Here is a 908633-nt window from a genome sequence, read left to right as displayed (position 1 = left end):
AGACTCTAAGTAACGAAATGGACAGATGATCAGGAGTGCCTGTACTTTTGATATATCAAAAGGATGAACAAACCAGAGGGTGATAAAGACTGTATGCTAGACAAGTTGTCTAACAGTCTGATGGAAAGTGTTACTTGTTTTGAGTTATTGAGTCTCATTCTAGCTAGTGTTTTTGGCGTATTTTTACTTTTCCTCTTACTGGCAATTTTCCCTCTGTTTCTTGTAAAACATGAGGGTTTTTGAGTTCTTAACAGCTACCTTTGGCATCTGATAAAGGTTAGGGAAAACAAATGTAAAGTATCCTTATGTATTACAACTCTTTTGCCAATGCTTTCCTCTTTTTAGTATACTTAGGTAACATTTTGACCTACAGATAATTTTTGAGCACCTCAGAATATAAGGGGTTGTGCTGTGTGTGTGAGAGAGATACAAAAATGTTCTAGGGATGGCTTCTTACAGTTTATAGCCTGGTTCAGGAGACAGGAAAACAATAAACTTAGTTATATCGTGAGTTACTAAATACCAAATGAGTGATACAGATGTTGAGTGGTTTAACAATTCTGAGAAGAGAGAATTGTGAACTGGTTAGCCCATGCTGTGGTCACAGGGGACCATGAAGGACATGTGAAATTGGGTTTAAACAGAAAGAACTCCAAGGTAAAAGAAGTGTTGAAAAAAACACATGAAGACAGCAAAGCAGAAGTTTGAATCAGAACTTTTATATGCGTGTGAAGATGCTAAAGTAGATAGGGATTGGACTCTGGAGAGCATTAAATGCCTGGTTAGGTGTACCTGGGTGGCTCAGTTGTTAAGCGGCTGCTTTCCGAGTAGGTTGTGATCCCAGGAAGCCTGCTTCTCACTCTCCTACTACCCCTGCTTGTGTTCCCTTTCTCCCCGTGTCTTTCTCTATCAAATAAATAAATACAGTCTTTAAAAAATGAATGAATGAATGAATGAATGAATGCCTGGCTTATGATTTGGACTTTATATTGTCAGTGGAAGCCACCAAAGATTTTTGAGAATAGAAGGAAAAATTAGGAAAATAATAATCTGGCATTTTTTTTGGATAAATTGTGACTTAATAAGGGGAGAGAATGGAAAGAGGCATTAGGAGCCAATATATGAAGCAACAAAAGCTGTAACTAAGGTCATAGCACTGCAATTACAAAGACATAGATAGATAGATAGAGAAAGAACTCACAGAACTAGGTGACTGACTGACTGACTTAGTGGACAAGAAAGAAGGTAGAATTAAAAAGGACTGAAATTACCAGATTGGAAGAGATCAGAAAGTTTGACAGAACACAGGGCTATGCTTGGTTTGGGCAAATGGGAACTTTCATGAACAAATGGTGAGAGAAATCTGCATGTCTTTGGAAGAAGTCTGGCCATAAATGTACAAAAATGGAAACATCATGTGTGTTTTGGCTGAAATTTTTATAGATATTATTTACAACTGCATATACAAACATATATGCTTATTGTAGCCTTATTTGTAATGGCAAGAGTAGAAACAACGTGCCTGCATATCAAAAGGCACTGGTTAAAAAACAAAATCACATATCTATAATTAAGGTTTTCTAAAAAAAGTTTTTATTATTTATTTATTTGACAGAGAGAGAGAGAAGGAGCACAAGCAGGGAGAGCCACAGGCAGAGGGAGAGGGAGAAGCAGGCCCCCCACTGAGCAGGGCACCCAATACAGGGCTCAATCCCAGGACCCTGGGATCATGACCTGACCCAAAGGCAGCCACTTAACTGACTGAACCACCCAGATGCCCCTAATTAAGTTTTTTGAAGCCATTCAAAATCTGAAAAAAAAAAAAAAAAAAAAAAAAAAACAAACCTCTCTATATTGATGTGGAATAGGTCCCAAGATCTACTTACTGAATGAGAAAAGCTAGGCATTGTGTTTATGGTATTCTTACTTTTATGTAAAATGGAATGTGGATAAAATGCTTGAACACAGAATTTTTCTGAGGGATATTTCAAAAACTGTTAGCTGTATTTGCCTTTAGGAAGTCCTTGACAATCTTGGGTAGAAAGGAGACCATTTCCAATGTGTATACACTTTTATATTCTAAATACTTTTCTGTGTATGCATTACTTTTCCAACAAAATTAAATCTGTTCAGATTTTTTAGACTTTCAATCTAGGTGATAGGAAGAATGACAGTATCTTTAATAAAAACACCCAAATGAAGAAAATGGAAACAGATCTTACTTAGATTTTTTTTTTAATAGCCCAGGCTAAGTTTCGGAATGCCGACCTTTTTACACACAGTTCTCAAGAAATGACCACCTCATTCTCAGCCACAGCTGCACTTGACCCACATTAACCAATCCATGTAAACTGGCCAGCAGCAACCTGTGACCTGGTGTACGAACACTACCGTGGCGAATTAGTTCTCCCTGTTCAGAATCTAAACTTAGAAACCTAGGGAGAATAAGTCATTAAACAGCAAGGGCAGAAGCTGAATGACATGGGATGCAATTAGGTAGGGCAGGCCTTGTAAGAATAGAAATTATACAGAATCTGGTTAGTCACAAAAGGAACATTAAGCAAGCATGTAGAGATAGGTAGAGATGTCACGATATGACCCTTGTGGCCCTGAGAGAGATGGGGCAATTCTCTGGGACAACTTGACTCACGAGGACTTTTCAGGACAGGTTTGGTTGGCATTTATTCCATAAGTAAATTCTGCTTTTCCTGAAACAGAATAGGGCAAGAATAAAGAGCCTGGGCCCTGAAGTGAGAGAGAGGAAGTTTCAAACGCCCACTCCATTTCTTGCCCGGTGTGTCACTTCAGCTCAAGCCTTGGTTTCGTCTTCCAGGAAAGTGTGTTGCAGAATTAGTGTAGCAGACATCGCCCTTGCTCCCAGAAAACACAAAATAAGAACCAGTTAAACAAACAAGCAATGAATGCTTTCTGGACCTTTTACTTTTTTTACTTCCTTTCTCTTCTTCTTTAGGCTCTTGCCCTACTCACTAGCCACCTTCACTCTGGGTAACGATCTGAGGGATGAAAAGAAAGCCAAAATACCAGTTTCAAAATTTATCTTCTTAGTACGTTTGTGAGGGTTGGAGTGAGAGTTTGAAACCAATAATTCAGAACGGGTTTCAGAATTATCTACCTGTTTAATATTCACGGTATCCCTTTCCCCTCTTACTCAGGTAAAAGTAATGCTTTATGTCTGTGTAGAAATTCTAACTTTTAAAGTATTTTTACAACTATTTTCTCATGAAAACTACCTTTGTTATGACTTGTGTGGCATTACAGCTCTTTGTGAGTTCTGTTTTGTTCTTTTTAACAACTCGGGGAGGTAATTTGGCATCATTGTCCTCATTAATAGATGAAAAACTAAATAAAACACGGGAGTGAACATGACTAGCTCAGTTGAAAAAAAAAAAGTCAGACACATATCCAGAACCCACAGGTCCTGAGTTTCCGGCTTATTGCATAAACCACTGAGTCACAATGCTTCAATACCTGGTGTCATTTAAGTGAAACTACAGATGAGGATTCACATCATTCCTGAGATTCTCCCAAAGTGGCACTTCTAATATTAAGTTGTCATTAGAAACATCCCTCAGTCATCTGTACTAAAGGACTCCTAACTAGGAAGTTATGGGAGAGTAAATAAGAAAGAAGGGAGGGAAATTCTTCTTTAATTTATTCTTAGAGTCCCTTACTCCCTCATTCCTAGACCTGTTCACAGCAAAAAAGCTGTTGACCATTTTTAGTCTGTGAGTTTATTTTTGAGGTATGTAGTCCCATAGATAGGGAACCAGGGAAAGTAACAGTATAACTTTTTAGTCTAGTGTGGCATAACAGTTTTAGAAGACATAAAAATGGAAAGAAGTTTGAAAAGGATGATATTTCTTTAATATTTAATATGTATTCCTAAAACTAATATTTCAGAGCTTTTTGACATAACCCTCCCCATTTATTCTCATAACTCTGTCCTAAAGTAGGTAAGTCAAGTATGATTATCTCCTTCTTTCTTTATGCATTAGAATGCTACTGGGAATAATAATGCCAAGCTTAAAAGAATTAAATGATCTGCCCAAGGTCATATAGATGGCAGAACTGGAACCAAAATCCAAGTGACTCTCTACTCAATGAAAAATTTCCAGTGTTATATAACAAAGGTCAAATAATGTCATAATAAATACTAATTGCAGGTGAATGCAGTAATTAAATCTACCCTCTTTTTTATCTCATATTTCTTACATGGTTTCATTTAACATTCAAAGAAAAAATTTTATAAAAAATTTCAAAGTCAAGAAGTATCTTAGCATCTAACTAGTGATCCTTCAACGTGATGACATTTACTTTCTATATTCAGGAATGGATCATTAACAAGGGCTGTGAAAATTGATTGTACCATATAAAGTCCATCCAGTGTATGGATTGGACTAAGACCCAATTATCAACAGAAAGCCCCAAAACAAAACAAGCAAAAATCCCTTTCGTTCAGTGATTGCTAATATTTTAGATTAAAGATAAATTGTAGACAGAGACAAATACTGAACGGTCTCACTTATATGTAGACTTTAAAAAAGAAAAAAAGAAACCAAACCCGTACAAAAAGGGATCAGAGTTTTGGTTACTAGAGGCAGATGGTGGGGGAGAGAGGGATTTGGATGAGGATGATCAAAGAGTACAAACTTCCACTTAATAAGATTAAATAAGTACTAGGGATGTGATATGCAACATGATAATTATAGTTAAACTGCTGTATAATATATAGGAAAGTTAAGAGCGTAAATCCTGGGAGTTCATTTCCCAAGGAGAAAGCTTTTATTTTTCTTATCTTACATGAGGTAATGGAGGTTAGTCGAACTGATTGTGGTAATCATTTCACAATATATATAAATCAGCTCATCATGATGTATGCATTAAACTTATATAGTGATGTATGCCAATTATTTCTCAGTAAAATTAGAAAAAACATAAATTGTGATTCCATTTATGTAAGGTAATTGAAACATTCAAATTCATAGAAATATTAAGTGGATTGGTGATTACTAGGGACTGAAGGAAGGGGTAATAGGGCAGCTGTGGTTTTTTTGTTTTTTTAATTCCACTATAGTTAACGTACAGTGTTATATTAGTTTCACATGTACACTATAGTGATGCAACAATTCTGTACATTATTCAGGGCTTATCATGAAAAGTGTATTCTTAATCCCCTTCACCTATTTCCCGTATTGCCCTACCCACCTCCTCTCTGGTAACCATCGCTTTGTTCTCTATAGTTAAGAGTATGTTTTTTGGTTTCCCCAGGTTTTTTTTTCCCTAAGATTCTATTTATTTATTTGACACAGAGAGAGATCACAAGTAGGCAGTGAGGCAGGCAGAAAGAGAGGGGGAAGCAGGCTACCTGCTGAGCAGAGAGCCTGATGTGGGGCTCGGTCCCAGGACCCTGAGATCACGACCTGGGCAGCAGGCGCCCCTCCCTTGTTTTTTTAATTTGATTGTTTTCTTTCTTAAAATCCACATATGAGTGAAATCATTTGGCATTTGTTTTTCTCTGACTGACTTATATGGCAAGATTTCATTCTTTTTAGTGGCTGAGTAATATATACATATACACCTATTTATATATATATATATATATATGTCATTTTTTGCCATTTTTTTCTTTATCCATTCATCAGTCGACGAACACTAGGGCTGCTTCCATAATTTGGCTATTGCAAATAATGCTGCTATGAACATAGGGGTGCATACCTTTTCAAACTAGTGTTTTCGTATTCTTTGGGTATTCTCAGTGTGGAGTTAGTGCATCATATGGTAATTCTATTTTTAATTTTTAAAAAGATTTTATTAATTTATTTGAGAGAGAGAATGATTGAGAGAGAGAGAGAGAGAACGAGTAGGGGCAGGAGCAGAGGGAAGAGCAGATTCCCTGCTGAACAGAGCCCGACATGGGGCACAATCCCAGGACCCTGGGATCATGACCTGAGCCTAAGACAGACTCTTAACTGACTGAACCACCCAGGTGTCCCTATTTTTAGTTTTTTGAGAAACCTCCATACTGTTTTTCTTAGAGTTGCATCAGTTTGCATTCCCACCAACAGTGCACAAGGGCTCTTTGCTCTCCACATCCTTACCCACACTTGTTTCTTGTGTATTTGATTTTAGCCATTCTGACTGGTGTGAGGTGATATCTCATTGTGGGTTTGATTTGTATTTCCCTGATCATGAGTGATGTTGAGCATTGTTTCAAGTGTCTGTTGGCCATCTGTATGTCTTCTTTGGAGAAATGTCTGTTCATATCTTCTAACCATTTTTTAATTGGATTATTTGGGTTTTTTTGGTTGTTGAGTTGTATCATTTCTTTATATGTTTTGGATACTAGCTCTTAACTGGATATGTTATGTGCAAATTTTTCCTCCATTCAGTAGGTTGTCTTTTAGTTTTGTTCATTATTTCCTTTGCTGTGAAGACACTTTTTATTTTGATGTAGTCCCAAAACTTTATTTTTGTTTTTGTTTCCCTTGCTGCAGGAGCCATATCTAGAAAGATGTTGCTATTGCTGATGTGAGAGAAGTTACTGTCCATGCTCTTTTCTAAAAGTTTTGTGGTTTCACATCCCACAATTAGGGTCCTTGATCCAGTTTGAGTTTATTTTTGTGTATGGTGTAGGAAAGTGGTCCAGTTTCATCCTTAAGCATATAGCTGTCCCTTTTTCCCAGCACCATTTTTGAAGAGACTGTCTTTTTCCAGTTGCATATCCTTACCTCCTTGGTAAAGGTTAATTGACCATATCATCATGGGTTTGTTTCTGGATTTTTCTATCCTGTTCTATTGATCCATGTGTCTTTTTGTGCCAGTACCATACATTTTGATTACTACAGCTGTAATATAACTTGAAATCTGGAATCATGATGCCTCCAGCTTTTCTTTTCTTTTTCAAGATTGCTTCTGTTATTCAGGGTCTTTTGTGGTTCCATACAGATTTTAGGATTATTTGTTCTAGTTATGGGAAAAAAATCCTATTGGTTTTCTTTTTAAGATTTTATTTATTTATTTACTTGAGAGAGGGGGATAGAGAGAAGGAGGGAGAGAGAGAGAGTGCTCGAGTTGGGCAGGGGCAGAGGGAGAAGAAGAGAATTTTGAGCAGACTCTGCACTGAGCCTGGAGCCTGACACAGGGCTTAATCCCATGATGCTGAGATCATGACCTGAGCCAAAATCCAGAGTTGGACACCTAACAATTGAGCGCCCAGGTGCCCTGCTGTTGGTTTTTTTATAGGAATTGCACAATTTTTGATAGTACTTTGGAGTGTAGACATTTTAGCAATATTTGTTGTTCCAATCCCTTAGCATGGAATATCTTTCCATTTCTTTGTGTCATCTTCAATTTCTTTTATCATTGTTTTATAGTTTTCAGAGTACAGGTCTTTCTGTGGTTAGGTTTATTCCTAGGTATCTTATTATTTTTGGTGCAATTATAAATTGTGATCCCAACTGTAAATGAGATTGTTTTCTTAATTTCTCTCTGTGCTGCTTCATTATTGCTGTATAGAAATACAACAGATTTCTGTAGATTGAATTTGTATCCTGCAAAATGATTTCCATGTTTTTTGGTGTAATCTATTGGGCTTTCTATGTAGAGTATCATGTCATCTGCAAATAGTGAAAATTTTACTTCTTCCTTACCAGTTTGGATGCTTTTTATTTCTTTTTCTTGTCTGATTGCTGTGGCTAGGAATTCCAGTACTATGTTAGTAAAAATGGTGAGAGTGCACATCCTTGTCTCGTTCCTGACCTTAGGGGAAAGGCTTTCAGCTTTTCACCATTGAAGGTGATGTTACCTGTGGGTTTTTCATATATGGCCTTTATCATGGTAAGGTATATTCCCTCTAAACCTACTTTGTTGAGAATTTTTATCATGAATGGATGTTGTACTTTGTCCAGTGCTTTTTCTGCATCTGTTGAAATGATCATTTGGTTCTTATCCTTTCTCTCATTGATGTCATGTACCACATTGATTTATTTGTGAATATTGAGTCATTTTTGCAACCCAGGAATAAATCCCACTTTATTGTGACAAATCCCACTTGAATTTTTTAAAGAAGTTTATTTTTTTTAATTTTTTTTTTTTGACAGATAGATCACAAGCAGGCAGAGAGGCAGGCAGAGAGAGAGGAGGAAGCAGGCTCCCTGCTGAGCAGAGAGCCCGATGCGGGGCTCGATCCCAGGACTCTGAGATCATGATCTGAGCCGAAGGCAGTGGCTTAACCCACTGAGCCACCCAGGTGCCCCGAAATTTTATTTTTCTTAAGTACGTTCCACACCCATGTTGGAGCCTAATGTAGTAAGGCTTAAACTCAAAACCCTGAGGTTAAGACCTGAGCTGAGATGAGTAGTTGGATGCTCAACCAGCTAAGCCACCCAGGTGCCCCTACTTATTTATTAAGTAATCTCTACACCCAACATGGGGCTCAAACCCAGACCCCAAGATCAAGAATTGCATGCTTCCCTGACTGAGCCAGCAAAGTACTCCGTGAATGATTATTTTAAAGTATTGTTGGATTGGATTTTCTAGTATTTTGTTAAGGATTTTTGTATCTGGGGTGCCTGGATGGCTCAGTGTGTTAAAGCCTCTGCCTTCGGCTCAGGTCATGGTCTCAGGGTCCTGGGATCGAGCCCCAAATTGGGCTTTCTGCTAGGCAGGGAGCCTGCTTCCTCCTCTCTCTCTCTCTCTGCCTGCCTCTCTGCCTAGTTGTGATCTCTGTCTGTCAAATAAACAAATAAAATCTTAAAAAAAAAAAGGATTTTTTTTTAAGATTTTATTTATTTGATAGAGATTACAAGTAGTCAGAGAGGCAGGCAGAGAGAGAGAGAGGAGGAAGCAGGCTCCCCGCTGAGCAGAGAGCCCGACGCGGGGCTCGATCCCAGGACCCTGAGATCATGACCTGAGCTGAAGGCAGAGGCTTTAACCCACTGAGCCACCCAGGTGCCCCCCAAAAAAGGATTTTTGCATCTACATTCATTAGAGATATTGGCCTGTATTCCTCTCTCTCTCTCTCTCTCTCTCTCTCCCTCTCTCCCTCCCTCTCTCTTTGTAGCGTCTATCTGGTTTTGGTATCAGAGTAATGCTGGTCTCATAGAATGAATCTGGAAGTTTTCCTTCCTTTTCTATTTTTTTGGAAGAGCTTCAGAAGAATAGGCATTAACTCTTCCTTACAGGCAGTTCTCTTACTCATTCTTGGTACTCCCGTGGTTCCACAAGCCCTTCACCCTGCTTCCTCGTTCCTAGACAAAAATAGGAGTTACCAAGTTTGAATCTACTCACTCTCTCTGCTCTCCAAGTAAAATTTAGCGATCATAAATTTACTCTGTACTTACTTGTTTCTCTCCATTATTACAGTTCTTGGTCCTTTCCATGGCTAATCTCTTTCCCTGTCAAACCTTCTCTGCCCTCTTTTATCTCTTTCTAGTTCTGCTGTACAAAGTTCTCCTCTCCTTTATCTGTGTTCAGCCTTTTCTTCTCTATAGACTCCCTTTATTCTACGAAATGCTCAAGACTCCCATGAGCCCTGGCCCATCTATCATGATCTGTTAACAGTCTGACTACTGGCACGCTTCTCCTAAATGGACTTCCTACTTGCCAGATGAATGATCTCGTAGTTTATACCCTGCTCAACTCATGTGAAGCATCTGACCCTTATCAACAAATATCCTTCCTTCCTTTCTTGAATTTCTCCCCTTACTTAGTTTTATTTTTAGTGTGAGGTGACTTTATTTTAGTGTGAGGTTCATTTTAAAGTGAACAAGTCAATGGCATTTAGTACATAAGTTTAGTAACTACGACCTCTATTTTTCTAAACTACTTTCATGACCTAAAAGGAAACCCTATATCCATTAAGCAATTACTTCCTACCCCTCCATTTCCCCACAACTCCTGACAGCCACCAGTCTGTGCTTTTTCTCTGTGGATTTACTTATTCTGGATATTTCATATAAGTGGAATCCTACAATAGTGACCCCTTGTACCTGGTTTCTTTCATTTAATGGAATTTTAAAGTTTTTTTTTTAATCTCAAATTCTAATATCTTACCATATTTGCCTCAGATTTTATTTAGATAACAAAACATTACTGATAGAATTGAGATGCCTTTGTAGTCCTTCCCTTTCCTCCCTCCCCTATTATCTTGGATTTAGAATTTTTATTGCTGCAATGTCCAGTGTTACATTGAGTGGTGTCTTGCCTTGTTAAAAAAAAAAAAAAAAAAGACTGTGGTTAAAAAAAAAAAATTTGACATAAAATTTACTATCTAAGGTCCCTGAGTGGCTCATTCAGTTGGGTATTTGACTTCAGCTCAGGTCGGGATCTCAGGGTCCTTAGATGAGGCCACAAGTTAGGCTCGGTCTCAGCAGGTAATCTGCTTCTCCTTCTGCCTCTCCCCCTACTTTCGTACGCATACACGCTCTCTCAAATAAATCATCTTTTTAAAAAATTTACTATCTTAACTCTTTAAAAATGTGCAGTTCAGTGGTGTTGAGTATATTCGCCTTTTTGTGAAACAGATCTCCAGAACCTTTTCATCTTTCAAAACTGTATTAATAACAACAGTCGTATTTGCCTTATTCATGGCCCCAGATAGTCACCATTCTACTTTCTGTATGTATGCATTTGCTTACTTTAGATACCTCAAATAAGTGGAATCCTACCGTATTTGTCTTTTTTCTGACTGACTTATTTCCCTTAGCATAATATCCTCAAGGTTTATCCATGTTGTAGCATGTGAGAGATTTTCTTTCCTGTTTAAGGCTGAATAATATTCCATTTCATGTATAAACCACATTTTGTTTATCTGTTCATTGATGGACATTGTTTCTATCTTTCCACTTTGTGAATAGTGCTACTGTGAACATATATGTACATGTATTTCGAGCACTATCACTAGGTTGTATGGTAATTCTGTGTTTAACTTTGTAAGGAAGCACCACACTATTTTGCCCAGTGGTTGCACCATTTTACATTTTTTTTTAAGATTTTATTTATTTATTTGACAGACAGAGATCACAGGTAGGCAGAGAGCCAGGCAGAGAGAGGAAGGGAAGCAGGCTCCCTGCTGAGCAGAGAGCCCGATGCGAGGCTCGATCCCAGGACCCTGGGATCATGACCTGAGCCGAAGGCAGAGGCTTTAACCCACTGAGCCACCCAGGCGCCCCAACCATTTTACATTCTTAATAGCAATGCACAGTGTCCTAATTTCTCCATATCCTTGCCAACACTTGTTATTTTCCTTAAAAAAATGGTTTTTTTTTTAATCTTTAGCCATCCTTGTGGGTTTGAATTGCATTTTGGTTTTGAATTCATTTTCCCAATGATTACGATGTTGAGCATTGTTCTGTATGCTTGTTGGCCATTTCTGTATCTTTATTGGAGTATTGTCTATTCAAGTTCTTTGCCAATTTTTTAGCTAGATTCTTTGTCTTTTTATTGTTGAGCTGTAAGAGTTCTTTATATATTTGGGATAACTAAACCCTTACCAGTTATATGATTTGTAGATATTTTTTCCCATTCTATAGGCTGTCTCCTTTTGGGTTTTCTCTGCTCTTTTTCTCCTATCACTCTTTCAGACATTAACTTTATTCACTAGGATAGTTTCTGATCTCTCAGTATATTGTTAGTCACTGTTTCAGGTACTGGCAGTAAAAATACAAATATTATTTACTATCTGACACCTTTTTATTTCTTTTGTTGTTTTCTGTATGCCTGAATATGATTATTTTCCAGAGTTAGGTTGCCTTCTCTATGGAGCCTTCCCACCTTCTTTTTGTTTGAGGAAAAGCCCGTTTAATCTTCAGGGCCCAGTCTGAACATTAGTCCTCTGGGAAGATTCTGGGATTTCACCAACCAGTCACTCTTCCTTTGCTCGTATAGCACTTTATACATTTAGCACAATATCATAAACCTTACATTGCTTTATAACTGTTTGTTTATATATCTAGGATATGAGCTCCTTAATGTGTGTTATCTTCATAGCTAATAAATCTTTCCCAAGTGCTGAGTAAAAGTTTGGCCCAAGTATTGAGTGAATTATCAGGCCCTGGATTTTTAAAACTTATTATTATGAAAAATTGTAAATTTATACAGAAGTAAAGAGAATAGTGAAGTGAATCACCATTCTTCATTAATTAGCTTTGACAATTATCAATATAGGGCTAGTATTCTTTCATCCAAATCCCTTCAATTCTCTCTCCCCACAGGATTATTTTGAAGTAAACCTAAGAAATTATTTCATTCATAAATACTTTCTTTACATTTTCATAGGAAAAATTTGGACATTAAATATAAAACTTTAGTGTACCTGGGGTCAGCCAAACTGAACCTTTAAGTAATTGTTCTTCAGTTTTAAGAGAACAAGACAAATTATAAGAGAAGACCTGCGATCTCAGAGCTTAAAATACTCAACTTTGTAGGTTCTAGTCTTTAAACAATTGCAGCACAATCTACTAAATTACTACACTTAGAAAACCTCAGACAGTAAACTGATATTCATTACATTGAACTTAAAGTATCAAAGAAATACCCAAAATAAAATGTTTTACTTAAGAAAGTAATATTCTTTTTGGAACACCTGGGTGGCTCAGTTGGTTAAGCGTCTGCCTTTGACTCAGGTCATGATCCCAGGGTCCTGGGATCCAGCCCTGCATTGGGCTCCTGGCTCAGTGGGGAGCCTGCTTCTCCTTCTGCCTGCCACTCCCCCTGCTTGTGTACTCGAGCTCTCTTTCTCTCTGACAAATACATAGAATCTTTTATAAAAATTATACTCTTTGGGACGCCTGGGTGGCTCAGTGGGTTAAGCCGCTGCCTTTGGCTCAGGTCATGATCCTAGGGTCCTGGGATGGAGTCCCGTATCAGGCTCCTTGCTCAGCAGGGAGCCTGCCTCTCTCTCCACCTCTGCCTGCCTCTCTGCCTGCTTGTGTGCTTTCTCTCTCTCTCTTTCTGACAAATCAATCAATCAATCAATCAATCAATCTTTAAAAAAAATTATACTCTTTTTTGTGGCAGAGTTTTTTTAAAAAACATTTTTGTTGAATCTCATTTTACCAGAAAATAATGCTTCAATTTATTTATTTGTCTCCATGCCCAGTGTGGAGCCCAGGGAGGGGCTTGGACTCACAACCCTGAGGTAAAGACTTGAGCTGAGATCAAGAGTTGTCAGTGGCCTAACCGACTGAGCCATCCAGGTGCCCCACTTCATTATATTTAGATATAAAATGGCGTAGCTAAAACCCCAAGATATTTTTTTAATTGCATCACATTGTGAAGTAGTTTTATAGGAGTATTGTTAAGAATATTGAAAATTACTACTCTTTACTTCGTTTAATCTAATAAACATTTTTTGAGTTCTGTTTCCCATCTCCCATTTTGGTGCTCTGTTTGAAACTTATGACTGTTTTTTATGATACATCTTATATTTCCACTTTGCTTCTACCTTTGGCCAAGCCACTCTCTTCTCTCACCTGCCTTTTTTTTTTTTTTAAAGATTTTATTTATTTATTTGGCAGACAGAGATCACAAGTAGGCTGAGAGGCAGGCAGAGAGAGAGAGGAAGGGAAGCAGGCTCCCCGATGAGCAGAGAGCCCGATGCGGGCTGGGTTCCAGGATCCTGGGATCGTGACCTGAGCCGAAGACAGCGGCTTAACCCACTGAGCCACCCAGGCGCCCTCTCACCTGCCTTTTATGATCTTTCCCTGCCTCTGCCCAAAAGGTTAGAACAGTCCTTTTCAGACATTTCAGGTTACATCCCTCCTCCGCTCAAAACTTATAGTGGCTTCCTATCTCACTAAGAGACAGCAGGTAATATTCTCAATGGGACTGATATTGTTCATTATGGTGTATTTTGGAAATCTTTGACAAACATTTCTGGACATAGCGTGGATTGACTAACATTTAGTGTATGGGGGCCTGGGCTGCTGGCCCATCCTGCAGATTCTCTCACTTGAAAGAATTCTCTCTCGTCCTGCATGACATTTTTAAAAATCAATTTAAAAACTGAGCACCAACTGAGATACAGTTTATAAGTATAATTTTTGAGGGTTAGTGCAGTAAAATAAAATATGCCATTTTAAGTGTACACTTTGATGCATTTTGAAAAATGTACACATACAGGTAACCACCGCAGTAATCAAGATAAAAAACATTCCCCTCAGCACAAAAAGTTCCCTCGTGTGTCTTCTGCATAACTTTTGGGTATCCTTTGGACATTTCTGGAGGTGGAGAACCTGTTTATAATGATCTGGGCCTGGAACCTAACTCCATTTATGTATAAATACAAAATATGTTTTGCATGGTTTTAGTGTACACTTGCTTTTCCAGAAACACAGCTATCATGTAAATTGAGGGGAGATGATACGCCATTCAGAATTTTACCAGAGGTTTGCCATTTTGGAAAATCATGTCAGATACTGCATGAGCATCACCATTTGTGGCATTTGAGTTTCCAAGAATACATTCCTCTCTCAGCCTGTACTTGTAGCTGTCACATTTATAGTGATTCTACATAAGGTGACATATTTCATTATGTCGTTTGTAGAGTTCATGTCTGAACATTGACATATTGCGATACAAATTTTTTTATTATGAATTAGTTTCATATATTACTCATTTATGTTATATGTTCTTTCATTTATTTCTCATTTGTTTGGTTCTTTTGAAGTTCAGTGTTTAGGTAGGTTGTATTATCTGTGAGGTCAATTTCAGGATAGTAGAGGAGGAATACAAAATATTTGTTCTAGAAAGAGAATACTGGGCCTGTAAGATTAGAGAAGCACTGCCCTTTGTATTCCCCTGTCCCTTCCCTCCCCTAGATTACCTCTGATCAAATCTCTCAACTGTTTTCTGCGCTCTCTTGTTGTAATCACATTGGCCACTGGCTTCCCTGCTGTTCCATGACAGCTCCAGGCTTATAGCCTCCTCTGGACCTCTGTCTGCATTTGCTGCTTATTTCCTCTGCTGGAATTCTCTTCTGTGGCTATCCACATGACTCATTCCCTCTTCTTTACCTTTAGCTCTTTGCTTAAATGCCACCTTTTCAGTGAGGCTTTCCCTGACCACTCTATTTAAAATTGTACCTCTACCCTCCCGCACTCCTCATGTTTTTTCCCTGCCTTATTTCTCTTGTAGAACTTAGTAGTCTCTGGGCAGACTTTATATTTTACTTGTTTACTTGTTTATTTTTTTGTCTGCCTCCCTCACAACCACACTAAAATGTAAACTTCATTAGGACAGCTGCAAAATGTGGGTTGGTGCCAGTGAAAAAAATTATTCAGTTCCCCAGCAAAGTGGCATTTGTTTTGACATGTTACATAATCAGCCCTAGGCTCCCTTCTTATCTTGTAGCCTGGTATATTGTACTGGCTTCCCCCATCCCTTAGTCTCATTTTACAAAGGCAGGAGTATTCCTGGAGTTTAGAGAGGTATCCAGCACATACTAGGTGCTCAATAAATTTTTCCTGAATGAATGTCTTTAGAACTCCAAGAGAAATGTTTTTGTGTGATTTTATCTGAAAGTTTGAAGACTGAAAATATTTTTACTTTTATGTTAATATACTTTTCTAGAGAGAAATACAAAGTATATTACCTGGAGAAGTGCCATTTACGCTCCCTTATGCTGTAAAAGTTGGTTGATGCATAATTGGTTCTTTAAAGGTCCTATTGTATTCTTTTCCTCATTAAGAGGATTGACAGCTCTAACCTAGTGTTATTTATAAGCTATACCCATAGGCACACATATGTAATTATACATATGGTATAATTAACCTGAGTCATAAATTGCTTATCAATCATTTGCCCCTAGGTGTCAGAGGCAATATATGGTGTCTTAAGAATAAAACTGGGGAAACATTGTTAATACAAACATACCTCATTGATTTGAGCCCCTGCCATTTCAGAAATCGAGTTAATTTGCTTGACCTGAGCTAACATTTTTAACCCTTGCCTGACTCATGAACAAAAGCAAATGAGTGGTGTGAAGAGAATTACAGAAAAATGATCATCCTATTTAAGGAGAAAAACCTATTTGTAAGTAATCATTTGAAGTAATCATTAATTTATTCATTCAGCCAGTATTTATTAAGTGGTCACACATTACAATTACGGCACCAAGCACGAGTCTGGAAATATAAGGACCAATTAGGTAGAGGCCCAGCCTTTAAGGAACAACATTATATAGATGGGAATACAAGCAAGTAAACAAAGAGGAACAATAAAATGCCACGACTGCCGAGATAGCAGTCTTACAGAGGACAGAAAGGGGTAGAGTTCACATCTAACTGCAGGCCTGGGAATGAGGCAGAAAAGTCTTCAAAAGGAAAACAACACTTGAACTGACTCTCTGGAGTTAAGAATGTGGTTGGATGGGCTGAATGGATGAGATGAAGACATTCTAGGCAGAAAGAGCAGCATGATCTAGAGGTTTGCAGCAATCTACCTGGTTAGCAGAATTGTTGGGCAGATTGAGAGCATATGCTACTACCACTGATGGTGTCAAGTGAGATCAGGCTGGAGTGGTGGTTGGGGGTCAGGGCATGGATGGTCTGGTTCCATGGACTAAAAGAATTTGAACTTTACCTCGTGGGCAGTGGAGAACCAGTAAAGTCGTTTCGGCAGGATAATAACATCAGCTTACTTTGCTGATGGGTCAGCAATGGATTAGACAGGTGGAGCTAGGGGAGGCTAAACTGTTAAAGACAGTCCAGATGAGCAATGATTGAGATCCCAAGGTAGTAATATAGCAATCAAGAGGAAGGGGAGGGAGACAGATTGGAGAAATGCTAGAATCTATAGGACTTGCTGATTGATTGCAGTAAAGGGATGGCAAGAGGAAGGATTTAGGACAAGAGTTACAATCTCAGATGCCTGGAGAGCCAGACAGATGACACAGATGAAGAAGAGGAGCCTCAGCTTCCATGGTGGCCGTTACAACTACTGTATGACCTAAGAGCTTATCTGAGTCTACATGGACATCTGTTACTCAGCCGTAGCTGATTGTTCCATCCAGATAGGACCCGATGTTGCCTCATCTTCTGATTTCTGAAGAGACGTTAAATCTGTCTTTCTATGGGAAATGTCCCAAGTCTGAAATGTTGGCACAAAGTTTTCTAAAGTTCTCTCTGAACCAGACAAAAACAACTTCAACGAGTAAGCAGAGAAGTTGCAGCCTGTCTTTTAGGATGACTCCTGTTTTCTAGTTTGAATGAGTAGGAAAGTATGGCGCCATTCAATAAGATAGGAAAGGGAGGAGGAGAAGCAGGTTGGGAGGTGACGTGGGGAAAGCTGATGATGACGTTCTGGACATGTTGAGTGTGAGATGCCTTTGTTGAATGCAGGTCGGAAACACAAAGAAAAGCCTGAACTGGAAAATAAAGACCTGGGAATTGTCAGTAAGTAGATGGTAGATGAAACTACTGAGGTAAAAGGGTCTGCTTGTGGAAAACAATGTATGAGTTGAAATGAGAGCCAGGAACAGAATCTTAGAGAACACTATCATTTAAGAGGCAGGCAGAGAAAGAGCGGCTAGCAAAAGACAAAAATTGTCACAAAAGTAGGAGAACTAGAGATCAATTATGTCCTTCAAGTCCAGAGAAATGAATATATTTTAAAAATGTCAGATTTCTTAAGTCAAATAAGGTAGACTAAAAGAAGAGAAAGTGTGGAGGGGTATGTTTGTGAGAGAGATTACAGTTGATGGGTCAGGCTTCAATTTTGACCACTTGCTGAGGATGATAGGCAAACAGGCAGGGTTGCACTGTTTCTGAGAATACAGTGCCAACTGAGATTCCATTGGTCCTATTTTGTTTTCAGCGAATTTTAGCCTTTGCTCCTCTCTCCAGTAGAAAGCTGAGAAGTTATTCTCATGTTTCTAAAGAAAACTGTCATAGGCAGTTAGCAGGAAAACTTACCCAGCTTTCTATAAGGTGAACTCCTGATAGAATCATAGATGTCTGAATTAGCAATAAGGCCTGGAATTGGCAGAAGCCATTGGGTCTTGACCCTAGTTACATATTAGAATCATCTGAGGGGCTTTTAAAACTACTGTTGCTCCTTCGGGCGCCTGGGTGGCTCAGTGGATTAAGCCGCTGCCTTCGGCTCAGGTCATGATCTCAGGGTCCTGGGATCGAGTCCCGCATCGGGCTCTCTGCTCAGCAGGGTGCCTGCTTCCCTCTCTCTCTCTCTCTCTCTGCCTGCCTCTCCGTCTACTTGTGATCTCTCTCTGTCAAATAAATAAATAAAATCTTAAAAAAAAAAAAAAAAAACTACTGTTGCTCCAGCTCTGCTCCAGATCAATTAATTCAGTTGCTCTGTGGGTCGGTATTTTCTTAAAACTTCCCAGTTGACGGGTACCTGATGGCTTAGTCGGTTAAGCATCTGACTTGGACTCAGGTCATGATCTTGGGTTTAGAGTTTGGAGTTTTGGGTTTAGAGTTCAGACTTTTGGTCATTACTGCGTTGTTTTCTGTTGAGCATGAGAGAGGGTGGATCCCAGGATGCTCGTCTTTGGCTTCATTTGCTCACGTAAACGTGCATGCCAATTGTAGCTAATATTTATCTGCTCATTAAAACATTTCTGACAGGGGACGCCTGGGTGGCTCAGTGGGTTGGGGCCTCTGCCTTCGGCTCGGGTCATCATGGTCTCAGGGTCCTGGGATCGAGCCCCACATCGGGCTCTCTGCTCAGCAGGGAGCCTGCTTCCTCCTCTCTCTCTGCCTGCCTCTCTGCCTACTTGTAATCTGTCTGTCAGGTAAATAAATGGAATCTTAAAAAATAAAAAATAAAACATTTCTGACAGGCAGTTCCACTCTGTGCACTTGAACATTTTAAAACTTCAGTTGGAAAATACTATCTCCTACAATTTCGTTTAGTTAAGCTGCCACATAGAATAATTGAAAAGCAGAATGGATGCTTATAGACAAGATAACAAAAAGTTTGTTTTCCCACACTAACAAGGTAGGAGGATTAAAACTGTCACCTCACAGGGGGAATCTTGTCCACAGATATGCTTTGTTTGGTGTAGGTTTTTTTGTGGGATTTTGTTTGTTTGTTGTTATTGTTGTTCTTAATTTGAATACCTTTAAAAAGGCATACATCCTCCAGTTTCCTGTCTCCCAGGCCCACCTCTTCATACTGGGTTTGACTGGACTAATCAGATAGTTAGGTTTCCTACCTACCCCTGCAGACATTTGAGTTTATTTATTTATTTATTTATTTGCTTCAACACTGGGGAGTTACTGGACAATATTTTACAGCAGAGATAACATGAATGCATTTGCTCTTTTAGAGAAGACCATTTTGGCTTACTGTGGAGGATGAATGGTGAGGCATCACATGGGAAGGGGAGACATGTAGTACAAGATGAAGAAACTTACTCAAGGGGCACCTGGGTGGCTCAGTGGGTTAAGCCTCTGCCTTCAGCTCAGGTCATGATCTCAGGGTCCTGGGATTGAGCCCCACATAGGGCTTTCTGCTCAGCAGGGAGCCTGCTTCACTCTCTCTCTCTGCCTGCCTCTCTGCCTACTTGTGATCTCTCTCCCTGTCAAATAAATAAATAAAATCTTTAAAAAAAGAAAGAAAGAAAGAAAGAAAGTAAGGAAGAAAGAAACTTACTCAAGTAGCCAGGGGCAAGGAAAGTCATGATTCCCAGGTTCCCGCTGAATGAACTGCATGGTGCCATTCACTGGAAATGGAGGTTTTGCTCTATACATTATACAAAGTCATAATGCTTAGGAGGTATTCTGGAACATTTGCAAAGACTCCACAAAATGGATATCAGAGATACCTTGATGAAATTTACCAGGAGACTTTTTAGAAGTATCTTAAATGTACCTATAGATATGGTGACATATTTATGTCACAAATCTGGATACATGTTGGACATGTTGGAGTGTACCAATAGTAACAATGAGATGTGCTATCTAAAATGGGAACTGTTCTGAAAAATCTGGAGTATGTGATCACTGAACATAAGAATTAAATTTTGGGGGGCGTCTGAGTAGCTAAGTCAGTTGGGCGTCTGCCTTTGGCTCAGGTCATGATCTCAGGGTCCTAGGATTGAGCCCCACTTTGGGCTTTCTGCTCGACAGGGAGCCTGCTTCTGCCTCTCTCTGCCTGCCCCTCTGCCTACTTGTGATTTCTCTCTCTGTGTCAAATAAATAAATAAAATCTTTAAAAAAAAAGAATTAATTTTTTGTCTCATTTGGGCTTCCTCTAATCGAAGTTCTCTCTGAATGAAAATATCGACTACCATTAGAATGTACATGTTTAAATGGACACGTCTCAGGTACAGCTAGTCAGTCTGTAGCTACAGTTGTGCCCCTCCTCCATCTGTGGTTTCAGTTACCCATGGGAGACTACAACCCAGAAGCAGATGATCCTGTTGTCAGAAGGTCATGAGCAGCGTAACACTACTTCACAATGCCTGCCTCATTCACCTCACTTCATCTCATCTGGAGGCATTTTTTAAGAAATTTATTTATTTGAGAGAGAGTGAGGAGAGTATGAGAGGGGAAAAGTCAGAGGGAGAAACAGACTCCCCACTGAGCGGGGAGCCTGATGCAGGACTCGATCCCAGGACTCCAGGATCATGACCTGAGCCAAAGGCAGTTGCTTAACCAACTGAGCCACCCAGTCATCCTCATCAGGGAGGCATTTTATCATCTCATCATCACAAGAAAAAGGGCAAATACAGAACAAGAAGATATTTTGAGAGACCACATTCACGTAACTTTTATTACAGTATATTTTTATAATTGTTCTATTATTATTATTATTGTTGCCAATCTCTTTCTGTGCCTAATTTACAGATTAGACCTTATCATAGGTATGTATGTATAGGAAAACCAGTATACATGGGTTCAGTACTACCCACACTTTCAGGCATTCATTAGAGGTCTTTGGCCCTGCAGATAAGGAAGAGCTGTATTTCCTTAGTCTCATCTCAAATAATAATTCAGATAATAATTTCAAACTCCTTTCTACCCTACTTTTCCCCAGAGCTGTAAGTGAGTAGCCCATCAGCTGACCTGACTTTCTTTCCTCTCTTTCTCTCCAGCTCATGTTCAGTGGAGACATTAATGAGAAATAAGTCTAAAAGACAGGAAGCAGAAGAGACATGGGTAAATCTTCAACCTGGATTCTCAGGTACTAAGTAATCTTAAATCCGCACAAATCTCTTCTGTAATCTATAAAGTATCTAGTTCTCAAAATACAAGGTAGATATAAAAAGGAAAACTACATTGTAGCAATGTCTCCCTGTTACTTTTTATACATATTAGTATATTATAATTTTAAAACTACTTGTAAACCTCATTTTACATTAGAAATAATGTCACAAACTTTCTCAAAACTTTATTTTTTTTTTAGAAGATTTTATTTACTTACTTGACAGAGAGAGAGAGAGAGAGATCACAAGTAGGCAGAGCAGCAGGCAGAGATAGAGGGGGAAGCAGGCTCCCCGCTGAGCAGAGAGCCCTATGCGGGGCTTGATCCCAGGACCCTGAGATCATGACCTGAGCTGAAGGCAAAGGCTTAACCCACTGAGCGACCCAGGTGCCCCTCTCAAAACTTTAGAAACACAATTAACATAACAAAAATACTGAGTGAGATACTATACAGAATGTAAGGATGTATGACATGATTTCTTCTAGGAGTTCAATAGTTAATAGAGGAAATAAGAGGCATTTATGAAAAAATAATAACAAGCTACTATATGGTATCAAATAAACAGTTCTAATGATAAGTACACACTTTACAAATAGCATGATAAATAGTACAAATGATAAGGAAGTAATATTTTGTTTTGTTTTGTTTTTTTTATTTATTTGACAGACAAAGATCACAAGTAGGCAGAGAAGCAGGCAGAGAGAGAGGAGGAAGTAGGCTCCCTGCTGAGCAGAGATCCAGACTCGGGCCTCTATCCCAGGACCCTGGGATCACGACCTGAGCTGAAGGCAGAGGTTTTAACCCACTGAGCCACCCAGGTGCCCCAGGAAGTAATATGTTTTTTAATCAAAGGGGCCCAAACAGTGTTTGTCAATAACGTGGACTTAGGCTTTTTACAGGGAATGCATGCTAATACTCAGGAATGCTTTGCTCGTCAGTGTAATAATGTGTTCATGATATTCACGTAATGACAGTGTAAGGCAGTCTCATTTTTAAAAATAAATCAAATATTGTATTACCAAATTCTAGATCAAAAAGTAATCAGTTCATAAGAAAGTCAAATATTGCTCACATTTAAGTCTTTTCTAAATTATGGATAATAGAGTTTAAAGATAGCAAGGAAATTATTGTTTCTAGCATTACAACTTTGATAATAACTTGTATTTTTTTCTTATTCCAAAAGTAATACATGTTCATGCATAAAATTTATGTATAAATAAGGAAAAGTTTTAACATTATAAATGCCCTATTAATGGTAGACTACGTTATTTATATCTTCCTTCTAAAAATCACTAAAAATGCTAGAAAAAATGGGCACCTGGATGGCTTAGCCATAAGCGTCTGCCTTCGGCTGAGGTCATGATCCTAGGGTCCTGTCTGCTTCTCCCTCTCCCACTCCCCCTGCTTGTGTTCCTGGTCTCTCTGTCTCTCTGTCTCTCTCTGTCAAATAAATAAAATTTTAGAAAAAAAAGAAAAAAAATATAAAGAAAGAGTTTAAAAACATCGAAAATACGGGAAAACTGAAACTCAGAGAGGTTAGAGCACAGAATCCATTTGCTAAAAACACCTGCTGATCCCTAGCAAACTTTCGACTTTAATTTTGATAGCCGTATGGAGCCAAGGGCACAAAGTGCTTGGGCCACACATCAAGGAGTCTATAGGCAATACGGACTCACACAGTTTGTTGAAACTCAGAAAGAATACACCTTTGTGGTAAAGGTAAACTGGAGATAAACCAGTGCTCAGCACACCAGCTTGGGAGACCTCTGTCCTAGTGTTTCAACTTACACAGTACAGATTTCTAATGTTCTTCCATTTGCACAAAGGTAATTAGTTCTGGCACTTGTCAATTTATACACTGTAAGGAAGTGAAAACAACCTTAGACAGTGAAAAGAGAACTGATCATTAGATCCCTGTGTCTAGGGATAACTTCAGCTGTGAGTCAAAGACCCCAGTTACAGGAGCTTAAAGAAGATAACCTTTTGCTTCGTTCTCCCATAAAAGCCTGGAGGTAAGGTGGTCCACAGCTGTTGTAGCTCCATTCCCAAGATCACTTCATGTTCCACCTGACTACCACAGCCATCACAACCATATTCCAGTCTGTCTGGAGAAGGAAAAGAAGAATCAAGGATAAAGGATACATGCTAGCTATCTTTTAAAGAAGATTTCAGTGCCATACTTTGCTTACCTAGAAGAAAGAGAAAAGCAGTCCCTGACGTCCTAGAACTACTCTGGTGCTCATAGGGCTTGGTATTCTGTTAAGCACATGCAATTTCAAAGAACACCAACATCAGACAAGGCCATAAAAACAAGATTACTCCATAATTATGCCTGAACACAAACAAAAATAATGAACATTGTCAAAACCACAAAGTGACCAGACATCTCCCTATTCTGCCTAATAGGAACGACTGCTACTTTGTTACCAATTACAGCTTTGGTTGTGTTTCATTCCTCCTGATAATATTTCAAGATACCTAATTATAGAATTGCCCCTGCTTCCTGACAGCATGCAATCCAAAGTAAAGCTCTGCTTCTTCAACACGTCCTAAAATGGCCCGATACAAGCCAGATTCTATACTAAAAAGTCTTTCTAACACCCTCTTACTGAGATACCGTGGTTTCCTAGGATGTGCATTACCCCTCCTGACAACAAACAGTGAACCCAACTTGTTCAACTACTGGCTTTTTCCTGTCTTTGGATGAAGGTCATGGACACCGGTTATTGGCAATGAATTAGTGGTAAGACCACATTCAGTTGTGGGGTTGCTAAGAAGTGCCATCCTTCCTTTGGACCACCATGTGCTCAGTGAAAAGTGGGATCTCTATTGCCATAGGAAAGAGAGAGAATAGATATAGGGACCAAGAAACCATCTTTTACACAGTCTCTAAACTTAAAAACCCTAAAGAATTTTCTAATGTCGCTGTCCATAATAAAGGAGTGCTAAGAAGCAAGAAGATGCCTTCAGGAAACAGACCATGTAATTGGCTTGAGTCGAAGAAGCCAAGTTGTAGGCTCAGTCTCTTTCAAAAAAGGGAAGGATGTCTCAGGTGAGAAAAACAGACTCCACGAAGGTGGGCAGGCCAGGTACAAAACAGAAATCAGTTGGACCAAAATCAAATTCAAAGAGTACACTGCAGAATAAGACATCCTTTGTGAGCTCCATTTGGACAGGAAAAACAAAGTAATAAAAAATGATGATTGTTGATGATAAATGCTGGCTACTGCTAACTCCAGTGTGCTATGTAAGCAAAAACAGAAAGGGCTTGGTTCTGTCTGGAAAACAGGAGAAATCTCAGTGCCAGCCTCACAGAGGAGCTGTGCTTTAAAGAGTGGGGAGGAGTCTGGTCATAATACAAGTTTTAGGGAAACAATAATAAATAAATGAATGGATTTTTCTGCACTGGATATAATATGGGTCATCATTTGTGGGGGGGAAAGCATGCTTCCAGTGTGATGAGGTTTTAAAATTAGAGTAAGGAAGATGGTATTAATGTTGTCTAGATTTTACTGTTGAGGGGGCGCCTTGCTGGCTTATGGAGTAGACCACGTGACTCTTGATCTCAGGGTCATGAGTTCAAGCCCCACATTGATCATAGAGCTTACTTTTTAAAAAACAAACAATAAAAAAATGAGCAGCTTAAAAAAAGGAAAAGATTTTCCTTTTGAGAAGTTGCTTATGATGTCCTTTAGACAGCTCTTTGTGTTTCTGTTTGCTATAGTTAGTGTATTGGATTTTTTTCCAAAAAGCAGCTAAACAAATATTTCTGAGCTCATTGCTTAAAGAAAGAAAAATTCATGGTAATAAAGTGAGCTTCATAGATGTTTCTTCAAAGATCCATGTTAAAGTCCCTTCAAAGTAAGGATCCTAGGGCACCTGGGTGGCTCAGTCAGTTAAGCATCCAACTCTTCTTTGTCTCAGTTCATGGTCTTGGGGTCCTGAGATCCAGCCCCGTGTATGGTTCCCCACTCAGTGGGGAAACTTCTTCCCTCTCTTTCTCTCTCTCTCTCTCCCTGTGCTGCTCATGTACTCTTTGTCTGTCTCTCTCTCTAAAATAAATAAATACATTTTTAGGTTTTTAAAAATATTTTATTTATTTATTTCACAGACAGCAGAAGCAGGGGGAGCTGCAGAGGGAGAGGGAGAGGTAGGCTCTCCGCTTCAGGGAGCCTGATGTGGGGCTCCATCCCAAGACCCTGGGATCATGCCCTGGGCCAAAGGCAGATGCTTAACCGACCAGGCCACGCAAGCACCCCTAAATAAATAAATTTAAGGAAGGGAGGGAAGGAAGGAGGGGAGGAAGGATCCATCCCATGGCCCAATGAAGGTATTCCTCACCTTCATTTCTTGCAGACAAAATAAGGCAGCGACAATGACAAAGTAGGAAGAGAACATTGCCTCTTCCACAGTGTTGGTCTACCACTAAATCCAATGTTAGATGATTAATTTCTGTAGCCTTATGTATAATAATAGTGGTTTACATTTTTTGATCCTTTATGCACTATTGCATCTAGGCCTCCAAACAACTCTATGAACTAGTTATCTTTTATTTTGATTTTACAGATGCTCAGAGTTACATAGCATTTAATTGGCAGAGTTGACACTTGAGCACAGACATTTACATTTTAGATTCTGAACTCTTTTTTAATTTTTTTAAAAGATTTTATTTATTTATTTGACAGAGAGAGCGAGCACAAACAGGGGGAGCAGCAGGCAGAGGGAGAGGAAGAAGCAGGCTCCTTGCTGAGTGGGACACGGGGCTTGATCCCAGGACCCTGAGATCATGACCTGAGCTGAAAGGAGCTGCTTAACCAACTGACCCACCCAGGCACCCCTAGAATCTGAACTCTTAATCATAAGTCCATGATGCCTCCAATTATAGCATATAATAAATAATACACTGGCATATTATTTGAAAGTAAGCAAAAGGTTGAGTAAATATGGTATTTAAGGACAATAAAAAGAAAGAAATCAACTGTTTTAAGCAACTTCCATATGCCAGGCCCTTATTTAATCCTCATAAACCTACTGTGAAGTACATAATATTTTTTTATTTTCCATTTTATAGATCAGGAAACTGAGGTTCAAAGAGCTTAAATAACTTATATAAAGTAACTTTAGTTCTATTCGAAAGGAAAGTTCAGGCTCTTAATTACCTGAAAGTGTTGGCTATATATTCATGGTTGTGTTAAAACAGTGTGGAAGATGTTTGCTATTTTTGGTAGGAATGTTCTGTCAAGTCACTTTTAGCTTTCTACATTTTTTATTTTATTTAAAACATATTTTCAGTTGCTGATCAGATTCATCATATTGCCCACATATGTCATTTAGAGAATTGGACAAGAATTTTAGCATTGGAATAAAAGACAGTAAAAATAATTATCATATTTGCTTTAAAATTATCACATACTATAAGATATTATCAATCTACATATAAATGATTTTTTAAAGATTTTGTTTATTTATTTGACAGAGAGAAAGATCACAAGTAGGCAGAGAGGCAGAGAGAGAGAGGAGGAAGCAGTCTCCCCGCCGAGCAGAGAGCCCGATCGAGCAGGGCTCGATCCCAGGACCCTGAGACCATGACCTGAGCTGAAGGCAGAGGCTTTAACCCACTGAGGCACCCAGGTGCCCCTATAAATGATTCTTAATTGTATGCTTTTTTGTGTGGTTCACTATATTGTTTCAATTAATGAAGTTGTAAAATTCACAGAATTTTAAAAATTCAGAATTTATTACCTAAATTGTATTCAAAAGTCAGTGGATAACTATGACCCAGTAATTGTCTTTCTCATTTGAGTTTTGAATGTCGCAAAATGTCAGGGGTGCCTGGATGGCTCAATTGGTTAAACATCTGACTCTTGATTTTGGCTCAGGTCATGATCTCAGAGTTGTGAGATTGAGCCCTACACTCTACACTGGGCATGGAGCCTGCCTAAAATTCTGTTCTCTCTCTCTCTCTATTCCTCAGTGCCCCCCACCCAAAGATGTCACAAAATGTCAGAATTACAGAATCCAAAAGTTGGACCAGACTTTTTAAACTATGTGGTCCAACCTTCTCATTTTCCAGATGAGGACACTAACGTGTTGAGGGGTTAAAATGATTTGCCCAATGGGACAAAACAAGTTATGCCAAGGAATGGCTAGAGGGCTTGCTAATACTAGGTGCCCTTTCTCCTGGCCACCTGAATTGAACCATCTAAATAGAAATGTGTTTACTACGCTACAAAATTTGAAGACCCTAAAATCTATTGGAATTCCCCAGATCACCTTGATTTACTTAAAAACTGTGTTTCTATACACTCATGAATCAAATTGCTACCCTTGTATCTCTTTCTTCTGTATGAATTCTGGAGTCGTCAGTGTGTTAAAGCCACAGTTCCTCTGACTTCAAGTACAGTTCCTTTCCTTATGGTGTTATTACTGAATCCACTCACAATGTACATACAGTAATACTTACGTTGCACTTACTCTGGCCAGGGACCCTGTTACGTGCTTTATGTATTACATGCTTTATGTATACTGACTTACTTGATCTTTCCATGGACCGTATGATATTCCCATTTTGTAGATGACAGGACGGACACAGAGAAACAGGGAAGTCAAGATCCTGCAAATTTTAAGTGACAAAGCCAGTGATTCAAATGCAGGCAGTCTGCATCCACACACTGTGCTCCTAACCGCTATACAAAGAACTTCACACAACGTAACTTTCATAGGTCTCCAGAAAATTTTTAAATATCCAGCCTCAGAATTTTTTACATATATATATATTCCTTTGATTCAGAATTAACTCTTTTGTTTTAGGCAAAATTCTTCTTTATTAGTGCTTTTAACCTCACCCTAGGATTATGCCAGCAGTTACACACTCTCTATAAAAATTTTCAATTAGGGGCGCCTGGGTGGCTCAGTGGGTTGGGCCTTGGCCTTCGGCTCGGGTCATGGTCTCAGGGTCCTGGGGTCGAGTCCCGCATCGGGCTCTCTGCTCTGTAGGGAGCCTGCTTCCTCCGCTCTCTCTCTCTCTGCTTGCCTCTCTGCCCACTTGTGATCTCTCTCTGTCAAATGGATAGAATCTTTAAAAAAAAAATTTTTTTTTCAATTAACAAAATAGCTAAAGTAAAATATACTCATTTTAAAATAACAATGTAAAATATGTAGAGTGAACATCTCTCCCAGCCTCCCCTTCAGTTCTGTTCTAATTCAATTTTTCCAGATACTTCTCAATCTATTTTTGAAGATACATTTATGTGTTATATACATATATATGCATTTATATGTATGTGTGTATATCTATATGTGTACATGTGGTATAGATACTTATATATGCACACATCTGTGTGTATAAGTATATGAAACTCCTACAGCTTAAAATTTTCAACATACATAAATCTACATCTTTTTAAAAAGAATTTTAAATTTAATCAGCAAATACCTGCATGGCATTTGAAATCAAATAGTAGGGAGTTTTCAAATAGTTACCTCTAAAACCACTCAGCATGCTTAGAATGCTATTTCTTAGTTTTTCAATTTAAGGCTTTGTATTAGTTATCTATTGCTGTGTGACAAATTACCCCAAAATTTGAAGGCTTAAGACAATACACCTTTATTATCTCACAGTTTCTGTGGGTTACTTCAAGCATGGCAAAACTGGATGATTTTGGGTCAAGGTCTCGTAAGGGTGCAAGTAAGCTCTCAGCCTGGTCTGCAGGCTTGACCACCTAGGGGAGGCGGGGGGCCTCAAGATGGCTCATGGGCTGAGTCACTGGTTCCCTCTCTTCTATCATCTTTAGATACTCGTTAAAATGTCTTGGTCCCACTTCTGATTTTCTGTTGTCTTTGTCATTATGGGTTTATATGCTATTTTTTCCTTTGCTATCATTTAAATGAGACTTAGAGTAATCAGTGCATCATTGTTGACTGAAAGACCACCTCATACCACTTAAAGTCTAAACAGTATTTCACAATATGGATGTACCGTAACTGGTTTAATCATATGGAAAGACATTTGGATCTTGCCTTCTTTCACTTAGATCATCCTTGTTTATAGATCTTTGCATATATATAAAAGTGTTTCTGTGGATAAGTATCTATAATTTGTTATCATAAAGGATTTGTATGTATATTTTTTAAAGTTACCGCTAAGAGGTGTCTGGCTGGCTTGGGTGGTAAAGGATGCAACTCTTGACCTAAGGGTCATGAGTTTGAGCCCCATATTGGGTATGGCACCTACACCTACTCAAAAAAAATTTGGCGGAGAGGGCCGCCCAGGTGGCTCAGACAGTTAAGTGTCTGCATTCTGTTCTGGTCATGATCCCAGAGTTCTGAGATCTAGCTCAGCAGGGAGTCTGCTTTTCCCTCTGCCCCTCCCCCTGCTCATGCTCTCCATCTTTCACTCTCTCTTTCTCAAATAAATAAAATATTTTAAAAAATGTTTTTTAGTTAAACATACCACTAAATTATCTTTCACAAAGCTATACCAATTTATCCTGAAATTTAATTTTTGTCGTAGTTCATATATAAACATTCAGATATCCTAGGACTGAACAAGAATTCCTCCATGTTATATCCTGTTCATGAAAGAGCGGGAGGAAAAGAATATATAAGGTGTTTCCACAGCATAATGACAATTCCATCTTTAGCCTATAAACAGGAAGTAGAACCAGGATAAAAACATGATTTCCTCCATTTTCAATGAGAAAAGCATAACAAACACCCTCTGCTCCCAGCATTCCCCCCCACAAAGAATCAAGCAGCTAAATAAACAGGCTGCCACATATAGATAGCCACGTTCACAAGTAAAATTAAGTTGACATTTTAACCAGATGAAAGGAGCTCCAAACGAAAATGGAATCTGTATATATAAGGACCTATGCCACCAAGGCCACCTAAATTTATACAATAACTGTGTAAAATGAGTTTTTTAAGTGGAACAATACGTTATATTTACAGAGTTCAGTTCTTAAATGAACTTTATGGCAAATCAATCTTAAATGTATTTTTTCATTCTGTAAACATATTTTCTCATATGAATTCCGAATATGATGCCCTAATTAGAGTAATTGAGGCCTTCTTTTGTTTAATTAGCAATTTGATTTAAACAACATTTTAAGAAACTATTGTTTCTCTGTTCTTGCTCACTGAAAACGGCTGTTAGAGATCCCTCTCCCAGCCCTTTTAGAAACCCTCTACAGGGGGCGCCTGGGTGGCTCAGTGGGTTAAGCCGCTGCCTTCGGCTCAGGTCATGATCCCAGGTCCTGGGTTCGAGCCCCACATCGGGCTTTCTGCTCAGCAGGGAGCCTGCTTCCTCCTCTCTCTCTGCCTGCCTCTCTGCCTACTTGTGATTTCTCTCTGTTAAATAAATACATAAAATCTTTAAAAAAAAAAAAAAAAAAAAGAAACCCTCTACAGTAACTGGCACTGTCAAGGGCTTCAGAAAAATCCACTTTCTGACACAGACAAGGATTTTTCTCTTAGTTTCTGAACCACTGTCCTTATCCCAATGTCTTCTAGCTTTGTGTGTTTCTGAGCAGGAATTTCTCTTTTTTTTTCTTTCTTTTTAAAAAAATTTTTTAAATTAAATTTCAATTTAATTAACATATAGTATATTACTAGTTTCAGAGGTAGAATTTAGTGATCATCAGTTGCATATAACACACAGTGCTCATTCCATCAAGTGTCTTCCTTGATGCCCAGCACCCAGTTACCCCATCCCCCCCACCCCACTCCCCTCCTGCAACCCTCAGTTTGTTTACAGTTCTACATCTCGTATGGTTTGCCTCTTTCAGTTTTCATCTTATTTTATTTTTCCTTCCCTTCCCCTATGGTCATCTGTTTTGTTTCTCAAATTCCACATATGAGTGAAATCATATGTATTTATCTTTCTCCTTAGCTTAGTACCCTCTGGTTCCATCCAGGTCATTGCAAATAGCAAGATTTCATTCTTTTTGAAGGCTGAGTTATATTCCCTTGTATATATACACATACTACATCTTTTTTATCCATTCCTCTGTTGATGGACATCTGGGCTCTTTCCATATTTTGGCTGTTGCGGACCTTGCTGAGCAGGAGTTTTTCTGTCTTTGAAGGTACCAGAACTGAGTTGGGGTGGGCTTTCTGACAGAAGATAAAAGTCGAAATGTCTCCAAAGGGCACTGTTCTTATAATATTACAAGATTGTAAGTTCTTAGGAGGTAGGGAAATCTTCTGCCTTGTTCAGGATTCTCCATTAGCAGCTGATTTTCCATGCTAATACTCAGAAATATAAATTGAGTCAAACAAAATGGGTGTTTATTCTGAGTTTTTATGCCACATGAAGGTAAATTGGGTTCACAAGGTTATCTCAGTAGTTTGCTCATATTGCATGTAGCCTGTAGGTCACTTGCACCTCTGTTAGCCTTCTGGTAGGCTTCATGTGACTCCTCATTTTGTACCTGGGGTGAAGAAGCATTCCCTTTTTGACAAATTCCCTTCTCATGTCAGAAAAGGGAATTTTCGTGGCTGGTGGGAACACAATGTCTTTTAAAGCTTCTGCTCAGACATGATGTATATCCTATCTGCTCACGTTCTTTTGGCCAGACCCATCATCTGTAAGTAGGGATACATAATCCTCTTCAAGGAAGCCTGTGCTTGCAGTCTCCTCTAGAAGGTGGCCATATTTCTTTATGATGTGGGTGTGATGAGGAGATGAGGAGAAAGTGGTACAATTGAGATCTTATTCTTGGGATAGGAAAGGAAAAGTGCTTAGAAATAATTATATCTCTGTGCAGAAGAGTAGAGGCTTTACTTGTATTGACATCTTGAAAGAAAGAGCCAGATTACAGTGGAGTGAGTCTGCCGTCAGATCTCATGGTGGATTGCTAACGGCATGGAGTTTCTGTATGGGGTGATAAAAATGTCCTAAAATTAGACAGTGATAATACTTCCACAAATTTGTGAAAATATGAAAAGCCACTGAAAGATAAACTTGTTTTTTAAAGATTTTATTTATTTATTTGACAGGCAGAGATCACAAGTAGACAGAGAGGCAGGCAGAGAGAGGAGGAAGCAGGCTCCCTGCTGAGGAGAGAGCCCGATGAGGAGCTTGATCCCAGGACCCTGGGATCATGACCCGAGCCGAAGGCAGAGGCTTTAACCCACTGAACCACCCAGGTGCCCCTGAAAGATATACTTTAAAAAGCTGCATTTTAGGGGCGCCTGGGTGGCTCAGTGGGTTGGGCCGCTGCCTTCGGCTCAGGTCATGATCTCAGGGTCCTGGGATCGAGTTCCGCATCGGACTCTCTGCTCGGTAGGGAGCCTGCTTCCCTTTTTCTCTCTGCCTGCCTCTCTGTCTACTTATGATCTCTCTCTGTCAAATAAATAAATAAATAAATAAATAAATAAATAAATAAAATCTTTAAAAAAAAGCTGCATTTTATGTTATGTGAATTATATTTCAATAAAACAGATAAACACTTGCATGCTAGAACTGTAAAAATAATGCCTTTGATGATCTAAGGAACTTTGTATTTTTCTTGGGTAATATTTAAAAATAATATTCGAAGAGGGGCACCTGGGTGACACAGTCAGTTAAGTATCTGACTCTTGGCTTCAGCTCAAGTCGTGATCTCAGCCTTGTGAGATAGAGCCCTGAATCGGGCTCTGTGCTCAGAGGGAAGTCTGCTTAAGTTTCTCTTTCCCTCTTCCCCTCTCTCTCAAGTAAATCTTAAAAAAAATCTTTAAAGAAGTATTAGATGATATTTTTAAAACTCAGGTTTGCCACATTTTACATAAATCTAATAGGACCTATGAAGTCTTTAAACTTTTTATTATGGAAAGTTTTGAACATATAATAATATCCCAGTATTAAAAAGCCCATGTGACCATCTCCCAGTTTTGACAGTTATCAATTCACCAATTTCGTTTTCTACTCAAATTACTTGAAGTCCTAAGTATCGTATTTTATAAATATTTGTATATACTTATTACACATATCTAAAAATAAGGACTCCATCATTTAAACATAATCACAAAATTATTATTATTTTTTTAAAGATTTTATTTATTTATTTGACAGAGAGAAATCACAAGTAAGCAGAGAGGCAGGCAGAGAGAGGGGAGGAAGCTCTCTCAGCAGAGAGCCCGATGCGGGGCTCGAACCCAGTACCTAGGATCATGACCTGAGCCGAAGGCAGCGGCTTAACCCACTGAGCCACCCAGGCGCCCCATAATCACAAAATTATTATAGACTCAAAAACAATCGTAACTTTTTAGTATCATCAGTTTATCCAGTTAGTATTCTTATTTTCCTGATTGTCCTATAAATAATATTTTTGTGAAGGCTCTTTTTTTACTTGAAAGAAAATCTAATACTATAAATTATTTTTAAAGAATTACACTATTCAGAGCAAGATAGTAAAATTCTTTTTTTAAAGATTTTATTTATTTATTTGACAGACAGAGATCACAAGTAGGCAGAGAAGCAGGCAGAGAGAGAGGAGGAAGCAGGCTCCCTGCTGAGGAGAGACCCCCCCGCCGAACTGGAGCTCGATCCCAGGACCCTGGGATCATGACCCGAGCCAAAGGCAGAGGCTTTAACCCACTGAGCCACCCAGGCGCCCCAAGATAGTAAAATTCTTTAAAAATACATCTAAACTATTTCCCAGAAAATGCTAAGTATCAGGAAGGGAACTTCTTTCTTCAGTCTTGATGACATATATTTACCCTGATATTAAAATATATGTATGTATCTGCAGGTACTTACCTTTGAGGAAAGGAATTGGCGGTGAGGAGGGAGACTTTTCTTTTTTTAAGTAAGCTCCACACCCAGTGTGGGGCTTGAACTCATGACACTGAGACCAGAAGTCACATGCTCTACTGACTGAGCCAGCCAGGTACCCCTTGACATTTTTAACTTATTCTCTATACTGTTTGAATTCTCTAACTTTGATTATGTATTTTCTTTTTAAATAAATATCAAGAGGAGTTCTCTAGATATTCCATTTTTGCTATGTCCTTTTTTATTTCCTCTATTAATGTATAATATATGTTACTTTTCATGTAAAGCGAGAATGAAGGGTGAGGCAAAAGACAAGATAACTGTCAGATGCAGGCAAGGGGGCACGTATACCACTGAGCCCTAGATAGTTGCTAAGAATGGGCTACAGACTTGTCTTTAGACTTTATACTGACCAAGAAGAGAATAAGCTGATGAGACACACAAGATACCATAGGAGAAAAAAGTGAACCAACCACGTGCATAGGCCTTTTAATAGAAGCAGAAGAAAATCTCTCCTAATTGTCCTCACAGATGATTCCACTTTGTGAAGAACATGTGATCCATGCTCTTAACTATAGCCAAATACAGAGTTTCTAAGGCTGTTTTATAGCATCCCTAAATGTAGGCTGGTGATAGCCAACAAAATTAAAATCAGTAAAAGCCATACAGACACTAGAATGGCAGTACACCATACAATCCTAGCATCCCGTTCTCTGCTGGTCCTCACTGGTCGTAGAATATTTGTAGGCATAGCAAAGGCAGTTGTGTGTGGACCGTGACCACCTGGAGAGCCCCTGCCCTAATGAAAAGGAACGGCTGCCATGTCTCAGCTCCGGCAGATGTTGCCATGTGGGGACACCCATGCGGTGTTGCCCATCCGTCTGTATTTGAAATCTCAGAATTTTTCAGTGTCAGCTCAGATTTTTCAAGATCCTACATGGGCCCAATAAAGTATTTCTGTGGGCTAAATTGACCTCATTTTGTGACTGACTATCTAGAGGAATGAATTGATTTCATATCCCTCAGATCATCTCTGTGACTGTGCTTCTTTCAGCACATACACTTGGTCTAGTTTTTTTCTGGGTTGGAGTAATGACCAACTTCCTCTTGCAAGAGTAAGAATTGCTTCTTGTTACCCAGCAGCCAAAAATGACCTCAGGGCAGCACCCAGGAGGCACTTCCTCCTCATTTTTGTCCTTCTGTTTGTACTTCCTGCCACTGATAGTAGAGCTTGCTGTTCTCTTACTTGTAGGTAGCCAATTCAGAGTTCATAGATAATGGTGACTGGAAGAAGGTTTGACCAGTAATGTTAACAGAACCAAAGAGTACTATTGAAATGTCAGCATGATTCGTGGGTGTCAGTTCTCACATAGTGACTTTCACAGTCCAGCCCTTCTGATGCATGCATACCACTAAGGCTAAGTCAAGGAGAATGCTCTAATGCAGCGATCGCCATTAGCCTCTCCTCTAGGACAAATATAAAATGTGCATAACTCCTGGACTGGCAAGGTTTCCATTTCAAGATGACCTCCAATACTCAGCTAATCAAAGTCAAAGGGAATAAAAACTTTGACCACATCTGGAAATATATCAGGCTTGTTTCTTTTTGGACTATAAATCCAGGGAATGACTGAAAATTTTTAAATGAATATGGAGAGCCGTATGATTTATACTGTTAATTAAAGGAAGTGTTTAGGGATGCCTGGGTGGCTCAGTTGGTTCAGCGGCTACCTTCAGCATCCTGAGATCAAGTCCCACATCCGGCTCCTTGCTTGACAGTGAGCCTGCTTCTCCCTCTGCCTCTGCCTGACACTCTGCCTGCCTGTGCTCATTCTCTCTCTCTCTCTCTGACAAATAAATAAATGAAATCTTTTAAATAAATAAATGAAGGAAGGAGGTTTTTAGAGCATTTGGAGTACATGGCATTACATTAATAATGTTGTATATCCATCTGGAACTGTTTGACATGTTTGGAGGTAACCATATCTACTATGCTACAGGGTGTCAGTAGATTACAAAAAATAAACACACATTCCTAGCATTTGGCTCTTGTGGTAGATATTATTTATCAAGAGTCAGATTTAGGCTTTAAAATTATATACCTAGCCATAATGTTAGCTTCAATCAAAATAATTGCTAAATTAAGAAAAAAAATATATTTCATTTGACAGTGTAAAAGTATTTGTATTCCTTCTAAAAAGATTTGAAGTAGCTGATAATAAAGTGCAGAGACATTTAAAAAAACACGAGGAAAAAATAGAAGTCAGTTTTCAAACAGGTTGTTGGGTGTGAAAGGTGTAGGGATAGTGGATCATTAGTCTGGAAAGAATGAGTAGATGTTTAAATTGAGTAGAAAACTTAACTCTGGACTTCCTGGTAAAAAGGGAAGTATAAGGCATGCCTGGGGGGCTCAGCCTGTTAAGCCTCTGCCTCTGGCTTGGGTCATGATCTCAAGGTCCTGGGATCCAGCACCCTGCTGAGCCCCAGGTCAGGTTCTCTGCTCAGTTGAAAGTCTGCTTATCCTTCTGCCTCTAACCATCCATGCCCACTCATGCCCTCTCTCTCACCCTCTCTCTCTCAAATAAATAAAAAAAATCTTTTTTAAAAAAGGAGGATATTCAAGTTGCATAGTTCTTACTAACAACTAAGATGATACATGCCAGTTGGTGAAAAGAAACAAATATTGCCAAGCATTAAATTCAAAGACAAACTTACCACACAGATCTCATTATAGAGGGTAAACAAAAGTGTCATCAAATTACAACTTTCTGAAAGATGCCAAAATAGTCCTTCTGTGGTTGTGTCAGCATAGGCTTTTGGCAGAAGTTCAAGAACATAATGTTAAATAGATTTATATGAAAGCTGAAGAAATACAGATTAATTTTGTAATTTTGGGGGTGACTGTAACATGAACAAGTATAGACTCAATGATTGCTATGCCTCTTAGAATGTCCACTTAGTTTACAGTGAAAAAAAATATTGAACACAACAGGTTTCAAGACAAAACCCTTCTGAGATCTTTTAATTTGAGTTAATTTGAATTAATTTGAGTTAACTTGCAGGCATTTATTGATGTCACTACATATATGTTTTTTCTGTATGTGTTCTAGAATGTTCATGAATATCTCATCATTGAATGGTCCCTAAGTATTTTTTTATGATGTGTACATCCACTTGATTCTTTTTTTTTTTTTAAGATTTTTTATTTATTTATTTGTCAGAGAGAGCGAGGGAGAGAGAGCGAGCACAGGCAGACAGAATGGCAGGCAGAGGCAGAGGGAGAAGCAGGTTCCCTGACGAGCAAGGAGCCCGATGCGGGACTCGATCCCAGGACACTGGGATCATGACCCGAGCCGAAGGCAGCTGCTTAACCAACTGAGCCACCCAGGCGTCCCCATCCACTTGATTCTAAGAGAAAGTTGTTCTTACTGTCAGCTCACTCTCTGAGATACATACGTATTAGATTCTATATTCAACTATTGTTTTCTTGAAATCTATAGATGATTAAGTTTCATCTACAGTAAAGTGATGGTATGCACCTAAATGGGGAAAAAATTAAAACATTCCATGGATCTAGTTTGGATAGAACATTTAAAATTATTAGTACAATTAAAATAATAAGAGGCAAGGGATTATAAATAACCAGAAAAAGTTCCAGACCTTCAAACTTTTGTCTGGCTCTTTGATCTAGCCATTTGTATTTCTGATAAAATCAAGTGTTCCTGGTCAAGTTCTCATATATGCATTTATTTTGAGCCTTGGCTTTGAGAACACAGCTAATATACATGCCAGATGAATTTAATCGTAATGAGTGATAAAGGAAGAAAGATAAAATATTGTAATTCAAAGCCTGTGTCAAACTCCAAAGTATAAACCTAACAATTTTCTCTACTTCTGTCCTTTGTTTTCATGGGAAATTATATGTGACATTAGTTTGAAATGGCTGAGGAATCTCTCCAAAGATAGCAGGAGGCTCTCACAGGAGAGACAGTTATAAGGCATTATGCTAGACAATTTTTATAGGTATCATATGTTCTCAGGTCCTGTCCATGGCATCTCATATAAGAAGGAACAGACTTGGGTTAAGTAATGTAACCAACAGAGTGCACGCGAAGTGGGGATTGTAATGCTGGCAATAATGTGAGGAGGCTTGCTCCAAGGGAGGATAGGTAACATGCCCAAAGTCCCACACTACGTACTGGACCAGTTTAATTCTTTGCCCAATATATCATGAGCAGATTTTTAAAAAAGATTTATTTTATTATTATTATTTTTAAAGATTTTATTTATTTATTTGGCAGACAGAGATCAGAAGTAGGCAGAGAGGCAGGCAGAGAGAGAGGAGGAAGCAGGCTCCCTGCCAAGCAGAGAGCCCAATGCAGGGCTCGATCCCAGGACCCTGGGATCATGACCTGAACCAAAGGCAGAGGCTTTAACCCACTGAGCCACCCAGGCGCCCCTAAAAATATTTATTTTATTTTATTTTATTTTTTTAATTATTTATTTGACAGAGATCACAAGTAGTTAGAGAGGCAGGCAGAGAGAGAGGGAGAGGGAAGCAGGCTCCCCGCTGAGCCAAGAGCCCGACGTGGGACTCGATCCCAGGACCCTGAGATCATGACCTGAGCCGAAGGCAGCGGCCCAACCCACTGAGCCACCCAGGCGCCCCTAAAAAGATTTATTTTAGAGAGAGGGATCACCTGTGCATTATGCAGGTGAGCAGGGGGAGGGGCAAAGGGAGAGAATCTCAAGCAGACTACCCCTGAGCACAGAGCCCAACATGGGACTGGATTTCAAGATCTGGAGATCATGACCTGAGCCGAAATCATGAGTCAGACACTCAACCAACTGAGCCACCCAGGCGCCCTGGCACTCACATTTTAATAAGTAAACAAGAGGACACTGTGATAATTGTTAACTTTTTGTGGAGAGAAGGATGTTGTTGGCAGTAGAGCAAACATCAGTGAACTAAGTGAACAAAATCCAGTGCTTGAATTTTTGTGGTCCCCACCCATTCCTCCCCTTGCTTACCTCCTGTTTTCCTGTCACATGCTTATAAATTTGGGAGAATGTAGGAGTTTAGAGAGATCATAAGAGTATATTTTAGGTGTATAAAATTCCCCCAAATTGGCTTACCCTTTACCAATTTCTAATTAGAAGTACTTATGTTATCTAAAAAAATTAGGAGATGGGGAGCCTGGGTGACTCATTCAGTTAAGTGTCTGCCTTCGGCTCAAGTCATGATCCCAGGTCCTGGAATCGAGCCCCACATCAGGCTCCCTGCTTGATGAGAAGTCTGCTTCTCCCTCTCCCACTCCCTCTGCTTATGTTCTCTCTCCCGCTATGTCTCTCTCTGCCAAATAAATAAATAAAATCTTCTAAAAAATAAATAAATAAAAATGTAAAAATTAGGAGGGGTTTATAAAAAGAAAAGTCAGCTCTGAAAACCTGAACTATAAGGTTCTCCAGATGGCCTACTAGATTTCTTGCAGAATAAGAAAAATTTTGTAATGTGGTAAGTATCTCTTTTTGCTTTGGACAGAAATGAATATTCATGCCATTTCATTTGTAAAAACAGCAACTCCTGTGTCTCATTTATAGCAAAGCTTTGTCCTCTGTCCATATCCCCGGTCATGTCTAGTCAGGTGTACATGGTCCCAAGAGCATCTCTCCGTTAGAGAACTTTTTCCCGTGATATATCTACTTTTTCTGGGATGGAGATTCCACAGACTCTCTCTCTGGGTAGCTGGTTCTAGTGCTTACCCATCCTTGTAAACAGGAAGTTCATCTTTGCATCTACCATATATGATCCCTATTGCATTTTGTCTGACTCCGCCTGCTGGGATGGTAGGAGCGAGCTGGAGAGAAATTTACTCACCCGGGAGCCTTCCCAAACTCTTAAGCAGAGAGTGCATGAGGGCGTGGTTGTTGGCTGGTGAGGTGCAGAACAAATTACAACATGTCCACCATGCCTTGTAAGTGCCAGTAGTTCTACTCTGGAAGCTCAGCTCAAACTGGCTGTCCCATTAAATCTCAAGACCCCCAAATTATTCTATTCCTCTTCCTCCCCCCTTCAGAACAGCTACTTACTAGGTATTGAGTGGAGCAGAGTGATTACCTGATGAAATGTTTTTCATTTAGATATGAATGATTGAAAAGCCTTTTTTCTCCAGCATTATTTATTTTTTAAAGCAAGCACCTATTGATTAAGAAATAAAATGCTTATCAGTGAAAGCCATTAGAAGTTGGAGCTAATATTCCTTTTTCCAGGACTGCGTGAAGTTTAGAAATAATAATGATAAAGTGCTTAGTAGATTATAGCCATAAAGCAAATAGTATCTACTACTATTAGATCCTGGAGTCCAAGTAATCTTTGATCCTATAAATAATATTTCTATGGCCTTATCTGAAGAATTTGGTGCTTTAATACAGTCTATATTAATAGTTTTGAAACAGAGAGTCAACTAATAAGCTCAGTTTCTTAAATTTGTCCTTATAGGTCTGATTATATTCATTTAAAAGTTTTGGATATTTTTCCTCAGAATCTTTAATTTATAATATATCTATAACATTTGTTTTTCCAGGGCGCCTGGGTGGCTCAGTGGGTTAAGCCGCTGCCTTCGGCTCAGGTCATGATCTCAGGGTCCTGGGATCGAGTCCCGCATCGGGCTCTCTGCTCAGCAGGGAGCCTGCTTCCCTTCCTCTCTCTCTGCCTGCCTCTCTGTCTACTTGTGATCTCTCTCTCTGTCAAATAAATAAATAAAATCTTTTAAAAAAAATTTGTTTTTCCAGTATTTCTATAAGATGCCTACATTCTAAAATGTGAACAGCCTAGGGACATCTGAGTGGCACAGTCGGCTAAGCATCTGGTGATTTGGGCTCGGGTCATGATTTTATGGCTCCTGAGACTGAGCGCCATGTCAGGCTCTGTAAGTGTGGGAGTCTGCTTGAGATTCTCTCCCTCTGCCATCCCCCCACTCTCTTTATCTAGACATAGTTTATTTTTAAGTAATCTCTACAAACCAACTTGGGGTTTGAACTTAGAACCCCAAGATCAAGAGTGACTGAGCCAGCCAGGCACCCTTATTTTTCTTTCCTAGAGTAATGTGCTACCGGTATCCTACAAAGCATTTTCTGTTCTTATCCATCTGTTTTCCTTTCTTGTTAGAAATTCTAGTTTTATTACAGTTTTCCTGTAGCCACTCCAGCCACTATGGAATTACTCTTTAATTATCCTCATTTAAATTATTAATGGAAATGCAAAATGTCAGAGGGTTCAGGACTGATCTCTAAAACAGTCTTCAGTGCCCAAGTCCTTATTATTTGTGGTATACTGGAAATAAGGAAACATCGAAAAGGTGGAGAAATATTTGGAAAGAAAAGAGGCCAGAATGAGAGAGAGAGAGATCTAGAGATCCAAATAGTCAGAAAGAAAGATATACATGAGTAATAAGGTTAGATGGGAGAACATGAAAAAAGAAAAAAGTCTGTAACAGAGAGACATATGATAAAGTTCAATAAGTAAGTAAGCAAAATTTAATATTACACCAAGTCTTACTTAAAGCTGGTATACTAGCTGTCCATTATTTCCAGTGCCTATTTTAAAATATATTCTTAAGATAATTTTTTAAATTTGCCATTACAATTTTTAAAATTCTCCTCAAAAGATAATCTTTTTATATGGTGAAAAATTAATAATACTTATATTTGTTTTGGGCTGACATATAGAAATAGATTTTTTTCATTTAAAAGAATTGCAGTGTGGGGCGCCTGAGTGGCTCAGTAGGTTAGGCCTCTGCCTTCTGCTTGGGTCATGATCTCAGGGTCCTGGGATCAAGCCCCACGTTGGGCTCTCTGCTCAGCGGGGAACCTGCTTCCCCCTCTCTCTCTGCCTGCCTCTCTGCCTACTTGTGATCTCTCTCTCTCTGTCAAATAAATAAATAAATAAAATCTTAAAAAAAAAAAAAAGAATTGCAGTGTGATATCCTCAAAAAAGTAGGGGTTTGAGATCCAGGTAGATTTGAATTCAAATATTGTCTTTTGTTAACCCCCCAAAAATCACTAAATTCTCTGGCCTCAAGTTCCTCCTTTGCAAAATGGAGCTGGAATTTCAGGCCTGTCATAAAGCTTAGAAATCATCTACATAAAATGTTTTTACAGAGAGAATGCATAAAATAATTCAAAGCTATTTTTATCAGAACATACAGTCAAATTAGTTGTTAATATAAGTAATATTTCTTGCCTTGTTCCTTGACATTTCATTTAATAGCAGAACCTGTATCTTTTCTTATTTTGTGTGGCTGGTATTTTGTCATTAAATAGGAAATTTTAATATTCAAAAAATAACCCACACAAAGTAACTCTAAAATGTCATCTAGGGGCGCCTGGGTGGCTCAGTGGGTTAAAGCCTCTGCCTTCGGCTCGGGTCATGATCCCAGCATCCTGGGATCGAGCCCTGCATCGGGCTCTCTGCTCAGCAGGGAGCCTGCTTCCCTTCCTCTCTCTCTGCCTGCCTCTCTGCCTACTTGTGATCTCTGTCTGTCAAATAAATAAATAAAAAATCTTTTAAAAAAATAATAAAAAAAATAAAATGTCATCTAATTATTTCTTTATTGCAACCAATGCTTTATCTTGTTTTGATAATGGGCACCACCTTAACCAAGTGACCAAGTTACATCACTAATGAGAGAAACGCTCTCTGTGTGCACCGAAGAAGACACAACATCACCACTCATTAAGCATTCTTGCCAGAAATACATATTTTGATCTACTAATGAAGAAACCTCCAAGAAATCCAAATTGAAGGATATTGTAAAAACAAATGGACTGTATCTTTTTTTAAAAAAAGTCAGTGTCGGGGCACCTGGGTGGTTCAGTTACACATTTGCCTTCAGCTCAGGTCATGATCCCAGGGTCCTGGAATCAAACCCTAAGTTGGGCTCCCTGCTCAGTGGGGAGTCTGCTTCTCCCTCTCCCTCTCCTCCCCGCCACTTGTGCACACTCCTTCTCTCTCTCAAATAAATAAATAAAATCTTAAGTAAAAAAGAAAAGGTTTATAGTCTAAACCTTTACCATCCTATTAAGATTTATTTACCATAATTGATGACTTATTCTCATGAGTGTGCTTTAAAGAAGTAATGAGGGCGGTGAATTCTCTGTCATCCTTTTAATACGTGGTTCCTCCAGGCAACTAGAATATCATGGGTAGATCTGCATGTAAAAGTTCCCATTATTAATGGGAATTGAATTGATGATTAACTAGAAAGCAGCAGTTTCAATGAACAGTTTTGAATTTCCGTATGTAAAAGTTGGACCGAACAAATAAAAATTAAACCTTTAGGAAAGATAGACCAAATTTAACACATTGATCTTCAGAGAAAATTGTTAATATATACATTTTAGAAATCATTTTAAATATTTTAATTTGTTTTCCCTGAGAATTTAAGTATCACCATATAGCTTTCTCTGAAATCTGGAAACAAAATTAAATCTTTTTTTAAAGATTTTATTTATTTATTTGACAGAGAGAGATCACAAGTAAGGCAGAGAGGCAGGCAGAGAGAGAGAAGCGGGCTCCCCGCTGAGCAGAGAGCCTGATGCAGGGATCAAACCCAGGACCCTGAGATCATGACCTGAGCCAACGGCAGAGGCTTAACCCACTGAGCCACCCAGGCGCCCCTGGAAACAAAATTAAAACTTACCTTTTAGTATTAAGAGAATAAAAGGGGGTCTCAAACATTTCACTTTTTCTCTGGAATGTAGAATTCTTTGTGAGGTAACAATCAAAATATGCTGTTTTCAGGGTGCCTGGGTGGCTCAGTTGATTAAGCATCTGCCTTCAGCTTAGGTCATGATCCCAGGGTCCTGGGATCAAGCCCTACATCAAGCTCCTTGCTCAGGGGGAGCCCACTTCTCCCTCTCCTCTCTGTTTGTGCTCTCTCTTGCTATTTCTTTTTTTTTTTTTTTAAGATTTTATTTATTTATTTGACAGAGAGAGATCACAAGTAGGCAGAAAGGCAGGCAGAGAGAGAGAGAGGGGAGAAGCAGGCTCCCCGCTGAGCCGAGAGCCCGATGCAGGGCTCGATCCCAGGACCCTGAGATCATGATCGGAGCCCAAGGCAGAGGCCCAACTCACTGAGCCACCCAGGCGCCCCTCTCTTGCTATTTCTTTCACTATCTTTCTCTCTCAAATAAATAAAATCTTTAAAAAATATGCTGTTTTCAACAGCATAAAAATGACGCTATTATTTGAAGTTGCATCATATCTGTATATTCAACTTTGTGTGCATGCATTCATTTTCGACTCCAATTTTGGATTCTGCTTCTATTTTTAAAAAATATGTAAATTTTCTTTATAAAGCTAGCAAAAAAACAAGTGCTTTTTATTTAATACATTCTCCAGTTGGGAATGGTCACAGAATCCAAGAGGCCACATGTTATGAAGTCATTGAAATCACGCGTTTGTTGTGGAGCTTAAGTGCTTTTGTGAGTGCCTGGGTAGTTTGACGGGATTTCCGGGTTGAGTGAGAACCACCTTTGATATCATGGGATGCCTTGCCCTGGTTGTGCAATGTAACCATTAAAACCAAGCAAACCTGTTCAACTACTTCAATCCTGTTTCTTCTGTATCCAGATCAGGTTATTCCCATGCACATGTGGTTCCATAGAATATTTACCACCTGACAAGAAGGATTGCAAAAATTTCTGTGGACTTACTGAATTAAAAAAAAAAAAAAAAACTAATTTGAAAATATGCCATGAGTCCACTGGAGCTTGGAAGACACTATGGGAAAAAAACAGGCTTTATTGTCTGGGTAAAATTCAGGTTCAGCCAAGAACAGGTGACATCAAATGCAATTGTTCTTGACAGGTGGCTCTGTCCCTTTCTTCTTTCTGCCCACCTGGGCACCTACAAACGCCTTTGTTCCTCATCCTAGACCTATACCACAGGTGTGGTAGGTGTGGCACTGCTTCCCACGCAGGCCCAGGCCCAGGTCAGTGGCATAGGAATGGGTGGATTTGTTCTTGCTCTGGGGCAGAAAGGAGGAGACAACACATTAAGTCCTAGTTTCAGTCATTTCAAATTTCTGTGGTTTTTACATGATGACCTTAAGGGTCAGTCATCTATTTCCTTTGAAGTAGATGATTCATTTTTTATGCATTTTATTCTGCCTTCCAAATTTATTTTGAGAAGCATGTGGATCAACTAAGTTTGAACTCGGTTTTAACTGATGCTTAATTTGCTAACTCTCAAGTATTTAGCCCTCAAAAATAAACAAACAAACAAACAAATAAATAAATAAAACAGTTACAATCCCAAAAAATGGACTGAAATTTTATTTTTAAAAAGAGGGAAAGAAATCGCTACCATTTCTTTGGGCAGTTCTGTGTTGTAACTTTCCACTTCAACATCTGAAACTTCTAGGGTTTCTGTTACAAAAACTGGTCCTGCATAAGGTTTTTCCTTCTTTGTTTTGTTTTATAACATTTTGAGCCTGCAGCTACTTTGCTGCATTATGAGGACATTTTGGGTTCTAAACCATGTAAAGATATGCAGATTATTAATTGTGTCTGTGTAGTGAACAAATGATTACTGAAGACCTACTATGTGCTAGTCACTGTGTGCCCAAGATACAGTCATGATGTTCCCAGTCCCATTGGGGAAATTTATACATATCTGAATAATCATGAAGTCATCAGAGAGTGGTTAAAAGAGATATTTACAAAGGACCACCACGACCAGACAATGCAATGACCTCTTGTGCCAGAGAGGCAAGAAATGTGGTAATATTTGACCAAGGTCTTGAAGGATGACTACAGATTCACTCAGTGGGTTTCCCCTGTGGGAGTAGGCATTCCAATCACAGGGAACATTGTTTGCAAAAGCACGGAGGCCTGAAATGCAAGATAAATCCTGAAAGTGGCCTGGAATCACTGGAATTTAGGGTACAAAGATTAAGCATAACTTTCTTTCACCAGTTGGCTGGCTCTCAGCTGCCTCTCACATTCTCCTCTGTTTTACTCCTGCTTTAGCCCCCAATACAACAGAGCTTTCTTTCTCACCCAGCATCTCTGGCTGTTGAGTAGGTGATTTCTCAGCTAGTTTATGAGCGTCAGACTCTTTTCATGAATGGGACACACCTTGTGCCTCTCCGTGTCTATTACTCTCTTTAATAAAACCAGTCTTGCCTAGGCTGATTACTCCTCCTATCAATTGGGGTTTATTACCAAAGACTTGTGACTGTTTTCAAGTCAAGTCTATCCTTGAGGAGTAAAGATTTGTCATCATTTGGGATGATTAAGGAATATGTTGCACATTCTGAAAATAATCCTGAGAAGTATTCCAAAAATGTTTTGAGAAGTGCTGGCATCACTTTATAGCCTTTTAAGGTGATTCTCAGAGAACACTCCTTTGGATATGCAAATTCTAGTATATTTTAAAATAGTCACATATTGTTCATTTTTAGGTGTGAAATGATATTGTGGTTATATCTCTTAAAAATCATATTTTAGAGATGCATACTGAAATACTAAGGTGAGATGTGCTTTAAAATAATCCAGTGGTGGGAGGAGAGGGCGGTGTGGGGAGTACAAATGAATTAGTGGGCAGCCATATGAGGTTCATTGTATTTTGTCCTGCACATCTTTTTTTTTTTTGCACATGTTCAAAACTTTGAATAATAAAAGGTTTTTAAAAAGTCACATTATAGTCACCCTTCATCTTGAACTTGTAGGTTGGTAAGGAATAATTGTTTTCACAAATATAAAGATGCACGTATACTTCAATGTCATCAGTTCATTATCCCCTCTGTAGGTTGAGAGAATCTTGAGTTTTTTATGAGGACCTCTAATACCTTTTGCTATAAAGATTTTAGTATATATTCCTATGCTGATAAACAGTCTTTTGGGAATTCTAAATATAACTATGTAGGCAACTAAATATATACTGTAAAACAACAAATTAATGTATACTAAAAATTCTACCTTTTACCCCAAAGAGTGCCTGACTTCTTATTTTAGCTCATCATTGTTTTTTATTTAAGTTTATTTTATTTTAAGGTTTTATTCATTTATTTGACAGAGAGCGAGACAGTGAGAGAGAAGGAACACAAGCAGGGGGCATGGGAGAGGGAGAAGCAGGCTCCCCACTGAGCAGGGAGCCCGACACACGGGGCTGATCCCAGGATTCTGGGATCATGACCCAAGTCAAAGGCAAACGCTTAACGACTGAGCCACCCAGGTGTCCCTGTTTTTTATTTTACAGTATTTCTGCACTATGAACACTAATGAATAAATATTATCAAATGTAAATATAGAGATATTTTTCTCTCGATTACAATGTATCAAGTTATAATGACTTATTTGTCCTCTTTATAGTGCCCTCCTCTACCTATTGAAAAAAAAAACTTTTAAGAACTCCAGGCATTCCTGGACAGTAAAGATCTTGTTGAAGTCAGGTCTCTCTGCCATTCAAACTGTTTAGTCTGCAGAGTAGCTTATAGAATGGGATGTCTTCAGAGCCTCTCCAACATACAAAATGCTTTGTTATAGAGATGATAAGGTGACTCAGTGGGTCCTCTTCTTCCCTGGGAGAGCCCACAGACTCCAGGGCACCGAGCGAACTCACCAGTCTGAGCTCACCTTCTGACCTCAGAGATCCACTGGAGATGAACAATTGGGGCAAGGTTGTGCTCTTCCTCCTATTCGAGTCAGTCCTGAACTCATAATACATGCATTTTGTAGTGGTCTCCTTGGTCCGAATTATGTTTAATTAACACTTTCCTTTCATAAATCACCTCTACAAATTTCAATTTATACGTTTTCCAGGACACTTTGCCTTTAGGTGAAAGTATCCCAAAGTGTGACTAAGGTTCATTTGCACACACATCATTTGGAATGCTTGGAGAGCCGCCCCTCACCACACACGTTCCAGAACAGATCACTAGAAGCATGGCCTGGGCACAAGGCTCTAGTACACAGTAACAACTCACAGCTAACCTTTAGAGTAAGTTTCCAATTGGCTATGGGATGGCAGGAAGAAGAACAATAAACCACCACTCCACTCCTGCCCACCACAGTCTTTAGAAGTCTATTTTCTCAAGTTGTAAGATACACTGTTGATTTAACAACAGCTTCTTGTACAAAAAGAAGTCCTACATTTTGGGCAAAATTTTAGAAATATTAAGTGCAAAACTATCTGTCAGTTCTTAGAACGATAACATTGCACTTATGTTTACTGGTTGTCATTTAATAGTAAGCTCTTTTAGAATACAGATTTAAATGGTTAGTCATTCTCATCCTTTTAAATTTTGTTTTTTTTTTTTGAAGTGTGAGGGGTTTTTTTGCCAACAAGGAGATACTAATTAGGCAAGTTGTTTTAGGGTAGCAGTCTTCAAATTTTACCTGTATCTACACTATCATGTAGGAAGACTTTACAGAGGATATAAAGGCCAAGGAGAGCTTTAAGGGAATCGAGGTTCTGAATATTCCATTTCCCTTAGCATTCCTTAAAATTGATCTGAAGAAATAACTTCTGGAGAGGGGACCAAGATGGTGACATAGGAGGCTCTTGAGCTCCCGTCTCCCATGGACTCACTGAGAGCACAGCTACATATGGAGCAGTTCTTACTGAAAGAGACCCAGAAACTAGCTAAGCAACTTCTACACATCAGATGAGTAAGAAAATACCCACATCAAAACAGGTAGGAAAGGCTGAGACACACTCTTGCCATAAACCTCCCCTCACTCTCTGCACTCCTAACTCCCAGTTTATCCGTGAAGAGTGAAGGGTTTGGACTCCACATTTAGTGCCCCAACTTGTAAGACTTCCACTTGGCTGGCCCCCAAAACACCCACCTTTGAAAGTCAATGGAGCTGGCATCCACAAGACCCACAAGACCATAGCAGAAAAGATAGTATCATCTATAAGTGATGCCGGGAACACTTGGCAGCCATGTGCAAAAGAATGAAACTAGACCCCTGTCTTACACCTTCCCCAAAACCAACTCAAATGGAGTTAGTGGATTAAAGACTCAGCTGTAAAGCCTGAAACTGTAAAACTCTTGGAAGAAAACCCATGGGGGGAAGCTCTTTCAAACTGATCTTGGCAATGATTTTTTTTTAAATTAGACAACAAAAGCAAAAATAAACAAGTGAGACTAATCAAACTAAAAGGTTCTGTACAGCATAGGAAACCATCCCCAAAATGAAAAGGCAACATAGGGAATGTGAGAAAAATATTTGTAAACCACATACCCAGTAAGGCGTTAATATCCAAAATAAATAAGGAATTCATATAACTTAATAGCAAGAATGGAAATAACCCAATTAGAAAATAGGCAAAGGATCTGAATACACACTTTTCCAAGGAAGAAATGCAGATGGCCACCAGGTACTATGAAAAGGTACCCAACATCACTAATTGTCAGGGAAAGGCAAATCAAAACCACAATGAGTTATCATCTCATACCTGTTAGAATGGCTGTCCTCTGAAAGAGAAGAGATGTCAAGTGTTGGTGAAGACGTGGAGAAAAGGGAAAACTTGTTCATTGTTAGTGGAAATGTAATCTGGTGTAGTCACTGTGGAAAACGATATGGAGGTTTCTCACAACATTAAAACTAGAACTACCATGTGGTCCAACAATTCCACTTCTGGGTACATATCCAAAGGAAAGTAAATAACTGTCTTGAACAGATAACTGGACTCCCATTTTTATTGCAGTGTTATTTACAATATCCAAGGTGGGAAAACAGTCTAAGTGTTCATTATTTGTGAATGGATCAAGAAAATGTGGTATATGTCTATGTATACAATGCAATATTATTCGGTCTTAAAAAAGAAGGAAATCCGGGACCCCTGGGTGGCTCAGTTGGTTAAGCCACTGCCTTCGGCTCAGGTTATGATCCCAGCGTCCTGGGATCGAGTCCCACATCGGACTCCTTGCTCAGCGGGAGCCTGCTTCTCCGTCTGCATCTGCGTACCTGTGCTCACTCTGACAAATAAATAAATAAAATCTTAAAAAAAAAAAAAAGAAGGAAATCCTGTCATTTGAAACAATCTATATGACTGGAGGGCATGATGGTAAGGAGATAAGCCAAATAGAGAAAGGCACATACTACATGGCATCCTGTACATGTGGGATAAAAAATAAACTCATAGAAATGGAGAGTAGGAAAGTAGTTTACAGTGTTTGGGAAGTGATGGAAATAGAGGGAGATTGGTAAAAGGGCACAAACTCCAGTTCTAAGATGAACAGGGTCTGTGGGTCTAATGCGTAATATGACAGTAGTTGATAACACTGCATCGTACAATTGAGATTTGCTTAGAACTAAATGTTCTCACACACACAAAGTGATGTGATGGATATATTAATTAACTCAGTGGAGTGAATCCTTTCACAATGTATAATATAGCAAATCATCACCTTGTACACTTTAAATATCTAATTATTTTATTTGTAAGTTACTCATCAATAAAGCTAAGAAGATAATTTTTAAAACCCTGAGGATATATTTCCAGCTCTGCTTCTGCACAGCCATTCCTCATTATCTCATATTTTAAAGAAGAGAAGCCCCCCCTTTTCACCCTAATCTTTCTATAGCATATTATCCTACAGTAGAAAAACCTCTGTACCCCACTGATATAATTAGAAATATGTTTCTAATATAGCATCGGTGTTGGTATCAGTGTTGAGAAAGGGAGTCATATTGATGAATGAATAACAAGTTCTTTTGTAGTTAGATGGTTTCCGACTTTGCTTTCAGTAAAATCGCAAGAATATCTATAATCAGTTGTCAACTGATAATTAAAAACAAAATTTGGTGCTAGGTTTCCCCATGATTTTTGGCGTATGACTGAAAGTGCAAGGAATTGAGGGCATTGTCGGGACAAAGCTCCTTCTATCCCCACCAACCTATTTACATAAACAGTTTTATTCTCAACATTTTCAAAACACAAAAAGGTGGGAGGATAAAACTGATGTTGAACCCTGTCTTAATTTAGCCACAAGTAGTAAGTAAGTATGGCTAAATTGATACCTGACCTAATTTTCACAAAAATTAGATACTTGACCTAATTTTTGCAAAACTAGCCAATTCCCATCCAGCTCATTAAGATGCATCTAAAATAAAAAAATGTGATTTTTCTGTCTAATTACTTAGCAAAAATTTTAATATAACCCATTTGTTTTCATCAGTAGTATGCTAATAGTAGTTGAGATAACTTGATCCGTAATTTTTAAATACAGCTTCATGGTCACCACAAATAAAAAAAATACAATTTCAACATACATGCCTTTTGTTGTGATAAGGTAATTGACCAAAGTCTTTAAAGAATAAAAATATGTCATATTAGGATGGAAGTTTTTGGTAGAAACAGAAGAGAAATATGAGTTCAAGGAGAGAAAGGAAAGATGCAAAATCTCTGATTATTAAAGAACAACTTGTTTGTGTATTTTTGAAAAAATAGATGATGTGGTCTTTAGATTCTATTCAGTATATCTTGTAAGTGGTGTTAGGTATGTTTATATTTTTTAATGATAATATTTACAGTGCACCGGAAGTTACATCCTTTGCAAGTATTTTAACTTGAGATGAAAAGTTTTGGATGTCAGCTTAATAATGTGCCAGAAGATACAAAGCTTTACATAATTATTTTGGAAGTGTTTGCAAGTAAAAAGTTTGAAGACCACTATTTTAGGAAACCCAGTCAGAGATCAGTGTGTATAATGGGGAGGAATGGAGAGAAATTGGGCAGGCCACCAGTTAGGAGACAATTGATTTTTTCCAGATGTAAGGAATTTGAACTGTATCAAGTTCATATTCATGGAAATGAAGAGAAGCAGACTGAAATCAAAAGCTACTAAGAAATAAGAATTATTAGTATCAGCCCTTGCTTCATTTCATCTTAAATTTTAAATATTGCCAAAACAGAATTTTCCAGTGTTTTCTACCTGTAGACTCTGCCTGGACCTGGTCTGGAGCTCCTTGCTACCCACTTTCTCTCCCTTCCTCCCTCACTCCCTCCTTCCTTCCCTCCTTCTCACCCTTCCTCCCTCCCTCTCTTTCCCTCCTATTCATCAGACACTCTGCTAAGTGCTGAGACTTCTGAAACAGTTAGTATCAGGTCCCTGGCCTCTGGTAGCTTCTGGTTTAGTAGAGAAGCTTATGGCTAAGTATGATGCCAAGAGAGATGTATGGTGCATACTACTCCACCTCTCTCCCCTTGTAACATGCTAGAGGACAGAGAGCTAAAGCTTCTATTTCCCAGACCTCCTCAGATTCCATATGTGGCCCAGCTTTTGCCAAAGCAGACATATGAAAGTTATATTTGGAAGGCAGAAGTGAGACAGAGGTGGCACCTTCTGCTGTTTCCACTAGCAAGCAGAGATAAGGAGACTCTGGTTTTTCTCTGGCAATGTGGGGGAGGCCCCAGAGTCTGGCACCTATTTCTGTGGGTGCCAGGGACATCCGTTTTGACGGGCATGGATCTGCCCTGAGGCAATGTGCCTGGAGCCGGGAGTTGAGGCTGCCATTTCCTTACTACTCAGCTTTCTGGTCATTCTCCAGTTCTCTGACCATTGCACAGGTGGGCACTTCTGGGGATTATTCCTGGAAGCTCATCTTGAAGCCTGTCTCTCCATGCTTTCTAACTGTTTTGTAAATATGTAGTTCTGTATATTAAATGCCTTTGAGTTTAAATTAGCTAGGATGGCTTCTTTTATTGGCAACCAAATCTTGACTAACACAGATGAGGCCCGTCATTCTTCCCAGCCTCCTACCAGCCTCCTGCTTTTCCCTACATCTCTTTCTTGTCAACCAGCTGTTATCATACGGGCCGGTGATAGCTCTGGAGTGGTACATTGCTACTTGAGTTGCTACTATTTCTCCTCTGTGTGCTTTACTTTTCAGAACTGGTCTCTGACAAGCTCTGACTGGTCCTGGTTCTGGTGAACTGGAGTCTCTCCTGCCTTACCCTGGTGAAGGCTATTCATAGACAGATCTAAATGGTGGCTTCAGAACAATTAAACCCTGACATACTGTCTACTCTTTCTGCCTCTATGTTCCACTCACCTGCTTCGGACTCTAGTCCCTCTTTCTGTGTCCTTTGGACAGGGTGTCTTACTCCCCTTGCTCCTCCTCCGCACTGTGACTTCCTGTAACTGGGTCATTTCCTTTAGAGCACTGATTCTGTTTATTTGGCCTAAGAAGTCCTCTGAGGAGCTCATTTAACATGCAGATTCCCCAACTCAACCCTGACAGAGTATGTCTGAGGTATTGCTGGAAGTCTACATTTTTAACACATTCAACAGGGCATTGTGACCCACTTGGGCCTTGTACTAGACCTTGACAATTCTGCGATGTTAGTGTGTAAACCACTTGACTGGTTAGGACAGAGATTAGGGTCTAACTCCTTCCCTTTTCCCTGTTCTGTGACGGATGAGAAAAGAGAGACAATAAAGGGAGCCCCTAGGTTGTAAATTTGGATGACTATGATTCTGATTGTAGCACTGGTTCAAAGAGGAAAATTAAGAAGGGAAACCAGTTTGTGGAGGAAATAATGAGTTCCACTTGAGACATGTCGGGTTTGACATCCAAACGAAGATGATATATTGTTGGCAGCTTGTAATGGATTGATGACTCATGTCTGAGGGTTGATTAGTGGGTTGGATTCTCTGTTGTGTGGATTTCAGAGAATCACTGCTGTAACTAAATTATTTCTGTAGTGTGGTACAACCATGATTGTCCTGAAGATGACATACATCTACTTGTGTCTTTCCAATATGACATGGAATCAAATATATTTTGTATTTTTTACCAAATTGGGTAAAAGAAAAGGTGAGAAGATTCATGGTAAGATAATCAGTGTTATAGGTCCCTAGGAGATGCCTAAGATCCAGCTCTTTCACTTAGAGCTCTCCTTTTCTCTCCTTCACTCCTTCCTTCCCTTTCCTCTACCCTGCCGACAAATATACATTAGGTATGTAAATTGGGGAAGGAAAAATTATGAGGATAAGTGTAAGAGAAGAGATTAAAACCCAGAACTACAGACATTACAGTAAATGTAAATGTTTCACAGGTCTTTGTGTAAAGGAGAACGCTATATTTTTTTCTTCCAAACCATTGTAAAAGTTCTGTTTCTTCTCTAGGACTTAAAGTCATTGTTTAGGAGTGGTTTTCAAGCTTTCTTTGAGTGAAATCTTTTTTTTTTAAGTTTTTATTTATTTATTGAGAGACAGAGAGCATGAGAAAGGTGAGGGTCAGAGGGAGAAGCAGACTCTGCGCCGGGCAGGGAGCCCAATGCGGACTTGATCTGGGGACTCCAGGATCATGACCTGAGCCGAAGGAAGTCGCTTAACCAACTGAGCCACCCAGGCGCCCCTCTTTGAGTGAAATCTTATGCAGAAAAAGTATTTCAGAAATGTAACTATACTTGATTGAAATCAAATATATACCATTTACTCATTCTAAACATGTTGCCTAGGTTCCATGAGAACAATGAGACTGTTTTGATGGAGATAAAAGTTTAAAGCTAGGATATAAGGACAATCGTTTTATGTGAGCAAACAAATTTCTTTCCAAGTCTGATAAAATCCTGATTCATTCAGAAGAGTAGTTACAAATGAACACTTAAAAACAAAAATGTGTTTTGCAATCTTGGCATACTGAAAGTAAACTGATATGGTACCAGAACCCTAATTCTGAAATCTACCCTATAATTATATAACTTTGTCAGGGGTCAGTCATAAATATTCATTGAACTCTTAGTATATTCTAGATACTGAGGTTGTATTAGAGAAAACAGACACATGGAATTTATGGCCTAGCAGGGAAGGTAGACACTAAAAAAAAAAGTTGTAAGTAATTTACAAGTGCATAAACTACAACTTGAAAAAAATCCTGAGTATGTTGGGAATGTATGACAGGAGACCTAACCTTATATAGGATGTTCTTCCTAAGGAAATGGTGTTTAAGTTGAGACATAAAAGGTGAATAGGCAAAGGGAAAGGCAAAAAATGTACTCCAGGTCAATGGGCCACAACATGTAAAGGCACAAAGGTAGGAGAGGGCCTGGGCTATTTGAGAAACTAAAAGTCAACATGGCTTTTCCCCAACAAAACTGGATAGAGTAGTGAGCTATTGATAGAAACTGAATTGTACAAGGCTTTCTAGCCAATGCACGGGAGTAATTTGTAAAGTTATTAATTGATGTGTTTTTAATGCCGGTATTATTATTAACTGTCAACCCTCCACCACTTGGGCTATAAGCCAAGATTATTCCCCCAAGAGGTGGAGGAAGTGCTGCAAAGAAAATTAATAACAGAAACTTTAAATATTTGGCTAAGTCTAAACCAAAAAATAAAATAAAATAATAAGCTGGACAGTAGAAAAATTGGGGCAGTATACTTAAACTGAGTGAGAGTAAAGTCAAGCGCCTGCCTAGGGTACCTGAGAAAAGGACCCTAGAAGATGAAGGTGATCCCCAGAGGGCTGTGGGGAGCAGCCCAGTATTTTCCAGTGTGACCATAAAGTGACACTAAAAGGTAGGCTGACCAGGAGGTTGCTTGTGAGGCAGCGCAAATACTGAGGGCAGCAAGTGTCTAGAGTGGGAAGGACAAGGGATCAGTACATTGGGGTGGGGTTGGAGGCCATCAGTTAATATTTCCTGTATCATCCTGACATATCTATGTTAAGTATTGGGCGTTAATCTGAAAGGTAGTAGAAAGCCACTAAGGGATTTTTTAAGATTTTATTTTATTTGAGGGAGCGAGTGAGCACAAGCAAGTGGAGCAGCAGAGGGAGAGGGAGAAGCAGACTCCCTGCTGATCAGGGAGCTCAATGTGGGGCTTGATCCCATGACCCTGGATCATGACTTGAGTGAAAGGCAGATGCTTAACAACTGACTGAACCACCCAGGCGTCCTGAGGGGTTTTTATTGTTGTTGTTGTTGTTGTTGTTTTTAAGATTTATTTATTTATGAGAGAGAGAGTAGGAGGAGCAGAGGTGAGGGGAGCACGGATCCTTGCTGAGCACGGATCCTGACAGATGCAGGGCTAGATCCCACGAACCCAAGATCACGACCTGAGCCAAAATCGAAAGCTGGATGCCCAATCAGCTGAGCTACTGAGGCACCCCACTACTGAGGGATTTTAAATAGAAACCTGTCTTGATGATATCTGTCTAACTGGGTACAGAGAATGGTTGGAAGTAGGTGGAACTGATCTCAAGGGGAAACTGCTAGAAGGATATTGCAGTAGTCTATCCAGGCAAGAGATGAAAATGGTCTGTACAAGGATGGTAGCAGGAAAGGATTTACAGATACCTGTCTTAGTCTGCTCAAGCTGCCATAATAAAATATATAATAAAGACTGGGGGGCTTAAACAAGAGAATTTTATTTTCTCACAGTTGTGGAGGCTAATCATCCCAGATTAAAAGGTCTACCAGGGTTGGTTTCTGGTGGAAAGCTCTAGTCCTAGCTTGCAGATGGCTTGCATTGTGTCCTCACATGACAGAGATCTCTTTATTTCTTTTTCTTATAAATGAACTCATTTAACTTTTGTTGCCTCCTAAAGCCCCTGTTTCCAGTTATAGTCACACTGGGGGTCAGGGGTTCAACAAAGGAGTTTAGGGAACACAATTCAATCCATGGCAATATATGATATCTTTAGGAATTAGTGCTTGATTGGATGTGGGGATGAGGTAGAAGAAGGTAGGGGAGTCAAGGATGAGCTTAGGTTACTGGCTTGAGTAGAAGTAATAGTACTATTTAGGGAGATTGGAATCCCTGTCAGTAGAGAATATTTAGGGGCAAAATATCTACCTAATGTTAAACTTACTTATTTTTAAAGTATCTATGAGATAGCAATAGGAAATATCAAGTGGGTAGTTGGTTCTATGGGCCTGGAGTTCAGAAAAACATCTGGGGCACAGATGTAGATGTAGGTCTCATCAGCCTATAGACGGTCATTAACCAACCACAGGAGGGAAGGAGAGTCCACTGGGCGGTGGTTCTCAAACAGAAATGTGCATCAGAATCACTTGGCTAGCTTGTTAAAACACAGATTACTTGGTCCCACCCCCAGAATTTCTGATACCACCGTATTTTTGGCCCCATATGAACGTTTTAGGGCTTTGGAAATATACTGGTAAATTACTTTCCAGAGAGCTCATAGCAATTTATATCTTTATCAGGTGAGTATGAGAAAGCCCATCTCACAGTTATCCTTTATTTCATTGAATGTTGTAATTTCTTAATCCCAAAGATTAAAAAAAGTGATCTCATTGCAATTTTACTTTGCACATCTGTGATTATCGGCGACGGTGAACATTTTTTCCTGTTTTAAAATGCTGTTTGCTGGTCCTTTGATTTTCATTAAAAACTTTTCTGTTTTTATGTATTTCTGTTTTAACACATATGTACACCATTGTATTTTGTGATCAGCATATTTGGGAGATAATTTGCACTGGTGATGTGTACCCTAATGCGTGTGAATTGAAAGAATTCGGCAGGTCTTTCATATTCATCTTTGTCAATATGATGAAAATACTCTGCTACTGATGCTTTCTCAAATTGAATAATATAAAAATGAGGCCTAAATGGTGCTAGAGATAGTTTCCATGTGGGTGTAGGGTCAGTAAAACCAAGACATTGTCATTCTGATTGACGCTAGCTTGTCCTGTGGCCTTTTAAGGGGGCAGAGACCCAGAAATTCTTCCTCTTCTCTAAATGTGGAACACACTTGACTGGCTCTGGCCAACTGGCCATGACCTAATGTTCCGTCTTACACCATCGCTCAGCATGTGAAAGCCAGCTCAACTGCTTAGCTAGATAGCCCCGAAACTACTAATGACAAAACCAGATCTGCCTGGGAGCTCAGCTGGCCCGTCTCTGTGGCTCTTTCAGTCAGAACCGTGTTACTTTTCAGACGGCCTGTTTCAGTCACTGATGTTAGATGACTTGAAAGTATACTTCAGCATATGCCTGAGACATCTTATGACTCTTTCCTAGCCTACAGTCTCCCCTGTTAATTTATAATAACATCTGCCTTGGCCCCCTGTCATCACTTGCTTTGGCACCTGCCAGTCTTGATGTGCTGAAACTGGGCCTAGGTCTGGTTTGTTGGCTGGGAAGCAAGTGTTCCCACAGTCATCATCAAATTGCATTTCGTAAACACCCACCCTAGAGTTAGTTCATCAAGGAGATACATTCTGGCTATTTGAAGTGAAAGAGAGCCAGCAGATTTTTCAGATAAAATACACAGAGGCATAATATGGTGTCGTAGCAAGGGCAACTCCCTTCATATCCACAGGACATGGGATTTTGCAATATATTTTTACTCTGTATGGGGATTCTGGGACCACACACCTCTTCCTAGGTTGGGAACAAAGGAGAGCATGATGGAGCGGACCTGAATTTTGAGTTGAAACAGACTGGTCTTCTGGCTGCGTGGCCTTGAGCAACTTTCTTCGTTTCTCAGAACTTCTTCCTTCATTTGTGAAGTGGGGTAATACATTTCTTACAGGGCTGTTGTGAGAATGCGGAAACATGTAAGACATTGCAGGTGTCCAAATGTCAGTTCCCTTCCCTTATCGACGAGGAGTAGCCGCCATTTTATGAAAGGACTTATCAGTGTGACTTCGATTCCGAAGGTAAGTGTGTCTTCTGGACAGCCTGCTGCTTGGATCACAATGGCTCAGCCACAAGGGCATGAGTAATTGTTTTATGGCTTTGAACTTCCTTTGGCACAGGGCCCCACCCAGCCCATGTGAAAATGAACACCACTGAGCTGCCAAGTGTTCCTCAATTGTTAGCACTCTCAACACAAATTTGTAAAAAGAATTTAAAGGCCAGAAATCAAATAACTCCAACTAAATATTGCTTAGGAAGACCAGGATTCCCAGCACATTCCCAGCACTCATTACATGTCATGTCCTTAGCATGACTGTCTCTTCCATTTTTTTCTGTATTTCGTGATAAGAGGAAGAAACAAGGAGGTAGAAAGAAGAGAATATACCTGTTTGGGGCTGCATCGAAAACCCCTGATGCAGTTTCTGGCCAGGCCTCCTCTTTCTCTTTGCTGAAGATTTTTCATGATTACAGGAACATCATCATTAAAACTTCTGAAAATCACAAAATCAGTAAAAGCTGGCTGGGCTTTGTAAGATTGTGTGGAACAACTCAGCTTAGGCTCCGCAGGTGCTGATCACCTCTCAGCTGTATCATATTAACACAGAATTTCTGATCTCTTTGAGCAAGACATGGTCAACTTTGATTTACACTGTTTTTACTCCAAAGAAAGAAATTCTTCTAAATTTAAAAAGCTTCATCCTTTTGACTAAGTCTCCCCATAACCGCCAAACTCATCTAGTTGAAATTTGACACATGTAATTAGTTGAATTTATTTTCCTTTAAGCACACTGAATACAGATAAGAAAATCAGAATTTAAATAAAATGTAGTATAATTTAGAGGATGGTTATTACCTTTATGAAAAAGATTTCCTTCTGTAGTTGGAAATTCTCTGGTTCAACTATGTCAGTGATAAGGTCATGGAAGAGACAGCAGGAATGCTTGAGGAGAGCTCTGGTCTACATTCTAGGGCCGTTATTGACCAGTTTTATCTCATTAGTTGTATCAAATAATCCTCTGGTGCTCAGTTCCTTAATATTAGGGAGTTAAGCAAGATAATCTCAGTGGTTCCTTCTGTAAATTCAAGTTACAGGAACTTACTGTGTAAACCAAGACCCAAAATCTTAGGGGGGGGAAAAAAAACAAGGCCCAAATTTTTGTCTTGGACATTCTGAGTCTCATATCATTGTTAGTGGAGTCAGAAATTTCCCAAACTCCATTTAGCAATAATTCTTTAGTACTACCATTAAGTGCCACTGGTAATAGAATTCTAAGTATTTTGTTATAACAACAGCAATTTAATATTATATTCAAGGGCATATGGAGAAAAAGTGGTTCTAATAAAAGCATACTAATATATTTCATATGATAATGAGCTTATTCAATAAGCTTGCAAAGTTTCTAACTAATGCAATATTATGTTTTACGACTTGTATCTATGAAGTCTGTTAAGCAGTGTCTTTTCCCTTTGATTCAAATTTATGTTGACATTAGCAATTACATTTTCCTTCAAATCATACCTATCATAGTACATGACTTGAGTCCTAAATTTAAACTCATATTGCATTACAATTCCCTTGCTGCCTTCTAATACATTTAAGATGAATTGATGGTATTACTCAACCACATTTTTGGACATTTAGGATAATTCATTATTTAAAACAAATTTGAGAACCGAAACTCCGCTAACCCTAAGAATGACTTTGAAACTGACTCACCCAATTTGGTAGTCAATCTATTTTTTTAAAAAATCAGGTTTGAATGGAAAATGGAGAAAGCAAAAGGCTATTAATAATGACAGGCAGTGGGTGTCTGAACAGGTGTAGTAGATTGTGGTGACAGACATGTGAAATTGGTGCTATTCTCAAGAACCACATCCCCATTTCTTTGTCACCTTCTCAGCAAATGGTGGTTTTATGATTCGGAAAAAGATGTACAGAAGGTTGAAACAAGACCATCAGGATCTTTTTTATTCAAGAGGATGAAACGGTTTTCACGTAAACCTTCAAGACTCAAAAATAAGAATGAATCTTAGGTGCTTTAATCTGAATTTTGCACCAGTGAAGGAGATCGAACGCTTTTACGAGCGTTTTTCATATCCGTGAACAGAAAGTCCTCCGTTTCGTACATCTGGGAAGTTTTCAGTTCTCATGGAACCTATGTCCTAAACATCATCAGTTGCAACCTCTTCCCCATGTCTTCACTGTGACTGCATAGGCTCACACCATTATCCTTACCTGACAACTGCACCAGCTCCCAGCTGCTCTTCCGGGTTTCAGTATTGATTCTCCAACCTGTCAACAAGCTGACCTTCTCAAACATGAGTCTGATCACCATCCTCCTCTTTTAACAAACCGTAAGTGAATTTCCATTGCCTTGAAAATAAAATGTAAACCCTTAGTGTGACTTAAAAGATCCATTGTGATCTGCCCCTCTGTTCAGCCTCACCTGCCAGCACTCTCTTCCGCCCTCCAGCTTCATTTCTTGGTCATGCTGAACCAAATTTTAGTTCCCTAAATTCATCTTGTTTCTCATTACTCTTCACTGCACATACTGCTCCTCTTGCTTGGAATGACTTTTCTTCTGTCTTTATCTGGGAAGCTCTTACTCATCCATTAAGATTCAGCCACCATCTCCTTTTTTCAACTTTAATCACTCTTTCAGGTTGGGTGTTACACCAGTGTGTTCCCGTGCATGCCCTATCGCATGACTCATTTTACTCTAAATTGCACTTCAAGGACGCCTGGGTGGCTCAGTCAGTTAAGCGTCTGCCTTCGACTCAGGTCATGATCTGAGGTCTTGGGATTGAGCCCTGTGTTGGGCTCCCTGCTCAACCGGGATTTTGCTTCTCTCTCTCTCTCTGCCCCTCCTCCCTATTGTGTGTGCACTCGCATGCTCTCTCTCTCTCACTCTCTCTCAAATAAGTAAAAAAAAAAAAATCTAAAAAAAAATTAAATTGCATATCATCATTGCATTTAGTGCCATTGTCAGTCTCCCTACACTGAGATTCTTGGAAGGGAAGGACTGTCTCTTTCGTCCTTTTCTCTCACCACTTAGCATAGTGCTTGGCACGGAGCAGGCATTCTGTAAATGTATGTTAAAATAACCAACATATAAATAATCCAGGAAAGTAAAGTTCAACATGGAACAACTATTTTTCTTTTAAGGTGGAACAACTTTAAAATGGGATTATTATGACACAGATTCACATATTTAATACTACCAAAGCTGCTATGATATACAACAGAAAGGTGACCCACAACAGTACAGATAACTCCGAATAATAAACATCACTTTCTCCTTGACTAGAAAGAACCACTAAAACAACAACCTTTCCTGATACTCTTTTATTTTACTTGAAAAGAAAAGGAAGCCTTCTCCCCCTCCCTCATAATTTCATGAGTTCATGATTTCCCCTTTCAAGCTATGGTTGCTACTGGAATTTGAATCTCTGAAACTTCGTGTGTTCCGGTTAAAACAGAAGAGAGAACTACTGAGTATGCCTCTTCAACTGCTTCTGTAAAATTATTAGAAACTTTTATTTATATATTCGCAATGTACAGAATGTAATTCTGTGAAAAATGCAGGCTGCCACAGTAGTCTTTCTTAGGGAGGAACAATAGGCAAAGCAAGGATGAATCTCCATAAACTTGGGCATCCAGGAAGTACTTCCTTATTTTTCTACTTGCCTGTCATTCTATGCACTTAATTTCTATCTATGCCCAGGTAGGAAGGCCAGAATGAGAGGGGACAGAATCTTAGCTCAGTTTGGACTTCTCTTTTTTTTCCTCCAAGTCCAGGGGCCCATTTAGTTCCGGGACCTCAGAGGGGCAGGGAGGAGAGGTGTTTGCTCTTTAGTCTTTTAACCGGCGACATCTCAACATGCACACAAACATGGTAAAATTATAGGCCGTACTCAGTTGACAATTACCTGAAATTGTCTATTGCAGACATCTGAGCTAGTGAAAAACAAAAGTGATAGCACACTGCTCTCTACCAGAGCGGAGTGGTAGATACCAACGAAGTTCTAAAGCATTTAATGTGCTCTCTGAGAAGCTTAAACCAAGTTCGGTGAAGTTAGAAATGTTATATAAGGTTAAGCATGTAATGAGTTCTATATCAAATAAAATATGTAAGGTTTGATGTATGTAATATATTGAACAATAAAGAGTTAGAAGTAGATGATTTCTATCAGTAGGAAATCATCATCATGAAACAAATCCCGTGGTTTTAAACACAAAGGAAAATCACAATGGCTTTGAAGTACACAAAAATACAAGCCCACTTGGAACTACGTATGGATCTGTGCAGCCTTGTATGTGAAAAAAATCAGAAAAATGCATCCTGAGGTATTAACATTATTTCAGGGTAGCAAGATCTCTGATGTCTAATTTTTCCTTTCATTTTAAAAATTTTTCTCTGATGGATAAGTAGTATTTTTATAATAAAAATTAAATTAATTAAATTAAATTAAATTAAATTTCTAAATATACTTAAAAAAAGATTTTATTTACTTATTTGACAGAGAGAGAGATCACAAGTAGGCAGAGAGGCAGGCAGTGAGAGGGGGGAAGCAGGCTCCCTGCTGAGCAGAGGGCCCCATGTGGGGCTCGATCCCAGGACCCTGGGATCATAACCTAAGCTGAAGGCAGAGGCTTTAACCCACTGAGCCACCCGGGCGCCCCTCTAAATATACTTTTGAGGGTATTGTTACTGAGACAGCAGGCATTGTGTGTGTGCTTACAATGTAAGTCTGAAGGTAGCATGAGCACCAACTGTATTCTACCACGGTAGAGAGAAGCTCAAGTGATGATGGAATTGGGGAGGGTGCACATGGGTGAAAAAAAGCAGGTAAAGTGAAAGGGCCAGGGCGCCTGGGTGGCTCAGTCGGTTAAGCCTCTGCCTTTGGCTCAGGTGGTGCATGATCCCAGAGTCCTGGGATCGAGTCCCACATTGGGCTCTTTGCTCTCCCTATACCTGTCCCTCCATCTGATTGTGCTTTCCCTCTCTTTGTCAAATTAATAAATAAAATCTATTTATTTAACCAGGAGAGACACAGTGAGAGAGGGAGCACAAGTGGGGGACTGGGAGAGGGAGAAGCAGACTTCCTGCTTGATGTGGGGCTCGATCCCAGTACCCTAAGATCATGACCTGAGTGAAGGAAGATGCTTAACGACTGAGCCACCCAGGTGCCCCTGAATAAAATCTTTTAAAAAAAAAATAAAGGGAAAGGGCAAGGGCAGCTAGGACTCATTGCCGACTGACTGCTACAAAAGGAGGTTATAGCTCACAGCAGTTTTTCATGAGAAGCCAGATATCTAGATTTTTATGTGAAAATTTTTAATGTTGAAAATAAGTTTTTTTTTTTTTTTTAAAGAAAGGCAGACTGCCACGTGCAGCGCCTCATTTGGATGTGTCTGGAGTCTTGGAAGCTTGACTACCCTACGTTCTCCTACAAATGGACCTTGAGAGCTTGTTTGGAGGTTCTAGCAGGGGAGCGCAGCTACTCGTATACCCTTGACCGAAGAACGGTCCTCTCCTCTATTGGGGAAGGTCGTCCTCTTCGACGGAGCGCGCAGCTTCGGGAGGGACGCACATGGAGCGGTGAGGGAGGAAGGGGACACCTGCCTAGCCAGCCAGATCAGCCAAATCAATCCTGGTGATCAATGGGGTGACAGATGTCGCAGCCAGATCGCCCTCACATCCAAAAAATAAGTTATTTTTTAATTGTCAGCACTGTCTCTGCCAAACCAAAGAGGTATGTAGGACAGATGTAGCTTCTGGGCAGCATATTTGGACTTTTGCTCAGATAGACCTATTGGTTCATAATTTCACAAATTAATTTACAGGGCTTCCCAACATATTTGACACCAAAGCACACATAAAAATATGATAACATTTAGAACACCTGGGTGGCTCAGTGGGTTAAGCCTCTGCCTTCGGCTCAGGTCATGATCCCCACATGGGGCTCTCTGCTCAGCAGGGAGCCTGCTCCACCCCCCCACCCTCTGCCTGCCTCTCTGCCTGCTTGTGATCTCTCTCTGTCAAATAAATAAATAAAATCTTTTTAAAAAATAAAAAAAAATTATAACATTTGGACAGCACACTGAAAGAAGCTTCTTGTTGCCTAGAGGTCTCTGTGGCCTCCTAAAGCTTAGGTCTCAACACCCCCCACTCACCCATCCTGAATTACTGAGGGGCTGAAGAACTAACTATCTCAGGCATCCCTGTAACTCACTGTAAGGCATTTGCATCACCCACTGTAGCTTGGCCCATTCTACATTAGAAAGCATGGAGAAAATGAAACGAACATAGCTTTTGGTAGTGGTAGAATAGGGAACAAGGGATTTGGGGAGAAATCTCAGGATTTAGGGAGCATTTTGTAGGAAGCAGGGAGGGTAACTGGGTGGGCTAGAACACCTGGGTGAAGATGCTGAATCTTGATCACCTTCCTTGAAGACCAAGAGTATAAAGGTCTTTGTATCCCTGGGGCCTGGCACAGAGCCTGACATAGAAAGTGCCTAAAATATGTTTGTTGAATAAATGAAATGCTGTCCAAGGGTGCTGATTCAGGAAGGAGAGAACCTTGCCTCAAGGTTCTCCCAGTTTTGGGGGGATGGAGGGTAGGTGCAGTCCCTGATCTACTCGGCCTCTGGACACCTACCACTCCTTCCTTCTCTCTCCACCCCCCAAATCCCTTTCCCTGAGGAATTTTCCTTAACTGTAGGGATCACACTGATTTTCCATACAACCCTCCCACAATTCTTGAGGACTTCTTTCTTTTCTTTCTTACCTCTCCCTCCCCCACCCCCGAAGAGGGCAGGACAAAGGAAAGGAAATGCTATTTAGCCTAAACCAACTGAGGGTGCACAAGATTTCTACAAGGCACAAGGGCCCAAAGATAGATTTACTGGATGGAATCCAGTCATTTCTAGATCTTCAGCTTCCTTCACTCCCCTTAAAACTGATCTGCCTGGAGATATACTTGAGGTGTGGTGCTTTCTCCTTTCTCACTGCCCCTTGCATAATCCCTTCTCCTCCACCTCCTACATTATGAAAGGGCCTCCCTCCCACTGGAAATTACAGCAGCACCTTGCCTTAGGGTGGGAGAACCTCTGAGTAGTCAGACAAGAAGACAATTCAAATTATTGGATGGGGAGAAGAGGGAGTAATTATAATAATCCTTTTGAAACTCAGGAGGATTTCAGTTCTTTACTTTCAACAGAATTAAAGGAGGAACTAATTGAGCGGTCAGCTGGTGATTCATTAAAAAATAATTTTTATGATTCATTACTATGTGATTTCAATTATATAACTCTGAAGGGGCTCAAGTAATTGTAGGTCATTGCTGTAATAAAACTTTCAGTCTCCTCTTCTATGCATGTGACTAAGTTCTTCAGCACTGCCATTAAAAAAGAGAGTTAAATGTAAGTCTAATTCTAGCATAATATTAACCCGCAGATACAAAGGCTAATTGGAAAAAGGCCCCATTACCTTATTAAAAGATATGCTTACAGTAATATGTTAGCCTGTATTTAACATTTATGTAAATGTAAATGTGTTTGATCGGTGATGTCATTTAATTACCGTGACAGTAGCTACAGAAAAAATAATAGCATGATAGAAGCAGAGACTATTTCAGTGTGCATCCATATTTTTATTGTAAGGATTTTGATAGAACGATCAATCAAGGATTTTTAAGCATCAAAATATGGCATATTCGGATACAATTTTGTGAGGAAAATGGAATGGAAATAGGAGTTCAAGAAGAAAATGTAATGTGAAATTTCTGACAATGTGTGTGTGTGTGTGTGTGTGTGTGTGTGTGTGTGTGTATAATATATATATATATTCTTTTACAGAGCTTGAGTGGGGGCCGAGGGGGAAAGAAGCATGGAACCTGACACAGGGCTTGATCTTACAACCCCGAGATCATGACCTGAGCCAAAATCAAGACAGACACGTAACCAACTGAGCCACCCAGGTGGCCCTCCAGTATATATTTTTTTAAGATGTGAGAATCAAATCTTTCTGATGTCTATATTCCTTGATTATATTTAAGAGTCACATAAAAGTTTAATTTTAAACATTTCAGTAATTAGAATACACCAGAAATCACGTCCTTTGCCACCATTTAAATTTATGATGAAAAAGTTTAGGTGCAAATTTAGAAATTGTGAGGGACTATAAAGTTTTTCAAAATTGTTTTAGGGAGCGTGCAATTAGAGTCTAAAGACCACTCGTTTAGGAGCCAGGGCCCAGATCCTAGGACTAAATCAAATCCTGTTTTTTTTCCAGTGGTAACATAGACTCCATGTTTAGAATTGTAATAATCAGTTTATTTACTTCTTCAGTGAAACAGATACTAAAGAACGCTGTACGAAAAGCTCAGTAATTAGCTGTTACGCAGTCCTAAGGAGAAAACTTCTAGAGTATTTAGCTTTAAATAACTTCTAACTGCCGATGATTCACAGACTTACAGTTCTAACCAGACCTCTCCTCTGAGTTCTAGATTTCCATTTCCAACTCCTCGTCCCAAATCCACATGGAATCTCCGGCTGGCATTTTCCCCATGCCAGGTCTACCATTCCAGTCCTGATACAGAACCTCACACTGGTTTCCCTTCTCAGTAAGTATCCTCTCCCTTAGACTTTTAGGGACCGAGGCCCCCTGCTCCCTGCACTGTGTTTACTTGGAGTGTGGGGCATGAAAGAAATAAGAAAAGGGTGAAGGGGGGAAAGATTAATTGTTTTATTTTTTCAGCATAACAGTATTCATTATTTTTGCACCACACCCAGTGCTCCATGCAATCCGTGCCCTCTACAATACCCACCACCTGGTGCCCCCAACCTCCCACCCCCCACCCCTTCAAAATTCTCAGATCGTTTTTCAGAGTCCATAGTCTCTCATGGTTCACCTCCCCTTCCAATTTCCCTCAATTCCCTTCTCCTCTCCATCTCCCCTTGTCCTCCATGCTATTTGTTATGCTCCACAAATAAGTGAAACCATATGATAATTGACTCTCTCTGCTTGACTTATTTCACTCAGCATAATCTCTTCCAGTCCCGTCCATGTTGCTACAAAACTTGGGGATTCATCCTTTCTTTCTTTTTTTTTTTTTTTTTTTTTACAGCTTTATAAACATATATTTTTATCCCCAGGGGTACAGGTCTGCGAATCGCCAGGTTTACACACTTCACAACACTCACCATAGCACATACCCTCCCCGATATCCATAACCCCACCCCCTCTCCCAACCCCCTCCCCCCATCAACCCTCAGTTTGTTTTGTGAGATTAAGAGTCACTTATGGTTTGTCTCCCTCCCAATCCCATCTTGTTTCATTTACTCTTCTCCTACCCCCTCGACCCCCCTATGTTGCATCTCCTCTCCCTCATATCAGGGAGATCATATGATAGTTGTCTTTCTCCGATTGACTTATTTCGCTAAGCATGATACCCTCTAGTTCCATCCACGTCGTTGCAAATGGCAAGATTTCATTTCTTTTGATGGCTGCATAGTATTCCATTGTGTATATATACCACATCTTCTTTATCCATTCGTCTGTAGATGGACATCTAGGTTCTTTCCATAGTTTGGCTATTGTAGACATTGCTGCTATAAACATTTGGGTGCACGTGCCCCTTCGGATCACTATGTTTGTATCTTTAGGGTAAATACCCAGCAGTGCAATTGCTGGGTCATAGGGTAGTTCTATTTTCAACATTTTGAGGAACCTCCATGCTGTTTTCCAGAGTGGTTGCACCAGCTTGCATTCCCACCAACAGTGTAGGAGGGTTCCCCTTTCTCCGCATCCTCGCCAGCATCTGTCATTTCCTGACTTGTTAATTTTAGCCATTCTGACTGGTGTGAGGTGATATCTCATGGTGGTTTTGATTTGTATTTCCCTGATGCCGAGTGATATGGAGCACTTTTTCATGTGTCTGTTGGCCATTTGGATGTCTTCTTTGCAGAAATGTCTGTTCATGTCCTCTGCCCATTTCTTGATTGGATTATTTGTTCTTTGGGTGTTGAGTTTGCTAAGTTCTTTATAGATTTTGGACACTAGCCCTTTATCTGATATGTCATTTGCAAATATCTTCTCCCATTCTGTCAGTTGTCTTTTGGTTTTGTTCACTGTTTCCTTTGCTGTGCAAAAGCTTTTGATCTTGATAAAATCCCAAAAGTTCATTTTTGCCCTTGCTTCCCTTGCCTTTGGTGATGTTCCTAGGAAGATGTTGCTGCGGCTGACGTCGAAGAGGTTGCTGCCTGTGTTTTCCTCGAGGATTTTGATGGATTCCTTTCTCACATTGAGATCCTTCATCCATTTTGAGTCTATTTTCGTGTGTGGTGTAAGGAAATGATCCAATTTCATTTTTCTGCATGTGGCTGTCCAATTTTCCCAACACCATTTATTGAAGAGGCTGTCTTTGTTCCATTGGACATTCTTTCCTGCTTTGTCGAAGATGAGTTGACCATAGAGTTGAGGGTCCATTTCTGGGCTCTCTATTCTGTTCCATTGATCTATGTGTCTGTTTTTGTGCCAGTACCATGCTGTCTTGATGATGACAGCTTTGTAATAGAGCTTGAAGTCCGGAATTGTGATGCCACCAACTTTGGCTTTCTTTTTCAATATTCCTTTGGCTATTCGAGGTCTTTTCTGGTTCCATATAAATTTGAGGATTATTTTTTCCATTTCTTTGAAAAAAATGGATGGTATTTTGATAGGAATTGCATTAAATGTGTAGATTGCTTTAGGTAGCATAGACATTTTCACAATATTTATTCTTCCAATCCAGGAGCATGGAACATTTTTCCATTTCTTTGTGTCTTCCTCAATTTCTTTCATGAGTACTTTATAGTTTTCTGAGTATAGATTCTTAGTCTCTTTGGTTAGGTTTATTCCTAGGTATCTTATAGTTTTGGGTGCAATTGTAAATGGGATGGACTCCTTAATTTCTCTTTCTTCTGTCTTGAGGTTGGTGTAGAGAAATGCAACTGATTTCTGTGCATTGATTTTATATCCTGACACTTTACTGAATTCCTGTACAAGTTCTAGCAGTTTTGGAGTGGAGTCTTTTGGGTTTTTGAAGGGGGGAAAGATTAAAAAAAACAAACACACACCCAGGTGATTTCTTCTGTTTCCTCTGAGCATTAGAAATCTCCATACTTGCTCTTTGGGATAAAACTAGAGCGTTCTTCTGGTGTTCTCGCTGTCTGGGCCTGGTTTCCACTTCTGGTTTTGGGCTCGCCTGAGTTCAGGCTAGGAGACGCTGGAGGAAAGAGAAAATGGGAGATTCCCGGTTGGTTCGGCAGGACCACAATTTTCGTCTTTCCCAGACTGCCTACTACCATTTCATTTTAGAGTCCTCAGTGTTCTGTCCATCTTCTGTCCACATTCAGTAGGAGGCACAGGATGGAGTCGCCTATGTGGACCTGGAACCTCTCTGTTCTGTATCTTATTGTTGTAGAATAAGCACTTTCTGTTTTTTTTAAATAGTTAACGGGTGCATACCACAGTTTCGGTTGGGGGTTTGTTTCCAGTTTTTCCCTGTTATAAATTGTGATGAGTTTGTAGTTAGAACTTGGGAGAATCTTCCTGTGGGGCCAGGGCCTTCCAAACACATTCCTATTATAGTGACTCTTTCTCCTTTTCACCATTAGACTGTCTCTTAAATTAGCTAGAGCTAGTAAATGTTAAGTTAAAAACAAGATTGAGCAAGTCTTTTAACAGTCCAGTTGTTCGAATTTAGGGGCAACTGTATTTCACCTGTAAGTCTTTTTTTTTTTTTTTTTTTTTTTAAGATTTTACTTATTTGACAGAGAGAAAAGGAGCAAAAGGCAGAGGGAGAGGAAAAAGCAGGCTCCCTGCTGAGCAAGGAGCCAGACATGGGTCTTGATCCCTGGACCCTGGGATCATGACGTGAGCCAAAGGCAGATGTTTAAGGCACCCCTGACCTGTAAGTCTTTTTTTTTTTTTAAGATTTTATCTCTTTATTTGACAGAGAGAGAAAGAGAGAGATAACAAGTAGGCAGAGAGGCAGGCAAAGAGAGAGGGGAAGCAGGCTCCCCGCTGAGCAGAGAGCCTAATGTGGGGCTCGATCCCAGGACCCCGAGATCATGACCTGAGCCGAAGGCAGAGGCTTTAACCCACTGAGCCACGCAGGCGCCCCAAGTCTTAATAGCAGTGTAGTTGAGGGTGCTTGGCTAAGCCAGGGAAGGCATGCATGACCATTATTGAAAAGATTTACAGGGGCACCTGGGTGGCTCAGTCGTTAAGTGGCTGCCTTTAGCTGAGGTCATGATCCCAGGATCCTGGGGTCGAGCCCTGCATTGGGCTCCCTGCTCTGCGGGAAGCTTGCTTCTTCCTCTCCCACTTCCTCTGCTTGTGTTCCCGCTCTTGCTGTGTCTCCCTCTGTCAAATAAATAAACAAAATCTTTTTAAAAAAGAAAAGAAAAGAAAAAAAAAAGATGCATAAATATTATCTCAAGAGTCCCAGAAATGTCAGAGCCCTCTGGCTCTCTGTCTCTCTCTCTAGGACAACCTGGCATAGTAGGATGTGGGTCAGTGTGATGTGTTACAGCTGCTGGAACCTGCAAAAAGCATTACTTTCCTCTCCTATGGGGATGAGGCAAACCCTGATCTTGGGAGACCCACAGGCTTTCAGATGCTCCCAGTTCTCTCCACTGCCAGTGCTCTGCCTCTTCCCTGGAGTGGTGAGTTAGAGCCCTTTCTCATCCTGGGGTAGGGACCCTCATCTTTCCCTCTCACTCAGCCTGTGGCAGGGAGGTGGTGGCACAAAGCTTGTTTTTCTTTCTATCATGTATCATACATCTGTATTCTTCATGTAAGGGCTCACTTGATTAGAGGAAAAAGAACCAGATTTTAGTTCCAACTTGGGTAGTAAGAAATTACTCTGATTTTCTTCTGCCAGGCTTAATCTGCCTAAATGGTTAGATTTCTCTCCAGAAAGATAGTACCAATTTGCTTTTCCGCTAAAAATATGTGAAAATGCCCATCTCACCACACCCTTACCAATAATTCTCATTTTTAGTATTTATTAATTTAACAGATAAAGGATGACAGTTTCTTATTTCAAATGTTATCTCTTTAATTGCCTGTGAAGTGGGACATTTTTTTCATGTTCACTGCCAGTTGAATTCCTTCTTTTGTGAATTGTCCTGGTTCATTACCCATCTATTTCCTCAAATGGTTTTAAGTGTTATATTTGTTAAAGACTTCACATTTTATATTTATCATTTAGAAAAACCAGTAGTGGAGATATAAAGAAGTATAACAAAACTCTATTTTCTAGTTCTGAAATCATTTTACTGTGTTGTTTATTCCAGGTCCACATAGGAGAAAGGAGGCCAATTTTGCATGAATACTGAAATCTAGAAAGACTCTAAAAACCAAAATAAGATAGTGTCCTAAGTTTCCTTCCGACTTTTTGAGCAAACCAGTTACCAATGCTCTTCATCCTGCCCTGCCTGCCCTCTGGTGGAGGTGTTAAAGAGCAGGCCAGGAGATCGAGCGAGCCATAAGGGAAATAGAAATCATGCAAAAGACCAGGGTAAGCCCAAATGACACCAGCCCCTGAGTAATTGAAGAGCCAATTACTGAAGAGTAATTGAAGAGTAATTGTTTGACTTAACAAGGCTCTGTTCCTTGGTTTTTCTAACATTTAATGGGGATGACAGAATTTACCATAAAACTACCACTCGCCCCCTCCCGGTACCTTTCCTTAGGTAGTGCTCTTCCATCTTTGGTCTTGCTGATCTGGATAATTCCTGCACAAGAAAAATATTCCCCAATTTCTGTATCTGGAAACGAACACTGGTTGACATAGCATAAAGAACTGTGGACTAGGAAGTTAGGGATCTGTTCCCAGCTCTGGCACTTGCTACATAGTTGAGTGCCTTTGGGTAAGTCCCTGAAGCTCAGTGAGTCTATGAATTAAGAACAATGATATTAATGGGTCTATTGTGAGGCTCACATGAGATAATGGCAGCGAAAGTGCTTTGTAAACAGTAAGCCACTGCAGGTCCAGGGTAATATTAACACAGTGTTGACAACTCTTTTCTCTCAATCAATATTGAACTTGACTTAGTTGCCTTTGTATTTTAAAATAAGAAATAATCAGTTTATCCCTTTAAATCTTTAGCAAATAAATGAAACCTTTGGTCTCATATCCATAGAAAAAGCAAATTACATGTCCCAGTGTGACCCAGGTCTGTGTGTGTACTCTCTGATCTCACTTTCATTTTTGTTTTAATTATAGCATTGAAAGAGTGGAAGGTTTAAAATTACACCGTTCAGAACTAGTCATTATTCAGTGACTCTATGTTTCAAAAATACTGCCCATGTCTTTAAAATAAATTATCAGTTTCTTTTATTGTTACCTTGGACTAAATATAAATTTATTGACATGGTGATGATAATGGTGTTTAGTGTTTTTTTTTAAACATTTCCTTGAAGCTATAATAATGTAGAAGATTCAAACATACTATTTAAACATATTAAATATTTACACAAAATTTAAGTATTTAAGTTGCTTACACATATTATTCTGGGTGGCTGAAGATAAATGTGAAAATGCCTAGATTTATATAACTAGAAGAGTTGAGAGATGTGTACTCCTTTCTCTGCTACATACAAAGTCTCCCACCCACTTTAGTATGATATATTGGAAGAATAAAAATGTAGCTATCTGAAGAGAGAGAAAACTGTCACAGGTACCGGATCCAAGTCACCATTATTCCTGCCTGGGATTTACAAGAGCCACCCATCTGCTTTTCCTACCTCAGTGTGTTCTTAAAATAGCAGCTAGAATGATTCTATTAAAATCCAAATGAGATAATGTCATTAATATCCTCAAAAACCTCCAATGGCCTCAAAAACCTATAAATAAGGAAGATTTGGAAAGTTACAGCTATAGAAGATAAAAAATTCAAACAGGGCACTTGGGTGGCTCAGTTGGTAAAGCATCTGCCTTCAGCTTGGGTCATGATCCCAAGGTCCTGGGATCAAGCCCCGCATTGGGCTTCCTCTCAGCCGGGAGTCTGCTTCTCCCTCTTCTTCTGCTGCTCCCCCTGATTATGTTCTCTTTCTCTCTGTGTCTCTCTCTCTCTCTCTGTGAAATAGATAAATAAATAAATAAATAAATAAAGCCTTTAGAAAATTTTTAAATCAACCATAATGGTCAATTCACAATTAATCATTAACACTTAGATATATCCTTTTGGTCCTTTATCTCTTTGCATATAAATATATTCAGGCTTTATTTCTATTTTTAAAATGATAGAGGGATCATTTATCCTTTGTTTAGTTGCACAGTGTATGCATTTGCTAAGTGTGTTGAATCCCTTATCTCCTAAAGTAGAATCTGCCTTCTCTATGTGATAAAAGTGCTCACTGCCCCCTTTCTTGACCTCTGTTAACATCTGGGAACTCAGGACTTGGTGCAGCCAAGCAGATGCATCCTCTCTAGACTTTGATTCAAGAGCTGGTGACTCAAAGCAGAGGGGATGACGCAGAATCTGTTCTGGCCAGGGCACAGCAGCAATGGCAGCTGCGTCCGGTTTCCAGTGGCAGGAGGGACAGCTGTTCTGTGGTAGGGTGCAGTGTCCAGTGTCCAAGGACTTGGCATTGCAAATCACGAGGTCTGTGCTTGGCAGCTGCGGTCATGAATTCACAGGACCAGTTTTTTTGGAGTGCTTTGTGTGTGGCTCTTGCCCAGTGGTTTGTCTTTCTACCTTTACTCCTTAAATTAGCTTAAAAGTTACCTTAATTTACTGGCAACAAATACTAATGATACTAACAACCACCAACTCTTAGTGCTTGTTGTATGCCAGGCAAATTTCAAAATATATTTATGTATGAAGTATGCTCCGTGTGTATTAATTCATTTCTTTTTTACAACTTATTGTGCATGTTCTGATGTTATCTTCATTTTGCAGATGTTGAAACTGAGTTACAGAGAAGTTAGGTTACTTGCTCAAGGTCCACACAACTTTAAACTCAAACCCGGTCAGCTGACCTAGTTCTTCAGAGCCCTGCCTGACACATGTTCTGTTTTATAACCTAATTTTTTCACATCACAAAAGTTCATGAGCACATCCATGTTATTAAATATTCATCTAAATACTTAAAGTAACTTCATAGTGTTCAGTTTTAAGGATGATTCCTGATTGGTTTAACCAATTTGCTGTTCTCAGACATTAGGAATATCTTGGTGGCTAAATTTTTTTTTTTAAATATCCAAGACTCTCTTTGGAGATAAAGTCCTAGAATGCTTAGTCAAAGGGCACTCTGATTGTCTTCCAGAAAGAGCATTCCAGTTTACATACACAGCAGTGCGTGGAGCTTCCTATTTCCCTGTGTCCTTAATAGCATTGAATATTATCATTAAAATTGTTTTTCTTTGTTAATTAAAAAAAGATTTAACAAAAAAATTGCTTTTCTTTGTGGTATTGAAAATGATAGAGTTTTCATTGAAGCCTGAAATTCCTTGGACATTAAAAATAAATTTTTGGGGGCGCCTGGGTGGCTCAGTGGGTTAAGCCTTTGCCTTCGGCTCAGGTCATGATCCCAGGGTCCTGGGATCGAGCCCCACATCGGGCTCTCTGCTCAGCGGGAAGCCTGCTTCCCCTCCTCTCTCTCTCCCTGCCTGCCTCTCTGCCTACTTGTGATCTCTCTCTCAGTCGAATAAATAAATAAAATCTTAAAAATAAATAAATAAATAAATAAATTTTGGGGGGGACGCCTGGGTGGCTCAGTGGGTTAAGCATCTGCCTTCGGCTCAGGTTATGATCCCGGGTCCCTGGGATTGAGCCCCGCATCGGGCTCTCTGGTCAGTGGGGAGCCTCTCCCTCTGCCAGCTGCTCCCCCTGCTTGTCGTATCTCTCTCTCACTCTCTCTGACAAATGAATAAATAAAATCTTTTTTAAAAAAATAAATAAATTTATTGGTCATTTGTTAGAAGTTCTTTTGTGAGTTGACTTCTCCATCACTTGTGGGATAAAGTTGAAACCTTAGAAGGCAGTTCAAGGCTCTTCTTACTCTGACCCTAACTTCTTTTCTAATTATCCTACACAAGTCCTCAGCCTTTACTCTACACATCCATGGAGATTTTGTTTTGTTTTGTTTTGTATGAGTTGGAACTATGTGAATGTGCTATTTTTTATAGGCCACAAAGGGTAGGCTATTGACATTTTCTTATGGTTAAACCGTATAAGTCTCCAAAATATTTGCTTTCCCACTAGAATGTTTTCACAAATGTCTTGTCTCTCCCTGCTTGGTGAAATCCTTCCCCTTCCTTATAAAGCCACGTTCACTGGTCATGTTCCCTACGCCCTTATTCCTTTGTCATCCCTCTCCTCTTCCCCTTCCTTCCCCAGTTTAGGTGTAAATCACTCCTTTTCACCATTTCATCATCTGCTTCTTTCCTATCATAGCTTCTTTCCTATCAGTCTGTCATAGAATGGATTGCCCCTGGATAATGTGTGTTTGCATCTGCCTGGCAGAGGTCAAGCCCTCTGTTGCTTTTTGCCAGCAGAGACTCCCTTATTTACTTTGGCAATTAACAAGTTTCCGGCTCACAGCAGTTACACAACAAATGTATGTTGAAGTGAATGACTAGTAACTTTAGGACCCAGGAAGTACCTTATTAACCAAATAATAATTGCGATTTCCTTCCATGTTAAATAAGGAAGAGCATGTGTAGTATCTTCTAATTTGGTTGGTTGGTATTTTGTTTGGCAATGGCTCTCCTTATTTCGAATCCTTCATCCTTCTATTTCATTTCTTCCTATATTTTCAGGTGTGGTAATTAAACTGCAATTCAAAGAAATTAATTTACTCCATGGCACAATTCTCAAGGGTGAAAGAACACGGTTCTCTAACTGGCTAAATAATAATCAGTGTACTTACCAAGAATAAATGTATTTTTTCCCTTTTAACTATATTCACCTTTTTTTTTCTTGGGTACATTTACAGGAACTTTTAGTGACTTCTAGGAAACACTAATGCTATGGCTAGAGTTATAATATTTCAGCAAGCTTCAAAACACATTAAAAGTAAAAGTTTTTTAATCAAAGTATAGTTGACATACAGTATTATATTAGTTTCAGGTGTACAAAAAGTAAAAATATTTTTTAAAAACATTAAGAACACTAAAACTAAATCTCATTAAGATATAAGCCTTCTATTTATAAAAGCAATACATTGCACAATCGATTTATTTATTTATTTATTTTTTAAAGATTTTTTTTTTAAATTTATTTATTTGACAGAGAGAAATCACAAGTAGGCAGAGAGGCAGGCAGAGAGAGAGAGGAGGAAGCAGGCTTCCTGCCGAGCAGAAAGCCCGATGTGGGGCTCGAACCCAGGACTTGGGATCATGACCTGAGCCGAAGGCAGCGGCTTAACCCACTGAGCCACCCAGGCGCCCCTGCACAATCGATTTAAATTGTGCTTACAAGAAGAAAGTCATAGAACTTTAAAGGTAGAGGAGATCCCCAGGGTTTTTAGTGTGTACTCTGGTGGAAAATTACCAAATGGGAATGGAGGAGAGAAGATAATAGTCTGAGTTTAGCAATGGCCCCATATTCCCCACTCCACTGAATTTTCAAGTGCAGTTCCAACCCTTGCTCAACTTCTCACACTTATGTGTCATGCCCTAGCCATGCCTCAGACAAGTTCAGGTAGAAGCAGTCTCAGTCCAGGTGCCTTTGTGTTTATACTCAGGATTGGGTGCCCTGGGTCCCCCATGACCTTTTCTTCTCTTTGTTCTTTAGGTATGTGTGTGCTCAGAATTTTGCCTTTTTTTAAAAAAAGATTTTATTTATTTGACAGAGAGAGAGAGATCACTAGCAGGCAGAGAGGCAGGCAGAGGAGGAGGGGGAAGCAGGCTCCGTGCTGAGCAGAGAATATGACTCGGGGCTCGATCCCAGGACCCTGAGATCATGACCTGAGCCGAAGGCAGTGGCTTAACCCACTGAGCCACCCAGACGCCCCTTGCCTTTTTTATTTTTTAAAGTAGACTCCATGCCCAACATGGAGCCCAGCGTGGAGCCCAGCGTGGGGCTTGAACTCACAACCCCGAGATCAAGACCAGAGTGCAGATCAAGAGTCAGACACTTAACAGACTGAGCCACCCAGGCACCCAAGAATTTTGCTTTTTGTAGCTGAGCTTCACTAACCAAGGAACTGTTTCAGTTGCCAGATCCAAAAATCTAGAACTTCTGTTTGAGATTTTTAAATAGGGAGTGGGATGGTATAATGACAAAGAGATAATAACAAGTAACTGCAAGAATGTGGAGAATTAGAGCCCTCATACACTGCTGATGGGAATGGAAAATGGTGCAGCCACTTAACAGTCTGGTAGTTCTTCAAATAGCTTAACATAGAGTTACCATATGATCCAGCAATTCCACTTGTAGGTGTACCTAAGAGAAATGAAAACATTTGTCTACACAAGAGCTTGTACATGAGTGTTCATGCAGTATTATTCACAAAAGCCAAAGAATAGAAACAACCTAAATGTCCATTAGCTGATGAATGGATAAATAAAATGTGGTAAATCCATTAAATGTAATATTATTCAGCAATTAAAGTATGACACGTGATACAACACGTGTGAATGTTGAAAACATGCTAAGTGAAAGAAACCAATCATAAAGGACCACATATTTATGATTCTGTTTACATGAAATTTCCAAATAGGCAAGTCCATACTGACAGAAAGTAGACTAGTGGTTGCCTAGAGTGAGGGCATGGGTTGGGGGGTGGGGTGAGGGGGTTCTCTTTGGGGTAATGAAAGTGTTCTAAAATTGATTGTGGTAATGGATGTACAAGTCTGTGAACATACTAAATGCCACTGGATTATATACTTGAAACGGGTAAATTATACAGTATGTGAATGTTATGTCAATAAAGCTGTAAAAAAAGAAAAAAGGGGTGTATGTGATTCATTTAATTTTGTCTCCTTGTACTTCTCTGGCTAGCTAGACATTCCCATGCCTAATTTCAGGCTGTCTTTGCCCTTTGATTCTGCTTGAAGTCCGGCCAATAGCTAATGTAGCAGGGTGGAAATTTAACTCACACTACAACTCAGACACAAAGAGAAAGTATAAGTTCTTTATTTAGTCTATAACCAGTCTGGTTTTTCTCCTGAAGGCCCAACTGATGGATACTGGTGAAGACGAATGGCATGTCTAGTCCTCCTCCCCGGGAGGCCTCTATGGCGGAAGGAATGGCTGGGACCGCTTTACCACTTTTACCACCCACTAGTATTGTTGCAACTAGATCCACTCGAATGACCAATGGACAGGACAGTGTGACGCGCCATATATATGATTCTGAATTCTTGTCTTGGTGCTTAATTCTGTGCCTGGCTTTGGCCTCTGTTTTCTGTATGATTCAAGACTTGCTTTGAACTCCTGCACATGTGTGCTTCATAACTCGCCATGGCTCTCGTGATGTCAGACTGGTGACTCTGTCTTAAGCACTGGTTCCCAGGTAATGCCGAGTCTCTGGGTTTGCTGTGTTCTGAATCAGACACTGTTGGGGGTGCGGGGGTGGAACTCTGCAACTGTGTTTGAGCTAGTCTTCTAGGTTGATTGGAGGCACATTAAAGTTGGAGAGTCACGGATTTAGTGCAATTCACTGAAAGGAGGCGTCAGAATACATGTTTGACTGATTCTCCTTTTCTCCTGGTCTCTTTCTCTCTTCTTCCCACAATTCCCTAGGATCGAGAAAGAATAAGCTTTCCTTTATTTCCCTAATAAGATGTCCTACTTCCATAAAGCATCCACTTTGGTATTGACCTCACTTAACAAAACAAGCAACTAACAAACTAAACCAACAAAATGGTGAGAATGGGCCCTTTGGGCTTCGTTGGAAAGTGGGGAGGGAATAGGTATTTGGAAAATAGCCTGGATTGCTGCATGATCCACTTTTGGATGCCAGAAACTGTTTTGCCTTTGCATTCCTTCTTTAAGATAGATGAATTTCCAGCCCGCTTTCCTGATGGATACCATGAACTCACTATGCCAAGGATCCTGTTCTCAGAGCAGTAAGGGAAGGGCACATTTTCCAAAGTATCAAATTACCCAGTTATACCTTTCACTTTTGCTAGGAGTCTACACTGAAATTTGACGAGAACGATGAAGAGGACTGACTGCCCACTCCTACGATGTGCCACAGAAAGAAATAGTACCGGGCAACAAAAACAGAGAAATGGTCCAGAATAGAGAATGTCTAATTCTGGCTCTGTTTCTATCCCAGCATCCTCAGTGAAGTGCATAGTTTCCCTTGATTATAAAACAGAGATAAATTCTAACTGCAACATTACATAAAAAGGCATTTATTTTTACTCCCTCCTCTGCATGGAGACAGTAATTTGTCTTCATCTCAATGTGAGTTACAATTTATCATGCCCAAACAAAAAAGACTTTGATTTTCATTCATTTAGCAATAGTATGTTTCCTTGGGAGAGAGTTGCCTAGTAAACAAAAAATGTGTGGGATCCTAGGTTTTTATAATCATTTAAAAGAAATGACTCTAACGATGTTCCATTAATATGGCTGTAAATTGGAAGTTGTCATTTTTGTGAATGGAGAATTTATGTAGAAAGAGAGTGATTCTTTCCTTCACTTAATCCATTCTCCACATGTCTGACCTTTTGAATAATCATTTTAAAAATATAAATTGCATCATTCCTCTCTTGTGGGGCTTCCGAATGCATTTAGAATAACCTTCGGTTGCTGCTGAGGCTCTAACGGGATCTGGCCCTGCATTCTTCCTTGGCGTCATCTCAAGGCTTTCACCCTTGCTCATCTTGGCTTTCTCTCCATTTCTGAAAGGAACCAAATTCTTTCATACCCCAGAGCTTTGGGGTGTGCCTTTTGCCAGGAATGTCCTTTCCCTGACCCTTCACACAGTTAATTCTCATTTGTTCTTTTTTTTTTTTTAAAGATTTTATTTATTCATTTTTTTTTAAAAAGAGATTTTATTTACTTATTTGACAGAGAGAGACAGATCACACGTAGGTAGAGAGGAAGGCAGAGAGAGAGGGGGGAAGCAGGCTCCCCACTGAGCAGAGAGCCCAATGCGGGACTCGATCCCAGGACCCTGAGATCATGACCTGAGCCAAAGGCAGCGGCTTAACCCACTGAGCCACCCAGGCACCCCTTATTTATTCATTTGACAGAGATCACAAGTAGGCAGAGAGCGAGGAAGAAGCAGGCTCCCCGCGGAGCAGAGAGCCCGATGTGGGGCTCAATCCCAGGACCCTGGGATCATGACCTCAGCCGAAGGCAGAGGCTTAACCCACTGAGCCACCCAGGCACCCCAATTCTCATTTATTCTTAATTGATCAGTGAAAGGTCTCTTCCTCAGGAAAGCCTACTGTGGCTTTAGGAGTCTGCTGACCCTTTCCCTTCGTAGCGATGATCAGTTTGTGGTTTTGTATTAATTTGGTGCTTCTTATTTCATTGTCTGAATTAGATAATAAACCCTGTCACGTCAGAGATCGTGTCCATTTTTTTCCCTCCCCCTAACCAGTGCCTAGCATGGTGCTTGGCACGTAGTAGGTGTTCAATAAATATTTCATGATTGGATTATAAAAGGTCTTAGACAGCAAAATAGACACTGTGGTTTGAAATATCAATGATAAATTATCCTGAAATTTTTAACACCATTACAATGTTTTTAATTTGATTGCTCACAAATGGGTTGGACTCCAGAATCTGCTTAACTGGTTATCTGACAGATAACATTTCTCTATAGAAAAGTCATCATTGTTGGTCTAGGCCTGGACCCGCTGAGAATAACAACTAGGGATCTGCCAGCTCACCTCCATCTGAATAAAGGTGACCTCGGTTTCCAAATCAGGATTCCTAGTTTTAGGCCTCCACATAATTTGTGAGGCCTTTGTTTTTGTGAAATCAAGATAGAGATGGTCCATTAAAAAGATGACTTATAGTTTCTTTTCTCTCAGGGCCCCTTTCATTCTCGGAACATTTGCATGAGGAGAGAGAAACATTGCTGTCAAGCTGCCCTCCGCACTACAGGTAGCCTTGAGAAGCTGGGAAAAAGAACATCTTCCAGAAGTAGTTTGGAAGGAGATTGGTCAGCAAACCATGACAGCTTCCACTGTAGACACAGGTTGTGTGTAAGTGGACTGGGCGTGGGGGAGGGGGCTCGTGAGGAGGAAGAGGGACATGTTCTACTTGAAGGAGGAGGGGTAACTCTGGAATCAGTCCCTTGTATGCTGGCGTGTTCCCTGCCGTTAGTCACAGTGGCAGCTGCAAGGCTCTGACTACTGTTGGAATGCGGGCCCTCAAAGACCTCCTCAGTGGCACCCAAGTGCCACCCACAGGTGCAGATGTATACTTACGGGCCCAATAGTAGTCAGTCATCAGAATAACTCACTGCATCTCTCTCTCCTTGAGGTCAGTTCAAATCAAATTCGGTTTTGCTTTCAAGTCCCTCTCAGACCTATAAAAGCATATTAGGCTCAGAAAGGCCTAAGTAGCTAAACATTTCCCTATCAGAACAGGAATTTCCACTACAGCAGTCCTGACAGGTGTCTCCAGCCTCTGAAGACTCACCTCCCTCACAGACAGCCGCTTCCTATCTGGACAGGTTTCATTGTTACATATTTGACTTCCTTACACTATAATGAAATATGCCTCCTTGGACTTTCACCTCCTTTGTCTTTGTTCTGGAGCTATGTGGAATATGTCTAATCCTTCTTCAACAGCATAGTTCTTCAGACATTCGAAGACAGCTGTTGGATCCTCTTCTGTAAATTCTCTCTTTGCCAGGTAGAACAGCCTCAGATCTCCCAACTGGACCTTTTATAAATAGTGTATTAATGTGGAAAATGTAGGAGCAACCATCCTAGGCAGACCTGGGTTATGTGGATTTGTTTATTCAGTTATTGATTCTTTTTTTGTGTTTATTCCCATTAGTAAGTAGAATAAGTACAATAAAATCTAATAAGAGATGCTTGGTTCAGTGAATGCATACACAAAAGAGAGATTTGACCAAGGCAGGGGAAGTTGGCTAAGGTTCTCATAGGAAGTCAGTGTTGAACTGAACAGATGGATGGCTAGTAGTTACCAAGGTGATGAGGAAAAGAATTGCTTTCTTAGAAGGAGCAGTATGTACAAAGGCCCTGTGGTGGATAGGGCACGTGATGGAGGTTTGATCTTTAATTTCCACATATATGCGGAGATGGATTATAGTGCCTTCTCCTTTATTAAAAGAACTACTTGAAAAAAAAAAAGAAAAGAAAAAGGGGAGATCTGGGTGGCTCAGTTGGTTAAGCATCCAACTCTTTTTTTTTTATCTATAAAGGAAAGGGTAATATTTTTAATTTTTAATTTTTAATTTAAATTCAATTACTTAACATATAATGTATTATTAGTTTCAGAGGTAGAGGTCAGTGGTCCATCAGTCTTACATAATACACAATGTTCAGGGTGCCCAGGTGACTCAGTTGGTTAAATGTCTGTCTTCGGTTTGGGTCATAATCCGGGGGTCCTGGGACCGAGCCCTGTGTCAGCCTCCTTGCTCAGTGAGAAGCCTGCTTCTCCCTCTTCCTCTGCCTGCTACTCACCCTGTTTGTGCTTGCTCTCTCTCTCTCTCTTTCAAATAAATAGATAAAATCTTAAAATACCCAGTGTTCATTACATCACATGCCCTCCTAATGTCCATCATCCGGTTACCCCATTCCCCTACCCTCTCCCCTCCAGCAACTCTCAGCTTTCTATGATTAAGAGTCTCTTATAGTTTGTCTCCCTCTCTCATTTTATTTTATTTTTTCCTCTCTTCCACATAATCCTCTCTTTTGTTTCTTAAATTCCACATATGAGTGAGATCCTATGATAATTCTCTTTCTCTGGTTGACTTATTTCAATTAGCATAATAAATATCCTCTAGTTCCATCCATGTTGTTGAGAATGGCAAGATTTCATTCTTTTTGATGGCTGACTAGTATTCCATTGTATATATATACCACATCTTCTTCATCCGTTCTTTTGGCAGTGGACATCTGGACTCTTCCCATAGTCTAGCTATTGTGGACATTGCTGCTATAAACACAAGGGGTACAGGTGCCATTTCAGATCACTACATTTGTATCTTTGGGGTAGATACCCAGTAGTGCGATTGTTGGATTGTAGCATAGTTCTGTTTTCAACTTTTTGAGGAAACTCCACACTGTTTTCCAGAGTGGCTGTACCAGCTTACATTCCTACCAACAGTATAAGAGAGTTCCCCTCTCTCAAGCCTCTGACTCTTGATTTGGCTCAGGTTGGGATCTCAGGGTCATGAGATCAAACCCCAGGCTCCGTGCTAAGTGTGGATCCTGCTTAAAATTCTTTCTTTCCCTCTACCCCTATAGTCCCCATCCCCCAACTTGTGCTCATTCACTCTCTCTCTCTCTCTCAGGAAAAAAAAAAAAAAAAGGAAGGACCCTTGAAATGTATATGAATGTGCTTTAAAGTGGTAAAGTCTTATGGTATTATTAATAATAAAACAGTCTACTAGTCTAGTCGGGCCTGTTCCCTCACTGTCCCATCAATAGGCATTCCCACATCTGTCTTTTTGCTTCTGTTCTTCCTTGTCTAGAAAGCCCTCTCCTGGATGCCTGGGTGGCTCCGTGAGTTAGGCATCTGTCTTTGGTGCAGGTCATGATCCCAGGGTCCTAGAATCGAGTCCCGCATGGGGCTCCTTGCTTATCCGGGGGTCGGCTTCTCCCTCTGCCCTTCCCCCTGCTCTTGCCCTCTCACTCTCTATCCCTCTCTCAAATAAATAAATTAAATCTTTAAAAAAAAAAAAGAAGTCCTCCTTTTCTGCTTATCCAATCCCTGCAATACTTATCGCCTATCTTATTCCTCTGGAAAGCTTCCCTGGACATGCAGGCTCAGGTCTGTTTCCGCAGTGTAATAATTCAATGCAGGGTGTTGTAGTCCTGGGTTTGAGTCCAGGTTCCATTCCTGACCACATTGTGGCATTAGACAAATTAATGTCTCTGACATCTAATTTCCTTATCTGTACAAGAGGTCATAATGGTAACTACTTCATTCAAATGTTTGTGACGATGAAGTGAGATATCTATGGATCTGTATCTATATATTTTCATCTCTACCTATGTATCTATCTATCTTTTTATCTGCATCTCTCTGTGTATGACAGAGCCCTTCCTAATGGTTCTTACTTCCTCGTCCTGCACCTCCGCATGGCTCAGTCATTCTTAGGGTGACTCTAAGGATAGGGGCATAGGGCAGAAGCCATTTGCTCTGCTTCTGAGTATTTGAAGTCTCTGCTCCCCTGGCCGTCGCTAGTGCCCAGCTGGCAGAAGTGCCCTTTGGTCAGCCCTCACGTGTGTGTGCACAGGACCTCTGGGCCACCCACTGGCCAAACCAGGTACCTTACAGCTCAGTATCACCGTGCTTGACCAGACCACCCCAGCAAAACTGCAGAAGGCAAGTTACACTCGTGCTTTAAGTGGCAAGTAAAATCTCTTTCCAGAATGTCATCTCGAAGGCTTTTCTGGACCAATAATTCTTTAGCAGAATTCTATTTCATAAGTACAGCTTGAAAATGTTTAATAACCAGAAAAACAAATTAGTTAATTCTTAAATAAACAGGTTTTTAAAGTACTAACATTCAAATGAGGTTAACTAGGTGAAAATTCTAGTATTACCTTCTAAAAGATCGCAACCTGTGTATCAAGACTGCAGGCAAGGGTGTTGGGGTGACAGGATATTGAATTCCCTTCTTGAAACAGACATGGCAATGTGCTAAATTGATTAAATCAATTGATTTAAGATTCTTTATGTTTACCTACTGCAGACAATGGTGGTTCAATATTGCAAGTAATTTTCTTCTCTGTAGAATTAAAAGAATCTGCATAATGGAAATTAAATGTGTTTATGCTTGAAAATACAACCCCTTATCAACACCACTCTGAATTTATTTAATACTTCAGATATTTCTCATGCTTTGCTTGGTCAGGGACTATAAAAGTGTGCCTAGTTCTTCGATCAATAAAGCTAATTTAAACTGTCCTCTAACAGGTGAGGTCAAAGATTAGCATTTAGGGCTGGGATTAACAAGTGAAAACAGGCCAATCTGTGATGTCTTCAGGGACACGTTCAGGGTTTTAAGGCTCAAAGAAAATCTGTTTTGAGAAAGACAGGAGTCAAATACTTCATTACAGACAGACTCGTATTGCACTAATGATGAAACCTTCCATCTTCAGTTCTGAAAGTGCCCTCCTTAACACTTTCCCCCACTGTTCTGTCAGCTGAATTTTTCTGCCCTTTCCTTTGTTTTTGAAGTGGAGCCTCCAGTCACATTTACCTTGATTACTGCTTTGACAGATATTAAAACCAAGATCAATGTGCCTGTTTTATGCCGCAGTCATTTTGCATAGTAAATATTCAAATAGCACGTAAAATCTCACTGAAGAACTTAGTTCAGAACCTGAAAATATGTATACAAAACATCACTACCATGATTCTGTAGAGTTCAAAATTGGCCATTTTGCTTTTCCGTATTATGAAATCGATCAAAATGAAAACGCCCATTTTGTTCTGTTCATTTGCTTTTCCCTATTCCCTTTAATTCAGCTTATATTTCCTTTGTTCTTTGTAGTCTTCCTCACCCCCATACTGATTTTCTTTCTGCAGATCCCTTCAGTGATGGATACTGACATCAGTGTCCATGGTTTCAACACTTGTTAAATCTAATATGTTTCATAAAATGCCAGGCACATCTTAGGGAATCAGGAGCTTACTAAATGTTCACTAACCTCATTTTATGGCCAAATCCCTCTTTTCCTGTTGCTCTAACATTTATTTTATCAATGGTTATTATCTTTTGATCAAACATCACAATAAGAAATACAATTGAGGGCACCTGGGTGTCTCAGTTGGTTGAGCGACTGCCTTCGGCTCAGGTCATGGTCCCGGAGTCCCGGGATCGAGTCCCACATTGGGCTCCTGGCTCCTCGGGAGTCTGCTTCTCCCTCTGACCTTCTCCCCTCTCATGCTCTCTCTCAAATAAATAAATAAAATCTTAAAAAAAAAAAAAGAAATAGAATTGAAGTCCCATTTTTTTCCTTCTCTACCCAACATCTTATTTTGATGAATTTCAAACATGCAGAAAGGTTGAGATAATTGTAGAGTGAATATCTGTATGCCCACACATATATATTCTACTATGAACATGTTATTATCTTTATCACCCAACTGTGCTTTTTTCCATTCTTCCATGCATCCGTCAATCCATCATAATTTTTTGATGCAACAAATTACAGATATCAATATACTTCATCTCTAAAGTTTCAGCATGCGTATCTTAACTAGTGTTCTAGATTGGTTTATAATTGTTTTTTTTTTTTCCTTTCAAGTGGTATGTACATCTATGACCTGTACAAATATTTAGCTTACCATTTGCTGAGTTTGGACAAATGTAGACGCCTGGGTAACCTCAACCACTTTTAAGACAGAGAACGTCACTATCACTCCAGAACCTTTCCTCGTGCTTCCGTCCAGTAGATCCTCATTCACCTTGCCCCTACCCCAGGCAAACAGTGTTCTCATTTTTTCCACCATAGGTTAGTTTTGCCTGTCTTAGAACTTCCTGTGGATGGGATTATTGCTTGCTTTATGGGCAAGACTTCATTCATTCAGCATAATGTCGAGATTCATCCATGTTGTATGCACCAATAATTAGTTCCTTTTTACCACTGCGTGGTATTCTGTTATATGACTATTCCACAGTTAGTTTCTCCATTTTTCCATTGATGAAATCTGAGGGTTTTCACGTTTGGGCCATGATAAATAAAGCTGCTGTGAGCATTTTTGTACAAGTGTTCTTGTGAACATTGTTTTCCCTTCCCTTGGGTGAGTATTTAGGAATGTAATTGCTGGGTCATGGGTAGGTGCATTCTTAATATTATAAGCAGGGGCACCTGAGTGGCTCAGTCAGTTAAGCATTGGACTCTTGGTTTCGAATCAGGTCGTGATCTCAGGGTTGAGGGATCGAACCCCCTGTTGGGCTCTGTTCTCACAGGGGAGTCGGCTTGAGATGCTCTCTCTCTTTCCCTCTTCCTCTGCTCTCTCTCTCTCTCTCTCTCTCTCTCTCTCTCTCAAATGGACAGAGGACCTTAATAGACATCTTTCTAAAACACACATACAGATGGCCCACAAACACATGAAAAGATGCTTAATGTCACTACATCATCAGGGAAACAGAAATCAAAACAACAAGGAGATATTACCTCACACCTATCAGAATGGCTAGTATCAAAAAGACAAGAAATAACATGTTGGTGAAGATGTGGAGAAAAGGAAACCCTCATGCACTGCTGGTGGGAATGCAAATTGATGGAACCACTGTGGAAAACAGTATGGAGGCTCCTCAAAAAATTAAAAATAGCAATACTGTATGATCCAGTAATTCCACTATTGGGTATTTACTCATGAAAACAAAAACACTAAATTGAAAAGATACAGGCACACCTATGTTTATTGCAGCTTAATTACAATAGCCAAGATATGGAAGCAACACAAGCGCCTACCCATAGATTAATGGATAAAGTGGTACATGTATTTACAGTGGAACATTATTCCACCATAAAGAAGAATGAGATCTTGCTGTTTGTGACAACATGGATGGACCCAGACAGTATCACACTAAGTGAAAAAAGTCAGAGAAAGACAAGTACCATAAGATTTCACTTATATTTGGAATCTAAAAGTCAAAACAAATGAACAAACAAAGAAACAAACAGACTGTTAAATACAAAGAAGAAACTGGTGGTTGCCAGAGGGGAGGTGGGTGGGGGGGATAGAGGAATAGATAAAGGGGATTAAGAGCTAAAAACTTCCAATGGTAGAATAAATAAGTTATAGAGATGAAAAAGACAGCAGAGGGAATATAGCCAATAATATTGTAATATTGTATGGTGACAGATGATGACTACTCTTATCATGGTGAGCACTGAGTAATGTGTAGAATTGTCTAATTAGTACATTATACACTTGAAACTAATATAACATTATATGTAAATTATACTTCAATAATAAAAGAAAGAAAACCAAATAACATTTCAATGTTACTTTATTCATAGTTATCTAGGGAAAAAAGTAGCTAGTGCTATCTATAGATGATGTGACGGTAATAATAAAGTTGATGACATTGCATATATGTGAACCAACATTTTTAAAAAAGTATTTCCACATTTTTTATCTTGAAAATCAGAAAATAAACTTTAGAGTTATTTTCATCTCTAAGAGAGAATACTCCAACTCATGTAAGTGTTGTAGCAAATTATGTTCAAGATCTTGTTCTTAAAACCAAGGTGTGAGTGAAAATCTTGGAGAGTTAAAGTGCTTTTGCATCATGCATCACTACATTCTAGTACGAAAGATTGGCAACAATGGGTCTCTCAGTTGTTAAGCATTTGCCTTTGGCTCAGGTGGTGATCCCGGGGTCCTGGGATCGAGCCCTGCCTCAGGTTCCCTGCTCGGTGGGAAGCCTGATTCTCCCCCTCCCACTCCTCCTGCTTGTGTTCTCTCTCGCTGTCTCTCTGTCTCTCTCTCTCTCTGTGTCAAATAAATAAAATCTTAAAAAAATAATTCAAATAAACTGTTTCAGCCATCCAGTAGAGTACTTCCCTTTCTCTACCTCCTACTGGATAAGTCACTTATATTGTTTTATGTTTTCCTTTGTGATTTCATAACCACTGGTTTCCCCCAATGAAAAGAACTTTGGGGACCTCTGGTTCTGTCTCCTCATTTTACAGAGGAAGAATAAAACAGATATTAAATATTATGCCTCAAACATTAGAAGTTAAAATTCTAGGAGTTACTCTTAGACATAGTTAGAGCTAGACATAGATCTCCTGATTGAATCATCTTTTAGTTTCATGGTTTTTCCTCTGTTGTCCAGCCCTGGGGATTTGTGCTTTAAGATGACACTTGCATTTACCCTTTCTTTCTTCTGTGTTTGCAATAGAATCTCTAATAAGACCTAAACTGGGTTGTCACTCAGGCCAATCTATTTCCCTCAGGTCCATCCTGCGCTCTTTTGTCTCACTGATTTTCCTAATCCAAACCTTTTGACGGGCACTCTTGTACTCCAGCAACTTCAGTGGTTGCTGTGAATCAGGTCCTAATTCTCAAGGATCTTCATACCTTCCTCCCACCCTGCCTGTTCATCCTTATTTCCCACTCTCCCCAACCTGCCCCTGCTCACCAGGGTGGTCTCCCTCTTCCCTGGCTGCACGTGAACTCCTGTTATGGTTCCTGTGTTAGTTCCTTATTCTGAGAACTCCTACTCCCACCTCTTCTCTCCATTCAGTCATTTACATACAGCTTATAGTTCAAGATCCAGTTCAAGTTCCACCTTCTCCATGAAACATTTTCTATTATTTCTCAGTTGCAATAATTTCTCACCCATTAATAGACACTGTACTATCCCGCTTATCAACTGACATGTGTACTAATCTCCAAAAGAGATAAAGCCACAAATCTCAGTGGCTTACCACCACAGAAGGTTACTTCTTGTTTAGTGATGATAGTGTGTGTTTGTATATTGCCGACTGTGCCTATTATGGCTATTTAGTTGCCCAGTGATGGAGGCTCAGCCATCTTTTTTTTTTTTTTTAAGATTTTATTTATTTAATTGAGAGAAAGAGAGAGAGAGAGAGAGCATGAGTTGGGGCAGGGAAGGGGCAGAGGGAGAGGGAGAGGGAGAAGTAGGCTTCTTCCTGAACAGAGAGCCCAACACAGGGCTCCATCCAGGACCTTGGGATCATGATTTGAGCTGAAAGCAGACACTTAACCCACTGAGCCACCCAGGTGTCCCTCTACCATCTTTAATACAAAGCCCCCAGAGTTGCTCAGGCATTGGAAATTAGAGGAAGAGGGGGAAGGCACGTACTCTTCTTGGCTGTTTTAGTCAAGGAAGAACATGTCTCAACACTTTCGCTGGTGGGAACTAGTCACAGGGCTCTCTATTTTGATGTGCCCCATGACTGGGCAGGTGGATCCCTGAACGACCCTTCACTATTGAGGGAAGCACAGATCTCTGGGAGGTGGCTAGCTAGCTTTGTTAACAATGTTGTTCTGTACTGATTTCTGATTGCTTGGTGTCCTCGTATCCTCATCTGAATTTTACACTGTAACTAAAATTCCACAAATATACATGGCAAAATGAGTTTGGCATTAGTGTAGGCTCAGTGAATGCTTGTTAAATAAGAGAATAATTTATAATTTATATAGTCTTTTTTTTTTTTAGTTTGTAATTCTTTTTTAAAAAAGATTTTATTTATTTATTTGACCGACAGAGATCACAAGTAGGCAGAGAGGCAAGCAGAGAGAGGGGGGAAGCAGGCTCCCCACTGAACAGAGAGCCCCATGCGGGGCTCAATTCCAGGACCCTGAGACCATGAACTGAGCGGAAGGCAGAGGCTTAACCCACTGAGCACCCAGGTGCCCTAGTTCTTAATTCTTAAATGAGAAACAGAAACAAAGAATAACAAATCCTTAACGTCTTCATCTTTTTTAAGAACACATTTGCAATGTATTCTTCACACACAGAAAGTGAAACTTACCTGAATTATTTTCAATTTAAGAATAATAAAATATTTATTTTATTATTATTATTATTATTAATATTAATAAAATAAAAATATTTTTAGTTGGTACAACTTGTTTTTCTTTTCCTAAATCTCTTCTGTTATAGGAAAACTGAAATATATACAAAAATAGAGTGAATATTTATAATGAAATCCCATGTACACATTGCCTGGCTTCAATAAGGACTGACTAATGACCACTTACGTTTCAGTGATATGCCCCACTCTCCCCCACACTAACTTTTTGAAACTAAACATAAATACCATATTATTTCATGTGTAAATATTTCCATTTGTATTGCTAATAGACAAGGCCTAAAAAAAAAAAAACCCACAATAGTATATCTCATTTAAATGATAACAATTATTTCTAGTTATCACTTAGATAATCCAGGTGGTAAACAAGTTCCTCCCATTTTAAAAAACAATTAGTTTGTTCAAATCAAGACCCAAATACTACATTTTAGACATACCTCTCGAATACTTTAAAAATTATAGTCCTCCCCCACTATTTTCTTGGAATTTATTTGTTGAAGACACCAAGTGATATACCCTATAATAAATTTTTACATTCTGGATTTGGCTGATTCCATCCATATGGTTCTTTTAAACGGTTTAGTATATCTCCGTCTCCAGCATTTCCTGTAAACTAGAGTTAGGTCTAGAATCTCAGTGGGGTTGAGATAGGGTTATATACCACCATCAGAGGACACATAATGTCTGGCAATCTCTTTTTATAGGATAACCTTTATTAGTGGGTTTAAGAGTTGTTACTCTGATCCATCCATTACAAAGTTCGTTGTCATGTGGTCTGGGCGATCACTGATGATTATCCCTTATTTCATTGTGCACCTCTTGTATCTTTTTATAATAAGATCTTCCAAAGTTTTGAAATATTTTATTATTCCTTTTCATCTTATATGATTAAATATATTTAAGACATTTAAACTCCTCCCCCCAGTCATAATAATGGTAATTAACATCTGTTTGACACTTAAAGTGTCCACTTAAAGTTATTTTCACACACACTGTTTCACAAATATTATCTGATCCTCTCAGATCACTTTAGAAGGAAGCTGGCTCTACCACCTTAGGCAAATGTTCTCATCTTACAGATGAAGAAAGTAGTAATAACCACCTCTAGGATTGCTGTGAAAATTGGACAAGTTAAATACGTGCAAACCAACTACTTACAACAGTGCTCATGCTACTCCAGTAAGAATGAAACAAATATTTGCTGCTGTTATGATTAATATTGTTACGTTGTTACCATCAAAATTTTTTCCATTTTAATCTGTTACATTGTGATTTTATTTTAACCAACGTATGTAAGACATATATAATGTAAACATATATATGTGTATATATGTATACACACATATATATTATATATAATATAACATTAGAGCCTAGATGTAGAGAAAACTGCCAGCTATCTTCCATTGGCATAGTATGCCTGGGAGCACCCATCTAGTCACACACAGTTCTACATGCAGCATAGAATGGCAAGGCAGGGTCTAGGTAATTTTTCACTTTTTGTATTTCTTTTACTTTTATTGTGGGAAATTTTAAATATACACAAATGTAGAGAGAATAGTGCAGTGAGTTCTTATGTACCCATCTCTCAGCCCCAATATCCATTAACCTAAGGCCAGTCCTATTGCATCCTTTCCCTTACTCATGCCCCCTTTTGTATTACTTTGAAGCAAATTACAGAGATCATATCATGTCTTCTTTTGTTATCTGAAGTATATTTCTCTAGAGAAAAAACACTTAAAATCACAAGATGAATCATCAAACCTAAAATCTTTTAATTTTTTAAGTGATTTTATTTATTTATTTGAGAGAGAGAGCACAAGCAGGGGGATCAGCAGAGAGAGAGGGAGAAGTAGACTCCTGCTGAGCAGGGAGCCTGATGTAGAACTTGATCCCTGATGTAGGACATGACCCTGGGGTCATGACCTGAGCCGAAGGCAGACGCTTAACCAGCTGAGCCACCCATGCGCCTCTAAAATTTTTTAAATAGGTAGTTAGTGTTCAACTTCCCTGTTGTTTAATAAACATCAACTTTTTCAGTTCCTTTTTTTGAATCGAGGCCTACTCCCCCACATTGTGATTATTTCTCCCTAATCTATATGTTACTTTTCTCTCTATTCATATTGAAGAAGACACATTTTCTGACCTGTAACTTTCCCCATAGTCTGGATTTTGCTGCTTACACGCCTGTAGTATAGATTCGAGGTGGCTTTAAATACTAAAGAAAGTGTACATGTATATTATCGTTAGATTTTGCCAAACGTGGTGGTGTTATTTTGGGCACTGATGGTAACAGCGAGAGGTCGTGGGAAGCCAGCATTGCTGGTGGATCCCAGCGGGCTGTGCGCGCTCTGTGACCAGCTGAGGGGTGCTTGTCACTAGGAGCAGCTGCTGTCAGGCTGAGAAAGCTTGTCTCCTGCTCCAGGCCTTTCCTAGTCTCTAATCTAATTTGGGCCTTTTGTTATATATACACTTTCAGTGTATGTATAACATCCTCTAGTTTTCCTTCCCAGCAAGTGTCACAATTTATAACTGTGGCGGACTTCCCTAACTTCTATTCAGAAAAGTTGGCAGTGCATGAATGTGACTTTGTGTATAGCTGAATTCTATTTTTTTTTAAAGATTTTATTGATTTATTTGCCCAAGAGGGGAGGGGGGCAGAGGGAGAAGCAGACTTCCTGCTGAGCAGAGAGCCCGATGCGGGGCTCGATCCCAGCTCCCTGGGATCATGACCTGAGCTGAAGGCAGACGCTTAACTAACTGAGCCACTCAGGTGCTCCTGTATAGCTGAATTCTAAAGAACACAAAAAGCCATGGTTTCCAGCTGGGAATGGGACAACTCGTACCTGACAGTTCACGATAATCATTTCCACATTGGAACTTTTTCTCTTGTGACTAAGCACCAAATTAAATTTAATTCTTTCTTCCTCTTCTCTTCTCCCTGGGGAGGACAGAGCTCCTGGGCCAGGGTTATCCCATATATATGCAGTTTTTTGTTTTTTTTATTCACTCCTCACCCATAACTGAGGTTGAAGCTATTTCTTCATTCTGCATTGGTCCTGATTTCACAGGTTTGTAAAAACCTTATGGTCAAGCTGTCCTCCAAACAGACAAGGAGAGGAGATTCCGAGGAGGCAGGAATAGACCACAGATGCCGATGGGTGCTGAGAAGAAGCACCTGGCACCCTGTCCCCATGGGGCAAAACCAAGGGAGGTAATTACAATACCCAGATTTACTTAGATGAATCCCAAGTTTGGAACAGCACCCAGCCAATAGGATGCCTGGGTAAAAAGGACTGAGTGAGCCCTAGCAGATGGGCTGAGGACAGCATTCTAGAACCCTGCACATGCCAGAGTGGTGTGGGGATATTACTGAGAGGTTTTAAGGCCCTGTAGGATTTGAGGGTGATGGCAAATTGCCAAGAGGCCCAGGGGACTAGGAGAGACTCTGTGTGGACCTTGAGGCTAGAAGCAGTGGCACAGAGCAGGGACACCAGCAATGGATACCAAATACCACTCTACAGAGTAAACTGCCAGGTAAGCTGTACCTTGGCAGAGGTGAGTATGTGACCTTCCCAGGACCACGTGGGCAAGCACACTACAGAAGTCCCTTGTGCCTGCTGCTGGAGGGTAGTTAAAGCTTCCTGGGGAAGTTGGCTAATCCTCAAGAAAAAGGGAAACAGAAGAAGGAAAACTCTGAATCAGAATGAATATTTACTAGTTTTAAATGGAAAGATACTGAGTTATCTTCAAGTGGCAAAACTGAGTGAATTTCCCTTCCATCAGCAGAAAGGGGACTCCAGAGCTAAGTTTGAATTCCATCAGAAAAAGATGAAGGCACATTCCAGCACATCTGGGTTGTGACTATAAATTTTAAACCCACAACACAAGCAACATTTATGTGTTTATTTTTAAATGTCTGTCTGCACTGTATTGTAAGTTTCACGAAGACACAGACCACTTCTTTTTTGTTCTGTATTCTTAGCCCCTAACCCAGCGCTTAGCCCCCAACAGACACTGAAGAAGAATTTGTTGAGTGAATATTGGATCCACACACCAGACCTATTTCTGCAGTACTTAATACAGAGGAAGCTCACAATAAATGATCTTTTCCCTTCATTCCTAGAGGAATATATATTTCTTTAGGTACTGATTTATCTTTCTGTTGAAATTCAATTCTGCTTTGGGAGGTTCTGAAGGTAAATCAGCTTTGTTGTTTTTATGGGAGCTACTTAAGAAACTGAAGACATATTGTTTGTCTTCTCTGACCTTATTCTATATCCGAAGGGTATATGGGACACAGCAGTAGCCATAGCCTGACCCTTTGATTCCAAAACTTTCTCTCCTTTGCCTTCCCAGTCTGGAATCCAGTCTGTTCTCATTCTCCTCTCCTCTGTGCTACCAGTCATCTGCTCTTGCCCACTGATACCCCAATCTCCACCTGTTTTCAGGTAGACAGGGGCCGTATGTCCTGGATGGCTCTTGTTTCAGGTAGAGTCATCTTCTTTGGAAAAACCAAAGATGGGGGTCGAGTGGTGGGAGGGGTGGCCCTGGGTGGCTCAGTTGGTTAAGCATCTACCTTCAGCAGATCCTGGGGTCCTGGGATCGAGTCCCACGTTGGGCTCCCTGCTCAGCAGTGGAGTCTGCTTCCCCTTCTCCCTCTGCCCCTGCTCATGTGCTATCTCTCTTGGTCACTCTCTCTCTTTCAAATAAATAAATGAAATCTTAAAAAAAAAAAAAAAGGAAAGAAAGAAAGAAAAGAAAAACCCGTAAGGAATTTTATTAAAATGGGTCAATATGCAGGGACATTTTGGTTGAGCATCAGACTCTTGATTCGGTTCCAGTCATGATCTCAGGGTCATGAGATTGAGCCCTGCATCAGGTTTGGAGCTCAGTGGGGAGTCTGCTTGAAGATTCTTTTGCTCTGCCCCTCTCCTCACTCCTGCCCACATGCTCGCTTGCTCTCTCTCTCTCAAATAAACAAATCTTTTAAAAAATGTCAATATATAATTTTATATCTATATCTTTAAACCATTAATTTGTATTCCACCTCATTTATAAAGTATTTGAGGTAAGTAAATAAGGGTATTTTGACTTGGAAAATAGGGACTCCATAGTATAGTATTTCCTGAATTTGCCTGTAAGAATTTGGTTGGATAGGCCTGATTGTTTTTTTTGTTTTTTTGTTTTCTAGGGCCTGAATTTTGCCTTTTTTTTTTTTTAATAACTTTAATAAAAACACTATTAACAGGGACAGGGGAGGATGAAGACACATGAGGAATAGGGACATAAGTTCATGGGGAGAAACAAATTTCCGAGTGAAAAGGAATTTGACCCAGCTCTCTTCTTCTATAAATAGTTTTTTGTTTGTTTTTAGTGAACTCTACCCGCAACGTAGGGCTTGAAATCGTGATCAAGAGTTATATGCTTTACAACTAAGCCAGCCAGGTAGCCCAGCACTTATTCTTTTCCCAGTATGAGTATATCTGTGTGAATGCTGAAAATCAAACAAACCGTGGCATTATGGAAAACTGAAAATACTGATGGTGGCAGATTATACTGAACTATCAAAGTTAAAAAGAAAAAAACTAAAAATGTTGGTCAAGCTGTGTCAAGTAGTACTAATTACAGTCTTTTCAACAATCTCCTTACTGTAGTATCTCATTATCTTGCAGCGTAATTAAGTATAACATCAAATATGCCCAATTAACTGAGCTGTGAGTTTTATTTGATTAGAACAGTAACTCGCCTCCCTCGGAATCCCTATTTCTATCTGTATATATGCCATCTTCATAGGTATTTGTATATGAGCATGCTACTCTCTCAATTTTTAAAAATATTTTATTTTTTATTTCTTAAACATAAAATATTTTTTAAAGATTTATTTATTTTTTTTAAAGATTTTATTTATTTATTTGACAGACAGAGAGATCACAAGTAGGCAGAGAGGCAGGCAGAGAGAGAGGAGGAAGCAGGCTCCCTGCTGAGTGAAGAGCCCAATGCGGGGCTCGATCCCAGGACCCTGGGATCATGACCTGAGCTAAAGGCAGAGGCTTTAACCCACTGAGCCACCCAGGTGCCCCAAAGATTTATTTATTTATTTTAGTGAGAGAGAGAGAGCGCAGGAGTGGGAGGGGCAGAGGGAGAGGGAGAGAGTCTCAAGCCAATGTGTTGCGCCCATTGAGGGCTTGATCCCAGGACCCCGAGATCATGACCTGAGCTGAAACCAAGAGTCAGAGACTTAACTAAACGCTCCACACAGGTGCCCCACCCCCTCAATTTAAAAATATTAGAAGGAATGCTGCATAGGTACAATCTTTATTTCTATTTTTTATTCCTTATTTGTTCTTTTATGTATTATTTATTTATACTTATTATCTATCTATATTTATTATTATTTATTTGTATGTTCTTCATTCTTATTTTCTGAAATTTCAGGCAAACACCTTTTTGAATAGTAAGTTACCCATTTTATAGTCTGTGTCTTTTGAGAATTTTGTTCCTTTCTGTCCCCTCCCCCTTGAACAGAATTCCATACTTCAGAAGTTACTCCACTTGGTAGAGAATAGCACTTACAGGAAGGGAAACCCCAGAGTTTTGTACTTCGTGATCTCCATCCTCTGAGGGTTCCATCACCCTTCATTCCCTACATCTTAGGCTTCCTGAGAGGGAGCTTCTGGGAAGGAGAGCTTCTGGGGAGGTTGGTGAAGGGTGGGGATCAGGAGATCAGGAGGGTTAGGATGGGTGGCTGCTGCTGGAAGACCTCAGATGCTAGGGGTATGTGAGGGCCTTGTGGAAGCTGACAGTCTGAGACTTTGAGGCCCTCTGCCTTATGATCCTATCATAGGGTCCATCACTTAAAAGGGTGGCTCAGGCGTTGAGTGTCTGCCTTCAGCTCACGTCATGATCTCAGGGCCCTGGGATTGAGACCCCATTGGGCTCCCTGCTCAATGGGAAGCCTGCTTCTCCCTCTCCCACTCCCCCTGCTTGCGTTCACTCTCACTCTCTCTCTGTCAAATAACTAAATAAAATCTTAAACAACAACAACAACTAGTAATAATTCCTAAAGGGCGCAATTTTTGTAGTAGGAATCTCTTCCTAACAAAACACAGCACCATGTGTAGTGCAGGGATTCAGGCTGTTGTACTCTCCACCCCACACAGTCTGTGGGTCCTGTTGCTGTTTCTTGTCAGCAGTCTGGCTTCTGGCCAGAGACAGCATATTTTCTAAGCCTGTTGCACTGAGACTATAGTCATTCAGAAAAATTCCCGGTTGCTTCGCACTTCCCAAATTTTGGGGACTTTTAGAGGTTTGTAGCCCTGCAATTATCTCTATGTGTTTAGATTTTATTTATTTATTTATTTATTTATTTATTTAAAGATTTTATTTATTTATTTGACAGACAGAGATCACAAGTAGGTAGAGAGGCAGGTAAAGAGAGAGAAGGAAGCAGGCTCTCCGCTGAGCAGAGAGCCCGATTCGGGGCTCGATCCCAGTACCCTGGGATCACAACTGGAGCCGAAGGCAGAGGCTTTAATCCACTGAGCCACCCAGATGCCCCTATCTCTACAGGTTTAATGTTACCATCCCTCTCCCAAACTCCCGCCTCCCCTTCTGCTTTTATGCAAATACCAGCATGTCCTGGCTGATCAGGTACTGATGGAATTCCACATGGACCTTGATCATATTATCAAGGAAGATTACATTTTGGCTTCCTCCCCTCATACGGCTGCTGCCCGTGATTACAGCGCTCATCCCTTCCTCTCTTCAGATGTCCCTACAGAGTTTGGGACATCACTGAAGAATGGGAAAACAATGTCTTCAGAGTTTCCCACAATACATTTTCATGAATCAAAGGAAAATGGCATTGCTAGGAGAGGCAGATTGTATTAGAATTATTTGGGCCCTTAACTGGATTTCCTTCCCTGCTGGATTTCACAGTCCCTTTCTTTGTGTTTGCCTATCCGTCTGTGAAGAAGGGATAATTACACCTGTTCCTCATTTGCGTTCAGAGTGATGTTACAAAGTTTCATTTAAAAAGTCTTTAAAGCGGGACGCCTGGGTGGCTCAGTTGGTTAAGCAGCTGCCTTCAGCTTGGGTCATGATCCCGGTATCCTGGGATTGAGTCCCACATCGGGCTCCTTGCTTGGCAGGGAGCCTGCTTCTCCCTCTGCCTCTGCCTGCCACTCTATCTGCCTGTGCTCACTCTCGCTCCTCTCTCTCTGACAAATAAATAAATAAAATCTTAAAAAAAAAACTTAAAAAAAAAAAGAAGTCTATAAAGCTTTTTGAGCGTGGTAAAGTATAATTACAAGAAAATATATTGTCACTGCAGTGGTCCTGACAAATATGAAGTAATTTCAGTCATCAATACAGAGATGAATATGCATTATTCACTCTCATTACATAAAAGTTGGTTCTCCATGCTCTGTGAGTTTTTCCCAAAGTACCTATGTCTAAGATGAGGGAGTTTGGAGAGATGACCAGCCACAAAGGTAGGTTTTAAATAATCCATTTTCTTTTAACTCACTGTGTTCAGGCTTGAAGTTAAAGGCGATGAGCCAAAAAAATAACATGAAGGAAACAGCAGTCCTCAGTGACAATGTGCAGGCTCTAATATTCTTCTCACTTATAATCAACAATGATCATCTGAGTCAGAAAAGATTCCTTCAGGTCAGAAATGTTTATTTCTGTTTTTTTTGTTTTGTTTTGTTTTTGTTTTTTTAAAGTTCCTGTGTAAATCTTAACAAATCACCTGGAAATTTTTAAATAAGTTTTTATTTTAATTCCAGTATAATTAACAATGGTTTTGGGTTTTGTTTAAAGGTTTTATTTATTTATTTATTTATTTATTAAGGGAGAGAGGGTGAGAGAGCATGAGCGAGAAGCAGACTCCCCACTGAGCAGGGAGTCCGATCCCTGGACTCGATCCCAGGACTTTGGGATCATGAGCAGAGCGGAAGGCAGATGCTCAACCGACTGAGACACCCAGGTGCCCCAAAAGACAATGTTATATTAGTTTCAGTGTACAATATAGTGGTTCACCAATTCTATACATTATTCAGTCTTCATCATGGTAAGTGTACTCTTAATTCACCTGGATCTTTTTATTTTTTATTTTTTTAAGATTTTATTTATTTGAGAGAGAGAGAGCAGGAGTGAAGGGAGAGGGGCAGAGAGAGAGCTGAGCAGAGAGTAGAGGGTGGCGCTGGATCCTGGAAACCCCAGAATCATGACCTCAGCCGAAGGCAGACGCTTAACTGACTGAGCCACCCAGGCACCCCTCACCTGGATCTTTTTATTTTTATTTTTTATTTTTTAAAGATTTTATTTATTTACTTGACAGAGACCACAAGTAGGCAGAGAGGCAGGCAGAGAGAGAGAGGAGGAAGCAGGCTCCCCACAGAGCAGAAAGCCCGATGTGGAGCTCCATCCCAGGACGCCGGGATCGTGACCCGAGCCGAAGGCAGAGACTTTAACCCACTGAGCCACCCAGGCGCCCTGACCTGGATTTTTTTTTTTTTTAAGATTTTATTTATTTATTTGACAGAGATCACAAGTAGCCAGAGAGGCAGGGAGAGAGAGAGGGGGAGGCAGGCTCCCCGCTGAGCGGAGAGCTCGATGCGGGGCTTGATCCCAGGACCCTGAGATCATGACCTGAGCCGAAGGCAGAGGCTTAACCCACTGAGCCATCCAGGTGCCCCTTTAAATGATAAGTTTTCCTAAAGATTTGATAGAAAGTCAAAAGTCAACTGACACATATACTTTAATTTTTTTTTTAAAAATCAATTGACATAACCCTAAAATGCCAACTGTCATTAATGTAAGAGGCGTGGCTATCACAGAAAAATAGCAAACACTATTTCTTCCAAAATATCATTTTACCTATTTTTAAATTTTCATTGTCTTTCAAGGAGGTGAGCAACAGCTGTTTCCTGATAATTGCTAAAATCGCATTAACGGTGCTGAAATTGCATTAATAGCGTGGGAAACAGTGTGAGGAAAAGTACAACAAATAAATATAAAACCCCCACATCTAGATGAAGTGATTCCTGTTTTTTCTGTTCCACAGCCCTCAGCCGTGATCTCCCATTGTGAAAATGAACAACAAATGTTTGTTAAATGACTCCTCTGCATGGGGATAGTGGTTCTCAAGTCTGGTTTCCTAGACTAGTGACATCAGCATCACCTAAGAGCTTGTTAGAAATTAAAATCAGAAACTTTGGGGCTGGAGCCCAGCAATCCATGTTTGAACAAGCCCTCCAGGAGATTCCCATACATATTAAAGGTGTGTTTTGGAACTGGAATTTCACAGGGTAACGGTGAGGTGGGGCTGGGCTGGGCGTCCTGTGGGCAGCCTGGGGGAGTGGCTGATCACAAGAAGCACAGAGCTCATCCCTCTGCCTCCTGGGGGGCTGTGCCCCTGCACCAGCACACCACTTGCCTTTTGGGAGGAGAATCATTTTTCTCTGGGAGTCCGATGTCATTCCAGATAAAATGCTCAAATGGGAGGTATTCTAGTCTGTGGTTAATACTGTGTATGCCATGAAAACAAAGCTGCTCTCTATTGCTCTCATAATATTCACTTACAGAGCTGGAGGAGGGACCTAAGATGGAGGGAAAAGGGACAAGAGGAGTGGAGAAGGATTTGGTCCCTGCTGTTACCATCTCTCGTCTCTACTACCCTGACCTGCAACTCTTTCCCCTTTGCCTCCTGACCTCCCTGTGGCTAGCATGCTCTCCCATGAATTTTGGGAGAGCTGAAACAGTGAAGGTGAGATGTGTGCTGGAGAGGGAAGATGCCCCAGGCTAGCCCCCATTTCCCCCATTAACCTGCAAGATTCTGATCCCAAGGGCGAGTTGCACCTTCACTAACCAGAGCTATACAGTATCCGACCCTACTTTCTTCTGCCTTTTTTTTTTTTTGGAAAGCAATTCCTGGAAATAGAACTTGTCTTTCACTTAAACAGGCTATAACTCTGATGTACACTCCAATTTCAGCAGTTGGTGACCCACCTCCTAATAGGAAGTCCAACCCATTCGACCCTAGTCCTTGCCGGTGAATGCCCAACCATGTCCCACCTTCCTGGGGTGCATGGAACATGTCAGTCCTCCACCCACAGTCTCAGCACTCAGATTTAGGGACCGATCATGCCTGGAATCAGTATTCCCTGCAAGAAGCCTTTCCTTTGGAAGCTTTTGATCTTTGCAACATCAAAGAGACTGGGAGAGAGCAGCCTTTAATTTCCACCTGTGGCTTAAAATTAATATGTAAATACATGAAAGAGAAAGAGGACACTGAGTGGACTCAGCCACCCAGACATCTGGGTATTTATTCCAATACGAATTTTTTTGCGAGATGATTATTCGGCTGCATTCATTGAGAGAGACTACTGACCCAAGGACAAAAGACAGAAGGGTTGGTTTACCTGGATTCCATGTAATCCATATGCAAGGAGATAGGATTTTTCTAATACTGAAAGAAACCTTGACTGGGCATTTTATATTTTTTTAAGATTTTATTTATTTATTTGACAGAGAGATCACAAGTAGGCAGAGAGACAGGCAGAGAGAGAGGGGGAAGCAGGCTCCCCGCTGAGCAGAGAGCCCGATGCAGGGCATGATCCCAGGACCCTGAGATCATGACCTGAGCTGAAGGCAGAGGCTTAACCCACTGAGCCACCCAGGCACCCCGGACTGAGGCATTTTAAAGCAAATATTAGCAACACTGATTGAATCTTAGATTAACTAGAAGGGTTCAGATACCCCCAAAGAGCTATGAGACATTTATCCAGTGGTCTGTGGATAAACCTACAATTTGCTTTTTGAGGGGGCTTTGGGAGTTAGCAGTAAACTGCTATGTTTTAAAAACTCCCTAATAGGGGTGCCTGGGTAGCTCAGTGGGTTAAAGCCTCTGCCTTCGGCTCAGGTCATGATCCCAGGGTCCTAGGATCCTGGGAACCCCCGCATCGTGCTCTCTGCTCAGCGGGGAGCCTGCTTCCTCCTCTCTCTCTGCCTGCCTCTCTGCCTACTTGTGATCTCTGTCTGTCAAATGAATAAATAAAATCTTCTAAAAAAATAAATAAAATTAAAACTCCCTAATATTCTTTAATCCTCAATTCCATCTTCCTAGCTTTCTTTGTACAGTGTATCTTATCCTGCAGTATTTAAGATATCTTTGTCAAAATTTTAGTGTTTTCTTTGCTTACCAAAGTTGTAATTTTTCCCCTAAGCCTCTCTTGACATAATGAACTTGGTGACAGGGATTGGAGAGTGGGTATTGTTTTTGGGTTATGTTATTGCTGGTATGGTTAAGAATCACAGAACTGTCTATAACTAAAAGGGACTTCAGAGATCATAGCCCAGCTTCTATTATTTTATTTTTTTTATTTTTTATTTTTTCCAGCTTCTATTATTTTACAAACAAGCTTAAACCAAGTCCAGAAAGTTTGAGTGACTTGCGCAAGGTCACAGAACCACCTGATGACAGGACTGTGACAGGAATTCAGACTTCTTTTTTTAAAAGATTGTATTCCCTTACTTGAGAGAGAGTGAGATCACGCTCGCACATGAGTTGGGGGGAGGGGCAGAAGGAGAAGCTGACTCCCCTCTGAGCAGGGGGCCCCACACAGGCCTTATCCTAGGACCCCGAGATCACGACCCCAGTCCAAGGCAGACACTTAACTGACTGAGCCACCCAGGTGCCATGCTCCCCCACCTTTTAAGTAAACTCTATGCCCAATGTGGGGTTTGAGCTCAACAACCCCAGGATAGAAAGTCCTGGGCTCAAAGGACTGAGCCAGCCAGGCACCCCAAGGTTTCGAGCTTCTTAACTATTAATTAAGAACTGAGTCCATCACTAGCTTTGCTAGTTTGTTTTTGTTTGTTTATTTTAATCTCTTGAGATTCCCTTGAGCATTTGGCCAACTCTGTGTAGATATCAGGCTTTTTCTTAAACAAAGAAGCATAAATTTGATACTGTCAGAGAACACCTACAAGGGGAACAGCTCCCACGGGTGGACGCAGATTAGATGGACATTTGGAAAGCTGGAGAGAAAGGCGACACATTACAGGCTTCAGGCTGCCTTTAGTACTAAACTTGCTGATAGTCTGGTAGAGAGGTCTTCCCTGTTGGTTCTGATTTGTCTCCCATTCTCTCTCTCAGTAGATCCAGAGACCAGGCTTAAATAAAATTACATAAATATCATGGATTTTTGGGAATGAAGAGGGTTTAACGTAAATATAGTTCAAAAAATTAAATGAACAGAAGGGGGAACGTTAATGGAATCCTCAATTAAACTTAAAAAAAAAATTACCCGTCATTTTAGCTATTAACCATTTGGATCCTCTTTTGAATGCGCTGGGCTAGTTTTTATTTCTCTGAAGTGGTCTTATTTATTAGCATGCACCCAGAGAAATGTGCAGACGTTCACTTTTTTTTTTTTTTTTTGGCATAGAAAAATCTTTTCCAAAAAGATTTTCTATGATACGGATTTTTTAAATATGTCAGGTCAAATCATGTTCCCTTTGTATATTGTGATTCACAGCAAAATAAATAAATAAACCACCAACTGAAATTTGAAAAGAAGCTACTTCAGGAAGATCTTTAAGTAGCTAATGAGTCAGTGTGTATTCATAGAACTTTGATCAATGCTTTGCAGGGACTATTTTGTGCTGAGAACAAAGACACCAAAGAGATAGGGCCACTCGGAGGAAACTGGAGGGAGCGAACAGGCTGCGGCTGGACACCGGAATCAGGAAATTCCCGGCCCCAACAACCAAAGCCAAGCGCAGGGGAGAGCAGCTGGGAAAAATTCAGAACCGCAAACAGGTGAAACATGCAGAAAATGCAATTCTTAGCAAGGAGAAACACCTTTTATTTTAGATTACCTACAACATATTTTCCGTGTACCATCTTGTCCAGGAGAAGAGGTTCATTTGATTCAACAGCTGAAGCACAGCCCGTCATTTCCCCTCCCCCAACAACTGACACTCGCTGGAGGAACAACACAATCCTCCCCTTGGGAGCGGTTCGTCTTACAACAAAATAGTTCATTTTAATCGAATGTATTTTCCTAGGAGCATTAAAAAGCACGGACCAACCCTCCGCTTTCCAGAAGGTAATTTATTTACGTAGTTTTGGTTTATTCAAGACCTCGATTGGCTGATGGGCTTCCTCCAGGAATTGCCCCTCCAAAGGCGGTGACAATAGGTCTTCTGTGGAGGGAATTACTGGGAGAGCGTTCAGCTTCAGTAAAGGCAGCTTTCAGGGAAAGCGGGAGCTGAGGGCCAGGCTGCCAAGATTTTAATGAGTTGCTTCAGATGTTCTCTCTCATGGCTTCCACTGTGTTCAGAAATCTGAAAGAAAAAAAAAATCTACATACAAAACACATGGCAGTTGGACATTAAAAATCTGCCGCACACACCAACATCTCTTCTGTTGCTTTTTAAATGGTTAAGTGCCGTTTAAAAATGTGTACATTTTTTAATGAAAGTTTTTCTATAATAGGTATTATTTGTTTAATCAGTTTCCCTATGAAATAAAGTCATATGATTGCTCAGGAAAAAAAAAAGTTTAATTTTAATAATTTTTTTTTTCCCCTGAGGCCAGTTAATGGAAGATTCCGATTAGGGAAAAAAGTCATTTAAGAGGTGAAAAAAAATGCAATTTTCTATCATGCTTCTGCTTTTATTTGACTATGGCTTATTTTCAGACAGTTTGGGAGAATTTACTTCTTAAAACAAAAGTTAATAAGTTCAGTAACTTTTCTTTAAATGCAATCTAAGGCCTTTACATCTTCTGATAATTCAATGTTTTATTTTATTTTTTTAAAATATTTTATTTATTTATTTGATTGAGAACAGGCACAAGCGATGGGAGGGACAGAGGAGCAGAGGGAGAAGCAGACTCCTGGCTGAGCAGGGAGCCCACTATGGGCTTGATCCCAGGACCATAAGATCATGACCTGAGCTGAAAGCAGATGTTAAACCAACTGAGCCACCCACGCACCCCTGATAATTCAGTGTTTTAAATCCAACCCACCCATGTCACTATTTAAAGTTTTCTCTTAACACAAAGTTAACGGTTCTCTCTATGGGGAAAAAAAATACTTTATGAGGCTTCTGAAGCACCAGTCATTCTGAAAACATTTTTGTTTTTAAAAATATTTGCATCCCGAAACAATCATAAACTTACAGAAAAGGTGGGAGTATCATATAAATAATTTTTTTCTGAATCACTTGAGAGTAATTGACGATCTGATGCCTTGACCCCCCAAAACTTTAGTATATATTTTCCACAAATGGGAGCATTCTCCTGCATAAGCTCAGTACAATAATCAAAATCAGGAAATTAACCTAGAAACATCACTACCACTTAATCTTCAGGCCCATTCAAGTTTACTCAGTTGACCCAATAATGAATTTTACAGCAAAAGTATCCAGGTCACGAACATGTGGAACACTTAGCTGTCATGTTTTTTTTTAGTCTCCTGTCTGAAACAGTTTGTCTTGCAGTGGCTTTCATGACCTTGACACTTTCCGAAGTATCTAGTCCAGTTCTTTTGTAGAATATTCTTCAGTTGGGTTTTTCTGATGTTTCCTCATGATTAGGTTAAGGTTATCTTTTTTTGGAAGTGATTGTATCCTGTAATTTCCATTTGTCCCATTACCGATGTTGTTTCCTTTGATCCCTGGATTTTAGGTGCTCTATTGCCAGGCTTAATAAGGAATTTGTGGGGTAGTACTTGGAATTTATCTCGATAGTCTGTTCCACATATCATTCTTATCATTCTCTCTCTTTCTCTTTCTATATATATATATATATATATATATATATATATATATATATAGTGTGTGTGTGTGTGTGTGTGTGTGCATGTATTATTATTATGGTTTTCTGTTTTATTTAACAGGTTTTTTTAAATTAATCAAACAAGGAAGTGGCTCTAATTGTCACAGTGACCTATCTAAGCAAACCAAAATCTAAGCCTATAAATGCCTCAGAGTTTTGAAATCCAAACCTAAGGGCCACCAATCACAAACAGGCATCCAAGCTTTAAACTGTAGCCAACCGATAATTTCCTTACTTTGCTTCCACCTTTTCTCTAAAAAATTTTTTCTCGAGCAGAGCACTTCTTTTTTTTTTTTTAAAGATTTAATTTATTTATTTGACAGAGAGAGATCACAAGTAGACAGAGAGGCAGGCAGAGAGAGAGAGGGAAGCAGGCTCCCTGCTGAGCAGAGAGCCCGATGCGGGACTCGATCCCAGGACCCTGAGATCATGACCTGAGCCGAAGGCAGCAGCTTAACCCACTGAGCCACCCAGGTGCCCCTCCAGCAGAGCACTTCTGACCATTTCCAGTTTGGTGCTGTCTGGTTTCAAATGGATTTTTGTTCAAATGAACTGTTAAATGTTAATATACCTCACTTTATCTTTTAACAGTTCATAATCCTCCATTGTAATTGTTTATTTTGATACTCACATGATCCCAGGCTTGGCCCTTCGAGAACCCCTTCACACTGGCTCCTGTGTCCTGACATGTTTTCCTCATACTTGGATAAAATTATGAGATGTTTCAGGCTCATTTTGTTCTTTGCTTGTGCCAGGCATGTTAATTGATATCAGAGGTATTACTGCTCCCAGGCTTTCAGTAGACAGAACTAGGGAATATATATGTCTGTCCATCTGTCTGTCTGTCTACCGTCATCTCTCTATCTAAGGGAAAGAATAAGTTTACGCTAGTACCTTCAATTCCAATCCAACACCGCAGAGTTTATTTTTGCTTTTTTTCCCTCTTCTCTTGCCTCACTCTTGCCTGACAGTGAGAAACATGATTTACATTATTCTTAATATATTTACTTAACTGATCAGTCCTCCTGTGTAGGTAGCCACACTGTCCTCTCAGCTGCCATTCCCGCCCTTCTGCAGATACCTTCCCAAGCCACTTGAAATCTGATACCCCACGTTTCACACCCCTCACCCCTCTCCGACCCACATGGATGGAGGCAATGATTGTACTCGCACTGGGTGACTCCTCCCACCCCACAAACACCCTCTTCACCCCTGCTGGGGCTCTGAAATCCAGATTTTGGCCAACACCCTGCCCTCAACCCCACCTGTGCAGATGCTTACCTTTCTTTGCCCCATCTGATGGTTTTAGGATGTAATTGTTTGGGAACAGAAGGGGGAAAGTGAACAACAGGGCTGGGGCAGAGGAGAGGGGATATAGGGAATAAGAGACACAAAAGAGGAAGGGAAATAAGGAAGGGGGAAAGAACAACATTAATGTTTAAATAAATCACAAGTGAGCGGATTGTTTTTGTTAATAAGATACGGTTTACATACAAAGAGAAGAATCTAAGAAGCCACTTAAAAATGGAGTGCTTTCTCACTGATTGTAGAATGTAACCAAATTTTCCCCCAGTCATTACAAGTAATATCAAAATCCATGTATTGCAGATGGCAACCCAACTTTCACACGATTATGTATTTTGTGGATGATTTTTTTCATATTTTGTATATCCATTGTTCTTCCTATTTGAAATACAGTCATCCCACCCAGTTAATAATATTTACTCCTTAGTAAACTTTAACAGGAACTTTGTGAAGCATTCTTGCTGCCAGAAATGTTTCGCACCCTTTCTGACTCTTACACCCTAATACTTCTGCAGTCCATGATTAACTCAGGTATAATCCCTTTCGAATGTATTCAGACCACTGTCTAGTCCATCTTGTTAAATGTCAGTCCTATATTCCTCTGCAAATCATAAGGCTATTTTTCTTTAGGACATTGCCCTAAATATTTATGTCTGTTTTCTTTTTAACAATTGTGGGGAGCGTGCTCTCATACTAACATTGCAAATAAATAAGCAGATTGAAACAGTTATTCTAGGGGCGCCTGGGTGGCTCAGTGGGTTAAGCCTCTGCCTCCGGCTCAGGTCATGATCCCAGGTCCTGGGATCGAGCCCCGCAACGGGCTCCCTGCTCAGCCAGGAGCCTGCTTCCTCCTCTCTTTCTGCCTGACTCTCTGCCTACTTGTGATCTCTGTCTGTCAAATAAATAAATAAAATCTTAAAAAAAAAAAAAAAAAGAAAGAAAGAAACAGTTATTCTATCCATCACGGACAAACACAGTGTCAGGTCTCTATGAAAACATATATAAACAACCTACCATGTCCCTTGGCATTCAGTCATCTCCACAACTACACAGGGCAAAAATGCACACAAATTGTCAGGAACATGGTCCCTTAAAGCTTGACCAATAACTTTATTATCAAAATCAGTGTGAAGATATAAACATATTTTTAACTAATGCCATTTTCAAAATCAAAAAATTAAAGGTTTTAAAAAAATTTGGTGGAGTTACATTTCCCAGAGATAACTATTGTTAACAGTTGAGACAGTCTTTAGAATTCCATTCGTAACTGGTAAGAAATGGGACTATCTCTTCAATTTTTAACCAAATCTAAGTATGATTCCTTTCTTAGATGAAGAAAGCGTGTAGGATGTTAATGTGCTTCATTTTCATTTTTAGGACAGAATTTTAAAATTCTAAAAAATGACTATAAAAACATCCTTACCATAACAGAATTTGGAATTGGTGACTTGGGGACATATGGATTTTTCCACCTTGAACATCTTGTATATTTTTAAAAAATTCTCTGGAAAGACGTCATGTTTTTCCATCTCCTAATGTGTAGATCTCTAATACTATTACTGGAGTCGCATTAAGTAAAACACTGAGAAGAGTGAGCTCAGGTAAAGAAGGTCTTGCCTTCAGATGCCCATTTATTTTATTAGTTGTGATGTGAACAGAGTGGGTTATTTCGGAGGACTCCTCTTACTCCTGCACCTTGGAGTGAGGCTTCTACTCTGCAGCCAACCAAAACAGGCTTGAAACTCATGAACTCGGTCACAAACAAACAGGAAAAGAAAGAAAACAATTCCTTTTTAAAGCATAGGGTCAGGCAACACTCTCAGGTCCCCTCCCTCCTCGGGAGCTTTGTGCTATCACTTTGCTATCGCTCAATAAACCTTGCTTGCCTGTCCACCAAAATAATAATAATAATAATAATAATAATAAATTAATTAAAATAAAGCATATGGTAGCTAGAACAGTACTTCTCAAACTTCAATCAGCACATGAATCATCCAGGAATTGTATTAAAATGCAGGCTGATTCACTGCTTTGCTTCATCTCTGGCTTGCCTCGTGCTTGTATCTCTCCTATAAAGAGCCAGCACGGTAAGTTTTGCCAGTCTCTGCTTTCTAGAAGTCCTGGGCTACCAGCCTTTTCCTTTTTCTAAAATGCCCTCCCCTCAGTTTCTGATTTTCTGTGGTCTGCTGCTAGAACTGGTGGTTCACGGCCTGGTTCCTATGTATGGAATCCGTATTCACCCCCATGTTGGACTTCTCTCCAGACTCTGGGGTATCTGGGACATCTCCAGATTTAGCCCATCCCAGCCTGTTCTCACCTGGCTGTCTTTGGGAGTGAAAGTCAAGTAGGAGTACACGGGTGGGAAGATACTTGCAATAACTAGCAGAGCTTGGCAGTCATTGTGTCTGTCCTCCATGGACCAAGAGTGGCAGCAGCACCTGGAAGCTTCTTACCATGTAGATCCTAGGCTGCTGAATCAGAATCTACAGTTTAACAAGATCAGGGGCGCCTGGGTGGCTCAGCTGGTTAAGCCGCTGCCTTCGGCTCGGGTCATGGTCCCAGGGTCCTGGGATCAAGTTCCACATCAGGCTCCTTGCTCGGTGGGGAGCCTGCTTCTCTCGCTGCCTCTGCCTGCCACTCTGCCTGCTTGTGTGTACTCTCTCTATCTCTTTGACAAATAAACAAAACCTTAAGGAAAAAAAAAAAACAAGATCGGTGATGTGTATGCTTATTAAAGTTTGAGAATCCTTGATTTGGGGTGTGGTTAACTGAAGTAACTGAAAATCGTATTCAAATGGCTTACATAGGAAAGGAAATCTATGGGCTCATGTAACCGAAAATTGTGCTGATAGAATGAGTTTCAAGTGTGATCGGAGCCAGAGGTTCTTAAGTTATTAGGGCTCTGGAGCTCTTTTTGCTTATCTGGGCTTTTTTCCCTCCAAGCCCCTCAACATTATTTCATTTATGTTGATAAGAACAATACAAAACTGTAGAACAGTGTATCCTAATAAATGTTAAAATAACTTGTTGGGACGCCTGGGTGGCTCAGTCAGTTAAACATCTCCCTTTGGCTCAGGTCACGATCTCAGGGTTCTGGGATGGAGTCCCACATCGGGCTCCTCGCTCAGCAGGGAGCCTGTTTCTCCCTCTGCCTGCTGCTCCCCCTGCTTGTGCTCTCTCTTTCTCTCTGTCAAATAAATAAAACCTTTAAAGAAAATTCATGAATTAAAAATAAATGAAAACGTGTCATGATCATAGAACTCTTTGGTGGAAGCTACCAAAAATTTGAAATGATTGTCCTTTAAAATTGAGCCCCTTGGCTGCAAGTAAAATAAAACCTGACTCAATCTTGTTAAACAGTAGGAAGTCTTTATCTTTAAGGCTAAAGGTAGGGCTGGTGCCAAGAATGACAGACCAGGACTCCCTTTCTCTGCAGTTCTCTGCAGTTCCATCTGTGGACTCCTTTCCATCTTCAGACTGGGGCAAGACTGAAGGTGAAGTTCCCGGAAGCATGTCCAGCCCTTCAAATATGTAAAGGCTGAAAAAGGTCTTTTTTTCCCCATGTCTCCTTTTTTGAGGAATAGATCAATCTTTCCCAGAAAGAAACATAGCTGAGGCTTCCTTACAGCCCCAGGATGCCTAGCATTAGGTTTCAGGTTCATGACAGAGACCTCGAGTTACTTCTGAATATCCCTTCTCTTCTCTTTCTTTAGTAATATTGTTCTGATTTTATCTGGACATATGGTTAGCCAGCTAAAAAACTGTATTTCCTTGCTTCCCTGGCATCTATATTCAGCCATATGACTAAGTTCTAGTCAATTAAATATAAGTAAAGATATTATGTAGAACAGGGAGTATCCTTAAAAGGGAGGCAGCAGCCTCTTCTACTGCTCTTCCATTCTCATTTCTGGAAAGCAAACAAAACGGTTGAAGCTTTCATGGTCATCTTGGATCCTGAGGATAAGGATGTACTCAAAGGGTTGGTGGAACAAAAAGCTGGAAGAAGCCCGGGTCCTTGATGACTTTAGGGAATTCCATTACAAGTAATGGACTGCCCACCTCCAGTTACATAGGAAAAGCTTGTGTCTTTAATTCCCTTTTAATTTGGGTTTTCATTAACCTCCGGTGAACTTAATCCCGACCCATGCACATGCCCATTCCTAAATCAATCGTTGGCCAGAGGAAATGTTACCACCTGACTGGGGGCAAATGGATTTGAGGGAGGCAAATAACCACCACAGTAAAAATTTATTTACTTAAATATGTTTAAATATTTCTATTAAAGATAAATTTCCAGGGGCGCCTAGGTGGCTCAGTTGGTTAAGCAACTGTCTTCAGCTCAGGTCATGATCTCAGGGACCTGGGATTGAACCGTGCATCAGGCTCCCTGCACAGTGGGGAGCCTGCTTCACTCTCTCCTTCTGCTGTTCTGCCTGCTTGTGCTCTCTCGCTCTGTCACATAAATAAATAAGATTAAAAAAAAAAAATTTCTATAGGGGGACCTGGATGGCGCAGTCGATTAAGCATCTGACTCTTGGTTTCGGCTCAGGTCATAAACTCAAGGTCGTGAGCTTGAGGTGGTGGGATCGAGCCCCACGTTGGGCTCTGTGCTCAGTGCAGAGTCCACTTCAGATTTTCTCTCCCTCTCCCTCCCACTCACTCTCTCTCAAATAAATAAATAAAATCTTAAAAAAAAATTAAATAGGGAGGCAACCTTCTGAATATCTACATATGAAGTCACCTTATTGCAAGTGCTGTAGCATCTTAGTTGCAAAACTTAATTGATTATTTCTTGTGACATGCAGAGGAAACTTACTTCCATTTAGATTCTAATGGGTATTCTGGTAACTTCTATTAACTTTCATGAAAAAATTCTCAGCTGTGCTCGCAAAGGATTAGCCTTATGCAAGATTTGGTTTTTAGTTGATATACTTTTACTTAATTTCAACACATATGAGTTTATTAATGAAAACATTCTTTTAGGGATGCCTGGGTGGCTCAGTTAGTTAAGGGTCTTCCTTCTTCGGCTCAGGTCATGATCCTACACTCTTGGGATCAAGTCCCGCATTGAGCTCCTTGCTCAGCAGGGAATCTGCTTCTCCCTCTACCTGCTTCTCCCTCTACCTGCCACTATTTTTCTCTCAGGCTAAGTAAATAAAATCTTTAAAACAAAACAACAAAAAAGCAAACCTTCTTTTAGCACGTTTACTATTCCACTGAATACAGATTTCAAACACATATCTTTAGTCCTTTGCAGTTTTAGACTTTTGGGTTCAATTTGTTAAATAGACCATTTTCTAATTCCTTCAACGCCAAGTTACGTAGCAACCTCTGGTCTTGGTTGGGAGAGTGGAGTAGAACTTTTCATTTTAACATCTCTCGTCAAGAAACTATTTTCCTTTATGAGTGATTCATAACCCACACTTCCACTCATTTTCATTTCCTTCAACTCTGAAACTCAAGATGAAATTACAAAGAGCCTAAGCTATCATGAGGAGACCATATGATCTATATGATCTAAGCTCTAAGATTTCCCACAATGGTCCCAGAGTCCCACCCAAGTCAGGGTGTGGTGTTTAGGAAACTAGAAATGCTCGGACCGTAAGGTAAGATTACTCTCATTCAGTTCAGTGGACATAATTAACACCACCACCAGACTTGTTCAGAGCCCAACTTTGTGCTTGACTAACTTTACTGCTTTAGGCCAGACACTTGTTTCACCTTTTTTTTTTTTTTTTTTAAAGATTTTATATATTTGTCAGAGAGGGAGAGAGAGCGAGCACAGGCGGACAGAATGGCAGGCAGAGGCAGAGGGAGAAGCAGGCTCCCCGCCAAGCAAGGAGCCCGATGTGGGACTCGATCCCAGGACGCTGGGATCATGACCTGAGCCGAAGGCAGCTGCTTAACCAACTGAGCCACCCATGGGTCCCTTGTTTCACCTTTTTGAGCATCAATACCATTCCTCAAATAAAGGCCTTGATTATAAGATCTTTGAGTCTCCAATTCTGTGCTGTGCTCCAATTTTAAGGAAGACGATGGTTTATTTCTAAAATCCCCAAGAAGGGCTTCTGGGTGGCTCAGTCGGTTAAGCGCCTGCCTTTGGCTTAGGTCGTGAGCTCAGGGTCCTGGGATCGAGCCCCACATCAGGCTCTCTGCTTAGCAGTGAGTCTGCTTCTCCCTCTATCCCTACCCCCTTGCTTGTGATCTCTCTCTCTCAAACTCTCTCTCTTCCAAATAAATAAATAAAATCTTTAAAAATAAATAACATAAAATCCCCAAGAAGCAGAAAAATTTCTTCTCTACCCAAAGCCAGTTCCAGTGCTTAATGAGTCTGTGAGGCAGTTTTCTTTTCTTGTTTCCAGCTTTATTGACATATAAATGGCAAGTGAAATTATACATATTTAACATGTACAACGTGATTTGATAAACATTGTGAAATGATCTCCACAATCAAGTTAACACCTCCATCTTTTGGATGGAGCTTTTTCAATAAAGAAGCTATGACTGTCTCCATCCTCTCTTCTCTAGAATTCAAGGATAATCCACCAGCACTCTTCTTCTATAACCCTTCACAAATTTTAAGCCAGTAAGTCACCATTCACCAGTCTTTTCCTTAGCGAATGATCTCCAAAGCTCAGCTATTCACATACTGCCTTCATGGTTTGGGCCTCCTCTTTCTGCTATCTTGGTCATTATGTTCTCTATGTTTCTCTCTACTTAACTTTGAAGAGAATTTTTATATAATCACGGCTTCATGAGGACTATATATGAGGACTGTATCAGTCTTGCTTGGCAAAAATAGAGGTTAACACTGGGGGGAAAAAGACCCAGAAACTTACTGATTTTTAAAATAGGCAAGTAAAAACTTCATGAATAAGGCAACAAGCCTCATTTGATGTGAAACATTTGTTGTAGTAACTCCCCATGACTTCCTCCTTTTTGTGCACCAGCAATATTAGTAGCCTCATGAAACAAGTCTACTAAATCTTCATGCACTTTACAGGTGGGAGGATTTTCCTCCGTAAAGGGTGGTGAGTAATGGAGTTCCACCTGAAATCATCCACTATCTCAATTGGAGAAACATGTCTCTAAGGCAAGATCAGTAGTTTCTTTTACCTTTCAAACCCTAGCAAGTCTAAGAAACATGTGATGCTCTGGCTAAAATGTTCGTTTCTGGGCCTTGCCCAGGTCTAGACCGGAGCCTGAGTCTGCATTGAAAAACAACTTCCCAGATGATTGCAACACTTGCAGCTTTTCAGATCCTAACTTTGAGAAGCATGTGAAAAGGCTTTCTTTAGTCTATTACTGTATTGACTCATTCTTCAATAACTTGAGCACTTTTCAGGTGCCCTTGGTAGGAGGCAAAAGGACACAGGGATATGCCAAGACTTGGATTTAATATTCATGTCTCCAGGCAGTATATGACTGTCAGATGAAACATACTTGCAATATCTCTCTAGGAGTTCAGGGTTGGGAAGTTTGCAGTGAGCTGAAGCTGTGGGAAGGCTTTGTGAATTCAGATTGGAAGGACCTGGTCTCTTTTTTTTTTTTTTTAAAGATTTTACTTATTTGATAGAGAGATCACAATTAGGCAGAGAGGCAGGCGGGGAGAGAGAGGCGGAAGCAGGCTCCCTGCTGAGCGGAGAGCCGGATGGATGCGGGGCTCGATCCCAGGACCCTGAGATCATGACCTGAGCCAAAGGCAGAGGCTTAACCCACTGAGCCACCCAGGCGCCCCCCCCCCCCCTTTTTTAAAGGAGGGTGGAATCAGAGGGTTTCTGGAAGTTAGCTCAGTCTGGAGCTGAAGTTCTAGGTGCAAAGGGGGTAAAGGTCAGTTAAAGTGTAGGCACTTTATCCTAGGGCAGTCAGCCGGTCTTCTGCATAGGAACAGGAGGATAGCTTTGTCTTGTGGGGGAGAACGTCTGGCGTTGATGTTCACGATGGATTGAATCTGGCACAACAATCTTTAAACTTACTGAGGGTACGTGCATGGGAATGGAAAGAAAGCTGAGCGGCGAAATTAAGAAAACACTGGATTTATCGGTAGGGGTGGGGATGAGAAGTGCCCAATGTGGAAGAATGAGAACATTTTTAAAAGACTAGACACAGCAGGAATCCTAAACAATTCAGCTTCGAAAAAGTCAGTTCCTAAAATCCTAAACAATTTCCTTCGTAAAAAGGGAACCTCTTGAACAGGCAGAGGATCTGTTTGTGCCAAGATTGTTAACCCTTTCCAATGTCTCCCTATCTCTCAAAATAGAACCGTCTTCACAGGCTTGCTCCCTGCTGCTGCCTAAATACTGCTAATTAAATATCTCCCTGAAGCTGGGTCCAATAGCCCAAGATGCTGCAGGCTTCTGCCCCTGCGATGAACTAGAACCTTCTCAGATGAACTAGCTAAAATACCTGTCTTGTCAAGTGGTTTCCAACTTTGCTGCACAGAGGAAGCACCCAAAGGTTTAAAAAAGAAGAAAAGTAAGCCTAGCGCCCACATCTAACGTGCAGCATAGCTTAGAAACCATTGTAGCTTAGAAACTACTTTTAGCGACATCTCCACGGGCCCCTTAACAGCAAATCCTTCTACTGCACTCCGCCGGAAGGACGCAGGTGGAAGGTTCGGGTCCTGGGCTCTGCGCCGCAGCCGTCTTCCCCCCTCCCCAGCCCGGCGTGCCCAGCTTGCAGCTGGCCTGGAGGAGGCGGCGCCCCGGGCTCCCCCGGGCCGGGCCGCAGCAGAACCGAAAGCGGCCGGCGCGGGGAGGCGGGGGAGAGGAAGGAGGGGCGAGCGCCGGGGGAGCAGGGCGAGGTGGCGCGCGGAGGGCCGGGAATGCCCGCGGCGCGGGGCCGGAGCCGCCCGGTGGCCGCGTCCGGGCGATGGCTCTCCGTCTGGTCTCCGACTTCGACCTGCGGAAGGACGTGCTCCCGCGGCTGCGGTCGCAGCGGGCGGCATCGGCGCCCGCCGGGGCCCGAGGCGGCGGCCCAGGTGCTGGAGGCGCGCGTCCGGTCGGGGTGGGGGCAGGTGGGAGCCGGCGAGGGGGTGGAGTCTGAGTCGTTCTCAGCTCGGGGGCTCCCAGGCCGGGCGGAGGTCGGGGGCATCGACCGGAGTGGGGGTCGCCCGCGGTCCCCTGCCAACCTGTGAAGGTTGGTGCGGAAGGGGTGAGCTTCTCTGTTTGGAGTCCGGGCTTTGCCTCCCTCACCGCGGCCACTGGGTGAAGGTCAGGGGCAGCCCGGGGCATGGTCGTGGCTGTACTGCGTTGCTTCTTCTAGCGAGTCCTCCAGCTTCTGGCTCATTTGTTGCCCAGCCAGCCACCTTTAACAGAAAGGCCGGGGACACTCGTGGTACCTCAGCATCATCTCGTCAGGGCAGGGCGTGGAAGAGCAGCTGCCAAGACCGCCTTCCTCTGGCCAAGGCTGCAAAGAGTCGGACAGGGTTTTCTCTATGCTTCACTCACATCTCAGCGGCCGGGGAGGATTCGCCACCCCTGTAGGGGCTCTACCAAGACTGGGGGCTCCTGAAAGTTGTTGCGTTGGGAGAAAAGATGAGTGATGGCCACGAAGAAAACCACCATAAAGATACCTAAGAGTTGCGCAGTCTGTCTTCACTTTTGTGAGATGCTTCTGTGTGAACACTGTCCACGATTTAGGGGACATGCCATTTCAGATGTGAGTGTGAGAGGGCAGGGGTCTGCTTTCAGGCTGTGAGCAGTGAACTGGAGCTGTTTTTCAAAGAGGCACCATGCCCATCGCCACTAACCCAGAGCATAACACCACCTGAGCCAGCTAGCAAAGAGGGGTGTGAGACAGCCATGGTCAGGTTTGCTGTCCAGCTTCCTCAGGGTCAATGAGAATACTTCCTTCACAGTTGAGGCTTTGCTTTTCATCGGTCTCAAAAATCCTTTGTTTTGGTTTTGGTGAGGGAGGCAAAAGTGACTTTTGAGCCTTTCCAGCACTGATCAATCAAAACTTTAAAGAAGGGGAACTCTGATTTCTCATATATATATATTTTTCTTTTTAAGAAGTTTGCTGTAAATAATGATTCATCCTCAAGGTTTAAATTTAGCTTCAAAGCTGTCATACCCTGGATCCCGTCTTGTACATAGGAGCTATCCACTTCAGAGTGTTTTTCCTTAAACACTGTAGACTGCTGGAGGGTGTTTTTAGAAGGCTTATCCTCATATCTACAGTTTCTTCCCCCTTAACTGTGATGAGAGTTTTCTCTCTCTACCTTATACCTTCACACTATCCTGTGGCTTTAGCCGAATTATGTGTAGGGTACCTTGTCTTGGCGCATTGGTTATTAGTTCCAAGTAAGGAGTCCCATTTGTGTAGATCAAGGCTTGACTTTGCTGAGGTGTCATTATTAGTAAAATTTTGCTTTTTTTTTTTGGAAAAAAATCCAAGTCTCCTGAAGAGGTCTTGAAGGTTTAACTTTTTAAAATACAATAAATAGGCAGCTCCACGCCTCCTTTCCACCACAGAGTAGTCCTTTCCCTGAGTTTTCCCACCGTAGAGCTAAATGGCAGGTGTCTGCAAATGAGAAGCTAGTGAAGTATGAAATGCCACAGTCTTATGTTTCGGCAATGTGTGTTGTGATTGAAAAAGCGGTGTGTGAACCAGCTAGCATTTAGCTTTCCTGTGCCTTTTTGTGAAGAGACATAAACTTATATTGACATTCCACTAAACCACAGGTGAACTTAGGTCCTCAAAAGGTAAACCTAGTAGAAATACCAGCTTTTTCTAATACTGGTAGTATTTTGCCCTTGCCGAACTCCTTGGCAAGATCATTAGCTCTGTTATGCTAAGAGGATTGTTAACTCCCTATGATCACCAGTGGGAGGTAGCCCAAAAAAACCCAGTTAATTCCTCTTCTCTAATTTGGAGCACTGGCAGGGGAATCTGGGATTCTATTTTATTTCTAGCATGGCTATTACTCCACACATTTGGCAAATTATTTTCCTTTCGAAGTCTCAGCTTTTCAAATGTAAATTATAAGTAATTATACCATTGTAATGTCTCTTCTCTGCACATATGCTATCTCGATTTGAAGCCGTAATATTTTTACATCAACAAATACAATTGGAGATTTCTTATTAGTGCAAAGTAATACTAAGTATGACATATTTCTGGCAAAATGACCATGAGGCTAAGTTAGCCATGGATATTCAGTGCCTGTGGGATAGTATTTTAGTCAACTAGGGGTTAAAGAGTAAGGATACCAGATTTGGTTACTAAATAATGTTCCTGGTTCTGGGTTGAACTTTTGGAAAATAATCTCTCTTGAAATAAGTGGAAAAAGTATTTCTTTTAAAGACTAAAACGATTATACCAAAGAATATTTTAACACACGTACCTTATAAATAACAAAAAACAAAACCACACACTCACTTTAAAAAAATAGAACAATATCAGGGGCACCTGGGTGGCTCAGTCGGTTGAGTGTCTGACTCTTGATTTCAGCTCAAGTCATGATCTCAGGGTCCTGATACCAAGCCTCCCGTTGGGCTTCATACTCAGTGCAGAGTCTCATTGAGCTCTTTCCCTCTGCCCCTCTCTCCACTTGTGCATACATACTCTCTCACTCTCAAAAAAATCTATTAAAAAAAAAAAAGAACAATTATCAAGACTTTTGAAGGCTCTTGTGTTTCTGGATTTGATCCTACTTCTCTATCCCTCCTCTCCTAGTGGTAACAATCATTTGTATTTTTATCTTCTTTGTAGTTTTAACCTGTATGTATAGCCCCTTATGCAAAATATCATTTCATTTTGCTTGTTTGTGAACTTTAAATGGAAGAATACTATATGCATTCTTTTTTTGCTTTTTTTCTTTTCAATATCCACATTGACTGCTATAGGTCACTGACCATCACTGATGTATCGTATTCCAAAGTGTGGAGATACATCACACATGGTGGTGGACATGCTTAGATCTTCTTTTCTTTTCTTTCTTTCTTTCTTTTTTTTTTTTTTAAAGATTTTATTTATTTGACAGAGAGAGAGAGAGAGAGAGAGATTGAGACAGTGAGAGAAGGAACACAAGCAGGGGAAGTGGGAGAGGGAGAAGCAGGCTTTCTGCGGAGCAGGGAACCGGATATGGGGCTCTATCCCAGGACACTGGGATTGTGACCTGAGCCAAAGGCAGACACCTATCGACTGAGCCACCCAGGCACCCCTAGATCTTCCTTTCAAGGAAGAGCTTGTCCCAAGTGCTGTGAGGGAGATAAGCTTCAGATGTCGTCCCCTTCAGGGATTGCCATCTATAGAGGACTTTCTCATCCGGAGTCAGGACATTTTGCATGTGGCCCACATTTAATTAGGGACTGAGGTGGGGTATCAAGGCCTGGCCATTTTGACTCAACATAGGACAATTTTGACAATCCATTTCAGTGTGAGAGCCTCTCCCCTGGGGGATTCCAAAGTTACCCGACATTGCTGTAGCTCAGCTTCTTCCCCTTCGTGGTCCTTCCTCCTTCCCCTTTGTCCTCCAAGTGTTAATCCCACTTCACTGAACCTTCCCTGGTAAATATCCTGGATACTCACCAATCTTAGGGTGCTTCCTAACTTTGCTTATCTTTTTCTGGTAGTGACATTTGGGGAGTTTCTGGGGTTGCTATTACAGTCTGTGGGTTTTTTCACTTTTTTTTTTTTTAAGATTTTATTTATTTGTCAGAGAGAGAGAGCACGCATAAGGAGGCAGAGTGGCAGGCAGAGGCAGAGTGGCAGGCAGAGGCAGAGAGAGAAGCAGGCTCCCCACTGAGGAAGGAGCCTGATGCAGGACTCGATTCCAGGGTCCTGGGATCATGACCTGAGCCGAAGGCAGCGGCCTAACCAACTGAGCTACCCAGGTGTCCCGGTTTTGCTCACTTTCTTATGCCTGTCTCCTGGGGCACACATGCACAAGTTTCTCCAGGATAGTTGTCTGACTAGAGTTGCTGAGTCACAGGCTGTGCACGTGTTCACTTTTCCTGAGCACTACCAAATGGTTTTCCAAGGCATTCGTACTTACTGACAATCCTGTTCATGGTATAGAAAAGTTTTTGTACTCTGTATCCTCACAAGCTCTTGATATTTCCAGATCTTTAATTTTTTTGTTGAACTGGAGAGTCTAAATGTTATTTCACTGTGGTCTGAGGTTTAGCATCTTTCTATATTTATCGACCTTTTAAGTTTCCCCTTTTACGAGATGTCTGTTCATCCTGTCCATTTTTCTATTGTGTGTTTTTTTTTTTTTTCATATTGACTTTTAAGGTTTCTTTGTTCTGGATTCTAATCCTTTGTTCATCATATGTGTTGCAAATATTTCCTCTCACCTTTTTTTTTTTCCAGTTTGTAGTGGGGGTGCCTTTGATAAAGGAGGGTGTTTAATTTTAATGTAGTCTAATTTAGGAGTCTTTTCCTTTCTGGTTTGTGCTTTTTTGGATATTTTAAAGAAATCCTCTCCTATTTAGGAGTCATGAAGACATTTTTAAATTAACTTCTAAAAGTTTTGGTCTTTCCATTTTGTTTTGTAATCCATCTGGTATTTGTTTCTGTATGTGATATGAGGTAGGAATCAGACGGGGTCACAAGAGCCTTCAAGGGTCTTCATAGTGTTCCATTTTTAAGCGTGGTGTTGGGTAAATGGTTTTGCTTCATTGTTATATGTAAGCGTACATGTGTTAAAATTCCTTTTGTAAATTCTATCGGTTTTCTATATTAATAGCTCTCGTATCAGTAACCAAGTAGCCCTACTTCTTCTCATTGACAGCAAAGCCACTTCCGTCACATATCAAGTTTCCACATATGTGTGGGTCCCCTTTCCTGGGTTCTTAATTTTGTTCCTTTTGTCAACTTAAAATGAAGACATTTTAATAACTGTCTTTATGATAAGTCTTAAAACTGATGGAGTAAGCCTCCTCACCTTAGCAGTGCCCAGGACTATCTCATCTATCCAATGCTCTTTCATCCTCAAATATGTATTTGGATTCTGCCTATCAGATTTCACCAAAAAGTCTATTGGAATTTTGAGTTGCAGTGGATCTATACATCAGCTTTGGGAGAATTGACATCTTTACAATATTAAATCTTACAACTGTGAACCAAGTATAATTTACTTTTAGCTAGATCTGCTTTATGACTCTTTTTTTTTCTCTTTATGACTCTAAGTCTTAGAATTTTCTTCATGAAAGTCCTGAACACTTTTTGCTAGACTTATCTTTAGATTGTTGTGATATTATGTTGCTTCTATAAATGGTATACTTAAAAAATTACATGTTCTAGCTGTTACTGCTATATAGCAATACAATGGATTTTATGTATTAATTTTTTAGCCAGTGCTTAATTCTCTACTGCCATGTATCACTTTCAAGAAACTAAGAAAAAGTCTGCAGTATGCAAATTTTCTAAGGTTTAAATGTCATATGTGTTTAAGACCAGAAAGAATGTAGGTTTTCTTGCCTGTATTTTCTTGTCTGCTCTGATTACTCTTGGACCTGTTATACACCAGATTGATTCATTTTTCAGATACTGTAATCATTCGTCTTTACCAGAGAAGTGATATATTTTACCAGGTGACTGATTTAAGAGTAATATTTTCTTATTGCCTCCTGTATATCCCACCCCACCACCCCGCAGACAGGTTTTGGGGGCCAGAGTTCTGGTTTTGACAGATTGTCTTTATAGTTAATATTCTCTACTTTACTTTCCCCTACCTTCCTAATCTCCTTTTCTAATTCTCATGCCTTTTTGTTGCTTAACTAATCACCCCATCCTTGCTTTTTTTCATTTTATTCAGAATATGGGTATAAATCACATAATGATGTTTATAAGTTTAGGAATTATAATATCTGGTCATATTGAGCCAAGGATTTATGTGAATTATTTGCAGAATAGACTTGTCATAAGTAGAATCCTATTTTAGCACCTCCTGATCTATACAATTTAATAGGAATCAATTCAAATTTTTGTATCAGGCTCTGAGATGCCTCCCCCCGCCTCTTTCTAGAATGGTCACTCGAAGACAAACACTTTTATCTGATTTTTGTCTCAAAGATGTTGGGAACAAAATTTACACATGTGGCTAACATCTTCCTATAAAGTGAAATCACTTGTGTTTAGCAAAGAGCTTGAAATGGACAAGAGTATCTGACCAACCAGCTTTAATTTTTTTTTTTCAACCAGCTTTAATTTGACATGAACTATGACTTGCCAGCACCTTTAGTATTGAGGTACTCTCCTTTTCTCTAATAGGTTTACTTATGCAAGTATCTACATTTTTTCTTCATGAGCTCTGAGGACACTGAACTGTAAAATTAAACCACATTTCCTCATTTGAGTTGCTAAACTTCCTCCTCTGGACTTGCCAGCAATGAACTACTAGGAGAAGAGTCAGAATGAATAAGCAAAGAGGTTATTGAATACTCCTTTCAAAAGGGTGTGTCTAAACCATGAGCAACTAATCCGGGGAGGAAGGGCTGATGGGTTAATAGCATGTGGTGAGACACTGGTCTCTGGATTTCCAACATTGCCAAATTTGTCTAATTCAAATGTTCTTGAGATGAGAACCAAGTACTTCATTACAGGATTATTTTAAGACTACAGTTATTACTACCTATCCACGTCGGTATTATTTTTGTTATTTATTTCAACTTTGTCTGTCATGTTTACATTATAACCTGGTCCTAGTTATGCTGTCTAATGGATATTGTTTAACAGATTGTACCAATACGTAGTTCAGTGGTTCTCAACCCTGGCTACACATTACAATTACATGGAGAATTTAAAAAAAAAAGACACTCACACAGAGACTGGGCTCCCTACCCAGCCTAGTAAAATCAGGATACTTTGGGTAGGTCTTGGGCATCTGTGTACTTTTAAAAGCTCCCCAAATCATTCTAACCCAAAGCCAGAGTTGAGAACCACTGGTTTAATGGAACAAGCATATATCATTTGTTGTAAACTGTACTTCGGGATTTTTTTCCTCTTAATTGTTTAATGTTTTGAAAATAGATGTGCTTTTGCAAGTAAATTGAATTTTCTTAGCAAGATTTCTTGTAAAGGAGTTTCTTATCTTAGCTGAAACCTTTTAAGTGTACTTTTGAGAGGTCTCTCCCAGCATCCTTATAATCTTGAAAGAAAAAATAACCCTCAAAATATTGACACGTTGCATTCCAGAAGTTTTGAGTCATGTGCAGGATGAAAAGTAACTCCCTGAAATTCTCTTTGGATGTCTACAAAATCTACCTTAGAGGGTTTTTCAGTAATTATCCCTTGTCCCATTGTAAGCATGATACAGAAAACTTAGTTCATTCTGCTCATGTTTTTTCTAGGCTTGAGATTAGTCTGTGCCACTTTCTTGATATGATATTGAACAAGTATCTGAACCTTACTGGAACTCAATTGTTCTCTTAGTACAGTGGGCCTATAATTCCTGACACGGTATGGGTGAGATAGAAAGAAATCTGTAAATTATTTAAGTGCTATTTAGCAATAAGCTATTGAATCATACTGTTCTCCTAAGAGACTAGGTGATTATCCTTATTTTTTCATTAGTGGAAAGTGTGTCTGACAGCTCAATAAACATTGAAAAGTGTATATGTGTACTAAAGTATGTTAAAGTATATTAAAAAAGTGTATTTTGGGGTGCCTGGGTGGCTCAGTGGGTTAAGCCTCTGCCTTCAGCTCAGGTCATGATTTCAGGGTCCTGGGATGGAGACCTGCATCAGGCTCTCTGCTCAGCGGGGAGCCTGCTTCCTCCTCTCTCTCTGCCTGCCTCTCTGCCTACTTGTGATCTCTCTCTGTCAAATAAATAAAATCTTTAGAAAAAAAAAAGTGTATTTTGTATTAAAAAAACAAAACAAAACCAAAAACAGCACTTCCCCACTCCCTTTGCCCCACCCCTGGAAGACCCAGGCAGCTTCTTCCTGGGAGGGGTGGGGAAGATGTCAGGATGATTCTTTAACTTTCTGTAAAATCTGCTCTTTGTCTTTTCAAATGTTTCCCACCCCCAACTCCAGTGCAAGGGTCTAGGTCACCAATTATCCTTGTTTTTTATCCTGTTTTTTTCTTTTTTTGGGGGGGGGAGGGAGGGGCAACAGAAGAGGGAAAGAGAACATCTTAAGCAGGTTCCATGCAACATGGAGCCTAATGCAGGGCTCGATCTTACCACCCTGAGATCATGACCTGAGCTGAAATCAAGAGTCATTTGCTCAGCTGACTGAGCCACCCAGGCATCCGCTGTTCTGTTCTTTTTTATTCAGGAATACAAACTGAAATTTGCCCTGAGTTGTAGAATACTTTGCGTATGTTTTGTCTGAATATTGAAACTTGTCATAATCGATATAATATTTTTTTATTTTTTTAAAAGATTTTATTATTTAATGAAAAGAGAGACAGCAAGAGAGGGAACACAAGCAGGGGGCGTGGGAAAGGGAGAAGTAGGCTTCTCGCTGTGCAGGGAGCCCATTGAGGGGCTTCATCCCAGGACCCTGGGATCATCAACTGAGCCAAAGGCAGACATGACTGAGCCACCCGGGCCCCCCTAACATAGTATTTTAACATCTAAAACACTATTCATGTGTAGGGAAAATGACTCAAGTTTAAGCAATTCGATTTTGAGGAAACTGGGGAAACGTATTTCTGTCTAATTGATGATAATTACCAAAGCTGTATCTACTAATGTTTAAATCCTTGAATTATAGAATTGAGAGGAATATACTAAAATTTTAGCTGAAACATGATGGTCAATTAACTTTCAAGTTAAATGTTTTGTGTAAAGAATCTTTCTCTCTTTGAATTAAAGTATGGCTTTCATACAGAAAAGTACACAAATCATAAACGCACAGCTTGGTTGATTTTCACAAAGTGAAACACACCCATGTAACTAGCACTCAGAGTGGGAAAGAGAACATTAATAGAACCGCAAAGTTCCCCTTCATGTTCCTTTCCAGCAATCATTCATCTAGCATCATAGATTCATTTCGCCTGGTTTTGAAACTTGTGCATAAATTAAATCATATAGTTTATACCTTTCTTAGGAGGGGGGAACTCACTGGGCTTTTTTGGCTATTATTTATATCGTATGTTACAGCGAGTTATTTATTATGATTGTTGTACAATCCATTGTTTGATATCCCACAATTTATTCATTCTTTTTACTTGATGAATATTTTGGATTTCCAGATTGGGCTACTATGAATCATAGTGCTATAGAAATTACATGTGTCATTTGCTGAAATATGTGTATATTTCCACTGCATATATGTTCAGCTTCAGTAGCTACGAGTTTTCCAATTTACATTCCTGTTAACAGTGTTTGAGAGTTTCAGTTCCTTCACATTTCTTGGCATCGTATAATATGAAAACGTAGCAAGTCAAGGAATTGTAATCTTTGGGGTGACTAATGAAAGAATAGAAAAGAATATATAACAGATAATAAGTAGGAGAATGAAGTAGTAGATTTTTTATTCATCCAGAAGAAGGCAAGGAAAGACTAAAACAATTGAGTCACATAAAAAATAAATTGTGGGGTGCCTGGGTGGCTCAGTGGGTTAAGCCTCTGCCTTCAGCTCAGGTCATGATCTCAGGGTCCTGGGATCGAGCCCCGCATCAGGCTCTCTGCTCTGCGGGGAGTCTGCTTCCTCCTCTCTCTGCCTGCCTCTCGCCTACTTGTGATTTCTATCTGTCAAATAAATAAATGAAAAATTTAAAAAAAATAAAAAATAAATTGTGATTTATTTTTTGTGTATACATTGTATACAATGTATTTTGTTACACATTGTATACAAATGTGTACACATTGGTTACAAATGTGATTGATCCAAATCCCAAATATCAGCGATTAAATGTAAGTGGACTACCTACCTACTCTAAAGGATATTGCTTGTAAGACTACATATCTGAGGTATAAGGACACAGGAAGAGTAATAATAAAAGGATAGAAAAAAAATTATGTAAATGCTAACCAAATGAAAGCTGATGTTGCTATACTGATAGCAGACAAAGTAAACGTAAAATCAAAAATATTAAAGATAAAGGACCTTTTATAGTAAATAAAAAGGTTAACTCGTCCAGCTCCTGGTTAAAAAGCATGCGTGATTTTTTTATGTGCAACCCTAAGCAACTGCAAAAGCTTTACGTGGCAGGCCTCCTGCGGGGGGGGGGTGGGGAAGCTGCCCTCCCCAAACCAGACTTGGTGCCTAGCCAGTGCGCTGCAGTTCCTGAAGGGAGTTATAGTTAAGACTCAGGCCCCCCTGGCTGGACGTCTTCATATCCAGAGCTGTATCCTCAGCCCAAGAACCTTCCTTCAGAGGCCTCATATCAGGAGCCATCAGTAGAGATCCTCCTTAGGTACCTCTGTTGATACTACCTCCATAGGAAAAGGAGGGGAACCTTGAAGATATCTTTTTCTCCACTTTCACTCAGTATTTTTCCACTCTTAGCTCTTCTCCCTCTCCCTGCCCCGAGCCACAGAGGCCACAACACTGTAGGAGTCTTTTGTTGAGGGCGTTTGTTCAGCAATGAGAGATTCCCCACCTCTCCGCCTGATCTACCTACCCCCGACTAGCATGTCGTTCCATGGGGAGAAGTGAACTGGGAAGTTGGTGCTTTCTCTGATATGGACTCTTGCTTATACTATCACAGCCGAGTGATAACAGGCTTGACTGTAACTTGTTTTTTCACCTTGTTGCTTTAATCGACTGCTGGGACACCAGGCAGTTCTCCTGAGTTCCTGATAGGTTAATCCACCAGGAAGCAATAACAGTTCTCAATTCTTATGCCTCTAACAACATAGCTTCAAAATACATATGGCAAAAACTAATAGATACTTTATTGAAGTGTAAGATATACACAGCAAAGTATGTAGGTTGAGAGTGTAAAGCTCATTTAGTTATTGCCAAATAAATGTATCAGTATACAACACATGCAGCATTAGCAGCTCCTTGGAAGGCCTCCCTACACATACCTCCCAATCACTAGTCCTCTCCTCTTCCCTAAAGGTCACAACTATTCTGACCTCTTACACAATAGATTAGTTTGCCTATTTTAGAACTCTGTATAATGGAATCATCAGTATGTGTTCTTTTTTACTTGGCTTTTACTTGTTAGATATGTTTTTTTAAACAGTCCCTGTTGGGGGCCCTGAGTGGCTCAGTCAATTAAGCATCTGACTTTGATTTTGGCTCAGGTCATGACCTCAGGTTCATGAGGTTGAGCCCTGGTTGGGCTCCGTGCTGGTTGTGGCTCCTGCTTGAGAATCCCTCTTTCCCTCACCCTCTGCCCCTCTTCCCTGCTCATGTGTGTGCTCACTCCCTTAAAAAAAAAAATTCCCTGTTAAATATTAACTTGCTGTTATTCCCTTATCATTTTAGGTGTTTTGGAAAATAATTATGAGAGCTTACGTATACTAAATGTTGAAAGAAATGGAAATATTATTTATACCTACAAGGTATGTCTATATTCTCTTTTTTGTTAGTTGTGGTAAGATATATGTAATGTAGAATTTACTATTTTAACTATTTATGGTCTTTTTTAAAATAGAATTTTATGCTATATCTTACTGAGGGGTAATGAATAAGATTGTTGGCATTTAATCTTTAATGCGACTTTTTTATTTTGTGAAATTAAATAAGGTGATTGGAATTCAGTCTTAACGGAATTTTTTTTTTTTTTAATAAAAATTGTGCACAATGTCTGACACAGACTTGGTGCTCAGATTTTTTTGAGTAAATGGACAGTTCCACTTTGTAGGAGAAAAAATGCCAAGTGAAAGACATTTAAACCTAATTAATATGTAAGATTTTATCTTTGAGAAAATATTAAATAGGATTACTCAACATCATCTGTTTAGACTCAACATCATCTGTTTTGAGGCATCATTGCTTAAAGTGTTTTCAATATTAAGTGTTCTAAGGAATAAAAATGTAACTTTACCAGTAACTTTACTGTGGTAGGGAAACATGAAAGAATAATTTCAGTAGCCAGCTTGCTTTGCACAGATGTACTACTGTATTTATTTATTAACTAATTTATTTGCTCAAATGTTATTTTAAGTTGGGGCATCTGGCTGGCCCAGTCAGTGGAGCGTGAGACTCTTGATCTTGGGGGTTGTGAGTTTGAGCCCCATGTTGGGTATAGAGATTACTTACATAAATAAAATCTTTTTAAAAAATTAGTTTAAACTGTCTTCTGCAAGTGTGCTGCATTTAAAGAATGGTATGATTCAAAAAGTTTTATTTACAGGAATATCGTGGACTTGTTTTAGCCACTCCCAATCTCTATCTTATATATTGCCTTGAAGAAATAAATGGAAGTACAAAAACATTCGCTCCTTTGCCATACTCTACTACCTCCTAGACAGTGTCCCCCAGATTCACAGAGCTGTATGCTCTGAATCCATTTCACTCTTTGGGCTCATATTACTAGCTGAAAAATGTTTAGTCCCTTTCTGACATGCTACCTTTAGAGTGCTTATTGCTAATATTGATTGAATTATTGCAGGTTTAAGAGTAACATCCTAACTTCCTTAACAATGATATATAATAAATATCTGGTTAATTTTTTAAAGGATGATAAGGGAAATGTCTTCTTTGGATTATATGACTGCCGAACCAGACAAAATGAGGTAAAAATCACCGTAAATCATAGATTATTCATTAGTTATTGCTTTTAGAGTTTTTTTCTTCTTTCTGCCTCCTTTTCCTTTTACAGATTCTCATTTCATTTTCAAAAATTTAGTTTTTATTTCTTTGTCTTCTTTCTCTCTTTTACCATCTCTTGGTGACATTATCTTTAAAAATAAATAAGTAAATGAAGTGCAAGGACTTCTGGACCAAAACATCATCAGAAGTTTCTTAGTCCTTGGAGATTTAAGCAAAATAGGCTCAAATCAGTTATCCGGTATTCTGTAGGAATGTAGGAAGTCCAGTAACTTCCTCAGATTTGCATGATCCCAGAAGTTTAGGGTCTCATAATGACCTCTGGCTCTGAGTTCTGTTTCTCCTTAAATTTCACTTCTCTTTCTTCTCAAAGATCCAGGTATAGAACCCAGCTTCCTTTCCTTAATTTTCCCCCACACCACACACATAAAACATTGGTTGATGAGACAGGTCTTATCTAATTCTTGGTGCAAATGTGAAGGATTCATTTTGTTCCTATGTACAAACAACTTACAGTAAGGGAGTAAGAAGTCTGTGAACATATACTGGCACAGAAGGTTCTCCAAAACATACTGTTAATGTGAAAACAAAACAAAACAAATTGCCAGAATAATACATTTCATTTATGTTTTTAAAAACTTGTGAGAAAACATAAATATATATTAAAAAGATCTGGAAGGCTACAGAGTCAATTACAAGCATGTTTCCTTTTGGAAGGGAGTTCATATGGAGGAGCATAGCAAAGAGCTTTGATTTTTTTATTTGGTGGTATTTGCATGTTTTAAACACTGAGACTATGTTTGTTATTTTATAATTAAAAGAGTAAAACACTAAAAGTTAAGTGTATACATTCATGATTCTTCTTACTTGCAGATTAGAATCTCTCAGAGCAAGAGTCAAGGGAAACCAAAATGTGTCTCACATGAATTGAGAGCCTCCTTATTCATTCGAAGTTCACTTTTTCTAATCAAGCATTTCGTGACAACATTTTTCATCAGCTTCTAGCCATAGGATTCTAGTGTGTCCTCAGTGCTTTTGCAAATCTGCAAGTATTAATTACCTTCCTAATACTCCTGCTGCATGTTGTTTCTCATAGCCTGGTCTCTACTGAGGTCTAAGACTCTGGATCTTTTCTTACCCTCTGAGGGTATTGTAAGGGAGTTTGCCTAATATAACTGCAATTGTCTTCATTTCCTCAATTTGCATATCATATCCTCCTGCATGACCATTTTCATTTTCTTTAATATTTAATAAGGAAATGGAATCTTGCAACATTTCAAACAGCAAGAAAATTTTTAAAAGAGTAAGTAAAAATAGAAGATTACTTTGCCAAGGCTCTGAATATTAGAGTCTTACAGTAGATGCACTTGTGATAGTCTCTTAGACATAGTTAAATGTTATCATAGTTAGGTAACTTGATTAAAACTTTACTTTCTCAATAATTATAATAGCTGACTTCTGAGGGCTTATTACGGGTGACAGGCATTGTATAAGTGCTTTGTATGGATTATCTCAGTCGATCCTTCTAAAGATTTCATGAAATAGGTATTGTGATTTTTATTTTACTTATGGAAGATTAGAAAGATTGAATAACTTGTCCAGGGGTGCCTGGGTGGCCCAGTCGGTTAAGCGTCTACCTTTGGCTGAGGTTGTGATCCCAGGGTCCTGAGATGGAGCCCCGTGTTAGACTCCCTGCTCAGTGGGGAGTCCGCTTCTCCCTCTCCCTCTGCCCCTCCACTTGCTTGTGGTCTCTCTTTCTCAAAAAAATAAATAAAATCTTAAAAAAGAAAAAAAGAACAACAACAACAACTTGTCCTTAGTCACACAGCCAGCAAGTAGCACAACCAGAAATTGATCCTACGTCCAGCCTGGCTCCAAGGTCTAGGCTTTTAACCTCTAAGCCACGTTGCCTCATGGTTAAGCTTCAGGGCCTCCTATGGCCTACAGTTGCAAACTTTTCTCTTAAAAAATAATCTGGAACTTCTCAGTATGGATAAACTGGTTAATAGATGGTTCTTTACTAAAATGTCTGGCCACCATGAAGCCACCATGATAACTGGGAATTTGAATTCTAAAATTGTTCTTTAATACAAAACTCCCAAATTTAAAAAATCATTTTGTTTTCACAGCATCTCTATACATTTGAGAAAGACTTGCACGTTGTCAGTTGCTCTGTCAACAGTGAGAGAACTTTGCTTGGTAAGTTGAACTCTTTTATTGCTACATGTCAAGAACTAAACTACATTTGTTGAGTTTGGACTTTTGCAATATTTGACTATTCTATGACAATGATTTTCCGGGAAAAGATGCTCTTGGGAGGTTAATTTTGAACTAAAAATCTGTGGAGTCTACTTACAAAAAAAAAGAATGCTTTCTGCGTTACCTTAATCATCCACTGACAGATCCTTTGAGCCCTCACTTACTTCAGGTATAAAGTGGTAGATTTTAACCAGCCACTGCGTGGATCATTTGCTAATGGATGATTTTTTTTTTCTTTTTCCACTAGCGGCAAGTTTAGTTCATTTTACTAAAGAAGGAAGAAAGAACGAGCTTCAACCAGGTATGACATTCTATTTTTTTAGTGCCTGTTGAAAGATGAAGATTTATTCACTACTAAGTCAAATTACAAACAACTTTACAAATAGCTTTATCTCAGAATGAAAAGGCAAAGGTCATGTCAAGCATGAAAATGTTCTGCAATTTTTTTCTCAAGTAAACAAGAGAATACAGAATATAATGTGACAGTGAATAGTAGAGGTATTAAAAAGGCAGTTAGCACCTGCAGACAAATAAACACTGAGAACATACTAGAACCCTGTGATCAGAAGGTGGTGTAAAAAGGGCTGGGAAGGGGTTCATATTCCTTCAAGAATATCATTTTTTTTTTTTAAATCTGATGAGCTGTTAACCCATACCTAATACACTGTGAATAGACCATCAATTCTAAATAAAAATTCTCATTTGCCAGGACCCACTCTGTAGTTTATTATCTATGTGATATTCCCTCCTTTTTAACATTTTGTGTCATCCATCTGTCCAGAGCTCAACAAGTGAGCGCCTGCAGTGGGTGAGGCACTCTGCAAACGAGAGAGGAGTAGCAGGTGCCCTCACGGTGAGCTCTGGAGACTCAGGGGTCGGTGGGGGTACGCCATGGAGCTTGGTCCCATCTTCAGAGGAGGGCTCTAACCCCAGGGGACCAGCTTTTCAATTTACCAAGGGAAGTATGAACTTTTGTGTAAAACTTTAATTTTTAAATGTTGGCTCAAATATTTTTAAGAAATTCTGCTCAGGCCTTTTTGGCCCTTATTTCTTTTAGCCTCAGGAAATCTTTATTTTGCTGGCAAACCCAGTGGAACCTATATTCTTTTTTTTTTTTTAAAGATTTTATTTATTTGACAGAGAGATCACAAGTAGGCAGAGAAGCAGGCAGAGAGAGAGGAGGAAGCAGGCTCCCCGCTGAGCAGAGAGCCTGATGCAGGGCTCGATCCCAGGACCCTGGGATTATGACCCGAGCCGAAGGCAGAGGCTTTAACCCGCTGAGCCACCCAGGTGCCCCGGAACCTATATTCTTTACATGATGTTTACCAGCTATGCCTGATTGTCATGCAGAACAGTGATGATTATGTACGTTATAAAAGGTATTCAGGGGCGCCTGCATGGCTCAGTCAGCTAAGCATCTGCCATCGGCTCACATCAAGGTCCCAGGGTTCTGGGATTGAGCCCTACATTAGGCTTGCTGCTCAGTGGGGAGTCTGCTTTTCCCTCTCCCAATGCCCCTCCCCTCACTCATGCTCTCTTTCTCTTGCAAATAAATAACATCTTTTAAAAAAAGTAAAATATGCTCTCAGATGAACTTCATTGTAAGTTTTATTAAATTAAATCCTATTCAGGGGGCACCTGGGTGGCTCAGTCATTTAAGCGTCTGACTCTTGGTTTTGGCTCAGGTTATGACCTCGGGATCATGAGCCCCATGTCGGGCTCCATGCTCAGCGGGAAGTCTGTTTGAGGTGCTCTCCCTCTCCCTCTACCCCTCTCTTCAGCTCTCTCTTTCTCTCTAAAATCATTAAATCTTAAAAAAAAATCCCTTTCAGGTCTGCTAACTCAGTCTTTAACGTTTGATGCCCCTCCAGTGAGATTATCTGATCACGTCTTTCAACATACTAGAAGGAATGTCTTTAGGTGTATTGTATTGGCTTCCTGATGCTTTCTATCTTGTCAGTTCACCTTTCAGGCCAGCTGCTGCAGTGAGAACCCACGCTGCCCAGACTGAATTTGACAGACAGCACCTTAACTCAGCTGCTCGGCCTACTTCTTGCTTTTTGCCCAGAGCCCGTGGGAAAATATTCACTATCTGTGCGTGTGCGGCCTGGAAGTGTGGCTGGGAAGGATTCCCAATAGGACAAGCCGTGACCAATGAGGGGGCAAGGCGAGCGGAAGGATAAATACTCCCCTTTCCACCCCGGAAGTGGATAATTCTGAGGTGTCCTCCATGCAGCTCAAGTCCCAAGGTGGTCACGAATTTGATAAGGTCCCGCTTGCTGGAGGGTTCTCCTTCCTGTTTCACGCTCCCCGCTCCCTCACACCATAGCCCTCTTGTCTTAGTTTGGGTTTTCCCTCTAAGTAGAGTCTGAGGCAAGCATCTGAATGCAGTTAGTTTATTTGAGGGATGATCCTAGGAAGCGCTGTTAGGAGAGTGTTTAAACAGATCTGAATGAAGGGAGGGAGCAAGCGCGCGCGGCTGTGGGGAAGGCACATTTCTGACACGGACAACACCAGCACAAAGGTCCTGGGGCCAGAGTGTACTTGGTGGACTTGCTGATAAGGATAGCGAGGAGGTCAATGAGGCTGAACGAAAACAGGGCAGAGTGGTAGGAACTGAGGCCAGAGGAAAACAGGGCTGAAGTATAGGCAGATCATAGAGACCCTACAAGGCCTTTGTTCAGTTAAGAGTTCAGAAATGATGTGACCAGAAAGCACTATAGACTTTATTATGGCGTTTTATCCTTTGAACAAATATTTTGGAAAGCCTAATTTTATCTGCCCATGAATGATCTGAAAAGCCATTCGATTATAAAGCGTAGTTTGCCTGGAGGTAATGTTTAACGCTCTGTTGCTTATAATGAGATTTTTCCTGTTGCAACTGAGACAAACTGTAACATCTTCCACATGAACAAGATAGGGTCCTTTGGTCCACAAACTTGGCAACACAGTTTTTATCCATAGTGCTTCTCTTCTTGGCTGTGGCAGATTAATGTTTAGTTTAGGAAGTAGTAAAAGAGGAGGTGCCTGGCTGGCTCAGTCAGTAGAACACGCAGCTTCTGATCTCAGGGTTGTGAGTTCAAGCCCCATGTTGGGCATAGAGCTTACTTAAAAGAAAAAAAGATAAAGGAAGAAGAACAGGACCTAGCTGCCTCCTTCACCCCCCCATGGAGTCGCATTTGCCTCAGGCACAGTGCCAGCCCGCTAGGCAGCTATGGGGGTGGCCACATGTGCTGGGCCCCACTCCCCCGAGACTCCTGAGGCCCCTGCGCCATTATAGTCAAGAGCAGCAGATGTTCCATGGAGCTGTGGTTTGGTTCAGGAGCTCCAGGAACCAGAGCTGCTTCCGATCCAGACCCTGCTAGACTCTTCCAACCTTGGCATCATGTGTCTTCACTTGCATCAGACCAGATTCTTTTGCCCACCCTCTACCCTCCCATGCCATGCCCATCCTTAGGCTTTTTTTTTTTTTTTATTTTTGTTCAATTTATTTAAACTAAAAAAACAAAGCAGTGCACTTGTTTCTTCCATTCTCCACCCCCACCTCTTGTAACTACCAGTTTGTTTTCTGTATCTATGAGCTTGGGGATTTCTTTCCTCTTTCTAGGAGCCCACACATTAGACAAATGATACAGTATTTGTCCTTCTCTGATTTCACTTAGTGACGTGCCCTCAAGATCCTTCCAAATTGTCACTTTTGCTCCTGCTGTCTCTAGTTTTTGTGATATCCACAGCCTATCTGGATCTGCCATACCCTATGCTGATGCCCTCCCAGGCTCCGCTGACATCTGGATTCTCGAACTTCCTAAGACTTTAAGCACTTCTTGGAATCATGGACTTTCATGACTGACAGTGGTTGTAGAAGTGATCTGATTTTCTAGTTTGTGTCTTTTTTAATAACAGGGCTCGGAAGCCTAGGAATACTTTGTCCTTTCTGAAAAGTGTCTGTTAGGTTAGCAGCAGAGTGTAAACTGGAACAGATGTCTCTAGAGTCCTAATCCAGAGTATGTCATATAACACCATGAAAGCACATGGTATGTTACTGAGAGAAATTCCTATTTGCATGATTACTCTTATTAGTTAGGTGTCTGGGCTGCCCCCCCAAAAGGGAAAAATCAGTGTAGGAAGATGGCTTCTGTTCTTGAAAATCCTCCCATTTTAAAGTCAAGTGAATTTAACTGATAGCTGGTTATCAAGTTCACTAGCAAAAAGTCTAAATTCTTTTACTCCTCCAAGGAGGTTCCCCTGCCTGTCCTGTAAAATTTTTTTTTTCCAAATTGGGATATATAAACTTTTAGGGGAAGACATTAAATAGCCAAATGTCAGCTTGTACTACTTAATATAGTAACTGGAATTATTAATTTAATTATTTACATAACGTAAAATAACAATAAGGAAAATTGCTTTTTTTCTCATTCTCACATTTCACAAAGCATTTCTGTTTTTCTTCTCAAGCATCTTTGACACTAATATATTTTTTTTTAAAAAGATTTTATTTATTTATTAGAGGGAGAGAGGACAAGCACCTGTGAGTGGGGAAAGCAGCAGAGGGGGAGGGTGAGGGTGGGGGAAGGAATCTCAAGCAGACTCCCTACTGAGTATGGAGCCCGATGCGGGGCTCAATCTCACGACCTCGAGACCCTGACCTGAGCCGAAATCAAGAGTCAGATGCTCGACCCACCAAGCCACCCAGGCACTCTGACACCAATGTCTTTCTTATTCCTAGAGAATTTTTTTTTTTGAGTTATCAAGTAGATTAACCAATGCTCCTCACCTTTACCTCTGTCCCAGTTATTGGAAGTATAGCCCTTTTGACCTCGCATCTGATCCTGTCACTGGGATTTTTATCCTAAGCTCTAAGTACCACTGACCAAACAATATTTGATTTTCACTTGTTCTGTCCTTGTATATGTGGGATCCCACATAGTAACTCACTGTCTTGGTTTTTCAATCATCTTTAAAAGGCATGTTTACAAAGCTATCCAGTGCTTGCCATCCTAAGACCACATCACAGGAATTGTTTTCAATTCTTTGCCTTTATTTGCTGTCAGGTTAGTTTCTTAAATAGTGAAAATCGGCATTGACTCAATTCCAGGCTGCTGTGCTGTCCTGAAATTGTACATTTTTATTCAAAAACCTTGAGAAAGCCCCTGAGAATATTGGTCTTTGTAAGAACTCAGCTCTCAGGCGACTCCTTGTCTGAGGTTTCATCTTGGGAAAGGGGGACTGTTGGCCTAAATGTGGATATCTGTGGCGATCCTGTTCTAGTCCATGTCCAAGGACTTCCTCCTCATTGTTATCTTTTATGACATTCACTGCAATGTGACACTGAGGAACTAAGTGGGTCTATATCAGCTAAGCTCCACCACCATCCCAGAGGGAAGCCAGGCCCCTGTCCTCTTCAGCTGCCAACTGGGTCCTGGTCATGCATCAGAAATATCTTTACGTTTTTACCCACAAGCGCTATTTGCCCTTGTGCTGCAGAATTGGGAGTGATGGTGAATGGAGTTGTGTTTGCTTAGACTTAGAAGCCCAGAGGGCCTGTGAGGCTGTGCTAGGTGGCTGAGGAATAGGCAGGAGCTTGGTCCTCTCTCTGTGTATATCAGTTTCTCCTCCATGAGGTTTTCTTCATCTTTTGTGGGTTTTAAGAACTATCAAAGTAAATTTTAAGAAAATTACTTTTCCCGTCAGAAGAGCTAGCACAATAGGTAATGTATTTACACTTTTAAAGTTCGGACTGCAGTGGAGAAGATGACGAACGATATTCTGATCTTCTGTTACTACAAGCTTCTTTTTCTTTCTAGGATCAAAGTGTTTAACTTTGTTGGTTGAAATCCACCCTGTAAACAACGTGAAGGTTCTAAAAGCCGTGGATAGCTACATTTGGGTGCAGGTAAGCACGGAGCACGTGGCTATCATTCATCACGTGGCTATCATTCATCACGTGGCTATCATTCATCTCGCTAATCAAAAGGTGTGAAACCTGGAGGCAATGGTGCTTACCGAGTGTTTTCACAGCCATTATCACATTTAATCCTCAAAGCAATCTGGTAGATGGGTCTGGCTGGAATTATCCACTCACCCTTTGCAAACACAGAAATCACACTCAACCTAGCTCCTCTGACTGTTTTATCATGGTTTGTCTGAGAGTCATGTAACGTGTTGACTTGGTAAAATGCTGACTCTCAACACACATCGAAAGTAAGTTTAAAAAATGTTTTATGTAATGTACTCCTGTAGTTCAGAGTAAATAGGAATAAATGGCTTAATCCCTGACTTTATCAACTCCGTGGAAGGACCCAGAAGCACCATGTGTCTGGGGCAGGTGGACCAAATATAGTCTGTTCATTACTCGCACGCTCTGAACCTGTGAGTTGTACTACTTACCACAGTCTATTTGTAACACCAAAGTCAGTACTCACGGCGCTTTTATACTTGTCCGCACACATGTGCGCAGTGGTGAAAAATTTGTCACCCAGCTGAGGCCGACCAAGGTGACACTCGGCTTCTTGGCTCACCTCTCTCCCTGTAAATGGGTGTCGTTTTCACGATCTTTTTAGTGCCATGATTTTCACATTTGGGGGCTTTTTGCTGGTGATTTCACTATTGAAACTGTTCCCCATGCAGAGCGCCCGAGAGCTGTGTTGGGTGCCTGAGAACAAGAAGGCTGAGCTGTGGTTTATAGAGAAGATATGTGGGTTAGATATGCTGCATTCAGGCATGAGATTATGGCGCTGTTGCCCATGGGTTCAATGCTAATGGATCAACAATGTCTATTAAATAAGAGCTCTTTAAAACAGAGCACACATGAAACAAGGTTATGTATTACTTGGTTGGCACATATCCTTGCATTTCCCGTGGGAGCCGCCATTAAGTATTTCACTCACGGTGGTGTTGGTGGCAATCCGTAGACTGTGCAGGGCTGGAGTGTGACTTCCTCGCGTAACCTGAACCACCGCTTCTCATCCCACCTACCTCCTCCCTGCCTCGAGCCTCTGGGTCTCCCTCTTGCAGTGGGTCAGGAGGGGGCTTCTCTCCCATCTGCCCCCTCATGTCATAACCAGCAGCTATGGCCTGCTTGCAGACAGGGCCTGGTGCCGAGCTCCTGGGCCACCTTACCCCTTACCCCAGGAAGCTGCTGTGCCTACACTGTCATCAGTACTGGGGTGACTTTGGGACAGACCATATTCCTTTTCTGGCCTGTTCTTTTGGCTTCCTTAGCATCTCCATCCGTGGCTGTGTCCGGCAATGGAGATGTTATTGAAGGGTGGAGGCAGCTAAAGGGAATCAGAGCCCTGGAAGGGCAAGAGATTTTATAAGTATGTGGTCGCACAGCAGTGCAAATGTATTAACAATTACTGAATTGTATATTTTAAAACAGTTAAAAAGGTGATTTTTCTGCTATGCAAATTTTATCTCAATTTAAAAGAAAAAATTAATAGTACATGACACATGACTGCTTCCTTAGGCCAAAGGGAAAGTCCCCGTCCAAATGAAGGAAAACCTGTCCTTCTTGGGGTGCCTGGGTGGCTCAGTCATTATGCATCTGCCTTTGGCTCAGGTCATGAGCCCAAGGTCCTGGGATCAAGCCCCCCATCAGGCTCCCTGCTCAGCAGAGAGCCTGCTTCTCCCTCTCCCACTCTCCCTGCTTGTGTTCCTCTTCTTGCTGTCTCTTTCTCTCTCTCTCTCTGACAAATAAATAAATAAATAAATAAAATCTTAAAACAAAACCCTATCCTTGTTTTGTGGACCCATCTCTGTTCCTAGCCCTTCTCAAACCTGCTCCTCATGCCTGTTCCTCTGAGGGGAGAAAAATTCCACAAACCTCCATCCAGGGCAAACCTCTAACCCCCTTGCCCCCTCCCTCTCCCCTTTACAGAAATGCCATTCACTGTCCACTGAGTTTGGCTTTGCCCTGCAACCTGTCTCCCTTTCCTTACCAGAACATTCATGGTGATTTCCAGTAGTGCATCCCCAAGTCTGTATGTACAGCCTCGACCTCCTTCAGAGAGACACTTTAGCAGGACAGGAGTGGGTGGGGCTTGGATCCCAATATGGTCGCTTCTGAGAATTGCCTACCAGCAGACCCTGCGTCTTCCAGATAGTTCCAGATAACATCTATAGTACATATCTACCAACTGGAATTAATCATCAGAGTCTAGTTCCATAGTGGTAAAGATGAATATTCCCCTAATATGATGTAATCTATACAGATTTCTGCTGAGACTGCAAAATCCAAACAAAACCTTGGATTTCTTTTTTTTTTTTTCTGAAGCCTGTCTGTCTGTAGTCTTACTTCCAGACTCTAGGGCTGCCTCGTCGTAGAAGGAAAACCTCCACCACCTAAATGGAACTTTTAAAATCATATTCTTACTGATGGCCACGCAAAGACCAGACAAAAGTTTACAACTTGTCAGCACCTTCCTTCAGGTGACAGTCCTAAGCAAGCATGCCTTGGCCACCTCTGTGGTCCCAAGGGAGGCTGAATTGTCTTCCATAGGACTGTCTCCTTGTCATGAGGCACTGAGTGTTTGCTCTTTCATTATCCGTATGGTGTCACTCAGCTTTGCTCCCTGACCCCAGTACACAGTTTCCTGTCTGATGTGCACAGTTTCACAAAATCAAGACATAATAGGTTCTACATTATTTTCTTTCCTTTTTTTTTTAAAGATTTTATTTATTTAACAGACAGAGATCACAAGTAAGCAGAGAGAGAGGAGGAAGCAGGCTCCCTGCTGAGCAGAGAGCCCAATGCGGGGCTTGATCCCAGGACCCTGGGGTCATGACCTGAGCTGAAGGCAGAGGCTTTAACCCATTGAGCCACCCAGGCACCCCTTTTCTACATTATTTTCATAGCTGAGTTCTGCATTGCTATCTATTGTATAATTTTGAATATTTTTGCTGTAGAGAAATGATGTATAGTTAATGTTTTGTTTCTCGATTCTAAAAAGGAAACTTGACAACGGACAATTTGAAAAATTTACCAGTTGTATTTCCATTTCGTCAGCATGAAAAGTTAGGGCACCAGGGAATATCTTTTGTCAAAATTTTTCCTAGTCTTTAGAGAGGCTGCCGACTATAAAGTAGGGACCTAAAAGGGTTATATTCTTTCATTGTGCTTTGAGGGTTGGAGGGAAAAACCAAAATCCACTGGCAGATCCTATATCGTAAGCTGTCTTTCATGTTACAAAATGAAACTGCTCATTTCTAGTTACCCTTTTGATGATGAAAGAATTAAGTCACTGGAGTCATCCCAGGACCCGTTTCCCTCATTATCACGGCTCGTAGCATCAGGCCTGTGTTTCTGGCTGGCCGCTTTGTCCTGGGGGCTGGCACATATGGGAGGGCACAGACAAGGAGGAATGGGGTGGATCAAGCCTTTTCTTCCTGGGGCAGTCATTCTATTATTTGAGGCTTGTAAATCTTCCACCGCATGCCACGCTGTGACTCACCATTCTTTCTTGGAAAGTCCCGCATTAGGTTGTGCTTTGTCTCTTGGATGGGGACTACTTTGGAAGTTGTCGGAGAGCTTGTGTTTACTGGGTTGTCAAATTAAATACGACGCTTAGTTGTGAAAGAGACGTATTGATCACTTTTTTTGTGCATGTGGAAAAGAACTTTCTGTACAGCTGTTACTTATATTGTTTCTGATTGGCTTCAGAATCACGTATTCCAAAATAGGGAGCCTCATCTCTAGAAATAGCTTCTACTTTAACCTTGTGGAAATGAATTATGTCGGACCTGCCGTCAATATCCCCCTGGAAACTGAGCTCCTGAAAGTGTTTCTTTTTCCTCTTTGCCTCTGTCTGTAATGTGTGTGTGTGTGTGTGTGTGTGTGTGTGTGTGTGTGTGTGTGTGATTTGCCTCAACTATTCTATTGTTCCCAGCACCTTCTGTGGTAAGTAGTAGTGCAGTGATCAGAAACTTTTGAAATATTTGTATAAGCAAGGTAGTTGCTGCTTATGACTTTGATTCATTTCCTTTTTACAGTTTCTCTACCCACATGTGGAAAGTCGCCCTCTTGCAGAGAACCATCTGTTACTGATTTCAGAAGAGAAATGTAAGTGTATCTTTTACCAGTATATATGAACACGAAGCGCACATCTCTTAGTCAAGTATGGGATTTGACTGAATCTTCTAGATGTACACTCCCTAGTCCTAAAGGTCCAACTGACCTTTGATGTCCATTTAAGACCTAGCACTCCTATGGGAGGGCTTTTCTTTCTGCCTCCACTTATTCCCTTGTCTCTGCTCTGTTTCCCTGTCCTGGGGATGATGGCCTCCTACATACATGGATTTCCATTTTTGTCACACGGTAGAGTGTAGGACAGTTATGGAGGTCATTTTTGCCTTCTTTAGTTCACCCTTCTTTAAGATGTCTGTTACCTCAGATTGAGAAAGGGGAAGGTATTAGAAGCCAGAAGAATTTGATGATAGAATTTGAAGACACATACTTGGTCAAATTCAGGTGGAGGCATATAAGAGTGGGATGTCCTTTAATGAAGTTTAATGAAGTTTATTTATAATTTTGGGTAGGAAAGGTGGCAGAGAAGGGACAAAATCCACTGGTGGATCTTATATAGTAAGCCATCTTTCATGATACAAAATGGGACTGCTGATTTGTAATGGGAAGGACAGGCCTGAGAGGCTTAGGTTATGTTCAGTGTCTATGCTCATGACCAATTATCTATCCCACCTTTTTGTAACTAGAATTGGCAGAAGGTTAAGTATGGCCAAACCTAGATTGCTTATTGAGAGAATGGGACCATTTGGGAAGTGCTTAGAGATAAACTTGGCCAAAGGAACCAGTGTTAGCTACAAATAAGACTGATGGTGCAGGGAAGGCCAACATTTGGGGGAATCCAGGAGAGGGGAAGGGCGAAATGCTTTATGTATTATTGATATTGAAGAGCAGAGTAAATGCTGGGTGAGCGATAGACAGTAGAGGGATTCTGGAGAAAGTTGGATTTTGTTTTGCACTTGTATCATGAAACTGCTGTTGTAATGATACTGTTTTTCCAACCGGCTGATTAATCTGCTTTGTCTTTATAAATCAAGGTTCACCACTGTTAGGGGTAAAAAAGTGCTCATGATTTTCATAAAGGTTCAACTGTCTTTCTCTTGTTTCTCTTTTTAAAGATATTGAAAAGTTTCATATCCAAGTCATCCAAGAAGATGGAAATAGAGTGGTAAATATTTGAAATCTCTTTTACTTTGAAGTTTTTTTCCCCACAGAGTGGCATTTCGAGACTGTTAAAGATATAGTAATGTTATAGACCCAGACTACTTTCTTTATTTCATGTCTTTCACATTATAGACTTGCTGTTGTAACATGTGGAATAATACAAGATGTATAAAGGAGTTAATTATCTCCTTTATCTTGACCTCACTCTCCAAACTCAGTCTCCTGAGATAGCTCAAGACAGCCTTGTGGGACTCTTTCCGCACCTTTACCTTGCTCATGAACACGTACACACAGTTGGGTGGACATGCGCGGATTCAGTTGTTTTTACCAAAATATAATCATAATAATTGGCCATTTTGGTTTTTGCTTTTGACTTAATATATCAGGGTTATTCCTGTAGGTTTTTAAATGGAGATAGAACACTTTTCCCCCTAATTTTTAGACATACATAGAATAAATGGGATCATAACTATATGTTTATATATATGTATATCTGTATATATATAAAAGAGGAGGTATATATAGTTTTATAGTTCAATTGTCTTCTTTTTTCTTTTTTTTATTGCTTGTATTCTACTTCTCCCTTGCCTTTTCACCTCTAACTTTTGTCTGTAACCTATTATGTTTCCTTTCATGCACTTCTCTGAACTTGTGTATTTGCCATCCCCACCCCTGACACACCCAGGGGTTTATCCTTCACTCCTTCCTCATTCAACTTTGTGGCATTATCTACAAGTCAACCAGAATAGGTCAATTCATTCTTTTTAGAAGTACGTAATAGTCCCTGGTATGGATGTACACAGTTTCAGTCATTCTTCCGTGGGTGGACACTCCCTAGATTGCCATTTTTTTGATGTTGTTATTCATCTGTTCGTGTTGCAAATCATCTCAAAATTTTTTTATAGCTTTACGTGTTTGGTACACATATTTCTTTGGGCTAAATCCTCAGGGATGGATAGTTGGGTTGACAGGTATATGCATTTAATATATTTCAACAGATTTTGCTAGCTTGCTTTCCAAAAAACCTTGTAACAATTCACAGTTGTACAAGCAATGGGTAAGAGTACCCCTTCCCTCTATCCATACCAGTCGTAGGTGCATTTGCCCTTTTTAAAAAATATTTCCAGTTTGTTGAGGGTTAAGTTGATAACATTATTATTTTAGTTGGTATTTCCATTAATATCACTGGCTGTGTGAATTTGTTTTTCTGAAAATTGCTTAGTTATATCCTCGTCTACTTTTCTATTGGGTTGTCTTTTTTCTTGACTATGAAAGATCATAGTATATTATTGATATTAAAAATTACTTCCTTCAATATTTAAATAGCTTGCATCAAAATAATCCTTCTCTGAAGATTTTAATTTTAAAGTTACATGAAGAACATGAAATGGAAAATGGTATTTATTCATTATATATCTCTGATTGAAAGCCTCAAATGAAGAGGCCTGGCTGGAAAATGACTAGAAAGTGTGTCACTGGAACCCTGGGCCACTAGGGGCATTGTGGCAGGCTACAGATGCCAGGCTTGGCCCAGGGTCAGAAAAGAGGCTAGAGAGGAAGACAAACCAAGGCAGAATCCCAAAACCAGCAATGCGAATTTAGAGGAGAGAGTCACGTAAACAATCCAGGGTCAGTGAAATAAATAAGACCAGGAATGGGGACAGACAGAGGGCTGGCTGCTTAGAAGAAGGGCTGGGAGCTGTGAAGCTATGGCAGAGTGAGGCCAGGGGACACCTGTCAGCGACCAACACAGTGTGGCCATAGTACACCATCATCCTTGCCTGCCCTCTTCTGAAGCATCGCTGCCCTCCTTCTTGTTCCTCTTTTTTTTTTTTTTTAAAGATTTATTCATTTATTTGAAAGAGAGAGCACACACATATATGGGGAAGGAGCAGAGCGAGAGAAAGTCTCAAGCAGACAACCCACTGAGCACAGAGCAGGCATGGGAGTTGATCCCAGGACCCTGAGATCACAACCTGAACTGAAACCAAAAGTCAGATGCCTAATTGACCGAGCCCCCAGGGGCCCCCACTGTCCTTATCCTTAAGGGCTTAGATGACAGCTTCTCAAGGCAGTGTGTGGTTCCATGCATTTATAACAACATCATGTGGCAGATAGGCAGTGGTATAATTATCCCCATGTTTACAGAGCAAGCAAGGCTCCCAGAGATGAGGGAACTCTAGAGAGGGACAAAATTGAGATGTGCATCTGGGTAACCACACTCTAATGATAATGTTCTTGTTAGTATATATATACCTTTATTGGGGGGTCCCCAAATCTGTTCTAATTGAACACATTTCAGAAGAATAGAAACAAGATGCCTTGCCCAAAGTTTAGAATCTTATTGAGAACAGAAGTTGAGAATATAAAGGTGTTGTAGGAGAGTGCATACTCATCGGGGTAGACTTATAGCATTAGTTCACTTTAACTGTAATAGAAGTATGCCAGAGTACCATAAGAATACAGAGGCAAGGAGCTTTGCCTTGGGAGGAGGTGAGGGAGGGCTTTGTACAGGAGGCCATGCCTAGGTTGGGTCTTGAAGGAGGGGCAGTATCACCATACTCACTGCAGAAGACATAAAAGTAGGAAGCATGACCAAAGACAAACGCATAGCTTATGGCCGATATGGGGGGCAATGCTCCCCACCCCCAGGCTTGAGTTCTTTCCTTGGCATCACAGCTGCTATCTTTGGTGGTAAAGCCCCTTTGTCTACATATTACCTGAGCAGGCTATGTACCGAATGGGAAACTTTGAATCTTCTGTTGGCCCCAGTGTTGATTTGTGGTAGGTGTGTCTTTGCCTTCAACAGCCTCAGCCTGTCTGGCTAACTAGGGACAAGAATAATATAGTTTGTTATAGAGTGTGTGGAAAGAGCTAGTAATTAAATCATGCCTTTAGTCTTTTCTGGAAAGACTTTCCGTGTGTATGCATTGGGGGTAGAGGAAGGCTAAAAATAAACTGTGGAAATATTTACCTGTATTATAAAGATAAAATATGCAAAATCATAAATCCAGAAATATTCTCCTTTAAAATAGTTGGTTATCTCTAAAATCTCTATGCCTCTTTAGGTACTTAAAGACTCTGGCCATCTCCCAAGAGAGAGGGTAGCTGAGGATTTCGTTTGGGCTCAATGGGATATGTCAGAGCAGAGATTATACTACATTGACCTGAAGGTAAAAACTAGTTCACTGGCTTCCTTTTTCCTGGAACAACCTAATTTGGACATTCTCATTATTCTAATTTATTAATCTCTGCATTTTCACTGATGGGGACAGTTAATGAAAGTTTACTAAATATATGAAATATTTTCATTACTGTTTACCTCTTGGTTGCTTCCTTTTCTCTCTCCTTTTCTCTTTTACTAATGTTTTTATTGATCTTTTATTTTTATTGTTTTTTAAAGGTTTTATTTGGGCACCTGGGTAGCTCAGTCGCTTAAGCGTCTGCCATTGGCTCAAGCCAAGATCTGAGGGTCCTGGGATCTAGTCCTACATCGGGCTCCATTCTCAGCAGGGAGCCTGCTTCTTCCTCTGCCCCTCCCCACCGCTTGTGCTCACTCACTCTCTCTGTCAAATAAATAAAATCTTTAAAAAAAAATATTTTATTTGTTTATTTAGAGAGAGAGACTACACATGCATGCACATCACCGAGGGGGCACAGAGAGAGAGAGGGAGAGAGAGCATCTCTAGCAGACTCTGCACTGAGCACAGAGCCCAACAAGGGGATCTATCTCACGACCCCGAGATCTTGACCTGAGCCAAAACCAAGAGTCAGATACCAACTGACTGAGCCACCCAGGCTCCCCTGTTGATCTTTTTTTTTTTTTTTTTTAAATTTGATTTTTTTAAAGTCATGTCTAAACCCAAGTGAGGTTCAAACTCAAAACCCCAAGATTGAGTTGCACACTCTACCACCTGAGCCAGTCAGGTGCCCTTTGTTGATTTTCTTCTTTTTTTGTAATTTGTCATTTATTCTCTTTTCTCTTTTAGATATCAAGGAGTGTCTTAAAATGCATCCAGTTTTCTGCTGATGGGAAGTTTAACTTAATGGTAAGTCCAAGAGAATGATGGGCAATAGGAAATTTTAGGACACATGGCCTCCTTTTAAAGAGAGCTGTTATCAGAAATAGCATTTTAGCATTCTTGTTGTGTTAATCACTTGCATGAGTGACAAATACAGTAAACACAGGTGATTCGAAGAGCACACAGGAAATTTCTGCTAATCGAATACCTCTTATTAAAGACACAAGCATATGAGTGAGGACGTGTAGAAGGTAGTAGGTATGGTCTATAGTAGATAGCTTTAAGTGGTTACAAGTCACTCAACCCAAAAAGACTTGTGAGGTTGGTGGATTTGAGAGAAGGGTAAAACATCAATGAGAGAGCATTGTCTAATTAGTAAAAATCTAGCCTCACTCCTGGCAAAGCCATTTGGAATGCTGGTCTTGTGGGGAGGAATCCTAAATATCTTTACCTGTGATGAAGAGAATGTTATTCTTCACTAGGATTAGTACTGGTGTCCTATATAAATTGATATCATAGCATTATAAGAATTTCATTTACTCCTCTTGCCCCCCCCCCTTTTTTTTTTAAACTCACTCATTCTTCTTCTAAAGGCATCCAGTCCTTCCCTCTGTGCATGGTCATCTGTGTCTTGTAAAAAGTCTACCCCTCCTGATTGGCATATTATATAACCCATTTATGATATTCAAAGCTGAGGCAAAGTTTGTCAAGTATTAGCCCTTTAAGAAATAAATATACACCAAGCCTCTGATTGCGTGTAAACTCTAGAATATTCCCAATGGACTCCCTGTGCTCTGAATTTGGGGGATAACATCTTAAGATAATGATGGTTAAAAGGGCTTTTCATCAGTAGGCAAGCACAGCATTGTCAGACTTGCTCTGGGTTTAGAGCTATTATTGCTAAATTAATGTCATTTTTTGGTTTGTTTTCTCATGATTTTTTGACAGTTCGAAGCACCCTTGGATATAACATTAAGTGACTCGGGATTTAAGTAAGTTACTCATTGATTACTGCTAATTTTTATAGACACTGTGGGCAGAATGATTATGTTTATACCTAATGTATGGTGTGCAGATATAAGGACAATTCAATATTCTCTGTGTGTGTGTTTGTGTGTGAGACCTTTGATATTTCTGTTCTCTATAGGCAATATAAACAACTTTATCAAGCACGAACACAGAGTTTTTCATGTAAAGTCAATCATATTGATTTTCATAGCCGTTTATTCCTGTAGGATGTTTCCATTTCTTTTGATCCATCAAAGTGCTCTTTCTGTGATTCAATGAAAGGATGTGAACAAACATCAAACCCCTTCTCTCGTTGCCATTGGAGAGCAGGTTGCAATCAATCAACGTGTGGCTCAGCTGTGTCTGTTGTGTTACCATTTTTCTGTTTTCCTTTTTACGCCTTTACAAAGGTGAGCTTTTCTTCCCCCAGACTAGTTTACATTGAGTGAAAACATGAACATTTTTGAAAAAATAGACACAAGCCCACTAGTTCACAGAAGACACGAAAGTCTTCTTGAATTAGAATCATGATAACCCTAAACTGTTCTGTGTTTCAGTAGCGTTTCTTTTTTTCATATATGAACACTTGGTTATACTTGTTTTGAAACCGTATATGCGGTTCTCTCTTTTAGAAAAAAGTTCTTAGTACTTTCAACTTCTGTTTTTCTTTTTTTTCTCTCTATTGCCAGGGCCATGCCATTTATGTATTTTTTGTTACTGTTTTTACACTGTATTAGTAGTTACTGTTTTACTTATACAAAAAAATAAGATATCAACTTAAATTTCTCAGGCACAAGTCTTTACTTCTGTGGGTATGTTATAGTGGTTACTACCCTTTATGAAGGAACTTTAATTTTTATTTATTTTTACTTAAAAAATTCTTATTAAAGTGTGGTTGACACACAATGTTATATTAGTTTCAAGCATATGACATATGGTGCAGTGCTCACTGCCTTAAGTGAAAGAAGGAACTAATTTTTAAATGCATTAAGTTTCTTATCCTTTATGTTCTTAGACTTGTAAACTTTGGATGTGATGATCTTCAAGACCAAAAGAACTTATCCAAACACCTGACCCTGTGCGTTTTTACCAACCATACAGGTAGACTCATGATTGTATTTATCAATTCATTCAGTTATACTGAGTTCTGTAAAAAATGTAGTCATTGTTTAGCCATAAGGGTCCTGAAAGTATACTTAAAATATACGATATTACATATGTGATCAGATGGATATTTATATACCAAATTATCTTCTCCACTGCAGTTTTATACATTTGCTGTTTGTATTAAAGAAGCCACGGTCAACAGTCAGCAGGGTTATTGTTCTAGTAATTATTTCTGGTTTTTAAAAGGGGGATAGATTCATATGTAATTGATCCACATTTTCACCTGCTCCATCTTTTAGCAAATGGCATCATATTATAGGGATGCTTTCTGCATCAGGCTTACTGATAAATTTGGGTTCTAAAGCTATGTATCTAGCTGCTCTAAGAATCATTCTATAACTTACTGAGCTAACAACCAAAGCTTGACATACAGTTATTAGTGTACTGTCATTGTCTAAACAGTCAACTCTAATAATGAAATCTAATAGCCTTTTTATTTTTTTTAATTATTTATTTATTTTTAAAAAGATTTTATTTATTTATTTGACAGAGATCACAAGTAGGCAGAGAGGCAGGCAGAGAGAGAGAGAGGAGGAAGCAGGCTCTCTGTGGGACAGAGAGCCTGATGTGGGGCTCGATCCCAGGACCCTGAGATCGTGACCTGAGCCAAAGGCAGAGGCTTTAACCCCCTGAGCCACCCAGGCGCCCCTAATAGCCTTTTTAAATACTCGAGCTCGAGTGGACAGTTACCACTGAGTTAAGCAGTACGTGGAGTAAAACTGTATTCCTTTAAAGCCAAATTATGTGGTATTCACAAAGCCAGTGTTTATGGAGACTTAATGTGTGCTAGGTATTGGAGATAACAATGATGAGCAAAACGGACCTAACTTTTATTAGTACAGAAGTTACTGTTTGGAATTTAGACATTATATAAGTACACACATAGTATTTCAATAGAATTGTGATAAATTGTAGGAATTAGGAAGTTATGAGAGTGTATAATGGAGGTTTAATGGAAGATGCTAGGGTCTTCAGATACGTTCTAGTTCAGCTCATCTATCCCTGTTGGTCTTACCCTCTAGGACATTGTGCTGCATTGTGTCTTAGTCCTGAAAATTGTCCCCTTTTCCACCTCACTCCATAATCCATCCCATTTTTTCCAGTTTCTCTCAGGCATGAAGTCCCTCCATAAACCAGTTTTGGGAGTTTAGGGAGGGAAGTGATATTTCATTTGAGACTCGGAGGGTGTATGTGAACTAAGAACCATGTAACTGAAGTAGAGTGAGCAAAAGGAGAGGCCCGTGGGGGAGAGCTGAAGAGTAGGCTTGAGCCAAGTGATACAGGGCCTTGAAGACTGTGAAAGATTTTATATTTTATTCTCAGAGTTCTAAGATCATTAAAGCCTTTTTAAAAAATTTTTAGAATGTTCAAGCATTACAGGAAAGTTCAAGAACAGAATGAACATTCATGTACATTTTACTTAATTTGTGTCACTTACAATATTTGCTTGATCATTCTCCCCATGCATGGGTCCCATATTCTCCCTTTTTTTTTTTTTTTAAAGATTTTATTTATTTATTTGACAGAGAGAGAGATCAGAAGTAGGTAGAGAGGCACACAGAGAGGGGGATGCAGGCTCCCTGTCGAGCAGAGAGCCCGATGTGGGGCTCGATCCCAGGACCCTGAGATCATGACCTTAGCCGAAGGCAGAGGCTTAACCCACTGAGCCACCCAGGTGTCCCCCATATTCTCCCTTTTGACTAAACCATTCAAAAGTAAGTTGCAGACATCCTGACACTTTACCACTAAATAATTTGGCTTGTATCTCCTTAGGTCAAGGATACTTCTTTACATGACCTCCATTCCATTATCACTGAGAAAAATTAATCACACTAATAATAATTATTTCATATTCAAATTTTCCATAATTATTTTTAAAAGTCCTATGTAAGTATAGATTTCTATATGTGTACATATATGCATTTGTGTTATATATGTGTGTATGCATACAAATGAATAAATGTGTACACATGTATAACTTTTAAAGTCAGGATGCCATTAAGACTCATATATTATTTCTGGTCATTATGTCTTTGTCATCTGTTTTAATGTAGATCACTTCCCTCCCCCTAAGCTCTACCCCCTTTGTTTTTCTTTCACAACATTGATATTTTGTTACATTTGTGAAATGTCCTACATTCTGGATTTGTCTCATTGTTTCCTTGTGGAAGTATTTAACTCCCGTCCTCTATCTTCCACATTCTCTGCAAATTGGAAGTTAGACTGAAAGGCACCATTACACATAAGTTAAAATTTTTTCATAAGAACACTTCGTGGGTGATATTATGAAATTTACTTACACCAGATTAGGAGGCACATAATGTCAGGATGTCCTACTATTTGTGATGCCAGGTTTGGTCATGCAGTTACATGGTAACCACAGTCGCTCTCCCTTAAAAAGGTCCATTTTAATCCTTGCATAAGTGATCTGTGAAGTATTTGGCACCGCAGGAGTGCCCCATTCCCCAACAACTTCTCACGCGGCATTCCTTGATGCTGCTTCATGGAAGTGTTTTCAGCAGGCACTGATGTGATTAGATATGTATTTTTGAAAGGTCACTGGCTGCCGTGTGAAGAATGGATTGGAGGAGGCAAGAGGAAAAGTGGACAATGAGCAGTTAGGTTGAGTTTGTAGTCCTCCATTTGGGTGGAGGACAGTTGAACTAGGATGAGGGGCAGAGATGATGACTAGATGGGTTTGAGATGTATTTGGAGATAGAACTGAGAAGACTGGCTATCAGCTGGAAAGGAATGGTTCTCAGGTTTCTGGCATAAACAGGTGGGTGAAAAAGAGGGCCATTTTCTGACGTGTGGTGGTTTTGGTGGGGCCTTGAAAGGGAGATGGTGAGGGTTGTTTTAGACATGTCAACCTAGAGATCTGGGACTCGGAAGAGAGGTCATCAGGGCGGGGCATGAACAAATGAGGCAGTTTTTTAAGACTGTAGTGGGCATTTGAAGCCTTAGAAGGATATAGGGTCAAAAAGGAAGAAGCTAAGGAATAAGATTTGAGAAGCAAATACGTAAAGGTGAGGTTGAATATTCAAATAAGAAGAAAAGAAGAGTGTCTGGAGAAAAGGGGAAAACCAAGCGCTTTGCTGTAGCAGGCAAAGGCGGAGGGAGTTTGACCAAGGGGAAGGTGGCTAAGCGTTAGTAGGTAGTGAAAGCTGGAGATCCGGGGTCTGGGAGCACAGAGGTTAACGTGAGCACGTTGTTTGGGTGCCTAAGGTGGAATTTTGGTGGTCCTGGGTCAAATGGCATGTGGGAGGTAAAAAAAAAAAATCACAACAGGTGTAGACATGAGAGACACAGCAGCTGGAAGGGGAAGAAAGATTTAGGGAATATTATTTTTAAAGATGGTAGAGACTCCAGTATATTTGAACGCTCATGAGGCCAGAAAGAAGACGACAGTACACAGCAGACAGGAAGAACGGGTCGAGGGCATTTGCTGAGCCAGTGGGAGCTAACGGGGTCCAGAGCTCAAGTGGGGGATGAGGGTCGGTTCTTCCCTAGGACTTCACTTTAAATCTGCTGACTACAAACAATCATTTTAGGCTTTCCTTCTTTGAAGCTATAATTCCTTTTCATTTTATTCCCATAGGAATTTCTCACGAACAGTAGCAGCTATAACTTATAAATGGGTGATCTGTGACATCAGATGTTAGGTTTATCGGCACGAGCGGTGGGAGAATCTGTTCTTCCCTTTCTCAGCGATGGCTAGGAAAGTCGAACAGGAGCCTTGCTCTTCACAGTCAGCTCTGAAATAGAAATAAGCCTGTTATTGGGATGCTTCTTTTTTTTTTTTTTTTTTTTAAAGATTTTATTTATTTATTTGTCAGGGAGAGAGAGAGAGCGAGAGCGAGAGTGAGTACAAGCAGATAGAGTGGCAGGCAGAGGCAGAGGGAGAAGCAGGCTCCCTGCCGAGCAAGGAGCCCGATGTGGGACTCGATCCCAGGATGCTGGGATCATGACCCGAGCCGAAGGCAGCGGCCCAACCCACTGAGCCACCCAGGCGTCCCTATTGGGATGCTTCTTGATTTAGGATGCAGACAGTCAGAGAAGCAACCTTTGGGTTTTTAACTGATAAACCGCCAGCTCATGTATTTCCCAAATGGCTTTTTAAAGATGATTTTTTTTTTTTTTTTCACCACTGTGGTTAAACAAATGAAAACCTACTTCGGTGAAGTAGGAATGGAGAAGGGAGCAAAGAGTCTCATCCCCACACAGATCCCTGAACTCTAGAGAGCCTCATTTCCTGCGGATGTGGAGATCAGAGAACAGGGTTCATGAAATGAATGCTGGCAGACTCAGGGTCTTAAACAGACGCAACGCTGTGTCTGTGATGATGCCGTCACAGTATTTGATGCTCATTTGTCCCATGTTGGTTGTTGGGAGCTACTTTGCCCTTTCAGCGTTACTTGTTACCTTCTTGAAAGCATCTTTGTCCTGAATTTTTCTGCCCTAAGTCACGAAATTCCCTACCTTCCAATTAAGGAGAGGTTAGTTAAATGGATGAGGGGTTTCTGATGATAGGCGATGGTGGGCAAAAGGGCTGCTTCTGTATAAAGATTGAGCTCATGCAGATTCTTTTTTTTTTTTTTTTAAAGATTTTATTTATTTATTTGACAGATCACAAGTAGGCAGAGGGGCAGGCAGAGAGAGGGGGAAGCAGGCTCCCTGCTGAGCAGAAAGCCCGATGTGGGGCTTGGTTCCAGGACCCCTGAGATCATGACCTGAGCCTAAGGCAGAGGCTTAACCCACTGAGCCACCCAGGCACCCCAATCTCATGTAGATTTTTAAAAATAATTTCTAGCAGGAGGGTAAATCAGAGATTCCCTAAAGCAGTGAAGGGAAGAAAATATTCTTTTTTTTTTTTTAAGATTTTATTTATTTATTTGAGAAAGAGCGAGAGATAGCACAAGCATGCAGAGGGGTAGAAGTAGAAGCAGAGTCCCCACTAAGCAGGGAGCCTGATGCAGGATTTGATCCCAGGACCCTGGGATCATGACCTGAGCCAAAGGCAGATGCTTAACTGTCTGAGCCACCCAGGCACCCAAGGAAAGAAAATATTCTTATTCCTGTCCCATTTAATAGTCAACTGTGCAGCTACAATTAAGCCAGTGGCTGTCATTCTTTCTTGGGCACCATCTACTGGGAGGTGGTAAGGGGTGAAAAGTGTACATTCTCTTTCCTGTTCATATAATTGCAAGAGTTACCCTCCACAAGTTCCCAGAATTAGTCCTGCATTTTAGCATTTTATAGAGCCTTTAACAATGAGATAATTTCCCTTGGAAAACTTTGTCCATAATAGCTTTCATTGTCCAAATAGTTTCCCAAAGCCTAGCCAACTTTAAGATTTTTTTCTTCATCATTGATGAATATTTATTAAGCATTTCTTTTTGGATACACCATTAAGAGCATGCTTTGTTTTTTCAAACTGTGATTTCCCCCAACTTGTAAATAGCTACTAAATCATTATGGAAGAAGAATAATCTAACCTTTATAGCCAGATATAACTTCTTCGGCACAGCTTTATACATACTATCTCATTTAATTCTTATGTTGGAACAATATGAAGTAGGTTCTATATTTTATTTATTTACAGATGAGGAAACTGAGTTTTAAAGAATTTAATTATGTTGCCCCAGCTACATTTTATTTATTTTTAAAGTTTATTTACTTATTTAAGTAATCTCTACACCCAACAGGGGGCTCGAACCCATGACCCTGAAATCAGGAGTCACACACTCCACCAACTGAACGAGCCAGGCACCCTGGCTTAGACACATTTTAAAAATATTGATGCCTGGGGTGCCTGGGTGGCTTGGTCAGTTGAGCATCCGACTCCTGATTTCAGCTCAGGTCATGATGTCAGGGTTGTGAGATAGAGTCCAGTGTCAGACTCTGTGCTGGACATGGAGCCTGGTTCGATTCTCTCTCCTTCTGCTCCTCCCAGAGTACCCTCTCCCCCTTAAAAAAAAAATACTGATGCCTGGCCTGGGTCTTACCTTCAGAGATTCTGGTTCAGTTAGTCTAATGGGAAACTTGAGAATCTGTGAGTTCCAGGTGAGTTTAATGTACTCTCAAGGTTGAGAACCAGTGCTCCATTGCTGGGTTGTCCAATATGGTAGCCACTAGCTATATGGGGCCCTTCACATTAATTAAACAGAAGTTTCTCAGTCACAGTAGCTACATTCTAAGTGCTCAGTAGTCACCTGTGGCTGGTGGCTACCAATCTGGACAGCACAGATATAATACATTCCTATTATCAAGGAAAACACTATGGATGGGAGAAGCTTTGTAGAATCTGTGCACATCCCATGTCACCTTGCTGTGTCTTTATGTTTTTCCCTACTTTGGGCTTGGGAAAGGGAATTAAACCACAACCCCGTAGGAAATATTTGCTTATGAGACCTAAAGATGGCTCTTGGTAAATGTAATTGGATACATTTATTCTACACCTCACTTTAACTTTCTTCAAAACAAGAAGACTGATGCCCTCCATTCTTTAAAGGTTGGAGCATGGAGAAATTTGCTAGAATAGGGGATATAATCTTTATATTGTTGACATTTCATGTTCATGCCTCAGGATAGATTCCTACAAGAAGAATTTGGGTCAACAGATATGAATATATTTAAATCTCTGCAAAACTATGTTTCAGAGAGGTTGTACCAGTTCCCTCCTCTGTTATTTGAGAATGTTCTTCTTACTCGTCCCTTGACAGAATTGATTACCATTTTAAAAACTGTGCTAATATGAAAGGAAAAATACGGTGCCTTTAAAATTTTTTATTTTGTTATTACCAGAGAGGCTAAAGTTTTAAATGTTTGCTAAATATTCTTTCTCCTTGTAATCATAAAACATAAAAGAACAGGATAAAGCAATAGCTTTTCGCTGGTAGTATGTTCATGAAAGTAGTCAAAGTGGTACATGGAACTTTTTAAACTGTTATAATTACTATTTTTGTTTATACTTTAGTATAGTGTTACTTTGATTCTTAGTGAGTCTGCTGTAATTTTAAAGAGAAGTTATTATTGTGTACTCAGTAACCATAACAGTAATTTTACATCTAACAGAATTGTTACTATTTGTACCTGATAAAATTTTTCTTTTTTTGTTATTTTGCAACTAAGATATTGGAATTAAATGTACTTCTAACAATATGATGTGGTTTTAGAGGTTGTTAAAAATGGTCACAAATGATAAACGTTGTAACAGAACGTTCATTAATGTTGTTAAATAGCCTTCTTAGAGAAAATTGGCTTTTTTTTTTCTCTTACCACCATGATTCTTTGATAAAGGACCTAGTGAAGTATAACAGAGGAAATGTTGCTATTCACTGAAGTAGAGTAATGATTAAATTTACACAGCTACTTAATTTTGGCGCTGGGACTAGAACCCAGCTTTCTAGACTCTGGTCAATTTCCTTTCCACCCTGGGAATCTTCCACTTCAGGTAATAACATAAATGTTAGCACTGGAAGTATCAGTTTCGGCATAGTGCCCTCCATGGTAGGTCTTTGATGAGCACATCTAGTCTATGTGTCTAGTAACAGCTGCTAGAGATGATGGACATATCCCACCCATGTTCTAGAGTGCGTGAAGGCCAAGAGTGTTCTGGAGCCATGGGCTAAGCGAAGGTGGTCAGGGCTCATCTGGAAAGATCGCTGTGCCAGGAGCTCTCTCCTTTGCGCTTGGGCCAAGGGTCTCAGTGACCCAAATATGGATGGGTATGGGCCAACACACACTTGCTTTTACTGCCCCAGTTTGCCTTCCAATTCCAGATAGAAAAAAAAAGACTGGGAAGTGTCTGTAAAGAGGAGACACATTTTGGTAAGCTGGGATCTACATTAGTAATAGCCAGAAGGCAAGCTAAATAAGAGAGCAGGGCAATATATGTATATGAGAACCATCTCCTGACTCCCATGATTTCATATACAGGCGTAGATGTCTATTCATTTTCCTATCCTTTCCTATCCTTCAGTAGCTCACCACAGTGCATTACATTACTTATTACAAAATTTTTAAATTACATTACACGCGCAGTGTGTGCTGAGTAATTGTTGAACTGAAATTTCTCAGCGGCTTGTTAATAAACCGTTTCTAGAATTTGGGAAAAATCTATGAGGTCGATTGAGTCAGAACATCTAAAGGAAGAGAAGAAAGGTTAAGTGGCTTAGAAAACTTTTGTCTCTGATTCTTTTCAGCTCCACTAAATAATACCTTCTTCCTTCTAGGGACTTTGTGTGTATGTTACAGTCCGAAGTTTGCCTCTTGGGAAAAAATCACGTATTCAGTGTTTTACTTTCATAAAGGTACATGTCATTTATTCTTAATTTTTTATTTTTATGTAATCACTTTTTCCAAATAGTAGCAAGTTAGGTAAATTTTAAAGTCTTACTACCTTGTAATAAATTTTATCAGTACATTCTATACCTATATAATGCATGTTTCCTGAAGAAATTCACTAACGATGAATACAGTTCACCCTTGAACCACATGGATTTGAGTTGCGTGGATCCACTTACATTCAGGGTTTTTTTGAAAAAAAAAATACAGTATAGTACTGTAAATGTACTTTCTCTTCCTTATGATTTTTCTTAATAACATTTTCTCTCTTTTTTCTTTTTAAAATTTTTTTTACTGTGAGAATACAGTATACAATACATATAACATATGAAATATCTGTTAGTGGACTGTTTATGTTATCAGAAAGGCTTCTGGTTAGCAGTCGGCTATTAGTAGTTAACTTTTGACTCCCCCAAAACTTATACATGGATTTTTGACTGCTCAGGGGTTGGCACCCCTAACCTCCATGTCGTTCAAGGGTCAATTGTATTGACTTAGCTAATGTTTTTGTATTTTTTTGATGACCTATGTATTTTTCTAGGCCTATAGGTAGACCAATCCTTATGGACATATTTGTCCAAAGTATGTTTATTATTACTAGTTGGAAAACATCAATATATTTAACCTACAAGGTTACGGAGAGCTCTAGTTAAAAGCATCCATCATCTCAGATTTCAACAGGTCTTAGACCTAAGATACGTTTATTATGATTCACAGTTCTGCGGCCCAGGAAACTAGTGTGTCAGCAGTCAGCCTCAGGAGAGGAGTAAATGCCCAAGCTTTTCTAGTTCTAGTTCTCTAGTTGGCCAGTGTACCCTTTAAAAGTTTTAGTCTGAACCATGGTAAGGCACATTTATTTTGCTTGTTTAGTCCCTTAAAATTAGAATTTATATAATACATATGGTGGGTGAAATTATATTTAAAAATTTTTAAATTACAAAACAAACAAACAAAACTATGCCAGACCACACCAGAGTTTATTCTGCAGGAATGCCTAACATTACTTTCAGAAGTTAGAAATGCGGGTAAGAAAAGTTTAATACCTCAATAATGAAGAAACTGAAAGCAACTTCAGTAGACAGGCTTTAATAGCATAAGTTGGATTTTTCTTTTGTGGGAAGTTTTCATACATTTTTCTAATGATTAATATAATGGTTAAAACCATAAATAAAACTTCTCTGAAAGTTTTATTAAGGGTTACTGATTCTGACGAAGAGTTAGAACAATGGAGCGTGAAGCCCAATACCCTGAGATTAGTTGATAGTCTACTAAGTGACTGAGAGAAGTCTCAGGGGGTCTTGATGACGGCAAGAATGTGCAGTAAACTGTGGGGGCCAGTGAGCCACCTGTCTCCTCCACCTTTTGAATCCTGTGATAGATTCCTTCAGATCCTTCTGTCCCAGCACAACCCACCTTATAAGGTCTAATATTATGCGATAAGCCCAGAACGACTACTGGATCCTGATTGCACTGTGATCTACCTTCTGTGTGGTCTTTGGAGAGTGGTGGAGAACCGTGAAACCTAGAAGTCAGAGACCCTTGCTTTGTCAGTTTCACAGCTCCTAAATGTTGAGTATTACATAGAGTAATAGCCTTGGGTAGAATTCTGGTTCTTTGTTTCTTACCATTCTTTCCTTGGCTTCCTGTTCTCTCTCTCCACAGGGCACAGCAAGACCTTCACTGCTGCTCTAGGGAGTGTAGACTCACATGTGACTAAGGGCCTTACTTTTCTCAACCTTGGTGAGTGAGAGAGAGATGCGTCTCTGTTCTGACCCTCATTTCTAGTACATGTGATACTCAACCTTTTATATCTCATTTTCTTATCTGTGCACTCCATTTTCTCCCGCCCCTTTAGGACTTGGATTGGAATGACAGCCACTGACCTTTTAGAGGCCTAGGAGGGGAAGGGTTTCTCTGGAAACCTTGGCACCCCTAACTTCTCTGTTGTTCAAGGGTCAACTGGATTAAGTTAGTTAATATTCTCATATTTTTTCCTGACCTATATCTTTTTCTAGGCCAATCCTAATGGACATATTTGTGTCCCCCATTCAGATCAGCCTTTGGGGAGGGGATGCATCTCCCTCTTTAAAGAATCTAGGCTGTGAGCTTTCCTATGTGTTTTAGTAGTATTCCAAAAAAGCCATTTGTTAGTATAAAAATGATGACGGCCACCTTGGTGGCTCAGTCAGTTAGGTGTCTACCTTTGGCTCAAGTCATGATCTCAGCAACTTGGGATGGAGCCCTGTGTCCTTCTCCCCCCCCCCCCCCCCCGCTCATGCTCGCTTGCTTTCTGTCTCTCAAATAAATAAATAAATCTTAAAAAAAATAATGACAGTGTATGGGATGTTCCCTAAAAGCCTATGAGAAAAAATACATCATGTTGTCCCTTGATTCTAGAGAGGACAAAGATCTTTGAGAAATTCTCCATTCCCTGTTGTTAATTGCTAAGAGCTTCCAAGTCCTATAAAGGACTTACAAATCAGCTTAAATGTGTTGATTTTCATTGAGTAAATATGGTAAGGGAACTTGAGTGTTAGGTTTGAACATATTAATGGAGTCTATAATGAAGAAAATCAAGAAAGGGTTTATTGTACCAACCTACCGAAAGCCGCTTTTCCATGTCAGTTGGGATGAGGGGCACAAACAGGTTAGCAGAAGACTAACAGAACTATTAATTGCCTACCTATGGGACACGGCACAATATTCAAATAAGAAAAGCTTCAGGTTTACAGCACATGATTCTTTAAAATGTTCTCCTATTCCTGTTCCCCAGTCTGCCTGCTATCATGACAAAAGCTTAAGAAGGTATAATGTGAGGGAGCTGGGCAAATGAGAACAAAAATGACAAAGTTGATGGGGCGCCTGGGTGGCTCAGTGGGTTAAAGCCTCTGCCTTCGGCTCAGGTCATGATCCCAGGGTCCTGGGATTGAGCTCCACATTGGGCTCTCTGCTCAGCGGGGAGCCTGCTTCCCCTTCTCTCTCTTTCTGCCTGCCTCTCTGCCTACTTGTGATCTCTGTCTGTCAAATAAATAAATAAAATCTTTTTAAAAAAATGACAAAGTTGATAAAAAAAGATTTTTCTTTTGAACAATACTATAGATGAGGTGAGACAGTGAATGTGGAGTGGGCCAGTACGTGGTAAATGTTAACATGAGCTTTGAACCTGTGGGAAATTGCCTTAGAGAGGCCTGAGTCTACTGCTTCCTGTGGTAAGAGAGATAAATATAAGATTTCCTGGGTCTGAGACTTGATTCTTATCAGAGAATGCTGCATCAACATCCCATTTCAAGAGTGATGTGGGAAACTTTTCACTAAAAAAAAAACTTAGCATTTTGTCAGGTCAAAGGTAGCCTTCTTTTTTTCCCCCCCTGAGAATGACTCTAGAAAAGGGCAGGCATGATTTAATCTATGGTCTTCAGACTGTGGAGCCGGCAGAAATCCTAGAGCTTTGTAAAAATAGGCTCTTACATAAGTTGTCTTTCCTTCTTATACACATTTAGTCTTCTTGGCACAGAATTATACCCAAGCTTAAAACTACTCCAGAGGTAATTTTTATGACAACAGTATTGCTTTTGAGTGATGCCTTTTTTCCTATTAATTACATACAACTGTTCTGAATTATCACCCTATTAAAGGGGACTTATTTTGAATATTTTAATTAAAATATTAAAGAATAGAGTTTTAATGTTGATATTAAAGAATAAAGTTTTCCATGAACCCAGACACCTCTATATAAGAAGGATATATTTGTAAATAAAAGCTACCATTTAAAAAATGAGTATTATATGCTAAGCATGTTATTTCCATTATCTTGATCCTTACAATTCTGCTCGGTGATGTTATCCTCATTTTCATGATAATGAAACTGAGCTCAGGAAGGCTGAGGTCTGTGCCCAGTCTCCTTTTAGTGTCTCTTATCAGGGACACTGTGTTATTTTCTTATTGCTGCTATGACAAATTATCACAAATTTAGGGCTTAAAACAACATGAATGTTGTCTTTTGGTTCTGGAGGTCAGAATTCTGAAATGAGTTTTGAGGGGCTAAAGTCAAGGTGTGGGTAGAAATGGTTCCTTTTGGAGATTCTGGGGAGGAATTAATCCTTGGACAACCCCAGCATCTCGAGGCCGGCATTTCTTGGCTTGCGACCCCATCACTCCCATCTCTTTCATCCTCGAGTGATCTTCTCCTCTGTAGTCCAGTCTCCTTCTGCCTCTCTCCTGTAAACATATTTATGGTTACCTTGGGTCCACTTGGATACTCCAGGATACCCTCCGCATCTCCAGGATCCTTGATCTCATCTGCAAGGTGCCTTCCGTCACTTCAGGTGACATATTCACAGGCTCTGAGATTAGCATATGAACATCTTAGGGGGTCATCATTTGACCTACTATGGGCCCTGTTGGCATTTTCGTTGAGACAGTACTTCTTGTGTGAGAGTGTCCTGCACATTGAGGGATTTAAGGACCTTCGCCAAACGGCAGGAGGACTCCCCCTTCCACTGCAGTGATTGTGACAACTCCAAACAATCCTCATTGCCTTCCAAATGCCTTCTCTCGCAGGGACGTAGTTACCACCCTAGTTAACTGGTTAAATGCTAGGCTAGGAATTAATTTAGGTCATTTGATGCCTAACCCTTTCCTACTGTACTCTACTATATCATTATTTGTGTGTTTCTACTTAAGTGTTGCCACAACAAGAATATTATTGCAACCATTTGTGCTACTCTCATTAACATCGCTTGATCCCCAGGGACCAAGAGGACGCTTACTTAAGTCAGTGGCTTCCTCTGAGTCAGTTTTACATCCTCTTTTCTTTCCTCTTCCCCTGAATGCCTTCTATGCAAATAATTAACATGTATTTCTTTGCTTCTTAGGAAAAAAGAATCCAGCTGCCTCACTTACAATTTAAATATGTCATCTGTAGGACATTCACTGTTCTCGTGTGAAAGATTATTGGCAAGGGTTACTTCCACCTTCCCATTCTCCAGAAACCTATTTTTACACCTTGTCTCAATCTGTGTACGAGTGTTCTTCATACAAAATTATCGAGCACAGGGACTGTGAAGGTGTGAATTCTTATCAGTACTTCACCAAGTGTTAGAATGCCTGCAGAGATTGTTTTGATGAATATCAATTTAAGGGTTCTCTAAACAAAATGATGATGATAGTGATGACGACAATGAGTGGGCAAACATAGGAAACAAAATTTTAGAGGGTCTCCCAGCTGGCAGAAATGAGGAGGGAAATTCCCATCATAAGCTATTCCCAGACTATCAGATAAATAAATAATTTATATTGCTTGGTATTTTTTTTTTCTAATTTGCTTTTAGAGGTCATTTAGGTTCAAATAAAGCCACAATTCACTTAGACTGAAAATTCCAGATATCAGTTAAGAAAACCATGGCCAAATGTATGAAGACAACTAGCCACAGATAGGAACAAGTGAGATCTGGCGGGAAGATGAAATGTGCTGACATCAAACAGTTTACACTGATCAAAACTTTTGTGTTTTAAGAGGTTCAAAGACAAATAGGGATACTGTCAAGTTCTGGGCTTTATCTTTGCCTGTGCAACTCTTGTCACATACAGATAGTTTTTATTTTTCTCTTCTACAGAATATTACATGGCTGTTTACTTACCTGGTCATTTCTTTCATTTACTTAACATTCAACATCCGGACCTGATCTGCCACAGTTTATTTCTGACAGGTATGGCTGTGGTTTTCCCCTCATGAATGTGGTCCATTTGGGTTTGTCTTGACAATGTTTATGTTTGGGTGAGAGGGGTTTCTTTTATTTGCTGATCTCTCTTTCTTTTTCTTTTTCTTTTTTTTTCTTTTCTGGCCAGGAAACAATGAAGTGGTTGATATGCTACCTCATAGCCCTTTACAGTCACTATCAGGGTCCCTGGTACTGGATTGGTGTTCTGGAAAGCTCTATAGGGCAGTCCTCAACCAGTCCTATTTATTACAGTTCCTATGGAACACTCAGCTAGACTGTGAGAAGATGGCCGTGTTGCACTGTGTCCTCTCCTGTGGCCGAGACCCCCAGTTCCTGGAAGCCAAGGTGGTTATGTAGCTTCAAGTTAAAAAGATTGGCAAATAGACAACGCCAGCCGTCTATGTTTGTGGTTGAAATGAACAGATGTCATTTTCATTTGACATTAATTAGTTGACATAATTAGTTGACATTTATGGTCTCCGTTCTGATTTGAACATATTCTCTTCTCATGCTTCTTTTTATGGACCCTGACCAGACCTCAGACTGTGAGCATGTCTGTTGACTTCTCTCTTTTCAATACTGTGCCTACATGTTAGCTATATCAGTAACAATCCAAGAAAGTGCTCCATAAATAGGAAATAGCTTCTCAAATACCTACTTTTTCTCCTGGTCTCTATTTGGTGTATAGCATTAAAAGAAATAAAATCTGGTGTCCTATATTTATTACATTTTAATAAAGATTATTTATATTTCACAATTGAATTTATGAAGCACTTTCACACATTTTGTCATTTAATTTTACAGTTGTCCTGTGAAGTTGGAGATAGCCCTCTGTTAGACTTGATTGGGACCAATGGGTGGTTGGGTAATTGAAGAAAAGATACTTTATCTTATTTTAACCTAAAACAACAAACAAAAGGTGCATTTATTCACCTATCTTTTGATGTAGTTTAAGACCCTTTCTTTGTATATTAGCTGGTTGGAGTTCAAAATCACTTTTCTTACATAAAACCACTAGTAATGTGCTGTCTCTGACTTTTCTTCTTCCTTTTGTTCCTTAACCTTACTGTCTTCTTTTCTTTAACCCAAGGAGAGCCATATTTTAAAGATCTTTTCAAAAACAATCTGTATTTTTTTTAATCTTTTAAATTTTTTCTAATCTTTTAGAATTTTTTCTAATCTTTTACAGTTGTCTCACACTTAGATTTTTAAGTGAGTGTTTTAGATATGCCTTTGAGTCTTTCCAAAGTGTTCAACTTTTATTGACCAAACAACACTCTTTTTGAGTCCATATTTCATTCATCTATGGTAATATTTTATAAAATTACCTAACTGTGAAGAGAAGTATAACCAGCATGAATAGGTTTAGAAATGAAAACAACTGTTTCTTGGGATGCCGGGGTGGCTCAGTTGGTTAAGCATCTGCCTATGGCTCAGGTCACGATCCCAGGGTTCTGGGATCAAGTCCCACATCGGGCTCCTTGCTCAGCAGGAGCCTGCGTCTCCCTCTGCTCCTGCTCTCCCTGCTTGTGGGCGTGCTCTCTCTCTCACTCTCTCTCTCTCACACACACACACACACACACACACACTCTCACAAATACACAAAGCTTAAAAAACAACCACTTATTTATTGGTAGGAGCAGACATGTGAGAGTGCTCTGTGGCTCGGCAAGCCTCATGGTATACTTCAGTTCTAAGGCTGGGAACAAGGAGTTTCAGTCCGCCAGCAGGTGAGGATGGTTGTGGACACTGAGAGAGGTGTCGTTACAACCTGTGCTTGGGAGGACCGAGGTGATGCTCACCAAGGTTAAATGGTGTGCCGATGTTCACACGGATGCCTGAGCTGGATTCAAACCCAGTCTGCTGCCTTCGAGCTCTGAGGTGTGATTGGGTTTAGTTTTCTCCTCTATCCCCCAGCTCTTCACACTGGTACTTTGCTGTAACATGACCCACTCTAGCAAAAACAGACATGGGGTCGAAGAAGGCTTATTTGGATTTCAGCCAAGGATATTTATTTTAAAAATATATGTAAAATAGACCTGATTTATAAGACTCCTTAAACCACAGTCTTGCGTTACACGCCTTGAAGGGAAGTGAGTGTATTCTATGACAGTTCCAAAATAGATACAGAGTTTTAAAAAGATTCACATACATTTTGTACTTCTTCAGTGGTGGGGGCAGGGTGCAGATGTACATACCAACAGAATTGTCTTCTTATTTTTTAAAGCTTATTCAGTGGATTTCTGAGAACGTCTCTGCCTGCCATTCATTTGACCTCATCCAGGAATTTATAATTGGTAGGTCTTGCTGATGGTGCATATTAAGTTGAATCCTTGACCCTTTTGCTGGAGGGAAGGCAACAAATTGATAATGTCTCAATCTGTCAAAATGTTGGTTAGAAGCACCTTTTTTTTTTTTTTAACTCTGTTTCAGTCAGCAGCTAATTAAATTTCATTCTCCCATGGTCTTGTGTGAAGCTGTGACAGTTCAGAGACTGATAAGATACGATAAAATCTTGATTCTCTAACCTTATTAGTGATTTTTTCCTCCCAGTAAGATGTAAAAACTTTCTTAGTTCAGTTTTGTGTCCGCCATTTCTGTGTGAAGTAGTATAATGTCATCAGAAGTGCCAAATAATTTTTTTTTTTTAATTATTCTCATAGTAAAGAACAGAACCTGAACGTTTTATAAAGGTAGACCCTAACGGTTAGCCTTTTGAAGATAAGGATAAGGCAGTAAAAACTTTTTGGGGGTTTGCTTGCTTTGGTGAATTAACGGTGTCTACTGCCTTATTCTTCTTATTAAATCATGTCTTTCACCCATTAAAAATTATGTTTTACCAAAAAAAAAAAAATAAATCATGTCTTTCTTTCTTTTCTTTTTTTTTCTTCTTTCAAAAATCTACTCAGCTTCTTCATATTGGAGCATATATCCAGAGACAAGTAACATGGATAAACTTTTGCCATATTCCTCGGTGTTTGCTTGGGATACAGTAAGTTAACACTCTGTATTCTTTGTGTGATTAAAATTAAAATTAAAACTGACCCAGTTGTGGGTCAGTTGTGGGATATCCCTGTCACATGGCTGTGATTTCATTTGTCTATTTTTGACTGATAAGGATCTGAGTTGGAGTCTCCTGGCAGGAGAATAATTGTGAATCCGCTGTTAGCCAAAGGTAGTGATATAAAACAGGAGAATTAAAGGAGAAGGTACAGGATATGTGTTACTCTCCCTACTACTAAGCAGAATGAACCCTCTATCATCTTCAAAGGGTGTTTTACATTTTTTTTTTAGCGACTAGAGTAGACTAAAATATTTCTCAGGTTTTTATAAATGTGAATGATTGGGCCATTGCTGTTATTGTAAGCTGTTCTGTTTCCTAAGCAGATTTAACCCTTTTCCCAGCCTCATAAAGAAAATTTGTAATAACTGTAAAGCCTCAAAATCAGCAAAATTTAGTGATCTTAAGCAAATTCACTCCCTTCGACCTTTTCTTCCCCCTGGCCCTTCTTCCCAATTTTTCAATTAGGAAGTGCTGAGCTAAAATTTTGTTTGTTTTCTCTAGAACATGGTGCAGTAAACTGAGATTTGTTGGATCAAAAAGCAAAAACCCTGAAATAGGTTTCAGGCTTTCCCTGGGAAAGATTTTTTCTTTCATACTTAGGTGTTAGAATAACATGCTTAGTCCCAAGGCAGAGGTTAGTATCAAAAAGGCATTTAGAAAAATAAATGGAATTTAGGTAACACAAACATAGGAAAATAAGTACTGGGATGAATCGTGACACTTGACCGTTTTGTATTTAGACTATCTAAATAGAGTCAGGTATGTGTGATTAATTTCTAAATGTTTGGTATACACAGCGGTAGTTATCCTAAAGGCCCTTCTGTCTTTGACTGTTAAGGATTGTTAAATGTTCTTGCCTTGCTGTCGAGTAACAAGGGAAAGACAGCTCGTCTGTCCGTTCTCCAAACCCTCACTGTTTGCTTTGAGAACTCTTGTGAACATACACACAGCGTCTATGGGGATGGGGCAGGAAGTCTGCAGGTTAAACCACGGGGAGTCAGGAAATGTACCTCTCTGTTTTCTTCCCTCACCACCCAGCCCTGTCATCCTCCATTTCCGTGTCTGGGAGGAGGGGACCAGGAACCCCTGTAGTTCCCAGGGTTGTGTTTAAAGATGGAGCATGTGTTAGCTGGATAGCATTCGAGGGGCTCTTTTGGGAGGCAGCTCCTTACTTTTGCATTTCTCATGACCATGGGGCCAAGGAGCTGTTGTAGACCTACAGAGTGAGGTCAGGAAGTCCTGTGAGAGTATAATCTAAAAAAACCCACAGTCCTAACCACCATCTACTGAGCTGCTTTTAGGGTTTACCATGTTGCTCTAAACTTCAGGGTGTTGGTTACCTTTAAAGGTCTCTTCTAATCCTGAAATTCTGAGTCCCTGCTTCTCTTTAGCAATGATGTCCACCATTTGCCTTTTCTTTTCCTAATCTACAAATCCTCTTATTTTTATCCTTTAATAAATCCTTGCTAGGATTAAAAAAATTAGTAATATCATACTTCTGTATGGAGACAGATTATTTCTGTAAATAATTGAATTGGATTTTTTAAGATACTAGAACATATGGTGCTCTTACATATAAATAACCCTGAATTATGCTTTGCAAACAATTAGCCTTGTTATTCTTATTTTAAGATGCCATCTATAACCTAAAGCTATAGTGAAATTTTAATGCTTTTTTGAAGTATCTTTTCTTACCAAGTAGTGGTGAGTGAAACACAAAATACATTCTTAACACAGGCTTTCAGTGGTCACAATGGACAACTCGGTTGCTTGAATATTCTGGAAATTTATTTCTGCATTTCTGTGGTGCCCCTTTCCACAGGAATATTGTATGTCAGTAAAAATCTAGTACATTTGAGTTCTAAACAAACACGAGATTTTATTTCTACAGAACACTTTCAAAGTTATTTCGTCTACCCTTTTTTTTAGAAAATAAAGGATAAATTCACTAGTTGAGAGGCTTATCTACACAGTTAATATAGAAACACACTTCCAAAATGAACGAATGAGGGGCCATTTTGGAAGTTTATATTTCTATTGAAATTTTTGTTTTAATGCTCACAGTGTTATAATTTGGATTTCCGGATACAGATTTTACACCTTTCATATTTGCCATGGTGATACCGCTGCATCAACTCTTTTTTTTTTTTTTTTTAAGATTTTATTTATTTATTTGTCAGAGAGAGAGAGAGCACAGGCAGACAGAGTGGCAGGAAGAGGCAGAGGGAGAAGCAGGCTCCCTGCTGAGCAAGGAGCCCGATGTGAGACTCGATCCCAGGACGCTGGGATCATGACCTGAGCTGAAGGAAGCTGCTTAACCAACTGAGCCACCCAGGCACCCCACCGCTGCATCACCTCTTTATGGGGATCTTTTATTTTTGAAATTATGGTAGAGGATGAGGTGAAGGAAAATTTTCCATTAAATTCAAAAAAGAACCCCACTAATCTTGGTTCCTTCTTGGGAGGCAGGGGCCAACTATAATATAATACATTTAAGCAAAAGAGAAGAAGTGGGAGAAAGGAGCAATAAACAGAGAAGGGACATGTCCCCCTTATTATTACATTTGATAATGCATGTGTAATTTGCCTCGTTTGTTCTTAATTGGAAATGTGTAAATAATATACTAGTTGCTCTGTATTCCTAATAGTCTTCTCCTTTCCTTCAGAGATTGGTCCTCTATTGTAATCATGACTTGAAAGAATAGTTCCCTTCTCAAGGCAAGAGATGGGTTGGTTCACTGCTATTTATAAACCATAAGGTTTATTTAAAGTAGAGATGAGCAAACTGGGAGCTGCCCTCAGCTTCTGTCTGTGCAGAAAACACTTCCTGAAGGCTCAAGCTTGTGGTGGTTGATACGTTTAGCAGTCCTGTGTGTGTGTTTTTCCCCACCATAGGAAATTCCTGGAATAACCCTTGTGACGGAAGAGATCCCATTGCCTTTCATGAAGGTAAGTCCTTCCAGGGAGAGACAAAAGCACACGGTGCCTGGCTTCCTTGCTGGCCTCCACACTCAACGAGAGCTCCAGCTCTCTGTGTCAAGGACTATGGTGGTTCCCAAAGGACTTGTAGACTGTCAGCGGGAGGATGGGAGCAAGGGGTAGGATTAGTTCTTGAGAAAATCCTTCCTAAGGGGTTGAGTCGTCTGTGAGGATAATATTAGGGCAATTCTTAGGAATATTCTTTGGAGAGGGAAGTTTTCTGAAGACAGAGAGTTATGGGGATCAACCTAAACCACACAGGACTCGTCTTTTCCACGGCGCCTCCAACCAGTCCACATTGGAGTTCTTACAGACTGTGCTTAGAGAACCCTCCGCACGCACACGCACAAACACGCACACACACACACAGCCTTAAACCCATTAAGTAACCTGGGCTGAGATTATCTAATTTCCTTCTGGTTCTAAGAACAGCTTTTCTGTTTCTCAAAAGTGACCTCCGCTGCCTCCAAAAGCGGTCTCTGTGAAGCTTCTGCACACCTCCTTCCTGCCGCTAAGGGGTAGCTATTAGTGTCTTTTTGTAATCTGGTGGTTTCAGAAGGGCTTCTGAGCACAATAGGGAGAACGGGGTGGGGTGGGTGAGTAGAAAAGAATGTGTGTGTAGTTAAAAACTGGAGAGTATTTTAGCTGTTTCCTTGAAGCTCCTTTGTTGTTTCTGGCATCGCCTCCTGTTAATTATAGCTTGGTGTGTAGTGGGAAATCTCAGCATTTGGTAGCAGGCAGCTTGCTGTGCTGCCGCTCTCTTATTTACATTTAATTCTTTTTGGATCCACGGAGGGCAGGCTGGGCCTGGGCAGCCTGGGGAAAGCAGAAAGCCGTGAGGTCTGAGGTCCCAGTGATGCACTGGGAGTGGGAGAGGGCCGACTGGGGCAGGTTTGATGGTTCTGGGTTTTGGTCCTAAGAAGGGTCCTTCAGGGAGACGGAAAGGTGATGGTTCTGGGCCACAGCCGGGACCACTGTGAAGCCCCCCAAAGGGAGAAAGAGGAAGGGGAAAGAAAGGTTTGATTAATAGCTGAAAATGTTCTTATTAAGAGCCTCCCTCCTTTCCTTGTACTGTTTCTGCTTTTATCATGAGTCCTACCAAACCCATAATGTGTGAAACCGGTGAAGAGAGTTTTATTTATTTATTTTTTAAAGGTTTTATTTATTTGACAGAGAGTGAGAGAGAGCACAAGCAGGGGAAATGGCAGGCAGAGGGAGAGAGAAGCAGGCTCCTCGCAGAGCAGGGGGAGCCCAATGTGGGGCTCAATCCAGGACCCTGGGATCATGCCCTGAGCCAAAGGCGGAAACTTAACCAAACTGAGCCACCTGGAGCCTAGTGAAGAGAATTTTAAGGAGAAAGTAGTGTCACCCATAATTCTCTACAGTTCCTAACGAATCAACTTTCAGTTTTACCCCCATTTCCTCTAGCCTTTGTCATAGGAAGGCATAGCAGTGACAGCCATCCAGAGAGATTTTTTTTTTTTTTTAAGATTTTATTTATTTATTTGACAGACACAGGGAGAGAGGGAACACAAGCAGGGGGAGTGGGAGAGGGAGAAGCAGGCTTTCTGCCACTGAGCAGGGAGCTGGACTCGGGGCTCAATCCCAGGACCCTGGGATCATGACCTGAGCTGAAGGCAGATGTTTAATGACTGAACCACCCAGGTGCCCCCATCCAGAGATACTTAACAAAGATTGCCAGTTACATCAGTTTTCATGCTGCTGTGTGAGCTTTGTAATTATGACCTCTAAAGGCTCCAGAGGATTCTGCTGGGTTGTTGTGTCCTAATGAATCATTTTTCTGTTTTGAGACATTTAGTTTGTCTCCAGCCCCCATTTTAAAAAAAATGCAATTAAAAATAATGTTACAGTGAATATTTTTATCTAGATGGTTTTTCTTTTGATTTATCCTCCAAGGTTAAATGTCCAGGAGTATTGCTGGGCGAAAGACTGTGACAGTTTTGAAAGCTTTTGATTCTTATTGCCAAATTGGATACTCAAAAACAAAACGAAACAAACAAAAAAAACGTTGTGATTAACTCACAAGGAATTTATGGGTTTATCAGTTTTACTACAACCTTATCACCATTGTATATTTTCATTTTATTTATTTTTTTAAGACTTTATTTATTTATTGAATAGAGAGAGAGAGATCACAAGTAGGCAGAGCAATTGGCAGAGAGGGGGAAGCAGGCTCCCTGCCGAGCAGAGAGCCCAATGCAGGGCTCGATCTTAGGACCCTGAGATCATGACTTGAGCTGAAGGCAGAGGCCTAACCCACTGAGCCACCCAGGTGCCCCATGTATTGTCATTTTAAAAATTAATATAAAAGACTGATGTGAAGATTTCCTTAATTTTTTACCCAGTGGCTTATTCTAAAATATGATTTGACTTCGCTTAGGAACAAAGTGGCTTATTTTTGCACCTTTTTTTCTTTTTTCCTATTTGTGTGTCTGTATATTTGTGTGTAAAATGATGCTTTTTTTATTATTCAAGTTTTTTTCTCTCCTAATATTCACTGTGCATCTCACTTTTTTTTTCCTTTCCCCTAATGACCTTTGACATCTGGCCCTGCAGACTGATGTTTCCCATCAACCATTCCCAGACATTCTTGGGAGCTCCTGTACTGCTCCCCCATGTGTCTGCATGCCAAGAGGAAGTGTTACACAGCACACATTTGAACTGTAGATCTCTTGACGACCTTGTCCACGCAGACGCAATCTGTCAGGGAAGGCAAAGATATGCTACTGGAATGGGCCTTGAACTCTGGAAGAGATGGTACTAGATTTGGTTTGTCCAGCTCCCCAATCCCTACCCCAGTCCCTCAGCATGGGAGACACAGGACACCTGGCTCTGATCTTTCTCATTTGTTTCCCCATTCCTCTTTGCACAATACTCCTCACTAGAAGCCGCTGCCTTTGACCTACTTCTTCTACCCCAAGTCCCAGCTTCATAATATTGTGATGGGCCTGTTTGCGGCGGGGGGGGGGGGGGGGGGGGCATGGGGGGCCCACCCCACCCTCAGCCCCTCCCTCCCTCCCCTCCCGCAGTTACAAGACTGCTCTCTCCGTGCTTACTCAGCTACAGGAGTTGGCTCTGAGTACCTCTGACCCGAATCACGAGTTACTTTTTGAATGAATGCACGTTTGCTGCCAGACTTTCCATGAGGCCCCAGGGATCCTTATTTACTCTCACCACACTCGCTTTGCTCCTTGGTAGATGACTGCCCTGATAAGAAGTCGGGAGAGGGAAAGGCAAAGCGAAGGTGGAAAAGCACCTTCTTCCTGCTCTCTCTGCAAAGAGTTCTCCCGTGGAGTACTTTACAAATGTTTAGTATAGGAATATGCAATTTAACTTGGCATACACCAGTTGAATTAGCACTTAATCACCTGAAAGACTAGTGGCTTCCTTACTTTATAAAATGGTTTCCAGAAGAATTTTAAACAGTGAAACAAGTAGTATACTGAAACAAGTTCCTTGCCTTCAAAGCAATGTTATCAAGAGTGTCCTTCCCAGGAATGATTTTAGCCCTTCATAAAACATGGATTTCTCTAGGGAAGTGGAAACTTTCTTCTTGAAAGCTTTAAAATTACCCTTGATTTTCTAGTGAGAAGAGAAACTATTTGGGGCGCCTGGGTGGCTCAGTGGGTTGAAGCCTCTGCCTTCAGCTCAGGTCATGATCCCAGGATCCTGGGATTGAGCCCCGGGTCAGGCTCTCTGCTCAGCAGGGAGCCTGCTTCCCTTCCTCTCTCTCTGCCTGCCTCTCTGCCTACTTGTGATCTCTGTCTGTTAAATAAATAAATTTTTTAAAAAACCACACAAAAAAACCTGACCGCAGGAAGCCCATGAAGATTAGGAAATACATGGAAACAATCACTTACTGGAATATAATGATAAAAGGTGAATGAGCATGCCCCCAATGGGGAAATGGGAGTATGTTCATGTGTTGTTTTTTTTTTTTAATTTTTTTATTTTTTCAGCATAACAGTATTCATTATTTTTGCACCACACCCAGTGCTCTACAATACCCACCACCTGGTGCCCCCAACCTCCCACCCCCCACCCCTTCAAAATTCTCAGATCGTTTTTCAGAGTCCATAGTCTCTCATGGTTCACCTCCCCTTCCAATTTCCCTCAACTCCCTTCTCCTCTCCATCTCCCCTTGTCCTCCATGCTATTTGTTATGCTCCACAAATAAGTGAAACCATATGATAATTGACTCTCTCTGCTTGACTTATTTCACTCAGCATAATCTCTTCCAGTCCCGTCCATGTTGCTACAAAACTTGGGTATTCATCCTTTCTTTTTTCTTTTTTCTTTTTTTTTACAGCTTTATAAACATATATTTTTATCCCCAGGGGTACAGGTCTGCGAATCGCCAGGTTTACACACTTCACAGCACTCACCATAGCACATACCCTCCCCAGTATCCATAACCCCACCCCCCTCTCCCAACCCCCTCCCCCCATCAACCCTCAGTTTGTTTTGTGAGATTAAGAGTCACTTATGGTTTGTCTCCCTCCCAATCCCATCCTGTTTCATTTACTCTTCTCCTACCCCCTCGACCCCCCATGTTGCATCTCCTCTCCCTCATATCAGGGAGATCATATGATAGTTGTCTTTCTCCGATTGACTTATTTCGCTAAGCATGATACCCTCTAGTTCCATCCACGTCGTCGCAAATGGCAAGATTTCATTTCTTTTGATGGCTGCATAGTATTCCATTGTGTATATATACCACATCTTCTTTATCCATTCGTCTGTAGATGGACATCTAGGTTCTTTCCATAGTTTGGCTATTGTAGACATTGCTGCTATAAACATTCGGGTGCACGTGCCCCTTCGGATCACTACGTTTGTATCTTTAGGGTAAATACCCAGCAGTGCAATTGCTGGGTGTTAGGGTAGTTCTATTTTCAACATTTTGAGGAACCTCCATGCTGTTTTCCAGAGTGGTTGCACCAGCTTGCATTCCCACCAACAGTGTAGGAGGGTTCCCCTTTCTCCGCATCCTCGCCAGCATCTGTCATTTCCTGACTTGTTAATTTTAGCCATTCTGACTGGTGTGAGGTGATATCTCATGGTGGTTTTGATTTGTATTTCCCTGATGCCGAGTGATATGGAGCACTTTTTCATGTGTCTGTTCACGTGTTTTTTAAGCCAGACATCTTTAGTTTCGTTTTATAAAGTAAGGAAACCTTTTAGTCATTTGTTTAGATTACTGTCTGACCCAGACACTGGGAAGGCTAGGGAGACTTAAGAGCCCTTCCCACTTACATCCCATCAGAAGTCACTGTGTTAAGTCAAGTGTCTATCAGGGGGTCTCAGTGCCCCTGAGCACTTGGGAATACAATCATTGGCACCTGGGCTCTTCTCCAGAGACTTGTTCATTTAATTATGCTTCTTCACTTACAAATTGTTTTAAGAATACAGTTTTAATTGGGCAGAGCATGAGTGTTATTGATTGCTTTGTGAAATAAAAAAGACTTTTTTCCTTGACCCTCCCAATACAGACATACAGACAACTACTGGCATTTAAATACAAGTTTTGTTACGGATCCAAAGTATCAACAAAATTACAATGCAATACCTTACAATTTTGTAAAAAAAAAAAAAAAAAAAAGGATTGTTGCTTTGATAACAATGTAGTACCAGAAATGTCCATTGGTGATGTGGGAAATACTGATTTTGCAAAGTGCAGTTGGTACATATGTGATACTATGATATAACTAGAAATGTACATTTGGTCTTCATCCATGACTCCTGGCACGGAGTTCCTAAAATCCTTGTAATTTCCTAAGTGATAAGAGCTACCGGGACATCTTTTGTTATATTCAGTGTTTGTTCCCAGTTCCTGAAATAGCACAAAGGTGAAAAGAATGTCTTTTGTAATTCATAGCAAGCCCCTTTCAGCTACACCTGAGTTATGTTAATAAGGTGATTTTTTGGAAAGCACCTAAAACTGGGGGCTAGTTGCCTAAAGAACCAAACCCGTGATTAGAAGGTTGGAACTTCCAGGCCACCCCCCAACCCCCCCCACCCCGCCACCCCCGGCTCTGGAGGTAAGGGAGAATGGCCAGGATTTGAGTTCAGTCACTGGTGGTCAGTGATTTAATCAATCCTGCCTAAGTCATGGAGCCTCCATAAAGAACTCTTACTGAAAGAGTTTGGAGAGCTTCTGAGATGCTAAGGTGTGGGAGGACAGTGTCCCTCAGGAGCCAGTGGAAACTCTGAGCCCTTTCCCACATGCCTGGTTCTGTCCATCTCTTCCATCTGGCAGTTTCCTCTGTTGTATCCTTTTACAATAAGCCAATGTATAATACGTGAACTGTTTTCTTGAGTTCTGTGAGCTACTCTAGTGAACTGTCAAACCCAAGGAGGGGGTCTTGGGAACCTCCAATTTATAGGCAGCTTATGGGATCCAATGCTGTCTCCAAGTAGGTAGTGTCCAAATTGAGTTAAATTGTAGCAGACCCAGCTTGGTGGTGGAGAATTGGTTGATGTATGTGGTGTTGGGGGGAACTTCCACACTTGGTGGCCAGAAATGACATCTTCTGGGAGTAGATTATTGTAGTAGAAAAACAAGTATTTCTCTACAATGTATTTTCTGGGACAGTGAGTTATGGCAAGTTCAGTTAATATTGTCAAACATAATTTTATGATGGTACAAAGAAATATTATTTCTTAGAAACAGAGCACCAGGCTGGTATAGTCATTCCTGTCATATCTACAGAGATGGGGGTTCCTTCAGTTAATATCTCAAATGATGAAATTGAGACCCAGCCACTAGCTTGTGCTGCTGTTCTTCACAGGTTTGGTTGGAGATGTACTGTTTAATGCTTAAGGTTGAAAGGAGAGAAATGTCTTCCCGTTGGCTTTCTTAGGGCATATGCTGGTTATGAGATGGACAGTTTAGAACCATTTTTAGTGGTTACATTAAAAATGCAGCCCATTAAAAATGGCTAAGAGAGGGTCTCTGGGGTGGCTCAGTCACTTAAGCACCTGACTTCAGATCAGGTCATGATCCCGGGGTCCTGGGATCAAGCCCCCCATCTGGGTTCCTGCTCAGCAGGGAGCCTGCTTCTCCCTCTTCACCTTCCCCTGCTTGTGCAGGCTCTCTCTCTCTTAAATAAAATCTTTTTTTTTTTTTTTTTTTTTTTTTTAAATGGGTAAGAGAACTACCCAGCTGGGCAAAGAGGAGAGATTGTATTTTTCTAGATATGGGGAAGAAAGAGGTGTTAATTTATGAATAGGAGAATTGGCACTTGCCACATGTGGTCACCTTTGGGTTCCAGTCACTGGTCCTCTGTATGGATCTGACAGTCTGCTCAGAGCATTTGGGCTTAGTAAATGGTGCTTTGCTAGTTTCATGGACACACAGGTGGCTGTATTTTATTCTGTCTGTGCTAGAGGTAGGGGGGTCACTGTGCTTTTCTGGGCTGCAAACAGAAGTTGATGTTGAGATGGAATCCACTGAACACCCAAACTGGATTGATGCTTTTATTTCTGCTAGTTGAGCCCTGGAGTCAAGAGTAAGGGTTTTCTCTGAGTTGGGCTTTTCTCCTCTAAGAAGTTGAGGGTTAATCAGATGTAGGACCAAGGCCAGAGGGCTTTTTAGAAATGAAAGGCAGATATTTTTTATCTCCTAAAATCAACTAGCAACCGAAATCAAAGATGGGGAACAATCCCTTAATATATAACCCTCTGGTCCTTCTGTTCAATTAATAGTTTTGATGGGTTTCATTCAGTAAATATTTCCTGTCCTCCTAAGAGGCAAAATGAGATTCTTTTTTTTTTTTTTTAAAGTAATCTCCACACGGAGATTACTTAAATCTTGAAACATGGGGCTTGAACTCACTACCCCGACATCAAGAGTCACGGCAACCCAATTGTTCAAGAAGAGACTTGGGATAATTTCCCTTCTTTCAAAATCAAACTTTAAAACTCCTCCTTGTAGGGCGCCTGGGTGGCTCAGTGGGTTAAGCCGCTGCCTTCGGCTCAGGTCATGATCTCAGGGTCCTGGGATCGAGTCCCACATCGGGCTCTCTGCTCAGCAAGAAGCCTGCTTCCCTCTCTCTCTCTCTCTCTGCCTGCCTCTCCGTCTACTTGTGATCTCTCTCTCTGTCAAATAAATAAATAAAAAATCTTTAAAAAAAAATAAAAATAAAACTCCTCCTTGTGCAGGAAAACACTTCTGGGGCTCCCTTGAGAGTCTGATGGCTTCTTACACCAGCATCTCCCAGAAGTAGCTACATTCATGAGTATTTTCTTATAAAATATTTTAAGGCTTATGCGCTCTCCTGAAGTAGACTGCAGTGTGCTTCTTGGGCTCTTACTTTATGTCGATGCCGTTGTCCCCGATGAGCCCAGTGTTCAGTTCACGAGTTCCGTAAGTACTAACTGACGATACAGGAGTGTTTTTTGTGCTCCCAGGTGGACTGTTCGGATGTGATTGTAATGCTTCCGCTCCCTCTTCCCCCCATTCTGTGTTCAAGCATCTACAATTCGATCTCGGAGCTTCTTTAATTCTCTGGGTGAATAAGCAGTCGGGTGTTACCTTGACATTTGCCATCCATCCTGGATTGGCTCTAACCTCCTCTTTAACCCCATCTCCTATTAATCAACAACACAATCACCCATTCTCAGGCAGCTGGTTCTTCATCAGCCTGTAAGCCAGAGGCACGAAGGCAAGGAAGACACGTGAGGGTGGGTGGGAGACAGTGATGACCTGGGTGGGCTCAAGCAGTGTTCTCTGCCCTGGCTGAGCCCTGGGGGTGCCCCGGGAACTTTGAAAACTCAGGAAGCTCAGGTTGCACCCCGCTGCAGTTTAGTATCTGGGGGGTGCCAGCCCCGTATTAGCTGAAGTCGGGAGTCACAGGCTAGAGACAGAGATCTTCACCACAGAGCATGAAGTGCTGTTGGTTGCTTTCTCTAATGCTCTGTCTCTGATCTAAACCCAGAGTGCACATTCTTGTCTCTCAGTCTTTGCTCACTCCCCAGAGTATCCCCTCCGGAACGTCTTCTCCTTGTCTTTCACTTACTCAAATCCATTTTCAAACTCTGGGTCTTATCTATTACTCAGGCTTCCAAATAGACCTTCCAATATACAGTGATCTCTGAGATTTTCATAACTTAAAAAATCCTATCACTTATTGGGCTGCCTGGGTGGCTCAGTCGGTTAAGCATCTGCCTTTGGCTCAGGTCATGATCCCAGGGTCCTGGGATCAAGCCCCTCATCTGGCTTCTTGCTCAGTGGGGAGCCTGCTTCACCGTCTGCCTACCACTCCTGCTTGTGCTCTCTCTCTCTCTCTCTCTCTGTGTCAAATAAGTAAATAAAACCTTAAAAATAATTATATCACTTACCTCATAGATACCATGTGGTGACATATGCCACTAATTATTTTCATCTATGTTGTAACATCCAGCCCGGTGACCTTCTTGAAAGACCTACAGGTTTATAGTAAAGTATTTCCGGGACTTTGCTGAACAGTGTTTCTAATTTAAATCTAAGTGGGTTTTGCTTGTTTATTTTTAAAACTCCATTCCTTTGCCTTCTAACTCAGGGGTTTTGAACTATTGTAGGTTATGGATCCCTTTGAACATCTGGGGCAAGCTGTAGGCCTTGTCCCCAGAGATGTGCTCCCACAACTCACTCTGTTCTGCATACTGTCATTGGATTCCTAAGCCCATTTGTAGCCCATCCATGGACTTGTTTTAACTGTTTTCAGCTAAGAAAAGGGATTATTTTAATGGTGGAAGGGGAAGGATCTTGAGATCCTTGGGAGAGATTTTTTAGGAGCTACAGTGTGTGTGTGAGGGGAGGAGATCCTCAGACGAGTGGGAGGGCTTCCGTGTTCCTCAGACATCGCCGGGACCACAGGGTGGGGCTGCTGCAGCAAAAGTGGGCAGAGCTAGTATCTTGACCAACCACTAGGTGTCACTACAACACCAGTTATTTGTGGGGCCTTGGCACTAGTGTGCTGGAACCCAGGAGTACAATGCAAGAAAGCTGCAGTGACTTCCTGTCAGGGACTAACTATAGCCAAATGTTGGCAGAATTTGCTTTCATTATTATTTTTTTCAATAGAAGGAAGACTAAAGGGTAGATAAGGGCACACTAATTGTAAATAAGTTGAAAGGGGAAGAAAAGGTGAGTGAGGTGGGTTTATCTGGGAGTGTGATGTGACACCGGGGTTCCAGTTTCCCCTAGAAATGACCTTTTCTTGGACATAGTTTTTCTTTCTTTCTTTCTTTCTTTTTTTTTTTTTAACATTTTATTTATTTATTTGAGAGAAAGACAGTGTGAGAGAGAGCATGAACGAGGAGAAGGTCAGAGGGAGAAGCAGACTCCCTGTGGAGCTGGGAGCCCGATGTGGGACTCCATCCCAGGACTCCAGGATCATGACCTGAGCTGAAGGCAGTTGCTTAAACAACTGAGCCATCTGGGTGCCCTTGGATGTAGTTTTTCTTGTCTCTCTGAGAAGGGATGTTGGCTGGATGGGCCTTTCAGGCTTCTAAACACCAAGTAAATATTATTATATAATTTACCAATACTCCAAAATTCATTTTGAACCAATAGTGACTGCCCTTTCAGTAAAAGTGTGGATAGTGTGCTATTATTTAATATAAGGGCATTTTTCTTGTTTGAGGCGTATTTTACTAAAATTCTCTCTTTTTTACTTGCAATATAGCCAAGGCTGTTACCACACTAAGCATTAGCTCACTTTGTTTTCTGGCTACATATTGCATTTTGGTCCTAGTCAAATCTTTTACAAACACGTGTATTTTGGCAAGGAAGTGTATCATAAATCTATCTTCATTGATTTAAGGAAACAGTGTGTGTTAGTATATCCTTTGATATCAGCCATAGAAACATTTTTCTAGATAATGTCTTCTTAGGCAAGGGAAATAAAAGTAAAAATAAACTACTGGGCCTACATCAAAATAAGCTTTTGCACAGCAAAGGAAACCATTAACAAAATGAAAAGGCAACCCATTGAATGAGAGAAGTTATTTGCAAATAATATATCCACTAAGAAGTTAATATCCAAAATATACAAATAACTTATATAATTAACACCCAATAAACAAATAATCCAATTAAAAAATGGGCAGAGGACCTGAGCAGACATTTCTCTGAAGAAGACATACAGATGGGCTACAAGATGCTCAACATTACTAATCATGAGGGAAATGCAAATCAAAACCACAATGAGATTTCACCTCACTCCTGTTCAGAGTGGCTAGAATCAAAAAGTCAAGAAATAACAAGTGTTGGTGAGGATGTAGAGAAAAAGGAGCCTTCATGCTCTGTTGGTGAGAATGCAAACTGGTGCAACCACTGTAGAAAACAGTATGGAGGTTCCTCAAAAAATTAAAACTAGAATTACCATATGATCCAATAATGCTACTACTGGGTATTTACTCAAAATGAAAATGCTAATTTGAAAAGATATACGCACCCCTATGTTTATTGCAGCATTATTTACAATAGCCAAGATATGGAAGCAGCCCAAATGTCCATCCATAGATGAATGGATAGAGAATTGGTATATGTATACAGTGGAATATTACTCGTAAAAAAGGAATAAGAGCTTGCCATTTGCAGCAACATGAATAGACCTATAGGTATAATGCTAAGTGAAATAAGTCAGAGAAAGGCAAATATCATATGATTTCACTTACATGTAAAAGTTAAACAAATAAATTTTAAAAAGACGTAAAACCAGACTCTTAATTACAGAGGCCTAACTAGTGGTTGCCAGAGGGTGATGGGGGTGGGGGAGATAGGTGAAATAGATAAAGGGGATAAAGATGTACAAACCCTAGTTATAAGTCTTAGAGAGGAACAGTACAGCAGAGGGAATCTAGTCAGTAAGATTGCAATAATATTTGGTGACAGATGGTGACTACACTTACTGTGGTGAGCGTAGTGAGTAGTGTATAGTATTCTTGAATCATGATATTGTACTGACTAGTGTATAGAATTCTTGAATCATGATATTGTACTCCTGAAAATAATCTAGCATTATATGTTCATTGTACTTAAATTTAAAATTTAAAAATTTAAAAACAGGGTCACCTGGGTGGCTCATTGGTTAAACTTCTGGCTCTTGGTTTCAGCTCAGGTAATGATCTCAGGGTCGTGGGATGAAGCTCCTCATCGGGCTTCACGCTCAGTGGGGAGTCTGCTCAAGGTTGTCTCTCTCTCTTCCCTCTGTCCCTCTGCCCACTCATGCATTCTTTGTCTTAAATAAATAAATCTTAAAAAATTAAAAAACATTTTGTGTCAATACATCCTTCAACATTAAAAACGTGTTAGTATTGCATTATATTTAAAAATGCATATAATGGATACATTATTGCTTCAATTACAGCAATATGTCAAAGACCTAAATAGGTTGCCAGCAAATTCTGTTTTGGAGTATTTGACAGCCAAATGTGAAACTAGTTCACCCCACCTTTCTGACGCCTAGGTTTTGAAAGACCTCTTTTGGAAGTAGATAAGCTTAGCAGGAAAGTAAGCCTCTTCCCTGTGCTATACGTCTTATGAACATTCTCTGAATACATCATTGTTAACACAACCTAAGTCAGCAAAGTGGGTGTCTGGAGAGGAAACGATCTGGTGTGTTTAATACAGGCTTCCCAACTTAGCCTGAACGCAGGCAACTCATACTAGTTTGGGGATGGGAGCAGTGGCTCTCTATAAAAGGGGCAGAAAAGGAAATGGGGGAAAGCAAGGCACTTTAAGTCTTACTATTTTAGAATTCCTGCAGGAGGGGGCGCCTGGGTGGCTCAGTGGGTTAGGCCTCTGCCTTTGACTCAGGTCATGATCTCAGGGTCCTGAGATGGAGCCCCGCTTCTGGCTCTCTGCTCAGCGGGGAGCCTGCTTCCCCCTCTCTCTCTGCCGGCCTCTCTGGCTACCTGTGATCTCTCTCTCTGGTAAATAAATAAAATCTTAGAATTCCTGCAGGAATTCTTTCGTGGGAAGAATTCAGTCAGAAACACTGCCCTCTAAGAGCTGAGGAAGTAAGCAAGCCTGGCTTTCCGAAAGGCTCGGATGGTCCTTGCTGGTTGGTCGGGGCCCAGGCCCTGCTTCTCAAGCTCACCAGTGCTTTTTGTCTCCTGCAGGTGCACAGCTTTAAGGGCTACTGGGAAAAACTGAACTCCAACCTAGAATACGTGAAGTACTCCAAGCCACGCCTGCTGTATGACAACAGCATGGTCCAGAAAGAATGGCATAGCCTGATCTCAGAAGAGGTTTGTGTGGATGCAGGAGAATAAAGCAAGAAGCAAAAGTATAGCATCCGATGAGGGGATGCCCTTTAGTCCCAAGGCTGGCTACAGTTTGCTGCACTTTCCCCAACAGCCAGGCCCTTTTTGCATTGTTGCAAGACCACGGTGCTTTTCTGATCTGTCTTCTCTTGAGGAGGAAAACCAAGTGCGCAGAGGTTAAGGGACACACGCAGCATGCTCATCGTGGAAGTGAGATTAATAGCTCGGTCTTACCTGTGTTCTTGCATTACTTGTATAGTTAAAAATTGATTTAAAAAAAACCTAGGTGTTCCAAAAATTTATGGCTGCTGAGGGTTAGGTTTAGTTGAAAGAAAAGTGGCTGGGACTGACTGCAAAACGGGCGGCCCAAGGGAGATCTGTGGGGGGATGGAACTGTTCTGTATCTTGACTGCGGCATGTGAATGTGCGTCCATGGTGAATTGACATAGGACTATACACTCATTCTAGCAATATCTGCCTCCTGATTTTGATAGTGTACTATAGTCCTTTATATCAGATATAAACATGGGGGGAGACTGGCTGAAGTGTACATGAGATCTCTCTAGAACCTCATGTAGTTGCAGTGTCATTGTATATAACACAACACTGTCTAGTTGATTTACAACTTCCAACACATCTATAATAATTTCAGAATAAGGTGCTTTTTTAACTCATTTTTAAGAACATAGGTATTTTGATTGCTTGGAAAGTATATTTCTTTTTTCCGAAATTCTTGCGCTATGTTGCACTATGTCCTTGGTGTGAAAAATGGCACCCACAAAACTTCAACCTTCCACACCTCTGACATGTTCTCCCTTCTAGAAAACCGGAAGAAGAAGGTCCATGGCGTACATGAGGAATATTCGTGAAAATGCAATGAAGTAAGTAAAATTAGGGATTAGTGTACCTAGAAGATGCGTATCTTTTGCGAGTACTTTTTTGGAGAACTTTCGTGGAAGGAGCTTCCTTTTGTTGAGTGTCCTCAACAAAACGATGCTGTGAGCTTAATGAATGCAGCCACCCGGGGTCCTATCTTGAGTTTGGTGCTAGAGTTTCTAGTGGGAAAATTGTATGTTAAATTGTATAATAAAATTGTATATTAAACCTTACAGACTGGCATCCTGAAGATAGATAATTATAAACGACAAGTAGTAGAGAAGGCCCTTACTAAGTGAGCACTTTAGGGGGATAGAGACAGTAGGTTCATTTAAAAAGTGTTAGTGGGCTGCTGAGCGGGCTCTTATTTTGAAAGCCCATTTTCTGGATAGATGAGTCATCTTGGAGTGCTACAAGAATAGGCCCGTTCCAACCCTGTTCTATTTTTTGTTCCCATTATTTCCAATAACCAAGAGCTGCAATTGTTCTAAATTATTGTCATCGTTTGCGCTAAAGGGTTTTGAGATTTTATAATCGCCTAATGTGGCTTTTGCCAAGTTGATTAAAGTGTTTGAGGTTTTCAGCCGCCTGAGAACAGTTTCTGCGATGGTTTTATGGAGGATATCTTTGTGGGGTATTGTGGCTTTTTTTTTTTTTAATCTTCCTATGTGAATAACGTTGGCTAATTTCTTTGTAGGGTGATTTCTAACCTAGAAGCAAGGAATTTGGGTAAGAAGAGAAGTGTAATAAAGTCCTCATTATTTGATTTCTGTCAGTGTTTGGTTTGTAATCCTGTCTTTCCTACCGGTGTGGGTTGGCAAGGAAATCACGCTCAGTTGTGTAATTAAGGCAGCACCCCTTTAATATCTTCCTGTTAGAGTGACCACCCAGCTCCTTCCATGTCTGTCTTGGCATCAGGACCTTTCGGGACAGCTGCTGAATGTGCTTTTGCTGGAAGAGTCCCTGAGTGTTGGCGTCTGGTTTTCATTATTTTTCTTCAGAACCTTGATCTAATTACCATGCCCTGTGGCTGTACCCACACGATGTACTTCGGGAGTTCCTCTGGCTTAGGGTTGCTTTCCTTCCAGCTTTTCAGCTGTCTGATCACACAGGGATCTTTGATTTTGGGTAACATTTGGGCACTCCCTGGGCTAGGTCATAGGAGTCCAAAGATAGGAGTCTCTGGGTAAGCTGTGTGGTTATAGAGGAAGAGCATAGGCCTGGAGCCAGACAGAACTTGGCTACAGTTCCAGGCCAGCCACATGCTAACAGTGTGCTCTTGGGCAAGCCATGTATTCGCTTCCTGCATTAACTTTTTCAGGACAGGGTGAGAGGAAAAACAAGAGTAAATGGGGTAATGTTTATAGCACCTCGTACAGCACTTGGTGCACGAGATACCTGAGGGCTGCTTTGTCATTGATGTGTGAGGAAGAAATGCTGATGGCGATGGGTGTTCTAGAACCACTGTGGGTGGGGGGAGGCATTGGATCAGGAGTGGGGATGGTTGGGGAACAGAGCGAGCTCACAAAAGTCTTTCCAGGAGTGACAGCTGAGGTAAGTCTTGATTAAACACCCTACAAGGTAAAACTGAGGGACGAGAATGCTAAATGTATCCAGGTACAAGCTTTTTTGTGGTTTTGTCTCTGGAACACTTTCATGTCTCCTAAAGGCCAGCCTCCATTTAAAAAGCTATTATTTTTATATCCCACTTATGTTCTATAGGCTTGGATGTTTAGGTGTATGCTGGGTGACCCTAACGGAAACGATTTTATACAGTGCATTGTGGGACATCCTGCAGCTGTGCACACAGGTCATGTGAACCATGACAGTGAACTTGTGATCCAGCCCAGGGTGACAGGGCCTTTGCTTAGGGAGCAGCTGGGAGGGAACCAGCCTCTGCTGTGTTACCAGGCCATCCATGCCCAAAGCCAGGGGTTCTCCCACTAGCACCAGGCAGCAGCAGCTGGCAGGAGTCCTGCCCAGCAGTGGGGACGTGAAGGTGCCTGGTTCAGGCTCATCCTTCTTGCCTGGCCAGGAATTTTGCCATGCGGGAAATGTTGCCGGTTGTCAAGGTTTTTGTGGTGTCTGTCACTCCTCTGCCCCCGTTAGAGCTCCTACTCCTGTACTTTCCGCCTGTTTACATCCTGTAACCATTCTCTCTGCGAGCACTTTGGGAACTTGTCCCTTCCTCTTATGTGCTTGGCTTGCCCTAGTGTCCTAGGAAGAATGTCATCACTAAAAGAAACAGGACAGTCTGGGTGAAACTCAGGGCGGCTGGCATCAAGTTTTGAATTGCTTCATCTGAATCAAAAAGCTCATTTGGGCTCCAGGTCGGATTTATCCCGAGGGGACAAGAGGCCCCTATGCCGTCCCACACAGGGTCATCAGCCCACTGACTGGGGCAGTTCTGCTCTCTTGACAGGTGCGTGCCTCAGTTGCCCCAGGAGAGGAGGAGCAGGGCACGAAGGTGCAGTTAGAGGAGTGTTAGGCACATCTTGCCACAAGACTGTGTTGTCTGCCCCTCCAGGCTGCTGGTATAGTGCAAATCACGGCAGAGGAAATGCCATCCCGTTGAACCTTCCGTGTCACTTCTCCATCTTGAGCTGGTTACTCTTTTAGTCAGATCACTTGTGTCAATTCGTATTATTTGCTTCAGTAATTGACAGGTCCCCTCAGTTCAATGACTCCCACAGTCACTAAACCATAGAGGGTCACGAGGAAAGCAGTCATGCGATCCTTTTCACCAAGTCCCCGTCTCTGAGTTTACGGCCCCCTTGGTGTTAAGAAACGGCCCACGTGTCTCTCACTCCAGTGAAGCAGAGGTCTTTAGACAGCAGTGAGTTTTCACATTGAAGTCAAAGCCAGAGCCTCTTGGTGTCGGGCAATGTGTTCCTTGTTTTCTTTCTTTCTTTCCTAGTCTTTGGGAGTAGAGCTGTCTCTGTATCACTTGGGTGACAAGTTCAGCTTGGAGGAATAGGTGGCGCATTTCATGAAAAATTTCATCCTATCAGCAAAATGGTCTGTGTTCCCAATAACTCAGAGAAGGGAAACCCAGGCTGATTTCTCTTCTAGTCGATTTCCCAAAAACCACCCTTCTTGACTATTATTTTGTTTAATTTCAGAGCCAAGATTAACACCTCTCTTCCAGGAGGAAGACAACCACCAGAGGCTGCTGATGGGGTTGGTAAGTTTTCTGTGGGCCTTTCGGGTGCTGAGAAACCACAGGATCCAAGAAAAGGGAAAGGGCTAGACTATGCTTCTCGTGGTGACCTTATTTTTCACTCATTCTTTTAACCCATTAGCTGTTACCAGCCACTGTAGGCCCTGTGTGCTCAGTGGTAGACAACACAGATATGATTTCTGCTCTTTTAGAATTTAGTGTAGTGGGGGAGACATACATAAATCAGTCACCGCCCAAAATATATAATTACAAAACATTATAAGGAAATGTACAGCACTGAGTGTTTAAAAAAAGGAAAGAACAATGTCGCCGTGGCATTTGTATTTGGGGTTTAAAATACAACAGAATAAAGTATCCTTTCTCAGGAAGTCCTACTACTAGGAAGACCAAAGACAGAGAAATCAAAATAAATGAATGGAAGAGCAGAATTGGTAAATAAATCCAAAATCTATTTTTTTTTAAACCGATTAAAGAGACATCTGGAAAGTCTAATAAAATATCTTTAATCCTGTGCAGGCTTAGGAATGGGATAATCTATTACCTTAACTATGGAAGGTTTTCAAATGTGAGAAAAACATGTGTAAATGCATATTTACACATTTGAAAATTCTAGTTAAAGTTTCCTTGATAAATAGAAATACCAAACTTGAGCCAAGAAGAAATAAAAATCCTTAACAACACAATAACCCTAAAATAATTTGAAAAAAATTGTCAGAGATTATCTCCAGGGGCGTCTGGGTGGCTCAGTCGGTTAAGTGTCCAACTCTTGATTTGGGTTCACGTCACGTTCTCAGTGTCCTGAGGTTAAGCCCCGTGTTGAGCTCCACACTGAGCACAAAGCCTGCTTAAGAGTCTCTCTCCCCCTCCCTCTTCTGACTCCCACATGCATGCACTCACTCTCTCTCTCTTAAAAAAAGAAAAAGGAAGAGATAATCTTCCAAAAAGGCACCAAATTATTTAATGAGTTAGTTCTTTCAAACTTATAAGGATCAGATCATACCCACGCTATGTAAATTATTTTTGAAAAAAGATGGGAAGTTTCTCAATCATTTTAAAAGGCTAGCATAACCCTAAAACCAAAAATCTAACAATGACTTTTACTTTCAGTTATGAACATAGATACCATAAGCTCAATTAAAATATTTTCCAGTGGTCCATTTGAAAAATATAACATGGCCAAGTGGCCTTTTTTTTTTTTTTTTTTAAAGAAGGCTTATCATTAGTCAATGTATTAATGTAGTTCATCATATCACTAGGTCAAAGAGGGGTAAAAAAAGATCATCTCTATAGGTGCTAAAAACTGATAAAAGTAAAATTCTACTTCTGGAATATACCAAATCAATAAGACAAAAAATATCCTAATATTGATAGCTGACATATTTTAAATCAAATGTTGGGGTCATTCCTATTAATATCAGAAAGAAGTGGGATGCCTGGGTGGCATAGTTGGTTGAGTGTCCAACTCTCGATTTCGGCTTGGGTCATGGGATTGAGCTCCCTGTCAGGCTCTGTGCTGTGCATGGAGCCTACTTAATATTCTCTTTCTCCCTCTCCCGCACCCCGGCCCCATCCAGGCTCTCTCTCTCTCTCTCAAAAAACAAAGAAAGAAATTATGGATTCTTGCTATTTTCACTAAAAATTTTCATTGTTCTGGAAATTCCATACAGTGCAATAAGAAACAAAAGTAAAAGAAGATGCTATGATTGTCTAATGCAACAAACAAAATAATCACCAGGGGAAATGGAAAATACTAAGGAACAAGTTAATAAGCTGGTGATTCTAAATATATTTTCTTTTTTTATTAGGATTAACCAGTTAGAAAAGTTAATGAAAAACATTATTCCATTTCCGAATCCTTAGCATCTAGGTTTAATAAAATTATAACCCAAAACTCTGACAGTTGACCAGGTGACTCACTTGACAAAAAGGAGTAGAACTGACACTACCAGATAGCTAAGTGTGTTATTGATCTACAATAATTGAAACAATATGGTGCTTGTACAAAATAGACAGGAGACTCTAGTTTAAATTTGAATTTTTAGTGTAGGATAGAATTAGGCATTTAAAAATCACTGGAAAGAAATACTTTTTAGTCTATCAATGGCTGCCTATCTGGAAAAGACAATTAGAGTCCTCCTATCCCAAATACCACCACCTTATACCATAAGCCAGCAGAAATACCAGATAGATTAAGGAATCTAATATAAAAAATTAATATGTGTGTGTGCTTGCCTATGCAATTGTCAAAGTTTAAAAATCGCACTAGCAAAGTTCAGCATATGGGGAATTGGGCAGCCTTATACAATGCAGTTGGAAACCAGTATTACCCATTAGCATATCCACTGCGAATTGTCTCAAACCTTTAGTACATGACCCAACAAGTTCCATTTCTAGGAATTTAGCTTAAGAAAATAATTGGGGTTATGGCAAACAAATCATGTATAAGGGATTTTTTTTAGTGGTATTCACAATAGTATAAGAAGTATCCCATATGTTTAAGAGGAGAATAAATAGTTCAATTCTAGTTGTTTCATAAAATTGAATACTGTGCAGCCATTACAACCAGCATGGTAAAGAATATTCAATGACATAAACTCTTACATGAAATAAAGGGCAAATTAGAAAACATTGGAATGAGTATACACACTGGAGAAAAGGAAAATAAAAAGTCCAAAATGTTAACACAGATGATAGGATTATGGGTGATTTAAACTTTCATTTTTATGGTTGTCATGGAAAAATGACATGGAAAAGCACAAAAAAGCATGCAATAATCTTTTTTAAAAATTTAAAAATTTTAAGCCTAGTTAATTAACAAATGGCCCAGAATGCCATGGGCTAAGTTTTGCTCAGGGTCTCATATATGTATGTATACATATAGCAGATATGTAAATCTGCTAACATAGCAGATATGTGCACGTATGATGTTAATTGTACAATTCTCATGGTGTTTATTGGTGCAAAGATCTCTAATGAGGAGGACCTCTGGCTGAGAAGAACATTTAGGCAAAAGAGAGGGAAAAAAAGGAGAAGGAGACATAAGAGCAAAAGAATGGGAGAGCTGGGATGCTACACTGCACTGATTGGTGAGCTCCAAGAAAGATGAGAATAGAGTAGATATACAAGTCTGTTTAGAGGTGATAGAATCAATAATTTCATTACTTTTGCATGTCAGGGGGCTGTGCTGAAAGTATAGAGGGAGGTGCCTGATGCATTTCGTTTTTACTCCTGCCTCTGTCCTTCCAAATGCCCCAAAGCATGTCACTCCCCACTACACCTCCCCAACACCCCACAGCCCCCCACCCCCACCCCGCATCAACACAGTCACTCCATGCTTGCAGTTGTTTCTGTAAGTTCTCCAGGTCTGGGACCAGTAGACTTCAACTCTTTCGTAGATCCCAGAGCCCTTGATGTCTAAGTTAGTGGCTTCCCTCAGCTTCTTTGGAGAATTCTCATCACAGCTGGGAATCTGACTCTTGGCTGCTCGCTAGGCTCTGGGTGACTTGTCATATCCCTGATTTATGCCCATTAAAGTAACACTGTGGGTTGTGCATTTCCGCCAGTGGGATCTTCTGGTCCAGGATTTTTTGTGTTGGTAAAGAGTGTTAATGATTGGATCTAGTTTCAACCAGTAGCAGGTGTGAGTGGGTAGGTTGTGACTTATCTAATCCATGTCCTGTTTTCAGATGGTGTCTGAGCTAAAAGACCATCTTTTGAGACACCTACAGGGTGTAGAAAAGAAGAAAATTGAACAGATGGTTCTGGACTACGTTTCAAAACTGGTTGGTTTTGCTTTTTCTCTTTCCTGCCACCCCCAGTCCCCCAGTATGTAGCTCCCGGTTTGTGGTTCAGGATATTTTTCCGATTAGACTTTTGCAGATTTTCTGTCCTCACACTGGTATATTTGGTATGCTATAGATTGAGAAAAGGGAAAAAAGAACAACAACAACAACAAAAACCAAGGAGGACTTGGTTATGAGAGTGGTTTATTATACTCGCTTCAAACAGGGTATCGAGGAGCTCAGTTTATGAATGTGGCTTTGCTCTTCCCCATGCTGGAATTAACTTGCTTCTTTGTCCTTTGATAGCCAAACTATTTAACATGTCTACCTATCATCTTTCTGTTGACCTTAAATTTCACCTTCCATAGTATTAAGGGTTTATGTTCAAGCAGCATTCTTCTGTGTACCTAATCACACAGAAATTTTAACATAGTCTGTGTTAACAACCGCTGGAACCAGTAGGACCAGAAGCAGAAGAGATGTAGCCTTAGAAAACTCAGTACCCTTTACTTTCTGACTCGACAGTCACGGACGGCAGCCAAACCTGCCTGCTCCTTCCCAGCAGCAAACAGCCGTGTCTCGCAGTCCCCTTAGCAGGGTGGCCGGTGGGGCTTTCTGAAATGAATGGAGGAAGTTGCTGCAGACCCGGACTGCATTGCTTCCAAGTCATCTTACCCGACTTCAGCCAAAGAGACACTGAGAATCTGTGTCATTGAGAATATACTGTTTTTATCTGTGCCCATTTGGAGATCCTTTCTGGTTGGTGCCCTGTCCTTAGCCTGCTCAGGCAGGGCATGGGGTTCAGGGCAGGCAACAGCCCCCTTGGAGACTGTTCTGTTGCTGACAGACTAGTCAAAGGTCTGACCTCGACTTGAGGTCTGTCATCCTCCACAGTCATCGCTCAGAGCCTCTGTCCTGCTCTGTGTCTCCGTTCTTCTCACTGTCAGCTGTTGGCCTTTGTTATGTAACAGGCCTAGAGTAAATCCAGTTGTGCTTGACCTTCACGGAGGGCAGAGGGCCTGTTACCCAGGGCTGGGGAAGCTCAGCAGGGGCACCGCCTGCATAGACAGAAGGGGCTCTGTTAGACTCTGGTGCACATTTTCACTCTTTCCATTTTGGATTCCAGTGCCTCAGCACTGACTGCAGAAAGGCTGGTTCTGTGTTTTGGCCGAGGCTAAACGCCAGCTCCCTGAACATGCCTGTCAGGCCTGCGGAGGGCTCCCTGTGGGGACCCCGAGGGTATGGACGAAGGGTAAGAGACTGTCTTTATCTTCCAGCTGGATCTCATTTGCCAAATCCTGGAAACCAGCTGGAGGAAACACCATCTTCACCCCCAGCTTCTCCACTGGTATGCATTTCCCCCTCTCTCTGATCGAGGTGTGTAAAGACAACTCTAATTGCTACCTGTTTTGGCAAAGCTTTTTTGGAACCTAACAATTGAAAGCACTTGTCAGCAGCCCTGATTCTGTCTGTCTTGGTTCTGCACTCAGCATTTAAAGGAATGGCCCTGTGGCTTCACCCACCCTCTTTCCCGGGGATATGGTTGATGAGGACCGAGGGGTGTGTGAGCTCAGGACTTCCAGGAAGGGGAATTGGAGTTAAAGCAACTGATTGTTTATGTGCCTGCTGTCTGGTTAGATTCTAGGCATGAGGCTTTCAACAGGGCCTAGCGGGAAGTCCGTCTCTCTGTGGTACTCAGAGCCACTGCTCAGACCAGTGGAGATTTAGGGATGAAGCCCTCGGCTCATGGCTGCTCTTTTGTTTTACCCAGCGGCAGGCGGGCCAGTGCTGCTGAATTTACAGTCTTTCACCTCATGACCAGGATTCTGGAAGCTACTAGGACTTTGTTTTTACCTCTGCCTCCTGGTAAGTCTTGGCTCTTTTGTCCTTTGTTGTAATACATTTGTTCTTTCTTCTTCACGTGGTCATTGGACTTTGGCACCTTACGCATTTAAGGATGAGACCTTCTGTGTCTGAGAACTTGTGTGTCTGGGGTCACTGTGAGAGAAGGGCCTGATGTTGGTTGGTCTCTGCAGACCAGATCTCCCCCACTTGTTAAATTCTACTGTGGCTCATCACTGACTTGAGGGAACTGGAGCTGGTCCCCACGCACTCGGTAGGACACTTTGAATCAGCAGAGCTGATGTAAGATCTTTCTCTGATGTCTTCAGGCTTAGTTTATCTGATTGAGAAAGTTAACACTCAGAAGGAAGTGGGTCTGGCTGGGTGTCAGAAAATGCTTGGAAGCTAAAGATCGCCCTTGAGATTTTGAAACAGGACCAAGTCAGGCCTCAAAACACCCTTGGCATGTGTGTACGTGGTCATGCATTTAATCGGTCATTTGTTCACTCAATAAACAACCATTTGTTGATTTTTTTTTAATTACATTCCATGCGCCATGCTAGAAATTAGAGCAGTTACAAAAATTAACAGATGTCTAATTGGGAACATGTATTCATTATAAGAAAGAAATAAGCTCCTATCTGCCGTGTGTTCATTACATATATGTTCTGGTGAGTGTTAAGCTTTATGATAGCTGTGTCTATATAATGTTTTTCAGCCAGTTTAATTTATTTATTCATATGCAGCAATCACATCATATATCAGTAATTCATTCCTTTACTCATTGGTTTTAAGCCAATAGGTGGACGGTTCCCATTTTGTACCAATAAGTACTTTACATAAATAAACACATTCAATTTTCCTAACAGTCCTAAATGATAGGAGCTTAAATTGAACCACATTAAATTGTCAATACCCAACCAGTTTTTGACCAAAAAAAAAAAAAAAGGCACTTTCATATGGTTCCACTTAATATTATTCCCATTTTATAGATGGTGAAACTGAGGCACAGAAAGTTACATAACTTGCCTGAAAGTTACATGGTGATTAAGTAACAGAACCAGTTTTCAAATCCAGGAAGTCTGGCTCCAAAATCTGTGCTTTTAACGACTGTTCTGTGCTGCCTCTTGAATTTTATATTCCATTTGAAATAGTTGGTGCCGAAACATTGACTATTTCTGGGCCCAGAAATCCCATAGCTCGTCTCTACTTGTCTGCATTTGTGATACGTCCAACTCAGTTTGGAGCCCTGCATGCTTTCTCTGTCCATATACCTTATCTTATAAGATGCACTGGTAGTGGAGTTTCAAGGAGTTTCTTTTGATTTTATCAGATTCTGACAGTGACCATTCACAAGGAGAATTGATGACTTTTAATTATCCCAATAGAATAGGAAATTCAAGTTGGCCTCTAGGAAGAGTGAAGGATTTCATGAAAACTATAGTAAGACTTTCTGGCTTCAACCATTAATTATTTGTCATTAACACAAAAGAGTTTGGTAGAGGATTAGACTGACACTTTCAGATTTGTTCACCATGGATACTCAAGCCAAATCTGTAAATAAATGAAGTGACTTACTGGGGGCAATTTTACACCCGGGAGATGGTAAAACTTTACTTTCTACGGAGCATCACACTCCTTCCCAGGGATGTGTAAGGAGGGAAAACGTGGAAAAATGTTATCCATAGTGATTGAGAATTATTATGAATAGACTTAATGGTTTGTTTCCATGAGTCAAGTATCTCTCTCCTTTTCTCTTAAATGTTGGTTTTCCTCATGTGACATGGAAAGTGACCCTGGGTCACGTGGGTGTGCACATGTGTGGGTAAATACAGGGTCTTTGCTCGTGTACTTGTGTATGTATGCTTGCTTTCCAAGCCTGCTGGGCTAGTGAGAACTGAGTTCCAAGTGTTGGAAACTTGTAACCCAATTGGTTAAAGAATAAAGGGTTGGAGGACCATGACAGGGAGTCATGGTTCGGAGCTGGAGCATTTGTAGTTTAAATGGGACCTGTGTTTCCCTCACTGGCTATTGGAGGCCAGGGGCTCTGGAGGATGAGGACTAGATTTGGCTGGAAAAGGTCTGTTTTGGAACTGATGCCTACTTTTAGTCAATTTGCTCTGTTGCCCAGAGCTGACACGCAGAGGAAGCCAAGAGTGGACTGTTGGATGTGGGGCTGTGCCCCAGGGACCGAGGAGGAAGGGTCATCAGGGATCTTCAGGACATGGATGCAGGCTGAAGGAGGAATCTCGAGTCCAGGAAATCTATAGGAACCTTCAGTAAACTTCTTCAGAATGAATTTCATAACTTTTTTTCATCTTGGGAAGAATGTCCAAATCCATTTGAAAAATCTCATGTTGTTGATGAGTGAGTAAAATCCATTTTTTGTTTTTTTGATTCAGGGAAGCCAGCAGAGTCATCTTGTCAGCCCCTTAACATCTGCTTGTGGGCAGAGTCTGCACTTTATCTGACCCTTGATGTGGCCAGGACTTAGGACTCAGTCCCTCACTGCTCATGATTCATGTGCTCAGGGAGAGAACACTCCATGACTTCTCTGAATTCAAGTTCCTGCTCTTCGGGCATCACTTCTTTGTCATGTCAGCTCCTAAGATGAGGCTGTGATCCTTTGTTTTCCCTACCCATGCCCCATCTGTTTCTGAGTGTGGACGTGTTGCCACGCACTTCTGAGCCCTTCCTTCCTCCTTCACCATCCGTGCCCTTGTTACCTCTGGTGCAGGTTCACACACTGACCTCCCAGCACGTACGTCTCACGTACCTCCCGTAGCGAACTGTTGGTACTGGTACTGGTACCCAGTCCATTCTTTGTTTGTTGCCATTTTAATATTCTGAGAGTAAAACTCAAATCCTTTTTCCATCTTGCTCAGAAACCTTCAGTGTCCCTCCCCAAAGTCTACTAAATAAGAAATTCCTTGCTGTCATTCAGCATTCAATCCCTGTCATGTGTGCTCAGAGCACTCTATGCTTTTGCCTTCATAGGAACTGGCCATTTTTTAAAAAAGATTTTATTTATTTTGAGAGACGGAGGGAGAGAGGGCAGGCATGCGCACATGAGCTGGGGGAGGGGTTGAGAGAGAGAGAGAGAATCTCAAACAGACTTTCCGGTGAGCCTGGAACCTGAGATGGGGCTTGATCCCACAAACCTGAGATCATGACCTGAGCCAAAACCAGGAGTCAGATGCTTAGCTGACTGAGCCACCCAGCCACCCCAAATGGGTCACATTTTTAATAATATGTATTTCTGTGATTATTTGATTGTCTTTCCATCAAACTGGAAGGTGGATGGGAGCAGCTTTGGGATCTGTTTTTTTCATTATTGTACACCCAGCTCCTTGTTGAGTGTCTGGAAGGGATTTGTTAAATAATTTCCAACCTTACCTCCTACCATTCCTCTCATACACTTGATTCCATCTCGCTGGGTCTTTCAGTACTTTCTGAACATGCCCCATACTTTCGCAGCTTTCAGCCTCTGTTCATCTTGCCCCATTGATCCAGCTACCAGTTCTTGGGGCAGGAAGTTGTCATGGGTAAGAGTGTTGGCTAAAGTCCCATAACCTGCATTCAAATATAGCTCTGCAACTTACTAATGATACGATCCTAGGCAACTTTCTTAGCTCCTGTGAATCCTGGTTTCCCCATTGATAAAATGGGAATTGAGTGGTTCCCACCTCTTGGTGTTGAATGAGGATTGAGTTGGCCGGTGCATAGATGGAAGTCCTCGGGATGAGTTTGTTACTGGTCATTGTTGTTCTCTCACATGCCAGGCTCTTCATAGACCTTGTGTTAGTTCTCCAGGCAGCCATGTGGGAAATGTGTACTAGTGGCTCCATTCCAGAGAGGAAGAAATGGAGTCTCACAAAGGCTACTTACCTGTAGTTAGTAAGCAACACAGCAGGACTCTGGTCCAGGTCTGCTCATGCAGGTGACTCTTTCTACTGTCTCCTCTTTATATATTCTCTGGCCTCATTTCCATGACCAGGAATTGCATTTACCCTTCCAAGCTCCCCTTATGTGTGCTCTCTTTTCCACGGTGGCTTTTCTGATTCTCTCCTAGACTGGTATCTTCTTCTCCCATGGATGTCATTTTTATTGCTTATTATTAATACTGTGTTCAGAACACTCCATTTCTGAGCATTTGAGTAGCCCTCCCCATGAGACTTGGGTTTGTGGAGAATTGCCTTCTCTGTTGAATTCCTATAGATTTGCTCTCTGACCATACTATTTAAAATTTTTTTTTTTTTTTAAATTTAGTTCAAGCAGACCTCAAGAGCCCTTCTTCAGGGCATACACAGAGGTCGGGCATACAGACTGTCCCCTACTGGTTCAAAATTTCTGTGTCAACAAGGTGGTCCCCATGTGTCAGCCTTCTAGCCTGGGCACCTGGAGTTTGAAGCTCTTCTGTTAATTGTTCTCTTTTGCCATCTTACTGCAGAATTGCAAGCCTATTAAGCTGTAAAATGGTTTTTCCTCACCCAGGCCTTGGACTCTTTTTGTCCTTTTGCCTAGGAAGGGACACACATGCTTGCTGGGAACTCATATCTACTCAGCACAATCCTTAGTCATGATAACACGAAGCAGGGGACTTGGACCTGTCTTCAGGCAGCATGTGTTAGACTCTAGGTGCCAAGGCACTGGGCTAAGGGCTTTATTAATGTCATTAAGTTCTCTCCCTCCAGAAGGCTGGAGATGCTGGCTGACCCTGTTTACCCTCCCGATCTCTCGTCTAGGTTTTCACACTCTGCATACGATGCTCGGCGTCCACTGCCTCCCTTTGCATAACCTGCTGCATTACTTCGATAATGGAGTGTTGCTTCTCACTGAAACAGCTGTCACGAGGCTCATGAAGGGTAAGAGGCTCCGAGTTCACCACAGAGCCCACCCTGCTCTGAGCCCCATGAGGGCTGGCTCCGTGGTGTGCCACCCGTGTGGTCACACAGGGCCCTGCTGTGTGCAGGGCCATCTGTGCTCGGTTTAATGCTCGACATTAAATCTTGAAATCCTCAATATTGAAACAAGGGGATCCTCATTTGCCTTTTGCAGTGGACTCCGCAAATGAGGCAGCTTGTCCTGCTGAGTACAGTTCATTTCCTGTAACCAGACTTTGGGCTAATTTAAAGTGCCTTAGGCCTTCAAGAGGCCCCAAAGGGCTTCTCATGCCCCACACGGCTATTACATTCCTTCTCTGTACACGAGGGCACTTGAGGATAGGAGACTCCGAAGCCTTCTCAAGAAAATGTCGTGAAATGGCTTACTTTCAGCTGATTAACTCTGTCATCTCAGACTTAGACTGAAGTACAAGGGAAATGGAGAGAGGCAGTGCTCATGGGAACCTGAACTTGAAAGTCTCTAGTGTAATCCCTTGCTGAAATTCTTCGTTGTGGTATTTTGGAGATGAGTTTTGTTAATATGTGTTCAAGTATTTGCTGTTTCCCACAAATTGTTTTGTGAGCAGCAACTCATTACAGAACCATGCTCCATGCCATATAGGAACTGCTTCATTAAGAGACAGCCCTTGTACTGAGAGACACAAACCAAAATTTTCAAGATATTGTTGGAATTGGCTTGAGAATCCAGGGTGGGGATGTGTGTGTTATCAGAATGAACCACTGAAGTATTATTCGCTTGCTCAGATGATTAAAATGGAGATTTGTTTTATTTGTCAATCTAACTTTTTTGTAGATCTGGACAATTCAGAGAAAAATGAAAAGCTAAAATTCAGCATCATTGTGCGGCTTCCCCCGGTAATCCTGATTTATGTTTTATTCTCTCCATAAGCCTTGGTATGAACCTCCTTCAGTTTCTTCCTGCAAAGGGAGCATTTACTTGTTTTGGGCTAAAGTCAATTGAACTGCTTCACTTTTCAGTCCTTTCCAAGAAATCCATCCCATCCTTCTCCACCCCTGCCGCACCGACAGGGTGCTTGTTCCTCTGGCTTTGTACTGCCTGGCACAGCCTGCCTGAAACATTTAGCCATTTTCTCCTCTTAGGAAACCACAGTAATATTTATATCTGTGAGTCTGAGGGGAGGGAGAGGGGAAACATGTGCTTTTGGCATTTAAACTGATAAGAAATTTAAATACAGGTGAGGTCAGAAGGTTCTGGAACTGCATTTCCTCTCACTGCCATTTCTACCACAGCAGGAAAACACTCCCAGGTTGAAGGAAGAACAAGAAACATGAGAGAAAGGGTTAGCCAGGCACTCCTTGTTTTTTACGGGGGATATTAGCTCTCAGAGTCAGAAATACTATGAAAATATGAAATTCCACAGCAAGGTCTTCAGAGCCTCCGACTCTGCAAACTTCATGACCCTGCGAGCCCAGGGCCAGCTCTCTGCTCTGTTTACATACCTTGAACACTTGTATCTCTGGCACAGTCCTCTCACGAAGGGATGTCCGCTGCCTTCTGGACCTAATCGTTTTCCTTTGTAACACTCTCTCCTCCTCACAGCTTACTGAAGCAAAGGCAAGGATAGAAAACAAAGCATATTTTCCATGACTAGATCTCTCTGGGGAAAGTCTCTGAACATTTAGTTTGGTCTCTACATTTGATTTTTTCTTTCATTCCTTTTTTTGCCTCAAACTCTTAGGGAATTAAAATTTTCTGGGCAAACAAAGGCGAGAACATGCCTCTTCCTGTCGAGACCTCACTTAGAGTTTGCAGGTACCCCGTTTTGAAGAGTGGCAGATGAACTCCATTTCAAAAAAATTTGGCAACATCAGTGAATAAACGACTCTCCTTGGGGTTGAATTTAAGGGAGTATTTATTCAAAATTCAGAGGCACATCTCATAGGAGAGGGCCTTTCTTCAAGGGTCATTAACCATAAAGGGCCTCTCCTGTAGACTAACTAGCTACTTGGAAGTAATCCTTCTTAAATTATAGGTAGCTATAAGGTACGTGTACTCGATAACAGTATAAGCTACATTCTCCTCTCTATATTTTTGCATTCTTTTATTGTTGTTATTGACTTAATTTCTTTAGAGTAGTTTTAAGTTCACAGGAAAATTAAGTGCAAGGTCCAGAGAGTCCCCATCCAGCCCCCTACCTCCACACGTGCAGAGCGTCCCCTATGACCAGCATCCCCCACCACCGTGGTCCCTGTATTCCCACTGATGAACTTGCACTTGCACTGACGCATCACCATTACCCTAAGTCCATAGTTAACATCAGGGTTTGCTTTTGGTGTTATTCATTTTGTGCATCTGGACAGACATATAATACAATACAGTCCATCATTACGGTATTGCACAGAGTAGTTTCAGTGCCCTAAAAATCCCACGCTACATATTTTTCGATTTGCCTAATAGCTTATTGGTCAGAAGATCTGTCGCCTTTGGGATCATCCTATGAGTTCTAACATTATTTCCCGGAACCACGTGAGGGCACTGCTGCTGAACTATAAGAAACAGGTGAGTGTGCGAGCGAGCATGGCCCCACTAAGTGTTGTTGGATTTCAGCGTGTTGGCAGAGACAGCAACTGTAGTTCTTTGCCCTCTTTTTTAAGTTCGTGCTTGTTTTGGAAAATCCGCTAATAGCAGACGTGGTTTCCCTTGTAGCCCCGGAGTTCTATGATTGACAAGTTGCCGGGCAGTGTGGAGTTCCTGCCCCTGAACTACTTCATTGAAATACTGGCAGATATAGAATCTTCCAATCGAGGTAACATCACTCACCTGCCCTCAGCTTTCCTGCTTTTTCTCTTGACATGGCTGTCGCAATTCACTTGTGTGGATCCCTTTCTTTCCGGACTACCCCTTGCTTCTAAGTAGTCCTGCTGCAGCTGGTTTTAAATACAATTTCATTCCCAGAGTAAATTACCAAAAGAATTTGGTTTTAAAAGTGTTTAAGAGGTTTCAAAACCCATTCAGTTGGTGCGAATGACCTTTCTTGGGGGCTGAGGTAGAATGAATTTTAAGAACACATTTTCAGAGTAATGTGTTTTACTAAAATATAAAATAATTACGATTTCAATGAGCCGCAGGCACAATGTGATTCTAGAAGCTCCATGGCTACGTAGTAACTCTTTCCCCCTTACTTTTCCAGCTCTGTTAGCTTTTGAAGGACATGACAATGTGGATGCAAAATTTGTGGAGGAAGCAGCTCTGAAACACACCACGATGCTCTTAGGCTTGTAAAAAAGAACGTGCAGTTGTATCCACTCCCAATGTTTCAGTCTTGCTCAATAGCTTGACTTCCATCAAGAGTCCTTTACCAATATTTACAATTGGTAACCCAAATCAGAATACATTGTTAAGCCATCTGAATTTCAGTCTGGTACTCGTTCAGACAGAATTAAACTACTATAACTCACCCTGGCTTTCAAAAGCAGACAAGCCGTCAAGTGGACAGGGGTGACAGAACGGTCTGAGAAGCATGACGTGTCCTCAGGGGTGACTTCGCAGCTTATCTTCCTAGTGGCTTATCTTAATGACTTCATAGGCCCAAAGCGACTTTGTACTCACTTTTGCACTCTGAAATAAAATATGCTTTAAAAAATGTAGAGGACAGTGCTTAGAAGAACAAAAACTAGATGTGTCATTGAAGATAGCATATGAGAAGCAGAAAAATTCATTACGGAAGGACTGTATTTGGAAAGAGGATACTTTTCAAAGAACTGAACTGGGAAATGGGGACTTGGACTGGGTCAAATCTGGCTATGTCCAGTAGTGGGTAATTTGTCCCATACAGCAGTATGTACATAACGGCCTGAAGAGTAGGATTTGTCTTTGTGAAGGTTCAGATGGAACTGTGCTGTAATATGTTAAAATTTTTTGTATTTATAAAAGTTTGATTTAGTAATATCTTGACATTAAAAAAAAAACAAACACTGAAGGTTTTGGCCTTTCATTTTTTGAACATAGCCCTTTTATTCCAGCCAGGAATCATGAGCCCGCGAGCATGTTCTGTCTCTGAGGAACCTAAGGACACCTAACTAGTTCTCCCCCTTTTCTTCTTTCTTCCCCCTCTCTTTTATAGTGCTTCATTCTGACCCATAACGGTGGTCGCTTGCCTGAGTCAGCCTGTGCCCTTTGCTTTTCTCTCTTCACAGTTTCTCACAGGGAACTTGCAGAATTGTCATGATTCTGAATATCACTAGGTAGTACAGTCATTCAACTTCTCTTCTAAAATCATACTTGTGTTCCCAAAATTGCCCTCTCCTACAGAATTTCCCTTTTTGGTCAAATATGTAGTCATCACAGAGGCTCAAAATATCAGAGCCCTGTCAGCATGTTAGACTCTCTTCTCTTGAGAAGATCATTATTTTTCACCCCCTACCCTTTCATACTTGCGTTGTTACGCTGTCTTTCTGAAGTCCCAGTCGTCCCACTTACATGGACACTGGTCCTGTCGCTCTTCTGCTCACAGCCATTCGTTACAGGATAAGACACAAACTCCTCCACATGCAGGGCTTCCTGAATCCCAGCCTGACATGGTTCCCCCAACACGAACATGATGTTCCAGCCAGGGCAGTTCGCTGGGCCTTGAACAGCTTTTGTCTTCTTACTTTCAAGCCTGGCTCAGGCTATTTTCCCCACCTGGAAGTCCCTCCCCACTTACTGAAATCTTATATATGTTTAAGGGCCAGATAAACTGGTCCATCAGTCTGTGACTCCCCACTGTTCCGGCACACGGTGGCCCCTTCTGTGTGCACCAGTAGCATGGGCTGTAATACTTAAACATTCATCCCTTTCTGTTAAAAAATTATATTTCCATTCTTACATCATTCCTATAGGTCTATTTTTTGGATCCCTGCAACCCAGGAGCTGTGTTAAAGTATGCAGTGTTTCTTTGTGTTAATCACACTGTTATTTATCACAGGCACTTCACTTTTTAATAACTTTATAAAACAACAACTTAGATTCAGGACTGACTTGGAGGCTGAGGATGAGATTAAATTTCCCTCCGTTCTGGCAGGATGGGGACTTGAGACAGATTTTGTTTCATTTAGAAAAAAAAAAAAAAAAAGATGGAGGAATGTGGTATTTCTCACTTCCAGAATTGTGACACAAAATCCATACCTGACCCCAATATGAAATATGGCTTGAACATATTGATGAGGTAAAATCAGTTTTCAAATCCACTTGGGTATTTTCATACATGAGAAAATACAAAAACAGAATTAGGAAAATATACTTAGGTAAAATGCAATAAAATCAGAGTAACAAAGTAAGTGGAACTGGCCTCATTTTCCAACTCTGCTATACGCAAAGCTGTAAATGTTTTCATTGAAATTTTTAAAAATCTGGAGTCAGAACTTAATCACAGGTTTATTTGTATATGACATTGTAAAAAAATCTAGATTTATAAGAAAGATAAATTAGAGTATAACTATTTTTGTGGCAAAAGGACTCTTTACTTATAAAAAGAATGACCATAATATTACTTTAAGAAGGACAAGCTTCCTTACTGCTTTTTACTTGATTTACATTTACCAACATGAACTTCAAATGCAACTATTTAACAAAGTAAATTATAACCTCTGTGATACTTGGGATATTTTACTTTTCAAACAATCATTCTATCTTTCTTTTTCAAGTGAGTGTATTGAACAGTATGTGCATTTTTCTTCTTTAATAAACAAAGACCACACTGCCAATTTCTGTACTGCATTGAAAATTTATTTTTCTTTTTTTAACTACATATTTCTGAAAGATGGTATATAAAGGGAAAAAAAGAAAAAAATACAGAAATATGCTTGGATATAACTGTAGGAAAATTCTATGTAACATCATGTAAAATGTAGTTGCTGATGAGTGTGAAAGGAAGCCATGTCGTTGTCCGTTGTTGGTCGATTGTGGACACTGTATTTGTAATTTAGAGCTGCTATACTGATACTTTCCAGCTGTGCATATGAGGAAGCCTGGTTAAAATGTCTCCTTTAGAAGCCCAGATTGGTTCACATGCTCAGATTTCAATTGGCTTTGTAACAGGTTTCCTTATGTGCCTCATATTGGCCCCCGGTCCACTGGGCTTGAAAGGAGCCAACGCGCCATATGGTTTGGGCAAAGGAAGAGTGGCCTCTGCCTCTGGGATGTAGGCATTTGGACGTGGCTCTGCAGTTGTGTAAACACCATTGGGCAGCTGGCGGTTATCTGTTATCAAGAACTCCTGCAAAGAATGATTTTTCCTTTTTAGTCTCCTGAAAATTATACTGAAGTCACTTCATACTTAGGGTCCAGCAGACACAGCTGGGGCTGAGCAGCCTTAGGCTGTGCTGGCTGATATTTTCCCAAAGGGATAGGAGGGTATGAGGGTGGAGTCACTAAACACACACACACACACATGCACACACACATACACACTCGTCTCCTGGGAATGACCCATGTGGCTCAAGCATCATTCTGTTCCTGGGGTTTAGCATTCATAAACTGGTTAGCGTGTCCTAAATTCCCTGTATTCCAGCTTCAATATCTTTCATCGAGTGCTAATTATTTCCATGTTTTTGAAAAATGCTGGAGTACTCATTGGTGAGCAAAGGTTACAAAGGAGCAACTAAGGAGTAAAGTAGAACCAGAGGAGAGATGTGGTCAGCAGTTTGCTTCGAACCTCAAGGTGCTCAGGATTCTGCCTGTGCTTCTGGAGAATAGAGGAAGTTCTTACAGTATTAAGAACTCTAAATAATGGAGACAGATAAATGACAGCTGGGACACCACAGGTAAAATCTGAATGCCCTAAAAAACAGTCTTGGGCACTGTGGGGATTACAAATCTGACGCTATTTTCGACACTCCTAGTACGTATTTGGAAGGCATGTGTTCCTGGGTTAGGGAGTGAATAATGATCCTTTGCGGGATATCTACTTGATAGTCTCTGAGTTGTAGGTCTCCAGGATATAGTCTTCTTAGAAAGATGCCCAATTCCATTGTAAAAATATTAAAAGGTCATAGGAGTAGGCAACACTTGGCACCCATCATGCAGGCACAGTCAGTGATAGACCTAGACTGAGGCCAGTGGCAGGAGAAGAAAGCTGTGATCTTGAGGCCTATGACACAGACCAAGGGGCAGAGTCTGCAGAAGGCTGTGGCACCCGGAAGATGCTGAAGGCCTTGCAGTGTGCTGTGGAGGCCCCTGGTAGCCAGATATGGAAGAATAAGGTATGGTCTGAGTAGGGATACAAGGACAGAGACTAAAGAAGTATGGATAAAACCAGTGCCAGCTGAGCCACCATCCTGCCAATGGCTGAATGCCACAGAAGCCATGTCATAAGACTGTGGGGTGGGCCTTGGTGCTCAATGAGGGCTTTCTGGAGAATATTATGGCACTCTGGATTATGATTTTGACTTGTCTACATCCTGTCTTAAGCAAAACTCCTTTCTAATGATTGTCAGAACTAGGTGTGTGGTAGAGTGGGAATTTTTCTTCTATTTCGGGAGGACTGAAATCCCTGAAAATGGCCCTTCCTGGCACTCTTTACCAATGCGACATGGAAGCAAAGCTTACCCGAGATTTTTCAGCGATGGCCAAGGCATACATTTCTTCATCTCGAAGTACCTTCAACCATTCTCTCTCAATGTCTTTATTGAGTGGCAGACCCTTTTCTATCCTGGAATTGCAAGAGAAGATGAAGTCTTTTTTCTCTCTGACTTCCTTTTGGAGTTCAATGGCCAGAGCTTGTTTCATGGACAGCTCAGCAACGAGAGCCATCATTTGTTCCGTAGCATCTTTGATCTTTTTCCGGTAGCCGTTCATCTAGAATGAAAGTGCCCAAGGCTTAGACTACATACCTTCTATGAAGAGTTAAGAAAATGGCGGGCTGAGGGCTGTCTAGGATGGTCGGGGGCATCCTTCCCTGAAGGAAGGAGAGTTTAAGGGGGAATGCAGAGAAAAATAAGAATTAGAGGAGATCTCGGAGATTGAGGCCAATACCTTGGCTGTGTAAATAAGGATAGGATGGAGAAGAAACAGCTCTGTTCATCTGGTTAATAGAGTTCCAAGTGCATAGCCCTGAGGGAAATAGTCCCTTTATTTTTAAGAGGTGTTAAGGAGAAGGGGACAGGGTATTCTTGATGTCTAAGTTTCTGGCCTAATTTTGCCATGTTTTTAATTTGTCACCCATCTAGCAGGAAAAAATCTGGTAGGATAAAAACTATATCTAAAAATTACTTGTTCCTTACAGAAGATAATCAGCAGTGGTCCTGCATCTGAAATTATTTTTAACGGAAAATATCATATCTCATTGTGGTTGCATTATTGATCATAATTCCTGGGATGTATCATTATTTGGTCATAAACAAACATGAGCTGAACCTGGGGAAAATCTGGCCAGTAATTTGAAGAGAAATGTTTCTTGTTCTGTGTGTATGTTTACGATTTCACACCAGATAGTTATCATCAAAGAATTGAAAGATAGGACTAAGTGGAACATAAGACACCAAGCACAATTAAAACAATGTTGAGTGAAGGAAATAATTAATTCTATTCTATTTTAATCCTCCAGGCCTTTGAACCAGGGTACACTGACATATGAGTTTCCAAAAACTACATCTGATTTTGAAACACTTTCTTCTCCTAGTAGAGCATACACTGGTCTATCTGTACGTTTGTGTAGAGAAATGTTGCTGCCAGTGATGTATCTTTCTCTGAAAATTTAAAGACTGATTATTATATATACATTGTCTCTTTAAAGGAATAAGGAAAATACATTTTAAAAACTGTTCTACACTGCAGTAATTTTTAGGAAACTAAAGCTTCAATGGTGAGTCATTATCTTAAATTACACTAATTCATCAGTTTTGGCACACTTGAATGTTGTGTGTATGTGGGTGTAACTAGCCAACCTCCTTTTCTTCTCCAAAGAAGGATGGTGTTACTCTGGGCTTCTGAGCTGCTCTGTCTTCCACTGGGATTTCCCCCCACCCCTTTTATTTAGAAGGAGAGGGGTGAGGGAGAAGGAGGGTATCTTAAACAGTCTCAGTGCCCAGCATGGAAATGGGGCTCGATCTCACAACCCTAAGATCATGACCTGAGCCAAAAATCAAGAGTTAGATGCTTAACCAACTTTTCCACCCAGGCACCCTGGGACTTCCCATTTTCTGTTCACTTGGGAGACCTGCAATAGGAGCCCTAAGCTTCCTAGGAAAGGTGAGGGACTTGAGATATGCATTCTTGTTGAGCTCCCACAAGGAATTAGGCCACTTCTCAACTATTGAATGCTTACAACTTAAACTGATATCACACCAATTTCACAGATTAGGAAACTTATTTTTTTTAAAGATTTTATTTATTTATTTGACAGACGGAGATCATAAGTAGGCAGAGAGGCAGGCAGAGAAAGAAGAGGAAGCAGGCTCCCTGCTGAGCAGAGAGCCCGATGCGGGGCTTGATCCCAAGACCCTGAGATCATGACCTGAGCCGAAGACAGAGGCTCAACCCTCTGAGCCACCCAGGTGCCCCGGAAACTTATTTTTAAGATGGTTTATGTATCCTCCTCAAGGTCATTCACTTGTATTGGTAAATGACAGACCTGGAATCTGAACCATTCTACCTTCTAGTTCTGCCTACTACAAAGTTTTAAATGGGGAGGGGGAAAAAAAAAAGCCAGGGAGAGAGCTGCAAAGGTGGGGAAAGGCAGGTGGGGTGGGGGAGATAAAGACAGGCTGACTCCTAGGAATGAACCCACACTCAGGCGGCAATCGCCACCATGTGCATTTCTCTAGCATTACAGTTGACTTCCAGACAGACTCTGCCAACAGCTTCCACAAGCCAGCCCTCCCTGAAAACAGACTTACCCTAAAGAAAGGGAAATTCATTTGCAAAAGGAAGGGAGGCAACATTTAAAGAAACATTGAGAATGCTAATTCAGGCAAAGTTCATGAGACTACATAAGTCTTAACATTTCTTATTTTCTGAAGTAAAGTTGTGAATTGCACACAAGCCCTGGGACTGAGGGACCAGCAGGCTGGCGGAAGTCCTCAGAGCAGTCCTGTAAAAGCCTAATAAAGACAGCAAAGGAGACCTGAGATTTACAGTGATTTTCTGGTTTAGTGCGCCAGAACTGTTTCTAGGATGGGACTGAATGTTCACTCATTTGATAAACACTTTTCTTCAGTTTAGTGCACACTAGGCACTGGGGAAATTAAGGAGAACGAGGAGCGAGGGATGCCTGAGTGGCTCAGTTGGGTAAGTGTCAGACTTCTGGTTTTGGCTCATGTGATCAAGCCCGGAGTGGGGCTCTGCACTCAGCAGGGGGTCTGCTTGAGATTCTCTCCCCTTCCCTCTGCCTCTCCCCTGTGCATGTGCGTGCACGCGCGCGCGCACACACACAAACACACTCTCTCTCTCTCTTTCTCAAATAAAATCTTTAAAAAAAGAAGAAAAAGAATGAGGAACGGTCGCTGCCGCCAGGAGCCCACCATCACGGGTGTGGGTGTTACCATGGTCTATTTTTTTACCTGTCTCCCGACACTAGGTGTGGACCATGTGTCCCTTCCTCTTTGCTTCTGCCCTCACAGCCTCATGTGCTCATGAGGGGAGCCCACAGCAGGTTCAGTAACTATTGCTGACCCAAATCCCTCTGCTGTCACAGCAGGAGGCTCCCGGGGGCCAGAAGGCCAGGTGAGCGGGAATTGGGGGGGTCCTCTCACTGCCCAGTGGTGCAAGACTGTGAGACCCTTCCTCCCCCCGATCATCAACCTCTTGCCTGCCAGCTGTACCTTCCAGGCCGCTCGAGCAGGCCTAGCCTGACCGGGAAGCTTTGATTTCAGCAGTTCTCATATTTTAAACATATGAAATTATGACTACTAGGCATGGGTGTCATGTGATTGCTGTTCTCTTGTATTCCCTGTCTGTTCCTGGGTCCTGGCTGAGTTCTGGATTGGGTGTTTTCATGTGGACTGCTGGATAAGTGAGGCCCTCTAAGTGCAAGGAACTAGAAACGCTTTAACTTGGCACATGAAATACAAGGGTAGTAACTTATTTTGAATAGGTGCCCTGTTAAGTGAAACTTGTAAACTGTCATTGAAAAGCTTAAGTTTGGGTGCCTGGGTGGCTCCGTGGGTTAAAGCCTCTGCCTTCGGCTCAGGTCATAATCTCAGGATCCTGGGATCGAGTCCTGCTTCGGGTTCTCTGCTCATTGGAGAGCCTGCTTCCTCCTCTCTCTCTCTCTGCCTGCCTCTCTGCCTTCTTGTGATCTCTGTCTGTCAAATAAACAAATAAAATCTTCAAAGAAAGAAAGAAAGAAAGAAAGAAAGAAAGAAAGAAAGAAAGAAAGAAAGAGAGAAAGAAAAAGCTTAAGTTTGGGGTGCCTGGGTGGCTCAGTCGTTAAGCATCTGCCTTCGGCTTGAGTCATGATCCCAGGGTCCTGGGATTGAGCCCTGCATTGGGCTCCCTGCTCAGCGGGCAGCCTGCTTCTCCCTTTCCCACTCTCTCTGCTTGTATTTCCTTTCTTGCTGTCTCTCTCTCTCTGTCAAATAAATAAATAAAATCTTTAAAAAAAAAAAAAAGAAAAGCTTAAGTTTGCCCAGTATAAAGTGAATATTCATTCAGGGAACAAGACTGAAAACTACTTTGGATAATTTTCTAAGATTCATCTTTACATCTTCAATTCTACATCTTTATGTATCTCTCCAGTGCTGCTCTGGAAAAATAACGACAGTCTGTGGGAAATGAAAGGCCTGTGGGCAGAAGGGACAAGGCAGGGTCTCAGGCAGACCTTCTTGGCTAAGAGCAGCGTGTCCTGCTTGTAGGCCTGAGTTTTGCTGCAGAGCCTGTCAGTGAGCCGGGACACCTGTTCATAGATGAAGTCCTTTTCCAGTAACTTCTCCTCCTTCTTGGCCAGCTGTAGTTCCAGCTAGAGTTGAAAACAAATTCAATAAAAGGACAAAAGAGTCATGCATGTCAAAAATCTTTCTTAATTAGAGCACTATTTTTTCCCCTTAATGAAGACACATTGCTTTTATACAATTGCAAGGTGGCTCTAGGAAAGTCTTTAGCACTGGGCTAAGTCAAGACTTTCCTCGCTCCAACCCCCTCCAGACAGCCCTGGGAAGGCTTCCTCTCCATGGCAGAGGGTGACCCTCTCAGCTCCACCCAGTTTCCATGTTGCCATTGCTCTGATACATCCCCATCGGGAAGACAAATTAATCCACTAAAGATGCCAAAATTGTTCCTTTGGGCTATGAGACAAAAGTGGGCATCTTGAAACCACTCAGGTTTTCTTTCTTTCTGGCAAGCATTAGAAACAAGCTTAGCTTTTGTTACTGGATTATGATGAAAGGACTGTATTAGTGGTTAGAAGAGCGAGGGATGGGGGATAAATCTATCAGCATCAGATGAAATAGTACCACAGACCACTGGGACACTGACCAACAAGGGACTAGTAGACACTATTATAAGAAAGAATGCTTACTGCATCTAATTTTTTGATCATTTCTTCTTGGGTCATATCTTTCCCTGGAATGAAGCGGATTCTGCTCTCATCCTCAGGATTTATGAATTTTTTCTCCAGGTCTTTTATTCTGTCTGTACACTGAGAAAACTGTTAAACAAAGAAGGAAACATTAACTTCAAAACTAACTGTATTGCTCAGTAAATTTTAAAACTACATAGCCCAGGGTCTTCAAAGTCTTTTGGAAGGATCCATCCAGGCAAAGGTGGAAGAGAACTCCTCTAACATCCCATCAGCCGGGAACTGGGTTGAACAGTAAGTCTGCTCACCCATGGTACCATGAGGGTGATGCCCTGTAACTGTTCTCTGAAGCAAGGCAGTGAGTTCTGAGTCATCAAAGGAAGAGCTGATGACAACCAGTCCTTTGTGTCATACCTATGGGATGCTGTGTGGTTGCACAGCTCAAACTATACAGAACTGACCTCTTCATTTTAGGTTGTTATAGAAGCCAAAGTAGACAATATACAAGGCAGACAACATACAAGACTCCAGCTTATAACCCTTTGTTGGCAATAGGTTTAATGGTTTCCCAAAGAATAAAGTTCTTAATTATTAGGTCAATACAGTGTATAGGTCTGTGAGGAAACAGCCTGAACTATTTTTACCTTTTTTGCTAACTGCCTTAATATAATGTTTCATATTTCAACAATACTTGTTGCTTTAACGAGACTTTGAAGTAGATGAAGAAATAAGGGAGCTCCCAAGTAGGAGAGGCAGTCACACTTAGTTTCATTTTATGGGGAGAGATGCAGAACACTGTGAAAACCAAAAGTCATCATTTTCTTTTTCTTTCTCTTTTTTAAGATTTTGTTTATTTATTTGACAGAGAGAGTGAGAGAGCACAAGCAGGGGGAGCAGCAGAGGGAGAGGGAGAAGCAAGCTCCCTGCTCAGCAGGGACCCGATCGGGACCCGATGCGGGACCCTGATGCGGGACCCAATCCCAGGACCCTGAGATCATGACCTGAGCCGAGGGCAGACACTTAACCACCTGAGCCACCCAGGCTCCCCCAAGATTCATCATTTTCAACTTTTCTACTGAAAACCTGTAGAATCTTAAGCAAATCACTTATCTTCTCTAAACCTTAGTTGCCTCAACTGTCAAATGGGAAGGTAAGGCCCAGTCCAATGGGGCTGACTCATTAACTGAGAGCACACATCTCATGTACTTCACAACATGTCCCAGAGTGATACGGGTAAAATTTAATCTTTAATTCATGTATTAGCCTTCTCCTCACAAAAAGAATTTAAAATAGTGACATAATTTATTTTTTTCCTTTTTCTCCCTCTCGACATTGCTTAATTGCCCTTAATATGGAGTTAAAGTATACATATATACATAAACAGGCATAAATATATAATTATTCCATTTATTATTAACAATGTTTAATGTTTATGTTTAATTAGGAAATTAAATAAGGAACAAAAATACAGTGCTTGCTTATCAAATTAGTACCTCGATTGCTCTTATTTCCCCATGGGTCTCTGAGGAAAAACTGTTTACTTTTTCTTTTTTTAAAGTTTTATTTAAATTACAGTTAGTTAACACACACTACAATATTGGTTTCAGGTGTAGAATTTGGTGACTCACACATACACCAGTGCTCATCACAAGTGCCCTCCTTAATCCCCATGTTTACTTGTTTTATACAAAACAGTGTGTCCTAAAATAGTTCACGTGACTTCCAAGATCCCTAAAAAGGAGCTATTATTGTAAGCACCGGGAAAATATGACTCATGATAATCCTTGGATTAGACTGTTAGACAATTAAAAACTGTTTCAAACAATTGAAAAATTACAAACCTTAAGGGAATTCTGGAAATGATGCAAAAAATGGGAAGACTTTGAAAAAACAAAAACAAAAACAAACCAATCACAAAACACTGCAGCTGTGACAAATAACAGGATATGACAGGGATCCACCAGGGCAAGGCAGGGTACAAAAATGATTTGCCTAAGGCTCGAAATTTTACATCATGTCCTTCAGAGAGCCCATGTAATTTGTGCTGAGTAGATAAATAATTAAGTGTACTTTGAAGACTAATGGGAAACTTTCTATTCAACATTCTTAAGCTTAGAATGAACTCTGGCAGGACAGGTAACTGATGATAACACATAACCCACATGTCTCAATTCATAGGCAGTCAGAATGGAAAAGGCTCCTATCAGGCATAAAAGTTTAAATAAATTTTCCTCTTAGGTCAACTGAATTTATATTTCACGTCAGATAACTGGTTCCGTATAATGAAATGCCAAGTGCATATATTTTAAGGACAATGAATTTTATCCACTGTGTGGAAGTACTGATTTGCAATTAACAAGGCTTACACAGTAGACAGAGAATTCTTCTGTTGTGGATCTTACTGAATTGAAAGTCCTTTTGTTCTGCTGGGCATCTCGATAGTTTGGTATGGTTGAAGATGGCCCTGAGGCTGTGTTTTGGTTGAAGATGGCCCTGAGGCTGTGTTTTGGGAAGGAGCTGGAAGGAGACAAATTATTCTGTAAAATCATGACAAGTGTGGAGTGCTTGGGGGACAGTCTTAGGAGGTGAGGCTGTGGAGAGGTGAAGGGGTTGAGAGGTGGAAAGACAGGTCAAGGGAATGGAGCTGGGCGAGGGTGCTGCACGGACTAACGCGCCTGTGGATGGTACCAGTGACGGGTGGTCCTGCAGATCTTTGCAAGGCATGGATGTCTGATACTGAATTTGCAGTTCCTCACATTTCTGTAATGTACACCTTCACGCTGTTGCCCCAAACCTTCAATCAGTTCGCAGACCAAGGTCTTGCCGGAATGGTTTTGTGTAGGTAGGCCAAGGAAGGAGCAAGTTCTGAATTCTGCACTGACCTGGCACAGAAGTGAGCCAGGCGGTGTGTGTGCTGATGAGGGGATCCCTCAAATGAGAGGCTCACTAGTCGCAGGAGTCAGAGCCACTGGAATCCTGCAGGGGATACCTTGGAGGCCTGAGGGACGCCTTGGGGTGTTCCAGTCAATCCATCTAACTGGCTACACTTAGGGAGGAAGTGAATAGGAGAACTTAAGGCTTAAAAAACAAACACTGGAATCAGAACCTTAGCACATTTGTGCACAATGAATGATCCTATCACTGATACAGCATTCACACGTTCAAATGGCCTAAAATATATGGTGGACCCATCATCCTGTTCCTCAAAGTCATGTGAATCCCCATGACATGATAAAACAGAAAATAACAACAACAAAACAAAACAGAACCCAAAACTGCTGCATGAGCTAATGAAAACCATTGATTTATAAACCTTGAAAAAGACTGGATGGATTGCTTCCAGATTTTTGATAATTTTAATAGTGATTATATCTTGGGAATAGAATTTTATTTTTTAAAAATTTTTGTGTTTTTTCACAACTTCATTAACCAAGCATATTTTAATTTCATCATCCAAAAAAACCTGAAAACAAACCTGACATTTTAGAAAACATGATAGGTTAAAATTTGTTCCTGCTACATTGAGGCAGTGGGGAAAAGTGTAAGCCACAAATTTTTTAGTTTTTTCTTCTATTTTCATTAAAAAAAATACAATTATTGCATGTGAAGAAGGTAGCTTTATATTCATTATTTAAGCATATACTACATATTTATCTATTCATGTTTAAATTGCTTGGTTTTATTCCACTTTTAAAAAGACCGTATCGGGGTGCCTGGGTGGCTCAGTCATCGAGCGTCTGCCTTCAGCTCAGGTGATGATCCCAGGGTCTTGGGATCGAGTCCCGCATCAGGCTCCCTGCTCAGCGGGAAGCCTGCTTCTCCCTCTCTCTCTGCAGCTCCCCCTGTTTGTGTTCCTTCTCTCGCTTTCTCTCTCTCTCTGCCAAATAAATAAATACAAATCTTTAAAAAAAATAATAAAAAAATTAAAAAACCGTATCAGAGACTAGGTTATTAAATGACAAGGAAACTACAGGGATTAAGAAGGAGTCTAATTATATGTGATTGCCAATTAACAAACAACAATCTCGGCTTCAGAGGGCAGGAGTTCCAAAAATGAGAGAGCAAGACGGTCTCCAAGATCTTTCAAGCAAGCATCAGAAACATAGTTATGCCAATGGCAGTGAAAGCCTGGATTCCTTAAATTTTGAGTTATGAGGAAGCTAGATTTGAGATGTGGGAGGGTCTGAATTCCAAGGAAGGGAGAAAATGCTTCATGGGGAAAAAAAAAATCTGTAGCCTGGATGCCTGAGGCATAAATTCCACCCTGGAGCAGTGAATTTTTTTATTATGTGTTTATTTATTAGAGAGAGGGAGTGGGTGGGGAGGGGCAGGGGGAGAGAGAGAATCTCAAGTAGACTTCCCACTGAATGTGGAGCTCCACATGGGCCTCAAGCTCACGACCTTGAAATCATGACTTGAGCTGAAATCAAGAGTCCAACATTCAACCGACTGAGCCACCCAGATGCCCCAGAGCAGTGGCATTTTTATTTTTATTTATTTTTTTTTTAGCAGTGGCCTCTTTTTTTTTTTTTAAGATTTTATTTATTTATTTGACAGAGAGGGAGGAAGCAGGCTCCCCACGGAGCGGAGAGCCCAATGCAGGGCTCGATCCCAGGACCCTGGGATCATGACCTGAGCTGAAGGCAGAGGCCTAACCCACTGAGCCACCCAGGCGCCCCAGCAGTGATCTTTTTAAAGAGGACATCTAACTCATGAGTTTGTACAGATACCAGGTGGGGCATGGCTTAATTTATATGTAAGGACTTAATACGATCTTCAAACCAATAAAGGAGAGGGGGAAAAAATAAAGCAAATGGTCCCAGGAAGCATCTGATGAAATGTTTTCCCCACCTGAATTTGGAGCACTGCTAAGTCGGCATCGAGGGCCCTCTTGGTTGGCAGTAATTTCTGGGTCACGTGAATCTGTCTTTGTTTCTCAGCAATCTTCAGTTTCAGGAACCGGATTTTTTCTTCCAGGACATGTATTTCAATTTCTCCATTTAGCTTCATCTTCTCTTGGATATTTATTTTTTCATAAAAGATGCATACTTCTTCTTCCCGTTCTATCAGCTGAACACCACTATGGCCAAAAGGAGAGGCAAAGGCTAAGAGGGTGTTGAGACCACTTTTTTTTACTAGTCACGGGGATTCTCTTTGGATCTGGGAACAAAATACACATCAACATTACATAATTCCAGAAGACAATAGAAATTTACTGTCGGCTTTCTAGTTAAACTCCACACTTTCCATTTTCCTGGGGATAGGACAGGGAGGGCTGGTTGGCATCTCGACTCTGAGCTGATGGTGCAGTTGGCTGGTCACAGTTATCTCTGCAAGTCTCAAAGGTTTTCCTAGGGTGGGAAAAAATGTCATTCCCCAGGCGTGAGCAAAGTGATCCCATAATCTGATTTTCTGCAGGCCCTTCTTTTGGGGCAGACTTGCCAACCGAGGTCTGGCCAGAAGTCCCCAGGCAGGGGGCCAGGGAATGTGTCTCTGCAGTGATTCTATGTAAATTGCCAGGCCCATTAGGTTCTTTTAAAGATGAATATTTTTGAAGCTAATTTCCCCATAAACAGGCAAAGTTCTGTCCTTTGTAATCATGCCAGGGGAAAGACCCCTCCATGTGAGGAAAATGTGGGAAAGAAACAAGAATTTTCCAATTCCAGCCCTTACAGGTCTGACCAGGGCCTGGGAACACACTGCATAAATAATTTGTTTTGTGCCAGGAGCCAAATAAGAGGACTTTTTTTTTTCTTTTTATCCTAGAGAAAACACCTGCCAGTAGTTTGAAGAAGTACTGTTCTTCACACCCTGAAGTTCTTCCCACACTCTGCATACCCATTATCCCAGAGTTCATCTTTAATTGCTTTTTATCTCTTTCTCTCTCTCCTCCCCTAAAACATGTGCACACACAGTTGCATTTGCTCACCCTTAACTCTGCATTTCATCTCATTTGCCGTTTATTGGCTCTTCTCATGATCCCCTCATTTCTCTTGATAACTGAAGCTAAGAGCCATGCTTTACCACCTTTTTTGTCCTTTCAGGGTCCAAAGCTTCACACACAGCTTTGGATGAAACAGCCCACAATCAAGGGGCGCCTGGGTGGCTTAGTGGGTTAAAGCCTCTGCCTTCAGCTCGGGTCATGATCCCAGGGTCCTGGGATCAAGCCCCGCATCGGGCTCTCTGCTGGGCAGGGAGCCTGCTTCCCTTCCTCTCTCTCTGCCTCTCTACCTACCTGTGATCTCTGTCAAATAAATTAAAAAAAAAAAAAAAAAGAAACAGCCCACAATCAAAACCACAATGAAGGGGCGCCTGGGTGGCTCAGTGGGTTAAAGCCTCTGCCTTCAACTCAGGTCATGATCCCAGGGTCCTGGGATCGAGCCCCACATCCTCCTCTCTCTCTGCCTGCCTCTCGGCCTACTTGTGATCTCTGTCTGTCAAATAAATAAATAAAATCTTTAAACAAAACAAAACAAAACAAAAACCACAAGGAAGAAACAGATCTGATACCAGAGGTTATTACTACAGGACCTTACAATTTCACATTCCAGGTTTCCCGGGCAAAAGCAGCTTGGGAAGACTGCTACAGCACTAATTGATTAATGACATAATTGTAGCCTGGAAGAAATAATGCTCTTCTGAGAGGTCCTATTTGCTGAGAAAATGAGCTGGGAGAATGGCTTAATAAATATCATACTAAGACCAAATCTGTCACAAAAGGGGATACAAAATCCAAAGACTTATTTATGTCAATTATACTGAAATAACTTGATGATAATGGAGGCAATCTGAATGGAAGCCTGGGAAAGAACTTTCATATTTAAAAGAGCAACAACTGAAACCCTATTCTTGCGTTTCTCTCTTAAAAGAACAGTATCTTATTTTCAGGTAAACACACCGCTCACTGCCCCCCACCCCAAACACGCCCCTGCAGAAGGCTAATGAAACCTGAATGTCAAATGCCCCTCGAGACCCACTGTCAAGCCTCGAGAAGGGACAACATTTCTAAATCGGGTCTCTGGGTGTTTTGTTTCTCACATTAGGTTCCTGGTTTTTTACCTTTCATTTCGATGCTGAACAGCTTTCTCGTATCTCTTACGCAGCTGCACCATCTCCTCTTCAATCATTGTGATCATATTGGCAAGTCTGTCAATGTTGTTTAACTGGATTTCCTTCTTCTCCTTCATTTCCTGAAGTTTTGCTACAATTTTGCACACATCGTTTTGCATGCTTTCTCGGATAGTAACATTGTTGGCATGTTTCAGCATGCAATTTTGTAACTTTCTTTAAAAATAATGGGGAAATAGGTAAGAATATCATTTTCTTCAGTTAGTGTAAAAATAACGAAGACTTCTGAAACTATGCAAGCAGCTCCCGCTTTAGGACGTCCCTTGAAATGACAATAGTAGGACAGTAGTCCCCTTATCCACCGTTCTGCAGCCTCAGGAGCACGCAGGCATCCATCCACCGGAAGCCAATGCTCCTCCTTCCGGCTCTTTGGAAGGTCAACAGCCACCTAATGCTACGTCACAAACGCGCTTGCATCCTTCACCTCACCTCAGCCGGCTGCGTAGGCATTTTGTCACCTCACGTCATCACAAGAAGGGTGAGTACAATACAATAAGATATACTGAGGGAGAGGGAGAGAGCCCACATTTACATAACTTTGATTACAGTATGGCGGGCCCTCGAACAACACACTTTTGAACTGCCCGGGTCCACTTAAACGTGATTTTATTTTATCTTTTTATAAATATAGCACAGTACTATAAATGTTTTTTTTTTTTTTTATGATTTTCTTAATGTTTTCTTTTCTCTAGCTTACCTTATTGTAAGAATACAGTGTAAAGGCCTGGTTGGCCAGAGGGAGTCATTTTGTGTTTATGCAGCAAACTTAGATTGACCCCATGCAGTGAACTTAGATTGACCCTGCCCCTCCCAGAGGAACTTACTTGCAAAGCCTAGATACAAGGGCGGGTCAGGTCAGATGAAGACATCCAATCAGTGGGGCGCGCATATATCTACTAGGGTAAATTGAAATTCAATTGGCCACCCGTGTGTTACCTAGCAGTTTTTTTTTTTTTTTCTGTGTGTGGCAGATTTAGCATGACTGTACAGTTTTCTCTGTCTATTGCAATCTCATTGGCCACCTGTGTATAGCCCGGCTAAACTACCTCTATAAAAGTTAGTCTGTGAGGCTGGGAGGGGTTGCCTCTTTGCAAGAGGCAGCCCTGCCTGGTCAGTTTGATTCTCGATGCTTGGCGTGAAATAAAGCTTTGCTTGACCTTCGCTTTCTATCAGTCTCGCTCCTTTGATTACGGACCCTAACAACAGTATACAATATGATAACGTAAAATATTGATTAATTGACTGTTTACATGATTGGTAAGGTGTCTGGTCAACAACAGGTTAGTAGTAGTTAAGTGCTGTGCAGGGATTGGCACCCATAACCCCTGCGCTGTTCCAGGGTCAACCGAATGTTGCTATAATCGTTCTATTTTATTAGTATTGTTAATCTCTGACTGTGCCTAATTTATAAATTAAACTTTATCATAGGTATGTAAGTATAGGGGAAAAAAACCTAGATTATACAGGGTTTGGTACTGTCTGCAGTTTCAAGCATCCACTGGGGGTCTTGGAAAATATCCCTCACAGATAAGGGGGACCGCTGCAGTAATACTGGTATTTGTCATATAATGCTCTTCAGGAGTTACTGTGATCTTCCCAGTTCTCAGATTCCCCACTCCCCTAGTTTAGGACACCTTTCCTTTTGTGCCCCAAGGCTTTGCTGCCCCTACTCTGTCAAATCAAGAGACCATAGTAATTCATTTACTGCTCTGTCGTCCCCATGAAGCTGCTGCCCTCTTTTGAGGGCATAGATGGTAATATCTGATAACGGCCATTGGACCTAAGGTGGTCCTGACTTAATACAGCATCACAAAAATAAATGCTGAATGAATGCGTGGCCTCTATAAATGATCTTTTACTTTCATGTAGGATGAGAATCTGATTAGGAAATTAGATTTTCCTACTCATACCAATCCCTTCCCCCTGACCCTGTCCCTCTGCTGCCTCACACACAAGAACCCATTTTGTATAGCTTATAAAAGGAAACTGGGCATGTGTTGTGATGAGCACTGAGTGTTTTACGCAACTAATGAATCATTGAACACTAACTACATCAAAAATTAATAATGTATTATATGTTGGCTAACTGAACATAATTAAAAAAAAAAAAAAGGAAGGGCACCTGGGTGGCTCAGTGGGTTAAGCCTCTGCCTTTGGCTCAGGTCATGATCTCAGGGTCCTGGGATCGAGTCCTGCATCGGGCTCTCTGCTTAGCGGAGAACCTGCTTCCTCCTCTATCTCTCTCTCTGCCTGCCTCTCTGCCTACTTGTGATCTCTCTCTGTGAAATAAATAAATAAAACCTTTAAAAAAAAAAAAAAAGGAAACTGGGCAATAATGGCCACCAGAAAAAGTTCAGGTTGTATGAACTCAATAGATCAGGGACTTTGTATAAGTGAAGGAGTCCAACATCTTTCCACATGGTAAACAATAAATTTAATAAATAATAATTTGCCAGATGTTTCTGAGTATGTTTTTATGGATTAATTCATCTCATGTAAAAAGTCCTATAAAATAAGGACTATTTTTTAAAAAATATTTTATTTCTTTGAAAGTGAGAGTGAGAGCACGAGCAGGGGAAGGGGCAGAGGGAGAGGAACAAGCAGACTCCCCACCAGACATGGAACATGGAGCCCCATTTAGGGCTCAGTCCCAGAACCCTGAGATCATAACCTGGGCTAAATTCAGACGTTTAACCAACTGAGCCACCCAAGTGCCTCAAATAAGGACTATTTTTATGGGTAAGAAAAGTGATCCCAGAAAAGTAAGGTAGCTTGCTCAAGGTCATGAAGCTAGTGCTGCAGGGCGGGGATCGGAGTCTAGAAAGCTAGCTCTTGTAACCACCACTATACTGCCTCCTACAAGCACATTAGATGCTTCAAATCTATAACCAGGGAATGCTGGTTAGTAAACATTTGATTGTCTTCTAACTTTAAAGGCAAATTATCAAACTTGTGCTTTTCTTTCTAACTCGGTAAAAAAAAAAAAATAGTATGTAAACATAGTTTTTTATTTACTTAAAAATAGAGCTGTCAGGGGCACCTGGGTGGTTCAGTGCATTAAGCCTCTGCCATCGGTTCGGGTCGTGATCCCAGCGTCCTGGGATCGAGCCCTGAATCGGGCTCTCTGCTCAGCAGGAAGCCTGCTTCCCCCCCACCTTCTCAGCCTGCCTCTCTGCCTACTTGTGATCTCTCTCTGTCAAATAAATAAATAAATAAAAGTAAAAAAATATATATCTAGCTGTCAAACAGTAGAAGCATATGGAATCACATTCAGATGCTTAGATTGTCATTTGTAAAGCATCTTTGAGCAAGGGCTCATCTAGCTTTGTAAGACCATCAGTTTCTTCTTTACTATTCCCAGGGTATTTTGGAGTTCAGTGAATCAGAAGAGGAACTTTTGAAAAGACGGTAGTATTACACTTACCTTTCTTGAGTAACTGCACTATTTCTTAAAATTTCTAGTTCATTTAACGACATTTTATGCCTTTCTTTTATTTCATTTACTTTCTGGTGAGCTTTGTGAAGTAAGTTAACAAATTTGTTTCTTTCATTTCGGATAGTGTCATACAGTTTAGCAAACTCTTTGAGTCTGTGAAAACACAAGTGTTTTTGAAACTTACGACATAAAACTCATTTCCCCCCGGACCTGTAACAAGATAAATCATCACGTAATTCTCTTACCTCCGATGAATTTCATGTTTTTTCTTCTTGTGTATTCTGATTTCCAGATCCTTTGCTTTGATCTCCTTAACAATGTTGGTATATTTTTGCTGAAATACGAAATTTAGGTGTGAAAATAAAAAAAAAAAAAAAGCCCATCTCCATCAACGTATGATACTCCCAGCTGTATCCTATCTCATTCCTGTGCTATCTTAGCCAGCTGAGTTGGCCAGTTGAGGAAGAACTGTAAGGGAGAGATCTGAAAATTGACTGGTTGGCTGAACTGAATTAAGGACAAGAAAGAATGAGAGAAAAGAGAAAGAAAACAGCCGGTACAGGTTGGATTTGAGGAAAATTTGGGGGATTTTGGGACAGCCTAAGAGTGAGTGTGGACAGAACAGATGGGCTGGGTAAGTGAGGAGTGTGTGGAGGGTAGCTGAGGGAAGAGGATTTGTAGTTAGGTTTGACAGATGTTACAGATGGAACCCTTTGTGGTATTTTGTGAGAGACTGAAGCCAGGATTTTAAGGTACTTTCCCAAGAAGAAATACTACCCCATGCAAATGCTTGCTCAGAACAAAGTTTGCCCTCAGAAACAGCCAACATCTGGGGCACCTGGGTGGCTCTGTTGGTGAATTGACCGACTTTCGATTTCGGCTCAGATCATGATCTCAGGGTTGTAGAATTGAGCCCCATATCAGGTTCTGTGTTCAGTGTTGTCTGCTTGTCTCTCTCCCTCTGCTCCTCCTCTCCCTCTCCCTCCCCCACAACACAAATAAAATCTTAAAAAAAAAAAACAAAAACAGCCAACATCTGGGTCACATGGTCAATCCCGGTATTCTTTTTTAATAATATGTCATATCATGTTCATTTTTAACGGGAAACCTCTGAATATAATCCTTTCATGGAATAAAATGATTTCAATGTTGGGGTTTTAGCTAGCATGACCACAGGGTCGTTTTTGCCATTGGTTTCATTGTTCTTTCAGTTTAGAACGTTGCCCTGGGTCAACTCTGGTACTTTATTGGGATCCCAGTAAAATCATGGATGGAGGAGTAACTAAGGGCATCCTAGCAGTGGTTTAAACAATGCCAGCTTGATGAACTTGGGAGAGAGGGTGGTCTAATGCTCTTGCTCTTGATTTGTTCTTGGACAAACCATAGTGGCACATGAGTTAGTGGGGGAATCCGAGAGACCTGCAGCCTGTACAGCTGTCAGCCCTGTTCCCAGGAGATACCTACCTTATTCTTACTGAAGTTGTCCTGTGCTCAAATCCTCTGCTCATTGTCATTGACCCGGGTCGTTTTTCCTCTAGATTGATGACTATTGTTAATTGAACCCGAAAACCATTTTTTCAGTATATGATTGAGTCTTGTTTGGGGAAGCAAGGTTTCTAACAGACACTGTGTAAAATTGAGGATCTCCTGAACTCTTAAAGTAATTAATGGATAGTTACAAAAATGCAGTTACCTGAGCTTTCAGGAAATCCTTGGATTTTTGCTCCTTCTCATCAATTTTGATTTGAGTCATACGGACAAGGTTGAAGACAAGCTCTCGCATGTTTTCTTGCTCCTTTAAAAGCTTGTTTTCTTCTGCAAGTTGTTGTTCCACTAACTTGGACTCAGCTTCTGACAGGATTTTCTTTCAAAAAACACAACATATTAAAACTTATTCATTTGAAGAAACACACTAGGGCCAGTATCTTAACAATTTTTATTTCCTATGTAGAATTTATTTTACTAGGATATAAAACAAAGTAACTTGACTGCCTTAGCTCCAAGTATTCTATCTTATAAGAGAATGTGCAAATATGATAACGTGTTTAATGGGATACAAGTTTTTCTTAATCAGACTATATTTTCAAGTAACTTTAAGAAAAAAAGAGACATAAAAGCATGTTTTTGACAGTGGCTTGAATAAACAAAATTTGAAAATTTAGAATTAGACATTGGTGAAATAAAGCATTTATTACTTATTTTTTAAATGATCATATAATCATTAGCCCTTTTATTTTAAAATCTCATGAATTCGTATAATTTTTGCTGGTTTAAACACATCCTTTTTTCCCAAATTAATGTGGGGTTTGAGTGGGCTCTGAGATGAAGAAACAGACCCACATTAAGTAGGATCATACTCTCCTATTGAGGTTTTGTGGAACACAGTTAAAAACACAAATTTGTATTAATCATTCTTAGATAAAAGCTTAAATGAGAGTTGACATTGACCTGTTGGGCCAGATTCCTCTTAGCCATTTCAACTTCCTTGTGGAGCTCTCTCCTTCTCTCGGATAATATAGAATCATCTTTAGGGATAGCTTCCATCTGGAAATAAAAATTGTAAAACTGGCACTTACACAAGAATGAAATCTTCAATGTCATGTAGTCAACCCCACTATGTGCCTTTTGCAAATGGTGGGCAAATTATGACTCTTAATCTTATATGAACTGCCTTTTATGCTGAATGTTCTTTATAAAATCATGGTAAACTAAAATATAAAAACCTGTCAAAAATCTATAATTCACCAATTGCAATTATTATATTTCTCCTTCATTTGGAAATAAATCTTACTAATAATAGTTGCTAACAATTATAGAGCATTGACAGTCAGGGAAGGTCCTAAGTGCTTATATGTATGGTCATATTTAATCTTCACAATAACCCTATGAGATAGGTAATGTTATAATCTCCAGTTACACAGATGAGGAGAAGTAGGAACAAAGACATTTAAGCAAATTGTCTCAGTGATACAGGTGCAAACTCAAGTGGTTAGATTCAGAGTCCGTGATCCTAACACTGTGTGTTACTGCTCATCTAACTCGTGCATGGTTGGAAGCATGCGTGTTTAAGTGATATTTATTACACTTATAAAATGTGAATTCTTTTATGAAATCCAATAGATTAAAAAATAGGATTTATTAACAACAGTAAGAATACTTGGCTACTCTTATGTAGCAGTTCGATGAGTAGCTGGAAAATTCTTACCCAAAAGGAAAGTCTCTTAATTGTTCGATACCTGAAATTCCACCATTGCATTTCTATTGTATTAGCTTGTGCTTTTGTCCTCTGCTAAAGTACTCCAGGAGAAAGTAATGTTTCGTTCTAACAGTCTCTGCTGCCTTATTAGGAATGAACTTGTCAGAGTCTTCATGATGGAGAAGAGAGCAGAGAGGCAGATGTGACAGCTTCTGAGCGAACACCATCCAAATACAGGGAGGGTTATCTTGGGGGTGCTGACAGCATAGTTGACTTAGAGTGAGTTTAGAGTTGGATCTTTATGCCAAAAGCACATGACTCCAACCTGATATGGTTTATTTCCTCCTGTGACAACACCAAGGTGGAATATTGGCTGAAATTTGTCTCAAGAGGGAAAGCTCATACTGTTTAGTGATGTAAAGGTCACCTAACAGACTCTTTCTGAGATTTATGTTGCTCTTTTAAAGTAGCTAAAATACGTCCCAACATCCAGGAGTCTGGGCATCTTCAGTAGCACCTTCTCTACCCTCGGATGCCCAAGATATCAGGTTTCCATCCTACCACGGAGACCTAGCTGTTGAGAAGTACACATTAGGATTAGGAAGATGAGACACAGTCTTGTGCAGTCTGTGTAACAATATACAGAATTTGTGGTTTTGATGAGCAGGTAAATGCTAGAGCAGCTGAGAGAAGGGACAGCTCAAAGTAGACTTGAATAATCAGGAAAGATTTTATGGAGGAGTTAAGAAGACAGCAAGAGAGAGTTTGATTTCTTCTTCTGGGAAGTGAAGTTAATTGTTCCAGAGCAAGTCTAACGAGCGTCCCAGTTCCTGTCTACCTCTCTGTCACAGGTGGCCAAGATGGGCTACTCCAAATGCTTTGCTCCCAAGTGTAGGCATGCTAACTGGGACCAGGGAAGCTTACAGGGTTTTACAGAAGATATGATGACGGCACACTCAACTAGCTACATGTCAATGAAAGACTCCTAACAAATTTTCCTCATTTCAGGTCTCAGTGTTTTGAATTACAAACAATACTGCAATGTATTGTATTTATTTCTGAATTCTGGCTAGCTACTTCTCTGATACCTTTCTTAATCCTCCATAAACCCAGTCCTCAAGTTTCAGATGGGAACTAAGGATGCTTGGTTTGTGGAAGAAGTAACAAGGTGGTAGCCAAGCCTACTGGTTGCCTAGCCAATACTCACACTCTACTCTGACTTTACTAAAACAAAACAAAACAAAACAAAACAAAAACAGTTTTGCTCATGGCTGTAATGTATCCAGGATTCTTCAGACTCTTTTCTAGCTGGGAGTGACCAGATGAGCCATGACAGGCCAGTGAAATGTAAATGGAAGTCTGCTGGATAAGACTCCTGGGGCAGTGACTGTTTTCCTGTTAAAAAGACAGAGTCAGGGCACCTGGGTGGCTCAGCTGTTACATGTCTGCTCAGGTCACCATCCCAGAGTCCTGGGATCGAGCCCCGCATTGGGCTCACTGCTAAGCAGGAAGCCTGTTTCTCCCTCTCCCACTCCTCCTTGTGTTCCCTCTCTTGCTGTCTCTCTTTCTATCAAATAAATAAAATCTTAAAAAAAAAAAAAAAGACAGAGTCAACCAAGTCATCTACCATATGCATTTTATTCTCTCCCTTCCCCACTTTCGTTTGATCTTATCCTAAAGATGGAAGGTCTTTTGACCTTTGAAACAAAATATACATGTTAAGGATGACAGAAAAAAGAGCTAAGAGGATCCTGGGCCTACTTCTGAACTTTTTATTATATGAATAGAACAATCCCCTAGTTAAGCCATAGTAATTGAATTTCTGTTACTTCTGGCCAAATTGAGTCTAATTATGTTCTAGTTATGTTCTAATACTGGGGTGACTTGAGATATTTATCATTACATTTCAGCCCCAAATTATATCTATCAGCAGGTTTTGTACACTTATTTATTTTAGTTCTTTGTTTGGGTTTTTACAGATTCACATTTCATACTTAGGAAAAAAATGTGTTTGTTGTAACCAAACCAAAAAAAAAAATGTATAAAGTAAGAAATTAAACATCTGCCCCTTAACTTTACTTCAAATACTACTCCCCAGGAGATACTGTTAATAGTCTAGTGTCTGTTCTTCCAGACAGTTTCAATGCATGAACAAACATCCATAAAAGTTAAGAAGTTAGACATGATTCTGTCACAGTAAACATCCCAATTACTTGATATCAAAAGAACCTCAGTTTCTTTAAGGCTTTGATACTTTCCTAAAATATTTCAAACTTTCATGAGGTTTGTGGCTTGAATTTCTGGAGTCTCTACAGTCAAAAGCCACGGGAGAATAAAAACAACTGTCTCTAGGGGGAAACGAAGTCTGAAAAGTAGTTGGAGGCCTTCATACTTACCTTTTATCTCTTTCCTTTTTGGACCGCATGCAAGGCTGAAATGTTCACTCATGCTGGGAGTGACTATTTTCAAGTACTGCCAGCCGGCATAGGACTGTGGCTGGGCTAATTATAAGCCACAAGGTCACAGAGGAAGATAATCTCTCACTGAAACAAACTGCACTGGGGCAAAAACAGATTTTTCGCGAAACCAATAAAAGAAGAGGACTTTAATATGTTTACAATGCTGTTAGTTTTCTGTTCAAGGGGTGCTATTTTGTGAAGTGCCCTAATATAAATAGCTACTATTTATTAAAATCTGAACAACTTGTGAACATTCTCCTACAATCTCCCGTTGGGTCAAGGCCATTCCTTATGTATTTGTGTCCAGCCAGGTCAATATATAGGGGCACGCCTCTCATCAGAAATAGCTCCCAACCGGCTTTATAGTTTCCCACTCTTCAATATAAGAAGATAGCCCCAGGGGCTGTCTTTGCCCCAAATTCCAATTTAACTATTGTAATGCGCTAAGATGGCATAGCTTATAGTAAATCAGTGGCTAAGATGGCATAGCTTATAGTAAACCAGTTCTCCTACAAAAATAGCTTGAAAAGTTGTATTAAAAAATATGTTTGAAGGCATAGGAGTTGCAAAGGTAAATAGAGTTAAAGTCTTCAAAGGTTCTAGCACTGTCTGGGAAGCAGTAAATGATTAATCTATACGGACTCCAATCAAAATCAAAGATAAACGTTGTCAACTTTAGGCTAACCACTTTAGGCTGAAGAATGGAAAGAGAATGCAAAACTAACTAAAGCAAACCTAAAATGTGGTAAATAGAACAACTGGAAATAGAAATAGGACAATTCATCTGTTTAATTCATCCAAACGAAGGAAATATAGGAGGGGAAAATGGAACATAAAAGCGATGGGACAAAGAGAAAGCAATAGTAATAGAGTAGACAAAACCCCAGGAAGATCTATAACCACATTAAATGTTTTTGGCCTAAATACAAGAACTAAAAGGTAGAAATTTTCAGACCAGATATTAAAAAGTATGTGCTGCATATAAAAGACATCTAAGTAGGGACACAGAAAGGGTGAAAGTAAATGGATGGAAAAGGAAATACCATGCAAAATCTAACCCAAAAAAGCTAGTATAACTTATATTGTCCTAATAGCAGACAAAGTAAGCTTTTAAGGCAAAAAGCATTTCAAAAGTTAAAGAGATTTCACAGTGATGCCAGAATTAATCTTCCTGCTGGAACTGTAATAAAAATACTAGAGGTATATGAGAACATAAAATAACTGTTTTGTTTGTTTTGCAAAAGTGTAAAGAGCACATTTTGCCCCACTGAGATTAAAAAAAAAAAAACAAACAGATTTGTGAGTACCATCTGACCACAGGACCAAGACCTAGCCATTTGTCACACTCCTAACCCTAACCAGTTTTGTCCACACCTTGCTGAAGATTGGTGTCCGAGAAGCTGGGTTATGCTACAGAAACAAACAATCCCCAGTCATCATAGCTCCAACCATGAAGGCTTAATTCTTGCTCTGCCAAGGCCTGTGGCTAGTCAAGGTAATGGTCCAAGACCACTACTGGCTGAGCATTTGGACTGCTTTCATTTTGTAGCACTTCCATATCCTCAGGTACTTCCACAACTGCATTAGGAGAGGAGAAAGAGCTAGAGGTCTCACACTGGCAATGAGATGACCTGTCACTTCTGTCCACAATCCACTGGCCAGAACTAGTCATGTCATTTTGCTCATCAGCAAAGATGCAAGACAGTAGACGCTTCCTATACACCTGGAAGGAGAGAACTAAGCATAGGTTAGGATTGGAAGTGTCTACCACAGTTGGAAACTCCTGTTTAAGTTTCTGAGATCATGAGCCTCCATAAGGTCACAGAGCATGACAGTACCGAAGAGAATGAGTATGGTTTTTATACACCCAGTGGCTTCATCTCAGAGACTGATCTCTTTTCCACCAAAGGATGCAGTCTTTTCAAGGATTTACTGCCTTCCAGCAGTGGTTGGTCAGTTAGCACAGGGAGTACCACCTGAGTGGGAGAGAGAGGACCAGAAAGGTAGTAGACAGAAGGGAAGAGCTATCTTGAGCATCCTCTGACTGGAGTATATCCCTGATACTGTACGGAATTAGCCAGGTAGTCTGGGGTCTAAGTGGCCCTTGGCTTGTTGCAGGTGTAGGCTAACCAACCATCTATATTTACCTAATTTGATCTAGTCCCTCTCTGTTACAGTCTGCAAATGACATCATTCTGGATATGATTCTTTCAACTGGTCAAGTCAGTAGTCCACTTGGTCTGACTCTGTAGTGAACCCTGGAGCTTGTCCAGAACCGATGGCCTCTGACTGCTTCCTCTGGCCAGACTGATGCCTGATCCAAACAAGTCATGTCTCTAACCTTGGGTTAGCAAAAAGATATTGAAAAACATTGCAAGACAGAGCCTCTATGATGGGCTTGATGCATTTTAAAATTAGCATCCTCTGATTTCCTTTTCTTTATTGATAGCAAAAACAACTTCTTAAAATATTTTGACTTCAAAGAGGTAGCACTGATCCTGAAAAGTCAAAAAGTGGTGTAGAGCACCCACCTCTAATAGAAGTCTTTGATGTAGTGCCTGAGTTTGAGTGAGGGCATCCCAGGACACTTTCAAGAGCAGCTCCGTCTTTTTTAAATTTCGAAAATCTCGTTCTTTTTCTCTTTGCTTACGAGAAAGTTCATCATGGTAGTTTTGCTTGTCAATGAGACAGTTTCGTAAATTGAGATCCAAGATCCCTCTGTTCCAGGTAAAGAGAGAAAATGAAAGAGATTTGTCATCAACTGCTTTTCATGTTTTTCAAGACCGCATGCTCAGCATATTCATACAGAAACTATCCTCATATGAGAATCAGATTTTAAATAATGCCAAAAGCAACTTTGTTTGGTGTCATTTAGAGTCCCACAGTCTTTTTTTTTTTTACATTAAAATACATCTTTAATGAATGTTCAATTTACAAAATCCTAATGTTAATGACCTTCTTAATGAGAGGATAGTTAAGCCTATAATGAGCACTATGTTTTCTATCACCCTTGCAAAGAAAAGTTATTTATAATATGTTGGGGGCATTTGAACATTTTATTTTATTTTTTTTTTCAGTTTTCCAAGATTCAATGAATCTTAGAGTCCCACAGTCTTATAAAAAACGCAAATGGAATAAAGCTCAGCAGATACAGAGGCTCAGAGGCTGAAATTTTATTTGAAAATAGGGATTAACACCTTCCCAGGTAACTGTACCAGGAAGTTATTTCCACTAGGAGAAAGTCATGGACACCTCAGAAATACCATTCATCTTTAGGAAAAATCCCCCAACTATAGCATCCTCCAATGATACACTTTTCAGAGGCACATTTCAAAAACTTACCAAAAAACAACACATAGTGTCCTTAAGGTTCAGTCATCAGAAATTGAGGAAAATGATGAGTAAAGGGTGAGAAAAATATTTGGAAATAGTTTATTTAATTTTTTTTATTAATGGTAAAAATCTATTTAAAAATTTATAAAATGTTTAACTGAATCAACATAAGTCTGTTTGAGATTATGTGTTGAATCCTCAGATATAAACTGAAGACAAGTTTGGGTGACAGATACACAGAAATATTACTAACCTTTCAGTTAGTGAAGTTGCTTCATTCTCTCTGGTTAATTCCAGGAGCTTGACCAACTGGTTATATTCTCGTTCTCTGATCTCAAGTAAGGCTCGTTTGCTCTCAACTTCCTTTATTACATCCTCCTTCTCTTCCATTATAGAGTTAATTTTGGTTTCAACTTTCTTTAGTGAGTCATTTAGCTCTTTGAGTTCATATTCTAAGACGATTTTTTTCTTTTCCATTTCTCTGTGGGGGATACATACATACATGTACAGATACATAGGTAAATGTGTACACGCCCATGCACACACATGTGAGCCCATGCTGTCTTTACCTACTTTACTTCCTGAAAAGGCAACAGAAGAGCTAGTGATGAATTTAGAGGTGGGGTGAAGATCATGGGCTGGTGGGTATCTCCGCTGAGTGCCAATGAGTGATTTGTCCCACCTCCTCCCTTTCTCCCCAGATCCCCACTGCAGCATCTGCTTGGATCTACTGACCAGCCTCCCTGAATCTTTCAACTTTGGTGGTGGTGATATGGTTTTTTGAACTGTTACTAATGCCTGCTTTTTTTTCCTCCTCACCAGAGCAATCATACTGTTTCTCCAGAATTTTCGTATCTTCACTTATCTATATCATTTTGGGTTCCTCTAAACCTTGAGAATTCCCTCCATGATTTCTGCCTCCAAATCTACTGTGAATGTTCAGGGGTGTTCCCCCATGTGAATAGTTGGCAAAGGAAAGTGTTGCTGTCATCTGGGCTTTAGTCTTCTGGCTGGCTCACACACTTCCAGAGCATGAAACTCAACACAGTTCAAATAACATCTCTTGCATAGCTCTGTTAAAGTCAGTTGGAGTTCTCCACGCAGATTCAATTTATAAGTTGGGAAAAGAATACGGTCCCCAAATTAAGACCTAAGTGTTATGAATGATAGTAATATGCTGCATTACTTTAATGAACTTGATAAACACAACCTAGACAGGGCCAAATGCAGATATTTCAAAGGTTATAATAGTAATTTGATGTGTTCAATGAGTAATACTCTTAGCATGCACACTAACTTGGGGGAGAGTGGGCTGGGAGGGCCTAAAAATAATATTAAATCATACACTTTTTTGCGTGTTGTTTTTTCTAACTCTTTTCCAATTTGTACAGGAACAGCTTGATGGTGGACCACTTCATCCTAGCAAAAAAATGGAACCATGTTAAATTATGTAGTCTTAGACCAGAGGTATTTAAGACAAGAAAATTAAACAGAAAAGAACTACAATGTACAGAATTCCTGTTGTCTGTCCTGCACTGTCCAGGTGCTTTAATTATTTCATTTAATACTCACAGTGACCTTATATAAGATAGTTGTGGTTGTTAGCAGTTTAAAGAGGAAGTAGCTGGGGATGCCTGGGTGGTTCAGTCAGTTAAGTATTTGCCTTTGGCTCTGGTCGTGATCCCAGGGTCTTGAGATCAAGCCCTGCATCGGGCTCCCTGCTCAGAGGGGAGCCTGCTTCTTCCTGTCCCTCTGCCCCTCACCCTCCCTTGTGCTCTTTCTCTCTCTCTCAAGTAAATAAAAAAAAAAAAAAAAAAAAAAAAAAAAAACTTAAAAAAAATAGGTAGCAGAATGTAAGAAGTGCTATTTGTTCCCTTTATGGCTGTCCGCCCATCTTCATGGTTCCAGGGTTTGGCTGCTAAGAGCCCATGCTTGTTCTGTCTGTAGGATTGCCCTGGTTGAGAAGAGCTGTCTCGTCAGGAGTAGAGGGAAGAAGGCAGCCCTCTGTGACCAATGACTAATGGATGTGGTGATGTAACAGCTCATCCCCTCTACCTCTGGATGGCATTCGTGGTCTAGAGTTCCTCCTAGGATTAGGTTGAGACTAGAGTTCTCCTGAAAACACATTTTGACGCAGCTCCTTCCCAGCTCTGTGCTACTTCCCTCCCTCTCCTATCAGATTCTCCTTGGTGCCTTCCCTCCACGAATACTTGTCTGAGTACTAGAAGCTCTGCTCCTAGGGAGCCCTAAGACTCATGCGGAGGGAATTCAAATAACGTTGCCAAAGTCACACAGCTAGTAAGCAGTAAGGCCGAGATCAGAAGGTAACATTGTCTAGAACCACTTTCTACTAGGCTCTGTGGCTTCACAGAAGGTTGAGTTTTAGCCTCAAGCACCTCATGTACACAGCAGGGTTCTGGAACAGCCCTTCCTGCCTGAGGATCGCACTGACTTCGGGGCCTGGGGTAGCACACACGCGTGGAAGTTGTACACTTCATGGCCATGTAGTGTATTTCTCCCTGGGATCTTGCTCAGTCCTTAAGTTATGTTAAGGCTGAGACTCTTAGGATTTGTTGGGGGGCTCTTTAAGAAAAAGTAAAAATTACAAATGCTAAATAGGCACAGGGCTTTGGAAGAGGTTCATGCAAGTGAGGGGCCTGAAGCTTTAGCTTTGCAGGGCACCTTGCAAATCTGTCTCTGCTCAGGTGCTGCGCTGCAGGGAGCAGCTGGTTCTGCCTTGTTTGACCGCTCTAAGACCCTTAAGGAAAAGGAGGTTAAAGTAATCATAATTGTCTTTTAAGCCATGAGTCTCAGCTGTTGTTGTTTTTAAAATAACTCTAGGTGGGGCGCCTGGGTGGCTCAGTGGGTTAAGCCGCTGCCTTCGGCTCAGGTCATGATCTCAGGGTCCTGGGATCGAGTCCCACATCGGGCTCTCTGCTCAGCAGGGAGCCTGCTTCCCTCTCTCTCTCTGCCTGCCTCTCTGTCTACTTGTGATCTCTGTCTGTCAAATAAATAAATTAAAAAATCTTTAAAAAAATAAATAAAATAACTCTAGGTTATTTAAATCATTTTTTGAGAGTTATATATATTTAAAAGTAAAATGAATTTTAATGATCTCCTAAAACATAAATGCATAAACAAAGTCTTCATCACTTTCATGGGGAGAAGGGAATAGAGTGGAATCAAATAGACAAGAATAAAGTTATACAAATATACATCTGGTTGCTCTTCAAAGAAGTGATTGTGTTTGTGACATTCTTTTTTTTTTAATGTTCAGTTAGCTAACATATAGCACATTATAAGTTTTTGAGGTAGTGTTCAATAATTCATTAGCTGCATGTAATTCCCAGTGCTCATCACAACACGTGCCCTCAATACCCATCACCTGGCTACCCTGCCCCCCCACCCCCGCCCCCTCTGTAACCTTAGTTTCCTGGAGTCCAGAGTCTCTCATGGTTTGTCTCCCTCTCTGATTTCTTCCCATTCAGCTTTCCCTCCCTCCCTATCTGGACCTCCACGCCATTCCTTATGTTCCACATATGAGTGAAACCATATTCAATTCTAATGCCAAAATGCTTGGTGAAGTCTAGAGAGATTTTTTTTTTAAAGATTTTATTTATTTGTTTGACAGAGAGATCCCAAGTAGACAGAGAGAGGCAGGCAGAGAGAGAGGGAGCAGAGAGCCCCACTCTCTGCTCTCTCCACTGAGCAGAGAGCCCAATACGGGGCTCAACCCTAGGACTCTGAGATCATGACCTGAGCAGAAGGCACAGGCTTAACCCATTGAGCCACCCAGGTGCCCCTAGAGAGATCTTTTCCCTGGGTCAAGGGCTCCACATTAGGGAAGGACTACCAAACACTCTCAGGTCTTCTGTGAATTCCTAGAGCCCAGGTGTAGTTGGATTGGATCAGTCACAACACCGAACGTTCCAGTTGGTGTGATGCTGCCCCTCTTTGTCAAACCTGTGGGCTTAGTCTTGATAACCATGCGTCTGGACATCCATGCAGGCACAATGCTTAAGCATTTATGAACTGTAAGTAGCATACCTTTAGGTTGACCTGATATTCCAATAGTTCTTCTAGTTCCTTCTGCTCCTTTAGTAATTGCTTTTGCTTAGATGCCAAATCTTCCCGTAAATTTTTGATCTCCAGTTTCTTCTGCATTATTTCCTTACGTAATTCCTCAGTGCTTTCTTTCAATAGTCTCATCTTCTTCTCCATTTCCTTTAAAAGTCATCAAAATTGGTTATATAGAGCCTGAGCAAGTATCTGTCTACCCAAAAATCAAATAAAAAATAATTTTATGCACCATTTTGATTATATCTGTTTTGAGCTTCATGAATGATTCTTTTTTTTTAACTTTTTAAAAAAAATTTATTTATTCATTTGACAGAGAGAGATCACAAGTAGGCAGAGAGGCAGGCAGAGAGAGAGAGAGAGAGAGAGAGGAGGAGGAAGCAGGCTCCCTGCCGAGCAGAGACCCAATGCGGGACTTAATCCCAGGACCCTGAGATCATGACCTGAGCCAAAAGCAGAGGCCTAACCCACTGAGCCACCCCCTCATGAATGATTCTTACAAGGTTACATACAAAAATGATTTCTGACAGTTGTATGTCATATATTAAACATTTAACATTAGAGTCATAGTTGTGTGTGTGTGTGTGTGTGTGTGTGTGTGTGTTTAACTAGTGCTCCTGTCTATCCTGCATTTTAAATGTGTCCTCTTTGAGGTAATTTTTATTTCATACCCAAAAACATTAGTGAAAATTTCCAGCCTATTTTCTAGCAGCCTTGTGATTTGACATTAGATGCAAATAATCTTTGACTATCAGGCTAATGGTTAACCTGAGTCCCATGTGAGAATTAAAGACTAGGGAGTTCATATATAGAAAACCCAACCCTTTGTGCTCCTTAATCCCCTACTTTCTTATTGGTATTACTTCTCTAACTCATTCTGCCCAGAGGCCCTCCACCCCAGACTCATAACACATCTTTATTCCCTTGGGGATTGTTTGACTTATTTATGGGAGAGAAGCCCTACACAGAAAATCTACACATTATTAATGACTGAGTGAATGGATCCATTAAACTTGCTCTGGGCTTTCTGCATCTCTCCCTCCTCTACTGCTGCTGGGAGAGGGTTAAATTAGTGATCCTATGATCTGGAACTAAAATTCAAAATGCTCTTTCCCATAAAATCTGTGTGGTAAATGATAGGTGTACTTTATAATAGTGTAAAATATATATTACACACTATTATATATATGATGTATTATGTATATATATGTATATATGTTTATATATAATATATTATGTGTATATATATACATATATGTACATACACACAAACACACCAATAAAAAGTAGTATTTTACTCTATGCTGAACAGGTTTTTGTGCCTTAGAATTAAAATACCAACAGCACACTTTGGAAATACAACTGTTCAGAAGAGGGCAACAGTGCAAAGTGCAATGACATTTCTTTTTACTTTGTGTGATAGAGCATGACAAAAGGACTCCAATTCCTGTTCCTGTGGGTATTTGTCATTCTTCTCATTACAAGGTAGAGCCTGTTTCTCTACCCCTAGAGTTTAGACTTAGCCTTGTGACTTGCTCTGGCCAATGAAATATTCCAAAAGCAGATGCCTGAAGTCTTGTGTGTTGGGATTTGCCATTACTTGAGGCTGTTTGTCTTTTTCTTGAGGCCAGAAACTCCCCCACCATTATGTGACTAACTGGTGACATGTCATCATAGACCAGCTAACCTGCCAACTGGCTGGCATGTGAGTGGAGCCATCCTAGACTACCCAGCCCCAAATGAACCAGCTCAGACCAGAACTCAGAACTGTGGGGGAAAAAAAAAAGGAATAAAAGAAATGTTGGCTGCTTTAAGCCACTAAGTTCTGGGGCAGTTTGTTATGTAGGAATAGATAAGTGAAACATTTCCTTCATGAAAATTTCTTATAATAAGCTTGAGATGTTCAGGAAGCTCTGAGAGTAACAGTTATGCAAAAAATAATGTTTTTATGTGCCAACCACAGAATCCTTTTTTCCCCCTAAAAACAAAGCAGATACTGTCCAACTAAACACAGCCTGAATTAGAGGTCAGATAGCAAAGTCTGTGGTAGGCGTCACTGTGTGCATTCCAGAAGTTATTCCTTTTAGTATTATCCATACTTAAGACTCTTGGATCTTTCAAATGTCTCAGAGCACGATTGTTGTGATAAACATTATTTATCAAAAGGGATGTTTGAAACCAGTTGTATTTAACAAACTGTAGACCATCTAAGACTCACTCCTGGCTTAGGAATCTTCTCAAATTCCTTTATTATGAGGTTCTTTTCTTCTGTTAAGCTGTAAAAAACAAACAAAACCCAACAAGTTTGACAATGTACAAAAGAGTAAGCTATTTCTGCAGTAATAACCTTCTGCTTTCTCATAGAGTGTGCTTTCCATGTTTGTTTGCCAGGTCACCTGGCGTCCATTCTCTATGATGGCTTCAGTGACTCCTGGTTAGGGGCCTCCCCCCACCCACCTTCTCCTCTCACAACACCGTGTACACCCACCCATTAGAACAGTTACCTCACCCCATCACAGCTACTCGCCAGCAGCACCTCTTCCCTGAACTCTGACCCCTTCCCAGGCTGGCCTTGGGCCTGCTTTTATACTATTTGCAATGAACCAGTGCCTGCTGGGATGGATTACTGCAGTGCCTTCCTCTGGCTCCATCAAATAAGGAGCTCTCGTTAGCCAGCAGGTCTGGGACCTTGGAGCTAAAGACGCATGCGCACCAGGTGTTATTTTTTTTAAGGAATTTTTATTAAATGCAATCATATAAACTAAGGTTAGCGTAATAAGTATGTGCCAATGGAATTTAATATAGGTCAGCTGTCTGGGCCACAGGCTGAAGTCGAACGGTCAGAGTTTTGAATACATATGCCTTTACTTTTAGAGCTTGCGTACAAATTGACGATACTCCACTTCCAACCGAGTGATCCTACACCTCACCCAGCCTGCCACCAGGGGGTGGTAGAGTGCTGCCATGTTTTGGTTGTAAAGACCGCCTTAATGTCCCTGAGTTCCAAAAATGATAACATGAAGCTCTCCCACAATAGAAGACTCTACAGCTTTTACTTGTAAATAAGTACAAAATGGTCTTTTCTTTAAACACACATAAGATGACTAATTCTTTAGGACATTTTAAACTAGTTACATTTCTATCATGTGTTTTTTATTAAGAAAAGCTGATTTTTTTCCTTAAAAGGATGCATATTTTCCTATTTAATAGAGAAATATATCATTCATAATCCCATCCCATTCACCACAGTTGACCATTTTTACTTTTCTTGTATCTTTTAATAATATTTACAAAATGTTTACATATGATTAAATCCATTTTTACCAAACATGTAATTAAAAATATCTTCACAATTAAAAATATCTGCAGACTTCATAATTAATAACTTAATAATTTCAAAGTTTCCTAGTGGGTAGATATTGCATAATAAATAATCCTAAATATCACCTGTCTTTCAGTAACTCTGTATCAGGTCATTTACACGCATCATTTCTAAACTTCAGAACTTACCAAGTAGGTATTGTTTTCTTCATTGTACAAATGAAGAAACAGGAGTTAAAGCACCTTTTCCAAAGTCACACAGTCAAGACTGAACTGACATTCAAGCCTAGAAACCTAGCTCTGACTCAATATCAAGCTGCCAGCCTCTGGCATACATTATTATTTAAATATCCATTATTTTTTTAGAATTTAGATTGCTTTCAGTTTTTCACTTTAAAAAAATGTAGGAAATATCCTCATACATTCTTTCTCTTTTTTTTTTCCTTTTAGATTCTCCTTTTTGCATGGCGTTACTGAAATAAAGAAAAACCACTTTTGTGCCTATTGATATATATTAAGTCTTAACCTTTTAAATTGACATTAAAATTTAAATCTGCCTGACACTTCCAGCTTTCCTGTAGACTCAGGGTTGCTGCAGGGTCAAAGCTCCTCCACACTCCTTTCTTTTCTGCAGCAAGAGTCCTGACTGAAACCATGTCATCAAAGGGTTTTGGTTTTAAGGACTCATGAGTGAAGAGACAATACAGGAAGCCCTGGATGTTGTCATGGGCAGGAGGCATCTTCCAGCCTGAATGGGTAGAAATCGCAGGAGGTAAATTTTTGAACCAGTACAGGCAATAAACATCTAAGAGTCAGCCAGTCCAAAGCCAGAAAGGGCTGAGATGGGCGGCTGTGCTCTCCCGTCAGGAGGTGCTGAAGCGTGGGCTGGTGGTCACTGACGGAAGATTCAGGTGACTCTAACATGTAGCCAGGGCTGAGAACCACTTCTGGGGCCAACAGCTGTTAAAGTTCGACATGTCTCAGAATCACAGAGGGAATTTGTCCAGGGTGGGGAGGCTTGGACAGAAATTGGAGTCACTAGTTTTAGGGTTGAAGCTACCTTTTATTTTTTTATTTTTTTAAGATTTTTTATTTATTTATTTGACAGAGAGAGATCACAAGTAGACAGAGAGGCAGGCAGAGAGAGAGAGAGAGAGGGAAGCAGGCTCCCTGCTGAGCAGAGAGCCCGATGCGGACCTTGATCCCAGGACCCTGAGATCATGACCTGAGCCGAAGGCAGCGGCTTAACCCACTGAGCCACCCAGGCGCCCTGAAGCTACCTTTTAAACAAGTTTGTCAGGGGATCCTCTTTGAGTTATGAAGACAACACCCTGCAAAACCTGTCCTAAGCTCATTCTGTTCTTGGTTTCTACGGGGAAAGCAGGAAACATTAAAAAAAAAAAAAAAAAAAAGTGTTTAGAGAGTGAAATCTGTTCCAGCTGTGGGTTTTTCCTTCCTACTAATCCTGATGACCTAGATGCCCCTCCGTCATAGCTAACATTCTGGAATTGCAGATGCATCGCCAAAATACTCCTTGTTCTTTCTTGCCGGATGTTTGTTTCTTGGTTCCAACTTTGCTGTTACTACTAGACTAAGAATGGAAAACAGCCACCCAGACCTGGATGACAGCACGGGGACGGTGGGAACCAGCTAGGAAGCATAAAGAGTCACCATGGCCAACATCGAGGGACAGTTGTGTGCACGGGCAGCACAGGTGTCCCCAGTCTCTACATCCCTACCCATGACAGACAGCGATCACTGACCATGGCTGAGACTTGTCAGAATGCCTCAGACTTAGCATGAAAGACACAATTTATTTGCTGTCCAGAACTGATGAATTACTAGAAAGCTGAGAAGCCCCAAAAGGTAACAAAACAAAGGCAAGGAAAAGGCTGAATAGAATATTGGAAAATCTTTTCAGAGACTGTGGTTAGAAAGATAGAGACTTCTGCTTGTTTCAAAAATAAGTTCTCAATAGTATTTATTTAATTACTCCATTATTTATTTATAATATTTAAATTACTTAAGAAGGTTATATAGTCTTTCCTAAACGGCATATTCAAGAGGTCAATGAGTATTAATCTCAAAACCAAAACTCTGGTGGCATTTAATTATTAACTGACCCTGTAATTATATCACCATCAGTATTTATTAAAGAGTTATATTGTGTGGAAACATGAGAAAATCAACCAAATTATAGAGTAAAATTTTTTTCTCTAGAGCATTTGAAAAATATATTATTTTTCATAGTTGCCAATGATTCAGAGGTTCCTAAAGATACTAGGGGTGGAGGGTGCTAATTAGGGCTTTTATTATTTAGACCCTGAATAAAATGAGTTTGTTGTGCTGATCTGAAAAGTATCATCTGTATATTTGGATGAATGGGTTTCTCTCACTGGCTTAGTTTCTTTATTTTTAGGTGGGGATGGAAATATCTACTTTTTTCCTGGGGAGGGAGTATTGAGTGAATTTGTTTCTGTATCATGTAATATAAAATATATTAAAGCCAATGAAATACAGCCTATAATTCTTTCCTGGTGATATTCCTTTTGGAATTACCATTGTTTCTATGAAACTAAGTTTGTTCATTCTTGAGCTGCTAATATTTGAGACTGTGAGGGAGTCTGCTCAAGCTAGAGTATTATGTGTTACAAATCCAAAAACAATACACACCAAACATTTCTGCAAATGTGCGTCCTGAATGTTCTCGTTCACTGTAGGTCACTGTGGATGGTCCCCTCCCCATCCCAAGTAACTCAGTGAACAATTTGCCTGTCTATACCTAAAAGTCAAGGGTTCTGGGTGTTGCTGGGGTTTTTTCCTTGGCAGGGACACTTGGAAATCTTAAACAATTTAAATATCAACTGACTTATGTTCCTCTTACCCTTTCGTGGAAATGTCAAGCATTCATATTTTCAATACTAATGAACAACCACCAATTGTTTTAATTTCATTATTTTCTCAACTGAAAGAGTGCTTACAGAGCACACAAATAGCTAGGGTTTCTTTTTATAGATCTCACTGTGAGCCTGAAACAAGTTTAGATTGAAAGACAAAAAAGAACTCAGATTTTTTTTTTGCCCCAAATATAATTCTCCTGAGTCAGCTAGCCTTCTTCATCCCCCCGTTGAAAAGACAGACCCCAACGAGAGGATTCAAAACTAAGGACTTACGGAGTCCTCAGAAAGTCACTCAAGTCATCTGCTCAGCTCTCAACAGGAGTGAGTTATATTCACTCCGTTGGAAATTTCTACCCACTCTTAAAAATACTCAGAGAAAGTTCTGCCACCTTAAAAGGTAACAAATTCCAGGAGTGATAATTTGGCTTTCTCTTCAGGACCCAGCACCCAGCACACCGGAGCACAAAACTTGGATTGTAGTTATTCTGAAACTTGATCTAGAGAGTGTGATTTGCTGAACAAAGTCTTCCACTGACTCACTTCTCTGCAGGAGGAATGTTGGAGATTTTGGAAGGAACATTTGCCTTCTAGCAATACATATCTACTTCAGTTCACTGAATGACATCCTCTAAATCTGGATGAGTAATTAATTGTGTCTTTCTGAAGGCTATTATTACTTTCTTTCTTGATCCTGAGGAATAGTTTAGGAGAATAAGGTTGAATATGTGGCCCATGTTGCTATGTTAGAAAAACAGAGGAAGCCACATGTGACCCTCAGCTCACAGGGATTTGCCTGTAGATGCTTGTAGGTGCCCACCATGCAGCCACATGGTCTGGCACTGTTGAAAGGACATGGAGCCACCATCAGGGTGAGAGAGGCTGAGAGCGTGTGCCCAGTCCTTGTTCTCTGCCTTGTGTTCTTTGGCTACAGTTTATGGCTTTCCTGACACAGGGAAAACAAAGCAGGGATCTCCTCCTGAGGGCGTCTCCCTGTCACCTGGGCTTTTTTCTAGAAGTTGGGTAACCTTCTTGTTCAGGAATGGCCTGTTCTAGGAAACCAAGGAGAGAGCTAGGCTTTAATCATCTGAACGTTGCCATCTCCCACTCACTGTGCCTAAAATTCCTTCCGAATTCAGTCTCATTTTTCTGACTTCGTTTATGTGGAAAGAGCTTGGCTCCACTCTGTCTTCAGTGTGTTTGATGAGAGAAGTGTGCACTTACCTATTTAATCTGTACTGATTGTGGAACTCTCTTTCTTTCACTGCATTATATTCATTTTGATACTTGAGAAGTTGTTCTCGCATTTTAGAGACCTCGGTGGTGAACGCCTCAGGAAAATCATCAGCTTGCTGCAGATGAAACTGCTGCTGCCGTATTTGCTCGGTGAAACGTTTGGCATCCTCTAGAAGTTGGACCTCTGACTCTTGCGTGCTGGGTTCCATGAAACAGAGATTCAAATGATGAGAAGGAGGTACTTTTAACACCCGTAGTAGCTCGCCTGGGGGTGTAGCAGGGAGAGGAAGGAACATGTCCATACTACTCCCGGTTCCTTTCATTCCCAGGTTCAGTTCAATTCAATGACATTTTTGTGCCAAGTATTGTACTGGGTACTGGAGGTGAGTGGAGCTCATAGTCTCACAAGGGGAATGGATGGACTAGGCACCTAAAGCACCAGGTGACAAGTACTACCACTAGTGTCTAGATCAAGACGGTGGGAGAGACAGAGCACTGAGTTGGATGGGAATGTGGTATTTGTACTTGACTCTGATGAATAATCATGACTTCCCAGACTGGCAGGCGGGTTGATGATAGGGACTAGAATGGGTCCTCCCTTCAAATGCCCCAGCACTGCTGGTTTTCTCTAATTCCTGAGTTCTCCTGACCCAATTGTAAGAAAATCGCTTCCTCCTTAGTGAACTAAGAAAGAGCAAAGTTTTCTAGTGACACTTTACTAGGAAACCAGGAACAAAAATTCTCCTATAAAATTGTGGACCTCAACTACCTTACAGAGTTCTGATCCTATCTTCAATGTCTGGCTAGAGCTGGACTTGAATGTCACAGTTGAGCGCGATTCCCTATCTGGGAGCTCTTGTCTCTGTCTAGGAAAAAAGGTTCAGTATCTGGCAAGAAGCAGATCTGAATGGACACAGAAACTAGACTTGGTGGAATCTTCTAAAACTCCCCCACCTCTGCTGCAAGCTGGAGGCAGCTGCAGCCTCATCAGCAGACTTGATTCATCTTTCTCAGAAACCCAGCTGCCTCATACTAGCTACCTCTCCTCTATGGAAGCAGGACTGGCGCCATTTCTTGTGTTAAAGCCAGCACTGCTCTTTGATGCACGCCCTACCAAGCTTCCTCACCAAGAGAAACCTTCAGGGGTCTCCTCACGTGCAGAGATGCCCAATGACTTGATCAAGGCTGTCTCGACTGAAGTCACCTGCTCCACCCATTTCCTCTGGCTTTAACATGTCATTTGTTCAATGGACATCCAGCGAAACATTTCCTGGGACATAATATGTTCCAGGCACTATGTTAGGTCCCAAATAGCAATAGTGGCGACCGTGATAACACGGATCATTTCTATTAATGAAAGCTGGAGTTATTTCTTACCATTCCATTTCCTTGCATGTCAGTCTAAAGTTGCCTGGTTACCTTAATCTGAGTCTTCACCTGTGGAGTCGTGAAGCATTGACTTGTGCCACAGTGTCTGATCTCCCCCAGAAAAACAGTGGACAAGGTGGCTAGGGTTCTAACCAGAACACAAATGCTAATTTACCCATGTGGATTTAAAACACAGTGTCAGCAGAAGAGAACTTAACTTCTATAACGTGGTTCCAATGCAAAACTCAGTGGGTTTCAGTTCAGCATTTGCAGTCTGTCCCTGCCGCGCTAAAACCTCAGCAGCAAGAGTGGAGAGTGTGTCCTCATGCCGTTCTCACCCAGCACGCAGGAGTGGGAGAGGGTGGTTGGTGTTCGTAATGACAAGAGAGGGAACTAAAGGGTCAAGAGGAGGTAAGATGTGGGTAGCAGAAGGGAAGTAAGGGTTTTGCAACACAACCTGGAAGTAGGAAGAAACAACACCATAGCCTTGGTCCTACACTGCTGTCCACCACTGCGGCCTAGGGAACTGAACTGTGGGCCAGGGAAGGAGGAAGCCAAATCAGCACCCCACAAAGTGTGCCCTGAGAACTGCATGGGTCCCTCTCCCCCGTTTATGTTGAAAAAGCTTACCCCAGCCTTCCCATCTAAATCTTCCAAGTTCCTGAATCTTGAGAACTATGTGTACACACTGGCAGTCAGCGCCAGTTGTGGGAAATGGAGTCTCCATGAGGGATGGGGGTGAGGAGTTACTGGAGGCTTGCATCGAGGAAGAGGAGGAGGAGCCAGAGCTGGATGGTTGTCAGGAACATGGGTGGAGCTGAGTAAGTAGGTGGTGGAGTGAGAATGAAGAGCTTGTAAGAATGTAGCCTTGCTCTCCTTCTGGTGCTTCACTCTTCCCCCCAGGCTCCCATCCTCAAAGTAGCCAAATGGACTCTGGGCAGAGAATGAAGTAGGGCTAATGTTTGAAGATGGGGGAGTGGATGGATGGGGAATGGCAGGATGGAGTTTCTATTCATTGCTGTCTCTTTTTGGCTTTGAGTGAGGACATCATACAAGGTTATGAGGCAGGAAGTTGTGGGGAAAATGAAGAAGGAGGCTGGTAGTAAGAAGTAGCAGCAGAACTAGATTTCCCTTCTTTCTTCATTCTCCTTCTCCTTGATTCCCAGTGGTTCATAGCAGGTGCTTAGAAAACTTTGTGGAATTATCCTGGGGAAGCCTATTCTCATCTGCTGCTGACTGTGATGAGGCTAAGGGGAGTAGACTAGGGTAGGTGGAAGGTGTGAGAAGACCAGCATCTCAGCAGATGTAAGCTGGGGTTGTGCTTGAACCTATACCTCTGAGTGGTAGAGAGAGATGGGGAGAGAGAATCCTACAAGAGTGTCCTATAACAGATAATGTCCGTGTCACACCAAATCCCACTCCCCACCTAGCCCACTCTGGGGTCATCTGTAGCTTTGGGGGACAGTTACCATACACACTGACAGCACCTGTGTTCCTCTGCCTGAGAGCTTTCTCTGGCCACAGGAACTTGCTTGGCTTCTCAGGGGGCATTGCTAGAAGTGCCAGGAGATCACCTCCCTAGGAACAATTGTTAATCAACAAGGGATGGAAAAACAATGGGCAAATAGCCCAGTTTCCTCACCCTTTGGTGGGAGAGTTTAGAGGTGTGTTCCACACCCTTAGAGAGTCCTCAGTGAGACAGTCGGCCCCAGGGCAAACCTACAGAGAAGCACACTCCTGGCTAGATTCCTCTCTTCCCCATCTCACTTCCCCATCCTCCCCTGAAAATTTCCGGTATCATTTCTCAAACCAGTTGAACTCAAACCTTAGCCTTGAGGCCTGCTTTTGGGTGAATAAAAAATAAGATAGATCCCATCACACACACACACACACACACACACACACACACACACACACAGAGAGAGAGAGAGAGAGAGAGAGAGAGAGAGAGAAATACAAATATGGTAAAAGATGTCACCACATGAATGAATAACATACCTTACCACGGTGTCATGCAGCAAGGTGTACTTGGCTTTTAACTCTGCCATTCTGGTTCCAGGAAGTTTTCCCATACTGTGTAACTGGCAAAGAGAATACAAGATAACTGTTAGCCATCACCCTTCTTATGCTTAAAGCAGAGACAAAATGGATATAGGGATATCTTATAAAATCTTCCCATCCAACATTAGAGAGGAAACATACCAGGCAATATGGTGCATTGCAAAGATGCTGGGTGTTTGGAGAAAATGGTTCTATTCTGCCTCTTGTAATCTCTATGCTCCTGATCAAGACTCTTACCTCTCTAGACTATAATTTCTTCATCTGTAAATTGAGGGAAGGAATTGAGCTAAATTCTTCCAATTCTAAAAAACATACTTCTAGATTTAGCAAGCAGCCTGAATAGTATAGATGACTAGAATGGCTGTCTGTAAGTTGAGAGAACTAATAATTACTGAGCAACTATTACGGGCAACTGTTGTACATCAAGTATTTCTTTGTCAGAAAGGTTTTGTGAAGTAGGGATTATGTCCATTTTAAACTGAAGTTGAGAAAGTTAAGTGATTTGTTTCAAAGTTACAGAGCTGGTTAAAGGCAGTATCAGAATGTAAACCCAAATGGTCCAGCTCCAAAAATCCATGATTGTTCCCCTGTCCCACTGTCTCTCTGCCTCTACAATCAAAGAAGCATGCAAGTTTATTTGGTACATAAAGTGATATTATTTTTTCCTTTTTCATTTCTGATAAAAGAACGTTTGATTTGCCCTCTGAGTTACAGGATAAATAGTAATAGACATCAGAGTACAACATGAAATGCTGACATTTTATTATAATGCGATGAGCATTTGTGTTAGGTTTGACTTTAAGTGAACTGCTACTGACATAGTATCAAAAAATGGAACTAAAGAAAAGATTTGTGTTTACCAATGCCATGTTCATTGTTCTTACCTCCAAAATATTTCTTGAGTCTCTCTGTTTTCATCTTCTTTTCCTGGCCCCACTCGTCCAAGTCCCATCCCATCTCAGCTAGACTACTGCAAAACTTCCCACTGTCCCCCTCCCTATCCCTACGTCCACTCAGGCCCCCATCTGTCTACATTCCAGGGAGATTTTTTGAAAAATCAAACAAGGTTTTGCTATGCTGAATTTTTAAGACTCAAGTGAAACAGAATTCAAGACCCTGGAGATGACCCCTGAGGTCCTGTATGACCCTGCTACCTCCCAGTCTCCTTTCAAAACCCACTCCTCAAGCTCTTAATGCTCCAGCCACACTGGTTTCCTTTTATTTCCGTAAATGCATGAATCTCTGTCCTTGCCCTGGGCCTCCATGTTGGCCATTCCTCACTTTTCTTTGACTCCAATTCTTTCTTCATAACTCAGTTTCTTTTTCTTTTAAGATCTTATTTATTTATTTTATAGAGGGAGCACATGCACAAGTAGGTAGAATGGCAGGCAGAGGGAGGGAGAAGCAGGCTCCTCACTGAGCAGAGAGCCCCATGTGGCTTGAAGCCAGGACCCTGGGATCATAACCTGAGCCAAAGCAGATGCTTAACTGACTGAGCCACCCAGGTGCCCCCAAACCTCAGTTTCAATATCAATCCACAATCCACAAAGGCCTTTTCTGACTTCTAAATTAAGATAGACACCCACATTGGGGCACTGGGTGGCTCAGTGGGTTAAGCCTCTGCCTTAGGCTCAGGTCATGATCTCAGGGTCTTGGGATCGAGCCCTGCATCGGGCTCTCTGCTCAGCAGGGAGCCTGCTCCCCTCTCTCTCTCTGCCTGCCTCTCTGCCTACTTGTGATCTCTCTCTCTCTCTCTCTGTGTCAAATAAATAAATAAATCTTAAAAAAAAAAAAGATAGACACCCACACACACCACTGACCCCAAAAGAATGCTGTACTTCATAACATATAACATATTACAATCTGTAGTAATAAATATATTTACGTGATTCCCCAACCACCTGTATAAGCACCACGAGGAAAGTGCCTGAGTCACCTGTTCTTCACGGTGTCCTCAGCCAGTAGAGACCCAGGACAGTGCAACTACGTGGCAAGCACATGCCATGCAAGCAAACTGATGAGATGGGAAGGTTGGTGTCTTCACAGTGGTCTTTCATGTCTCTCTACCCAAATCAGGGTAGAAAAAACATTATAATATGCACTGTGGAACCTTCTCTCTTTCGTGAAAATACTTGAGGTCTTTTGCAAGGGACTTACCAGATATGGGGCCCCATCCTCACAACCCTGATTTTCTATATATGGGTGACGTACGGTAAACAAAATTTCTCTTTTTTAGTTATTTGCGTTCTGGTCAGTTAACATACAGTGTAATATTAATTTCAGGTGTACAGTTTAGGGATTCAACACATAGAACACCCAGCGCTCATCGCACCAAGTGCCCCCTGCCCTCCTTAACCCCTGTAACCTATTTCACCCATGCCCCCACCCATCTCCCCTCTGGTGACCATCAGTTGTTCTCTGTACTGAAAACGCTATTTCTTGGCTGTCCTCTCTCTTCCCACCCCACCCTCCATGATCATTTGTTTTGTTTCTTAAATTCCACATACCAGTGAAATTATATTGTATATGTCTTTCTCTGACCAGCTTTTTTTGCTTAGCATAATACTCTCTAGTTCCATTCATGTTATGGCAAATGGCAAGATTTCATTCTTTTTTATGGTTGGGGAATATTCCATTGTATATACCCACCACATCTTTATTCATTCACTAGTTGGTAGACATTTGGGCTCCTTCGATAATTGGGCTGTTGTTGATAGTGCTGCTATAAGCATCAGGATGCATGTATCCCTTTGAATTAGTAATTTTGTATTCTTTGGGTAAATACCTAGTAGTGCAATTGCTGGATCTTGGGGTAGTTCTATTTTTAACTTTTTGAGATGCCTCCCCACTGGGTAAAGGAGATTTTTTAAGCCCTTTGAGGAGGTTCTACTTCTTCCTATATCAAATATTTTGAAATGTATTAATATGCCACCTTACATATAATTCACATGTAATTTCTTTTTTTTTAAAAAATATTTTATTTATTTGACAGAGAGATCACAAGTAGGCAGAGAGGCAGGCAGAGAGAGAGAGAGAGGGAAGCAGGCTCCCTGCCAAGCAGAGAGCCCAATGTGGGGCTCGATCCCAGGATCCTGGGATCATGACCTGAGCCGAAGGCAGAGGCTTTAACCCACTGAGCCACCCAGGTGCCCCACATGTAATTTCTTAAGTGCTGAGTTGCTATTGGTAGGTTGACCTCATGGTACATTTTATAGATATTTCATAAAACACATTAATTTTGTTTCTTCAGTTTTCTTTCTACATTTTTGAGTTAATATGTAATTTACTTCAGATCGCAAACATTTTCACTAGTTCCTAAAATCAGTGTAAGACATCAGCACTGCGCCTTTAAGGCCTAATATGTTAAAAAAAAAAAAAAAAAAAAGCTTTGCATATGGGCCCTCTTAAAGAAGAAAAATTACTGGGAAAAAATTATGAAAATGTAAGGGTGAGAATATGTTTATTCTCACACACATATGTTTATTCACATGTGTGTGCATGTAATATGAAGACCATGTGGGTACCGGCCTCATAATTAGGCAACAAGTTAACTACTCTAGGTAAACCATTGGATAAGGCAATTATGGACTCTTATGTTTAAAACCACATATTGTACTTATAATTTTGTTTTCAAGCTGAAATTACATTACCTCTCACCTACTGCCCTGCATAATGGAAGCAGAAGCAAATGTGACCTAGGTCCTCCCCCCAGGCACTCACTGTTTGAGAAGATAGACATAAAAGAAAGTACAGAACACTCACTCTCCACTCAGTAGTTTTATTGTTAGTAAATAACCATATGCCATTATTTTCTCTATATTGTAAGTGAAAGCAGATGAGTAAGATTATAAATTATAGACCACTTCCGGGGGTGGAACTTCCATTCGGTCATTTGAAGAGCTTGATGAATCTTCTCCCTCAAAGAAACATTGACTCAACCATCAAAAGTAACTAACACAACCATTTAATGGACCTAAGGACAGGTAAAATATAGAGATGTATCTATTTAACAAAATCCAAAACTCAGTAAGAACAGTAGCCAACCGTGGCATTTGAACCAGGAACTGCACCCATTACCCCATCCCCATGTGTGGAAGAGCTATTCTGGGCAGCCTTAGCAGCCAGTGAAGAGCTCATCTGCCCCACCTTCCTATTTATTGCTAAAGACCTCTTCAGGTGGGTGGGACAAAGTTCAAAATAAAAGAAAGAAGAAAATATCTACACAGAGACATCAGAGGCTGCACACTGTGGGGGAGACACACTTCACAGATTAGTCCAGCCAAGTCACTAAACAAATAAATGAACAACAGTAACACAAATCCAACAGCAATAAGAAGCCTTGGGAGAATCAGAAACCAGAGTTTTTAACAATATATTATCTAAAATGACCAATTATCAACAAAACAATTATGAGTCCTTCAAAGAAATAGGGGGAAAAAAGGGCAAAAACTCTTCTGGGAGGGGTGCAGATGTTGGAATTAATGAGGACTTCAAAGCAGCTATTATAAATATGTCCAAATAATGAAAGGAAACCATATTTAAAGAATTAAAGGAGAATATGATGGCAATTCATCAAATAGTGAATATTGATAAGGTATTGATCTAGAAAGCTAAGAACTAAGATGATAAAATTATGTTCTTTGGGTCAAAAGAATGTATGATTTTTATATTTTTATGTTTGCTTATCTGTATTTTCTAATTTTCTCCAAACCATGTATTGCTTTTAATAATAAAATGCTATTAAAATATGCTTGAAAACTATTGCTGTAAACAGTAGGGATTCAGAGCAGAATTTCAAACTGGAGAGGGCCGCGTTCAGATCCTACTGGCAGATACAACCAGATTCTAGCTCAGACTTAATGAAAACTCAGTTGTACTAAGTTGAATCTTTTCTAAAATACCAGTTATTTGCAACCCAATGGCAGGTGGGCCACGGGTACATGTTGGCAGGTTTTATGACTACAGAAAAAGCAGGAAGGCAGGAGAGACTTCCTTCCTATTTATTGTTTCTGTCACCCCAGTAGCCAAACTGCCTTTGATGCCTACAAACCAATGAAGAAAGCTGACGGGGGGGCGCCTGGGTGGCTCAGTGGGTTAAGCCGCTGCCTTCGGCTCAGGTCATGATCCCAGGTCCTGGGTTCAAGCCCCACATCGGGCTTTCCGCTCGGCGGGGAGCCTGCTTCCTCCTCTCTCTCTGCTTGCCTCTCTGCCTACTTGTGATTTCTCTCTGTCAAATAAGTAAATAAAATCTTAAAAAAAAAAAAAAAAAGAAAGCTGACGGGGCAAAACATCTGGTATACCTTTATAGTATCTACATAAATTGAAAAAATTTAAGTCATTGATGTTTAGAAAGAAGATTGATAAGCTATCTTTTATTTGGTCTACTCTTCTAAAAACAAGTCTGTCTTTAAAAGATCAGGGGTGGTTCAGTAAGTTAAGACGCTTAACTTCAGTAAGTTAAGCGTCTGCTCTCGTCTCACATCATGATCCCAGCGTCGCGGGACTGAGCCCTGCATCGGGCTCCCTGCTCAGCGCGAAGCCTGCTTCTCCCTCTCCCTCTGCCTGCTGCTCCCCCTGCTTGTGTGCTCTCTCAGTCAAATAAATAGATAAAATCTTTTTTAAAAAGAAAAGAAAAAGATCAAACTGTGAAGAATGGATTCTAGCCTTCTCAAAAATAAAATTCATAATCTGGATGTAATATAGATCTAACAGTGACTCTTCTGTGAAACTGTAAAATGTCTCCATAAGTGAGTCTACCTCTGGTTGGGAACTTCAGACTCAATTCTAGAGGATGAAATGCTTCACTTATCAACATGAACATGGAAAAAATGGCTGTTCTCACACTGCATGATACAAATGGGCACAGAAACCAAGTTTGTCATGTTTTAAAAATGCAGGATCTAAGGCATAGAGTGTAAGACTCAACTGAAATTGTCAAAGAGTATACATAAGGAAAGGTTAGAAATAATGTCATGAAGTTCATAAATATGATTTCACAATAGATAATTGTGTTACTGAATTGCCTTGGTGGTAACTGAGACTGGAAGGAAACATTTACTCTAGAGCTGAAAGTTTAACAAGGGTTCATGATTCATGGGCAACGTGTAATGATATGGAAAAAATTTCAAACATGGAAATTCTAGGACATTCCAAGGGAAGTAAGAACTTTCACCAAGTGAACTTAATGTGGAAGGGGGTCAGCATGAGGAAACAATTAGGTGTTTGTGTGGGTGTGCGCAGGGAACCACAGTGACCGTGGTTATTAACCTATTTGATTCTTGTTGCCTCTATGACACTACCTACTGGTTTGGTCTTATCCTGATAAATGGCCGTCTTTGGGGGCCAAAACTTGAAAGCATAAACCCTTGCCATCCTTGTCTCCTACACACACTTTCCCTTTCTCTGCTAGAAATAAACAACATGGCCGTTTGAAACAGTTTTCAAATGCAGCTGAGCTCTCAACAATGCTTTGTCACTCACTGTTGTCTGATTTTTTCCCCTTGGTTGTTATATTAAGCTTTAGCTTTCCCATATACCTAACTCATTCACCAAACAAAATTAAATCACCTGAACTCATCCTCTACGTCAACGGACCCATTTATCTGCAGTCACAACTACCCTTAACTTCTTTTCCGAAATCTCAAAAATGAAGTCCTCCTTTCCTCTTGGTTAGGGCAAACCTATCCACCTGTGTTTTCAAATATATTCTCTCCTAGCTTGTCCTAGATATTAAAGCATCGGCTATACCTTTCTTTCCTTTATAATCTCTATTTCTCCGTCTTAATTGGCTCAGCCTAATATTGTAGTCAGGTACATCACAAGTGGACTTCGATTTGTATTCCAGCCCTACTTTTTTTTTTTCAAATTCTAGTGTAATTAGTGTACAATGTTACATTAGTCTCAGGTGTACAGTATAGTGACTCGACAATCTTATACATTACTCACCACTTATCATGATAAGTGTACACTTAATCCCCTTCACCTATTTCCCCTATCTCCCCACCCACCTCCCTTCTGGTAACCACCAGTTTTCTATATTTGAGTCTGTATTTTCGTTTGTCTGTTTTTTCTTTGTTTTGTCCAGCTCTACTACTAATTCACTTTGTAACTTGGAGTCATATTTAATCAATCTGTGCCTCAGTTTCATCAGCTGTAAAAGACAAAAGTCAACCCAACTTCATAAGTCTGTAGTGAAAACTTAATGAAATATTATATGTAAGGTTTTGGTATAGTGTCAAGTACACAAATAAGAGCTTAATCAATGGCAGATATTTTATTATTATCATCATTGACATTATCCTCAATCTACAAATTTGCTCGTCTTTCTCGTTTAAAAAAACAAAATCCACCTTGGGTGCTATGCTCCTATCTCTGTCTCCTTCACTCTCATTTAAGCTTTTCTCAAAGGAGTCATCTCGGCTCTGTATCTCCACTCTCTTACCTTCCAGTCCCTCACCAGTCCATAGTCATTGGCCTGTTAGCCCTTGACCAAACTGATTAATTCACAGATGACTTTCTCATTTCTCTGGCTGATTTTGAGATTTTTCTCTTAACCCCTGTCTTCCAGTAATTTGTGTATGATTTATCTGGATATGGTTTGCTTCGGCCTGAGATCTGTCCACAATGTTGGATCTGTGAGTTCATAGTTTTCATCACATTTAGAAAAATTTCAAATGTTGGTTTTTCAAATATTTTTTCTGTCCCCCTCTCCTCTCCTTCTGCAACTAATTATTCATATGTTTGGCCACTTGATGTCCACAGATCACTGCTGTTCTCTTGATTTTTATTTTATACTCTTTTTTCTTTGTTTCATTTTGAATAGTATCTATCGTTACATCTTAAAAATCCACTAATCTCCTTTTCTTTATAGTGTTTAATCTGCTGTTAATCCCATCCAGTGAATTTTTTATCTCAGGTACTGGATTTTCATCTTTGGAAGTTTGATTTGTGCCTTTTTACAGCTTTCTCTTTTCTCATTATGTTTATGCTTCCTTCCACCTTTTTTCCAACATTCAAAATCTCTGTATCTGTTCTGATGTCCTTGTCTATTAATTCTATTTCTGTTCCACTTCATTGTTTGATTCTTCTCCTCCTTATAGTCATATTTTTCTGCCGCTTTGCATGCCAGACATTGCCAATTTTATACAGTTGGGAGATGGATTTTTTTTTAATATTCCTTTAAATATTTTGGGACATTGTGAGTCATAGTTAAGTTACTTGGAAACAGTTTGATCCTTCCAAGGCTTTGCTTGTGATCTTTGTTAAGGAAGTCCAGAATGATCTTTTGTCTAGGGCTAATTTGGCAGCACTACTGAGTCAATACCTTTGTACTCGGTGCCCACACATTAGTAGGTCTTTGTATTCTGATTGGTGGTAACGTGAACTATTAGCTCTGTGTGAGTTTCAGGTGTGGTTCCAACCCTTCCTCCCTGGGAGTCCTGTCTCCAGCCTCAGCAGTATCCTAACAAGCATGCACGGATCAGGATTCCTCTGCAGATCTCTGGAGCTTCTGCCCTCTGACACTCTTCCCTCTCCTCACCTATCTGTTTTAGCCAACTTGGCCTCCCTGAATCCCCAAACATGTCACCACAAATCAGCAAGACCACCTGGGTCTGTTTGGGTTCCCCTCCCTATGCTATCCCTTGAAAACTCTGAGTTGTTCGATGGCACAATTATAGATCTCCATTCACCATATACTCCCAGAGATTATTGTCCTGTGCAGTCTGTTGTCCAAAGTCTGAAAACCACTGTTTCATCTAATTTGATTTTAGTCGTTTAAGGTAGGAGGGTGTATCTGGGTCCTGTTACTTCATCTTAGTCAGAAGTGGAGTCCCAGTAATCTCTTATTATATTCAAATGACATTTCTCTGTCCTTAGGTTACTTGATAATTTTGTAACATTTATTACTATTGACCTATTATAGATCATCATTCCTGGTACTCTCTCCTCTTCCAGGTCCTGTAATACATAGTCTCACAGTTGTCTCTTACTTTTCTGTTTTCTTCTCTGGTCCTCCCTTTAAAAGCTGGTGCCATCCAGGATTTGGTCCTTATCTTTTCCCTTTTTATATTATTCACTTTCCCGAGGGCCTCTTATTCACTCCCAGAGTCTAAGATACCCCCTAACAGAGGGGTCTGCAGGCTGTTGGAACAGCTAGAACTTTTTTTGGTCAGGGAACTTGTAAGACTATGGGAGTTAGGGTTAGAGAGTAATAAACATTTTTGTCCAACGCCTGGAATACATGAAATTGTTTACTTAATACAGTATCAGTGTTCAGGTATTGTGATCATTTTTTTAGACAGAAACTTCTCATGTGGCATTTTATCCTTTAATAAACAAAATATGTAATTCTTTATGGAGCATGTGCAAGAGATAACTAACCACTTACCCCAACTTCAAGTCTTGTCTCCTTTGAATATGCCCCTCTGCGCTGCCAGCAAAACACAATTTTCACCTTGTTTAAGCCCTTCAAAGGATCCCATCATGTTCAGGAATAACTCTAGTTCCCTTAACATGGGCTTTCATTAGACAAGGGCTTTCATTATCTGGCACTACCACCCTCTCCAAAATGGTCTCCTCCCTTTCTAAACCTCCTATAACCATTTCAGTTCTGTGTCATGGCCTGCACTGGGCAGAATGATTCTCTTCCCTTTGACCCCAAAGATGTCACATCTTAATCCCCTGTGACATACCTAGTGATATGTTACTTTACATGGCAGAAGGGACTTTGCTGATGTGATTAAGAGTGTGGACCCTGAGATGCAGAGATCATTGTGGATTACCTGACTGGCCCCAAAATAGGAGTAGTTAAAACAGAGGACCTTTCCTGGTCAAGTTAGAGAGATGAAATAGAAGAAAGAGGAAAGATTGCAAGTGTGAGAACGACTTGGCCTACTAGAGGAAGTGGGTCATGGGATAAGGAATGTGTGTAGCCTCTAGAAGCTGGAAAAGGAAAAGAACCAGATACTCTGGTAGAGCCTCCAGAAAAGAATGCAGTCCTGTCTACACCTTGATTTTAGCTCAGTGGGAACCCTGTTGGACTTCCAACCTACAGAATTATAAGATCATAAATTTTTGCTGTTTAAGCCACCAAATTTGTGGTAATTGGTTAGGAGAGCAGTAGAGAATGAGACAGTTCCCAACCCTACCACACCTTCCCTGATCTTCAATTTATTTTCTCTCTTGTCTGCCTGGAGAACTCTTTTTTTTTTTTTTTTCTTTTTTAAAGATTTTATTTATTTATTGTGAGAGAGAAATCACAAGTAGGCAGAGAGGCAAGCAGAGAGAGAGGAGGAAGCAGGCTCCCTGCCAAGCAGAGAGCCCGATACGGGGCTCGATCCCAGGACCCTGGGATCATGACCTGAGCCGAAGGCAGAGGCTTTAACCCACTGAGCCACCCAGGTGCCCCCTGCCTGGAGAACTCTTATTTGCCCTTTAAAACATCTCAGTGGTCATCACCTGATACCTCCAGGCAGAATTGCTTCTTTTTCTCTATTTTTAGATGCATCTATTACGGTACACATTGTACACTACTATCAAAATATGTTTAAACATGTTTCTCCCTCTAGGTTGTGTATTCTTTGGTGATGGAAACACTACCTTACTCATCTTTTTGTTTTCCTTTTTTAAAAATTTTTTTATTTTTTTATAAACATATAATGTATTATTAGCCCTAGGGGTACAGTCTGTGAATCGCCAGGTTTACACACTTCACAGCACTCACCATAGCACATACTCTCCCCAATGTCCATAACCCCACCACCCTCTCCTGACCCCCCCCCCCAGCAACCTTCAGTTTCTTTTGTGAGATAAAGAGTCTCTTGTGCTTTGTCTTCCCCCCATCCCATCTTGTTTCATTTAGTCTTTTCCTACCCCCCAAACCCCCCACATTGCATCTCTACTTCCTCATATCAGGGAGATCATATGATAGTTGTCTTTCTCTGATTGACTTATTTCGCTAAGCATAATACCCTTTAGTTCCATCCACATTGTTGTAAATGGCAGGATTTCATTTCTTTTGATGGCTGCATAGTATTCTAATACATATATATATATATATATATATATATATATATATACCACATCTTCTTTATCCATTCATCTGTTGATGGACATCTGGGTTCTTTCCATAGTTTGGCTATTGTGGACATTGCTGCTATAAACATTTGGGTGCACATGCCCCTTTAGATCACTACGTTTGTATCTTTAGGGTAAATACCCAGTAGTGTAATTGCTAGGTCATAGGTAGCTCTATTTTCAGCTTTTTGAGGAACCTCCATGCTGTTTTCCAGAGTGGTTGCACCAGCTTGCATTCCCACCAACAGTGTGGGAGAGTTCCCCTTTCTCCGCATCCTCGCCAGCATCCGTCATTTCCTGACTTGTTAATTTTAGCCATTCTGACTCGTGTGAGGTGATATCTCATTGTGGTTTTGATTTGTATTTCCCTGATGCCAAGTGATGTGGAGCATTTTTTCATGTTTCTGTTGGCCATCTGGATGTCTTCTTTGCAGAAATGTCTGTTCATGTCCTCTGCCCATTTCTTGATTGGATTATTTGTTCTTTGGGTGTTGAGTTTGATAAGCTTTTTACAGATTTTGGATACTAGCCCTTTATCTGATATGCCATTTGCAAATATCTTCTCCCATTCTGTCAGTTGTCTTTTGGTTTTGTTAACTGTTTCCTTTGCTGTGTAAAAGCATTTGATCTTCATGAAATCCTAATAGTTCATTTTTGCCCTTGCTTCCCTTGCCTTTGGCGATGTTCCTAGGAAGAAGTTGCTGCGGCCACCTTACTCATCTTTGAGCCCCAGCACATGGCTTGGTATCTCGCAAGGGCTTGATAACGTTTGCTAACCTGTTTCTGATCTAATCTTATCTTAAAACAAATGATACAGTTGGAAAAACTCTTATTCATTCACTTACTTGTCAGAGAAGGTGGGTATAAAAGAGGAATTAGGGCAAGATAACTTGGCCTGAAGATAGATTTAAAAGAGCAGAGAATGTGATGTACAAAACCAGCTCCCTCTTCTCTTCTCTTCTCCCTTCTGTGTGGTTGGCAAGGAGCATAGGTTGAGCAGAGAGGTCTGGGACTGTTCCCCCACAGCTGTCTTATCCCTCCTCTGGTGGCTCACTCCAGGAATTCAAGGGAGAGACTCCAAGGGACAAACAGGACCTCCCAAGAGTTAAGGTATCAAGTGCAGTGGACATTGTGGATGAGTAATGTGATTGCTTAGTTATGTAAGACTTCAAAGTTAAGTTATACTAATTTTAAGATAAGATATGTAGCCAAATAAATAAAAAGCATGCCTGAGCATGTACAGGCTAGAGGGTAGCATTCCTTTAAAACATTCAGATTTGTCCCACTGAAGCTGCAATTGCTTGGAACTTTATCAATCATTTGTCCCTCATTTAAAATTTTGCCCCTCTCCTTCCAAAGATCATGAGGAGAAATGGTAGCAGATTGGAGCAGCGGTAAGCCTGGGAGACCGGAAATGAGCCAGATTGAAACCCACATGCTTCTTTAAGAGCTTCAGAGGGTGAACAGATGACAAAGAGCAAAGAACTTAACAGGGCCAAAGAAATGAGGGGCAGTCACATAAGGGTCAGAACAGAATCAGAGTCAGGAAACAGAACCAGGTTAAAACTCGTGAATGACTAACATCACAAAATAGAAGCCAGAAGAGTAGGGATCAGGGGCAGGGGTGGCATGGGCCCCAGAAAGCATTGTGTTGCCAGTGGACTCTGACCAATCAGCTTTCAGTCTTCCACATGCAGAGTCCCACCTCGAGTGCACCTTTAATGATCTTGAGTGGGTTTAGGCAGTGAGAACTCTGAAAAGCCGGGGTCCTTAAGGGCCAGGGCATTTCTCACGTAAGGATTGTGAATGTATGAAGGTCACGTCCACAGCTGACCATCGTTCATCTCACTTCATAGTTCACAGACCAAAGCCCCTGCCCTGACCCTGTCCTCCGGGGGCTGGCTCCCTGGACCCGGCTGATCTCTGCTGCTGAGCAGGTGTGGACGCCCACCATCAGGCCTCCTCTGGTGTGTCCACAGCACTGCTTCTCCCAGCTGGCTGCCAGGAGGTGATAGGGAAGGGATATAACTTCTCCCCACAACAAAGAAACTTGGGACTTCTGGAGTCCACCTTCCTGTTTTGAAGATGCTTCTGCCCACAGGGCTCTTGCCAGTATTCACAGCAGCACCCTCCACTTCCCCTTCTGGCAGGCAGATTGTGGGGGACAATAAAGTCTTTCACTGCTGATTGCAGAAGTATTCTTTAAAAAAGAACAAAAACCCAAAGTTGCAGCTTGAATTTCCCCATTGATACCATAAAATGGAAACTTGGGAGCAGAATATGGGGATGTTTGAGCTCCACTCTTGCTTTTTGCTTTTTTTTTTTTTTCAAGAACATTTTTTACTTGATCCTTACTTCAGAATATATGGTTCTAAAAGATATACATATAAAACATTTCATCCAAGAAAAATAGAATTACACATTTTCCTCAAGTACACATAGAAGAATCCCCTGGTTAAATCACATAAAAAGAGACATAAAATTTAAGAAGACTGATATCATAGCAAACATATTTTCCAACCACAATGGTACAAAACTAAAGATTAGCAATGAAACAAAGCTGGAAAGTCATATGAAATATTTAATATGTGAATATTAAACAACATACACACATTGCACAAGCAATGGGTCAAATAAGAAATCGAACAGCAAATCAAAATAGGTCTGTTTTGTTTTGTCTCAAAACAAAAGAGAGGGGCGCCTGGGTGGCTCAGTGGGTTAAGCCTCTGCCTTCGGCTCAGGTCATGATCTTAGGGTCCTGGGATCGAGCCCCGCATCAGGCTCTCTGCTCGGCAGCGAGCCTGCTTCCCACCCTCTCTCTTTGCCTGCCTCTCTGCCTACTTGTGATCTCTCTCTGTCAAATAAATAAATACAATCTTAAAAACAAAAAAAAACAAAAAAGAAAGAAAACACAATATTCTAAAAATATGGAATTCAGCAAAAATAGATGTTAGAGTAAAATTTATTCTATAAATATTTGTATTAAAAAGAGTTCAAATAAACAACATCATACCATAAGGAACCAGAAAAAGGAGAAACTTAGCTGAAATTTAGTAGAGGAAGGAAATAACAAAGAAAAATCAGAAATAAATAGAGACCAGAATAAACAGTAACAAAACATCAAAAGTGATGACCAGTTTTTCCAAAATAATATAATTGGCAATATTTTAGCTATATTAACTAGGAAAGGAAGAGAGAAGACTCAAAAACCAAAGGGAGAGATGAAGAGAAAACAGAACAACAGATACCATAGAAACACACAGTGTGATAACAGATGACTATAAACAATTCTATACCAACAAATCAGATAACTTAGAAAAAAAAACCAAGTAATTTCTAAAAACACACAAGTTATCAAGATTGAATTATGAATCTTGCTTGAATCCAAGAAATAGAATATCTTCTTAGACCAATAACAAGGATGAAAGTTGAGTTAGGAATCAAAATCTCTCAGCACAGAAAAGCCCAAGACCACAAGGTTTCACTGGTGAATTCTACCAAACATTAAAAAAAAAAAAATTAATGACAATCTTAATCAAAATGTTACAAACAGGGGAACAGAGGGAACTCATTCAAAATCATTCTGTGGGGCCAGTATTACCCTGATATCAAAGCAGGATAAAGACAATATGAGAACAAAAAAATCTAATTTGTCTGAGATAAGTATTACTACTTCAGCTTCCTTTTGACATACATTTGTGTTATAAATGTCTCCCTACCCCCACACCTCCCACTTTCAATCTGCAGGTGTCTTTTGGTCTAAAATGAGTCTCTTGTAAGTTCTACTCTTGTTAGTTCACTGGTAAGGGGGCTTTAAATCCTGGCAGTGTATTTGGGCCAGCCATTTCATTTTTGTTAAATTTATTCCAAGTATTTTATCTTTTTTGATTCCATTATAAATGGAATTGTTTTCAAAACAATTGTTTTCACAACAATTGTCAAAACAATTCCATTTTTAGATTGTTTATGGCTAGTGTGCAGAAGCCATTCAATGTTGTTCACTAAAATTATTAACCATGAAAATAGAGGACAACCCTCATCACCCTGCATTTTTATGTGTTCTATCAATGTTTAAATTAGGACAGAATATCTTTGACACTCTTGTTCATTTGATGACCATCTAGAATAGGCTGATACTAAAGTACAAACAAGTATTTAATGAATGAGGTCACTATATCTCATACATTCCTCAAAGTATACATCTTTTCAGGATTGAAGTCTTGCTCACATGTCTGTCTACCAGACAAAAAGCTCTCTGGAGGCAGGATCATTTTAGTGCCCCAAGCACCTGGCATAGTACATGGCACATGGCAGGTGCTCAGCACGTGTCTGAAGAACCTGAAAAGTCTCTAGCATGGTGGGGGTGTGACATGAAGGACTGAATATCTCACAAAAGGAAATTTCAACATATAGCTTTCCCTCTCACATACACGTGTGAATTGGGCCTAATGATCACCAAGGACATCCCCAAAAGAAAAGACGTCAGGCTAGGAGGGACACCAGCAGCCTGGGGGTTGTTTGTGTGTGTGTGCATGTGTGCACATGTGTACATGTAGGTAAGAGGACATAAACTTGATATTGATTATGGGAAATTTATGGATTGATTGACTACATGTGGAATATTCATTGTCTCTACAGTTGGGAATGAGATATTAGGTGCTTTTGAATAGAAAATTTGTTCAGACATTTTCTCCTGGCCCCTTGCCATCCAGGGGAAGTCTGCAACTCAACGTGATCTATCTCTGAGGATGCATTACTCAGCCTGTAGCTAATATTAATACCTTCAGTAGGTTGATGGGCTTAACTAAAGTACCAGAGAGATTCAAATCCATAATTAAAGTAGAAAACCCAATATTAGGGGCGCCTGGGTGGCTCAGTGGGTTAAGCCGCTGCCTTCGGCTCAGGTCATGATCTCAGGGTCCTGGGATCGAGCCCCGCATCGGGCTCTCTGCTCGGCAGGGAGCCTGCTTCCTCCTCTCTCTCTACCTGCCTCTCTGCCTGCTTGTGATCTCTCTCTGTCAAATAAATAAATAAAAAAATCTTAAAAAAAAAAAAAAAGAAAACCCAATATTAGAATATTTGAATCCTAAGAAGAACTCCTTAAAGGGAAAGATAATAGAATTTTTTATAACCAAATGAGTGTCATTAAGTGTTACATTTAAACATAAGGTTAGATCCTAAGCAACTTCTTAGTGTATCTACTAATATGAACCATTAAGTCACCTTATAAATTTCTTGAAATACTGCAATTGAATGGTAACAGATGGATAGCTATTACCCATGGCAATTATAAAACAAATTATCTTGGAATTTCCTCAGAAAAGGGTGGAATATTCGGAAATTAACAGTTTCCCAAGAAACCTGGCTTCTATGATATTTGGAGATGTATTTTGTTAGCTTGTCTTAGTTTTGGAAAAAGGAAAGAAAACCATGTAATACCACAAGTATAATTTTAACTTTTTTCACTTGATACCAACTTTGATACCAAGCAAAGTAAAAAGGGATGAAAAAAAAAGTTAAAAAAAAAAAGATTGTAGCAAATATTTCACCAAACACAGCTGTTTCTAGTTCACTAAGTCAACTATTACAAAATATTTTAATGTGCCTCTGGCAAACACAAATAGCCTCATTTCATAGAAATAACACATTTCCAGTTATTCCTGATAGTTTGTAACAGTTTGATATGCAACCATTTCTATAAATTTCTCCTTTCGTCCTCCCTCCCTCCCTTCCTTTCCTTCCTTTCTTCCTCTTTCTTTCTTTCTTTTTTCATTACTACAGATTTCTGTTTCAGTAAAAGAGGATAAGACACTACCTAATCTTTAAACACGTGTGAGATAGACCTTAGTCCGTGTCATAAGAGCATAGTTCACAACTGCAAACTAGTAGCTAATAGTATAAATACATTCTGCAGAGGGTTTTACTATGCACTACTTAAAAACAAAATTAGAAAATTACCTGGCAATATTTAAAAATTGGTAGATTTTACATAAAAATGGAATTTTCAGCTTCTCTTTAAAAATTACTAGATTTGATGACCCTGGATTCATACTACAACATTACAACAATCAATTGGCATTTAGCAGAGGCTGACTTTCAGAGATACTTAAAGAGGCTGACCCTTTTAAAAGGAGCACAGTCTGCCTCACCCATTCCATGTATGGCTCATGTCCTAACACCTTGGCTGTTTCACTTATTTATGTTGCTTTTATGGATATTTTAGGCATTTGAGATTAGGACTCTGTACATATTTTATGTTATATGTATATGACATATATTCCTAGAGATAGAAAATAATTAAGAGAATGGGTCCATTTATAAAACTCTTGCACAAACTTTTTGGAGTATCATATTCCTTGGGATTGTATATGTCTCTTTTGCCTATCTGTGTACCTCCCAGAGCACAAGGGTATATGACTGCATCATCTGAGTTTAAGAACTTGACTGATACGGGCGCCTGGGTGTCTCAGTTGGTTAAGTATCTCCCTTCGACGAGGTCATGATTTCAGTCTTGGGATCAGGCCCCCACATCAGGCTCCCTGCTTAACAGGAAGTCTGCTGCTGTCTCTGCTCCTCTCCTTGCTCCTACGCATGCTCCCTCTCTCTCCCAAATAAATAGAAGTTTTTTTTAAAAAAAGAACTAAACAGTTTAAAATTTGAGATGTTCTGTTTTTCCATTTTGTCTCCTGACAACTTTATCAAATAAACACGAATTTGATACTTTTTTTGACTAATTGACATATTTAAAAATTATTTAAACTTAAATATTTTATCATTTGGAGGCTGAAATGAATTTTCACTTCAATAAAACACCATGGAACAAAAAAATAAGCTAAAAAGATTATAAAGACACTATGAAAAATTGTCAGCTAAATTTTGTTGGGACTGAAAAACAGGAAACATTCTGTTAACACAAAGGACTTAAAAAAAAAAAAAACTACAAACATTATCCTTGTAGTTAACTATCCCTTTGGTTCTGTGCTTTATGAGATTTGACAAAACCAAACCAAACCAAACAAAGCCCTGTAATTTGTAAGTGGAGTGCAGATAAATTCTTAACAACTTACTCCAGTAGTTAACCTTTTAGTAGAGGTTTAGGCAAAATAGAAAGTGAGCATCCAGTAATGTAGTCAAATGAGAGAATTATTTCCAGGCAAGTCAGACACCAGCACACTGGGCATTCCAAGAGGGGAGTTAAAGGGACGAAAATAATTTATTTAGAAATAGCAAAATTCGGGGCACCTGGGTGGCTCAGTCGTTTGGGCATCTGACTCTTGGTTTCAGCTCAGGTCATGATCTCAGGGTTATGGGATCCATCCCCAAGTTGGTTCCATGCTCAGCAGGAAGTCTGCTTGAGATTCTCTCTCTTCCTCTGCCCTTCCCCCTGCTTGCACACTTTCTTTCAATAAATAAATAAATAAAATCTTTTTTAAAAAGTAGCAGCATAAATTATAACTTTCAGTAAGTTGCAAGACTGGAAGTTCCTTTAATGTATGCTCTCCCATCACTAAAGCCCAAGGTCTGCCCCATGTGGAGCTCACAAAGACTTAAGTGAAAGAAACAGTAAATGTGACTGCTTAGCAAATAGCAGCCTTTCAATAAATATTTACTAATAAATGAGCCATTCCTGAAATGAATTTATTCAATAAATATTTATCAAATGAATGAACAGAGTACAAGCTAGTCACTCTTCTTTTATCTCTTATTGAAAGTAATGCTTAACCTTTATTTATTCATCTATTGAGAGATCGCTATGTGTTATGTTTTATGTATATTATACCTCATTTAACCCTCACAGTCACCCTACAAATAAGTATTACAATCCAAAATTTCACCCAGGCGACCCATAAGATGTCTTTTAAAAAAATAATTCTTTTAGGGCACCTGGGTGGCTCAGTTGGTTAGGCGACTGCCTTCGGCTCAGGTCATGATCCTGGAGTCCCAGGATCAAGTCCCACATTGGGCTCCCTGCTCAGCAAGGAGTCTGCTTCTCCTGCTGACCTCTCTACTCTCATGCTCTCTCTCTCTCAAATAAATAAATAAAATATTCAAAAAAAATTCTTTTAAAAATTTAAACTCTAAGCCAGGCAACACAAACAATCATAGAAAGACATATGGGAAAAATTATAGATACAGATTAGTATATATTGGAGATATTGTCTGAATCCTTTTCTTGTACAACAAGGCATGTGAATACAGTACATTTGGGAACTCCCAATTATCTTGAAAGACCTAAAGGAACTGTATTGCTTTCTAAAATCTCAGAAGCATTATATTGGGAAAGTTTTAGTATGGGTAAATTATATTTTGGTGGCATTTTTCTATAGTCTAGCAACAAATTAAGAGTACTGTACAAGTCAATCCAGAATTAGCTAGAAAAGCTAGTCTGGAAATTGGAAGACCTGAGCAGTCTTGGTCAGAGTTGGACAGATCATTTAGCTTTTCCTAGATCTGTTCACTCATCTGTAAAATGAACGAATTGGTCTTGATCACATGAAACATCATTTCCTGAGGTTTTGTGGCACTGTGAAAAGCTTGCAAACTGTTTAACATTAAAGCTCCTTTAGTAAACTCTAAGCCCTATTTGTTCTGAATATTTTGTATTAATGACTGGAATACATGTTTAGTATATTCACCTTCCACCTGATAATGTTATTTTGCTATTTGCTCTAGTACTGGTTTTGAAAACATGAAAACTCAAGGGATTAGAAGGAATTAAGTTGTTAGGAAAGTGAATGTCTCCACAACAAAACTACTTTAAACATTTGGAAATTGGATATGCTGGCTAAAAATTCACACTGTTTGTAAAGTTAAGCTGTTTGGAACTTGTATGTCCTAAAAGTTTATTTAACTTTGCTGAAGGGCAATATGATAATATAATCTGAAGCAGCTAGAGACACAACTAAGGCCACTGTCAAAATGATGGAGAAGGCATTTATTTTTCATGCCCTGATGCTCTGATTCCAATCTTATCCTATAACTTTGTTCTTTCAGTATCCATTCCAGGAAAAAGAAAATCCTATAAAATTGGATTTACATATGGATTTACTACCGTCATTAAACAAAAGATCACGGTACAGCTCCTACCATGATTCAGTTTTGCTCTCTTTCTCCCCCTCTAGTCTTTTTTCTTCGTTTCTTTGTTTGTTGTCTTTATCTCTATCTCACAGGGCTCCACTTCATTCCACTATATTTCAATCTTCTATGTTTGGGTGGGAATGAGAGGGAAAAATTATAGAAGATGGGCACATAATAAGCAGCACATGTTAGCTATTTGTGGAGCAGTGAAGAAAAGCAACTTAAACGTGGCCTAGATTCTCCCAAGTCAAGGCAAGTTCCCCTTCTGGTGCCTGCCTTAGAAAGGAGAAAAGTAAAATCCCCCCACTCTATTTACTGCTTCTCCCTCCTGACCGCCACTTACACTACAGAAGCGAAGATATAAAAAGGAGGGGAAAAATAGGAAAGGAGCAAATGTAAAAAGAAGAAAGTTTTAATATATTTACTCTTGTGTTTTTATTCTGTGTATTCTGCAGAATTTAGAATTTACTGAATTGATGAAGCCTACACTCGTTAACTTTGAGGACTAGGGAAGCTACATAGGCCGTTTGTACGGGATTAGGTTTTCTTTTTAAAATCCCTTTTGTTCTAAACACTTTTTCTGCTTTGTAAATGAAGATCTTAGAGCGGTGGTCATCAGGGAGATGGGTTAAGAACCAAAGAAATAAGCCTCATAAAGGAGAGAAAGAGCAAGTTCTCTTCTCCACCCAGATAGCATATATTCCAAGTAGCACTGATTATTTACAGACACTGTACATCCTTTGTGGTCTAATTTGGAAAAAATGACTTGAAAAGTGACCATTTCAGGAGTAGCAAAAGAAGAGGCCAATGCCATGGCATAGTGGGAGGGAAATGAGGTACAGGAAAGTGCTGGTGTGGCCCTAGGCCAGACATGCTGCATCTGCCCAGGGCTGGTTCTGGCTTGGAACAGGTTCCGCTACAACTTAAAGCTCCACCAAGTGAGCAATGTGTCTGTTTTTTCACCCTTGATATCCCCAAGCCAGTACAGAGCACCGTTCAATAAATACAAAATAAGTATTCATTGACTGGATGAATAGCTAAAACAAAGTAGATCTCTATAGTTTTCCACTGGACTTAGTGATTTAATTAAAGGATAGTCTTTTTTTTTTTTTTTTTTTTTTTTTTTTTTTTTTTTTTTTTTTTTTACCTTTTGAGGCTTTGCTGTGCTCTCATATGGCTTCTAATGAATAACATTCAGAATCATAAACCGTTACAGCTGAAAGGAGACTTAGCAATCTCTAACTTGACCCTCTCATGTTACAGATATGGAAATTAAAGCTGACTTAAGTGGCAAGAAAGTGGACGTTTCCTCAGTAAGCACATGGGTTCCAAGACTACCATCCTAAGGTTCTTTTCACTGTTATCACATCATGTTATTTTTGAGACGATCCTAGTAATGAAAGAAGATTTAGTTTAAATTTATATTTACATGTGACTGACAAAACTGTTGTATCTGTCTCCTCTTCTTTTTGTGCAGCAACAGTGGTTGCAACTAAACTTTGTATCAGTTGTCAAAAGACATGCCAAACCATTGATACATGCAAACATAATCAAAATAACTTTGTATTAAATATACAAGCAGAGGAGAGCTTTGATAAATAATAGTGGATACTTAAAAATAAACAAAATAAGGAGCGGGCAGTTTTATATCTATTGATAATGATCATGAAGTAGTTTCCTCTACCCTGAGAGATTTTCACTGAAAAGAACAGGAAATGACTCAAATCATAGATATTATCAAATGAGAAACAGAAAAGAAATAAACTAAGTAAGATACTGCGGTCTCTCAGAATGTTACACTGTACATGCTTAAAAAGATTTCTTAAGAACTTGGAAGACCTAGCAGTGAATTGCAGCCTTTACTCTTTACAACATTTAACCCATTTCATAAATTTTCTTTACTTACCAGCACAGTGGGTATCACCTTTAAGTTAACCTTTACAGAGAGTTCACATGCTGTCATTTGTATTTCATAAAACAAACTTGAGTCTTTTAAAAACGAGTCTCAGAGTAAAGACAGATTTAAAAGACATGAATTCAGCATGAAATTATCCAGTTAGCATGGAATTAGTTTAATATTTTCATTTTTCCATAATAATTTAATTCTTTAAGATGCACACTATTCTGATGAATTAATTAAAATATTAAAATAAATCCTTTGCTAAATTGTATGTTAACTTACATTTATAGACATTCTAACATATATGACATATAGGATACATTATATAGCTTATAATGTATATCCACCTAATATGTTATACATAATATACATTTGTATATATATATAAAATTTTTAAATGGCAAATAAACCAATACCCCCAAGGAATGCAAGTGCTGAAGCTGGTAGAACCAAATTAACGATCTCAGCTTAGAATGAACAGACATTTCCAAGAATTTAAATCTATGGATTTTGTAACAACATATATTCAGTCCTCATTATTCATGGATTATGTGTTTATAAATTTACCTACTCATTAAAATTTGTTTGTAACCTCAAGATAATACTCAAAGATAATACTTTGGGGATCATTTGTAGACATCCCTAGAATGGTGAACATTTTGAGTTGTCCAACGCGCAGCTGAGCTCAAAGGCGACACTCTGCTGTCTTGCTTCAGTTCTCATACTGTAAACAAGTATCCTTTCTGTGGTCTAAGGGCCACGTTTTCCACAGTTTTGTGCTTTTTGTTGGTGATTTCACTGTTGAAAGGGGTCTCTGAGCTTAGTGTTAAAGGGCTGCCTAGTGTTCCTAAGTACAAGAAAGTTGTGATGCACCTTATGGAGACAATACTTGTGTTAGATAAGATCCCTTTGACCTTTGACCATGAATTATATCTGTAGGTCATGAGTTCTATGTAAATGAGTCAACAATATAAAATAAGATGTTTTTAAACAGAAACACTTTTAAAACAAGGTCATATATTGATCGGTTGACAAAAATACTATGACCGAAGGCTCACAGAAACCTAACCCACTATGTCCTTTGGAAGCAACGGTTCAGTATTTGCTAATTCAGGGTTTGCAGTGATTTTATAGGAAATAACTACCAGAAACCTCTAAATGAGAGACAAAGAGAATGTGCAGAAAGTCATGATCTGAAACAAAAAAAAGAAAGACATGATATGATTTTCATGATTTCTTTACTATGTTTTTATTATTTGTTTTGTTTCAGGAATAAAAAAGAAAGTAGATCAATTTTTGATAAAGAAATAAAAATAAGGGCGCCTGGGTGGCTCAGTGGGTTAAGCCGCTGCCTTCGGCTCAGGTCATGATCTCAGGGTCCTGGGATCGAGGCCCGCATCGGGCTCTCTGCTCAGCAGGGAGCCTGCTTCCCTCTCTCTCTCTCTCTGCCTGCCTCTCCGTCTACTTGTGATCTCTCTCTGTCAAATAAATAAATAAAATCTTTAAAAAAAAAAAAAAGAAATAAAAATAAATACATTTTGTTTCTCCAACATTGGTTATATGAAGTTTTCTAAGTCTCTGGAAATCAGATGATAGCAAAATTAGATGTCATGCCCCATGGATCTCTTGGATCCATCATGATCCCTGGCTGGGTGTGAGGTACCTGCTAAAAAGAGATTCTGTTGATAGATAATGACTTATGGACATCTCAAGACTCTCATGGGATATTCTAATTTCATAAAATTTTAGCTGAGGAACCCCGAGTACCCCACTGAAGATCTGGGCCATTAGCACATGAAATAACTATATATTCTGTAGTCTCGTAAAGAGCGGACCTTTGGATGTTTCTCTCCTCTACTTCTTTAGAACCAGAACCCTTAAGGATTCACATAATGGATCTTTGATAGTAGGTCCATACTGGAGGGATTTCTAGTCTGCATTTATGCTAGTGAGGTACTTGCAAGACAGAGCAAAGAAACTATCAACTATTATTCTAGTTTTAATCAAAATCAGGAAATTCTTGATCTCTCTATGGGTTGCTGAAATCAGGGTATTGTTTAAGGTTCTTTCTGTGAAATTTATAATGAACTAGGACTAAGACCCTAAGGAATATTAAAATAAACATTATTTACTGTTGACATTTCAAATCAAGTAGTTTAAAAAGTAAATGTTTTAAGTTATTTATTATCCTAAAAGGACATATTCCCTAATGTATAATCAAATGCTCTTGAATTTAATAAATCAGAAACTGAAATATGTTAATAAATATAATATCTGTGAAAATATCTCAGTGCTATAAATAATGATTGTCATAGTAACTTCCTTTGGTACAAATAGAAACATAAAGTGTTTCTTTAAAAAAAAAAACTGCATTAGAGGAAATGGAAATTTACTTTTGAAATCTGACCCAAATACAGTAAATGCAGATCCTCCCTTAAATATACTTTGAATAAGAAAACAATAAAGAAGTCTGAATACATTCTGAATATAGACTGGTACAATTAATTTTCATATGTGGCTTATAGAAATTCCATCATTTGTTGGTGCTAAATAATTTGTTTAGATCTGAAAAACAAATCTGTAAATGTGCATAACGTGTCAGTTCTGAGTTGAAGGCAGATGTGGAGACGAAGGGAAGATTCTGATGCTGACATGAAGAATCAGAGGTTGATACTCAAGTCAGGGCAGATGGGGCATGAGAAAATACAGAAAGACTTTCCAGCAAAAGGGAGGAGGCAAAAGGTAAAGGTAGATGATGGCAATTCCACAGGCGCTGAGGACAAAAAGCTCTTCAAATTTTTGATTATCTGGGAGCATTCTGCTTGAAAACTTCTCTCCTAGTCTTTGCAACAATACACTCTTCTGGTTCTTGTCTTATTTCTTTGACCATCCTCTGGGTTCCTGTGGTTTCAAGTTGATTTCCACATGTATTCTGGGATGATTTCATATCAAGATGTCAACTGTTTGGTAGACATTTCTATTTAATGGCTTGTCAATGTATTCAGAACAGAACTGGTACTCCCACACTCTCTCCAACCTACTGCTCACTCCCTATTTTCATTGCCACATTACTTAACTTCAACCAGGGTCATATTTCATATTTCTCCATTGCCCTCCATTTCTGACCAGCGATCTATCTATAACTCCTTGGTAATAATGTCTGCAACCCCTTTACCACCCTTCCTGCCATCACACTAATACCTCTCACCTAGAATTCCCATTTCCTATTGGTTTCTAGTTGAAGATCCCTTTCTAAAAATGGCCCTGGGGTTGGTGAGGGGGAGGTTCCTATTGTTAATTAACATTTGAAAAATGCAGCATACATCACTTTCCTCTTGGCCAGCCATAAAACACTTTAGCGTATGACTGATATTTCTCAGATCCATTTGTCCTGAAAATATTCATCAGCATCTAGTTACTCATGTTCCAGGAAACACAATTTGGGAAACAAGAACTTGGACTATTTAAATGGCCTCTAAACTGTTCTCTTGCCTAATCTTTCCCTTTCCACTACATCAAGTATTACATCAATTATTTTATTGATAGATTAATTTCTCTAAAGTGCTTAATGGGTTACATTATTCCCCTGGTCAAAAACCTTCAGTGGCTCCCCATTGATCTAAGCAGTGGTTAAGCACCAGGCTCCCCCACAACCTGGTACCAATACACCTCTCCTGTATTACTTTGCCCCTACGTGGCAGTGTGGCATGGGAGAAAAGACATGAACTTTGGAGTCAGATCCAGGTTCAAATTCCAACTCTGTCTCTTAAAAACTGTAAAACAGGCAAGTATTTAAAGCTTTGAGCCCTTTCTCTACTCACCTGCAAGTGCTCGTGGTAACTGTAGAGATGGGAGGATGTAGTGACATAGTATTGGTGAAAGCTTCTCAAATACTTGTAGCACACCCTCTCTGGCCCCAGGGGTTAATAAACTTATTAGTCAGGTTGAAGCTCTTTCATGTAGTCACTTAGTGTCTGTCTGCAGTAAATGACTAGTGATTTATTTTTTTAATTAAGAACCCAGACAATCACCCGACAGTGTCACTGATAACTAACAAAGCAGTTCTCTACCTTTATCTCGGGAATTGTTTATGGGTCCTCAGTGGACAGGAGCCAGTTCCCACAGCACATCTAAGCTTTTTCAGTGGAGCCATGCCCTGGCCCGTGGCTAGGTGGGGCTGTAGAGCCCAAGAATCGGCAGTAGTGCTTGGAAGGCAAATGCTTGGTTCAAAGAGGTGAAACAGAGCCCATGGCAAGAGTCAGAGAGCTGAACTTTTGTTAGATTCGGAAGCTTTTTAAAGTGCTTATGATTTACTTCAAAGTCCAACGGGAAGAAAATAGAAGGTCCTCAACAGCCCTGCCCAAGAAGGAAAAAAGGGATTTTTGTTTGATTTGTTCACTAGTGTGAACTAAGTGCCTGAAGAGTGTCTCGCATGTCAAGGTTGCTCAGTTAATATATGGTGGCTGGAGGGATGGAGGGATGGGGGATGAACGAATGAATAAATGAATTAGGCCGGGGCATGCATTTTACATATGATCTAGCACAGTGCTGAATATATATAGAAGGTCCTTAATAAATAATTAACTGGGTAAATAGATAGATTGTACCCTAGCCAGTTAAGGGTGTTTAGTAATGTACCTTAAACTAAATATTATTCCTATATCTTCCTACCTTATGAAATATTTTTATGTATTATCTATACTATCATCATTCTCTTTCTTTTAAAATAATCTATCCATTCACCTACTTCTTCCTTTACAATGAGAGAGTGTCACAGCTTAAAAGCACGTGAGGAGAGAAAATGAAATTAAGAGATTAATTAGATATTTTTAGTCAGAAAGTTAAAAGATTTTGTTTAAATTGGTTTGACTGCATTGAATGGGACGAAGAATAACAAACTTCATTTTTTAAAAAAGTTGGGGGGCGCCTGGGTGGCTCAGTGGGTTAAAGCCTCTGCCTTCGGCTCAGGTCATGATCCCAGGTCCTGGGATCGAGCCCCGAATCAGGCTCTCTGCTCAGCGGGGAGCCTGCTTCCTCCTCTCTCTCTGCCTGCTTCTCTGTCTACTTGTGATCTGTCTGTCAAATAAATAAATAAAATCTTTTAAAAAAATAAATAAAAAAGTTGGAAGAAGATGGAGGAAAATGAGGCATAAGGTGTACAGCACATGCTTGACAAATTTGTTGGGAAAGAATGCTACTTGTAACACCATATTTGGTATACACTTCGCTCAAAGTTTTTATAATTATCATTCTTTTTTTTTTTTTTAAAGATTTTATTTATTTATTTGAGAGAGAGACAGTGAGAGAGAGCATGAGCTAGGAGAAGGTCAGAGAGAGAAGCAGACTCCCCGTGGAGCTGGGAGCCCGATGCGGGACTCGATCCTGGGACTCCAGGATCATGACCTGAGCCGAAGGCAGTCGTCCAACCAACTGAGCCACCCAGGCGTCCCCATAATTATCATTCTTGTATGAGGGAAAAACAGCCAGATACCCCCTTCACAGCTATAGGAACCCAGGCTCAGTAAAGGTAACGATCTATCCCTCCAATAAGAGGTAGAGCCAGGGATGGAATCCAGGTCTTCGGAGTAAATACAATTGCCAAAGTGTAAAGTGAGCCTGCCAGATTTAGAGAATCTGGAGAATGGAGAATTAGGGTGAAGAGTGTACCCGGCTAGAATGAAGGGGATATAGAGAAATGTCACAGGACATCAAGTTAAAGAAATAAGTAGGAGACAGATTATAGAGTACCTTGAGTAATGCAATAAAGAATTGGGATTTTTATCCATATCAATTATTTTGGAATTATTTTTAAAGCCAAAAATTCCTTTTTAAAATAAGAAATCTTATGAGATGTCAATATGCAAAACAAATTAAAAGTAGGTGGTTTCTCCAACGGAAGCTGTTCCCCCTTCCTAGCCCTCAGCTTCTGAGGAGAAAAGGTAGAAAACTGCAAAAAAAAAAAAAGTTTAAACCAAGAAAAGTTGGAAAAGGCAAGAGCGCTGATGTGTGTTTGGGCAAGGCCGTGACAGAGCTAGTGGCATAGGGACCCATCGTGGGAGGCAGAGAGCACGGACATAGGGTTGCCATTGGGAGGGGAAGGCACAGATGTTGGGGACAGGAGGAGAATCAGAACAGAGCCAGGAAAAGTTCAAAGATTAGCTCATGGGCAACTGCAGAATGTGACTGTACAATCACAAAAATGGTGAAGGTGAAGGAGAAGGCTGCTGGTTTTGATGAAAGTCAATGGTGTACTTTTACATGTATTTTTGTCAGATAGATGTTTCCTCTACACTGTGCTAGGGCCAGAGAATGGAAGTGAACCCCTTTCTCTTCTACCGGTTTTCTTCCCTTTTTCAAAGAAATGAAGCAAAAATGCATGGCATGAGTCAGAAAACTGTGCTTCTTGGCATATTTCTAAAAAATTTCAAGTGCTTAAGGTTTCTTTCATCTGAAAGTCTAACATGAAAAATATACAGAATCCTCCATGATCCCCTTCTAAAAAGGAAAAAAGAAAAGCCATTTTTTCCATTTTTGTAAACTTTCTGTTCTTCCGTCTGGATAACTAGTACATTCATTTTTCTCTTTAAAAGCTAGTTGTTCCCAGTGGCATTAAGTACAATTTATTTTTAGGATAATTACTGTGAAATCCAAGATTTTTTTTTCTTGTGCTTTAGAAACTAAATGATAAAAGTGAAACGTGAGGGATATAGGCATCCAGTCAAATCCAGTAATTCTGATGCATGTTATTCTGAGAATCAGTAACAGGTCTTGGCAAGCTGCGTGTGAAGAGTACAGGCTCCTCTTCCTCTGTTTCTGAAACTGGTGATGCAAGCGCTCCCGCCCTTTTCTGAGAACACAGAACGCCTGACTCAGGCAGGCAGCCTCGGTGGCTCTCAAAACCGTGCATCCCTGCTGGGGTGAGCGCCACCCGCAAACATGAAGCCCGCCAGCTGGTGCTGGCTGAGCTCGGCTGTCCTTGCCGCTTTCAGCTTGTTGGTTGCAGGAAACAATGAAACGGAGGAAATTAAAGATGAAAGGGCCAGGGATGCCTGCCCGGTGAGACTAGAAAGCAGAGGGAAATGCGAGGAGGGTGGCGAATGCCCCTACCAGGTGAGCCTGCCCCCTTTGACGATTCAGCTCCCCAGGCAGTTCAGTAGGATCGAGGAGGTGTTCAAGGAAGTCCAGAACCTCAAGGAAATGGTAAATGCCCTGAAGAAATCGTGCCAGGACTGCAAACTGCAGGCTGACGACAGCCGGGCCCCCGGCAGAAATGGACAGCTGTCACCTAGCCCAGGATCCCTGGAAGAAGCTGATGACAACAGAGTTCAAGAATTAGAGAGTGAGGTGAACAAGCTGTCCTCTGATCTCAAGAATGCAAAGGAGGAGATCAACCTGCTTCAGGGTCGCCTGGAGAAGCTCAATCTTGTAAATATGAACAATATAGAGAGTTATGTTGATAGCAAAGTGGCAAATCTAACTTCGGTAGTCAACAGTTTGGACGGCAAGTGTTCATCCAAGTGTCCCATTCAAGAAGAAATACAGTCACGTCCAGGTAGGTACAATGTCTTCTTATCACTTGTTCATGAATATTATATAGCTACACAGTATCTGTAAACATTAACCTGAGCAAATAAGTTGAATACATGACAGATGAAATAAAGTAAGCCTTTTATTCATCAAGCTAGTACAGGAAAAACTAGTATCTTTGCAAATGTGACCACAGAAACCATCTAAGACTTAATTACAAAAATCATAATTAGTTCTGAATCCTGTGAAAGGACTTCCAATTTCAAGGAGCTTATTTGCTAATGCCAGAGCTACACACAAACTGAAGAAGAGAGACATTATCTCTTAATGTTTCAGTGCATTTAACTTCTCTCTTCACTGACATGTTTGAAAACAATGGAGATAGTGCAATATTTCCAGTTATGCTTTGTTCGTTGGAAATCAGTTTCCTGTGGTTCGCTGACTACTCCTTCTCATGTGGCCACAAGGAATCTTTGAAAGATTTTACACTATCTGCAGTTCATAATCCCAAATATCTAGTGAAAATAGATGGAATAAAAGCAGCTATATGGCTTCATGTGTGTGTAGAACTTTTTGCTACATGTGGCCCCAAAACATTTTAAGGGGAGAGTTTTGGCATGCCAGAAGACCACAGACTTTACTACTACTTCCTAACTGCTTTACTACTACTATGCCCACAAACTTCTAGTTGTGGTACTGGTTCCTCTAAATTCTGGCTTTCTACCTGAGTTCCTGGGACACTGTTGCTGATGGTCTTGCTACACTTTGGAAAGGCATTCCTGCATTGGACCTCCACTTACCATGAGTGTTAAGTTGAAGGGATATGGTGTCTGGCACAGAGATCACATTCATTTGGAACAAACACCTCATGTGTGCTCCAACCCTAGGGAATCTGCCAGGGATCTGAAGGTAGGCAGGGCTTTCAAGGACCACTGTTGCTAATACTTCTGGGAGCCTGTATCTGAATGTATCCTGCACTGCAATGCAGAGGCTCACGTCTTAGTGCCATGTCTGGGCACACATTAGATTCCATGCTGCATGGCTACTTGTAATAATAGGCATAAGATTCAACCATCTATTTCTGTACTAAAAGTTTGGGGGAAGTATTGGAGTACTTTGAGTTCTAAACACACATGAATAGATTTTTTTGTGCCTCTGAGTAGTTCATATTAAATTTGCCTTATCTGGCCCAGATCTTTCTAAGAAATATTTGAGAGTAAATATCTGTATTTGATTCCTACAGATCCATGGTAACCGATGATTATACTTACCCTGGACATAACCACCTATTGTTTCTTTCTAGAAACCAAACATATGAAACACTGGCTAAACACTTCCCAAGTAATAAATTTAGGTTAAGAATACTGGTATATTATTAAAAAAATTTTTTTTGTTTTACTTGATCTTCTTTATTTAGTTGTCAAGTGAGTAAAACAAATGGGAATTTATGATCCATTCTGTATGTTAGAATTTTAACACATCATTTGGAATATATGTCCTCTAAAACTTTATGACAGAGGAGGGTATTGGCCTCTTGAGGTGAAAGGAAATAGAAACTTGTGCTTTTTCTGTATATGTGGAATGCAGTTTAGGGGAGTTGGAAGCATCTGACCTTTAGGACCAAGGAATGCAGTAATTACAAGAACAAGCCTCACAGCCAGCCAGATCTCAGGATGCGTCCTGGTTCTGCCACTTAGTGCTTCTGTGAACTTGGGCAAGCCATTGACTCTCTTTGAGCCTAAATGTCCTCACCGACAGATTGGAAATAATACCTACATCATAAGGTCAATGTGCAGAGTAAATGTGAAAATGTTAAGTCTTTGGCAGAATGCCTAGAACACATAGGTAGCACTCACTAAATATTAACTACGTTACTAAAACTACTTTATTGATGAGGATCTTGTTGTACATTGTGAACATTAGCACTACGCTTACCAGCCAACAGTCATGCTGGAGAGCCTTGACTGGTTTTATAACACCAAGTTCTTATTCTGAGGCCTTAATAAACATTTGCTAAACAGGTTCAAGTAAGTTTTGCAGAGCAAGGTTGCATTAACACCTTCGATTGAATTATCAAACTGCTTTTGTTTGTAAATATAAAGAATTTTTAAGATGCAGAGTTTTTATTAACAGAGTCCAATGCCTTTCTCTTCTTCCCCCTTCAGTTCAACACCTAATATATAAAGATTGCTCTGACTACCACACAATAGGCAAAAGAAGCAGTGAGATCTACAGAGTTACACCGGATCCCAAAAACAGTAGCTTCGAAGTTTTCTGTGACATGGAGACCATGGGGGGAGGCTGGACTGTGCTGCAGGCCCGTCTTGACGGAAGCACCAACTTCACCAGAATGTGGCGAGACTACAAAGTAGGTTTTGGCAATCTCCGAAGAGAATTTTGGCTGGGGAACGATAAAATTCATCTTTTGACCAAGAGTAAGGATATGATTTTAAGAATAGATCTCGAAGACTTTAACGGCGTCAAGCTCTATGCCTTATATGATCAGTTTTACGTGGCCAATGAGTTTCTCAGATACCGTTTACACGTTGGTAACTATAATGGCACAGCTGGAGATGCCTTACATTTCAGTAAACATTACAACCATGATCTGAAGTTCTTCACTACCCCAGATAGGGACAATGATCGATATCCCTCTGGGAACTGTGGGCTCTATTACAGTTCAGGCTGGTGGTTTGATGCATGTCTTTCTGCAAACTTAAATGGCAAATATTATCACCAAAAATACAGAGGTGTCCGCAATGGGATTTTCTGGGGCACCTGGCCTGGGATAAGTGAGGCACAGCCTGATGGCTACAAGTCCTCCTTCAAAGAGGTCAAAATGATGATTAGACCCAAGCACTTTAAACCATAAATCACTAATGCTCATTTCTCTCAGTATTCATTACCTAATAGGGCAATTAATTCTTTCAGCACTTTGGAATGTATTTCACACTCCTTTTCTATGACTAAAAATTTATCTCTAAGCAGTGGGTTCTTATGCTACACAGCATTTGAAATAAAGCTAAAAAAAATACATTTTAAAGGAGTTCTTTGTTGCTGTTACACTGTTATGCACATGAATACTTGCAAAAGCAAGTGGGATTATTGAGAATTACACAAGTAGATTTATAATTTTTCTTAATTTCTATAGTTGAAAAGTTTTCTATTTACTTGTATTACTCACTATAATTATGAAATCATTGTTTATTTAGCAGGCTGAATTCTTACACAAGTAATCTGAATTTTTATTATGACTTAGAGACATTTAAAGATTGATCACTCTTTTTAGGCTGTCCTCAGTTATTGGGTATTTCTTGGTCTCTGAATACCCTAATCCTCATTCTGAGATAAACTTTCTCAGTTTATGACATTTACTTTGGTTCAGGAAGATCCTACGGCATTTTATATATATATATATATATATATATATATATATATATATAAAAAACCTGTCCAGGTATTATTTGTGAAATGTAAAATATTTGTCATTTAAAATATTTTAAAAGTGGTAGCATGATGTCACTCCTAAAAGCATTCAGAAAATTCAACCATAAAGACCCTGGTTTAAAGGTAATTAATTCACAGTTAATAACGCTTTAGGTGTTGCATGGTGAAAACTGCTTTAATATAAAAATTAGCTTCCTTTGCTCTGTATGCACAATGGTTTTTAATTTAAGATTGTTCACTACTGTGCGTGACTACTGGTAGGCTTTCTTTGGAAGGATAGGTATGGGTGGGGAATAAGGCATGTATTTATAGACTAGAATATTCTGAAGGCCAAAGCATTCATATCCAAAGCAGTAATTTCATTAAGTGATTCACTTCATTAAAGCTAAGTTTTATAGGACATATAAATTTTGAAATATATAGTACTTCAAATATTATGTATTTTAATCCTAACTCTGGTGTATTACTTATTTTTTTTTTTAGAAATTTAAATACAAGTGTTTATTTTTTTAACCAAACTAAAATATCTGAAACTTTTATAATTCACCAATTCTGGAGAGTAGGTATCATTTTTAACTACAAAAGTAATGTGTTAAATTTCATCACCGTAAAAAGCGATCCTTTCAGAGAGAACAGTAGAATTCTGCTGAACATTTAAAAAATACTCTAGAATAAAATTTGAATAAAATAATGTATATGAGTCATAGAAATATATTTAATCTTTAATTTCTAGTTTGTTTCTACTGCCATAACCAAGTTTTCAAAATAAACTCACAAAGATGCAACTTCACTCCTTTGAAAATGATTAAGGAGGATAGTTGCTTTAGGTAACAAATTAACTTTTTCAAAGTCAATTTTCAAATTGCCCTTTACAGAAAATTCTAACCAAAGAGAAGCATGATATTCTTTTAAAAAATACATGTATGACATACAAAGTTTTCAGGTATAGATGATAAAAATTAGGTTATTATGAACACTATTAAAATGTTAAAGCAAGATAAATGCAGATAGAATTATGAGACCAAAATGTAAAATATCATTGTAGATTTCAAAGACTTCATATCTACTCAATAGTTTAATAAATGTAACTGATTTACTCTTCATTTCTCTCTCTTTTAAAAAAAGATTACACAGATTTTTATATTATATAATGTACTTATTTCAGATAAGATTTTCATTTACTATATGTAAGTATTAATATGTGTAGGTTTAAGTGAGTTTATGTGATCAAAAACTGACTCATGAGGCCAGATCCTATCCTCTAAAACTTCTGTTTCTCACAATGAAAAAAAAGAAAAAAAAATGGACTCTTCACGAAATAACATTTCTAAAGAAAAGGAGCTCATACAGTGAGTGTCCATCAACTTAATGGGAACAGGGTATCATTTCAGGAGATTTGACAAATAACTCATTAATCCATGTAAATACTCAAAAGGTTGTCCTCTTATCTTTCCACCTTATTTCAAAGGATCAAATTTTATTTTCCATTAACTTTTATGGTATTTTCCTAATAAAAAGTCTTGTGACATAGAAATTCCTTTTTGGAATCATTTTTTTTTTCATTTCATGTCTTTTATAGAATATATATTATCTTTGATCATCTTTAACATGTTGATGAAAATAGATTATATCTGAGAGTCTTTTGCCTTAACTATTCACTAAGATATGTAAATGTTCATAAACGTGGATTGATTAACAAATATTTCAGAGTCTTTGTTCCATTTTAAATGCTAATATTTATCTTAAGACTTTATTTCTAAGCTTTATCATTCTTTGAAAATGTTGACTAAAATTAGTCCTTAGAAATTCCAAGTGAAACTAATTCACTCATTGCTGAGAAGAAAAATCAAATTTTTCTTATAAGCAGTAATGCGTCAAATGAACAGATGACACATCTGTCCAGTAAAAAAAAAGAACTTAAGTATACAAAGTATGAAAGATATCCTAGAAACAAAATTTTCTGGTCCTTATTTTTGAATGGCTACTCAAGGAAATGTTTTAAAAGTAAAAGTGATGGGTAATGTCATCATGATAAGCTTTTGTCTATAATTCTTTTTTTTAATGTATAAATAGGCTTATGTCTTTAACAATCCTGTAAAATAAAAGTTTTAATCTTCACAACTGTTTATTTTTGCAATGTGGAAACATTAAATATTACTGTTTGTAAAATAATATATTTACTCTTGTCTGAAAAGTTGCATAGTGTTTACCTAATTAGACTTTACCTTTGACTCTATAAAGATTTGAACGAGTGTTCTTTCATTAACAGGAAGACAGGCAAATACAGGAACACCATTCTCTTATTTCCCTCCAGAATACTGTTGACACATTGGAAATAAGAAAGTTTCAGTTTCCTTTTGTAGCATTCAGCTCCATCTTTCTCCATCATTAGCGTTGCTGCACTGGCTCAGCCCTTATCAACTCCTTTGGATAATGCAAACGCTTTCTCACGGTGACCCATGCCCCCAGTTTCAATCTGTGGCAAAACATCCTCCATTTCACTGTCAGAGGGACTATTCAGAAATACAATTCTGATCATATTATTCCAGCAACCCCTCATTTCCTATTGTATAAAAATTCAGCAAATAAGCCCCTTGGTGGATTGGCCTCTGCCTCCCCTTTCACTGTCCTGTCTGCCACTATGTATACTCCTGCCACACTGAATGCCTTGCTGTTCTCGACCATTCCCCATGTTCCCTGCATTTTTTGCTATTTGGGATATACTGTTCCTTTGGTCTAGATAGAATGCCAGGCTCAACCCCAGCTGAGTTTTGTCCTGTCTCTCATGATTCAGAGCAGGGACTCCAGAGCTGGACTTGCTAGATTTGAATTTCAGCTCCACCCTTTGTAAGCTGTGTGATCACAAGCAAAGACTGTCCCTTGGTTCTTTCAGTTTTAAAAGGGAAAACAGTAGAATCTGCCTGGGGCAGGGGGCTGAGGGAGGGAGAATCTGCCTCATACAGTTACTGAGAGGATTAAATGAGATAATATACAGGAAACACCTAGAACGTGTGTGTGTGTGCACCCGGGTGTGTGTTTATCTTCATCATCCAAAATCGTTATCTGTTTGGGGCAATCTGTTCTGATAACATTAGGGGGGGATGGTAACTCTCTTCTTGGGTCCTATAACATCCTCTATATTCCTTATATATATATAACATTGTTCAACAAGGGTTCTACCTTGATACCAATCTGTTTGGCTAGGATGTAGAGCCAGTGTTGTTATTCAACATATTCAGGAGTGTGTTACCACAGATAAAGAGCTGTAGCCTGAAGAAGCTGGAGTTGACTGGGGAAGGAGCAGATACTGTCAAATGGGAGGATTTGGGAGATTGTGAATGCGGGCAAATACAGGTGAGAAGTGGTTGAACGGGGCGGGGGGAGGGGATGGCAAGAGAGGATATATGGTGGATTGGGTACATACACCGGCAAGCCTTTAGAAGGGGTTCTGGGAACATGCCTGTGGACACATGTCATGCAGAAGGGTAAGGCAATACCAGAACAGACAGCAATTGGTCTATCTAACTGTGTTCCTAAAGAAAAAAAGTTTTTTTTCATACTTATTATACCATATTGTAATTTTGAAATTAATTTTAATCAAACAGAATCCATGAATGCTTTAGTTAAAAAAAAAAAATCACAATTAGACTAAAGACCCCTTTGCAAACTACCTTCAATTCCAAGGTAACAGGGCAGAGGTGGCTGAGTCCAAACTGATTTCACTCTGGGTCTTGCCAAAATGCGATGTCTACTGAATCACATCTGTGCCAGGTTTCTTTTGTTTATTGACTGGGAAGAGTTGGAAGTGAGAAGAGAAATGAGGAAAATTGGGTTTACTTGGGAGAATTCCCACATGTTCCTGAGCCTCCTTTGCTCTTTAAAGTGGCCCCTCCCCCACAGTGAGAATTCTCCTCTTGCTGGAAGATGGTGTTGCTTTCTTTTCTGAGGGAGAGATCTTAATTGTCCCTTAGGCTCCTTTATCCCACTCCTTGGCCTCTCCACACCTATACAAGGGCATGCTCTCATGTCAACTGTGAAGTCAAATCGGAGGAGAAGCTTTTACACAAATTTGCTAATTTTTATCAGTAGGAAAGGAAGACATGTGGGGACAGATTTTGAGGTTGCTTGATGAATGGAGAAAAAACAGACTTTCAGATGTGACTGAATCTATTGATATGGGTATATTTACCAGAATTTCTGGTTTCAATGGGCTAGCTTGAGCAGATATGTTTGGTTCTAATAGTTTTTGATCAGTTAACACAAACCTAGTTTCAACAGCAGCTTCATGCTAACTAAAATTAAGAAGCCAGAAATGCCTTGGAACTAAAGGACTTAAGGAGATAGAAGTGTTAGAGTGGATTCAGGTGTAATTCATTCAAAAAGTATTCACTGAGTATTTACCATGTGCCAGACAGTCTTCAAGAAAGCCAGAGATATATTAGTTATCAAAAACCCTATACTCAGGGAGATTGTATCTTACCAGAGGAAATGAATAAATAAACAATATATAAGAAATGCCATAAAAATTTAACAGAGCAAAGGAGATAAGGAGTATAACAGGAAGGATGTTATTTTACATAGGCAGTCTGGGGAGACCTCCCTGAGTAGGTGACATTTGAACAGGGTCTTAAAGATAGGAGAGAATGAGCCAGGCAGATAGCTAGGAGAAGATATCTAGGCAAAGGAAGCCAAGGTGCTTGGGATGTTTTAGGGTCAGCAAGTAGTCCACCCCTCGACTGTGGAGGGGGTTTAGGAGATGAGATCAGGGAGAACTTGGGGAGTTGGAGTTATGTAAGGGGTGGTGGCAGCTGCCAAACCATCTAGACCTTATGAGTCATGGTAAGAATTCTGCCTTTTACTCTCAGTAGGTAAAAGCCCGAAGGGTTTTGATCAGAGGAGGTATAGGATCTCATCTCATCTTAAAAGGATCACTCTTGGGGCGCCTGGGTGGCTCAGTGGGTTAAGCCGCTGCCTTCGGCTCGGGTCATGATCCCAGGTCCTGGGTTCGAGCCCCGCATCGGGCTTTCTGCTCAGCGGAGAGCCTGCTTCCTCCTCTCTCTCTGCCTGCCTCTCTGCCTACTTGTGATTTCTCTCTGTCGAATAAATAAATAAAATCTTAAAAATAAATAAATAAATAAAAAATAAAAAAAAGGATCACTCTTGTTGAGTGGAGACATGATGGAAGCATGAACACTAGTCTGACAGTGTTTGCAATGATCTTGGAGAGAGATGTGCACCACAGTGCTTGCAGTGAAGTGGGTCTTTAAGGTAAAGCTGACCAAATTTGCCAAAGATCAGGGGGACGGCGAAAAGAGCAGAGGTATCACAAGGACAGGATTTTGACCTGAGCAACTCTGAGGGATGGAGCTGCTGTTAATTGAGGTGGAGAAGGCTGCGGGGGTAGCCTGTCTGGAAAGTGTAGCGTGGGTTGGGTAAGGGATGGGGGTCAGCAGTTCTGAACATTCTAAGTTCAGATATTGATAATACATCCCAGTGGAGGGCATTTGGATATTAGCATGATGTTCAGAGAAGACATCTAGTGTTCAGAATACATTTCTAGGGACATCTGGGTGACTCAGTTGGTTAAGCATCTGCCTATGGCTCAGGTCATGATCCTGGGGTCCTGGGATCCAGCCCCCGCATCCGGCTCCCTGCTCAGCAGGGAACCTGCTTCTCCCTCTCCTTCTCCCTCCTCCCTTAATCGTGCTCCCTCTCTGTCTCTTAAATGAACAAATAGATTTTTTTTAAAAAGGAAAGCAATATCTTCAGAAATACTAGAATGTAGACGGTAATCCATCCATGGGCCTAGATGGGATCACTAGGAAGTAAGAGGACCTGGAGCAAAGACTTCCAGGGAAGACCAACTGGAGATAAGGAGGAACCAGCACTGTGGCGCCCACCCGCCCACCCTGTAACTGTCGTTTCAGAGGTCACACAACTGCTGCCCTACGGAGAGGGCAGAGATCTGTTCCCGCTGCAGCAGCTTTCTCTAGATTATTCTACATTTAGATGGGCTCTTCCCTGCTCTGTCAGCACCACTATTTTGAGGAGTTACTAGATGTCTTAAAAGCGGTCATGGTAGTCTAGACACGGTATTCCAGAAATCACTGCTCGCGACTTAGGCAGTCACTTCACGGTGAAGGGAAGAGGCAATGATCTGTGGAAGCCTCAGATGCTGCATCTTCTGGGAGGCAGCACCGTGTGCTATCATGTAGGATACTGTGTGTTGTTGTTGTTTTAGAGATTCATTTATTGATGAGAGAGAGAATGCGTGTGAGCCCGGGGTGGGGCAAAGGCAGAGGCAGAGAGAGAATCTTAAGCAGACTCCATGCCCAGTGTGGAGCCCAACATGGGGCTCGATCTCACGACCCTGAGATCACAACCTGAGCCAAAACCAAGAGTCAGATGCTTAACTGACTGAGTCCCCCAGGCACCCTGGATTTGATGTGTTTACATATATGTGTATATACATAGCAGAACAAATATGAACTAGGTCACAGACCTAAAAATGTTCTTTGTTAACAGTGTAATGCCCAAGTTTGAGTAATCAGGTTATAGTCATCTTATTTTATTTTTTTTAAAGACTTTATTTATTTATTTGACAGACAGAGATCACAAACAGGCAGAGAGGCAGGCAGAGAGAGAGGAGGAAGCAGGCTTCTGGCTGAGCAGAGAGCCCGATGCGGGGCTCGATCCCAGCACCCTGGAATCATGACCTGAGCCGAAGGCAGAGGCTTTAATCCACTGAGCCACCCAGGCGCCCCAGGTTATAGTCATTTTAAATCATTAGGGTACTAGTTTGCTATGATTATAAACATTTAGTTAACCAGAGGCTGGTTTTACTCTTTATTTTTAGACACAGTGATATTAAAATTTGTTTTTTCCAAAAGTTATCCCAGTTAGCAATAATAGAAATCTTGTATATCTAGTAGCTTTCAAAGTGAAAATAGCTAGAAAATACACTAGAATATCTGTAAGTGAATCTGACTGGCAATTTCCACTTAATGTAGGGTCTAAGTGGAAATGAATATAGTCATCTGTAGATGGGTAGGGTCCTCCTGTGGTGTATACACACATAAACACACAGACATACATGTATGATGCACATGCAGGTTTATGTATGTTATTTGTAACACATGCTGTAATACACAAGGAAACCTGTCCATTCAAATAAAATAGATATGCAGCTCATAGAGTCAAAAGTCAATACAACAAAATCACCATGGGGCCAATAGCTAGCTTATTTTGAATGATGCTATTTAAAATAGATTGCCATAAAAGAACTTCAGATAGTTTTCTTTAAATCCCCTATAACAAATTCTATGCCATTAATGTTGCCGTTATTCCTTGAAATGTCCCTTCTTTGCTGCCTCTCTTCTCCTCCAGAACCCCCTAGCATGGCTCCTTCCACCTGTTCCTTCTACTCCTTGACAACTTCTCTGTCAGGTCAGCAGCCTACTGTCCCCATGTCCATATTTAATTCTGCCTCTGCACTTTTGCTCACCTAAAGTCCCAGGGGTAAACCAAAATTAAAAACATGATCTAGCAAATTCACAATCAGCATCTTTGTAGACATCACAAGTTATCTCAAAAAGATCTATATTATTTTATTAGTCATTTGCAGAAGGAAACCTACACGAGACCTCTGAGGAAATAAACTCTTCTTTCTAAATTCCCCCCAAAAAACCATATTTATAAATAAATGGCCTTTTTGTCTTAGCCTCTTAAGATAACTGATATTATGTTTATATTTATTATTTCAATAGAAAAATGTATCATTTACTTACTATATGTGTAGCACGATGCTCTATGTTTATCAAAGTATTTTGGATATGATTTTTTCCAAATAATAACTATATCAACTCTCAAAATTTGAGTTTAATCTCTAGCATTCAAGGCTTTCCCAAGTAATTAAGGATGATTCTATTTAAGATGAATTGCTTTTCGATTACAAAAGACTTCATACAAAGTTTCACCTCATCTGGGACGATTCAGAACCTGAAAACTTGTTCGGTTTTTATCTGGAAATTGGTTTTCTCATCTTCTGCGGGAAGCAAATAGCTTGTGTTTATGTTGTGAAAGCTTATCAAAGAATGGTCCACAAAACTACTTGTTTACATTTATTTGCCATTTAGCAATGATAGTATCACATTTTTTTTAGTTAAGTAAGCCGTTTTAATTTTTGTTTAGAGATTCTTGCTTCTGAATACTAATAATGATAAGTAGCTGTCACTTGCTGAGTGCCAATCATGTGCTGGACATTTTCCTTGGGACATTTCCAATGTTCTCTCTGCTATGATTAAATGCTGCAATAGGGAGGTAATGTTTTACATTCATTAAGTCTTCCCCGAAAAACAAACAAACCAACCAACCTTTGTTCCCTGCAAACTGTTTATCATATGTGGACAATTACCCATTTTCAGCTTCCCTGGCTTTCTTGTATATTTCTTATAAAACGGGCTAATTTTCCATGACTAATTACCTCTGATGATTCCAAGGTCAAGTACACACAGAAGTAAATCTCAGGGATGCCTGAGTGGCTCAGTTAGTTAAGTGGCTGCCTTCAGCTCAGGTCATGATCCTGGGGTCCTGGGATGGAGCCCTACACTGGGCTCCCTGCTCAGCCAGGAGACTGCTTCTCTCTCTCCCTCTGTACTTAACCCCTCTCTTGCTATCTCTCTGTCTCAAATAAATAAATAAAATCTTAAAAAAAAAAAAAGTAAATCACAGTATCACCCCTGCGCTGGGTTTCTGTGTGAATTTTTAAAGTAGAAACTGATTCTAATTAAATCTCAACTAGGTGAGGCATATATATTTTTTAAATTTTACCAATTACATAACATTCTGCTGACAGGAGATATTTTAAAAATTAATACATTTTCAAGTGTGTTAATGTCCCTACTTAACCTAGTTGTTAAAAAATATTTTCTTCCTGCAGCTAAGTCAGAATTTATAACAGCTCTGACAGAAAAGGCCAAACAAGTATTCTTATGCTCTCCAAAAACTATTTTACTTCCATGGTTACATGGCAGAATTCACTGATGAAAACATTCTGCTTAAGCACTTTGTAAGTTCTTTGGAAGCCATTTATCTTGATGATATCCCAAAAGTTCATTTTTGCTTGTTTCCCTTGCCTTTAGAGACATGTCTTGAAAGCGGTAGCTGTGCTGATGTCGAATGATTATACCTAACTGTGTTCTCCTCTAGGATTTTGATGGATTCCTGCCTCACATTTAGTTCTTTCATCCATTTTGAGTTTATCTTTGTGTGTGGTGTAAGAGAGTGGTCCAGTTGCATTCTTCCACATGTGGCTGTCCAATTTTCCCAGCACCATTTATTGAAGAGACTTATCTTTTTTTCCATTGGATATTCTTTCCTGATTTCTCGAAGATGAGTTGACCATAGAGTCGAGGGTCTATTTCTGGGCTCTCTATTCTGTTCCGTTGATCTATGTGTCTGTTTTTGTGCCAGTACCATGCTGTCTTGATGATCACAGCTTTACAATATAGCTTGAAGTCAGGCATTGTGAGGACCTCAGCTTTTGTTTTCTTTTTCAACAATCCCCTGGCAATTCAGGTCTTTTTTGGTTCCATACAAATTTTAGTATTGTTTATTCCAGCTCTGTCAATGGTATTTTGATCGGGATTGCAATGAAAGTGTAGATTGCTCTGGGCAGCATAGACACTTTCACAATGTTTATTCTTCCAATCCAGGAGCATGGAATGTTTTTCCATCTCTTTGAGGAAGCCAAAAGATTTCTCAGGTAAATGCCAAAGTTTATTTTCATTTGTAATATGAAATAATGATTTAAAAATGTAAACATCACTCGCAAACAAATGTGAGGGAGACTTCTTATTTCTGTCTTATATTCACGTAAAAATGTTGTCTTTATCTGATCAAGTCAACGATTACAAATCTAGCGAGGCTCTGATACCATGGGTAGCTGTGCAAGATGGACAGGAAGACTGATGTTTGTATGATGAACACAGAGTTGTGGTTTCACATGCTGAACTACTACAGTAGAGCTTCTCAAACTGTGTCCCTAAGGTTCTGCAGACGTATTTATGAATGCCAAAGGAGGCCGGGTAGGAAGAAACCAGGAGAATGTGTGATGCATGAAACACTGTTCACCTAGAACAGTTGTGCTTCCATTTTATATCCTGGGAATCCACCTTAAGTTTCACTTGAAGTAGAGGTTTTGTCTTCAAAAAAGTACTTGAAAATTATTTTCCTCCCTATTGCATATTCCTTGGTAGGGGGCAGCTCAGCCAGCAAAAATAAAACTAGAATAGATGCATGACGATTCTAACTTGGTATGATATTTCTAACGTTAGACGTTTAAAATCTCTGAGGCTTCAGGTGGACCTGATGTGGTTAAATGTGTTCAGAAACTCAGAAGAAATTTCTCCTTTTTAAGTTCACTTTGTAAAATGGTGGTTCAGTAGTGTGATTTTTTTTTTTTTTTTTTTTGGTGGAAGTCTTTACTAATTACTATACACTTGTGTTCTTTTGAATGGCATGGCTACGCACAGGATGGTAAGCTAATGGAGAGTTTTCAGAGAATATCAAGACGAATACCATAGGCTTCCTGCTCCCAAAGTTCCTAAAGCTACTATAGTTTAGTTTAAAAAAACAGGACAGAGAAGAGTAAGTGGCATAAGGTACAAGCAGGGAATACACAGCAGCAACAGTGATCTCACTTTTTCAGGAAGTGGGATGCTTCAAGAAAAAGGCGGGAACTGAGCAGTCCTTGAAAGATGGGCAGAATATTGAAGCACAGAAATGTGAAGGAGCGCGCTTCCAGGCTGGGTATAGGAGGAGCAAAGGCATCCATGGGTTGAAAAATCAGGACCTAGTTTGGAAAACAATAATGTGTCTAATCTGGCCAGAGCATGGGTTCTGTGGCTGGGGTCAGAAGCAAAAAGATGAGAGGAATGGTGCAGACTGTAAAGGGATTTGTCTGTAAAGTCAAAGAGGGGACCATCTTAGGCCAGAAAATCTAAGGGAAGGAAAAATTCAAATCTAAGTATCTACTATTTCCCCTGTCACCTACTGACTGCTCAGTTCCGTGTCTGGGTCTCTGAGGTGATGATGGGATACTGGGTTGGAAGGAACACTGAAGACCGTTTTATAAAATAATGAAATGGCCATGATGTCAAGGAGAAGATGAATAGAGATACAGAGAAAAAAAAAAAACCAAGGGGGGTAGAAAAACAGTTTCTGGAGGAGTTTTTAAAGAGGAAGTAAGAGGTGTGTGGGAGAAGCATTTGCTGTGACAAGGAATTTTAGGAAGTTTTGTTGTATGATGTGCTGTAGAACTCCCTCCTCTGTTCAGAAGGAACCTTCAGTATAATCAAATTGCTTTCCAAGGCTTTCTGGAGGCAGATCTGTGTTTCCTTTTGGCTGTGCAGGGATGGATTTTAAGGTGGGAGAGAGCTCAGTTTTACTCTGTTCACAAACTATCTGTACAGACATGGGTTTCCCCCATGGTGCTGGGGGTGACAGGGACCTTCCCCTCTTCATCCTTCCCCTCTGCGCCTACCACATCCAAATCTGTTTTACCTACTGTGTTTCTGGGTAAGATTCCTGCTGGAAAAGTTTAAGAACAGGGTGAAAACCACCATGGTAGGCACTGAGGTACCCCTGAAGGATAATAAGCTGAGACGTATACTCTTTGTTTTTTTAATTAACATATAATGTATTATTTGCCCCAGGGGTACGGGTTTGTGAATCTTAATCTTACACATTTCACAGCACTCACTATAGCAAATACCCTCCCCAGTGTCCATCACCCAGCCACCCTATCCCTACCCACCACCCCCCAGCAGCCCTCAGTTTGTTTCCTGAGCTTAAGAGTCTCTTATGGTTTGTCTCCCTCCTGATCCCATCTTGTTTCATTTTTTCCTTCCCTACCCCCCAAAACCCCACACTGCCTCTCAAATTCCTCATATCAGAGAGATCATTTGATAATTGTCTTTCTCTGATTGACTTATTCCGCTAAGCATAATACCCTCTAGTTCCATCCACATCGTTGCAAATGGCAAGATTTCATTTTTGATGTGTATATATACCACATCTACTCTATCTGTTCATCTGTTGATGGACATCTAGGTTCTTTCCATAGTTTGGCTATTGTGGGCATTGCTGCTGTAAACATTCGGGTGCACGTGACCCTTCAGATCACTATATTTGTACCTAGCTTTAGCATAAAAATCTAGTAGTGCGATTGCTGGGTCACAGGGTAGCTCTATTTTCAACTTTTTGAGGAGCCTCCATGCTGTTTTCCAGAGTGGTTGCACCAGTTTACCTTCCCACTAATGGTGTAGGAGGGTTCCCCTTTCTCCGCATCCTTGCCAACATCTGTCCTTTCCTGACTGGTTAATTTTAGCATTCTGACTGGTGTGAGGTGATATCTCATTGTGTTTTGATTTGTATTTCCCTGATGCTGAGTGATGTTGAGCGAGAAGTGTACTCTTAATATGAAATGAGATTCAGAGAACGCGAATGACTTGCTCAAGGTTGCATGGCTAGTACACGTGGAGCTAGAACTAAGACCCATTTCCCCTGAACCATGCCCCCGACCCCTGGCCGATCAGAAATTTTCTTTCCAAGCCATTAGAATTTGAGATATTTTGAGTCTGTCCATTCTTAGATGTCGTCTTTTCAGACAGCGAAGCCTCTCTCCTCTTCATCTGAGGCTTGATGTCAGGTAATTCTTGCACCTCCTTATTTCAGATCTTGGAGGTACCCTGGTGTACCTGTTTGCCTCTGTTGGGTATGCATGGGCTGGGGAGATATTGGACTTGGCATTAGGTTCTAAGCTTGCTGCTGGCATCTCCTTTCTGTTTGCCCTTACTGCAACATAAACACCGGATGTAACAAAGGTTACATACAGCATGATGACTCAAACTATCGATGTACTGGGAGAAAATACAGGACACACATTTATGACCTCAGAGTAACAAAGGTCTTCTTAAGGTATGACACAGAATCTAAAGCTGTAAAAGCAAAGTACAATAAAAAACAAATTTCCACGTCAAGAAAGGCCACCTTCAGCAAACTCTAAAGAAATCCAACAAACGGAGACATTTTTGCAATGCATATTGTACACAAAGGCCTCCTTTCTAAATGTATAAAGAGTTTCTGTGAATCTATAAGAAAAAAACTACACAATAGAAAAATGGAAAAAAAATATGTGAACAGAATTCACAAAAAAAGAAGTCTTTGTATCAAATATGCTTCTCGCTTCTATAGAGTTGATGCTTTAACATCTGCTCCATGTGCCTATGCTGACCAGATACAGCACTTTCCAGACAACCTGATAATATGCCCGAGTCACCTTGCCTTGGCCTCCTGCCTCCCTCACGTCCTCCTCCCCCACTTTGAAAGGAGTCCTCCTCCTGGAGGTACACTTTTCAAATGCAAACCAACCAATCCAGAGTCCACACTCTAAACGCTCTCCTTATTAGGCTCTCACATTCAGGCCACTATACACTTACCTGAATTACCCCAGAACCAAGTACCAAATCACTAGGGACAGCCCCTATGACCCAGAGTTCACTGAACTTATCCCTGCTAACCAATCCCAAGTCTGCCTACCCTGCTTCACCCATTCCTTCTCAAGAAAATCACAATAAAGACTCTTGCCCAGTTCCTCCCTGACTGTTCCTCACTGTTCCCAGTGCTTACCCGTGTTGCCATCATGGCATGGCATGTCCCCTTTTCTTAGGAACTGTGAGTGATAAACTATTTTTCAATGGCAGCTGCGTCCTGATCTGTTTGCCTTCCTATACATGTCATTTTCTATTAACACACTATATTTTTAAAACAGTCTTAAACGTATGAAAAGAAGCTCCACTCCATGCATTTTAAGAGAAATGTAAATGAGAACTATGATGAGATAACATTTTCCTTTCATCAGAGTGACAAAGTTCAAAAAGTTAGATAGTGCGCAGTGTTAGTATGAGCAAAGTCACATTCATTTCTTGTTCCTGGGATCATAAATTATTACAGCCTCTATGGAGAGCACTTTAGCAATAACAGTGAAATTTCAGAATATACAAATTCATGATCTGGCAATTCTACTTGTGGGTATATACTTAAAAGAATTGAGAGTTTGGATCTTTTTTTAAAAAATTTTATTTATTTATTCGACACAGAGCGAGAGAGGGAACATAAGCGGGGGGGGGGGGGGGGGAGAAGGAGAAGTAGGCTTCCTGCTGAGCAGGGAGCCTGATTAGGGGCTCCATCCCAGGACCCTGGGATCATGACCCATGCTGAAGGCAGACGCTTAATGACTGAGCCACCTAGGCGCCCCTGAAAGGGTGGGTCTTAAAGAGATATTTGTATACCTTGTTCATAGCAACATTATTTATAATAGCTAACAAGTGGAAATCACCCAAGTGTCCACAGACAGATGAATGGATAAACAAAATATGGTATATACATACCATGGAATATTATTATTCAGTTTTAAAACAGACAGAAATCCTGTCATCCTGCAACATGGATGGAACAACACCAGACTGAACTGCGTGGATCCACTTATACATGGGTTTTTTTTTCAATATTGAAGCATAGTACAGTACTGTAAATGTATTTTTTTCTTCCTTATGATTTCCTTAATAACATTCTTTTTCTCTAGCTGACTTTATTATAAGAATGCAGTGTATAATATATATAACATGCAAAATATATGTTCATCTACTATTTATGTTATTACTATGGCCAAGAGTAGACTTTTAGTAGTTAAGTTCTGGGGAGGAGTCAAAAGTTATATGTGGATTTTCAACTGTGCAAGGGGATTGGCACCCCTAATCCCCATGTTGTTCAAGGGCAAATGTATATTCAAATAGTTCTTGGGTTACTGAAGCTACAGTTTCACAAAATGCATGTTCTCTACTGTGAGCCACAAGCTTTTAAAAGTCAGCTTACTTTCTCTCTCAAGAACTTTCTCAAAGGAAAAAATAATATGATTAAGTATTTCTTCCTAATCCTTATTTTAAAAAGTAACATCTGTTCAGAGTGACAATTAAAAAAAAAAAATCTGCATTTAGATTTTATTTTTTAAAGTAGGCTCCAGCATGGGGCTCGAACCATAACCCAGAGATCAAGACCTGAACTGAGATTAAGAGGCGATTAAGAGGCAGAGACTTAACCGGCTGAGCCACCCAGAAGTCCCTTCAGATGATTATTCTTAATATTTAACCAACTTGCTGTAACAGTTTAGCTAAAGAATCAATGAAAAATGCAGAGGTAATTAAAATGTTATTCAATATGTAATGAAAAATAAACCCAGGCACGCGCACACATAAACAAACTAGGTCTGCATTATGTCTGTAAAAGCATTAAAAAAGAGAAAGGGAAATTAAGGACAATTAACCACACAGAGGAAGGGACAGATGAGCTGTTGGAGGGTAGGGTCTTTGTGGCATTTTCCTCTGATTCTCGGGCCTGAGTCTGCTATGCGCTCCATGTGCAGTAAAGATTTTAGAATCAGGGGACGCCTGCGTGGCTCAGTGGGTTAAGCCGCTGCTTTCGGCTCAGGTCATGATCCCAGCGTCCTGGGATCGAGTCCCACATCGGGCTCCTCGTTCTGTGGGGAGCCTGCTTCTCCCTCTGCCTCTGCCTGCCACTCTGTCTGCCTGTGCTCGCTCCCCCTCTCTCTCTCTCTGACAAATAAATAAATAAAATCTTTAAAAAAAAAAAGATTTTAGAATCAGTAAAGGAAGATAATCTCAGAGAGGAGGCAGAGGAACCATTAATTCTTCTCTGTCCCTGATTTTCAAGTCTTTTCTGACTCCAACTTGCCACTGATCACATGTTCAGATAGAAGAGTTTTTCCGACAACACCCTGGATTCCTGGCCGGAATCAACCTTCATGTTCTTCATTTCAGAAGTGCCAAGTATAAGGATATCCTAACATGGAACTTTCTTTTCTCTTCCCCAGACTCTTCTGCAGTGTATGGTTTTACTAATTGAATTTAGGGGTGTTAATCTACTTTGCAAAGTGGAATGTGGCTTGTAGTTTTATAATCCTAATATAAAACTTTAATCTTTGTAAATAGATTATTAGCCATGTCAAAACCACAAGTGTATAAGTGCATTCCAAGCATGTTCCAAAGTCTTTTTTCCATACTGGAAAGATTTTTAAATTTCCACCTTACTGTCAGAGGTAAAAAGAAAAAAAAAAAAAAAACCCACCCCAGACCAAAAAACTTTATGGAAAACATGGAACCCTTCTGTATTGTTTAATAAGTTATCAGTCTGTTTAAAGTTTCTTGACAGCCAAAAAAAATCTTGAAAAATTATTCTCGCCAGGCTGCCTGGAAGTCTAAAGGACAAGTGAAAACGGGCCAACAATAGCAAGACTTGTAGAGATTTTAAAAAGAGATTGAGTAGTTTTTTTTTAATGCTTATCCTCCACATACAGCTATTAATGAAGTGTGATAACTAAGAAAAGGATAGGGAAGCTAAGGGGAAATATTTAAATAGAACATTAAATATTTACCTGTATTTTTTTCTTTTAATACACAGTTTACTTAAAAAGTCAATTTGTAAAATCCTAAAATAGTAGTGTTTAAATGTATAAATGCCCAGTGAAGAAAGTCAGATGAAATTTGCACTCAGGTAGGAGACAGGATTCCTTGGTTGGCTCTGTACTTGTCCAGCTGCTCAGCTCAGGGCACGTCTCAGCCTTTCAGAACTTTAAGATAAAATAATATCTTAAAATTCCTATTCCTTATGGAATCACTATGGGAATTAAATTACACACTTAAAACTACATTGACTGTCAGCTCCTTGAGGGTGAGGATCTTATATTTTCACCATTGTAAACAGTTACTTGATTAATTCATGTATGAAAGAAATAAAAGTCATTTTCACTCTTGAAAAACATTTTAAATTTCATTACAGATTAACCCAAGACACTCCTCAGTTCCTATAAGCGGGCAAACCTAGAAAATGAAGGAAGCTTTAGTAGTATCAGAAAATCACTAATATTTTCAGTAACAATCAAAAATTTTTATTAAAAATTCCTAAAGTTATTTAATCTGTTACCAGCCTTAGAAGAATGAAAGGTATAAAGAATAAGAAGGTATCTTTTGAACAGGTGACTATCCCAGTAAAAGTAGGGACTTAAGTAAATGATGGCAACAACTTTTTATAAACACAGTGGTAGAAGTGCTATTAAATATACATAAAAAGCGATCTGCAAACCTTTCAGAAAGCAATCTATTAAGAAATTTTTATGTCTATATATCCAGCCCAAGGACTAAGATTAGACCCGTTGCCTCTTCTGAATTCTCTGTCACTTAGAATACCATAATCTGGCTACTTTCCTGAATCAGAAATCTAAGCATCAGTTCAGACTCTTTCCTCTTCCTCACTCCCCTCCTCCCTCTGTCCATTCAGACACTAAGTCCAGCATTTTCTATTTCCTTAATATCTCACCTGTATGTATTCTGTCCCTTTTCCCATTGCCACTACCTTTGTTCAGTCTCTCCTTTTATCTTACCTTGATCACCAAAATGGCATTCTAATTGGTGATATGGCAGGAATGGAACATAGACAAATTCAGTAGGTATTTAAGAGAACCAACTAATAGAATATAGGACAAAAGATTTAGGAGAAGAAGAATGAATTGAGTTCTGAGCGTGTGTAGCTTGAGGTACCCTCAGGTCATTTATTTGGTAAAGATATTCTCAGTACATGCATGCATGGGTGTCAGGAAAGCTTAAGGACAGAAAAGTAGGTTCATAGTGCACACTGTGAATTTGACTGAAATGTCCCCTTTCATGTCCTCCTCCTCCAAAAAGCTTTTTCCAGATCATCTCATTTCTACAGTGGTTGTTCCTTGCATTCAATTCTGACAACTCTGACGGGTTCACAATTAAATGTTGCCTTTTGTTGGTATTTATTATTTCAAGTTTCTTTTTCCCAAATTAAGCTTCTAGAGAATAGTGACCTTTTATATGCTTTATGGATGCCTGTTGTGTCTGCTGCTTTGCCACATACAAGAGGCACTCAAAACAAAGCAGGAGCTGAAGGGATAAATTAGATTTTAGTGATTTTAATGATAACCATAATAAACATCTCCTAGCACAGAGCTTGCACATAATGGGCACTGAATTAATATCTGTGAAATGGATTTAGACTTAAAGTTTCCCATGGCTCTTCAAAAACCTCTTGATATCTCAATGGCTTCCAAATCTGACACGCCATAACACTTGGACGCAAATATATTTATTATACATTTTGTAAGAAGTCCAACAGTTCATAGTTTTATACATAACCTTTTCAGTGAAAAGGTCACGCATCGGCAAGCCTAGTCCATCTTCATCTCCTTACCCACATGACTTGAACACCCCCACACTGTACTTTTACAGAATTTCACATTCTATATTGATGCACACTTCTGCGTCCTTAGCGTTTCCCTCCAACGTTCACATTGCCTCCTCATGCCTCCCAAATGCTCCTGTGCTACCTTCGCTCTTCACAGGTCAAAGACTTAACTCTGATTGGCACAAGAATTATTTTCAGGAAACGAAGAGAAGGAACATTCTTGGTGAAAAATGAAAAGCCAAAAGGCTTAGGCAAGATAATTGCATATTTGGATTTGGGACCTTATTAAGACAAGAATGGCTTTATGGCTTCCAAGTCTTGGAAAACTTTGACACTTGCCACCTGAAGTCCTACTTACACATCAGTGGTACTTTACATAGCCATGTACAGACAGAAATAGAAATCCTAACTTGAAGAATATCATGACAGCTATAACTTGTGTTATATTCAACAGCATCTAGTATGATGCTTTGAACAGAGAGACACACAAACTCTTTGTTGAAAAAAATTATTTTCTCATGCTACATATTTACTGCTTGTCTCTGTGCAAAGTCTTGAGCCAGGTGCTGTACTGGATACAAATAAAATAACACATAATCCTTGCCACTGTATGGGACAACAAGAGTTATAAATGGTCCCTCAGAGTGTATGTTGGTATATAATCTTTTTGGAAAACTATCTGAAGTTATCTGCTAAAGGTGAATGTAAACCTAGACTATGAGACAGTAACCCCATTCCTAGTTATACACCCCAAATAAATGAATCCATAAGTATAAGTCATGTACAGGAATACCCATGGAACTTTATAATCATCCAAAGGAGGAAACAGCCCCCATCTCTAAACAGAATAGAATGGACAAGCAAATTAGGGCCTATTTACATATAAGAACACTATAGAACAGTAATACAGAATGAACTACTGCAATACACTGTGCTATGATGAATTCCAAAGACATAATGGTGAGCAAAGAAACCAGACACAAAGAAATGCATACTGCATGATTCCATCTACGTGATATCTCAGAAGAGGCAAAACTGATGTGTAGTGATAAATCAGAATTCTGGTTCGCTTTGGTGGGAGCAATGACTAGGAAGCAATGACTAGGAATGACTACGTGGGAATATGGCAGAAATGGAGTACAGATAAATTTGAGAGATATTGCGAAGAAGTATTTAACTCTCAAACTGACAAAGAGAACACAGAAGAATTAGGATTGGGAGGAGAATGATGAATTTGGTTCTGAACGGGTTGGTTATAGGAACAGGTGAACATTCACCAAACTACACACTGATCATTTGTGAGCATCACTGTATATATGTTATGCAACAATATTTTTTTGATAACAAAACATTTTTAAATAAAAATAAAATAGAGCAAATTTTCAGTAAGACAAGAAAAACCTATGGAGCATCGGGCTTCACAGGTAGGCAGCGATGGTAGAGTTGGGGAGCAGACGTCCCGCATTAACCCACACAGTCCACTGCTGGGAACCACGAGGCTTAGTTCCCAAGCACCACTTGGAACATTCATCCCAAAGTGTGAATTAACACAGTGTAGATCCTACCCTGTTAGGTCTTATTGATTAATACAATAATTCTTCCCTTTATTGATTAATACAATCTGTCAGTGCAGAATTCTAAATTTTCCATGCAAAATATTATAGGAAAAGAAGATATTCAATAAATATCTGTTCATAACCTAGTAACACATGACAGGTATGGACTACAAATGCTCGAGCAGTTGAGAAGTTATAGGAAACACTGGCTAAATGTCTCCAAGGACACGGGAATGGAGCCGGACTCTAAAAGGTGAGGAACAGATGCAGGGGTTTCAAAGTATGACCTATACAGATATTTGATTTGATTTCTTTTAGTGTGGTAGCACAGGCTTTCAAGGTGCAGGGTGACTAGGAGTATTTCTGGACAGCCATAACCTCACATCGTGCTTTGCAAATATGTGCCAGTTTCCTAGGCATCTGAGTGGGGGAAAGTCCCTGTGAAGGAGTGCCCCATAAACAGAAGATCACGAGAGGCTAAGTGAATTATTAGACTGTACACGTGGTTTGGGCCCAGATCACACAGTGCCATGAATGCCATACTGAACATATTCCACAGGCAGTGTTAAATGAGACCATGCCCTCCGTGCTTTGGTGGTGCGGGCCAATTGTATGACCAGCATTAATAACAATAAATGGTGTAAGCAGCTTCTGGTTCTTTCCCTGTGATGCCAGGCACTAGACCTTTGGAAGTGGATTTCTGACTGCTTGCTTTCAGTTGCCATCTGAGCTCTTACGACTCTGCAAATACAGCTTCTGTTTAGATAACCAAAGGAGGGAAGCTTATATAAATTAGGTCAAAAATTTTGTTTGGACTCATAAATCTAAGAGGAATGTTGAAAAAATTAGCAAATAAAGCTATAGATGCCAAGAGGATTAATTTCAATGGTGTTTTGTATGGAAATAAAGTTGACACCAATAATCATTCGGCAAGGTTTTGTTGGCTTGAGGGACAGCAGTCGTGGAGTGAAATTACTGATTTCGTTACTGATGTAATTTTACACTACTTCAAAGGGTAGATAAGACAGTTCTCTGATGCTATAATCAAAAGTATCCACCTTCTCAGGGGCTGGTCATACCCAATGATTAATAACTACAATTTCTGCATACATGTATACTGAGAGATTCTTGAGATATTTAATAAATTATTACATAGAACATCAATATTCAGGAAAAGTCTTCCTAAGTTCTCCTTTGACTTTACAAAACAAGCCTTTCATGCTTCTTTATCTATGCCTTAAAAACCTTGACTACAGGGACGCCTGGGTGGCTCAGTTGGTTAAGTAGCTGCCTTCGGCTCAGGTCATGATCCCAGCATCCTGGGATGGAGTCCCACATCGGGCTCCTTGCTCGGCAGGGAGCCTGCTTCTTCCTCTGCCTCTGCCTGCCATTCTGTCTGCCTGTGCTCGCTCTCTCTCCCTCTCTCTCTGACAAATAAATGAATAAAATCTAAAAAAAAAAAACCAAAACAACCTTGACCACAATTTTTATTATTAGCATCACATTTACTAGAAATGAATTCTAGTTTAGCCTTATTTTTATTTGATACAATTGTTAAGGGTAGTGGTATAAAAGTAGAAACTCAGGGCACTTGGGTGGCTCAGTGGTTTAAGCCTCTGCCTTCGGCTCAGGTCATGATCTCAGGGTCCTGGGATCGAGCCCCGAATCAGGCTCTCTGCTAAGCAGGGAGCCTGCATCCCCCCTCTTTCTCTGCCTGCCTCCCTGCCTGCTTGTGATCTCTCTCTCTGTCAAATAGTTAAATAAAAGCTTTAAAAAAATAAATAAATAAAAGTAGAAACTCTATTGCAAAAATTTTGATGTATAATGGATTTTAGCAGAAATAGAGAAACCTGGTTACTTAAAAGTATTAAGACTAGAGATTTGGATTCATGGTTTTAAATATATAAATATAGATAAAGACAAAAATCGTATTTCCTTTTTTTCTTTTTTTCTTTTTTTCTTTTTTTTTTTTTGCTTCTCTGCTAATAGGAGGCAGCATATACTGCTCTAGCTACATTTTGTTAGGTAAGTGTTGATTGTTCTACCATTGTATGTTAAGATCTTTTATCTTCACTTTATGGATGTAAATGTAGTAGAGTCAATAATGAAAGAAATTTGCTTTTTTATTTCATTTACCAACCTATAGAATGTACTTAAATGACTGCATATATGCAAATATTTATTATGCTATAAAACTGTCAGAACTACTATGTTAGTCCAGAATTCTATGATAAGTCTTCAGAAGAGAGGGTGGGGACTATTTTATTTTAAAGTGCTTCAAACTGGGTGTATTGCCTACAGGTTACATGTGATAAGTCATCTTGATAATATTAGCTTCACCTGATTTTTAAGCTGATAATGACTCAGGTCTTAGTATAGTAATAGTGAAGGGAAACATACCTCTTGCAGACAAATGAAGGCTGGAGTTGTAGATAAATCAACACACCGTTCATCTTGGATATTAATTGTGGGTGCTACAGCATAAATGGGGTCCTCTTGATCCTTTTCCTCTGTCTCCTCTTCCTCTTCTTGTTCTGTGTCTGTGGCACTGTCTTCCATTTTTCACAATTCTAAAATAAAAACATTCCAGATTCAGCTGCTTAGGGATGGTGTCACCTAGAATTTCAAATTAGTGGAAAATAATAAAAGCAAGCAAAAATCAACTTGAGTAAGCTACTCTCCAGTGAAATTATAGGTCAGTACACTTAGCTGCAGATAAATTATTATGAAGGCTGCTCGGTTATAAAGATAGTCTCCATTGCTACACTCAAATCAATAACTCTAATTTTAAAAAAGCTATTGTTGCATTCATTGGAAAATAATGATATAACTAGAATGTAAGCTCCGTGAGAGCAGAAACCTAATTGCGTTTACTGAGCACTGTAGTTAGTACTCAATTACTACTCATTGATTGGGTGGGAAAAAAAATAACATTCACCCTTACAGTATAACACAAAGTTAATTCAAATTATTTTTGGGAAATTAAAAACCAACACCGTGCGGTGGCTGATACTGCCTCAGGCATGCACCTTGTACCTGTGCACCTGCCCAAAAGCTTAATTGCTCGATGCCTGTATTCCTGCTGGGGCCGCAGCGCAAGCCTACACTTGCAGGTCCTGCCTGGGCCCTCAGCTCTGTATCTGCTGCCCGTGTGCATGCTTAATTGTCCCGTCCGGCTTTTGGGCTTCACTTACAAAACATCAGCTCAAGAATAAAATTAAGGATATCAAGATTGTGACCCCAGAGCATTAAACCATGCTCAAGCCTTTGGGAGGACTGGTCCTTGCATGACTGCGCAAGTCATGGAGGCGGCCATTGATTTGCTCACATATTCAAGGGGACCTGTCTTGGTCTAAAAGGACCTGTCTTGGCCTGCAAGGTCTCTCCTGGCCCATTTTGGTGGCATTGGGATCATTGCTTCTCAGAGAGCTGGTAAGGAGACTCAATTGCATTAAAAAAAAAAGCCAATCTAATCTTTTGCTCTTTTGATCTCTGACCCATGTGAATCTGCACTTAACAGAAGAGTAAACTTGCACTTTTCTCTTGCCAGAGAACATACATCAAACTGTCATAAATTAAAGGTCTGGATCTTCTGGTAAATATCTCTCATCTCTCATGTATCCCTTATCAGATTAGCTGCTCCTTGATGATGGGATCCCCATTCTTTTAATAGGGAAAGCATGTTCTGTAATATGAATCTGGAAGGCATGGTAGGCTTTGGCTCCTAAATTTATTCATCAAGTGGCCATAGGCATGCCATTTATTCATTCAGTTTCCTTTCCTCCTCTCTAAAATGGGGGTTACAGTAATTTTTCTGTTTTATAAAGAATAGACAAATTAAATGGGATCACACCCATGGATTTTAGCTTCCATTCTACTATCTGATTCTCTACCACAGACATAAATTACACATGCACTTATTTTCCTCTTCTTGCTGCAAAAATACTTCACAGGTGGTAGCATGTACTTCCCTCAGGAGGCACTAAATGTCTGGTTGTCTGTTTTGTTTTGTTTTGGCTTCATTTGGTTGTCTTTCTACATATGATATTAATAGCCATTGATATCCTTTGGACTCCCACTCCTTTAATACCCACATACTGTTTTCAGTGCCATAAAGCAGTGTTAAAAGAACCTGTTGTTGTTAAGGCATCACAACAATTCATTTTTGGCAATTAATCACAGTTGTCGTTTAAATCTTCAAGGAACTGTAAAGGTTTGATTACATATCTAGGTTTGTTGATGTTTATGAGATACAGTATGTTGGTTCAACCATTTCATGGATGAAAACCTGTTAATGACTATCTCAGAAAAATTTTTCCCTCAGAACATTAGACCATAACTGTTAATGTTAGCTTTTGCTTTAAGAAATATTTCGAATATACAAAAAAATAACAGATTGGCATAATGAATCCTCAAGTATCCATCCACCGGCTCCAATAAATAACAATTCATGGGCAATTTGTTTTGCCTGAACCCTTCCACTTACCCCTCCACTCTCCATATAATTTGGAAGAAAACCCACACACGTAGACTTAATAACATACCCCTAGGAATTCCAGAATACCGTACAGAGATTACCTTCATGCTACTGCAAACCTGCATGGCCCTCCTTAGTGTGAATGGACCACAAGCCAGTCAAACAACCCCCAAATTATAAACATATGGAATGTTGCCAGTTTTCTGCTATCACAGTTTTGCCAAGTACAGTCTGCATATTTATTTTAAAATATATTTTAAAGGATCTTGGGAGTTTTAGAATGGAGATGGCATTAACATTCAAGACTTAATTTCAGGCCATCTTCTCAAAGCACTGCACTTAAAATGTGGCAGAGCTTCCCTAGGTAATAAAAAAAAAAAACAGGGCACTGTGCTGAATCTGTACAGATTCCGTGGTCTGCTCAAGTTTTTCAGTCTCTAGTATCTTGAAAACATTCCAAATATTTTCAATCAGGTAAAACATTATACACAGGGAAGCAACGAAAAGACACTGTAAGTGAGTTCTGATAGAAATTATCAGACAAACTTTGACCTTTAGAAAAGAAAGGAAGAATGAGTAGGAAAGAAAGAAAATGCAATAGAGACAAATGCAAAAGTCTCATGTGAATTTAAACCTAAAACACTAATTAATCTAATTAAATAACAGGTTGGAAAGGGCTGAAGGAGATAGCAAAGTTTAACAGATTAAACAAATAGGATTCGTTAATGTAGGATTATATCAATATCACCATGCTGCAGGCAATATGATTGACAGCTATAAATAAAAAAATAGAATAAGATATATTCTCAGTCTACATGATATAAACAAAAGAATATTTATAAAACATCTAAATTCCTGGTGTAGGAAGAACAACAGACCTATCAAGTATAGTAATTCTAGAAATGTGTATCTCCGTAATACTAAGTCAACTAAGCAAATATTTACTGAGTTCTTTTATGAGGGCAATAATTTACAAAGAGGCAAGCAATTTACAATATAAAGAGAAATCAAGGCAGGGAATAATGAGCTCTATATCATACAAGGTAAAGTAAAATAAACCTAAATAAAAAGCAATGTTATTCTACCAACATTGAGATAAGCCTTTAAAAGCAGGTTGTAGCCTGGAATTTAGATTTTTAATCTATAGGAACTGGAAACCATTACTTTTTTTTTTTTTTTTTTTTTTTTGCATTAAAGAGTTATCTGAGCTTGTAAAGGTGTTGGTGATAATGAGAGGAATGTTTTGGAAAGGGTGTGAATTGGAAGGCAAGGAGACAATTTAGTGGTTGTGAGCCAGCACCCTCAGCTATGGGCAGGAGATAGATTCACTGGTGAGCAAAACCAGACCAGGTGTCTGGCCCCAGGGGTGCTCACAGACTGGTGAGCAAGATCAAAATTAATCAGAGAAGCAGAGAGATAAAATGTAAAAATGAATATAACTGAAACAGGTACTGTGAAATCGTGGACCATGGAAACAGGGTTACCTCGTATAGCACATTTCCAGTACGCACAATCCCCACAGCAACTGTTAAGTAGCCCGATTGGAAGGTTAGATGCTGAGGACCTGAGCCAAGGCCATCCCGTGCTATGCTGTAGGAGTCCCAAGAAGAGACACATGGTTTTATGAGGCTTTCTAGAAGGGAGAGGATATGTACAGAGCATTCACACAGAAAACCAAAGGGTTAGTGAAGGAGAAACGGAGGTTAATTAAAAGCTTAAGTACTATTCCACAAGAAACACTGAGCTTCTCTCTTATTCACACTTTGTTTTGGGGTTAAAAGATAAAGCCAAAATAGGAAGCTTCACAAAAAATAATGAAGCAATAAACATCACAGGGTATGCCTTGTAAGACAAACCACTACTTCCTCTTCTCAAAAGCCAAAGAAGTTATCATCATTTTGTGTTTTGATTTTGAACTCATAAGGAAATTTTTCTGGACAGTTATAAGGAGCAAATCCAAAAACCAAACAATCCATGCACCAGAGAATGGGTCAGCATACACAAATGATGGTGACTTTATGAAGATAAAAGGGCGACGCTTGCTTCAAGAAAGATGTAGCAGGAAACCACGCTTTCGATATTACTTGCCGCTGAACTAGCACAAGTTTTGCTCATTTTGGAGTGGCAGGGTATCATCTAAAGTCAAAAATGATACAGTCCCACACCATTCTTTTTCATAAGTTAGCTCTTCCATCTGCCCTGCAAACATGACCATGCTCCCTCCCCCGGTGGCCCATTGCTGTGGGTAAGTTACGGGACTCTTTCTACAGGAACCCAGAGCTGGACCTGCTGGAGGAAGGGAGATGTCTGGGACAACTATTTTGTTTGTTTCAGCTTCCTATACTTATTTAAAAACATAGAAATGTCAAAAATGGGGGCGCTTGGGTGGCTCAGTCAGTGAAACATCTGTCTTTGGCTCAGGTTATGATCCCAGGGTCCTAGGATAGAGCCCTGCATCGGGCTCCCTGCTCAGCGGGAAGTCTTCTTCTCCCACTGACTCTCCCACTGCTTGTGTTCTCTTTCTGACAAATAAATTAAAATCTTAAAAAATAAAAAAAAAGGGAAATGTCAAAATGAGGTTTCAAAAATTGTGGTATATTTAAAGTTATATGACAAGTGCCTCTCAGTCCTGTTAGTGTATCTCTGTGATTATATGCATGTTCTCTTTTAGAGATAAAATTAAAAATCAGCATCGAAGGCCCTTTCTGAAAGGCCTCTGGTCTACACATCACAGGCTCAGAATATTAGGCAGCGGATCCCAGATGCAGTCTACAGTTACCTCAGATCCACTTAATCCAACAACAACATCACCAGATACTACCAGCTAGGGATTCCTAAATGCAACAATCACTGCACTTGTTCGTGGGTAGAGCTTTTTTTTTTCCATGTACAATTACATAATACCCATTATTATTATACAAAGACATGGTTAGACTTGAAACATTTTTTTTTAAAGATACAGACTTCAGGTCCTGTTTTTAAGAAGGAGGGTGAAAAAGCTTTGTCATTTGAAACAAACCTAACAAATCAAACCACAACTTCTCCCTGTTCTTAAAAAAAAAAAAAAGAAAAAATAAAAAAAACCTCTCTCTCTCAAAAGAAACAAAACAAAACAAAACAAAAAACCCTGCAAAAAAAATTCCAATCTGGGACAGAAGAAGTAAAACCATTGCAGTTCAGTATGTACAACTAAAATTTGCCTCATACCTGAAGTGTTAAAGTAACAATGTGGGTTAAAAACACACCTATATACATACACATATACACAGACATAAAAAAAAAAAACTCTTGAGAGGAAGCTCCAAGTGCATATCTAACCTTAAAGTAAATGTTCACAGTATTCGTTAAATCTTACATTATATGCATGTGTAACCAATGAGGAACCCGTTCACTGCCCACGATCCCAGAGAACCAAAGACTGTCACAGGATATGCTCCCTCCTAGGGAGGGCAGAAAGCTGAGAGAGCTCTAGGTCTTCTCCCAACTCATTTCATTGTCCTTTTTGCTTCCCTTTGCATGCTACCCTCCAACCCCAGACACAGACCCGAGAAAAGTTATTCACCTTCTCTTGAAAACTTATTATTTTTTCTGGGGTGCCTGGATGGCTCAGTGGGTTAGGCCCCTGCCTTCGGCTCCATGATCTTGGGGTCCTGGGATCGAGGCCAAGCATCGGGCTAGACCAAGCTAGACCCCTAGCATCGGGCTCTCTACTTGGCAGGGAGCCTGCTTCACCCTCTCTCTCTGCCTGCCTCTCTGTCTACTTGTGATCTCTGTCTGTCAAATGAATAAATAAATAAAAATAAAATAAAAACAAAACTTACTATTTTTTTTTTTTCTCAGAAACCCACACAGCTGAAATGAGCTTCATATTACTCATTTGTGAATGGGTATAACATATAGGGTCGTGATGGGAAGACCATCCATGTGGAAGGCTGTCATAGAAACAGACGTGATTCTTGTCTCTAACATAACGCTCCTGGGTGTCCTCATCAGCAGGTGGGCACTCCTGCCTAGTGGTCGTGCACCTCTGCACTTAGTAATGACATTTATATAGCCCTTCACAGCTTAAATGAAGCTTTCCTTCATATTATTTCATTATAACAACCATGTTCATAACTATTATTATCTCCATTTTACAGAAAAGGAAATTGAAGGCTGGAGAATATAAGTGATGTGCCCACGATCACAATAGGTGATCAGCAATAAGTGTCAGTATTTATTCAAACTCATGTCCACTGGCTCCAAATCCCTTACACTTTTATACCATATAGGATTCTTGCCATGGCCTTGGTAAAGCCCTTTGCTCTAGCCTCCAATAATGGAAAGCAGGATCAAGGATAGAGCAGGCTAAAGGAATTTGACTTCTGTCACTGCAAAGGTGTAAAGCTAAGAGCCCCTTTAGCAAGGAGAAGGTCAATACAATGTAAGTCAATTAAAGACAGTTCCGGTAGAACAGTGATTCTTAGGCGGTCCATGAAGTGGCAAGATGGAGCTGTGCAAAACAATGGGTTATAGAACTGGTTGCTATAGTTACAAACCAGAGGAAATCTTTCCCTTACGCAGAGTGTGGCGAGAAGCACTGGTCTCATGTCCACAATAATTTACAGTCATTCTGCAAGTCCAGTCAGGCTTTAGAATCTCAAAGGATGGCTGAGAGGCCCTATCAGTTCCCTTAATAGTTACCAAATAATTCAGTAGTGAGCAGAAACAGTTCCAAATCCTGTGGGAGGTTTGGAATGCTCAAGTAGGTCTAAAGCTGACAGTCTTCCAGAAGGTCTGTGAATCAGAGATTCTATATGTTTGCGTGCAATCTAGAATCTTCACACTGCAGGCCATTCCTTACTTTTGCTACAAAAACACGCATGTTTTTCAAATTCTTCTGTCACCTTTGCTTAAATTTTTAAAAAGCATACTTGAAAGCACATTGATAGCATTACAATACTAGTCTATATGTTCTGTCTAATTAGGTCATTGCTTTGCAAACCTGCTCTTTGATTTACCCCTTTTCTCTTCCCCACACTCTAGTCAATAGGAATTGTGAGTTTAGATGGGTCTGTTTCCTTAGGAAAGAATTTCTTGTGGTATGGGCTATCGTTGCTGGTTCCCAAATGCAACAGCCCTGGCTCCTCCCTTCTTCATCATCGTGGTGGTTGTCCTCCTCCTCTTCCTCTTGTCATTTCATCTAAGACTAGGATTAGTGGCTTTAACTTAGTCTACAGGATGACAGCAAGGGGTAATGGAAAATGAATACTTTGAAATTCATCAACTCAGGCTTGAATCTCATTCTTCCCCTTCCTGTGTGACCTTGGGCAAGATATGTAAGCTCTAAGTGGCTATTTCTTCAACTACAAGATGATTTAAGAGTTGTTGGGAAGATTAAATGGAAAAAAATCTCAGTCCAGACCCAGCATGTATTCCTCAATAAATGTTAGCTCCCTCCCACCACTGTCTGGGTTTTTTTGTTTTGTTTTTGTTTTTTTGTGGGTTTTTTTGTTTTGTTTTTTTTTGGCTTTTTTTGCTTTCATGTGAAAGCCTTAAATAATTTTGACAGGGATCAAATAAACAGATGTCTGCCTGGGACTGGATCAAATGGTTTAGGAATCTATAGGTTGGGGCTTTTCTAGCATGAATTTGTCCTAGAATACATCCTTAGGCTCTTGTGTGAGAGTCCTGGTAAGCCTAACCTTGAAATCCCACTATGAGATGTTTTCATCTAGGGAAAGAAAGATGATGTAGGATATTGGGTACGGTGAAATCTTTGTATTTGCGAAGTATTTGGGTCCTTAAAAGAACATGTCAACTCTTAGTCAGGGCAGGGCCAGTTTTAGACAATAAGAGGGCAAAGTTCCCTTGCCCGTGTCTAGAAATTTCATAGCCTCCTCTTTTCATTGCATAAGTACTTCCTGTTCTCAGGCTTCCCCTGGCCCTTGGCAGATCTCCCCTTCAGGCTTCCTCCCCTTGGGCAGCATCCCTTACTCAACTTCTTTCCTTCCTCTAAAAGCAAAGGTTCTTACATTCATTATAGCTTTAGAAGAGTATTTACCAAGCCAATTTTCCTCCTTTACATTGGTGGAGGAAGTTAGAAGTAAAAATAAACAATAACAACAACAACAACAACAACAACAACAAAACCCTCTCTGAACTGGGGAGCAAGAAGAGTTGGCGTAGGCCCCTGAGGCCTCTTGTCTGCCCGGGACAAGGCTCAGGAAGCGAAATAGTGGAACTCGGACATTCGAGAACATCGGAGAGATCACGTGCCTCTTCTCTCAGGTGAGATGCTGAGGATGTGACAAGGCTGCGTACTATTACTGATCCTACCCCTGCTCATGCTAAAGCAGTAGGTGGGGAAGGCCCAAGACAGTCCACACAGTGGCCAGGGAGAGGTACTGAAGGCTAGCGGAGAGCGCTACATCCCAAGCACCCTTGACATTGTGATGAAAGACACGGCTTCGGAAAGCTTTGCGGCACATGCCACTGAGAACCAGAGGAAGAGGCAGAATTCTCAAAGATACCGGCCAGGAGAACCAGGTGTGAGACCCAGGTGGATACATATCTCAAGGGGACTCAGCATGGTCAGACAGCAGCCACTGGCCAGACAACTATCCTAAAGCCACAATGCTATCTAATAACACTGAACTTGGGTCTCCTGCCTAAGAGGAAGAGAGAAAAAATAGAATTAGGTGGGGTTCTTTTAGTCAGCTTTATGGAGATATAATTTATGTGCAATAAAACTCATAATTTTAAGAGTACAATATGAGTTTTTACACATATTGACGGTTGGGTAATCGCTGCCACAGACATTCGCATTAGAGAGCAAAATGGAGTCTCTCATGTCAGGCAGGAGCCTGTGTCAAGCAATGATGCAAGCAGTTAAGGTACTGCAGCTGGGAGATATTGCCAGGACCAATGTCAGCTGACGACACCCCAGAACTGATAACCAGCAGAACCAGAGGAGGTCTGCAGAAATCCAAAACTGATTAAATCCCTTTAAAAAGGGAAGGATTTTGGCAACAAACTGTCAGACTCCTCAGACCTGACCCTTCTACATCTGACCACTTAAAAAAGGCAACTGCCGCGATGGTTTTGCCCAATGGATCTCCAAATAGAACCAAGAGCCTTCCCTGCTGATCATGAGAAGCAGTGAGTGCGGAGAGCTGACCCGGACCAGATGCAGGCCTTATCTCAGCGGCGCACCCACAAACTGAGGTCACATTTGGTTCGTTCACTTCCCGCCCCTTTCTGTTATCTTGTTTGTTACATGGCTTTTCTTCTATCCTGCTCTGTGTGCCATGTAAGAAGCCACAATTAATCACATGGGGAGATGTCACTGAGTTTGGAATCCTGAGTCTGCTTTATCATTGTGATTTAACCTTGCTTTGTGATTGACTAAAGCTGACATTGTGGAAAGACACAACTCATGTGTACGCCTTCCTACCGTGCTTATGACGCCATGAACTCTAAAAGCTTCCTCCGTTTGCCTTTATGATCCATGCCCTGTCCTATCTCCATGCCTGCCATCCCAGGCACCTAGTAACAACTAGTCTTGCTTTTTCCAGTATTTTATGTAAATAGAATAATAGATTTTTCTGGCTTCTATAATTTAGCAGAAGGTTTTTAGGGTTCACCTACATTGCTGTGGGCATCAGTATTTCATTCCTTTTATTGCCGAGTGATATCACAATGTACAGATGCACCACAATTTGACAATTCACCAGTTGATAGACATTTGACTTGTTACTCATAAAGCTGCTATAAACATTTGAGTATAAGTCTTCATGTGAATGTATGTTTTCATTTTTCTAGGAATTTTTCTAGGAATGGAATTACTGGGTCATATGGTAAGTATATGTTTAACTCAATGCAAAACTGTCCGATTGTCTTCCAAAGTGGCTCTGTGATTTTATATTCAGTTCACACCAGGAAAAAGTGGACACCAAGGTTCCCAATGATCCATGTCCTTTCACACTTGATAATGTCAGTATTTTTATCCATTCTGCTGGATGTGTAGTGGCATCTAATTTTGATTTTTAATTTGTGGCTTTAATTTCCATTTCCATAAGACTACTTAATGTGGAACGTCTTTTATGGGCTCATCTGCCATTTACATATCTTCTTAGATGAAGTGTCTACTTACTATTTTTTGCCCAGTAAAAAAATCAGGTTCTTTTGCTCCCTACTAATATTGTAAGCATTCTTTGTGTCTTTGGGATACAATTCTTTTATTAATATGTTTTGTAGATATTTTCTCTCAGTCTCTCCCAATCTTTTCATTTTCTTAGGATTGTCTTTTTGAAGAGCAAATTTTTTTAATTTTGAGGAAATCCAATGTATCATTTTTTCTCTTTTATGGTTCACATTTTGTATCTTAAGAAATCTTTGCCAAACTCAAGGTCACAAGATTTTCCCCCTATATTTTCTTCTAGAACTTTGAGAGTTTTAGCTCTTCTACTTGCATCTTTTATCTCTGTCAAGTTTTTGTGTATGGTGTGAAGTAAGGATTGATATTCTTTGGGGAGGTGAGGGATATATGGATATCTAGTGGTTCAGCACCATTTGTTAGGAAAATATCCTCTTCCCATTGAATTATCATGGCACCTTTTCCAAATATCAATTAACTAAATATGTGTAGGTCTATTTCTATGTTCTCTATGCTGTCCCATTGATTTATGTCTATTCTAATACCAATACAATATTGTATTGATTATCATAGCTCTGCAGTAAGTATTAAAATGATGTAGTATAAATCCTCAAACTTAGTTTTTTCTCAAAATTGTTTTGGTTATACTATGTATTTTTATTTCCATATATATTTTAGAAGGAACTTGTCAATTTCTATCTTTAAAAAAGCCTGCTGCAATTTTGACTGAGCAACAAATCAATACATTAGTGTGGGGCAATATGCCATCTTAATGTTGAGTCTTATTTTTCTTGAATTTGGTTTTTCTCCCCAGTTATTTAGGTCATCTTCAGTTTTTCATAGCAATGTCTTATGGTTTTCAGAAGATATGTCTTGTATATATTTTTTTAACTTTATCCCTAAGTATGTCACATTTTGTATGTTATTGTAAATGATATTATTTTTCAATTTTGATTTCCAAATGTCATTGTTAGCCCTTAGAAATCAAATTGGTGGGGTGCTTGGGTGACTCAGTTGGTTAAGCATCTGCCTTCAGGTTGTGATCTCAGGGTCCTGGGATTGAGCCCTGCATTGGGCTCCCTGCTCCGTGGGGAGTCTGCCTCTCTCTCTCCCTCTGCTCCTCTCCCCTGCTCATGCTCTCTCTCTCGTGCATGTGCACCATCTCTAACAAACAAATAAAATCTTCAAAAGAAAAGAAATAAAATTGGTTTTTGTCATTGACCTTGTATTTTGTAGCCTTGTGAAACATTTTTATTAATTCAGTAGCTTTGCACAATATTCCTTAGAATTTTCTACTCACATGATCATGCTATCTGCAAATAAGCACAATTTTACTTCTTCCTTTCCAATGTAGGTTCCTTTTATTTCTTTTTATTGCCTTATTATACTATATAGGACCTCTAGTACAATGCAGAACAAAAGTGGTGAGTGAACATTCTCCCTTTGTTCCACATCCTTTTTTTTTTTTTTTAAGATCATTTATTTATTTATTTTACAGAGAGATAGAGAGCACACGCAGGCAGAGCAGCAGGGAGGGGGAGAGGGAGAAGCAGGCTCTCCGCTGAGCAGAGAGCTGGATGTGGAACTCAATCCCAGGACCCTGGGATCATGACCTGAGCTGAAGCCAGCCGCTTAACCGACTGAGCCACCCAGGTGCTCCTTTGTTGCACATCTTAACAGGGAAAGCATTCAGTCTTTCATAGTTAAATGTGGTATGAAGTGTAAGTTTCCATAGCTGCCTGTACCAGGTGGAGGAAGTTTCCTTCTATTCCAAGTTTGTTGGAAGTTTCTAACAGGAAGTGTATCGAATTTTGCTAAACTTTTTTTAATCCATTAAGATGATCATATTTTTCAGCAAATGATACTGGACAACTGGACATCCTTATGTAAAAAGATGCACCTCAAACCATACCCTCTATCATTTACAGAAAGTAACTTGAAATGAGGTATTTGCCTGAATGTAAAATCTAAAAGTAAAAAGTGTTCAGAAGAAAATATTCATTATTCACAACCTTGGTTTGGAGAAAGGTTTTGTTTTTTGTTTTTGTTTGTTTTTGTTTTTAGATTGGACACAAAACCACAAATCATAAAAGAGAAAAATAGATAAATTGGACTTTTCAAAATCTAAGAGTTCTGCTCTTTGGAAGACAGTATTGGGAAACTGAAAACAAAAATCACAGATGGGAAGAAAATACATGCAAATAATTTATCTGTCACAAGACTGGTATGGACAATATATTAAGAAATCTTATAGCTTAATAATAGGAAATCAAATAGACCAATTTAAAGAGTGGGCAAAAGATTTGAACATATACTTAACCTAAGATATACAAATGGCAAATAAGAATATGAAAATATGCTTACTTCATTAGTAATTGGGGAAATCCAACTAAAAATCACAATGAGATACAACTACACACTTATTAGAGTGTTTTTTAGAAAGTGACACACCAAGTGTTGGTGAAGATGTGGAGTAACTGGAACTCTCACATATTGCTAGTGAGAATGCAAAGTTGTATAGCTCCTTTGGACAACAACTTACTTATATTTTATAAAGTTAAACATACAGTTACCAAATGACCCAGCCATTCATTAATATGTATTTATTCAGGGGGAATGAGGATATGTATCTATTCAAAAACTGTACACAAATGTTTACGTTGGTTTTATTAATATTCACTCCAAACTGGAAACAACCCAAATATCAACTTAAGGGATGTATAAACAGATTGTGGTACATTCATAGAATGGAATATGACTCAGAAATAAAAATGAATAAACTATTGACACATGCAATAGTGTGGGTGAATCTCAAATACATTATATTAAGTCAAAAGGCTATGTACTATATGATTCCATTTTAGAAGTTCCTGGAAAAGGAAAAAGTCTTGGGACAGCTAACAGATCAAGCATTTGCCAGGGGCTGGATGCTGGGGGAGAAGGAGTGACTACAAAGTAGTCTGAGGGAACTTTTGACAGTGATGGAAAAATTCTACATCTTGATTGTCATGTGGCTACATCACTGTATACGTCTGCCAAAATTGATAAAAATGTCCACCCCAAAAGGGTGGATTTTTCTGTGTGTAAATTATACCTCAGTAACTATAAAACAAAGCAAAGCAAACAAAAAGAACAGAATTTACACAAAGTATGAAAACTGTAGGCTATCAAAACAAAGAAAAAAATTCTAAAAACAACCAGAGAGAAAAGGCAGTTTCTCTACAAAGGCACTAAATTGGACAGACAGAAGACTTAGACTTCTCATTAGCAAAAACTGTACTACTTCAAAGTACTGAGAGACTAACTGTCAACTAGTTATTTAAGAGTAAGGGCAAAATAAAGACATTTAGAGACAAAATCTGAAGAAATAACTCAAAGACTCATTAAATATATATATAAAGATACACTTCAGTAAAAACAAAACCAAATCTAGAAGGAAAGAGGTGAGCAAATAAATTCTTAAATGTTGCTAAATCTAAATGAGCACAAAATATAAAAAACAATAATAGGGGAGCAAGCATGGCTTATACAGTTAAGTGACTGACTCTTGATTTTGGCTCAGGTCATGATCTCAGGGTTTGAGATGAAATCTTGTGCCAGGCTCTGTGCTGAGCACGGAGCCTGCTTACGATTCTTTCTCCCTCTGCCCCTGTCCCCAACTCACACTCGCTCTCTCTAAAATGATAATAATAATAATAATAACAACAATGACTAAACTAAAATATACAAGGGAATAAATGACACGGAAGACAGAAGGGAGAAGACTGATGTTAAAGAATTTCATTGTTCGGGGCGCCTGGGTGGCTCAGTGGGTTAAGCCGCTGCCTTCGGCTCAGGTCATGATCCCAGGTCCTGGGTTCGAGCCCCACATCGGGCGCTCTGCTCGGCAGGGAGCCTGCTTCCTCCTCTCTCTCTGCCTGCCTCTCTGCTTACTTGTGATTTCTCTCTGTCAAATAAATAAATAAAAATCTTAAAAAAAAAAAAAGAATTTCATTGTTCAAGAGGAGGAGGAAGATACTGATTGATCAGGCTTCTGCTAAGTCAAGCGAGTATGCCAAAAAGCCAAGGATAATGATTAGAAGAAAAGAAATAGCCTTCCAAATTATATGTAGGAAAAGGTGAATAAAGAAAAATATACAGACTAAATTAAAGGAGAAAATAGAGGAACCCTCCCCCCAAAAGCAAAAAGGCAAGATTAATAGAAAACACAAAATAAGCTGGCAAGAATGCATATAAATGTAAAAGTAATTACAAAAATTGTAAAGTGGATTCATTTACCTGTTGAGAAAGATTCCCAGATTGGTTTTAAAATATCTTGCTGTATTCTGTTTATAAGACACAAGTCCCAAATATAGTGTCACAGGCTTGAAGTAAAGGGATGAAAATATTATTAGATAAAAATAAATAACAAGACAGAGAGCAATACTTGAGATAAAGAAGGTCATTATTTAACGACAAAAAGGAAATTTATCAGGAAACTATTAATCTCGAACCTATACATAACTAACAGCATAGCCTCAAAATATATAAAATGTAAGTGGAATTTCTATTCAATGCTACTCCTGTGTGAATGGTTGAAAACAAAATTTCTACCTTGTAGAAATGGAATTAAGCATTAGCACATACAAGAACTCTTGTCTAAAATTAGCTTTTAAATTTTTTCTATTATGAGTAAACTCTAGTTGCTTTGTGTATTTAAGTTATCTCAGGTACATACATAAACACACATACATATTGCTTTAACATACAAAGTACTCAAGAATATGTCTAACGTAGGCAACTTCTCAAGGTGCTTAGAATGGGAAAGTTTGACTGCATTAAATCACAGACACTTCCCTGCACATCATGGGCATGGAAACAAATAACCAAATCTGTCCATACGTCAGTGGTGATTTCAAAGGAAGCTACCTACATATTCATTAAATATTTCTTAGTACTGTCAGTTATCAGATTGAGTTTATTAAGATTTCACAACAAGAATGAAAGTCATAAGATATATTCATTGTAAAAGTTTATAATTGAGAAAGTGGGCAAATTCCTTGGGCTTCCCTCAGCTAAGCTGAATCCCAGAATTCTAGTTAAGTTACATTTTTCTGAAAACTGACTCATGCCCTCTGCTGTCCATTTATTGAATATCAATTATTAAATAAAGTAAAATCTTCATTGGCATTTACATTTACATAGTAAGAAATCCTTCAACTATTTCATTATTTGAGTTAGTTTTAGGAAACAATGTATTTTAAGAAGTGCTTTTAAAACTTTTAAATTATAAATGTAATATATGTTTATTATTGAAAACACACAAAAAATGAAATAATTCATTATTTTACTACTTGGAGATAACCATTGTTACCAAGTTGAAATTGTTTCCATGGGTTATATTTCTTAAAACACAATTTTATTTTATGAAACAAGATAGGATTGGGAGGGAGACAAACCATAAGAGACTCTCAATCTCAAAAAACAAACTTAGGGTTGCCGGGGGGTTGGGGGGCGGTTAGGGTTAGGAGAGGGTAGTGGGGTTATGGACATTGGGGAGGGTATGTGCTATGGTGAGTGCTGTGAAGTGTGTAAACCTGGCGATTCACAGACCTGTACCCCTGAGGCTAATAATACATTATATGTTAATAAAAAATAAAAAATTATAAAAAAATAATAAAATAAAATAAAATTTTAATATTATTATTATTATCGGGGCACCTGGGTGGATCAGTTAGTTGGTTGAGTGACTGCTTTCGGCTCAGGTCATGATCCTGGAGTCGGGCTCCCCGCTCAGCAAGGGAGTCTGCTTCTCCCGCTGACCTCTCTCCTCTCATGCTCTCTCTCTCTTATTCCCTCTCTCTCTAGCTCTCAAATAAATAAAATCTTTAAAAAAAATAAAAACTATTATCATCATTACAGAATTGGGATCATACTAAACATACAATTGGCATTCTACTCTTTTCACTTAATATTACCATGAGATAATAGGAAAAAATATATGATGATCTCTCCTTGGCTCCTGGCACAGGGCTCCTGAAACCCTTGTAATTTCTGAGGATGATAGAAATGTCTTTTGTTCTAGCGAGGTGACTTTGGGTGGCTCTTGGATGGCTCTTGGATGAGGGTTAGTCACTGGAGAGTATGAACCATGATAAGAAGGTTGGAATTTTCAGCTCTGCACCAGTCTCCTAAGAAGAAAGAAGGGCTAAAAATGGAATTAAGGATCCATCATATCTACATGATGAAGCCTCCATGAAAATCCTGATAGTATGGGGTTTGTAGAGCTTCCATTTAGGCAAACACATCCACACAAGGAGGGAGACACACCCCAACTCCAGGGAGACAGGAGGTCTTGTTCTCAGAACCCTGCCAGACCTCACCCTATCTCTTTCTTCATTTGGAGATATCTATCTATCCATATGAATTTTCATCAAATCTTTTAATAAACTGGTAAACATCTTTCCCTGAGGTCTGAGAACCATTCTGGCAAGTTCATCAAAACTGTGAAGGGGGTTGTGGGAACCTCTGTTTTGTAGCCAAACCAGACAGAAGTTGTGGGTAACCTAGAGACCCACTACTTGTAATTAGCATCTCAAGTGGGTAAGAGCAGTATTGTAGAACTGAGCTCTTACCCTGTGGGATCTGACACTATTTGCAGGTACGTAGTGTCAGAATATAGAGTCAAACTGTAGAACACCCTGCTGGTGTCTTGGAAAACTGCTTGTTGCGGGAAAATCCCTCAGACACGTGGTAGCCAAAAGTGTCAGAAGAAGTGTTATGAGTGTGGTAGTAGTGTGAGAGTAAAGGAGAAACACACAGAATAAGAACTGGATGATTTTCCTTTACAATTATATTATAGAAGTGCTCCCACATCACTGAGTAGTCTTCAAAATATAATTTTTGAATAGCTGCAGAATATTGCAGATGTATACTGATTTACATAACACCCTACTATTTTTGGACATTTAAGTTACTTCATTATTTTAGTATCATAAGTAACTCTATAGAACAAAATTCCTTGAATGTAAGTTTTTTTGAATGTCCCTGATTTTATGCTTACATTAAATCCCCAAAAGTACAATTTCCAAGTCATGGATACACATATTTTTAAAGTGCTTTATGCATACTGCTGAAATGAACTCTGGAAAGTTTTTAACAATTTACGTGCCCACCAGCAGTATGTTGAAATGAACTCTGGAAAGTTTTTAACAATTTACGTGCCCACCAGCAGTATGTCTATGTATACATCATGAATATATACTGCTGGTGGGTGTGTAAGTTACTATAAACATTTCCCCCTTAAGAGTTTACTTGTAAGGTATTTTTACAACTTCAGTTGAAAAAAAAAGAACAACATAGGAATGAAAAGTTATTTATGATTCTTCATTCATTTGATGAATAATTATTTTTCTTCAAAGGGGTCAGGAGGATAGAGGACCTTTTTGTAGAGTGGGAAGAGGGCCAGACTCTCTAATTGTTTAATTTTAATCTTTCTGAATTTGTTTCCTCATGTATAATGTGAGGATAATAATACTTGCTCTGCTAAACTGAGTGTTTTATGAGGATACTACAAGATGTGAACATGCTTTGAAAACTATAATGTCACACAGATGGAAGGCAGTATTTTTATTAGTCGTCATTGACATGTGGACAGATTTGATACATAAGTAATGTATCAATAAAAAATTTTTAAAGTATCAATAACTTTTTAATATCCTATGTTAATCTTATATAATTTTCTCCAGTTTCAAGTTAATGTAATCAGAAAAGTAGTATTTCAGTCAATTTTCTTTAGTTTTGTTTGAAAATAATCAAACAAAGATTTTGCCCCAGAGACAATTATGGTTCACTTGCCAATTCCATGAACTTGGTTTGTCTCAGAAAAGGAAATCTCACCACAGAAACAAAATAATCTGCTAGGTATTTATTCCTATTTAATCTAAAAATATTTGGCATGTGTACAACAAATGTGAGTGCATTCTCAACTTGCTTAAACCAATGCCTTTTTCAAAAATTTTCAAAGGTTTTCATTAAAAAGACACTTTGAAGATCAGTCTGAATAATTATGACCAAATGAAACACAAATTCAAGGACAGAGCTAGTATTCAGTGGGAATTTGGTGAACCTAAAAGCTGGCACCTATCATAAGCTTTCACTAACTAGGAAGGAGAATAAGGAGGGAGAAAGAACTAGGAGGACAGAAAAGAGGAAAGGATAGCTTATGAAAACACTGAATTTTATAAAAAAGGTAATGGCTAGTGGAAAACTCTGTGACTTGGGCCCACGAGGACTTTAGCCCAGTTCATTAGGACTTCAGTCTATCTCTCTATCGCTACCTCCCAGTAAATTCAGTTATTGCATTTTTGCCAAGAGCTTCAGGTTTTTTTTTCTTTTTCAAGATTTATATATTTGTATGAGAGAAAGAGAGAGAGAGAGCGCGCACAAGCATGAGTGAGCAAGGGCAGAGGGAGAGAATCTTTAAGCAGACTGACTCTGCTAACGGGGGAGCCCGAGGCAGGCTGGATCGCAGGGCCCAGGAGATCATGACCTAAGCCAAAACCATCAGACAAATTATAGTATAAATAAATTAGAAATATCACATTTCCCCAGATTTTTTTCACCAGTTCTGCCATACCAGTTAAAGATACTAACACAGAAAGAAGTAGAATAGATAAAGGGAAAACTAGTTTATCTTACAAATGACTAAACATAGCATAAACTAGGAAAAAGGAAGAATCTTCGGGATGTGTCTTTTTTTTTTTTAGGTTTTATTTATTTATTTGTTTAGAGATAGAAAGAGTGTGTGAGCAGGGAGAGGGGCAGAAGGAGAGGGAAAGAATCTCAAGCGAACTCCATGCTGAGCACAGAGCCCAACACTGGGCTTGACTGAAGCCCCCAGGCACCCCAACAAGGGCTTCAGTTTTTTAAGACATTAGGTTACAGCATTTGCATTTTATTCAGTGTCATTGTTTGCAATTTTTCTTTAACAAACAGCTTAGGGAGTAATAGGTAGGAAGAGTTAGGGGCACAGACAGGTAGAGATACGCAGAGAAGCAGGAAATAAATCTTATGGGTTCCCCCCCCCCCCTTTTAAAATTGCCTGCAGAATAATAAAAGATAAAAAAGACCTTAAGGAGTCATTTAGTGCGATCCTTCAACTTAGAACTGAAGAAACAGATTCAGGTGACCCAGAGAGCAAGGAAAATAATCAGTCTCCTGTCAGTGTCGAGCTCTTCCCATTGCACTGTTGACTCTTTTTTCCTTATTTTAGCCCTAAAACTGGGGACCATTTGTAAGTCAAAGAGATTAATGCTGCTGTCAACACAAGTCCTGATTTTTCAGATATTTCTTGGTTACTAAGAATCAGTGCTATCCCTAAAATAAAAATACAATTTACACAATTTTGTAGGCTGTGCATCATGTTCACATCAATTATCTCATCTGATCCTTGCAAAAACTCTTTGAGGCAAAATAAGGAAAGTAATATTGATCTCATTTTAAGGGAAAGCAGTTAAAACCCTGAGTTGTCCAATGACTGGCTTAAGATTACGTAGGATCAGGAAGGAGGGAGGATTCTAATGCTATTCCTATATTTGGTATCAAAGAGGGAGTTGCACCAAAAAACACCAGCCTGGGGCGCCTGGCTGGCTCAGTCCCTTAAGTGTTGGTCTTGGGCTCTGGTCAAGATCCCAGCGTCCTGCAATCGAGCCCCACTGCTTCTCCTTCTCCCTCTGCCTGCTGCTCCCCCCGCCCCCACCAAAAATAAATAAATAATATCTTTAAAAAAAAAAAAAAAAGGAACTAAATAAAAGCCCCGCCAATCTGGCTCTTTATTTTCCTGCTGAGGGATTTTCCATATCAGGGTATCCTGCACTATTTTAGTGAAGTTTGTATCTAATCTCCCACTGTAGTTTGCATCTAATTCTCACCTTTTTAAAAAAAAAAAAGATTTTCTTTATTTTAAGAGAGAACACGCGCATGGGAAGGAGCAGTTGAAGAAAGAGATTCCCCTTTGAGGAGGGAATCGGAGGTAGGACTCAATCCCAGGATCCTTGGATTATAACCTGAGTGGAAGGCAGACGCTTAACCGACTGAGCCACCCAGGCGCCCCTAGTTCTCACCTTTTAAAAGCGCAGTTTCTTACCCCTTGACTTGGTCCTGATCCTTATTTAAGTTCCTATTTTTCTTGATAGATTAGGACCTCCAGGGTCTCACTCCGAAGCTCCACCCTCTCCAAAGAAGTCGCGTCCTCGGTATCCATGGAAACCACGCAGTCCTGCCCACATTGCTCCTTACGCGCTTTCCATTGGCCCGTTGGATTCCCAAATAGATCCCCAGTTCCTCCAATGGCTAATGGGCTTCAGGCAAAGAGCGCGCACCTTCTGAGTTCGGGTGACACCTGCTCTTACTACTCCAATACCCTGCGCATTGCCTCTTGGGATATGTAGTTTCCAAGCTGCCCGGAGCCCGACGACATCTCGTCCCCTTTAGAACTACGTATCCCATGCGCCTTTGCGAAAGAGGAGGGCGCGGGCAAGGCTTGCGGGTCAAGAGTGGATAGTTACAGCTTTGAAATTCCAGCTTGCCGCGGAGGCGTGTGCGGCTGAGGTTTAAATTGCCAAAGAAAGTGAGCAGTTTTGCTTCAGCAAATCTTCGCAGATGTCTCCCTTTTGACTTGAGCTAGGGCAGTGGTCAAGTAGACTGGCCGTGGCGAGACTGGCCTACTGCTGAGGTGATTTGAGGGAGCGCGAGAGGGGTGCGCCATGTTCGCCCCCGGCTCGGGCTGGGGATTTGGCTGCCTTTGGCTCAGCCAGCTCCGAGTTGGGGCCCGCAGAGCTGCGGGGCGCTGGGCTTGTCGGGGTGGCCCGGCCTGGCGGTACAGCTCTTGTGGGGGAGAGCGCCAGCCCGGGTCGGAGCCCGCGGTCTCCCCGCCAGGCCTCGCATGCCAGACTCTGAAGGAGTGGGCGTTGCTGGTGAGCCCGTTCGGTCTGCTGCGGGCGCGGCTTCCGTGCCATTTGGCCGTGAGGCCCCTGGACCCCCTTACCTACCCGGACGGCGACCGCGTGCTGGTTGCGGTGAGAGCAGCGGAGGGCGGGGCTCGGGACCTGGCCGGCCTGCTGGTGAAGTACGACGAGGCGCTGAAGGAGGTAGCCATCGTGTCTGACACCATCGACCCTCAGGCGTCCGTGGAGGTGAACGCGCCCCTGAAGTTTGGCAAGTGAAGTGAAGTGGAAAAGGGTTTGGGTCCCAGGGCACAGACGGCGAACTTCTGAAATTAAGCAGATGTGCTCTTTTAATTGGTCCCTTTGGATCTGACTTTGTAACCTAATATAGTTGCCCCCCTCGGAACCTGCCTCCTTTTCTGTTCTACTTTGAGCTTCCTAGTGAAAGGTAGACATCAGGTTCCCAAAGATAGGAATTTTATAAATCCAATGAAAACATCGTTTGGAATAATCTAAATCAACTATTATTTGTGGAACCCTTATGTTCTCCTTTGGCACGTAGTTCCTATTTCTCTATTTCACCGCACTTTGTCAATAGCAAAGTGGTTTGTTTTTCAGGATTGAACTTTCTTGATAATCCATTCGGCGGTATGGTATGGCAGTCCATTCACATTTCCCCTTGCGTATACACAGCCTGGGGTCTGTTCCAAATCAGCTCTGTCTGTAGGATGTTCCATATCTAACCTGGACCAAGTGTTGGGTCTCACGTAGGCATCTGGCTTCCTACTGATATATCTCCATTGTAAATTATCCGTGAGTAGCAGTCTTGAAAAAATACAAACACAATCACATAGTAAAACCGCACGGTGGACCGTCTGATAACGCCTGCAGTGTTCTAGGTATTTGGGGTACATAATATTTATCAAATGCAAGCCAGTGTTTACACAGCATCTTTCTAGTAAAGTGTCCCCAGCCTCTCCTTCCTGGGACAGAAGGATGATACTAATGATCATCACAGCAGCCAATACCTCCAAGATAATCTTTTCTAATCCATAAAATGGCACCATAAAGTAGATACAGTTATTGGCACTGTTTCACATAAAGAAACTGAGATACAGCAGGGTTCATGAAGTATTTATTGTGGGTGAAAAATCCATGCCTTCATGAAACATATATTCTAATGGGGGTAGATTAAAAAACTATGTTCTCTCTCAGATATAAAGTGGTGGAGCTGAAATTTGAACTGACTGGGGTCTGCTCAACCATGATGGTTTACTGCTTCGCAACTTCTTTAAACTAGCCTAGATGAATAAAAGACCCTGACTTCAAAATATAACAGTCTGGGGTGGGGAGGAAGATTTGTCAATATATTATCATAATAAAAAAGGGATTGAGTATTGAAATAGAGTAAGCGAAATTTTATGGTAACACAGACAAAAGTGGAACTATCTGTGCTGGTGACCTCAAACCTCATTATTTGTAGATTCCTCTTCTTAGAGCCAGAATCCCATTTCCAGTTTACCATTTCTAGGTGTCTATTTCACCTTCTCAAATCAATATAATTCAATTTTCTTCGTATATACTTGTTCCTCCAGTTTGTTTATACCTTTTTCTGTGAGTAAGAGTAGCATTACTGCCACTAAGTGGGCTTTTCTACCTGTTGGGAGTGTGTGGGTAGAGGACATTTATGTCCTCTACATATCTATGAACGCTGCCTTACATGAAGGCTATGTTGTAACACTACTCAACTGAGTAAAAATTGGTTACTTACATTTGCATCCATCTGGGGCAAAATTATTGGTTTATATATTTTTAGATTATTACAACCAAAATATTGCTGTTTTAAAAGCCTTTATAGAGACTGCCATATACAAAATTGCAGAAATTTATTTTTATGCCATAACGATTAAGTTGTGTTAAGCCCCAGTGGTTTTTTGTGGGGGGCAACAAACACAGATCTGTACTATTCCTACGATATGCTTTTAATTTATATGAGGTTTGGCAACAAATCTGTAAATCTTTGTGAATATAAGAGAGAAGAGGCTAACTGGCTTATTCATGAATAGTTTACCATAATGACTTGTTAACTAGCTGTAGTTTTATTTAAACGTGTGTGTGTGTGTGTGTGTGTGTGTGTGTGTGTGTGTGTTTCCTCTCTTTCCCAGGAATGTGTATTAATTGGAGTATCTGCCCTCTTTTACTTTTCTCCTACATCACTTTCTCTCTTTAGATGATATAGGTCAATAGAAATAACTGCTTTATTTCTAAAAGTTAGCAGAAAAGGGCACTACATTTGTCCTGTTGCTGTGGTAGAGACCCCTTAGGTGCTGACAACCATACTGTCTCCAGGGTTCAGTTATTTTATGAACATAACTGAGGAGCTGGATTTCTTAGGGGACGCTAAAATGCTTTGGAGCTCATTAGCCATAGTACTAACTTTTTTTTTCTTTTTTCATTTCTAGATTTGGATATCAAGTCATCAGGGTCTGGCTGTGTAAAAGTCCAAAATATTGAGTGTGACAATTGCAAAATTGAAACTGAGCAGGGGACTGGCATCTTACAGTCTGTTAAGGTATAAACATTTTTCTAATTGTATTTCAATATTACTGTTTTTAAAAAACCTTAAACTTTGAGCTGCAGTGTCAAACTAGCACTATTCTGAATATCATGTGTTGAGAATATTGAGTATTATTTATTCATCTCTCAGACATTTCTCGCAAAAAATTTGCCTTGAAATCAGTTCTGTTTTGAAAGTAAAGAGGTTGTAGCAACTTTGAAGGTTTTTCTCATTTATATGTTTCCTTTAGATTTCATTTCAAAGTATACAGTGAAACTAATAATATATTCTTGGTATTCTAAGATCTTATTAAAGAAACTTTAGTGGTTTTTTTTTTAAATTTTTTTTTAATTTTATTTTTTATAAACATATATTTTTATCCCCAGGGGTACAGGTCTGCAAATCGCCAGGTTTACACACTTCACAGCACTCACCATAGCACATACCCTCCCCAATATCCATAACCCCATCCCCCCTCTCCCAACCCCCCTCTCCCCATCAACCCTCAGTTTGTTTTGTGAGATTAAGAGTCACTTATGGTTTGTCTCCCTCCCAATCCCATCTTGTTTCATTTATTCTTCTCCTACCCCCTTAACTCCCCATGTTGCATCTCCTCTCCCTCATATCAGGGAGATCATATGATAGTTGTCTTTCTCCGATTGACTTATTTCGCTAAGCATGATACCCTCTAGTTCCATAGTGGTTTTTTTTTTTAATGATTTTATTTATTTGACAGAGAAAGCATAAGCAGGCAGAGTGGCAGGCAGAGGGAGAGGGAAACAGTGGGAGAGGGAGAACCATGCTCCCTGCTGAGCAGGGAACCTGATGCAGGACTCTGTCCTAGGACCCCAGGATAGTGACCTGAGCTGAAGGTCATGATTTTTAGATTCATAAACACTAATTAGAATGATTAGTTTGATGCATTTAAAAAGTTTTACATCATTTGTTTTGTTTTGGTCACTTTTATTTGCATACTTGCCTTTAGTATCTGTTCATATGTGAACTATTTCAAATAAATGTAATTACACAAATATCACAGAAGATTAAAGAATACTATTCTATGTCCTTTTAGCAAAATGAGATGGTTCAGGTTCTTGTTGTAAAAGATACACAATGAAGTCTTCATGTTGAATGACTAACTGGATAAGAATATTCATAGTTTCTTTTTGCCTTTAGAAATATATTGTTCACTCATCAATGCTTAACCTTCAGAAAATTCATCTAGAATATCGCCTTCTGAAAACTCAGTATCTTATATTTTCAGTTTCACAATCAAAATTAGAAGCTAGATGATACAAACAAATGGAAAGATATATTTGGGATTGGAAGAATTAATATTGTTAAAATATCCTTGCTACTCAAAGCACTCCACAGATTCAGTGCTATCTCTATCAAAGTGCCAATAGCATTTTTCACAGAACTAGAACAAATAATCCTAAAATTTGTATGGAACCACAGAAGACCTTGAATAGCCAAAGTAATCTTGAGAAAGAACAAAGCTGGAGGTATCACTGTCCCTGATTTCAAGTTACGCTACAAAGCTGTAGTAAGCAAAACAGGCACAAAACTGGCACAAAAATAGATGCATAGATCAATGGGACAGAATAGAGAACTCAGAAATAAACCCACATCATTCATTGACCATGTATGGTCAATCTGTGACAAAGGAGGCAATAATGTACAATGGAGAAAAGATAGTTTTGTCAATAAGTTGTGCTAGGAAGATTGGACAGTTACTTGTAAGAGAATAAAACTGGACAACTTTCTTGCATCATACACAAAAATAAACTCAAAATGGATTAAAGACCTAAATGTGAAACCATAAACTCTTAGAAGAAAACATAGGAAGTAATCTCTTGGACATCAGCATTAGCAATATATTTATGGATATGTTTCCTCAGACAAAGGAAACAAAAGCAAAAGCAAAACAAAAAAACTATTGGGACTGCACCAAAATAAAAAGGGTTTTGTACAGCAAAGGAAACCATGACTAAAACTCTTTTTTTTTTTAGAATGCAAAGTATATTATTTTTAAACTTCTAAATTTAAAAACAAAACAGCCTAGGTTAAATAATATTTTCCAAAGTTGAACGTGCTCATTTGGAGCTCAGCTTTTCTGTGTGCAGTACAAAAACAACTTTCTAAAATTCATAGGCAGGAACATTGCTGTTGTAATGATCTGTGATTGGATGAACTGATCAGTCTCAGTTGGTAACATCCCTTTTTTTCTTTCTTGGTAAGGGTTTAAAACACTTTTGAATAGATGCGTTTTTTAGTCTTAACACACAATTTCATTCCAAATGTCTCCTGAGAGGCACATACTATATATAGGAATCCATTTTTATCCTTCTCACTTTCATACACTTCAGAAATCACACTCTCCATACTGTGTTTGTTCACTAACAGGAAGAAGGCTTGATTAGTGTTGAGCTGTAAGCACTTTCTAATCATCTTAATGAGCTCACTCATGTTGATACGATCAGGTACAAGGAACTTGGGTTTGTCCAGAACTGGAAGTTGCTTCTCATCCATGTATTGTTTTAGTGAATGGGAGAAGATATTTGTGAATGATATACTTGCTAAGGGGTTAATACCCAAAATATATAAAGAACTTATATATTTATATATATCAGGATTCCTGGGTGGCTCAGTGGGTTAAAGCCTCTGTCTTCAACTCAGGTCATGATCTCAGGGTCCTGGGATTTCCTGGGATTGAGCCCCACATTGGGCTCTCTGCTCAGCGGGGAGTCTGCTTCCCTTCCTCTCTCTCTCTCTCTGTCAAATAAATAAACAAAATCTTAAAAAAAAAAAAAAAAAGAACTTACACAACTCAACACCTAAAACCCAAAAAATCCAATTGAAAAATGGGCAGAGGACCTGAATAGACACTTTTCCAAAGAAAACACACAGATAGCCAACAGGTACATGAACAGTTGCTCAACATGACTAATTATCAGGGAAATGCAAATCAAAACCATAATGAGATATCACTTCACACTAGTCAGAATGGCTAGTATCAAAAAGACAAGAAATAGTACATGTAGGTGAGGATGTGGAAAAAAGGAAACCCTTGTGCACTTGGGAGTGTAAATTGGTGCAACCACTATGGAAAACAGTATGGACATTTCTCAGAAAATTAAGAATAGAAATACCATATGATCCAGTAACTGCTTTACTAGATATTTAACCAAAGAAAGCAAAAACACTAATTCAGAAAGATATATGGACCACTGTGTTTATTGCAGCGTTGTTTATAATAGCCAAGCTATGGAAGCAACCCAAGTGTCCATCCACAGATGCATGGATAAATAAGACGTGGTGTGTGTATAAACACACAAACTGGGATATTACTCAGACATAAAAAAGAATGAGATCCTGCCATTTGTGATAACATGGATGGACCTAGACTAGAGGGTGTTATGCTAAGCAGAATAAATCAGAGAAAGACAAATACTATATGATTTTACTCATATGTGGAATTTAAGAAACAAAACAAACAACAAAGGGAAACAAAGAGAAATCAAGAAACAGACAGTTAACTAAAGAGAACAAACTGATGGTTACCAGTTGGGAAATAGGTAGGGAAGGGAGTGGGTGGAATAGGTGATGGAGATTAGAGTACACTTACTATAATGAGCACTGAGTAATGCAAAGAATTGTTGAATCACTACACTATACCTGAAACTAATACAACATTGTATGTTATAGTGGAATTAAAATTAAAAACTTAATAAAACATATATTACCATTCAAAAATTGATAGTTCTGTGGGCACAGTTCAAATATAAATGTACTCAAAATAATCGCAATTAAAAGAGTCTGCAGATTTAAAAAAATCAGAAGCTACTATCCTACTGTTGATCTCTTTGCTTTTATCTTTTGATTCATGTGATGATTCTGAGAGATCTTTTTTGGTCACTTTTCTTCCTTCTGCCATTATGGCATAAAAGAAAAAATGGTTTCTCAACTTTGGCACTATTGATATTTTAGACCAGATAATTATTTGTTGTCAGGGCCTGACCTATGCCCTCTAGGATGTTTAGTGGCATTGCTGGCCCCTACCTACTAAATTCAAGTAGGAAACTGCTTGGTTATGACAATGAAAAATATCAACATTGCCAAATGTTCTCTGGGGGGGGGGGCAAAATCACCTTTAGTTGAGAACTACCATTCTAGGCAAGTCCTTCAATTCTCCTGTTGTCTTATTATTTTTTTTTAAAGCATAGTTGACAATAATTGATGAATAACGATGAAATAATTCCTAGGATAGTGAAATAGCGGAATATTATAAGATGTGAAAAATAAGAACACTAAGAACCCATAATGTATTTTAGATTTATAAAAGAGTCCAATAGATGGATATAGTAATTTTAAGATAGAATGTGTTTTATTTTCTTTTTTAAAAGGGTAAATTTTCTATATGTTCTTTGGAAGCACTCTAAGAAAATAAAAATCATGAAATATCAGCCCTTACAAATAGAATAGTTTTAAAAGCATTTAAGAGCTAATATTGGGTCCAGTGGATCCTAATAGTATACCAAGGATCAAGAGAATTGTTCTTAAGATATTCATAAATGGGAATACTTGTTGAAAGATCATGTTTAATTTTTAAATGTATAATATTATCTTGAATTAATGATGTCAATTAATACAGGTTTCTCTTCCACTCATTTTGAGGGCATATATATATTTGATCTGTTTGATAAAATATTTATAGCAATAATAATAGCTATTGTTTATTGGGTCTTTTTTGTACCAGGAAACTTAGCTAAGCCTTCATTTAATCTTTGAATTATATCTATCTTTAATCAAGAATGAAACTCAGGCACCAAGAGATTGAGGAGCTCATTTAGGTTCACATAGCTAATAAATGAAGCTGAGATTTGAACTTGTGTCTTTTCTAATTTCCAAGTTCGCACTCCTTCCACCCTTTTTTTTTTTTTTTTTCAAAACACTCACAAGTGGCTTTATTTACTGCACACCAGAGACCTTGCTAAGAGTTTTGCATGTATCATCCCGTTTAATTAGCAGAGCAGCCCGGGAGCTACGTGCTTCCTTATTTGACAGATGAAGAAGCTGAGGCCAGGAGATGTTTTTTGCTGAGGTCACATAGTTGATGAATGACAGAGCCAAGACTTGAACCTAAGTCTGTCTAGAGCTCATGTGCTAAAACCATGAGGCTGTGTTGCTTAAAAGACCTGAAAACATCTGGAAACACAGCCTCTGTTTATATATTTTTATAATCGTTTATGTATGTACTGATTTATATGTAAAACATATATATATATATATTTCATTTTTTCATGGATAATTTCTTTTTTAAATTTTAATTCAATTAGCATATGTATTATTGGTTTCAGAGGTACAGGTCTGTGATTCATCAGTCTTTTATAATACCCAGACACTCATTACATCACATAACCTCCTTAATGTCCATTACCCAGTTACCCCATCTCTCCACTCCCCTCACCCCCAGAAACCCTCAGTTTGTTTCCTATGATTAAGAGTCTTCTGTTTAATAAGTCAAGCAGAGAGAGTCAATTATCATATGGTTTCACTTATTTGTGGAGCATAACAAATAGCATGGAGGACAAGGGGAGATGGAGAGGAGAAGGGAGTTGAGGGAAATTGGAAGGGGAGGTGAACCATGAGAGACTATGGACTCTGAAAAACGATCTGAGAATTTTGAAGGGGTGGGGGGGTGGGAGGTTGGGGGCACCAGGTGGTGGGTATTGTAGAGGGCACGGATTGCATGGAGCACTGGGTGTGGTGCAAAAATAATGAATACTGTTATGCTGAAAAAAAAAAAAAAATTAAAAAAAAAAAAAGAGTCTTCTGTTTGTCTCCCTCACTGGTTTCATCTTTTGTTTTTTCCTCTCTTCCCTTCTGATCCTCTGTTTTGTTTCTTAAATTCTGCATATCAGTGAAATCATATGATAATTGTCTTTCTCTGATTGACTCGTTTCGCTTAGCATAATACCCTCTCATCCCACCCATGTCATTGCAAATGGCAAGATTTCTTTTTTCTCTTTTTGGATGGTCTCTCTACCTTTCTTTACTGTTGAGCAAAATACATGGCAATACTACATTTATTGTGCACTCTTAGAGAATAAGTAAATAAATATTTTAGGCAACATACATAACTCGTGGAAGGCCACACATTTGCAGTTTTTAAAAATGCAATACAGTAGTTTATACTCATTCGGTTCTGATTTATTTTGTTTTATATAGTTTTTAAAACTTTATAATCTAATTATTTAGAATTAGATTAGTTTTAAATTATAACACTAGCTTTTAATATCTTTGAACCTTAGCCCTCTTTGAAAATGATGACTATCTCCTTAGGAAAAAAATTCACACATACATGAATTTTGTTTACAATTTCTGAAGTGTCATAGGAACTCATATAAGTTTGAAATTCATGTAAGCTCAATTTGAAGTAATATTTGTTTTGGAGGTAGTCTTTTCAAAAATTTATCAATTACTTGTCTGCTTGATGAATACTACATATAAAACGCAGTTTGACTTTAGACTCGTGTCTCTGGGCATAAAGTAGTCTACCACCGTAATATAGATAAACTTTTTTTTTTTTTAAGATTTTATTTATTTATTTGACAGAGAGAGACACAACGATAAAGGGGACACAAACAGGGGGTGTGGGAGAGGGAGAAGCAGGCTTCTTGCTGAGCAGGGAGCCTGATGTGGGCCTTGATCCCAGGACCCTGGGATCATGACCTTAGCTGAAGTCAGACACTTAACAACTCAGCCACCCAGGTGCCCCATATAGATAAACTTTTTAATAATGATTCATTTTGTCCTTTTCACTAAATTTTTTGAAGTTCATTCCTGGGCTTTTTTGCCTAAGTTTTTTCTATTTTTTCCCTTGAGTAAAGCAACCAGAGGGTATATGGTTGTTTTGAATTTAATTTTTCCCTACTGTTTAGACATTTCTGTGCTGTTGCTGATCATGATGTTGGTTAGTGTGCTTTTGGTATTTTTCTTTCTTTGCTATTTACCTTTTCTTTTTTTTATGATTATGGCAGAACTGAAGATGTATGTAATGGTTAAGGTAAACCAATCTTCTCTACAAAATAGATCAAACAAAATGGCTCATGTACAACTATAGTTTATTTCTTACTTGTGGTAAGAAAGTGTGTACGTGACTCTTCTATAACCACGTGTGTATGTGGTTACAAGTGTGTATGTGGCTCTTCTATGATTATAGGTTCTTTCCATCTTCTAGCTTTGCCATCTCTTACAGTCTTACTGTAATCTGCACTCATCTGGTAGAAGAGACAGAGCACAAAGAAGGCACACCAACTCTTCTTAAAAGCAACAGCCTTATGGGGCACCTGGGTGGCTCAGTGGGTTAAAGCCTTTGCTTTCGGCTCAGGTCATGATCCCAGGGTCCTGGGATCGAGCCCCGCATCGGGCTCTCTGCTCAGCAGGGAACCTGCTTCCCTTCCTTTCTCTCTGCCTGCCTCTCTGCCTACTTGTGATCTCTGTCTGTCAAATAAATAAATTAAATTAAAAAAAAAAAAGCAGCAGCCTTGAAATTGCACAGAGCATTTCCATTTAACACTGTTTGCAAGAACTTAGCAACCCCTTAGAGGTAACAGAAGCTGGAAAATATCATCTCTTCATGGGCCCAGATATATTGCTGTTATTTTGGTGGGGGGGGGACAGATTTTTGTAGACTTTATGGTAGTTTTTTCCACAGTTACCAAGTGTGAAATCAAATCTTTCTCTCTCCCTATTCCCATGATCCCTCACCACTCCACGCATACTTTTTAAATTTTTTTTTGACAGAGGAGGCTAACAGTGACTGCTGTTTTATTTGTGCTTGAGACATTTTTATCCAGAGTTCCATTTTCTGGGGTGTGATCTGCTAGAAAGTTTAATAATCAGTGGGCTGTTACCGTTAAGTATGAATATATCCTTCAGAAGACTCCAGCCATAGATGGGGGTTTTGAAATCATACAGACCTTGATTCTGTTAGTTTATATTTTGTTGTTTTCTCTCACCTGATAAAGTTATATAACCTTTCTGATTCTTGAATTTCTTCCTTCTTTAAATTGGAAAAATATGACACCTATTTCTGAGTTGTTGTGAAGAGTCAGTCATGTAAAGTAGTGAACACTGTATTTGGTCAAAGAAAATGCCAAGTAATGGTAACTATTATTGTTATTAACAGTGATAATTGGGGCGCCTGGGTGGCTCAGTGGATTAAAGCCTCTGCCTTTGGCTCGGGTCATGATCCCAGAGTCCTGGGATAGAGCCCCGCATCGCATCGGGCTCTTTGCTCAGCAGGGAGCCTGTTTCCTCCTCTTTCTCTGCCTGCCTCTCTGCCTACTTCTGATCTCTCTCTGTCAAATAAATAAATAAAATCCTTAAAAACAAAAAACAATGATAATTATTAATAATGATGAACAGTAATAGTAATTATTTTCATCTTCCACAACATTTTTGTTTAGTTAGCTAGTCAGAGTGATCTTATATTCCCAAGCCCGTCTTCAGTGAAGCTCCTGGAACACCCAAGTATCTCTTCTTTTTCCTCTAATGAGTACAGATGACTTATTTAATCCTTTAACAGCAGTTGATATTCTTTGCCAGTTGATGTTCTTTTTTTTTTTTAAGATTTTATTTATTCATTTGAAAGAGAGAAAACACAAGCAGGAGGAGAGGCAGAGGGAGAGGGAAAAGCAGACTCCCCGCTGAGCTGGGAGCCAGACGTGGGGCTCCATCCCAGGACGCTGGGATCATGACCTGACCTGAAGGCAGATGCTTAGCCATCTGAGCCACCCAGGTGCCCCCACCACCAGTTGATGTTATTATCCCAAATAGTGCATTTCTTTTTGTTTCTGGATCCTTTTGTTGCTTTATTTTTTTTTTTTAAATGTATAAAATGTTGGATTTTTTAAATAGTCTAAATCAAATTTATTCTTTTTCTCTTTATTTTTGTATTTGTCTTTCAGAGTCAAAAATTACATGTTCAGACAAAAGGAGGCAAAGTAATCTGCCTGGGAACAGTTTATGGAAATACAGATATTCATGCGTCAGAGAAAAGTGTAAGATTGAAACTTTTTTGTTAGCAATTATAATTTTGCTTCAAGGTGGCTCACACAGCTTAAAGGTAGTTTCTGCAAAATTTGTAGCGTAACATTCTCTCCTTTTTAATGCACCTTAGTTCATTAGTAAATTCGAATTTGAAGTGGTTAAATATTATACAACTTAAATTTTAGTTTGTGATTTAATACTTTTGACAGGTAATGATTTATTTGGAATTGATAACATCTTTAAATATTAAGTTCAGAAGGAATGTTTATGATCATGGATTAAAATTGATCATTAGGTATTACTGCCATGGTTAGGATTAAATTTTTTTATGTGTTAGATTTATTTGAGCATTTTTCTAAGACCTGTTTACTTTACCTTTTAGCCAGCTGGAAGGTTGAATTTCAAAACTCAACTCTCTTCAGTATTTTCCACAAGGTGGCACTATTGGATAGCATCACTACTCTCCAAAAGCTTTTATTATCCATAGGGATTTTGGTTGCTATGAGATAGTTTGTATTTTTTAATTAACTTTTGTTGCTCTCTGTGATTTAGCATAGTATTAAGAATATAGTTAATAATTTTGAAGTATAAATTGTCACAATTTTTTATCATTATGAATAATGTTTAAATCTTTGAGAAAGAGCTAGTTCATCTTTTATTTTACACTTGTGCAATTTGCAAAATCTTTCATTATAAATTTAAATTCTTTACTAAGCTTTATCCTCAGGTAATTGGTGAGGATGAGTTATAAGTATATCTTGTAGGTAGATTATTGTTGGCTTAATTAAACAAGGTAGATTATAACAGTAATTGTTTCTACTATTGTCACTTTTATTTTCTATCACCTTGGGAGATTTTTAAGCCCAAACATTTAAATTTATCCTTTATAAAGTATTAGGCTAGGAAAGTATTGAAAGATACTGCCTGGTCTATGTGGCAGCTCTTTTGAGATGGCATTTAGTTTTACCCTCTGCTTGTTTGTGGGCTTAGAAGTGCAAAAGGGAAATTGGACAACTTTGTAGTTCCTTCAAGGTCTGTCCTTTAAATGATGGCTTATGTTAATTGAAATGATCCACGTTACCAGAATATTACATATTGACATTCACATAAACATTTCAAAGGAAAATTTAAATCATCTCTTGATTATTTGCTATTTTGAACATTTTGGCTGCTGTTTCCACTCATTAAATTATTTATTTGTTCCAACTTACATGGTTTATTGAATATTCATTTATTCTTACTTTCTATTATACTATTTTGTTTCTTGCCTAATTTAGTTTTGTTGTATTAAAGAATTAGTCTAGATATTTATTTCTATTTGTATTATATGTAATGTTAATATTTAAAATTTATTTCTAAGTTTGTGGGGCTTTGTATAAAAATAAATGCTTATCATATATGTTAACTCTTAATATACAACTTTCACAGACGTGTGCTATAGATAATTGATAGGTGGCATAGTGAATTGGTTAAGAGCACAGAATTGAGAATCACATTACCTGGGTTCAAATCCAGGTCTTAGCTACTTAAGTATTTTATTCCTTTATTTAATAAATTCCTTTATAAATTTAATAAATTCCTAAATATATTCCTTTATTTATTATTTTAATCTTTTTTTTTTAAAGATTTTATTTATTACTTCTTTGAGAGAGGGAGGGAGAGAGAGAGACTGACAGAGATAGTGAGAGAGAGTACACGCTGGGAGGAGAGGGAGAAGCAGACTCCCTACTGAGCAGGGAGCCCATCTCTGGGCTCCACCCCAGGACCCTGGGATCATGACCTGAGCCCAAGGCAAAGGCAGTTGCTTAACCAAATGAGCTACCCAGGCACCCCTCACTTAAGTTTTTTAACTTCAGACAAGTTACTTAACCTCTATGTGCCTTAGTTTTCTGGAAAATGGAATAATAGTAATGGACTTAATTCAGAGAGTTATGAGGATTAAATCACTTAATACAGATTAAGTACCTAAAGTCTGGCACTTAGTTAACTCTAATCCAGTGTTTATTACAATGATGATGATAAAGGTAAATGAAACATGGGAAAGCAAACTTGACTAGTCCTAGATCTGCCAGTTAACTTTACTAAGACTCATTCCGTTATTTGTAAAATAGAGATGATTTTGTTTTTCCTACTTAACAAGATTATGAGAATCAAATGAGTATTATAAACATTTAACAGCATTTTTTTTTAAGATTTTATTTATTTATTTGACAGAGAGAGATCACAAGTAGGCAGAGAGGCAGGCAGAGAGGCAGGCAGAGAGAGAGAGGGGGAAGCAGGCTCCTGCTGAGCAGAGAGCCGGATGTGGGGCTCGATCCCAGGACCCTGGGGTCATGACCTGAGCCGAAAGCAGAGGCTTTAACCCACTGAGCCACCCAGGCGCCCCAACAGCATTTTTAATGTGTCATTTTAAATGGAGCAGCTGTTTTAGATAGTATCATTAATTTTAGTATCCTAAGTTTGGTACAGAGAAGATAGAAATTAATTTCCTCTTATGGTTGGATGAATTAGTGACATAGTTGTCAGTTGACCTCTTAGTTTGGGTTACAAAGCTACAGTGCTTCCTTAAAGTGTGATTTTCATTATAATGTTGATTTATAATAACTAAACTTACGAAAAATTTTCCTTGTGTAGAAAAGTAAATTTATAGTAATATCTTTGTCAAGAAGGTATTAATTTTTGGATCTACTCTTCGGTCTTTTAGTAGTTATTGCTGTTAATAAGCAAGCTATACAGTTTAATCCAAAGAGTCTGTTTATGACTGTTTGCTCCAATAGCGTTAATAACTGTAAGCAAGAGCCTCAGCATTATGCCATAATCTATGGTGTCCTAGCTTTAATTGTTATGTTAGTATCTGATACAATACATTATGTGTGGTCCTCAGTGAATTTTTAATTTCTTTGAAATTAGTTTTATGGAGTGATTGGCTAAAATACCTATATTATTGTAGTGAGGAAGTGTTGTACCTTCACTTGCTTTCATTTGCTTTGGTGCAGCAGGGGAGGATATTTTCTAGTTTTCTACAAGGTAAAATATTTAGTGTTTAAAGAACAAAGTAAACCCTTGACCATTTCCAGATATTCATAAGAAGCTTCTTAAAGGCTTTATTTGGTTGTAGGGAGAATCTAATCAAAAGTGCCCTTTTACCAATTTAATGAACTTTCAAATACTCTTTCAATATCTTTTTTTATCCCCAAAACCAGCCTCATTATCTATAAAAAGCTAGAGTTGTTGTCTGCTTAATGAAAATGCTTGGTGTGTTTGAAACCATGCATAAAGCAACTTTTCATGACAAACCTTTGTAGGTAAAGGACAAATTTTTTCAGGAATTTTACATCTGTACTGTAACCCAGGGAATGCAGAACATTTGCATTCTCACAAATCTGAATGAATGTAGGTAAAATATCCTTTTTTTGACTGATTTATTGAAACTAAATTTAAAGTCAAAATTCCTATGAATCTATAATCAGCTTAAAAGAAACTGTAGGTAAGAAGCAACTAGGTGTATAATAAGTGCTTAATAAAAGTTAAAAAAGAAAGTTACATACTTCAAATCCAGAGGGCAAAGTCATTCTAACTTGCTTCCCAGTGGAAGCTCTGAGTGCTTTTTTTTCTCTTTTTTATACTTCTAAATTTTAGTATTCTTGAAACTCAGTTCTTATTAAATATTATTTTGAATTTTTAACAGTTTCTGAAGCACATATTAGGTAGAAATGAATGATATTGGTGTGCTGGTGATGTATTGAAAAACAATGATCTTTCTTTAAAGGTGGGCAATGATCTTTCTTTATCCTGGGCAAAACTGTAGCATGCCTTCCTGGTGATTTGATTTTTTTGTCAACAGTTTTATATTAACACTCAGTCGATGCTTATAAAACATGTTTAAAACTTGATAGAGATAATTTGGAATCCTTAACTAGGTATATTCATTTTACATTGTGCTCAATATTTGAAACAAATTCATGCTAAATTCATTGTTAGGGAAGCTTAGGGATAAATACAAAATTCTTTTCATTTTGTTCGATAGAAACCTATTTTGTTATTAGATTTTTTTTTTAAGATTTTATTTATTTGACAGAAAGAGATCACAAATAGGCAGAGAGGCAGGCAGAGAGAGAGAAAGAGGAGGAAGCAGTCTCCCCGCCAAGCAGAGAGCCTGATGCGGGACTCGATCGCAAGACCCTGAGATCATGACCTGAGCCGAAGGCAGAGGTTTAACCCACTGAGCCATCCAGGCACCTGTTATTAGATTTAAAGTGGAAAAATTGGAGCAATAATAGTGTATTCACTACAGTAACTGATGACAAGAGAAAATCATGATAGTCCAAAAAAAAAGATAAAATATGTGCTAAAATTAAAACCCATTTATAATTTCAATAGCAATAACAAAATATATTTTAAATAGAAGGGATATGATATTAAGGATCTAAAGGATATCTCTAGCAAACATCTTACTCAATTATGATGCTATATTTTAAGTTTTCCCTCTGAAAATAGGAATAAGATTAGGTTGCTTACTATTTCATTGCTTTTGTTCACTTTGAATTGGAGGCCTGAGCCAAATAGTTAAGCAGGACAGAGCAGGAAAAACAGTATTAATATAAGGATTGGAAAGGCAATAATGAAACTGTCATTTATAGGCAATACAAGTTATACATGTAGAAAAACTTTCTTAAATTCAGGTAAATTATTAAAATTAGTGAGTTTACTGAAGTTGTTGGATTTAAGATCAAATACAAAAGCCAATTAAGACAAAATGAAGTTTAAAAAAAGAGTTCTTTTGTAATAGCATTTAGAAAATACCAAATAGGAATAAATGTAACAAAAGCTGAAGAACTCTATATAGAAAATATAAGACATTATTAAGAGAAATTAAAGAAGCTCTAAATAATTGAATTTAATGGGTCCATTCCACATTCCACAGAGAATACACTGTTAGCTCACAGTATTATAATTAGAGCCAGGGAATCAAAATCAGTAAAGTGATTGCATACTGGGTAGTAAATTTTTATGTAAGTTGCCCACTAAATCTGTTGGTATCATTTTGGCTTTTTACCAGTCTTTGTTTTATGATGAACTGATTTTGAGTTTTTCTCTTAATAGACTGTGACCATAGATAAACTGCAAGGAAGTACTGTTAATATATCTACTGAACATGGTTTGCTGGAAGCCAAGTATCTTTATACAGAATCATCATTTCTATCTTCTGTTGCTGGAGATATTACATTAGGAAGTATTCATGGTAAGATAATAGAAGCCTAATACATCTGCACTCCATATAACATAAATTTTTAAAAATTATTTTTATTAACATATAATGTATTATTTGCCTCAGGGGTACAAGTCTGTGAATCATCAGGCCTACACATTTCACAGCATTCACCATAGCACATGCCCTCCCCAATGTCCATAACTCAACCACCCTAACCCTACCCCCACTAACCACCAGCAACCTTCAGTTTGTTTTGTGAAATTAAGAGTCTCTTATGGTTTGTCTCCCTCCCAATCCCATCTTGTTTCATTTCTTCCTTCCGTACCTCCCACAATCCCCCCGCCCTGCCTCTCAAATTCCTCATATCAGAGAGATTGTATGATAATCGTCTTTCTCTGACTTATTTCTCTCAGCATAATACCCTCTAGTTCCATCCACATCGCTGGAAATGGCAAGACTTCATTTCTTTTGATGGCTGCATAGTATTCCATTGTATATATATACCACATCTTTTTTATCAGTTCATCTGTTGAGGGACATCTAGGTTCTTTCCATAGTTTGGCTATTGTGGACATTGCTGCTATAAACATTTGGGTGCACGTGCCCCTTTGGATCACTACATTTGTATCTTTAGGGTAAATACCCAGTAGTGCGATTGCTGGGTCATAGGGTAGCTCTATTTTCAACTTTTTGAGGAACCTCCATGTTCTTTTCCAGAGTGGCTGCACCAGCTTGCATTCCTGCTAACAGTGTAGGAGGGTTCCCTTTCTCTGCATCCTCACCAACATCTGTCATTTCCTGACTTGTTAATTTTAGCCATTCTGACTGGTGTGAGGTGGTATCTCATTGTGATTTTGATTTGTATTTCCCTGATGCCAAGTGATGTGGAGCACTTTTTCATGTGTCTTTTGGCCATCTGGGTGTCATCTTTGCAGAAATGTCTGTTCATGTCTTCTGCCTATTTCTTGATTGGATTATTTGTTCTTTGGATGTTGAGTTTGATAAGTTCTTTATAGATTTTTGGATACTAGCCCTTTATCTGATATGTCATTTGTGAATATCGTCTTCCATTCTGTCAGTTGTCTTTTGGTTTTGCATATAACATAAATTTTAAGAAGTAACTCTCATTTCTGTTGTCAAAGAAGGATCTGCCATTAGGAAGCTCGCCCTCTAGATAATTAATGGCAGACTAATCATCTTTTTAAAAAAACATAAAGTAGCTCGTAAGCTATTTAATTTTATTTTGGCAAGAAATTAAATATTATGCTGTTAAATTTAAAAGTAATAGTAATTCTGATTTTTAATGCATTTCCTTTTATTATTTTTTATTTATGTATTGCTCAGCTATGCCTTGAATAGTTCTGGTAATTTGTAACTCTTCATATTTTAATTATGACTTTTATCTAGCATTTTGTTTCTATTAATGATGGTGAAAAGTACTGTACTTAATATATTGAGTAGCTTTTAGTAGAAAGGCAATTCCTTACCAAGTCAGATGTTAATTAACACCTATGATAATAACAGCACTATTCTTTGCAGTGTTTTATACCATATTTATACTAAGTCCATTAATGTTTAATTTCTTTTGCTTTCTTTTAAGTTAGATAAGAATTGAATTTGGTACAGTTTGCTATTAATAGCTTACGTGATAGTAAATAGATGTACCTTTTTGAGGTAATCCTCAAAAAACTCTAGGTCTTTTGATTTTGATTACTTAAAGTTTTGAAATACAAATGGCTATCAGACACATGAAAAAATGTTCATCATCACTAGCAATCATGGAGATTCAAATTAAAACCACATTGAGATACCACCTTACACCAGTTAGAATGGCCAAAATTAGCAAGACAGGAAACAACATGTGTTGGAGGGGATGTGGAAAAAGGGGAACCCTCTTAGACTATTGGTGGGAATGCAAGTTGGTGCAGCCTCTTTGGAGAACAGTGTGGAGATTCCTCAAGAAATTAAAAATAGAACTTCCCTATGACCCTGCAATTGCACTACTGGGTATTTACCCCAAAGATACAGATGGAGTGAAAAGAAGGGCCATCTGTACCCCAATGTTTATAGCAGCAATGGCCACGGTTGCCAAACTGTGGAAAAAACCAAGATGCCCTTCAACGGACGAATGGATAAGGAAGATGTGGTCCATATACACTATGGAGTATTATGCCTCCATCAGGAAGGATGAATACCCAACTTTGGTAACAACATGGACGGGACTGGAAGAGATTATGCTGAGTGAAATAAGTCAAGCAGAGAGAGTCAATTATCATATGGTTTCACTTATTTGTGGAGCATAAGAAATAACACGGAGGACATGGGGAGTTAGGAGAACGGAGTTGGGGGAAATTGGAAGGGGAGGTGAACAATGAGAGACTATGGACTCTGAAAAACAATCTGAAGGGTTTGAAGAGGTGGGGGGTGGAGGTTGGGGGAACCAGGTGGTGGGTATTAGAGAGGGCACGGACTGCATGGAGCACTGGGTGTGGTACAAAAACAATGAATACTGTTATGCTGAAAATAAATTTAAAAAAAAGATTAAATTTAAAAAAATTGCTAGGGACAGAAGAATTCATTCCTTAGCTTTTGTAAAGCCTTTCGTATTTACTGACCTTTAATATGAAGTTAGATACCTTTCCTTGGGCAGTTTAAATTTGGGTCAGACCTGGATCCTCTTTGGGCTGTAGTCTCAGGTTGGGTTTCTCAAAAGCAGACTCTAAAATGGAAATTAGAGTGCAGCACATTTGCTAAGGGAGGTGTCTTGGAACCGCAGCCGTGCAAAGGAAGGAACCCCAATTTCCCCTGGAGAAGTTGGACTGTCATGCAGTCTCAGTGACTCCAAGGGGAGAGCTCTGAAGCTGGGATCATCCTCAGAATTGTCTCAAGTCGAGGTGAGGAAAACTGGACCTTTATATCCCCAACCATTAGATGTAAGATGCCCCAGGAAGGGATATGGTCTTAGGCCAAAATGACTCTTTTTAGCTGAAGCAATTCCCTAAGAGGGCTGACAGCTGAGGGCTGTCTGCCAGCAGTACTCCCTTCAGCTAGGAAAATAAGCCCTCAGGTATGAGGAATTCTAAGTGATGAATTACAGCATTCACTGCAGTTACATTTATTGATTCATTCAACACATATATTGACTGTGTGCCAGATTTTCAGACACTGAGGATACATAGTTGGGCAGGAGATGATCCCTATCCTTAAAGAACTTGTGGTCTCCGTTATTTGTAACACTGGTACAGCAACGAGAAGTAAGGGAAGGGAAAATTTGATCCTGTTGCCACTGTTGAAAATCTTCCTTCTTGTTCAACCCTGCTTTTCCCCATCTGGACCTTGGCCCACACTCCACTTGGATTTTTCAGTGGTAATAAGTTTGTAAAAGAGGTTAGATAAGAAAGAAACCCTCCTCATTTCTTAGTCATGCCAGTGACTGCCTACTTTTCAATAACCCTTCAGACAAGCCTAAGTTTCTTGCCTCAACCGTAACAACCCCTATTTCCATCCTTGATGATGTCCTTGTCATTGTATGAACATGCTACTGGAGTTTGGAGGTGGGATGGGTACAAACAGGTAGTGTTCTAGCCCTACAGTCTTGTAGGTGAGAAGATCAGAGTCATGGCTTATGAAAGGAAGTCCCTATGTTCTAGCTGTAAGAGATGTCTTCCAGGGATCATCCTGTAATCATCATTGGCTGGGATCATCATTGGCTGTATTTAAACAAGCTGGCTTGGGAATCTTGAAACTTGTTTTATGGGGAAATGTGTCACTACCTATAAATATTTGACTTAGAGAAAACAGATTTGGGAAATATATGTATTCTAAGATCTGCCAGTCCAGGATTTATTTAATTTGGCTTTCTTTTCCTTAAGCAAGGCTTAAGCTGATTTTTTTTTCCTTTTTTTCTTTCTTTCTTTCTTTTTTTTTTTTAAAGATTTTTTTTTTAAGATTTTTATTTATTTATTTGACAGAGAGAGATCACAAGTAGACAGAGAGGCAGGCAGAGAGAGAGAGAGAGAGGGAAGCAGGCTCCCTGCTGAGCAGAGAACCCGATACGGGACTCGATCCCAGGACCCTGAGATCATGACCTGAGCCGAAGGCAGCGGCTTAACCCACTGAGCCACCCAGGCGCCCCTTTTTTTTTTAAAGATTTTGTTTATTTATTTGACAGACAGAGATGACAAGCAGGCAGAGAGGCAGGCAGAGAGAGAGGAGGAAGCAGGCTCCCTGCTGAGCAGAGAGCCTGATGTGGGGCTCGATCCCAGGACTCTGAGACCATGACCTGAGCCGAAGGCAGAGGCTTTAACCCACTGAGCCACCCAGGCCCCCCCTGATTTTTTTTTCAAGTAGATTTTTTTTAACCCAACATACAGATGTTGTAAAAAGCCATTTTCTTTTTAACCATAAATGTGATGGCAATACCTGTCTTTTTTTTAGATTTACTGACTATATGAGTTTGGGGGTTTTGGTGTCGGTGGGTGGGTGGTTTGAAAGCAGGTGCACCCTATGGACTGTTGATTCTCTGTCCCCATACAGATCTAGACATGTATAATCTTATATCTCAGGCTGATTTCAAGGGTACTCAGAGTGGCTTGGTAGATTTCTAGCTAAATTCAGGAGACCAGTTGGAAAAAGAGTCCCCCACTCCTCTGCCACCTTGGTGGAACTCCTATAACATAATGTAAACAATTAATGAGTTTTTAATATATAGGCATACTCATGACCATTGTTTTAGCATTTTATATTTAACTTATGTTATTATTTGGAATAAGTGCTTAATTAATAAAGTGTACTTTAAATATTTAGATTCTCGGGGCGCCTGGGTGGCTCAGTGGGTTAAGCCGCTGCCTTCGGCTCAGGTCATGATCCCAGGTCCTGGGTTCGAGCCCCGCATCGGGCTTTCTGCTCAGCAGGGAGCCTGCTTCCTCCTCTCTCTCTGCCTGCCTCTCTGCTTACTTGTGATTTCTCTCTGTCAAATAAATAAATAAAATCTTTAAAAAAAAAAATATTTAGATTCTCCCATGTAACTTAAGGTCTAATTTTAAGGTCAGGATTATACATTGATAAATAAATTGCTGAGTGTTAGTTCTCTCATTTTCTCTGTGCTTAACTCCTTTGAATTTTAGAAACTCTCATTAGCTGTATAAGCACAGTTGATGACTTTGATATCAGAATTTCATAAATAATGTCCCATTTTGCTTTAAGAAATGATGTGTAGTCACTGGTGAATTTGTGCATCTGTCTTGTGAATTTATGAAGTCAAAAATAATGTAAAAATTTCAAAAGAAAAGCTTTTATTAGATTAAATAGAACTTTTCATGAAGTTCATGAAAATGCTTTGTTCAAATTCTAAGGTATATTGTTAAGTCTGTTGTAAAGTTTCAGTTTGATTATCGTTTTGACATATAATGTTGACTCTGGACACTTAAAACTTTTTAATGTAAATAACTAGAAAGGAATTACTGCTTACTTTGTGATACAGACAGAATAAATTTTTTTTCAGCATTTAGACATGTGATAATGCAGTATTTGGACTCAGCTCCTTAGACGGACTTAACTCTCTCCGTAAAGGTGATGCTGCCATCTTCATTGTGTGACTTCTGAGCTTCTACCAGAGGAAGAGAGATCATAGGTTGATAGGAAAAATTTCAGAAACTAAGCTGATTCTGCCATATATTTTTAGCCAGAATATTTTATTTTATTTTATATTTGTTTGTTTAATTGGGAGAGAGAGAGAGCACATGTGTGCACACAAGGTAGGGGGCAAGGGGCAGAGGGAGAGGGAAAGAGAGTCTCAGGCAGACTCCTCAGTGGGCACAGAGCCTGAGGTAGGGTCGATCTCACAATCCTGAGATCACCACCTAAGACGAAAGCAAGAGTTGGATGCCCAACCAACTGCTCCACCCAGGTGTTCTTAGCCAGAGCATTTTAAATGATGTTATCGAACTCGAAGAGGCTGAGATTGAGAATTTAGCAGTATTCTAAGGCAGGAGAAAAGCACATAAATATTAGTGGGCACTGGCAGTCTTTTTCATGTTTTATATTTATAATTGATCTTAAACTTCCATGAGTTCCTCCTTTTTCCACCCGTTGGGGTATTCTCTAGGATTTCATCCTGTTTTATTGTTCTTTTGCTTTTTTCTTTTTCTTGGGCATCTTATATACTTTTGAGTCTTAACTACTTACATTCTGATAATTCATATTTGTATCTTTAGCCCTGACTTCTGAATTATACATCCATCTGCTTGATAGGTATAACTAATGGGATCTTTATAGGCATCTCAAACTCAATGTTTCTAGCTTTTTTTCTCTTACTTTCGCCCTCTCCCCCAAACCTCATCCCTAATGTGTTCCTCCTCCTTTATTTACATTTGCAGTTCTGATATTGCCATGTACCAAACTCCCCAAGGTAGAAATCTTGAAATAATCGTAGATTCTTCCTCTCACTTCCCACTCATCTAATTAATCACCAAATTTAAGTAGGTTTTATCACCTAAATATTTCTTCAATCTATCCCATCTTTTTCTTTCTAATTTCTACTATTCTATTTCAGATTCTTGTCATCTCTTGCTTCAACTCTGGCAATAGCATTGCTTTCAGTCTTGCTTTCTTCAAATCCATCCTCCTTACTATAGCCTATGATAGTTTTATGAGAAATACACATTGAACATGGCATTCTCTTACGCAAACCTTTCCAAATGCATGAATGACCTGCCTAACTTTCCATTTCCCTCTTTGGACCCTAAGGTTTGCCTTCTGGAATTACATAATCTCTTACTTTTCCATGTATATTCTTACCTGTTTTATACTTTCAAGTCCTTGATCACAGCCTTTGACTATACTGATCATTCTGTTGATAATTTTCTTAAAATGCTGTCCTTAACCTTTCTTTACCTCATTGACTGTTAGTAATTTTTGATACTCAGCTAAAGCATCTTCTCCTCATCTCTGGCCTTCCATTGACCCATACATTCTTGCCTAATTATAAACTCAAGAACAAGGATCATGTTTAATTCATCTCTATATTAACATTTAGCACTGTGGCTTATAGATAACAAGTGCCTCCCTTCCTGCTCCTTGCCTCCCCCTCGCCAAATACAAAAAGAATTTAACCTTTAAGGATATTTGCTCTGTTTGGATTTTTACAGTGCTTTTAAAAGCACAATCACATTTCTTTTAGTGAAGAAAAATAAACTAATGTTCATCAGTAATTGATGGCTTATTTTTTCTTCTGACCATACTAGAATGAAGAATTACTAGCTAAGAAAAACAGTATATTTTCTCAAACATGGGAGTTTGGGGGTGCCTGCGTGGCTCATTCGGTTAAGTGTCTGCCTTTGGCTCAGGTCATGATCCCAGGGTCCTGGGATTGAGCCCCTCATTGGGCTCCCTGCTCAGTGGGAAGCCTGCTTCTCCCTCTCCCTCTCCCCCTGCTTGTGTTCCCTCTTTCACTGGGTCTCTCTCTGTCAAATAAATTAAATAATTTTTTTTTTTTTAAATAACACTGGAGTTTGTAGAGAAGTTGCTTAACTTGGGAGTTAGCACACGTAGTTATCACAGACCATATGGTGTCCACTTTATTGCAGAAAAGGCTTTTACAAAGATCTACTCCTCTCAAATAGTTGATTTGCTTACTGTTTTTCGTAATTGGAGACGAAATAGGTAGAACCAAAATGTAGAAGACTGTGCTAGTAATGCCCCTCTGGTTGAATTGAATCCTTTTAAATATTCTGCCTTATTCCACAAAGTATTTGAAGTAAGAGGTCCATTTTGTATACTCTAATGACTTTGGAATATTTCTATTTAGGGTAGAGTTTTCTAAATATTTTGATTTGTGTTGAAAATACATTTTTTGTTTATTGCTTTAAAAGTTCTTTAGCATTGATAAAAACATTTTGAAACATTCTTTATATTTATGGATGTTCCTTATTTTCTTTTCTAAAGGTTTTATTTATTTGTTTGACAGAGAGATTGAGAGAGAGCACAAGAAGACAGAACAGCACGCAGAGGGAGAGGGAGAAGCAGGCTCTCCACTGAGCAGGGAGCCTGACATGGGGCTTGATCCCAGGACCCTGGGATCATGACCTGAGCCAAAGGCAGCCGCCTAACCGACTGAGCCCTCCAGGCACCCCAGTGTTCCTTATTTTCATAGTTTTTCTTGTTCCACTATGCTTTTACTATATAGAATTCTTAACATTCAAGAGAGATGTAGTCTGAAACTCTAGGGGCTGTTACAATATAAACTAGTCCTCTTTCTTTAATAGATCTGAAGCTTCTGTCCATGGATATAAGAACCATAACTTATTCTTTGAGACTAGTAAAAGGTAGTAAAGCTCTTTTGTCTTGCTGAGTGGGTGACTGGACTCACTAGCTAAGTGACTGACTAACTGTCATAATTCTTTATTAATAGTTAAAACATCACAAAAATCATTTTTGAAGTGTTCAGGAGGTGGAAGCAACAAAGAGAATTCTGAGTGGAAGTCCTCACTGTCTTACACTAGATTAATCTATCTAAAACATGGTTTTCTTGTTGTTATCCATGTTAAAATTTTTCACTGACTCAATTTAGAATAAAGTCAGTAGACTAGTACCTCATGGATCTTCTATAGGTTTCTCTTCACTTGTTTTTCCAAACTAAATTTGAATATTTAAAAATCAAATCAATAAAAAAATAAAATTTGCAAACAACAATAACAATCTTATTTAAAATATAATAATGTTGACTATGAACTGGGTACTGTACTGTGCTTTCAGGATATAATGCTAAATAAGAAAGACATGATCCCCATCCTCACAGACTTGCCTAATGGTTTCAGCTTAACTGATTTGAATGATTTGAACATAGCATGTGTAGGTCTGCCTGTTTACCTTTGTTTATATAATTCTTTTTTGCAGAAAATCCTTCCCCTTCAATGTATTTAAAAAAATTTTTTTTTAAACATTTTATTTATTTATGTGAGAGAGAGAGAGACAGTGAGAAAGAGCATGAGCGAGGAGAAGGTCAGAGGGAGAAGCAGACTCCCCGTGGAGCTGGGAGCCCGATGCGGGACTCGATCCCGGGACTCCAGGATCATGACCTGAGCTGAAGGCAGTCGCTTAACCAACTGAGCCACCCAGGTGCCCATCAATGTATTTAAATTTTATTCATGTTTCAAATCTCAGCTCTCGTGATATCTTCACTATGACTATTCTCCTTGTCCATATCAGGTCAGTTTAGTCTCTGCTAAATAGCTATGGGACCTAATACATATTGTTCGCTTATGAGTTTCACTTACAATTATTTATAAACACTAATTTTTAGCTTTCCATGTGTGTATCTCCCCAGATATCCTATAAGACTTTGGATGGCCAGGCTGTATTCTGGCCCCTCCCCCAAATGACTCATGTCCCTCCCACATGCAGAATACACTCCCTTCCTTCCACATTTCATAAAAGTCTCATCTAATTATGCACTACATCAGAGTCTAGAATCTCTTCATCAAAATCAGATCAAGGTGTATGAGGCTCCTCAAGTATAGTTGCTTAAGTATAACTCCTCAAGAACAGTTTCTCTGAATCTGAAGACCTGTGACCTAAAGAGACAAGTTCCCTAGCCCTCCCCACCCCCATGCACACTACCTACACACCCAACACACTCTGATGGGACAGGTATAGGATAATTGCTATAGACTTTTCTGTTCAAAATTGGGAAAATGAAAGGCAGAAAGGCATCACTGGTACATGGTGATTTTGAAATTTGGGTGGGCAAACATTAGATTTTACTCGAATATATCTATATATCTATATATATAGAGATATATATATATCATAAAAGACCTGGAAATAATTCTTTAGGGTTTCAGGCTTTGCCCTCTGAGCTTCTGTTCCTCCCTTTGAGTCATTCTTCCTTTTTCATGAAATATATCACATGTTTGAATCTGAGTGGTTTTCTCCGTCTGCTTCCTGACAGTAGAATTTTGGAGATCCAGTGGTCTCTTTTTACTTTCTATTGTCACTCTTCCTTTCAGTTCAGTTTAGCAGTGAGTTTGCTGTTGTTATTCTCTCAAAAATTTTGTCAGCCTCCTCTGAATCATGTGGGGTTTATTCCATAAAATAAAAGCCACATCTAAGAATCTCTTTCAAAAGTGCACTTCTGGGGCACCTGGGTGGCTCAGTGGGTTAAGCCTCTGCCTTCAGCTCAGGTCATGATCCCAGGGTCCTGGGATGGAGCCCCGCATCGGGCTCTCTGCTCAGCGGGGAGCCTGCTTCCTCCTCTCTCTCTCTGCCTGCCTCTCAGCCTACTTGTGATCTCTGTCTGTCAAATAAATAAATAAAATCTTTTAAAAAAAAAAAAGTGCACTTCTGGGGCACCTGGGTGGCTCAGTGGGTTAAAGCCTCTGCCTTTAGCTCAGGTCCTGATCTCAGGGTCCTGGGATCAAGCCCCACATTGGGCTCTCTGCTCAGCGGGGAACCTGCTTCCCTCTTTCTCTCTGCCTGCCTTTCTGCCTACTTGTGATCCCTCTCTCTCTGTCAAATACAAATAAAATCTTTAAAAAAAAATGCACTTCTGCAGAGATACTGATGTAAAATGTACTCAAGCTTTCTAGGGTGTCTGTTGTTTGATTGAGATCTTTATAATACACCTTTAATCTCTGTAAAGGACTTTTTGTATAATTGATTAGTACTGTGAAGTACCACTCTTGATCTTTCTGGTGTCTTAAGAGGAGGTTTTGCTGTCACCCCTCAACCCCTTCGTTTTTAGACCGTGTACTTGCCAGTGCCCTGGATTCAAACTTTGTTGGAAAGCTATTTCTGATTTTAACATCTTTTGCCATCTTGAGAGGCTGAGAATTTTCAAAACCATATGTGTCCTGTTTTTGTTCGTTTGATTAACACTCCTTTCTTTAGATTAGTTTATCTTTCTTCCCTTGCATTTTATAGTAAGTGCCCCCCCCCCCAAAAAAAAGGTAGCACTTACAACACTTTACCTTGCTTAGGTATCTTAGTTAAATTACTCTGTTCATTAAGCTACATTTCCTAGTTTCCACATTACTGAAGATAATGGTGTTAAGTTTCTCCAACTGCTTAACAAGAATTCTCCTTTCTCTAATTTCCAAAAACATTTTCCTCACTTCCTCTTGAGCCCTTGTAGGAAGAATACTCAAAGTCCAGCTTTCTGCTAACAGTCTGTTCAAGGCAATCTAGGCTTTCTTTACCATGTTCCTCAAAATATTTCCAACCTCTGCCCACTGCCAAGTTCCAAAGCTATGCCTACATTTTTAAGTATTTATTATGGCAGTACCCCACTTTCACCTTTCAACATGTATACTAGTTACCTCTTCCTGTATAACAAATTATCTCAAAGCTTAGCACCTAAAAGCAACAAACATTTATTGTCTTACATTTTGAATGCATCAGGAATCTTGGTGTGGCTTAACTGGATCCTCTGCTTCAAGACCTCTTATGAGGTTGTTATGAATGTATCACCTAAGGTTATGGGGGTCCATTTGAAGATTCCACCAAAGGACAGTCAGCTTCCTAGCTCATTTATGTGGTTGTTGGCAGAATTCAGGTCAGAACCTTTTGGCGGCAGGCCTTTTTTAGTTCCTCCATAGTGGGCTTCTTTCACAGGGCTGTTGACAACGTGGCTAGCTGCCTTCCTCAGAGCAGAAGAGGGCTAGCAAGAAAGAAAGCAGATCTTTTTTTTTTTTTTTTTAAGATTTTATTTATTTGACAGAGATCACAAGTAGGCAGAAAGGCAGGCAGAGAAGGAAGGGAAGCAGGCTTCCCGCTGAGGAGAGAGCCTGATGTGGGGCTCGATCCCAGGATCCTGAGACCACGACCTGAGCCGAAGGCAGAGGCTATAACCCACTGAGCCACCCAGGCGCCCCCCAGATCTTTTTATAACCTAATCTTGGAAGCAACTTCCCATTACTTTCGCCTTATTCTCTATGTTAAAAGCCAGTTATTAGGTACAGCCTATACATGAGGGGAGGAGATTATACAAGGGCATGATTACCAAGAGGCAGGGATCATTGAAAGCCATCTTAGAAGCTGTGTGATCTTTGGCCACTAATCGCATGTGATAGTGAATCTGCATTTCCTGGATTTGAAAATTTGAAGAGAGTGTCTAAAACCAATGAAATAATATTTACATAACACATTTAAAAGAATCTTTACAACCTTGTACTTATGGAGACCTGAAAATAATTTTAGGAGCTTAATTTCTCTGTACAAAGTAAATTTTATTCCTACACAAATGTACCCCTTGTTCATATCCTCACATGAAGTATGATGGAATATAACACTTTTAGAGAGATTTTTGCAATCAAAGTATATCTGACTTTTGGACAAATGAATCAAGTGTTTTGTTTGCTTTTTCTCAGGTACTGATACATGTCAGTATTTACAGGATGCAAGAAATAAAGTAAACGAGTCCCTTTACCCTAGATTATTTCTGAGATAAAAGTTATTCCTTTACTTTTTAATGTAGTTTTGGAATGATGGTAGAAGAGTAATGTTGCTTATATTTTCAGTGCAGTAAACATAAGTAGTGTGGGTCTGGGAGTAATTCTACAAACATACTTATGAAGAAAAATCTTACTAATTTTGGTATTAGAGGAAAGGGGATGGGAAGAATGGTTGCAATATCCTATACTTGCCCTGGAAAATGTATTTTCATCAAAAGACAAGAACCTCTGAAGCCTTTTTCTTTGCTAGTCATATTTCAGTGTTTTCATTATTCCTGCCCCAAACTCTGTAACTCTTGGCACTGAAACTACTTTAATAGACATAGCAGAGTGACCTGAAAAATAACAGTAGGAACTTTTTTCCGTAGGTTATTTTAGTGTTAGTTGGCTCAAAACTTGGTTTTGAGTGATCTGGTAAATATAGTGAAGTTTATCTTGAAAATACATAGTGAGTACATTTAAGTAACTTTTTATGGTTTATAGAAGTATCATTATTTTTTTGTGTGTGTTTCCCAAAAAGTATGGTGGTTTGTTTTGTAGTTATGCTAAAGAAGCTTAAGGTGGAATAGAGGAAGAGAGTTCGTGTAGACGACTAAAGCTAGTTATTTCAGAGTTGCAGCTAAATCTCTTACTAGATTTTTAATACTGAGAAAATTTGCAAACAACAATAACAATCTTATTAAATAATATTATGGATGTCCAACCATGTTTTAGAATACTATATTAGTTTCTTCCTAGATTATACCTAATATATAAAATTATCTTTTTTTTCTTTTACAGGTAATATAACATTACAAAGCAAGATGGGTAATATCACAATAGGTATGTACTAACCTGCTGGTTGGTAAATTTTGCTCTTTTAAAAAATAGCTATATTTGTGATATTTTATTAGGGTAAATAAAATCTGAGGTTTAGCTGATGAACCTGATAGGATCCTGATATACAAGTCAAATATAGGCAGACCCAAATTATTTCTGGAAATTCATTGACTCATCATCCTATAAATAATGTATAATTATAGATTTGGTACCAGTAAGAATAAAGTTAGAATTCTGATTTCACCACTTTCTATACATGCGCTAATTACCTGATTTCTCTGTCTTCAATTTCTGTATCTGAAAGAAATAGAAATAATATTAAGTAGCTATCATACAGGGTTACTTTAAGTAAAGTGAGATCATATATATAAAATATTTTAGCACAGTTCTGATATATGGTAAAAATTCAATAAATAATAGTCATTTTTACTATTGTTCTAATCCTAAGCCAGGACTAATAGTGGCTAATGGCACCTTAGACCTCATGACTACATGTAATGCTGTGCCTGTGGAAGAAAAAGTTCAGACTTCCAGATAGTTTATTTATTTATTTATTTATTTATTTTTTGAAAGACTTTATTTATTTATTTATTTATTTATTTATTTATTTATTTGACAGACAGAGATCACAAGTAGGCAGAGAGGCAGACAGAGAGAGGGGGAAGCAGGCTCTCCACCGAGCAGAGAGCCTGATACGGGGCTCAATCCCAGGACCCCAAGATCATGACCTGAGCCGAAGGTAGAGGCTTTAACTCACTGAGCCACCCAAGCGCCCCTAGATTTCCAGATAGTTTAGATAGAGTTTTTCTCTGTCCCAAGTAGCACCTGCTTACCTATTAGGCAAAGGCGCACCCTAAAGAGTGCTGGTTGTTTTTAGACCTTAGAGGGTTGAGTGTAGGGATGGGAAACTAAGACCTTTGTGGGGAAGCTGTGGCTTATGGCCAGTACCAATGCCCAGGGCCTCTGGGTTTTGTCCTTTTTGACATTTTACATTTATCTTTCCTTTGTACTGATTGAGAGAGTGAACATCTTTAATAGTCGTTTCCACTATCACTCTTGAATTTTCTGGCTTAAAGTACATATCTTTTTAAGAATTTTCAAGAGATTGAAACTTTATTGTTCAGTGAGTGATTAAGTTGAAAATAACAGCTTCTTAAGTGATAGTTATAAATCATTTTAACTAATATATGACAGAAGGATTTAGCTGTTTCTGGTCAGAAATCAAGATTTATTGTTGACTCTTCAGGCCATTTCATCAGAGGACATGTCTAGAGATGGTAAGGGAAATTTCTAGTGTGAACAAAAAGGTATACTGGTGAGAGAGAGGCTGAACTAGCTGAAGAAGTAAAATGCTAGACATGGGCAGAGTTTGCAGCAAAAAGGCAAGGGAGGAAAAGGAGGAGAATGTTGCAAATTGGGAGGCACAGGGAATTGAACTACCAACTAGAAGGCCCATTAGGCAGATAGGAATCTGAGGAATACTTATAATATGATATAATACAATAATGCTAGTGTTATTCTTGAATGGAAATATGGGAACATAAATGGAAAACCATTCTCTCGAAAATTGGAAATAAATGGTTATTTATCCATACTGGAAAAGAATTGTAATAGCAAGTATGAAATGAGAAGTAATGTACATATTTGAAGATGGTTTCAAATTCTGTATAAATGATTAACATTATAAATTCTTTTTAATTTTCCATATGAACTTTTTCTTTTTCCCACTATTACATGCTAGAGGGATTTGCAGGCAAAATGTTTTATTTTTCTTAAATAAATCTCTTTCCACACAAAGAAAATGACCTGACTCCAGTGTGAAGAAGTATAGGGGTGCCTGGATGGCTCAGTTGATTGAACATCTGACTCTTGGTTTTGGCGTGGGTGGTGATCCTTGGGGTCTTGAGATAGAGCCCTGAATTGGGGTCTCTGGTTGGCAGGGAATCTGCTTGGAGAGTCTTTTCCCTCTGCCTCTCCCCTCACTTGCACATATATGTGCTCTCTCTGGCTCTCTCTTTCAAATGAATAAACAAATCTTAAGAAAAAAAAATATATATATATAATTGACCACAATAATAGCAGTAGTTATAGACCCTTCATAATTTTCTTTAGCAAAATATAAGTTGTGTCTGTAGTTTTAGGTTCTTAAAAATCCACAAATATGTGAAGATACTTAAAGGTTGAATTCTTATTTTGTAAATGTGGTTGATAAATTTGGGGATTTATTTTGGAAGAATCTCTTAAAATAAGAGAAAACGTATTTATTTGTTAAGTTACCATATGTTGATCTGTCATAGTGTGGACTTTGGAAAAAAGATATAAATTATGTCTCTATTTATTATTTTAACATTGTGTTAATGTTTGAAGACAATCTTGAGTATTGCAGTAACTAGTCAACATCTATTTTATTGATTGCCTGCTATATACCAGGAACTCTTTAAGGTACTAGAGAATATTATGGTCAACAAGACGTAGTCTCCATGCTCACGTTTGGCCTGAGAAGAAAGACAATAAGCATATAAATAACCAAAGATAACTTCAGATCATGCAATGAATAAATAAGAGAGGCTAATGGGAATAAAGAGTGGGGAAAAGAAAGCTACAGCATTTAGCAATCAGGGAGGGTCTGAGGAAGGGACATTTGAACTAAAGCCAGAATAATGGGAAAGAGGCTCATAAAATTCTGGATGCAGAGCTTTCCAGATAGAGGAAAAGCCAGTATAAGCCCTGAAAATGGAATGAACCTGTCATTTTCAAGGTAAAGAAAGAGAACTTGGGGAGAGTGGGAGACTAAGTAAGTGAGGCCTTAGGAAAAGAACTGATTTCAGTAGATTGGTAAATCTCTTTGTCTTACACAGATTTAAATTTTACTTTAAAAAAAAATTAAGAGCTTATTTCCTCTAGGAGTCTGCATACTTTGTAAAGGGCCAGATATTAAGTATTTTTGGCCCTGTAGGCCACACAGTCTGTCTGTACTATGCAACTCTCTCATTTTAACACAAAGCAGTCATTGACAGTATACACACAAATGGATGTGTCTATGTTCCAATAAAACTTCATTAATAAAAACAGGAGAAAAAGGAGGAGGGCTGTAGTTTGCCATCCCTGCTATAGAGCTTATAAGCCATTGTTGTCATGAGTCTGCTGAAATTTTGAATATGATGCCTTAATCCCAAAGGTGACAAGTGTAATGTTTATTTGAAGTTTCTTTTTTTTTTTTTTTAAAGATTTTATTTATTTGACAGAGAGAGAGAAATCACAAGTAGGCAGAGAGGCAGGCAGAGAGAGAGGGGAGGAAGCAGGCTCCCTGTGGAGCAGAGAGCCCGATGCAGGGCTTGATCCCAGGACCCTGAGATCATGACCTGAGCTGAAGGCAGAGGCTTTAACCCACTGAGCCACCCAGGCGCCCCTATTTGAAGTTTCTTAAGTGGTTGGCTTGTATTTTTCATAAAAGGTTTGCTGGAGAAAGTTAAGGCTGCTCTACAAATCATGATAACCTAGTTAAAGTCTACTGGATTTTTGAGGAATTGAGATTAGTAAAAGCAAATTAGTTAAAAAGAAATAAGTGATTTGTGGAACTTGAGAGGGAAATGTATTAGAATAGCAGAGCCTTCAAAATATTGGAATGGTTGTTGAGAAACTGCCCTCAGTGCTTAAAGATTCTCTACCTCTGCCAGCCTGCGTGCGCTCGCTCTCTCTCTCTCCCCCTCCCCAATAAATAAATAAATCTTTAAAAATAAAGTAAAATGAGGGGCACCTGGGTGGTTCAGTGGGTTAAAGCCTCTGCCTTCAGCTCAGGTCATGATCTCAGGTTCCTGGGATCGAGCCCCACATCAGGCTCTCTGCTCAGTAGGGAGCCTGCTTCCTCCTCTCTCTCTGCCTGCCTCTCTGCCTACTTGTGATCCGTCTGTCAAATAAATAAATAAAATCTTAAAAATAAAGTTAAATGAGTCAACAATAGAAAGCAAAGCTTGGTAATAGGTAATAGTAGAATTGGAGTGCTAATAGAGTTGCTCACCTAGCTTTACTTTCTCTATCCTATGTTGTCTCTTTTGGAAGGCACTGCCAGAAGCCATGTACTGGTAATTTTATCTTAAAAAAAAAGAATATCTTCATGTTTGGAGCAGGAGGTGGGGTGATTGCCTTGTGTGCCCCTTGTAAGCCCAGCCTCCTAATGCCTCCTCTCTAATACGGAATACCAAGGCAGGATACCTAAAAAATCTTACTTAAAATGACCTTACAGTTCTGCCTTTGCAAATCCTTTACATCCTGTATGTGAAATTTGTTCCTTGTTCTTGGCAAAGTGTAGGTTTGGAAATATAGGAATCAAGTTGCAGAAATGAAGAAATATCTGTTGTGTTGCTGTTCCTTAGTATGTATATGTTGAAACTTGAAGTAAAATGGTAAATATTCGGAAGCACTTTCTGAACTTGCTTGACTGATTGAAAAGAATTTTTCCTTTATCTGAAAGTTTGGAATTTTAGCCTTTCAAGTAGTTGTTTTTCTCTGCTGTTAGTTAAATGTATATTGCAAATATCTGGGGGTTTTGGTTGTATGTAGTTGGGTTTTTTGGTTGTATGTAGTGATTAACTAGTAGTTAACATCAGTTTTGTATGTGTAAGTTTCCAGGAAAACTCAGTGGTCTCTATGAGACCAACCAGATCCTTGTCCAAAATCGTGATGATAGCTAGCTTTCAGTGAGAGCCCACTTATTCCAAACACTTACTGCACTAATAATTTCTGTTCACTTCTTAATCACCCTCAAATGCATATTTCCCTTAAGGCTTCTTCTGAGAACTATAGAATTTCTCCATTAGGTGAATTTCCAAAAAATGAAACTTTGTAGAGAAAGTCTTAGTTTGACTCTTGGTAATTAATTCTTACTTCCAATCATTTGTATTACACAAAACAAAAGAAAATTATTGTTTGTTTTGCTACATCGCTTTTCCAATATCCCTTTTACTTTCTCTTTTGAAAACATCTTGAGTTTTGATTTTTTTTGGGGGGGGGGGGGAACCGTCTCTAAGGGATTGGCCATTATCAGAGCTCAAGACTGATAACATGAGAATGTAATTACTCAGTGGCTTGTGATAAAATTATTTAGCTGTTATTTCCCATGGACTTGGAGGGAGAAGTGAAAAAGTACTATTTATTAGCCTCATGAACATCTTGTGTTTTTTTCCCCCTAGAGAAAGTAAGAAAGCAAACTAAAGTTTCAGATATTTTACTTTGTTCAACCTGGGATAATACACACATTGTGTAGTCCACATTTTTTAATCATAATATATTTTTACTTGACTTCTTTTAGGATGTATTAAGGAGTTATTTAAGAGGAGTTTCTGTTGGTAACTGAGGAGAAAGATATTCTTTGCCCAACTAGTCTGTGTCATTTATCACTAATGGCTTAATTTCCCACCATCAGTGTTAACTTTTGAACTTAGGATTTAAAGAAAGTGGGTCCAATAAAGGCCATTTTTCAGTATAGGTTACAGATAATTATTATGAATTATCTTGGGGTCAGATTTTAACTAGTTTATTCCCAAGTAGCTTTGTTTAGGGTCATGTAAAAATTTGAAGAAAAATGTATAGTATACAAATGTTTTTTCTTCACATTTTACTAAAAGTTTAATATAATTTTTGGCAATATTTTCACCACACTCCCTGATTTGGTTCCACTTTGAAGTAGTAAAATTCTTGATAAAATATCCTTTTTAAGGGGCCTTTCTAAAAAAAAATACACTTTGGCCTTCCCAGGACAGTCAGACAGAATATTAGATCAAAGGCTCAGTTGTCATGGTTGAGGAAGAAGGAGCTACTTAGTGCTGACTCTTCAACATCATTCTCTTACTTCTTTGTCTCTAACTTGGTCAGCTTTCCCTTGAACTTGAAATGCTGACTTTTTGAAAACTGGGGTCAATGACGACAATACTTGAATTTCAAATCAGCACCACTTTAATTATGGTTTTCTTCTCCTGACTGAAAGATATATGTTCAATTCCAGAAATTTGAAAAGAAACAAGCTTCACTCACTCTTTAAGTGACTCCCTTTTCTCCATTTCTGTTTAAGAAATGCAACAAAATCTTATCTAGAGTAAGCTTTCATTATTAGCAGAATTTTTTAAGACTAGCAGTTTTGCTGAAAGGAAAAAATATAAGAAGTTCTGATTTTTGTTGACTTTGCTACTACTTCTGTGTATCTGTACATGAGAGAAAATTCTTTCGTAAATATTGAAAGTGAATAATAAACTAATTATATCAATGGTGCTTAATAATCTTGGCTCTGAATGATCCACAGCTTGTGTACTGTCCTTCCTAGATATTAGGTTGCATAGTAAGCATGTTTATCAATAAGTTATGTAGGTGACTATAGACATAGGGATTTTTTGTTATGTAGGTGTAGATTACTGATTCTGTTTTCTTTTTAAAGTGAAAGATGGCATAACTATGGGGTAAATACAAAACCTTGCAAGACTCTTAGTGCCTTATCCTACTGCCGAAGTAGAGTCCTTTATTTCAAGTTTATCATTTCAGTTACTACAATAAGAATGATTATACTTACAGTTTTGTTTTTTTTTTCCCCTAGATTCATCCTCTGGATGTCTACAGGCCTCAACTCATCAGGGTGCAATAGATGTTTATGTCAGCCAACTAGGGAAAGTGGAGTTGAAATCCCATGAAGGTTAGCCAAGTGGAATGTTTTGATATATGGTCTACGGAAGGTTTATGTAATAACATCCAGGAAAGAGATGGTCAGGTTATTTTATCTATACTGACATGAGTTCAAGAAAATTTTCTTCTGATAAAACTCGATTTAAAGACTGATGGTGGTGGGCTCAGTTGGTTAAGTAACTGGCCTTCAGCTCAGGTCATGATCCTGGGGGACAGAGCCCTGCATTAGGCTCCTTGCTCAGTGGTGTATCTGTTTCTCTGTTACTCTCTGCCCCCCCCCACCCCACCATATTCTCTCTCTCTCTCTCTCCCTTTCTGGTCTTTCTCAAATGAATAAATAAAATCTTTTAAAAAATAAAATGAAATAAAGACTGACCAGAACGGCACCTGGCTGGCTCAGTTGGTGGAACATGCAACTCTTGATCTTGGGGTTGTGAGTTTGAGCCCCACATTGGGTGTAGAGATTGCTTAAAAATAAATTCTTTAAAAAGAGAAAAAGAAAAGAATAATAAAGACTGACTGGAATACTGGTCCTCTGGACCAAATGATTTTTGAAACTTTTGGAACAGATGGCCATAAAGACTGTTGTTGTTCCCTTTGTAGTTCAAACAAAAATGTTAGTAAATATTGACTGTTACTGTGGAATTATTTAGTGTTACTGTTTGGGCTTTTCAGTTTGGTTTTATGTCTGAAATAGAATATTCTTTGGAGGGAAAATGCTCCTGTACATTCTTTTGGAGGCTTTCTACCATCCTGTAATCAGATCTTCTGGAGCCATCACACTAGAGTAATTCTTTGCAATGTATGATCCTGAAAAAAAGGTGTCATCAGGAAGGTCCTCTAAAGTCATTGTTGACTTAATCTCTTAAAGTATTAAGTCTTGTTATGATGTATTTCTTCTAAAATCTTATTTCTGTTACAAATAATTTATTCTAAGAATTCAAGTATTTCATTAAAACTAATACACTTTTTAGTCATATGAAGACTGAATATTTGTCTGTGTGTACATGGTGGCAAGTGGCTCGGATACTTGGAGTAGCTTAGCCTTAGGGGCTGAAGTGACCTGGGTGCAGAAAGCTAAGAAATGTAGTTGTTTAAAAAAAAGTTTTAAATAAAATCTAGAAGATCTGCATATTGGCCAGAACAGGACTATATATGTATAACAAGGAATATTTCCTTACAGAAACCTGCTGTTGGCAATTTCTTGGTTATGTTGGTTTAATACTTTTTTGTCCAACGGCTCTCAGAGTGTCAAAATGAAACTACAAACACAGAGGCCTTAAACAGAAGTTTTTTTTGCTGACACAGAGATGTGATTTGATTTCTCAAGATTGCATTTTTTTCTTTTAAAATAGGATAATATTGTGTTCTCACTGAATTCCTGAGAGCTTCAGTAATGCCATTCAGGGTATTTTGTAAGTGCCATAAAAGTCATATATTCTCTTATTATGAAGGCCCTAAGAGAAAAAATGTAAACCATTACTAATTTACTATAACTAGTAACAGAGTACAAAGTTTTCAATAAGTAGCTCTTACATGAAAGTTATTTCCTGTTTTGTATGGATGGACAAAAAAGTAAAATAAGACAAACAAAAATCATTGTTAATCTTCATCAACTTAAAATATTTTTGAGCATTATTTGGGATTTTGTTCTAGTTATCTATTGAAATAGGATATGATGCTGCAAGAGTTGATTAAGTTTATAATTGTGTGGTTTTTCCTATTTGGACTGGCATGAAGCTTAAAGATAACTGAAAACAAAAATTTCTGTCTTAATTCAGGTCTTTTAATTCTAACTATACTTAGGAATAGTAACTTTTTAAAAGAGTAATGGAAAATGTTCAGGATTCTGTTGCTTAATGCTTGTAAAAACATCTAGAATCCTTTCCAGCTCTGCCCCTGTCTTGCTGTAGGGTTTGGGAGCCAACCACTTGTGTCTCTTAGATGTTCTCTATTTTGCCATGTGAAAAAGAATGTTGCATGCTTGTTTTCTCTCTTCTTATGAGTTAACCTTATTAATTCTTTCAAAAGGCTGTGTTTAGGCTTAAAAGTCAGACCTGCATCTGAGTACTGACTCTTCCATTTAAAATTTGTCCATGATGAAACCAATGATCTTAATATAGTATGCCTTCAATAAATGGTATGGTTAGTATTAGTTCACATTTTAATTTAAAAAATGGTATTGGTGTCAGTAACCATCAAAATAGTTTATGAAGTGAAAGAGGTTGAAAATGTAGCAAGAGCTCTCCTTTCTAAAAAAGATAAAGATGGGACATTTGGGAAAGTTTTCAAATCATGGGAATTCTTCTTTCACAGATAATAATGGAGTTTTGATAGTGATGACTTGTTTTTCAAGAATGTAGAGAGAGATGAGGGAAGAAGTAGTTGCAATGCTTAACATTTTAAAGCTATCATAGATTTAACATCTCTTTCATTTAAGAACAGAAAAAAAGTATTCATAAAATTACCACATTTGATGTATTTAGAGGTAAAAAGTGCTACAGAAAAGTTTTAAAAATCTATTTTTTTTCCTACTTTTTAAAGTATGTTTGGTAGAAAAGCATGCATCTTTATTCATTCTGAAATTTTCTAGGTTTTTTTCGCCCTTAGTCCCTCAAACCTATTGTTATAGGGACTCTCCTATCAGTAGTTTACATTTAAAATCTGAAAAGCAGTTTGTTTTATAAATAAAATAACCCAGTTGCAGTGATATGCTTTGTTTCCCACCCCACCTTTTTGGGGGTTAATTATGAGAGTTTATCAGTTTTACCCCAGACTTTCTGGTTCCAGGTAGAAAGATGGAGAAGATAAGAAATTAGAGAAATTTAGGCTGATGTTAACCAAACTAAGAGACAAACAATGACCCATAAATAAGTCCATTTTAAAAGAAATCTTTACAACATTCACAATGAAAGTCGTCCTGACCACCTTTGTCTGCAGAGGAAATGGGCTTAATGCTCTTTGGCCAGAGCCTCTTACTTGATTTGATATATGAGAAACAGAGTGAAACAGGAGTGTGTTGGTGAGTTTGCCCTGCAACCTATCTAGTTGTTTTAGAAAATTATTTATTTGCTAACGGAATACTTTTTCTTATTCCCTCCTTTAAAAGCTTAAATTTCTACAAGATTGTATGGAAATAAACTTGAATGTCTTGTCTCAGGCACCTAAAAGACTAATCCATTGAAAGGAAACATTAGTTGAAATTCAAATGTTCCCTTTTTATAATCACCACCCCTCCCTCCCCAGTGCACACATACAAGATACAACTGAAAGCACAAGAGCTTAGGATTCAAGTTTTGTCACAGTGATCAGGGAAATCACAACTCCTATAATATGATGAGGGAGCAGTGTGTGAAATACCACAGCGGTTAAGAGCATGGGCTCTTGTCACTGAAGTGAAGCTAGATTCCAACACTAGTGCTAGTGGTTACTTGAGCAAGTTCTCATTTTAAAATTGGAATTCTAATAATACCTCATAAAGTTGATATGTAAATTAAGAGATCATTTCAGCTGTCTTGCTCTCAGTAAATGCTCAATTAATGGTGAACATTGTCTACAAAGTTTACTACTCACTTTTCTGATATCGGATAAGCTGACTAGGGCTATTTGCCGAACAAGTTCACAATATTCTAATGACTCATGCCCTTGGCAGAAGTTAATGTGAATGCCTTGGAAGTAAGGAAAAGGCACTGCTGTTTATATTCTTTTAAAGTTGGGGTTTTTTTTGTTGGTTTGTTTGTTTGTTTGTTTTTCATTAGAGAGAGACTGAAAGCGAGCACAATCAGGGGTAGGGTCAGAGGGAGAGGGAAGAAGCAGATTCCCAGCTGAGCAGGGAATCTGATGTGGGGCTCAATCCCAGGACCCTAGGATCATGACCTGAGCTGAAGGCAGATGCTTAACCGACTGAGCCATTCAGGTGCCCTGCACTGCTGGGTAAATAAAGTGTGCTAAGGAGTTAAAGACAGTGTTCCAGGAGCATTGCTACTCTTTCAGTCATTTTTCAAATAGCCCCTGGTATTTTTCATTTTCTTGCATTAATAAACTTTTTAAAATTTATTATAGGCTCTATTCTTGTCAAGGTCGCATCTTCTCTTCAAGCTCATTTACAGTTATCAGGAAGAGAGGTTGATGTGAACTCAGAAGTCCATGTTCAAGAAATGACTGAAGTTCATAAAGACGATGCTGTAATAATTACTGGTAAGGATAACACATTTTACTATGTGAGATAAATAGTCATCATCCATACATAGGTAGAAATATGGTATGCTTTACTGCAGTTTTACTCTTTTATTCCTTTCCATTGTCACATTTTGGTGTTTGACACTCTTTTCTTCCAACTGCTTATCAGTAAGTAGCACAATGCTGGCATTTAGTTTGAAACACTCCCTAGATGACATTGGATAAAATCAGTTTAAAAAATTTTCTATCTCCAGGAGATGTTTGCACACGCATGTTCACAGCAGCATTACTCACAGTAGCGAAAAGGTAAAAGCAACCCAAATGTCTATTGATAGATGAATGGATAAGTGAAATGTGGTATATACATAAAGTGGAATATTATTTAGCCTTAAAATGGAAGGAAATCTTGTCACATGATGAAACATGGTTGAACCTTCAGGACATCATGCTAAGTGAAATAAACCAGTCACAAAAAGCCAAATACTGTATGATTCCTCTTATATGTGATATCTAAAGTAGTCAGATTTATAAAAACAGAAAGCAGGGGAAGGGGAGAATGGGAAGTTATTCAAAGAGTGTATATAGCATTTCAGTTTTGCAAGATGAAAAAGTTCTGGAGATCTGTTGTACAGTGATGTGAGTATACTTAACACTACTGATCTGTAACTTAAAAATGATTGAGATTGTATGTTTTATGCATTTTTTACTATAATTTAAAAATTTTTAAGACCATAATTTTTTTTTTTTTCCTGGTATAGCTGCTTTCTAACTCTTGGCCTTAAATATCATCTAAATATATATGTATAACAAGACTCAAAGTTAACTTTGTATGATTAGAATAAACACAAATTTGGTTTGGTATTATGCACATTATAAACTTGCTTTTTTAATAAAACAAATTCTCAGTCCCAGAAATATGAATGGCTTTTGCACATTTTTTCTGATTACCTCTGGCTGCACTGTTGGCTGATACTACTTTTTAAAATATTTATTGTATACATATTACATACTAAATACATGTACACAATACAAAAAAAGAATTAATGCTGGTGAAGTTTTCCTTCAGATCTTACCAGAATGGCATTGAGAAGGACATTGAAAAAGTGTGTGGTGGTAGTGGTGGTGCCAATGAAGTGTCTTCATGAGATCAGTTTCATTTTCAAATACAGGCATACCTCAAAGATCTTGTGCGTTCTGATCCACACCACTTCAATGAAGCAACTCAAATGAATATTTTCAGTTTCCTAGTACATATAAAAGCTACATTTATAGTATGATGTAGTCTGTTAAAGTATACAGTAGCACTGTGTCTAAAAAAACAATACAGATACCTTAATTAAAAATGCTTTGTTGCAAAAAAAAATGCTAATCATCATCTGAGCTTTTGGTGAGTCATAATCTTTTTGCATGGATGTTGATGGCTGGTGACTGGTAAGGGTTGCTGAAGGTTGAAGGTTGTGGTAGCTATGGCAATTTCTTAAGATAAAACAGTAGTGAAGTTTGCAGCATTGATTCTTCCTTTCACAAATGATTTCTCTGTAATGCATAATGCTGTTTGATAGCATTTACACACAGAACTTTCAGAATTAGAATCAATCCTCTCAAATTCTGCTGCTGCTTTATCAAGTAAGTTTGTGTAATATTCTAAATTCTTTGTTGTCATTCCCACGGTCTTTATAATATCTTCGCCAGGAATGGATTCTGTCTTGAGAAACCACTTTATTTGTTTGTCCATAAAAAGCAGCTCTTCATCCATTAAAATTTATCTCTTGAGATTGCAGCAGTTCAGTCACAGCTTCAGACTCTACTTCTGCTTCTGTTTCTTTTCCTCTTTCTACTACATTTGCATTTACTTTCCCCACTAAAGTCTTGAACCCTTCAAAGTCATCCATGAATCAGCTTCTTCCAAACTCCTGCTAATATTGATACTTTAACTCTTTCCATGAATCATGAATGTCCTTAATGGCAGCTAGAGTAATGAATCCTTTTCAGAAGGTTTTTAATTTATTTTGCCCAGATGCATCAGAGAAATCACTTTCTAGTGCAGCTATAGCTTTATGAAATGTATTTCTTAAATAATAAGACTAGAAAGTTGAAATGACTCCTTGATCCATACGCTGCAGGATGGATGTTGTGCTGGCAGGCACGAGAACATTAATCTCATTGTACATCTCATCAGAGCTCTTGGGTGACCGCTGCATTGTCAATGAGCAGTCATATTTTGAAAGGAATCTTTTTTTTGAACAATAGGTCTCAACAGTGGACTTAAAATATTTAGTAAACCATGTTGTAAACAGATGAGCTATCATCCAGGTTTTGCTGTTCCATTGATTGAGCCCAGTCAGAGTAGGTTTAGCATAATTTTTAAGAGCCCTAGGATTTCCAGAGTGGTAAATCAGCATTGGCTTCAACTTAAAGTTAACAGCTGGATTAACCTCTATCAGGAGAGTCAGCCTGTCCTTTGAAGTTTTGAAGCCAGGCATGGACTTCTCCTCTCTAGCTATGAAATTCTTAGGTGGCATCTTCCTCCAATGTAAGGCGTTTGTATACATTGAAAATTGGTTGTTTAGTGTATCACCTTCATTAATGATCTTACATAGATCTTCTGGATAATTTGCTGCAGCTTCTGCATTAGCCCCTTGTGCTTCACCCTGCACTCTTACGTTCTGGAGACAGCTTCTTTCCTTAAACGTCACGAACCAGCTTCTGCTGGCATCAAACCTTTCTCATTCAGCTTTCTCACCTGAGCGTTCATAGACTTAAAGTGTGTTAGGGCCTTGCTCTGGATTAGGCTTTGGCTTAAGGGAATGTTGTGGTTGGTTGGATCTTCTATCCAGACTGTTAAAACTTTCTCCATATCAGTAATAAGGCTATTTCACTTTCTTATCATTTGTGTGTTCACTGGTCAGACTTTCAATTTTCCTTCAAGAACTTTTCTTTTACATTCACAACTTGGCTAACATTTTGGCACAGGACACCTAGCTTTCTGCCTGTCTTGGCTTTGGACAAGGCTTCCTCACGAAGCTTAATCATTTTTAGCTTTTGATTTAAAGTAAGAAGTATATGACTCTTATTTTCACTTAAACACTTGGAGACTATTGTAGGATTATTATTGTAGGATTATTAATTGGCCTAATATTGTTGGCACAATATTGTTGTGTCTCAGGAAATAGGGAGGTCTAAGGAGAGAGAGAGAGATGGGGGACTGACCACATTTATCAATTAAGTTTGCAGTCTTGTATTGTTGCCATTTATGGTGCTTCAAGTCAGTCACTTTAGTAAAATCAAAGACCACTGATCACAGATCATCGTAACACATGTAATAATAATGAAGAAGCTTAAAATATGGTGAGAATTACCAAAATGTGACACACAGACACAAAGTGAGCAACTGCAGGGTTGCCACAGATCTTCAGTTTGTGAAAAATGCAGTGTCTACAAAGCATGAGAAAGCAAAGTGCAATAAAGCAAGGTATGCCTTTATTCATTTTGTGTGTAATAAAAGTCTAAAAAGTAATTTGTTAAAAATCATAGAATCTTAACAAAAAGCATAACAAGTAGCAAAAATAAGACCTGTATACATACCCACCCTCAAATGTCACTCTGTGGCTGATAGGTAGACTCTTAGTGACATAGTGAAAATTTGATGAAAATGTAACTGTATTAAATGTAGTAAGAATCAACTTCTTGTGATCTAATCTCTTGATTTTAGTAAGGAGGCAATAGAGTTACCTTTTTTGGTCCCCATAATCTAAAGCAATAATATAAATTTGTTTAATAATGTTCTGAATGATAGCATAATCAAATTATTTTGTGTATATTAAGAATTTTTGAATTAGAAATTTAAGTTACTTTGTCATTTTTTTGTTACTCGTAGAATCTTGTGTCTTCCTGAAATTTACATTTAGTTTTAATTCAGTTTTAAAGCCCTATTTTCAACATTTCAGCCATTAAGAAAAAACCTCATTAAATCCTTTAAGAATACTTACTAGTCCTGTCACTGGATAAAATCAGTACCTGCAGACCTGATCTCTTTTTTTCTTACCTATTCTTATTCCACTCAGCCAGTACCACCTCAAGCATAATATATTTAAAAACAAACATCATCTTTCCTTTGCATAGCCCCTGCTTCTGTCTTCTCTATTTTCCTTTATTTGGTCAGTCATTCAACAAACTTTTATTGATTATTGAGCCAAACACTGCTAGAAACTAGGCATGAAAGGTATCCTCTGAGAAGGTTACATCCTAGTAAGGCAAGACAAATCAGTGAACATGGTAAAGTGGAATGAATGTATTAAATGTATGTATAGGGTAGAGTGAAAGCACATGACACATCTAAATTAGACTAGCATTGTGAGTTTGAATAAGTGAGAGAAGTGCAGCATAGCTAGAGTACATAGAGTAGGGAAAGTGGCATAAAGGAAGGCTGGAAACTTTGGGAGGGGTCAGATCATATAGGACTGATTTGGATTTTATACTAAGTGCATTGCAAAGACACCAAAAGGTTTTCATCTGGGTTTATACAACCAAATCTGTGCATTACAAATGTGCACTAAATTTTGAGTGGAGAAAGATTGTAAGGGACAATGGTGAGTGAAGGAAAAGCTAATTAGCATGTTACTGCAGTAAGTCAGGAGAAAGAGGTCAGTGGCCTGGACTCTGCTGCAAGCTCTCTTAAAATCAACAAACAAACATATAAGCCTTCAATAAATTTTGGTTGAGGAAATAGGTAATTGGATGCTGTGAGAAAGATAGATGCTTACTTTATTGGTTATTATGAGGCTTCTCAAAGTATTTGTTTTCTAGTCCCTCCTTCCTTCCTAAACCAGGAAGGCCCAAGTTGCAGAATGAAGTTTATTTCCTGCCCACAGCGTAATAATCTAGGAACTAATCATCAGAATTTTTTTGTAGAGTACCACATGACATACTGTTAGCCCCAGTTGTATCTATAGATTGTCTCTCATTATTAGTTTAAATCTATTAGAGTAATTGTGCAGAGGGATCGCAGATAAAAACAGAATAGTTCCTTTGGACAGAGCTGGGTGAACAAGTGACTGAGTTTATAGAAGCTTTCATATTTCATTTTAATTCTAAAACTGTTTGGTGCCCAGAAGGCCACAGACCTTATTTATTAAATGGATGGAAAAAATTTTTTCCGAAGTTTATTTGACAGAGATCACAAGTAGGCAGAGAGGCAGGCGAAGAGAGAGAGGGGGAAGCATGCTCCCCGCTGAGGAGAGCCCGATGCAGGGCTGGATCCCAGGACCTCGAGACCATGACCTGAGCCGAGGGCAGAGGCCTCACCTACTAAGCCACCCAGGCGCCCCTGGATGGAATAATTTGAGAGGACTTTTTCAAGAAAATCAGGGCAAATTGCTTTTTCTGTGGAGAATTCCAACATGAAACCCAATTTTGGAAATAATGAGCAGCTTTATATGTGAGTTGTTATTATAGGCAGCTGAGCTCAGCTCATTTGGGCCTTCCTTACAGAGCCTATGAGGCATAGAAACAGAAATACCCTCACTGCTAAAAAGTCTGGATTGTATCTGTAGCATGACTTTTGCATGATTTCTGCAAGAAATCAGGCCTGTAAAAATTAGTCCCTAGGGCTCAGGCTTCCCACAGGGTTTGATGTCTCAGCCCTGTCATTTTATTTGATTTCCTGCTTCATGGTTTCCTTCGTTTTTGCTGTCACTAGTAACTGTACCTTGTACAATTCTTAAAGTGATTTATAAGTATTATATGCTATTCGGAGGTCAAAAGAAAGCCAGGGACTCTCAGGCTGAAACATTTATGTACTTTAAAAGCTGTGCACAGTGTATATCCTTTGGCGTGCATTTTTTAATCCTTATAAGATCCTTGATTCCAAGTTTTGTGCTCTATCCATTTATGGCAAATTTAATGAGTGGTGAGTGGCTTAGGTAACATATTTCTTAAAAGAAATTGACTTCTCTGTTGGGTTTTAGTCTTGGTTTATCAACTTAGATATGAAACCTCACTGTGTATATCAAGACATTCTGTGAGCCCAAAACTGCATGCGGTACAAAATCCTTTTGTCTTAAAGCCCCCAGTTTAGATGTTGGAGAGTATTAGAGATGAAGCATGTCACCAGCCAAATGATGTTTGCCCTTGTCTGCTTAGTAGAGGAGGTGATACTACTGTGTTCTCTTTATTTTAGTCAGACTGGAAATGTAAAGCATATAAAAAAATGAATTCATTTGGAATTAGACAACCAAGTCAAAAGAGAGTTCTGAGCTTGTTTTTAAGCCAGAGAGTTACACAGTTAAGGGTATTGTGATTTACAATGGAAAACTGGTGCATGGGTTGGAAAAGAGGATGAAATGGTACTAAGCCCCCCAGAATGCCACTTTTAAAATCTAGTGACAGTGTTTTCCCTCCAAAGGGGGAAAAATACCTAGTTTTTTGATATGACTCATAGAAATAATTCTTTTTTTAGAGCACACTGAAGTTTGAGTTTTCTCCAAGCTTATAGCACATGGATTTGTCAGTTACGTAAATGTGCTTTAAGATGACATGGAAGAAATTCAGTAAGAGAATGAAGAGTGCTATAGGCTTATGGCTGTCTACTTAAAAATACTTTGACAGGGAGCTAATGTGGAAAAACTGCCTTCAGACTGTTTGTGCTTTTAATGTGTTTTTGTTTCCCCATCATTTTTTAAAGTGTAAGTTAACTGAGAATGTCTTAGATAATTAGACATCAACTTTGTTAATGTTTACCAAAAAGACCAGGTTTTCTTTCTTTTTATCTGCAAACATTACCTGTAAGGCTAGACAGTAAATATGTTAGACGTTGCAGGCTACATATAAAAAAAAATATGTTTTTTTAATAACCCTTTAAAAATGTAAAAGTCATTCTTAGCTCTTAGGCCATAAAAGCAGGCCTCAGGCCAGATTCAGCCTGTGGGCTATAATTTCTTACCATCTAGACTAGAGATTAAAGTGCAGGCCCTAATCTTAGAGCATATGAATCCTATTTGTAATGCCTGGGGATTTTGTTTGTTTTTGTTTTTGTTTTTGTTTTTAAGATTTTATTTATTTATTTGACAGAGAGAGATCACAAGCAGGCAGAGAGGCAGGCAGAGAGAGAGGAGGAAGCAAGCTCCCCGCTGAGCAGAGAGCCCGATGCGGGGCTCGATCCCAGGACCCTGAGATCATGACCTGAGCCGAAGGCAGCGGCTTAACCCACTGAGCCACCCAGGCGCCCCTTGTTTTTGTTTTTGTATTTATTGTAGTCATTTAAGAAATACCGAACCATAGCCAAATCTTATCCTGAATGATCTCTCCCCAGTAATGAGGAAAAAATGATTTATGCCCATAAAATTGTGATTATATAAGATTTAAGAAACAGTGCAACCGTAGAATATATATATTGTGGCAAATAAAAACACAAAATGTTCAGCATCACTAGCCATTAGTGAAGTGCAAATTAAAACCAGAATGAGATACTACCTATTAGAATGGGTAAAATAAAAAATACTGATAATACCAAATGCTGGCAAGTATGCGGAAGGATTGGATATCTCCTACATTGCTGTTAGGAATGTAAAATGATATACCTACTCTAAAATTCAGTCTGGCAGTTTGTTGAAAAACTAAACTTAAAACTACCATATGACCCAACAATTACATTCCTAGACATTTGTCTTGGACAAATGAAACTTAAAGTTTCACATAAAAACCTGTACACAAATATTTATAGCTTTATTTGTAATACCCAAAGCAAGAAATGATGAGAATACCCTTCTGTTAGTAAATGGTTACACAGACTGTAGTATGTCTATATAATGGAATACTATTCAGCAATAAAGAGGAATGATACAAGTGTGCCTGGGTGGCTCAGTCAGTTAAGCAACTGCCTTCAGGTCAGGTCATGATCCCAGGGTCCTGGGATTGGCCCCACACCCGCCCTCTGCTCTGTGAGGATCCTACTTCTCCCTTTCCCTCTGCCTGCTGCTCCCCCTGCTTGTGTTCACTTGCTCGCTCTCTGTCAAATAAATAAATAAATAAAATCTTAAAAAAAATAAAAAGAATGATCTATTGATAAATACAACTTAGATGGAACTAAAGGGCAGCATGCTGAGTGAAAAAAGCCAGTCTCAAAATGTCATACACTGTATGATTCCATTTATATGACATTTTTAGAGTGACAGTATTATAGAAATTGAGACTAGACAAGTAGCTTCCAAAGGTTAGGGAAGGAGACAGAGGATAAGACTATAAAGAAACGTCACAAAGGACACTTGCTTTGTGGTGATAGAATAGTTCCATATCTTGATTAATGTTGTAAATCTATAAGGATAAGACCATAAAGAGACGTCACAAAGGACACTTGCTTTGTGGTGATAGAGCAGTTCTATATCTTGATTATAATGATGTCATAAATCTATACATGTGATAAAATGTCATAACAGTAAACACAAAAAGTGTATGCAAAAAATGATGAAATCTGAGTAAGATCTGTAGTCTGATTAATTGTACTTTGCCAACCAATTACTTGGTTTTGGTAATACATTATGATTATGAGACCATTGGGAGAACTGGGTTAATGAGTGCTCAGAACCTCTGTGAACTATTTTTGCAACTTGTTATGAGTCTTTATTATTTCAAAATAAGAAGTTTGTGTAATAAAGGGAGTGAGAGAGAGGAAGACAATGGGGAGAGGGAGAAAGAAACAATGGAGGTTTCCAGTCAAGAAGTGGAATAAAACTGGTAAAAAATACAAATCAGTGGACTGATTTACCCTTTTATCTAAAACAACAACAACAAAATTTTGTAAACAGAAAAAAAGCACGAGTAAACAGTTTCTAAGACATTATATATCAGGTAAGGAGAGAAAGTGATCACTGAGGGATGGGAAATAAACAAAATGAGCCCCTGCCTAGTCCCTCGAGAGTCTCCAGGCTGTGGTACACAGGGAGAGGGAACCACTGTGGAACCCAGCAGACTCCCAGAGTTGAGGAGACCATGATGAGAGTCCAGACCAAGACGGTGAGAGTTCATAGGACAAAGTACCAGAGGAAAAAGAACCTTGGTGTTTGCACCAGTGCAAGAACACTGCAAGACTGGAAAAAAACATAACTTACAGGTATTGGGTAGAACACTTAGTTGTTAGAAACAGTTGTCCCTAGACTGAACATTCCTCTAGAACTGCCTAACAAATCACTAAAGCAAGAGATAAAAGGCTTAAACTGTTTCCAAGTAACGTAACTGCATCCCTGAACCAAGTTCAAGATTTACAATATCTGGCATTCAAAGATGATCAGACATGCAAAAAGGCAAGAAAATATAACCCATAATAAAGGGAATATCAATTGAAATCCATCTAGAACAGAAACAGATGTCTGAATTAGAGAAGGAAAATAAGAGAGAATAAGAGAATAAATAAGAGAATAACTGTATTCTACCTGTTCGAATATAGCATAAAGTTAACTAAAGATGAAGACATGAAAGATGTAAAGACCAAAATTGGATTTCTAGAAATGGAAACTGCAATGTCTGAACTGAAAAATACAGTGGATGGGATTAAACAAAAGATTTGAGGAACAGTCTTTCTGAGAATTTCTTGGGCAAAACGGATTGGCTACTTGCTCAAAACCTAGAGTACTGTTGACTTTGTTATTATTCCAGGTAATTGAGAGAAAATATAAATGATGGGAACCATTAAAACTAGCTCAAAAATATTTTCTTTTCGGTAATGACTTTTTAAGATGCCTGGAGTTACATTTTTGTCAAGGGGAGACTTGTAAACAGTTATTGAATGTTGACAACATTAAAACATTTGGTTATAGAATTGTGTGTGGCTAGAGGTTTTATTTGTGAAAAGTATGCATTAAAATAATAAAATTTCATGTTTCATAGGTGTATGATTTACTTTCCTAGCCATTTGGTAAACTTTTTGAGGATATTAGCATGTCTTTGTACATCTTTTGAGTGTAAAGATATAAACTACTTTAGCATGGTGCTTCCCAATAGTGGGTGGTCAGTAGTGTATAAAAATGTAGAAGAGGGAATCCTCCAGCCGTGAACATTGAAGTTAAATATGCTGCTAATAAGGCAGTACAGAAATTATCTTCTGAACCAAATGTTTAAATAAAGTCTGTTATAAGGGTTGGGAGAGGGAAGTGGAGTTTCAGAACAAGGGAGGGGAAGGAGAAGCTCACCTTAGCCAAGAAGCTTTTTAAGCCTATTTTTAAACCAGAGAATTAAATTCTGCAAAGTACTACTTAGAGGCCTATCTTTGTGCACAGCTAGTGCTGATTAAATTAGGTATATTTTGGGTTAAATAATGATTAATGCTTCTCAACTAGGTATTTGGGGGAAAATAAATAAAAGAACTTGGAAACTCATATATTTATATGGTTGGATTTGGACAGGGCAGACTTAGCAAACACTGGAGTTTAAAAACGTATTCTGAGGGGTGCCTGGGTGGCACAGTCGATTAAGTGTCCAGCTCTTGGTTTCAGTTCAGGTTATGATCTCACGGTCCTAAGATTGAGCCCCACATCAGGCTCTGTGCTCAGCACAGGGTCTGCTTCAGATTCTCTCTCTCCCTCTTCCTCTACCCATGCTGCTCCTGCATGGGTCTCTTAAATAAATAAATAAATAAATAAATAAAATATTTTTAAAGACACCCAAAACCATGTCCTGAAAACAAACTTTTCCTCCCACTTAATGGAAGCCAAACTATATAGAGATAAGGTAGTCATTTCCCATTTTTGCCAAATACAACATTATCCTCGGCAAAGGGAATTAAATTTATTTAATTTATTTTGTTGTTTTCTGCAACTGCAAGTTCCAATATGTGTTGTAAGATTTTTGTAGGAGGGAATTTATAAACTTTACAAATTAGAAGTAGAGTCTCCACAGATTCAGGCCAACCAAAGTATGAAGATCTTTGGGTAAATTACTTATATGCAAAATAGGGAAAGCTATTTTTAAGCAACCTAAATGGAATTGTATAAACTGTCTTTCTTTTTGAGTATTGTTTCTAGGCTAAAACTGCTATGTGTTCATTTTGTTAGTAGCAGTAGCATTATGTGCAGTATAAGGGCCAAGGGCCCGCTGCCCCAAGATGGACTACTTTGGGATCAAGATTATTTCAAGTTAAAAGTAATCAAAACCTAGCAGAATGCAGGTAAAGCTGTCTACCGCCTCCTCAGCTGCATAAATTTACATTGGAAAGGAGAGTCTGAGCCAGCTAGAGAGCTATTAACAGAGACTCCCCTTTACCTAAGAAACTTATCTGCATAATGGGGCAATTTTTGTTTCTTAAAACATCTCCTTTCACTTTCCTGCTAATGGTCTTCTCCCCTTCATATCAGGCCTATCCCTCTCCTTAGCTTATATAAACTTCATATTGCCTTATTGTCTTTGGGATTTCATGTCTGTGTGGATTCCTCATGTACACCTATTAAATTTGATTTTTTCCTGTAAATCTGTCTCATATCAGTTTGGTTCTAAGTCCAGCTAGAAGAACCCTAGGGCAGGGGAAGGTCTTCCATCCTTACAGTAGCCTCTACTGCTCCAAAAGGAAATGAGTAGATTGGCTTCTCTTTCCATAAGCAAGAAAAGCATGACTGCGGACGCAATGAGTAAGTATATTAAGGAAAAAAAATCTTAGATAGTTGGGAAAACCTTACTATTGTTTATACTTTGCTATTGATGCCAAATGGTGTGAAAAAATAATAAAGTTGGGGCGCCTGGGTGGCTCAGTCGGTTAAGCGGCTGCCTTCAGCTCAGGTCATGATCCCAGGGTCCGTATCAAGCCTCCCATCAGGATCCCTGCTCAGCCGAGAGCCTGCTTCTCCCTCTCCCTCTGCCTGCTGCTCTGCCTACTTGTGCTCTCTCTTTCTCTCTCAAATAAATAAATATTTTTAAAAAATAATAATAGTAATAATAAAGTTAGAGCAACCAACGCTTAGGATTTCCAGTTCTTTCCTCTACATTTATTTGAATTACCAGGAAAAAAATTGTGTTATAGAAAAACTCTTGGGTGCAGGTACCTTGAAATTGTGACCTACCAAATGCAGCACAGGCACAAAAAGTACGTTTAAATTGACAAAGCTGGGGGCTCCTGGGCGGCTCAGTGGGTTAAGCCTCTGCCTTCGGCTCGGATCATGATCCCAGGGTCCTGGGATCGAGCCCCGCGTCAGGCTCTCTGCTTAGCAGGGAGCTTGCTTCCCCCTCTCTCTTTGCCTGTCTCTCTGCCTACTTGTGATCCCTCTCTCTCTGTCAAATAAATAAATAAAATCTTAAAAAAAAATTGACAAAGCTGAACCCCTTAATAACGAAGAGTTGGAAGAAAAAAAGAAGCTCCCATGAAATAACAAAATTCAACTAGGTAAATTTGAAAATCTAAGTGGCTTTATTAAACAATTTATGAATTGGGCAACACCTCACCTAGTGAGTAGAGAGGCACACCAAAGAGTTGTACAAAGTGGAAGGTTTTTCCAGGGGAGAATAGGGGTAAGAAAGTTATTAGCAAAAGAAAAAGATTGTTCCACGCTAGGCCCTGTCTAGGTTGAAAAAGCAAAGTGGTCTTATTATTCAAATGACCTGGTCTTCCTCTGGGATGGAGGGATGGAGAGGGCCCTTGTGGCAAACTCATTGGCACTGACTGAAAAATTCCTGATGGACCAGCTAAGACTATATTTCTGGGGGAGTTTGAAACTGCAATTAGATTTTGTATTAAACACCTGTTTGGGAACTTGGCCTAAATGACACCATTTGGGCTTGGGATGGTTTTTTGTTCTTTGTGGGGTTTTGGTGTGTGTGTGTGTGTGTGTGTGTGTGTGTGTGTGTGGTTTGTTGTTTGTTTTTTTGTTTGTTTGTTTTTACATTCCTAATACATGGATTTACCAAAAGGAATGAGATTTAACCAGTTTACTGAGAAATAGAGTAACAATAGTATATAATAATAATATAGAGTAATAATTCTAAAGTAGAGAATACATAAATAATTCTAATACATTGAAATACAGCAAGAGAAGTGGAAAGAAAAACTCCAGAGGAAGTCATTGGATACTTGAAAGATGCAATTAACTCTAAAACATAGCTAGACGAGATTATGACTCAGATGAAAGGAGAGGCAAGAACTCAGAGAAGAATGTGTATCAAAGAAGCACTTGACAGGAAGACTGGATGGTACAAAGCACCTTTTCATCAGCTAGGAACATCACATGGTACTAACAAAGGAAAAAGCTATACTAAAGAAAAGAATTGTTTCCTGATTTTTGTGCTTGGAGTCAGCAAAGAAAATGTGTATGAAGAATTGAGACAGTGTATTCACAAGTCTTTTCAGTTCAGATTTAACTGGTCTCTTAAATCCAGAATGGCAATGGAGCTTAAGAGGACATGTAACACCTTAATTACCTTGATTGAAAGAAAAAAACTTGGAACTAGAAGAGAGATGGGAAATGAACCAGGTGAGCTCTATGCCTGCTACAGCATATTACCTGGAGGGAGTTTCCACGGTGCAGGCAGGAAGGGGTAATACAGACAGAGCCCAACAGACTGCTGACAAGGAAGTGACTAAGTGTCTGGGGAAACTAGGACTGCTAGATTTCCCAAGAGAGAATTCAAGAGAGGAGGGAGCTGCACAGGGTGCCTGAGAGCATTCAGCAAAGTACTGATCAGCATGTGTGTCAGGAAACTACCTGATACCTGCCAGAGTGTGAATGAACCTCAAAATGATTATGCTGAGTGAAAGCACCTAGACTTTATATATACATACATACATGTATATATGTATATGGTTATGTATGTGTGTATATATATACACACATACATATACATACACACACACACACATATGGTTTTATTCCACTCATTAAAATTTTAGAAAATGCGACTAATCTGTAGTGACACAAAGTAGATCAGTGTTTAGGATGTTGTGGGGGACTGTCTGGAGGTGACAGGCAGGGAAGGGACAGGAGGAAGAGCTGACAAAGGAGTACGAGGCAACTTGTAAGAGTGATGGATATAATCATTATTTTGATTGAAGAGATGGTTTCACATATGTCAGACCTTACTGTATTGCATATGTTAAGCACTTAGAGTTTGTCAGTTGTACTTAAACCTCTTTAAAACCGGCATACCAAAAAGACCCACAAAAACCCAAAAACAAAGAGTAGCTTCCCTTTCAGTTGTTCTGAGAGAATGAAAAGAGGGAACAAGCCCAGGTAACCTCTTTGCAACTCTCCCAACTCAGATTATCTTTTCTAAGACTTTTGCTGTTACAAAGTATTTTTCAGTTTCAGAGATGTGTGGTTAGGATCTTGTAGTCAAATACTGCTCTTGTCAATGAAGATATAACTATGCAATTTTGTGTTTCAGGGCTCACGAATCAAGCAAGCAAACATGAAAAATGGATTAAGGCTGATGCACCAGAAGGCACTGTAAATCTTAGAAGTCAAAGCTGGTTTCAGTCCCTAAAACTGCAGGACTGAGAATGATTTGAATTGTATTTATAATTTTTAGCAATGATTAGCAGATCTGTGACTATAAAAATGCAAACACCACAGTTCATATAAATGCTGAAAACAACAAATTGGAATGAATACTGGTGAATTGTCTTGTGGAGGCCTTTTCAAAATTTGTATTTAGCTATTATATTTGTTTCCTATTGCTCTGTAATGAAATTACCACAAACTTACCGTCTTAAAGTCACACTTACTTTTAGCTCACAGTTCTGTAGGTCAAGAGACCTGCATGGCTAGGCTCTCTGCTCAGGGTGGACAGGGCTGGACTCGGCATTACCCAGGCTGTGTTCTCATCTAGATGCTCTGGGCAGGGAAGTCTACTTTCAAGTCTGTTTATATTGGCAAGATCCAGTTCCCTCTGACTATTACTGAGGTCTCTGTTTTCTTGCTGTCCATCAGTGATCTCTCTAAGCTTGTACAGGCCATTTGCATTCCTTCTCATGTGGCCCTCTCCATCTTTAAGCCAGCAATGATGCATTCGGATGTTTCTGGTACTTTGTATGTCTGACCTCTTCCGCAGCCAGCTGGAGTAACTGCTTTTAAAGGGCTTAACTTGATTTGATCAAGCCTGCCCAGAATCATCTTTGTTTTGCTGTATAATGTAACATAATTATGGGAGTGCTATCTCCTCATATTTATAATTTCTGTTTACACTCAGGAGAAAGAGATTATACAAAGGCATAGGTAATGGGGAGAAGTTGTCTTAGAATGTCTTGCACCACAGCTCTCATAACATGTTTGCTACTTAGAACCTCTTATGACAGTGTAAATTTAAGCTGTGAATAAAAACATCTAAAATGTGATGCATTTACTACTGATTTCTTTTCTTTCTTTCTTTTTTTTTGGTGTAATTTAAGATATAATGCATTGGGAAGAGGAGAAACAATCAGCGATTTTTCACAATGAAGATTGATTTTCACTTTAACAAGTGTACTGTATAAAGGTATTTCCTGAATTCTCTTTCAAACCTGTCTACTTCTGGGACATTTAACTTATATAAGACTAAATAGTCCTATCTTTTGGATTATGTCTTTTATGATTAAGATAAATCAGTTCTTAAACAATGCTTTCTAATAAACCTTCTCAAATACTATGATTTATAATAATCTCTGTTAATATTTTATTTAGAGCTCTATTTTTAACTTTATAGTTACAAAACAAAAAGTAAACTTTGTGGAATATCTCAAAGTCTCCTTTAGTTCAATCTTCATGAAATCATAATTTATAGAAGTTGGGACAATATTCATGTTAGTATGTTTGATGTGGTTATAGTGTATGTGTGCTAAATTATTAAGTAGAGGAAACTGCAAGGCAGTGAGGCAGTTTTTATAATCACTTTCACCCTCATGCAATTATATAAATATCTTCATGACTAAAAGTAAAGTTTATGAAATTAGTCAACAGCAGCCAGAAAGGTCATGAACATAACAGCTATAAATTGTATTTAAAATTATTAAAAGAATTGTACATATTTGAATCACATAGTCAAGTCCAAACAGAAAGGATAAGCTGCCATATTTTGGTCTCTTGAATATTCACCCATGGATAGCAAATGCTTAAGAGCTGAAGACCTAAATAATATTTTCGATGTTTTGAGTGCTTTGCACTGAAAACTTGAAGATTTCTCCACATGTTCATTCTGCTTCTTGGTAACCTTTTAGCTCACCTTTTCTAACATCTACCCCTTTTCTTTCATTTTTATAGTTATAAAATTTGTATTTTCATAAAGAACAAATGTGTCTCCTGTCTTTGTTTAAAAGAGGATCTTTCTCAAAGAGTTTTGGAGCAAGCTTTGACAGTTAAATACCAAACCCCCTGCTTGGTTTCTAGGGAACATAACAGGGTATCTTTCTCCTTACCCTTGATCTACCCCAAGTAGGTTTTATTCCTTTAGAAAGCAGTTGTCTCTTTTATAGGTCTCTCCAGTTGTGTGCTTGAAACACTTAGGGATCAGAAGCCAGTTTTTCTGCAGCTTCCAGAAATCTCTAGATTTAGTTAAAAATTACCCTATTAAGTCATCTTAAGTTCCTTGGCTCAGGTCTGAAAATTTCCTACTCAGCTGATTCCCCTGCTATCCACTTCTATGGTTCTAGCAACCATTCTACAGCTAAGTAATACTACCTTATTTAAAAACTCTTTCAAAATCAACCTTAAAGGGGGAGAATTATTAAAAGCATTTAGTTAATGCAGAAAACCTTATAACAATACCTTGTGTAGCCTATTTTAAATTTTTCAAAATTACTCATATTCTTTACCTTGAGTTTATCCTTATTTCAGATTTGTGGGATACAAGAAGACAGTGACTAATTTCACTTAAGAGATAAGGACCAAAAGCATTTTTCACAGAACAAGCAATCCTAAAAATATTTTTTTATAGAATAAACTATTAAAAATAAATAATAAATAAATAAAAATAATAATAAACTATTAAAAATAAATCCATACAGGGTGCCTGGGTAGCTCAGTGGGTTGGGCCGCTGCCTTCAGCTCAGGTCATGATCTCGGGGTCCTGGGATCGAGTCCCGCATCGGGCTCTCTGCTCAGCGGGGAGCCTGCTTCCCTCTCTCTCTCTCTCTCTCTCTGCCTGCCTCTCTGTCTACTTGTGATCTCTCTCTGTCAAATAAACAAATAAAATCTTTAAAAAAAAAAATAAAATCCATACAAATCCTAAAATTTGTATGGAACCAAAGTAGACCCTGAATAGCCAAAGCAGTCTTGAAAAAGAAAAACAAAACTGGATGTATCAGAATTCCAGATTTCAAATTATTTTACAAAGCTGCAGTAATCAGAACAGTATTATACTGGCACAAAAATAAACAGATAGAAAGACCAGAAATAAATACACAATTATATGGTCAGTCTTCGATAAAGGAGGCAAAAGTATGCAATGAGAAAAAGATAGTCTCTTCAATAAATGGTGTTGAGAAAACTGGACCACTTTCCTGCACCATACACAAAATAAATTCAGAATGGATTAAGGACCTAAATGTGAAACCTGAAACCATGAAAATCCTAGAAGAGCACAAGCAGTAATTTCTCTGACACTGGCTGTAACAACATCTTTCTAGGATGTCTCCTGAGGCAAGGGAAAGAAAAGAAAATATATTGGACTACACCAAAATAAAAAGCTGCATAGCAAAGGAAACAACCAACAAAACTAAAAGGCAACCTACTAAATGGGAGAAGATACTTGAAATGACATCTGATAAAGGATTAATATCCAAAATATGTAGAGAACTTCTACAACTCAACACCAAAAAGCCAAATAATCCAATTAAAAAATGGACAGAAGACATGAACAGACACGTCTCCAAATAAGGCATATAGATGACCAACAGACAACGTGAGAAGACATTCAGCATCATTATCAGGGAAATGCAAATTAAAACCACAATGAGATATCACCTTATACCTGTTGGAATGGCTAAAATAAAAAACAAGAAACAGCAATAAGTGGTGAGGATATAGAGAAAAAGGAACTCTCTTGCACTGTCAGTGGGAATGCGAACTGGTACAGGCACTGTGGAAGACAGTGCAGAAATTCCTCAAAAAGTTAAAAATAGTGACGCCTGCATGGCTCAGTCAGTTAAGTGTCTGCCTTCTGCTCAGCTGGGACTGAGTCCCCTTTCGGGCCCCTGACTCGGTGAGGAGCCTGCTTCTCCCTCTGCCTGTGCTCGCTCTCTCTAATAAATAAAATCTTTTAAAAAACTAAAAATAGAGCTACCATATGATCCAGCAATCACACTCATGTATTTACCCAAAGAATATGAAAACGCTAATTCTAAAGGATATATACATCCTTATGTTTAGTGCAGCATTATTTACAATAGCTAAATTATGGAAGCAACCCAAATGTCCATTAACAGATGAATGAATAAAGAAGATGTGGAATATATATATTCAATGGAGTATTATTCAGCCATAAAAAGAATGAAATTTAATCATTTGCAACATGATTGGAGCTAGAGAGTTTTAAGGGTGCCTTTTGTGGGGGAGGTTTAAGATTTTATTCATTTGAGAGAGAGCGCAAGCCGGGGGAGAGGCAGAGGGAGAGGGAAAAGCAGACTTCCTGCTGAGCAGGGTGCCACACAGGGTGCCATCCTAGGACCCCAGGATCATTTAACCTGCTGAGCCACCCACACACCCCAGGAGCTAGAGAGTATTATGCTAAGTGAAATAGGTCAGAGAAAGACAAACACCATATGATTTCATTCATATGTGGAATTTAAGAAACAAATGAACAAAGAAAAAAGACAAATGTAAAAACAGACTCTTAACTATAAAGAACAAACTGATGGTTACCAGAGTGGAGGTAGGTGGGGGGATGGGTGAAATAGGTGAAGGGAATTAAGAGTACACTTGCCATAATGAGCACTTCGTAATATATGGAATTATTGAATCAGTATATTGTATACCTAAAACTAAGATAACACTATATGTTAACTACACAGGAATTAAACTTTTTAAAAAAAAAGATAAGTAATGGAGAAAATAGAAAGGTTAAAAGAATTATCCAATATTACCAACACAGCTTGTTTGTGGCAGTCAGAACAGAGCTGGGCTTTTTCCTGGACCCTATCAACAGTAGTATCAGATAATATCCAATAATGATAATACTAGCCTGTAATCATTTGAATTCTGTAGTTATTATCTTTTCCCAGAGTGGTAAAAATCCATAGATGAAAGCTTATTAAAAATAACAAGGAGGTACACAATAACTCATACCTCTTAGCATAAAGTAGGGAGAGCACCTTTTTTGACATAGCATAGTTTTTAAAATTCCTCCGTAGTGCCAATGTGATTAAAAAGAGACCTTTCTGAAACATTGCAGACTTCCTGTCAATTCACAGGTAGTTCATGTTTCATTTAATTTATCCCTGACTGTTAAGTCAAATGTAGAGGTGAGTCTAGGGTCAAATGGCATTTAGTTCTTATTGTTACTTATCTGGAAATAACAAGAAAGCCTTGTTTCTGTTAAAAAATGTAAGTCTATACTTTTTATATCGTCACAGATTCTTAAAATCATTGCCCTGGCTCAAACTCTTACACTGACTCATATGACCAACTCTGCTTTCTTTTGTAAAGAAAAGCTTCTAAATTCCTTATTAAAAACGTTACATCTCGGGGTGCCTGGGTGGCTCAGTGGGTTAAAGCCTCTGCCTTAGGCTCGGGTCATGATCCCAGGGTCCTGGGATCGAGCCCCATATCGGGCTCTCTGCTCAGTGGGAAGCCTGCCTCCTCCTCCTCTCTCTCTCTCTCTCTCTCTCTCTCTCTCTGCCTGCTTGTGATCTTTGTCTGTCAAATAAATAAATAAAATCTTTAAAAAAACAAAACAAAACAAAAAAAAGTTAAATCTCTCAGGGTTGTTTTATACAACTGTAACCTTGGATTTGGTAATCTCATCACAACTATTTGATTAACATAAATTTAAGTGGGAAAATTTCATAATAGCAATACTTGATCTGGCTTTTAAAAATCATGATTAAACCAATTAGAAGAACTAATAATGTATTTAGAAATATCTGTAGTTGGACTAAAAAAATCAGGAGATGGTTTGCTGCTTGTTTACACTGTTGCGATCCCACTGGTAAAAATACTTGTATCAGATGAAGTTATCAAGTTCTAGATTTTTTTTCTTCTTCCTGCTTGAGGCTGAAGGTCATGCTAGTTCCTCTTCACTATTGTGTGTTGACTCTGTCAGTATGACTTCTTCATCTCCTTTAAGTGGCGTTTCCTCATTTTGTTTTTTAAGGGGCTTGCCTTCATAGTCATAGCCAAACCAAAACGGAGGGTCACTAGGGTTATATTCCTGCTGCTGAACTATAGACGACATTCTCTTCGCTGCCTCCCTGCAATAATAGTGATTCACGTTAGACAGTTGCAGGAATAATTCCTAATGCAGAATTTTTTCAAACTAGAGCAAATTTGGAATTACAGAACTGTCACAAGTCGAATGAATGTCACAGCTCTCTTGCAATCCTGAGAGGGAGGGTAAGGGTAGTTATATAGTTATATGCAAATATTCAGGGTCCCAAAGCTTAAGTAGCTCAGTAGCCCTCTGGTTGAGCCAGTTCAGAGATTAACAGACTCAGAGAATGGGTAAGGAAACTATGCATGGCAATGGAGTGGAAACACCGAGGGTACTCTGTAGTGCCCTTGAATGAGCGTTCTCCCTGGAATTTCCAGTTTCTTTGGTGAGGGAGTACCCTAACCACCCAAACTGTGAACTCTCCTCATGCAGGAACTCTTAACCCAGAGTCCACAGATCCCTGTTGGATACATGGATGAACTTCAGGGTGATCCATGAAGTCCCTGAAAATTGATGCAGTTTTGTATCTAATATACATTTTTCTGAGGAGAGGGTTTGTAACTTTCATCAAACTTGCAAAGGTGTCAGTGACCAAAATGATTAAAAATACAATTACTTTCTTTCTTAGGAAGTAAGGAAGAAAGCAAAAAAAGCATCTAAAAGTCGTTCTGGACCCATTTTAAGATGGGGCAGGGGGGTTTCCACCCCCAAGTTTTTCTTAGCAGCTGGATGTCTTACGATTCAACTCAATTCTGACACTACCTACCCAGAGACAACACCGGATACCACAGGTTAAAGGCTCAGTCTCACTAGACTGCCCTCCACTTTAGATACCAATCGCGTCCTGGTTGGTGATCAGGCGTCTGACTGACCAGCTATAGAGCAGAAGTTCCAACAACTCCCCCCACCCCAACCCCCGCCCTTCTTGGGTTTGAGTAATTTGCTAGAGTTGTTCACAGAACTCGGAGAAACATTTTGCTTACTGGATCGTATTATAAAAGGTGTAACTCAGGGTTAGCCAGATGGAAGAGATATATAGGACAGGGAGTGGGGAAAGGGTATGCCCTCTCCAGATGCACCACTCCCCAAATCTATGCACATTAACCAACCGGAAGCTGTCTAAACCCTGTCCCGTGAAGAGTTTATGGAGGCTTCATTATATGAACATGTTTGATGAAATCATTGCTCATTGGTGATTGATTTAATCTCCCCTCCCAGGAAATCAGAGGGAGAGACTGAAAGTTCCACCCCTCTGTTTATGGTTGGTTTCCCTAGCAACCAACTTCCATCTGAAGGTGCTTTCCAAAAGTCACTTCATTAACATAAACCCAATTGTGGTGGAAAGGAGTTTGTTATAAATAACAAGGCACCTATTTAACCTTTATGTCTCTAAACTGACTTCAGGAATGGGGTACAAGACCGAAAATTATGACAAAGATGCTCTCATTGCTCTTACTGACCAGGAAATTTCAAGGGTTTTGGGAGATGTGAGCTGGGAACCATGAAGGAAGACCAAATATATATTGATCATCTAAATGACCAAAATATATTTCTCATAAAATCACAATATCACGGCCTCAGAAAACAACAGTATATCTAACTTGAAAGTGCCTTTTCAAAGGTAGAACAGTGCCATTTTTCTAGGAAGTTGGTTTGAATGTTGAGCTCAGTACTTTAAAAAAAAAATGAGTAATTGACTATTACCATATATTACGTTGAGTTATTAATTGCAAACTTCTGGAAATAGTCATTGATAAAGAAGATGATATTACCAAGTGCTTTGAGTTAAATTTGTGCTCAATGGCTATATGAGTTCAGGCAGCACAATGAAATTGGAAAAGGCTGAGATGCCTCAGTTGTTTAAAATGCTATTTCATTTGAACCAAGTTTCAGATGTATTAAATTATAACCAAACTCAAAAGGGAGACAACCATAGCATTGCTAATTCCATCTCTTACCACATTGCTTTTGGCATATATAATTGCCATCACATAATAATAAACTAAAAACAAAACAAAACAAAAACCCACACGTTTAAAGAACCATGTGAGTAAAAGCAAATTATATAAATTTCTAGTTCTGAGCCACCAATCCTATGAACTAAAACTTGACAAACAAGTGTCTTCTCTTTAGAGAAGTACTTATTCTCAAATTTGAAAATGATAAGTTTATGGTCAAAGATGGAGTTTTGCATTGTTAATGTTTTAATTTTTTTTAAGTGTGGTCATACATTTGAAACTTCTTATATGATCTTTATATGTCCTCTAAGTAGGACATCATTACGCAGTAATAATAGTGTTATATCTTTAGCTCTCCCCCATTTTCTTCTGAAGATTATTCTTGCTTTCCAATTCTATGGAGTTGAGATTGCCATGTTTTTGAGGGTGTTTTCCATGAGATTGTTTTCCCTTGAGTACTTACTGCAACATAATACCAAGTGTTGAGGGAACCTGAAGCATAAAATATTTGCATCAGTTTCAAATATAAAACACTACCCTAGGCAACAGAGCTTCATCGTTACTTACCCTTCACCCCATGTCTGCCTATTTAAACTCAATCAGTCTTTCAAAACTTCAAACCAATCCAGCCTCTTGTAAAGACCCAACCCCAATCCCTTCCTCCTCTGAATTCTATAGGAAGTTGATCATGGAGTTAATTATTTTCCAATACATAGTTTCATGGCATTAATTGTTTGTCATTTTAAGCTTTATTATTTTCCTTTTGTTTGAGAAGGTAATAAGTTATTTAAGGGTGTATTCCATTTCTTCATTGACATCTTCAATGACAAGGAAAACAAGATATTTTCAGCAGTTTACACCAAGGGAAGCCCTTTTTGCTCTCTTCTGCAGGTTTGTTTGAGGCATTCATAGGTTGCTATTCCCAGCACCCTCTTAGCCCCCTGCCTCCCAAAATAGCAGAGCTCTGGACACACGTACAGTAGTTCACAGTTGTTGATTATGATTCAGTGTCACAGATGACAAGACCAGTACAATTACAGGCAATAATGGTCTTGACCTTTAGGAAACTGATGAGTTTGGGGAGTAAAAGATTTGTAAGTAATTCACCAAAGAATATGTAACCACTGGCCTCAGAAGAGCAACAGTTCTTGAGAGGTGTGATAAGCCATAGGATGATAAGTACTCTTAATGCTAAATTTAGTAACATTTAAATAATGGGTCATACTACAAGCTACAAGCTCCGGTAAATGCGAAGATAATTAGGACAAATAATGGGAGTTTGAGGAAAAAAATAAAACAAGAGAGTTGGGGATACGAAATCCTCAATATAGACAAGAAAAATAGGGAATGAATAGGGAAGACTACTCATTAAATGCAATGCAGTGGGACAGAATCAAAATGAGTTTCATGTTGAGCACTACCCATGGGGGATGTACTCCATGGTTTATGCTGTTAACTTTAAGCAGAGCAAGAGCAGTTTTATTTAAGATAAAAAATAAGTTTATTTGGGAATAACAGAAGAATTGTAGTTCAGGACAAGCAATGTATGGTAAACCATAGGTAAGTCCAAAAGGGAAGCTCAGCTTTTGTAATGTTTTCAGAGGAAATTGGGGAGGGCTGTTTTCAACAAAAGTTTATTGGAGAAGAACAAGAGTTTGAGGTTGTGGCAGTTTCTCACTGACTGCAAGTGGCAGGCAGTGCATTGTTGCTGGGGCAGGGAGGGATCCTCCTTCCTTTTCTCAAAAGCAGGTAATAAAATTCCTGTGAAAAATGTCCTCCCTTTTTGAAATACAGTTGACCCTTGAAAAACACAAGGGTTAGGGGTGCTGATCCCTTATTTCTTGTCTCCATGCCACCCTTACCTTAGCTCTTAGTGGTAAGCACTGCTCTTTGTTCTACCCATAGTCCTCTTCAGTGGAACTAAACATGCGAGAGTCCCCTGACCATTGGGGATGATGGTTACAGACCAGAGAGGAGCGAAGGATCAGTTCTCAGACCCTTCTTCCCTTCCCTTCTTCTGCCAGGAAGTAGGAGGTTAATGGCTTTCTGTAGTCTAGATTATTTCTAAGGCATATCTTAAAGTGTGTATGGTTTCACAGCAAGGGTATAGTGGGGAAAAAAACCTGAAAATCTGAATCTGTCCTGGGGAAAATCTGGGTTTATTAGAATTTGAATGCCAGTGTAGACTACTCCTTAATCCACTTTTTCTACACCTTTTAGAAAATCCGCAGCCCCTGAACACGCCGTCCTCACCACCTTACTTGGACCTTTGGCATCCATCCTTTTAGGACTGACTCCTAACACTAAGGACCTGGCCAACAGGACAGATCAGCATGGTCACTGCCAACAAATATCTCTGAGTTCTTTTTCAAACATCCTGTTTTGCTATGTGTTTGGACGTATGCACTTTTGAACAGTATCCAGAAACTTGAAAATGTAGAAATGAATGTTCCTGCCAGAAAGAACACACACACTCACTTTCTCTCTTTTAAAGTAGTTTGGTATCGTGGTATGGTCAATATATGGAAGCTAGGAAATGCTGAAAAGAAAATACATGGTTAGGAATTACTGTGTGTTCTTTCTTAGTGTGTGTAGGGAATCCTTTGACTCCCTTGCACTCTGGTTTGCCCTAAGTGTCTTTAAGGTCCTTGGATCTTGTAGGAGATGCTTTGGGAACCAAATCAGTGTGCTGTAGAGGTTAGTATTCATTACTCTAATTGGTGAGACAGGTTTATCTGGGTTAATATAGAACATGATTTTCAAAATGATATGTCAGAAACATTGTGAAGTATCCCATTAAATGTTTTTTTTTTAATTTTATTTTTTATAAACATATATTTTTATCCCCAGGGGTACAGGTCTGCGAATCGCCAGGTTTACACATTTCACAGCACTCACCATAGCACATACCCTCCCCAATGTCCATAATCCCATCCCCCTTCTCCCAACCCCCCTTCCCCCATCAACCCTCAGTTTGTTTTGTGAGATTAAGAGTCACTTATGGTTAGTCTCCCTCCCAATCCCATCTTGTTTCATTTGCTCTTCTCCTACCCCCTTAACCCCCCATGTTGCATCTCCTCTCCCTCATATCAGGGAGATCATATGATAGTTGTCTTTCTCCGATTGACTTATTTCGCTAAGCACGATACCCTCTAGTTCCATCCACGTCGCCGCAAATCGCAAGATTTCATTTCTTTTGATGGCTGCATAGTATCCCATTGTGTATATATACCAAATCTTCTTTATCCATTCGTCTGTTGATGGACATCTAGGTTCTTTCCATAGTTTGGCTATTGTAGACATTGCTGCCATAAACATTTGGGTGCACGTGCCCCTTCGGATCACTACGTTTGTATCTTTAGGGTAAATACCCAGCAGTGCAATTGCTGGGTCATAGGGTAGTTCTATTTTCAACATTTTGAGGAAGCTCCATGCTGTTTTCCAGAGTGGTTGCACCAGCTTGCATTCCCACCAACAGTGTAGGAGGGTTCCCCTTTCTCTGCATCCTCGCCAGCATCTGTCATTTCCTGACTTGTTAATTTTAGCCATTCTGACTGGTGTGAGGTGGTATCTCATTGTGGTTTTGATTTGTATTTCCCTGATGCCGAGTGATATGGAGCACTTTTTCATGTGTCTGTTGGCCATCTGGATGTCTTCTTTGCAGAAATGTCTGTTCATGTCCTCTGCCCATTTCTTGATTGGATTATTTGTTCTTTGGGTGTTGAGTTTGCTAAGTTCTTTATAGATTTTGGACACTAGCCCTTTATCTGATATGTCATTTGCAAATATCTTCTCCCATTCCGTCAGTTGTCTTTTGGTTTTGTTCACTGTTTCCTTTGCTGTGCAAAAGCTTTTGATCTTGATAAAATCCCAATAGTTCATTTTTGCCCTTGCTTCCGTTGCCTTTGGCGATGTTCCTAGGAAGATGTTGCTGCGGCTGACGTCGAAGAGGTTGCTGCCTGTGTTCTCCTCAAGGATTTTGATGGATTCCTTTCTCACATTGAGATCCTTCATCCATTTTGAGTCTATTTTCGTGTGTGTGGTGTAAGGAAATGATCCAATTTCATTTTTCTGCATGTGGCTGTCCAATTTCCCCAACACCATTTATTGAAGAGGCTGTCTTTTTTCCATTGGACATTCTTTCCTGCTTTGTCGAAGATGAGTTGACCATAGAGTTGAGGGTCTATTTCTGGGCTCTCTATTCTGTTCCATTGATCTATGTGTCTGTTTTTGTGCCAGTACCATGCTGTCTTGATGATGACAGCTTTGTAATAGAGCTTGAAGTCCGGAATTGTGAGGCCACCAACTTTGGCTTTCTTTTTCAATATTCCTTTGGCTATTCGAGGTCTTTTCTGGTTCCATATAAATTTTAGGATTATTTGTTCCATTTCTTTGAAAAAAATGGATGGTACTTTGATAGGAATTGCATTAAATGTGTAGATTGCTTTAGGTAGCATAGACATTTTCACAATATTTATTCTTCCAATCCAGGAGCATGGAACATTTTTCCATTTCTTTGTGTCTTCCTCAATTTCTTTCATGAGTACTTTATAGTTTTCTGTGTATAGATTCTTAGTCTCTTTGGTTGGGTTTATTCCTAGGTATCTTATAGTTTTGGGTGCAATTGTAAATGGGATGGACTCCTTAATTTCTCTTTCTTCTGTCTTGTTGTTGGTGTAGAGAAATGCAACTGATTTCTGTGCATTGATTTTATATCCTGACACTTTCCTGAATTCCTGTACAAGTTCTAGCAGTTTGGGAGTGGAGTCTTTCGGGTTTTCCACATATAGTATCATATCATCTGCGAAGAGTGATAGTTTGACTTCTTCTTTGCCAATTTGGATGCCTTTAATTTCCTTTTGTTGTCTGATTGCTGAGGCTAGGACTTCTAGTACTATGTTGAATAGCAGTGGTGATAACGGACATCCCTGCCGTGTTCCTGACCTTAGCGGAAAAGCTTTCAGTTTTTCTCCATTGAGAATGATATTTGTGGTGGGTTTTTCATAGATGGCTTTGATAATATTGAGGTATGTGCCCTCTATCCCTACACTTTGAAGAGTTTTGATCAGGAAGGGATGCTGTACTTTGTCAAATGCTTTTTCAGCATCTATGGAGAGTATCATATGGTTCTTGTTCTTTCTTTTATTAATGTGTTGTATCACATTGATTGATTTGCGGATGTTGAACCAGCCTTGCAGCCCTGGAATAAATCCCACTTGGTCGTGGTGAATAATCCTTTTAATGTACTGTTGAATCCAATTGGCTAGTATTTTGGCGAGAATTTTCGCATCTGTTTCATCAAGGATATTGGTCTGTAGTTCTCTTTTTTGATGGGATCCTTGTCTGGTTTTGGGATCAAGGTGATGCTGGCCTCATAAAATGAGTTTGGAAGTTTTCCTTCCATTTCTATTTTTTGGAACAGTTTCAGGAGAATAGGAATTAGTTCTTCTTTAAATGTTTGGTAGAATTCCCCTGGGAAGCCGTCTGGCCCTGGGCTTTTGTTTGTTTGGAGATTTTTGATGACTGTTTCAATCTCCTTACTGGTTATGGGTCTGTTCAGGCTTTCCATTTCTTCCTGGTTCAGTTGTGGTAGTTTATACGTCTCTAGGAATGCATCCATTTCTTCCAGATTGTCAAATTTGTTGGCGTAGAGTTGCTCATAGTATGTTCTTATAATTGTCTGTATTTCTTTGGTGTTTGTTGTGAACTCTCCTCTTTCATTCAAGATTTTATTTATTTGGGTCCTTTCTCTTTTCTTTTTGATAAGTCTGGCCAGGGGTTTATCAATCTTATTAATTCTTTCAAAGAACCAGCTCCTAGTTTCGTTGATTTGTTCTATTGTTTTTTTGGTTTCTATTTCATTGATTTCTGCTCTGATCTTTATGATTTCTCTTCTCCTGCTGGGTTTAGGGTTTCTTTCTTGTTCTTTCTCCAGCTCCTTTAGGTGTAGGGTTAGGTTGTGTACCTGAGACCTTTCTTGTTTCTTGAGAAAGGCTTGTACCACTATATATTTTCCTCTCAGGACTGCCTTTGTTGTGTCCCACAGATTTTGAACCATTGTGTTTTCATTATCATTTGTTTCCATGAATTTTTTCAATTCTTCTTTAATTTTACTGGTTGACCCATTCATTCTTTAGAAGGATGCTGTTTAGTCTCCATGTATTTAGGTTCTTTCCAAATGTCCTCTTGTGATTGAGTTCTAGCTTCAGAGCATTGTGGTCTGAAAATATGCAGGGAATGATCCCAATCTTTTGATACCAGTTGAGACCTGATTTAGGACCGAGGATGTGATCTATTCTGGAGAATGTTTCATGTGCACTAGAGAAGAATGTGTATTCTGTTGCTTTGGGATGAAATGTTCTGAATAGATCTATGATCTGGTCCAGTGTGTCATTTAAGGCCTTTATTTCCTTGTTGATCTTTTGCTCAGATGATCTGTCCATTTCAGTGAGGGGAGTGTTAAAGGCCCCTACTATTATTGTATTATTGTCGATGTGTTTCTTTGATTTTGTTATTAATTGCTTTATATAGTTGGCTGCTCCCACATTAGGGGCATAGATATTTAAATTGTTAGATCTTCTTGTTGGACAGTTCCTTTGAGTATGATATAGTGTCCTTCCTCATCTCTTATTATAGTCTTTGGCTTAAAATCTAATTGATCTGCTATAAGGATTGCCACTCCTGCTTTCTTCTGATGTCCATTAGCATGGTAAATTCTTTTCCACCCCCTCACTTTAAATCTGGAGGTGTCTTCGGGTTTAAGATGAGTTTCTTGTAGGCAACATATAGATGGGTTTTGTTTTTTTATCCATTCTGATACCCTGTGTCTTTTGATTGGGGCATTTAGCCCATTAACATTCAGGGTAAGTATTGAGAGATATTAATTTAGTGCCATTGTATTGCCTGTAAGGTGACTGTTATTGTATATTGTCTCTGTTTCTTTCTGATCTACTACTTTGAGGGTCTCTCTTTGCTTAGAGGACCCCTTTCAATATTTCCTGTAGAGCTGGTTTGGTATTTGCAAATTCTTTCAGTTTTTGTTTGTCCTGGAAGCTTTTAATCTCTCCGTCTATTTTCAATGATAGCCTAGCTGTATATAGTATTCTTGGCTGCATATTTTTCTCGTTTAGTACTCTAAATATATCATGCCAGCTCTTTCTGGCCTGCCAGGTCTCTGTGGATAAGTCTGCTGCCAATCTAATATTTTTACCATTGTATGTTACAGACTTCTTTTCCCGGGCTGCTTTCAGGATCTTCTCTTTGTCACTAAGACTTGTAAATTTTACTATTAGGTGACGGGGTGTGGACCTATTCTTATTGATTTTGAGGGGGGTTCTCTGAACCTCCTGGATTTTGATGCTTGTTCCCTTTGCCATATTGGGGAAATTCTCTCCAATAATTCTCTCCAATATGCCTTCTGCTCCCCTCTCTGTTTCCTCTTCTTCTGGAATCCCAATTATTCTAATGTTGTTTCGTCTTATGGTGTCACTTATCTCTCGAATTCTCCCCTTGTGGTCCAGTAGCTGTTTGTCCCTCTTTTGCTCAGCTTCTTTATTCTCTGTCATTTGGTCTTCTAGATCGCTAATTCTTTCTTCTGCCTCATTTATCCTAGCAGTGAGAGCCTCCATTTTTGATTGCACCTCATTAATAGCTTTTTTGATTTCAACTTGGTTCGATTTTAGTTCTTTTATTTCTCCAGAAAGGGCTTTTATATCTCCCGAGAGGGTTTCTCTAATATCTTCCATGCCTTTTTCGAGCCCAGCTAGAACCTTGAGAATCGTCATTCTGAACTCTAGATCTGACCTATTACCAATGTCTGTATTGATTAGGTCCTTAACCTTTGGTACTGCCTCTTGTTCTTTTTTTTGTGTGTGTGGTGAATTTTTCCGCCTTGTCATTTTGTCCAGATAAGAGTATATGAAGGAGCAAGTAAAATACTAAAAGGGTGGCAACAACCCCAGGAAAATATGCTTTAGCCAAATCAGAAGAGATCCCAAATTGTGAGGGGGGAGAAAGGGGATAAAAAGAGGTTCAGAAAGAAAAAAAAAAAAAAAAGAAACAATTAAAAAAAGAAAACCAATAAAGAAAAAACATAAAAAGGAAAAAATATATATATATATTAGATAAACTATTTTAAAAAAACGTTAAAAAAGAAAAGGGTAAAAGTTAACATAATTTAGCAGAAGAAGAAAAAAAAATTGAAAAAGAAAAAAAAATTAAATTAACTGCAAGGCTAAAGAATCATGGGGAGAGGGGCCCCTGGGTGGCTCAGTGGGTTAAGCCGCTGCCTTTGGCTCAGGTCATGATCCCAGGTCCTGGGTTCGAGCCCCACATCGGGCTTTCTGCTCAGCAGGGAGCCTGCTTCCTCCTCTCTCTCTGCCTGCCTCTCTGCTTACTTGTGATTTCTCTCTGTCAAATAAATAAATAAAAATCTTTTAAAAAAAAAAAGAATCATGGGGAGAAAGCCATGAGTTCCGTGCTTTGCTTTCTCCTCCTCTGGAATTCCGCTGCTCTCCTTGGTATTGAAACTGCACTCCTTGGTAGGTGAACTTGGTCCTGGCTGGGTTTCTTGTTGATCTTCTTGGGGAGGGGCCTGTTGTAGTGATTCGTAAGTGTCTTTGCCCCAGGCGGAGTTGCACCGCCCTTACCCCGGGGCGGTCTGAGTAATCTGATTGGGTTTGCTTTCGGGAGCTTTTGTTCCCTGAGCGCTTTCTGTAGAGTTCCGGAGGGCGGGAATGAAGATGGCGGCCTCCCACTCTCCGGCCCGGAGGAGCCAAGAGCCCGGGGCCCCACTCCTCAGTGCACCCTCAGAGAACAGCACCCAATTACTCCCGTCACCCTGCCTCTGGCCACGCTCCGAGCTGACCGAGCCTGCGACCGGTTCAAGGTAACCCCGAGCTTAGAGCTCACTCCTCGGCTCTATCTCTGTAGCCGGCTTCCCCGTTCTAATACCTGTAAGCTCTGCGACACTCAGACTCCCCCGATCCTTCTGTGACCCTGCGGGACCTGAGGCCGTGCTGACCCCGCCTGGGCTTCACCCCAGTTAAGCTTCTGGAGCGATGTCCCTCAGCGAACAGACTTTTAAAAGTCCTGATTTTGTGCTCCGTTGCTCCGCCGCTCTCGCCGGGAGCCAGCCCCTCCCCCCGCGGTCTATCTTCCCGTCGCTTTGGATTCACTTCTCCGCCAGTCCTACCTTTCAGAAAGTGGTTGATTTTCTGTTTCTAGAGTTGCTGTTCTTCTTCTCTTCGATCTCCCGTTGGATTTGTAGGTGTTTGCAATCTTTAGATAAGCTATCTAGCTGATCTCCCACTACCTGAAGTAGTCTCAGCCTGCTACTTCTCCGCCATCTTGACTCCTCCCATTAAATGTTTAATAATAATGAGGTACAGAATTTTGTTAGTGATTTTTGGGTTTTATAAATTAAAGGAGGTTTGAGGTGATTCCCATAATAACATTACTTGCCCTCACACCTATTTCCTCCTAGTTTCTTGAGTTGGCAAAAAAGGGCAGGGGGTGTTGGAGCCAACACTAAGACCACCAGTAATCCAAGTAAACTGAGCTCAACAGAACTCATGTCTCCCCTTCTTCAAATCCTTTGAATGTTAAGAGCTTTCAAAAAGCTTGAAAATCTCTAATCTAAAGGCAAAAGAGCAACATAGTAATGATAAAGACAGAGGTACAAAGTATAGCTCTGCCTTTTATTTGTTTGTCGACACTGAGTTATTTAAGCTGCTTAAACCACCTTTCTTATTCATTTTTATGGTAATGTGGGTATTTATGAGGATTAGATGAGATGGTAAACATAAAATAGGATTGACATGATGCATAGCAAATAATTGTTAAGAAATATTATTTGTTCATACTAATAATAACATTAAGTAGTTCCAGATCACAAAGGTCTTTCCTCAAAGACTCTTCCATGAGCTGGAGAAGAGAACTCTGGTTAAGTTTTATTTCCTATCAATGGACCTCTCAGGGTGGCTGGCTAGTAATCCGTGCTGCCAGCAACTGCTTACAGAAGGCCTTCAAGAAATCTCTGCCCTGCTCTTTGGGGCATCTAAAGGCCACCAAGACTCTACTCTTCAGAGTTGAAAGTTTTGGACTCTGGACACAAAAATGTCAGAAAGGGCCCTCTATCGTTTGCTAATTATTGACTTAACATCTCTTTTAACTCTTTGTGGTTCTGTCCCTCCTGGGTTGTGGAGACCATTGTTTGGGTCTTTCTCCCTCTCTCTCACTATGCTTTTCTTCCTTTCCATGCTTTCTTGTTTTTCCCACAGAGGGCCATACATTGAAAGGCTGGTTGGACACAATTGCTTCAAATCTAGTCAGATAAGTCTTGTCATGTTTATGATCATAGTTGCTACTTATTCCTCCTTGAATTAAAGGAGCCTAGATTGTGTCTCCAAATGATGCTTCTGGAACCGCTTCTTGTGATCTCTTTAGGCTCTGGGACTGCTAGAATGACAGCATATCTCATGCTGGAAGCTCTCTTGCAAAAGAGCTGTAGCCAGTTTGCTCATCGACCAAAAGTTTGCTACTCCCCTGGTTCAGCAGCACAGGCATCTTTGATTTGCAAAGCTGGTACAATATTTTTAGAGTCCATTGAGTATGGGGGAATTTATACATAGAAAAGTTTCTTCTGATGGCTGTAATTGGATTTTAAGAGCCACATCATACAATGTTTTCATGTTCAAATGGAATCAAATGTGTGGGAGTCCAACACCTTGTGATTCAAAGCCCCTGAACCTCCTCCCAAACAAAAAAAATTTCCTCTCTCCCAACTACCAAATGTTCCATTTCACCCAGACAAAACAGCCACTGCAGTTAAGGGAGCCACATGAGCCCTTGTAAGAGCAAACAATTCTACTTTTTTAGAGTGAACCAAGATAGGTAAGTGATTAGACATCGTCATGTACTTGAGTCTTGAAAGGCTCATCCAAGGATTTAAGTGGAGAAGGAAGCTGCTATATAATCCTTAGAGCTGACCCCAAAACAACCTGACTCTGGCCAGGCCTCAACACTTCTCCAGAGTTTTCAGGACCAGGTATTTTGGGAGCTCCTTGGCTGAAAAACAGTGCCCTGTCCTAGAAGCTGGAAGTCAAGACAAGTACTTGGAACCTTACTAGTGCAAATGCTGAGACTCTCCAAGCCACTCTACTGTGGGGACTGCCTTCTTTATTGCTAGACAAAGATAGAATCAAAGGATTATAGGCCTCTTTCCTACTGGAGCTTAGCAGGGGTGGGCCTATGAGGAAGACTGAGGTGGTTTGGCCATTTTAGACAATGAGATGGACAAAAACCAGTTCCCCTCCAAGCCCTAGGACCATGTTTTCTTCTTGCTGGTAGGGACAGCCACACTTGGTGGTAGAAAACAAGAAAGACCCTGCTGTCCTAGCTTGGGGAAAGGAATTTTTCATAGATCCAACTAGTTAACTAGAGTTTTGCATTGGGTTTTGTTGCCAAGCCTAGCTAGTAGTAAAGTCTTACTTTGCCTTGTTTTGTTTTCTTCACATATTTTTTATCTAGTGACCTTGAAGCAGAGTGAGCAGTCAAAGGCAGGATTAGGATATTACCAGATATTTTGGGTCTTCTTAACCAAACACCATTATTTATCATGTTTTAATATCCCATACCATAATTAGGTTCATAGGGGCTCATGCCAGAAATTCTCCATTAATTTTTAGTTAAAATCCCACTTATGAGAGGTTCAGTGATATTACCTCCCCAAAAAAGTGATTGTCAAAATGCAGTCAGAAGATTAGAAGCCAAACTGCTTTGTGTAGTATGTTATTCATTCATTGTCATCCTATCCAAAGTTGTGTGTTTAATGATATGACAAGGTTGGCAGGGACTCCCAGGACCTTATTTCATGGTACCCTTTTTCAATGAAGTTAATAGTATCTGTGTCAGTCATCTCTAGACCTCTTGAGAAGAGTTGAGTCTCCACTCCTTTTCAAAAAATTTCAGACCTTTTCTTTTTTTCTCACTCAGCTGCCCTCCCCTGAACAGGCCTGGCACTAAGAGTGCCTATTTTATAAGTAATAATTTTTGTGTGCTTTCCCCCCCCCACCCATTTCATTTTAACACATACAGCTTTGGATCAGAAACCATTTTCTTCCCTCAGGCTTCAAGTGAGCAGATCTCCTACTTCAGTTCACGCCAGCCAGATTGCTTACTTAAGAAAGTTCCTCTGTGAAATATATGTGCTTAAACTCATTATACTTTGATAATATTAATTCTTAGTATTCATTTTTCCCACCTGCAGAAAAGAACCAGACCTTCAGGGATTGGTCAAGCATTCTCATTTTGAACACTCCACAGTTTACTTCATTAGGTCATTTAAAACCACATTCACATTTTTACTCTCCATCATAGGGAAAAAACTAAACAAAGAAGCAAATAACTGCTTTATATTTAAAAACTCACAGGGTAGACATTGAGACCTTCTACGTGTATAGACTGCCTATTTACCCAACTTTTGCTTCAATGGAAACATTTTGCCAGTTATGGGAACCTCTGAAAGCCACTCTGTGTTACTAATGGCATCGTCACATATTCTGTTTTCTCAGAAAGTAGTTCTCAGAGCTTTTTGTATTCAGGTGGGTACTTACTTGGAAATACACCTGCAGTATTGCATCTTAAGGATTCGAAGTTGTTTGCAGCCTCTCTGAAGGTCCTCAAGCATTTGGTCGGTAAGCAGGATACAACCAGAAATATCCAAAATATGCAAGTAATGGCATTTTGCTGATAACACCTCCATCGCTGAGTCTGTAATCTGAACACACAGCCAAAGTGAAGTACTGATTATTCCAATGAACTCCATCCCACAGAAGAATAATGTACTAATCAGTTTGGCCACTGTAACAAAATGCCATAGACTGAATAGTTTATTTTTTTTAAGATATTTATTTATTTGACAGACAAAAATCACAAGTAGGCAGAGAGGCAGGCAGGGGGTGGGGTGGAAGCAGGCTCCCTGCTGAGCAGAGAGCCTGATGTGGAGCCTGATCCCAGGACCCTGGGATCATGACCTGAGCCAAAGGCAGAGGCTTTAACCCACTGAGCCACCCACATGCCCCCTAGACTGGATAGTTTAAATAGCAGACATGTGTTTCTCACTGTTCTGGAAGCTGAGAAGTCCAAGATGCGGTTACCCACATGTCTGGTGAGGACCCTCTTCCTAGCTTTCAGATGGCTGCTTTCTTACTGTATGTTCACAGGGCAGAGAGAGAGCTCTAGTTTCTTCCTATTCTTATAAGGCCAGTAATTCCATCATGGTGGCTCTACACTCATGACCTCAGTCTATACCTAATTACCTCCCAAAGCCTTACCTCCCAGGACTATCACACTGGGAATGAGGATTTCAACATATGAATGGGTGGGAGGCAAAAATTCAGTCCATAGCAAACAGAATCAAAACTCTTGCCAGCTTGTCACGTGATGGGCCTGTAACTCACGTTAGTGATTTACCCGTTCCCAGAACAGAAAAACTATGGTTCAGGTGGCACTAACAGACTTTGTGATCTTGCTGTTATTTTCATTTTAGAGTTCTCTACTTTGGATGGGTAACTTCATCAAAACTTCCTTAGTCATACCTGTCACACCAATATGAGCAACTTATGAAATGCTGCCCTAACGGGATTTGGCTTCACACTCAAATCCACTCTGAGGCATCATCATTTTAGAAACACAGGTTTAATAACATAACATGCTACAAAGCTATAAAAAATAGATATCCCCTGAAGTTAACCTGCAGACAAGGTCAGATTACTCTGAGAAGGAATCTGAACCTCTCTGATGATTTGTGTGGAGAGTCTGGAAGCAGGTGAGTAGGTGAGACAGATGTTTGCAGGCAAGAGAAGAAAGAGCAGATTCCACAGAGACTACATGAATCTTACTCTGAGGAGTTCTGCTGAGGGCTCCAACATCTTGAGAGGTTGCCCAGATGCTCTGCAGAGATAATTCCACTCCACTTAGATTATTTTACTTACTCAGGGTCTAGCTTTTGAATTCATAGCTAAACTGAGACTTGCTGTAGAATCAACGAGATCACTTTCCTCAAAGGAATTTTTTTCCAACTGGTTTTAATTTCTCATTTTAAATGTTTGAACATTCTAAAAAACATGCCATGAGGCTTGGCTCTTGTTTTTAATATAAAGTTGAGAGAATCATGCATAAAATCCTTCAGTTTGAAATGTAAACTTTCTAAGTTTGGAAAAATAGATGTTGTCATTGTCTAAGCATGGCCTGTTTTCAGAACATGCTCAGGACCAAGGTTTAACATTGTGCCTGATTCTCATAAAAATGCCTTCAGACATTCCTGCCATACTATGTTGGTCTCTGAGGATCTGGTGTCATTGAAAAGACATAGAAAAAAGCCCTCAGAATTGTAGAGATAAAGAAGTCCAGGACAGGTAGAGTTCAGGGAGCTAGGTTTTATTGGTTCTGAAGGAGTGAAAAAGGAGCCCGACGTTTCCCACAGATCAGAAGCGCAAGATGTTCAATGACTGAACTGATGTTGTTGGCCCTTGGAACTCGAACTGCAGCAGGTGACTGGCTAAATTCTTACCTCCCAGATACAAGGTCCTCATAGTCCTACTGAGCAGAGAGTGTTATTCCCATTTTAGTGGTGGGTAAGGTGGGGTCATAATATACGTGGTGAGGGGCGCCTGGGTGGCTCAGTGGGTTAAGCCTCTCCCTTCGGCTCATGGTCTCAGGGTCTTGGGATCGAGCCCCGCATCGGGCTCTCTGCTCAGCAGGGAGCCTGCTTCCTCCCTCTCTCTCTCTGCCTGCCTCTCTGCCTACTTGTGATCTCTGTCTGTCAAATAAATAAATAAAATCTTTTAAAAATAAAAATAAAAAAATATATATATGTGGTGAGCTGGTTGCAAGGAAGAGCTGGCCTTCCAGGAAATGGATAAGGTGACCATTTGAGATTGACTCCTGGGCTTTTGAGAAACCTAGCCTAGGATGATGAGCTGGACACCAATGTCTTTTGTGGCTCATCAAAACCAATGTAGATGAAAATATAATACTATGTGTCAACTATATTGGAACTTAAAGTAAAATAAGATTTAATTTAAAAAAGCAATGTAGGTAAAATATGTTAAACTGGACCCACAGCCTTATGATTTTTCTCAATGAGGACTATTACAATTGGCTTAAATTATGGTCACCACATCTTCTGAGTCAGGATACTTACTTGACTCACAGAGAAAGTAAAGTTAAACCCTTCTTCTGTCTTACATTGAGGTTCTGGAATAATCTATTCCCCTTCCGTTTTTTTACCCTGGATCTTTGATATAGGGTAATTCATTTGATAATATCTTATTTGTGTAACATCATCCTTAGTTTCTAGGCTGCAAGACAGTTTATAGAAGGAGCTTCTCCTTACCAAAAAGCAAGAAACAAAACAAAACACCCAAAATCAAACAAACAAAAAAATCCTCTGCCCCAAGTCACTGGAGTCCTTATTTCTCTCATTCTCCTACTTTTCCCCCTAATTAGTAGAGCCACTAAAAAGCCCATTCCACATCTGTGCCTGCTTTATGGCCAGGGTAATTCCCAGGCAACCATGTGCTGTCCAGGTGTTTACGTGTCTGTGTGCAGTGAAAACAAGAACTCTGCAGAGGGTCTATGGTCAGCGCTAAGTGTACTTAGTTCTTTGACACCCACTTCTAGAACCAGATGATGCTGACCAGAAAGACACTTGGTTTCTCTAGTTCTTTTTTTTTTTTTTTTCAAGATTTTATTTATTTATTTGACAGAGAGAGCAAGAGAAGAGAAAGAGCACAAGCAGTGGGGAAAGATAGGCAGAGGGAGAGGACCCTGAGATCATGACCTGAGCTGAAGGCAGACACTTAACCGACAGAGCCCCCCAGGTGTCCCAAGTTTTCCTAGTTCTAAACAAGTGCACTATTAAACAAAAATTTTGCTGTGAACTTTCTAGATTAATTTTGTCACAATTTACCACATCTTTTCCCCCATCTCCTCCTGTTTCTTACTATAGCACTAATAACTATGAATTAGGAGGTTCTAGCTTCACCCTCTTCACCCACTCACTGCACTAAACTGAACAGCTGAGAAGCTGAAGTTTCAGACGAGCTAGACTGTAGGGCATCTTGAGAGCCTGATGCTTTACTAAAAAGAAGCCCATCAGTGTGCACAACAGAAGACAACACGGTTGTTCATGATCTTGTAATTTCTGAGGATATTTTAAAGATTTTTTCATTTTCTTCCCTCTGCATATTTTTCTTCCTCCAAGTTTTTTCTACTAATTTGTTCTACTTCATAGGCTTTTCTGTTATGTCTGTGATCCTTGATTGTCTGCCATTTATCAATAGCAAAAGGGCTAATCACTGATTAGAAGGTCTGAGTGCATGATGTGGGTCTTCTCTACCCAAACTCCAATGCTTAGATGGATTATTAGTTGATAAACCCCCAAATGTCAATATTTTTCTGTCTTTCATCCTGTGCTAGTCAGTCTCCAGAAAAGAGGCTTTCAGTCTTCTGCCTGGAGGGAAGGATCTGGCAGCCACATTCTAGGTGCTGTGTTGGAAGAGTACTTGAGCGTCTCTGCATTCAGCATTCGGTCACATAATTCCTATTTTTTTTTTTTCATAATTCCTATTTTCATTTTTGTACTCAAACTCTCAATTATACATAGTATCTCTCCCAGCCCAGCAACCCTCTGTTTTTAGTTTAGTTTAGTTTAGTTTAGTTTTTTAAGATTTATTCATTCATTTGAGAGAGAGAATGGGCACGTGCATGAGTCGGGGGAGGAGCAGAGGGAGAGAATCCTCAATCAGACCCCCACTGAGCGCTGAGCCTGATACCTTCACCCATAAGATCATGACCTGAGCCAAAACCAAGACTTGGACACTTAATCAACTGAGCCACCCAGGTGCCCCCCAGCAACGCTTTGTTTTTACTATCTTTAGAACCAGTAGTAGAGCATTTGGTTCCCACCCCCACCCCAGGACATTTGGCAATATCTGGAGATATTTTCATTGTCATGGTAAGGCGGTGTGGGGGACCAGGTGTTATGGACACATACTGGGGAGAGGGTAAGGATGCTCTTAAACATTCTACAGGGCACAGAATAGCCCCCACTACGAATTATCTCATCCAAAATATCAGTAATGCCAGGGTTGAGAAATCTAGGAAATAAATACCCAACCTTCTGGTGAAGGTAGGGAAGGGCAGGGGCCCAGGGGTGTGAGGTAGGGGAGGAAATCCAAAGATCTGTCTGTATTTCTCAAGAACTTTTAACCCAATCTTCCTCATTTTAGCCACCCTCTTAATCCGGTTCCAGGGGTAAACAGTGCTACCAAATTTGAAGATCATTGTATAAATCAATTTCCCCCCCACCTTTCTCTATTGTTGGCTTAGAATTCAAAGCAGTCTCTGGTCTATTAAATTAGTCGATCTATTTTCAAACATCAAAAATTTTCTTACTCTTGTCTCCTCTCCTGTTTTTCCTATCAACAGGGACTCCTACCCTTTTTCTGCAGTTCTGTAGGGTTTCAAGAGGGAACAAAATTATATGTGTAATCTGGAAAAAAACCTATATGTGTATATTCTATCTGCCATTTTGAGCCAGAATCAGAGATCTCTATTTCTTGACATGGAAATATGTCCATAGTGTTTTTTTTTTAATTAATTTATTTTTGAAATAAACATACAATGTATTTTTATCCCCAGGGTACAGGTCTGTGAATCGCCAGGTTTACACATTTCACAGCACTAGTCTATAGTGTTTTAAGAGAAAAAAAGTAGGCTACAATGTATTTTGGAAAGGGTGATTCTATTCCAAAAGAAAAAAGGACAAAACATAAATCTTCTATAACTAATCTCTGTGTACATAGAAAAATATTCTAGAAGACTAAATATAAAATGCCAATAATGGTTATGTCTGGATGGTGGTATGACAACAGATTTTACTTTCTCCTTTTTGTTTGTATGTGTAGTCCAAATATTTTATAATAAGTATGTATTTATTTCATAAGCAGATGTCAGAAAAATTATCAAGCACTGGAAATAAGACAAAAGATGATTACATGTCTTTTCAATGTCATACTGGAACATTGTTTAACAGGCCTACCAGAGGAATTTTATAAGGAATTATGCCATACTAATGACTATCAACTAGGGCCAAAACTCAGTGAAGTTTACCTGTTGTAACCTGTTACATTTTTGTCCAGGAGAAATGTAAATTATTTCTATCTGGTAGAAACTACAACTTCAAGGTTATGGGCTTAGTACCTTAGAGGACATTAACCAATTTTAGATCTACCCAACGATCATATTCCAGCATCCTTTTTCTTCAGTTCCTACAACTACTTGGTTTGATCAAATGCTCTATGAACTTGTTTTACCATTTTGCTGGTTCTCTCATTAATGAATTAAATAAACCTTTGACACATTTTCATATTTGAATGAGAATTGTTTTAACTTTTTGAAAATTCTACTTTGAAACAAATGAAATCATAAAGCTATCTCCAGTTTGGAGAAAGGAATAAAAAAAGTGTAACGAATACCTCAGACATAACAAAGTAAATGTGTTCTGTGATGCGTTTAACCCCTGCCTACTGCCCTGCCTGGGTTCTTTGTGCTTCAGCTGGACCTGTCTGAGCTCTGACTCCTGACTCCTGGCTCCTGACTCCTGTCTGAGCTCTGACTCCTGTACATACCTTTGGACAGCCAGCAATGCTGAGAGATGTGAGGCAAATGCAATAAATGGCCAATGCTTTAATAATCTCATCTGTCAGCTGGGGGCAATAAGAGACATCCAAATGTTCTAAGATCAGTGAGCCTTTGCAGAATGCCTGCAAGAAATTCCAAAGTCAGAGGGTTTTTTTTCTCTTTTTTTTTTCTCTTAAGTCTTTATTTGTATGTTGTGTATATCTGGAGCTACCTTACCCATAGCAGTTTACTTAGTATGCATTTCAGTCCCTGAAATAGAGATATGTTACATCGTGTTGAGGAAGATAAAAAAGCAATTACATCCATTTTTTTTTAAACAAAAGACATTCACATACCAGCTTAACAGCTTACAATATTCAAATTCCTATTAACAGAATTTGGTTTTCCTGAATTTAGTGCTAATGAGATTTTACCCAGGTGTTTAATAATTATTAGAGTTATATTAGACAAATGACTGGAGAAAAAGGAATCTGGAGGGGAGAATTAGATGGGAGACACTCTGGGTCTGGGGTTGATGGTATTAATATAACAGAAAGACCACAGTCTTTGGAATCAGGTAGACCTGAGTTTTAATTTCATTTCCACCACTGATTAGCTCTGAAACTTTAGCAAGTCACGTCATTTTTCTGACCCTCAGTTTCTTCTTTTTTAAATCAGGGAAAATAATATCTACTCTCTAGCATTGTTCTGAAATATGAAAATGTTCACCTGAAGTTTCTAGGGCTAACAAAGTCCTAGAAATGATTGGAACTTCTTCCGTTTACCTTAGTAGTTCTTAAGTTTCATTTTTCAGTTAAAAGCAAGAACTGTGTGAGAAGAATCCATGAGGAAATAACAAGAGTTTACAAGCCAGCAATTATACAAGAACAAAAAGATCCACAAAAGTAAACCTAATAGTAGTTGTAAAAATATCCTAAGTCAAGATGAGTAGGAGTTGGAAACCAAGAACAACTCAAGCTATACTAATACTGTACTTATAAAAGTCCTTCCCCCAAATTATAAAAAACTAGAAATTATCAACAGGTGCCCAGTCACTCTAGAGGTTTTGGCTCATTGAGAAGCAGCTCGGATTTTTAGAATACTAAATTGGAGACCTCAGTAAGTGATAGTTGGCCATTAATTTTAGTTATAAATATTAGATTTTAGTAACTAGTGAGTTACTAGTAAGACATTACTTGTTTATATGTAAAAATGGATATCCATCAGACTGTATGTAATTTTCCTCTCAGACCTGAGGGAGGGACCTGGGCTGTTGGATCACTTGATGGCCATCAGGATCACTCCACAGGTAAGACTACCAGTGGGCTTCCCTCCCACTGAGTATGCTAATTTACAGTCTTTTTTTTTTTTTTTTTAGCCCTAAAGAAGACTGGAAAGAACCAATCAGCTCACTATTTTCTTTAGCAACTTAGTAAAAGAGGGAAAATTTCCAGGGGCAATTTAGCACAGGAGGCAAAAGATAGTACTAAAAATTTTTGGTAATTTAACGCTCAATCGTTGTCTCTTCCTGATCAACATAACAAACAGCGATTCCTTTTTCCTCTCACCTCATGTGGAACTTGTCTTTTTCAATGGATTCAGCAGTTACAGTACTTGACTTATTCCTGTATTGTGGCTAACTAATTTGCATAGAGATCTGTCTTCTCCAGCAACTAAGTGGTGTCAAAAAATGGAGGGGACAGCTTGTCATAAGATAGTGAGGTCCCTGTCATTGGAGATAACCAAGTATAGAGAGCACACCCAGTTGTGGTACAGAGGGGAATCTGGCTTTGAAGGATTGGAATTATTGGTCTTGAATCTCAGCTTGGAGATTTAACAAGTTTTTCAAAGCAAATACAGGAAGTATCTCAGAGGTATTGTGTGGAACGCTATTAGATTTTTTTGTTTGTTTGTTTGTTTGTTTCAGAGGTAGAATTTAGTGATTCATCAGTTGCATATAATACCCATGCTCATTACTTCAAGTGCCTTCCTTAATGCCTGCCCAACACTCAGTTATCCCTCCCCCGCCACCTCCCCTCCAGCAATCCTCAGTTTATTTCTTAAGAGTTCTCAATTTTCATCTTACTTTTCCTTCCCTTTCCCTATGTTCATCTGTTTTGTTTCTTAAATTCCACATATGTGTGAAATCATATGGTATTTGTCTTTCTCAACTGACTTATTTCACTTAGCATAATACTTCTAGTTTCTTCCAAGTCATCACAAATGGCAAGATTTCATTTTTCTTGATGGCTGAATAATATAATATTCCATTATATATAGAGAGAGACGCACACATATACACACCACATCTTCTTTATCCATTCATCTGCTAATAGACATCTGGGCTCCTAACATATTTTGGCTATTGTGGTCATTGCTGCTACAAACATTGGGTTGCACATGCCCCTTCAAACTACTACATTTTTATCCTTTGGATAAATACCTAGTGGTGTAATTGCTGGGTTATAGGGTAGTTATATTATTAACTTCTTGAGGAAACTCCACTTTTGCCTGGGTGGCTGTACCAGTTTGCATTCTCACCAACAGTGTAAGAGAGTTGCCCTTTCTCACATCATCACCAAAATCAGTTGTTTCCTGAATTGTTAATTTTTCTGCTAGATTTTTATACCCCCTTCACAAGCATCATATTTATAATTTGGTAGGTTCTCGATATATATTAGTTGGTTGGTCCACCCTTTATAAGTGTTTCAAGAATACAAAGAATTTGGGTTGTTGTTTTTTTTTTTAAGAATTCTGTTTTAATAATATAGGAATTCTTAGGTCACAAGGGGTAGGATAACATTGTTTTCTGTTTAGAGAATAGACAGAGTCCAAAGAACCAGAGAAAATTTACAACAAGAAGGAATATTTATGCTAAGAATAATTTATTAAAAGATGAAGTGAGCTTTAAAGAGATTCAAGGCTCTTAGTGTCTGAAAACCCTTACAGTTACATGTTATATCTGTCCATGTTTTAGACTGCTTGACTCAGTTCTGCTTCAAGTCTTCTTAAAACCTCTAATATTCTTTGAAGTTGAACTTTCTCAGAGGTTTTAAAATTAAAGAATAACTTATAAAAATGTATTAGAAGGTCTATGATACATTCATGGTAGCATTCTCATCCATGGAAAATCTGAGGCATAAAGATTGGTCTCGGGCTTTGTGCTTGGCATAAGTCACTGCAGATCCGAGAAGTAAGTCAGAACTTCTCTTTTCTTTATAATTCATCTTTTCCTTTAGAGACATGTAAGTCATAAGTAACTTAAGTCTGCAGTCATGTTTCACCATAATCACTCATGAAATTCCATTTCTCCCCTACAGATAAGATTATTTTATGCTTTTCTGGCTCAGTGATGCAGATTCTGACATATATTAGTGCTGTTGATTTTCTTGTCTTGGAACATGTCAGACTAAACTTCTTCCCAGACAAAATCTTTTGTAGTGAAGATGGGGAGAAAACAGACATTATCAGGTTTGGCTCCCAACCCACATATCAACCAGTTTTGCTGTGGGTTAACAATTTTGAAGTAAACCTCCACATCTTAGTGAGTTAAATCATTTCTTTTCTGTATGTCCTGAGCTGAGTCACAATGTGGGAAGGCTGAATGACCACATTCCTAAATTGGGTATGTAGAGGAGACCAAGTCTCACTGACATTTACTGACTATCACAAAGATGTGCTTCTGCCAAAATCCTGATTTAAGCCCCCTCAACAGGTGGCACTCTCAGCCCCAAAAAACTCCCCTTGTGGTGCATACCCGTCTTTTGACTAGTTACCTCATTAGGTTCTGATTCATTCTACCACTAAGTTTTGTGTTGTTGTTCTTTTTTTTTTTTTTTTTTTTCCTATTGATAATCTTGGGAAAATCTTGTACTGTCCAGAACCATTTTCTATGAAGACTGCTTTTGGCTGTTTCAAAGGCTAAAATACAACTTTCACAATTATAAGTTATAAACTGGATTCAAAACTAGTTTCTTGGGCATCATATATCCCATTGAAGATACCCTTGGTCCCATTAGACATCAGAGTAAGTGGATGTAACAATGGCCTGGGCACACTGAGCTGGGGAATCCGGGCATTGCCACCAAAACTAAACTCTGTAAAGCCTCACCTCCTAGTGAGATGCCTCTCCTATTCTCACCCTCCCTGCCGGGGAAACCAGACTGCTCCAGACTTAGCTAAGACATACTTCTTTTAAATATGGAGGAGATTCAAAAAGGGTAAAGTCCAAAACCCCAAACTGGCATTTCCAAAGATACTTTCATGATGCAGTTTTTTATCTAATTACATGGTGATTTGGGAGATAAGCTTTAGCTTCAAGCCAGCTCAAATATGGCTTACTCCACAAACTTTTCCCCAGTTCCTTCTTCTGGAGGAAATGCCTCTTCCAAATCCCTATAGCATTTAATTTTTTTTGTCTTTCCCACTTCAGTTGTATAATAGCTATTTATATCACTGTTTTATCTTCTGCATTGACTATAGCTTCTTGAGGGTGGACTCCAAGTCTGATTTATTTTTGTGGCCTCAACATCTAGATGCAGAAGAGGTTCAAGATGAGAGAATGTCCAAAGAAAATGCCTCTTAGCATAGGAGTGAGGAAAACGAGCTCCCATGGATTGCTGTCAGGATGCTAAGTCCAGTCCTTCCTCACACCCTGTTTAATACCTGCAGTTATGAAGATGGTTAAGAGCACAGAGTCTGGGGCCCACCAGCCCGAGTTCATATCCTGCCATTTGGAAGTCTGTGTCTCTGGATAAATTACCCACCCTCTCAATTCCTCAGTGATCTCGTTTGCAACAGGGGAATAACATGGTACCTTAATATGGCACCTACTTCAGAGGGTTGTTGGGAGGATAAAGTGAGTTAATATGAACAAAGCAACTGGAGAGTAGCTGGCACAGAGTAAGCAGTCAGTAAATAATAACCAGTACCGTTATTTGTATTCTGCTTCTCTTGCACTCTTCTGCTGTATGGTATGATTGCCAGATTTTTTAAATGATACACCTCATAGTAAAAATATTTTAAGATGCACTTTCAATAAATGCATTAATATATTTACAAATTATATAGACATATAATTATTCAAATATATATTATTTTATATTTAAAAACAAATATATATTATCTTACAAATGTATAGTATATGAATCTTATATATGATACATTATATCATATAAAAATAAAATAAGACAAAAATAAATCTGAATAGGAGTTCTAATATATTCTTGTCACACTGAAATAGATCTTCTTGTTCATTCCCCTAAGTAAATATTTTCACTGGAGACACCTACTCAGAAGTGCACCTTTGGTTGTCAGTAGACCTTGATGATTTACTAGCTGCATAGACCCTGGGCATTTGGTAAAAACAAGGGAATTACTTTTAAAATGTAAAATGCAACAAGTACAAAAAGAGAGATCAAAAGTGGGGAAATTAAAGAACAGAAAGGGTAAGCTGTCACAGAGGATGTATATTAGAAAGAAAACCTGGAAAAGAATAAAACACAGTATCTTTGAATTAGAATTTGAAAAATTCCAGAACAGTTTCAGGTGTTAGACCTTATCTCTAAAATAAAAATAAGCCAGGACTGGACTAGCCAAAAGTCAATCAGGTATTTCTCTTATGGCCTTTAGGAGAACCTACACTTTCTCCATTTTTCTAAGATAAGTAAAATAAAATGGGTGCCCAGTGGCGCTCCTCCAGGGGCTTCTCTGGGACAGGAAGGCCTGAGAAAAATTACTTATGCTACAATAATCTGCCTGAAAGTATTGATGGGTTCCTTTTGCACAGCCAGCCACTCCACTTGTTCTCTTTCTCATTCCTTCCCAAGAAAATGGCAACTCAGAACTTTTACTCCAAGGACAAAGTCATGCTGTCCTCCTGTGAACTCTTCCACTTAAAGATCTCTAGGAAATAATGAGTTCAGGAGCCATCAGTGCTGCTTTGATCTCCCATTTGGGGGCATAATGGAATAAGAAATGATGTAATCAAGGGAGGTTACTCATTTATAAGAAAACTCAGAGGGCCTGAAGTTGTGTCTGTGACCTCGAGAAAGTTAGTCAACCTCAAGTTTCCTCACCTATAAGAGAATGAAAATAACTCTTAACCTATCTCACAGGCTTATTGGAAGATGGAAAGAAATTGTGTACTCCAAGAGCACTTGACAGACAAGTCAGGTTGGCTTTTGTCTCTCAGCAGACGAACTGGAAAACCCTGGAATAATCTTGTCTGCCATTTACGACCTGAGAACACAACCTCACCATCTTCCATATGTTGAAGGCTTTGGGATGAGGAGATACCATATGCAAAATTTAACTGGAAGTTAATAGGGTAATTAGAAGTCATAGAAAATCATAGCTCCTGTGAGATGACATGCCACAGGTACTCAGCTCATGTCAGGTGAGGCATGATAATCAAAGCCTAGGTACACTGCATGACAGAAAGATCAAAAACAGATTTAAGATTTAAATCACCACATGACAGAAAGATCAAAAACAGATTTAAGATTTAAATTTAAACTTAGATTTAAGAAGCAAAAGGAGCATAAACTCTTGTGGGAAAGTGGGATTTGATGTTTATTTTTCCTGTCCTTTTGTTTGCCTTTAGACAATCTGATAGGTTTTATTTAACTTTTGGCAAGTTTCATCTTTCACAGGATAAAATAATATTCCAGGGGCAGCTTAAAGGTTGGGAGGGGCCTCCAAAGGATTATCTTCCTTTTGACACATTCTCTTATAGTTCTTCTCTGTGGAAGCTCAACATGAAAACAACAGATGTGTGCATTCACTTAGCAAGTCTATCTGCTTCAGTTGTCCAAAAATAGCTCTCCCCAGTGGGAATGGGCAAGAAGCCAGGGCTGGTGTTGGGTGGTCTCAGTTTCAGCTATTTATCAGCCAAGGAAACATGGCACCCATGTCTCCAGGATCCCTTGGAACCTTACAGACTGTGGGAAAATGACAAGCTGTCAAATCCCACATCCTTTGAAGTCTGGCAAATTTCTAATTCTATTGACTTGCCTCTGCAGTTGGGAACACACTAAGGTGGGGAGCAGCGGGGAACACTGAGCTTATTTCTTTTGCTCACAGCCTTTGAAGAGAGAATAATGCCTAGGTATCTTGGTAGGAGTTTGTCTGTGACTCTCAGTTAATTCTAAGTGCCTTAGGTCTCTTAAGGGTATGTTTTTCTATTATAAATTTTAGGAGACCATTCTTGGCATGGATAGCCAGGAAGCACAGATTTCTGTAACAAAGCTCTTACTTATTCTAGATTTTGTAGGAGTTGCTTTTTCCACAACATGTACCAGATCTTTCTTCTTAATTCTACCATGAAATTCCTTGGTTTCCTCTCCTCAAACCCTGTAAAATGATTCTGAACCTGGCCCTTCTGGGATCTTCATCACTGAGAGTTTAGTCCATTATTTCCTAAGAGTAATCTGAAATATTGGATGAGGTAAAGAATTTTCCTGAGCAGTAAGGCCAAGAGATAGTGGCCAAAGGTCTGGATGTCCTATCTCCCCATACAGAAGACTTCAGAGCATCCTTTGTATCAAGGGCCAAAGATTAAGGCCATTTTGGAAAGGGATCCTCTGTTTGTTGCTTCCCTCACAACTAAGAACAAACTACATCCCCGGAGAAGAGGTGGAGTTATTGAAGTCTCATACTTTGACAATTTTTGAATGATTTAATCTTAGAAACCAAATAGAAATCAATGTTGGGTTTTTAGAAAATTGTTGCTACATGGAGCCAACACATCTAATCCATCTTTGGCATTATAAGTCAGTACGTGTCAAAGGCCACGGAAACCACTAAACTACCAAGGGGGTGGAGTCAATGAACTGATGAGAGTGATTGATGGAAATCTTGCATAAACAACATGTTTGTGACTAGTCATAAAGCTTAGTGATTTGAAGTAAGAGTTTGAAATTAGAAAAGAGTCTCTAGAGGGTAATCTGCCTCTGGCTCCTAGGGCAAGAATGAATCGAACTGAATATTAGGTCAAGACATGAATCCAGTTCTTCTTACAGTTTAGAGAGACATGTCCAGAAAAGGCTGTCAATGGGGTATTCTTGGGGAGGAAGACTCAAAAATGTTGCTGAATGAGGTGGGTATTCACTAGGCCTTTCTGACTTGAGTATTGATGTTTGCTCCACAGCAGTTGTGAGGGTTTCTGTTCCCTTGCACAGGTAATTCAGGGTACAGGACTGAGAACCCTGAGCCCCCACTTGGACTCAGCCTGGAGTAGCCTCACATCTATAGAACCGCTTGACTTACTGAAAAGTCCAGAATCAGGCTAAAAGTCAAATGAACAGCAGTGGATCTTAGTCTGCTGTTCTTCCAGCTGTAAAGTAGCTCATAATTTGCCCCATACAGCTACCCTCCCTAGTTCCTTATTCTCTGATCTCTCTTCTCTTAATTCTCTATTTATAAATCAAGATAAATCTGTTACTCAAGTAAAGGTCAAATAAAAAGCAAAATCGACAGTTGGAACACAAGAAAACAGATAAAAGAGGTTAAAGGTTAAATCAGAAAAGATTAAAGAAGAAAAGGAACTTGTTATCTCAAGTGTCCAACCTGTTAGGTCAAGATTAGGGATCTCAAAAAAGAAGGGACTGTAAGAGAACAATGAGGGAAGTGGCTGTTCTAGCATCTCTACTGTTGGTTATGACCCATAAACAAAAGTTGTCAAATACTTTTGTGATCATCAAGGAACATGTTAACCTAGGCTACAGCTGGGCTCTTAAAATTTATCAGTGGTACCATTTGGGAGATGTCAATAAACCAGCTTGTGAAGAATATACACAACTATTAGGCAGAAAAGACACAAGAGAGTCAGTAAAGCTGAACCACAACCACTTGCCTCTTATTTTTCTTATGTAGTTATAAATACCACCCACTGCATTCTGGTCACAGGGCTTTAAAACAGATACTATCTCTGTTAGGGATACTTTTTTTTTTTTTTTTCTCATAATAGATAAGAGGAGGCCATCTTTGGATTTGAAGAACAATGATAATATCTAAATCTGAATCTTCCCTTTCTCTCAAAACCATAAAATCTGTAGAGGAACAAACAAAACTACACAGTACTCATATATTCACCCTTACAAGGAGACAGAAAACACTACAGCCTTCCAATTACTAAGTAGAGTAAAAACAGAAATGAATTTCAACAGAGCTCCCGTAGCCTGCCTGCAGCTACCACAGGCCTCTGGAGTGAGAGAGTAGGAAAGGGGACTCTATCATAAGAGTAGAAGGGCAAAGAGAGCTTAAAGGAAGCACAGACAGAAGTACTCACAAGAAGATAAAGTGTAACAGTGAATGCCAAAATACTGAATAGGACATGGTAGTTCACAGTGCCAGTTACATGACTGAGCTATGGGAAAGAACTTGAAAATGAGGGTACCACAAATCTCCCAGGTATGCGTGGATGTCATAACCATGTCTTCCCCCCTCATCCCTGTCCAAACTATCTACACTTCCATGGATTTTACTACTTCAGTGTTCTCCAACCCATCCCCTTCTCTCTAGCCTCACTGGTACTGTTCTTTTCAGGCTGCCTCTCTCTCCCCCCTGAACTATAAAAAACTTATTCACTTTATTCCTTCTATAAATCTTGATAGCTATCCTCTCTCCCCACTGTCCTTCAGTCTAACTTCTACATTTCTCCTTAAAGTGATTTTCCAGCAGATAAGCTTTCCCCGGCATTCCCATGCTAGATTAATTACTTCAACTGAATCCCCCCATAGATTTCTTTATCACAGTATTAAAGCCAGCATCCTGACTCGGGGATTAGACTTTATACCCTAGCTCGTGTGTTTCTTTGTTTCATGACTTAGGGCAAGATTCTTAACCTCTTTGAACCTCAATTTCCTTATCTGTAAAACAGAATTAAAAGTATCACCTACCTTATAAGGTACCTAATTAATACACGGGAAATACTTAGGACAGTTCCTGGCCTGTAGCAGGTGCTAAATTAATGTTAGGTAGCAATCACCATGTGATGTTGGATTTTTCTGTTTATAAGTCTGCCTATTTGACTAGACCTACTTTTGTTTTCCAAAAATGAGCAGATTATCTCAGTGTTCACTACAGTGAAAGTCCAGTCCAAATGTTTTTAGTTCAACCACTGAGCAAGATTTTCATAAAATAAATCTGAGTGGGACAGTTTGAGTACTGTCTTACATGAAGGCATGGAGTTACTCACCTAAGTAGAACTTAATCATTTAAGTTTTTGTCAACTCGGTGATTTCAAGTAACAGGAGGCTAGTGTTGTACTACGGAAGCTTAAGAATCTTTATGAATGGGGCGCCTGGGTGGCTCAGTGGGTTAAGCCGCTGCCTTTGGCTCAGGTCATGATCTCAGGGTCCTGGGATCGAGTCCCGCATCGGGCTCTTTGCTCAGCAGGGAGCCTGCTTCCCTCTCTCTTTCTCTCTCTCTGCCTGCCTCTCCATCTACTTGTGATCTCTCTCTGTCAAATAAATAAATAAAATCTTAAAAAAAAAAAAAAAGAATCTTTATGAATGGGTACAATCGAAGTACCTGAACTTTGGGGCAGCCACAGGTTCCATCTGTATGAGCATAGCCAGCCCACCAGGCTGCACATTGCAGGAGGCTCAAAGAGAGCAAGCCCTTGACAACTAAAGTGCAGTGCTCACTAGCGGTGGTTGCCTACCTGCCCCGCTCACAGATAGCTCTCTGATCTTGGCTCCGGAGCTCTCTAGTTCCTGACTTCATTCCTGGGTTCTCAAGATCTGATTCAAGCCTAAGTTACATTTATCACCCCTTTTGGATGCTACTGGTTCAGGCAGTATCCATGGATCCAGAAGTAATGATCTGGACTTCACTTCCCAGTCTGCATGAGAGTTTGGAACTTAGCAGTGCTGTTCTCAAAACAAGAAAAAAGGTGAGTGAGCTGAAAATCGACAACACTTCATCTGTCAGATAATGGAGGTCGCAAAGCAAACCACCACTCTGAAAACTATGTGAATACAGAGAATCAGGGCTTACTAGGAGCAGAAGTCTGTGGCTGGAGCCAGATCACAACTGAAACATTTAAAGGGTAATTGACTAACTGCCAGAGACTGAAAATGAATTAGTTTGAGAGAAAAATTCTTGGGGCCTTACCTTAGCTGAGACCCCATACTCGGATTAATTTTACCTCCAAGAGACCCACTAAGTTATCAGGGTAAAGATCAGAGAAAAATCCCCTCATGCTTCCTGCCAGGAGAGGGAAAAATAATCATTCTGAAATACCTCCAGAACATCTGTTCTCATTAACAAAAGCCTGATCTCAAGGGAAACTGTTTCACCAGAACCCAACCAACATGGGTTTTATGAAAGCCAGTCCAACCAGGGGTAAGGGAAATACCCAACTACAGCCCCTCTAACCTTCTTGTCTTATCTAAATGTAGCCGAGGCAGGGAGAGGGATTGGACTTGTAAAGACCACAGCCCTGGGGCACAGGCCCATTAAAAGACTGAAACCTGATCATATGAATATAGAATGAATCTCCCCCAACAACACACCTAACTACCACACAAATAGGGTTCCTGTATAATAACACCTTAACAAAAAGATTAGAAATCATATAAAATATACTCTTAGGCTACCGTGGAATGAAACTAGAAATCACAAAGATAGCTAGAAAATCCTAAAATATTTAGAGATTGAACAACACACTCCTAAATAAATATGGGTCAAAGAAGTCTCAAAATAAATTTTATGCATGTTGGAAAATATGTTTAGTATCATAATCCTAGTGAAAAACAAGGATCCAGGGTGCCTGGGTGGCTCAGTGGGTTAAACCTTCTGCCTTCAGCTCAGTCATGATCCCAGGGTCCTGGGATGGAGCCCTGCATCAGGTTCTCTGCTCAGCAAGGACCCTGCTTCCTGCCCGCCCCAACCCCAACTGCCTCTCTGCCTACTTGTAATTTCTGTCTGTCAAATAAATAAATAAAATCTTTTAAAAAGAAAAGAAAAAAGAAAAATAAGGATCCATTTTCTTTTTTTTTAATCATTTTTTAAAATTTATTTTCAGCATAACAGTATTCATTGTTTTTTGTACCACACCCAGTGCTCCATGCAATCCATTTTCTTTTTAACTGGTTTGTTCTCTTATACTATTTTCAAGAAAATAGCAATTTTACTTATGTAGTGTTCTTGATTTTTTTGGATGTTTTTACATACATAAATTTATTTAGTCAATTATATCTAAGTTCCTCTGGATAGTGCATTCATTCATTCTTAGGAGTAAAAATTAATAAACTACTTCTTCCAAGAGCACATTCTATACTATCTTCTTAGCATTAGAGCAGTTTGGTCGTCAAGATTACCTGTTTTCCGACTCTGTTTAACTGAGGTAAATAAATTATCAAACCATTATACTAAATATGTTCAATTTTCATTTGCCAGTATATATTAGTTTCTTCTCCATTAAATAGAATAATAAGCATAGTAATAGGTAATATACATCATGCACTCTGTGTTAGGAACCATGCTAAGTATTCAGATTTTTTTGTTTTTAAAGATTTTAGTTATTTATTTGACAGACAGAGATCACAAGTAGGCAAAGAGGCAGGGGGGGAGGAGGAAGCAGGCTCCCTGCTGAGCAGAGAGCCTGATGCGGGGCTGGATCCCAGGACCCTGGGATCATGACCTGAGCCTAAGGCAGAGACTTTGACCCACTGAGCCACCCAGGCACCCCTATCCAGATATTTTATATCATTCAATCTTCACATCAGGAAGACTGTTTTCTTATTATGCCCATTTTTACAAGTGAAGAATCCAAGGCCTGGAGAAGGAAACTAACTTGCCCAAAGTTATACATCTTCACAGACTGAACCTGTCAAATTCTGTCTGGCTGCAGAGCAGATGTTGGCAAACTGCCAAATTTTTACTTGCCGGCCAGATCCGATCTGCCACCTGTTTTTGTGTGGCTTTCACGCTAAGAATGGCTTTTACGTTTTTAAATGTTGAAATAATCAAAAAATAATATCTCATGTGAAAATTATATGAATTTCAGGTTTTATTGTCCATAAAGTTTTATTCGGACACAACCCCTGTCATTTGTTTATGTACTGTCTAAGGCTGTTTTTCACCCCACACCAGCAGAGTTGAGCAGTTGTGACTGAAATGTATCACCTTCAAAGTCTATAATGGAAGCTGTCTGGTCTTTACAGGAGAATGCTATAGAAAAGTAACAAGAAGAGATGACTCCTATTCTAGAGTGCTAGTTCCTGCCTGTCTCGTGATTATAGCCACTATAGGAGCAATGAATTGTTATGATACTAAGTGAATTGCTTAAGATTATGTGGCCAGGCAGAATCAGGATAAAATTTAGGACTTTGGATTGCTAGGCCCACATTTCCAATATTATATCATTGCCTTTGCTATCAGCGCTAATCTCCACACTTTTTAAAAAAATCTCCACACTTTTAATTCACATAGATATTTAATTTTTAAAATAAAAATATAAACAAAAAGATCATTCTTTAACAGACCAACTTTTATGATTTGCTTTCAATACTGATCACCATTTATTTGGTCTTAGCCTAGAAATATAATCTCGCAGCATCTCTATATACAATTTGGGTATAATAAATATACAGACACATTGAAAAATGTGTATAATAACATACACTAAAATGTGCACATATATTTAATTTACACATATATACTAGACACAAAGATGTACACGTTTACATCTAAACATGCAATCTAATGTATGCTAAAACTTACATTTAATTTGCACACATATGCTATACATAGGTATACACTGCCATACATATTTATGTGTAAACACATACACACACTTTTCACTGCACACACCCATTTAAGTCCTTGTGGTAAGCCATAACTAAGCTTGATTTCCCCCTCCTTTTTTTTTTTTTTTTTTTTTTTTGGTTAAAGATTTTATTTATTTATTTGACAGAGAGAGACACAGCAAGAGAGAGAACACAAGGAGGGATAATGGGAGAGGGAGAGGCAGGCTTCCCGCTGAGCAGGGAGCCAGATGCAGGGCTTAATCCCAGAACCCTGAGACCATGACCTAAGCTGAAGGCAGACACTTAATGGCTGAGCCACACAGGCGCCCCTCCAATGCCCTTTCTTAATTAACTACCTCAACCTACCAACACCAAAACAATAAAAAAAAATTTGTCCAGCTGCAAATGACCTACATAAAGAAAAATATGTACATTTGTATGTATGATTATTACAGTATGTATTTACAGCATACTTCATTCCCCAAAATGGGAATGAGAAATATAAACTAGATAAAGAAGGGCAAAAAGCAATTAGAGTAAATAATTGTATTTATTCCATTGGTTATATCCAAACAAGGCAGAACTTCCATTTTATCTGTATTGCAACATCCCAATTAAAAAATTGCCAATTCTTTTGCCAAACTGGATAGTTTGCTAATTAAATGCTCAAGGAAAAGATTTCTTGAGAAATGCTCTGTTACGACTGCATCAAACATCTTTTCCAAAATGTGTGTGCCTTTCAAGAGCACCAAATAATTTTAGTTTAACATGATCATTGAATGTCTAATGTTCTCAGGAAAAAAAAAAATCAAAGTTGGAAGAAGTAATTAAAACCAGATCCTGAGTCAGTACATCTGAGACTCCAGACACTTAATCTGCATGTGCTGTGGTTTCCAGTAAAACACTAAAATGAGGTAATTTTTTATTCTTATTATGGGCATGACTCTTGCAAAACCTAACCAGGGTAAAAATGTTTATCTCATTTTTTCTTAAATCATCAGGTTGAATATAAGTTTCAATGCCTTGTGCTAAAAACAGAATCTCCTATATTTACCTTTAAGAAGTAACAAGAAAGTGAATTCTTGATAAATTGTAGATAATCTAAATATCTCAATGCAATCACCTTATCTGACTCCCTTCTCTTTTATAAATCCAAATAAGGAATTGTGAAATTGGTTATGTGTCATCTTCTCCTTTTACCTTCCTTGTCTCATCTCTTTTTGGACTTAATAATTGGGCTGGAAGAGGCACAGAGGAAAAAGATTATTATATGCCCAGAAATGTGAACCCGGGAATCTTGGAAGGGTAAAATTGGTTAACAGCCACAACACACACACACACACACACACACACACACACACACACAAGCAGGGAGGACAAAATGAGATAATGAAAAAGAGGAAAAATTTTTTCATGAACTTGAATAGCTGATCTTGTGTAACTAATAATTAAATAATATGTAACTCCCATGCTCCTGTTTTCCCCCTTTTTATTTTCTCTTTTAGATGAAAAATATATATCAATTTTTAAAAGATCACATCTTTTTAAAAATTTTATTTATTTATTTGACAGACAGAGATCACAAGTAGGCAGAGAGGCAGGCAGAGAGAGAGAGCGAGGGAAGTAGGCTCCCCGCTGAGCAGAGCGCCCCATGCGGGACTCGATCCCAGGACCCTGGGATCATCACCTGAGCCGAAGGCAGAAACTTTAACCCAACTGAGCCACCCAGGCGCCCCAAGATCACATTTTTTTCACTAATCTGTATGATTGTGTGATTAGCATATGGAAGAGGTGCTTTTATCTAAAATCTAAGAGTACCTGGAACCCATAGAGTCAAGAAGAAATGACAGAAAGCACCGGCTTCCTAATACTTAGCCTCTTATTTTGATCAGTACTTTCTCATCCCAAGGAACGTTTTAAAGAATCCGTTAGTAAGTGGTGTAAATTAAGAGGCCCTGTCATCACTGTGATAGGTTTCAGTACTACTTAATGATTTGTGGTTAGTGGTCAAATGTAATTGATCACCATATAAGAAATATAACACAATATTAGAATTGTTAACATGTTTTATCTTAATAAACCTTTATTCTATCACCTTGTCAAAGACCTTTTAAAAGCCTGACTAGATCATATTCATGGATAAGATTTTATGTAAATGTATGTTTAAATTTAAAGGAACTGCAGTAGGGTGAATCATTGTGTAAGCTTAGAAGAAATTTTCAGCTTTTTCTCCTAGTAGATTTCAGGCATGTAAGTGTTTTGTAGCCCCTTTGGGTACTGTAGAGTTAAAATCTTGTCCTACGTGAAATTTGTTAGTCTTCTCTGGGATTTTGCTTTGAAGGATATGATTTCTTCTCTTTAACTCTTTGTACAGTTGAATACACACTAGGCAGATTCTTTGGGAACTTGTTAGAACCTTAGCACCCAGAGTCTGAAGGTGAGAAAAAAATGGCATTGCTTGACACTAGTTCCTCTTAAAGGAGATTTCTTTTTTTTTTTTTTTAATTTTATTTTTTATAAACATATATTTTTATCCCCGGGGGTACAGGTCTGTGAATCGCCAGGTTTACACACTTCACAGCACTCACCCCAGCACATACCCTCCCCAATGTCCATAACCCCACCTCCCTCTCCCTACCCCCACCCTCAGCAACCCTCAGTTTGTTTTGTGAAATTAAGAGTCACTTATGGTTTGTCTCCCTTCCAATTCCATCTTGTTTCATTTATTCTTCTCCTATCCCCTTAACCCCTCCATGTTGCATCTCTACTTCCTCATATCAGGGAGATCATATGATAGTTGTCTTTCTCTGATTGACTTATTTCGCTAAGCATGATACCCTCTAGTTCCATCCACGTCGCCGCAAATGGCAAGATTTCATTTCTTTTGATGGCTGCATAGTATCCCATTGTGTATATATACCAAATCTTCTTTATCCATTCGTCTGTTGATGGACATCTAGGTTCTTTCCATAGTTTGGCTATTGTAGACATTGCTGCCATAAACATTTGGGTGCACGTGCCCCTTCGGATCACTACGTTTGTATCTTTAGGGTAAATACCCAGCAGTGCAATTGCTGGGTCATAGGGTAGTTCTATTTTCAACATTTTGAGGAAGTTCCATGCTGTTTTCCAGAGTGGTTGCACCAGCTTGCATTCCCACCAACAGTGTAGGAGGGTTCCCCTTTCTCTGCATCCTTGCCAGCATCTGTTGTTTCCTGACTTGTTAATTTTAGCCATTCTGACTGGTGTGAGGTGGTATCTCATTGTGGTTTTGATTTGTATTTCCCTGATGCCGAGTGATATGGAACACTTTTTCATGTGTCTGTTGGCCATCTGGATGTCTTCTTTGCAGAAATGTCTGTTCATGTCCTCTGCCCATTTCTTGATTGGATTATTTGTTCTTTGGGTGTTGAGTTTGCTAAGTTCTTTATAGATTTTGGACACTAGCCCTTTATCTGATATGTCATTTGCAAATATCTTCTCCCATTCTGTCAGTTGTCTTTTGGTTTTGTTCACTGTTTCCTTTGCTGTGCAAAAGCTTTTGATCTTGATAAAATCCCAATAGTTCATTTTTGCCCTTGCTTCCGTTGCCTTTGGCGATGTTCCTAGGAAGATGTTGCTGCGGCTGACGTCGAAGAGGTTGCTGCCTGTGTTCTCCTCAAGGATTTTGATGGATTCCTTTCTCACATTGAGATCCTTCATCCATTTTGAGTCTATTTTCGTGTGTGGTGTAAGGAAATGATCCAATTTCATTTTTCTGCATGTGGCTGTCCAATTTTCCCAACACCATTTATTGAAGAGGCTGTCTTTTTTCCACTGGACATTCTTTCCTGCTTTGTCGAAGATGAGTTGACCATAGAGTTGAGGGTCTATTTCTGGGCTCTCTATTCTGTTCCATTGATCTATGTGTCTGTTTTTGTGCCAGTACCATGCTGTCTTGATGATGACAGCTTTGTAATAGAGCTTGAAGTCCGGAATTGTGATGCCACCAACTTTGGCTTTCTTTTTCAATATTCCTTTGGCTATTCGAGGTCTTTTCTGGTTCCATATGAATTTTAGGATTATTTGTTCCATTTCTTTGAAAAAAATGGATGGTACTTTGATAGGAATTGCATTAAATGTGTAGATTGCTTTAGGTAGCATAGACATTTTCACAATATTTATTCTTCCAATCCAGGAGCATGGAACATTTTTCCATTTCTTTGTGTCTTCCTCAATTTCTTTCATGAGTACTTTATAGTTTTCTGTGTATAGATTCTTAGTCTCTTTGGTTGGGTTTATTCCTAGGTATCTTATAGTTTTGGGTGCAATTGTAAATGGGATGGACTCCTTAATTTCTCTTTCTTCTGTCTTGTTGTTGGTGTAGAGAAATGCAACTGATTTCTGTGCATTGATTTTATATCCTGACACTTTCCTGAATTCCTGTACAAGTTCTAGCAGTTTGGGAGTGGAGTCTTTTGGGTTTTCCACATATAGTATCATATCATCTGCGAAGAGTGATAGTTTGACTTCTTCTTTGCCAATTTGGATGCCTTTAATTTCCTTTTGTTGTCTGATTGCTGAGGCTAGGACTTCTAGTACTATGTTGAATAGCAGTGGTGATAACGGACATCCCTGCCGTGTTCCTGACCTTAGCGGAAAAGCTTTCAGTTTTTCTCCATTGAGAATGATATTTGCGGTGGGTTTTTCATAGATGGCTTTGATAATATTGAGGTATGTGCCCTCTATCCCTACACTTTGAAGAGTTTTGATCAGGAAGGGATGCTGTACTTTGTCAAATGCTTTTTCAGCATCTATGGAGAGTTATCATATGGTTCTTGTTCTTTCTTTTATTAATGTGTTGTATCACATTGATTGATTTGTGGATGTTGAACCAGCCTTGCAGCCCTGGAATAAATCCCACTTGGTCGTGGTGAATAATCCTTTAAATGTACTGTTGAATCCAATTGGCTAGTATTTTGGCGAGAATTTTCGCATCTGTTTCATCAAGGATATTGGTCTGTAGTTCTCTTTTTTGATGGGATCCTTGTCTGGTTTTGGGATCAAGGTGATGCTGGCCTCATAAAATGAGTTTGGAAGTTTTCCTTCCATTTCTATTTTTTGGAACAGTTTCAGGAGAATAGGAATTAGTTCTTCTTTAAATGTTTGGTAGAATTCCCCTGGGAAGCCATCTGGCCCTGGGCTTTTGTTTGTTTGGAGATTTTTGATGACTGTTTCAATCTCCTTACTGGTTATGGGTCTGTTCAGGCTTTCCATTTCTTCCTGGTTCAGTTGTGGTAGTTTATACGTCTCTAGGAATGCATCCATTTCTTCCAGATTGTCAAATTTGTTGGCGTAGAGTTGCTCATAGTATGTTCTTATAATTGTCTGTATTTCTTTGGTGTTTGTTGTGAACTCTCCTCTTTCATTCATGATTTTATTTATTTGGGTCCTTTCTCTTTTCTTTTTGATAAGTCTGGCCAGGGGTTTATCAATCTTATTAATTCTTTCAAAGAACCAGCTCCTAGTTTCGTTGATTTGTTCTATTGTTTTTTTGGTTTCTATTTCATTGATTTCTGCTCTGATCTTTATGATTTCTCTTCTCCTGCTGGGTTTAGGGTTTCTTTCTTGTTCTTTCTCCAGCTCCTTTAGGTGTAGGGTTAGGTTGTGTACCTGAGACCTTTCTTCTTTCTTGAGAAAGGCTTGTACCGCTATATATTTTCCTCTCAGGACTGCCTTTGTTGTGTCCCACAGATTTTGAACAGTTGTGTTTTCATTATCATTTGTTTCCATGAATTTTTTCAATTCTTCTTTAATTTTACTGGTTGACCCATTCATTCTTTAGAAGGATGCTGTTTAGTCTCCATGTATTTGGGTTCTTTCCAAATTTCCTCTTGTGATTGAGTTCTAGCTTTAGAGCATTGTGGTCTGAAAATATGCAGGGAATGATCCCAATCTTTTGATACCGGTTGAGACTTGATTTAGGACCAAGAATGTGATCTATTCTGGAGAATGTTCCATGTGCACTACAGAAGAATGTGTATTCTGTTGCTTTGGGATGAAATGTTCTGAATAGATCTGTGATGTCCATCTGGTCCAGTGTGTCATTTAAGGCCTTTATTTCCTTGTTGATCTTTTGCTCGGATGATCTGTCCATTTCAGTGAGGGGAGTGTTAAAGGCCCCTACTATTATTGTATTATTGTCGATGTGTTTCTTTGATTTTGTTATTAATTGCTTTATATAGTTGGCTGCTCCCACATTAGGGGCATAGATATTTAAAATTGTTAGATCTTCTTGTTGGACAGTTCCTTTGAGTATGATATAGTGTCCTTCCTCATCTCTTATTATAGTCTTTGGCTTAAAATCTAATTGATCTGCTATAAGGATTGCCACTCCTGCTTTCTTCTGATGTCCATTAGCATGGTAAATTCTTTTCCACCCCCTCACTTTAAACCTGGAGGTGTCTTTGGGTTTAAGATGAGTTTCTTGTAGGCAACATATAGATGGGTTTTGTTTTTTTATCCATTCTGATACCCTGTGTCTTTTGATTGGGGCATTTAGCCCATTAACATTCAGGGTAAGTATTGAGAGATATGAATTTAGTGCCATTGTATTGCCTGTAAGGTGACTGTTATTGTATATTGTCTCTGTTTCTTTCTGATCTACTACTTTTAGGGTCTCTCTTTGCTTAGAGGACCCCTTTCAATATTTCCTGTAGAGCTGGTTTGGTGTTTGCAAATTCTTTCAGTTTTTGTTTGTCCTGGAAGCTTTTAATCTCTCCTTCTATTTTCAATGATAGCCTAGCTGTATATAGTATTCTTGGCTGCATGTTTTTCTCATTTAGTACTCTGAATATATCATGCCAGCTCTTTCTGGCCTGCCAGGTCTCTGTGGATAAGTCTGCTGCCAATCTTTTTACCATTGTATGTTACAGACTTCTTTTCCCGGGCTGCTTTCAGGATCTTTTCTTTGTCACTAAGACTTGTAAATTTTACTATTAGGTGATGGGGTGTGGACCTATTCTTATTGCTTTTGAGGGGGGTTCTCTGAACCTCCTGGATTTTGATGCTTGTTCCCTTTGCCATATTGGGGAAATTCTCTCCAATAATTCTCTCCAATATGCCTTCTGCTCCCCTCTCTGTTTCCTCTTCTTCTGGAATCCCAATTATTCTAATGTTGTTTCGTCTTATGGTGTCACTTATCTCTCGAATTCTCCCCTTGTGGTCCAGTAGCTGTTTGTCCCTCTTTTGCTCAGCTTCTTTATTCTCTGTCATTTGGTCTTCTAGATCGCTAATTCTTTCTTCTGCCTCATTTATCCTAGCAGTGAGAGCCTCCATTTTTGATTGCACCTCATTAATAGCTTTTTTGATTTCAACTTGGTTCGATTTTAGTTCTTTTATTTCTCCAGAAAGGGCTTTTATATCTCCCGAGAGGGTTTCTCTAATATCTTCCATGCCTTTTTCGAGCCCAGCTAGAACCTTGAGAATCGTCATTCTGAACTCTAGATCTGACCTATTACCAATGTCTGTATTGATTAGGTCCTTAACCTTTGGTACTGCCTCTTGTTCTTTTTTTGTGTGTGTGGTGAATTTTTCCACCTTGTCATTTTGTCCAGATAAGAGTATATGAAGGAGCAAGTAAAATACTAAAAGGGTGGCAACAACCCCAGGAAAATATGCTTTAGCCAAATCAGAAGAGATCCCAAATCGTGAGGGGGGAGAAAGGGGATAAAAAGGGGTTCAGAAGAAAAAAAAAAAAAAAGAAAAAAAAAGAAACTATTAAAAAAAGAAAGCCGATAAAAAATATAAAAAGGAAAATATATATATATATATATATATATATATATATATATATATTAGATAAACTATTTAAAAAACGTTAAAAAAAGAAAACGGTAAAAGTTAAAAAAATTTAGCAGAAGAGGAGAAAAAAAAATTGAAAAGAGAAAAAAAAAATTAAATTAACTGCAAGGCTAAAGAATCATGGGGAGAAAGCCATGAGTTCCATGCTTTGCTTTCTTCTCCTCTGGAATTCCGCCGCTCTCCTTGGTATTGAAACTGCACTCCTTGGTAGGTGAACTTGGTCCTGGCTGGGTTTCTCGTTGATCTTCTGGGGGAGGGTCCTGTTGTAGTGATTCTCAAGTGTCTTTGCCCCAGGTGGAGTTGCACCGCCCTTACCCGGGGCCGGGCTGAGTAATCCGCTCGGGTTTGCTGTGTTTGCTTTCGGGAGCTTTTGTTCCCTGAGCGCTTTCTGTAGAGGTCCGGAGGACGGGAGTGAAGATGGCGGCCTCCCAGTCTCTGGCCCGGAGGAGCCGAGAGCCCGGGGCCCCACTCCTCAGTGCGCCTCAGAGAACAGCGCCCAATGACTCCTGCCACCCTGGCCTCCGGCCGCGCTCCGAGCTGACCGAGCCTGCGACCGGTTCAAGGTAACCCGGAGCTGAGAGTCACTCCTCGGCTCTGTCTCTGTAGCCGGCTTCCCTGTTCTAATACCGGTAAGCTCTGCGACACTCAGACTCCCCCGATCCTTCTGTGACCCTGTGGGACCTGAGGCCATGCTGACCCCGCCTGGGCTTCACCCCAGTTAAGCTTCTGGAGCGATGTCCCTCAGCGGAACAGACTTTTAAAAGTCCTGATTTTGTGCTCCGTTGCTCTGCCGCTCGCCGGGAGCCGGCCCCTCCCCCCGCGGTCTATCTTCCCGTCGCTTTGGATTCACTTCTCCGCCAGTCCTACCTTGCAGAAAGTGTTTGATTTTCTGTTTCTGGAATTGCTGTTCTTCTTCTCTTCAATCTCCCGTTGGATTTATAGGTGTTTGCAATCTTTAAATAAGCTATTTAGCTGATCTCCCGCTACCTAAAGTAGTCTCAGCCTGCTACTTCTCCGCCATCTTGACTCCTCCTCCTCAAAGGAGATTTCTTAATGGTGTTACATTTTCCCCTTATGTACCACTAATTGCCCAGACATAATGAATTACAGCAAAAATAATTTGAAAACAAATTTGTTCCAGTAAGCCATGTTGTCAGTCACCCATTTAGAACAGGAATTTTCTGTTTCTACTCATATTTCCATAAAACTGTAGTTAGATTAGTTTACTGAGAAAGGTATAGGACGTTGGACAGTCATTAACCTCTCTCGGCCTTAATTTCTTCCCCTATAAAATTAGGGAGTTGGTTTAGATGGTTCTAGGATTCCTTCAGCTGCAAAACTCTGAAATTCTGTGCTAAAGTCTAGACCACCTTTTGACCCAGCATCCTCTATAGCTCACCATTTATATAATATTTTAACATTCTTCTGTGAGTCATGTTTGAAGTTCCTGTAATGTCCATTTCCAATTCACAGAAGAGAGCTTCAAGTTTGTGATACTCTGTAGAATTCTCAGCTATCAACTTGTGTTATCTTTCATAAATCCTTTTATCTCAGTAAGAGTTTCTTTGAAAAAAATTTTTTTCCTAGCTTTAGCCCTGAGTTTTTATAAGTGGTTGGGGTTTTTAACTCTCAGGACACATTAAATGGAGTTTCCTGTGTGTTTAACAGTTTGCACATTCCTAGGTTATTGGTTCTCTTTAAAAGTGTTACCTTCCATGATTTACTAATAGGTTACCAGATGTTGTCCTGGTTCAGTACATGGATAGACCTATGATTGTGGTTTTTCTTCTTTTAATAGCACACTGAGATGCTTAATGTTGTAATAAATGTTACATTGAGGCTTGCTCACAATAGCTATTTTATGGCTCCTAGCACATCCCTCAAGACCAGATCTAGGAAATTTACCTTCTCATGAGCTCTTAAAGTACCAGTTGAGCACATAATCATCTATCCTATGCAATTACTTAGCTCGTGCTTTCTGTTATGGTAAAACATGCTACCCACTGTGTTTGAGTATCTGAAGTTCCTAATTGTTAAGTACCTGGTATAATTTTCCAAACTCTCCCAATTTTCATGGTTAGATTATATAACATTTTTATCTACAGAATATTTTCCTTATAGGAGAAGACTTTTACCACATTTCATTTCATCTTTCTCCAAGTGAAATGTCTACCTATCCTTATTTATCCCATAAGTCTAACATCGGGAAGGGAGAGTAGATAGGAAAAATAAGAAAACAAATTCTTTTAGTTACCTTAAGTTGTGGAGGCCTGTGTAAAGTCCAGGAGTTTATTTTGTCTTAACCAAGATCACATATGAGTTAATACATTTGCAATCCTCTTATTTTTTTCTACTATGACCTACAAAGTTTATTCAATTTGTGCCTAATTTTTAATCATAATTCTTTAACAGAAGACCTTTATTATCTTACCGTAATTCCGACATCGGTGATTTTATAACACTCAGATAGAGAAAGTTCCTTTAATTTTTTATGTCTGGAAAGTATCATCAAACCCTAAAAATATTTAATATAAAGATCACTTTGTGATTATAATTTAGGCAGTATATTTCTAATATATTATATCTAATATATTATATCTAAATATATTTAACATATATTAAATATATGTTATATATAATATAATATTAAATATATATTATATATTATAATATATATTATTAAATATTATATATTAATCGAAATATATACCAATATATTATATCTAAAAATATTTAATATAAAGATCACTTTGTGATTATAATTAGTATATTTCTAATAAAATAACAACCATTTATGTAAACTAAAAATAATAGTTTCTGTCTTATATTTCTTTACACTTTAATTATAAAATCACTTTGGCTAGACAACATTATTAAATAAAAATTTCAGATTGTCTCTAATGTTTTGTAAGAAGTATGACAGAATCTTCGTGAGACAAGGGAAAGAAGAGCAAAAATAAACTATCAGGACTACATAAAAATAAAAAGCTTCTGCACAGCAAAGAAAACAACCAACAAAACTAAAAGGCAACCTACTAAATAGGAGAAGATATTTGCAAATGACTTAGCCAATAAAGGGTTAATAACCAAAATATATAAAGAACTTATACAAATCAGCACCTAAAAGATGAATAATCCAATTTAAAAATGGGCAGAAGACCTGAACAGACATTTCTCCAAAGAAGACATCCGGATGGCTGACAGACACATGATCATCATCACCCATCAGGGAAATGCAAATCAAAACTACAATGAGGTATCACCTCACACCTGTCAAAATGACTACAATCAAAAACATAAGAAACAACAAGTGTTGGTGAGGATGTGGAGAAAAAGGAACCCTCTTGCCCTGTTGGTGGGAATACAAACTGGTGCAGTCACTGTGGAAAACAGTGTGAAGTTTCCTCAAAAAATTAAAAATAGGACTACCCTGTGATCCAGCAATTACAGTGCTGGGTATTTATCCAAATACAACAAGAGAAATTAAAAGGGATACATGCATTCATATGTATATAGCCAAATAATGGAAGCAGCCTGTCCATCAATAGATGGATGGATAAAGAAGGTGTATGTATGTGTATATATATACACATATATGTATATGTATACATACATATATCTAATATGCAATATAAATAGATATTATATATACATAATTTTAAAAAAAGATTTTATTTATTTATTTGAGAGAGAGACAGTGAGAGAGAGCATGAGCGAGGAGAAGGTCAGAGAGAGAAGCAGACTCCCCGTGGAGCTGGGAGCCCGATGCGGGACTCGATCCTGGGACTCCAGGATCATGACCTGAGCCGAAGGCAGTCGTCCAACCAACTGAGCCACCCAGGCGTCCCATATATATATACATAATTTTTAAAAGAATGGAATCTTGGGGCGCCTGGGTGGCTCAGTGGGTTAAAGCCTCTGCCTTCGGCTCAGGTCATGATCCCAGGGTCCTGGGATCGAGCCCCGCATCGGGCTCTCTGCTCCGCAGGGAGCCTGCTTCCTCCTCTCTCTCTCTCTCTCTCTCTGCCTGCCTCTCTGCCTACTTGTGATCTCTGTCTGTCAAATAAATAAATAAAATCTTTAAAAAAAAATAAAATAAAATAAAAATAAAAAAAATAAAAGAATGGAATCTTGCTATTTGCAACACCATGGATGGATCTAGAGAGTATAATGCTAAGCAAAATAAGTTAGTCATAGAAAGACAAATACTACATGATATCACTCATATGTAGAATTTAAGAAACAAACAAGCAGGGGTGCCTGAGTGGCTCAGTCAGTTAAGCAGCTGCCTTTGGCTGGGGTCATGATCCTGGGGTCCTGAGATGGAGCCCCATGTTGGGCTCCCTGGTCAGCAGGGAGTTGGCTTTTCCTTCTCCCTCAGCCTCTCCTCCCTAATTGTGTTCTCTCTCTCAAATAAACAAAATCTAAGAAGAAGAAAGAAAGAGAACCAAAGGAAAAAAAGAGACAAACCAAGAAATAGACTTTAACTATAGAAAACAAACTGATTACCAGAGTGATTGCCAAAGGGGAGGTGGGGGGATGGATGAAGTAGGTGATGGGATTAAGAAGTGCACTTGTGATGAGCGCGGGGTGATGTAAGGAGTTGTTGAATCACTGTAATGTACACCTGAAACTAATATAACACTATATTTTAACTATACTGGAATTAAAATTTTTTAAAATAGAAATATAAAAAAGAATAAAAAAGAGGGCATTAGCTACTTTTAAATTTTTCCTCCTCCTACCCCAGTACCTAGCATAGGAAGAAGGAAAAAAAAAGTGTGACAGAATCCCAGAACCAGAAAATTCCTTGTTTCCTGTGTCCAGGTACATATAATCTGAATCAATATAAACAAATCTTAAAGACCCCTAAACTTAAAACTTTATTTTGAAGACAGTTCATGTGGCCAATTAATCTATTTGTCAGTAAATTTTTGTTTATGCCTAACCTAAAAAATCTGACATCTTTAGCTCATTTTATTATGTTTAATTGCTTGGAAAGGGAACAGATCTTTATATAAAGGCCTACAGACAAATAATCATTCATCAGTAGCCTACCTTTTCCATTTAAAAGCTTTGTTTCTTTTTATTTAAAAAAAATGACTGTACTTTTTGGTTCTTAAATTTTTTAGTATGTGGTTCTGCTGTTCCATTTCTCAGTACTTTCCCCACTAAACTGGGGGAACTGACGAATATGATCACTTTTATTACACTTCCAATGAGGTGGACAAGGGCAATTGCCTCTCATTCTATGGTCCCAGAGCTGCCAGACAGAAACAATACCAGAAATGGTACATTGGTTTGTCCTTTTAAAATTTTATTTGTAGGACTGGTTTACATTTAGTGATCTTAAATACAACACTTGGACCATAATTGAAAATGGTTTATGAAAATATTATATCCTGTTTTTTTCACTGATGCATTTATTAGGCCTTTTCATTTAAAAAAAAAAAAAATCCAGGTCAGGGAAAGAAGTGCTTGACAATCTTTAATTGAAGCCACTGTTTAAATTGCAATTTCTAATTTCTTTTAATGCTTTTTACACCATCCAAAAATAAAGTCACTCCACTCATTTTAAAATTTTTATTGCAAATGTGGATTCTTTTGTTAGGAACACATTATGTTTTCTGCCTCCTTGTTTCAAAACAAAAAATTACTAAGCCCTGTGGAGCCAGCAGATGTGGTCTAGGTTCCAGATGTAGATGCTATTTTATTCATGTTAGAAGAATTGGAATTTAGATATTCCAACAGAAACCAAATTGTTTAAACAAAAATAATAAGAAATGCAAGGCTTGTCTCATTGCTCTATACCTCATAATAGCTAAAAGTATTTTATTAGCTTATGGAGAATTTGTCCTATGAAACTATCTCTGGAGTTTTCACTTTTTTTTTTTCTACTTTCATATAGTTAGAATTTTAAAAAATGAACTGGAAATGAGGTATACTTGCTAAGTATAACATTTGTCCGAGTTCTCTTTACTACTTTATTCAAGATTACTAAAAGTTAGTATTAAAATAGAAGATTATATTTCATTACTACAATTGTTCACTAAAACATATGGCCTCAAAATTTAATTAATTAACATAATTAACCATTAGCTTAATGCAAATCAAAACCACAATGAAATATCACTACATATATATGATGATGGTTATACTTAAAAAAGACAGATAAGGAAAATCCAGTCTGGCAGTTCTTCAAAAAACTAAACATAAAGTTACCATATGACCTAGCAATTCTACTCCTAGAAATATACCTGAGAAATGAAAAAAAAATATGTCAATACAAAAAAACTTGTACTCGAATGTTCCATAGCAGCATTATTCATAATAATAAAAAAAAGGAACAAGCCAAATGCTTATCAACTGGTGAAAGGATAAATAAAATGTGTTATATCCATAAAATGGAATATTATTTAGCAATAATCAAGTATGATGCATATGACTATATAGATAAACATTTACATGAGTAAAAGAAACCAAACCCAAAAGGCCACGAATTGTTTGATTCCACTTATTTGAAAAGTCCAGAATAGGCAAGTACTTAGAACCAAAAAGCAGATTAGTCATTGCCTAGGCTGGGCTGGACAGTGGGTTGGGGCTAGGGAATGACTGCTTGTGGGAAGGGAGCTTCATTCTGAAGTGATGAAAACGTTCTGGAATTTGATTGTGGTGATGATTGCCTAACTCGATCATCAATATACTAAAAACCACTAAATTGTACACTTTGAATTCTTGGGGTTTACAGTATGTCAGTCATCTCAGTAAAGATGTTTGTAAAAATTGACTGATCTAGTAATCGTATAGCTAAATACAAATTAAAAATAGTCCTACAGCATCTCTCAGTCCAAGATGAACACAGAAGTTTCTCAGACCTGGACGGCCAGTGTATTAGCAAAACAGGGAGCAAGAGATGTCATCATGCTAATGTGCCAGACAAGTTATCACAGGGCCTGGATGCTCTAAGTAAACACAACTTTGCAACTGAGCAGCAGCAATTCTAAGCCAGCTGGAGGCCTCCACTGAAAACTGCAGAGTGCAAGTGTGGAATGCCAGCGTCTCAGAATAAGTGAAAGACTATTTCAGTCAATGGGATTCAGTTTTCAATGGCTTTTTGACTCAGAAGCTTTTCAGATTCATGACCTAAAGAATATTAGAGCCAGCTAGGTAAAATGTAATACTTGGCCCCACGAGGTTCATAATGCCCCAAATCAGGTGTTCTCTGAAACACTTGTTAAGTGCTTGGGATCAAAGTCCTGGAGGTGCCAAACTTCTGCTTCTAGAAGGGATGGAAAGAGGAGTACGGGAAGATAAGTCCAAAATAAGGAGGAATGAGGAATCAACAAAAGGGAGTGACGGGGCTTCCCTGGGGCAAAGGGCAGGTGGATCCTTCTTTTTACAGATGTTGTAACCAAGAAAATGTAAATCCTCCTGAAGCTCCTTCAAAAGTCAGCCAGACTCATGAATGTTTTGCTGGAAAGGTTTTGGTTTATTTTCCCCAAGTATAGGAAGGGAATAAGTTGTAGTTGGGTGAAACACAGAGGAAAGCTACTGTCATGGTAGGCAGGATTGCAGGTTGTATGAGAATGCAAGCCCCAGGAGCTCTCAAGAATCCTAAGGAGCAGTTTACCCCTCCACAGGCCATGGAGCTGAGGGATTGGGATCTGAGGGGCTTAGGAATTCCTAATAATTGGTTTATATTACAGCTCTGGTATCAGGTCCACAGAACAGAGCATCAGGACATAAGACTCAAAAGAAAGCAGGCATCAAGTCCCAAGAGACTTGTACATTATTCTAAAGAATTTGGACTTCATTCCGTGCAACAGAGTTAAACAAAGTGACTCTGTTTATAGTACATAAGTGACATACATAATGCAAAAAAGAAGGAGCAGGTGTTTCAAGAAAGGTATGAGGACCACAGAGCAGGGCCTGGTGGTTTAGAAATTTCCATGGAGGAAGGGGAATTTGAATTGAGCCTCAAAGACAAGTAAGATTTTGACAAGCAAAATAAGGAGAATTTTGGGGCTGAGGAAACAGCATGAACAAAGACTTTATTAGGAATGTGTGAATTGTTTGGGAAGTAGTTCAGTTTAGGGTCACTGGAAGTTGTGGGAGGGAACACTGAACCCTGCCAGGAACAGCTCCACGTACATAAGACATTTCAGAGGAAACAAATCCTTGAAAACTGTTCTCCCCCATGCCCCCCATTTTACATCTGGAATGATTTAGCTGAGGTAGATAGACATCAGCCATGAACTAGTTACCAAATGTTGGAATGGGTGTGTGTGTGTATGTGTGTGTGTGTGTGTGTGTGTGTTTAGCATATAGTTGAGTCATAACACCTATATTCTCTTCACCTAAACTCACTGATTGTAAACATTTGCTGCCTTTGCTTAATTATTGTGTGTGTACGAACATACATTGATTTTTAATATATCTGTGAATAGTTTTATATGTATACATGTCATATACATAATATATATATTTTGTCTATATATACATATTCTTGAAGCATTTTTCTTAAAACTTAGAAGTGTAAGTTTTACACTTAGAAGTGTATACTTCTAAGTTCCCTTCACCTAATTTGCCCATTCCCCACTTCCCTCCCCTCTGAACAAACCACCAGTTCTCTGCATTCATGTTTGAGGTTTTGTTTGTTAATTTGTTTTATTTTTAAGACTCTACATGTAAGTGAAATCATGGTATTTGTTTTTATTGAACTTATTTTACTTAGTGTAATATCTTGTAGGCCCATCCACGTTGCCGCAAATAGCAAGAGCTCATTTTTTTTATAGCTGAGTAATATTTCTGTGTGTGTGTGTGTGTGTGTGTGTGTGTGTATTCCACTATGTGTGGAACATTCTTTATACATCTACTGAATACTTGGGTTGCTTCCATATCTTGGCTGTTATAAAAAATGCTGCAGTAAGTATAGAGGTGCATATCTTTTCAAATAATGTTTTCATTTTCTTTGAGTAGATAGCCAATAATGAAATTGTTGGATTGTATGGTATTTCTATTTTTAATTTTTTGAGGAAACTCCACACTACTTTCCACAGTGGCTGCACCATTTACATGCCCACATGGCAACAGTGCAGAAGAGTTCTCTTTTTTCTACATCCTTATCCATACTTATTATTTCTTTTCTTTATGATACTAGCCATCCTGACAGGTATGAGGTGATATCTCATTGTGGTTTTGGTTTGCATTTCCCTGGTGATTAGTAATGTTGAGCATCTTTTCATATGTCTGTTAGCCATCTTTATGTTTCTTTGGAAAATGTCTATTCAGGTCCTTTGCCCATTTTTCCATTGGATTCATTGGGTTTTTTTGGTGTTGAGTTGTGTAAGTTCTTTATATATTTTACATATTAACCCCTTATCTGATATATCGTTTGCAAATATCTTCTCTCATTCTCTAGGTGAACTTTTGTTTTGTTCATGGTTTCCTTTGCTCTCCAAAGCTTTTTATTTTGGTGTAGTCCCAACAGTTTATTTTTGCTTTTGTTTCTCTTACCTGAAGAAACATATTCATAAATATGTCTCTATGGCTGATGTCCAAGAGATTACTGCCTATGCTTTCTTTCAGAAGTTTTATGGTTTCAGGTTTCACATTTAGGTCTTTACTCCATTTTGACTTTACTTTTATATATGGTTAAGAAAGTGATCCAATTTCATTCTTTTGCCTTTTTTATAGCTCCCCAGTTTTCCCAACATCCTTTATTGAAAAGACTTTTTCCCCATAGTATAGTCTTGCCTCCTTTGTCATGAATTAATTACTATTAAGTGTAGTTTTACTTCTAGACTTTCTATCCTGTTCCATTGATCACTATGTCTCTTTTTGTCAAGAAGCATACTCTTTTTTTTTTTTCTTAAAGATTTTATTCATTCACTTGACAGAGATCACAAGTAAGCAGAGAGGCAGGTAGAGAGAGAGGTGGGGAAACAGGCTCCCTGCTGAGCAGAGAGTCCGATGCGGGGCTTGATCCCAGGACCCTGGGATCATGACCGGAGCTGAAGGCAGAGGCCCCAACCCACTGAGCCACCCAGACGCCCCAAGAACCATACGCTTTTGCTTACCATAACTTTGTAGTTTATCTTAAAATCTGGGATTGTTATAACTCCAGCTTTATTCTTTCTCAAGATTGCTTTGGTGATTCAGAGTCTTTTGTTGTTCAAAAAAACCCTGTAGGATTATTTGTTTCAGTTCTTTGAAAAATACTATTGGTACCTTGATAGGGATTTCTTTTTTTTTTTTTTTTTTAAAGATTTTATTTATTTATTTGACAGAGAGAAATCACAAGTAAGCAGAGAGGCAGGCAGAGAGAGAGGAGGAAGCAGGCTCCCTGCTGAGCAGAAAGCCCGATGTGGGGCTCGAACCCAGGACCTGGGATCATGACCTGAGCCGAAGGCAGCGGCTTAACCCACTGAGCCACCCAGGCGCCCCTTGATAGGGATTTCATTGAATCTATAGATTGGTTGGGGTAATATGGATATTTTGACAGTATTAATTCTTTTAATCCATGAGCATTGTATACCTTCTTATTTGTTTGTGTCATCTGCAGTTTCTTTTATCATTGCTTTAAGTTTCCAGAGTACAGGTCTTTCACTTCCTTGATTGAATTTATTCCTAGGTATTTCATTCTTTTTCGTGGAATTGTAAACAGGATTATTTTCTTAATTTCTCTTTCTGCTACTTCATTATTAGTATATAGAAGCACAATAGCTTTCTGTATATTAATTTTGTATCCTGCAACTTTACTCAATTCATTTATTACTTCTAATAATCTTTCAGTGGAATCTTTAGAGTTTTCTATATACAGTGTTGTATCATGTGCAAATAGTGACAATCTTATTTTTTCCTTACCAATCTGGATACCTTCTATTTCTTTTTCTTGTCTGATTGCTATGGCTGGGTCTTCTAGTACTATGTTGAATAAAAGTGGTGGGAGTGGACATCCTTGTCTTGTTCTTCATCTTAGAGGAAAAGCTTGCAGTTTTTCACCATGGAATATGACAGTTCTGTATGTTTCTCATATATGGCCTTTATTATGTTGAGGTATGTTCCCTCTAAACTCACATTGTTGAAAATTTTCATCATGAACAGGTGTATTTTGTCAAAGGGTTTTCTACATTTATTAAGATGATCATATGGATTATATCCTTCCTCTTCTAAATGTGATGTATTGGGAGAGGGTGGTGGGGTTATGGACATTGGGAAAGGTATGTGCTATGGTGAGTGCTGTGAAGTGTGTAAACCTGGTGATTCACAGACCTGTACCCCTGGGGCTAATAATACATTATATGTTAATTAAAAAAATTAAAAATAAGAAGAAAACTAAATGTGATGTATCTCATTGATTGGTTTGCAAATATTAAACCATCCTTTTATCCCTGGTATAAATGTATCACTAAATTTAGGTTACTAATATTTTGTCAAGGATTTATACATCCATGTTCATCAGTGATATTAGCCTGTAGTCTTTTCTTCTTTTCTTTTTCTTTATTCCTTTCTTTCTTTCTTTCTTTCTTTCTTTCTTTCTTTCTTCCTTCCTTCCTTCCTTCCTTCCTTCCTTTCTTTCTTTCTTTCTTTGCAGTGTCTTTGTCTGGTTTTGGTATCAGGGTAATAGTGGCATCATAGAATGAATTTGGAAGTTTTCCTTCCCCTTCTATTTTTGGAATAGTTTGAGAAGAATAAATATTTTTGTTTGTTTGGTAGAATTCATCTGTGATGTCATCTTTTCTTGGGCTTTTGTTTGTTGGGAGTTTTTTGATTACCAATTCAATTTTATTAGTCAAAATCAGTCTGCTCAAAGTTTCTATTTCATCCTCATTCTGTTTTGGAAGATTGTAACTTTCTAGGAGTTTATTCATTTCTTCTAAGTTGTCCAATATGTTGGCATATAATGTTTCATAGTATTCTCTTATATCTGTATTGTTAGTTGCTCTTCTCTTTCATTTCTGGAAATATTTTAGTCCTCTCTCTTTTGTGATGTGCCTAGCTAAAAGTTTGTCAATTTTGGTTATCTTTTCAAAGAACCAGCTTTTGGTTTTGTTTTCTTTTCTATTGGGGGGGGTCTATTTCATTTAGTTCCACTCTATTCTTTATTATGTCCTTCCTTTTACTAACTTTGGCCTTTCTTTATTCATCTTAGTCTAATTCCTTTAGGTGTAATGTAGATTCTTTATTTGAGATTTTTCTTGTTTTTAGGTACATCTGTATCACTATAAACTTCTCTCTTAGAACTACTTTTGCTGCATCCCAAAGATTTTGGACTGTTGTGTTTTCATTCTCATTTGTCTCCATGTATTTTTTAATTTTCTCTTCTTCATTGACCAATTGGTTGTTCAGTAGCATGTTGTTTAGCCTCCATGCATTTGTGGGTTTTTAGTTTTTTTAAAGAATACCATTCTTTTTTTTTTTTTAAGATTTTATTTATTTATTTGACAGAAAGAGATCATAAGTAGGCAGAGAGGCAGGTAGAGAGAGAGGGAAGGAAGCAGGCTCCCTGCTGAGCAGAGAGCCCGATGCAGGGCTCGATCCCAAGCCCCTGAGATCATGACCTGAGCCGAAGGCAGAGGCTTAACACACTGAGCCACCCAGGTGCCCCATTTGTGGGGTTTTTTTAAGGTTTTTTTTCTAGTAGTTGATTTTTTTTCTTGTAATTGTAATTTTTTTCCTTATAATTTTCTTATAATTGTGTTCAGAAAAGATGCTTGATATGAATTCAATCTTCTTAAATTTATTGAGACTTGTTTTGTGGCCTAACATATGATCTATCCTAGAGAATGTTCTATGTGTATTTGAAAAAAATATATATATGTGTGTGTATTTTATGTATTTGAAAAAAAATACATATATAATTTTTATAATATAATTATAATATAATATATATATTATATAATTTATAATATAATATATAATATAATATAAAAATATAATTAAGAAAATACATTTGTCTTAAAAGACAAAATTTAAAGAAAAGAAAAAAGGCTTAAGACATTGACTTTTGGGGCACCTGGGTGGCTCAGTGGGTTAAAGCCTCTGCCTTGGGCTCAGGTCATGATCCCAGGTCCTGGGATCGAGCCCCACATCAGGCTCTCTGTTCAGCCGGACGCCTGCTTCCTCCTCTCTCTCTACCTGTCTCTCTGCCTATTTGTGATCTCTGTCTGTCAAATAAACAAATAAAATCTTTTAAAAAAAAAAAAAGACATTGACTTTTAAAGATCCCAGATCAATCACTACTTAGAATGTCTCACATTCTGGAATTGTCTGATTGTTCCTTAGGATTAGATTCTAGATTAAGAAAATTCTGCAAGAATACTACCTACTTTCTCTTGCATCCCTTTAGGAGGCACATACGTGGGGCGCCTGGGTGGCTCAGTGGGTTAAAGCCTGTGCCTTCAGCTCAGGTCATGATCCCGGGGTCCTGGGATCGAGCCCTGCATCGGGCTCTCTGCTCAGCAGGGAGCCTGCTTTCCCCCTCTCTCTGCCTGCCTTTCTGCATACTTGTGATCTCTCTCTCTCTCTCTCTCTCTCTCTCTGTTAAATAAATAAATAAAATCTTTAAAAAAAAAAAAAAAAGGAGGCACATACGTAAGGTGTCCCATTATTGGAGATGCTTTTACTCACTTGATTCAGGAGGTGGCTATACATCCTTCATTAGAGTATATTTTTACTCTTCATTTAATAAATAATCTGTGGTGTGATTCTTTGAGACCACAAGAATACTGTTTCCCAAAAACCTTTTTGTCAGTGGTTTTAGCATTAATTGGTGATCCTTGCCTAAATCGCTTATTTCATTGGGAGCTGCAAAATGCTGATTTTTCTCACTCTACCTTTCCTTCTGTATTTATTAGCTCTTTTCTACCTTTTCTACCATCATTTCTCTTCAGTTTTGCTGAATATTTTGGGAGGTATTTTGAATAAAATGACTATTTTAGACATAACAATTATTGCAGTTAATTTTTTGTGTTACCTTAACAATCTTTAAGTTTCTCCAAATTCCTGCTGAGCACATATACACGATACATTTACTGTTTTGGTTGGTGTGATTATGTTACTTGTTGGCAAAAGACAACACACCGAGGAAAACAAAAACACCAATATTTTGCCATATTATAGGACTGAATATTTGGTCATAATTTAAAAACAAATGAAACATATTTTATAAAGGAAACTGATGTGGATGAAACCTTATGAAACAAAGTTTAACATTCTGAAAGTAATTTATTCTTTAAAACTTGTAGATGGCTTTTTTTCTGAGACACTGTGTTTTTAGATAAAGTTTGGAAAGACGGTCTAGGAATATTAATATTAGAATAAAATACAGTGTAATTTATCTGACAGCCACATTACTACAGATCATCCTTGTTTATAGTATGTTTCAGTTTGAAACTGTCAACACTTTAATACAGGCACACTAGAAGAGTAAAGAAGCATACATAAACTTTATAATCTGTCCTGCATTTGATTAAAGAAACTATTTCTTAGAAAAAAACCTACATAAAATTACATAAGATTCATAGTTTGTTCAACTTTTAATTCATTTTTCTTGAATAGAGTTTAAAAGCAGTAGCTTGTAGGCTTTCAAATTAAAATACTAAAATAAATCTCTCTTCCACAATGGTAGATAAGCCATTGTAAAGATATGGAGAAAATATGAAAATATGACAAATGATTAATAACTACATTATTATAAGCAATTCATACAAATTGTAGAAGTACTGAGACCCCCAATGTATAAGTGAGTAAAGAATATCAATAGAAAATTCATATAAGATGAAATATAATTGCAATGATAAGCAGCACATATAGGACAAAATTATTAATATTATTGGGATTTTTTTAATGCAAATTCAAATAACAGTAAAGTTTTAATTCCTAGTTATTTTTGTGAAGTTAGAACAGGCACTACTGGTAAAGGGGTGTTAAGGCTACCAGATTTATTTTATTGCCAGTAGCAACATAAATTGCTACAACCCACAGGGAAAGCAAGTGGCCAAAACAACTAAATGTCCAGTTCAAAAGAAGAGAAAAATTGATGGGGGAAAAATTTATAACAACTTCCAAGTCAGGCCTGCTTGTCTTATTCCTGTTTTTACACTCAAACCTAGAATTGCTACTTTAAATATAATAGGACCTAGCTAAATATGTATCAAAAGAAAGAAGAAAGGGACAATGAAAAGAATGAATGAGTGAATGGATGAAATTTCTCAATATTTGTGAAAAGTAATTTAGAATAATTTGGAAAAACCTACACACACGTCCATTATTAAGTCTTTTCATACACCTACAAAGAATTATATAAAACATTAACACCAAGCTTAATTCTTTTACACAGACCGACGGTAGTTCTGGGCAGTTTACTGTCTGTTCCAAAAAACTATAATAGCACAAAGCACCAATATGCAAGCAAAATGCTAAGCTGTGAATGTTGCCATGTACAACTATACACATAGATGAGCAATTTTGTTTTACAAAAATTGATGCTTCCCTATCTTTGTAATTCTTGAGCCACCTGTGAAGTTTGACCTTGCTGACAATCTTTGCTTTTTGAAACACCACCTCCCTTGATTCCCTTCATAACAGCCTGAACTCCTTCCTCACCTACGCCTCTGGAAGTTCATTCTCAGTTTCCTTTGTGGGTTCATCTTTCAAATCCACCAGATCAGTACTGATGTTTCCTGGAGGCTTGAGCTTGACCTCTTTTCTCCTATCTCATCCATGGCTTCAACCACGTCAACCATCTCTACATCTAGCCCAGATCTCTTTTCTGAGCTCCAGACCTTTCCCAATTGATAATTAGACCCTTAAATGTGCCATAAGCAGCTCAAACTCAGTATTGTTACTTTCAGAGGACTAGTATTCAAACTGGAAACCACAAAGTCTTAATGGCTTCTTCCTACTCTTTCTGCTTGTTTCAGTAAGGAGTCTGGTTGAAGGTAAATGGCTCATGATGGACTTTTCTTTGATTTAAGTACCTTACTCTTTCCTCTGAATTTTGCAACTTTTATGATTCTCTTTTTGGTCCTAGACTTCCCTGGCTGAGAAACCTATACATATGACCTGTGCACCTTCAGATATTTGATATTTGAATACAGTGTATTAGAAAATACATTCTATGAAATAAGATGCAATGGAGTACCCAGGAGTCTAGAATAACTGAGAAATCTGATGTAATTATTTGAGGTTTAGGTCATGAAAATCTAAAAAGAACAAAAGGTCCCTGACAGCAAACATAAGAAGCCTCCTTTCTTGATGCCCCCCCTTTTAAATTTTAAATTCAATTAGCCAACATATAGTGCATCATTAGTTTCAGAGGTAGTGTTCAATAATTTATTGGTTGTGTGTAACATCCAGTGCCCATCATATCACGTGCCCTCCTTAATGCCCATCACCCAGTTACCCTATACCACCACCCACCTCTCTTCTGTAAGCCTCAGTTTGTTTCCCAGAGTCCAAAGTCTCTCATGGTTTTTCTTCCTCTCTGATGACTTCCCATTCCAGTTGCCCTCCCTTCCCTTATGATCCTCTGCACTGTTTCTTATATTCCACATATGAATGAAAACATACAATAATTGTCTTTCTCTGATTGACTTATTTCACTCAGCATAATACCCTCTAGTTCCACCCACATCAATGTAAATGGTAGATATTCATCCTTTCTGATGGCTGAGTGATATAACATTGTATATATATACCACATCATCTTTTTTTTTTAAGATTTTATTTATTTATTTGACAGAGATCACAAGTAGACAGAGAGGCAGGCAGCGAGAATGAGAGGAGGAAGCAGGCTCCCTGCCAAGCAGAGAGCCCGATGTGGGGCTCAATCCCAGGACCCTGAGATTATGATCTGAGCCAAAGGCAGAGGCTCAACCCACTGAGCCACCCAGGTGCCCCTATACCACATCATCTTTACCCACTTATTTGTTGATGGACATCTCTGCTCTTTGCACAGTCTGGCTGTTGTGGACATTGCTGCTGTGAATATTGGGATGCACGTGCCCCTTCTGATCACTACATTTGTACCTTTGGGGTAAATACCTAGTAATGCAATTGCTTGGTCATAGGGTAGCTCTATTTTTAACTTTCTAAGGAACCTCCATCCTGTTTCCCAGAGTGGCTGTACCATCTTGCATTCCCACCAACAGTATAGGAGGGTTCCCCTTTCTTTGCATCCTCTCCAGTAGTTGTTTCCTGTCTTGTGTTAATTTTAGCCATTCTGACTGGTGTGAGGTGGTATCTCGTTGTGGTTTTGATTTGTATTTCCCTGACGGCAAGGATGTCAAGCATTTTTTCATGTGTTTATTGGCCATTTGTAGGTCTTCTTTGGAGAAGTGCCTTTTCATGTCTTCTGTCCATTTCTTGACTGGATTATTTGGTTTTTTGGGGTGATGAGTTTGATAAGTTCTCTATAGATTTTGGATACTAGCCCTTTATCTGAATTGTCATTTGCAAATGTCCCGTTTCATAGGTTGCCTTTAAGTTTTGTTGACTGTTTCCTTTGCTGTGCAGAAGCTTTTTATCTTGATGAAGTACCAATAGTTCATTTTTGCTTTTGTTTCCCTTGCCTTTGGAGAAGACATGTCTAGCAAGAAGTTGCTGTGGCCAATGTCACAGAGGTTTCTCCCTATGTTCTCATCTAGAATTTTGATGGATTCCTGTCTCACATTGTGGTCTTTCATCCATTTTGAGTTTATATTTGTTTATAGTGTAAGAAAATGGTCCAGTTTCATTCTTCTACATGTTTGCTGCCCACCCCTTTCTGAGGATAAAAATGAGATGTAAGTTGTGATAGAGAGGTTAGAGCTTGGGAGAGGTTGTTGAAAATCTTGTGTAATTTTTCTGCTCTCAGTTAATTGTTGAATTGGAATGTACCTAATTCCTATGATCCTTTGCCAGACATAATGAGGAACAAAACAAAACAAAAAACAAAAATGGTGGTTTCAAAAGTCAAATGGCTGTGTCTTCTTTTTGTCACTCAGGATTGAAAGGGCCCATAGTATAGAGAGAGATGCATCCTAGTACTGGAATCAAAGATGTCTAAAATGGAATTCAGCACCTTGTTTCCAAGTCCTAATCTCTCTCTTAAGTTCTTTTTCTGGTTAACGGTATCACCATGTCTGCAGTTGACCAAGTAAAAACGTGGGCATTCTCTGTGTTTCCTCCTATCCCCTCTGCTTAATCACTCCCGTCTCTCTGGTCTCCAGCCATGCTCCAAGTTCACCCAGCCTGTGACCGAGTGAAAAACATACAAATTCACAAATATTTATTCATCATCAGCTGGGTATTAAACACTATGGAAGGTTCTGGGCGTATTAAATTGACAGCCATAGTTCTGGTCTCAAGGTACAGTCTAGTGGCAAAGCAATAACAACAAGAGTAACAAAACTGCCTGGTTAAAAAGTTACCAAAAGCATAAGTGAAAAGTGCACATTCACTTCTAGTCTGGTGTCACCCCACTAGGATACCTTGGGCAAGTTCCTTAACCTCTCTGTGCCTCCATTTCCCTGTCTTTAAAACAGTGTTTATAATATAGTTTCCTCAGAGTGCTGTGAGGAGTAAATAAGATATAAATGTAAACTGCTTAACACAGTTCCTGGCACATGGTAGGCACTCAATGAGGTATAGTTGATGTGATGAAGAGATACACACCTGGGTACATATGCTGTATCTTGGCAGCATGGATGACTTGGAAAGTGAGGGCTTATGTCTGTGTTGCCTATTTGTAGAGAAGTCAGGGGACACTTTTCAGCTTTTGAGGTGCAGCTGGAAGCTTCAGTAGGTGTTTGCGGGGTAAAGATGGACATTCTCAGTGAAGGAAGAAGCAGGTGAGAAGGCATGGAGACATGAGATAGGGTTATGTGTTGGAGCATCCACAGGTGACTTTGTATCATCATAGCATGGCCCAAGGAGATAGGGGATGAAGCTAGAGAAATGTGGAGGGCAGAATGTGACAGGCTTTGGGTGCAGTGCAAAGCAATTCACTGTGCTATAGGCAATGGGAGCCACTGAAGAACCCTGAATAGAACTCATAGAGATAGAAATGAGGTTTTGATAGTGTTGGCAGAAGGGACAAGTATGAGAGATATTTAGGAAGTACATAGGTAGGGTTGGTGATTGATTGGCTGCATACAGAGAGCAGAGGAGACCGGAGCAGATTACTTAGCCCAGCCCCTGGCAAGGGTGGTGCAATTCCATGCCTCGGGCAAAGACACTTGAGAATCACTACAACAGACCCCTCCCCCAGAAGATCAGCAAGAAATCCAGCCAAGACCAAGCTCACTGATCAAGGAGAACAGCAGAATTCCAAAGGAGGGAAAGCAAAGCATGGAATTCATGGCTTTCTCCCATGATTCTTTAATCTTGCAAAGTTAACTAAATTTTTTTAATTTTATTTTTTTCTTATTCTAATTTTTTTAACTTTTACTCTTTCCTCTTTTAACATTTTTTAACTAGTTTATCTTAACAATACCTTTCTTAAAATCTTTTTGGACCTTTATTATTTTAGTCATATTTTATCCTTCATTGTATCTAACTTTATCTTTTGTATACACAGAGGGTTTTTTCTTCTAAAAAATTTTGGGGTACAACTTCTAATAGATCAAAATATACCCTAAATCTAGCATGGGGTTTGTTCTATTATCTAGCCTGAGCAAATTCTCTCCACTTTCTTTTTCTTTCCTTTCCCAACCAACTTACCAACTCCTTTTTTAGAATTTTATAGTGTAAGAAAATGGTCCAGCTTCATATTTTTTCCTTTTTCTTTTTCTTCTTTTTTTTAAAAAAATTTTTGAACTTCTTTTTACCCCCTTTCTTCACCCCATAATTTGGGGTCTCTTCTGATTTGGCTAACACACATTTTTCTGGGATCTTTGCCACCCTGTTAGTATTTTATTCTCTCATTCATATATTCTTATCTGGATAAAATGACAAGACGGAAAAACTCACCACAAAAAAAAAGAGCAAGAGGCAGTACTGAAGGCTAGGGACCTAATCGATATGGACGTTGGTAATATGTCAGGTCTAGAGTTCAGAATGATGATTCTCAAGGTTCTAGCTGGGCTTGAAAAAGGCATGGAAATTATTAGAGAAACCCTATATGGAGAAATAAAAGCCCTTTCTGGAGAAATAAAAGAACAAACATCTAACCGAGCTGAAATCAAAACAGCTATTAATGAGGTGCAATAAAAAATGGAGGCTCTTACTGCTAGGATAAATGAGGCAGAAGAGAACATTAGTGATACAGAAGACCAAAAGACAGAAAATAAAGAAGCTGAGCAAAAGAGAGACAAACAACGACTGGACCACAAGGGGAGAATTCAAGAGATAAGTGATATCATAAGATGAAACAATATTAGAATAATTGGGATTCCAGAAGAAGGAGAAAGAGAGAGGGGTGGGGCAGAAGGTAGATTGGAGCAAATTATTGTAGAGAATTTCCCTAATATGGCAAAGGGAACAAGCATCAAAATCCAGGAGGTGCAGAGAACCCCCCTCAAAATCAATAAGAATAAGTCCACACCCCGTCATCTAATAGTAAAACTTACAAGTCTTAGTGACAAAGAGAAAATCATGAAAGCAGCCCAGGACAAGAAATCTGTAACATACAATGGTAAAAATAGTAGATTGGCAGCAGACTTACCACAGAGACCTGGCAGGCCAGAAAGAACTGGAATGATATATTCAGAGCACTAAATGAGAAAAACATGCAGCCAAGAATACTATATCCAACTAGGCTATCATTGAAAATAGAAGGAGAGATAAAAAGCTTCCAGGACAAACCAAAACTAAATGAGTTAGTAAACTTCAAACCAGCTCTACAGGAAATATTGAAAGGGGTCCTCTAAGCAAAGAGAGAGCCTAAAAGTAACAGATCAGAAAGGAACAGAGACAATATACAGTAAGTCACCTTACAGGCAATACAATGGCACTAAATTAATATCTGTCAATAGTTAACCTGAATGTAAATGGGCTAAATGCCTCAGTCAAAAGACACAGGATATCAGAATGGATAAAAAAGAAAATCCATCAATATGCTGCCTACAAGAAACTCATTTTAGACCCAAGACAACTACAGATTTAAAGTGAGGGGGTGGAAAACAATTTACCATGCTAATGGACATCAAAAGAAAGCTGGGGTGGCAATCCTTAAATCAGATAAATTAGATTTGAAGCCAAAGACTATAATAAGAGATGAGGAAGGACACTATAACATACTCAAAGGGTCTTTCCAACAAGAAGATCTAACAATTTTAAATAACTATGCCCCTAACATGGGAGCAGCCAACTATATAAACCAATTAATAACAAAATCAAAGAATCACATCAACAATAATACAATAATAGTAAGGGACTTTAACACCCCCCTCACTGAAATGGACAGATCATCCGAGCAAAAGTAAAGGCCTTAAATGACACACTTGTCCAGATGGACATCGCAGATCTATTCAGAACATTCCATCCCAAAGCAACAGAATACACATTTTTCTCTAGTGCACATGGAACATTCTCCAGAATAGATCACATCCTGGGTCACAAGGTAGGTCTCAATTGGTACCAAAAGATTGGGATCATTTCCTGCATATTTTCAGACCACAACGCTCTGAAGCTAGAACTCAATCACAAGAGAAAAGTTGGAAAGAACTCAAATACGTGGAGGCTAAAGAGCATCCTACTAAAGAATGAATGGGTCCACCAGGATATTAAAGAAGAATTGAAAAAATTCATGGAAACAAATGATAATGAAAACACAACTGTTCAAAATCTGTGGGACACAGCAAAGGCAGTCCTGAGAGGAAAATATATAGTGGTACAAGCCTTTCTCAAAAAACAAGAAAGGTCTCAAATACACAACCTAACCCTACACTTAAAGGAGCTGGAGAAAAAACAACAAAGAAAGCCTGAACCCAGCGGGAGAAAAGAAATAATAAACGTCAGAGCAGAAATCAATGAAATAGAAACAAAAAAAAAAATAGAACAAATCAATGAAACTAGGAGCTCGTTCTTTGAAAGAATTAATAAGATTGATAAACCCCTGGCCAGACTTATCAAAAAGAAAAGAGAAAGGACCCAAATAAATAAAATCATGAATGAAAGAGAAGAGATCACAACCAACACCAAAGAAATACAAACAATTATAAGAACATATTATGAGCAACTATATGCCAGCAAATTTGACAATCTGGAAGAAATGGATGTATTCCTAGAGACATATAAACTACCAAAACTGAGCCAGGATGAAATAGAAAACCTGAACATACCTATAACCAGTAAGGAGATTGAAGCAGTCCTCAAAAATCTCCCAACAAACAAGAGCCCAGGGCCAGACGGCTTCCCAGGGGAATTCTACCAAGCATTTAAAGAGGAATTAATTCTTATTCTCCTGAAACTGTTCCAAAAAATGGAAATGGAAGAAAAACTTCCAAACTCACTTTATGAGGCCAACATTACCTTGATCCCAAAACCAGACAAAGACCCCATCAAAAAAGAGAATTACAGACCAATATCCTTGATGAACACAGATGTGAAAATTCTCACCAAAATACTAGCCAGTAGGATCCAACAGTACATTAAAAGAATTATTCACCACGACCAAGTGGGATTCATTCTAGGGCTCCAAGTTTGGTTTAACATCCTCGAAAAAATCAATGTGATATAATACATTAATAAAAGAAAGAACAAGAACTATATGATACTCTCAATAGATGCTGAAAAAGCATATGACAAAGTACAGCATCCTTTCTTAAGCAAAACTCTTCAGAGTGTAAGGATAGAGGGTACATACCTCAATATCATAAAAGCCATCTGTGAAAAACCCACAACAAATATTCTCAATGGAGAAAAACTGAGAGCTTTTCTGCTAAGGTCAGGAACACGGCAGGGATGTTCATTATCACCACTGCTATTCAACATAGTACTAGACATCCTAGCCTTGGCAATCAGACAACAAAAAGGAATTAAAGGCATCCAAATTGGCAAAGAAGAAGTCAAACTATCACTCTTTGCAGATGATATGATACTTTATGTGGAAAATCCAAAAGACTCCACTCCAAATCTGCTAGAACTTGTACAGGAATTCAGGAAAGTGTCAGGATAGAAAAAATGCATAGTTGCATTTCTATACACCAGTGACAAGACAAAAGAAAGAGAAATTAAGGAGTCGATCCCATTCACAATTGCACCCAAAACCATAAGATACCTAGGAATAAACCTAACCAAAGAGGCAAAGAATCTGTACTCAGAAAACTATAAAGTATTCATGAAAGAAATTGAGGAAGAGACAAAGAAATGGAAAAATGTTCCATGCTCCTGGATTGGAAGAACAAATATTGTGAAAATGTCTATACTACCTAAAGCAAGCTACACATTTAATGCAATCTCTATCAAAATACCATCCATTTTTGGAACTAGAAGGTATTATGCTTAGTGAAATAAGTCAATCGGAGAAAGACAGCTATCATATGATCTCCCTGATATGAGGAAGTGGAGATGCAACATAGGGGGTTTGGAGGGTAGGAAAAGAATAAATGAAACAAGATGGGATCGGGAGAGAGACAAACCATAAGTGACTCTTAATCTCACAAAACAAACTGAGGGTTGCCGAGGGCAGGGGGGTAGGGAGAGAGTGGAGGGGTTATGGACATTGGGGAAAGTATGTGCTATGGTGAGTGCTGTGAAGTGTGTAAACATGACGATTCACAGATCTGTACCCCTGGGGCTAATAATACATTATATGTTTATAAAAAATTTAAATATTATTTTAAAAATACCATCCATTTTTTTCAAAGAAATGGAACAAATAATCCTAAAATTTATATGGAACCAGAAAAGACTTCAAATAGCCAGAGGAATGCTGAAAAGGAAAGCCAAAGTTGGTGACATCACAATTCCAGACTTCAAGCTCTATTACAAAGCTGTCATCATCAAGACAGTATGGTACTGGCACAAAAACAGACACATAGATCAGTGGAACAGAATAGAGAGTCCAGAAATAGATCCTCAACTCTATGGTCAACTAATCTTTGACAAAGCAGGAAAGAATGTCCAGTGGAAAAAAGACAGTCTCTTCAACAAATGGTGTTGGGAAAATAGGACAGCCACATGCGAAAAAGTGAAACTGGACCAGTTCCTTACACCACACACAAAAATAGACTCAGATGGTTGAAAGACCTCAATGTGAGAAAGGAATCCATCGAAATCCTTCAGGAGAACACAGGCAGCAACATCTTCAACTTCAGCCGCAGCCACTTCTTCCTAGAAACATCACCAAAGGCAAGGAAAGCAAGAACAAAAATGAACTATTGGGACTTCATCAAAATAAAAAGCTTTTGCACAGCAAAGGAAACAGTCAACAAAACTAAAAGGCAACTGACAGAATGGGAGAAGATATTTACAAACGACATATCAGATAAAGGGCTAGTATCCAAAATCTGTAACGAACTTATCAAACTCAACACCCAAAGAACAAATAATCCAATCAAGAAATGGGCAGAAGACAGAACAGACATTTCTGCAAAGAAGACATCCAGATGGACAACAGACACATGAAAAAGTGCTCCACATCACTCGGTATCAGGGAAATACAAATCAAAACCACAATGAGATACCACCTCACACCAGTCAGAATGGCTGAAATTAACAAGTCAGGAAACAACAGATGCTGGCAAGGATGTGGAGAAAGGGGAACCCTCCTACACTGTTGGTGGGAATGCAAGCTGGTGCAACCACTCTGGAAAACTGCATGGAGCTTCCTCAAAAAGTTGAAAATAGAGCTACCCTATGACCCAGCAATTGCACTACTGGGTATTTACCCTAAAGATACAAATGTAGTGATCGGAAGGGGCATGTTCACCCGAATGTTATAGCAGCAATGTCCACAATAGCCAAACTATGGAAAGAACCTAGATGTCCATCAACAGATGAATGGATAAAGAAGACGGAGTATATACACACAATGGAATACTATGCAGCCATCAAAGGAAATGAAATCTTGCCATTTGCGATGACGTGGATGGAACTAGAGGGTATTATGCTGAGCGAAATAAGTCAATTAGAAAAAGACAATTATCATATGATCTCCCTGATATGAGGAATTTGAGAAGCAACTTGGGGGGCTTGGAGGCTTGGGGTTAGGGAAGGAAAAAATGAAACAAGATGGGATCGGGAGGGAGACAAACCGTAAGAGACTCTTAATCTCTCAAAACAAACTGAGGGTTGCCAGGGGTGGGGGGTAGGGAGACGGTGGTTGTGTTACAGACATTGGGGAGGGTATGTGCTATGGTGAGTGCTGTGTAAACCTGGCGATTCACAGACCTGTACCCCTGGGACTAAAAATACATTATATGTCAATAAAAAAATAAAAAATTATTTTAAAAAATTGTCTGTTTTTATAGAGCTAATTTTCTCCTATCTTGCTGGCACCCTCTCAGAATTCTTGGAAAGAACCTATTTCCTTTCATAATTATGTGAATTAGTGTTTATATTTCCTATGTTCCTTTTTCAAAGATTTGCTCTGTTTGGTGCTGCTTGCCACATTCTTTTAGGGATCAAGAACAAAACTTATACTTAGAAATATGTTTTATCTCAATTAACACATCCTCTTTCTAAAATCATTGATAATGCTGTCTCATACGAAGTCCTTCAGAATGTATTTTAACCTCACAAGTGATTTTCCCTTTTGTTCTATGGTTAGCGATTAAAGTTTTGTAAAAATAACTTACCTTTCTTTTTCTCAACTATTTTTATTTATTTCTATTTACTTGATTGTAGTATGAATTTTGTAATCATATTTTTAATATATTAACCACTGTGATCTAATTTGCTGATGTATAGGTCTAAAGGAGAGCAGGCTTTAGTCAACACACAGAAATAGATCTTCTATATATTTTAAAGGGGAAGAAAATCAGCATCTTTGTCACTTAGAAATAGAGCAACTGGCCTTGAGACTGCTTGCATCCTACCTGATGGAAGTCAAGAGGAGGGTTCTGGCACCAGAGATTTTCCTTGAGGGAAATGACAAGCTTAAGTTGGTCACTTCTTTTTGCAGTGTTTCCAATAGGCAATTTGCTGGAAACCGGAGACAATTGTCTGTAGCCTCTGTAAGGAATACTGCTGTTGCTAATGTTGGTATCAACAAATTCATATTAGGCCACTAGTGAGGAGAAAGGCCTGGAAAGGACTAAAAAGAGGTCAAGCTCCATATGAAAGAGTATAACCAAGGCAGACTTCTTGGTATGTGCTTTTGAAAATCCAAAGGAAAACCCATATGCCTCTGAGATTCCCTGCTTCCTTTTAACTCCCTTCTTTCTATTTATTGAATCCCAAGTGATTTCATGTGTTTCCTGTTTTAGAGGTTTTGCTTCACTGAGCCTCAGGCCTTATTTATGTGTGTGTGTTCCATGCAGATGGGTGGTCTCTTGAAAGTGTATCAGCAGATTAAGACATGCAGCTGTAAGTACTCCTACTGGAGCTCACAGCATAGCAGAGAAAATGTGGAATTTAAAGAAGCCTTACATGTTTGGTTGAAAGGAAAGAAGTGGTACGAGTTTCATTCATTCACTCACCCACTGACTCACAAATCAAATCTTTTACGTGCTCTGTGTACTAGACATTAAGCGAGGCTTCCCAAAGATGGCTGCCCCAGCCTTGACCATCAGGAAGCTTCCAGTGTTGTAGGCAGACAGGTGTGGAACAAATGTGAAAATCTAATGAGCTAATGGCTTTGGTGGGAGCACCATAAAGTACAGTGGAAACAAGACAGAAAGATCCTAAGTCTGCCCAGGAGTTCCAGGAGAACTTCACACTGTTGAAACTCGAGGGATAAGCAAGAATTTACTAGGTGGACGAGGGGAGAGGATATTTCAGGCAGAGGGAATAACTTGCAGAGATGGGAAGGCAAGGACGACGTGGCATGTTTGAGAAGCAGTCAGTGCGTGTCTTTGTTCAGCTGAAGATGAAAAGCGGGTATCTGGTGGAAGTGAGGCAGTAGAGGTAGGTAGGGGCCCCCTCAGGAAGAGATTGGGCCTCTATACTGGATTGGTTAGACTTTATACCGTAAGCAATGGCGCTCCTGAAGAAATCTGAGCCAGGAAGCAAGAAGCTCCAATTTGCTTTAGAGGGATCACCCTGCAGCGAGCGGAGAATTGTTCTGAAGACAGTGATACTTAAGGCAAGAGAAGTTAGCAAGGAGAGAGGGTGCTTTAACTATGGCAGTGGCAGCAGGGATGGAGAAACAGCAGAGGGATAGATAGAGATTTTAGATTACACTTTATAACACATACCATTAAAATTAACATGGAAACCGCGTGCCAATATTCAATCAGAATTTCTTTTTTTTTTTACAATTCCATTTGAAAATAATTTGTGTGCTGCCAGTGATTCAAGAGTTATTATGACTGTGAGACCATCTAAATAGATAACACCTCTGTGGGGAACTATGCTGTAATGTGACAGAACTAAGGTATGATATGTTAGGAACTAGAGAATTCTTACCTATTTAGAAAAAAAAAAAATCTAGAGACATTCGTGTCACAATATGATTTATGTTTTCTTAAAGAAAGAATGCATCAGTAAAATAAAATCCATTGGTATTGCCTTGGAATGATCTAGACTGAGAAGTGTGATTTTCTGATAATCATGGAAATCATGATCAATATTGATTATACAGTTATTTCAAAAAATCTTTTTTTTTAAGATTTTATTTATTTATTTGACAGACAGAGATCACAAGTAGGCAGAGAGGCAGGCAGAGAGAGGAAGAGAAACAGGCTCCCAATGTGGGGCTCGATCCCAGGACCCCGGGATCACAACCTGAGCCGAAGGCAGAGGCTTTAACTGACTGAGCCACCCAGGTGCCCTATTTCAAAAAATCTTAAAGGCACTATTTGCTTATACCAAGAAGCTTTCGCTATTGTTATGATCACCAGTGATTACTTGCTCAGCATCTGCCTATGGAGGCACATGACGAATAGAAGGAGGTACATCCCAGGCAGAACGTACAATATGAATAAAGGTCTTGAGGTACAAAAGATTTTGACTTGAGGAACTGAAAGAAGTCAGTGGGCTGGAGGAAAAAAGAATGAGGGGAGCAGGGGCATGAGATGATATCGGGAGGGTGGGCAGGGATCTGTTTAACAGTAAATATTTGTTCAAATTTTGGTCCTTTCCTGATTTAGCTTCTGTGCTAATCCACCACTGTTGGATATTCCCTTAATCCTCCTCACATGACTACACTCACCTGGTTCTCTTGCAACCTTTCTCACCTTCTTTCCTTACTCTCCTTTGTGGATTCATCTTATTCCTACTCCTTAAATATATGTGATCTGATGTGTTCTTCAAGGGTACACATTTCTCCTCACTCCCCACACTCTCTGAGGATCTTGGTGACATTCATACCTCCATGCTGACTCCTATATCTGAATCTCCCTTCAAGATCTCTCTCCCAAGCCTTTGATATTCTATGTCTGATAAAAGTGAAATCAGCTTTCCCTGATATTCTATGTCTGATAAAAGTGAAATCAGCTTTCCCTGAAAACCTGTTACCTTTCTTTTTCAAGGTAGGACCTCCATCCACCCGAAGTCAAATTTTGGGAATCATTCTTACCCCTCCACCTTCACCCCAAGTCCTGATCTCCCACAATTAATCAATCACCAAATTCTTTCAGCTTTATGTCCAAAATATTCTCAAATATGTTCTTTTCATGCTAGTTCTGGCCTCTACCTCATTCAAAAATTTGGCACATATTTCTTAAACTACTAAAAGATATCCCACTGGTCTCCTGCCTTTACTCTTTCTTCCCACCTATCTGTCCCCCAGAGAAAAACCCAAATAATCTAACTAAAATCAAAGGCTAACTATGGCTGAGACTTCCCTACTAAGTGCTATTTCACCATCCACTGGTTCAAGTCCAAGCTCCTTGGCACAGTATGGAATTCCTCAGCAACATCTCCTTTTCATAGTATATTTTAGTAGTATTAAGCTATATAAAGTTCCTTAAACAAGCATTCATTTGCATGTTTGCATGTGGAGTAGGCTGAGTTAAGAGATCCCTTCCTGTCTTCCTTCAACACTACACTGCCACACTATATTTAAATTACCTATACTTACCCTCCCAAATTTAGCTGCAAAAAACAGGTTTTTTTGGGGGGGTTGCATCTCTGTATTTTGGGGTATTATTATTATTTTATGTTAGTTACCATACAGTACATCATTAGTTTTTTATGTAGTGTTCCATGACTCATTGTTTGTGTATAACAGCCAGTGCTCCATGGAGTACATGCCCTCCTTAATACCCATCACCAGGCTCACCCATCCCCCCACCCACTCCCCTCTAAAACCCTCAGTTTGTTTCTTGGAATCCATAGTCTCTCATGATTCATCTCCCCCTCTGTTCCCCCCCCCTTCGTTTTTACCTTCCTTCTCCTAATGTCCTCCATGCTGTTCCTTATGTTCCACAAATAAGTGAAACTATATGATAATTGACTTTCTCTGCTTGACTTATTTCATTTAGCATAATCTCCTCCAGTTCTGTCCGTGTTGATGCAAAAGTTGGGTATTCATCCTTTCTGACGGCTACCTAATATTCCATTGTGTGTATGGACCACATCTTTTTTTTAAAATTTTTTATTTTTTTATTAACATATAAAATATTATTAGCCCCAGGGGTATAGGTCTGTGAATCGCCAGGTTTACACTTCACAGCACTTCCCATAGCACATACCTTCCCCAATGTCCATAACCCAACCACTCTCTCCCTACCCCACTCCCCCCCACAACCCTCAGTTTGTTTTGTGAGATTAAGAGTCTCTTATGGTTTGTCTCCCTCCCGATCCCATCTTGTTTCATTTATTCCTTTCCTACCCCCCAAACTCCCCAAGTTGCCTCTCAAATTCCTCATATCAGGGAGATCATATGATAATTGTCTTTCTCCGATTGACTTATTTTGTTAAGCATAATACCCTCTAGTTCCATCCGTGTCATTGCAAATGGCAAGATTTCATTTCTTTTGATGGCTGCATAGTATTCCATTGTGTATATATACCACATCTTCTTTATCCATTCATCTGTTGATGGACATCTAGGTTCTTTCCATAGTTTGGCTATTGTGGACATTGCTGCTATAAACATTCAGGTGCATGTGCCCCTTTGGATCACTACATTTGTATCTTTAGGGTAAATACCCAGTAGTGCGATTGCTGGGTCATAGGGTAGCTCTATTTTCAACTTTTTGAGGAAGCTCCATGCAGTTTTCCAGAGTGGTTGCACCAGCTTGCATTCCCACCAACAGTGTAGGAGGGTTCCCCTTTCTCCACATCCTTGCCAGCATCTGTTGTTTCCTGACTTGTTAATTTTAGCCATTCTGACTGGTGTGAGGTGGTATCTCATTGTGGTTTTGATTTGTACTTCCCTGATGCTGAGTGATGTGGAGCACTTTTTCATGTGTCTGTTGTCCATCTGAATGTCTTCTTTGCAGAAATGTTTGTTCATGTCCTCTGCCCATTTCTTGATGGGATTATTTGTTCTTTGGGTATGAACCACATCTTCTTTATCCATTCATCTGTTGTAGGGCATCTCAGCTCTTTCCACAGTTTGGCTGTTATAGACTTTGCTGCTATGAACATTGGGGTACATGTGGCCCTTCTTTTCACTACATCTGTATCTTTGGGGTAAATGGCCAGTAGTACAATTGCTGGGTCATAGGTTAGCTTTATTTTTAACTTTTTGAGGAACCTCCACACTGTTTTCCAAAGTAGCTGCACCAAGTTACATTCCCACCAAGAGTGTAAGAGAGTTCCCCTTTCTCCACATCCTCTCCAACATTTGTTGTTTCTTATCTTGTCAATTCTAACTGGTGTAAAGTGGTATCTCAATGTGCTTTTTTTTTTTTTAAAGATTTTATTTATTCATTTGACAGAAAGAGATCACAAGTAGACGGAGAGGAAGGCAGAGAGAGAGAGAGAGAGAGGGAAGCAGGCTTCTTGCTGAGCAGAAAGCCTGACGCGGGACTCGATCCCAGGACCCTGAGATCACGACCCGAGCCGAAGGCAGCGGCCCAACCCACTGAGCCACCCAGGCGCCCTCAATGTGTTTTTGATTTGAATTTCCCTGATGGCTAATGATGTTGAACATTTTTTCATGTGTCTATTAGCCATTTGTATGTCTTCTTTGGAGTAATATCTGTTCATGTCCTCTGCCCATTTTTTGACTTGATTGTTTTTTGGGTGTTGAGTTTGAGAAGTTCTTTATAGATCTTGGATATCAACCCTTTGTCTGTAGTGTCATTTGCAAACATCTCCCATTCCATGAGTTGCCTCTTTGTTTTGTTGACTGTTTCCTTTGCTGTGCAGAAGCTTTTTACCTTGATGAAGATGTCCCAGAAGTTCATTTTCGCTTTTTTTCCCCTTGCCTTTGGAGACATGTCTTGAAAGAAGTTGCTGTGCCGATGTTGAAGAGATAACTGCCTATATTCTCCTCCAGGATTTTGATGGATTCCTGTCTCACACTGAGGTCTTTCATCCATTTAGAGTTTATCTTTGTGTATGGTATAAAAGAATAGTTGAGTTCCATTCTTCTGTATATAGCTGTCCAATTTTCTCAGCACCATTTATTGAAACAACTTTTTTCCATTGGATATTTTTTCCTGCTTTGTCAAAGATTAGTTGACCATAGAGTTAAGGCTCCATTTCTGGCTCTCTATTATGTTCCATTGATCTATGTATCTGTTTTTGTGCCAATACCATTCTATCTTGATGATCAGAGCTTTGTAATATAACTTGAAATCAGGCAATGTGATGCCCCCAGCTTTGTTTTTCTTTTTCAACATTTCCTTGGCAATTCAGGGTCTTTTCTGGCTCCATACAAATTTTAGGATTGTTTTTTCCAGCAATTTGAAAAAATGCCATTGGTATTTTGATTGGAATGGCGTTAAAAGTATAGATTGCTGAGGGCAGCATAGACATTTTTACAATGTTTATTCTTCTGATGCACAAACATGGAATGTTTTTCCATCTTTTTGTGTCTTCTTCAATTTATTTCATATATTTTCTGTAGTTTTTAAAGTATAGATCCTTCACCAGAGAATGGGTGTTACTCACATTTGGTAACCATAAAGCATAGCAATTGTTCCCTCGTTCGGTGACTATTTACTGAGTATCTACCACCCCCAGGGTTCTGTGAAAGCAGCAATGACCAAAACAGAGTCTCAGTCTTCATGGATCTCACATCATAGTGAGAGGGCTCCAGGAGATTGCCTAACTAACAGACACTCAAGATACAGTACTCATAATTAAAAACTTCAAACATTAGGCAAATGAAAGAGTCCTAAACCACCGTCTAAGCACACTGTCTGGAACATTGCTCTGACTCATTTTCCCTTTAAACAACAAATATGGCAGTGACTAAGACAACTTAAACAATGGATTGAACTGCCCTAACTGTGGTTACTGTGGTCTTAGTAGGTGATAATTCTCCTAACTACAGGAAAACATTTTCCCACATACATAGAGATATAACCTCATATTCAAACAATTCTACAGGGTAGGAAGGGAATGAATAACATCCTATTTAATTAAACATTAAGAAAAGTTACAGGAGATTAAAGACTTTTGCGGATACTTTAAGATACCATCACCTTAGGGGCACAGTCCATTGGTCATTCAACTCTTGGTTTTGGCTCGGGTCTGATCTCAGGATTGTGAGATCAAGCCCCACTTGGAGCACTGCATGGCCTCTCATGGGGCTCCATGCTCAGTGTGGAGTCTGCTTGAGTTTCTCTCTCTCTTTCTCTAGCTGCCCTTCCCCCCTCTCATTCTCTCCAAAATGAATAAATGAATCCTTGTAAAAAGAGACAACATCACATTAATAAGCTATTTCCCTCACTAGTAAACCTTGTTCCTCTTTATACTAGGAAAGGAAAACTTATATATTTCCTCATTCTCTAAAATGTACTTACCGGATAACTTCTTAAACAACTTTTATTCATGGATGATACATTATTCACTACTTTCTAATTATTATAAGAAATGTATACAGTTTGAAATTACTGTGTCCTCCTCTTTGCTTCCCCCATTTTAATTAGCTCTCCCACTTAAACATCTTTCTGAGTTTCTAACTATATGTGTTTGTGCTTTTGCTGATTAACTTCCACATGAGTTTCTATGATTTTCAGAACGCAGCACCCCTTCACCCTCTGCAAACCATAAAAAGCTCTTCTACCTCTGGGGAGTGAATTTCAGTGATTTCTCTGCTTATTTTCTGAGCTCTCTACATTTCTATAAAGCTGTCTTGCTGGTGACTCAGAGAAACAGCAAACCTGCTCCCTCCCACTATGGAAAGGACACAGTCAGTAAGGGACACTGCCATTTATACAGAGGCTCAAGCCAAAAATCTGGCATCACCCTCGATTCCCTCCCTCTCTTCTTTACTCTCACACTCGGTCTATTTCTATCTCCTATTGATTCTTTTTCCTCAGTGCCCCTCAAACCTGCAGACTTTGCTCCAGCACTCTAACCTTAACGCAGACATTCATAACTGGATTACTGCCTTATAATTAGTCTCTAGTTCATCTATTATGCCTATGTCTATCCAGCAGATAGAGTCATCTTTAAAACTTGTCTATCTGACCTTGTTACAGCCTAATCGACGATACTGAGTGCCCTTCCATTGCCAAAAGGGCAGAGAACAAATTCCTTGATATGGCTTCTGCCCCCTCGTGACCTCATTCTTGAGTCTCTTAAGCATCATCTCTCACCACTCTCCTCACAATCAAGCCATACCCAAATGTGCAGATTTCCTTGATGTCACCATACTTTTAAATTTATATGTCTTTATTCAGGTTGTTTCTTTGGCTTAGCACATACCCTTTCTTTCTATCTTGGAAAAGGTCTTCTCTGACTCTGAACAAGGTTGTTTCCCACACCCATCACAGTTTGTAACCACTTGCCCCATGCCTGAGGAGCCATGTCTGTTTTGTCTATTCCAGCATCCCCAGCACTGAGCACAAAGTAGTCAGAATAAAGATTTGTTAGCCAAATGAGTAGTATGATTCTAACTGAAAGCTCATTGTTTTTGAAAACTCATTATTGAAAAGAACTGAGAGTGAACATAATTATTAGAAAATGTAAGAAACTTTTTTTTCAAGAGGCACAATTTGTCACATTTGATCTCTAGTGAAATCTGCAACATTCCACGGTTTAAATGCCAAATGTTAAGTCTCCAGTCAGATTTGCACTTCATCAGTCCTACAATCCAGACTGGTGTTTAGCTGCCCAAGTTGATATCTGAGCTGACACATTTTATTTTGACTGTTTGAGATTAGCTTCCACAGCTGTTGTAGTATTGTATTGTCAATCATTTGCCTTTTAGATCAGACTTTAACCAATTTGAAGGAAGAAAACAAAAAACCTTCAGAAGACTTATTTTTCAATGTTTTAGCAGGACATAACTACATTCTCCTCATAGATATCCATTTGCAGCTCTCATATTGTGTATATTCTTTACAAGAAAAAAAAAACAGTGAGTGGGACTTGAGGCTATATCCTAAGTTTTTTTTTTTTTTAAGATTTTATTTATTTATTTGATAGACACATAGAGAGTGAGAGCACACAAGCAAGGGGAGAGGCAGAGGCAGAAGGAGAGGGAGAAGCAGACTCCCAGTTGTGCAAAGAGCCCGATTAGGGGCTCAAGCCCAGGATCCCAGGATCATGACCTGAGCCGAAGGCAGACACTTAACCAACTGAGCTACCCAGGCGCCCTTATATCCTAATTTTTTAACTTGTCCTCAGTAGAAAAAACTTTAATATGTAGTCTTTGAAAATAAAAACCAAGTTTTCCCAAAGTGCTAAAGCCCAGGATAAAACGTTTAAGCTTCACTGCCTTTGTTCCACAAATGTTCACCAGACACTCTGGGCTGGTGACAAGTGCTGTGGTGGAATCATATTTTGATGTGTTTTATAATGTGCTTTGATCCTCTACTTCTTGTTACCTCATGACCCTTTTAATAGCAGCTGGGCATCCACTTGTATATGAAGGGGAAGGTTTTTACAGAAGAACACAGGAAAAAAGAAAAAAAAAAAAGATCCCAGGCCTTTAAGCTTTAAATTTTAAACCATGAAAGACTTGAGACATAATACTTTTCAAACCATGTAATCAGTTGGAACAGTTTTTTTCCACCCCCAGATTAGTCTATGTCAAGAGAAAAGAAGAACAGAAAAGAGAACAGAAGGGGAATGAGAAGAGAAGGGAGAGGCACGGGGAAGAGGAGGAGGGAAAGAGCAGAGGAAGGGGGAGCTAGAGGGAAGCAAAGAATGAGATGCTGAGAGATCCCCCATACAGGGCCCTGTTCTAGACCTCCCTGGACTCTATTCAACTGGAGAGAAGGTTAGCACCTCCTGATAGGTTTAGGGATCTGCATAAATGGGAGCCCATCCCACCTTTCCCTGGTGGGTTGTGAAAAGGAACAAGGCATCTGAATTTTCCTATGCTTGCTGTTGTATCAGCTAAGATCAAAAAAATAAAACAGAAACAACTCTAATTAAAACTGGGAAATGTCATTGTGACAGGGAATTGGCTACATTTGTGGCAGAGAAACTGAGAAGCCAAATAGGATAATGACAAATCTAGAGATGCAAGCAGCAGCAGGAAGCCACTACTCCCCCTGCGCTGGAAGACCAAGGAGAACAGCTGTTGTGATTAGACCCCAGGGGCCAAGGTCACCAGGGATGCTGGAATTGTAGGAGGCCTGATGGAAGGGAGAAGATCACAAAGGAAATGCAGCTATTGCTGATGATGCAAAGAAAGGTGGAGGTAAACTCTGGCCTTTTCCTTCTTCTTCCCCTTCAATTGCTCATGAATGTCTCACAAGCACCAAATCCAATAGAATCAAGTGGACATGAGTCAGCCACTCTGCGGCAGAGTGAGAGAAGGGTGAGGCATGGGCCTGAGGGCAAATACACCCAGATGGGAGAGCAGGAAAATGTCTGCAGGGGATGTCTAGGACTATGGACCTAAGACCTCCTCACAGATTCCCCATACCCAGAGGGGCCCAAAGCAAGGCACACATGACAAAGGAGCCAGAAGACTTAAAGGGGCTTTGGAGCTGGGACTAGGAAGACACATCAGGGATCTAACAAAACAGGAAACCAAAGGCCAAATGAGCTCACAGCCATCCCAGTGTGTCCCAGCTTGGACAGAAAACAACACTGAAAAGATCAGACTTGCCTCCACCATAACAAGTTGACTCCATGTAACTGCCTCCACCCCCTCTGGTACCACACATAGATGACACTACCAAGGAAAGGGAGAGGAGAAGTTCTAGCAGAATGGAGACTGAATTTAAATTCCCTCTTAGATAAAAAAAGGAAAGACCCTAGTCTTACATCTAGCCCACTAAATGTTGGGGAAGAATAGATACAACATGGATTATCAGTAATGCAGTGAGAAATGGAGAGAAATGGGTCATGTCCAAGGATGTGCTGGGGCCGGAGATCCACATAGAGAAGTAGTTCTGTACTTGCCTGGAAGGAAGGGCTTTTTAGAGAAGGCCTCACTGGTGATATTTGATGAGCTTGAGGGATGAACAGGGATTTAGCAAGCAGATGGGAGAACCTCACCTCTGTGGTCTTCCTGTATCTCTTCCACTGCCTGATCTTCAAGAGAAGCCAATGCATTCCTTATCTAACTACAGCCCATTAAAGTCTTTCAGAAACCTGGCAAATCTCTCCAGATTTATCTTCCTTTTGATTGTTAAGTGGGGCAGTGCTGGAGTGATAGCATGAGTATGAACCAAGTTTCAACTCTGATGAGTAGCATCAGCAGCTTGCAAAAAAATCAGTGCCTTTTTTAAAAATTAAGATTTATTTATTTATTTTAGCGGGGGAGGGGCAGAGGGAAAGAGAGAGAGTCCCAGCCAGGCTGTGTGCTGAGCATGGAGCCTGACAAGGGGCTCAATCTCAGGACCCTGAGAGCACAACCTGACCCAAAACCAAGAGTCTGACATTTAACTAACTGTGCCACCCAGGCAACCCAGAAATTAGTTCTTCAAAATGTATTCTTTTGTAGATTTGATAAGGCCATTTCTAGACTTCAGTTTTGAACTAAAGAGTGAGATCTCAAGGTACTCAGGTAGTCTTACAGAATGTTCAGTCCACAAGAAAAACAGATATAAGCCAACTGGAATATATTATGTCCACATTACCAAACTTCTATAATGGAACAGATTTCAGATCTATCATGTAACATTCCAATCTGTCAAGACTTTGTTCAAAATACTGAATTTGCCATTTTGTAAGCAGAGAAACAAGACATTGATTTACAAATAACCTCATCTGTCACTATTCCAGAAACAATATTCCTAATCTTACCTTTATAATAATAATTTAGGAAATAAAAATAATTGATAATCTATTCATTGTTTACAAAGTGAAAAATGATTATATTACTGGAAAAAATAAAAGGCATTGAACTAGTCTGAAAATTTTCTTTACCTCGTTAGAGATGTGTGTTCCAGAGAGATCTACTGACAGCAAGGAAAAGATGTTTACCATATATTCAATTCCTAGGTCAGTCAAATATTCACAATTTCGTAAACTCAAGTAGTTTAAATTAGGGCAGCTGAAAGAAAGCAGTATGAAGAATTAATTTTAGCTTTTAATCACAGTGTCAGTAATAATTTCTTTATATCAAAACTATCTGAGAGAAGCAAATGTTATTGAAGCAAGGACTTTCTTTTTCTTAAAATAAAAGTAAACTTTAAAGTGGAAAATAATTTGGCATTACAAAGTAGGATGAAAGGGAGGTAGATTATTATATATTATATATTACTATATATTATATATGTATCATTCCTGTAGCAAATATTATATATATATATATATGATTTCATTTCAGATAACAATTTCCAATAAGAAAAAATATCACATGTATATAAAAAGCTATCATGTAAGTATGATGAATGACCACTAAAAGTACAAGGTCAGTCCCTTACATGTTTGCTACAGGAATTGACCCCTACTTTTGTACACAAGATCTCTGACAAGTAGGAGGATCAGGAATAAACCCACCAGCTAGAACATCTTTTGGGAAATGCTGGAGTGAAGATTTATGTAGAGATAATATCCTTGAAAAGTGAAGAAAATTCACTCATGTCTAGATAGTGATAACTTCATTAGTGACTCCATCTCAAACATTCTCTAATGTCAGATTAATAAGAAATATCTCAGATATGATCAAAAGACTAGTTTAATCTGACTCCAATGTCTTTTATTTTATTTCACTCATTATTAGACCAGTTTCTCAGTCTCCTGGTGTTTCCCAAATGTCTCTGAAGGTCTATTTCTGATGTCTCCTATTAGCAGATACACAATTTCTAATGATATGATATAAAATTTTATTGTTTTATCATACCGCTCTGATAGTTTCACAATAGAGACATCACTCAGGTGGATACAGTTACTTAAATTTAGCTCTCTTATCCTTATGCTCACAGGACCATCAAGAAACTGCTTTAGTCCCATATCACCAATTCTGTAGGAAAGAGAAAAGCTTTACATGTGATTTTAATGTAAATATATAGAGTATTACTTAAGTAATAGTTACTATATTCAATACATTCTAAAATAGCATGGTAATATCTTTATATGGGTATTGTGTTAACATTTTAAAACCAAATTTGATCATATAACTTTCAGTATAATAGAAAAAGTATAAATGATAGCAATGGGAGAAGTATTTATTAACATGTTCTTCCTATTCATTGTTCATTTAATTAGATGGCATAATTATTAGAATGATTAATAAGACAGATTGTCCTTAAGGTCTCTTTGGGGTTAAAATGTGATCAAGTTAAGCAGTCCCTGATGCAGTTTCTTACAAAAAAGTAACACTAAAACTTAGAAGAGGGAGAACCGAGACTAACAGTCAAACTATGGCCAGAATCTTAGAGGAATTTTCACTAAATATAAGATCAAGTTAGCTGGGCTGAAAAGTCCAGTGAGTGACCTATGGATTTCTTTTCTGCTGAAGTACAGAAAACCTGGAAGAAAACCTTGACCTCAGTCTTCTCACACTCTCTATCCCTAATCAGAGACACCTGTGTGTCAGTGCCATTTCCACCACCCGCCTCATCCCGAACCATGCTTTATAAATGACTGAAGGTCTGTTTGGCCCATCTGTTCCCTGTCTTCCATTGGGAGCTCTATTTCTAATTCCATTTGGAGACTGCCAGTTCCTTCTAAAAAGCATTTCAGTAAATAAAGCACAACAGGAGATTGCACACTGCATCCTAAGAGAGGGGCTTTCACACACAACAATCCTGCGCGTAGGTGTACTGATTGGAAGAGCCTTGGGAGCCATAGATGTTGATTGCTGACATCTCCTATACCCTCTGTTTGGTCAGATTTACAACGAACCGAGCAGTACAGGCAGAAGGTGAATGGGCCTGTTTCAGTTGAATGGGCCACATTAAGTGGATACCTCCCGTGTCCATCAACTCCCTGTGCATCTGTAATGGGGGCACTGTGGCAGCAGTTACCTGGTGGGTGGGGGAATGGGAGGGGAAAAGCGAGAAGGAGATTTCAAACACAACTGATCAAACACTCTGATCACATGTCTCTTGGCAAACACCAGGGATGGAGTATTCATTGAGAGATATTTTTACTAACCGGAAAACAAATACGGCATGGCATTTGTTAAGACTTAAAAAAGCATACCTCTGAAGATGATTTTTTAAAAATTAGAACATATTAAACAGTGTAAAGAAGCAGTAGGAATTAATAAGGAGCAACCTGGCTGTAACAATAAGATGCATTCTAAGATGAGGGGCACCTGGGTGGCTCAGTGGGTTAAAGCCTCTGTCTTCGGCTCAGGTTGTGATCCCGGGGTCTTGGGATTGAGCCCAATATGAGGCTCAGCAGGAAGCCTGCTTCTCTCTCTCTCTCTGCCTGCCTCTCTGCCTGCATGTGATCTCTGTCTGTCAAATAAATAAATAAAATCTTAAAAAAAAAAAGATGCATTCTAAGTTGAAAAGATGGCCACCTGAGATGAAAAACAGATGGCAAACATTGCATTATTTTTCTAGATAGCCAGGCTTTTCTAGATATGTCTTCTAAGGCAAGGGATACAAAGCAAAAATAAACTATTGGGTAATGACATCAAAATGGAAGCTTTTGCAAAGCAAAAGGAGCCAACCAAACAAAATTGCAACTTACTGAATGGCAGAAGGTGTTTGCAAATTATATCTGATAAGAGGTTAATATCTAAAATATAAAAGAACTGATAAAAGTCAACTTCTGGTGGCAGGGTCTGAAGAAGGGGTGGCAGGCGCCATGTCCAGCCGCAAATGTGGCAGGAAGAGGCCCCTGAAGTAGCCCAAGGAGACAGACAAGGAGGAGAAGGTTTCAAGCAGAAACAGAAAGAGGAGCAGAAGAAATTCAAGGAGTTAAAAGCAAAGATCATGGGGAAGGGCCTCCTGGCCATAGATGGAATTAAGAAATCTGGCAAAGTGTGCCTAGGTGGCTCAGTCAGTTAAGTGTCTGCCTTTGGCTCAGGTCATGATCTCAGGGTCCTTGGATGGAGTCCTGTGTCGGGATCTCTGCTCAGCAGGGAGTCTGCTTGCCCCCTCTCCTCTGCTGTTCTTTCTCTATCAAATAAAGAAATAAAATCTAAAAAAAAAAAAAAGAAAGAATTCTGGCAAAAGTGGTTCCTTGTGCCTGAGGCAATGGTAATCCTTAATTCCATTCCTGTTTAAACATCTAGATTCCCTGTCATAGCATCTGTTGTTACCCACAGCTAGAATGGAGTTTTGTCTTAGATCCTGTTGTACATTTAAAAATAAATTTTTTAGGGAGTTGAGGGAAATTGGAAGGGGAGGTGAACCATGAGAGACTATGGACTCTGAAAAACAATCTGAGAATTTTGAAGGGGTGGGGGGTGGGAGGTTGGGGGCACCAGGTGGTGGGTATTGTAGAGGGCACGGATTGCATGGAGCACTGGGTGTGGTGCAAAAATAATGAATACTGTTATGCTGAAAAAATTAAAAAAAAAAAAAAAGAGAAGACAGGAGAAATACAGAAAATTCTCATTACACAGATATAGGATGTGTCTTTCCCAACAAAGAAGTACTATGAAAAAAGAACAGGACCTGAAAAGGCAAATAAACTGAGAAAGATAAAATAAATAAATAAATAAATAAATAAATAAATAAATAAATAAATAAATAAATAAATTTTTTAAAAAGAAAAAAAACAACCAATCATTTAAAAAAGAGCTTCTACAACTCAACACCCAAAAAATCCAATTAAAAAATGAGCAGAGGACCTGAATAGACATTTTTCTAAAGAAGACCTATAGATGGCCAACAGACACATGAAAAGATGCTCCACGTTGCTCATTACCAGGGAAATGCAAATCAAAACTACAGTGAAATATTATCTCACACCTGTCAGAGTATCTGGTATCTAAAAGACAAGAAATAATAAGCATCTGTGAGGATGTGGAGAAAAGGGAAAATTTGAACACCATGGATGGGAATGTAAATTGGCACAGCCACCATGGAAAAGAGTATGGAGTTTCCTAAAAAATTAAAAATAGGACTACCTTAGGATTCAGCAATTCCATTATTGGATATTTATCTGAAGAAAATGAAAAATACTAGTTCAAAAAATATATATCCACCCCGTGTTTATTGCAGCACTAGTTACAATAGCCAAGATATGGAAACAATCTAACTGTTCATCAGTTGATGAATAGATAAAGAACAGGTGTATGTATACATATACACACACACTATACAATACACACAATAGAATATTATGCAGCCATAAAAATGATGAGAGCATTTGAGACAACACAGATGGACCTAAGTGAAATAAGTGAGTTTGAGAAAGACAAAACCATATGATTCCCCTCATAAATGAAATCCAAAAAGGCCCATATGATTCCACTCATAAGTGAAATTAGAAAGAGAGAAGAAAACCAAATGAATAAACAAGCAAAAAGCTGAATCAGACCTATAAATACAGAAGACGAACTGATGGTTGCCAGAGGGTAGAGGGATGGGAGGTTGAGGCCTTAGAGGAAATACAGGCTTCCAGTTATGACTCAGTCAAGGGAATAAAAGGTACAGCATAAGCAATACAGTTAATGATATTGTGATAATGATATAACAGGACAGATGGTAGCTACATACAGATGGTGAACACAGCATAATGTATAAAGGTGTCAAATCACTAAGTTGTACACCTGAAACTAAGGCAACATTGTGTGCCAACTATAATCTAGTAAGTAAGAAAAAAAAAGAACAGATGATAACGAAACTAAAAATTCAATGATAAGAATAATAACCTATTTTAAGTCATCAAAACCAAAACTGACCCTTTTAGAATACTGAATTAATAAGTAGAAGGCATATTTGCAAGTTCCCCTGGAATGCAGAAAGATAAAGAATTTAAAATAAATGACATCAGGGGCACCTGGGTGGCTCAGTGGGTTAAAACCTCTGCCTTCGGCCCAGGTCATGATCCCGGGGTCCTGGAATCAAGCCCCAAGTCAGGCTCCCTGCTCACAGGGAGCCTGCTTCCTCCTCTCTCTGCCTGCCTCTCTGCCTATTTGTGATCTCTGTATGTCAAATAAATAAATAAAATCATTTTTTAAAATGACATAAAAAATAGAGAAGTAGGATTCAATCTTTAAGTAAAGAAGATTCTCGAAAAAAATATAAGAATAAACAAAAACAAAGCAATAATCAGAGATAGGTAAACGCTTTTAAAGTGGCAAAACATGATCTGTACATTAAAAAAGAGAGAATAGGGGCGCCTGGGTGGCTCAGAGGGTTAAGTCTCTGCCTTTGGCTCAGGTCATGATCTCAGGGTCCTGGGATCGAGTACCGCATTGGGCTCTCTGCTCAGGGGGGAGCCTGCCTCCCCCCACCCCCTCTCTCTACCTGCCTCTCTGCCTACTTGTGATCTCTCTCTCTCTCTCTCTGTCAAATAAATAAATAAATAATCGTTAAAAAAAAGAGAATAAATAAAAACAAAAAGGTAAAAAGTAAGTACAAATTGTAGAAACATAGAAGAAACCAAAGAAGACCTAATGTATCAGTTTTATAATAATTATAAATATAAATTGAAAAATTATAAATATTTATAAATATAAATAAATAAGACCTAATATATCAGTTTTACAATAATGATAAAAAATGGCAAACATAAGTAAAAATAATATAGCCATGGCAAATAATCAGTACATTGAGTAAAAATTCTATGCTAGGTGCGCCTAGGTGGCTCAGATGGTTGAGCATCTGCCTTTGGCTCAGGTCATGGTCTCCAGGTCCTGTGATCAAACCTCATATTGTCTCCTGGCTTAGTGGGGAGTCTGCTTCTCCCTCTCCCTCTGCCTCTCCTCTTGCTTGTGTTCTCTCTGTCTCTCTCTCACAAATAAATAAATAAATAAATAATCTCTCTCTCACACACACACACACACACACAAAACCCCACTATGCTAGTAAAAATATTAAACAAGGACTACAAGGTAATTTTATGCTGATTAAAGTTACCACCCACAATGAAGATGGTATATTGGGTATAGATTCTTGAAATCATATTCTTTCCCCCTTGAAATTGTGACAGTGAAATGGAGTAATTATGTAGTGATTTTAAAAATACTTGTGTGTTTATTCTTCTGATCCATAGCATGGAATGGTCTTCCATCTTTTTGTGTTTTCTTCGATTTTTTTCATGAGTGTCCTGTAGTTCCTCGAGTACAGATCCTTTACCTCTTTGGTTAGGTTTATTCCCAGGTATCTTATGGTTCTTGGTGCTATAGTTAATGGAATCGATTCTCTAATTTCCCTGTCTGTGTTTTCATTGTTAGTGTATAAGAAAACAACTGATTTCTGTACATTGACTTTGTATCCTGCCACATTACTGAATTGCTGTATGAATTCTAGTAGTTTGGGGTTAGATAGAGTCTTTTGGGTTTTCCATGTAAAGAATCATGTCATCTGTGAAGAGAGAGAGAGTTTGACTTCTTCATTGCCAATTTGGATACCTTTTATTTCTCTTTGTTGTCTGATTGCTGTTGCTAGGACTTCTAATACTATGCTGAACAAGAGTGGTGAGAGTGGGCATCCTTGTCGTGTTCCTGATCTCAACAGGAAGGCTGTGAGCTTTTTCCCATTGAGGATGATATTTGCTGTGGGTTTTTCATAGATAGATTTTATGAAGTTGAGGAATGTTCCCTCTATCCCTATACTTTGAAGCGTTTTAATCAGGAACGGATGCTGGATTTTGTCAAATGCTTTTTCTGCATCACTTGAGAGGACCATGTGGTTCTTCTCTCTTCTCTTATTAATTTGTTCTATCACATTGATTGATTTGCGAATGTTGAACCATCCTTGCAACCCAGGGATGAATCCCACCTGGTCATGGTGGATAATCTTTTTAATGCGCTGTTGGATCTATTTGCTAGGATCTTGTTGAGAATCTTAGCATCCATATTCATCAGGGATATTGGTCTGAAATTCTCCTTTTTGGTGGGGTCTTTGCCTGGTTTGGGGATCAGGGTAATGCTGGCTTCATAAAGAGAGTCTGGAAGTTTGCCTTCTGCTTCAATTTTTTGAAACAACTTCAGGAGAATAGGTATTATTTCTTCTTTGAAAGTTTGGTAGAATTCCCCAGGGAATCCATCAGGTCCTGGCACTTGCTTTTTGGGAGGTTTTTGAACACTGCTTCAATCTTGTTACTAGATATTGGTCTATTCAGGTGGTCAGTTTCTTCCTGGTTCAATTTGGAAGTCTATAGTTTTCCAGGAATGCATCCATTTCATCTAGGTTGCTTAACTTATTGGCATATAACTGTTGGTAATAATTTCTGATGATTGTTTCTATTTCCTTGGTGTTAGTTGTGATCTCTCCCTTTTCATTCATAATTTTATTAATTTGGGCCTTTTCTCTTTTCTTTTGGATTAGTTTGGCCAATGGTTTATCGATCTTACTGATTCATTCAAAAAACCAGCTTCTAGTTTCATTGATGCATTCTACTGTATCTCTAGTTTCTATCTCATTGATCTCTGCTCTAATCTTGATTATTTCCCTTATTGTGTGTAGGGTTGGATTAATTTGTTGTTGATTCTCCAGTTTTCTAAGGTGTAGAGATAGCTGGTGTATTCTGGATTTTTCAATTTTTTTGAGGGAGGCTTGGATAGCTATGTATTTCCCCCTTAGGATGGCCTTTGCTGTATCTTATAGGTTGTGAACCGAAGTGTCTTCATTCTCATTGGTTTCCATGAATTGTTTAAGTTCTTCTTTGATTCCCTGGTTGATCCAAGCATTCTTTTTTTTTTTTTTTTTTAAGATTATTTATTTATTTATTTGACAGACAGAGATTACAAGCAGGCAGAGAGGCAGTCAGAGAGAGGAGGAAGCAGGCTCCCTGCTGAGCAGAGAGCCCGATGTGGGGCTCGATCCCAGGACCCTGGGATCATGACCTGAGCTGAAGGCAGAGGCTTTAACCCACTGAGCCACCCAGGCGCCCCTGATCCAAGCATTCTTAAGCAAGGTGGTCTTTAGCTTCCAGGTGTTTGAATTCCTTCCAAACTTTTCCTTGTGGTTGAGCTCCAGTTTCAAAGCATTGTGGTCTGAGAATATGCAGGGAATAATCTCAATCTTTTCCATGCTCATGGATCAGAAGAATAAACATTGTTAAAATGTCTATACTGCCTAGAGCAATCTATACTTTTAATGCCATACCGATCAAAATTCCACTGGTATTTTTCAAAGAGCTGGAGCAAACAATCCTAAAATTTGTATGGAATCAGAAGAGACCCTGAATTGCTAAGGAAATGTTGAAAAAGAAAAACAAAACTGGCGGCATCACGTTGCCTAATTTCAAGCTTTACTACAAGGCTGTGATCACCAAGACAGCGTGGTACTGGCATAAAAACAGACACACAGACCAGTGGAACAGAGTAGAGAGCCCAGATATGGACCCTCAACTCTATGGTCAAATAATCTTTGACAAAGCAGGAAAAAATGTACAATGGAAAAAAGACAGTCTCTTCAATAAATGGTGCTGGGAAAATTGGACAGCTATATGTAGAAGAATGAAACTCGACCATTCTCTTACACCATACACAAAGATAAACTTGAAATGGATAAAAGACCTCAACGTGAGGCAGGAATCCATCAGAATAATAGAGGAGAACATAGGCAGTAACCTCTTCGATATCAGCCACAGCAACTTCTTTCAAGATACGTCTCCAAAGGCAAAGGAAACAAAAGTGAAAATGAATTTTGGGGACTTTATCAAGATCAAAAGCTTCTGCACAACAAAGGAAACAGTCAACAAATCAAAGAGGCAACCTACAGAATGGGAGAAGATATTTGCAAATGACAGTACAAACAAAAGGCTGATATCCAGGATCTATAAAGAACTTCTCAAACTCAACACACACAAAACAGATAATCATGTCAAAAAATGGGCAGAAGACATGAACAGACACTTCTCCATTGAAGACATACAAATGGCTATCAGACACATGAAAAAATGTTCATCATCACTAGCCATCAAGGAGATTCAAATCAAAACCACATTGGGATACCACCTTACACCAGTTAGAATGGCCAAAATTAACAAGAGAGGAAACAACGTGTGTTGGAGAGGATGTGGAGAAAGGGGAACCCTCTTACACTGTTGGTGGGAATGCAAGTTGGTGCAGCCACTTTGGAAAACAGTGTGGAGATTCCTTAAGAAATTAAAAATAGAGCTTCCCTATGACCCTGCAATTGCACTGCTGGGTATTTACCCCAAAAATACAGATGTAGTGAAAAGAAGGGCCATCTGTACCCCAATGTTCATAGTAGCAATGGCCATGGTCGCCAAACTGCAGAAAGAACCAAGATGCCCTTCAACGGACGAATGGATAAGGAAGATGTGGTCCATATACACTATGGAGTATTATGCCTCCATCAGAAAGGATGAATACCCAACTTTTGTATCAACATGGACGGGACTGGAAGAGATTATGCTGAGTGAAATAAGTCAAGCAGAGAGAGTCAATTATCATATGGTTTCACTTATTTGTGGAGCATAAGAAATAACATGGAGGACATGAGGAGATGGAGAGGAGAAGGGAGTTGAGGGAAATTGGAGGGGGAGATGAACCAAGAGAGACTGTGGATTCTGAAAAACAATCTGAGGGTTATGAAGGGGCGGGGCATGGGAAGTTGGGTGAGCCTGGTGGTGGGTATTATGGAGGGCACGTTTTGTATGGAGCACTCAGTGTGGTGCATAAACAATGAATTCTGGTACACTGAAAAGAAATTTAAAAAATAAAAAATTTTTTAAAATATGTGTGTGTGTGTTACTAAAAAAAAAAAAAAAATCAGGCTGACCTCTGGATTTCTCAGCCACAACAGAAATACCAAACATATAATAATATAAGAATAATATATATAATAAATGTAATAATATAAACAGTAATAATATAATTATAAATATATTTTCAATTGTAATATTGTACAATTGTAAATATATTTTCTGTTACAGAGGAGAAAACCAAGGTCAGTCTGTTTTGTTAACTTTAGCTATGAATTTTTATGCAACATATAAGGTAGCATAAATATAAAATAAAATGAAAATAGAAATTCAAAAAGAACATAATCAAGATACAGTTTTTTTGTTATACTGAGCTTTTTACAAACAAAAAAGAGGCATAAAAATTAGAATAATGTAACTAATTCAGTTTAAGTTCCATGCAATATTTAAAGGTACCCAACACACTAAACAATATAATCATCATCTTCCCCATCTGCTTTACCCCTAAATAAAAAACTCTCAATTCCAAAAGATAGAAATTGTACAAGCCATCTTTTTGTACCATGATATCATAAAACTGAAAATTATTTACAAAGTGATAATTAGCCATAAACTACTTGGGAATTTTTTTTTAGCATTTTATTTATTTATTTATTTATTATATTCAGTTAGCCAGCAATATAATACATGAATAGTTTTTGACATGGTGTTCAACAATTCATTAGTTGCATATAATTTGGGAATTTGAATACATCTTCAATAAATAATTCTTAGGTAAAGACAAAATCAAATAACTATTATAAAACTGTATATTTTTCCCAAATTAATTTATATATTTAATACAATTTCAATTAAATCTCAATAGGATTTTTTCTGAAATGTGACCGAATTGTTCTAAAGTTCGTTTGGAGGGGCACCTGGCTGACTCAGTGGTTACTGTGTGTGACTCTTTTTTTAAAAATTTTTATTTATTTATTTGACAGACAGAGATCACAAGTAGCCAGAGAAGCAAGCAGAGAGAGGAGGAAGCAGTCTCCCCACTGAGCAGAGAGGCCAATGTGGGGCTGGATCCCAGGACCCTGGGATCATGACCTGAGCCGAAGGCAGAGGCTTTAACCTACTGAGCCACCCAGGCGCGCCCCAGTGCATGTGACTCTTGATCTCATGGTCATGAATTCAAACCCCACACGGGGAATAGATTATTTAAAAGGTGAAAGATTTATGGGCATAGATTATTTTAAAAAAAAAAGTTTCTAAAGTTCATATGGAAGAATAAACTGGCAAAAAATATCTAACTTACTAAGGAAAGTCTAATTCCATTAGATATTAAAACATTACAAAGCAATAATAACATTTATTTATTGAGTGCTTATTATTAATTTATAAATAAATTTATTGAGTGCTTATTATGTGCCAGACACTATTCTAAGCATATTACATGAATTAACATATTTGATCCTCATAACAGTTCTGAGTAGATACTCTTATTTTCCCCATTTTACAGATAAAATACTTTGATTTTTTTTTTTAAGATTTTTATTTATTTGACAGAGAGAAAGCACAAGTAGAGGGAGCAGCAGGCAGAGGGAGAGAGTTGAAGAAGCAGGTCCCCTGCTGAGCAGGAAACCAGATGTGGGGCTTGATCCCAAGACCCTGAAATCATGACCTGAGCTGAAGGCAGACGCTTAACGGACTGAGCCACCCAGTCACCCCTGTATAAGATTAGAAGACAGAAAAGTGAATGAAACACAAAAGGTAGTCTGATAACAGACATATATATACACATCCGTGTGTGTATGTGTGTGTGTGTGTATTCATGTAGACTCATATATGTAATTTTATATTGTAATCCAGGGAGCATCAAAAGTCAACAGAAAAGGATTATTCAGGTAATGTCCCAGTTAAATGGTTAGTGTAGTTAATCCCAAATCTGTCTGTGCATCAAAAGCATCTATGTTTAAAAAATATATATATACAGAAGCTGGGGTTCCATTTCTAAATATTCAGATTCAGGAGCTCTATAGTAGGGCTTGGGCATATGTAGTTTTATTCAGCTCCTCAAGTGATTCTGATACCCTCGAATTTTTTTACTTTTAATCATATATATGTTTTTAATTTACCTTTTCATTACTGATTCCTAATTTAATAACCTTGTAGTGAGAGAATATAGTTGTTGATACCAATCATTTGAAAGTTGTTGAAACTTGCTTTCAAACTTCATGCACAAAAAACCCAAAAAAACAAAAACAAACAAACAACAACAACAACAAAAACTTCATGCACAGCCCATTTTAAAAGGGATTATTGTGTGGTTGAGGAAAAAATATATTCTCTGACTCTCAAAGGTACTGCTTGAGGCTTGTCTTTTATAGATTAATTTTTAAAATCTAATCTGAAACTCTGATACTAAGACTTCTCTGTCTTTTTACCCTATGATATGCTCTTTCATATTCTGGGGGTGTTTTGTTTTGTTTTGTTTTGTTTTACTCTGCTGTCATGGAAGAGATTATCTTCCATCTCTGTAGTTCTCTCCTCAGTGAGTTATAATCTGCTGATTGGCAATCCATTGGGTTTCTTTATTTCAATAACTATATTATATTTTTTTATTCCCAAAAGTTTTTTTCTAAATAAATCTAGTTATTTTCTCATATTTTGTTGCCTGCTCATATTTCTGATTTCATTAATTTCTTCAAACATTTCATACATATTTGCTTAATATCTTATGTTTGACAACTCCAATATCTGAATTATTTGGAGGTCAAATTTATTTTCCTGTTTCTGGTGACTCTTTCTCGAGCCCCGCGATGGGCTCTTTGCTTGGCGGGGAGCCTGCTTCCCCCTCTCTCTGCCTGCCTCTCTGCCTACTTGGGATCTCTCTCTCTGTCAAATAAATAAATAAAATCTTTAAAAAAAAATAAAGATCGTGATGCATATTGCCAGTGGCTTTCCAGAAAGACTGTAGAACAGCAAGATCATGTATAAAGTGTGCCAATCTCATTTGCCAACATTGACTGTTATCTTCATTAATACATGATTGGTGATTTATATTTAAATGTCTGCCATTGGGATGTATAGGCTTTGGTGCACATACTGGGTTTTTTTAAGTCATCGCGCCTAAAAAGTACCTGCCACGTGGTAGCTGAATGTGTAACCAGGCTGAACCCTTATTAATATGTCATATTCTTGGTGGTGTATAAATACTTTTTGAATAAAAAAAAAAGATATGGTGACTCATATCTTCATACATGTAACAATTTTTAATTATTCTTATTCTAAGGAATCCTAGAGGCCTAAATAGAAAATGCTTTCCTGGGGTACCTAGGTGGCTCAGTTGGTTAATCGTCTGCGTTTGGCTCAGGTCATGATCTCTGCTTCTTGGGATCAAGCCCCACATTGGCCTCCCTGCTCAGCAGAGTGTACTTCTCCCTTTCCCTCTGCCTCCCTTCTGCTCATGCCTTCCCTCTCTCTCTTGAATAAATAAATAACATCTTTTAAAAAAAAAAAATTTGATCCTTGCCCATTTGAGAATACCAGGATAGAAGCCCAATGCCCAGCTGAAGAAAGGGTTTCATTAAGAACCTGTCATCTGTCCATCTGTTAGGGACTCTACACAGAGGACAAATCTAACCAAACGTACCCAGAGGGAACCCTTCAGTAAGATTGGTTTCTCCTGAGCAACTAACAATGCCCATTTGGGAAAAGTCCTGTTAACAGAATTAGCCATGAGAACTCTCATTAGAAAGAGTAGCCCATAGTGTTCCTATGAACTCATTTACTCTTATAAGAGTCCATGTTTCTACATGGGTGCCCCTTCTTTGTGTTACCGCAGAACTCTGCACTTCCCTGTACTTGGACTCCTGACTTTCATGTGTACTAACCAGTGAGCACCTTGAGGAGAGGGTCTCACACATTTTAGATAATCAATATCTCTTGAATATATAACTGAATGACTATTTATTTACCTTATACAATTTGCCAAATTCAACACAGTCAGTTGCTTCAAAGGTGAAAGTGACTTAAGGCTCCCATTTGTTATTCTCTTGCAGTCTGCCATGTAAATGTGATTGATATTTGGATAATTCTTGTCTATAAATTTGAAGCATGCATCAGTAATCCTTTTATTTCCTGTTTAAAAAAAAAGAAAAAAAACAAAAAACAGAAGACAAATATTGTATTTGTAATGCCCCAGGGGTAAAAGTAAACATTAATGCTGAACCCCATTTTTAATATCACAGACCTTCAAATCGGATCTTTCTGAGCTTACAAGTAGAAAGAGCTTTAAAAGCACAGTCGGAGATATGAGGAGCACCAATGAAAACTATTGATGTAATACGAGGGCACTTTTCAACTAAAGCCTTTAGAAGAAAAAAAGATTATTAAATTTACCACGGTGTATAGAACAAGCTTAGCAAAGTAATGAGATTATTTTTTTTCCCAATATTTTCAGAAGGAGACATATTAACTGAAATTTTCCTAATTTCAAAGACAATGGTATCTTTATTCAATATATTTGAGTACACTTACATTTGAGTAATGGAGAGGAATCAGATTTATATCATGTTACAAAGGTGGGGGAAAACATGAGAAAATGGAATGCTCAAAAAAATCACTGCATTTAGAAGTTTGACACGTAGAACTAAAGTTAAAGTTTATGCTTAGGCTACATGACTTCTGAAACAAAAATATCCCTAATTGGGAAACAGTTTTTTAGGGTATGTAAAGATTCAAATGTTTAAATGTGTGTGTGTGTGTGTGTGTGTGTGTGTAAATTTTTTAATGATTTTCTTACTATAAAAACTAATGAAAATCCCATTCATATTTTTCAGCAATTCAAGCCACTAAACAATGTGCCCCATCTATTAGGGCTGAGAAGAAAACGTACTCTGCAACTACCTACTTTTACACAGTTGTCCGTTAGCGTCGGCATGTCGTTGATGGTCAGATGCATAATTCCAGTGCAGCTGTTTGCAATGTTCCTGAAGCCCTGGACTGAAATCTGAATTGTACAGAGTAGATGAAAATGATGGAAGAACTTATTAGCTTGACATCTAATAAAACACTAAAGAAGTAATAACCGAAGGTATGTCATGATTTTGCTACTGTATTTTAAAAATTGGAACCATAAAACAGGCAGACCTAAGAGGGAAAGAATCTGGTCTTGATTTCTTTACTACTTAATTTCTTGTATGTATATATTGTGTAATGATCATAACAAGTCTAGTTAACTTATTGTTTATTTTTTTATTGAGGCAAAATTCACATAACACCAAATCATTTGAATGGGCCATTAGCCATTCATAATCTTATGCAACTACAACCTCCATCTAGTCCCAAAACATTTTTATCACTCTAAAAGGAAACTGAATCTATTAAGCCATTGCTCCTTACACTCCCCTTCTCACAGCCCCCATCAATCACTATCTGTGGATTTACCTATTCTAAATATTTCATGTGAGTGGAATTACACAATACATGGGCTTTCGTGTCTCCTTTCTTCCACTCGGCATAATGTTTTTGAGGTTCATCCATCGTGTAGCATCATGTATCAGTCAGTACCGTGTTCATTTTTATGGCTGAATAATATTCTTTTTTAAAAAGGTTTTTTTTTTATTTATTCATTTGAGAGAGAGAGACTGAGAGCATGAGCAGAGGGGAGGGAACGAAAGCAGAGGGAGAGGGAGAGGCACACTCTTCTATGAGCAGGAAGTCTGACACTGGGCTCGATCCCAGGACCCCAAGATCTTGACCTGAGAGCCAAAGGCAGGTGCTTAACTGACTGAGCCACCTCGGCACTCCTGTGGCTGAATAATATTCTGCTGAATGAATAGATCACATTTTATTCAGCCATTCATCTACTGCTGAATATTTGGGTTGTTAACATTTTCTGGATATTTGTTGTTTTTTTTTTTAAGATTTTATTTATTTATTTGACAGAGAGAGATCACAAGTAGACAGAGAGGCAGGCAGAGAGAGAGAGAGAGAGAGGGGGGGGGGGAAGCAGACTCCCTGCCGAGCAGAGAGCCCGATGCGGGACTCGATCCCACGACCCTGAGATCATGACCTGAGCCGGAGGCAGCGGCTTAACCCACTGAGCCACCCAGGCGCCCCTCTGGATATTTGAATAGCGCTACTATGAACATGAAAATACATCTGTTTATTTAAGTATATCTAGGTATCTAGGAGTGGAATTGCTGGACAATCTAGTAATTCTATGTTTAACTTTTTAGGGAACCACCAAAATGTTTTTTTACAGTGCTTGCACCATTTTACATCCCACCAGCAATCTATGAGTATTTCCACTTCTCTACATCTTTGCCAGCATTATTTTTCATTTTCCCATATTTTCCTTTAAAAATATTTCCTCATGGGTTTGAAGTGGTACCTTATTGTGATCTTGATTTGCATCTCCTTAATGACTAATGCTATTGAGCATCTTTTCATGCGTTTATCAGTCACTTGCGTATCTTCTTTGGGGAAATGTCTATCCAAGCCCTTTGCCTATTTTTTTAAAATTTTTTATTTTTTATAAACATATATTTTTATCCCCAGGGGTACAGGTCTGTGAATCGCCAGGTTTACACATTTCACAGCACATAGCACATACCCTCCCCAATGTTCATAACCCCACCCCCCTCTCCCAATCCCCCTCCCCCCAGCAACCCTCAGTCTGTTTTGTGAGATTAAGAGTCACTTATGGTTTGTCTCCCTCCCAATCCCATCTTGTTTCATTTACTCTTCTCCTACCCCCTTAACCCCCCATGTTGCATCTCCACGTCCTCACATCAGAGTTATACAAATCAAAACCCTTTGCCTATTTTTAATTAGGTTATTTGTCTTTCAGTTCTTAATTTGTAAGAGTTCTTTATACATTCTGGATACTAGACCCTTAGGTATATGATTTGTGAATATTTTCTCCCATTCTTTAGATTGTCTTTTCACTTTTTAAATAATGTTCTTTGATGCACAAGTTTTTATTTTGATGAAGCCTAATTTATGTTTTTTTTTCTTTTGTTGCTTATGGTTTTGGTGTCATATCTGAGAATCCACTGCCAAATCTAAAGTCATGAAGATTTACCTTCAGTGTTTTCATCTAAGTTTTATTATTTTAGCTCTTACATTTAAGTCATTGGTGCATTTTGAGTTAATTTTTGTATACAATATGAGGTTGGAATCCAACTTCATTTTTTTGGCATGCAGATATCCAGTTGCCCTAGCACCAAATTGTTCGAGAGAGTGTTCTTCCTCCATTGAGTGGTCCTAGCACCCTTGTTGAAAATCAATTGGCCATAAAAATATAGGTTCATTTCTTGTCTCTCAATTCTGTTTCATTGGTTTATAGGTCTGTCTTATACCAATACCACACTGTTTGAGGACTGAAGTTCTGTAGGATTGATTTTTTTTTTCAACTATCATTATCCACATTAACGGAAGCAGCAGTTGTGGAGAATGTTCAAAATACTGACTGATCAAAGGATCAAATGCATTTGCTTATGATGAATTATCTTAAAATAATTTAGTTAGGTTTCATTTTCTGTAACAAATAGTCATGAATGGGAAATCAGATGGTATTTAGACTCAGTAATGGGAAACCGAGAGTCCACCCAGGAACAGACAGCAGAGGCAACACCCCTGCAACGTCAGCTTCACAATAGCATGACAGGGAGGACAAGCAATAGCAGCTATAATGGACCTCTTAGGAGACCTTTGGAGGCTTCCTGTGTCCCATCTGTCACTGAAGGTGACTTCCAAGCTTCTGTCATTACAGCCTCCACCTATATAAAAAGGACTAGCCAAAAATTAGGGAACTGAGTGCCCGATCCTCAGAACAACCAGGGCTCAGCTCAATGCCACCTGGTCAGAAAGTGTCCCCGAGCCTAAGATGAGGCCAGGTTCTTATTATACACTTATAGCGCCATGTCAGTATCATAACTATAGTTAAATTAATGTTACAATTAGTTGTTGAACTAAATCCCCTGTCCCCCCAGCTCCCAGCAGGGTACCTATAGTGTCAATGAACAGATAATATTATTACATAAGTAAATGGAAGAATGTATGAATGAATTATGAGAACCATGTGTCTAAATAGGTTTTTGGCTGCCCAGCGGACACTGACAAAGTGAGCACCAAGTCAAAGGCCAGAGGAAGGCCTTGAGAGCAGGGCTGAGGTGGCTGCAGAAGCCAAGCCCTCACTCAGGGAGAAATAAATTTGGTGCTGAGGTCTGAATATTTGTGTCCCTGCAAAATTCATATATGGAAATCCTAAACCCTCAAGGTGATGTTATTAGGGTGTAGGTCCTTTCAGAGGTAATTTTGGACTCTGCCTTCGTGAATGGGATTAGTACCCTTATAAAAGAGTCCCCAGATAGTTCGCTCTCCCCTTCCAGCAGGTGACACCAAGAAGGCGAACCAGGAAGCAGACTCTCAGTAGACACTGAATCTGTCAGTGCCATGATCTTGGACTTCCCAGCCGCCAGAACTAGGAGAAATAAATATATGTTTTTTATAATCCATCCAGTCTCTGGCATTTTTCTACAGCAGCCGGAACAGACTGAAATACCAGAACAATTTTTTCTAAAGAGTTTTTGGGAAATATGTTTCTAATGTCTGAACAGGGTATCTATTTTAGCCCAGGAATTAGACAAAATTATCCTAAAGAAATAAAGCTGTGCACAGAGACTTATATATAAGGATTCTCAATTTTCTCAGCCCTTTGTTCTACTTAGGCCTCAACAGACTAGATGAGGCCCACCCACACTGGGGAGGGTAGTCTACTTTACTCAGTTCACCAATTTAAAAGTTAACTTCATCCAGAAACACCCTCACAGACAAACCTAGAATAATGTTTAATCAAATGGCTGGGCACCCCATGGGCCATTCAAGTTGGCACATAAAATTAACCATCACAGCTTCCTTGGGGACTTTGGACATTTGAGAGTCATAGCTGATGAGTTTGCTCTTGCCTGCTTGGTTTTGGCCAATCATTTGAACTTGCCTGGATGCATTTTTTTATCCATATCAGCATCTTTGAGATTATCCACCCTATCTAGCACCGCTAAGTACCTGAACCACAGGCATAACTAAAAAGAAAGCTTTAAGATCTTATTGTTGCCTCACATTGTGAAGTTAAAACAGAAACCCTCAAGCCTTTAGAGTTCCAATCCCAAATAGTTACCTAAGGAATTTCAGTTTTTCAAAGTTAAATAACTAAATTAGTAGGGGAAATGTTCCATTTTTGAGTGCAGGTGTATGAATATTATTTAACTTGTATAGCTTTGTGAGAAATCATTTTCAGCACTGTTAGAGTTCTCACAGAGTGAATGGGATCATCCAATGTTACGGATGTCTCAGCTCCTAAGTGACTGCTCACACGTGATGACATACTACAACATGGCTGGAGGTGGGAACAGCAGAAGAGGCAGGCTATTTGAAGGGGCTTGGACTTCTCCCGTACATTGAGGTAGCCTCCAGGACATGAGGAAACACTCAGGTCCCTTGATTGATCCCCCAGATTACAGAGTGAAAGAGCAAGAACATAGACGGTGAAACTCTTAACCCAGGGTTCCTTCGGATTAACATTCTTCAACAGTAACCTCCGTTTCAACTGTCCCGTCCCAGCTGTCATCAGTCTTTAAACCTAGCCAGAAAGACATCTGACTTCTCCAGTACTCAGTGGACCTCTCTGCTCTTTGTCTGACCTTGTACTTCCCTTTGCCTCTTTCTCTTTTCATCTACACAAACTTTAACTATTTCTCAAGTTCCAATGACTCCAGCTACTTTCCTTCTCTTTCCCTTACAAGACTAAAGTCTTTATTTTAGTCATAACTCTTTCCTATAATCTGCATGTCTTAAGTCCCCCAAAGAGATGACCTTATACTCTTTTTTAAATTTCTTACTGTGTTGGACAACTATTTGGGCCTGAATGAATTAAAATTAGGAGTAAGACAAATAAAATCTGGAAAAGTTTGGCTACAGAAAAAACTGCAAACAATTCCAAGTCGAAGGTAAAGCACAGGCGAAAGCAAAGCAGTGGGAACACTGGGCTTGGACAAAGAGGCAAGATCACCCTTGGGCTGAATAGGAAAAGTTTAGTAGGTAAGGAGTGAGGGAAAGCTAATTGAAGACCCATAAGGCAAGCATGAGGTATTTGGTATTGTCCTGTCATAGATTCTTCTAAGTTTTCCACAAGTATTCCCAGAGAAAAGTCCAGGGGAGAAGAATGAACACTTAAAATCTGGAGATTGGAGTGGGGAAGAACACTGGGCTTGGAGTCGACAGAGCTAGGTTTGACTCTGGCTCTGCTTCTTTCTCCCTTGAAACAAAAGGCAGCTCAACCTCCCTGACCCTTAGTTTTCTCATCTGTAAAATGAGTATGATAATACTCTCTCTCTCTCTCTCTTTTTGAACTATTTGGGAAAACAGAATGGGGTAAAGTGTAGAAGTGGTTAGTTAGCACAGTGCCTGGCATGTGATACTGGATACTAGTTTTCCTATTACTCTTCTTCTGGGTATACTGTGCTCCCTCCGAGAAGTAAAGATTCAAGAACCAGAGGTAGAGGGCCTTGAGAGATCATTCTAGTGCATCCCTCACATTGCAAACATAAATATGCCAAGAAGTACGGTGATTGTCCCAGTGCTGGACAGTGTCAGACAGAGTGAGTGTTCCCTAAGTGCTGGATGAATGAACAAATGGTCCTGAGTCTCCCTGTCTATGGCAGAGCCAAGGCTAGAGGCCACCTATCCCCATATGACACACAATTCCAGGGATGGGAATAGTTTTTTTTTTTTACAATACTTATAAATTCTTCCCCTTTATCTCAGACCCTGGGCCACTACCCTACCACTAGTATTTCAAATAATGGCTTCCCCTAAAAAAAGAAAGAAAGAAAGGGAGGGAGGGAGGAAGGGAGGAAGGAAGAAAAAGAGAGAGAGAGAGAGAGGGAGGAAGAGGGAGGGAGAAAAGAAGAAAGGAAGAAAGAAAGAAAAAAACTTTTTTCTCTCTTGCTGTCTTGGAAACTTATTTTTGACAAGATTTTCTGAACAAGGGAAAAAATTATAGCAGTAATCAGCCACAGCTGAGTGATTCCTTGCAATTCAGCCAAACACTTGGTGCTATCAACCAATAAGACTGTATCCAGAAAAGGGGTGGGGAAAACCTCTAAGAAGAGCTTTTTAGTTTTGCCTTGGCATGAAGTGCTTAGTTCTCTACATGGTTTATTTTACAATATCCAAAAAGATGCTTGGCTAATAATTTATGACTCAAATATTCATGCCAGAATCTTTTAGGCTGACCAACTATTAGTTGTCCTTTCTCTTCACTGAAATAATGGTAGTATAAGCCTGAAATTAAAAATTCCTCTCTTAGGGAAAAAGCAGAATACTTTACCATGTTAAAAGGCAGGCCTTGCCACAGCTGATACCTTTGCATTTTCTGTTTAGTATTCTTACAGAACTTGGGATCTAATCCCTCTTTATTTAGTTGTTAAGTGGCCTTAGTCTGGACACCAACCAGAGCCCCGCCCCTCTGCTCTTTGCTGGTCCAACTCTCATTGGTTAGGAAGTTGGGGAAGTTGGCCTTGCCAATCCTGTTCCAGTCTCAAATCCCAGCAGACAGCTACTGCTGCTGATGGGGACAGGGAAGATCATAGGAAGTTCTCTCCAGCTGTCTCTGGGTGGGTCTGAACCCATGAGCAGGACAGGACAGAGCTATCTGTGAAGGAAATGAGTTGTCAGTGAGCCATACAAAATGAAAACCGAAGTGTTGAGCACCAAGGACTAGCTCAGATCACTCTTTGCGGGTCCAAGGTGGTAAAAAAAAGAAGGAAGCAACTTATCTCAGAGAGAATAACATATTATCAAGCTTCCACTTTCCACTTCTTCTTTACAACATTGTCTCAGAACCAGTTAGCTCGGCAACACAGAAAAGAGATATATGTAGGGCCAGACCCTCTGGGACAGCTAGAGATATCTGTCTTAGGTAGACATTGCCCAAGCTGTGTTCCTGTACCATTTCCAGCTGTTTCTCTCATTCAAGCAACATTGTAACCAATGACTAATGGATAATGTGATGACTTTAGTCATATCCATATATCCTTCATGACCTCCTGGTGACCTCAGAGAAGGCTGGCTTAACAAGTAGAATGGATTGTTGGGAGAGAAAGACAAAGATTTTTCGCAAAACATGGAACATTTTCTTTCATTGCATTCAAATGTGCCACAGGCTTCTAAAATAGCAACTCTTCCCAGGGTCTGTGCTAAAGTTCTTGACAGGCTTTCAAATATTGTGTCCTCTCTGGTGAGAGGAAGAGAGGCCTAGTTGTTATCCCTTTGATGATCCCATACTTTCCAGTCTATATATTCTTCATGGCTTCCCCTCCTCTGCATTTGCCAACGCACTTCTCCTAGGTACCCTCCCTGATCACTTCAGGTAGAACTGTTTCTTCCTCTTAGATCCCAGAGCACCAAACACCATCGCCCTCAGTTTGAGTTTTACATCTTCTGACTTGTATAATAATTACTTATGCACATGTCTGATATTCCTGCCAAGGAACACAGACAGCATCTAATCCATCACGTCCTTTAACAGTACAACACAGGTGCTTAGAGCAGAGTATGATATAACAACTATTTGTTAGTAGACCAAGTAGTTGTTGAATAAATTGTTTGTAGAATGTAAATTAGAATTAATAGTTCCAAAGGCAGAGGGAGGAGGTAGTCAATATGGTCATTTGTCAAAGATTGCCATATTTATCTAAAACCATTGGACAGCCAGTCACAAAAAGGAAAATTTCATTTTCCAGTGTGAGTGAGGAATTAGAATACAAGACCAGTGAAGGCTACAGATGCCAGGAAAGCAAGCATGGCGTGCCAGCTCTGTGCACTCATTGCACAACGACGCAGAGCTGTGATCTGCAGAGGCAGGCTTGACCCTTCTTAAACTTTATCTTTCCTGTTTAGAGTACACAATCCTGTTCTTTTCCTCACCCAGTGGCCAAATCACTCACAGCTTCACCTGTACTATAATGGACGTTTATCTCCTCTTTGACCAAGAGAATCACAACTGTAATACATTCTTACTACAATACAATCAACCACGGAGCTACTTGGCTTATCTAGAATTATTGAGCTAGATGATGGCTTTATAGCTAGAGTTCTAACCATGGGCTTCCCCTAGGTCCAAAGGCCTAAGTAGAGTTTTGTAAAGAGTTTATAAAATTCTGTATATAAGTCACGTTGTAAGATAGGGAACAGAGAATAAACAAATCTTTTTCAGAGAACACTAAAATTTTTTTGAAACCTTTTTTCAGGAGTGTGAAACAGGATCTTAGTCCCCTGAAACTCATTTTGCCGTCTGATTCTTCAAGATCTAAAAATTATTGCCAGATGTTTCATTTTGTACTGCTTAATGTAATAAACATCCTTATACAGTTTGCCTACAAAGAGATTGCATGAAGCTATGGAAGCTAATAGTAGGTGTTTGTTGTACTTCTTTATTTTTATTTTCAATAGGGCTATCATAAAGTTATAGTCAGACTAATATTATAATATCCATTTAAGTTTAAAATGATTTTCATGAATTTTAATTTTCCCCCAATGCAGTTTGAAGTATGATTCAGAAAAGACAGAAAGCACTCCTTTAATAGGGAAACTGAGGCATGAGAACTGACCTAGAAAAGCAGAAATTGTACTGTGACTTTCTGATTCATGACTGCTTTTCCACCAGACCTCCTTCTTATTAATGACACTGACGACCACATAATTTTTTCAGAAAGAATAATACAACATTTTTTTTTTTACCATAGGCAGAATATAGAACTTTACAGTTATACAAATAAATGAAAGTCTACTGGTATAGAGCCTGTTGTTCAGAATTAGTTAAGGTCAAAGTTCTAATCTCGGTCCAGACATTTTTTGAATGATCTCGGGCAAGTTACTCTGTCTTAGCATCATTTTCAGTGGTATGTGGGGCAAGTTTACACAAGCTTGCAAGAGCAAATTGTTAAATTTTAGGATTAGCTTAGAGGTGCCTGGTCGGCTCGTTCGGGTTAAGCATCCGACTCTTGGTTTTGGCTCATGATCTCAGGGTTGTGAGATGAGCCTTTCTCTCAGCGGGGAGTTTGCTTCTCTCCCTCTACCCTCCTCCTCCTTGGGCTCTATTTCTCTCTCTCAAATAACTAAATCAATCTTCAAAACAAAACACAGATTAAAAATTAATCATATAAATTTAAAATTAAATAAATTATATTAACAAAGGTAGTGATACTCAAGCTCGTCACTTCCTAATTATTTTATTACATGTTACTATTATCTGTGCTCTAGAGGATGGTTATGTTTATTGCATCTGTATAGTGAAAACTTTACATAATGGTGTACTACTGCACCTCTCTTCCAGCTTTCTCTTTAGTGACTTCTCATTGGTAACTTGAAATAGTTAATGGTGAAAATAATTACACCATGGAAATCAGCAGTCATTGAAAATCAGGGCTTTTCCTGCTCCCTGCCAGTTGTTAAATGTTTACCAGAACACCATTTTTCAGTTTCCACATCTCCCAAATGGGAATAATAACACCCACCTCATCTAGTTTTTTTTATAAAGATTAAATGAGATAATGAATGTAAAACACTTACCTCAACACCTAGCACCTAGTCAGTATCCAGCAAATGATAGCAGTTATTATCACCATCCATTAAAATACAGCATAAAGGAAAATCCAATCCAACAAATATAAATGATTTATAATTTTGAATTTAACTGTTGCCAATTTGTTTTGGTGCATAATCTTATTTGCACCTGGTTTAGCTGGTCGCACAATTCTTATTATTCCAATTACCCCTTACTGATAGCCTAGCAAATCTGTACCTCCACTCCCAGTTCTGTGCCAAGGACCAGACTTCCACACAGAAGCACAGACAGAATTCGAAAGCTGAAAAGGTCTCAAGAGATCATGTAGCCCAAACTAGCCATTCTATAGACAAGAGAACTGAGGCAGAAAAATCAACCAGAGTTGTACAAGTGGTTAGTAGCAAAGCAAGGATTAGATCCCAGGTCTCCCCACTTCAGGTCGGGGCTCCTTTTACCATCCCACTGCCTTTTGCTGTATGAGAGAGAGAAAAAAAGAGAAACTGCTTTCTACTCTTGCTTTGCTTATGCAATCTCCATTCTATTTGGCTAGTACATTCATTCCTGGGCATGACTCTGTGGCTTTCGCCCACGTCCACTGCAATCCCCAGGGGTGAACAAGTAAGACCTTCCATGATCTTCGCCTCTCTGGAAGGGGAGGTTGGAATTTGTGTAGCCTAGAGATAACTGAAATGACCTTGGAATCTCCCCATTTGCAGTTTGCACAGTCTACTTTTAAGATTCGTGGGTCCCAGAGAGAGATTTAACAGTACAAGAACTACTGATAAACCAATTATTATTGCATTGAGTCATTTGAACATTTCTGGGATACTGTCCCTTTCATTTTTGTTGACTTGTGTCTAGTGACTGAAAAATAGTTGATGAAGAAAGCACTTTCATTGTAGTATTTCATAGTTTCCTAGGCTCTTTTCTTCCCCTAAATCTAAAGAAATATCAAACTGCACCCTTACCAAGAAAAGACTCTGAGACTTTGCTCTGGCAAGTTGTCAACTTCTTAATGGCTCAACAGACCTCCTGAGCTTTCACCTAACGCACCTGGCTGGCTGTGCCCTGAAATTCGCTGCTGTTTCTTTTGTTCATTCATTTATTTTTTTATTCATCAAACATTGCTCACGTCTTACTACATGCAAGGTACTGTATTATGTGCTAAGGATACAGATAACACAGATAAAGAAGGCACCGTCCTGGCCATCAGGGAGCCCGCAATGGGGAGAACAGCAGACAGATAAGCAGACCACTGAATGAGTGGAGAATGCTCAGCGAAAGTACAATGATAGAAGAATACACAGGAAGGATCATAACCTAGCTTGGTTCGGGGGAAATGAGGGGTCAGTGAGAGCTTCCTAGAGACGGTTGTGATTGAACAAAGCCTCAAGAATATGTAAAAGTTAACCTGATGAATGGGAGAAAGGGTCGGTACGAGGGTGTCTAAGGGCAAAAGGTGAGCCTAGTAAAACAACTGAGGCTGGAAGTGAAGAACAGGGAACCACAGAGGCAGAGGCTCCTAGCGTAGGCTCTCTCACTGGTTTAACTCTCTTCAATCCGAACATATCCATTGGAACCTTGGCCTTCATCTGGTGCCTTATTTCACTCCATGTTCAGAGTTGTTGATTTTCTAGGCATTTGGATTTCAGCCTAAGATTGGCTACAGCCCTAGCCTTCCTTCTCAGCATAGCTGTGGTCGTTCTACGCTTGGCTTCCTACACAGTGCTGTAACCCACTGCTACATGATACATAAATCTTAGGAGAAGTGGCCACCCAAAGATAATATCAACAGGAGAATCCCTGGAGTTACACACAAACAGAGCAAAGGATAAAGGGAAAGCCTAACCAGGAATCACTGGCCTCCTCATTGGGACTTTCCCATGGACAGCTAGGAAAGCTTTGTCCTCTCAATTAAAACTCTTCATCCTACCCAGATTTTCTATTTTGAGATTTTTGAAAGAAACAAGAACTTTTGGAGAGCACAAAAATTAACAGGGAACTAATGTAGATATCTTTGGCGCATTTTAGCTGATACTTTTCTATCGATTTACTGATTCATCTTTGGGGGACTTTTGAGCAAAGACTTAAAGAAGGTGAGGAAGTTAGCCACACAGATAGCTGCAGGAGGAGGATTCCAGGCAAGGAGAATGGCAGCGCCAAACCCCCTGAGGCAAGAGCTCTTGTGCTGAGAGCAGCCGCAAGGAAGCCAGTGTGACCAGAGCAGAGTTGGTAAAGGGTCAGTAGCAGCAGAAGACAGATTACATAGGTCTCAAATGTTCTTCTGAAGTTTTTCTTTTATTGAGTGAACGGGATGCCTTGCCAGGTACTTGAGTAGAGGAAGGACATTGGCTTGGGTTTTAAAAGGATCACTCTCAATGCTGAGTTGAGAGTAGACTTGTAGGAGGCAGAGGTGAAAGCAGAGAGACCCGTTAGGGGCCATCATAATAACGCAGGCAAGAGATGATGACCCAGGCTGGGGTGGTAGCTGCGGAGGTAATGACAAACGGTCAGATCCTAGGGAGTTCTGGAGTCCCAGCCAGCTGGCCTTCCTAAAGAGTGCGTGTGGGATGTGAAGAGAACGAGAAGGTCCAAGATAACATACTGGTTTGCTAGGTCTGCTGTAACAGAGTACCACAAACTGGGTAGCTGAAACAACAGAAATGTGTTGTCCTACAGTTCTGGAGGCTAACATTCCAAGATCAAGGTGTCAGCAGGGTTGGCTCCTTCCCTCCTCTAATGTGAGGGAAGGAAATGGTCCAGGCCTCTCTTCTTGGCTTGTAGATGGCTATTCTCATGTTCATGTGGCACTCTTCTGTATGCATATATCTGTGTCCAAATGTCCCCTTTTTATTAAGGACATCATTCATCTTGGATTAGGGCCCATGCTAATGATTTCATCTTAGCTAATTACATCTGGAACAACCTATTTCCAAGTAAGGAGGTTCTAGGAATTGGTACTTCAATATGTGAATCTGGGGGGTTACAATTCAATATGTAACAGATGACTCCAAGGTTTTTGGACTAAGCGACTATAAACAGGGAACTGTCCTTAAGTGACATGGGGAAGGGTGAAGGTAGAGCGAGGAGTTGTTTTTTAGAGCTGGGATTTTTTTAAAGATATGAGTCTAATATTTGAGGATTGGTTTGGAGATATATATTGTAAGTATGTGTCTGTATATATATCATCTACATGCATATTACTTCTGTAAACATTTATTACTTCTCTATATATAGTGTTATATACCTATATACACTCATATAAATCATAAAGACGACTTAAATACTCACTGCTAATTTCTGAGAAAGAAAGAGGACTTATCAGGATAGAAACCCATTCTAGTTTTGAATGTTGATCTCCTGCCTCTCTAGTAGTGTACCTTAATAATAGTGCTGTTATGAAAATAAATTATGTAGGTAAATATAAGGAGTAAGGACGGAGGGCCACAGCATTAGCTTCCCCAGAGAAATCACGTTGATGTGTTTTCTAAATCATAAAAATGTCATTAGGATTGGGACAGTCAATTTAGAAAACTAACAATATTGACAAAAACCAAACTACACATACTTCATCACCCACACATTCAACTCCTGTGTGTAAGCTCCATACAAGTGTCCACTGTATTTATAGAAGGATGTGTACCTGAATGTTAGGAGAACCACAAATAAGCCTAGACCTACACTCTCCAGGCCCTGCAACCTCAAGAAAAACAGCATTTTTTTTTTTCTCAATGTTGAATATCTAGAAGGATTTTGAATGGTTCTGGTAGGGTCATCCTCCTCTCCTGCAGCTCTCTCCTCACAGCCACAGCAGAAGGAGTTAAATGACTCCGTGGCAATAGGAAAAATCCTAATGGTTACTAAGGAGTTACTCTATGAAGCCACTGTTCTAAGCATGTTATACGTATCAAATCATTTCATTTACACAACACACTTATGAGGTAGGTACTAGTATTTTCCCCATTTCATAGATATGGAAACTGAGGTATACAGAAAGTCTGGGGAACCTGCCCCAGTCTCATAACTAGTAAATGGCAAACTCGGGATTAAAATGCAAATACCCCTCGAACCCGTGCTCCCAAGTACTCTCATGTACGGCTCCCAAGTTGCCACGAGTGACAGCTCTGCAGAGCCACAAAGAACAGAGAGAAATTCCTGAAGCAAAGTATGAGGTGCAAGGGAAAAACTACCAGCGTTTCATAAAACAGGTCATTAGTTTTCTATTTAATTAAACATGAATCCGAATATTCAGTAAGCATCTGATAAATGTCCACCATGGTTACAGTACACACCATTCTTCAGAGCAGAGAATAAGATGGACCCATTCACTGTCACCAAATGTCTCCCTGACTGTAGATCTGTAGATAACGAAGGACCACAGGAAAGGTAACTTTCTTTTCTTTCTTTCTTTCTTTTTTTTTTAAAGATTTTATTCATTTATTTGACAGACAGAGATCACAAGTAGGCAGAGAGGCAGGCAGAGAGAAGGGGGGGGGGGAAGCAGGCTCCCTGCTGAGCAGAGAGCCTGATGCGGGGCTCGATCCCAGGACCCTGAGATCATGACCTGAGCCGAAGGCAGAGGCTTTAACACACTGAGCCACCCAGGCGCCCCAGGATACTTTCTTTTCATAATAAAAACACTTTGTCTCCAAAAAATCTTCCCAAATTGTGTTTAAATATAGTTTTTTTAAAATTCTTTTATGGTATAAGCTTAGATTTTATATCTTTGGGTAAACAGTAAATATAGAAGCAGGTATATTCAATTTGTTCAACTGATTCAACCAGAATTTTTTGTTAAATGAATATAAACTGTGTTTTTTTCCTCCTTCTTCTGAAAATAGTATAATGAAAATGTTGTACTCTGGCTATGAAAGAAAATTTTTAGTTAATTTAAAAAAATAAGGGGATGGCTCCGTAGCTCAGGGGTTAGAGCACTGGTCTTGTAAAAAAAAGTTTACCAATGGCAGCCTGTTGGAATAAGAATGCTACTATTCAACAAATATTTATTAAGTGATTGGGTATGGTTTAACCTTACAAGTGATCAGAGAAATATAAATTTAAACATAAAATATCATATCCATGTCAAATTGGCTGAAGTTTTTTTTCACATAATATTCTTATGAAGATACCAGACATTATTTTACATTTATGGTAAGTTTATATTGGCCACCTTTGTCATGCATGGATGGCCTTAAAAATAATTATGTCCTCTGACCTTTTCACTTCTAAAAATTTATACCAAAAATTGCATAGATGTATGGAAATATATGGCTATGAGAATTTTCCTCAGAAGTTGTTGATGATAGCAGAAAACGGTTGGCCAATAATGAATGGTTAAATACATATTGGTATCTTGCTACAACAGAATACTATATAGCTATTAAAATTAAGTTATAGGAAAATATTTAATAAAATAGAGAAATGTTAACTTTATGGAATATCAAATGAAAGATATGTGGACTATGTAATCCACTTTAGTTTACAAGGATTATCAGTGTACATAGAGAAAAGACCAGGAAGGCTTACCCTGAAATGTGAATAGTGTTTGTTATTTCTGGGTGGTGAGTTCTCAGATAATTTAAATTTTTTGCTTCTTACTTCTTGTATTTTTGGGTTTAACATTAAAAAGGGAAAAAAAGCAAAGGTTTTAAAATCTGAAAACAGAAAGCTCAGAGTGGGAAGTATATGGTTAGAGGTTTGGCGTGGATAGTGAAAGAGCTCGCTAGAGCAACTCTGTCCTCAGTCAGGGCTGAGCGAGCAGAGGCTTTTTTGCAAAGAAACTGACTAGAGGCATCACCTCAACCACATTAAAGACGCAAGTACATGTACAAATGCTGGTACTTATTAGGAAATCAGTCCCATTACTTAATGCACCTACACTGTTTATCCAATCCCAGAAGAATGCAGAGTATTTCTAAAATATGTGTAATTGATTTTCACTTTTCTTTGCAGTTCTCCGCCATGCGTTTATTTATTTTTTTTCTAACAAGTATCGTTAAAATACTTTCACAATATTGTATAAATACATATTTCCTTTTTGGGGCAGCCATGACTGCATTAGAGTTTAGCCCTTGACATACTTTGCTTATGTTAATCCAGAGCTTCTAGAAGAAAGGATGCTGTTTTATTCATCACCACAGACAGTATGTAGCAGGCGTTAACGTCAGCGAAAGGCAGGTAGGTGTGATCTTCTATTCTCAAGTCTTTTTGTTTTATTAGGACCTTTCTTCTTGGACAGAGACACTAACACATGACTTCATAGCGCAAAATTCCAAACTTATAAAAAGAAAATAGATTTCAGTTTCCAAGCGGAGAACCCGAGAATCTGTGAATCATCGATTTTCCTTCTTTGGAATGATTTTTGTAGGGCCGTATCAATACATGTAGGCCTGGAAGACGGAAACTGTCCTCACACCCAGAGCTGGGGAGGTAAACGGAGCCTCCTCATAGAATTTAACGAATCCTCAGAAGCAAGTAGCCTCCAAGTTTTACCAATTCTCCCTGCATCTAGAGCAGCAGCCATTTTTAAGTTATCTGTGGTTCATCACAAGCCCATTTCTTACTTCCAGTGCGCCTAACGGGGCTTGGTTCCAAAAGGGACAATTTCTAGTGGCTGAGACAGTGTCCGACACCTGGAGTTAAATCTCTGTTGAATTATTAAATAAACAAATGGAAGTGGAAGATGGATGAACAAAAGAAATTTAACATTCTTTTGCCTAGTGATGTGAAATACTAGTTTCACTGTGGTTTGAGACTTAGAAATTAAGGGACAACCAGGAAAAGAAATCTATTCTTTATATATTCAGTCCAAACTTAAAAACCCACTGAGGACAGGCGGGTGATGCCATTGAATGGTTAGCTGTAAGGGCCTGTGTGCGCCTTACTGAGTATCAGGGATGCCAACATGCTCCATTCCAACGGGGTGAGGCCAATTCGGTCCCAGCCCTTTGTGGCCGTGTGGCAATGCAGGCCCAATTTCGCTCGTTTTCCCAGTTTTTTAAGAGAAACCTGGAAGTCTAGATTTCTTTATGAAGACTCCAGAATTTTAAATGTTGGCTCAAAATTTAAAAATTGATACACTATGTGCGTTTTGCATGCATGTCTGACCAGAAGCATATTGATGTGAAACCTCTCGTTTTGACTTTACTGTATCGGAGACTATTTCTCCTTAGGATATGTGTATGTGTGTTTGTGCATCTGTGTATGAATTGTATGTTGTTGCTACAGTCGTTACCTTGTGGAAACTGAGAAGAACAAGGAGGTAAGTTATGCTCTGGGGGAAGGTTTTTAAGCACTGGCTGAGCTGGTGGAAAATCCTGGAGATGTATCATTAAAGGGATGTGTCAAGCACATTGAGTTATTCCTAAACTTGCAAATATTTTTCTCTGTGATTAGGCCATTTGTGTTTGCTAACTGACACCCAAAAGGAAAGTAAGCAGCTACCCTCCCACAGGGACGGGGAGACACCAGTGCTATTTCCCTTAATGACTACATATCAAAGGATGGCTCCCAGACCCTTGAGGAAGACATTCCTGGGTTGTAAAACCATCAAGAAGTTTTTAATGAGGTTTTTATCTATCTCCAAGACAACAAAGAAAGAATATACAGTTGCAAGTTTTCTAAAATAAATGCTCTAAGTAAAGGGTAGTCAGGGGCTAGAGTTTAGTCAAGCTAGAGAGAATGTTAAGTCCATCTCAGTCTTTTAAGAGTGATGGCAGAGGGGCGCCTGGGTGTCTCAGTTGGTTAAGCAGCTGCCTTCGGCTCAGGTCATGATCCCAGCGTCCTGGGATCGAGTCCCACATCGGGCTCCTTGCTCATCAGGGTGCCTGCTTCTCCCTCTGCCTCTGCCTGCCATTCTGTCTGCCTGTGCTTGCTCTCTCTCTCTCTCTCTGACAAATAAATAAATAAAATCTTTAAAAAAAAAAAAAGAGTGATGGTAGAGGGGTGCCTGGGTAGCTCAGTGGGTTAAAGCCTCTGCCTTCGGCTCAGGTCGTGATGCCAGGGTCTTGGGATGAAGCCCTGCGTCGGGCGCTCTGCTCAGCGGGGAGCCTGCTTCCCTCTCTCTCTGCCTGCCTCTCTGCCTACTTGTGATCTCTGTCAAATAAATAAATAAAATCTTCAAAAAAAAAAAAAAGATTGATGGTAGATGTTGACATTTAGCAAGCTACACACCCGAAGATCGGAAATAAGTGTAATTTCGAGATGTTTCAAGCCTCACTTGGAGCCCTCTCCACCTTTTCCCTGCATTCTCCCTACTGCCTAGTGTACCAGGGAACCATGGAATGCCAGTGACAGTGAGTAGCTAAGTTCTGTCCATTTAAGAACTTGGAGGAGAAACCCATACTATGCCTGTATTCCCTCCAGGGGACTCTACCTGCCCACGGATGTACCAACTGGTGCTTCTAAGGGCACCAGTACCACGTGCTTTCACTGGGTGTACAACCTCGGGAGACTTGCTCTCTTCATTTCTGAATGGGCATAATCAGTACACACTACATAGCATTCGTATGAGGAATGAATCTGATCTGTGTAAAGAACTCAACATGGTGCCCGGCATAGAACACCAAGTCAACAAATGGTAACAACCAACGCTTCAGCCACTTCTGATCTGTGCTGGTATATGATTTTCACAGAAAGATGGGACATACTATGATACTAACATTAACAAAATACACAGAGAGGTGGAAGAAAAGAAGTTAAAAGTATCATGACTTAAATCTACAAGAAGAAACTACCAACGAGACAGTAACTATTTCCAAAGTGCCATGGCCTACCCCCCACAACTACACCCTATTTTCTACCCAAAATTTCCTTCATTTTGTTCCCTCAGACTCAAACATTTCCCCATGTACATCTCAAACCTTCCTGTTATTTAGTCCCAGGATGCAATGTAATTTTAAAAATTACAATCTTCGTTGTATTTCCTTTGTTACATTTAGCACTTGTGGCGTTTTACCCAATGTTATTTATTTTTTGAAAGCCCCTGAGAGAGCTCATTGACTTTTCAGGAAGTGCTTTGCAAATCCTCCCCCAAAAGGTTTTTCCTTTGTTTGTATCATGGTAGCAATTCTAAAGTTTTCAACATTTGGACTCTGGTATTATAATTGGGCTCAAAGTATCTACACAGAAGTGGTCTGTTTCCTCATCCAATGAGCTCGGCCTGTGTGTGGATGTGACACTCCAGTGGAAGGAAGCCAAGAGCCTATAGTAGCAATCCTGGGGAAATTTTAAGCAGCTGTGGCTATGTAATTCAAAACCTCTGAAAACTGTGTTGCAGTCCGTGCCCAGCATTAGTATAACATGAGGGCTGGATGTAGTCCGTCCCCCGGAGGACTTCCTCGCCTGCTGCAGGAAAGAGAAGACTGAAAGACAAACCTGGGTGCAGCCGGAAAGGTCCAAATACATGAGCTTGTGGCATCCATTCCCCAAATTCAGGTACCGTAAACCTTTGTCTGTGAACTTTCTGCAATAAGCCAAACTAAGATTCTGTAAATTCTGGAAGTACCTGAAAAGACAGGGGCGAAAGGAGAGAAGGAAAGGGATTATACTTGAGTCGTTTTCCATGTCTTTCATAAGCCACTATGACAAAGAGAAGGAAATCAATCTTTTCTCCTTGCAGATCTTCAGCAGTTGAACGTAATTGTTAATGCTCTTCCTGTTATGTGAAGGAGCTTGGAGTAGTGTATCAGATAATGCATCATTACATTTTAAATAAAAATATAGATTTGCCTAGATTCTTAAGAAGGCTGGTGGGGGAGAGATCTGGGGGTGGGGGACGTTTGTGCAATCATATTGTTTGGACGTTAGTTTGTGTTTGAAACCAAAGTTACAGAGTTTGCAGCATTGTTGTATTTAGGTTTTATCCTTGGAGCACCAAAACAATGTGCAAAACGTCTAGATGGACAAACCCTTTGAAAACATTTAAATGGCAATTAACTGTTCTCGGCAGTGAGGATTTGGAGCAGAAAGGCGAAGTTAAACGTAACAAGCTCCTAAAATGGACATGATAAGCAAATGGTTTGGAAAAAATTTTTTGAATATGCATGATTTTGTATGTTTCATCTTTATAGTTAAAGAAAGACTGACTGATATAGAGAGCTTAAAAATGGGTTAAAAAGAACAGTGTGCAAATGAGTTGAGCAACACATGAAGGGAATAAAAACGACATCAGAGGCTATCAATCTCACTGGAGTTCAAACAGATTAAATATGGCATTACCACCATGACCAAAGTGATTGCTTCCAGAAAAAAAGGAGGATTATTAAGATGAGCCTGTACTACCGTGCAAGGGCTTACAGTTTGAGGACATTCTCTGGACAATTTTTCAAGCCTTCCTAAGCCTGGCATTTTTTAAAAGTAAAAGAACTCCCACTATTGCTCGCTCTTGTAATGGAATCAACAACATGCTCTTGGTTTCTGATCTGCAACAGTTTAACAGCAAATTGGAAAGCAAAAAGAACAAAAAGTGGGAAGAAGGGGACTCTCTGACCCTCAAAAGCCCACAGATGACTAGTAAAATTTACTTTCACGTAAATGGGAAGTAAGATATACAAGCATTGACAGTTAATCAGATTTATTCCTAAAATTTGGAAAACACATCTATATGATATATAATGATTCCCATTCCATAGTGACTGATTTTATGCAGAACACACATTCCCCTCTAGCAATGTCCGTGAGATTCTACAGAACAAAGAGGGACGCCATCTGGATTCTCCCGTGGCTATGGGCAGGGCCATGCAGCAGAAAGCACTAATATCCCCAGGACACATCCCCTCTCCTGGGGCCCTTGAGTTAACCAAGGGCTATGCCAAAGTTTTGGGAACACTTTGTCTTTCTCTCCCTTGGGGGTATCCTTGTGATTCAATGGAGCAAAGTACAGTTTTCTTGGGGTGTGTGTGGGAGGTTGTCATTTCTAACAAACCTTTAGCTCTCTAATTTAGAGAAAGGAATAGTAAGGCGGAGACTGCACAACACAATGGAAAATACACGAGGTTTTGGAATCTGACCAAGTTGGATTCAGATTTCAGCGCTGACACTTGCTGCAACTTCCCAAACCTCTCAGAGATTGTTTCTGCATCTGTTAAGTGGAGATTATAATATTATCTCTCTCTCTCTCTTTTTTTTTTTTAACCCTGACTGTGTTCAGCTTTCCTGAATCCTAGTTTTCTCATCTGTAACATGGATATAATTCCATCCACTCTTTGCTCTCAGAGGTATGACAATTACATGAGAACATAGATGTAACAATATTATATTAAAGATGACTTTTGATGATTGAAATCAGTAGGTAGAAGTTTTGAAATATATATATTCTTGCTATTACTACTTCAAATAATAGTGTATTAATTATTCTTATGAAGTTTGTACTATCTTCTTCCACATAATGGAATGGCTATCATCTGACAAAAGTAGCACATACAACTGATTCCAAGACTTTGGGGACCCTCACGTTACATCTACACCCTTATTTTGTTCAAGGTTTAATCCCCTTTTTAATCTGTTTGAACTCCAGTGAGACTCATAGCCTTCGATAGAGTTTTTATTCCCCTGATGTGTTGCCCACTCATTTGCAGACTGTTCTTAACCCATTTTTAACCTCTATATCAGTCTGTCTTTAATTATAATAGTGTAGCTGTCACTTACAAAATCATGCATATTCAAATATATGCAAATCAAGCCCAAGCCTATTGTTCGACTTCTTTCAGTCCTTGTGATCAGTTAACAATACTCGAAGTGGGGGGCACCTCGGTGGCTCAGTCGGTTAAGCCTCTGACTCTTGATTTCAGCTCAGGTCATGATCTCAGGATCCTGGGATAGAACCTCACTCTGGGCTCTGGCTCAGTGTGGAGTCTGCTTGCCCCTCTCCCTCCCTCTGTTTGTTCTCTCTCTCTCTCTCTCAAATAAATAAATAAAATCTTAAAACACACACACACACACACACACAAATACTCAAAGTAGGAATGGAATGAGGAGTTTTTCACTTTTTGTGTATAACATATACTCTAGATCTATGGACCCTTCATCAGCATAATGTTTTTAATGCGTAAAATAAAACACTTAAAATTACAAAAGCAACTAATTATATTGAAAGATATCATTATCGAGGGGTGCCTGGGTGGCTCAGTGGGTTAAGCCGCTGCCTTCGGCTCAGGTCATGATCCCAGGTCCTGGGTTCGAGCCCCACATCGGGCTTTCTGCTCAGCAGGGAGCCTGCTTCCTCCTCTCTCTCTCTGCCTGCTTCTCTGCCTACTTGTGATTTCTCTCTGTCAAATAAATAAATAAAATCTTTAAAAAAAAAAAGATATAATTATCGAAATTCTTAAAAAACCAAATGAGTGGAATAATAACGTAAGTGCTTCTTTATTAGCATATTAAATAACAAGATCTAGTGGCAGAGCTAATAACTACCCCTGATTTTGAAGTAGTGATGAGTGTCAATGATACTTTGAGATACTTGTAACAACTATAAGAAAATGTTTGAGATTTATATGGTCAAGAAGTCCCGGGAACTGCTAATACTACTGTGATTTTTCTTAACCTGCATTTCAGTTAGAGCTTAGTGAAAATAGAGATTATTTTTCCCCCATCAAAATTCATGGAACCTCTAAATTCTATCCTTGGTCTCCTTGGAGAATCCACTGAGCCCAGGTTGAGAACCTCAGCTTTGGCAAAAGAAGTTTTTCACTGGACTAAATGACTCCCAGACTGAAAGTCCCAAGATGACTGTCTTCAAAATGGAACCTCTTGGGAACCATCAATTTGAAAACCCAGCACAGGAGAATCCTAAATGGCCCTGTAGACCTTTCTAGGGATTTACAGGGCCATAGGCTTGAAGCTGCTGGGGAATGGGAAAATAATCAGTTGACAGTGAAATCACTTGGCAAATTTTATGCAATACTGCAACTTTTTATTCTGAATTTTGGCAAAAAAGTCCCTTACGTGAGTAAGATCTGGTTCATCATTTTCTCAGGCCAGAGACGACTTGGTATTTCTAATTCTACTTTGAGGCAATGTTGGCAGCCTATGTTTATCTTTTCTTCATTATTTGATAAATAAGTGTTTCTAATGGGGGGGTTCCCTTTGTGATTTATTTTTCTACTGCTACTATAACCTTTAAGAAGTCTTATAGACTTACAGAAACTACAGAGGTCACTTTTTCTCTTTTCTTTTGGCTTTTTTCCATTCACGAATTGAAACCTTCTGTGTTAGATCACCAATACCTCAGGGAATTACTATTGGAAGGAATGAAGAATTATATATTTAAACAAAAATTTCTCTGAAAAATCACCAAGACAAGGCCTATCTGTAAGAGAGGATTGCAGTAGTTTCTTTTGAGTTAAGTGTTGGGCTTTTTAGTTTCATAGGGACAGTTTTGCGTAATAGATTCCTGCAGAAACCCAAATGGAGTGTTTTGACCTCTTATTCGTAGGGTAGACCTTGAGGATGTCCAGTCAAGTCAAGGCAACAGCTTCCTCTGTTTGCCCCACTCTGATGGTTACTGGTAAGACTATATTACATGAGAGCACCTATGAATAAGAACTTTCCAAGCCAATTGAAGGGCTTGTATGAAAAATAATCGAAGACCGTATCACTATACAAGAAGAGGCTCCATTAAGGAGCAAAGATCATCGTAGCTTTTTTCTCTCCTGTATGCCTAGAATGTCTCCCACATAGTAATTGATCAATAAATGGTGAATAAGAGAATGAATGTTGCTGTTAGGTTTCAAGGAAAGGAGAAATCATTGTGGAATTCTGGTAGATGGTATAGACTTGAGGTTTCAAGGCTATGGCTTAGCAGAGAGGAGGAGAAAGACATTCTAGCTATAGAGAACAAGAAGCATACAGCAATCTGGTAGGAGTTAAGGGCCTCCCTCAGGAAACCTGGGCAGATAGGTTTGATCAGATAACGTTAAAGGACAGTAAGGGAAGAGTCTAGAGCCTAGGCATCTCAAAGACATGACAAGAATATTGTTCCAGGGTGATACTTCTTACAGCATAAGGCAAAGCAGATTGAAAGGAAAAGAGACCAAGGGTGACCAGTTAGGATGCTATGGCAAATGAAATGCTGGGTGTGCCAGCTAGGTTGTGGAATGAATGGAAAGGGTTTGATTCAGGAAAAAGCAAACATGTCCTGGAATGGGCACGAGCTAACAGCCACCCCCATTTTCAACTTTAGAAAGTTGAGCAAGTCCCTGAAGCAAGTGAGGAAAAATATTCAAATAAGAAGCTGGCAATCAGTGTTGTCAAGAAGGGCAAACAAATTATATTCTTTTGACAAATTATTTCTTTGGAAAGAAAGGCTAAAGGCCCTGGAGAGAGAATGACAACAGCACAAACAACATTTCTCCGGTTATTTATAGTTTAAAGAACCCTTTCGCATACCCAAGCATATTTGAAACAATGGAAAGCAGAGCAAAAATAGTCATTATGAAATATATTTTTATTACAGATAAGAAAGTCAGTGCACATTTTTTTTGTATGACAAAAGCCATCAATATCAAGTGCATTTATCCTGGATATTCTTTCAACAGCAAGAACTAGAGTTAGAATCAAACAAAATTCTCATTTTGGGTTCTGTTTTTCTATCTGTTGCTCATTAAATGTACAGCTTCATTTGTACAATAAATGTCCCAGAAACTATGCATGGTTGTAGTATTATTTTAAATTTCCTAGGAGAAATGATTATCTAAAAGTATGCTATCCCTTGGGGCGCCTGGGTGGCTCAGTGGGTTAAAGCCTCTGCTTTTGGCTCGGGTCATGATCCCAGGGTCCTGGAATCGAGCCCCACATCGGGCTCTCTGCTCAGCAGGGAGCCTGCTTCCCCTTCTCTCTCTCTCTGCCTGCCTCTCTGCCTACTTGTGATCTCTGTCAAATAAATTTTAAAAAAAAAATTTAAAAAAAAAAAAAAATTTTTTTTTTAATTTAAAAGTATGCTATCCCAAATCATCTACTTTTTAAGTTCAGATTTTCACATAAGGACTTAATGGATTTTGTAATATATTCTGTCTCTTTCTACACACACACAAACATATATGCTCTCTCTATATACACACAAACACATTCATACATGCACATATATTCATGTACATACATATCTCAATATGGAATGCCTAAAGAAAAGTACTGAGCAATATTCTATATTGTAGTACTGGAGAACCTCATAGAATTCCTGAGAGGGTTGGGGCCCTCCACAGTGGTGTCACTGGAGCTGGCTTACACCAGCCCATGAGAGCCAACCATTAGCATTTCTTCCCAACTCCACAATCAATGACATCATTTTGGTAGCTTAAAAATGATCATGGTGGTAGCATTTATACCAGAGAAATCAGAACATCCCCTTAGCCTCTACCCAAACTAGTTATTAAACATTTACTGGAACACAGCTACCCTTGGAACACACTTTGAGAACTACTGATAGAGGGAACATAGTATGCCGAAGACAAGTATACAGAGATAAAATGATAAGAAAGAAGATGACAGCTTTGAAAATCAGGAATAAAAATTCAACCTATAAATGAAAGAGGATTCTTAAGATTAAACCTGAACAAATGGAATAAAAGAATTAAAAAAGAAAAATACCTTCCCTGGCTGAGAAAAGGTCTAAGTTTTAATGTTCAAAATGTTCTAATGTTCTAAGTTTAATGTTCAAAGGTTCCTATGTTCCAGGAAAAGTTAATTGAAACAATACAATTAAGCTGGAAAATGTTTTTAATTTCTCAGTAAATTAAGCATAGTTGCAGAAAAAATAGATGAACAACAAAGGAACAAAAAAATCAAGCTGGTTTTACACTTCTCTTTAATCCAAAATATCAAAGATTATGGGGAAGTATTTGTAGGATTTTAAAAATAAAGTAAGGGACATGATTCAAGAACTATATGCCAAGAGGAGTTGTTCACCCTCCAAGACAAAAGAAAGTTATTTTCAGAAAGCAGTGGCCGAAAATCTAAAACCCGTTTATCTTACGGTTAAAGGGTTCTTAAAACTATATTCCCAGTCATCATGGGATGAATAAAAATCAGAATTAAAGAATAAAGAAATTGGTGAACAGATGGACCATCAATAAATGACAAAACTAGAGTTAGGACTACATAACCATAAATATCATCACAAACATGAAAGTCAATATTAAAAGGAAAGTTAAGTGATTAACAAAAATCACAATTTTCATGTGTTTATATACAAAGGGAAGAAGTAGAGAAGCATCAAGTTCAAGGGAGAATCAAAGTGTGTTAGATCTCTAGTCTAACACAGGAGGAGGAGCCAAAGTCATTGTTCCATCATGACTGGTAATTGGAGAAATGCATATTAAAAGCACATTTCAGAAAAACCATACAGGGGTGCCTGGATAGCTCAGTCGGTTAAGCATCTGCTTTCAGCTCAGGTCATGATGCCAGGGTCCTGGGACAGAGCCTGAAGTCAGGATCCGCACTCAGCAGGGAGTCTGCCGCCTCTCCCTCTGCCCCTCCCCACACTTGTTCCTTCTCTCTCCAAGAAATAAATAAAATCTTAAAAAAAAAACATACAAATAGCCACTGGTTGAAATACAGAACAGAATGTGCACATACCTCTGAAATACCTCAAAACTATAAAAGTCAACCACATAGTTTATACAGCAAAAGGTGAAAGCAATGAATATAGTACAGTAACAGAAAAATCAAAAACATAAAGCAAGATGATAAAAATAAGACCATATGCTCCATTTTGACAGGAAATACTAATCTTCTAAACTAACCTCTTAAAAAGGCAGAATGAAAAATTTACAAACAGAAGTTAACTATATGCTTCCTTCAAAAGACAAATCTAAAATATACCAGCATAAAGATTAAAGATGCAGGGATAGAGGGGCATCTGAGTGGCTCGGTTAAGTGGCTGACTCTTAATTTCAGCTCAGGTCATGATCTCGGGGTTGTGGGATCACACTCAGCACAGAGTTTTCTCAAGATTTTATCTCTCCCTCTGTGCCTCCCCCTGCTCACATGTGCTCTCTCTAAAAAAAATAAATAAATAAAACCTTTTTAAAAATTAATAATAAAAAAATTAAAAAACAGGTATACATAAAGTTATTCCACAGAACCATAAGCAGAAGGAAACAAAGGTGACCATATTAATAGCAAATAAAGAATTCAAGGCAAGGAAACATCAACCAGGATAAAGAATATAATTTTATGTGGAAAAAATGCTATAATCTATAATGAAACATACTACTTATTAATCTTTATATGTAAAATAAAAATATCAAAATAAACTAAAGAAGCTTGATTATAAAAGGCAACCAATATATCATTATTACAGTAAGAAATATCAAGAATTTATACATAGATACACACATACACATAGAAATTTTGTTCTCTAAACAAAACTCTCTTATTTTAAACATTCATGGATGATTTAATAGAATTATTTTTATGTACTAGTCCACCAAGAAATCTCAATAAATTCCACAAGGTAGAAATAATTCAGTCCAAAAGAAAAAAAAAAGAAAGAAAGAAAGAAAGAAAAGAAAAGAAATAATTCAGTCCACATTTCTTGACCACTGTACAAAATTAGAAATTAAAACCAGAAGCTTAATCAAAGAAATTTCAACTACTTGGATCCAAAAATTCTGTTCTAAATAATTACTGGGTCAAAGAGAAAATCAGATATAAAACAGTTTCTTTAGAAAATGAGAACAATATCAAATCTTAGAAGCTTTGCCTAAATTCTTATTTAAAGGTCATTTCATATTAAAGCTTACAAATTAAATCTAATCTTACAAATTAAAACCTTAAAAGATACTTGTACTGTACCCAAGTCCAAAAATGACCATTTAGAAAATATAATGAGAAATTAAAACAGAAAAGATAGCATTTACAGTAGCAACTGAAGAGCTATCACAAAGATTACCCATATGAATAAAACAAAATTTTGAGATATCTAATAAAATATTTGAAAAAAAATTAGACTATGTGCCTGATAAGAAGACCAAAAATTATAAAAAAATACATTAGTTCATAAATTATTTTATCTTTAATTATTGGCATACTAATAAATATCTAACAACTGGCACTTTAAAAACATATATGCATATAAATGTATATATGTTTACTATAAATTTGCACAGATTACTATTTTACATTTACTATCTTAGAGATATAAAATATGTATAGCTCACAACTTATAAATGATAATAAAATACATAATACTCTTTATTATAAAGTTGATATAATCATTAGATTCTCACACAATGCCTTCATGGACTTTTGCCAAAGTTATAAAGGCAGCTAGTAATTTTGTCTTCTTTGGTTTCAAAGGAAAAATAAAATTCTATGACTCTGATGTATTTCTTGTTTTCACCAAAAAGTTAAAAAGTTCAAAAATATTGAGGAATGTGTATAGTTTCAACATGAATATTTTCATTTACATTCATGAGTAGGACAAAAGTGAAACAACAAAGATGTATGTACAGACTTCACTCATCTATCAGTGACATGAGTGGCTTCTTTGCTGAATCAGGTAATAGTTTCCAAGTCCTAAAAGAATATTTCCTCAATGTTTTATGGTATTTGCAGTTTTGCAGCTATAAACATGATGCACTTAAAAGAAAAAAAAAAGATTTTATTTATTTGAGAGAGAGCATGAGTTGAGGGAGGGGCAGAGGGAGAGGGAGACCCAGACTCCACACTGAGCAGGGAGCCCCAGGGACACAGGCTCCATCCCAGGACCCTGGATCATGACATGAGCTGAAGGCAGAATTTGAATATTCTGTCAATGTTTGGTGATGTCTTGTATTCTTCTGTCCCTTCTCTAAAGAAGCACTAGCTGAGGAAAAGCAGCATCTGTGTTCAGGGTTGTCACCAGTTCACAGGTGAAAAAATAACCAGTACCAGGTTTCCTGGGGTTGGTGGAGGTCCCAACAGGTGACCAAAGCATGGCAAGAGGGAATGTGGGCCTGTAGTGCTCAAGGAGGGAAGACACTGGTGTTCCGTTGTCAAGAAGTCCAGACATGGGACTAGAATTTAGGAGGCAGGCTCTGTTGCCCAGGAAGGAGGACCAGAAAGAGACAGGCAGAGCCTAACTCAAGCTTCTAGGCACTTTGCTCCAAGAGGGACACAAGAACACTGGCCAAGCAGAGCACCAGTTATTTAAGCTGGACCCACCTGGGCAGGAGAGGCACCCGCTTGGGGACAGGAAAGAAGCAGTGCTGTTACCACCATCGTGGTGCCACGGTTGGGGAGGCGGGTGCTGTCAAAAGGAACACTGCCTTCGGGGAATGCTAGAGTGAGCCAGAGCCGGGAGGGGCCTAACTGTCCTCGGGATAATACAGAGAACACGAGCATTACCTGGGCAGGATTCGCATTGTCCTGTTTGTGATGGTGGTGTTAGATAGATTGAGGTACAGGACCCCAGGACAGCCCTCAGAGATGTATCTCATTGATTCATCCTGCAGGAAAAACAGAGGGGAGAATCTTACCAAAGTCTAGCAGGCTTTGCGATTTCCCCATTTTCTCTCTCCCAAAAAGTATATGCAAGCCTTGGTCTCTTGATATGCTTGGTTATTAGTTGTAAATCAAATTCAACAGAAGGTGATGGTTTTGTTTGAAGCTTCACTACTCTCTCCCCTGCCCTTTCTTTGGAAATAAAGTCCCATTCCATCACAGTGACACTTTGTTAAAAGTTCAACGCTGACAGGAAATTTGAGCTCAAGTGTCAAAGTGTCACTACTCCTGACTCTTCAGATGCATGAAAGCGATTAAAACCTCATCTATTTTTAAACTTGCTAAAGTCATTCTGAAAGACAGGAATAGTAAATGCTCTTAATTGGACTTCATTAAAAGTGAGTCCATATTTACACATACATATTTATAGAAGTGTGTGTGTGTGTGTGTGTGTGCAATTAAGTTTCTATGGTCCTATTAGTGAGTATATTAAAACAGCCAAACAGAGTCTCACCAAATTTACTTGAAATGTTCTGAAGCAAAAAAAAAAAAAAGAAAAAGGTACACACATGTTGAACATGAAGTTCAGTGTTGGGGATGTTGGGGGTGAGACTCTCAAAGATTCAAGCAGCTCCCCCCAGAGCTGACACAAGAGAACAGAGTGACTGTGACATGAGACAGACAGGAAAACAGTCATTTCAAGCCTGAGCCCTACACTGACATTTACAAGACCAGATGAATTGCAGGCTGTGATTGCGGTAGAGCTGCCTCGCATATGGGTAACTACTTATAAAATGCTCCAGTGTGAGTAAGTAGCAGCAGGCTTTTATTTATTTAGTGATGGTGGATGAGTCTCCCCAGGAACACTGACAAGGTCAGCTAGTTTTAAATATTTGTGGCACATCGGTCCTGGAAAGAATAGGCCATCGCAGGAAGATGTCAATTGTCACTTGCCTGGGGAATGTGGTTTGGGAAAGAATTCTGCATGTTCACTATGGCCACCTCCGGCACCATGAAGGATGGCAAAGGTTTATTTTCAGCAGGATCATCAATGTTTAGCGTTCTATTCCTAGCTATTCCCCAGAGTCGTGGATAATACAGTACAAATTCCTGCAGTCCTGCTCTAGGAAAGGCTCTGAGCGCCGACGCCACATGAGTGCAAGGGCAGGGACTCAATAAACACTGTATTTTTGCCACTGCATTCAAGCTGCCAGCAATTTTCCTACATACTCCACCACTAAAATGCAGGATTTAGGTATAGGTGGATAGATTTTTAAAAATATTTGAAGAGGTGGGGGGTGGGAGGTTGGGGGAACCAGGTGGTGGGTATTAGAGAGGGCACAGATTGCATGGAGCACTGGGTGTGGTTCAAAAACAATGAATACTGTTATGTTGAAAATAAATTTAAAAAATGATTAAAAAAATATATATATATGGTAAAAATTTATTTATATGTATATGTGTATATGCATATATACACACATACATATATTAAATATATATGGTAAAAATTTCCCAGAAGGAATAAAGAATTATAATAAATGGCATTGTAGTTTAATAGAAACAAAATCTATTTTCAAAAACATTCATGGTGCCAATCAAATATCAAAGTAATTCTGCACCTATTGAATGACCGACCAAAATGCAAGTGAGATGGGGCAAGGAGAGGACGGGAAGCTGATACACCCTCAAGGAGGCAGCCACAGAGAAGATGAAAATGTGGGGCCAGGAAGAGGAAGAGGAAGTATGTTTATGCACCACAGAGGAAGCTCCTTTTTCCTTTAAGATAAGGAAACAAACCATTCACTGCATTTTCCTATCTGGAGGAGCGTGGACATCCAAGAAACTTCAGACAAATCCTAGTCTCAGCATTTAAAAGAGCCCAAAGGTGAGAGCACATAAAAACAAACACTGCTTGAGTGTCCCCATTGCAAAATGGTTTCTGAATTTGTCCACAATACACCCAAATCTTTCTGAATATAATATATTCATAAGGCAAGCTTCTTAGAAATAAAGCTTTTTGAATGAATGTTACTCAACTCCTTAAATTTAAACCTGTCTCCTAGCCTGTGCTTCAAAGGGAAAAAACAATAGTAAAATGTAGCTGGATAAAATTATCAACCCTGTATAGTATTAGACTCCAAAATTGGGAAAGATTTTGACATTCACAAATTCAATGCAGATGGCATTTGCTTTGACTTTCCTATGAGAAAGCCAAATTTAAAGACTGTGATCTGTTATTCAAGGGCAGAACTGAAGCTCCCTGAGGGCAGGAACTGAAACTTGATTCATTTTTAATTCCCTCTAACACCTATATTTTATAGCATATACATTCCCTATACATCTTTACACATAAAGATAAAAATATCTTTAAAGTAGTACATACTAAAAATATCCACAGAATGGAACAGAAGTTTGAAAGAAAGAAGTAGAATGACAACCTGGAGGGTGTGGACGTCCTGTTGGAGTCGTTGCTTAATGAAGAGCATGACAAAATCAGCCTCTTCTGTTTTCACCTGAATTCTCCTACTGTTTTGTTTTGTTTTTAAGATTTTATTTGTTTGAGAGAGGGAGAGACCGAGATAGTGAGAGAGAGCATGAGCGGGGAGGAGAGGGAGAAGCAGGCTCCCTACTGAGCAGGAACCTGATGCAAGGTGTCATCCCAGGACCCCGGGAACATGACCTGAGCCAAAGGCAGACGCTTAACCAACTGAGCCAGCCAAGTGTCCCCTCTAACTGGCCTTTCTTAAGATTCTTCGCTATTTCTTCTCCTCTGCCTACTTCTAAAAGTCAGCAATCCCCAAGGTTCCATCCTAAGGGCTCTTCTCATACCTTCTTTCTCTCTCTAGGTTGATCATACTCACTTTTGTAACGTTCATTAAGAATACAAAAATGTCAACCCAAGATGGAACCTCAAGTTTTATGCCATGCTCTCCGTTACCTGCTCGGGATCTCCATACAATTTCATTCATTAAGCAGAAGTAGACTATTTACTATACCAACGTGTGTGCTGTGTGCTGTGACTACCACAGAAAACAAGACACGTCTCCTGCCCTTTGGCCCTCTTGGGCTAGTGAAAGAGGCAGAAATGCTGTGATTAGGGCTACTTGTTTTAGGGACCCAGTGGAGCAGTGACGAGCCCAGCCCTGGGAGACAGGGATGTCTTGGTAAAGGAGGTGAAGGAGGTGGTACCTAAAGTAAGGTTTAAAGCCCAGCAAAGAGGAAAGTAATACCTGAGGACAAAGCAAAAGGGCATTCCATGCAAAGAGCACAGCCCGAGCAGAAGCAAAACAGCAAGGAGCAGCTTGGCTCATGCAGCAAAGAAAGTGTAGCACTGTATGGTTGCTGAAACTTAATGTGTGTGCAGGAATTGGAGCAAGATGAGGCTGGGGGAGGAGGCAGAGGCAAGACCACACAGGGTCTCCAAGGTATAGTAGTGTTAAAGAGCTTTGACTTCATGGGATAGTGTGATGGCGAGTGTGTTTATACATGTTGGAAAATGGGAGTGAAATGATCAGATCTGCCTCTTAGAAAGTGTATGTGCTCACAGGGGACAAGACAGATTGGAAGTCAAAGAAAGGCGTAGAGACAGGGACCAGGAAGGAGCTGGCCAGGGTTACAGGCTCATTTCCATCTTCATTGGCACACAGTTGATAGCCATGAAGACCACTAAAATCAGCCCATTGTCATTCCTGGCATCCATTTTTTTCTGTCTCAGACACACATGACCCTAAATATAAACATAGTTAATTTTGTATAATTGCTGAACAGTTTTCACTTTTCCAGAGACTCCAACCTTGGGCATATAGCTACAGGATTAATAATAGCATTATACAAATGGGATAAAATTTCTTGCCAACTATGTTTAACATAGTTTGTTTTTTTACACATTTGATCCTAAACGAGCACACATGCCTGTATTTTGGCAAAATTCTCTGTGTATTGGCATTGCAATATAGCAAGCCTGAATCTAAATAAAAAATAGTAAAATAAGCTTCATATACTCACTGTGAGTGTTGGACAGTCAGAGACGTTCAGCTCTTGAAGATTTCTACAGAGGCCTAAATCCAACAAGTTAAACATCATTAAACAACATAGCGCAAATGTTTAAACTTAAAATTTTCCTTCCTACATTTAATGCGATGTATTCATTAGAAAACAAACAAAAACCTTGGCAAGTAATTTGTTCTAAGTATATGGTTCCTTTTCCCAGAAAACCAATTTCTTCTGGCTTTAAAATTAAAATATATACACATATTTATTATCATTTGAGGATTACAGAAGAAAGGGGGAAAAAAGGAAAATATTGCTTTGGGAAAAACAGTATATACTTAGAGCTTTTAGCTGGGAAGAAAACCAACCTGCTTTTTTTGTGGCATGACTTTTTGTTCATTTTTTGGTTCTTGTCTTCTTTTATCATTTTATTGTAAAAATGTTCAAACACAGAAAAGTTGAAAGACTTGAAGAGTTGTACAGTGCATATATACCCACTACACTTGCACTGTATTTGCTTTATCACATATTCACCTATACATCCATCTTTCTATCCATCCTTCAATCAATCTTATTTTTAATGCATTTTAAAGTAAGTTGCAGACATCAGCACACGTTCCCCTCATACATCAGCATGGAATTATAAATAATTCAGCATGCATACTAATTAACAAAATATTTATAATTTGTATAAATGAGATTCACACAATTTACAGTGAATTGCAGAGAAGGACACAAAGGATCAGAGAGGTCAAGTGCCTGATTAAGTCTGGAACCAGAGGGAACTGCACAGTTTATGGTCTCACACATACAGAAAGACCTAGATAGCAGAGCGTTACAGTGTCCACACTCCGGGTCTAGACCGACAGGAAGTAAAACTCCAAATCTGAGACAGAAAAGAAGGATCTAAGGGGGAGGAAACAAAAGAGTAAAGGGGAGGAATGCATGAGGCAAAGAGGGAGAAGTCATTCTAGGTGGGGAAGACCCTGTCAGGCAGGAAGACTCCAGGCAAGAGGGTGATCTTGCATTCACACTGCTACAACGGATAGAAAACACATCTGTTGCTCATAACCACTTAGCCCCACAATAATAACAACAGCAATGTTGTTCATTATAAACCGATTTTGAACATCTCTACCTCTTCCAAGAATGGACTGTGTCCTAAGTAATAAATGCAAACCAAAATCACTCTCAGAATTTAAAAATGAAAGCAGTGCCTTACAGTGTGCAGATCTTAGAAGTGACTAGTGATACCTGTTAAGGCAGAAAATAGATTCCGAAAACAATGTAATAACTAAACTGATGATAATATTAAAAAATAATATTTTTATAGAATTGTTACTTGAGAGTAGGTAATTCGTGCATTCAACAAATATTTATTGAGAACTTGCTGTGTGTCATAAACTCTGCAAGTGCCAAAAAATATGGCAGTAAACAAAAAAGACAAAAATTCCTGCCCTTGGGGAGTTCACATCCTAGGTGGGGGAGACGGATGGTAAACAAAAGAAGTATAATATCTACTTGGACAGATGGTGATAAGTACAATGAAGAAAAATAAAATAAAAAAGGGAGTAGAGAGAGTGGCTAGCAAGTGGAAAAGGTGCCACTTTAAATACAGTGCTCGGAGAAGGCTTTGCTGAGGTGACATTCGAGCCAAAATATGCAAGACTTGACAAGGACAGGGCAGTATACTTTGGGCATTTCTGGATCTCACATTCATTGTGGTTGGTTAATTGGGAGATAGTCCAGGAAAGAAAAAAAAAATGAGCTGGGGAGGACAACCATTGGAGATCTACTTTTTTTTTTTTTTTTCCCCTGCATGTCTCAGGGCTATAAAGAATCCCTTGATTGTCTTGAATCCAATGTGCTGATACATTACATGTTTCAGTTTTCCTAACGCTAAGCCCTAGCACTGTGGGGTACTTCCCCCGGGAACTGGCACTGATAAGCGTCTTCTGCCCATGAGCCTGTTTCATTTTCCTGACAATACTACACCACGTCCTCAGCCCCATTTTCTAGATACTGAAGATGAGGTTAAATAACTAGCCTGAGGTCACATAGTTCTTTTGTTTTTAAGATTTTATTTATTTATTTGTCAGAGAAAGAGAGAGAGAGAGAGAGAGAGTGTGTGTGTGTGTGTGTGTACAGGCAGGGGGAGCTGCAGGCAGAGTGAGAAGCAGCCTCCCCACTGAGCAGGGAGCCTGATGCAGGACTCGATCCCAGGACTCTGGGATCATGACCTAAACTGAAGGCAGATGCTTAACTGACGGAGCCACCCAGGTGCACTATGTGACTATGTGACTGTGAGGTCACATAGTTAAGCAAGTAGGAGAGTCTTCATTCCAGCTCAGGGCCCAAACGTTTAGTCACCAAACCAGGTAAGTGGGAGGGCCCACTACACCACCGTTCAGAATGTGTCTTTATTAATTGCAATGTCTTGGCTTAAAAAAAAAACAAAACTTATTGTGGCGATCATTTCACAATACATACAAATATCCAATCATCATGTTATACATCTGAAACATAATGTTATACATCAATTATACTACAATAAAATATATATAAAGAAAATAAATGTTGTTTTGTTTTGAAGCTGCTGTTAATGACACAACGCTCTCAATGGTTCTTCATGTATTTTTTTCTCTTGCAACTTAGGGCCTCCCACCATACCTCAGCTGGGTCTCATTGTTCTGAACCGCATTAGTTAAGATTGCCCAAGCTTGGATTTCAAAGGAATACTTTCATTGTTCCGTCTGTCACACCAAGTAATTGGGACCAGCTGGATGTCAGGATGCGCGTGGTTACCGTGGTAATCCTGCTCTTCTTTTGTAAAGCCGCGGAACTGCGCAAGGCAAGCCCGAGAGGCCGAGCCAATCATGGCCGGGCCGGTGGCAGCAGGAGAGGCTCCAGCCCCGTCAAACGCTACGCACCGGGCCTCCCCTGCGAAGTCTACACGTATCTCCACGAGAAATACTTAGACTGTCAAGAGAGAAAACTAGTTTACGTGCTGCCCGACTGGCCTCAGGATTTGCTGCACATGCTGTTAGCGAGAAACAAGATCCGCGTATTGAAGAACAAGATGTTTTCCAAGTTTAAAAGGCTGAAGAGCCTGGATCTGCAACAGAACGAGATCTCCAAAATCGAGGGCGACGCTTTCTTCGGTTTAAATAAACTGACTACTCTCCTCCTGCAGCACAACCAGATCAAAGTCTTGACGGAGGAGGTGTTCATTTACACGCCTCTCCTGAGCTACCTGCGTCTTTACGACAACCCCTGGCACTGTACTTGCGAGATGGAAACGCTTATTTCCATGTTGCAGATTCCAAGAAACAGGAATCTGGGGAACTACGCCAAGTGCGAAAGCCCCCAAGAACTGAAAAACAAAAAACTGAGGCAGCTAAAACCTGAACAGTTATGCAGCGAAGAAGAAAGCGAACGGTTAGACCCGAGACCCCAAGTGTCCGGGAGACCCCCGGTCATCAAGCCTGAGGTGGATTCTTCTCTTTGCTACAATTACGTGTTTCCCATCCAAACGCTGGACTGCAAACGGAAAGGTTTGTAAGTTTCTTAGTTTTTCCTTGTCATGGTTGATTACAAATGCTCTTTGAATCTTAGAACCCTCCCTCCATTCTGCCGCGGGTTGCGATTCCTGGTGTCACTTCCACCAGAGGACTTTCCCCAGTGACAATGGAATCTACTCCAAGCTTTTCTAAGGTTCAGACTCAACGTGGTTGGTGGTCTGGGGGACAGCAGAGGAGGATAGGAGCTATGCTCAGGAAGGGTAGCCAGTTGGGTCCTACTCTTGCTAATCAGAAGCTGTGGCTGTCAAGAACCCCCTTTATCTTAAATCACCACATAATATAATTTAGGTAAGTAAGTGGGTATAAAAACACATCCAAATGCTACCTATCTAATGTGACTTAAATCGAAAACATGGCGTGCCTCTGTGGGGAAAGTACCTCAAGGGAAATCACATGTGAAAGAGGACAGGTGGGAGCACTGTGGAGGGAGGCGAAGTGAACACATATCGTACTTCCAAGACTCTGGTCTTGAGGTTTTAATAAACGCTTGCTAACATCGTGTATCTTTATTGTTCCCAAATTAAAACCTAAAAATATTGAAAGAGCTAAGTTGGAAGTAGTTAATCCAAGAATTATGAGGCTAAGGAAATCTTACCAGAATATTTATTACTTCCTGAAAAATCATTGCTGAGTTTTACCGCCCACACAGTCTTGGTCTGATACTAAGGAGGGTCTGCATGTGCAGGATTAATTCACAAAATAAGAAAATGGGAAATTTTAGTAATGCTCCTGACAGGCTAGTGAAGACGTTCTCAAAGTGTGGTCTGGGAACTGCTAATCCACCCTAGGATAACGTGCCATGGGACAGTGTCTGTTTCATTTCTGGCATGAATTAATGACTTATTCATGATATTCAACTAAAGCTAGATGTCATTGGGTTAGGGTCCTATCAGAACATGGTATCATTCTTTCCACTTATTTTAGGAGGTTTTGCTTTGTTTTGTTTAAGAACAGAAAGAGGGGGTTAAGAGCAACGCAGAGACTGTGGTTCCTATCAGGGGAGCCATAGGCAGGAATTTGTTGACGCTGAAGAAGCCGGCAACCTGAACCAGGAGAAAACGTGTTCATTTATCAGCAAAGAAGTGCTCAAGCCTTGGCCTCTCTCTCAGACCCAGAAGGGCACCTGGTTAGAGCACACCCAAGGCCATGGGACATGGAAAGGTGTGCTTGCTACAACACCCTGTGAAATGTACATGAGCTGAGGCCATGGGAGAACAAACCCAGCATCATCACCGCGGAGATGCCATTCCAGGATCCTCTGAGTTTGAGAGAAAGCGCTCATTCACTGAACACCTACTGTTCTCCAGGTACCCCACACACATGCTGCCCACAGCTTCCAGGAAAGTAGTGGGATCCCCATTTACAGCTGGGAGAAATGAAGCTCAGGAAGGGTTCCGTCATTTGGTTGAGGTCTGACAGGTAAGCAGCAAAGTGAAGATTCAAACCTTGGTCTGCCTAATCCTGCTGTCTTCCTTAATCTGATCACACTCAAACAAAAAGCTGCCTCAACAATGGATGCTTTAAAGAATTCCAGAAAAGTCAGTATACGCTGTTTCTCTGCAGCCAGATTAGGTGGAAATTCCCTGACGTTGTTACAGTGAGTACTTAGTGTTTCATCCTGAAGAGCATGTGTTACTCGGAGTGCCTTCATGATGCTTAGATTAAAAACTAAATTATCTATTTAAAAACCTAATCAAAGCTGCTAATCCTAGACTTGGTTTAGAAAAATTCCTCGATATAGCTGAAGCTCTCCCCTCAAGCTAAAGTTAATTTGCACCTGCTACAATAGGTGATAAAGAGAAAATACAGAGAGTTAGGTTCATTGATTACCTGAGAAAAATGCCATCAACACAAAATTAAAGATTTCTACAGCTAGATTACACCGTAAATTAAGAATAGATAATGTGGACGCATCTGGGAGGCCAGCTGGGTAGGTATTGACTCTCAGGGTTGAGTTTAAGCCCCGTGTTGGACTCCACGCTGGGTGTGGAGCCTAGTTTAAAAGAAAAAAAAAATAAGGGAAATGGCTTCCATTTTTACAGCTTGACTGCTCTTGGGCCATTTCCCTCCACAATGAGCCTAGTTCTGTCCTTGTCTTGTTTTCTCATTTTCTTTTGGCAAACGTCAACTTATAAAAACAGATACTTTTTAAATTTTTTCTTTCCTCAACTTACTGTTGTCTAAACACAACCTTCCAGATATGCCCCATAAATTTGGGGTGCAGATAATGCCCCTTGTTTTAAAATACATATATTATTTACTGGAAACCATGTAAAGTTTCATGGAATACACATTTTGTATATATAACAATACTGGCTTGTCCATGAAAGGTCAAGTTCCTCCAGATGTTAATGACTACATAAATCTGAGCATAGACCTTTTAGATTACAAAATGAAGGGTAGTTTTGTCTTTCAATATCAATATAGATTGTTTCATTATGGTTGATATAAATATTGATTCAGTTGGTTGGTTGTTTTTCACCATGGTGTATTGTTGATTCCCATAAGTTTAAAGGCAGTGGTTGTGTCTTAAACCTCCTCCCAGGTACTGCCTAGCACAGGGCCATATGCTTTAGATGGATGATAATAACTGAGCTGCTTTCTTCGCTCCTGCAAAAGCAATAATTTAAGCAAACTTTAAAAATAAAAATACATAGAATTAAAAATCATGACTAGAGGGACGCCTGGGTGGCTCAGTTGGTTAAGTGGCTGCCTTCGGCTCAGGTCATGATCCCAGCGTCCTGGGATCGAGTCCCGCATCGGGCTCCTTGCTCGTCAGGGAACCTGCTTCTCCCTCTGCCTCTGCCTGCCATTCTGTCTGCCTGTGCTCGCTCTCTCTCCCTCGCAATCTCTCTCTGACAAATAAATAAATAAATAAATAATCATGACTAGAATTCAAGTATGACAATCTAAATTTAATCTACTCTCATTTGCCTTATCCCATTCTAAAAATAGATAACAAATGTCAAATACGCAGAATCCCTGCCAAACTGTAGTAATACTTTTGCTTATGTTCCACATGTTCGATCTAGAAGCCTAAGACATGCTAGCAAGAGTAGAACTAGCAGTGGCATTAATTAGTGGTATTAATTAGCTGTCAACTAAATGCCCTGTGTGCCTAAGACATAGTAGTGCACATGCATTATGTAATTTACTCCTCATAACCCTCAAAGAGCAGTATGGTACTATTACCCTCATAAAGGAGGACACTGAGGTGACAGAAGCTAAGTTGCCCTTCTAAGGTCACACAGGCAATCCCCAGGCCATTGTGTCATCTCTTCCTTCAAGATCCTAGGCACATCTTCTAACCAAGAAAAATGTAGAAAAGCTTTCTGGGTGCTTTCTCCCAGTACCGACTTTCCTCTTAGGCTCTGTATAATATACCCCATTCAGGAAGATACACAGGAAACCCAAATACAGATTTCCCCAACATAGGAGTTGTGCCTTTCCTGGCTGACAGATGATGAGTCAGATGGTATACATAGGCTCCCCAATATGTGCCAGTTTGACCACACAACCTCAAAGATCACTAATTTTGCTTTAAACGTTGGACAGCAGGAAAAAGAAATAATAGCTTTATTCACTGGGTGACAGGCACTTGGCCAACAAAACTTAGTCTTTCAAAGGGAATAAATGTGAGATTAGTTGAAAGTCATGTTTATGCCATATTGAGGTAAATGGATTTGCCAAAAATACATGAAAGTGAGAGCTGAAAACTGCCTTTTAGCTTCACATTTACCAGAATAATTTGTAATTTTTAAGGATTCACTTTACTTCTAAGATTAGGGCCAGGGAGAATTATGCAGGTAAATTGCTCTCAGCTGTCTCTGAAGTTAATTTCACTACTAGTTTGAACAATAATTAGTAAGTTTTTATTTGTAAAATCAGAGTCATTAGTGGCTCCTTGCCTACTGCTGCTGAGCCTTCAGGGCAGTTCTGACATTGCTGACAACTAAGATAGCACACTAAATGGGAAATTACATGGAGAACATTTTCCAATTTATTCCTCAAACTCAGCAGGTTTTGGTTGGGGAGGGGTAAGGTTAGTCAAGGGTGGTAACAGAGTAAATGAAGTATTTTTTGAATGTGCACCAGGAATTTTAAGTAGCAGCAAATAACTACGTGGTGCCTGGTCTAGAAATAGGGGCATTAACCAAACTTGACTTGTGGCCTGGAGAAATTTGTATTTATTTAATCTTTTTTTTTTAAGATTTTATTTATTTATTTGACAAAGAGAGACACAGCGAGAGAGGGAACACAAGCAGGGGGAGTGGAAGAAGGAGAAGCAGGCTTCTGGCTGAGCAGGGAGCCCAAAGGGGGGCTCCATCTCAGGACCCTAGGATCATGACCTGAGCCAAAGGCAGACACTTAAGGACTGAGCTGCCCCAGTGCCACTGTATTTATATAATCTTTATTAAAGACACACACACTTAGCATCAGTATTTGTAATTCTCATTCAAGTTTAAGATAAAAGAAATAAAAAACTGTTTTTATCCATCAGTACAACAAGTAAGATTTTTCCATATTTTTCTAAGCCATACCAGTAAAGGCTTCGGGTTGCATTTCCTGGTTTTACTTGTGGATCCTATTTTTGCCCTATTCTTAACTGCTGACAATGCCAAAATTGGTTCTGCAATTCATAGTCCCTTTCCAGCATCCACAGGCCTGTCACATTGCTTAAGCTGGGTTTCAGGGAGTTCTCATAAACATTTTTTTCTACCCATTAATTTGTGGTTTACCCACTTCAGCTTGTCATACAGTGGTTGCTTGGGAGGTCTGTGTCATCCACCCTATGTCCAACCTAGCAGATGTGGGTTCAGCAAGCAAGTCCTGATAAACAGCCTGTTTTTCAGAACCTATGAGATACTTGCTGTGGTGGCAAGGAAGACCTATAGTCCTTAATGGCTTTACTGGACCTTAATGAGGACTTGAGCTTTTATTCATAGTAAGATGGGAACAACTGGAGGATTCTACCATCTGGAGGATGGAAGCCATCTGGGAAAATGACATGATCTATGTTTTGACTGTATCACATGGGTTTAGGACACTTTGGGGATAATCCAGACAAGAGCTGATAGTGGCTTAGACCAATATGGTAGCAGTGGAGGTACTAAGAAGAGGTGAGATCCTGAGTATTGTGAAATAAAACTCTATTCTGCTTCTGAAAGCTTTCTAAGAAGATGCCACAGACATTTTCAATAATTATTCCAAACATTTAATGTCAAAAAATTTTTTCTTTGATCTGTCTTCAGTTGTGTCCATCGTTTTTAATTATTGCTGAGATCTCCATCTCCTTGTTTACGTGTAGAACCCAAGAGAATATAGCTTTCCAGTTAGGGCCTCGATAATCATAAAGGGAGGATTACCTCACTGTTGCAACATCATAATAAGTTCAAGTCTTAAAATCTTTCACCTTTCAATATATTGGTAGACACTACTTGGGATCTCTGTCAAAGAAATAAAATCTTTTATATATATATATATAATATATATAATATATTGGCATATATATTGGCAATATATATAATTTATTGGCAGACAAAATTCTAGGTCAAACAGAACCATGCCTTACCAAAGAAAAATGTAAGAGAACTCCCTATTTTAAAGGCATTTTTATTACAAGAGTCCTTAGTATCCTTAAATCATTAAACTCAACATTTAATTAGTTTTTATTATTTACAATGTATTATCTGTTGCTGACTATGATAAACTACCCTAGAACTTTGTGGCTTGAAACAACATTAAGTACATTAAGTACATTATGTACTTTATGTACATGTACATTAAGTACATAAAGTAACATTTATTACCTCACAGTTTCTGTGGGTCAAGAAACCAGACATGGCTTGGCTGGGTCTTCTGCTTCCAGATCTTTCACAAGGCTGCCATCAGTGTATTGACCAGGACTCATACCTGTGGTCTCATCTGAAGGTTCAACTGAGAAAGACTCAGCTTTCAAGCTCATACTACCACTGGCAGAATTTAGTTTCTCAAGGGTTGTTGGACTGAGGGTCCGGGTTTCTTTTGGGCTGTTTGCCAGAAGGCATCCTTAATTTCTGGCCACATAGGTCTCTCCAGCATGACCACTTATTTCGTCAGTCAGTAGAAGAGAGTCTGCTGGCAAAATGAAATACTGAGTGCCATTTTAGAAGCTGTCTGCCACATATCATTGTTTATTTGGGATATATTAGGCATTGTCCTAAGCCTCCACCATGAAGGGACAAAAATGAAAGCAGTCAGTAAAATGTATACATGTCTGATGGAATGACTTACCATTGAAGAAAAGCAGGAAAAGGTAGTATTAATTTTATTGCCCAGTTGAAAATTTTGAGATGTCATTTTAAATATAGAGCTAGGAAGGTCTCATGGCCACCCCAGTTATACTGACTCCACCTCACTTGTTCCCTAATTCCAACTTTACCCTTTGCCAACCTTGATAATTCTACGGCAGATGGAACAGTATAAACGAGGCAGGAAGTTACCAGTATTAGGTGGCAGAGCATAGTGGATAGAAGTATATATTCTGAAGCTAGCATGTGTATTTATATCCTAGGGCTATGGAAAAATCATGCCTCAGTTTCATCATCTGTAAAATGAGAATGAATAATGAGAGTACTTAGCCCATAGTGTTCTTGTCACTTAATACTTGTTAGAACACCTAGAATAGTTCTTGCACATAAATATCAAGATACTGAGATCCCATCAAGAAAGAGAGAGCAAATTTAGCAATAATGAGGATGCTAAAGAAGGAACTACCAATACTATTCCATTTAGGACCATGGATTTTGAGTATTAAAAGAGGGAAAACATAAGCCTGAGCCTTTATGAAAGTAAATATATTATGGGATAGGTCCTAAATACCAGAGGTGGTGGTGTGGTGTTTTTTGGTATTGTTTTTTTTTGTTTGTTTGTTTGTTTGTTTTGTTTTATTTTTTTTACTATTTTAAAAAAATTATCAACAATTATTCTGTACCAAAAAAGGGCATTATGGATAAATGGATACCACCTATTATAAGTGTATTTTACTGTACCCAGTTCAACAAATTTTATTCAGAAAGCCTTTGGACCATGTTGTTTCTCAGGTGTCAGTTAATCTGGATATTTTATTGCTTCTAATTTTCTTTTGTGGAAACAGGTGTGTGTCTCTTCAAGTTTTTCACTTGCCCTACTTAAAATTAAATAAAACCTTAGGGCGCCTGGGTGGCTCAGTGGGTTAAGCCTCTGCCTTTGGCTCAGGTCATGATCTCAGGGTCCTAGGATCGAGTCCTGCATCAGGCTCTCTGCTTGGCGGAGAAACTGCTTCCTCCTCTATCTCTCTCTCTGCCTGCCTCTCTGCCTACTGTGATCTCTCTCTGTGAAATAAATAAATAAAATTAAAAAAAAAATTAAAACCTTAGAGTATTTTGCTAAAGATTAATAGAAAGGGCAAATATTACACTAAAACATGATGTAAACATTATATTTTTTAAAGGCACAATTTAAAGAGAAACAAATAGTAGAGACAAATTAGGTGAACCCTATTTTCCTATTCAGCTGTGAAAAAGAACCTGGACTCTTCTTCCATGAGGCTTTTTCTATAGTAGTAGTTACAACAATACTGTTGTTGTTCCTGAGGAATCCAGGCCTCTAGGAGAAGTGGCGTATAAACTAAATCACAAGGGTTCTGGGAATACATGGTGATGAGGAAGCAGAGGCTACAAGTCAAGACTATGCTTTCTCAAATTGTAGCACCCAAGGAAAGCAGCAATAAGAGAGCAGCTTGAGGACCATCAAAGTGAAAAACTTTTTGTTCTTTTTATAGGGTGGAGAGACCTGAGCTTTTTTTGTTGGCAGAAGGAATCAAAGGAGAGGGATGAAATGAAAATATAACAAAAAGGCAATAATTAATAGTGAAAACTCCTAGGGCAGGTAGGAAGGCATTGGTAGAAGACACACATAGAGTGGTGTGATTGGCTTCATTTCCTTTTAGCTTTTTTTTTCCCCCTAAAGCTTCCCAGGTGCTTCTAACAGAGAGCCAGCAGTGAACCCCAGTGCCTCACCTGATACCTGCTGTCCTCTTAATTTCTTGCCACCACCTCAAGGACGTTTCTCTGAACAACTCAGCAAGGAGTGATATCCGTTCCTCTGCGTGTGATGCACCTGGTCCACAGGGCTTTGGTGGAGTTAGCACATTCTAAGTCTTGTTCTTTGGCTTTAGATAATTCCATTCCCCTTTAAGAGCCTACTCTTCAACCACAGATGGAAGAGCAACAGAGAATATGAGGTGAGGGGAAACCTCAATAACCAGAATGTTACTAATTTTTCCAGAGCTGAAGAAAGTTCCAAACAACATCCCTCCAGATATTGTTAAACTTGACTTGTCATACAATAAAATCAACCAACTTCGACCCAAGGAGTTTGAAGATGTTCATGAGCTAAAAAAATTAAACCTCAGCAGCAATGGCATTGAATTCATAGATCCTGGTAAGTTCCACAGAATAGCCTTTTAAATGGGTGATGGGTATTCTTTGATTCTTTTTTCTAATGACAACATTTGTAGTAAGTGCAATTTATTTTTTTTAACCTAAATAATGAAAAGGTTAAATTAAACATGATGCCTAAATTAGAACTTGTTTGGCATGCTGAAAAATATTTACCAAAATATTGCTTTATGAAAGTTATAATATTATATATTACTAAGCAACAGTTATTCAGTTGTCCAAGTAAAAGTGTTTTTTGTAGAATAGATTTTAAAAATCTGTGTTAAACATGTAGTAATTTTTGAAGGGAAGTTCAGATTTGTCATTTTCTTTGCTATCCATTAAGTCCCAACTTGTTTAAGGCAAGACTTTAATGACTTATTTAAAGTGAACTTGAGGGGATGAGGCACCCATGTGGCTTAGTCGGTTAAGTGTCAACTTTCGCCTCAGGTCATGATCCCAGGGTCCTGGGGACTGAGCCCCAGGTCCAGCTCCATGCTCAGCAGAGAACCTGCTTCTCCCTCTCCCTTGGACCCTCTCTGTGCCCCCCAACCACTCATGCTCTCTCTCTGTCTCTCAAATAAACAAATAAAGTCTTTAAAAAATCAATAAATAAACTTGAGGGGTGCCTGGCTGGCTCAGTCAGTGGATTGTTGCAACTCTTGACCTCTGGTCATGGGTTCAATCCCCACATTGGGTGTAAAGATCACTAAAAAAATAAAACTTTAAACAAAGTTCTGCCTTCGGCTCAGCTCATGATCCCAGGGTCCTGGGATGGAGCCCTGCATCGGGCCCTCTGCTCAGGGGGAGTCTGCTTCTCCCCCTGCCCCTGCCCATGTTCTTTTGCTCTCTTTCTCTCAAATGAATACATAAAAAAATAATTTTTAAAACCTTTAAAAAATTAAACTTGAAACAATCTGCTAAGCACCAAGCTCATAAATTAAGATAAAATGTGCTCAAGCCAGAGCCAGATGTATTTTATCTAATGCTAGATCCAGATTAATTCTCTTTTTCCAACCTTCAAATCTTCTCCCATTTGCTAAGAAAAAAGCCTCTGGAGAAAACAAGCATGGTACATTATATAAACATAATGGATTTGGAAAGAACTGAGAATTACTGCCATTTTGATCTGATTTGTAACATACATGCCTTCATAGTGCTACTTCAGTTTGAAAAATCCCATCTATAAGAATTATTTTAATACTGTTAATAATGCAATGTTACTATCATAAATATTTTCAGTTCAATTGTTACTTCAGTTCAATTGTTACTGGTAACTTAATACCATGAATAGAACAGTAGGATTTTAACATTGTAGAAAGTGCAAATTGAGAATGAATGTTCCGGAGCTACAAGGGCATATTTTAGTGTTAATAACATCTTTTTAAAAAATATTAAGAAATGATAATTTAAAATTTTCCCATGATGACAGCACTATGCTACACTTACATCTTGGCCTGTATAGATGGCGTAAACTTGGGGGTATCTTTAAACTGTGAAATCAAAAGCAAGTTTCATTTCACAGAGAATAAGACTACAACAGAGACATTCTTCTCCCAGTTGAAGCGATCGTCGTGTTAGTGTGGAGGTCAGTCCTTGGCAGCAAGTCTCCACAAAGCCAGGCCATAGGGGGAAGAATCTGGAGGTGGAGACCCTCCTCTCTTGCTGCATGAGAACCAAAGAGCTTCAAAACCAAGCATGTAAGCAAGTAAGCCCAGGACCCTAGGCTTACACCCATCAAAAGTATCCAAGCAATTGGGTTTTAGAGTTACCTCTAAAAAAGATTAAAATATTTGTTATTCTATGGCCTAAGTTAAATTTATTAAAGTGGTGAGGAATGGTACAACAATATCTTCATTATAATGGGAGCACAGTCTGTAAAACTAGAGAAAAATAAGAAAACAATGCAAAGATAGGTAATAGTGCAAAATAGGTTTGTTTTATTTCTAGTGGTATTTTTCCCTCATCAGTTAAGAAATTGCCAAAATTCCAAGGATTCCTTTACCATCCTTGAGATCTCCGGAAGTCCTCTCAAACTCGTCTACCTGGTGTGTTTTCCTTGCTGAACACAAGGTGAACTTGTTACCAGCAGTAGTATTCTTTTTTCTCCTTTGCTCAATTCAGTCCCCAGAAAGTATTTTCTACATTAACAAATATGTGTTGAACACCTACCAAATGTCAACCACTTTCCTGGAACAAAAAGTATCTCAGCTCTTCAATAAGTCAAAATGACCTAAAGAGGTTTTGAAGTAAAAGACCTTGAGGGCGCCTGCTGGCTCCAGTGTGCGACTCGATGTCAGTGTTGTAGAGTTCAAGCCCCATGTTGAGCAGGAGGCCTACTTATTTTTAAAAAAAATACTAAGATTAAAGACCTTCTTTATTTCAGGACCAATGAGATGAAACAGTGCCAAAGTAGACTTAGTTAACTGCTTTTGCTGGTAGATACACACAAATGCAATGAGATTTACTGTTTTTTTTTTTAAAGATTTTATTTATTTATTTGACAGAGAGAAATCACAAGTAGGCAGAGAGGCAGGCAGAGAGAGAGGAGGAAGCAGGCTCCCCGCTGAGCAGAGAGCCCGATGCAGAGCCCGATGCGGGGCCCGAACCCAGGACCCGGGATCATGACCCGAGCCGAAGGCAGCGCCCCAACCCACTGAGCCACCCAGGCGCCCCGAGATTTACTGGTTTTAAAAGGTGTGAAATAACAATCTCATGAAATTCCAGACTTTGTTGAAGAAGAGAGAAAGAAGACACCCTATTGGGGCTTGAGCTCCTTTAACAAACAGGTGAAATCCACCTTTGCCAAGTACTTGAATACGTAGGGTTTAAGTAAAAACTACAGCACTTACAAAATAAAATCTAGGAATGTTCTCACATGCTTTCAGTCTGAAGGGCTGAGTTGTTTTGTTTTGTCTTTTTTAGAAATGTAGATTTTTTTTTAAGATTTTATTTATTTATTTGACAGAGAGAGAGATCACAAGTAGGCAGAGAGGCAGGCAGAGAGAGAGGAGGAAGCAGGCTCCTTGCTGAGCAGAGAGCCCGATGCGGGCCTCGATCCCAGGACCCTGGGACCATGACCTGAGCCGAAGGCAGAGGCTTTAACCCACTGAACTGCCCAGGGCTGAGTTGTTTTGAGGAAAGTAAAATTTGAGATTGTTGGTTCACAGAATGTTAGCAAATAGGGGGAAAAATGCGGTGTCTTCAAAACTGTCATTGCATGGGCTGACCTTTTGCTCCTCCCCAGCCGCCTGCCCGTTCCCAACCCTCCCATCCAAGCTATTGCTTTTGCACCAAAATAGAAAGAATTCTTTTTAGAGGAGATTATGAGTTTTGTCTGAAAACAAATGATATGAAAATGGCTCATGGTATTGGTATTAAAGCACATTTTCCAAACTCAAAATAAGGGCATTGTTGTATGCCCTGGGTATTTTAAAACAGTAATGAGAAAATGCTTGAAATAGGAACAAAATATTTGAAATCAACGTTGACCAATAAGTTCCAGGGTTAGTCTACATAACTGAAATAGGGATAATCTAGGTTTTGATTTCTTTTTTATTCCTGGAGGGGGGAGGGAGGTTTTTCTTGTCTTATTTTTGTGTTATATGTTTAATATTTGTTAATTACCCACCCTCCAGCAGAATTAAATACATATGGATTCAAAGCGGACAGCTCCCATAGTTTGCCAAAACACAACCAGATGTTTTCAAAATGTTGATAAAAACTGTTTCGTTTTGGACTCTACGGGGATATAATTCCCTCCCTCTAAACAGAGAAAGGGCTGTTATCACAGCATTTTGAGTTTGCTGATATCCCAGAAACTGTTAAATCATCACCATACACATTTTTTCATTGTTTATGCACTAATGTCTTGCATTTGAAATATTTTCCTTTTTTTTTTTTTTTTAAAGATTTTATTTATTTATTTGTCAGAGAGAGAGAGGGAGAGAGAGTGAGCACAGGCAGACAGAGTGGCAGGCAGAGGCAGAGGGAGAAGCAGGCTCCCTGCTGAGCAAGGAGCCCAATGTGGGACTCGATCCCAGGACGCTGGGATCATGACCTGAGCCGAAGGCAGCTGCCTAACCAACTGAGCCACCCAGGCGTCCCTGAAATATTTTCCTAATTCATGCTTTTTTGTGTGGCATCTTTGCAGCGAGTATTTAAAAAAATGCAGCCGAGACCAAAATACATTTTTTTTTTTTATTTGTTAGAGAGAGAGCACGTGGGAGCACAGGCAGACAGAGTGTCAGGCAGAGGCAGAGGGAGAAGCAGGCTCCCTACCGAGCAAGGAGCCCGATGTGGGACTCGATCCCAGGATACCAGGTTTATGACCTGAGCCGAAGGCAGCTGCTCAACCAACTGAGCCACCCAGGCATCCCCAAAATACATTTTTTAGAAAGCTAACATAAAACTGATTTTTCAAATAAAATAATGTATCCTAGTCAACTAAATCCAGGAAAAAGCTTTGTGTGAGTAAAAACATACTTCAGAATTTTGCATTTAGACATGTATATGCTGTTAGGAAAATATAATTAAAACCAGAATTTCCCAACACAGAAATTCTCTCCACAAAGGTAGTTGTGTGCGGGGGGGGGGGGGGGGGGGGGGGGGGGGCTCTTATTGTTGAATAAGCATCCAACTAGAATGTAATGCACTACACAAGAAATCTTCTAAGAAATTGCAAAGACAGAAATCTTCCCCTTTTATATAGCCAAGCAGACAACCCAATCGATACATGTTTTCAGGGTAAATAACTAGTCCTTAAGTGAGAGGACTTGACAGCATTATTTGTCATATATGATGCCTCTCACTTTATCTGGTAATTGAGGTGACCAGTTGGCTTTATCCAGAGAAAAACAACCTCCATCTTTATATGAAGAGGTAGTTTTGCAACTGGGAAGGAGCAAGGGCCCTTAGGTCCGCAGGAAGGAGAAGATAGGGCTGCTATCGCCCTTGATGTTTACATTTCAGAGATGGCTCTCCAGTCCCTGGGAAAGGCATTCCTGGCTCGTAAAGCTGAGAGAAGCCCTAGTCTTGTAAAGGATATGTATGCATTTCAAAGAGAGTGTAAAGTACTTAAAATTGCAAGTTTTCTCAAGTAAACGCTCTGAGAAAAAGAAGAGGAGGGCAGTCTTATCGTCATTTTTCAACCAGGCGAATTAAGTCTCTTACTTTTTTGTATTTGTCCTGATAATACGCCCTACAGTTGGATGAGACCCAGCTACCCGTCTCGTTAATAAATATTTTCTGTTTCTAGCCGCCTTTTTAGGACTCACACATTTAGAAGAGTTAGATTTATCCAACAACAGTCTACAAAACTTTGACTATGGAGTACTAGAAGACTTGTATTTTCTGAAACTCTTATGGCTCCGAGATAATCCTTGGAGATGTGACTACAATATCCACTACCTCTACTACTGGTTAAAGCATCACTACAATGTCCACTACAACGGCCTGGAATGCAAAACGCCTGAAGAGTACAAAGGGTGGTTCGTGGGGAAATATATTCGTACTTACTTCGAAGAATGCCCCAAAGACAAGTTACCAGCATACCCTGAAACATTTGACCAGGATACGGAAGAGGATGAATGGGAAAGAATACATAGGGATCACGCAGCAAAGAAACAAAGCGTGAGGATCACTATACTGGGGTAACTGAGAAATTGTTCTGCTTCCAGCAAGTTCTGTATTTGCTCCTCCGGTGTCAGAAAACCACATGTTTACATTGGGATTGAACTGTGTTGCCTGTTGACGCCGGGTTATCCAGCTAAGGGAAGGTTCCCTTTATCAGTAGGAGTATTATTATTGAGAGAATTCTAGCACTCAAGGGAATACTTTGATCCTGCTTGCCTGCCTACCTGCGGACCAGCTTTTGGTGATGATTCTGCCCCAGTAAACTGCAGGAGTTGGGTCCTAATGATGGCATTGGAATTTCATAATGTCCTGCATAAATGTTTTCATTGCTTTTTGAAAATTAAAAAAAAAAAACTTGGTTCATTTTTATATGCCTTGTGATCGCTGCTTGTGCATACCTCAAGATCAAAAGGAAAATATATAAACACTTAGTGATCATAAAATATCATTCTCTCCCCTCTGCCCCCTCCCACTTTTTTTTTTTTTTTTCAGTAAGTCAGCATGTACATAGAATAAAATTCCATTTCAGATTCCTGTGCATTCCAAAATGAGGTCCAGGTAAACCCAAATCCTCAAGTACTCTTCACTGATTCTTATAAAAAACTGTCAAGCTAGACCTGAATGAGAATTGTCACAAGCAAATGAATAGAGAATCTGGGAATTATATTGGAGATTGGTCAGAAGATGGGACTCTGAAGAAATTGTAGATGGTGTGAAACATGAGTAATGAAGAGGTGTAAACACTAGAGGATGTGGAAATAGCATTGATTTTTTAACAGAGCTCAGACTAGAAAGCCACCTGCCAGTAGGAAAGACCTGAGCCCTTCCTGCGAAGCTAATATGTCAAGCATAAAGCAAGGATGAAATTAGAATTCAGGGTCAAGATTGGGGATGAGGCAGAAGCAAACAGGAGTCAGTGATTTCAAAAACAACCGAGTAAAGAGGGGGTGTCCCAGAGAAGCCCCAGAATTTGGGTTTGCAGGTTAAAATTAGCTCACTCGGGAAAATGGATCAGCAGAAAAAAAGGAAATACCTGGAGCCTAACCCCATCAGCTAGTGTTTTGATACAGCTGTACTATCAGAAAATTTTTAAAAATGATATATACATATCCTTAAAAATGCCGCTTTTTCCTTTTTATAGAAATTTCCCTTTCACACTGAGTTGAATGCATTTTCATTTTTTATATCAAGGTATTCCTACAGAGTTTAGGTCTTACTTGATACCTGCACAAAGCATAAAAGATGATACACAACAAATGGTATTGAGTGTTTCGTACACACCGACTAGATGCTAGACACTGTGCTAAAAGATCTACGTATTCTATTGCTCATTCTCACAAGATCCCTCTGAGGTAGGTAATATTATCTGCCTTTCCTAGATGAGGAATCCAAGGCTTAGAGTGTAGGTCACTTGGACAAAGTCATGGAGCTGGCAGGTGGCTGAGCCAACATTCAGGTCCATTGAAGCCTTTTCTGCTGCGCAGGAGTGCAGAGCACTCTAGAAGTTACCATTGGCCATGGCTCCCTCACATCAGAACTCGCAGAATCAGACCTCAAGGGAGGAATAGGTCCCAGAAAGGTTAAGCCTTTTTCTCCAAAACACCAGTGCAACTCCTTTAAATCTGTATTAATATGTGTAGAAAACCAAGAGAATGGGAAGCTGGAAGAATTGCTGCAGCTGGTGGTTCAGGAAATGACTGGATTGTGAGGCTCTAACCGCTCTGCCCATTTTACCAGTGATTTGGGTTAGGGGTGAAAATCCTCACCTTATTCACTGTGAGGTATTAAAGGCAGCTGTTAAAACGTTACTAGAGTGTTAATGTTCACCAACTCTCAGAGTAGAATATTAAGGACAGTAGACCTATTTCAGTTCTGATGGTGGAAAAAGCCTGGGTGGGAGGCTGAGGCACACAGTGCAGACACAAGGGTTCTAGAAAGAAAGGAGATGAAATCTGATTCAGACAAAGGGATCCAGTTACTCTGATTCCGTTTTTGGAGGCTAGTTGGAGATTTTATTGGTTGATTTTTCTATTCAGTGTCATCTTCCAAACCTACTGGGAAATAAAGCTCTGAAACACATTCCAACAGCAATTGATCCATGCCATCCAAAAACAAGTTAGAGTTGCTAATATCTCCCAGGACCAAAATTGAAGTACATTTTTCAAAGCTTAGGATTTGCTCCTTCTCTGTATCAGAGTTATACTTTTCAGGGAAACAGAGTTGATCAATGATAGAATGAATAATTTGGTACATCTTCTTCTGCTGATTTCTTGACAGTTGAATAACTTGCCTTTGGACCTTCCTTCTGTTCAACAGATGATGACGGTCAGGAGATTTAAAAAATAAGTATGTTTTGTGGTGGTCAAAAATATGATCATCCTGGGTGGCTCAGTGGGTTAAAGCCTCTGCCTTTTGCTCAGGTCTTGATCCCAGGGTCCTGGAATTAAGCCCTGCATTGGGCTCTCTGCTCAGCGGGGAGCCTGCTTCCTCCTCTCTCTCTGCCTGCCTCTCTGCCTACTTGTGTTCTCTGTCAAATAAATAAATCTTTAAAAAAAAATGATCATCCTGAGATCTACATATTTGAGCATACTTGTTTAAATATAATGAGTATTTATCCAAATACTTGAGTAATATTTGGATACTCAAGTTCTGTTTCATTTTGTTTGTTTTAACTTTCTTACTAGTCCTCAAATTCCCTGATTTTTCTAAATTAAATAAGATTCACTGCAAGCTAAGGTCTCTTGAGTCCTAAGTCTGAGTCATCTCTGACCTAATGCCCTGTTATTTTGGAAAGATATTTAATATTAAGGAGTTCAGATTTTTCATTTACTGACCATTCATCCTCTGGAGCTTACACTGGAGATCAATTAAGTTCTGTTTCTGAAGAATCTGTTTCTCCCACTCTGGCAAATAGAAACAAGTCAGTACTGAAAATCTACTTGCCTAAATTCGATGAGACATCAAGGCTCCTTTCTTCAGGAGGTGGGGGGTGTTGGTGAGTGGAGGGGAAGATGTAATCTGTGACTAACAAATCAGCATCGATGCTAGAGTGAATAAGAACAACACGAATGGGGCAGGGAAGCTGACAAATTACTTCATAATTCTGTTCAAAACATCTCACTATTATAAGCTCTAGAAACATAAACATGCAACTACAGGGGTAGTCACAAGTCAAAACTGCTTCTGAACTGCTCTCTTGCCCATCACTGAGTGGAGAAAAATCGCAGTCAAGTGGAGCTTCTCATCCCTAATGTATCTGTTTCACTAAAGCACAACAGCACAACTCTTGAATTTAGAAATCACTTGTGTCCCCTTGCCAAATGTTTGCTGAAGTGTTTTAGCATAAACTCTACATATTTAATTGTCACAGTATTATAGCAAGCATTTTTCTCCTCTGCCCTCATGATAACAATTTAGAGTTAATTTTACTCTGAAGTTTTTGCTGGCAAGGATTTTATACAACTCTTAAAGTCATACAACCAAATAGCTCAAATGATCAGCCAGTATTTTTTTTATTTATTTATTTATTTATTTATTTATTTATTTATTTATTTATGTCTGACTTTATTTAATTTTTTTAATAAACATATAATGTATTTTTATCCCCAGGGGTACAGGTCTGTGAATCACCAGGTTTACACGCTTCACAGCACTCACCCCAGCACATACCCTCCCCAATGTCCATAACCCCACCTCCCTCTCCCTACCCCCACCCCCAGCAACCCTCAGTTTGTTTTGTGAAATTAAGAGTCACTTATGGTTTGTCTCCCTTCCAATTCCATCTTGTTTCATTTATTCTTCTCCTATCCCCTTAACCCCTCCATGTTGCATCTCCACTTCCTCATATCAGGGAGATCATATGATAGTTATCTTTCTCCGATTGACTTATTTCGCTAAGCACGATACCCTCTAGTTCCATCCACGTCGTCGCAAATGGCAAGATTTCATTTCTTTTGATGGCTGCATAGTATCCCATTGTGTATATATACCAAATCTTCTTTATCCATTCGTCTGTTGATGGACATCTAGGTTCTTTCCATAGTTTGGCTATTGTAGACATTGCTGCTATAAACATTCGGGTGCACGTGCCCCTTCGGATCACTACGTTTGTATCTTTAGGGTAAATACCCAGCAGTGCAATTGCTGGGTCATAGGGTAGTTCTATTTTCAACTTTTTGAGGAACCTCCATGCTGTTTTCCAGAGTGGTTGCACCAGCTTGCATTCCCACCAACAGTGTAGGAGGGTTCCCCTTTCTCCGCATCCTCGCCAGCATCTGTCATTTCCTGACTTGTTCATTTTAGCCATTCTGACTGGTGTGAGGTGGTATCTCATTGTGGTTTTGATTTGTATTTCCCTGATGCCGAGTGATGTGGAGCACTTTTTCATGTGTCTGTTGGCCATCTGGATGTCTTCTTTGCAGAAATGTCTGTTCATGTCTTCTGCCCATTTCTTGATTGGATTATTTGTTCTTTGGGTGTTGAGTTTGCTAAGTTCTTTATAGATTTTGGACACTAGCCCTTCATCTGATATGTCGTTTGCAAATAACTTCTCCCATTCTTTCAGTTGTTGGTTAAACAGATAACTGTTTGCTTTGCTGTGCAAAAGCTTTTGATCTTGATGAAATCCCAATAGTTCATTTTTGCCCTTGCTTCCCTTGCCTTTGGCAATGTTCCTAGGAAGACGTTGCTGCGGCTGAGGTCGAAGAGGTTGCTGCCTGTGTTCTCCTCAAGGATTTTGATGGATTCCTTTCTCACATTGAGGTCCTTCATCCATTTTGAGTCTATTTTTGTGTGTGGTGTAAGGAAATGGTCCAATTTCATTTTTCTGCACATGGCTGTCCAATTTTCCTGACACCATTTATTGAAGAGGCTGTCTTTTTTCCACTGGACATTCTTTCCTGCTTTGTTGAAGATGAGTTGACCATAGAGTTGAGGGTCTATTTCTGGGCTCTCTATTCTGTTCCATTGATCTGTGTGTCTGTTTTTGCGCCAGTACCATGCTGTCTTGATGATGACAGTTTTGTAATAGAGCTTGAAGTCAGGAATTGTGATGCCACCAACTTTGGTTTTCTTTTTCAATATTCCTTTGGCTATTCGAGGTCTTTTCTGGTTCCATATAAATTTTAGGGTTATTTGTTCTATTTCTTTGAAAAAAATGGAGGTATTTTGATAGGAGTTGCATTAAATGTGTAGATTGCTTTAGGTAGCATAGACATTTTCACAATATTTGTTCTTCCAATCCAGGAGCTTGGAACAGTTTTCCATTTCTTTGTGTCTTCCTCAATTTCTTTCATGAGTACTTTATAGTTTTTTGAGTATAGATTTTTAGCCTCTTTGGTTAGGTTTATTCCTAGGTATCTTATAGTTTTGGGTGCAATTGTAAATGGGATTGACTCCTTAATTTCTCTTTCTTCTGTCTTATTGTTGGTGTAGAGAAATGCAACTGATTTCTGTGCATTGATTTTATATCCTGACACTTTCCTGAATTCCTGTACAAGTTCTAGCAGTTTGGGAGTGGAGTCTTTCGGGTGTTCCACATATAGTATCATATCATCTGCGAAGAGTGATAGTTTGACTTCTTCTTTGCCAATTTGGATGCCTTTAATTTCCTTTTGTTGTCTGATTGCTGAGGCTAGGACTTCTAGTACTATGTTGAATAGCAGTGGTGATAACGGACATCCCTGCCGTGTTCCTGACCTTAGCGGAAAAGCTTTCAGTTTTTCTCCATTGAGAATGATATTTGCGGTGGGTTTTTCATAGATGGCTTTGATAATATTGAGGTATGTGTCCTCTATCCCTACACTTTGAAGAGTTTTGATCAGGAAGGGATGCTGTACTTTGTCAAATGCATTTTCAGCATCTATTGAGAGTATCATATGGTTCTTGTTCTTTCTTTTATTAATGTGTTGTATCACATTGATTGATTTGCAGATGTTGAACCAACCTTGCAGCCCTAGAATAAATCCCACTTGGTCGTGGTGAATAATCCTTTTAATGTACTGTTGAATCCTATTGGCTAGTATTTTGGTGAGAATTTTTGCATCTGTGTTCATCAAGGATATTGGTCTGTAGTTCTCTTTTTTGATGGGATCCTTGTCTGGTTTTGGGATCAAGGTGATGCTGGCCTCATAAAATGAGTTTGGAAGTTTCCCTTCCATTTCTATTTTTTGGAACAGTTTCAGAGAATAGGAATTAGTTCTTCTTTAAATGTTTGGTAGAATTTCCCTGGGAAGCCGTCTGGCCCTGGGCTTTGTTTGTTTCGAGATTTTTGATGACTGTTTCAATCTCCTTACTGGTTATGGGTCTGTTCAGGCTTTCTATTTCTTCCTGGTTCAGTTGTGGTAGTTTATACGTCTCTGGGAATGCATCCATTTCTTCCAGATTGTCAAATTTGTTGGCGTAGAGTTGCTCATAGTATATTCTTATAATTGTCTGTATTTCTTTGGTGTTCGTTGTGATCTCTCCTCTTTCATTCATGATTTTATTTATTTGGGTCCTTTCTCTTTTCTTTTTGATAAGTCTGGCCAGGGGTTTATCAATCTTATTAATTCTTTCAAAGAACCAGCTCCTAGTTTCGTTGATTTGTTCTGTTGTTTTTTTGGTTTCTATTTCATTGATTTCTGCTCTGATCTTTATGATTTCTCTTCTCCTGCTGGGTTTAGGGTTTCTTTCTTGTTCTTTCTCCAGCTCCTTTAGGTGTAGGGTTAGGTTGTGTACCTGAGACCTTTCTTGTTTCTTGAGAAAGGCTTGTACTGCTATATATTTTCCTCTCAGGACTGCCTTTGTTGTGTCCCACAGATTCTGAACCGTTGTGTTTTCATTATCATTTGTTTCCATGAATTTTTTCAATTCTTTTTAATTTCCTGGTTGACCCATTCATTCTTTAGAAGGATGCTGTTTAGTCTCCATGTATTTGGGTTCTTTCCAAATTTCCTCTTGTTATTGAGTTCTAGCTTTAGAGCATTGTGGTCTGAAAATATGCAGGGAATGATCCCAATCTTTTGATACCGGTTGAGACTTGATTTAGGACCAAGAATGTGATCTATTCTGGAGAATGTTCCATGTGCACTAGAGAAGAATGTGTATTCTGTTGCTTTGGGATGAAATGTTCTGAATAGATCTGTGATGTCCATCTGGTCCAGTGTGTCATTTAAGGCCTTGATTTCCTTGTTGATCTTTTGCTTGGATGATCTGTCCATTTCAGTGAGGGGAGTGTTAAAATCCCCTTCTATTATTGTATTATTGTCGATGTGTTTCTTTGATTTTGTTATTAATTGGTTTATATAGTTGGCTGCTCCCACGTTAGGGGCATAGATATTTAAAATTGTTAGATCTTCTTGTGGGACAGACCCTTTGAGTATGATATAGTGTCTTTCCTCATCTCTTATTATAGTCTTTGGCTTAAAATCTATTTGATCTGATGTAAGGATTTCCACCCCAGCTTTCTTCTGATGTCCATTAGCATGATAAATTGTTTTCCACCCCCTCTCTTTAAACCTGGAGGTGTCTTTGGGTCTAAATGAGTTTCTTATAGGCAACATATAGATGGGTTTTGTTTTTTTATCCATTCTGATACCCTGTGTCTTTTGATTGGGGCATTTAGCCCATTAACATTCAGGGTAACTATTGAGAGATATGAATTTAGTGTCATTGTATTGCCTGTAAGGTGACTGTTACTGTATATTGTCTCTGTTCCTTTCTGATCTACTACTTTTAGGCTCTCTCTTTGCTTAGAGGACCCCTTTCAATATTTCCTGTAGAGCTGGTTTGGTATTTGCAAATTCTTTCAGTTTTTGTTTGTCCTGGAAGCTTTTTATCTCTCCCTCTATTTTCAATGATAGCCTAGCTGGATATAGTATTCTTGGCTGCATGTTTTTCTCATTTAGTACTCTGAATATATCATGCCAGCTCTTTCTGGCCTGCCAGGGTCTATGGATAAGTCTGATGCCAATCTAATATTTTTACCATTGTATGTTACAGACTTCTTTTCCCGGGCTGCTTTCAGGATATTCTTTTTGTCACTAAGACTTGTAAATTTTACTACTAGGTGATGGGGTGTGGATCTATTCTTGTTGATTTTGAGGGGGGTTCTCTGCACCTCCTGGATTTTGATGTTGTTCCCTTTGCCATATTAGGGAAATTCTCTCCAATAATTCTCTCCAATATACCTTCTGCTCCCCTCTCTCTTTCTTCTTCTTCTGGAATCCCAATTAATCTAATGTTGTTTCGTCTTATGGTGTCACTTATCTCTCGAATTCTCCCCTTGTGGTCCAGTAGCTGTTTGTCCCTCTTTTGCTCAGCTTCTTTATTCTCTTTCATTTGGTCTTCTATATCACTAATTCTTTCTTTTGCCTCATTTATCCTAGCAGTGAGAGCCTCCATTTTTTTATTGCACCTCATTAATAGCTTTTTAATTTCAACTTGGTTAGATTTTAGTTCTTTTATTTCTCCAGAGAGGGCTTTTATATCTCCCGAGAGGGCTTCTCTAATATCTTCCATGCCTTTTTCGAGCCCAGCTAGAACCTTGAGAATCGTCATTCTAAACTCTAGATCTGACATATTACCAATGTCCGTATTGATTAGGTCCCTAGCCTTTGGTACTGCCTCTTATTCTTTTTTTTTGTGGTGAATTTTTCTGCCTTGTCATTTTGTCCAGATAAGAGTATATGAAGGAGCAAGTAAAATACTAAAAGGGTGGTATTTATTTATTTTTGACAGGCAGAGATCACAAGTAGGCAGAGAGGCAGGCAGAGAGAGAGGAGGGGAAGCAGACTCCCTGCTGAGCAGAGAGCCTGATGTCCAGGACGCTGGGATCATGACCTGAGCCAAAGGCAGAGGCTTTAACCCACTGAGCCACCCAGGCACCCCAATGATCAGCCAATGTTTATCTTCAGGGTAACAATCAGAATGTCAAACTTCTTTCCAATAAAATGTATAATTTTATATACAATAATAATGATAATATGATTTTATAATCAATAGATTGACTAACCTTAGCTGTTGGGAAAAAATTGAAAAGATGAAACATTGCTGAGATTGGGTTTTTATCTTGATACATTCAGGGTAGTTGGATTTAAAACTGATTTCATTAAATACTCTTAAGCAAATTAAAATATAAAGATAAAATAGGTATTACATTTCCTTCCTTAGAATGTCAAGTTCTACTCAGGCTTGCGTGTTTAATTTTTTCCACGAAAAAGACTTTGGTACTAAGAAATACAAAATTACACTTCTAGATAAATATGAATTTATTTATTTATTTATTTTAGAGCAAGAGGAGGTAGGAGGGAAGAGGGAGAAAGAGAGTGAAAATCTTAAATGGAGCCCAACATAGGGTTTGATCTCACGACCCTGAGATCATGACCTGAGCCAAAATCAAGAGTGGGTCACTTAACTGACTGAGCTACCCAGGTATCCCAGATAAATACTAAATATTTGTAAGTAAACCACAAAATATAAAAAACCCTAAGGCAGTATTTTTGGCTATCTTGGACTAATTACCTAAGATCCATCTATCTCTATATATGATACAATGTATGAGATATATATTATATATATAAGGTATATCATTATCTGATGCAAAGAACATATGCCATTGCATAGTACAGAATTGTTTATTGTTTGGCCTTCTCTGTATTCTCTACACAAATTGCAACTTCATATTGCCCATTTCCTCTCCATCCCAAACTTCCCAGCAGACTTTGTGTCTAGGCATCAGAACAGGTATTTATGGGGAAACATAAAAAATCTAGGAAAGTTCTAGCTGTAAATGCCAACATTTTAAAAGAATATAGACCTCAAATCAATAACCTAAGCTTCCACCTTAAGAAAATAAAGAAAAGCAAGAAAATCCAATTTAAGCAGGTTAATAAAGATTGGAGTGGGGATTAAAATAGAAAATAGAAAACCAATAGAATCAATACAAATCAAAGTATCTACTTTGAACTAGTTTGAACACTCAGGTTCATAGCAGCATTATTTCACAACAGCCAAAAGTGGAAGTAGCCTGTGTCCATTGATGGATGAAGAGATAAACAAAATGTGGTATATACAGCTAACAGAGCATTTTTCACTCCTAAAGAAGAGGGAGATCCAGATATGAGCTGCCAGATGGGTGAAACTTAAAGACATGATGCTAAATGAAAGAAATTGGGCTCAAAAGAGCAAATATGGTATGAGTCCACTTATATGAAGTAGTCAAATCCATAGAAGGAGAAAGTAGAATGGTAGTTGCCACAGGTTGGGAGTAAGGGGAAATGGGGGGTGTGTGTTAATAGTTAATGGTTCAGAGTTTCAGTTTCGTAAGTGAAAAAAAAAAAAAAACCACTTTTTGAAAAAGTTCTGGAGGTGCCTGGGTTGTTCAGTTGGTTAAGCATCTGACTTTAGCTCAGGTCATGATCTCAGAGTCCTGGGATCGAACCCCACATTGCGGGGGGGTCCCCACTCAGTGGGGAGTCTGCTTGTCCCTCTCCCTCTGCCCTTCCCCCCATTCATGCTCTTTCTCTCTCAGGTAAATAAATAAAATCTCTTAAAAAGTTCTGGAGGACGATGGTGATGATGATTCTACAACCATGCGAACACACTTAATGCTGCTACAAAACTGTACACTTAAAATGGTTAAAATGGTCATTTTTATGTTATGTATATTTTACTACAATAAAAAACTAAAAACTTGGTTATTTGAAATGATCAACAAAAATTAAGAAAGCTATAGCTAGACAGATTAAGAAAAACAAGCGGGAAGACTAAAATTTCTAAAATTAGAAATGAAAGTGCATGTGTTACTACTTGTTTCACAGGAATAAAGGATTATAAGAGAATACTAAGAAATATTGCACCTCAACAAATTATGTTACCTACCTGGAACTGACAGATTCCTAGAAACGTACAAACTATCAAACTTGACTCAAGAAGAAACATAAAATCTGAATAGGTCTATAACAAATAAGGATATTAAATCAACAATCAAAACACTTTCAACGGAGAAAAGCCTAGGACCAGATGGCTTCAGTGGAAGATTCAACTAAACATTTAAAGAATAACACCAGTCCTCAAACTCTTTTAAAATATAGGCAAGGAGAGGGCGCCTGGGTGGCTCGGTGGGTTGGGCTGCTGCCTTCGGCTCGGGTCATGATCTCAGGGTCCTAGGATCGAGTCCTGCATCGGGCTCTCTGCTCGGCAGGGAGCTTGCTTCCCTCTCTCTCTCTGCCTGCCTCTCTGCCTACTTGTGATCTCTCTCTGTCAAACAAATAAATAAAATCTTTAAAAAAAAATATATATATATATATAGACAAGGAGAAAATAGCTCCTAACTCATTCTGTGACGCCAGTATTACCCAAATAAAGAAGCCAGACAAAGACCTCACAAGAAAGGAAAACTACAGGCCAATATTCCTTTTGAATATAGATGCAAAAATCCTCAACAAAATATTAGCAAAGAAAATACAGCAGCATATTATAAGGATTATACACCGTGAACAAGTGGGATGGTCCCAGGAATGCAAAGGTGGTGCAACATACAAAAATCAGACAGTGGGGGCGCCTGGGTGGCTCAGTGGGTTAAGCCGCTGCCTTCGGCTCAGGTCATGATCTCAGGGTCCTGGGATCGAGCCCCGCATCGGGCTCTCTGCTCAGCGGGGAGCCTGCTTCCTCCTCTCTCTCTCTGCCTGCCTCTCTGCCTACTTGTGATCTCTGTCCATAAATATATATATATATATATATATATATATATATATATATAGAGAGAGAGAGAGAGAGAGAGAGAGAGAGAATGAAGGAAGAAATTTCAGTTGTTGTGGAAAAAACATTTGACAAAATTCAACACCCTTTTATGTTTAAAAAAATATTCAACAAACTAGGAATGAAATCTTCCAGAGATAAGTGCCCTGTCATTTCTCAGAAAGTCACCCCAGGGTTCAACCACCATTGCTAATGTGAAAATATTAGGTCAAACCAAAACTTTGAATGTTGCATCTTAAGTCCATTTTCTTTCTTCAAACAACAGTTTTTTTAAAAAGTCCATTTTTCTAGAGACAGAGAATGAGTTTGGGTGGCTAGCACATTTTTTGGAAGTTTTTATTTAAATTCCAGTTAGTTAACATACAGTGTAATTAGTTTCAGGTATACAGTACAGTGATTCAACACTTCCATGTAATACCCAGTGCTCATGACAAGTGCACTCCTTGATCTCCATCACCTATTTAACCACTCTCCCTACCTAACTCCATTCTGGTAACCATTAGTTTGTTCTCTATAGTTAAGAGTCTGTTCTTAGTTTGTCTCTTTCTCTCTCTCTCCCTCTTTTCCCCCTTTGCTCATTTGTTTTGTTTCTTAAATTCCACATAAGTGAAATCATATGGTATTTGTCTTTTTCTGGTTGACCTATTCTGCTTAGCATAGTACTTTCTAGTTCCGTCCATGTTACTGCAAATGGCAAGATTTCATTCTTCTTTAATGACTAAGTAATATTCCAGGGTATTTATCACATATTCTTTATCCACTCATCAGTTGATGGACACTTGGGCAGTTTCCATAATTTAGCTATTGTAGATAATGCTGCTATAAACTGGGTGGCTAGCACATTAAAGTTAACAATTATTTTGTTAATTCTTTATTACTAATAAAATTATACATTCATTCAAGATGGCAGACTAAGCACATATTCAGCTTTCCTCTGCTATCCAAATTCCAAGAAATGATTTTTTTTAAAAAATCTGTAATATCCCTGGAAAACAAAGTAGAAATGGTATTGATGGATCAGAAATTAATAGTTCCTAAAAATCTAAAGGCAAACATGGCTAGATTGAATAAGGAACAAGCAAAAATGGCTGCTGTAAAAAAAGGGAATAGTGTTATATCCCTATATAGGGTGTATCCCAGAAATAAAAGATGTAATAACACTATTCTCATTAAAAATATAAAAAAAGAGATGGGGCGCCTGGGTGGCTCAGTGGGTTAAGCCGCTGCCTTCGGCTCAGGTCATGATCTCAGGGTCCTGGGATCGAGTCCCACATCGGGCTCTCTGCTCAGCAAGAAGCCTGCTTCCCTCTCTCTCTCTCTCTCTCTCTGCCTTCCTCTCTACTTGTGATCTCTCTCTGTCAAATAAATAAATAAAATCTTTTAAAAAAAATATATATATATATAAAGAGTAAAGAATAAGACAAGATGGCTGCATATCCCTGCTGCTAAAAAAAAAGAAAACATGTAAGAATAGGAATGAATTGAAATAAATGATCTGCCTAGAAAACCCAAAAATATCAATGGGCTAAGTATTAAAACCAAGAAAACACTTTAATATAATCAAGTACAATAACATCATATAAAAACTATAGCTCTTTTCACCATCAGTAGCCAGTCAGAATTATCCCATTTGGTATATTTTTACTTTTTCAATTAAAAAAATGTACAGTTTTGAAACTCTTTGGGGTGCCTGGGTAGCTGTCAGTTAAGCATCTGACTCTTGATTTCTGCTCAGGTCATGATCTCAGGGTCGTGAGATCAAGCCCTGCTTTGGGCTCTGTGCTGGGTGTGGAGCCTGCTTAAGATTCTCTCTCTTCTTCTCCTTTTGTCCCACCCCCCTCAACACTTTTCCTCAAAGAAAGAAAGAAGCAAACAAACAAACTCTTTGTGAACCTTTTCCCCGCTTCATTCAACTCTGTCCACCTCAGGGTAACCATTACCTTACATTTGAAGTTTTCATTCCCATACATCCTTTTTGTATTTTGCTATATATGTGTGTGTCCCCTTAAAAATATATTATCGAGGGGCACCTGGGTGGCTCAGTTGGTTAAGCAACTGCCTTCAGTTCAGGACATGATCCTAGAGTCCCAGGATCAAGTCCCACACTGGGCTCTCTGCTTAGCAGGGAGTTTGCTTCTCCCTCTGACCTTTCCCCATCTCATGCTCTCTATTCTCTCTCTCAAATAAATAAAAAATCTTTATATATATATATATATATATATATATATATATATATATATACACACACACACACACACACACACACATATATAAAATTGAAAATCTTTCAAAATATTAAGTATATTGTTATTTTGCACATTGAAAAAATGTATGCAAATGGTCTTAGATTATATATGTCATTCTGCAAGTTATTTTCACTCATTTATCTCTAGACGCATCCATGTTGGTATCTACATATGTTTATGGCATTCTTACCACCTGAAATCAGTATGAATGTATATTTTTAAAATACATTTTTTCTTTCATTTCCAGAAATATGGACACTAAAAACTGCACCTTAAACAATATATGGGTTAATGCAATGGACTGGTTGTGAGCTCACCACAGAAATTCATAGGTTGAAATTTAGCCCTATACCATGTGATGGTATGAGGAGGTAGAGGGCCTTCAGGACATAATTAGGGTGGAGCTCTCATGAATAAGATTAGTGCCTTTATGCAAGGGACTCCAGAGATCTCTGACTCCCTCTTTCTGTCATGTGAGGATACAAGAAGACAATGAGGGTCTCTGACCTGAAAGAGTGCCTTCTCTAGAACAATATTGGCACCCTGGTCTTGGACACCCAGCTTCCAGAACTGTGAGAAATAAGTTTCTGTTCTTTATAATCCACCTAGTCTATGAAACTTATTATAGCAGCTCAAATTGGCTAAGACAGTTAAAGACAAATGTTACAATGAAAGTACAAATTAGTTTGGAAAAAAATGAAAATAACCTCAAAGTCCATCAAGAGGAAGAAAGTTAAATAAATTATGCTATATCCATGGTATGGAAAATGAGTTTACGTATTTAAAATAATTTCATAAGTCTATATAAACTGACATGGAAAATTTCTAGGATATAAAAGAAAATATAAAACAATATGATCCTCTTCATGTTAAAATTTTTAATTGTGTATTTTTAATAACATATATGTAAATGTATTTTAGAAAAACAGAAAATTGGTTAACATTGAGTACCTTTGAGTAAGTGAATGGGTTTGAGGGAAATAAAGGGAAGTTTTTCCTTTTACTGTCTATTTTTAAAATTTTTAAATTGAGAATATATTCTTGTATTTCTTTAAGAAGATGAATTGAGGATTCGTAGACAAATGCTAGACCAAAAAAGCAGTCTATAAGAATGGACAAAGCACTAATTCCCAGAGCATAAAATCCAGTAAGAGCTGACTGTATTATAAGCATTTTAAATGTTTCTAATTGTCATTCTTATGGCCTATGACTATAACTGCAGCTTCTATTTCATTTATATTTTTCTTTATATTTGTTCAGTTAAAAACAGGGAAGCAAGACAAAGAATTGTAATAAACATACTCACTGACAGATCTCAAGGTTTTCAGTCGGAGAACACAACCACGAAAATTCAAACGCAGCACATTTAGACGCCACCTTTGCAAAGTTGACACTATATATTTATCTGTGATTATATTTTTTACTGCAGAAAAATCAATCTAAAAAGGGTAAACCAAAGACATTAAGAAATGAGAAAGATCTTTTGCATGCAAAAAATTTTAATATTTTAAAAGCATCAAGAAACAAATGTCTTCAGCACATCTCTCACTTCTTCATTTCTTTGTTTTTATGGTCATTTGTTGATTTTTGTTGTTGTTCATGGTCATTCCCAGGTTTAATTACAAACAGATTCCAAATGTCTAATCTAGATCAACAGCTGGGAGGGCAAGAGCCCCCCACTTCAGGGTCAATGAACCCACAATGGGTGCCTCCTTCTCTATTCATGAGCATAGACAATGTGTTAAGTTCTTGACTATGGGGAAGACAATTTAGAGTGAGAGGTTTAGAGTGGCCTTCTCCTAACTCATAATTTGAGGAGGGAGGTCTGGGGGAAAGGAGAGATGACCTGAGTGTACCTGGCTGATTGCATGTAATATTGAAGAGCACAGAGATTTCTGGGAGCTCCTAGTGGCTGGGGTCGGTTGACAAACAATAGCATTGATATCGTAGTATTAATCATGTCTTTCAGACATTAATCATGCTAAGAGATTAATCAGCTAAGAGATTACATTGAGGCACAAAGAACTCCCCTCAAAATCAATAAAAATAAGTCAATACCCCAACATCTAATAGAAAAATTTACAAATCTCAGAAACAAAGAGAAAATCCTGAAAGCAGCTCAGGACAAGAGGTCTGTAACCTACAATGGTAGAAGTATTAGATTGGTAGCAGGCCTATCCACAAAGACCTGGCAGGCCAGAAAAGACTGGCATGATATATTCAGGGTACTAAGTGAGAAAAATATGCAGCCTAGCCAGCTAGGCTGTCATTGAAAATAGAATAAGAGATAAAAAGCTTCCAGGACAAACAGAAAATAAAAGAATTTGCAATTACCAAACCAGCCCTACAAAAAATATTGAAAGGTGTCCTCTAAGCAAAGAGAGAACCTAACAGTAACATAGACCAGAAAGGAACACAGGCAATATACAGTAACAGTCACCCTAAGGCAATTCAATAGCACTAAATTCGTATCTTTCTATAGTTACCCTGAATGTAAGTGGACTAAATCCCTCAATCAAAAGGGTATCAGATTGGATTAAAAAAAAAAAAAACAAAACCCAACAATATGCTGTCTCCAGGAGACTCATTTTAGACCCAAAGATGCTCCCAGATTTAAATGAGGGGGTGGAAAACCATTTACCATGCTAATGGACATTAAAAAAAAAAAAAAAAAAGCTGGGATGGCACTCCTTATATCAGACAAATTAGATTTTAAACCAAAAACTATAACATCTATATATAATATAACAGTATATAATATAAGAAAGGACTAGCTATATCATACTTAAAGGGTCTATCCAACAAGAAGATCTAACAATTGTAAATATTTATGCCTGTAACATAGCAGTCAATTATATAAGCCAATTAATAACAAAATCAAAAAAACACATTGACAATAATACAATAATAGGGGCACCTGGGTGGCTCAGTGGGTTAAAGCCTCTGCCTTCAATTTAGGTCATGATCCCAGGATCCTGGGATCAAGTCCTGCATTGGGCTCTATGCTCAGCGGAGAGCCTGCTTCCTCCTCTCTCTCTGCCTGCTTCTCTGCCTACTTGTGATCTCTGTCTGTCAAATAAATAAATAAAATCTTTTAAAAAAAGAAAATCTCCCAACAAACAAGACCCCAGGACCAGGGGAGTTCTACCAAACATTTGAAGAAGAATTAACACCTATTCTTCTGAAACTGTTCCAAAAAACAGAAATGGAAGGGAAACTTTCAAACACATTTTATGAGGCCAGCATTACCTTGATCCCAACACAAAGACCCCATCAAAAAGGAGAATAACAGACCAATGTCCCTGATGAGCATGGATGCAAAAATTCTCATTAAGATACAAGCTAATAAGATCCAACAGTACATTAAACGAATTATTCACCACATTCAAGTGGGATTTATTCCTGGGCTGTAAGGTTGGCTCAATATCCACAAATCAATCAATGTGATACAATACATTAATAAAAGAAAGGAGAAGCACCATATGATACTCTCAATAGATGCAGAAAAAGCATTTGACAAAGCACAACATCCTTTCTTGATCAAAACTCTTCACAGTGTAGGGATAGAGGGTACACACCCCAATATCATAAAAGCCATCTGTGAAAAACCCACAGAGAATATCATTCTCAGTGGGAAAAACTGAGAGCTTTTCCCCTAAGGTCAGAAACATGGCAGGGATGTCCATTATCACCACTGCTATTCAACATAGTACTAGAAGTCCTAGCCTCAGCAATCAGACAACAAAAAGAAATTAAAGGCATCCAAATCAGAAAAGAAGAAGTCAAACTATCACTCTTTGCAAATGATATGATACTTTATGTGAAAACCCAAAAGACTCCACCCCAAATGTCCTAGAACTTGTACAGGAATTCAGTAAAGTGTCAGGATATAAAATCAATGTACAGAAATCAGTTGCATTTCTATACACCAACAACAAGACAGAAGAAAGAAATTAAGGAGTCAATCCCATTTACAATTGCACCCAAAATCATAAGATACCTAGGAATAAACCTAACCAAAAAGGCAAAGAATCTGTACTCAGAAAACTATATAGTAGTCAGGAAAGAAATGGAGGAAGACACAAAGAAATGGAAAAACGTTCCATGCTCATGGATTGGAAGAACAAATATTGTGAAAATGTCTATGCTACCTAAAGCAATCTACACATTTAATGCAATTCCTATCAAAATGCCATCCATTTTTTTCAAAGAAATGGAACAAATAATCCTAAAATTTATATAGAACCAGAAACATGCGGAAAAATGAAACTGGACCATTTCCTTACGCCATACACAATCAGACAACAAAAAGAAATAAAAGGCATCCAAATTGACAAAGAAGTCAAACTCTCCCTCTTTGCAGATGATATGATACTTTATGTGGAAAACCCAGAAGACTCAATCCCAAAACTGCTAGAACTCATACAGGAATTCAGTAAAGTGTCAGGATATAAAATCAATGTCAGAAATCTTTGCATTTCTATACACCAACAACAAGACAGAAGAAAGAGAAATTAAGGAGTCAGTCCCATTTACAATTGCACCCAAAACCATAAGGTATCTAGGTATAAATTTAACCAAAGAGACAAAGAATCTATACTCAGATAACTATAGAATACTCATAAAAGAAATTGAGGAAGACACAAAGAAATGGATAAACGTTCCATGCTCATGGATTAGAAGATGGAATATTGTGAAAATGTCTATGCTACCTAGAACAATTTACACATTCAGTGCAATCCCTATCAAAATGCCATCAACTTTTTTCACTGAAATGGAACAAATAATCCTAATATTTGTATGGAACCAAAAAAGACCCCGAATAGCCAGAAAATGTTGGAAAAGAAAACCTAAGCTGGTGGCATCCCAATTGCAGACTTCAAGATCTATTACAAAGCTGTATCATCAAGACAGTATGGTACTGGCACAAAAACAGACACACAGATCAATGGAACAGAATAGAGAGCCCACAACTGGACCCTCAACTCTATGGTCAACTAAACTTCGACAAAGCAGGAAAGAACATCCAATGGAAAAAAGACAGTCTCTTCAATAAATGGTGTTGGGATAATTGGACAGCACATGCAGAAGAATGACATTGGACAATTTTCTTAAACCATACACAAAAATTGACTCAAAATGGATGAAAGACCTCAATGTGAGACAGGAATCCATCAAAATCCTTGAAGAGAACACAGGCGCAGCCTCTTTGACCTCAGCTGCAGCAACTTCTTCCTAGAAACATTATCAAAGGCAAGCAAAGCAAGGGCAAAAATAAACTATTGGGACTTCATCAAAATAAAAAGCTTTTGCACAGCAAAGGAAACAGTCAACAAAACCAAAAGACAACTGACAGAATGGGAGAAGATATTTGCAAATGACTTACAGATAAAGGGCTAGTATCCAAAATCTATAAAGAACTTATCAAACTTAACATCCAAAGAGCAAATAACCCAATCAAGAAATGGGCAGAGGACATGAACAGACATTTCTGCAAAGAAGACATCCAGATGGCCAACAGAAACATGAAAAAAATGCTCCACATCACTCGGCATCAGGGAAATACAAATCAAAACCAATATGAGATACCACCTCACACCAGTCAGAATGGCTAAAATTAACAAGTCAGGAAACAATAGATGTTGGCGAGGATGCGGAGAAAGGGGAACCCCTATTGGTGGAAATGCAAGCTTGTGTAGCCACTCTGCAAAACAGTATGGAGATTCTTCAAAAAGTTGAAAATAGGGGCGCCTGGGTGGCTCAGTGGGTTAAGGCTCTGCCTTCGGCTCAGGTCATGATCTCAGGGTTCTTGGGATCGAGCCCCGCATCGTGCTCTCTGCTTGGCGGTGAGCCTGCTTCCTCCTCTCTCTGCCTGCCTCCTCCTCTCTCTGCCTGCCTCTCTGCCTACTTGTGATCTCTCTCTCTTTCTGTCAGATGAATAAATAAAATCTTTAGAAAAAAAAAAAGTTGAAAATAGAGCTACCCTACGACCCAGCAATTGTACTACTGGGTATTTACCCCAAAGACATAAATGTAGTGATCCTAAGGGGCACCTGCACCCCAGTATTTATAGTTTATAGCAGCAATGTCCACAATATCAAACCATGGGAAAAGCCATACATATATATATATGTATGTGTATATGTGTGTGTGTGTGTGTGTGTGTGTGTATACACATATATATTATGTAGCCACCAAAAATTGAAATCTTGCCATTGGCAATGAGGCAAATGAGGGTATTAGGCTAAGTGAAATAAGTCAATCGGAGAAAGATGATTATCATATGATCTCACTGATATGTGGAATTTGAGAAACAAGGCCAAGGATCATGAGGGAAGAGGGGAAAATAATGAAACAGGATGAAACCAGAGAGGTAGACAAATGATAAGAGACTCTTAATCTCAGGAAACAAACTGAGGGCTGCTGGGGGTTCAGGGGCCAGAGAGGGATGGGGTGTCTGGGTGATGGACATTGGGGAGGGTATGTGCTATGGTGAGTGCTGTGAATTGGATAAGACTGAGGGTTCACAGACCTGTACCCCTAAAACAAATAATACATTCTATGTTAATTTTTAAAAATATATAAATGAAAAATTAAAGATTACGTTTATGAACTTCCAATCTCTCATTGCCATCTGAACAAAGATATTCTTTGTGCTAAAGTGTTTGTTATGGTTGTGCCATATTTGAGCACTCACAAATGAAGGTAAAACTAATAGAAGATGAAGAACAATGAAGAATTGTGGAGAGGGAAATTTGCTAAACATAAAGAAACTTAACTTCCTATCCAGGCTTTGTTTTTCACTGACATGTGCTCATATTTTCTCCAGCTTTACCTAGTGAGGTCTCTGGGCAAAAGTGCTAGCTTTTCCTGCAAGGCTTCTGCAGGATTTGTTCTGATCTTAATATTGTACATGACCTTTCTCTTTCTGATCACTTGGATTCATTTTTTTATTCTTACAGGTTTTCCAAAGCAAAAAATAACATCCCCAATCTGTCACATAAGAAAGAGATTTATTACTTTAAACCAGTGATTCTCAAAGTATGGTCCTGGGAACGGCGGCATCAGTATCAGCCAGGAACTTATAAGTACAAACTCTCAAGCCCCACCCCCAACCTACTGAGTCAGAAATTCTAGGTTTGGCAATCAGCAATCTGTTTTAACAACCCCTTCAGATGATTCGGATGCATTCTGAAGTTTGAGTATCACTGCCTTAAACGAAAAATAAACTTAAGGCAGGCATACTACATTTGGAAGCCAAGATGGGTTAGCTGAGACAGAAGCACGTTTTCTTCTTGCCATTGTTGCTCAAGGTGAATAGTGGAATAGTAAAGCCAAGAACGGAACATCAAGATGTTGACTTGATTTATGAATGGCACCTTAGTTTCTTTGTCTAAATTTTAGAATTTTTGTTGAATGGTTCCAGCCATCTACTCATAGGTCAGTCAGAGCACGTGATGTCATTATTCCTTTAACCATTGGCTATTAAGGAGGGGTGGTAAAGTCAGCTACTGATGGGACATTAGGAAACAGGGAAACTGGTGCCACCGCAACATTGGTTGATGGCATAAATGACTACAGAGATAAAAGTATCATCCAAGGAACAGAAAAGAGAAGTTAACAAGGAAAATTTATGCTTGTTTTTTGTGGTTGGCTGAGACCTCTCCCCAGTGTCTCATTGAATTGAGAAATTCTAGGGTACAAGAATAGTATAAAAATAGTACAATGACAAGAATAGTAAAGAGGTACCAGCCGAGAAGTCCATATTAGAAAATGCCAGAGTGTATGTGTGTCTGTGTACATGCAGACACCCTAAGAATATCAAACAAGCCTTGTTTAATGTTGTATAGTTTAGCCCCATTTCATGCTCAGTTTTTTTTCTTTTACTCCATATTTTGTGCTACTTTGTTATGTTTTGTGAACCAATAATAACAGCTAATATTTATTGAGTGCTGCTTGCGTGCCAGTCTCCATAGTAAGCACTTTACTTACATTTCCTCAATTTATCTCAGCAGCACCCCAAGTTAGACAATGTTAAATCTAACTCAGATATAATGGAGCTATGTTTCCATCCAAAAAGAATATTTGATTTATTTTTACCATGTAAATTAGAAAATACTGATAGTATCTGTCTTAAAAATAACATTGTTATCTTTCTATGTTGTCCTTTGGGCTTGTGCCTGGGCAAAAGAAAAACAAATGCACCTACTTTCTGTGGCCCAATGTGGGGGAGCAGGGAAAAAAGTAGTCCCTAGGCCAGTTGGCTTTATAGCAGGCTGTTCTCCTTTAAGAACTACAATAAAAACACAACTTCAAGTAGTGTCTACTCACACTATTCCATAGTGAGCTTCCTTGTGTCATCAGCATCCAGGAGTGACAAACTTGACCACATATTATTATATCTCTTAAAGTGAGGTAGGCGAAAATCTAAACACAAAGAAGAGAAATACACAATCTTGAAAATTAAGTGAATTTGCATGCAACTCTGCCACTTGCCTTTTTTGTTGTTGTTGTTGTTGTTAACGATGATAAGGTAATCCATATTGTCCTGGCTGGGATTTAAGTGCTGGAACTTTATCTAAACTACTAGAATTTATCTAATGATGCTTTTGTTATAATGGGATCTTTGCAACTGATTGTCACAGAAGGATGGGGCAGAAGATAGGCAGATTTATTTTCAGACTGAAAGTGGTTTCTGTTAGCAAATGAGTGATTCCCCTAAATAGTAGCTGCTACATAGAAGGCATTCAATGACTGCTTGCTGAATTTAACTAGATTCTTTTATTAAATGATTTTATTTATTTATTTATTTATTTATTTATTTATTTATTTATTTGACAGAGAGAGAGATCACAAGTAGGCAGAGAGGCAGGCAGAGAGAGGGAGAAGCAGGCTCCCTGCTGAGCAGAGAGCCTGATGCAGGACTTGATCCCAGGACCCTGAGATCATGACCTGAACCAAAGGCAGAGGCTTAGCCCACTGAGCCACCCAGGTGCCCCAACTAGATTCTTGTTTTAAAGTTAACGGATTCCTAGGAAATATCAATGAACCCATCTTGGCTTCTGTTTCTGGAAAAATGATAGACTAGGCAATCTGCAAACCCCCTTGATACAAAACATGAGTAAACGCTAAAACAAAGCTTTCTAAAAAGATTTATTTTTTAATTTAAATTCAATTAGTTTACATATAATATATTATTAGTTTCAGAGGTAGAGTTCAGTGATTCGTTAGTCTTATGTAATACCCGCTGCACATTACATCATGTGCCCTCCTTTTTTTTTTTTTAAGATTTTATTTATTTATTTGAGAGAGAGAGCAAGCCAGCTAGAGAGAGACAGCATGAGAGTCAGGGAGGCGCAGAGGGAGAGGGAGAAGCAGACCCCCCACCGGGAGGCAGGGAGCCCAACTCAGAGCTCAGTCCCAGGGTCCTGGGATCATGACCTGAGCTGAAGGCAGATGCTTAACCAACTGAGCCACCCAGGCACCACTCATGTGCCCTCCTTAATGTCCACCACCCAGTTACTCCATCCCCCCACCTCCATCCCTTCCAGTAACCCTCAGTTTGTTTCCTTTGGTTAAGAGTCTCTTATGGTTTGTCTCCCTCTCCGATTTCATCTTGTTTTATTTTTCCTCCCTTCCCCTATGAGCCTCTGTTTTGTTTCTTAAATTCCACATAAGAGTGAGATCATATAATTGTCTTTCTCTGACTGACTTATTTCATTTAGTGTAATACCCTCTAGTTCCATCCACATTGATGTAAATGGTAAGTATTCATCATTTCTGATGGCTGAATAATATTATTTATGTGTGTGTGTGTGTGTGTGTGTGTGTACCACATTTTTTTTTAAGATTTTATTTATTTATTTGACACACAGAGAGAGAAAGAGAGAGAGTACAAGCAGTGGGAGAGGCAGAGGGAGAGGGAGAAGTAGGCTCCCTGTAGAGCAGGGGAAGCCCGATATGGGACTTGATTCCAGGACTCCCAGATCATGACCTGAGCAGTTGCTTAACCAAGTGAGCCACCCAGGTGCCCTGTACCACATCTTCTTTATCTATTCATCTGTCAGTGGGCAGCTGGGCTCTTTCCATATGTTGGCTATTGTAGACATTACTGCCATAAACATTGGGATGTACGTGCCCCTTCGGATCACCACATTTGTATCTTTGGGGTAAATACTAGTAGTGCAATTGCTGGGTATATATGCTAACAATGAGACAGAAGAAAGAGAAACTTAAGGAGTCGATCCCATTTATAATGGCACCAAAAAACACAAGATACCTAGGAATAAATCTAACCAAGGAGGCAAAGGATCTGAACTCAGAAAACTATAGAACTCTCATGAAAGAAGTTGAGGAAGACACAAAGAAATGGAAAAAATGTTCCACGCTCATGGATTGGAAGACCAAATATTGTAAAAATGTCTATGCTACTAGAGCAATCTACATATTCAGTGCAATCCCTATCAAAACACCATCAACTTTTTTCACAGAAAATGGAACAAATAATCCTAAAATTTGTATGGAACCAGAAAAGACCCCAAATAGCCAGAGGAATGCTGAAAAAGAAAACCAAAGCTGGTGACATCACAATTCCGGACTTCAAGCTCTATCACAAAGCTGTAATCAACCTGGCACAAAAACAGACACACACATCACTGGAACAGATTAGAGAGCCCAGAAATGGACCCACAACTCTATGGTCAACTAATCTTTGACAAAGCAGGAAAGAATGTCCAATGGAAAAAACAGTCTCTTCAACAAATGGTGTTGGGAAAATTAGACAGCCACATGCAGAAGAATGACACTGGAATATTTTCTTACACCACACACAAAAATAGACTCAAAATAGATGACAGACCTCAATGTGAGACAGGAATCCATCAAAATCCTAGAGGAGAACACAGACAGAAACCTCTGTGGCCTGGGCTGCAGCAACTTCTTGCTAGACACATTGTCAAAGACAAGGTGAACATAGGCAAAAATGAACTACTGGTACTTCATTAAAACAAAAAGATTTTGCACAGCAAAGGCAACAGTCAACAAAACCAGAAGACAACCGGGATGCTTGGGTGGCTCAGTCAGACGTCCAAGCGCCTGCCTTTGGCTCAGGTCATGATTCCAGGGTCCTGGGATGGAGTCTCACATTGGGCTTCTTGCTCAGTGGGGAGCCTGTTTCTCCCTCTGCCTGCTGTTCCCCCTTCTTGTGCTCTCTCTCTCTTTGTCTCTCTGACAAATAAATTAAATAAAATCTTTTTTAAAAGGAAAAAGACAACTTACAGAATGGGAGAAGATATTGGCAAATGACTTACAGATAAAGGGCTAGTATCCAAAATCTATAAAGAACTTATCAAACTCAACACCCAAAGAACAAAAAATCTAATCAAGAAATGGGCAGAGGACATGAACAGACATTTACAAATACATACAAATGGCCAACAGACACGTGAAAAAATTCTCAGTATCTCTTGGCATCAGGGAAATACAAATCAAAACCACAATGAGGTACCACCTCCCACCAGTCAGAATGGCTAAAATTAACCAGTAAGGAAATGACAGGTGTTGCCACGGATGTGGAGAAAGGGGAACCCTCCTACACTGCTGGTGGGAATGCAAGCTGGTGCGGCCACTCTGAAAACAGCAGGGAGGTTCCTCAAAAAGTTGAAAATAGAGATGCCTATGACCCAGCAACTGCACTACTAGGTATTTACCCAAAAGGATTTTTCTTTAAGAAATTATTTATTTATTTTATTCTTAAAGATTTTATTTATTCTTCTGACAGAGAGAGTGAGAGCATGCACAAAAGCTGGGGAAGTGACAGAAAAAGGGAGAAGCAGACTTACCGATGAGGAGAGAGGCCAACATGGGACTTGCTCCCAGGACCTCAGGATCATGACCTGAGCTGAAGGCAGACACTTAACTGACTGAGCCACCCAGGCACCCCTAAAAATTTTTTTAAATTTCAGCTTTATTGAGCTTAATTGACATATAAAATTCAAGATATTTTTTAAGGATTTTATTTATTTATTTGAGAGAGAAGCAGAGTGCACAAGAGCTGGGGGAGAGAGAAGCAGACTCCCCCACTGAGCAGGGAGCCTGATGTGGGGCTTGATCCCAGAACCCTGGGATCATGACCTGAGCCAAAGGCAGACAGTTAACCAACTGAGCCACCCAAGCACCCCAAAATCCAGGATATTTTAAGTGTACATTGTGATTTGTTATACATATACATAGTGAAAGGATCCACCTTAATTAAGGTTAATTAATGTTAATTTACATATCCATCACCTCACATATTTATCTTTATTATTTTTGGTGAGAACATTTGAGTTCCACTCTCTTAGCCAATTTCAGGTATAGAACACAATGTTATCAACTGTAATCACTGTGTTTACATCAGATCCTCAGATTTTATACATCTTATAGCTGAAAGTGTTACAGGATTTCTTTTCCTATGATGCCCCAGGTTCTTGGTCAGGCTGCTTCGGAGAAAGAAGAGGTAGAGCAGACTGTGGTGGGCAGCAAAGCAAATTTTTATTGAGCGATAGTGAAGTATATTGAATGATAGAGCTCCCAAAGAAGGAGAGGACGAACCCAAGAGGTGTGCCACCTGAGGTTCTAGTTTAGGGGTTTCTATGGGTTTGTTGGTTCACTGTTCTAATCTGATTAACCCCCCTGCACCTGTCATCCAATCATGTTTCTGTCAGTGGGGAAGGGTGGAGGGCTCTTCTCAGGGTGGTGTAAAATCCTTTTAGTGGTTACCTTTTAGGGCAGGGGCCTTGTCCCTGCCTGCCTTTCTTCCAACTATCCTTCATCAAAAGTTTGTACCCTTTTTTCCAACATCTCCCTATTTCCCTACCCCACAGCCCTTGACAACTACTTTTCTACTCTCTAAAACAAACTTTTTTTTTATTTTAACATACCTGAGTTTTTAAGAAAGTAAGGAAAATATCCAGGCCCACAATCTTTGTAAACCCAGACTCATAATAAGTGGTTCATACCATAGTTGTCCTGGCTAAGGAAACAGTGGGGATGGTTGCTGCTTTTCATGACAAATAGATTTCATGACAAAGAGATTTCAGATTTCACTGGCCACACAGGGACAGAAAAAGTTACCAATCTTGTACAAAGCTGGAAGTCCTAACTGAGTCAGAGAGAGGAAAAGAAAGAGAAAGGGGGAAATAGAGAGAAATCCAGGATTATTAAATAGAGAAGATTAAAACAACTACTACTACTACCTATTGGTGAAGAAAAAACTAGGGTACCTAGCCTGGGATTTAAAACAAAAAAAATTCCCCAAAATTTATAACCAAAGACCAGGTATCATGTGGACTAGAATTTGAATTTAAATTACTTGTGGGGTCCATTGTGAATTTATTACCTTTGTAATTGGATTTAATACATTAACATGCGAAGAGCTTCCAACTCAGAGGTAACTCAGACATTTGGCAGAAATAAATACCATCTCTCTAAAGAGGCACATCTTCAAACCACATCTTATAGGATTCTTACATATTAATTCCACCTCCAAAAAAATGCGTTTTCAATAAAAATTACAAAACATATGAGGGGAAAAAAATCCAGGAGTCAAACAGACAAACAATAAATATCTTCTTAAATCAAATTGTCAGATTGTGATTATGAAAACATTAAGATGATATAAGACTTAAAAAGAAAAATAGGGGGGCGCCTGAGTGGCTCAGTGGATTAAGCCGCAGCCTTCGGCTCAGGTCATGGTCCCAGTGTCCTGGGATCGAGCCCCGCATCGGGCTCTCTGCTTAGTGGGGAGCCTGCTTCCCCCTCTCTCTCTGCCTGACTCTCTGCCTGCTTGTGATCTCTCTCTCTCTGTCAGATAAATAAATAAAATCTTTAAAAAAAATTATAAATAAAAAAAAGAAAAATAGGTTTTTGAAAAAGCTGTTGTCAAAATAGGACTGGGCAGATTGATAAAGGAACCAAGTAAAATTTATGGGAATTAAAAATAGAATGACTGAAGTTAAAAACTCAGTGGATGAGTTACATAGCAGATGAAACCCAGCTGACAAGAGAATTGGCAACCTGGATTATGTATCAGAAGACATTACAGAGAATAAGGCACAGAAAGATAAAGAGATGAAAAATATAAAGGGGGTTAAGAGGCACATTACATAACATGAAAGCATCCAACATTTTATATATATCTTCATAGAATTTCTAGAAGGAAAGAGCCAAGAATGGAATATAGGCAAATTTAAAAATACAACAGATAAGCATGTTCTAGAACTAATGAGAAGAAACAGTTCTCCTATTCAAGAAGCAAAAGAAATCCCAAACAGGAAACTCAAAATGTCATATGGCATTGTAGTAAAGTGGCAAAGGGCCGAAAGCAAGGGACCACATTAAATTCATCCAGAGACAGAGACAGTGAGAAGAACACCACTTCACAACCACAGAAAGCGGACGTCAGCAGAAAGTACTTACCAGTCTCCGACATTTCATGAAGTAAATTACAACTGAAGGACGAGCATTAAGTAAAGGCATTTTGAGACAAAGATTGAGAGAGTTTATCTGTAATAGACCCTTCACAAAAGAACTTCTACAGGATATTGGAATCAGAAGAGTGAGATGGCAATAGTAATGATGGACAAAGAAACTAATTAAGTATATAGGGGTAAAGCCATTAACCTTAAAAAACATAGTCACTAACGTGGGGTACAAAAACAAGGTGGAATAAAAACACTAGATAGTACTAATATTCTGACTAGAGAATAATCACTTCAAGTGTTCTAAGTTGTAGTAATTATGAGGAAGAAAGCATAGGTAATAATTCACTTTATTCAAATAACTTCACATGTTAAAAATATTTAAGAGAAACCACAGAAATAGTAGAAATAGAATGCATATTCTCTAAAACATAAATATGGGAATAAAGCAGATAGATTTTTAAATTCAATAGATAAAGTTAGGAAAGGAGAAAAGAAGCATAAAAAAAAACAGGATAAATAGTGTGAAATTATAAGAGAAGTATTTATCCCAGTATATCTAGTAACAATAAGTTTAACAAAATTCACTGCTTAGAAAACAAAGATTAGGGGCGCCTGGGTGGCTCAGTGGGTTAAGCCGCTGCCTTCGGCTCAGGTCATGATCTCAGGGTCCTGGGATCAAGTCCCGCGTCGGGCTCTCTGCTCGGCAGGGAGCCTGCTTCCTCCTCTCTCTCTCTGCCTGCCTCTCTGCCTACTTGTGATCTCTCTGTCAAATAAATAAATAAAATCTTAAAAAAAAAAAAGAAAGAAAAGAAAACAAAGATTACCCCAATAATGTTTTTGCTTTACTGTTTTTCCCTCTGTTATTAATAGAACCTATCAACTTTCCTTTAATTTGTGTTCATCTTGTTCAGTACTTTATTTTAGCTGGATTTTTTTCACTTTAGGTAATACTCCCATTGTAATGAAGAGAAAATTAAGGATGAAAGACTATAAGAACCCCTCACTATGACAGGTAGACTGATATGACAGAGCAGGAATTCAGGTCTATTTTTAAAATTAATTCATTTTTGAATTGAAATATATCATTGACACACAATGTTCCATTAGTCTCAGGTGAAAATACAGCGATTTGTCAGCTCTATACATGATGCTGTGCTCACAGCTGTAGCTACTGTCTATCACCACACACACACTATTACAATATCCTGGACAGAGTTCCCTATGCTGTGCATTTTGCTCCCTTGACTTATTCGTTCCATAACTGGAAGCCAGTACCTTCACCCATTTTGCCCATGTTCCCATGCCCTCCCCTCCATCAACCATCATTTTTTTGTATTAATGAGTAATTTCTGCTTTTTTTGTTTGTTTTGTTGCTTAGATTCTACATTTAGGTGAAGTTATATAGTATTTGTTTTCTCTGGATTCTTTCACTTAGCATAATACCTTCTAGGTCAATCCATGTTGTCCCACATGGCAAAATATTCTTTTTTATGGCTGAGTAATATTTCATTGTTTATATATATCCGCATCTCCTTTATCCTTTCAACTATTGATGGACACTTAGGTTGTTTCCATCGGGGCTGTTGTAAATAATGCTGCAAGAAACATTGGAATTCATTTATCTTTTTGAATTAGTGGAGTTTTTTTAATTTAATTTTTTAAAAGATTTTATTTACTTATATTTCAGAGAGAGAGAAGGAGAGAGTACAAGCAGGGTGAGTGGTAGGCAGAGGGAGATAGACTCCCCACTGAGCAAAGAGCCTGATGCAGGACTCAATCCCAAGGCTGTGGGATCATGACCTAAGCCAAAGGCAGATGCTTAACCGACTGAACCACCCAGGCATCTCATTGAATTAGTGTTTTTACTGGTAAATACCAAGTAGTGAAGTTACTGGATCATTTGGTATTTCTATTTTTAATTTTCTGAGGAGCCTTGATACTGTCCTCCACAGTGACTGCAGCAAATTACATTTCTGCCCACAGTGGGTTCCTTTTTCTCCACATCCTTACCAATAGTTGTTACTTCCTGCCTTTTTATTTTACCCACTCTGACTGGTATGAGGTCATTGTGGTTTGGTTTGTATTTTCCTGGTGATTAGTGATGTGGAGCATTCATGTTGGCCACCTGTATGTGTTCTTTGAAAAAATGTCTGTTTAGATCCTTTGCCCTTTTTAAAATTGGATTACTTGGGTTTTTTGGTGTTGAGTTGTGTAAGTTCTTTATATATCTTGGATAGTAACCCCTTATTGGATATATTATTTGCAAATATTTTCTCCCATTCAGGAAATTGCCTTGTCATTTTATTGAAGGTTTCCTTTGTAGGAAAAAAGCTTTTTATTTTAGTGTAGTCTCAGTGGTTTATTTTTGCTTTTGTTTCCTTTGCGAGGAGACATATCCATAAATATGTTGCTTAGACTGATGTCCAAGAGATGACTGCCTTTGTTTTCTTCTAGGAATTTTATGATTTCAGGTCTCACTTCTAGGTCTTTAATCCATTTTGAATTTATTTTTGTGTATGGTGTAAGAAAGTAATCCAGTTTCATTCTGTTGCATGCAACTGTCCAGTCTTCCCAGCACCACTTACTGAAGAGACTCTTTTCTCCCTACTATAAATTCTTGCTTCCTTTGTTGTAGATTGACCATATAAGTATGGGTTTATTTCTGGCCTTTCTCTTATATTCTAGTGATCTATATGTTTGTTTTAGTGCCAGTACCACACTCTTTGATTATTATAGTTGTTTTTTTTTTTTTAAGATTTATTTATTTATTTATTTGACAGAGATCACAAGTAGGCAGAGAGGCAAGAGAGGCAGCCGGGGGTGGGGGGAAGCAGGCTCCCTGCTGAGCAGAGAGCCGATGTGGGGCTCGATCCCAGAACCCCAGATCATGACCTGAGCCGAAGGCAAAGGCTTTAACCCACTGAGCCACCCAGGCGCCCCTGATTATTATAATTTTGTAATATATCTTGAAATCTGGGATTGTAATACTGCCAGCTTTGTTCTTCTTTCTCAAGATTGCCTTGGCTCTTTGGGGTTTTTGGTAGTCCCATACAAATTTTAGGATTATTTGTTTTAGTTTTGTGGAAAATACTATTGGCATTTTGATAGAGATTGCATTGAAGCTGTGGTGTGGACACTTTAACAATATTAATTCTTCCAATCCATGAGCACAGTATGTCTTTCCATTTGTTTGTGTCATTTCCAATTTCTTTCATCAATGTTTTAGAGTTTTTGGAATACAGATCTTTCACCTCGTAGGTTAAGTTTATTCCTAGGCATCAGAGTCTTTTTGGTGCAATTGTAAATGCAGTTGATCACTTAATTTTTCTTTCTGCTACTTTGTTATCTGTATATAAAAATGCAACAGATTTCTGGGGCACCTGGGGGGCCCAGCCAGTTGAGTATTCAATTCTTGATTTCAGTTCAGGTCATGATCTTGGGGTTGTGGGATCAAGCTCTGCATCAGGCTCAGCATGGAGTGTGCTTGACATTCTCTCCCTCTCCCTGTGCCTCTCCCTCTGCTTGCACACACACACACACACACACACACACACTCTCTCTCTCTCTCTCTCTCTCTCTCAAAATAAATGACTAAGTAAATAAATAATAAAATGTAACAGATTTCTGTATATTAATTTTATATCCTGCAACTTTTTCATTCACTACTGCTAGTAGCTTTTTGGTGGATTCTTCAAGGTTTTCCATGTATAGTATTATGTCATCTGCAAATAGTGATAGTTGAAATTTTTCCTTACCAATTTGGATGCCTTTTATTTCTCTTCCTTGTCTGATTGCTACAACTAAGATTTCCAGCACTATGTTGTATAAAAGTGGTAATAGTGGACATCCTTGTCTTATTCCTAATTGCAGAGGAAAAGCTCTTAGTTTTTCACCACTGAGTATGATATTGTTGTGAGTTTGTTATATGGCCTTTGTTATGTTGAGGTATGTTCCCTCTAAACACACTTTGTTGAGTTTTTATCACGAATTCATGTTGAATTTTGTCACTTGCTTTTTCTGCATCCATTAAGATGGTCATGTGATTTTTATCCTTAGTTTTTGCTGATGTGGTGTACACATTAACTGATCTGCAAATATTAAATCACTCTTGCATCTCCAGAATAAATCCTATTTGATCATGTTGAATATCCTTTTAATGTATTGTTGAATTTGGTTTGCTAATATGTTACTAAGTTTTGGGGATCTATATTCATCAGGGATATTGGCCTATGGTTTTCTTCAGTTGTTGTTGTTGTTTTCCCCCTTTGGCTTTGGTACCAGGGTAATGCTGGCCTTGTGGAATGTATTTAGAAGCTTTCCTTCCCCTTCTATTTTTGGAATACTTTGAGAATAGATATTAACTCTTCTTTAAATGTTTGGTAGAATTCACTTGTGAAGCCATCTGGTCCTGGACTTTTGTTCGTTGGGAGTTTTTAAATTACTGATTCAATTTTGTTAGCAGTAATTAATCTGTTCAGGTTTTCTATTTTTTCCTGACTCAGTTTTGGAAGATTATATATTTCTATAAATTTATCCATTTTTTCTAGGTTGTCTAATTTGTTGGAATATAATTTTTTGTAGTAGTCTCTTAAACCTTTGTATTTCTATGGTGCCAGTTATTACTTTTCCTCTTTCATTTCTGATTTTATTTATTTCAGTCCTTTCTTCTTTTCCTTGATGTGTCTGGCTAAAACAGTTCTTCAGTTTTATTATCTTTTCAAAGGATGAGCTCTTGGTTTCAGTCATCTTTTCTAATTTTTTTAGTCTCTATTTTATTTATTTGTGCTCTGACATTTATTAGTTCTTTCCTTCCACTAACTTTGAGCTTTGTTTGTTCTTCTTTTTCCAGTTCCTTTAGGTATAGGGTTGGATTGTTTACTTGAGATTTTTCTTGTATATATGTATAAATTTACCTCTTAGAACTGCTTTTGCCACATCCCAAAGATTTTGGACCACTGTGTTTTCATTTTCATTTGTTTCCATGTATTTTTTATTTCCTTTTTGATTTTAGTGAACCATTGATTGTTTAGTAACATGTGGTTTACCATCTCTGTATTTATATATTTTCCAACTTTTTTCTAGTAAATGATTTCTAGTTTCATACTGCTTTGTTAGAAAAAATGCATGACATGATTTCAATCTTGTCACTTATTGACAAGATCTATTGAGACTTATTTTGTGGCCTAGCATGTGACCTATCCTGGTGAGTGTTCTATGTTCCCCTGAAAACAATATGTGTTCTGTTGTTTTTGTTGGACTGTTCTGCCTGTATCTCTTAAGTCCATCTAGTCTAATGTGTCATTCAAAGACACTGTTTTCTTATTGATCTTATCTCTGGATGATCTATCCATTGATGTAAGTGGGATGTTAGAGTCCCCTACTGCTATTGTGTTACAATCAATTTCCTCCTTAATGTCTGTTAATATTTACACTATGTATTTAGGTTCTTCCATATATCATGCATAGGTATTTACAATTGTTATACCCTCTTGTTGGATCTATTTCAGGAGGACTTTTAAAGCTTACCCGATAAAGAGGGTCACTAAATTATAAATAAGGAAAACAATTCACTAGAGATTCATAACAATTCTAAATGTGTAAGCCTCCAATAACATAGGCACAAAGATACAAGGAAAAGTTGACAGATCCACAATCACAATGAAAAATTATATCAAAGATCTCAATTGTTGGGGCGCCTGGGTGGCTCAGTTGTTAAGCCTCTGCCTTTGGTTCGGGTCATGATCCCAGGGTCCTGGGATCTGGGATCCAGCCCCGTGTCAAAGATCTCAATTGTTGATAAATCAATGTGAGGAAATAAATCTTCCCTCGCTTTCTCAGTGCTTTTATAAAAAGCTCTAGCTTCTGGAGGCATAGAAATCTATATGCTATAAAGATAACGTTTTGCTTTCACTTCCTCTACATTTTTCTTTCCTCATATTATGGGGATTAGATTTATAACCATTTGTCCACTTGTCTAGTTAATTTCACAGTTCCAATAAGTAGTAACACTTCACTCATTTCTACAAGAAAGTCCAGTGGTTATAGTTTGGCCTAGTCCTCTAAGTCAAGCTCCCAAGGTGCCAGGAGGATCCCCAGTAATTTACGTATAAAGGAGATACGAGTCCCAGGCAGGCCCTTGAAGACATTTCTGGGTCATGAAAATTAGAGACTCTGGGGCTTATCTAGCCCTTGGAGAGATATATTTACAAAAGGTCCTGCCTTCCTCTTTCACTTACAAGGACCTACGTGATTATACTGAACCCACCCAGATATTCAAGGATAAATTTAACCATCTCAAGTCTTTAACTTAACCAAATCCACAAAGACTCTTTTGCCATTTAAGGAAATAAGCTCACAGGTTCTGAGGATTAGGACATGGGTATCTTTGCAGGGCTATTATTCTGCCTACCACACTATGTAAGGAAATCAGAAACACTGAATTTAAGAGAGCAGCTACTTCTGAGCCAGAGAAGACAATGCAGAGAGGCTTTAATAGTATTTGTTAAACTTTATTTTTTAAGCTGTGTGGTGATTACACAAGTGTTCATTATATTATATTTCTTTGCATGCCTAAGATATTTTATTTTAATAACCTCACTTTTGAATAAAATACCCAGGAATGAGTTTAACTAAGGAGGTAAAAGACTAGTACACTGAAAACTATAAAGCATTACTAAAAGAAATTAAAGAAGAACTAACTAAATGGAAAGACATCCCATATTCATAAACTGGAAAACAAAATACAAATAACAATAAATGGAACCAAGTCAGTATTTGAGGTCTGCCCATGAACAAATAACTACCAAACAAATAGGCCCAGAGAGTTTTTACGAGAGTATCGTACCAAATATTCAAGGATAATGTAATGCTAATAAGAAAAAATATTAAGAGGTCAATACTATCTAAAGTGATCTATAGATTCAATGCAACCTTATGAAAATTCCAATAGTTCTTTTTTCAGAAGTAGAAAAGCCAATTTTCAAACACATATGGAATTGCAAGGGGCCCCAAATAGCTAAACAGTTTTCAAAAAGAATAAAGTTGGAGGACCCAGATTACAAAATTTAAAACTTACTACAAAGCTTCAGTAACCAAAAATAGCATGGTGCTGGAATAAGGCTAGACACAAAAACAAATGTGGTTCGATTGAGGGTCCAGAAATAAACCTATATAGCTATAATCAATTGACTTTTTTTTTTTAAGATTTTATTTATTTATTTGACAGAGAGAAATCACAAGTAGGCAGAGAGGCAGGCAGAGAGAGAGGAGGAAGCAGGCTCCCTGCTGAGCAGAAAGCCCGATGTGGGGCTCGAACCCAGGACCTGGGATCATGACCTGAGCCGAAGGCAGCGGCTTAACCCACTGAGCCACCCAGGCGCCCCAATCAATTGGCTTTTGACAAGGATGCTAAGTCCATTCATTGGGGCAAGGATAGTCTTTTCTTTTATTTTTTATTTTTTTATTTTTTAATAAACATATAATGTATTATTAGCCCCAGGGGTGAATCACCAGGTTTACACACTTCACAGCACTCACCATAGAACATACCCTCCCCAATGTCCATAACCCCACCCCCCTCTCCCTACCCCCCTCCCCCCGGCCACCCTCAGTTTGTTTTGTGACATTAGAGTCACTTATGGTTTGTCTCCCTCCCGAGCCCATCTCGTTTCATTTATTCTTTTCCTACCCCCCCAAACCCCCCACGTTGCATCTCCACTTCCTCATATCAGGGAGATCATATGATAGTTGTCTTTCTCCGATTGACTTATTTCACTAAGCATAATACCCTCTAGTTGCATCCATGTCGAAGGACAGTCTTTTCAACAAATGATGCTGGGACAGTTGGATATCCAAATACAAAACAATGAACAGTTGGATATCCAAAAGCAAAAACAATGAATTTACCTCATGCCATTATGAGGTAAGTAAATTAACTGAAACTAGATCAACAACTCAATATAAAAGCTAAGAACTGTAAAACTGTTGAAGAAAACAGGGGTAAACCTTTATAACTTGAGTTTGGCAAGGATTCTTAGATATGACTCCAAAATCACAATTAGTAAAGGAAAAGATGAATCATATTTCATCAAAATTTAAAACTTTCAGGACACCTGGGTGGCTCAGTCATTATTCGTCTGCCTTCAGCTCAGGTCATGATCCCAGGATCCTGGGATCGAGCCCCTCATTGGGCTCCTTACTCAGCAGGGAGCATGTTTCTCCCTCTGCCTCCAGCTCCCCTTGCTTGTGCACGCTCTCTCTCACTGGCAAATAAATAAATAAAATCTTTTAAAAACATTTAAAACTTTTATGTATCAGAGGACTATATCAAGAAAGTAAAAACTTCACCTTTTGTCTATACGCTTAACCAACTGAACCACCAGGCACCCCTACTTGTATATTTTAAGACAGAAAACGCATATGACAGGGCCTATGCCCAAAGGTAAAAGCAACCTAGGAAGGAGAAGTAGCAGCACAGAACAGCACTAGAAGAAGAGGGCCACACTTCTGAGAGTATAAGAGATAGAAGAATAGATGACCTGTGTAAGAGTTAAGAACAACTTAAAAGAGAGGGAGGGCAGGAAGGAAAGCCCTCTGGGTAGCAAACTGTGTAGAACTGATGAAGATGTAAAGCCAATAAAAGGAGCACCTCTGGCAGGTGCTCACATCCAGGCAGGGACACAAGAGTACAGCTGCCTAGGGAGGACTGGGCCTTTATTCCTGAGTCAGCACTACTCCTTGGAAGGTTACTGCCTTAGTTTCCTAAGGCTGCTGTAACAAATTAGCACAAACTGGGTAGCTTAAAATATCAGAAATGTATTCTGTCACAGTTCTAGAGGCCAGAAGTCTGAAGTGAGCATCAGCTGAGCCAGGCTCCCTTTGAAGGCTCAGGGGAGGATCCTTCCTTGCCCCTTCTGAGCTTTGGGTGGTTGCCAGCATTCCTTCGCACTCCTTGGCTTGGAGTTACATCACTCTAGTCTTTGCCTCTGTCATCACGTGGCCTTCTCTGGTATGTGGATCTGTGGATCTGACTGTCCCTCTCCTTTCTCTTATGAAGATATCAGTCATTCAATTTAGGACACACCCTAATCAAGTGTGACCTCACCATAGCTAATTACATCTGTTTCCAAATAAGATTACATTCTGAGGTTCTGGTTGGACATGAATTTGAGGGCATAGTACTCAACCCAATACCATTATATAGCTCTTCCGAGTCTGCTTCCTCAACCACAAAATGAAGGTCTTTGATGAGACAGTCTCTTAGGACCTATTTGATACTGAAAATTTTGGGTTACTTTTATGATTTGTGGCCAGAGAGTCAAAACTAGACTCCTAACTATATGGCTATTGTGTAATCTTTAATGCCACATTTAAAAGCTTTATTTTTTCCCTGTCATGTGATGAATTTATTTCAACTATGAATTTTAACAGTATATTATTTATAACCAAAAGAAAGTCCATACTTAATTGGATTGTACCCATCAGCCAGATGCAAATTCTTGCATAAGTGGAGACACTTTTATCTGAAAGGCTAACCTAGATACTTGTTTACATGGTAGAGAAAAAGGGAGCTATTGGATAGACCACCTAAATGCCTTTTCTAATACGTGGGGAGTTATTAATTTATCCACTAGTGCATTTAATACTCATTGTTAAGCACCTACTCTATGACAGTCATACCTCACTAATTCCATAGAACTTTGCCCAGAAAATATTTATAAGGCAAGTGCTCCACATCTCAGTGTGGAATAATCTTTTGCAAAGACTTTACATGCAATTACCATGAATATATACGTTCTCTTAGGGAGTCATGCCATTATTATATAATATATATTGAGAATTTAAAAACCTTCATATGTATTTGCACTTAGAAAAACTAGAACATAACTCCACAGGGAACACAAGCTGTTGCCAACATGGAAACCTGGGGAAAATATCAGGGCAAATGAATGTGGATTCTTAATTCAATTCCATACATAATTACTATGTGGTATTTCCGTGCAAGACATTCTAACCAAAAAAGTGTTAATGTGTGGCACAGGAAAAAAGGGGAAGTTTTAAGAAAACTTTGTGTCACTGAAACTGTGTATAATTATGAAGTATGAGGCCACTCAATCACCCTATTCAACACGTATCCATTTTTCATTCTGTGCCAGGGGGAATTTGGATCTTTAGGAGAAGAAAGAACATCTAGTGGTCCATGAGCAAATAATGAAATGACCAAGGGGAATGAAAGTCCACATCACAAGGGAAATGGAGGGATGTAGTAAAGAGGATAAAAGAGGCAAGAAGAGCCTTTCACCCCTAATAGAGACAAAAACAAAAAGAATTCGCGAGGGCAAGGAAGCCTGCTTCTGCTCCTTGAAACAGGCCCTGATGGCTTCTGATCCCAGCTAAGAAGTATCGAGGCAACTGCAAGAGTCTTCCCTAGAGTCTGAGTCTTTTTACACCCCCTGCCCACTCCTCATCCCTCCTCACTCGTGTGGCTATGAACGGCACTTTGTGTCCTTATGGCTCCTGGGATGAGGTTACCGTGCAGTGTTGACAACAAACGGAAGCCCCAAGAGCACAACAGGTGTCTTCATTTTGACTTCAAATGCCAGAACTAGCATCCCTGGGAGGAGGCAACAGCTGCCAGAGTTCAGCTTTAGGTAAGGAAAGGCCTCTAGGCTGGTCCCTAATTAGCACGAAGACTCCATGATTTTAAGATTTTGTCATTCTCTGCTCTCTGAAACGAAGCAGGTTCCAAAGGAAAAGACTTCACAGTGTTCATGATGAGAACTAAATCTATTCTGCAAGCCCCTGTAGTGTTGGATTGGTCTTGGGGCGTCAGTACTTATATTCCACACAAGAGCGGAGGGGAGGAATAAGAAAGAGCTAAAATGGAGTGGACTGACTCAGAAGAGTGCCTGTTCACAGACTGTGACAGAACATCGGGTGTGTTACTGAGGGGACACAGACTTGAGTGGGGAGAAACCTGGTGGAAGAGATGGACTTCCTTCCTTCCAGCACAAAAATTCTAACATTTTGTAATTCTTGGCCACCAAGACAAGCCAGCTCTCAAGAAAAGAACTTCGTGAGAACTAAGTCTATACCCCAGCAATACCAACACACCCTGCTTATTTGTTAGATTGCCTGGATCATAATGCATTTCATGTGGGAGACTTGCTGTAAGAACAGTGGAAACCAAACAAAAATAAGTCCAGACGCTATTGGCACTGGAGGGAAAAAAGTTACAGTATAAATCTTCTAAATTAAACACAGTTTATGCATCACGGAATTATGTGACAATGTCAAATAATAGCAATGCCTCCTTAGCAACTGGATAGCACTTAATTTACAAAAGGCTGGACACACATACTAGCCAGGTCATTCTGCAAGGACTCTGTCAGTGAGTTGCATAACTGAGGGACCATATCTTAAAGTTGGAGAAATGGAAAAGATCCTTTCCCTTGGTGGAAAATAAAATATAATAAAAATTAAAAGTCCAACTTCGGTCTACCATGCATAATGTGCCAAAGCCTATATCACAGTCTTCAGGCAGGCCTGTTCTTCTCTCCAGGAACAAAGAAGAGTGATGGAGGGGTGGGAGAACATAGATTCCTTCCTCTTTCTAAAATCATTAAGTAGGACTAACAAAGTATGCATCTACATGGAATGTAGGTAGTAGTCTCTCCTATGGGAGGGTGTCAGAGCCCAAGCAAAGTAAGGAGAATGTCCACTTAGCAGGGCTCCCCAGGGCTGATGTACACACTTCATTGGAGGAAGCTGGTATCCAAGTGAGGCAGGGAAGAGGGGTTTGGGCCAGGGTGGGGAAGGGCCATGGTTTGGAATGTGGGAGTCCCCAAAGTGTGGGAAAACTGGGTTGGCACAAGACCTAGAGCCCAAGTGCACAGGAAAGTGGTCTAGTCACAGATGGTGACCCTAGAGGACATAAAACAGGTGGTTGGAGGTAGAATTTAGTGGTATAAGAAGCTCATCTATGGGGCACCTGAGTGGCTCAGTCCACTGAGCATCAGCTCTGGATTTCAGCTCAGGTCATGATCTCAGGGTCCTGATACCAAGCCCCATGTTGGTCTCTGTGCTCAGTGTGGAGTCCGCTTCAGACTCACTCTCTCTCCCCCTCTGCCCCTCCTGCTCTCTCTCAAATAAATAAATAAATCTTGATTTTAAAAAGAAGAAGAAAAAGTTTGTCTACTCATGGAATTAGGGACTAGCTTGTGTGGAATGTCAGAATCAAAAGAGTATAAGGGGGTTATTTGCACAGGAAAGGAGGCCACGGCAATGGGAGATTAGTACATACAGGGAGGGGGAAGATAGATCAAATAAGTAAAAATATTAGGAAAATGGGAACGCGGCTTCTCTAGGACACAATAGTCACAAGTATGGAAAGAAAGAGAACTTTTGTGAATTTTGTAGTGTTAGATTGGAATTGGGGTATTGGTGGGAAGTCATGGTGTTCAATGTATCAACTAGATAGATAGGTGAGGTCAAGAGTGGGAAAACTTCCCTTGAAGCTCATAGAGAGTAGATTCTTGAACAAAATCATGGTTCCGTTTGCAAGCAAGAGAGGGAGGGATTGACTGTTAAGTAGCAAACCTCCTGCCAGTCACTGCCCAGTAGATCATCAAAGTAGGAAGCAAACACCTTTGGCTCCAGAATACTCTCACCAATTCTTTGACTTCCTGGGTGTTACCCACAAACCTGTAGTAACTAACCTATAGTGACCCCCTAGACCAGGAGTCAGCAGACTCTTCCTGAAAAGGACCAGATAGTAAATATTGTGGACTTTGTGGACCAAGAGGCAATGTCCTAAACTCTTTGAGCAACTGTTCATCAAAAGGTGAATGATCTTTGTTTTTTTTTTTTCTTCAGCACTTTACATTTGAAAATTAAAAAAAAAAAAAAATGATTCTTTGTTCAAAATTAACACAAAAACAGGCAGTGGCTAGATTTGTCCCTCAGGCCATAATTTGCCAACCCTGCTCTCCATCCACCCATTCACCCCCATCCCCAGCATGCCCTGCTTGGCAGCTCTCCAGGGTCTTAATCTGCAGCTCTGTGACATCTGCAAGAATCCTTGGAGCAAGCCAAAGTCTTAAACCTACTCACTTCTTGTCACTCTTGTTGAGGGCTACCTATGTCCTGGAACACCCATTTCAGCAGAACAAAAGGAGCCAAATTTAGGGACAAAAAAAAGAAAAATCCCAACATATCTTTTTTTTAAACTTGCATTTGCCTCAAAAGGGCCAGTTTTCACAACTCCCAGATATTGAAAGTAAAGTTCTGTTAGAATGTGATTGTATTTAAACATTCACTAGTGATGTGGGTCACTATAGGCAGTTTGAACATAAGTTTTTTTCTTGTAAAGATTTTATTTACTCATGAGAGAGAGAGAGAGAGCACAAGCCACAGGTGGGGGAAGAGGCAGAGGGAGAGAGAGAAGCAGACTCCCCAATGAGCAGGGAGCCCGATGCGGGGCTCAGTGTGGGCTCCATCCCAGGACCCCAGCTCATGACCTGAGCCTAAGGCAGAGGCTTCACAGACTGAGCCACCCAGGCACCCCTGAACATAAGTGTTTTTAAATGTCAGGGTAAACCTCTTGGGTCCATTCCACCATTGACTGTCTACCAATGGGAGTGTTTAGTATTGGTTTAGCCTTGGTCTGGTCATGTTTAGTATCAGTAGGCCTATTGTCGACTCTATCCCCACTATACCAATCAGGAAAACCAAAGAGATTAAGTTACATGCTGTAGGTTACACAGTGTTTCAGTCAGCTTAAGCTGCTATAACAAAAAATACTGCGTGGCTTCAACAACAGACATTTGTTTGTCACAGTTCTGAAGACAGGGAAGTCAGAGATCAAGATTCTGATAGATTTGGTTCTCGGTAAGGGCTCTCTTCCCTGCAGACAGCTGCCTTCTTGCTGTGTCCTCACATGGCTGAGATAGGAAGCTCTGGGGTTTCTTCCTCTTCTAAGGGCACCAATTCCACTAATTCCCAACATTCATGACTTCTTCTACACCTAATTACCTCCCCCAAGGCCCCACCTCTTAATACCATCCCACTGAGAGTTAATGCTTCAACATATTAATTTGGTGGGTTACAGACATACAGTCCATAACACAGAGTTATCCAGAGCTGGGATTCATACTCTGGTTCACAGGATTCATCTCCCCACACAAGTTCCACAGAAACCTTACACTATTCTAGAATAGTGGATTGTTCCTGCCTGACCGACATCCTGTTGAGGATAGATTGAGTTTCTTTATTTATGAAACACCTTTTACCATAAAATTTAATCTTCATTGTATGAACTCTGTTTTGAACATTTTCCCAAAAGCTCATAATTATTGGACATTTTCCAATAATAAACTACTGACAGTATGAAACAATGAGTTTCATCATTTTTGCTGACAAATTTTCCTAAGAGATATTCATGACAAAATTCGCCAAACACCCATGTACTTGAGGACAGAATTTGTTCAAAAGTAAACCTCAGTTGTCTAATGAAGTCATTTTCCTCACCCAAAATAAAAATGAAACTTTGACCAGTACAACAAGGTCAAATTTTTTGTTCCTTGTTTAAACTAACCATTCCATTTTGCACATCTAATGTCAAAAAATATAACAACACTTTCACTTCTAAATACTTAGAGGAAAATTTAACCACATTGCATTAGAAATAGAACTCCCAAGAGTAAAGCACTTAACAATTAAGCAATCTGCTTCCATGACTAAATTGTATGTTTTATTTAAACTTAATCTTTAACAATTTTAAATATTAATACAACACTTGGACTATTCTTAGCAATTATCTCATTCTGCTTACCCAAAGTAGGACATTTTATCAAAGTTATTTTAGTTTTTAATGCAGTATTTCTGATGCACGAAATGGCAGATATTTTAAAAATTCTTTAAAAATAAAAAATAAAATAAAATTCTTCTTATGTATAGAAACTTTTTTTTTCATGTATAGAAACTCTTAAGGGAAAAATAATAATCAATGTCTAGGTTTTTCATTCTGTGTTTTTCTTCTATTTCTCCCTAATTTAAACTTATCCTTAAAAAAGATATATGATCTCTAGAAGAAAATATCCTAAAACCAATCCTACTGTATTTCCCAAATGCCATTAAAAGTCAGAATACTATTTTGGCTATAATAAGTTCCATATAGGTTTGGGCCATGGTGATTATAGCCCAGCACACAAGCCTTGGTTCCCAGGGACATATTAACCAATATTTCTATAAGTATTCCTTAAACTATTAAAAAATATTTTGTAGGAAAAAACATGATTGCTCGGCCAAATAAGTTTGGGAAATTCTTATCAAAACAAAGTAAAACATTATGAAACACTTAAGCATCTGAGGAAAGAGAGAAATTTATAATAAGCCCATATCCACTAAATCAATGAAACAAATATTACCCTTTTAGAAACTGAAGTCAAGAAATTTTCTTTAGGACCATCTTTTATGCCCGGAAAGACAGTGTTGTTGACAATTTACTGTGGACCTCACGGTGCTTTTTGTTTGTTTGGGTTTTTTGGTTTTTTTTTTTTTTTTTTTTATGAAATTCTCCCAGCTTCCAGGATGTCACTTATCCACCCTGTTTTTTCCCTGACTCTCCATTTCTGCTTCTCTGCTCCATTTGTCCCTGTGTTAGACCAGAGAAACCGAACCAACAGGAGGCATCTATCAACCAACGATGGATAGATTAGATAGATAGATAGATAGACGGATGGATAGATAGATAATCCCCAACCTCTTGTGATGGTTCAACTTAAGATTTTTCAACTTTACAATGGTCAAAAGCTATATGCATTCAGTAGAAACTGTGCTTCAATTTTGAATTTGGATTTTTTTCCAGGCTGTGTGTGATATGATCCTGGCAGCAAGCCATGGCTCCTAGTCAGCCATATGATCATCGGGCTAAACGACCAATACACTTACAATCATTCCGTACCCATACAGCCATTCAGTTTTTCACTTTCATCACAGTATTCAATACATTGCATGAGACACTTATAACATGATTATAAAATAAGCTTTGTTTTCGATGATTTTGATCAACTGTAGGCTAATGTAAGTGTTCCAAGCATGTTAAAGGTAGGCTAGGTTAAGCTGTGAAGTTCTATAGGTTAGGTGTATTAAATGCATTTTTGACTTATGATATTTTTGACTTATAGTGGGTTTATTGGGACATAACCCTATCATAAACTAAGGAAGATCTGTGCTCTTGCTCTGTCAAGTAAATAAATAAATCTTTAAAAAAGAAAAGGAAACTATCTGAAATTCAAATTTAACTGAACATTTGTGTTTTTGTTTTTTTTTTTTTTTTTAGAAAGAGAGAAAATATGTGTGCATAAGTGAGCAAGGGTGGGTGCGGGGCAAAGGGGCAGAGGAAGAGGGAGAATCCCAAGCTGGCTCCACTCCCAGCATGGAGCCCGATGTGGGACTCAACCTCACAACTCTGAGATCTCCACTCAAGCCAAAATCAAGAGTTGGACATTTAATCTACTGAGCCATCCAGGTGTCCCACACCCTGTATTTTTATTTGCTAACTCTGACAACCCTCACCTGAACTGGGGTTCTACATGGCTTGCACTGGTCCCCCCTCTCCCTTAGCCCTGCATACAGCCCTCAGAGCCTGCCTGACCACTGACCACCTGCCACTGCCACCTGACACTGTCACCAATGTCAGCACATGCTGACAACTTCTGTACCCTCATCACTGTGCTCTACCACCTACAGGAAACTCACCAGACTGGAATCCTTCCACACTCACCACCTGGCCTGACTACGGCCATTTGGCCAAATTCTCTGAAGACTCTTTCTTATGACAAGCAAAGCAGCTACAGAATAGTTTACCTCTCACTCCACCCAGAACTCACACCACCCTGGCTCCTGATTGAGTTTTCCTCCCACATACATACCATCCCCACCTTCCATATCATATGAGGTCTTGTGGAAAGGGGGAAAATGTGGATATATAACTGATAAAAAGCCACCCCAGAGAGGCATGTCACAGCTCAGAGCAGCAGAATGAGCCCCAGAAAGGGGTGTAGATGGGGTTTGTGGTCAACATTTTTTTCAACAAGGATAAAGCTGGAAGCATCATGTTTATCACATCAGTGAATTCCACAAGGCTGGATGACATAGCTAACTCCCTGACTTTTGGAATTAGAACCAAAATCAACAAGATGAAATTGAACAGGAATAACAGGAACTGCTGTGTTTAGCTTGAAAACAGCAGTGACATAAGGTAGAACAGTGGCCAGCAGTTCAGATAAAGAAAACCTCAGCATTTTGGTTCAACACAAGTTCAAGGATGGGCATTATGTACAAGTGGAAAAAAATAAGCTTTAGATTCAAGCAAATCCTATCTCAATTCCTCATTTCACTACTGAATTCTTATGAACCCAAGTGTCTGTCTCCTCATTGTAAAATTGTGAGGATTGACATGATAACGTACATTAAGCATGTCACAACACTTGGAGGAGAATCTACTGAAGCATTTATTTTTGTTTTGTTCTCTCTACTATAGGAGTCCAGAGGAAATGGGAAGGCAAGTTGTGTGCCCTAGTATTTGCATCCTTTCATGTCATTTACATGGGAGAGCCAAGAGCAGAAATTGCCAACCATCAGAAACCAAACAAGCCCCACAAACACCCAGAGAGAGGAATTGGGTTAATCAGTGAAAAGCATTGCTGGTGAGTGGAGGGGTTCCTGAGACTTAGAGAAAGAATTGGGGCTCATGGCAGACACGGGTGCTACATTCCCATGCAGACCCTGTTAAGATGTGATGGGCCCTCAGATGGGTGCCCCTGGAAAGCCACGGCAACTGATCACTAAGAAGCCTGCACTGAGCACGATGGTAAATATCCTGGTGCCTAGACTTGGCTCGGAAATCGTGGAGCCTCCTTCCTTCAAGGAACTGAGTTCATTTTGGCAAGAAGCACAAGCGTGGAGGCTAGCGTAGGCTCAAGTCCAGTGTACTTCCTGGGTACGTGGGTTGTGAGAGACCTCTAAAATTCCTATACAACCAAGGAGCAGGGCCTGGGGGATGGTGGTGGTCGGGGGTGGTGATTGGGATTGAATTTCACAATTGAGATTGATTTTACTGGCTGCCAAATAAGTAGGAACCTGTAGCAAATTGACCTGATGTAGGAGAATAAAGAAATATGACGTTTAATTTCATCCACATATTAGGGAGTATAATTCACACTCTCTACAAAATTAAAAAGGCTTGTTCAGTCAGACTGAACCCAACCACACCACTGTGATTTAACCCGCTTCTCCATGTATCATTTCTTTCATTTGCAAAAAAGGAAAATAATACCTACTTCACCAAGCTCTGCAGAAAACTGCATGAGATAACTTGTAAGAAAAATCCGACCCAAGTCTCAGTATAGTGTGGTTGCATTTTACACAAATTTGAATTCTGCAGGTTTAACAGAGTGCAATTAAGATATAAGCCTTATTACATGGAAAAATTTGAAAGAATGTGAATTCCATTTTATATTACCTTCATGTGGAAATGCATCTTGAGTTGCTATCATTTGCTAATCATTAATTGGATATAGAGAATAAAAATAAAAGAAGTCTGGGGCACCTGGGTGGCTCAGTGTGTTAAAGCCTCTGCCTTCGGCTCAGGTCATGATCCCAGAGTCCTGGGATCGAGCCCCGCATCGGGCTCTCTGCTCAGAGGGAGCCTGATTCCTCCTCTCTCTCTGCCTGCTTCTCTGCCTACTTGTGATCTCTGTCAAACAAATAAATAAAATCTTTAAAAAAATAAAAAAAAATAAAAGAAATCTAAGATGACCCCCCACATATAATTTGGGTGACAAAAGACAGTGTTGTTTCCCAGAACAAGACCAGGAATATGAAAGGGTGGAGAGAAATCTTGTATAGGCAGTGGGAAGGTGAGGTCTTAAAGTTGGGCATACTAGGTAGTAGACACTGTGGAACATTCAAGTGTAGTTACTTAGCAGACATTGCCGATAATGGCCTGGGTCTCAGAGGAGAAATCTAGCTGGAGATATACAGATTTGTGAGTCATGAGTAGACAACATATAACTTAAACCATTTCTTTGACATCACACGGAAATTGAGGATGGAGTGAGAAAAACAGAGAAGCAATGATGTAGCCCTCACAAACACCATCATATAAGAACTGAATGGAAACCTATTACCCTAAAGGAATCTTAGATGGAATGATCAGAGAGGTGGACAGAAAGCCAAGAGGGAGTGTGGTCACTGAGGCTGAGTTTGAGAGATAGATTTCATGCTAAAGACAGTCGTCATCCACATCAGATCACAGGCCAATAAAGTCATAAAATTTTCATTAGCTGTTGAAGGTCCATGGTAAGCCTAGCCATACAGCTTCAGCGAAAAAGTGGGAGCAAAGATGGGCAACAGGAATGTCCACTTTAAGGGAGGTAATACTTGTACTAGGTGCTGTACTAACTGGGTCACACTTGGAAGACTTTTAACTACAAGACTGATGGTAGCCAGGAACACAGTGGGAATCAGACCCCATGGGGTTAAGGGTCTGAGAACAGTGCATTCACCATTCCCTATTGCTTTGCCAAAGGACTCTATGATGCAAACAGCATTATGAGGCTATCCACAAGATAGGTAGGAAACCATAAATGGTGCAGAGCCTTAAGTGATCTAGGTATCTCTATCCAGGAGAGAGAGCTTTCCATGTAAAAGTTTTAACTTGAACCTGAGTGTCCAAGACACACTTTGGGCTGCTGCTTCTCCTATTGATTTATCTGTAAGTCAGTTATCTGACTCCATAATAAATCATTTGAGTGAATATTTATTGTCTTGTGGTGTTTTCTCTTACACTACCACTTGAAGGACCAGGAAAAGGAGGGAGCTGAGCATAAGGGTAGGAAGTGATGCCGGCAACTTTTACCTGAGGAGCTCCCCTGCCCTTCAAAGGGTTGGGCCACTCAGACTGGGGAGAACACATGGTCCACTCTAGAGAATTGTGCAAAAATAGAGATTTTTTAGAAGGTGGCAACCAGGAAAGTCTCAGAAGTGGAAACGGGGAGGTTGAGACTATAAACTGTCATACAAGAATAAACTGTTGACTGAATTGGGAATTTGTGACCACATAAGGACTACAAAATAAAATTATGTTTATGTAATTGATAAGTGTGGTCTTAATCCTTGGGGATGCAGGAAGAGGAATGAGAGAAGGTACCGGGGAAGCTGTGTTCTCTGATATGAGGAACAACTCTCTAATCATCCAGTTTTTCCCCAAGTGGAACAGAATAACCTCAATGTCACAGTCTCTCCAACACACAAAGCGTTAAGCTAGAGGCAAGATAAACATTGCCATTAATGGAGATTTTCCATTCCCTTGGCCTCCTCATATTTCCATCTGGAAGCACTTCGGTAACACCATATGCCTCTTTCTCAACCCTCATGCCTCTGCAGGAGAAGAGGAGAGACAAACTGACTGAGAAGTTTGGGAGAAAGAAGGAGGCCTACGAGTCAGCTCCGGCTCTGCTCTGCCTGACCTGAATGCAAGATGCCACCTCTGGCTGCTCTGAGTGGCCTGAGGAAGGTCTGCCATTGTCCAGCTATGCCATGACTGAGGGTGAGTTAATCTGATTCAAGGGTGAGGCACCTAGCAAGCCACCTTGGTCGGTGATCTTAATCCATAGTTTCCTATCAGCTGTCTCAGATTAATATTGAGATCTCCTCTATTTGTCAACTTTTCAATTGGTTGCAAACTCAGACAAGGAAGAGATGTTATTATATTGTCCCTAAAACCTCACGTGTGTCTGTGAGGAATATTGTCCTGGGAAAAAGTTTGGACCACATAACTGAAGTTGTTCTCTGTGTAGGATTCTATGACTTTATGACTCTTCGGATACTCCTAGGACCTTCTAACTTCAGGTCTCATTGACATTTCAGGCTCAATGAATCTAAAATTAAAATTATCTTCCCCCCCCAAACCAGCTCACTCTCCCAACACACCCCACATTGCTGCACATCAAAGGCACAAATGGCCTCATATTCATTCAGATTTAAAAGGTTAAAGTTCCCAAAAGGTAGGGAAGTTGAAAATGTCCCTACCATAATTGCAAATCAGTGCCAACGTCAGTGAGTGGTGGTCAAAAGCCCAACTATGATTGACACGATTCAGTGTTAAGTGTAGAGAAAAGAAGGCCAAAGTCAACATCCAGAGATGCTATCAGGGAGCTTGGCGATAAGGGGAGAGTGAGAATCTTATCATGAATGCAAATAATTAATTCCCAGAGGAGATAACTAGGAAATGTCATGACTGAGAAGAAAAAAAGGCGGGGGAAAGGGTATTTCAAGAAAGAAATATAGTCAAATGCTACAGAAGGAACAAGGCAGATGCAAGGTGAGCATGGGCTATTGGATTTGATTTTAAGAAATTCCTGGAATGAGAACAAGTTTGTACCAGTGGGACTGAAAGGGCAAAATCATTCTTCATTCTTCATTCATTCACTTAACCAACATTTATTGAGCATCTAGTGGTTGTGAATTCAAAGCATGTAAGACACTGTCCCTGTCCTCAAGGCACTTACAGCCCAAGAGGAAAACAGGAAATAAGGAATTATGACAGTCAGTAAAGAAGTGCCTCAGGAGCTCTAGGAACACATATGATGGGCAACTAACTGAGATTAAGGTAGAGGACCAAAGAGCAAAGTTGACATCTGACCTGCGCCCGAGCAGGAGTGAGCCAGTCAAAGAAGATGAGACGGGGCTCTGTACAGGAAGGGCTTCATGGCTGGAGGGAGGGTCTTGCCCTTGGCTAATGGGAGTAACTTAGTGGGACTGGAGCCAAGGATTCCTGTGGGGAAATGGTGAAGAATGATGTTGAGCGGCAGGCAAGGGCTACAACATGAAGGGCCCCGGGGGGGACGCTAAAGCCAGTGGTGAGTCAGTGAGTGATTTTAAGCAGGAAAGGAATGTGAATAAATGTGACTTTAGAGGGGCATCTGGGTAGCTCCAGCAGTTGGGCATCCGACTCTTGATTTTGGCTTAGGTCATGACCTCAGGGTCACGAGATCAAGCTCTGCATCCATTCGGCACTCAGATCGGAGTCTGCTTGAGATTCTCTCTCTCCCTCACTCTCTGCCCCTTCCCTCACTCTCTAAATAAAAAAGTAATAAAATCTGTTTTTTAAATGTGACTTTATTTTTTTTAATATTCTATTTATTTATTTGATAAAGATCACAAGCAGTCAGAGAGGCAGGCAGAGAGAGAGAGAGGGGAGGAAGCAGGCTTCCTGCTGAGCAGAGAGCCTGATGCGGGGCTCAATCCCAGGACCCTGAGACCATGACCTGAGCCGAAGGCAGAGGCCTTAACCCCACTGAGCCACCCAGGCGCCCCTTAAATGTGACTTTAAAAAGACAGCTCTGGGGGGGCAACTAAAAAAATGAGTTGGGAAGTCAAATTCAAGAGTAGATGGTGGAAGCCCCATTTAAGTAGCTTGGATAATATCACTGATAGTTATTAAGTACCAAAGAGAATGGAGAGAAGACAGTAAGAGAGATTACAAATTTAAAAAGGAAAGAATATGCAATGTGGGTTAAAAGAAAAAAGTCAAAGGTAATTTCCAAATTCTACCTAGGTCAATTGAGTCAATGATGATGCCATTCATTTAGAAACAGGATAAAGAAGAGAGAGTTGGAGGAAGGAAATGATGAGTTCTATTTTGGAGATGGTGAATTGGCTTCTACCTTTGGAACACCCAGGTCAAGACTGTTTAAAAGCAATTTCTGAGTGTCTCAGTGGGCAGGTGGGAGGTCAAGAAGTTGACAACATATATAAATATAATATATATAAAATATATATCTAAATATATAAAAATATATAAATATATAATATATATAAATATATATAAATATACAAATATTATATAAATATATAAAAAGAAAGAGTCAAGAAGTTTGATGACATATATAAGGAGAAAAATAGAATATTAACTCAAAAGAGAAGGAGGATCAAAAAATGTTTTAAAGATCTTATTTATTTATTTGACAGAGATCACAAGTAGGCAGAGAGGCAAGCAGAGAGAGGAAGGGAAGCAGACTCCCCGCTGAGCAGAGAGCCCGACGTGGGACTTGACCCCAGGACCCTGGGATCATGACCTGAGCCCAAGGCAGAGGCTTTAACCCACTGAGCCACCCAGGCGCCCTTCAAAAAATGTTTTAAAGGAGTGAGTTGATCACTTCTTTAAAAGATATCAGGGAATAAATCAATGAAGAGAAAGAAATTGAAGATGATGGGGCCAGGAAAGGCACAGGGAAGGAGCAGGGGTAGAACTCTCTCCTATTTAATTTTACTTTGTGGTGCAATAAAAGGAGAGTTGTCTTCTGAACATAAAACACAAACTCTTGAGTTAATTAGTAAATTGCTTCAGCGCAGATCACAAGCCATCAAAAACAGATGGCAAACTGCTAAAGTGAATTAGACTCCACCAGCCATTTCAATGGAACATTGTATGGTATGGAAAGAAAAACACTTGGCAAGACAAGAAGCATGAGTCAGGAGTAAGTGTTGAGTATGAGTCATGCATATAAGATCAGTAAAAGCTGGCTCTGCTCCGAACTTAATGCTTCTGAGCTTCCCACTCCTCCAGTCACTCAGGCTCAAAGACACCCTGTCAGGCTCCTCGCTCACTCTTTCACTCCAAAGAGTGCTGGTCCCAGAATTCTTTTAACACTTTGCTTCCCACGTGGGTCATTCCCTTCCTATGCACACGCATGCGCATTGGCAATGAGTTTTTTTTTTTTTAATTTCAGGGTTTTTTATTGATGTGTGGCTGACATACAATATTATATTAGTTTCAGGTGTACAACATAGTGATTCAACATTTATATACACAACAAAGTGATCACCACAGTAAATCTAGCTGCTGTCTGTCACTATACAATGTTGTTATATTTGATTAACTCTGTTCCCAATGCTGTACCTCATATCCCTGTGTCTTATTTATTTTATAATGGGAAGTTTGTACCTTTTTATCCCCTTCCCCTAGTTCACCCATACTTCCACCTTCCTCTTCCCTCTGGCAACCACCAGTTCGTTCTCTAGATCTACGTGTCTGTTTCTGTTTTGTTTTGCTTGTTCATTTGTCTTTTAGAATCCACGTATCATTCCCACTGATGCTATCCTTGTGCTCATTCTTCAGGAAAGCCCATTCTGTTTTCAGACTTCACCCCTCCCCACAACCCTAGGGCAGGGGGAGGAGAAAGGAAGACAGGTAAAGGGGAAAGAGAGCCGCTTTCTAAGCTGGCCATCATGTCACTGCCCAATTATTTAAGCCCAGCATCTGAATGGATACTCAAGGCCTCAACAATTTAGCCCCATCCAATCATTCCAATTCTACATCTTGCTGCTCCCAACGTAAACTCTTCAGTCCCGCCAAACTGACCTTCCTCAACCACCCCTGAGACATTTCTCCCATTTTCTTGTCGTTATTTTCTTTCAGTTCTTTCAACAAATATTTCACAGAGAGAAGCCTCCCCTGACAGAGTAGCATACTCTAGTCATTCTTATTTTTAAGTGAGATATAATTGACATACAGCATTATATTAGTTTCAGGTTTACAACACAGTGATTCCATTTTTGTAAATATTACAAAGTGATCACCACAATAAATCGAGTTACTATCCATTACCACACAGAATTTTTTTTCTTGTGATGAGAACTTTTAAGATCTACTCTCTTAGCAGTTTTCAAATATATAGAACATTATTAACTATAGTCACCATACTGTACATTATATTCCCATGACATTTATTTTATAACTAGAAGTTTGTCCCTTTGACCCCATTTGCCCATTTTGCCCACTCCCCACACTACTTCTCTGGCAACCACCAATCTGTCCTCTGTATCTATGGGTTCAGTTTTTTTTTCATTTTGTTTCTTTTGCTTTTGTTTTAGATTCCACATATAAGTGAGATTATATAGTATTTGTCTGTCTTTCTCTGACTTATTTTACAGAGCATGATGCCCTCAAGATCCATTTATGTTTTTGCAAATGGCATGATTTCCTTCCTTTAAATGACTGGATAATGTTCTGTTGTGTAATATACAGATATAGATACAGATATATAGATATAGGTATTACCCCATTTTCTTTTTCCACTCTTCTGTTGATGGACATTTGGGTTGTTTTCATGTCTTGGCTATTGCCATTATTGCTACAATAAACATGCAGGTGCATATGTCTTTTCAAATTAGTGATTTTGTTTCTTTTGGATAAATATCCAAAAGTGAAACAGCTGGATCACGTAGTATTTCTATTTTTATGTTTTGAGAAACCTTCATACTGTTTTCCATAAAGATTGTACCAATTTGCGCACCCCACCAACAGCCCACGAGGGTTCCCTTTTCTCCACATCCTCTCCAACACTTATGACTTCTTGTCTTTTGGATACTAGCCATTCTAACAGGTGTGAGGCGACGTCTCATTGTGGTTTTGATTCACATTTCTCTGGTGATTAGTGATATTGAACATCTTTTCATGTGCGTTGGCAATCTGTATGTCTCCTTTGGAAAAATGTCTATTCAGATCCTCTGCCCACTTTTTAATCAGATTGTTTGATTTTTGCTATTGAGCCATGTGGGTTCTTTATATACAGTTGACCCTTCAACAACACAGGTTTGAACTGTACAGGTCTGCTTGTATATGGATTTTTTCCCAATACAATACAGTATTTTTTCTTCCTTATGATTTTCTTAATAGCATTTTCTTTTCTCTAGCTTACTTTCTTATAATAATACAGCACATAATACATATGACATACACCATATGTGTCGATCAACTGTGTATGTTATCGGTAAGGCTTTTGGTCTACAATAGGTTATTAGTAGTTAAGTTTTGGAGGAGCCAAAAGTTACACATGAATTTTCAAGTACAAGGTAGGTTGGAGCCCCTAAATCCTCTATCATTCAAAGGTCTTAGCCCTTGAATATTTTGTATTTTGGATATTAACCTCTTATCAGATGTATGATTTGCAAATGTTTCTCCCATCCGGTGTGCTGTCTTTTCATTTACTGCTGGTTTCCTTTACTGTGTGGAAGCTTTTTAGTTTGATGAGTTCCATTTGTTTATTTAGCTTTTGCTACCTCTTCTTTTGGTATTCCTTTTAGTAAAGGTGCTCGTCCTTTATCCAGACTCCTTTAACATGTTCTTGCGCATTTGTTTACTTGCTCACTGTTTCTTTTTTTTTTCCTTTTTTTTAAAAAGTATTTATTTTTTCACCAGTGCAATTTGCTCACTGTTTCTTAACACAAAACTACACGAGAGCACTACTGTCTCCCCAGTACTTAAGACAGAGCCTTGCACATTGTAGGAATCCAATATCATTGCTCAATAAATGAAATGAAATCTTGATTGAGTGCCTGCTCGTGCCAATCTCTTAGTTGCTGAGGGTAAAGAAATAATCAAAACAGGTATAATATCTGAACCTAAAAAGCATAAATTTTAGTAGAAGAGACAGATTTTTAAAACAAACACATTATTGAAATTTATAGCTACTTACAATGATAAGTGCTGTGGAAGAAAAGAACAAGGCCTTAGAGCAGGGATTGATTTTAGATTGGGCCACCAGGAGAGGTCTCTCAGATGGGGGATATTTACGCTAAAATATAAAGAAAGAGAGAGAACGAATCCAACTAACAGTGGGGTGGAGAAGCATTTGGGACAGGGGCATGAATATGGGCGAAACCCTCTCTATGATTTTGTGCATTCACCCCTGATATTTTCCTCTGCTGGGAGGATTGTTTCTATCCAAGAGTCATAGATGGTGACAGATGTCTAAAGCTAGAAGTGGTCTGAGAGGCCATCTAGCTTGCCCTCTCATCTAACAGAAAAAACTACAAGTAAATATTCCACTAGAGATTTTCAAAGTCTTTAAATTGAGGCTGAGAAAAGTTAGATGCCCCGTGGGAGGTCAGCAAGCTGACAGAGCCAACAGGCCTAAGTTTAGAGCCTGGTCTTCCGTGACTTCCTATTCCGTGGTTTCTCCATCATTCAGACATCTAAGTCCAACATATCAATAATACTAACTTCCACTGAGAAATTACCATATGCTGGGCATCGTTCTAAGTGCTTCGTATGTATTAAATCATTTAATCCTCATAATAGCAAATACAGGAGAGATTTTTTTTTTTTAAATTATCCGCCCATTACCAGGGAAACAACTTAAAAACAAAAAGATTAAGCCACATGCCCAAGGTCACACAGCTAGTGACAGGACTGGCCACCCGCACTCTAGAGCGCACGCTCTCCATTTCCAAGTAGCTGCCTCTTTCTGTGGAGTAGTTTTTCATCTTAGGAATGATGTATCATTTTGCAAAGGTGGTCCCTGCTAAAATTAATATAGTATCTTCTACAATTTGTCATGAAAACTTTATAGGAACATCATTTGTAAGCTATTTCACTTAGTGTTACCGATTAGAACAGACATTGACAAAATCAAGGTCCACGGGCAGAGCAGTCTTCCATCAAAAATAAGCTGATCCTAAAACAATTTTTAGATGTTTTGCTCCATCTGCTTTTTCACCCACACCACAGAGGAGCCAACACACACATAGTTCCTTGATAGAGCAAGGCTTTGGAACCTTCCCTTATCTGAAGTTCCCATAGTACATGCCTATGAAACTTGGAACCACTCTCTGCTTCAGTGAATTAACATCAGACTGACCCCTGAGGTTATCAAAACATGGATTTAAGAAGTCATTGAGAATTCTCTCCTGCTTTACAATTCTAAGTAATTTAATCCAAAGGCCTGAACCATCTGGTTCTTCTCCTGCAACATGGTACAAGTTTTAACACCTGTCCAGGGTGTTGGGGTTTGGTTTTTCCCCCCCAAGTGAGAAGATGAGTCATCAACACTGAAGGTGATTTTATAACTCCTTGCAAGTTCATGTGCTATTATCTTTTACAAACAAACAAAATATTATAGTTATTTAAAATGAAAGGCAGACCTAAGACGCTACTTATATTCTTAAGCTAACAAGATATTTTATATTTTAAGGCAACTGCATTCATTACCTAACTATATTATTCAGACTTTCTAAATTCATCAATACAAGGCTTTTCTCTGTATTGCTTGCCAAACCACACATCCCCAAACATAACAAAACAAACACCCAATCTTGCATTTTCATGGAAAATGATCTTAGGCAACCCTCCTGCTAGCTCTGAATTTGAGAGACAGCATATGAGTCCTACCATCTGCTAACTAATCAGCCTTTCCCAATGGGTAAATGATACTAAGGATAATGGTTGTAAAACAGAACCTGACCAGTTTTCATGGATTGATGTAACTGAAACTAAAAAGCAAGCCTGGGGCACCTGGGTGGCTCAGTGGGTTAAAGCCTCTGCCTTTGGCTCAGGTCATGATCCCAGGGTCCTGGGATCGAGCCCCACATCAGACTCTCTACTCAGCGGGGAGACTGCTTCCTCCTCTCTCTCTGCTTGCCTCTCTGCCTACTTGTGATCTCTGTCTGTCAGATAAATAAATAAATAAAATCTTAAAAAGCAAACCTACATTGGGGCGCCTGGGTGGCTCAGTGGGGCGCCTCTGCCTTCGGCTCAGGTCATGGTCTCAGGGTCCTGGGATCAAGCCCCGCATCGGGCTCTCTGCTCAGCAAGGAGCCTGCTTCCCCCTCTCTCTCTGCCTGCATCTCTGCCTACTTGTGATCTCTGTCTGTCAAATAAATAAATAAAATCTTTAAAAAAAAAAAAAAGTCAAGCCTACAGTGTTAAGGGTGTTTTCCAAGTAAGTTCAAGTTGTATCTCATTTCAGATGGCTCTGCTTTTATTCCTTCAAAACATTAGGCAACCTAAATTGTACTAATCTCAACTTCTTTTAATAACCAACACTTTTCAAAATGTTAAATAAAGTTAGATCCACATTACATTTCCATATTTTTAACATCTTTGCTCTTCAAGTCCCTGAGAGTTATTTGACCAGAGAAGTCACCAAATTGGATGCCATTTTAAACTATGGTTTAAAAAATCAACTTTGCGGGGCGCCTGGGTGGCTCAGTGGGTTAAGCCTCTGCCTTCGGCTCAGGTCATGATCCCAGGGTCCTGGAATCGAGCCCTGCATCGGGCTCTCTGCTCAGCAGGCAGCCTGCTTCCTCCTCTCTCTCTCTGCCTGCCTCTGTGCCTGCTTGTGATCTCTGTCTGTCAAATAAATAAATAAAATCTTTAAAAGAAAAATCAACTTTGCAAATCTATAACACTAATAAGCTTAGCAAACCAAACTGTTCAAGACATGAATTGTAGAATCATTAACTTCCAGGTTTTCACTATTATATAAATTCACTCTTCTATTACCTTTGCATTTTAATAGACATTCTTAACAATTTATTTGACAGGGAAAAAAATTTGAGAATATTCAAAAATAATGCGGTACTTCAGTGTCATACCAAGATTTAGTCATTTGGAAAAGAAAAATGTTATTCATATACTTTAAGGGTAATACAACTAAACAGATATAAATGGTCCCATTCCTCTTTTGTCTCAAAAGTAAAATATTCATGTACATATTCTATTTCTTTAGAATTCTCCCAGAGGAATAAGCAGAATGGTATAGAGCTTACAATTTTTTTTTAAGATTTTATTTATTTATTTGACAGAGAGAGACATAGTAAGAGAGAGAATACAAGCAGGGGGAATGGGAGAGGGAGAAGCAGGTTTCCTGCTGAGCAAGGAACCAGATGTGGGGCTCAGTCCCAGGATCCTGGGATCACGACCTGAGCCAAAGGCGGATGCTTAACAACTGAGCTACCCAGGAGCCCATAGAGTTTTTAATTTTAAGCAAGAATTAGCAAAATCAGGGTCTGTTCTCAGTTTTGTAGTGGTCTGACTTTGGGTATGTCATTCTTAGATCCTCAGCTCCTGGAAAATGTAAAAGCTGAATGCAGAAACTTCTATGTTCTTTTCTAGATCATGCTATGGTTTGAACACTGGCAAAGTCTACAAGCCTGATCCCAAAAGCACTCTATGTATCATTCTACATGGAAGTGGGGGTGGAAATCAGGGTAGAAGGGATGGGACGCCTGATCATAACCCCATGACATGATACCAGAAATAATATGTAAAATGCAAAAACTGGCAATGATTTTCATTGTTCTAAAACTTCAAGTAATCCAACCTGAACTATTCTCCCTAAATTTAGAGTTTGGAGAGATGAGAACAAGGAGGTTTTAAAGATCAAGTACCACGAGGTGCCTGGGTGGCTCAGCCGGTTAAGCATCTACCTTTGGCTCAGGTCATGATGCCAAGGTCCTGGGATTGAGGCCCCCTGCCCCCCGCCCTCGTGTCCAGCTGCCTGCTCAGTGGGAAGGCTGCTTCTCCCTCTCTCTCTGCTGCTCCCCCTGCTTCTCACTCTCTCTCTCAAATAAATAAATAAAATCTTTAAAAAAAAAAAAAAAAGATCAAGAGTCAAGAGGGCTGAAATTGCCTAAAGTAATATTGCTGGTAATTGATGAGGAAGGACATTCTTCTGTATTATCAAACCAAAACACTTCTTATGACAAAATAGGCCAGTTCATAGCTCATGGTAAGTGTTGAAATTTCCATATACAAGTCTCTTGTTAGACCCTGGATCACTTTATGAGATGGTTTGCAGACTCTGGATACTGTAGTTCTTTATTAATTGGCATTTTTGGCTTCTCTGAATTAGGAGAAGGAAGAGCATTAAACCAGAATTCCTTTGCAGCAATTCTGTACTGACTTCTTCAATAATTGCTTGCTCCTTTTCTGCTGTAACTCACCCAATCCCCACTCAGAGTCCCCTCCTGCCTAGCCACTTGCAGTTACACATGGCCTAGTGACAAAGTTCTAGCCTAAAACACATCAGTGAAAGTCTGACTGTGGTACCTTGGGGGAAACTGGCTTTTCTACACAAGAATAGGCCAACCTTTTTGCCTCCTACCACTGTGATTTTCCCCCTTCTTAGGCCTAGTGAGTGAAGATATGGCTGGACATAGGGTAGTCATTTTGCAATCATGAAACAATAAGCAAGAAGATGCTAAGAACTGTGGAGCAAGATAATAGAAAGATTCCATTTTTATTGGCATTGTGGAGGACCAGACCTGGGTTGTCTTCCTCTGGACTTTGTGTGGTAGGAAACAAATTAGACCTTGTTTCAGTCATGTTCTCTTAGATTGGTAGGTGAAGGCAGTAGTAGCTCATACCTTAGAGAATAACTAAACCTGAACACTGTATTTAAAATAGCTGTTTCGGGGCTGCCTGCGTGGCTCAGTGGGTTAAGCTTCTGCCTTCGCCTCAGGTCATGATCTCAGGTCCTGGGATCGAGTCTCTCATGGGTTTCTCTGCTCAGCAGGAAGCCTGCTTCTCTCTCTCTCTGTCTCTCTGCCTGCCTCTCTGCCTACTTGTGATCTCTCTCTCTCTGTGTCAAATAGATAAAATCTTTTTAAATAAATAAATAAATAAAATAGCTGCTTCAGGGGCACTGGGTGGCTCAGTCATTAAGCTTCTCCCTTCAGCACAGGTCATGATCCTAGGGTCCTGGGATCAAGCCCCGCATTGGGGTCCGGGTTTGGCAGGAAACCTGCTTCTCCCTCTCCCACTTCTCCTGCTTGTCTTCCTGCTCTTGCTGCCTCTCTCTCTCTCTCTGTCAAATAAATAAATAAAATCTTAAAAGGAAAAATAGCTCCTTTGGAGCATACATGCAGTCATCAGTAAGCTCCCGAAACTATAGACTTCAAATTTTTTATGCTTTCCTTAAATCATCCATATGGAGGCCCATAAAAAAGATGGGGTGTTCTTGAAAAGACGTGAAGTCTAAAGATCTCTCAAAACTTGATTCCTTTTCTCTTCTGTTTCAACTGGCATGGATATTTTTGTAGCTATTCTAAGTTTACCTTTTATGCTCATTTATCGATAATTGTTTAGAGAATTGACTTTCACAGACAAAAGAAACTGCCTGGGGAAAATATTGACACTTTTATTACAGATCTCTACCTTTTCTTAAACTTGAATTGGGGCAGCATACGATAATTTCTTAAATGTTAAATTCATGCACTTGATAAATTTTTTTGGTTGCTTATAAATCAGGGAACATGAATAAGACATAGTCCTAGACATCCAGGAATGATTCCGTGTGTGTGGACCACTGAGTGCCCTGGTTAAGAGGCAACAGAAATTGTGTTGGGAAATGGCCTTGTATTTCAAGTAACTATGCTTTATGTCAACTATTCCTCATTGACTCAAAACTGATATTGATAATGATCTGAAAATAAGATTGCATCATCTCCTGTGGCAGAAATTAAAGAAAGCATCTGATATCAATATTGTACATTATATAGGCCAAATCCCTGAGAACAGAAAAGGAAACAAAGGTGGGCATGGATGGTACATTTGAAAAAGGGGGAAAGAGATCAGGAAAACAGGACTGAGGAAAGGGGTCAGGAATCAAGTTGGAGGAGTTCCCACCTGATGGCATATATTTTCTCAGTAAAGGACAGAAAGTGAAGGTGAGGGGCGAAGAAGGGGAGGATGTGTCGTAAGAAGAATGAAGAAAAGCATTAGTCTGTTCAGACGCCAAAACAAAGTATTATCCACTGGGTGGCTTAAACAACAGAAATTTATTTTTCACAGTTCCAGAGGCGGGGAAGTCCAAGCTCAAGATTCTGGATAATTTGGTTCCTGGTTACCTGGAAAGCCAACTGTCTTCCTGGCTTTAGATGACTGCCTCCTTGTGGTGTGCTCACAAGGCAGAGACAGAGCTTTGGTATCTCTGACTCTTCTTATATGGGCAAGCCCCCTCTTGGATTAGGCCCCCACCCTTATGACCTCATTTAACCTGTATTACCTTCACAGCCCTATCTCCAGAGAATCAGGGCTATAACATAGGAATCTGGGAGGAACACAAATATTCAGTCCATAACAAAAGTTTAAATAGTCTCTGTAAGAAATGGAAGAAAGAAACCCATAAAAGGATTGACAGGCATGGTTTAGAGCCCCTAAGCCTGAATCCCATGTAGATTCAGAAAACCATCAATAGCCTTCTACTTCCAGCCATGATGAGGTGACCTGTACCAGACTATGCCTCCCATCACAAACAGCTAGAAATGGACCAAATATATGAAACAACTGCTTTTAACTGTTGGATAACAGGTATCACAATATTGTGATCTCTGAAAGAAGGGAAATCAATGAGGTGACCATATTACACCACAGGCTTTCTTCCTAGAGGCATTTATTAGCCACTTGTGAAAGAAAGGTGGTCTCACTAAGCCAAGGAAATAGTTAATGGGGTTCAAGGATGTTGAAATTGCTGGAGTTTATGGGCAGAGTACTAGAAAAGTGGGAGTTACACAGAAAAAAAGCTTGAGAAATAAGCGTAGAGATCCTTGCATCTTTGAGTGCATTCTAAACTGAGTGTGTGTGCAGGATGACATGCCATGAGATTGGACAAAAAATGCCTACCAGGGCAAAAACATCTACCAGGGATCTGTAAGCAGAGCAACTACTACAGTTCATATAGTATTGGGAAATTTATAAGTGGAGACAAATCAGAGTGGAGACATGTCATTGAACTCTTGGAGCATTCAAAAAAGACCCAGGAAGATCACATGGGAGGAGTAAGGATAAATTAGCCTTCAATAAAAGTTACTCTAGGGGCGCCTGGGTGGCTCAGTGGGTTAAGCCGCTGCCTTCGGCTCAGGTCATGATCCCAGGTCCTGGGTTCGAGCCCCGCGTCGGGCTTTCTGCTCAGCAGGGAGCCTGCTTCCTCCTCTCTCTCTGCCTGCCTCTCTGCCTACTTGTGATTTCTCTCTGTCAAATAAATAAATAAAATCTTTTAAAAAAAAAAAGTTACTCTAGATTTTCTTTAACCAAGCTTAAATATAAGCTGAGAAAATTAATATTTGAGTAAATCAGCTATCAAAACAAAATTCAACATTCCTTAAAGAAAGACAAAAATATCCAGACACTCAACAATGTAACTTACAAAATATCCAGCATGTAATTTAAAAAGTACTGTATCTGTGAAAAGCAAGAAAATCTGACACATAACCAAGAGAAAAATTTTTTAAAAATGTAAGCATAGAGAGAAATTACAGGGATAATAGACCTAGAAGAAAAGTCCTTTAAAGCAGCTTTTATTTAAAAAATGTTTAAGGATTTCAAAGAAAAATAAAGGAGAAAAGTGGAAATTTGAAAAATGAACCAAATAAAACTTCTGGAGATGAATATAATATTCATAGTGAAAAGGTTCACTGGGAAGACTTGATAGCAAATTAGACACTGCATTTTTTTTAGACTAAGGAAACACTATTTAATTCTTTTGGGGAGAGGCAGTCAACAATAACAACGACAAAAAAATCCCTACTATAAAACTAGCCAGACGCTACTAATGACCAATGATTTTCTTGCTATACACTATGAGCAAATTATTGCTTATTGTGCCTTTCCCTTTTCCATCTCTTTCTGAGATGCTTCTAAAGTCAAGATAGACTACATGCATTTTTTTCCTTTTAAAGTAGTTGAAGATTTGGGGCGCCTGGGTGGCTCAGTGGGTTAAGCCTCTGCCTTCGGCTCGGGTCGTGGTCTCAGGGTCCTGGGATCGAGCCCCACATCGGGCTCTCTGCTCAGCAGGGTGCCTGCTTCCCCTCCTCTCTCTCTGCCTGCCTCTCTGCCTACTTGTGATCTCTGTCTGTCAAATAACTAAATAAAATCTTTAAAAATAATAATAAAATAAAGTAGTTGAAGATTAAAGAGATTAACGAAAGCTAGTAAGAATTAGAAAACATCCTAATTCATCTTATTTTCAAAATTCAGCAACGCGTTGCTGGCTATATATTCCATGAATTATTGGTGTCTTTTTTTTTTTCCAGTTTTGGTGAGTAATGCTCTCTTCATAGGTGATTTGGACAAAAGTTAATGGCTTTTAAAGACAGTTTTGTGTGCAGTGTGCTGAACTTGCAGACGTAGCAATAAACGCTATTTAAAATGAAGCACAAGAGCACCTGGGTGGCTCAGTCCATTAAACACTTGCCTTTGACTTGGGTCATGATCTCAGGGTCCTGGGATAGAGCCCCTCATCACATCGGGCTCCCTGCAGGGCAGGAAGTTTGCTTGTCTTCTCTCTACCCCTCCCCCGCTTGTGCTAGCTCACTCAAATAAATAAATAAAATCTTTAAAATAAAAATGTAAACAAATAAATAAAATGAAGAAGCACAGAAAGAAAAAAAGAAGCTAACAAAAAATTAATAGGAATTAAATGACCTGTGGGAAAATACTAATTTGTCTAAGCAAAGTAGACATCTATGCCAAGGTGAAGGTGCAGAGGAGCTCTATTGGCCCAGAGCAGGGTATCAAAACTGGGGTCTATAAAGGACTATCCACTCAGTGGATAACCCTGCACAGGGTTTTGGAGTCCAAGATGGGTGAGGAATTTCCTAAGAAAGAATGGCTGGGAGGAATTTCAGAGCCCAGATGGGAAAAGGAAGGCAAATGAGGAAACATGGCTCACTCTGGGCTATTGAAGCCCCAAGGAAATGAGGTTCAAGAAGACATCTGCCCAGTGCAGACAGTCATAGAGTAAGCAAGGTGAGGAGGGCATCCATCCACGTGGAAGGATATCTCAGTGTAGAAACTTGGGGCCTAAGAGGGATGAGGAGGGTGTTCCTAATGAGAGGAAGGCAGAGAGGGAGGTTAGACCTGAATAGGACAAAGAAGGTGAAACAAGGAAAGAAAACCCTGTATAAGGGGCCAAATAGGATGTGGAGCGCGCCTCTGTGTGGGCAGATGGCATGGAGTGACAGAGTCTATGCAGTGTAAGGAAGGACAGAGTGTAAGTAAGGACAGAGTCTATGTGGTGTAAGGAGGGCATCCCCAAGGAGGGGCAGCTTATGCATGCATTGTCAGAGCCTGCATAGGACAAGGAGGGGATCTACCTAGGAAGTGCTCAGTATAGTGTGTCTTAGCCCAAAGTTAGTAAGGAAACCATGCAGTGGGGAAGGCAAGAGCCATATGGTGTCAGAGCCTGAGCCCGTAAGAGGGTGGCCTGGCAAGGGATGTCAAAGTCTGAGCAGAATGAAGAAAGGAGGGGATAGTGGCAACAACCTGTGTGACTGGTGACACACAGGGGGAATGGTTAAATAAGTAAAGATACAAAGAATAATGAAGGCTAGGATCCTCACTGCTGGAGGACACTGCAAATATGGGATAAGAGAGAATTAGAATGAACCTTATGGTCCAAAAATAAAACTGCAAGTATCTGTGTGCTATTTAGGTTTGTAGCTACTTAGTGTCTCTCATTTTTCCTACCAAGAAGACCTAAGGGGGCGTGACACTGCAATGGCAACGAACACAGCTAGTGCTCATGGTTTCTATGTACACTTGCCATTGAGAAGGATTTAGGGACTTTTGGAGAATGACTTATCCACGGTGGGACAAGGAAAGTACGAGGTGAGCCTGGGACAGCAAGCTGTGCTATAAAGTAAGGAAATACTGAAGAAATTATGATGATATGTCAAAAGGACACAGAAGGCAACTTGACTCTGTCCAAATCTAGGACAATTTGGGCACCAAAATAATTAGAGTAATGGATTATAACCCACAAATAAAATGGAAAACTGGGAATCCATACTGATGTAAATAAATAAACAAACTGAAATGAATAGGAATGCTTATATAATTTTAAAGTAGCCGTAACATACATATCATTTACAAAGGAGGTGACTGAATTGTAGTGAAGAAGCCTGACTGACAGACACCACTATCATCACGTGATCAAAGTGACCATCCCCAGTCATAGGCAAATCCAAATCCTGTCACTGATATGCTACAATGGGAGGAGCACAGAGTGATGTCCGTGGTATTTCTTTTTTTTTTTAATATTTTATTTATTTATTCATGAGAGACAGACAGAGAGAGAGGCAGAGGGAGAAGAAGGTTTCCCACTCAGCAGAGACCCTGACACAGGTCTCAATCCCAGGACCCTGAGATCATGACCTGAGTGAAGTCAGACGCTTACCCATCTGAGCCACCCATGTGCCCTGTCCGTGGTATTTCCAATGAAAATGCATAACCTGAGTATATTCTTGAGGAAACACCAAATAAGCTCAAGTTGAGAGATATTCCACAATAAAACGGACTTAATCTTCCTGTGAAGATCATGAAAATTAAAAGACTAAGGGGCCATTGCAAATGGAAGGAGAATTGAGGAGACATAGTAACCAATTGTTATGTGTGATTCTAGACTGGATTCTTCTGCATTACTGGGACATTATTAGAACAATTGGGGAAACCTGAACTAGGTTTGAGGATTTTGATGGTTGCCTCTAAGGGAATGCTCTTGTTCACAGGAATAAACCAATAGTAGTCAGCGGTGATGAGGTCTTATGTCAGCAACTTACTTTCAAAACTGTTGAGGAAATGTTCTCTGTACAGTACTTGCAACTTGTCTAGAAGCTTCAGATTGTTAAAAGTAAAATGTATTGAAAGTTTTACTTGTTTCTTACCAGTTTGGATGCCTTTTACTTCTTGTGTCTGATTGATGCACCTAGGACTTCCAGCACTATGCTGAATAACGATGGTAAGAATGGTCATGCTTGTCTTGTTCTTAGAGGAAAAGCTCTCAGTTTTTCATCATTGAGTATGATGTTAGTTGTGGGTTTTTCATAAATGGCTTTTATTCTCTTGAGGCATGTTCCCTCTAAATCCACTTTGTTGGGGTTCTTTTTTTTTTAATCATGAATGGATGTTGTACTTTGTCCAGTGCTCTTTCTACATCTATTGGGATGATCATGAGGGTTTTATCCTTTTGTTGATGTGATGTATCATGTTGATTGACTTCCGAATGTTGAACCACTTATGCATCCCTGCAATAAATTCCACTCAGTCATGGAGAATGATTTTTAATGGACTGTTGGGTTCAGTTTGCTAATATTTTGTTGAGGATCTTTGCATCTATGTTCATCAGAGATACTGGCCTACAGTTTTCTTCTTTTGTTGTGTCTTTGTCCGGTTTTGGTATCAGAGTAATGCTGGTGTCATAAGATGAATTTGGAAGTTTTTCTTTCCCTTCTATTTTCTGAAGTAGTTTGAGAAGAAGAGATATTAACACTTTTTTAAATGTTAGGTAGAATTCATCTCTGAACCCATCTGGTGCTGGACTACGTTTATTGGGAATTTTAAATTACTGATTCCACTTCATTGCTCATAATCAGTCTGTTCAAATTTTCTTTTTTTTTTTTTTCTTGAATCAGTTTTGGAAGGTTATATGTGTCTAAGAACTTATCCACTTCTTCTAGGTTGTCCAATTTGTTGACATCTTATTTTTCACAGTTATCTCTTATAATCCTTTGTACTTCTGTGGCGTTGGTCATTATATCTCCTCTTTTGTTTCTGATTTCTGTTTATTTGAGTCCTCTCTCTTTTTTTCTTGACCAGTTTGGTGGAAGGTTTATCCTTGCAAAGAACCAGCTCCTATTAATTAATTGAATTTGAATAATGAAAAAAAGAACCAACTCCTGGTTTCATTGATCTTTTCTATTGTGGGTGGCTTTTTTTGGACTCAATTTCATTTATTTCAGCTCTAATCTTTATTATTTCCTTCCTTCTACATGACATGAGACTATATATAGAAAAACCAAAAGACTTTACCTGAAAACTACCAGAATGAGTAAATGATTTCAGTAAAGTCACAGGATACAAAATTAATACAGAACACTGTTGCATTTCTATACACTAATGAAATAGCAGAAAGAAAAAAATTAAAAGCAATCCCATTTACAATTACATCAAAAAGAATAAAATTCCTAGGAATAAACCAAGGAGATGAAAGACCTATATTCCAAAAACTATAAAACACTGATGTAACAAATTGGTGATGACACAAACAAATAGAAAGATATTCCATGCTCATGGACTGGAAGAACCGATATTGTTTTGTTTTGTTTTGTTTTTTTAAAAGATTTTATTTATTTATTTGATGGACAAAGATCACAAGTAGGCAGAGAGGCAGGTAGAGAGAGAGAGAGGCGGAAGCAGTCTCCCTGCGGAGCAGAGAGCCCAATGCAAGACTCGATCCCAGGACTCGATCATGACCTGAGCCGAAGGCAGAGGCTTAACCCACTGAACCACCCAGGTGCGCTAGAACTGATATTGTTAAAATGTCCATAGTACCTAAAACAATCTACAGATTTAATGCAATCAGTACCAGAATACAAACAACATTTTTCACAGAACTGGAATAAATAATCCTAAAATTTGAATGGAACCATGAAAGACACCAAACAGCCAAAGCAAAACTGGAGGTATCACAATTCTGGATTTCAGGATATATATAGCTATAGCATGCAAACAGTATGGTACCTGCACAAAAATAGACACATAGATCAAGGGAACGGAATAGAGTCCAGAAATAAACCCATGCTTATATGGTCAATTAATCTATGACAAAGGAAGGAAGAATATACAATAGGGAAAAGATAATCTCTTCAACAAATGATGTTGGGAAAACTGGACAGCAACATGCAAAAGAATGAACCTGGACCACTTTCTTACACCATGCTCAAAAATAAACACAAAATGGATTAAAGACCTAAATATGATACCTGAAACTATAAAACTCCTTGAAGAAAACATAGGCAGTAATTTCTTTGACATTAGCCATGGAAGCATTTTTCTAGATATGTCTCCCCAGACAAGAAAAATAAAACAAAATTAAAATATTAGGACTATGCTAAAATAAAAAGCTTTTGCACAGTGAAGGAAACCATCAACAAAATGACAAGGCAACCTACTGAATGGGAGAAGATATTTGCAAATGATCTATCTGAAAAGGGGTTAATATCCAAAGTATTCAAAGAAATTATACAACTCAACATCAAAAAGACAAATCATCTGATTTAAGAATGGGCAAAAGATATGAACAGACATTTCTCCAAAGAAGACATACAGATGCCAACAAACACATGAAAAGATGCTCAGCATCATGGATCATCAGGGAAATGCAAATCAAAACCATAATGAGATATCACCTCACGCTTGCCAGAATGGCTAAAATCAAATGTACAAGAAACAACAAGTTTTGGAACCCTCATGCACTATTGGTAGGAATGTAAGTTGGTATAACCACTGTGAAAAACTGGAGTTCCTTAAAAAATTAAAAATAGAATTACCACATGATATGGTAATTCCACTACTTGGGTATTCACCCAAAGAAAATGAAAACACTAATTCCAAAAGACATATATATCCCTATGTTTATTGCATTATTTACAATAGCTGAAATATGGAAACAACTCAAGTGTCCATCACTAGATGAACGGTTAAAGAAGTAGTAGATGTACAATGGAATATTACTAAGCCATAAAAAAGAACAAGATCTTGTCATTTGCAAAACATGGATAGACTTAGGGGGTACAATGTTAAGTGAAATAAGTTGGAGAAATACACTCATATGTGGAATGTAAGAAACAAAGCAAATGAACAAACAAAGAAAAAAAAGGCAAACAAAAAATCAGACTTTTAAGTACAGAAAACAAACTGGTGGTTGCCAGAGGAGAGGTGGGTAGAGGGATGGATGAAACGAATCAAGCAGATTAAGAGCACACTTATTGTGACAAGCACCGAGTAATGCACTGAACTGTTGAATCATTACATTGTACACCTGAAACTAATAAAACACTATGTTAATTACACATCAATAAAAAATAAATAACAAAAGAAGGATGCTAAATAAAGTATAATTGACTATTTAAAGCAAAAATAATACATTATAGGGTTTATAAACACCTGGCGATATAATGCATGGCAATAACAGTGGGAAGCACAGGAGAAGGAAAATGAAAGCATATTCTTGTTAGGATATTACCTTATATGTAAAGTGGTAGAAAATTATGTGAAGGTGTAATCTGTGATGAATTGAAAACCCCAGCGCAGCCACTGATAAAGTAAACAAAGAAACTTTAGCAGTCAACAGTGTGAGAATTCAAAGACAAAACAACAGCCGTATCAGTGTAAGAAAGAGTGTGATGTGGGGCGCCTGGGTGGCTCAGTGGGTTAAGCCGCTGCCTTCGGCTCAGGTCATGATCCCAGGTCCTGGGTTCGAGCCCCACATCGGGCTTTCTGCTCAGCAGGGAGCCTGCTTCCTCCTCTCTCTCTGCCTGACTCTCTGCTTACTTGTGATTTCTCTCTGTCAAATAAATAAATTTAAAAAAAAAATCTTTAAAAAAAAAAAAAGAAAGAGTGTGATGTGGCTTAGAAAAACCACTAAGAATAACATATTAATATGACACAAAAAGAGAAATAACTAGGGCAAGAGTGCTAGGCTTGGTTATACAGAGCTCTGAAGCTTCTCTCACGGAAAGACTGTACAGACAAAACGGAAGGCAAGCGTCAGGTGTAGGAGGGAAATCTCTGATATGTTCCAGGCAAAGGGTTGATATATTACCAATATACAAAGAGCTATTACAAACCAGCAAGCAAATTATGGGAATTCCAATTTCAAAATGAACAAGATAGAATAGACACTTTATAAAGAGGAAATTATGGGCGAAAATATCCTTATCCTAACTCCACGCGATACATATAATGCTGGACTAGACATAGACACATAGATACCCTGTCCCCAAATAGAACTTGAGCTTAATTCTGCACATTCAGCAGGTTGTATTTAACGCATGGGATTTTATAATGTGAAGCTTTCATCAATCAGAATAAGGTGATATTTTATAACTCTTCTACGATTTCTCAGGCAGTCTCACAAAGAAATTATTTATCTATCAAATTAGGAGAGAATATAACTTATAGTTGGAATTATGGCTGATTTTTCAGAGATCAATTCAGTGAATTGTAAGCTGTAACTACATGATTCTCTCTATGAATTCACAATCTAGGGGAAAAAGATACTACAAATATTTCATCTAATTGAAAGGTGCACTAAGGGACACCTGGGTGGCTCAGTCGGTTAAGCCACTGCCTTCGGCTCAGGTCATGATCCCAGGGTCCTGGGATCGAGTCCCACATCGGGCTCCTTGCTCAGCGGGGAGCCTGCTTCTCTCTCTGCTTCTACCTGCCACTTTGCCTGCTTGTCCTCTCTCTCTCTGACAAATAAATAAATAAATAAAATCTTTAAAAAAAAAAAAAGAAAAAGAAAGGTGCACTAAGACAAGCCCATTTACATCCCAGAGTGAAGGCATCATGTGAAATTTAAAAGATTAGGGATTAAAAATGAAAAAGTGTGTGCTGCAGTAGCTAAAACCTGTTCCACCTTAAATGACAATGTATGCTTGAAGGAGGAATGTTTTCCCTCCCTTCTTATTTCCTGCAGCTTTACTTTCTCCACTTTTGATTGCTAGAGTCATCTTACAGCCATCCAAAAGGATGACCTCTAAAAATCTGAGTTGAACCCACAGCTAGTTGTAAAAAAACATGTTTCTTTGAAATAGGATTTCCATCATTCATGTCAGGTTTATAAAACCACTCTTTACATAAACATTGTGAAAATGACTAGTTACGATACATGAATTCATACGAACCTGTGAGATCACTCTTTCGGGGAACAGCGAAATGTCACATTCAGGAACCTTGCTTCCAAGAGAGACTTCAGACGCACTGTGTTCAGGAAATAGGAAATCTTCCTTAGCAACGACATTGCGTTTTACCTTGCTTCTCCATTTCAGCAACTGAAGTTCATGTTTTAATATCTGCCATGAAAATAACCGGCAAATTCCATGTCATCATTGTGAAGGTTAAATGAGATATGTATAAAGCACAGCACTTGACACCATGATAGAACCAAATAAACATTCTGTATTATTGTCATCCCCGCTGTGTAAACTGCCTTTGTCCATAGCAGGGCGATATGCTCCAGACCACCAGAGCATTAGAGATCATTCCCATGTGTTGTCAGACACCAGTGGCCTAGGCAGCAACCTCGATGATGTGGTCCAGCCTCCTCTTTTAGATGAAGAAGCTGAAACCCACAGAGTCAAGGTTCTGGTAATGACTGACGGGATATTTGGGGTATGGAAAGGTGGCGGTTAGCACAGAGATAAAAAAGGAGAGGCAGAGGAAAGCATTTGGGGTCTTGCCTGATTTACTGTTACAAGAAGTCCCCATTCTAATGCTGAATACGTTCCTTAAAACTGCATAATTAAGGGGCGCCTGGGTAGCTCAGTGGGTTGGAGCCTCTGCCTTCAGCTCAGGTCACGATCCCGGGGTCCTGGGATCGAGCCCCACATCGGGCTTTCTGCCTGGCAGGGAGCCTGCTTCTCTCTCTCTCTCTGCCTGCCTCTCTGCCTACTTGTGATCTCTGTCTGTCAAATAGATAAATAAAATCTTTAAAAAAAAACTGCATAATCGAGAAAAAGCCATAAGGATAAATAAATGTCACACACACACACACACACGAAAGAAGGGCACACGTTGGAGAAGATTAGCGCATAGAAGTGTTTCCTGCTTTCTCTGCGCAGCACACACCAGCCATGCTCACTTCACCCACTTAAGTGAATGATTGTTAGGCCAAGAAATCACATAGCTAGAAGTAAATGTTTTCTCTAAACACCCAACTAACTGTACAGTATACATCTATATGAAGGATAATACTACGTTATGTGTTATTATTTATATTAATATGTATCAACTATTGCATGCACCACATTATGCTCAGGGTATGGGGGTGATTAAGAAAACGATACTGCCTCCGAGATGTTCAGTTCAAGCGGGGTGTGAACGGGGCAGACTAGTCATGTATGTACAGTTGCTTATTTTCCCATTAGACAATCACTGATCAGGCTTGGGAGGAGCCAGGATCAAAATGCTAGCTTAGTGCACAGTGTCAAAAATCACTGAACAGGGGTGCCTGGGTGGCTCAGTCAGGGAGGCATCTGACTCTTGATTTTGGCTCAGGTCTTGATTTCAGGGTCTTGAGATCAAGCCCCACATCTGGCTCCCTGCTCAGTGGGGAGTCTACTTGAGATTCCTTGTCTCTCTCTCCCTCTGCCCATCCTGCCTCCCCCAATGCTCTCTCTCTCTCTCAAATAAATCTAAGAAGAAAGAAAGAAGGAGGGAAGGGAGGAAAGAAAGAGAAAGAAGGGAAGAAGGGAAGAAAGAAAAGGAAGAGAGAAAGAAAGAAAGAGAGAGAGAGAGAGGGAGGGAGGGAGGGAGGGAGGGAAGGGAGGAAGGAAGTAAGGAAGAAAAAGGGAAAGGGAGGCAGGAAGGACAGACAAGCAAGCACTGAACAAGCAGACTAAAACAGTGGTTACCTAAAGTGTAACTGTTGAACTGGCAACACTGAACATGAGCTAGTAACATTGAACATGTACTCTACAAATGCTAGAGGACATCCTAGAAGAACACCATGATACCAGTAGGGGACAGATTTGCAGAGAGCAAGAACTGTGCTTTATGCATCTCAGTGTCCTCTATAGACTCTAGCGCTGTTTCCAGCATAAATCTTTGTATACCCTCTTGGTACATGTGTAGTATCATCAGTGTCAGCTTCTGAACCCGTTAGCGGTGGGAGGGCATTGATCCTGCCCTCCACTGGGTGACAACTAAACAGGGAGTTTAATTTCTTATTTTTCTCTTTCTTATTTATCCCGACTTTGTCTTTTAAGACTATTGATAAAACATTACCTATGAAGTAATAGAACTAAAAAAAATCCATTTTTCTATGTCTGATCCTAATAGTTACTGTGAGTGTTCTAAAACAACATTAAGTAATAATGTATTAACAGCTTAAGCAAACCAGAAATATTTTTAAGTTTGGAGGAATTTGCTTGGGTCCTCTATTTTAATTGCTTTAAAGTGTCCCAGTTAAGTATGATCCTTTAGTTTAGCAATTTAAAGATTTTTATTTATTTATTTATTTATTCGACAGACAGAGATCACAAGTAGGCAGAGAAGCAGGCAGAGAGAGAGGAAGCGGGCTCCCCACTGAGCAGAGAGCCCGATGTGGGGCTCAATCCCAGGACTCTGGGATCATGACCTGAGCCGAAGGAAGAGGTTTTAACCCACTGAGCCACCCAGGCACCCCCATAAGTTTAGCAATTTAGTAATTTTTTAAATAATTTATATTATAATTTATTATATTGAAGGTTGAAAAAGAATAACAATCTAATCTTATCTAGGACAGAAAAATTTATTCAGTCTTTATCATATCAAATGGTTTCTCTTCCATTTTAATTTTTTTTAAAGATTTTATTTATTTTTATTTGACAGACAGAGATCACAAGTAGGCAGAGAGGCAGGCAAAGAGAGAGAGGAAGAAGCAGGTTCCCTGCTGAGCAGAGAGCTGGATGCAGGGCTTGATCCCAGGACCCTGGGACCATGACCTGAGCCAAAGGTAGAGGCTTTAACCCCTTGAGCCACCCAGGCACCCCTCTCTTCTATTTTAGACATCTATATCTATCTAAACACTTACTTCAACAAAATTCTTCGTCTTTACCAATAACTTTAAACAAAATGTTGAAATTTTTTCTCAGTGTTCAGAGTTGAAATGAAACAACAGAATTTATTAGAAAATATTTTTCGTAGCTGAAGGAAAATTTAAATTACTCAATTAAAAGAATAAAGACCCCATCAAAATTATATAATATTGGGACACCTGGGTGGCTCAGTCTGTTAAGCACCTGTCTTCAGCTCAGTTCATGGTCTCAGGGTCCTGGGATGGAGGCCCCCCACCGAGCCGTGCCTCTGGCTCCTCCCTCTCACTCTGTCTCTCCACCCCGTCCATGCACACACACGCATGCTCTCTCTCAAATAAATAAGTAAAATCTTTTTTTTAAGTGCCTAATATTCAATATTTTCACACTTTCCACGCATGGCATTATTATCTGAAGCAACATCAATAGAACAACCAAATTCAGTTTCTAAACAAATTAAGTTTCCGAGATACCATACCAGCTCCTCTTCTCTCTTCTTATACTTATGTTGAGCTTCATCCCTCCACCTGGTTAGGAGAGCCAATAGCTTGTAACGGCGGCACATCCTCCGTATCCGCACTAGTGTGACTAAAGAAAAGTTATTAGATTATTGTATATATATAAAGATGTTTCCTAAAAACAATGTTTAATATTCTATCATGTTTATAATACAAACTAATATTGTGTCTGGCGGGTTTTGTTTGATTTTAATTATATCTAAAATTAATTACTTTTGGCAGCCGTACATCTCTACTCCTGAAACTTTATTAACCTGTAAACATCACATTTGCCCTTGGAAATTGAGATGGAGGGATGCCTGGGGTGGCTCAGCTGGTTAAGTGTTTGCCTTTAGCTCTCATGATCCCCAGGTCCTGGGATCGAGTCCCACATTGGGCTCCCTGCTCAGCGGGAAGCCTGCTTCTCCCTCTCTCGTGCATGCTTCTCTCTCTCTCAACTCCCCCTGCTTGTGTTCCCTCTCTCGCTGTATCTCTCTGTCAAAGAAATAAATAAAATCTTAAAAAAATAAAAATAAAGATGTAATAGATGTAATAACACATCAGGATATATATAGGATACCTATCTTTTCTTTTTTTAATCAAACTGTTCTTTATAAAACCAGAACTCCTAAACTTAATCACAGAAATACAATTATAAGGTAGTATTCTGATTTAGTTAAATGCCCTATGATTAAATAAATTGCTCCATTTTATGTTTTAACCAAGGGTCCAAAGCTCAAATAACAGGGGTCAGGCCAGGAAGAAGGATGACTAAGGCAGGCCCTGGGGACACCAATGAAGAGGGCATTGGCTTCTTTTTTTTAAATTTTTTTTTAAATATTTTGTTTATTTGACAGACAGAGATCACAAGTAGGCAGAGAGGCAGGCAGAAGAGAGAGGAGGAAGCAGGCTCCCCGATTCCAGGACCCTGAGATCATGACCTAAGCCGAAGGCAGAGGCTTTAACCCACTGAGCCACCCAGGTGCCCCGAGGGCACTGGCTTCTTAACTGAAGCCAGTTGCTTCCTCTCTGAATTAGAGGCCCATCAATCTTACTTTAAAACCTTCAGAGGGCACCTGGGGGTCATTCAACTCTTGATTACCACTCTGGTTGCGATCTCAGGGTCATGAGATGGAGCCCCACCTCTGGGTATGGAGTCTGCTTAGGATTCTCTCTCCCTCTCCCACTTCCCCTCCCCACCCCACCCCATGCTCCCATGTGCACGCTCTCTCTTGCTCTCTCTCTCTCTCCCTCTCTAAAAAAAGAAGAAAAAAAAAACCTTCAGAGGGCTCACTGTGACTGAGGTACCAAGAGTAACTGATCAAGAGGAAATGATTCTCTGATTTGCAACAGCCATAAACCAGTATTTGGTAAGTGGCGAAAATCTGAGCAAAAGGCTGGGGTTCCCTATTCCTGCCTCAAAGATCATGTACATGCCCTTTCTATTTTTTACAACTATCAAGGATTTAAGGAAAGGAAAAATGCATTTTCTTTGTTTCCTCATGTATCCATTAAATGAAATATCTCTAAGGAATGAAAAATTCTCTGCAAGAAATAGTCAGTTTTGGTACCTATCATATACCAGCTTTCTCTGAGTAAAAATGATGATAGTAGATCTCTATTTATATTTGTACATATATCACACAAATCCATACAGAATTTTTATTTCAAACATGCCTGTTTTCTGTTACAAGAAAACCCTTTGAGACAAATCTCATTTAAATGTAAGACATTTAATTAGTGGCTTTTCATGACATTTCATGACAGTTCTCTGGACATAATAATAAATTCTCAGTAAAAACCGCTTAATCTTTTGTTAAGATTTTTATTTATCTATTTATTTGACAGAGAGAGAGACAGAGAGAGAGATCACAAGTAGGCAGAGAGGCAGGCAGAGCGAGAGGGAGAAGCAGGTTCCCCGCTGAGCAGTGAGCCCTATGCAGGGCTCCATCTCAGGATCCTGAGATCATGACCTGAGCTTAAGGCAGAGGCTTAACCCACTGAGCCACCCAGCCACCCGCAAACTGCTTAATTGTTAATTGCTGATTCTTTGAATAAGCAATACAAAAACTAACCGTTACTATGCAAGGATTTACCTGTAAGTAGTTTTTTTTGACCTTCTGTATAAGAGTGCCAGAGATGAAAGAAGTATTTTTGAAGTCTGAAATTGTCATATTCCCTCGCTTTTTCCATCTTTTCAGCCAGAAGTTCATCTTCACTTATAAGAGGTATTGCTATGTCTCTCCATGTGCTATAGGCAGTAAATACAGAAAAATAGTATTTTGATAATATCAGTGGCAATACATTCCTAACAAATGGAGAGGGAGAAGGAGTAACAATACCTCCTTTATTGCTTCAAATACCAAAGCATAGAAAGAAATTGTTCGATTATTGTTACTGTTCTAGCTACTTCTAGTGTTTCCTTTGAGCTTGTACTTCCATTTGTTATATTTCTAAAACCCAGTAAAGGTCTGAAATTCGGAAGGTATTTTTTGTAACCTGGTTTTTTTCAAAACCCATTTAGAGGTAAAACTAGACCTGACCTAAAGTAATTTTACCTCAGGGCGCCTGGGTAGCTCAGCTGGTTGAACATCCAGCTCTAGATTTCAGCTCAAGTCATGATCTTGGGGTCCTGGGTTCAAACCCCACAACAGGCTCTACACTCAGTGCAGATTCTCTCTCCCTCTCCCTGCTTCCCTCACACTCTCTCTCTCTAAAATAAATAAATAGGGCGCCTGGGTGGCTCAGTGGGTTAAGCCGCTGCCTTCGGCTCAGGTCATGATCTCAGGGTCCTGGGATCGAGTCCCGCAGCGGGCTCTCTGCTCAGCGGGGAGCCTGCTTCCCTCTCTCTCTCTCTCTCTCTGCCTGCCTCTCTGTCTACTTGTGATCTCTCTCTCTGTCAAATAAATAAATAAAATCTTTTAAAAAAAATAAATAAAATAAAATAAAATAAAATAAAATAAAATAAATAAATAAAGCTTAAAAGTAAACAAATAAAAATGTAAAAACCTGAAGTAATTTTGCATCAAAAACTCTCTGGACTTGACACATAGCTATTCGTAGTCTTTTTAAAATTTCATTTCATAGATATTTCATTTTATATACATATATAACATATATAATAGAAATACTAATATGTTTTAATATGTTTGATTCCAAACATGCTGCCCCAGACACCACTGAAGATGTTATATAATACATAGAATGTGTAGAAATTACCTCTGTAAAATTTTTTTAAGAAAAAGAATCTAAATTTCGAAACATATCTCCAAGGGTTTCAGATGAAGGGATTGTAGACTTACACTTCGAAAAAAAACAATACCTTGAAGAAGTAAAGAACGTATTTTGCTAAGTAAATGCTAAATAAAAATAAAAGAAATATAGAATGCAAAATGGTGGGGCGCCTGGGAGGCTCAGTGGGTTAAGCCACTGCCTTCGGCTCAGGTCATGATCCCAGGTCCTGGGATCGAGCCCCACATCGGGCTCTCTGCTCGGCAGGGAGCCTGCTTCCTCCTCTCTCTCTGCCTGCCTCTCTGCCTACTTGTGATTTCTCTCTGTCAAATAAATAAATAAAATCTTTAAAAAAAAAAAAAAAGAATGCAAAATGGTGGAAACATGATTAAATAGATAAAATCAGAATGGCCAAAAATGAGTTGTTCTTCCTATAGAGAATATTAAGAATAAAAACACAAGGGAATAGGATGCGAAAATCACATTCTTACCAAAAGTGGGTCTTTACTAAATGTCCAGTATAAAAAGTGCATGCTTTTATCATCAATTCCGGAGTCATCTAAAGTAAATAAATAAATTAAATAGCACACATTAGAAATAAATGGAATGCAGAGGCCAACTCCAGAAGATACAGAGGAAAATGAGAGCAATATTTGCATTGGGCAGTAGGGAGATGGGAACAGATTAGAAGAACTACATGCCATTTATATATTTTGTAACTTTATTGTGTATGTCCATTATCTGTTTTTCAAACATTAAAATCACAACTTAAAATTTTCTCATTATATTGTATTTACTTTAAAGCATTTTAAGTAGATCTATGGTACTATTATTGTCAGGTGTATTGTTAGGAGTATAGAGTTGTGGGTCTGCTGGTCACCATTAAACTGAAAGATTTTGCAATCTTAAGAGTATAAAATGAAATTTTCTTTAAAAAAAAAAAAAGCTTGCCTCACCAAACAGTAATAGGAAAGCCACATAAATTAAAATTTTGGAATACGCTGAAAGAGATGCAAATTAATTGATCACTTGCAACTATTCACCATAACATATGTTAACATGTGCGAACAGCTAACTGAGGATTCCTGAAATCATCTGTACCTTTTGTACCTTCTTTAATGAGTAAGATAATATCATATTAACACATTTGTTATATGTACATGGTACTGGGAAGTGCTAATGGTGTTATTTTTTCTCAGGTTATCACCACCTTGTTTATCAAACATGTGGCCACATCTGTTTGGTTCAAATCTATACCAACTGCCCAGAACTCTGAATTCTGATTTTCAAAGACAAATGTGTTTCTCCTTTGCACACTGCTGTCAATGCTTTGTTGAGTTAACAGATACAACACACACACGTTAATCATGGGGCTATTTTAAGCGTATAACAAAGGCCCATCAACCCCCTGATATTCTGCCTGATGTTCAATGACATTTGGAAATCACCAGCTTGATGGCGATTATATGCAGATTATTCTTGTGGTGAGGGAGATCATAAATCATTGAAGTCATTTTACTAAAATGACAGAATTGTACTAAATTCTGATTTTCATAAGCGAAAGGAATCCAGACGAACCAAGTAGAAGTATTGGGGATATCACAGCAAGGTAGAGCTAAAACCAGGAAAGGAATGAAAATGGCAGAAGTAAAGACAAATTTCCTCTACAATACGATTTTCTTGCTCTGCCCATTAGCTGCTAAATTTCCTAAGATTAAACTTTTTTCTCTAGAGGATATAACCTGGAAAGAACTATATAAATATCTACAGTAAATGGCATAGTTCATTTTAAAATGTGCATATTACATGATCAAATGAATGAAAACAAAAATTATTCAGCCAGTAACTCTTGAACTCGAGTTTTCTAATAATCAACTCTTTAAATCAGCATAAAAGTGTTTTTTCAATTCTCTTCTTGAAAGAACTTAATGTCCTCATGAATCCACACACAGTTTATATTCCAGAAGAGTTTGTCATTCTAATATTCTTTTATCAAGAGTTCCTTTCCCTAAGTTCTTTTTTTTAAATTTTTAAAAAAGATTTTATTTATTTGAGAGAGAGAGCAGGAGCAGTGGGAGGGTCAGGAGGGAGAAGCCAGCTCCTCCTTGAACAGGAAACCCTATACGGGACTCAATCCCAGGGCCCTGAGATCAGGACTTGAGCTGAAGGCAGACCCTTAACCAACTGAGCCATCCAGGCACCCCTCCTTTCCCTAAATTCTTATTTTAATTTCACATATATTGTTCTCCCAACAAAACAAAACAAAACAAAACCACTAATAGAATGAAAATAGCCACGGTTTTTCCTCATTGTTGGCATCCTCTTGTTTTCTCCAGAGGGAAAATAGCTTTAAGAAAGTGCTCAACAGGGACTCTGCTTCTCCCTCTCCCACTCCTCCCCCGCTGCTGTCCTCTGTCTCTTTCTCAAATAAATAAAATCTTTTTTTTAAATAAAGGACAGAGTATGTGTGTCAAGGCACTGACCTGCAGTAAAGGCTCAAGCCCAGGAATGCCCCACCCCCACTTGGGGCCACGCATGCATCAGCGCCACTGGGGTTCAGCAGCACCTCTGGCCAGTCTCACCATCAGACACCCGCAGGGACACTGTCACATGGTTCTGCTTCCACCGTTCAACATCTTCACTACGCTCCAGCAACGTGCTACTTGAAATATTTGTATTTATTATTATTTATTATCATTGTATTATTACTATTTATGTATTATCATTGTTGCAATATAGTTGACATACAATTTCTATTAGTTCAGGTGTATAACAAAGTGATTTAAAAATTCTATACATTACTCAGTGCTTACCACAACTAGTGTGGTAAACATCTGTCACCATACAAGATTTTCACAATGATATTGACTAGATTCCCTATGCTGTGCTTTTCATCTCCAGGACTTATTAATTTTCTAACTCGGCGCTTATATGTCTTAATTCCCTCTGCCACTTCACATATTCCCCACACACCTCACCTCTGGCAACTATCAGTTTTTTCACTGAATGTATGACTCTGTTTCTGTTTTTTGTTCGTTCGTTTGTTTGTTAAACAAAAATAATTTGTTAAATTATTAATTTGTTGACTGTAAGACTCTGTTTCTGTTTTTTGTTCGTTTGTTTATTAAACAAAAATAATTTGTTAAACAAAAAATAATTTTGTTAAAACAAAAAAAATTGTAATTTTAAAAATACCATCATTTCTCCTGGGTTTTTTTTTTGGAGTCCACATGTAAGTGAATTCATATGGCTTTTGTCTTTCTCTGTCTAACTTACTTCCCTTAGCGTAACAGCCTCTCGGTCCATCTGTGTTGTCGCAAATGGCAAGATCTCATTCTTTTCAAATGGCTGGATAATATGCCTTCATATATATGTACAACCATTTATCTTTATCCATTTATCTATTGATGGACACTTGGGTTGCTTCCATATTTTGGCTAGTATAAATAATGCTTCAGTAAACATAGGGGTACACATATCTTTTCAAATTAGTGTTTTCATTTTCTTCAAATAATCACAAGTGGAATTAATAGATTATATGGCATTTTTAATTTTTTTGCAGAACCTCTGTACTGTTTTCCACATTAGTTGCACCAATTTACATTCTCACCAACAGTGCACAGGGCTTCTCTTTTCTTCACATCCTCATCAACGCTTGTAATTTCTTGTTTTCTTGATACGAGCCATTCTGACTGGTGTGCGGTGGTATCTCATTGTGGTTTTGATTTGCATTTCCCTGATGATGAGTGATGTTGAGCATCTTTTCAAGCATATGCTGGCCATCTGTATGTCGTTTTTGGAAAAATGTTTATTCAGATCCTCTGCCCATTTTTAATTGGAGTATTTGTGTTGTGTCTTTTGGTGTTGGGTTGTACAAATTCTTTATATATTTTGGATTTTAAGCCCTATCAGGCATGTCATTTGCAAATATCTTCTCTCCTTCAGGAAGTTACCTCTCCATTTTGTTGTTAGTTTCCTTTGTTGTGCAAAACTTTTTATTTTGGTGTACTCCCAGTAGTTTATTTTTGCTTTTACTTCCTTTGCCTGAGAAGACTCCATAAACATGTTGCTAAGGTTATTGTCTAAGAGATTACTGCCTGTTTCCTCTTAGAAGTTTTATGATTTCAAGTCTCACATTTAGGTTTTTAATCTATTTTGAGTCTATGTTTGTACATGGTGTAAGAAAGTGGTTCAGTTTCATTCTTTTACATGTAGCTGTTCAGTTTTCCCAAAACCATTTGTTGAAGAGACTGTCTTTTCCCCATTGTACATCCTGCTCTCTAAACTATACTTTCATGGTTCATTTCTACAGTTTGTATATTCCTGCCTCCTTTGTCACAGTTTGACAGTGTAACTGTGGGTTTATTTCTGGACTCTCTATCCTATTCCCTTTATCTATGGGTCTACGTTTGTGCCAGTACCATACTGTTTTGATTGCAATAGCTTTGTAATATATCTTAAAATCTGAGATTATGGTACCTCCAGCTTTGCTCTTTCCCAAGATTGCTTTGGCTATTCAAGGTCTTTTGTGGTTCCATACAAATTTTAGTATTACTCCAGTTTTGTTTAAAAAAAAAAAGTGCTATTTGTACTTTGATAGAGATTGCATTGACTATAGATTTCTTTGACTATTATGGACATTTTAAGATTACTTCTTCCAATCCATGAGCATGGTATGTCTTTCCATTTGTGTCATCTTCAATTTCTTTCATTGATGTCTTATAGTTTTCAGAGTATAAGCCTTTCACCTCCTGGGTTAAGTTTATTTAAAGGTTATTTATTCTTTTGATGCAATTGTAAGTAGAATTGTTTTTTTATTATTATTCTCTTTCCACTACTGTGTTATTATACTGTGTATACAAATGCAACAGATTTCTCTATATCAGTTTTCTATCCTGCAACTTTAGTGAATTCATTTATTAATCCTAATATTGTTTTGGTGGAATCCTGTGGTTTTCTACATATAGTATGATGTCATCTGCAAACAGTGACAGTTTTACTTCTTCCTCACCAATTTGGATGCCTTTTATTTCTTTTTCTTGTCTGATTGCTGTGGCTAGGACTTTCAGTACTTTGTTGAATAAAAGTAGTGAAAGTAGACATCTTTGTCTTTTTCCTGATCTTAGAGAGTGGCTTTCAGTTTTCACCACTGAGTATGTAGCTGTGGGGTTTTCATATGTAGCCTTTATTATGTTGAGGGGTGTTTCCTGTATATCCAGTTTGTTGACAGTTTTATCATAAATAGATACGTATTTTGTCGAATACTTTTGCATCTATTGAGATAATCATGTGGTTTTTATCCTTCTTCTTGTTAATGTGATGCATCATTTTATTTATTTATTTATTTATTTATTTATTTATTTATTTATTTGACAGACAGAGATCACAAGTAGGCAGAGAGACAGGCAGAGAGAGAGAGGAGGAAGCAGGCTCCCCGCTGAGCAGAGAGTCCAATGTGGGGCTGGATCCCAGGACCCTGGGATCATGACCTGAGTTGAAGGCAGAGGCTTTAACCCACTGAGCCCACCGAGGCGCCCCTGTGATGCATCATTTTTTATTGATTTGCTAAGATTGCATCCCTGGAATAAATCCCATTTGATTGTAGTGATCGATGCCTTGAATGTAAGATTGAATGAAGTTTGCTAATATTTTGTTAGGGACTTTTGCATGTATGTTCCCCAGGAATATTGGCCTGTAGTTTTCTCTTTTTGCAGTGCCTTTGTCTGGTTTTGGTATCAGATTAATGTTGGTCTCATAAAATGAATTTAAAGCATTCTTTCTTTTTCTACTTTCTGGAATAGAACATCTCTAAATGTGTGGTAGAATTCACCTAAAAAGTCCCAGACTTCCATTAGTTGGGAGTTTTTGGATTATTGATTCAATTCAATTTCATTACTAGTAATTGGTCTACTCAAGTTTGCTATTATTTTCTGATTCAGTTTTGGTAGATTGTATGTTTCTAGGAATTTGTCCATTTCTTCCAAACTGTCCAATATTTTGGCATATAATTTTCATAATATTCTCTTATATCCTTTGTATTTCTGTGATGTTTGTTGTTATTTCTCCTCTTTCATTTCTAAAAATATTTACTTGCATCCTCTTTTTTTCTTAATGAAACTTGCTAAAGGTTTATCAATTTTGTTTAGCTATTCAAAGAATCAGCTCTTGCATTCATTGATCTTTTCTATTGATTTTTTTTTTTTACTCTCTCCCTCATTTATTTCTGTTCAAATCTTTATTATTTCCTTCCTTCTATTAATTTGGACTTTGGTTTTGTTAGTCTTCTTCTTTTTTTTTTTTTTTTTGTTCTTTTCGGTATAAAGTTAGATTGTTTATTTAAGGTTTTTCTTGTTTCTTGAGGTAGGTCTATATTATTGTAAATTTTTCTCTTGGAACTACTTTTGGTGTATCCCAAAGATTTTGCACCATTGTTTTTCCATTTTTGTTTGTCTCTATGTATTTTTTTATTTTTGGTGTTTGGGTTTTTTTTTTTAAGATTTTATTTATTTATTTGACAGAGAGATCACAAGTAGGCAGAGAGGCGGGCGGGGGAGGGTGGGAAGCAGGCTCCCCGCTGAGCAGAGAGCCCAATCTGGGGCTGGATCCCAGGACCCTGGAATCATGACCTGAGCCGAGGGCAGAGGCTTTAACCCATTGAGTCACCCAGGCACCCCTATTTTTTTATTTCTAATTTGATTTCTTCTTTGACCTATTGCTTCTTTAGTAACACAATGTTTAGCCTCCATGTGTTTGTGTTTTTTCCAGGTTTTCTTTTCTTGTAACAGACTTCTAGTTTCATATCATTGTGATTAGAAAAGATGCTTGATATGATTTCAATCTTCTTAAACTTATTAAAGTGGCATATTATCTATCCTAGAGAATGTCCCATGTGTTTTTGAAAAGAATGTGTATTCTGTTGTTTTTGGTTGAGATGTTCTGTGTATATCTCTTGAGTTCATCTGGTCTAATGTATTGGTTAGAGCCGCTGTTTCCTTGTGGATTTTGTCTGGACGATCTATCAATTAATGTACGTGAGGTGTTAAATTCCCCTAATATTACTGGCAATCTCCCTTTATGTCTGTTAATGTTTACTTTATGTATTTAGTATTTATGTATGTTGTGTACATAATATTTACAATAGCATTCCCTGGTTGGATTGATCCTTTTAGCATTGTGTAAAACCCTTCTTTTTGTTGTTGTTGTTGTTGTTCTTCTTCTTCTTCTTCTTCTTCTTGCAGTCTTAGTTTAAAGTCTATTTTGTTTGATATAAGTGTTGCGACCCTGGTTTTTGTTTTGTTTTGTTTTTCACTTCCATTTGCATGGAATATCTTTTTCTGGCCCTTTACTTTCCATGGGTATGTATCTTTAGGTCTAAACTGAATCTTTTGTAGGCAGAATATTGAGGGGTCCTTTTTTTTATCCATTTGGTTACACTATTTTTATTAATTGGTGCATTAATCCATTTACATTTAAAGTAATTATTGATAGGTATGTACTTATTGCCATTTTGTTAATTGTTTTCTAGTTGTGTTTGTAGTTATTCTCTATTCCTCTCTTCTCTTGCTTTCTTTCCTTATGGTTTGATGTCTTTCTTTAGTGTTATGCTTGGATTCTTTTCTCTATACTTTTTGTGTATCTATTACAGGCTGTTGATTTGTGGTTACCACGAGGTTCATATAAAACACTATATGCATATAATAGTCTATAGGAAGGTGATGGAGGCTTAAGTTTGAACACATTCTGAAAGCACTGAATTCTTACTCCCCATTCACGTTTTATGCATCTCACATCATATTTTACATCTTTTTACTTTGTGTATTCCCTGACTAATTACAGATATAATTGATCTTACTACTTTTGTGTTTTAACTCCATATTGGCTTTATAAGTAATTAATCTACTATCTTTATTATATGTTTGCTTTTACCAGTGAAATTTTTTCCTTTCCTAATTTTCTTACTTCTAGGCATGGTCTTTTCTTTCTAAGTAAAGAATTCCATTTAACATTTCTTGTAAGAGTGGTTTAGTGGTGATGAACTCCTCTAAGTTTTATTTAGCTAGGTAGCTTTTAACTCACTTTCAATCGAATGATAATTTTGCCAGGTAGAGTATTCTCGGTTGTAGTGTTTTTCCCTTTAGCACTTAGAATATTTCATGCTATTTTTTTCTGACCTACAAAGTTTCTGTTAAAAATCAGCTGATAACCTTATGGATTGTTTCTGGCATGTAACTGTTTGATTTCTCCTTCTATATTTGAAGTTTTCTTTTCATTTTTACATTTTGCCATTTTAATTATTATGTGTCTTCATGTGGAATTCTTTGGGTTCATCTTCTTTGAGGCTCTCTTTGCCTCCTGGACCTGGATGTCTATTGCCTTCCCCCAGGTTAGGTAAGTTTCAGCTATTATTTCTTCAAATAAATTTTTTACCCCTTTCTTTCTTCTCTTTCTGGGATCCCTATAATGTAAATGTAGCTATATTTGATGATGTTGCAGAGATCTCTTAACTTATTTGCATCTCTATTATTGTTTTTCTTTTTGCTATTCAGCTTTGTTGCTTCCCACTACCCAGTCCTCCTGTTGACTGGGTTCCTGATCCTTTTTATTTTTATTTTTATTTTTATTTTTATTTTTATTTTTTTGGAAAGGGAGAGCATGAGTGGGGGGAAGGACAGAGGGAAAGAGAGAATCTTAAGAAGGCTCCATGACCAGCAAGAGCCCCAATATAGGGCTTGATCCTATGACCCTGAGATCATGACCTAAGCCAAAATCTAGAGTCAGACACTTAACGAACTGAGCCCCCCAGATGCCCCACTGACCCATTTTTCTGCATCATTTAATCTGATGTTGACTCCCTCTAGTGTATTTTTCATCTCAATTATTATATAGTTCAGCTCCGACTGGTTTTTGTATTTCTTATCTCTGTTGAAGTTCTCATTGAGTTTACTCACTCTTCTCTCCAGTCCGGTAAGTATCTTATGATCATTATTTTGGTCTTTATTAAGCGTATTGCTTATCTCCATGTAGTTTAGCTCTTTTTCTGTGATTTTTGTCTTCTTATTTCATTTGGGACATATACCTCCATCTCCCCCATTTTGTCTAACTCTCTGTATCTGTTTCTATGTATTAGGTAGGTCAACTATGTCTCCTGGTCTTGAAAGTTGTGGTCCTATGGTGCGGTCCTATGGTGCGTCGTATTGCAGTTTCCCCTAGACACCAGAACCAAGTGTTCTGGGGTGTCCCCTGTATAGGCTGCATGTGTCTTCCTATTGCTGTGGACACACTGGTGGGTCAGACTGGTCCTCAGCCTGGCTCTCTGCAATTAGTTGCTGTGACAGCTATGGATGCACTGACAAGCAGGTCTTGTTTCCTATGCAGCCAGCTCAAAGGTTCTGCTGAAGAAACTGCTGAGCTGATGGGCTGGTGTGTGGCATTATCTCCCCATGCCTACAGGGCAAGAGTCACTTTGGAGAGGGACTGGTTCTAGCCAGGACTGCCTGCCAGGTATGGCAGAGTTGGAGCCACTTTGAAGGAACACCTCCCAAGGTAGGTGGATTGGATAGTGTGGGGCTAAAAGAGAATGCCAGGGCAGCAGTCCTAGTAATCAAGAGATGGAGAGCATTAGAATAAGCTCCCCCAACCAAGCAGCTATCTAGGCTGGGGGAGGACAAGAAAAATGGCTCCCCCGAGCTCTTTTGCTCCCAAAGAACTCTCCTACAGATCCCTGCCCTTCCAACACATGTCCTAAAATTAGTCAATAAATCTCCTTCACATATACCCCAAGCACTTTTCAAATTTCTATAACGGTGCTGTGTCTCCACAGAGTCATTTAGTATCCTGGATCTCTAAGGGTGGAGGCTTGGTTTCCTACCACCACCCCCGCCAAGCTCTCTTAGAGCTAAGCCCTGCTGATTTTTAAAGCTCCCAGAGTTAAGTCCCACTGATTTTCAAAGCCAGGTGTTATGGGGACTCATCTTCCCAGTGTGGGTCCTAGGGCCAGTGGTGCCTGGTGTGGGGTCTGATCCTCTCACTCCTCCATGCTTCTGGAGTCCCTCCCATTTGTGGTTCATTTGGTTCTCAAGAGTTTGGTTCTTGACCACATCTCTACCCCTCCTATCCTTTTTGATGTGGACTTCTCTCTGCAAGATATGATCTGCCAGTCTTCAGCTTATTTTCAAAGTTAGTTGCAATATATGTAGCAGCTATTGACTCGGTATGTGATGAGCTCAGGGTCCTGCTGTTCCACCATCTTCCCAACTGCCCTCTATTCTTGATAGCGGTTGTATATTACTTAGCTGCTAGTGATTAGAAAATATTCTTTCTCTCACTTTTTTATTCCAGCTGATAGGATTGCACAGAGTAGGAACTCAACAAATATGTATGGACTGTATTCCTTGGAAAATTACCAATTCTCTGCCGTCTGGCTTCTAAAAATGGAGATTAAAGGGTTCAGGCAATGACCGTGCAGAAGTTGCTGGATAAAAAGCAACTTGGCATTGGTATAAAGGGCCTCACAGTGAGCGCTCTGTTTCCAGGCCCTCACAGACCACTCTCCCCAATTTCCCAAAAGGACTGCTACACACAGACTGAGTGATAACTGAAGAGAAGGAGAAGGAGAGAAAGGTGCATCTTATATAATTTCTGAGAATCCAGTAATATTATAAGATTAGTTATGAGTCTGGAAATAAAAGAAAAAATTCTGCCATCGGACATGGTTTCTAAAGTTAGAGTGGGAACATCTCAATAACGAATTAATTGCAAAAGAATTTTGTCAGCATTTAGTTAGAATTTGACAATGCTCTTTTCTTTTAGACTGGTGGCCCCTTCTCCAGAGGCCAATTAGAATCTCCTGTGAACCTCTGTAAACTGCTCATGCTCACTCCCCACCTCTGTAGGAATTATCACTGTGGTGAGTTGCTATTACTACTGAGAATACGTCTTATCTCTTGTGCTAAGGCCCTCTGTTTTAAACTGAGTTCCAACAGCATACAATATGACTCAAGGAAAATAACTCAACCTAAAACCCTAGTTTCAGGGAAACATTTTTATAGTTTGGAAGAAAGATAAAATCACAATATTGATCTCTTTTTAAAAAGATGCTACCTGTGCTCGCTTCGGCAGCACATATGCTAAAATTGGAACGATACAGAGAAGATTAGCATGGCCCCTGCGCAAGGATGACACGCAAAAAGATGCTACCTGTAGCATATTATAATTCAGTCTTAAAAATATCTTATTAAAACAATTTCAAACTTACCGAGAATTAGAATGAATACCTAATACCCATAGTCTACATTTAACATTATCAACAATGTCTTTGAAGTATATAAAGTATACAAACCAAATTTTTTAGTCCCTATTTCTAAAATATAATCACATTTTCTTCACAACCACAACTGCATTATCCCAACTGAGACAATTAACAATAATTGTTTAATATCATCTATTATCCAACTCTCTGGAATTGTTCCCCCAAATATCTTAAGTAGTTAGTTTGTTCAAACTAGGGTCTAAACAAGGACTGAGTGTTAACACTGATGATTCAGTTGATACGAAAACTATCCCACTTTTTTCTTTGTTCTCCTTCTCTGTATTTTTCAATGTTTAATGACTATGAAAGGCAAATAAGGCATGGTCCCAGACTAAATCTGATGAATTCAGTATCTGGGTGTCTTTAATGTATTTTTACAGAATAAGTTCTAGAAGCCAATTTAAATGTTTTTGTTTTGAATTTGTTTTGATGAGAGGCTGGAGAAGGAGTTTGAGTCTATCATCTGAAAGAATGAGTGGAATGCAGGGGGTGTTGCGTATAGCATTGGTCTCAGCCCCATGGATTGGGGGTCAGAGCCTTAAGGAAAAAGAAGCTGCAGGGAAAATCCCAAAGAACTGCTCTTATGAGGCACTTGGTACTATTGGTGTGACACAAAATGAAAGAAGACATTTCCTCCACTTCTCTTCAGTACACACAGCACCATGCCATCAACTTTTTTCTGACTCTGAATTCTGAAAATTTGAAATAATGTAATAAAAATATTACAAAAGTCTTACGTTACACCAAATTTTGAAATAATGCAATCCCTCCAATTAAAATTTAATCAAGAAGCATTTCACTCCAAAGCTACTGGGAACATGGATATTTTGAGCTCTTGCCATATAGTGCTACCATTTTGGCAGGCAAACAGTTGTGGAATTAGTCTTAAAGTGCAAGTTTGGTTTAAGGTCTTCATAAAAGTATGTCTTTCAAACAGTGTGACCACTGGATATGGTTTGAGTAGAGCAACAGTCCAGAGAAAGGAGCACTGTTTTGGCACATTAAAGATTTGTGGTTGAAGAAGCCTCAGTCTCCACCTCCATCAGACCTCAGGGCTCTCAAGAAGGTAACAGCCTCAGTGCTGAGGCTCACCTTCAGGCAGCTAAATGGGCTTGGGACAGACCGTGAAGGGGAATTCTTGAATTCACACTGGACAGCTTTGGAATTCCCAAATACAATTGGTTGGAATTTTAAGGGGAAACCAACCTCCTAGATTATGAAGATAGGGACTAGAGGCAGTGAAATTTGGAATATTACTATCAACTTTGTTCTCCTTGCATCCTAGGCTGGTGAGGCCTGGGGATATTTTGTAATAAATGAAAAAATAATGAAATACCAGCACCAACCATGAATGCTAACTGACAAACAATACTGAATTTATGGTTCTTTAGTGGCAGCAGTAATTGGTCCCCCTTAACTTTTAACTTTGTTAGATATTGTCCATTTATTACATCTGAGAAAACTGATGTGTTTACATAATGCCAATTGAAGAAAAAATGTTTTACCTCTATAATATTTTAAATACCTACTATAATAATAGGTAAGAACCAAACAAATCTGGTAAGAACCAAACAAAAAATAAATGTAAATCATTGAATTCATATTACAGTTTTTGTTTTTTAGTGTATTATAACAAACTTTTTCTTCTGGTAGGCAATTCCTTTTTTTGCTCGGTTAATCCTTAAATTGAGAGATCATACATTAAATTACCTTAACATATCTCATCATATTTTAAAGTACCATGTCTTTACTTCATTGATGAGCTTCATTACTATCCCATATAGCATCATTCTAGAATAATGCTAGCAATGTAGTATGGGATTTGCTATGGATTGAATGTTTATGTCCGCTAAAATCAGTTATGTTGAAACCCAGTCTCCAGTGTGATAGCATTTGGAGGTGGGGACTTTGGGAGATGATTAGCCCATGAAGGTGGAGCCCTTATGAACCAATCGGTGTGTTTATAAGACACTCCAGGGGGCTCCCTCACCCCTGCTGCTATAAGACAAAATAGCAAGAAGTTGGCTGGTAATGAACCAGGGGCTGGGCTCTCACCAGACACAGAATCTGCCAGCACCTTGATCTTGGACCTCCCAGCCTCCCGAACTGGAGAAACAGACTTCTGTTGTTTATAACAGCTTTATTTTGTTATAGCATCCTGAACAGACCGAGACACGGTTTATAAATACATGTTGAATGCATTTCTTCAAATCCCTCCCGACTCTGATTTTTTTTTTCTATAGACTGGAAAAGTTCAAAGAAATAACAAAAATACTAAAAAGAAACCACGTCTTTAATGCAGAAGTGAGCAGTGTCTGTGACAGTACATGACATGATATAAAGTGTTGGATTTTTCATGAGTGATTTTTCTTAGATTTTTTTTATCTTTTGCAAATTATTGAAACAGTCTTTAATGCCCAAGGGGGGATTCTTATACCTGGAGACAAACATTGACTGATATTTGTATTTTAGGGTTCTATTTAATAAACACTTATCTAAATAAATATAACTTTGAAAAATCAATTTCCTAAACATGTAAATGTTTATTACAAATTTTATGTAAAGTACCTAAAACAATTTAAACAAAATTAAAAACTTACAAAAACGTTCTTTAGAACTCTCAAATGCCATACATAGTAGACAGGCATACAAAAATGCCCTATCATCAACTATTATTACTTACTTTACACTTAAATTCATCTTAACATAAACAATGTGAATCCAGGTCATATCTTCATCATTTCACACCTTCACTATTTTTATTCCTTCCAGGTTACTGCAATACTTAGCTTGATGCCTTCTCAAGAAAGAGTAATCAACCAAATTTTAAAAGAAAAAGGATATTTTGCAAACCAGCAAGGATACAGGATGTGATTATCAACCAGTTGATTCTCATTTGGGGCCCAGGATCTGCCTGCCTCTCCCAGATGATTAAAACCCTCACCACTGGGGTCATCAGGTTAGGTTTCCTTTTCATAGTTCACCAGTAAGACTTTTAAGTCCACAACTTTCATTTAAGTTTTAGGGTCTTATTACACAGTGCTCCCTATGATAGAATCATTTTAAAATTCATAGCATTATTTTCAAAGGGAGCAATCTCAGGGACACCAGGGTAGCTCAATTGGTTAAGGTCTGCCTTCTGCTTAGGTCATGATCCCAGGATCCTGGGATCGAGTCCCACATTGGGCTCCCTGCTCAGTGGGGAGCCTGCTTCTCCCTCTGCCTCTGCCTGCTGCTCCCCCTGCTTGTGTTCTCCCTCTCTTTCTCTGTCAAATAAATAAATAACATCTTCAAAAAATAATAAGATAAAAAATAACAGGGAACAATCTCTAGGACATGTTAAGTGAGAAAAGAAGAAGCAGAAGGCTACACATCATCTGCTACTTCAATGTAAGAAGTTGAAGGGGAGGAGAATACAGTGTATTTGCTCATATTTTTCAAGAGGAAACAATGGAAAAACTATATAGATAAATTAAAAACTACTAAAATCGGATACTTAGAAAAAGGGATGGAATAGGTAAGAGAAAAGGTAGGTATAGAAGCAATACTTCTCAGAATACTGATTTTATTGTTTTAATTTTGCTGCCATGTACTATTATACATAACTGGAAAAGCATAGTTATATCAAAGAGGAAAAAAGATGACTATCAGCACAAAGAATTATTTTGGGCAACACAAAATGTGTTATTTTTACTGAAAATATTTCGTAGGACATATACATCTTAAGGACAAAAAGAATTGGGGTTTTTTTGGAATTGCGTACTTTTCTTAAACTGCATTCAGTGGGTTTTTTGGTTTTCACTTTAAATATTTATTTCTTTTGAGAGAGTTGGGGGGATGTTAGGGACAGAGGGAGAGGGAGAAGCAGACTCCTCCCCGGAGCAGGGAGCCCAATGCAGGGCTCACTCCCAGGGTCCCAGGATCATGACCTGAGCCCAAGGCAGACATTTAACCAACTGAGCCACCCAGGCACCTCTGCATTCAGTGGTTTTATTTTTAGTGGTCTTGTAGTATCGTTATTACAAAACAGTTATGTCTGTGTTGTAAGATGAAACTAATAAGCAATTACATTACTGTCTATAGGAATGAAGATTCATAAAAAGTCGGTCGACCAGACTACTGGGTGCCCCCCATGCGATGCCCATAACACCCCCTATGCAGCTACTCTTGTCACCAAGAGGAAAAAAGGAAAAAAAGAACCTGAATATCAAGTCTGTTGATCTAACTAAAACTTGCAGGAAATACAAGAAACAGAGCAAATGAAATAATGCCAGAGGAAACAATGAGAATGTGGGACATTTTACAAGACAAATGATGTTTTCCTCAGTAAAGAAGTGGCATGGGAAGTAGGGAAGATTAATTACAATTAATTACAAGAGGCATTCTTGTAATTAATTACAAGAGGCATTCGATCTGACACCCGAGTGCCATGTGGACCCTCCATGGATTCCAATTTGACAGACCCGTGTGTAAAAAAGGCATTTTTTAAAAAAGATCTTATTTATTTACTTGACAGACAGAGATCACAAGTAGGCAGAGAGGCAGGCAGAGAGAGGGGGAGAAGCAGGCTCCCTGCTGAGCAGAGAGCCTGATGCGGGGCTTGATTCCAGGACCCTGGGATCATGACCTAAGCCAAAGGCAGAGGCTTTAACCCATGGAGCCCCCCAGGCGCCCCTAAAAGAGGCATTTTTGAGACAATTTGGGAAACTCAAATATGGGCTGAATATGGGGGGAAAAAAAAAAAAAAAAATATATATATATATATATATATATATATATATATATATATATATATAATCAGCCTGATGTGGTGTTCAGGAATTATTGCTAATTTCATTACACAGAAGATGGCACTGGGCTGTGCTCTCTAAACATGTTCTTTTTTGTTAGAGATACATATTGATGCATTTACTGGTAAAATAATATAATTCCTGGGATTTTCTTTCTAATACTTCAGCAAAAAAGGGGGAGAGGCAAAGGGAGAATGATTAACAAGATTGGCAAAATTATTGGTTATTGTTTAAGCTGGATGAGGGGGGATCATTATGGTGTTCTTTCTGTGTGTTGTGTTTCCATTTTTCCATGATAAAAAGAGTTTTAAAATGTTATAGATGCCTTTTCTTCTTGTAATTAGTACCCATCTGGAGATTTCATTTCCTAAGCAATGAGAATCAAGTCTGTGAAGTTAGTTTCCTCCTGACAATGGTGGATTCTTTCATCTTGGAACACACAGACAAAATGTCTATTTGCTATTATGAGAACAGTTCCTACTTTTCTGTAACTATGTGGCTTACTCACAGTTTCCTTCTCTGTTTGCACAAACAGAAACAAACACGTAGTTATAAATAGCCATATGCAGGCTGTCCTGACAGATCATACAAATGATTTCATGCTGAAAGCATACAAAATAGTCTTAATAATTGGAACAATTACAATTGTTTTTGATCTTTAAAATGTTTTGTCAAGCTATATACAGAAGAATGAAACTCGAGCATTCACTTACACCATACTCAAAGATAAACTCTAAATGGATGAAAGACCTCAATGTGAGACAGGAATCCATCAAAATCCTAGAGGAGAACATAGGCAGTAGCCTCTTCAACATTGCCACAGCAACTTCTTTCAAGACACGTCTCCAAAGGCAAGGGAAACAAAAGCGAAAATGAACTTCTGGGACTTCATCAAGATCAAAAGCTTCTGCACAGCAAAGGAAATAGTCAACAAAACAGATAGACAACCATGGAATGGGAGAAGATATTTGCAAATGACATTACAAAGGGCTGATATCCAAGATCTATAAAGAACTCCTCAGACTCAACACACACAAAACAGATAATCACAAATGGGCAGAAGACATGAACAGACACTTCTCCAAAGAAGACATACAAATGGCTAACAGACACATGAAAAAACAACATCATTAGCCATCAGGGAAATTCAAATCAAAACCACATTGAGATACCACCTTACACCAGTTAGAATTGACAAGATAAGGAACAACAAATGGTGGAGAGGATGTGGAGAAAGGGGAACCCTCTTACACTCTTGATAGGAATGCAAGCTGGTACAGCCACTTTGGAAAACAGTGTGGAGGCTCCTCAAAAGCTAAAAATAGAGCCACCCTATGGCCCAGCAATTGCACTACTGGGTATTTACCTCAAAGATACAGGTGTAGTGAAAAGAAGGACCTTATGCACCCCAGTGTTCATAGAAGCAATGTCCACAATAGCCAAACTATGGAAGGAACCAAGATCCCTTTTAGTAGAGAATGCATAAAGATCTCCATATATACAATGGAATATTACTCAGCCATCAGAAAGGATGAATACCCAATATTTGCATCAACATGGACGGAACTGGGGGAGGTTATTGCAAATGAAATAAGTCAGAGAAAGACAATTATCATATGGTTTCACTTATTTGTGGAACATAAGGAATAGCATGGAGGACATTAGGAGAAGGAAGGGAAAATCAAAGGGGGGAAATCAGAGAGGGGAGAGGAACCATGAGAGACTATGGACTCTGGAGATCACTGAGAGTTTTAGAGGAATGGGAATGGTGGTGTGGGGATGGGTGAGCCCAGTGATGGGTATTAAGGAGGGCACATATTGCATGGATCACTGGGTGTTATACGCAAACAATGAATCATGGAACACTACACCAAAAACTAATGATGTACTATATGGTGACTAACATAATATAGTAAAAAAATTATAAAGAAAAAAAAATGTTTTGTCAAAACATTAAAAACTCTCTTACCAGCAATTATAGCTGTATAAGAAACTGTATGGGAAAGAAAAATGGAAAAAAAAAAAAAAACCAACAAAGCTGATATTTGCTATATTGTAATTGAAAATATTGGAAACTTTAAGGATTAAAGTATTCTTTGTAAAAAAATTTTTTTCATTTTTCTCTGAGGGTGAAGGGGAAATAAACTAATATATTTTCAACTGTGGCTGAGCCCTCTAACTCAGCAATCGTAGGCACCTGGAGATTTACCTTTTGTGAAGTCACATCTAGTTCCTATTTTTCCTACCTTATAATATGAAGTCGGCATTTTTTTCTATGCCTTGGTGAGTAGTCATACTCTCTTCTAAGTCCGGATAAGCTTCCCATAGTTTTCCCTTTGTACGTTCAACATCATGAAATATCTCTGAGAATCCCTTTTCTAATAAAACTATGGTTTCTCAGAATTCCCTGCAATTCTTGAAAAGATTCTCTATAGGTTTCTAGCTACCCATTGGGCACAATCTGATTATATTTCATAAAGTCACTTTCAAGATATTGACAATGAGGTAGACCCCTCTACCCTTCTACCCCAGGTTGTTAGTAATTTTAGTATCTTATCGCAATGATGTTTAAGCTTTTCTCATATGACATTATACTCAAAGTGGAATTATTCTAGAGTGTAAGGCAAGGATGAGAGACCTAGAATCCCATTTCCTGGGTCTCCCCCTCAGCTCCTGAGGTGACCCCCCACAAAACACCTCCAAGAATACAGTTTGCAGATATCTGCACTTGATAGTAGATAGAGTCCATGGCTGATAAAGTGAAGTCATTAAGACATTCACACACCATGATGCAGATCAACTAGGATTCATCCTGTGGGTTCTTCCCAGCATGCTGGTCCTCTGAATCATCCCAGCCTTCGCAGAAATATCCTATACCTCCATTGCTGTCTCTCTGTTGCAGACACCTGATTAGAAGCCTGTGCTACACTTCACCCGGCCTTCCCACTGATGCCTCAGACTGATCTGGCTCTCAGCATCCACCGTGACCGGGGCTCTGAATCTACCTTTCAGTGCCCGATGTCACCAGCAACTCCCAAGTGCTGCCCTCTACTTTCCAAGACATGAGCCCGGGATCTAGAGGTATCACACGCAGTTCTACCCACACGTCATTTGCGTTGGTATCTCTCTCCCCACATGCCTTTTTATTTTAGCTTCTCTCAGGTACATAGTGTTTGTTCTAAAAGACTCCATGTCCTGAATTACCTCCTTGCCCTCTTTACAAGGTCAAAACCAGTTGTTGGAGTTGGTCATTCCTTTCATTAACAATCGGGTCTGGGGGCCGCCTGGGTGACTCAGTCGTTAAGTGTCTGCCTTCAGCTCAGGTCATGATCCTAGGGTCCTGGGTTCAAGCCCGGCATCGGGCTCCCTGCACAGCAGGGAACTTGCTTCTCCCTCTCCCACTCCCCAGGCTTGTGTTCCCTCTCCCGCTGTCTCTCAAATAAATAAAATCTCAAAAAACAAAAAACAATCAGGTCTGGCTTTTAAGTTGGACCTCATTAATATCTGGCCCTATCTTTAGAAGCATAATATCGGGGCAGATGGCAAAGAAAACGGAGAAGAGTAGAAGACAGAAGGAAGTAGATTAGAACAGAAAGAAAATATCCTCCTTTAAAGTTTTGCATAATGCTGTGTTTATCATTATAAAGATGTGAGAGAGGAGGAGGAGGAGAAAGAGGAAAGGAAGAAATATAAAGATTTTCTCAGAAATGAAAGAATAAAGGCTTGGTAAATGCTTCTTGAAAGTTTGGGAAGGTTACTATGAACGTGGTTCTGGGGGTGGGTGTGTGCATGCGCGTGCGTGTTTGTGTGTGTGTGTGTGTGTGTGTGAGATGTTCCTTCACTCTTCTGAATGCCTCCAATTCCAAAACACTTTGACCTCATACATGTTACAAAATCTAATGCCATTTGAGAACTTCCAACAAAACTTATTTTTAAATGTTTGATTACTAATACTGACCAGCTGATCATCCAGTCCAAAGAGCTGCTCTATGTAAGTTTCAGACAATCTCCGAATTTTGGGCCTCATTGATGGATCGATGCACATATCCCTTTAATAAAATCGTCAAACAGAGGAAGACATTTCATTTCATAGTCGTTAGTTTTATCATTAAGTCAGCAATTTGAATCAGTGATTCCATGGGTGGAGGGGAAGGAAGAGACACTTTGGGGAGAAGCATATCAAAATCACCTGCGGGGCTTTTTCAAACTACCCCCTCCTCAAGATTTTGCTGTGCGTCCCAAGAGGGCATACCTCCCTTTCTTCACCCCCAACTTGAAATATCTGCCCTGTGAGGACGTGATTGATGAGAGAAGGCTGTATTTCTCAGTTAAGAACCAGTGGGCAAACTGTTCCTATTAACGTCTTTGGGACTTCCAAGCCTGTGGAAGGATTCTTCAGCCATCTTGAAAATGGAAGCGTTTGTTGGCAAGACCTCTTTCATTACCACACAATGAGGGCTTTACCTTCAAAATAAAATATCTCCCTACTGTAAAGCAAAGCAATACTCACCAGAGAAGACTTTCAAGACCATTTTCCATGATAGTAATGATCATTTTCTGTAAATATTTCAGCGGATCCTCAGGACATGTAATAAGTAGGCCGCATAACAGAGCCTAGGGAAAATGAAACAAATCACTCTTCCTGGATTTGTGTGTTCTTACTAAACAGCAGATGGGCTTCTCTCCTACAATTACAAAGTTAAATAATGTGACAGTTTTTTAGGTCAACGTGCCCCCTCTTTTTATCCAGTGTTAGTATTTTGTTGAAGTCAAACTAAAATGCTTCCCTTTACTATTGAAAGAAAAATCCATTGTCAATGACACAATAGGGTTGCTGCTTAGTGTTTTCCCTTATGTGAACAGAGATTTGTAGCCAAATTGAAGACTTTTGATCAGTGGGTTCTACCCTTTTTAAGGATGAAGACCCCTGACTGATTTCTTTCTCCCCCAGAGCCAGAGAATATAATTGCACAAGAGGTCAGTGATTCTCATCGCAGTTGCAAGATGAATGTAAATAGCATTCTGTGACCTAAGGGCTGAAGACTATTACCCAGAAGCCAGACTTCCAACAGCTCCCTGAACAGTCCTGACGACAGGCCCTTCTGCCTTCTGGCACTTGAGGGCCTGAGTCCCCAGAATACTGAGTTTCTCTACTTCCCACCGCTAGCCACTTCATTCATTCTGTTGTAGCACCCCCGAGAACATTAACCTCAGAATCACCTGGGGGTTGAACAAGTGAAGATGGGGCCCCGGGAGCAGCATTTTGAGGAGCTCCCCAGGTGATTCTTAAACACACTAAAGTCTGAGAACTAGGGCCTAAATGGAGCGCAGCATTGAGGTGATTTTTTTTTTAAGTTAGGATCTAATTAATGAATATGAGAAATTACTTGTTTCTTTATATTTCTAAGTTCCACAGATTAGAAAATGACAGTCCCTGCAGAAGTCAAATCAAGTTAAAAGGTAAGTCTCTGGAACGCTAGTAGAGGCATAAGGAACTAGCAGAGTTCAAATGTTCACCTTCTGGGTAAGAAATCTCATTGTTTATTTTCCTGCTGGGCAAAATAAAACAGACTGAGGCTTTATAGAATCAACGCGTGAATGCTACATAGCCCTGTGCTAATAAGAAAACCATAACTAGTGAACCAATAGCTTTTTTTCTGCCCAAAGAAAATAAAAATTATGAAACCGCTGATTTGGTCTTTATAAGCAGAGGCAAAATATGCAAACATTCCCACAAGATGAATGTTTGACTCTCAGAAAACATCAATTAGGGCTTTATCAAGGCTAGTTTCTTAGTGAAAACTTACACAATGAAGGACAAAAAAGACCAAGTTTCACAAAATAAGTGTACAATCCTCCACTTTCTTTTGGTTCTGCCTAACTCCATTCCCAATATTTTTCAAATATTCTGAAAGGTGTCTGGGGACTGATGACAAACGTAGGTTTATTCAGGGCAATTGTTTCTTTTTTTTTTCTTTTTTCTATTTTTTAAGGTTTTATTGATTTATTTTAGAGGCTGGGGGCAGAATGAAAGGGAGAGTCTTAAGCAGACTCTGCGCTGAGCACGGAGGCCAACGTGGGGCTCGATCTCACGACCCGGAGATCATGACCTGAGCCAAAACCAAGAGCTGAAACAGATTGTGCCACCCAGGCATCCCCAGGACATTGTTTCTACTCCTTTCTACTACTACCCATCTTTCAAGGAACAAGATAATGCAGTAGCTGGAGTCCACTGGGTTTAAATCCTGGATCTGCAATCTTCTAATGTGGAACCTTGGACCAAGTTACTCCTCTGTTCCTGTTTCCTTACCTATACATGGGATCATAAAGGTACATATGTCATAGGTTATCATGAGAATTAGGTGAACTAATATATGTAAAGTACTTTGAATAGTGTCTAGCATAAAATAAGTACTCAATAGATAATAATGATAATGTTATATTATTATATAATAATGATAACAAGCCATTACTATTTTTAACCGTTCCACTGCTAATTCTTACCTCCATTAAGAGGGAAAGACTTGAGCAAAGAGAAAAGAAATTCAAATTCAAAGAAATTCAAAACTGTTCCCTTGTACCACTCAAAGCCAGTGGGATGACAGAGGGATTGATTTCATTGATTTCATACCAAGCCTAATGGAAAAGATTAGGACAAATGTATTTGGGGGGAAATGATTAGGAGAGAGAACTTGATAGAACAATAGTTTAAACATAAATAATAAGACAGTAAATGTCTATGAGAGCTGTGGGATATATATAAAACACTTGAGAACAAGTCCTTATTTTTTTCAAGATTTTATTTTTAAAACGTTTTTACACCCAACATGGGGCTTGAACTCACATCCCTGAGATCATGAGTTGCATGTTCCATCCACCGACGGAGCCAGCCAGGCACCCTGAGAGCAAGTCTTTTCAGATATGCAGGTAAGTATGGTAAAATATACTAAGGGCCTGTGTAGCAAAGCAAAAATTCATTGTTTCATGAGTGAAAAGGTAAAGTGATTGCAAAAGGCTTGTGAAGCCCTCAATAGTTGGAGAAACTTCCAAGGGTCAAGGAATGGGCAGAAGGTTTACAGGTAGGGTCTTTCTCTTGGCAAGAGCAAAGCCTCATGGGTGTAGACCCGTTTGGCTGGAGTAAAGGGTTCAGGTGAGAGAGAAGCAGACATAGCCATTCTGTGAAGAAGCCGGAATTCTATACCAAGACCTGGGACTGGGTCCTCCTCTAGAATCCTCTAGGCCATTCATGATCAAACCCCAGCAAGATCAATCACGTGGCCAAAGGCCAATCATCAGAACTTCATGGCTCATTTTGCTTCCTAATACCCCATTAGGGATGACCTGGACTTTTAGAGGGTATATTCTTGCTTCTGGGTTTCACAGATGAGGCAAAGAAGGGCCAGGTGATTCAGAGAGTGAGAACTCAGGTTTTTAAACTACAAACTCAGGCTCCTCCCTTGCACATAGCATGCACTCACACAAAATTGTCCACATGTGTATCTTCCTCCAGAACTTGAGGGATTTTTTTCCCACATTATCTATCTGGAAATATTTTATGCATATGCAAACCCACAAACACGTTCTTCTTTTATGGTAGAATAGGGTGCCTGGGTGGCTCAGTTAGTTAAGGGTCTGGCTTCAGCTCAGGGTATGGTCCCAGGGTCATGAGATCAAGCCCCAGATTGGGCTCCTTGCTCAGTGGGGAATCTGCTTCTCCCTCTACTTCTGTCCCTCACCCAGCTTGTGCGCTCTCTCTCTCAAATAAATAAAATCTTTAAATAAATAAATAGATGGCAGAGTAACCAACATATAGCTTTCACCTTGTTCGTTTTTTTTTTTTAGAGGAAGATTGCTTTTAAAAATGCAATGTCAGAATCACAAAGTTACAGAAACCTCTTTCCTTAGGAATAGGTTTAAGTTTCTTTTTTTCTTTTTTAAAGAATTTATTTATTTATATGACAGCGAGAGAGAGAGAGAGAGAGAGAGAGAGCATGAGCAGGGGATAGGGAAGTAGGCTCCCCCACTGAACAGGGAGCATGATGGGGGGCTCCATCCCAGGACCCTGGGACCATGACCTGAGCTGAGCTGAAGGCAGATGCTTAACCAACTGAGCCACCCAGGTGGAGCCCTGGAATAGGTTTAAGTTTCTGTTCAAAGTCTCTTGTACCTCCCTAAGCCCCCCCCAATCAAGCCCCAAGTGACATCTCACAAACACTTGGGTCTCCATGAGGTGAGAGCAAGACAAGGATTCTGATACCTGCTGGATTGCACCGGGCCCGACAGGGAGGCACCCACCACGCTGTGGAATCCCTAGACAAGTGAATTGCTATTGGAGAAAAAAATTATTATATACTTTTTTGGTTATTTAAGTGTTCCACGAATTTGCCTCTGGAACTACATCTGTGAAATGGGGGCTGGGCTAAGGGAACTCAGCAAACATAACTGCCCTCAAGAGAAGCCACAACCTGTTAGCCCCAAGGTCCCATAAATGAGTCAGGGTATCCAGTTCCTTTAAATTGCATTTATGTATTTATAAAATAAATTTATAATAAATTTATAAAATATTTATTTATAATATATATTATAAATATATAATACATTAAATATTAAAATATATTAAATATTAAAATATATCATATATATTAAATTTATAATAAATTCATTATATAAATAAATTTATAATAAAGTTATTAAATAAAATAAAATAAATTTATTAAAAATTGCATTTATATATTTATAAAATAAATGCAATATTTTAAAAATTGCATTTATGTACAAATTGGGATCAATCACGAGAGAAACATAAAACATAAATATCATAAAAATTTAAAAAGTTTTATAGTATTTCTAAAAATATGAAACTGCATAAGGATCATGATTTGTAACTTAAATACGCCCTCTGCTGGGAATATCTAGTTTTGCAAACTGAGTCTTAAACAGAAATGCGATCTTAGGTTTGAAGAACGCTTTTCCGCTCTCACAGACAGCCATTACATGTAGATGTTTAATAATTTGGTAGACACTTTACCCATAGTATCTCCCCCATCTCTGGTCCCATGGGTTAGGTCTTGTCTGTACGCAGTGTGCTCGCTCCTGACTAGTAGAAAACAGAGAGAGAAACTGATCTCTAAATATTACTGACAAAGTATGTCTGAAATTCTACCAAATTCTACCAATAAGGCTTCATCGTGTATTGCCCCTATCTTAATATCTTTTTAAATACAAATGTCTCGGGGTGCCTGGGTGGCTCAGTGGGTTAAAGCCTCTGCCCTCAGCTCAGCTCATGATCCTGGGGTCCTGCATCAGGTTCTCTGCTCAGTGGGGGGCCTGCTTCCTCCTCTCTCTCTGCCTGCCTCTCTGCCTACTTGTGATCTCTGTCTGTGAAATAAATAAATAAAATCTTTTAAAAAGTCTTAAATAAATAAATAAATACAAATGTTTCTTGTAAGGAATATATCCAAGGAGATGTGCACAGTGGTGGGGTGAGTATTTCAGAGTTCTCAGAAATATCTCAGTGACTGAAGAACCAAAAGATAATTCTCAGTTTTCCCACAGTCCCATCTAGGTGCAGGCTCTGAGTCTCCACAGGCAGACATTTTTTAAAAACCTTTGAATTTCTAAAATATACTTTTCCTGAATTTAAAATGGTATATAGAGAGTAAAACTTTTATTGCCCAGATTTACAAGTATTTGATCAATCAGTTCATTTATTTCAAACCGAGAATTAAAGTTTAAAAAATACTAGCCTCCAAGGTCTTAAAAAAAAAAAAAACAACCCTTCTATTTCTCAATGTTTCTATCTCTTGTACAAACAGTACATGTAGATTACATGGAAGGCATATTAGATACTGGTGGTCCATGATGGAAATAGACCAGCTTGTTGCAACATGAGGCTCTGAACCATGGAGGAGGATATTGTTTTGGGACAGAAAACAACTGTGGTGATTAATCATAGTGATTTCAAATTCATTTTGTGAAATCAGAAAAAAAAAAATCTTTAATCCCCCCACCCCCCGCTCCAAGTTCATGAGAATCCCAAAATATATCCACATAGGACCAGAACTGTTCTTTGATGTTGCAGGATGGGTGGAAAGGGAAGAAACAGAGCTCTCTTCTCCCAAAGCCCCTTCTCCGGCCGTAGAACATTCCTCCTAGGAGTCAGGACAAGCCTGGGATTCTGCTAACACAGAACCAAAAAACCTTTGGAATCTACCAGCATGCAATTAGGCACACACAGGCCTGCCTGCAAATTGAACCAAAGTGAGAGGGTTTTATGAAGGTGCTAGTTGGGGCAGACACTGAGCCATCTAGGAATGAGGTGTCCAGGAAACCTCAGTCATGCAGCCAGCCAGAGCCAAAGGGATCTCATCCCAGGGAGCCCAGACACAGGCCTGCAACAGACCAGCCAGCGGCACCTGGGATGAGAAACTGGAGCTTCCCAGTAATAAATGCTTTTCTGCTCCCTGTGCTTTCTTTATTGCTTTCTAGTTTATTTGGTAACAGTATGCAAAAGCAAAAAAGGGCGTATTTTTTCCTACATTTAGGCCAGCATTTCAGTATTTTCTTTTAATATGTGAACATTTTTTTCTGATTATAAAAATAGTATATGGTCTATGCAATTTGGAAAATTCAGAGAAAATATAAAGAAGAAAAGAAAAATCAACCATCATCCTGCCCACCGGAAATAACCTCTAATAAAACTTTTAACTTCAGTCTTTCACAATGCATATATTTTTTACAAATTAAATTTTAAAATTATAGTTTTACGAATTAAAATGAGGATTATGTATTGTTATTGCAGATCTTTTTTGGGGGGGTTATCCCTTTTTTTTTCTTGGTTATGAAACATTTTTCCACGTCTGGTCAAAATTCTTCAAAACATCATGTACTTGGGTGCCTGGGTGGTTCAATCAGTTAAGCGTCTGCCTTCAGCTTAGGTCATGATCTCAGGGTCCTGGGATGGCATCCAGTGTCAGGCTCCCTATTCAGGGGGGAGTCTGCTTCTCCCTCTCCCTCTGCCCCTCCCTCTACATCCATGCTCTCTCTCCCAAATAAATAAATAAATAAATAAATAAAATCTTCTTTAAAAATTTAAAAAAAAATTCATGTATTGAGGTTGGTTGGTAATCTACCACAAAAAATAGTACCATAAATTTTTATAACTTCTTTTTTTTTTTTTAATTTTTATTTATTTATTTATTTGACAGACAGAGATCACAAGCAGGCAGAGAGGCAGGCAAAGAGAGAGGGGGAAGCAGGCTCCCCGCTGAGCAGAGAGCTCGATGCTCCATCCCAAGACCCTGAGGTCATGACCTGAGCCGAAGGCAGAGGCTTAATCCACTGAGCCACCCAGGCGCCCCAAATTTTTATAACTTCTATATGGTTGGCCATCTAAGTTGTTTCAAACTTTGTCCCATTATTAAAAATTATATGATGTAATATTTTCACTATTAATGATGAACTGTACATATCTTCATCTCTGACTACTTTGTTAGGATAGATTGCAAGAATATAGAATCAGGAGGTATGGGGTTTTTTTGTTTGTTTTAAAGATTTTATTTACTTATTTGACAGACAGAGATCACAAGTAGGCAGAGAAGCAGGCAGAGAGAGAGGAGGAAGCAGGCCCCCTGCTGAGCAGAGGGCCCGATGCGGGGCTCGATCCCAAGACCCTGAGATCATGACCTGAGCCGAAGGCAGAGGCTTAACCCACTGAGCCACCCAGGCCCCAGGAGGTATGTCTTGAAGCTTTTCATACATATCTCAAAATTGCTTTCTAAAAAGGTATTATCAATTTATACTCTCATTAACAGCTAATGTGAGTGTCCATTTTACCTTGCAAGCACTGATAATTATAAAATTCTAATTTTTGTCGATTTGATGCCTGGAAAACGGTAATTCATTTCATCTACACTTTGTTTTGCCAGTGCGGTTAAATAGGAGTTTTCTTCACTGACTAGCTGTTATGGGCTAATTGTGTTCCCTCAAAATTCATGTGTTCAGTGTGATGATATTTGGAGATGGGCCCTCTAGAAGGTATTCAGGGCTGGATGAGGTCATAAGAATAGGGTCCTCATGATAGAATTAGCATTGTTATAAAAAGAGACACCAGCTAGCTTGTTCTCTCTCTGCCATGGGAGACACAATGAGAAGGCAGGTGTCTGCGAGCCAAGATGGGTGCCATCACCAGAACTCACCCATGTGGGCACCTTCATTTCACACTTTGAGCTTTGGAACTATGAGAAGACAAATTTCTGTGACTTAAGCCCCCCAGTACTTTTGTTATTTTGTTATGGCAGCCCAGGCAGACTAAGACACTAGCCATCTCTGATTTTGCATACATTTTATTTGTCCTTTATTGGGATGGGCTTCATCTAGATAGGATTAGGGAGGTAGCTATAACAGTAGCCAAAGAGAGACAACCCCAGAGAATGAGAACTTCAGAAGGACGGAACCAAGGCCACTTGTTGAATCTCCATTTGTGTCGCTGAAAGTCTCCCCAGAGTCCTTCTCAGCTATGGGGTTTATTTTGTTTTGCTTGTTTTGTTGAGAGAGAGAGAGAGAGAGAACACATGAACACCAGGGTGGGTGGGGGGAGGGGCAGAGGGAGAGATCGAATCTTAGGCAGGCTCCACACCCACCACATAGCCCAAGGCCGGGTTCGATCTCATGACCCCGAGATCAAGACTCGAGCCAAAATCAAGAGTCGGGGGCTGCCTAGGTGGCTCAGTGGGTTAAGCCTCTGCCTTCAGCTCAGGTCATGATCTCAGAGTCCTGGGATCGAGTCCCGCATTGGGCTCTCTGCTAGGCCAGGAGCCTGCTTCCTCCTCCCTCTCTCTCTGCCTGCCTCTATGCCTACTTGTGATCTCTCTCTGTCAAATAAATAAAAATCTTTAAAAAAAAAAAAAAGAAAACAAAATCAAGAGTCGGATGCTTAACTGACAGAGCCACCCAGGCCCCCTCCACTGTGGGTTTAAAGGGGTTTGTGGTTTGAAACAACAAACCACATCAACAGTTTGTCCAGTCAGGCTGCTGTAACAGAACACTATAGACTGAGTGACTTATAAACAACAGAAACTTCTCAATAGAAATTTATTTCTAGAAGCAGGGAAGTCCATGATCCAAGTACAGGAAGATTCTGTGTCTGGTGAGAGGTGCTTCCTGGGTCACAGACAGCTGTCTTCTCACAGTGCCCTCACATGATGGACTGGAGAGGAATGTCCCTCAGGCCTCCTTATGAGGGCACTAATCCCATTCATGAGGGCTTTACCTCATGACTTAATCAACTCCCAAAGGCCTCATCTCCAATACTATGACATGGGAGATTAGGTCGCAACATAGGAATCTGGGTAGACAGAACATTCAATTGATATCATGGTTTTACTTTTTCCATTTTCACAATAAAATCTACTTTTTAGATTTGAAAATCTTTGAAAATCTTTCCTTTGGTGTGTGTGAGAACAGCTGTCCCACGTGTGATCCCATGTGTGATCACTGGGAAGGAGGAAACCATGTTGATTGGCCATTAGACCGCCCCTCCAGCCTCACTGTGCCACTCAGGCTTTTCCTGAAGTTCTAGAAGCCTTGTGCCCTTGAAAAGTACAACCTTAGAGACACAATGATCATTTCTGGGTCCAGGGTAATTTTCCTTGGCTTATTAAATATGTTAATATAGTCTAGACCTGCACTGTCTAATATAGTAGGAACTAATTACATGTGGCTATTGAGTACTTCAGACATGGTTAGTCCAAATTGAGATGGGCTGTTTAAGTGTAAAATACACACCCAATTTTGAAGACTTAATATGATTCTATTTATATTGAGTCCATGTTGAAATGATTATATTCTGGACAGATTGGTTTTATAAAGTATATTATTAAAATTAGCCTCACCCATTTATGTTTCTTTAGTGTTTCACAGGACACCCAAATAGATAAATGCACAGAGAATGCAAGAGAGACGTCTGGACTAAAGACAACTTCAGATTCACAACTGCAAGTGCCTAAAGAAATTTTCTACTAGCACATGGTAGATGCCCAGCAAACATTTGCTGATGGAATGGTCTGATTTCCCCTCCTTACCACTCTTGCTGTCCCCCAAGAAAAAAAAGGCTGGCTGGTGCCAAGACCCTAATTTGTTGTTTGAAAAATGTTACCTGACTTACATGAGTTGAACATACAATCCAATGGTCTTTGAGATGGATGTACAAACCTCTAGGAACCCTAAACCATTTCTCCTTGTGGGCACAGGATAATCAGCAGTGGCTCCCAGAGCTGCACACTTCCCCATGAACATCCAGAGATGGTATATCTCTGTCCTGGCACTCCAACCAGCAACTTGATGTCAACTGGCCTGGATCACATCTTGCCTTCTCTCATGATTACCACCACCCACATTGTCACAGACACTGTGGCCAGAGAACCTTATTGTTGGAAGCCAATAAGGGCTGGACCACCCAGGACAGAGATAGTCAGTTTCCCTGAAGCATATAGTCTATGTGGGGGAGAGGGAGGTTATAGAAGAATATAAGAAATATTAGAAGGAAGAGAGAAACGCATATTGTGTGGGCAACTTTTTAATGTCCAGTGTACATCTACTCTTGGGGAACACAGAAAGGGAAGAGGAAAAGAAGGGATAAATATGTAGAAGGGTTGAAACCCACTTACTGGGTGACACTGCTGTGATTCCCATCTTATTTGTCCACATAATGCCTGTAACTGCAACTTGATTCCAGATTCCCCTTGTATGAGCAAGCCATGTGTGGCTAATTGTATGGCCATGACAATATCTCCCATCCCACGGGCTATTTTCACAACGTGACTTTCATATGCCTCCCATCACAAAGTGGGGTCTATATTCCCTCCTCTTAAATCTCAGTGAAATAATGTTACGTTGACTTCTGAGCCGAGGTCACACATGGTGGTATAACTTCTACCTAGTTCTCTGGAGATGCTTGCCTTTAGAACCGAGCCACCATACTGTGTGGAAGTCCAAGTTGCTCATGAAGAGGCCCATTTGGAGAAACAAAGCCTCCTGGCTCACAGACATAGCTGACCCTCTGCCCCCAACCAACACCCAGCACCAACTTGCCAGGTATGTGAGCAAACCATCTTGAAAGTGGGTCTTTAACTCCTGTTCACCCACCCCAGATGGTACCACATGGAGCAGAGACAAGCTCTCCCTGAAAAACCTTTCAGAATTCAGATTTTTGAGCAAACGAAATGATTCTTGCTGCTTTAAGCCACTAAGTTTTATAGCTGTATTACAAGGCAATGGATAACTGATACAATGAGCAAATAGAAAAGAACTACACAGCCCAATCAAACCTGTCTAGCATCCGTCCCTAGCTATGTACATTATGAGAAAAAACACCCAGCCATTGCTATCCTCTGACATTTTATTATGGAAAACTTCAAACATACAGAAAGTAAACGAGTATCATGAATGCCTATGAACCCATCACTCAGTTTCAACAATTACCCCATTCAGAGAGTCTTCAAAGTTATTCATGTTAACAATGATTTTTAAAATAACAACACTTTAAAGAAAACAGGAAATGATAAAATAGATGAAAACATGCAAAATTTTCATCAAAATTTATACAAAAGAATCAACTGATAATCCTAAAATGGAAAAATATACTGTTGGAAATTAAGAATCCATTTGATATATTTAATAGTAGACAGGACACAGCATAAAACAGAATCAGTAAACTTGAAGACAATCCGTGAAAAATATCCAAGCTTGAGCACAAAGGGAAAAAGAAGGAAAAAAACAGAACAGGGGGAAAAAAAAAACAAAAAAGCCTAACATATTGATGATTGGAGTCCCAGAAGAAGAGAGAATTGGGTAGAAACATTATTTGAGAATGGTCAAAAATGTTGTAAAACTGATGACAAGTATCAATCAATAGAATCGGTATTTAAGTCAGTAAGTCAAGCAGGGTGTTTTGTTTCGGTTTTTCAATCAGCCTCTGTGCAAGCATTTGCAGGGAAATGATACTCAGGTTTTATTTAAGATAGGTAGGTGAAATTCAGAAGAGGTTGAGTATACAGGAAATCTATGATTAAAAAAAATTACGTTTTCCAAAGTTTGCAGAAGATGGGTTTGAGAAGATCGTTAGTCCTGTCAAATTGGATCAGATGAAGAACTATGCAGGCTTAAGAGGCACAGGGCGATTCATCCTGATAATCTCCTAGGGGAAGCAGGTAACCAGGTTAAGGTAGGAGTGTGGGCCCCGGAAAACCGCTCCCTTGCTCCTACTGCTAATGTGGTACCAGAAGGGAGAGAAGGACTCCTCATGACAATATCGCCTTAGGCAAAGGGCTCTACTGAAGGCCTCTCTCCTCTGGGAGCAATGTGGTAGGCTGGAGAGCAATGGGGGTTTGTACCCAAAGGAGGGACCAAGGATCCTCTACCAGCCTCCTAGTGTTATGGCAAGTGGAGAGCAAGATGAGGAGAGGCTATCACTTCCCTGATGTTCCCTGACCCTCAACTCAAGTCCACTTCTGCTACTACTCCACAGCCAATCTAGACCGAGTCATCACTCAGAAGAGCTCTATCCTAAAATCTTAAATATAAACATTCCACTTTCTGACCCCTACCCTCCTACTCTCCCAGCTCCCTCCCTCCATTACTCCCTCTACCCCTCTTTAATCCTTAGGAACCTCCACTTTCTGCCCATATATCAGTGTAAGGAACTGTTCTCCCTTCCCACCTAGTCCCTCCACCCATCCCTCAGACACTCTAAAAAGCTTAGCTCCTTCACCACCACCGCCCCTCCAAACTATATGTCTGGCAAACGCCTATCCTGGATGAAGTCAACTCTTATTTTTATACCTACATCTGGTTTAGTGACTGTTACTTAAGAAAATCACTCAGTGGGGAAGATGAGTACCATGCTCTCTACATATTTTCAAACATAATTGTATGGAAGTAAAACATGAATGAAACTCAGCAGCAAAAAATTAAAACAATACAGAGGTATATGGCAAAAATTAAAAAAAAATAAAGCCGCCCCCCAAACATTTGCTTTAAAAGTTTTGCGTATGTTCTATGCATGCATTGTCTTAAATGTAGCTAGATATATGTACCTACATATACATATACACACATATACATACCTATATGAAATCAGAGTAGTTACATTGTAGTAGACACTTCTGGGGCAACTTGCATTATTTTTCCTCTTTTAAAATATGTCTTGGGGGGCACCTGGGTGGCTCAGTGGGTTAAAGCCTCTGCCTTTGGCTCAGGTCATGATCCCAGGGTCCCAGGGTCGAGCCCCACGTGGGGCTCTCTGCTCAGCAGGGAGCCTGCTTCCTCCTCTCTCTCTCTCCCTGCCTCTCTGCCTACATGTGATCTCTGTCTGTCAAATAAATAAATAAAATCTTAAAAAAATAAAATGTCTTGGAAAGCTCTTCTTCTCAAAAAATACATATATACTTTATATACTATCCCATTCCCTTATTCATATATAAGTTATTTGCTATTTTCACAATAATGAATATCCTTGTACAGCTTTCCAGATACAGTGAAAGTCTATGTCTGAAGTGGATCTCTAGAAGTGAAATGTTTGGTCAAAGGGTGTATGTACATTTTAACAAATACTTCTAAATTGCCATTCAGAAAGGCTCTATCAAATTGCCCTCCCAACTGCACAAGAGACTTACCATCCCGAGCATGGCTCTCAACATTGGCTGGCTCTCTTCTTTCCTTCCCTAGACTTCTCTCCCCCTTAATCTCCACATACCTTATCTCTGCTCCAAACCCCTTCTGCTGCCTCCAAATGTACACATTCTTAGCAAATATCTCACCAAATATTTGTAGAGAAAATGGAAGTTACTTGGCTTCCTACCCCCAAAACAATAAAACCTACCTAGCACCCCTCGTAGGGTACAGTCTCCTCGGGTTAGGGCAATCCCGGCTGTGGGCTCCTTCGCAAAGGGCTGGCTGCCTTCCGTAGAGGTCTCAGCGTCCACTCTCGCTCAGCTTACCTGAAATCTATCTTCTGCCTTCATCACACAGGCTCACCGTGTGCCAAATCCACCATACCTCCTCTTAGGTGACACTACTGCCCACTCTCTTCATAAAGCCACACTCTTCTAATTTTGCTCCTCTGTCTCTAGCACACTTTTTCCGCGGTCCTCCTCGGTCCTCAGGCCCCTCTTGACCAGACCTTAAAGTCTGGAGTTTGCGGTTTCTGTCCCCGGGGCCCTGCGCTCTTTCTCTGGGGAACATGTCACCCTTCCCCTCCTTTCCGCCACCATCGCCCCCTCTGTCTTCTCCTCTCTGATCTGTATCTTTTTTTTTTTTAAAGATTTTATTTATTTATTTGACAGAGAGAGATCACAAGTAGACAGAGAGGCAGGCAGAGAGAGAGAGGAGGAAGCAGGCTCCCTGCTGAGCAGAGAGCCCGATGCGGGACTTGATCCCAGGACCCTGAGATCATGACCTGAGCCGAAGGCAGCGGCTTAACCCACTGAGCCACCCAGGCGCCCTCTGATCTGTATCTTCAGCCCAGATGGCCAGTCTATTCAAGGCTGACTTCATCTTCTCCCAATCCGCTCCTCATACCCTCCACTCGCTCTCTGGCCAGACCCCAGCCCCTCCTCTGGGAAATCGCCGGGGTCCTCTCCCTTTTAACTCCGCCGCCACGTGGCTCCAGTACCTCGCAGACCTGAGGAATGTAGTTCTCCTTGAAGTAGTTCCTCAGTCGGGGGTTGGCAGTGCGTAGCGAGGCCATGACCAGAGGCCCCACTGAAACTCCCCGCCGGCCCTCCGCGTCCCCGGAAGCAGGCGCCGCGCCCCGGCCGGGGACTAGCGCGTCCCGGCGTTGCCCCGGCAACCGCGGGGCAGGGAGGGGCGGGCGCTGCGGCGTTAGGTCCGCGCCCCCTAGGCGGGGCCGGGGGTAGGGGAGCAGCCGGGAGGGCGGCGGGAGGAAGGCTGGCCTCGGCCCCGGCGGTAGCTAGTGAAGTCTGCCTTCGGGCGGCGGCGGCCTCCGGGGGGGTCCCTTCGGGTCGCGTAGTCCCTGAGGCTCTGGACTAGTCCTGCCCCCCGCCCCGCCTCTGCCAAGCCGCCGGGACGCTCCGGGGCCGCAGGGGGCGGTCTTGCTAGGCTGGCAGGGTCGTTTCCGGGAGGCGGAGCTCAGACCCTATTTCCTTTCTCCTCCGCGGGCTCGCGCTAGCTTGGCGGTGGGATCCCCTGGCTCCGGGGTCTCCTACGCCAGGCCCAGCGCTGCGCCCCAGCACCGGCGGCAGCATGGGCGGCGCCCGGGACGTGGGCTGGGTGGCGGCGGGCCTGGTCCTCGGGGCCGGCGCCTGCTACTGCATTTACAAGCTGACGCGGGGGCAGCGGCAAGGTGGCCGCGGGTTTCGGCTGCGCCCCTCGAGCTCCGCAGGTGAGGCCACGGGATGCCCGGCAGGTGGCGGGGGACGGCGGACCGGGGCTGGGTGTTATCCCTGGGGTGAAGGTTGAAGACAGCGGGCGCTCGTGACCTTCCCGTGCTCGCGGCCAAAGAAGCCGAGCCAGGGGAGGGCGGGAGGCTCTGAGCACGGCCAGGTGGAGAAGCCAGGTGCAGAGGACTGATCGTCCACTTGATGGGGTGCGTGTAAGGTCCTGAGCTGCCTCCTGCCTCCACTTAGTTCAAAATCCCGTGATGAAAAGTTGCCCACATTTTCCTGCCTGAGTGCGGCGTCACAGCGGAGGATTGGCTGGGTTTCTCAAAAGCTTGTCCACTGCTCCGCACGTTAAAGCTTGCTCCGGCCTTTGTGTTACCAAGGGGATTCTCCCTGCGGTGGCGTGGGTGTTGCGGGTCCTGGAGCGGTAGACGAAATTGTGTCTGCAGTTGCCCTGGGAGAAGGAAAGCTGGAGGAGTAGTTCTGCCTCCTCTCGGCCAAGCCTCAGGGAGGAGGTACCTTGAAGTCACTGCGGTTCATATACAAAGTCGCAGAGAGATTCTGGAGATAACAGACACAGATGTACATATCAGTTTGAAACAGTTGTCTGCGTGGGAAAGGCTACCCTCCCGGCGAAAAAGTGCATGGTTAGGTTGCCGTCCAAAAGTACCGATTGGTGCATTCGGGATTCTGAGGATTTGCTGGATGTTCTGGAGGGAAATTTCCGGTCATGGACGTTGTTACAGAAATAATTAAAAATGAAATCTCCTGTCAGCCAAGAAATTCCTCTCTACAAATACAGAAAAGAACTAAAGTTTTATTGTAGAGTAAGCATTAAACTAGATTGCTGTGCTCATCCCAGGCAATCAGCTAATGGGATTGAAAAGAGAATTCTCACCCCTTTATGTATCTAGGCAGATAAAATCTATTTCATACCACCTGCATGTTTTCCAGAAAGACAGTAACTTGTCTTTAAGAAAAGGTTTGACAGCACCATTTACACATAATTCATCCTAAATTCACTGGTAATTGACGTGGCAATTTGTGTCAGCTAATTGCTTTTATCCAAAGGAAAAATAAGACTTCTCAGCATCTTTATGACAAGCAGGTGGTTACAACATAGAACCAGGTGGTGAGGCTAAATTCAGAGATCTGGGCTCCACCTTTTTGATGTTTACATTTTAAACAGATGACCCCAAAGCCCATAAGAAAGACTTTCTTGGGTTGTAAACTGGCAGGAGAGTTACTTAGCTTTTAAAAAGATGTCATTTATATTAAGGAGACAAAGGAGTTACAGTTAGAGCTGGTTCTTGAACAAGGGGAATGTGAGCTGCACAGGGTTACTTACATGGAGTTTTGGGGTTTTTTTGTTTGTTTGTTTGTTTTTAGTAGATACAGTTCTGTAAATGTATTTTCCTTATGATTTTCTTAACATTCTCTCTAGCTTATTTTATTGTAATAATACAGTACATAAGACATATCACATACAAAATATATGTTAGCTGTTTTCAGTGAGGCTTTCAGTTCATCACAGGCTATTAGTAGTTAAGTTTGGCGGAATCCAAAATTACACGTGGATTTTGGCACCCCTAAACTCTTCATTGTTCGAGGGTGAGCTGTACAAGTTTACTCAAGGAAATACTCCGAGAAAACAGTAGGGAGAAGGTCTGTTTCCCTTTAGGGACAAAGGAAAAAGCAATTTTCAAAAGAAGGTTTTTATTTACCCTGACTTACAAAGCCTGATTTGTTGTCTGTGTGTGAAAGAGATTTCTGGATTCAGATACCTTCTCACTTACACTGATTGAACCTGGTAAACACTGACAAAGTCAGTGTTTTAAACTTAATTTTACCATTTCCAGAGTCACCCTTACCTTAAGTCAGGCACCTTACAAAATAAGGTGCTCTTGGTCCCTTCTTCCTGAAACTACCCCTTTATCTTTTTTTTTAAAGATTTTATTTATTTATTTGACAGAAATCACAAGTAGGCTGAGAGGCGGGGGTGGGCGGGGAAAGAAGGCTCCCTGTGGAGCAGAGAGGGGTTGGGAAAGTGGGGGGGGGGGAAGCAGGATCCCCATGAAGCAGAGAGCCCAATGTGGGGCTGGATCCCAGGACCCTGAGATCATGACCAGAGCCCAAGGCTGAGGCCTAACCCTCTGAGCCACCCAGGCACCCCACCCCTTTATCTTTGAAGAAGACTTGACAAGTATCCATTTTTTTCAGCATCATCTTTAGATTTCTGAAGATGATCTTTTTTGTTGTACTTGAGATAAAATTGACATAAAATATTGTATTAATATTAATTAATATTGTATTAATGGTAGGTATATGATATGTGGCTAAGTATATATTTGATATCAAATATATGTAATATATATATATAATATATATATATAATATATATATATATTTGGTTCAGGTATCTGTACATATTGCAGAATAATCACCATGAAAAGTTTAGTTGACATCTCTCACTTCATAGGCACAGATTTTTTGTTGTTGTGATGAGAACTTCTAAGATTTACTCTCAGCAACTTTCAAGTACGTAATACAGTATTGTTTGCTAACTATAGTCATCAAGCTGTACATTACTTTCCCAATATTTACATATCTTTAAACTTGTTCTTCTCATCACTTTCATCCATTTTACACTGCCCCTTCGCCTGCCTCTGGCATCCCCAGTCAATCTATTTGTATTCGTGAATTCAATTTTTTCCTTTTTTTTTTTTTAGATTCGACATATAAGTGAGATTATGTCATATTTGTTTTTTCTTTCCTGTCTGACTTGTTTCACTGAGAATAATGCCCTCAGTGTTTACCCGGATTGTTGCAAATGGCAGGATTTCCTTCTTGTTATGGCTGAGTAATATCCCACTATTTCAGTTTTCCTATATATATATAGACCACATTTTCTTTATCCATTCATCTATCAATGAACACTGAGGTTGTTTCTGTGTCTTCCTGTTATAAATAATCTTGTAGTGAACATGGGGATGCGTATGACTTTTCAAGGTATTCTTTTTCTTCATATAAATACCCAGAAGTTAAATTGCTAGATCTGCATGCTAGTTATATTCTTAATGTTGAGGAACCTCCAAACTGTTCCCTAGTGGCCACCCCAATTTACATAGTCTCCAGCGGTGGACCAAGGTTCCCTTTTCTCTACATCCTCACCAACATTTGTTATCTCTTATCTTTTTGGTGGTTTTTTTTTTTTTAATCTCTTATCTTTTTTTTTTTTTAAGATTTTATTTATTTATTTGACAGAGAGAAATCACAAGTAGGCAGAGAGGCAAGCAGAGAGAGAGGAGGAAGCAGGCTCCACGCCGAGCGGAAAGCCCGATGTGGGGCTTGAACCCAGGACCTGGGACCATGACCTGAGCCGAAGGCAGCGGCTTAACCCACTGAGCCACCCAGGAGCCCCAAAATCTCTTATCTTTTTGATACTGGCATTCTAACAGGTGTGAGGTGATAACTCATTGTGGTTTTGATTTGCATGTTACTGATGATTACAGATGTTGAGCACTATTTCACGTATCTGTTGGCCACTTAACATGTCTTCGGAAAAAATGGCTATTCAGATCCTCTGCTTATTTTTTTTAATGATTACTTGAGTTTTTTCCCATTGAGTTGCATGAGTTCTTTATATATTTTGGATATTAACGGCTTATCAGATAAATGATTGGGGGATATTTTCTCCCATTCCGTAGGTTGCCTTTTCATTTTATTGATGGTTTCCTTTGCTGTGCAGAAGTTTTAAAATCTGATAGTCCACTTGTTTATTTTCGTTGCTTTTGGATTTGGTGTCAAATCTGAAAAATCATGCAAAGACCTATGTCAAGGAGCTTACTGCCTACATGTACTGGGAGTTTGATGGTTTGAAGTCTTATGTTCAAGACTTTATTTTAAGTTGATTTTTGTGTCTGATATAAGAGGGCCCGGTTTCATCTTTTTATGTGGCTGTCCAGGTTTCCCAGCACCATTTCATGGAGCTGATGAAGTCTTAGAATATAAGTGAGGTTCGGTGGGGTGAGGTCCGAAGCCAATGACCAAGAAAGAATTCTTGAGACATCTTTGGTGCAAAATGGTGGTTTATTAAAGCCCTGGGACAGGACCCATGGGCAGAAAGAGCTGCTGCCCCGGGGCTGTGAGGAGTGGTCCATTATACGCTTGCAAGTTGGAAGGGGATCAGGGATGGCATAAGTGTCTAAGGAATTTTGGAAGCAAGGTTTCCAGGATCTTGAGGGGCTAGCTGTTGTTGGGCAAAAGGTTATTCATTACCGTGAATAAAACCTTTTCGTGAGACCCTTTAGATGTATATCAGTGGGCCCTGTGCTTGGGAATCGTTGTCAACACTATCTTGGAGGGTTTAGAGAGAAAGTTTCCAAATGAATTGTTAGAGTAGAACTTACAGGATCCTGGTCGGGGGTAGGGGTCAGTCAGGCCAGGATTGCCCTTTGCCCTAAGCAAAGTGTTAAGGGGAAGGCAGTGGAGTCCCTAGAGGAATGTCACTCTGCCAGTTTCAAGGGTTTGTCAGTGGGTAAGGAAATTAATAATTTTTCTTCTGCCTGTTTCCCACATCTGAGCCACTGTCTTTTCCCCTTTGTATTTCTTTGGGTGCTTTGTCATAAATTAATTGACTGTAAATGCATAGGTTTATTTCTGGGCTGTCCTGTTCCATTGATCTGTGTGTCTGTTTTTATGCCAATATTATACAGTTTTGATTACTGTAACTTTGTAATGTATTTTGAAGTCAGGGACCGCAATGCCTCCAGCTTTGTTCTCAAGATTGCTTTGGCCATTTGGGGTCTTTTCTCATTCCATACAAATTTTAGGATTGTTTATTCTATTTCTGTGAAAATGCCATTGGAATTTTGGTAGGGATTGCATTGGATTTGTAAATGGCTTTGGGTAATATGGACATTTTATTAGTTCTTCCTGTCAATGAGCTTGAGTAGCTTCCTCTTTATCTGTATTTTCTTCAATTTCTTTCATCAGTGCCTTACAGTATTCTGTGGACAGGTCTGTATACCTCCTTGGTTAAATTAATCCCTAGGTATTTTGTTCTCTTTGATGTAAATGTAAATGGAGTTTTCTTTTTTTTTTTTTTCTTCTTGGAGTTATTTTCTTAATCTCTCCTTCTGATAATTTGTTCTTAGCATATAGAGATGCAACTCATTTTCTTATATTGATTTTGTATCCTGCAATTTTCCTGAACCTGTGTATTCGCAGCTTTTTGGTGCAGTCTTAAGGGATTTCTCTATATAATGTCGTCGGCAAATAGTTTTACTTTTTCTTTTTGATGGGATGGCTTTTATCTCTTTTTGTTGTCTAATTGCCCTAGCCAAGACTTCGAGTGCTGTGTTGAATAAAAATCGTGGAGTGGACATCCTTCTCTTGTTCTTGGTGTTAGAAGAAAAGCTCTCACTCAGTCGTTCACCACTGAGTATGATGTTAGCTGTGACTTTGTCCTAAATAGCCTTGATTACGTTGAGGTACAGTCCCTCTCTACCCTCTTAGTGTTGAGAGTTTTTATCATGAATGGATGTTGGATACTGTCCAATGCTCTTTCTGCATCTGTTGAGATGGTATGATTTTTATCCTTCATTTCATTACGGCGGTGTGTTTGCCGCTGTTGAGCCATCTTTGCATCCTGGGTACATTCCACTTGATCTTGGTGTATGACTTTCTAATGTTTTGTTTGCTCATATTTTGTTGAGGCTTTTTACATCTGTATTCATCATGGATTTTGGCTTTTAATTTTCTTTCTTGTGGCAGTCCTTGTCTGATTTTGGTATCTAGGTAATAGGGCTTTGTAAAATGGGTTTAGAAGTATTCCCTCCTCTTCTGTTTTAGGGAGTTTGAGGATTGGTATTCTTCTGCGAAGACTTTGGTAGAATTAATTAGTGAAGCCCTGTGGTCTTGGACTTCTGTTTGTTGGGACTTTGTTGATTACTGATTCAATCTCCTTACTAGTAACTGGTGTGATAAGATTTTTTGTTTCTTCAGTTCATTTTTTGTAGATTTTATATTTCTAGGAATTTTTCCATTTCTTCTAGATTGTCCAGTTGTTGGCATATAATTGTTCCTAATACCCTCTTACGATCCTTCATTTTTTTTTTCCTTTGTATTTTTGTGATATCAATTGTAGTGTCTCCTTTTTCATTTCATTGGTAAATGAAGCCACTCTCTCTCTCTGTTTTCTTGGTAAGTGTAGCCACTGGTTTGCCTATTTTGTTCCTCTTTTCAGTAAACCAGTTCTTATTTTCATTGATCTTTCCATTGTCTTCCTACTCTCATTTATTTCTGCTCTGCTTTTTGTTATTTCCTTCCTTCTAACATTGGGCTTTGTTCTTTTTATGGGCCCTTGAGGTGTGACGTTAGGTTGTTTATTTGAAATCTTTCAAATTTCTTCACATAAACACTTAGCACTCTGTACTTCCCTATTAGGACTCTTTTTGCTTCATTCCATAAGTTTTGGTATGTTGTGCTGATGAAGTTTTAGAATATAGGTGAGGTTCAGTGGGGTGGAGTCCAGAGCCCACGACCAGGGAAGAATTCTTGAGATGTCTTTGGTACTAAATGATGGTTTATTAAAGCACAGGGACAGGACCTGTGGGCAGAAAGAGCTGCTGCCCCGGGGTTGTGAGGGGTGCCAGGTTACGTACAATGGTGTTGGGGGAGGTAAGGAAAAAGGGAGGTTTCCGTAGAACTTTCATATGCTAAAGACCTACAGGATACCAGATACCAGAGGCCTTGCCATTGTCAAGGTCGTTTTTCCTTTCTTAGCAAGGTATTAACCTTAAGGTAGTTGGGAGATTCCTAAAGAATGTCACATATGTCCCACTCAGGAGTGGGGGTGGGGGAAGGTTGCGTGATGTCAGCTTCTGCTCTGTCCTCCGCCAGCCTTCTGTTCCCTTGTCAGTATTTCTAGCTTTATTTTTTCTCGATATTTTTTCCCTCTTTTGATTCTTCTTTGACTCACTAGTTGTTCCGTAGCATGTTTAATCTCTACATATAAGTGAATTTTCCATTTTTCTTCTTGTAGGTCATTTCTAGTTCGTTACCTTAGAGTTGACAAGTTTGTATATTAATTCTGTTGGGTCCCCCAATAATGGGTCCATGATTAAAGGAGCGAGACTGATACAAAGCGAAGGTCAACCAAAGCTTTATTTAGCGCCAAGCATCAAGAATCAAACCAGCCCGCCGGGGCGCACGCCCCTCCCTGCTTTCCAGACTATTATAGAGCAAAGGCCAAGTGGTTGCCCCTGGCCACGCACAGGTGGCTAATTGAATTACAATTCACCCCATAGTAGCTATGCTACCCAGCCCACCACCTTGGTAGCTAGGAGACAGTATGGGCCCCCACTGATTGAATGTCTCCACCTTACCTGACCCACCCTTGTATTTGGGCCCGTCACCTGGGACTGGTTTCCTGGACTTGCTTTTAAGTAAGTTCCCCTGGGGGCGGGGGGGGGGGGGGGCAGGGTCAATTTAAGTTTTACTGCATAAACAAAAAAATGGCAAAATGGGCTGGGGCCGCTCTGGTTGAATAGGCCCTTACAATTCAGTCTTCTTAGATTTATGAAGACTTATTTTGTTGCCTATCATGTGATTTATCCTGGAGAGTGTTCCATGTGTGCTTAAGAAGAGCATCTGTTTTGCTTTTGAATGTTCTGTAGATGTCTGTTAAGTTCATCTGGTCTAACATGTCCAATGTTTCCTTATCAATTTTCTGTCTGGGTGACGCATCCATCGATAAAACTGGAGTATTGAGGTCTCCTACTATTGTACTGCAGTCTGTCTCTCCCTTTGAGTCTGATTATTTTTGCTTTATAAGGTGCTTCTGTGTTGGGTGCTTATGTATTTACAAATGTTATGTGCTCTCCTTTTATCATTATATAATTATCTTCTTTGTCTCTTATTACAGTCCTTGTTTTGAAGTCTTTCGTCTGATGGAAGTGCGGCTACCCCAGCTTTTTTAAAGCTTCCATTTGCATGGAATATCTTTTTCTCTCCCTTCACTTTCCTTGTGTGTGTGTCCATAAAGCTGCAGTGAGTTTCTTGGCAGCGTATAGTTAGTCTAATATTGTGATTTTGAAAAAGGAATATTTATTCTTCATCCCCATTTCTGGCACAAAGCTCCTAAAACCCTCAGAATCTTCTCAGTGCGGTGAGCTATAAAGGTGTCTTTTGTTATGCTAATGGGGCTTTTGGAAAGCCCTGTAAGGATGGGGTCTTGTTGTGAGGGAGGCAAACCGGATTAGAGGGCAATAAACTTGATAAGCAAAATTTTCTCTGAGTTCTGTGAGCTGCTCTAGCAAATTAATTGGACCCAAAGTGGGGTTGGTGAATCTCTGATCAGAAGCACCGGTGATGGGGAGCCTCGGTTGCTCAGTTGTTAAGTGTCTGCCTTCAGCTCAGGTCATGATCCCAGGGTCCTGGGTTCAAGCCCCACTTTGGGCTCCCTGCTCAGCAGGAAGCCTGCTTCTCCCTCTCCCACTGCCCCTGCTTGTGTTCCATCTCTTGCTGTCTCTCTCTCTCTATATATATATATATCAAATAAATAATCTTAAAAAAAAAATTTAAAAAGAGGAGCACCGGTGATAACTTGGGCTTGCTCCTAGCATCTGAAGTGGTCGGGGGTGGGGGCAGTCTTTGAGGACTGAGCCCATAACCTGTGGGGTCTGATGCAGGTAGAAAGTGTCTAAGTTGAATTGAATTGTAGAACCTGCTGGTGTCCAGGAATTGCTTAGTTCTTCGGAAAAACTCACTCTATGTTAGAATGGGTGACCAGAATCAGAATGTGAATTGGGTCTTGTTTTGGTTTTGGTTTATTTTTTTTTTAATTAATATATTATGTATTATTTGCCCCAGGGGTACAGGTCTATGAATTGTCAGGCTTACACACTTCACAACACTCACCATACATAGTACATACCCTCCCCAGTGCCCATAACCCAACCACCCTCTCCATACCGCTCCCCCCCCCCCCCCCCCCCGCCGCTCCGGCAACCCTCAATTTCTTTAGTGAGATTAAGAATCTCTTACGGGGGGCGCCTGGGTGGCTCAGTGGGTTAAGCCGCTGCCTTCGGCTCAGGTCATGATCTCGGAGTCCTGGGATCGAGCCCCGCATCGGGCTCTCTGCTCTCTCGGGGAGCCTGCTTCCTCCTCTCTCTCTGCCTGCCTCTCTGCCTGCTTGTGATCTCTCTGTCAAATTAAAAAAAAAAAAAAAAATCTTTAAAATTACAAATTTCCAGTTATATATATTAAAAAAAAAAATCTTTTACAGTTTGTCTCCCTCCCAATCCCATCTTGTTTCATTTTTTTTTCTTCCCTGCCCCCCAAGCCCTCCACTTTGCTTCTCAAATTCCTCATATCTGGGAGATCATGTTATAATTGTCTTTCTCTGATTAATTTATTTTGCTCAGCATAATACCCTCTAGTTCTATCCACGTCATTGCAAATGGCAAGATTTCATTTCTTTTGATGGCTGCATAGTATTCCATTGTGTATATACACCACATTTTCTTTATCCAGTTATCTGTTGATGGACACCTAGGTTCTTTCCATAGTTTGCTATTGTGGACATTGCTGCTATAAAATTGGGGTGCATGTGCCCTTTCGGATCATTACTTTTGTATCTTTAGGGTAAATACCCAGTAGTGTGATTGCTGGGTTGTAGGGTAGCTCTACTTTGAACTTTTTGAGGAACCTCCATGCTGTTTTCCACAGTGGCTGCACCAGCTTGCATTCCCACCAACAGTATAGGAGGGTTCCCTTTTCTCCGCATCCTTTCTGGCATCTGTCGTTCCCTGACTTGTTCATTTTAGCCATTCTGACTGGTGTGAGGTGGTATCTCATTGTGGTTTTTTTTTTTTTTTTCAAAGATTTTATTTTTTTAATTTGTCAGAGAGAGAGAGAGAGTGAGCGAGCACAGGCAGACAGAGTGGCAGGCAGAGGCAGAGGGAGAAGTAGGCTCCCCACAGAACAAGGAGCCTGATGTGGGACTCGATCCCAGGACACTGGGATCATGACCTGAGCCGAAGGCAGCGGCTTAACCAACTGAGCCACCCAGGCGTCCCCTCGTTGTGGTTTTGATTTGTATTTCCCTGATGCTGAGTGATGTGTAGCACTTTTTCATGTGTCTGTTGGAAATCTGGATGTTGTCTTTGCAGAAATGTCTGCTCATGTCCTCTGCACATTTTTTTTTTTTTAAGATTTTATCTATTTATTTCTCAGACAGAGATCACAAGTAGGTGAGGAGGCAGGCAGAGAGAGGAAGGGAAGCAGGCTCCCCGCCAAGCAGAGAGTCAGATGCGGAGCTCTATCCCGGGACCCTGAGATCATGACCTGAGCCAAAGGGAGAGGCTTTAAACCACTGAGCCACCCGGGCGCCCCCACTGCCCATTTCTTGATTGGATTATTTGTTTGCTGGGTGTTGAGTTTGATAAGCTCTTTATGGAGTTTGGATACTAGCCCTTTATCTGATATGTCCTTTGCAAAGATCTTCTCCCTTTCTGCCATGTGTCTTTTGGTTTTGTTGACTGTTTCCTTTACTGTGCAAAAGCTTTTTTTTTTTTTTTTTAAAGATTTTTTTATTTATTTGAGAGAGAGAGATCACAAGTAGGCAGAGAGGCAGGCAGAGAGAGAGGGGGAAGCAGGTTCCCTGCTTAGCAGAGAGCCCAATGTGGGGCTCGATCCCAGGACCCTGAGATCATGACCTGAGCCGAAGGCAGAGGCCCAACCCACTGAGCCACCCAGGCGCCCCTGTGCAAAAGTTTTTAATCTCGATGAAGTCCTAATAGTTCATTTTTGCCCTAGCTTCCCTTGCCTTTGGCGATGTATCTAGGAAAAAGTTGCTACGGCTGAAGTCAAAGAGGTTGTTGCTTATGTTCTCAAGGATTTTAATGGAATTCTGTCTCACATTGAGGTCTTTCATCCATTTGGAGTCTGTTTTCATGTGTGGTGTAAGGAAATGGTCCAGTTTCATTTTTCTGCATGTGGCCGTCCAATTTTCCCAACACCATTTGTTGAAGAGACTGTCTTTTCCATTGTACATTCTTTCCTATTTTGTCAAAGATTAGTTGACCGTAGAGTTGAGGGTCTATTTCTGGGCTCTCTATTCTGTTCCATTGATCTATGTGTTTGTTTTTGTGTGAGTACCATGCTGTCATGGTGATTGCAGCATTGTAATAGAGCTTGAAATCTTGAATTGTAATGCCACCGACTTTGAATTTCTTTTTCAACATTCCTCTATTTGGGCTCTTTCCTGGTTCTATATAAATTTTAGGATTATTTGTTCCATTTCTTTGGAAAAAATAGATGGTATTTTGATAGGGATTGCATTAAATATGTAGATTGCTTTAGGAAGCAGAGACATTTTCACAATATTTGTTCTTCCAATCCATGAGCATGGAACATTTTTCCATTTCTTTGTGTCTTCCTCAATTTCTTTCATGAGTGCTTTATCGTTTTCTGAGTACAGATTGTTTGCTTCTTTGGTTAGGTTTATTCCTAGGTATCTTATGGTTTTGGGTACAATTGTAAATGGGATCGACTCCTTAATTTCTCTTTCTTCTGTCTTATTGTTGGTGTATAGAAATCCAACTGATTTCTGTGCATTGATTTTATATCCTGACACGTTACTGAATTCCTGTACAAGTTCTAGCAGATTTGGAGTGGAGTATTTTGGATTTTCCACATAAAGTATCATATCATCTGCAAAGAGTGATAGTTTGACTTCTTTGCCGATTTGGGTACCTTTAATTTCTTTTTGTTGTCTGATTGCCGAGGCTAGGACTTCTAGTACTATGTTGAATAGTAGTGGTGATAGTGGACATCCCTGCCGTGTTCCTGACCTTAGCAGAAAAGCTCTTAGTTTTTCTCCATTGAGAATGATATTCGCTGTGGGTTTTTCCAGATGGCTTTGGTGATATTGAGGTATGTACACTCTATCCCTACACTCTGAAGAGTTTTGATCAAGAAAGGATGCTGTATTTTGTCAAATGGTTTCTCAGCATCTATTGAGAGTATCATATGGTTCTTGTTTTTTCTTTTATTAATGTACTGTATCACACTGACTGATTTGCGGATGTTGAACCAACCTTGCAGCCCTGGAATAAATCCCACTTTGTGGGATTGTGGGGTTGTGGTGAATAATCCTTTTAATGTACTATTAGATCCTGTTGGTTCACGTTTTGGTGAGAATTTTCACATCTGTGTTCATCAAGGATATTGGTCTGTAATTCTCTTTTTTGATGCGGTGTTTGTCTGGTTTTGGGATCAAGGTAATGTTGGCCTCATAAAATGAGTTTGGAAGTTTTCCTTCCATTTCTATTTTTTGGAACGGTTTCAGGAGAATAGGAATTAATTCTTCTTTAAATGTTTGGTAGAATTCCCCTGGGAAGCTGTCTGGCCCTGGGCTCTTGTTTTCTGGGAGATTTTTTGTTTTAATTTTATTTATTTATTTGACAGAGAGAGAGAGATCACACAAGCAGGCAGAGAGGGGAAAGCAGGCTCCCTGCTGAGCAGAGACCACCCCCCCCCCCATGGGGGGCTCGATCCCAGGACCCTGAGATCATGACCTGAGCCAAAGGCAGAGGCTTAACCCACTGAGCCACCCAGGTGTCCCTGTTGGGAGATTGATGACTGCTTCAATCTCCTTACTGGTTATGGGTCTGTTCAGGTTTTCTATTTCTTCCTGGTTCAGTTTTGGTTATAGTCTCTAGGAATGCATCCATTTCTTCCAGATTATCAAATTTGCTGGTGTTTAGTTGCTCATAATATGTTCTTGTAATTGTTTGTATTTCTTTGGTGTTGGTTATGATCTCTCCTCTTTCATTCATGATTTTATTTATTTGGGTCCTTTCTTTTTTTTTTATGGATAAGTCTGGCCAGGGGTTTATCCATCTTATTAATTGTTTCAAAGAACCAACTCCTAGTTTCATTGATTTGTTCTGTTGCTTTTTGGGTTTCTGTTTCATTGATTTCTGCTCTGCTCTTTATTATTTCTCTTCTCCTGCTGGGTTTAGGCTTCCTTTGTTCTTTCTCCAGCTCCTTTAGGTATAGGGTTAGGTTATGTACTTGAGACCTTTCTTGTTTCTTGAAAAAGGCTTGTATCGCTATATACTTTTCTCTCAAGACTGCCTTTCCTGTGTCCCCACAGATTTTTGAACAGTTGTGTTTTCATTATCATTTGTTTCCATGAATTTTTTCAATCCTTCTTTAATTTCCTTGTTGACCCATTCATTCTTTAGTAGGATGCTCTTTAGCCTCCATGTATTTGAGTTCTTTCCAACTTTCCTCTTGTGATTGAGTTCTAGTTTCAGAGCATTGTGATCTGGAAATATGCAGGGAATGGTCCCAATCTTTTGGTACCCGTTGAGACCTATTTTGTGACCCAGGATGTGATCTACTGTGGAGAATGTTCCATGTCCACTAGAGAAAAATGTATATTCTGTTGCTTTGAAATGGAATGTTCTGAATAGATCTGTGATGTCCATCTGGTCCAGTGTGTCATTTAAGGGCTTTATTTCCTTGTTGATCTTTTGCTTGGATGATCTGTCCATTTCAGTGAGGGGGTGTTAAAGTCCCTTACTATTATTGTATTATTGTTGATGTGTTTCTTTGATTTTGTTATTAATTGGTTTATATAGTTGGCTGCTCCCATGTTAGGGGCATAGATATTTAAAATTGTTAAATCTTTTTGTTGGACAGACCCTTTGAGTATGTTATAGTGTCCTTCCTCATCTCTTATTATAGTCTTTGGCTTCAAATCTAATTGATCTGAAGTAAGGATTGCCACTCCAGCTTTCTTTTGATGTCCATTAGCATGGTAAATTGTTTTCCACCTCTCACTTTAAATCTGTAGGTGTCTTTGGGTCTAAAATGAGTTTCTTGTAGACAGCATATTGATGGGTTTGGTTTTTTAATCCATTCTGATACCCTGTGTCTTTTGATTGGGGCATTTAGCCCATTTACATACAGGGTAAGTATTGACAGATATGAATATAGTGCCATTGTATTGCCTGTAAGGTGACTGTTACTGTGTATTGTCTCAGTTCCTTTCTGGTCTATTACTTTTAGGCTCTCTCTTCACTTAAAAGACCCCTTTCAATCCCTTTCAATACTTTCTGTAGGGCTGGTTTGGTATTTACAAATTCTTTTAGTTTTTGTTTTTCCTGGAAGCTTTTTATCTCTCCTTCTATTTTCAGTGATAGCCCAGCTGGATATGGTATTCTTGGATGCATGTTTTACTCATTTAGTGCTCTGAATATATCATGCCAGTTCTTTCTGGCCTGCCAGGTCTCTGTGGATAAGTCTGCTGCCAATCTAATATTTTTACCATTGTATGTTACAGACTTCTTGTCTCGGGCTGCTTTCAGGATTTTCTCTTTGTCACTAAGACTTGTAAGTTTTACTATTAGATGACGGAGATGTGGACCTATTCTTACTGATTTTGAGGGGGGTTCTCTGTGCCTCCTGGATTTTGATGCTTGTTCCCTTTGCCATATTAGGGAAATTCTCTACTATAATCCGCTCCAATATACGTTCTACCCATCTCTCTTTCTCCTTCTTCTGGAATCCCAGTTATTCTAATATTGTTTCATCTTATGGTATCACTTATCTCTCACATTCTCCCCTCGTGGTCCAGTAGTTGTTTGTCTCTCTTTTGCTCAGCTTCTTTATTCTCCATCATTTGGTCTTCTATATCACTAATTCTCTTGTCTGCCTCATTTATCCTAACAGTAACAACCTCCATTCTTTTTTTTTTTTTTTTAAAGATCTTATTTGTTCCCCTTAATGAGAGAGAGAGAGATCACAAGTAGGCAGAGAAGCAGGCAGAGAGAGACGGAGAAGCAGGCTCCCTGCTAAAAAGAGAGCCTGATGTGGGGCTCGATCCCAGGAGCCTGGGATCATGACCGGAGCCTAAGGCAGAGGTTTAACCCAGTGAACCACCCAGGCACCCTAAGAGCCTCCATTCTTGATTATACCTCATTAATAGCTTTTTTTGATTTCAGCTTGGTTAGATTTTAGTTCTTTTATTTCTCCAGAAAGGGCTTTTATTTTCAGACAGGGTTTCTCTAATATCTTCCATGCCTTTTTCAAGCCCAACTAGCACCTTGAGAATCATCATTCTAAACTCTGGATCTAACATATTACCAACGTCCTTATTGATTAGTTTCCTAGCCGTCAGTACTGCCTCTTGTTCGTTTTTTTGTGTGTGGTTTTTCCACCTTGTCATTTTATCCAGATAAGAATATATGAACAAGAGAATAAAATACTGGGGCGCCTGGGTGGCTCAGTGGGTTAAAGCCTCTGCTTTCGGCTCAGGTAATGATCCCAGGGTTCTGGGATCGAGCCCCACATCGGGCTCTCTGCTCGGCAGGGAGCCTGCTTTCCTTCCTCTCTCTCTGCCTGCCTCTCTGCCTACTTGTGATCTCTGTCTGTCAAATAAATATAATCTTAAAAAAAAAGAGAATAAAATACTGAAAGGGTGGCAAAGACCCCAGAAAAATGTATGCTAACCAAATCAGAAGAGATCCCTAATTGGGAGGAGAAGAAAGGGGCGTAAAAAGAAATCTTTTAGAATATTTAAAAATTTTTAAAAATATATATATATATGTATAAGACTGTTGAGTAGAACAGAGCCATCGACTTAATTTGGGGTGTGTTTTAGTCTCTTAGAAGAAACTACCTCCCAAAATTTTCTTTAAAGAAAGGAAAACACATATATATACAAAAATAAGGGTAAACACGATGAAGGGATGGAATATGTTTGTAAAGATGAAAAATTAAAAAGAAAAACTTCTTAAAAAGTAATTGATAAGATAAGTTGGTTGGAAAAAGAAAAAGTGGAGAGAATTTGCTCAGGCTGGAGACTAGAACAAAGCCCTGTGCTAGATTTAGGGTATATTTTGATCTATTAGAAGAAATTGTATCCCTGAATTTTTCAGAAGAAAATATCCTATATGTCTACTAAAATAAAGTTAGATACAATGAAGTATAAAATATAATAATGAAAAATTTTAAAAGATTTTTTTAAAGAAAGGTATTGTTAAGATAAACTAGTTTAAAAAAAAACATTAAAAAAGGAAAGAGGAAAAGTTAAAAAAATAGAATAAAAAAAATAAAATTTAAAAAATTTAATTGGGGTGCCTGGGTGGCCTAGTGGGTTAAGGGTCCTGGGATCAAGCCCCACATCGGGCTCTCTGCTCAGCGGGGAGCCTGCTTCCCCACCTCTCTCTCTGCCTGCCTCTCTGCCTGCTTGTGATCTCTGTCAAATAGATAAATAAAATTTTTTTTTTAATTGTTTTAATAACTTTGCAAGACTAAAGAATCATGGGGAGAAAGCCATGAATTCCATGCTTTGCTTTCCCCTCCTCTGGAGTTCCGCTGTTCTCCTTGATTGGTGAACTTGGTCTTGGCTGGATGTTCTTGCTGATCTTCTGGGGGAGGGGTCTGTTGCAGTGATTCTCGAAAGTCTTTGCCCGAGGTAGAATTGTGCCGCCCTTTCCACGGTTGGGCTATGTAATATGCTCTGCTTGGGTTCGCTCTTGGGGCGCTTTTGTTCCCTGAACGCTTTCCCTAGAGCTCTGGAGGACAAGAATGAAAATGGTGGCTTCTCATTCTCCAGGCCGGAGGAGCCAAGAGCTCAGGGCCCCATTCCTCAGTGCGCCCCTCAGAGAAAAGCGCTTAATCACTCCCGTCTCCCTGGTCTCTGGCCGCACTTGGAGCTCACCCAGCCTGTGACCCAGCATTTCTGTCTCTGGCACACAGCCCCGTTTGGATTCTCCAAACCCAGCAGATTCCTGCCATGCTGCTCTTCTGGCGGAGGAAGGTGGGTCTCCCCGGATCTGCTACTTGTGGAGTCCCTGCCCAAAAGAGCAGTGGCCTGACTGTGCCACAGATCACAGTTTAAGGTAACCCCGAGCTGAGAGCTCATTCCCCGGCTCTGTCTCTGTAGCTGGCTTCCCCGCTCTGATACCTGCGAGCTCTGCTGCACTCAAGACACCCCCGATCCTTCTGTGACCCTCGTGACCTGGGACCACACTGTCCCCACGAGGGCTCCACCCCTGCTTAGCCTATGGAGCTATGTCCCTCAGTAGAGCAGACTTCTAAAAGTCCTGATTTTGGGGCGCCCGGGTGGCTCAGTGGGTTAAAGCCTCTGCCTTCAGCTCAGGTCATGATCCCAGGGTCCTGGAATCGAGCCCCGCATCAGGCCCTCTGCTCAGCAGGGAGCCCGCTTCCTCCTCTCTCTCTGCCTGCCTCTCTGCCTACTTGTGATCTCTGTCTGTCAAGTAAATAAATAAAATCTTTCAAAAAAAAATAATAAAAGTCCTGATTTTGTACTCCATTGCTCCCCCGCTTGCCGGGAGCCAGCCCCCCCCCACCCCCACCCACCGTGTTCTATCTTCTGTCGCTTCAGATTCACGTCTCTGCACATCCTACCTTTCAGAAAGTGGGCGATTTTCTGTTTCTAGAATTGCTGCTCCTCTTCTCTTCAGTCTCCTGTTGGGTTTGTAGGTGTTCGGAATGCTTTGGTAACTACCTGAACTCCTGCGACCTGATGTCATCTCAGGCTTCTACTCCTCCACCATCTTGACTCTCTCCTCCAGTTTTTGTTTTTGTTCTTATCCTTTGGGCCACTCTAAGCTTTTTGATTGGAGGCTTGAGGCCATTTACATTTAAAATAATTTTCAGTAGGTATGGATTTAATGCCATTTTGTTAATAGTTTTCTGGCTGTCTGTATTTCCTTTGTGCCTTTCTTTTCTTGCTCTCTTTGTGGTGTGATGATTACTGTAGTGGTAGGTTTAGATTCCTTTACCTTTAATGTTTCTTTATCTACCATACGTTTTTGCTTTGTGGTTACCATGAAGCTTACCTAAAACATAACAGTCTATTTTAAGTTGATAATAACTAAAATTTGAATGCATTCTTAAGCTGTACGTTCTTACTCCTCCACATACACACAGTTTATGTTTCTGGTATCACAATTTATATCTTTGTCTTCTGTATCCCTTAAATTATTGTACTGATAGTTATTTTTACTATGACTTTTAGCTTTCATACTGAATTTGTAAGATAAGTGACTTGCCCACCACCAATACATTATTTGGAATATAACTATGTATCTTTATCAGCAAGATTTATACATGTATGTATTTTCCTGCTACTAATTAGCACCCTTTGTTTCAGCTTTAGGAAATTCCTTTAGCATTTCTTGTAAGACCAGGCTAGAGGTGCTGAGCTCCTTCAGCTCTTGCTTGTCTGGAAAATTCTTTCTCTCTCCTTTATTTATGAAGGACAACTTCGCCAGTTAGATTTTTCTTGGTTAAGTTTTTTTTTCTTTCAGCACTTTGAATATACTGTGACACTCCCTTCTGGCCTCCAAAGTTTTGGCTAAAAAATCTGCTCATGGTCTTATATGTAATGAGTTATTTTTCTGTCGTGGCTTGTAAGATTTTCTCCTTGAGTTTAGCTTTTTTTTTTTTTTTTTTTTTTTTTTTTTAATTTTTTTTTAAAATTTATTTGACAGACAGAGATCACAAGTAGGCAGAGAGGCAGACAGAGAGAGAGGGAAGCAGGCTCCCCGCTGAGCAGAGAGCCTGATGCAGGGCTCGATCCCAGGACCCTGGGATCATGACCTGAGCCGAAGGCAGAGGCTTTAACCCACTGAGCCACCCAGGCGCCCCTTGAGTTTAGCTTTTGACTTTTTTTAAAAAGATGTTATTTAGGGGCGCCTGGATGGCTCAGTTAAGCATATCCCTTTGGCTCAGGTCATGATCCCAGGGTCTTGGGATCAAGTCCCGCATCAGGCTCCCTGTTCAGAAGAGAGCCTGCTTCTCCCTCTCTCTCTGCTGCTCCCTCTTGTGCGTGCACACTCATTTTCACTTTTTCTCTCTCAGACAAATAAATGAAATCTTTTTAAAAAATCTTTTTTTTTTAAGATTTCATTTATTTGTCTGAGAGAGAGAGAGCGATAGGTCTCCTAAGCTATCTTCATTTTTATTTTCCTGCTCTGATTGGATGAGTTCTCCTGCCCTGTCTTCTAGTTCACTGATCCTGTCTTCCCCTTCCTCTAGTCTGTTATTGAATCCCTCTAGTAGTTTGTTTTTGTTGTTTTCGGTTCCGTTATTATATTCTTCAGCTTTGTGACTTCTGCTTGACACTTTCTTTTATTTTCTTTCCCAGTCTTAAAGGAGTGATCTCATGTAGGAAATTAATCTTACTGTTCAACTGTGCCCAGGTCTTGGCTGTCTCTCCAAGCTTTGTGATTGTTCAAGCATCCTGTTTCTAACAGCTCATAGTAGTTGAGAGTGTGCCAAGCCCTGTCTATGTCCCAAAGGGAAGGATCTCTCATTCAGTGCTTAGATACAGGCTGAGTAGAAGCCAAACCTGTAGTTAGCAGCTTTTACAGTATGGAAATACACCTGCCAGTGGAAGACTGAGATGGGTGTTTGATCTTTCTGTACTGAGCCCTGGGGTGATAGCTAGTTTTGAACTATTTCTTTGTTTGCTGCCATCCCACAGAACCTGTGGGTCCTTCTGGCCACTAGATCCAGGTGATCAAGGGGCATCTCTTGGGCAGCAGCCACAAAAACCAGGGTGCCAGACATGTGTGCAGACTCCTTTCTGGGAAATACCAGCATCCTAGAGCGAGGCACGGGGAGAGTGCAAAGATGGGACCATCCAGCCTCCCCATCTCTGGAGAGTATTGCTGTCAGCCCCTTGTCGTTTGTTCAAAGAGAAGTCTGCCCCTCAAGCTGCCTTGCAGTTATTAAGATAAATAAATAGGCCTCTTTGATGGAAAGACTGGTGCCAGTCTACTGCCTCTGCTGGCCATAGGGGTTAAGCCATGGCTAGTATGTGCAAGCCCTTTAAAAACTCTCTCTTAGTTTGCTGTAGCCTGGTGGGTGTAATGGATGCAAGTTTCGTTGGCTTTCAGAGCCAGGTATTTTGGAAGCCCGTGTCTCAGCTAGAAGTCTTAAAAATTGGAAGATAGGGTGTGGGGTCCAAAGCCTTTGCTCTTCAGGGAGATGCTGGGAGTTGTGAGTTCCGGCCGGGTTATATGTTGCCGCACCAGGGGAGGTGGTGATGGCAAGATTGTGTTTCATCCTCTACTGTCAGTTTTAGTGGGGGGTTTTCCTCAACTTTTCTCATTTCTGGATTTCTTCCAGAGAGAATTATCCTTGATGTAGCAATAGATTGAAGGTGTCTGTGTGAAGAGATCAGTTCAGGATCTTCCTATGTCACCATATTGAACCAGACTGGGTCTTTTTTTTTTTTTTGGTCTTCAGTATTAAGAAATTTGTAATTCCTGTAACAGCTTAGACTGTTTGAGAGCATTGGGAAAGATGAAAATACATTTCCATGATTTATTTATCACTGGAAGTTTGTACCTCTTAATCCCCTTCACCTGTTTCACCTGCTCCCCAACCCCTCCCACCTCTGTTAACGAGCAGTTTGTTTCTTGTATCTATGAGTCTGTTTCTGGTTTTTGTTTATTTTGTTTCTTAGATTCCACATATAAGTGAAATCATATGGTATTTGTCTTTCTGGCTCTTTACACTTAGCTTAATACCTTCCCAGTCCATCCCTGTTGTTGCCAATGGCAGGATTTCAATATTTTTTATGGCCAAATAATATTCCATTGTGTGTGTGTGTGTGTGTGTGTGTGTGTGTGTGTGTGTGTGTGTGTGTGTATACACACATCACTTCTTTTTAATCCACTCATCAACTGTCAGTGGACACTTAGGTGGCTTCCACATCTTGGCTGTTCAAAATAATGCTGCAAGAAAGGGGTACATATGTCTCTGTTCTAATTGTTTTCATTTTCTTCAGATAAAAACCCAGGAGTTGCTGGATCATAGGGTAGGTCTATTTTTAACTTTTTGAGGAGATTCCATGCTGTTTTCCAGAGTGGCTGCACCAGTTTGCGTTCCCACCTGCAGTGTAGAAGGGTTCCCTTTTCTCCCTATCCCCACCAACTCGTTATTATTTGTGTTTTTGGTAACGGCCAGTCCGACGAGTGTGAGGTAACAGCTCACCGTGGTTGCGATTTGCATTTCCCTGATGACGGTGCTGAGCGTCTTTCCACGTGCCTGCAGCCATCTGGATATAGACTTCGGAAACATGTCTGTGCAGGTGTTCTGCCTGCTTTTTAATCAGGATTTTTGTTTTCTCCCACAGATATGTGTACAAAATCACACGACTTTAGAGGTGCACCTTTGGAACCAGTTGTAGTCTTAGATCACCCCCTCTTTTTTAATCGATGAGGAAAGCTGAGACCCCAAAAGAGGTTGAAGGACTTGTCTGCACTTTGTATTTTCGTTTCTCTGGCTTTTTGCTACTAACTACCTGTGTGGCTTTGGGCAAATCTTTAAACAGTCCTAGCTTCGGTTTCCTCCTGTATAAAAAGAGTTCGGATGAACCCCCAAATTCTTTCCTTTCTAAAATCTGTTCTTGTCATTTTTTCACTTTTCAAATATTTGGGGGATGAAATCCTGTTTTACAAAGTGTACATGAGGCAGGTAATGGATTCAGAAGTAAAAGCAGAGTCCAGAGATCCTAATTATTAAACTTGAGAGTGAAAAACTGCTGGCCTCTCGGCTTTTAGATGTTCCTAACGGGCTTCTTACGTGCTTTCTTAGGACAGCATATCACTTATTAACTCCACCATCTCTACTTGGCCCTTTCCCTCATATTTTCCTGTGATTCATCCTTAAGGCAATATACGTAATTGTTTTTATTACAAGAGTAATGCGTATTTATTGTAAAAAAAAAAAAAAAAACATGCTCATAAGCACAGGGTAGAAAATAAGTCATTCGTAATCCAGCACCCAAAGATAACTACCCTTAATAATTTGGTATGTATTTTTTTAAAGATCTTATTTATTTATTAGAGTCAGATCACAACAGAGAGCACGAATAGGGAGGAGCAGGGAACCCCACCCCCACTCAGGGCTTGATCCCAGGACCCCCGGATCATGACCTGAGCTGAAGGCAGATGCTTAACTGACTGAGCCACCCAGGCGCCGCTGGTAGGTGTTTTAAAAAAGACAAGGCAGGAGCACCTGGGTGGCTCAGTGGGTTAAGGCCTCTGCCTTCAGCTCAGGTCGTGATCCCGGTGTCTTGGGATCGAGCCCCGCATCCGGCTCTCTGCTCGGCAGGGAGCCTGCTTCCTCCTCTCTCTCTGCCTGCCTCTCTGCCTACTTGTGATCTCTGTCTGCCAAATAAATAAATAAAATCTTTTATTAAAAAAAAAAAAAAAGACAAGGCAGGGGTGCCTGGGTGGCTCAGTGGGTTAAAGCCTCTGCCTTCAGCTTAGTTCATGATCCCAGAGTCCTGGGATGGAGCCCGGCATCGGGCTCTCTGCTCCGTGGGGAGCCTGCTTCCTCCTCTCCCTCTGCCTGCCTCTCTGCGTGCTTGTGATCTCTGTCTGTCAAATAAATAAAATCTTCAAAAAATAAAAATAAAAAAGACAAGGCACAGGGTGGTTAGGTGGCTCAGTCAGTTAAGCGTCTGCCTTTGGCTCACTTCGTGATCTCCAGGGTCCTGGGATCGAGCCCCGCATTAGCCTCCCTGCTTCTCCCTCTCTCTCTCCCTCTGCCCTTTCTCTTACGTGTGCAGGTATGGTTTCTCTCTCTCTTTCAAATAAATAAAGAATCGTTTAAAAAAAAAAAAAAGACACAGATGTGACCTCATATAGCACCTATTGTGTAGGCTGCCCCTGCCCCTGCCGTGTTCTGTGGACACGTGCACTAACTTATATTCATGGTTTTAGTTTTCAGGACTCATGTTCTATTTTTATAACACAAGGATGGTGTTATAAAATAGTTCCTATTTTTTCTGTGATAATTTCTATAAATAGGTTGTTTCTTTCTTTTTTCTTTTTTTAAGGTAGAGCTAAATTCTAAGTCACTGACCAGATCCAGCATTTGACTGCTGTAGCTTTTACTCAGAATGGAATCTTTCCTGTTGTCCTTGCCCCCAGCAGGACTGTATCCTGGTCATCAGGCCATGTCCATGTAAACCAAACAAAACTGCCACACTGGCAACATGATTGAGTGACTCCCACAGATTTTTCTCCTACCTGAGGTGCTCCAAAAATTGTGATCACGGGGCACCTGGGTGGCTCAGAGGGTTAAGCCTCTGCCTTCGGCTCAGGTCATGATCTCAGGGTCCTGGGCTCAAGCCCCACATCGGGTTCTCTGCTCAACGGGGAGCCTGCTTCCCCCCCCAACCCCCTGCCTGCCTCTCTGCCTACTTGTGATCTCTGTCTGTCAAATAAATAAATAAAAATCTTTAAAAAAAATTATGATCAAAAAGCTTTACTTAATTAAATCCTTTTCCTTAAGTACTGTATGCCTCTAGGCAAGTGTTCCATTGGATACATGTATCTGATTTTTAAAGAAGGAAAAGAATGTGCTCTGGTATGCAGTGCCTCACTGAGGGAGAATTATCAAGTGACCATTGGCTCATTTCTTTTTTCTTTCCTTTTCTTTTTTAAGTGAGCTCCATGCTGAGTTTCGGGAAGCCCAGTGTGGGGCTTGAACTCAATACCCTGGGATCAAGACTTAAGCTGAGATCAAAGTCGAATGCTTAAACCAAGTGAGCCACCTACATGCCCCCTTTGGCTAATTTCTTAATGTCTGTAAGCCTCAGTTTCCCATCTGTAAATTGAGAATTTTAATATCTTCTTCCAAAGGTTACTTGAAGATTAAATGAGATAAAGCATATGAAGTGCTTAAACTGTGCCTGGCATCAGAGCGTGCATTCTGTGTTACTTAAAAGAAACTTCTGGGGCAGCTGGGGGGCTCCATCAGTCAAGTGTCTGCCTTCAGCTCAGGTTATGATCTCAGGGTCCTAGGATCGAGCCCCACATTGGGCTTTACCCTCAGCGAGGAGTCTGCTTGTCCCTCTCCCTCTGCCCCTCCCCACCACTTATGCTCACTCACTCTCTCTCAAATAAGCAAATAAAAACTTTAAATTAAAAAAAAAAAACACTTTTTTAGGGGCATCTGAGTGGCTCAGTCAGTCAAGTGCTGGACTGGACTGCAGCTCAGGTTCCTGTGACAGAGCCCCATGGCAGGCTCGTGCTGGGAGTGGAGCCTGCTCAAGGTTCTCCCTCTGCCCCTCCCCCTTTCTCCCCCACCCTGCTCACACACTTGTGTGCTCTCTTTAACAAACAAATTTTTTTTTAATTTCATATTGATTTTAAATGAATTTTAAATCATTTTGTTCTTTTGCAGAAGACTTAACCAATGGTTCCCATGATGATGTCCTCAACGTTGACCAGCTCCAGAAACTCCTCTACCTGCTTGAGTCAACTAATGATCCTGTAATTATTGAAAGAGCTTTGGTCACTCTGGGTAACAATGCAGCCTTTTCAGCTAACCAAGTAAGTACCTTGTCTCTGAGTGGGTGCCCCCCATCCTTACACACTGGCAGTTAATTGTGATCCTGATAAGGCATTTAATCCTGGAGCCCCTCTCTCCTCATCTGTACAGTGTGGGGATATGTACCTACCACGTAGCGTTTGTTTATTTCTGAAAAGCACACCCGAATAGTGACATTCGTATTCCTGGGATTCTAGATCCCTAGGAAGTTGGTCACAGGCATCACATTTGTGGTAAGTGTGATCTACTCCACTTAGCATTACATGGCCTTTTTAATTATTTAAAATTCAGCAGTGTTGCAGGAGAACAGTGAACTCATCTAACATTGAACTTCATGCTTTCCGTTATATGTAGGTTTTGTGGGGGGTTCGAAGGCAGGGGGAGCCAGGACCATCGACAACTGCCGACCAGTGTAAACCCTTCTACCAGTAGAGATTTAACATGAGGTCTAAAGTGCTGAATTGGAATGCTTCCTTCTCCCCACTACCTCCAAGGAGAAAGTTTTTGGTTTTGTTTTTGGTTTTTAAGTGTAATGATTTTCAGCTAATGCATTTCATTGACTTGGTCATAAAAACATTATGAACTTTTCATAACTTTGTCATGAAAAAATGATGTTGAATTTATACTCTATTTCAGTCAAGTTTTTGCCAGCATGGCAAGGTTTACTGTAAAGCTCTGGAGATTTATAGGGAGATTTAAAGAATATTTGTTGATTACTCGTATTCTTTCCGTTGCAAGTGACAGAACCCAACTTACATTATTTTAAAACAAAAAGGGAAAATACTGAGCTCGGTTAACTTGAGCATCAAAGAATAGCTCTGGCTTCAGGCACAAGTGAAAACAGTTTAAGGTTACAGAGAGCGTGACCAGAGTGCTCTCACCCCCTCCATCTTTTGGCTCTGCTTAGCCCTGCTCCTTTTTGTGTATTGGGTTTGGGGTTTTTGGTTTGTTTTTTTTAATCTCTCTGGCCACAAAGAGGGTTTTGTCACTGGGATGGAGAGAAAGCCTCTGGCCTCCACAGCCTTCATCCCTGTGCCGGTGATCCCAATGGCGGAGTTGCTTGGCCGCAGTCAGGTGCCAGCCCTTTGGCTCAGGGGCTGTTCTGTGGCATCCCAGACCCCATGGGAGCACCCCACAGGCGGACGGCGGGGATGGATGGGAGCACATTCGACCAGCAGCCCCATTGGGGACTAAACAGGATAGGGGAGGTGCTTTCTCTGCCCCAGTGGGGAGAGGTGCCCGGCAGCTAAAAACAGCAGATGGTGACTCATTCATTAGCGTGCCTGGAGCGGTTTCTGACCCCGTAGTTTTGCTCCCTCAGAGAGGAGCTGCAGTGAAACTGGTTCCATAGCCACTGGCTGAACAAGTGCTTTCCTGGGTAAGGGAGTCTGTGCCCCTCGTCGTAAATTACAGTGCCCTGATCTGCCTTAATAGGATAGTTTAAAAAAACAACAACTGTTTTCTATTAATCACAGATCCTTAGGAAGAACCTGGCATTGCATAGGGAGTTTCTTTTCGTCCCACTGCTGAGCCCATTCTTGACAGTAGAGTAGGGTTTGGGGCTGTTGATAAAAAGTGGATGACGCCAGGAAACTGTCTCATTCTTTCCCTCGTAGAAGGGCATGTTTTATCCTGACAGGAGTAATTCTCAACTTAATTTTCTTGTAAGAACTGAAGTGGTTAATGTATCGTTCAGTACTGGGGCCAAAGGCACAAAGTAGCGTCGTGTTGGAACCAAGTATGAGAAATCCCTAGATTATTTTTTCTTTGAAAATTTGGGCATCATTTCTCAAATTGTGTAGAACTCTAATTCATCAAGATGTTGGTAGGTGCTTCCTCCTAAAACTCCCCACCCCCACTGAAAAATGACCCTCTCTTTTGTGTATAGTTCATGGAAATACTCCGTTCAGTGCTCCCCTCTTGGAAATTGCCAATACTCATGAACATCTGAGTGCTTCACAATAAAGAAGCGTCTACACTTAAACCCAGAGTTTCTCAAACTTACTGAACCATGGAACCTCCCTTGTCTTAATAGAACATCTGTTAACATCTTGAGGGATTTGTATTCCAAAGAATACATTTTAGCAAAATGTCACTTTGGTATCCTAAATCCTAACACTTGTGTCTGTAATAGGAAAATCATATAACTTATTTCAAAGTAAAATAATTTGTTTGTAAATTGCTTTGATATAATTTCAGTAGCTCTACCAATCTTCATTATAGATCTCCAAGCTATAGTTCTTAAATAATTATGTATCTTAATTAATCTTCAATCTGTTTTCTTTACCTTTAAAATTAGAGAAAGTAGGGTGCCTGGGTGGTACAGTTAATTAAGCAACTGCCTTGGGCTCAAGTCCTAATCCTGGAGTCCCAGGATCAAGTCCCGCATCCGGCTCCCTTCTCAGCAGGGAGTCTGCTTCTCCCTCTGACCCTTCCCCTTCTCATACTCTCTCTTTCTCTCTCTCTCAAAATAAATAAAATCTTAAAATATATATGTTAAAAAAAAAGTAAAATTATAGAAAGTAATTTTTTAAAATAAGAACTACAGATTGTGCATAGAAAAGTTATTTCCAAAGAGTCATTATAATTTTATTTTGTATTTGTGGATCCAAAAAATTTGATGAAGGGAGTGGGTATTGAAGCATGATCCTGTTTTTTCCCCTCTTAGGTCATTATTCGTGAATTGGGTGGTATTCCAGTCATTGGAAGCAAAATCAACAATCCCAACCACAGTATTAAAGAGAAAGCTTTAAATGCATTGAATAACCTGAGTGTGAATGTTGAAAATCAAGTCAAGATAAAGGTAAGTTACCTGAGACCGCAAATGTGTAAGTTTTCTATAAATGACAAGAGAAAACAACCATAGGGTTAGTTACAGACCTCTGTCACCTCACGTAATTGCCCTTTGTGTCTATGTGGTGAGAACATTTAAGATCTCTCCTCTTAGCACCTTTATGTAATACAGTGTAGTCACCCTGCTGTACATGAGATCCCAGAACTTACTCGTCTTCTAACTAGAAGTTTGTACCTTTTGAGCAAATCTCCCTATTTCCTTTATCCCTCAGCCCCTGGCAACCACCATGCCTCTCTTGTTTCTGTGAGTTGGGCTTTTTTACATATCTTTTTTAGGGAAATCTCCAGTATTTTTCTCTGTCTTATTTCACTTGGTATAATGCCCTGAAGGTCCATCCATTTGTTGCTAATGGCAGGATTTCCTTCCTTCTCATGGCTGAATAATTTTCCATTGTATATACAGACCACATTGGCTTCATTCATTCATCTGTCAACACGGGTTGTTTTGTGTCTTGGCTATTATGGATAATGCTGCAGTGAACATGGGTGCGTGTATCTTTTCAAATTATTCTTCCCGAGCTCTTCAGATGAATACACAACTGGAATTGCTGGATCCTATGGTAGTTTATATTTCTAATTTTTTGAGGAACCTCTACTGTGTTCCCATAATGGCTGTGCCCATTTACATTCCCCCGACAGAGCATAGGGGTTCCCTTATCTCCACATCTTTGCCAATGCTTGTTGTCTTTTTGACATTAGCCATTCTAACAGGTGTGAGGTGATAACCTCATTGTGGTTTTGATTTGGATTTCCCTGGTTTCCTGATTTTCCTGATGATTAGTGATACTGCGTGTCTTTTCATGTACCTGTTGACCATTTGCAGGTCTTTGGAAAAATATTTAGGTCCTCTGCCCATTTTTTATGGAGAATAAGGCAGAGGAAGGAGGAATCTGAACCAGCCAATAAGAGATGTCTTGGGCTTTTGAATTTGGGATTCATGGTAATCCAACTGTGCTAAAGGAACCTGGCCAGAGTCTGTTAATACCAGCAGAAAAGGAAATTAGGAAATTGTGTTATTTCAACATTTCCTGAGGTCCTGCTCTGTGGTAGAATTTACAAATGAACATGATTAACTCTTGTTTTAAGAAAGCTAGAAAGAGAAAAGGCCATAAATAGGTGTAATACAAGGTAGAACATGATAAAGTACTTCAAGGAAACATGTAAGTAAAATACTGTTGAGAAAGGAGAGATCTCATCCAAAAGTTTTGTAAAACATAGAGTACAACTTGGCTCTAAAGGTTTGGGGGGCATCTGACTTGGTTTCAGCTTAGGTCATGATCTCAGGGTCCTGGGATGGAGCCCCACGTTGGGCTCCACGCTCGGTGTGGAATCTGCTTGTCCCTCTCCCTCTGCTTCCTCTTCCCTCCCTCTCCCTGGAATAAATAAATAAAATCTTTAAAAAAAAAAAAAAAAGAGGAATGTCTGAAATTTCTACAAGCACAGTTGGGGAAGGAGGGAATTCCAGAAGGAAGCAGCAAAGGGAGGTAGACACAGCCTCAGGAATAACTGATGTGACCCATCTGGTGATTTTGTTACTGAACTTGAACCAGTGACTCAAAGATAATAAGGATCTGAATGCTCAACACATTTTAGGAAATTCTTAGAAAGGCATCAACATCTTATGAAAATAAATGGTTTAGGGGCACCTGGGTGGCTCAATGGTTAAAGCCTCTGCCTTCATCTCAGGTCATGATCCCAGGGCCCTGGCATCGATCCCCGCATCAGGATCCCTGTGCAGCAGGGAGCCTGCTTCCCCCCACTTCCCCCCACCGCCCCGCCTGCCTCTCTGCCTACTTGTGATCTCTGTCTGCGAAATAAATAAAAAAAGAAAGAAAATAAATTATTTATAAATAGCTGAGAAAATGGCTTTTTTTTTTTTTGGAAGGACAGATGTGTAATGAGATTGTGGCCAAAGAGAGCCAGGTGGCTTGTAAATGACATTTAGCTCTAAATCGAGATTAAAAATTTCATCTCTTTACTGCCATTACTCTAGGGTAACATGGATGTTTTCAGTTTGTTTGGTTTTTTTTTTTTTTTTTAAGCTTAATACTGGCTTATGGGACAGTTGGACATTTCTTACCATTTTATATTAGGAACTTTTTCTTATCAGTTGGAATTTAGGGTGTTTTAGTTAGGTGAATAGCAGTTATCTGTTATCTGTGAGACATCTATGAGCTTTTTCCAAGCTGGTAAGATCCTGACCAGAAATAGAAAACAGTTCCAGAAAATTTTCCATCACGGTGGGTTTCATTCTATCAGGTGTGAAGTAGGAGTACTACTGGCATTGTATTACGTTTTGCCAGTGGCAGTCATAGTATCAGGAAGGGACAGATCATAGACATATACCCAGGTAAAGATAATTTTGCCTCGGCTTACTGTTGATAGAACTAACCCTAGAGAAAAATTCTATTTCACTTTGATCCCCCTATTCTTCTAACATCATGTGGCTCCTAGACCCTGTTGTTAAGGTACTTACCGTGTTGCAGAATGACCAGACAGGTCTTCCTCCTCCATGTTCGTGTGCCCAACAAAGCAGCTCACAAGAAAGAAAGACTGAGCTGGGAGGCCCCCAACAGTTGAGAGGCCACTGGTGTTGAGAGCATGGTCTCTGGAATTGGACGTTGCTCCCCGACCAGCTGGCTTGATACTGGGCAGGGATCCAGGTTCCTTGAGGACTTGCCCTGGTCTGTAAAGTGCCCATTAATCACACACACACGCATATACACCCGCACTAGAGGTGTCTACCGGATTAAGTGGGGTGTGTTTGTAAAATGCTCCCACAGTGCCTGGCATTAAAAGGTTATTTGGGAAAAAAAAAAAAAAAAAAAAAATCCTCCAAAACTTGAGGGCTGGAGAGAAATACCATCGTTTTTGAGGAGCCAGCCTCCCCCTGAACTACTGTCCTCCTCTGCTGTATAGAAGTTACTGGGTCATAGACAGATTTCGGGAGATTCTAAGATGCTCACTTCTCCCCCCGACCTCTAGGTATACATCAATCAACTTTGCAAGGATGTCCTCTCCGGGCCCCTGGACTCTGCTGTGCAACTGGCCGGACTGAGATTGTTGACAAACATGACGGTCACCAATGACCACCAGCACATGCTTCGCAGTTACATCACAGACCTGTTCCATGTGCTGCTTACAGGAAATGGAAGTACCAAGGTACGAATGAAGCAGTTTTGACTCGGAAGTACAAAGAGCTGAGGCATCAAGATTTCTAAGATAGGAAATGAATTTTAAGTCCTCCATCTTAAGTTGATATCCCTCAGAAAAGAGCAAGTGTAGTTAAAGTTTACTAAAAGCCTTTTCATGAGCCCAAGAAAGTAAATTATTATATTTTAAAGATTTTTTTATTTATTTCAGAGAGAGAGAGAGTGAGATAGAGCATGAGGGGAAGAAGGTCAGAGGGAGAAGCAGACTCCCTATGGCGCTTGGAGCCTGATGTGGGATTCGATCCTAGGACTCCAGGATCATCACCTGAGCCGAAAGCGGTCGCCCAACCAACTGAGCCTCCCAGGTGCCCCAAAAGTAAATTATTTTCATCCCCAAGTAATCAACCTCAAAATGAATTTGTGAAAATGTGTTATTTCACTTACCAATAGATTAGCATTCATTTGATCTTCCAAAAATGAGTTTACCTTTTACTAAAGTGATACAGCCAGCTTCCCCCCTACACCAGGTTTAATTAGACATAATTGACTAACAGGAGTCTTTGAGTGATAATGCTGGTAATTGAATTTTTTGCTCCCCTTGAGGTTAGAACTTTTTTTTTTTAATTTAGCCATTATTTGCAGAAAAAAAATCTTTTGAAAACCACTTTTAAGTTAGTAATGGATGTCTGGTGCTTGATTTTGACCAGTAATGCAGATGTAGGAAGCTACGGAGACTAAGCAGGATCTCAGAACACACCCCCTGAAAGTAACTTGAGTAAACCTCTCCAATTAGTGTGCATTTTTCTCACGTGCCATGTTTCAAGAAATAGCATAAAAACAGAAGGTGGACTGATCAAAGGCTCTGATGAGTTGTGTTGATCAGCATTTTACAATACCGGTGTGTGTTTCTCACACACCAATTGAGAGAAAAACGCAAGAGCGTTTTAGAAGGACCACACTCGAGATACTCAACATCACTCACGTTATTTCTGGGGTCACCAAATGTTATTACAGGAGAGCCTCACTGTAGCCCTTTTAAAATTTGTTCTGGGATTTCCACATTTCCAGTAGCCAGAGGGACTTGGATCTGGTCTAAGATGTACCTAAAGGCATTCATAATTAAATGTAGTACTCTTTTTTTTTTTTTTTTGAAGATTTTTATTTTATTTATTTGACAGAGATCACAAATAGGCAGAGAAGCAGGCAGAGAGAGAGGGGGAAGCAGAGAGCCAGATGCGGGGCTCGATTCCAGGACCCTGAGATCATGACCTGAAACGAAGGCAGAGGCTTTACCCACTGAGCCACCCAGGCGCCCCAAATGTAGTACTCTTATTAGCAGTATTTCTGAAATACGCTCCATCCATGGGCAGTTTCCAAAGTGCATGCACCACTGACATCTCTCTCTCCAGTGAGAGAGAAGAGGAAACCCTTCCCTTTGCCTTACAGCATCACAACTACAGGACAGAGCTCTCCTCTGCCTGTGTCTGCAGCTGCTTTACCCAAAACCTCAGGAGGAACAAGGAGTTCAGAGCCAGGCGAGTCTGGCCTTGGGGCCGTATGGATCTGTCTCAGACGTGGTCTGTGTTTTAATATATTCTATGACTTCTTAGAAGATGACTCACACCACAATAGTATGTTCTATTTTTGCTTTGTTTTTCCATTCCATTGCCTGGTATGGCATTTCTGGGATAGAAAACTTGCTTTTTTGGTCTTCTGGGAACCCAACCACCAATTATAACATTAAACTCATTTTTTATGGAAAAACAAAGTTCCAAGTTGCAAATGAACTTTTGGACAGTAATCCATTTGTAAGAAAATGTACCCATTTTAGATATTTTCTTAGTAAATAACCAAATGACTTTTTAGAAATCTTATTTTTAGTAAGAGATCTCACCATAGTAGAACAACCTTTTGGGCACAACACTGATTCATAACCAAATATAGATAATGTAAGATAAACATAAATAAATCCTGTGTTAATAAAACTGCAAAGAGAGCAAAGAAAACTAACGGCTTAAAAGAATTGTCGTGGAGCCACCACAAGATGGCACATGTGATGAGAGGACTTCACATGGTTCAAACCAGAATACACACCCCAGCGTCCCCCGGAAGCAGGGCGGTCCCCTGAAACCTTGCCTAAGCCGCAGTGGTGTGAGACAGAGCAGCACTTACGGTTAATTTATATGGGAACACTTTTGAACGTTCCCAGACCCCTGCCCCCAGAAAAACCTGTCAGACTTTTCTGATAGCTTAGAACATATCTTGTTAACAGCTGCACAAAATAAATCAAGACCAGCACAGATGTTCGCAGCTCTGGCCACTCCGTGCTGACGTGCTGCGCGTGCCTCCTGGGGGTGTTGCCCCGTCAATACGCAGCAGAACACCCAATGCTGCTTTCTTTTTTTTCTTTCTTTCTTTTTAAATGAAAATCCTGTTTGGATTTCTTTTGGTTCGTGGAAATAGGTACCAGTAACATGGGTCTTTTATAAAAGTGAGGTGGCATAACGCAGACATTTGAAAAGCAAGGGGTGTCTGCAGCTTCTTATTTATATATATATATTTTTTAAGATTTTGTTAGAGCACAAGCAGGGGGAGCAGCAGGCAGAAACAGGCAGAGGGAGAAGCAGGATTCCCACTGAGCTGAGAGCCTGACGTGGGACTCAATCCCCCAACCCTGGAGACATGACCTGAGCCTAAGGCAGAGGCTTAAATGATGGAGCCACCCAGGCGCCTCTACCTGCGGCTTTTTAATCCGCAGCAGTGTTTGTAAATTATTTTCTCATGTTTTACTCCCTTCCGGAGCATAGCAACGTGGAATTTTAATTCAGGCTTCTAACTGAATAATTATGAATTAGAATATTGTTATGCAAATTACAAATAATTATTACTGCTGTGACTGTTCCCTGGTTATGAACCTGCCCGCGTTGGCCACTAGTGGGCCTTGTGGATTTTTACTTCATCCGGACTTAGATCCTACGTTTGGGACCTTCCTGTTTCAGAACTCGTGTCCATTTTCTTAAAACCTCACTGCCCTTGGAGACAAGTGTTTATCCCTAACACCTATTCTTTTTGCTGGCAGCCAGTCAGGCCAGACCAGATCTGCACGAACGGTTAGAAGTGGTCTTTCCTCTCTTAAGAGGCTATAATTCATAAGGAATATCTGTTTGAAAAACATGATCTCTGCCTAAACAAGAAACCGTTACCTGGGATTTCTGCTGGGGGGTAAGATGGGCAGGTGGGACAGTGGCTTTTGTTTTCACCCTACTTTCCCTTCTGCACAGTTTCCATTTTCTCATGACGATGTATTAATTTCCTAAGTTTTTTTTTAAATAGTTGATAAATTAAGCAAAGCCTTTTATCCCGCTTAACAGGTTAGCACGTACAACATGAATATGGAATGTGTAAGTATACAGTACAGGTGTGTGAAGACCAGAAAGAAACAAAACTTAGTGATTGGTTTTGGTCATGGAAATAGGGGTGAATTTCCTTTTCCTTTGTGCTTTTCTATCGCTTTTTAAAAATGTTCTATAGGAGGGGCTCCTGGAGAGCTCAGTTGGTTAAGTACCCAACTCTGATCTCAGGGTCATGAGTTCAAGCTCATGTCGGGGCTACTTAAAAAGAAATAATAAAAATGTTCTACCGGAAACACACAATGTTTTCTAAACATTGATCTTTGTCATACAAAAGGTTTTCTAAAATAAAGATCTGGGTTCCCTTCCAGGTCTAGTAGAGAGCACATTCCTCCTTCCCCACTCCTCACTTTGTGTCATTTCAAGTATCTTATACAAAGTATAGCTTTGTATGACCTGTGTCTTTGAACAGGAATTCTCTTTGAATGTTATTACAGTAGCTCCCCGTGCCACCCTCCCCCACCCCCATCCATGGTTCCACGTTCCACGGTTTGTCATCTGCTCTCAACCACAGTTGGGACGCAGATGATCCTTCTGGCTTCCCGTCAGAGGCTGCGTCACACCACCTATCATTCACCGCACTTCCTCTAGTCACATAGGCATTTTATCATCTCATAAGAAGGGTGAGTACAGAACACGAAGATATTTTCAGAGAGTGTCTCTTCAGCAGCACATGTACTAAATTAGAAAGATATTTTGAGAGATGACATTCATATAACTTATTACAGTACATTACTGTAATTGTTCTATTTTATTATTGTTGTAAATCTCTTACTGCACCCAATCTATAAATTTTAGCACAGGCATGTATGTATAGGAAAAAGTATATATATAGTTTGCTATTATCCATGATTTTAGGCGTGTGTTGCGGGGGGGTCTTCAAATATATCCCCTTAGAATGATAAGAGGCGGGCACCTGGGTGGCTCAGTGGGTTAAGCCTCTGCCTTCGGCTCAAGCTGTGATCCCAGAGTCCTGGGATCGAGCCCCGCATCAGGGGCTGTGCTAGCACAGAGCCTGCTTCCTCCTCTCTCTCTGCCTACTTGTGATCTCTGTCAAATAAATAAATAAAATCTTAAAAAAAAAAAAAAAAAGAATGATAAGGGGGGCTACAGTACTGACCAGTTCTAAGTGATGGGAATGCTGATATTTTAATTGTCAGCTCTAAGTTAACATTTGTTTGCCCATTATTTATCACTGCCTACTTGAAGGATATTAAAAACATTTTTCATGGGGCATCTGGGTGGCTCAGTTGGTCAAGCATCTGCCTTCAGCGTCTCCTTCTCCCTCTGCCCTTCCCTTCTGCTTGTGCTGGCACACACTCTCAAATATATATAATCTTTAGAAACAAAATTTTTAAATAAATTCTAAAAAACATTTTTCACATAAAAAGATAAGCTCAAAGTTTCATAGTAACCTACTAAAAAGGACTGTATGTTTATCTAGTCTTGGTAATCAAACTGTTCCAAGATCTTCATACTTCAAATATAAACAGGCTTTGAGAGAGTCCTTTTTTTTGTTCCAAAGATCATATTTCACTTACCAGTAATTGTAATAAAGCTCATTTATGTAAAATAATATTAAGCTTATTACCCTAGGTTAGGGGGCGAGGCAGGTTGACAGTGAGACAGACATTCACCATCTTCTCCCTGACAATGTGGCTGGAAGAATACGGTTTCACTAACCCTGCCATGTGAGCAGTACTCCGGGAGTGCTGTACAGGAGAGGGCTCCCTGGGGTACAGAATTTGAGCCGGAGACCGAAGCCCAGGCTGGACTTTAAAATGTGGACACACTGAGAGGATGGTGTGCCAGGGAGAGCAAATCCATGCTCACGGGTCTGAAATAAACCAGTACGACTTCTTTCAGGTTCAAGTTTTGAAACTGCTTGTGAACTTGTCTGAAAATCCAGCCATGGCAGATGGACTACTTAGTGCCCAGGTAAATAGCTAAGATACGTATTTTATAACTATATAAATATATAGATTTGGATGGATCTAGAAAGATTTATCCCAAAAATGTTAACAGAGTATCTGTGAGGAGCACAGGGTTTTGTTTTGTTTTGGTTCTTTTTGTCTACACAAATTTCCTAACTTTTCTGTAATGAACCAATTTTACTTTTAAAAAAACCATTTTGGAAGGGGCCTAACAACCACAAATTGTTCTGTCCATTTTGGGGTACACGTATGTGACCGCATCTCTTCCCCTTGACATGTTTGTGTCCGCACGTCTCCTCACGGGCACTGAAACACTAGTCCCCAGGACGCGCCACACGCCGAGCCCAGCGCCAGAACACCAGTGAGCACACTCGTGCAGCTTATGAGAAAAAACGAAACGTAGCAAACGAACACAATAACTAAAAGCTGAGATAAGTGTTCTGAAGGAAGCGAAGGTGGTGCAGACCATGAACGGGGCTCCACTCCTGTAAGGGAAGGACCTGCTCCTCCCTGCGCCCCAGCCCTGCAGGTTACAGGGGGCGCGACGTGTCCGGGGAACTGAGGGTCGCCGGGAGGGCTGAATGACGGACCTTAAAATGGATGTGGGTGTTTTTCCCAAGACTACCTTTTAGAACTCCAAGAAAATAGTATTTTTCAGCTGAAACAGTGAAACCTTTGTTTCCGTTAGTGTAAAGCATAACGGTGCGTAAGATTTTATATTGATGTTAGACTATATTAGGGATAATTTTCTATGACCCACTTTTTTTTATGTATTCAGTGTAGTTTTAAAATGTGAAAATATGCATGAAAAATGTTTCCATGAATCATTAACACTCACGGTTTCCTTTTTCAGGTGGACTCCTCATTCCTTTCCCTCTATGACAGCCACGTGGCAAAGGAGATTCTTCTTCGAGTTCTTACGTTCTCCCAAAATATAAGTAACTGCCTCAAAAAAGAAGGCTGCTTAGCTGTTCAGCCTACTTTCCCTAAAGGTTCCTTGTTTTTCCTGCTATATGGAGAAGAATGTGCCCAGAAAATGAGAGCTTTAGCTGAACACCATGATGCAGACGTGAAGGAAAAGGTAACGGTCCTACCCAGGTTCTGATGGTGGCAGTTTTCATCTTCCAGCTGCCAAATCTAAACAGTAGATCTCACGTTTCATCATTAACACAGCTGGACCCTGCCATGGTCTTCCGGTTTATTTTGAACCACTTTATTGATCTCAAATGAATAGAAGAGCTTGTTCTGATATCATTTCATTTTGCCGTTTGCTGAGTTTACTTCAGTTACCTCCTTGATGTGACCAGCCAGTTGCCTTATTTACGGGTAAGCTAACCTCCCGCCCGTCTGAGACCGCATTCGTGTGTGACTGGCTGGCTGGTTCAGGGCTGCTGCAGGAGCGACCTTGGTCTTGCGCTTGTGAGGAGTTGCGCAGACATACCGCTTTCCCAAGTCTAATCGGAGTCAGACCGGCTTCTCGTCCTCACCACGTCCATTGGGTGTGGCGGGCTGGGGCCAATCTGATTGTCCATCTGTAGGCAACTGGTGAAATCAGTTATCTTAAAAGAAACAAGGAAGCCTGACTGTGCTTATGTAGAAAGGCCTCCAGAAAATGTGGATGTGTTTTTCAAATGAAAACTATGCTTCTATCCAGAGAACAGTTTCTAGAATGATAGCCAGATTCCGGGGAGTGGGACTGAGGAAAGGACCTTTTTATATATACCTTCTTCTACTGTTTGAATTTTTTTAACCATCAGCATAAATTTTTTAATTTTTTTTAAATAAAAAGGAAAAAGGTTTCTACACATTTTTCTCTTAATAGTACTTTATTCATTAATTTTCATATTTTACATAGCTGAGATTTTCATACATTGTAAATTTTAGTCATTGTCACAACAGCTTATGGAATAAAAATATTATTAACAGACTTCAGTTCAGCCAGGTATTCTGTAATATTCCAGTTCCTCCCCATCACCATGCCCGGTACGAGGCAAGTCAGTGTGCAGGCTACAGCTTTCCTGCTCCAGGTATTTAAGGCAAAGCTGTGCGAGTACGTTAGTTCTCATTTGTACATACGGGGATTTCCATAGGAAGTCACAAATCCTCAAACAAAAAAGTGTATATTTTCAGGGCTAGCCTGACACAAATCAAACTTGCAAGAAGTATTTTTACAGTAGAGAGGTGAAACCACGGACGTTCCCAGCTGGCTACAGCAGTGGGGGGATAGATGCTGGCTGAGAACACTGCTTAGGCTTGCAGTGCTGACAAAAGTCCTTGTTCCCTGAAAGGCACATTTCTTTATAATGAATTTTTTAATCTGCCTCCTTATTTAATGAAAATATATAGTCAAATGGGCACCGGATTAGAAAATGGATTGGGCTCTGATGTGCTTCAGCAGCACTGGATTCTAAACCCCATCTCTTGTTTCCTGTTTTTAGTTTGAGTAGCTAATACCATTTCCTGGAGATCAGAGCATTGAGTCTGAAATGTCAGAATGCTAGAGAAAAAAGGGGAGTTCTTTTTAACTACCCTGATCTTTGTCTGTTGAGGTCAGGGCACATCTTGGTTTTTGTTGGCTGAGACTCCCCGAGGTGCGGGATCCCTGCTCTGGGCAAGGAGGAGCCTCTTTACCACAGGGGCTCGTCCGTAAAACCTGTTGGGGTCTAGGGGATGCCAGCTAATCAGAAGAGCAAAATGAAAGTGATCAGAGACGACGGAGTGAGAGGCATCACGCCACACCTCAGACTGAATGGAAGCAAGAGAGTGGATTTGGCTTATTTTTCAAAATTTGGTTTTGCTTTTGTACTTAAACCTTGCAAAAAGGTAGCTAAGTGAAAACATGGAAGCCACGCGAAACAAAAGGTCAGCATAGAAAGAAGGTGAAGGGTAACAGAAACTAAAGCTCGCGATCGGACCTAGGAAAAGGTGGCAGGCCCGTTAAGCGGAACAGGAACAAAGTGCTCGGAGACCTGCACTTCCACAGTACACGTGAATGCAGGAATCATGTTAAGGCCATTCATGAAGACAAAGTAAGACGAACTTGGTCTGCTTCACAGAGCAGAGGTAAGAGGTGAATTCTCAACGCGGCGTGCGACAGCAGGGAAGGTGACCACACAGGTGAGCGTTAGGACACCCAGCCCCCTCCCCCGCGACCTCATCCCCATCAACCTACCAGCTCCATTCCTGTCTGCTTGCTAGGATGTTCCTTTGGAGTGAAAAGGTTTAGGGCTGTTCTGTTGTTTTTCTCCTGAAGGTTATGTTACAGGGAAATTGTGCTTTAGTGCCCCAAATCACACACATTCACATACATTATATATACACATTTCCCCTGGACTGATTTGCAGCTCTAAGATAAAAATGCTAAATTCTGATAAAGATCATTGACATTTATTTTGGCTATCACTCTTTAAATTTACAAAGGAGACAAAGTTGTCCTCAGGGTTTCATGTCCTAAATATATATATGCTTGAATCTGCAGCAACAAGACACTATCAAAAGCAGCATGAGCCTATTTTCAGCTTTCAGAGCTACCAATCTATATTAGGCAGTAATGTCTTTTTTTTTTTTTTTTTAAGATTTTATTTATTTATTTGACAGAGATCACAAATAGGCAGAGAGACAGGCGGAGAGAGAGGAGGAAGCAGGCTGCCTGCCGAGCAGAGAGCCGGATGCGGGGCTTGATCCCAGGACCCTGAGATCATGACCTGAGCTGAAGGCAGAGGCTTATTAACCCACTGAGCCACCCAGGCGCCCCTTGGCAGTGATGTCTTAAGAAATAATGTTCTCGTGGCGCCTGGGTGGCTCAGTGGGTTAAGCCGCTGCCTTCGGCTCAGGTCATGATCCCAGGTCCTGGGTTCGAGCCCCACATCGGGCTTTCTGCTCAGCAGGGAGCCTGCTTCCTTCTCTCTCTCTGCCTGCCTCTCTGCTTACTTGTGATTTCTGTCAAATAAATAAAATCTTTAAAAAAAAATAATGTTCTCTCATATTTTCAAAGTGCTTAAAAAAAAAAAAAAACACTACTTATTCACATTTTTTGGAGGTAGGTCAAAATGTCCTCTTGTTCCACGTGAGGAAACTGAGGCATGGTGAGCACAGGTGACTTAATGCAGGATACACACAAAATCCGTGGTGGAAACGGGATTAAAACTGAGATTAAGTGGCTAACAGGTGGCATATATATGTATGTGAAAATAGATTACCTGCCTGGGTAGCATTTGCTGTAGTAAACCTATTTTGATTATTTTGTGTAAATAATGTTTGCTTCATGGAGACTGGGAAGCCAGGAGCACAGGACGGCCTCTAATGTGTCTCATCGGCTCTGGTGGTAGATAGAGCAGTCAAGGGCCACAGAGCCCCTACAGGACTAAACTCTGGTCAGCTAATTCCCCAAAACCATTTCTCTCTTAACTGCTAGTGTTCCACACTAGCTTAGTCAAAGAATTGGGCTTAGAGGTCACTCAATATAAAAATATAAGCCATGTGAATCCTGTAAAACAAACTATATAGACCTTATTGATACATTCATAGTTGGAATAAAGAAAGGAGGTGGGAAAATGAGTAGATGGAGAGAAGATGGAATAGAGAATTAACATTTGAAGAACTGCATTTGTCTTTGTAAAAGATTTCCTAGAAGCTATCTTTGTGCTTAGCAGGTCTGACTTTTAGATTAAAAATAGAAAGTGTCACCAATCATGTCCTCCTAACCACCCCCCTCCCCTGCCCCTCGCCAGCTCTGCTTCTGATTTGGGGATTGTAGATGTAAAACAGAAAATACTCTTCCTCTTCTAAAAAAGCAAGTCTTTAAAAATGGGAACTTCGCCCAGCCTCTTATGTTTCTATGCTTAAAAAAATAAATCACTGCGCATCTGGCATATAAACTAATCTGACAGAGCAGGGAGGGCTGCTGTAAGCGCGTGGGTGGCAGTGTCTTCACGTCCTTTAATGTGAATAGAAAACAGGTTTAGATGTGCGGCCTCTGAAACCGTCTCGTTAGATAGACTCACCTTGTAGGAGGCCCTTTACCAGAAGAACAGAAATGAGACCTTAAAATCCATTTTCATAACCTCCGACTTCTACCATTACACTATAATATTAAAAAGAACAAAATTCCATTGCAATGCTTACACTATCGAGAGGGTTTTAATTCCCCTTAGCCAATTCACTGTGTAAATAACCCACCTCGGAACTCCTGCTTCTCTGTATGGATTGGCAGGCACAGCAAGCAAGCAAGTTACTGCGCAAAACAGAACACTAACTCGTTGAGGTTGTTTCCTAAGTATTGGAATTCCTCATGTTCATGCGTTTGTGAGTCTGTCTGAGCTTTGCAGATACCTTCATCACTGACGGCTCCTGCGCTCACATTTATTCCGAGTTGTCCTCATCAGTACTGAGGTATCTGGATTCTCCATGCTTCAAGACAAAAAAATCTTCCGGCTTAAGTCCGTATCTTCCTAGAGCCTCGCTCAGCTTCACTGGGGGCTCCAAGTAATGCTGGCAAAGGGCAGACGAGGGGAGGGGAGGAATGGAAAAGGATTAACCATGCATATATTTGGGGGATATTTCAGGTAAGAGTTGAAACTAAAATGACCAACATATGAGGCGCCTGGGTGGCTCAGTGGGTTAAAGCGTCTGCCTTCGGCTCGGGTCATGATCCCAAAGTCCTGGGATCAAGCCCCACGTCCGGCTCGCTACTCAGCAGGGAGCCAGCTTCCTCCTCTCTCTCTGCCTACTTGTGATCTCTGTCAAATGGGTAAATATAATCTTTAAAAAAATAAAAAATAATAAAATGATCAACATATGCCTCCTTAACATCCTTTTCATTCAAGCAGCAGCAGATGAGTCCATTAAATTTCTGATCTAGAGTCATCACTTCGGCCAGCAGAAATACCAAACTTCTCTGTCCAAGTACCATGAATGTCGAATGTGGTGCCAGCCTAGCCTGAACATACTAGACTGCACGACATCCGGTCACTGCTTCACTACATGAAATTCCAGCCTAAATGAAATCAATACCAAAGACAGTATTACAGAATGAGATGTTACCAAGATCTTTGAAGAGGGCAGAAGCTTAGGTTATAGAAGTCAGAGTGCGTATGCGTAAGCAAACTCTGGAGAAAAGGATTTCTGGCTCACAGAAAGGTCGTTCCCCTCAAACCACCAGCCAGGCATCGACGAGAGCTCTAGTCTCCAGCATATGAGGAGGACCCAGAAGACAGAGCTAAGACAGGTCAAACTTCCTCGTTTCCCCTTCTCCTTTATTCCGAGGTTGTTCTTTTCTCAATTTCAACTAGAAAAGCTGTAAAATGAGAAGTATAAAATAGGAATAAAAAAATCTATCTCTGATCCCATGGACAGTGATGGGTCTGCCTCCACCCGCCAGACAACATCTGATCTCAGAGCACCAATCTGGAGTAGCCAGCATCCGTCCACTCCCAGAGCGATACAGGAATGCTAAGAAACGGGTAAGATGTTATCACACTGCGTAACACAATGTGGGGAAAGAAAGGGAGGGGTGATAAGCACAGCAGATGGAGGCTTAATTTTACATACCACGGGTTAAGAGCAGGTTAAGAGATCCTCTATGAGAAGGCGGTGTTTGACCTGAGACCTGACAGAGGACGACACTGGGCTTGGGAAGCAGTTGGGGAAAATGAGTGGGAGGGAAGCTACTGACTGGAGTCCAGGCATAAAGGTCATTGCCTTTGAGAGTGCTGAGAACAGACGGGAAGGGGCAGAGTGGTAACAGTGCAAGTAGTGAAAAGTAGTCAAGTATGAAATACTCTGGGGGTGGGTGCACCTGGTTGGCTCAGTTAGTAGAACATGCAACTCGCTTGATCTCGGGGTCGTGTATTCAAGCCCCATGTTGGGGGAGAGATTACTTATGTATGCTGAAGTCTGAGCTGACTGCATGTGGGGTGAACAGGATGGGGGACAGGAGAAAAGTCCAGGTTTTGACCTGAGTAACTAGAACCATGTTCCAAGATATAAAAGAAACAAGTTTGAGGGAAGATCAGAACTCAAGTTTTTAGTACCTGATGGACATCCAAGTGGAGATGTCAAGCAGGGAGCTGGAGATATAAACATGGATTGTGGAGAAAGAAACATGGATTAAGGTACAGTGGACCAATGGCCATAAGACTGAAGATATCCCCAATCAAGGGAGTGACCCACTAGAGAAGAGGCCCACAGGTGAGGTCAGAGGGCACCTCCTGCTGGGGTGGTAGGGGATGGGGACCTGGTGACCCCAAAGAGACAGGCAGTGATGTACTAGGTGTAAGACACACAGGTTGGCTAATACGTATTAGCGACATGATCTTTTCTCCTCCCTCACCGGCTTCTGCATCATGGAAGAAATTGCTAATATTCCCAATAAAGTGTAACTTTAACAACTTAAGTCTAAATATTTCCCTTATAAAATTGTTAGTATAAGAGATTCAAAAATGAAATTCTTTCCCACTGAAAAATGACTTGCTTTGTTAAGTCACACCGTCCCTGCCCCCCTGCAATACACACACACCCGAGTGCTCTCCAAGTCTTAGCCAACAACACACTGACACAATCACCCTACACTAAATGTTTCTTTGCTCAACACTTTAGTAATAGGCTCTAATTTAATGTGGATTTTGATGTTGCCTTCTGAGTTTCTTCACGGGTCAATTGTTGGCTGTTTTGGCCATTGAGAAGGTAACCCTAGAAGAAGGCAAGAAAGCCTTCTGAGTGACTGGTGGCAATCTCATTGTCCAAACACTTTAGTCCCACAAGAGAGGTAAAAATGCCTCACGGCCAAACAGCAGGTATGAATCCAGCAAGACAGCAGAGGAGAGGAGTGAAGGGGCAGAGGAAGTGCCCAGCACTCGCCCCATTCTTCAACCCACCCAGACATAACCTAGCTTACGTGATGCCTGAAATTAGATTCCACCAAAACTAGAGAGTTTTTAAAAGTTTTAGTGCTTAAAAACATCACATAGAAATCCCACTCATAATTGCTGACATAGACTAGATGTTGCCATATATACAATTTTAAGTGTTGCCAGGTGAAGGACATCCTCAGTCTGCTATTATAGTAAGTAGCTATTAGAACTACCTCTATGCAAATCATGTTAAAGTGTTTATTCATAGGGTAAATATCCAAAAATTCTTTATAATTTAACAAATTCACAGTTGCCCAGTTTATGCATCTAATGCAAAGTGTGAACATATTCTGAATTGCTAAGATTTATTAATGAGTTTGTTACAGGTTTCATTAAGAAATAAAGACGTGGTTAGATTTTTAACAGGAAGAATTCCTGGGAGGCTGAATAACACTAACTCTTGAAGATGGCGGTTTCTATCTTCTCATCTTCATCTCAGGAAAGTAATCTGGAAGATGGCCACGCTCTTCATTTAAAAATCTAGGAGTCATCCTTGACTTTTTTCTTTGAACAGGTTTAATAAAATTGTGGGACTTCGTCTAAGTCTCTGTGTAGATCATACATAGACACATGTACCTAGATCTACACACAGCTACATCTATGGAATAAGAAAGCCACCGAATGATACAGTACGCCACGGGAAACCAGCATCGAATTTCCCCTTCACATACACGGAGGCACTCTTGTTCTCATTCATCCTCCCTGGCCCTGGGGTCATTCATTCATTGGCTCCCCGAGAGCGCCTGGTTCAGGGATGCTGCATCACGGGGTGGGAATTTGGACTTGGGGCAGGAGAGGGTGGGCAGGCCAGAAACAGAACAGAGGGAGTTCCTTCAACAGCCTGAAAACACGGGGTTCCTGCAGCACGGCCCTGGGATGAGGAAGAGGCCACACAAAGCAAAGGGGAAGATGCCAAGTTTAACCAACCATTTCTAAATTTTGCATAGGGTAGGACCCGAATCCAGGCAAGGAGAAAACGTTTTGCTATCCCTCTGTGTGATTCCAGAATCTTGGTTAATAGCAGAGTTCTAGGACTCCCTAACCTTACGGAAAAAATCAGCTCTTCTTCGTTAATCAAGGAATAAAACCACCATTTATCCCACCACCTGGCACAAAGCACCCCGTCACTGCTTCCTGAATGAATAACATACTCCTAAAAAGTTCTAAGCTGTCCAGCCTCACTTCCCGTATGGCCCTCCATGTCACATCCATACTCTGGCTCAACTACTTCCTCACTATTCTCCTTTGCTTGCTGCCTCCGATCCTATACTCTGCCCCTTTCTCCTCTTGAAATGCCTTCCTACCTTGCCTTCTCACAGGGAAGTTAAGATGTCCCCTCTTCCAGGAAGCCCTCCCTCCCTGATCCTTCCAAATCACTAACAGTCCATGACTCGTGAGACCACTTTGTCTCACAGTGAAGCACTTCTTTCCACGCTGGTTTTAGAATTACTACACCCCCTTACACCTTCTGCTAGAACAAAAGCCCCCTCGAGGCAGTGGCAGAGTGGGGGGAACATGATTGTTCATTTTTCTATTTTCCAAGACTATACACGTTTGGTTCTATAAACACGTGCTTCAGTGACAGAAATAAGCCCAAAGCACAGCAGGTAAAGAGATTTTTTCGCTGTATATAAATACCATTTTACCAGCTAGTGTGATCGATCCCCTTGCTGCACGAGAGGGCTGCGCACGTGTGATGCCAGTCGGGCCTCTGAGCTCACTGCAGGGGGAGCCGACGCTGGAACCCCCTGGGGTCAAGCACATAACCAAAGTGATGTTTACCACAATCAGACTCACCTCATTTGCTAAGGCAAAAGTTCCCCAGTGAATTGCCACAGATTTCTTTGTCTGAACGTCAATGTGAATCCTCACAGCTTCTTCTGGGTCTACGTGCTGGTATTTCATAAACCACCTGATAAAACAGCAATTTGTTAATTCTGGCCTTTGGAATACACCCTCAATTCTAATTACTGCTTCATTTAGTTAGCCTTGAAACATTCTGCACAGGAGTAAGAAAGGCAAAAGCCGTCTCTTTTGAGTCCACTTTTCTGCTGGAAAACAAAATAAGCAAAAATCTTAAACAAATTGCCACACACTTGCTAAGTCTCAAGCAAAGCTCCCCTTTGCAAGCCAAGATGTCATTTCATGAGCATTTGATTTTACTGACCATTTATTCTGAAGGTACGTTCTACTCTTAAAGAAGCAGAGTCTTGGGGCGCCTGGGTGGCTCAGTGGGTTAAGCCTCTGCCTTCAGCTCAGGTCATGATCTCAGGGTCCTGGCATCGAGCCCCACATCGGGCTCTCTGCTAGGCAGAGGGGCTGCTTCTCCCTTCTCTCTGCCTGCCTCTCTGTCTACTTGTGATCTCTCTCTCTCTCTCTCTCTAAAAGAAAAAAAAAAAAAAAAGTCTTTGCAATCCTGGTATGAATCAAAGAAACTAATGGGTCGAGAGCTAGAAGCCAAAAGCGTGATTCAAGATAACCTGAATAAACTTGCTGAAACCATTGTTTTTTTAGCTTGCTAAAGCAAAAAGCAAACAAAAATTAGTGTAGGATATTTAAAGATTGGGAGCAAAAAAAAAAAAAAAAATCAGTTGCTATTCAAGGATGTTATTTAAACACCATACACCATACTGAACAGTGAGGTGTAGGATTTAGAGGGAGAGTACCTGTGGGGGACTACGGGGAGAGTGTCGAAACAGTGTGAGGCTGCCCAAAGTCTAGGGAGGGCAGGGCCCAGGAGGCTGGGGCCTGCACGGAGACCCCAGCTCTACCCCTGCTGGGTGTGTGGAGCTCAGGCCTTCGGCTCCCAGCTGTGCTGCATCGAGACTCACGGACCTGGACTCAACACAGGTGCTTCTGTGTTTCACAGAACACACCATGGACAAGTTCATCGGCAATAGCTAAAGGGTTTAACAACCCTGTTGGGAGCTGCTGAGCCCCCTGGGAGCCTGGAAACAAATCCACTGTGTTCTACTCAACAGCAGGTCAGAGAAGCACGGTTCTGTCCTGCCTCCTGACACTCGGATCCCGGGCAAGATGCAAACAGCTTTTGGTGTTTCTACTGATCTTTTTTTTTTCTTTAAACTCCTATAGCCAATCAAAGCTATGGACATACTCCTTTCCACCCTTCATGTCTATCTGACATAAATTCAGAATTTTTATTTTGATGTGAAAATTAAAATAAAAACTTAACATCCTGGGGAACTTGACTGGCTCAGTGGGTGGAACATGTGACTCTCTATCTTGGGGACGTGAGTTCAAGCCCCATGTTGGTCATAGAGCTTATTTAAACAACAACAAAAAAACGCAAAACAGAACTTCTTACCAGCTTGCATAGAATATCTGGTGACAGATCCCCACAGGGATACTACTGAAAGCTGCTTGGGGCTAATCATCGTACATTCGGAGAGTACTCAAACTGTGCTGGTAACCTTAGTTCTAAAACTGTTAGTACTGACCATAGAGATGGATCGTGCAGCAGAAGCTACACAGCCTAATTCTTAGAGAAAATACTGTGCTTCTGGCCTCTCCCAGCTTAGTAACAGGACAGCTGCAATGCAAGCAGGAAGGGGGAATTCTGTGAGGGAATTTATATAGTGAATCTGTACACAATATACCATCACGTATGTGGGATCTTTATATATTGTGACACAGGAAAAATCTTCAGAATTACAAATAAGGTATTCTAATATATTAAGAATACCCTGAGGGGTGCCTGAGTGGCTCAGTCAGTTAAGCATCTGCCTTCCACTCAGGTCATGATCCCAGGGTCCTGGGATCAACCCCCGCATCCGGCTCCTGGCTCAGCAGGGAGCCTGCTTCTTCCTCTCCAACTCCCGCTGCTTGTGTTCCCTCTCTTGCTGTGTCTGTCAAATAAATAAAATCTTTAAAATTGTTTTAAAAAGAGGTGGAAAACCAAAGTTCAAAGACAACTGATTCATAGTAATTTTTTAAAAATAGGGTAGAAGTATCTAGCGCCTTAAAGACACTAGGGGAAAAAAAAAAGCCTTAATAAACACTGAAGAAATGGTTTTAGTGAGCTTTAAAAGTTAAATACAACAAAATCGGATGGAAATAATCAGATTTGCATAATTCATTTTTGAGTTAGTGTTTCTCCTGCTTGTGGGATTGCCGAAATTAAACGCCATCCTACATACAACTCTGTATCTGTGCCTGTACCGTAGGAAGGAAGACATTTCTTCTACTATTAGTGTTTATTTTCTCTTAACTGATACCTGTCACCCAGCGTTCACTGAAATCGAGCTGCATTCTCTGAAATCACCTCTCCTTCCCTGAGCCGGACAATATGAAGGAGCGCACAGGCAGGGCCGGGTCTCCTGGGTCTCCAGTGCCCTGTGACATTCAACTGCTCTGACTGCGGGCGAGGCGGGTACAGCGGGAACAGGGGGAACAGCCACACTGACGGACACGGGACCAGCGCAAGGGACTCACTGCTCGGATTCCTCGCTTGTTCTCTGCCCAGGGCAGGAGAGCTACAGCCTGGGGACGGGCTCGCCGGACGTGGAGCGGTAGGTGGTTACAGAGAGTTCCCCACATGACGAACAAGAGCCAGCTTAGCTTTGCTGACTGGCTGATCGGTCTAACCCGAGCCAGAACCGTACCTGAACTTGCAGCTAGGCTGCAGCAATTCTTCAACCCTCGGTCCAGCTTTCCTGGTGACAGGATCTCGGATTCTGAGTCATCACGTAACAGGTGTGACGGAAGGAGATAATTCACAAGAACTGAATCTGACCCACCAACCTCCAAAATCACCACCAGTAACAAACGTCCACCGTTAAAATCACAAAAGATACCCCAAATTATCCCAAATTTGAGACTCCTTTAGAGTCAGGCCACCCATCACGGAGCAGGGCTGCCTCCCCGGGGGGCCCACACACCTGGGTTCATACGCGCCGATGGGAATAGCCGCGAGGTCGAAGGGGCCAAACCGTTTTCCTATCTCTTCGAAAGCCGGGCAATAACCAGTGTCTCCTGCGAAAAAAAACCGACTCCACGGCCCCAAGACAGACCAGCTGCCCCACAGAACCTTGTTGTCATCCATGAGAGTCCTTTTACACCAGTGCTGTGAAGGGGTGAAGACAAAGGTGACCTGATCGTGGCCGGGGACACAGTTCTCCTCCCACCAGTCCAGCTCGATCACGTTCTCGCAGCCGCACTTCTGCATCCAGTCGAGGAGGCCCAGAGGCACGAACCACCGCAGCTCCGAGCCGAAGCGCTCGTTCAGGGCGAGGACGGAGTTGTAGTCCAGGTGGTCGTAGTGGTTGTGGCTGATGAGGACCGCGTCTATCGGGGGCAGTTCGCTCACGGTGCAGGGCGCGCGGCGGAACCGCTTGGGACCCACGTGCTGTGACGGTGATGCGCGAGAGCTGAAGACAGGGTCGGTGAGGAAGATGAGCTCGTCCATTTCCACCATCACCGTGGCGTGTCCCAGCCACGTGACCCGCAGGCCAGCCTCCCGCACTCCGGCCTCCTCTGGCTCGTCGATAAAATATGGCTTCAGCACCGGGAGCTCTTTGTCAAGTTCCTATGCAGAGAAAGAAAGAAAAGCAGCCGTTGGAGGGGGTTAGAAAAAGGTACATCAGAACAGAGTTTGACATAAATCAGAGAGAAAAGGGCTATTTGGGAGAGAACTGACCTCATTCAGTAAATGTGCTATTTTTGCTTATTGCTTAAAAATGCACATTTCTTTCTGAATCTGACTCCATAAAATCATGACAGTATAAGGTCTCAGTCCCAAATGCTGGAGACAAAAGGAAAATTAAATTGGCCACTCTGAGCACCGCTGAATGTATAAACCTTCTGAAAAGCTCTCTCCTGTAAGTGCTGGAAGCCGAGCTGGCCGAGCCGTGGTCACTCTGCCACCGCCCCTTCACGTGGCCGGTGCCTTTGCTGCGAACACCGGTCTCCGAAGCAGCTCAGCCTGGAGGGTCAACAGAACTCACAGCCATTTCTTGGCAGATCTTGTAGCTCAGATAAGAATCGGACTTTCTGAGCACACAGAGCTCAGAGCAGAGCGCGGTGCTGATACCCCAGGGACCCCTACCCCCACCCAGCCCCTGTACAGAGGGCTCACCCCATTCCTCACCCTCAAGGCTTTCCACCACCCAGCAGGCCACAGCGGATTGTGGTCCCTGTGAAAGGATTGCTTTTGGGGGGTAAAGAGATGTAAAAACGCTAACAACACAAAACAGAAGCATTAATTCCTTTAGTTGGTCTACATTTTCTCCTCGGATTAAGCGAGAACAAGAAGTGGCTCTGTTTGGGGGTCACAGTCTTGCCTTGTATTAGTGCTTTCAGAATCGTGCTTTGGCGATCTGCTCTACAGCTGGATCGAACTCTCTTATAGGGAGATGCTGCATGAACTGGGCCGTCCTTGTGCTGGAGGGACGCTACAGCTCCAACCTCCTTCCCCACCTTCTCACCCACCCCAGAAACATTTCTTTCAAGCCTCAATAACAGGACAAGCTCTTCTCCAGAGTAACTGGCTTTATTCATTTGACTGCCACTGGGAAACTCTTACCAGTGTCTGCTCTGCTCTGCGCTTGGGCTGGGAAGCAGGGGTAAGTCTCCTGCCAGTGCTCCCTGGCACGATGGCACACGTTTCCTAATTGTGGCTTCTCTTCTTTGCCCTAAGAGTCTGTGTGCTCTTCTGTGTTCATCGATCTGATTTTTATTCCTACATCTATTTTCCTAAGTTGCTGCACATCAATTTTGAAGAGTCTGGTATTGGATAATTAAGGAGAAGACAAGACGTGCTACAGCCCAGGAAGAAGGAATGAAGAGCCGGGTTGCCAAAGGCATCAGGGACACGGTAACCTGCGTGAGCTGCTGCAGAACTGATGAGAAGTTCATGATGAAGAGGAAAGGAAGTCATTTCAGGTGGAGAAAATGCCCAAGCAAAAGCCCAGAGCCTAACAGGAACGTGGCATTCAGGGGCACGGGACAATCTATAATGGATCAGAACACAGCCAGGGCCCTGAATGCTACCCAGAGACAGGAAGCATCTTAAAAGGGGGGTTGGGAGGCAGTGCCTGGCTGGCTCAGTCGGCTAAGCATCCAATTCTTGATTTCGGCTCGGGCGTGATCTCAGGGTTGTGAGATCGAGCCCAGCTTCTGGCTCTGAGCTCAGCCAGGAGTCCGCCTGCGATTCTCTCCCTCTGCCCCTCCCCACACTCATGCACATACACGGCATGCTCTAATAAATGAATTTAAAAAAAAAAAAAAGGAAGAAGGCTTGTCCCAATTAAGGTTTAGAGGAAACACTTTTAGAGTGCAAATGATGACCCGGGATGTGTCACAAGAGCTGCGGTGACAGATGAAGACCAGAGGAGACAGCAGTTGAGGCCAGAGAGGGAAGAGAGCCGAGAGGTCACAGGCGGTATGAGTGGGAAAAGGCCCATCATGGGGGAAGAGCAGGAGCAGCAGAAGTGGAGGACGACAAAGATGCCTCTTAGCCACTCTACACCTTAGTCTCCTCATCTGAAAAATGGGTATAGTCGTACCTACACTCCGCTGTTGTGGGGACCGTAACAGCAGTAGCACACTGTAAGCACACTGTATTCTAGATGGGAAAAGAAATCGCAGCCCCGTCGACCAGTCAGGCACCAACTTCGACGTTTTTACCGGTTTCCTTTCTCATAGTCACTAATCTAGTTAAGATCCTGGATACTACCCGGACACGTTAAAGTCTTCCTCAATGCTCAACTGGCTTCCTGTCAAACTCAATCCCTACCCAAGAGCTACCTCAAAAGCAGCCTACTTCCAGGGTACCACTCTCCCTGCCTAGAACAGCTTCACAGACTCGACTCTACTGATGACCAAAACCCGACTCACCGCGTCAGCCCAGCTGGACGCCTGCCAGTGGACTCCCCCGCTTTCCCTTCCAGCAGTGTTTCACCCAACTCCTGCAGATGGTGTCCCACCTACACGGGGCCTGCTTGAGAGCCCCTCACTATACTGATCCCGCTTCTCAGATTCAAATGCCCTCTCTCTAATCCCATGGAGACCGTAATAGAACTGTACCCTTCATGGGGCCAACACGGGGTCTTGACAGGGACAATCACTCCAACCACTCACCCTCCATGCCATTTTGTTCGTGCACCAGCCCGTGGACATTCTGCCCAAACCCTGGCTGAGTGTATAAAGGACGTATCTCATGTCTCACTCAACTTGGAATCAGCCACAGCACCCAGTGCATGGGGCAGTGACGAACACATCGCTTGCTCAATAAAATGTGTTGGATGAATGAGTGTAAATTTTTCCGATCGGTTTTCAAAGTTGGTAGTTATGGTTAGTGAACAAGAACGAATGTTCCATGGTAGCCTTTCAACAATGGAGGAGGAGAGAGGGAGGGAATTAAATAAAGAACGTTGCATTTGGTACACCCATAACTGAAGGTACAGCTCCTATTAACTACGTCCACTTACAGGAGAGAAAACTATGATGGCACGCACACAAGGTCACGGCGGGCCTTCACACTTACTGCCTCACACCACTGACTCCTAAGTATGATCTCATTTAATACATATTTTTCTAGAAAACAAGTAACAGTCCAAGGATCTGATAGTAATCCGCCTCTTATTCTCCCCTGAGGACACAAGGAAACTTTTGGAGAGGGCAGCTAATGCACCTTATCCTGATTCCAGTGACCATTTCATGGGTATATAAATAAGGCAAAACTCATCAAATTATATTTTTTGAACAGGTGGAGCTTGGATTAGGTTATTAAAACCATATTTAAAATCTTTAGCAGCATCATGTGTTAAAAGGGCATCAAAATATCCATAACAAAATTCCCTGAAAACATTTGCACTTTCTTTTTGCTCTAATTTTAAAAGCCACTTGAAGTTCCCAGTGTCCCATGACCCGCAGACTGGTGGGAGGTAACAAAACCCATGGCAGAGAGCTCCTGGTAGCCTCACTACTCTCCAAACAAAGGATTAACAGGGAAAAGCGCAAAAAGAAGCCAGTCACCAAGGACCACATAGGTATGATCCCTAACTATAGGAAATGTCCACAAGAGACAAGTCCATAGAGACAGAAGGTAGACCGGTGATTTCCAGGGGCTACGGGGGGGCAAGAGAATTTGGGAGCTGATGACTAAGGACATGGGGTTTCTCTGAGGGGTAATAAAAATGTATTAGATGTGGGAACGGTTGCACAACTCTGAATGCCCTGAAAACCACTACAACTATAGAGTGTGTGAATTAAAGCTCAACAAAGCTATTTTTAAAAGGCCAAGTACTGGGACGCCTGGGTGGCTCAGTTGGTTGAGCAGCTGCCTTCGGCTCAGGTCATGATCCCAGCGTCCTGGGATCGAGTCCCACATCAGGCTCCTTGCTTGGCGGGGAGCCTGCTTCTCCCTCTGCCTCTGCCTGCCATTCTGTCTGCCTGTGCTCGCTCGCTCTCCTCTCTCTCTGACAAATAAATAAAATCTTTTAAAAAAATAAATAAATAAATAAAAGGCCAAGTACTGACAACACATCTGAACTAAGCAATCATACCTTCATGTTTCCTCCTGCATGCGGTTTGTTTCTAAGCCCATCACAAAAGAACACCTTAAAGAATCTGATCTCTAGCACCACTGTCTCCTAAAACGCAAAGAAACAGTCTATAACTGAGATTCCAAAAAAGACAAAATAACTTTGTCCTTTTGATCCTAAGAGTCTGAAAAAGCACGCAGAGGGGCACCCAGCTGGCTCATTTGATGGAACTCATGACTCCATCTTGGGGTCGTATGTTCAAGCCCCCTGTTCGGTGCAGAGATTATTTTAAAAAAATAAAATTTTAGGGGTGCCTGGGTGGCTCAATGGGTAAGGCCTCTGCCTTCGGCTCAGGTCATGATCCCAGGGTCCTGGGATCAACCCCTGCGTCAGGCTCCCTGCTTGGCAGTGAGCCTGCTTCCTCCTCTCTCTCTGCCTGCCTCTCTGACTACTGGTGATCTCTGTCAAATAAATAAATAAAGTAAATAAATAAAATTTTACAAAAGCATGTAGATTAGGGATAGAGAAATTCTTGTTTACTTGAAGAAACCAAGCACTCACTTGACATCTTTTTATACAGGTCAGGACTTTCCTTGGCTGGCCTTCCTCTTTTTAAAGCCACAAATGGGAAAATCCCTGGGTGCATAGTTAATGGAGACACTAGTTAATGTTTACTTTTCTTGGGGAACTGGAAAAATCCTACCGTGCCTCCAACGGCTGTTCTTTGCCAGACACTGGAAGTGGGTTCTGTCATTTAACTCTGTGAATCAGATGTCACTGCCATTTTATAGATACCCAGACCAAGGGGAAGGGGTCACTAAGAAACTTGCTGGGGTCACACAGCAAATGCATGCTCAATCAGGAGTGGAATCAAGGCCTTCCTGGCTCTAAAGTCCCTATCTTTTCATTAAACCATAATTCTCCCCATGGCATAATTTAAAACAATGAAACCCAAATTCCTATTAATATACTTATTATTTTTAGAGTATATATGTGCAGGAGATAGAAGAGAAAGATTTGATGTAAATCTGCTAAAATCGATTTCTTTAAAAAAAAAATCACATTAAAAGACTTGAGTTGGGGCGCCTGGGTGGTTTAAGCCGCTGCCTTCGGCTCAGGTCATGATCTCAGGGTCCTGGAATCGAGTCCCACATCAGGCCCTCTGCTCAGCAGGGAGCCTGCTTCCCTCCCTCTCTCTGCCTACCTCTCTGTCTACTGGTGATCTCTCTCTGTCAAATAAATAAATAAAATCTTAAAAAAAAAAAAAAAAAGACTTGAGTTAAGCCTTTTCTTCCACCTGAAAGTATATTTTTACTGAGGATACTCATAGCTATACTTTGTAATTCAGATTTAAATAAAGACTTTTTCGTATTTATTTTGACAATATCATGTTAACATTGAATAGAGACTGTGCTTGTTACCAAAATACCTCCAATGTAATTAATTATTAATGCTAATGTTTTATATTTTTGCCATGCTATCTGTATTAGAAGTACCAGATCCATTGAAATGGCTTAATATTTTTAAACTTCTCCTTGATTATAAAAGAAAATACCCTTCATAAAATACCTGCAAAATACAGGAAAATACAAAGAAGAGTGGCCATCCATTACATCAGTCTGCAGAGATTATAGCCACTATTGACATTATGCTTTAGTCACAGTCCTATTTCTATGCATGGTTAGCAACATAAGGTATCTGTACTTTCTGAGAGAATGGGAGACAACGTGAGCAGGGAGGGACAGAAGGAGAGAGGATCTTAAGCAGGTTCCATGCCCAGCACAGAGCCAGAACCTGAGATCATGACCTGAGCCAAAAATCAGGAGTCAAACTTAACCAAAAGAGCCACCCAGGTGCCTCTTTAAGTTTTTTTAAAAAGAATTTCAGGGGCTCCTGGGTGGCTCAGTGGGTTAAGGCCTCTGCCTTCAGCTCAGGTCATGATCTCAGGGTCCTGGGATCGAGCCCTGCATCAGGCTCTCTGCTCAGCAGGGAGCCTGTTTCCCTTCCTCTCTCTCTGCCTGCCTCTCTGCCTACTTGTGATCTCTGTCAAATAAATAAATCATCTTTAAAAAAAAAAAAAATTCAGGGGCGCCTGGGTGGCTCAGTGGGTTAAGCCTCTGCCTTCGGCTCAGGTCATGATCCCAGGGTCCTGTGGATCGAGCCCCACATTGGGCTCTCTGCTCTGCAGGGAGCCTGCTTCCTCCTCCCTCTCTCTCTGCCTGCCTCTCTGCCTACTTGTGATCTCTGTCTGTCAAATAAATAAAATCTTTAAAAAAATAAAAATAAAAAATTCAGATTGTGACATTTTCATCTACCCCTTAAAACTTTGAGATACATACTTAAGTATTTAAAAATGAAACAAACAGGGTACCTGGGTTGCTCAGTTGTTAAGTGTCTGCCTTCGGCTCAAGTCATGATCGCAGGGCCCTGGGATCAAGTCCCACATTGGGCTTCCTACTCCACAGGAAAACTGTTTCTCCCTCTGCCACACCCCCTGCTCATGTTCCCTCTCTCGCTATCTCTCTGTCAAACAAATAAATAAAATCTTTTTTCTTTTTTTAAAGATTTTATTTATTTATTTATTTATTTATTTGACAGGTAGAGATCACAAGTAGGCAGAGAGGCAGGCAGAGAGAGAGAGAGAGGGAAGCAGGCTCCCCACTGAGCAGAGAGCCCGATGCGGGGCTCGATCCCAGGACTCTGAGATCATGACCTGAGCTGAAGGCAGCGGCTTTAACCCACTGAGCCACCCAGGTGCCCCACAAATAAATAAAATCTTAAAAAAAAAAAAAAAAAACGAGGGGCACCCAGGTGGCTCAGTGGGTTAAAGCCTCTGCCTTCAGCTCAGGTCATGAACCCAGGGTCCTGGAATCGAGCCCCACATTGGGCTCTCTGCTCCACAGGAAGTCTGCTTCCTCCTCTGCCTGCCTCTGTGCCTATTCTCTCTCGGGCAAATAAATAAAAATTTAAAAAAAAAAAAAAGAAACAAACAGGGGCACCTGGGTGGCTCAGTCAGTTAAGCATCCACCTTTGGCTCAGTTCATGATCTCTGGGTCCTGGGATCGAGCCCTGCACTGGGCTCAGTGGGTCTGCTTTTCCTTCTCCTCCTGCCACTCCTCTCTGCTTGTGCTCTTTCTCAGTAAATAAAATCTTAAAAATTTAAAATAAAATGAAAATGAAACAAATAGATTGAGGAAATCTGTCAGAATGTGAGTGGAAGGAAGAAAGGGAGGAAGGAAGGAAGGAAGGAAGGAAAAAGGAAAGGAAAAGAAAGTAACAGAACGGGGCATCTGGGTGGCTCAGTGGATTAAGCTGCTGCCTTCAGCTCAGGTCATGATCTCAGGGTCCTGGGATCGAGTCCCGCATCGGGCTCTCTGCTCAGCAGGGTGCCTGCTTCCCTCTCTCTCTCTCTGCCTGCCTCTCTGTCTACTTGTGATCTCTCTCTGTCAAATAAATAAATAAAATCTTTAAAAAAAAAAAAAAAAGGAACCAAACAATGAAATACAGAAAAAGATCTAAATGAAACAGAGATAAGCAACATGCCCAAGAAAGACTCCAAATAATGACGGTAGGGGTGTCCGCTGAACTGGGGAGAAGAGTGCAGGGACTCACTGAGCACGCCAACAAAGAGAAAACATAAAACCAAAAGCAATCCAAGTTAAAGAATGACAAACAAAATAAAAAATACACTAGAGGAAATCGAGAGTAAATTAGCAGATGTAGAAAAACACATCAACAATCTGGAAGACAAGGCAATGGAAAGCACACAAGTTAAAAAGCAAAATAAAAGAATTTTTAAAAATGAGGATAGGTTAAGGTATCACATGGACAACATCAAGGAAACATTCCCCTATGAGGGGTTCCAGAAGGAGAAGAGAAAGATAACTTATTTGAAGAAATAATGGCTGAAAACCTCCCTAACCTTGGGAAGAAAACAGATATCCAAGTTCAGGAGGCACAGCGAATCCCAAAAAAGATGAACCCAAGGAAGTCCACAGAACACATGATTAAAATATCAAAGGTATGGGGCGCCTGGGTGCCTCAGTGGGTTAAGCCGCTGCCTTCGGCTCAGGTCATGATCTCAGGGTCCTGGGATCGAGCCCTGCATCGGGCTCTCTGCTCAGCAGGGAGCCTGCTTCCTCCTCTCTCTCTGCCTGCCTCTCTGCCTGCTTGTGATCTCTCTCTGTCAAATAAATAAATAAAATCTTTAAAAAAAAATAAAATAAAATAAAATGTCAAAGGTAAAGATGAAGAATTGTTAAAATAGCAAGACAAAAATGAAAATTTACATAAAAGAAAAACCTCATAAGGCTATCAGCTGATTTCACAGCAAAAACTCTGCAGGTCAGAAGGGAATGACATGACATACTCAAAGAACTAAAAGGAGAAAACTTACAACCCAAAATACTCTATCCATGAGGTTATCATTTATAATGCAAAGGGAGAAAAAAAGAGTTTCCCAGACAAAAAAAAGTTAAGGTAGTCCATCACCTAAATGTTAAAAGGGCTTCTTTAAATGGAAGAAAAGAGGCCACAATCACATGTGAGGAAACAATGGATAAGACGACGTAAAATAGGACAATGTAAATATAAAACATAGCAGGGGGTAAAAAGAAAGTTCTTCTAGAACATGTTCTAACTTACTTGACCATCACTGAATAGAAACTGCTCTAGACTTAGGATGTTATATATGACCTTCCTGTCAACCACAAACCCAAAACCCATACAAAAGTAAAGAGAAAGAAAGGCATGCATAACACTGCAGAATACCAGTCACAACAGAATATGAGAAGAAACAACTACAAAAACAACCAGAAAGCAAAGAACAAAATGACAATAAGTATATTCACCAACCAATAATTACTTTATATGAATATGGTCTAAATGTTTCAATCAAAAAGACATAGGGTGACAGAATGGATAAAAAAACAAGACCCATCTCTACGGGGCCTACAAGAGACTCACTTCAGACCTAAGACAGTAACAGACTAAAAGTGAAAGGATGGAAACAGACATTCCATACAGATGAATGTGGGGCAGAAAAAGTCAGGGTAGCAATATTTATATCAGACAAAACAGAATTTAAAAGAAAGACTGTAATAACAAAGACAGGCATTACATAATAATTACGAAGTCAATCCAACAAGAGGATCTAACAATCGCAGATACCTGCGCACCCAACACTGGAACATCTAAATACATAAAACAAATATTTACAGACAATAATGAGAGAAACTGACAGTAATACCCTAATAGTAGGGGACTTTAACATACCATTTACATGAATAAATAGATGTCCCAGAAGAAAATCAATAAGGAGGGGCACCTGGGTTGCTCAGGGGGTTAAGCCTCTGCCTTCGGCTCAGGTCACGATCTCAGAGTCCTGGGATCGAGCCCCAAATTGGGCTCTCTGCTTGGCAGGGAGCCTGCCTCCCCCTCTTTGCCTGCCTCTCAGCCTACTTGTGATCTCTCTGTCTCAAATAAATAAATAAAATCTTAAAAAAAAAATCAATACGGAAACAGTGTCTCTGAATGGCACATTAGACCAGATAGACTTAAAGAGAGAGCTATACAGAACATTCCATCCCAAAACAATACACATTTTTTTCAAGGGTACATGGAACATTGTCCATGACAGATCACATGTTAGGCCACAAATCAAGTCTTCATATGTTTAAGAAGATAGAAATGATATTATGCATCTTTTCAAAACATGACAATATGAATAGAAATCAAACCAAGAAAAAAATACTGGATAAAACACAAACACATGGAGGATAAACAACATGCTACTGAACAGCCAATGGGTCCATGAAGAAATCAAAGAGAACTTCAATAAAATACATGTGACCAATGAAAATGAATACGACAGCCCAAAATCTTTGGGACACAGAGGAAACAGTTTTAATAAGGACATTTATAGCAATAGGGGACTATCTCAAGAAACAAGACAAATCTCAAACAATCTAACCTTACACCTAAAAGAACTAGAAAAGAACAAACAAAACCCAAGCTAGTGAAGGGGAGGAAATAATAAAGATCAGAGTGTAAATAAGTGAAATAAAGAAATAGAAAAGATTGGGGTGCCTGGCTGGCTCAGTGGGTTAAGCCTCTGCCTTCGGCTTAGGTCATGATCTCAGGGTCCTGGGATTGAGCCCCACATCTCTGCCTGCCTCTCTGCCTGCTGTTGATCTCTCTCTGTCAAATAAATAAATAAAATCTTAAAAAAAAAAAAAAGGTTAAAAAAAAAAAGAAATAGAAAAGATCAATGAAAACCAAGAGGCAGTTCTTTGAAAAACAAAACGGACAAACCTTCAGCCAGAATCATCAAGACAAAGAGAACACAAATAAGTGAGACAGAAAAGAGGAGAAGGAAGAATATGGAAATAAAAGGATTATACAGGGACTACTACAAAAAATTATATGCCACTAAATTGGATAACCTAGAAGACATGGAAAAATTCCTAGAAACATATAATCTAAAACTTAATTAGGAACAATAAAAAATCCAAACAGACCAATTACTGATAACAAAATTGAACACGTAATCAAAAAACTCCCAAAAAGCAAAAGTCCAGGACCACATGGACTCACACATGAATTCTACCAAACGTTTAAGAAAGAGTTAACATCTATTTTTTTTTAAGATTTTATTTATTTACTTGAAAGAAAAAAAGCAAGAGAGATATCACAGAGGGAGATAGAGAAGCAGACTCACTGCTGACTGAGCAGAGAGCCCGAAATAGGGTTCAATCCCAGGACCCTGAGGTCATGATCTAAGTGAAAGGTAGCAGCTTAACTAATTAAGCCACCTAGGTGCCCCAATTTTACTCAAACTACTGCAAAAACACCAAGAGAAAGAAAAGTTTCCAAGTCTGTTCTATTATGCCAGCATTACCCTGACACCAAAACAAAGATACTATAAAAAAAAAAAAAATCCACAGGCCAATATCCCTGATGAAAATAAACACAAAAATCCTCAACAAAATATTAGCAAAATACATTCAACAATACATTAAAAAGGATTATTCACCATTATCAAGTGGGATTTATACCTGGGGTCCAAGGATGCTTCAATATCCTCAAATCAATCAACATGACACACCACATCAACAAAATGAAGGATAAAAATCATATGATCATTTCAATAGATGTAGAAAAAGCATTTGACAAAATTCAACACCCAATCATGATTAAAAACTCTCAACAAACCTGGTTTAGAGGGAACACACATCAACACTATAATAGGGCCCAATCTGATGAACCCAGAGCTAACGTTATACTCAATGATGAAAAACAGCTTTTCCTCTAAGTTTAGGAGCAAGACAAGGAAGGCCACTCACTCTCACCACTTTTATTCAACACAGTACTGCAAGTCCTAGCCACAGCAATCAAAGAAGAAAATGAAAAGGCATCCAAATAGGTAATGAAGAAGTAAAACTTCCACCATTTGCAGAGAACATGATACTATATATAGAAAAACCTAAAGACTCCATCAAAAAACTATTACAACTAATAAAGGAAGAGTTACAGGATAGAAACTTGATATACAGCAATCTGTTGTGTTTCTATGTCATTAACAACACAGCAGAAAGAGAAATTAAGAAAACAATCCCATTTACAATTACATCAAAGAGAATAAAAAACCTAGGAATATATTTAGCCAAAGAGGCGAAAGACCTGAACTCTGAAAATTAATAAAACACTGATAAAAGAAACTGAAGATGACACAAAGGGAAACATATTCTGTGTTCATGAATCAGAAGAACCAATTTCTGTACTATCCGCAGCATCAATGCAATCTCTACCAAAATACCAATAATATTTTTTTTTAAAGATTTTATTCATTTACCTGACAGAGATCACAAGTAGGCAGAGAGGCAGGCAGAGAGAGAGAGAGGAGGAAACAGGCTCTCCGCGGAGCAGAGAGCCCGATGCAGGGCTCGATCCCAGGACCCTGAGATCATAACCTGAGCCGAAGGCAGAGGCTTTAACCCACTGAGCCACCCAGGCGCCCCACCAAAAATATTTTTAACAAAACTGAAATCATCCTAAAATTTATATGGGCCCACCAAAGACCTCAAGTAGCAATGGCCATCTTAAGAAGGACAAAGCTGGTAATACAATCCCGGATTTCAAGATCTACTACAAAGCTATAGTAATCAAAACAGTGGGGTACTGGCACACTAACAGATAAACAGATCAACAGAACAGAATACAGAGCCCAGAAACAAACCCACACTTACATGGCCCATGTCTATGACAAAGGAAGCAAAAATATAAAAATGAGGGAACAAAAGTCTCTTCAACATACGGTGTTGGGAATACTGGACAGCTACATGCAAAAGAATGAAACCAGACCACTTTCTTATACTATACATAAAAATAATTTCAAAATGGATTGAAGGTCTAAACGTGAGACCTGAAACCATATAACTCCTAGAACAAAACATAGGCAGTTATCTCTTGGATATCTGCCTTAGCAACATTTTTCTAGATGTATCTCCTCAGGCAAGGGCAAGAAAAGCAAAAATAAACTATTGGGACTAAACCAAAATAAAAAGTGAAGGAAACCATGAACAAAATGAAAAGGCAACCTACTGAATGGGAAAAGAAAGATATTTCCAAATAATATACCTGATAAAGGGTTAATATCCAAAATATAAAGTACTTCTGTAACTCAATACCAAGGAAACAAATAATCCAATTAAATGAGCAGAGGGCCTGAATGGATGTTTTTCCAAAGACATAAAGATCCCAACAGACACATGAAAAGATGCTCAACATAATGATCAACGAAATGCAAATCAAACCACAACGAGGTATCACCTTACACCTGTCAGAATGGTTAAAATGAAAATGACAGATAAATGCTGCTGGTGGCGATGTCAATTGGGGCAGCCACTGCGGAAAACAGTATGGAAGATGTTTAAAAAATTAAAAACAGAAATACCACACAATCCCGTAATTCCACTATTGAGTATTTATAAGAAAATGAAAACATGAATGTGAGAAGATACATGTAGCCCTTTGCTCACTGCAGCATTGTTTACAACAGTCAACATATGGAAGCAATCCAAGTGTCCACTGATAAATGAAAAGAAAATGCAGAATATATATATACACAATGGATTATCAGTCAGCCTTAAAAAGGAATGAGATCTTACCATTTACGACAACAGGGATGAACCTAGAGGGTATTATGCTAAGGGAAATAAGTCAGAGAAGGACAAATATCACATGATTTCCTTATATGTAAAACCTAAAAAAAAAAAATACACAGAACAAATACACAGATCCCTCTGATCGTTGTCAGAGGGAAGGGGATTGGGAGGATGAGCAAAATGGGTGCAGGGGGCAGGGAGATACAGGCTTCCGGCTATGAATGAGTAAGTCACAGGAATGAAAGGTAACAGTAATAGCACAGGGCGGGACCGAAGGGAGCTACCCTTGCAGTGAGCACAGCGTGAAGTTTTAAGCTGTCAAATCACAGCAGTGCACACCTGAAACGTAATGTAATGTAGGTCAACCACAATTTTTTTAAAAGGCAAAAACAAAACAAAACAAAAAAAATAGAGACATTTCAGAAAAGCAAGTTCTCAAAAAGACTGACTTTCCATGTACCCTTTCCTTGGGAAGCAGATTAGGAATGTGCTCCACTAAAATGAGAACACAGCCAAGAAAGAGGAACAAGTGGGGTGCAGGAAACAGAGCCAGCACTGAGGAAGCAAAGGGCCCCAGGTCAGGGGTGAGACTCCAGAATGGAAGCATGCAGGCAAACGGGAGGGGTTGTCATCCCAGAAAGAACCCAGTGCTGAGAGACCAGCTCAGAGTCTCTCCTCAGGAATGCCACTGAGAAGGAGTGGGGGGGTAGTGATTAGCCATAAATACATACAAAGGTATTAAGCAGATGACAAATAAGGAATCACTAAACTCAGAGGGAAAGAGTGTGTAAGAAAGACATGGCTGTGGTACAGTGCTTGGTTCGTCAGTGAAAAACAGGGATAGAGGCCCAGTAGTGTGTGAAGCAAAGGGGAAGGTCAAGTAGACCTGTGGGGGAGAGATGGGGAGCGGTATGGGGGGGAGTGAAAGCTGATGGTGAACAGTGAATGTGAAGGATCATGGAATACCACACCGTTCCCTGCGCTGCAATCTAAAAAGTTAAACTCACAGAATCAGAAAGTGGATAAGGGCAGCCAGGGACTAGGGACCCAGGGAAATGCGTAATTTTGGTTCCAGCTAAGCAAGATGAGGAAGCCCTAGAGCTATGTGACACACTGTGCCTATGGTCACCAAGAACGTGCTGCACCCTTAAAACTTCAGGATGAATTCTCTTACACTTTTGGTGGGAATGCCACAACAGCAGGGCATATGCAGCCCATACAGTAAACACTCTGGAGGGGCTGATTCTGGTGACCAGGGATTACTGCACTACTGGGCACCACAAAACACCTTCTATACAAGCCAACTACTTTCAAGAACAGGAGGGGCACCTGGGTGGCTCAGTGGGTTAAGCCTCTGCCTTCAGCTCAGGTCATGATCTCAGGGTCCTGGGATCAAGCCCCAAATCAGGCTCTCTGCTCAGCAGGGAGCCTGCTTCCCCCCTCTCTCTCTGCCTGCCTGTCTGCCTACTTGTGATCTCTGTCTGTCAAATAAATAAATAAATAAACCTTATTTAAAAAAAAAAAAAAAAAAGAACAGGAGACATAGGGGCACCTGGGTGGCTTAGTCGGTCAAGCGTCTGCCTTCAACTAGGTCATGATCCCAGGGTCCTGGGATCAAGCCCCACATCAGGCTCCCTGCTCTGCCAATAGTTTTCTTCTCAATCTCCCTCTGCTGCTCCCTCTGCTGTGCTCTCCCTCTCTCTGTCAAATAAATAAATAAAATCTTAAAAAAAAAAAAAAAAGAATGAACAGGAGACACAGCAGACCCACTTCATAGAAAAGACACAGAGACTCAGACAAAAATATGGCGACAGAGGAATATGATCCAAATGATAAAATAATACCCCAGAAAAAGAGCAAAACAAATGCAAATAAACAATCTACCTGATAAGAGTTCAAAGTAATGGTCATAAAGATGTTCACTGAACCAGAGAGAAGAATGGATGAACTCAGTGAGAACTTCAACAAAAAGAAAAAACAAAGAACAAGTCAGAACAGAAAAATACAGTAACTCAAATAAAAAATACACTAGAAAGTCAAGCAGAGAGAGTCAATTATCATATGGTTTCACTTATTTGTGGAGCATAACAAATAGCACGGAGGACAAGGGGAGATGGAGAGGAGAAGGGAGTTGAGGGAAATTGGAAGGGGAGGTGAACCATGAGAGACTATGGACTCTGAAAAACGATCTGAGAATTTTGAAGGGGTGGGGGGTGGGAGGTTGGGGGCACCAGGTGGTGGGTATTGTAGAGGGCACGGATTGCATGGAGCACTGGGTGTGGTGCAAAAATAATGAATACTGTTATGCTGAAAAAATAAAAAAAAAAATTAAAAAAAAATACACTAGAAAACGAACAGCAGATTAAAGAATTTTGGAGAACAGACCAACAGTCTGAAAGACAGGGTCACAGAAAGCAACTGAGTGAATAAGAAGAAGAAAAAAGTGACACCTTCAAGTGTAATAACATTCTCCCCAAAGGAGAAGACAGAAAAGGGCAAAAAACTTATTTGAAGAAATAGGGGTGCCTGGATGGCTCAGTGGGTAAAGCTTCTGCCCTCGGCTCAGGTCATGATCTCAGGGTCCTGGGATCGAGCCCCGCATCAGGCTCTCTGCTTGACAGGAGGCCTGCTTCCCCCTCTCTCTCTGCCTGCCTCTCTGCCTACTAGTGATCTCTCTCTCTGTCAAATAAATAAATAAAATCTTTAAAAAAAAAAAAAAAACTTATTTGAAGAAATAATAGCTGAAAACTTCCCTAACCTAGGGAGAAAAAACAGACATCCAGGTCCATGAGGCACAGAGAGCCCCAAACAAGATGAAACCAAGGAGGTCCACACAAAGACACATACAATTAAAATGGCAAAAATTAAATACAGAGAATCTTAAAAGCAGCAAGAGAAAAGCAAACAGTTACATATCAGCTGATTTTTCAGTAACTTTGCACCAGAAGCAGGTGGCATCATATATTCAAAGAGCTGAAAGAAAAAAAAAACCCTACAACTAAGAATACTGTACCCAGCAAGGCTATCATTCAGAATGGTTAAGAGAGAAGACAGTTTCCAAGACAAACAATTTGAAGGAGTTCATCACCACTAAAACGGCCTTACAGTTAATGTTAAAGGGAATTTTTTAAGTGGAAAGAAAAGGCTGTAACTAGAAGAAAACTGTGAAAGGTAAATTTCACTGGTAAAAGCAAACACATAGTAAAGGTAGTATATCAACCACTTATAAAGCTAGTATGACAGTTACAAGACAAAAGTGGTAAAATCAATTATATCTATAAAAATGAGTAAAGGGATGGGCGCCTGGGTGGCTCAGTGGGTTAAGCCGCTGCCTTCGGCTCAGGTTATGATCTCAGGGTCCTGGGATCGAGTCCCGCATCGGGCTCTCTGCTCAGCAGGGAGCCTGCTTCCCTTCCTCTCTCTCTGCCTGCCTCTCTGCCTACTTGTGATCTCTGTCTGTCAAATAAATAAATAAAATCTTTAAAAAAAAAATGAGTAAAGGGATACACAAAATAACATGAAAATCTGATGTGACATACATAAATGTGGGAATCAAGAACAGCACTTTTAGAATGTGTTTGGACTGAAGTGAAATCAACTTAATACAGACTGCTAGAGACATGTTATTCACGAGCCTCCAAGTAACAGAAACCTGTAGCATATGAAGAAAGAGAAAGAAAGAGAGAATGGAGTCCAACCATAATTAAGGAAAATCATTAAATCACAAGGAAACAGAGCAAGAGGAGAAAAGATCAGGGAACTACAAAAACAACCAGTGAACAGTTAACAAAATGGCCAGTTAACAAAGTGGCAGTAGGTACATACCTATCAAGGTCTTTAAATGTAAATGGTCTAAATGTTCCAATCAAAAGACAAAGGGTGACAGAATGGATTAAAAAAAGAAAAAAGACCCATCAATATGCCTCCTGAAGGAGACTCACTACAGACCTAAAGACACATACAGACTGAAAGTGAGGGGATGGAAAAAGAACTTCCATGCATAAGGGAAAGGGGGGGTAAAAGGTAAAAGCTGGGGTACAATGTTTCTATCACTCAAAATAGAATTTAAATCAAAGACTGTAGCAAGAGACAAAGAGGGCAATTACATAATAAGGGGCTCAAGCCAACAAGATGCTTTAACAACTGTAAACGTTTATGCACCTAACATAAGAACACCTGAATATATAAAATAAATATTAACAGATGTAAAGTGAAAAGTTGACAGTAATGCATGAATACTAAGGGACTTTAACACCAACTTACATCAATGGATAGATCATCTAGAAATAAAATAAGGAAACAGCAGCTCTGATGACATAAGATCAGAGCAGAAAGAAATGAAAATAGACACTTGAAATAGAAAAGATCAATGAAACAAAAAGTTGGTTCTTAAAAATAAATAAATTAATAAATAAATAAAGGATTCTAATAAATAAGACCAAAAATGATAGAGAAGTTAAAACAGACAAAACAGAAATACAAAGGGTAAGAGACCACTACAAAAATTACATGCCAACAAATTATATAACCTAAAAGAAATGGATATATTCCTAGAAACATACCATCTTCCAAGACTAAATCAATTGGGACCACATCCAACTAAGACTTTTTCATAGCAAAGTAAACCATCAATAAAATAAAAAGGCAACCTACTGAACAGGAAATCTTTGCAAATGATATACCTGATAAGGGGTTAACATCCAAAATACATAACGAATCCATACAACCCAATAGTAAAAACCAAATAATCCAATTAAAACATGGGCAGAGAACCGAAATAGACATTTTTCCAAAGAAAACATACAGATGACCAACAGACACATGAAAAGATACCCAACATCACTCATCAGAGAAATGCAAATCAAAACCACAATGAGATACCACCTCACACCACTCAGAATGGCTAGTATCAAATAGTCAGTCACAAGCATTGGTAAGGATGTGGAAAAAAGGTATTGCTCATGCACTGCTGGTAGCGTAAATTGGTGCAACCACTGTGGAAAGCAGTTTGGAGGTTTCCTAAAAAATTAAAAACAGACATACGGTATGACTCAGAAATTCTACTTCTGGGTACTTATCTGAAGAAGATAACACTAATTTAAAAAGATTTTATGCACACCTATATTTACTACAATATGAAAACGGATCCTTGAACAATGTGAGGGTTAGGGCAACTGACCCTTGCACAGTCAAAAACCCATGCATTATTTTTGACATCCCCAAAATTTAATTAGTAATAACCTACTGTTGAGCAGAAGCCTTACTAATAACAAACAATCCATTAACACACACATTGTATGCTATCTGTACTCAAGGGTTAACTATATTTACAATAGGCAAGATACAGAAGCAATCTAAGTGTCCATCAATAGATGAATAGATAATTTCATCTTGAAGGGTGTTTGCTGGTTTCTGTTGTGAAAGACTTGCATTTAATACCAACTAAGACTCATCCTGATTTCAGCTTTTCAAGCTAATAATCAACTGTGAAATAAGTTGGACAGAGAAAGACAAATACCATATGATTTCACCTATATGTAGAATGTGAAAAACAAAAGTGAACAAACAAGCAAACTTAAAGAAACAGACTCATACATACAGAGAACAAATTGGAGGTTGCCAGAGAGGAGGTGCGGAGGGGAAGGGGTAAAATGGATTAAGGGAACTGAGAGGTACAAACTTCTAGCCGTAAAATAAATTAAGTCATGCGGGGTTGTGGGGGGGGGGGGTGTCTTGGTGGTTCATTCGGTTCAGGAAAATTAGTGTTTCCTGATTTTGGCTCAGGTTGTGATCTTAGGGTCGTAGGATCAAGCCCTGCCTCAGGGTCCATGCTGGGTGGTATGGAGCTTGCTTGAGATTCTCTCCCTCTGCCCCCCACACATGAATTAAATAAAGTTAAGAAATGAAAAGTACAGCATAGTAAACAGAGTCAAGAATACTGTAATAACTTTGTGTGGTGACAATGGGTACCTACACTTATCGGTGAGCGGTGAGCACTGAGTAATGGATGTAATTTCCAGATCAGAATGTTATACATCTCAGACCAATATTATATGTCAACTATACTTCAATTTATTTTCTTAAAGATGTTACTTACGTATTTGAGAGAGAGAGAGCAGGAGTAGGGCAGAGGGAGAGGGACAAGCAGACTCTCAGCCAAGCAGGGAGCCCAACGTGGGGCTCGATTCCAGGACTCTAGGACCAAGACCCGGCCACAGGCAGATGCTCAACCAACTGAGCCACCCAGGCACCCCTATACTTCAACTTAAAAAGTCTGCTGGGGCACCTAGGTGGAACAGTCTGCCGAGCATCTGACTTTTGGTTTCAGCTCAGGTCATAATCCCATAGGTCATGAATCGAGCCCCTCATTGGGCTCCATGCACATTCAGCATGGAGTCTGCTTGAGTTTCTCTCTCCCTCTCCCTCTGTTCCTCCCCTGCACTCTCTCTAAAATAAATGAATAAATCTTTAAAAAAAATTAAAATTAAAATCTCCTACCTTTAAAAAAAAAAACTTACACTTCATTAAAGAATGCATCACCCTAATTTCCTTCTTTGTTTTTTTATTCAAAGCACTAGTCATGTTTTAATAGACCACATAATCTACCCATCTGTTTACTGTTTCTCTCTTCCACTAAACCTAAGGTCTAAGAATGGCAGGGCGTCTTTCTGCTGTGTTGATGGCTCTGTCTCCACCACCTAGAACTGTGTGCCTGGCCCACAGCAGGTGCTCGGTAAATACTCATTAAACGAATAAATGAGTGAATGAATGAGTTACTGGAAGAGCCTGAGAGGGTCCACGAACTCACTGAAATTATAGAAAAGGGTCCACAGCTTTCATCAGATTTTCAAAAGGCACCAGGATAAGAGCTTCAAAACCACTAGCCTGGAAAGTTCTCAGAGATTCAACCCAGTTTCTAGAATATCTCCGAATCCTTAGAAGGCGCAGATGTATTTCTGCCTTCATGTGATCACTCATTTCCCAAGTGAAATAGAACAGAACTAAAGTTACCATCGCTTACTTCTGCAGTTTTAGAACCAGTGACTCATCAAACCAGAAGACTGCCTGGGTGGCTCCGTCGCTTAAGGATTTTGGCTCAGGTCATGACCTAAGGGTCATGAGATCGAGCCCCATGTTGGCCTGCACTCAAGACGAAGTCTGCTTGGGATTTTTTCTCTCTCTTTGCCCATCCACCCTCTCCCTGCCTCCCACCCACTATGGCACATGTGCTCTCTAAATATATAATTTCTTTAAAGAAAAAAAAAAAGGGAAGAAATACACTGCACAGTGGTAGCCTATCCGTCTCGGCCTCCAGCCCCACCCCTCCTCTTCACAACTGAGGCCCATGCTGCTCTTCATACTGGTTCTCCAGGAGGAGAAAACAAGTCGGGGGGAGGGTTCTTGTTCCTCCCATTGTCAAAGTTGAAACACGTAGTAAGGTTTGTGTTGGGGTGGGGTTTTTTTTTAAGATTTTATTTATTTGACAGAGAGAGAGAGTATATACAAGCAGGGGGAGCAGCAGAGGGAGAGGGAGAAGCAGGCTCCCTGCTGAGTAAGGAGCCCGATGTGGGACTCAATCCCAGGACTCCAGGATCCTCACCTGAGTGAAGGCAGATGCTTAACCCACTGAGCCACCCAGGCACCCCCATGTTGTCAGGTTTTATCTATTAATGCCCTGCCTCATTCTAACAAGGTGATGGAAAAGTATTATTCACAGTAATGAATTTGTTAACTAGGATTAATACTGTGTACATTCCTTAGCATCAAAGTGACAATATCAGGGTTTTGTTTTTTTAATCCCATATCCTTAAAAACAAGAGCAACAACACTTACAAGGTAAAGGATCTCCCGCCACCTCCATCCCAACCCCCACCAACTCACACCCCTGCTATGCTTCCCACCACAGATCAAGCCATCAAGGATGCCCCCACTCTTATCATCCCATCCCCCACTCCCAACATCAAGTTCCCGCTCTCCCCACTCCCCACAAAGCCTAGCAGGACAGGAGTTGGTAGAAAAGAGAGGCCAAAGGAGACAGGTGGTGAAATGGGGCAAGAAATTAAGAAAGGTGGTGGGAGGGGGGAAGGCTCTGGCAATTAGGAGCCACCCACCCCATTGCAAATAGAACCACACTGCTCTAATAAGCTGCATGCCCAATGTTAATACGTTTTATCCTAGGTAAAACACACATATTTAAAGGTCAGTGACCTACTGCCAATTTTTTTTTTTAAGATTTTATTTATTTATTTGACAGAGAGAGATCACAAGTAGGCAGAGAGGCAGGCAGAGAGAGAGAGGAGGAAGCAGGCTCCCTGCCAAGGAGCCTGATGTGGGTATCAATCCCAGGACCCTGGGATCATGACCTGAGCCCAAGGCAGAGGCTTTAATCCTCTGAGCCACCCAGGCGCCCCTCTACTGCCAATTTTTAAAGGTCTGGATAAGTTATCTGAAAATCTCTTTTCTAGCTTTAACAGCTTTATCCAAGGATGCGGGGCAGGGCGGGGGAAGCCAAGCACTCTGGGCAATGTCTTAAGCTTCATAATTCATATTCCAAACAAAAATCAGGTTCCTACTTCACAGTACATGTCCTGTATTTACTGCTCTCCATGACCTTGTTCATGCCATCACACACATGAAAACCACTGCCAAAACGTTTTTTGTCTTTCTAGCCCCAGCTCAAGTACATATGGCCTCCTCCAGGAAGCCATCTCCAGCCCCACCAGCTAGAATCAATTGCTTCCTTGCCCATACATCTAAAATGCTCTATTCCTACCTCTAGTTGCCACAGATCAAATCTGGTTATTAATATATGTACTTTGTTGCTTAATTATCAACTTAAGGGCACTGTATTCAATTTTCTCCCCAGAACCTGGCCCTAGGTCTTATCACATAAAAGGGGCTCAAAAGGAGTGTCATAATACAATTCACAGCAAAATTAAGTAATAAGAGTAAATATGCATCCCCCCCACACACAGGAAAACCAAATTCTACCTCCTTGGAGCCTGGAACACTGCTGTGATCTTTTTCCATTATCAGCCATCTGAGAACGTTTGGAATGGAGAGATTTTTCCACGTCGGCCATGGGTTGACAAATCTGCCATCCTTTCCTTTCTTTGATTTAGTTACATCTTCCTCTAGTCTGTAATCCAGTTTGAAACTTTTCCTGGAAAACCTAGAAGAATCACTTCCTACAGAGCTCCGGGCTGAATTTTGGCGTTTTCTTACTGCTTCTTTGGGATATTGGCTGCTCGTCATCAGGGACTGGCTGCTTTCATGTTCATCCATGTCCTTTTCAGAGCTAAAAAAACAGAAGGAGTGTAAATATGGACTTGAACATAAAGGCATTAAAACTTATCACACAATATCCGTAGTATTATTTCTTAGGAAAGAGAAATTTCCTCAAGCTTATAAAAACTATAGGTCTCTATCAGCTCAAACTTTCTTTTGGTAAAACACAATTTCTGAATTCAATATTATAGCTTGCTAATTAGAAAAGATGTTTGCTTTACCTATTCCTGCCAAACCTTATAAATACTCCTTATCTCCTGTAATCCAAAGCAAGGTCCACACAGCAGGCAGCATTTAAACATATGAAATTTTCCATTTCAATGGTATCTTTTACAATTAAAGGATCTTCCTGAATGTGCATTTCATACCTGAATTTTAAAAATACTTTTGTTAAAAACACACAGTGAGAAGGACTGCCTTAGTTCCTTGAAGATAACTCAGTACTCCACTAGGCCTAGTCATTTTTACTTTGAAGATAATCTGTTACCAATTCCCCTAAAAAACACACTGAGTTCAGATCCCAGGAAAGGAGACAATTACATTAGTGGAGAGATATTTCAATAATGTATTTAAATGGTGAACCATGCAAATTTGAATTAACTCAGATTTAGAACTGCCAAGACAGTGTAGTGACCTTGGATAAGTTTCCTACTCTCTCTGGGCTTTGATTACCTCATCTGTAAAAAGGAGATAACAAAAGTACATGTCTCTGATGTTTATGGAGAAGTTTTAAAAGCTAACATAAAGCACTTAGAAACATGCATGTAACATGTATATAACAAATGTAACACATATACACATGGCAAGAGCTCGACAATGTTAGCTGTTGGCCTCATTATTCCCACCACCACCACTTAACCCAAGGAACCAAATCCTTCATTTTGAACTATGTAGATACTCCAGATACATAAAAGTGATAACATATTAAGAATATGCATTGATCCAGGGGCTGGGGGTGGCTGTCATTTGAGCATCCAACTCTTGATTTTGGCTCACTTCATGATCTCACGGCCATGAGATCAAGCCCCAGGTCAGGCTCTATGCTCATCAGGGAGTCTGCTCGAGATTCTCTCTCTCCCTCCCTCCCTGCCCCTCCCCTGCTCATGTGTGTGAGTGCATTTGAATAAATAAATCTTTCCCAAAAAAGACTACGCATTTATCTGCCATGAATTTCATTTCTTTCCAATTCTATTAAGCAAACATTTGCTTTCTGTCCAGTTTAAATACAATGCATGCACATAATACATTTCATAACTAACAAAATAAACACAACAGACAGCCAAATATTTTTATGGCCTTGGTGAGATTTACCACAGAAATACTGTCTGGGAGGGAAAGGGAAAAGAACATAAAGGCTAGGATGAACACGTACACTGAACTAAAACTATTTTTCCAAACCGTCTACAGTAAAATAGTGTCTGGTCTAGGGAATAATCAGTGTTGGGAAACCACAGCTGGCAAAAGCTAGAGTACACCGTGTTGTACTCAGCACCACTGGTTGCTGGGAGCCTCGTGGCTAAGACAGCCTAACAAGCTTTGTATCTTAAGCAAATAACCACCTCTCTAGGCCTCAATTTCCTCATCTGTAAAATACCTCCTTACCTCATGGGGGTTCAAAGGATCAAAATCACACAATGTCCATATAGGGGTTCCCACTCACCACATACTAATTCTTTTTTCCGTAATCCTGTGAACTAGCCATATATCTCAATTCTTTAAATTCCACAGAAAGCAAAGAATCTGGGTGAGTTATCACGGTTCTTCTCAAAGAACTGCTCTATAATTCCCCGGGTTATAATTAAGTTCAGGCCCAGGACTTTACAAAGGGCAGGAACAAAAAAGACCAACCACTTAAACCCCCCTTCATTTAACAGATGTAAACGCACCAAATTTAGAGACTTTATTTTTGTCTAATAGACAGCACAGCTGACCTGATGCTACCAACCCCTTGTGATGATCGACAGTTTGTGGGATACATACATGGCCCTCTGAAGACACACAGACCTATACATACATACACATATATATTATATATATATATATATATAACATTCCTACCAACTATGTAATAAATTCTGGTCTCATTAAAACAATCAGAGGATAAAGAGAAAGGAGAAATGGGCCCTCTGATTCAAAAACCACAAAGCAAAGTCAAAATAGAGTTTTGAGACAACATCAAGTCATGTGATGTGGCTGGGACATAAGAAGTAACGAAGGCTTGTGAGAGCCAACAGCAGAGCCTGAGGGCTGGGATCCGATCTGGAGCCTGGCCTGAGACTTGAAGGAGGTCTGGCTGCCCTGCAAGAAATGAGGAAAAAAACGAACGAGCTTAAAAAGGAGACAACTCTGGTAGCAGGGCAAAAACGAAAGGGTTTCGCTAAACATGAACCAGGGAGGTAAATTTGCGAAGAGGAAATAGGCAGCCCCTCTGTTCCCTATTTCACAAATGCCATTTAAATTACTGCTCCTAGGGCGCCTGGGTGGCTCAGTGGGTTAAGCCACTGCCTTCGGCTCAGGTCATGATCTCAGGGTCCTGGGATCGAGGCCCACATCGGGCTCTCTGCTCGGCAGGGAGCCTGCTTCCTCCTCTCTCTCTACCTGCCTCTCTGCCTGCTTGTGATCTCTCTCTGTCAAATAAATAAATAAAATCTTTAAAAAAAATAAAATAAAATAAAAAATAAATAAATTACTGCTCCTAGCAAAATTTCAGGGTAGGTATCACAATGCCCATTTCTCATTTAAGATTTTATTTATTTATTTGAGAGGGAAAAAGCACACACACAGAGGGAGAGACGGAACCAGAGGGAGAAGCAGGCTCCCCACTGAGTAGGGAGCCCCATGCAGGGCTCAATCCCAGGACCCCAAGATCATGACCTGAGCTGAAGGCAGAGGCTCAAAGGAGCCAACCAGGCATCCCTAATGCCCTTTTTTCTTTTCTTTTTTAAAGATTTTATTTATCTATTTGACAGAGAGAGACACAGTGAGAGAGGGAACACAAGCAGGGGGAGGGGGAGAGGGGGAAACAGGCTTCCCACTGAGCAGGGAGCCTGATGCGAGGTTCAATCCCAGGACCCTGAAATCATGACCTGAGCTGAAGGCAGACATTTAACGAATGAACCACCCCGGTGCCCCCCAATGCCCTTTTCTACCTGAAACACTAAGAGGTATAGCAGGCCAGTCACAAGACAAGGAAGCAGTGACAGTGAGAAGAGAAAGCACAGAATAAATCCAAGAAACAAGAGAGTGAATCAGCAAGATCTAAGCCTCTGGGTGACGGCAAACTTTGGGCTGTTCATAGGGCAGGCTGGGGGATGGGTAGCGCGGCAGGAGTCAGATAGGACACAACCAATGACCAAGCCAAGGAATTAGGGGAAAGCAAGTGTTTGGAGGATGCAAGAGAGAGTGGATTTCTGACCCAGTGAGCTTGAGATGGGGGTGAGACGACAGGGAGTCGTCCAAGTAGATGTGCTGAAGGACCCGCAGGGACATGGTGACCCTGGGACCCAGACTGCACTGGGGGGGACACAAGTGAAGGTAAGAGAATAGGGAGGTTTCCAGGGACCCGGGAGTAGAAGGAGAGTGGAAAAATGGGTTCAGTGCTCTGCTTTATCCTTAAGTAATGAAGAGTCTCTGCATGCCATCCCCATTTTCTTCCACCCACTCAGGCTCTCACCCCAGTCCACCCACAGAAACTGCTCTCCAGCAAAGAGCCGCCATCCTCTCTGAACATGCCCTCCACCCCAACACACACAAAATCCAGTCTTCGGGAATGATCTTTTCAAAGGCAGATCTGATACAACCAACAAAAAGGAAAAATCTCCAGAACCTTCCCTTGGTTCTCAGAATGAGGGCAGAAGTCAGCAAGAAGATGGGCCGTGAGGGTGATTGTGGCCTGGCCCACACTCTGCTCTGTGGCAGACACGTGGCCTTATTCTACTTCTTCAAATGCACGCACTCCCACCTCACCGCCACCTCTTATCATCACCGGGCCTTTGCCCATGATTTTTTTTTTTTTTTTTTAGATTTTTTATTTATTTGACAGACAGAGATCACAAGTAGGCAGAGGCAGGCAGAGAGAGAGAGAGGGGGAAAAGCAGGCTCCCCGCCGAGCAGAGACCCCGATGCGGGACTTGATCCCAGGACCCTGGGATCATGACCTGAGCCGAAGGCAGCAGCTTAACCCACTGAGCCACCCAGGTGCCCCTTCCCCACGATTTTTAAAATATCCTTCAATACCTGGACATGTATTCACAGGATCATACACGACCACAACAGCGTCCAGGCTACACGCTATGTGGGCACTCTGCACTGAGTGTGAAATGATTCGGAAAAATACAGAAGGACATGAAAACCTGAACTGTAACAATCTGGACTTGTTCTCTCGGAGGAAAAGTACTGGCAGTCCACTCGGTGCACGTGCAAAGGGACGAGCCCTACCAACAGGGGCTCCGGCGACAGAGTGAGCCTCGGCGGGCAGACACAGGAGCCTGGGCCACAGGAGAAGGGGCCTCATCACCTCCAGGTGTTCTGGCCGCTCTCGAGGGCACAGCAACAGCCTCACAGGGCGCATATTCAAACACTGAAAAGATCAAATGATGGGAAAAACGAAGACAGAACAAGAGTGGGTTCTGTGTGTGGCCCTGCTAGTCACTTGCTTTCCGCTTTGTAAATTCAGACATGCCTGATAACACATTCAGGCTGGAGTTTCCTTAATTAAACGTAGCAAATCTCCTCCTTATTTCTGGTTCTAGAACTCTCTCCAAATTGAACAAGTAAAATTTCAGCCTTCCTCTTAGCCCAGCGGTAAGCGAAAGGAGATGTGCGTACATGGGAAACAACCTGTGTTATAAGGGTTCAAAACTTGATGAGCATCTTTACCGAATGCTGATTTCCATCCAATTCAAGGCACCATGAATGGTGCACACTGTCATTTTATGTGTCACTAAGACTGTAAAATTATTATTATAAGACCATCCATTATATGACATAACCTGGTATCAGTGGTGTTCAAATGTGCATAAAAGTTCTGTCTTGACATTAATGAAATACACCAGTTTTTATACGCAGATACAGATTTTAGACAAAGAACAAAAACGTTAGCCTTGGTAATTAAATAGAATCAGAACCACAATTAATGTATTGACCCTCCTTTCCTCTGTGAACAGCTAACTTTGTGAACAACAGCTGAATTTAGAATCCAGAAGCAAATTTAAACAAAGCCCTAGGAACACTAATGTAAGTGCTCTTTTTTTAAAGAACAATTTGTTACGAAGAGGACGACATAAATTCCATCCAGTAATTATCAACTACATTCTCTACATTTCTTTGAAGATTAATTGCCTACTTAACAGGAGAAGGACGTACCCCACGTCCCTGTGACATTTGGTGAAGACAAGTCTGCCAAGTACAAATATTTTATTTTAATAACTGCACACATGGTAAAACACTTTCAAAAAACAAGGGCTCTCTGTTTCAAAAGCAAATGTTTTATCCTTTCTTTCTTTGACATTTAAGATTTGCCAGCTGCCTAGAATTGAATGCATTGCTTTATCATTCAGAAAGTTAAAGAAAAAAGTTACTTTTAATACAATGTATGTTTGGGATTTCAACGTGCTCATAAATCATGACACTGCGAATCATTATTCCTAGAGGGGACATTTAATAAATACTAATTGAGTGACTATCCATTACATACCCACAAAGATGCTGACAAGAAAGCTGGAAAACATTCAGAATTCTATTTTCAGATATCTCAAATAACATGAAATTCACCCTTTCAGAGCTGCAGTCCTATCTTTGGTGAAAAGGGTCCTTATATTATAACGCTAGGTAACATAGCTAACGAAACTATTTCAATTCACCAAAGTGTCTACAAAGGGCTTCCACAGCTTAAACTAAACAGTCTCCATCCCTCACAGACAATACAGACTTCCCAGAAGACTGGTGTTAATCCCCACATGCATTCAGGAGTCTGGTAGGGAGGGGATATTTGTCCTAGCGTGGGAAGTACACTGGCTAATGAAAGGGAGAATGTTCTGTGGGAGGTATGTACACCCCATACATCAACAAAGAAAGTACTGCATTAATTGTTATCAGTGATTTTTTTTTTAACCTCACATTGCTGACTTAACAACCAGTTTCACTAAAATGTTAAAGGAAAACAAAGCTAATAGCTTACTATACAATACCTGGGAGCGCACTAAAATTGAGTTATGACAACCTTTAATAATAGGTTAATCAAAAATATTTTAGGGGCGCCTGGGTGGCTCAGTGGGTTAAAGCCTCTGCCTTCGGCTCAGGTCATGATCTCAGGGTCCTGGGATTGAGCCCTGCACTGGGCTCTCTGATCAGTGGGGAGCCTGCTTTCCCCCCCTCCTCCCGCCTGCCTCTCTGCCTACTTGTGATCTCTGTCAAATAGATAAATAAAATCTTTAAAAAAAAAATTTTAGAATACCTATGTGTATACATATATACATAAAATGCATTTAGATGTATGTGTACATAGAAATAGATAGAAATCTATCACAGCAAAAAAAAAAAAATTAACCTTCACAACAGTGAAAAGAACATTGGTTGGGGCTGTAGAAGACAGGAGTCTAGCTTTTCCACTAACTAGAGAGAAATCATCGTGGGGAAAGTAACTTAACCTGTCTCAACATGGCCTTGCTCATCTGTGAAATTAAGATAACAACCAAATGTCTCCCTGAAGGGCTGTAATGAGGAGCAATCACGTCATGGCCTAGTATTCCCAAGTACTAACCAAATGCATATTGTGCCTTCTACTATTATTTATGTTCAGTAAAAATATAAAAAGTATGATAACTAGAACCTTTGAATCCAAGTGAAAGAACATTCTACATTCCAGATAGACTTAAAAATAGGTTGCTGAAATTGTTCTTAATTTTGTTTTAAAAAAAGCATTTTCATTAAAAAAAAATCTAAGTTTCCTGATCTTTTATAAAAATCAAAATAGGGGTGACTGGGAGGCTCAGTTGTTAAGCGTCTGCCTTCGGCTCGGGTCATGATCTCAGGGTCCTGGGATCGAGTCCCTGCATTGGGCTCCCTGCTTGGTGGGAAGCCTGCTTCTCTCTCTCCCTCTGCACCTGCTTGTGTTCCCTCTCTCACTGTCTCTGACAAATAAAATTTAAAAAAATATATTTTTTTTCTTATGCTAAAAAAAGAAACTTTAAATTTGCCTTATAAAGTGTTCATCTGATTACAGACAGAAAACTTACTTTAACAAATCATCAAGTTAATTCGCTTATCGGGACCCCCAGAATGGAAGCTACCCCGAGAATAGCCCACAAACCTAAACCCAAGTCAGCCCGCACTCATGGGAAACCCTTGTCAAGGAATCCTATCCCAATCCTCCAACCCAGCTTGGCAAGCTTCCCTTACCCTGAAAAGAGGACCGGCCAGAGTTCTAAGGAAATCCCCAACCTCCTAACCAATCATGCCCTGTTTCCACATTGCCTCTTCCAGACTCTAGAAAATGGACTCTTGCAAAAAAATTCCTCAGGCAGACTGTTCCACTGCTTCTGAAGCATTGTACTCCCTAGACCCATGCATTTTCTTCCCCTAAAATGAGGACATGAAATTTTTTTAAAAGATTTTATCCGTTTAATTCAGAGAGTGAGAAAGCACAACTGCGCATGAGCACAAGTGGGGGAAGCAGAGGGAGAAGCAGGCCCCCGGCATGAGGGGGGTGGGAGGGCAACCCCAGGACCCTGGGATCATTCCTGAGTCAAGTGCAGACGCATAACGCTTAACCGACTCAAGCCACCCAGACGCCCCAGGACGTGGAATTTGTTACTAGATTGTGTTCTGACACAAGTAATTCACAAAGAAATGCTATATTACCATAAGCAACAAAGACTCAGAACAGACAGTTTTGAGAAGAGGGAGTGCAGAACTCAACTGGACTCTCCAGGATACCAAGTAGAGAATGTGTTCTCTTTTCGAAAACTGGTCAAGGACAGCAAATGTTCTTGATCACAGAACACCAAAGGCTTTGAAAATTCTTCACTATTTGACCAAATTCAGTATATTGAACTAAAAAGTCATTTCACAGGCTATTAAAAGATTTTAAGTCTCCCAAATACATACACACTAGGTGTCTTCTCTATTATAATAAGAGTTTTTCGGGGCGCCTGGGTGGCTCAGTGGGTTGAAGCCTCTGCTTTCGGCTCAGGTCATGATCCCAGTGTCCTGGGATCGAGCCCCGCATCGGGCTCTCTGCTCAGCGGGAAGCCTGCTTCCTCCTCTCTCTCTGCCTGCCTCTCTGCTTACTTGTGATCTCTATCTGTCAAATAAATAAAATCTTTAAAAAAATTAAAAAATAAAAAAAAAATAAGAGTTTTTCATTTAAGTAAGAAAGCAAAGGTCTGATTAGAATTAGAAACAATAAACAAGGCAGCTTAAGACTAAAGTCCATTTTAAAATACCACCCACAGTACTCTAACTGGAATCCTTAGAATAATCCTACTAAAATGGAATGTTAAATAATAATAATAAATAAAATGGCATGTTATGGCAAACTGAGAAAACACGCATAAAGCAGGATGTTTACTGAAATGACAGTTATCACCTCCTTAGTATCTTAAAAATAATGCAAACAAAAAGTTCAGATTCATTTCTGGACTGAATGATACAATTCATTAACTGAAAAGGTTGGGGAATATGGGGAGGAAAGACTAGTTTGAAGCTTGAGAAAATTAAAAAGTGTTTCCCTGATCTGCTATAGGACCTTAAGGGTTCATTCATTATTCCATCAGCCAAGATCTGAACAATATATACTTTCAAAATGTGGCCTCTCTCTTGTCTCTGTCTCAATCCATTATGCAAAAAGAAAGCTTCTGTCTTTGAAGTATAACCCACAGGGGCACCTGGGTGGCTCAGTCATTAAGCCTCTGCCTTCAGCTCAGGTCATGATCCCAGGGTCCTGGGATCGAGCCCCACATTGGGCTCCCTGCTCCTTAGGATGCCTGCTTCTCCCTCTCCCACTCGCCCTGCTTGTGTTCCCTCTCTGTGTCTCTCTCTGTCAAATAAATAAATAAAATCTCTTAAAAATAAAATAAAGTATAACCCATAAAAAAAGATATACATATCCCCCCCCCCCCCGCATAAAGAAAAGGAATGGAGGGGCCCCTGGGTGGCTCAGTTAGTTAAGTGTCTGACTCTTGATTTCAGTTCAAGTCATGATCTCAGGGTCATGAGATCAAGTCCCACATCAGACTCCATGTCACTGGAGCTTGTTTAAGATTCTCGATCTTTCCCTCTGCCCTCCCCTCTGCTCATACACACATGAATGTGATCTCTCTCTCCAAAAAAAAGAGAGACTGGTCTTTATAGATCTTGGATAGAAAGGGGGTGCCTGGGTCGCTCAGTGGGTTGAGCCGCTGCCTTCGGCTCGGGTCATGATCTCAGGGTCCTGGGATCGAGTCCCGCATCGGGCTCTCTGCTCAGCGAGAAGCCTGCTTCCCTCTCTCTCTCTCTCTCTGCCTGCCTCTCCGTCTGCTTGTGATCTCTCTCTGTCAAATAAATAAATAAATAAATAATCTTTAAAAAGAAAGAAAGGGTAAGAAGGGGAAACACTCTCTTTTACTTCTGACTTCAGTTCTGGTCCCAACTTCCTGAACTTACAACAGGGTGACAATCCCAACAAACCCATCCTCAAGTTGAAAATACTGAAAGTTGAAAATTACCAAATGCGTTTGCCACACGTAACCTACCAAACATCACAGCTAAGCCTAGCCTGCCTTGCACATGCACAGAACACTTAAATAAGTCTACAACTGGGCAAAATCATCTGACACAAAGCCTGTTCTGTAATAAAGCGTTGAACGGCTCATGTATTTATTGACTACTGTACTGAAAGTGAAGAACAGAATGGTTGTATGGGGGACAGAACGGCTGCAAGTGTGTCAGCTGGGGACGCTCGGGATCACAAGACTGACTGGGAGCCCCGGAGTTGTCAGAATCACATCTTGGGTGGGTAGGGAGAGGGTGATTGGGTTATGGACACTGGGGATAATATGTGCTATGGTGAGTGCTATGAAGTATGTAACCCTGATGATTCACACACCTGTACCCCTGGGGCAAATATTACATTATATGTTAATAAAAATAATAATAAAAAAAAAAGAATCACATCATAAACCGTCAGCTGGTGTACAGTTCAAAATTTAAAGTATAGTTTCTAGGGACGCCTGGGTGGCTCAGTCAGTTAAGCCACTGCCTTTGGCTCAGGTCATGATCCCAGTGCCCTGGGATCGAGTCCCACATCAGGCTCCTTGCTCGGCCAGAGCCTGCTTCTCTCTCTGCCTCTGCCTGCTTGTGGGCTTGTGCTCACGCTCGCTCTCTCTCCCTCTCTCTCTCTCTCTCTGACAAATAAATTTTTTTTTAATTTTTTTTTAAGATTTTATTTATTTGACAGACAGATTACAAGTAGGCAAAGAGGCAGACAGAGAGAGAGGAGGAAGCAGGCTCCCTGCTGAGCAGAGAGCCCGATCTGGGGCTCGATCCCAGGACTCTGAGATCATGACCTGAGCTGAAGGCAGAGGCTTTAACCCACTGAGCCACCCAGGCACCCCTAAATAAATAAAAATCTTTAAAAAAAAAAAAAAAAAAAAAGTACAGTTTCTACTGAATACATATGCCTTTCCCACCATCATAAAGTCAAAAAATCGAAAGTCAAGCCATAGTAAATCAAAACTATCCACACTGACGTCTATAAGCTTTTTTTAAAAGATGTTATTTATTTATTTGACAGAGAGGGAGAGAACACAAGTAGGCAGAGAGGCAGGCAGAGAGTAGGGGAAGCAGGCTCCCGGCTGAGCAGGGAGCCCGACGTGGGACTCAATCCCAGGACCCTGGCTCATGACCTGAGCCAAAGACGGCCGCTTACCCTACTGAGCCACATCCAGGTGCCCCTGAAGTCTTTAAGCTTTAAAAAGCCACTATCGGGGCTCCTGGATAGCTCAGTCAGTGGAGCATGGGCTGTGGATTTCGGCTCAGGTCATGATCTCGGGGTTGTGGGATCCAGCCCCACATCAGGCTCCACGCTCTGTGTGGAGTCTGCTTGTCCCTCTCCCTCTGCTTCTCCCTCCACTCGCATGCACACTCTCTCAAATAAATACATAAAGTCTTTTTTAAAAAAGTCACTTACCATCATTAAGACTCTCTCTGTTCATAGAAAGAGAGGCCTGAGCCATAACCTTAAGGCCCCTTCAAACCTCCCCAATTCTAACAATCTGTGGCTGCCCCAGAGAACCTGCTCGACCACATAATGCACCCCCCCTCTCCAACGTGGCCGCCACCGTGGTTGGCGTTCTACTCCCCGGTAGGAAGTCCCCAGCTAAAGTTAGCTTGGAGGCAGCCGCCTGCCCAGGCCAGGTTCGCAAGGAATAAGCACAGTGTTTTTCAGCCAAGAACACCAACCTTAGCTACTTGGAGGAAGTGTAGTTTCCTGGGTTTATCAGGCAAAGCAGGAGATCATTTAAAGCTTAAAATATTTCAGAAGAGATTTCATGACAAATCTAATCATCAAACAGCCATTAGATTTTCACCCTTTAAAAAGATTCCAGGTATAATTTGTAAGGGCCTAGACTTCAATCATTTCTAGAGACATTTACCAAACACTGACTGTCTACTGTATCTAAACTCCAGGCAAAAAAAAAAAAAAGAAACCTCTTCAGCAACCCTACAGATTTTGGAGAAACAGGTTTACAGAAGTATCAGCTATGAATCCTGAAAACTACAGTTTTTAGGATAAGACATTTCCAAAACAACTGGCCCAAATACTTCTCCTTCTATGCCAAAGGGTTCGCACTTAAGAGAAGTTCTAAGGTCCCCAGCATCAGGCACGCCAAAGAGGCTCGCAAGCTTCTGGATGCAGACAACCAGTTATGGGGCCCTGATGTCAACAGAGGGGGATGGAAAGCAAGACAGGCACCAGGGAGGTTCCCTGAGCCTCTGGCTCATGTACAAGGGAATATGGCCAGAGCGCAGACTCCTGGACATCGGCCTCATCAATCCTTCCTGAGGAAAAGGTAAATGACAACAAACCAACCAACAGCCGGGGCTTTTACAAGGAAGCAAGGCCCAGGGCACTGCTGAGGTCAGACCCTGTTCAGTCCGTCTGCTGACAGTATAACAGCAGGTTCAGTGTCGCACCACGTGACATCCCCAAAAGGTCAACTAACATAATCTTGAAGTTCAAAGGAACTTTAAGTTCAATTCTATATATACTTCTAAAGTACTTTATTTATTCATTTGAGAGAGTGAGAGAGAGAAAAAGTGCATGCACAAGCAGGAGGAAAGTGCAGAGGGAGCGGGACTGAGCCACCAAGACATCCTAATTATATACATTTTTTGATTGGCGTTTATAATTTACTATCTAATTCCTGGTATTATTAAGATATACTAAGTTGAAGGGCGCCTCGGTAGCTCAGTCGTTAAGCGTCTGCCTTCGGCTCAGGTCATGATCCCAGGGTCCTGGGATTGAGTCCCGCATCGGGCTCCCGGCTCGCAGGGAAGCCTGCTTCTCCCTCTCCCGCTCCTCCTGCTTATGTTCCCTTCTCTCTCTGTGTCTCTCTGTCAAACAAACAAATACAATCTTTAAAAAAAAAAAAAGATACTTCCCAACTTCGTAGGTACCCTTGTCACCTCTAAGTCTTAGTTTCCTTGTCTGATGCCCTTTCGTTGTGGTATTGGACAAAATGTACGTAATCCTAAACCCAGCGTCTGGCACACAACAAGCGCACAACAACTGTAAGCCACTACATTATATTCTAAACATATAATCCATTTTTAAATTTCTGCACTAATAAAATATGGGAGCTAAGTAAGGGTAATGGCACAAACTGAAATGAACTGTAGAAAGTGTTTTTGTTCTTATATTTGAGTAAAAGTAGCCCTGGTCTTCCTAGAATTCACACAACTAAAAACAAACATGAAACCACAACTCTCCACAGGATTCCTCAGCAACTTTCTGAATCCACCAGGAGATTCCTAAACCCTGAACAGTGTCCTGATTCTGAAAGTAATAATCCTCTCGCCTTCACCTCCTTATCTCCCCTGTCTGCCCCCCAGGGAGAAAAATGTGCAAACTCAGGACACTAATAGTAGCCACACCTACAATCGGCACTCTCCCCATCGCGGGAGCCCCAGTTAGCAAGATTCTTTGGCTCAAAGGAGAAGCTTTCCATCATAGGAGCGTGCAAAACAGGCAAGCCAGGCCAACGCTGGCTAAATGTCCCCTAGAGCATTTCAGTGTCTTCTATCTCCAAACCAACTAGTCTCTGGGTTCTCCCGCCTCCGCCTCCCGTGGTCAAAACAGGTAATTAAGGAAGGATCTGATCTGGAGTGTGACTGATAGGCACCAACGTGGGGCTCCTCCCTAAGTATCTCTAAGCCAGCTGGGTACCAAGCCTTAAACCTGGGATTCTCAAGGCTGGCTGCCCATCAGAATGACCAATGGTTTAAAAACTATACTCGAAGCTACTGAATCAAAAGGTGAGGTGGGGGTTCCCCAGAGAGTTTTAAACAGCTCTGTGGGTGATCCCAATACACAGTCAGGGTTAAGAACAGCTACTCTGAATTAGTCATTGGCATACAAGTAGGACAGACATTTAAGAAGGACCAAAAGGACTTTCCGGTACCCCCAAACGTATGCTAGCCTGGCAAATGCCAACAGTAAAGCCCTTCCTCCCTGCCCCAAACTCCAAGTTGGAGAGGGAGCATCACCCCGAGACGGCCACACGGTGCTGGGACTGGGAAGACCACAGGGCTAAGAGCCAAGTGGGAGAGGTCACAGACTTGTCTTCAGTCCAGCTGAGTCACAGATTCGACTCCGTGCTCCCAGGAAGCCAAACCCAAAGAAAAAGAAACATAATCGATGACAATTGACATGGTCTATGATAACCCACAGCAGCCTCTACGTGAGGAGTGTTCCAGAAATACTTATAGAATAAATAAATGAAGATCAGGAGTTTAATCTAATTCTTCTTCACTGGGACAGAGTTAATTGTTTTTAAAAAGACTCATTGGGAATCAAATTGTAGGAGAAGCAAAAGTAACAAAAGGACAGTGAGACAAAAGCCAACAGAGGGTGTTCTTATTACTAATTATTGAAATAAAAACTAAAAAATCCTGGGGAATTCTTGAGACCTTGAATCCGATAACAATAAAGCTGTGACCTAGTTGGAAAGATCAGAAGATGCCGGGGCGCCTGGGTGGCTCAGCCGGTGAAGTGTCCGACTCCAGGTTTCAGCTCAGGTCACGATGTCACAGTCCTGTGAAGGTGCCCACATCAGGCTCTGTGCTGAGCTGAGCATGGAGGCTGCTTAGGATTCTCTGCCTCTCCTCTCCCTGTGCTCCTTTCATCTCATCCCATCTCTCTCAAAAAAAAAAAAAAACCAAAACAACAACAACAACAACAAAACCTAATTAAAAATGCTCTAGGGGCACCTGGGTGGCTCAGTCATTAAGCATCTGCCTTTGGCTTCAGGTCATGATTCCAGGGTCCTGGGATGGAGCCCCTCAGTGGGGAGACTGCATCTCCCTCTCCCTACCACTCTCTACCACTCCCTCTTCTTGTGCTCACGCTCTCACTTGTTGTCAAATATATAAAATCTTTCAAAAATAAATAAAGTTAAAAAATGTCCTAAAATCAAAATAAAACCCAAAAAAACCTAGAAGAGGTCCACCATAAAATCTAGTCCCCTCTTTCCTCTTCAGTAACAGAGGCCCAGTTTTACCTAGGGTAGCTAGCCAGGCACCAGCTAAATGACCACCTTTCCTACCTTTCCAAGCAGGGATGAGCCCTACCAACGCTTGGGATTCAAGCGGAAGTCTCCCACGTTGCTTCTGGGAGTCTCCCTGAAGGGCAAGAGAGACACTGATTTTTCCTGCATCTTCCCGGCCGGAGCCACCCTGAGTGTGAAAGCCACTTCCTGGGAATGGCACAAGAACGAGGACTTCAGGGGCCACCAGACCCACACTCTGATTTTTCCAGCTCTAAGCCTCCCAAAACTAATCCCAACTGAGACAATAACCACAGCTGTGAAGGTCAGGGAAGCTATGGAGACACGGAATCCCTCCTACTGCAAACTCAGGTGAGCCGCGCAGACACGTGACCGCTCTAGTTCACTGCCTTCTGTGTGCCGGTTTAAACACATTCACCATCTCACTCAATCCTCAACAGTCCCAGGAGCAGAGGTCATCCTTATGTTCAAGGCGATGTAACAAAAGGTTTACGGAGTTTAACTGTTCACATTAGGGCGCCTGGGTGGCTCAGTCATTAAGAGTCTGCCTTCGGCTCAGGTCATGGTCCCAAGGTCCTAGGATCAAGCCCCGCATGGGGCTCCCTGCTCCGTGGGGAGCCTGCTTCTCCCTCTCCTACTCCTCCTGCCTGTGTTCCCTTCCTCACTGGGTCTCTGTCAAATAAATAAATAAAAATCTTTAAGAAAAAAAAAAAAGGCAGTTTACATAAAGTCAAAAAGCTGGTTAACATTTGGGCCTGGAGATCCAACCCAAGTAGAATCAGATTCCAGAGCCCGTGCTCTTTCCGCTAATCATGTTAAATCTGCAAGAAAAATCCAGTAAGTTTATCTTAAACAGATACCATGTTCCAAGTTGGCAGCATATAGCCAACAGTTACAGTCTGACGGGCAAGGCTAGCCTTTTTTGCTTTCAACAATGTCCTCTTTTTTCCCTTTCAAAGTAAAAAACACTTAGTAGTTCCCTGATAAGTTCCCTTATAAATATAACTGCCCTTTTACTTTTACATGGAGAAGAGTTCAAATGTGACCTATTTAATCACTAAACTGTTCGCGTTTAAAGTTACACAGAAAAGAACAAGTGATTTTATTTATATAGTTCTATACTCCAGTTGTATAAACAGATAATATCCAGGAGGCCTTGAAGATATTTTCCTTGCCTTTGAAAAGATGTTTTTGAGTTCCTATTACCCACCATGGCATTTCATCCTTCCAACTGGGAAGGACTGTTAATCACAGTCAATTGAGACACCTTCAGGCAGGGAGACCAACACATCTAGTGTGCCCAGGCCTTACCCAGTCACAGCAGGGAGAGTCCTCCATCCTGAGAAACTCCTCAGTCCCAGAAAAACTTGGAGGAGTGACCACTATGTGGCCTCGGGGTACCATATAAATGCACAGTTAGGTCTTCAACAAAATTTACTAAAATGTGAGCAGTTTATAGTAAATCAGAGATGACCATTATTATAAAGTATGATTTAAGATATTTGGAATTATAAAGGAATTATCAAGGAATTATAGGAATTATAAAGCTCTACATATTCATGCTTAACCAGAAGAAGGCTGCTGAGATGGTCCAGAGCTTGTCAACTTCTTCACTTCAATACCCACTATGCCCACCAGCATTCATATTCATGGAGTTAAAAAAAAAATAAGCTTTGAACAGCACAAATACATTTATACACAATGAACATCTCATCTACAAATAAAATTGAGACACGAGATGAGCAAAGAATGAGAGAGGAATCAACTTTCACCCAAGAATGTTAAAGTGAAATGGGAGAAAAGTCTCATTTTGAGGTTTCAGTTTTGCAAGATCATGATAGGCTAAATACTCTTTCAAGAGAAGAAACAGGAAATCTATAAATTAAACAGGTTGGGCCAGTGCATACTAAAGTCCTTTCTCACTTGAACATTCCATGACTCAAGTTCATCACTCTGTGACCCCTTTACTTCACAGGTGAAGCACATCAGGCCGGAGGGTTACAGGACATTCCAAGGGTCCATCTGTGGCTGGGGATAGAGCTGGAGCTGTTTATAAGCCACGCTCATCATAATTAGGTTTAAAAACACTTGGACTGGGGTGCCTGGGTGGCTCAGTCAGTTAAGAGCCTTTGGCTCGGGTCACGATCCCAGGATCGAGCCCAGTGTTCCTGCTCATTTGGGAGTCTGCTGTTCCCTCTCCCTCTCTCTCAAATAAAATCTTAAAAACACTTGGACCAAAAGAACATATGATGAGCATAAAAAGATAAAGGTCACATTTCACCTCAGGTAGGGTATTTTACTTAGTTTAGCTCATAAACAGATAAATGGGCCTTAACATTTTTTTTAAAAGGGAGTCTCGAAACTTTTTTTTTTAAGATTTTATTTATTTATTTGACAGAGAGAGATCATAAGTAGGCAGAGAGGCAGGCAGAGAGAGAGAAGGGGAGAAGCAGGCTCCCCGAGGAGCAGAGAGCCCGATGCGGGACTTGATCCCAGGACCCTGAGATCATGACCTGAGCCAAAGGCAGAGGCTTAACCCACTGAGCTACCCAGGTGCCCTAGAAACTCTTTTATTTTTTTTTTTTTAAGATTTTATTTATTTATTTGACAGAGAGAGATCACAAGTAGACGGAGAGGAAGGCAGAGAGAGAGAGAGAGAGAGAGGGAAGCAGGCTTCTTGCTGAGCAGAGAGCCCGATGTGGGACTCGATCCCAGGACCCTGAGATCATGACCTGAGCCGAAGGCAGCGGCTTAACCCACTGAGCCACCCAGGAGCCCCTAGAAACTCTTTTAAACTGTCCTTCGATACTTCAACCATATAACGGTACAATATTCTTTTTTTTTTTTTTTCAGTGTTTCAAGATTCATTGTTTATGCACCAACGGCACAATATTCTGAAATATATGCAGTACTTTTCACAAACTCTCCAAACAAGCCAAAGGAAGGAACACAGTGCCTTGAAAAGAGAACAAACATCTTTGTAATCTGAAGGACCCTCAAAATACTGAAAACTTTTCAAACTAATCATTGCTGCTGTCCGGGTGTCCTAGCATCAGGGTCTTAGCAAAACAAGCAAGCACTTTACCAGTTTAAGAGGTGCCAGAAACAATGAGGAAGCTTGGGGTTTATTATGACAACTCTACTCTAAAAACGAGAGATTACAAACGAGCACGGAAGTATACAGGCACTTCCCGTTCAGCCAATATGTTACCAGCCCTTAATCTGGGAAGACCCCCAATTTAGACTAACCTGAAAATCTGGGACATCTGAGTGGCTCAGTCAGTTAACCACCTGCCTTGGGCTCAGATCATGATCCCAGGGCCACAGGATACAGTCCCACATCCGGCTCCCTGCTCAGTGAGGAGTCTGCCGCTCTGCCGCTCCCCCTGCTTGAGCGCGCTCGTGTGCTCTCTTTCTCTCTCTCACATAAATAAAATCTTTTTTAAAAAAAGAAAATCTGCTGCCTTCCCGGGAAAAGATGGATTATTTTAGGTAGCAGGTACAGACTGAGCTATTTCTCATTCAAGTGTTTGAACTGATGCTGACCCATCTGCATGCCAGGCCTAGAACTGACCCCTAGGACCCCTAGAACCCCTAGAACTGACACTACTGATCACTCACAAACAGGTTTAGGGGTGTCATCTACAGCTGTAATGCTGACCAAAGCTTGCTGAGCCCCACCACCCAACCCGGGTTTCACTGGTACCCCTTTCTAACAAGGGGCAGCAGGGGACATTCCTGCACAAGGCCAGAGCTGCTGTGCTCAGGGACCTCTGCTAAAATTTCCTAGGCTCGGGGCGCCTGGGTGGCTCAGTGGGTTAAGCCGCTGCCTTCAGCTCAGGTCATGATCTCGGAGTCCTGGGATCAAGCCCCGCATCGGGCTCTCTGCTCAGCAGGGAGCCTGCTTCCTCCTCTCTCTCTCTGCCTGCCTCTCTGCCTGCTTGTGATCTCTCTGTCAAATAAATAAATAAAAATCTTTAAAAATAAAAAAAATAAAAAAAAAATCTCCTAGGCTCTCAGTTTTCTGACTGCCTCATCTGTGGAATGGGGCATGTCCATTAAATCAAGCTAAAAATACATAAATACTTGAAAGGTCTTCGTAAGTTACAATCTTAATACTGATAACACGTTATCCAACCGAGTTGACAAAAGACAAAAGACAAAGACTTTCTGACTGCCCCTGAGGTCATCCAAATTCACATATAATCTGTCACAGAAGTCTTAATATTTAAATACACAATAAGCACTTATTAATTCAAAAAACAAGTCGACCAAAGTACTATAAATTATAGACAGGTAGGTAAAATTCTTCAGTTAGAATGGCATATTACTAGAACCCTATTCTGGAAATCACACTATTTCTTTTCTTCTCTTTTCTTTTGTTAAGATTTACTTATTTGAGGCAGGAGGGGAGAGGGAATGGGAGGGAGAATCTCAAGCCTACTCTGTACTGAGGGGGGAGCCTGACTTTGGGGCTGGATCCCACCACCCTGAGATCACGCCCTAAGCAGAACCAAGAGTTGGACATTTAACCAACTGCACCACCCAGGCGCCCCGCATGAGTGATTTTTTTTTAATGCCAATTTTACACATGCCCTCATAGGCTTTCAATATAAAGGTGCTCGTTAACAATTAATTACATGCACAGTTCATTTCCCCAATAATATTTCAATGCACTTTTTACTTGTATCCTTTTCAATCTAAAATGCCAGATCAACACAGCCCCCAGCTACAGTCATATTCTTATTTACATAAAAGGAGTAGAATGGACTGGAAAAACCCTCTACATCCAAAGCTACCTACCACTACAAAGAAAAAGGAGATTGAAAATCAAAGGCAAATAGTACTTTTCCAAATACAGACAAAATGTTCTTTAAAATCCCCAAACTCCTAAGTACCAAAGGAACATAATAACCTTTTCAAACAAACATAAGAGGATGACTGTATCAACTAAAACAGAACCAAAACCCTACAATGGAATGCTTATATTAAAATGTCTTTCTGGGGCGCCTGGGTGGCTCAGTGGGTTAAGCCTCTGCCTTCAACTCAGGTCATGATCTCAGAGTCCTGGGATGGAGCCTGGCTTTGGGCTCTCTGCTCAGAGGGGAGCCCGCTTACCCCCACCCCTCTGCCTGCCTCTCTGCCTACTTGTGATCTCTCTGTGAAATACATAAAATCTTTAAAAAAGGAGAAAAATAAAGAAAATAAAATGTCCTTCATACAATCACCCCTGGACTAATCTAAAAATTAAGTTTTGCAATGTGAAATCTGTACTATTTAACCTGGAATTGTAAGCAAAAATAGGGTATGAGAACTATTCTTAAGTATTTTCCCCTTGCAAGAAATTCTTGCAACAGGAAAGCCTGCAGAATGCAATTTTTGAAATTGGGACTGTATTTCCAGTTGAGTCACAACAGTATTAAATTATTAAACAAGTACACTTGCCCTAATTTCTTCTCTCACAGACCTCATGTTTTTTTGCAACAACATCCGACTGCTGTGCGATATAGGTAATCTTTTCTTTTTAAAGATTACGTAACTTCTTTCTAAACGCTATCTATGTCCGAGACTACATCAAAAACGGTGTACCTAAAACATAAACAGAACTGCTAGATATCGACTTTTAACGGAGATTGAAAGTGTTTAATTTTCAGAGAGCTAGCTCAGGAATGACTTTCTCAATAAATTAATCAGAATTATCAAACAGCAAATACTCCATGCTCAGCCAAAGTAAACGAGATGAGTCCTATTATAACAGTAAAGGCAAAGACAAGAACTAAGTGACTTTTTAAAGGTTAACTTTTCTCATTCTCCCAGTATTTTCCAGGTTCGACTGCTGTGTTGATGATGCACGGCTGGAGTCCGTGGGAGCATATTTCTCAACTATAGGGACCACAGCGAGTTCTACATCGGGGAGGAAAAAACGCTACCTGCATACCCGCTCCGAAAAACCTGCAATACCCAACTTAAGAAACCACCACGGGACAGAAAACTCAAGAAAGCAACAGCTTCCACCACCCCACCCCACTTTGCTCCTTTCTTTTGCTCTCCCATTCAGTTAACTTTGAATACAAAAGCAGAGAAACCTGTTGGAGATATATTTTATATATATATATATATATATATATATATATATAATTTTTTTTTTAAAGATAAATACCATATATGAAGCAGAAAAAAGTTCCTCTAAGGAAGCTGTCGACCACTCATTTACAAACACAGCCAAAGGTACACCCACATGTATTCCGATCAGGGAAGATGCAACCTGGTGATTTGCAGAGAAGATGGGATCTGAAACAAGTCCCAGAGACGGCTACTCTCCCAACAGGAGGGGGGGTAAAAAAAAAAAAAAAAAAAAGTGGCTCTTCACCCAGGCAGCTTCAGCGATGTGGGCTCCGCAACTCCCGAGGTGCGGAAATTCAAACGCAGCCCTGCCGCTCACAAGCGCAGCGTCTCCAGGAGGGGGCAGGGCTCGGCACACCCGGAATCCCACCCACGGCGCGCTCTGCTTCCCGGAGGAGTCCACAAACAGCCCCAGGCCGGGAGTGCGCGCTGCTCCACCCAGAGGCCGAGGAGAAAGCGAGCTGCGAAAGGGATGCGCGGGCGGGAAGAAGCGCCCTGCGCCGGGCGGGAGCGGGAGCTGGAGCGCAGAAGTCCCGGCGCTCCAACCCCCCGCGGCGGAGGGGCGGGGCGGGGCTCACCTGGCGTAGGGGGCCGCAGGGCGCGCGCGCCGCCGCTGCTCCTCCTGGGCTGCGGGCCACGGCGCCCTCGAGCACAGCGCCGCCGCGCAGCGGGAGTGGCCCCGGCGGCCGGCGCCCGGGTTCTTCCGCCCCCGGCTCCGGCGCGCCGGCTTCGCCGAGGGTGCCAGCAGCAGCAGGCACCGCCTCAACGCCCGCCGCCTCGCCATCCCGGAGGCGAGCTGAACCCATGAGCCGAGGCAAAGTTCGCTCCACGTGGCCTGCTCACTCACTCATTGTGACCTTCGAATCTGGCAGTCCTGCCAGCGTCGGAACTGCCGCTTCGGCCTTTACCAAGATGGCCGCCCCCCGCGGACCCCAACGCTGAGGCCATCTTGGTAAAGGAGGCGCTGCGGGGCACGCGCTTAGCAGCACACGGCCCCACCCCCACCCCCCTCCGCTGGCCTCCGGGCCAGCGCGCGCCTGGTGTTCGCGCTGCAGAAACCTTTCCCCTACCCTACTGGTTACGGTGCCCCAAACCTGTAGCTAACTTTCAGATGAATGAACACGTTCCTACATACCAGCCCTAGGTGCTAAGACTAAGTGGGATCTTGGTGGCATCTCATAACCCGCTATTGTAGTAGACAAGCTCTTGGTAGCAGAATACTTAAAACCGATGGCGCCATGAGCTTGGCAGCAAAGAAACTAATTTGAAGTATGTACAAGAGATATTGCATATTAATGGCAGCACTGCCTTGTCACAGTGTGTTCATTACCTCTTAGAACGATGTCACAGTCTACTACTACAGTTCTTGGTTTTTGTTTGTTTTTACACTCAGGATAAAGAGCATGAAATTGTGATTCCGAGTTTCTCCCAGGATATTTTATTTTATTTGTCAGAGAGAGAGAGAAGCACAGGCAGGCAGAGTGGTAGGCAGAAGGAGAAGCAGGCTCCCTGCCCAGCCAAGGAGCCCGATGTGGGACTTAATCCCAGGACACTGGAATCATGCAGTCCTGGCAGCCGCTTAACCAACTGAGCCAACCAGTCGTCCCTATTTTTTTTTTAATTTTTTAAAGCGGTTACTTACTGAGAGAGAACACGGATTCGCAAGTGGCGTGAACAGGGAGAGATGGAGAAGCAGACCCCAGCTGCATAGGAAGCCCCACAGGAGACTGGATGCCAGGACTCGGGCAACAAGACCTGCGCTGAAACAGACACTTAACTGACTGAGGCACCCAGGCGCCCCTGGGATTTTCCTTTTAAACTGCACGATGATATTAGCTGTTCTAAAAAGTAATTTAAGTATAAGCCGGTTGAAATCAGGTTGAAATTGAATTCACCAGCAGATGGTTGGGCAAAAAGATTCCTTCATAAGACTCTTGTGGGACTTGAGGGTCGGAGTGGGGTTGTTGGGTGGGGGAGAGGGGGATCGAAAAACACCCAAGGGCACCTGGGTGGCTCAGTCGGTTAAAGCCTCTGCCTTCAGCTTGGGTCATGATCCCAGGGTCCTGGGATCAACCCCCACATTGGGTTCTCTGTTCGGCGGGAGCCTTCTTCCCCCTTTCTCTCTCGGCCTGCTTCTCTGCCTACTTGTGATCTCTGTCAAATAAATAAATAAAAAGTCTTAAAAAAAAAAAAAAAAAAAAGACCCACACAGGCCCCAAATGCAGGTAGGGCTGCTGGGAAGTACAAACCATTTATTTGGCTATCTGAAAGTGAAGGTACTTGTGTTGTACAAAGATTAGGTCAGGTGTGAACCTTCCTCCCTCGGGCTAGTGCTGATATCACTCAATATTCTGTCCATATTCCAGTTTCTAGAATTGTCCTAAGAGCATCTTTTATAACTTCTTCCCTCTGAACTAGGATACTGTCTGGGTTCATGCACTGCATTTGCTTACTGTGCTTAAGAATCTGTTTGAAAGGGGGCGCCTGGGTGGTCAGTGGGTTAAGCCGCTACCTTAGGTCATGATCTCAGGGTCCTGGGATCGAGTCGCGCATCGGGCTCTCTGCTCAGCAAGAAGCCTGCTTCCCTCTCTCTCTCTGCCTGCCTCTCTGTCTACTTGTGATCTCTCTCTGTCAAATAAATAAATAAAATCTTTAAAAAAAAAAAAAAGAATCTGTTTGAAGGGGCGCCTGGGTGGCTCAGTGGGTTAAGGCCTCTGCCTTCGGCTCAGGTCATGATCCCAGGTCCTGGGTTCAAGCCCCGCATCAGGCTTTCTGCTCGGCAGGGAGCCTGCTTCCTCCTCTCTCTCTCTCTGCCTGCCTCTCTGCCTACTTGTGATTTCTCTGTCAAATAAATAAAACCTTAAAAAAAAAAAAAGAAAAGAGTTGGATGCTTAACTGACTGAGCCACCCAGATGCCCCAAATTTACTCTCAATTTAAAGCCTAGTTTTAACTTTCAAAATGGTAGGAGTGTTGAATATAGACTTCTGTTTTTAATCTGCTTGTTAATTCCATTAGGAGAAATCCACTGATAAGTTAACAATGAGAACTTGTTTTTCTCCAATGAGAGAGAAACGCTCCACACCTAAGTGGTTCCCAGAATAGGATTGGAGTGAAATCTTCATGGGGCCCACTGACAATGAAAAGTCACTTATTCTTTGCTCTTAGATTTTTGCTAACATTATCTCTAGTTCCCATGGAGCTGAATCACATAGTTACCACAAAAGATTGTAATTCAGAGAGGAAGCAACTGGCTTCAGCTAAGAAGCCAACACTGTTGGGGTGCCTGGATGGCTCAGTGGGTTAAAGCCTCTGCCTTCTGCTCGGGTCATGATCCCAGGGTCCTGAGATTGAGGCCTGCATCGGATCTCTGCTCAGCAGGGAGCCTGCTTCCCTCTCTCTGACTGCCTCTCTGCCTTCTTGTGATCTCTTTCTCTGTCAAATAAATAAAATCTTAAAAGAAAAAAAAAAAAAGATTGTAATTCAGAATAAAGAACCAAACAAATTCCAAAATCCAAACACCAAAACCCAACTGTTAATGTTGAGGGCATTCAATTTTCTGTCTCCCTCAGCCACCCAGCTGAACACCCTAGGTTATGAGGCCAAGGCCCAGAGATAGAGATTTTCCTAATGACTTGAGGGGATTAATTGAACTTTTACATTCCACTGAGTGCCCAAAGAACTTGACTTGATTCCTTCCTCTTATGGGGCCTTTGCTTGTGCTGCTCTGGGCAGTGTGGCATACCTCTCACTTAGGCATTGTTATTCGGAGCAGTGAGTGTGGCTCGGGCCAGCCTTGCCACAGAAACATACAGAGCCTAAAGCAAGAATATTAATGAAGTATACATCCTACATGCCTAATTATTGGAAAATTACACATCACACTGAAACCATTAAGTAAAAGATCTTCAGCCCTCCTACCTTAACAAAATACACCTTCATAAGGATGAGGCCCAGGTTCTGTAGAGTTCTCTGCCTCCTCCGAGCTCTCCACCAGACCCTGGAGCTCACTCAGAGAGAGCTGGCAACTGGCCCAGGACACTGGCTTTGAGCTTTTGTCCTTTACTGTGATGGCATGGAGCTTACCCATGTGGACCCTTCCCAGTGTCTATGTCCCATCCATGCCCAACAGAAAGCCACCCCTGGACCTTAGGGTGCACAAGAGGACAGAAGTGGAGTGAGGTTGGTGCAGGCCCTGGAAGAAGGCTCAGGACTACTATGACAAAAGAGTCTTATTCCTCGGTACCTGGAGAGTGGTTGGGGGTGGAGCTTGGGCTCTAAGAAAGCAGATCTTCCAGAGGGTGCAGTACAAGGAGGCCAGCGTGGGCTTTCCTGTGCAAAGGGCATTTGCCCCTCCTCCCTAGATCTGAGGACAGCTATGACTAAAGCACGTGCCAATCCAGCATCAGAAACTATGAGCCTGGGGCACCTGGGTGGCTCAGTGGATTGAGCCTCTGCCTTCAGCTCAGGTCATGATCTCAGGGTCCTGGGATCAAGCCCTGCATCGGCCTCTCTGCTCAGCAGGGAGCCTGCTTCCCCCTCTCTCTCTGCCTGACCCCCTGCCTACTTGTGATCTCTGTCAAATAAATAAAATCTTAAAAAAAGAAAGAAAGAAACTATGAGCCTTCAGTATTCCCACATCAAGGTGGTTTATTCCCAGTGCTCAGCTAGTCATGTGGTTCTGCCATCATTGGTTCAGCAAGCACAAATTTCAGAAGGAGTCCTCTAACCCATTTTAAATTAAGCAACACATTTCCAGTACAAGGGTAATCCAACTCGGATGGCATTTATTATGGGCAGAGAGAAAAACCATTGCCTTCCTCCCCCACAAAAATCAGACCGATCCCTCAGGTACCTGATTCTCCATAAACTCTAGTCACAAATGAGGGATACTTGTCCCAGCCCTTCCAATCTACCCCTGAATTTCCAAGTCCACGGACACAAACAGGTATGTGCAGTCTGCCTGCATCTAGTTCAGATAGAAAGAGTTACTATCTGTAGTAAATGGAACAATCCTCTCTTCTTCCTAAAATATCCACCTTCGAATCCCCAGAGTCTTAAATGTGACTCTGTGTGGCAAAGAAACTGTATACATGTAATGAAATTAGGATCTAAAAGAGGGAGGTTAGCCTGGGTGAGCTCGGTGGGCCCTAAAAGTAATCACGATCCTTGTAAGAGGGAGGCAAGGAATGCATGTAGCCTCTAGGAGGAACCAGTCCTGAGATAACTTGACCTTAGCCCAGTGAAACGGATTTTGGCTTTTGGTCTCCTGAACTGTAAGAAAATAAATTTCTTTCTCTTTTTTTTTTTTTTTTAAGATTTTATTTATTTACTTGACAGAGAGAGATCACAAGTAGACGGAGAGGCAGGCAGAGAGAGAGAGAGAGAGGGAAGCAGGCTCCCCGCCGAGCAGAGAGCCCAACGTGGGGCTCGATCCCAGGACCCTGAGATCATGACCCAAGCCGAAGGCAGAGGCTCAACCCACTGAGCCACCCAGGCGTCCCAGAAAATAAATTTCTATAAACCACCAAGTTGATGGTCATTTGTTTCAACAACCTCGGAAAACTCACACACCCTCTTGTAAGCAGTCTTGGAAGTCTTATAACAATTTGTATAAGATATGGATGTCATGCTAATTTGACAAATGAGTAGACACCTAGATCTAAACTCTATACTGTGACCTCAGGGTTGAACTCTGAGATACCCGATTTCTGGACTTTATAGAAATAGCCTGCCTGGTTGGGGCTAGGGGTCATGGTTGGAGAAAAGATAGAAGACCTAGCACTGGAAGAGATTGCTTCTGGTCCTCACATCATCGACAACCCTGAGCCACCATGATCACGAAGATCCCCTCTCAAATTCGGAAGTGGAGCCCAACAGGTCTTACTTTTGAACTTCACATTCACGTGTTACTGCTATTACAGTCTCTCTCCAGGCTCCCTCTCCAGCCTCCCTGCCCACCACACCAACCACCCACACGTCCAAGCTTGTACACATGTTATTTCTTCTGCTAGGAATTTCCTTCCCTGTCTTCACCCTTTGAGCATTCAGGCTCATCCCTCAATGCTTAGACAGAGAACCACCACCTTTGAGAATATCTCCCACCTTTCCAAAGCAGAACGGTTATCTCTGACCTTCGCACTTTTAGAGAACCATTAAACCCATTATTGAAGTGTGACCATTTGTTTCCATTTTCGTCTCCCTAACCAGAATGTGGACTACACATATACAAATACTCTGATGTGTATTTATTTATTTTTTTAAAGATTTTATTTATTTATTTTGACAGAGAGAGAGATCACAAGTAGGCAGAGAGAGAAGGAAGCGGACTCCCTGCTGAGCAGAGAGCCCGACACGGGACTCGATCCCAGGACCCTGAGATCATGACCAGAGCCGAAGGCAGAGGTTTAACCCACTGAGCCACCCAGGCACCCTCTGATGTGTATTTATACGTCTGGCACCAAATTCTGTGTTTAGCACACGGCCTGCACTCCTATTATGGCTGTAGACTAGAGAAAATGATTAAATGAAAATGAAAATGAAAAGGATTATTCCCCGAATTCTGCAGAGCCTGTGGGGCTGGGCACCAGGTGGGAAGTGGGGAGAGATGGAGGTGAAGTATAGGAGGACAGGAAACTCCTGTTTCAGCAAGACATCCAGAGCCCCGGAGAAAAAGGAAGGCTGATTTGCGTGATGATTCAATTCAAGGCTGTCCTCGGATGCTCATTGTACATGCAATTTGGCATCTCTCTTGACCTTGCTTCAAAGTCAGTTTCTAAGTGGAGTGAACAGTGTGAGCCACCTCGCACAGCAATCTGCTGATTAGAAACTCTTAACTGGGGCGGATGGCAAGCAGCCATACACGATTCAATTCGTCAACTCTGCATCCTTGCGTGCCTCCAGGCAGAGGCTGCAACTTTAGAATTTTATGGTAGCTAGCTAACAAATCTGTCCTCGTAGACCTTTCTGGCTAACAACTTAAAACATTCGGTTTTCCTTCCTAGGCATCACCAATACCCTCCCCCACTCCTGGAGTGCTCCAGATAGATCTTGCATTTTCTGGCTTCGAGTACAAAGGCCAAACCCACTCAGAAAACCTCCTTGAAGTGGAAAGAAGTTTGTCATTTGCATCTCAAAAAACCATGAAATCCATACTTTCTGCAATACATATGGACATTCATTTGCGGTGTGTCCTTGACCATGCAGCCCTCTTTATGACAGAGTCCTCTCTGTATTCCTTTGCTGTTTTACACCATGTCCTTATGTTGGTTTAGGATTTTGCTTTTCAGGTTCGGCTTTCTTTTTTTTTTTTTTTTTTTTTTTTTTTTTAAAGATTTTATTTATTTATTTGACAGAGAGAAATCACAAGTAGGCAGAGAGGCAGGCAGAGAGAGAGGAGGAAGCAGGCTCCCTGCTGAGCAGAAAGCCCGATGTGGGGCTCGAACCCAGGACCTGGGATCATGACCTGAGCCGAAGGCAGCGGCTTAACCCACTGAGCCACCCAGGCGCCCCCAGGTTCGGCTTTCTTAAGATACATTTTTGTGCATTCTCTATACGCCAGAAGCTATGTTAAGTACTTTCCAATTCTCTGTCTTCATAACAAACTCAGACACTAGGTGTTATGACACTCCTCTTAGGAGAAAGTGGACATTTAGAGAGACTGACTTTCCTAAGGGCACAAGGCCAGGAAGATGTGGAAGCAAGATTCAGGCCCACTTCTGTTGGATGGAGGGATCCAATAATTAGACTCTCCTCTTGCTTGCTTTTTACAGTGCTAATGTGACATTATAATGCTTAATAAAGACCACTTAGCAATTAACAATAGCCTAGAGTGGGGGTAAGGGGTACGAAAAAATGTAATCCTGGTTTTCAAAATTCAAGATTTCTACAATTTCCTTTGTGAAAAACGTAGGCACTGCCATCATGTAGCTTGTCATCTAGTATCATCATCTAGGTGGGTAGCACTGTGCACCCTTTATGCTCCAAGTGTCCCCGGCATTAAGGGCTGATGGTTAACCCTCTTGGAAAACAAACTACTATTTTAATTCCTAAAGTTAGGGAGAGCAGAGTTAGAGCCCCAAGGACTCTCTACATGGATCTAAACCAAAAATCAAAGACAGGTTTACCATGTACATGTCAATGTACATTGAGGGTAACCGTAGTGGAAATTAGAATGCTTTACAGAAATTCACATTAACCTACAAGCTCTGTCATGGTCTGTGCCATCATTAAGATGAAATCCATGTGAATTAGGATTGATTTTTTTCTGTAAGATTTTGAGAGAGAGAGAGAGCAGGCATGAGTTGGGGGGTGGAGGGTGGGGAGGAACAGAGGCAGAGGGAGAAGCAGACTCCCCACTGAGCAAGGAGCCTAACACTGGCTCTGTCCCGGGGCCCTGAGATCATGACCTGAGCCGAAGGCAGATGCCCAACTGACTGAGCCACCCAGGTGCCCCTAAGATTGATTATTTAGTAGACACAATCTGCAACCCAGATCTTCTATGGAGGGATAAGGACTATGAGGGTATTTCTGACACAAGCAGTGAACTTAGGGTTCAGATTATTTCAGATTTTCAAGGACAGTCTGAGGTTCACTCTTGGCTTGGTTTTGACTCCTCCAAGAAGCTACTCGATTCCCCCAAGAACAAGAACAATGGACTCCGGTGATTTCCCAGGGGTCTATGAGGAAGCCCACACGAGTGCATGAAAATCACTAGGAAAGGGTCTTTAAAATACCGAGAGGAGCACCTTGGTGGCTCAGTCGGTTAAGCGTCTGCCTCTGGCTCAGGTCATGATCCCAGGGTCCTGGGATGACCCCCACAACAGGGTCCCTCCTGAATGCTTCTCCCTCTCCCTACGCCTCTACACCCTATTTGTGTGATTGTGCTTGCGTGTGTGAGCTCACATCCTCTCAAAAACAAATAAATAAAACTTTAAAAAATGCAGAGGCCTCACCAGTCTAAGCCCCAGCAATAGCCACAACTACTACTTTATATAGCAGTGTTCCTGTGTTTTCAGGCACTCTTCTAAGCACTTCACAATCACTCATTTAACCTCTCAACAGCCCTGTGAGGTCAGTGTTGTTACCATCACCATCTATCAGTGATGAAAATGAGACACAGAGAGGTTAAGGAACTTGCCCAAGGCCACCCAGCTGGCTGGGGCTGAACCAGGCTTCAACATAAGCTCCTTGGCTCTGGAGTCAGTACTTTATTTAGCCTCCAAGCTCCAGTCTCCAGAACCTGTACATTAACAAGTTTTCCAGGTGATTGGGATGTGCAGGAAGGCTTGGAACACCCAGCAATCCTCAGTGAATGGATGGATCTCCTTCTCTCACAACCCTGTTCCTGTTCCGGGCAGCCAGCCACCTCAGGACCACCTGGTTTTTGAATTTTAAGTCATTAGCTACTGCATCCTGTGCCCCCTGGAGACGAAGTCTGGTCCCGGAATGAAGCCGATAGAGAAGAGTGTAGATCAGGAGGACATGAAGCCATATACTGGGATGACTCCTAGAACATGGAGGAGCTGGCTGTTCGTGTGTCTCTTCCTCACCCTATGTTTAATAGCATTGTGTTGGCAGCTTGAAATCCACCGTCTTGGGAGTATTTACACCAGAGAAATCAGCCAACGCTACAGACCAGGACTTCCATTTCCCCCGGAGAGCCGGGAGTTAACCCATAACAGCACACCCCTGGATTTGCTGTGTCACCCCCAGCTCTGCCACTTGTTGGTGACATAAAATATTTTATTTATTTATTTATTTGACAGAGAGAGAGAGAGAGAGAGAGACAGGGAGAGAGGGAACACAAGCAGGGGGAGTGGGACAGGGAGAAGCAGTCTTCCTGCCAAGCAGGGAGCCTGATGTGGGCAGGACCCTGGGACAATGACCTGAGCAGAAGGCAGACACTTAATGACTGAGCCACCCAGGCACCATTCAGACACATTTAAAAACCAGACCTGTTGGGGCACCTGGGCTGGCTCAGTGGGTTAAAGCCTCTGCCTTTGGCTCAGGTCCATGATCCCAGGGTCCTGGGATCGAGCCCCGCATCGGCTCTCTGCTCCTTGGGGAGCACTGCTTCCTCCTCTCTCTCTGCCTGCCTCTCCACCTACTTGAGATCTCTGTCAAATAAATAAATTAAATCTTTAAAAAATAAAAATAAAAATAAAAACCCTCCAAGCCTTGATTTTCACATTTGGGAAAATGGAAGGAATGACTACTCGGAAATCAATGTGGAAGCACTGGGCATGGTGTTGAAGAGATGGATCAAGTGTGGCACCTTATCTTCTCCTTTCCATTTCCCAGTTGCTCCCAAAACAATGGAAGACCGCTATCCTAGTCCCCCATGCCTTCTTTCTTAACGATGTATTTGAGAGAGTAAGAGTGAGAGTAAAGAGAGTAAGAGGGAGTGGAGAAGAGAGCACATGGGGTAGGGGGCAGAGAGAGAGAGGGAAAAGCAGACTCCCACTGAGTAGGGAGCCTGACATGGGGCTCGATCCCAGACCCTGGGATCATGACCTGAGCCAAAGCAGATGCTTAACAACTGAGCCACCCAGGCGCCCCTCAACTATTACTCAGTTGTCAGTGTTTCCAGACTTTATTTTGAAGATAGGCCACACAGATCATACCTCTAGCTCCCTTGGGAAGACTTTTGGTCATTTCTGAGTCCCCAAGGGGCACCTCACTTGTGCTTCCATTCTTGGTCAGCTGCCCTTTGCTAACACCATCTCTGTCCACAAGTTTGCTGCTGGTGCCAAACACTTTCGGTCACTTCTGGGTACCCTTATTGGTGCACTAGGGCTCAGGAAACGTTTTCATTCTGGGGCAAAGCGGGACACTATCCTAACCCCAGATGGTGGGTGGTCTTCCACAACCACAAAGAACATGTTGCTTGGATCCCAAATCTGGAAACGTTTTGGCAAAATTGCTGTTTAACAGTTTCACTCCCGTGCCCTCTCTATAGGGATCAGGTATGAATTCGAGGGGAAGGGACTGCCTGAATTAGGAGATAAATTCCAGGGACGAACGATACTTGCGGGGATGTAAAGCATAGCATGGGGAATAGAGTCAGTGGTGTTGGAACACTTTGCATGGCCATAGATGGGAACCAGACTTCCTGTGGTAACCATTCGGTAACTTGTTTAAATACCAAATCACTGCTGTACTCCTGAAACTAGCACAGTATTGTTTGTCAGCTATCCAGTTGAAAAAACCCTTTGAAGAAAGAGAGATGGACAGAGAGACACCAATACATTGAGATACAGAGAAAGAAAAACCACACCAAAAAGGAGGGGAGGGGAAAAGGATGCTCTCTGCACTCCTATATTAAGTCTCTCTACAAAGACAGAAGGCATCAGTCAGTTTTTGGGCAGTAATTCTGATCATTGCCCATGAACAGTTTGTCAGAAGGACTTTGAAGAGGCTATTAGTTGGGCGCCTGGGTGGCTCAGTGGGTTAAGCCTCTGCCTTCGACTCAGGTCATGATCTCAGGGTCCTGGGATCAAGTCCCGCATCGGGCTCTCTGCTCAGCAGGGAGCCTGCTTCCTCTTCTCTCTCTCTACCTGCCTCTCTGCCTACTGTGATCTCTGTCTGTCAATAAATAAATAAATCTTTAAAAAAAAATAAAATTAAATTTTAAAAAAAGAGGCTATTAGTTCTACATAGACTACTCCTGCTGAGCTACAACTGGGGTAAGAACAGCCCCTTCTTTTCTAGTTTACAGACTTGCATCTTTTTGACAACACTATCAAGACATGGCTACTGGGATGCCTGGGTGGTGCAGTTGGTTAAGCATCTGCCTTCTGCTCAGGTCATGAGCCCAGAGTCCTGGGATCGAGTCCCACATCTGGCTTCTTGCTCAGGAGGGAGTCTGCTTCTCCTTCTGCCTGCTGCTGCCCCTGCTCCAACAATAAATAAAGTCTTAAAAAGGAAAAAAAAAAAAAAAAAAAGACCCTGCTACTACAGTTCTGGAGGCTAGGGTGTCCAAGATCAAGGTGCCAATGCAATGTATTCTGGGAAATCATCTTTTGGGATTTTGTGAGGAACTTCTTATGGTATATGAGTCCTGGAAGTAAAACCTGCAGTAATTTTCCTTAAGGCACCATGGAAAGACCTAGGGATACTACAGTGTATAAAACCAAGTACAGTCTCCGGAATCCTCATTTAAGCAAAAAAAAGAATGACTTACGTTAAAAAGCAAGAACAGCAACGACAACAAAACCCTTGAAAAACAACAAAAAGCCTTAAGCCCAGATCACTCATCCTTCAACACTCAAGGCATGAAGTGAGCCAGGGTTCACTGCCAGACTTTTCCTTTTGTTTCCATTTTCTCCAGAGAGGCTCATCTGTCCATCAACCACTAGACGCACGTGGGCCAGCCTAAATTTTAGCTGGGACTTCTGATAGATTCACCTTGGGGGCACCTCCAAAATTTCTTAAGGATGTACCCACATACGCAGGATCCAGGAAGAGCCAGATGTACAGAACAGAGCGGGAAGAGCTATTCTCCTGGATAGAACACTGTCACTTTATAGAAATTGTCTAAGATGGAATTACTTTTTTTTTGGTCGTACTATATTACTATAAACTCGCAGTTTGCAAAAAGATTGCTGTTGGTTGTTTAGTCCATCCTCCCCTCATCTCCCATTTATGCAGTTTATTCTTTGAAAATAAAGAGTGCTTTTAAGTTCGTATCTATGAAATCTTACCGTAGAACATTGGGCCCGTCATCCCAGCCACCTGGCCACATTTTAGGTTTTGACTGGGTCTCGGTCAAACATCCTTTTATGCAGCAAAAACATGACTAAGAGGATAGATTTTTATGGAAAGGTATAGAAAAAAAGCCTCCAGGGACGCCTGGGTGGCTCAGTTGGTTAAGCAGCTGCCTTCGGCTCAGGTCATGATCCCAGCGTCTTGGGATCGAGTCCCACATCGGGCTCCTTGCTTGGCAGGGAGCCTGCTTCTCCCTCTGCCTCTGCCTGCCACTCTGCCTGTGCTCACTCTCGCTTCTCTCTCTATGACAAATAAATAAATAAAATCTTTAAAAAAAAAAAAAAAGAAAAAAAGCCTCCAGACAGACTGGACCAACGTTTAACATTTAGGATACAGCAGTAGCTCTCTGGGCACAAAACATTTCCCTCAACCCAAAGCAATCCAGGTGTTAGAAACACTAATATTTCTGAGGCCCTGAATCGGTTTCCCTGTCTTTTCTATTATCATTGCTTTTTTTCTTTTAATCTACTCTAATTTTGAGTAAGTGTTCATCAGGTGCCACCTGATGTTAATTTGCATGGCTTCCACCAGACTAGTGAAATGGTAAGAATGTTGAAGACACTGCCAGGTCCTGTGTGTTTTTTTGTTTTTAAAGATTTTATTCAAGAGAAGGAGAGTGTGTGTGCACACACATGGGGGCGGGGGGGGGGGGGTTGTGCAGAGGGAGAAGCAGACTCCCCGCTGAGCAGGGAGCCTAGCACCAGGCTCCATCCCAAGATCATGGGATTGTGACCTGAGCCAAAGGCAGATGCTTAACCAGCTGAGTCACCCAGGCGCCCCTCATATTTTCTTAGAGTAATGGCCATCTCCTGTTATTTCAATATGTAACTATATTACTTGATTTTACCAGCCTGATGGACGAGCATACTTTTCCACAAATAAAAAAATTACCTTTTGGGGGCACCTGGGTGACCCAATCAGTAGAGCAGCCCATTCTTGGTTTCCAGCTCTGGCCGTGGGTTCATGGGACATGGGCCTGAACCCCACATTGGGCTCTGCACTCAGCGGGCAGTCTGATTAAGAATTCTCTCCCTCGGGGCACCTGAGTGACTCAGTCGTAAAACCTCTGCCTTCGGCTCAGGTCATGATCCCAGGGTTCTGGGACCAGGCCTCCAGGCTCTCTGCTCAGCAGGGATTCCACTTCTCCCTCTCCCACTTGCCCTGCTTTTCTTCTCACTCTGTCAAATAAATAAATAAAATCTTGAAAAAAAAAATTCTCTCCCTCTGGTGCTCCTCTAACTCCCACTTTCCCTCTTACTCTCTACATTTTTTGTATTACTGTTTTAACATTAATCATATGTTGTAAGATGTTGCCCCTAAGAACGAAGAAATTGGAGCCAACAGTGCTCATTCATATACAGTAAGGAGTAAATGTGTTCACGGACTAGACAGACTGTTGGTTTGGATTCAGGCAGACCTCAACTTGCCTCTTCTTAACTCTGTGACCTTGGCCTATTAGGCGTCCTCTGAGCCCCAGTTTCTTCATTTATGTGTTAGAAGTAATTACGCCTACCTTACAGAAGTGTTTTGAGGTTAGGGATAATGTATGCAAAGTCCTAGTACAATGTCTGGCACATAGTAGGTGCTCAGCACACACCTGCTGTTTTTATTACCCGGTTCTAGCTAGCCCCCAACTATTGAATCCCTCCCCTAACTCATGTCTGAGGCCACCTCACACCCCCTCCAGCCTCTGCTTCCCACCAAATGGCTGAGCTCGGGGCTGGTGTTTAGGCCAATCCAGACCTCATGATCAACCCTTTCCAGCTGCTAGTTTTCCTGCCTCAACCCTCCCCAACACACACACACACACACACACACACACAATCTCTCTCTCTCTCTCTCTGCTTGGAGATGTGGACCTCTGCTCTGCTCCTATAGGCCTGAACCTTGGTACTCCAACCAGTACTAAGTCTGTCTCTTTGGAAACCCTCCTGTCAGAGGTCTCAGACCCTGTAGTCCTTCCTCCACAGGGAGACTCAAGGACAAGGCCACAAGGCCAGTCCCATACTGTGGTCTAACCACCAGCTAACAAGCCTCCCTCATCCCACTGCCCAGATTTCCAACTATCACCTATTCTGGATCACCAGGCCTGTCCCTCACCATTTGGGACATTCCCAAATGGGCGTAGACCTCCCCAAATGGGCCTAGACCTCCCCTCACTTGGCTTGGATAGTGTGTCCTCCTGCCTTCCAGATCCTCCTTTCGCCCAGGACATGTTCTCCCAATCCATGTCCCAACCCAGTTCAAGGCCTAACTCCTGAATGCGGTTCATTCCTCCTGCCTGTCCATACTGTAGATCTGCCACGAGAGCAAAACTACTATACGAAGCCTTCACCCGAGGGTCACAGGGAGGTGTGGGAGACCTAGTTAGACTTTGACCTTTTGACCTTGTGAATGGTAATGAACCTTACAAATATTAGGATGCAGGCAAGTCACCACTTGTGTGAAGCTCTGCGTTAACCTCTAATGCTCATGTTGCCAAGACCTGGAGAGTCTGGCTGTTCTTCACATCACTGGTTCACTGAAGACTGCTTCGGTTGAGATGGTGGATATGTGTTGTTGTAATAGCACCAATTATTTTTTTAAAAGACACAGCTGTTGGTTGTTGACTATTTAGGAGCTGAAAAATCCTAAGCAGGCAAGGCTGGTACTGTTTTGTCAACACTGCTGCAGAGGTATGCCCAACTCAGACCCAGCAAGTCACTGGACTTGGTCACCCCTCCCCGCCATGAGGCTTCCAGGGAAGTTTCAAGCACTGTGTGTTGCTGTGAAGATCTGTGTTACTAACTTCTGTCTGCCTATTGGCAATTATCTAAGTCACAAAAAAGAACATTTTATGATGAAAATAATCCATGTTCACTTTAGACTTACTTACAATACAGTGAAGGATAAAGCAGCAGATAAAATCATCATCCAACCCAGCAAGACGACATAATAAGTACCCCGGACACTGGTAGGTTTTTGTTCTTGTAGCTTAAAGAGAACTTCACATAGGTTTATCAGGAAACAATGTTTAGAGGGGAAAAAGTGACTGAGCACTTACATACCAGACTCCACACTGAATGCTTTCATATGTATTAACCTAATTAATTCTCCCAACAGCCCTGAGAAGCTTGTGAGGTAAACAAAAGCAGGTTTCAAACCAGGCAGCCTGCCTGGAGCAGGTGTTCTTACCCAGCATAACACACAAAGGAAAAAAAACAGAGGCTACTCCTATTTCTAGGACTCAGAGGACCTTTTTAACATGTTACTTTTTTTTTTTTTTAAGATTTATTTATTGGACAGAGAGAGATCACAAGTAGGCAGAGAGAGGCAGGCAGAGAGAGAGGAGGAAGCAGGCTCCCTGCTGAGCAGAGAGCCCCATGTGGGGCTCAATCCCAGGACCCAGGGATCATGACCTGAGCCTAAGGCAGAGGCTTAACCCACTGAGCCACCCAGGTACCTCGACATGCTACATTTTAAGAAACTGATTTTGAAATCCATCAGAAAGCATATCATCTTGTGACTTATGGAATAGGAGTGATACTAAATACAAGTATCAACATGGTAACATGTATTAGTTCTTTACTCCAAAGCTGAACATTTTCTCATTGGCAGAATGATGGCTTAACTAAACTTTGGTCCATTCCTTTAGTCCTGAATGCATTTAATCTATTATACGGAGCAGTGACCTGGGGACAAAATCTGGAAGACTATTCCCATTTCTATATTGATCTTCTAAAGCAAAACAGGAAAGATATCTTACGGAAAATCTCCCTAAACAAGTTTTTCTTCATTATTTTAACTAAAGTGATGCCTTCAGTACCATAAAATTCCAGGCTGAGGTTGTTTGGGGGAAATTCCTTAAACAGACATCCCATGAAAGTGAAGACTTAGGATGACGGGGGCAGGGAGGGGGGGGTCCATAAAACATAGAATTTTTTCAGAGCTCTGGTTCTTCTCAGCATCTCACCTTGCTTTCTAAGGAGCTATGGGATATTCTCAAGAGCCTCATTTGTAAGCTGGCTGTAATATTAGCAGCTGACCATCTTATAGTAAGGAATAGCATTTTGTGAAAACAGTCAACTCCCATACAAACTGAGTAACTCTTACTCATACATATAAAAATGTCAGTTTTACAGTAATAGTAATAGGACCTAGTTCTCCATAGAAACACAACCATATCACCCCCACCATTGGCAGCAAATTGGTCCCAATGCCTGATAAGGCGCAATATTCTTAAGAGTTAGGGGACCCAAAACACCAACGTCAGATATGACCACACGACCATATGAGATTTAAAACCTTAATATTGGCCTATTTTTCCAAGGAAATATCCAATCGCTAGTCAACCAGGAAGGAGTACCTAAGTATAATGCATGAATTCAATGTCCCATTGGATTAAAATTAAGGGTACCCTATCATGCTGTCAGTGCTATTCTAAATGAAAACGTTAAGAATATACATGTAAGTTGGGGCGCCTGGGTGGCTCAATGGGTTAAGCTGCCGCCTTCGGCTCAGGTCATGATCCCAGGTCCTGGGTTCAAGCCCCACATCGGGCTTTCTGCTCAGCAGGGAGCCTGCTTCCTCCTCTCTCTCTGCCTGCCTCTCTGCCTACTTGTGATTTCTCTCTGTCAAATAAATAAATAAAATCTTTAAAAAAAAAAAAAAAAGAATATACATGTAAGCTATGATGTGAAATAAAAGTCCGAGGGGGCGGGGTGCCTGGGTGGCTCAGTGGGTTAAAGTCTTGGCCTTGGGCTCAGGTCATGATCTCAGGGTCCTAGGATCGAGTCCTGCATCAGGCTCTCTGCTCAGCAGGGAGCCTGCCTCCCCATCTTTCTCTCTACCTGCCTCTCTGCCTATTTGCAATCTCTGTCTGTCAAATAAGTAAAATCTTAAAAAAAAAATTAAAGTCAAGTGTTTAAAAACATTAAATTTAATCCTATGGGAATACTGTCTTTAAGGCAAAGTCTCTGCATAGAGTTGACAACGCATCTGCATTTCCTGTCCATATACGTATGTGTATATACACCAGTGCACACAGACTATTTCCCCCAAAGGAAATTTCATTTACTTGCTGCAGCTAAATGAATCATTTGGTCCTTCTCTCATCCCTGTATTTTTAGGGTGGAGAAAGGATTTCATGAATCATTCAAACTACTTTTTTATGCCTGAGAAAGTTCTAGCTCTGAGAAGCAGGCTGATTTGAGACAAAACGACAGGCCTACTTTTTGTGGGCCTTTTAAAATGCTTGGTAGCTGACATCTACCAGCAAAAATCTGCATGTGAAGACTTTGCAGCCTGATCTTCCCCGAAGGAAAAATTCTAATCACCAGTTTCAAAAGCCGGAGCTTTGCTAATGAGCAAGCAACAATGCAATCCACAGCCATTATGTTTTACTTGAAACCAGATATCTCTACAACTCCAAGTACAAAGAATCAATCTCCATGCCCTGAAGACTCTTCAGGCTATCGCTCAGTGACTAATCATGGGAAAAAACCCAATTTTCAACTTAATTGGTTGGAAGGCAATCCACAGATTAAAAAAAAAAAAAGCAATTCACCGCCCACTAATGAACAGCTATTCAAGAAATGACACATTGAAAATACTATTTATATACATTATAAGGAATGTATAAAGCTGAATACTGCTTCATTCACACAAAACCTTGCTGGCCTTATTTGCTCGCTTTATTTTTTCAGTTCCTATGAGCTATTTCAATAAGTAAAAAGACCCTCTGGGTAGAAGCCACTGAGACCCTCTTTAAACCCTGTGCATATCTTTATTAAACATTCCAGGCTGAATCACGCATGCTGATGCTGGCCAAGTACTCACAGTGGAACCAGGAGGACATGTGCGTATGTGCGTGCGTGTGTGTCTTTTCAACATTATTATTATTATTATGGAGCTACGGGGGATTGGTGATAGTGTGACCACCTGTGTAGCCAGTAGGTTTTGTTATATTTCAAAGCAGTTGGAAAATTCTCCATCAAGACTTAGAATGGTTGAGTCTCAGGTTCAGAAGGGACCCCTTATCGGTGAGGGTATTGGCAGAAAAACAGCATTCCCTGCCAAAGATGTACCTGAAGATCATTTAATGCAAGATGATTTATAGGGATGTGGGCAGGGTTAAGGGATCCAAAAAGGGACAAGAAAGCCCCCAGGGCTCACAGTGGAGCTCTCACTCCCCCGGCCTTGAAGAGAGAAAGTTCATTGTGAGCACAAGGAAAGCTGGAGCTATGGAGGGAGCTGTTGGAACCTTAGCTGCAGAGGCAGGGAAGCAGCGGGAAAGGACTTCCATCTTCCCACTGCCACACTCTCCATCTCCTGGCAGTGCCTCCCCCTGGATGACCTCCATGGGAAGCCAAAGGCAGGGAATGCTGTTGAGAAGGCTCAGCTCCTGTTTACCCAGGCAGGGTAATGAGGGACAGAGAATGGAAGAGGGGAGGGAGAGAGCAAACAGACTAACCCGACAGACCCTTAATGGCCTACATGGCTAGTGGTTCGCACACCGGTGCAGGTGACAAAGCTCACAGAGACCAGCTTATTCCTTGTACAATACCTTCAGTGGAATCAACTTGAACGGCATGCCTACCATGTGCTAGATCCTGCTCAACGCAAGTAAGTTCAGAGATGCTTTATGCATCATTCCCTGTCCCAGGGGGACCTGTAGCCTAAGCCAGGACAGACCGGTAAGGATACAAGGTCATGCTGCATAGATGTCTACCAACCAATGCCCATTTGCCATCATCTACTGTAGTGTTGTTTGTAACAGCCAGAAATTAGAAATTAATTTCTGTCCATTGGGACTGGTTACGTAAATGGGACATCAGTTTGGTGGAATTGTCTGTAGTTGTATATTTAAGATGAAGATCTTTATATAGTGCTATAGAAAAGATCAGGCAGTTCTATTGTTTAAGGAACACAGGCACTGAAGGGGCACCTGGCTGCTCAGTTGGTAGAGCAGAGAACGCCTGACCTCAGGATTTAAGTTCAAACCCCTTATTGGGCGTAAAGATTAAATAAAATCTTAATTTATTTGAAAAACAAGTCCAGTTTTCACAAACTTGCCTAATTTTTACATAAGCTCAGCAAGAACAGTGAGTGATCATATAGATCTTTTAGAATCTGCTTTGCTGGAACTTTTTATAAGGAATCTCCAGGTTGAACTTGTAATAGCCTCTCCAGGCCAGAGGCCAAGCCAAGTACTTGCCATCAGATATGCCTGCAATACCAGTCAATTTGGGCGAATTTCTCTTTCTGAGGTCCCCAAAGTATCTTGAGGTTCCTACACCTACCAGGAAGTAACATTCTTTACTCACCTGGTGAGGCTCCTGGGAACTCTGTAAGCAAGCAAGGTATCAGGCCAACAGTTTCAGGGGGCTTTATGGCTCCAGGTTTTATAAAGTCAACCTTAGTTCCTTTAAGCTGTCTGGTTATATCTGATTTTAATTAATTTTTAATTACCAATTAAAAAATAAAATGAATGAAAATTAAAAATTTTAGACCAAGATAATATAGTAATGGCACAGGGTGTACGTTTTTTGTTTTTAAAGATTTTACTTGACAGAGAGAGACACAGTGAGAGAGGAAACATAAGTAGGGGGAGTGGGAGAAGAAGCAGACTTCCTGCCAATGAAGGAGCCCCATGCGGGGCTTAAACCCAGGACCCTGAGGTCATGAACTGAACCAAAGGCAGATACTTAACAACTGAGCCACCCAGGTACCCCGAGACCAACAGGATTCTAAGGCTTCTATCTAGTTTTTTTTTTTTTTTTTAAGATTTTATTTATTTATTTGACTGACAGAGATCACAAGTAGGCAGAGAGGCAGGCAGAGAGAGAGAGAGAGAGAGAGGAGGAAGCAGGCTCTCTGTGGAGCAGAGAGCCTGACTCGGGGCTTGATCCCAGGACCCTGGGATCATGACCTGAGCTGAAGGCAGAGGCTTTAACCCACTGAGCCACCCAGATGCCCCTTCTATCTAGTTTTGACATTAACTCAAACAAGTTTACTAAACCTTTCACTTAGATGGAGTCCACAATCATTTAATCAGTAGCTTGAAATAACCCAGGAGTTAGAGTCCAAAAGCCCTAGATCCAGTTTACAGTTCAGACTTACACTTGTTTTGTGTCCTGAACAAATGACCTCATGCCCCCGAATGTCAGGTTTACTCCACAATCCCTGGTCCAGAAACAACCACCACCACTTGACTATACTATTTTCCCCTTTTCTTCCTCCTCCTCCTCATTCTTCACATGAGGCAAGTGTCTAAGTTAAAGACTGGTTTTCTGAGTGCTTCCACTTAAAAACACAGAACTTGAAAGTCACGGTCTAAGATACAATGTAAGCATTCCATCCACTGCCAGTTGGGCTCATCTTGAGGGAAAAACCCCAAACTCACACCTTTGTTCATCCAGTCACAACTTATTAGCTCCTCCCCTTGTACAGGGCCGGTGCCCCCTGCCGGGGGTACAGAGATGGATGAAACAGGCATGGTCTCCACACTCACAGAGCTCATGTTCATAGGGAACAAATGCATAAACCTACAAACATAAAATTGCTATTTTTCTATAGTGCAATGAAGGCAAGAGGATAGTAAGGACGGTCATGGGAGAAAGTCATTTCTACTGGGGGACTTATAAGGCAGGCGCTCCAGAAGCGAAGCCTGGAAGCTGGGCTGGGAGAGGCATACTTAGGCAGGGCATTCACTGAAGGAGTGCTCCTAGGAGAAGCCAGTAAGAGTGAGAGCAGGGGAAGAATCTGTGCAACTGGGGGGGTGGGGGTTCAGGAGAACTCTAGCCTCAGGCTGATGTCATGGAGAGCTCTGGACCATTAAGGGCAGGACCAAACTTGTCCCACTACCAGGCAAAGGGGATGAATAGTTATACCCCGTATCATTTGATCGCTGGGGAAGGTTGTCCTCTGGAGACAGGATAACCCCCCTGCAGGCATCTTTCAGCCAGGTGGTGCCCATCAGCTGGAAGCAATGCTTTGGGGGAAGGTGCAGGTGTGAGTCATTAGCAACAGCCACACCTGCAGCAACTAAGGGACAGGCACATGGCTTACGCGCAGGTGAGGGGGTCAGGGCAGCAGTAGCCTCTGCAACAGTGTGTCAGGGGAGGCTTCTCTGAAGAGGTCACTTCTGAGCGAAGGCTTTGAAAGAGGAGTAAGAGCCCAAGAAAAGATGGCAGGCTGCGGAGACCACAGGTAAATGAAGGAAAACCAAAGACAAACAGCGCTGGAGAATTGGGAGGGGAGGAAAAGCGAAAGGAAACTAGGGAAGGGTTTTTAAGAAGCGAAGGGACAGGAGCACCCAGGTGGCTCAGTCGGTTGGGTATCCGACTCATGATTTCGGCTCAGGTCATGATTTCAGGGTCATGAGATGGAGCCCTGCATTGGGCTCCTGAGTGTAAAGCCTGCTTGAGATTTTCTCTCTCCCTCTGTGGCACTCAACATGTCCTCGCTCCCAAAAAGAAAAGAAGCAAGGGAACACAATTCTCCCCATGTTTTATTATCAGTTTGGACTGGCAGAGAATATGGCCTGAGAGGGAAAGGGAAGATGCCGGGGACCGCCCAAGAGGCTGGATTGTGCTTGTCTGGGCTACAATGACGGGAAGGTGGAATGGGGATGGAAAGACAGATGGCTCAGGATAGATCTTAGTGGGAGAATCAACAGAACTTGGTAACGAATGGCCTATGATAGGTAAAGTTTTGTATCTTGATGGGGGATAGAAGTAAGGAATTTTTTACCTGTACGTTTTCCCTTTTTTTTTTTTAAGCTTTTATTATTTATTTTGACAGAGAGAGATCATAAGTAGGCAGAGAGACAGGCAGAGAGAGAGAGGAGGAAGCAGGCTGCTTGCCAAGCAGAGAGCCCGATTGTGGGGCTCGATCCCAGGATCCTGAGATCATGACGTGAGCCGAAGGCAGCAGGCAGCGGCTTAACCCGCTGAGCCACCCAGGTGCCCCTCCCTCTTTTTATTAAATGCAAAACCAGGCTTAGACCCTGGTGTTGAGAGTATTTTGTTTGTTTTTTATTTATCTTTTTTCTCTGAAAAAAAATGACAATGAAATAGGTCACAACACCACCACTCTGAACAAGCCAGCCAAACCTAAAGATAAGGAGATTAAATGACAAACTTGTTCAATATTGCCGCATAACAAAGACACAACAAACTCAGTGACTTACCTCATCTCGTACTAGCCCAGCAGCCGTGGGTGAGGAGCCTGAGGTGGCTTACCTGGGTTCTCGACTGACTGACTCCAGGGTCTGACAAGGCTATAACCACAGTGTCAGTCAGCACTGAGGTCTCCCGTGAGGCTTGGGTCTTCTTCCAAGTTCACATGGTTATTGGAAGACTTCATTCACTTCCATGGGGCAGATGAACTTTTCCAGTAACTTAACTGCGTCAGGGTCAACAGGATAATCTCTTCCTTCTAGACCCTTTTAAAAGGGCTCACCTAAATAGGTCAAGCCCACCCAGGGCTATCCGATTCACTTAAACTCAACTGATTAGGTACTTTAATTCCCCATGAAAGATCCCTTCTCCGTGACCATCTGGTGAGACCTAATCACAGGAATGAGATTCCATGAGGAAGGGATTATACCGGGGTTTCAGTCACCTTAGAATTCCGCCTACCACAAACTGAACCTAAAAAACAATCAATTACAGAAGCATGTTTCATGCCAGCTCATGGATTTGTAGGAACTTCTTTTTAAGATTTTATTTATTCATTTGACAAAGAGAAACATAGCAAGAGAGGGAACACAAGCAGAGGGAATGGGAGAGGGAAAAGGAGGCTTCCCACTGAGCAGGGAGCCGGACTCGGGGCTCGATCCCAGGACTCCAGGATCATGATCCAAGCCCAAGGCAGATGCTTAACGACTAAGCCACCTAGGTGCCCCTTTTAAAAATACCTTTACCATTAAATTTCTACTTCAGGATCTATATACCCAATTTTGGTGAAATCAGCCAGGGGTAAGAAGAGGGGGGCACCTACAGGAGATTCGGGTAGGTAGGTAATCAAACTGACTTGACTACCTTGTCTCCCTGGAAATCTAAGTTGACGGGCAAATTCTCATCCCTGCAGCTTCTGAATCTATTTTCTCAGATTCTTTTCTCGGAGCAAATGTAAAGAGGTCCAATCTGCTTTTGCATGAATCTTACACCCAGATCTGAAGAAAAGCATCTTGGGACCCAGGTGCTTTTGATATTTGGCATTCTTGTCAATTTGTTTTGAGATCTTTATTGAAGCTCCTCCCGCATTAAATTAGACTCCTAATCCTGTCTTCCTCTCGTCCTCTTTGTCAAACCTCTTGGAGTCTTCTCTAGAAGATTTAGAGAGCCTTTTTTTTTTTTTTAAATATTGTATTCATTTATTTAGAGCGAGTGAGAGCATGAGCAGGAGAGGGAGAGGGAGAAGCAAACTCTCTGCTAAGCAGGGAAATGTGGGACTCAAGCCCAGGACCCTGAAATCATGACCTGAGCCAAAGGGAGACGCTTAACCCAGGCACCCCGAAGATTGAGCAGTTATAAGTCTATCCTAAGGGTACCAATGGAGATGTCTGGAGCAAAACATGTGTCTAGAAGGCACTGTCTCCACTACAGGAAACGCAGCGTCTCTGGGAACGTCTGTGGAATGATTATAAACTAGGGGCAGAAACATTCGGTAAACATTAATTCCATGTGAATCTAGAAGCATAGATGGACAGAGAGAAGAACAAAAGGCGGAGGCAATTCATGATTTTAAGGATTCCAGGAAGACCCCTGGGTGTGGAAAACTCATCACAATTTGGGGGCATGTAGGCCAAGAGGAAATGAAGGTGAGGAAGATAGAAAATCAGATTTTTCTGGATCATACCGCTGTTCCTGTGGAAGAGATACAGCAGCCTGCGTGGGGTAAGGGGAGCTCAGATTTGCGGGAAACGATTTTTCTTTTGTGTGCTTACTTAGAACCGATTCCCAGCCAACAAGCACTAACCAGAAGTTTGAAGGAGGGAAAGTTGTTGTATAAAGTGACCTACATTTTCTCTGCCTCTGTCCTCAAGACAAGCCAGCTCACCGTAAGCGTTACATGGACAGGCACACAAACACACTCGCTCACACTCAGAAACATTCAGAACGCAGGCAAGTGCACAAGCAGGACTTTGACAGCAGACCTGTGGGGGCTGTGAGCCACATTCCCAGGGACTGAGCGTGGCCTCGGTTCCTATGGTGATGGTGTATTCAACTCAGGGCCTACTCCACCCCCCCACTCCCCCCACCCCCTGCCCACAGTAGAGCCTCATTAAGTGGCAAGAGACAAAAAGAAATAAAGCAGAAACACTTCAGTGAGTCCAGACTGGGCACAAAGAAGCCAGACGCAGGGAGCTACTCAGACTGTCACATTACACATCTCACCGCACACTTATGTCTCCCTCTTCCCCAGGGCGCCACTGTAGAAAAGGCCAGATCCGGAAAGCTTCGTGAAACACGCAAAGATTTTTTTTTTTTCCCTCCACTTCATCTGCGGTTCCTTTTCTTGCTTTATTAGTTATGGCCAGATGAACAATTCTGAATTCCCCTTCCTGTTTCAATTGCTGTAGGAAACCGTGTGACTGGTGCGGGCATGCGCATGGGTGGACGCGCACACGCAAGCACGTGACCGTGTGACTGCTATAGAGGAACAGTGACTAGAAAGCCGCACTCTTCCCACGCTATTCCTCTCTCACAGTGAAAACGAACGTAACCCCATTTTTTCTTTTAATTCAGCTTTTGATTTTGAGGTAATTGTAGATTCACATGCGGTTGTAAGAAATAATACAGAGATGCTACATACCCTTCATCTATTTGCCCGGAAGGTAACATCTTGCCTAACCAGAACACGACCAGGAGTGACTTTGACATGATTCACTGACCTTCTCATCTGGCCAGTTAACATGCATTCATTTGCGTGTATTGAATTCTGTGAACTGTTACCACACCTGGAGCTTCGTGCCGCCATCACCATGTTCAGGATGGAGGATGGTTCCCTCACCTCAGGGATCACACCTGCTACTCCAGCTATGCTCACCTCACTCTTGTCTCTAGCCTCCTCCGCTCCCTACCTCAACCCCTGGCAATCACTAATCTCTTCTGTCTATAATTTTGTCTGTTCAAGAATGTTATATAAATGGAATCAAATAGTATATAACTTTTAAGATTGCCTTAATTCTTTGGAGGTCTGTGCCTGTTGCATTTACCAAGAGTTCATTTCTTTTTAGTGCTGAGTAATATTCCATAGTGTGAATGTACTTTTTTTAGCCTTTTAATTATTTAACTATTTACCTGTTGAAGGACATCTGGTTTCTTTCTAGTTTTTGGCGATCAGGAATAAAGCAGTTATTAATAACCATGTAGAGGTTGTCATCTCTCTGGGATAAATGCCCAAGAGTGCAATTGTTGGGTCATTGGGTAAGCATGTATTAAATTTTATTTAAAAAAAAAAAAAAAAAAGGACACCTGGGTGGCTCAGTCAGTTAAGTGTCTGCCTTGGGTTCAGGTCATGATCACAGAGTTCTGGGATGGAGTCCCGCATTAGGCTTCTTGCTCTCCTTCTATTTCTCCCCCTGCTTGTGCTCCCTCTCTTCCTCTCTCTCTCTCTAACAGAAAAACAAAACAAAACAAGACAAAACAAAACAACAACAACAAAACACCTGCCAACCTGTTTTCTGCATTGACTGTACCACTCGGGAATTTTACCTTTTCACCAGGATTGTAGGAGAGATCTTGCTTCTCTGCATCCTCGCCAACAATATAGTGTTGAGGCTATTTTTTTTTTTTAAAGATTTTATTTATTTGACAGAGATCACAAGCAGGCAGAGAGGCAGGTAGAGAGAGAGAGAGAGGAGGATGCAGGCTCCCTGCAGAGCAGAGAGCCCGATGTGGGGCTTGATCCCAGGACCCTGAGATCATGACCTGAGCCGAAGGCAGAGGCTTTAACCCACTGAGCCACCCAGGCACCCCAATGTTGAGGCTATTTTTTACCTGAGCCTGTCTGCTGCATGTATAGTGACCTCTCATGGTTTTAATTCATGTTTCTCTAATGGCTAATGATGGTGAGCTTCTCATATGTTTATTTGCCATCTGTATCTCTTCTTCAGTGAAATATCTGTTCATGTCTCCTGCTCATTTTTTAATTGGATTTTTTTTTTTTTTAGATTTTATTTATTTGAGAGAGAGCATGAGAGGGGAGAAGGTCAGAGGGAGAAGCAGACTCCCCATGGGGCTGGGAGATGGATGCGGGACTTGATCCTGGGACTCCGGGATCATGACCTGAGCTGAAGGTAGTAACTTAACCAACTGAGCCACCCAGGTGCCCTGGGTTTGTTTGTTTGTTTGTTTGTTTGTTTGTTTGTTTTAATCGTTTTGAGAGTTACTTATACATTGTGGACACCATTTGTTGCATGTATGGCTTGCAATTATTTTCTCTGTCTATAGCTTGTCTTTCCGTCCTCTAGCGGTGTCCTTTGCAGAGTAAAAGTTTTTAGTTATGATGAAGTTCAGTTTATCAGTTTTTCTTTTTATGGATTATGCTTTTGGTGTCAAGCTTAAAAATCTCTTTCTCTAGGCTTCCATCCCAAAGATTTTTATCTTGTGTGTTTTTCTGAAAATTTTATAGTTTTATATTTAAGCCTCTGAGTCATTTTGAATTAATTTTTATACGGAATTAAATTTTCTACAGCTTAGGTTGGTGTTCCTTTTTGGAAAGAAGGGGGCCTAGGACTATCTGGTTGTTCTAGCACTATTTGGAAAAGGCTATCCTTTGACTACTGAATTACTTATGTATCTTTGCAAAAATTAGTTGGGCAGATGTGTGTGGGTCTTCAAGTTTGAGACTAAAAAAAAAAAAAAAAACCAGAGGTGCCTGGGTGGCTCAGTGGGTTAAGCCTCTGCCTTCGGCTCAGGTCATGATCTCAGGGTCCTGGGATCGAGCCCCACATCGGGCTCTCTGCTCAGGGGTGAGCCTGCTTCCCTTCCTGCCTCTCTGCCTACTTGTGATCTCTGTCAAATAAATAAGTAAAATCTTTAAAAAAACAACAACAACAGGACAAAACTTCAGGAAATTAGATGCCATTAAATGTGGAAGATGGATAAAGTAATTCAGCATAAGGATAACTGCTACCCTTGAATAAAGAACCCCCCCGAACAGAATGCCAGATACATTGAAAGACAATTTTCCTAAAATGAGGGAAGAGGGGCGCCTGGGTGGCTCAGTGGGTTAAGCCGCTGCCTTCGGCTCAGGTCATGATCTCAGGGTCCTGGGATCGAGTCCCGCATCGGGCTCTCTGCTCAGCAAGAAGCCTGCTTCCCTCTCTCTCTCTCTCTGCCTGCCTCTCCGTCTACTTGTGATCTCTCTCTTTGTCAAATAAATAAATAAAAAATCTTAAAAAAAAAATAAAAATAAAATGAGGGAAGAAATGGCTCTGCAGTTTGGAGGACCATACTGTATTTCTAGAAAGTTTGATAAAAACCACTCAACACAAAGATTGCTTTACACTAAGACATAGACCACTTCAGTGGTTAAACTTCAGGAATAAAGTAATTTCTTAGATATTTGAAAGATAAAGCAAGCCATATATTTTTTTAAGATTTTATTTATTTATTTGACAGACAGAGATCACAAGTAGGCAGAGAGGCAGGCAGAGAGAGAGGAAGGGAAGCAGGCTCCCTGCTGAGCAGAGAGCCCGATGCGGGACTCGATCCCAGGACCCTGAGATCATGACCTGAGCCGAAGGCAGCGGCTTAACCCACTGAGCCACCCAGGCGCCCCAAAGCAAGCCATATTTAAGGTGGAAAAAAGTCTGGTTAGCCCAAGACTTCTCCAAGGCAATATTCCTTCTGCTTTAATAATTTATCTGGTCCTGATATTCTTTGGCCACATTTTCATTTTGTCAGGATTATGATTCAGTGTAAAGCCAAAACCAGAGATGTTCAAATGTGAAAGAATGAAAAGATTATGACATCCGTGATGAAACTTTCAAAACAACAAAAATAGCAACAACTGTTTGATGATGAAATTCAGTCCACTAAAATGTTAATCGATATAAAGAACTCAGGAACAGAAAAGCCACATAAAGGGATTGATGATGAATATTAGTCTATTTAAATATTATGACTAGTACCAAACAGTCATGGGAATGCATGGGAATACCATACAGGACAGAGTATCAATGGGATACATCTGAGTAGTGTTAAAATAATAATAACACAACCAGCAAAAGTCAGGAGGTGGAGGAGTGAGGTCAGAGGAAATGTAAGAAAGAGCTTGACTCAAAGCTGGGAGTCAAGAGCTACTGTTTCTTTTTTTCTTTTTTTTTTTTTTTTAATATTTTTCTTTCTTTATTCGACAGACAGAGATCATAAGTAGGCAGAGAGGCAGGCAGAGAGAGAGGGGGAAGCAAGCTCCCCGCTGTGGAGAGAGCCGGAAGCAGGGCTCCATCCCAGGACCCTGGGATCATGAGAGGCTTAACCCACTGAGCTACCCACAGGTGCCCCAAGAGCTACTGTTCCTCTTCAAACATGTGTTTTTAAATCTTTAGAGAGGATTTTATTTATTTTTTTAATTTTTTTTTTATTTTTAAAGATATTTTTGTTTATTTTAGAGAGAGTGAAAGAGAACATGCATGCACGTGAGCAGGGAGAGGGACAGAGGGAGAGACAGAATCCAAAGCAGATACTTCACTGAGCACAGAGCCCCATGCAGGGCTTGAACTCACAAGGCTGAGATCAAGACCTGAACTGAAATGGAGAGTCAGAGGCTTAACCAACTGAACCACCTATGTGCCCTGTTTTAGAGAGAATCCTAGACCAAAATATATTTCAATTTTGTCTGTACTTACTTATTTTTATTTTTATTTATTTATTTATTTATTTATTTATTTTACTTATTTTTATTTTTAAAGATTTTCTTTTTAAATAACCTCTACACCCAACATGGGGCCCAAACTCACAATCCCAAGATCAAGATTTGCCAGGTAACCTCGTATTTCAATTTATTTAGTTAGTTATTTTTTAAAGATTCTATTTATTTATTTGACAGGCAGAGATCACAAGCAGGCAGAGAGGCAGGCAGGAAGCAGGGCAGAGTGGGGCGGGGAGCCCGCTCGCCCCGAGCAGAGAACCTGATGCCCGGCTGGATCCCAGGACCCTGAGATCATGACCTGAGCCAAGGCAGAGGCCCTAACTCACTGAACCACCCAGGCGCCGATGTATTTCAATTTAAATAGTAGCTCCTGACCTCCAAAGAAGTAGCTTTTGGGGAATAATATCTCTTGTGAAGAGATCTTTGAAGCTCAATGATTTCCTTCAGTTTCATTTTAGCTTTTGTTTTCTTCTACTAAATGATGAATAACAGGGGCACCTGGGTGGCTCAGTGGGTTAAGCCTCTGCCTTCAGCTCAGGTCATGATCCCAGGGTCCTGGGATCGAGCCCCGCATTGGGCTCTCTGCTAAGCAGGGAGCCTGCTTCCCCCTCTCTCTCTGCCTGCCTCTCTGCCTGTTTGTGATCTCTGTCTGTCAAATAAATAAATAAAATCTTTAAAAAAATGATGAATAACAATACTATGAAATAAGTTGTCACTCTAATACAATAAAATAAATACTACATGACTCATTCATACTAATACTGATTAACACAAATTTTAAACTTGCTGTCAATCCAGTTTCTGGCTTACTCGAACGGTGTAATTTGAAGAGAGTTCAAAAAGGGGGCTTTTTACAAAGGTGGGGCGGGGTTTAGAGAAACCAACAAGGGGAAGTCCAGTATTCTAGAACTAGCAATAGTAGAGACCTGCCCCACTTAGCCTCAAAGGTAGAAAAGGAAAGGCTGCTAGAATGCAGAGGATAGCTGAAGAGGCTGTGGCTTTGGCCTCAAGCGCTGGGGAGGAAGCTGACAGATGAAGGCGCTCTCTTCTCCTTTGTAACCTGCTGTGACTTTCATCAGCTAAACCCAACTAAAAACCTGATGAATCAGGCAATCTGCAGGTTGGCTCCCTAAAGAATAGGATGGAAAACTGTAGGGAGTGGGGACGAAAGGCAGATATCCAGATATTGTTAATAAAGGTAGCGTTTGGGGGTGCCTGGGTGGCTCAGTGGGTTAAAATCTCTGCCTTCGGCTCAGGTCATGCTCCCAGGGTCCTGGGATCAAGCCCCGAATTGGGCTCTCTGCTCAGCGGGGAGCCTGCTTCCTCCTCTCTCTCTCTCTGCCAGCCTCTCTGCCTACTTGTGATCTCTGTCAAATAAATAAATAAAATCTTTTAAAAAAAAAATAAAGGTAGCGTTTGCTCTATTATCCCATTCTTTTAAAGACTCTTGATTGAGAATTCAGTCAACATAGCTATGTATTCATCCATCCATCCATCCATCCTACCTTTCTAGTTATATATACAAATAAAAAGATATCTGGGGGCGCCTGGGTGGCTCAGTGGGTTAAGCTGCTGCCTTCGGCTCGGGTCATGATCTCATGGTCCTGGGATCGAGTCCCACGTCAGGCTCTCTGCTCAGCAGGAAGCCTGCTTCCCTCTCTCTCTCTCTCTCTCTGCCTTCCTCTCCGTCTACTTGTGATCTCTCTCTGAAAAATAAATAAAATCTTTAAAAAAAAAAAAAAGATATCTGGAATGTTACACCCTAATGTTACTGGTGATAATTTTTGAATGGCAGGATTTGGGGTATTTTTAAAAATTGAGATATAATTTACATACTATAGAATTCCCCTTTTAAAGTATAATATTTGGGATTCCTGGATGGCTCAGTTGGTTAAGTGCCTGCCTTTGGCTTGGGTCATGCTCCCAGGGTTCTGGGATCAAGCCCCACATTGGGCTCTCTGCTCAGCGGGGAGTCTTCTCCCTGCCTGCCACTCCCCCTGCTTGTGCTCGCTCTCTGTCAAATAAATATATAAAATATTTTTTCAAAAGATTTTATTTATTTATTTGAGAGAGAGAAAATGAGAGCATGAGAGGGGAGAAGGTCAGAGGGAGAAGCAGACTCCCCGTGGAGCTAGGAGCCCAATGCAGGACTCGATCCTGGGACTCTGGGATCATGACCTGAACCGAAGGCAGTTGCTTAATCAACTGAGCCACCTAGGTGCCCCAATATATAAAATCTTTATAAAAATATATACTCAATGGATTTTAGTGTATTCATAAGGTCATACAACCATCATCACTATTTCCAGAAAATTTTCATCACCCCTATTGAAACCCATAACCATTAGCAGTCATTCCTCATTCCTCCCTGCCCCTAGCTCCTAGTAAACACTAATCTACTTTCTGTTTCTTTAGATTTTCTATTCTGGACATTTCATATAAATGGAACATATAATCTGTGGCCTTTTGTAGCTAGCTTCGCTCATAGCATGATGTTTTCAAATATCCATAGTATAACATATATCAATACTTTGTTCCTTTTTTTTTTTTTTTAAAGAGTAACCTCTATGCCCAGTGTGGGGTTTGAACTTCCATCCGTGAGATCAAACATCACATGCTCTACTAACCTAATACTTCATCCTTTTTGTCACTGAATAGTATTTCATTGTACAGATATGCCACATTGTGCCTATCCATTCATCAGTTAATGGACATTGAGTTGCTTTCACTTTTAGGCTATTATGAATAATGCCATTATGGACATTTCTGTATCATTTTTTATGTGGACACATATTTTTGTTGCTGGGGTATATACTTAGGAGTGGAAATGCTGGATCAAATGGTAACTCTGTGTTTAAATTTTTGATGAACCACCCAACAGCTTCCACAGTGGTTGTACTATTTCACATTCCCACCAGCAATGCTCAGAGTTGGGATTTCTCCATATCCTCATCAACGCTTGTTACTGTCTCCTTCATTATAGCCATCTTGGTGTGTGTGAACTTTGACCTACATTTTCCTGATAGGTAATGATGTTGAGCATCTTCATGTGCTTGTTGGCTGTTTGTAGATCTTTTTTGGAAAAATATCTGTTCAAATCCTTTGTCCAATTTTTGGTAACAGTGTTATCGAGATGTAATTTCACATGCCATATAATTCAAGTATACAGTTCAGTGGTTTTCTTTTTCTTTTCTTTTTGTAAATTATTATTTATTTATTTATTTATTTTTTCTTTTATTTTTTAAAGATTCTATTTATTCATTTGAAAGAGAGAGAGAGTGAGAAAGAGCATGAGAGGAAGAGGTCAAAGGGAAAAGCAGACTCCCCGCAGAGCTGGGAGCCGATCCCAGGACTCGATCCCAGGCCTCTCAGATCATGACCTGAGCTGAAAGCAATTGCTTAACCAACTGAGCCACCCAGGCATCCATGTGGCTTTCTTTATACTCATAGAGTTGTGCCATCATCACCACTAATTCCAGGATTTTCTTTAAAGATTTATTTATTTATTTTGAGAGAGAGAGAGAGCATGCATGAGTGGGAGGGGCAGAGAGAGAGGGAGAAGGAGAGTTCTAAGCAGACTCTGTGCTGAACTGGGAGGGGTGTGGGGCTCAATCTCACAATCCTGAGATCACAATACTGAGATCATGACCTGAGCCGAAGCCAAGAGTCAGACACTTAACTGACTGTGCCACGCAGGTGCCCCTAATTCCAGGATATTTTAATCACCTCAGAAAAGAAACCCCATACCCATTAACTGCCAACCTCCAATCCTCCCATTAACGCCAACTCTAGACAACTACTAATGTCCTTTTTTTCTCTGTAGATTTGTCTATTCTAGACATTTCTAGTGAATGCAATCATAGAATAGGAAGTCTTTCATATAATCATTGAATATACTGTTTTTTTTTTTCACTTAATGCTTTCAAGTTTCACCCATGTGGTAGTGTGTAGGAGTCCTTCATTTTACTTTCAGATAATATTCTGTTGTATGGTTATACAAGTGTTACTTCATCAATGATGGATGTGTGGGTTGTTTCCATCCTTCAGCTATGATGACTTATGCTGCTATAGATATTAGTATACAAGTGGACATTCTTTCATTTTTCTTGGGTATGTACCTTGGAGTAGAATTGCTGTGTTAACTGATATCTCTAGTTTTTTGAGGAACCTCCAGATTGTTTTCCAAAGTGGTGGTACCATTTTTCATTCCCATTAGCAGGGCATGAGGGTTCCAGTTTCTCCACATCTTCATCAACACTTTTTATTGTCTTTTTTTTATTGTAGCCATCCTGGTGGAGGTAAAATGGTATCTCCTAGGGGTTGTGATTTTGACCTCAATTTTTTTTTTTAAAGATTCTATTTATTTATTTATTTGTCAGAGAGAGAGAGAGAGAGAGAGCACAAGCAGGCAGAGTGGCAGACAGAGGCAGAGAGAGAAGTAGGTTCCCTGGTGAGCAAGGAGTCCAATGCAGGGCTTGATCCTAGGACCCTGGGATCATGACCTGAGCTGAAGGCTGATGCATAACTGACCGAGCTACCTGGGTGTCTCTCCTTTGCTGACTTTTTCTTGAAGTATTACATTCCTGGTTGCTATTAAAAATGGAATCATTGTCTTAATTTTATTTTTAGATTGTTTTATTTTTGAAAGATCATAAGATAGAGAATTTTTAGCCTACATTCTTTGCCTTTCAGCACTTTGAGCATGTTATTCCACTGTCATGTGACCTCCATGGCTTCTGATGGGAAATCAGCTACTAAGCTTATTGAAGATCAAATATATATGATAAATTGTTTTTCTTTTGTTGCTTTTGAGATTTTGTCTTTCTAAGTATGGATCTCTTTGAGTTTTTCCTACTTGGAATTTATTGAGCTGTTTGGATATGTAAATTACTGTTTTTCATCAAATTTGGTGTTTTTAGTCATGATATCTTCAAAGATTCTTTGTGCCCCTTTCTCTCTGTCCTCTTCTTCTGGGACTCTTGGTGTGTGTATGTTGGTAGATTTGGGGCTATCCCATAGCATTCTGAAACTTTGCTAATTTTGCTTCATTCTTTTTTAATTCTTCACACTGATAATCTCAGTTGACCTGTCCTCAATTCTTTGATTCTTTCTTCCACCAGTTCACACCTGCTGTTGAACCCCTCTAGTGAATTTTTCATTTTAGTTACTGTATTTTTCAATTCCAGAATTGTGACTTTTTAAAAAATAATAACTCTGTCTCTTTGATATTTTATATTCGGCAAGCCATCATCCTCATAATTCCCTTTTGTTTTTGCTTTTTAGACCTTGGCTCCTTTAGTTCTATGAACATTTTAAAATAGCTTATTTTATTTTTTTAATGATTTTATTTATTTATTTGAGCAAGCAAGTGAGAGCTAGGGAGAGAGAGAGAGAGAGAGCACGCATGAGCAAGAGGAGAGGCAGAGGGAGAAGCAGACTCCCCAATGAGCACGGAGCCTGACGCAGCGATCTGTCCCAGGACCCTGGGATAACGATCCAAGCCAAAGGCAGATACTAGACATACTGAGCCACCCAGGCACTCCCTTTTCTTTCACTTATTCACTTATTTGAGAAAGCAAGCTTGGCGGGGGGGGGGGGGGGGGGGGGGGGGGGGGGGGGGGAGGGAGGGGAGGGGAGGTGGGGTGGTTGTGGGGAAGGGAGAAAGAGAAGCAGCCTCCCCAGGGAACCTGGGGGGGGGGTGGATCTGAGGACCCTGGGATCATGACCTGAGCTTTAATAATAAGCATAAAATGCTTTTAATAATAAAGCATAAAATGCTTTAACGGACTGAGCCACCCATTCGCTCCTACTTCTGGTCATTTTTTTTTTTTTTAAGATTTTATTTATTTATTTGTCAGAGAGACAGAGAGGGAGAGAGAGCAAGCATGGGTAGACAGAATGGCAGGCAGAGGGAGAAGCAGGCTCCCCGATGAGCAAGGAGCCTGATGTGGGACTTGATCCCAGGACGCCGGGATCATGACCTGAGCCGAAGGCAGCTGCTTAACCAACTGAGCCACCCAGGCGTCCCACTTCTGGTCATTTTTTAAACCACTTTTCTCATTTTTTTAATGAGAAAAAGAGAACTTTTGGACGTCCTTATGCTATCGTTTTCTCTGACATTCCAAATTCATTTTGAGTTAAAATGTGCTAAAATTTCCCAGGAGCTTCCTGTGATTATACCTAAACATTTTTGTATATATGTATACATGTTTGTATTTTGTGAGTAATGTTAATACACATTTGTTGTGGAAATATGAAGGAATAACCTTGGCTGTCCTTATTATGTAATAGAACATGTGGGCTAAACCTGTGAATCATAGCAGAGAGGGTAGGTGGAGAGAGATGAGTCCAGAAAGATAAGTGGGAGTCAGATCATGAAGGGCCCTAGCTCCCATACTAAGGAGCCTTCACTTTATCCTGACCATGCAGTTACAGGAGAATTTTTCATAACAGGACTGTCATGCTAAAAGTTGCATTCTAAAAAGATCCTTTGGACAACAATGTGGAAAAGCTGACAATTGGAACAGATTCAAGAAGTAGGAGCAGGGTGTATCAGCTGGATGTAGAGGGTGGAAAAGAGGAAGTCAGGATGAATTCCAGGTTTTTGGTTTGGATGTCTGGGTGAGTGGAAGTCTCCTTTGCTGTTTTGCACTGGATATACAGGAAGATACTTAGGGCCAGATGGTGAATTGCATTTTGGACAAGTGGGTATTGAGGTGCTAACAGGATAGATACTTGTAGTTTTCTAGTCACTGAAGGCGTAAGTGGGCCTGGAGGTTGGGAGAAAGGCCTTTGGGTAGACAGGGAAGTCCTTATGTGGAAACGGAAACTATTAGGGGGAATGTGCATAAGAGAGGTCCGTAACCCCGGGGAACACCAACTTTTAGGGCAAAATGGTACAGTGTTCAGGAGTACAGCCTTGGGAGCCAGACAGTCTCTTTTTAGCATGGTGACCTCAGGCTATTTATTTACTTAGATTTTACTTATTTATTTACAAAGAGACACGGTGAGAGAGGGAGCACAAGCAGGGGGAGTGGGAGAGGGAGAAGCAGGCTCCCTGCTGAGGAGGGAGCCCTGATGACAACTGGATCCCAGGACCCCTTGTTTATGACCGGAGTGGAAGGCACATGCTAAGGACTGAGCCACTCAGGCGCCCTTCAGGCAATTTCTTTTACCTCAGTTTCTACATCTGTAACGTGAGTGTAAGAATAGCACAGTTAGAACAGTGCTTATTATTATTATTTTTTTTAAGATTTTTATTTATTTATTTGACAGAGAGAAATCACAAGTAAGCAGAGAGGCAGGCAGAGAGAGAGGAGGAAGCAGGCTCCCTGCTGAGCAGAGAGCCCGATATGGGGCTCGAACCCAGGACCTGGGATCGTGACCTGAGCCGAAGGCAGCGGCTTAACCCACTGAGCCACCCAGGCGCCCCAGTGCTTATTATTTTTAGTTTCATCAAGAGATCTGTGAATAAAGAGCTGTCCAAGAAAGTAAAGAAGAAGGTACTGTGCAAAGGAGGAAGCGGTCTAAGATACAGGAAGGAAATTTTAAAGGGATCTACGACGCCAAATTCTGCCATTAGGACGGTACGGTAACACCATGAAGTCTCCCTCTTTAAATAGTTAGTGGCCTCACCAGGAGCAACTTCGTGTAATGAAATGAACCAGCCTGTAAAGGTTGAAGAGTGAATACGGGTCAACAGTGACACTTCCTTCCCTCATCTCACCACGCTTGTCTCTCCCAATAGATGCTTCCTTAAGGACGGTGAGTGAGTTTTGGATTGTCTCCACTTTGTCCGATCAATTCTAGCCACTAACGGCACAATAAGCTGCACCAGGTTACCTTTAACTCCTCCACATCTGAACTTCACACGCCACAGGCGATCTAAGTAACTGATAATACATGACCTCCTACAGACTCCCTCCCTAATTGCTATTATGTGGGGCCTTTTGATCAGCACCAAGCCCAGCTCCCTGCCTTCTAGGACCGCTTCAGAGTGTCATTTCTATTATGGCCACAAGATGGAGCCCGCCTTCTCCTCTGGGACCTCGGGTCACGACCCGGAAGCACATCCTCTACCCAGTCTGGAGCGGAGATGGCGGCGACGGCCGCTCGAGGGGTGATGTTCCCGGCGGTGCGGCGGCGGCTTTGGGGTTTCGCGGGGAGACTTCTGGTTGGAGGCGCTGCCGGGAGGGTGAGCTTCTCTCCACCTCTCTCCACTTCTCTCCACCTCTCTCCACTCCTCTCTCCACTCCTCTCCACTCCTCTCCACTCGGGTGCCGCCCGGAACCGGGCTGGGGCCTTCCCTCGGGACCCCGCGCGGCAGCCCTGAGTCATGCGCGCCGGCCCAGCGGTGAGGTCGGCACCCGAAGCCTGAGATTGGGGTGCTCGCTTCCGCCGGGGATGAGCTGACCTTGGTCACCCACCGTGCGTGACCTGCTAGAAAAGTGTGGGACGACACTGGTTACCGGCCCTCCCCCTCAGTTGCCAGGGGTCATAAAGAGTGCGTGCGGTGGTTGCAAATTGGGGGAAATTAAAAAGCGAGAACAGAGTTCTCTTTTTGCCGAGGACTGAGCTTCCTCCCCATCTGTGCTCTCTGCGAGCCCCGGGGTGGCCAAAAGAAAGTTTTGTCAGGATGTATGTTTTTCTCACGAGAACCTCTAGCTTTCTCCAGGGTATGTGGGACTTTCACATGCGTCTAAAGGAAAAGAAAAACCACAGCAGCCGAGTAGTGCGTAGTCAGCAAACAAACCAGCCAGAGGGTATCTTGAGCATCTGCCCTTCTTCCTATCTTCACTTTATACGTTTTCTAAAACTTTATGCTTTTTCCTTGAGCAGAGAACCTAAATCTCATTTTTGGGTTGTGTATAGGTATTTTTACATTTTTCTCTCCTTTTCTTGCCCCCCCCCCCCATTTCCTCTATAATACTAAACATGTCTAGGAGAGGTACTGAAACAAAAGCATTTTCTCTCTGGATAATGATAAAAACTGTTTGCTTTCCTTAAGGGAAGGATGTTTGTAGGCATGCTGCTGGCTTTCGGACTGGTTGAGCCAGGTTCCTGAGCCAGGTTCCTAAGCCAGGCGGAGGAGGGCTAGGTCCCAGTGAACAAAAATGAAGGAGGAAAGAGACTGGGATAGAGACTCTGTATAACCAACATTTAATATCAGAATAGTGATGTGTTTTGCTTCCTCTCTCCCACCGCTTCACCCCCAACCAGTCATTATATTTTGGAGGGAACAGATTGCGAAGTACACAGGCTGCTACACAGGTGGTTCTGAATGTTCCCGAAACCAGAGTATCGCGTTTGGACAACGGACTCAGGGTGGCCTCTGAAGACTCTGGCATTTCAACATGCACAGTACGTAATTCCAGCAACCATTGTTTAGGTGACCCCTCATTAGGAGAGAGCCGATTGTTGATTTTATTTAATTTTTTTTTTAAAGAGTTTATTTATTTATTTGAGAGAGAGAGAGAGAACATGAGGAGGGAAGGTCAGAGGGAGAAGCAGACTCCCTGCTGGGCACGGACTCCAGGATCATGACCTAAACCCAAGGCGATCGCTTAACCAACTGAGCCACCCAGGTGCCCCAATTGTTGATTTTAATCTCAGCTTTTTATTGGTGGTGGTGGTTGAAAAACGGTGGCACTTACTTTACCTTGACAGATGACTCTCATTTGCGAATCTTTCTTCTGGTGATACTTTCATAGCAAGTACATGTGTGCCTTGTTTAAGGGTCTGCATCTGGTTCTGATAGCCCATTATTGTGTTGTTAGTAGTGATGATAGTGAAGGAAGTACATTCTCTTAGGCTACTCTGTGCTGTTCTTACATATGTTGTCTTACTTGATCTTTAAAATAATTCTTTGTAGTACACACCATCACGCCCAGTTGAGAGGCAAGTTCAGAAAAAGTAAATGGTTTTGTCCAAGGTCACACTGCTAATACATGACAGAGCCAGGATTCGAACCTAGATTTTCTGGCAATCTCTAATGTTCTTTATACTGTAGTTGTTAATTGGCTTTACCAACAAGTTGGGCTAAAAATCTGGGTCCTCTGTGAAACTGGCATACTGTAGATGCTTTAGCACTCAGCAGTAGCTCAATGACCAAAATTTTTAAATTTCATAGTTCATAGGAATGTGTTGTCAATTCACTGAAGTCCAGAAAACTAGTGTTAGGATTGGAAAGCCTTTGTGGGAAAAAAAGGAAGGAAATTGCTCCCTCTCTCCAGTTCCATTCCCCCCAAAGAAAGAAAATGATGTTTTGTTTTTTTTTTTAAAGATTTTATTTATTTATTTGACAGAGAGAGATCACAAGTAGGCAGAGAGGCAGGCAGAGAGAGAGGAAGGGAAGCAGGCTTCCTGCTGAGCAGAGAGCCTGATGTGGGACTCGATCCCAGGACCCTGGGATCATGACCTGAGCCGAAGGCAGCGGCTTAACCCACTGAGCCACCCAGGCGCCCCTCGAAAATGATGTTTAATTTTTCTTTGATTACATTAAGGTTGGGCTCTGGATTGATGCTGGAAGTCGCTATGAAAATGAGAAGAATAATGGCACAGCTCACTTTTTGGAGCATATGGCTTTCAAGGCAAGTTGTAAGACTTTATGAAAATACATTTCCTTTAAGATTGCATTAAGCACAAATTCTCATTATAGGGCAAGGAGAACTACTAAAGTAGTAGGTGTGTGTGTGTGTATATATATATATATATATTTTAAAGACTTATTTAAAAATTTTTAAAAGATTTTATTTATTTTACAGACAGAGATCACAAGTAAGCAGAGACAGAGGAGGGGAGGCAGGCTCCCCGCTGAGCAGAGAGCCCTATTCGGGTCTCGATCCCAGGACCCCGGGATCATGACCTGAGCCAAAGGCAGAGGCTTTAACCCACTGAGCCACCCAGGCGCCCCTAAAGATTTATTTATTTGAGAGAGAGCGTGCATGTGTGCATACACATGTGGGAGGGGGAGGGAGAGAGAATCTCCAGCAGACTCCCCACTGAGTGCAGAGTCCCACACAGGGCTTGATCTCAGGACCCGGAGATCATGACCTGAGCTGAAATCAAGTTGGACAGTCAACCGACTGAGCCACCCAAGTGACCCCAGTAGTATGGTTTATTTATTTAATCTCTTAATTTTTTTTTTCTGAAATAATTACTGAAAGTTGCTTTGTAGAGTTGAAACAAGGATTTTCTCTTGGGATATACGTGTTATCGAAGTATACCAGTGTTTTTGAGGCCCAATGCACTTTAGAAATCACATTTGGTCCTTGCATGAAACTGATGTTGCTTATATCCTCATATTCATTGCCTGAAGTGTTTAGAAAAATGAGAGGTAAAGGAAGGCATCATAATTTTCTTTTTCTTCTTTTTTGTTTCAGGGCACCAAAAAGAGATCCCAATTAGATCTGGAACTTGAGATTGAAAACATGGGTGCTCATCTCAACGCTTACACCTCCAGAGAGCAGACTGTGTATTATGCCAAAGCCTTCTCTAAAGATCTACCAAGAGGTACTGTTATTATGTACAGTGCAGATAGGTAATTTTCACAAGTTCAAAAATAACCTATTACTGTTTTTACTATGTTTGTTGTGGAAGTGTAATCCTCAGAAATGTGAAAAAATGAATCAAACTCTAGGTGAGAGGACACCTGTTTTTATTTTTTTCTGTGAATATGACAAATGGTATCAAATAGTTGGAAGCTGCAAGACTTGTACAAACCAGGCCCTAACACTTGATTCAAAAATACATTCTCCAGACCCATATGTATGTAGTGAAACATTTTAATGCCTTTGCAGTCTGTTGATTTTCTTTGCTGTGCAGGAGCTTTTTAGTGTGATGATGTCCCACTTGTTTATTTTTTTAAAGATTTTATTTATTTATTTGACAGAGATCACAAGTAGGCAGAGAGGCAGGCAGAGAGAGAGAGGAGGAAGCAGGCTCCCTGCAGAGCAGAGAGCCCGATGTGGGGCTTGATCCCAGGACCCTGGGATCATGACCTGAGCCGAAGGCAGAGGCTTTAACCCACTGAGCCACCCAGGCGCCCCCCACTTGTTTATTTTTTATTTTGTTGCTTTTGGTGTCAGTTAAAATCATTACTAAGACCTGTGTCAAGGTACTTTACTGCCTATGTTTTCTTCTAGGAGTTGCATTGTTTCAGATCTTACTCTCAAGTCCTTAACCCATTTTTAGTTAACTTTTGTATATTGTGTAAGATAGTGGTAGTTTCTTTTCTTTTTAAAAGATTTTAAAAATTTATTTGACAGAGCGAGCATACAAGCAGGGGGAGTGGCAGGCAGAGGGAGAGGGAGAAGGAGGCTCCTCACTGAGCAGCAAGCCGGAGCAGGCTTGAGCCCAGGATCGCTTGACCAGCTGAGCCACCTGGGTACCCCAAGATGGCGGTAGTGTCATTCTTTTGCGTGTGGCTGCCCCAACTCCCCAGCAGCATTTGTTGCAGAGACTGCCCTTTCCCATTGCATATCCTCGGTTCCGTTGTAAATTGACTGTTCATGTGTGGGTTTATTTCTGGGTTCTCTCTTCTGTTATAGTCATTTAGGTGTATCTTTTTATGCCAATACCAATACTGTTTTGATTACTGTAGCTTTGTAATATAATCCGAAATGAGGGGGTGTGATGTCTCCAACGCTGTTCTTTCTTAAGATTGCTTTGGCTATTTGGGATTTTTTGTTGTTTCATACAAATTTTAGGATTCTTTGTTCTAATTCTGTGAAAAATACTATTGGAATTTTTTTTTTTAAATATTTATTTATTTGACAGACAGAGATCACAAGTAGGCAGAGAGGCAGGCAGAGACAGAGAGGAGGAAGCAGGCTCCCCGCTGAGGAGAGAGCCCGATGTGGGGCTTGATCCCAGGACCCCGGGATCATGACCTGAGCCGAAGGCAGAGGTTTTAACCCACTGAGCCACCCAGGCGCCCCATACTATTGGAATTTTGATAGGGATTGCATTGAATCTGTAGATGGCTTTGGGTAGTAATGAACATTTTAATATTCTTCTAATCCGTGAGGATGGAAGAGCTTTCCTTTACTTTTGTCATCTTCAGTTTCTTTCCTTAATGTCTTGTAGTTTTCAGAGTTTGTCTTTTTACCTCCTTTGTAAGTTTAATCCTAGATACTCTTTTTGATGCAGTTGTAAATGGGATTGTTTTCTTAGTTTCTGCTAGTTCATTATTAGTGTGTAGAAATGCAACAGGTTTTTGTACTTTGATTTTGTGTCCTGCAACTTTACTTGATTTATTCTGAAGTTTTTTTTTTTTTTTTTTTTTTTTTAAAGATTTTATTTATTTGAGAGAGAGAGAGAGACAGAGTGAGAGAGCATGAGAGGAGAGGTCAGAGGGAGAAGCGGACTGCCCATGGAGCTGGGAGCCCGATGTGGGACTCGATCCCGGGACTCCAGGATCATGACCTGAGCCGAAGGCAGTTGCTTAACCAACTGAGCCACCCAGGCGCCCTATTCTGAAGTTTTTTTGATGGAGTCTTTAGGGTTTTCTGTGTATAATGTGTTACCTGCAAATAGTGATGGTTTTGCTTGTTTCAAATTCGGATACTTTTTATTTCATTTTCTTGTGTAATTGCTCTGGTTATTAAGAGCATTTTATTCTTTAAGTTTTTATTTATTTATTTGACAGAGAGAGAGAGAGATCACAAGTAGGCAGAGAGGCAGGCAGAGAGAAAGGAGGAAGCAGGCTTCCCACCGAGGTGAGAGCCTGATGTGGGGCTCGATTCCAGGACCCTGAGACCTTGACCTGAGCCAAAAGCAGGGGTTTAACCCACTGAGCCACCCTGGTGCCCCTAGGAGCATTTTTTTTTTTTTTAATTCCCCATTCTATACAACAACAACCTGCCACCTGCAAGTAAATAAAAATTTTATAACACGGTAGTCTAACTTGCATTACAACCAATGAAAATGACAAGAGGGTGTGTTGGTTTGAATTGCAAAAAACATTGGTAAGGTTCTTAATGATTTCCTTGAACTGTTTTACCCCAGGACTAGTTAGGGACCAAGAATAGAGGGTAGACCAGGCTACTTTAAAGCGTTGGTTAGCTCATCCCTCTCCTTTTTTTACACAGAAAACTGTAGGGAAAGCAAAAAAAAAAACCCAAAACCATACACACAAAAAATGATTAGAGAAAGGATAAGACAAAGTAGAAGACCATTTTTTTCCTCCTGGCTTTTGGTTGGGAAGGACAGAGCCTCTGCCGGTGGCAGTGGCAAAGCCTGGAAGCTCCTTGAGGAATCAGCTCTTGTGCTCTTGGAAGCAGCTCTTGGAAGTGCTCTTGGAAGCAGCTCTCTTTCGGGGGGTTTGCTTGAGGTTTTTGTCCCCTCAGTTGCGTGAAGCCTAGCCTAGTGTATGAAGTAATAACGTGATGTCAGACTAGCAGTCTCCAGTGTTTATGATCACCCAGCCTTATTGGTAAGTGACATGAGTAGACTTCAGTATAGGTATATTTACAAATTAAATACAGGTACTACTGTACTAACACACAGAATATTAAGTATATATTAAAAAGATTCTGATTAAAACAAACTCCGGGAAATAGGATCTCACACTTGAGCAAATCGCAGTCTAGACTACCAGTCCCATGTAAGGAGAGCCTTCACATAGGATTCCTTGTCCTCCGGTGTCTTTGGACTGTTCATCACCAATCACCATCATGACCTCTGGACTGTCATGATCACTGCCCCAGCTTGCTTGGGCCTAGCAGTCTTTTTTGTCATGTTGGGCAGACAAGAGGTAACTAATTATAGTTGGAATGTCACATAATTGCTGCTGAGACAAGGACCCTTAGAGTGAAGGTAAAACGAGGAACAAAAGTTTGCAGTAGAGGGAAAAAAAAAAACTAAAGATTATAAATGTTTCATATTTATTAAAATTTAGACTGTGATTGCAACTCTGTACTAATTCTTGAAGAGTAGATTAGGTTTTTCCTTATGGGAGAAGTAATTTTTCTGATAAAATTGCGTAACAGCATAGTAGGATGTCCTTGTGTTCACTTTTGGCTTTTTGCAAATTAGGGTCATTCTTAGATAAATATTTGAGGGCTTCATCAGTTTTTCCGAAGGGTCACTTTTAACCTTTCGGGATACCTAGCCTTTTCTTCATGTTAACCTCTGTTAGATCATGATTTATCAGTGATTTTGCTAATGGTGAGACTATAGCCCACATGGATCAAATGCATGGAAACAGACACTGGGATTAAGTTAAGTGGGGAAGGATATTCGAGAAGACACTAATTCTGTGAGTGGTTCTTTGGGGGCATATTTTAGGTTATGCTGTTTCTTGCCTTCTTTATGTAGCAGCCTCACTGCTGTGGGAACCAGGGTAGCAAATACTTGGGTGCAATGAATCCTAGATGTTCTAATGCAGATGATTTTCTACTTTGTAATTTTCATACAGAACAATATACACTCAGGTACAGATTCTATGGCGTGTACAGATTCTACAAGTATTGTGGGGATCTTTGACAAATGTAGGAATTTTCCTCAAGTTCTTCGGTACCACAGAGGTTTATATTTTGTATTTTTAATTTTAATATTGTCCTTTTAGGTATATTGAATGTATAGAAAAGTTTGTTTCTCCCTAGTTTAATCATTTAGTCAAATTTGAATGGTGCTGTGTCATGGTTTCTGATGCTAGTGTAATCTTAATCTTGAATATTAAGATTCTTAGTGTTTCTTCATTTTTTATTTTCAATTAGCTGTAGAAATTCTTGCTGATATAATACAAAACAGCACATTGGGAGAAGCAGAGATTGAACGTGAGCGTGGCGTAATCCTTAGAGAGATGCAGGAAGTTGAAACCAATTTACAGGAAGTTGTTTTTGATTATCTTCATGCCACAGCTTATCAAAATACAGCACTTGGACGGACAATTTTGGGGCCAACTGAAAATATCAAGTAGGTATAATTCTCAAGATTTTTTTGGTGTGGGGGGGATTTGAGTTTTGAAAATTAACATTCAGAAACATTCAAAAAGTGTGTTTCAAATGTAATTTTTTTCCTCCCTAGTAATTCACATAAAGTTGTGGTTGGCTACATTTTAGCCCCACCTGACTCCCAGGTGCCTGGGCCCATGCCTACTACTGACATAACAAGTAACAGTGTCAGCTTTTTTCTTGATATAAAAAAGTTGGAATTGTTTTGATACTTGTTGCCTATATTACATTTCTAACTACACTTAACTTAGAGCCTTTAAGGTCCAATTTAATGTCAGATATTTTATATGAAGGTCTGCTTTTTAGTTTCCTTTTATATTGCTTTTCTTGCTCCATTTACAGATCTATAAATCGGAAGGACTTGGTGGATTATATAACCACACATTATAAGGGGCCAAGAATAGTACTTGCTGCTGCTGGAGGTTCGTGGATTTCCATCTCTGTATCTGTTTAAAGGCAGTTGTAGAGTGTTGTGCTTATTAGTTTGGTCCTGCTGGGACATGTCCTGGAATTTATTACTTACTGAGCAAATTGTTTCATATGCTGTTTAAGGGGAATGTACAGCACTGGAAATAGACTTTTCCTCTGTCTTTTCTTCAGTAGAGGGTTTTTTTTTTTTTTAATAGAAAAACTTACATAAGTGTACACACAGATTGGGATTTACTTTGCAAGGAAAGGAGTTAAATGACTGGGTAATGATATTTGGGAGATGGTGTACTGTACTTTGGGAATTTTTTTTTTTTTAAGATTTTATTTATTACTTGACAGAGATCACAAGTAGGCAGGTAGAGGGGGAGGGAAGCAGGCTCCCTGCAGAGCAGAGAGCCGGATGCGGGGCTCGATTCTAGGACCCTGAGACCATGACCCGAGTCGAAGGCAGAGGCCCAACCCACGGAGCCACCCAGCCGCCCCTGGGAATCTCTTGATTTTAAATTATTTTTTGAGAACCAATTTCATTCTTGGCCAGGCGTGAAATGAGTATGTTTTGTTGGTTCATTCTTTGTTTATTCATTAAGTAGAGCTAAGTACTGAGAAGGGGAAGTATATAGGGAACCATTGAGAGTGTTTAATGGGAATCCAAACATGCAGGTGGCATCAGGACAAGGTTCCTTGGGGACACGTTTGAAGCCAGTGAATGAAAGAAAATTCCCAGTAGATTGTGCTAGATTTCCTGGCAGTCTGAATTTAGGCAAACAGTACACTTTTGGTTTCCAGGTTTGTTTTCTTTGTTTTTTTTTTAAGGTAAAGCAGAGATAGATGGTGTTCTTTTATATAGACTTAATTTTTCTCTCTTCAGAAATGACAGTAAATTAAAATTCTAGTTGCTCTGAATAGAATTCTGAGTAATTATGTGGGAATAATGGAGAAAATGAACATAGGGGTTAAGTCTAACAGGTTAGTCATTGGCCTCTGACACTAAATCAGGTTACCTTGGCACAGCAGGCAGTGGGCTGAGATTCTCTTGAGCAACATTGTTTCTAAAATGGTTGGTGCTGGGGCGCCTCGGCAGCTCAGTGGGTTAAAGCCTTTGACTTCGGCTCAGGTCATGACCCCAGGGTCCTGGGATCGAGCCCCGCATCGGGCTCTCTGCTCAGTGGGGAGCCAGCTTCCTCCTCTCTCTCTGCCTGCCTCTCTGCCTACTTGTGATCTCTGCCTGTCAAATAAATAAATAAAATCTTTAAAATGGCTGGTGCTGACTGGGGAGTCCGCATTTGAAACTGCCTGGGAAACAAGAAGACCTAGTGAGAGGAGGCCTCAACCACCACGCTGTCTGGGATGTCTCTGCTGTTGGTGGCATATGGATACCCTGGGTTTTATCGTAGTTCCCATAGGTTCATTTTGATATTGCTGAAGTTGGGATATCTTACAATTAGTGGCCTGTCCTATATTAATTAGCACTTTGTCTTTTTGATACATTAAGTGATGATGAGCCTTATAAGCAATGGCTTTTTTAGTCAATGAAAAAGACCAAACCCCAAACCTAGCTTCGTTTAAAAAAAAAAAAAAAATTACTGGCTCATGGCCTTTTGGATAAGGATATGCAGAGGTTTGGGAGTAGGAACCAAGGGTCTGCAGTGGCCAGTCAGGAGGGCCATAGATGAAGTCAGAACAGTGGGAGTTGGTGGTGTCAGGTGCTGAGAACTGTATGCATGTCCATGGTTTTTCACTCTCTGCTTGTCATTCTGGAACATTAGGCCCTTCCTGTTGTTCCATCACCCTCTGGATTGATAGCCAAGGCGGCTGTCCTACACAGTGCTTCTGAAACAGGCACTCGGGCCTGGTCTTGTTTTATGCCACAGATTTGTTTGGGAAATACGGGTGTAAGTTGTGCTTTTACATTCTAAAGAAAGGTTTCATATAAAGAACCTTCATGGTGATATTTTTTAAAGCATTTGCCACATGTCTAAATTTGTTTTCTGAGTTTATGTTTATCCTTCACTGAATCTGTTTGGGTCATGAGTTCCAACAGTCATGTATATAGAATTCTTAGGTTTTAGATGGCCAACAGTGAATGTTTGGTTAGCTACAGATTTATTCAGAAATTTAGATGACATTATTTTGTTCCTGAATTCTGGTAGCAGAGCTCAGAAAACAAAGCTCGTATTACATTTACATTCTTTTCTACTTACAATGTACTGAAAAGTGATTTTGCTAATTTGCATTCTAGAACTTTTAGTAATATAACATGATTCTGTACAGAATGTGGTATTTTCAAGCTGTCTTATTATTCTTAGCTGTGAATTTGTTGCTGAAAACTGTTAATTGTTATACAGACTGAGAGCTGTGCAGCGCCAGGCCTTGTACCGGCAGGGAGAAAGCGTGTGGCGTGGGCTTACTCTGTAACGGCTTTTACTGCATTCCACCTGGAGCTTTACTGTAAAACAAAGTTTGGCAGGTAGTTGTCTGCCTTAGATTGTGCTGCTACTAGATATATGAAATATTTTCCTTCAATTTAGGAGTTTCCCATGATGAACTGCTTGAGTTAGCAAAGTTTCATTTTGGTGACTCTTTGTCCACACACAAAGGAGAAATACCAGCTCTGCCTCCCTGCAAATTCACAGGAAGTGAGGTAGGGCAAGCCTCCTTAGCTAGTACTTAGCCCTTAGGGCTTCTTGTGTTGTGTTTATGAATGAGTGTGCAAAATGTGCTTATTTTGAACAGGAGTAAAATGGAAGAAACGAGAGGCTTAAATGGAAAGAAAAAGGGAAGAGGATGGACTTATAGTCCATATTACTTAATCACTTCTCTCTTTCCTAAGGAAGCAAGGTTTTGAGGGGAATGTCATAATTTGCTCTTTTTGTGCTTTTTCCTTAACACTATGCCCATATATATATTTTGAGGTATGAAGTGTGTTTTTCAAATGCCCCCCCCAATTTTTTTTTTTTAAAGATTTTATTTATTTATTTGACAGAGATCACAAATAGGCAGAGAGGTGAGCAGAGAGAGAGAGAGAGGAGGAAACAGGCTCCCTGCCAAGCAGAGAGCCCGATGCGGGGCTTGATCCCAGGACTCCGGGATCATGACCTGAGCCGAAGGCAGAGGCCTAACCCACTGAGCCACGCAGGCGCCCCTGCCCCAAATTTTGACTTTCACATTAGGTTAAGTTCTGCTCATAGTACATTTCTGGGAGTAGCTGTTAAGCGACAACTTGCAGACAGCCCGCTGCTTGTCAGCTGTAGGCTTCAGCTTGTCAGCGGCCTCCTTTGCCGCATGGAGGGAGGACGCTCAGAGTACCTGGCGAGGGCTGGCAGCCGCATGGAACCGTGTAGCATCCGTGGCACAAGGATAAGCTTGTTATGTCAGCGTCCGAATACTGCTGATCTCTCCCAGTGAAAAAACCTAATTCTTTTTGACCAGGTAATCATCTAATGGCTATGTCTGCAGGATTGCACTTATTTCAAAAGATCTTCTGGTGAAGTTTTCTTTGCAGAACTCAAGAGATTTTTCCACATTAGACTGTTCATTGTAATGTGGCATGATTAAACCTTCTTTCTTGTAAAGCCCGATACATGATGGCGGTCTTAACCAGATTTGTTTGGTCTTAACTAGATACGAGTGAGGGATGACAAGATGCCTTTGGCGCATATTGCAGTCGCTGTTGAGGCCGTTGGGTGGGCGCATCCGGATACGATCTGTCTCATGGTGGCAAACACACTGATTGGCAACTGGGATCGCTCTTTTGGAGGAGGAATGGTAAGTGATTTAAAAAAGTTTTCCATAATAAATGATAAGGTGAAATGACAAGGTACTGTGAATGGACTTAAAATATAAACCGATCCGGGATTGCATCCTGGACCAGAAACAACTTTTTTGTGTGGGTGCCCTAATTTTTAAGTTGGATAAGTAGCAAAATTTGAGTAAGGTTAGAATTCACTAATAGTACCATATCTATGTTAATCTAGTTTTAATGATTGTACAGAGGTTAATTTCCTTGTTTTTCAGAAGTGTGTACATAGCATTTCTGGGTAAAATGCATCAGATCTTTCAATGTACTCTCAAACAGCTGAAAATTTTTTTTAAAGAGAATGATGAAAGAAGCATGGTAAAGTAACAGTTCTTAGGGAATTTGGATAAAGGGAATTTCTTGTACTATTTTTGTTAACTTTTCTGTCTCAAATTCAAAATACAAAGTATGTTTGTACTGAAAGATTTCAACAAAATACACTTCGTGTAACTATCTTCAGCTTCACACACAGTGGAATTTCAAATCTTTAAGCACACGCAGCCAAGAGCCCTATAGATGGGGCCGATGACAGGAGTGATTACTCTAGCAGAAGTGCTGCAGCTGTGTTAGCACAGGTTTCACTGCTTTTACATCATGCATTTCTCTGGGGCTATAGTGGGCTGGTGAGAAGTATGGTTCTTAGTATCCTTGAATTTTAACTTCTTGAGATGTTGCTAGATCAAAACTCCGCCCATTGTGGTATTCACTATTTGCCACAGAACTCATGTTTCTTTTCCGTAGTTTAGGCACATATGCCTCCAGTTCTCTTGGACAGTGTTTTCCCTTACAGAATCTCTCCAGCAAGCTGGCCCAGCTCACCAGCCATGGCAGCCTCTGTCACAGCTTCCAGTCCTTCAACACTTCCTACACGGATACGGGATTGTGGGGAATCTATATGGTTTGTGAACCGGCCACCATTGCCGACATGCTACATGTTGTCCAAAAAGAATGGTGAGAAAAGTCTTGCTTATAATTCACATTTTATTTTTTTTATTTTTTTTTAATAATTCACATTTTAAAACTAGTTTCCTCCTCACATGGTTGGTGATTGGTTTTGATAGTGATGTTAGCATTTAATCAAGAGAACAAGACTGAAGAGTAGCAGTTGTTCCCATGATTTTCAAGTCTAATGTGAAAAGATTTTATTTATTTGAGAGAGATAGTGAGAGACAGCATGAGAGGGGAGAAGGTCAGAGGGAGAAGCAGACTCCCCGTGGAGCTGGGAGCCCAGTGCGGGACTCGATCCTGGGACTCCAGGATCATGACCCGAGCCAAAGGCAGTCCCCCAACCAACTGAGCCACCCACGTGCCCCTAGCTGACTTTATTCTATAGGAAATTCTTAATCTTTTAAGCAGATTACTTCAGAAAGACAATCCTAAAAGTTTGTTTGGAAGATATCTCTACAGGTTATCTGGCTTGGAAAGGTGGTGTTATGGCAATGAATGTGAAGTTGCCATTGCTAAAAGAAAACTGTATTGTTTTACTCAGAATTGGTACCTTGAGACAGAGGCAGAAAGGTCCACACTGTTGGAAAAACATCCTTAACTCTTCTTCCTCTCCTCCACCATTCTTTTTTTAAGATTTTACTTACTTGACAGATCACAAGTGGGCAGAGAGAGGGGGGGGAGCAGGATCCCTGCTGAGCAGAGAGCCCGATGCGGGACTCGAGGCTGGATCCCAGGACCCTGAGATCATGACCTGAGCTAAAGAGAGAGGCTTAACCCACTGAGCCACCCAGGCGCCCCCCTCCTCCATTCTTAAATGGCTTATGGTTCTCTCAGTCTCATCAGCTGGGCGGTGTTGATTAGTAGGCTTAAGTTAGATTCCACTGGATTCTTTCGAGAAGTCCGTGGCCTCCAGACCAGTCTGCTAGCATATTCCATCCTAATACAGGGATTGGCCAAGTATTTCTCAAGATGCAGTCAGCCTGCTTTCATATTGGAGTGAACCTTTATCTGTAATCATACTATTTTTGAGAAATTAACGATACCAGGAGAATAGAGAGTCAGTGACTTTTCAGCTTTTGTGTAGCAACTAGGATCATTAAAATTTCAACTTTCCATTAAGCTGGAGTCCTAATCCTTGTATGTTGTGGTGCAGTACATAGAATATATAGTATCATATCTTAAGTCATTCACTCAAAAAGCACATAACCTTTTCAGACTACTTGACATTTGATTTTTCCCCACTGGTTTAGGATGCGACTCTGTACAAGTGTAACTGAAAGCGAAGTTGCACGAGCCAAAAATCTACTGAAAACAAACATGTTGTTGCAGCTTGATGGTAAGAATAAAGACCTAAATTCTACTCTCAGAGGGTTGATCTGTATTCCAGTAGTTTTTCCTTCCCTTTTAAACAGGTTCTACCCCAATCTGTGAAGATATTGGTAGGCAGATGTTATGTTACAACAGGAGAATTCCCATCCCTGAGCTTGAAGCAAGAATTGATGTAAGTAGACTTGACACTCCAGGCGCTTGTATCACACATCCCTGTTTAAATTCTAAAGACGTTCTAGGTATAGACTCCGTCTTAACGACACAGAGCTCTGAATGCTGGTGTCTTCTCTCTTTCAGGCTGTAAATGCGGAGACAATTCAAGAAGTGTGCACCAGATACATTCACGCTAAGAGTCCAGCTCTTGCTGCCGTTGGTAAGCCCGGCTCCTTTTCTCTCACGCACAACGTGCCCAAGTACTTGTTTTTACTGAGTTTTACCTTCCTATCTTCTTTTCTTCCTTAGGTCCCATTGAACAGCTGCCAGAGTTTAACCAGATTCACAGGAACATGTGCTGGCTTCGTGATTAAAATGCTCCTACTCAAAATATTTTGAGCGTGTGTATTTATAACGCTAACAGATCTGCAAGTTTTAAGCTACCAGTCCCTAAAGAGAAAAATAAAAACGTATATACCTGGAAATTCGAATGAATCAGTGTCCGACTTTGCGAGGGTAAGGCCACGGCAGATCAGCCCGCTCTGAAATTAGCACTGCAATTTTAAGAATGGAAATTTGTACAATAGTTTTTTTATTATAAAAATGCACACACAACAAAGATTGTCAGAAGTCATTTCTTGGCTCTACTTGCATTCAGCACTTGCTCTTGAGCAGCTTTCTTTGCTTTCACCATCTCGACGAGTTCCTAGGAAGGGAGAGAGGGGTTAGCGAAGACGCCCGCAGCGCTGGCGGCCCCCCCTCAGCCTGGCTCTGGTGGGAAGACGTAAGCCAGGCTGGGGAAATCTGTCATTAAGACACCAGTGATGGGGCACCTGGGTGGCTCGGTGGGTTAAGCCTCTGCCTTCGGCTCAGGTCATGATCCCAGGGTCCTGGGATCGAGCCCCGCATCGAGCCTGCTTCCCTTCCTCTCTCTCTCTCTGCCTGCCTCTCAGCCTACTTGTGATCTCTTTCTCTGTCAAATAAGTAAAAATAAATCTTAAAAAAAAAAAAAAAAGAAACCAGTGCCAAGGCGATTTGCACTAACTGCCAGAGCTAGAAAGCTGCTAAGGTTTGTCATTTCTTTACAATATATTTGAAATGCTGATGGGACTCTAAGTTCTAGAACCTCCATCACCTTGTATCGCTTCATGCAGTCCTTCTTTGTGCGGCCAGGCACTGCTTCTGCTATTTTTTCCCACCTTTCAGGTGTATTTACTGGGTACGTTTTTAAAGCTTGTTCCAAAAGCTTCTGTTCTTCTGTCGTCCAGGGGGTGAAATCTGTACATGGACCTGTTTAAGAAAAATTTCTATTTGAAATATCTTAGCCTGATAGAAAATTCTGTTGCAGCACCCTCCCAGGTGAGTTTTGGTGCATAGGTATCTTGGTGAGCAGCCATTCAGATCTGTGGGGATTCTGAACCAACTTCATGTATTTCATCACACAGGAAAACCTCTAAAGTACTAAATGAGAGAAGCTTTTAAGATCACTCACATCCCCCAAAATACCTCGTTTTTTTTTTTAGCATAGTCAGAAATACCTGCCTTATATTGCTGGTCTCTTAAAATCTACTATACTCTCCAGACTGGTTGGTTGGAAAAAACCGCAAACTTTTAGGCGGATGAGACCCTGAAAAGCATTCTCTTTTACACTGGACGAAAGAGTCTAGCATAATTAAGCCAAGTGCCCAAGGGTTCAGTGCTCTAGGCGCATTAGATTCTGTGTTGCAGTGGGGCATTTTCGACACATCCATCCACTAAATTCTTGCAGGAGCTAATGCTGGTAAGAACCTCTATTAAACTAATCCCTTGGTGCTTGACAAGACCTTTCACATACGTATCAGACACAAATGTAGGTCGTCCTCCTTAGGAGGAAGTAAATAATGTGATATGTAAAGTATTACACATCACACTTATGTGGGAAAACAAAAATACTAAATAGGTAAACAGCCGAAGCCGGCTTTTAAATTGCAGAAAGCCCTGGAATTTCCCATCACTGGTCTCAGGCCCACATTAACACCATGGATTGAATTCATTTCCTCTCTCGGAAAAAAGATGGAGGACATAGGGAGCAGGAAAATAAACGCCTTCAGATGTGCCCTGGAACTTCCCTTTGCTACTTACCTTAAAAGAGCCTACATAATGCCCAGCCTAGACCAACAAAACAGCCCCCAAAACCCCACCCCCGATTTTTGCAGTAATTTTTGCCGTATGATTTTAGGCTCTTTATAGCATAAGCCTCTTTGATACTGAAATTTTGGGATAATAAACCAAGAATACAGGAACAGTGGGACTCCGGGGACGGGGACGGTTATCAGATAGAGTAGTTAATCCCGAAACATGTATTTGGAACTGTGATTTGGAAAGCATATCCCAAGATTAGGGAGAACAGATGGCGGCTCACAAGGTATCAAGTGAAACAGAACTTTTCTCCCCTTTTTTGGTCAGCCATTCACAGGAAAAAAGTTTGTACCTAAATGCACATTATACATGGACAAAAGTTTTACAAGTGATACCCACTTATGTAGTAAAAGGTGTAATGCTCTCTGATATTTTCTATTCATGACCCGCCTATGGGTCACAGTTTACAGTCTGAAAGACACTGGTCCAGGGAAGAACACCGAAGACAAACCCTAACAGGTTTTAACTAAGCTTTCTTTTGAAATAATCCCTGTACATGCTCCCAAGATTGCCCAAATCTGAACATTTTTACCACGCTTGCTTTTTCTCTATACATTTACCACCCTAGTTTATTCTGAACCATCTAAGTTGTAGACACGATGCCCTTTATTCCTTTAAACGTCATTTTTCCTTAAAAACAAGGACACAATTACATTTTTCAAAAATGTAATATAATACCATTGATAAATTATTGATAAAATACCATTAGCTAGTCTGTAGAACTCATTCAAATTTCAACTGGCCCAATATCCTTTTCTACTGATTTGTAAAATCAAGTCAACAAAAGAAACCCAGCTCCTCCCCTAATGCACCTGAAATGGAGGAGCTGCGGTTCTCAGTGGTGTCAGGTGAGGTCACTCTACGCCTGGAAAATGCTTCCTTGCCACCTTCTGGTCTGCGAAATGCTCTATTTTCCAGTTACTCTGAACACAGACCCTAGGTTTGGTCTATCACAGTGGGAGTACATGGCTAGCATTTTCTAAAGAAAAAACGATTTAATTACCTTCAAATCGCTCTGAAGGTGTTGCATTGTCTGCTTGAGGCACCACTCCATGTTCTTTTTTAAATTTATCAAATGCCTTTTTGTTTATATCATCTTTTTGATGAGGGTCTGCAAAATGAAAATATTACAGATCATCTCATTTAGTCTTTTATTAAATTGCACAGAATGTTAAACATTTGTATTCAAGGTACAAAGAAACTGATTTGCTCACCAAGTTTCTGAAGACTCTTTGCTTTGCCAATAACATCTTTGGCAGTTCTCTTGACTCCAGAAGAAGAGTGTATGTTCATGTAATTAGCGATAACTTCCCATCTAGAGACCGCAGTATGGTAAGTTAGAGAATAAAATGTCCAAATAAAAGTTAGAATGATCCTTCCATTCGTAATACATAGGGATTAGCTAGAGTATCTATAGAATTAGCTCTAAATTGGTGGTCTCGTTACTATTACCTGGACTAGAGCTTTTTTTGCTTTTCATATGTTTAATCTTGGTTTCAAGTCTATAAAAACCTTACTGATTTCTGTGTACAAACCAAGAGTAATAAGACCACACAAAAAGAGAAATTCTGCAAAGAACCTTAGTTTCCTCATCTATAGAAAGAGGGAAGCTGGATCTTGAAGCATCTTCCGAGTTCTAAACTCAGACTTTGCAATCAGTTCTCATTTGAGGTGGGAATCAAGAAAGAAGGATTAAGACTAAGAGAAACTCTGGGGTGTGTGGCTGGCTCCATGGGTTGGAAAAAGGATTTATTCCCTCTCCCTCTGCTTGTGCTCTCTCTCATGAATAAATAAAATCCTTTTTTTTTTTTTTAAGGTCTTATTTACTTGACAGAGATCACAAGTAGGCAGAGAGAGAGAGGCAGAAGCAGGCTCCCCGCTGAGCAGAGAGCCCAATGCAGGGTTTGATCCCAGGACCCTGAGATCATGACCTGAGCCAAAGGCAGAGGCTTAACCCACTGAGCCACCCAGGCGTGCCGTGAATAAATAAAATCTTAAAAGTTTCATTAAAACCAGTACCTTGAATTTGTTCCAGCAGGGAAGAGGTTCACAGCTTTAATCAATAATTGCAGATCATCTTCTGACCAGTTTTTACTGCCATTTCCACTCCCACCAGTTGATTTCTCTGCATTCTTGGATGCTTGGCGCATTCGAGCCTCAGCTTCCTCTTTTTCTTTCCTAATTTGCTCATTTATTTCTTCTATCTACACAAATATCACGGGTAAGTCAGGGACTTCAAACATCTTGCTACACTCCCTTTCTGGCGGGGCTCTGCAGTGCTCACTTCTCAGTATCCTCCCGACAATGCCCTACACGCCTCCCAGGCCAACCCCGAAACTGGCCATCAGGTTTTCATTCTGGCTGGCCTCACTCTGGCCTCCAGGCTGCACAGCTCCTCCGGAGACACCAAGAACCACCCTCGGCCGCCCCTGCCTTTCATTCATGTCCTGTGGCTTCTATTTGCCTTGGACATGACTTGTCGAGTCTCCGGTCACTGGGTTGTTCGCCCATAAGGGCCCATAAGGGCCATTTCAAAGCTCTCTCTAAGCTCATATCCACTCTAAAAAAGGTAAAGGCATAGAAAATGGCCAGTGTTTATCTTGAAGTTCCATCCTTCACAGCGTTACTTCCAGTCTACCTTTAAACATGCACAAAGAAGAAAAAAACCTTTACTTGGCCTTGTAGCTCCTGTCAAGAGCTTTCTATGTCTCATCTGTGACTACCCATTTCCCCCCTCGGAACCAGTCACCCAGAGCCAGAGATTCCAGTGACTCCCATCACCCCTCACAGCCCAAGTCCTTCCAGTCAGAGTCTTACAACTAGTTACACTTATCTGGTACATCCTGCCAACAAATGCCAGATTGAAGGTACATTAACCCTTTGCTACTCAAACATCTGCAGTAATGGAAAATAGTCATCATGGTATTAAAAACCTGTTTCATTGGGCTCTACTTTTCCTAACCATTTTCATCTCCCACTTCTCCCCCCTGCTGCTCCTACCTATGTGTTAGGGTTCATGCTTTCCCCTGACCTGCAGCTTAGCACCATCCATCCTTCAAGGCTGGCTCACAGCCTTCACTGAGCTTTTCCTGGCCACCCTGTCCTGCACTGGGGACTTCCAGACCCTCCATCTTTTGGTCCTCAGGCCTTTTCGGCATAACTTCCTGAACTCCTCTGAGGCAGCAACAGCATGAGGAATTTCTCCGAACTACCTAGGCTATATATTGCTATACACTGTAGGTACCAACACTTGTTACACTGAACTGAATTTCTGGGCCTGTTTCCTCATCTGTAAAAAGGTGTACACTAGACAGAACAAGGATTTCTTCTGGTTCCAAATGTTACTATCCTATAAAGATGCTAAGGAATAGCCAGAACAATTATCTTTTCTAACAGTGATTTTGAAAAAACTATGATAAATGTGCTATAGATACCACAAGTTCAAACACTATATACATGGTAACAACTTTACAGACTGACTCCAATTTAAAATACCACCACCACTTACTAGCAGCAAAACATACTGGGGACACAGAGAGAAATTGGATTCTTTGCCCTTATTCATAACTTACATGTTAGGTGGGGAAATACTGAGGTGAAAGCCAACACTATAAGCAGAATTAAATGCCACATAAAGGTAGAAGTGATGTGTTCTATTACCTGTTTTTCCAGAGCAGCCTTTCCTACTTCTTTTGTAGATGATGTGAGTGTCTCATTCAAGCACTGCAAGCTAAAGGAAAAAAGGGGATGAAACTTCATCCGAAGCCCAAGACAAGACTTCAGGAGCACTCCTATAGTTATACCTTGCTAGTTCAAGCCGATCACAAAGTTTTTCCACTTCTTCCATCATTTTAACCCGCTCTGCCTCATTGTCAGAGAAGTGATTCCAGGTCTAGAAGCACAAACACAAACATTTTCATCTTTTATCCACTGATACTAAAGAATATGTCCATAAACACAACTGCAAAACATCTGAGTTCTCAAGAGATTCCTGAGGTGAACTTACAGCCTTCTGACCACTAACAACCATCCTCCCAAAGCTCTCCCTGGCCAGCGAGCAATAAAAAAACCATTGCCATTACCATTACCAAGAGGATGGAGGAGTAAAACAGAAAAAAGGTGATGGTGTGGAAGATCGCTAGATGTTATAAGTCAGAATGATTCCCCACAGAACCACTTAAGAATCCAGAAATTTTGTGTGACGACTCAAAATCCTCTTTGGTGGGCTGCCTATTCTTTCTTTGTGCTGAACTGTAAAATTTGCTAGAAATCTTAAATGTGAAATTCAAGATAACGTGTTAAGGAACAAGAAGTATTAGAAAAATTATGATTAAAGATTATGCTCAATGTCTCCTATTCCTTAATGGAGACATTAATTAATGACCTTAATGCTTCCTTTATTCATGCAGTCTGGCTCTCACTAAGGTCCCAATGCTGCTTTTACTGTTGACCAAGTAGCACCTAGTGTCCGAAAGCACTACTGACTTTCTTCTTACCTGTCTGGGTCAGCCCTTTCCAGGCTCCTCTTCCTCTATCAGTACCTTAACTAGGGTGTCTGCATCCTCCCCCTCCTAAACCCCTCTCTCCTGGGCAAGCTACTCACATGGTTCCTGGTGGCACTGAGACAGAGAAGACTTTAGTGATCCTACTCTTGAACTCCAGACTTGTGCCGCCAACCACCCGCTCAGAAATTCCATCTCTGACCATCTCAATGTGCTCAACATGCCCTACACCGAAGACGGCTGGAGCAGGTGGAAATGGCAGTAAACAGAACTCATCACTTCCTTTCAGCCTTTTCCTTCTTTGTTCTCCATTTCATTGAATTATACCATCATGCACCCAGTGCTCCACGAAGGAAAGCAGGACACATGTAAATCTCCCACCTCCAACGTACAAAACAGTGCCTCACAGGCAGCAGCCTATGCTACCTCCCCAATACTGGTACACTTCCTCCACCTTTCCTATTCCCACCCTCTCTCAGACAAAGGCACAACACTCTCTCTCACGCGGATCTTGGCAAAAGACCCTCAACTGTGTCTGCCTCTGCTCGTCTCTCAGCATCCTGACCAAAACCAGCCAGCTCAGCGGCAAAAAGGAACTAGCAAGACCTATATCGTCCTTCGGGACCGGCTCCTCACCTCTTCAGCTGCCTCTGGCTCATTACACTCATTATATTCCCTGGACCTCTGCGCCCTTCTGTGCTCCCTGACCTCTCTGTCTCTGATCTCATGCATACGCTGCTTCAACTGGCCAAATCCTACCAGATCCAGAAAGCCTTCCTTGACCACCTTTTTGTACTTTCTTCCTAGTACTTGTCTTAAAGTGTTTAATTTTCCACCATTAGCCAGATTTCTGGAAGGCAAGGACCATATCATTATATCTACATCAATCATAACTGCCTGGAACATAGTAAGAGCTCACCAGATAGCTGATAAATGAATAAGTGAACTCATCCTGGAAAGCAGCAATAAAACAGTTACCTAATGCCAGAATGTTTACCTCATTTATGCATCAATTCTAAGAGAACGATTCAATTTTTTTTTAAAAGATTTTATTTATTTATTTGACAGAGAGAGATCACAATTAGGCAGAGAGGCAGGCAGACAGAGAGAGGGGGAAACAGGCTCCCTGCTGAGCAGAGAGCCCAATGTGGGGCTCGATCCCAGGACCCTGGGATCATGACCCAAGCAGAAGGCAGAGGCTTTAACCCACTGAGCCACCCAGGCGCCCCAAGAACGATTCAATTTTAACTATTCAAGTTCCTGCAGATTCCTCACTGCATGCCAAGAGCACCACATGTGAATGCTCTCATTTAAACTTCACAATTCGATTAATAGGTCCTATTTCAGCTACTGTGTAGGTGAGGAAACCGAGGGACAAAGTGGTTGAAGTAACCTCCTGGGGGCCCACAGACATTAAGTGCCTAATACAGAATGACTTCAGACCCAGGCGGCTTGCTCTCAGCCTGAACTCCTCACTACTATGATATAAGGCATCCTTCTCAAAACAATTTTCTGGGTGAAATCTGAGGAAAATACTTCATTTTTTCTATTTCTTTTTGCTGACCAAAAGCCTGAAGTGATTACCCGTGCTTGTATTTTGGTTCAATCTCTTTCAAAGCCTGCTGATGGGGTGGGTTAACTTCAATTACATTAACTGAAGGTTCAGGATGGCATATATTAAAATATATCTCCAATGTCTGATAGGGCCTCTGGACAGTGACATGGAAGAGAATGTTTCCACACAGAGTAAGCATTTACATACTCTCTGGATTTAACTCAACAGTACAGTACACAACACTGCATGGCCATCTCTCCCTATAGCTTGGCAGTTCATTTATTTATTCAGTGCTATTTGGTAAGGAACAATACTGGTCTCTGACTCCGCCAACTGTAAATGTTAACAACGGCTCTTGAACAAAACTACATTTGAATACTTCTGGGATTTTTTTGGTCAATATTTTTCAGTGAACACTATCTGAATGCAAACTACGAGTACTCCCCCAAATGATACCCATTTTGATAAAAATGAAAACTTTCAGATCCTTAAAAAGAACCCAAGTTCAACTTTGAAAATAACTTCTAAGAAAAATACTGATTTTACACCATTAAGGAAGCAACCAGCCAGAACCAAACTCTGGGATATTATCAGAACAAATGATCTGTTTTTTCAAGAAATGAATGAAAATGAGAGAAGGGGAAGAGATGGTGTGTGTGGGGGGGTCTGTTACAGACACAACTGGGAGACACACAACTGAAGGCTTTGGAATAATCCTATTTAGATCCTAATTTCAATAAACCAACCATACAAAGACATTCTGGTGATAATCAAAGAGATTATTAGAAAACTGAGCAGGTTTTTTTTTTAGGTTTGAAAATAGTATGATATTTATGTAAAAAAAAAAAAAACAAAACCCAATTACCACAGTTGCACACTGGAATATGCACATGTGAAAATTTTAAAAAGTGAATTTAAAAGCATTTAAGATGTTTAAATGAGATAAAATGTATATAACAGTTTAATTATATTTGCATAGTATAATAAAGGAAATATTTTTAAGTTTAATCAGCAATTGGATTTGTTCCCTAGTATTGGTTCAATCACAGTCTGACGTACCTTGCATGAGTTTCGAAGTTTTTGCCTTTCCTTCTTAATGGCTTTTTTCTGGATATCTTTTTCCTTCTTTGCCAGTAATGCTTGTTGTCTAACTTCCTCCTCTTCCTTCTCTTTAGCTAACCGAGCAGCTTCTAATTCAGCTTGTCTTTGCTTTAATCATGGAAAATAAAATCATTTTAATAAGAAAACTAGGATTTCTAAATGTCTATAATCTTACTCAAAAAAAAATCAACCTTTAAATAAATTAGGAAAAAAGATGACATGTCAACTTATTGAAGACTGAGGCTGAATTGAGAAAAGCAGCTGGCACAGTTCTACATTTTTAGAAATGTAAAATAGGCACATTAGAAATAAGGACAATATTAAAGGAATATATAGGGCATATTTTTGCTTAATAAAAATTTGCTTCAAGGAATATGCCTGTAAGTATCAATGGTACCAATTTATCAAGATTTATTCATATGGCACCTAATTCTCTAAGGTTATAGTTGTTTGTTTGTTTATTTTTTAAGTAGGCTTCATGCCCAATGTCGAGTCCAACAGGGCTTGAACTCATGAGCCTGAGATCACGAGCGGGATGTTTAACCAACTAAGCCACCCAGGTGCCCCTCAGCATCATGGCTTTTTAAATATATCTGAGGATTAAAGATTTTATGAACACTTAAAATCCAGCTTCATCATCTTACTTTTTCTTTAGCTTCTTGCTCCTTCCGTTTTGCTTCTGCTTTTGCTTTCTTTTCTGCTTCTTTCTTGGCTTTTTCTTCTTCCTTAAATTTTTTTATTCTGGGATCACAGCTGTACGAGTTGTCTACCAAAAAAAAAAAAAGTTAACTTTTTCAACTTCCAATATTTAAAGAACCTTTTAAAAAATACCAGTTATGCTTACCAACTAATGTTCTTATTCTGTTCATTTCTTCTTTTTTTCTTTGTGCCCTTGTTGCTCTGTTCTGCTTTTCAATCCATCTCCTCTCATCACGACTATAAAATAGAAAATATTGCAAACAAATTATTGATTAGAGATGGTATCCCTAACAAATGTAATTATTTTATAAGTTTATATATAAATAATGTCTGAGAAGGTTAAAATGCCATGTCACTATTAACATTAAAGGGTGATTCAACTTAATATTAATTTTGGTTAATTTTGGGGGAATATTCATGTCAAAAGTATTTCCCTACATACACAGGGAAAACTAAAACCAGTTAAATAAACAGAAGAAAAATAACTTGCTAAATTGAGCTTTTGTGACAACTGTATTTCTTGGCAATTTCTTAAGCATATCATAAATATTGATTTGGCCTCATCTAGTTTAACGTCTGAGATGGAATCTCAAAATACTACTAAAAAGCTCAAAGGATACACACATTTAATAAAATATGTGTAGTATATTCATATAACATCACAAGGAATCAAATAACTATCTTCCTTTATTAGTGACTTACATACATACCATTCTGCTTTTTCTTTTTCTTCTTCATCTAAATAAGAAAATTCTCTCCAAGAATCAAAATTATACCTAGCACAGATAAAAACAAAATTAAGCCAAAAGAAATGAAAAAAAATCTCCCTTTTAAAATTAAGTCAGATGCATGTACTTCTAAGGAACATTAACGGCAAGTGGATGAGTTTGTCTTAGTAGAGCCCCACCCTCCACTAGTGGGATGAACACTAAGCTCAAGTCATCTTTTTCCTCGTTCTTAAAGGACACTGGATTTGGCATGAAAATCTAAAGGTACATTCATCACCCCTAAATTAAAATCACACCTCCCTGCCACCTCCAGTAGCCTTTCTTGCCTGGGACTTGTTAAAGGTCTCCCTACCTTCACCTGTCCTAGTCTGTGAAGTTTCAGGTAAACCTCAAAGTGGTTACTGCATCTCTGATTTGTATCGTCTGAAGGAAAACAGCAACCACAACTGGTAGAGCTAAATTTCATCATTTTTGTTTCATATCAATCTCATGTTTTCATTTACCAAATACTTAATGAGAAAATATAGCACATGTAATTATGAACTGGCCATGAATACTGTGTTTATTAATTAGTGAATTAGTTACAGAAACAAACACTGCCTTCCTCATGTATTCAAGTATTTTTATTGGCAAGACAAATGAAAATGTATTTATTTTTATTGAAATCAAATGGCCCCTTAATTTTCATTTTTTACCACTATAGTATGCTTGACATCTGGGGCGCTGATTATTAGAAGACAGATTAAAAAAACCACGAAAGTCTATCATATAGGAGATAATACAGCATTATGTGAAAACCTCTATGATTACTTCTGATTAGAGTGCTTTTGTTCAGGAAAGGTTCTGTGACTCTCCTATCCTTCAATTAATTTATGAAGGAACAAGTATTTCTTGAGTAATTATCCTTTTAAAAAATGACAGCATCATAGAAACAGTGTATTCACTTACCAGAAAGAATAAAATGCATCTACATCTTCAAATGATGAATTCATATCACCAAGTTTAGGGACATTTTTTTTATTGGACCACCTGAAACATTAGAAGAGGAAAATTCAATTCAAAATTGTGTATAATAGGTCAACAGAGAAGCTAACTTACTAAAAAAACAATTTTTACTAATCCCCTTCCCTATGACTAAGAGGTGGGGCTGGGAGGTCAGCAGTGGGCTCGGACCCATTCAGGCAGAATGAGAGAGGGCGCGGGTAGACAGGGTTGGAGAGAAAACAACGAAACCGTGTTCTCAGCATCCGGATGTCTTCAGCTCCATAAATTAGCAGCTGCCGCACTGGCGAGAGCCCCCTCTCCCAGGCACACTTACTCCTGCCTCTAAACTGGCAGTATGGAAACAACCAGGCCCAGGTTTTTTTTACAAATGTTGATACAGGGAGAGGATTCCCACCCCATCAGCACTATGACCAACCCCCTCAGAGTCAGACTTCTCAGTTCAGCACCTCAACGCCATCTCTGGAAGGATCCAGAGGCTGTTACTGACCCGTGTTTTCTACTCTATGAAACCATTCCACAACAAAATACATCTCACTCTTGTTTTTACCACCGGTCAACACTATCACAAAACAAGAACCAAGAGAGTGGGCAGGTAAGCTGCACTAAATCAATAAAGTGGGTCTCAAACCTGACTGCACAGTAGAATCACCTGGGAGTATTTAAATATCCGACAGACATTCCAAACTCATTAAATCGAAATCACAGTTAAATCTCCATCTCCCCGGGTGGAACACAGCCATCGGGAGGTCTTCAAGCTCTCCAGCTGCCGCCAGTGTGCAGCCAAGCTGTGCTCTAGGGAAACCTTCCAGTGCAGATGGAACCAAAAAAATGTACAATATTGATATACAACATTTAAAAGCTGACTTAGGAAATAAATTACATATACACTCACATTAAAGTTATATCATCCTAAATTACACTATCACACGACATAAAGTCAGGTATTGTTCTTTCCCACAAAGGAAATCTGAAAGAAAAACATCCTGAGGTGTAAAGGAATCTCGCCATGGGAAAGGCAGAACTTTTGTTCAAAGAGCAAAATAAATGAAGAGCAGTTCGTTCACCAGAGGGGCTCAAGTCTGGAGAGGAGGAGAAAGAGCAAAAGCTCCTATCAGAGGAAAGATGCAGACGCCGGGAAGCACATGCAGGAAGCCAACAGAACATTATGATCACAAGGGGATCCCTTAACTCACCTAGAATTCCTTTCAAACACTGGGGAAAACACTTCGAAGAAATTGTCTTTTGCTTCACTTTTAGAAGGAACTGAGTTATCAAAAGTAGGATCTACACTGTTGAATGCCCGTCTTTTCACTGGATCAGATAACATTTCATAAGCTGAGGAAAAAATGGTAAGATCACATTACCATGACTCTATTTTTTCCTGTGAGGGGAAAAAAAACCTCCTTCCTTTAAAAAAAGGTTATTATTTTTCATATTTAAAAATCTGGTGTGCTTGTGGGCTGGAAGAGACTGAATCTGGGTAATAACACCTCCAACACTACTGGATATAATCTCACTTCACAACTTCTTCAGAATCTCTTCTGGAAGTTACATAACAAAACAACAGTTAAATACTCAACCCTTAAGAATGCGTAACTCTAAGGAAAAAGAAATAGAAAATTAACCGTTAAGATTCCAAGGTTATAAAGAATCAAAGAATCTTTAACATCTTAAGCACTGTGTTAAGACTGGGCCCAAAAGAGTAAGTTTGAAAGGTGTGTACACAATTTTAAAAATTTAGCATGTACAATCAGGGGCACCTGGGTGGCTCACTCGGTTAACTGTCCGACTCTTGACCTCAGCTCAGGTCTTGACCTCAGGGTTGCACGTTTAAGCCCCGTGTTGGGAGTAAAATCACATTGAAGGACACATTTAGAAATGGCAATAACCTATGTTAATTTGCTTGATGATGACACGGCCATATAAAGAGCAATAATTACTGTCTTGGGGTCCTTAGCAGGATATAATCAATTTTTGGATTTAAATTAGCAAAAACATCTGAGGAACAATTTAGTCCTACAAAATAACTGAAATGGAGAAATTAGTATCCTTGTTAGAAATAACACTTAATGAATTAACCTCTAGGATGAACTCATTAAACTGCAGATTGTGTCAGCGGCTACCGGGTGGGGCCCAAGCTTCTGCATTCCTGATGCGAGGGCAGAGGCTGGGAGAACCTCACAGAGCTGTAGTGAGGCTCAGGGGCAGATTATCAGAAACAACTGAGAGTGTTCTGAATGTTCTAACTACAGAATATACACCAGAAATCCAATCCCAGCACTTACTAAATAATCGTCACTATTAGAAATCCCTAACTCTAAAATATTTTCTTACCTTTAGTTATGCAAGTGAAGTAGTCATTATCTCCTTCTTTTATTGGTTCACCAGCTGCTTTCCGTTTGTCTGGATGATGTTTTAAAACCATTGCTTTATCTACAAAACAAGCCAGATTTAGATAATTTGTCACTTTATGCATCAAAACTAAAAATAAAGACGAGGAGCTTGGGAAGATGGCGGCGTAGGAGGATCCTAAGCTCATCTCCTCCCACGAACCCATTAAGACTGCAACTATGTGCAGTGCAACTCACTTTGAAAAGGACCTGAAGACCAACAGAACAGCTCTTCCACAGCTAAAGATGAAAAGGCCATATCGACAGGGAAGGGGGAAGAGATGTAGTCTGGAACCAAATCGCAGTGTGGCAACCCACTGGGGTTGAAAGAAGAATATCACAGCTACAGGGGTCCTCCGTGAGGAGTGGGGGTCAAGCCCCTACTGGGCACCCTTGCCCTGGAGTTTCACACAGGGGAGAGGAGTGCCCACAACATCTAGCTTTTGAAAATCAGTGAGGCTTCACTCTAGGAGTTGGAAGGCTATACTGAGACTCTGCTTTTAAAGGGCCAGTGCACTGGATCCCTCATTCTGAGACCCAGCACAGAGGGAGCAATCTGAAAAGCACTGGTTACATGTGACAGAGATTTACTGACTAATTAATAGGGCATGTGCCCCTAATTATAGGAGCAGGGATCTGCAGGAACTCTCTCTAGAAAGAAAAGTGCGGGCAGGTGCCATTTTCCTTGCCCTCCTTACTCCCCTGATGCTGGTGGAAGCCAGCTGTGACACCCTCCATCTACCTAGCTAACATTACTCGCTCCCCCCATGGTCCCCTATAGAACCCTGGCACCCAAAGGTGCCCATCCCAAGTGGCTCCCATCCCAGCACACCTGGTAGGGAGCCTCGGTCAAAACCAGGGCCTCTCCGAACCACCTATGGACGGGGTGGGGGTGGGAGGGGCGGGGGGGTGGGTGGGTAGGGAGGCAGCCCATCCACCAGCACACCTGCAGCACTTGTAGCCTAACCTGCAAAGCAGCGGTGCTGGGGGCAAGCTGGGCCTACCTCGGATCCTACAGTAGTCCCGAACCAGTCTACACCAGGAGGGTATGCAGCCCCCACACAAAATATTTCTGGAGGACCTGGGCCTGGTGACTTGGGGGACGGGGATGCACTATTGGGCACCACAGGACACCTTTTATAGAAACCCACTATTTTCAAAAACAGGAGAGGGCGCTGACTGACCTAATACACAGACACCCAGAGAGTCACAAAAATTAAAGAGACAGGAACATGATCCAACTGAAAGATCAAAACAAAACTCAAGAAAAAAGAGCTACTAAACAAAATGGAAATACACATTCAACCTGATTAAAGGCTCAAAGTAATGGTCATAAAGATGTTCACTGGCACTGGAGAGAAGAGTGGATGATTCAGGAAGTACCTTAACAAAGACAGAAAATATGAAAAACAAACTACAGGGACTCAAGCCCAGATTAGAGGATGCAGAAGAATGGATCAGCAATGAAGACAGGATAATGGAAAGCAACCAAGCCAAAGAGCAGAAAGAAAAGAATGTAAAGAATAAGGCTCTGTGGGATGCCTGGGTGGCTCAGTTGGTTAAGCCTTTGCCTTCAGCTCAGGTCATGATCTCGGGGTCCTGGGATCGAGTCCTGAATCTGGCTCCTTGCTCAGAAGGGAGCCTGCTTGTGTACTCGCACATGCTCTCTCTCATTCTGACAAATTAAATCTTTTGGGGTGCCTGGGTGGCTCAGTGGGTTAAGCCGCTGCCTTTGGCTCAGGTCATGATCCCAGGTCCTGGGTTCGAGCCCCACATCGGGCTTTCTGCTCAGCGGGGAGCCTGCTTCCTCCTCTCTCTCTGCCTGCCTCTCTGCTTACTTGTGATTTCTCTCTGTCAAATAAATAAATAAAATCTTTAAAAAAAAAAAAAAAAAAAAGAATAAGGCTCTGTGGGATGCCTGGGTGGCCCAGTTGGTTAAGCCTTTGCCTTCAGCTCAGGTCATGCTCTCGGGGTCCTGGGATCGAGTCTTGAATCTGGCTCCTTGCTCAGCAGGGAGCCTGCTTGTTTACTCGCACATGCTCTCTCTCATTCTGATAAATTAAATCTTTAAAAAACATTAAGAAAATAAAAAATGATATGTTAAGGGACTTCTGCAACATCAAGCATAAGAGAATGTCTGAATTATAGGCATTATGGAAGGACAGAGATAGGACAGAAATAATGGCTGAAACTACCCTAACCTGTAAAGAAATGGATACAGAACACAAAGGGAGCCCCACAAAGGGAGAATGAAACCCAGAAGGTCTACCCTAGTGCATAATAATTAAAATGGCAAAAATTAAACAGAATCTTAAAACCAGCAAGAGAAAAGGAAACAGTCACATAGAAGGGGACCTTGAGAAGGATGATTTTCGTCAGCAGAAATTTTGCTGGTCAGAAGAAAGTAGCATGACATATATTCAGTGCTGGGAAAAAAACATACAACCGAGAACACTGCACTGAGCAAGGTTGTCATTCAGAATAAAGGGAGAGATAAAGAGTTTACAAGACAAACAAAAGTTGAAGGAGTCTAGCCCTACAAGAAGTAAGAAATGTGAAAGGGAATTAAGTGAAAAGAACAGGCTATAACTAGAAGATGGTGAAAGGAAAACTCCATTGGTAAAAGCAAACATACAGTGAAGATGAATCACCTATAAAGCCATTATATCATGGAAAAAAAAGTGGGGAAAAAAAGGTTTCCTACAAAAATCAGCCAACAGATACACAAAATAAAGTGATGTCAAATAGGACACCATATACATAAAACATGTGGGGGAGTAAAAAAGTCGAGCTTTGAAAATGTGTTTGAATTTAAGCAACGATCAACTTAATATAGACTGCTATTATACACACAGGATATTACGTGAACCTCATGGTAACCGCAAACCAAAAATTTTTAAAAGATGAAAACAAATAAATAAATATAGGAATCCAAGTCTAACTTTAAAGGAAATCATCACACCATGAGGGAAGACAGCATAAGGATAAAGAAACAGAAGAGCTCCAAAATACACACCCCCAAGTAAACCCCCCAAAACAAACAACAAAAATAATAAAACCAAACTCAGGAAGCAACTGGCAACATGACAATAGGTACATGCCCATTAATAACTGCTTAATATGTAAATGGTCTAAAAGCTTCAAAAGACACAGGGTGACTAAATGGATAAAACAAGATCCACCAGTGCGCCTGGCTGACTCAGTCGGTTAAGCACCTGCCTGTGGCTCAGGTCATGATCCCAGTGTCCTGGAATCAGCCCCACATCAGGCTCTCTGCTTAGTGGGGGGAGTCTGCTTCTCCCTCTCCCTCTGTGCTTTCTCTCTCTCTCAAATAAATCTTTAAAAACAAGACCCATCTAATATGTTGCCTATAAGAGACTTACTTAAGCTGTAAAGACACATAAGAGACTGAAAGTGAAGGGACTGAAAAAAATATTCCATTCAAACGGAAGTGGAAAAAAAAAAGAGATTAGGGTAGCAATACTATGTCAGACAAAATCGACTTTATTTTTTTTTTAAAGATTTTATTCATTTATATGACAGAGGGACAATGAGAGAGGGAACACAAGCAAGGGAAGCAAGAGAGGGAGAAGCAGGCTTCCCGCCAAGCAGGGAACTGACTTGGGGCTCCATCCCAGGACCCTGGGATCATGACCTGAGCTGAAGGCAGATGCTTAATGACTGAGCCACTCAGGCGCCCCCCAAAATCGACTTTAAAACAAAACGTAACTAGAGACAAAAAAAGGGATTACTTAATGATAAAGAGATCATCCAACGAGAGGATGTAACAATTGTAAATATCTATACACCCAACAGAGGAGCACCTAAATATAAAAATTAATATACATCTATGGACAAATTATCCAAACAGAAAATCAGCAAGGAAACACTGGCCTCGACAACACGTTAGACCAGATAAACTTAACGAACAGAACACTCCATCCAACTATGGCAAAATATACATTCTTCTGAAGTGCGTATGGAACATTCTCCAGGATAGATCACATGTTAGGCCATAAAACAAGTCTCAATAAATTTAAGAACGCAGAAATTATACCAAGCGTCTATTATGCCCACCACGGTATGAAACCAGAAATCAATTACAGGAAAAACACGGGGAAAAGCCAAACACGTGGAGGCTAACAACATACTACTAAACCACCAATGGGTCAAAGAGGAAATCACAGAGGAAATTAAAAAGAAAATACTTTGACACAAATAAAATTGGAAACATAATGGCCTAAAAAGGCAATCTACTAAATGGGAGAAGATATTTGCAAATGATATATCTGATAAGGGATTAATATCCAAAACATTAAGAACTCCTAGAACTGAACACCAAAAAAAACCCCAAATAGGGGCACCTGGGAGGCTCAGTCATTAAACTTCTGCCTTCAGCTCAGGTCATGATCTCAGGGTCCTGGGATCCAACCCCCCATCAAGCAGAGTCTGCTTCTGCTTCTCCCTCTCCCTGCCATTCCCTCTGCTTGTGCTCTGTCAAATACATAAATAAAATCTTAAAAAACAAACAATAGTGCTATTAGAAATGGGCAGAGAGGGGCGCCTGGGTGGCTCAGTGGGTTAAAGCCTCTGCCTTCGGCTCAGGTCATGATCTCAGGGTCCTGGGATCGAGCCCCGCATGGGGCTCTCTGCTCCGCGGGGAGCCGGCTTCCCCCTCTCTCTCTCTGCCTGCCTCTCTGCCTGCCTCTCTGCCTACTTGTGATCTCTGTCTGTCAAATAAATAAATAAAATCTTAAAAAAAAAATGGGCAGAAAACCTGAATAGACATTTTTCTAAGAGGACATATGGATGGCCAACAGACACATGAAATGATGCTCAGTATCACTGTTCATCAGGAAAATTCAATCCAAAACCACAACAAGGAGGTATCAGCTCATACCAGTCAGAAAGGCTATTATCAAAAAGTCAAGAACTAAGCTTTGGTGAGAATGCAAAGAAAAGGGAACCTTCATGCACTGTTGGTAGAATTATAAATTATTTTTTAAGACTTTAGCTGAGAGAGAGAGAGAAAAAACATGAGCAGTGAGGAGAGGGAGAAGCAGGCTCCCGCTGATCAGAGCGCCTGACATGGGGCTCGATCCCAGGACCCTGGGGATCATGACTTGAGACAAAGGCAGACAATCTTATTGATCACTCTTTTTTTTTTTTTTTAAAGATTTTATTTATTTATTTGACAGAGAGAAATCACAAGTAGGCAGAGAGGCAGGCAGAGAGAGAGGAGGAAGCAGGCTCCCTGCTGAGCAGAAAGCCCGATGTGGGGCTCGAACCCAGGACCTGGGATCATGACCTGAGCCGAAGGCAGCGGCTTAACCCACTGAGCCACCCAGGCGCCCCCATTAGTATTTTCGATGCTTAAACTGAACATTTAAAAAAATTCTTTAAGTTTTTTAAGAATTTTAACATATTCAATTAAATATCTAAACTTTCATTAACTGAAGTCCTAATCACACCTAAGAATCCTTCCCTTCTCCAGTGATGTATGATGCCTCCTTTATCACAGTAAATTCAATCTAGATTTGTTTCTGGTTACCTATTTTTGCCCTGGGATCATCTTTAAGATAATTACACCCTCCTAATAAATGTGATGGTAACTTCTAAGAACTATTATTTGTGTGTATTTCTCCTGCATCCAGCCACCTGCCTCAACCGTTTTTTGGTTTTCTAAGGTAGAGCCTGTATTACCTACAAATAATACAGTTCTTCTCCAATAGTTCTCTTAATATCTTAATTCATAAACCACTCTTAAAATAGCATAAAAAATAATAAGCAGGTTAGTTTCTGCCATGGATTTTAATGGTAATATTATTAACACCACAAGGTTAAGCGTGTTGGCTGTGGGTATGAAATACTTACCAAAGTAGAAATTAACTGTTATTTCTTTGCAAAGTTTTATTAATGGCTATTAAACTCTTTTATACATTTTAACTATTTAGGAAATCACATATTATCTAAATTATAAATAGATTTAGCTCTATTAATATACTTCCCAAGAGGACTTCTGAGGGAGACCCTACCTGTTCATACGATTCTTTTAATGTGCTGTTAAGTTCAATGTGCTATTATTATTTTTAAAAGTTAATGTACTTATTTTAGTAATCTCTACACCCACTGTGGAGCTCAAACTCACAACCCCAAGATCAAGAATTGTATGCTCTTCTGATAGAGCCAACCAGCTGCCCCAGAAACATTTTTTTCAGGGGGTAATTCTTTCATAGCTTTTAAAATTTCTTCCTAGAAACAACTGGATGGCTCAAGTCGGTTAAGCATCCGACTCTTGGTTTTGGCTCAGGTCACAATCTCAGGGTTGTGAAATCAAGCTCCGCATCAGGCTCCGAGCTCATCGGAGTTTAAATGGAGCTGGAGATTCTCTCTCCCACCTCTGCCCCCACCACTCGTATGCACTCTCTTTCTAATATATTAAAAGCTTTGAAACACTTGCCTTTAAAATTTCCTCAATTTCAAAAAAGTTCATTTATTTAAAAAAATATTTTATTTATTTATTTATTTAAGAAAGACAAAGAGAGCACAAGTGCAGGGGGTGTGCAGAGGGAGAGGGACTCCCCGCTGAGCAGGGAGCCCAACTTGAGGCTCTATCATGACCCGAGCCTCCCAGGCGCCCCTCAAAAGGTTCATTTAATCAAAAATTTTGCATCTATTACATTTAATACTGGTCTCCATTAAAAATATCTTCTGGGGCACCTGGGTGGCTCAGTTGGTGAGGTGGCTGCCTTCTGCTCAGTTCATGATCTCAGGGTCCTGGGACTGAGCCCCAGGTCGGGCTCCCTGCTCGGTGGGGAGCCTGCTTCTGTCTCTGCCCCTCCCCCTGCTCGCTTGTTCTCTCTAAAAATTAAAAAACAAAACAAAAAAAACCAAAAAACCTTAAAAAATAAATAAAAATATCTTCTGTAATGGTTTCTTTCTGTATTTCGCTATTTGTTTTTTCTTTTTATAAATCCACTTTGGGGAACTGCTGTTTTCTCCACGTTCCTTAGTGCTATTCTTTTAAACATTTGAATTGGACGCCCATTTTATTTTTCCCTCTTTTTAAAAAGTAACATTAGTTTAAGGCAATGAACTTACTTATGGTGCAGCTCTAACTGCTGTCCCTTAAGTTTTGATAGGCAATGATTTTACTTTTACAAAAAGAATCTCTTAATACAATTTTTGTATCTTTCTAGGCCCCAAAGAGTATATTGATTTCTCAAGTGACTTTTTTTTTAATTTGTTTAATCACATCTTTTATTGAATTAAAAATTTACACTGAACTTTGACAACTATATACACCCCTCTAACTTCCAACAAGGAAAATACAGACCATTTCCATCACCGAAGTCCCTTTACTATTTCCAGTCAACTCCCATGCCCTACCACCTGACCTCCTTCACCCACATGCTCTTGAACTTCATGTAAATGGAATTATAGTTTGTCTTTGTAACTTTTCTGCTCAACCTAATGTTTTGAGATTCATCACCATTTCTGCATATCTTAGTAATCTGTTCTTTTTTTAACCACCAAGCACTAATCTACTGCATGAATGTACAGCAGTTTGCTTATCCATGATCTTGCTGGTGAACACGGGTGGTTTCCAGTTTTTGGATATTGTGAATATGGCTGCTATAAACGTTTATGTACAAATCTTTTTTTTTTTTTTAAAGATTTTATTTATTTATTTATTTCACAGAGAGAGAGAGAGATCACAAGCAGGCAGAGAGGCAGGCAGAGAGAGGAGGAAGCAGGCTCCCTGCCGAGCAGAGAGCCCGATGTGGGGCTCGATCCCAGGACTCTGAGATCATGACCTGAGCCGAAGGCAGCGGCTTAACCCACTGAGCCACCCAGGCGCCCCTGTACAAATCTTTTTATAGGCATAATAAAGTTAGTAATTTCTACATATACTGCAGGGCTTCAAAAACTGGCAAATACATTTTTGTTTTTTGAACTCCAATTTTTTTTTTTTTAACAGTCTAGTATATCACATTTCCTCACTAACATTCCAGAAGAAGCATTTTTGTCTTCTAGCTGTTTTAAGCAAAAAAGGAATTTAATAAACATTATCAGGCAGCTCACAGAATCTCTGAAAGAGTCAGACTATAGGGCTTGGAAGCTATGTACCTAGGGACTATAATCAAATCATACCCAAGAGTTTGGAGGTGTGATGATCCCAGCACTGTGGGGAACTCGAGAAAAGGAGCAGAGGCTACTTCCGCGGCCAGGGCAGTGGGGTAAAGCCAAAAGCTTTGCAGTGCACCCAACACCTGCTGGCAAAACAGATTCCGTGCAGTACAGCCGAGCTCACACTGCTCTCCTGCAATTTCAAAGAAGTGCGCTGGGCAGTAAAATTTAAGTCACATGCCTGCAAACATTCTCAATCCCAAGAAGTATCTTCTTATAAATTGGTCAGTTTCCTTCTTAATTTGCAATTACGGCTTGTGACATTTATTCTGACTTCTTTAGAAATCTGGCTCCTCTCTATACTTTCTCTCCGAATCTTGGGAACATTCCTCAAGGTTGTCCTCTGCTTTACTATTTTTCTAAGTGTTATGTCAACCTTTGGAATTCTAAGTTCTGCTCTCATGTTTTCAGTTTCCACAAACAGTTCTACTTCTTTCTCCCTAGTCTCTTTCTGCAATGCCTACACCACACCCCCAAAGCAGTATCTTCATATTCTACCGAAAACATGAGGAGATGCTTAAATTTTCTTTTGAACCTTGTAAGTCTAAGAGAGGTGGTATCTCCCATTTTTTGCTGGATAGTCTCCTCATGCTGCACTGGGTTTTTTTTTCACTGAGTTTTCTGCCTAATCTTTACTCATCCTTGTATATTAGAGAGTCCTGAGACGGTCTTATATTGTCTCTTATGGAGGGAGCAAAAGATATTTCTCAATATTAAAAATAAAGGACACAAAGAACACAGTCTGAAAAAGAAACAAGGGTAATTTGCGAACAACAGCTGTTTACTGGAATTTCAAAGGTATCTGCTTCTCCTCCCACTGATGACAGTTTCTGGAATGATTTGAGGGTACATTAGCAAAAAGGCTTTTACTGTACATTCATATTGCTATTATTATAAAATGACTCTAAACAGGATTTTTAATTTTTAAAAAGTACAAGGAACAGCTTCAGTTTAAAATGTCAGAAACATTTTGAAAATTATTAAATTTAGAAAATTCAAATCACCAAAGACTTTATTTCTGTGCAAAGAGTAGCAAACCTACGTGCATTATTTGCCAGTGTGGCTATTTTACTTCAAAACAAAATTATGTAAGCAACTGAAATTCCACTTTTAGTATGCAAGTACTTGCTCTTAACCCATCATTCAACTTTTCTAGTGATTTATTCTTTTCAGATAATGCAGAGAAGGGAAAAAAAAAGACTACTTATTTTATTCACCCTTCACTGACTTCCTAATTTTCATTATAGCAATTCAAAATGCATTAAACAACAGAAAACTCTTTCGTAGTGTGTAACAGGATGTAAGCACTTGAAGGATCTCAAATGCAGTAAGACTTTTATTTTTATGAGGCCTCTCTGTGCTAATCATTACAGATTTATAAACACTAACTCTGCATTTTTACTTTTGAACTGAATTTCAGAAAGCAGTAAAGCAAGCAGCTGCCCTTTTTATAATGACAGAGGTAAGCGAACATCAGTTTCGGGGCGCCTGAGTGGCTCAGTGGGTTAAGCCTCTGCTTTGGCTCGGGTCATGATCTTGGGGTCCTGGAATCGAGCCCCACATCAGGCTCTCTGCTCAGCGGGGAGTCTGCTCCCCACTCCCCCACCTGCCTTTCTGCCTACTATTGATGTCTGTCAAATAAATAAAATCTTAAAAAAAAAGAGAGAACATCAGTCTCCTTTTGAATAAATACTGAGAATATCAACATAGTGGGAGAGAGTGAATTATAATTCTACTTAATGTTAATAATCTGGTGCACTGGGATTGCAGAACTTCTGGCTATAGAGTATTAAAAAATTAACTTCTATTATGCCAATAAAATGAACGGACTTAGAAACTAATGAATGTTTCTTTTACAGCTCATGGTACATTTCTTATTTTAGAGAAAAAAACAATTCCTTCACCTTAAAACATCAACTGTTTTCATACTTCCATGTATCAAGACTCATTTGGTATTCATATGCTGCTGTTTCATATAGCAAGACTTTGCAAATATTTCTCCATGGCAAATCAATTTCCCTGGCATTCATGTATACTGCAAGGACTATTCACATGCGTTAACATATGCTTAGTCGAAAACCATGCCAGCTTTTTAAGAAACCAAACAGATCTAAAATAATCTCATAAATTCCTTTATCTTATTAAAAATATCTCTCCTCTGATTTTCCTAAATATATGCATTAGTAGAGAAAATTTTGAGTTTATCTACTATACTTAGTCTCAACTAGTATTTTTCAACATGAGATGGGTCTCATTTAGCCATCTTCCTCCAAGCACAATACTTTCTCCTCCTGACTGGCCTTGACTCACTAACTCCTTTTCCATATGGTCATGATCTTACCTCCTCTGACCTCAATATCCATTCTCTAGAGTGGAGGGCAGAACATTCTCCTAAGATAAAACACAGAAAACTAATCACCTTCACCTCTTTCATCAAACTTTACTAACCAGGTGAAGCAAACGGGGTGTAGAGCACTAAAGGGATGCTGTTTTATAAACCATGTGAAGACAAGGTTTCCAACACTTCCCTCAAAATTTTTAATCTTTTTAAGGAAGAAAGCAGTAAAACATCAGATAATTCTCTCTCGGGCAGAAGACCCAGGTGGCATCAATAAAAACGTAACCTAAACCACAAAATAACATTAAAAAACCTAAGTAACAAGGTAGCTTCCACTAAATACAGCTGGCCATACTTCTAAAGGGAACTGAAACATTATTTCTTAAAAACTTGCCATTGGGAGAATGTTCTTTATTGGTCACAAACACACCCACCCACCCACCCACCTTCTCATTTCTCATTCCCATGCATGAGAATGATTGCTTTTTTCTGTTTCTGAAGGTAAAGGATATTGTAGTTATGCAATGTTATGACCATGTATCCAAATGCTATTGAATATAGATTTATGACGACAGACTATGATCATGCATATCTTTTAAAAAAGATAACACTTCCTATATTCCAGATATTGGATTATCTCAAAAGAACTAAGTACTTACGAGCTGCTTTGATCTGTCTCTGGGTAGCTTTGTATCTTACATGGCCAAGTCCAAGTACTGCATAATGATCTTGGTTCTGATAAAGACACAAAAGGGAGTCAAGTATGAAATGGAGCAATATATCTTATTCCTTATGCTAGTACCCTAAAATAGTGCTTCCCATAATAGGAGTCCAGTGAGACATTGCATATAAAATGGATTCTGTAGTAAGTCTGGGAAATGTGGTGGACTGTGATATAGCCTTTGTGATAATTTATATACACTTAAGCTTAATAAAGGCTCTGAGAAGTCCTGCAATTTAAAAAAACAACCAACCAAACACCATGCAAACACACCTGCAAAACCCAGCATTTTCCAAACTTCTTTGATTACTGAGCCCATTTTTCTCGTAACACCTACTAATATCTTATGGCCATCCTTAAATCAGGGTATAGCCAATAAGATTTCAGAACAGAGGGAAGTATTATCACAGCTCCACAGGGTTGGGCTAGGGCAATGACAGGCCTAGGAGTCATGTTAAGCAGAAAGGTAATTTGGATGGAAACTTTGCAAAACTGAGCGATGAGGCTTCTCCGGAGAGGAAATACCTGCTTTTGTCTCTGCTTTGGTTAACATCCTTGTGAATTTACAAGTTGAAGCAGCAACTGAAATCTCCCTACAGAACTCAAAGGGTGTATCTGGTATTGGAGGAGTGAGTGGGGGGCAAGGGAGTTGAGGGCATGTAACATGGAAGGAAAAAGTCAAGCAGGGCTGACTGGTTTCCCTTCAAATTCAGGAAAGCAAAGTTCATATGGATGGGCTTCTTTATTATGCCTGGCAATCAGACTTTGTTCCAGTTGGTTTCCCTTTCCACTCCTTAAGGTCACTATTTCTCTAGTGTCTCCTCAATATCATAGATTCTTCTCCACCCTCTTATCAACAGCCCTGCCTCCTGCGTAACTGAGCAATGTAAAATTATCCTACTCGAATTCCTACCATCCTACTGGCATCCACACACCTATTCCCTTTCCCTCTGTTCACAACTGGAAGAGCCTGTCCTACCAAGAGAAAACTACTCCATCCTTCCTCTTGCTTCTGAGCCCTGTCTTCTCTAAGTCTCCTCAAAATAGTAACATCTTTCAGTTATCTCCTAAATTTCAACTGGATTATCTTAACCCGTATGAAAAGATGCTGTTAGCTCTCATCCTTTTTTTTTTTTTTTTAAAGATTTCATTGATTTATCTGAGAAGAGAGTGCACACACGTGAGCACAAGCAGAGGGGAGGGGCAGAGGAAGGAGGAGAAGCAGGCTCCCCACTATCAGGGAGCCTGACATGAGGCGTGATCCCAGGACCCTGAGATCACAACCTGACCTGAAGGTAGATGCTGAACTGACTGAGCCACCCAGGCGCCCCCGTTAGCTCTCATCCTAAAAATACTTCCAAGATCCCCTTTCCAGTTACCGTTCTATCTCCATTTCTCTGCTCTTTGTCAATTGTAAACTTCTTCAAAAGGCTGTCCACACGTTTACCTCCTTCAGCATTCATTTTCAAACCACTCCACTTTGGTTCTGCTCCACCCACACCCACCCAGGGTCAATGAGGCTGCTCTCTTCAGTATGAATTTCCAGGTGCCAAGTCCAAGATCACTCACCTGCCCTCACCTGACTTCAGCTCTCAGTGGCAGCACAGTTGCCCCTTCCTTGAAATACTACCTTCCTTTAGTGTTTTTGTGCATTCACTCTTTTCCTCCCACCTTCCAGTACCTTTTTTCAGCCACTTCTACTGGCTTCTCTAGGACCTGCAAAGCTCCCTTCTGGGGTTTCTCTTGTCTCTCTCTATAATTTGGTCCTGGGTGATATGAGCCAATGCCAGGGCTAGAATATAGTTAGTACCTGTATATGCTTATCAGTGCCCACTTCACTCGAGCACAGACCTCCCCTCTGAGCCCTGGATGCACGGAGCACCTCCAGCTCTCACTCACTATTCCTGGCCTGTCCCTCTCCACCTTGGTCACTCATTTCCAAATACAAGACTGATGTTGCAGTTCACTGGAGACACCAAGCCCTTTCTCCTCAAATGCTGTTCTCCCCACCTGGCACATTCCCTCACTCTTCACATGGCTGCCATCTTCTCATCCTGCAGTCTCAGAATAAATGCTATCACTTTATTTAAAACAACCTTCTCTGCCTACTCTGTTCCTTCTTGTTTCCCCTAAAGTACTTACAAATTGTTATTGCTTCCAACTCTCCAATGGCTTTCCAGTGACTACTGCTCCTTAACCTCCTCACCATTCCCTTATCCACGATGTTCTACCCATTCGCCTTCTTCAGTTCCTGACACAATTCTTTCTGCCCCCACACAAGCTCTCTGCCTGGAATGCCATTCTCCCTGATCTTTGCATGTCATTCAGGTTTTATCTTAAATGTCAACTCCACAGGCATTTCCCACCCACTCAACCTACAGCACTCATCAGGACACTCTATCACTGCACTCTGTTCTACTTCTTTGCCCAGCACCTGGTGACCATGTCCTTGACTGTTCACTTATCGTCTGTCTCCTCACTGGAATAGAAGCTATGTGGGAGCAGTGATACTGTCTTGTTTGGCAGACTCCTCAGGCCCTGGAACAGCATCTGGTACAAAGCAGATGCTTGATCCCTGTTTGTTGAAAGAAACAATTAACTGAACCAATGTACGAACCCTGCTACTTTGTTTTTTTTTTTTAATAAAGATTTTATTTATTTGACAGACAGAGACCACAAGTAGGCAGAGAGAGCGGGGGAAGCAGGCTCTCCGCTGAGCAGAGAGCCCAATGTGGGGCTCAATCCCAGGACCCTGAGATCATGACCTGAGCCAAAGGCAGAGGCTTAACCCACTGAACCACCCAGGCGCACCCCCCCCCCCCAGTACCTTGTTCTGACATTACCTACCCTTTTCTATACTAAAGACCTCCATCTTTCTTCCTTTTCTCTCTTGTAGACCTCAATGGTCCCCAATTCTATCTTCTCCTGACTCCGCCTTTCTCTCAAGTTAGTATTTTCTAAATAGTCCAACTCTGAAAGAGTATTTTGCACTGTGGTCTACAGTTCATCACCTCCTAATCAACCCAGCTGTAACTCCTGGCCCTCCCAATGACTCACCAGATCTGCTTTCTTTGTGGTCACCTACCCTCCGTATGCCAAGCCCAGTGGCTTTTATTATTACTCATGTTATGTGAATGACCTCTCCAATGGGTGACTGTTTCGTCCGTCCTTCCTGAGACTTCCTCCTCTCTTAGTTTCTGGAAGAGTCTAGTGCCTGATGTTTAATAAACCTTAGTTGAGGGGCACCTGGGTGGCTTAGTGGGTTAAACCCTCTGCCTACAGCTGGGGTCATGATCCCAGAGTTCTGGGATCAAGCCCCGCATCAGGCTCTCTGCTCAGCAGGGAGCCTGCTTCCCCCCCAAACCGCCTGCCTCTGCCAGTTGTGATCTCTGTAAATGGATAAATAAAATCTTAAAAAACAAAAAACAAAACAGGGGCACCTGGGTGGCTCAGTGGGTTAAAGCCTCTGCCTTTGGCTCAGGTCATGATCTCAGGGTCCTGGGATCGAGCCCCGCATTGGGCTCTCTGCTCAGCAGGGAGCCTGCTTCTCCCACTCTCTCTGCCTGCCTCTCTGCTTACTTGTGATCTCTGTCAAATAAATAAATAAAATCTTTAAAAAAAAAAAAAAAACCAAAAACAAAAAAAACTTAATTGAATTACCAAATGTCTCTTTTGTTGTTTTCTTTTTACCTCTTTCACCCTCCTTAGTATCTTTTGCTGCTTCTCCTTCTGCCCACCCCTTAAATATTCAGGCCCTCAACTCGGTTCAGTCCTTTTCTTTTAAAATGGATAATGACAGTATGTGAATTAGCTAACATTTTGAAGGCTTATTTACTTTCCTAAGTGCTTTAGACATACACTTTCTCTCATTTAACCCTCCTGAGCTAGGAGACAGGAACTCATCATCCACTGCCTGTTTAGTATTTAGCACGTGTCAAGCACAAGGTTAAGTGCTTTACATGCATCACTGCATTGATCCTCACCATACTCCTTTGAGCTGTTAGCAATCTCACTGCATGAAACAGATGTGTCAAGTCACTTTCCCAAGGTCCCAGTGCCTTAATGGGCAGAATCAGATTTGAATTCTGGCACTCTAATTCCACGGTACACATATTTAAGTATTATACCATTGCCTATTTAAGCTTTACGATACCTATTTGTCTATATTCTTCTTCTCGGCTGATGTCATTCAATTCCCCCAGGTTCAACTACCACCTACAACTTGCCAACGACTTGCAAATGTTTCTGGCTTTATCCATCCTCCTTTCAGAACCACAGACCAGTTTCTAACCATTTACTAGGAAGACTACATTAGTACGTTACTAGTACCTGAATTTTGACACAGCCCAACTTGAACACAAACACATTTCCCACAAAACTTCCTTTTTCCTGCATGCCAGTATTGGTGACCGACATCACACTCCAGCAGGTCATTCAAACTGGAATGCTCAGAGGTCTTCTGAGTACATCTCCTCTTGTACCACACCGTCAAGGTCATCAAGCTCTATCAAGTCTACCTCCAAAAAAAAGCACACATTCCCTCTTCCTCAAAACCCGGCCATAAATTTAGCTCAAGTATGCATTTGCAGGCTTGGATTATTGTGCTAGCCCTCTAACAGCAAACTATTCACTTCCCCTCCAGCTCTGCCCTCCCTTTTCAAGCAATTTTCTGTACTGCCAGGAGATTACTTTGCTAAAATTAGCTTAGGAACTTTTGAAGACTTCCTACTGTCCTGAAAATAAAATCTGAGTTCCTTCGTTAGCATGGCATAAAAAGGACAGTATAAAAGAATTTGGTCTTGAGTCTTATCTCAGGACTAATTTCTCACCACTACCCTTCAAGCACCCTACCCACCCTACTCTTCACTAATCCCCGAAGAAGTGCTATACATTCTTTACTCCTTTGTGTCTCTGCAGATCTACTCCTTCTGCCCAGAACACCTTTTCTCCATTCTCTGCTTCTTAAACGGTCAGTCATCCTTTTAGGGCCAGCTCAAAAATTATGTTTTTTGGGAACACCTCCTGGATTTTTCCAGCACAGAGAGTATCCTATGATCAGTGCTATCCCACTCAGAGCTTAACAATAAACAGGTGCTCAATTAAGGTTCTCTTGTTGAGGCATCTTAAAACGTGGTTTAATGATGGAAAACTCGTGGGAAAACCTCTTATACCTCACAAAGCATCTGACTGAACAAAAGATTCAGATGTTAAATACCTTCCAGTCTTTGGGATCAAGTGTTTTCAACATGGGAAACTCTTCCAACTGCAATTCTTCATCTTCTGATTCTTCTGATAATTCTTTCTTATCCTCCAGTTCCTGAAAAGAGGCAGAAGCATTTCTGTTTCTCCTCTTAACAAAAGCTTCAAACCATCTTCCCACAGGTTCAACTTGACAGAGTGTTGAGGCTGTGATTGAAAGCGTTAAGAGAGGCTTCAATGTATTGCATGGAATAAATCTGTTTCAAGGCAATATAAGATCAAAACAGCATCAGAATGTAATGTTAAAACCATCAACTGAAGAAATAATTGCAGTACAGGGATGCCTGAGAGATAGTGCAGGTTTTGTTCCAGACCACCCCAATAAGGCAAAAACTGCAAAAAAGTGAATCAAATACATTTTTCGGTTTCCCAGGGCATATAAAAGTTATGTTTACAGTATGCTGTAGTCTATTAAGAGTCCAATAGCATCAGGTCTTAAAAAACCATCTATATACCTTAATTTTAAAATACTTCATTACTAAAGAATGGTAACCATCATCTGAGCCGTCAGCGAATCATTATCACATCACAGATCACCATAAGAATCAAGACAAAGTTTGAAATACTTTATTACCAAAATGTGAGAGACACAGAGTAAGCAAATACTGTTGGAAAAGTTGTGCTGATAGACTTGCTCAACAGATGGTTGCTACAAATCTTCAATTGTAAGAAATGCACTATCACCAAAGCACAGTAAAGTGCCATTAAACATGGTATGCCTGCATTCCAGTTAACGTGAGGGTTAGCAATAATCATTTCCTAATATTTACAGAGTATTCAATCAACCTCTTCCAGTTATCTGACAAAACATTCAGCAATGTCAACAATAAATCAAAACTTTTCTGAGAATATGAGAGGAAGGTGACGAGCAGGGAGAAATGTTGCCAACTGCTTTCCTTTTAGACTAATGATTGTAATAAAATAAATGATAAACCATCCTCATCAAAAAAAATTTTCAAAAACAAGTCAAAATATCTTAATTAAAACCCTGAATTCAGATAGCTTTTATTTTTTTATTTTTATTTTTTTTAAACATTTTATTTAGTTATTTGACAGACAGAGATCACAAGCAGGCAGAGAGGCAGAGAGAGAGAGGAAGGGAAGCAGGCTCTCTGCTGAGCATAGAGCCCGATGTGGGGCTCGATCCCAGGACCCTGAGACCATGACCCGAGCCAAAGGCAGAGGCTTAACCCACTGAGCCACCCAGGCGCCCCTCAGATAGCTTTTAAAATTTTTTAAGAATTCATGAGCAATGATTTGTTCTGGAAGACAATTTTCCAAGCAGCTAATGAGGATTTACTGACACAGCTCTGCTATAGTGAAACAAGCTCTAGATCTGAAATCAGAAGCTCTGGATTTAGTCTAGCTCCGACAATTAGTAACTATGTGAAACGAGTCAGGGATGTCTTCAACTGTAAAACGAACAATATCTATCTTCTATGGTTTCCTTGGAGGACTGAATGACAAACCACATTTTGAAACCACTTTGAAAACCACAAAGTAAGGCTTTATCGTCATTCCTGAGAAGCAGGGATAAATCACCGTACCTCTGTATGTTAACAATTCCAAAAAGGTAATGAGTCAGGGAAATAAACTTCCATTTTAATTCAGCCTATATGAATGAAAAAAGCTTTACTCTTTTAGCAATAAGTAACGCAAATGTAAGTTGCCCTTTGTACCTAATGGTCACAATTTCCTAAGAATAACTGATTTTACATGCTTTCGTTGGTTTGGGAAATTAAGATCTCCTGCACCATACACAGGACAGGATTCAAACTCTCCGTTCAATCAGTACTAGCTGTGTTGTAAGGGTGCAGTTTTTAAGAACATCACCTCTCAAGCCTTTTCCTTCAGGTGTTAGGATTACACACAGCCTTCCGTAAGCAGAACGCAACATGTGCCACGAGATAAGCTCAAAGTCACACCCGACAACTGTCTCTACAAGAGGCGCTGGTAATTAAGGCGGATAGCCGACTCGAGACTAGGTTTACAATATCCACGACTGTCTTGGGCTATACGTTAAAGAAACTACAGCAGCCAGTTAACTTTCTTTTAATCATTCTTCAAAAACTTTGTCTACACAAATCTCAGCAGCCGTACTGGCAACGACCTGTTCATACTAACTACGAGTATAAGGAGCAGCGTCTTGAGTTTTGACGTTTAAAAAAGTCAAAGCAAACGCAGAGCGGGAGCGAGGTGTTCCACAGAGCACCGGCAGCAAGGCTTTGTACGACCCGAGGCACGTGGGAGCTCGCTGCGGGCAGTTTCTTGCCTTGGCAAGGAGATGCTTTCAAGAACCTTTTTAGGGTACTAGAGGGTTCGGTCCCGAACTGCCCTGGCCGGTCCATGAGTCAGCAGCCGGGAGAGGAGGAAGAAACTAGGAGCAGAAAGAAGACGCCCCCTCCCTCCTTCCTTTCAGGCTGGGCAAAGATTACTGTAGAGCCTGGAGCCAAAAGGCACTAGCGTCACGGCCCCACAAGTCCCGGGGCTAGTCTCCAGGGACAAAGACAGACCTATTTTGGGGTCGCGCTGGTGGAAGACTGAGGCAAGGGTGGCTAACGCGGGACGGAGCCGGGGTTGAGTGGGCACGTACCAGAGGTCAGAGCGTGGGTGATGGCGGTGCCCTGGCCGTCCGCAGCACTCGGCAGGAGCAGCATGATGGCCCCGGGACCAGCCCCGCGGGGGCAGAGGTTCGAGTCCCGGGCGGAGGGCGCTTAGCGTCCCCTCCAGCTCTACCTCTCGGTCCGAGCCTCGCGCCTTGACTCTACGACGCCGAGGAACCGGCGCATGGAGACGACCAATAACTACTTCCGGGATGGATGTTTCGCGGTGCGGAGGCCAATTCCACCCCCACACACCGCGCCAACGTGTGCGGCAGCCTCGTTCCTCAGCTGACTCAGATCCGGTTTGCGACAGACTCTCACAAAAGAAAGGTTCCTAAGCTCCTCAGTTCCGCGGCGAAAAGGATTGGGTTCTTCCACCAGATGCTACACGTGGAGCATAATTTTCCGAAGCACCTCTTACAATGGTGTTTTTATTTTTAAATCACTGCTAGCCCGAGGCTAACCGCTGATTTTTCCAGTACCCCTACTCGTATAAATAAAAAAAGTAAAGATATGTATGAATTACTATTGAGATTATTGTAGTCTTTACGCATCTGTAGAAAAATTTAGTACATAGATCTGTAACATATTTGTATCTACCTAAATAATGTCAACAAATGTTTGTTATGATATTACTAAGTAATTTACCTGTATGGTTTTATTTAATCATCATAACATTTGGAGAAGACTCTACCTCCTCAGTGTTAAGATTCTATTCCAGGGCACCTGGGTGGCTCAGTGGGTTAAGCCTCTGCCTTCGGCTCAGGTCATGATCTCAGGGTCCTGGCATCTAGTCCCTCATCGGGCTCTCTGCTCTGCAGGGAGCCTGCTTCCTCCTCTCTCTCTCTCTGTCTGCCTCTCTGCCTACTTGTGATCTCTCTCTGTCAAATAAATAAATAAATAAAATCTAAAAAAAAAAAAAAAAAAAGATTCTATTCCAAGGCCAGCAATCTCTTTACACTGCTCTAAAAGCATGAAGTTGTCCTCCCCCCTCGACCCCCAAGATATTACCAATTACAGGATTCTGGAACTTAGTTGTTTAATGTATAATAAAATCAATTGTACTCCTACTATGATTCCTTCTAAGACTGAGGTAAAATGAAAAAACTAGCAAAAGGGAACCAGCGGACCAAGATTCACCCCTCTCCCCCACCCCCTCCAGCCCCGCGGCTGTGTCTAGAATAGGTTGAGCAAAATGAAAGACTTGATGTGTTAAAGAGCACCAGAAGTTGGAGAATTAGTCTCTATGAATTACATTTTCATTGTTAAGTAAGTTGATGGGCCTGCTATCTACCACAAAATGAAACTGTCACTTCAAAATGGACATTTCAAAGATAAGTTAATCATCTCCCCCTAAACCTCTTCCTGATACTTTTCTTTATTAATGTAAGCACTTGTTAAGACAGGCTTTAAGGCTCAAAGTAACCTGCTTACACTTTCTTAATTTTTTCTCACACGTACCACATCCATTCTTAGAATTACCTCTAAGGTCACATAGATTTTTTTTTTTTAATTGTGGTAAAATACACATCATGTGAAATTCACACCCTAACCATTTTTTTAGTGTACAGCTTGGTTGTGTTAAATACATTCATTTTGTATTTTTTAAAAATACTTTCCTTTTAAAAGATTTTTTATATTTATTTGACAGAGAGAGAGAGACAGTGAGAGAGGGAATACAAGCAGGGGGAGTGGGAGAGGGAGAGTGAGAAGCGGGTTTCCCGCTGAGCAGAGAGCCCGCTGCAGGGCTCAATCCCAGGACCCTGGGATCATGACCTGAGCCAAAGGCAGAAGCTTAACCAACTGAGCCACCCAGGTGCCCCTCTAATAAGGATTTTTATTTATTTATTTGAAAGAGAGAGAGAGGGAGGTGGGGCAGAGGGAGAGGGTTGATCCCACTAAGGGGCTTGATCCCAGGACCCCGGGATCATGACCTGAGCCGAAGGCAGACCCTCAACTGACTGACCCACGCAGGGCCCCATTCATTTTGTTGCACAACCAATTGTCAACCAATTGTCAAAACTCTTTTCATCTTGTGAAACTGTGAGACTGAGACTACACCCAATAAGTATCAACTCCCCATGTCTACCTACCCCTAGGCCCTGGCGACCACCATTCTAATCTCTGTCTCTAGAAATTTGACTACTCTAGTACCTCATATAGGTGGAGTCATACACCATTCTTCTTTTTGTGACTGGCTAATTATGTCAAATAATGTCTTTACAATTGTAGTATGTGTCCGAACTTCTTTTCAAGGTTGAATAATATTTCATGGTATGTACATTTTACTTATCCATTCATTTGCCTATCGGGTTGCTTTCACCTTTTGGCTATTGTGAATAGTGCTGCTATGAACATGGAGATATAAATTATTATTTTTTTTTGAGACCTGGCTTTTGATTCTTTTGAGTATATCCAGAACTGAGATTGCTGGATCATATGGTAATTACATTTTTAAATTTTTTTGAGGAACTGCCATACTATTTTCCCTCGTTTATCATTTTACATTCTCACCAACAGAATGGATTCCTTTTTCTTCACATCCTCACCAACACTTTTGTTTCTTTTCACCCCATTTTTTTCATAGTGGCCATCCTAATGGGTATAAGGCAGTATCTCCTGGTTTTGATTTGCATTTCCCCAATGGCTAGTATTGAGGATCTTTTTCCTGTGCTTGCTGGCCATTTATGTATCTTCTTCGAAATGTTTATTCAAGTCCATTGCCCATTTTTAGTTATTTTTTCAAGATTTTATTTACTTGAGAGTGTGAGCAAGGAGAGGAACAGTAAAATGGAGACAAGCTGACTCCGAACCCAGGACCCTGAGATTGTGACCTGAGCCAAAATCAAGAGTCAGAGGCTCCACCGAGTCACCTAAGCGCCCCCATTGCTCATTTTATTTTTATTTTTTTTTTAAGATTTATTTATTTATTTATTTATTTGACAGACAGAGATCACAGGTAGGCAGAGAGGCAAGGCAGAGAGAGAGAGGGAAGCAAGCTCCCTGCTGAGCAGAGAGCCTGATGCGGGGCTTGATCCCAGGACTCTGGGATCACGACCTGAGCCGAAGGCAGAGGCTTTAACCCACTGAGCCACCCAGGCGCCCCTACCATTGCTCATTTTAAAAATGGGGCTGTTTTCCTCTTGAGTTGGAGTTCTTCCTATATTTGAGATATTAATCCCTTATCGAATTTATGACACCCAAATTCCTTCTCCCACCCTGGAGGTTATGTTTTCACTCTATTCCCTATGTCCGGCCTTTGCGTAAAGAAGGGTCAGGTTTTCATTTGTAAATTCAGTTCTTTCCTAACCACTCACTTCTATTCATCACCTAAACTAATTTCTCTCAAAACCTACTCTTTTCCCCAATTCCCCCGTACCTGAGGATGGCTCCTACCAGTTCTCTTCGGCAGGAGGTTGAAACACTTAAACGGTTTATCTCATTTCACACCGACATCAAATTAAGGAACAACTTCTCTTTACCTTCACTCTATTTGTAGATCTAGCTACTACTTACTGCGTATCTAATACTGCAGAGACTTTGGAAACACCGTTATTTAATACTGTTTTCACAACGCTGTGAGGTAAAGGATAAACTTAGAGCACAGAGTAGTTACCAAAGAGTGCACAGTGAAGAAATGACTAAATGAGGACTTAAACTCCGGGTCGTAGCCAAGGTGGGTCTCGGAATCTGTCGTTCAGGTTGACGCTCCCTAGTGAGGGACCAGGGCCGACCCACGTCCCATCCCCACCGGGAATTGGTCCCGGAGCTACGAGGGGACGCCAGCGCCTGTCCTCCGGAACTCTCTTCCGGTTCTCGTGCTCAGACTAAACCGGTCCGGAGAACTCCGCTTACTTCCGGCGAGGAAAGGAAAGAGCGGCACCACCGGAAGCGACGAAGGTGCTGTGTAATCACTGAGCAGTTGAGGCCCTCGGAACTCCGAAAATGCCAGATTACCTCGGTGCGGATCAGCGGAAAACCAAAGAGGAGGAGAAGGACGACAAGCCCATCCGAGGTGGGTTGACACAGGCGGGCGGGCCGGGCCGGAGCAGAACCAGGCTTGGCCCCAGAGGGGAGGCTGGATTCCTTGCTCGCCGCCCGGCGCTGCGTTCCTTTTGTGCCCCTGATGATTTAGTCGGTGGCGGCAGCCGGCTTAGCCGGCGTGCCTTCTCTCTGCCCCACATGTTGGTCCAAGTTCTGTATTCATCTCCCTCCGATCGAGGTTTTTATTCATACTGAGCTGTCACGTCTTGAGGAGGTCACGCACCGTGCTTGGCCCTGCTGGCCTTGAAAAGTGTTCCCGCCTGGCGGTGCTTGACCACCTGGATCCTCTTTTCCTGTCCCTCCTCCTCCTCTAGTGGGACGGCTTGGTGCTATCCCTGTGTAGCCGGGATCCTGAGACGTGGTTTTCTTCAAAAAAAAAAAAAAAAGCAAACAACAAAAACAAAAACGGGGGGGGGGGGGGGGGACACACACATTCCTTTGATTAATTTATTCAGATGGTCCAAAACAGTGAAGTCATAAAAAAAGATACACTGAAAAGTGTCTTTGCCCTTGGCCCCAGCCATCCATTATCCTCGGAGGCAGATCGCGTTGCCATTTTGCGTTATCTTTCTAGACATTTTGTGCATAAACAAGCGTTTATTTTTACCTAAAAGGAGCATATTGTACATCTTGCTTTTCCCCCATCTTCACGTGTGTTAGGGATAAGTTCATATTGTTCTATAAAAAGTCCCTGCTGTCTGCCTATCTCTGCATCTGCATAGTATCCCACTTTATTGGGGGAGCAGTAATATATACAATTAATCCTTATTGATGCACATGTAGATGTCTTCCAATCTGACGGCCATCCTAGAGCAACGAATTTGTTGATATAACTTTTATCCCAATACAAACACAAGCTGTAGGGTCCGTTTTAGAAATGGAGTTGTAAGTTTGATAATGCGAAATTACTCTCTGTAGGGACTATATGGCTTGACACTTCTACCCACAGTGCAGGAGATAATGCACACCCAGCTCACATTTCTTCCCCTTCTAGTCTCATCTATATGCTGCCTTCTTCTTTTGTTTCTTACAGACTATTTAAAAAATATTCTTGCATTTTTTCCCTTCTTTTCTCTTACTCTTCCCTTCGTAAACAACTTAGTCAGTCCTAGCACTGTTTTCTTTTCCATTTCCACCTCCCCGCCAAAGAAAGAAATTTTCTCTCTGTGTTCATCCCACACTTTACTCTTTGCCTTGGCAAAGAGTAGGATACTGCTCAGAGCTACTCAGACACCTAGTAGAAAACTTAGTCACAGAGATTTAGCATTTCATCCGTGTGTGTCTCTGGGTAGGTTATCATTCTGTAAATGTATCAGTAAATGTATCCTTTGTATATAGTTATGACTAAAATAGAATTTTATGTGCTGCTTCACCCATATCTTAGTTGGTCTTTATAGCAGCATTATGAGGGTAAAATGAGTGTTCTCTCTGTTTCTCAGATGACAGAACTAATGCTTAGATTCTTTTTTTCCAGCCTTACTTAGCAAATGCATGACTTGCTGCAACTCTGCTAGTGCCCAGGTTGTTCCGATTCTCAAACTATTCTTTGGGCCCCTGTTCTTTTTGTGTCACAGGACTTTAAGACTCTTCAGCATTTATGTGTCGCTGTTGGTTAAAAATCTGCCTTTAAACCCAATTAAGATAAACGTTCCTTGAGTCCAGGAACTTTTTCTTGGTTGTATTTATGTCATTACTAACTTTGCGTGATTTTTCTCACTCAATTAATGCAATTTAAATTTAACAGAAAAGAATTGTTAGCTCTAATTTCCCGGATTTGAACCTAATGTATTCTCTCTTATTTTAGCTCTGGATGAGGGGGATATTGCCTTGCTGAAAACTTACGTAAGTCCTTTTAGTGTCTACCAAATGCAGATTTAAAAAATATATATATTTTATTTATTTATTTGTCAGAGAGAGAGAGAGAGAGAGCGCGCGAGCGTATGCCTGTGCGTGCATAGAAGCAGGCAGAGTGGCAGTCAGAGGCAGAGAGAGAAGCAGGCTCCCTGATGAGCAAGGACCACCCCCCACCCCTTGTGGGACTTGATCCCAGGACCCTGGGATCATGACCTGAGCCGAAGGCAGTGGCTTAACAGACTGAGCTACCCAGGTGTCCCAAATGTAGATGTTTTATGTTGAAATAAGAACTATTGTTACAGGTGTCTGGTGGCTCAGTTGGTTGAGCCACTGCCTTCGGCTCAGGTCATGATCCCAGAGTCCTGGGATCCAGTGCCGCATCGGGCTCCCTGCTCCGAGGGGAGTCTGCTTCTCCCTTTGACCCTCCCCTCCTCATGCTCGCTCGCTTGCTCTCTCAAATAAATAAATAAAATAAAATAAAAAACTATTATTGGTATTATCCTCCCAAATAATTAGAAAAGAAAGTCTAGCAGTTTGTAATAATCCTCACTGAAAAGTTACATACCACAGTTTCTCTCTAGATTAGATCGAGAGCAAATATTCAGCATATCAAAGCTTGTATATTTTTTTATACTATTTGTAAGTAAGTATGGTCCTACATTGGAAGATACTTGAACTAACATACACCAGTGTGTACTATATTTAAAATGTATGCAACTGAATTAAATCTGAAATGGAAAGTTTAATGCATGGAAATGGACTTGTAGTTTTCGTTAGTTTCAGGCATGATTTTCGTTTGTTAGCCTACATAATGGTGTGTTGTTTGAGGGAAAATACTGGCTCAGGAATACTTCTGAAAGATACTCTCTATTTCCACTTCACAAGCTTTGGGTCAATAATAGCTATTAAGATTGTAACTGTTAACACTTTGTCTGCAGTTTAATACATTGATGTCTTAATGTTCTAATTCAAGTGATCTTTATCTCCTAGGGTCAAAGCACTTACTCTAGGCAGATAAAGCAGGTTGAAGATGACATTCAACAACTTCTCAAGAAAATTAATGAGCTCACTGGTATATATTTCATTATTCTTATCTCTTTAAATGTCCTGTATTAATTATATCAAAAGAGTGTATATAAAACTCTTTCATGAATTATAGATTAAAACAATTATTACTCTCCTGTTTAGAAATTAGAACTCCTTTAATAATCTTTCACTACCTTTTACAACCAAGATCAGTGCTTAAGCAGGTAAGCAACCTCATCCTTTAAGCAAATGTTTCTGTTGCTCAGAGCCAAGTTCAATAAACTATTAAAGAATTAAATGTTTCAAAAAAAAAAAAGGAAATAAATATTTCTTAGTGAATAAAAATATGGTCTCCCAGGGTATTGCTGGAAGTAAGCACACTATTGCCCAGTGGTTGGAAACTTTTCTTCTCAGTAATTTGAGTGGTGAAGTTTTACAGTATTTGACCTGCACAAATTTGTGAAATATGGTATTGCATTTTGGCTTGCGACTGCTTTAGGGCAGTGGTTTTCAGATGGGGTGTTACCCCTGTGCCCTCTTCTTCCAGGACATTTGGCAGTGACTAGAGATACTCTTGATGCTTATGACTTGATGGGGAGGTGGTGCTGGTGGCATCGAGTGGTGAGCGGCCAAGAATGTTGCCCGCTACCCAAAAATGCACAGGACACCCCCCACAGCAGATTACTCCATCCAGAATGTCAGTGGTGCTGAGCTTGAGAATGCTTGCTTACAGGTGATGCATTACATTTCAGTGGGTTTTGTTCTCTTTATTTAGGTATTAAAGAGTCTGATACTGGCCTGGCCCCACCAGCACTCTGGGATTTGGCTGCAGATAAACAAACACTGCAGAGTGAACAGCCTTTGCAGGTTGCAAGGTATGCATAGCATGCTGGAAATTCATTTTTATCTGTACTTTTAAGCACTTTTTAGAATCTAGGTGTATGCAGTAGTTCATAAAAATTTCTTTTTCCTAGTTTGGAGTAAACAAAGTTTTTATAGAAGTATCTGGGGTTAAATTTTATGCTTTCAACAATTACTCAAGAAGTAGGTGAAGATATAATCATATAAAAGATTCGAAAGATTCAGATGGTACCAAAAAGATCAGATGAAAACTGGAAAACCTCCCTTCTCATCTTCGCTGTCCCATATCCCCTCATTAGCTGTAACTGAAAATAGTTTGGTCCTTTTAGCCCTCCTGTGTATCTTCATATATATATTTGCATGCAAAGAAACACGTCCTGATTTTTTTTAGTACTTCTTTTTTTCTTTCTCTTGTTTTTTTAAAAATTACTAATATTCTGTAGATTTTGGTTTATTTACAATTTTGTTACTGTACAAACTGTACTACTGTACAGTTGCTATACTGAATGTTCATGTTAAATATCTCTCTATGTGCATACACTTCTGTAGTATAGCTTACTAGCAGTGGAATTGGGAGGTCAAAGGCATTTACAGTTTTGACAATCTGGAAGAAGGTAGTTTAACCAATTTATACTCCCTAACATGAGGCTTTGAGGCAAATATCTGTTTCCCTGATCAATACAAGACATGTGATCATCTATTTTTACACTTTTACTATTTGGGGGGAAATAAAAATCTCATTTTAATTTGCATTATGCTGATTACTAGTGTGACAGCTTCTTATAGTGACTAAACATTTGTATTTCTTTAAAGATTATTTATTTATTTATTTATTTGACAGAGAGAGAGAGAGAGAGAGAGAGAGAGAGGGAGAGAAAGATCACAAGCAGGCAGAGAGGCAGGCAGAGAGAGAGGGGGAAGCAGGCTCCCCACTGAGCAGAGAGCCCGATACGGGGCTTGATCCCAGGATCATGACCTGAGCCGAAGGCAGAGCTTTAACTCACTGAGCCACCCAGGTGCCCCAACATTTGTATTTGTGTGTCTATTCATGTTTTGTTCTATTGGGTTCTTTTTGTGAATTTTTAGGAGCACTTCCTATATTGTACGTACTAATCTTCAATATGCTACAATTATCTTTTTTCCCATTCTGTCACTTAACTTCTTGGTATCTTTTGTTGTACTAATGTGTAAAATAAATATAATAAATAAATATAAAATAAATAAAATAAAAATTAAAATTTTTTGAATTAAATTAATTGACTTTTAAATTTAAATAAAATAAAATTTAATTTTAAATTTAATTTTAAATTAAAATAAAAAATAAAATTAGTATATTTTCACTATACCTCTTGGGTTTGATTGTTGCTTATGAAGGCTTAGCTCAATCCAAGATTATATTCTCCTGTGTTTTATTCTAATCATTGAACATTTTGTTTCAGTTTTAACTCTTTACTACAGCTAAAGGTTATTTTTCCTTTCCTCTTTTCCTTCCTCCCTCACTCCTTTTTTTTCTGTCTCCCCTTCTTTCCATTTATTGGTTTACATTTCCGTTTTATCATGGTTTTACAGAGTTAAACAGTGCTTGGACAATAGTTGTCTTTCCCAATTCCTCTACCCTTAGAGATAGCTATTTTCAAAAGTTTTAACTAGTGGTTTGGTTTCTACCTTCGTGATTCTTAAGGACACAGTTCTTGCATATTGTAGATTGTGTCTTGTTTTTTTAACTTTAGGTATTGTTTGCTGGCTTGAGGATTTTGTTTTGTTTCCTCTGCCTTCATCCCCAAAACATACCTGTCCTATCCCTACATCCTCCTAATGTAATTACAGTAAACTTTTGGTAAGGTCAGTAGTCACTGTTTTCATAACTGGCTAAGTAACGCTATTCACTAAGAGGCAAGTAGTAAACCGTGATTATTTTCTTTCTTGTACCGTTTTTTGTTTTCCTTGTCATAATCGTCTTTTCTCATTTGCCGGTTTTCTATATATATAAAAACAACCCTCCAGGTTTTCCTGATCGTCTAAAATTGCTCTTCAGATGTGTTAGGTCCAGCAGGTTTTTTCTCACACATACCTCAGGTGTGTCAGCTGCACCTCAGGTTCTCTCGGGTCCGTTGTCCTAAAGAAGTCTTTCCCAGCACTTGCTCACCTGCTTCAGTATTGCACCATGGCCCTTTGCACATGCTAAATCACAACCCTCCTTGACCTCTGACCCTGGAGGTTCCCTTTGCTGCTCTCCTGTTGCTTGCATACCGTGAGTTTCTCGTATTGGTTTATGCATACCTGCTTTAGGTGTAAGTAGCTCTGTAGTAGCTTCCTGAAAGAAGCAAGTTGGGAGGCAATATTTTGAGACCATGTATGTCCAAAAATGTCTTGGTATAATGTTCCTTCTTCAGAATTTTGAAGGCAGCATTCCACGGTCTTCCCCCTCCCAATGTTGTTGATCTGAAGCTCTTCTGATTCCCAGTCCTGTACATGTGACCTGTTTTTAATCTGAAAGTTGTAGAGTCTCCTCGTTCTCAGGATTCTGAGATTTCATAATGACATGCCTCAGTATTGGTGAATTTTCATCCATGGTGCTTGGCTCTCATGGCCTTCACTGTGGCAGTTTTTATTGAAATTATTTGTTAATTTCTTTCTATTTTCTTGGTCCTCTATTCCAGACTTTTATTACTTGGATCTCCTGGATATCTCTGCTAATATGCTAATCTCCCCTGTGCAGTGGTTTTTTGTTTGTTTGTTTTGGTCTTTTTGCTCTACTTTTGAGATTTTCTTAATGTTAAGTCCTTTTATTCCTTTTTTGTTCCTTCCTGTTTCTCTTTTCAAGCTTTTAATTTCTAAGAGCTCTTTATTCTTTCAATATAGGTGTTTGTTGGTTTTTTGAATGTCCTCTATTTTTGAATCATGGTTGTAAGATGTTCTCATCACTAAGGAAATGAATGATAACTGCAAGGTTTGTACTTTATCCAAGGTGCTTTTTTCCCCTTCGCTTGTTTGGAGTCTATCTTTTATGCTAGATGTCTGGTAATCATACATTGATTTTAGGTGGAGACCTAAGAACTGAGAGAAACTCAGGTTCATTCTGAAAGTCGACGTCCTTACATATATGTACTTTCTCAGCTTTGGATTTAAAAAAATCCTTATTTGTGCAGACACTGTGGACATGGTTTGTCAGAGGAAGTAGTGATCGGTCCTTTATATGTAATCTTCCCTGGTAGACCTTGACTGGTAACAGAAAACAGAGTCCTGTCACACAGTTTTGCTGTAGGAATAAAGCATTTTTTTTTTCTTTTTGTAAAGATTTTATTTATTTGAGAGAGAGACAGGGACAGGGAGGGAGAACATGAGAGGGGAGAGGGAGAAGCAGGTTCCCCACTTCCCCAATGATCAGGGAGCCCAATTTGGGTCTCCATCCCAGGACCCCAGGATCATGAGCTGAGCCACACCATGCTCAAGACTGGACAAAGCATTCTGGAGCTTACTTTGGGCTCTACCTTTACGTACACTCTAGACTATTTTGTATTTCCCCGTACTAGTGCTACAGCTTATGACATGGATTTGTCCTACAGTGAGTTCTGTTTTTTGTTTTTCTTCCATAGACAGAAGAGAAAGGGCAGTAGACTGCTTTTTACTATGATGTACATGGTATTACACATTTGCCTTTACCATGTCACACAGAAAAAGAATACATTTGAGTTAAAAATAGCTGCAATGATAAACATGGATTTGCAGTATAAACTCAGAAAAGAAGGTAAACACATTTATTACTTAACTTGTTATGAGACAAGATGACAATCTTCCTAAAGGGACAATAAAATGGAGAGTAACTTAAGATATAGAGGAGTATCACTAAGGAATGTACTTAAGAAAATCAAGAAATTGGAGCACGTGGGTGGCTCAGTCAGTTAAGCATCTGCCTTCGGCTCAGGTCCTGATTCTGGCATCTTGGGATCAAGCCCTGCATCAGGCTCCCTGCTCAGTGGGGAGCTTGCTTCTCCCTCTCCCGGCCCGTGCTCTCTTCCAGTCTCTGTCTCTCTCTCTCAAATAAATAAATAAAATCTTTAAAAAAATTTCAAGAAATTAGAGAACTTCTTAATAATGAAATATTTGGGTTTAACTTTCTAGGGGAATGTGTCTTTTGAAAAATTTACAGCTTAGCTTAATTTGAGTGGACCCTTGGGTTTCTATAGTAAAGGATCATTAGCAGTGATCTAATTTCTGCAGTTCTAGTTTTTACTTGCTCATTAGTATACTGCTTGCCCAGGAGAGAATCTAGTTACTTGAATTCATTATTAGTAGTTTAGGTTCCTTACTCTAACCAAGCCTTTTGCTGTTAGGTGTACGAAGATAATCAATGCTGACTCGGAGGACCCAAAGTACATTATCAATGTGAAGCAGTTTGCCAAGTTTGTGGTGGACCTCAGTGATCAGGTAGCACCTACCGACATTGAAGAAGGGATGAGAGTTGGGTAAGACTGTATTTACAGTAAATACTCTTCTTTCATTAAAGATACCCTGTCACATCCACATCCTTGGCTTCTTTGGAATGAATGAACTGGGTTCCGAAGAATACGAAGCAATACCCTGTGGTAGAGTACTACCGTTGAACACCCTTTCTTCCACATCTGCTTCTTTCCTTTACCCCACTCGGGCTTTTTGTGAATGGCTTTAAACGTCAGACTCAAGTGCAGGATTTGAGAGTTGAGTTTGATGGTGTACTTAAGGTAACGTGGTGTGAGTGGAGGAAGCACTTGCTCTAAGATAGTCAGGATTAAGTAAGTTAATGTATATACAATACATGATGATTAACTGAGTAAGTTTTTTGAATGTGTTGAATGATGATCTTTTTTACAATCCTTAGGGTGGACAGAAATAAGTATCAGATTCACATTCCGCTGCCTCCCAAGATTGACCCAACAGTTACCATGATGCAGGTAAGAAAATACGGGAGGGAAAATGAATGGCATGACTCTGAATACAATTGCATCCATCTCAAAGAATTTTGAAACTTTGACTTGTAAACTGTCAATATGTGGGCATATACTGGAGAGTTACAAAATGTTTTAAACAGTTTTTCAGATGAGAAAGTTTTTATCAGTCTTTTTTTTTTACTGGTTTGTCTCTCACTTAGTGTCATAGCAAGTAGTATTGCAAGTGGTGGTAGGACACTGGACAATGGATTCCATTTTTATGTTATTCTTATTTGCTATGAGTCTCATTTTTCTTTTCGGGTGTTGGGTCTGCTGTAGTGAATAGAACATTTGAACTAGTATTCAAAAGCCTATGGCTCTATGTTACACATTTTCATCTTTCTTTTAGGTGGAAGAAAAACCTGATGTCACGTACAGTGATGTGGGTGGCTGTAAGGAACAGATTGAGAAACTTCGAGAAGTAGTTGAAACCCCATTACTTCATGTAAGTGGCTGAGTCTGTGGACTAAGTTACCTATTATTAGATACCTTTGAAAATTTTATGTTTTCCTTAGTGAAAACTTTTGAGTGAGTAGAGAATAGAGGTATGCTGAGTTGGTACATTCCAGAAGAGAGGAAGCAAAAGGATTGTTCAGACCTATTAAAAAACAGATCTGCTATCTTGAGTGACAGAGGAGATTGAGGTATAACTTTTAGCAATATGTTAGAATTTACTATAAGTTACTGTAGAAGAAACCATGTGTTTTAATGATACCAAGAGGATGTAGGCTTAAATTGAGTCAAAATAAGCTTGGGAGGATAATGGAAAACTGGAATATTAAACACCAGATAATACCTTTGTTTTTTAAAACACTGTAATTTTTTTAAAACGGGGGGAAAATATTTTGTTAAGCCTGGATAAGAAAAACACCGTTAAAAGCCATTCAGTATTATGTATTGATGTGAGTCTGTTTAGATTTTGTGTCTTAGAATAAGCAAAATTCTTATTTAGATCAAGTGTATACATGTGGACTTAATGATTTTTGGTTTAAATAAATGATATTTACAGATATGATACAAGTAGTACTGTGTTTACTACACAGAAATGATAAATGTAAAAATCATGTCTCCCACCACAGCCAGAGAGGTTTGTTAACCTTGGCATTGAGCCTCCCAAGGGTGTGCTGCTCTTTGGTCCACCTGGTACAGGCAAGACCCTCTGTGCTCGGGCAGTTGCTAACAGGACTGATGCTTGCTTCATTCGGGTTATTGGATCTGAACTTGTACAGAAGTACGTCGGTGAGGTAAAGTACATTGATCAGAATCAACTATTACGTAGCCCTGTGAAAGGTTTTTGATGTGGAATAACAGTTCCACACTGAAGAACTGAGACATGAAATTTCTTGACTGATGGATTGTAATTAGTAGCTCAGAAGCCACTGGCCTTCCCTTGGTCATTGGAAACAAACAGTTGCCTAAAACTTGTAATCATTGTGCTTCCTCTTCAGAAGGATGGCCTTTCTACAGATTTGGTTTCTGAGACCCCAGAAATGTAGTGAGTGCATTCAAAAGTGTACTTTTTCAGGGGCAGCATTTCATATGCTATTATGAAATAATAATAATCGTCTGTATATGTACGAGGGTGTATACACATACACACACGTATACATACGATGTATTTTTTCTTTACAATTAGGTCTAGGGCTGTGTATATCACATCTGAAACAGTAATGATTAGTATACTTAGAATAAGACTCAGTAAAGGAGCTGCATGAGTTGATCTGTTCCTTGATCAAAACTTTTTAAAGCAGGGAGCCTGGGTGGCTCAGTTGGTTAAGCATCTGCCTTTGGCTCAGGTCATGATCTCAGGGTCCTGGGATCAAGCCTGCATCAGGCTCCTTGCTCAGCAGGGAGCCTGCTTCTCCCTCTCCCTCTTCTCCTCCTCCTGCTTATTCTCTTATTCTCTCTCTCAAATAAATAAATAAAATCTTAAAAAAAAGTACACGGTGAAATTAGTGCTCACAAATGCTAATGATAAATCAGAAGCTTTCTTTCCTCAATTTTAACTGATTGTTATGGTGCCTTTATTCAAGTGTTCATTTGACCTCTTCAGATCTTGAAGTATTGGCTATTTAATAGGTATAGAATCATGAAATTAATACTGTTTGGAGGGTAATAAGATTAATTTGATGGAATAGGTACCAACTTCAGTTTTTTTTAAAAAGCCTTAGGTATTACTAATACTTAAGAATACTGTTAGGAATATTGAAAAGTTTGAAGCATAGATTTACTGTGTTAAAAAATTTTTTAAACCAACTCTGAATTATTTTTCTCATTAGGGGGCTCGAATGGTTCGTGAGCTCTTTGAAATGGCCAGAACGAAAAAAGCCTGCCTCATCTTCTTTGATGAAATTGATGCTATTGGAGGTATGTGGTTTTTTAGAGGGCTACTTTAGGATTGGTTTTCATGAGCATGCTAAAGTATTATGTGTAGAGTTCTCTTGATGGGTTAATCTTCTAGAGAATTTTAATTCCAGCTCTTCTGTGAGCTCTGGCATGTGTGAGCTACAGATCTAACAGACAACAGAGATCTGCCGTAAAGGAAAAAAGAGATGGAGCATTGTTATTTCTGAAAGTCTTGATCTTTGTCCTTTCCTCATTTTGTTCATGTGACACACGTTTTTACACTTTAACAATTTCTAATTTGGGATATAGCTTCACTTAATGTGATAAGAAAGCACTAGGGCGTAATTTAGTTGGTGGCAGTTTTTCATAATGTATACATAAAGTAATGTTACTGCTGGCTTTGTAGATTTTATGAAATACAGTATTAGCTGTGTGATTCAGGCAGGTTATTCCAACTAACTGAGCTACTGTTTGCTTATCATATAAAGAAAATGATAATTCCTGCCTTGTTTATTTCACGGGTTTTTGAGAGATTTAAAGTAAGTCATAGGGGTGCTTAGGTGGCTTAGTTGGTTAAGCGTCCAACTCTTGATCTGAGTTCAGATCTCGATCTCAGGGTCATGCGTTCAAGCTTCACATTGGGCTCCACGCTGGGGTAGAGCCTACTTAAAAAAAAAAAGTTAAGTAACAAGTGAGATAAACTTTGAAAACTAAACTGTTCTGTAGGCCTAGACTATTGTTATAGTTTATGAGAGTAGTAATTCTTTTATTTTTAGGAGAGAGGAGGGGTAGAGAGAGAGGGAGACAGACATGGGCCTCAATACCACAACCCTGAGATCATGACCTGAGCTGAAATCAAGAGTTGGATGTTTAATTTACTGTGAGCTGCCAGGCATCCTGGGAGGAATAATTTTTTTTTTTTAAGATTTTATTTATTTGAGAGGGAGAGCATGAGAATGGGGAGGGTCAGAGGGAGAAGCAGACTCCCTGCCAAGCAGGGAGCCTGAAGCAGAACTTGACCGTGGGACTCCAGGAACATGACCTGAGCCAAAGGCAGTCACTTAACCAGCTGAGCCACCCAGGCTCCCCAATAATTCTTAACAGCTTGAAAGATGTCATATGTTCAGACAGTTACTTAATGAACTTAGTGACACAAATGACTTGAAAACATAGTGTACCCTCTAATGCTCTCTGGGGACTGCAGTTAGGTTACTTAGAATCTTGTTTTTAGACTGGTTGGATGTTGTTAGGTTTGGACATTTCTATGGTTAATGTCTTGGAGGGACATAATGTGACCACAGTGCATCGATGTAGTGTTGTGACTCTGAAGTTATTTGTATAGTAGTTTTGGAATAAGCTTTATGATGTCAGGATGCTCTGAAGCTGTGGCTTCCAAGGTACATTGTATATAAAATAGTATTAGGGTACAGGAAGGAAATCTAGAATTTTTCTTTGTATTTTTAATCTCATTTAAAAGTTTTCCAATTTTTTTTTTTTATAATATACATAAGACATTAATACAACCGTATGTATTTATACAACTTAAGAATTAGAGTATATATTTGGGGGTCTTTTTATTTTGGTTGCAAATGAGAGATTGACATTAAGCTCAGATAATACATCAGAATCAGTGTGCTGTATTATGGATTTAGCCATATTTTAAAGGAGAGTTTCGGAGAAACTTGGAAGAGTATGACCATTTCTTACATACAGTCAGACACCATCATAACGCTTGAGTCCACATGTGTTCTGTCGCCTTGTGCCGATGTGTATTGTGCTGAAAGTGGAGGTGTTCTTGAGTCACTTAAAAAAACAAAATTCCGTGGGTTAAAGCCACTCACTGCCTTGGGCTCGGGTCATGGTCCTGGGATCGAGCCCCGCATCGGGCTCTCTGCTCAGCGGGGAGCCTGCTTCCTCCTCTCTCTCTGCCTGCCTCTCTGCCTGCTTGTGATCTCTGTCAAATGGATGAAATCTTGAAAAACAAAAACAAAAACAAAATTCCTGGGGCGCCTGGGTGGCTCAGTGGGTTAAATCCTCTGCCTTCAGCTCAGGTCATGATCTCAGGGTCCTGGGATCGAACCCCACATTGGGCTCTCTGCTCAGCAGGGAGCCTGCTTCCTCCTCTCTCTCTGCCTGCTTCTCTGCCAACTTGTGATCTCTGTCTGTCAAATAAATAAAATCTTTAAAAAAAAAAAAAAGAAAAATTCCTTAAAGAGGTTAAAAAAAAAACTTTAAAGAAGCCTCTGTTCCGTAAATCTATGACGAGTCCCTTTGAAAGATGCCCTCTCTAATCAGTTTTGTGTAAAGGAGGCTCTTCTCAGAGCATGTGCTTCCCAGGGAGACGTTCACACGCTCTGGCGTCCTAACAGGAGCGGGCAGTGACAGTACCTCGAGTTATGCGTTGCGCTGTCCTCGAGTGGGTGTCGAGGAGCTTATTTTTCCTTTTGTCTTCTCAGGGGCTCGTTTTGATGATGGTGCTGGAGGAGACAACGAAGTGCAGAGAACGATGCTGGAACTGATTAATCAGCTGGACGGTTTTGATCCTCGAGGTAACATTAAAGTGCTGATGGCCACTAACAGACCTGACACCCTGGATCCAGCACTCATGAGGCCAGGGAGACTGGACAGAAAGATTGAATTCAGCTTACCTGATCTAGAGGTAAGAAAATCATTTCGTTTCAGAGATCCCAAGAGTCCCCTCATGTGAAATTTTTTCTTCCTGTGGTGTTTTTTCCATTTTAATATTTTATCAATTCCCCCATTTTTAGGGTCGGACTCATATTTTTAAGATTCATGCTCGTTCAATGAGTGTCGAAAGAGATATCAGATTTGAATTGTTAGCGCGACTGTGTCCAAATAGCACCGGTAGGTTGAAAGGTCTTGCTCGTTACATTTGCTGGTCTGTCTGTTCAGGCTGTTTTAATAAGCCTGTCGTTTTCTTTTTGTTTGAAAGGTGCGGAGATTAGAAGCGTCTGCACAGAAGCCGGCATGTTTGCCATCAGAGCACGGCGAAAAATTGCTACCGAGAAGGATTTCTTGGAGGCTGTAAATAAGGTCATTAAGTCTTACGCCAAATTCAGTGCTACTCCCCGCTATATGACATACAACTGATCCGAAGGCTTTCATGAAAACTTCCTTTCACTGGAATCCTAACTTTATTAAGTAGCCTTGTTAATAACCAGGACACACACAAAAATAAAGCGTTTCAAATTGCATGTTTTCTTCAGATGTCTTTGTAGTACAATAAAAAATGGTATCTGATGTCAGGCAGAAAAGCTTATTGTGATGTATATTGATTATGTTTTGATCACTACACTACCAGTGAAGGGTCCCATATCATAAAGTGCTTGCCTAGACCACGTCCATTCTAGGCACATGCTGGCTGGGTGCCAGTGGTGTCCTCCCATCTGCCCAGTGTGGTGGATCTAATGCATTTTGATGTAACGCGTGCAAAAACTTTCCTACTTAATATACTTGTAGCTGAGCTGGGATTCATGGCCAACTTTGTCAGCTCCGTACCTGTATTTCTCACCTTCATGCTCTTCTGTCCCTTATCAAAGCAGCCCATCTAGGCACAGGACCATGTGTTTCAGTGTTTTTTTAAAAATTTTTTTCCTACCACACTGAATAATAAAGCTTTGGCCAAACTTTTTTTAAAGTGGAATAAGCATCTGATGTATTAGGTTTTACTTTGCCATTTGAGTTGATTTCAAGTTAATCAAGACGAATTAGTGACTTTAATGACCAGCAAAGTAGTAAAGCAGAAAGAAAAATATATACAGATAATAATCTAATTTAGAAAATCCAGAATTGGGGGACGCCTGGGTGGCTCAGTGGGTTGGGCCGCTGCCTTCGGCTCGGGTCATGATCGCAGGGTCCTGGGATCGAGTCCCGCATCGGACTCTCTGCTCAGCAGGGAGCCTGCTTCCCTCTCTCTCTCTGCCTGCCTATCTACTTGTGATCTCTATCTGTCAAATAAATAAATAAAATCTTTAAAAAAAAAAAAATCCAGAATTGGTTTCATACAGAGAAGTACTTATTTTCATCTTATATATATATATATATATATATATATATATATATATTTATTTATTTTAAAGATTTTATTTGATAGAGATTACAAGTAGTCAGAGAGGCAGGCAGAGAGAGAGAGAGAGAGAGGAGGAAGCAGGCTCCCCGTTGAGCAGAGAGCCCGATGCGGGGCTCGATCCCAGGACCCTGAGATCATGACCCGAGCCAAAGGCAGAGGCCTCAACCCACTGAGCCACCCAGGCGCCCCTATTTTCATCTTATAAATTAATGGTTTAAAATATTGGTAAAGCTCCTGTTAGACTTCTGGTGAAGTGAGGTATTTCTAAAAATAAAGTTGTATTGGGATCCTCAGCAGATCTCTCAAATTACTATTTTTTCAAATTCTTTCTTGTGCAGACAAATCCTCTCCCATCTTGCACCACCATTAGCCTCCCTGCCCAAATACTGAGACCCAAGCACAATAAAGAATGTTTTTATTGCAGTTTAGTCATAAAAAAGTAATGCAAAATAGCAAGAACTCGATACATTTTAATTCACAGAAGAAAAAGTGACAAGATAGAAAATGCTTTAAATGTTGTATTGAAATATTTAAAATATGAAAGTTTTCAAAGAGAAGAACGAAAGCCCTTCATTCATAAAATCTAACCAGCATTCTTTTCTTTTTTTTTGTGAAATGGATCAGAACAATTTTTCTAAGCCTGCCCTGGTCTTTCATGAGGTATGAAACAGAGCAAGCCCTTTTTAGGTGTTAGGCTTATAATAAAATACACTCGAATAAATGAAGATATATGTTTTTGTAATGTTTTAATAAATATAAGCATTTACGTCACACTCTTTGAATTTGAAGTCTGACCAGTTTTTCAGGGAGCCATATACTAGTATCATGCACCAATGTGAGATTACTCAAACTGGCTATGTTGAGCTCACTGAGGCCTAACATGTTGTAGGCTCTGGAGAATCTTAACAGCTCAGTTACATGATGAAAATCTAATGCCACACATCAAACTGACAATTAATTGAAAAATTTGGGTGTTTCTGCCCAACAGCATTAACCCTATCTAGATCAGCATCTTTGTACCCTATTTTAAAAGAGAAAAATGAACACTTCATCAGTAACCCCTTCCACCTAATGTATGTACATGTGAGTCCACAGACATGTTTATGGACACACATGTATGTTCTACATGTATTGGGGGGCTGATAAATCAGAATACAAAGTTGATGACTTTAGAAAAATACTGTTGTGATCTTTAAAAAATGACTCTGTAAACATTTTAAAAAGTGACTGGATTTATAAAAACTTAATTTCCACAAAGCTCAGGTTTATCCATCACAAAGTGAGTGAAAAGCCTGGTATGCTTTTTCTCAAAGGTAAGATAGATTTTTGAGATGCTCAGACTTGATTAAATCCAAGTCAGTAAGCCGGCAGGTTACCTGCTATAGGGCTAAGCATTTGAACATGTTGGGATTTGAGGGGTTTCAAAGCCATCGCATGCATTTTGGTTGGCTATATGGAGACTTAAGGCAGTATTTTTATCAGTTCTCTAACCAGCTCTTCCCAACACTCAAACTGTATTATCAAGAATCTAAGCATAGTGAATGCTCAAGATGTTCCTGCAAGATACACTAAAATGGACCAACAGCATTTTTGCACTCAAAGCACATAGGCTCACACCAGGGACATTATTTGATTTTAAATTTTAAGTTGATTTACTATTTTTAAAGGGGCAGACATTATAGATAAAGCCTTCCCTACCCCATACTCTATCTTCCCTCTCCCTCAGCCTCTCACGAGGGCATATGCAAGCCCACCCCACCCACTACCCAACACAGAAAAACACACCTACGCACTCCCGGGCAGGTTCTCTGCGTTTGTTACCCTCTCCTTCATGCACATGTGAGGGCAGACTCATTTTCTCAAAACGTACCTTTGGAGGCAGGCACCTCCTTTCTCTGTTGAACAATTAAGAATACAGGATCAAACCACATGGAATGGGTATTTTAGATGTTACCTGAAAACTACAATGAGCTACTCCTAGGGCTTGTAGAGAATTCCTACCCTTCCAATTCTCTTGAGTCCCACTGCAGATGAGACTGGAGAGTGGGATCCCACTGTAAGGTGCCAGACACTTTACCTAGAGTCAATGTCTGTGTCATGAATTTGTTTCCCGGGCCCTGGTTCGTAATTATTTTCAAACATATTCCATCTACCCCCTGAGGCAGAAATCAACCACTGTTACATTGTGTAGGATCTGAGAAAGACAAAGAGCTTCTCTGTGTGGGACTCTTCCTGAAGGCAGGGCTTTACCATATTGTTGTAAAATAAGACTAGCCAAGTCTGGTATTTGTCATTGTGGATTATGCCCATTTTGACAGGGCATTAAGACTGAATATGAACCAGGGCTGAGTAACACAAAGCATATACTAGTAGCTATTAAGATCCAGAAAGAAGAACCTAGAGGCATACTTAAAAGAGCTCAGGAAATTTTCTAGTATATTAAATAACTTTCAGTAAAACATGCCAACATATTCACATAGAAATAAAACATCTTGAAATGCACTCTTACATTCTCAGAGGCATACTGAAACAAAAACAGATTTCCCTTCAGTAAGACATGAATGCTTTTTATGTACATGGTAAAATTCTCAAAATAGGTTGAAAATTAAAGAACAAAAAGTTAAGTACAAATCAGTTAGATACAGGTAAATACTATTTTTGTACACTGTTTTCAATCCACAAACAACAAGGCTGTTAATATCTACCACACGCGCGTGTAAAGCATTTGTTGAAGACGGTTGCTCAGGTATATGCAATGAAGTATTTCATAACATTGTTTAAAATTCTTAAGTTCTGCTTTAGTGGCTGAAATGGTGCAGGTCCTTTTACAAAAACTTCCACTAAAGCTGATGTCCTACAGCTAAGTGCTCTTTCAGAAGGCAGTCTGTATCCGAATACAGATGTATCTGATCTTGTGGGGACTGCAAAAGAAGTTAACTGGATGCGAATCTGATTCACTCTAGATCTACATTAAGAACTGATTAGAAAGGAGGGGTCTACTTTGAATTAAATTAGTAAAGCTACTAAGAAACCCAACAGTTAAACCATAGGTTTTGGTTGGAGCAGACCCATGCTAACATAATTCTTTCCTGGGATCTGACCACTTTTCTCCTGGCAGTGTTCTCTTCAGGGAAACTAAAACAAGAAGTCATGAAAACGTTAAAAAACCGACTATTAGGGGCGCCTGGGTGGCTCAGTCAGTTGTGCGTCTGCCTTCAGCTCAGGTCATGATCGTGGAGTCCTGGGACTGAGCCCTGCGTGGGGCTTCCTGCTGAAGGCAGGAGCCTGCTTCTCTCTATCCCCCTGCTCTCCCCCAAACCCTGCTCATGCTCTCACTCTCTCTCTCTCAAATAAATAAAATCTTTAAAAAAAAACAACAACAACCCTGATTATCAGCAGGAAATCTCAGCAGAGGAGGCTTTAGGCATATTTGTGCTTTGATTTGGAATAAAGCAGTAGTTGGAACTACAAGAGTAAGACCTTTTGATGACAAATTGGCTTAAAGTTCTCCCCCACTCCTTTTGACAACTTTAAGAGTGCTTGAAATAGGCATTTTACTCACTCACAGGCTTGGAAGAATTAACTGATAACTTGTATGGACTTCCGAGGAAGATATTAAATTATACCTAGGAGTTACCTCTCTTAAATAAATGGCCTTTAAGTTTACTTTACTGTTACCAACAACAAAACTTCTGGTCACAGCTGTGACAATTTGAACCCCCAAAAGAATAATTACAATGAACTGAAGAACATTAAAACTATAAAAATTTATGAGCCTGGGGCTCCTGGGTGGCTTAGTTGGTTAAGTGTCTGCCTTTAGCTCGGGTCATGATCCTAGGGTCTTGGGATGGAGCCTCCCCATCAGGCTCCCTGCTCAGCAGGAAGCCTGCTTCTCCCTCTCCCACTCGCCCTGCTTATATTCCCTCTCTGTCTCTCTGGCAAATAAATAAATACGATCTTAAAAAAAAAATCCATGAGCCTATAATTACACACAAAAAAAGAGATATAAAAGGACCTAATTTGTCATCATCTGTTAAACCAACTCCTTACTTTGAAGTTAATAATTAAATGGAAAAAATAAAATGTTTAACCTACCTTCCCAGTAAAAGATGCATTTAAGGATGACCAAATAGCTCAAGTGGAGGAGAGAATAGTTGTTGTTTATAAAGAAACAGGAACTAATAAATGCTGAAGAAATGAGAGAAATGGAAAAAACATCAAACCTTAATAAAATTATTGATTCAGGCAAGGATTATTAGTAGATATTAAAACCCCTAAAGGGCTAATGGGGAACTGGGCATTCGTTCAATGCCAAAGGAGCATCATATAGGCAACTCACTAGTCACGGACGGTAAAGTGTAAGTGGGGGATTAGGCTGTCCTGTTAATCCGGTGATCTACTTTAGCGTTGTTAATGGTAGGTCAACTAGGTAGTTTGTGTTTTCTAATGTGAAGAGATTTAAAGCATATGTCTGATAACAGCAAAAAAATGTTTTATTTCAATCCATGAAACTTTTAGATATAACTTTTAGATTACAGGTAGTTCGGGAAATAAAGGGACAGAAGAAATTACATATTGAAAAAACAAGATGGGATTCTATAGGACAACTGCCCCAGTCTCTTTAAATAACCCAATGTCATAAAAGGGACTATGCTGGATTAAGATGGACCTAAGGGACTTGAAGGGACATGACCAGTTGTAGTGCTGGTCACAAAATGGGTACTAGGTTGGACAGACCAACTACAGTTGGTTAACTACAAATTTGAGGACGACCGGATATTTGAATGTATGGTCTGAGGTGAAAGTATTCTGGAATGAGAAAGCAAGGAATATTGATTGAAAACAATGGATTATAGAGCACTGTTGAATATGATCTTCCTTTGGTTAAAAGAGGAAAATATATATACACAGAAAAAGATGTGGAAGGAAGTGCATTAAAGTGTTAGTGATAATCTCTGAGTGGTAGCAATATAATGTGTTTCTTTTTTTTCTAATTTTTTGACTGTTTAATAATAAAAGGTTGTTTTAAAAGGACTTCTAGAAAATTGCGTTTGTTCCTTCTGTTAGATAAATCTGATTACAAAAGTCCTGTAAATGAAGTATAAGAGCAAGGAGCCACTACCCACCTGGGGACAGCATATCTGATTTGTAGGTAAAAAAGAAATAACTTCTTAAGTGCTCAGTTTATAAAGATAATACTGAAGAGTAACAGAAATGTCACTGCACAAAAAATGAACTATTGGGACTTCATCAAGATAAAAAGCTGCACAGAAAACTAAAAAGGCAACCCATGGAATGGGAGAAGATATTTGCAAATGACACTACAGATAAAGGACTGGTATCCAAGATCTGTAAAGAACTTATCAAATTCAACACCCAAAGAACAAATAATCCAGTCAAGAAATGGACAGAAGACATGAACAGACACTTCTCCAAAGAAGACATACAAATGGCCAACAGATACATGAAAAAATACTCCACATCACTTGTCATCGGAGAAATACGAATCAAAACCACAATGAGACACCACTTCACACCAATCAGAATGGCTAACATTAACAAGACAGGAAACAACCAACGTTGGAGAGGTTGTAGAGAAAGGGGAACACTTATACACTCTTGGTGGGAATAAAAGCTGGTACAGGCACTCTGGAAAATGGTCTGGAGGTTCCTTAAAAAGTTAAAAATAGAGCTACCCCACGACCCAGCAATTGCACTACTAGGTATTTACCCCAAAAATACAGATATAATGAAAGGAAGGGGCACCTGCACCCCAATGTTCATAGCAGCAATGTCCACAATAGCCAAACTGTAGAAGGAGCCAAGATGTCCTTCAGTAGATGAATGGATAAAGAAGATGTGGTTCATTCATACAATGGACCATCACTCAGCCATCATAAAGGATGAATACCCACCATTTACATCGGAGTGGCTGGAACTGGAGGGGATTATGCTGAGTGAAGTAAGTCAAGCAGAGAAAGATAATTATCATACAGTTTCACTCATACGTGGAACATAAGGAATAGTGCAGAGGACCACAGGGGGAGGGAGGGAAAACTGAATGGGAAGAAGTCAGAAAGGGAGATAAACCATGAGAAACTCTTGACTCTGGGAAACAAACTGAAGGTTGGAGAAGGTGAGGTGGGTGGGAGGATGGGAAACTGGGTGATGGGTATTGAGGACACGTGTTGTGATGGGCATGGGGTGTTACACGCAACTAACGAATCACTGAACACTACATCAAAAACTAGGGATGTACTCTATGTTGGCTAATCGAATTTAAGTAAAAAAAAAGTCACTGCACGAGAAATGCAGACAAGAGGACAGTTTATCTTTGAAATATTCAATAAAAAAACCCCCACAAGTAAGATACATCTTTCTATGCATCATTCACCCTCCAAATCAAACCTTGACTACTGATATTTACCCTTAGGAAGAAAAAACTAGTGTCTAGTACTTAAACTGTGTAACGATGAGTCATTTCAGGAGAGGCGCCTACCCCATCCCAGCCGAGGTCTTCATCTATGCTTCGGCAGTGGCGTTGGGCTCCGAGTCCTCCTGGGGAGGGAGAGCCGAGGCCTCCTGCTCAGCGAGGGCTTCCCGAAGCTGGCTGCCAAGCACCGCATCGTGAATGCTGTGGAACAGAAGCTCCTTCAAGGCCGGGTTCTCAAAAAATCGATTCTGAGTGAGGTCGTTTACAACTTGGGCTATAAAAGAAGAAAGGAAAATCAGTCCACACTCTGGGTATCCGTCTTGACCATTAAAAAAAAAAAAAAAAAAAAAAAGAGCACTCTTCTATAGTTTAAATATTATAATGATAGAGTAAAAAGTGTCACTCCAATCCTGTCCCCATGATATCATACCCCAGTAGTAGCAGGAAACTATTTTCCTTTTTTAAATTTCAAAATTTTTTTAATTTTTAAAAATTTATTTATTTGAGAGAAGAGCGAGACAGTGAGAGAGAGCATGAGCGAGGAGAAGGTCAGAGGGAGAAGCAGACTCCCCGTGGAGCTGGGAGCCTGATGCGGGACTCGATCCCGGGACTCCAGGATCACGACCTGAGCCGAAGGTAGTCGCTTAACCAACTGAGCCACCCAGGCGCCCTAAATTTCAAATTTTTAATTCAACTTTTTCTTTAAATAGTAGTTGTTAATATATATGGTAAAATTGGTTTCAGGAGTAGAATGTAGTGATTCATCACTTACATACAATACCTAGTGCTCATCCTGACAAATGCCCTCCTGAATGCCCATCACCCAGTTACCCCATCCCCCTCCATTATGGTTTGCCTTCTTCTCTGTTTTTATCTTATTTTATTTTTCTTTTCCTTCCTCTGTTTTATTTAATTCCACATATGAGTGAAATCATATGGTATTTGTCTTTTTCTGACTTATTTCCCTTAGCATAATACTCTCTAGTTCCATCCACATCATTGCAGATGGCAAGATTTCATTCTTTTTGATGGCTGAGTAATATTCCAGTGTGTGTGCGCGTGTGTGTGTGCGTGTAGTACACATCAGTATATATATCACACCACACACATATCACATTTTCTTTATCCAGGAAACTATTTTCTTACATATTCTTTCAGTAGTTCTTTATGCAAATATAAGTAAACATAAATATGTTTTTATTTTTCCCTTTTTTTCTTACCCAAAGTATCTCCTTAGCATTTTACATATATAAAATTCTGGATTTTTAAAAATTATTATTTTTTAACCGCTACATGGTATTCTATTGTGTGGATATATCCTTGTTTATTTAAGTGGTCCCTTTTCTTTGACACTTTTTTCCAGCCTTTTTTTTATAGACAGTAATCAGTTTCTAGAACTGCTTTTAGATGGTCAACCACGTATGCGTGTCATTTTGAGCATGTACAGCTCATTGCTGGATTTGCTTGGTTAAAGGGTAAAGTGCGTTTGTAATTGGGAAAGATAACGCCACTCTGCCCTCCGCAGAGGCTGTTCCATTTTGCACTCCTGCCAGCAACGTCGTCTGGGAGTCCCTGTTCTCCATGGAGTGCCTACGGCGCATGCTGTCGGACATTCCTCCTTTTTGCCATCCTGGCGGGGGAAAAGTGATGCCTTTGTGTAGATTTCATTTGCAGGTACAGTTTCAAACAAAATTTATTATGAAGCAAAAACAGCAGGCATTGTCATGGAAAAACCTAAATGATTTTATAGAACTATGTTTAGGGCTGCAGTTAAAGAATCACTAAAAAATGTACCAGCCCAGAACAGTGGTTGATGAGCTCCTCCCCTCCAAGTCCAGGTCAGGAGGCCTGCCACCACAGCCCAGGAGAGGGGTGTGTGAGTGACTAATTCCAAAGCTAGCTTCAAAGTGATTTTCAGAAGAATAATTTTCTTTTTTTCCCCTTCCCTCCCCTGAATAATTTTCATTTCTGCCAGAAACTAAAATTCAGGGAAAATAATTCCAAACTTTTTAAAAGTTATTAAAAAAAAGAAATGAACCCAAAATGTTAAAACTTCTCCCCATTCTAGAAGTGTACTCACCGCTGCATCCTGCTAAATACACATAAATACCGACATCTCCATATTCTTTAACAATCTGTAATAATGTTGAAATAAAGTTTAGTTTCTCTCGGCTCTGGGCCCGAGGCAAGTCTCTACCAGTCTGTACTTAGTGACACAAGTCTCTAGTGCCTTCACCTGAGCTATTTCGCTTTGGTAATTACACATCTTTGAGCTAAACGTTTAAAACTAATTTTGTATTTCTCTTAATTTTCATATGGACGGTGATCATGAGGGCAATCAAAGAATTCTTTTTGGATTTTATGTAGGTGTAATAAAGGGGTTGGGGTACTGATTGGTAAAAGAATCTTCCTGTAGAGCTATCCCCTGACATATTCACAAAGAACGATGGCGGGAATGTGCTTTGGGTCGGGGAAGGGGCCAGCGGGTGGGGGGTGGTGGGAGGTTGGGGGGTTTGGATGCAGCATGACTGCCCACAGGCTGATGAGCTGTGGTGGTGGGCCTCGTTACACCATGCTCTTTACTCTGGTATGGTTTTGAAATTTTCCACAGTCAAAAGTTGAAAACAACAACAACCTCAAAGAAGAATTTTAAGAGTTGAAAGGGGACCCTAGTTCAACTCTCTGATTTTACTGACAGCATAGAGCTACGAAAGGCCTCATCTAAGGGGATGCTTACCCCAGCCAGGGTTTTCACGCCAACAGAGTCAATAAAGTTGACCTGCGTGAAATCCAGAATGATGGTGTGAATGTTCTCCCTGGGGGGCATAAATCTTTGCAGTTCCTCAGGGAATGTGCTCTTGATGACTATTGGGGGATATTTTACTTCATCATTCTCTTCTTCAGGCTTTGTGGCATCTTCTCCGTCTACTTCCGCGTCCTGTCAACAGGTAAACCAAACCAGAAGTCTATGAACAGCTCACGTGTTGGTTCTGAGAAAGATTTATACGGGAAAGTTAGTCCCCGCCCTCTCAAGCCACTGACTCCACCAGACCTCTTCTAAAATATCTGCCATATCCCCACCTTGTAATGGGACAGAAAAAGGATGTGTACATAATATTCAGTTTTGGCTCAGTTTCTTTTTTCTCTTCCTCCTCTTGGTTTTGTCCAACGAAATCCACTCTCCTTAGTCAGCATATCCAATTTCTGCTCACTTCTAAAACAGTTCCATTAACTTCAGCATGGCCACAAGTTACTACATGCTTGAACAACAAAATCCAGCCTTTGAGGTTGTTTTGTTTTGTTTTTACTATCAGCTGACTGAATCTCTGACACAGCACCCTGGTACAACTTATTAAGGTACTATTGTGTGATCTGTATTTTTTTTAAAACAATGTTTTCTGGGGTTCATATCCCTACCTTTCTCAGAAGCATTCTCATAACTGACCTTACCATGTATCTTTAATATATAAAGGGTAATTCGATTGTTTCTAAGCTTTCCTTTTTTAGGGGCTTCCTGTTGCATTAAGACTTCAATCACAAATGAAGGTGGGGGGGTGCAGATCAAGGGAAGAGGGAAAGCTACAGCTAGGAGACCACTCACCACTTTGACAACGGTTGCGTTGGCCACATTTGCATTTCCAACTTCCTTAGCATACTTCTTCATGGCCTTTCTTCTCGCTCCCATTATGAGTGCTGGGTTCACTCCCGTCTTTACAGAAGAGCAATCCATGCAAAATCACTTCTTGGCACCCAGGAACCCACCCCAATGCAATACATTTCAAATCTCCCCTGTGACTGTTTTTGGAGCCAAGTTATCACCCCACCTCTCGCTCTATCTTTCCCTCAGGCACCCTGAGCTGAGCAACTCCTTCATTAAAGAAACATGAGTAACTCTCCTTATCCTAATGTGCATTTAGCAGGATGCAGCAGGGAACACCCTGAAGTATCAAAGAGAATTTTTAAAGGAGTACTTTTCAAATGTACTCTCAGATACTTTTTAAAGATTTTATTTACGTATTTGACAGAGAGAGAGAGAGAGAAAGACAGGCAGACAGAAAGGGAACACAAGCAGGGGGAATGGGTGAGGGAGAAGCAGGCTCCCCTGCTCAGCAGGGAGCCCGATGCGAGGCTGTCCCAGGATTCTGGGATCATGACCTGAGCCGAAGGCAGGGGCTTAATGACTGAGCCACCCAGGCATCCTGTACTATCAGATTCTTATATTTAAGAGACTCTGTGGGTTGTTTGGGAGGTTTTCTTATATGCTGGGTGGTGTGGGGTCCAGTTTTAATCACGACAAAAGGAACCCACATGATCTGAAAAGTAAGACACCTAAAATTATTTTTCACTCTTTTTCTTAAAATTTTTTTTTGAAAAGGTAGTAGGTGCCCATGATAAAAGAGAATGACTAGTGGTGTTAGTGGTGTTGGTTGTACAACAGTGTGGATGTGCTTAATTCCATCTGCTGAATGTTGAATTTACTGAAAATGGTAAATTTTATGCGTATTTTACCATTTACAGAGAGAGAGAGAATGAAATAGTATAAAAGGTGTATCAAGACATTTAACTGTCCCTCACATTCCTGTCAATCCACAGGTCCCCTCAAAAATAACCAATTTCTTGGGACTCACCTTTCTTTTCAAAGCACTGCTATACAAGTCACTATTTGCATAATAAATTGGGGCATTTATTTGGAATATTTTTATTCCAGGAATTTCTTTCACCTGAGAAATAAAATGTTAGTGAATTTAACACAAGGAAATATTTCAGAGTCAAAGCTGCACCCGCCTCCCTCCTCTAACCTGAAAAATCAATGCAGAGGTCCCTAACAGCCCTCTTCTTGTTTAGATAAAATCCCATCCCTCTAGCCTACCTACTCGTGCCCTGGAGGAAGGAGGTCTGAGGAGAAAGCCTTTCATATGCACATCTTCACATTTCTTTTAAGAGTCTTTGTTTCATATTCACCATAAAACGCAAAGAAGGAACCGAAAACTGTTACAGCGAAAAGAAAGCAAACGGGTAGGGAGGGCAGGTTCATCCCTGGAATGCAGGCAGGAGCTGAAATAGACCCAAGTTCAACAGAGTGAATGCTTTACCCAGGAGCCTGGAAGAACTCTAGAATGCAGCTTGGAAGTGACAAACCCACCACAGAATTCTTTAGAGGGAGGAAGAATGAACAATCTAAATACCCGTCTCATTTCTCAGTAGCTCATTGTGAGTCTTAGAATTTCTTCCCAAACATAAGGCAAACCAAAGAGACAAAGCTAATTTTAAAAAGGTTTTATACAAGTCTTCTAGATGCCCCCTAAGGAGAGTCCAAATCAAGGAATTGCACAATTTTGAAGGTGCAAAATTGTGCACGTACAAACCATCCTCTTAGGTTCAGTATTTGGTAAATATATATTTTAATTCCAAGAATATCTATTTATCCTCATTAAAGAAAGAGGCAAAGTAAATATTAGAAAGTTGAGTAATTAATGTAGAGTATAAACTCTAAAACTGAATCCAGACAGTAAATTCATTCTAAATGCTTTTCATTCTAAATGCAACACCCCTCCTTTTCAGCCCCACTTTTTGTCCTTCGTAAAAATGATATTTAGTCAGCCAATACCATGACATGCTTACAAATATTTATTTTTTATTTTTTTAAAGATTTTATTTATCTGGCTTACTACCATTTAAAATGAGAAAAAAGTCCTACCTCTTCAAATGCGTCGATATCGATATACACATCAGTGTCAGGAAGCTGTCCAAGGACTTTGTAGCTGGGACTAAAGACAGAGGGACAGCATATAAAAACGCCATTGTCTCCAGGCCCCATATGTGATTTAAACAGGAAGTTGCAAAGTTTACATGCCATGTATGGACTTGTTAGTGAGCTTAGGAGTATTCTTTGCAGAGAGCTTCACATGGATCACATTCCCAGGGCCTTTCCCGGCCTGCGTCCACAGCCTGCCCCAGACACACACGACACACACATCCACACACTCTTCACACACACACACACACACACACACACAAAATCTGGTTAGAACAAAAGACCTGGGCATTTAAAGATGGGAGCAAAAGTGAATGGTGCAGAGTTCAAGCCATGCCAGGGAATGTGTAACTCCAACTCTCATCCACTCAATAGAATTGTCTTCCTACTCTCATTCTAAAGCAGGGGAGGAGATCTTTCTTTTGGTTTCTAATAAGAGGTTCTGACTCCTAGAGGTGGTAATCAACTGAAGGTATGGGAAAAACAAAAAACAAAAAACAAAAAAAAACTCATTAGCTTAGAAGGAAGTTTTCTTAAGTTTGGTTTGAATAGATTTTAAACATTAATTTTCGAGATCCCTCCTCTTTTTATAGGACAATGTAGCTCAAACTGGATTCTGTAATAATGACATATACTAGTGCTTGAGCACCTTATATTCCCTTGTTATATCCTACACATGAGGCTTATTTCTGCTGCTGTGTGGATGAGAAACTGAGACCCAGTGGAGTGAGTTGTTCAATGTCAGAGGGATGGGCAAAGCCAGAATATGGCTCAAGGTCTTTGATCTCACATTCCATGGACTTGCCATAATGTCCTGGTGCTTCTTAGCAGGTATGCACCAGGGCTTTGTGCATTAGAATATATGGTATGACTGTGAACTGTTTTTCTGGGTGAATTCCTTCAACAAGCTTTCACAGAATACACCCTATATGTCAGGGATTGGACTATAGGAATATCCCCTTCACAACCAAGATGCTCCCAGTCTAGTGGCATCTGTCAACAAATAGAATATATATATATTTTTAAAGATTTAATTAATTTATTTATTTGACATGCAGAGATCACAAGTAGGCAGAGAGGCAGGCAGAGAGAGAGAGAGGGAAGCAGGCTCCTCACTGAGCAGAGAACCCAATGCCAGGACTCGATCCCAGGACCACAAGATCATGACCTGAGCCGAAGGCAGCAGCTTAACCCACTGAGCCACCCAGGTGCCCAACAAATAGAATATATTTAAAGTCAACACTGCAATTCTAGTCAGGAGAATGACATCCATCCCAATTTGTACTAACCTCTGTGTTCTGTAAATCACAGTCAGCAGAGCGATGATCACAGCTGTAATCAAACCATAGTCCAATCCCAGGAACAAGGAGGAAACAAAAGTGGTAAGCCAGATGGTCTACATGAAAGACAGAAAGCTTTATGTAGAATCATGTTAAAAATTTACTAAGAGTCTCTCTCTCTCTCTCTCTCACACACACATATACACACACCTAACCTTGCCAGACTACATACCACATATAACAAATGACTATACTAACTTCTCTTTCTCACATTTTTGCCAGCACTCATCCACATGTCTCAATGACATATTAACCTAACAATCATCTTTGTTACTTACCAGTTCTATTTTGCTCGTTCTCCAGAAAAACGGGAGATCTGCGAATTGCATAAACATTCCTTTCAGGTTGACGATCACAATGGCCGACAGCACAGCCTGAAACAGAGCACATCACACATGCATCTCCTCTCGTGGCAGCAGAGCCCCCTTTGCTGGTTCCTCACTGTCCTCCCAATGCCCGCCCCACACCCTGCTCAGGACTTGCACGTAGCAGTGATGGTACTTTGGAGTCATGAACACCTGGATCTCTGGGATTTGGTTAGCTAAAATGGGCCTTGGAAAACCAGGCTTATAGCCTACTAGCAAACCTGCATGGTGGTTAAAAGGTTCAGAACTAAGCTTGGTACTCGAGGAATTATCTCACCCGTGGTCTTCTTACACTATGATTTTCTCCACTCTGTATCGTCCCTCATCTCTGCTAGATTAAACAGATTGGGAAACAATTGTCTTCAGAGTAAAGGTCATCTCAGATTTTTAATGGAAGTACAAGGTCATGGAAGATCAAAGAGAGAAGGGACCTTGGAGATGAGTCAGTCCAAACCCCCACTTTGCAGATAAGGAAGCTCAGACCCAGAGATGTCGAGATGGCTTTCCCAAGGTACCAGACTGTGGGGCAGGGCTGTAGATTGTGGAGTGGGACCTTGGTCCCAGCCTTGGCCCTTTCTCATACTACTGTGCTAGGGTTACAGTAAAAACCCATGAGACGGCCACAAAAATATAAACAAACGAAATAGCAAAATCTCTACACATGGAAACACTTCACACCAAGTCCCAACTGTGCACCTGGGGTAATGATTCAAAGAGGAATCCGGTGGCTAATATGACCAGCAGAATCATTAGTGAGGCCAAACAACCTGCAAGCTGAATGAGAGAAGACACATGGAAGGGGCTTTTAGTCTTTTGATAATCACTGAGGGAAGATCAAGAAAATACGGATTCAGGCAACTCATCAAAGCCACTATATAAACCTCTAACTCCTTCCCACACCCCTTTCTCAAGTTTTGTTTTCTCCTACAGCTTTTAAATAGAGGCTGAAATGATTAAAAACTCTGACAGAAATGTCCTTGCCTGGGGTGAGAGAAAGGCAATAATGACCTAAGACCCACAAGGACCAGAAGAGTCAAAGGAGACTCTGCTGTCCAATGTGGTAGCCAGTAGTCACGTGAATACTGGAACACCAAAAAAATTACATTTTTAAAAAATTTTATTTTTTCGGTGTTCCAGCATTCATTGTTTATGCACCACACCCAGTGCTCCATGAAATACGTGCCCTCCTTAATACCCACCACTAGGCTCACCTAACCCCCCACCCTTCTCCCCTCCGAAACCTTTGGTTTGTTTCTCAGAGTCCACAGTCTCTCATGGCTCGTCTCCCCCTCCAATGTACCCCAATTTACTTTTCCTTTCCTTCTCCTAATTTCCTTCTCCTCCTCCCTGTTGTTCCTTATGCTCCACAAGTAAGTGAAACCGTATAACTGACACCCTCTGCTTGACTTATTTCATTCAGCATAGTCTCTTCCAGTCCCACTCATGTTGATACAAAAGTTGGGTATTCATCCTTTCTGATGGAGGCATAATACTCCATTGTATATATGGACCATATCTTCTTTATCCATTCGTCCGTTGAAGGGCATCTTGGCTCTTTCCACAGTTTAGCAATTGTGGACATTGCTACTATGAACATTGGGGTACATAAGGCCCTTCTTTTCACTACATCTAGCTATTACATTTTCAAAATCATAATTAAATACGACGCAAAATTCAGGTCTTGGCTGCGTTTCCCACATTTCCAGTACTCAAAGGCCACATCTGTCTAGTGGCTGGAATATCAGCTGATGCAAAATAGTGAACATTTCCAAGACTGCAGAAGGTTCTACTGGACGGTGCTGGCATCCTGACCATCCATATCCAGCCTCAGGCTCTCACGGCAACATCCCTTTCTGAACTCTGAGATTCACCAGTAGCAGGCAGTGTTGTGTGTAATTCTGGAGAATATACCTTTTCCCTACAGATTAAGTACCTGCGACTCACTTCAACCATTCATGCCTTTCTCTGATTCACTACACAGCTCACTGGAACACCAGGCCCAGACACAGCGGCTTTGTTTAGGTTCCGAATAGAATCAAGGGATTAAAATTTAGCACTCCAAACTACCAGTCCTCAGAGGCCAGTTGTATACACACCTGTGTCTTCCCTCCAGTTCCCTCCTGAACAAGGCTTCGAGACAAGGAGCATGAAATGGAGAAAGTCTGGAAGAGTGAGCCAATGGAATTGCACAGTCCCAGAGCAATGAGCTCCTTTTCCATGTTGAAACAAAGCACATGAGAGGTCAGTCACTCTTCGGGAAAAAAAAGGCATGATGGCTCATTTAAGATACATGCTCTGTAGTAGCTGTCTCTTCATTCTCTTTCCAGAGACAAGAGTTATTTTTAGCATGAAAAAAACTTGGGAGCTTTTATTCTGTCAGAGGCAAAAGCTGCACTCACTACCTACTCCCCACTTTCCCAAACACACTCTCTTACACAATTAATAGTTTTTTTGGTAAAAGAAATCTGCAGCAAAAAGGGACAAACTATTTTTGTTACAGGAGAGTTATTGGTATCCAGAACGGTTGTCATCTTCTACATGCTTGGACTGTTGTTCTTCAAGGAGCACATGCCAGTGTCCTCTTGGGACCTGTGGGTGAGCCCTGCTCTCATGGCTAACTCTGGTTGTCCTAGTTGGATCACTGTGTCTGGTGGGAATGTGGAGCATTTCATCTTTTAGAAATACACAGTGTGTTAAAGGAGACATTGTCATGCCAAAATTATGGCTCATGGTATTCAGATTAAATATCTTCTCTATAGATAGATTATAAAAGGAGGTGGCAGGCTACCTGGGGGCCTCAGTCAGTTATGTGGCCGACTCTTGATTTTGGCTCAGGTCATGATCTCAGGGTCGTGAGGTCGAGCCCCGCATTGGGCTCTGTGCTGGGTGTGGAGCCTGCTTAAGATTCTCTCTCTTACTCTCCCTTTGCCCCTTCTCCCATCCTTCTAAATTTTTTTTTTAAAAAAGAGGTGGCAGAAAATATAATGTGGAGTTTGAGTGATGAATCACATATCCAAGTTTAATGAACCAAGAAAGTCTTCCCAGAAATGGTTCTAGAAAAACATTTGCTTCTCAGGCTGTGAGTTTTTTTTTTTTTTTTAAAGATTTTATTTATTTGATAGACAGATATTACAAGTAGCCAGAGAGGCAGGCAGGGAGAGAGGAGGAAGCAGGCTCCCTGCTGAGCAGAGAGCCCGATATGGGGCTCGATCCCAGGACCCTGAGACTGTGACCCGAGCCGAAGGCAGAGGCTTTAACCCACTGAGCCACCCAGGTGCCCCTCAGGCTGTGAGCTTTAAAAAAAAATAGGGATAACATCTGTCGGCGTATGGCAAACTGAAAGCCTCCCATCAAAGGCTACCTCTTCCTAGCAGGACCCCTACCCATGATATGAGGTAGGATGGTACCTCAGTGCTCTGATGATCTAATGCACATAAATAATGAAAAAAACTGTAGTGTTTAAGAAATACATGTTTCTGGGGTGCCTGGGTGGCTCAGTGGGTTAAGCCTCTGCCTTAGGCTCGGGTCATGATCCCGGGGTCCTGGGATCAAGCCCCACGTCGGGCTCTCTGCTCAGCGGGGAGCCTGCTTACCCCCCCTCACTCTGCCTGCCTCTCTGCCTGCTTGTCATCTCTGCCAAATAAATAAATAAAAAAAAATCTTAAAAAAAAAAAAAAAGAAATACATGTTTCTAATACCTCCAACATCAAACTAGAAGTTCTTCTAACAAGACAGAGAAATCCAAATCGTTTGCCTTCTGTAGCCCAGCATGTGATTATACCATAATGAAACACGTTCAGGGAATGAAGGATTTTTTACCTGATTGCCATCAACCTGGTAGCCATGTTTACTTGCCAAGGTCTTGGCCATTGAGATGGTCACCGAAAAGCCAACAATGGCTATGGCGATGGCATCCACGTACACGAGGTGGAAGAGGCTGGTGTCCGGGTTGGCAGGAGGCAGTAGCCTGAAAGGTCAAGCTGACTTTAAGCCAAGAATTGTGACCACTGGGAAGAGAACATGCAGCTAGCGGGGGGCATCTCAGGACAGCATCATCTGCAAATGAGGTAATCAACACTTCGATACTTGTTTGCTCTGGTTTGGCAAAAAGGAACACCCTCTTTGACATACAGGGGTTCTTTTTAGGTCCCAACCGTGGAGTACGGGCTTCCTACCTAAATGGGTTATCAGCAGACATCAGATGCTGTTTTATTTAGAAAAGGAGTAACCTCACACCTCCTGACACCCTGTATGGCAGGTGTAAGTAAGACAGAGAACAAGAAGAAGAGAGGGTCAGCGAAGGGCTCGGATGGCACAAGACATCTGAACCAAAGTCTGAGGGCAGGAAGGGTGTTCAGCAAGGGCTGTCTTAGAGGAGGACGGCTGTCCAGACTGCTCCCCTGTGTTATTTCAAGTATAGACTCTGCTTCCCAGGGTCCCTTTAGGTGAGTTTCTAACATGGGAAAGGAGCAATAGAAGATGATATTCTTTGGGTCTCACCTGGTAGTTCTGGAAATCTGGAAGGACCAACGGGGAACCCAGTTTTTGTGGTCCATTCTCATAGTTTGGGACCCTTGTCCTAAAGGAACAGAATAGAGATTCCCTAGAATGGTACGGGGAAAGGGGCACTATGGGTTTTCAAGGGCACTTGATTCAATTTAAGGCATTGGGCTACATAGGAACGTCAATCAATTTACATACCATAAATTATTTTGTTTTTACAATAACAACCATTTATTAGGTGCTTCCCCTGTGCTAGGTTCTGTGCTTATTTATCTCTGACAGCCCTGTGAGCAATGTGCCACCATGTTCCCCAGTTTACAGAGGAGGAAAACAGGGATCGTGAGACTAAGCAACCTGTCCAAGGGCCAATGGCTCAGGTACAAATGGGCACCAGTACAACAGAAACCATGAGGAACCTGCCTCCCTGGGCCTGTTTCTCTGACTGTGTCATGACACAGTGACATAGGGAGTGTTTTGAGTTCTGGGGTTAGGGAAAGATAGGGGGAGAAGGAAAAAAAAAAAAAAGAACCTATATTAAGTTAAGCCTACGTCTCGTGCTGTATGCTTGCCATATGTCATCCCATCTGTCCTCACAGCAATCCTCTTTGCTAGGTGACATTGTTATCTTAATTTATAGGTGAAAAAATGGATACTTGCAGATGTTAAGTTATTTGCTTGAGAAGGAGCAAGGAATCCAGCCCAGGAGGTCTGCCTGCAAAACTTATTGTCTTTCCCTTGTACTTTGTTGCAGAAGTATTAGCCGGGAAGGAAGCCCGAGCAGCAGATTTGGAACCGCAGAAGAACAGGAGAAAAGAATGTATACTGGAATGAGTTAAGGAAAGTAAACCAAGAAAGAGGATGTACTGCCATGACTGTCATCTTTAAGAGTCAACTGCCATTTTCTGGACACAGTCCTGTGTGTGTTATTTGTGTGTGAACAGATGAGTGTGGTAGTTTGCATTCAAATATGGCCGCCAACAGTTCCTCCCATGCATGTATGGGCTGCTCCTCCTGCGTCTCGGGGAGATCTGATTCTCCTCTGGAGAATCTGGGCTGGTCTTGAGATTTGCTTTAGCCAAATGAATGTGGGCGAGTGAGGCTGTATGAGTGCTTTTAGCCACCTGGCACCTTCTGCTTTTCTGTCTTGTTTCCCTGAGTCACTATATAAGAGTCTGGCTCTCCTGTTAGGGTCGCCATGTGAGGGGAGAAAATGCCAGCCAGCCCTCCACCCGACATATCTGACATGGGAGTGTCAACACCAGCAACACTGTCAGACATCAGCAGCGGCCCGAGAGACCCCAAGTGACAGCAGGAGACCACTCAGCTTCCTACCCGGATTGTGGATTGTGAGCAAATAAATGGATGTTCTTGTAAGTCGCCATTTTGGAATTACCTATCCTTCGGCTATAAGCCTCAGAGATAACGGAAATGGTATGATTATATGTAGATAGGTGGTTAGGTAAGCATTATATGTTTCCTGCTTGGTTTTGGGCAAAGTTCCAGAAAGGAGAGCCAGGTTACAGAAAGGTACAATTTTCTCGTTTTGTTTTTGTTTTTTAAAGGATGGCTCTCACACATGGAGGAAAAGAAACATATTTGGGTACAGTGCAATAGGGAAAGGAAGGTACTGGGTAGAAACTGTGGTGAATTGTATTTGAATTTTTAAAAGGAGAAATCTTAAGTGTAAGGATTCACATTTAATCAAATTATTTGTGATTACTGAATATAACTGTCTTTTGGATCTAGTCAAAGACTAATGCTCGTTTAGCACATGACTAATTGTTAGAGACCCAGGTGTGAGGTAATGGAAACAGCAAGCAACTGAGCGTCAGAAGATTGTATTCTGGGTCCAGGCTGGGACTCACCGGTGAGCCACTAAGCTGCATCCCCGTCTCTCAAATGTCACCTTCTCTGATAGCCTACCTCACACAGCAACCCGGCCCCGCCCTATCCCTTGCTGGCTTCCCTCTTCTTCACAGCACTTTTCACTGTTCATTCTCTCTTGTCCCCTCTCCCCCCAACCCCCCACTCCTCTGAGGGCAGACATTTTTTTTTTTAAGATTTTATTTATTTATTTGACAGAGAGAGATCACAAGTAGATGGAGAGGCAGGCAGAGAGAGAGAGAGAGAGGGGGAAGCAGGATCTCTGCCGAGCAGAGAACCCGATGCGGGACTCGATCCCAGGACCCTGAGATCATGACCTGAGCCGAAGGCAGCGGCTTAACCCACTGAGCCACCCAGGCGCCCGAGGGCAGACATTTTTTTGCTTGCATGGCTGCCTTCGTTTTTAACTGCCACACTCCTGGCACATAATAGGCATTCAATAAACATATGCTTACATAAAAGAAACTCCTTATTGTGTAGAATGGAGATAGCATATATGTCAATAGTGTTATTGTGAGCACCAACGGAGATGGCGGGTATAAAAGTATTTTATAAGTCCAAATTGAAAAGCAAGTGTTACTACTGGGTTATACTTTTACATGGAATCATAAGTAACATGTTCATGACAGGGATCCCTTGTTCTGAAGTGGAGTGTATGCTTCCTCCTTCAACACCTGCTCTGGGGTGGGGGTGACCTCTGGCTTCAAGGGGAACACCTGGCCTTGTGTTTCCCAGGAGAATCTTAGGGGCAAGGCTTGATGCCGTAGGTCAGGTTCATCCATGCCCAGCATCTGGGCAAATATCTGATTCTGCTCATCTGAAGAGAGAGAAGAGGGTGGCAAGATGAAGAGATAGTACAAGAGACAGAAAGACAGAGACACACAGAGAGATACAGAGATAGCCAGAGCATGTCAGAGAAGAACAGAATGAGGTAGGAAGAGAGGCTCATAGTTATTCTAGCTTCCTCAGAGAGAGAATAGTAAAACATTTTAAAGGTAGAGTTAGATAAAAGGAGATCAATAAAGAAGAGAGGACTTGAAACTAGAAAATCTGTTGAAATAACGAGCCACAGAACATCCAACTGGCAAGTCTTAAACACTTCCAGGTGATCACTTCCAGCTGTAACTTCAAAGCTGCCCCCAGACAGGAGTGATTGCTGTGCTAACCTGATAGCGGAGGAGAATGGGGCTTTAAGAGGTTAAGTGCCTTGCCTGAGGTCACACAGATAATAAACCTCAGGCTAGATCTAGGTATTTTGGCCCTTAATTCCTATGCCATCCGAAGAGAGATTTTAAAAACCAGCAAGGCTAAGCAACAGGAAACAAAAGAAAACACTACATACCACTGTTGGTGGAACTGTAAAACGGTGTAACCACTCTGGAAAAAAGTATGGAAGTTCCTCAAAGAGTTAAAAATCGAACTAGCCTATGATCCAGCAATCCCACTTCTGGGTATATATCCAAAAGAATGCAGGCAGGGTCCTGAGGACATATTTGCACACCCATGTTCACAGTAGTAATATTCACAACAGCTAAGAGGTGGAAACACCCCAGAGGTCCATGGTTGGGTGAATGGATACACAAAACGTGGTGTACAGACATTGGTGACATTTCATTCAACTTTGGAAAGGAAGCACATTCTGTCACTTGCTACAGCAGAGACGAAGTCTAAGGATATTATGTTGAATGAAATAAGCCAGTCGCAAAAAGACAGACAGAATTCCACTTATATAAAGTACCAAGAGTACTTAAATTTATACAGAGAAAAAGAATGGTGGTTGCCAGGGGCTGGGAGGGTGGGGAAGAATAGAGAATTCTTGTTTAATGGGTATAGAGTTTCAGATCTGCAAGATGACAAAGTTCTCAGGATCCATTTCACAAAAATGCAAATATACTTAACAGACTGAACTGTATACTTCAAAATGATTAAAATGGTGAATTTTCTGTTATGGGTTTTTTTTACAATTAAAAAAATTCCTCCCCCCGTCCCGCCTGCCTACTTGTGATCTCTCTCTGTCAAATAAATAAATAAAATCTTTAAAAAGAACAACAACACTAGGGGCGCCTGGGTGGCTCAGTGGGTTAGGCCTCTGCCTTCAGCTCAGGTCATGATCTCGGGGTCCTGGGATCGAGCCCCACATCGGGCTCTCTGCTCAGCGGGGAGCCTGCTTCTCCCCCTCTCTCTCTGCCTGCCTCTCTGTCTACTTGTGATCTCTCTCTCTCCGTCAAATAAGTAAATAAATAAATCTTAAAAAAAAAATAAAAATAAAAACAACAACAACAACACTAAAACCCCAAAAAACCCAAAGCCTCAGCTATTTGATATGTAGGGAAAAGAAAAAGAGATTTTGATTGTAAGAATACTAAAGCAGGAGTTAGAAACAATAGTAAATCTACTGATTATTCAAGTCACACTGTTAACTTAAAATGGTTTTCCTACCCCAGAGGAAGTGTCCCGACGACATCCACATTGTACGATTCTTTCAGGTTAAACCCAGCTGAAATGCCAGTCCCCATCACCACCTAGAACAGACACAAATCTGAATGTGCCTTCATAGATGAAAAGTCAACTGCCACCACCACAATTTATTCTCACTTTCAACTTGCAGTTTTAAAGAACAGAATTATAGTTAGCCTCTAGCATTTCTCACTGCTCCCGATGGCCCTTCCCCCACAAAATTAGAATGGACTCTACAGCTGCCTTGTGGCCTGGCGTTCTTTCCTCTTTACTTTGTTCTGTTCCCTGCTGAGGTGTCTGGCCGGCTGACTGCAAACAGAAAGAGCCATAAAGCCTTCCAGAAGTTGCCTCTGCCTTTCTAAGATGGCAGGAACAAGGGACGCTGGAGAGTGTATTGTGAGGGGGATGTACCAACAGCGTGTCAATCCTCCCACTGACCCTCTGTCCCCACCAGCTGTGGTTCGAGGCCTTGGCCAGCCCCACAGTGGTCTCCTACCTCAGCTACACTCAGGGTCACAGATTGCCGCTGTGCATGAGCCTTCCTGGACGGTCAGATTTAGTTGGTGTGTAAAGTATAGCCCTTACTGACAAGCGATGGAAAAATAACAGAAGGAGAAGCAAGTTCCTTCATCTTTAAGAACTACTGCTATTGAACTTTCTGAGTGGGTCATCCAGGGGAGGAGGGCTGGCCAGGGCAGCAAACCAGTCCTTACAGTAGTGGCAGCTGCAGGAAACCAATGATAAGGTAATGTCATTAATAAACCACTGTGGTCATTTAAGGACGTAATAGAATATACAGTAGTTCATTGCATATGCATTATTTTTACAATAGTTCCTAAATCGTGAGATGTTAATATGTGTTAAGTTGTAAATATGCATTAACTACTTAATGCATTAACTACTTAGTACTGTTAGGTATTTCTTTTGGCTTTGAAGAGCCAGGAACCAACCAAGAAAGTCTGGGAACTTGTCTCTTGATCTTTTAAAAATGGAAATAGCCTCATTTTTTTAGGTTATTAATGTTGTAGGTGCTCGTTATAAAATAATCAGACAATAAAAATTTTGAGGAAGAATAGTCTCCCATAATCTCATCAAAGATAATTCATATTACAATTTTCATGGATGGCCTTTGCCTAGATTTTGAAAATCATCTCTGTCCACACTTTCCTTTTAGCGTATTTGTGAAGGTTTCCCTTGACACATTCTAACCTTCTCTTGACAGAACTGGGAGAAAAAACGTAGTACTCCCTGTTCCTCCCCTGTCCAAATCCCTCACCAGGACAGCCAGGTGTTTGTGGCCAAAGTTGACTTGACTTACCGCAAAGAACTCTAAAGGAATGGGTGCCGGCAATTTCTCTTTAAATCTCTCATTAAACTCCTTGCCACCCAACAGCAAACCAAAAACCATCAGCCCGACGCCTAGAGAACACACGTTGAGGTTTTTAACATTCTGCAACACAGCAACTGTACTCTGTAACACAGTGAACACTGGAGGTTACATCAAGCAACAGCCCCTGGACAGACAGACACACTAGTGTGCTAATCCACACTGGCCATCCCATCACCGTGTATTTCTAGTGAAAAGTTCTCAGACTGAAATCTCTCTCTCCCACTGATTAGGAGGCATTTTTACCCAGTCATACAACTTTATAGTTTTAATTCTTCTTTTTCTTTTTTAGAGAGAGGGCAAGAATGAGCGAGTAGTGGAGGGGGAGAGGGAGACAGAGAATCCCAAGCAGATTCTGTGCTGGGCTCGGTCTCATGATACTGAGATCGTGACCTGACCTGAAATCAAGAAAGAGTCAGACACTTAACTGACAGAGCCACCCAGGTGCCTCTGTAGTTGTAACTGTTATCCAACAATCTTATATTACAATGTTCTGAGATTTGGTAATGGCTCAATGTAGTTTTATCATATTCAGAAAAGTACCCCTTAAGCTGAGTCCCGAGCATGAGGAACGATTATGAGTTGATATCAGCAAAATAATACAAAGGTAAATATACAGAAAAGCTTTTTGGGGGCGAAAGAGGGAGAAAGAAGTCATGGGTAGCAGGTGAAAAAGCGAACAGCTCCACTTCAAAGGCAAGAGCGTGCTGAAGTCTGGGTGAAGCCCAGGAGAGTTAGAAAAGAAAGTTTCCAGGGTGCCCGGGTGGCTCAATCAGTCAAATGTCTGCCTTCAGCTCAGGTCATGATCTCAGGGTCCTGGAAGTGAGTCCCACGTCAGGCTCCCTGCTCAGCGGGGAGTCTCTTCTCCCTCTGCCCCTCCCCACTGCTCATATTCTCACGCACTTGTGTGTGCTCTCCCCCATCACAAAAACAAAATCTTAAAATAAAAAGTCTCCTACTTTTATCCTAGGGTTGCAGCCTCAGCACTCCAGATGTGGTCAGTACTCATGTGGCCCCTGGGACAATGGGCTACACTGAGCCCAGGCTACACACCTTTGCCTGTCGATGCCTAGAACACACTCAGGGGCTTATCTGTTCTATTTCCTTTGTGACAAGGCACAGAGAGAAATCTCTGTGTAGGAAGCAGGTCATTGACTACTATGGGAAACAAAGAATTTAGTTATTTAGGGCATGTTCCTACAGTTTGATCCCATTCTCAGCCATCAAGGACTCAACGTAAATGTCACTTCCTTATAGTGATTTTCTCAGATCCCTAATCGAAAGGTCTGCCTATTCACCTTTCACAGCCGCCTGTACCTTTCCTCCATAGCATGTAACACGGTTTGCAATTAATTACATATTTGCCAATTAACGGTTTACTTTCTGCCTTCCCAGGGGACCTGGGGTCCACGAGGGCAAGGGCCATATCTGCTCACTCACTGTGCGCAGCGTGGTGAATGGCACACAAACACCTGCAAAGGCCATCGGTTCTTCTGCCCAACACTAGCTTTAGCAGCATCTCAGAACTTTTGATATGAAGCATTTGACGGTCATTTGATTTTAATTATTTCATAACTTCTTCTTTATCTGTGGAATATTTAGAAGTAGGTTTTTTGTTTTCCACATGTATGGGGGTTTTAAAGCTATATTTAGTTATTGGTTGTTAATTCTACTACACTGTGTGAGAAAATAAGGAATTTTTAGAATCTGTGATCAGTTTTAACATCATCAGTTCTTATTATTGTTCCCTATGTGCCTGCAAAGAATTTATATTTTCTCTGATTCGGGTGCAAGGGTCGACATAGACTTTATTAGATTCAAAGGATAATTGTGTAGGTTAAATCTTTTATAGACTTTTTTTTTTTAAGATTTTATTTATTTATCTGACAGAGAGAGATCACAGGTAGGCAGAGAGGCAGGCAGAGAGAGAGGAAGGGAAGCAGGCTCCCTGCTGAGCAGAGAGCCCGATGTGGGGCTCGATCCCAGGACCCTGGGATCATGACCCGAGCCGAAAGCAGAGGCTTTAACCCACTGAGCCACCCAGGCGCCCCTAGATTTACTTTTTTATTTTTGGGGGCCTGCTTGAGTGAACAGTTTTAGAGACAGATGTGTTCTCCTGTGATGCCTTTAAATTATGTTAGTTCCCAAAGAGAACATAATTTGGTCTAAAGAAAAAGCAGTCTCTTCAGCTAATTAGGGTGAAGGTGAGGTCACCAAATAAAGGTCTGATACAAAATTCCTTGTGAGGTATCGCCTATTAATAAAACAGGACTTTAAGGTTCAATTCCCCTTGGAGGGTTCTCAGAAAAGTCTTAGAATAATGAGATCTTTTCCATTTTAATTCTTGGAAAAGTGAGCCTTGAAGGTGACAGAGGTACAGAAGAGAAGAGGGGAAAATAAGAAGGCAAAATGAGTACCGGGAGGTCAGGAAGCAGCTTACTTACATACACCACTGAAAAGATCCCACTGTACCGCTTTGTTTTCACTCCAAACAAGTACTTCAACATGGAGGTGAAGACGTGCACAGCTGCTGCAGTGGTAAAGCCCCGGACCAGGGGCTCGGTGAGATATATGGCCACAAATCCGAACCTACAGACACCTAGGCAAAACTTTTTTTTTTTTTTTAAATGACAAAGAAACAAAGAAGTCACATGATAGAGCAGGAGGTGAAAAACCAACAGAAAACACACGAAAGTTCTTTCTGGACTGCTTTCTAACACTACAGTCTTGCCTCTATGGCAGTTAAGCAGGTCACAGGTGAAACACGGGTTAGAGAAAACAGTGGAAATTTGGGGGCCGCTTGGAGCCTCATGGAGCACGGGGCACACTTGTACTTTCCCTGATCCTCAGAACTGGGGGCACGCTGAATCAATGTCACCTCCCCTTCCTTCCAAGCGGGTAAGAGAGGCCTTCTTCCCATTACTAATCAATCCTGCTTTAAACTTTTCTTGCTTTTGGAATTTCTAAAGGGCCCAACTGAGGCTTCCTAGCTCCTAATAAATATGCACTTCAGGAAGGTGTGTAGCAGGAGTGGTGTTCCCGAGTGTGCTGAATCCTGAGCTCTGGACCTCTGCCTGCTGGACCCTGCCCACCATGTAGACCAGCCATGAAGGCTCAAAAGAGATTTATGAAATGGACAAATGAGAGCTCAGTTCTCTATCTGTGAATATTACCTGGATGATTCCTGAAAGTAAGGTCACAGACATGGCGACTTTCACCCTCAAGGCATCTCTTGCTTCTGTGCCGTTGGTTGCATTTACTCCTCCTGGGATGACGATATCATCTGGTACTAATCGGACAGCCACGCCGCCAATCATCAGGCTAATCACAGCAAATGGACCTGAAATAATGAAGCATTAGTTGAGGCAATCATTTCCAGCAAATCTCCCGTGGTTGTTGCCGGTTTTCAAGGAGACACAGGTGAGGTTGATAAAATTGCCCTGCTCTCCGTCAGCCTTCTGCCCCTGGGTTATGTGTGAGCTGTGTATGTACAGATTGTATTCTCTAAAAATGGCCACGATAATACTTCCATCCCATGGACTCTTCTAGAACCTGGACATCCGCCCATGAAGAGGTAGTCTGATTCCTCTCTCCTTGAATCTGGGTGAGCTTGTGACATGCTAGTCACCCAAAGAATGCAGCAAAAGTGATACTGCATGGCCTCTGAGACTACATGACAGAAGGCGAGGGGGCTTCCATCGGACAGATGCAACACTTGCGTGTGCTGCAGCCAAGTGTGAGCAAGCTCAATTAGGCCCCAGTGGAGAGAAGGATGGAGGGGAAGGAGGGGAAAGAGAGAGAGTAGCTGCTCCAGCTCCCCCTCTGACTCTCAACTACCTGACAGAGCCTGAGCGAGAATGGTGCAAGTTGAGCGCTTCCCAAATCCTGACCCACAGGAACTGTGCGAGGTAATCAAGCAAATATCTGAAGCTGCAACGTTTGGGGGGTATGTGTTACCCAGCACCAGACATCGGAAACCGTGTACGTGTGTGTTGGTGGTAGCCTCGTGCGGCACCAAGGCTGTAATGAAGTCCATGTAAGTCTCACCCTAAATACACCGGGAAAAAGTCATGTATAATTCAGAGCCTCAAACAGGATGAAAATGCGATACATGCATAGTATCGAGGAACATGCAGTAACACTAATAAAAGAAAAACCAGATACAAACAAACCATGTTATGAACTAAAGTACTTCTTTCCCAGATTTCAACAATTGCTCTTTTTACACAAGAAAAATTGTCTTTTTTTTTCCCCGTTATGCCAAGATTATAAGAAAACTATTCATTCTGGAAATCTGGGGGGAGTCTATTTTTATAAAGCCCCTAGTGGGTGTCCAGTAACAAAAGTTTCGAGGAAGCGGATGTTCTGGTAACAGACATGCGATCTCTTTGGCACACTGCAAAGTTCGGAAATCCAAACGGAATGGCACTAAAACGTCAGCTCTAAGCTTTTACCTATGGATACGTGTCTGGAGGTTCCAAAAAAACAATACATGATAACAGGATAAAATGAAGAGTACAGGCCAAACACGGGAGGCACAGCAGCCAGCATTGCAAAGGCTAACCCTGTGGGATAAAAACCAGCAGAAGTGGAGAGATCATTAGAAAGTGGAAGGTTCTATGTGCTCATCTCTTGGTGCTTTAGGGGACTCAGTGAGAGCCAAGTTAAATTAAACAGGTGGGTCTTAACCTGCCCACCCTTGCATCCCAATCCTACACTCAGGCTGAGACCATTCTCCCTGTCATCTCCTCTTTGGCAAAGGGTGGACTTTTTTCTGTTTTATTCTTTTCCAACCTAAATGAGGGCAGAAAGTCTTACTTGACTGGTGTAGCTACAATCTTTGTTGAAGGCAAAATGCCGGCTGTTTCTCTAACGGGGTGTTTTTGTGGGCTTGTTGGGGATCCCTATTCAATAAGGAACTCCCAGTTTCCAGTTCCTACACCTCTTCCAGGCTCCCTCTACGGACATACATTCCTCTCCTCTGTAGGCAGTCCTCTTGGGCAGGTACCTTTCAAATGAGCCGAGCCTTGTTACCTTCCAGAGCACTCACTTATCCAACGGGAAAGCTTGGCACCTTTACCCTGAGAAACTTCGGAAGTGCAGGCCACGCCCACTGGAGGGCTTTCCATTCTGCCTGTGTGGGCCGGCAGTTTACACCCTTTTGTGAATTTTTTTTCTTGCAAGAATTAGGCAGCAAAACAATTCCCCAAAACTCCAGAGGACATGTGTCTAGCCCTCTGAATGGTTCTCTTGGAGTCACTTCTACCTTGACTTTAAGTGGAGGGGACATGTACAGTGCTTTCACCTCTCTCTAGAAAATTCTCACTCCAAATTTACTGTCATCTCCCTGGTCCCCAAATACATCCGGTTGAAGTGATGCACTAAAGACATGGTTTGGTGTCATTCACTCATAGTTTTGCATAGATGGTCTGGCATCCTCTTCAGAATGTGGAGACAATAAACACCCTTGTTCTCGGCTCAGGGGGCTCAGCCCAATATCTGGGACAACTAGAAAATTCACTTAATGCGTTGTCATGTTGTGAAGAAAAAAATTTTAGTCACAGAACAGTGGGGAAGCATCTAGTCCATATATAATAATATGGTCATTTTCATGGTTTTCTTTTAAATTTCTATTTTTAAATTTTTATTTAAAAGGAATCAATGCGGGCGCCTGGGTGGCTCAGTGGGTTAAGCCGCTGCCTTCGGCTCAGGTCATGATCTCAGGGTCCTGGGATCGAGTCCCACATCGGGCTCTCTGCTCAGCAGGAAGCCTGCTTCCCTCTCTCTCTCTCTGCCTTCCTCTCCATCTACTTGTGATCTCTCTCTGTCAAATAAATAATAATAAAAAAAAAAAGAAAAAGGAATCAATGCATGCCCATAGTTTAAAAAGCCAAACAGTACTTTAAAAAAAGCTCCAGAGAAAAGTGAGCTCTCTCCTGCCTTACCCCCAGGTTCTGCTCCCCAAAGGCACTTACTTCCAACTTGTTCAGCTGTTTTTCTACCATTTATCTCATTTCTCTAAATCAACAGTTCTCAACAGAGAGGATTTTTTCCCCCTAGCCCCGCCCCAGGGACATCTGGCAATGTCAGGAGACATTTTTTATTATCATGACTGTCTGAGGATGGGGGCTGTCCCGGCAGGGTGCAGGGCTGAGAAACCCTGCTCTAAATAATGTGTTGGCATTATTATTCTGTTTTTCAGTTTCAGATATTAAATAGCTACTGAGTTCCTATTTTCTCAGCTTCCACTTAGTTATATCATAATTATGTGACTTTTATTTCCCTAAGAGGTTTTGAGATCCTCTCTTTATCCCTGGCATTCTGATATTTTATTATGGTGTGCCTCTTTTTTATTTCTTCTGCTGGAAGTCACTTGTTGCAGTCTGAAAACTCATGTATTTCAATTCTGAAAATATTCTTTGAGAGTCTCTTCCCTTTAGTTTAACTCCTTTCTGGAACTGCAAGTAGACACACAACGCAACACCAGGACTAATCCTCTGGTGTCCCCGTCTCACCTTTCTTACTGCTCACGTACTCACCTATTTCTTCCATTTCCAGATTTTCTCTATCTTCCAACCCTATGATGGAGTGTTTTGTTCCAACTATCATATTTTTAATTTCTATGAGCTCTTTCTTGTTCTCTGAAGGCTCCTTTTAAAATTGGATCCCGGGGCGCCTGGGTGGCTCAGTTGGCTCCTCTGCATCTGCCCCCTCTCCTGTTCACACGCTCTCTCCAAATAAATAAAGTCTTTAAAATCACATCCTGTTCTTATCTCATGGATTCAGTATGTTTTCATAACCTGCTGAGAATATTACAGAGCAAATAGATTTTATTTTGTCCTCTCCATTATCTATATGCCCAACAAGGTCCTTCTTTCTGTTTGTTTTTTTTTCTTCCTTGAAGGTTCGTGTGCATCAGCCCCTTTATTTACTGATGAACTCTACTATCTGGCAACTGGGGGACCAGTCAGCATCTTGGTTGGGGAACCCCCAGTTGTCACTTTGGTGTTTTTTCTCTGGGGGTGGGCCGTCGTTTGCCTTGGGCTGTAAGTTCTTGCCGGCTCTTTGGAGATGCGCAGGGCAAGGAAGAGCCCTTGTTAGTGCACAGGTCAACATGCAGACTTCATTGCTCCTGACATCTTTCACTGTTTTCACTGCCATCCACTGAATGGTGTCAGTGGGGACTTGGGTGTCCATGTACTTGCTACTTATTATACGGAGTTTCAACCAATCCTCTCGCTTCTAGCCATCTGCCTGACTCTCACCTTTGACAATCCTTGAAGCTGCCAATTTCCCAATGTTCCACAAGGCAGACACTCAAATACCAGCTTCCCCCATTCTGATAATTCAGTTGTCACTTGTCCATCACTTGCCATTTTTTTTTTCCTACTCCAGGGAGTCTGCTCTCCCATTTTCTTTGTCCTTGCTAGTTTACACCATTTTCTTCTCTTTTACCATCATTTTATAGGGATTTTAAATGAATTAGAGAGAGAATTCAACTAAATTCATGAATCTATTAATTCAATGCTTAAAAAAGTCTTTTTACTAATAATTTACCAACCACAAGAAATCAACTTACTATCTCTTGGATCTCTGTCTTTGCTACATTTCGTTTTTCCTATTTATCTATCTTCATTGACTAGTGATGGGCAGAAAAATGCCTTTTCCATATGAATTTGATTGTGGGGTGACTTACACCTAGTGTTCAACCTACTGGATCATTCCTTCCTCCTTTCTGTAATACCACAGGCTCCTGGTTCTCCTTCCCCCTTTCCAGATGCTTCTTTTTTGGTCTCTTCTGCTAGTTCCTCCTTCTTTAATTGGTCTTTAATGTTGGGCAAAGCTTGATTCTGGCTCTCTCTCGCTCCACATTCTTTTCCTGGGTGGCCTTCCATTGCTTAAATGTTCCCTGTATGTCAAAGATCCCCACTCTGACATCTCTAGCCCACAGCCTCTTTAGCCCATCATATTTTAAATATAAACATGCAATCTCCATTTGTCTATTTCACAAGAATTTCAAATTTAACATGTTCAAACTTACCCTTCAAAGCCATTCCTCCTGTAGTTTTTATTATGTCTGCCACTGACACCTCCAAACCTCGGAGGTGAGAACCAGAAATCCGAGAGTCATTCTTGACCATCCTCCCTCCTCGGTGTCCCCATGTCCAACTCATTAGCCCAGAAACCTTAAAGCAGGTCTCGACATGCCTTTCTTCCCCATTCCCCCCTCAATCAATCCAACAGCCAATATGGCTGATTTCACCATAAAATATAGTGTGCATCTTTATAACTCTTTCCATTTCTAACACCACCACCCTAGTTCAAGATGGAAGATGGCTAACAGGTCAAACATAAATCTGCAGAATGGCATTTTAACCCAGTTAGGCATGACCCTGTGGATTTCGCTGAAGTATTAGTTTACACAGGTTCACTGCAGTCACTCCCTGCAGCTTTTTCTGTTCCACTTGACTCATTGACGGTTTCCCTTGTTTCCTATTTCAGAGGCTGAGCCTCTGGGTGTCCTCCTCTCTGTTCCCCATCTTTTCTGTGCCCTTGGGGTGTTGGTGCCAAAATGGATGGGAAAAACCATCCTAAATCTGGTATAAGGCTTTTGTTTAAAAGATCTGGTAAACCAGTCACTTGGAAAATTAAAAATGTAGTTAACTGATCATGAGGGAAAGTGATTTTTTTAAACAAATTGATCATTTTGTAATTAATTTTTGGGAAACTGAAGAATGGAACAGATTCTTGCCCTACTGATCTAGAGGCTGTTCAAGCCATTATCTTTTTATCTTTTTATCTTACCTTTTTATCTTACCTTTTCCCTATACTGAGTCTGTCACCTCTGATTGGTCTCCCCGCTTGCATTCTGGTAGCCCTCCCACCAGGCAAGTCAATCCCCACCCCACTTCCCAACAGCAGTCCTGGCAACCTCTTAGAATGAAAGAAATCCCGAGTGAAAGCATGGTGATAGCTTTCAGTGCACTCAGAGTGGAATCCAAAAAGAAATCCCGAGTGAAAGCATGGTGATAGCTTTCAGTGCACTTAGAGTGGAATCCAAAAAGTGGCCAACAAGGTTCTGTAGACCTAGCACTGCCCACCTTGCTCGCCACTGGCCCCTAACCCACGTGGCAAGTTGCTTCTCTGTGAATTTTTCAAACTAAGTCTTCAAATACTCAACTCTTTTCCTGCTAAGTGTCTTCACACATGCTATGCCCTCTGTTGCAATTGTGCTTCCTCTCATTCCTTACCTGCCCCCGCTCATCCTTCAGGGCTCAGCTCAAATCTCTCAGAAGTTTCTGTGACTTACCTACTTAAGTTCTGTTCCCCTATTATTATCTTCTGGTACTCTGTGTTTTCCTTCATTGTGTTTGACATTGTTTGTAGTTAAATGTAGTTAAATACAGTTAAATGTGCTTTTATTTGCATCATACCTTTCTGCTTGATTGGATAGTTAATTCCATAAGGATATGGAGGGCTGGGCAGATGCTTGATAAACACGTATGAACAGATGAATAAATGAATGAGCATTTTCTTAAATTCTTATATCACACATAAAATCACAAATATGTAGAGGAATTCAACATATCCTTGTCCATTGTAATTAGAGTATGGACTTAAAAGTCAAGAACCTTAACAATGACAACTCCAACAACACATTCATTAAGTGACTGATTAACTTAGCAAGAAGTTAGGCCATGCCCAGCCAGTTCCTAGAAATATAGTGATCTGCAAACTAAAATCATCATAGTCTACTACTACTGTCTCTGGGCTTTTTAAGGGTCAAATGTTTCTGAAGCATTCCTTTAGACCAGAAAAAGTTACTAGTATGATATGATAAAAACTATGAATTTGCAACCATGGTCAAAGAAAACAGGAAAAAAGGTCAATAATTTCTTGAAGAGATGGTGGCAAGGGAAACAACACAAAGAAATAAATAGACCTACTAACCTTGAGGAAGCTGAAGGACCCCTGTGCTTATGCCTGAGACCAAGTCACCCAACACATACTCTTTGAACTTGTATGCTGGTAACCATTTTGTTATGGGCAGGAACATATAAATGATATTTCGTATCTTCTTAGGAGTACATCTGGGAGGACAAAGAACAAAACAAAACAAAACAAAACAAAACCCCAGAGATAAAATGAGGAACACTTCTATAGAATTCACACCAAGGCATTTTCCCTTCCCTGTATCCTGGAGCAATAAGGAAAAATTCACATTCTGTGCTAAGAATGACCTCTCCACTCTACAGAGATCAGAAACAAGAAGATCTGCATGTAACCTTTTTTTTTTTAAACATCTGAACTGGCTCCATAATGATGCTCTACAACTTACCATGAAAGATAAGAAAAATTTAGCTTCAAAATAATTGAGATATACTGGAAGCTACTATTTTAGCAGATGAAATCCTAATATACTTTCTATGTTGGTGTATAAACAAAGTGGGGGAATTACTTACTGATTTGGTAAGTTTGTGAATGTGGAACCACTGACCAGCAGGTCCATTTAGTCTTCTCTGTCCTTATAAAATGAAGGAAATTTATACAAGTACTTGAGCTTTATGGATATGTATTCAATGCTTTAGGGTCTTTGATTAGGTAAACTCAAAACACCATTTGTTGGGTCGCCTGGGTAACTCAGTTGGTTAAGCGACTGCCTTTGGCTCAGGTCATGATCCCAGAGTCCTAGGATCGCATCTCGCTTCAGGCTCCCAGCTCCACAGGGAGTCTGCTTCTCCCTTTGACCTTCAACCCTCTCACGCTCTCTCTCCCTCCCTCTCTCTCAAATAAAAATAAATAAAATCTTAAAAAAAAAAAACAACCAAAAACCAAGACACTATTTGTCACTGGTGTCCAGTAGCGGATTCTGTGTCTGGTTGTCTTGATTAGGTGCAACGTAATGCTAATAAAACCCAGGCCTTGTATTTAATCCCCATGTAGTTCAATTAATTTTGATATGTAGACTATGTTCTGGGCCCTGGCCAGTCCTTTTGCCAGTTTATGCCAGCCATCAGAGACGTCACTGAATAAGAGATGGACAGATGGGTTCCATCACCACCAGGATAGCCCCAAGTTCTCTGGGTGACAAGGAAGCAATTTGTTCCATTCAAAAGACAATGCATTCTTGCAGTATGCATGGTACTTTATATCATGTCTTTACAAAAGTATCTGATCATCAGCTGAAGGAAGATATTGGAAGCAGATCTGGGCCAACTGTGGCAACAGCCATGAATCTGAGTGAAACAAATTAGATTAGATGTGTCTCCTTGTTTAGAAAATTAAGATATTAATAATAGCTACACTTCTGTACTGCTTACGACATGCCTTGGACTTTGTATATATTAACAGATTTTAACCCCCAGTAACTCTATGATGTAAGTGCCATGACTGTCCCCATTTTATAGAGCAGGATCGAAAGCACATGGTTGGCAGGTGGTTGGGACTAGGATTAAAATTCAGTCTGACTCTGGTGAATACATTTAAAAACTCTCCTGATGATCACACCTAGAGCAGAGGGTTCCTATGAAGCTAGGTGAACACAGAGCATGGACATGTGGTCCCAAGGGTCCAGAGGCAGCCGTCAAACCTAATCCTGGGAGCTCTCAAGAGACACATGTCAGGAACACACGTATTACCATTCCCAGGCCTGCAACATGGCTGTGTAAACGTCTCCAAAGTGAAGAGTCCTAGGACACTGAGTATTCCTGACAGCCTGCATTGGGACTTAAATTCAGGGTGGTGCCAAATGGGGTAGAAGTCAGGGTGGAAAAAAAGACAGAGTGGTTGGAACATTCCTGAAAGACGAAGGGAAGAGATGGGTATTTCGAAGGTGGTGGAGTTCGGGAAAGCAAGATGTTTAGATAAACTGTTAAATGGAGGCAAGTGTAATCAGAATTTAATAAATAGGGTAAAATATATAATGAAGCCGGGGTTTAATCAAGTGCCCATCCCTCAGTTACCATGTGGACAATCTGCAAATCCTAAGTGCTCACCATTTTTTTCCCCACCGCACCAGATTTTCTTGATATATTTGACCTCGCTTCTGTCATAACTGAATGATGGAATAAAGAAGTTGGTTAAAACACAACATACGTGAATGCCTGTTTCAACTTATCCCCGATGGAATCTGAAATCTTGTCCTTCTTGTGCAGTCTTTCCTGGAGGACGGGGTGACTAAAGATAGGCCTTTCCACATAGTACCTCTGGCTTGCTGCGAGGATTTCATTTTCTTCAGCATGATCCATAGTACTGGGAGATGATGCGTCAACAGCAGGAGACAAGCATTTCCTGAGTGTCACTAAAGGAGAAAATAAAGAGCCTACTTCAGACGCCAAAATCTGACAGAGGACTGTTCCTAAGCATCTCTTCTTTGGGGAACTGTGAGTCTCTTGGAGGACTTCTTCATCCCTGGACGTATCAGAGCACCTGTCATACAGCTCAGTAGCTAGCCACCACTAATAAATCAAATGAAGTTAAAATCAATTAAAAAAAAACCCACTTGTGACTTCTTTCCTCCCAGGGCAATAAATGGTAACGTGCGTGCTTTTAACAACAGCTTGCATTAAATTCAGTGGCTAAATTCTGCAGGCAGCTGGCTTTCAGTCCATATGAAGGAATAGTGACTTGGGCTGACACTGACCATTTACATGTCAAGGAATCAGGAAAAGGGGCAAGATCTGTCCTTAAACGGACCCCAAGTTTCTTGAAGGTATATTGTCCTCCTCTCCAATGCTGTACTCACATTTGATTACTCCTTAAATTATTCCACGGTTCAGAACATCTCCAGGAGGAAAATTCCTGATGACCAGTGAAAAGTCAAAAGTTGAAAATGTCATTGCAATATTATAATACACATAATACACATGCTGCATAGTAAATGCTATTAATATAAGTAAATGATCAAGGAATAAAAGCCTAGTACATTTGTGCACATGAAAATGTGTGCAAAGATGTTCACTATGGCTTTATTACATTGCAAAATTGGGGGAAGAACCCTCAAATGTCTACCTGTACACAATAAAAAATAAATTTTGATAGAGTGATATATTGCATGCTATAAAGTAGTTTTTTTTATTTAAAGATGTTATTTATTTGACAGAGAGACAGCGAGAGAGGGAACACAAGCAGGGAAGAAAAAGAAGAAGTAGGCTTCCCACTGAGCAGTGAGCCTGATGCAGAGCTGGATCCCAGGACCCTGGGATCATGACCTGAGCCAAAGGCAGACACTTAACGACTGAGCCACACAGGTGCCCCTATAAAGTAGTTTTAAAAAGCAACCTAAATCTATTTGTGTCATCATCAGTAAATCTCAAAAACTTAATTTTCAATAAAAATGCAAGGCTCAGATGGATACTTCAAGGATGCAGTAATTTAAACAAAGCTTAAAAATGTATAAAGCAATGCTATATGTTCTTTATGGACACATATATGTAGTAAATGTATAAAACCATGAATGATAATGAGAAACACTAGGATCAGGGTGGTGGTTCCTTCAGAAAGAAGGCGAATCAGACCGAGAGGAGACAGAGCTTTAACTTACAATATCTACAATGTTTTAGTTTGTAAAAACTGGTGCAAATAGAGAAAAATGATTAGACCTGATTAAGCCTTGCAGTAAGTGAATGGGAGTTGGTTACATAATTCTTTGTATTTGTCTGTATATTTGAACTATAGACCTTATAATAAAAATTCAGTGCATGACAACTACAGCCAGTGTTCTCACCTGAAGGAAGGTAAGAGCAGAGGAGATGGCGGCTAGCTGAGCTAACAGGTGTTTGTGTGGGAACCATAGGGATGTGTGGGATTACTGACATTGCTTGATGTAATCCCTGCGGGGTGAAAAGTTAGTTCCTCACCAAACTGCAATTACACCACAGCGAACTTAGGGTCGTGTGATCAACCACAAACACAACACACAAAAACAAGTGTCTATGTCCCAGGAGGTTAAAAATTCCAGAGTATAGAATAAAAAGGAAGCCTAACCATAAATCCAGGGAAGTACCAATAAGGAAGATATGAACAGATTAGTCTGGAGAAAGAGGATTTTGCAGCAGCATCTGACAAATAGAGATTGCATGTCTTGTATTTCTTTTTATTTCTTTTAAAGATTTTGACAGAGATCACAAGCAGGCAGAGAGGCAGGCAGAGAGAGAGGGGGAAGCAGGCTCCCTGCTGAGCAGAGAGCCTGATGCAGGGCTTGATCCCAGGACCCTGAGACAATGACCTGAGCCGAAGGCAGAGGTTTAACCCACTGAGCCACCCAGGCACCCTGTTATGTCTTCTGTTTTAGACTAGCAAGGCTGGTTGCCCATCTCTCAGCAAACTTTTTATGGCCAGTCTAGGAACTCATCATAATACCCAAGAACGATGGGCTGATGTATGTGAGTGGAGTCTGACCATAGGGCAAGGCAACCTCTCTGCCTTCCACCAGCCCCAACTCTTCCAGAAGGTTACACAACAGTGTTGTAGAACCACCCATATTTCAGGCAACACACCATGCATGTTGCTTTAAGCCATGGTGTCCATGCCTACAGTTCCATTCACTCTTATAAGAAATGCTATTTCCCCCCTCACTCGCCTTCCATTCTCCCTACACCCTGATCATTGTATCTTTCAAAAGCCTGGTTTTGTCTCCTGCTTCTCTAATCTCCTATGGACTGGGTCTATACTTACCACCTAGGTAATTTCACGTTTTTCTTCCCACTGATGGTAATTATTAGTCTCTTCTAGACTGTGATTCCTGAGGTCTTACCACACCCTGAGCTCTAAGGACCTAGCTCAGTCCCTGTCTCTTAGTTGGCACTCAGTATTTGATGAATGAATGATATCTTTGGGTTGGAGCTCATGACTGTTCTGTAGATCATGCTTCCTCTCTGGTTTTTATAGTATAGGAGAGTAAGCCTGCTTTAAAATGTATTGTTATTCATTTCCTCTGTACACCTCCTTGGTCTTCTAATGTCCTATTTCAGAAAGGTTGTATCTTCCTTTATAGAGTCACTTAAAGAGAAAAAGATAAGTAGATCTGAGGGAGGCCTAATAAGAGTCAGATTTTCTTTTTTTCCCTGTTGCAAAAACCCAGTTTTGCTATTGATGTTATGTTCCCCAACATCAATTTGCCCAGATTTCAATGGGATGGATTGTGATGTTGTATCATCTACAATTGGTGGGGCCAAACCTGGCCACTTGGCACAGTGGCCTGGAGAGGGTTTAAAGCACTGATGTCAGGGCCTCACTTTGAACCTCCTGAAATAGCATTTCCAGGGGCGGGGCCTGGACAGTGTTCATTCGGTTCGTGTGGGTGTGGCCATGCGTTGCTGTATGCACATGGGACGGCCTTCTCTAAAGGGTTGGGAGCAACAGAAAAGGTGTTTACATTGAAACACAGCAGAAGAAACAAGATATTTCTTTTTTTTTATATTTTATTTATTTGAGAGAGAAAGAAAGTGCAGGTTCAGCGGGAGGGGCGGAGGGAGAGGGAGAAGCTGACTCCCAGCTGAGCATGGTGCCCAACGCAGGGTTCCATCCCAGGACCCCAAGATCATGCCTTGAGCCAAAGTCAGAGGCTTAACCGACTTAGCCACCCAGAGGCCCCGGAAATAAAATATTTCCAAAATATTAGACATTCTTATCCTTATTCTCAAAAGTCCTTTGGCTATCCTCGACAGGATTCCTCATTTACACCTATTACTCTGAAGGTCATTTGTCAACCCCTCATTTCTCCTCCTCCTAGCACGTCAAAATTCTTCCTACTTTATGAAGCTGGGCAATTACATGAGTGCTTTAAAAGTTACCTAGGAGACACTGGCTCTTGTGTGCCAGCAGGACCTGACCTTGGGGAGGACAAGGACAGCTCCTCTCTGTCCACAGTGGGAAGGCAGAGTATGTGGACACAAATGCACTTAGGCTGGTGGACGTGGTGCTGGAAAGATGAGTTGTTTCTCTTTTGTGAATTGTATTGGAAGTGAGAAGTAGGGGCGCCTGGGTGGCTCAGTCGGTTAAGCATTGGACTCTTGATTTCTACTCAGGTCATGATCTCAGGGGCACTCGGCAGGGAGTCTGCTTGAAATTCTCTCTCCCTCTGCTCCTCCCCACTGCTCTCTCTCTCAAATGAAGAAATAAATGTTGGGGCACCTGGGTGGCTCAGGGGGTTAAGCCTCTGCCTTTGGGTCAGGTCATGATCTCAGGGTCCTGAGATCGAGCCCCACATTGGGCTCTCTGGTCAGCAGGGAGCCCGCTTCCCCCTCTATCTCTGCCTGCTGCTCTGCCTACTTGTGATCTCTCTCTCTCTCTGTCAAATAAATAAATTCTTTAAAAAAAAAGAAATAAATCTTAATTAAAAAAAAATAAGAAAGAAAGTGAGAAGGAAAGAGAGATGGTTGGAGGTCTGAGGGAAGAGAAGTTAGGCCAAGACTGACAAGGGATTGCCGGGCACTACTGTGTCTACTTGATGTCTGTGACCCAACTTGTAAGTAGAAACGAATAAATACATAAATGTGTTTTCTTCCATAAATAAATAAATAAATAAATTTTAAAAAGTACCCCAGGAGACTCAGATGATCAGCTAGATCGGTATTTGACATATTAAAAAAATACTGGCTTTCAATTCTGCCTAAACTCAGAATCTCCTCAGGTGCTTTCAAAACCCAGAAATCCTGGGCTCCATACCAGACCAATTAGAGCCCAACCTCCAGGAGGGGATCCCAGGCTTTTTCTTTAAAAAGCATCCTATGATGATTTTAATGAGTAGAGGACCACTGGTTTAAAACCAACGAGAGACAGAGAAACACACATGAAAAAGACATAAAAAAACCTTAAATAATTTGAAGTAATTTTGAAGATGAGTTTGAAATATAAGGACACGATTCAGCAGTAATACTACTTCTTTGATTCCACCATTCTCATCTAGGGAACTAGTTCTCAGCCCTGGCCACTCACTGGAATCACCGGGGCAGGACTGGTGTCTGGCTCTCCTGCCAGGGATTCCGGCTTAATTGGTGTGGGAGGCAAGCAGGGGCTGTGAATGTAAAAAGCTCTCCAGGAGAAGATAAGGCACAGGTGAAGGTCAAAACCACTGACTTAGGGAATGGCAGTAGAAACACCCAAATCCCAACAAAAAGAAAAAAAAAACTGGATAGGGTATAAATAAAGTGTGGGCAAAGCATTATATCATTGTCTTTGCTTATGTGTGTCTTTGAAATAGCTAATACAAAACTACGAAACAGGAAAATATCTAGCTTAGGTTTTTCAAGTCTTGTTTCTATTATGTTCTGAAAACAAGAAGGAGTTGTGTGTAGTTGTTAAAATTTACATAAATAAAGTCTCAGTTGTTTCAAACATTTCATTCTAGGTTTAAATTAGGAGCAAGTCTCAAAGGAAGTTAGATTTCAAAACATTAGGTGGATTTAGGATATCATTAGGGTATGTACTCTCTCTAGCGTTGCCAAACAAAATATAGGCTGTCCATTAAATTTCAATGCAGACAAACACCAAATACTTTTTGAGCATATTGCATGGAGCATAGTTATATTAAAATTTCATGCTTTATCTCAAATTTTACTGGGTATCTTATATTTCCCTTGCTAAGTGTGGCAACTCTAACTCTCTGTAGGTTAGGAAGAGACAGAGGTACATGGGGATTCTCAAATATTTTTGAGGTGTTAGGATTCTGGCTATGGTCTGTGCCTCCTTGAGATACCTGTTTGGCAGTTTTTTCTTACTGGGAAAAGAAAGGAGTTCTTGGAAGGGTAAGGACAAGAACGGAGAAGAGGGTGTTATAAAGACAGGCTGTCGGCTGTCCTTCTGGGGAACTTTTAACACTCATCAATAATGATTAAATAATTAAAGCCACGAAGGCTATCAATAACTCCCTTATCAGGAGAAGAGTGGCAAAGACACCAAGGAACCAACACAAGCAGATCAAATGACCAGACTCTTATCTGACAGATAATGAGCTTCCAACGTGCTGATTAAAATATAAATCACCAAGTTGTAAAACCATGCAAGCTTTCACTCTAAGATGGTTGAAAGAGACAAATCTTTTGACAGGTCCTCCAACAAAAACACTAGCCACAGAAAAGCAAAAAGACCTAGAGGTTCAAATCCTGTTTTCCACAGCTATGAAAGAAGGGGTTTAAAAACAGTTTTCATCATAGATTTCTAGGTTGGAAAGTCATCCTGAAGATGATGCAATTTAACCCCCTCTCCCTGCAGGCCAGAAAACAGACCCATCTACACTCACATAGGGGTAAGTGACATCTCCAAAAAGATTCTCAAGAGACAAACCTTGTTCCCTATTTAAAGGACACAGATATTTATAAATAAAAACTATGACAAAACAGTGGCACCATTTTTAACTTCAAATTAAGGCAAGGATTGGTTGCTTGCCGATAATGAAGATTCACGCTGGTTCTGTGGGAGATGCTCCAACATGGAGGTCAAGGTCCAGCCCTAGGTCTGCTTCTCAAGCATCTGAGCCGTTCAACATTGTTATGACAGGGCCAACTACACCAGCAGATTCCATACTCAGAAAGTGTGTCTGAATCATCCAGGGAGCTTGAAATGACAGATTTCCAGGTCATTTAGAGATGCTGATTTAGTAATTCCAGAACCTGCATTGTTTAAAGCCCATGCAGAGAGAGAAAGGAACAACCTGTTGGGAAATGAAACTGAGCAGAAACCCAGTGCTGCAGATTTCTGTTCAGTGATTGGCTGCATAGGGCTCAAAAATGCTTGTTGAATGACTATACAAAAACAGCTTGCCTGAGTCTTAGTGTCCTCCTCATTCTTTTTTTTTTTTTTTTTTAAGATTTTACTTATTTATTTGACAGAGAGAGAGCACAAGTAGGCAGAGGTGCAGGCAGAGGGAGAGGGAGAAGCAGGTTCTCCGCTGAGCAGGGAGCCCGCTGTGGGACCCGATCCCAGGACCCTGGGATCACAACCTGAGCCAAAGACAGCCGCTTAATTGACTGAGTCACCCAGGGCCCCCCTCTTCATTCTTAAATTATATTTCCAGTGACAACATTCTGAGATCAGTAATTGGCATGCTTATTCAAAACACCAATAAAATCTCTGTGAATTGAGCTAGAATGGATTCAGTTGTCTGAAACTAACACACCCCACCCAACCACCACCACCACTAACACACACACACACACACATCCCAGTTCAGTAATGTTTTTCAGTTTGTGAGTATTCCTCACTGTGGACTGGAGGGATCAGAAGAGAGAGGGTTTCAGGGCATCTGTTCGTCTTTTCAAAGTAATCAACTTACATATCTATAACTCTGATTATAATTCTATAATTAATTACATAATAGTTGAATTAGCCCTAATGCGTAGGTTGGTCTTTTCCTTCCAATTATGCAGCCACATGCCCAAACTTACTATATCTTTCACATAATTTCTCTAAGGGCATCAGCATGAACCACTAACAAAAATAAATGTTATTTATTATGAAAATTTTCTAAACTTCCTAGGTCATAAACTTTTCTATAATGGCATAGCATATAGAAAAGGCTTTGTGAGGGTGCCTGGGTGGCTAAGTGGGTTAAGCCTCTGCCTTCGGCTCAGGTCATGATCTCAGGGTCCTGTGATCGAGTACCGCATTGAGCTCTCTGCTTGGCAGGGAGCCTGCTTTCTCCTCTCTCTCTCTCTGCCTGCCTATCTACCTACTTGTGATCTCTCTCTGTCAAATAAATAAATAAGGTCTTTGAAAAAAAAAAAAAAAGAAGAAAAGGCTTCGTGAGTTGTAGTCCAGAAAATGATTTTTCACTCATGACTTTATCAGTCTTTTCCTAAAAGCAATTTGAAAAAGCTGCTTCCTTTTCTCTAGTCTTCAGGGACTCTTAGCATATATTATCTGCTTTTCCTTATGAACAATCATTGATGAACTGCGGTGTCTAATACTTACAAAGAGCCAAAGGCCCCAAAATCTGTGCAAGCTGCTCCTGAATGTGGATGGGAAGCTCTGTGAGGCGACCACCGTCCCCGAAACACTGGGCACACACCCCTGCAGTCAGCAGTCTCCCAGACATCTGGCGACTGAATGCTGTCTAGGGGTCTTTGAATGGGGGGGGGGCAAATGTACCAAAGGACTTAGCTTGGGGCTCTGCCCATCCTTTCCCTCTTCTTACAGATATATCATCCTCCTCTTAAATTCCTCTGCCAAAGAACTATTAGATTTCTAACCAGAGACACATCACATGGTATAGGCTTTGGGTTCAGAAGGACCACATTTGGAGGCTGGAACTGGCACTTTAACAGCTGTGTGCATTTTGCAAGTGACATCAGTTTTCTGTTCCTTCGTTTGCTTATCTGTAAACAGCAGTTAGGCGTGCAGGCTGTGGAGCGACACAGACCACGTTCCGATTCTGCCGTGATGACAGGACATCTGGCACACTATCTGTCTTCTCTAAGTGGAGTGACCCTGGGTCCTGGCTTATGCTCACTGTCCCAGAGTAATTATCACTTCCAAAAGCGTCCAGGATTGGAAAATAGATTCTTTGTTTCCCTCAGGTTCTCCAGCTATAACACTGAAATAAACATAACACTTCAACACAGATCTGTGAGGAATAAATTAAAAATGTTTCCCAAGTACCGATCGTGGGGCGTGGGACACAGTACGTGCTCATGCTCCGTACGTGTGACTGTTACTACTGCTGCGGGCAGGGAACCTCATTTCCTTCAATCTCAGGTTGCTTATTTGAAAATGGGGATAATGATTTTCCTCCATTTTCATTTAATTACCTTTTTGAATCCCTAATATATTCACATGACTCAAAAATTCATGTATAAAAAGAATTAAAGTATAGTTTCACTTCCATTCTATGGCTGGGAGGCAACCATGTTGTCCACTTCCTGTGTGTCTTTCCAGAAGTATTTCACACAGGCAGGCATGAACACATAGTCTCCTTCTATGAATGGTAGCATAACTTAATACTGTTCAGCACCTTGCTTTTTTCACTTAATATCTCTTGGTTATCTTTCCATATCACTATAAAATAGAGTCCTCATGTTTTTAAAGATTTATTTATCCACTTGAGAGAGAGAGCAAGAGCGCAAGTGGGGAGGGGAGAGGCAGAGAAAGAATCTCAAGCAGACTCCTCACTGACCATGGAGCCAGATGTGGGGCTCAATCTCATGACCCTGAAATCATGACCTGAGCTGAAACCAAGAGTCAATACCTAACCGACTGAACCACCCAGGCACCCCCTTGTTGTTTTGTTTTTTAAACAGCTGCATAGCATGCCATTATATGGATGCTCATAATTTGTCTAGCCAGTTCCAACCGTGCTGTGTTGGGGATTAATGTAAGAATTATAAAGCACTTAGAATAAGGGACTCCATACATACTTATGATTACCTTTTAAATCAATCTCACACTTATTTCCTTTTATCCGCTCCATTTCTCAATGTCTTGGGTCTCTACTCATGCATTCAATATGATTCTACTGAGTTTCTACTTCCATGCTTGGCTGTCACATCCAAGCTGGCTTAGAGATCAATAAGCTATGGTAAACGTCCTCAAGGACACTTGTCCTCCAATGTCTTTGCAGCATTCCACCTCCTTTAAGGATTTCTTACAGGTGGGAAGAAGCATATGAAATGAGAGAGCATATAGGGGGAAAGAGAAAGTTCTGGGAATGGGAGAAAGATTGTCGGAAAGAAAATATCACTTAGGAAATGAGATCAAGGGCCTTTGATATATAAATCATTATTTTTTTCCTCATAAAATATATGAGCAGTGTGGAAATTTGGAAATTCTTCATTTTTCTCATGCATAAATAATACATATTGAGTGTATATTATAAATACATACATTTGTGCATATATAATGTATATTCACATGATATTGACTTCATAGTTTTGCATTAAAACTTTTTGTTTTATTTTTGGTTTTTTTTTTGAGATTTTATTTATTTGACAGAGAGAGAGAGACAGCAAGAGAGAGAACACAAGCAGGGGGAGTGGGAGAGGGAGAAGCAGGCTTCCTGCTGAGCAGTGAGCCTGATGGGGGGCTTGAACCCAGGACCCTGGGATCATGACCTGAGCTGAAGGCAGATGCTTAATGACTGAGCTACCCAGGTGCCCCTAAAATTTTTGCTTTTGAAGACTTTATGAATTTATTTGAGAGGAAGAGAGAGGGAGAGAGAATCTGAAGCAGACTCCACATTAAGCATGGAACCCAGTGCAAGGCTCGATCTCAAGACCCTGAGATCCTGACCTGAGCCAAAATCAAGAGTCAATGCCAAATGACTGAGCTACCCAACACCCCTGCATTAAAAATATTTTACTTAACATGATACCATAAGCATTTTGCCACATTAATAAACAACCTCAGAAGCATAATTTTTAATGGTTGCATAATATTTTCTAATATACATTTACAATGATTTAGTTAACCACTTTCCTTATAATTAGATACTTCGGCTACTTTAAGTAAGCTCTATGCCCAACGGGAGGTTTGAAATCACAACCCTGAGATCAAGAGTCACATGCTCTCCTGACTGAGACAGGCAGGCAACACCAAATTTTCGCTATTCAAGTGGAATTCTGGTTTTGATCTGTGTGAGTTCATATGCGATAGTAATTAAAAAAAAGTTCACCTTTAAACCATGTCAATACTCATTTTAAGCACTGAGTAACTTACAAAGTGAGTATACAAAAAGTACAGGTTGACTTAAAATAATATGAATGGTAGACATTCAGTGAGCTGCTTCTTTACACACAATAATAAATGTAATTAAAGCAGTTAACATTTACTGAGACTGTGGGATTAAAGACTCACAGCATCCACGGGATGTAAGAATTATCCACGTTTTTCAGATGACATATCTGAGGCTCTGATAGGATAAGAACAGCCAGGATGGGATTCAGGTCTGATTTCAGAAACCATGCGCGTATGCAATGTTGCCTCATTAACGGCATGTCCGATTGGTCATGCCCGAATGTTTACCTGATGTTGTTTAAATATTAATTAGAGGCATGTATTCTCACTTGTCATGATTTGCTGCTTATGTATGTATGCTTAAGTATGGTGGTTTTTGAGCACATTGGAAGGCTTCAAAGAGGATACTGGATTTGAAGCCACTCTTGAATAATGGGTAAAAGGCGGAAGGAAGGGCATGTGATTCTGCACAGAGATGTGAAAGGTAAAAATTAATACAAAATGTTCATAGAACACCAAAAGCACCAGTAGAAATCCTGTTTTGAGTGGTTACGGAAAATGAAACTGGAGAGGCTGAAGAGCCAGGTGTTATAGGACTGTAAGGGCAGGCTAGTTATTTGACTCTACTCCCATCCTACTTTGTTCTGTATAGCACCACACTGGTATGGAAAAACTATTCAGTTCCATTAAAAAATGAAGTCCCCTCTAACACTGATTTGCTGTGACTCCATAAGTTGATAAATTCTAGGACTTACTTTTCAGCTGGAACACTTGAAAGATCATTAATAGATATGCTTCTGAAATCTTCTTTGGGGTAAAAGGCTCAGCAATTCCAATTGGTGATTAGGTTTGAATGACAGATATTTTAATAAGAAAAAGTTCTGAGGGGGGGGTGCCTGGGTGGCTCAGTGGGTTAAAGCCTCTGCCTTTGGCTTAGGTCATGATCTCAGGGTCCTGAGATGGAGCCCCATTGGCTTCTCTGCTCAGCAGGGAGCCTGCTTCCCCTTCTCTACCTGCCTCTCTGCCTACTTGTGATCTCTGTCAAATAAATAAATAAAATCTAAAAAAAAAAAAAAAATTCCAGGGGCGCCTGGGTGGCTCAGTGGGTTAAGCCTCTGCCTTCGGCTCAGGTCATGATCTCAGGGTCCTGGGACAAGCCCCACACTGGGCTCTCCACTCAGCAGGGAGCAGCTTCCCCCTCTCTCTCTGCCTGCTTATGATATCTCTGTCAAATTAAAAAAAAAAATCTAAAAAAAAATTCTGAACTTTAAGTAAAAACAGAAGAAGAATCTACTGGTTTACCAGTCATTTCTTTTTCTAAAATGGTAAATTCAGGTCATAATAATACAGACAGGATAAAACTGCAAATACTATAGGAGGATTAGTTCAGAAAAGCAGCAGTATCCCACCTCACTTCTCCCCAAAGGTAGCCTTATTCCTTGAAGCAACTATTTTCTTAAAATCATTTTTTTTCTTAGTTCCTCTGGTGGATTTATTTTGAACTCTACATCAGCATTTTAATAAGTGCTATTAGTATTCTGGGTGGGACTTGCGTTGCATGGAACTCTCCTGTGCATTTAGCATCTCTGTCCCTGATGCTAAATGCTAGCAGCATCCTTTAGTCGCTTTGACACATTTCCAAATCTCTAAGATAGAGAACTACTTCCTCAAAAAGTTAAAAACAGGGGGCACCTGGGTGGCTCAGTTGGTTGGGTGTCAGCCTTCAGCTCAAGACATGATCCTAGGGTCCTGGGATCGAGCCCCGTGTCCAGCTCCCTGCTCAGCAGAGAGTCAGCTACTCCCCCTCCCTCTGCCTGCCACTCCCCCTGCTGTGCTGTCTCTTTGACAAACAAATAAATAAAATCTTAAAAAAAAAAAAAAGGTTAAAAAACAGAACTACCCTCTGACCCAGCAAATGCACTACTAGGTATTTATCCAAAGGATACAAAAATAGTGATTCGAAAAGCCACATGCACCTGAATGTTTATAGCAGCAGTGTCCACTGTAGCCAAACTATAGAAACAGCCCATGTGTCCATCGACAGATGAATGGGTAAAGGAGTTGTGGTATATACATACACAACGGAATATTACTCAGTAATAAAAAAAAATGAAATCTTGCCATTTGCAATGGCGTGGATAGAACTAAAGGGTATTATGCTAAGTGAAATAAGTCAGTCAGAGAAAGACAAATATCATATGATTTCACTGATATGTGGAATTTAAAAACAAAAATAGATGAAGGGAAGGAAAGGAAAATAAAATAAGATAAAAAACAGAGGGAGGCAACCCATAAGAGACTCTTAACTACAGGAAACAAACTGAGGATTGCTGGGGAGGATGGGGTAAGTGCGTGATGGGCATTAAGGAGGACAGATGATGTAATGAGCACTGGGTGTTACACACAACCGAGAAATCACTACATTCTACTCCTGAAACTAATAATACACTGTATGTTAACTAAATTGAATTTAAATAAAAAATTTAAAAAATATATTAAAAAGGTTTGAGAACTACTATTCTAAGTAAAAGAATGATATAGCTACTTTAAAAAAATCATTGAATTTAGACATCTGTGAATGTATAACCATTAAAGATGAATATTAAGTTTTCTTACTTCCCATTATTTTTGTTAAATTGTATTACTATTTTTTAAAAAAATTTATTTATCTATTTATTTATCTATTTATCTATTTGAGAGAGAGAGAGAAAGCATGTGTGAGAAAGAGCTAGAGAGAGCATGAGTAGGGGGAGGGTTAGGCTCCCTGAGCAGGGAGCCCCATGTGGGGCTTGGTCCCAGGGCTCCTGGATCATGACCTGAGCAGAAGGCAGATGCTTAACCAATGAGCCACCCAGGCCTCCCGGTATTACTATTTAAATTTGTTTACTTATGGAACAAATAAAGGAAAATTCCTTCCATTACTTCTTCTGGAATTTCTATTAGATATTTGCTGGAACTTCTCATTATATCACTGTGTTTTTTAAGCTCTGACATTTCCCATCTTTTTATCTCAATGACCTGATTCCAGACAATTTTCTTAGATTTCACTTCTAAATTACTTAATTCACCTTTGGCTCTAATATGTTGTTTAGCTAGAACATTAATTTAAAAAATTCAGTGTCTGGGACGCCTGGGTGGCTCAGTTGGTTAAGCAGCTGCCTTCGGCTCAGGTCATGATCCCAGCGCCCTGGGATCGAGTCCCGCATCGGGCTCCTTGCTCATCAGGGAGCCTGCTTCTCCCTCTGCCTCTGCCTGCCATTCTGTCTGCCTGTGCTCGCTCTCTCTCCCTCTCTCTCTCTCTGACAAATAAATAAATAAAATCTTAAAAAAAAAAATAAAAAATTCAGTGTCTGGATTTTTTATTTCTATACCTTCTTTTTGAAATATGCTGTTCTTTTTCTCATAGTGTACTATTTTTCCTTGTTTTACATTCTTTTTATCTCTTTAAGAATTTTTAACACACTTAAGATTTTGTTACTGTATTTCCATTATTTTATATTCTCGAGGATCTAATTCTTCTATTTGTTTTCTTTGCCGATACTTCCTTGTGGTTGTTGGCAGGTTTAGGAGACTTGCTGTATCCTTGACTCTGAAATTATATAATGACTGTATGTCTGTAAGGATGTTTTTTCCATTCACTGGATGGATCTTTTTTTTATCTCCTCAACTACAGGAATTTTTTCCTAGTAGTTCCTTGTCAATCTCTTTCCCTCCATTCTTATTTTGATTTTTTCTTTCTAGAGTAGCAATAGGTTGATATTGGACTTACGGGACTGCTTTATGTTTTTTCATCTTTTCTAGCATATATATATCTCTGTCTCTTTTTAACTGATTTCTTAAACTTTTAAAAATTCCAGTACAGTTAACATAGTGTTATACTAGATTTCTTTTTTTTTAAAGATTTTATTTATTTATTTGACACAGAGAGAGAGAGATTACAAGTAGGCAGAGCAGCAGGCAGAGATAGAGGGGGAAGCAGGCTCCCTGCTGAGCAGAGAGCCTGATTGGGGGGGCTCGATCCCAGGACTCCGAGATCATAACCTGAGCCAAAGGCAGAGTCTTAACCCACTGAGCCACCCAGGCACCCCAATCAAACACATTTTTATTATAAAATACATAGAAGTATGGAGAAAGATTTGAAAGCATTTACCACAAAACTGTAAATAGAGGTTACGTTTGGATGGTGGAAGAGTGAGTAATTTTATTTTAATCTGTACTTTCTAGGATTTCCACAGCACACACTAATATTTTTGTAACAAACATAATAAAGCCAAGCTGTAAGTGCTGAAGATAGGAGTACACAGGACTTTTTGAATCCTCTCAGAGAAAGTATCTGCAAACACAGGAGACTCTTGGTTGAAGAGAGTCATGTTCAGAGACCTCTCAGAACCCCAGGTTTGAGAACACCACTAACTGAGAGATAGATGTGGATACTCTGCTTGACTGATCTAACCTATCAGGTTTGTTTTTGTTACCTGCTTCACGTTTAACCCTAGAGGCAGGTACTATATTTTCTGTTGTCAATTAACATACCAGGTCCCCACTGACAGCTGAAACCAGAACCACTGAGGGTGTGCTGTGGGAATCACCCTCAAGGGGCCTGGTGGGTAATGACAAGGACTGAAGTGACCCAGAGAGCCTGTGCCAACCCAAAGTAGTTAGCTCCCACCCAGCTCTTGCTGAATACGGGCTTCCATTTAAAAATTTTCTTTACATTCAGGTTCAATTTACATACAGTGAGTTGCCCACATTAGTATGTGGTTTAATGAGCTCCACTGTGCATTTCAGACTATTATAAATAGAACCTTCTCGTCAACCAGAAATTTTCCTTGGGCTCATATCTAGTTAATCCCTGCATATCCCTAAAATCACCAAAGATTAGTTTTGCCTATACTATAACTTTTATTTATTATTTATTTGATATACTTATTTATTATATATTTATATTTAGATATATATATTTATATATAATTAAATATTATATGTAAAATATAATTTATGATATAAATTATATATATATATTTATATTTGAGATATTTATATATTTATTTGAGAGAAAGAGTGTAAGGGGAGGTGGGGAGGCAGAGAAGCAGAGGGAGAGGGAGAGAGAAACTTACGCAGATACCACACTAAGCGCAGAGCCCAAAGTGGGGCTGAATCTTAGGACCCTGAATCACAACCTGAACAGAAACCAAGAGTTGGATGCTCAACTGACCAAGCCACCCAGGCTCTGCATTCCACAACTTCATATAAACAGAACATCCAATTTTTAAAAAAGATTATTTATTTATTTATTTGACAGAGATCACAAGTAGGCAGAGAGACAGCCAGAGAGAGAGGAGGAGAAGCAGGCTCCCCGCTGAGCAGAAAGCCTGATGCAGTGCTCGGTCCCAGGACCCTGGGATCATGACCTGAGCTGAAGGCAGAGGTTTTAACCCACTGAACCCCCCAGGAGCCCCAGAACATCCAATTTCTAAAGAGAACTTGAAACGACATTTTGACAAAACTATCACCTTTTCAATGTTACACAAGTATTTATAAAACCATGTGCAGACCCAACAAAACACACAGACTAAATTCAGCCAACCAGCAGTGCGGCCCCTTTCTGCCTGGGCTACAGGATAAACCAAGATATATTTTGCATCATTTATGAACTTCTCTCTCCATTGTTGGCTTCGGTACTACCTGACAGTTTTTATTCTTTACCAATTAGTAGTGCATTCTTTTATTTTTTATTTTTAAAGATTCATATTTATTTGACAGAGAGAGCGAGCGAGCGAGCGAGCGAGCGTGCACAAGCAGGGGGAGGGGCAGCAGGCAGAGGGAGAAGCAGACTCACCTCTGAGCACCCCTATGCAGAGCTCAATCTCAGGATCCTGGGATCATGACCTGAGCTGAAGGCAGATGCTCAATCGACTGAGCACTGGGGCGCCCCCTAGTAGTGCATTTTTTAAAAAGGAAGGGAGAGCCTCACCTGAAGGGTACCAAGCCCGAAAGGAGAATGGGAGGCTGAATCCCACTTCGTGGCCAGCCTTGGGGAGAAAGGAATCCCAAGGGAAAGAATGGGTTGGGGCTGATTGGTGAGGAAGGGAAAACTGGAGACGACCAGGAGGGTGTAACAAAGAAGAAACAGAGAAACAGATCACAGGGCTGCTGGAATTTTGACTGAACAGTAAGAAACCTCATCTTCCTATCACTTCACAAGAACCCCTCTGAAAAGGTCCTAAAAGGCCCCATTCCATCTTCAGCATTCTCCCAGGCTCCTGCCCCACACCTGCCACTTTCATTTCCTCCTACTCCCCACCTTGTCACTCTGCTCTAGCCACTGGGACGTCCCTGCTGTGTGCCAGGCATGCACGTAACTCCTGCCCCAGAGCTCCCCAGAACCTTCTCCGTCACCACCTTCAAGTCTGTGCTCAACATCATTCTCTCAGCTGAAGCTTTTCCTAACTATCTTAATTTAAAAATTGCCCAACCAGCCCCTCCACTGCCTTCTTCCCAGCTTTAGTTTTACTCATAGCACACATCACTCTCTCACACTATACATTAATTCATTTTCTGTCTGACCTCTTCCCTTCATAAGAATGAAAGCCAAAAGGGGACAGGCACAGAACAGGAATTCAACGGTCATTTGTTGAATGAAAGAGTGAACTGAGGAAGAAAGGAAGAAATGAAAACCCCTGCTAGCTTTAGACTCTGTTGTTAAGTGTTCGATCAGACAGGGTCTAGTTAAGAAAATTTTATCATTTCTAATTACCTTGCAACATTTCCACTGGAGATTCTTTTCAGATTACCTTGCAACATTTAATTGTTTTGAGGGAGTAAAGATTTAAAAAGCAAATGAGGTGCACCTGGGTGGCTCAGTGGGTTAAGGCCTCTGCCTTCAGCTCAGGTCATGATCCCAGGACCCTGGGATGGAGCCCCATGTCGGGCTCTCTGCTCAGCGGGGAGGAGAGGAGGACTCTCTCTGCCTGCCTTTCTGCCTATTCGTCTGTCAAATAAATAAATAAAATCTTTAAAAAAAAAAAAAAAAGCAAATGAATTATTATCCTAGGGACCAGAACAACCCTAACAATACTTACTAACTTCAAAAATTAGGTTTGTGGGAGGAACAATGCTTAAACACATAACTGGACATTTGAGTTAATAATTAAGACTTTTACTTAGAGTTTTAACTTAAAGTTATAAGGACAAAACCCATCTTTTCAGAGTCCATTTACTCCTCTATCTTGCTTTTAAAGATTTTAAGTAATCTCTGCACCCTATGTGGGGCTCGAACACATAACCGTGAAATCAAGAGTCACAATCTCCACCTGAGCCAGCCAGGCACCCCACATTTACTCTATCTTAATTTATTTAAGAAGGTAAAGAATAAATTATGAAATAATGAAACAGCATGTGCCCAATATTATTAAATATTTGAGAATAATGATCAGCAATAAACATATAAAAATGAATCCAATACAGATCCTTTTTTTTTTTTAATGGCAGGGAGGTAATCAGCTCTAGGCAGATGGAAAGAGCTGGGGGCTGAGCTGATTCTGTAGGTCTCCATTAGATTTCTGATACCAGGTAAGGCCCTTACCTGTCAAACACAAAGGTAAAGCACTCTGGTGTCAGTAGCTTTCCTAAGCTAAGAAAAAAATACATTCCCCAACCCAAGACATTATTTAGAATTAGCCCAGGCCCTGGGATTGGCCAATGCTGGATGAGACCAAGTGTGTCCAGCCTGCCAGTTCGCCTACAAAGACACGCTCTATCCACCACGTTTGGAAGACAGCAGGGAACATGCTGGAATCATGGGCCATAAGTCCGTATTTTTCAACACAAAGCATGTGAAATACAATGATTTGCCTGAATTTTGGAATGCCTGAGAATAAACTAGGAGCAGCTCTAAGGTGAAGAGTAGAGAAAAGAAAGAAATTAAGTGTAGCTCCTTGTAATCCATGGGCCTTCTTACCCTTGTTTGAGGTTTCCTCCTTAATGCCTGTCTATCTTTTGTCAACTCATGTCCATTTCTCTTTTACTGCTCTGACGGTCAAAAATACACAGTTTTTATCTTCTTCTAGGTGTTTTGGGATGTGAAGGGGAGTAGGAGAAAAAAGAGTAGGATAAAATAAATAAATTTCATGGATTACAATAAGTTATATCTTTAAGTCTAAGAATAATTTTCAAAGTGTGAACCTCTACAGAATTAACAATGTAATGGCAACAAGACTGGGTCCCAAACAAATGATTAAGGTAAACAATATGCTCTTTTTTTCCTGTCCCGCTTCTGGTAACTGGAGAGTCTACAACTACCTGAGAAGGTGTGAGGATCATCTTTTTTATCTTAGTTTGGACACAGAAGCTCACATTTCAGCAACAATCAAGGTCATCATCTTTATCCTTTGCTGACACTTTTCTCCCATACCCCTACCAGTCACAGATCACTTCTAGGAAAAAATTTCAACAGGCTATTGAACACTGGCATGGATACCCAGAAGAGAGAGATAATCGTCTCTGGGGACATTTAGGAACAGTTAATCATCTTGGATAGACAGAATTACACCAAGTTCAGTCCATCAAAACGTACTGGGTGTTAAGGACTCGCAAAGCATTGTGGGAATACTGAACCAATGAGAAGGCACAGCACCTTCCTGCATAAACTGAAGTCACCTGACAGGGATTGCTTCTTAGGAAGGCATGTTAGGTTTGGTTACCACTGAGTCTATGTAATCCTGGGCCAGGCTATGATAGAAGGGATTTTATGGGGCTGCTTTCTATCTTCAGGTGACATAATCTTAGAATCAGTTGTTGGTGATTATTTAACCCAGTGATTTTCAATCTTGGCTGGACATTAGTGTTTCCTGGTAGGGGGACGGGGAGGCTTTTGAAAAAGAGAGTTGTCTAGGCCTGCCCCAGTCCAGTTAAATCAAAATCTCTGACCCAGCACTTTTCTTTTTTATAAACTCTCCCTGTGATTCAAATGCAGAGAATTATACTTTAGTAGTTGAGAATCACTGATCCCATATCACACAGAAAAAAATGAATGTCCAAAGAATCTAATTGACTTGTTACTTGTCCAAGATCACATACCTAGTTAAGGTCAGAGCCTGGATTAAAATCGTGATCTCAGGGCACCTGGGTGGCTGGCTCAGTCGGTTAAGTGTCTGCCTTCAGCTCAGGTTATGATCCCAGAGTCCTGGGATCAAGCCCCATGTTGGGGTGGGGGGAAATTCCTGCTCAGCAGGGAGTCTGCTTCTCTCTCTGCTCTCCCTCTCTCTCACTTTGTCTCTCTCAAATAAATAAATAAAATATTAACAAAAATAAAACCATGATTTCCACCAGTTTACTCATCCAATTAATGTCAACCAGTGGCATTCTAAGGTTGTGACCAACTCCATAGCTGTCACTCAGTAAGATAAGTCAAAGCTGCTTCATATCTAAGGATTAGTTAGGCTGGTCCTGACCCAAGTTAAAAAAAGAGAAAGTAAGCTGTGCTGCTTCTGGCATCTTCTCTCTTACCCTTTTCTTCCAAATTGTGGTGTACGATTCAGGACTCTGGAAGCATTAAGAAATCCCGTGCTCCTCATCAAATCCATCACAACCTATGACCCACTTTCCCAGTTTCCTACTGCCAGGTGGCTCTCTACCTACCCGAGTCCAATGTATAGCACAGAGGGCAGGGGACAGGTCCCCAGATGAGAGGTCTGGTACAGTTCAGTGAAACCGTAATTTGTAGGGCTGAGAGCTGGAGCAGGGAGAGCTTGCTCCTTGACCCTAGGACAGAAGAAAGGAAAGTTAATCCAGTGGTTGCTGGTTTGTTCTTTGAAAGAAGTTATGTCCAAAATGTTTCCTGATGCTGATTCCTAATACCAACCAACTCTCTCCCAAGACGCAACTACTGCTATCACAGTGTTTTTTTTTTTTTTTTAAGATTTTATTTATTTGACAGACAGAGATCACAAGTAGACAGGCAGGCAGAGAGAGGAAGGGAAGCTGGCTCCCTGCTGAGCAGAGAGCCTGATGTGGGGCTCAATCCCAAGACCCTGTGATCATGACCTGAGCAGAAGGCAGATGCTTTAACCCACTGAGCCACCCAGGCGCCCCTATCACAGTGGTTTATACTGAATATGATAGTTATGTAATACCACACACACACACACACACACACACACACACACACACCTCCTTCCCAGAGGTGAACATGAGTATGTGTGTGTGAGAGAGCAAGTTCAAAGTTTGAATTGAACCATTCCCATCTTGAACAATTCGTGGTTACAAAAGTTGGTTTGTGAGAAAGTGCCCTGAATGGGGCATCAGCACTGGGAGAAAAGTCTCAGAAGCACTTTCCTTGAGAAGGACAAGAAAAAATTTAAAAATGGGATTCATAACATTTAAGATACAAGCTGATATTGACTAAGAAATTAATAGGACTACTATCTTTAGCTTTTTACAAATAATACAATTATTACTTCCTATTTACAGAACTCTTATACAGAAGACCAAGTATTTATTCCATTCCAAAGTAAATTAAGTCCTAACCACTCAGTTTGTGGATTTACCCATATCCTCACTTCATTTCCATTTCCCTGACTAAATCACTGCCCCTGTTCTAAAGGGAGGTCTTATTCATTTGAAAAATATGCAATATTTTGAGTGGTATGTGTTTTTTTCTAGGGATAACGTAGCTTTGGCCAGATTTTTAAAAAGACCTATTGCCTCCCCCCACCTCCTCCCCCAATACAGTTTTTCGCAAGGGTGAAGTTGAAGAGATGGTGTACTTGATGATTGCTCATATCCACAATGGAAGACTTCCTGAGACTGGTCTCTGGAGCTGTCTTCCAAAAGAAGAATTGAAGGACTTCATGAAATTGGAGGTATCTCCCAAAAGGAAAGAACTTAGATAAAATAGAATATGGGAAGCACCAGAGGACTACATTTACCCATGGTGACCTTGTCTTCTTTTCTGCACAATTTCACTAGTTCGAAACCAAAGGAAAATCACCATCCCCTCATTTTTGTTGTTGATTTTGACTATATTAACTCAATGACAGTGCAAACACTAGGGAAAATGGACATACCTTCTTATTTAGTTACAGTTCCTAGAAAATCTTTTATTTTGAATAAAATGCAGACGACCTGCACTGGTAGAAAAACTACAAAATGACCAAGCTATCAGGGCACTCACATGGCATTTAGAATGAGATGAAAAGTCAACTTAGTTTTCCCAGATTTCAAGCTCCACTACAAAGCTGTAGACATCAAACAGTATGGTACTAGCAAACAAACAGACACAAAGCTCAACAGAACAGAGTAGAGAGCCCAGAAGGAAATCCAGACTTGCGTGGTCAGTTAATCTACAACAAAGCAGGCAAGAATACACAATGGGGAAAAGACAGTCTTTTCCATAAATGATGCTGGGAACACTGGACAGCTACATGCAATAGAATGAAACTGGCCCATCTTCTCACATCACACACAGCCATGAACTCAAAACGATCAAAGACCTAAGTGTGAGGCCTGAAACCATAAAACTCCTAGAAGAAAACAGGCAGTTGTCTCTTTGTTTTGATTTAAATTGCAGAGGCAGTGCAAACCTCATCTACACCTGACAAGGGGGTCCATTGTTTTGCTGTGGTTTTCAATGGAAAATTCCTCTACCTTCCATTCTTCTGCAGCTCTTAGCAAAGTGCCTCACACAGGGAAGGTGCTCGAATACTTGCTGGATTGAGTCAATTCTTTGGTATCGCTCATAAATTAATGAGGAACTTGTAACCCTGTATAGTTTCAGAGTAGTTAAAGGAAGAAAAAAAGAAATGCTACGTAACAGGATTGGGGCTTCAGGTGTTACCTAACAGAGCAGAACGCTTTCCAGCAGTGCACTTAAGGTATCAGTCACAGCAACCTTACCTATGAATTCTTCACTCTCAGCTTTTTTTCTAATGCAAATTAGTCTGAATATCTCTTGCCTGCCTCTGGTCTCCCACCTGAAAGTCTTCTGAACAAATAAATGCTACAGTAATTAGGACTGCCTGGCAAAAACCTACTCCAAACTTCATTTCAAAAACGCTCCTACTTACATACATATTCAACTTCCCCTCTATTTCCAAGCTTACCCTCAATGATGCATATTATGTGCATTTATAGCTAATGCACATTGTTCCCAGTTTCTTAGATAAGAAAAAGCTGAATCTCAATGTTCCCCCCACACCGAATTACCATTTCTGTGGCTAGAGCGTCCGTTCAGGATTTACCAGCTGTGGACCCCAAACTGACCACGGCGAGGGGAAGAACCTTCGCCCCCTTCCCCACAGCGTCCACGACAGCTGCCAGACCCCGGTGCAGGTTTTCCACCTCCACCGAGAACGCCCAGCATGCGTCCCCTGCCCCCCTGGCCCAGAGAGCCCACTCCGTGAGGCGGTCACTGCGTGTTAACCGGCTTCCTGAGCCATGGTCTTTCCTAAGTATGCGTCAGGGGCTCGCAGGGGCCGCAGCAGCAGACCCGCTACGGCGCCAGCGCGCCCCGCACCGCAGGTGTTTAGCGGGGAGCGGAGTTTCAGGCAGGAGGTCGCCGACACCAAATTTTAAATCAGGAAGGCTCGTCGCCTTCACCGAGCTGCGGACACCGGCCAGACTTTGCCGGCTGCTTCCCAGCCTCCGAACCACAGCTCCCCTGGCCGGGCACCCGGCGGCCCCGCAGGCAGCGCGCGGTCCCAGCGCCGAGGCCACAGGCGGTAACGAGATTTAGAAACCGAACGGGAAACCGATAGGCGAGAACCGGGAAGATACGGGCCTCGGCGGGGCAGGGCTGAGTGTCTGCGGGGCACTGGGAGCGCTGGAGAAGCGGCGAAGAGCGAAGGTTTGGTGAGAAGCTAGCGGAGGCGAACTTCTAGCAGAGTCCGTCCGCAGCCACTGAGGGGGTGGGGGGGAGGCGTCTCCAGAGGAAAGCCCTTCCTCAGACCCGAGCCTGTCAGCGCTCGGAGAGCGCGCGGTGCGGCAAGTCTCACTTGTTGCCTGTTAGTGTTAGGAAGGAGAGCCCGAGAGCCGGAGAGATCAGCCCGGGAGACCGCAGAGAGGACGGCCAAGAGCCCCAGCCGCGGGTCGCGTCGAGGCACGGCCCTCAGCGCTCCGTGCGCGTCCTCGCCTGTCCTGCCCGCCCAGCGCCCGAGCGCCCAGACCCCCGCCCCCTCCTCCCGGCCCCGCGCCCCCTCGCGCGCACTCACCGGCCGGCGCTGCCCGGGGCTGCCCAGGGCCGAGCCGCCGCGCCCCCGCGCTTCCAAGCCCCTGCCGCCACGACGTCGCTCTGCTTTCTCCGTGCGCGGGTCTCGGAGGAGGCACCGACCCACTGTGGGGCCAGGCGCCCCGCCCCCAACCCAAGTCCGCCCCGCCCCGCCCTCTGCCCGCGGACTGGAGAGCCCGAGGTGTCCTCTCAAACGACTGCGGGAGCGTACTTGGCGGCTAATGCTCTGCTTGTCCAGCCCCCGAAGGTTACGGAACTGACACTCCACTTTCACCTCCCACGGCCCACGAACTCAAGAGGGGATTCGTGTAGCTTACAGGTGGGCTAAGAGACAAATTTAGAGGGTGGAGGCTGAAGAAAGCACAATAAACAAGCGATACCGTATTCAAGTAGGAATCATTGCTTATTAGTTTTTTAAAAACAATTTTTTTTAGATTTTATTTATTTATCTGTCAGAGAGAGAGAGGGAGAGAGAGCGAGCACAGGCAGACAGAATGGCAGGCAGAGGCAGAGGGAGAAGCAGGCTCCCTGATGAGCAAGGAGCCCGATGTGGGACTCGATCCCAGGACGCTGGGATCATGACCTGAGCTGAAGGCAGCTGCCTAACCAACTGAGCCACCCAGGCGTCCCTGCTTATTAGTTTTAAAATGAAAACATCCTAACATATATTCTCACATACCGTGATTATGGAGACTCAGACTTGACAACGAACATGGGGATGCAGAATGACAGTCTTTTTAAAAAAATGCTTTGCTGAGTTACCTTCGATGAACACTTTTTCCTGCCGACACTGACTCGTGCAACAAGGCCAAGTGTGACAGATTCTGTTTCAGGAATTCTAGTTAGAATTTACGAAACACCTTAAAAAAAAAAAAAGAAGAAAGAAAAAATTAAGTAAAGGAACAAAGCATTCTATTTGAGAGAAAAGAATATACCAGAGGGGAAAACGGAGATGGAATGAAAGAACCGAGAGAAAGACGAATAAAAGAGGAAAGAAGGGAAGGAGGAAGAAAAGAGGGAAAGAACCTGTGTGTGTGGGTTTGGTTTTTTTTTTTTTTTTTTTTTTTTTTTTTAAGATTTTATTTATTTGACAGAGAGAGAGGGAACACAAGCAGGGGGAGTGGGAGAGGGGAAGCAGTCTTCCCGCTGAGCAGGGAGCGGGATACTGCAGGGCTCAACAGGACCCCGGGATCATGACCCAAGCCCAAGGCAGAGGCTTAACGATTGAGTCCCCCAGGAACCTCTCCCTGTTTTGTTTCTAACAACTGAGTTGCAAGAGGGCCCCGCAGCCAGAGGGCCTAAATCCTCGGAGGTGAGGGGTAGAAATGATTTCAACGTAACAACTTGCCCCTGGTTTTATGTCCTAGTGAGGGTTACAGTTGGTTCACCGGCGTCGACTTCTTTTCCGCTTTGCGCATTTTTGCGCGTGCACACTCTACTCACACATGTGACGGGCTATTTGGCAGCCAGGCTTAAAGATGAAAAGTGCACCTGGAGACACCCCTGGGAGCTGACAAGCAGACGCCACCTCCAGAGCGGAGGCCAGGCATCACCCTCGGGGCACCCGTGCTGTCCTTCCGGCACCGGAGGAAGAAGAGCTGGAAATAAAAACGGTGTCTTCAAGGAGCCCCGAATCCTGGGCGCCTGGGTGGCTCAGGGGGCTAAGCTTCTGCCTTCGGCTCAGGTCATGATCTCAGGGTTCTAGGATCGAGGCCCGCATCGGGCTCTCTGCTCAGCAGGGAGCCTGCTTCCCCCTCTCGCTCTGCCTGCTCCTCTGCTTACTTGTGACCTCTCTCTCTCTCTCTCCCCTTCTCTGTCAAATAAATAAATAAAATCTTAAAAAAAAAGGGGGGGGGGGCGCCTGGGTGGCTCAGTGGGTTGAGCCGCTGCCTTCGGCTCAGGTCATGATCCCAGGTCCTGGGTTCAAGCCCCACATCGGGGTTTCTGCTCAGCAGGGAGCCTGCTTCCTCCTCTCTCTCTGCCTGCCTCTCTGCCTACTTGTGATTTCTCTCTGTCAAATAAATAAATAAAATCTTTAAAAAAAAAAAAAAAAGCCCCGAATCCTGAGCTGAGGCATCACTGACATCGGCACATATATGTAAAACCAGTTTTGCTCTTCTTCAGGCTTTGAACATCTCTGAATAAATCCTAACAGAATGACACACTAAGGGGGGAACTGGGCTTCTGTGACAGACCTTTCTGGTGCTACACGTTTGACACTTGGTCTTTGCCACTGTATGAGATGATCTTGTCACATGCATGGCTGGGAGCCCAGTACGTCAACTGTAATGCAGATATCAATCACCTGGGGGAAAATGCAGATTCCTAAAAAAAAGGGAAAAAAATGCAGATTCTAATTCAGGAGGTCTGGAACAGGGCCTGAGATACGCATTTCTAGGGGCTGAAATAAGCCCGTAAGTGGCGCTGGTGTATTTATTTTATTTTATTTGAGAGAGAGAGGGGGAAAGAGATGAGTAGGGGGAGGGGGCAGATGGAGGGAGAGAGACAGAAGCTCAAGCAAACTCCGGAGAGAGCGGGGAGCCCTGCGGGGGCGGGGTGTGGGGTGGGGGTCGCCGGTGGATCTCACGACCCTGAGATCACCACCTGAGCCAAAATCGAGAGTATCCTACCGAACTGACTGAGCCACCCAGGCGACCCTGATGTGCTCTTGGAAATAGCACCAGATTATCTGCTGTAACAACAATTGTTTTTTATACACTACCTGGCAGAAACTGAGAGTACAGCGGTATATTGCTCTCAGGGAATTTGCCGCCTAATGGGGGAGACGACAGTTTGGTTAGGTAATCATATTAATAAAAGTATAATTGCAAACTTGGATAAATACTCTCAAGACAAGCAAACCAAAATCTAGATGGATGGACACATTTAAGTACACAATCCAGTCCAGATCCAGTCCAGATCGGGATGTCAACAAACAAGAGGGGGAGGCGACGTGGGAGGAGCTAGTATGTGCAAAAGCCCGATTAGTGCAAGTAGCGCCCCGCGGTGGAGGAACTGGAAGAAGCCTGGGCACTGCCGCTGTCGGAGGAGCTCGCTGAGACCAGGGGCAGAAAAAGTAAAGCTGGAGAGAGAGGTGGGACCAGATCACTAAAGCCCGAGTGGGTCAGTTACGGATTTTGCTTTTGGAAACTCTTTGAAGAGTTTGAGCAGGAGGCGTTATGATCATATTTGCATGTTGAAAAGATCCATCTGGGGCGCCTGGGTGGCTCAGTGGGTTAAGCCGCTGCCTTCGGCTCAGGTCATGATCTCAGAATCCTGGGATCGAGCCCCGCATCGGGCTCTCTGCTCAGCGGGGAGCCTGCTTCCTCCTCTCTCTCTGCCTGCCTCTCTGCCTGCTTGTGATCTCTCTGTCAAATAAATAAATAAAATCTTAAAAAAAAAAAGAAAAGATCCATCTAGGGGCGCCTGGGTGGCTCAGTTGGTTAAGCAGCTGCCTTCAACTCAGGTCATGACCCCAGGGTCCTGGGATGGAGTCCAGCATGGGGTTCCCTGCTCAGGGGGCAGTCTGCTTCTCCCTCGCCCTCTGCCTGCCGCTCCCCCTGCTTGTACTCTCTCTCTATATATCAAATACATAAAATCTTAAAAAAGAAAAAAGGAAAGATCCATCCAGTCACTGCTCCAAGAATGGATTACCAAGGACCAAAATGGATGCAGAGGAGAACCAGAGGCTTGTTACTGTAATAATTCAAGTGGGAGAGAGGCAGAGTCTGTAAAGACTAGGACAACACAAAACGGGAAGATGAAAACTAGAAGAGAGTAAAGAGCAAGCCAATCACCAAATTTTATAAGAACTAGAGAGATTACTGTCTCTCCTGGGGTTCGATCCCATGACCCTGGGAACATTATCTGAGCTGAAGGCAGACTGACTGAGCCACCCAGGCACACCTCGGGCAGTTCCAGATAATGTTTATGGTATCTCTCAACTTTCAAATTAAAATTTTTTTTTTCATTTGGAATATGTTGTGTACATGTATACATTTAGAACATGTTGTGATTTATTTTCCTTTCCTAAATAAATATTCACATTGTGACCTAATTTTTCATTTATAATTTTGAGTTCAGAGTGCACCAAATTGTGTAAGCTTCAGGCCCAGACAGGGATCATAAGAAGCATGGAAATATTAAGGACTTGAGAAGGACGTGCCATCCAAAGATTGGGCACAACGATATAATTGTTTCTGCCTGAGACAGTGCCTGAATATCTCTTTCCATGGAGACTTGGGTCCAGGTTCTTTATTATAAAGGCTCACTTACCAGGGCAGTGAAAGGCAAAGGAGGGAAGATATGCCACTGTAGGTACTTAAAATATGAAAAAGTGACCGTTTGTGTGAACTAAGGCTTTGAAATGGGTCCAGTGGACTGATGGCACGTCCCCTCTCGCAGGCTATCTGATCCAAGCAGAAGACTTTAATGGCATTTTTGCCAAAACATCTACCTCAATCACCTAAACAAATACTTGAAATTTCACCATTAAAACACTCATGCTCTTGGATCTTGAAGCATTTCTGGAAGTTTAATCCTATTCATTAAAATAGAAATATCTCTGGGGAAAGTTTTAGTTTATTCTATATTAAACACTTTTTCTGAGATGACCATGTCAATGCCTACCACTGTGTCTGACATTTGGTAAAGCTGAGTTGCCCCTTCTCTCAACTATGTGAGAATTAGTTAACACCTGTAGGACCAGGACCCAAGCTGGTTTTCTCTGTTGTGGGGATGTGGGCACGTTCTGGTTCTGTGGGTGTGTCTTAGGGAGAGAAGCCGAAGCCCAGCTGTCCTCCTTTGATGTTTTACCAAACCCCAAACATGGAATATGCTAGAATATAAATGTTGTTACAGTTGGAAATTTAGAGGCGGACCAAAACATCAACTTTAAGTCATCTAAAATATGAATATGGGAGAAATTATATTAGAATTTAGAGATTCTAATTAGACTTTAATTAATGAGTTTCTTCTTTAACCTTGGCTAAAGGCGTTTAGTTTCTATTGAGGTGATTCTTAGGTTCTATTAAAGTATCTGACTTACCACAGTATGTCTGCTTTCCCTGGATGGTAACATTAAGGGATTCTTGTACCAACTTTGGTGTATGTTAGTTTACTGTCCCTAGATTTATTGAGGCAATATTTCTTATGCACATTTCTGTGCCTCTTTATTATTCACATCTATATATCTCCATATATTATTCTACCAGTATCCTTTCCATGAAAAGTTATGTTTTCAGACTTAACTTCCTCTTTCTCTGCTGTACTGACATGATTTCTATTTTTTTTTTAAGATTTTTTTTTTTTAATTTATTTGACAGAGAGAGATCACAAGTAGGCAGAGAGGCAGGCAGAGAGAGAGGAAGGGAAGCAGGCTTCCTGCTGAGCAGAGAGCCCGATGCGGGGCTCGATCCCAGGACCCTGAGATCATGACCTGAGCCGAAGGCAGCGGCTTAACCCACTGAGCCACCCAGGCGCCCCAATGACATGATTTCTAGACAGTGGGTCCAGACACTGAAATAAAGTAATAAGGCCACTGGAGACTGGCAGACTTTCCCACCATCACTGCATGGTCTTCCGAGTCTGTAAAGAGAGCATCAATTTCCATCATGTTGGATTAAAAAAAAAAAAAACCTGTAAAAATTCATTTCTAATAGCCACCCAAAGGACTAAATGGGAGATGGAGTAAGAATGACAAAACCCTCTCACCTCTGAATTGGAGTTCTTTTAAGAACAGCTGGTTTTTTTTCCCCCCTGAACGATAAATAAATGCATAGTGGCTTTGGTATTTACTGCTATATTTTGTATGTGAAGCAGTCTGTTGTTACTCTGGAGAAGTATGAATCCTTAGTAAAATTCATTCCAGACAATTTAAAATGATACCTGTGGTCCCAGGTCTACCAGTCAGTTCTAGTGTCCCAGCTTCTTTTTTCAATTGGCTCCAACCACTCTCCGTCCCTTGGTCAGAATGGATTTATTCAAAGGTCATGGGCTTAAAACCCTCCCACAGCTTCCCAGTGCCTCCTAATTACAGTTGAATTTTGTCGGTATGAGAAATTGCTTCTCTTCCCTTGCTCCTGACTAACCCCCCCAACCCAGCACTGGCCCCCCAGCAACTCTCCTCAGCAAATTCAAAAGATCTGAGACTCCCCTAAGGAGCCAGGCTAGTTCCTGCCTTTGTGTTTTTGCATACATTGCTCATTCCTAGAATAGTCTCCCCACTGAATCAGCCTCACAAATCCTATTTATTCTTTTCTTTTCTGGCTATAACGTTTAGATCTTCACGTGAAACTAGTGAATAATACAAAGAATACTTTTGTATGCACACAACTCAGTCCAACCTGAATATTTTACTGTATCTTATTCTGGCTTTTAAAAAAGAAAGAAAACATTTTAGATAGAGTTGATGTCTTCCACATACCCCTCTCTGATCTTAATCCCCTCCTGAGGAGACCACTGTCATGAATTTGGATTTATTATTCCCACACATGCTTTTAGATTTTTGCTATATATGTATGTATTCATAAACAACAAATTGTACAATTGACCCTTGACCGACATGGGGGTTAGGGTGCCACCCCCCTGTGGAGTCCAAAATCTAATTTTTCGCTTTTGGATCCCCCAAAACTCAAGTACTCATAGCCTACTGCTGACCAGATGCCTCACCCATAACATAAACAATCGATTGACACACATTTTATATTTTTAAAAAAGATTTTATTTATTTATTTATTTGAGAGAGAGAGAATGAGAGAGAGCGTGAGGTGGGGAAGGGTCAGAGGGAGAAGCAGATTCCCTGCAGAGCAGGGAGTCCCATGAAGGACTCCATCCTGGGACTCCAGGATCATGACCTGAGCCAAAGGCAGTTGCTTAATCAGCTGAGCCACCCAGGTACCCCCATTTTTATGTTTTATATCTTATACACTGTATTCTCACAATAAAGTAAGCCAGAGAAAAGAACCTGTTAAGATAATCACAAGGAAGAGAAAATACACTTACAATACTGTACTATATTTATCCAAAAAAATTTACATGTAAGCGGACCCACCAAATTCAAATCCATGTTGTTCAAGGATTGACTGTGCTTGTTTGCAAAGCTTAAAAATCTGATAAATGGCATCATGCTATATAATTTTGCAACTTGTTTTGTTGTTATTGTTAATGGGTGTGGTCGTTTTAACACCATAGAATATTATACAAATAAACCACAATTTATCCATTTTGTTGTCGAAGGACACTTGGATTGTTTCCAATTGTTTGCAGTTATGAGCAATGCTGCTGTGAACACTTGCACACACCTCTCTGCATGTACATGTGAGAGTTTCTCTGTGATAGAGATCCGGAAGTAGCTGGGTTATGCTGTTATATACATATTCAGCCTTATTGATATTGTAACATATTCAATGTTACTGATATAACACTGCTCTCTAGAGGTTTGTGTTAGCTATGCTTAGTGCTTCTTCTTCAATTTTTTTTTTTTTTAGACTTTATTTTTTTAAAGTAATGTCTACACCCAATGTGGGGCTCGAACTTCCAACCCCAAGATCAAGAGTCACATGCTTTACCGACTGAGTTAGCCTGAGTTATTTGTGTCAGCAAGGTGATCTGGTTGGCTTATGACAGAGTTCCTCAAATTTCAGTTCATAAGTCTTTTTTTTTTTTTTTAAGAGAGCATTCTTTTAGCATTTTCTCTGGATGATAGAAGCCCAATTACAGGATTCTAGGAGTTGAAAGATGAAAGGGTGCTGTGGTGAGGGACCGAGGCTTCTGCCCTTCAACTGGTAGGCTTTTGCTTAATACCTTAAGAAAAAGTACTAGACATATCGATCTGCCTGAAATCTCTGGGTCTTCTTCAACCTCTCTGATTCAAGTTATCCAAAAAAATAAACCTCCTGTCCCTTGCCAAGATGGGAAGGATAGTTTCCTGTTGGTGGTGGGACGAAAGAGGTCTGTTCCTTATTCAGAATTTTAACCAATAACCTTATTTTCATCCTCTTGCCTATTCCTTGCTTGCAGAGGCAGTTTTCTCTCCACTTCCAGAATCTTCTGTGTTCTATGATGAAAATAAATCCCTTTTCTGTAGACAGTTGGGTTTTAGCTTGTTACAATATGATTAGTTACTACTCATCCATTCCCTTTTCATTTTCCAAAATTTTGTTGGTATCTTTTATCTGTTTATCTCCATCCTATATTTTCTTTGTCCTTCTATGGCTTTATATCATTTAAAATGTTCTAAACCTTGTTTTATTTGGGTATTGGGTTTTAGTCTATTTCCCGTTTTTTTTTTTTTTAATTTTTTTCTACTTGGTTATACATTATGTTTAGAAATGGTTGTTTATTTTTATTTTTATATATGGATCTTGTATCCAGAGCTTCTTGAACTCTTAACTTTTGTGCTTTTCCCTTTAGAGTTCCTTGGGCTTTCTATGAAGATGAGTTTATAAGTGCAAATAGGGAGAGCTTTATCTCTTTTCCAAATCTAATACCTGTTATATTTTCTTCTTGTTTTATTGCATTGGCTACAGATTCCAATATTAGGTAAGCACTACTCTAGCCTTGTCTTTCATATGCAAAGATTTCCTTTATTCAGCCTTCCCTTCTTATTCCCACTTCCAGATAGAGCAGATTATTCTCTTTTCTGTGCCCATGAGATCTAGAATACACTTCTACTGCACTATCTTTTTCATTGTATTGTATTTGTTGGTATTTCTGAGTTCCAATTAGACTACAAACTGAGGGAAGAAACTATGGTTCATTCATTGTAGTATCCCCCCAAATATATCTTAGTATGGTAGTACATATTTAATAGAAGCTTACCAAAAGAATGTTTATTGCTACATGAGGCACTGCCACAGTTATAAGTTTGTGTGATTATTGGTGGATATTTTCCTTCTCCACTAAACTGTGAACTTCCTTAGGGAAGACTGTGTCTCTCATTGTTTGCCAGTGCATCCCTGGTGCCTTGCCCAGTGCTTGGCACATGGTATCCCTTAATGTAATATGAACACATAAACAAAAAGACTGAAGTGGGCTCTTATATGAAGAATCTTCCAAAATAAAAGTTACTTCTGTCACACTTAAGCATTTAAAAAGGTCCTGTCCTTCAAAGGGTGTATCTCCTCTCAACAGATTATCAATTCACTCACTGTAGGTGTATTTAGGCTCAGCGTTAGTGGTGTCAAAAATATTGTGAAAATTTGCTATTGCTGAAACCTCTGGATTTAACATTTTCCCCCATAAGTATTGTTTTATTTATTTTAATTCTGGGATAATTTATTAACTATCTGGGAAAAAATTAGTTAGGGTCATTCCTTACAACACATAACAAAGTAAATTCCAGAATAAATTGTTGGAATATAAATAAACTAAAGCAAAGTATAGAATAATATTTATATAATGTGAGATGTAAGCCTTTTAAGCACATGCAAAAAACCCCAACACCCTTCATAAATAAATGCACATGAATGCACTAAATATCTAGACACCATATGCCCAATAAACCTATATGAAAAACAAATTTTACTTGAAATGCATCCTGAATACCCATCTCAGTAAATAGTATACATCTTTGTATAAAAATTAGATAGGAAAAAAAGAATATTATTTAGTGTTAAAAGTGGCAATTGCCAAGTATGGCAATGTTAAAAAGATAAAGGTACAGAAAGTCAATACAAAATGCTGTAAAAAAATTTCAATTGACAAACATTAAGATGAATGGGCACATATTTTAGTGATCCCCTATATTTTTTTAACCTTGAAGCATAAGGACAAGAGTGACAACCTCAATTTGGGGCATTTCCCAAGTAACATATATATGCTCCTGCTTAGATAAAGGGTAAAATATATGTGATATTGGTTATATTTAAGATCAGATATTGAGTATAATTTACATTAAAATGTACAGTGAAGAAGAGATAACTGTGTAGAAATCATGGAAACTTGGCCATGCAAATATTTTTTAATCTCTGCTATTACTAAACCTTGTTTCCTTTATTTATTTAGAAAGGTAAGTCTGCTCAACCAACAAAACTTGAAGCCCTACTTAACAATGTTTCAAATTAAATAAGCCAATTACATGTAAGTCCCCACTTACACTATTAAAACTTTGAGGAGATGGACTGGTAGGGAGGTCAGCCCTCTTCTGATGGTGGGAAGACAGGTGGATGGGAGCACTATAAAAATCTTGTCCTAGTACCTGGTAGGTCTATGGCACACATACAAGACTTGGGAAAAATTCAACCCCTTCTACCAATGAGAAAATGAACCAAATATGCCATCAAATGGTGAACGAGCAGCAAACAATTTGTGAAACAAGAAACAAGAATCACTATGGAGTATTATGCCTCCATCAGAAAGGATGAATACCCAACTTTTGTAGCAACATGGACGGGACTGGAAGAGATTATGCTGAGTGAAATAAGTCAAGCAGAGAGAGTCAATTATCATATGGTTTCACTTATTTGTGGAGCATAACAAATAGCATGGAGGACATGGGGAGTTAGGAGAAGGAAGTTGGGGGAAATTGGAAGGGGAGGTGAACAATGAGAGACTATGGACTCTGAAAAACAATCTGAAGGGTTTGAAGAGGTGGGGGGGTTAGGAGGTTGGGGGAACCTGGTGGTGGGTATTGGAGAGGACATGGATTGCATGGAGCACTGGGTGTGGTACAAAAACAATGAATACTGTTATGCTGA

General features: G+C 40.3%; 12 protein-coding genes, 1 long non-coding RNA gene and 1 other non-coding gene across 36 annotated transcripts; 9 read left to right on the top strand and 5 right to left on the bottom strand.

Moving 5' to 3' along the window:
• The first annotated feature begins 117197 nt into the window (after positions 1-117197).
• Positions 117198-202784, top strand: GSAP (gamma-secretase activating protein). 4 transcript variants are annotated; one of them, XM_047694650.1, is made up of 31 exons: positions 117200-117413; positions 128776-128852; positions 129972-130028; positions 132192-132261; positions 132569-132622; positions 138126-138214; positions 142312-142381; positions 143461-143510; positions 146575-146679; positions 147496-147555; positions 148477-148520; positions 149552-149637; positions 157938-158015; positions 159712-159789; positions 163665-163757; positions 163897-164114; positions 165997-166066; positions 166679-166761; positions 169729-169782; positions 182944-183072; positions 183910-183968; positions 184661-184692; positions 187086-187147; positions 190831-190926; positions 192204-192274; positions 192701-192792; positions 197514-197633; positions 198466-198527; positions 200092-200193; positions 200341-200440; positions 200825-202784. In XM_047694650.1, the coding sequence occupies exons 1-31, from the start codon at positions 117305-117307 to the stop codon at positions 200914-200916; spliced, it is 2562 nt and encodes an 853-aa protein (XP_047550606.1). In that variant the 5' UTR covers positions 117200-117304; the 3' UTR covers positions 200917-202784. The 4 variants fall into 4 exon arrangements, 3 of the variants coding, with proteins under 3 accessions (XP_047550606.1, XP_047550605.1, XP_047550608.1); XM_047694649.1 differs by having other exon boundaries at positions 192698-192792; XM_047694652.1 differs by lacking the exon at positions 169729-169782 and having other exon boundaries at positions 192698-192792.
• A 649-nt stretch (positions 202785-203433) lies between these two features.
• CCDC146 (coiled-coil domain containing 146) lies at positions 203434-320532 on the bottom strand. Of its 5 annotated transcripts, none has more exons than XM_047694646.1 (19): positions 320283-320532; positions 299966-300181; positions 244577-244659; positions 241199-241408; positions 235975-236032; positions 233727-233903; positions 231025-231098; positions 229933-230160; positions 228878-229064; positions 223140-223235; positions 222385-222555; positions 220937-221025; positions 220680-220844; positions 217187-217411; positions 214979-215207; positions 210128-210256; positions 209432-209569; positions 205222-205470; positions 203434-203890 (listed from the first exon to the last, which is right to left on the bottom strand). In XM_047694646.1, the coding sequence occupies exons 2-19, from the start codon at positions 300122-300124 to the stop codon at positions 203687-203689; spliced, it is 2871 nt and encodes a 956-aa protein (XP_047550602.1). In that variant the 5' UTR covers positions 300125-300181; positions 320283-320532; the 3' UTR covers positions 203434-203686. The 5 variants fall into 5 exon arrangements, with proteins under 5 accessions (XP_047550602.1, XP_047550600.1, XP_047550603.1 ...); XM_047694644.1 differs by having other exon boundaries at positions 299966-300135; XM_047694647.1 differs by having other exon boundaries at positions 320306-320532.
• On the top strand, positions 273532-279836 carry FGL2 (fibrinogen like 2). The gene is made up of 2 exons (XM_047694662.1): positions 273532-274245; positions 276386-279836. Exons 1-2 carry the CDS (start codon positions 273630-273632, stop codon positions 277090-277092), a joined length of 1323 nt encoding a protein of 440 aa, XP_047550618.1. The 5' UTR covers positions 273532-273629; the 3' UTR covers positions 277093-279836.
• A 166-nt stretch (positions 320533-320698) lies between the features above and the next one.
• FAM185A (family with sequence similarity 185 member A) lies at positions 320699-476944 on the top strand. 4 transcript variants are annotated; one of them, XR_007121357.1, is made up of 9 exons: positions 320699-321375; positions 323567-323676; positions 332637-332729; positions 337822-337960; positions 351160-351201; positions 357782-357877; positions 361930-362064; positions 376402-377346; positions 392566-392581. XR_007121357.1 is itself a non-coding variant. In XM_047694152.1 (9 exons), the coding sequence occupies exons 1-9, from the start codon at positions 320925-320927 to the stop codon at positions 476829-476831; spliced, it is 1227 nt and encodes a 408-aa protein (XP_047550108.1). In that variant the 5' UTR covers positions 320699-320924; the 3' UTR covers positions 476832-476944. The 4 variants fall into 4 exon arrangements, 3 of the variants coding, with proteins under 3 accessions (XP_047550108.1, XP_047550110.1, XP_047550109.1); XM_047694152.1 differs by lacking the exons at positions 376402-377346; positions 392566-392581 and adding exons at positions 396583-396651; positions 476740-476944; XM_047694154.1 differs by lacking the exons at positions 376402-377346; positions 392566-392581 and adding an exon at positions 476740-476943.
• On the bottom strand, positions 382080-640246 carry FBXL13 (F-box and leucine rich repeat protein 13). The gene is made up of 21 exons (XM_047694145.1): positions 639989-640246; positions 625829-625932; positions 625277-625367; positions 605712-605779; positions 604086-604240; positions 601971-602080; positions 598604-598771; positions 549936-550031; positions 542911-543043; positions 509961-510013; positions 505857-505957; positions 495909-496038; positions 476811-476909; positions 476151-476268; positions 475876-476038; positions 463008-463127; positions 462089-462215; positions 427032-427115; positions 403010-403144; positions 396929-397092; positions 382080-382396 (listed from the first exon to the last, which is right to left on the bottom strand). The coding sequence occupies exons 1-21, from the start codon at positions 640061-640063 to the stop codon at positions 382207-382209; spliced, it is 2484 nt and encodes an 827-aa protein (XP_047550101.1). The 5' UTR covers positions 640064-640246; the 3' UTR covers positions 382080-382206.
• LRRC17 (leucine rich repeat containing 17) lies at positions 495611-528390 on the top strand. The gene is made up of 4 exons (XM_047694151.1): positions 495611-495968; positions 512601-513499; positions 521834-521989; positions 527243-528390. The coding sequence occupies exons 2-4, from the start codon at positions 512737-512739 to the stop codon at positions 527638-527640; spliced, it is 1317 nt and encodes a 438-aa protein (XP_047550107.1). The 5' UTR covers positions 495611-495968; positions 512601-512736; the 3' UTR covers positions 527641-528390.
• LOC125081502 (U6 spliceosomal RNA) lies at positions 616323-616431 on the top strand. Its single transcript, XR_007121707.1, has one exon. It is a non-coding gene; the product is annotated as a U6 spliceosomal RNA (small nuclear RNA).
• Positions 640247-640429: 183 nt separating the features above from the next.
• On the top strand, positions 640430-680023 carry ARMC10 (armadillo repeat containing 10). Its single transcript, XM_047694156.1, has 6 exons — positions 640430-640717; positions 664971-665119; positions 667786-667920; positions 670956-671132; positions 676399-676470; positions 677320-680023. Exons 1-6 carry the CDS (start codon positions 640579-640581, stop codon positions 677569-677571), a joined length of 924 nt encoding a protein of 307 aa, XP_047550112.1. The 5' UTR covers positions 640430-640578; the 3' UTR covers positions 677572-680023.
• Positions 680024-680469: 446 nt separating this feature from the next.
• NAPEPLD (N-acyl phosphatidylethanolamine phospholipase D) lies at positions 680470-734155 on the bottom strand. Of its 6 annotated transcripts, none has more exons than XR_007121356.1 (6): positions 733798-734155; positions 712035-712341; positions 689275-689921; positions 686174-686288; positions 681645-681956; positions 680470-681549 (listed from the first exon to the last, which is right to left on the bottom strand). XR_007121356.1 is itself a non-coding variant. In XM_047694150.1 (6 exons), exons 3-6 carry the CDS (start codon positions 712326-712328, stop codon positions 681828-681830), a joined length of 1185 nt encoding a protein of 394 aa, XP_047550106.1. In that variant the 5' UTR covers positions 712329-712341; positions 712966-713008; positions 733335-733764; the 3' UTR covers positions 680470-681827. The 6 variants fall into 6 exon arrangements, 5 of the variants coding, with proteins under 5 accessions (XP_047550106.1, XP_047550102.1, XP_047550105.1 ...); XM_047694150.1 differs by lacking the exon at positions 733798-734155 and adding exons at positions 712966-713008; positions 733335-733764 and having other exon boundaries at positions 680470-681956; XM_047694146.1 differs by having other exon boundaries at positions 680470-681956.
• A 36743-nt stretch (positions 734156-770898) lies between these two features.
• Positions 770899-785919, top strand: PMPCB (peptidase, mitochondrial processing subunit beta). Of its 2 annotated transcripts, none has more exons than XR_007121689.1 (13): positions 770899-771045; positions 772071-772211; positions 773354-773440; positions 774233-774362; positions 778571-778769; positions 779150-779229; positions 781765-781877; positions 782858-783001; positions 783823-783983; positions 785231-785316; positions 785371-785481; positions 785607-785682; positions 785772-785919. XR_007121689.1 is itself a non-coding variant. In XM_047696130.1 (13 exons), the coding sequence occupies exons 1-13, from the start codon at positions 770947-770949 to the stop codon at positions 785834-785836; spliced, it is 1470 nt and encodes a 489-aa protein (XP_047552086.1). In that variant the 5' UTR covers positions 770899-770946; the 3' UTR covers positions 785837-785919. The 2 variants fall into 2 exon arrangements, 1 of the variants encoding a protein (XP_047552086.1); XM_047696130.1 differs by having other exon boundaries at positions 785393-785481.
• A 117-nt stretch (positions 785920-786036) lies between these two features.
• On the bottom strand, positions 786037-818998 carry DNAJC2 (DnaJ heat shock protein family (Hsp40) member C2). 5 transcript variants are annotated; one of them, XM_047696126.1, is made up of 18 exons: positions 818722-818995; positions 817962-817976; positions 816085-816275; positions 810808-810883; positions 799565-799663; positions 798424-798565; positions 797174-797254; positions 796208-796273; positions 795643-795734; positions 795443-795564; positions 794757-794906; positions 791444-791532; positions 791301-791370; positions 789660-789844; positions 788855-788955; positions 788644-788751; positions 786598-786752; positions 786037-786168 (listed from the first exon to the last, which is right to left on the bottom strand). In XM_047696126.1, the coding sequence occupies exons 1-18, from the start codon at positions 818783-818785 to the stop codon at positions 786094-786096; spliced, it is 1881 nt and encodes a 626-aa protein (XP_047552082.1). In that variant the 5' UTR covers positions 818786-818995; the 3' UTR covers positions 786037-786093. The 5 variants fall into 5 exon arrangements, with proteins under 5 accessions (XP_047552082.1, XP_047552083.1, XP_047552080.1 ...); XM_047696124.1 differs by having other exon boundaries at positions 786157-786281; positions 786483-786752; positions 818722-818998; XM_047696127.1 differs by lacking the exon at positions 817962-817976 and having other exon boundaries at positions 818722-818993.
• Positions 818999-822590: 3592 nt separating this feature from the next.
• PSMC2 (proteasome 26S subunit, ATPase 2) lies at positions 822591-837104 on the top strand. The gene is made up of 12 exons (XM_047696131.1): positions 822591-822746; positions 824580-824617; positions 825620-825701; positions 826431-826530; positions 830851-830982; positions 831375-831447; positions 831833-831928; positions 832563-832727; positions 833763-833850; positions 836286-836488; positions 836598-836694; positions 836783-837104. The coding sequence occupies exons 1-12, from the start codon at positions 822677-822679 to the stop codon at positions 836938-836940; spliced, it is 1302 nt and encodes a 433-aa protein (XP_047552087.1). The 5' UTR covers positions 822591-822676; the 3' UTR covers positions 836941-837104.
• A 1879-nt stretch (positions 837105-838983) lies between these two features.
• LOC125081461 (uncharacterized) lies at positions 838984-860286 on the top strand. The gene is made up of 3 exons (XR_007121690.1): positions 838984-839126; positions 844610-844612; positions 860258-860286. It is a non-coding gene; the product is annotated as an uncharacterized LOC125081461 (long non-coding RNA).
• SLC26A5 (solute carrier family 26 member 5) lies at positions 844035-898031 on the bottom strand. 3 transcript variants are annotated; one of them, XM_047696123.1, is made up of 22 exons: positions 897920-898031; positions 894435-894473; positions 894351-894395; positions 874140-874344; positions 872503-872568; positions 871995-872134; positions 866498-866608; positions 865217-865383; positions 864488-864652; positions 861975-862127; positions 860639-860721; positions 855632-855779; positions 853909-854022; positions 852509-852586; positions 851726-851821; positions 851397-851503; positions 850051-850120; positions 848981-849073; positions 847954-848061; positions 847090-847290; positions 846433-846487; positions 844035-844626 (listed from the first exon to the last, which is right to left on the bottom strand). In XM_047696123.1, exons 4-22 carry the CDS (start codon positions 874289-874291, stop codon positions 844442-844444), a joined length of 2292 nt encoding a protein of 763 aa, XP_047552079.1. In that variant the 5' UTR covers positions 874292-874344; positions 894351-894395; positions 894435-894473; positions 897920-898031; the 3' UTR covers positions 844035-844441. The 3 variants fall into 3 exon arrangements, with proteins under 3 accessions (XP_047552079.1, XP_047552077.1, XP_047552078.1); XM_047696121.1 differs by lacking the exon at positions 872503-872568 and having other exon boundaries at positions 894351-894473; XM_047696122.1 differs by lacking the exons at positions 866498-866608; positions 872503-872568 and having other exon boundaries at positions 894351-894473.
• Between the last annotated feature and the right edge of the window lie 10602 nt (positions 898032-908633).

The sequence above is a fragment of the Lutra lutra genome, chromosome 11 (genome assembly GCF_902655055.1).
Source record: "Lutra lutra chromosome 11, mLutLut1.2, whole genome shotgun sequence".
NCBI classification, from domain to species: Eukaryota; Metazoa; Chordata; class Mammalia; order Carnivora; family Mustelidae; genus Lutra; species Lutra lutra.
This window is presented reverse-complemented; position numbering and strand designations above follow the sequence as displayed.

Excerpts from the sequence above, each read along its gene's own strand:
- GSAP (XM_047694649.1), top strand. The coding sequence starts at position 117,305 with ATGGCTCTCCGTCTGGTCTCCGACTTCGACCTGCGGAAGGACGTGCTC. Across the intron at positions 166,762-169,728 it reads CGGTGTTTGCTTGGGATACA|GAAATTCCTGGAATAACCCT; the intron begins GTAAGTTAACAC and ends TCCCCACCATAG. Across the intron at positions 198,528-200,091 it reads TCATTGTGCGGCTTCCCCCG|CTTATTGGTCAGAAGATCTG; the intron begins GTAATCCTGATT and ends TTTGCCTAATAG.
- FBXL13 (XM_047694145.1), bottom strand. The coding sequence starts at position 640,063 with ATGGCCTCGCTACGCACTGCCAACCCCCGACTGAGGAACTACTTCAAG. Across the intron at positions 605,780-625,276 it reads TTGGACTGGATGATCAGCTG|ATGACTCCGGAATTGATGAT; the intron begins GTCAGTATTAGT and ends TATTTACTTTAG. Across the intron at positions 510,014-542,910 it reads GAAAACCTTGAGATCTGTCA|GCCTCTGTAGAAATCTTCAA; the intron begins GTGAGTATGTTT and ends TGTTGGATTTAG.
- PMPCB (XM_047696130.1), top strand. The coding sequence starts at position 770,947 with ATGGCGGCGACGGCCGCTCGAGGGGTGATGTTCCCGGCGGTGCGGCGG. Across the intron at positions 772,212-773,353 it reads CTGGCATTTCAACATGCACA|GTTGGGCTCTGGATTGATGC; the intron begins GTACGTAATTCC and ends GATTACATTAAG. Across the intron at positions 785,317-785,392 it reads CATGTTGTTGCAGCTTGATG|GTTCTACCCCAATCTGTGAA; the intron begins GTAAGAATAAAG and ends CCTTTTAAACAG.
- SLC26A5 (XM_047696123.1), bottom strand. The coding sequence starts at position 874,291 with ATGGATCATGCTGAAGAAAATGAAATCCTCGCAGCAAGCCAGAGGTAC. Across the intron at positions 872,135-872,502 it reads CAAACTTACCAAATCAGTAA|ATGTACTCCTAAGAAGATAC; the intron begins GTAATTCCCCCA and ends TTGTCCTCCCAG. Across the intron at positions 855,780-860,638 it reads GTCGGGACACTTCCTCTGGG|GCTACTGCCTCCTGCCAACC; the intron begins GTAGGAAAACCA and ends TTGACCTTTCAG.
- FAM185A (XM_047694152.1), top strand. The coding sequence starts at position 320,925 with ATGTTCGCCCCCGGCTCGGGCTGGGGATTTGGCTGCCTTTGGCTCAGC. Across the intron at positions 323,677-332,636 it reads GCATCTTACAGTCTGTTAAG|AGTCAAAAATTACATGTTCA; the intron begins GTATAAACATTT and ends TTTGTCTTTCAG. Across the intron at positions 362,065-396,582 it reads CGATGCTGTAATAATTACTG|AAAAGAACCAGACCTTCAGG; the intron begins GTAAGGATAACA and ends TCCCACCTGCAG.
- NAPEPLD (XM_047694146.1), bottom strand. The coding sequence starts at position 734,003 with ATGGCGAGGCGGCGGGCGTTGAGGCGGTGCCTGCTGCTGCTGGCACCC. Across the intron at positions 712,342-733,797 it reads CCTGCGGCCCCCTACGCCAG|CTCTGAAAAGGACATGGATG; the intron begins GTGAGCCCCGCC and ends CTGTTTTTTTAG. Across the intron at positions 689,922-712,034 it reads GTGTTCCAGGCTCCAAGGAG|GAACTTGACAAAGAGCTCCC; the intron begins GTAGAATTTGGT and ends TTCTCTGCATAG.
- PSMC2 (XM_047696131.1), top strand. The coding sequence starts at position 822,677 with ATGCCAGATTACCTCGGTGCGGATCAGCGGAAAACCAAAGAGGAGGAG. Across the intron at positions 825,702-826,430 it reads GAAAATTAATGAGCTCACTG|GTATTAAAGAGTCTGATACT; the intron begins GTATATATTTCA and ends CTCTTTATTTAG. Across the intron at positions 831,929-832,562 it reads TTGAAACCCCATTACTTCAT|CCAGAGAGGTTTGTTAACCT; the intron begins GTAAGTGGCTGA and ends CTCCCACCACAG.
- CCDC146 (XM_047694646.1), bottom strand. The coding sequence starts at position 300,124 with ATGGAAGACAGTGCCACAGACACAGAACAAGAAGAGGAAGAGGAGACA. Across the intron at positions 241,409-244,576 it reads CTGCATGACACCGTGGTAAG|CACGCAAGAGTCAGAGGTCC; the intron begins GTATGTTATTCA and ends CATGGAACCCAG. Across the intron at positions 222,556-223,139 it reads AGAGGAATCTGGCCCAACAG|AAAATCCTGTCAGAAGCTGA; the intron begins GTCAATGTCAAC and ends GTTTTTTGAAAG.
- ARMC10 (XM_047694156.1), top strand. The coding sequence starts at position 640,579 with ATGGGCGGCGCCCGGGACGTGGGCTGGGTGGCGGCGGGCCTGGTCCTC. Across the intron at positions 640,718-664,970 it reads GCGCCCCTCGAGCTCCGCAG|AAGACTTAACCAATGGTTCC; the intron begins GTGAGGCCACGG and ends GTTCTTTTGCAG. Across the intron at positions 671,133-676,398 it reads CAGGAAATGGAAGTACCAAG|GTTCAAGTTTTGAAACTGCT; the intron begins GTACGAATGAAG and ends GACTTCTTTCAG.
- DNAJC2 (XM_047696124.1), bottom strand. The coding sequence starts at position 818,785 with ATGCTGCTCCTGCCGAGTGCTGCGGACGGCCAGGGCACCGCCATCACC. Across the intron at positions 798,566-799,564 it reads CTTCACTTGCATAACTAAAG|CTTATGAAATGTTATCTGAT; the intron begins GTAAGAAAATAT and ends TTTTTTCCTCAG. Across the intron at positions 797,255-798,423 it reads GTGTTTGAAAGGAATTCTAG|GTGGTCCAATAAAAAAAATG; the intron begins GTGAGTTAAGGG and ends CTAATGTTTCAG.
- FGL2 (XM_047694662.1), top strand. The coding sequence starts at position 273,630 with ATGAAGCCCGCCAGCTGGTGCTGGCTGAGCTCGGCTGTCCTTGCCGCT. Across the intron at positions 274,246-276,385 it reads AGAAATACAGTCACGTCCAG|TTCAACACCTAATATATAAA; the intron begins GTAGGTACAATG and ends TTCCCCCTTCAG.
- LRRC17 (XM_047694151.1), top strand. The coding sequence starts at position 512,737 with ATGCGCGTGGTTACCGTGGTAATCCTGCTCTTCTTTTGTAAAGCCGCG. Across the intron at positions 513,500-521,833 it reads GCTGGACTGCAAACGGAAAG|AGCTGAAGAAAGTTCCAAAC; the intron begins GTTTGTAAGTTT and ends TAATTTTTCCAG. Across the intron at positions 521,990-527,242 it reads CATTGAATTCATAGATCCTG|CCGCCTTTTTAGGACTCACA; the intron begins GTAAGTTCCACA and ends TTCTGTTTCTAG.